Source organism: Salmo salar, chromosome ssa01, assembly GCF_905237065.1.
Source record: "Salmo salar chromosome ssa01, Ssal_v3.1, whole genome shotgun sequence".
Lineage (NCBI taxonomy): Eukaryota > Metazoa > Chordata > Actinopteri > Salmoniformes > Salmonidae > Salmo > Salmo salar.
In genome coordinates this window covers 70,555,609-71,577,640 of record NC_059442.1, presented here as the reverse complement: position 1 = coordinate 71,577,640, position 1,022,032 = coordinate 70,555,609, and the positions used below count along the sequence as shown (strand labels likewise).

The following is a 1,022,032-nucleotide window of genomic DNA, read 5'->3' as shown; positions in this document are numbered from 1 at the left end:
GCTGTGTACTATTTACAGCGTCATTGCATTTTGGTACACCAGAATTACATTCATTTCCAATGAAATGCTGTGTTTGCCTCGCAGCATTGTGTTGCAGTGTGTTCAGTGTGGTGCGTCAAACTGTATGCGTAGAAGGCTTGACAGAAATGGTAGCAGAAAGTGAATGTTGAACTTTTGTTGCATACAGTGAAGGAAAAAAGTATTTGATCCCCTGCTGATTTTGTACATTTGCCCACTGACAAAGAAATGATCAGTCTATAATTTTAATAGTAGGTTTATTTGAACATTGAGAGACAGAATAACAACAACAAAATCCAGAAAAACAAATGTCAAAAATGTTATAAATTGATTTGCATTTTAATAAGGGAAATAAGTATTTGACCCCCGCTCAATCAGAAAAATTTCAGGCTCCCAGGTGTCTTTTATACAGGTAACGAGCTGAGATTAGGAGCACACTCTTAAAGGGAGTGCTCCTAATCTCAGTTTGTTACCTGTATAAAAGACACCTGTCCACAGAAGCAATCAATCAGATTCCAAACTCTCCACCATGGCCAAGACCAAAGAGCTCTCCAAGGATGTCAGGGACAAGATTGTAGACCTACACAAGGCTGGAATGGGCTACAAGACCATCGCCAAGCAGCTTGGTGTTAAGGTGACAACAGATGGTGCGATTATTCGCAAATGGAAGAAACACAAAAGAACTGTCAATCTCCCTCGGCCTGGGACTCCATGCAAGATCTCACCTCATGGACTTGCAATGATCATGAGAACGGTGAGGAATCAGCCCAGAACTACACAGGAGGATCTTGTCAATGATCTCAAGGCAGCTGGGACCATAGTCACCAAGAAAACAATTGGTAACACACTACGCCATGAAGGACTGAAATCCTGCAGCGCCCGCAAGGTCCCCCTGCTCAAGAAAGCACATATACATGCCCGTCTGAAGTTTGCCAATGAACATCTGAATGATTCAGAGGACAACTGGGTGAAAGTGTTGTGGTCAGATGAGACCAAAATGGAGCTCTTTGGCATCAACTCAACTCGCCGTGTTTGGAGGAGGAGGAATGCTGCCTATGACCCCAAGAACACCATCCACACCGTCAAACATGGAGGTGGAAACATTATGCTTTGGGGGTGTTTTTCTGCTAAGGGGACAGGACAACTTCACCGCATCATAGGGACGATGGATGGGGCCATGTACCGTCAAATCTTGGTTGAGAACCTCCTTCCCTCAGCCAGGGCATTGAAAATGGGTTGTGGATGGGTATTCCAGCATGACAATGGCCCAAAACACACGGCCAAGGCAACAAAGGAGTGGCTCAAGAAGAAGCACATTAAGGTCCTGGAGTGGCCTAGCCAGTCTCCAGACCTTAATCCCATAGAAAATCTGTGGAGGGAGCTGAAGGTTCGAGTTGCCAAACGTCAGCCTCGAAACCTTAATGACTTGGAGAAGATCTGCAAAGAGGAGTGGGACAAAATCCCTCCTGAGATGTGTGCAAACCTGGTGGCCAACTACAAGAAACGTCTGACCTCTGTGTTTGCCAACAAGGGTTTTGCCACCAAGTACTAAGTCATGTTTTGCAGAGGGGTCAAATACTTATTTCCCTCATTAAAATGCAAATCATTTTATAACATTTTTGACATGCGCTTTTCTGGATTTTCTGGATTTTTTTGTTGTTATTCTGTCTCTCACTGTTCAAATAAACCTACCATTAAAATTATAGACTGACCATTTCTTTGTCAGTGGGCAAACGAACAAAATCAGCAGGGGATACTTTTTTCCCTCACTGTACATATCCAGATGATGCTGCAAACTATTTTGCTCAACGACGCTGTCGGTGTGTTCGAAGCATCAAGAACAGAATAACGCTTTGAACACACCGACAGCGTCGTTCCGCAAAATAGTATTCAGCATCATCTAGATATGTATGCAACAAAAGTTCAACATTCACTTTTTGTTACGTTTTCTGTATACCCCAACAGTTTTTGTGACAAAACCATCAGTAGAGTTGAAAATGCGATGGAAACCCATTTAACTTGTATTTTTCATTAGGTACATGGGAATTTAACAGTAAAAGTTATTTTTATGTGCACTATGTCATCACGCACAGCTTTTAATCCACAAAAAAAGTATGTTTGATGGAAACATCTCTGGTGGGAAAATGCACATATTGTTTTATGCAGATTTTTTTTTAAATATTTGCATGGAAATCTGTAAAAATTGGATAGAAACCGAGTTTGTGACAAAACAAGCAAGTATAGTGTAGAGAATCATTGTACCATCTAAATTGCTGTGGAATATATTTTACATAACCACAAATATTATATTTTCAGCTGTTTGAAGCTGGTGTACAAAACCCAAAGTAAAAGACAAAAAAACGAAACGTAAGAATGGGAAGCATAGAAATATGCACATAGAATAGATCTACCGCTTCTTAGACTTGCTTTCAATGAAAATGATAATCTATAAAACACATTTCTATGTTAATATGGTCTGGTCGCCCAAAAATTTACATATTGCAGCTTTAACATAATTCAGCATCTTACGCTGCTTACAGCAGTGATTGAAAATGTGCCCTCAGTAGCTAGGTTTCCATCCAATTGGCGACAGATTTTCATGTGAATATTCGGAAATCTGCATCAATAAACAATGCACATTTTCCCACTAGTGGTATGTTTCTACCAAATGGACTAGGTGCGAATAAAAATCAATGCGTGATGACAGTGCACACACAAAGTAATTTTTCGTTAAAGTTTTTTATGTACCGAATAAAGTTCAATGTGTTTCCACTCCACTGATAGTTTTGTCACAAAAACTGTTGCGTTTAACCTGTTGGGGATAGGGGGCAGTATTTGCACGGCCGGATAAAAAACGTACCCGATTTTAATCTGGTTATTACTACTGCCCAGAAACTAGAATATGCATATAATTGGCTTTGGATAGAAAACACCCTTTGGATAGAAAACACCCTAAAGTTTCTAAAACTGTTTGAATGGTGTCTGTGAGTATAACAGAACTCATATGGCAGGCAAAAACCTGAGAAGATTCCTTACAGGAAGTGGCCTGTCTGACCATTTCTTGGGCTTCTACACTCTCTTTATTGAAAACTGAGGATCTCTGCTGTAACGTGATACTTCCTACGGCTCCCATAGGCTCTCAGAAGGCGGCAAACCGGTGAATGATGTCTTTGGAGCCCCTGGCTGAAAAACACTATTTGGATAGTGGTCGATCAGAGGACAATGAGACTGAGGCGCGTGCACGAGGCGACACCATGTTTTTATTTTCTCTGTCTTTGAACGTAAAATAATTTCCCGGTCGGAATATTATCGCTTTTTTGAGAGAAAAATCGCATAAAAATTGATTTTAAGCAGCAGTTGACATGCTTCGAAGTACGGTAATGGAATATTTAGAATTTTTTTGTCACGAAACGCATCGGGCGCGTCACCCTTCGGATAGTGTCTTGAACGCACGAACAAAACAGAGGATATTTCAACATAACTATGGATTATTTGGAACCAAACCAACATTTGTTATTGAAGTAGAAGTCCTGGGAGTGCATTCTGACGAAGAACAGCAAAGGTAATCCAATTTTTCTTATAGTAAATCTGACTTTGGTGAGGGCTAAACTTGGTGGGTGTCTAAATAGCTAGCCCGTGATGGCTGGGCTATCTACTCAGAATATTGCAAAATGTGCTTTCACCGAAAAGCTATTTTAAAATCGGACATAGCGATTGCATAAAGGAGTTCTGTATCTATAATTCTTAAAATAATTGTTATGTTTTTTGTGAACGTTTATCGTGAGTAATTTAGTAAATTCACCGGAAGTTTGCGGTGGGTACGCTAGTTCTGAACGTCACATGCGAATGTAAAAAGCTGGTTTTTGATATAAATATGAACTTGATTGAACAAAACATGCATGTATTGTATAACATAATGTCCTAGGATTGTCATCTGATGAAGATCATCAAAGGTTAGTGCTGCATTTAGCTGTGGCTTGGGTTTATGTGCCATTATATGCTAGCTTGAAAAATGGGTGTCTGATTATTTCTGGCTTGGTACTCTGCTGACATAATCTAATGTTTTGCTTTCGTTGTAAAGCCTTTTTGAAATCGGACAGTGTGGTTAGATTAACGAGAGTCTTGTCTTTAAAATGGTGTAAAATAGTCATATGTTTGAGAAATTGAAGTAATAGCATTTCTAAGGTATTTGAATAACGCGCCACGGGATTCCACTGGCTGTTGAGTAGGTGGGACGATTTCGTCCCACCTACCCTAGAGAGGTTTTAATAGTAAATGTGCCTACTCTGGTCTTGGCACGTGCTCTAGCCAACAACAGATACAGTGCAGGTAGGCTAGTCTACATGAGATTATTATGGATAAGAACGATTCATATTTTTACTTGTCAAACAGCAGTCAAGCATCGATTATCATGTCAGCAGAATAAGACCCTCAATATTTATACACTGCTCAAAAAAATAAAGGGAACACTAAAATAACACATCCTAGATCTTTAAGTCTTTACTGAAGACTTATCTCTTCAGTAGGTCCTATGATTAAGTATAGTCTGGCCCAGGAGTGTGAAGGTGAACGGAAAGGCTGGAGCAACGAACCGCCCTTGCTGTCTCTGCCTTGACGGTTCCCCTATCTCCACTGGGATTCTCTGCCTCTAACCCTATTACAGGGGCTGAGTCACTGGCTTACTGGTGTTCTTCCATGCCGTCCATGGGAGGGGTGCGTCACTTGAGTGGGTTGAGTCACTGACGTGGTCTTCCTGTCTGGGTTGGCGCCCCCACCCCCCTTGGGTTGTGCCGTGGCGGAGATCTTTGTGGGCTATACTCGGCCTTGTCTTAGGACGGTAAGTTGGTGGTTGGAGACATCCCTCTAGTGGTGTGGGGGCTGTGCTTTGGCAAAGTGGGTGGGGTTATATACTGCCTGTTTGGTCCTGTCCGGGGGTATCATCGGATGGGGCCACAGTGTCTTCTGATCCCTCCTGTCTCAGCCTCCAGTATTTATGCTGCAGTAGTTTATGTGTCGGGGGGCTAGGGTCAGTCTGTTACATCTGGAGTATTTCTCTTGTCTTATCCGGTGTCCTGTGTGAATTTAATATGCTCTCTCTAATTCTCTCTTTCTCTCTTTCTTTCTTTTTCTCGGAGGACCTGAGCCCTAGGACCATGCCTCAGGACTACCTGGCATGATGACTCCTTGCTGTTCCCAGTCCACCTGGCCGTGCTGCTGCTCCAGTTTCAACTGTTCTGCCTGCGGCTATGGAACCCTGACCTGTTCACCGGACGTGCTTGTTGCACCCTCGACAACTACTATGATGATTATTATTTGACCATGCTGGTCATTTATGAACATTTTAACATCTTGACCATGTTCTGTTATAATATCCACCCGGCACAGCCAGAAGAGGACTGGCCACCCCTCATAGCCTGGTTCCTCTCTAGGTTTCTTCCTAGGTTTTTGGCCTTTCTGGGGAGTTTTTCCTAGGGAGTTTTTCCTAGCCACCGTGCTTCTTTTACATGCATTGCTTGCTGTTTGGGGTTTTAGGCTGGGTTTCTGTACAGCACTTTGAGATATCAGCTGATGTATGAAGGGCTATATAAATACATTTGAATCTGAATGAATGAAATAATCTCATTAAATACTTTTTTCTTTACATAGTTGAATGTGCTGACAACAAAATCACACAAAAATAATCAATGGAAATCCAATTTATCAACCCATGGAGGTCTGGATTTGGAGTCACACTCAAAATTAAAGTGGAAAACCACACTACAGGCTGATCCAACTTTGATGTAATGTCATTAAAACAAGTCAAAATGAGGCTCAGTAGTGTGTGTGACCTCCACGTGCCTGTATGACCTCCCTACAACGCCTGGGCATGCTCCTGATGAGGTGGCGGATGTTCTCCTGAGGGATATCCTCCCAGACCTGGACTAAAGCATCCTCCAACTCCTGGACAGTCTGTGGTGTAACGTGGCATTGGTGGATGGAGCGAGACATGATGTCCCAGATGTGCTCAATTGGATTCAGGTCTGGGGAATGGGCGGGCCAGTCCATAGCATCAATGCCTTCCTCTTGCAGGAACTGCTGACACACTCCAGCCACATGAGGTCTAGCATTGTCTTGCATTAGGAGGAACCCAGGGCCAACCGCACCAGCATATGGTCTCACAAGGGGTCTGAGGATCTCATCTCGGTACCTAATGGCAGTCAGGCTACCTCTGGCGAGCACATGGAGGGCTGTGCGGCCCCCCAAAGAAATGCCACCCCACACCATGACTGACCCACCGCCAAACCGGTCATGCTGGAGGATGTTGCAGGCAGCAGAACGTTCTCCACGGCGTCTCCAGACTCTGTCACGTCTGTCACATGTGCTCAGTGTGAACCTGCTTTCATCTGTGAAGAGCACAGGGCGCCAGTGGCGAATTTGCTAATCTTGGTGTTCTCTGGCAAATGCCAAACGTCCTGCACGATGTTGGGCTGTAAGCACAACCCACACCTGTGGACGTCGGGCCCTCATACCACCCTCATGGAGTCTGTTTCTGACCGTTTGAGCAGACACATGCACATTTGTGGCCTGCTGGAGGTCATTTTGCAGGGCTCTGGCAGTGCTCCTCCTGCTCCTCCTTGCACAAAGGTGGAGGTAGCGGTCCTGCTGCTGGGTTGTTGCCCTCCTACGGCCTCCTCCACGTCTCCTGATGTACTGGCCTGTCTCCTGGTAGCACCTCCATGCTCTGGACACTACGCTGACAGACACAGCAAACCTTGCCACAGCTCGCATTGATGTGCCATCCTGGATGAGCTGCACTACCTGAGCCACTTGTGTGGGTTGTAGACTCCGTCTCATGCTACCACTAGAGTGAAAGCATCGCCAGCATTCAAAAGTGACAAAAACATCAGCCAGGAAGCATAGGAACTGAGAAGTGGTCTGTGGTCCCCACCTGCAGAACCACTCCTTTATTGGGGGTGTCTTGCTAATTGCCTATAATTTCTACCTGTTGTCTATTCCATTTGCACAACAGCATGTGAAATGTATTGTCAATCAGTGTTGCTTCCTAAGTGGACAGTTTGATTTCACAGAAGTGTAATTGACTTGGAGTTACATTGTGTTGTTTAAGTGTACATTGTGTTGTTTAAGTGTTCATCACCTGACTCCAAGTTTAATTTCATATTATGGTTATTATACCAGTATTTGCACATCAAGCTTTTCCACCACCGTTTCAAGACATAAATCATTTTACAGACACAAAAAAGATCCCACCATGTCGAACGAACAATTATCTGTCAATATTTGTCAAATTGAACCGAAACTTCCAATTTCCATCATAGCTGTCGTGATTTTTTTTGATAGGTATGACTATACTCACATAACAACAATGGAATGGAAACATGGTTATAGTGTGTTGATAAGATATTTATTTTTAAGTGGTAACTTCATGTAGCCAGTGCTAGTTTGCTATATAGTATAAGGTCTGGCAGGTGCAGAAGCCGGATGTGGAGGTCCTGGGCTGGCGTGGTTACACGTGGTCTGCGGTTGTGAGGCCAGTTGGACATACTGCCAAATTCTCTAAAATTCCATTGGTAGCGAAATTAGGATTTAATTCTCTGGCAACTGCTCTGGTGGACATAACTGCAGTCAGCATGACAATTGCACACCCCCTCAAAACTTGAGACATCTGTGGTGTTGTGTTGCGAGACAAAACTGGACATTTTAGAGTGGCCTTTTATTGTCCCCAGCACAAGGTTCTAGATATGCCACACCTGTCAGGTGAATGGATTATCTTGGTCAAGGAGAAATGCTCACTAAAAGGGAATTAAAAACAAATTTGTGCACAACATTTTAGAGAAATAAGCTTGTTGTGCATATGGAAAAGTTCTGGGATCTTTTATATTAGCTCATGAAACTTGGGACCAACACTATACATATTGCATTTATATTTTTGTTCAGTATATTTTGTCAATTCAGTAGTTATAAATCTCATTTGTGACATTCCCTAATCCTTACAATGGATTTTCGATGTGTTTACGATGACAATTCCCTGCTGGCCTGCGGAGGCCAGACGTATATAGGGTTGAATTACTGCAACATGTAGATCTAGCTCTCGTTACAGTCAGTCTCCTCTGGTAACAAATATATACAGCACAGCACCCTACACAGACTGGAAAGAGACCAGAGTTAGGGGGAAATCACTTTTACATTATTTGTTTGACTAAAATTACATTTTACATTAGATTTCTGTGTTGCTTTCGACAGTAACATAGCATGGCCTTGTTAGTGCCCATTGATATCCCCTCTCCTTTAGGAATTTCAGCTGTGCACTTGATGGAAGATGGACTTAAGTCTTTACTGTGACATTGAATTTTCTCTCTTGCCATAGCTTTGCGTGTGTGTGTGTGTGTGTGTGTGTGTGTGTGTGTGTGTGTGTGTGTGTGTGTGTGTGTGTGTGAGAGAGAGAGAGAGAGAGAGTGAAAATGTACAGTCAAAGATATTTATAACTAAAATCTCATTGTTATATCTATGGTACAGTATCTTTGTCACTGGATGTGTACTGGAGGCGAAGTCAGGTGCAGGAGAGCAGAGTGAAGTGAACAGGCGCACACTTTATTCCAGTAAAATATCACAAGCACAAACAACATGCCCAAAACACAGAACATAGACAAATGTCTGCCGCGTAACAAAATTTCCAATAGACAAAATACACGTAACACAAACAATCTTACACAAAAACATGATGGGGAACAGAGGAATAAATACATGTAGATTGATTGGGGAATGAAAACCAGGTGTGCAGGGAACAAGACAAAACAAATGGATACATAAAAAATGGAGCGGCGATGGCTAGAAAGCCGGTGACGTCGACTGCCGAACGCCGCCCGAACAAGGAGAGGAGCCGACTTCGGCGGAAGTCGTGACAATCTTGCTGTAACTTAAATCTCGCTGGATTGATTGTTTTCATTTAACTCCTGCGACTCTTTCATACTCCTGCTCATTTTTTCCCGTTAACTTTATGAACCCGGAAATGTTTGTAAAGACCTGTCAAAAACACTCCAGTAATGGCTGAAATGGCCTCAATGGAATACAAACGGCTCGTTTGAGTGGTAAGGCGAAATAAACGACTCTAAACAAAAATTGATGAGTGAAGAAGACTGGGGAGGTGCATCTGCGACAGCCGAAAGTCAGATTGATGTGCTTTTCCTCATTGCAACATGGCAGTTTTTCCATTGTTTATCAAAGTTTTTCTTTATAATTTCAAAATAAGCAAGTCTCCAACCCCCATATCACACACTTACAAACTGAAAATATGTGTGTACATTGTACAATAAATTGGTGAGAGAGACTCAAATATCACACTAATTTGTACATATCCACTGTATACATGAATTGTGGCAAAAGTATTTAGACCCTTTGCTATCAGACTCGAAATTGAGCTCATGTACATCCTGTTTCTATTGATCATCCTTGAGATGTTTCTACAACTTGATTGGAGTCCACCTGTGGTAAATTCAATTGATTGGCCATGATTTGGAAAGGCACACACCTGTCTATAGAAGGTCCCACAGTTGACAGTGCATGTCAGAGCAAAAACCAAGCCATGAGGTCACAGGAATTGTTTGTAGAGCCCCGAGACAGGCTTGTGTTGAGGCAAAGATCTGGGGAAGGGTACCAAAACATTTCTCCGTCATTGAAGGTCCCCAAGAACACAGTGGCATCCATCATTCTTAAATGGAAGATGTTTGGAACCACCAAGACTCTTCCATGGCTTAACCCAATGAGAGAAGGTCACAAGTGTTTCCCTAAAAGCTGTCTGGGTTTAAACATCTTCAATTGTACAGAAAGTGAATGGCTTAATCAATTGATAGTGACGGAATTAGATTACTTCAATTTTTTTGTCTTCTCGGCTATAGAAGGTCGTAGCTTTTGTAGGTCGTAGTATTTTGCAGCTTGTTTCTAGCTTAAAGCATCACGGCAAAGCGCTGTTATATTTTCTTCAATCTTAAACTATCAAGGGGTAGGGTAGGCCTGTGCTTTTAGCTATTTTCTTTCATTAAAGGTAGACCTATGGTATACCCCCTCAATTCGAGTCTTGTTTTTAACTCAACAGCCCTTCACTGACACTGGAGGTAGGCTATTTCAAGAGTACATGGGGGGGTGTAGGAATTGACAAATCTTTGGATATTGCAGCCTGTGGCCTCATTTCGTCTGTCAAACAGGTAGCCTACCTCTTATTTCTTAAATAGGAAGAAATAGGTTCCAACACTAAGCCCTCTTGTTCATTGTAAAGTCTAATTAAGACTGTTGAAATGAATTATGCCTACTCGAATTTGCCTACTTTCAGTACCATGAGCTGTCCGTTTTCATTGATTGTGCCGCTTCAAGTTTCAGCACCACAATGTAAGTCACTCGAATCTGGCTTATTGTACAGCCAATAAATCTGATAAATACATCATGGGCAAGAAACCTATTTGTTTTTAATAAAATCAATAATAGTAGTAGCAAGCTATCAAAGTTGACCTTCGGTCCTCCTTCTCATCTTCAAGCTCTCCTTCTCAAACTGAACAGAACATCGGCTATAGGCTAGTCTGCACGCAATATTTTTTTGGACTAGGCCTAATCAACAACAACACAAATTCGGAAGAAGCCTTTGACTCTCCTCCTGAACTGCCACCGTAGGCCTACACAGCACAGCCATTGGTTAGGCACCACACAAAAAACGTTTTCGATAAGCAAGAGCAGAGCTGGCCGGGGCTCAGGGTTGGAATATCCATTGCAGTGTGTAATGCAGCCAAGTTGTATTTACACCATTCCAGCAGCTATCTTAGAAATATAACTTTGCTCTGTGCTTCTCTGAGCATGCACTTCGTAGCCTATGACGTATAGGCTATGGATCATTTGATTGAGACCACACCATATAGCCTATAGGCACACTTAGTATTGCAAAGGGTCGGAAACTTTGCGGTAAATTTCCGGAACTTTTCCATGGGAAGTTAAAACAGGGAATTTGGGGGATTTTGCTTAAATTCATTAAAAAAGTTAGCTTATAACAGTTAACCTTTTTTGTGGGCTACACATAAGGCAATTCTAGGTCTTGTGGCATGTTTTGGTTAAACTATCCCCAATTCAATGGAATTGCAACCCTCTGCATGCACAGTGCATTCTTCCATCGCATGTACAGCTGATTCTCAAGATCTTGCACACTAATGAGATGCTATTGAGCCCACACTACTACACTGACTGAGCCAAGGACTACATGCTTTTTGGTACGTTTTGATTACAATTCTGGGTGGGGTGAATATATTTTATATGACATACATGATTTTTTTGTTAACTAGTAAATAGTAGCCTACAGCAAAGTGTGTTTAAATAATTTCTACGTTTTTGCTACCATGTGGGTTTTAGCTTGCTTGAGCCTGCTAACTGAGGAGTGTTAATTCACCTGTTTCCATACATGTTTCATTTTAAAACATTTATCTTACAAAGCAGTTGTTTAATCTAACTGCTTAACTATTTATCTGTACATGGAATTGTATTTGGTTTAAAAAAAAAAAATCTAATCTTTACAGGAAAATGCCACGGGCACTATCTGATGTGTGGAGACATTTCACTGCAGCTAATGTAGAAGGTGCAGAATCATCTGGCCAAGTGCATAAAGTTCCCTCAGCGCTCACAACAAGCAACCTCTGACAAAAGTCCCTCTACTTCTATTTGAGGTGGAAATGATGAATCAGACACCCTATCAATAGCAACAGCTCATGGTCCTCCTGGAATCAGAAGTTTTTTGACTCAATGGAGGAATGTGGTCAGAGAAATGCTGATGAATGTCTTGCTTGAGCTGTGTGTGCAACTGGTTCACCTCTGATGCTTACAGGCAATGTGTATTGGAAGAGATTTCTGAATGTTTTTCACCCTTCCAACCAGACATGCTTGATGTACTCATTTGCTGCATGCAGAGTTCAACAGAGTTCAAGTGAAGGTCAAGCAAATCATAGACAAAGCAGACTGTATTGCAATCATTTCTGATGGGTGGTCGAATATTCGTGGGCAAGGAAAAATTAACTACATCATCTCCACCCCTCAGCCAGTATTCTGAAAGAACACAGACACAAGGGACAACAGACACACCGGTCTCTACATTGCAGATGAGCTGAAGGTAGTCATCAATGACCTTGGACCACAGAAGGTATTTGCACTGGTGACAGACAATGCTGTGAACATAAAGGCTGCTTGATCTAAAGTGGAGGAGTCCTACCCTCACTTCACACCCATTGGCTGTGATGCTTGTGCATTGAATCTGCTCCTCAAGGACATCATGGCACTGAAAACAATGGATACACTCAACAAGAGAGCCAAGGAAATGGTTATGTATGTGAATGGTCATCAAGTTATAGCAGCCATCTACCTCACCAAGCAAAGTGAGAAGAATAAGAGCACCACATTGAAGCTTCCCAGCAACACCCGTTGGGGTGGTGTTGTCATCATGTGTGTCTCCTGGAGGGGAAGGAGTCTCTCCAAGAAATGCCCATATCACAGTCTGCTGATATGGACAGCCCCATCAAGAGGATCCTCCTGGATGATGTATTTTGGGAGAGAGTGGTAAGCAGCCTGAAACTCCTGGAACCTATAGCAGTAACCATTGCACGGATTGAGGGAGACAATGCCATCCTGTCTGATGTTCAGACTCTGCATGCAGATGTAATAGAAGAAATCCGTACTACCCTGCCCACTTCACTGTTGCTCCAAGCAGAGGAAAATGCAGTTTTGAAATACATCAACAAACGTGAAGACTTCTGCCTGAAGCCCATACACGCCGCAGCATACATGTTGGACCCCAGCAGGACCCCCTGCTGGAGGTCATTTTGCAGGGCTCTGGCAGTGCTCCTCCTGCTCCTCCTTGCACAAATGCGGAGGTAGCGGTCCTGCTGCTGGGTTGTTGCCCTCCTACGGCCTCCTCCACGTTTCCTGATGTACTGGCCTGTCTTCTGGTAGTGCCTCCATGCTCTGGACACTACGCTAACAGACACAGCAAACCTTCTTGCCACAGCTCGCATTGATGTGCCATCCTGGATGAGCTGCACTACCTGAGCCACTTGTGTGGGTTGTAGACTCCGTCTCATGCTACCACTAGAGTGAAAGCACCGACAGCATTCAAAAGTGACCAAAACATCAGCCAGGAAGCATAGGAACTGAGAAGTGGTCTGTGGTCACCACCTGCCGAACCACTTCTTTATTGGGGGTGTCTTGCTAAGTGCCTATAATTTCCACCTGTTGTCTATTCCATTTGCACAACAGCATGTGCAATTTATTGTCAATCAGTGTTGCTTCCTAAGTGGACAGTTTGATTTCACAGAAGTGTGATTGACTTGGAGTTACATTGTGTTGTTTAAGTGTTCCCTTTATTTTTTTGAGCAGTATATATATATTTTCCGTGCTATAATATAGGACAAAAAATACAAAAATGCTTCAAGGACAAAATTACAAGTATTTAACTGAAATACTGTAGAATTCCATTCATTCCTATGGAAGATTGCTCCTACCGGGGAGTGCCAATATGGCCAACCGGTGGTTTCAAAGCCTCTCAAGGTACAATACATGACGTCAGCAATCCAGGGTTTATATACATCATTGAATTTAACGCACCGTCTCGACACTAAAGCGGGGTGTACACTACACGATTTTGGCCCTGATTTAGCTGTCTCAGTCAAGTGTCTGAGATCGGAGACAAAATCCCCATATCCTTGCCTACTCAGGGCACACGGCCATCACCGACGCTCGCTTAATGTGAGCGGTTCAGAGATGCAATCTGAGGGCTACCGATCTCGTCTTTGAGCAGTCCCAGATGGCCCGATATTTCTAAACATTTGAGATTTTATCGGCACAAAATCTGCAATGCTTTTGTAGTATGAAATGTGCAATGACAAGTTTTGAGAACGGTGATCAGCAATAGCCAATGAGAGGTCATCAGAGAACAATCAAGTGAGATGATCACGTTATTTCGCAACACCTAGATTGTGTAGACGTGGCCGTGATAGAAAAAGTTGGCGGAAGCGGACGCTGATGGCGATCTTGAATCTAACAGTGGTGGAATCAAGGAGAATTGGACTAATGTCCAAAAGATTGGAAAACGGAGAAAAGTAGCATACAGTGCTAAGAATGTCCCTTCTTTTCTTGTAGGAGTATGGTTTGTTAATGAGGAACAGCTGATCTTATTATCAATCTTGAAGAATCCATTTGTGACATCCAAACTGGTGGAGAGTGCTGGGTAACAATAAATTGAAGGCTGTGAGGATCACGAGCGGTGGGCTTGTTTTTATTTTTTTGATGATCAGAAGGAATGTGTGTTAATATCTGGCATCTCATGGGAAGTCGATGTTGCAGAGATTAAAAATATTTATGCACCTCGGATGAATTGTGTGGTGAATGAAGAAAAATTTTCTGGTTTTTTGTTTTTTATATGGAGTCTCTCCCTAATCAAGTGCAGTTGGGGTATATAAACTACAGAGTCAGAGTATTTATCCCAAGACCAATGCAGTGTGATCACTGTAAAGGGTTTGGAGGTTTCAAGTGTTTGCAGAAGGGAGAAGCCGAGATGTCCAAGCTGTGGAAAATATCAGATGTGTTTTAAAAGTGATTAAAATGTGACATGTTGCAATTGTGGTGGGAACCATGAAGCCACGTCTTTGGAATGCCTGACAAGGGTGAAAGAGAATGAGGTGGCCAAAGTCAGGGCTGTCAAGAGCCTTTCATATGCAGTGGCTGTTAAAAGTGTTGAGGGTTTGAATGGTGATCCTGAAGAGTCCATGGTGGTGGATAGGCCTTCACCGCAGGCTGCAGCGGTTACCTTTCATCAGCAGGACTCAGATATTTTAAGAATGTGGACTTTGTGGCCTTTATAGCTATAGTGATTAATGGCACTGCCAAGGTGGAGATGAAGTCCAGGAAAATAGATTTTGTTCCGTCTCTGTCAAATTCTATTGGTCACACACACATGGTCAGCAGATGTTAATGCGAGTGTAGCGAAATGCTTGTGCTTCTAGGTCTGACAGTGCAGTAATATCTAACAAGTGATCTAACAAATTCACTATGACTACACACAAATGTAAAGGGGTGAATGAGAATATGTACATATAAATATACTGCTCAAAAAAATAAAGGGAACACTTAAACAACACATCCTAGATCTGAATGAATGAAATAATCTTATTAAATACTTTTTTCTTTACATAGTTGAATGTGCTGACAACAAAATCACACAAAAATAATCAATGGAAATCCAATTTATCAACCCATGGAGGTCTGGATTTGGAGTCACACTCAAAATTAAAGTGGAAAACCACACTACAGGCTGATCCAACTTTGATGTAATGTCCTTAAAACAAGTCAAAATGAGGCTCAGTAGTGTGTGTGGCCTCCAAGTGCCTGTATGACCTCCCTACAATGCCTGGGCATGCTCCTGATGAGGTGGCAGATGGTCTCCTGAGGGATCTCCTCCCAGACCTGGACTAAAGCATCCGCCAACTCCTGGACAGTCTGTGGTGCAGCGTGGCGTTGGTGGATGGAGCGAGACATGATGTCCCAGATGTGCTCAATTGGATTCAGGTCTGGGGAACGGGCGGGCCAGTCCATAGCATCAATGCCTTCCTCTTGCAGGAACTGCTGACACACTCCAGCCACATGAGGTCTAGCATTGTCTTGCATTAGGAGGAACCCAGGGCCAACCGCACCAGCATATGGTCTCACAAGGGGTCTGAGGATCTCATCTCGGTACCTAATGGCAGTCAGGATACCTCTGGCGAGCACATGGAGGGCTGTGCGGCCCCCCAAAGAAATGCCACCTCACACCATGACTGACCCACCGCCAAACTGGTCATGCTGGAGGATGTTGCAGGCAGCAGAACGTTCTCCACGGCGTCTCCAGACTCTGTCACGTCTGTCACATGTGCTCAGTGTGAACCTGCTTTCATCTGTGAAGAGCACAGGGCGCCAGTGGCGAATTTGCCAATCTTGGTGTTCTCTGGCAAATGCCAAACGTCCTGCACGGTGTTGGGCTGTAAGCACAACCCCCACCTGTGGACGTCGGGCCCTCATACCACCCTCATGGAGTCTGTTTCTGACCGTTTGAGCAGACACATGCACATTTGTGGCCTGCTGGAGGTCATTTTGCAGGGCTCTGGCAGTGCTTCTCCTGCTCCTCCTTGCACAAAGGCGGAGGTAGCGGTCCTGCTGCTGGGTTGTTGCCCTCCTACGGCCTCCTCCACGTCTCCTGATGTACTGGCCTGTCTCCTGGTAGCGCCTCCATGCTCTGGACACTACGCTGACAGACACAGCAAACCTTCTTGCCACAGCTCGCATTGATGTGCCATCCTGGATGAGCTGCACTACCTGAGCCACTTGTGTGGGTTGTAGACTCTGTCTCATGCTACCACTAGAGTGAAAGCACCGCCAGCATTCAAAAGTGACCAAAACATCAGCCAGGAAGCATAGGAACTGAGAAGTGGTCTGTGGTCCCCACCTGCAGAACCACTCCTTTATTGGGGGTGTCTTGCTAATTTCCTATAATTTCCACCTGTTGTCTATTCCATTTGCACAACAGCATGTGAAATGTATTGTCAATCAGTGTTGCTTCCTAAGTGGACAGTTTGATTTCACAGAAGTGTGATTGACTTGGAGTTACATTGTGTTGTTTAAGTGTTCCCTTTATTTTTTTGAGCAGTGTATATGGATGAGCAATGGCCAATCGGCATAGGCAAGGTGCAATAGATACAGTATATACATATGATATGAGTAATGTAAGATATGTAAACATTATTAAAGTGGCATTATTTTAAGTGACATTGTTTAAAGTGACTAGTGATCCATTTATTAAAGTGGCCAGTGATTGGGTCTCAATGTTAGCAGCAGCCCCTCTGAGTTAGTGACGGCTGTTTAGCAGTCTGATGGCCTTGAGATAGAAGCTGTTTTTCAGTGTCTCGGTCCCAGCTTTGATGCACCTGTACTGACCTCGCCTTCTGGATGGTAGCGGTGTGAGCAGGCAGTGGCTCGGGTGGTTGTTGTCCTTGATGATCTTTGCCTTCCTGTGACCTTGGGTGCTGTAGGTGTCATGGAGGGCAGGTAGTATGCCCACGGTGATGCGTTGTGCAGACTGCACCACCCTCTGGAGAGCCTTGCGGTTGAGGGCGGTGCAGTTGCCGTACCAGGCTGTGATACAGCCCGACAAGATGCTCTCGATTGTGCATCTGTAAAAGTTTGTCAGGGTTTTGGGTGACAAGCCAAATTTCTACAGCCTCCTGAGCTTGAAGAGGCGCTGTTGCGCCTTCTTCACCACACTGTCTATGTGGGTGGACCATTTCAGTTTGTCTGTGATGTGTACGCTGAGGAACTTAAAACCTTCCACCTTCTCCACTGTTGTCCCTTCGATGTGGTTAGTGGGGGTGCTCCCTCTGCTGTTTCCTGGAGTTCACGATCATCTCCTTTGTTTAGTTGACGTTGAGAGGTTGTTTTCCTGACACCACACTCTGAGTGCCCTCACCTCTTCCCTGTAGGCTGTCTCGTTGTTGTTGGTAATCAAGCCCACTACTGTTGTGTTGTCTGCAAACTTGATGATTGTGTTGGAGGTGTGCATGGCCATGTTGTCGTGGGTGAACAGGGAGTACAGGAGGGGGCTGAGCACGCACCCTTGTGAGGCCCCAGTGTTGAGGGTCAGCGAAGTGGAGATGTTGTTTCCTACCTTCACCACCTGGAGGCGACCCGGCAGAAAGTCCAGGACCCAATTGCACAGGGTGGGGTCGAGACCCAGGGCCTCCAGCTTGATGATGAGCTTGGAGTGTACTATGGTGTTGAATGCTGAGCTGTAGTCAATGAACAGCATTCTTACATAGGTATTCCTCTTGTCCAGATTGGATAATGCAATCGCCATCACACTGCCCTATCTGTGGACCTGTCGGGGCGGTATGCAAACTGAAGTGGGTCTAGGGTGGCCGGTAAGGTGGAGGTGATATGATCCTTGACTAGTCTCTCAAAGCACTTCATGATGACAGAAGTGAGTGCTACGGCGCGGTTGTCATTTAGTTCAGTTATCTTTGCCTTCTTGGGTACAGGAACAATGGTGGCCATCTTGAAGCATGTGGGGACAGCAGACTGGGATAGGGAGCGATTGAATATGTCCGTAAACACACCAGCCAGCTGGTCTGCGCATGCTCTGTGGACGCAGCTAGGGATGCCGTCTGGGCCAGCAGCCTTGCGAGGGGTTAACATGTTTAAATGTTTTACTCACGTAGGCCACGGAGAAGGAGAGAGTGCAGTCCTTGTTAGTGGGCCGCGACGGTGGCCCTGTATTATCCTCAAAGAGGGCAAAGAAGGTGTTTAGTTTGTCTGGAAGCGTGACGTCATTGTCCGAGACGTTGCTGGTTTTCTTTTTGTAGTCCGTGATTTCCTGTAGACCCTGCCACATACGTCTTATGTCTGAGCCGTTGAATTGGGACTCTACTTTGTCCCTGTACTGGCATTTCGCTTGTTTGATTGCCTTGCGGAGGAAATAACTACACTGTTTATATTCAGCCATATTCCCAGACCTTTTCCAGTGTTAAATGCGGTGGTTCACGCTTTCAGTTTTGCGCAAATGCCACCATCCATCCACGGTTTCTGGTTAGGGTAGGTTTTAATAGTCACAGTGGGTACAACATCTCCAATGCATTTCTTTATAAACTCAGTCACCGAGTCAGGGTGTAGATCGATGTTTCCTGAGGCTGACCGGAACATGTCCCAGTCCACGTGATCAAAACAATCTTAAAGCGTGGATTCCGATTGGTCAGACCAGCATTGAATAGTTCTAGTCACTGGTACATCGTATTTGAGTTTCTGCCTATTAGAACGTAGGAGCAAGATGGCGTCGTGGTCGGATTTGCCGACGGGAGGGAGGGGGAGGGCTTTATATGCATCGCGGAATTTAGAGTAGCAGTGATCGAGTGTATTACACCGTGCATAATGCTATCATTATGCTGATAGAATTTAGGTAGCCTTGTTCTCAAATTTGCTTTGTTAAAATCCCCAGCTACAATAAATGCAGCCTCTGGATATATGGTTTACAGTTTACATAGAGTCCAGTGAAGTTCCTTGAGGGCCATCTTGGTGTCTGCTTGAGGGGGAATGTACACCGCTGTGTCGATAACTGACAAGAATTCTCTTGGGAGATAATATGGCCAGCATGTGATTGTAAGGAATTCTAGGTCGGTTGAGCAGAAGGACTTGAGCTCCTGTATGTTGTTATGATTAAACCATGATTCATACCCCCCTGCCCTTCCTTTTCCCAGAGAGGAGTTTATCTCTGTCGGCGCTATGCATGGAGAAGCCCGGTGGCTGAACCAATTCCAACAACATATCCCGAGAGAGCCATGTTTCTGTGAAACAGAGAATGATGTCTCTCTCTGGAAGGCAACCCTTGCTTGAATATCATCTACATTGTTGTCAAGAGACTGGACATTGGCGAGTAGTATACTTGGGAGTGGTGGGCGATGTGCACGTCTACGGAGCCTGACAAGGAGGCTGCTCTGTCTGCCCCTTCTGCAGCGCAATTGTTTTGGGTCGGCTTCTGGGATTATGTCCATTGTCCTGGGTGGTGGTCCAAACAGAGGATCCGCTTCGGGAAAGTCGTATTCCTGGTCGTAATGTTGGTAAGTTGATGTCGCTCTTATATCCAATAGTTCTTTCTGGCTGTATGTAATAAGACTTAAGATTTCCTGGGGTAACAATGTAAGAAATAATACATAAAACAAAACTAAATACTGCATAGTTTCCTAAGGACTCAAAGCGAGGCAACCATCTCTGTTGGCGCCATCTTGAAAGACTTCTCGGCAGCGAAGTATGATGGAGTATTGTCACAAGCTGTACCACCCTCTCAGGCCCTAGAGCCTTAGAAGGGTGAAATGGAGAGTTGAATGAAGAAGTGGGAGTTTTGTTTTTAGTTTTTCTATTTGGGTGGATTAAGTTAGGGAAACTATCACGTACAGATGTTTTACTGTTTTTTTCAAACCGTCCAGTTGGTGGTGGCAATAGACCTTTTTGGGTTGTAGTCCGCCATAAATCCCACAGAAGAAGCAAAGAAGAATGTGTAGATTCCTGGGCAGGAGCAATGACTACTACTAGTATGCGTTTTCTACTTGCCTTTAACCAAAGCATCAAATCGTTACAGCTCTGAAGTTCACAAGCAATGTTATTAAATTCTAAATGTTGGCTAGATATTTCAACTCTGTATGGCAAGCATGAATGTCTGATGGAAAACGTTTGAGGCTGCTTTGAGCCACAGTTTGTTGTGGCTGTTTTCATGAGACAGCGTGGTATCGAGAATCCTCAAGACCAAGTGAATAATCTTGTAGTGTGTGTCCCATCCATTTACTGTGTGCACCACTGCGTTGCACTACAGGAAAGATGGTATTTTAATGTGAGACTTAGCGATGTTAGGATTTTGAAAGTCATGTAGCGTACACCCGGCTTAACAGTGCCTTCAGAAAGTATTCACACCCCATGACTTTTTAAAATTGATTAAATTTGAGTACATTTTTTGTGACTGGCAATTACCCTATAATGTCAAAGTGGAATTATGTTTTTCAAATGTTTTAGTAATTAATTAAAAATGAAAACCAGAAATGCCTTGAGTCAATAAGAATTTAACCCCTTTGTTATGGCCAGCCTAAATAAGTTCAGGACAAAAAAATTGCTTAACAAGTCACAATAATGCATGTACTCTAATAGTGGCAATAATGGTGTTCAACATGATTTGTGAATGACTACCTCATCTCTGTGCCCCACACATACAATGATCTGTAAGATCCCTTAGACGAGCAGTTAATTTTAAACACAGATTCAACCACAAAGACCAGCATGATTTTCCAATGCCTCACAAAGAAGGGCATCTATTGGTAGATGGGTAAAAATAAAAAGCAGACATTAAATATCCCTTTGAGCATGGTGAAGTTATTAATTACATGTTGGTTGGTGTATCAATATACCCAGTCACTACAAAGATACAGGCGTCCTTCCTAATGCAGTTGCCGAAGGGGAAGGAAACCATTCAGGGATTTCACTATGAGCCCAATGGTGACTTTAATACAGTTACAGAGTTTAATTGCTGTCATAGGAGAAAACTGAGCATGGATCAACAACATTGTAGTTACTCCACAAAGCAGTTAACTTTTTTGTCCTGAATACAAAGTGTTATGTTTGGGGCAAATCCAACACAACAAATTACTAAGTACCACTGTCCTTCTTTTCAAGCATATTGGTGGCTGCTTGTCTGCTTGTAATCTTTAAGGATTGGGGAGTTTTTCAGGATAAAAAACGAAGGGAATGGAGCTACGCACAGGAAAAAACTAGAGGAAAATCTGGTTCAGTCGGCTTTCCACCAGTCAGCAAGACAATAACCTAAAAAACAAGGCCAAATCTACACTGGAGTTGCTTACCATGAAGACTGTGATTGTTCTTGAGTGGCCAAGTTACAGTTTTGACTTACAGTGCATTTGGAAAGTATTCAAACCCCTTGACTTTTTCCACATTTTGTTACGTTACACACTTATTCTAAAATGGATTCGATAGTTTTTTCCCCTCATCAATCCACACACAATACCCCATAATGAAAAAGCAAAAACAGGTTTTTAGAAATATTCGCAAATCTCTTTAAAATAAAAAACGGATATCACATTTACATAAGTATACAAACCCTTTACTCAATACTTTGTTGAAGCACCTTTGGCAATAATTACAGCCTTGACTCTTCTTGGGTATGACGCTGCAAGCTTGGCACACCTGTATTTGGGGAGTTCCTCCCATTCTTCTCTGCAGATGCTCTCAAGCTCTGTAAGGTTGGATGGGTAGTGTTGCTGCATAGCTATTTTCAGGTGTCTCCAGAGATGTTCATTCGGGTTCATGTCCAGGCTCTGGCTGGGCCACTCAAGGACATTCAGAGACTTGTCCTTGAAGCCACTCCTGTGTTGTCTTGGCTGTGTGCCTAGGGTTGTTGTCCTGTTGGAAGGTGAACCTTCGCCCCAGTCTGAGGTTCTGAGCTCTGTGGAGCAGGTTTTCATCAAGGACCTCTCTGTACTTTGCTCCGTTCCTTTCCCTAAGGAGTGGCTTCCGTCTGGCCACTCTACCATAAAGGCCTGATTGGTGGAGTGCTGCAGAGATGGTTGTCCTTCTGGAAGGTTCTCCCATCTCCACAGAGGAACTCTGGAGTTCTGTCAGAGTGGCCATCGGGTTCTTGGTCACCTCCCTGAATAAGGCCCTTCTCCCCTGATTGCTCAATTTGGCTGGGCGGCCAGCTCTAGGAAGAGTCATGGTGGTTCCAAACTTCTTCCATTTAAGAATGATGGAGGCCACTGTGTTCTTTGGGACCTTCAATGCCGCAGAAATGTTTTGGTACCCTTCCCCAGATCTGTGCCTCGACACAATCCTGTCTCGGAGCTCTACGGGCAATTCCTCCGACCCCATGGCTTGGTTTTTTTCTCTGACATGCACTGTCAACTGTGGGACTTTATATAGACAGGTCTGTGCTTTGCCAAGTCATGTCCAATGAATTGAATTTACCACAGGTGGACTCCAACCAAGTTGTAAAAAAAGGGTCCTGAAAAAGGGACGTTTCTGTCTTTCAAAGATAATTCGTAAAAATCCAAATAACTTCACAGATCTTCATTGTAATGGGTTTAAACACTGTTTCCCATGCTTGATCAATGAACCATAAACAATTAATGAACATGCACCTGTGGAACGGTCGTTAAGACACTAACAGCTTACAGACGGTAGGCAATTAAGTTCACAGTTATGAAAACTTAGGACACTAAAGAGGCCTTTTTACTGACTCTGGAAGAACAGCAAAAGAAAGATGCCCCGGGTGCCTGCTCATCTGCGTGATCGTGCCTTAGGCAAGCTTCAAGGAGGCATGAGGACTGCAGATGTGGCCAGGGCAATGAATTGCAATGTCTGTTCTGTGAGACCCCTAAGACATCGCTACAGGGAGACAGGATGTACAGCTAATTGTCCTCGCAGTGGCAGACCACATGTAACAACACCTTCACAGGATCGGTACATCCGAACATCACACCTGCGGACAGGTACAGGATGGCAACAACAACTGCCCGAGTTACACCAGGAACGCACAATCCCTCCATCAGTGCTCAGACAGGCTGAGAGAGGCTGGACTGAGGGCTTGTAGGCCTGTTGTAAGACAGGTCCTCACCAGACATCACCGGCAACAACGTCGCCTATGGGCACAAACCCACCATCGCTGGACCAGACAGGACTGGCAAAAAGTGCTCTTCACTGATGAGTCGCGCTTTTGTCTCACCAGGGGTGATGGTCGGATTCGTGTTTATCGTCGAAGGAATGAGCGTTACATCGAGGCCTGTACTCTGGAGCGGGATCGATTTTGGAGGTGGAGGGTCCGTCGTGGTCTGGGGCGGTGTGTCACAGCATCATCGGACTGAGCTTGTTGTCATTGCAGGCAATCTCAATGCTGTGCGTTACAGGGAAGACATCCTCCTCCCTCATGTGGTACCCTTCCTGCAGGCTCATCCTGACATGACCCTCCAGCATGACAATGCCACCAGCTATACTGCTCATTCTGTGCGTGATTTCCTGTAAGACAGGAATGTCAGTGTTCTGCCATGGCCAGTGAAGAGCCCGGATCTCACCCCTGGGACCTGTTGGATTGGATTGGAGGGTGAGGGCTAGCGCTATTCCCCCCCAGAAATGTCCAGAAACTTGCAGGTGCCTTGGTGGAAGAGTGGGGTAACATCTCACAGCAAGAACTGGCAAATCTGGTGCAGTCCATGAGGAGATGCACTGCAGTACTTAATGCAGCTGGTGGCCACACCAGATACTGACTGCTACTTTGGATTTTGACGTGATACGCCATGTATAACGTCCTTTTTTATTGTTTAGTTTGCTAGTTGAGTCATCTGCCCGCTCTCTCTTTCTCTCTCTCCAAGCCGCTTTCCACATAGACCTAGCACCGCCCCTGTCACTCAAGTTGACCACGAGACACTTGCGTTCAGTCTGCATGGTCAATGTAGAACATGCAATAATGTTGATGACAACGATGCTGTTTTCACTGTGCTTCGTAATATAAATCCACTGGAGTTATATAATTACACAATTAGCTTGTGTTTCTTACATCTGCAAACAGCTAGTTTGTCTTTCCTTAGCAAGTTGGGTTTAAATCTTGTTAGCCGCTAATACTAATCGCTAGCTAGCTAATAAATGTACTGATTCAGAGCAAACGTAATTATCTATTCAGCCTGGTAATGCCAGTGATGGTGTAGACCTAAATCAGCATGTTTGTGCAACAGTATCTTGTAAAGAATAATGTTGGATACTTAAAGTAAGAATGTTAGCTACATGTAGCTAAGAGAAACATTCAATGTAGCCAAAGATTATAGGGTCCCCCAGGAAGCACAATAACTCCTCCCTGGCATTTTCATTCGTTGTCATGTCAAACAACACTGTATTCCGAGTGCCAACTATTATATTCTAACTGTAGAATTTGAATAATCATTCTATTTCAATGATTCCAACAGCTTACCCAAGTCAAATCACAATTTCAACATTTGGTTAAAAATAAGGCCTAGATTGTTAGCCCTCATCATGCAGCCCTATATGGCAGTGTGGAAATGATCTCAAATGATATATATATTTTTAACAATCAGAATGGAGAAAGACCCATTGAAATCACTTAGAATGTATGTGTTGCCACCCTAGGGTCACACACTAGGGTGGCAGTGTGGTCAGTGGAGACAACACGGTTACTTGTGACCATACTTTTTTCTAATCCATTAGTGGGATCAAACGATCCATCAAGTCTGCTCCGAGTAGCAGGTGTTCAGTTTCGAGGCTGGTCACATACACAGGGTGAACAAGCGATATGTCTTGGAAGTGTAGTTTCAGCATGAGTCACATAGTGAGAGGTGAGGTAATCTGAGTGAAACCTTAAAGTGTAGTGTCGCATCGTTCTGTTTTAACCAACGTTTAGCAGGGTTCACAGCCCTTTTGAGATCATTGAAAAACGTTGGAGAGATGAGCGATATTGTTGAGCCTGAATCAATTAGCGCATCACGGGTTAAGCAGTCCTCCAGCACTGTTTCCAGGTAGCAACTTTAGAGGTGCGTTTTGTGGTCATATTCCCCACAGAGAAGAGTGATTGTTTGCAACAAAGTGATTTGTTATTTCTGTTCATGGTGGAAACAGATTGACTTATCGGAGTTTGAGTGGAATTGGCTATTGCGATGTTATTTACCTTGTCAGTCGCAACATTTGTATCTGAGTCTATAGTCAAAGCCCGGGGGCTTGTTTCTTGATCAAGTGGGCCCTGGATAGGGTTTTGAGTGAGAGCGGGAGCAATTGGATTGTTTACGTCCTCACTAATGGAGTTCATTTTGGCGGACCTGTTCTTTGGCAATTCCACGACTAGTCATGGTGACTTATCTTTATCCTCTTTCTCAATTTTTTTAGCTTTTGTACTTCTCTTAGCTGAACTTTTAGAGAACATCGGTCAACAATTTGATCGTAATTGAAGCCTTTGTTACCCTTGTGCCCTGACACCTTGAGTCGGTTGGGTGCAGGAACGTAGCAATCAGGTTGATTGTAGCAGTACCTGTGTGGTTGGCCACGCTCTTTATAGTTATTTTGACCGCAGTGGTTATTGGTATCGTGGTTTCGTAGATACCGTTTTTGTGCGTCATCTCTCAATGCTCCTATCCCTGATAACGCACCCTCTAACTGCAGTGAGTGTTCCTGTTCGCTATTGAAAACCGAGATGTCAGGGCTCTTAGCACGGCTCACTTTTGATTCCTCAAAAGCTGTGCTCGCAAGCTCTCTGAATTCTGAGATTGGCAAACCAACGTGGGCTGAAGGGCCCAAGTAGTTAATGATGTTCGACGGAAACATTTGTTTGAATGGTTAGTAGCTCTTCTATCCTGTTTCAGTGAGTAGGCCAAAGTAAGTTGAACGAAGACTATGATAGTATTCTTGTGGCTGTTCATTCCGAGCTTGTTTGACAGTGTTAGCCAGCAAGCTGTTGTGTTTGTGAGTCGAAGAACCACTGAATTCTATTTACAAAGCTGTGGTAAGTTTCGTGTAGTTGTTTTGCACTTGTTGCTGTTGTAGATGGATGAATCTTGTCAGGAGTCTATTCGACGTTCACTTCAACAGGTAAAGCCTGTCAGTACCCATAGCGTTCTGGTAGCTATCATAGGCGTCCTCTGTCTGCTAAGAACGTCTCAGTGTCGTTTGGCTTCCCTGGAACGGTGTCAAAGGTGCGGAAGTTTTTGACGATTTTGTCAAGGTGTTCCGTGCCAAGTGTGCGGAGAGGGTTGGCTTCATCCTTTTTTGGGTCGAATGAGATTTTGGGCAGAATGAGATTTTGGGCTGAATGGCCAAGAGGAAAAGATTGAGGGACACCTGAGAGTGGTAAAGTCTGAAACGTTCTGTCTTCACTCCTTTGTGTACCGAGCTCTGGTTGCGTGCTTGGTTGCATAGTCACGCTGTAGCTCGTGACTGTTCTGGAGTTCCTCCAGATGGTAACTAAGGGTGGTATTCTGCTGCATCACGGAGTCCACTTGGGCGCTTAGAGTACTTATACTTATCTGTCATGGTTTGCAGGTAGAGGTCTTGAGTGCAAAGCAAGAGATTCAGTTATTAGATTTCCTCCGCTTGCTTAGAGATAATTTTGTCCATATTCATCACCTGGGTTCTCTCATCATTCATTTAGTCAGCGACTTCAATGAGTTCCTCTGTTATGTCATCCAACTTGGTCATTGTGTTCATTAACTGATCGTCTTTGATCTGCAGCATTTTGACTAGAACATTATTGCTTTGAGTGTTGTTTTTGGCTAAATCGAGTTCCTGTAGAAGACAATTTTGTTCCTGTAGAACATTTGTTCACTAACTTTTTATAGTCCCGTACCCCTTCAACATTCAGCTGTGTACCCCCTCTAGCACCAGGGTCAGCGCACTCTCAAATGTTGTTTTTTGTCATCATTGTAAGCCTGCCACACACACACTATACAATACATTTATTAAACATAAGAATGAGTGTGAGTTTTTGTCACAACCCGGCTCGTGGGAAGTGACAACGAGCTCTTATAGGACCAGGGCACAAACAATGATATAATAATAATAATCAATATTTTTGCCCTTTATTTAACCCCTTCTTATTAATGGTATCTGTTGCTTTTATACATGTCTTACTATTCGAAAGTCATCTAAATTCTCGCTCAAACTCTCGTGGCTTATTTTTCAAATTGGCATGTTTTGTTTCTAAATGTCTGCGCAAGAGTTGTGATAGTACTTTTGCACATATAAAACACTGTAGCTGGGGAAAGGCACTACTCCCAATATACGCTACCGTTCAAAAGTTTGGGGTCACTTAGAAATGTCCTTGTTTTTGAAAGAAAAGCACATTTTTTGGTCCATTAAAATAACATCAAATTGATCAGAAATACAATGTAGGCATTGTTAATGTTGTAAATGACTATTGTAGCTGGAAACGGCTGATTTCTTTTTTGAATGGAATATCTACATAGGCGTACAGAGGCCCATTATCAGCAACCATCACTCCTGTGTTCCAATGGCACTTTGTGTTAGCTAATCCAAGTTTATCATTTGAAAAGGCTAATTGATCATTAGAAAACCATTTTGCAATTGTTAACACAGCTGAAAACTGTTCTACTGATTAAAGAAGCAATAAAACTGACCTTCTTTAGACTAGTTGAGTATCTGGAGCATCAGCATTTGTGGGTTCGATTACAGGCTCAAAATGGCTAGACACATACCTTTTTTTCTGAAACTCGTCAGACTATTCTTGTTCTGAGAAATGAAGACTATTCCATGCGAGAAATTGCCAAGAAACTGAAGATCTCATACAACGCTGTGTACTACTCCCTTCACAGAACAGCACAAACTGGCTCTAACCAGAATAGAAAGAGGAGTGGGAGGCCCCGGTGCACAACTGAGCAAGAGGACAAGTACATTAGAGTGTCTAGTTTGAGAAACACATGCCTCACAAGTCCTCAACTGGCAGCTTCATTAAATAGTACCCTCAAAACACCAGTCTCAACGTCAACAGTGAAGAGGTCGGGATGCTGGCCTTCTAGGCAGAGTTCCTCTGTCCAGTGTCTGTGTTCTTGTGCTCATCTTAATCTTTTATTTTTATCGGCCAGTCTGAGATATAGCTTTTTCTTTGCAACACTGCCTAGAAGGCCAGCATCCCGGAGTCGCTATTTCATAGTTGACGTTGAGACTGGTGTTCTGCGGGTACTATATAATGAAGCTGCCAGTTGAGGACTTGTGAGGCGTCCGGCTTCACATTCTTGGACCCTGGGCGGTAGGAGATGGTGAAGTTGAATCTGGTGAATAACAGAGCCCAACGGGCCTGCCTAGAGTTAAGGCGCTTGGCTGTGCGGAGAAATTCCAAATTTTGTGCAGAGAAAGGAGCCGCCAGGGAGCTGTTGCCCCGAATGAAACGTCTGTAGAAATTAGCAAACCCCAGGAATCGTTGCAGCTGCACCCTGGATGTGGTTTGGGGCCAATTCACCACCGCTCTCATCTTTTCAGGATCAATCTGAACATTCCCCTCAGCGATGACATATCCCAGAAAGGAGATAGTAGAGCGGTGAAACTCGTACTTCTCTGCTTTCACGAACAACTGGTTCTCCAGGATGCGCTGAAGGACTTGTCGGACATGTGTCATATATTTCATCATGTGTCATATTTCATACACAAGGTAGAGGATGGAGACTTCGTACCTGTAGTGTATATACTTTTCAAGTTACATTATTTCCTTTAACATTTTTAATGACATCACAAAATAACAACCGAAATGACATTGTTCTTTAGATCGCCTCTGACCATTCCCCACATTCTATGTTATAAATATTGTTCCAGTATTCGCTTTAGAACGTGTTAGAGTTTCGGCGGAAAAATGTATGTGAAAAAAAGGCACATTCCTGCGTGAATTTGGAGAGGGGGATAGCTGAAAGTTCTAATCCGTGATTTACAACAGGGTGTGAGCTGTCAACCCCACACCAGCTCCCTTCTCCCCGCTTTGCGGGTGAGAGGGGGTCTGTCTGAAGTAATTCATTCCAAAGCTGATCCGACCCATCTGGATCCTCACAGGACAGTCATGACACTACTCATAAAGAACATTTTTTACATTTATATCATTCAAAAACATAAAATACCGTCGTACCGTCAATTTGTTTTTTAAAAATATTGTGATATGATATTTTGGCCATCCTTTATGTTAATTTAGTCATATTTGCAAATACACAAGTATATGTGCCTAATTTGCATAAATACACATCACATAAGTACACTGTGTATTACACATGGTGTATTTATGCAAATTAGGCACATATAATACTTTATTTTAAACAAAAAATATAAACAAATCGCTGATATAAGAAAATGTATATATGAGTGCATTCTAAGAAAAAAAAAGTGAAATTTGATATTGAAAACCTGAATTCCCACCAAAAGCCCTGAATTCCATTATTTGTCCGTGCCAGTAAAATGTTTTATATGCTATAATTCAGTCAACATCTGATGTAGTATAACAATTCTAGAAGTTTGGAGTGTCTTCATCCATTGTCCAACTTTGCATTTATTATAATTTATTTTAAAACCTTTTAACAATTTCAATGACCTTTGCTAGCTACTCCCACTTCCATGTAACATAGCCCATGCTACAATATTTTAAACCACCCTTCCCACTACTTACAACAGTCCTGGGCTTCAACAAGTTTCTGACCTTTCTTTAATTGTGTGACAGATCCCAAAAACGACAAACTTTCCCAGCAAGATTGTGCACAGTCATAAAGTGTGATGAAGTAGCTTCTTCATTAGTCAATGCATCAAACAACAAGAGGTGCTAAAATACAGACATAAACCACGATCTTGTGAAGCAAACTGCAATAATAATGTGGTAATGTCCTGTCACATTGGTAATTTGGCACAGAATGGTTGAATAAATCCTCTCTCTTTCCAGTCTGGCGGCGAGAGTGAATAGGTGGCAGATCCTGTATGGCGGTGAGAGTGAATAGGTGGAGGTCCATGCCAGGGCTCATTCATGTACAGTTCCTTCAGAAAGTATTCATACTCTTTAACTTATTCCACATTTTGTTCTGTTACAGCCTGAGTTCAAAATTGATTAAATACAGTGCATTCGGAAAGTTTTCAGACCCCTTCCCTTTTTCCACATTTTGTTACGTTACAGCCTTATTCTAAAACGTATTACATTTGTTTTTCCTCATCAATCTACACACAATACCCCATAATGACAAAGTGAAAACATGTTTTTAGACATTTTTGCAAATGTTTTGAAAATGAAATACAGAAATATCTCATTTACATAAGTATTCACATCCCTGAGTCAATACATGTTAGAATCACCTTTGGCAGCTGTGAGTCTTTCTAGGTAAGTCTCAAAGAGCTTTGCACATGTGGATTGTACAATATTTGCACATTATTCTTTTTACAATTCTTTGAGCTCCGTCAACTTGGTTGTTGATCGTTGCCAGACAGCCATTATCACGTCTTGCCAAACAAATTCAAGCCTTTGCCGATTTAAGTCAAAACTGTAACTAACCCACTCAGGAAAATTCAATGTCATCATGGTAAGCAACTCCAGTATATATTTGGCCTTGTGTTTTAGGTTATTGTCCTGTTGAAAGGTAAATTTGTCTCCCAGTGTCATTGGAAAACAGACTGAACCAGGTTTTCCTCTAGGATTTTGCCTATGCTTAGCTCTATCTCGTTTCTTTTTATCATAAAAAAAACTCCCTTGTCCTTGCAGATGACAAGAACACACAGAACATGATGCAGCCACCACCATGCTTGAAAATATGAAGAGTGGTACTCGGTGATGTGTTGGATTTGCCCCAAACATAACGCTTTGTATTCAGGATATATTGCAAACAGCTTTATTGCAAACATGATACATGTTTCTGAATACTTTTATTCTCTACAGGTTTCCTTCTTTTCACTCTGTCATTAAGGTTAGTATTGCGGAGTAACTAAAATGTTGTTTATCCATCCTCAGTTTTCTCCTATCGCAGCCATTAAACTGTGTAAATGTTTTAGTCACCATTGGCCTCATGGCAAAATCCCTGAGTGGTTTCCTTCCTCTCCAGCAACTGCGTTAGGAAGGACGCCTGTATCTTCGTCATGACTGGGTGTATTGATACACCATCCAAAGTCTAATGAATAACTTCACCATGCTCAAATGGATATTCAATGTCTGCTTGTTTTATTTTACCCATCTACCAATAGGTGCCCTTCTTTGCGAGGCATTGGAAAACCTCCCTGGTCTTTGTGGTTTAATCTGTGTTTGAAATGTGTTAAACAATATTATTGCACACAGAATGAGTGCATGCAACTTATTATGTGACATGTTAAGCACATTTTCACTCCTGAACTTGCCATAACTAAGTGTTTGAATATTGAACACGTTTTACTAATTTATAAAACAAATCTACAAACATAATTCCACTTTGACATTATGTGTTGGCCAGTGACACAAAATCGGAATTTAATCAATTTAAAATTAAATCTGTAAAAACAGTCAAGGGGTGTGAATACTTTCTGGAGGCACTGCATGTGGAATATGTAATTATGCCTCAAGGCAGGGCAAACATAAATCATTTACTCTTGAATATGACCCTGCCCTGTGATATGGCCATTTGCCAGAGTAGTAATGTGTAGAGTCATGGCAGGGCAAGCATACAGGCATGGAGGGTGAAGAGGGGCATTGCCCTGGCATAGCAGCATGAGGATGCATCCTCAATAGAACAGGTGTGAGAGAGAAGGGTGCCAGCATCATTGGCATGGCTAGACTTGAGTCTTGTTATTAAATGGGACAGGCATGTGGCAACTCATTTCATCCAATAAACTCTGGGATATGCAGGACTAAGGTGGCAAACTTTCATTCAAAATGAGAGATCATTTACAACTAAAAGGTTCGATTAATCCATAGCTGTATTCAAGTAATGTAAATAGAAAAGGGAACACAGTGGCACAGTTGTTGTTAGTACCTGGCACTGAAACGTTGGTTGTTATTCTCATTGGACTTGCCGGGGGTGATGGCAGTTGCTCTGCTTAGTGGTGTTGCCTGGTAACCACTTAGCTTGTTGGACATGTGTTTGTGGTTTCAAGATACCTTTATCTGGTGGGACTCCATCTCTTGTGAATGTCTTTGTTACAGTATTTTACCTCATTGTTATAAACTATGGCCTGGAGCGGCTTTAGAGGTGAAGTCATCAGCAGACTCAGACAGCTTAGTCATACCTCCCTGATAGACATCTTGGAGCCTGACCATGAATATTACAGAAATAAAACACAGAGAAAATAAATAATATGACATTTAAACAGCTCAAGGTGAATAAGTACAAGTATATTAGTAACACAATCGGATGTGTTAGACTGGAAAGAGAGGAGATTTAAGAAAATTATTGCAGTCAGAGTGCAGTATAACTATGCAATCTTTTTTGTAAGGGATTAGACACCAGCTCAATATAATACATAATGTATACTCATGAAAGTAGTGTTTGAGTAGATTAATGAAAGGCACTGTGCAACACTTTCACTGTTGTTTTGGTCTGGTACAGGATCATGGCACAGACGGTGTTGTTGTCGGTCTCTGCTCCAGCTGGAGCGCTATAGTAACACCACCATGTTGTTTTATTGATGAGTCGGCTGAAGTGGCTCACATAACAGGCCTGATTTAGAATAGCTCAATTTCTTATCACATGGCTTCGCTACAGGAGGGAGAACAGGATTCGCCACATTGTAAGGCTCCTTGGTTCAGAACCAGGAATAACTCTGACACAGTTACAGTACTGCATCAGAAATGTTCTCCTATTATAGCTTCTTCAATGGCATCTGATACATTTGAATAATCTGTGTTAGTTGTCTTTTTAAAACGTCAAAGGGATTTTATTTTGCGTTTGTCAATATGTGGTATGATTATATGATTCAAAGCAGACACAATAAGAGGAGAGCTTTGCTTGAATAATGTTTCACTCCAGAATATTTTCTTTGATAGTGATGAATTTGACCCTGTTTCCTGTTGCAGTTCATGTTAGACAGTTTTCCGTTTCTGTTCTCAGCAATGAGACAGACTCTACAGCCTCGTCATGTAGGTTTGTGAGAGAGAGTGAGAGAAAGACAGAAGAGGGGCGGTGGTATTAATCCTCTAGAAGTGTGAAATAAAGGCTGATCGCATCAGACAGCAAATATAACAGAACGCTATGTTCGTTACAGAGGAAGTGACTGACGATTGTGTGTGTCTGTGTGAACAAGGGACTGAAGGTCAGTGGTGAATACCTTGAATTGCCTCATCAATAATTCAGATGTTTCTTGGCCTACACTTTGTCTCTCTCCAAGCAAAATGCGGAATACACCTAATTCCATGAACTCTGGCTGCTGCATTGAGCAGGCTGCTGGCCAAGTGAAACCTGCGATAGGATGCAATAAATAGTCTTCCAATCATCTGTGGCACCAACAGGCAGACCAGTGATTATACATCAGTAAAATGACCAGTATAACCACCTGTATGACCAGGTGGTAGAACCTATTTTCTACATTATGAATTATCTTAAATCCCTATAGAGAATACCCAGATAGCACAACTTTTTGAGAATCATATGTTTCTTAGAGTTTAGTGAGAGCGTGGTTGTCCTATGGTTATTTAGCATATAACCTTCCCACAACTTTCTGGGAATGGTGCAGGATAGTTGCTTGGCTTTGGAACTTTCTCAGAACATTTAAGGAGCTTGACAAAAACACAATTTGCTTGGTATTTCATTACTTTAACAGAACGTTTCCTAAAGGTGTTCTAGGAACGTTCTCCAACTGGTTTGACATTGGGAATGTTCTCAAATAGTTCAGAGAACATTAAGAAACAATGTTATTCTGTGGGAATTTCAGTACTTCAGCATAACGTTTCCAACAGGTTTCCTCATGGTTCATTAGTCATGTTCTCAAATTGTTAAGAGAACTTTCCATAAAAAACAATTGAACTTTTGTAATATTTTAAGAAGGTTATTTAAAAACATACATTCCTTTCTCAAACTCAAAATTCTCTCTATCTTCTACTTTAACCACACCTGGTCTTAAGGAGTGCTTGTTTCCTTAGAAATGGGGTGTGTGTGAATAGAGTAAAATTAACAGCTTTGTATTCTAGCTTCATCCTGGTGGTGTAGTGGACTTATTCCAACGTGACAGATATACTGTCCTAAAAGCATCCTGTTCTTGTTTTGACTGGAGTAGACCACTGGAGAAAAAGCAACGGCCTCTTCTGCGACATAAAACAAAGCCTACCTCGTGTTTAATTGGGAGTCGTCGTCGTCGTCCCCCCCCGCCCCCCGAATTGGAGATTGGCATATATGAGTCATGACAATTCCTCACATCTTTGTTATAAAACATTTTTGGTGTGGTATACCTGTCAAAGCCCTCTCCACACAAAAAGTGAGGATTAATTGCATATTGTCTTTGAAGCCATGGGGCCATTTTACTTCTGTAGCACAGAAGTTGGCTGTCATTCCCCTGAGATTAAACCCAGAATGTAATTACAAGGCAGATAGCTCTCTGTTCTCTCTAAACACAGAAACCCAGCCTCACTCTGATGGAGAAAAGATGTTTCAGCTGTTAAACAGACTGGGAGAAGGAGTTGACGTTAAGAGAAAGATCAGAGAACAGAAAGTTCCAGAGCTGGCAGCAGACAACATTTTAACAATCCAAGAGAGTCTCATCAGTGATATGGCAAAATGAGATATTCCCTCCTGATCCTATACCAAACAGTGTTTTTATTTTATGTGAATGACCACTCTCTGACCCCAGTCTGTTTACTGTGTGTCACATAAGCTAACCCTGGAGAGGAGATACAGTTGAAGTCTGAAGTTTACATACACTTAGGTTGGAGTAAGTAAAACTTTTTTTTTCAACCACTCCACAAATTTCTTGTTAACAAACTGTAGTTTTGGCAAGTCGGTTAGGACATCTACTTTGTGCATGACACAAGTAATTTTTCCAACAATTGTTTACAGACAGATTATTTCACTTATAATTCACTGTATCACAATACCAGTGGGTCAGAAGTTTACATACACTAAGTTGACTGTGCCTTTAAACAGCTTGGAAAATACCAGAAAATGATGTCATGGCTTTAAAAGCTTCTGATAAGTTAATTCAAATCAAATCAAATGTATTTATAAAGCCCTTCTTCCATCAGCTCATATCTCAAACTGCTGTACAGAAACCCAGCCTAAAACCCCAAACAGCAAGCAATGCAGGTGTAGAAGCAATTGACATCACTTGAGTCAATTGGAGTACCTGTGGATGTATTTCAAGGCCTACCTTCAAACTCACTGTCTCTTTGCTTGACATGGGAAAATCAAAAGAAATCAGCCAAGACCTCAGAATTTTTTTTGTAGACTTCTACAAGTCTGGTTCATCCTTGGAAGCAATTTCCAAACGCCTGAAGGTACCACGTTCATCTGTACAAACAATAGTACGCAAGTATAAACACCATGGGAACACGCAGCCGTCATACCACTCAGGAAGGAGACGCGTTGTCTCCTAGAGATGAACTTACTTTGGTGCGAAAAGTGCAAATCATTCCAAGAACAACAGCAAAGGACCTTGTGAAGATGCTGGAGGAAACCGGTACAAAAGTATCTATATCCACAGTAAAACGAGTCCTATATCGACATAACCTGAAAGGCCACTCAGCAAGGAAGAAGCCACTGCTCCAAAACCACCATAAAAAAAGCCAGACTATGGTTTGCAACTTCACATGGGGACAAAGGTCGTACTTTTTGGAGAAATGTCCTCTGGTCTGATGAAACCAAAATATAACTGTTTGGCCATAATGACCATCGTTATGTTTGGAGGAAAAAGGGGGAGGCTTGCAAACCGAAGAACACAATCCCAACCGTTAAGCACGGGGGTGGCAGCATCATGTTGTGGGGGTGCTTTGCTGCAGGAGGGACTGATGCACTTCACAAAATAGAATAGGAAGGAAAATGATGTGGATATATTGAAGCAACATCTCAAGATATCAGTCAGGAAGTTAAAGCTTGTTCACAAATGGGTCTTCCAAATGGACAATGACCCCAAGCATACTTCCAAAGTTGTGGCAAAATGCCTTAAAGTCAAGGTATTGGAGTGGCCATCACAAAGCTCTGACCTCAATCCTATAGAAACTTTGTGGGCAGAACTGAAAAAGCGTGTGCGAGCAAAGAGGCCTACAAACCTGACTCAGTTACACCAGCTCTGTCAGGAGGAATGGGCCAAAATACATCCAACTTATTATGGGAAGCTTGTGGAAACAATTTAAAGGCAATGCTACCAAATACTGATTGAGTGTATGTAAACATCTGACCCACTGGGAATGTGATGAAAGAAATAAAAGCTGAAATAAATCATTCTCTCTACTATTATTCTGACATTTCACATTCTTAGCACAAAGTGGTGATTCTAACGGACCTAAGACAGGGAATCTTTACTAGGATTAAACGTCAGGAATTGTGAAAAACTGAGTTTAAATGTATTTGGCTAAGGTGTATGTAACTTCCGACTTACTGTATTTGCTGCCAATATAATAATGACAGCTGCACAACAAAGCACTCCCTCTACCCATGTGCCATACTGGAAATCAATTAACTATTTTCCATTCCCATTGCAAATCTAATGTGGCACTACTTTAATCCATGGAAATCTCAACAAAATGGACAGGACACAACCACAGTGAATAAATATACTATCAAACCAGGAGACATCAATACGAAGTGCATGAGCTGTGCTGTATAACCCAGAGATTCCCCTTCCCACCACAGTACAAATGTGCATAAATCTGCTGTCACAGCTCAGAAATAGAAGGCTTGACAAAGGTATTTATTAAGGACCACATTCCTTCCAAAACCGTAGCCACATCCCACGTGATAGCATTAAAGCAGGGTCAAACGCTCTATCAAACAAAAGCCTGGAAGTGAGTCAAACCTCTATGGACATTGTCTGGACGAAAGCATGTGAGACATTAGGGCCAACGCCCCCCTCGCTTTTTTTCTCTGTTAGTCTGCTGCACTTAGCTCTATCTAGACCAGAGGCTGTGTGTGCTAGACACTGCTGTCAGTTTACATAACGCTGCCGGACTGAGGAGAGGGCCGATATCTGTGCCACACTCTGGGAGACGAGAAACACACTGGAGCTGGAATACAGAGAGAGGGAAAACCTTGAGCTGTTAAACAGGTTCTGACAGGCAGGCTGGAGCAGGGAAATACCTCCTCTTTAAAGGGCCATTAAATACAGTGTGATACTACACTGGTGTTTTTTTCTGTACTAGTAAAGCTACCATCAATATTTTAACATTCTAAAAGTGCTATCCAAGGACACTACATGCATCCTTTTATAAACTGGACTAATAGGCAGTTTGCAAAACACAACTATTGATTGCATCGCTTTGGGAAGATGGATTGCAATGCTTTTTCTTGTTGATAATAGTTTTAGCATAGAAAACAAGAGATGTGAGAGAAGGCAGAACTCAACACCCTTTTCACCCTTTACCGTTTATGAACACAAAGACAGAAGGTTATACAGCACCCTTTGACACAGAGACCCAGGGCTGTGGTAGTCCTCAGGGCAGGACACTGGGCTGCTCTGTGAGCTGTGGAGTAAGGGGGCAGGGAGGTAGAGTCTCTGGGGAGCTGCGTCGGGGCCATCAGCCGGCCAGGCCAGCTCCAGCTCCAGCTCCTCTTACTGCAGGAGATCAATAACCGCAGGAGGGGTGGAGCCATGCTGCGCTGATTCAGCATAATCTCTCACTCCCCCGCTACCATTTCTGCCTTTCACAGTCTCCTTCGCTCGCTCTTTGTTTCTCTTTTTCATTGCACACTGTCTCTTTGTTCCTTACTCTCTGTAATAGAAATGCTATATCAGCATCTTAATCTTACTCTCTCTCCATCTTTGCCTCACATATTGTCAACCCACTCGTTTCTCCTCTCTCCATCTCGCCAGCAAAATGTCTCCCTTGGATACCAGCTGCCCCCACAATCTGCAGTCTGACAACACAGTGTGCTAGCGTCATTGTTCTAACACTACAATTATTGATGTTCAAAGACATCACAGACAGCACAGATTGTGGGGGCTAAACTGCTCTGGTGCCTGGAGAGCAACCAGCATCAATTGATAATCACAACACTGATGCGAAATGTTGCATGGGTGATATTTGTGGCAAATACGAATAAAAGTCTCTATAAGAGCCCTGTTTTACATATCATAGTTGATCCGCTCTGGGTTTAAATTGGTAAGACATACAAGCCCATCAACTACACACGGCCATTCACTAACCCATTAACGGATCAAACAGATATACAGTGGCGGAAAAAAGTATTTGATCCACTGCTGATTTTGTACGTTTGCCCAATTACAAAGAAATGATCAGTCTATAATTTTAATGGTAGGTTTATTTGAACAGTGAGAGACAGAATAACAACAACAAAAATCCAGAAAAACACATGTCAAAAATGTTATAAAATGATTTGCATTTTAATGAGGGAAATAAGTATTTGGCCCCTCTGCAAAACATGACTTAGTACTTGGTGGCAAAACCCTTGTTAGCAATCACAGAGGTCAGACGTTTCTTGTAGTTGGCCACCAGGTTTGCACACATCTCAGGAGGGATTTTGTCCCACTCCTCTTTGCGGATCTTCTCCAAGTCATTAAGGTTTCGAGGCTGACGTTTGGCAACTCGAACCTTCAGCTCCCTCCACAGATTGTCTATGGGATTAAGGTCTGGAGACTGGCTAGGCCACTCCAGGACCTTAATGTGCTTCTTCTTGAGCCACTCCTTTGTTGCCTTGGCCGTGTGTTTTGGGTCATTGTCATGCTGGAATACCCATCCACGACCCATTTTCAATGCCCTGGCTGAGGGAAGGAGGTTCTCACCCAAGATTTGACGGTACATGGCCCCATCCATCGTCCCTTTGATGCGGTGAAGTTGTCCTGTCCCCTTAGCAGAGAAACACCCCCAAAGCATAATGTTTCCACCTCCATGTTTGACGGTGGGGATGGTGTTCTTGGGGTCATAGGCAGCATTCCTCTTCTTCCAAACACGGCGAGTTGAGTTGATGCCAAAGAGCTCTATTTTGGTCTCATCTGACCACAACACTTTCACCAGTTGTCCTCTGAATCATTCAGATGTTCATTGGCAAACTTCAGACGGGCATGTATATGTATTCTTGAGCAGGGGGACCTTGCGGGTGCTGCAGGATTTCAGTCCTTCACGGCGTAGTGTGTTACCAATTGTTTTCTTGGTGACTATGGTCCCAGTTGCCTTGAGATCATTGACAAGATCCTCCTGTGTAGTTCTGGGCTGATTCCTCACCATTCTCATGATCATTGCAACCCCACGAGGTGAGATCTTGCACGGAGCCCCAGGACGTGGGATATTAACAGTTCTTTTGTGTTTCTTCCAATTGCGAATAATCGCACCAAATGTTGTCACCTTCTCACCAGGCTGCTTGGCGATGGTCTTGTAGCCCATTCCAGCCTTGTGTAGGTCTACAATCTTGTCCCTGACATCCTTGGAGAGCTCTTTGGTCTTTTCGATGGTAGAGAGTTTGGAATCTTATTGATTGATTGCTTCTGTGGACAGGTGCCTTTTTTTACAGGTAACAAGCTGTGGTTAGGAGTACTCCCTTTAAGAGTGTGCTCCTAATATCAGCTTGTTACCTGTATAAAAGACACCTGGGAGCCAGAAATCTTTCTGATTGAGAGGGGGTCAAATACTTATTTCCCTCATTAAAATGCAAATCAATTTATAACATGCATTTTTCTGGATATTTTTGTTGTTATTCTGTCTCTCACTGTTCAAATAAACCTACCATTAAAATTATAGACTGATCCTTTCTTTATCAGTGGGCAAACGTACAAAATCAGCAGGGGATCAAATACTTTTTCCCCCCACTGTACACAGCAATGCCCCAAAAGACATGAGCAGAATTGATTAACTGTGGGGATCATAGACACACAGCTCAGTGTGGCTTCATGACTCTAAGGCGGCAGCAAAGAAAACTGGACACTGTGTTTATTGATGGTGGGCGTTGTTTGTGCTGTGTGGAAGGTTCACTCACTCTAATATGGCTGGGTGACTGAGACTGGCCCTGCACTAGGACAATAGTCCCACTGTGTGAGGGGGAGGCCGCTGAGATGCCTGCTATCTGCCATTGTGTCTTCTTCATATTTCTGTTGACATAATTGTGCGCCACTCAGGGAGTGGCCATCATTTCTCCTCTCTGTGGGGATAATGACAAATCAAATCAAATTATACTTGTCACATGCGCCGAATACAACCGGTGTAGACCTTACAGTGAAATGCTTACTTACAAGCCCTTAAACAACAACAATTTACATATAAAAATATAAAAAATACCTAAAAAAAATAAGAATAAGAAATAAAATTAGCAAATAATTAAAGAGTAGCAGTAAAAAAAATAACAATAGCAAGGCTATATACAGGGGGTACCGGTAAAGAGTCAATGTGCGGGGTCACAAGTAATATGTACATGTAGGTAGAGTTATTGAAGTGACTATGCATAGATAATAACAGAGAGAAGCAGCAGCGTAAAAGTGGTGTGGGGGGTGGAGGGGCAATGAAAATAGTCATGGTAGCCATTTGATTAGATGTTCAGGAGTCTTATGGCTTGGGGGTAGAAGCTGTTTAGAAGTCTCTTGGACCTAGACTTGGCACTCCGGTACTGCTTGCCATGCGGTAGCAGAGAGAACAGTCTATTTGTATTTATTATGGATTCCCATTAGCTGCTGCCAAAGCAGCAGCTACTCTTCCTGGGGTTCAGCAAAATTAAGGCAGTTTAGAAAATTTTACAAACATTACAATACATTCACAGATTTCACAACACACTGTGTGCCCTCAGGCCCCAACTCCACCACTACCACATATCTACAGGACTAAATCCATGTGTATGTATAGTGCGTATGTTATCGTATGTGTGTATGCACATGTCTGTGCCAATGTTTGTGTTTCTTCACAGTCCCCGCTGTTCCATAAGGTGTTTTTTAATGTGGTTTTTTAAAATCTAATTTTACTGCTTGTGTCAGTTACTTGATGTGGAATAGAGTTTCATGTAGTCATGGCTCTATGTAGTACTGTGTGCCTCCCATAGTCTGTTCTGGACTTGGTGATTGTGAAGAGACCTTTGGTGGCATGTCTTGTGGGGTATGCGTGGGTGTCCGAGCTGTGTGCCAGTAGTTTAAACAGACAGCTCGGTGCATTCAACATGTCAATACCTTTCATAAATAAAAGTAGTGATGAAGTCAATCTCTCCACTTTCAGCCAGGAGAGATTGACATGCATATTATTAATATTAGCGACAAAACTAGGGCCTGTAGGACCCGCCTTGTTGATAGTGTTGTTAAGAAGGCAGAGCATCGCTTTATTATAGACAGACTTCTCCCCATCTTAGCTAGTACTGCATCAATATGTTTTGACCATGACAGTTTACAATCTAGGGTTACTCCAAGCAGTTTAGTCACCTCAACTTGCTCAATTTCCACATTATTTATTACAAGATTTATTTGAGGTTTAGGGTTTAGTGAGTGTTTTGTCCCAAATACAATGCTTTTAGTTTTAGAAATATTTAGGGCTAACTTATTCCTTGCCACCCACTCTGAAATGAACTGCATCTCTTTGTTGAGTGTTGCAGTCATTTCAGTCGCTGTAGTAGCTGACGTGCATAGTGTTGAGTCATCCGCATACATAGACACTCTGGCTTTACTCAAAGTCAGTGGCATGTCGTTAGTAAAAATTGAAAAAAGCAAGGGGCCTAAACAGCTACCCTGGGGAATTCCTGATTCTAACTGGATTATATTTGAGAGGGTTCCATTAAAGAACACCCTCTGTGTTCTGTTAGACAAGTAACTCTTTATCCACATTATAGCAGGGGCTGTAAAGCCATAACACATGTTTTTCCAACAGCAGACTATAATCGATAATGTCAAAAGCTGCACTGAAGTCTAACAAGAGAGCCCCCACAATCATTTTATCATCAATTTCTCTCAGCCAATCATCAGTCATTTGTGTAAGTGCTGTGCTTGTTGAGTGTCCTTCCCTATAAGCATGCTGAAATTCTGTTGTCAATTTGTTTACTGTGAAATAGCATTGTATTTGGTCAAACACAATTTTTTCCAGAAGTTTGCTAACTTCTGGAAGGTTAGTTGGTAACAGGCTGATCGGTCGGCTATTTGAGCCAGTAAAGGAGACTTTACTATTCTTGGGTAATGGAATGACTTTAGCTTCCATCCAGGCCTGAGGGCACATGCTCTCTAGTAGGCTGAAATTGAAGATGTGGCAAATAGGAGTGGCAATATCATCTGATATTATCCTCAGTAATTTTCCATCCAGATTGTCAGACCCCGGTGGCTTGTCATTGTTGATAGACAACAATCATTTTTTTCACCTCTTCCACACTGACTTCACGGAATTCACAAGTACAATTCTTGTCTTTTCATAATTTGGTCCGATATACTTGGATGTGTAGTGTCAGCGTTTGTTGCTGGCATGTCATCCCTAAGTTTGCTTATCTTGCCAATGAAAAAGTCATTCAAGTAGTTTGCAATATCAGTGGGGTTTGTGCCATCTGATTCAATGAATGAAGGAGCCGAGTTGGCTTTTTTCCCCAAAATTTAATTTAAGGTGCCCCAAAGCTTTTTACTATCATTCTTTATAGAATGTATCTTTGTTTCATAGTGTAGTCTATTTTTATTTAGTTTAGTCACATGATTTCTTAATTTGCAGTAGGTTTGCCAATCGGTTGGGCAGCCAGACTTAATTGCCATACCTTTTGCCTCATCCCTCTCAACCATACAATTTTTCAATTCCTCATTAATCCAAGGGGATTTAACAGATTTTACAGTCATTTTCTTAATGGGTGCGTGCTTATTAGTAACTGGAATAAGTAGTTTTATAAATGCATCAAGTGCAGCGTCTGGTTGCTCCTCATTACACACCACAGACCAGCAAATATTCTTTACATCATCAACATATGAATCACTACAAAACTTATTGTATGACCTCTTATACACTATATTAGGCCCAGCCTTTGGAACTTTGGTTTTCCTAGATATGGCTACTATATTGTGATCACTATATTCTTTGGATTTGGATACTGCTTTAAAGCAAATATCTGCAGCATTAGTAAAGATGTGATCAATACATGTTGATGATTTAATCCCTGTACTGTTTGTAACTACCCTGTTAGGTTGACTGACAACCTGATCCAGGTTGCAGGCACTGGTTACAGTTTGAAGCTTTTTCCTGAGTGGGCAGCTTGATGATAGCCAGTCAATGTTTAAATCACCCAGAAAATATACTTCTCTGTTGATATCACATACATTATCAAGCATTTCACACATATTATCCAGATACTGACTGTTAGCACTTGGTGGTCTATAGCAGCTTCCCACAAGAATGGGCTTTAGGTGAGGCAGATGAACCTGTAATCATATTATTTCAACAGTATTTAGCATTAGATCGTCTCTAAGCTTTACAGGAATGTGGTTCTGCATATAGACCGCAACACCGGCATTTCTGTCTTTTCGGTAGATGTTCTAACCATGTATTGCTACCACTGTATCAAAGGTATTATCTAAGTGAGTTTCAGAATATGAATGTCATCTGTTACAAACAAGTTATTGACTTCATGGACCTTGTTTCTTAGGCTACATATGTTAATATGGGCTATTTTAGCACTTTTCTGGGTTGCTTGATTGTTTTTAATGCTTTACTGGGAAGCTTATCAGATGTAGACTTAACTCATGTTATTTACATGTGAGCTGATTATGCAGCTCACCCTGCACTAAGTGTTCTTCCTACTATTGCACACCGCCTCAGTGCTAACAGTGTAACTATGGTTTATAGGCTCATGATTACTGCTTAGAATAGCTGTAGGATAAACAGATGCATTCGGTGCATTTAGGGGTACATAAATGAAATTACTTACATTGTGTTTGCCAATGCCCCTAAGAACATGTACATTTGATGCAGCATTATGACGACTCATTGTCACAATGGTAGGGATTAACTGAGCTGGTCTTGGATCATTTACCAGTCATTGTTTCAACGCAGCCTTGAAATGCGTGGACAGAGTCCAGGATCCAAGATGATTTGGACTCTGTCATTCCTGTAGAGTATCTTCTGTTTCCAGAAGGTGTCAAAGTTATCAATAAAAGTGACTCCAGTAGAGCTACAGGAGTCTTTTAGCGAGATGTGTAATGCCAGCAGTCTGCTGAATCTTTCACACCCATGGCCCAACGATGGTACTGGATCTGAAATTATTGGCCGTTTTTTGGAGTCTTTTAATGCTAAAATCAGTTCTTTTAAAATCTATTTTCAAATGTTCCGAGATATGACTAGGGTGGCTGGAGTCTTTGACAATTTTAGGGCCTTCGTCTGACACTGCCTGGTATAGAGGTGCTGGATGGCAGGAAGCTTGGCCCCAGTGATGTACTGGGCCGTACGCACTACCCTCTATAGTGCCATACCACGCAGTGATGCAACCAGTCAGGATGCTCTCAATGGTGCAGCTGTAGAACCTTTTGGGGATCTGAGGACCCATGCCAAATCAAGTCTCCTGAGGGGGAATAGGTTTTGCCCTCTTCACTAATACCACCAAGGGTTGGTCAGTGGTGTTCTGGAGACAGGAAACAGGAAATCTATTAAAAGAAAGTGCAATATTCTGCAGAGCTTTTCACCATTAATGATTTGGGATGTAGTAGATCCCATTGATCCAAATCTAAATGTGTAGTACGTAGTGATGATTTTCAATTTTGAAGTTGTTTCATCGTATTGTTTGAGTCCAGTTAAGACTAAATTATATTGAGGAATAACTAAAACTGATAAATCAACTATTAGGTGACATGTGATGTCAATTTATTAACGTTGCACTGCTTTCTAATAAAGATGGAACTTGTCACTTGTGATCAATGGCGACCCGTCATTCAGGCAGGTGGGGCAGAAGCCCACCTGTTTTGAGCCCCACATTGTTAGCTTAAAAAAAATATATAGATATATATATATACAGTAGAGGTCGACCGATTAATCGGCGTAGCCGATAAATTAGGGCCGATTTCAAGTTTTCGTAACGATCGGTAATCGGCATTTTTTTATGCCGATTATGGCCGATTACATTGCATTCCACGAGAAAACTGCGTGGCAGACTGACCACCTGTTACGCGAGTGCAGCAAGGAGCCAAGGTAAGTTGCTAGCTAGCATTAAACTTATGAAAAACAATCAATCTTCACATAATCACTAGTTAACTACACATGGTTGATGATATTACTAGGTTAACTAGCTTGTCCTGCATTGCATATAACCAATGCGGTGCCTGTTAATTTATCATCGAATCACAGCCTACTTTGCCAAACGGTTGATGATTTAACAGAAGCACAATCGTTGCACGAATGTACCTAACCATAAACATCAATGCCTTTCTTAAAATCAATACACAGAAGTATGTTTTTTTAAACCTGCATATTTAGTTAAAAGAAATTCATGTTAGCAGGCAATATTAACTAGGGAAATTGGGTCACTTCTCTTGCGTTCATTGCACGCAGAGTCAGGGTTTATGTAACAGTTTGGGCCGCCTGGCTCGTTGCGAACTAATTTGCCAGAATTGTACCTAATTATGACATGACATTGAAGGTTGTGCAATGTAACAGCAATATTTAGACTTAGGGTTGCCACCCGTTTGATAAAATACAGAACGGTTCCGTATTTCACTGAAAGAATAAATGTTTTGTTTTCGAAATGATAGTTTCCGGATTTTACCATATTAATGACCATATTAATGACCAAAGGCTCGTATTTCAGCAGCGCTGTTTATGACTTCAAGCCTATCAACTCCTGAGATTAGGCTGGCAATACTAAAGTGCCTATTATCAAATCAAATCAAATTTATTTGTCACATACACATGGTTAGCAGGTGTTAATGCAAGTGTAGCGAAATGCTTGTGCTTCTAGTTCCGACCATGCAGTAATATCTAACAAGTAATCTACCAATTCCACAACAACTACCTTGTGTACACACAAGTGTAAAGGAATGAATACGAATATGTACATAAAAATATATAAATGAGTGATGGCCGAACGGCATAGGCAAGATGTATGGAGTACAGTATATACATATGAGATGAGTATTGTAGGGTATGAAAACATATAAAGCAGCATTGTTTAAGGTGGCTAGTGATACATTACATCAGGATGGCAAGATGCAGTAGATGGTATAGAGTACAGTATATACATATGAGATGAATAATGTAGGTTATGTAAACATTATCTAATATAAATAATATAAAGTGGCAAGTGATGAATTGATTACATCAATTTTCCCATTATTAAAGTGGCTTGAGTTGAGTCAGTATGTTGGCAGCAGCCACTCAATGTTAGTGAAGGCTGTTTAACAGTCTGATGGCCTTGAGATAGAAGCTGTTTTTCAGTCTCTCGGTTCCAGCTTTGATGCACCTGTACTGACCTCGTCTTCTGGATGTTAGCGGGGTGAACAGGCTGTGGCTCAGGTGGTTGCTGTCCTTGATGATCTTTATGGCCTTCCTGTGACATCGGCTGTTGTAGGTGTCCTGGAGGGCAGGTAGTTTGCACCCGGTGATGCGTTGTGCAGACCTCACTACCCTTTGAAGAGCCTTTCCGGTTATGGGCGGAGCAGCTGCCATACCAGGCGGTGATACAGCCCGACAGGATGCTCTCGATTGTGCATCTGTAAAAGTTTGAGTGTTTTTGGTGACAAGCCAAATTTCTTCACCCTTCTGAGGTTATTAGAACATCCAATTAGCAAAGGTATATGAATTACAAATGGTATAGAGAGAAATAGTCGACGCGTCATAATTCCTATAATAACTACAACCTAAAACTTCTTAACTGGGAATATTGAAGAACTGGGAATATTGAACCACCAGCTTTCATATGTTCTGAGCAAGGAACTTAAATGTTAGCTTTTTTACCTGGCACATATTGCACTTTTACTTTCTTCTCCAACACTGTGATTTTGCATTATTTAAACCAAATTGAGCATGTTTATTTATTTGAGACTACATAGATTTTATTTATGTATTATATTAAGTTAAAATAAAGTGTTCATTAAGTATATAATCGGTATCGGCGTTAAAAATGCATAATCGGGCAACCTCTAATATACAGTGCCTTCGGGAAATTATTCAGATCCCTTGACTTTTTCCACATTTTGTTATGTTACAGCCTTAATCTAAAATGGATTACATAAAAACATTCCTCAGCAATCTACACACAATACCCCATAATGACAAAGCGAAAACAGGTTTTTAGATTTTTTGGAAATGTATCAAAACCAAAAAACATACCTTATTTACATAAGTATTCAGACCCTTTGCTATGAGACTTGAAATTGAGCTCAGGTGCATCGTGTTTCCATTGATCATCCTTGAGATGTTTCTACAACTCGATTGGAGTCCACCTGTGGTAAATTCAATTGATTGGGCATGATTTGGAAAGGCACACACCTGTCTATATAAGGCCCAACAGTTAACAGTGCATGTCAGAGCAAAAGACAAGCCATGAGGTCGAAGGAAATGTCCGTAGAGCTCCGAGACAGGATTGTGTCAAGGCACAGATCTGCGGAAGGGTACCAAAAATGTCTGCAGCATTGAGGGTCTCCAAGAACACAGGGCCTCCATCATTCTTAAATGGAAGAGGTTTGGAACCAAAAATATTCTTTCCAGAGCTGGCTGCCTTGCCAAATTGAGCAATCGGGGGAGAAGGGCCTTGGTATGGGAGGTGACCATGAACCGTAGGGTCACTCTGACGGAGCTCCAGAGTTCCTCTGTGGAGATGGGAGAACCTTCCAGAAGCACAAACATCTAAGCGGCACTCCACCAATCAGGGATTTATGGTAGAGTGGCCAGACGGAAGCCACTCTTCAGAAAAGGCACATGAAAGCCCGCTTGGAGTTTGCCAAAAGGCAACTAAAGACTCCCAGACCATGAGAAACAAGATTCTCTGGTCTGATGAAACCAAGATTAAACTATTTGGCCTGAATGCCAAGCGTCACGTCTGGAGGAAACCTGGCACCATCCCTAAGGTGAAGCATGGTGGTGGCAACATCATGCTGTGGGGATATTTTTCAGCAGCAGGGACTGGGAGACTAGTCAGGATCGAGGCAAAGATGAACGGAGCAAAGTACAGAGAGATCCTTGATGAAAACCTGCTCCAGAATGTTCAGGATCTCAGACTGGGGCAGTGGTTCACCCTCCAACAGGCTTTGGGACAAGTCTCTGAATGTCCTTGAGTGGCACAGCCAGAACCCGGACTTGAACCCGATCGAACATCTCTGGAGAAACCTCAAAATAGCTGTGCAGCGGAGCTCCCCATCCAACCTGACAGAGCTTGAGAGGATCTGTAGAGAAGAATGGGAGAAATTTCCCAAGCACAGGTGTGTCAAGCTTGTAGAGTCATATCCAAGAAAAAAAAAACAATTTAATACATTTAGAATAAGGCTGGTAACCTAACAAAATTTGGAAAAAGTCAAGGTCTGAATACTTTCCGAAGACACTGTATATACAGTACCAGTCAAAAGTTTTGGACACACCTACTCATTCAAGAGTTTTTCTTTATTTTTACTGTTTTCTACATTGTAGAATAATAGTGAAGACAAACTATGAAATAACACATATGGAATCATGTAGTAACCAAATATGTGTTAAACAAATCAAAATATATTTTAGATTGTTCAAAGTAGCCACCCTTTGCGTTGATGACAGCTTTACACACTCTTGGCATTCTCTCAACCAGCTTCACCTGGAATGTTTTTCCAACAGTCTTGAAGGAGTTCCCACATATGCTGAGCACTTGTTGGCTGCTTTTCCTTCACTCTGCAGTCTAACTCATCCCAAACCATCTCAATTGGGTTGAGGTTGGGTGATTGTGGAGGCCAGGTCATCTGATGCAGCACTCCATCACTCTCCTTGGTCAAATAGCCCTTACACAGCCTGGAGGTGTGTTGGGTCATTGTCCTGTTCAAAAACAAATAATGGTCCCACTAAGCGCAAACCAGATGTGGTGGCGTATCGCTGCAGAACTGCGGTAGCCATGCTGGTTAAGTGTGCCTTGAATTCTAAATAAATCACGACAGTGTCACCAGCAAAGCACCCCCACACCATCACCTCCATGCTTCGTGGTGGGAACCACACATGCGGAGATCATCCGTTCACCTACTCTGCATCTCACAAAGATACGGCGGCTGGAACCAAAAATCTCACATTTGGACCAAAGGACAGATTTCCACTGGTTTCCACTGGTGTAATGTGTTTCTTGGCCCAAGCAAGTCTCTTATTATTATTGGTATCCTTTAATTGTGGTTTCTTTACAGCAATTCGACCATGAAGGCCTGATTCAAGCAGTCTCCTCTGAACTGTTGATGTGTCTGTTACTTGAACTCTGAAGTATTTATTTAGGCTGCAATTTCTGAGGCTGGTAACTCTACCGAACTTATCCTCTGCAGCTGAGGTACAGTGCCTTGCGAAAGTATTCGGCCCCCTTGAACTTTTCGACCTTTTGCCACATTTCAGGCTTCAAACATAAAGATATAAAACTGTAATTTTTTTGTGAAGAATCAACAACAAGTGGGACACAATCATGAAGTGGAACGAAATTTATTGGATATTTCAAACTTTTTTAACAAATAAAAAACGGAAAAATTGGGCGTGCAAAATTATTCAGCCCCCTTAAGTTAATACTTTGTAGCGCCACCTTTTGCTGCGATTACAGCTGTAAGTCGCTTGGGGTATGTCTCTATCAGTTTTGCACATCGAGAGACTGAAATTTTTGCCCATTCCTCCTTGCAAAACAGCTCGAGCTCAGTGAGGTTGGATGGAGAGCGTTTGTGAACAGCAGTTTTCAGTTCTTTCCACAGATTCTCGATTGGATTCAGGTCTGGACTTTGACTTGGCCATTCTAACACCTGGATATGTTTATTTGTGAACCATTCCATTGTAGATTTTGCTTTATGTTTTGGATCATTGTCTTGTTGGAAGACAAATCTCCGTCCCAGTCTCAGGTCTTTTGCAGACTCCATCAGGTTTTCTTCCAGAATGGTCCTGTATTTGGCTCCATCCATCTTCCCATCAATTTTAACCATCTTCAATGCCCCTGCTGAAGAAAAGCAGGCCCAAACCATGATGCTGCCACCACCATGTTTGACAGTTTTGCATTGTTGCCAATTTTGGTTTCATTTGACCAGAGCACCTTCTTCCACATGTTTGGTGTGTCTCTTAGGTGGCTAGTGGCAAACTTTAAACAACACTTTTTATGGATATCTTTAAGAAATGGCTTTCTTCTTGCCACTCTTCCATAAAGGCCAGATTTGTGCAGTATACGACTGATTGTTGCCCTTTTGACAGAGTCTCCCACCTCAGCTGTAGATCTCTGCAGTTCATCCAGAGTGATCATGGGCCTCTTGGCTGCATCTCTGATCAGTCTTCTCCTTGTATGAGCTGAAAGTTTAGAGGGACGGCCGGGTCTTCGTAGATTTGCAGTGGTCTGATACTCCTTCCATTTCAATATTATCGCTTGCACAGTGCTCCTTGGGATGTTTAAAGCTTGGGAAATCTTTTTGTATCCAAATCCGGCTTTAAACTTCTCCACAACAGTATCTCGGACCTGCCTGGTATGTTCCTTGTTCTTCATGATGCTCTCTGCGCTTTAAACGGACCTCTGAGACTATCACAGAGCAGGTGCATTTATACGGAGACTTGATTACACACAGGTGGATTCTATTTATCATCATTAGTCATTTAGGTCAACATTGGATCATTCAGAGATCCTCACTGAACTTCTGGAGAGAGTTTGCTGCACTGAAAGTAAAGGGGCTGAATAATTTTGCACGGCCAATTTTTCAGTTTTTTATTTGTTAAAAAAGTTTGAAATATCCAATAAATTTCGTTCCACTTCATGATTGTGTCCCACTTGTTGTTGATTCTTCACAAAAAAATACAGTTTTATATCTTTATGTTTGAAGCCTGAAATGTGGCAAAAGGTCGAAAAGTTCAAGGGGGCCGAATACTTTCGCAAGGCACTGTATCTCTGGGTCTTCCTGTCCTTTCGCGGTCCTCATGAGAGCCAGTTTCATCATAGTGCATGATGGTTTTTGCGACTGCACTTGAAGAAACTTTCAAAGTTCTTTACATTTTCCGGATTAAAGTAATGACGGACTGTCGTTTCTCTTTGCTTATTTGAGTTGTTCTTGCCATAATATGGACTTGGTCTTTTATGAAATAGGGTTATCTTCTGTATGCCACCCCTACCTTGTCACAACACAACTGATTGGCTCAAATGCATTAAGAAGGAAAGAAATTCCACAAATTAACTTTAAACAAGGCACACCTGTTAAGTGATAAAATGATGTCAAATCACGTTATATCTACAGTAGCTTTGATTGGACTGATCATGTCAACATCATACTTTCAAAATCTTAGCTAGCAAGCTAGCAGTTATCATCATGAATCAAGTCCACAATCTTCTGACAAATCCTTTTAAACCCTTGTCATATGAAGAGAAATAATGAAGAGAAATTATAGATAAAACGTATCGGTGCTCATTGGTCATCATTGGACATAAACATAACACAACAAGTTGGAAATCGCAAATTCAACAATGGGTGGTTTGGAAGGAATCAGTGGCTAACTGCTGTTGCGAAGCAATCACTAGCCTGCTATTCAGTGGAGTGAATGTGTGGTCCCAAGTCTGGGTTTAATGTTCTCCTTTCCATGCTTAAAAGGATAAACATTCAACATTAGCCATGTTGTCGATCCAGCATGACTTCTGCCGCACTCAAAACAACTGGAAACTCAGGACTGGGAAATCTGACTTCAGTGTTTTCAAGACAACTGGGAACTCTGGGGGGGAAAAAGGAGCTCCGACTGGAAAAATATGTTTTGAATGGTCATCCAACTTGGAATTGCAAGTTGGGAACTCGGGCCTCTTTCTAGAGCTCCGACCTGAAGATCACTGACGTCATCATGATTCGACCTGAGTTCCCAGTTGTCTTGAAAGAACCATAAATCCAGAGAATGCCAGATTTTGATGATAAAGTTTGATGACAAAATCTGGCCGCCGCGCCACCTTCCTGTTCAAGTGAGCACAGCACAACAAGGTGACTCCAAAAATGTCTTGTATGCTGCTGCATAAATTATGTTATATGCTAGGGAGATATGTCTACTGTAGCTAAGAAAGTAATACTAAGTGTATGTTGTGTAGTAAGCTGTTAGTAGACCATGTGCCTCACCCTAATAATTTGGTCCCTTCCCCCTCTTAATTTCGCCTACTGTTCTGAGTTGGTGGTGCACATGTAGCCTATAGCCTGTTTTAGAGAAATGTAATCATTGAATATTGTAATCATCATTGTCTGCTTATATGCCCCCTTTATTTATCCTACGGTTCTGACTTGGTGTGCAGAGAGAATACTGTAAGAACAGCTCATGTTCTGAATTCTGTCATTGTACATTTCAAGTGCCGAACAAATAGTTATCTTGACTACGTCCGTCCTAGCTCGCTCATTAATGTCTTAATTGAAATTACGGATTGCCCTTATGCCATAGTTTGTACATCTAAATTGCCAGTAGAAACCACATTTGTTTAAGCAAGTCAGCCATATCAGCTATGTTTTTTTAAAGGCAGTCAATGAGGCTGAATGAACTGTTTCGCTGTCAGACAAGGCTCAGCTGATAGCCATGTGTAGCAGTGGTAAGGTGTTGGGACAGCTTTATGTAGGCCCTAACAGTTTGTGGGTGCCGTTTGTCACCGTTATAGTGCAATTCATGTATTGTTTAGTGTTGTGTTGTGTACTGTAGTGGCTTTAAAAAAAAGTGTGTAGTGGCTTTGATGGCATATATCTTTTTAAGTGTTTGCCCACCGAATATTTACATGCTAAAATCGCCACTGCTTGTGATCATAATCCAAGTGAAATTACATTCAAATGATTTAATGATTTGGACTCTGAAGGACCTGTGTGAATGACTGTGCAACTCTCTGTGTGCACTGAGCAGTATGACACAGTGAGTTATAAATGGAGTTGCTTTGCTGTGAGGCCTCTTGGATTGGCTCAGATCAGTCCCATGGGCACCCTCTGGTGGCTGTCTTTCTACATGAACACGTGCTCCATCATCCTGGAGCTCTCTATGCCAGGGGAAAGGTACATGGCCCCTGACTGAGACAGCAGGATGAAGAGGATCTCCTGGGCCAGCAGGGTCCCTTTGTTCTGGCAACAGCAACCTGCTATCTCACCCCAGTTCACTGCAGAACACCCAGTATCATCCAGAATAACCTTCTCCATAGTACCTGAACATCACAGCAGCACAGGTCAGCTCAACTAGTGCGTGTGTGTGTGACCATGTCTACTTGCCCTGATGACTGGTGCTTATAGCCTACCTATTTGTATATATTATGGATCCCTATTAACTGCTGCGAAGGCAGCAGTTACTCTTCCTGGGGTCCAGCGAAATTAAGGCAGTTACGCATTTTAAAAACATTACAATACATTGATAACACATTTTACACCATTAAGTGTGTGCCCTCGGGCCTCTACTATATTACCACATATCTATAACACAAAATCCATGTGTACATGTGTGTATAGTGCGTATGTTATCGTTTGTTTGTATGCATGTGTCTATGTGTTGCTTCACAGTCCCCGCTGTTTCATAAGGTGTGTTTTTATCTGTTTTTTTTAATCAAATTTTACTGCTAGGATGAGTTACTTGATGTGGAATAGAGTTCCATGTAGTCACGGCTCTATATAGTAGTGTGCCTCCCATAGTCTGTTCTGGACTTGGGGACTGTGAAGAGACCTCTGGTGGCATGTCTTGTGGGGTATGCATGGGTTTCCGGTGCATTCAACATGTCAATACCTCTCACAAATAAAGTAGTGATGAAGTCAATCTCTCCTCCACTTTGAGTCAGGAGAGATTGACATGCATATTATTAATGTTAGCTCTCTGTGTACATCCAAGGGCCAGCCGTGCTGCCCTGTTCTGAGCCAATTGCAATTTTCCTAAGTCCCTCATTGTGGCACCTGGCCACACGACTCAACAGTACATCCACGTGCGATAAAACTAGGGCCTGTAGGACCTGCCTTGTTGATAGTGCTTTTAAGAATGCAGAGCAGTGTTTTATAATAGACAGACTTCTCCCCATCCTAGCTACTGTTTTATCAATATGTTTTGACCATGACAGTTTACAATCTAGGGTTACTCCAAACAATTTAGTCTCCTCAACTTGCTCCATTTCCACATTATTCATTACAAGATTTAGTTGAGGTTTAGGGTTTAGTGAATTTGTCCCAAATACAATGCTTTTAGTTTTTGAAATATTTAGGACTAACTTATTCCTTGCCACCCACTCTGAAACTAACTGCAGCTCTTTGTTAAGTGTTGCTGTCATTTCTGTCGCTGTGGTAGCTGACATGTATAGTGTTGAGTCATCCTCATACATAGACACACTGACTTTACTCAAAGCCAGTGGCATGTCGTTAGTAAAGATTGAAAAAAGTAAGGGCCTAGACAGCTGTCCTGGGGAATTCCTGATTCTACCTGGATTTTGTTGGAGAGGCTTCCATTAAAGAACACTCTCTGTGTTCTGTTAGACGGGTAAGTCTTTATCCACAAAATAGCAGGGGGTGTAAAGCCATAACAAAAGTTTTTCCAGGGACAGACAATGTTCGATAATGTCAAAAGCCACACTGAAGTCTAACAAAACAGCACCCACAACCTTTTGATCATCAATTTCTCTCAGCCAATCACCTATCTTGCCCACTTGAATGCATTTTCTCCACCATCTGCAGTGCCAGGTCCTCCAGATCAGAGTTGAGCAGAGCATGGCAGGCAAAGCCCAGAGAAATCATTGAATGCTGACCCTGATATTCCTTAGTCAATGTCTGGAGCAGAGCCAAACTGGGACAGCCAAACAGACAGTCATCTGCACACAAACATACAGAGAACAATACACATTTACTTAAATACACACACTGAGTCACTCACACATACACTACATAGGATGTGTGTGAATAGTATCTGTAAATGAGTGAAAGTGTGTTCCCCACCTGCAGTAAAGCCTTTGCTTCGATAGATTAACTCCATAGCATCGCAAAACATGCCTCTCTTGCACATGCTCAATGTGGCCTTCTTGAGCAAGCTGCAGGCCTTGTAGACGATGTGAGCCAGAGCCATGCGTGATGACATGAGTAGGTGTGTCCAAACTTCTGACTGGTACTGTATATTGTATTTATATTCAAGAAAGCTGTTCCCAAGTATTCCCATGCATAATAGAGAGACACGTGATCGTATACAAATGTAAGCAAGGTTTGAAATAATATTTTTTTTGTCAAACATATCTGTTTGGGCTTCGTGCGGTCAATTTGCAGTCTACAAATGATTTGTAATTATGTTCTGGCCCCCCGACCAGCGGCTCAAGAAAAAAAACATCAACCCATGGCTGAATGTAGTTGATGATCTCTGTCTTATGGATACATTCGGAGAACCCTTTTAGGTTCTAGATAGCATCTTTTTTCTAAGAGTTTACCAATACTGTAGTTATTTTGATCATTCTATATTTGCTACAACCATGCCCAGCTATACCATTCAAACCCTACACCAAAAAGACTGATAACCCCTAACACTCATATTATACACAATTATATGCTAACATCTTCTGGGTGACCCAGTGTGTGACTAGCTCTACAAAGTTGTGCTGTATGGCACACCGGACCCCCTAGGGTCTCCACAGCCAGATGTTTCCAAGCATGCACTGATATCATGAAGACCTGGAAGAAAATGAGCAGAGGGGGCAGCTCCCCCTGGCACACTGTGACCTCTATAGGGGAAACAGAGATGGCATAGGCTGAAAACAGTTCATACAGGCGTATATGTGTTGTGTGCCTGTACAAGATGCAGAGTTACTTCATGGTTGAGACTTCACAATAACCAACATTATGTGTGTATAGGGACCACAACACTATATGACCTCTGTTTAAGATAGACAACAAAGAGATACACCTTTTAACCTTTCCATTGTCTCAAGACGACGAGACCGCAGTGGAGAAGTTCGATGTGGATATGGGGGTGCTCCCTCTGCTGTTTCCTGAAGTCCACGATCAGATCCTTTGTTTTGTTGATGTTGAGTGAGAGGTTATTTTCCTGGCACCACACTCCCAGGGCCCTGACCTCCTCCCTGTAGGCTGTCTCGTCATTGTTGGTAATCGGGCCTACTAATGTTGTGTCATCTGCAAACTTGATGATTGAGTTGGAGGCGTGCGTGTCCACGCAGTCATGGGTGAACAGGGAGTACAGGGGGGTGCTGAGCACGCACCGATGTGGGGCCTCTGTGTTGAGGATCAGCAAAGTGGAGGTGTTGTTTCCTACCTTCACCACCTGGGGGCGGCCCGTCATGAAGTCCAGGACCCAGTTACACAAGGTGGGGTTCAGACCCAGGGCCCTGAGCTTAACGATGAGCTTGGAGGGTACTATGGTGTTGAATGCTGAGCTGTAGTCAATGAACAGCATTCTTACATTGGTATTCCTCTTGTCCAGATGGGATAGGGCAGTGCGATGGCGATTGCATCGTCTGTGGATCTATTGGGGTGGTAAGCAAATTGAAGTGAGTCTAGGGTGTCATGTAAGGTAGAGGTGATATGATCCTTGACTAGTCTCTCAAAGCACTTCATGATGACAGAAATGAGTGCTACTGGGCAATAGTCATTTAGTTCAGTTACCTTTGCTTTCTTGGGTACAGGAACAATGGTGGACATCTTGAAGCATGTGGGGACAGCAGACTGGGATAGGGAGAGATTGAATATGTCTGTAAACACTCCAGGCAGCTGGTCTGCACATGCTCTGAGGACACGGCTAGGGATGCCGTCTGGGCCGGCAGCCTTGCGAGGGTTAACACACTTAAATGTCTTACTCAGATCGGCCACGGAGAGGGAGAGCCCACAGTCCTTGGTAGTGGGCCGCGTCGGTGGCGCTGTTATGCTCAAAGCAAGTGAAGAGTTTGTCCGGAAGCAAGACGAGGGTGTCCGCGACGTGGCTGGTTTTCCCTTTCTAGTCCGTGATTGTCTGTAGATCCTGCCACATACGGCAGGTAGCCTAGTGGTTAGAGTGTTGGACTAGTAACCAAAAGGTTGCAAGATCAAATCACCAGGTAAAAATCTGTCGTTCTGCTCCTGAACAAGGAAGTTAACCCACTGTTCCTAGGACTTCATTGAAAATAAGAATTTGTTCTTAACTGACTTGCCTAGTTAAATAAAGGTAAATAAAAAAAAGCATACGTCTTGTCTGGGCCATTGAATTGCAACTTTACCTTGTCTCAATACTGACGTTTTGCCTGTTTGATTGCGTTACGGAGGAAATAACTACACTGTTTGTATTCGGCCATATTCTTAGTCAGCTTGCCATGGTTAAATGATGGTTTGCACTTTCCATTTTGCGCGATTGCTGCCATCTATCCACGGTTTCTGGTTTGGGTAGGTTTTAATAGTCACAGTGGCTACAACATCTCCTATACACTTCCTGATAAACTAGTCACCATATCAGTGGTCAATGTTCTTCTCAGAGGCTACCCGGAATATTGAAGTGACTCCGTTGCCTTTCCTGAAGCTGGACAGCTCTTCTCTGACAATACATAAGGGAGGTGAGCTGGGCCACCATGGCCTTTAGTTTCCCATGCGCCAGCTTGGCATCACGGTCACTTCTTTATGGCACAGATGAACTCATCATACTCTTTCTTGGAGGTGAGAACAGTTTTTTTTGCAGTTGCATATGTAACAGTATAGCTTCCGTCCCTCTCCTCACCCCTACCTGGGCTCAAACCAGGGACCCTCTGCACACAGACAACAGTCACCCTCGAAGCATCATTACCCATCGCTCCACAAAAGCCGTGGCCCTTGCAGGGCAAGGGGAACAACTACTTCAAGGTCTCAGAGCGAGTGACGTCACCGATTGAAACACTATTAGCGCGTACCCAGCTAATTAGCTAGCCATTTCACATCGGTTACACATACTCAATTACCTGGTGAAAATCAAACAAGCAAGAGAAAGGCATAGCTAGTTATGCAACAAGCCCAGGCATTCTAAACAGGCAAGGTGTATAGGCCTACAAAAATGCTTGAGTGATGATGCTGAAAACAAGGCGAAAGGGTATGGTTCTTTATTTTGATACCAAATGCAGAACTGTAAAATATGTAACGTTGCTCATCAGTCCCTCATCTGGACACATCAGATGTTCCTTCTCACATGTATTCACCAAGAGATTCTAGGAAGTTATTGTCACTGGCAGATTTGATAGGTGGCAAGGTTCTTCTTCCAAATTCTTCTGTTGAGTGATGGAAGTTTCCAGCTCCAAACATAATTTTTTTATGTTTTTCACTCTCCTTTCTTGCACATGGTTTCATTAATCCAACACACATTAATCCAGACCACATTAATCCAACCGCCATCAATAAGAAACAATACTGTGCTGCCGTATTCATTGACCTGGCCAAGGCTTTCGACTCTGTCAATCACCACATCCTCATCGGCAGACTCAATAGCCTTGGTTTCTCAAATGATTGCCTCGCCTGGTTCACCAACTACTTCTCCGATAGAGTTCTGTGTGTCAAATCGGAGGGCCTGTTGTCCGGGCCTCTGGCAGCCTCTATGGGGGTGCCACAGGGTTTAATTCTTGGGCTGACTCTTTTCTCTGTATACATCAATGATGTCGCTCTTGCTGCTGGTGAGTCTCTGATCCACCTCTACGCAGACGACACCATTCTGTATACTTCTGGCCCTTCTTTGGACACTGTGTTAACTACCCTCCAGACGAGCTTCAATGCCATACAACTCTCCTTCCGTGGCCTCCAACTGCTCTTAAATACAAGTAAAACTAAATGCATGCTCTTCAACCGATCGCTGCCTGCACCTGCCCACCCGTCCAGCATCACTACTCTGGACGGTTCTGACCTAGAATATGTGGACAACTACAAATACCTAGGTGTCTGGTTAGACTGTAAACTCTCCTTCCAGACTCACATCAAACATCTCCAATCCAAAGTTAAATCTAGAATTGGCTTCCTATTTCGCAACAAAGCATCTTTCACTCATGCTGCCAAACATACCCTCGTAAAACTGACCATCCTAACGATCCTCGACTTCGGCAATGTAATTTACAAAATAGCCTCCAATACCCTACTCAATACATTGGATGCAGTCTATCACAGTGCCATCCGTTTTGTCACCAAAGCCCCATATACTACCCACCACTGCGACCTGTACGCTCTCGCTGGCTGGCCCTCGCTTCATACTCGTCGCCATACCCACTGGCTCCAGGTCATCTACAAGACCCTGCTAGGTAAAGTTCCCCCTTATCTCAGCTCGCTGGTCACCATAGCAGCATCCACCTGTAGCACGCGCTCAAGCAGGTATATCTCTCTGGTCACCCCCAAAGCCAATTCCTCCTTCGGCCATCTCTCCTTCCAGTTCTCTGCTGCCAATGACTAGAACGAACTACAAAAATCTCTAAAACTGGAAACACATCTCCCTCACTAGCTTTAAGCACCAGCTGTCAGAGCAGCTCACAGATTACTGCACCTGTACATAGCCCATCTATAATTTAGATAGCCCAAACAACTACCACTTCCCCTACTGTATTTATTTAGCTCCTTTGCACCCCATTATTTCTATTTCTTCTTTGCACGTTCTTCCACTGCAAATCTACCATTCCAGTGTTTTACTTGCTATATTGTATTCACCATGGCCTTTTTTGCCTTTATCTCATTTATCTCACCTCATTTGCTCACTTTGTATATAGACTTATTTTTCTACTATATTATTGACTGTATGTTTGTTTTACTCCATGTGTAACTCTGTGTTGTATGTGTCAAACTGCTTGCTTTATCTTGGCAGGGTCGCAATTGTAAATGAGAACTTGTTCTCAACTTGACTACCTGGTTAAATAAAGGTGAAATAAATAAAAAAATAAATAAAAAGTGTGATGTATTATGCATTTTTCTGAGGGGTGTTTTTGAACAGGCATTTTATTTGACGCCTACTCCCTGCAGACGAGCCGAGAAAACCCCGTCGCACGCTTGGAAAGCCCTCTTCTCATGATCCGCCATTAGTAGGAGACCGGTGGTAAGATCGTGCTCTCCATTTTAAGCAATTATTTACCACAATAACGACATTGTAGATCGTGTTTTAGCTGATATAGTTGTACTTCCAACACTGTCGTTCTTGTGTGCAGGTGGATTGATCGCCAAGATGCAGATTTTCGTCAAAACCCTCACGGGGAAGACTATAACCCTCGAGGTAGGTACTTCGGATTTGGTGTAGTGCTTCCTGCCTCTAATAGCGGCGCATGCATTCTTTAGCAAACTAGCTGGCTAGGTAACACTTAAAATCAGCCTATAGTGCGGTATAGCAATTCACCAGGTATAAACACATTTGCAAGTTCCCTCATCTTTATTGGACAGTAGTTGTTAATAGCCTACCAGAACATGCCGACTTGGTTACCGGTCTTTTATTCTGAACTGCTAGCTAGTTGGCTACCAGTAGCTAACTACATTTTAGTAGCATGGCCCTGCGTATACACGTGTAAATGACCGGTACAGCTCGGCAACTTATCTTAGTTATATAATAATATCCTTCTGCATTAATGTAGATGTACTTATGAGTCATTTGTTATTGCCATTTGGCTGGTAGTTAGTTCATTGGGCTACTGTTTCAAGACAGGTTCTCTAATGTTATATGCAGGTTGAGCCTTCAGACACCATTGAAAATGTCAAGGCCAAAATCCAAGACAAAGAAGGTAATTGCACCTTTTTTCCCCCCTTGTCATCCTTGGAATTGCATGAAGTGGCTGCCTGAAAGATTGAACTCACCCTCTTGTCTCTCTCTCAAGGTATCCCTCCCGATCAGCAGAGGTTGATCTTCGCTGGTAAGCAGCTGGAGGATGGACGCACACTGTCCGACTACAACATTCAGAAGGTGAGCTGACAATTTCACCTTGGGAAACATTTGACAATACTACACTTTAGTAAATGTGTTGCAGGAAGTAGAATACATCACTGAAGTCCACAACACCATTCCTGTTGACCAGGAGTTCTCAGCCTTGCTTTCATCTTAAAATGTTTCAGATCATATCTAAAAGTAATGCATGCTGAATATTCGGTCCACGCATGATATTTCAGAATGTTTTAATGCAACATGTATTGCCATCAGAAATTATTGTTTGTGGTAGATTAGATACGGACACCATTGTTTCTCAGCAGGGTTTAATTTGACGTTTTAGTTTTTTAGCAGATGCTCTTATCCAGAGCTATTATGGTTAAGTGCCTTACTCAAGGGCACATCGCCATTTTTCACCTAGATGGCTTCGGTTACTGGCCCAACTTATTGTATTGCTATTTTTCTTTTGGTTAATTCTGGGACAGCTGAATACTCATTAGGTTTATATTTTAATTTCTCTCTACAATCATACAGCCCAAATAAGTATTTATTCTTAGATTGTCATATGCAGCATTGACCACTGAAGCCATTGCCGTTTGTTGGTCTTTCTGGCTTAACTGAATTGCTTTTTCTTGCAGGAGTCCACTCTGCATTTGGTGCTGAGACTGCGTGGGGGTGCCAAGAAGAGGAAGAAGAAGTCCTACACCACTCCCAAAAAGAACAAGCACAAGAGGAAGAAGGTCAAGCTCGCAGTGCTCAAGTACTACAAGGTAAATGCGCTGGATCACAACCTGACCCATTTCCTTGATTGCTGATAACTAGTCTAATAGATAACAAAGGGGTCTGTCAATTTGGCTGTTTTCTGCCACTAGTCTCTAGTGCAGTGGATCTTAAACTTTTTCAGCTAGAGACCCAAATTAGAAATTGACCGGCCTCCCGTTACCCATATTTTCCTTCAATGACATTTAGTATTTTCATAACTCGACCCACCTCGCATGCCCAGGGCACACTTTGGGTCCTGACCCATTGTTTAAAAATCCTTGGTCTAGTGAATAGAGCCAGCATTTGTTTTGTAGACATTTTGTTACTGGCTCCAGAAGTAAATTTAAATATAACTATTTTTAAAATATCTGGTATACGTAGGCCAGTGTTATTAGGCATAAACAAAGCTAGTTTGCAATGAATATCCTTACTGTGGTGTCAAATTTCTTGTCAATGAGGTTTGTGTTAAGAGGGAATTTGTTTTGTTGCAAAACATTTGCTGTTGTGCTCTACTTAAGTCACTGTCTCGTTTGTGTGCGTGTTCTGTTGCTATACTTATGGCTTCCATGGTGTCTCTTCAGGTTGATGAAAACGGCAAGATCCACCGTCTGCGTCGTGAGTGTCCAGCTGAAGAGTGTGGCGCTGGTGTGTTCATGGCCAGCCACTTCGATAGGCACTACTGTGGCAAGTGCTGCCTCACTTACTGCTTCAACAAGCCTGAGGACAAGTAAACTAATGGACTGGACTAAATAAAATGTTTTCACCAATCACTGATGGCTTGATTCCTATGTTTTCACACTGGATATGAATGAGATGGGTAAACCAATTATCACATTTCCGGAGGAATATTATTCGCAGGGCTACAAGTAGTTCTTGGTTTAAGCATTAGCATTTTCTAAATATGGGCTTGGTGTAGGCCTATTTTAAATTGAACCTTTGTTCTTAACTGACTTGCCTAGTTAAATCAATTCTTATTTACAATGATGGGTTAACTGCCTTGTTCAGGGGCAGAACGGAGGATATTTACAGCTCGGGAATTCGATCTAGCAACCTTTCAGTTACTGGCCCAACGCTCTAACCACTAGGCTACCTGCCACCACACTGTTTTTGAACAGAACTTTGTTATTTTTGAAGTACTGTGACTTCAGAAAGTATTCATAATCTACACATGGGTGAAGGGGCTCTAAGACACTGCATCTGTCCTACAGGTGTCACTACAGACCCTGGTTCGATTCCAGGCTATCACAATTGGCCCAGCGTCGTTAGGGGTAGGCCATCATTGTAAATTTTTCTTAACTGGCTTGTCTAGTTAAAACAGTAGTACCCCATAATGAAAAAGTGCTATTTTTAGGAATGTTTGCAGATGTAATTTACTTAAGTATTAACATCCTTTTGCTATGACACTAAATTGAGCTCTTGCGCATCCAATTTCATTTGATGTCGTTACAACTTGATTGGACATGATTTAAAGAGAAACACATAAGGTCCCAATGTTTACAGTACATGTCATAGCAGAAACTATACAACGAAGTCCAAGGAACTGTCAGTTCTCAGAGAATAGTAATGGGGCATATCTGGGGAAGGGTATATAACAATTTCCAGATTGAAAGTTTCCAAGAGCACAGTGTTATCACTGGGAAATTGAAAAAAATATGGAAGTACCAAGATTGGTTAGAGCTGACCAAGAACCTCAAACGCTCTGACAGAACTACAGAGTTCCTTTGCTGAGATGGTTGAAACAAGCCAGAACGTATGACTAAGTTCCACTACATTGAGTTAGTGTTCCCAAGCGGCCATATCTCGATGTTACAGCGCTTGTTTACGGAAAACAGACTAGATGAGGCGACCACCTGTGCTAATTAGCTATCTAGCATGCTCCGAACACCTGTGTGTGTAAGTGCAACTTGGGAAGTGTAGTTTCGTTGGATGGAGGCACCTATAACGGGATGGAACTGTGAAAAAACTGATGAGTGATAAGGGCAAGGGCGCAACTTTGGTTTTAGAAGTGGGGGGACATAACCGTTTTTCTAAAGCTAATTTCCTGCATTTCTACCCAATCTAATATGGCCCTTCTAGCCGTGTCTATTTAGAACAACAAAAGCAAAAAATGCCCACAGTCATCAAGCAAGGTAAGAGATGATTAAATATGTTTTTTAAAATAGGTTACATGTCATATTAAACAGCATATAAACACCAAATAGGTCAGGAGCCAGACAGGGAGCCTAACACCATTCCCAAACCTGACGCGCTCACAAATAGATTTTGTCCCTCACACCAAACGCGTTCACGACATGCAGGTTGAAATATCAAAACAAACTCAACCAATTATATTAATTTGGGGACAGGTTGAAAAGCATTTAACATTTTGCCAATTTAGCTAGCTTGCAGTTGCTAACTAATTTGTCCTATTTGTCCTGGGATATACACATTGAGTTGTTATTTTACCTGAAATACAAGGTCCTCTACTCCGACAATTAATCCACAAATAAAACGGTCAACCAAATCATTTCTAATCTCTCCTCCTTCCAGGCTTTTATTCTTTAGACTTTATATGGCGATTGGCAACTAACTTTCATAAGGTGTATTATCAAATTGTATTAGTCACATGCGCCAAATACAACAGTGAAATGCTTACTTATGAGCCCTTAACCAACAATGCAGTTAAAAAAATACAAACAAGAAATAAAAGTAACAAGTAATTTAAAGAGCAGCAGTAAAATAACAATAGTGAGACTGGACTATTACCACAACCGACCTCCGTTCATCTTTCAATCGCCCACGTGGGTATAACCAATGAGGAGATGGCACGTGGGCATATGCTTCTAAGTGTATTCTACGCCACAAATAGAAGCAACTTCTATTGCCTGGCAACGCAAACGCTCATAGGCGCACGTGAGCAGTGTGGGTGCAATGATTGAATAACATGTATGTGTACATTTATTTTGCGACGCAAGCAGTGTGGTCAGCATGTAAGAAGGAACGAAAATGAATTATTCCAAGGCTATAGTCTACAAAGAAATACATTATGAAGCATTTGCGAGTGCAACACAATAGGCTGGTAGGGACATAAAGCCCTCAGCATTTAAACATTTCGTTGTATTAAATAATTATTGTCTATAAATTGCGCATATAGGCTGTGACTTAGAATTAAATACAAATTAAACGAACAATGACTCATTAGTGCCTTTGAATTCATTTTAAGAATTCATTTTTAGAAACACAAGTTTGGTCTGTGGCTTCAGGCTCATGTGATGGTGCCTGTTGAGCAGGCCAGCAGCGGAGAATACCCTCTCTACACTTGCAGAGCCACTGGGGATGCTTAACACCCTTTTGCCACTCTTGCCAGGCTGGGCAGAGATGCAGAGTTGTTTTTTAAAACATTTCTATAGGTAGGCCTAAAGGGTTTTAGGCAAAATAACCCAATCAAAACGGAAAGCTCATTGAACTTGGAAATATGCAAGGCCTATTGTATAGATAATAGAACAAAAATGAATTTAACGTTTAAGAGATCAGATTTTTCTGTTTTGAAATGCATTGCTACAATGACACAATTATCTACCCACCTTGTTCCTTTCTTTTAGCATGTGCACGTAGTACGTATCTTAAGTGGTGCAGCGTTCTAACACGGAACCCAAACCGGCTGCGCGCGTGCGCTATCGTGCATACATTTATTTTGTCACCCTACACCAAACGCGATCACGACACGCAGGTTAAAAATATCAAAACAAACTGAACCAATCACATTAATTTGGGGACAGGTCGAAAATCATTAAACATGTATAGCAATTTAGCTAGTTAGCTTGCACTTGCTAGCTAACTTGTCCTATTTAGCTAGCTGCCTGTTGCTACCTAATTTGTCCTGTGATATAAACCTTGAGTTGTTATTTTACCTGAAATGCACAAGCTCCTCTACTCCGCCAATTAATCCACACATAAAACGGCCAACCAAATAGTTTAGTTCTCTCCTCCTTCCAGGCTTTTTCATCTTTGAACTTATATGTTGATTGGCATCTAAACATTCATAGTATTACCACGACTATCGGCAAAACAGTTCGTCTTTCAATCACCCATGTGGGTATATCCAATAACCAAGGAGATGGCACGTGGGTACCTGCTTCTATAAACCAATGAGGAGATGGGAGAGGCAGGACTTTCAATCGCAGACGTTCGTTGGCGCGCGCGAGCAGTGTTGAATAACATGGATTTCTAAATGTATTTTGCGACGATCGCGCACACGACGTGTCCGGTTTGGGCAGCCTGTAAGGCACTGCTAGAAGTGTCACTACAGACCCGGGTTCGATCCCAGGCTGTATCACAACCGGCCGTGATCGGGAGTCCCATAGGGCGGTACACAAATGGTCCAGCGTCGTCCAGGTTAAGGGAGGGCTTGGCCGGGGTAGGCCGCTCCTTGTAAATAAGAATTTGCTCTTAACTGCCTTGCCTAGTAAAATAAAGAAGTATACCATCATGCCTTCGGGATACGTGTCTTTTCAGATTCCACAATGATTATTTAGTTGTGAACACTACATCACTGCACTCCCTCTATTGCTGATGTTGGGCGATTAGGCCTGGATCACAGTCGGCGTTCCAATTCATCCCAAAGGTGTTCGATGGGGTTGAGGTCAGGGCTCTGTGCAGGCCAGTCAAGTTCTTCCACACCGATCTTGTCAAAGCATTTCTGTATGGACCTCGCTTTGTGCATGAAGGCACAGAATCGTCAATCATCATGTTGCCACAATGTTGGAGGCACAGAATCATCTAGAATGTCATTATATGCTGTAGCGTTAAGATTTCCCTTCACTGGAACTAAGTGGCCTAGCCCGAACCATGAAAACCTTTACAGTTGGCACTATGCATTCGGGCAGGTAGCGTTCTCCTGGCATCCGCCATACCCAGATTCATCCGTTGGACTGCCAGATGGTGAAGCATGATTCATCACTCCAGAGAACACGTTTCCACTGCTCCAGAGTCCAATGGCAACGAGCTTTACACCACTCCAGCCGACACTTGTTATTGCGCATGATGATCTTAGGCTTGTGTGCGGCTGCTCGGCCATTCAAACCCATTTCATGAAGCTCCCGACGAACAGTCGGGACCGTTCTGACCGAGAACAGGCCATTTTTACGCGCTTGAGCACTCAGCGGTCCCGTTCTGTGAGCATGTGTGGCCTACCACTTCGGGGCTGAGTCGTTGTTGCTCCTAGACTTTCCACTTCACAATAACAACACTTACAGTTGACCGGCGCAGCTCTAGCAGAACAGAAATTTGACAAACTGACTAATTTGGAGTGGTGTCCACATACTTTCGTGTGTGTATATACAGTGCATTCGGAAAGTATTCAGACCGCTTGACTTTACATCAGCCTTATTCAAAAATGTATTAAATCGTTTTTTTCCTCATCAATCTACATACAATACCCCATAATGACAAAGCAAAAAAACTGAAATCACATTTACATAAGTATTCAGACCCTTTGCTCAGTACTTTGTTGAAGCACCTTTGGGAGAAATTACAGCCTAGAGTCTTTTTTGGTATGACGCTACAAGCTTGGCACACCTGTATTTGGGGAGTTTCTCCCATTCTTTTCTGCATATCCTCTCAAGCTCGTTGGATGAGTAGTGCCGCTGCACAGCTATTTTCAGGTCTCTCCAGAGCTGTTCGAAAGGGGTTCAAGTCCGGTCTCTGGCTGGCTGTGTCACTCAAGGACATTCAGAGACTTGTCCTGAAGCCACTCCTGCGTTGTCTTGGCTGTGTGCTTAGGGTCGTTGTCCTGTTGGAAGGTGAACCTTCGCCCCAGTCTGAGGTCCTGAGCGCTCTGGAGCTAGTTTTCATCAAGGATCTCTCTGTACTTTGCTCCGTTCATCTTTCCCTCAATCCTGACTAGTCTCCCATTCCCTGCTGCTGAATAACATCCCCACAGTATGATGCTGCCATCACCATGCTTCACCGTAGGGATGGTGCCAGGTTTCCTCCAGGCGTGACGCTTGGCATTCAAGCCAAAGAGTTCAATATTGGTTTCATGCGACCAGAGAATCTTGTTTCTCATAATCTGAGAATCCTTTAGGTGCCTTTTGGCAAACTCCAAGCGGGCTGTTGTGCCTTTTACTGAGGAGCTCTGTCAGTGACCATCGGGTTCTTGGTCACCTCCCTGACCAAGGCCCTTCTCCCCCAATTGATCAGTTTTGCCAGGCTGCCAGCTCCAGGAAGTCTTGGTGGTTCCAAATGTCTTCCATTTAAGAAGGATGGAGGCTGTGTTCTTGAGGACCTTCAATGCTGCAGAAATATTTTGGTTCCCTTCCTCAGATCTGTGCCTCGACACAATCCTGTCTCGGAGCTCTACGGACAATTCCTTCGACCTCATGGCTTGGTTTTTGATCTGACATGCAATGTCACCTGTGGGACCTTATATAGACAGGTGTGTGCCTTTCCAAATCATGTCCAATCAATTGAATTTACCCACAGGTGGACTCCAATCAAGTCGTAGAAACATCAAGGATGATCAATGGAAACAGGATGCACCTGAGCTCAATTTTGAGTCTCATAGCAAAGGGTTAGAATACTTAAGGAAATAAGGTATTTCTTTTTTCTTTTTATAAATTTGCAAACATTTCTAAAACCTGTTTTCGCTTTGTCATTATGGGGTATTGTGTGAAGATTGAGAAGAAAAAAAAATTCTAGGCAGAGTTGCAAAGAAAAAGCAATATCTCAGACTGGTCAATAAAAATAAAATATTAAAATAGGCAAAAGAACACTGGACAGAGGAACTCTGCCTAGAATCCCAGCATCCCAGAGTCACCTCTTCACTGTTGACGTTGAGACTGGTGTTTTGCGGGTACTATTTCATGAAGCTGCCAGTTGAGGACTTGTGAGGCATCTGTTTCTCAAACTAGACACTCTAATGTACTTGTCCTCTTCCTCAGTTGTGCACCAGGGGCCTCTTTCTATTCTGGTTAGAGACAGTATGCGTTGTTCTGTGAAGGGAGTAGTTCACAGCGTTGTTCGAGATCTTCATTTTCTTGGCAATTTCTCGCCTTCATTTCTCAGAACAAGAATAGACTGACGAGTTTCAGAAGAAAGTGCTTTGTTGCTGGCCATTTTGAACCTGTAATCGAACCCGCTGATGCTCCAGATACTCAACTAGCCTAAAGATGGCAAGTTTTATTGCTTCTTTAATGAGAACAACAGTTTTCAGCTGTGCTAACATAATTGCAAAAGGGTTTTCTAATGATCAATTAGCCTTTTAAAATGATAAACTTGGATTAGCTAACACAATGTACCATTGCAACACAGGAGTGATGGTTGCTGATAATGGGCCTCTGTACACCTATGTTTATATTCCATTCAAAATCAGCTGTTTCCAGCTACAATAGTCATTTACAACATTAACAATGTCTACACTGTATTTCTGATCAATTTGATGTTATTTTATTGGACAAAAAATGTGCTTTCTTTTAAAAACAAAGACATTTCTAAGTGACCCCAAACTTTTGAACGGTAGTGTATGTTCGTACAGTACCAGGCAAAAGTTTGGACATACCTACTCAGTCCAGGGTTTTTCTTCATTTGTACTATTTTCAACATTGTAGAATAATAGTTTAGACATCAGAACTATGAAATAACACATGGAATCATGTAGTAAACAAAGAAGTGTTAAACAAATCAAAAAATATTTTATATTTCAGATTCTTCAAAGTAGCCAGCCTTGATGACAGCTTTGCACACTCTTGGCACCTGGAATGTATTTCAATTAACAGGTGTGCCTCTTTTTCCTTAATACGTTTGAGACAATTAATTGTGACAAGGTAGGGTTGGTATACAGAAGATAGCCCTATTTGGTAAAAGGCCAAGTCCATATTATAGCAATAACAGCTCATATATACAAAGAGAAACGACAGTCCATCATTACGTTAAGACATGAAGGTCAGTCAATCTGGAAAATTTGAAGAACTTTGAAAGTTTCTTCAAGTGCAGCCGCAAAAACCATCAAGCGCTATGATGGTTTTGATTTGTTTAACCCTTTTTTGATTACTACATGATTCCATATGTGTTATTTCATAGTTTTGATGTCACTATTATTCTACAATGTAGAAAATAGTAAAAATAAAGAAAAACCCTGGAATGAGTAGGTGTGTCCAAACTTCTGACTTGTACTATATACAGTTGAGGTCGGAAGTTTACATACACCTTAGCCAAATACATTTAAACTCAGTTTTCACAATTCTTGACATTTAATCCTAGTAAAAATTCCCTGTCTTAGGTCAGTTAGGATCACAACTTTATTTTAAGAATGTGAAATGTCAGAATAATAGTAGAGAGAATTATTTATTTCAGCTTTTATTTCTTTCATCACGTTCCCAGTGGGTCAGAAGTTTACATACACTCAATTAGGTTTTGGTAGCATTGCCTTTAAATTGTTTAACTTGGGTCAAACGTTTCGGGTAGCCTTCCACAAGCTTCCCACAATAAGTTGGGTGAATTTTGGCCCATTCCTCCTGACAGAGCTGGTGTAACTGACTCAGGTTTGTAGGCCTCCTTGCTCACACACGCTTTATCAGTTCTGCACACACATTTCTATAGGATTGAGGTCAGGGCTTTGTGATGTCCACCCCAATACCTTGACTTTAGTTGTCCTTAACCTTTTAGGGTATGATGGCAGTATTTTTGATTTCGGATGAAAAGCGTGCCCAGAGTAAACTGCCTAGTACTCGGGCCCAGAGTCAAATATTTGCATATTATTATGTTTCTAAAACTGTTTGAATGATGTCTGTGAGTATAACAGACCTCATATGGCAGGCAAAAACGTGAGAAAAATCCAACCAGGAAGTGTGGAAATCTGAGAATTGTAGTTCTTCTTTTGAATCCCTATCGAAACTACAGTGTCTGTGGGGTCACGTTGCACTTCCTAAGGCTTCTATTGGCTGTCAACAGCCTTCAGAAAGTTCCATCCTTCTGCTGTTACTGGGCAGAGAATAGTAGCTCAGTCAATGAGTGGACTGCCTATGGACAAAGGACTTGGTGTGCGCGATCCCGTGAGTGCGCCCCTCCTTTTTCTTCTGTAATGAATACGCTATTGTCCGGTTGGAATATTATCGACGTCTTATGTTAAAAATACCCCAAGGATTGATTGTAAACAACGTTGACATGTTTCCACGACCAGTAATGGAACATTTTGACTTTTCGTCTCTGCTACTGCGCTCGCGCATTATGGCTTTGGATAGTGATCTGAACGCACGAACAAAACGGAGGTATTTGGACATAAATATGGAGTATTTCCAACAAAACAAACATTTCTTGTGGAAGTAGGAGTCCTCGGAGTGCATTCTGACGAAGATCAGCAAAGGTAAGAGAATATTTATAATACTAATTCAGAGTTTTGTTGATGCCAGAACTTGGCGGGTAGCTGTTTAGCATGCTTCGATGGCTGAGCTATGTACTCAGAATATTGAACAATGTGCTTTCTCCGTTATTTTGAAATCTGACAGAGCGGTTGCGTCAAGGAGTAGTGCATCTATAATTCTTTCAATAACTTGTAAATTTTATCAACGTTTATGATGAGTATTTTTGTAAATTGATGTGCACATTCACTGGGAGTTTTGGTGGGAATACATTTTCTGAACATCACGCGCCAATGTAAAATGCTGTTTTTGGATATAAATATGAACTTTATCGAGCAAAACATACATGTATTGTATAACATGAAGTCCTATGAGTGCCATCTGATGAAGATCATCAAAGGTTAGTGAATATTTTAGCTCTACTTTTGTTTTTTATGATGCATGTCCTTGCTTGGAAAATGGCTGTGTGGATTTTCTTGTGAAGTTTATGTCCTAACAATCTAATTCTATGCTTTCGCCATAAAGCCTTTTTGAAATCGGACAATGTGGTTAGATTAACGAGAGTCTTATCTTTAAAATGGTGTAAAATAGTTGATTGTTTGAGAAAAGTAAAATAAGAGATTTTTGCTGTTTTGCATTTCGCACCATGCTATTTCACTGGCTGTTGAATAGTGTGGGACGCTCACGTCCCAAAGCACCCCCACAACATGATGCTGCCACTACCATGTTTCACGGTTGGGATGGTGTTCTTCGGCTTGCAAGAATCCCCCTTTTTCCTCCAAACATAACAATGGTCATTATGGCCAAACAGTTCTATTTTTGTTTCATCAGACCAGAGGACATTTCTCCAGAAAGTACGATCTTTGTCCCCATGTGCAGTTGCAAACTGTAGTCTGGCTTTTTTATGGCGGTTTTGGAGCAGTGGATTCTTCCTTGCTGAGCAGCCTTTCAGGTTATGTTGATATAAGACTCGTTTTACTGTGGATATAGATACTTTTGCACCTGTTTCCTCCAGCATCTTCACAAGGTCCTTTGCTGTTGTTCTGGGATTGATTTGCACTTTTCGCACCAAAGTATGTTCATCTCTAGGAGACAGAACGCATCTTTTTCCTGAGTGGAATGACGGCTGATAGGTCCCATGGTGTTTATACTTGTGTACTATTGTTTGTACAGATGAACGTGGTACCTTCAGGCGTTTGGAAATGTCTCCCAAGGATGAACCAGACTTGTGGAGGTCTACAATTTTGTTCTGAGGGCTTGGCTGATTTATTTTGATTTTCCCATGATGTCAAGCAAAGAGGCACTGAGTTTGAAGGTAGGCCTTGAAATACATCCACAGGTACACCTTCAATTGACTCAAAGTATGTCAATTAGCCTATCAGAAGCTTTTAAAGCCATGACATCATTTTCTGGAATTTTCCAAGCTGTTTAACCTGTTTAGGATAGGGGGCAGTATTTTCACAGCCGGATAAAAAAACGTACCCGATTTAATCTGGTTATTACTCCTGTCCAGAAACTAGAATATGCATATAATTAGTAGATGTGGGTAGAAAACACCCTAAAGTTTCTAAAACTGTTTGAATGGTGTCTGAGTATAACAGAACTCATATGGCAGGCCAAAACCTGAGAAGATTCCAAACAGGAAGCGCCCTCTCTGACCATTTCTTGGCCTTCTTGATCATCTCTATCCAAAACAGGGGATCTCTGCTGTAACGTGACATTTTCTAACGCTCCCATAGGCTCTCAGAAGGCGCCAGAACGGGAAGTACGGTAATGGATTATTTTGAATTTTTTTGTCACTGGAAATGTAAAATGGACTCTTCACGTGCACGCGCGCACCCGTGTCATTGTTCTGAGATCGACCACTATCCAAATGCGCTACTGTTTTCCGCCCAGGGACTGCAGAGTCATCATTCCCCGTTCTGAAAAACATTTGTAGTAAAATGGCCTTACTGAAGAGCTCGTTGAATGACACTGAAGCGCGTAGCATGTGAAAATCTTCTGTCCTCGGTTGCAACACTCACTACAAAGTTCCAAACTGCTCTGGAAGCAACGTCAGCACAATAACTTTTTGTTGGGAGCTTCATGAAATGGGTTTCCATGGCCGAGCAGCCGCACACACGCCTAAGATCACCATGTGCAATGCCAAGCGTTGTCTGGAGTAGTGTAAAGCTCGCCGCTATTGGACCCTAGAGTAGTGGAAATTGGTTATTTGACTTCCCTTTGACACTGTGCTTAGATACATTTGCTTGAAGACTCTGCTCTTTGTCGATGTGGTCCTGAGCAACAACCATGGCTGTCTGAAGGTCTTTGGTCAGAGATACTACGTAGCTGTCATAAGTACTAATCTCTCGGTCATTCAGGATGTTTTTGAACAATGCATCATCAGAGAGATGTGGGACCCTACCATACATCAAATAAAATGGGGGATAACCAGTGGTCTCATTTACTGTACAGGTATACATGTACATCAAGGTCTGAAGGTATTGCGGCCAGTTGTGCTTCACATTAGACGGGAGAGCATGGATCATGTTTCCCAGCGTTCTGTTAAAACACTCAATGCTGCCGTTACACATGGGGTGATAAGGCGTTGTGGGACTTCTTGACACCAGCCACTTTCAAGAGCTGACTTATCAACTGAACCTCAAACGAAGCACCTTGGTCAGAATTCATTCTCTCAGGGAATCCATTAATGCAGAAGTTCTTGTCCCAAAGTTTCTTCGCCACTTGTTTTGCAGACTGATCATGGCAAGGGAATGCTTGGGCTAACCTGGTAAAATTATCTGTGACAACTAGTACATCAACTGACTTGTTTTGTTCTTAGAATCGTCTGCAGACCAGAAGTCAATGCACATAATCTCCTAAAGGCGCAGAGGTTTTCATACTCACTAAAGGGGCTCTTCCTTCAGGATCTGCTGTTTTACTGATGACATATTGGGGACACTGACGCATGTAGCCCTTGACATGTCTGTCGATGTGGGGCCAGACTCAAGCTCCTTAAATGCCCTTGATGACCTGCACTGTAATGGATGCCTTGTAAGACCTCAGACTTGAAGGAGTCAGGAACGACAACCTGGTGTCTCTTCTTAGAAATTTTATCTTTTGACAATTGATAGAGAATGTGTGAGGGATCAGCCGGATCAAGTGGTCCGACTGCGCCCTCTCCTGATGAGCTCACCTGAGGTCAATTGACAAATTTTGTTTGTGCTCTCTTAAGGACCGGACTTAAGGGGCAGAGGGAGGCTGAGTGATGAGCCAGAGGCTACAGCGAATTCCACAACAATATGATTCCCTGTTATATGTTCGGATCAAGCTGTTGGTTTTGCGTTTAGTACCAACTGGCGGTTATTTAAAAAAAAAGATTGTTCAGCCATTACCCTGGCCTTTGCTTGTACTGCCCCGGGGAGAGTTGAAAGAAAACCACCCAATACAGTTTATTTTTTATTTAAGTCAGATCTCTCCGTCTCATTTCGTGCTGTCCCGCTTAGGATTTTGTCCGTGAATAGGTACGGCCTTTCACACGTTGTCAGTTTCTCCCAGTGCTTGAGGTACCTGAGGACCATCACAGACTCCTTGACCTTTTCTCTTCTGGAGGGACGTCGGCCTCGCTCCACATAATAAAGCACCCTCGAGAGGACGGTGTCGCCCAGCTGTCCATTACGTAGCTCTCCCCATTAGGCATCACTAATTGGGGAAGGTGCTGTAGCACATCCATGGCACGTGACCTGGCACCGCACTCCCACAAACGGTGTGTCTCAAGGATTGCAGAGACCTCGTCTCTGGAGAAGGACTGTTTTTTGGTACACTCTGACCTGTGGAGCTTCTGCTCGCCACCAAGGCTGCAGACACGGGTCACAGCACCAGTGTAACTAAGCTGTTTGGCTGGATGACTGACATAGGACTTGCTTTTGGGTCTCGTTTATTCCTGGAAGACAGACACAACGTATGAATGTCTTCCGACATGCACAAGGATCACTGCAAACATGACAGGTTCTCCAGCATAGGAAAAGGTTTGTCCGCTGGAGAACATCAGCATTATACATTATACCAGATCTGCAGTGACACCTTTAACCACTAGGAGGCTCCAACACTGGTAGACTACTTAATTTAGGTGAAACTCACATATAACCAAGACTACATTTTTAACTCTCTTACACTAGGCCCCTTAGTTCCAGTGAAGGGAAATTTAATGCAACAGCATACAATGACATTCTAGACGATTCTGTGTTTCCAATGTTGTGGCAACAGTTGGTATGTATAAGCTGGAAATACAGGCCCAAGTGTTGTTGTTCACTAGTTTGCTCCAATTGGGGGAGGGGTGGTAGGGTTGGAGGGTAATAAAGGAAATGTGTATATATATATATTTTAAAAAGCTGTATTGATATGTGTGTATATATCTTTGTTAAAATATACATAGGGGATTGGAAGTGATGCAAACATTTACATTAATGGAAGCTACAATCTATCGGCAATATTAAAGCTGATCTAACCCCTAAAAATAAATAATAATAATATATATTAAAAAAAAGGTTTGGGGTAGGTCCTTTCCTGCTTCAGCATGACAATGCCCCTGTGCACAAAGCAAGGTGAATGGAGAAATGGTTTGTCGAGATTAGTGTGAAAGAACTTGACTGGCCTGCACAGAGCCCTGATCTCAACTCCATTGAACACCTTTGGGATGAATTGGAACGCCAACTGCGAGCCAGGCCTAATCACCCAACATCAGTGCCCGACCTCCCTAATGCTCGTGGCTGAATGGAAGCAAGTCCCCGCAGCAATGTTCCAACATCTGGTGGAAATCCTTACCAGAAGAGTGGAGGCTGTTATAGCAGCAAAGGGGGGGACCGACTCCATATTAATGCCTATGATTTTGGAATGAGATGTTCCACGAGCAGGTGTACACATACTTTTGATCATGTAGTGTATACACACACACAAACACACTCGTCCTAATATTTCGATATTTCTTAATTCCCTTCTTTCACATTTTGGATGTGCATTGTTAGATATTACTGCACTGCAGTGGTGTAAGGTACTTAAGTAAAAACACTTTAAACTACTACTTAAGTAGTTTTGGGGGGTATCTGTACTTTACTATTTATATTTTTGACAACTTTTACTTCACTGCATTCCTAAAGAAAATTTACTTTTTACTCCATACATTTTCCCTGACACCCAAAAGTACTCGTTTTGAATGCAATGCAGTACAGGAAAATTGTCTAATTCACACACTTATCAAGAGAACATCCCTGGTCATCACTACTGCCTCTGATCTGGTGGACTCTCTAAACACATGTTTGGTTTGTAAATTATGTCTGAGTGTTGGAGCGTGTCCCTGGCTATCATTAAATACATTTAAAAAAACAAGAAAAGGGTGCTGTCTAGTATTTGTACTTTTACTTTTGATGCTAAAGTACATTTTTGCAATTCAATTTACTTTTGATATGTATATTTAAAACCAAATGTTTAGACTTTTACTCAAGTAGTATTTTACTGGGTGACACATTTTTTACTTGAGTAATTTTCTATTAAGGTATCTTTACTATACTCAAGTATGAAAATTGGGTACTTTTTCCACCACAGCTGCACTGTTGAAGCTTGGAACAGAAGCATTTCGCTACACACGCAATAACATCTGCTAAATATGTGTATGAGACCAACAAAATTTGATTTGATATTACTTTTGCTTTGGTCTTCCAACAACATGGGGGAGGAAACGGTGCAAAAAAGCCGCTCTAACTGCGACGTGAATAGACTATATTCAGCAGCCACCCGCATAGAATGCGCTCATAATTCACTGCTACTCACAGAATGTTTGAGATTTCAAGTTATGATGCTGCGTGCATTTTATCAAATGCTTGCAGTCGAACAACCAATATGCGCGACTATGGTTCTTTTCCTGTGTTTGATCCAGACTGTGTTGTCACCTGCAGCAAACCACACCACGATATGTATCGAATCTGACCGAGACCACCCTTTTGAGCGAACCACGGTGCGTTGTCGAGTGCTCTCCCGAGTGCGGATAGTGTTAGTGTACACACCATTCCAAAAGAACCGAACTATGGGGGTAAGTGCACCAGAGTTAAGAAAAACCGCACCAAACAATTTTTGGTGTGAAAGGCCCATATAATTCAGTCACTCATCCTATATAAATCTATGATCAACCCCAGATCATGTTAGAATTGGTGCTTTTTTAATGTGTAGGTTTCAGTTTTCCAGCCAATTTCCTGCAATTCTACCCATCCACCCATGGGGTGGAGAGACATTTTTGCAGTATTAATTCTAAATTCCTGCTATTTTGCACATTTGTAGCGACTTATGCCACATTAATATGATATGAGTGAGAATGACAAACAATCAATGAACGGCCCCCTGGAGGTCCCCTGGGATACATGAACTACCAATCAAACAATTGTTAGCTGGCATGGCTAATTGAGTGACTGTCAGCAACTGACATAAAAGAAAACTGCTGATGCGAAACAATATTTTGAGACCCAGACTGAGTTCCACTAAAAAAATATAACATATTTGGTTGGGGGCCTTAAGTGACCGCTTATGTCGCTTATGCCTGGAACCACCCCTGGGTTTAAGGTAGAAAATATAACAATTATCCTGCATGTCAGAGAATCAAATCTTCAATTTCATACATTTATCATATGTTTTCTCACATCTCTTATATTTGGCTTCAGATCATTCTTCCCTCTGATTTATGCTAGGGTTGCATTACATTTTTTGTTGTTGTCTAAAGTGGCTTCTCCTGTGCTGATCTATAAACAGTCTAGGTGAAAGCAGTAGGATAGATGCCAACTCGGAATATTATTTTACATGTCCAGATCTTTAATTGTAGTGCAGATGAAACAAGACAAGGAGATGAAGCCATTTAGACTTGAGATATCAGAGTAACATGTTATGTCCTCTGACCTGGTGTAATGTATTTTTCTCCCTTAGGTATTCACCCTGAAAGAGATGATACCGGGCCTCCTGAGTGGCGCAGTGGTTTAGCAGTGCTAAAGGTGTCACTACAGATCCTGGTTCGAGACCGGGCTGTATCGCAGCCGCCCGTGACCGGGAGACCCATGAGGCGCCGCACAATTTGCCCAGCGCCGTCCGGGTTAGGGGAGGGTTTGGCTGGCCGGGATGTCCTTGTCCATTGCGCTCTATCGACTCCTGTGGCGGGCGCAGTGCACGCTGACACGGTCGCCAGCTGGAAGGTGTTTCCTCCAACACATTGGTGCGGCTGGCTTCCGGGTTAAGCGAGCAGTGTGTCAAGAAGCAGGTGCGGCTTGGCAGGATCATGTTTCGGAGGATGCATGGCTCTCGACCTTCGCCTCTCCCGAGTCCGTACGGGAGTTGCAGCGATGGGCCAAGACTAACTACCAATTGGGGTAGGGGTAAAAAGTACCAAAACCTCAAGAGTGGAGAAGTCGTCAATAACCTCTTCCTGATAGACAAGAGCCTGTAGCCAGTCTGTCCGCCATGATAGTCTGGTCAACCTTAACAGCCTGGCTAAGAATCTAGGATTGGGCAGTGGCAACCTATGCTATGGTGGAAAAACATAAAAAGGTGGGCCAAGGCTGTGCCACTTCCCTGGAACTATTCTGTTACAAGGTCCAGAGCATCAAATTGTCCTGGACATCGACCTGGTCAACGTAGGCCATGAGTGTGTACTTCCATCCTTTCACCAATGCTTCCATTATGGGACTAAAGCTGGAGGATCTAACATTTTTAAAGGACACAGGACATGAACCAGTTCTTCAGAGCTTTGACTAGTAAATACCTAGAAATTAACACACTATCCTGTCAGACTGTGTTTTGGCTTGGTACAATTATTTATTTCAAAGTTCTTTACCTTTGTGCCTTTTTACCTTATCGAGAAATGGGCATTATTAAAATGTTCAGGTAACTTTTGGGACAGAATAAGGTCTGGGGAGCCCTTATTTTCTATGGGCAAGAGAGCAGTCTTGATTGTTGGTTATATGTGGATGGTTGATAGACAATGTAGTAGTGATTATGGTGGTTGCATCCTTGTATCTCCCTCAGCAAGATCTAGTCATTTACACCTTTGACACAATTACTGCAGTGTAATAATGCAGATCATGAAACATTGATTATCCACTCATATCTTCTGGGAATACACGCCACCCCCCCCCCCCCCAAAATGTCCTGGTTATATTCTGGTGTATACCTCCTTATCGCCCAGACTACACCATTGAGTGGCCAAAGTATACGTTTTATGTAGGCCAATGGATAACTCAAGCTTTGTCTATCCAGTAAATGGACGTCATCTGCACAACCCCCGTTCATCACTTGTGTTCCATCAAGCTTTGACTGGGATATTTGTATTCTTCATATAATAGCAATACAAGATTAAACTCTAAATGATCTTAAGAGCCTTGCATTCGTCTGTCCATAGAAATCATGACATTACTTTGGTCCAATATCCTAACAACTTTAGCTGGTGAGATTTTATGATTATATAAACGCAGACAAAATCAATCATTCATCAGGGGAAGAATAGATGACTTGAGGGTCAATCCTTTATGTGATGAAGACAGCACTGTGGGCAGTGAAGATGAAATGACACAGGATTCTTCTGGATTTTTTTTTTTAATCACAAATGGATTTATGTAAAAGTGGAAAAGGAAATTAACACTAGGTCATCATCACAGACAGAAATCTGATAGTAGCCACACATACTGTACACATATACAAAGCTGTCCCATTCAGCTCACACAACCTTCATGATTGGATTGTATGGCAATCACAGTTGGCATGGCTTCCCACGAGTCATTTTGGCATTTTAGAGGAACACAACTTAAAACAATCGTCCATTCTGATTGGAAGAAAAGCGTGTTGATTGCTCCATGCACATTGTGGTTGACCTTGTTCTGTGCCCACATGCATTTTTTTCCTTCTGTGCAGATTGTTGAACGTTGACATCAACTGTTCCTCAGAAAGATGCTGCATGTGCATGCTCATTTACAAAAAACAGAAAAAATCCAGCTGATTCAAAGTCACACAGAGGACAACAAGGAGTCTTCAGGGTCTAGTTTAAGTTCACCCATTTGGCTTTGCGTGAACATTGGCACTAACAGTATGTCCGTGTAGAGTGCATGTTAGCAGTGTGTCACACCATAGCAGTGCAATTTACCAGAAAGTCAGTTATAGAAAAACTATTGTCACCACATACTGTATGTCTTAAGAGTTTTATTTCCTTGATTCAAGGAGAAAAAAAGGCTGTTCACTTTTCTTTATTGAAGCATTGATTTTTTTGTTAAAAAAAGTATATATATATAAAGATGCATTATTTTTGTTTCACACAATCTTTTTTCGCACTGAAGGCCATCTCAGTAGACCAACTTAAATGGCTTCAGAGTCAGACAGACAGCTTGAAGGTCACTTTTCTCTCTGAGTTGGAGGCAGACAGAAGAGTGAAGAGAGAAGGACAGAAAAAGAGGTTAGAGGCAGATGACATCAGAGAAGAGGATGAACATATATATGGACGCACTGGAAAGCAGTCTACATGCATTGACAGGGAGGGGTTTCAGCTGCGTGACCCACAATCCATGCAGCACTGCAGATAAGCTCACAAAGGGATCACAACATCCTATCGAGCCACCAGTGTTTTTGTCCTGAATACCAACAGAGAAAAGTAAAAGAAAAGCCAGCTATGAACACGTTACACTGAGGAACAGGGAGGGAGGGAGTGTAGCAGGTCAGGACCTCCTGTTATTAGGGACGCAGACCAGGCTCCATTCAAGTGCCCTTTACAACACCAGCATAGCATAAGCAAGCATGAACAGGATGGGACATCTGTTATGCCACCAAGTTACCATGGAGCCCCCCCCCCACCGGACTCAGAGCAGCACTCACCACTTGAGCTCATAACGGTAGCCGATGAGTAATGTTTAGGAGCTTTGTTGCTCCCCACTGCTTTTTGACTTTCTGCGCTCTTGTAACACTTCCACATCTGCAGAACAAAGGCATGTCATATTACATCGGAATAAAGGCCGAAGTTAGTTTATACACAAGATAAACACAATTAAACAATTTCAAATGGCAAATACATAAAGCAGAAATAAAAATCTAACATTACTACTCCTACTGCATACATGAGTGCTTTCTGTCCTTGAATATAACTTTATATGTTAAAAAATATTTTGTACCATGTGTAGTCAGTCTACAATGATATATAACCTAAAATGTGTTATTGTGCAATTGGAATTTGTATTGTGACCATGAGCATTCAAGACTTTACCCAAATCCAATACCATGACAACCAAGAGTAGAGGAACCTTCATCCACAAAATAATCTGGCCATCATATTTGTCTCAATTGCAAATGTCTCTCACCGCTATGTATACTGTCTTAGAGCAACAAAAACAAGACTCAACTATCTTTAAAACGTTCTCTCTCAAACGCTTAACATTGCTCTCAGCTCATTTTGTGAATTACGTTTCCTCAAAAACAATCCCTTAACCCCAACTCACCCATACACCCAATCAGAATCCCCACATTGAGAGTGGTTTAGTCAGAAAAAGAAATGGAACAGAAAAATGTGTCATATGCACAAAACAAAAAAACAACACCATTTTGATCACAACAATCAAAATGAGGGCACCAGAACTAACCAAGACAGAATAAAGCCATGCAGTTCAGTGAATATGCATTGAGATTGATACAGTAGAATTAGACTGGTAATGCAATGTGACACAGTACTTTAGAGAGGACAGGGTTCTCCCACATACCAAACACCCAATAAGATAAAGGGGAAACCAAATAATTTGATCTAATTTTAATAGATGTGAAACTGCTTTCCTCTGAAGGGCTAGATTACATAATGACTCCATAAATAGCACTTATTGGCAGTTAACGTGTTCCTCAGTCAGCCTATCATGGGACGTGTTCTACAAGCCTCATAACTTTATTATTAAACAGAGCTCCATTCTAACTCTGGAGGACTTCTGACATGAAGATGTTTTAAAGATGCACTGAACACCCAAATGATAGTTAATGTAGCTTTGCAGCATGTTTTCTGAAGATGTATTTATGATTAGAAAAGAAATAAATAATGAATAAAATAACTAGAACAGCTATTGATGTCCCCCATAAAGCAATCATGTAATAGCTTTATAATGTGAGCCAAACAGAGGTTTGATTAATGAATACAGTGTGAACAGACCTTTGAAGCAAAGACATCCAGAGAACCCCACTTCCATAAAATGGAGGGAAATACCAAACCAGGAGTGACGAAAAGGGATTTACAAATCAGCCATGAAAAAAACAAACATAAAAGCTCAAAGGAAAACATAGCATGATAGGGCTTTGATAATGCATGCAGAGTTCCTTCTTTCTCCCCGACCATCACCGGTCCTTATGCAGGTCCCAGATCAGTAGCTGACCAGGGCGCCACACATTCAGACACAGCCATACTCATACCACAACGATTGTTGGTCCTCTGGGCTAAGGGGTGGACATGGGTCAGCATCAAGCACATGATTGGTGTCAATGACATGTTCCCCATTCTGGTCAGGTGAGCTGGGCTTTAGCTCATTTGGTTGGTTCTGGGCGGTTTGGGCAGGCTTGGGCCGGAGATGGGTTTTGCCTGGGGGGCCGCTGATGTTACTGACCAGGGAGGTGTTGAGGGAAAGGAAGGTGTGGCTCTTGCTACTGCACCCTGTGAAGGCTGGCTCGCTGAAGATGGAGTCCATAAACACTGACTCTACTGTGAAGGACGAGCCAAAGAAAGACTCGAGGCTGGAGAGGTCAGTTTCCTTACAACTGAGGGGGTGCTGACTGCCTGTGCAGGGCATACTGACTGACTTCGGCAGGGACAGGGGCATGGGGGCTGGGGCTAGTGGGATGGACTGCTGGGTGGGATGTTGGGACTGGGTGGGGTTGTTGGTTGGGGGGTACTCACTGGGCGTGGTGTAGGCGCGAGGCAAGGCCTTTGAGGAGGGTGAGGGATCCACAGACACGGGCTGCCGGGTGTCTTTGGACAGCAGGTCGTGGATGCTGGTCCGACGTGTGGAGCCCTCGGCTGTGGATATGACGCTGCTGGCCCGGGGCAGCATGGAGGAGGAGATGTCCAGACGCTCAGACACAGACACAGCTTTACTCTGGGAGAGGCTGACCCGTGGCTGGACCATGCCCTTCACACGCGTACTCTCTGCCTTTCGTAGGCTGGGATAACCTGGTTGGCCACCCCTGGAGGGGCGGCCATCGGAGTTCACTGGTGCTGCCTTCCCACTGGCTGAGCGCAGGATGCCCCGCCCCTTAGTGCCGGTGGAGCCTCGCTCGGCCCGGTCTCTCTGCACATGCTCAGCGCCTCCAGAAAGGCGGGTAGACTCAATGGTCAGATTCTCTTGGCTGCCAGACTATTAATGGAGAAGAGACATTAAAGTTACCATACCGTAATACCTGGGTTTTTATAGCAGACTTGAGTGGTGAAATAACTTCTACTTGTTTCTTATCATAGCACAACAGAAGCCTATGAATAAAACAGTACTCCTATCTAAACATAATCTAGTGTTCCTGTGTGTTCCAGGCTGTCACCTCTGCAGGGTCGATGCGCTCCTCTAGGAACTGCTGTAGAGAGAGCACCTCGTTGGCGCTGCCTGAGGCACTGCCATTCTTCTTCTTGGCCTGTGTGGCCTGGGGGTCCAGGGACCTCTGCAGCAGCATGGGGCTCTGGTGAGAGGAGCGGGACAGGGGCTGCTGGACAGGGCTGCTCCCGCTGGACCACTCCTCCTGGTCCAGACTGAGGCTGAACTCCCCACTGCTCTCACTGTGGGGCCTGCTGAGGTTTCCGTTCAACGTGCCTGAAGAGAAACACACTACTGTAGGCGAGTTCTGCTCTAACAGTGTACGTCTAACTCAGGTACTAACATACGAGTATCACCCTAAGGTGATGACAGGCAGTAGATATACACCAGCATAGCTCAGAAACCTGCTTATTTGTGAGAACGCAAATAAATAAACAAACATACCAGAACCTAGCCTGGACCCTTCCAGAACATCTCTCACACAGAGAGAGGAAGAGAATTACAGTATCAATGTTAATAGATTACAAAAGTGTTCTGTTTTTTTTTTTTAAATCTAACGTGTGTGTATGAGAGAATCAACAGGGAGTACAATGAAGGAGGTGTCATATGCAGGAACGTGGGAGAGAGGGGGCGTTCTCCTTAGTGATGTGACTGTACCTTTGGCCTCGAGCGGAGCGGAGTGGGAGGTATTACTGCTGATGGTCTTGATACTATGGAGGCTGGAGGCTCTCGAGCCTGGATAGGGATAAGAGGACACGTCACACGGGTCAGCAGATGGTGCAGGCAGGAGGGGTGGCACGGTGCCACGCAACGCCAAACATGCCCAATCACACAAAGGGAGTGGCGAGGGAGGGGCCACACAAACACAAAGGGAGGAATCATTCACGAGGAAAAACCTGTTGTAAAACCTGATTGGAGGAAAGGAGAGGGGCCTTGTGATTGACATGACCCAGAGACCAACACGGGAGGGGCTCAGGTAATTGAGAAGAGTAGGGAGAGGAGGAGACCCGGGGCAGAGGAATGTACCAAAGGATCGGTGGGCTGTATGTGAATGTGGGATGCAAATTGATACAATGTTGTTGCTGTTATTAGTGGTCTTCAGTTTGGTTCAGGTTTGGTGTGGCTGGTACAGTAGTAGTACTGGGGAAACGATGTCAGCAGGTAGTGAGTGGGTGGTAATCATTGATAGCAGTGGCGGTCTTGAGTAAAGTGATACTGTTAGTGGTCTTAGACAGATGTACACAGGTGTGTCACTTACAACAGATGCTACAGGGGACTCTGCACATAGCGGACGGGTCGAGAGCAGAGGGCGACAGAGCCTGAGGAGTGCTAAAGACCTGTAGGCCTGGCACATTCAACACACACAGCTAACTGGGTTAACTTGCTACCACAGATGTTTTATACTACACTGGGCTACAGTGGTGCAGTTCACTTACACTGACCTACTTGTAGTTTGGCTCAGTTTAGGATATAATGCATTGTACTAGGCTATCAGCCATTATATTAATTAACTTACCAACATTACAGCACATCATAACAAAGTGCAATAAAACAGACAGTCGTAGTAAAGTTCATGCAGTAAGAGGTACATTACTGTATAATACAACATACATGACAGTGGGAGGACATTTTAGATAGTGCACAGAAAAAGGAGATAATGACACTAATTGTGATATGTGTGTGTGTGTGTGTGTGTGGGAGAATGGAGTAGGCAGACAGCCCGATCTACGAGCTAATGGAGGAATGCTGCTCATGACCATTTGTTAAGCAGAGTTTACTGTTAGTGATAGCATGCCGAATCTAGTCATTTAGGCAGATCTACTCTAACGCAGGGCTTTAAAACCCTGTTCCTGGACCGGTACCGTCCTGTATGTTCTCTCTCCTGTATGTTCTCCCTAATCTAGCACACCTGATTTAGTTGGTTGATTACAACTGGGGTTGGAGCGAAAACTTACAGTAGGGTAGCGTTCCAGGAACAAGTTTGGAGAACCGTGCTCTAATGGTAGCAAACTGAAATGTAGAGATATGGACCAAGCTTCCAGTAGCACGACATTTACACTTACTGTAAGGCTTTAAAACATTGCCTATTTTTTGCCATTTGTTATTTAATTCCTTTGTCTCCCAGTAATAAACTGGTGTAAAGCCCTGTGGTTAAATAATAGTAATGGGAGTTTGTCCTAAAGGTCAACGGTTCTCTTACCTTGACCTCTGATCCCAATGGGGTCGTCTGAGGATGCTGGAACATCTTCACAGGAAGCGTTGTCTGGAGGAGAAAAAGATGGGGAAATATGAGTTATGGCTGGGGGGGATAGAGAAACTACTGGAGAATAGGGCTTTTGAGGGAAGCAAAGTATGTGGCAGACAATCTTCTGAAAGCTAGAGTATGATGGTAGGCATTCACAGGTGTCCAAATCAAAAAGGAAAAATGGAAATGATAGAAAAAAAGGACATTTACGATGGATTAAACAATGACTTGCTTCTGAAACACAATGAGAGCTGTAGTAAATACACATCCTAGATGATAGTTCACCACACCACCAAGGGGGGATCGACTAGCGGTCCTGTAGTCTCTACCTTTCATCTTCAGGCTCCTCTTGGCCCTGTTGCCAGAGGGCAAAGTGAGGGTGGCGTAGTTGATAGCGTTAGTGGAGTAGGCCATGGAGCCCAGCTCCTTCATGTGCCGACTTCTGCTGCCCCCGTTGGCCTCCACGGGCCCCTCCAGGTTCTCTGTACTGCCTGCCCACTGGCCCCCTGCCAGGGCAATGGACTGCAGCAGGTCGTTCATGGCTGGGGTGGAGATGGAGATGAATTAGCCGAGGGCACAGGGAACAGTGCTAGGCTAGGCATGCAGTGGCTGCTAAGAGTCAAAGCAGCAGCATTCAGAGATGTGCCACAGTCAGTGTGGGCAAGCCCATGTCAGCAAGGCATGCACAAGAGCTGAAATGCAGCCAAACTGAAAGAGTCAAAAATAGTGTGACAGAAAGTCAGGAAATGAGAGAAAGAGAAAAAAAGCACTAAGGCTCCACTTCAATTCCTACATGGTGGCTGTTAGTGAGAGGTGGCGAGAGAAAGAGAGCAGTGAGGTTCTGCAAAGTCATGCCGGCTCTGTAGTGAGAGAGGAGTGAGGAGGATGGCAGGCCGCGCTCACACCACAAGTAGACAGGCAGAGATACAGTATATAGATGGATGGGGCCAGAGTCAAAGTGCAGGCCACACACACACACACACACACACACACACACACACACACACACACACCTACAGACCGTAGAACCCTATACAGTACAGTAGAATGGCATACAGTACCTCCCGACTGCACTGTCACATATACAGCTGAAGTTTACATATACCTTAGCCAAATACATTTAAACTCAGTATCACAATTCCTGACATTTAATCCTTGCAAAAATTCCCTGTTCTAGGTCAGTTAGGATTACCACCATTTTAAGAATGTGAAATGTCAAAATAATAGTAGAGAGAACGATTTATTTCAGCTTTTATTTCTTTCATCACATTCCCAGTGGGTCAGAAGTTTACATACACTCAATTAGATTTTGGTAGCATTGCCTTTAAATTGTTTAAATTGGGTCAAACGTTTTGGGTAGCCTTCCACAAGCTTCCCATAATAAGTTGGGTGAATTTTGGCCCATTCCTCCTGACAGAGCTTGTGTAACTGAGTCAGGTTTGTAGGCCTCCTTGCTCGCACACGCTTTTTCAGTTCTGCCCACAAATTTTCTATAGGATTGAGGTCAAGGCTTTGTGATGGCCACTCCAATACCTTGACTTTGTTGTCCTTAAGCCATTTTGCCACACCTTTGGAAGTATGCTTGGGGTCATTGTCCATTTGGAAGACCCATTTGCGACCAAGCTTTAACTTCCTGACTGATGTCTTGAGAGGTTGCTTCAATATATCCACTCATGATGGCATCTATTTTGTGAAGTGCACCAGTCCCTCCTGCAGCAAAGCACCCCACAACATGATGCTGCCACCCCCGTGCTTCACAGTTGGGATGGTGTTCTTTGGCTTGCAAGCCTCCCCCTTTTTTCTCCAAACATAACAATGGTCATTATGGCCAAACAGTTCTATTTCTGTTTCATCAGACCACAGGACATTTCTCCAAAAAGTACAATCTCTGTCCCCATGTGCAGTTGCAAACCGTAGTCTGGCTTTTTTATGGCGGTTTTGGAGCAGTGGCTTCTTCCTTGCTGAGCGGCCTTTCAGGTTATGTCGATATAGGACTCGTTTAACTGTGGATATAGATCCTTTTGTACCTGTTGTTTCCGCCAGCATCTTCACAAGGTCCTTTGCTGTTGTTCTGGGATTGATTTGCCCTTTTCGCACCAAAGTACGTTCATCTCTAGGAGACAGAAAGCGTCTTCCTGAGCGGTATGACGGCTGCATGGTCCCATGGTGTTTATACTTGCGTACTATTGTTTGTACAGACGAACGTGGTACCTTCAGGCGTTTGGAAATTGCTCCCAAGAATGAACCAGACTTGTGGTCTACAATTTGTTTTCTGAGGTCTTGGCTGATTTCTTTTGATTTTCCCATGATGTCAAGCAAAGAGACAGTGAGTTTGAAGGTAGGCCTTGAAATACATCCACAGGTACACCTCCAATTGACTCAAATGATGTCAATTAGCCTATCAGAAGCTCCTAAAGCCATGACATCCTTTTCTGTAATTTTTCAAGCTGTTTAAATGTACAGTCAACTTAGTGTACGTAAACGTCTGACCCACTGGAATTGTGATATAGTGAATTATAAGTGAAATAATCTGTCTGTAAACAATTGTTGGAAAAATGACTTGTGTCATGTACAAAGTAGATGTCCTAACCGACTTGCCAAATCTATAGTTTGTTAACAAGAAATTTGGGGAGTGGAAAGAAAAACGAGTTTTAATGACTCCAACCTAAGCGTATGTAAACTTCTGACTTCAACTGTACATTGTCTAGACCTAGACCCGCGATGGGCAACTTTGTTGGGGGTGGGGGCCACAAAAAATCTGAACTGATCATGAGAGGCAGCAGTTGGCCACTTTGAACGCGGAGAGAACATTTAAGTTTTAGAGTTAATTTTGTACAATTCTACACATTTTGCCATAGGGTGGAAAGAAATGTTTGAATTTGTTAATATAATATCTGAGTGAGATTGAGTAATAAAATCATTGGGGCCCCCCCGGCTGGTAAATCGACCATGATAACAAGTTTAGATAGCTGGCTGGCTGACTATCAAGTGACTGACATAAGAGGAAAACTGCTGATGCACAGACATATTTTGAAATTGCACCTTGTGTATTCTATTATTGTAACTCGCAACAGTAAGTTTAGACCCCGATTAAATTCTCCCCCCCAAAAATGTATAACCTAGACTAACTTAGAGTGCATCTACAGATACCACAACATAAAAATACAGAAAAAGAACTACAGAACACCACTACTACCACTCACATTACTTCACATAAATGTTGTTAATCATTGAAGAGCGTTAATTTGTACTAATATCTACATTTGTTAGTTCTTGTATGTCATTACTTCGACTGTACACAAATCTAACCCAACAAAATTTGTTGTTAAGATGGATGTATCTACTATTGGTGATAAATTAGAGTATGAGTTTTGTTTATTCCTAGAAAGGAAGAATAGAAACCAGCTAGAAGCTATGAGAAGAGAAGCTAGGTGAGGGAAGCAGGAAGGCGCAGGACAGAGGAGGTGGATGGAGGTGGTAGGACGCCAGGCTATCGGAGGTCTTACACATGGACCGGCGGTAGATGTCCTTCGCTTTGTCTTTCTCCTTCGATCTGTTCCTCATAAAGGGCAACCATTTCACAGCTGTCAGTTTACAGCCAAAGCAGAGAGGGGAGAAACAGAAAGACCAGGGGAGATGGAGAGGAAAAGAAAGGAGGGAAAAAAACAGATGGATGTTAACGCTGAGAACCAGGAGGGAACCAGTGTACCGTTCTGAAGACTCAACTGGTAATAAAAAACATAGTGTTACATAGATATTAGGGAAAATGCTGATATGTATACAAACAGATACACGTGCGCACACACACACAGTGAGACACACTAACGCTCACTCACTCACTGTTCAAACAAAACGCCACGCACACACAGCAAAGTGGGATGGCTGTGATGGGGGTTGCCACATGGAAGACATCAGGCTGCTAACAGACACTACACAAACACATAGAATACCACACACAAAACACCACACATAGGGTGACGTTTATTAAAGGGTGCAATTAGGAGAGTACAACAGTGACACCAGGGGAACGGCACTGCAGTGGAAGGATTGGCTACAGGGATCCCATTGCTAACGCAATAAACATAGTAGATCCTGGGACACTGTATAGAGGCACCATTTTAGATTTCCACCTCCACAGACACCTCCGTGTGTTCTATAGACTGACAGATTTCTGTAAATGCAGACATATTGTGAGTGTTACGTAAAATGTTCTTTAGTATAGCTATTAAAAGACAAAAGAAACATAGTTACATCAAATATTGCCTTTAGAAGTATTACAGTGTACTTCTAATCCATCTGTCTGCATATTTCAAGACATGTCATATGAGGGGGCAGAGAGATACCTGAAGGGTTGGATGATACTTTTCTCGTGAATAATCTTGAAAAAGCTTACACTTAACTGGACATCAACGAATCCTCCATCGTTAAGTCAATGGAAAAATCATATGCTTCATTATATAAATATTGAAAGAGTGTGGGTGACAGAAAGGAACAAAATGGTGCGATTTGAGGATGTGGGAGAGATTAGTGCAGACACTGGAGATAGGGGTGAGAACAGGTGGGTCTGGGCAGGTGTGATGATGTTTGTGTGCGTCTGTATTTTATATATATACACACACACACATATATATATATATATATATATACATATATATACACATGTATATACACATATATATACACACACACACACCTGTTATATATATATATATTAGTCCCAGTCAAAAGTTTGGACACCAACTCATTCAAGGGTTTTTCTTTATTTTGACTCTTTTCAACATTGTAGAATAATAGAAAACATCAAAACTATGAAATAACAATCAAAATACATTTATGAGATTCTTCAAAGTAGCCACCTTTTGCCTTGACAGCTTTGCACACTCTTGGCATTCTCTCAACCAGCTTCACATGGAATGCTTCTCCAACAGTCTTGAAGGAGTTCTCACATAGGGTGAGCACTTGTTGGCTGCTTTTCCTTCACTTTACGTTACAACTCATCCCAAACCATCTCAATTGGGTTGAGGTCATTTGAATGTGGAGGCCAGGTATCTGATGCAGCACTCCATCACTCTCCTTTTTTGTCAAATAGCCCTTACACAGTCCGGAGGTGTGTTTGGTCATTGTCCTGTTGAAAATCGAATTATAGTCCCACTAATCGCAAACCAGATGGGATAGCGTATCGCTGCAGAATGCTGTGGTAGCCATGCTGGTTAAGTATGCCTTGAATTCTAAATAAATCAGAGACAGTGTCACCAGCAAACCACCGTCACACCACCTCCTCCATGCTTCACGGTGGGAACCACACACGCGGAGATAATCCGTTCACCTACTCTGCATCTCACAAAGACACAGCGGTTGGAACCAAAAATCTAACTTTTGGACTCATCAGATCAAAGGACAGATTTCCACCGGTCTAATGTCCATTGCTTTTGTTTCTTGGCCCAAGCACGTCTTCTTATTGGTGTCCTTTAGTGGTAGGTTCTTTGCAGCAATTCGACCATGAAGGCCTGATTCACGCAGTCTCCTCTGAACAGTTGATGTTGATGTGTCTGTTACTTGAACTCTGTGAAGCATTTATTTGGGCTTCAATTTCTGAGGCTGGTAACTAATGAACATATCCTTTGCAGCAGAGGTAACTCTGGGTCTTCCTTTCCTGTGGCGGTCCTCATGAGGGCCAGTTTCATCATAGCGCTTCCTGGTTTTTGTGACTGCACTTGAAGAAACTTTCAAAGTTCTTTCCATTTTCCGGAGTAAAGTAATGATGGAATGTCGTTTCTCTTTGCTTATTTGAGCTGCTCTTGCCATAATATGGACTTGGTCTTTTTCCAAATAGGGCTATCTTCTGTATACCACCACAACACAACTGATTGGCTCAAATGCATTAAGGAGGAAAGAACTTCCAGAAATTAACATTTAACAAGGCACACCTGTTAATTGAAATGCATTCTAGACTACCTCATGAATCTGGTTGAGAGAATGCCAAGAGTGTGCAAAGCTGTCATCAAGGCAAAGGGTTGGCTACTTTGAAGAATTTGAAATATAAAATATATTTTGATTTGTTTAACACTTTTTTGGTAACTATACAATTCCATGTGTTATTTCATAGTTTTGAGGTCTTAAATATTATTATACACTATTATATTATTATACACTACACCGTTTAATAGGTATGTGGGTGTGTTCCTCTGCCCAGGCGTTGCTGACGCCTGCCAGATCTTACAACACTTGGATAGGTATTTTAGTATCAGCTAATCTATCAGTCGATGACACAGCCGATGACATGGCATGCAAACATTGGTTGATGCATGCAACGTCTGAGTAGGGGAACGCGACCATTGACTGAAGGATGAGACACGCCATGTTGACGTGCCTTGAGTGACACGACAGCTCGACTACAACTACCCCGCCCAGCCCTCCCATCTCAGCATACCATTAGAGGAACCTTGGTTACCCTGGTTACTCTGCACATGGGAGTGCTGCACTCTCTGAGAGTCTTTCTTCCCTATCGCACAGAGAGGGAAAAACAAGCACAGGAAGCATTAGGTCCACACAACCAGCCACCACACAACAACAAGGGGCTACTGTCCTGGTGTCTCCTGCCCTGCATACCTCACTGTCAACAACTGACCCCTACTCATGTTCTAGTGTCTGTGTCAGCATGTTCTTTTCTGTCTGACCCAGTGTACTTCGGTTTCTCTGTCTGCGTGCATCATATTACCAGTGTCTGCATGTATCTGCCTCTGTCTGACCATGCATTTCCTGTGTTTAAACCACATGTATTTATTAACTTATTTAGCTAATATGTGATCTAGTCCTTCTTCCTGTCTGTTAGTCCTTCTGATCAGAGGAAGGGACATATTGAGTGAGAGGAAGATCTTGTCCTAGACTCTTTTCTGGTCTGGAGCGGACTCTCTTGCAAAATATAGGTCTATTACTTCCTTCTATTGTGTCTATTTTACCGTAAAGTATATCGATGTGTTTTAATGCACTTCAAATGAGGCTTGATTTGATCAGTAGGGTGTTTTTCCATGCAGGTCAGAGAGTGTCTACTCACTGCTGTTCCTCTTTTGTGTCAGCGTGTCGTCCAGGGAGTTGGAGCCAGAGCCTACGGAGGAGGAGTCCTGGCTGTCCAGAGGAAGCCCCAGGAAGCCCTCGCTGGACTCGGAGCGCGTGGGAGTCAGCGTCAGGGAACGCATCCGCTCCAGACTCCTCGGCTTGATCAGCTTCATCATCTTCAGGGTGATCCAATTCCCTCGTCTGAGATGAGAGAGAGAGATTTGTAATTTAGGGTAAATTATTTGACTCTGGGTAGTGTTCAGTAGGCACAAAAGAGCGGAAAACGTTATAAATTAATGGATGTATTCCCATTTTGTGCCTTACTGAACCAGCATCCGGGGTGTTCTTGTATACCACAACCTCCCAATTCCCGAGAGTCAGCTATGATGATGTTGGTTAAGCATAAAGATGAACCAGAGCTTCTTGGTGAATTTGAACCATATGCAGGAGTTGGTTAGGTTCAGACATAAACCATATGCATTTAGTCAGGCATGGAAATGAATCAGAACTGAATGGTTAGGCACATACGATTCAGGGCAGTTAGTTATGCAATGGAATTAACCATAACCAGACAACTGCAGCAATCTACTGCAGTTATACATTTCATTTTCATGTGGGGGATATCAGCTTTGTCTCCGTCAGCTGTTTACTACGACAGAGGCTGATATGGTCAAAGCACCAACCACAATGATAGCAGTGGGCTCCTCCTAGCTACTTACCTCCGTGGAGGAGAGGGGTCATAAAACTTGTACTGGTCCATGATCTTCTCTTCCAGCTTCTCCTTCTGTCTCCTCAACTCATTCAGCTTGTCACTGTGAAGGAGGGAAAGACCAGTTAGGCACAGGAACAAATGACATCTAGCTACATAGCCAAGAAACAGACATCTCTCTTATTGAAATGATAACTTGAACACTGGTTACAAAATGTAATAGTGGGGTCATCTCTCACATGTACTGTCTCTGTTCTACGTGGAACAGGTCCTTGCTCTCCATGGTCTGTTCTAGCAGGGTGCGGTTCTGCAGCATCAGGGTCTGTATCTGGTCCAGCAGGTGGCGGTTCTCCTCCTCCAGGTTCCCCTTCAACTGACTCAGCAACTAGGGAGAGAGAAATAGACTATTTGAGCAAAGTGGTTGGTGTCCAAGTTGCTTTCACATGGTTGTATATATTACACGTGGGCTGTGCCTTCCCTTCACAGTGGGTGAATACAGGTCAGACACTTGTTAAGCCTTAAAGAGCATGGTACTGAGAAACCATCTATCAGCCTTCCTTTCCAACAGACAGATGTCAGGCAAACATAGTTATGTCTGGACCGAGGCCACATATCGGCTTTGAACACTTACATAACATAGGACTACATTTACCAAGAGTTAGCTGTGATAGTTTGGAAATATGTGGAACATGAAAATGATAATCTAGTGGTTGGTCTATGGGTAGGGGGTACAGATACTGTAGTACCTCACACTGGTTAATGAGTGGGAGGGAGTGAAGGGGGACTGAGGGGTGTGTAACTGTACCTCACACTGGTTAGTGAGTGGGAGGGAGTAAAGGGGGACTGAGGGGTGTGTAACTGTACCTCACACTGGTTAATGAGTGGGAGGGAGTAAAGGGGGACTGAGGGGTGTGTAACTGTACCTCACACTGGTTAGTGAGTGGGAGGGAGTGAAGGGGGACTGAGGGGTGTGTAACTGTACCTCACACTGGTTAGTGAGTGGGAGGGAGTGAAGGGGGACTGAGGGGTGTGTAACTGTACCTCACACTGGTTAATGAGTGGGAGGGAGTAAAGGGGGACTGAGGGGTGTGTAACTGTACCTCACACTGGTTAATGAGTGGGAGGGAGTGAAGGGGGACTGAGGGGTGTGTAACTGTACCTCACACTGGTTAGTGAGTGGGAGGGAGTGAAGGGGGACTGAGGGGTGTGTAACTGTACCTCACACTGGTTAATGAGTGGGAGGGAGTGAAGGGGGACTGAGGGGTGTGTAACTGTACCTCACACTGGTTAATGAGTGGGAGGGAGTGAAGGGGGACTGAGGGGTGTGTAACTGTACCTCACACTGGTTAGTGAGTGGGAGGGAGTGAAGGGGGACTGAGGGGTGTGTAACTGTACCTCACACTGGTTGGTGAGCTTGGTGGAGGTGATGTCCAGCTGCTGGTACTGCTCTTTGAGTTTGGAGAAATCTGCCTCCAGGCGGGTCTGTTCCAGCTTGGCACTGTTCATCTGGCTCTTCAGGTTCTTATGGTCAACCTGCAGGCCCTCATTATCCTTCACCAGCTGGCGGTGTGCCATGTTCAGCCTACACACAGACGTCATGTGTTTTAAACAGCACATTCTTTACTCATAGCCCCCTGTTAGTTCTCTAATTGCAACCACTTAAAATGTCTGCATATTGCCACTAAAAACATGCAAACTTTATTTCCCCCGCTCTCTCTAAAAACCTTGTTGCACAGATTTCTCTGTACCTGGATTGACAGCTTAAGGATGTTCCCTTGCACCTCAAAGTAACCCTCAGGGCAAACTCCCCTCCTCCTCCCCCCTCTCTCATACAAACACACACAGACCTCAGTTTAACCCTGAAACACTCACCTTTCATTCTCCTCCTTCAGTTTGTAGTAGTCTATAGCCGTGGCCTCGTGGCTCTTGTTTTCAGACAGCATCTTCTCCTGCTCTGCCTTCAGCTGTTTCTCCAGCTCCTCCAGCTGATCCTTCTGCCTCAGCAGCTGATTATACCTGCAACACATTACCACCGGTTAGTGGATGGCAGCTGTGTGTGTATATACAGTTGAAGTGGGAAGTTTACATACACTTAGGTTGGAGTCATTAAAACTCGCTTTTCAACCACTCCACAAATTTCTTGTTAACAAACTATAGTTTTGGCAAGTCAGTTAGGACATCTTTGTGCATGACACGTAATTTTTCCAACAAATGTTTACAGAGATTATTCACTTATCCTTCACTGTAACACAATTCCAGTGGGTCAGACGTTTACATACATTAAAATTGACTGTGGCTTTAGAAGCTTCTGATAGGCTAATTGACATAATTTGAGTCAATTGGAGGTGTACCTGTGGATGTATTTCAAGGCCTACCTTCAAACTCAGTGCCTCTTTGCTTGACATCATGGGAAAATCAAAAGAAATCAGCCAAGACCTCAGAATTTTTTTTTTTTTTAGACCTCCACAAGTCTGGTTCATCCTTGGGAGCAATTTCCAAACGCCTGAAGGTACCACATTCATCTGTACAAACAATAGTATGCAAGTATAAACACCATGGGACCACGCAGCCGTCATACCGCTCAGGAAGGAGACACGTTCTGTCTCCTAGAGATGAACGTACTTTGGTGCGAAAAGTGCAAATCATTCCCAGAACAGCAGCAAAGGACCTTGTGAAAATGCTGGAGGAAACCAGTACAAAAGTATCTATATCCACAGTAAAACGAGTCCTATATCGACATAACCTGAAAGGCCGCTCAGCAAGGAAGAAGCCACTGCTCCAAAACCGCCATAAAAAAGCCAGACTACGGTTTGCAACTGCACATGGGGACAGAGATTGTACTTTTTGGAGAAATGTCCTGTGGTCTGATGAAACAAAAATAGAACTGTTTGGCCATAATGACCATTGTTATGTTTGGAGAAAAAAGGGGGAGGCTTGCAAGCCAAAGAACACCATCCCAACTGTGAAGCACGGGGGTGGCAGCATCATGTTGTGGGGTGCTTTGCTGCAGGAGGGACTGGTGCACTTCACAAAATAGATGGCATAATGAGGGAGGGAAATGATGTGGATATATTGAAGCAACATCTCAAGACTTCAGTCAGGAAGTTAAAGCTTGGTCGCAAAAGGGTCTTCCAAATGGACAATGACCCCAAGCATACTTCCAAAGGTGTGGCAAAATGGCTTAAGGACAACAAAGTCAAGGTATTGGAGTGGCCATCACAAAGCCCTGACCTCAATCCTATAGAAAATTTGTGGGCAGAACTGAAAAAGTGCATGCGAGCAAGGAGGCCTACAAACCTGACTCAGTTACACCAGCTCTGTCAGGAGGCATGGGCCAATATTCACCCAACTTATTGTGGGAAGCTTGTGGAAGGCTACCCAAAACATTTGACCCAAGTTTAACAATTTAAAGGCAACGCTACCAAATACTAATTGAGTGCATGTAAACTTCTGACCCACTGGGAACGTGATGAAAGAAATAAAAGCTGAAATAAATCACTTTACTATTATTCTGACATTTTACATTCTTAAAATAAAGTGATGATCCTAACTGACCTAAGACAGGGAATTTTTATTAGGATGAAATGTCAGGAATTGTGAAAAACTGAATGTATTTGGCTAAGGTGTATGTAAACTTCTGATTTCAACTGTATGTGTCTCTGACTTGAGCACTGTGTAATGGTAGAGTGGAACTGAGTGCATACTAAGACTGTCATGTATGTGTATTTGGCCATGTGTGGTTAACCTGTTGGGTCTAGGGGGCAGCATTTGCACGTCTGGATAAAAAAAATGTACCCGATTTAATCTGGTTACTAATCCTACCCAGTAACTAGAATATGCATATACTTATTATATATGGATAGAAAACACTCTAAAGTTTCCAAAACTGTTTGAATGGTGTCTGTGAGTATAACAGAACTCATTTGGCAGGCAAAACCCTGAGACATTTTCTGACAGGAAGTGGATACCTGATGTGTTGTATTGACTTTAAACCTCTCCCATTGAAAAACACAGGGGTTTAGGAATATTTTGGCACTTCCTATTGCTTCCACTAGATGTCACCAGCCTTTACAAAGTGTTTTGAGTCTTCTGGAGGGAGATCTGACCGAACAAGAGCCATGGAACGGTGATGTCCCATTAGACACCTGGCGCGCTACTTCATGTTGGGTACCCTCGTTCCAATACGTTATAAAAGGCTATGCATTCGTCCACCTTGAATATTATTCATGTTCTGGTTAAAAAGGCCCTAATGATTTATGCTATACAACGTTTGACATGTTTGAACGAACGGAAATATATTTTTTCCCCTCGTTCATGACGAGAAGTCCGGCTGGCTTACATCATGTGCTAACGAGACGGAGATTTTTGGACATAAATGATGAGCTTTTTTGAACAAAACTACATTCGTTATGGACCTGTGATACCTGGAAGTGACATCTGATGAAGAGAATCAAAGGTAATGGATTATTTACATAGTATTTTCGATTTTAGATCTCCCCAACATGACGTCTAGTCTGTATCGCAACGCGTATTTTTCTGGGCACAGTGCTCAGATTATTGCAAAGTGTGATTTCCCAGTAAGGTTATTTTTAAATCTGGCAAGTTGATTGCGTTCAAAAGATGTAAATCTATAATTCTTTAAATGACAATATAATATTTTACCAATGTTTTCTAATTTTAATTATTTAATTTGTGACGCTGACTTGACTGCCGGTTATTGGAGGGAAACGATTTCCTCAACATCAATGCCATAGTAAAACGCTGTTTTTGTATATAAATATGAACTTGATAGAACTAAAAATGCATGCATTGTCTAACATAATGTCCTAGGAGTGTCATCTGATGGAGATTGTAAAAGGTTAGTGTATCATTTTAGCTGGTTTTATGGTTTTGGTGACCCTGTCTTTGACTTGACAAAACATTACACACAACTCTTGTAAATGTACTGTCCTAACATACTCTAAATTTATGCTTTACGCCGTAAAACCTTTTTGAAATCGTAAAACGTGGTTAGATTAAGGAGATGTTTATCTTTCAAATGGTGTAACATAGTTGTATTTTTGAAAAATTTGAATTTTGACATTTATTTGGATTCAAATTTGCCGCTCTTGAAATGCACCTGCTGTTGATGGAGTGCACCACAGGTGGCACGCTAGCGTCCCACCTAGCCCCAAGAGGTTAAGTGTGTGATCGATGCCAGCTGAGCTGGAGTATGCTGTAGGCACATAACAGCACCAGTTGAAACCCCACCTGTCCTCCAGGTCTCTGTGCTGTGATTCCAGGCTCTTGTGGGCACTTTTCAGGCCTCCGTGTTTGCCAATGAGGCCCTCATACTCCGAGGCCTGCCTCTCATGCAGGGCAGCCAACTTCTCATGGTCCCTCAGTAGCATCTCATAGGTGGACCTCAAGTCCTCCCTCTCCCTCACCGCACCCTCCTTTTCATTCTCCGTGCTGGACTGCTGTGTCGCAAGCTGGGCATTCTGGGCCATGAGAGTGCCGCTCTGGGAGTTCAGGGTGGAGTTCTCCACCTAAAGGGGAAACAAGAAATCTGATTGGACATCTGTGCCGTCTGAACTCAGTAACTCAGAAATACCCTTAACTATATCTGTTTTTTCAAGGCTTGTGTCATGTCCTTCTAGGCATTGCATTGGATTAGATTCTCCAGTTATGTGAAGAAAAAAAAACAGGGCGATAACCTCAAAACAATTTGAATAGGTGTAGGTGTCGGTTCTGAGCAATAGGGGGCACTGTGTACACAGACAGCCTGTCCATCCAGTAAACAGTGACGTTGAGACTTCACACGTCCTTGTCTTATTTGGATAAACATCAGTGGTCAAATGTTTTTTGAAAGTACAAATTCCCAAGCACAGACATGTTCAAAGTTAGATTTGACATGCAGCAGAATGCAGCCGAATCCTGTTCAGATGTAGATTTTACGACCCAAGATTTTGTTGAACCGCTGCCATAAAATACATCAAAATAGATGTGGCTTATGAGAGGGGAATTCTCTCTAGCCACGTGGCAGTGGAGAGACAGAGCTTGGGTAGGGTTTAAACTACAATATAGGCTATCACTGCAGTGTAGACAAGGCCAGCGTATAGGGTGCAGAGCACAGCAGTAAAGGAGCAACAGTGGGAACCAGGGCTTAGTGGTTAGAGCGTTGGGACAGTAACCGAAAGGTTGCTGGATCTAAGCCCCAAGCTGACAAGGTAAAAATCTGTCATTCTGCCCGAGAAGGCAGTTAACCCACTGATCCCCGGGCGCCGAAAACGTGGATGTCGATTATGGCAGCCCCCCGCACCTCTCTGATTCAGAGGGGTTGGGTTAAATGCGGAAGACACATTTCAGTTGAATGCATTCAGTTGTACAACTGACTAGGTATCCCCCTTTCCCTTACTTGTAGTTTGGCATTCTGGGTCTGTAGGGTGGTGTTGTTCTCCTGTAGAGATGCAGTCTGTCTCTGTAGAGCCAGAATCTGAGCCTGCAGGTTATTGCTCTGGGTCTCCAGCTGCTTCAGGTTGGTATGCAGGGCCTGCTTCTCTGCCTGTAGGGTGGCATTCTGAAAATGACAGACACACACACACAAGATTAAGGCATGCATTAATTATATACAGAGGCCCTTCACATATAGAAGATGGCTATTTTGACTTGTTGATTAGATTGAGTTTACTTACGTTTCTCTCCACCTCAATGAGGCGGTCTTTGACCTTGAGCAGTTCCCGGGTGGTCTCGTGGCTCTCCTTCTCCCACCTGTTGACCGCCTGAGAGTCCTCCCTGTCCCCTCTTCTGGGGGGCGAGCTCTGCACCATCCTCTCCTCCTCCTCCCTCTGTCGCAGGGCCTCGTAGTTCTTCTTCACCTGGAGAGGTCAAAGGTGAATGGGTTAAACCTCCATCCCCCAAAATATGCCCATGCTAATAAGTTCCATCTCTGTTCTGGCAACCCAGCGGCAAGGGTTCTAGTTTTCGTCACAGAGTTAAACATGTGCTGCGGAAACTATTCTCTGGGTTTTCTAGGCTCCTGGTGCCTCATAAATAGATAACACAATGGAAAAGGAATGAATAAATTATGAATTGCCTCAGAAGCATTTGAGCGTTTCTCTGAGTCACGCGTTAAAGAAGCATAACACAGGACCTCTCTGGGATAATGTTTTTTGTACAGATGTTCATTGGGCTGCTATTCTATATTGTTTAGGACTCACAGTTTTGAGCTCCTGGCGCAGTTGTTGGTTGAGGTTGGAGGACTCCTGTAGTCTGGCCTCCAAGGCTGCTATCTTCTCCTCCTTGATCTCCAGAGTAGATTTGAGAGTGGACTCTAGCTTGAACTCCAGCAGCTTATACCTGCACATAATGGACATTCACAATCATTAAAAGACCAAGGATCTTTCCTGGATAAAATTCAATGTCTTGACACTGTATTGTTGGCAGTGTCTACTATGAACCTTAACTGATGTGGTCACAATTATTTATGGGGGGGATGGGTACCTTTAAGCAGCAGCATAATGGTTTGTGTGTATATTACCTGTCGTCGTCAGAGCTCTGCTCGTCCTGCAGCAGCCTCTGCTTGTTGAGCAGCCTCTCCTTGTTGAGGCCCATCTTCTCCAGCTCGTGTGTCAGTTTCTCCAGGTCATTGTTCATCTGCTGAGTCCGCAGTTTCTCACTCACCAGTTCCTGAAACGTCAAACACCAATCCAGTCACCCTACATTCATAATCCCTAGAATTTAATCCTTTATTAATGAATAATCCAATCTTAATGTACTTAATGGAACATAGTTGAGTTCCAAGTTTAAGAAAAAGTGTTGGCATAGTGCTCTGGTTTTATTACTTCTTGCATAACGCAGGTGCAATGATTATAGCTGAAATTAAAGGTTAGTCCCAAAATGTCAGGAATTAAGTTTTCAAAATATTTTACTTTCAAAACACAGAAATACAGCCAGCATGATGCATTTTGCATATATCTTGAAAACTTGATTGCTGACATGCAAAACATTTTGGGACTATATCAACAATGGACTAATGAAACAAACAAATACCAAAATAGTTTTCCTTTAAATCAATATTCTAAAATGTACATTTGAAGACTTGTGGGCATTCACCCCATGCATTACCATTACAATCCAGTCATTCAAACTCCCATATATACACTAACATTACAACATGCATCTCTAAGGTAGTCGCTACATCATTACCTCTCGCAGAGTGACCAGGGTCTTCTTATCAATGGTGGCCTGTTTGACCAGCTCCTTGTTCTCCTTCTCCAAATCTTTGAGGCGGTTGCAGGAGTCCTTGAAGGAGGTCATCTCCTTGCCCAGCAAGCGGTTGTCCTTCTCCAGGTGGCTGATCCTCAGGTTGTCCTCGTCCATCTTGGAGTCCCTGATCTCCGCCTGCTGTCTCAGCCTCTTGTTGTCCTTCTCCAGGTGCTTCTTGTCCTTCTCCAGCTGAGAGCTCTCTTGCTCCAAAGTCTTATTCTCCTGCTCCAGCTGCTCCAGACGTTTGCTGGAGATCTTCAGTTCCTCCAGGCTCCTCTGCAGGCTCTGGTTCTCCTGCTCTATGTCCTGCAGCTCCCCCTCCAGCTGCTGCATCTTGCGGCTGCTGTTGTCCAAGGCCTTCTGCAGCCGCTGGTTTTCCGTATCCAGGCCCTGGTTGCTCACCTCAAGCCTCTCAGTTTTCTTGGAGGAGGCCTTGAGCAGCTCCAGGCTCCTTCTCAGCTGGCTCCTCTCACTCTCCAGCTCAAGGTTCTCCAGCTCCAGCTGAGCCGCCTTGTTCCCAGCCGAGCGGAGCACCTCAACAGTCCTGCGAAGCTCCAGGTTCTCCTCGTCCAGCTGGGAGTTCTCCTTCTCCAGGGCCTCCAGCTGGAAGGATGTGCTCCGCAGGCCGTCCACCATCTTCTTTAAACGACGGCCCTCTGCCTCCAGCTCGGAGTTCTCCTTCTCCAGAGACACCACCTGAGGATTTGGGAGAATATGGGAACATTTATCAACAAAGCACTTTTCCTCATTCAAACTCCCATCTACTTTATACAATAGGAGCTGCACAACAAATAAGTGACTCATTTGGCACACAATAGACACCAGGTATACCGACAACTATAAGTGAAGTTTACAGCCACCAATGCACGCAGGGGCCGACCTTGTCACAGGTGATGCCCAGACTGGCTACTCGTTTCTGCAGGGCCTCGTTCTCCCTCTCCAGCCGCTGCGCCTCCACCTCCAGCTCCTCAGCCCTCTCGCCCTTCTCCTTGTACATCTCCAGGTCCTTACGCAGCTGTTTGCGCTCAAACTCCAGCTTGTTGAGCTTGGAGCTGGTCTCCCGGATGGACTCGTGCAGCACGCGGTTCTCCTTCTCCACGTCTTTGACCCGCGCCTCAGCGCCCACCTGGGAGCGCTGCCTCAGCGACGAGACGGTCTGGGTCAGATGCTCGTTCTCCTGCTCCAGGCCTTTCACCTGGAACATAGAGGACGTCTGAGTGGCGCTATGGGACAGCTTCAACTCGAGTCATGCTTCAGTATGGTGTTAATATGAACAGAGCCCCAGAGATTATCTGACCATGAAAGACTCTTTGCTCTTATAATACCCCAGGGTCCTGAATTTGTCCTAATCAGGTCGAGTAGTCATGAAAAGTTCCTGGCCCTAGCTCTGAACCCTGTAGTGTATGTTCACCAGAGATCTGTTCTTCTACTGTAAACCTCATCAATCTAAACTCCCTGTGTCTGGGGCCTCATTAGATTCTGTCGGCTTTCATTACCCCCCCAAGCCACACAGAGCTCTTCAAACTCACTGGGAGAATGCAAGCACAAAGACTACACTCTTCTAAGAAAACTCAATCCAGATCCATAATGATTAAGTAGTAATGTCGTTTTGAGTTTCTTGGAACAAGACCAGAACAAGGTCAAAACAGTCCTTTGACCCGCCTAAAATGAAAGGCTGTTTGTGTCTTGAGCATGGACATGCATGCCTGTGTGTTTGTGTGTACCTGTCTATCTGCGTTCTCTCTCAGTGTCTCCAGGGTTTTCTCCAACAGAGCCTTCTCCTTCATCAGGTCGGTGCTGAGGCTCTCTGCACTGCACAGACTCTCCCTGCCTGTGTTCAGCTCACTCTCCAGCTGCACCAGCTGCAGGCACACACAGAGGACGCACTGTTACCATGGTACCCAGTCACTTAGATCACAGACAATGACACTATGCAGTACAACATCATTACATTGTAATCCGGTCAATGAAATTCTCAATTTAATTTCCTGATTTGCCAAAATAAAACTGAATTGACTATGATACACAGACATTTATATTTCTCTAATTACAGTGGCTCCGTGTTGTGATGCATGTCCTATATTAAAGACATGCGTAAGCCCACTCCATATCGCCCTTCCCATGAACACCGGCTCCAATCTCTGTTGTCTCCTCTCCCCTCCGGAGGATGCTCTGTCAGACTGCACTAGGTAATTACCACTCATGTCACTCACACCCTCTACAAAGGGAAGGGCTGAATTATCTACAAATAAAAGCTTTTCACTGCAGCCGCTTCATTCTCAGTCTGTTCTCTCCCTCTGCCCTTTCTGCTCACCGCATGACGCACAAACACTGTGGCACCAACAGCAACTACAAGCGCACTGTGTATACACACACACACCATTCTTCAAAAAGCAGGCGGACTATTACTAACCATATCATAGATATATACTCACAAGCACTTCACTATGTCAAAGCAGCTTAACTCAAAATTGCCTTCTTATTGCTCCTGCTTGGATTCACTTTTAAATGGGCTCTTTTACAGACAGAGTGCTGTTGCCTAACTCTGTTTCGCCTGAGAAATGCACATTTCATGCATTTTATGTGGAGTGCACAGAGAAGGCTTAACCTCTTATAGCTCCTTAAGGATAGGGGGCGCTATAGCGAATTTTGAAAAAAATACGTGCCCATTTTAAATGGCCTCCTACTCAAACTCAGAAGCTAGGATATGCATATAATTAGTAGATTTGGATAGAAAACACTCTAAAGTTTCTAAAACTGTTTGAATGGTGTCTGAGTATAACAGAACTCATATGCCAGTCAAAACCCCGAGACAGATCCTAACAGGAAGTGGAAATCTGATTTGTGGACTCACTTTCAGCACTTTGCCTATAAAAATCACCGTGAGTTAGGATTTATTGAGCACTTCCTAAGGCTTCCACTAGATGTCAACAGTCTTTACAAAGTGGTTTGAGTCTTCTATGGTACAAACTGACCGAAAGAGAGGCTTTGGAAGTTGGTCACAGGGGGAGGGCCATTACTACTATGACGCGGGCGCCCATGGCTACCCTCCCCTTTCGAAACGTTTAGTAAGACAATGCAATCGTCCCCCTTGAATATTATTGAAGCTCTGGTTGAAAAAGGCCCTAAAGATTTATGTTATACAACGTTTGACATGTTTGAACGAACTTAAATATATATTTTTTTGCACATTCGTGACGACAAGTCCCGCGCGCTACAGTACATTATGAGTAGCCTTCGGAACGCGCTAACAAGAAGAAGCTATTGGGACATAAATTATTCACTTTTTCGAACAAAACTACATTTGTTGTGGACCTGGGATTCCTGGAAGTGCCTTCTGATGAAGATAATCAAAGGTAAGGGAATATTTACAAGAGTATATTTGATTTTAGATGGTTCCAAGATGGCGCTAACCTGTATCGCCTAGCCTATTTTTCTGAGCATAGCATCCCCTTTTATTGCAAAGTGTGATTTCCCAGTAAAGTTCTTTTTAAATCTGGCAATGCGGTTGCATTCATGAGATGTTAAGCTATAATTCTTTGAATGACAATATTACATTTTTAAAATGTTTTCGAATAGTAATTTAGTAAATTGTAGCGCTGACTCACCGGATGCATTTGAGGGAAAATATTTTCTGAACGTCACGCGCCGATATAAAATGCTGTTTTTATATATAAATATGAACTTTATCGAACAAAAGAATGCATGTATTGTGTAACATGATGTCCTAGCAGTGTCATCTGATGAAGATTGTCAAAGGTTAGTGCTTCATTTAGCTGTTTTTTAGTTATTTGTGATGCATGTGGTTGGTCGGAAAATGGCGGTGTGGCTATTTTGATGATGTACTCTCCTAACATAATGTAATGTTTTGCTTTCGCTGTAAAGCCTTTTTGAAATCGGACAACGTGGTTCGATTCAGGAGAAGTGTATCTATAAAACGGTGTAAAATAGTCCTATGTTTGAGAATTTTTTTTTATTACATTTGGTTATGGTTAGGTTATGAATATGGCGCTCTGATTTTTCGCTGGATGTTGATCCCGCATACGGGACCAGCCTTTCAAGAGGTTTAAGTGTCTGAAAATAGCTGAGAGAGTTAGCTTGGAGAAACCTTCAAGTGTCAAGTCTGAGAAATAATAGGAAATGGACTTCAGGATTTACTAAGTTCTTTCAACTCCCTCTGTTTTCATGGATCTATGAATCCTGAAAGCCAAGTCCTGGGGTGAAATATAGGGGGCTGGAGAAAGATGCTAGTGTACTGTAGGGTTACAGAGCAGGCAGCCATTGTTATGTTGTTGATGCAATAAGGAGCCAATGTGGAGTGGGCAGATGATTGATGGGCAGATGAGGGCCCATGTTTAGGCAGCAAGTGTGAAGACGTATGGGACAAGTGTAAAAGCTCTATTGACCCTCTGGGTGAGCCTCTGGTTCTCCTTGTTGGCCTTGAGGTAGTGTGCAGGGGCGTCCTCGCTGGCAGAGCCCCTCAGCTCCTCCACGGTTTTCAGCAGGGCCTGGTTCTCCTTCTCCAGCTTCAGCAGGCGGCTGGACGTCAGCTCATTCACCTCGTGGCCCAGAGACTTCTGAGGCACTGCACAATGAAACCAACTCTATGTTAAACACACAACATACTGCACCGAGAGACTGAAAACAGCCATCACTAGCACAGAGAGGCTGCTTCCTATATACACAGACTTGAAATCATTGGCCACTTTAATAAATGGAACACTAGTCACTTTAACAATGTTTACATCTCTTGCATTACTGATCTCATATGTATATACTGTATTCTACACTATTCTACTGTATCGTAGTCTATGCCACTATGACATTGCTCGTCCATATATTTATATATTCTTAATTCCATTTCTTTACTTAGATTTTTGATTTGTGTGTATATGTTGTGAAATTGTTAGATATTACTTGTTAGATATTGCTGCACTGTTGGAACTAGAAGCACAAACATTTCGCTGCACCCGCAATAACATCTGCTAAACACGTGTATGTGACCAATACAATTTGATATGCTAAAAAGGTACTGTTGTAGTGTTGGGGAACTTCCCAATGGGAAGAGGAAGTATGGGACATCCCTAAATGTAGATCTATATCAGTACTGTAGTTACTGAGGAAACACACAGGGTTGATCCTGATCCAAGACCAGTTAAACATTATTCCAAATCCAGGCCCGTTGCTAATCTGGGTCTCGGATTCATTAAATATTAATTACAGGAGCGAATCATGTGTAAATAAACCCTATCCAAACTGTTGTGTGTGTGTGTGTATATGGTGGGCCGGGGCCGGGGTTGAAGCCAGAGCCCCAGTAGGCCTATTGCTGCTCACCCTCTGTCAGATCAGGGGTCTTGGAGAGCTGCTCCAGCTCCCAGCCCAGGTGGAGAGACTCGTCCATGCTCTGTTTCTGGGCCATTTCTAGCACCAGGTTCTCCTCTAGCAGCTCCTCGATACGCTTCCTGTCCATGTCCCGCTCCTGATGCACAGACAAACACACAACGTACTGTCAGGATGGCTATACAGTTTACTAAACCTTAAAGCCGATTTAAGGTAATTCCAGCGTTTGCATTGACAGTACAGCATTTACTGCGATGCAGCCTCTGTAGAAGTCAGGGCATTCATACTTCTTGTGCTTTGTGGAGCAGTTGTAAAGGAAGTTGTCAAGGAAGTGAGTTTGTGTTTATACAGGACCTACCGTCCCCACCTATCGTCAACCAATCATGTCAACGCAGAGCTATACGGAGCCCTCCGGTTTGTTACAAAATCTGGAAGGCGCACGACAACGCGGTTACGTAGCTTGATTTGGCCTCCGCAAGCCTCCGCAATTGCATCACACCCTCCGGACAGAGCCTCTGGATCACATTTCAGGATCAAGCATAAATTGGCTTTTACAGTGAGAACCTATTCAGTACAGCATATGGGATTTTATTGAGAGAGAACGAGATTCAAAAGGCACTCGCACATCTGAGCAATCTTGTTGCAGGTGCATGGCAACAGTTCAAACAGGATGAAGGAAAAAAAGGAAGGGAGAACCTACAAAATAGTTCCAAAAAGAGAAAATATACAAACATACCAGTATGTCTGTTAACTTTAATCCCACACAAAACACAGACTTTCATTCTCAATCTTTCCCTCACCATTTCCATGTCGTGGATCTTGGATTTGAGCTGCAGGCTCTCTTTCTCCAGTTCGTGGAGTTTGTCAGAGCGAGCCCTGGTTCCTTCTAGCTGGTCCTTAAGCATGGCCTTGGTCTCCAGCAGAACCTGGTTGTCCTCCTTCAGCTCCTGTAGGGCCCAGCAGAGAGCAACATCATCAGCCCTGTCACTTCTAATACACAACATTCAACAAACATTGGGGAAACAAGTCAATACATTTATGTTACACCCAATGGATGCTTCATTGACACGTCAAGCTTGTTGGGTGCTGAACTGCTATTGATTTGTTCGGGCATACCTCCACTCTAGCTTTGTAGAACTCAATGTCATGGAGCCTCTCCTTGTAGCGTCCCACTTCACTTTCCAGCTTGTCCACTCTGATGGCCTTCTCTCTCAGAACGTCCAGCTCGTCACGATAGGCCCTGGCAGAACGTGCGTCTGACAACAACTGCATGCTCTGGAGGTGACAAACAAAACACTTCATGTCAGTGTCACACACATACAAGATATTTGTTTTCACACTCATTTCCCCTGAGTGTACAAAACATTAAGAACACCTTCCTAACATTGAGTTGCGCCTCCCTTTGACCTCAGAACAGCCTCAATTCGCCGGGGAATAGACTCTACAATGTGTTGTGGTCTTCCTGTCTGGGTTGGCACCCCCCCTTGGGCTGTGCCGTGGCGGAGAACTCTGTGGGCTATACTTGTCCCGGGATGGTATGTTGGTGGTTGGAGATATCCCTCCAGTGGTGTGGAGGCTGTGCTTTGGCAAAGTGGGTGGGGTTATATCCTGCCTGTTTGGCCCTGTCCGGGGGTTTCATCGGGTGGGGCCACAGTGTCTCCTGACCCCTCCTGTCTCAGCCTCCAGTATTTATGCTGCAGTAGTTTGTGTGTCGGGGGGCTAGGGTCAGTCTGTCACATCTGGAGTATTTCTCTTGTCTTTTCCGGTGTCCTGTGTGAATTTAAATATGCTCTCTCTAATTCTCTCTTTTTCTCTCCCTCTCTTGGTGGACCTGAGCCCTAGGAACATGCCTCAGGACTACCTGGCTTGATGACTCCTTGCTGTCCCCAGTTCACCTGGCCGTGCTGCTGCTCCAGTTCCAACTGTTCTGCCTGCAGCTATGGAATCCTGACCTGTTCACCAGTTCCAACTGTTCTGCCTGCAGCTATGGAATCCTGACCTGTTCACCAGACGTGCTACCTGTCCCAGACCTGTTCACCAGACGTGCTACCTGTCCCAGACCTGTTGTCCCAGACCTGCTGGAACCCTGACCTATTCACCGGATGTGCTACCTGTCCCAGACCTGCTGTTTTCAACTCTCTAGAGACAGCAGGAGCGGTAGAGATACTCTCAAAGATCGGCTATGAAAAAGCCAACTGACACTTACTCTTGTGTTACTGACTTGTTGCACCCTCGACAACTACTATGATTATTATTATTTGACAATGCTGGTCATTTATGAACATTTGAACATCTAGGCCATGTGCTGTTATAATCTCCACCCGGCACAGCCAGAAGAGGACTGGCCACCCCTCATAGCCTGGTTCCTCTCTAGGTTTCTTCCTAGGTTTTTGGCCTTTCTAGGGAGTTTTTCCTAGCCACCGTGCTTCTACACCTGCATTACTTGCTGTTTGGGGTTTTAGGCTGGGTTTCTGTACAGCACTTTGAGATATCAGCTGATGTAAGAAGGGCTATATAAATACATTTGACATTTGATTTGTTGAAAGCGTTCCACAGGGATGCTGGCCCATGTTGACTCAATGCTTCCCACAGTTATGTCAAATTGGCTGGATATCCTTTGGGTGGTGAACCATTCTTGATACACACGGGAAACCTTTGAGCGTGAAAAACCCAGCAGCGTTGCAGTTCTTGACGCAAACCGATGCGCCTGGCACCTACTACCATACCCCATTCAAAGGCACTTGAGTCTTTTGTCTTGCCCGTTCACCCTCTAAAAGGCACACATACACAATCCATGTCTCAAGGCTTAAAAATCCTTACGCAACCTGTCTCCCCTTCATCTACACTGATTGAAGTGGATTTAACAGGTGACATCAATAAGGGATCATAGACTGACCAGGTGAAAGCTATGTCATGGAAAGAGCAGGTGTTCCTAATGTTTTATACACTCAATGTACATGCATTACAGAAAAAGGCATAATTAATATTGGTAAACAAACACACCATAGATTGAGTAGGTAGACACGCGCACACACACACACACACACACACACACACACACACACACACACACACAGACTAAAGCTCCTCTTAGTCAATAGGGTCATTAGCCAGTAATCTTCTCTGGAAAGGGGATTTGAAATGACCCCACACAAGCACCTCTGCCATGCTGTTGCTGTGGTCCCTTACTTACTAGCGCTGCAAATCATGTTTACAGCAAAGACTATAAATAAAAGAACATCTTTGCCTACATCTAAGGAGATAGCCAAACTATAGATAGCTCAGCCACTAATTGGTTAAGGGCCTTAACCTCATGATTAAGAATGTCAAATAGGAGGTGGAGATGGTTTGATGTGTGGTATAACCTTGAGAACAGTCAGGGCACAACAGGTGACATGTCTTATAGGTGGAGCTTTTGTCCAGTTGTCGGCGGGCAAGCTCTGTGTGACAGGCTTGTAAATCTGGATTGATGCCTAGCATAGCTCAGCAGCATGGTCAGTGCGTAGTTTCTGTGTGAAAGTGTGTAGCTGGAGATCAGAAGAGACATGTTGGTCCAAGGCAGACTGTGTGTATTAGTCTATTAAGTGGAGTCATGCTGATGCTAAATTGTGTAATGTGACGTGGACTGGGAGCTCTGACATCAGCTGTAATTAACTCCCAGTGATTACTCAGCTGTGTTGACCTATTCTGTGCCACACCTAGGTCTCAGTCTGCTCTGGGGTTGGACGGTAATGTGTTATGTTGGACTATATGTTGTGCTAGTTTCATCTTTCTAATGCAGAGTTGGAAATCTGTTCTATATTTCTTTGTGCTGTAGTAGCTAGGTTTGTTTTGTCCAGTACCTCTTGCTGAATCCTCTTGTTCTCAGTCTCCATATTGTCCAGCTCCTGTCTACAGTCCAGCAGCTGCTCACTCTTCTCCTCCCTGAAAGAGAGAGAGCGAGCGAAAGAGGCAGAGAGCGAAAGGAAAAGAAAGAAAAATATGTTAAATCACACATGTACGCATTTTTTTTTTAAAACACAAACAAGACCATAACTGTCCCACACAGTTATTCTTAGAATAAATATTATTTTTTGGCCATTTTTCTAATTTGGCACAGAAACTAGATGCCATGAGTAACTTGGTCAAAAAGAAAGGCACCGATTGGCCTATAGGTGGCGCTGTTATAAGCAGTCTCACTTAAACCCTCATATTGCCGTCTGTTTGACCTAGAGACTTGAAACTTGGTATGTAGGCGTACTTCATCATGCTGAACAAATCTGCCTCAAGGACCCATAAGGTCTGTCAGCATATATTTTCATCCATTTTGGAAAATTGTTGAAAAACTTCATTAACCAAGTCCAAATAACAGCAAATTAGTTTTGTAGACTCATGGTTAGGGTTGCAAACGGAGGGTATATTATTGGAAACGTTTAACGTTTACCAGTAAACTACCAGAATTTTGGTATCTTTCAAGGATTTGAGACATTTAGTGGCACTTCTGTCCCTCTGTGTGGCATTATTTATGTAAAATATGGAAATTATTTATTTGAAAATCATTTAATTATGATAAAGGTGTAAAACACAAATATAAACCAACTTAGTGAATGTTTGTTATTTTACAAACTTATTTATTTTACTCTGGCAATATGTATTTGTTGTGAATGTTTTGGTGTCAAACTGGTGGCAGTTATGAAAAATGTCAATAGCGGGAAAAGTTGCAGAGTTAATTGAAAATAATGCCATCATTGATTAGATGCTTTTTTCATTCATTCTTTTTCTCTCTTGAAATATGCAGTCTATCTACCAGAAACTAATGGAAAATATGGACACAAATTAATACTATATATGAATACATGTTTTAAAAGTTATTTAAGTATAAATTACCAAAGTTACAATAGATTGTTAATTCTCAAAATTACTGAAGAATCCGGTAACTGTGGTAAATTACCGATAGCTTTGCAACCACATCGCTTAACTTAGTTTGAGAAAAATTTAAGGGATTGGTTAAGAGTTAAGAGATGGCTGAGTTATTGATACATTTTTATTTATTTATTTATTTATTTATATATATGATTAATAAAATCTGATTAACTGATTAAAAAACAAATAATAATAATAAATATATGTATTTTATTTTTTAAATCAGTTAATCAGATTTTATGTGTCCATATAAATCCTTTTATAAATCCACTTCCCCAATGGCCCATCAACTTGAAACCTTCTAGGGTCAAAGACATTACCATGATGAACAATGTTAAGATTGGCATTGATATCTTAAAAAAAATAAGGAAAATTAATTTACTTTTTGGAATATATAACGCTAATGCTGAAAATAAAATCATAAGAAAATCTGCTCATGGACTAAAAGTCAGATTCACTCCAAATGTGGTCTTTGAATCCATCACAATAGTCCCTGAAGTGTTTGAGAAAATAATGTTGATGCATTCAAAGATGGCCAGACTATACCAGTAGATGCATATTAGCACATACGCTAAAAAAATACTTTTTTGTTTTCTGGGTTGGGAAATGGCGAGATATTGCATATCCAGTATTCTATTTTATACATCTGTCGATGTCATTAATTGTTTCTTTGTAGCCAACTAGCTATTGTATCACTAACTACTGGCTGATGTGGGTGGGGTACAGTAGTAGTCTACAGTAACGTTACAGCAATACTGAATGACAAAGTTGGCTTGTCACTACAAGCTAGTTGGTTGATATGGGGTACAGTATAACTGTTCTGTTATTCATTGGTCTGGAAATTGTTAAATTAACATTCGAGAGACACACCACACATTCACGCAGATGGACGGCGGTATACTTTTTAGCCAGTAGTTCTGAAAGTAGCACTACTGAGCCAAAAGTGGTCCCTGAAAAGTGTCTCTCTCGCGCTCATTGGCAAATGCTGGTTAGGCCTCTTGCTAGCTGTCACTCAAATGCAAGGGGTTGAAGCTCATTGGCTAGAACTCAAATTGCTATGGGGCTGGCCCACGTGCGGGGAAATGGCGCGGCACAGCTTCAAGAAAATAGTAGTTTCAAACTAGGGATTTTGTGTCTAATTGAGTTAGACAGTAATTGTGCATGTGTGAACTAAACATCCAGCCCAATGCAGGAGGTTTATAAAATACTTTCTTAGTCGTCAAAGTACTGGCACATGTCTTTAAGGCTAAGCTAATCGTTAGATCCTTTGTAGGCGCGTCGGTAAATCTCCGAGCCGTTTCCCTAAACCATCGTTATTAACGTTGCACTTGAAAGCGACCATAATCTAATGCCTGCCTCAGACCACTCGTAGACCATATAAGTACGTCGTTAGATGCTTTTTTTGCCCTCCCGCGTCACTTTATACACAGAAGAGCTCTGCTAAACAGAATTACATGGTTTATCAGTCTCTCTGTGACAGCTGATAAGTTCAGAACAAAGTTGACTACAAAGTTGCCAATGTTCTTGCAATTGATACAAACAAGCGACGTATAAAAACATGCTTCAAATGAAAACAGATGACTGCATTAAAACATAAATACAGTAGGCTATAGGCCTATTTCAATCCTATCAATTTACATTTAATGCGCAATCAATTGAGTTATATTTTGCTACTTGTAGGCTAGCTAGGCTACTGTCTGTAATTTGTCTCATATTTCATGATGTGTATCCTAACATGTGCGCAATGATTTTTATTGGGTAAGCATTAGAATAAGCCGCCTCACAATTTGCAGCTGTAGGTGGTAATGTCTCTCTAGGAGCTGATCCGTCATCAGTATTGTGAGATAATTATAATGTTAAGGGAAGGTTTGAATGGAGAAAGCTGAAACCGAGAGCAGTTCTGCCTTTTTTTCGATCCTATCAGTATCATGCTGCAATGACGCACATAGAGACCGTTCACGCTACGTGGTGTTTTGGGAAACGCATGTTACATCTTTGGCCAATGTAAGAACGATGCATCGTTAAAAATGTTTTTTTTTTTTTTTAATTTTGTATATATTTTTTTTAAAACACTTGAAAGCCTAAGTTCCACCGCTATCGGGGAAACTGGGCCCAGGTCTCCCTTGAAAAAGTGATGTTATTTTTGACCTGGTAAAATACGTTAAAAGGTTGTGTGTACGCTCACTAGATAGAATTGTGTGGTCCAAAGAAAATAGACATGGATATCGTAGGCAATTCTCAAATCAGATGAGATACACCTGGTCGCATTATTAACAGTATTACTGAGATAAATCGTTTTCAATTCCCAACTATTAAAAACTTGATTGTTTCTAAAAACACACAGCCAACCAGTCACTGCTACCTTTGAAAGCACTGTGGACAACACCTGTAAATTACTCTTATGGTAAATAACTAATCCAAAATGAATTTCATTAATAAAATGTGGCTACATAATTTACTGTGTGGATATCTTTGCAAGTTATGCATAATTATTGTTAATATTCAATTTCTCTAGGTTTTCCATTCCCAGACATCAAGTCACCTGTCTCCAGCAGAAAATACCAGTGGGAAAAAAAGTGTTGGCTTAAGGTACGACTTCCTATTGGGGAAATGTTAAATCACTCAAGGTCATATTTAGATTTAGTGACTAACACGAATAGGAGCATATACATTACAGGCTTAGTCTACACTCGCGTTGAACAATAATATGCAAGAATGCACAACCACAATGGTTAAGAGGTGCTTACACACTTGCATCCTTTATTCAACTTGTGTAGACTAAGCCCTAGAGGTTGTAACTTCACATGATTTAGCCTACTTGTCAATCCAGATCTGAATGTTTAATATCCTTTAACTGTACTTTCGATAGTATTTGATGCCAAAGCTAATTACCGAATGTCCTACTTCAAGGACGTGGTCAGGTTGACACACAGTCACAATATCACACACGCACATGATTTGCGGGTCAGCGGTTTGTTCACATGCCCAGAATGGCAAATAACTCATTCGCAAATCGCACCCAACCCGTAAATATTCAGATACAGTACATGCAGCTTTTCTTGTCATTACCTGTTGCCCTAGAAGACTAAATAAACCCTTGCTCACCAGAAAATGTCATACATCGAAAGAATGAATGCTTAAAATCTAGTTGACGTCGGTAAAGTGCTTTCATCTCTGCTTTTGCCTCAGTGGATCGATGTAACCATTTCTGCCCAAGTTCCCAAAAGCATTTGGTAATTGGCATGTATTGGTGCTCGTACACTTACGCCCTAAAGACTAGGCTTACGCACTAACGCCAGATAAACAAATACATGTAGCTTCATATGAATTGTACAAAAATTCTATACTACATGCCCAAAAGTATCTGCCCCCCCCAGCCCGAACAATGAAAAACAGCCCCAGACCATTATTCCTCCTCCACCTAAATGTATAGTTTTCACTAAGCATTGGGGCATGTAGCGTTCTCCTGGCATCCGCCAATCCCAGATTCGTCTGTCGGACTGCCAGATGGTGAAGTGTGATTCATCACTCCAGAGAACGCGTTTCCATTGCTCCACAGTCCAATGGCGGCGATCTTTACACCACTCCAGCCGATGCTTGGCATTTCACATAGTGATCTTAGGCTTGTGTGCGGCTGCTTGGCCACGGAAACCCATTTCATGAAGCTCCCGACAAACAATTATTGTGCTGACATTGATTCCAGAGGCAGTTTGGAACTCTGTAGTGAGTGTTGCAACCGAGGACAGAAGATTTTGATGTTCTTCAGCTCTCGGCGGCCCCGTCCTGTGAGCTTGTGTGGCCTACAACTTTGCGGCTTAGCCATTGTTGCTCCTAGACGTTTCTAATTCACAATAACAAACACAGTAGCTATGGGGCAGCTCTAGCATGCAGAAATGTGACAAACTGACTTGTTGGAAAGGTAGCATTCTATGACGGTGCCACATTGAAAGTCACTGAGCTCTTCAGTACAGGCCATTCTACTGCCAATGTTTGTCTAGGGAGATTACATGGCTGTGTGCTCAATTTTATACACCTGTCAGCAACAGGTGTGGCTGAAATACCCAAATCCACTAATTTGAAGCAGTGTCCTCATACTTCATTTTTAATGCATTGTTTTCTCTTGAGTCAAACCGCACATTACTAACACACATGATAAAGCAAGTTAAACGTTTACAAAAAGACAAATGTAAAAAAGCTCCATGTATCTAGTGACTGAACACAAAAAAATAACAGCATAGCGACATGATCACAGTTACCTCTTCGCCACTCACGTAGTTTAGCTGTGTGATTATCATCACTTAAGGTAATTATTTGTCTATCTCAGGAGAGGACGGACATGCATGACATTCTGCTCTCCTCCCTGCTGAGAACGATCCAGCCCCAGCAGCGCAGACCTCTGCCAGCCACGCCACCACTGCCCCTGAAAGCTACTCCCTGGCCGGCAACAAGATAGGAGTTCGTCCTGGACCAAGGCCACGGCCAATGGCTATTGATGGGCTACTGGCCAAGCACCACAGGGAGAAAGAGATCCAGAAGCGGGTGGATACCGCCAGCCGTCTGTACAAGTTCTGCCACCAGCCACTGAAAGGCCCTAACAGCCCTCCAACACATCCCGGCTTTCCTGGAGTGTCAGGAAAATATCTACTGCCTAGCCCATGTGTACATGGTATTGGAGGGAGATTCAACAGTCTGCCTTTTATAAGACTGGAAAGCAGAGATGGATGATGGTGCAGAATGGGGAGTGACTCTACAGACACGCAGAAATAAACAAGAGCTGAAGATCTTTCCATTGATGGATGTGGTTTGTTTGATTTGTATTTATTTGACAGGTACTGTTCATTCTATTACACGCAGTGCCTTCAGAAAAGTATTCATATCCCTTGACTTATTCCACATTTTGTTGTGTTACAGCCTGAACTAAAAATGTACTGAAACACAGAAATATCTAATTTACATAAAATCACCTTAGGCAGCAATTACAGCTATGAGAGCTTTGCACACTTGGGATTGTACACTATTTGCACATTCTTTTTAAAATCCTGCAAGCTCTTTCAAGTTGATCATTTCTAGACAGCCATTTTCAAGCCAATTTAGGTCAAACTGTAACTAGGCCACTCAGGAGCATTCAATGTCGTCTTGGTAAGCAACTCCAGTGTATAATTGGCCTTGTGTTCTAGTTTGTCCTGCTGAAAGGTGAATTTGTCTCCCAGTGTCTGTTGGAAAGTAGACAATCAGGTTTTCCTCTAGGATTTTGCCTGTGCTTAGCTCTATTCCATTTCTTTCTATCCCCCAAAAAACTCCCTAGTCCTTGTCAATGACAAGCATACCCGTAACATCATGAAGCCACCACCATGCTTGAAAATATATAGAGAGTGGTACTCAATGATGTGTGTTGGATTTGCCACAAAACATAACGCTTTGTATTCAGGATAAACATTTAATTTCTTTGCCACATTTTTTGCAGATTTACTTCAGTGCAAACATGATTCATGTTTTGGAATATTTTTATTCTGTACAGACTTCCTTTACACTCTGTCAATTAGGTTAGTATTGTGGAGTAACTAAACTCAGCAAAAAAAGAAACGTCCCTTTTTCAGGACCCTGTCTTTCAAAGATCATTCGTATAAATCCAAATAACTTCACAGATCTTCATTGTAAAGGTGTTTAAACACTGTTTCCCATGGTTCAATGATCCATCCATAAACTATTAATGAACATGCACCTGTGGAACGGTCGTTAACCTCCGTGACACTAGCGTCCCACCCGCGGTACACACTATCAACAGCCAGTGAAGTAACAGGGCGACAAATTCAAAACAAAAATCTCATAATTCAAATTTCTCAAAAATACAAGTATTATACACCATTTTAAAGATAAGAGTCTCCTTAATCCAACCACAGTGTCCGATTTCAAAAAGGCTTTACGGCGAAAGCATAACATTAGATTATATTAGGACAGCGCCTATGTCAAACGATGTTTACAATCAACCCTTAGGGTCTTTTTACCATAAATCTTCGATAATATTCCAACCGGACAATAGCGTATTCATTACAGAGGAAAAAGGAAGGGCGCGCCTACGTGCTGGCACAGTAAACAACTCGTTGGTCCCAGGCTTGAGTCAGCTCCTATTCTCTGCCCAATAACAGTAGAAGCATAAAACAAGGTTCTAAAGACTGTTGACATCTAGTGGAAGCCTTAGGAAGTGCAAAATGACCCTACAGACACTGTAGTTTGAATAGGGATTAGATAGAAAAACAAGTCCCTTCCTGGTTGGATTTTTTCTCAGGTTTTTGCCTGCCATATGAGTTCTGTTATACTCACAGACATCATTCAAACAGTTTTAGAAACTGCATAGTGTTTTCTATCCAAATCTACTAATAATATGCATATCCTACCTTCTGGGCCCAAGTAGCAGGCAGTTTAATTTGGGCATGTTATTCATCTGAATTTCTGAATACTGCCCCCTGTCACCAAGAAGTGACACTAACAGCTTACAGACAGTAGGCAATTAAGGTCACAGTTATGAAAACTTTAGGACACTAAAGAGGCCTTTCTACTGACTCTGGAAAACACCAAAAGAAAGATGCCCAGGGTGCCTGCTCATCTGCGTGAATGTGCCTTAGGCATGTTGCAAGGAGGCATGAGGACTGCAGATGTGGCTAGGGAAATAAATTGCAATGTCCATACTGTGAGACGCCTAAGACAGCGCTACAGGGAGACAGGACGGACAGCTGATCGTCCTCGCAGTGGCAGACCACGTGTAACAACACCTGCACAGGATGGCGACAACATCTGCGCCAGTTACACCAGAACACACAATCCCTCCATCAGAGCTTAGACTGTCCGCAATAGGCTGAGAGAGGCTGGACTGAGGGCTTGTAGGCCTGTTGTAAGGCAGGTCCTCACCAGACATCACCGGCAACAACGTTGCCTACGGGCACAAACCCACCGTCGCTGGACCAGACAGGACTGGAAAAAAGTGCTCTTCACTGTCGAGTCGCGCTTTTGTCTCACCAGGGGTTTGCGGTTATCGTCGAAGGAATGAGCGTTACACCGTTGTACTCTGGAGCAGGATCGATTTGGTGGTGGAGGGTCTGTCATGGTCTGGGGCGGTGTGTCACAGCATCATCGGACTGAGCTTGTCGTCATTGCAGGGAAGACATCCTCCCACCTCATGTGGTACCCTTCCTGCAGGCTCATCCTGACATGACCCTCCAGCATGACAATGCCACCAGCCATACTGCTCGTTCTGTGCGTGATTTCCTGCAAGACAGGAATGTCAGTGTTCTGCCATGGCCAGCGAAGAGCCTGGATCCAAATCCCATTGAGCATGTCTGGGACTTGTTGGATTGGAGAGTGAGGGCTAGGGCCATTCCCCCCAGAAATGTCCGCGAACTTGCAGGTGCCTTGGTGGAAGAGTGGGGTAACATCTCACAGCAAGAACTGGCAAATCTGGTGCAGTCCATGATGAGGAGATGCACTGCAGTACTTAATGCAGCTGGTGGCCACACCAAATACTGACTGTTACTTTGGATTTTTACCCCCCCCCCCTTTGTTCAGAGACACATTATTCCAGTTTGTCACATTTCTGTCTGTCTCAGTTGAATCTTATGTTCATACAAATATTTACACCTTAAGTTTGCTGACAATAAAACACAGTTGACAGTGAGAAGACTGTGTTTTTTGCTGAGTTTAAAATGTTACTGACCCATCCTCAGTTTTTCCTATCACAGCCATTAATTAAACTGTTTTAAAGTCACCAGCGGTTTCCTTGCTCTCCGGCAACTGAGTTAGGAAGGACGCCTGTATCTTTGTAGTGACTGGGTGTATTGATACATTATCCAAAGTGTAATTAATAAATTCATCATGCTCAAATGGATATTCAATGTATTGCTTTTATATTTTTTACCCATCCACCAATAGGTTCCCTTTTTTGTGAATTCACTTCTTGACTGAGGTACCTTACAGATAATTGGTTAAATGGGGTACAGAGGTAGTCATTCAAAAATCATGTCAAACAACTATTCTACACAGAGTCCATGCGACTTGTTAATGTTTTACATTTTTTTTATTACATTTGTAATAAAAAGTGTGTGTAGTCCAATGACACAAATTCTCAATTTAAAGCCTTATTCTAAAATGGATTACATAGTCAGTCCCCCCCATCAACCTACACACAATACCCCATAATAACAAAGCAAAAACAGGCTAAGAATTTTTTGCAAATTTATTACAAATAAAAATTTAACTGAAGGAAAGAAATAATCACTTTAACATAAGTATTCAGACCCTTTACTCAGCACTTTGTTGAAGCACCTTTGGCAGCGATTACAGCCTCGAGTCTTCTTGGGTGTGATGCCACACACTCTGGCTGGGCTACTCAAGAACATTCAGAGACTTGTCCCGAAGCCACTCCTGCGTTTTGTTGGCTGTGTGCTTAGGGTCGTTGTCCTGTTAGATGAACCTTCGTCCCTGTCTGAGGTGCTGAGCGCTCTAGAGAAGGTTTTCATCCAAGGATCTCTGTACTTTGCTCCAATCATCTTTCCCTCGATCCTGACTAGTCTCCCAGTGCTTGCCTCTGAAAAACATCCCCACAGCCTGATGCTGCCACCATGCATCACCGTAGGGATGGTGCCAGGTTTCCTCCAGATGTGATGCTTGGCATTCAGGCCAAAGAGTTCAATCTTGGTTTCATCAGACCAGAGGATCTTGTTTCTCATGATCTGAGTCTTTACGTGCCTTTTGGCAAACTCCAAGCGGGCTGTCATGTGCCTTTTATTGAGGAGCGGCTTCCATCTGGCCACTCCTATAAAGGCCTGATTGGTGGAGTGCTGCAGAGACCGTTGTCCTTCTGGAAGGTTCTCCCATCTCCACAGAGGAACTCTGGAGCTCTGTCAAAGTGACCATCGGGCTCTTGGTCACCTCCCTGACCAAGGACCTTCTCCCCCACTTGCTCAGTTCAGCCAGGTGGCCAACTCTAGGAAGAGTCTTGGTGGTTCCAAACTTCTTCCATTTACGAATGGAGCCAACTGTGGGGATCTTCAACCTTCAATGCTGCAGACATTTTTTGGTAGCCTTCCCCAGATCTGTGCCTTGACACAATCCTGTCTCGGAGCTCTACGGACAATTCCTTCGACCTCATAGCTTGGTTTTTGCTCTGACATGCATTGTGAACTGTTGGGCCTTATATAGACAGGTGTGTGCCTTTCCAAATCATGTCCAATCAATTGAATTTACCACAGGTGGACAATCACGTTGTAGAAACATCTCAAGGATTATCAATGGAAACAGGATGCACCTGAGCTCAGTTTCAAGTCTCAAAGCAAAGGGTCTAAATACTTATGTAAATAAGGAATGTTTTTTATTTTTAATACTTTTGCAAAAATGTCCAAAAACCTGTTTTCACTGTCATTATGGGGCATTGTGTGTAGACTGATGAGGAAAACATTTAATACATTTTAGAATGAGGCTGTAATGTAACAAAATGTGGAAAAAGTCAAGGGGTACGAATACTTTCTGAATGCATTGTATATTAGTTTATTGCTAGTGTACAAATGAACAAATACCAACATTTTATTCTAAATTGCTGTGAATGTCTTGAATAAATCAATTGCTATAGTGTGTGAATAGGTTTGTTGTACAATGGATTGTGCTCTAACACTATCCTAAATATGCTTTTGATTTCAATAAAGTAAACCTCAACAATTTGAGAGATAAACATGGTAATGCCTTCACTGACTGCACATAAAGGAAGATATCATGTAGGAACTAAAGTGCTTGCTTTGTGTCATCCTATGTATCCCGTTTATTGCTGCTCACAGCTATATTTATTTCTGTTTTCTCTAAAGTCGTCTTGAAAAACCGGAATTTTTACTTAGGCCATGTAACTCATTGGTTAGTACAAACCAAGATGTTTACCCAGCAGATAGGAATCCATGGACCTCTGTCCTTACCGGGTCAGGTCAGCTTGTTTACTTCTGCCTGTGTGGGTTGGGGACGTGGTTAATTACCAAATTACATTCTTAGGAGCTATTCAGACTCTGCAGGTGAGGAGAATTTATTTCTATGTGTAATGAACAATTGAAATGATAGTGTGTGAGTATGTCTGACTTTTTGATCATATGACAACAACCTAATTTGTACTTGGAAAAAAAGAACCAAGCATACATTTTCCTTCAGAGGCAAGTCAATGAACTTGAGTGGAAAAAAACAAAAACGCCTGTGTGTTATTTTACAACTTCAACTGTGACAGAGCAACTCTTTCCTCAGGACAACAAACATAGCTCAACTGAAAATATACAAAGTAGGACCAAAAACACAACCTACAAATGACCTCACAATAAGCTCCCCTATGACATGCAAATCTCTAACTGTAGAGCTGCCTTGCTTTAGTTCCACCAGCTCTTTATAAACAGAGAAAATCCAGACAACCAGAGGTTAAGTGAGCAACAGGCCAAAAGATTCCTTTCCTCGCTCTGTCTGACTAGACGGACTTCAAACCCCCTCAACCCAGAATTAGCAGCAACTAGAGCTCATCTGACAACATATTCGACTGTTAATGGGTTTGCGTGATTGTAACACTACATTAGACAGGCAATGCAACCAAAATACAGGTTGGGACTTGAGTCCTGCAAGCTCCTGGTCGGTGAGGAATTAAGAGTGTGTCACACAAAGCTTTGAAGAGACCTGTACATTCTTCAGATGAGTGGAGATGCTTTCCAGTCTCCTTGGTCCACTTATGGCCTGCTAGATTAGCGATCTGTACTGGCTTTGCTGCTTGTAGGAATTATTATCACTGTTCTGTTCTATGCGTCCTGTGATGTGCATGTTGAAATCAGAGGCTTGAGCAGCTAGCTTCGAGCATGGAATAAAACTCACGTTATGCTTCTGTTTCTTCAGCTGCTTTTGGTGAGCACACACACACACTCCAAGTGTTTACCTCTTGTGTTTAGAGTCCTTTCATCTAATCCCATCCCACCATAGATCCTGTCAGACATTCAGCCTCAGCAGCAAAACACCTTTCACTGTATTCCACGTTTCATTAAGGCCCTAACAAAGAGAGTAGTTGACAGCCTAGGCCTAACAGAAAGCTGCTCATCCACTGTGGGTGACAGCACTGAGCCTGCAGCAGCTCTGAGTCACACCAATAACCATGGTACCATGGTCTACCTGCATTTTACAGTCTAACATTCACAATAGAAAATGCACCCTACTGTAGTTCCACAGGACCTGACAGGATTGAGATTGAGTCTTTAGGGCTATATCATAATCTATTTCTACACAATCTATTCCTGCATTCCTCTTAACAACAGGTCTCATATCTAGGAAAAAAAAAACATGAACATTAAGCCATATTTTCTAAAGACATTCTGCAGGATGTATCGTCAACATAGTCACTTTACCGTGCCCTCAAAAGGACCTTCAGTAGAACTGAATCTCTATTTATTGTGTTTTAAAGCATGCCTCTGGCAGAGAATGGCCAGTTCCCCTTCCCTCTAGTGTTGGTGCGCCAGAGTCAACAATGGCCAGAAATCGGAAGAAAGCAAGTGGAATTCAATAGGAACTGCGTAAGTAGGTCAAAAACGCATAAGAAAATAACATGCCTCTGCACGGCATCATCGGATCGAGGCCAAACCCTCAGACATCTGACCCAGCATCAGGCCTGGGTGACTGGAGGGGTCTGTGGCCATCTACGGCAATAACATCTCCACACACATACACGAGACTACAGTATATGTACTCGCACTCCTGCAGAGAAATAGTCTGCCGCGTCACTCTTATATTCTGGATATCTTATGATCAATATTTAAAAAAAGATACATACATACATACATACATACATACATACATACATACATACATACATACATACATACATACATACATACATACATACATACATACATACATACATACCAGTACCAGTCAAAGGGTTTCTTTATTTGTACTATTTTCTACATTGTAGAATAATAGTGAAGACATCAAAACTATGAAATAACACTTTGCACACTCTTGGCATTCTCTCAACCAGCTTCATGAGGTAGTCACCTGGAATGCAATTCAAGTAATAGGTGTGCCTTGTTAAAACTTCTTTCCTTCTTAATGCATTTGAGCCAATCAGTTGTGTTGTGACAAGGTAGGGGTGGTATAAAGAAGATAGCACTATTTTGTAAAAGACCAAGTCCATATTATGGCAAGAACAGCTCAAATAAGCAAAGACAAATGACAGTCCATCATTACTTTAACCTCTTGGGGCTAGGTGGGACGCTAGCGTGCCACCCGTGGTGCACTCCATCAACAGCAGGTGCATTTCAAGAGCGGCAAATTTGAATCCAAATAAATGTCAAAATTCAAATTTTTCAAAAATACAACTATGTTACACCATTTGAAAGATAAACATCTCCTTAATCTAACCACGTTTTACGATTTCAAAAAGGTTTTACGGCGAAAGCATAAATTTAGAGTATGTTAGGACAGTACATTTACAAGAGTTGTGTGTAATGTTTTGTCAAGTCAAAGACAGGGTCACCAAAACCATAAAACCAGCTAAAATGATACACTAACCTTTTACAATCTCCATCAGATGACACTCCTAGGACATTATGTTAGACAATGCATGCATTTTTAGTTCTATCAAGTTCATATTTATATACAAAAACAGCGTTTTACTATGGCATTGATGTTGAGGAAATCGTTTCCCTCCAATAACCGGCAGTCAAGTCAGCGTCACAAATTAAATAATTAAAATTAGAAAACATTGGTAAAATATTATATTGTCATTTAAAGAATTATAGATTTACATCTTTTGAACGCAATCAACTTGCCAGATTTAAAAATAACCTTACTGGGAAATCACACTTTGCAATAATCTGAGCACTGTGCCCAGAAAAATACGCGTTGCGATACAGACTAGACGTCATGTTGGGGAGATCTAAAATCGAAAATACTATGTAAATAATCCATTACCTTTGATTCTCTTCATCAGATGTCACTTCCAGGTATCACAGGTCCATAACGAATGTAGTTTTGTTCAAAAAAGCTCATCATTTATGTCCAAAAATCTCCGTCTCGTTAGCACATGATGTAAGCCAGCCGGACTTCTCGTCATGAACGAGGGGAAAAAATATATTTCCGTTCGTTCAAACATGTCAAACGTTGTATAGCATAAATCATTAGGGCCTTTTTTAACCAGAACATGAATAATATTCAAGGTGGACGAATGCATAGCCTTTTATAACGTATTGGAACGAGGGTACCCAACATGAAGTAGCGCGCCAGGTGTCTAATGGGACATCACCGTTCCATGGCTCTTGTTCGGTCAGATCTCCCTCCAGAAGACTCAAAACACTTTGTAAAGGCTGGTGACATCTAGTGGAAGCAATAGGAAGTGCCAAAATATTCCTAAACCCCTGTGTTTTTCAATGGGATAGGTTTAAACTCAATACAACACATCAGGTATCCACTTCCTGTCAGAAAATGTCTCAGGGTTTTGCCTGCCAAATGAGTTCTGTTATACTCACAGACACCATTCAAACAGTTTTGGAAACTTTAGAGTGTTTTCTATCCATATATAATAAGTATATGCATATTCTAGTTACTGGGTAGGATTAGTAACCAGATTAAATCGGGTACATTTTTTTTATCCAGACGTGCAAATGCTGCCCCCTAGACCCAACAGGTTAAGACATGGTCAGTAAATACAGGAAATTAAGAACTTTCAATGTTTCTTTAAGTGCAGTCGCAAAACCATCAAGCGCTATGATGAAACTGGCTCTCATGAGGACCGCCACAGGAAAGGAAGACTCAGAGTTACTTCTGCTGCAGAAGATAGGTTCATTAGAGTTTCCTGCACCTCAGAAATTGCAGCCCAAATAAAGTGGGCTGCAAGTAACAGACACATTCAAGTAACAGAGTTCAAGTAACAGACATCAAAATCAACTGTTCAGAGGAGACTGTGAAATCAGGCCTTCATGGTCTAATTGCTGCAAAGAAACCACTACTCAAGAACACCAATAGGAAGAAGAAACTTGCGTGGGCCAAGAAACACCAGCAATAGACATTAGACCGGTGGAAATCTGTCCTTTGGTCTGATGAGTCCAAATTTTAGATTTTGGTTCACACTGCCATGTCTTTGTGAGATGCAGAGTAGGTGAATGAATGATCTCCGCAAGTGTGAAGAACAGATAAGGAGTTGTGATGGTTCTTTGCTGGTGACAATGTCAGTGTTTTATTTAGAATTCAAGGCACACTTAACCAGCATGGTTTCCACAGCATTCTGAAGCGATACACCATCCCATCTGGTGGGCGCTTAGTGGGACAATCATTTGTTTTTCAACAGGACAATGACTCAACACTCCTCCAAGCTGTGTAAGGGCTATTTGACCAAGTAGGAGAGTGATGGACTGAGTATCTAGTTGAGTATCTGGAGCATCAGCATTTGTGGGTTCGATCACAGGCTCAAAATGGCTAGAAACAAAGCACTTTCTTCTGAAACTCGTCAGTCTATTCTTGTTCTGAGAAATGAAGGCTATTCCATGTGAGAAATTGCCAAGAAACTGAAGATCTCGTACAACACTGTGTACTACTCCCTTCACAGAACAGCGCAGACTGGCTCTAACCAGAATAGAAAGAGGAGTGGTAGGCCCCTGTGCACAACTGAGCAAGAGGACAAGTACATTAGTGTCTAGTTTTAAAATGGAAAAACAAAAAAAAAAAGTGTTTCTTTCAAAATCAAGGACATTTCTAAGTGACCGTTGCTGACAGGTGTATAAAATCGAGCACACTGCCATGCAGTCGCCATAGACAAACATTGGCAGTAGAATGGCCTTACTGAAGAGCTCCGTGACTTTCAACATGGCACCGTCATAGGATGCCCCCCATCCAACAAGTCAGTTCGTCAGATCCATGCTAGAGCTGCCCCAGTCAACTGTAAGTGCTGTTATTGTGACGTAGAAACATCTAGGAGCAACATCAGCTCAGCCGCAAAGTGGTAGGCCATACAAGCTCACAGAACGGGACCGCTGAAGCGCGTAAACATTGTCTGCCCTCTGTTGCAACCCTCACTACCGAGTTCCAAACTGCCTCTGGAAGCAACGTCAGCACAATAACTGTTTGTCGGGAGCATCATGAAATGGGTTTCCATGGTCAAGCAGCCGCACACAAGCCTAAGAGCACCATGCACAATGCCAAGTGTTGGCTGGAGTGGTGTAAAGCACGCCACCATTGGACTCTAGAACCGCGGAAACACGTTCTCTGGAGTGATGAACCATACTTCACCATCTGGCAGTCCAACGGACAAATCTGGGTTTGGTGGATTCCAGAAGAACGCTACCTGCCCCAATTCATAGTGGCAAATGTAAAGTTTGGTGGCCCCTTAGTTCTAGTGAAGGGCAGTCTTAACACTACAGCATACAAAGACATTCTAGACAAATCTGTGCAACAGTTTGGGGAAGGTATGACAACGCTGTCGCGCACAAAGTGAGGTCCATACAGAAATGTTTTGTCGATATCAGTGTTGAAGAACTTGACTTGCCTGCACAGAGCCCTGACCTCGACCCCATCGAACACCTTTGGGATGAATTGGAACTGCGAGGAGCCAGGTCTAAATCGCCAAACATCAGTGACCAACCTCACTAATGCTCGTGGCTGAATGGAAGCAAGTCCCCGCAGCAATGTTCCAACATCTAGTGGAAAGCCTTCCCAGAAGAGTGGAGGCTATTATAGCAGCAAAGGGGGGGACCAACTCCATATTAATGCCCATGATTTTGGAATGAAATAGTCAACGAGCAGGTGTACACATACTTTTGGTAATGTAGTGTACCTCAGAACCGGTTCGACCCAGCACTAAGAAGCCTGCATTACAGAACCCTAACCGTATCACTGGACAAACCACTTCAATGTTATGATGGACTTGATTAAGAGATTCCAGAGTCAGCACCTCAGTTTTATGCATCCTACAAAACACTTCCTTCTGAAACAGAGAATGCTTCTCGTAAAAACCCCTCCCTTTGATAAACTGACCACTGGCCTTTGTCTCTGCCCAGGGTTAATGGACTGAAGAGGAAGTTCAATTATTTATGACAACAATGAAGAAGGTCTAGCACTACGGCATCAGAACAGTAGTGTAGAACCATTTGTTTCCTACTGAGAGGCAAGAGGAAATGGATTCTTCTTTAACAATATCGCTGACATAAAACTTTAAGTTCCGTAATTAGCGTCCTGCTTTTGCGGTTCTCTCCGGTCAGCATTAGAGTGCTCCATGAACTGGCGAACAGAGAATGGGATACTCAAAGAGAGAGCTGAGTCACGGTTCCTAGCGCCAATGACACACCGTACTGGGTTGTTTTCCATTACTAGGCAGTCATGAGACAGCAGTAGATGAATGCAGTGTCACATTTAGAGACACTCTGCTAGACATCACGAGGCACCTACAGTACTCTTAGGATACTTGTACGAAGCTTATAGAACTTGTGAGAACCAATGATGTGTTAAGAGATCCTGGGAGGTCCAACAGTGTTTGCAGTCTACCACAGACTTACTAAAAAGGGCCAATGGAGCTGGAGAAAGGCCAAATGAGGGTACTTACAGCTCCTGGCGCAGGCGTCTGATCTTGGCTTTGGCGTCGGCCAGCTCCACAGACAGGTGCTGGCGGCTCTCTGTGCGGCGCATGCTAGGCGAGTCGTTGGGCGACTGGGCAAAGAGGGGCGGGGGAGAGTACTGTCCACAGTCCCTCTCCTGGGTCAGCTCCACAATGGTCTGGAAGGACACAACACCATAACAGTTAGACCAGGGATACAACTGGTGAAGGCCCAAGACAAAAAAATGTCTGTAAAATGCCTATTTTCAGAGTGGGGTTGTCACTACACCAAAATGTTACTAACGATGGCCAAGTATCACGATACCACACAGGGTTTGTGATAGGAGCAAACTGAGGACAGATCAACAACATTGTAGTTACTCCACAATGCTAACCTAATTGAGAGGAGAAAAGAAGGACGCCTGTTACAGAATACAAATACTCCAAAACATGCATCCTGTTTAAAATAAGGCACTAAAGTAAAATTGCCCAAAAATGTGTCTAAGAAATATCCTGAATACAAAGTGTTATGCATGTATTCTGTGCTCAGTCAATAATTTCGATATGAGAAACATACACTATTATTTAGTGATCACACAGGCAGAAGCTCTTTTCGCACCCCTCTTTTATAGCTCAATAATCTTAATATTTTAAGATCAAAATGGCAAATATTGCCAAAAAGGAACAAGCTTGCATCCCTGTAGAGAACTCAGACGAGGACCCTGATCATGTATCCTACACACAACTTCTATACTTGACACATGTATCCCTCCCTCCTTACTTTAAGTGACCAGCCCAAGTAATCTAACAGATTTGGATGGGTGAAAACAAGGCTCTCACCAAATTGCTTTCAACAGTGTTAGATCATTGATCACAATGAGGGACAAAGCAGTTGTCAGACAGGGTATTGAAGATGGAGTATACTCAGACAGTGTGGATTGCAGTCTATATATATAGTCTACCGTGACACCTTGTTATTGAACAGTAGCACCTATGTTGCGTCAGGCTCCCCTGCTGTTCTGTCTGCTCAGTCTGGGAGGTGTGAGCTTAGGGAGATGATTCTGATTAGGACGGACCTCAGAGGAGGAGCAGCAGCACCTAGCCACCAGGATCAGTCACTTAAATGGAAACCCCAAACATAATGAAAAGCCCAGTACTAATGCAGGTAAGGCTCACGTATCGGCACACAACAAGGGTATATTAGGCTGGGTTCGGAGATAAGAGTAGCAAAAGGCATTGGTTTAAGATTGTGACAACATATCGTCATTGTAGTTCACCCCGCAGCCCTTCTCTCTCATCGTCCGTTCATAACCCAGTGGCTACGCAATGAAATGGGCTTTTAATGAAGAGCGTCTAGCCTCCAGTGGAGATCCTTATAATCCCACCTTCTCCCTGCCCCCCTAGCCCATAGGATGCTGGGCCTGCTGCGCTTCCAGGCTTTGGCAACTGTACGGGTGGGCTGTCCTTAATCAGAGTGCTCTGGGTTCAATTCACACACACCCCAACCATACACACAAACTGACGCACATGCCATAAAAATGCAGACACCATCGCACCATACAGACTCTATACAGGCCGTTAACTCATTGAGACAACATTTTATGTTTTTTTTATTTTACCTTTATTTAACTAGGCAAGTCAGTTAAGAACAAATTCTTATTTACAATGACAGCCTAGGTACAGTGGGGTAACTGCCTTGTTCCGGAGCAGAACAGAGTTTTACCTTGTCAGCTCAGGGATTCGATCTAGCAACCTTTCGGTTACTGGCCCAACGCTCTAACCACTTGAGTGGAGTTTAAAAAGGCACCAATGTGCCCGGTTTCAGACATGTACCTCCAGCTGGTCGTCTCTCTCGTCCACCAGGCGTTTGAGATGGAAGGCCATGTTCCTGGAGAAGGAGTCCAGGTCCTCTGGGGGCAGGTCACCCCCCTCCAGCCACTGTAGGTCCACAACATTCTCCTGGTTGTGGGTCACCTTCAAAACAACAGCATTAGTGGAGTCATCACACTGCCAGCCAATACACAGAACAAATGTGTTGAAAGCAATGGGAAGCAAACTAATTTACTTGAACTCAAACTGCTGTGGAGGGCAGTGACAAATTTGGCTGAAAAGCTCACAGATCTGTCCTACAATAACTCAAGTTTCCTTTTACAAAAAGATGGCCCAAAACAGACACACGAGACGCCAGGGTTTATGTTTGAACTGGATGCCTTCACAAAATGAGATGTATAGATATATATCTGTCTCTCATACCTCTTGGATGTGAGATGCTATGGCAGCTTTTGTGTCAAAGTCTAGTGTCTGGATCCTCTCGATGTACTCCTCTTTCTTCTCACACTGCAAACAAAAGGAGGCAGTTTGGGGTTTGGATGACAGTGTGGAGAGTGGAATTAGAGAGGTCTTTGCGAGGTCAGCTTCCTAAACACAGGCTAGGTTGAAGATGGGAAGATTAAGACACCAGCGTCACAATACAGAGGTTCTACCTCTCTGAATCAACCATGGGAGCAGCTAAAATATTGTAGCAACAACCCTAGGCAGAAGGCAAGTGTTCTGAAACAGATATCAGGTTGGTGAAAAATGCATTTTAAGCGAAGGCCAGAAAAAAAAAGGCATCTAGCCAGCTAGCTAACGTCGAGGTTGAAGATTACAAGGTTAAGACAACAGGGTTCTAATATCCCATAACTCTTTACAATTCATGGAACTAGCTTTACTAGTTAGCAACGGCACTAGTAGTCATCAATGGCGCCGGTCCCATTAGTTAATTTTTGAATGCTTCAGCATTGAATTATTACATGGTCTTAACAGGAGAATGGCCTGGGTTCTGATTGGTTGGCTTTGAGGAAAAATGCCTGTGAAGGAATATGTAGGTCAGGGGTCAGCAACAGGCGGCCCGCAGGCCATAACCGGCCCAGGTTAGCGTATCTCTGGCCAGGGGTTAAGTATGATGCATCATCAGTGCTACTCCAGCCAGGCCCAGGGCAAAGACAGAGACAAGGGTCGGGTCATGGCATACAGAGCATCCCATTGAGCAGACACACCCTCTGACAGCCCCTCTGACCCTTCTCTGGCCTGCTGCCAGGACAGAGGACAGACCACCTGTCATAGTGCCAACTCGGCTGAGGAAGAGGAAACGAATGCTAGTCTGAGTGAGAATGACTCATTTTACTCATACAACTGTAGCTGTGTTAACACTCGTCTGAACAATAGAGCCCAAGGCTATTGATGGTCAGGAACTAGTGAGTAAGAGCTACTCAAATCAGTAGAAGAGTGTTAATCCTACAGGAAATGGGAAATGGTATTGACAGTAGATGAAGGGGATGATGAGTGTACAGTAGGACTTACCTGGACAGCACAGCCAAGCAACAGCAACAACAGCTTCCTCATCTCCTCCAGACCTTGCTCTGTACACAGAGATTGTCAATTAGTGTTTTACTACCATACATATTTTCATTGACTGTAGTTTAATTGTCCGTGTCATTTTGCCTTGTTTCAAATTCATTTCATAAAATCACAACCAAATTCCACAAGCTTTTGCTGTATCACATTGCCAAAAGCTAAAAAGATATCTGCCCCCAGGCCAGGTCACACAGATAGGATACTTAATACAGCCCTGAGATGAGCCATTCAAGTAACCCTAGTACATACATGCAAACCTACTATTGCTTGCTTATAATGCAAGGTCCTTAACCAAAAAGATTGTACTGTATTTTGCAGCATCCAATCAGCTAGGTACGGTATGATGCCAAGCCACATGTAGAGGAAATGATTACACAGCTGCTAGGAAGCTCAACAAGGTTGAGGTAATCTGTAGAATTGCACTGTAAAATAATGAGTCTGTCTCTGTGTGTGTGTGTGTGTGTGTGTGTGTGTGTGTGTGTGTGTGTGTGTGTGTGTGTGTGTGTGTAAGCCAGCTCATCAGCCGCAAGGCCATAAACACAGATTACTAACAGGCTTTGACAACCAGGCATGTCTATTCAGAAAAAAAGGGCCACACAGCAATAACTACTGTAAATCCCCACCAGTAGGTACATCTTTATGGACAGCCATAATATTCAGATTTTGTTCTTTGTGTCTGTTATGGTGCATCCCTCCATGTGGGTGTGTAGTGACAGAGGTAGTGGGTTTGGAAGGTTTAACTATTGGATGTAGGTTACAGAGCATTCGGAAAGTATTCAGAACACTTGACTTTTTCCACATTTTGTTACGTTACAGCCACATTCTAAAATTGATTAAATTGTTTCCCCCTCTCAAATCCACACACAATACCACATAATGACAAAGCAAAAACAGCAATGTTTTTTGCAAAAGCATTACAATTTTAAAAACAGAAATACTGTATTTACATAAGTATTCAGACCCTTTACTATTAGACTCGAAATTGAGCTCAGGTGAATCCTGTTTCCATTGATCATCCTTGAGGTGTTTCTACAACATGATTGGAGTCCACCTGTGGTAAATTCAATTGATTGGACATGATTTGGAAAGGCACACACACACACACACACACACACACACGTCTATACAAGGTCTCATAGTTGAAAGTGCATGTCAGAGCAAAAACCAAGCCATGAGGTTGAAGGAATTGTTTGTAGAGCTCTGAGACAGGATTGTGTCGAGGCACAGATCTGGGGAAGGGTAACAAAAAATGTCTGCAAAATTGAAGGTCCCCAAGAACACTGTGGCGTCCATCAATCTTATATGGAACAAGTTTGGAACCACCAAGACTCTTCCTTGAGCTGGCCAGGGGACAAACTGAGCAATCAGGGGAGAAGGGCCTTGGTCAAGGAGGTGACCAAGAACCTGATGGTCACTTTGACAGCGCTCCAGAGTTCCTCTGGGGAGATGGGATAAACATTCCAGAAGGACAACCATCTCTGCAGCACTCCACCAATCAGGCCTTTATGATAGAGTGGCCAGACGGAAGCAACTCCTCAGTAAAAGGCACGACAATCCGCTTGGAGTTTGCCAAAAGGAACCCAGACCATGAGAAACAAGATTCTATGTCTGATGAAACCAAGATTTACCTCTTTGGCCTGAATGCCAAGCTTCACATCTGGAGGAAACCTAGCACCATCCCTACGGTGAAGCATGGTGGTGGCAGCAGCATGCTGGGGGAATATTTTTCAGCTGCAGGATCGAGGGAAAGGTAAATGGAGCACAGTACAGAGAGATCCTTGATGAAAACCTGCTCCAAAGCACTCAGGACCTCAGACTGGGGCAAAGGTTCATCTTCCAACAGGACAACGACCCTAAGCACACAGCCAAGACAGTGCAGGAGTGGCTTCGGGACAAGTCTCTGTCCTTGAATGGCCCAGCCAGAGCCCTGACTTAAACCCGATCTAACATCTCTGGAGACCTGAAAATAGCTGTGCAGCGACACATCTCATCCAACCTGACAGAGCTTGAGAGGATCTCCAGAGAAGAATGGGAGAAACTCCCCAAATACAGGTGTGCCAAGCTTGTACGGTAGTGTCATACCCAAAAAGACTTGAGGCTGTAATCGCTGCCAAAGGTGCTTCAACAAAGTACTGAGTAAAGGGTCTGAATACGTATGTAAATTGTGATATTTCAGTTTTGCTTTGTCATTATGGGGTAGTGTGTTCAATTCATTTTAGAATAAGACTAACATAACATGTGGAAGAAGTCAAGTGGTCTGAATACTTTCCAAATGCACTGTATACAACACAATAATGCTTCTAAGGGGCATTTGGTGTTAAATGTACTGCTATTGTGTCAAGTCAACTGATTATAAAAGCCATGATAAAAATTATGACTTGTAACACTTCAGCTGAGCTAGCCTATATCTGTGGCTAATCAACAACTCATAGTGACGTCAGTTTTTCACTAATCCTAATGACACCATCCTTGAAGACAAGATACCTCATATGCCATCTGGAATCCTTACAAATGTCCACACAGGACATCCAGAGGATCAAAACACAGGTCTCAGCTAAACTAACAGAATGTTTTTGGCCCAGACTGAAGCACCATCAGTAAGAAAAATAACTACTGGCCTATATTCACAACCTTACATTATTATTTAAGATGATCAATGTTTCTTTAGGAAAAAAAATATTTAAAAAGCAAGTTTCACCATATTAAAACAAGACTTAAGTTCAAGTAACAGGGTTGACCTTGAAATGAATCACTAATCACACAAAATAAAATATTCAGAAATGTCAAAGTAACAAAATAACTAGGGTTTTACAATGATCTTAAACTTGGAGAAATGTTGGGGTTAAAGATCTTCCTAGAAAGTGACATGTCAAAATGCTGAATTGACACCAAGTCGATTCATATAAAAAAACTAAAAAAAAAACTCAACTGACCTGTAAGTGTTAAGGTCGCAATGAATAACTCAAGATAATATTCTGATAGATAGGATATGGACAGAACGGACGACTAGAAGGTTTTGAGGCCCATCCTCACAAGACCTCATCAAAGCTAAACAACATCTATAAAGGCTAGGACATACAATAGCTTTTGCCGGCCAAGTGTACTTAGCACCTCTGAACAGAGTGCAGGCCATCATTTGCCAACCATTCTTCATGTAGAATTGCGCAAAAAATGTTGGCAGTCGGGATGTCCATCAGCGGGTGGTCTCTAAAACCCACCACACCGAACAAGCGCCAGACCGACAATCTGTGTGGTGTGTGTGGTCCTTTTGGGAATATGAGAGTAGTCCATTCTGGATTCTATTCTGAGTACATGTAACAGTTTAGCTTCCGTCCCTCTCCTCGCCCCAACCTGGGCTTGAACCAGGGACCCTCTGCACACATCAACAACTGACACCCACGAAGCATCGTTACCCATCGCGCCACAAAAGCAGAGCAAGGGGAACAACTACTTCAGGTCTCAGAGCGAGTGACGTCACCCGATTGAAACGCTATTAGCACGCACCACCGCTAACTAACTAGCCATTTCACATCAGTTACATACAGAAGGCCAGCTGTTACGAATGCCTTCTAAATGCTTTTTCTTCAAACTGAAAGCCTTAAGAAGGATTCATACACACACAGTAGAGCCTACACACAGAAGCCTGTACAGTGATTTAGAAAGGCAAATCTTCTTGAGCGCTGAAGATGAAGGATCAGGCAGGCGCTGGATGAATAATTTAAGCTGACTGAACCAAGCATGGCGAGCGAGCATGAATGAGAGGGAGAGAGAGAGATGGGGGAAGAGAGCAAGATGAGGCGAGAGAATGAGAGGGAGAGCAAGAGGAGAGAGGGGGTAGTTTAAAATAGATGGAAATTTCCCTTCAGAAGCCCTGGCTCTGCTGAGGTTTGGCTCCGCAGGCTTTGTTATGATAGTGCTGTATGCGCCTAGTGTAGCTCATTCCCTCGGTCGCTACACTCCGCTCTTCCTGACAGGAAACTCACAGGGGCGCAGACAGTGACTAACCTCTCATTGCTGCAACCCTTCCTGCCCAGCCATTGTTCACAGGAACCTGGTGGTGGGGGGTGGGGTCCTACCAGGGGGCAGGGGCACAAGGCCTCAGTGACGCTGGGGCATACAGGTGAAAAACCCAGCAGCGTCACAGTTCTTGACACACTCAAACCGGTGCGCCCGGGACCTACCACCATACCCCATTCAAAGGCACTTGAATCTTTTGTCTTGCCCGTTCACCCTCTGAAAGGCACACATACACAATCCATGTCTCAATTGACCCAAGGCTTAAAAACCCTTCTTTAACCGGTGTCCTCCCCTTCATCTACACTGATTGAAGTGGATTTAACAAGTGACATCAATAAGGGATCATAGCTTTCACATAGTCAGTCTGTCATGGAAAGAGCAGAGTTCCTAATGGTTTTGTACAGTCAGTGTATTTTGTCAATTGGCCCAAGAATTGTTATTCATTATATCTGTCTATAACATGAGTCAGGGACTAGTCATGGTTCCTCTGATATTTTCTTATCATACTTTTGCTAATTTCACTTCCAACAAACTTATTTTATAAATCACTTATTTCCACTACTCACTATTCCCCAAGGGCCTCATTTATAAACATTGCATACGCGTGTGCCCAGATCACGCAAAACGTGCCATTTATAAAAACTGAGCTTGATGTGAGAATGTGCTCATTCTCGCGCAAACTTTAGACCACGTGTACACAGTTTCTATTGGTTGAAGTATTGCATTGCAGGCAAAAGTAGTATCCTTGTGCTGAGACAGTGGAGCTCATATTCCCGAAGTGGCTACACAACAAATTACCATGCACGCATCTCATTTAAATTGGGCCTATTAGATCGACTTCTGTAATTTCAAGTTTTTGCTCTATGCATCCGACAGGGAGCACGGTTCATAAGATTAACAGGTGAACATGATGTTAATATTTTGCATTGAAGTGTGTAGGCCACCACTGTACGTAAGCCTACTGTAGTTGTATTTTCTTCCCCCAGAGTAGACAATGTTTCAGAATTTGCGGGCAGTGCAGAATATTTGTGTTCGGGAAAAAGTGAACGCAAAACATGATTGCATTCAAACGATCTGTTTACTGGTCCACAACAATTTGCTATTGTTTTTGTCCTTCAGAAACAGTCATAAAGCAAATGTCACTGCAAAAATGAAAGTCTGCTAACCCCTCCAAAACACATTTGATCAAGCTTGCCATTGCAATTTCCTTTAGATACTTCCAAACTATACAGAAAATAAGGGTGTTATTGTCACCATGAAAGGTGAATGGGCATTTTTCAGATGGAGTTATAATGCTCTTTCACGCATGCACTTTTTTACGACAGGTTTGATTTATAAAACACATGTATGGCGTGCGCCAAGTTTATCAATCTCAATATTTTTGCACGTATGCAGTCTTAAAAAATGGCGCACACAGATATTTAGTGTTCAATTTATGTAACGGTTATAAATGGAGGCCCCAGGTGCTCTAACCATCTTCAGATTTCTAATTGTGACTTCAGGTTTCCTGACTTTCCCACAACCCCACACAGTGTTGCTGATGACTGCCACTCTGGCCTGCCTCCACCTGTCATTGGAGACCACATATCTCCATACAGTTGCCATTGTTCCTGGAGAGACACTCCTCTGGCATCTAAACGACAACACTAGAATCTCAATGTCAGCAATACAAAGTAGGTACAAACTGCTCTCCACGTGGCAGGAAACTGACACCCGTGTCCAGTCTCTGAAATGAAGGCTTGATCGTTGCACCCAAGGAGAAGTAGTTTCACTAGAACGACAGACAGGACATGACTGTCCACACTGAACAGGAGATGAGCCTTTAGGAGCACATTGTGTTCTAGCTGGTCAAAGTGCTTTTCATTTTGAAGCTGGATCAGACTGAATCGAAGTGATATTCAGTGTGGAAGTCATGTCTGAGTTCAACAGACGGTAGGGGGGCAGGAGGGGAGAGGTAATCAGATGAGTTAGTTGGCTCAGAGGAGTGGGGTTTTGTAGTGTTGAGCACAGAGTGGGTTAATAATCAGAGCCTGGGGTGGATTCCCATAGTGCTGATAATAGGCCCATACCCCACTGAGCCTTAATGACTGCATAATAAAAGCCACATGTTCAATCACTTTCAGATGGCTCCAGATACCAGCACCGCTGCACACCACCAGGGTCAAAGGTCATAGGAAAGAGACTGGAATGCCACATGTTTTGGTTCAGGACTTTGAGTTGGTCTGATAATACTTTGCACATAGGAGTATCGAATTTCATGGCTGTGTTGTCTAGGTCTTGACTCTAGACGCAGATACTAGCTAAGTTTCACAGTAGCAGAATGATTCAAGATCCAATAAACCAGCATAGTGTTCCCCAAATCACAGTATTTTGACAATACAATCAATGGCTGGTTTGATCTTCATTTTATTTCACCAGCCAATATTGTACCATGAAGAGAACCAAGACTAATTCTAGCTGGGGGAAATCAAATCTACGCACAAGGGTTTGACACAAGGAAAACTGATTTCAAGATAAAAAGGGAATGTGAAATGCAAACAACCTACATGTACGTTGCATAATAATGAAGTTATAAAAGGTTCAAAAAGCACATTATATCCCAGTGTAACAGAGTGTATTATACACTGATCAGCCATGAAACGTAACAGTGTGTAACAGTGTGTATTGTTGGCAGGGCAGTCAGATGAAGGACGTACCACTGAGAGGGTTCCTGCCCAGCACCAGCACGTTAGGGAGAGGCATCGCCACCAGCTGCTGGAGGGTCTCCTGGAAGAACAAAACATCAAATACTTATTATTACAGTATTAGTTATTACAGATGTTCACAGGATTTTATACATCCTGACAAGTGTACATATTGTTTTCACTGAACATCAGAATGAGTAGTGACTGCATGGCGAAGGAATCTTTAAAGGATCACTGCAGAATCATGTATGAATCCCCCCCCCCCCCCACACACAACGTGATAGCTATAGGCTAGAGAGTGTCAGGCAGGCCGTGTACAGAGACCGTACAGGCAGAGGGAAGCCCAATGGGGATGTTATATAAAAGAGTATCAATTTGTCCAACAATGGACAAAGCAGAAGTCTCATATAGCATCGTTTGATGATGTCACCCGTCCTGTGTCGATGTGCCGACTGTGCTCTTGGCGGTCATGTGACGGTGACCTTGGTCTTCTGTAGGTTGTAAATCTCAAATCCCCCTTCACGACACAGGTGTTCATATGTCCATCACGAAAACAGGATGCCCACACTTAAAGCTCACATACAAATATCAGATACATGTGAAAATGAGCACATGGGAGTGCAAACACACACACGCCACACTATCAGCGCAAAAGCTGTCGTCAGCTGACTAGACAACTAAAGCCACTCATCTCCTGCTCCTCCTAGTTCAGTACTACACATCACCATGCTGCTGCTGGTACTCTGACAGGTAGCCAGTCATGCCGACTGGTCGATTCTCCACCCATAGGGGTGACATGTACCCCAACAATCTGAGGGGGCACAAAGTACGTGAGGATGGCTGGGGGGGGGTCTTGGAGAACAAGACTGCCATTCCCGAAGTCGGAGAATTTAGCATTTTTCAAACACCCGAAACCCTGTTGCTGCAATCGAGAGCCATAACCATTATGCTTAAATTCGATGTAAAATATTCTGCATATCTAAGCATACCTCTTCAGCTTTCTGTATTAGAGGTCTGTGTGGGTTTACACTGATTTATTCATCTCGCTCCCGCCTGCAGCTTTTCATACTGCCCCTGCCCACACCTGCTGTCTGTGTCCGACTCCCACCCGCAAACGCAAGAAATTGTCTGGAACCCAACCGTAGTCTCGCTATGTTATTTTAGACGTATGTGACGACAAAGCTCACTTGCCAGCCATGGTCGCAGCAACATTGCACCTTATAGTCAATATCTAAATGCACAAAAATAACCTAAGAAATAGGTTAAATTACCAGAGATTCTCACTGGGCCCATTATATTAGGCTATCGGTAGGTATTACTGGGCTATATCAACCAATAGGCTAGATGTAGTTTGAAGAGAGCAGAGTGGACACTTGCACTTTCTCTTGAGATACATTTTATAGCCTACCTTTAAGGAGCGGGACAATTTGCATCTGATCGCCTGCTCCCAAACACAGCCTGAAAAATGCAGACCACACTGCAATGCTCTCCGTCAGAGTCCGCATGTAGCCCTCGCAGTCTGAATCCTCCGGACTAGCGGTTCTTTTTTTAAATAAACTAAATATGCTTCTCCATCTCTGCTAAAATCTGGGTAAAATATATTTTTTAAATGTGAGTCTTATTCAGTACATTTAGTTAAGTCCACAAACCTTGCCAGCTGGCATGCCAGCTAAGATAGACATGCTAGTTACTCAAACTTGATTGATAGCCTGAAAAGGCTTCTTGCTAACTAGTTGAGGTTGGGAACCTATCCGAGGTAGCAATGTTATAAAGTTGGCTTTAGCTAGGTGGCTAGTAGTATTACAGAGAAACAACAAAGTTTTTTTTTTAAATCCGAGCGGGCACGTGCCCCTGTGCCCCCTATGGGCATAACACCTCTGTCCACACACACACACACACACACACACACACACACACACACACACACACACGTCTTCATCTATTATGTAAAAAGCCAAGTACTCACTAAATGAGGGAGACCTTCCATTCAACAGCTAACTCTTGATTCAGTAGTGAAGAAGTCTATTGAACTGGTGGGACTGGAATGAGACGAGTGGGCAGTGCTGTTCTAGGGCCTGTGTAACCTCTAACAGACTGCCAGGCTGACTGGCCGCCGTTGGGAAAATAACCTTTGATAATGACCTTGCTTACGGTGTAAGCATAATTAATTGTAATTAAAGCCTATGTTGGGACTTGAGCCAAAGAACTCCAACCCAAAGTAACCATTAAAGTATGTGGGGCGATGGCCTGACCTTGTCATTTGTCCAGCGAGCAAAAATAAAATAAATTATTGAATGAGTAGGTGTTTTAAAACTTTTGACCGGAAGAGCAAGCGAGAGAAAGAGACTGCATATCTGTGTGTGTGAGATATAGATATTTTACATACATACAAAATATCCAATATTTCCAGTTCAAGTCGGAAGTTTACATACACCTTGGCCAAATACATTTAAAGTCAGTTTCACAATTCCTGACATTCAATCCTAGTAAAAATTCCCCGTCTTAAGTCAGTTAGGATCACCACTTTATTTTAAGAATGTGAAATGTCAGAATAATAGTAGAGAGGATGATTTATTTCAGCTTTTATTTCTTTCATCACATTCCCAGTGGGTCAGAAGTTTACATACACTCAATATTTGGTAGCATTGCCTTTAAATTGTTTAACTTGGGTCAAATGTTTTGGGTAGCCTTCCACAAGCTTCCCACAATAAGTTGGGTGAATTTTGGCCTAACTTCAACTGTACACACACACACAAAAAAAAGTTTGGAGACCTACTCAATCCAGGGTATTTCTTAATTTTTTATATTGTAGAATAATAGTTTAGACAAAACTATGAAATAAAACATATGGAATCATGTAGTAACCAAACAGTGTTAAACAAATCAAAATATATTTTATATATTAGAGATTCTTCAAATAGTCACCCCTTCCCTTGATGACAGCTTTGCACACTCTCGGCATTCAAGGCAAGAACAGTGCTAGAGCGAGATGGAACAAGGACATCCCAGCCGGCCAAACCATCCCCTAACCCAGACGACGCTGGGCCAGCTGTGCGCCGCCTCCCGGCTGCGACACATTCCGGGATCGAACCCGGATCTGTAGAGATGCCTCTAGCACTGCGCCACTCGGGAGGCCCAAGGTGGAAATGATTTTGTCCATTGGTCACATCTGGTCATTAATAGGCTCGTCTTTTGAGCGAGATTTACAGTTGTAGCCCTATATGATGTGTATAACACGGCATGAGAATAAACAGACAAGAATGGACAAAATACTGATGCTTCAACCATCAGACACACTCTCCCTATCCACAGCACCCCTAACCCCAGACGTGTGGTAGATGCCGGTCACACTAACAAGCGCCAGGGGACGGAAGGGCTCAAGGTCATTCGTTTCCAGGGGTTACAAAGTGAGAATTTGACATGGTTGCCATGGTTTTGTGTGTCAAGCTGCTGCTCCACCCTGTACTGCTGCTATGCTGGTGAAGGGTGGATGGATGATTATATGGCTAACACCACAGGAAGGGAGTACCTTCACATTTTTTTCCATGCTTCCAGAATAGAATAGATTGAATGAAATAACATGTGATTTGCCATCAAACGCTATCCCACCACAATCATTTCGTGGCATAAGGTGCTGACCGCTGAGTCAGATCCCAATACAACAACTATGGCCTTGGATAACTATCAAATAAATGTTATTTGTCACATGCGGTGAATACAATGAAATGCTTACTAATACGTGTTAAGTATTTACTAAATAAACTGAAGTAAACAAATAAATACACATAAATAAAAAAAATTGAAAAATAATTATAGCGCAACAATAAAATGACAGTCAACGCAAATAGTCTGTGTAGCCATTTGGTTAGCTGTTCAGGAGTCTCATGGCTTGGGGGTAGAAGCTGTTAAGAAGCCTCTTGGACCTAGACTTGGTGCTCCGGTACTGCTTGCCTTGCGGTAGCAGAGAGAAGTCTGACTAGGGTGGCTGGAGTCTGACAATTTTTAGGGCCTTGACACCGCCTGGTATAGAGGTCCTGGATGGCAGGAAGCTTGGCACCAGTGATGTACTGGGCCGTACACACTACCCTCTGAAGTGCCTTGCGGTTGGAGGCTGAGCAGTTGCCTTACCAGGCGGTGATGCAACCAGTCAGGATGCTCTCGATGGTGCAGCTGTAGAACTTGAGGATCTGAGGACACATGCCAAATCTTTTCAGTCTCCTGAGTAGGCATTGAATAGGCATTGTTGTGCCCTCTTCACAACTGTCTTGGTGTGTTTAGACCATGACAGCTCGATGGTGATGTGGACACCAAGGAACTTGAAGCACTCAACCTGTTCCACTACAGCCCCTTTGATGAGAATAGGGGTGTGCTCGGTCCTCCTTTTCCTGTAGTCCACGATCATCTCCTTTGTCTTGATCATGTTGAGGGAGAGGTTGTTATCCTGGCACCACACTGCCAGATCTCTGACCTCCTCCCAATAGGCTGTTTCATCGTTGTCGATGATCAGGCCTACCACCGGTGTTTCGTCGGCAAACTTAATGATGGTGTTGGAGTCGTGCTTGGCCATACAGTAGTGGGTGAAAAGGGATTACAGGAGGGGACTGAGCACACACCCCTGAGGGGCAGATGTGTCATTACCTACCCTTACCACCTTGGGGTGGCCCATCCCGAAGTCCAGGATTCTGTTGCAGAGGGAGGTGTTTAGTCCCAGGGTCCTTAGCTTAGTGATGAGTTTTGTGGGCACTACGGTGTTGAACGCTGAGCTGTAGTCCTTGAATAGCATTCTCACTAGGGGTGAAAAGGTACGTGTATTCGCATTGAACTGTTCGGCACAGGGTCCACAGTTCGGTACAGACCGAACAATACTAGATATAATATATGATTAATGTAAAACATTTATCGTCTTTTTTTGTTGTTGCATAAACCAACGGCGTACAAATTAACATGGGAAAAATATCCACATAGTAATGAAGTTGTTTATAGTGGTCTGCCGCTCCGCTCACTAGTTATTAGACTCCAGCGAGAACAGAGCTGAGAGACCATCGTAGCAGCAATTAGCCTATGAAGGAATTAGCAGTTAGCTAAATGCAAAGGAGTAACATGGCAAACATTGGCGAGCCAAAACTAGAAGACGGCCCAGTATCATTCAGGTCTACCGTCTGGGAACATTTTGGTTTCCCTGTAAACTATAACGAGGGATTGCCAACGAGTGGTGGATAAAACTTCTACAACAGGTAGGCTCTGTTCATTGCCGATAGCCTATTCGAGTGGCAATACGAGTAACATGACTACTCATTTGGGCCGACATCACCCCAAAGTGTCAATCGGTGAGACTAGGCGAGAAAAAAAAAAACGAAACGGCAGCCACTTCTCCCCACAGCCTTCAGGCAACAATATGCGGCTGACTCCGGTAGGGCTAAAGAAATCAACGCACCGATAGCAAAATTCATAGCGGCAGATATGACACCCTTCTCTGTGGTAGAGAATGCGTGGTTCAGAAACATGTTTAAAGTGGTCGAGCCACACTTCACTATACCTTCCTGTACATATTTTGCCCAGAAATGAATACGTCCCTCATACAAAATGACAACTTGAGAGCGGGTTGCCAGATACGTGGTCTGTTGCTCTAACAGACAGTTGGACTTCTAGAGCTACCTTACTGTAACGGCTCATTTCATTTCGGCAGAGTGGGAGATACAAAGCCATGTCCTTCAAACACGTCCCCTTGAGAGTAGTCACACCAGTGTAAACTTGGGGGAAGAGCTAAGGGTAGTAGTTGCCTTCTGGAAGTTGGAGAGGGATAATGTAACGATTTCTGTGACCACTAACAACACTAGAAATATTGTAAATGCAGTTGCACTAGCTGGGATTTGGGCCACAGATATAAATGTGAGCAAAGCATCCTTAATATAGCATCTCAAAAAGGAATGTCAGTGAATCCAATCTCTCACCTCCTAGCAAAGATCAGGAAGGCGGTATCCTTCTTTCATAAAAGCACAACATGTTTTCAAGACAAAACAAGAGATGCTGGAGTTGCCAAACCACAAACGAATCCAAGATGTCCCTACTGGATGGAATTCAAGCCATGGTTGACAGATACTTTGAGCAGAAAGTTGCAGTGTCAAGCTGTGAGGAAGAATGTCAAAAATACTGTGACTGTCTAAAAATGACATAAGGCTAGCAGAGGAAGTTATCAAAGTGTGCAAACCTCTCAAAACAGTCACAACACTGACATGCACTGAGAGCATTCCATCAGTTTCCATGGTCCTGCCTATGAAAACAATGATCCTGAAATCAACGGTGGCATCTGATGAAGATGAACCCGCAGTAAGGGATGTCAAGACTGCTATCAGAGTTAACCTGGAGCCCAGATATGCTGAGCCTGGTGTCCAAGATTTCTTACACAAGAGCACCGCTTTGGACCCCCGGTTCAAGTCCCTGCGGCACCTGGATGCTGCTGCTCGTCTGAGAGTCTTCAATGAACTCACAGCAGAGATTGTGACCAATATACAACAGGTATTGTATTTATTTAGTTAATGTGACATTTATTTTATTAGTGATTTAACAATTAAAGTATTAAGTGTCTAATATACATTTCAAACAACAAATCATATCTTTAAGCCACTTCAGAGATCGTGATTTACGTAATTTAATTCTGCAGGGTCAAGCCACAGATACCACAGGAGCCAACCCCTCTCCAGAGACGGCAGACGACAGGGGTTCTCCTCCAGAAAAAACGTCTGCCATAGCTGGGCTTTTTGGGGAGTTGTTCACTCCCCAGGAGCAGGGAACCAAGTCAAAGGTCAAGGTCATAGAGGAGGAGGTGACCTCAGACAGGGAAGTGGACTGTATCCCCTGGATGCTGATCCACTTACATGGTGGAAGACCAAGGAGTTAATATACCGTCATGTTAGCAAGGCGCTACCTGGCTGTGCCTGGGACCTCTGTCCCTAGCGAGAGGGTATTCTCCACAGCGGCTGACATTGTCACAGCAAGCCGATCTGTGCTCATTGCTAATCTTCTTAAAGAAAAACTTGAAAAAATGTTTTAATTTTTCAGATTAAGTAACCAGTCTCAAGTAGTCCTAATTTGTTTAATGCACTGCTATGTGACTTCATTTTGATATTTGCTGCTGGACTATGCACTCGTTGAAGTTCTGTTTAAAATTTCATTTCATGTTATACGGCAGCCACTGCTGTTTTTTGTAGTCCCTTTGTTTCCATATGCTCCTGGGAATTCAAGCTACCCATGTTTACTATTATAATAAATGGAAAATGTAAATACAAATTACATTTCTCAGGCATTTATTTTGTCGATGTAATGAAACCATACCGAACCGTGACAACACTGTACCGTATCGTACCATGAGTTTTGTGAACCGTTTCACCTCTAATTCTCATGTAGGTGTTCCTTTTGTCCAAGTGGGAAAGGGCAGTGTGGAGTGTAATCGAGATTGCGTCATCTGTGGATCTGTTGGGGCGGTATGCAAATTGGAGTGGGTCTAGGTTTTTGGGACAATGGAGTTGATGTGAGCCATGACCAGCCTTTCAAAGCACTTCATGACTACAAATGTGAGTGCTACAGGTCAGTAGTCATTTAGGCAGATTACCTTGGTGTTCTTGGGCACAGGGACTACGGTGGCCTGCTTGAAAATGTTGGTATAATACTGCCTCGGTCAAGGACAGGTTGAAAATGTCAGCGAAGACACCAGTCAGTTGGTCAACGCATGCTCGGAGTACACGTCCTGGTAATCAGTCTGGCCCTGTGGCTTTGTGAATGTTGACCTGTTTAAAGGTCTTACTCACATCGGCTACGGAGAGCGTGACCACACATTCTTCCAGAACAGCTAGTCCTCTCATGCAGGCTTCAGTGTTGCTTACCTCGAAGCGAGCATAGAAGTAATTTAGCTCGTCTATTAGGCTCGTGTCACTTGGCAGCTCGCGGTTGTGCTTCCCTTTGTAATCCGTAATGGTTTGCAAGCCCTGCCACATCCGATGAGAGTCGGAGCCGGTGTAGTAGGATTCAAGCATAGTCCTGTGTTAACGCTTGCCCGTTTGATGGTTTGTTGGAGAGAATAGCGGGATTTCTTACAAGCGTCCGGGTTAGAGTCAGGCTCCTTGAAAGCAGCAGCTCTACCGTTTAGCTCAGTGCAGATGTTGCCTGTAATCCATGGCTTCTGGTTGGGGCATGTACGTACGGTGACTGTGGGGACAACGTCATCGATGCACTTATTGATTAAGCCTGTGACTGACATTGAGAAGTACACCATATCATCAGAAGAATCCCGGAACATATTCCAGTCTATGCTAGCAAAACAGTCCTGTAGCTTAGCATCTGCGTCATCTGACCACTTCCATACTGAGCGAGTCACTGGTGCTTCCTGCTTTAGTTTTAGCTTGTAAGCAGGAATCAGGAGGATAGCGTTATGGTCAGATGTGGAGGGCAAGGGAGATGGAGGGCAAGGGAGAGGGCAAGGGAGAGGCAAGGGAGAGCTTTGTACACATCTCTGTGTGTGGAGTTAACCTGTTATGGCTGGGGGGCAGTATTTTCACGGCCGGATAAAAAACGTACCCGATTTAATCTGATTATTACTCCTGCGTAGAAACTAGAATATGCATATAATGATTAGCTTTGGATAGAAAACACTCCAAAGTTTCTAAAACTGTTTGAATGGTGTCTGTGAGTATAACAGAACTCATTTGGCAGGCCAAAACCTGAGAAGATTCCATGCAGGAAGTGCCCTGTCTGACCATTTCTTGCCCTTCTTGATTATCTCTATCCATTACAGGGGATCTCTGCTGTTACGTGACACTTCCTACGGCTCCCATGGGCTCTCAGAAGGCGGCAAAAAGCTGAATCGTGGCTTTGCAGGCTCTGGCTGAAAAAAAGTAGCGCGTTTGGATAGTGGCTGGTCACAGTACTGTGAGACTCAGGCTCGTGCACGAGGGGATCCCATGCTTTTATTTTCTCTCCCTCTTTGTACGTATACACACTTTCCCGGTCGGAATATTATCGCTTTTTTACGAGAAAAATTGCATAAAAATTGATTTTAAACAGCGGTTGACATGCTTCGAAGTACGGTAATGGAATATTTAGAAATCTTTTGTCACGAAATGCGTCGTGCTCGTGACCCTTATTTACACTTCGGATAGTGTCTTGAACGCACGAACAAAACGCCGCTATTTGGATATAACAATGGATTATTTTGAACCAAACCAACATTTGTTATTGAAGTAGCAGTCCTGGGAGTGCATTCTGACGAAGAACACCAAAGGTAATCAAACTTTTCTAATAGTAAATCGGAGTTTGGTCAGGGCTAAACTTGCTGGGTGTCTAAATAGCTAGCCGTGATGGCTGGGCTATCTACTCAGAATATTGCAAAATGTGCTTTCACCGAAAAGCTATTTTAAAATCGGACACCTCGATTGCACAAAGGAGTTCTGTATCTATAATTCTTAAAATAATTATGTTTTTTGTGAATGTTTATCGTGAGTATTTTAGTAAATTCACCGGAGGTTTGCGGGGGGTATGCTAGTTCTGAACGTCACATGCTAATGTAAAAAGCTGTTTTTTGATATAAATATGAACTTGATTGAACAAAACATGCATGTATTGTATAACATAATGTCCTAGGTGTGTCTTCTGATGAAGATCATCAAAAGGTTAGTGCTGCATTTAGCTGTGGTTTTGTTTTTTGTGACATTATATGCTAGCCTCTATGGGCTAGGTGGGACGCTAGCGTGCCACCCGTGGTGCACTCCATCAACAGCAGGTGCATTTCAAGAGCGGCAAATTTGAATCCAAATAAATGTCAAAATTCAAATTTTTCAAAAATACAACTATTTTACACCATTTGAAAGATAAACATCTCCTTAATCTAACCACGTTTTACGATTTCAAAAAGGTTTTACGGCGAAAGCATAAATTTAGAGTATGTTAGGACAGTACATTTACAAGAGTTGTGTGTAATGTTTTGTCAAGTCAAAGACAGGGTCACCAAAACCATAAAACCAGCTAAAATGATGCACTAACCTTTTACAATCTCCATCAGATGACACTCCTAGGACATTATGTTAGACAATGCATGCATTTTTAGTTCTATCAAGTTCATATTTATATCCAAAAACAGCGTTTTACTATGGCATTGATGTTGAGGAAATCGTTTCCCTCCAATAACCGGCAGTCAAGTCAGCGTCACAAATTAAATAATTAAAATGAGAAAACATTGGTAAAATATTATATTGTCATTTAAAGAATTATAGATTTACATCTCTTGAACGCAATCAACTTGCCAGATTTAAAAATAACCTTACTGGGAAATCACACTTTGCAATAATCTGAGCACTGCGCCCAGAAAAATACGCGTTGCGATACAGACTAGACGTCATGTTGGGGAGATCTAAAATACTATGTAAATAATCCATTACCTTTGATTCTCTTCATCAGATGTCACTTCCAGGTATCACAGGTCCATAACGAATGTAGTTTTGTTCAAAAAAGCTCATCATTTATGTCCAAAAATCTCCGTCGAGTTAGCACATGATCTAAGCCAGCCGGACTTCTCGTCATGAACGAGGGGAAAAAATATATTTCCGTTCGTTCAAACATGTCAAACGTTGTATAGCATAAATCATTAGGGCCTTTTTTAACCAGAACATGAATAATATTCAAGGTGGACGAATGCATACTCTTTTATAACGTATTGGAACGAGGGTACCCAACATGAACTCGCGCGCCAGGTGTCTAATGGGACATCATCGTTCCATGGCTCTTGTTCGGTCAGATCTCCCTCCAGAAGACTCAAAACACTTTGTAAAGGCTGGTGACATCTAGTGGAAGCAATAGGAAGTGCCAAAATATTCCTAAGCCCCTGTGTTTTTCAATGGGATAGGTTTAAAGTCAATACAACACATCAGGTATCCACTTCCTGTCAGAAAATGTCTCAGGGTTTTGCCTGCCAAATGAGTTCTGTTATACTCACAGACACCATTCAAACAGTTTTAGAAACTTTAGAGTGTTTTCTATCCATATATAATAAGTATATGCATATTCTAGTTACTGGGTAGGATTAGTAACCAGATTAAATCGGGTACATTTTTTTTATCCAGACGTGCAAATGCTGCCCCCTAGCCCTAACAGGCTAGCTTGAAAAATGGGTGTCTGATTATTTCTGGCTGGGTACTCTGCTGACATAATCTAATGTTTTGCTTTCGCTGTAAAGCCTTTTTGAAATCGGTCAGTGTGGTTAGATAAAGGAGAGTCTTGTCTATAAAATGCTGTAAAATAGTCATATGTTTGAAAAATTGAAGTTTTTGTATTTTTGAGGAATTTGTAATTCGCGCCACGCCTATCATTGGATATTGGAGCAGGTGTTCCGCTAGCGGAACGTCTAGATGTAAGAGGTTAAGGTTGTTTTCCCCTCTGGTTGCACATGTAACATGCTGGTAGAAATAAGGTAAAACAGATTTAAGTTTCCCTGTATTAAAGTCCCTGGCCACTAGGACCGCCACATTTGGATAGGCATTTTGTTGTTTGCTTATGGTTTTATACAGCTCGTTGAGTTGGGTCTTAGTGCCAGCATCGGTTTGTGGTGGTAAATAGACAGCTTACGAAAAATATGTATGATGAAAACTCATGGTAAATAGTGTGGTTTACAGCTTATCATGAGATAGGCGAGCAAAACCTTGAGACATCAATAATATTAGATTTTGTGCACCAGCTGTTATTGACAAATAGACACAGACCACCACCCCTTGTCTTATCGGAGGCAGCGGTTCTATTTTGCTGATGCACGGAAAACCCAGCCAGCTGTATGTTATCCATGTTGTCGTTCAGCCACGTCTCAGTGAAACATAAGATACTAGTTTAAATGTCCTGTTGGTAGGATAGTCTTGATCGGAGCGCATGCAGTTTATTATCCAATAATTGCACATTGGCTAATAAGACTGATGGCAGATGCGGGTTATCCACTCGCCGTCTGATTAATTACCAGGCACCCCGACCTACATCTCTGTCTCTTCTTCATGCGAATGATGGGGATTTGGGACTTGTCCGGTGTCTTAAGTAAATCCTTTGCGTAGGACTCGTACATTTTTTTTAATATATAAATAAATAAAAAACTTTGTCCAGTATGAGGTATTCTGATATCCAGAAGCTCTTTTTGATCATAAGAGACAGAAACATTATGTACAAAAGTTACAAATAATGCTACAAAAACACAGAACAATTGGTTAGGAGCTCGTAAAACTGCAGCCATCTCTGGTGCGACTAAACCCAAAGAGGAATAAATACAAACACCCTTTCTCTCCACCAAACACACGTCCCTTCTAGCTGCTGCCTCACCTGCCGACACACACACACACACACACACACACTTGTCCCTTACAACAGGCACATGTTTGCAATGAAATCACATACTGAAGCACTGTCAGGCACTGAGTCAAAAGCCTGAGTGTACGTTACCCAGTCCACCAACCTTATTTGCTCTCTGTCACCTCTTTCTATTTGGGTTAAGAAGCTGAACTATCTGCTATTGCAAAGAGAGAAAACACTGGGCATGGAAACCCTCAGATCCAGGCTAAAAACAATCTCAAGTGTATTCCTTTGTTTGGTTTATGAAATCTCACTCTTTAAATCCCCCATAAATGCTTGAAGTGGGGGTTTGGATTCTAAATAGAGCAGTGGGAGGTGCACAGATTGGCCAATGAACGATAAACTCCATGATGTTTCATTATGGATGCTTGATTAGGCAAAGCAAAACAAGCAGCATAGGACTAATTGCTAAATTAAAAGGCTGAATGAGTCGATGCTAAAACAAGGTTAGCATATTAAAGACATGCTCTAAAGACATGCATATGAAATATTTTTTAAACCTCCCACTTTTGGCTGGATGTCTCAATGTGTAGTTCTCACACATGCATAATCTATGAGCACAATTAGCGTTTTTACCTTAGCTACGAAATCGTTTGAAAGCTGTTTTTCTGGGAGCTGTGCTGCACCATGTGACTGGGGTCTAGCGGGGGGGCAGATATCTAGACGGGTTGGCTAACAATGTCACAAATGTTACGTGCACATCGATGTGACTGGAAGCTGTAATTTGTTATGGTTTGTACTTGGGACCATATTTTCTCAGCTAAGTCGGCAGAACAGAACATAGCAGCTCAATTCATAGGCCTATGCTACAAATTAAACAATTAACACATCTGGTTAGTAGGCTATATAAAATCAGTTCAATGTCAATAACATATCCTAATACTTTCAATCTGATTACACTGCTAAAAATCGCCAATGTTTATTAAAGTTGTGTTTTTTTAATTATATTTCTTGGTGCGTTGATTGGGGAAAAACAGCTTGCAATCAAGAGAAAATATGTCTCAAAAAGGTGGATAATGAAAATATAAGTTTCAGGGAAGAATAGACAGCGAAATTGACATTGGAGAAATATGGTAATAATGCCTATCTAAAGTGTCTTGTTTGCAATGCAAAACGCAACCGTTTCGCAAATAATTCAATAATATTATACATCAGAACGAATCTAAACAGGACACTTTCAAAAAAAGTTACCGATCCACCCAGACAGAGGCAGCTCATCTGATGCAGAAACTTGTAAGCTTCAACTCCGGGCTACTCATCCGTAGCTTAACCCAAGAGAAGTGCTTCCCTAAAAGCTCAATTAATAGGGACAGAATAGGTCCATTTTTTGTCTCCTCAAAATTGAAGGCAGCGTCACAGCTTCAGAATGTACAGACAAATAACATATCCCCATAAGCATCAGCGTCACATCTATTGTGTGAATACCGGTATGACATTGTGCCATGATATGGATTTTGCCATGTCGTGCATGTCATGATGAATTAATAAAATAAGCCGTTATTTCATTCAAAATTTCAGGCGAGTGTAATGGCCTGTTGGGCTAGTTCAAATTGTTTCTCTTTTACTAAAAACATAGCCTTTTTTAGCAACGAAAAAAACTAGAAGCATGGACGTTACGCGCAATCTGCCTACCAATCAAAGTATACAAACAAGCATGCGCAACTGCAGAGTAAGCAAACATTTAGTGAAGTAAACTCCTTTCGTTAGCAAAAGTGTCCGAAAATCAAGCGCAAACGTGTTAGCAAGCATTGAGGATGACTGAAGACACGGAAAATAACACTGTTGAGGTTGATTTGCAGGACGATGAAGAATTGGTTAGAAATAAATAAATAAAAAGGGGGCATCTGTCATTTGGAACTGGTTTGGCTTTAAGATAACTGACCAACAGTATTGAGCAAGTTGTGTCAACGCATTGTGCTAGCCAGAGGTGGAAACACTAGCAATCTTTTTCACTAACTGAAAACCCTGAATGTGTGTGCGAATTAGAGGTCGACCGATTTAAAAAAAAGAAAAAAAGTTTTTTAAAAAAAGGTAAAAAAAATATTCAAAAAAAAAAAATCGGCATGGCCGATTTAAAGTTTTCATAACAATCGGTAATTGGCATTTTTGGACGCCAATTATATTGCAATCCGCGAGGAGACTGCGTGGCAGGCTGACCACCTGTTACCTTGGCTCCTTGCTGCACTCGTGTAAGTTGCTAACTAGCATTAAACTTATCTTATAAAATAATAAAAAATCTTCACAATCACTAGTTAACCTAGTAATATCATCAACCATGTGAAGTTAACTAGCTTGTCCTGCGTTGCATATAATCAATGCGGTGCCTGTTAATTTATCATCGAATCACAGCCTACTTCAAACGGGTGATGATTTAGCAAAAGCGCATTCGCAAAAAAAAGCACCATCGTTGCACGAATGAACCTAACCATAAACATCAATGCCTTTCTTAAAATCAATACACAAGTATATTTTTTTTTAAAAACCTGCATATTTAGTTAAGAAATTCATGTTAGCAGGCAATATTAACTAGGGAAATTGGGCCACTTCTCTTGCGTTCATTGCACGCAGAGTCAGGGTTTATGCAACATTTTGGGCCGCCTGGCTTGTTGCGAACTAATTTGCCAGAATTGTACATAATTATGACATAACATTGAAGGTTGTGCAACGTAACAGAAATATTTAGACTTAGGGTTGCCACCCGTTCGATAAAATACGGAATGGTTCCGTATTTCACTGAAAGAATAAATGTTTTGTTTTCGAAATGATAGTTTCCGGATTTTACCATATTAAAATTACCAAAGGCTCGTATTTCTGTGTTTATTATAATTAAGTCTTTGATTTGATATAGCAGTTTGACTGAGAGGTGGTAGGCAGCAGCAAGCTAGTAAGCATTGAAACTTTACTGCGTTTGCCAGCAGCTCTTAGCAATGCTTGAACCACAGCGCTGTTTATGACTTCAAGCCTATCAACCCCTGAGATTAGGCTGGCAATACTAAAGTGCCTATTAGAACATCCAATAGTCAAAAGGTATATGAAATACAAATGATAGAGAGAGAAATAGTCGACGCGTCATAATTCCTATAATAACTACAACCTAAAACTTCTTAACTGGGAATATTGAACCACAAGCTTTCAGATGTTCTGAGCAAGGAACTTAAACGTTAGCTTTTTTACCTGGCACATATTGCATTTTTACTTTCTTCTCCACTGTTTTTGCATTATTTAAACCAAATTGAACATGTTTCATTATGAGACTAAATTGATTTTATGTATTATATTAAGTTAAAATAAAAGTGTTCATTCAGTATTGTTGTAAATGTCATTACAAATATATATATAAAAAATATATTTTTTAAATACAATATCGGCTTTTTTTGGGTCCTCCAATAATCGGTATCAGCGTTGAAAAATCATTATCGGTCAACCTCTAGCGCGTATATGAAAAATCTAGCGGAATGTGTGCAACAAACCCCTGGAGCAAGTCTCAAGACATCTTCAAGCCAGACCTGCACTCAGCTATAACTGAAGGCATCATTCGTTAGTGGTACTCCCTATGACAAGAAGAGCAAGAAGTGGAATGAGATAACAAATGCAGTTACGTATCACATAGCGAAAGACATGGAAAGAAAGAAAGTTGATTTGAACGCTAGACCCAAGATACAAGATCCCGAGCTTCACAAAACATGTCTGCCAGAACTCTACACAGAATGGCAACGCTGTCCTGACAATGAAATCCCTAACGCTGCATTCTTCTTTACCACTACCGACTTATGATCAAGCCGAACCACAGAGCCATACATTAGCCTCACGATTCATTACATTGACGACAACTGGAAGCTGCAAAGCCAATTCCTTCAAACCTCTTATTTCCCAGATGATCAAACCGTAGAAATAATTGCAGCTTGGCTGAGGGAGGCACTTTCATCCTGGGGCCTGAAAGAGTTGCGTCAAGTATGTAGGACTACAGACAGTGGATCGAACATGGTCAAAGCATTGGAGCTGAAAAAACAGACAAGCCCAGGGAATTCCGGATACAGGCTATACATTGCTATTGGTAAGTTTCAAAATGTCCAAAACACAGAGCTAGGTAGAACAATTACATAACTTAAAAATAACAAAGAAAAAATGAGGAACTATAGTTAAGTTCTGTTTAAAGTTATAGCTGACTACACTGTCTGATCCTTCTTATATGTTACGTCGAATATATACACAGCTACGCAAATCTATAATATTTGTAATTTGTTTACTTGTGCAATATCCAAACATTACAAGACTTAATTATAATTTATACAGTTGCCTACGGTTTCAATATATGCATCTATCCTCTTTCTTTCAATAATAACGCAACATAGCTCTCTTAATCACAACAGTTGTAAATGGATTACATTTGTAATCATGTCCAGTGTCCATGCTGTAAATTGCTGTAATTATAGCAGATGCAATGTTATTTCTATTGAATAACTGTGATTCATGTCATTCTTTTCCAACTTTTTATTTTTCAGAGAGGAGTGTTCAAAATGAACCTCAGGTTTCCCGTGCCACTGAAGTGTGCAAGAAAGTGGTCAGCACATTTTCCTAAAGTTAGAAGAAGCAGAAGGCCCTGACAAGTGCACAGGGTAAACAGAGCCTGCCCCTCCACAAACTCATCACGGAATCCCTGACAAAGTGGGGATCTCAACTGCAGATGATGGAAAGAGTCCTGGTGCAGGAAAAGGCCATCACACAAGTCCTGGCAGCAGGCAAAAGAAATACAGCACCTTGCACCCTCCGGGCAAGACATTGATGTCTTTTGAGCCTATCACTGCAGCCCTGCCCTGTCAGGAGAGACATACATTAGTGTGTCCTATCTGAAGCCGATCCTCTATTTGTTCAAGATGGAGGTTCTGAAATCAAATGAGGGCGAAGCCAAACTGACCCAAGAGATTATGAATGTCCTCAATTATCTGAATGACAAATGCGCCAACCCTGAAACAGATGAGCCTCACCATGGCTACCTTTCTGCACCCAAGGTTCAAGACCACCTACATGACCACTGAGAAGCTGGTAGAGGTGAGAGCTGCCTCTGAGACAGAAGCCCTCCTGGTAGGGAACACAGCCCTGGGAGACTTCTCTTGAAGAAGACCAGAGTGAGAAAGAAGCTGCCACTGCTCCACAATCAGCAAAGAAGTCCAAGAGCCTTGGGAGCATCTTTCAGAAAACCAGTAGTGCACCTGCCTTAAGAACCCAGAGACCAGTCAGTCATGGAGCAGGAGCTGGACAGCTACACTCTGATGGCAGCAGACAGTGAGGCTGATCCTTTGGAGTGGTGGCGAGTTCACGCATCCAACTTCCCACAAGTGAGTTGTCTGACAAAGAAATACTTATGCATCCCTGCCACAAGCCCTCAGAGAGCATTTAGCAATGGGGGCAATGTGGTCACATGCCAGAGGGAAACTTTGAAGCCTGAACCTGTCAAAAGGCTGGTGTTCCTGGCACAGAACTTGTGAAGAGGGAGGCAGTGAATTGTTACATAGTGAACTGAGAAACACACAGTCTGTCTGGTTAATGCCCCCTTTCTGCTTCTATAAGGTTAAAAGCAACTTTGAAGGGCTTATAAAAATTATTATTCTTAGATGGATTGAAATAAATGGGCTCCGACAAAGCCCTTTTGTCATTAGTTTAGTCAAATTAAAAAATTACTTTCAGCACCATTTGCTGTCCACCTCTGATTATGCCTCAGCCGCTCCATAGCTGATGTCTGCTAGCTTGCAATTCTTGTTGACCGCACTCTCTCCTAATAAGTTAATGATTTAAAAAGTGTCCATCTCATGACATTGCAATACATTTGGGCTCCAGTCTACAGAAAAAAACACATAGGCTACTACTCTTTCTACAGTAGGCTACATAGGCCTAATTTATGTTAAATTAATTTGATGGAGCATTGGTGGACAGCCGCAGCGCTGCGTTTCTCCAACAGCACCCTGGAGAGGTACGCTGGGCATGGACAAGATAAATATTTTGCAGCACTACTTTTGGCAAAGTGGGCATTGCTTATCATGGGGTGGCATCAGCACACCAAAATAGCCTTCATGCCACTGAGTGAGAGAAGATGTGAGGTGTTGTTGGAGGTGCGTTTTGGTCAGTTGAGCTCTTGTCAAATTGCCGCTCCAGGAAGCTGCCTAATCCTAGATTGATAATCCCTATTAATTCAAAAGCATCTTTAGTCAAAGATTTGTCATTTAACTTTTAAAATGTATTATCTTTTATTGGGGCTCCCGAGTGGCGCATCGTAGTGCTACAGGCGTCACTACAGACACCCTGGTTCGAATCCAGGCTGTCACTCCCGTAATTGGGAGTCCTATAGGGAGGCGCAAAATTGGACCAGCATCGTCCGGGTTTGGCCGGTGTAAGCCATCATTGTAAATAAAAATGTATTCTTAACCCAACTTGCCTAGTTAAATAAAAAAGGTTCATTTGAAATAATAAAAAAAAAACAGCCGAAGTTTACATACACCTTGGCCAAATGCATTTAAACTCAGTTTCACAATTCCTGACATTTAATCCTAGTAAAAATTCCCTGTCTTAGGTCAGTTAGGATCACCACTTTATTTTAAGAATGTGAAATGTCAGAATAACAGTAGAGAGAATGATTTATTTCAGCTTGTATTTCTTTCATCACATTCCCAGTGGGTCAGAAGTTCACATACACTCAAGTATTTGGTAGCATTGCCTTTAAATTGTTTTACTTGGGTCAAACGTTTCAGGTAGCCTTCCACAAGCTTCCCATAATAAGTTGGGTGAATTTTGGCCCATTCCTCCTGACAGAGCTTGTGTAACTGTCAGGTTTGTAGGCCTCCTTGCTCGCACAAGCTTTTTCAGTTCTGCCCACAATTTGTTTATAGGATTGAGGTCAAGGCTTTGTGATGGCCCCTCCAATACCTTGACTTTATTGTCCTTAAGCCATTTTGCCACAACTTTGGAAGTATGCTTGGGGTCATTGTCCATTTGGAAGGTCCATTTGGAAGACCCATTTGCGACCAAGATTTAACTTCCTCACTGATGTCTTGAGATGTTGCTTCAATATATCCACATAATTTTCCTGCCTCATGATGCCATCTATTTTGTGAAGTGCACCAGTCCCTCCTGCAGCAAAGCACCCCCACAACATGATACAGCCTCCCCCGTGCTTCAAGGTTGGGATGGTGTTCTTTGGCTTGCAAGCTTCCCTTTTTTTATGGCGGTTTTGGAGCAGTGGCTTCTTCCTTGTTGAGCGATATAGGACTCGTTTTACTATGGATATAGATACTTTTGTACCTGTTATTTCCTCCAGCATCTTCACAAGGTCCTTTGCTGTTCTGGGATTGATTTGAACTTCTCGCACAAAAGTACGTTCATCTCTAGGAGACGGAACGCATCTCCTTCCTGTGCGGTATGACGGCTGCGTGGTCCCATGGTGTTTATACTTGCGAACTATTGTTTGTAGAGATAAATGTGGTACCTTCAGGCATTTGGAAATTGCTCCCAAGGATGAACCAGACTTGTGGAAGTCTACAATTTTTTTTTTCCCTGAGGTCTTGGCTGATTTCTTTTGATTTTCCCATGATGTCAAAGAGGCACTGAGTTTGATGGTAGGCCTTGAAATACATCCACAGGTACACCAATAGGCTAATTGACATCATTTGAGTCAATCAGAAGCTTCTAAAGCCATGACATCATTTTCTGTAATTTTCCAAGCTGTTTAAAGGCACAGTCAACTTAGTGTATGTAAACTTCTGACCCACTGAAATTGTGATACAGTGAATTATAAGTGAAATAATCTGTCTGTAAACTATTGTTGGGAAAATTACTTGCGTCATGCACAATGTAGATGTCCTAACCGACTTGCCAAAACTATAGTTTGTTAACAAGAAATTTGCGGAGTGGTTGAAAAACAAGTTAACTGCATATATGTGGCATAAACACATCCAGTCATGTTTTTCTTTGATTATCAAAATCACTTCAAAATGGCTCCTTTCTAAAGCTACTCGCGCACGTTGATCCACTCGCAACATATTTCCAGCCTCCAAACAGTGGTGAATGGAAAGACATCGGTTACACAAAACACCAAATAGTGTAATGCCATTTTGGCGACAGAATTAATTGCTCCACTGCTGTCCGTGCGCCTCAGTGTCGGCCACTCATCTCTGCCTTGGCAAAATGTCAGTGTTCTCGTCGAACCACATCGCATTTTGGAGCGTAAGCTATAGGCCTACCACCCGTTTTCAAGTCCATTCGCTCATCTTTCATGCCTCAGAGATGCAGTGATGGTAAATAGTGGTGTAATAGCCTGCAGTTGACTTTCTCTTTTTTCATTATTGTGATAGGCTCATGTTTTACCGGTACGGCTTACCCCACTATTTATTTTGCCAGGACGCTGTACCGGACCGCCTTACTTTAACCACCGATTTTCAATAAAACATTTGGAAACTAAATACAGTTTACATGTCAACAATCAAAGCCAACCCTGTCTGTTTTGCCTCAGTTGCCCACGTGCCGGTTTTGTTACTAAACAACCAACCCGTCTACAATTCAACATAGTTTTTTTTATTCTTTATTTTTGCAGTGGCATCCACAATTTAGCAGTTGCGATGAGCTGCTGCTAAATGCATAGAGGAAACACTGAGCATGTGGTGGAAGGAATATATACTCCTCTTTGAAATGGAAAAGCCTCCATCATCCAGTGGCACGCTCCATGGCAGGATGCCAGGCAGGAGAGCAACAAAAACAGCACTCAGTACGTGCCTGTCTTCTGATTTGTTTTACTTCTCACATCTGCAACTTAATATTCATTTTGAGAAAATAGTCAATCTGTAAAGCAGATGTGCCAGTGTGGAGAGAGAGAGAAAGTTACAGTATGCTGTGATTAGCTTACACTTCCTCTTCACACTGTGTACTCCTGAATTATAGATCAGCTCAGAGTTCATTGCTCTTCAAGACTGGGTCACGTTACAATCAGATAAGGTGTTACTGAAGTGCTACACCTTCAGTTCTGTGCTGAGACGAAACCGTGTTCTCACAATGCATCAAAACAGAACATTTTTGCGATCACAAGGTGTTAAAATGCAGTTGCTCAAAATAACCACAACCCTCATTATGCCAGTATGTGGATCCTGTTGACACTATGCCAACTAGACAGTGTTCTTCATCCTGATAGACTGGAGTATACTTATGAGACAGTGTGCTCTGCTGACAAACCATGCTTGCTGATATACTAGCCTCTCCCTAATACAGTATTCTGCTGCCGTATGCAGATCTCCCTCCTCCCTTCCTCACTGGGGCTGGGCACCAACAGTATAGAGCCCCAGCCCCAGGAAGGGAGGGAAGGAGAGGTTTGCTCTGAGACCGCTGTGTTTGTCTAAGCAGCTCACTACCCCCAACTCCCCAGGTTCCACTACCGGCACCTCTCAAACGGGGGCAAGTGTGCAGTAGCGTGAGAGTGCATGTGTGTTGGGGAGGGGGTGGATAGTGGCTTGCTTGCTTATCAACTCAATGCTTGAATCTCAACCGTTCTGCACACAGTGGGCTGCCATAGCAACGACGATGGGGTTTATTCTCCCCAGCCTGGTGAATCTTCCCTGGGCGTCTCACGCATGCACACTTCTGGGAAAGGCAGTGCAGACTTAACTCTGCTACGGTACAGTACAAAACGTGAAGTGATTACGAATATGTAGACAGGCTTAAGCTGGTCAGATAGCAGAAGGAGAAGAGGAAAGAGCGGGAGAGAGGAAAGAGCGGGAGAGAGGAAAGAGCGGGAGAGAGGAAAGAGCGGGAGAGAGGAAAGAGCGGGAGAGAGGAAAGAGCGGGAGCAGCTCCAGAAAGCAGCACTATGGAAACGAGCCGCGCCACAGCAGGTTTCCTCTTTCTCACTGTAACACACCAGTCTCTCACCACATGTGACAGACAAGGAAAGCACTCCTATTGTTGAGGATTTCAAGAAAAGCTGGAAAACAATGAAAACCTTTAGACAGGATTGTAGGTCCAATTCAGAGCTGAGATAAGCGTGCACAAGTGGGACTTTCACATACATTATTCTCAAATTTAATGAGTTAAGCGCAAAGATTTCAGACTACCTCCCTGTGTGAATAGTGGCATAAAATATGGTCTCTCATGTGCTTGGTTATATCAGATCTGCTGTAATGTAGGTCAGAATCAAATCCTCTGGCCGTAAATTACTGTACACATACCAAAATATCATAGCTTTAGTGCTTATTTGGATACATGACAAATCCATGTAATTATACCAGCTGTCACAGTCAGTAGTACCACCGACTGATCAAAGGACCCCCACGAGTCAGACTGTCAATGACCCTTGTTAGCGAGGCCAAACGAGAAACCGAAGGACCCAGCCAGATCGACAGACTTCATACACGTGAAGGAGGAGAGCACATAGCCTTTAGTCCTGTCCTCCCTTTGTTTCCAGAGCCATCAGTTAGAGTGGTTTTAATATAGCCCCCTGGGGCTGCTGCTGTTGCTAATGACCAAGATAGAGGCACCTCCACTAGGACAGCCTTGGCCCACACTGCCCTCCCGTAGGCTCTGGAACCTGCCCGACCACTCAGAGACTAGCATCTGGTGGCAGGTACCAACACTTCCCATGTCTCTCCTACAGATCAGGCTCTTTTCTTTCTACTTTAATCTAAATTCATCTTGAAATGTGCTGTTCTTTTACACATGCTCAATAAGACAACTACGGTGTAAGTCGCTATGGAGAAGTGCATCTGCTGGAGTGGCTGTACTGTAATGTCATGACAATACTTACTATAGATAGAAACAGTGGTGTAACTCAAGGTGCGAGAGTACCGATCTCAGGTCATCCTTGGCTAAATAAATAGGCGTATTTCTGTACTAAAGCAGGTCATGGTGACAGATCTCTTACTCTGTCGCAGGGATGTCCTCAGGCAGACATCCCCCTTTATTTTATCTTCAATCTATAGGGTGCACCCGTTGTGGCAGTTTTCACCCAAAACCATACAGCAGGCAAAAGTGGGTCTCTCTCGCTCTCTCTGTGTGTAGAAACAGGGGCTGGGAATTGCCAGGGACCTCACGATACAATATTATCACGATACTTTGTTGCTGGTATGTATTACGATTCCACACGTATTGCGATTCGATCCTGTGATTTCATTGCGATTCGATGTTCCAAACATATTGCTCACAATATGTCTGCCGCAAAGGGACAAGAGAGCGCCAATTTCACCAGCCTCTCAACAGATTAGGATAAGGGTGTAGCTATAGGGTGCAGTTTTACTGTTAACTGGGACTCCAGGCCTGCTAGAGATCTGGTGGTGCTCAACGGGGGGGGGTTCTTTATATGAGGAGGCCACAGAGGGGTGACTGCACCAATTATCAACCTTGGTCGAGGCTTAATAGAACACTCGCCAAGCTCTTCTGCGGAATACGCTTTAATTAATTAAAAACCTCTCATTATGCTATATTAAGACAGGGGCAGTACTCATCCAATTATAATTTCTCTGAACACGGCAAGGTCACTGACACAATGTCTTTTTATATAGATAGGTCATGATGATATTCTCTATTATACTTTGCTCCAGTGTAGCTTTGGTGGCATTGGCTACACAGCAATGCAGAATCTAGATAAAGGCTTGGTTTGATCCGCGTTAGATCTGCGCTAATTTCTGATCGAGCCGACATGCCGGCCTTTACCGTGAATGTGATCTGTGAAAGTCGAGAAAAAGGCCATTAACCTGTTATGGCTAGGGGGCAGTATTTTCACGGCTGGATAAAAAACGTACCCGATTTAATCTGATTATAACTCCTGCCCAGAAACTAGAATATGCATATAATTATTAACTTTGGATAGAAAACACTCCAAAGTTTCTAAAACTGTTTGAATGGTGTCTGTGAGTATAACAGAACTCATTTGGCAGGCCAAAACCTAAGAAGATTCTGTACAGGAAGTACCCTGTCTGACCATTTCTTGGCCTTCTTTGTCATCTCTATCCATTACAAAGGATCTCTGCTGTTACGTGACACTTCCTACGGCTTCCATGGGCTCTCAGAGCCTGGGAAAAAGCTCAATGACGTAATTCAAAGCCCTGGCTGAAACACACGAGCGCTTTTGCTAAGTGGTCTATCAGAGGACAAAGGGCTTAGGCGCGTGCACTGGCCGCCCCGGTCTTTCTGTTTTTCCCTCTATTTACCGAAAAGCAGATTCCCGGTCGGAATATTATCGCTTTTTTATGAGATAAATTGCATAAAAATTTATTTTAAACAGCGGTTGACATGCTTCGAAGTACGGTAATGGAATATTTAGATTTTTTTGGACACGAAATGCGCCATGCGCGTGACCCTGATTTACCATTTCGGATAGTGTCTAGAACGCACGAACAAAACACCGCTATTTGGATATAACGATGGATTATTTGGGACCAAACCAACATTTGATATTGAAGTAGAAGTCTGACGAAGAACAGGAAAGGTAATAACATTTTTCTTATAGTAAATCTGATTTTGGTGAAGGCTAAACTTGCCGGGTGTCTAAATAGCTAGCCCGTGATGGCTGGGCTATGTACTTAGAATATTGCAAAATGTGCTTTCACCAAAAAGCTATTTTAAAATCGGACATATCGAGTGCATAGAGGAGTTCTGTATCTATAATTCTTAAAATAATTGTTATGCTTTTTGTGAACGTTTATCGTGAGTAATTTAGTAAATTGTTAGTAAATTCCCCGGAAGTTTGCGGGGGGTATGCTAGTTCTGAACGTCACATGCTAATGTAAAAAGCTGTTTTTTGATATAAATATGAACTTGATTGAACAAAACATGCATGTATTGTATAACATAATGTCCTAGGTGTGTCATCTGATGAAGATCAAAGGTTAGTGCTGCATTTAGCTGTCTTCTGGGTTTTTGTGACATTATATGCTAGCTTGAAAAATGGGTGTCTGATTATTTCTGGCTGGGTACTCTGCTGACATAATCTAATGTTTTGCTTTCGCTGTAAAGACTTTTTGAAATCGGACAGTGTGGTTAGATTAACGAGAGTCTTGTCTTTAAAATGCTGTAAAATAGTCATATGTTTGAAAAATTGAAGTTTTCGGATTTTAGAGGAATTTGTATTTCGCGCCACGCCCATCATTGGATATTGGAGCAGGTGTTCCGCTAGCGGAACGTCTAGATGTAAGAGGTTAAAAGCTGCATTGTTAGCTGTCCAGCGCGCTGCGCTATGAATTGAATTCCGGCCTCAATCTATACTGCATCTGCCAAATAAAAAAATAAACCTACAAATGACAACCCTTCAAAAGACTGCTGGCGATGATGTGCATATACCAGCTATCGGCACAGATCTGACATCAACAGGACATTTAGGCTTAGCATGTGAGATTGCATGAGTAGATGCATTTAGCCCCAAGCTACAAGTAGCCTACATGCCCTAATAAACTGATCTGCTCATGTTTCAAATGCAAAGGCCATGAAAGAAATCACTTGGGGATCAGGCATACGCAGTTCCCAAATGAAATAAATGTTGTGAATTGCCGATGATTCAAAGACCGCAAAAGAACCTCTGGCTTGAAGCGTTCCCATAATAACACACACTTAAATCTTTCCATGATGAAGTCCAAGACAAAAACAACAACATCCACCCTAGGCTCTGCTCTAGCCATCTCAGCCCTCTGGCCCACTAACAGACAGTCTTTGTGTAGGTCAGCAAGCCTCAGCCGCGAGAGGAACTCAGTCCCCTGGAGCCTCCAAAACAAGCTCCACTACTCCGGGGCTCAGCATAGAGACATACAGCATTAAAGTGTCATATGTGGAGGATTATTTAGCGTTTGGATGATAGCAGAGAGGATGTGAGCTGTGAGTGTGCCAACTCATCTTTAAATGGCTTCTAAAATGGGCATGGGTGAGGTCAAAAGATACATTAGGCTCAGGCCCTGTGCGTGAATGGAGCGCTGTTCCCTTTAATGCAGTGAAAACAAAATGAGCTACTGCCTTAAGAACATACCCCAATGCAAAGCAGTGCTAAAGGGCGATGTTACACAGCAGGTCCACTCTTCAATTCACATCGGTACTGAAAAGTGTAGGCCTATAAGTCATTTATTTTTTTACTTGACGTGATACTACGCACATGGAATTTGTTTGGCTGGCGAGAGCTCCAGAAAAATCTGCATGCATGCCAAACAGAGACCACCAAATAAATAGGCCTAACATTCATTTGGATTGAGTAACCAAGAAGAGAAACCTCCATAGGACCAATCTCAACAATACTGGCAAACCCAAATGCCTAAATATTATTACTAGGAAAAAAATAAAATAAAAATCCCTTCATCCTCTACACATCGTCACTTAAAATGTTTGGAAAAATGTAAAATTACAATTTCCAGTGTGAAAGTTTTCAGTTAAGTTAATAAGTTAGATCTCAAAACCACCTTCTGGCCTCTGAATCACCAGGTAGTACTCAGTGAACTGTTGAGTATTTGGGAAGCACTCCTCACAGCTTCACAGTTGAATTCAGTGGACTGCAAAGTACCTGGGAGTGATGCATTAGATGATTACCTCTGGCCCTGATCCTAATGACCAAAGCCTAGCTAAGGAAGGTATCACGTACAGTTGAGTAATGAGGATCCTGAAAGAACATGACAAAGAATGAATAGCCTACTGCATAAATAAAAGGCGATACCATTTTTTAAATGAAAATCTAGTGCACTCCTAGTGTAATAAAGAGTCATAACTAGGAAAGCGTTGGTTCTAATCAATCATTCCTTCTGACAGTCATGAGCATTCCTCCTTCCTACAAAACCCAACAGTACAGTGTCATACCGTAGTAACACAGTATCCATGCCAACAACAATAGCACTCAATGAGTGACTAGCGCCTACAAATACTTAAGCAGCCGATCGATAAGTGCAATAGCAGAAACCTTTGGACATGACAAAATGCATATTATGCATGCCGATGAGAGCTGACTCCACAATAAAAATAAATAAATAAAATAAATTATATATAAATAAAATACATTATGGAACTATAGGCCACTCCACTTTAACAACCTCTGCACAAAGTCATTTTCCACGTGTCCAAGACACTGGTGCACTAATAGGATGGATGGAGGGGGGTGGGTCCCAGAGGAATGGAGATCTCGTCTGACACCGGAGCTCTGAAGAGGAGAGTTTGCTAAAGTATTACATTTGTTCAGTTGCAGGAGACTGAGCGGAGTCAGCACGATCAGTAGCTTAATAATGTTCCTCCTCCCGAGATTCAAGAGTGAAGCGACACTGCAGAAGCTTGGACAGACAAAAGAATGCCGCCAAACTACACAGACCCTTAGATGGTAGAGCTGCCAACATAACCACCATATATGCCAAATGAGCCCTGCAGTCTCTACGTGGCCACTTTAGTATGATGTTACCTCCCTTAGTTGAAAACCTAGAGAATTGATTATATTTACATCTGGAACACGTAAGATTAAAAAGGGATGAATTAAAAAAGGCAGGAACAACTGGGACCACAGCAAAGAAAAGCAAAGACATTGTTCAATATCAGTGACTCTCTAGACTTTGATCAGCCCCGCTAGGATATGGGTGATGAATGACTGGGGCCCGCTGGCCTGTTTTCCACTAGCCTAGTTTAGGATCAGCCAGGCAGGCCAGTCAGAGGTTAATAACCAGCAGCACGGAAGCACCAGGGTGAACCTTAAGCCAGGGCAGAGATAGCAGCTTAAGGCTGGATAGTAGGCAATCCAGAGCCTAGAAATAAGGAGTAGTGTGCTGGAGGATGCTTCAATTCAAGACCTCAATAAAAATCAAGGGGTCTTTTGACCAGACCTTTAATCTGAAATAATTTCTACACATTATCCAATATCATAAGACTGGGATGTTCTTGTTTCAGTGGAGCAATTACTTGTGTTCACTAGTCAGCCCCCAAAAAAACCCATCATTGCTGAAAGTCACAAAAGAAAAGTAAAAAAAAAAAAGCCAAGCAGTGTTAGCTGGCAGCTGGTCCACTGATCAGTCAAGTAGTTGTCATTCACACCAAAGGTCAGCCCTCCATCAAATCTCAACCCTTGATGAATGTGGTAATCAAGTGGATTTCAAACAAGTCAAAACGTACTACTCAGGTCTACTCAAAAACACCACAAGAAACACTGCTGTCCACATGAAAGGAAAATAGCATGGCGTTTCCAGTTAATGGAGTAGTTGATTGTGGGTGGTAAAGCCACAACGACAATTGAGAGACTTGCTACAAACAGTGGGGGCTTCACTGGATTGACAATATATAAAACATGAGGTTAGCACAAAGGCAGGGAATGCTAGGAAAAGATTGATGACACCCACCCTAGAAGCACACCACGTTCATTGTGCATCTAAGGCTAATGCTTTCAGCTTGACATGGCTACTTGGAGAGTTGATGTTCTTACTTAACCCAAGCGGCTAATAAGGGTCTGACAACTCTTGGCTTTGTGACAGATTATTTTAAGAGGGCCTAGCAGAGCTTTCGAGGCTTATGACATTAATGTCGATAAACAATGGCCCTGCGTAATGAGATGTTCACGGGATGTTTAATGGGATGTTCCAGGAAGGTCTCTTAGCCAAGCATGTAATAGCAGTGTCCAGAGACCTAGGCATTATCCTTCTCTACAATATGGTAATTTGATGAGCATTGGGCTTATGGGGATGTGACTGCGTAGTTTCTGCTTTGACAGTTGCAGATGACTATAGGAAGATCGATGGCGGCCGACTGGAGAGAACATCTGTCCAGATTGAGGAGAGGATTTCCCACGGCTGTGTCACAGACTGTGCTGCTGGGTAAATCCCCCATAGTCAGCTCCACACATTCCTGCCGTTGGTGCTGTGCATGCTGGATCAAGTGCATTTCCTGATCATCATTCTGAGTGCCAAGACACCCTGAGACGACCAATTATCTCTCCCAGCATCAGCACCTTCAGCAGAAACACCAACATATCATGGCTGAAATTCTTTATCGTCCTCCATGATAATTATGAAGTGGGTTCTCTCTCGGCTGTGAGGTTGGCAAAAAAATAGTTGGTGGACAGAGGTGCTGACAGCTAGATAAACTTCCCTTATATTAAGGCCAGAGCCCCTCCAGCCGCAGTCATCGTGTATACCAGATCTTGTCACCAGGCAGCCCCCCTTCCTCCCTCTATCCATCAGATTAATGAGAAGTCTCATTACTTGAGCAGAATGGAAATGATCACCCACGCTCTGAATTGACTCTCACATGCAAGAACCTCATATGATCTAATGCAGTGAAAGCATCAGCCAAGCAGCAAAACTGAGACACTACTGGCAGACAGCTTTTAAAGTTACTATAGTGGGGAAGTAACTCCTCATATTGTGTCCGTTTTAATACTGTTCTGAGCGCTCACAAGACTGAGGACAAAATACATCCCAGATCTTCATTAGTCAAAGCGTGAGACGGAGAGCCACATTAGTGTGCTGCGTTTCAGCTCCAAAACTGTCTGACATGTCTGCATGCAGTTCCCTTCCATTTATAGAAGCCTCCGTGACATCTGGATGGAGTTCCCCTTCCCACATCACACCAGCCACAGACATCTTCAAATATGTGTGTTTATACTTATTTTCCAATGTGTGTGTGTGTGTGTATTTGTTTATAGGCTAGTTTAAACTTGATTTTGTGCACATGTGTGTGTGTACAAGGCAGTCTCCACTGAAACGCGTCTTTCTGACAAACCTCAGGGTAGAAAATGTCATTGATCCCAAAGAGCAAGGAAGCTAATGGCTTTAACAGATCAGCACAATGAACCAGACCTCAGCACCAGATGCAATCTGTATCATTTTTCCATTAGAGCTTTAGGGTTAACTGCCCACTCACCTGGTAGTAGGACTTTATCTGCCGGATCAGAATGGAGAGGTTATGTATGCGCAGTGTTGAGTCATTGTTCACTTTCTTGTTGGTTCTTTGAACAGTGGCTTTTGGATTTCTGTGGGGAAGAAATAGATAAGAATAAGAGCAGAGTAGACAAATCCATTTGTAAATTGTCTTTCTGCCTTTCAGTCAGTCAGTAAAATGCTGCATTAGCAGTACAGTGTTAAATCAGTGTTTGAACATTGACATTTCTCATGGTTGTGTTGATGACCCCAGTACTAACAGAGCTAGGTCTAAACCAGGGCTCTCCAACCCTGTTCCAGGAGAGCTACCTTCCTGTAGATGTTCAATCCAACCCCAGTTGTAACAAACCTGATTCAGCTGATCAACCAGCTAATTATAACAAAATCAGGTACACTAGATTGCGGTTGGAGCGAAAACCTACAGGACGGTAGCTCTCCAGGAACAGGGTTGGAGTGAAAACCTACAGGACGGTAGATCTCCAGGAACAGGGTTGGAGCGAAAACCTACAGGACGGTAGATCTCCAGGAACAGGGTTGGAGCGAAAACCTACAGGACGGTAGATCTCCAGGAACAGGGTTGGAGTGAAAACCTACAGGACGGTAGATCTCCAGGAACAGGGTTGGAGCGAAAACCTACAGGACGGTAGATCTCCAGGAACAGGGTTGGAGCGAAAACCTACAGGACGGTAGATCTCCAGGAACAGGGTTGGAGTGAAAACCTACAGGACTGTAGCTCTCCAGGAACAGGGTTGGAGCGAAAACCTACAGGACGGTAGCTCTCCAGGAACAGGGTTGGAGTGAAAACCTACAGGACGGTAGCTCTCCAGGAACAGGGTTGGAGTGAAAACCTACAGGACGGTAGCTCTCCAGGAACAGGGTTGGAGTGAAAACCTACAGGACGGTAGCTCTCCAGGAACAGGGTTGGAGTGAAAACCTACAGGACCGTAGCTCTCCAGGAACAGGGTTGGAGTGAAAACCTACAGGACGGTAGCTCTCCAGGAACAGGGTTGGAGAGCTCTGGTCTAAACTTTGGAACGTTTGTCTGTGTTGCAGGACAGTTTGTTGCAAAAACAACTCACTTAACTATTACTTGAGTCTGGTGTGAGAATCACAGAGGGAGTGCATTCTAGTTTAGTGAAGGAGTACTATTGACATGCGCTGCCCCCAGGGCTAGGAGCGTAACTGTTATCAGGAGTGTCAACCTGCATTAACAGACATTCCAGACATACTAAGCATGGGTGTGGTACTTCAGAACAATACGTCTTTTCCTTGCTCTGAGTGTATGAGGAATGCATGACATTTCACAGACTAGGTGAAAAACCTGCCGATGTGCCCTTGAGCAAGGCACTTAACCCCGATTGCTCTTGTAAGTCGCCCTGGATAAAAGCATCTGCTAAATGACTAAAATGTAAAAAAATATCAATGCAATTCCAACAATCTACCTTTAATTAATCAACAGTTTAGTAATTAATCATGCATTCTAAATCATTTAGCATTATTGTTTTCAAAACTATGAGGAATTCATTATGAAACTACCTGAAATAAATAAAAAAAAGGGGTATTGAATTGAATTTTTGAACACTGACAGGACAAAAGCAGAGGAATTTCACCTCATCTGTCCTCACAGACCATCAAGGTTGACCCAATTTCTGAGTCCCTCTCGTCTGTCTGTTAATTCAGAGCTGTGCTTTGATGATCATCAACCAAAAGGTTTTGGACCAACATGGTTTACGTGCTCAGAGATTAAACACACGCAGGCCTCCACTGGGCTCCTTCACTGGCCAGATGGCTTGAGTTCAGTCTCTGGATGCTCTCCTCTGACCTCATTTCTTACTGAAGCCAATCTGATGGTGCGTCCATGCAGCGTTGCACTGATCTACTACGTGTGTAGCATGTGCGTGCAGCCATACATGCGTGAGTACATACCTGCATCTGTGATCCAAGCTTTTAGCATTCATGCCTAACACAACCTCATGTGTACACGGCTAATTTCAAATTAACTTGCACAATTTCTCCCCTCACCGTTAACTCTGTTCTAGATTGGGATTCCATGGAATTAGAACACTCAGTGAGGGATAAAATGCACCTCGGTCATAATACTCATAATGGAAAAATAGGCCCGTTGCCAAGCAACTGATAAAATAGAATAAACAGAGTTTCCAGCATCTTCCCGAAACCCCCTATATTGTTAAGACTTATCAGTTGGCCTAGAAAAACTGGCCTAGACCAGAGAGCCATCATTGAACTACGCTAAATAAAATGACAACATTCATGATTTTTTATGAAAGCAACTATCCCGAGAAGGGAAGCGGGTACAAAGCAGATGTGTTAATAGCCATTTTGATCAGCTACGCTCCCACACACACACTGTCGCCTCAGTCTTGCAAATCAGAAAGACAGGGTCTACTTTGAATGGCACTGGCCACATGACCCCACCGCTCACTCAGAGCCCCTCTAGAGGAGCACTTTGGGTGTGGGGGGGGTCATCTTAACCCCTAATTAAATAGCACGGAGGGAGCTGTAATCCTTTCAAGCCGAGCATTGGCTGCACAGAGGGAGCTGGGAAAGAGGATGCTAATTTAGTAACTAACTTCTCTATACATCAGAGCCAGAAACACACAGCCAATTCAATGTGCCTTAAACACAATCCCAATCCCACCGTGGCTCAGTTTTTTTTAGACCGAGGCCTTCTCCATTCCTCCTCCCTCATTGGGCTACATCACCCCCAGTGTTAGTGACTGCAGGCGCCTGAATAGGGCCCTTTGTGAGGTAGACAAAACCCAAATAATGTACCACGATGATCATATAGGCTTCAGAAAATGGGGAGTCAACATAAGTCAATAGTCAATGCAGAGCACAATACTGCCCAGGGCGCTCCTGCGTTGCATTGGGAAATAACCAACTTCTGACATGCGGCATCAAAGTCAACGGGGGCAGAGAGTTGAGCAGGGGCCGGCTGCCCAGCACGAGGAGAGGACAGAGCCAGTGAGCCTCTCAGTCTAAACACACTAGTGGTGAGGAGTGATTACTTCCCAGGCACATGGAGGGCTAGCTGGGGGAATCACCAGAGAGGAATGTGGATGATGACTACAGTTGTCCCACTGTGGTGAGGCAGTGTTCAGAACTATGCAGGCAAGATGACAGTGTGTGTGTGTGTGTGTGTGTGTGTGTGTGTGTGTGTGTGTGTGTGTGTCATGGAGCTGCTATAGTGTTGCCCAATCGTTTCCATTGTCAGCTCAGAGCTCCTGAAAGCCAGAACCGGTATCACGGCAACCTACTGTAACATAGTCGCTCTACAGGACAGCACACATGTTATAATATCCAGGGAGAGGGAACAGCTGCAGTAGGTTCTGTACCGCTGCCTTATTTTTGTGGTCTTGTACTTTAACGGGTAGTTTGGTTCTGTATGGAGCTTTGTGGCATTCATGTACATTTCCATAGGGCCGTTCCTATTCCTGTGAGTCTCTGCACGGCCTTGTTAAAGCAGTACCCTTTCGAGGTCACAACAGCTGCTTCCTGCATGTCTGACTCACAGGGCTTTTTTCCAGTTTAACATCCTCCAATACCGTAGTCTAGTGACCGTGTGAGTGAAGCACAAGACATCAGGCATAATAATAAAAATGCCCACTGTTTATATTACCATTCAAAAACAGAACCACGAGCTCTGTTGTGTTCACACCAACCATAGGTAGACACGGAGAGAGGTCTTGGTTCAGGCAGGTAAACGGAATGTCGGCCAAGAAGAGTGGGAGATGCGACGCAGGGAGGATGGTCATTAATGTTTGGTCTGTGGCAGATAACGGGCAAGCAGCATGGTGTGGGTTGTCTGTCTAGCTGGCTGTCAGTGGTAGCCTATGACTGAAGACTTTGATCTCCAAGGAAAAATAACCTAGCTGAGGGAAATTCAACAAATACACACCAGCCGTCCAGCAAGAATCCAAACTATAGCCCGTCTTCCTAAGCAGGAGAGAAAACAAAAGCAGGAGGCATGCTGCTCTGTGAAAACACAGGGAGAGAGTGTGCATGGAGACGTGTTGTGTCCGGTTCAGCAGTGTTGCAGAGGTGGTGGTTGTGATGCTGTCCCATCACCCGTTTATTTCCAGTTGAAAAAAACTAAAAAACTGTTTGTGTGAATTGGGGAGCTGCTGGAGATTTTAATCCTATATGGATTAAGACAATTCAACTGTTGTCCTTCAACAGATAGCTTCCTCTAAGCTGCTGCACCGCTGCGTTAAGTGGCCATGTCGCGTTGGAAGTGGGCCGCACTCGTCTGTGCTTTTGTCCTGACTGAGGTGTTGAGGGAGGGGCTCAGGAACAATGAGCATGTGGTTTCCCTGCAGCTGCTGCACGGCTTCAGGTGGAATTAACGCGTGTGTCACATGCTCATTAGTTTCATTCATCTGAGTTTCATGGACTGTGGTGATGTTTTTGAGCACTGAAGTGGAAAATAGCACACTAACAATATCACTTCCAGAATTGAGGGGGATGTAGTTTGGCCTTGATACATAGATCTAGCTTCAAAAACAGCTTTAGCTCTAAATTGTGCTACAATATGGCCTTGAGGTCAACCATCCCAGACATTGAAAATGCAGCAATTCACCTTATTCCAACTGTGGACCTGAACCATTGTAATGTATGCCAGTATAACCAGAAAAAAAATAACCTGTTTTTTGACCAATGAGAAGAGAGAAATTTCACTTCTGTCCAGTCTGTGCACCACACAAGAAAACAGACCTACAGTATATTGCTGAAAGGTGGTCTAATTGGCTGGGCAGTAGTGACTGAGGGGCAGGACAGTGACACCATGCCATCTGTGAGTCCAACTAGCCGTTAGATAATCCAGCAGGGCTTCCTGGACAACTTAAGTCTCCCTGCCTCCCTGGAGAGATATTACAAAATAAACGTACAGATGCTTAAATCATTTGTAGCCCCTATCTGTGTACAGCACATGATGAACCACACACATACAGTATTCAACCAGAGAAGATTAAAATGGTAGTAAGCCAAACTCACTATTTGTACAACAAGCACTGCAACTCGTTTCATGTTCATTTTATGCAGTACATGATACACCCTCTACTTCAAAGCATGCGAAGCTGAAGGTCTATACAGCTCTGTGCTAGAAGGATGATGCCTGTATGCCTAGTAGACATGCGTTTTTAAATGGATTGCTTGATCTATCAGACATCCATTTATCGTTCTAATGGACAAGACTGAGCACCCCTTTATGAGGCTATATTGATCATAGGCAGGTCAATACCATGTACGCCCACCATTACGCCCACAATAACAGCACTCTGCAGGAGTTTCAACACAGACATGGGCAGTGAGAGGGCGTATTGTTGGGCAAAGCCATCAGCTTTACAAACCGCTGGGCAGTTCATCCTTTTCATCACTTAACGCAGCTCTCCACTCTGCATACCAACTCAGCATCACTGCAGACAACATTACGCTTGGTAGCCATGACCTGTTGAATAAACTTATAGACATATGAGCTGTGACATGATTAACATTAAATCTACTCTTTTGCACAACTTCACTAAATAAACTGGAAGCCTGTGTTTTGATATGGCCGAATCAAATAAACCAAGGACAAACATGGGGGAATAATAATAACTTCATCCAGCACAAGGTAAATATTTACCAGTGAATATCTTAAACCAGCCAATGCAAGATGAACATGTAACCTTGATGAAACTGTGAGAGTGAGACAAAGACGTGCTTCACAACAGATTTTGACAATGTGCCTTCTGTGTGGGAGTCTTGCTGGGCAGACGAGTGCCAACAGCTGCCCAAAACTGACTACACACACACACACACACACACAAAGAGCTAGGATGAAGTGACTGGCCAGCCCCAACACCCTGCCAGCCAGACAAGGACAGCTAAACTACAGTTCATTAAAACTGCTCTTGGGATGAGAATCAACAATTCCAAATATTAGGCTTTGACTGATTATATTGGCAATTGTAAACGAAGCCTACCGGTATGACTGGAGTAATGGATATGAATACAACACCAACTTTGTCAAAACAGACCTGAGTAGAGTTTGCAAAGTCATTGGCAACCTAGTAAGATTTGAGAGCTGATTACAGTGTTGTCAAGGCAGCATGAGCACAGCTAGTACCAGGAAACTGTGAGATAACTGATGCTCTGGGCCAGTAGAGCTTAGACCTTAATAGAACGTTAATAGAACGTGTGAGAAGTAACAAGCTCATAGTGTGAGAAGAAAGTGCTCGGCCATAACAAAAAAGGAATTTATTTGATGTCTGCCTTCTGATTTTGAATCCAGAGTGATAATGCCCCATAATAAATAACTTGGTTAGGGGTCATTCTACTCATACAGGATAAATAGGCCAAAACTGACATAGGCTACCTTATAATGCAAACCTAGCCCAGACAAAAGCATGGGTGGAAACCGCCTTCTTTTGTATAGTGCGTGTCAGTGGTCATGGCAGAGATTGACGGATTCCTCATTTCTACTCCTCCTCAGGGGGTAGGCTGGGTGAGTGAGGTAGAATAGCCACCCTCTGTATTATTCTAGCAGGCAAGAGGAGCAAGCGCCAGGGAGAGGGAGTCTTCAGTAGGCTGCAGATGACAATTCACATTCTGAAATTTTTCAGTGACTGACTGCTCGAGTGGAAGATGACCTGCTGCAGACTCCGCCATCAATACAGAACTCGAGGTGAAACGATCTTCAAAATACCTACAACTCATTCTGATTAGACCACCTAATCCAGTTGCATCGATGGCTGACATATTTCACTAGCGAAATGTGTCTGTGGAATTCATTTAACATTTTTTTTGTCCTGAATTTGTGTCATGAATCCACTGTAACCTACAGTGCAGGGCGAAACTTGATGATAGTGGCCAATGGATCAGAAGCATGCGTGGCCATTCATTCATTCATTCATTCATTCATTCATTCATGTGAAAGACCTAGAGCACCGATAAATGACAGACAGGCTACTACTTACATCTCAAGCATGATCTCGTTTAAATAAATGCCATCCAACAATTCAATGTATTCCGATAGTTTGGTGCCATCGTTTCCTGATGAATGCCCAGCCGCCTTAACCTGAAAAATATGACAATACACACCAAACCTGTCAGCAAAACCAAATCACTTGTTAAACAGGGCATGTATGTTGGATACCCTGCTTAATTGCTATGCTCAAATTCCCATAGAATGGTTAATTAGGGTGCCTTACCCAGGCGACCAAAGGCGTGAGCAGAAATTGTTCCAACAATGGCGTAAAAACCTCACTTTCCATTTCCTTGTGTTGGACAGCGACAATTCCAGAGAATTTGAATTAAACTGTATTTTCTCCTTGTCGGGGAATTTTCTCCGCGTCGCCTTTCACCCCTCTGAACGCGTCCTTAATTTAGACGCCGCTCATGTGGTTGATTTAATTAAACAGACACAAATTTTGCCGATAAAGAAAACAAGTCAATGACGTCGGGTTTTGCTGAAAATAAAATTCATCCACAATTAACCTATCTGCTACCCTAGATAAACATGTCTTAACGTTACCCTCCTTGAGAAGGACTTACATTTTTTGAAAAACCTTGAATATCATCTAGCCTGTGCCCATCAAGGCAGCTTACCTACCTACAGCTAAATGTCTTTAACTAAGACATTAGACCTGTACAGGTAGGCTAATAATACAGAACATGCTCCATGAAAAGCTAACGTTCATCTGATAAAACACAGAGCTAGTAGTAAGCCTAAAGACAGTAACTGGTTTCCTCCAATGGACGTCGAGTTACAATGTTCTTTAAAAAAAAGTATTCCTTTCCCCATCACGTTCTTATAAGTCTTGAAGGTCGCATATTTTTTCCCCCATAAAACCAACGACTGTTGCAACAGAAATAGGCAGAGATGGTTTTTTTCTGTCATGTATTCCCTTCTTCCAGCCAAGTGTCTAACGGCTGAACAGCCTACTACTGACATGAGTTTACTGATGGCGCTAGACTAAGTACCGCCTCCACGGGCTCGACTCCGTTTTGTTTTCGTTCCAGCGTACTCATCCACCCGTAGAGGACGTGTCTTCTTCCGCCAAAATCAACTGCGCTCAAGAAAATAGGGCTGCAGCACGTTGTCATTAACAGTTCCACTTCCACATGAAATGGATTATGTTGTATGTAGACTATAGACTACATTAGCAGGACATAATGATTCACATTTGATGTGTCTTCTTTGTCAATGTAGGTTATTGGCTGGCTGCCAATGTAGGTTATGAGTAGTATTCATATAAATGATCTCAAACAACATGACTAGAAAAATCATTAGTGTCACCACGTAGAGATCGATACGTATGTCCAGACAAATCTTTGTATTAAGGATTGAAAGAAATCCTCATCTGCCCATCTATAGATATATCCTGAAGTAATTGATCAAAAAAACAGTTTTCTTCAATTTGTGTGATACTTGCATGCCAGTGCACATATCATTTATCCTCAAACACACACAACCCTTAGATTATCCTATTTGGAATGCACTGCTTTGTAGGTCACGGAAATTCATATTGGATTTTTAAACTGTTATCTACCTGTAATTACAAACAAAGTGTCACAGGAAGGCCAAGTAGATAATCAAGGACCTCAGCCACCCGAGCCACAGCCTGTTCACCCCGTTACCATCTAGAAGGCAGAGAAAGTACAAGTGCATCAAAGCTGGGCATGAGAGACTGATGAACAGCTTCTATCTCCAAGCCATCAGACTGTTAAACAGTCATCACTAGCCGGCCTCTGCCCAGTACACTGCCCTGAACCTTAGACACTGTCACTAGCTTACCGGTACTCTACCCTGTGCCTTTGAGACTGGTCACTTTAATAATGTTTACATACTGTTTTACCCACTTAATATGTATATAGTGTATTCTACTGTAGTCATAAGTCATCTTAGATAACTACTGCTGTACACACCTTTTATATTCACATACGTTCTATACTGTCTATACACACCATTCACATACATATTATTTATATTCCGTACTCTGGTCCAGAAGCTAGTTCCCTGCAATTCTATCCATTTTGCCATGGGGTTTTGTTCTACGTATTTTAGTACTGTATTCTTGGCATAGTTCATTGCAATATTTCTACTACCATACATTGGGTTTTAGTTACACTGTTTATACACACCATATATTTATTTATATACTAGATTCTTGACATAACCCACTCTAATATATCTACTGCTGTACAAATCACTCTTAGCAACGTGGGGTAACTAGCCCCCCCACTAAAAACAATGTCCAATGGCTGACACAAAAAAAGTTTGGTAAAACAATTGATATGTGGATGATGGTCATGCTTAGGCAAACAAACAATTACGTTTTCACTTTTTTAGTTATTTCATGAAATGTTGTTTTTAAATAAATCAAATATTGGAACAAAATGGCATTGCACATCTCACTATTAATATCCTCACTATGATCAGTGGTGTAAAGTACTTAAAGTTAAAATACTTTAAAGTACTACTTAAGTAGTTTTTGCGGGTAAGTAATTTATTATTTATATATTTTGTACAACTTTTACTTTTACTACACTACATTCCTAAACAAAATAATATACAGTACTTTCTACTCCATACATTTTCTCTGACACCCAAAAGTACTCGTTACATTTCTAATGCTTAGCAGGACAGGAAAATGGTCCAAATCACACACTTATCAAGAGAACATCCCTGGACATCCCTACTGCCTCTGATCTGGTGGACTCACTAAACACACATAGTTAATTTGTAAATTATGTTTGAGTGTGCCCCTGGCTATCTGTAAATAAAATAAAAACAAGATAATTGTGTTGTCTGGTTTGCTTAATATAAGGAACGTGAAATTATTTATACTTTTAATGCTTAAGTATATTTTAGCAATTACATTTACTTCTGATACAAGCATATTTAAAACCAAATACCTTTAGACTATAACTCAAGTAGTATTTTACTGGGTGATTTCACTTGAGTCATTTTCTCTTAAGGTATCTTGAGAAAAAATAAAGTATCTTGATTTTTACTCAAGTATGACAATTGGGTACTTTTTCCACCACTGACTATGATTATGTTTTCATGTAAGGTACCTCTTTTCATGTTCCTGCCAAATCATGTCCAAGTCATCATAAAGTATCTAAAATGCAAATGTGGGTACTATTGATTTGCATTGGATTGCCGGGTGGGAGAGAGTTGCTCCATTGGAGAGAAGGTGAGTAGTGGCAGACAGGGAAAGTGTTTTGTAAACAACAGGTGTAGATTAACCATGTAATGCATATTTACGTGCCCATCCCAACAGTGCAGAGAGAAAAAAATTGAATTATTGAAAAATAAACAGGATAGATAATAAACAGCAAGCAGTAGAATATGGGATGAGTCACAAGAGTTAGTGCAAAAAGGGCCAATACAGATAAATAGTTAACCAATAACTACCTGGACTAACTATTTAGGAGTCTTATGGCTTGGAGATAAAAGCTGTTTATGGTCATGTTGGTTCCAGACTTGATGCATCAGTACCGCTTGGATCCAGTTGCTGGGGGGAGGTGTTTAGTCCCAGGGTCCTTAGCTTAGTGATGAGCTTTGTGGGCACTATGGAGTTGAACTCTGAGCTGTAGTCAATGAACACTATTCTCACGTAGGTGTTTCTTTTTGGTTGGAAGGGCTGTATGGAGTGCAATTGAGATTGCGACATCTGTGGATCTGTTGGGGCGGTATGCGAATTGGAGTGGGTCTAGGGTTTACGGGATGTTGGTGTTGGCCTTTCAATGCACTTCATGGCTACAGACGTGCGTGCATCGGGGCGGTAGTCACCTTGGCTTCTTGGACACAGGGACTATGGTGGTCTGCTTGAAACATGTAGGTATTACAGACTCGGTCAGGGAGAGGTTGAAAATGTCAGTGAAGACATCTGACCACATCCGTATTGAGTGAGTCACTGGTACTTCGTGCTTTAGTTTTTGCTTGTAAGCAGGAATCAGGAGGATAGAATTATGGTCAGATTTGTCAAATGGAGGATGAGGGAGAACTTTGTACGTGTCTCTGTGTGCGGAGTAAAGTTTGTCTAGAGTTTTTTTCCCTCTGGTTGCACATGTGACATGCTGGTAAAAATGAGGTAAAATGGACGTTGAGGTAAAAGTTTGCCAGCATTAAAGTCTCCGGCCACTAGGAGCACCGCTTCTACAATTTAAAGATTTTACTGAATTGAAGTTTATTTAAAGAAATCAGTCAATTGAAATAAATTCATTAGGCCCTAATCTATGGATTTCACCTGACTGGGTATACAAATATGCATCTGTTGGTCACAGATACAGCACCTTCAAAATAAAGGTAGGGGCGGGATCAGAAAACCAGTCATTATCTGATGTGACCACCATTTGCCTCATGCAGCGTGGCACATCTCCTGTTGATTGTGGCCTGCGGAATGTTGTCCCACTCCTCTTCAATGGCTGTGCGAAGTTGCTGGATATTGGTGAGAACTGGAACACGCTGTCGTACTCGTCAATCCAGAGCATTCCCAAACATGCTCAATGGGTGACATGTCTGGTGAGTATGCTGGCCATGGAAGAACTGGGACATTTTCAGCTTCCAGGAATTGTGTATAGATCCTTGCAACATGGGCATTATCATGCTGAAACATGAGGTGATGGCGGCAGATGAATGGCACGACAGTGGGCCTCAGGGTCTAGTCACGGTATCTCTGTGCATTCAAATTGCTATCGATAAAATGCAATTTATTTCAATTGACTGATTTCTTTATATGACCTGTAACTCAGTAAAATCTTTGACATTTTTGCATGTTGCGTTTAGATTTTTGTTCAGAATAGTAAAATAAGAATTTCTGCTAAACTGTGTACGTGATCAATAAACTTTGATTTGATGAGCTGTCAGCAGTTAGGAAGCATATTTCAGTGGAGGCCGCTGAGGGGCTGATGGCTCATAATAACGGCTGGAACAGAGTAAATGGAATGGGATCAAACACATGGAAACCATGTGTTTGATGGATTTCATACCAGCCCACCATTCCGCTCCAGCTATTACCACAAGCCCGTTCTCCCCAATTAAAGAGCCACCAACCTCATGTATGCATATTTTGAGACCAGCTCAGTCATTCATCCCACGAGATAAGCCTCACAATCAACCTAACTGATTATTTGGTCTGTCAGAATGAATGGGGAAAGGGCAATGCCACCAAAAAGGCAATTTAAAAACAATGACTTACTTGTTAATGGTTACGTCTGAGGTCTTAGCTAAAATCTATGTATGGAAGCACATCACTTTCCCTGAAATAATTACTAGGGGTATGTGTGAAAATCATTTTACACAGGGACACTAGAAGTCAATCTTAAATTAATCATTGTTTATTGCCAGTGCACTGGAGAGGTTCCAACTCAATGCACCATCGTGAACATCTGTTAGGAGCTCAGCAGTTGTCTTATATACGGCTGTACACAGACAAGTTATATTTGCATGATTTAGCATCATTCATTCATCATTACCATTTTGTTTCATTCATGTGACCGACCAATACTGGTTCATGACATTTGACAGACCAATACCTCACGAGGCTTCTTCTCTCTAAGCTGAGACCTTGAAACTGAGATATCTTTCGTTCTCAAAACAAAGGTCTGGGCGTACTGCCAAATTGCAGCTACTGATAATGAGGATTCGTTCAGTCAGGCACTTGCATGAACACAGAAAACGGTTATTAGAAAAGCACATGAATAGAACACAGACATTTCGTATTAGAAAAGCACAAACATGAAACATTTCCAGCACAGGTCATTCTCTACTCTGCTGAGATAAGGAAGGAGAGCTTCTGAGTTCATTTGATGTGACTTTCTGGGACTTTCTGGAAACACTATCTCCCATGGATGTAGGCTTTTGTTTATGTTCAAAAAGAGGATGTTAGGTAGACATTCCATGTGTTCTCTGGTTTGGGCGGGACTTTGGACTACCATTTTTGTAGGAGGGGATTCAGATTCAAATACACAGCAGGCCAACCCACAGGCCAGGCTGAGCACATAGATTCTGAAACACTTATAGGTAATTAATACTCATCAATTCATCATGACTCATGTAATGCACACCTAGCACAATCTGAATACAATTATATTTAATATGGACATTTTTTTAGTGGAGCTCCATTTTTGTCTTTTCAATGGGGAGAACAGTGTGTGTTTAGCATAACCCTTGGTTTTGAAAATGTGATTGGTCATATGTCTTTTATTCATAAATTATTAATCATGTTTATGTGGTGCGTAACAGAGCATACTAATTCATTATTGGGTCATAGAGTAACAGCAGCATTCCTTACGCAGCTTGAACACAACAGGGAAAACAACTCTACAAATTCTTTCAACTTGGCTGGCTTCTTAAAAACGCAGACCGCCCCTTTGGCTAAGGAAACTCAAACTCTCCAAACCCAGTGTACTCAAACAGAGCTGCAACAGAGGTGCATGGAAGAAAAATCACATTCAAAATCATGTTAATTTAACCTAAAGCAAAGATTCCACTGACCAAGCAATGCCGCAATACCAAAACGCCAGTCTCTCTCTCTCTCTCTCTCTCTCTCTCTCTCTCTCTCTCTCTCTCTCTCTCTCTCTCTCTCTCTCTCTCTCTCTCGTCACAGCGGTCAGGAATCCCACCACTGTGTACTCTCTGTTTAGGGCCAGATAGCATTCCAATATGCTCAGTTTTTTGGGTTGATTCTTTCCAGTGTGTCAAATAGTTCTATTTTTGTTTTCTCGCTGCTCTAGGTGGGTTGTCCGTTGCTCCATTTCTGCTGTGTGAGGTGCTGGGGTTGTGGGCAATGTCTTTCAGGGTTCTTCAAAAAGTGGAACGACTTCCTTGGAGTTTGGGAGTCGTCACCAAGAGAGAGCTTCTCCTGCTGTGCCATGTCTTTGATTCTGTAGAAGTCCTGTTGGAAGTCTTTGAAGCTTCCCTACACCACCGCTGTTCCAACCTTGTACAAATTGACATAGGCTGTCTCAGTCTCAGGGTCCTCGTCTGATTTTCCACCCACCCTGGGCAAATACCCTCTCTCTTGACAGAGGGGTAGTGTGCTCTTATAGCAGTGTGCCATGCCAGGGGATTGTATGTGTGGAAAATGAAGCTGCTTATGTTCCCAGTCTTGTAGCAGTCCGCAGATAGTGTCTCTGGAGTCATTTTTAATTTGAGGGGAACTGTACTATGATAGTCTCTGCAAAGGGGTGTAAAGAAGCCACGGGGCACCGAGGCCTCTGCATTTGGGTGGGGGAAGTTGTGATTTTATGTTGCCAAGGGCTTTCACACCTCTCACTTCACTGCAAATTGAAGTTGCAGCCGGGCCTGTTCTATCCTAGCAAGCTTGGTAGCTCTGTAACCCTAATTTACCATTCAGAAGCACATTAAGGTCCTGGAGTGGCCTAGCCAGTCTCCAGACCTTAATCCCATAGAAAATCTGTGGAGGGAGCTGAAGGTTCGAGTTGCCATACGTTAGCCTCGAAACCTTAATGACTTGGAGAAGATCTGCAAAGAGGAGTGGGACAAAATCCCTCCTGAGATGTGTGCAAACCTGGTGGCCAACTACAAGAAACGTCTGACCTCTGTGATTGCCAACAAGGGATTTGCCACCAAGTACTAAGTCATGTCTTGCAGAGGGGTCAAATACTTATTACCCTCATTAAAATGCAAATCAATTTATAACATTTTTGACATGCGTTTTTCTGGATTTTTTTGTTGTTATTCTGTCTCTCACTGTTCAAATAAACCTACCATTAAAATTATAGACTGATCATTTCTTTGTCAGTGGACAAACGTACAAAATCAGCAGGGGATCAAATACTTTTTTCCCCTCACTGTATGTCACGCCCTGACCTTAGAGATACTTATTATTCTCTATGTTTGGTTAGGTCAGGGTGTGACTCGGGTGGGAAAGTCTATGTTTTCTATTTCTTTGTGTTTGGCCGAGTGTTGTTCCCAATCAGAGGCAGCTGTCGATCGTTGTCTCTGATTGGGGATCATATATAAGTTGTCATTTTCCTTTTGGGTTTTTGTGGGATCTTGTTTTCTGTTTCGTGTCTGTGCCTGACAGAACTGTGCACTTTCGTTTTCGCCTTTTGGTATTTTGTTTTAGTGTTTTGTGAATAAAAGAATCATGAACACTTTCCACGCTGCACTTTGGTCTACTCTTCCTACCACCAACGAGAGCCGTCACAATCTAACTCTCATGAGCTCATGACCCTTTCCTCGCTCGTGCTTGGTTCCTGTTACTTATTACATGTAATCATTTGAATGTAATCTGATTACAAAAAACTAAAATCAGTTACGTTACCAGCAAAAATACTTTTGGAAAACTCAATTACTTCTTGGATTACTTTTAAATTCAGAAAGGATAATTGTAAAGGAAAATACGTTATGACACCTTTGTGTTCTCAATGGCATTCAATTTACCATTGACAAAAGGCGCAAGTTTAAGTTTGTTCCACCTTAAGTGAGTCTGACCACAAATCAGAGACCAATATGATGACACTGACCACAAATCAGAGACCAATATGATGACACACTAACCTGAAAGTAGTCAGATTACATTACTGAGTTTTGGTAATCCAAAAGTTGCGTTAATGATTACAGTTTTGGACAGGTACAGTACCTTCGGAAGTATTCAGACCCATTGACTTTTTACACATTTTGTTACGTTACAGCCTTATTCTAAAATGGATTAAATAAATAAAAAATCCTCAGCAATCTACACACAATACCCCATAATGACAAAGCAAAAACAGGTTTTTAGAAATGTTTGCTAATTTATTAATAACTAAAAGATACCTTATTTACCTAAGTATTCAGACCCTTTGCTATTAGACTTTAAATTCAGCTCAGGTGCATCCTGCTTCCATTGATCATCCTTGAGATGTTTCTACAACTTGATTGGAGATAACCTGTGGTAAATTCAATTGATTGGACATGATTTGGAAAGGCACACACCTGTCTATATAAGGTCCCACAATTGACAATGCATGTCAGAGCAAAAACCAAGCCATGAGGTTGAAGGAATTGTCCGTAGAGCTCCGAGACAGGATTTTGTCGAGGCACAGATCTGGGGAAGGGTACCAAAACATGTCTGCAGCATTGAAGGTCCCCAAGAACACAGTGGCCTCCATCATTCTTAAATGGAAGAAGGGGGTTCCAAACTGAGCAATCAGGGGAGAAGGGCCTTGGTCAGGGAGGTAACCAAGAACCCGATGGTCACTCTGACAGAGCTCTAGAGTTCCTCTGTGGAGATAGGAGAACTTTCCAGAAGGACAACCATCTCTGCAGTACTCCATCCATCAGGCCTTTATGGTAGAGTGGCCAGACGGAAGCCTTTCGTCAGTAAAAGGCACATGACAGCTCGCTTGGAGTTTGCCAAAATGATTCTCAGACCATGCGAAACAAGATTATCTGGTTTGATGAAACTAAGATGGAACTCTTTGGCCTGAATGCCAAGCATCACGTCTGGAGGAAACCTGACACCATCCCTACGGTCAAGCATGGTGGTGGCAGCATCATGCTGTGGGGATGGTTTTCAGCGGCAGGGACTGGTAGACTAGTCAGGATCGAGGCAAAGTACAGAGAGATCCTTGATGACAACCTGTTCCAGAGAGCTCAGGACCTCAGACTGGGGTGGTCCACCTTCCAATAGGACAACCACACTAAGCACACAGCCAAGACAACGCAGGAGAGGCTTCGGGACAAGTCTCTGAATGTCCTTGAGTGGCCCAGCCAGAGACCGGACTTGAACTCAAACGAACATCTCTGGAGAGACCTGAAATTAGCTGTGCAGCAACGCTCCCCATCCAACCTGACAGAGCTTGAGAGGATCTGCAGAGAAGAATGGGACAAACTCCCCAAATACAGGTGTGCCAAGCTTGTAGCGTCATACCCAAAAAGACTTGAGGCTGTAATCGCTGCCAAAGGTGCTTCAACAAAGTACTGAGTAAAGGGTCTGAATAGTTAAGTAAATGTGATATTTCAGTTTAATTTTTAATAAATTAGCAAAAATGTCTAAACCTGTTTCTCATTGTGTGTAGATTGATGAGGGGAAGAAAACAATTTTATCAATTTTAGAATAAGGCTGTAACCTTGCAAAATATGGAAAAAGTCAAGGGGTATGAATACTTTCCGAATGCACTGTAACTAGTATCTGTAACTGATTACATTTAGAAAGTAATCTACCCAACTCTGCTTATCTATACATTTTGGAATCTTTATCCAAGGTGTGAATGTGTACTAAAATACATCACTATAAACCTTACACTTTGCTGGTCTTGTCAAATGATTGACGTATGCTTTTGGGATGACTGACCTATTTGGAGCAGCAGCTCCCTAACTCACTTCTCTTCATCCTGTAGGGCTGATATGGGAAATCAAACCAAACAGATCAAATCCCCCTTCTGTTGATATATGGCAAAGGTCAGCCCAACGTTTTATAAATACATTAGATGACTGATAGCGGCATTGTTTTGAAGCCACCGTGCCTCCATCTTGGCACTCCTCCACCATTGTAAAAAATATTTTGGAAGCTATGGAAATGCATGTATTAATGTCTACATTTGTTCTTTTGCCATATTTATTATATTAGACACCTTAATGCATTCTCCTAAATTATTATGTGAGCTAAACAAACATTTTCAATAAAAAAAAATATACTCAAAAATGTAATTTTGTCCATGAAATATTAAATTGAAATACTGTATAATTCCATTCATTCCTATAGAAAATTGCTCCTACTGGAGAGTGCCAATATTGGCGACCGGTGGCTTCATAGCCTGTCATGGCCAATACATAGCATCTGCAATCCAGGGTTAATATACATAATTGGGTCAGCCTGATTACAACAAAAATACCAATACATTCCCTGCTGCTTTGTTTCTGACAAGACTACAGTATCAACACCTCATTGTCATAATTAATGTCATGTTAGAATTTCCTTAGAACTTTTAATGATACCTACAGCTCTGCTAGGCAACATATGCAATTACTACACACCTGACATGGACGATCAGGCTTCTCCACTTTAAGTCTTAGTAATCAAAATGACTGACTGTGCTCATGAGCTAATGTCCACTTTTGACAGGTGATAAATTAGCTAATGCAGCAGCAAGGATAATGGCCACCACATGTTGTCTGGTAAACTGGGGATGAAATGATGTAGAAAATGAAATCTAATTCCATTATCACTCAGCAAAATTGATATTGTACCTTTTGCACCTCAAGCTATTGTAGGCAGACTATTACCAATGTAAAATAAATTTACTTTATATGTAATATCAGTGGAGGCTGCTGAGGGGAGGACGGCTCATAATAATGGGTGGAACGGCGCGAATGGAATGGCATCCAACCATGTGTTTGATGTATTTGATACAATTCCACAGATTCCGCTCCAGCCATTACCATGAACCCGTCCTTCCCAAGGTGCCACCAACCTCCTGTGCGTCGTATTATGTTCTATCACTCATACTCTAGATATGTGTGCCGCAGACTTTCTGTTGTAAACATATTTGCACTGTATTTTTACAGAATGGTCTTATGTGTAATCCCTATCTAAGACGCAGTGATGATTGCCTGCCAGACACCCTTAACCCAAATTGTCACTCCACTGTTGAAAATGTAATTGGATATGCCAAAAATGTATTACTGTGGTACTTATACAGCCTGTCGTCAGTGCCTAGTGCCACCATAGTATATAGACACTAGCAATGGGTTCACTCTCTTTAACCACCGGAGTCCTGGAGTGACCTGCCCCCAAGGATCTTTGGGGGAGTAGCCTAGGCTACAGCAGCGCATTCTACACCAGTGGTTCCCAACTCCATACCCCAACAGCACACATTATTGTTGTAGCTCCAGACAAACATTCCTGATTCAACTCATTGAGGGCCTGATGATTAGTTAACAAGTTGAATCAGGTGTGCTTGTCTGGGACTACAATACAAATTGAGTACTGTTGGGAGTACTATAGGACCGGAGTTGGGAACCACTGTTCTACACTACACGAATGCTTTCTCAATCTTTCAGCGTGCCTTTCACAGCACAACTACAATTTGATTTCAGATACGAGGTCAGACACCTTCCAGTCCATATAGACCAGGGGTACTCAACTCTTACCCTACGAGGTCCAGAGCCTGCTGGTTTTCTGTTCTACCTGATAATTAATTGCACCCACTTAGTGTACCAGGTGTAAACCAGTCCCTGATTAGGAGAGAACAATAAAAAAAATATCACAGCACACACATGGTTAGAATTCCATTTCCAAGACCGTCTTTTGTAAGAAACCATGAAACAATAATAATCTAAGTGCAATCTGATGGCAACATTAAGTGAATGGTCCATAAGACACTGATGGTCCTTGCCTCTGGATATCGTCAGGACAGGAGCTCTCAATCTGTCCATATCTATGGCAACTGGATAAACCTAATAGAATCTCTGGCAAAAAAACTGCTGACACTAATCTGTTGTCATAACAACCACAGCCTCCCACCCCTTCCTCAGCATGGCTGCTCACACTAATCTCCTTTCATTACACCAAGATGCCTTCCTGGGGTACAGCAAGGGGATCTCTTTGACACATGAGGCATGGCGTGTAATTGTGAAATTTGAACCAAAAAAAACACCACACCAAAATGTCCAGTAGCAAGCAGTAATGGCCTACTGAATTAGCCCCCCAAAGAAGTGAATCTTTCTGAGAAGAGAGAGCTTTAGGTGCAAATTGTTATTATCTGAGTGTAAGGATGGTGAACTGTAGTGTTTACAGACAAAGATTATTCAATTCAAAGTTACAAACATGATTTGGTATGAAGCATGCATCACTTCAAACATGATGCTGTGACTAGCGCGCCAGTTAGGCCTATTTGCAACAGAACATACATATCCAGTGTGCTTTTCCTCTTTATAGATGTTAGGTTAATTGTGCATGCTCTTGCCGTGCCTACGATTAGGTTGCTGGCGGGTCCAACACCCATCACCAACACCAATAACGACACTGTGGTCATTATTATAGAGGATATGGTGATTGGTTCATCCATTGAAGAAGTGAAATCCACTGACACAAAAATGCACAGTAAAAGAGAGGAGAGCAGTTTCTCCATTCAATGGACTCATCGGTCCTGGTTGACATTAAAGAGGCTGAGAATGCACCCGCACAGGAAGAGTCCATAGGCGCAGTCAGAGTGGTTGAGAGTGGGGATGAGTGAGAGCAAGGATTAATAGCGCTCACATTCTAAGTCCTCGGTAGGGGACCCTCACCACCGTTCACCACTCTGAAAGTAAATAAATAATCATTATCTGTTGAATATTGCAAAACAGTGGTTGTCTGATATCATTTTAAATCCAGTGAATTAAAATAGGTTTTCAAAGTGTAAGAAAACCGAAGGGTCACTCTACAGAACCATAGAACAAATAGGGTGTAGCCTAAATGCCTGGGTAGTACCAATAACTGACTAAAGCAGGTAAATTCGACTCCCAATATACAGTGTAAGGGACAACCAATATTTCATGATGAGGAAGCTGATAATGCTGTGTTGACCAAAAACAGCATATTCCTATCTAAAAAGTCTTTCAACATATCCTCACATTGTTCTTTAGGCTGGTACAGTACAGTAACAGCATGGCTGGCAAGTCTGACATTGTACAACCAAAAACGTCCGGTTCATGGGTCGGTCTTGAATTGCGGTGGCATTTGGGCATGGCATTTTGGAGAAAAGAAAATTGTATTCATTTAAATGTATTTGGGTACATCTTCCCATTCTAAATCAACTAATATGGCAGCCTAATGATTTAAACTATTTTTTACCATAAGGATAACATTGTGACACCAGTAGGTATAGTAACACCACCGATGGTAACATCAATGAGAAATTTTAGATTTTTGAAGATTTTCTTAAATGGAGGCCACAGATGCTCAACTCTAAGGCCATTATCATAAATAATTAAATATAGTGATATGATTATTAACTCTGCTCACAATGTCATTTCCCTTCATTTAAATTGAGTAACACCAAGTGACACTTTGGATTTCCTGAGTGTCTCCCGAGTGGCGCAGCAGTCTAAGGCACTGCATCTCAGTGCTAGAGGTGTCACTACAGACCCTGATTTGATTCCAGGCTGTATCACAACCGGCCGTGATTGGGAGTCCCATAGGGTGGTGCACAATTGGCCCAGCGTTGTTAGGGTTTGGCTGGGGAAGGCCGTCATTGTAAATAAGAATTTGTTCTTAACTGACTTGCATGCCTAGTTAAATAAAATACATAAGAAATTAGACACACCAAATTATCAATGGAATCCTCAAATTCATGACACACTAAAAGGGTGTGATTAGCTAATAATCGTCTTTATTATAGACCACTCCGCTGGTAACAGTTTGCCACTGGGGGGAATGCTCAAATTCCTTGTTTATCTTTGTCATGAGTGATTTTCAAGGCGGTAACACCAATGACATAAAACTGAGGGACAGACATTATACTAGGAAAACATTTGACATTTTAATATCCTTCTTTGTTTTTATTGATCTATACAAGATATTAAATACATTTCACTTTCTAGCATTCAAATAATAGATAGATATCTCTAAATCCCCAAAACATGTCTCGACAATTCTACACTCTATCACTACTGGGACAAGACAATTTGCTTACCCTAAGTACTTTAAGCAATGCATAAACAACATTTGCAGTATAAAGGTCTTGCAATATGTTTTATCATTGATCAACAGTTTAATATAAACAAAGACATGTATGATTGCATAGCAAGAACAACCAATTCAAGAACAACCTCGTCATACTGCATTATACCTGTGTGCTTCCCAATAATATCTAATTTCTCCTGAAGTGCGTACTGCCCCAACAGTTTGTGTACCGCCCCAACAGATCCACAGATGATGCAATCTCTATTGCACTCAACACTGCCCTTTCCCACCTGGACAAAAGGAACACCTATATGAGAATGCTATTCATTGACTACAGCTCAGCGTTCACCACCATAGTGCCCTTAAAGCTAAGCTAAGGACCCTGGGACTAAACACCTCCCTCTGCAACTGGATCCTGGACTTCCTGATGGGCCGACCCCAGGTGGTAAGGGTAGGTAACAACACATCCGCCATGCTGATCCTCAACACGGGGACCCCTCACGGGTGTGTGCTCAGTCCCCTCCTTTACGCCCTGTTCACTCATGACTGCATGACCAGGCACGACTCTAACACCATCATCAAGTTTTCCGATGACACAACAGTGGTAGGCCTGATCACCAACAACGATGAGACAACCTATAGGGAGGAGGTCAGAGACCTGGCCATGTGGTACCAGGACAACAACCTCTCCTTCAAAGAAATCAAGACAAAGGAGATGATTGTGGACTACAGTAAAAGGAGGACTGAGCACACCCCTATTCTCATCGACAGGGTTGTAGTGGAGCAGGTTGAGAGCTTCAAGTTCCTTGGTGTCCACATCACCAACAAACTATCATGGTCCAAAGACACTAAGACAGTTGTGAAGAGGGCACGGCAAAGTCTATTTCCCCTCAGAAGACTGAAAAGATTTGGCATGGGTCCTGAGATCCTCAAAATGTTCTACAGCTACACCATCGAGAGCATCCTGACTGGTTGCCTCACTGCCTGGTATGGCAACTGCTCGGCCTCCGACCGCAAGGCACTACAGAGGGTAGTGCGTACGGCCCAGTACATCACTGGGGCCAGCTTCCTGCCATCCAGGACCTTTATACCAGGCGGTGTCAGAGGAAGGCCCTAAAATGGTCAAAGTCTCCAGCCACCTTAGTCATGGACTGTTCTCTCTGCTACCGCAAGGCAATTTGTATCGGAGCGCCAAGTCTAGGTCCAAAACAATTCTTAACAGCTGCTACTCTCTGTTTATTATCTATGCATAGACACTTTAACTCTACTTACATGTACATATTACCTCAATTACCTCAAATAACTGGTGCCCCCCCACATTGACTCTGTACCGGTACCCCCTGTATATAGCCTCGCTATTGTTATTTTACTGTTGCTGTTTCATTATTTGTTACTTTTATTTTCAATTTTTTACTTAATTCTTATTAAAGCATTGTTGGTTAAGGGCTTGTAAGTAAGCATTTCACTGTAAGGTCAACACCTGATGTTTCGGCACATGTGACAAATACAATTTGATTTGATTTGAAGTGTGCGCTCATTCACTACTTCCAACAAATCTAAAAGCATTGAATTGGCGGAGGCATGGGCTGGTGGGAGTTTCCACAATATTTCTTATACCAGTCATTTTCTTTCAAATCGGCAAAGGGGAGTGCAGCGCAAACTTTGGGTGGAAGGAGAGATAGTTGGGGCATGGACCATGTGGGCATCATGTTTATTGTGAGGAGAAAGCGCCCTCTTGTGTTCACATTTTTAAATAGCACTGTACCAGAGACGATTTATATAAGGTAGATGTACCACTCAAAAATCCCCATGAAATAGGTACTAGCTCCATTTACTTCATGGTTATCGTGATTGTGTGGGGTACAAACAAAAATCACATTATATAAGTAAACACAACTAAATTCAAACATCACCCCTTTCTCCTAGTTTCTTGAGAAAAAACACAATTAATAATTTTGCAGCTTGACATACACTACCGTTCAAAAGTTTGGGGTCACTTAGAAATGTCTTTGTTTTAGAAAGAAAAGCTCATTTTCTGTCCATTAAAATAACATCAAATTCATCAGAAATACAGTGTAAACATTGTTAATGTTGTAAATGACTATTGTAGCTGGAAACGACAGATTTTTATGGAATACCTACATAGTGTAGATATTATCAGGGATCACTCCTGGATGCTGGCCTTCTAGGCAGAGTTGCAAAGAAAAAGCCATATCTCAGACTGGCCAATAAAAATAAAAGATTAAGATGGGCAAAAGAACACAGACACTGGACATAGGAACTCTATCTAGAAGGCCAGTATCCCAGAGTCGCCTCTTCACTGTTGACGTTGAGACTGGTGTTTGCGGGTACTGTTTAATGAAGCTGCCAGTTGAGGACTTGTGAGGCGTCTGTTTCTCAAACTAGAAACTCTAATGTACTTGTCCTCTTGCTCAGTTGTGCACCGGGGCCACCCACTCCTCTTTCTATTCTGGTTAGAGCCAGTTTACGCAATTCTGTGAAGGGAGTAGTACACAGTGTTGTACCAGATCTTTAGTTTCTTGACAATTTCGAGCATGGAATAGCCTTCATTTCTCAGAGCAAGAATAGACCGATGAGTTTCAGAAGAAAGTTCTTTGTTTCTGGTCATTTTGGGCCTGTAATTGAACCCACAAATGCTGATGCTCTAGATACTCAACAAGTCTAAAGAACGCCAGTTGTATTGATTCTTTAAGTAGAACAACAGTTTTCAGCTGTGCTAACATAATTGCAAAAGGGTTTTCTAATGATCATTTAGCCTTTTAAAATGATAAACTTGGATTAGCTAACACAACCTGCCATTAGAACACAGGAATGATGGTTGCTGATAATGGGCCTTTGTACGCCTATGTAGATAGTCCATAAAAAATCTGCCGTTTCCAGCTACAATAGTAATTTACAACATTAACAATGTCTACCCTGTATTTCTCATCAATTAGATGTTATTTTAATGGACAAAAAAATTATCTTCTTTAAAAAACAAGGACATTTCTAAGTGACCCCAAACTTTTCAACGGTATTGTATATACTGTATGTAATTTGGACTATAAATGAGGAGGGAACTTCTGAAGTGGTCTGGTATGTTGAAACGCCTTGTTTTCTCGATTTCTCTTTGGTCCTATCACAGGACAAATGTATTTCTGACGTACTTCCGTGCATGTGATGAACTGTCATGGCAGCCCACATGCGCATCAAAATTGTGTAAAGGATACCTGTGCAATTTACAAAAATGTGTAATGTTAGCTTTTACTTGAATATGAGACATTTACTGAGACTTGGGCTCCCGCTGGCCCGACTAAATGTGCGGTTGTGCCACCAAAGCGTCTGGAACAGTCATGGAACGATACGAAAAGTGGGAGTGGACTTCGGTGAGAAGTAAGTTGACGTCTGACTTGGCTAGCTAGTTGGCTAGCGTCATAGCTTGCTAATAACATAACGTTACACAGTAACAACCAGTTAAGCCTGTGGGTTAAGGTTTCAAGTTCATTATTCAATGCAGGGGTGTATTTGTTGATTTCATATTGTCATGGTCTGAGTCAGATATATTTATAAGAAGGAATATTCGGTCTTGAGTCTTCCTAAATGTGCCTTACTGCGATGATGAATGAGTGATTGACTCACATCAATTCACTCTAACCTCAGATGTTTTCTGATTTCCTTGCTTTTAAAGAAAACTTGAGATCTCAACAGGGAAACTTGCCAGATTTGCAGATGGGTCGGCTGTTGTGCAGGTAGCTAGCTATATTTCAGTTTGTAACTTGAATATGCACAAGATGTTCAAACCAGTTACTCAGATGCGTTCCACCTCTTTATCCAGCTTGGGGATACAACAGTGATGGTGACAGCTGTCAGCAAAACAAAACCGTCCCCCTCCCAATTTATGCCTCTAGTGGTAAGTTAATGCTCCTGTTTTTTTTAAAGTGGGGTCATATTCATTTATTTTAATGCCCTTCAAACATATTGAAAAACTGCTTTTAGTCTTGCATGCATTATGGTTCATTATGTGTAATGATCTCTTTGGTGTATTGGGCTATTGGAGTCATTCAGGTCCCATGGCTAGAGCTGTGTGTTTTTGATTGACAGGTGGACTACAGGCAAAAAGCAGCTGCTGCTGGTAGAATCCCAACTAACCACCTGCGGCGGGAGTTGGGCACTACTGAAAATGAGATTCTGACTAGTAGGCTAATAGGTGAGAAGATTATTCTAACTTCTATCCTATAAGTTCCACCAATTCGGTGACTTTTGAAATGTCTAACTTGGTGAATTTGTGGGGGGGATTTCACCTATTTTTACCAGTCATAAAGAGCACATGGTAAAAAAAAAGGGAAAAAAACGTTTTCCCATCTAAAGAGGTTAAGTAAAAAATGACTGTAGTGAGTGCCAAATAAAGTAACAGGGTTGATGATTTCATCTTAAATGGGCCATAAATCCCCTTATGACAGGGGAAATGGGTACTTGTTGTCAAAGCAGTGACTCGCTCCTGCAGGTTCATGTTCTACAACATCCATAGAGTACGACCCTACCTCACACAGGAAGAGGTGCAGGTCCTAAACCATGCACTTGTCCTCTCCTGTCTGACCGACTGCAACTCGTTGTTGGCTGGGCTCCCCGCTTGTTCCATCAAACCCCTGCAACTTAGCCAGAATGCTGGCACCAGCCTGGTTTTAAAACTTCCCAAGTTCTCAAATGTCACCCTACTCCTCCGCACACTCCACTGGCTTCCATTCGAAGTTCGCATCCACTACAAGCCCATGATGCTTACCTACGGAACAGCAAGAGGAACTGCCCCTCCCTACCTTAGGCTATGCTCAAACCCTACACCCCAAGCACAACGTTCTGCTACCTCAGGTCCTTTTGCCCTACCACCCCTACTGGAGGGCAGCTCCCGCTCAGCCCAGTCCAAGTTCTTCTCTGTCCTGGCGCCCCAATAGTGGAACCAGCTTCCCCCTGAAGCTAGGACATCTTCTGAAAACATCTGAAACCCTACCTCTTCAAACAGTGTCTTAAATAATCCTCCTCACCTCGACCTAAACCAGCACTCTAGCTCTGACCCTACTGATAGCTACTTTATTGAGGAAAAATGTACTTTCTATGCCTGTGATGTGTGGTTGTCCCACCTAGCTATCTTAAAATGAATGCACTAACTGTAAGTCGCTCTGGAAAAAAGTGTCTGCTAAATTACTAAAATGTAATTGTAAATGTGTGCAACAGGGAGGGGCAATTGAGTGCAAGGTTCACAAACAAAATGAAATTCTAAAAGCATGTCTAGCTTGTCTGTCTATTGGTAACAGGGTTGATGTGTTATGCTTGACCCACTCTGTTTTCCACCACAAAACACCAGCAAATTGCCACAAAGAGTAGAACTACCTGCTTTTACACTATGATTTCACTGTTAGACGTTTCTTTTGAAAGAAATATTTAAAAAATAAATAGGTTCACCATATTAAATTAGAGTTCAGTTCATGTAACAGGATTGACCTTAAAATTAAAGTAAAAAAAAAAAAAGAAATCCCCTTAAAATGAATTGCTAATCACATGAAATAAATAATCTTCAGAAATTACAACAAAATAACTATGGCTTTACAATGATGGTGATAACTTTTGGGTTAAGTGGGTTAAAATCTACCTGGAATTCAGAGGGTGAAGGGCGGTAAATATCAAAATGTTGAATTTTAGCACTTTAGCAAGTCTTTATTCATATTAATAATCTGATTTATTAAATTATCCTTGTGATCTATATTAAAATATCAAAGGCACTCATTTCGTGGAACAACCCAACTGTTACTCTAGTCCTGTATTAGAATTAGTACAAATACCATTAGCAGACTTTTAACTGTATCCTTTTTTGTTGTCTCACCTCAGACAGGGCAATCAGACCGCTTTTTCCAGCTGGTTATTTCTATGACACTCAGGTGAGTCGTCATTTGTAGCTAATGTTGTAATTATTTATGAACTCATTACCAATAGGTTTACACTATTATTACAAGCTATACTCTTGATTGTAATACTGCTATGTATATTTTCAGGTCCTGTGTAACCTGTTGGCAGTAGATGGTGTTAATGATCCAGATGTACTGGCCATTAATGGAGGTGAGAGATTGATTTCCTTGTAGAAGCAGTCACATGACCTTTGTTTGACATCCAGTGATTAAATAAACTATTTCTCATCCCTACAGCCTCTGCTGCTCTATCCCTGTCTGACATTCCCTGGAATGGGCCCATTGGTTAGTATCTCTTACAGACCTGTCCTTTTTTTTGCACAGCATGTGGATTTAACCAAATGGTCTGTGTTTCGTGGATGTTTAGGTGCAGTGCGCATTGGCCTGGTGAATGGAGAGTTTCTGGTGAACCCAACACGAAAGGAAATGGCTTCCAGCACTATCAACCTGATAGTGGCTGGAGCACCGCTCAGCCAAGTGGGTTAGTAGTCCATCTATATCGCACATCCATTTTTCCTACAGGACTCTCTTCTACCTTACTGTAACATTCTATGATATATATTGTGTGTTATGTCATATATTCAGTCTCTGTAAAAAAAAAAACACGTATTGTTTGTGTCTTAGTGATGATAGAGGCTTCTGCTGAGAATGTGTTGCAGCAGGACTTCTGTCATGCAGTCAAGGTTGGTGTGAAGCACACACAGCAGATCATACTGGCAATTCAACAGATGGCCAGAGAAGCAAAGGTGTCCAAGCGCACTCCTCCCAAAATATTTTCTGCTCCACTGGAAATGATTGAGCTTGCACGACAGTAAGGCATCAAAATTTCTGTTTTAATATTTCTCATATCTGTCATGTTTTTATTTATTGATGGTAACATGACAGCACACGGTTTTGCTTTCAGGTTGGCCTCTGAAAAGGTCTATGCTGTTTTCACAGACTTCACTCATGACAAAGTAAGTATTTATGTCTGGGTGTTTTTGCTATTATGTTTTGGTGGTACTTTTTCATTCAGTAAGATCAGTAACTTACTGTGTCCTTTCAGATTTCCAGAGATGATGCCATTAATAAAGTAAGGCTTGAAACGGAGGAACAAATAAAAGGTACATGTCATTGCTATATACCAAATAAATGTTATGCTACAAATGTTATGCTTTTTGCAACTTTCAAGGTATTGTGTGTGGTTGTTTACTGTCTAACCGCCTACATATGTCTGTATTCTGTAGAGAAATATCCTCAAGCAGAACCTTACGAGGTGATGGAGTCCTTCAACATGGTATCAAAAGAGGTTTTCCGCAATCTGGTTTTGAATGAGTACAGGAGGTAAAAAGAACATGTCTCCGTAGTATTTAGCAAATATTCATGAATACATGACCAACAAATGCGATTGATGAATACTGTGTGGTTTGGAACAATGAAATAGTTTCCTTGTTTTACAGGTGTGATGGAAGAGACCTGACTTCATTGAGAAATATTTCCTGTGAGGCGGACATCTTTAAGCCCCTTCATGGGTCTGCACTTTTCCAGAGGGGACAGACACAGGTAGGGATCTGGCGTTTATAAAGAAGTAGGCTCAGAGTATGCATCCTATTCATTTTGGGGACATTGGAAAGTATTGGCGGAGTCTGATTTATTTTGGGTGGCTTGTCATTCTATCTTTAGCCTACTTAATAAAGCCTTTTCTCTCTAGGTTCTGTGCTCTGTAACATTTGACTCCTTGGAGTCTAGTATTAAAACAGACATCATTACTACGGCGTTAAGGTAAACTTATACATTATTAATTACGGTCCTCTTGAAAGCAAATTTCAAGCAAGTGTTAATGCAATTTATGTAGGTTAGATGAAACTAGTTGCTCTCTTTTAACAGTGGAGTCAAAGACAAGAATTTCATGCTTCACTATGAGGTGAGTATCACATTTTGCAAATACGCAGGATTTGAGGATTTGCTTATTAGTTTGGTATTGCACAAAAAACATCTGAATGGGCTGAAATTATATTTATTTTTCAGTTTCCACCTTATGCAACCAATGAGATTGGAAAGATGAGTGGAATGAACAGAAGAGAGCTTGGTCATGGTTAGTATGCTGGTATAGATTAGATGACGCATGGGTAGTGTGGGTGGCATGGTTATTAAATTGACGCAACTATTTAGATCATATTCTGCTTTTATGGTAACAGGGGCACTGGCTGAGAAGTCTTTGAGACCTGTCATTCCTAAAGACTTCCCCTTCACTATTAGAGTTACCTCTGAGGTTCTGGAGTCTAATGGTGAGATCTATGGATGACTTTCATTTTGCTTCTACATTTTTAGACTATTACTTATTATAAGCTTAGTTGCAAAATCTTAGTAATTTCATTGACAGTATGATTAGCCCCCGCTCTTTCTTTCTCTCACACACACTCATTCTCTCAGGGTCCTCGTCTATGGCATCAGCATGTGGAGGCAGTCTGGCTTTGATGGATGCTGGTACAGTACTTCATGTTTTTGCAGTGGAAAATACAAAACGTAATTTGAAAATGTTGTTGATGATCCTTCTGTTTGCAGTGAAACGTAGCACTTTTGTGTTTCAGGTGTTCCTATTTCATCAGCTGTGGCAGGTGTTGCTATTGGACTCATATCCAAGGCAAACCCAGAGAAGCCATCAGAAATCCAGGACTACCGAATATTGACTGATATTCTGGTACCCAATATTACTAGTATTTTTCTCACCAATCCTACATTCGTATTGTAATAATGGGATCCCCTGTAGAACTGTTTTATTTGTGTTTTCTGTCACAACAGGGAATAGAGGATTACCTAGGAGACATGGACTTCAAACTGTCAGGAACAAACAAGGGCATCAATGCCTTACAGGTACTGTAGCTGAACGTCCAGTGGATTCGCTATTCTGTCGTATTTTGACTGTATTTATTTTTGCTATAATGTATGCCTCCATCTTCTAGGCTGATGTGAAGATTCCAGGCTTACCTCTGAAACTTGTAATGGAGGCTATTCAGCAAGCCACAGGTGAAATGAAAGACATAGTATATTGTTTATGTCAATATAAAATATCGTAGTCACCAATCCTCATTTCATTCTCATATCTTTAGTTGCCAAGAGGGAGATTTTGGGCATCATGAACAAGACCATTGCCAAGCCAAGGGATAAAAGAAAGGAGAATGGCCCAGTTGTCGGTAAGACTCTTGGTATCTAGCCCTTATTTGATTCCCATAATTTATGTATTTCTCTTTGAAGGAATGTTTCTTGTCTGTCGCAGAGAATGTCAGAGTCCCTGTCTCCAGACGAGCACGCTTTGTCGGGCCAGGGGGATATAACCTCCGCAGACTACAAGCTCAAACAGGTAACATTTGAATTTTCTAAAATAAAAAAAAACATTCTAACTCCATTTGTGTCAACCCTAACATATGAGCTTTCTTCATAGGTGCATAGTGTATGGGAAAATGGCAGGTTGTTTTGTGTCATTGGATAGGTGTGACGATAAGCCAGGTGGACGAGGAGACCTTCTCTGTGTTTGCACCTACTCCAGGTGCCATGAATGAAGCCCAGGAATTCATCACAGAAATTTGCAAGGATGATGTGAGTCCAACCTAGTCTGATTCCACTGTATTGCCTAATTTCTTACCATTCCTTAATGCATTTTGATTCACTACAATTATTGTACTATAGACCTATTTCCCGGCCGCGTCATAAAGTTTTGCGCGCTGTTCGTCTTTAAAACCCTCTTTGTTTACCTAGCAGTGGATACGATCACGTGCAACTTCAAATGCAGCTTGTGCAAGTTAACAAACACGTGATCAGTTGGTTATCGTCTACAACATTGCAGATGTCATCAGAGGATTGATAACCTAGCAAGCCAGCGAGGCAAGGTGAAATATCACAAATAGAGCTAGATAAGGCCAGAAGAATAATATACTGTATTTGTTGAACATAGCTATAGCCATCAGTCTTGCATGTTTTCATGGTCATCACTCACTTACTGTTAAGTTTGTCAAGGTCCCGACATCAGCGTTGGCTATCCTGCTACAGAGCTTTTTGATGTTGGGATGCGCGCATTACTCCAACGTGACGTTTGATGGGAAACAGAAAAGGGCTCTATATTGGCTCTCAAACTCGAGGCGACATTCTGCCTTCTCCCTACAGGTATCAGCCATTAGCTTCACCCACCACTGCCTCATGTGAACTACAATCCCGATGCTGTGTTTTAACGTTTAGAAACCTTTATAATAATCGCTTGCGATATGGCATTCCAAACATATGGCTCTTATCTTTCATAGCGAGGAAGAATCCTTAAAATAAAAAACACTTACTGTAGATGTTTTGTATAGATCCATACAGCTAGGGGAGCCTCCATCCGACTAAACTACACTTCCGCTACACTTCCTGAGTTACGCTTACACACAGGTGTTCTTGTCTTCCGTCTTTCCATAAACAAGCTCTATAACATGGAGATGTGGGAACACCAACCCTAACCGTATCAAGATGTGTATCAATTTAACCTTCTGTGTTTTGAAAATTATTTCTCGCTCCTATGAAAGATGGGGTCCTTATGCTTCCAAAACCGTACCGCAAGCGATGAATGTTAATGTGCAGAGCGAGTGTCTGGGATGTTAACAAAACTCTCCAGAAGACGCCTTCGTCCAATGACTCTTATGTGTAATGGAACTGAGAGTCATGATCAAGGGCTAGACTCTATATCATCCAAAAAAGCAATGTTTACCCACATCAATACTGATATGAATCTGAGGATACATTTTTTTGCATTGCAGCAAGAGCAGCTGCTGGAGTTTGGTGCTGTTTACACTGCCACCATCATGGAAATAAGGTACACAATGTTATGTGTTATTGGAGGATGCTGTTTAATCTGTGATGCAGCAACTGTCTGTGGTTTTTAAACATAGGACTGATTAAACATTGGATTGCTAAATGGGTAGCTTCAGGACTTGCTTCAATTCTGTCTCCCTTCCGCCACAGGGACATTGGTGTCATGGTGAAGCTATATCCCAACATGAGTGCTGTTCTGCTCCATAACTCTCAGCTGGACCACAAACGGGTAAGAGTCTTGCCCCAGAATACCATGCAGGGGTCACAGGACCCTCGACACAGATTGTTTTACAGATGTTACCATTTTGGAAAGGGCTGCATGTGTTGGCTTGTTTTCTGTTTGTCATTTATGTTTCACAACATTTTTGACAGAGAGAAATAATTGTAAACTCTGAATTTGTACAGATAAAACACCCAAGTGCTCTTGGATTAGAGGTTGGACAGCAGATTCAGGTATGTGTTGCAGTACGATCATTCTTCTGACCTTTAGTTGTTAATCTGCTTGATTTCTTAATTAACATTATTTCTCTGATGGAACTTTGCCAACAGGTTAAATACTTTGGGCGAGACCCAACAGATGGTAGAATGAGGCTTTCGAGGAAGGTGTTACAATCTCCAGCAGCAACAGTTGTTAAGACACTGAGTGAGAAACAGAGCATCTCCATGGGCACAGGGAATGTCCAAGCGACCAGCACCTCCTCTTGACTCCCATTGTCCTCCTAGACTGTGACCAACTGTCTATGACCATGTATCTTTAGGACACACTCCATTCACCCTGATTTCAATGAACTATCGTTTCTCGATACTCACAAACATCCTCCAAGCACCACTTACTGTACTCTCATTCTCTGCTGATTTCATCAATGGGATCAGATGGGTGGCCATACTATTTTGAGTTTATATGCTTCCAGTTTCTGTTTATCTATTTTATACAATGTGTAATAAATATGTAAATGAACCATGTAATTGTTTTACGCTGACTTGACTTAAACCTCTGACCTCTCATGTGATGGCATATTCCAATCTTCTACATACTCAATGTTTTAGTTCTACAATATTTAGAGTTGGCATCTTTTATTGAAATCAACAGCATTATTGTATATATATTTTTGCCAAGGACAGACTCTGTAACAGGTCTGTCCGTTTCCATAATGCCCCGTGTACACTAGCACACGGTACCGCGCGGTGAAACACCGCTCCCATTCATTTTCAATGGAAGGAAAGTGGAAAGGGCGGGGGATCTTTGAGCGGCGTGAATGTGGCGTGGGACACACCGGCTTCCGTAGCCCCTCAGCGGAGACCCCGCGGCGGTAACCGTTTGATTGACATAGGGAAGAAAAAGACAAGATCGGATTACAAGATGGCGGTCTCTGGATGATAGTGAAGAGGCCGTCGTAGTTGTTGTGTTTTCAACGGTGAATTGTACAGTTAGCTAGCTAGAAATCTGGCATTCTGCGGGGAAAATAATCATCGTAATATGCTCGTGAATTAGCTTTACGGTTTAGCACATTATTGCAAAACATGCGGGTAGAAACAAGTTCGGGGATAAGAAAATAGCTAGCCACTAGTTCACTATTTCAAATAGTTGCCTAGCTAACGTTAGATTGTTAGCTTTTCCGCTCAAGGTAACCATGTCGGATACTCGGCGGCGTGTGAAAGTATATACGCTGAATGAAGACCGACAGTGGGACGATAGGGGCACAGGGCATGTCTCGTCTACCTTTGTCGAACGACTGAAGGGAATATCATTATTAGTTCGGGCCGAATCCGACGGTGAGTTGTTAGCTAACATCTTATTAGCAGATGGTCAGATAGCTCGTCGCATATGTTTGTTTTGTTCGTAACGCAGCCATCTAGTTGGCTGGTAACATTAACTAACAGGCCGCAAATTCAATAAATCAACATTGCTAACTACTTTGTGAACAATCGGCGACTGTACCTAACGTTAAACCACCAACTGAACTAGCTAGCTAACGTTAGTAGCGTAACGTTAAAGTAACTACTGCCGGTGTGAGTTAGTTATTCTAGCCATCACACTATTGCTAATGCTAGTTGGCTACCGTTAGCTAGCTAATGGTATCTATTTACCGTTAGTTGGGTAACAAATTTCAACGTTTACTTGTATTAACACTAGCTAATGATATTGTTGGTTTGGCTTGAAGATCAAATGCAAATCAGCAAAACAAATTCCTTTAGGTAGCTCGTTATCTAATTAACGTTAGCTATAAACGAATCAATAAACAGTTAACGTTAACTAGCATTATTTACTCAAACCAGCTTGTTAGCTAACTAACCTAGTTGGATGGCTAGCTAGCCAATGCTTGGAAGTGTGGTTTAACTGACTTTCTCTGTAATCCTGTTTTCCTTTCAATTGTTTGTTTATAGTTATTTTGGTACAGTAGCTAGTTAACCCTCGGTACAGTTTAAAAGTACTATATCCAGCAGGTTAACTAACGTTACCTGGTCCAATGTTAGTCAGCTGGTTAGGTAATTAACGTTAACCAGCTAGTAAACTCACTTGGCTTACTCGGTAATGAATAAAGGGACATTTGCTTGCCAGCCAAAAACATACACATTATGTAAGCTAATTTATGGGTAGTTGTCCTTGTTTACATGCACAGTTCATGTCAGTAAAAGTGTGGTGTTCAGGTTTCAGCAGTAAGACTGACACTTAGTTACAACATCCGTATTATTTGAAAAACATGTTCTTTCACACCCATGTGACTGAATTATCCCGTTCTGTATTATCATTTTGCAAACATTTAGGCATCCACTAGTTATTTCAGTAAGGTAGTGGGTAGCTAACTAAATTCCCATTTGTCTTTTAGGCTCACTTCTTCTGGAGTCTAAAATCAGCCCAAATACTGCATATCAGAAACAACAAGTGAGTATTCTGCCTCTATAATGGGTAGGTTAGCGTTTTTTGTCATTAGTCTTGTTCTGGAGGCAGCTGTGCAGCGGGCACTAGCTGGCACAGCCACAGTAATACAATCTGATTTGAAAGCTAACCTTAACCACACTGCTAACTCTAATGCCTAACCTTGACCAAAAAGCAAATGTTTGCTTTCAGGAATTTTTACAACAGCAAATTTTGACTTTGCAGCTGACCTAAGGGGAAATCGCTCAGTTCTGCCTCCTGGACAAAGCTCATGACAATATGTCAACCTGTCTATAATGGACTGCTGTGTGTACAGTGCCTTCTAAGTGTTCATACCGCTTGACTTATTCCAGCCTGAATTCAAAAAAGCATGAAGTATATATTTGTCTCACCCATCTACACACAATATTCCATGATGACAAAGTGAAAACATGTTTTTAGAAAAATCTAATTTACGGAAGTCAATATACACTGCTCAAAAAATAAAGGGAACACTAACACATCCTAGATCTGAATGAATGAAATAATCTTAATAAATATTTTTTTCTTTACATAGTTGAATGTGCTGACAACAAAATCACACAAAAATAATCAATGGAAATCCAATTTATCAACCCATGGAGGTCTGGATTTGGAGTCACACTCAAAATTAACGTGGAAAACCACACTACAGGCTGATCCAACTTTGATGTAATGTCCTTAAAACAAGTCAAAATGAGGCTCAGTAGTGTGTGTGTGGCCTCCACGTGCCTGTATGACCTCCCTACAACGCCTGGGCATGCTCCTGATGTGGTGGCGGATGGTCTCCTGAGGGATCTCCTCCCAGACCTGGACTAAAGCATCCGCCAACTCCTGGACACTCTGTGGTGCAACGTGGCGTTGGTGGATGGAGCGAGACATGATGTCCCAGATGTGCTCAATTGGATTCAGGTCTGGGGAACGGGCTGGCCAGTCCATAGCATCAATGCCTTCCTCTTGCAGGAACTGCTGACACACTCCAGCCACATGAGGTCTAGCATTGTCTTGCATTAGGAGGAACCCAGGGCCAACCGCACCAGCATATGGTCTCACAAGGGGTCTGAGGATCTCATCTCGGTACCACATGGAGGGCTGTACGGCCCCCCAAAGAAATGCCACCCCACACCATGACTGACCCACCGCCAAACCAGTCATGCTGTAGGATGTTGCAAGCAGCAGAACGTTCTCCACGGCGTCTCCAGACTCTGTCACATCTGTCACGTGCTCAGTGTGAACCTGCTTTCATCTGTGAAGAGCACAGGGCGCCAGTGGCGAATTTGCCAATCTTGGTGTTCTCTGGCAAATGCCAAATGTCCTGCACGGTGTTGGGCTGTAAGCACAACCCCCACCTGTGGACGTCGGGCCCTCATACCACCCTCATGGAGTCTGTTTCTGACCGTTTGAGCAGACACATGCACATTTGTGGCCTGCTGGAGGTCATCTTGCAGGGCTCTGGCAGTGCTCCTCCTTGCACAAAGGCGGAGGTAGCGGTCCTGCTGCTGGGTTGTTGCCCTCCTACGGCCTCCTCCACGTCTCCTGATGTACTGACCTGTATCCTGGTAGCGCCTCCATGCTCTGGACACTACGCTGACAGACACGGCAAACCTTCTTGCCACAGCTCGCATTGATGTGCCATCCTGGATGAGCTGCACTACCTGAGCCACTTGTGTGGGTTGTAGACTCCGTTTCATGCTACCACTAGAGTGAAAGCACCGCCAGCATTCAAAAGTGACCAAAACATCAGCCAGGAAGTATAGGAACTGAGAAGTGGTCTGTGGTCACCACCTGCAGAACCACTCCTTTATTGGGGGTGTCTTGCTAATTGCCTATAATTTCCACCTGTTGTCTATTCCATTTGCACAACAGCATGTGGAATTTATTGTCAGTGTTGCTTCCTAAGTGGACAGTTTGATTTCACAGAAGTGTGATTGACTTGGAGTTACATTATGTTGTTTAAGTGTTCCCTTTATTTTTTGGAGCAGTGTATGTTAGAATCAACTTTGGCAGAAATTACAGATGTGACTGGGTAAATCTCTAAGAGCTTTACACATCTTGATTGTGCAATATTTGCGGATAATTTTCTAGATTCTTCAAGCTCTGTTACATGGGTTGTTGATCATTGCTAGACAACCATTTAAGTCTTGCCATTTTCAAGCAGATTTAAGTCAAAACTGTAACTTGGGAACATCTACTGTCTTCTTGCTAAGCAACTCGTGTAGATTTGGCCTATTGTAAAGTGAATTAGTCTCCCAGTGTCTGGTGTAAAGCAGACTGAACAAGGGTTTTCTCTATGATTTTGGCTGTGCTTAGCTGTTTATTTTTATCCAGAAAAACTCACCAGTCCTTAACTATTATGAGCACACCCATAACATGATGCAGCCACCACTATGCTTGAAAATATGGAGACTGGTACTCAGTAATGTGTTCTATTGGATTGCCCCAAACACACAACTTTAGATTCAAGATAAAAAGTAAATTGCTTTGCTGTTTTTTTTCTGTATTACTTTAGTGTCTTGTTGCAAACAGGATGCATGTTTTGGGATATATTTTTCTGGACCGGGGCGTAGGCCTGATCTTTATTTAATCCCTTTTTAAATTCAGGCTGTAACAAAATGTGGAAAAAGTAAAGGTGTGTGAATACTTTCTGAAGGCACTTCAGTGTTTTCTTTGCTCTGTGGGTCCATTTCTAAAAGTTTTAATGTCACGTGCAAAATGACAGTGAAATGCTTTGATTGCAAGCTCCAAACCCAACAATGAGGTAAGCCTAATCATTATCAATGTAGCGCTAAAAATAAGGTAGAACAAAAACACACAAGAAAATAAGCTATATACAGGGTTATTTACAATGTGTAGGAGTGATAAAGGTAGATATCTATATGGGTTAGTTGACTAGGTATCAGCATGTATGATAAAACAGAGGAGCAGCGGTGTAAATTATGGTGTGTGTGTAGTCAGTATAAATTAGTGTGTAATAAAGGTCGGCCGATTAATCGGAATGGCTGATTTAATTAGGGCTGATTTTCAAGTTTTCATAACAATCGGCAATCGGCATTTTTGGACACCGATTATGGCCGATTTACATTTCACTCCACGAGGAGACTGCGTGGCAGCCTGACTACCTGTTATGCGAGTGCAGCAAGGAGCCATGGTAAGGTGCTAGCTAGCATTAAACTTATTTGTAAAAAAATAAAAAAATCTTAACATAATCACTAGTTAACTACACATGGTTGATGATATTACTAGTTCATCTAGCTTGTCCTGTGTTGCATATAATGGATGCGGTGCCTGTTAATTTATCATTGAATCATAACCTACTTCGCCAAACGGGTGATTTAACAAGCGCATTCGCAAAAAAAGCACAGTCGTTGCACCAATGTACCTAACCATAAACATCAATGCCTTTCTTAAAATCAATACACAAGTATATATTTTTATACCTGCATATTTAGTTAATATTGCCTGCTAACATGAATTTCTTTTAACTAGGGAAATTGTCACTTCTCTTGCGTTCTGTGCAAGCAGAGTCAGGGTATATGCAGCAGTTTGGGCCACCTGGCTCGTTGCGAACTGTGTGAAGACCATTTCTTCCTAACAAAGACCGTAATTAATTAGCCAGAATTGTACATAATTATGACATAACATTGAAGCTTGTGCAATGTAACAGCAATATTTAGACTTTGGGATGCCACCCGTTAAATAAAATACGGAACGGTTCCGTATTTCACTAAAAGAATAAACGTTTTGTTTTCGAAATGATAGTTTCCGGATTTGACCATATTGACCTAAGGCTCGTATTTCTGTGTGTTATTATAATTAAGTCTATGATTTGATATTTGATAGAGCAGTGGTAGGCATCAGCAGGCTCGTAAGCATTCATTCAAACTTTACTGCGTTTGGCAGCAGCTCTTAGCAATGCTTGAAACACAGCGCTGTTTATGACTTCAAGCCTATCAACTCCTGAGATTAGGCTGGCAATACTAAAGTACCTATTAGAACATCCAATAGTCAAAGGTCTATGACATACAAATGGTATAGAGAGAAATAGTCCTATAATAACTACAACCTAAAACTTATTACCTGGGAATATTGAAGACTCATGTTAAAAGGAACCACCAGCTTTCATATGTTCTGAGCAAGCTTTTTTACATGGCACATATTGCACTTTTACTTTCTTCTCGAACACTTTGTTTTTGCATTATTTAAACCAAATTGAACATGTTTCATTATTTATTTGAGACTAAATTGATTTTATTGATGTATTTTAACTTAATATAATAAGTGTTCATTCAGTATTGTTGTAAGTGTCATTATTACAAATATATATTTATTTATATATATTTATTTAATCGGTATCGGCTTTTTTGGTCCTCCAATCGGTATCGGCGTTGAAAAATCATAATCGGTCGACCTCTAGTGTGTTGAGTCCCAATAGTGTACACCGAGACGGTGCAAAAATGCACGTGTCAACTCATTCTGTGTAGCCATTTTGTTAGCAATTTAGCAGTCTTATGGCTTGGGGATCGAAGCGGTTCAGGAGCCTGTTGGTGTCGGACTTATTGCACCAGTACCGCTTGCCGTGTGGAAGCAGAGAGTAGTCTATGGCTCGGCCCTATGTATCTAAAGAATTCTGCAAGTGTACAGTTGCAGTTAATTTGACACAAATGGTTATTTATTTTTTATTTTTTACATTGTTAAGCAAAGACCAGATTTACAAATCTCATGTTATGAAAATGTTTTTTTCTACTTAATCATGAATGTTTTTTCCCCTCTCAGGACACCCTGATTGTGTGGTCGGAAGCAGAGAACTATGATCTGGCCCTGAGTTTTCAGGAAAAAGCTGGCTGCGATGAAATCTGGGAAAAGATATGTCAGGTATAGTACTGTGTTTATACGGGTTTGTAAGTCAGTGTAAGGTTTATGATACACTACTATGCTGTTTAGTTTTTTATTGTCTCTTACAAAACTTACCCATTTAATAATTAAGTATAGAATATCATGTTAGTGAATTTTCTCCTTAGCGATACGGGACTATAGTCTTTCTCTCAGTAGTTCTTACATGTGGCCCTGTGTCTAATTTCCTCCCCAGGTGCAAGGGAAAGACCCTGCGCTGGAGATCACCCAGGACCCCATCGATGAGTCTGAGGAGGAGCGCTTCGAGGAGATGCCAGAGACCAGTCACCTGGTGGAGCTGCCTCCATGCGAGCTGGCCCGGCTGGAGGAGATTGCTGACCTTGTGACCTCTGTCCTGTCCTCGCCCATCCGCCGGGAGAAGCTGGCCCTGGCCCTTATGAGCGAAGGCTACATGAAGAAGCTGCTGCAGCTCTTCCAGGTGTGTGAGGACCTCGACAACCGGGAGGGACTACACCACCTGTATGAGATTGTACGTGGAGTGTTGTTCCTCAACAAGGCGGCTCTATTCGAGGTCATGTTCTCAGACGACTGTATCATGGATGTGGTTGGCTGTCTGGAGTTTGATCCGTCGCTGGTGCAGCCTAAAAAGCACCGGGAGTTCCTCACCAAGACGGCCAAGTTCAAGGAGGTAATCCCCATCACGGACTCAGAGCTGCGGCAGAAGATCCACCAGACGTACCGGGTGCAGTACATCCAGGACATCATCCTGCCCACACCTTCTGTCTTCGAGGAGAACTTCCTTTCCACCCTCACATCCTTTATTTTCTTCAACAAGGTGGAGATAGTCAGCATGCTGCAGGTGAGTTACTGCAAACCGACAGAACCCTCAAAAAATGTTCTCTTCGATTTTGCCGTTCTTGACAAGAAATGGAGTGTAAGCAAATCCGTTTGTGTTGTCTGAACTGCCTCTTCAGCTCTGGTGTTTTCAGTTTAACAGATTACATTTTAGTGTGTTAAGTGACGGTAATAAAGCACAATCACTGAACTTAACTCACTACATATCACAAACTTTCACACCATTGTCAATGTAGATGATAATGTTGTTTTTCTGCTGGTGGTTTTATTTTCCTGTGAAAGTATGAAACATCCCCACCCATCTTCAGATCTGAACATCAATTGTAATCATTACGTATATGTGATATTCTGCTGTTGTCATCAACCTGGAAAGGATTAACTTTATGAATGTATTTTATTTAACAGTAATAGAATGTCATGTAATGTGATATGTTCATGCCACTTTTGTCTTCAGTATTGTAAATCAATGCTTGTGACTTCTCTAAGGATTATATTCTATATCAAACTGTTTGTCTTTGTCTCTATTGTTGAAAGGGTTTGTAGTTGATAGGTTGTCTTCAATTTTAATCAAGGTATCTAATCTGAAATCAATAAGCCCTGACGTTTCTTTGATCTCACATTAACAACAATGAGGTTGTGGTGTGATTTACATTTAAGTTCCCTTGTTGGCACTTCGCAGTATAATTATACAAGTTTAAAATTTCAAGAGGGATTTGGTTAGGGCTGTGACAGTCATGCAATTTTGGATGATGGTTATTTGTCAGTAAAATGACCACGGTCACTGTTTCATAATCGTACAAATGGCAAAGAGAAATAAAACTTTTATATACACTGCATGTATGTGGACACCTGCTCATCGAACATCTCATGGCCATTAATATGGAGTTGGTCCCCGCTTTGCTCCTATAGCAACCTCCACTCTTCTGGGAAGGCTTTCCACTAGATGTTGGAACATTGCTGCAGAGACTTGCATTCATTCAGCCACGAGCATTAGTGAGGTCAGACACTGATGTTGGGCAATTAGGCCGGGCTCACAGTCGGCATTCCAATTGATCCCAAAGGTGTTCAATGGGGTTGAGGTCAGGGCAAAGGTCCTGTATGTGAGAGCAAAAACCAAGCCATGAGGTCGAAGGAATTGTCCGTAGAGCTCCGAGATAGGATCGTGTCGAGGCACAGATCTGGTCAAGGGTACCAACAAATGTCTGCAGCTTTGAAGGTCGCCAAGAACACAGTGGCCTCCATTCTTAAATGGAAGACGTTTGGAACCACAAAGGCACTTCCTAGAGCTGGCTGCCTGGCCAAACCGCAATCGGGGGACAGGGGCCTTGGTCAGGCAGGTGACCAAGAACCCTATGGTCACTCTGACAGAGCTCCAGAGTTCCTCTGTGGAGATGGGAGGACCTTCCAGAAGGACAACCATCTCTGCAGCACTCCAACATTCAGGACTTTATGGTAGAGTGGCCAGACGGAAGCCACTCCTCAGTAAAAGGCACATGACAGCCCGCTTGGAGTTTGCCAAAAGGTACCTAAATGACTCTCACCATGAAAAACAAGATTCTCTAGTCTGATGAAACCAACAGAACTGTTTGACCTGAATGCCAAGCGTCACGTACGGAGGAAATCTGGCACCATCCCTACGGTGAAGCTTGGTGGTGGCAGCCTCATGCTATGGGGATGTTTTTCAGCGGCAAGGCCTGGGAGTTTAGTCAGGATCAAGGAAAAGATGAACTGAGCAACGTACAGAGATCCTTGATGAAAACCTGCTCCAGAGCGCTCAAGACCTACTGGGGTGAAGGTCCTGACTAGTTTCCCAGTCATCTTATGTGTATACTGTATTCTATTCTACTGTATCTTAGTCAATGCCCAATCAAATATTTGTCTAAATTCCATAATTGTACTTTTAGATGTGTGTATTGTTGTGAATTGTTAGATGCTACTGCACTGTTGGAGCTAGGAACACAAGCATTTTGCTTCACCTGCAATAACAGCTGCTAAATATGTGTGTATGACCAATAAAATTGGATTTGAAGGATCACCTTCCAACAGGACAACTACCCTAAATACACAGCCAAGACAGCGCAGGAGTAGCTTCGGGACAATTCTCAATGTCCTTGAATGGAAGGGGGTCTGAATACTTTCCGAATGCACTGTGTGTGTATGTACAGTACTAGTCAAAAGTTTGGACACACCTTCTCATTCAAGGGTTTTTATTACTATTTTCTACATTGTGAAGACATCAAAACTATGAAATAACACATGGAGTCATGTAGTAACCAAAGTGTTAAACAAATCAAAATATATTAGATTATTCGAAGTAGTCACCTTTTTGCCTTGAGGACACACACTTTGCATTTTCTCAACCAGCGTCATGAGGTAGTCACAATTAACAATTGTGCCTTGTTAATTTGAGGAATTTCTTTCCATCTTAATGCGTTTCGACCAATCGGTTGTGTTGTGACAAGGTAGGGGTGGTACGCAGAAGATAGCCCTATTTGGTAAAAGACCAAGTCCATATTATACAAGAACAGCTCAAATAAGCAAAGAGAAACCACAGTCCATTACTTTAAGACATGAAGATCAGTCAATACAGAACATTTCAAGAACTTTGAAAGTTTCTTCAAGTGCAGTCGCAAAAACCATCAAGCGCTATGATGAAACTGGCTCTCATGAGGACCGCCACAAGAAAGGAAGACCCGGAGTTACTTCTGCTGCAGAAGATAGGTTCATTAGAGTTTACTGCACCTCAGAAATTGCATCCCAAATAAATGCTTCACGGAGTTCAAGTAACAGACACATCTCAACATCAACTGTTCAGAGGAGACTGCGTAAATCAGGCCTTCATGGTCGAATTGCTGCAATGAAACCACTACTAAAGAACACCAATAATAAGAGTCTTGCTTGGGCCAAGAAACACGAGCAATGGACATTAGATCGGTGGAATTCTGATCTTTGCTCCAATTAGTCCAAATTTGAGATTTTTGGTTCCTCTTAACCCATGTCTTTGTGAGACGCAGAGTAGGTGAACGGATGATCTCCGCATGTGTGGTTCCGTGAAGCATGGAGGAGGTGATGCTGTCAGTAGCTTCGGGACAGGGTCCTGAGTCCATGTTACCACGGAGACGGTCTCAACCATGTTGGCTGCAGCCATCTTCAGTCAGCTGTTTGTTCCACAACACTTCTTAAACTGGCAATTTGTCTCCTTTCGTCTCTCCTTTCACATCGAACCACCAATATAAAACATGCTTACTTTTACTGCTTTTGGCTAAGGTTTGTCGACTTCATAATGAAGTACGTAAAGTCCTGGTGCTTTTTCAACATGACCACAAACTGCGATTCAGTATGTTTTTGTAAACTTTTTATCCCTGCCTTGCACTACAGGAGGATGAGAAGTTCCTAACTGAAGTCTTTGCACAGCTAACGGATGAAGCAACAGAAGACGGTAAAAGGCGGGAACTAGTAAGTTGAATGATCAACTCGCTTAATTAAAAGCATGCACATACTAAGCTTTAATGCCATGAAGGTTTCAGTGACATACTGTCCTCTGTTTTCCTTCCTCTTCACAGGTGAACTTTTTCAAAGAATTTTGTGCTTTTTCACAAACCTTGCAACCGCAAAATAGAGATGCTTTCTTCAAGACTCTGGCGAATCTAGGCATTCTTCCTGCTCTTGAAATAGTCATGGTATGAATGGTTTTACTATTGTATGCATGTGCATATTAAATGTCAAACAGTTTTTGCATATTTTCCTTGACATTTTGTATGCGTTTTGATGTGGCAAAGTTCTCTTGATCCCTTGAATGTGAAATGCCATCTCAACTTCAAGGGCTGCATCTTGGAAGCACGTCAAAATAAGTTAATTCATTTAAATGTAACAGTATGTCTCTAACCCTGAATTTAAAGGTATTAAGTCAGTCCAGATTGCACTAGGCTCCTGAGCCCCTAAAGCAGGGGTGTCAAACTCATTCCATGGAGGGCCTAGTGTCTGCTGGTTTTTGTTTTTTTCATAACAGAGGTGGAAAAAGTACTCAATTGTCATACTTGAGTAAAAGTAAAGATACCTTATTATAAAATGACTCAAGTAAAAGTAACACAGTAAAATATGTTTAGACTTTTACTCAAGTAGTATCTGATTTTCAATGTACAGTGGTGGAAAAAGTACTCAATTGTCATAGTGAAGGAAGAAGTACAAGTAAATGCTATCCATCAAATTCCTTATATTTAGCAAACCAGACAGCACAATTTCCTTTACTTTTTTTGACAGCCGGGGGCACACTCAAACACTCAGACATAATTTACAAATGAATTATTTGTGTTTAGTGAGTCTACCAGATCAGAGGCAGTAGGGATGACCAGGGATGTTCTCTTGATAAGTGTTTGAATTTGACCTTTTTCCTTATACTGCTAAGCATTCAAATTGTAATTAGTACTTTTGGGTGTCAGGGAAAATGAATGGAGTAAAAAGTACATAATTTTCTTTAGGAATGTAGTGAAGTAAAAGTAGTCAATTATAAAGTACCGATACCCCCCAAAAATGACTTAAATACTTTAAAGTACTACTTAAGTACCTTACACCACGGCTTAATAATCATTGACCTTAATTCATCAATCAAGTCCAAGGGAGGAGTGAAAACCCGCAGACACTGCCCCCAGTGGAATGAGTTTGACACATGTGCCCTAAAGAAACACATTGATGGTGCTGAATGAGTTATTAGTTTGAGCACACTATCAGTGTGTGTCTCACTGTCTCCACAGGGTATGGACGACCTGCAGGTGAGGGCTGCAGCCACAGATATCTTCTCCTATCTGGTGGAGTTCAGCCCCTCCATGGTCCGGGAGTTTGTTATGCAGGAGCCACAGCAGACTGATGATGTAAGTATAGCATCAACCTTGTCATATAACTAGGTCTACATGACATGTGACACTGGTGGACAAATTTCTCTGCCACATCTAGGTGCCACATGGAGCTGTGACTACGTAAATAAAGGCAAGATTATTTACCCAGTAAAATGTTACTTGTACGGTGGCTTGCGAAAGTATTCATCCCCCTTGGCATTTTTCCTATTTTGTTGCCTTTCAACCTGGAATTAAAATAGATTTTTTTGGGGGGGGGTTTGTATCATTTGATTTACACAACATGCCTACCACTTTGAAGATGCAAAATATTTTTTATTGTGAACAAACAAGAAATAAGAACTTGAGCGTGCATAACTATTAACCCCCCCAAAGTCAATACTTTGTAGAGCCAACTTTAGCAGAAATTATAACTGCAAGTCTCTTGGGGTATGCCTCTATAATCTTGGCACATCTAGCCACTGGGATTTTTGCCCATTCTTCAAGGCAAAACTGCTCCAGCTCCTTCAAGTTGGATGGGTTCTGCTGGTGTACAGAAATATTTAAGTCATACCACAGATTCTCAATTGGATTGAGGTCTGGGCTTTGATTAGGCCAATCTAAGACATTTAAATGTTTCCCCTTAAACCACTCGTGTTGCTTTAGCAGTACGCTTAGGGTCATTGTCCTGCTGGAAGGTGAACCTCCGTCCTAGTCTCAAATCTTTGAAGACTGAAACAGGTTTCCCTCAAGAATTTCCCGCCAGTCCCTGCCGATGGAAAAACATCCCCACAGCATGATGCTGCCAGCACCATGCTTCACTGTGGGGGTAGTGTTCTCGGGGTGATGAGAGGTGTTGGGTTTGTGCCAGACATGGCGTTTTCCTTGATGGCCAAAAAGTTACATTTTAGTCTCATCTGACCAGAGTACCTTCCTCCATGTGTTTGGGGAGTTTCCCACATGTCTTTTGGCGAACACCAAACATGTTTGCTTATTTTTTTTGGGCCACTCTGTCGTAAAGCCCAGCTCTGTGGAGTGTAGGGCTTAAAGTGGTCCTATGGACAGATACTCCAATCTCCGCTGTGGAGCTTTGCAGCTCCTTCAGGGTTATCTTTGGTCTCTTTGTTGCCTCTCTGATTAATGCCCTCCTTGCCTGGTCCGTGAGTTTTGGTGGGTGGCCTTCCCTCGACAGGTTTGTTGTGGTGCCCTATTCTTTCCATTTTTTAAATAATGGATATAATGGTGCTCGTGGGATGTTCAAAGTTTGATATTTTTTTATAACCCAACCCTGATCTGTACTTCTCTACAACTTTGTCCCTGACCTGTTTGGAGAGCTCCTTGGTCGTCATAGTGCCGCTTGCTTGGTGGTGCCCCTTGCTTAGTGGTGTTGCAGACTCTGGGGCCTTTCAGAACAGGTGTATATCTACTGAAATCATGTGACAGGTTATGTGACACTTAGATTGCACACAGGTGGACTTTATTTAACTAATTATGTGACTTCTGAATGTAATTGGTTGCACCCGATCTTATCTAGGGGCTTCATAGCAAAGGGGGTGATGCACACACCACTTTTCGGTTTTACATTTTTTTGAATTTCTTTGAAACATGTTATTTTTTTCACTTCACTAATTTGGACTATTTTGTGTATGTCCATTAAATGAAATCCATATAAAAATATATTTAAATTACAGGTTGTAGTGCAACAAAATAGGAAGAAGGCCAAGGGGGTGAATACTTTTGCAAGGCACTGTAAAATGCTCATTGAACTGTTCCTTATAATAGGTGTATTGTTTACTGAAGCATATATATTTCAGATCTTTTTCAGTGATTAGATGTTTAGGATGTTCAAGGTTTTCTGTAGGTGTTGCCGCTCAATGTTCCTCGCTGTGTGCATTAGGATGTGCTGCTGATCAACGTGGTGATAAAGCAGATGATCTGTGACTCGGACCCTGAGTTGGGGGGTGCTGTGCAGCTTATGGGGCTTCTACGCACATTGATCGACCCAGAGAACATGCTGGCCCCCACCAATGTAAGACCCTGTCCGATCTCTCTTTCTCTCTCACTCACTCACTCACTCACTCACTCACTCACTCACTCACTCACTCACTCACTCACTCACTCACTCACTCACTCACTCACTCACTCACTCACTCACTCACTCACACACAGTTCTGTCATAACACTGGGTGTAATGGTTATTGTACAAGAATACAGAATTATACCAAACTTTCATACATTTTAAAGAACTCTGCAATATGTCAGCATCACTGTCTAATCTACTTCTTACTTTGAATCCCATTAGAAAACAGAGAAGACTGAGTTCCTCAGCTTCTTCTACAAGTACTGCATGCAGGTCCTCACAGTCCCTCTATTGGCCAGCACTGTAGATGAGAAGAACTGTAAAGGTGAGCGGGGGGACCCTTTGATCTAAATGGATGTATGCATTGTGTGTATGGTCTCATGTCGTGCTTGAATGGGTGTGTTTAGGTCCAGCTGTATGTGGATATGCATGGCTTTATGTTGGACAGTATAATGGCGCCGGATGGGCCCCTGACCAGTTGTTTTTTTTAGCTTTGTTTGCGCTGATCCTAACTTGTTTTCATACCTAATATTTGGCCATTTCATATGACCGAAAAGAGCTTCTGGACATGAAAACAAAGATTACTAACCTTGATTTGGATGAGGACTTCTATTTCAACCAATCGGTTGTGAAGGACATAACGCTCATCCCAGACCAGGCCCAAATCCCCATAACTCGGAGGAGGTGGAAGCAGCGACTATAGAGGTCGGCGTTTGGGATATCTAACCTGACTGCGACGGCGAGTGGACAAGTCGCCATTACCCTCCGTTCTATTGACAAATGTGCAATCATTGGAAAATAAACTGGATGAGTGCAGTTCAAGACTATTCTATCAGCGTGATCTGAACTGTGATATGCTATGTTTCACCGAGTCGTGGCTGAACAAGAACATGGAAAATATAAATCGAGCTGGTTTTTCTTTTCATTGGCAGGACAAAACGGCTGCATCCGCTAAGCTGAGGAGAGGGGGTGTATGTCTCTTTGTCAACAAGTTGGTCCCCGATCTCTAATATTAAGGAAGTCTTGAGGTTCTGCTCGCCTGAGTTAGAATAGCTCATGATAAACTGTAGACCCCACTATTTACCAAGAGTTTTACTATATTTTTCATAGCTGTCTATTTACTACCACAAACTGATGCTGGCAAGAACACCGCACTCAACGAGATGTGTAGCACCATAAGCAAAAAAAGACAACACAAAAAATTCTCGCCCTGATGCGACGCTCCTAGTAACCGGGGATTTTAATGCAGAGAAACTGAAATTAGTTTTACCTCATTCCTACCAGCATGTCTCCTGTGCAACTAGAGGCAAAAAAAAAAAACTCTGCATCACCTCTACTCTACACAAAGAAAACTCTCCCTTGCCCTCCATTTGGCTAATCTGACCATAACTCCATCCTCTAAATTCCTGCTTACAAGCAAAAACTCAAACAGGAAGTACCAGTGATGTGCTCAATACGGAAGTGGTCCGATGAAGCGGGCGCTAAGCTACAGGACTGTTTTGTTAGCACAGATTGGAATATGTTCCGGGATTCATCTGATGGCATTGAGTTGACCACATCAGTCACTGGATTCATTAAGAAGGGCATCGACAACGTAGTCCCCACAGTGACTGTACGTACATGCACTATACAGTACCAGTCAAAAGTTTGGACACCTACTCATTCCAGGGTTTTTCTTAATTTTTTATTTATTTTTACTATTTTCTACATTGTAGAATAATAATGAAGACATAAACTATGAAATAACACAGAATCATGTAGTAACCAAAAAAGTGTTAAACAAATCCAAATATCATCCATTCACCTACTCTGCGTCTCACAAAGACACGGCAGTTGGAACCAAAAATCTCAAATTTGGACTCATCAGACCAATGGACAGATTTCCACCGGTCTAATGTCCATTGCTCCTGTTTCTTGGCCCAATCAAGTCTCTTCTTATTGCTATCCTTTTAGTGTTTTTTTGTTGTTGCAGCAATTAGAACATGAAGGCCTGATTCACGCAGTCTCCTCTGAACAGTTGATGTTGAGATGTGTCTGTTACTTGAACTCTAAAGCATTTATTTGGGATGCAATTTCAGAAGCTGCTAACTCTAATGAACCTATCCTCTGCAGCAGAGGTAACTCTGTCTTCCTTTCCTGTGGCAGTCCTCATTAGAGCCAGTTTCATCATGGCGCGTGATGGTTTTTGCGACTGCACTCGAAGAAACTTTCAAAGTTATTGAAATGTTCCGTATTGACTGACCTTCATGTCTTAAAGTAATGGACTGTGGTTTCTCTTTGCTTATTTGAGCTGCTCTTGCCATAATATGGACTTGGTATTTTACCAAATAGGGCTATCTTTTGTATTCTACCCACAACACAACTGATTGGCTCAAATGCATTAAGATGGAAAGAAATTCCTCAAATTAACTTTTAACAAGGCACACCTGTTAGTTGAAATGCATTCCAGGTGACTACCTCATGAAGCTAGTTGAGAGAATGCAAAGAGTTTGCAAAGCTGTCATCAACGCAAAGGGTGGCTACTTGAAGAATATTAAATATAAAACACATTTTGATTTTTAACACTTTTTTTGGTTACTACAATGTTTTCATATGTGTTATTTCATAGTTTTGATGTCTTCACTATTATACAATGTAGAAAACAGTACAAATAAAGAATCACTGGAATGAGTAGGTGTTTAAACTTTTGGCTGGTACTGTATATACAAAAGTATGTGGACACCCTTTCAATTTAATGTATTCAGCTTTTTCAGACACACCGTTGCTGGCAGGGGGATACAATTGAGCACACAGCCATGCAATCTCCATAGACAAACATTGGCAGTAGAATGGCCTTACTGAAGAGCTCAGTGACTATCAACGTGTCACCGTCACAGGATGCCTCCTTTCCAACAAGTCAGTTTGTCAAATTTCTGTTTTGCTAGAGCTGCCCTGGTCTACTGTAAGTGCTGTTTTTGTGAATTGGGAATGTCTAGGAGCGACGACGGCTCAGCCGCGAAGTGGTAGGCCACATAAGTTCACAGAATGGGACCGCTGAGTGCTGTAGCGTGTAAAAATAGCCTGTCCTCGGTTGCAACACTGACTACAGAGTTCCAAACTGCCCCTGGAAGCAGTGACAGCACAAGAACTGTTCGTCAGGAGCTTTATGAAATTGATTTCCATTGCTGAGCAGGCGCACACAAGCCTAAGATCACCTTGTGCAATGCCGAGTGTAGGCTACAGTGGTGGAAAATAGTTTTCTGGAGTGATGAATCGTGCTTTACCATCTGGCAGTCCGACGGACGAAGCCAGGAGAACGCTACCTGCCCCAATGCACAGTGCCAACTGTGTAAAGTTTGGTGGAGAAATAATGGTCTGGGGCTGTTTTTCATGGTTTGGGCTAGGCCCAAATTGTAACAATACAGCATACAATGACATTCTAGACGATACTGTGCTTCCAACGTTGTGGCAATAGTTTGGGTAAAGCACTTTCCTGTTTCAGCATGATAATGCCCCCGTTTTCAAAGTGTTGTCCATACAAAAATGGTTTGTCCAGATTGGTGTTGATCTTGACTGGCATGCACAGAGCTCTGACCTCAACCCCATCGAACACCTTTGGGATGAATTGGAATGCTGACTGCAAAGCCAGGCCTTATCGCCCAACATCAGTGCCCAACCTCACTAATGCTCGCTATGGCTGAATGGAAGCAAGTCTCCGCAGCAATGTTCCAACATCTAGTGGAAAGCCTTCCCAGAATATTGGAGGCTATTATTGCAGCAAAGGGGGGACCAACTCCATATTAATGCCCATGCTTTTGGAATGATATGTTCGACGTGCAGGTGTCCACATACTTTCGGTCATGTAGTGTATCCTAAATAGTAGCCATGGATTACAGGTAACATCCTCACTTAGCTAAAGGCAACAGCTGCCGCTTTCACGTAGCGGGACACAAATCCGGAAGCTTATGAATTTCTTTCCCTGTTACACCCTCCGATGAACCATCAAACAGGCAGTGTCAATACAGGACTAAGATCAAATCCTACAACCCTGGCTCTGGTAGTCGTCCGATGTGGCAGGGTTTGCAAACGATCACAGATTAAATAGGTAAACCCAGCAGCAAGCTGCCCAGTGACGCAAGCCTACCAGACGAGCTAAATGCCTTTTTATGCTTTCTTCGAGGCAAGCAACAGTGAACCGCCACACCGGCGGTCACAAGTCATGATGGCAGTCAAATTCCACGTGACTGTTTAGTCACGGTAATTAGGCATTTTCAAGCTCTGATGATGCTGATGGTCATTAGTAGTCTACCAAACTTGCTTACTAACTGGTACTCAGCACTCTATTGTCTTGCCAAGTTGAATAAAAAATTAACTCTTGACATTTTAATACAAATGTCATGGAAAATCTAATTAAACACTTCATGGGCGCTCTTGTTGAGTAATATTTCTATAGGCTATGCTATTGCATGAGAACAGAGTTTTGATGACCTCTATTAAAAAGAGGATCCCATCAGCTTTCTATAGACTTGGCCTACAGAAATGATTTTAAGCACATTGCTTCTCTTTGCAACAGGAGTATATTCTACCTGGCTGGCATGAATATGAACCACGGGAAAAGTGTCCTCCATTCGCTATCTAAGTGCATAGGTGACACCCCCGCCCCTGTTTCGAGACAGATGCACGATAATGGTCCATTCTAAATAAAAACAAATTTCAAACATTTATCTAAATACAAGATTAAATCAACAACAGTCTATTGGGTGACAATATTAGCCTATCACTTGTGAATGATGCCCAGCTTGTGTGCAGTAAGGCAAGAAACTGCGCATGCCTTTTTTTGCGACTTTTTCAAATCAGAGTCGCATTCAGAAAGTATTCAGACCCCTTGACTTTTTCCACATTTTTCTACGTTACAGCCTTACTCTAAAATGGATCAAATAAAATGTTTTTACCAATCTACGCACAATACCCCATAATGACAAAGCGGAAACAGGTTCTTAGATATTTTAGCAAAAAAAATAAAAGATACCTTATTTACATAAGTATTCAGACCCTTTGCTTTTAGACTTGAAATTGAGCACAGGCGCATCCTGTTTCCATTGATCATCCTTGATGTTTCTACGACTTGATTGGAGTCCACCTGTGGTAAATTCAATTGATTGGACATGATTTGGAAAGGCACACAACTGTCTATATAAGGTCCAACAGTTGGCAGTGCATGTCACAGCAAAAACCCAAGCCATGAGGTCGAAGGACTTGTCTGTAGAGCTCCAAGACAGGATTGTTTCGAGGCACAGATCTGGGGAAGGGTACCAACATTTTTTCGCAGCATTGAAGGTCCCCAAGAACACAGTGGCCTCCATCACTCTTAAATGGATGATGTTTGGAACCACCAAGATTCTTCCTAGAGCTGGCTGCCCGGGCAAACTGAGCAATTGGGGGAGAAGGGCCTTGGTCAGGTAGGTGACCAAGAACCCGATGGTCACCCTGACAGAGCTCCAGAGTTCCTCTGTGGAGATGGGAGAACCTTCCAGAAGGACAACCATCACTCCAACAATCAAGCCTTTGTGGTAGAGTGGCCAGACGGAAGCCACTCCTCAGTAAAAGGCACGTCAGCCCGCTTGGAGTTTGCCAAAAGGCACTTAAAGGATTCTCAGACCATGCGAAATAAGATTCTCTGGTCTGATGAAACCAAGATTGAACTCTATGGCCCTAATGGCAAGTGTCACATCTGGAGGAAACCTGGCACCATCCCTATGGTGAAGCATGGTGGTGACAGCATGATTATGTGGGGATGATTTTCAGTGGCAAGAACTGGGAGACTAGTCAGGATTGAAGCGAAGATGAACAGAGCAAAGTACAGAAAGATCCTTGATAACCTGCTCCAGAGCACTCAGGACTTCAGACTGGGGCGAAGGTTCACCTTCCAACAGGACAACGACCCTAAGCACACAGCCAAGACAGCACAGGAGTGGCTTCCGGACAAGTCTCTGAATGGCCCAGCCAGAGCCCGGACTTGAACCCGATCGAACATCTCTGGCGAGACCTGAAAATAACTGTGCAGCAACGCTCCCCATCCAACCTGACAGAGCTTGAGAAGAATGGGAGGAACTCCCCAAATACAGGTGTGCCAAGCTTGTAGCATCATACCCAAGAAGACATGAGGCTGTAATCGCTGCCAAAGGTGCTTCAACAAAGTACTGGGTAAACGGTCTGAATACTAATGTAAATGTGATATTTATTTTTATGTGCAATGGTTTCAAAAAATGTTTTTTGCTTTGTCATTATGGGGTAATGGGTGGATCTTTAGGGATAAAAAAAAAAGTCTGTAATGTAACAAAAGTCAAGGGGTCTGAATACTTCCCAACTGCACTGTATGTTTTTGTTAAGGTTTGTATCACAACCTAAGTGGCCAAATAACTTCTTAAACTTAAGCACATGAATCCGCTTTACTACGGGTGTAGAGCCTAACTGGTATACATACGCAGAGCATGAGTTTCAAGTCTTGGAAAGATAATTTTCACTATCAAAATGCACCTTTTTATAATCAAAGCGTTACATGGATAATCACAATTGTGGTCACCTTTTGAGAAGTGTTTTCCCACTAATTGATTGCATTTTGGAATATTCTGCGCTTATACTGCTGTGTGCTCATTGCTGCACTTATAATGTGAAGAAATAGCCTTATAGTTTCTCAACATTTTAAGCTAAATGTTCTGAGCTGTTGCGTCAGCCTCTTTGCTTAAAGGTTTTTTTTATGCTTGTGGTTGTATCAATTTGGGATCTATCGCATCCCACAACTGTCCCAGATTGTTTGTAATATTTATTTCTGGCATAGAATAGGTCAACTTTTGTACTATGGGGGTTAGTAGATTGACATAGGCTAGTGCTTTTGCTGTTCGTTAGGCCTACTCATCTTGTTGGCTGATGAAAAGTAAATGTGGACAATTCTCCCTATATCTTCAATATGCGACTCCGAATTGGATAAGGATGCGTATGGTTGCGTCCCCAATGTGTCTGTCTTCACTTGAGGCCTGTGAGAATGACCGAATTGCGTGACAGGCATTGGCTAATAAGAAATTAGCTTTCTGAGGGAGCTGAATAGGTGCTTCTGAGCATGCAGCCAGGAGAAGGGTATTCTAATTAATTATTATATTTAGCCCAAGGGCACAACGGCCACTAGCCACAAAATGCATGGATTTTTGTAGGGGGCATTACCGCCACACAAAGGGGATGCAGCCGGGAAATTCGAGGCATTATCAAGTGCTTGTCAAATTGGGAATGAGACTGATGAAGTGTGTGCAGCAGAGCTCTTGCCTTTCGTGCAACTTTTTTCAAATCATCACCAGTCGCATCATGCAGCCATAGAATTTATTAAAAATCAAAACGTATAGCCCAAAGTTTGCATCACAACTAAAGTTATATTAGTAACTCTAAATTAAGCATATAGAAGGACCTGTTTCTTTGTTAACCGCTCAACACAACATTTCTTTATTGAGCAATGTTCAATTGTTTTCTTCATACTATAAAATAATGCCACAGAATTCTAACCAAATATTGTCTGCTAAATGATTTAGTGTAGCCCACAGCTATTCTGTTCTTCTGAAAGACTACATTTTCTTCATGTTTCTTTTGACCTGTCTAAAATAATGGATTTATTAGACTTTTTAAAATGTAGACGTTCCAAATGTCGTCATCAGTGGTTTGTAGGCTATGCATGGAAGCCAGGAGATGCTAAATGTGTTTGTCAATTTAACGGTCAATTACCGTGAGACCTGCAGTTATTTGCTTGACAATCACCGGCTGACTACATTTCATGACCGCCACAGCCCTAGGTAGGCCTGATCACTGATGACGATGAGATGTCAGTGGTGCCAAGACAACAACCTCTCCCTCAACGTCAGCGAGACAAGGGCGCTGATCGTGGACTACAGGAAAAGTGGAGACGGTCGAGAGCTTCAAGTTCCTCGGTGTCCACATCACTAAGGACCTATCATGGTCCAAACACACCAACACAGTCATGAAGAGGGCACGACAACGTCTCTTCCCCCTCAGGAGGCTGAAAAGATTTGGCATGGGCCCTCAGATCCTCAAAAAGTTCAGCTGCACCATTGAAAGCATCTGGTACTGCTTGGTATGGCAAATGCTTGGCATACAACACTGGGGCCCAGCTCCCTGCCATCCAGGACCTCTAAACCAGGTGGTGTCAGAGGAAGGCCCTAAAAGTTGTCAGACTCCAGCTACCCATGTGACTGTTCTCTGCTACCGCGCGGCAAGTGGTACCGGAGTGCCAAGTCTGGGACCAAAAGGCTCCTGATTGGCTTCTAACCCAAAGCCATACGACTGCTGAACAGTTAAACGGCTACCCGGTCATTCTGCTTTTCACCCTCCTACCTACATGTACATAGTACTTCAAACAATCACCTAACCAAACCTACATGTACATATTGCTTCAATCTTTCTCCCCAACTACTTCATATCCCAGTACACTGACTTGGTACCAGTACTCCTTGTATATAGCCTGTATATATCCTCGTTATTGTTATTTTATTGTGTTACTATTTGTTTTATGTCTTTGTTAGTTTTATTTTTAACTGCATTGTTGAGAAAGGGTTTGTAAGTAAGCATTTCACAGTAAAGCCTGCACTTGTTGTATTTGGCGCATGTGACAAATACAATTCTATTCGATTTCGACAGGCCATGATGTCTTTGTTGAGATCTGTGTTGTGTTAAAGACTTGTGCATTTGTAAGACTGATATTTATTGCCTTTACTGTGTCTTCCAGATCTGCAAGAGGGGTCCACCAAGATCAACCCAGTGTGTCCTGGTATGTAATCATACATTGATACTCCCAATCATAATTCTCATTTATAAAAGTGTCTCTTTCCCTATTGTAAATGCATGTTTGTGTCTTTCAGATAATTTCCAGACAGCCCAACTCCTGGCTTTGATACTGGAGCTGCTGACATTCTGTGTAGAGCACCACACATATCACATAAAGACCTACATTATGAACAAGGACCTGCTGCGACGAGTTCTGGTGCTAATGAACTCTAAACACACCTTCCTTGCGCTGTGTGAGTCACTGGGAAACACTACGGAGGGGATATGGGTGTTAGAATAGGGGGAGCACCAAGTATTGACATAAACATTCTGTATGTCAGTCGACTGAATTTGTTTATTCATAATTTAATGATTTGATGAAGCACATCACGATAAAACCCAAACGTTTGGACCCTTGGCTCCTGGGTGGAGCCTAATCATTGATATAACTTAAATGTATAGCTTGTGGTGTAAGTCGTTGCAATATGGAGTTTCCTCAACTCCTTTTTTCAAGGTGTGGATTGTACTGATTTGTTATGTCTTTTAACAGGTGCTCTGCGCTTCATGAGGAGGATAATTGGGCAGAAGGATGAGTACTACAACCGCTACATTGTCAAAGGGAACCTGTTTGAGCCAGTCATCAACACTCTGCTGGACAATGGAACTAGATACAACCTCCTAAACTCAGCCATCATTGAACTCTTTGAGTTCATCAAAGTGGTATGCCCATATTCACCTTTTAACATGTCTGTTTACCATTTTACCACACGTATACACCCTAATATCTATCTATCTCTATAGGAGGATATCAAGTCCCTCATAGCACACATTATAGACAACTACTACAAAGCACTTGAATCCATTGAATACGTCCAGACTTTTAAGGGCTTGAAGGGCAGATATGAGCAGGAGAAGGACCGACAGACTCTGAGACTTAACAGGTAAGGCATCATCTCCCACAGACATGGACAACTAGAATAGAGTGGAGAAGTTGATTTGTGGTTTGTTTCAGCCAAAGAGGATAGCATATCATTTAATAGTAGTTTGTGTTGAGCAGAGTAACTTCAGCAGTGTTGCATTGTCGAGTGACTTAAAACATTTTATTGGTTATTTACCTAAAGCCTGTTAAAAGTAGTCTTGATGTTATTCAAGCAGATATCGTAGGGATGCCCGAACGCTGGACGAGGATGAGGAAATGTGGTTCAATGAAGATGAAGATGATGATGGAGAGGCTATTGAGAAAAGCAGGCCTGAGGAAGAGTTCCCAGAGAGCTATGGAAAGTATATGGAAGCAAAAAAAGGTAAGTGCCTCCACTCTGCTCAGTGTGTGTGTGCGCGTGTGTGTGTTCAACCCCACAACATGTGGAATGGTATGTTCACCCTATGTATTTCCATCTCTTTGCAGTTAAAGAGAGTGACAACAAAGAGAGCTTCCCAAAGCGGACCCCAACTGGCAGCTTTAAGTTTACCTTCTCTCATTCTGCAGGGGCTGCCAACGGAACCAACGGTGCCAACTGCAAGCCAGCCACCTCGCCCACCTCTGCCGCCAGTCCCAACGGCTCCCCAGCCATGTCGGCAGCGCCACCCGCCACCACGGTAGTCAAGGTGAGCTTTCCCTGTCAACTGCCATTCTAGTTGCCAAGGTGAGCCATATCCTCTTTCTACCTGTCAATCTGTAGTAAAATGCCCCATCTGCCTGCCACCCCAGTAGTCAAAATTATCCAAACCTCAGGGTTTAGTCACTTGAGTTCTGTGACCTGTGTTCTTGTTGACAGACTGCGATGGTCGGCCTTGTAGACTACCCTGACGATGAAGACGAGGAGGACGAAGATGAAGAGCAGTCCCCACGGAAACGGCCCCGTCTGGGCTCATAAGCCAGTGAAGTCCCCTGGTCTTGGTCCGCTGTGCCACTGTCACAGTCCACTGGACAGAGACCACTCCCGCCATCCTACCCTCCCAGCCTGCTCCTACGCCCCCCTACCTGGCCTGTGGACCAGAGAGGTTGATCAGTGCCAAGGTTTCCCTGATGCTCCGGCAGGGACGCAGCACTTCACGCAAACCTCAGCCGCTCTACAAAAGGGGGAGCAGGGGCTAACGGGAGAGCCAGTCAGGCTAGCAGGACTAGCCGCTTAGTAATGGAAGCTTGATTGGCTGACCCCATAGAACTGTTAATTTGGGTTGGGTGGAGAGAACTAGGCAAAATGAGGGTTAACAAAAAAAACTAACCAACAGAAAACAAAGTTGCTTAGTTCCGAGGAGCAGGACTCAACAGTCGAAGCTGGGGCTGCTTTGCCGAGGCTCACACACACCTACATCAGCCAGGAGTCCTGTATTCATGAGTTTATTAAAAGTACTGTACAGTTATTTTTATTTTGAATAATTTGCCCCTTAAGTGATTTTAAAAGGGTAGAGCTATACCTGCCAATGTATTGCTTTTGCACAAATGGTGGGATCACTGTTCACCCTTTTAATTCAATTATTTGATTCATTGTATAAAGCAAAAGTTGCAATGCTGGTTTTAAAATAACATGTATTAAACGGCAGTAAAGTCATTTTTGCAGCCCACTGAGAATGTCTAAAGTCTGTGTGTATTCAGTGGCTTTGACTTCCTGTGGCTCCCAGAGGTGTCTTTGTTAAGAGAAGTAATTTTTTCAGCAGATATGTGTATCCTTTTTTTATTTTTAAATAGACACAAGCCCTTCTCATACTAGTGTTCCAGTTCAGTACTCATGGATTGAGTTGAATTTGTTGCTAGTACAGTCCCTGTGGGTCAGAGCATATTTAAATCCTAAATTGCAGCAGTGGTGGTTTAGGCCGGCTACTGCCATTTTATATAGACATTCCTAATGACGGATGAAGTGTGAGATGTCAGGGAAAGCATTTCAGTCTGAGTACGTACAACAGCTGAGTGCCCAAATGTAACCATTTCAAATATGTCTAGATCGTGTAGGTTTGTCTCCATGAACATCTTGGACAAGTGCATTTACTACCACTATCTCCATTCTAAACATTTGATACGTTTTCAGATTGTGACCCTGGCATTGTGTGAATCTAGCTTTATTTTAATCTGGAGAGGAGTTGAATTTAACCAATGATTTATATTTTACACTAGATGGCTGTGTTGAAGCCACAGTTCCTCAATCTTGGCACTCCCTGAGTGTATAAAGTATTTAGAAATGCATTTGTCTACATTCATTATTGGCATATTTATTCTTAGACACCTTAATGAATACTTTTAAATGATATTGTGAGCTAAACATATATATTTTCCTAAATGTATAATTGAGTTACTGTCCCAACTAAAAAAAGAGAGGACAAAATTACATGTATTTAACATTTAATTGAAATACCAAAATTCTATGGAGGAGTGCCAATACGGCCGACCAGAGGCTTCAAAGTTCTCAATGGCCAATACATAGCATCAGCAATCCAGGGTTTATATACATTGAACTGAACCTGCAATACAAATGTGAACAACCTGCTTATTTTTCTGAATTGTGTTAATGCTACAACCTTTACATTTTTCATATACAGTAAAGTTTGTATATTTGTGTGCTGATCATTTCCTAATGCCTATTCATACTTAACAGGATGTATACCTCAGAGCATCTTATCTACAAGCATGGATAGTTAATTGCATCTTTTCGTGCTAAGCACCTGTCACAGACCAGTAGGTTTATTACACAAGATCTCTGGCAGAATTTACTTTTTTTTTTAAATGTATTTATTAAACCACATATTATACAAAGGGATAGTTCACCCAAATTACAAAATGACATTTGTTTCCTTACCCTGTAAGCAGTCTATAAACAAGGTATTACAGCAATTCATACCTTGGTTTAGTTTCCCTGGCACTGTTACCACATGCTAACATTTAAGCATTTGTGGAACAAATCATATTCAAGTCATAGGACCAATATTAGAATAGTTTGTGCATAATTTCCAAATCAGTGCCAGGGCAACTAAACGAAAGCATGGATTGTTGTCACCTTGCCCATAGACTGCTTATAGGGTAAGGAAACCAATGTGTCATTCCCTTTAAGACTATCAATAATCATTGAAATACTACATTCCATTACAAATGCACATTTCCTGTTGCCCCTTCACAAGCACAGTCCATCTCAGCTTCCCAATGAATTGATGGTCCAGTTTGACTACAGTTACACTCTGGGGGGATATACTGCAGTTTTACTTTTTGATGACTTCCTCTTTCAGTTTTTCTGCCAGATGTTTTCTTTTCTGCAACTTCTTTTTTTCTTCGACAGAGATCTCCTATGAAGAGAACAAATTGAGTCAAATTTTGAACGGTAGCACCACTAAATCTAGTCAAGTCGCACATATCAGCCATATTGACAGGCACAGGGCTGTAGCTACAGTAAGAATAGAAGCACATACGGCAGCAGCACTACAAAGTGAAATCAAAACTTCATCACTCAAACAGATCACCTTGGGCTGCTTCTCCTGTCCCCCCACAGGAGAGCTCACAGGCTGGGGTGCATTGACCCTCTCTTCCTTTATACTAGCACCACCCCCGTTCATTTTGGGACCATCGTCCTTTGATTGGCAATGCAGCAAAAGAAAATGATAGGGGAATAAAGAGAAGGAGAAAATCCAAACTTCAAAAAGGAAGAATGTGAAAACAGACAAAACTGAGACTAAATATCAGGGGAAAAAACAATGAGATAGGAAGACCAGAGTTGACCCCAGGTGCTATGCAGTCATCAGCCGAGGTGTGCATTATTATCTACCACAAAGCTGTTACGTGTGTCTTATGGAGGAGTACTACCCATATGTTTACAGGAAGAGACATAGAAGAAGGTGTGATGTTACCGGTGTGCAGGGAGTGGGTGCTGGGGTTTCTGGTGTGGCTGGTTTGGGTCTTTGTTCTTTTTTCATGGCCTGAAGCTTGTCCCTCTGCTGCCTCAGGTACAGTGCCCTTTGCTGGAGTTGCTCCTGCTGCTCTGCTGACAACTCCTGAACACACAGAGAAACACAGTCCATCAGTTCTGTCTCCAACAAAACTAGTAATGTAGCATTTCAAGGTTTCCTTTCTATGTACTGTTGCCTGAGTGTTGTTTGTTTGCCACAATCATGTTATCCAGCGGAGGCTTTCATTCAGAGTGATTTATAGTCAGTGCATGACACACATGGCATGTATGGTATATGCAGTAGGAGAGACTCACTGTGAATGGCTTGGAGATGCCAGCCTCCTTACGTGCCTCCTCTATCCAGCCCTCTGCTGCCTGGCTGCTGCTCCCCTTCTCCCTGGAGACAGCCGGAGGCTCAGTGCCCTTCACTGGAACCCTCACTGCAGGCAGGATCCTTGGCTCTGCACTGTGCCGCTCTGCATCAACACATAACCATCTATTACTCATACACCCTCTGAAGTATATTCAACCTTTTAGCATTCATGTACTATGTCTACACTACAGGAAAGGCTTCAAGGGGAACAGTAGTGTATACAGAGTCAGTATTATTACCTGATGGCAACTTAGAAAGGGCAGATGTGCTGGTCTTGGGTGGACTAATCTGCCCACCACCTCCAGCTACAGCAGGCTTCAGGGTTGCATTGCAATTGACCAGAGCGACAGAGGGCTGTTGGCCCCCACTGTTCCCCACCTTCGCATGTGCAACATACAAGAGTTGTCACATACCCCACATTAGGTTAATATACAGGCTAAAACACCACATTGTAACGATAATGCAGCAAAAACAGTGTTACAAGTCAATGCTTTAGTTTATAGGGATACAAGCCGCTTTCTGAGACGACTTGAAAAAACAGCCATTGTAGTAAGGAGAGTCCATGTCCTTGATTAGGGTTGGATATCTGCCAGATCATGTACAGTCGTGGCCAAAAGTTGAGAATAACACAAATATTAATTTCCACAAAGTTTGCTGCTTCAGTGTCTTTACATATTTTTGTCAGATGTTACTATGGAATACTGAAGTATAATTACAAGAATTTCATAAGTGTCAAAGGCTTTTATTGACAATTACATGAAGTTGATGCAAAGAGTCAATATTTGCTGTGTTGACCCTTCTTTTTCAAGACCTCTGCAATCCGCCCTGGCATGCTGTCAATTAACTTCTGGGCCACATCCTGACTGATGGCAGCCCATTCTTGCATAATCAATGCTTGGAGTTTGTCAGAATTTGTGGGTTTTTGTTTGTCCACCCGCCTCTTGAGGATTGACCACAAGTTCTCAATGGGATTAAGGTCTGAGGAGTTTCCTGGCCATGGACCCAAAATATTAATGCTTTGTTCCCCGAGCCACTAAGTTATCACTTTTGCCTTATGGCAAGGTGCTCCATCATGCTGGAAAAGGCATTGTTCGTCACCAAACTGTTCCTGGATGGTTGGGAGAAGTTGCTCTCGGAGGATGTGTTCGTACCATTCTTTATTCATGGCTGTGTTCTTAGGCAAAATTGTGAGTGAGCCCACTCCCTTGGCTGAGAAGCAACCCCACACATGAATGGTCTCAGGCTGCTTTACTGTTGGCATGACACAGGACTGATGGTAGCGCTCACCTTGTCTTCTCCGGACAAGCTTTTTTCCGGATGCCCCAAACAATCGGAAAGGGGATTCATCAGAGAAAATGACTTGCAGAATATCAGTCTGTCCCTGATGTTTTTCCTGGAGAGAAGTGGCTTCTTTGCTGCCCTTCTTGACACTAGGCCATCCTCCAAAAGTCTTCGCCTCACTGTGCGTGCAGATGCACTCACACCTGCCTGCTGCCATTCCTGAGCAAGCCCTGTACTGGTGGTGCCCCGATCCCGCAGCTGAATCAACTTTAGGAGACGGTCCTGGCGCTTGATGGACTTTCTTGGGCGCCCTGAAGCCTTCTGCAGAAATGCAGTGGAAATGTTTTTTGGGGATTCAGTTCATTTGCATGGCAAAGAGCGACTTTGCAATTCATCTAATCACTCTTCATAACATTCTGGAGTATATGCAAATTGCCATCATACAAACTGAGGCAGCAGACTTTGTGAAAATGTATATTTGTGTCATTCTCAAAACTTTTGGCCACAACTGTACTGCTCTGCATTAGTAGACTGATGTGACTGATTGAAGACCATCTAATAACATGATACGTAGCCTATGCAGGGGCTGTAAGCAGCTGGCTGCAGCACGCATCACTATCCCTTTGTGTTGATGCTAAATTACATAGCTCAGAAGAATACTATAGCTACAAATACATGAAATAGGACACATTTATCACACTCTGAAGAAAGGCAGACAAAGAGTTATTGGTGTTTATTCTTTTTGTATTACATCACTCCAATGGGTCAGTATTAGATTCATAACTCACCTTGTTGGTGGTGTTTGTCTGTTGAGTGGAGGCGGTCGTCTGGATGCTGTCTGCTTCTAGAAGTGGCCTATCAGAGCAGCTTCTGGACGTGGAGCCAATCTCCTCCTCTGACTGCAATCTCAGAGCCATCTCTTGGTCATACTCATCCTTTGACATCCTGTGCAAACACATAGAGGGAGATATGTTTAATATCAGTAGATGAATCCCCTATTCTGGGCCTAGGTAGTCGCATAACACCGATGATAAGAGAGGTTACTTTACAACAAAGAATGTGTTACTTGTAGTTGAATAAAGGTTTGCCTACTGCCAGTCTTAAACAACATAACCTACATAGTACTGAAGTATGAGTGTTATAAAGACACTATAAGGCCCAAAGCTGGCATGAGTCCCAGCTCCTGTCCTTAGTGATCACCTTGCTGCCACTCACCATCATGATCTCTTAATTGAACTGATTAGCAGCTTAATTCAACAAGGATGAAACTTTCCATCACACAGGATTTGAAGAACACAAAAATGTTGCGACATTTTCGATGAGCATAGCTGACAACATAACTTAACATGAGACCACCGAAGGTCAAGTGGTCTCTACACAATCTGTGCTATAAAATAGGCCTAGCTCTTGTGAAGCACATCTCAAAGCTCTGGGTAAACTAGCAATCGAATGCCCCGATTAGACCACTTACAGTCAAAGCATGAAGACGCGTCACATAGATCTATAACATGTCCCTCTGAGACTTCAAGTAGACGAATCAGGACCAAAGAATGGTGGGTGAGGCCAACCCTAAGACATAAGTATAAAAACACAATTCTCTCCATTGCCATGGAGTGTAAACCCCTCAATTTCAGTGTAACACTAAGGAGCTTAGTTCCCTATGGACACACAACCTTTAGTGCTGCACTTCGCTTAGCTTCAAATGCAGAAATCCCATTAGAGATAGAGCGGCTTATAGAACAAGGAAGATATAATCTTGGATAGTGAGACCAGTATTTGTGTTGTTCCTGGCTATACATCATATGTCATTTCCGCTCACAAGCTGATACCTCCCTCGCCTCGACCTGTTGTTTCCGAAGTTTTATAAGTGTTTGTGTCAACACCTGCTACCAACTACCTAGCTAAGTTGCATTGGAGCCCGCTTCGCCTGGAATAGCTAACGAACATTTCCAGCTCTGTAGAAGCTGTGTTTATTACGCTCTTGTCTGGGACAATATTGACAATCCGGAGTTCCAATGTGGCAATTGTTTGCTAGCGGAGGATTACAGGAATGAGGTGGCTATGCTTAGCAAGCAAATCTCAATTCTGCACGAATGTATGGGGAAAACGCCGCTCGGGTCTGATGGATGTTTCCCCGCCTTGTCATCTGTCCCTATTCGAATGGCCTGTGCTACCTGGAACTAGCCTGCCAAATAAGTCATCTCCATCTGCTTCTCCTCCTCCATCTTGTATTGAAGTAGACGAGAACAGCAAGAAGACTGTTCCAATCAGCGCTGGTCCCATGTCACAAGTGGCGGAAACTGAAGGCAGCGGCATGCTGCTAAGTGGATAGGAATGACTGCGAGAGGGTCGGAGCAGATTGACATAAGGAATAGCTTTGCTGCACTGGTGCCTGATCTACTTGCGCCTTGATTGCTGGTGTTGACTCGTGTTGGAATTATTGTAATCTAAAGGAGACTTAGATTTCTTCAAAACAATTAAAAACTTTTATTTAATTACTGCAGTAATGGAGCTGGTCGGTAATCACCCCTGGATGTGATCACTGAGAACTCAACGAGCTGGTTTGAGCAACAGCATTTTATAGCAAAGTCCATCCTCCTTCAGTCTACATGACAAACAACAGATGTATGGAATGGGTCACAAGGTTAAGATTTGTATGAAAGATACTTATAATTCACAGCAGGCAGTATCTCATCGTGTAGAGACCAGGGTCTGTCCCTGGAGTCATCTCTCCCTGGTACCTTATAGAACAGAAACATTAACTCATGCTCTGGAATGTGGGTATCACCCAAAGACAATGTAAATCTTCTAGGGGCCCATCCTCAGTAGAACACACACAGATGAGCGTTCTAACAACCACTTGATGCAATAACAGCATTATAACATAATTTTGTAATTTCCACCATACTCTAACTACGCTGACTCCAGCAACGGCTTCGTCGTCGAGTTCGGCTCCTTTCCCTCTCCCTGGATCTGACGGGGCACTGCCTGCGGTGGGAGGTCTGGACCTGTCGCCGGGAGCAGCAGACGTACGCTATCCTGCTTCTCGTGGATCCGTGAAAGGTTCAACGAATTATGTTATGGGTAGGAATGTGTAGATTTCTCCATTCCCTTCTCAAGCTGTTGTATTGGGCAGTTCAATGGTGAGAAATGTCTCAGTCCCTGGAGTAAAAACTTTGTGCTATCCAGGAGCACAAGTACAGGACATTAATAAGCTGCCCCCAAACATTTTAAACATCAGGAAATTGAGTTTCATGGTTCATGTGGGATTTAATGACATTATGAAGGGCAGCTCAGAACAGCTGAAGATGGAATTTAAAGAAACTGATTGTGTCACTGCTTGACACCAACAAACGCCCCATAATATCTGGCCCTCTGCCCTCCCTAAATCGTGGCATTAAACCTTTCAGCAGACTTTTAGCCCTCCATTACTGGCTCTGAGACTATTGCAGCTCTGTGGGTGTAACATTTATTGACAATTTTGATACCTCCTAGAAACAATGCTCATTTTATAAGGAGCATGGGATCCACCCAAATAATTTTGGTTCCTGGATCCTTTCACAGCATTATAAGGCTGCATTGAGACAATTACTTATCAATGACCCCAGCTCAGTTAATCCTTACCATTGTCACAATGCTTCAGCAAATGTACATTATCCCAGGGTCGTTGGAAGACACAATGTACTGTAAGTAACCTAATTTATGTCCCTCTAACTGCCCTGAATGCCTCTGCTGATCCCACAGCTATTGTATGCAGTAATCATGTGCCTATTATACTTTTAGCACTGAGATGGTGTGCCCTAGTAGGAAGTCCACTGTGTGCAGCTCACCCTGCACTAACATGCATAGCATGATTATGTCTACTTCTGCTAAGCTTCCAGTGAAGAAAACAATCAAGCAGTCCAGAAAATGCTAAAAATAGCCCACTAACATACATGTAGTCTAAGAAACAAGGTTCATGAAGTCATTAACTTGCTAGTAACAGATGACATTCATATTCTAACTCTGAAACTAACTTAGATAATACCTTTTATGATAGTGGTAGCAATACACGGTTATAACATCTACAGAATTGCCAATGGCTGCAGTGTTGCGGTCTATATTAAGAACCACATTCCTGTAAAGCTTAGAGAGGATCTCATGTTAAATACTGTTGAAGTACTATGGCTACAGGTTCATCTGCCTCACCTAAAGCCCATTCTTGAGGGAAGCTGCTATAGACCACCAAGTGCTAACAGTCAGTATATGGATAATGTGTGTGAAATGCATATCAACAGAGGTATATTTTCTGGGTGATTTCGATATTGACTGGCTTTCATCAAGCTGCCCACTCAAGAAACAGCTTCAAACTGTACCCAGTGCCTGCAACCTGGTTTAAGTTATCAGTCAACCGACCAGGGCAGTTACAAAGAGCACAGAAATGAAATCATCAACATGTATTCATCACATCTTTATTAATGCAGCAGAAATTTCCTTTAAAGCAGTATCCAAATCCAACAATATAGTAGCCATATCTAGGAAAACCAAAGTTCCAAAGGCTGGGCCTAAGGATCGTACCCTTAAAAAAAAAAATGTTTTGCCTGAAATGACAACCAAATCTAATTGCCTGTAGCTCAGGACCTGAAGCAAGGATATGCATATTCTTGATACCATTTGAAAGGTAACTCTTTTCTAGTTTGTGGAAATGTGAAATGAATGTAGGAGAATAACACATTAGTTCTGGTAAAAGATCATACAAAGAAAAAAAACGTGCATTTTTTTTGTACCATCAGCTTTGAAATGCAAGAGAAAGGCCATAATGTATTATTCCAGCCCAGGCGCAATTTAGATTTTGTCCACTAGTTGGCAGCAGTGTATGTGCAAAGTTTTGACTGATCAATTGAACCATTGCATGCCTGATCAAAATGTTGTCTCAAGACTGCCCAATGATCAGGAGGACAACGATCCCGTAGAGGTTGAGCGGTAATACAACACATTTTGTAGTGATTCTTATGTTGATGATATAAAGAATATTGGTTGGTGTGTGGTGTGGAATGAGGAGCAGCCAGACGCTGCACTTGACACATTTATGAAATTGCTTATCCCAGTTACTAATAAACATGCACCCATTAAGAAAATGACTGCAAAACTGTTAAATCCCCTTGAATTGATGAGGAATTCAAAAATTGTATGGTTGAGAGGGATGAGGCAAAAGGTATGGCAAATAAGTCTGGCAGCACAACCGATTAGCAACTGTACTACAAATTGAGAAATCATATGACTAAACTGAATAAAAAGAAGAAACTATACTATGAAACAAAGAAATCATATAAAGAATGATAGTAAAAAGCTTTCGAGCACCTTAAATGAAATTAAAATCACAAAACCCACTGATATTGACAACTACTTTAATAATGTTTTCATTGGCAAGATTAGAAAATGTAGGCATGCCATTCCAGCAACAAACGCTGACACTACACATCTGATCAAATTATGAAAGACAAGGATTGTAATTTTGAATTTGGTAAAGTATGTATGGAAAAGGTGAAAAAAGTATTGTTGTCTATCAACAATGACAAGCCACAGGGGTCTGACAACTTGGATGGAAAATTACTGAGGACAGTAGCAGACGATATTGACAGTCCTTTTTGCCATATCTTTAATTTAAGCCTACTAGAAAGAAAGTGTGTGCCCCCAGGCCTGGAGGGAAGCAAAAGTCATTCCCCTACATAAGAATAGTAAAGCCCCCTTTACTGGTTCAAATAGCTGACCAAATAGCCTGTTACCCATGCTTATTAAGTTTGTGTTATACTTCAATGTCTTTTTTGATATTATCGATCATAGTCTGCTACTGGAAAAACGTATGTGTTATGGCTTTACACCCCCTGTTATATTGTGGATAAAGAGTTACCTGTCTAACAGAACACAGAGGGTGTTCTTTAATGGAAGCATCTCCGACATAATCTAGGTAGAATCAGGAATTCCCCCGGACAGCTGTCTGGCCCTTACTTTTTTAAATTTTTACTAACGACATGCCACTGGCTTTGAGTAAAGCCAGTGTGTCTATGTATGTGGATGACTCAACACTATACACGTCAGCTACTATAGCGACTGAAATGACTGCAACACTTAACAAAGAGCTGCAGTTAGTTTCAGAATGGGTGGCAAGGAATAAGTTAGTCCTAAATATTTCTAAAACTAAAAGCATTGTACAACTCATTCACTAAACCCTAAACCTCAACAAAATCTTGGAATAAATAACGGGGAAATTGAGCAAGTTGAGGTGACTAAACTGCTTGGAGTAACCCTGGATTGTAAACTGTCAAGGTTAAAACATATTAATACAACAGTAACTAAGATGGGAGAAGTCTGTCCATAATAAAGTGCTGCTCTACCTAAACAGCACTATCAACAAGGCAGGTCCTATAGGCGCTAGTTTTGTTGTACCTGGACTACTTTTCAGTCGTGTGGTCAGGTGCCACAAAGAGGGACTCGGGAAAATTGCAATTGGCTCAGAACAGGGCAGCACGGCTGGCCCTTGGATGTACACAGAGAGCTAAAATTGATCATATGCATGCCAATCTCTCCTGGCTAAAAGTGGAGGAGAGATTGACTTCATCACTACATGTATTTGTGAGAGGTATTGACATGTTGAATGCACCGAGCTGTCTGTTTGAACTACTAGCACACAGCTCGGACACCCATGCATACCCCACAAGACATGCCACCAGAGGTCTCTTCACAGCCCTCATGTCTGGAACAGACTATGGGAGGCACACAGTACTGCATAGAGCCATGGCTACATGGAACTCTATTCCACATCAGGGTAACTGATGCAAGCAATAGAATCATATAAATAAAACAAATACAACTTATTGAACAGCGGGGTCTCTGAAGAGACACAAGCACAGGCACGATAACATACGCACCGCACTATACACACATGTACACATGGATTTTGTGTTGTAGATATGTGATAGTAGAGTAGTGGCCTGAGGGCACACACTTACTGCGTTGTGAAATCTGTTGTGAATTTATTGTAAATGTTTTTAAAATTGTTTAACTGCCTTAATTTTGCTGGACCCCAGGAATGGGGATCCATAATAATACAAATACACTGATCCCCAAAGAGGACATTGGATTTGCAACCAGAGCAAACACCAGCACACCGTACAGAACACAAACATCAAAATGGATACTTTTGTAGCCAAGTGCATTAGCATACATAGCATAATGCTTAGAGCCAGGAGTTGTTCATGACCAAATGTCCTGACCAGGAAAGTCTCCAGACCCTGGTTATAGACAAACATTGGAGCTTTTCCAAGGTCTAAGGATGTGCTCAGGAAAAACTATGGGCCCTACGTATGCTCCAATGACTAAAGGAAACTACACAAAGGCCTACATCATTGATGAGATCCTGAACGAAAACACTTTTCTTATAAAATTACATCAATAAATTCCAGAGTCACCGTGCATGTATGAGATTGGGTGGAAAGGCCTCAGTTCTATGTCTCTTACCTGAGCACCTCCTGAAGAATCTTCAGCTCCTGCTGCTCCAGCTCACTCATCACATCTGCTCCATCTGTGAGACACTCAGGCAGAGCGCCTACGCACACAGGAAGGGTAAACATTAGAACAAAACGGTTTAATCGGTGTCGTTTTAGACGGTGTAGGCTCATCAGTACCATAGTGTGTGTGAATGTAGAATGTAAGCAGGTATGGTAAGCAAGCATTAGGACTAGGGCTGCAACGATATCAAGTCACTTTCCCATATTTTCTACAGAAATCCCACTTGAAAGATTCAGAGAATAATCAGGAAATCCAGAATCCTCCAAACAAGACTTCTGGAAAATCTGGACATTTTTGGAAAGTTATAGGATTCTGAAACCCTAATTGGGAGTTGTGTGACAACTCTGACAAGGCCAATAAGCCTACCATTTCTCTCTTTAATGACATGCAGCGCCTGGAGCTGCAGCTCTATATTCTTCTGTACCATGAGAGCCCTGAACATCTGGAAGTCATCTGTGGCCAGGATGGGATGGAATACAGCCTGTATCAAGGAAGACAGGACAAGAGCAGAAAACAGTTAGGCCTATCTAACAGTAATTAGGATGGACATTGAACAAACAGTCAAAAAAGGGGTTAGTAACAAGTTAATAACAAGCACTAATAATTTTCAACATTATCTAACTATTTTGGCTAGATCATGTTTGTACTTTCTACTACCTCTGGGTGTGCACTCTTGACAGTTGGCACTGTCATTGTTACAGTGGGCCAACAGCATGGTTAGGGTTCAAACTAGCTCTCTGTATCACACACACCTGATGTCTTTTTCTGGCCCAGGTAAGTCCCAGAGGGCACCGCTGGATCTGGGACTAAGTAACACTCTCCATCAGGAATAGCTCCCTTGAGCTGTTCCTAGATTTCACTAACCCAATTCAGGCCTGGGCCACTAATCCTGTCATAGATCAGGTCTTCCTGAATTCCAGTAGCTAACCGTCTCAGGCTCACAACCCAACATCACCAGATGGAGAAACAGAATACATCATCATTATGTACTGGAACTATTTCCTATTGTGTATTGTCATGCAGGTCCATACATTCTTTGGCCATGGAGTTGAATATGATGGGACATGTTCCTCAGTCCACGACGAGGAGGAAACATTTCAAGAAGATCTAGGCTGTAAATGAACTTGAATGTTTTGCAGGAGAGCATTACATGCTGACCAGACCGCTCGTGTGCGTATGTCCGCGTGCATGTTGATTTGTCCACCCACACCAGACGCGATCAGGACACGCAGGTTGAAATATCAAAACGAACTAGTGATGCACCGATATGACATTTTTGGCGGATACCGATATCTGATATTTTCCTTGCCCCAAAAAATATACAACTATACCGATATTTAAAATTTTTTGCGGCCATTTAAGCATTCTAGTACAGTTAAATAGTTAACACACACACACACACACACACACACACACACACACACACACACACACGCAGTGTTCTAAGGCACTGCATCTCAGTGCAAGAGGCGTCACTGTAGTCCCTGGTTCGAATCCAGGCTGTATCACATCTGGCCGTGATTGGGAGTCCCATAGGGCGGCTCACAATTGGCCCATCGTCGTCCGGGTTTGGCCGGGGTAGGCCGTCATTGTAAATTAACTGACTTGCCTAGTTAAATAAAGGTTACACACCACACTGTCCAAAAAGTTTTGTTGGCATTTACGTATGTCCCCATTACCAGTAAAATATAATCAAAACCTATTTCTTTCACTTACTTGATGTGCTGTTTTGTTGTTCATTTGTTCAGTCATTTCATTCTCAACCAGGATTTCTATGGAACGCTGTTTGGGGCTTTGCGTGTCAAAAAAGATACACATCAAATAACACTATTTGACATGCCAAATATGCTTGTTGACCAATCAGGACCTGAATATGACTGCACGTCACATAATAATTTAAGGCATTCATTCATTTTTTATGTAGTTATTACACATTACAGTGCTGGTCATAAAAGAGAGCTAGCTAGTTCATGGATGCAAACAATGTTCTTCCCCAAAAACATAGCAAAACGACATAATCTGTTTCAGTAGCTATAGTTAGCTAGCTAACTATATAGCTAGGTGTCATCATCTAAAATAACCCTAATTTATAAGACCGTTCTTATTTGATTAATGGTGGTCGGGCCCATCTATGTAAAGCTAGCCACAATAAAGATTAGCCACAATAGTGGACTTTGCGGTTAGCCTTCTAAATAAAAGTAGGTCATTGACAGTGATGCTAATGAATACAAATAGTAGAATTATGCCATAATTGAATAGATCATGGTAAACGAGTTTGGAATGTTGTTATATGAAATCAACAAAAGACAATAATTAGTTAATTTGACAAATCTGTTGAAATCACACTGGATGTATTATACTTTAGAATTGCATTGTGGTCATACAAATTTCACTGTACAGCCTTACCTATGGATTGTGGATCAATGACATGGAGTATCAGTCTACTCAGTGACACCCAGAGAACATTAGCATCGTAGCTCTTATTGCGGGACTCTGAAACAACTGTGAATTGAGCCACATTTATTGTCAACCTATGTGTTTTGAACACTATTCCCGAGGAAAAACAATACTGTGTGGATGTTTTGGAGTCTGATAACTCTGAGGAGGACGTTGGGGGAAAAAATAGCTTGGGTACTGAGTAGACTGATACCCCATTTCATTGATCCCCAATCCTTAGGTAAAGCTGTACAGTGAAATATGAATGTCAATACACACAATAGGCTGACTGGGGAGGTGATTTCACACAGTCATCGTCCCGCGATAAGAGCTACAATGCTAATATTTGCGTAAACTCTTCACAGTTATGTTCTGTGGGTGTCACCGAATAGACTGATACCCCATTTCATTGCTTCACATTCCAACCTTGTTTAACATTATCTAGTCTAAATATGGCATGATTCCACCAATTGTAACCTTCTGCATCACTTTCAAAAAGGTACTTCAATTTTGAAGGCAAACCGCAAATTCCACTATTGTGCTTAATCCATACTGTGGCTAGCTTCACAACACATAACCCGGTCCAGTCGAGCCTCACTAGCCAGATGAAGCTAGCTGGCGGCTTATAACGTTAGCTTTTGGCAACAGGGTTAAGTAGCTGGCTAGCTATTTATTTTCATGAACTGAAGTTCAATTTCAATAGGCGAACAACAAGTGGCTACCTAGCTAATACTTACTCACAAGGATTCCTAAATCATTGCTAAGAATAATGAAAATGACTGCAGTTTCTACTTGCATTTTTAGCTAATATTGTCCGATTCCGATATGTTCACCAATATATCGTGCATCCCTACTCTGAACCAACTATATTAATTCGGGGACAAGTCGAAAAGCATTAAACATTTATGGCAATTTAGCTAGTTTGCTTTTGCTAGCTAATTTGTCCTGAGATATAAACATTGGGTTGTTATTTTACCTGAAATGCACATGGTCCTCTACTCCGACAATTAATCCACAGATCAAAGGGTAAACCAAGTTTGTTTATAATAATCTCTCTTCCTTCAGGCTTCTTTTTTGGACTTTATAATGGCAGTTGGCAACCAAGGTGCATTACCACTACCAACTGGACTGGAGTGTGGACCTCAGTTCATCTTTCAAATCACCCACGTGGGTATATGCTCCTAAAAACCAATGAGGAGATGGGAGAGGCGGGACTTGCAAAAAAAATATGTCATAATATTATGTCCCCCCCAGTTCTAAAACCAAAGTTGAGCCCCTGGGTCTACAGGATAAGTGATTATTCTGGCACAAAAAGAAACATAGCTTGTTTACCTACACACACCAAATGAGCATAACCTAGGCTGACTTCTAGTGCAAGAAGAATCACGGTTTGAATTTATCTCAGAAACCTGGTAATTGAGTTTGATTGGATATGGCCCAAAGTTACATGTTTAAATGGTAACAATATAATAGGGAGTCCTAAAAAAAGTACATCCCATATTAGGCTACCTCAGTGGCATTTTTAGGGACACTAGCACTGTCCACTACTCCTTCCTGCGCAATAATCATCCCAAATGACTTGATTAGCTTCCAGTTTAGGTAATCCCTATGAGCAGACCTGAAAATTGACACGACTTCATCAGCAAGCAACAAGGCCTTTGGGATGTCAAAGAGCTAATCTCTACTGTTAGAGGTGTTAGGTCTGAGACGTCAGAGGTGTTAGGTCTGAGACGTCAGAGGTGTTAGGTCTGAGACGTCAGAGGTGTTAGGTCTGAGACGTCAGAGGTGTTAGGTCTGAGACGTCAGAGGTGTTAGGTCTGAGACGTCAGAGGTGTTAGGTCTGAGACGTCAGGTGTGTAACATACTGTGTGTAACATTACATTAATAAGTAATCACTAATGAATTCCCTCACATACAGGAATCATTTAGGGGCCATGGGATGTTCTTCACTGAACCATAACAAATACATGACAGGCTATATAGCATTAATGGTGCATTAAATGAATCATCCTGAGATGGAAGCTATTGAATTCTGCCCGGATACAGAATATAGCCTGTTCAGTAAGGCCAGAGTCCAAAGTAAGAGACCAAGAGCTGGCAAATCTCCAGCAACCATTGGATGTCATCATCATAATACAAATCCCCTAGATATTGGTCATCACAAGAGGCATGATGGAGCAAGTGACAGAGCAGAGTGGCATTAATCCTGTATCTAAAAAGATGCCTTACATTAAAAAGACAACTCTCCTACTGTGCAATTGTTTGTAGAGGTTATGTTACCTGAAACCATTTGCATTGTAAAACTGCACACTCATCCATCTAAATCTACTTATCTTGCGTATTTGTGGCAGCGTATATGAAAAAGATGATTATCGTGCTTACCTGTAAGGTTTTGGACTTGGCGAAAGGAGAGGAGCATGCCTCCAAAAACTGCTGCTCATTGATGCCAACCTCTTGCATGTAGGTTTCTAACAACTTCTCCACCTGAAAATAAATGTGGCTACTTGCATCACTGTTTTCCAAAGACAAAACATGTGATGTTAAGACACCGAAAAACTTTTCATGACTAGGCTAACTCATCCATTTCACATTTTGATTTAGGTCTACTTGGAATTGTAGATCCAAAATATTTATATTTAAGATGCATGTATAACGTTAAATAATCAAAATAAGAAAACTTGCACAATAACCCAATGCATATTAATGTTGCAAGCCATTCTAAAGACTAGCTACTCACCAAATGCTTGTACTGCTGATGGATATCTGTATAAGTCAATTTATTCTCATCTTCGTCATCAAAAACTGAAATAAAATCCAAATTAGTGAACTATGCAAACTTGCAGGCATAATCTCAATTAAACAAGTAGGGGGACACTACCTACATTATGTATTCCGGATTTGCAGCTGTGTTTTTTAATCCATCGTCATAAACAATACCAACAAACATCAATATATATATACACACACAGTGAGGGGAAAAAGTATTTGATCCCCTGCTGATTTTGTACGTTTGCCCACTGACAAAGAAATGATCAGTCTATAATTTTAATGGTAGGTTTATTTGAACAGTGAGAGACAGAATAACAACAAAAAAATCCAGAAAAACGCATGTCAAAAATGTTATAAAATGATTTGCATTTTAATGAGGGAAATAAGTATTTGACCCCTCTGCAAAACATGACTTGGGATTTGCCACCAAGTACTTTGTTGCCAATCACAGAGGTCAGACGTTTCTTGTAGTTGGCAACCAGGTTTGCACACATCTCAGGAGGGATTTTGTACCACTCCTCTTTGCAGATCTTCTCCAAGTCATTAACCTGTTTAGGATAGGGGGCAGTATTGACACGGCTGGATAAAAAACGTACCCGATTTAATCTGGTTACCACTCCTACCCAGTAACTAGAATATGCATATACTTATTACATATGGATAGAAAACACCCTAAAGTTTCTAAAACTGTTTGAATGGTGTCTGTGAGTATAACAGAACTCATTTGGCAGGCAAAAACCTGACAAGGTTTCAGGCAGTAAGTGGCCTGTCTGACAAGGTGTCGTTCTTCTTGTCTCTGTTTATTGAAGAGTGAGGATCTTAGCTGTCCCGTGACACTTCCTACGGCTGCCATAGGGTCTCAGAAGGCGGCAAAAAGCTGAATCGTGGCTTTGCAGGCTCTGGCTGAAACAAAGTAGCGCGTTTGGGTAGTGGCTGGTTACAGTACTGTGAGACTCAGGCGCGTGCCCGCGTCGACCGAAAGCTTTGTTTACTTTCCCCAGTTTAGCTAAATGGACATTCCCGGTCGGAATATTATCGCTTTTTTACGAGAAAAATTGCATAAAAATGGATTTTAAACAGCGGTTGACATGCCTCGAAGTACGGTAATGGAATATTTAGATTGTTTTTGTCACGAATTGCGCCATGCGCGCGACCCTGATTTACCATTTCAGATAGTGTCTGGGACGCACGAACAAAACGCCGCTATTTGGATATAACGATGGATTATTTTGGACCAAACCAACATTTGTTATTGAAGTAGCAGTCCTGGGAGTGCATTCTGACGAAGACAACAAAAGGTAATAAAACTTTTATAATAGTAAATATGATTATGGTGAGTGCTAAACTTGCCGGGTGTCTAAATAGCTAGCCCGTGATGCCTGGGCTATGTACTTAGAATATTGCAAAATGTGCTTTCACCAAAAAGCTATTTTAAAATCGGACATATCGAGTGCATAGAGGAGGTCTGTATCTATAATTCTTAAAATAATTGTTATGCTTTTTGTGAACGTTTATCGTGAGTAATTTAGTAAAATGTTAGCGAATTCCTCCGGAAGTTTGCGGGGGCTATGCTAGTTCTGAACGTCACATGCTAATGTAAAAAGCTGGTTTTTGATATAAATATGAACTTGATTGAACAAAACATGCATGTATTGTATAACATAATGTCCTAGGGTTGTCATCTGATGAAGATCATCAAAGGTTAGTACTGCATTTAGCTGTCTTCTGGGTTTATGTGACATTATATGCTAGCTTGAAAAATGGGTGTCTGATTATTTCTGGCTTGGTACTCTGCTGACATAATCTAATGTTTTGCTTTCGTTGTAAAGCCTTTTTGAAATCGGACAGTGTGGTTAGATTAACGAGAGTCTTGTCTTTAAATAGCTGTAAAATAGTCATATGTTTGAGAAATTGAAGTAATAGGATTTTTAAGGTTTTGAAAATCGCGCCACAGGCTTCAAGTGGCTGTTACGTAGGTGGGACGAATTCGTCCCGCCTAGCCCATAGAGGTTAAGGTTTCGAGGCTGACTTATGGCAACTCGAACCTTCAGCTCCCTCCACAGATTTTTTTATGGGAATAAGGTCTGGAGACTGGCTAGGCCACTCCAGGACCTAAATGTGCTTCTTCGAATGGAGCCACTCCTTTGTTGCCTTGGCCGTGTGTTTTGGGTCATTGTCATGCTGGAATACCCAACCACGACCCATTTTCAATGCCCTGGCTGAGGGAAGGAGGTTCTCACCCAAGATTTGACGGTACATGGCCCCGTCCATCGACCCTTTGATGCAGTGAAGTTGTCCTGTCCTCTTAGCAGAAAAACACCTCCAAAGCATGATGTTTCATTTTTTTTTTAAACATTTTTGTCATTTAGCAGACGCTCTTATCCAGAGCGACTTACAGTAGTGAATACATTTCATAAATTTTTTTCCCCCCGTACTGGTCCCCCGTGGGAATCGAACCCACAACCCTGGCGTTACAAACACCATGCTCTATGAACTGAGCCACACGGTGGGGATGGTATTCTTGGGGTCATAGGCAGCATTCCTCCTCCTCCAAACACGGCGAGTTGGGTTGATGCCAAAGAGCTCCATTTTGGTCTTATCTGACCACAACACTTTTACCCAGTTGTCCTCTGAATCATTCAGATGTTCATTGGCAAACTTCAGACGGGCATGTATATGTGCTTTCTTGAGCAGGGGGACCTTGCGGGCACTGCAGGATTTCAGTCCTTCACGGCGTAGTGTGTTACCAATTGTTTTCTTGGTGACTATGGTCCCAGCTGCCTTGAGATCATTGACAAGATCCTCCCGTGTATTTCTGGGTTGATTCCTCACTGTTCTCATGATCATTGCAACTCCACAAGGTGAGATCTTACATGGAGCACCAGGCTGAGGGAGACTGACAGTTATTTTGTGTTTCTTCCATTTGCAAATAATCGCACCAACTGTTGTCACCTTCTCACCAAGCTGCTTGGCGATGGTCTTGTAGCCCATTCCAGCCTTGTGTAGGTCTACAATCTTGTCCCTGACATCCTTGGAGAGCTCTTTGGTATTGGCCATGGTGGAGAGTTTGGAATCTGATTGATTGATTGCTTCTGTGGACAGGTGTCTTTTATACAGGTAACAAACTGAGATTAGGAGTACTCCCTTTAAGAGTGTGCTCCTAATCTCAGCTCGTTACCTGTATAAAAGACACCTGGGAGCCAGAAATCTTTCTGATTGAGAGGGGGTCAAATACTTATTTCCCTCATTAAAATGCAACTCAATTTATAACATTTTTGACATTCGTTTTTCTGGATTTTTTTGTTGTTATTCTGTCTCTCACTGTTCAAATAAACCTACCATTAAAATTATAGACTGATCATTTCTTTGTCAGTGGGCAAACGTACAAAATCAGCAGGGGATCAAATACTTTTTTCCCCCTCACTGTACACACACACACACACACACACACACACACACACTTAAATGTATAGAAATGCAATTAATAGAACGGACAAATAATTGTCTTAAATTGGGACTCGCATTCTATTCCTATGCATTTTACCCTATCCAATATGCAAAATCCTGATCATTTTTTAAAAACTGGACCCTGGCACTGGGAGGTTTGGCAACTGAGGTGATTGTTATTTTGGTTAAGCACCATTGTTGCTACAGTGCGACAGTTCCACATGCGAGTGGCTTAAAGGAATGGTAGCTAACTAGCGTGAGCCAGACAGATTATCTAGCTAGCTTCTTTGCATCAAAGTACTAATTTATAATTTCCAATAATTGGATTGATGTCACTCAAACATGTGAAGCACTGATGCATTCCAAACAATGTAAACAACTAGGGTGTATTCATTCTGTGCCAAAACAGTTCTTAAATGGATGCAAATGAAACAAAACAGGGCGGGACCTATGTGAATTTGTCCAATAGAAACAAATGTTATGGTCTATTTGCTTCTGTTTGGTTCTTAAAATGGTAAACGGTTTCAGTATTAAATACACACTTGAACTGGGGTATAATCCAATGATATTTATAAACCCTGGATTGCTGATTCTATGTATTGGCCAAGGAGAGGCTTTGAAGCCACCAGTCGGGCCATATTGGCACTCCCAAGAAGAAGCAGTTCTCCATAGGAACGAATGGAATTGTACAGTTTCAATTAAAGGACAAATGTACATGTATTTTTTGTTGTAGTGGGGACAGTAACATTAGAACTTGCAAAAAAAATTATACTTTAAGGATAATGTTTTTATAGATTTGTATTTATGTTTAGCTTGCATAATATTATTTAAAAGTATGCATTATGGTGTCTGTAATAAAATACGTGGCAAAACAACTGTATACATTAATAAATGCATTTATATAGCTTCCAAAATATATTTTTTAAAGTTAGGGGAGTGCCAAGTTGAGGCACCGTGGCTTCAAACAGCACCCCGTGTCAGCCATCTAGTGTGTACATAAAACATTGGTGTAATCATTATTCCAACACTTTAATTAAACTATTGAACAAAGCACGCCATTCCATGATTTAAATAAATAAATGTAACATTTTTTTAAATATATATTCTCCACCCTGATTCAGAATATACCATATCAATTGTCCATGGCACGCTTAGTTGGTTCAATAGCTATTGACGAGAAAACGCGAATATCCAATCTAACCGAACCGTGTACCAAACGTTACCAGCTCTCTGAAAAGTCGGGTAAACAATACTTTCCAGTGGATATTTTTTCGTAAACTGAAGGACAAACCGCACAGACAACCGGTAGAATAAGTAGAAATGTAATTTGATTAAACATTCTGGCTTGTGAGGAACATTTACACGATTTTGCACACAAATGTATCGGGCTGTATAGCTAAGTTAGCTAGCTACACTGTACTAATTAAATGGTGTGTTAGACTGATTAAGAGAGTAAAATCTAACAACAGTTAACGTTAGCTAGCTAAAGTACTCAGAAAAGCCTGCTAACGTTAAGTTAGCTGGCTAGCTAGCTAACTCGGGTGCAAAGCATTGATTATAGCATGTGTAATCCTGGTCCTATAAACCGTTTAATAATTTCCCTTATCGTAAAAAAAATAAAAAAAAATAAATGGCCTTACCTGTACATTTGTTTTCCATGAAGTCCGTAACTGGTATGACCCATTCGGGACTTGACAAATATCCAGCGATGCTCTCCACAACCCACTCGCTGTCCTCAGCCATGTTGGCTAATAACACCCTATAATGTTCTTCAGGCGAGGAAGTTTAGCCCCGAAATTGTACAACAATGCACAACTGAAGTCTAAGGATCCATACATTTGTTGAGATCTAGCTAGCAAGCTAGTCCATTGTTATTATCCCTCTCCGTTACATGCTTTGGTAGCTGCATAAAATCTGAAAAAGCGCACTCATGAATTTCGAAAGGGTTGACACCTAATCGGTCCCGGTTCCTATGGTGACCGATTACGTTCTACAAGTAGAACAGTCCGTCAAGTGGGAGTGTGGATTGGCAAGGCTGGAAGAGAGAATGAAAGGGGTTTTCACAAGAAACGTGTGTATATTGTTCTATTCTATTGTTGACACTTAAGCATTATACATGACACTGATTATTTTTGACCAAAATGTGAATTTCTGTTCATATAATTTCTGGGATACTTTTTTTCTTCCCATCACTCACAGCCGATCATATCAACATTTTATGGTGCTTTCAACACAACCGGAAACTCGGAAAAAAGGAGGTCAAATCAGGAGGTCGGTGGTCCTCAGGTAAGAACGTCGGAGCTCTAGAAAGATGCCCGAGTTCCCGACTTGGAATTCGGGTATAATGACTGTTCAAAACGATTTTTCCCAGATGGAACTCGTTTTTTTCCGAGTTCCCAGCTGTCTTGAACACACTGAAGTCGAAAGTCGGAGATTTCCGAGTTTCCAGTTGTTTTGAATGCGGCATTATTGTCTTCCACTGACGTCATGAGCCCAGCTAGCCTATCTTCATACTGTACGGTCTTTGTATCAGGATTAAAGCGGAATGTTTCTAAATGTGAAATCTTATGTTTATTTGACTCTGATGATAAAGACATAGAAAATATTCATGTAAAGGACTGTGTTAAATATTTAGAATACATCTGTCAGAAAACCACTTAGTCAGACAACATTTGAATTTCTCTCCTAAAATTAAGAAAACCAAAAATATATTCAATAATTGGCTACAGAGATCTTTCTATACTTGGGAGAGTACTTCTGTCCAAGGCAGAGGGGCTGCCTCGTTTTGTGTACCCCTCATTATCATTATGTGTAAATCCTGCTACTTGTAAAGAGATGAATAAGACCTTTCTTGACTTCATCTGGAAAAATAAGTCTCACAAACTAAAAAAGTCAGTCCTTTCTAACAAAAGAGCTGAAGGCGGTCTAGAAGTGTTGGATTTTGTTGACATAAATAACACTTTCAAGATAAACTGGTTGAAAAGATGTTTGATCAATACTGATTCGATATGGTATTTCATTCCAAATAATGTGTTTAATAAGTTGGGAGGTCTTCAATTTTTACTGAAATGTAATTATATTCCTGAAAGATTACCTGCTAAATTGGCTAGGTTTCACCAACAAGCTTTAATGGCCAGGAAAATATGTTTCCTGCACAATTTTTCCCCACATAAAGCTCTTTTGTGGAATAATTCAGACATAACTGGGTGAACAATTTATAACATTGAAAGATACCTTTCAGAGAGTTTATTTCTGTGGTCAAAGCCGTTCCCAGTGGTCTAATCTTAGTTTTGGTAATGATCACAAAGTTTATCCAGAACTCAGATTGGAAGGCGTGGGCTTACTTGAGAAATCTTGTTGTAATAAATATATAACACAAATTCTTCATTCACGAAACCAACTCACACAGAGAGGAAAGTTTTTCTGGAACATGCTTATTCCTGACATTGTATGGAAAAATGCAATCTTAAGCCCTTACAAATATTGTATACCAAACAAAGTTAAGGAAGTGCACTTCAAAATTTTACATAAGATATATCCATGTAATTCTATGATATCCAAATTTGTGGCAATTGATGATATCTGCGTTTTCTGTGAAAAAGAAGGTGTCTCACTTGTTCTTTGAATGTAAATTTGTGTCCGAATTTTGGGAAAACCTTGCAAAATACTTATTTACCATTATGAACACAACCTATGTTTTTGACATGAAATATATAATATGTTACTATTGCAATGATAACAAGACCACTGAAATGATTGTGATTTTTTTTATTCTTGTTGCCAAATACTTCATACACAAACAAAAATTCCAAAATTCTATACCAATTTTTTTATTTTTTTTATTGAATTTAACTACTTTATGAAAACATTAACCCTAGTGAACAATAACAAGAATAACATTTTCCTAAATAATTATAGATTTCCAAGATGGCGTAGCAGTCAGACGTCTTTGTCTTTGTCCTTGTCCTGTCGTGTCCCTTGTATATATCTCTTTACATCTTTTTCTTCGCATATCTTTTAAAATATTTTCCTAAACCTCAACTTCTAAATACTCTCCTGTAACCCGCCTCACCCAATGTGGCGTGGATCTGTTTTTTTCTCTAAAGTATTTCTATTTACTTCGGATCTGGAATCCCTCAACTGAAGCTAGCCAGCTAACTACCTACCAGCTATCAGTCAGCAAACCATTGCTAGCGGTCATCAGATAACCTTTAGCTCGGAAAACTCTTGCCAGTTTGAACAATGTGACTCAAACCAGAGCATAACGGACCTATTATTATTATTATTATTTATGTATTCCCCATATCCTCGGATTCCTATCGCAAACTCTGAACATTTTCATCTGGATCTTCGCAACTAGCTAACCGCAATCCCGGATGACTACTCCTGGCTAGCGTTTCCATCCCGGAGCAAGCACCAATTAGCCTGAAGCTAGCCCAGCCAGGGCTCCTGCGCTACCACCGAAGCCCACTCCTGGGCTACAATATCCGGACCCCTTCTACTGCCGGTACGGGGCACGGAACCCCGCCGATCCTCTACGACTGGAAAACCGACATAATCTGCCCGAGGATTCCAACAGGCCCCTCAGGTGTGACGTCCGCTGAAGGCCTACTAGCTACCTAGAGCTACTTGGAACCCTACTAATTCCACGACTGGTCTATCGATGTCACCGCACGAAGAGGCAAAAACAGACTTACCCCCATCGCGACGTCCCCCAAAGGCTAACTTGCTAGCCCCAGTCTGTTAACTGCTAGCTTGCTTGCCCCAGTCTGCTAACTGCTAGCCCCGGTCTGCCAACTGCTTGCTTGCTAACCTGGTCTGCTAACTGCTAGCTTGCCAGCCCCGGTCTGCTAACTGCTAGCTTGTTTAGCCCCGGCCTACTAACTGTTAGCATCGGCCTGCTAACTGTCTGAATCGCCGTGTCCCCAGTCAGCCCAACCACTCACTGGATCCATATGTTCACTTGGCTACGCATGCCTCTCTCTAATATCAATATGCCTCGTCCATTACTGTCCTGGTTAGTGATTACTGTCTTATTTCACTGTAGAGCCTCTAGCCCTGCTCAATATGCCTTAACCAACCATGTTGTTCCACCTCCTACATATGCGATGACATCACCTGGTTTAAACGTCTCTAGAGACTATATCTCTCTCATTATTACTCAATGCCTAGGTTTACCTCCAATGTACTCACATCCTACCTTACCTTTGTCTTTACACTACGCCTTGAATCTATGCTATCGTGCCCAGAAACCTGCTCCTTTTACTCTCTGTTCCGAACGTGCTAGACGGCCAGTTTGTATAGCCTTTAGCCGTACCCTTATCCTACTTCTCCTCTGTTCCTCTGGTGATGTGGAGGTTAATCCAGGTCCTGCAGTGCCTAGCTCCACTCCCACTCCCCAGGTGCTCTCATTTGTTGACTTCTGTAACTGTAAAAGCCTTGGTATCATGCATGTTAACATTAGAAGCCTACTCCCTAAGTTTGTTTTACTCACTGCTTTAGCACACTCTGCCAACCCGGATGTCTTAGCCGTGTCTGAATCCTGGCTTAGGAAAACCACCAAAAACCCTGAAATCTCCATCGCTAACTATAACATTTTCCGCCAAGATAGAACTGCCAAAGGGGCGGTGTTGCAATCTACTGCAAATGTAACAGTGTAGGTTCCGTACCCAAACAATTCGAGCTTCTACTTCTAAAAATTCACCTTTCCAGAAACAAGTCTCTCACTGTTGCCGCTCGCTATAGACCTCCCTCTGCCCCCAGCTGTGCCCTCGATACCATATGTGAATTGATTGCTCCCCATCTATCTTCTGAGCTCGTGCTACTAGGTGACCTAAACTGGGACATGCTTAACACCCCGGCCATCCTACAATCTAAGCTTGATGCCCTCAATCTCACACAAATGATCAATGAACCTACCAGGTACAACCCCAAAACCGTAAACACGGGCACCCTCATAGATGTCATCCTAACTAACTCGCCCTCCAAATACACCTCTGCTGTTTTCAATGAAGATCTCAGCGATCACTGCCTCATTACCTGCATCCGTAATGGGTCTGTGACCAAACGACCACCCCTCATCACTGTCAAACACTCCCTAAAACACTTCTGTGATCAGGCCTTTCTAATCGACCTGGCCGGGGTATCCTGGAATGACATTGACCTCATCCCGTCAGTAGATGATGCCTGGCTATTCTTTAAAAGTGCCTTCCTCATCATCTTAAATAAGCATGCCCCACTCAAAAAATGTAGAACTAGGAATAGATATAGTCCTTGGTTCACTCCAGACGTGTCTGCCCTTGACCAGCACAAAAAACATCCTGTGGCGTTTTGCATTAGCATCGAATAGCCCCCGTGATATGCAACCTTTCAGGGAAGTTAGGAACAAATATACACAGGCAGTTAGAAAAGCTAAGGCTAGCTTTTTCAAGCAGAAATTTGCATCCTGTAGTACTAACTCAAAAAAGTTCTGGGACACTGTAAAGTCCATGGAGAATAAGAGCACCTCCTCCCAGCTGCCCACTGCTCTGAGGCTAGGAAACACTGTTACCACCGATTAATCCACTATAATTGAGAATTTCAATAAGCATTTCTCTACGGCTGGCCATGATTTCCACCTGGCTACCCCTGCCCCGGTCAACTGCCCGGCACCCTCCACAGCAACCTGCCAAAGCCCCCACCATTTCTCCTTCACCCAAATCCAGATAGCTGATGTTCTAAAAGAGCTGCAAAATCTGGACCCATACAAATCAGCCGGGTTAGACAATCTGGACCCTCTCTTTCTAAAATTATCTGCCGAAATTGTTGCAACCCCTATTACTAGCCTGTTCAACCTCTTTTTTGTATCGTCTGAGATTTCCAAAGATTGGAAAGCTGCCGCGGTCATCCCCCTCTTCAAACGGGGTGACACTCTAGAACCTAACTGCTACAGACCTATATCTATCCTACCCTGTCTTTCTAAGGTCTTTGAAAGCCAAGTTAACAAACAGATTACCAACCATTTCGAATCCCACCGTACCTTCTCCGCTATGCAATCTGGTTTCAGAGCTGGTCATGGGTGCACCTCAGCCATGGTCAAGGTCCTAAACGACATCATAACCGCCATCGATAAGAGACATTACTGTGCAGCCGTATTCATCGACCTGGCCAAGGCTTTCGACTGTCAATCACCACATTCTTATTGGCAGACTCGACAGCCTTGGTTTCTCAAATGATTGCCTCACCTGGTTTACCAACTACTTCTCTGATAGAGTTCAGTGTGTCAAATCGGCGGGCCTGTTGTCCGGACTTCTGGCAGTCTCTATGGGTGTGCCACAGGGTTCAATTCTCGGGCCGACTCTCTTCTCTGTATACATCAATGATGTTGCTCTTGCTGCTGGTGATTCTCTGATCCACCTCTATGCAGGCGACACCATTCTGTATACTTCTGGCCCCTCTTTGGACACTGTGTTAACTAACCTCCAGACGAGCTTCAATGCCATACAACTCTCCTTCTGTGGCCTCCAACTGCTCTTAAACGCAAGTAAAACTAAATGCATGCTATTCAATCGATCACTGCCCGCACCTGCTCGCCCGTCCAGCATCAATACTCTGGACGGCTCTGACTTAGAATACGTGGACAACTACAAATACCTGGTTGTCTGGTTAGACTGTAAACTCTCCTTCCAGACTCACATTAAGCATCTCCAATCCAAAATTAATACAGTATCGGCTTCCTATATCGCAACAAAGCATCCTTCACTCATGCTGCCAAACATACCCTCGTAAAACTGACCATCCTACCGATCCTCGACTTCGGTGATGTCATCTATAAAATAGCCTCCCACACTCTACTCAACAAACTGGATGCAGTCTATCACAGTGCCATCCGTTTTGTCACCGAAGCCCCATACACTACCCACCATTGCGACCTGTACGCTCTCGTTGGTTGGCCCTCGCTTCATACTCGTTGCCAAACCCACTGGCGACAGGTTAACTACAAGTCTCTGCTAGGTAAAGCCCCGCCTTATCTCAGCTCACTGGTCACCATAGCAGCACCCACTCGTAGCACGCGCTCCAGCAGGTATATCTCACTGGTCACCCCCTAAGCCAATTCCTCCTTTGGTCTGAAGCTGGAGACTCATATCTCCCTCACTAGCTTTAAGCACCAGCGGTCAGAGCAGCTCACAGATCACTGCACCTGTACATAGCCCATCTGTAAACAGCCCATATATCTACCTACCTCATCCCCATTCTGTATTTATTTATCTTGCTCCTTTGCACCCCAGTATCTCTGCTTGCACATTCATCTTCTGCACATCTACCATTCCAGTGTTTAATTGCTATATTGTAATTACTTCAACACCATGGCCTATTTATTGCCTTAACTTACCTCAATTGCACTCACTGTATATAGACTTTTTTTTCTTCTTTTGTTCTACTGTATTATTGACTGTATGTTTTGTTTATTCCATGTGTAACTGTGTTGTTGTATGTGTCGAATTGCTATGCTTTATCTTGGCCAGGTCGCAGTTGCAAATGAGAACTTGTTCTCAACTAGCCTACCTGGTTAAATAAAGGTTAAATCTTTTTTTTTTTTTTATTCCAATAAGATTTTTTCAGAGTGATTACAATTGCACTAGAATTGTTTATTTTTTATATATTTTTCGTTTGTTTCAGTATTTTCTCGTTAATACCTGCATTCTGTTTTGTATGATGTACGAATGTAAATTGTTGATCTGCTGCCTAGTGTGCATGTGTAGTAATCCTAGTAAGAAAAGTGGCAGCAATCATGAAACCATAGTTTCTAAACCCAGAGGCACAACATCGCGAGACTTCCGGGAACGCTTGCGAAGCAGGCCAATCAGACCAGGCTAGAGTTTGGGAAGTCAATGAGAGAAGTTGAAAAAGTATTCCTTTTAGTTGTTAATTTTCTTGAAATCTAAAGGCTCAACCTAGATTTGAGCCATTGTCTTAAGTAATTGAACATGTTATTACTCCAACCTCGTGAAAGTGATATACTGACACGTTTTCATTTTCCAAAAACATTATATTGAAGGAGTGCCTTTGATTTGATGACTATTAAAAAAAAAAGTATATGTTTTACCTTTATTTAACTAGGCAAGTCAGTTAAGAACAAATTCTTATTTACAATGACGGGCTACACCAGTCAAACCCTAACCAGGACGCTGGGCCAATTGTGCGCCGCCCTATGGGAGTAAAAGGCACGCAGATGTCTAATTCGGTGCGAGACTACCTTTACAGGCTGACTACACCGCTCGCGTCGCGTGTGCGAGCGTTGCAAAATACATTTTGAAATCTATATTATTCAAATATTGCACCCACACTGCTCGCGCATGCCAACGAATAGAAGTCAGTTCTATTTCTGACCCAGATCGCACTGCAGGTCCTGCCTCTCCCATCTCTTCATTGGTTTATAGAAGCAGGTACCCACGTGCCATCTCCTCATTGGTTATACCCACGTGGGTAACTGAAAGACGAATGAGGTCGGTGGCGGTAATGCATCTAATTTATGATAGTTGCCAATCGCAATATAAAGTCAAGAGAAGAAAAAGGCTAGAAGGAGGAGAGATGACTAGAAACGATTCAGTTGACCGTTTTATGTGTGGATTCATTGTTGGAGTAGAGGATTTTGTACATTTCAGGTAAAATAACAACTCAATGTTTATATCCCAGGACAAATTAGCTAGCAAACTAGCTAAATAGGACAAATTAGCTAGCAAGTGCAAGCTAGCTAAATTTCCATAAATGTTTAATGCTTTTCGACCTGTCCCCAAATTAATGTAATTGGTTCAGAGTTTGTTTTGATATTTTAACCTGCATATTGTGATCGTGTTTGGTGTGGGGGGACAAAATACATTTATACACGATGGCGCACACACGCAACCGGTTTGGGTTCCGTGTTAGACCAAATGACGTGTTTCCGCGCATGTGTTTAGCTAGCCAACGTCGCCATGACGTCAACTACAAGCGTGATCGGGGATTTCTATTGGAGAAGCAGTTTCTGCCTATCTTCATACTGTACTGTATTTGACGAAACGGGCAATTTATGCTTGATCCGAAAATGAGGTCGGAGGCGCTATATAGATTGTGTGACGCAATTCCGAAGCCTCTGGAGGCACACAGAGGCCAAGTTGAGCTCAGTACCACATCGCCATGCGCCTCTAAAAATGTGTACCAATGATGAGGGCCCCCAATTGGTTGATGGTAGGCGCGGGCGGGAAGTCCTGTATAAACACAAACTCACTTCCTTGACAACTTCCTTCAGAACTGCTCTGCAATGCTCAGAGAAGCACAAGAAGTATGAATGCCCTGACTTCTGCAGAGGCCATATCACAGTAAATGCTGCAAGGCCAATGCAGAAGTTGGATTGACTGTGCAGCGCCTTTAAGGTGAGAAGGTTACATTAAAAACAATGGTCGGCCATCTTGGACGCAGTCTCCAGTTATTTTATATCTCAATGAGTAAAAGCCAATTTATGCTTGATCCGCAAATGTGGTCGGAGGCTCGTATGGAGGGTGTGATGCAATTGCAGAGCCTCCAGAGGCATGCAGAGGCCAAACAACGCTCCGTACTGCATCGCTGTGCACCTCTCAAATTTTGTAACAATGCGGAGGGCTCCGTATAGCTCCGCATTGACATGAGAATTCTGTTCGTTGACTACAGCTCAGCGTTCAACACCATAGTGCCCTCAAAGCTCATCACTAAGCTAAGGACCCTGGGACTAAACACCTCCCTCTGCAACTGGATCCTGGACTTCCTGACACACCGCCCCCAGGTGGTAAGGGTAGGCAACAACACATATGCCACACTGATCCTCAACACGGGGCCCCTCAGGGGTGCATGCGTGCTTAGTCCCCCATGACTGCATGGCCAAGCACGACTCCAAGACCATCATTATCTTTGCCGAAGACACAACGGTGGTAGGCCTGATCACCGACAACGATGAGACAGCCTATAGGGAGGAGGTCAGCGACCTGCCATTGTGGTGCCAGGACAACAACCTCTCCCTCAACGTGCTCAAGACAAAGAAGATGATCGTGGACTACAACTACAGCTGTTGTGGAGCAGGTTGAGAGCTTCAAGTTCCTTGGTGTCCACATCACCAACCAACTATCATGGTCCAAACACCCCAAGACAGTCGTGAAGAGGGCACAACAACGCCTATTCCCCCTCAGGAGACTGAAAAGATTTGGCATGGTTCCTCAGATCCTCAAAAAGTTCTGCACCATCGAGAGCATCCTGACTGGTTGCATCACCGCCTGGTATGGCAACTGCTCGGCCTCCAACCGCAAGGCGCTACAGAGGGTAGTGCGTACGGCCCAGCTTCCTGCCATCCAGGACCTCTATACTAGGCAGTGTCAGAGGAAGGCCCTAAAAATTGCCCAAGACTCCAGCCACCCTAGTCATAGACTGTTCTCTCTGCTACCGCACAGCAAGTGGTACTGGAGCGCCAAGTCTAGGTGCAAAAGGCTTCTTAACAGCTTCTACCCCCTAGCCATAAGACTGCTGAACAGCTAATCAAATGGCTACCCAGAATATTTGCATTAACCCCCCCACACTTTTTTTTTACACTGCTGCTACTCGCTGTTTATTATCAATGCATAGTCACTTTACCCCTACCTACATGTACATATTACCTCAATTACCTCAACTAACCTGTACCTCCGCACATTTTCTCAGTACCGATACCCACTATATATAGCCTCGTTATTGTTATTTTATTGTTGCTCTTTTAATTTTTACTTTAGTTTATTTAGTAGATATTTTTCTTAACTGCGTTGTTGGTTAAGGGCTTGTAAATAAGTATTTCACGGTATGGTCTACACCTGATGTATTCGGCGCATATGACAAATGCAATTTGATTTGATTTGATTGGTTGATGATAGGTGGGGGCGGTAGGTCCTGTATAAACAGAAACTCACTTCCTTGACAACTTCCTTCACAACAGCTCTGCTCTGCTCCGTGAAAAGCAAGAAGTTGGAATGCCCTGACTTCTGCAGAGGCCATATCACAATAAATGCTGTAGGGCTACTGTAGACATTGGACTGACCATGCAGAGCCTTTTAGGTGGTGGAGACCAACCAGAAACTGAAGAGGAAGCGAGACACCCCACTCCATTTTTTCTGGTTACATTACAGTCAATTAATTAAGCAGACCAGATCCAGCTGCTATTGCTTTGGTGTCTATGAGAGAATCTCCCTGTTAAGAAGACCAGAACTGACCTTTTTTAAATGGTAATCGGCCTGAGTGAACTATCTTTATTTATTCACCATCTTTGGACCAACTACAGCACTGCTCAATTCCCTGCTATTTCGCCAATGCAGGCGGTGGGCACGTTCCACAGCTAATAAGCCGAGGCGAGGCAACAACCAATGGTTGCGTGCCACGTCATTGACTGACAAAGTGCTGTAACGTGGTTAGCTGATACATAAAATACCTATCCAGGCAAAGATCTGTCAGGTGTCAGCAAGGTCTAAGAATAGGAACGCATCCGGTGACTCTACTTCAGTCAGAAGCGTCATTTTTTGGGGCGCTGGGACACTTTCTTCAGCTATGAACCCAGCATGAACCGGCACAGTTCGCCCATTGGTTGTTGCGTGACGTCGCTTCACCTGAGCAGAGGGAGCGCCCCTAGCCTCGCAAGCCTCGCAAGCCGCCTGAGCTCACTGAACTTACATGGATATCAGTGTAGCTCTAACAGAGATAGGGTGCGTTCCTCTGCCCAGGCATTGCTGACGCATGCCAGATCTTACAACACCTGGATAGGTATTGTAAGTATCAGCTAGCCACATCATGTTATTTGCCGTGTTCGCGTGCTAGTCAGAACTAGAAAATGTGTAAATGTCCGACTTGCCAACTGGTTGAACATGGCACGTGTATAACTACAACCAGTTAGCAAGTCTGACATTTCAGAGTTTCCTAGTTCCGACTTGCATGTGAACACGGCAATAGTAATCTGTCAGTCGATAACGTGGCACGCAACCATTGGTTGATGTATGCAACGTCTGAGCAGGGGAATCTGACCATACTCTATATAATGATGAGATGGTCTTGTCTCCACCCTAACAATGGGAGTCGTTGTTGCAAAGGCGGAAAAGGCAGGTGGGAGGAGGTGAGATCAGGTGGGAACATTCTAGCCAATGAGAGGCCAGATATGCGTGTGAACCAACAACTCCGATATAAAATCGTTTTTCTTGAAAAAACGAAAAGAATAGTTGCCGAGATGCCACGTGCGTCTAACCTGGGTACCAGTCTCTTTAGCTAATCCATTCCCTGTACTCCATGTCATGTGCCAAAGCAATAACAAGGAGTGTAATGTTAGCTTAAGAGACTGGTACTCAGACTAACACACATCCACTTATATCAGTATATTCGTAACAACCTAAACATTACGAAACTTCTATTCGATCAAATAAGCCTCACTCAGCAAATTAGCAATACAAATTTCAGTTGACCAAATCCGGCACTCTATCATAGACCTCCGTCCCCACTTGTTCTGCATAGGCAGATTTTGACGGGAGTGGAGCCTCTCACTTTGCCTTTTCCTCTCTGGCGGTAATCAGTCTGCTAATTACGAGGCTACTGAGCTCCCTCTATGCCTGAATAGGGTGATTGAGTCAGTATACTTAGCCTAGTTTCAGGATTGAGAGCCCTCACCATCCCCACTCTTGAGATAGGGTTAATTAGTTCATAGGTTAAACCCCCACAGTTTAAATCACAAGTAATCTGAAATGGATAGTCACTGAGGTTGGACTGGACAGTGACATGAACAGGCTCTGAATAAAACCACAATACAATGTCAGAACATGTTTTATTAAGAGTACAAATTAAATGTATCAATTAGATATAGGCATCAACAAGGTTATACAATAAATATACATTCCTTTTGAATTTTGAAATTCTATAATTTTAAAGAAGGCTCTGTCTATTGTACTATACAGTTCATAAAGGCAGGGCATACAAGGAGTGAGTATGCCAAAACTGAGCAAAATAGAAGCAAAACAGAGATAGCATAATGTACACTGATTGGACAAAATATTATGAACACCTGCTCTTTCCATGACAGACTGACTAGGTTAATCCAGGTGAAAGCTATGATCCCTTATTGATGTCACTTGTTAAATCCACTTCAATCGGTGTAGATAAAGGGGAGGAGACAGGTTAAAGAAGGATTTTTAAACCTTGAGACAATTGAGACAGGGATTGTGTATGTGTGCCATTCAGAGACTGAATGGGCAAGATAAAATATTTAAGTGCCTTTGAATGGGGTATGGTAGTAGGTGCCAGGCTCACTGGTTTGTGTCGAGAACTGCTACACTGCTGGGTATTTCACACACAACAGTTTCCCATGTGTATCAAGAATGGTTCACCACCCAAAGGATATCCAGCCAACTTGACATAACTGTGGGAAGCATTGGAGTCAACATGGCCCAGCATCCCTGTGGAACGCTTCGTGGGGCCGAGGTGTGCAACTCAATATTAGGAAGGAGTTCTTAATATTTTGTACACTCAGTGTATAATCAATTGGTGGGACATATTGTCCTCCAGAGGGCAGTAATTGTACTGTAATAGACGGTAGTGAAATTAACATCTTCACTGTTGTGATGTGATGCAATGTGCTTTTTGAATGAACTGTGTGATCACCTTGACCACAGTGGTATCCTTCCAATTATTATTTTAATATTACAATCATACCTTTAATGAACAGATTTACCAGTCAGTAGTAGCCTATGACATGTTGGCCTACTCTGGATTTACCAATCTAATGTAACATCTTGAGAAAACAACACAGGAGACAATTCTAATCAAATGTAGGATATCTGTCTAAACCACAATTGATTATTTTAGACATCTTTTGTGCCTGTTTGCAGGTAAGAGAAATAGCCTTTCCTCGAACTAACTCTAGGTGGCAACAGTTAGTCAGGGACAGTTTCTAGATTTTATCTGGGACTCACCCCAAATATTATTTGCTCTGATCAGTTCTTAATGGGTTCGATGTATAGGTTAGTAAATGTAAGTCACTGTGGATAAGAGCGTCTGTTAAATGACAAAATATGTAAATGTTAATCCCAGCATTGCTCATCAAGAGTAAGATATGTCAGCAATAAGTGAAAAAAAGTGACAAAGAGCACCCTAAACAGAGCATTGACAGTCAATATTGAGGTACTCTGTAAACAATATTTGAAATAGCCCACTCTGGACCGTTGCACCAAAAGCAGTCAGAGGCCTTGGACTCCCTCTTTTTGATAAGAGGACATAGTTAAAGGGTAAATTGTTGTACAGATATTTACTTTCAGATTAAACTCGTTTAAGAACATTGTCTGGCACAAGTGCAGTGTACATCATAGATGTTTGTTAATGCTACATTTATGTTCTGGTTAACACTGACAAAATATTTTCAGGAAGTGCATTGTTATTTTTTCAGTCTACTATTAATATTTTTCCTGTATCAAAATAGGTACAGATATAAAAGAACCCCAATGAAAACAGAATATGTGCAAAGAGAACCACCTGTAACCATAGAGAAAGTGTTCTCCCATTATATTACTGTAAAAAGACAATGAAAATACAGATATTACAATTAATAGAAGTATAATTCCCATCAACCACCACAGATAGGCTATTAATTGGCGTGACATAATCATTAAAAGATGTTAACAACTCCTGTAGTTGATCATCTTTGATGATTAGGTGCAAAGCTTGTATCATGCGGGTGATGTAAAGAGGTTCTGTGGTTATTTTCTCTGTCAGTGTTAAGTTAAGCAATGCATGCAGTCTTATTTCAAAACATGTCCTTAGGGGAAGCTGGAAACGGTGTCTAGCAGTCTTTAAAAATTCATGCTATTGATCTTACTGACTGAAATCCCCTCCAACAACAGTTTTTTCAATATCTGGTAAATAAGTCAACATCTGCTTCCAAAGAGAGCTACAGTTGTCCCACTGGTTAGATACCTTTTTCCAGATGAGTTATACCGGAAAGAAACCCAATTATTCACGAAGACCATATTCCATTAGGTAAAATCATTGTCCTGTCTTGTAACTTGACCAAACGAATACCTTAGACCTTAAATGGCAGCTCAGCACCTTCCAATGTTAGTGTGCTATCGACCTCTGTTGTTGTTTCTCTGTTTATCATATGACAGCATATGACAGTGGTATGGTAGCATATACATTTACAAACTAAGTAAAGCCCAGGGAAGTTTGTTTCTGTAGTGGTGGTTTTCAATACTTTCCAATATAATCAAGGAAGCGAGACACTTTTTTACCGAAATGTACATTTCATGAAAAATCCAGTAATAGATACATTTCTTGATCATGTTAAAACAACACAAGAGGCCTAAAGCTCTATTAAAAGTTGAATATATATCTAGTTCTACCCTTTTGAGTGTTTCCAACAAAGACAATATACAGAATATAATAAAATATGCAACAATTTTTTCTTCTTAAAATTGGTTAATGTATCATAATCCCGGAAATTGAGTTAAGATTCTGAGATCAACTCCTGGTATGGTAATATTAAACATAATCAAGTATACATTCTAGTTGAGACCAAAACAGGATTTTAGATGCAATACCAAAGTAGATTGATGTCAATGTGGCATAATTGTCTGTACTCTGCAACAATAAACACCTGAAAGATGTCAGTAGCTTATGAGTCAGATGAGATCAAGACATGCTTCTGGTAGTCTGTTATTTTCCCATTCGCTTCATTTGATCAGCTGTTGTCCAACTGACAAATGGCACCTGTTCATTTGGTCGAGGCTGGAGGAATTCTGCGCTTTAAAAATGAATATTGAAGACACAAGGTAAACATCCTTGGAGTATAGATTTGTATAGGAAAAACTGTATCTCCACACTACTGTCCATGCTGATCCAACCGTGTTTTGGTCAGAGAGGGTTTTAAAGGGTTGTGATAAATGATGACATTATTGGCAAAATGGATTAAACAATTAACTATGTTTAGGTTTGGCAATCAATAGAAAATATATTTATTTCATCAGTTCCCTGCCCATGTCTTATGTAAGAAACAGTCATAGAGGATGAAATAAACAGCAGACGTGATAGAAAAACAAATATTACCTAAAACAAGTTGTAAATTGTATCCGATTTCAGCATTCAAACAGTTATTTTTCTCTTAAAGCCTGCATAAAACAGTCTTGTAACACAGCACATGTCTTTGGATTCAGAGGGAGCCATTGGGACTCTCGTGACTCCCATTGCTCTCTGGTGGTTGACTGATTTTGAGATGTGCCAATTGGTTGAGCTGGTGCTTGTTGCAGACTGGGATCTTGTTAGCCTGCAGGCTCATGGTGTGGCGTGAATACCAGTCCCGCTGGAACGCAGCCCTCACCTGTTCCACCAACGTTGAGTTCCTCTCCTTCAGCCCCTCTGCCTGACTGATCACCATGCCTGCTCCAGCGTTGAACATAAACTCATTCCCCACCCAGTCAAAGTTCCCTATGGGACAACAGACACCCGCCAAAAGCATTAATCAGAAATATAGATGAATAAGTACTAGCCAAAGAGTCAAACCACCACACAAGCAAACTAGTCAACCCACCTCACAAGTAAACTAATCAACCCACCTCACAAGCAAACTAATCAACCCACCAACCAGTGACAGACCAATAATTGAATAAACAAATCAATCATTCGTTCATTCGAAAAATACATATTAATAATCTGAAATTCATGGAAGTAAACTCGCCTATGTACACAGCACTATCTGTCACTATGAATCTGTTATGGTTGATTCCCTGTAGCGTGCCATCTCTCTGCTCCCTGGTGCTGAAGAACTTCTGCACAAAACACACAGAAAGACTGGCTTAGCAGTAGTGATGAATATGTTTTACACGATGTACAGTACATAAGGTTTGCAGGTACAGTAGAGATTATAATATAGGTATGATGTGCCTGAAAACATAGGCATGATGAATGATGTTATACAGTTTATATCCAGTTAATGAGGATCTAGGTGTATGGTGTCCAATAATGCATTGTAGGTGCACACTCACAGCCTCCAGTGAACAGTTGGGGAGCTCCATACACAAGGTCTTCAGGGACCACACAAAGTTAAAGGTCAGGGGGTGTGTCTGCTCCCAACAGCTTACTAACAGACGCACTTTGATGTTTCTCAGGATCAAGGCCTCCCGAAGCATCCCATCTATACCTGACCAGTATCTGCCCAGGTAACAAAGAGTTACAAACACTTATCTGTTTGGTAATGACTGGTAATTATACACACAGTTACACAGTTTTATCCTATCAGTTATCATTGTGTCGTTTAAATGGGCATGTGATACAATGCTTACAATAAGATTATCAGGTGCTGTCAGTATTAAAGATTGCTCACCTGTGAGAATTCCTGTTAGTGAGTGGCAGGTAGTCTGTAATGGATATATAGATGAACCTCTTGGCCTTTTGGATCACATAGGATATGGCGTCGAGGTCTCTGGTCCTGTCTTTAGGGCAGAAGACATCTGGAGAGCTCTGCCACAAGATGATAACAGACACTTAAAATCAGTGGAGAGTAGAGAACTGAGGCCCTCATGTCAATGCCAGGGCTATATACTGTAGATGCAATCAATCATTGTCATTGTCGTCATCATCATCACCACACCTCTTGGAACATATCTTTGTCACAGCCTCTCTAAGAGTAAAATTCTGATTTCTAAAGAGCCCATTAGTATTCGAACAGCAGCGTTACCTTCTCTCTACTTGTCCTCTCCCTAGAACCTATCTTGTGTCTATGTTCTTTTTTTCTTGATATGTCTCACCCCCCTCTCTGCGTGTAAGCAGAATGTGGGTGTGTGTGATGAGAACAATGACAGATCTCGGTTCACATGGATTGTTATCAATAGCTCCAATGATTAACGCTTCCCCAGCATTTCAGAAATGTTAATCGATATGAAGGGATGGGCAAGCCTCATTTATAGCGAGCCAACCACATGTTTTCTGTTGGAAGCAACGCCATCTTTCATCCAGTCAGCATACATAAAAAAATGAACTGATGAGTTATAGCGAGCTGTATAAGAATTTGCTTTTTTTCACTTAACCGTCACCTCTCTTGAAAGTTATTACAACTGTGGGAGGATGTTGCAAATAATTACAACATATTAGGACTAATGAAAAGGTTGGAGCCAAGAAAAGTCTTCGCTAGGCAAATAGTATCCATAAATATTGGCAATTTCTTATTGCTAGCAAGAAAAAAAACAGAATTCCTAATCTCAGAAAGGTATTAAGTAATCGAATATAAAGATGAGCTTGTCTCTCAGAATGATAAAAAAAACATTGATACATTTGTAATGGCATGACTTTTTCCCTGACTATGTAACCAGACATGGAAAAACTCAAGGCCCTTGTTATAAGGTCACATTGTCAGGACAAACTCCTGGCCTTAAGTATAAAGCCATGGGTGAGAATGTCACTCACAGAGAGAAAGACCTCAGCCTTGGTGTTGTTGAAGAGAAGTGGGAGGTTTTCATCTTTGTTCCACAGGGCACTCAGCCTCTTGGACCAGATGGACGGTATAAAGTCCTTATACTGCAGCTGCCAGTAGAGGTTGAATACCCTGTGCAGGTCCAGTGCCAGACAACTACAGTTGTAGATGATGATCCCCAGTTCTTTCATCTAAGAGACAACAAAGCAACAACACAGATGTTGTAAGATGTTAGTACATGCCCCCAGGAACTACACCCACACCCAACTTGACCCTTTCTCCACCCATCTCCTCTTCTTCTTCCTTCCCCATTTCTCCTTTACTTCCATTCCCACTCTGTCCTCTCCTTCCATCTCCTACTCCCCACACTTCAATTTACCCTTCTCCCTTGTTCTTGTCTCCCCTCCACAGCTCAGTGCTTCTAGCCCCTTCAGCCTTGACTCCCCCCCATCCTCTCCTGCCCTCTTCTGGCCCTGGACAAGGCAAATAGTCCTCCAGGCACTTAAAATCACCAGGCCTCTCCTATCCCCTCTCACAGCTGGGTTTTTCAAGTGATGCCCTTTTCAAGCAATGGTTTATTTCAGAGAAGTGCTAAAGATAGACAGGCTAGGTACAGTGAATGGGGTCACACTTTAATGAACCGTTGTACTTTTCCAGCTTTGAGCAGCACATGAAATAATGTCCACATTTCCTTTTTGTCCCTACTCAATTAATTCAGTTTTCTGCTAACTTTAAGGTTTCATTTGTTTACTATTCAGTATGTTTGTGCAACCTGAGCCAATTATTGTATGCTGTTCTCCTAGGGTAAATAGCACTGTTTGAATAAATATTTATTGCTGAGTCATTGGACAAATCACCAGAGAAGATGGCTGTACACAGTGGCCTCAACATACCTGTCAAATATCAGAACTAAAAATCAAACAGATTCTGTGTACACAGTTGGTTGGTAAAAGGGTTTACGTAATCAAGGTATGGAACATAGTCAAGATGAGGTGTACTCATAGGTGGTCTCATTGAATTGGGTAAAAATGTTACAGAAATATACACAGGTACAGTAGGTGAAATAATGTAGTGAATATACTAAGATACCGTGGATAGTGATCGCCAGTCCATGGTGGCACTGCCGATGTAGATGTGCTTCCTGTCCACCACCCAGAAAGAAGAGTGCAGGAAGCCTTTGGTCAGGGCTGTCATGTTAATGTAGTGCACCTCACCTACACAGGTGGGAAAAGACACAGAAAACGACAGAGATAGAAATCTCAACATTTGATGTATGTTAGTATTGTGTGTAAGATGGGAGTCATGATGTAACATCCCTCCTCGAGGTAAGTGTCAAGACTATATGAATACGCTGCAATAAAAGTAATTTCCACTATCAATAGTAATGATATACACAGTATTTTCTATAAAAAGTGGCAATATACAGTACCAATTAAAAGTTTGGACACACCTACGCGTTCAAGGGTTTTTCTTTATTTTGACTATTTTCTACATTGTAGAATAATAGTGAAGACATCAAAACTATGAAATAACACATTTGAAACATGTAATAACCAAAAAAGTGTTCAACAAATCACAATATATTTTATATTTGAGATTCTTCAAAGTAGCCACCCTTTGCCTTGATAACAGTTTTGTACACTCTTGGCATTCTCTCAACCAGCCTCACATGGAATGCTTTTCCAACAGTCTTGAAGGAGTCCCCACATATGCTGAGCACTTGTTGGCTGCTTTTCCTTCATGCTGCGGTCCAACTCATTCAAAACCATCTCAATTGAGTTGAGGTCGGGTGAATGTGGTCATCTGATGCAGCACTCCATCACTCTCCTCCTTGGTCGAAAAGCCTTTACACAGCCTGAAGCATTTATTTGGGATGCAATTTCTGACATTGCTAACTCTAATGAACTTATCCTCTGCAACAGAGGTAACTCTGGGTCTTCCTTGCCTGTGGCAGACCTCATGAGAGCAAGTTTCATCATAGCACTTGATGGTTTTTGCGACTGCACTTGAATAAACTTTAAAAGTTCTTGAAATTTTCCAGATTGACTGACCTTCATGTCTTAAAGTAATGATGGAATGTCATTTATCTTTACTTATTTGAGCTGTTCTTGCCATAATAGACTTGTTCTCAAAATAGTAAAAATAAAGAAAAATCCTGGAATGAGTTGGTTTGTCCAAACTTTTGACTGGTACTGTATATGGAAAGTAAATGTAGCTGTAACTCTGTTGTTGTGGGTTACAGCATGACTCACTCAGACGAGAAAGGCTCTTGAGCTCTACAGAGTCGATCATTCCACTAGCTATCTTCAAATTGACTCCCTTCTTCTTCAGCCCCTGCAGTCTTTGCAGCAAAGCCTGACCCTGTAAGCAAGAACACAATCAATAGCATCACCATAGGTCATCACATTCTGGTGTGTACTGGATGTGTTTTATAGGGGATGTTTAAAAAATTCCTAACATGGTAGGAAAATTACATACGGGCAGTGTCCAATTCTCCGAATCGTCATTCATTGATATACCCCTACACATGAGGATACACATTCAGGGATATACCCCTACACATGAGGATACACATTCAGGGATATACCCCTACACATGAGGATACACATTCAGGGATATACCCCTACACATGAGGATACACATTCAGGGATATACCCCTACACATGAGTATACACATTCAGGGATATACCCCTACACATGAGGATACACATTCAGGATATACCCTTACACATGAGGATACACATTCAGGGATATACCCCTACACATGAGTATACACATTCAGGGATATACCCCTACACATGAGGATACACATTCAGGGATATGCTCCTACACATGAAGATACACATTCAGGGATATACCCCTACACATGAGGATACACATTCAGGGATATACCCCTACACTTGAGGATACACATTCAGGGATATACCCCTACACATGAGGATACACATTCAGGGAGCATAAAGCATAGCCATGCTCTGAAATAACATATTACACTTTCAGGTCCCCAGTCCATTTTTAAACTGAGGTTTCATTTCAGTGGAGCACAGGAAACAATTGCTGCAGGCTAAAGCAATTAGTTTTGCATAGCCTGGAGGCACCTTTTCAGGTCAAACTGCCAAGGAGAGCAATTAGGCATGACACTAATTACACAGAACAACAATTTAAATGCAACATGTAAAGTGTTTTTTCATGAGCTAAAATAAAAGATCCCTGAAATTTTCTGTACGCACCTAAAGCTTATTTCTCTACAATTTTGTGCACAAATTTGTTTACATCCCTGTTAGTGAGCATTTCTCCTTTCCTAAGATAATCCATTCACCTGACAGATGTGGCATATCAAGAAGCTGATTAAAATGCATGATCATTACACAGGTTAACCGTGTGCTGGGGACAATAAAAGGCCACTGTAAAATGTACAGTTTCGTCACACAACACAATACCACAGGGAGCGTGCAATTGACACGCTGACTGCAGGAATGTCCAGCAGAGCTGTTGACAGAGAATTGAATGTTCATTTCTCTACCATGAACTGCCTCCAACGTCGTTTCAGAAGATTTGGCAGTAAGTCCAACCGGCCTCACAACTGCAGACCACATGTAACTACGCCAGCCCAGGACCTCCATATATGGCTTCTACACTTGCGGGATTGTCTGAGACCAGCCACTCGGACAGCTGATGAAACTGTGGGTTTGCACAACTGAAGAATTTCAGCACAAACTGTCTGAAACTGTCTCAGGGAAGCTCATGTGTGTGCTCATCGTCCTCACCAGGGTCTTGACTTGACTGCAGTTCGGAGTCGTAACCGACTTCAGTGGGCAAATGCTCACCTTCAATGGCCACTGGCACGCTGGAGAAGTGTGCTTTTCACGGATAAATCCTGGTTTCAACTGTACCGGGTAGATGGCAGACAGCGTGTATGGGGTTGTGTGGGCCAGCGGTTTGCTGATGTCAATGTTGTGAACAGAGTGCTCCATGGTGGCGGTGGGGTTATGGCATGGGCAAGCTGAAGACAAAAGAACACAATTGCATTTTATCTATGGCAATTTGAATGCACAGAGATACCGTGGCGAGATCCTGCGGCCCATTGTCATGCATCATGATGCATGGCCCCATGTCACAAGGATCTGTACACAATTCCTGGAAGCTGAAAATGTCCCATTTCTTCCATGGCATGCATACTCACCAGACATGTCACCCATTGAGCCTGTTTTGGATGCTCTGGATCGACATGTACGACAGCGTGTTCCAGTTTCCTACCTTTTTTTAAAGACATTGGTGACGAACAGATGCATATTCCCAATCATGTAAAAGCCATAGATTAGGGCCTAATGAATTTATTTCAATTGACAGATTTCCTTCTATGAATTGTTACTCAGTAAAATCTTTGAAATTGTTGCATGTTGTATTTATATTTTTGTTCAGTTTAACTAAACGCCAGTGGGTAGATACAAGGGGCTGTCCAAAACTCAAGGCCACCATTTTAGCCAAACCCAAGTGTAAGTTTAACCTCAGTATAAGCAGGGCTGTTTGGGTGCTAATGGCTGTCAGCTGTTTTGGAGTTTACCTGTGTGCCAACACAGTGGATGGGCACAGCTTTGCCTGCAACCTAGGACTACTAATGGCACATTCTGTCAGAAAGAGGACATACCTAGCCTGCATAAGTCTATAAATACAATGTGCGAGGTATGGATAAGACTGGGCTTAAAGTAACTGCCCAGTGTTTCCAGATTTCTATGAAATAGGACCTCTACTTATTTACAATATGAGTGAAAAAGTTCTCTTTCCAAATGTTTTTGATTAAGCATGTTAAAAAGCAGCTTTTCTGTGTTGAAATGGTGCTGCTGTAACGGCTGTCTTCTGTAGAAATGGACCAAGGCGCAGCAGGTATGTGAATACTCATCTTTAATTAAAATAAAGGAGTAGAGCATCCACTTAACAATTCAAACAAAGTGACAACAGCTATAGTTCTGCAGGCTAGAAACGCAGTGCAAAAAACAACCACCCACAACCCCAAAGAAAAACACACACACCTATATAGGACTTCCAATCAAAGGCAACTATACACAGCTGCCTTCAATTGGAAGTCCCAATCATCCACCCAACATTTAACCAATACAAACATGCCACGTCCTGACCCCAAAACTAAAACACTAGCTCCATCTGCTGGTCAGGACGTGACAGTACCCCCCCCCTCAAGGTGCAGACCCCGGAATGCACCTACCAACAAAAAAAACCCAACACAAAACCCATAAACAATAACCCTAAAACAATAAGGGAGGGAAGGGAGGGTGGCTGCCGTCACCGACGGCACTGTGCTACACCCTCCCTCCCCAACCCAACTATCCAGGAGGTGGCTCAGGTGCAGGGCGTGGACCTTGCTCCACCGTCGGCGTAGCCCACTTCGGTGGCGCTGCTAACTGCGCCGGGCAGATGGGCCACTTGGGCTGACCCTGGCAGACGGACCACTCGTGCTGGGCCGGAGGACAGGAGGACCCCTCGGGCTGGACCGGGGGACAGGAGGGCCCCTCGGGCTGGGCCGGGGGACAGGAGGGCCACTCGGGCTGGGCCGGGGGACAGGAGGGCCACTCGGGCTGGACCGGAGGGCAGGAGGGCCACTCGGGCTGGGCCGGAGGGCAGGAGGGCCACTCGGGCTGGGCCGGAGGGCAGGAGGGCCACTCGGGCTGGGCCGGAGGGCAGGAGGGCCCCTCGGGCTGGGCCGGAGGGCAGGAGGGCCCCTCGGGCTGGGCCGGAGAGCAGGAGGGCCCCTCGGGCTGGGCCGGAGAGCAGGAGGGCCCCTCGGTCTGGGCCGGAGAGCAGGAGGGCCCCTCGGGCTGGGCCGGAGAGCAGGTGGGCCCCTCGGGCTGGGCCGGAGAGCAGGAGGGCCCCTCGGGCTGGGCCGGAGAGCAGGAGGGCCCCTCGGGCTGGGCCGGAGAGCAGGAGGGCCCCTCGGGCTGGGCCGGAGGGCAGGAGGGCCCCTCGGGCTGGGCCGGAGGGCAGGAGGGCCCCTCGGGCTGGGCCGGAGGACAGGAGGGCCACTCGGGCTGGGCCGGAGGACAGGAGGGCCACTCTGGCCGGTCCTGACAGGCAGGGCACCCTGGCAGATCCGGGCAGGCGGGCACCTCTGGCAGAACCGGGCAGTCTGGCCACCCTGGCAGTTCAGGGCAGTCTGGCCACCCTGGCAGTTCAGGGCAGTCTGGCCACCCTGGCAGTTCAGGGCAGTCTGGCCACCCTGGCAGTTCAGGGCAGTCTGGCCACCCTGGCAGTTCAGGGCAGTCTGGCCACTCTGGCAGTTCAGGGCAGTCTGGCCACTCTGGCAGTTCAGGGCAGTCTGGCCACTCCGGCAGTTCAGGGCAGTCTGGCCACTCCGGCAGTTCAGGGCAGTCTGGCCACTCCGGCAGTTCAGGGCAGTCTGGCCACTCCGGCAGTTCAGGGCAGTCTGGCCACTCCGGCAGTTCAGGGCAGTCTGACCTCTCTGGCGACTGTTGACTGGCGGGCAGCTCTGACGACTGTTGACTGGCGGGCAGCTCTGACGACTGTTGACTGGCGGGCAGCTCTGACGACTGTTGACTGGCGAGGCTGGGTTGACACACTAGACTCCTGATGCGTGGGGCTGGTATAGGACGTGCCAGCCTGGAGACACGCACCTCCATGCTAGTGCGTCTGGCGGGAAACACCGGACCGAAAGGGCGCGCTGGCGGTCTTGATTGTAGGGTTGGCATCCCCCCTTCCGGCTCGATGCTCACCTTGCCCTGGCACCTGCGGGGCGCTGGTACTGGGCGAACTGGGCTGTGCGTCCGTATAGGCGAGATGGTGCATACCTCAGCGTAACATGGCGCCCTCCACCTCGTACGCACCTCCCTGTAGTCACGGGTAGCTGGCTTACTGCTCCTCCCTGGCCTGGCCAAGCTACCCGTGTGCCCCCCCCAAAAAAATCTTGGGGCTGCCTCTCGGGTTTCCTAGCCAACCGTGTTCCAGCGTAACGTTCCCGATGGTTCCTCTGTCCAGCTGCCTCCACTCTCCTGAGTGCCTCCACCTGTTCCCATGGGAGGCGATCCCTTCCGGCCAGGATCTCTTCCCAGGTGTAGGCTCCCTTGCCGTCCAGGACGTCCTCCCATGTCCATTCCTCCCTTTTTCTCTCCTGTGGCTTCCTCCTCTTCTGCTGCTTGGTCCTTTGGTGGGTGGTTCTGTAACGGCTGTCTTCTGTAGAAATGGACCAAGGCGCAGCAGGTATGTGAATACTCATCTTTAATTAAAATAAAGGAGTAGAGCATCCACTTAACAATTCAAACAAAGTGACAACAGCTATAGTTCTGCAGGCTAGAAACGCAGTGCAAAAACAACCACCCACAACCCCAAAGAAAAACACACACACCTATATAGGACTTCCAATCAAAGGCAACTATACACAGCTGCCTTCAATTGGAAGTCCCAATCATCCACCCAACATTTAACCAATACAAACATGCCACGTCCTGACCCCAAAACTAAAATACTAGCTCCATCTGCTGGTCAGGACGTGACAGCTGCGTACCCCAAACAACAGAATGGTGTGGGCGTGTACCGGTCATTAAAAATATTCACACGTGTAGACTGCTGATTGGCCAGCTCATTCTCCTCTAGACTGCTGATTGGCCAGTTCATCCCCCTCAGGAGGATGACATCATACAGCAAGCTTTTTTTAAACGGTCTGTTTGAGATAAAAGATTCAGGTGGGGATATTTTCGATTTTTTTTTTTCTTCAATGTATGCATTGGCCACAAATACAAGTATAGGATGAGTCAACAACATTATTTGGGTATTAGTTAACAGAATATGAACGTTTAAAAGTCAGATTTTCACTGGCTGATCTTTGAAGTGTAATATCCTTGTTTGAACTAGGTATTGACTTTATTCTTGTTAAAACAAAGTATTGAGTTTATTTGTTATAATTAATTGGTATTATATTTAAAAGATGATTGAATTGCTCCTAAACTGTAATGTTGTTAATGCATTATGCTTTTTGAAGAAATATTTATTTAATGTATAAGTGAATAGTTTGGTTTACTTTGAAGTTTAAGTTTTGACCAATAAGGTCGCTTGTTTAGCTGTGGCCAATGGGAGTTGACCTGGTTAACGGGAGGCCTGGGGAAAAAAGGGAGGGAAAAGAGATGTTGATAAAAGGATTGACGTTTTACATTAGGACCGTTGGTGAAGAAAAATTGTGAAAGAAGACGACAAAACTAGAACAAAACCCATACCTACTAAGACATGAAGGGAAATACCTATTTTATAAAAGAGTTGTTATAATTTTGTTAAGACTTAGTAAAGACTGAAGCTACCATCTCATCATGGAGGTATTTGCCAGCCTTGAGGTTAGCCTAGCATCGTGTGACACCGGGAGATAATTGCTTGGGAAGCTTAACGAGTTCATGTTCCCATGGGATATCGGTTACGGTTAAGGAGTACTGTCTGCATGGGTAGCTGTGCTTGCCTTGGACTTTGTGAGGAAACCTGCATGGAACTGCCATACTTCGCTGCCATACTTCGCTGGAATATCTACTAAGTAGTGAATAACCACAACGTGAGGTGCTTCTGGATATTTTTGGGTGTCATTTTTTTTAGCTCCAACGCGCGCCAACGGTTTATTTAAGCAAACTTGAAATCATTTGGACATGGGTTGTGCACGACTCATTGGGGTTTATTATTTTTATTTCCTTTGATGTTGTGTCTGAAAATGTATTTGTGTTTGAAAATGTATTAATACACATATTGAACCTTATGTATGTTGCTTTGGTGGAGTCATTGATTGTTTAAATTGAATTTAATGCATGGGATAGTTTATCCTGATTCAATAACAGAAACCTATAATCATTTCATCTGAGGTTAATACCCTATTGTCATAACCCTAGATAGTTTACAATAGGAATTCTTATTGGAGATGTCCTTCTCACCTAACATCCCATGCCGTTGAGATACTCTACATAAGTTAATATTGTGAGAGTCATATTCGAGCCCGGTGAGAGGGTTACAGAAGCTTATCATAGAAAGCAAGTCAAAGCAGGTGGAATAAGGTGAAAAATGTTATTTGTATTCTAGTTCAAAGAACAGTAATGAGCATCTGGTTTTGCTGACAAGAAAAAGACCATTAGTAAAACTGCAACGTAAAGTAAGCATTATGGCTAGTTGTGATAACCCACGTACCAGTGAATGGCGAGACAATTGACAATTAGACTAAAGTTGCTATTTTTTTATATCAAAATAGGATTTTTTTTCAGGTTCAATAGAGATTAATTACATACATATTTATGTGCACGAACTAATATCATATACAAATAAAATGTGTGGTTCAACCCCTGAGGAAGTTCAAACTGGGGCGGCAGGGTAGCCTAGTGGTTAGAGCATTGGGCTAGTAACCGAAAGGTTGCAAGTTTGGATCCCCGAGCTGACAAGGTACACATCTGTTGTTCTGCCCCTGAACAAGGTAGTTAACCCACTGTTCCTAGGCTGTCATTGAAAATAAGAATTTGTTCTTAACTGACTTGCCTAGTTAAATAAAGGTAAAATAAAAACTCAAAACACATTAACTAGATCGCTAACTAAATATAAATATAATAGATAAATATAATACCTACTGCTAGTAGCCATGTACTCATCCAACAGTAAATGTAATGTCCTAAAAACATTTTAGTCATGTTATCTTGGATGAAATCTTCATCAGCACTCATTGACGAAGCATTGAGAAGAATGCTCAGTTGGGCCTCAGTCCAAAACGAACGTTCAAAACAATATTGTGACGAAACAGGCAACCCATGAACAGCAGCAGGCCTCAGAGAGGGCACAGTGGCAGTGCAGACACTTTCATTACAGGATTCATGTTTGACCAAATCATGGTTTTAGACGCCCCAAAAATATGATTTTTTTTGGTGAAATTACAATGTAGAATGTGCTCTTTCTACATTTATAGGCACCCTTTCCGTTTTCTACGATCCACGATCTTGCTGTCTAACTGATGACGGGGTCAGAGTGGGTCTTTTTGCTGATGGCTCGTTTGACTTTGAATGTGCATTTGCGTGAGCTCAGCCAACTGTTCAGCCAAAGGCTCATTATAGATTAGGATAACAGAGAAATTGTGCAAAAATCTTTATTTTTTTACTTAGCCGGCTAATGGGCTGCCATATCACCTTTTTCATTGTTTTATTTTTATACTGTTTATATAAACATATTTATTTTCACTTTTGACCAGCTTACCCAAGACAAAAATGGTCCGGACATCTGGCACCTGCCAGAATTGCCAGATGGCCAATCCACCCCTGCTGATGACTCACTTGGCCTGGGGGGCTACCTGGTTGGTTGTTGTGCTTACCTGCCTAGAAGATGGTAGGAAGCTTGATTCATTGTCAGAGGAGTTCAGGTTCCATTGTGGTGACACAATCTCCACAGAACGACCAGCCACGGCCAGGTCCAGTAGGCTGTGCAGCCCAGCAGAGAGGGTGAGGTGGGCCGTACCATTCTCAGAGAAGGTGACATCTTCTGGAATATTCTCCACAAGCACTACCCTGTGATTGTAAAAGAGTGAAAAACATCCCATGTAATGAAGACAAATGGCTGTTTTTCAGGTTTGTAAATGAAAAAGACCTGAAAGCCAGAGAAGTTTAATTAAATAAGCCCCCAAAATGTTCTTTCTAACAGATGCATTTACAGCACATTGATGTGTAGTTTGAGTCTTCAAGAGCCAATTATGTCCGTCTGTATTAGCCACAGAATCATCCGTAACTTGTGCAGCTGCCTTGGGATGTTGTAAAATTAGGTCATATTCATTGACTTTCACCTATGATTACCTCCTGCACTATGTTTGAGATTGAGAACACTTTCCGTCTGGGCATTATCACTGAGATAGATTTTAGGGGTGAATAGAAGAGTGGCTGAACTGCCTTCTAACAGGATCACCATGGCAGAGCTCTTACTGAACTTCAATACATTTTCAAGGGCATCATTCTCCCCATATGCTTTCAAGTAGAGTGAATTTTAGTATCATAAATGTAATGGAAATGAGACATTAATGGTAAAAAGATTTCTATACACAGCCAGTGAAGTCCGAAGACCAATAGTCAGTCATCAAGCCTGGGTTGAAATAGTACTTGTTTTCTTTGAAATACTTTAAGCAATAGATTCAGTCTGCTTGGATGGGCAGGGTTTGCAGTTTTGGGATTATTTCATTAGTTCCATTGCACCAGTCAAGCTCAATTAATTACAGTTAAAGTATTTTAAAGAATTTGAACCCAGGTCGTAGTTTTTTCTTTACCCCACCGATACATTTTAGAAACACTTTATGTACTTCTTTCTATTGTGTCTCCAATAATTTATCCAGGCCTTAGTGAAACAGGCAACCTGACAACAAACACGCAACACAGTCCTAACCCGACACCGAAGTATCTATTTTAATATGCATAGGCAGCACATTGCACGTCAAACTGTGTGCTATTATACAAAAATATCATATAATACAAAAACATAATTGATCATAGCTAATAGATCATAGCTAATTTAATACAATCTTCCAAGAATGTGCCACATTTTCCAAGAAAGTTCAGTCCAGGTATCGTGTCATTTGGGTGGCAGAGAATTGTTCCCTGCTGTCCTTAATGTTTAAAACCCCATTCTAGCCCGGCAGGTAAACATATTGGATTTAATGTGTCAGGCTGAGTACTTTAGACACACTGCATGCTATATCAAGCCTGAATGGTTCCTGCTTTATCTTGCCAGGTCATTGATTCATACCGATCCAATGCTGAGCATTCTTCATACTGGGAGTTGGTTCAATATTGGAGGAAAACACAGTAAATCATATAAAGCAGTAATGGGGCGAGTCAAGTGAATGTTGAACGCAGACAGCAATTAATTTCCTGGCCCTGGTTGATTCAGCAAGCTGATGGAATAGTGCTGCAAAACCAAACTGACAGGTGATGAGACAGAAACATTGACTTACTGACTAACCACTTTTTTCAGGTCACGATGTTGGAGATAGATGAAGAATATGGTAAGGTAAGGACACTGAGCTGTTCAAATGTTCCATAATGAAAGCACTACATATCCCAAAGAGCATGGTAGTCAAATAAATGTATGTGAAATTAACTTGGATTGATTTAGGTTAGGATCAACAAAGTATTGTAGATTATTCTGCTAGCTTTCAGTCTCTAAAACATGTATTGCCAAATGCAATTGTCACGTTCTGACCAGTAAAAGGGGTTATTTGTTATTGTAGTTTGGTCAGGACGTGGCAGGGGTGTGTTTGTTTTGTGTTGTCGTTTTTTGGGGGTATTGTTCTAGGTTTTGTATTTCTATGTTCGTATTTCTAGTATTTGTATTTCTATGTTCGTTTTGGGAACGACCTCCAATTAGAAGCAGCTGGTTTCTAATTGGAGGCCATATTTATATGGGTTTATTTTCTCTTGTGTTTGTGGGTGATTGTTCCATGTATAGGCAAGGTTACCTTACAGGACTATCGTGCGTGTTCTTGTTTTGTTCCAGTGTTCACGAACGAATAAAAATATAAGTATGGACACTTACCACGCTGCGTATTGGTCCGATATTTCTTACTCTTCATCAGAAGACGAAGCGCATGACAGCAATAACATGCAATAAACAAACACTGAAAATAGCACGCATTATCACTCCACGCATTATTTACCATTAGAATTAGAAATACGAAAGGGGCACCACAGCAAATAGGACAGATAGTTCATATTAACCATCTCATAATGAAAAAAGCAGGGAAATGGAAAACCAGTTAAGGGGGACACGTAAGCTTAATAAAAAAACAATAAACATAACCCATTTCCCTCAGAAAATCATGCATGGGGATTCTATATGCCTGTAGACAGCAAGCAGGTTAGTGTAAAATGAGAATAAGAAGAACATTTGTTTCTGCACTAAGGCAGTCCATTGATTTATTCACAGTCTGTGCGAATTACCCCACACTCATCTGAAATCCCCATGTGCAGCCATGTGTGTTATTTGGACTGCAGGTGGAGGATCCATAATTCACGTACAGTGCAACCGGAAAGTATTCAGACCCATTGACTTTTTCCACATTTTATGTTACAGCCTTATTCTAAAATGGATACCCCATAGTGACAAACAAAAACTGTTTTTTAGAATTTGTTGCAAATTCATAAAAAATAAACTTAAAAACTAAATTTACATAAGTTTTCAGACCCTTTACTCAGTACTTTGTTGAAGCACCTTTGGCAGCGATTACAGCCTTGAGTCTTCTTGGGTATGACGCTACATGTTTGGCACACCTGTATTTGTTGAGTTGCTGCCACCATGCCGTTGGGATAGTGCCAGGTTTCCTCCAGACGTGACGTTTGGCATTCAGGCCAAAGAGTTCCATCTTAGTTTCATCAAACCAGATAATCTTGTTTCTCATGGTCTGAGAATCATTTTGGCAAACTCCAAGCGAGCTGTCATGTGCCTTTTACTGAGGAATGGCTTCCGTCTGGCCACTCGACCATAAAGGCCTGATTGGTGGAGTGCTGCAGAGATGGTTGTCCTTCTGGAAAGTTCTCCCATCTCCACAGGGGAACTCTAGAGCTCTCTCAGAGTGACCATCGGGTTCTTGGTCACCTCCCTGACCAAGGCCCTTCTCCCCTGATTGCTCAGTTTGGTCTTGTTTGGAACCCCCTTCTTCCATTTAAGAATGATGGAGGCCACTGTGTTCTTGGGGACCTTCAATGCTGCAGACATGTTTTGGTACCCTTCCCCATATCTGTGCCTCGACAAAATCCTGTCTGGGAGCTCTACGGACAATTCCTTCAACCTCATGGCTTGGTTTTTGCTCTGACATGCATTGTCAATTGTGGGACCTTATATAGACAGGTGTGTGCCTGTCTTGGTTTCATCAGACCAGAGAATCTTGTTTCTCATGGTCAGAGTCCTTTAGGTGCCTTTTGGCAAACTCCAAGTGGGCTGTCATGTGCCTTTTACTGAGGAGTGGCTTCCATCTGGCCACTCTACCATAAAGGCCTGGTTGGTGGAGTGATGCAGAGATGGTTGTCCTTCTGGAAGGTTCTCCCATCTCCACAGAGGAACTCTGGAGCTCTGTCAGAGTGACCATCGGGTTCTTGGTCACCTCCTTGACCAAGGCCCTTCTCCCCCGATTGCTCAGTTTGGCCGGCGGCCAGCTCTAGGAAGTCTTGGTGGTGCCAAACTTCATCCATTTAAGAATGATGGAGGCCACTGTGTTCTTGGGGACCTTCAATGCTGCAGAAAGTTTTTGGTACCCTTCCCCAGATCTGTGCCTCGACACAATCCTGTCTCGGATCACTATGGACAATTCCTTCGACCTCATGGCTTGGGTTTTTGCTCTGACATGCACTGTCAACTGTGGGACCTTATATAAACAGGCGTGTGCCTTGCCAAATCATGTCAAATCAATTGAATTTACCACAGGTGGTCTCCAATGAAGTTGTAGAAACATCAAGGATGATCAATGGAAACAGGATGCACCTGAGCTCAATTTTGAGTCTCATAGCAAAGTGTCTGAATATTTAGGTAAATAATGTCTAAAAAGCTGTTTTTGCTGGAGCAGACTGGAGCAGACAGCCATGTTAAATGGTAGAAGCTATTTTGATAGCAGCATCCAAGTGTAACAGTGTAGGTTCCGTCCCTCTCTTCGCCCCAACCCGGGCTCGAACCAGGGACCCTTGCACACATCAACAACTGACACCCCACGAAGCATCGTTACCCATCGCGCCACAAAAGCCGCGGCCCTTGCAACGCAAGGGGCAACCCTACTTCAAGTCTCAGAGCGAGTGACGTCACCGATTGAAACGCTATTAGCGCGCACCACCGCTAACTAACTAGCCATTTCACATCGGTTACACAAGGCTCTGTGAATGTTACCCATGTACAGTGCCTTCAGAAAGTATTCCTAACGCTTGACTTATAACACATTTGTTGTGTTACAGTGGGAAATCAAAATGGATTAAATTGTTTTTTTTCTTACCCATCTACAGACAATACCTCATAATGACAAAGTGAAAGCATGTTTTTAGAAAAACAGAAATATCTCATCACACCCCTGAGTGAATACATGTTAGAATCACCTTTGGCCGCTATTTCAGCTTTGAGTCTTTCTGGGAAAGTCACTAAGATTTTTGTACAATATTTGCACATTATTATTAAAAATATTCTTCAAGCTCTGACAAGTTGGTTGTTGATCATTGCTAGACAGCCATTTTCATGTCTTCCCATAGATTTTCAATCTGATTTAAGTAAAAACTATAACTAGGCCACTCAGGGACATTCAATGTCGTCTTGGTAAGCAACTCCAGTCCTGCTGAAAGGTGAATTTGCCTGTGCTTAGCTCCATTCCGTTTCTTTTTATCCTAAAAAAATCCCTAGTTCTTGCCGATGACAAGCATACCCATAACATGATGCAGCCACCACCATGCTTGAAATTATGAAGAGTGGCACTCAGTAATGTGTTAGATTTACCCCAAACATAACACTTTGATTTCAAGACATAAAGTTAATTTCTTTGCCACATTTTTTGCAGTTTTACTTTAGTGCCTTATTGCAAACAGTATGCATGTTTTGGAATATTTGTATTCTGTACAGGCTTCCTTCTTTTCACTCTGTCATTTAGGTTAGTATTGTGGAGTAACTACAATGTTGTTGATTCATCCTCAGTTCTCTCTTATCACTGCAATTAAACTCTGGACTCATGGTGAAATCCCTGAATGGTTTCCTTCCTCTCCGGCAACTGAGTTAGGAAGGACACCTGTACCTTTGTAGTTGTAGTGACTGGGTGTATTGATCTACACCATCCAAAGTGTAATTGATAACTTCACCATGCTCAAGGGAATATTCAATGTCTTCCTTATTTTTTACCCATCCACCAATAGGTGCCCTTCTTTGCGAGGCATTGGAAAACATCCCTGGTCTTTGTAGTTTAATCTGTGTTTGAAATTCACTGCTCGACTGAGGGACCTTACAGATAATTGTATGTGTGGGGTACAGAGATTAGTCATTCAAAAATCATGTTAAACACTATTATTGCACACAGTGAGTCTATACAACTTATTGTGTGACTTTTTAAGCACAAGTTTACTCCTGAACTTATTTATACTTGATATAACAAAGGGGTTGACTACTTATTGACTCAAGACATTTAAGCTTTTAATTTTTAATTTAATACATTTCAAAATAAAAATAAACATAATACACTTTGATGTTATGGGGTATTGTGTGTAGGCCAGTTACACAAAATCTCAATTTAATCAACTTTTAATTTAGGCTATAACACAAGAAAATGTGGAAAAAGTCAAGGGCTTTGAATACTTTCTGAAGGAACTGCATGATGAATGACTAGATATGCCTGTCATAAAAGTCATAAAAAAGGTATTGTTATTATGCATTATTGTAATGCAATTAGAAATGTCTCTGATATATTGCTGAGAAATAACTCAAATACAGAGATATGAGGATAAATTTCCCAAATAAAATGTAAGAATATCACGGCCTGGGCCTGACCCTGGGGTTTCATTGAGTTATAATACTGCTGTGGCTTAGACAATTCATTCATTCACACTCCAGATGCTGGCAGAACTTTGAGACTGTCTGGTTACTGTATAGTACATGACCAAGGTAGTGTCTTTGATGCTACCGACTGAAGGTCTGCCAGAAAAAATAAACAGATCATTAATGTATAGGGCACTGGGTGCATAGACCGACTGCCTATGAGACTGATTGCACTGGTACTCAGTAGCCAAAAATACATGTTTGACAAACTGTGCCTGTTTGACAAACTATGCCCCTTGATTCATTATACACTATATGACATGAAAATAATATTTTTGTGGGGACTTACATGTATAATGTCATGTATGAAGTACATAAACATAGTGTAAGGCCAGTGATAAGAATGTTAACCAGGGACACTGCGACTTCAGCGTTAGACTCAATGTTTAATATCAGAGCGCTACACAATTTATACGGGACAAGATCACATGTCGCTCAGTTGCTAGAGCATGGCGCTTGCAACGCCAGGGTTGTGGGTTTGATTCCCACAGGGGAGCAGTATGCACCCCCCCCAAAAAAAATACTGGAAGTTGCTCTGGATAAGAGTGTCTGCTAAATGACGTAAATGTAAAACAAATTAGGCAAGAGTGTGGTTCCTTCTTCCACGGAGGAATTACCCATGAACTTTTGCTCCTCTTCCAAGAGCCAGAATAACATTTTAAAATAAGATTCCCACACATTATGTTGTCACAATAAATGTCCCACAATACTCTTACCGTAGGAAAATAATATCCGTGTTTCAGAACAGCAATGTAGAAAACTGTAAAATGTGGGAATAATGTAGCTTAATTTCTATAGTCACTTTACAACATAAGTGCTTGTTTTGTCTTTCAGTCTTTTTGTATATTTGTATTTGTGTACTTCACACCAAAGTCTCTGAAATGGTCAGACAATGTAACCAGCCTGTGCCCTGATAATGGGGACTGCCCAAAGTCCAGTGGGGGACAGCGTGACAGTGTGGATCTGCACAGTAGCATTTGACATTGTTCGCTTTTTCGTTGTTTGGCCAAAGGACAGGCAGCTGAAGATCGGCTGTCATCTCCAGCTACAGTTTGTTTACCTGTACCTTTGTCTCTGTAAAGTGTGTGTGCATGGCGTGTACACTATGGTGTTGGAGAGTGGTGTCTCGAAGTCTGCTCTGCTCTGTGACTTTGCCTGTTATCTGTGCTGCAGCTGGGGAAACGCCCGCCATGGCTGTCGTACGGACTCGTTGATGGCGGTTGTCTTCTCGGGTAGAACTTGTCGACTGGGTAAACCTCTTGGTGGCGATGGCTGTAGCACCTAGTGGAGGCTGCTGAGGGGAGAACGGCTCATAAGAATGGCTGGAGCATAGCGAATGGAATGGCATCAAACCATGTGTTTGATGTATTTGATACCATTCCACCTATTTCGCTCCAGCCATTACCACGAGCCCGTCCTCCCCAATTAAGGTGCAACCAACCTCCTGTAGTGGCACGTCCGGCAGCGGTCAGCCCTGGCACGCTCACACAGGGGAGTTGTCCTGTATGAGGCAGATCTAGAGGGGTGCTCAAGGGAATGAACCTTAGTGTTTCTTTTTAAGTTAGTGTGCGTCAGAAAGGCTACCGCTGACTGCAGTTTGTCTACTACATGGGTGAGTGCATCAAGTTGGGCTGCAGCCTTCATTGTACAGATAGGGCCTTGCCTTCAGAGAAATATCTTATTTTCTTGGTTTAGTCCCCCGCCCCCAAAAAAAGATAGCATCTGTTTGCATGTGTACTAAGTTACTTTTCACTACTGCTGACCATGATTACTTCAAGTTTAGATAGCTGGCTACACTAACTTACTAGGGGTGTGCATCTTTCCCTTTCAAGACGATTCAATATGTAATATTCTCTCAGAAACTGTGCGATGGGTTTGATTGGTTCTCTCAAATGATAAAAAAAACCCCTCAGTGGTTGAGTTCTCTCGTTGTATAGAAGGGGCGCATAATTGGTTGTTGTCCGAGTTAGGGGAGGGTTTGGCCGGCCGGGATGTCCTTGTCCCATTGCGCTCTAGCGACTCCTGTGGAGGGCTGGGTGCATGCACGAGGACACGGTCGCCAGTTGTACGTGTTTCCTACAATACATTGGTGTGGCTGGCTTCAGGATTAAGCGAGTAGTGTGTCAAGAAGCAGTGTGGCTTGGCAGGGTCGTGTTTCGGAGAATGGATGGCTCTCAACTTTAGCCTCCCCCGAGTCCATAAGGGAGTTGCAGCGATGGGACAAGACTGTAACTACCAATTTGAAAAAGTATTGAGTGCTGTGAGCGGACCAAGTAATTTGGTGTCACTCTAAAGTGGAAAGGTGGAATAAACGAGTCAGGAGTAGGTTTTCTTGGTTGAACACAGTTCTCTATTGAGAGATTTCTGACAATACCAACACTCCAACACAATCAATGAGAATCTCCCAAGGAACAACATACATCTTCTTCTTTCGATGAAACAGGAACACAAGACGATTATCTTTAAACTATAACAACAATCACAGATTTGTCACCGTCTTAATAGATCTTCTTGGATAGCTCCCCTCTCTTGGTAACCATTCTACAGAGATAGTTTGTCTTCCCCCTCCCTGCTGGTTCCATCCTCTTTCTGATAAGGGAAAGATAATATGTCATTAGTACCGTCAGCTGTGCTTAATTGCCTCTGGTTACCTTGTCTCACATTCCTTGTTGGGCTACTATCCGTAAGCCCAGCCTGCCCTCTGGTGGTCCTTCCACAGTGCATAAAGCATTGTCCATAGAACTCACTGAGCTAGCTAGCTAATTAATTAAAATCCACAATCCAGCATGGAGTTCGTAAGCTCTCATTCTTCTTGAATGAATCACCAGCTGCCACTAATTTGTAAGGCCGATAACAATGTAAACAAGGGACACTGCGACTTTAGCCTGACTGACGTGACCCAGGTGACTCACAGGGCAGGGAGAACTGTGAGTTGTGACACACTGGTCTGGATAGGAGGCTGTTTGTTTATGCAATATTCTCTCAGAAATTGTGCGATGGGTTTGATTGGTTCTCTCAAATATAGAAAAAAATCCTCAGGGGTTCAGTTCTCTCGTTGTTTGGATTTGAAAATCCAACCATTGTATGGAAGGGGGCAGTACTCTGGGGCTGTGTACTGTAGCTGTGTGTGTGGGTGTTTGAGTGAGAAAGACACAGGAGGGCCAACCAGCGCAGACCCCTTAATTATCTATGCATTATGCTGACAACATCGCAGAGCCATTCCAGACTTTCAAAGTGAGGTGTTAGCCAGACTACTGCGACTTCAGTGTTAGACTTGATGTTTAATGTCAGAGTACTACACAACTTATACGGGACAAAATTATAACATGAGCCAAGAGCATGGCTCCTACTTTCACTCCAAACTCAAGACTGAAGCATTCTTATCCATAAACAATGTTCCCTCAATGTCACGACTTCCACCGAAGTTGTTTTCTCTCCTTGTTCGGGCGGTGTTCTGCGGTCGGCGTCACCGGTCTTCTAGCCATCGTCGATCCACTTTTCATTTTCCATTTGTTTTCCTACACACCTGGTTTCCATTTCCCTCATTAAGTGTTGTGTATTTAACCCTCTGTTCCCCCCATGTCCTTGTGTGGAATTGTTTGTTTGTAAGTGCTTGTGCACTATGTTACTGGTGCGCGTCGGGTTTTGTACCCATGTAGGTTCTTTTTTAATTGCCGTTGGTTTTGAAATTAAACTGCTCCGACTATTACCTATTTCTGCATCTGACTTCACTGCCACCAGTTCCGTAACCCTTACACTCAAATATTTTGGGGCACTGAACACATTTCAGGTCTGCTGAGCGCAAACTTGAACCTTGTGAAAATTCGGTGGAACTTCTGGTGCACATTTACTGTGAAAACTGAAGCTGTACATACTTTAAGTTACAGTTATAACAGTGGCTGAGTAGGCTACTGTGGCTATTTGATCATAATGTAGGCCTATCAGAGTAGCTTACCACCAAAAACAATGGAGAAAATGCATCTCATAACATTTTAACATGGAAATAGCTTTTTCTATCATTCAGCCTACAGTAGTAGCCAATGTGTGGTGTTCAATGTAGATCTACATTCAATGAGACTGGAAAAAAACATGCAGGACTTGACAGGTGACTAAATGTGTTGTTTGATACAAGAAACCACTTTACAAAATATAATTTATTATTATTACCATACCATCAGTGGTGGAAAAGGTACTTAATTGTCATACTTAAGTAAAAGTAAAGATACCTTAATAGATCGTGACTCAAGTAAAAGTGAAAGTCACCCAGTAAAATACTACTTGAGTAAAAGTAAAAAAAGATTTGGTTTTAAATATAGTTAAATGGAATTTCTAAAACGTACTTAAGTATCAAAAGTAAAAATAAAAGTATAAACCAGTTCTAATTCCTTATATTAAGCAAAGCAGACGGCACCATTTTCTTGGGGACGGATAGCCAGGGGCACACTCAGACATCATTTACAAACAAAGCATTTGTGTTTAGTGAGTCCTCCAGATCAGAAGCAGTAGAGACGACCAGGGAAGTTGTGAATTGGACCATTTCCTGTCAAAATGTAAAGAGTACTTTTGGGTGTCAGGGAAAATTTATGGAGTAAAAAGTATCTTATTTTCTTTAGGAATGTAGTGAAGTAAAAGTTGGCAAAAATATAAATAGTAAAGTACAGATACCCCCCAAAACTGCTTAAGTAGCACATTAAAGTATTTTTACTTAATTACTTTACACCACTGCACACCTTTACTACAGAGAATCAGACAAATTGTGTTACCCTCTGCCTATTGGCTACTTAGCTTATTCAAGACCGTCTCAAAATACAACACTGCCCCTTTAAGACAAAAAAAGCTCTTTACCTGACTTGCTTTTCAAATATGGCTGGAAATGCACACATTTTGTGCTCTTGTAGGAAGCAACCACTCCCCCATTGATGACTAGAAATGAGCTATAACTGGGCTAATAACTCACCCACTAGAAAAGAATATGAACAAATGTGCTCATGTGGCTACATGCAGCTCTCGCTTTGATCTCAAAACTAGTGCATCTACTCGCAGCCACTCATGCTGCAAACATAGTCCAGTTCAAAGTTAATGGCACAGATCCATATATGGCAAGGGTCAATTTGCATATACTGTAGGTCTACTGCAGCTCTGATTGGTTATGCCGCACCGGTCTGTGTTGAGTATGGGCCTGAGTCTTGCTTGTCAATGCAATTGAATCCTACTCCAATGCTCTCTACCTACAAGAAAATCTCTCGCATAGTTAGTTTTGCATACTGAGTCTTGCATAATTTGTTTTGTTTCAGGATGTTGCATAGAAAGTGGCTAATATTGTGTTGATTCGATCACAATTCCCACAGTATAGGGAAACGTTGATAGTGTTAACTTAACCTGTTGGGTCTAGGGGGCAGCATTTGCACGTCTGGATAAAAAAATGTACCCGATTTAATCTGGTTACTAATCCTACCCAGTAACTAGAATATGCATATACTTATTATATATGGATAGAAAACACTCTAAAGTTTCCAAAACTGTTTGAATGGTGTCTGTGAGTATAACAGAACTCATTTGGCAGGCAAAACCCTGAGACATTTTCTGACAGGAAGTGGATACCTGATGTGTTGTATTGACTTTAAACCTATCCCATTGAAAAACACAGGGGTTTAGGAATATTTTGGCACTTCCTATTGCTTCCACTAGATGTCACCAGCCTTTACAAAGTGTTTTGAGTCTTCTGGAGGGAGATCTGACCGAACAAGAGCCATGGAACGGTGATGTCCCATTAGACACCTGGCGCGCTACTTCATGTTGGGTACCCTCGTTCCAATACGTTATAAAAGACTATGCATTCGTCCACCTTGAATATTATTCATGTTCTGGTTAAAAAGGCCCTAATGATTTATGCTATACAACGTTTGACATGTTTGAACGAACGGAAATATATTTTTTCCCCTCGTTCATGACGAGAAGTCCGGCTGGCTTACATCATGTGCTAACGAGACGGAGATTTTTGGACATAAATGATGAGCTTTTTTGAACAAAACTACATTCGTTATGGACCTGTGATACCTGGAAGTGACATCTGATGAAGAGAATCAAAGGTAATGGATTATTTACATAGTATTTTCGATTTTAGATCTCCCCAACATGACGTCTAGTCTGTATCGCAACGCGTATTTTTCTGGGCACAGTGCTCAGATTATTGCAAAGTGTGATTTCCCAGTAAGGTTATTTTTAAATCTGGCAAGTTGATTGCGTTCAAAAGATGTAAATCTATAATTCTTTAAATGACAATATAATATTTTACCAATGTTTTCTAATTTTAATTATTTAATTTGTGACGCTGACTTGACTGCCGGTTATTGGAGGGAAACGATTTCCTCAACATCAATGCCATAGTAAAACGCTGTTTTTGGATATAAATATGAACTTGATAGAACTAAAAATGCATGCATTGTCTAACATAATGTCCTAGGAGTGTCATCTGATGGAGATTGTAAAAGGTTAGTGCATCATTTTAGCTGGTTTTATGGTTTTGGTGACCCTGTCTTTGACTTGACAAAACATTACACACAACTCTTGTAAATGTACTGTCCTAACATACTCTAAATTTATGCTTTCGCCGTAAAACCTTTTTGAAATCGTAAAACGTGGTTAGATTAAGGAGATGTTTATCTTTCAAATGGTGTAACATAGTTGTATTTTTGAAAAATTTGAATTTTGACATTTATTTGGATTCAAATTTGCCGCTCTTGAAATGCACCTGCTGTTGATGGAGTGCACCACGGGTGGCACGCTAGCGTCCCACCTAGCCCCAAGAGGTTTTAAGGGGAAAACTAGAAAGTTGAGTAAAGTTCAACTATACTTCTCTGCGCGGGTTGATGTTTCTTCTGCGCGGCAGTCCCGGGGAGCTATGCGCCCACGCAGCTTAGAGGGAACATTGCCCATGAACTGTTGCTCCTCTCCCAACAGCCAGAATAACATTTTTAAATAAGATTCAAACACATTATGTTATCACAATAAAGGTCTTACAAAAGTATAGTTATCCAACTGCAGTATCAGGAGCAGTGGATTTCATAGATATATTCTCATCAAAGGTCTTCCAGTAAAATAATACCAGTGTAAGGATTTTCTAGATCCATCACCATCCGGAAACTACAGTATTTGGTTTCAAGCCTGCCACTACACAGCTTTGGATCAATATGTACCTCGTCAACAGACATTCAATACCGGCAATTAGACATATAGAGGAATGCACAATAGGATCACATCTTAGTGGCTATCTATAATGTTGTCATCAAAGAAATCTTTCGATGAACCTAAAGTGGTCATCATTATAATGCATTAGTTGATGTTAGGCACGAATGGTTTGATACACCTTGTATTGCAGTGTGCACAGTTTGACAATTGGGTATAGGTTGACAATTTGACATTACTCATTCAAGCCATATTTTCTGGTATCGAGAAATAAAAGAGCTTAAACAGTATATGTCTGAAAAGTATGAAAAGTACATCAGCACATGCAAAAGTAACTGTTACAAGAGAAAGAGATCTAGAGAGATGCTACCAGCCCCCATACTGCTTACAGTATATTACGTTCACTAAGCTCTACCATGGCATAGCAACATTTGATCTTTAAGAGAACCCCAATCATTCTAAACATCATGCCATTCACAATCCCAGGCAATTGATGCTAAGACTGGAGCCAATGGGATCAGGCATTGCAAGACGTCCTAAATTAGCCCAAGTTGACAGCATGGAGATGTAGCCACGATCAACAGTGGCTCCAAATACTGACAGCTTGCAAAGAGTCATAAGGACGAAAGCAACACTACAGTATGTTGATCATTCTGAGCTTCTCTCTGACACTGCAGCCTGAGCTGTGAAAATGTCTGACTCAGCACAGTAGTTTATGCTTTCGGATCTGCACACAAGATTTTCATTTGATAAAATAGTCTGTTTACATGGCCTATGTAAACATGGCCTTTGATCCCTGCCTCACAAAGGTCTGTGAGGTCTATTGGCCTATGAGACATAAAAAATTACATATGCCGGATTTTGAGATAGAAGTCATTGATTTTATCTACACCTGACTGACTTAGCGGACTAAGCTAGGTCCACTCTAACTGAATGAGCACTTTTGGATTTTCCTATTCCTCAAACAATCAAATCCATGGCTCAAGATAAATGATTCCTCATACAATGCTTTCAGATGTGCCCTGTCATCTATGCAGTCCAATAGAATGCCATCTCGTTTCAGAAGTGCGTATTTGCTTACCAAGCATGATTCATCCCACTCTAGAGAGCATCCTGATTAAAGGAAATCTGCATAACAGAAACAAACCCTGTGGTTTAGTGATTTAAGCACACTGCTAAGACGCATCAGCGCAGGAGGAGCATTTCTATTTGACTTAGTGGCGAGAAATGACTGTACCACCCTGGCCCTTTGATGATGCCAGGACAATAAATGTAGATTTTTGGTGATGTGTGAACAAATGCCTCTCTCTCTTGTCTCCAAGTCCCAGGGGCCTCACAGAGTAATACGAATCAATTTCAACTTTAGAAGTTGGAATTACATTTTCTACCCTCATTGAGGAGAGAGATGTCGGACAGATTGCTCTTGAGGGCGCAGATAAATGTCTGGAGAGGGAGAGAGATTCTGGTAACAAGCAACCTGAGCCAGTGCACACAGTCAGATGATTTACTTATGGAACAGAGAGTAGAGTCCAATAGAGTAATAATCAACCATGTGCCTGCCTGCCTCAAATGAATCTGCAGAGGAAGACATGGCTACATGCACCATGAAATTGGAGGATTCATTCCCTATACTCTTTTATCTGGCTGAAATACACACAAGCCTGATTGCCGGTATCATGTTGATGGGCTAGCAATGGAATGCATTCAAAGGGAACAGTGTACACTACATGACCAAAAGCATGTGGAAACCTGCTCGTCGAACATCTCATTCCAAAATCATGGTCATTACTTTGGAGTTGGTCCCCCCTTTGTTGCTATAACAGCCTCTAAGCTTCTGGGAAGGCTTTCCACTAAATGTTGGAACATTGCTGCGGGGACTTGTTCCATTCAGCCACAAGAATATTAATGAGGTCGGGGGCTAATTTTGAGCGATTAGGCCTGGCACGCAGTCGGCGTTCCAATTAATCCCGAAGGTGTTCAATGGAGTTGAGGTCAGGGCTCTCTGCAGACCAGTCAAGTTCTTCCACACTGATCTTGACAAACCATTTCTGTATGGACCTCACTTTGTGCACAGGGGCATTGTCCTGCTGAAACAAAGATTTCTCTTCACTGGAACTAAGTGGCCTAGCCCGAACCATGAAAAACAACCCCAGACCATTATTCCTCCTCCACAAAACTTTAAAGTTAGCACTATGCATTGGGGCAGGAAGCGTTCTCCTGGCATCCGCCAAATCCAGATTTGTCCGTTAGACTGCCAGATGGTGAAGTGTGATTAATCACTCCAGAGAACGCGTTTCCACTGCTCCAGAGTCCAATGGTGGCAAGCTTTACACCACTCCAGTCGACGCTTGGCATTGCGCATAGTGATCTTAGGCTTGTGTGTGAAACCCATTTCATGAAGCTGCCAACGAACAGTTCTTGTGTTGATGTTGCTTTCAGAGGCAGTTTGGAACTCGATAGTAAGTCTTGCAACCGAGGACAGGCGATTTTTACGTGCTACGCGCTTCTGCCCTCGGCGGTCCCGTTCTGTGAGCTTCTGTGGGCTACCACTTCGCGGCTGAGCCGTTGTTGCTTCTAGATGTTTCCAATTCACCATTACAGCACTTCCAGTTGACTAGCAGGGCAGAAATTTGACGAAATGACTTGTTGGAAAGGTGGCATCCTATGACGGTGCCAAGTTGAAATTTACGGAGCTCTTCAATAATGCCATTCTACTGCCAATGTTTGTTTGTGGAGATTGCATGGCTGTGTGCTCGATTTTATACACCTGTCAGCAACTGGTGTGGCTGAAACAGCCAAATCGACTAATTTGAAGAGGTGTCCACATACTTTTGTATGTATAGTGTATTTATGTAGCCAGCTGAAATAACATACTTGATTGACAGTGTTATTATAGTGTATAGGGAGAGGCAAATGAATATAATCTCGAAATTGAGAGATTGTGATGGCTGGAAGATATCTCACCTGCAGTTCTTGTTACAGTTCTCTTCTGTTATACCGTCTTCATCCTCTCCCCAGACATCCACCGCCGAGAAGATCAAGGCCACCAGGACAGCGAAACAGCACACCAAAGCAAAGATTACGATGCATTTCTGCTGAGACTGCAAAAGAGAAGAAACACATTGACTGTTTGTTATTTTTTATTTCGCCTAGAGATGGTCGAAGTGCCCCAACCTTGCACTCACATAGCCTGATCTTTGCGCCACACAGCAAATCATAAATGATAGCAGCGTGTTACCAGGGGAATTTTACACGAACATGTATATACTGTGCATGGCCACATGTTCAGGCTCTACCAAATGGAGAAGAGAAGCCAACAGGGAACCCACTGAAGAGGCCTTTTAATTCCAACCTGGTATTTATAGCCACTAACTTGACATATTTAGGCTGCATCCAAATGGATCCATATGGTGAAAGGTGACCCTTGGTTGGAAGGATAATGATGGGAAAAGGGAGAACAAAGTAGTTACAGGGAGGGCAGGGCTGGTGGTAGAGTGATCTATTGAAAACAGTTTGATTTTGCCCTAAATCAATCATTTATGAGAAAGTACTGCTCGGGGCTTGTCCAAATCACATGGGACACTTGGACCTTGGCTAAGCCTGAGAACGTGATATTGTAATGGCAGAAAATCTGCATTGTATGCAGTATATCATCACAACACTGTATTTATTAGTCTCTCACAGACAGATCATCTAATAAAATAATTGTGGGTATATCAATAACTATGTCTTGAGGTCTAATGTAGTCAAATGCAATTTTATTAAAGTAAATATGCCAGTGGAAACTGTGTGAACAACATTATGTATGCTAATGGTGCACCCTTGTTACTAATTATACTTAGATGGCATGTTCAGTGTCAATGTTACCCCTAACATGTTTCAGCTACTCTGTGAAACTGGGAATGATCTAACAGTGCTCTCAGTACATTTGCTCTGTTGACTGTATATGGCTGACAGAGTCTGACGTCATCAATAATGTGCCACTGATGATGCGAGAGTGCTAAGGTATATTCACTCTGATCCTCAAAGGGCACCATCTGATGAACAACATGTGCCCATAGAAAGATATGCCGACTTTGAACTGGGAAATGTACTGTGGATTTATAATTAATATAATTTATACAAGAATTATAATCGCTGCTTAGGCTACTTACATGTGGTTGCTCAGAATTTCAAATGTCCTTTACTGATCTATCAAGTTAATCATATGCTTCAATGCCATGGGGCTTAAAGAAAACTTGAAAACACACTTATGGTGACAGACCATGCATTTAGCGACTGATCCACTCAAACATAACAATCAACAGAAAGCAGCAAACAAATATGGTTGCTGTAATTCATTTAATAGTTAATTACCAAGTTATTACATAAACATTACAGAGACCGTTATCTACCGACCCACTAAAGGGTGTTAATCAAATCAAATCACATTTTATTTGTCACATGCGCCGAATACAACAGGTTTTTATTTTATTTTATTTAACCTTTATTTAACTAGGCAATTCAATTAAATGACGGCCTACCCCGGCCAAACCCTAACCCGGACGACGCTTGGCTAATTGTGCGCCGCCCTATGGGACTCCCAATCATAGCTGGATGTGATACAGCCTGGAATCGAACCAGGGTCTGTAGAGACGTCTCGTGTGGCTCAGTTGGTAGAGCATGGTGTTTGCAACGCCAGGGTGGTGGGTTCGATTCCCACGGGGGACCAGTACGGAGAAAAAAAAATGATGAAATGTATGCATTCACTACTGTAAGTCGCTCTGGATAAGAGCGTCTGCTAAATGACTAAAATGTAAATGTAAATGTAGCACTGAGATGCAGTGCCTTAGACTGCTGCGCCATTCGGGAGCCCAAAACAGGTGTAGACCTTAGTGAAATGCTATCTTAAAAGCCCTTAATCATCAATGTGGTTTTAAGAAGTATTTACTAAAATAAACTATAAAGAATAAGAAGAAAATGTAAAAATAACAAATGAAAGAGCAACAGTAAAATAACAGTAATGAGGATATATACAGGGGGTACCAGTTAGTCAAGGTAATTGAAGTAATATGTACATGTAGGTAGAGGTAAAGTGACTGCATAGATATTAAACAGAGTAGCAACAGTGTAACAATGGTGGGAGGGGTTGGGGTAGCCATTTTATTAGATGCTCAGAAGTCTTATGGCTAGGGGGTAGAAGCAGTTAAGATGCCTTTTGGACCTAGACTTGCAACTCCGGTACCACTTGCTGTGCGGTATCAGAGAGAACAGTCTATGACTAGGGTGGCTGGAGTCTTTGGGAATGTTTAGGGCCTTCCTCTGACACCGCCTGGTATAGAGGTCCTGGATGTCAGGAAGCTTAGCCCCAGTGATGTACTGGGCTGTACACATTTCCCTCGGTAGCGCCTTGCGGTTGGTGGCCGAGTAGTTGCCATACCAGGCGGTGATGCAACCAGTCAGGATGCTCTCGATGGTGCAGCTGTAGAACTTTTTTGAGGATCTGAGGACCCATGTCAAATCTCTTCAGTCTCCTGAGGGAGAATAGGTGTTGTCGTGCCCTCTTCACGGCTGTCTTTGGGTGTTTGGACCATGATAGTTTGTTGGTGATGTGGACACCTAGGAATTTGAAGCTCTCAACCTGCTCCACTACAGCCCCATCGATGAGAATGGGGGTGTGCTCGGCACTCCTTTTCCTGTAATCCACGATCATCTCCTTTGTCTTGATCACGTTGAGGGAGAGCTTGTTATCCTGCCACCACACTGCCAGGTCTCTGACCTCCACCCTAGACTGTCTCATCGTTGTCGGTGATCAGGCCTACCACTGTTGTGTCATTGGAAAACGTAATGATGGTGTTGGAGTCGTGCTTGGCCATGCAGTCATGGGTGAACAGGGCGCACAGGAGGGGACTGAGCACACACCCCTGAGGGGCCCCCGTGTTGAGGATCAGTGTGGTAGATGTGTTTTAACCTACCCTTACCACCTGGGGGTGACCCGTCAGGAAGTCCAGGATCCAGTTGCAGAGGGAGGTTTTTAGTCCCAGGGTCCTTAGCTTAGTGATTAGCTTTAAGGGCACTATTGTGCCAGTAGTCATTTAGGCAGATTACCTTGGTGTTTTTGGGCACAGGGACTATGGTGGTCTGCTTGAAACATGTTGGTATTACAGACTCGGTCAGGTACAGGTTGAAAATGTCAGTGAAGACACTTGACAGTTGGTCAGCGCATGCTTTGGGTACACGTCCTGGTAATCCGTCTGGCCCTGCGGCCTTGAGAATGTTGACCTGTTTAAAGGTCTTATTCACATCGGCTACGGAGAGAGTGATCACACAGCCGTCCGGAACAGCTGGTGCCCTCATGTATGCTTCAGTGTTGCTTGCCTCGAAGCACGCATAGAAGTCATTTTGCTCGTCTGGTAGGCTTGTCACTGGGCAGCTTGCGGCTGTGCTTCTCTTTGTAGTCGGTAATAGCCCTGACACATCCGACAAGTGTCGGAGCCGGTGTGGTAGGATTCAATTCGTTGGAGGGCATAACGGGATTTCTTATAAGCATCCGGGTTAAAGCCCCGCTCCTTGAAAGTGGCAGCTCTACCCTTTAGCTCAGTGCGGATGTTGCCTGTAATCCATGGCTTCTGGTTGGGGTATGTACGTATGGTCACTGTGGGGATGACGCTATCAATGCACTTATTGATGAAGCCAGTGACCGATTGTTATATATTGTTAATTCCATTCCTATACTTTAGATTTGTGTGTATTGTTGAGAAATTATTAGATATTACTTGTTAGATATTACTGCACTGTTGGAGCTAGAAACACAATCATTTCGCAACACCCGCAATAGAGTCTGCTAAACACGTGTATGTGACCAATAACATTTTACTTTATTTGATTTGATGTGGTGTACTCCTCAATGTCATCGGAAGAATCCCGAAACATATTCCAGCAAAACAGTCCTGTAGCTTAGCATCTGTGTCATCTGACCGCTTCCGTATTTGGCGAGTTACTGGTACATCCTGCTTTAGTTTTTGCTTGTAAGCAGGAATCAGGAGGATATAGTTATAGTCAGATTTGCCAAATGGAGGGGGAGGGAGAGCTTTGTACGCGTCTCTGTGTGTAGAGTAAAGGTGGTTTAGAGTTTTTTTCCCTCTGGTTGCACATGTAACATGCTGGTAGAAATGAGGTAAAATGGATTTAAGTTTCCGTGCATTAAAGTCCCCGGCCACTAGGAGCGCCGCCTCTGGATGAGTATTTTCTTGTTTGCTTATGGTTTTATACAGCTCGTTGAGTTGGGTCTTAGTGCCAGCATTGGTTTGTTGTGGTATATGGACAGCTTACGAAAAATATTGAAGAAAGCTCTCTTGGTAAATAGTGTGGTCTACAGCTTATCATGAGATACTCTACCTCAGGCGAGCAAAACCTTGAGACTTCCTTAATATTAGATTTCGTGCACCAGCTGTTATTGACAAATAGACACAGACCACCAACCCTTGTCTTATCGGAGGCAGCTGTTCTATCTTGCCAATGCACAGAAAACCCAGCCAGCTGTATGTTATCCATGTCGTCGTTTAGCCACGTCTCGGTGAAATATAAGATATTACAGTTTTTAATATTCCGTTGGTAGGATAGTCTTGATCGGAGCTCATCCAGTTTATTATCCAATGATTGCATGTTGGCTAATAGTACGGATGGTACAGGCGGATTACCCATTCGCCGTTGGATTCTTATAAGGCATCCCGACCTACGTCCCCTACATCTCCGTCTCTTCTTCATACTAATGATGGGGATTTTGGCCTTGTCCGGTGTCTGAAGTAAATCCTTCGCGTCCGACTTGTTAAAGAAAAAATCTTTGCCCAGTATGAGGTGAGTAATAGCTGTTCTGATATTCAGAAGCTATTTTAGGTCCTGAGAGCCGGTGGCAGAAACATTATGTACAAAATAAGTTACACGAAAAAACACACACAATAGCACAATTGGTTAGGAGCCCGAAAAACGACAGCCATGTCCTCCGGAGCCTGTTCTGTGTGTGTTTGCTTATATATACACTGTAGGCCAAAACTCTCCAACCCTGTTCTCAGAGAGCTACCCTCCTGTAAGTTTTCACTCCAACCCTAGTTGTAACTAACCTGATTCAGCTTATAACCCAGCTATTTATTAGAATAACATGAGCTAGATTAGGGTTGGAGCAAAAACCTACAGCATGGTAGCTCTCCAAGAACAGGGTTGGAGAGCCCTGATATAGGCTATTGCCGAGGGGCGTTCACTTATAATGACAAAGTATTGCATAGCCATATACTCTATCATCTAGTGACACTTTATATTCCAAAAACCCCAGGCTATAGTTTCCCCAGTGACCTGGTCAGTTTATAGTATATTTTATTGCTAGGATTATGTTTGTCCTGTTTTTACACACTTGGGTGTCCTTGGAGGGTAGAAAAAGTGAATCATAACATCACATAATATCCATTGATGTACAGTATATTCTCATGTTATCCGTATCGATTAAAAGTATACCCAATGCGCTTCGTACAGTGGTAAATCATAACTCCAACTGAAACATTGTTTAATGTGCCATTGATTTACAACCATGACCTAATTACTCCAAAACATCAAGCCTGTAAATAGAACAATATCAAATGTGTCCCAATCTCTAACTGCTGTAAAGGAAACCAAGCATAATTACCCTTGAACACGAGGGCCATTAAATGGGTAGCATCACCAAGTTCAGTACCGAAAATAACTTGATGTCATACAACAACAAAAAATGTTATAGTTGTAGGTACATATACATTTCTCTCACATGATCATTTAGGACCCCCGTGGGCACAGTAGGACATATATGTGAATTATGTTTGTGTTGCTGGGAGGGGTCATATTGTATGTGCACTTGAGACTCATTAGTGTCTCTTGAGCCAGATATCTGTCTCTGGATGGGGGCCAGAGTCAATAGACCCTCAATTACCAAAATCTTTCTCCCTTGCTGAAAAACAGCCATGCCCTCCTCGGTGAACATCCTGTTAAACAATAAGACCCACTTTGGTAAGACTGAGCAAGAAACAACAATCACCACCAACAAGAACACCGAGTACAAACAGCACCTTATGACTACCAAGTATCACATAGCAATGTCCAGTAATATGAATATAAGTATAGAGGATTATATAGGGACTCCAATCTCTGAACACAAAAGGCTACTCCTAATGAAACAAGTATCCAATTGGCTATAGGAACCGGAACACAATACATTTCTACTTGGATCATGCCTTCTAGGATAGTTTCTTCTAGCCACTGTGCTTCTGCCTCTGCATTGCTTGCTCTTTGGGGTTTTAGGCTGGGTATCTGTAAAACACTTTTTGACAACTGCTGATGTAAAAAGGGCTTTATAAAATATATTTGATTGAGGCAACAGACCACATCTTCGACAAAGACATTAGACGCCTCATTGGGTCCTACCCTCACTACCAAGAGGCTGGACTGACTTTGCGTGAAGCCCCAAGCCTGCTCAAAGTGGCTGCTGCTTTAAAAGCTTCAAAGTTATAGTCCCTGTGAAAAGGCTGACTGGTACATGTCAGCTGGCAGGGTGCCATCAGTCACACACCCAATTGAAGGGAAGGTCAACCTGGATGTGCATTCACATTCAGGGATCTGAGGCATACTGTAGATGCGTGCTGAATAGAGGGTGTTTCTTCATCAAGGATTAAAACATTAGGCGAAAATGTTAGAGGTGAAGGATGCAGTGGAAAGTTGGCCCGTAATAGTTATTTTCCCAACTTGTGAGTATTCACTGCCATTACAGTCAACTCGCTTTCAGAATGTTATGTAGGTGAATTAAAACTATTTTACCAATGGTAGTCATGGTTCTGTGGTATCAGTTATTTAGAGCATTTTAACTAATTAGATTACTGTAATATTGAAAAGGGTAATGTAAGCAAAAGGCAGGCAAATGTCAGGGGCCCAATTAAGTCGATGATGATTACTCCTATTTTAGAGCTACAGACTACTCCTATTTTAGAGCTACCATGCCCTTATACTTCTCAAAGGAAAGGGGTATGCCAAAGCACAGGTAGAGGGAAAACACTCAGACCTCATATAGTGTTATGTTTTTATATCCTGGAATAATTTGACTAAAGTGGACTCTAAACATTGGAGAACCTCTGTAGAGAATGAAGCCCCATGGCGTGGTCGCATTGTTTCATGAACATTTGAACATCCAGTCTTGTTTTCAAGGCAAGTCAAGTATCTGTCAGGCACTGCTGTGACCAGAGATTGTTTCGAGGGCAAGCCCAGTATCTATGTAAGCCACTGCTGTGACCAGAGATTGTTTCGAGGCAAGCCAAGTATCTGTAAGCCACTGCTGTGACCAGAGATTTTTTCGAGGCAAGCCAAGTATCTGTAAGCCACTGCTGTTACCAGAGATTGTTTCGAGGCAAGCCAAGTATCTATAAGTCATTTTCCATTCCATTTGTACTCGCTGAAAATTTTATTACAGAATAGATGAACAGCTGGAGCGTTTGCCTGTTGACTTCAGCCATTGACTTCAGCCTACATACAGTACAATAGTTGGAAAACGCTGTCCCTTAAACACTTTAGCATGTATACAGCTATACAGCTTATGCCCCCAACAAACCAGATTTGTCTTTCTTTCAGCATATACTTCAAGTGTTGAGTTGTACTGATCTAAAATGACAGGGCCTGACAATCAGGGATTTATGGTTGGTTTCATAGAAGTTACAATCTAAATGTGCTTCCCTTGGGTCGGTCATATTTATAACAAGATAATTGCATTAACTAAAAATCAGAAATACATGTTTTAATCCATACTTGGCTCTCAGCAGTGATTAACAGATGGCTGCACACCTCTTCTGTGCGGGTTCAGTAACCTACAACATTCCTTCATCAAGTCCCAGAGATCTCTAAGCACTCAGTTTTAACCTCTACCCACCCACAAGGTTGGTCTACCACATTCCCTGTACCAGCCTCATCTTCAGAATACCTAGAAACCAAACACACGCACATCCAGGGATACAACTTGTAACGGAAAGGGCAGGGGAAATTACATTATGTAAATATTAAACTGTGTAAGAAAAAGTAGTTATACACTTGTGTTACACATAAGTGTTCAAGAAGGTAAAACAGGAAAAGCAATGACAACTGCCAACACTGACTTAGATTGGAAATATTACTCTGGGCTTTAGCTAAAGTCAGGTTTTTCCAATTGTGACTTCTTTGTAAACACACCTTACTTTCCCATTAAAAAAAGACAATGATTGATCTTTTTCTGAGGAACATCTAATCGAAGAGGAGGATTTCTTATCAAACTTGGAATGTTGTACAGACAAGCAAGAAGCAGAGTATAACTATATACCACACTCAATTTCCCATCTGTACTCTTGTGAGAGGATCTTCCCTCCTAATTTATTATGGAAAGTCGAGGCCTACAGCACTTCTTGACATCTAACAGCTTGGTACTTGTTAAAGAACAGGGCCCGGTTTTCCGATAGCGATGGAATTTAGGTTGACAAGTATTTTAAAGATGCATCTTTCCTACAATGTCACATGCGTTCCCGATTTTTTTTAAAGAAAGATATCTGATTGATGGCACTGTATGTGCAATCTTATAGATGCTCTTTCTTGAATTACAAATAAATACCTCTGAGTTTCTTTATGTCTCTGAAGGTTGGTGCTAAATCCGCTTCCTGAATAATGTTTAAAAGATATCACATTTTTCAAACTTTTCCCTTTAACAAGTACAAATGGCTTCTCTATCCAACATTAACAGTGACATCTTCAGATCTTGCACCTCTCCAAAGGTGTAACTAAAACAAAGAGAAGTGGAATAAGTTAAAGGAAAAGGAATTCGAGTAGTTTTACTTCACCTAAGGTAGTGGGATAGCTACAGTAAGAAATAGTGAGGTGTACTGTATATCTATCAAACAATGGATATTGCAGTATATGGCTTTATTTGATATACTACTTAAAAGTTATTACATTAAGAAGAGTAATTAAATTATCCAGTGGATATGAAATTATGTTGTACCAAGAACAAAGGGAGGGCCCTCCGTTGGGTGAGCCCACAGGAAAATCTTCATATATGTTCTTGTATACATGTTATGTAATTGTCAATGGTGTGCGTACTGGGAGCGGAGTCAGGTGCAGGAGAGCAGAGAGTTGTGAACAGGCGCACACTTTATTGAGGCAGGAGAAACCAACAGACGGACGCCACTGTGTCAAAACCTCCAGCTAAATGGCAAAAGTGCAAAACGCGCAAACAGTCACAATAATTATGTTCAAACAAATAAACATACTTCGTGACAAAACACGGAATAAACAAACACCAGTCTAGCGTGTCAAAATTGACACGAAGACATGAGGGGGAACAGAGGAATAAATACATGTAGTGTGATTGGGGAATGAAAACCAGGTGTGCAGGGAACAAGACAAAACAAATGGATAAATGAAAAATGGAGCGGCGATGGCTAGAAAGACGGTGACGTCGACCGCCGAACGCCGCTCGAACAAGGAGAGGGACCGACTTCGGCGGAAGTCGTGACAGTAAAGCACCAACATACAGTACATACATGTTGTTTCAAAGCAACACACAAGAGATCATACCCTAGGGGCATCATTTGAAAGATCAACACAACTTCCTAATACACCGAAGCATGGTATATGCTGAAGTCTGTAACAGTTTTGCTAAGGTTGACTGTACATCAACAATATAGGCAGTAATCGACCCAATTTAAATCAGCCTCATTTATCAAGCATTCAAGTGGGATCAATTTATTGGTACACTAATTCACAGTGAAATTGATCAAACTTAAGCAAACAATCTGTATTCATGATATTGAATTGATAGATTAGGATTGCCCCTAGAATGGAGTTCAAGGACTTTTAAATTGTTTCAGTTAAGTTCCATATAACTGCTGCAGCCACTGGAACAAACCTAAAATAAATTATTGAAACAATTTTCAATAATTAATAATTATATAACATACTTATTTACAAGCACAACGATTTACAACATTTGTGTCATTGAACTATTCCCCAGACTACTAATATATATATATATATATATATATATATATATATATATATATATAATATAAGATCTCTCATCACCTGATGTTGCACTGTGTCTTCGGTGTGCATATTTCTGACACCTGCAACAAAGTGCTGGCAAACGCACCACCTAGTCCAAACAGTGTCTGGTTCCTCAGTTTCCTGGCTCCTGTCTTCTTAATCACTGTCTTTCTACCGCTATGCCCATCACACAGTGTTGTTCACTACGGTACGGTGCCTCCTCTTTAAATGACAGTGTGTAGGTCCCCTGAGCCATTGAGTCAGGCCAGGACAGTGTGTCCTGTCAGCCGGATGAGTCTCTGCACATACTCAGCACATCAAGGCTAAGCACTCTGGGATGTATGGTCTTTCGCTGGACACGCTCACTCCTTTTCCATTTCCAAAGTGAAGGACAGACTGTATTCATGTTGGCTGATGGCCCAGACAAGATACTTACAGTGAAAATGGTACCATTTTTCCATGGCCCTGATATTTCCATTCAAGTTGTGTTGGTTTAGAATTAATAATTTGTTATACTGGTTTGGTTTTGTCCAGAGGCTGGTTAAAAGCCTCTCAGAGGAATGTGTGACACCATGAGACAACAGTGTGACACAACAGTGCGAAAACAGTGCGACTTCAGAAATGTTGCAGATCCCCAGGTACCCCAGGACCAAGATTGACATGGAAATTCAACTAAGGAACAAGCAAATGGCAATATCAGATTCATATAGCCTACATACTGTATAGGCTACTGCAAACTGATCCTCACATTAACATAGTGCCCATAACTCTTTTGACACATTTGATCCTGTAAAGTCAGAACTGTGAATTAATGATAATGAGTTGGGCTTAGAGCTTGGCAAACAAGTCCAGCCAGCTTTATGATAGCTGTATTGGTGCGGAGGCTGTCTGGCTATATGCCAGATATTTCAGTTTCATTCTGACGGCCAGTCACATAACTGAACCAATCAATGGAACCTGGATCTCATCTGTCATGAAGACAAGCAGATAGGAGGTGACGGGATGGAATATCAAGGGGAAGTTTGGTTTCAAGGAAAAGTAGCCCAATCAGCTCTGACACAAATGATAGTAACAGCTTAGTTGAAGAGGGCTGATTTGGAGGGAGAAAACCCACTTAAAAAAAAATCCTATTCTTAAAAGTGCCATGTTAGCCTCCATTTCAGCATGCACTTTGTAAGCCTACACATCTGATGATATAATCTACAATCACTGGTACACCATCATATGGTAAGATTGGCTGTGGTCAGGCTTATCTGCCAACAGTTAGCATTAGCAGAATTATTGTCACTCAATTTACAGTTTATCCTAGATACCCAACTCACTGTTTCTTTCCTAATGTAATATCACCACTTAAACAAGAGACAAGCCAAGTCTCAATCTGTTGGCAATTTGTGCAGAGGCATTACTGCTGCAACATTCATCAATACCCAATCAGCGGGGGATTGCCATCAATTCATTCCATCGGGACTGGGCCTAAAGGTTAGCGCTGATTGCTGCCAGAATTATCATTACTCCAGTCTGCATTATGAGAAGTAATTTACTATTTCAATACTAACATGCTATGGAAAATGTTTTGCCTGCCACATGGTCTAGGTCAGTATCTATCTAATTTACAGTACCAGTCAAAAGTTTGGACACACCTACTCATTCAAGGGTTTTTCTTAAATTTGTACTATTTTATACATTGTAGTCATCAAAACTATGTAATAACACATAAGGAATCTTGTACTAACCAAAACAGTGTTACATTCAAAATATATTTTAGATTCTTCAAAGTAGCCACCCGTTGCCTTGATGACAGCTTTGCACACTCTTGGCATTCTCTCAACCAGCTTCACCTGGAATGCTTTTCCAACAGTCTTAAAGGAGTTCGCAATATGCTGAGCACTTGTTGGCTACTTTTCCTTCACTCTGTGGTCCAACTCATCCCAAACCATCTCAGTTGGGTTGAGGTCAGGTTCTTGTGGCCAGGTCATCTGATGCAGCACTCCATCACTCTCCTTCTTGGTAAAATAGCCCTTACAAAGCTTGGAGTTGGGTCATTGTCCTGTTGAAAAACAAATAGTCCCACTAAACACAAACAAGATGGGATTGCATATCACTGCAGAATGCTGTGGTAGCCATGCTGGTTAAGTGTGCCTGGAATTCTAAATAAATCACTGACAGTGTCACCAGCAAAGCACCATCACACCACCTCCTCCATGCTTCACGGTGGGAACCACACATAGGGAGATAATCCGTTCACCTACTCTGCATCTCACAAAGAGATGGCGGTTGGAACCAAAAATCTTGGCTTGTGAATGTATTCACCCCCTTGGCATTTTTCCTATTTTGTTGCCTTACAACCTGGAATTAAAATGGATTTTGGGGGGTTTGTATAATTTCATTTACACAAAATGCCTACCAATTTGAAGATTAAAAATATTTTTATTCTGAAACAAACAACAAATAAGACAAAAAAACAGAACTTGAGCGTGCATAACTATTTACCCCTCCATAGTCAATACTTTGTAGAGCCACCTTTTGCAGCAATTACAGCTGCAAGTCTCTTGGGGTATGTCTCTATGAGCTTGGCACATCTAGCCACTGGGATTTTTGCCCATTCTTCAAGGCAAAACTGCTTCAGCTCCTTCAAGTTGGATGGGTTCTACTGGTGTACAGCAATCGTTAAGTCATACCACAGATTCTCAATTGGATTGAGGTCTGGGCTTTGACTAGGCCATTCCAAGACATTTAAATGTTTCCCATTAAATCACTCAAGTGTTGCTTTAGCAGTATGCTTCGGGTCATTGTCCTGCTGGAAGGTGAACCTCCATCCCTGTCTCAAATCTCTGGAAGACTAAAACAGGTTTCCCTCAAGAATTTCCCTGTATTTAGCGTCATCCATCATTCCTTCAATTCTGGCCAGTTTCCCAGTCCCTGCCAATGAAAAACATCCCCACAGCATGATGCTGCCACCACCATGCTTCACTGTGGGGATGGTGCTCTTGGGGTGATGAGAGGTGTTGGGTTTTCGCCAGACATAGCATTTTCCTTGATGGCCAAAAAGCTCAATTTTAGTCTCATCTGACTAGAGTACTTTCTTCCATATGTTTGGGGAGTCTCCCACATGCCTTTTGGCGAACACCAAACATGTTTGCTTATTGTTTTCTGGCCACTCTTCCGTAAAGCCCAGCTCTGTGGAGTGTAGGGCTTAAAGTGGTCCTATGGACAGATACTCCAATCTCCGCTGTGGAGCTTTGCAGCTCCTTCAGGGTTATCCTTGGTCTCTTTGCTGCCTCTCTGATTAATGCCCTCCTTGCCTGGTCCATGAGTTTTGGTGGCGGCCCTCTCTTGGCAGGTTTGTTGTGGTGCCCTATTCTTTCCATTTTTTAATAATGGATTTAATGGTGCTCCGTGGGATGTTCAAAGTTACTTGAACTCAGTGAAGCACTTATTTGGGCTGCAATCTGAGGTACAGTTAACTCTAATGAACTTATCCTCTGCAGCAGAGATAACTCTGGGTCTTCCTTTCCTGTGGCGGTACTCATAAGAGCCAGTTTCATCATAGCGTTTGATGGTTTTTGCAACTGCAGTTTAAGAAACTTTCAAAGTTCTTGTCTTAAAGTAGTGATGGACTGTTGTTTCTCTTTGCTTATTTGAACTGTTCTTGCCATAATATGGACTTGGTTTTTTACCAAATAGGGCTATCTTCTGTATACCACCCCTACCTTTGTCTGATTGGCTCAAACGTATTATGAAGGAAAGAAATTCCACAAATTAACTAACAAGGCACACCTGTTAATTTAAATGTATTCCAGGTGATTACCTCATGAAGCTGGTTGAGAGAATGCCAAGAGTGTGCAAAGCTGTCATCATGGCAAAGGGTGGCTACTTTGAAGAATCTCAAATATAAAAACACTTTTTTGGTGTGTTATTTCATAGTTCTGATGTCTTCACTATTATTCTACAATGTAGAAAACAGTACAAATAAAGAAAAACCTTAGAATGAGTACGTGTGTCCAAACCTTTGACTGGTATTGTATGTCTGGGCTCGGAGGTAGACAGGCTTGAGCTAGCTACATGCCAGTGACTGACAAATGTGTTTTTAGGTTTTATTTATTCGCACCAAAGAAAAGAAGTGGAAGCCAAACAGATCAAAATCTGGTAAAAAAAAAGGTGTGGAGTTGAAAGTACAAAAGGTCTTAAATGAAAACCACACCAGAAATATAAGCACAAAAAATCTGTTAAACAAAACACATTAATGATACTTGTACATGATATACTCAGTAAGAAAAGTGTGCTGCATGGGTTCCAACAGGAGGAGCTTTGCTGTCTGTGATTGGTTATTGGCACCCATGTCACCCACTGATTAATGCTGCTGCCAATCACACAATGGAGTGATGGGTGTTTAAATGGTATAGAGTTTAGCTCTAATGGTTCCTTGACTTTAACATGTTCAATTGCACCAACCTGAGTTATCACCAGAGTGGATCTTTATGTGGAATCTCCTAAAGGAACTTCAACATTGGAAATGTGAGGTGAGGACGCTAATGATTGTGATCAACAATCAATAGTAACTATTCAATATCAATGCTCTCCTTTTCAATGCCAGTCAAGCAGTCAAGTTGATCATTGACGAGGTCCTCTTCCCTGTTCTTACCTCCATCACACAGAAAGGTCAGAATACAAACGCTGCCGTTCGCCTTGGAACTCGGCTGACCTCCCCACTATTAAAGGCCCAGTGCACTACTTTTGTCATTATTGTTATTTTATATATATTTTAAATTCATATTTTATATTCATATTTTTCAGGGGGTGCTGCAGCACCCTTAGCACCTCTACTTCCAGCGGCTGTGCCTCTCTCTCCTCTGTCTCTCAGAGTGGTAGCTGGTAAAGATTGCGTCTACTATAGTCTGAAGGACTGGGAACCGCTCCCTGCCTTCTATGGCAGCTCAGCCCATTAATTACAGCCAGGGCCCTCCTGATCAATAAGTCAATTAAGCCTCCATTAGAGCGACATGAGAGCTGAGGCCTCCAGACACCTACTAATACCAGATGGGAGCAAACTTCCCCACATTCCTGTGAAGCATCAGCCTGGGACTTTAATGACCAGAGGACAGCTGGTGCAGAACGAACACCATGATGATAGGAAAATTGCGATGGGAATTCCAGAACTGCTGCACTGACAGAAAAACAGCCATTTTCCTCAAGAAAAGCGATCAGTTAAATACTGTGTCAGAGGACTCTGCTGCCTGTCAGAATAGAAAAGCCTTGAACACTTCAAATACAAAAGTAGGCAAAACAAACGAATGTATGCTGGTGCAGAAACATCAGTTTTAGCAGCTGCAATAGGCTACCACTGTTCTCCATTTACAGTAGAAGTAGTATATTTTTTGCAGACTCCTCCGGTTCTTCTAATGTTGCTTCTTGCTTCCTGCCTCAGCCCTCTCTGCATATCTGTAGAGTATCATATTGCCATGGGCAGGTCACTATCCACTATCAACCTCTCTCCGTAGGGACCATCTTTACTGTGGAATCAGCACGATTTACAATTGCACTGCCAGGACTGATCTGTGTCTGGTTTAGAGGGGGTGTAAACTCCCATCAGGACTGTTCTAAGCCGCATACTTAAAAGCCAGACTCCGACAGACTCTGCAAGCTAAATAACTTTCATTAAAGCTTTGCCAATAGGAACAAGTGTGCTTATCTCTTGACAAGCCACAGGCAAAAATCATTCATTAAGGAGGAGGTAAAAACAATGAGCAAATGTTTTGACTTCAGGGGAGATTCCAGGATATGACTGGGTTTAATTATTTGGTCTTTGTTTCAAGCAGGGTTTTTGTCTGTAAAGAACATAATCAGCGGATCGTGTAACCGGAGGTATTGTTATTAATCAAAGGAGGATTATCAAAAATATAAACGTAACATGTTGGTCCCATGTTTCATGAACTGAAATAAAAAATCCCAGAAAAGTTCCATATGCACACAAGCTTATTTCTCACAAATGTTGTGCGTAAATTTGTTACCATCCCTGTTAGTGAGCATTTCTCCTTTGCCTAGATAATCCATCCATCTGACAGGTGTGGCATATCAGGAAGATGATTAAACAGCATGATCATTACACAGGTGTACCTTGTGCCGGGGAAACAACACAATGCCATAGATGTCTCAAGTTCTGAGGGAGCGTGCAATTGGCAACCAGAGCTGTTGCCAGAAGAAATAATGTTAATTTTCTCTAGAGTATTTGGACAAACTGTCAGAAACCGTCTCAGGGAAGCTTATCTCCATGCTCGTTGTCCTCACCAGGGTCTTGACCTGACTGCAGTTCGGCATCGTAACCGAAATCAGTTGGCAAATGCTCACCTTCGATGGCCACTGGCATGCTGGAGAAGTGTGCTCTTCATGGATGAATTCCGGTTTCAATTGTAAGGGACAAATGGCAGACCATGTGTATGGCGTTGTGTGGGCGAGCGGATTACTCATGTCAATGTTGGGAACAGAGTGCCCCATGGTGGCATTGGGGTTATGGTATGGGCAGGCATATACTACAGACATCGAACACAATTGCATTTTATTGTTAGCAATTTGAATGCACAGCGATACCGTGACGAGTTCCTGAGGCCCATTGTCATGCCATTCTTTCGCCGCCATCACCTCATGTTTCAGCATGTTCATGCACGGCCCCATGTCGCAAGGATCTGTACACAATTCCTGGAAGCTGAAAATGTCCCAGTTCTTCCCATGGCCTGTATACTCACCAGACATGTAACCCATTGAGCATGTTTGGGATGCTCTAGATTGACGTGTGAGACAGCGTGTTCCAGTTCCCGCCAATATCCAGCAACTTCGCACAGCCATTGAAGAGGAGTGGGACAGCATTCCACAGGCCACAATCAACAGCCTGATAAACTCTATGCGAAGGAGATGATACTGACTGCTTTTCTGATCCATGCCCCTACCTTGTTTTAAGATATCTATGACCAACAGATGCATATCTGTATTCCCAGTAATGTGAAATCCATAGATTAGGGCCTAATTCATTTATTTCAATTTCCTTATATGAACTGTAACTCTGCAGAATCATAGAAATTGTTGCGTTTTGCATTCATATTTTTGTTCAGTGTATAATTGCAGTATTGTGTTTCATGGGGAAAGCCTCAGCATAGGGCAAATAAAATAGGTCCACACCACTGGAGGACTCCACCGCAGATATGAACATTATATATTGATGAAGACCATAAACCAATTTGGAAGTTACCAACAGGGGAGAATTCAGAGAGAAAAAGCCATCTAATAACAGGAACAAGGACATTATTCTGGTCCCAGCATTATAATAATTGTATTACATCAAAGCAAATATTTGTCAAGGTCAACTTTGGGAGATGAGGGAGCATTGCTAGAAGAAAAAAGAACACCAACACTTAGTAGTGAGAGTTCAGATAGCTGTTTTTCATCAGGAGAACTGATTGAGTGTGTGATGACGTGACAATGCATCTCTCAGCCATCAAGCCTGCGACAATGACAGGACAGCAGCGGCCACACCAATATGACATGTCTCCGCCAGCTTAATGAGCTGCCTGGGAGGCAGACAAGGAGACAGGGTAGACGTAGAACACACTGTTACCTGAGAATACTCCTCAATGCAACACATACTGGCGATAGCTAGCTAACCGCTGGTGTTGACATCAAATTGGGTTACACTAGTTAGCTATTAGCAATGGATTATCTTTAAGATGATAGGTATGCATACTGTGTATATATACATATATATATATACATACACACACAGTATATATTCTGATTCGGACTGCTTGATTTATCTCCTACAATGCTAAACCTTGAAGCAATTAGACATTGGCTTAATGAAAATGTATTGAGTGAAATGTTGTGTCAATTCTGCAACACTGATGACATTTGACAGTTCATTTGTTATACTTTTGCTATTAAGCAATCAGTGTGACAGATACAACCTACCTGCATTAGGAAAACGGATTATGTTTGTGTCTATTTGTGTGTGTGTGTGTGTGTGTGTGTGTGTGTGTGTGTGTGTGTGTGTGTGTGTGTGTGTGTGTGTGTGTGTGTGTGTGTGTGTGTGTGTGTGTGTGTGTGTCTTTGTGTGTGTGTGTGTGTGTGTGTCTTTGTGTTTGCAAGTGTGACATGAAATATTGTAAATGACTGCAAAATGTATATATATTTTTTCCAGTAATGGAGAAACAGATGGGTAAAACGCTCTGCCAGACGATCAGAAATTCAGTTTCCCACATAAAATATACTATAGTATACTAAGGTATAAATAGTATAGTATTCACTGTAGTGTTTTGCGGACTTTCCTGTAGTATTCACTGTAGTATTTACTGTAGTATTTACAGTTAACTATAGTATAGTATAGTATATTAAATACTGTAGTAAAATAACTGTAGTATATACTAAAGCAATTAATGTAGTTTTTTTGCAGTGTTTTTGCGGACTGTTACTGTACTATTTACTATAGTGTTTTATTATCTTTGGCATAGAATTGGAGAAAACCTACTGGATAAATTCTAAGAGAGAACATTTTCAATAACCTGCAGGTAGTTAGGACTTGGGTCTGAACAGATAGTTCAGAGCTTCTGCTCTTTTCTATAACCTGTAGGTAACACAGTATGGTCTGTACTTGGCATGCAGGTTTCTCACTCTACTGAAATTTACAGAATGGGTACCTGGAGGGAAATGGGGGAGGGTCATGCTTTTTCAATTTCAGTCAAGGAGAGGGTTAAGTATTTTTTAAATCTAGTCCAGGGAAGGGTCATGTAATTTATAATTGATGAAATTCCAATATTTCTAAGTGTTTTAGAATTAGTTGCTTATTATGCTATATGTGACTCATTTCAGGAAGCTAGGCGTATGTCGCTACTTCATAGGAGCGACATTTGAATGTAAACATTTAATTTTTTATCAAAATGTGTTTTTTGGCAGAAATGCCTTCTGGAACATTTGATGTGCCATAATAAAAATGTTGTATTCCATCCATAAATACAAATAAAATTATGAAATTACGAGCCTAGTTGGTTTAGCCACGGAAAAAGACAAGAACCCTCCCGCTAGCCGTAATTGGTTGAGATAATGGATGGGCTGGACATGACAGGAGATGTGTTTGGATTGGTCTGCCATGTAGCACGCTTCTGTCTATAATGTGAGCTGTTCAGTATGTGTTGACAGTCCTTTCTACCGCGCCGTTTTTGAAAGATATAACATTAGCCATCGAGAACTACAAAAGTTTTGCTACTTTTCTCAACAACATTGATTCCCTAAATTTAGCAGGCGCTATCGACAGATCAGTTGGAAAAAGTGATGGGCTACTTTCTGCACACGCCACGGTCAGTGTGAAACGGAGTGACTTGACACAACACTGGCCAAACAAGACATAGCTACAAACAAGTTCAATTAGTTAAATGGTCCCAGTCTGCTATGAAGCATTCAACCATGTATGCAGGTAAGCAGCTACATTTTCAGATATAAGTTTCACATTTTGTCAGAAAGTAGTTTTTATTGCAAGTTAAAGCGTACTGTTAGTTAGCTAGCAAACATTAGCTTGCTGTCTCACTAGCTAACGTTACATGTATGCATGGGCGCAAATTTGATTTTAGAAGTGGGGGGACATAATGTTTTTTTATTTATATATTTTTTAATCCAGTCAGATAAACACTCCAAACAGCCTATCCGACCACTCAGAGGCATCCGCATGGTCCTAAAGCACACCGTTGCCTCGTTTTGTATCACATTCCAATGTTACAACTGGGGGGGACAAAAATGCAATTTCAGAATTTCAGACACGTCCACCTCCCTGTCCCCAGTGAATGTTGCACCCCTGCATGTATGATCTGTGTAATGTCTAAACAAAAGACTCCACTTCGACCGGATTATTACATGACCCATCAAATTAGCCAGGTGTGTCTGGGGGTGATTACGGCCATCTATTGTATTTCATGAACATGTGTACATGTCTAGACAACAGTGACCCATCCACTTAGCTAGATGTGTCTGGGGGGTGGTTATAGCATTTCCTTCACATGACCCATCAATTTTGACAAGTGTGTCGGTAAGAGTCATCTAATAATTCTAAAATATTTATAAATTATGTTTTATCTGGACACTTTCTGTTTTTGATATTGAACTATGCAAGTAACCACTTCACTTTACCGTTTACACCTTCTGTATCCTGTGCATGTGACAAATAAACTTTTGCTCCCAGACTGGGACCATTTTATTTGATATAGGGTGTGTTTACCACATGGCCTCACATGTGAATCCTTAAAGAGATGGGTGGGGCTAAGGCTTAAGAGGGTGTGAACGATGCTGAATGGTTGTAGACAAAGAAGCACTCTCCAGTAGGTGTACCAAAATATTCAAGGACCATTTTCTCAAAAGTGAGCTTACCTAGTTTAGCAACTTTCAAAGCAGAATTACTTTCCCATTGTACCTCAACTGCAGTGCATGATATACCATTTTCTAGCTCTGAGTCTCCACTTTTTTCCAATGTAATAAACACCATTTCAAATGTTGCTACATAAGACCGTATCAAGGCGGTCGGTCACATATATCGATGCCCCTCAGCTCTGATTATCCGCTGTGCATGCAATATCAAGTGTGCTTATAGGCTATTTAGTTTAGTCTCAATCAAATGATCCATAGCCTATAGGCTACAAAGTACATGTTCGGAGAAGCACAGACCAAAGTTATATTTCTAAGATAGCTGCTTGGATTGTGTAAATAAAACTAGTCTGCATTACACACTGCAATGGATATTCCAGCCCTGAGTCCCGGCTGCCTAACCAATGGCTGTGCTGTGTAGGTCTACGGTGGCAGTTCAAGAGGAGAGTCAAAGGCTTCTTTGAAAATCTTTTTTGAGTAGACCTAGTCCAACAAATGCACCATCTTGAAGGCCTAGCCCAACAAATGCACCATCTTGAAGGCCTAGTCCAACAAATGCACCATCTTGAAGGCCTAGTCCAACAAATGCACCATCTTGAAGGCCTAGTCCAACAAATGCACCATCTTGAAGGCCTAGCCCAACAAATGCACCATCTTGAAGGCCTAGCCCAACAAATGCACCATCTTGTAGGCCTAGTCCAACAAATGCACCATCTTGAAGGCCTAGTCCAACAAATGCACCATCTTGAAGGCCTAGTCCAACAAATGCACCATCTTGTAGGCCTAGCCCAACAAATGCACCATCTTGAAGGCCTAGCCCAACAAATGCACCATCTTGTAGGCCTAGCCCAACAAATGCACCATCTTGAAGGCCTAGTCCAACAAATGCACCATCTTGAAGGCCTAGTCCAACAAATGCACCATCTTGTAGGCCTAGTCCAACAAATGCACCATCTTGTAGGCCTAGTCCAACAAATGCACCATCTTGTGGAAAGACTAGCCTATATCCTATGTTCTGTTCAGTTTGAGAAGGAGAGCGCGAAGGTGAGGACCGGAGGTCAACTTTAATAGCTTGCTTACTAAAAAACAATATATTTATTGCCCATGATGTACTGTATTTATTAGAGTTATTAACTTCACAATAAGCCAGATTCAAGTAACTTACATTGTGGTGATGAAACATGAAACAGCAGCCACAGCACAATCAATCGGAACTGGACAGCTCATGGTGCTGAAAGTAGGCAAATTCGAGTAGGCATAATTAATTTCAACATCTTCATTTTAATTAGACATAATTACTAACAACAAGAGGGCTTTGTGTTGGAGCCTATTTCTTTCTAATTAAGAAATAAGACAGACAATATTAGGCTATAGACTGCTATATCCATCGATTTTTTTGGGCAATTCCTCCACCCACCATGCACTCTTTAAATAGCCTAACAAGACTCGAATTGAGGGGGTATGAGAGGGTATTTATTAACCGAAAGTAACCGAAAGGTTGCAAGATCGAATCCCAGAGCTGACAAGGTAAAAATCTGTCGTTCTGCCCTTGAACAAGGCAGTTAACACACTGTTCCTAGGCCTTCATTGTAAATAAGAGTTTGTTCTTAACTGACTTGCCTAGTTAAATAAAGGTCAAATAATAAATAAATTTAAAACAATTTAAGAAAATGGCAAAAAAAGATTTGGAAGAAAATAAAAAGGATCAGATTATATAAAGTGATCTATAACAGCACTTTGGTCCGCGATGCCTTCCTTATGCTAGAATCAAGCAGTAAAATACCCGGGAAAGATGTGACTCCGATGCATATGGCAATATCATCGTTTTGTTTCTTTGATATTCAGAGGCTGAGCTACAACCTTCTATAGCCAAGGAGACAAAAAATGTACTTTGTTTGGGAAGTAATCTAATTCTGTCAACATCAATTGATTAAGTTATTCACATTCTGTACAATAGAAGATGTTTAAACACAGACAGCTTTTAGGAAAACACTTGTGACCTTCTCTCGTTGGGTTAAGGCATGGAAGAAGAGTAGCCAACAGTACATTCTTCTGCATTGGTAGGTGAAAAGGTAGGCCTAACATTTGAAATTACCATGCTCAGATTCCTAATGAAGTCTCAGATCTAATTATTTGCAAATAGTGAGTTTGTTGCAAACAAGACACACTGATTTGGCATTGGACAAATATGATAAGATGAACACATAGGCTTATCTCTCTGTCCATTCTTAGCTATTTGTGTGGTATTACTAAAGAGGTAACACTTCACTTGACACCCAGTGTCATAACAAATTATAACACAGTCATAACCATGTCATAATATGTCATAACAACTGACATAACTTGTCATAACCTGTCATAATATGGTCATAACACTGGCCCATATATTTACACCTGCTGTGACATATATTGCGTTATTTTATGGCTGGTTATGACAACTACATAAGAGTGTCAAAACCCACATTTATTCAAATTTGTTTATTCCCTGACAAGAAGTTTCCTTTCATTTGAATGTTTTTTTCTTAAATCCTTTCTTGTGGTAATGAACTATTTAAAGTCAGATTTGTTTCATCATATTTTAAATAACTTGTAGTAAATACCCTTTATGACACTGTCATGAAGCATTATGACCATTCTCTGTCACTTCACTTGGACTAAGAAAATACACTTCATGACACTGTCAAGAAGCATTATGACGATCATAATGCCAGATAGGCCAATCACTACATACCCTGATATCAGTCATCATAAAGAAGAGCATTGGGGTAGGTGCATGTCTGACATCAATGTGTGTGCAATTACAATGATCATTTAACATGGTCAATAAAAAATATATATATACAGTTGAAGTCGGAAGTTTACATACACTTAGGTTGGAGTCATTAAAACTCGTTTTTCAACCACTCCACAAACTATATTTTTGGGAAGTCGGTTAGAACATCTACTTTGTGCATGACATAAGCAATTTTTCAAACAATTGTTTACAGACAGATTATTTCACTTATAATTCACTGTATCACAATTCCAGTGGGTCAGAATTTTACATATACTAAGTTGACTGTGCCTTTAAACAGCTTGGAAAATTCCAGAAAATGATGTCTTGGCTTTAGAAGCTTCTGAGCTAATTGACATAGTTTGAGTCAATTGGAGGTGTACCTGTGGATGTATTTCAAGGCCTACCTTCAAACTCAGTGCCTCTTTGCGTAACATCGTGGGAAAATCAAAAGAAATCAGCCAAGACCTCAGAAAAAAAATTGTAGACCTCCACAACTCTGGTTCATCCTTGGGAGCAATTTCCAAACGCCTGAAGGTACAACGTTCATCTATACAAACAATAGTACACAAGTATAAACACCATGGGACCACACAGCAGTCATACCGCTCAGGAAGGAGACGCGTTCTGTCTCCTAGAGATGAACGTACTTTGGTGCGAAAAGTGCAAATCAATCCCAGAACAACAGCAAAGGACCTTGTGAAGATACTGGAGGAAACAGGTACAAAGGTATCTATATCCACAGTAAAACGAGTCCTATATCGACATAACCTGAAAGGCCGCTCAGCAAGGAAGAAGCCACTGCTCCAAAACTGCCATAAAAAAGCCAGACTACGGTTTGCAACTGCACATGGGGACAAAGATTGTACTTTCTGGAGAAATGTCCTCTGGTCTGATGAAACAAAAATAGAACTGTTTGGCCATAATGACAATCGTTATGTTTGGAGGAAAAAGGGGGAGGCTTGCAAGCCAAAGAACACCATCCCAACCATCCCAACCACCATCCCAACCATGGCAGCATCATGTTGTCGGGGTGCTTTGCTGCAGGAGGGACTGGGGCACTTCACAAAATAGATGGCATCATGAGGAAAGAAAATTATGTGGCTATATTGAAGCAACATCTCAAGACATCAGTCAGGAAGTTAAAGCTTGGTCGCAAATGGGTCTTCCAAACGGACAATGACCCCAAGCATACTTCCAAATTTGTGGCAAAATGGCTTAAGGACAACAAAGTCAAGGTATTGGAGTGGCCTGCACAAAGCACTGACCTCAATCCTATAAAACATTTGTGGGCAGAACTAAAAAAGTGTGTGTAAGCAAGGAGGCCTACAAACCTGACTCAGTTACACCAGCTCTGTCAGGAGGAATGGGCCAAAATTCACCCAACTTATTGTGGGAAGCTTGTGGAAGGCTACCCGAAATGTTTGACCCAAGTTAAACAATTTAAAAGCAATGGTACCAAATACTAATTGAGTGTATGTACATTTCTGACCCACTGGGAATGTGATGAAAGAAATAAAAGCTGAAATAAATCATTCTCTCTACTATTATTCTGACATTTCACATTCTTAAAATAAAGTGGTGATCCTAACTGACCTAAGACAGGGAATTTTTACTAGGATTAAATGTCAGGAATTGTGAAAAACTGAGTTTAAATGTATTTGGCTAAGGTGTATGTAAACTTCTGACTTCAACTGTAACATAACAATACTGTTGACACGTAGATTATGTTGTAATGGAATGTTTTGCCTTGCGTGGTAGGTTTTGTGGGTTTTGACACTCTTCTGTAGGTGTCATAACCAGCCATAAAATAAGTCAATATATGTCATAACAGGTCTAAATATATGTCAAGCGTTCAGGGAGGGTTAAGTTAAAATATATTTTGTTGAAGGGAGGGCCATCCATTTTCATTTCAGAGAGGTCAGATTTTAAGTGAAGTGTTTTTTTGTGGATAATACTGTAGTATTTACTGTAGAATTCTACAGTGAACTACAACATTCTATAGTAAGTACTACACATGATTGAGGGATACTACAGTGTGTAGGATAGTATTCTACTGTATACCACAGTTTACTATAGTAAGTACTGTAGTAAACTGTAGTATTTTTTCATGTGGGTTGGTAGAAGAATAGAGAGAAGCTAGAATATTTGATAAAATAATCACTTCAAGCATCAACCAAGCTATCTCAAAGACAATTCAAAAGCATTTCCCTTTCCCTTTGTATCTAATCATGTTTTTTTTAAATCGGACAGAGCACACACTCCTTAGATCTCATTATCTTTGGAGGGGCACCATTTGTTTTCTCCAGTTAAGGGCCAATTCGGAGGGGGATGATCAATGATGTGTCTCCCAATGCTGCAGTATCAGTGAACCTGCCAGGAATGGTAGCACAGTTGCTGTCCCAGTCCCTCCCTCCTGGAGCCTCTATAGGCTGCAGCCTGCAGTACTGTCTGGGTCATTACAGTCTCACAGAGACCTCAGAGCTCCTGAGACCTGACCATGACGGATCTGTGGTCAGCCCATCCGCTCATCCATCCGCTCATTCATTCCTGAAAAAGATCTCTAGAGCTGTGTGTGACCTAATGCACTTGGGAAGAGGGGTACAGTAGGGTCTATTCCCCTGTGTTAGTTTAGGGAAGTGACATTAGCAATAAAGTAAGATTTTTTTTAAAGCGGCTCTTATGTTGCTGTTGTGATTTTGCCCAAACTGTGAAAGGTTTTTTCCCGCAATTAAAGTTCCTTAAATAGAATACAGTATATATACATTGCATTCATAAAGTATTCCAACCCCTTGACTTTGGCCAGTCAACGACATTCAGAGACTTGTCCCGAAGCCACTCCTGCATTGTCTTGGCTGTGTGCCTATGTTCGTTGTCCTGTTGGAAGGTAAACCTTCACCCCAGTCTGAGATCCTGAGCACTCTGGAGCAGGTTTTCATCAACGATATCTCTTTACTTTGTTCTGTTCATCTTTCCCTCGATTTGCTAGTCTTTCAGTCCCTGCTGCTGAAAAACATCCCCACAGCATGATGCTGCCATCACCATGCTTCACCGTAGGGATGGTGCCAGGTTTCCTCCAGACATGACGCTTGGCATTCAGGCCAAAGAGTTCAATCTTGGTTTCATCAGACCAGAGAATCTTTTTTCTCATGGTCTGAGAGTCTTTTAGGTGCCTTTTGGCAAACTCCAAGCAGGCTGTCATGTGCCTTTTACTGAGGAGAGGCTTCCGTCTGGCCACTCGACCATAAAGGCCTGATTGGTGGAGTGCTGCAGAGATGGTTGTCCTTCTGGAAGGTTCTCCCATCTCCACAGAGGAACTCTGGAGCCCTGTCAAAGTGACCATCGGGTTCTTGGTCACCTCACTGACCAAGGTCCTTCTCCCATGATTGCTCAGTTAGGCCGGGCAGCCAGTTCTAGGAAGTGGTTTGATGGTTCCAAACTTCTTCTATTTAAGAATGATGAAGTCCACTGTGTTCTTGGGGACCTTCAATGTTGGTGAAATTTTTTGGTACCCTTCCCCAGATCTGCTACTCTCGGTGCGCTACGGACAATTCCTTCGACATCATGGCTTGGTTTTTGCACTGACATGCACTGTCAACTGTGGGACCGTAAAAAGACAGGTGTGTGCCTTTCCAAATCATGTCCAATATAAGTGGATGCATGTTAGCTTTAGAGACTGGTACTCAGACTAACATTCCACTCCTTGTTATTGCTTTGGTACATGACATGGAGTACGGGGAGTGGATTAGCTAAAGAGACTGGAACCCAGGTTAGGCGCACGTGGCATCTCGGCAACTTTGAGAAAAAAAACATTATAACCGAGTTGTGCCCGTTATCACACTTGTATCTGCCCTCTCATTGGCTAGAAAGGTCCCACCTGCCTCCTCCCGACTGCCTTCCATTTTTGAAGATATTTATTTTCATTGTTAGAGCAGCCAGTGGAGTATCTGGTCAATATAATGGATAATCTGGTTTCACACATCCCCATGTGCTACATCCCCCCCTCAAACTTACTCAACAGTGGCCCAAGCGTTGAGCTGAGCACAACTGTAGATCCGGGTCACGGCACCACTGTAAAGGACGGCACGTTTAGTGAGTAAGGGTAAGGATGCTGAGGAGTAAGTTTCACACATCCCCATGTGATACACTTACATATTTTACCAGTCGGCAGTATGTGTTATTTCTGAAATAAGATTTAGCAAATGGTACAGAATTCTGTCCAGCGAACCATCTCACAGCTTGAGGTCTGAGAGAACGATATTACAATTTCAGTACGCTTCCCACACACACACACACACACACACACACACACACACACACACACACACACACACACACACACACACACACACACACACACACACAGAAACATGCCATAAATGAACACGGTCTGCCAATGTGTGGGACTAAGATAGAATTTTCTTAGATACAATGTTACTCATACCGTCATTAGAGACTGTAAGCCATAAGTAGCAATGTTATCCTCAAATGATCCCACCAACTCTGTTGCATGAGATGGAGCTACCTGAGTAGACAGTGATTATGTTTCCATGGGTACCACTCCAAGTGCTTTTGTCTCCTCTCTCCTATGGGCTTTCTGCTGGATGAGTTCTGTAAGCTCAATGTGTGTGTGTGCGTACGTGTGTGCGTGAATGTGAATGTTGGCACGCTCTGTGCATAGAGTTCCTGTCTGTGAGTGAAATTTAGAGAGAACCCCCCCCTTCCACTCATCTCCCCAAACACCAGTAGAATAGCAGGACAGTCAGTGTCATATTGGCTGCCTGCTTTAGTTGTCAGACTTTGTTTTGTGCAGCGGGGCTGAAAGAGTGACGGGCGATGCGAAGGACAGTTGCTGCAATTTGCGCCTTCCCTAACCGCTAAGTGAGCTGTGATACCCCCAAAGAGGAGGTTGCCTGTATCCCTGGTCAAACATTGTCAGCATCACAATCCTCAGCATCTCAGATGTGTCAACCGCAATGTGACAACAATATGACAGATGAAAAAATTACTTGAAGCACACAAAATTACAAAAACATTTGCCAAATATGCAAATGAACAGCAATTCCAAATCCTCATGAAAGTTTTCACTCACTAACTGTATAAACATTTTAAATCTCTTTCATGTCATAACTGCATTATGTCATTAATTTAGTGATAGACGCCTTCACAACACAAACTTTCTTTAGTCTTCATCCTCAAGCAAATAACCCAGCACCACAGCAAACCAGCAGCATCTTTAGCAACTCTTTGCTTTCCCCTCAACCATGTACTGTACATCCCAGCCCCCACTCTACCGAAGAGCCCAAATCCCTCACCCATGTTCATTATCTTCATCATTGTCTTCAACTACAACCAATTGTAAAGGACGTCACACTGCTTGCTTAGTGAGGGCCGCTTCCTCCTGATCCGGCTATTATCGAGGCTGGAACGCAGGACATCTGCCTTGCAAACACACGTGACCACCCTCCCGCAATGTCTTATCCAGTCGCGCCACTGAAAAGCTAGCTATTCGGCAGCGCAAGTGGAGACACTTCAGGATGAGGCGTGAGGTCAACAAATCCTCCATCTGCTACACCAGCACATTCACCCAAACAACACAAAGCATCACTCACTCTGGTTCATATAATTACTTCAGACATTGTGCACTGGCAGACCGCCAATTAACCACCTGGATGTGAAGTAGTTCAAGGCAAGCAAAACATACATTTATAACTTTTCGAAACAATCAAACGACTCTCCGCTAAGCAGATCGTATATACTGTAGCATCAAGATCTCAGCGAACAAGATTGTTCACAGGACAAAAACACATTCACCTGTTCTGAATTTCAGTCTCATTGAGAGCTACAACACAGCCACACAATGTCCCATGTAAACGGACACAAATCAAATCAAATGTTTAGCTCACATGAATGTGAGCTAAAAGATGACAAGGCAGCTGGCAACGTGCCCAGTGAAACAGTACAGTAGCTGCTGACGTACAGTAAAGTGTTGACTTCCCCTCAAACTATATGTCACTCTGGGTGAGTAGAGCTCACCTTCATGGTGCATCCCTGTGTCGACAGTGTTCTTCGCAGCACACGTGTGAGTGTGTGTGTAGTTTGTGTGTGTGTCCTGGGCAGGAGCCGCACTCTGTTTCCCACAGGGGAGGGAAAGCTGTCCCCTCACACGCTGCTACTCCTGTTTGCTGGACAGCGTCCAAATGAAAGGTATAATGTAGAGTGAAGAAACAGGATGCTACTGAGTCCTGACATGATGCTATCAATCTCCCCCCTCTCCATTTCTCCCTCTCCTACTTCCTCCCTCTCTCTCCCGTTCTCCCTCTCCTCTCTTTCAATCCCTCTATTCCTCACCCTTCTCCACCCTTTAGTTGGAAACACAGATAGAGAGAGAGATTGGGAAAGATAGATGGTCCATTCTCCTCACCCCTCCTACCCTTTATGATCCACCCCCTCTTCTATTGCATCCAATACAAATCCTCTCCAGCCGCTTCCCCTCCCTCTGTTCAAGCCATACTGAGTGAGAGTCTCAGCCAGTGGCAGACTGGAGAAAATAACACCCCCTGTAGCTGCTCAGTTCTTTTCACACAAAATCAGACACAGGCATTGACACACTGTATAAATTGATACATGCATATGCATGATTAATATTAAGGAGCTCACATGAATCTAAAGGAAATTGTAGCCGACAGGTCTGTACCAGACAAACTATACATCCTCAGCGGGTATTATCCATTATAAACTGTGTGGTTCAAGCCCTGAATGCTGATTGGCTGACAGCCGTGGTATATCAGACTGTATACCATGGGTATGACAAAACATTTAATTTACTGCTCTAATTACATTGGTAACCAATTTATAACAGCAATAAGGCACCTAGGGGGTTTGTGTTATATGGTCAATATACCCTGGAAAAGGGCTGTATTGTCAGGTGCGTCGTAGAAAGTGGACCAAGGCACAGCGGGTATCGTGCTCATCTTCTTTTATTTATATAAGTGAACACTTAAACAAAATAAATCGACGTTAACCAACAGTTCCGTAAGGAAACAAGGACTATACGAAAAACAACTATCCACAAAACCCATGAAGAAAAAACCCTACTTAAAAATGATCTCTAATCAGAGGCAACGAGATTCAGCTGCCTCCAATTAGAGATCAACCCAAAATACACAACATAGAAATATAAGAACTAGAATAAACACATAGAAACAGATAACATAGAACATAAACCAAAACCCCCGAAACACACAAAACAAACACCCCCTGCCGCACCCTGACCAAACTACAATAACAAATAACCCCTTTTACTGGTCAGGACGTGACATGTATCCAGCCACTCTGCTTTACGTTGTGCCCAAGAACAGCCCTTAGCTGTGGTATATTGGCCATATACCACACCAACCTCGGGACTTATTACTTAATTATATAGTTGAAGTCGGAAGCTTACATACACATAGGTTGGAGTCATTGAAACTCGTTTTTAAACCACTCCACAAGTTTCTTGTTAACAACTATAGTTTTGGCAAGTCGGTTAGAACATCTACTTTGTGGATGACACAAGTAATTTGTCAAACAATTGTTTACAGACAGATTATTTCACTTATAATTCACTATATCACAATTCCAGTGGTCAGAAGTTTACATACACTAAGCTAACTGTGCCTTTAAGCAGCGTGGAAAATTCCAGAAAATGATGTCATGGCTTTAGAAGCTTCTGATAGGCTAATTGACATCATTTGAGTCAATTGAAGGTGTACCTGTGGATGTATTTCAAGGTCTACCTTCAAACTCAGTGCCTCTTTGATTGACATCATGGGAAAATCAAAAGAAATCAGCCAAGACAGGAAAAAAATGGTAGACCTCCACAAGTCTGGTTCAGTCTTGGGAGCAATTTCCAAATGCCAGCAGGTACCACGTTCATCTGTACAAACAATAGTATGCAAGTATAAACACCATGGGACCACGCAGCCATTATACCGCTCAGGAAGGAGACGCATTCTGTCTCCTAGAGATGAACGTGCGAAAAGTGCAAATCATTCCCAGAACAACAGCAAAGGACCTTGTGAAGATGCTGGAGGAAACAGGTACAAAAAGTATCTATATCCACAGTAAAACGAGTCCTATATCAACATAACCTGAAAGGCCGCTCAGTAAGGAAGAAGCCACTGCTCCAAAACTGCCATAAAAAAGCTAGACTACGGTTTGCAACTGCACATGGGGACAAAGATTGTACTTTTTGGAGAAATGTCCTCTGGTCTGATGAAAAAAAATAGAACTGCTTGGCCATAATGACCATCGTTATGTTTGGAGGAAAAAGTAGGAGGCTTGCAAGCCGAAGAACACCATCCCAACCATGAAGCACGGGGGTGGCAGCATCATGTTGTGGGGGTGCTTTGCCGGACTGGTGCACTTCACAAAATAGATAGCATCACGACGATATATTGAAGCAACATCTCAAGACATCAGTCAGGAAGTTAAAGTTTGGTCACAAATGGGTCTTCCAAATGGACAATGACCCCACGCATACTTCCAAAGTTGTGGCAAAATGGCTTAAGGACAACAAAGTCAAGGTATTGGAGTGGCCATCACAAAGCCCTGACCTCAATCCCATAGAAAATGTGTGGGCAGAACTGATAAAGCGTGTGTGAGCAAGGAGGCCGACAAACCTGAATCAGTTACACCAGCTCTGTCAGGAGGAATGGGCCAAAATTCACCCAACCTATTGTGGGAAGCTTGTGGAAGGCTACCCGAAATGTTTGACCCAAGTTAAACAATTTAAAGGCAATGCTACCAAATACTAATTGAGTGTATGTAAACTTCAGAGCCACTGGGAATGTGATGAAAGAAATAAAAGCTGAAATAAATCATTCTCTCTACTATTATTCTGACATTTCACATTCTTAAAATAAAGTGGTGATGCTAACTGACCTAAGACAGGGAATTTTTACTAGGATTAAATGTCAGGAATTGTGAAAAACGGAGGTTAAATGTATTTGGCTAAGGTGTATGTAAACTTCTGACTTCAACTGTACATACAATGCAAATGTGTACATTCTTGACAAGTGGCCAACAGCAAAAGAAAGGCATAACGAACACTATTGGTGGCGTGGAGTGGCGAACTGTCAGCTATGTCCTCAAATCTCATGTGAATTACATCAAAATTTTACCAACAGGCTAAGAACCTACACAGAAATGTATTGTATAGATGAAGATTTGAAGCCACAATGATGACAAAATAATGACCTGTTTTAATATTACAGGTGTCATGATGTGGCCCTTTCTGGGTGTAGATCGTGGCTTCCGCCTCTCTCCTACATCCAGGTTCTGTTTTCTCAGGTCGTAAATTCCTGGTGGAGACTCTCTTCCCCTTTTCATGCAGAGAGAGAGACCACAGAGTGAACAAAGGATTTCACGTGGCTGAACTCCTAAATCGCCAAAATGGGAAAATGAAACTATATGTCTACTTGTGAGAATGTGGGAAGGGTCCGTGGACACTTAAGGGACAGTTACGTTGAGTGTGTTTCATTTGGTGACCTCACGAAGGACAGGAAACACACATAACTATATCTCTGAATGTGTACATTTCTCAATGATGGTATTTGCATCTAATTCTTGTATAAAATGATTGAGTAAAGATGAAACTATTTGTGAAATGATGTAAGTTTGTGAAATGATTAAAGTTTAACTAAGTCATTGGCCCGCCCCCTGTGAGCACAGACATGATCGGGCATCATGGAACCGCCCTCTTCTACTGTTACGAATAAAAGCCCCTCCTAAGAAAATCCTTTTCAGACTAAGCAAACCCACAGCGTGAGCTGTGATTGTGAATAGTTATTGAATTCCTAACCATACCACATGGAGCGGAGCATTGGCTACACGGATGGAAATGGTTCAACTCTGAGACTATCGATCCCTACACAATAAGAGCAAATCTTAGATACTAATTACTAGTCTGCAGCTAGAAATTATGTAAACCTGGGATGCGAATACCGACAACCGCCGAACCATCTATTCTATGAGAACGTTTTTGAATGGTACTCTGAAGTATTCATTCTAACCACAAAAGACTGATCTTCAGGGAAACAGAAAGAGAGAGAGAGACTCGGATGAACTCTCCAGCAGACGGACCGGATTCCAACAGAGAAGACAACAATGACGTTCACTGTACATATGTACTTGCAATTATTCTCGAATGAGCGGCCATTCATGTGCAAAGTATTAGCATTTCAATTTAAATGATTATAGACTATGTAAGGAATCCATTTTGTTTTTCCCGCTCTCTCTCAGTCCACACCCCCTTCCCTTTGTCCAACAAGCCGTCATATCGGTTTGCCCACTAGGGAATCTTCCCTATCATTGTTAGTAACCAATATCTTCTGTTTGTTTGTTTATGCATTTCTGTGATTATTTAGTTAGTTAGTAAATAAATGATTAAGCCAACTGGTGTATGGATGATTTATAGTAGAGGCTGGGTTCGTGCAGATAACCAACAATTTACGACGTTCAGATGAGACTGACCTGAGGTAAAGAATAATTCATTAATAGAAGACTAATTGAACAGATATTAAAATATATGAAGAGCTATATTCAGAAAATTATAACAGTGTAATCTGAAGATTTTCCGTGGTGCCCTGACTTCCTAGATAATTAAATTTACGTGATTAGTTTAATCACGTAATAATAATTACAGAGAATTGATTTGATAAAATAACAGTCTTCACCTTTAATGACGACAAAGACACAACACAGGATTAACTTAATGATCTATTGAAACTAATCAATTCGATGAATATGTCACAATTCTAAGTAGATATTCACAATGTCTCCCATTGTGATAGTGGCACTCCAGTGTGTTTGTGCAGTCAGGGAAGGAGATGCTGTCTCTACTTTGTGTGCCAAGAGAGAGCGTTAGAAAGAGAGAGGGCAGCTGAATCGCAACACAAGTCTCCCCACACTGTGCACTGACTGAAAATTGTTTAAGCAACAATTACCAAGCTATTGCAAAGTACATACACAAAAACACTTTGTATTATGACTCATGGTATTTCCACAGTCTGATTTAAATTATCATCCTGTCTTGGCTGTGAAGAAACCTTGATCAAAATGTAATGTTTTGTAGACTCATGAACACCCTATCAGAGCATCAACCTTCTCTGCAGCACTATCATAACAAACAGCCACCAATAGAGGACAGTCTCATCACACTGTTTTCCTATAACACAGGCAGATCTGCCATCGACTTCCATCACCAAACAGAAGTAAATCATTTGTGAGGGTGTCATTGTGAGCATCTGGTCAAATCCATAGGTGTCTAATCTGTTTTCTTTCTAGTCTTTTGGGATTGCTATTACCCCTCCGTCTCTCTGTGATAGTCCATCTTCTCTAACCTGCCAGATCTGATTTGTTAGTTTCGGTAGATCCATCCCTAGCTGAATTATCGGATCCATCTTTGTCTTTGCTCATCTGTCTGCTATGTCTATCTAGCTAACTGCTGATCTGCTTTGCTGCTTTGCTGCTGTACCTTAGTGTGCTTTACAGTATTTATTACTGACTGTACAGTTCTCTCATACATCTCTATTCTAATTGGTCAGTGCTATCTGATCTACAGAGTGCATCTGTGTTGTGCTATGTTAGACAGTGAGTGTAATGTGTGCAGTTCTGGACAATGAAGCACCCAGCTGACTGACGATCAAATGGGGAACAATAAACATTTCACAGCCCCAAAGCCAGGAAAGCCATAAATCAGATCACTGGGAAAGAGAGGGGGGATAAAGACATGCTGTATACTACTTGAGAGGGGTTAAGGGACTGGGCTGGCAAGCATCTTCCCCACAGATGACAGCTAGCAGAGACAAAAGCAGACTACTGCACCATCGTGCCTTCGAACTTCAATATCTTATACAATACAATAGAGCCCTCTATGAGTATGTAATGAAGCAAAAACAAAGCCATTGATATTACAATGCATGGTTCAAAATCACAGACGACAGCTTGAAAACAAAGAATTAACGAACAATGATGCCAGCTGTTTGATCAAATTGACAGATAATGACAGCTAACTATCTCGGAATGTGTTCACATGGAAAAACTACACCAGATGGCAGTTGTTCCTGGAAACTCATCCATCCACTCAGTAAAGTTCCTCTTCAGGAGATAAAAAGATTGTATTGCAGAAGAAAATTAAGTTTTGATCTTCAGTCACTCTTCAGTCACTCTACTGAAAAGTTTTCCCCACTCACTTATTTGGCGGCGCTCGGCGGTCGTCGTCACCGGCCTATTAGCTGCCACCGATCGTTGTTTCTGTGTCTTTTGGTTTTGTCTGTCTATCCCGCACCTGTTTTGTGTCTGTCATTAGTGGGGGGTTATTTAGTGTGTATTTTCAGTTGGGGTTCTCGTGCGGGATTGTTTATTGTCCACTCAGGACAGTTGCGAGTGTAAGCTGTTTTTTCGCTGTTATTGTCTATTGTATTGCCGGGCTGCGCCCCGTGCGCTTTTTTCCAGTGCGTTTATTTTGGGAACGTGTTTTTCCCCTGGCGGACTTCGCCACGCGCCCTGTGCCCTACGGCTATTGCGTTTGCAATTATTATTAAAACACTGTTGATCCGGCCCTCTGTCTCCTGCTCCTGATTCCACATCTCCACTGGTCCTAGACAGCCGTGACACAAACAGTACCTTTCAGAGACTACAGTTATAAACACCCAGTGAAAATATGATGCTGACCATTAAAAGCTTTATCAATTGGTGTTTATACTTGTGTACTATAGTTTGTACAGATGAACGTGGTACCTTCAGGCGTTTGGAAATTGCTCCCAAGGATGAACCAGACTTGTGGAGGTCTATATTTTTTTTCTGAGGTCTTGGCTGATTTATTTTGATTTTCCCATGATGTCAAGCAAAGAGGCACTGAGATTGTAGGTAGGGCTTGAATCCACAGGTACACCTCCAATTGACTCAAATTGTGTCAATTAGCCTATCAGAAGCTTCTAAAGCCATGACATAATTTTCTGGAATTTTCCACGCTGTTTAAAGGCACAGTCAACTTAGTGTATGTAAACCTCTGACCAACTGGAATTGTGATATAGTGAATTATAAGTGAAATAATCTGTCTGTAAACAATTGTTGGACAAATTACTTGTGTCATGCACAAGTAGATGTCCTAACCGACTTGCCAAAACTATAGTTTGTTAACAATAAATTTGTAGAGTGGTTGAAAAATGAGTTTCAATGACTCCAACATAAGTGTATGTAAACCTCCGACTTCAACTATATGTGCATAATACTGAGAGCAAAAATCCCTCTTCTTATCACAATAACTCTCTAACCCCACTTTATAGTACACTAAGTATACTATACAGTAGACTAAGGCAGAGCCTATACTGAGAGCTGAACAATGGTGTCCTGAAGGCTTTCTTCAATGGTTCCACTGGGGCCATATAACAGAGAATCGACCAGCAGTGTGTCGGCAAGCCCTGAATTAGCAGGATTATACTGCATTGACATGGCCAATCTGCCCCATCTAATGCACACACAAGCACATGCACTCAAGCACATACAAAAAAAAACGTACGCAAACCTGTGTCATCTTCATGCAGGTGCATGCATGGCTCTCCCACTGCTGTAAGTTATTATTTGTTTTAATTATACAACCGGAAAGTATAGTATTACCAAAGGAGAGTAATGTAATAGGATCTCCAAGTCATTAAGAAACTCTTATTCAGTGTTGTAGTACTCGAAGTCCGGTCCACATGACTGTCTCTGTCTTTTCTCTTGGTGTCAGATACATTTTGCTCAGTCTTGACTCAGTCTCGGACAGTGAGGACTCATAATTTCTAGCCGAGACCAGCGGAGTAAATAACTCATAACTTTCAGCTTCCATTCAGTCAACTCATAAAAGGGCTTCGCCAGGCCAAATATATACACTCCTTTATTGAAACATTCATATCTTATGCCCTATTGAAACCTGTGATTCCTACTTTATTCATAACAGTACTGTCCTTTACTTTTTTGGAAAAATATCCCAACATTTTGTCAGAGTCTTCTTGACTCCCTGCTAGGGAAGAGTGGGGGAAGTTTTTGGAAAGTTGGACGCTCATTATTAGTAAGCAGGGGAAAATTGTAGCAGTCTTTATCTGTTACAGACATATCTGTGCAGTGGCGAAGCTATTGGACCTAATGTAGGCTCATGATGCTGTAGCATTCACGTAGGAGTGCATTTTTTTGTAAAACACCAAGGGTCAGTGGTGTCGTGGAGGCTATACACAGGTGTACGCGTCAACTTTTATTTTCCCTACTTTTTTTTCAGTGGGCATTGCCGATGCTCACTTCTTAATCCCTACTGTTGCGTATCAAAGTAGTGTCGTGGAGTTATACAACTTACTAAATATGTAGTACAATACAGAAATCATGCTCAATCGCAAAGCACGTGAAATATATTCACATGCGAGCAGCACACAGCCTAGTTTCAGTGGAATATCTGCAGGCAGCAAGAGCGCGCAGCTCTCAACTGGTTGTAGCATGGAGCAGCTCACAGAAGAATGACATCGGTAGCCGGTAGGTAGGAAAGACCTTTCAATTTATGATATCTACCAGTAAATGCTAACTAAGGCAACAATGGGTATGCAAACCAGGTATTGAAAGGGTTTGGTCCTTAGGCTTGGTTAGAAGGCTATTTGCGATGTGCAATCCAGTCATCATGTGCTGTTTGCATGAACATTTATAAAAGCTTTCCCAAAAACCTTTCCAAATTAAATGTTGACTAATGTAGGCCTACCTGACAAAATTACAGTGCATGCGGAAAGTATTCAGACCCCTTTACTTCTTCCCCATTTTGTTATGTTTTAGCCTTATTCTAAAATTGATTAAATAGTTTTTTCCCCTCATTTTCAAGGCACAAGGCGAGACACAGATGCAGACACAGGGGGCAGATGGTTGGAGTCTTACAATGTTTATTAATCCAAAGGGGTAGGCAGGAGAATGGTCGTGGACAGGCAAAAAGGTCAAAACCAGATCAGAGTCCAGGAGGTACAGAATGGCAGACAGGCTCGTGGTCAAGCAGGCAGGTACAAAGTCCAGAAAAAGGCAAGGGTCAAAACGGGGAGGACTAGAAAAAGGAAAATGCAAAAGTAGGAGAACGGGGAAAACACTGGTTGACTTGGAAACATACAAGATGAACTGGCACAGAGAGACAGGAAACACAGACATAAATACACTGTGAAAAACAAGTGACACCTGGAGGGGATGGAGACAATAACGAGGACAGATGAAACAGATCAGGGTGTGACACTCAATCTACACATAATACCCCATAATGACAAAGCAAAACAGGTAAAAAAAAAAGAAAGATCACATTTACATGAGTATTCAGACCATTTACTCAGTACTTTGTTGAAGCACTTTTGGTAGCGATTACAGTCTTAAGTCTTCTTGGGTATGACGCTACAAGCTTGGCACACCTGTATTTGGGGAGTTCATCCCATTCTTCTCTGCAGATCCTCTCAAGCTCTGTCAGGTTGGATGGGGAGCTCCGCTGCACAGCCATTTTGAGGTCTCTCCGGAGATGTTCGATCAGGTTCAAGTCCGGGCTCTGGGTGGGCCATTCAAGGACATTCAGAGATTTGTCCCGAAGCCACTTATGCGTTGTCTTAGCTGTGTGCTTAGGGTTGTAGTCCTGTTGGAATGTCAACCTTCGCCCCAATCTGAGGTCCTGAGCACTCTGGAGTAGGTTTTCATCAAGGATCTCTCTGTACTTTGCTCCGTTCATCTTTTACTTGAACCTGACTAGTCTCCCAGTCCTTGCTGCTGAAAAAAAATCTCCACGGTATGATGCTGCCATCACCATGCTTCACCGTAGGGATGGTGCCAGGTTTCTTGCAGATGTGATGTTTGGCAATCAGGCCTAAGAGTTCAAGCTTGGTTTCATCAGACTTCATCAGAGAATCTTGTTTCTCATGGTCTGAGAGTCTTTAAGTGTTTTTTTGTCATCTCCAAGTGGGCTGTCATGTGACTTCTACTGAGGAGTGGCTTCCGTTTGGCCACTCTACCATAAAGGCCTGATTGGAGGAGTGCAGCAGAGATGGCTGTCTTTCTAGAAGATTCTCCCTTCTCCACAAAAGAACCCTGCAGCTCTGTCAGAGCGACCATTGGCTTCTTGGTAACCTCCCTGACCAAGGCCCTTCTGCCCCAATTGCTCAGTTTGACTGGGCAGCCAGCTCTAGGAAGAGTCTTGGTGGTTCCAAACTTCTTCCATTTAAGAATGATGTAGGCCACTGTGTTCTTGGGGACCTTCAATGCTGCAGACATTTTTTGGTACCCTTCCCCAGATCTGTGCCTCGAAACAATCCTGCCTCGGAGCTCTACGGACAATTCCTTCGACCTCATGGCTTGGTTTTTGCTCTGACATGCATTGTCAACTGTTGGACCTTAAATAGACAGGTGTGTGCCTGTCTAAATCATGTCCAATCAATTGAATCTACCACAGGTGGACTACAATCAAGTTGTAGAAACATCTTTACATGACCAACGGAAACAGGATGCACCTGTGCTCAATTTCGAGTCTAATAGCAAAGGGTCTGATACTTATTTAAATAAGGTATTTCTGTTCTTCTAAAAACTTGTTTTTGCTTTGTCATTTTTGGGTATTGTGTGTGGATTCATGACGATTTTTAAAAATGTAATCCATTTTAGAATAAGGCTGTAACGTAACAAAATGAGACAAAAGTCAAGGGGTCTGAATACTTTCTGAATGCACTGTATATAATGCTGATTTGTATCAATGGGGAGGGGATTTGTTTTTCTCAATTTAATTAAAGGGCAACTACACCCTCGAAAATATATATTTTTTCGATATTTGCCAGGTCTCAAAAATGGACAAAAATAGTTTAAGCATGGTTTAAGCATTTTTTGGTGGTTACAGGAAAACAGGATTTTTCACACAGGGCGCCTTTCTTTCACACAGGACCCACTTCTCCAGACACCACTACACCACTGCATAGGCCCGATGGAAAGACAGCAGTCCATTTACTCGAACCTAATGAGCCTGTTGGTCCCAATCATAAGAATACAAAAACACAACCATTCGGCTAAGCATTTCCCAATCGAAATGTACAACTATTAATTCCCATTAGGGGCTCCCGAGTGGCGCAGCGGTCTAAGGCACTCCATCTCAGTGCTAGAGGTGTCACTACAGGCTCTGATTCGATTCCAGGCTGTATCACAACCAGCTGTGATTGGGATTCCCATAGGGCGACACACAATTGGCCCAGTGTCGTCCGGGTTAGGGTTTGGCTGGGGTAGGCTGTCATTGTAAGTAAGAATTTGTTCTTAACTGACTTGCCTAGTTAAATAAAGGTTACATAAAAATTGAAAAAAAACATTTAGCACACAAAGTAACAGGTGATCGAAAGTTGAAATGCAACAATATATCACACACAAGTTATTTTCAAAGAGAGCATGCTATAAAAAAGCACAGTTGGCCTAGCCAATGGCTGATTTAGTTAGCTACAGTAGATTTATCTCTCCAGAGACTACCAAAAAAAATCCTGATTGGATCTTTTTTTCTCTTTAGTGTGAACCTTTTCCTTTCTAACAAAAACTGAAGAGATTAAATCAGAACATCATTGAAAATAATAACATAATTATTATTATTTTCATTATTTTATACATCCTTAGCCTTTCTCTGAAAGCATAGAAGGCCCTCATTGTTCCCCACTGTGTTTGGGTTAGTAAAAATGTGTAGAGTGCTTCTATTTGCCCTCAGCATGCATTTTTTCACCATTCTGAATGTCTAAAGTATCCATTACATTCTTTTGAAATATGAACACAGAAATACTGGACATTTTGAACTCTTGACTCGGTCTTGCCCCCCCGGTCTTGGTCTCGACTCTGACACGATTCGCTCCGGTCTTGGTCTTGAATCGGTCTCGGTTTAGGTGGTTTCGAACACAACACTGCTCTCATTATTTGTTCACACCCTCCCCTTACCTAGTAGGCCTATGTCATTACGGAAAGAGTTGGTGCGTGTGAAAACGTTTGATCTATAGCCTCAGTGACAAACATTCCATTATTATAATTCATTACACCCGCATTTCCATCCAAACCTCTTTAAATCCTGTACAAGTACCCGCCTCTGCCAGTAATGAACTTGGCCTCAGATCTTATGTTCAAATGTATTATATATAAATAAAACACCCATATATCATTATATCAGAAGCCATCAGGATACATAGAAAACCACTATACAGAACAATATATTCTGACACCAAGAAAGACAGCAAATAAACAAATTTGAAGTCATTTCAGGATATCTAATCCACAGATTAATTGATTTTGAATGCGTACCCATTTCCATATATCTCAGAGTGTTAGACTTCACAGCTGTGCTCAGTAGTGCTATTGAAAGCTTCACTATGGTGTTGATGCAGTTAGTACCCTCTGTCACTGACAGACAGTAAGCTTTTAACTTCCCACGGGAAGCTAATTAAGAAGCAGAAATCAGCAATGTAGATTCTCACACATTGTTATGGAGCCATCATGTAAAGTGAGGCTCTACACACTGCACATCACAAACCCACCTGCATCCCTTTCATGAGGCCATGACGTTGTGATCCTTAGATCTTTTAGACTTGGCAATAGCACCCTCTGCTGTATCTGTGGTTATAGTGACCAATGTACTGGACAGTAAGGCTCTAGTGTTTGGTTTATTCTTGTTCTATAATATCAAAACCAATGCCGACCAAGCTAAACTAAAACTTAGTTATCCTTTTCTCTTTCGTCTCCATGTTCTCTCTCTTCTGGCATATTCCCCCAGGCTTATGGTTTTATTTGCCTGTACATTTAGTTGGAATTGTGTCTTGCCACTGTCAACTCAGATGTAAGGCAACCTCAATCTCAGTGCATAAAATATCAAATAAACCCTACATTTGTGGATGACATGTTTGAATTAAACTATGATGATGACATGATGATGAAACAGCAGTTTAACTCATAACCTTGGTAGAAGACGAAGTTTGAAAGTAAAAGCTTAATTGGCAAGTCTACAAGTTGATGTATTGTTTCTTGTCATTTCAGGTCATAACTATACTATTAACTTATTCTACTGAGCCATTTACTTTCTTCGTATTCTTATATATATTCTTACAAAAATGATTGTTGTCGAGAAGGAACCTGCAGGTAAGCATTTCGTTGGACGGTGTATACCATGCGTATTCTGTACATACAACTAATACAACTTTAAACTAACACTCAGACGATCGGGGGATTAAACGTGTGGCATCAGCAGAGAAAAGGTGGTGACTGAACTGTCCCTTTTCTTTAACTCTAACAGACATTGTGGAAATGGGTGAGAAGGCAGCCAGCCAGACCTGGCAGCTGATCCCATTAGCTTTACTGTCACAGCTAGGGCTTCTCCAATCTCTCCCTGAGATGAAAACCGCCCCGGGAAGAGAAACACTTCATTATCCAGACACCCTGCATCCTGTTGGGAGGCTGACATTTTCCTCAGTAAAAAGGTTCTCTTGCATCAATACACTCAACCTGCAAAGTTCAAAGGCACTTTAACTAAGGCAATGAGTGTTACATCTTTAGATAAAAAATGTCTCACATATAGCTCTGCTTCATACTGAACTACATTATGCCTCTCCAGTGAGATGATTTGCCTAGCTGCTAGTCTGTTTTGTTATAAACAAAACAAAGGTAGGCTACTGATTTGTTTATTTAGAGCCCCAATTAGCTTATTCTAATTGCAACAGCGAGGCTACTCTTCCTGTAATTCAACATATCAAACACCAGACGAGTGGCGCTGACACGGTGGTCAGGTGTAAGGTGTTTCCTCCGACACATTGGTGTGGCGGGCTTCCAGTTTAAGTGGGCGTTGTGTCAAGCAGCAGTGCGGCTTGGCTGGGTTGTGTTTTGGAGGATGCACGGCTTTCGCCTCTCCCGAGTCTGTACGGGAGTTGCAGGGATGATACAAGACTGTAACAACCAATTGGGGGGAAAAAGGGGGGAGGGGGAAAGGGGGGGGGGGGACTAAACAAAAAACACTAGCTGAGTTATGTGAATGATTATATTCCTGCCTCATATCCATAGATATAAAGCTGAAGTCGGAAGTTTACATAAACCTTAGCCAAATACATTTAAACTCAGTTTTTCACAATTCCTGACATTTAATCCTAGTAAAAATTCCCTGTTTTAGGTAAGTTAGGATCACCATTTCATTTTAAGAATGCGAAATGTCAGAATAATAGTAGAGAGAATGATTTATTTCAGCTTTTATTTCTTTCATCACATTCCCAGTGGCTCAGAAGTTTACATACACTCAATTAGTATTTGGTAGCATTGCTGTTAAATTGTTTAACTTGGGTCAAACGTTTCGGGTAGCCTTCCACAAGCTTCCCACAATAAGTTAGGTGAATTTTGGCCCATTCCTCCTGACAGAGCTGGTGTAACTGAGTCAGGTTTGTAGGCCTCCTTGCTCGCGCATTCTTTTTCAGTTCTGCCCACAGATTTTCTATAGGATTGAGGTCAAGGCTTTGTGATGGCCACTCCATTACCTTGACTTTGTTGTCCTTAAGCCATTTTGCCACAACTTTGGAAGTAAGCTTGGGGTCATTATCCATTTGGAAGACCCATTTGCGACCAATCCTTAACTTCATGACTGATGTCTTGAGATGTTGCTTCAATATATCCACATAATTTTCCTCCCTCATGATGCCATCTATTTTGTGAAGTGCACCAGTCCCTCCTGCAGCAAAGCACTCCCACAACATGATGCTGCACCCCCGTGCTTCACGATTGGGATGGTGTTCTTCGGCTTGCAAGCCTCCCCCTTTTCCCTCCAAACATAATGATGGTCATTATGGCCAAACAGTTCTATTTTTGTTTCATCAGACCAGAGGACATTTCTCCACAAAGTACGATCTTTGTCCCCATGTACAGTTGCAAACCATAGTCTGTCTTTTTAATGGCGGTTTTGGAGCAGTGGCTTCTTCCTTGCTGAGCGGCCTTTCAGGTTATGTCGATATAGGACTCGTTTTACTGTGAATGTAGATACTTTTGTACCTGTTTCCTTTAGCATCTTCACAAGGTCCTTTGCTGTTGTTCTGGGAATGATTTGCACTTTTCTCACCAAAGTACGTTCATCTCTAGGAGACAGAACGCGTCTCCTTCCTGAGCGGTATGACGGCTGCATGGTCCCATGGTGTTTATACTTGCCTACTATTGTTTGTATAGGTGAACGTGGTACCTTCAGGCGTTTGGAAATTGCTCCCAAGGATGAACCAGACTTGTGGATGTCTACAATTTTTTTTCTGAGGTCTTGGTTGATTTCTTTTGATTTTCCCATGATGTCAAGCAAAGAGGCACTGAGTTTGAAGGTAGGCCTTGAAATACATCCACAGGTACACCCCCAATTGACTCAAATTATGTCAATTAGCCTATCAGAAGCTTCTAAAGCCATAACATAATTTTCTGGAATTTTCCAAGCTGTTTAAAGCCACAGTCAATTTTAATGTATGTAAACTTCTGACCCACTGGAATTGTGATACAGTGAATTATAAGTGAAATAATCTGTCTGTAAACAACTGTTGGAAAAATTACTTGTGTCATGCACAAAGTAGATGTCCTAACCAACTTGACAAAAATATAGTTTGTTAACAAGAAATTTGTTGAGTGGTTGAAAAATGAGTTTTATGACTCCAACCTAAGTGTATGTAAACTTCCGACTTCAACTCTATGATGATTAAGTGATAATGCCCTCGAAGCCGGTGTTTGGAGGATATATTTTCACGTGCCAATATATCCTCCAAACACATTATCACTGTTATACAATGGCTTACCAACATATTCAAATAATGATTAACATATGTTGATTAAAAACATTATTATGATTCATTTATTCATACTCTTTCTACCTTCCAGAAGATATAGTCCCGAAACAAATCTAGGGTTGCTACCCAAGCCGGCTGGTCGTTCTATTGGTTCGGTTGTCAGAGACGTGACCCAGTTGTTCAGTCTTTTTGTTCTGTATCTATGGATGCGACCCAGTCGCTCGTTCTAAATGTTGCATTGCCATACTGGCTGGCAACGTTCTTATTATCGCTTGCTAGCTAGCCAACTACTAACTTACAGTCACGCCAAACAGTGCAGAAAGAACAACAACAGTAGCTTCATTTGTTTAAGCTGTTTTCTAGTGACATTTATTTGGATGCATCCATAACAATGAGCTAATGAGGCACGATTTCGCCTGGCATAAAAAGTGCTCTCTCGTTAGGACACTGTTGTTCAGAGGAGCTAGCCAACAACACAGCTAACAAAATAACTTCAAACTTGTAACGGCTGTCGTCAGAATGAGACCAAAGCGCAGCGTGGAAAGTGTTCATGATGTTTTATTTTCACCAAAAACACTCAAACAAAAATAACAAAAAAATTAAACGAAAGCACACAGTTCTGTCAGGTACAGAATACGAAACAGAAAACAACTAACCACAAAACACAGGTGGAAAAAGGCTGCCTAAGTATGATTCCCAATCAGAGACAACAATAGACAGCTGCCTCTGATTACGAACCACACTTGGCCAAAAACAAAGAAATACATAACATAGAATGCCCACCACACATCACACCCTGACCTAACCAAACAGAGAAATAAAATGTCTTTCTAAGGTCAGGGCGTGACAGTACCCCCCCTCCCCCCCCCAAAAGGTGCGGACTCCCGGCCGCAAACCTGAACCTATAGGGAAGGGTCCGGGTGGGCATCTACCCTTGGTGGTGGCTCCGGTTCGGGGCGAAGCCCTCGCTCCGCCCGCTGATCCCTCCGCTTTTGTGTAACCGTACCGTGGATCATCGCTGGAGGCTCTAAACTGCGGACCGTCGCTGGAGGCTCTGGACTGCGGACCGTCGCTGGAGGCTCTGGACTGCGGACCGTCGCTGGAGACTCTGGACTGCGGACCGTCGCTGGAGACTCTGGACTGCGGACCGTCGCTGGAGACTCTGGACTGCGCACCGTCGCTGGAGACTCTGGACTGCGGACCGTCGCTGGAGGCTCCTGACTGGGGATCGTCGCTGTAGGCTCCTGACTGGGGACCGTCGCTGTAGGCTTCGTGCCATGGATGATCACTGGAGGCTTCGTGCCATGGATCATCACTGGAGGCTTCGTGCTATGGATTATCACTGGAGGCTCCGAGCCATGGATTATCACTGGAGGCTTCGTGCCATGGATCATCACTACAGGCTCCGGGCCATGGATCATCACTGGAGGCTTCATGCCATGGATTATCACTGGAGGCTCCGTGCTATGGATCATCACTGGAGGCTTCGGACCATGGATCATCACTGGAGGCTTTGTACGTGGAGCCGGAACAGGTCTCACCGGACTGGGGAGATGCACTGGAGACCGGGTGCGCGGAGCTAGCACAGAATATACTGGGCCGTGGAGGCGCACTGGCGGGCTGGAACGTAGGGCTGGCACAACCCGTCCTGGCTGGATGCTTACTTTAGCCCTGCAAGTGCGGGGCACTGGCACAGGACGAACTGGGCTGTGAAGGCGTACTGGCAACACAGTGTGTAGAGCTGGCGCAGGATATACTGGGCCGTGGAGGCGCACTGAAGGTCTGGAGTATAGGGCTGGCACAACCCGTCCTGGCTGGATGCTTACTTTAGCCCGGCAAGTGCGGGGCGCTGGCACAGGATGAACTGGGCTGTGAAGGCGCACTGGCAACACAGTGCGTAGAGCTGGAGCAGGATATCCTGGACCGAGGAGACGCACCGGAGACCAGGAGCGCTGAGCCGGCACAATCCGTCCTGGCTGAATGCTCACTTTAGCCCGGCAAATGCGGGGCGCAGGCAACGAGCGCACCAGGCTGTGAATGTGCACCAAAGATACGGTGCGCATCACCGCATAACACGATGCCTGACTGGTCACACGCTCCCCACGGTAAGCACGTGGAGTTGGCTCAGGTCTCAACCCTGACTCCGCCAATCTCCCCGTGTGCCCCCCCCAACATTTTTTTGGAGCTGCCTCTCGGGCTTCCGTTGTTGCCGTGCTAATTCCTCATAACGTCGCCGTTCTGCTCTCGCTGCTTCTATCTCCTCCTTTGGACGCCGATACTCCCCAGCCTGCCTCCTGGGTCCTTTCCCGTCTAGGATTTCCTCCCAGGTCCATTCGTCCTGACCACGCTGCTTGGTCCTTTGGTGGTGATTAGTTCTGTAACGGCTGTCGTCGGAATGAGACCAAAGCGCAGCGTGGAAAGTGTTCATGATGTTTTATTTTCACCAAAATCACACAAACAAAAATAACAAAAAAAATGAAACGAAAGCGCACAGTTCTGTCAGGTACAGAATACGAAACAGAAAACAACTAACCACAAAACACAGGTGGAAAAAGGCTGCCTAAGTATGATTCCCAATCAGAGACAACAATAGACAGCTCTGCCTCTGATTAGGAACCACACCCGGCCAAAAACAAAGAAATAGATAACATAGAATGCCCACCCCACATCACACCCTGACCTAACCAAATAGAGAAATAAAACGGCTCTCTAAGGTCAGGGCGTGACAAAACTGAAGCTGGGAAGACTGTAATCTAGCTGCACTTAATTTCGTTTCACCTTTTTTCAATTTACATTTCTTTGTATATATCCATAAAAATTATGCCAGCTGATTCGACTTGCTAAGAAACGCTGCCTGCCTCGCTCTCTCGTCCCGACTCCTACACGTTCATTACTATGGGACAGTTGCATTCCATTTACAATCTTCACTGCTTTTAACAGCAAGCGTAATACCTCTACTGCTTCATGCCGCAGCACGACTCTCCCAAACAATTTCCCCAGGCCTCTCTGCGCTCGCGGTTTATGAGTTTGAGTTCTCAGAGCAAAGCAAAGATTATGCCCTATTCACAGTTGATTCAAGGTGGGTGACTGTTCATGGTGGAATGGTGTTGATTACTTTATTCCCTCCAAGACTCAAGTTTCGCCAAAGCAAAGTACAGAATACATTATCTCAAGTGTTGTTTTGTTTTCATACTGTCATTCATACAGTCACACTGTATATATACTTCCTTTTTTTCTACTGTATTATTGACTGTGTTTGCTTATTCCATGTGTAACTCTGTGTTGTTGTATGTGTCGAACTGCTTTGCTTTATCTTGGCCAGGTCACAGTTGTAAATGAGAACTTGTTCTCAACTAGCCTACCTTGTTAAATAAAGGTGAAATAAAAAATGAGCACTTATATTGCCCTGTTCCGAATTCAATAAAGTTGCAGACTTTTTCAAGACTTAATAAATTGTTGCAACAAATTTCACAGAGTGAAACTCAGAAAGGAAATAGCTGTAAGAGCTGGCTAACTGCATGGTGTGACAGGATGAGCAGCCAGGAGTGGAGTTAGGCACGTTTGAAGAGACTGCAGCTGCAGACTCTCCTCTCCTCCTCTTTGGATATGCAGACAGAGCAGAGGAAGCTGGGTTGGTAAAGCATCACTGGTAATGCTTACATTAAGTTGCCCCTATGACTATGTAACTAACACAGTAATAACTGTTAACAGTAGTTACATAGATTTTACTACATACTACATGATAATAGTGTTTGTTGCGAAATCAGTTATTACACAATTGGAACAAGAAATGTGTAATTACACATTCACTTGCTGAAGGTTATTCCACATGTGTAACTACAGATACTATTACACATTCTCTTGTTCCACTATGTAACTCATTTTTTGTAATTACACATTTGAAAGTCACCTGTGAATTACCATGTTAATAACTCAAACTAAAATATGACTTTGTTAATTACAAGGTGCCACTACCATGGAATGTACTGGAATACCAGGGTTGATAAATAGGCTAGGACCTGGTAACAACAATTGTAACAATGCACATCCTGTCATTAACTACCAGTCATTTTCAATTAGTTTATGACCTGGCTCAAAAGCTATACTAAATCAAGTGTAATGTAAGAACAATGTATATACTTGTAATTATCATGTAACTACCCAAGAGCAAGCAACTTAATGTAAAGTGAAGCCCAGTAGGGTATAACCTTTATAATTACCATGTAGTTACAATGTAACAACCTTTGCAGACAATAGGCTAAACAGGAGAAATTAGGAGACAGGAGAACATTAGGTTTAAACCATTTTAATTACATTGCACTTACAATGTAGCAATCTTTAACAACCAACTGTAATTACAATGTTGTTACATGGGATATACATGTACTTACGCTGTACTTACCCAGGAGCAAGCAACTTAATGTAAAGCGAAGTGACATTTTAATTATTATAGTTACTAAAACATACTAACAGGGTGGTGGTAAAGCTAGCTAGCTAAGCACTGGCACAATGTCAATAAACATGACAAAATAGTCATAAAACATTTCACAATTATGAGACTTGGATTGCACTTTTGCACATTACAAACCTTTATAGGCCTAAACAGGAAAAATTAAGAGACAAAAATGGTATCCAGGATCCTTGGGATGTCCATGCCCTAACCCCTGCCATTACCTTTAAAAATGTCAACTTCAATCGGGGTAGGGACGTCCCAAGGATTCTGGATAAAAATAGCACGTGACCTCGATTTTGGCTGCAGAGGAGAGTGTGATAGGTCAGTGTGACATCACTTCCTTGTGAACTCTCACTTATACAAAATCATTTAAATAAACTTTTACAACAGTTAACCTTTTTGTTCACTATTAATAAATAGACGGAAATGTGGACGTTTCCACATTCAAAAGAAGAAAATACAAATAAGAACGGCATCATTGTTAGATTAAGACACCACGGGAGCCGGTGCAAGATATTGGCGCGGAAACGTATCTCAATCCAGGGATAAGAAATTGCTTTTACTCCGAATTATCCCATCCCAACTGTTACACTGGGAAGATTGAATGACTGTTCATTTTTCTGTAAAGCTACACTTTTCATCCTCATGCTAGCTAGCAGTAACCACAGCAGCCATTATGGAATGGCACTTCTTGTTGAACTGTGTCAGCCAACCCGCTCCTTTGTTGTTCAACACGAAGTGCCATTCCACAATGGCGGTGGTGGCTACTGCTAGCTAGCACGAGGATGAAAAGGGCAGTTTTCCGGAAAAACTAGCAGTATGTCAATATTCTTGATGTATCAGTTTGGATATATGTCAAATTTGGAGTACAGTGGCACATCCCATCCCCGTATTGAGGAATGTTTTCCGACCCATATCTTGCGCCAGCTCTGCTGTGTCTTAATCTAACCATGAATCCATTCCGACCCCAGTGCAGCTCAGTGTAAACAAGCGTAACAGTAGGGTCGGAATCTGTTGGCTAGACACCAGAGTCATGGGAGGAGTGAGTATTAATTCTGCTGTAGAATTAATTGCTCAGCCAACAGGTCAAACAAATTACAAACAAATTACAAATCAACGAGTCACTCAGAAAAACGAATCATGATTCTCAAGTCAGTAAAAAGGCTTGTTCAAAAATAATGAATCGTTTGCAAACTGCACATTACTACTAGTTGTGGTGTAGTGGAGGGTAGATGCAAGTAAACACACTTTTTTTTTTGCCCAATAGTTTAGCTTTTGCGGAAAAATGCATTGAAAGTACAGGGAGCTGAACTTTTTTCACCACGAGCGGCGTTCAGTCTACCCACCTATTTGTTTTGCCACTACATCACTGATCACTACCTCTCACACTCTCTCTGCAGCCAAAATGGAAGCCATATGATATTTCAGTCTCTTAATTTGTTGTGCTTTTAAAGGTTTGTAATGTGCAAAAAAAAGCTATGTTGGTCTCAAATAGTGAAATTGTAAACTAAATGTTTCATGAGTTTTGGGATTTAGTAACATTTATTAAAATGTGGAAAGGGTGCTGACATTAGGCTACCAGTGCCTAGCTAGCCATCTAGCTAGCTACATTAGTGAATGATGGGGAAATGGTGTTTTTACTAACTACAATATTTATTACTTTGAGCCTGAAATGGGGAATTGAATTTGATTATGAGTCTTTGTCAAATCCATTAAAGAAAAGTCAAACTGAAAAATGCTCTCCTGTGCTCTCCTCATTTCCCCTGGTTAGAATATTATCTGCAAAGGTTGTTACATTATAATTATAAAGGTTATACCCTACTGGGTTCTCTTTACATTAAGTTGCTTGCTCCTGGTTAGGTACATGATAGTTACAAGTATATCCTATGCAACTACATTGTTCTTAGATTATACTTTATTTGGTATCACCTTTGAACCAGGTCATAACATAGAAATAAACAAATAGAAAATGACTGGTAGTTAATGACAGGATGTGCCTTGTTACAATTGTTGTTACCAGGTCCTAGTCTATTTATCAACCCTGGTAGTACATGTGGATTAGATGGTAGTGGCACCTTGTTGCTGCATGTAACAAGATCAGATTATGGTTTGAGTTATTAACATGGTAATTCACAGGTGACTTTCAAACATGTAATTACTAAACAGTTACATAGTGGAACAAGAAAATGTGTAATAACATAAGCACACTGAACAAAAATATAAAAGTAACATGTAACAATTTCAAAGATTTACAGTTCATATAAGGAAATCAGTCAACTGAAATAAATAAATTAGGCCCTATTCTATGGATTTCACATGACTGGGAATACAGATATGCATCTGTTGGTCACAGATACCTTTGAAAAAAAAGGTAGGGGAGGGGACCGGAAAAGCAGTTAGTATCTGGTGTGACCACCATTTGCCTCATGCAGCGCGACACATCTCCTTCGTATAGAGTTGATCAGGTTGTTGATTATGGCTTGTGGAATGTTGTCCCACTCCTCTTCAATGGCTGTATGAAGTTGCTGGATATTAGAGGAAACTGGAACACACTGTCGTACATGTCGATCCAGAGCATCCCAAACAGGCTCAATGGGTGACGTGTGGTGAGTATGCAGGCCATGGAAGAACTGGGACATTTTCAGCTTCCTGGAATTGTGTACAGATTCTTGCGACATGGGGTTGTGCATTATCATGCTGAAACATGAGGTGATGGCGGCGGATGAATGGAACGACAATGGGCCTCAGGATCTCATCACGTTATCTCTGTGCATTCAAATTGCCTTCGATAATAATGCAATTGTGTTCGTTGTCCTTAGCTTATGCCTGCCCGTACCATAACCGCACCACCACCATAGGGCACTCTGTTCACAACGTTGACATCAGAAAACCGCTCGCCCACACAACGCCATACATGTGGTCTGTGGTTGTGATGCCGATTAGACGTACTGCCAAATTCTCTAAAACGACCTTGGAGTCGGCTTACGTTAGAGAAATTAACATTTGATTCTCTGGCGACAGCTCTGGTGGACATTCCTGCAGTCAGCATGCCAATTGCATGCTCTGTGGCATTATGTTGTGTGACAAAACTGCACATTTTAGAGTGGCCTTTTATTGTCCCCAGTACAAGGTGCACCTGTGTAACGTTCATGCTGTTTAATCAGCTTCTTGATATGCCACACCTGTCAGGTGGATGGATTATATTGGCAAAGGAGAAATGTTCCCTAACAGGGATGTAAACAAATTTGTGGGCAAAATTTGAGAGAATTTTTGTGCGCTTTTTGTGCGTATTGAACATTTCTGGGATCTTTTACTTCAGCTCATGAAACATGGGACCAACAATTTACATGTTTTGTTTATATTTTTGTTCAGTGTAGTTACACGTGGAATAACGTTCAGCAAGAGACTGTAATTACACAGCCCTTGTTCCAGTTGTGTACTAACTGATTCCGCAACAACCCTATTACCATGTGATTACATATTAAAACCTATGTAACTACGATGTTAACATAGTATTACTGTGTTAGTTACATAGTAATAGGGGCAACTTAATGTGAAGTGTTACCACATCATTTAGACACCGCCCACTCCCATTGAAACATCAAATAGTCAACGCAACATTTCCAGTTCAAAATGCTGGCTGCAGGCTAGCCACTAGATCAGAGGTGCACACTTGGCGGGACCTCGATCTCGACACATTTCTCATAAATAATTGTTAAATTAAATACTGATGAAGCAACCCTTTTTTTCAATGTACACATACTGCGCTGGGAAGGTCCCAGACAGCGCCCCATACTACTGTGTGTTGTCCAATCACGTGCATTATTTAAATAACTTCATGAAACTCAGCCAATCAAAGTGAATGCTAACAATGCATATTAAGAGACTGATGTTGTCAGAGAGAGAGACATTAAGAGAAGCAAAAGCGGAAGCGAGAGGAGAAATTATAGAATGGCGTGCGCAAAAGTCAGTAAAGTCAAAACAGAAAATCGAGCTTTCAAAGAGGAGTTGACAGACAAATATGCCTTTATCCTTCCCGCAGCGAGTGTCAAACCATTCTACCTGATATGTTCAGAGACCGTGGCTCTAATAAAAAGTGCCAACGTGAAGCGCCACTACGAGACAAAGCACAGATCTTTTGAGCAAACATATCCACAGCAGTCTGAGGTGAGGGCACTCAAAATAAATGAACTCAAAGCCCAGTATGATCGGTCTACCAGAGTCCTTTCCCATCCATTCACTGCCCAACAACGTGCAAACGAATGTTCACTAAAAATAGCTTGGATTTTGGGTCAACACCAAAAGCCATTTACTGACGGGGGAGTAGTGATGGAGTGCATGAATGATGTTGCTGAAACTTTACTTGACCGTAAACAAAAAGACGAGCTGTGTGAAAAGTCACGTACCAATGTCACATACAACAACAGCAAGAAAGAGTGAAATACTAACAGAGGATGTATTAACACAGCTTGATGAAGCTAATCGGAGTGCACAGTGCATAGCATTAGCTGTTGATGAATCTACTGATGTGAATTATAATGCCCAGCTTCTGGTGTATGTTAGATTTTACCACACAGAGAAGAAGAAATTCTGTGAAGACCTGTTAGGTGTAACACCACTCGAGACACATACAAGAGAAAAGGGCATAGACATGGCCATAAAGGAGATGCTGAGAAAGAGGGGGATAGATCTAAAATAAGTGGTGTCTATCACCTCAGATGGGGCCCCTGCCATGATAGGAAGAGAGAGAGGAGCTGTGGCACGGCTGAAAGAGGACAACCCTGATCTCACAGCTCACCACTGCATCATTCATCAGTCTGTCCTGTGCGCCAATCTGTCAGAAGAGTATGCTGAAGTGATGAATACAATGATGAAACTCATCAACTTCCTCAGGGCATCCTCATCTCATCAACATCGCCTGCTGAGAGAATTCCTGAAAGAAGTTGAGGCAAATGCAAATGACCTACTGCTGCACAACAACGTAAGATGGCTCAGTAAAGGCAGGGTGTTGGAACGCTTTTGGTCTATTCGAAAGAAAATAACAGTTTTCCTAAAACAGCTCAAGAGTCAGAAGGCAACCCAGTTCAGTTTTTTTGCAAGACAATTGCAAAATGGATATTGTTGCTTTTTTGGTAGGCATCACACCTTAATGAGCTCAATGTGAAACTACAGGGCAACAACCATTCAGTTTGTGATTTGATGACTGCTCCTTTGATCTGTCTGCTCCTTCCACAGGAAACTGTAAGTGTTCAAGGAAGATCTTCAATGAGACTTTGCACACTTCCCAAAAGTGCAGGAACAGATTCAGGGTGAGAGAGATGTTTCTCCTCATGTTGACTTCATAGACAAGCTGATTGGAAACTTCAGAAATCGCTTTGACAGCTTCCGCCTTGCACAGAAGCTACTTCTTCCAATTGAGAATCCATTCCTCATCACAGATGTCAGGGGATTTTCAAAGGAGGTGACACAGACCTTCAAGTGGGCATATGCTGGATCGCTACAGATTGATCTGCAAGCAAATGTTGCACTAAGAGAGCACTTTCAACTAACTGATCATGACACTTTCTGGCTGCAGGCAGAAAACAGGTCTGAGACTGTTTTCCCTGGTCTAACCAAAGTAGCACTACACACCTTGACCATGTTTGTCTCCACATACAGTTGTGAGTCTTCTTTCTCCATTATGAACATCATTAAAAATAAGTACTGCTCTAGACTCACCAATGAGCACCTACATATCTGCATGAGAATGGCACTGACTCCATTCCAGCCAAGGTTTAAATTACTGGCAGGGCAAGCAAAAGCCCATTTCTCTCACTAAAGAAGAGAGATGGAGAAGTGAAGTGGGAAAAAGTAGGAAAGGTAAATATTAAACCTTCTTATTTGTTCAAAAATCAAAGCACTTTTTTTTCAGAATCAGGCACTTTTGTTATTTTTTTGTGAAGGTGCAGTCTTGTTTTACTTGAAATGAGAACATTTGTGATAGGCCTACTTTTATTTATGATTAGGGTGCACGTTTATTTTACCTCATGTTTAATGTGTCTGCATTGAAAATGTGCAATAAATATTGTTGAAATGTTGTTGAAATGTAGTACTTTGTTTATTAGCTATACATATACAAGAACTACATTTGCACATTAGACATTTGAATGGCTTGGACCTTTGGAGGGAGAAAATGTTAGTCACTGGACCTCTTTGAATTCTAATTGTGCACCCCTGCACTAGATGAACAATCCACTGGACTGTATCTACATGTACATTTGCATTTTTATAGATTCCTTGATAGAATATGAATAGATGCCTTGATGAATATGAATATAAGCCTTTTACTCCACTTTTAAAACACTGACTGAAAGAAAGCCAAAAAACAAAGCTTTTCTCTAAGTCTGACTCATATTAACTTCCTTCAATAAGAAGAGCATATTGAAGCATTACTTATAACAGCATATGGATAAATCAGTTGTGATTCATAGTACAGCTACGAGGAGCAAATAGTTAAACAATGCCAGAACTCCTCTACATCAGTCGCAGGCTCCATTAACAGCATCAACTGAGCACTGGGAGAATTAACACATTTATTTCATTTTTTTATGTTTTATTTAACCTTTATTTAAATAAGAAAGTCATTTAAGAACAAATTCTTATTTACAATGACGACCTACCAAAAGGCAAAAGGCCTCCTGCGAGGTTGGGGGCTGGGATTAAAAATATAAATAAATTAAATAAAAATATAGGACAAAACACCCATCACGTCAAGAGAGACAACACAACACTAAATAAAGAGAGACCTAAGACAACAACATAGCATGGCAGCAACACATGACAACACAGCATTGTAGCAATACAACATGATAACATATGGTAGCAACACAACATGGCAGCAACACAACATGGTAGCAGGACAAAACAGGGTACAAACATTATTGGGCACAGACAACACACAAAGGGCAAGGTAGAGACAACAATACATCATGCAAAGCAACCACAACTGTCAGCAAGAGTGTCCATGATTGAGTCTTTGAATGAAGAGATTGAGATAAAACTGTCCAGTTTGAGTGTTTGCTGCAGCTCGTTCCAGTCGCGACCCAGGGATGTGTGTGCTTTGGGGACCTTTAACAGAATGTGACTGGCATAATAGGTGTTGTATGTGGAGAATGAGGGCTGCAGTAGATATCTCAGATAGGGGGGAGTGAGGCCTAAGAGGGTTTTATAAATAAGCATTAACCAGTGGGTCTTGCAACGGGTATACAGAGATGACCCGTTTACAGGGGAGTATAGAGTGCAGTGATGTGTCCTATAAGGAGCATTGGTTGCAAATCTGTTGGCAGAATGGTAAAGTACATCTAGCTGCTCAAGAGCACCCTTACCTGCCGATCTATAAATTACATCTCCATAATCTAGCATGGGTAGGATGGTCATCTGAATCAGGGTTAGTTTGGCAGCTGGGGTGAAAGAGGAGCGATTTCGATAGAGGAAACCAAGTCTAGATTTAACTTTAACCTGCAGCTTTGATATGTGCTGAGAGAAGGACAGTGTAACATACAGTGCAGTCTGAACCCAACTTCTACACTGTAAAGGAGAGCAATTACTAATGCAATAGCTGTCTGCAGCAATAAAGTCAAACTGTATAATTTATGTCAGACAATGCAGTCGCTACTGAAGCAGATAAGATCATGCAGCAGCCAGTGAATATATAACAAAGAAGCACTGGAACTGCTAAACCAAAAAACTCAACTATAGAAACAACCAGATAAAAAATACCTAAAACCAACACCAACTTCCAAATAACGAAAGACCCACAATGCTGTTCTATAGATTTCACAAGTACAGTAACTTATCAGACAAACATCTGAAAGCTTACATGCTCCAGTTTTTTCTCTTTCCTGCGGAGCCATACGCCTGCAGAGTAGTCCTGCTGCTGGACAGTGCTGTAGATGGTATTCGCTGGGACCACCAGGGGACCACCCCCCTTCAGCTGGAGCTCCATAAAGCCCACTGACTGCAGCCCGGCCGAGCGCATCTCCATATCCTCATGTCAGGCTAGGCTGGAGAAGCCCTCTGCTCAGATCCCTGGCTCACGGATCCCATGTGTCGTGCTGAAGGGGGAAGAAGAGACTGACAGAGGAAGAAGAGACCCGTCAGGATTAGACCCCAGTAGAGTCAGCAACACTGCCTGTCGGTGCTGGCAGAGTTAGGGAGGCAGGCTGCTCCACTCTACCCTCTCTCTCTCTCTGGCACTTTTATCCCCCTCCCTCCCTGCTTCTCCTGGTTTCTAGGTCTTTCTATTTCCTCTGTCTCTACCATCACCACTCTCCACCTCAAGCAGTGATATCCCTGGTTGTCAGAGGGAGCCTTCACAGACTAATCAAAAAGATATGCACACATTTAAACATAAACAACTGAATGTGTACACACACACACACCGTTTAATCATGCTTTGCTCACATTTTGCCATGAGGCTGAGATTATTTTTGTCATATGCCATCTGGGCCCCCCCTCAAAAGCACTGCGCGCATGTTCGGTAATCCGGCCCTGGGTATGACATCATTTTGTATGATCTGTGGAGACACACACAGGTATGACATTCTGTATTATCTGCGGACACAGACATACACATGTATGACATCAGGTATGATCTGCAGTAACCTCTGTTTACCTCAGCCCATCAAACGCCACACAGGCAATAGAGCTTGACGTCTAATTACCCAGACAGAACCTGCTTTCCCAGAGCTACAGTCAGACCTCCTTAATTTGGACACATTGTAGCATGAAAGGCTGCCTTCCTGACAAATAATGAGATAACAACGGCTTATTTTCACCTATGCTACCCTTTTGTTGGTTGGGAGTTTGTTGGGACCCACACATTTGTAGGTGGATACCTCAGCTTGATTCTTCAACTTTCACCATTGTTATAGCTACTGTAGGTGTTACGTAACTTGAAGAAATGACTTTGTAAAAAAGGCAGGTTATGGGAGATTGCTCATCCACCCCATCAATGATAGCTGTGTCTAGCTGCTTTACTTTTGGGGGCAATGGTTCATAAAGCAACCATAAATTCCATCTTTCTGTCAGAAGGTAGGATATGCATATTATTAGTAGATTTGGATAGCAAACACTCTGAAGTTTCTAAAACTGTTTGAATGATGTCTGTGAGTATAACAGAACTCATATGGCAGGCAAAAACCTGAGAAAAATCCAACCCGGAAGTGTGGAAATCTGAGGTTTGTAGTTTTTCAAGTGATTGCCTATACAGTATACAGTGACTTAGGGTTCATTTTCCACTTCCCAAGGCATCCACTAGATGTCAACAGTCTTTAGAACGTTGTTTCATGCTTCTACTGTGAATATGGAGCGAACAAGAGGGCCTGGCAGTAGATGAGTAAGAAAATGACATGAGCTCAGAGGCGCGCGCTCACTTGAGAGTTAGCTGTGTTCCTTTTCTTTTCTGAAGACATTGGAATTGTCTGGTTGGAATATTACTGAAGATTTATGTTAAAAACGTCCTAAAGATTGATGCTATACATCGTTTGACATATTTCTACGAACGTAAATATAAAAAAAATTACTTTTCGTCGTGACATTTTGCGTGTGCTTCCTGCATTTGGAGTAGTGGACTGAACGCGCGAACAAAAAGGAGGTATTTGGACATAAATTATGGACTTTATCGAACAAAACAAACATTTATTGTGGACCTGGGATTGCTGGGAGTGCATTCTGATGAAGATCAAAGGTAAGTGAATATTTATAATATTATTTCTGAGTTTTGTTGACTCCACAAAATGGCGGGTTTGGTTTCGTGTCTGAACGCTGTACTCATATTATTGCAAAATTTGCTTTCGCCGTAAAGCTTTTTTGAAATCTGACACAGCGGTTGCATTAAGGAGAAGTGTATCTATAATTCTTTAAATAACTGTTGAATATCTTATCAACGTTTATGATGAGTATTTATGTAAATTGATGTGCTCATTCACCAGAAGTTTTGGGAGGCAAAACATTTCTGAACATTACACTCCAATGTAAAATGGGGTTTTTGGATATAAATATGAACTTTATCGAGCAAAACATACATGTATTGTGTAACATGAAGTCCTATGAGTGCCATCTGATGAAGATCATCAAAGGTTAGTGATTCATTTTAGCTGGATTTCTGTTTTTTGTGACGCCTCTCCTTGCTTGGAAAATGCCTGTGTTTTTTTTTGTTTAGGTGCTGTCCTAACATAATCTAATGTTATGCTCTCGCCGTAAAGCCTTTTTGAAATTGGACAATGTGGTTGGATTAACGAGAAGTGTATCTTTAAATTGTGATATAATAGTTGTATGTTTGAGAAATTTGAATTATGAGATTTTTGTTGTTTTGAATTTGCCGCCCTGCTGTTTCACTGGCTGTTGAATAGCGTCCCACATACCCCAGAGAGGTTTTAAAATAAAGGTTAAATATATATTTTTTAATAATCTCTCGATGTCTCTGCTGGGCATGCAATATCAAGTGTGTCTAGTGTGGGCTCAATCAAATGATCCATAGCCTATACTATAGGCTATATAAAGAGCATGCTCGGAAAAGCACAGAGCAAAGTTATATTTCGAAGAAAATGTACTTCCTTCCCGAGTTTTTGCACTTCTGGGATGGTGTATATAAAACTAGGTTACACTGCATTACACACTGCAATTGATAGGCTATCCCAATCATGAGCCCTGGCCTGCCCTGCTCTTGCTGATGTAAACTATTTTGTGCTAACTAATAAGGCCAGTCAAAGGCTTCTTCCGGAAAAATGTTTTATTCCTCTAACGCTCTTCTATTTTCAAACTTTTGCGAAAGGATTGGTAATTCACCTGTTCTATATCAGCTCTCTTGCGCTCAGATGGGAGGGGTGGAAATTTGAGGGGTGTCCTTAAAAACATGATCCTAAGTGCTAATTTCAGGCAACACTGGTATGGATATTTAAGTCCAAAAGCTGGTTTTAGCAGTAAAGTGGTTGGTTATGGCATGAATTTTGACAGCATAAACACAGCCTATCCAGCCCCTGCTCATATGTGCATGGAACAAGAGTGATGTGCTTTTGGTGACTGTATACTTTGTATTTCAAAACAAACTCATGTTTTTTATTAAAATAATGTTAATTAAAAACCAAGCAATGAAGGCTGTTTTCTTTTTTCCTGCCCAATGCAATCTAGTAGTCAATAACGTCAATAAATGGTTTGGCTCTTGAGACCACTTGGAAATAAATCTTAACCACCAAAGCTTTATTAACAGTTTGAGGGGAGCAAAACAGTAAGCTGACGTTACCTTTTTTTGTATTGTAGGCAGGCCTACATTATTTTTGTCATGCAGCAGCGCCCGTTTTGAACATGCGTAAAACCCCCTCCATGATGTATGCTAGATGTGTCCATGCCCATCATAAAACGAGAGAAGAGAACCTCGGTGAATACCGGTGAACCTTGCATTTAGAAGTTATTTTCCTGTAACAATTGCTTGTTTTCCGTTTCATATGTTTAAAACCCAAGCCCCCAATAGGCTACCCATACCCTATGCAGTGGCGACCTGTCATTCAGGGCAGGTGGGGCTCAAAACAGGTGTCGCACTGTTTAGCAAACAAAATAATATTTTATGTTAATTGGGCAATAATACTTTACACATATCAGTTTGCAAACAATGTAAAAAAATTAATAATTTAGTTAATAAAGCTGCATGCAAACATGGTCTTTTTTTGCTTTCTTGAGTAAGGCAGCTCCAAAATGCAGGTGTTTCAGCCTAGCTCAGTGCTTCCTGTGGTGGTGGGGCAGCCAGAGGAAAATACAGAGCTTAGTGGTTTGAAATGTTCTCTAGTTGCACTGTGATTGTCTCACTGTTCTTTCACTCATAGGGACACTAAGTCACTGCAAAATCTAAAGGGAGAGCTTGAAAAATTCAAGCACCTTGGGTGCTGCCAAAGATTTACATTACAAGTGCCCATCCAAGAAGGCTCAAGGTCATTGGCCACAGATAAAATTACGTCAAATCACGTTATATCTACCATAGCTTTGATTTGACTGATCATGTCAACGTCATACTTTCAAAATCTTAGCTAGCAAGCTAGAATCGTCATGAATCAAGTCGACAATCTAGAGCCAAATCATTTTCAACCCTTGTCATATGATAAAACGTATCGGTGCTCATCGGCCATTGGACATACAGTTGAAGTCGAAGTTTACATACACTTAGATTGGAGTCATTAAAACTCGTTTTTCAACCACTCCACAAATTTCTTGTGAACAAACTATAGTTTTGTCAAGTCGGTTAGGACATCTACTGTGTGCATGACACAAGTAACTTTTCCAACAATTGTTTACAGACAGATTATTTCACTTATAATTCGCTGTATCAGAGTTCCAGTGGGTCAGAAGCTTACATACACTAAGTTGACTGTGCCTTTAAACAGCTTGGAAAATTCCATAAAATGGTGTCATGGCTTTAGAAGCTTCTGATAGGCTAATTGACATAATTTGAGTCAATTGGAGGTGTACCTGTGGATGTATTTCAAGGCCTACCTTCAAACTCGTACTTTGGTGGAAAAGTGCAAATCAATCCCAGAACAACAGCAAAGGACCTTGTGAAGATGCTAGAGGAAACAACAGGTACAAAAATATCTATATCCACAGTAAAACGAATCCTATATCGACATAACCGAAAGGCCGTTCAGCAAGGAAGAAGCCATTGCTCCTAAACCGCCATAAAAAAGTCAGACTACGGTTTGCAACTGCACATGGGGACAAAAGATTGTACTTTCTGGAGAAATGTCCTCTGGTCTGATGAAACAAAAATAGAACTGTTTGGCCATAATGACCATCATTATGTTTGGAGGAAAAAGGGGGAGGCTTGCAAGCCGAAGAACACCATCCCAACCGTGAAGCACGGGGTGGCAGCATCATGTTGTGGGGGTGATTTGCTGCAGGAGGGACTGATGCACTTCACAAAATAGATGGCAACACAAGAAAAGAAAATTAGGTGGATATATTGAAGCAACATCTCAAGACATCAGTCAGGAAGTTAAAGCTTGGTCGCAAATGGGTCTTCCAAATGCACAATGACCCCAAGCATACTTCCAAAGTTGTGGCAAAATGGCTTAAGGACAACAAAGTCAAGGTATTGGAGTGGCCTGCACAAAGCCCTGACCTCAATCCCATAGAAAATGTGTGGGCAGAACTGAAAAAGCTTGTCTGAGCAAGAAGGCCTACAAACCTGACTCAGTTACACCAGCTCTGTCAGGAGGAATGAGCCAAAATTCACTCAATTTATTGTGGGAAGCTTGTGGAAGGCTACCCAAAATGTTTGACCCAAGTTAAACAATTTAAAGGCAATGCTACCAAATACTACCTGGACAACACCCTGTCGTTCTCCACTAACATCAAGGCGGTGACCCGATCCTGTAGGTTCATGCTCTACAACATTCGCAGAGTACGACCCTGCCTCACACAGGAAGCGGCGCAGGTCCTAATCCAGGCACTTGTCATCTCCCGTCTGGATTACTGCAACTCGCTGTTGGCTGGGCTCCCTGCCTGTGCCATTAAACCCCTACAACTCATCCAGAACGCCGCAGCCTGTCTGGTGTTCAACCTTCCCAAGTTCTCTCACGTCACCCCGCTCCTCCGCTCTCTCCACTGGCTTCCAGTTGAAGCTCGCATCCGCTACAAGACCATGGTGATTGCCTACGGAGCTGTGAAGGGAACGGCACCTCCATACCTTCAGGCTCTGATCAGGCCCTACACCCAAACAAGGGCACTGCGTTCATCCACCACTGGCCTGCTGGCCCCCCTACCTCTGAGGAAGCACAGTTCCCGCTCAGCCCAGTCAAAACTGTTTGCTGCTCTGGCACCCCAATGGTGGAACAAGCTCCCTCACGACGCCAGGACAGCGGAGTCAATCACCACCTTCCGGAGACACCTGAAACCCCACCTCTTTAAGGAATACCTAGGATAGGATAAAGTAATCCTTCTAACCCCCCCCTCCCCCCTTAAAAGATTTAGATGCACTATTGTAAAGTGGTTGTTCCACTGGATATCATAAGGTGAATGCACCATTTTGTAAGTCGCTCTGGATAAGAGCGTCTGCTAAATGACTTAAATGTAAATGTAAATGTACTATTTGAGTGTATGTAAACTTCTGACCCACTGGGAATGTGATGAAAGAAATAAAACCTGAAATAAATCACTCTCCTATTATTCTGACATTTCACATTCTTAAAATAAAGTGGTGATCCTAACTTATCTAAAACAGGGAATTTTTATTAGGATTAAATATCAGAAATTGTGAAACTGAGTTTAAATGTATTTGGCTAAGGTGTATGTAGACTTTCGACTTCAACTGTAAATAGTTGGAAATCGCAGATTCCACAATGAGTGGTTTGGAAGGAGTCAGTGGCTAACTGCAAGCGTTGCAAAGCAATCACTAGCCTGCTATTCAGTGGAGAGGGTGTGTGGTCCAAGTCTGGGTTTAAGGGTCTCATTTCCAAGCTTAAAATGATAAACATTCACTTGCAACACCATGGGCCAGAAAAAGTTGAATACATTGGCAATGCTGTCAATCCAGCATGACTTCTGCCGTGTTCAGAATAACTGGAAACTTAGAACTGGGAAATCTCAGACTTCTGTAAGTTCAAGACATGTTGTTCCATATACATTATTCATGCACTTCACATGGTACTTTTATATATGGTTAGCCTTCGTGCTCGGGGACCACGCCTAACCGCAAGATCAGGAGTCTGTGTATGCTTTTCGCTCCGGCGGGCTTTCAGTTCTCCCCGGAGAGTGAGTCGTGTTGCTAGGCACACCATGTTTATCTCTCACAGGGTGCAGCCATCTTGCCTAGACTCTTGTGTGTTCCTCGGTGAATGAGCTATGCATTAGCTAGCTTAACGAGAGCAGACCACTGCAAGACTAAGCACACTCCTTACATCCTGCCAACACCCCCACGTATAGTAGAATCAACTATAACGTGGCATGAGTTACAGCTGACCCACACATATTAACTAAGATTGAGCTAATGTGTGTGAGTTTGTGTGCTCTGCCCCTCCCCCCACGATCAGACAGTTCACACCACACTGTTGGCTTCACTTTCACAGCGAAACTACATAACTATTATGGTGTTTCATTGTGAGAGATGCGGGGTACCCCTGCCTACGGGGGATGCACACTGCCTGCATGAGCTGTCTTGGGTTAGATCACGCACGGAGAGAGGTTAGAGAACCCAATAGTTGTTTGGCCACAGTACCATCTGTAGCTGGGAGCGCCGCTATAGAGGCACCCCCGGTAGTGACGGAAGCAACACAGGAGCTTTTAGCGAGAATGGCTAGCGCCATTGATATCAAGCTGTAAAAACAAAATCTGAGCAGCTCCTTATTCCCGTCTGTCCCAAGTTTGCTTTGGCTTTCTGTGAATACTAGAGCAAAATGGGAGGGTGCTTCCGTTGCGACACCCAGAACAGGCTGTGGACTCTCCTAATGGATGCAGAGTCCTTGGTGTAGACCACTATCCGGTGATGGATGACATGCTTTGGCTTCAGTGGTGACTTCACGCCACAATCTTTGGCTGGCACAGTCTACACTGCCACTGCCATTTCAGAAAACATTCTTGGAGCTCCCCTTCATGCCAGGTTCCACCTTTGGACAAAGGGTTGACAACATCATACAGCAGACTACAAAACTGAGCAAAGACTTTGCAGGAGTTCTTGGCAACTTCCCGCCCTACCGCTGCCCCTCGGAGGAGGCCAAAGACAGGGCAGGATGTTTCGAGGGTGCTCCAGCAACATCTTGGCCCCCCTCCTCCCCCGAAGAGACAGCAGGAGCAGGGAAACAGGAACTGGCGTTTTACACCCCGACAGCATAAGGACAGGTGTCGTGACCACCCTTACAAGCCGTGGCACGCGGCTAAGAACGATGGGCCCCGGCAGTCCTCCTGAGTTGCTGGCGGTCGGCTTCTGCCGTCTCTCCCAGGCCCAAAGGGCAAACTGGGAGAGGCAGGTGGAGTCTCCCTGGGTACTAGGCATTGTCCGGGAGGGATACAAACTCCAGTTCCGATGTCGACCGCCATCCTACAGGGGCATCTGGGTCCCCTCAGTGGCAGATGGGGTGAGGAAGGAGGCTTTCCAGTTGGGGATAGCCTTGCTCCTTAGCAAGGACGCAATCAGGAAGGTGGAGCCACTAGAACGGCTAATTGGGTTCTACTCCACGTATTTCATAGTTCCGAAAAAGGACAGCAGCTTTCAGACGATCCTGGACATGTGCAGCCTCAACAAATGTTTAAAGGAGCTCAAGTTCAAGATGGCCTCGCAAGCGCGGGTGTTACAGCAGGTGTACCTGTGTACCTGTTTGAGTCTCCGGAGAACATCACTAAATACTTCATAATAACAACCCAAATGTTAAAAGTGGCAGAGTTGTCCTTTAACATTTCAGACAACCATTTACACAGTGTACAAAACATTCCTAATATTGAGTTGCACCCCCATGGATTCATCTGGTCAGTCTATGTCATGGAAAGAGTAGGGTTTCCTAATGTTTTGTACACTCAGTGTATATTCTGACTGAAGCGTCCACATTACTCTATCAATATATGCACTGCATTAAACATCAAGTGAAGCCGAGTCATGTATGTATCTTTGCAAGGAGAGGTGGGTGTTGTACCCTCCTGCTGGTTCTTGTTTTGCAAGGAGAGGTGGGTTGCTGTCCATCCCATTATATTCCAATCACATTCTCTATCAGAAAGCCTATCAGAGAAGCATCAGGAGTCCATCCAGCATAGAGAATACTGAACTCTGGCCAACACTATAACTCTACCTCAAGGCCAACATTCTGTCTCTAGTTCAGAGACTAAAATATAATTGATGTTGATCTGACAGAGTATTATGCTATACATACTTAAAAAATAGAATTTAAAATAGTTGGGTTCACTGCCATTTTACTATGTGGCAATTAATTATTAAAACGAATGTCAGTATGACTGAAATGTTTCCAAAGCGGTTTCACTGAACAAATAAAATGAGAATGTGTGGAATGTCATTAAAAACAGTTATGTGGATGACATTATCCAATCTTATCGTCCAATCTTACCCAGCAGCATTTAAATGAGCCATGAAATGACATAGTAACCTCATCAGTGGGACTGAAACCAATCTAGCCGCGTACGGGTTACAAAAATACGTGCAAAAATAAAAGTGCAAAAATGGTCAATGCAGATAGTTAAGTAGTCTGGGTAGCTATTGATTAGCTATTTAGCAGTCTTATGGCTTGGGGGTAGAAGCTGTTCAGGGTCCTGTTGGTTCCAAACTTGGTGCATCGGTATCGCTTGCCATGTGGTAGCAGAGAGAACAGTCTATGACTTGAGTGACTGGAGTCTTTAACAATATTTAGGGCCTTCCTCTGACACCGCCTGGTATAGAGGTCCTGGATTGCAGGGAGCTCGGCCCCAGTGATGTACTAGAATGTACGCACTACCCTCTGTAGGGCCTTGTGGTTGGATGCCATGCAGTTGCCATACCAAGCAATGATGCAGCCAGTCAAGATGCTCTCAATGGTGCAGCTGTAGAACTTTTTGAGGGTGTGCTGGCCCATGCTGAATCTTTTCAACCTCCTGAAAATATTAACGCCTATGGCATTTTGTCCTCTGTCCCTGGAATTGGGCCTGAATGGTAATTGCCTTTGTGACAATCACTGTATGAACCAGATTCATAATTAGTATTCACTGTGCATGAAATTGAGGATAAAGTTTGGTAATTCTAAGCAGTCTGTCGACTGCTTAGAATTTATGGCCAGAAAGGGAAAGGGAAAATGGGAGACCTAGTCAGTTGTACAACTAAATGCCTTCAACGAAAATGTGTCTTCCAATATTTAACCCAACCACTCGGAATCAGAGAGATGCGGTGGGCTGCCTTAATTGAAACATGCCATTATATTGTTTGAGTTAAGAACACATAACTTGCAGTGAATAAACTCAGCAATGTCATATGCATTGCATCTAATGATTACTCAGCATAAGCCTCAGCCAAAGTTGATCTCAAAAAACGATTTAGTTGAAGTTTAAGGACATTATCTGCATGCAACTTTTTATCAAATGATAGTCTCTTTGTTTTGAGATTAATTAGTCATTTAACATTGGCTGCGTTTACACTGGCAGACCAATTACATTTCAGTCATTTAGCAGACACTTAACTTACAGTAGTGAGTGTGTCACGGGTATCGTCGGTGAAGGAGGACCAAAATGCAGCAGGACTGTGTTTGTTCATTTTCAACATTTATTAAATCAAAACGAACACAAAAACAACACACAAGCGATCGAACGATCCACTGACAGTCTGACAAGGCTAAACACAGAACAATTTCCCACAAACACACAGACAAACACACCCAACTAATATAGGACTTCCAATCAAACGCAACACCACACAGCTGCCTTCAATTGGAAGTCCACCCCAATTAACTCCACATAGAAACACACTTACTAGACTACACATAGAAATACATAAACATAGACCATAAACCACAAAACCCGGAAATACTAAATCAAACACCCTTTTACCAAAACACCACCCCGGACCACATAAAACAAATACCCTCTGCCACGTCCTGACCAAACTACAATAACAATTAACCCTTATACTGGCCAGGACGTGACAGAGTGCATACATTTTCATACTTTTTTTTACTGGTGCCCCGTGGGAATCAAACCCACAACTCTGGTATTGCAAGAGCCATGCTCTAAAAATGGATCCACACGAGACCCCAATTTTGATATTTTTTTCTCCGCTATTGGTCTTGACCAATCACAGATTTTTTCACAAATCTTTTTCAAAGCTGATTGGTCAACAAATATCAGAATTGGGCTGCCTGTGTAAACTCAGCCAAAGTGTCCCATAAAGTGCCTTCAGCAACTATTCATACCCCTTGGTTTATTCCACATTTTGTTGCGTTGCAGCCTGATTTCAAAATGTATTAAATGATTTATTTTTCCTCACCCATCTACACACAGTACTCCATTATGGCAAACGTGAAAACATGTTTAGAAATGTTAGCAAATTTATTGAAAATGAAATACAGAAATATGTAATTTACATAAGCATATACACATGTTAGAATTACCTTTGTGAATCTTTCTGGGTAAGTCTATAAGAGCTTTACGCACTTGCAACTCTTCAAGCTCTGTCAAGTTGGTGGTTGATCAGTGCTAGACAGCCATTTTCAAGTCAAAACTGTAACTAGGCCACTCAGGAACTTTCAGTGTTGTCTCGGTAAGCAACTCTAGCGTATATTTGGCATTTTAGCTGTTTTAGGTTATTGTCTTGCTGAAAGGTGAATTTGTCTCCCAATGTCTGTTGGAAAGCAGACAGGCAAGTTTTCCTCTAGGATTTTGCCTGTGCTTAGCTCTATTCCATTTATTTTAATAAAAAAAACTCACTAGTCCTTGTCGATGACAAGCATACCCATAACATGATGCATCCATCACCATGCTTGAAAATATGAAGTGTGGTACTCAGTGATGTGTTGGATTTGCCCCAAACATAACACTTTGTATTCAGGACAAAGTTCATTTCTTTACCAATTTTTTGTAGTTTTACTTTAGTGTCTTATTGCAAACAGGATGCCTGTTTTGGAATATTTTTATTCTGTACAGGCTTCCTAGTTTTCACTCTGTCATTTAGGTTAGTGTTGTGGAGTAACTACATTGTTTATCTATCCTCAGTTCTCCTATCACAGCCATTAAACTCTATAAGTGTTTTAGTCACCATTGGCCTCATGGTTAAATCCCTGAGCTGTTTCCTTCCTCACCGGCAACTGAGTTAGGAAGGACTCTTGTATCTTTGTAGTGACTAGGTGTATTGATACACCATACAAAGTGCAATGAATAACTTCAGCATGCTGAAAGGGATATTCAATTTCTGCTTTTTTGTTTTACCCATCTACCAATAGGTACCCTTCTTTGAGAGGCATTGGAAAACCTCCCTGGACTTTGTGGTTGAAATTCACTGCTCAACTGAGGGACCTTACAGATACTGTAATTGTACTGTATGTGTGGGGTACAGAGATGAGGTAGTCATTCAAAAATTATGTTAAACAGTATTATTGCACACAGGGTGAGTCCATGCAACTTATGTGACTTGTTGAGCAAATATTTTCTCCTGATCTTATTTAGGCTTGCCATAACAAAAGAGGTTAAATACTTAGACTTAAGACATTTCATTTTTTCATTTTTAATACATTTGTAAAAATGTCTAAAAACATACACTTTGACTTTATGGGGTATTGTGTGTAGGCCAGTGACAAAATCTAAATTTAATACGTTTTAAATTCAGGCTGTAACACAACAGAATGTGGAAAAAGTCAAGGGGTATGAATACTTTATCTGGTCAGCCCAATGCTAACCCTGAATTAAAGGTTAATTGACATTGTGCTTTGCAGAAATGCTTAACAGACTCATGTCCTCGGTGGACAATAAGGAGAGTAATGTAGCGGAAAAGTTTATAAAGTCGATTGATGTTACGGTTGCCCTTTCCATGTCATTTTAAGTGAATATACTTTTTGTTTGCTACCATTTTGGGGGATGGTCAGACATTTACCCATGACCCTTTGAGGCGTCAGATACTTTATTTTGTCATTCCATGCACTTAAGTTTTCTTCCGTGGATTTGGCGTGAGTGTTGGAAGATGACTGTTTGAGTTTAGCACAATGAATAATGAATGTGATTCAGTGCCTGTGTGAGTTGTCTGTGCTTCTCCTATAAAGTCCACTGGACCATGGGAAGCACCTCATGCCTTTAAAGCCCACTGCGGATAGACTGTGCAGCTCTGACTATCAAGGAAATGAAACAATAGCTTCTGATACTTCATTAACTGGGTTCTTCTGAGACACCCTGTGCCAATAGAGTGAAAGTATTCATGTTACTTACCCTGTCTAAAAGTGTGTCATTGTGTTACATTTTGGACATGGTCACCTTGACAACACTGCCCAGACTTACAATAGAAAATGACTGTCAGCATCAAAAGATTATCATATTATCTCTCTTGCATTTCCTGCGATTCTTATAAAACATAGCAACTTCTATCCTACATGGCTCCATAGCAGTACTGTACTGGTGATTTAAGATGGCCAGTTACTGTAGGTGTTTTAATAGGGCACGTCTCAGGCACCCACCAAAGTTCTCAAATAACCTCTAATGAGAGCAGCTGAGACCCAGGAGACTGAAGAAGCAGTGGTGTAAAAAGTACCCAATTGTCATACTTGAGTAAAAGTAAAAATACCTTAATAGGAAATGACTCAAGTAAAAGTGAAAGTCACCCAGTAAATTACTACTTGAGTAAAAGTGCAAAAGTATTTGGTTTTAAATATACTTAAGTATCAAAAGTAAATGTATGAATAATTTAAAATACCTTATATTGAGGAAACCAGACGGCACAATTTTGTTGTTTTTTAAAGTTACCAGGGGCACACTCCAACAGTCAGACATTATTTACAAATGATGCATTTGTGTTTAGTGAGTCCGCCATATCAGAGGCATCAGAGATGACCAGGGAGGTTCTGTTGATAATTGTGTGAATTGGACCATTTTCTGTCCTGCTTAGCATTCAAAATGTAACAAGTACTTTTGGGTGTCAGGGAAAAGGTATTATTTTCTTTAGGAATGTAGTGACGTAAAAGTAAAAGTTGTCAAAAATAGAAATAGTAAAGTAAAGTACAGTTACCCCAAAAAACGACTTAAGTAGTACTTTAAAGTATTTTTACTTAAGTACTTTACACCACTGTGAAGAAGCTCTAATGAAACCATAATAAAGACTGCATAGCTGCCACAGAGCTCACCATACTGTTGTAGGAAGGCTCTCCCTTTCATGCTAGGAGCTCTGTTTAATTACTGCAAAAACTGTCACTGGGCTGACACAATTAGTTAAGTGGGCTTTTTCGCCACTCTGTAAGATTTGCTATTAAGCAAAAATGTGTAACTTTTCTGGAGTAGAATATTCAATTAGGTAACAACTGATTGGCTAGCCCTGAAAAGTTGGTGCTAACCCAGCTCCAGAGCAGTACCAGCTAGCCCTGGGCTAAGGCTGGTGCTATCCCACTTTATGCACAAGAGTGTCTTAGGTCTGGCCCAAAAGCTCCCTTAGCCCAGGGCATGGCTACTACATATTTTGTTGCCATCTAGTGGATGGTTGTGTGGCTCAAAAGCTCAGCACTTCAGAAGCTGGTCTTAAATTATGTCCGTTTGACTTGAAATAAATAATATTGGCAATAATATTTCAGAAAAAAAGTGTATTTGCATTAAAGCTGCAGTGGACTATACAACTTAGTCTGGTCATGTAAACATCCATGCAATATCAAAGGGCCACACCTAATGTAAGAACAGTTTCATATATTATCCATTATTTTTTACTGATTCTATTAATCCATTAGTTGATGTTATTGAGTAATTGTGAAATAGAGACCTTCAGTCCATTGTATAAGTTGAATTTAGGTGCTCTTTTCATTCAGTGCCACAGGAGAGCCATTGTCACTATAGTGGTTTGACCTACTGGACTAAGTGGTCACAAGAAATACAACAACTACTTTACCCCTTTGTTTATACAGGAACAAAGAGGAGCTCCCAAATAAGGCTACATGACACAGGCAATTCAATTAATGATAAGAAGCACAATGCAGTTCAAAAAAGTGTACGAGTTTATTTTCACGTAAGTACGTTTCTCGATTGCTTGAACACTTCTCGAAACAGGTTTCAGTCAACGCAGCCCACTAAACTGAAGTGCATTTAAAAAAAGTGTACGCATGCACACTTTCCCTCACTCTGTCCATTGTGTGTTGGTGTCTCCCATCAGCAGCTTCTCTTGTACTCTTTTATGAATGGATAAATGGCCATATTGCGAGAATCAGGATCCCCAACAATGTATAGTGTGGAGACTATACACTATACAATAGGCTACACTAGGCTACATCTCAGGGCCTTCTCTGTTGTGGGGAGTTGCAGATAATTTGTGTAGAACCTGAAGTGTTTCTTATTCATTTGCTGTATAGAGTACTCTAATTATACTACATTTGATATAATTAAATGTTTGATTGTACAGTATGGTAGACATCTTCATCCAATAATTTTGTACTTTTCCTGACGCGACAGCAAAATAATTAATTGTCACAAGAAAAATCAAGTCACAAGAAAAATCATAAGTAATAGGGAAAATATTCATTTAACTCATTCTATCTCTATAATTTCAACCACCCAAAAGAAAAACAACAAGAAAAAAATTATCTGGATATTATTAAAGCTTGCCATGCTTTTTGTGTGAGGAAATTGGATTTGTGCTTTATCAAGGATCATTAGGCTCCAATTACTGCGGAGGCTTCAATCTGCAGACTAAGCTATGTCCTTATTTCACTGTGTCTCTCAAACAGGGAAACGCTGAAGCAAAAAACAACTGTCTCTGAAGCCAAGGGTCTGTGGGGTCTGTTAACATGGCCATATCACTCACACGGACAAGTCATGCCCTCCTAGCCTCAGTTCTTTTAGGCCTAAATATAATTATCTGGTTGGTGATTGCAGTCTTTTGTGTTATTGCAACCATAACCAAGGTCATACTGGAATGCTCATTCTTATCTTGATAACATTATACATAGACAAATAATATCTGCAGAGAGACTGCAGGAATGTTAGTCTGCACTGGATAGAGGAGGCAGACTCAATGCTGCAGGATTGTTTTGAGAATACTGATTGGAATATGTTCAAAGATTCATCCATCAACATTGAGGAATACACATCATTAGTCACAGGCTTCATTAGGTAATGTGTTGATGATGTTGTACCCACAATAACAATCAGGACATACGCCAACCAAAAACCCTGGATGAAAGGAGATATCCGTACAATGCTGCGAGTCTGTACTGCAGCAATCAATGTCAGCAGAAGGAACCCTGATGACTCAGTGGTGCGCATCATGTATTTAAATATTTTACATTTTAGTCATTTAGCAGACACTCAAGGCTCAAAATGGCCAGAAACAAATAACTTTCTTCTAAAACTCGTCAGTCTATTCTTGTTCTGAGAAATTAAGGCTATTCCATGCGAGAAATTGCCAAGAAACTGAAGATCTCGTACAATGCTGTGTACTAATCCCTTCACAGAACAGCGCAAACTGTCACTAACCAGAATAGAAAGAGGAGTGGGAGGCCCTGGTGCACAACTGAGCAAGAGGACAAGTACATTAGAGTGACAGCTTCATTAAACTGGAAGCTTCATTAAATAGTACCCGCAAAACACCCGCAATAGTGAAGAGGCGACTCCGGGATGCTGGCCTTCTAGGCAGAGTTGCAAAGAAAAAGCCATATCTCAGACTGGCCAATAAAAAGAAAAGATTAAGATGGGCAAAAGAACACAGGCACTGGACATAGGAACTCTGCCTAGAAAGCCAGCATCCCGGAGTCGCCTTTTCACTGTTGACGTTGAGACTGGTGTTTTGTGGGTACTATTTAATGAAGCTGCCAGTTGAGGACTTGTGAGCATCTGCTTGAGTGTGATCGTATTTAATGCCCAGTAGTACTCATGAGTACATTTTGTACATTCAGCTTTGTGTAGTCGCCCTATATAAAGACCGTATTGATAGACACAGCTTTCAACAAAGTCCTAACAAATGAACTATCTGCAAGTTCTTACCCTAGTCTGTACGGATCTGATACAAAAACCACAAAGAAATCCCATATACTATATATATAAATGACAAATAGAATATATTGTAAAACCATGACCCTAACATGAAAACAATGGGACGTTTGGGCTATACAGACCTAACACAAGCATCACAGAGAGAGTGATAGGGACAGCAGAGAGAGAGAGAGACAGAGTGAGGGGACCTGATTTAAACCCAGACTGCAGAGAGTCTTTGACCCTGGGGAATATACGTCATTGAAGAAGAGGGGGTCATCGGCACAAGTTCTCATTCTCATGACATAACAAGACAGATGATCCTGTCAGTGCTTTAGCTTAGCCAAGGCCAGCCTCAGACCTCCCTGTTTAGACACACTGCAAATTGAAGGCAGGACAGATGGCAGTGTTTCATAAACCCTCTCTGGCATGAGCTGCTCAGAGGATATGAAATCACATTTTCATCCTCATCGATGATCTCCCTCATGGTTGGCTCACAGAAGCTATATGACAGGATTTGTCTGAAATGGGTCTGACCTAGATTTGGTTTTGCCCTCTGCCCTCAATCACTAGGACTGAATCATTCTCTTTGGACTATCATTATTCAGTAACATGCTTTTTGTTTGTCTACTGCACCTGGGTGAACATTTTGGTGTTTGCACTAGCACTACAAAGCTAATATTTCAAAGGCCAGTGACTGATAATTTCCTAAGTGTTAATTCATTTGTTTACATCATTAAGCCTTTATGTATGTGTTACGAATGACCAAAGGTGTCTGGCTGTATAATATATACTCTAAGGCATTTATGTATGTGTTATAGTGACCAAATGGGTCTGACTTTATACAAAGTGCAATGTCATATGATATAAGGCATTTATATATGTGTTATAAATGACCAAAGAGGTCTGACTTTAAATTAAGTAAAGAGTCATGCGATATAGAGTCTTTAGGGATGTGTTATGAATGACCGAAGGTGTTTCACTTCAAATTAAGAATTACAGGACACTACATAAAGTGTAAATAAATAGGTTATGAACGTTCTGCTGATTTATGAAGGTTCTCTCATGATCCACAGGTTACTGTAGGCTGTGAGAGGTATTTAAATTGGTTGCTGACCTGCAAAGCTTGTGTGTGTGTGTCAGAACCAAGATGTTTTGGAATAGTCCAACCTGAGACGGCCGCACCAGGTATTCCTCTTCTTTTCCCATGCTGGAGAGCAAGGCTTGATTACAACCTGTTACAATGGTGCCAACATTTTGTGGCTGATCTTTCACCGGGGGAGTGGGTGAATGTGTCAAAGATCTGATTGTGCCCAGAACCTTGCGGTATGGCTAGTTTTTGTTGTGTGCATGTTCGTGTACTGAGGAACATGTAACTTGGTTCCAGAAGAAAATACACTTTTAATGCCTTTAGGTTGGGGGCTTTCATCAAGGTACAGGTGAAGTCGGAAGTTTACATAGGCTTAGGTTGGAGTCATTAAAACTCGTTTTTCAACCACTCCACAAATTTCTTGTTAACAAACTATAGTTTTGGGAAGTCGGTTAGGACATCTACTTTGTGCATGACACAAGTAATTTTTCCAACAATTGTTTACAGACAGATTATTTCACTTATAATTCACTGTATCACAATTCCAGTGGGTCAGAGGTTTACGTACACTAAGTTGACTGTGCCTTTAAACAGCTTGGGAAATTCCAGAAAATGATGTCATGGCTTTAGAAGCTTCTGATAGGCTAATTGACATAATTTGAGTCAATTGGAGGTGTACCTGTGGATGTATTTCAAGGCCTACCTTCAAACTCAGTGACTCTTTGCTTGACATTATGGGAAAATCAAAAGAAATCAGCCAAGACCTCAGAAAAAAAATTGTAGACCTCCACAAGTCTGGTTCATCCTTGGGAGCAATTTCCAAATGCCTGAAGGTACTACATTTATCTGTACAAACAATAGTTTGCAAGTATAAACACCAAGGGATCCCGCAGCCGTCATACCGCTCAGGAAGGAGACGCGTTCTGTCTCCTAGAGATGAACGTACTTTGGTGCGAAAAGTGCAAATCAATCCCAGAACAACAGCAAAGGACCTTGTGAAGATGCTGGAGGAAACAACAGGTACAAAAGTATCTATATCCACAGTAAAACGAGTCCTATATCGAGATAACCTTGAAAGACTGCTCAGCTAGGAAGAAGCCACTGCTCAAAAACCGCCATAAAAAAGCCAGACTACGGTTTGCAACTGCACATGGGACAAAGATCGTGCTTTTTGGAGAAATGTCCTCTGGTCTGATGAAACAAAAATAGAACTGTTTGACCATAATGACCATCGTTATGTTTGGAGGAAAAAGAGGGAGGTTTGCAAGCTGATGAACACCATTCCAACTGTGAAGCACAGGGTGGCAGCATCATGTTGCGGGGGTGATTTGCTGCAGGAGGGACTGGTGCACTTCACAAAATAGATGACATCGTGAGGAAAGAAAATTATGTGGATATATTGAAGCAACATCTCAAGACATCAGTCAGGAAGCTAAAGCTTGGTCGCAAATGGGTCTTCCAAATGGACAATGACCCCACGCATACTTCCAAAGTTGTGTCAAAATGGCTTAAGGGCAACAAAGTCAAGGTATTGGAGTGGCATCACAAAGCCCTGACCTCAATCATATAGAAAATGTGTGGGCAGAACTAAAAAAGTGTGTGCGAGCAAGAAGGCCTACAAACCTGACTCAGTTACACCAGCTCTGTCAGGAGGAATGGGCCAAAATTTACCCAACTTATTGTGGGAAGCTTGTGGAATGCTACCTGAAACGTTTGACCCAAGTTAAACAATTTAAAGGCAATGCTACCAAATACTAATTGAGTGTATGTAAACTTCTGACCCACTGGGAATGTGATGAAAGAAATAAAAGCTGAAATAAATCACTCTCTACTATTATTCTGACATTTCACATTCTTAAAATAAAGTGGTGATCCTAACTGACCTAAGACAGGGAATTTTTACTAGGATTAAATGTCAGGAATTGTGAAAAACGGAGTTTAAATGTATTTGGCTAAGGTGTATGTAAACTTCTGTTTTCAACTGTAAGTGTTCCTTGGTGTAATGTCGTCTCCAGCCTATTGCACACACAGCACATACAAGCCTGGGATATCAACCATTCAAAGTTGGCCTTAGTGGGAGTGACCATAGAATTCTATAGGAGTGACCTTACTGAGTAAAGTATTTGTCATCGTCACTACTTAACAGTCAAAAAGTGATTTTAAACCTCACCCTCACTAATGAAGGCCAAGTTTGATGCATTTATCCACCAGACCTTCCGCGTATTTGGGCAGAAGTGTCTGGGAACGAGATTAGATGTAATGTGACTAACATGACAACATGTCACTCTTTATAAAGCACATGTTTATGTCATATTCAACCTAGTGGGTTATGTCACATTTGACATGGTGATTATGTCACACAGTTATGTCACATTTATGAACCCTTTATAAAGCATGACATACGGTTGTATATGCTTGGTAACATGTTTATGTAGTGCTTATTATGTCATTTCACAGGTCTTTCAAATATTTTGCAGGCCTTCTAAATATTTTGCAGCCTTCTACCAAAGTTCGCAAGCCTTTGAAATAGTTTGCAGCTTTTTAACAAACTTCGCAGGCCAAAATATTTCTATTTTATATTTTGTAGCCTTTTACCAAATTTCGCAGGCTTTTACCAAACTTTGAAGCCTTTTACCAAACTTCACAGCCTATTATTTTGAAGCTAGTTTGCCCCTTAGGGCCACAGTATTGAATACTTGCAGTAACAGTTTGTGGACATATGAGGGAACCAGCGAGTAGGCAAACATACTCTGTTATACAAACCAATGATTCATATATTATCTGGCTATGGTAGTGACAGATGGCAGAGCTGAGGGGTATACTACAAAGCAGCATAAAGGAGTTAGCCAGCTAAATTGCCTAAATATTCTGAAATACTTTTTATTTTAAATAAAGATAAGCTTGAAATGGGAGTGGTCTAATAGACTCAACAAACAGAAACACATATACACAGTACCAGTCAAAACTTTGGACACACCTACTCATTGCAGGGTTTTTCTTTATTTTTACTATTTTCTACATTGTAGAATAATAGTGAAGACATCAAAACTATGAAATAGCACATATGGAATTATGTAGTAATGAAGAAAGTGTTAAACAAATCTAAATATATTTTATATTTGAGATTCTTCAAAGTAGCCACCCTTTGCCTTGTTGACAGCTTTGCACACTCTTGGCATTCTCTCAACCAGCTTCATGAAGTAGTCACCTGGAATGCATTTCAATTCACAGGTGTACCTTGTTAAAAGTTTATTTGTGGAATTTCTTTCCTTGTCAGGAATGACGCTGGAAAATAGAAGCAGGCACGGGGAGTTGACATTTAATTAGGAGCGGACATGCAACAGGACAGGAACAGCGAAACACAAAGACAGACTACAAACAATGCAGCAGCGGGGAACAGAGCTGGGGAACTGACAAATATAGGGGAGGTAATAAACAGGTGATTGAGTGAGTCCAGGTGAGTCCAATATCGCTGAAGCACATGACGAAGGAAGGCAGGTGTGCGTAAAATGATGGTGGCAGGAGTGTGTAATGCAGCGCAGCCTGGCGCAGAGTGAGAACAGGCGTGACATTCCTTCTTAGTGCATTTTGAGCCAATCAATTGTGTTGTGAGAAGGTGTCACGCCTGTTCCCGCTCTGCCTCTCCAGCACTCAAGGGTGCCAGACTGCCTTCATTACGCACACCTGTCACCATCCTTATGCGCACCTGTGCTTCATCACCGATCACCATCACGCACAGCAATGCTTCATTGGACTCACCTGGACACCTTTAATTTGTTGATTGCCTTTCCCCATGTGTTCTCTGTATCAGTATTGTTGTCGTTTCCGTTTCCCCTGTCCAGACGCTGTTCGTATTCTGTTTCATGTCCGTAATTCATTAAATCTTCAGTTCCTGTACCTGCTTCTCGTCCCCAGCGTCTGTCCTCACACAAGGTAGGGGTGGTATACAGAAGATAGCCCTATTTGGTGAAAGACCAAGTCCATATTATGGCAAGAACAGCTCAAATAAGCAAAGAGAAATGACAGTCCATCATTACTTTAAGACATGAATGTCAATCAATCAAGAAAATTTCAAGGACTTTGAAAGTTTCTTCAAGTACAGTCACAAAAACCATCAAGCGCTATGATGAAACTGGCTCTCATGAGGACCGCCAGAGGAAAGGAAGACCCAGACTTACCTCTGCTGCAGAGGATAAGTTCATTAGTGGTACCAACCCAGAAATTGCAGCCCAAATAAATGCTTCACAGAGTTCAAGTAACAGACACATCTCAACATCAACTGTTCAGAGGAGACTGTGTGAATCAGGCCTTCATGGTCGAATTGCTGCAAAGAAACCACCACTAAAGGACACCAATAAGAAGAAGAGACTTGCTTGAGCCAAGAAACACGAGCAATAGATATTATACCAGTGGAAATCTGTACTTTGGACTGATGACTCCAAATTTGAGTTTGTTGGTTCCAACCACCATTTCTTTGTGAGACGCGGAGTAGGTGAATGGAAGATCTCCACATGTGTGGTTCCCACCGTGAAGCATGGAGGAGGAGGTTGTCACAATCTTCTCCGGCAGATGATAAAGAAAAATCATTGTCGGACCAAAACGCAGCAGGGTTATGTGCACTCATCTTCTTTTATTGAATTGGCAAAGAAGGAAAAACCAAAATAAACACGTACACAAAACACAAAACACAATGACGAATAACAGGCCGGTAAGGCATTAAGGCTATGCCTAGCACAATCTCCCACAAACTACTAACACAAACACATACCTATATATAGGACTCTCAATCAGAGGCAACTAGGAAACACCTGCCTCCAATTGAGAGTCCAACACCCAATGACCTAAACAAAGAAATACTAATACTACAATGAACATAGAAATCCAAAACATAACATAGCCCAAAACCCGGAAATAATAAATCAAACACCCTTCTAAACAACCAACCACCCCAAACCACATAAAACAAATACCCCTTGCCACGTCCTGACCAAACTACAATACAAATATCCCCTATTACTGGTCAGGACGTGACAGAGGTGTGATGGTGTGGGGGTGCTTTTCTGGTGACACTGTCTGTGATTTATTTAGAATTTAAGGCACACTTAACCGGCATGGCTACCACAGCATTCTGCAGCGATATGCCATCCCATCTGGTTTGCGCTTAGTGGGACTTAAATTTGTTTTTCAAAAGGACAATGACCCAACACACCTCCAGGTTGTGTAAGGGCTATTTGACCAAGAAGTAGAGTGATGGAGTGCTGCATCAGATGACCTGGCCTCCACAATCACCCGACTTCAACCCAATTGAGATGGTTTGGGATGAGTTGGACTGCAGTGAAGGAAAAGCAGCCAACAAGTGCCCAGCATATGTGGGAACTCCTTCAAGACTGTTGGAAAAGCATTCCAGGTGAAGCTGGTCGAGAGAATGACGAGAGTGTGCAAAGTTGTCATCAAGGCAATGGGTCGCTACTTTGTAGAATAGTGAATACATCAAAACTACAATTCTTCAATGTAGAAAATTGTCAAAATAAAGAAAACCCTTGAATGGTGTGTCCAAACTTGTGGCTGGTACTGTATGTTTAGCTTTCTTAATTAATCTGGTTGATTATCAAAATTAGTTGGCTAACTCATTGATCCTGTTGATCATTGATCCTGTTTTGTAGTATACCCCTTTGATGATCTAGATGCTCTTATCTAGGCCCAGTGTCTAAAGAAAGGATCAGTGTCCATTATGTAATTTTATACAAAACAATTGTCTTTTCATCACCATTCGATAAAACAAATCTTAATGCATCTAGGAAATAAAGACCTGTAAACACAGAGATACAATCGGCGGAAATAGCATCTAGGAATATTTATGATGAATGTAAGCTTTCCTTTCTAGTAGCTGATTAATAGACAACTTTCCAAGTCAAAATTGCTCTCTTTCAGTGCTGGATGGTCCTGTCTGACAGTAAAACAAACATTACACATGTTTTTACATTTTTTTATGTTGTGGTTATACTCAGACACGGAAAACTGTACTTTTTTTTCCAGTCAAAGGTTCCTCTGTGGATTTCATATGTTCAGCCCCTACTCTTGCAATTACGTTAGGGGGTATCCATAATGATGTCCACAATCCAATATGGCTGCCACAATACCATTAAATTGTGGTTTAATCACCTGTATAACCGCTCTACATGTTTTAAATGAGAGACAATTTTCAGATTTGTGTACTGTACTTATGACCTATAATCAAGACAATTTGTATGTAATTGAATTATGTTGGGAATCCAATATGCCCGCCATAATGACACTCAAACACCTTTGTCTGGATATAGAAATGGCAGCAGAGTGCTTGGCATGGCAACACCAAGTATTTGAAGACACAAGCCTCTTTGAGGATCAATGAGGCAACTTTGAGGCTCCAATGAAAGGAAAGAGAATCCAACCCTGGACTCGGACACCCACTCCCTAGCATTACAACTTGCCCCCACTGTGGTATAACTTGTGCCTCCAGGATTGGGTTATTAAGTCACCTCCTTATCATTTAGAAGTGAGCTTTTATTCATTGCTAATCCAAAACGGCAGCCTAAATCTAACATGAGCTTCCACTGGCTCAGTGCATTCGTGATGCATATTGGTATGTTCTGGTGCACTCTTATGCTGTTTGGGTTGTGCTGGCACATTGCTTCTTCTAGAAAATCATGTCCACCATCCTGGCTGTCTGCCCTGGAGCTGCAATATACTGTATGTTGACTTGGTGACATTATGGTGTATGGGGAGGATGCAACCACACATAATGACAAGCGCATAAGGCAGGTGTTCACCACAATGAACAAACAGAACCTGAGACTCTTAGACAAGAAATGCCATCAACTTAGTGTGCCTTCACATGTCATAGGAATTGCATATCTCCAATGTAATGTCAATGCCATCCTGAATCTCCCAAAACTGTCATTTATAAGCCTAATCCACCTTCAGTCCTTCCCTCTGGCAGTTACTAACAATTTGTATTTAAATGTTTGAGCCCACTTCTTTTCCTTGGAGCCAATTATAATAACCACAACATAAAAAAATATGTAACTATGTATTTTTGTCAGGCAGGACCATACAGCACTGAATGTGTCACGTCCTGACCATGGTAAACTGTTATTTTCTATGGTAGAGTAGGTCAAGGCATGACAGGGGGGTTTATTCTATGTGTTCTAGTTCTATGTTGTTAGGTTCTAGTTTTTGTATTTCTATGTTGGTTTGTTTGGGATGATCTCCAATTAGAGGCAGCTGGTCCTCGTTGTCTTTAATTGGAGATCATACTTAAGTAGGGGTTTTTCTACCTGGGTTTTGTGGGTGATTATTTTTGAGTCGTGTTTGTTTCTCCTCTGCGTCATGGTTTGTTGTTTTGTTTATTCAGTTTATTTAGGTATTGCATAGTTTCACAGATTAAATAAAATGTGGAACGACACACACGCTGTACTTTGGTCATCTTCTCCTTTCAACAACCGTGACAGAATGTGAACAAATTTTACTTGGAAAGTTGTCTAATACTCAACTACAAAAAGTAAAGTTTACATTCATCATAAATATTCATAGTTGATATTTCTGCCTATTGTATTTCTATGTTTACAGGTCTATATTTCCAAGATTTATTCAGATATCCTTACACTAATTGTTTGTGTGTATGGCAAACAACTGACTACTTGTTTTTAGTTATTTCAGAGCTTGCAATGTTGGGTAGCATAAGTTTGTGGCCCATGAGTTTAGAGGGTGTGTCACAATATCTATCAATTTAACCACTTTTGCAGTAAAATATTTTTACACAACCATCCATTTAATAAATTAGACATAGATTTGTTTTGTTATACCTTGGGTAGAGGTATCTACAATTTTTGGGGGCTTTGCCACTAGCCTATATCTTCAAGGTCTTTCCAGCTAGGATGGCTCTTTTCCCCGACGCTACTTCAGCCCCACTCACAGCTGTTGGTCAAAGAGGAACATTTTGGGATTAATTTTATTCAAAGATCTCTGTTTTTCTGGGCCTGCAATAAACATGCAATATAATGTAATTATCTGTGTGTTGCTCTGTTTCTAGCAACAGAGGTACATTCACTTAGTGGAAAGTAATCCCCCCCAAACAAAATTGAACATGACCTCTTCTACATTTCCCAAGAGAAGCTTAATCTTTTGTATTTTATGGAAACAAATACTCATACTTTTTTTTTACTAAAGCAATAAGTGACTTAATACCATTGGCATGTGTAAGCAGCTTAATTATATCACCCAGAATAGTAAATGGATGATGACCATTTAGACTGATAATGCTACTGAAGGTGATGATGAACAAGGTCAGACCTGAATCCTCATTACAACTCTGAAAAATAATTCAAATACCACAGTGAACCATTTATGCTGGCTTTGTATTCTTGTTGCTTGGGTAAATTCCATTATGCAGCTTAGAATTTTTCTCACCCTGGTGTCAATGCAGAAATATTGATTGGGTCACAGTCCCATCGTGAGGAAAATTAAAAAGAAAAATGTATATTGATTCTTGACAATTCGATTGAAACCAAAACAACAAATTGCATTTAATTATAAAACTCACTCAATACATGTAGGCCTAGGAAATTCTATGGCAAACCACTTACATTTTTATAATGATAGCTTATTTTCTTGGTCGAGTAGAAAAGACTGAATCCATGGTAGGTTATTGTACTTGTTCAACAGCATACATAATCAATCATCTTCCTGGCTTCAAGTCAAGTGTGTGCCATTTAAAACAAATTGAGATTAAATATATTAGCAGAGCCAAGGGAACTTGAGGTCAGTAACAAAGACAGGAAAATATTTCTGCCACAGTGGTTTGAAATTGCCCATGGGAAAATTATGTGATGTGATTGTGATAAGGTTCTGTATAGGGACCATAGAGATCCTATTAAATCACTATAGTGGTATGTCATAAACCCACAAAGTTCCAGAATGGAGGTGAAAATGGCAGCCATAAAGGTCAGGAAGAAATCCAAACCAGTCTAATCAGAATGAATGGCAGTAGAGGCATAATCCTGAAGACATGTGATACATAAAAAATGTTGCAATAGAATTATTGTCAACCTAAAATATTGTCATATAATTATAAATACAGTTTATACTGGTTTTATAAAAAAATTCTGTATATAGCCTCTAAAATATATGTAAACAGACCATAAATGTCAACATTTTTGTTTTCTTGGAAAGCTGTGAGTTCTATTATATGATACAACATAAGTAATTGTTGCATTTACAACTTGTCTAAGTCCTATCACATCAACAGATTTCAGCCAGCTGTAAATTGACTGCATTTTTTAAAGATACACTATGCAGAAATCACTCCGCCATTTCCTAGTTGCTTAAATTCTCATTTCAGTTTATGTGACAAAACAAGCAAGTATAGTGTAGAAAATCATTGTACCATCTAAACCACTGTGAAATATTGTATTTTCAGCTGTTTGAAGCTAGTGTACAAAACTGAAAGTAAAAGACTCAAAAAACAAATGTAATAACGAGAGGCATAGAAATAGCGCACATAGAACAGATATACCTCTTCTTAGACTTGCTTTCAATGCTTACATTTCTATGTGAAATTGGTCTTCATCCAGAAAGTGACATATTGCAGCTTAAAATGTAATGTTGGCATATTGTCAGTTCATTTGAAAAATGTTTGGAATTATTACTCTAAAACTGCCTGGCTAGCTATCTATCAAACAGTGCAGATACATTCTTCAAATACATTATTTTACACAATATCTTATCCCTGACCAAAATGGCTGACATTTATCCCAACATAAGCAGGATATCCACTGTTCTAGTATTGTAATTCCCAATTATACGTCAGGAACGCTATCGCTCAATACAGCTGAATCGTGTAGCTACTGTCTCTTTAAATGCGTAATTTTGCACTGCTCATGCTCGGAGCTTTGTCCAGGAGTTTCCCCGTTGAAAAACCAGCTGTGCGAGCATCTTCATGTAGGGTACTCGTGTTGTTATTCATCGGTGAATATCGCTCTCTGTGACAAGGATTAAAAGGGTTTTAATGCAAATAACTCATTATCTTCGGTGAATGCGCCTAACCTGGACGTTGGAAAAAGCGGAACGGAGAACGGTCAACTTGATCTATTTGTCCGGGTTGCTGCATTCTCCACCGCAGCGAACAACATCCAAAACCGACTCTTGCAATGGAAATAGGAATCCAGAACTAACATCAATCCTGTGACCAACTCTTTTCTTCCAATTTTTCTGGAAACATTAGGATGGCGAACTTGAAAATTGCTTGGAAAATACTTCATTTAGAATAGGCCTACAACTTATAAACAACAATTATCTTTGGTTTTTTAAAATGGCTTCTTAGCCTCTGGGAATAACGGTGTGTGCATTCATTAGTTCAAGAAAGTTTAATAGGAGTGCATTAAAGTCAGTGAAAATTTGAAGACTTCGTTGTCGGATGATGCTCTAACGTCAGTTACCGGAGATGACACAAGCAATATGCTCAGATTTCAGAGTTATGTTTCTATAGCCTATAAATAAGCCTATTTGGATGTTGAGTGTATGTATTATTTCGCTTTATGGCTAGGCTATTCCATGCATACGCCAATGCTTTGTTTACAAATGATGTATTACCAATAAGTGACGTTTAGTTGAGTCACTCCAGCTGTTTAAGTGTGAATAACGGAGTCTTCACCAGAAAAGTAGACCTTAACCTGTTTCTAAAGTAGAATGGGTGGGGACTGCCGAGGAATGCGTCGAGGCACATGGACTAAATATTCAAATACGAGACCCCAGGACATACAAATATATTTTGGGGCATTTCTTATGCTGTACTTGGTGTTTTACACCGAAGCATCAGTCTCCAAGTCCTGTGATAAAAATTGCTTCTCTGGGAAATGCACCAATGGGACTTGCGTCTGTGACCAAGGATGGGTTGGAGACCTGTGTCAACACTGTCAGGGAAGATTCAAGTAAGTATCCACAAATATACTGTTTCAAAGTAACATTCTAATGGAGTATTGAGTGGTTGTATCTAGACTACTTTGTAACCTTTGTTCAAAGACAAATTCCACTAGACATTATTACAACCTCGGTCTGAAGTAGACAATTGTTGGCTTGCCGCTGATGCTTCAGAATCTTCAACCAATGACTCCTTAACCCGGCGCATTCCTTTGTTATTGCTCTCTGGCCACGCTACAATATAAAGTCTTTACATTTCCCGCAAGGGTGGTTTTTGTCCAAATAATTCTCTCAGGGGAATCTTATCGATTTCCCAATCAAATAGGCCTAGCAGCAGTCACCTGTAGACTCAACAGATATGTAATGCATAAAGCCATGTTTTTTTGATCTTGTGGTTGGGGCTTGCAATTGCTGTCATTTCATGGCTAACCTAACTTAGCAGGCGTTAAATAAATGCCCGAGCAGAGTCACCACGTCCAACTAGTGGGTCAGGCGATGCCCCACTGTCTAATTCATATCGTATGATTTCTGCTGATTGTTCTCGACTATATCGACTGATTGGTTCTGTAAGGGGTGGGATGCAGGCCTAGCTCTGCTACACTGGCAGTGAATTCCTGATTCAGAAAGTGTGGGCAAATTCACAGTTTTATTTAGTTATTTTTGTCAAAAGTACTGATTTCAAATCAAATTTTATTGGTCACATACACATGGTTAGCAGATGTTAATGCGAGTGTAGAGAAATGCTTGTGCTTCTAGTTCCGACCGTGCATTAATATCTAACAAGTAATCTTAACAATTTCACAACAACTACCTTATACACACACACACAAGTGTAAATTAATGAATAAGAATATGCACATATAAATATATGGATGAGCGATGGCCGTGCGGCATAGGCAAGATGCAGTAGATGGTATAGAGTACAGTATATACATATGAGATGAGTAATGTAGGGTATGTAAACATTATATAAAGTGGCATTGTTTAAAGTGCCTAGTGATACATTTATTGCATCCAATTTTTAATTATTAAAGTGGCTAGAGATTTGAGTCAGTATGTTGGCAGCAGCCACTCAATGTTAGTGATAGCTGTTTAACAGTCTGATCGCCTTGAGATAGAAGCTGTTTTTCAGTCTCTTGGTCCCAGCTTTGATGCACCTGTACTGACCTCGCCTTCTGGATGATAGCGGGGTGAACAGGCAGTGGCTCGGGTGGTTGTTGTCCTTGATCATCTTTTTGGCCTTCCTGTGACATCGGGTGGTGTAGGTGTCTTGGAGGGCAGGTAGTTTGCCCCCAGTGATGCGTTGTGCAGACCTCACTACCCTCTGGAGAGTCTTACGGTTGTGGGCGGAGTAGTCGCCGTACCAGGCGGTGATACAGCCCGACAAGATGCTCTCGATTGTGCATCTGTAAAAGTTTGTGTGTTTTCATTGACAAGCCAAATTTCTTCAGCCTCCTGAGGTTGAAGAGGCGCCTTCTTCACCACGCTGTCTGTGTGGGTGGACCATTTCAGTTTGTCCGTGATGTGTACGCCTAGGAACTTAAAACTTTCCACCTTCTCAACTACTGTCCCGTCGATGTGGATAGGGGGGGTGCTCCCTCTGCTGTTTCCTGAAGTCCACGATAATCTCCTTTGTTTTGTTGACGTTGAGTGTGAGGTTATTTTCTTGACACCACACTCCGAGGGCCCTCACCTCCTCCCTGTAGGCCGTCTCGTTGTTGTTGGTAATCAAGCCTACCACTGTAGTGTCGTCTGCAAACTTGATGATTGAGTTGGAGGCGTGCATGGCCACGCAGTCATGGGTGAACAGGGAGTACAGGAGAGGGCTGAGAACGCACCCTTGAGGGGCCCTAGTGTTGAGGATCAGCGGGGTGGAGATGTTGTTTCCTACCCTCACCACCTGGGGGTGGCCTGTCAGAAAGTCCAGGACCCAGTTGCACAGGGTGGGGTCGAGACCCAGTTTGGAGGGTACTTTGGTGTTAAATGCTTTGCTGTAATCGATGAACAGCATTCTTGCATGGGTATTCCTCTTGTCCAGATGGGTTAGGGCAGTGTGCAGTGTGATTGCGATTGCGTCTGTGGACCTATTGGGGCGGTAAGCAAATTGGAGTGGGTCTAGGGTGTCAGGTAGGGTGGAGGTGATATGATCCTTGACTAGTCTCTCAAAGCACTTCATGATGATGGAATGATAGTCATTTAGCTCAGTTACCTTAGCTTTCTTGGGAACAGGAACAATGGTGGCCATTTTTGAAGCATGTGGGAACAGCAGACTGGGATAGGGATTGATTGAATATGTCCGTAAACATTCCAGCCAACTGGTCTACGCATGCTCTGAGGATGCGGCTAGGGATGCCATCTGGGCCGGCAGCCTTGCGAGGGTTAACACTTTTAAATGTTTTACTCACATTGGCTGCGGTGAAGGAGAGCCCGCAGGTTTTGGTAGCGGGCCGTGTATTGTCCTCAAAGCGAGCAAAGAAGTTGTTTAGCTTGTCTGGGAGCAAGACGTCAGTGTCCGCGACGGGGCTGGTTTTCTTTTTGTAATCCATGATTGACTGTAGACCCTGCCACATATGTCTTGTGTCTGAGCTGTTGAATTGCGACTCTACTTTGCCTCTATACTGAGGCTTAATTCTTGCCTCAATTCTTTGAGTCAAGAAATGTGTACTTTTTCACCTAAAACATTTGAGATGATTTTATATCATTATTTTATGAAGCTGACTGCCACAGTAGCGGAGATGGGTAACAACTGCACATGTGTGCTCTCGGGGGAATCCCTGCTACGTAGAAACGGCACGTTATGCCCTTATCCACAGATGCACGTTTTCTTTGGCGGATAAGTGAAGACAGTGTTACACGTTAGTTATACAAATTAATCAAACAACCTACAAATATGTCTGACTATGAAATACTCATGAGTGATGAAGAAAACAACTGGAGATGCACAGATCGAACCATATTTATTTGAGCCTGAGTATTTGGGTGAAGAATTGAGGCAAATTAAGCTTCAGATGGCCGCTGCTGCTCTTGCCACCTAAGCCACAGCAGTGGCTGTACCACAGATCCAACCCATCCCCAGGATCAAGACCGACTGGTCATGCAGTTGTGGCAATTGCGCTCCAATTCCTCAAAGGAGGAATGTTTGTGCTGTGGAGAATTCGAATACGTGACTACAATTCTTACAGAAATGGAGGATGATGATGAGGAGCAGTTAGTTTGCGTTTGCGACCACTGGGATTTTGCTGCCAACAAACTCTGGTGTCCTGAAAAAAAAAAAAATCTGTATTCCAAAAACGAATGGGAGATGCACCCCTGTTCCAGCTGGGCCAAATGGACAGTTATCTAATGAGTAAGTAGCCAGACTTTATTGAAAGATCGCTTATCGTAAACCTCTATGAGCGGGATCGTTAGTGGGTCCATGTTTTCACATTAGCCCAAAACTCTATAGCCTATGTTTTATTTATCACCATGATTTTTGTGATATTCTATTCTGCAATGTAAGGTTACAGTGTCTTATCTCTCTTACACTGATGTTCAGGATAACATGGTTTCATATTAGTTGATAACTGATATTGAAAGGTGATATGATGCAGTCTAACTAGATAAGGTGGCCTAGGCTACTTCATCCTAATGTAAGCTAAATGCATTGGATACAAATACTGGCATATGATGAAGGATAACATGTCCAATATAATTATATAAATGCATATCAAACATATACAGTACCAGTCAAAAGTTTGGACACACCTACTCATTCCAGTGTTTTAGTTTCCACTCATTCAAGGCACACCTGTTAATTGAAATGCATTCCAGGTGACTCTCACAAAGCTGGTTGAGAGAATGCCAAGAGTGTGCAAAGCTGTCAAAGGCAAAGGGTGGCTACTTTGAAGAATCTCAAATATAAAATATATTTTGATTTGTTTAACACTTTTTTGGTTACTACTTGATTCCATATATATTATTTCATAGTTTTGATGTCTTCACTATTATTCTACAATGTAGAAAATAGTAAAAATAAAGAAAAACACTTGAATGAGTAGGTGTGTCCAAACTTTTGAATGGTACTGTATATATTCAATGAAATTAATACAGCATTGTAATATTATTGATGCATTTCAATCTCCTTGCAGGGGATTAGACAGATGAACTGCAGGCACCAGATGCCCAAACTTCAAAACCAGAAACATGGAGACATCAACACTTGTCATTTTGAATAAATATTAACACGTTGATTGGTTTTCCTGTATCTGTGCATGAGTCCTTAAAAAAAGTCCATTGTACAAAATAGGTCATTCCCAAGTGAGGGACATTTTAAGTAGATTAACCTCCAACATTCATAAACTTGATCAGTACATCAAGGCAAGTTTTGTCATGACCGCCACCATTTATTTTATACACGGGACAGGAGTTTACATGTTTTTGTTCCAGCCCTTTACTAACACCTCATTCAACTAATTGTGGTCTAAATTGAAGACTTGCACACAGTGCAATCCCCTAGGACAGAAAATCACCTCTGAATAAGAATGAGCTTCATAAGTAACAATGTCTCGACAAATCTGCATGATAAACAATAACATGGGTGAATCTATTTCTATATAACACTGTGATGTTGCACACAATCCTGGGATATGGTGACTATCCTAGTGGCTGGGAGGTTCCAAACAAGTTCTTTACATCTGCAGGGTGTCAGGGTGATATGTCCTTCAAGCAGAGACAAGGGGGGAGAAATTAACCTCTGCTATTAATGTCCAATCTTTTTGTTAACAGTTTTGCATATTTTTAGGCTTGTTCAGTTGTTTATAGAAGAGTAAAATAACTCAGCCTCTAATTTTAACTAGTAACACCAAATCTCAAGTTAGGTAAACAGACACTGCATGCAGCTAGTTAGCAAGCTAGCTAAACAGACTCATCAACAGAATAAACAAATAACTTGGCTGGCTAGCAAGCCTAGAATGAACAGAACACAGCTGTCTGTTAAAAAATTGAGTTGGGCTGAACTGTTTTCTCCTGCCAAGCCAATGCAATGGAGTGAAATGCGATCAGGTTTCCCACTTCTTTCCTTTAAAACAAATGGGGAAAAAACGATTTGCTACATGTCTTTAGCTGGCTAGCAAGTTCATTACTTCATGATATAATAACACATTGCAATTTACACATTGCTGAATCTACGATTAGGCCTAGTTTGTTTAGTTGTTCATCTCTAAACAGCCGATAAGCAGGATGAGAGTTCACCTACTAATGTTAGCTAGCTATCACGTCCAACGTGTTAGCTAGCTAGCTTGGCAATGGGCTGATAAACAACATATGAAAGTAATTTGTTGAACATTTTAACATCATTTGGTGAATAAATAAACTTTATAGTTACATTTCGCAAAGTTCTTCTTATTCTTTTTCTCCCAAGCGGGGACTTCTGTCCGTAATTATTTGAAATTTTAATTTTTTACTGAGCCGCAAGGTGTTTTGGGATAGCCTTCCTAGCGAAGGATACATGGGATGCTGCCTTCATAATCGCCCGAATGAAGGCACCTTAGAAGGCAGCATTTTAAGGTACCTTGGGATTGGGACAGGCCAATTTTTATGTCCTGCCTAGAAATGCTGCCTTCCTTGTCGATTGGGACACAGCCCATATCTCGTTCATATGCATCGTCTCTGAAGTGCTTGCTACACGCGTAGTGATGCAAGGTTGGCTGCAGGAGTATTTGCATCGTATTTACTATTTCAAATTGCTACTAACTATCTTCTGCATCTCTCTGTATCTTTTATCGGAGAACAGTAAAATTTGGTGCCTTCTGCCCTGCCATCTCTTTTTCCACTTTGCGTAACTAACTTTACCTGCGATATGCCTAACTCTGTCAACTTTCGCACCAGCGTCTTCTCCCCACCCCCCAAAAAATGTAATCTGTGACGTCAAGCTCCATAAAAGGGCATATACATATTTCATGTAGCAGGGTCTCCCCCACAAGGCCGCACAAATGCGGTTGCTACCCATCTTCTCTGCTTTGGCAGTCAACTACATAAAATAATGATCTAAAAATGTTTTAGGTGCAAAAGTACACATTTACTGAACCAAAACCGATAGTACTTTTGACAAAAATAGCTCATTCTGCCAGACGCTTCCAATAAAATAAGGAATTTGTCCACACTTTTTTGAACTTCTGAATCATGATTTCACTGGCAACGGAGCTAGGCCTGCATCCAGCAACGTCACGTGACCCGTTTTTTTGCAGCTGTTTCAGTACAGTACTAAAGGGAGAGAGAGGAGGAGGAGAGGGCATCCACATGCTTTCTATCCAAATCAGTTTGTGCATATATTATGATGACATTCTGTCACGTTTTTGTTCGTTTTGATCTTCGGCAAGGGTTTTTTTGTCTGTTTGTGCACGTAACTCTAGCCGAAGTCTATGCCCCTTCGTCGGTGATCAACAGTAGGGATTCTTCAATGTAGTGTCTGTTGTCATTCAACGAGAGACGATTTCATGCACATTTTTCTTGAGAAATACAGCACCAAACATCTTAGTTACATGTAAAATTGCATGACTAAGACTTCCTCGGCAAAAACGTCAAAATTAATGACAATTTCTTGAGTTATCTTAGATTAATTCAGACTATTTTGAGGAAGTGTATACTGGCTACGGCATCTCGAGGGACATTTTTCTAGTTTTTTTTAAGGGTGTATGTGAGGCACATATGTTCCCTTTGCCTAGCCAAGTTCAGCTAGGAGAAAACCGAACCTAATATGCAAATGCCTTAACACTCCCCCATCTCTCTTTTTCTGAGAGCCCAGCTGAGGAATGATCCATGTCTTGTTTCAAACCACATATGATTAGAGGTTTAATCATGTTGTGGGAATGTATTTGCTTGCCTGGATGTTTCATCAAGGTCTGATCTCTCTTTTTTATGCCTTATAATGTGATATTAATTAGTCAGCAAATATAAATTGTCAGTATCCATAATGACATGGCCATATCCATATCGGGTGTCAGAATGCTGAATGGACAGCGATACAGACATCAAGTGGAATATGATCATAAGCTAGGTCACAACGTACTGATACTACTGATACTGAGCTAAGCTACTGATACGGTTCTGCAGTGGCATCACTAAACAGCACTGCATTGACTCTGGTGCTCAATGCAGTTCTATCTCTGAGTCCACCATAATAGTCCACATAGCATGATCTGCCAAGTCTAGTTCTGTAGTCTGGAAAAAGTCTCAATTTCAGTAGACATCCATTTTATCGATCATGACGTGGGGCTTTTGGCAAGGCAAGTATTTGGGCCCCACACCATTTCGCCGAGAACGTAGTAGCTGCAGCTCAACATGATGACCGGAGTATGGGCGAGTGGGTGTGTCGAAATGAAAGTAGTGGGCGTGTGGAAAGGAGTGAGTGTGTCAAGCGCTCTGCTATAGGTTAGACGATTTTGATTAAGCAGTGTTTTTTTGTTTCTTACCGCGCAACTAACATACCGCGAAAGTTTGGACTTCTGTTTTGAAGCCAGAGGATGAGTCCAAGTTATATAAATTGTTTGAAAATTGACAATTGTTTTTAGTTTTTATTAAAAAGTACTGATGGTGTACTGTTGCTTCATATACGTGTTCTTATACGTGTATGTCACCCTGTTATTGGCTACTAGGTAGCTACTACCTACGCCGTTGCTGAAGGACACTGTGTCTCGGTGTTGTTGCCATTCATGCCCTCCACATGCAGTAGTAGATTGTTGGCCTATGCATGTATCAAGGTGACATGTAGATGGTTATCAATATTAGTTATTTCTTGTGTAGGCTGTTGTCCTACTTTTAATAAAATCATGGGAGGGAAACTTGCCACGTCAGCCCCCGCCGGCGACACAGCTGTGATAGTCGCCCAGTAAGAACCACCTCAGGTCAGCAGGCACTTCGATACAACACCGGTCGCCGGCTTGCCGGCTTATCAACTCGTTGTGCAGCCCAATCAGCCACACAAAATGGTCTAGATTGGCAACAAATCTGCCCAATTATCTGATTTGATTTATTTCCATACACCGACTCCTTTCAACACACATCCGGTCACCATAATTGGGCTGCCACTAACCATAGTTGATTTCGCCCGGTGGGCGGTGCTATACGTAACAGTGGGCATGGGTTTCAAAGTGCAAAGGTAGTCCGATGCGCATCCAGGTTCAACCGAGAACCCTCCCCCTGGGACCTCATTCATAAATTAAGCTATGGTGGGTTTTATACATTTATAGTTTACAGTTGCACTTTCATATAAGTACATACTTTTCTTCATTTGAACTAACAATAGATAGCTACCAATTGGCTGGACCAATTTTCCCAAAAGTGAACCATGTGTAACGTCAAGTTTTGCTTGCTAGCCAACCAACAACATCAATGCCATATTAAGCCAATCTACTAAATTTACCTGAATCAACCTGAACTCATGGATACCATTTTTATTAGAGCCCGACTGATATTATCGTCCGATATTGGCCTTTCACATAAATATTTGTATCGGTCTTTATTCCACAGATAAAGCACCAATATTATATACATAGAATAAACAAATAAGTGTGCTCATTTGTGGTCATTTTGTTAACATTTTCAACGCTTGCCTGTAGAGGGCGCTCTAAGAGCTTCTCATTGAACATCACTCAGCCCCAGGTCACAAAGTGAGAGAGAGTAGGCATGGTGGTTTGACGGTGAGTAGCTTGCCACAGCCAGCGTATTTAAAAAGTAAATAATCAAAGTACACTTCACCAAGCAAGCAGCCCTGTCCTCATAACATTCTCAGTTAGTTAACTTTAACTGGCTAGCTAGCCAGCAAGATAGTTAGCTTAGCTATCTAGTCAGCAAGGTAGTTAGCTTAGCCAGCTAGCAATCTGTGCTATTTATGTGCCAACACTCGACTGGCACCAAAGTGAACCTTGATACAAAAATAACACTGTTACTGTCTGGGGATACTATGACAGCTAGTGTGCTTATTTAGTTAGTTTTCTGAAATATGCAATCTGCAAAAAGCAAGACAGTTGACGCAGACCTATTAAGTCATGGGGCGGCAGGTAGCCTGGCGGGTAGGAGCGTTGGGCCAGTGACCGAAAGGTTGCTGGATCAATCCCTGAGCTGACAAGGCAGTTAACCCACTGATTGCCGATGACGTGAATGTCGATTTAAGGCAGCCCCCCACACCTCTACATTTCAGTTGAAGGCATTCAGTTGTACAACTGACTAGGTATCCCCCTTTCCCCATGTGCTTGCATTCATGATGAGATAAGTAGCTAACGTGAGTTGGCTTACATTAGAATGTGTGACCAGTGCTGCAAGCATTTGCCTGCATAAATGTTTGCAATCATCAGTGCATGCCCTTTGCAGTTGAAATGGATAGCCGATACATTTTGTATTGGATAACAGTAAGGAACATATGGGTTCTGTAAGAAACATTGTCATAATGAACAGTTAGCTTGTGTTTGTCACAATGTACTGTCATGGTTCGTGCTATCCGGGATCGTTATGACGTGCTTACCCCATTGAAGTTGATGTTTAAAACAGTTAAGGTAGGGGTTAAGTTCAGGGTTAGGTTAAAATCCCATATCGGTCAGGCGCAAATTTTTTATGTCTCTGTCCAGTATGAAAGAAGTTAGAGGTAGTTTGATGAGCCAATACTAACTAGCACACTAGTCAGCAATTCTGTTAGCACTAGTTAGCAACTTCCTTTAAACCGCACGCAGAGACATAAAAATGGTATCCACGAGTTCATCTGACTCTGGGGAAGTTGATAAAGGGTCTCATTGCCAAGATCCTGAGGTATCCCTTCAAGCTTTCATGTACCGAATAAAAAAAAATCAAAAGTTCAATGTGTTTCCAACGCATTTTCAACTCTACTGATAGTTTTGTCACAAAAACTGGTGCATAAAATAGCAAATGTGCACCTGCACTATAGCCAACAGTTCGCAGGTAGTGATTAGAGATATGAGCGAGAATATTTTTATTTGTCAAATGGCAGTCAAGCATCAATCATCAAGTTATCAGAATAAGACCCTCAATATTTATTGAAAAGCAGCATCAAGCTCATCCAATTTCCATCACAGTTGTTGTGTTTTTTTTGTATGCAATTAAAACTGGATGGAAAAGTGGTTACTCAAAGGAATTATTTGTGTTTCTGGCTTCTTTAAAGGCCCGGTGCAGCCAAACTAGATTTTCCTGTGTTTTTATATTTCCACACTATATGAGGTTGGAATAATACTGTGAAATTATGAAAAGAATGACAATGCCCTTTTAGTGTATGAGTTGTTTAAAAAGACAGAGTGTAAAAATCGTCTGTCCTCGGTTGCAACACTCACTACCGAGTTCCAAACTGCATCTGGAAGCAAGGTCAGCACAAGAACTGTTCGTCGGGAGCGTCATGAAATGGGTTTCCATGGCTGATTAGCAGCACACAAGTCTAACAGGCTGACTACACCACTTGCGTCGCAAAATAAATGTAGAAATCTATATTATTCCATTTTTGCATCCACACTGCTCTCGCGCTCCAACGAGCGTCTGCGTTGCCAAGGGCTAAAATAGAAGTCAGTTCTATTTCTGACGCAGATTGCGCTGCAAGTCCTGCCTCTCCCATCTCCTCATTGGTTTATAGAAGCAGGTACCCACATGCCATCTCCTCATTGGTTATATCCACGTGGGTGACTGAAAGACGAAATAGGTCGGTGGCGGTAATGCACCTAATTTATGAAAGTTGCCAATCGCAATATAAAGTCAAGAGAAGAAAAGGCCTGGAAGGAGGAGAGATGACTAGAAACGATTTGGTTGACCGTTTTATGTGTGGATTAATTGGTGGAGTAGAGGACCTTGTGCATTTCAGGTAAAATAACAACTCATTGTTTATATCCCAGGTCAAATTAGCTAGCAACAGCAAGCTAGCTAAATAGGACAAATTAGCTAGCAAGTGCAAGCTAGCTAGCTAAATTGCCACAAATGTTTAATGCTTTTTGACCTGTCCCCAAATAAATATAATTGGTTTAGAGTTTGTTTTGATATTTTAACCTGCGTGTCGTGATCGCATTTGGTGTGGGGGAACAAAATACATTTATACACGATGGCGCACGCGCGCAGCCGGTTTGGGTTCCGTGTAAGATCACCATGTGCAATGCCAAGCGTTTGCTGGAATGGTGTAAAGCTTGCTGCCATTGGCACTCTGGAGCAGTGGAAACGTGTTCTCTGGAGTGATGAATCACGCTTCACCATCTGGAAGTCCGACAGACAAATCTGGGTTTGGTGGATGCCAGGAGAACGCTACCTCCCTGAATGCATAGTGGCAACTGTAAAGTTTGGTGGAGGAGGATTAATGGTATGGGGCTGTTTTTCATAGTTCGGGCTAGGCCCCTTAGTTCCAGGGAAGGGAAATCTTAACGCTACATTATACAATGACATTCTAGACGATTCTGTGCTTCTAATTTTGTGGCAACAGTTTGGGAAAGTCCCTTTCCTGTTTCAGCATGTCGAGATCGGTTTGGAAGAACTTGACTGGCCTGCACAGAGCCCTGACCTCAACCTCATTGAACATCTTTGGGATGAATTGGAATGCCGACTGCGAGCCAGGCCTAATCGCCCAACATCAGTGCCCGACCTCACTAATGCTCTTGTGGCTGAATGGAAGCAAGTCCCTGCAGCAATGTTCCAACATCTAGTGGAAAGCTTTCTCAGAACAGTGGAGGCTGTTATAGCAGCAAAGGAGGGACCAACTCCATATTAATGCCCATGATTTTGGAATGAGATGTTCGACGAGCAGGTGTCCACATACTTTTGGTCATGTAGTGAACAAATTATTTTGGTCAGTTAAGAACCCGTTCTTATTTACAATGACAGCCTACCGGGGAACAGTGGGTGAACTGCCTTGTTCAGGGGCAGAACGACAGATTTTTACCTTGTCAGCTCGAGGATTCAATCTAGCAACCTTTCGGTTACTGGCCCAACGCTCTAACCTACCTGTTGCCCCAATTGATGGCTATACATATTTTTTTTTTGCAGCAGTTAGACCTACAGTACATTACAAAACGTTCTCTGATATTGATTATCAATATCTACGGTGCCTTCAGAAAATATTCACATCCCTGGACGTTTTCCAAATGTTGTTGTATAATAATAGTGTTTAACATGATTTTTGAATGACTACCTCACCTGTGTACCTCACACATACAAATATCTGTACGGTCCCTCAGTCGAGCAGTGAATTTCAATCACAGATTCAACCACAAAGACCAGGGAGGTTTTCCAATGTCTCACAAAGAAGGGCACCTATTGGTAGAACAAAAACAGACACTGAATATCCCTTTGAGTATGGTGAAGTTATTAATTACACTTTGGATGGTGTATTTATACAACCAGTCCATATAAAGATACAGGTGTCCTTCTTAAATCAGTTGCCATAGAGGTAGGAAACCTCTTAGGAATTTCACAATGAGGTCAATGGTGACTTTAAAATAGAGTTTAATGGCTGTGATAGGAAAAAACTGAGGGTGGATAAACAACATTGTAGTTATTCTACAAAACTAACCTAAATGACAGAGTGAAGAGAAGGAAGCCTGTACAGAATTCAAATATTCCAAAACATGCATCCCGTTTTCAACAATGTACTAAATAAAGTAAAACTGCCAAAAATGTATCAAAGAAATTAACTTTATGTTCTGAATACAAAGCTTTATGTTTGGGGCAAATCCATCACAACACACCACTGAGTTCCACTCTTCATATTTTCAAGCATGTTTTCAAGCAAAGTCCTAGAGGAAAACCTGGTTCAGTCTGCTTTTCAACAGACACTGGGAGACAAATTCACCTTTCAGCAGGGCAATAACCTAAAACAAGGCCAAATATGCACTGGAGTTGTTTACCAAGACAACATTACATTTTCTTGAGGGGCTTAATAATGGTTTTGACTTAAATCGGCTTGAAGATCAATGGCAGGACTTGAAAATGGCTGTGTAGCAATGATCAGCAACCAACATGACAGAGCTTGAATAATTTCAAAAATAATAAATCTGTAAATATTGTACAATCAAAGTGTGCAAAGCTCTTAGAAACGTACCCAGAAAGCCTCACAGCTGTATTCTCAAGACATTTGCTACAATTTCTAAAAACATATTTTCACTTCGTTGTAATGGGGTATTGTGTGTAGATGGGTGAGAAAATATAATATTTTATCAATTTTGAATTCAGGCTGTAATACAACAAAATGTGGAATAAGTCAAGGGGTATGATTACTTTCTGAAGGCACTGTATATTTCCCAAAAGGCATAATCGTGGAGATGGGTGATTAGAAGTTCCTAGACACAATGAAGAAATCGCACATACATGATCCCAAAATGGTGTCAATTTGTCACAGGACCACATCATATGTAATAGGGTTCCTTTGTGCTTTTTCCATCTCCAAAAGAGATGTGACATTTCTGTGTGCATTACATGCATTCTGGTAGGAGTGTAGTAAGTCCTATGAATTATCTTAAATTGCAGTATTTTGTGTCTTAGGTTGTAGGAGCAGGTATGAGCATATTCATATCTGTAACCAATGGTTCTCCTAAATTTCTTCCTTTTAGATCTGTTTCCCATTTTTCCCTTATAGGTTCTGAACCATCAGGTATTTTTGACAAAAGGTACTTAATTGTTACCCAGAAATGATTTGATATTGAGATAAAAACGGCTACATTGGATCTTTAAAAAAAACGATGAATCTAATCGGTGTCCTTAGTCTTAGTTGTTTGCTCAAGGGCCTATACATGAGACCAACTTTACCATATTATCCTGGAGGCATACTTACACACACAGTCTCATTACTTTGCGTGAATGATATCAACTTTAAACAATGCGAAATTCAAATATACAATTATTTGTTCAGCTTCTTTCTATTCTGTGGCAGTATGAAATAGCAAACATAAGATGAATTCAGTGATTACATTTGTTTACTTCATCTTTGTGGCTCCCTGATGAAACAGTAACATCCATTACTGTAGTTAGGTTTAGCCAACCTGTACTCTATGGCTTAGCGGTGTGTTGAGTAGATTCCATGATCCGGACATGAGCAAGTGCTCGTCTCGTTTTCAACACATTGTGCACTCGTATGCGTGCTGAAATCTACGCCCACCATGACGTATAGCACCGACCACCGGGCGAAATGGTGTGAAAAGAGTGTGTTCATGGCTGACTACCTGTATAGATTGAGTGGAAAATAGTAAATTCCTACTCACACGTAAAGTACTGTGATTGATAATGAACACATTACTTATTGCTGGCAGATTGAGTGTGAAAGCCTCTTAAAACTGGTCTACGTGATTGGAAATAGTGAATATGTAGGCTTATTTGATTATGAACATTGATCAACCATCCCTGAGTGTAGAGTTGGCTTAGGGGAGGGTCTGCAGATTTTTCCTTTAGTACAGTCCTTGATTGATTGCCTGTATTGGCCTAATGTGAGGAGTTGAGGGAATCAGCACCTTTGCATCATCCAGCAACTTTCACACTTGGACCATTTGTCATCATCCTCTGGACTCACTATTTAAAAGGAAGGGTAGACACTACTGGGTCACATCTTGTTGAATATATTTTGATTGGGTGAAAACTTGCATGTCTATCATCAGGATGCAAATGACAGCACATTTGATATTTAAAATTAAATGGCCCAGGCAGATGATGTGGTTACAATGAATTAAGGTGTTTGCTGCACAAAATATATTTTTTTAATCAAAAAATTGTGGAACTATTTTAGTGCAGTTATGTTACTTAGGCCTATTTGCATTATTTACCTTGAAACTACTGTGAAATAACTGTAATTACTGTCATTTCTAAATACCAACCATTTATTATCTAAGGACAACTAAATTGAGTAATCTTAATCTAATTGAAATGTAATCCATTTTCAGCAGAGGATGTTATTTACCTCAATCTTTTAGGATTTAGGGGTCACTGGTCCAGTTTTATGTGGGACTAGTACTGTTTGTGGAGGGTAAATGTGGGAGTGTAATGCCAAGTCATGTGAGAATGGGAACTGGATCTAACCTGAGTGTGGGGCGCTGAAGAGGGATTCTAGGCAGCACATTGATTTAATGAAGTGCCACCATCTATGACCAGATGAAAGCTGGTCATTTCATCCCATTCAAACCATTACATTTGTTTATGCTCTCATTCAAAAATGGTTTGTCCTTACATTTGCCCTGGCTGATTTTATGTCCATGCTGTCTGTATTAAAGTTTTTATTTTTATTTTATCATCTCCAGATTTTAATGTCAGAAATGGCAAGTTTACAGTTCCTGTCTGAGGGAATCTCTATTGGACAGACGCACATAACATCATCTGACGCAATAATGCAATATTTTTGTTGTGGGTTTTCCGAGAGCATCTGATTCATTAGGGTGCATCAAATAGTTTAGTGGATTACAACAAGTTCATTATCAGTGGCAAATAGGGAAGTTGGAACTGCACAGATGCTGTGTGAGGTTCATAAAAGCTTAAGTGCCAATCAATGAGAGACAGATGCATGAAAAAAACATGTGGTTCATCCTTACATTGACTGTGCATGACGTTAGAGTGGTTCTATTGTAATCAGTAAAATATGTGAGTTAGCAGTGGGAACAGCTTGCTTTGTTTGTCTATTGATTTTGATATCTGTGCTTTTTATGGCACTGCAGCCCTCTCTAGTCTGTTTCCCTGAGTGTGACTGTCTGACTGTCCCACAGGCTGGATGCTGCAAATAGAGCCAGACAGATCTTGCAACTTGCAGCTAACCCATACATGAATTATTTCCACAAACAAACACAGTTTCAACCGAGATGCTGCCAAAAACAAAATTCAGGCTACGAGCACTCGCTGGCATCCTAAATTTAAAAAAAATGCTAGCTTATACTCTTATAGACTGATAAAGAGGTCAAATGAAGTTTATGTATTGTTTTGAATGCAGGACAAAAATATTGTCTCTGCCAGTTTTTCACATCTGGCAATGAAGCACTTTTGTTATTTTATTCTCTGTCCTCTTATACAGTTGAAGTTGGAAGTTTACATACACCTTAGCCAAATACATTTAAACTCAGTTTTTCACAATTCCTGACATTTAATCCTAGTAACAATTCCCTGTCTTAGGTCAGTTAGGATCACCACTTTATTTTAAGAATGTGAAATGTCAGAATAATAGTAGAGAGAATGATTTATTTCAGCTTTTATTTCTTTCATCACATTCCCAGTGGGTCAGAAGTTTACATACACTCAATTAGTATTTGGTAGCATTGCCTTTAAATTGTTTAACTTGGGTCAAACGTTTCAGGTAGCATTCCACAAGCTTCCCACAATAAGTTGGGTGAATTTTGGCCCATTCCTCCTGACAGAGCTGGTGTAACTGAGTCAGGTTTGTAGGCCTTCTTGCTTGCACACGCTTTTTCAGTTCTGCCCACACATTTTCTATATGATTGAGGTCAGGGCTTTGTGATGGCCACTCCAATACCTTGACTTTGTTGTACTTAAGCCATTTTCCCACAACTTTGGAAGTATGCTTGGGGTCATTGTCCGTTCAATATAACCACACAATATTCCTACCTCATGTTATCTATTTTGTGAAGTGCACTAGTGTCACAGCTGTGTGGAGAGATGGACCAAGGCGCAGCGTGCTCTGAGTTCCACATCTTTATTTATGTGAAACTTACAAAACAAAAAGGAAATAAACAACAAACCGTAACATAAGTGGTGCAGCATGCACTAACTCAAAATAAGATCCCACAAAACACAGTAGGGAAATGGCTGCCTAAGTATGATCCCAAATCAGAGACAACGATAAACAGCTGCATCTGATTGGGAACCATACCAGGCCAACATAGAAATAAACACACTAGATCACCCACCCTAGTCACACCCCGACCTAACCAAAATAGAGAATAAAAAGGCTCTCTATGGTCAGGGCGTTTTGGAGCAGTGGCTTCTTCCTTGCTGAGCGGCCTTTCTGGTTATGTCGATATAGGACTCGTTTTACTGTGGATATAGATACTTTTGCATCTGTTTACTCCAGCATCTTCACAAGGTCCTTTGCTGTTGTTCTGGGATTGATTTGCACTTTTCGCACCAAAGTACGTTCATCTCTAGGAGACAGAACGCATCTCCTTCCTGAGCGGTATGACGGCTGCGTGGTCCCATGGTGTTTATACTTGCAAACTATTGTTTGTACAGATTAATGTGGTACCTTCAGGCGTTTGGAAATTGCTCCCAATGATGAACCAGACTTGTGGAGGTCGACAATTTTTTTTCTGAGGTCTTGGCTGATTTCTTTTGATTTTCCCATGATGTCAAACAAAGAGGCACTGAGTTTGAAGGTAGGCCTTGAAATACATCCACAGGTACACCTCCAACTTGCTCAAATGATGTCAATTAGCCTATCAGAAGCTTCTAAAGCCATAACATAATTTTCAGGAATTTTCCAAGCTATTTACAGGCACAGTCAACTTAGTGTATGTAAACTTCTGACCCACTGGAATTGTGATACAGTGAATTATAAGTGAAATAATCTTGTCTGTAAACAATTGTTGGAAAAATTACTTGTGTCATGCCCAAAGTAGATGTCCTAACCGACTTGCCAAAACAATAGTTTGATAACAAGAAATTGGTGGAGTGGTTGAAAAACGAGTTTTAATGACTCCAACCTAAGTGTATGTAAACTTCCGACTTCAACTGTAGGAAAACGTGAGGGTTACGAGTGGACATAAATTTGAGGCGATTGCCTTCTGCTTGGCCCACGTTGACCTATACTCCCACACTTTACCTTTCCCTCCTTTTATCTAATCTCTTCTTTTTCTCTTTCTTTCTTGACTCTACCTTGGTGATCAAACTGTTAGTTCCACGAAAAACATATTGCTCATGTTTTTAATGTGGTATAGTTTGAAAATACATAATTGCTACAGAACCAGTAAATGTGTTTCCTTTTACTCTAGTGAATGTGCAGTACATTGTGCACTTAGCGAGGGATAATAATGTTATGATCTTTCAAAGGAAACTTCTGATATGGGGGATTCTTGGCTTCTGGTTGTTTAAACTTGCCTTTTCAAGACTTTCCTAATTAGATTTTTTCCTGAATCTCATCTCATTACAAACATGCTGAGTGCATTCATTTAGTTCATTTATTTGTCAAGCAGCACTTGCTGGTGTCACATGCACTGAATTTATCAAACATTGTACAAGCCATTGAACTCGGAACACTGAACTCAGAAGGGAAGATTCAAGTAGTTATACATCTCTATAGTAGCTTTACTTGCCTAATTATAACATCATTCCCACCAGAAATCAAATCCCTTTTTGACAAGAATATGAGAATCATAAAGATATGTACACAATGTTAATCAGAGAGCATCCTGGTGAGGGGGAACGCATAGTATCTAATTAACGAATCTAGATAGCCTGTCTGCTTGTTACTTTCCCCTCACCCCCTCTCTCCATTCCCTCACCCCCCTCTCTCCATTCCCTTATCCCCGTCCCTCCATTTCTTATCTGCATTTCTAGAAGTTGTTGTAAGCTCTGAGGAGCACCATAGAATCACTGTGATGTAAATAGCCAAAACGAAACGGATATTACAATCTGTATTCGTTGCTGCATCTCCCCCTATCTACTCTATTTGCATTTGTTCCTCCTCAGTCCCACCAGTCCTGATGTGCTTTTCTAACTTAGCTCGGGATGTGGAATTTGGAAACGGATCAGAGTGTGAAAACTGTTAGAGACCTCATGCATATGTAGCCAAGGAGGGGGTGAAGTATCCAAAACATGAAGGCCTTCTTTCCTGCACGGACAGCCTGAACAGCTCTGAGAGGAGGGATTGTAAAGTTGTTTTGAGAACATGACACTCTGTATTTATAGAGCAAAGAACATCAAGCACTTCTTTTTACACAGCCTCTCAGTTTCCTCAGCATCCAAACCCTCTGGGGGTTTTCTGAAAATGGTGTCACATACTGTATACAGGCGAGGTGGTGAGAAACATCCCTGCACAGCGTAGACTGAAAAATAACTACTGTACAGGGAGTGTGCACGCAAATAGTACAAGAACATTGCACATGACCCTGCTCGCACCACATCAGGATGTGGTCTCTGAATATGAACACAGTTAGGGCCTTTCTAGATTCATACAGACCTCTGAGACTTCTAAATGAGATTGGGCTGCTCTTCTACTCCCTGGTCTACTGACAAGCCCCTCAGAGCTCCTTCCACTAGACCACATTTCATAAATGCACTATATTGTATCGGGCTGCTGTGCGTGTCTTATAAATGTTGTTTTTGTACAATGCTCATGACATTACAAATAGAGTTCCCTTGTGGTCATTTAGACACGGCTATGATGTGGTGGACTGAACCATTTGATGACTGAGATACTGGAGACTCAACATCTAAACCACAAACACCTGGTTAGCCCCTCTAGGATTACCTGTAAAACGACATGATATTAAAGAGCATGTCTGATATAAATATAGCCATGTTGGTGTTTGATCCCTGTGGATCAAGATAATCGGCTCTCCCAGTGGCATCGACAATGAAGCAAATGAAAATAGACACATTTCAGTTGAAACAAACCTAAATGTCTGACCAGATCTACTGTAAAAATAGCTTGCCTGTCCTAGGAACAGTTAATGTTTCCTAAACTTCTGTTAAATATTTGATGAGCAATGGCTGTTCATGTGCATACTTTAGGGAGGGAAGGCGTAGGAGTCTAGTTCTGTCTAGTTCTCACAGGCGTATCCTACATATTTTAGTTGTCTGAGAACACAGGAGTGACCTCTTACATCACCAAACATGTGTTTCTCATACACAATGTGTGTGTGTGTGTTGTGATTACCGTTATGCATGTTTAAGCCTCAGGCGGGGTACAGTGATGACGCAGCTGATTGTGGGTATTTTTTTGTGCACAGTGAACTGAAATTGCCACTGTGTTAAGCTGAGCTGTGTGTTTGAAGGGTGGGGGAGAGCTGGATGGCCATCTGTCCAGAGAGTGAGGTAGCCCTTTCCTGTAGTGGAATGACTGAGTGCCCTTTAGTGGCCTCATGGGTGGAACATTATTAATATATTTCATTATTAATAAATATTATATATTTTTTTAAACTCAGAAAATCTGGTATTTCTATGTCAAACGCCTTTGTTATATTTCAGTCTTTTGAGATGTACACTACCGTTCAAAAGTTTGGGGTCACTTAGACATTTCCTTGTTTTTGAAAGAAAAGCTATATTTTTGGTCCATTAAAATAACAACAAATTGATCAGAAATACAGGGTAGACATTGTTAATGTTGTAAATGACTATTGTAGCTGGAAACGGCAGATTTTTTTATGGAATATCTACATAGGCGTACAGAGGCCCATTATCAGCAACCATCACTCCTGTGTTCCAATGGCACGTTGTGTTAACTAATCCAAGTTTATCATTTTAAAAGGCTAATTGATCATTAGAAACCCCTTTTGCAATTATGTTAGCACAGCTGAAAACTGTTGTGCTAATTAAAGAAGCAATAAAACTGGCCTTCTTTAGACTAGTTGAGTATCTGGAGCATCAGCATTTGTGGGTTCGATTACAGGCTCAAAATGGCCAGAAACAAAGAACTTTCTTCTGAAACTCGTCAGTCTATTCTTGTTCTCAGAAATGAAGGCTATTCCATGCGAGAAATTGCCAAGAAACTGAAGATCTCATACAACGCTGTGTACTACTCCCTTCACAGAACAGCGCAAACTGGCTCCAACCAGAATAGAAAGAGGAGTGGGAGGCCCCGGTGCATACCTGAGCAAGAGAACAAGTAATTCAGAGTGTCTAGTATGAGAAACAGACGCCTCACAAGTCCTCAACTGGCAGCTTCATTAAATAGTACCTGCAAACACCAGTCTCAACGTCAACAGTGAAGAGGCGACTCCGGGTTGCTGGCCTTCTAGGCAGAGTTGCAAAGAAAAAGCCATATCTCAGAATGGCCAATAAACATGTAATATTAAGATGGGCAAAAGAACAGACACTGGACAGAGGAACTGCCTAGAAGGCCAGCATCCCGGAGTCGCCTCTTCACTGTTGACGTTGAGACTGGTGATGGTTGCTGATAATGAGCCTCTGTACGCCTATGTAGATATTCCATAAAAAAAATCTGCTGTTTCCAGCTACAATAGTCATTTACAACATTAACAATGTCTACACTGTATTTCTGATCAATTTGATGTTATTTTAATGGACAAAGAATGTGCTTTTCTTTCAAAAACAAGGACATTTCTAAGTGACCCCAAACTTTTGAACGGTAGTGTATATAAAGTGTAATATTGGGATGCATAACCATGTGTGCGAGGTCTATACTTTTGTTTCAAAGTAGATTTGTTTAAGACTACCAAGAAACACGGTGTGACCCTGATTTATCCCACTGCAGTAAAAGGTTAATCCTGCTATGATGAGAGAGAGGGCCATCCCTCATGTAAGAATAGACACACACACACACTTGGAACTGTGTAACTTATGACTCATGCTCTCCCTATTTTCCCAGAAACTAGAAGGCCAGGAGGCTCCAACGATGTCACTATGTTTTCTGTGACCGTCACCATCACCATGGGATTATCATGAAGAATGAGAGAATGCTTGTTGTGGAACAATGTGGTCTGCTTTCTTTCTAAGATGTTTGTAATCACTGCATGTATCCCTCTCTGTTCAGTATACCCACTGCTTATGTAGACATATAAATCAAATTAGAACACTTAAAATTATTTCTCCGCCTTGTGTGAGTATGGCCATGATTATATCTCTTTCTGACAGACACCTTCCGTCTCTGAAGGAGGTATTAGTCTCCTCTGATGGTCGCCTGTCTTGAGCTCATCAATTGAATAGCTATTACAATGTGGGCATTCAACATGTAAATGTTGGCATTCCTTTCTCTTCCTAAATGGAAGTTTGACTGGTTCTGCCTACCATTCTCTGGTCTGTCAGTGTCTGTGTCAGTCAGTCTTTGTTAGTCGTGAAAGAGTGTCTGCTTCAGTGTGGAGTCGCTTCCATCAACAGGGAGTTAGAACCATAGAACCCTGCACCTCACAATAGATTTCTCCCCCAGTTGATGATGTCATGCTAGTTTTGGCATGCTCCACAAAAGCAGAGCGATCAATGATAATTTGTCCCAATCGTAGCAATCCCAGTCCCTTTGCTCTTTATGCTATTCACCAAGAAGAATAGGCTGAGCAGATCAATTCAGTGCCAGGCGCAATTGTGGTGTGAGATTGTCAAGTAAGATGAATTGTTATCCTTCTTTAATGGACCAGGCCAATTATTAAGATGCAGAGGGGGAAAATAATCAATTTAAATAAATGTCTGCTACAAAGTGGGGTCATTTGGTTTGCCCTTCCCTCTTGCACAAATGATTATATTCTGAGCCAGTGAGGTATCCGTGCAGGTGCTAAGAATTGTCAGCAATTTGTATTGAATTAATTTGTCTATCTGTAGTTATAGGTTTCATTGTGTATTTTTTCCTCAATGTCCTGTGTGTGTGTGGGAGCAATTGTTGAATCAGTGTGGGACTGTGTGTAGGATGTGAGGGATACTTTGGGATTTTGGCAATGAGGCCCTTTATCTACTTCTCCAGCATGCTAGCAGATACCCATAGACTTCCAGTCATTGTGCTAATGCTAGTTAGCAGTGGCTCGGAAACTAGCTCTAACTTCCTTCATACTGGACATAAAAATGGTACCCACGAGTTCATGACTCTGGGGAAGTAGATAAGGGCCTCATTGCCAAGTATCCCTTTAATGTCATGTGTGTGTGTGCATTTGTCGAATCAGCATTTGTTTGTACATATACTGAGTTAGGTTTAGTCAGTTGAACTGTAGTTTGATAGATTGCACAGCATTGCTGTAAAGTGTCTCCCCGTGTGACGTCTCCAAGAGAGGTATTACGCACTTCAACTCCTTGACCGTTGGCGTTGGCAAGCTGTGTCTCAGCGGTGTCTAGGGCGGAATGTTCACTCAGTGTTATGGATTCTGTGTGTCCCTGCTGGAGTTGTTATGGTTTGCCTGGCTGAGTGCATCTCTCTCTAGGAACACATGGGAACACCAGGGAGTGGAGTGATGGTTCATGTAGAGTTCACAACAAAACCTGTGATTGAACCGAGTGCGCTGTGATTACTTCAGCTTTTTTGGCTTTTCTTCCTTCACCCCCATGCCCTGTCCGTCATTTGATCTCTCTCTCTTTCTTACTCTCCCCATCTTTCTCTTTCACTCACCCACTGTCTTTCTCTCCCTGCTGGATGTGTTAAGTTGTTACTTTTTTGTCAAGCTGCACTAATGACCACTCATGAATGCACCCTGGAAAGCAGAGTCCACACCCCCATTTCAAAATGGCTCTGTTCATAACTGAATTCATAACCCAAGCATTTGCTGGGTGGCGGTGTGTGGGTGTGGTGGTTTAAACTACACAGTGTGGTTTGATTATTTTACTTAATTTGGGTTATTTGACCGTGTTCTTTCCTTGGTCTGCTCATGTGGTTTATTTTTCTTAGCTGCCTCTAGCTATGTTCTGACAGCTTAGTTAAGCTGTGGGAAGAGTTAAGTCACCAACACCAACGTTGTATGAGAGAGGCTTCATAGCTATGATCCTTTCCATATAAAAGGACCCATGAGCACCAACAAATTCATATTGCTCTTAATATCTCACAACCTATAATTTCAAACATTGTGTGATGACAAGAGCAGCCTAAAAGAGGGGTTGGGGGGGGGGGCACACAATGCAAATAGTCTGGGTAGCCATTTGATTACCTGTTCAGGAGTCTAATGGCTTGGGGGTAAAAACTGTTGAGAAGCCTTTTTGTCTTAGACTTGGCACTCCGGTACCGCTTGCCATGCAGTAGTAGAGAGAACAGTCTATGACTGGGATGGCTGGGGTCTTTGACAATTTTTAGGGCCTTCCTCTGACAACGCCTGGTGTAGAGGTCCTGGATGGCAGGCAACTTAGCCCCAGTGATGTACTGGGCCGTACGCACTACCCTCTGTAGTGCCTTGCGGTCGGAGGCCGAGGATTTGCCGTACCAGGCTGTGATGCAACCAGTCAGGATGCTCTCGATGTTGCAGCTGTAGAACCTTTTGAGGATCTCAGGATCCATGTCAAATCTTTAGTTTCCTGAGGAGGAATAGGCTTTGTCGTGCCCTCTTCACGACTGTCTTGGTGTGTTTGGACCATTCTAGTTTGTTGTTGATGTGGACACCAAGGAACTTGAAGCTCTCAACCTGCTCCCTTACTGCCCCGTCGATGAGAATGGGGGGCGTGCTCGGTCCTCCTTTTCCTGTAGTCCACAATCATCTCCTTAGTCTTGGTTACGTTGAGGGATAGGTTGTTATTCTGGCACCACCCGGCCAGGTCTCTGACCTCCCTATAGGCTGTCTCGTCGTTGTCGGTGATCAGGCCTACCACTGTTGTGTTGTCTGCAAACTTAATGATGGTGTTGGAGTCGTGCCTGGCCATGCAGTCGTGGGTGAACAGGGAGTACAGGAGGGGACTGAGCACGCACCCCTGGGGAGCTCCAGTGTTGAGGATCAGCGTGGCAGATGTGTTGCTACCTACCCTCACCACCTGGGGGCGGCCAGTCAGGAAGTCCAGGATCCAGTTGCAGAGGGAGGTGTTTAGTCCCAGGATCCTTAGCTTAGTGATGAGCTTTGAGGGTACTATGGTGTTAAATGCTGAGCTGTAGTCACTTCTGAGAAAGGGAGACCCACTGAATTAGTATCGGAGCTGATACTGACACTGCTGGGGATGTAACACTTCAAAACGCCCTTCCTGATCGGCCGCGCAAATAGATCACAAGCAACGAAGCCAGCCAAGGGAGCGCCACCAAGGCCGTTCATCGCACAGCTGCACTACCCCCATACCTGGGATCTCATCCTCAAACTGGCGAGTCAACATTTCCCCCTTAACTACAACTGAGCCAGGGTGTCTTTCTACCCAGATCTTACTTTAGAGGTAAGGAACCAACAGAAAGTGTATGATGAGCTGCACAATTAATGCAGGGTGGCCAGCATCCGATATGGATTCCTCTTCCCAGCCCGGTCCAAGGTGTCCGGCGAGGGATCAACACGTATGTTTTACACCCCAAAAGAGGCCGAACTGTTCTTGACAAGCAAGCTCCCTGTGTAAGAATCCAGAACTGCTGCATCAGCCTCCCAAGTGGCCAAATACAGGCCAGAACTGTGTTTGAATATCCTGCCAATGTCTTTTCCATCAGAAGATCAGACATTGGGAATTAAAATGATGGGTGAAATGTTATTGTTTATATAGCACTGTTTAGCCTATCATGTTTTAGTCCCACTCACCCCCTAATGTGAGAGTTAAGTGTTATTTTTATTTTTTTTATACAGTACCAGTCAAAAGTTTGGACAGCTACTCATTCAAGGGTTTTTTCTTTATTTGTACTATTTTCTACTGTTGTAGAATAGTAGTGAAGACTATGAAATAACACATACAGTTGAAGTCGGAAGTTTACATACACCTTAGCCAAATACATTTAAACTCAGTTTTTCACAATTCCTGATATTTAATCCAAGTAGAAATTCCCTGTCTTAGGTTAGTTAGGATCACCACTTTATTTTAAGAATGTGAAATGTCAGAATAATAGTAGAGAGTGATTTATTTCAGCTTTTATTTCTTTCATCACATTCCCAGTGGGTCATACGTTTACATGCGCTCAATTAGTATTTGGTAGTATTGGCTTTAACCCCTGTGCGGCCTCGACATCCAGCGAAAAATCATATCGCCATTAGCATAACAAAATTTTATATATTTTTTATTTTTTAAATATTTTTCAAATTATATCGTTTTATAGATACACCTCTCCTGAATCGAACCACGTTGTCCGATTTCAAAAAGGCTTTACAGCAAAAGCAAAACATTAGATTATGTTAGAGGAATATATCGTAAAAGTAGCCACATAGCCATTTTCCGACCAACCACATGCATCACAAATAACCAAAAAACAGCTAAATGCAGCACTAACCTTTTACAAACTTCATCAGATGACACTCCAAGGACATCATGTTACACAATACATGCATTCTTTTGTTCGATAAAGTTCATATTTATATATAAAAACAGCATTTTACATCGGCGCGTAACGTTGACTAACTATTTTCCCTCAAATGCATCCGGTGAAACTGTGCTACAATTTACTAAATTACTATTCGAAAACATTTTTAAAATGTAATATTGTCATTCTTAGATTTATAGACGAATATCTCTTGAAAGCACCTGTAATGCCAGATTTAAAAATAACTTCACTGGGTAATCACACTTTGCGATACTCAGAACAATAGGCTAGCAATAGCAATAGGCTAGCCATCTTGGAACAATCGCATATCACATCTAGTCTTGTATACTATTGTCAATAATCCCTTACCTTTGATTCACTTCATCCTTAGGCACTTCCAGGAATCCCAGGTCCACAACAAATGTATTTTCGTTCGAAAAAGTTCATCCGTTATGTTCCATTAGCTTGTTGTTGTTAGTGCGTTCTGAAGGCTGAACCAAAAGTCCGACATGCGCGGGGCTACTCTTTCAACAAAATGCATTTTTTTCTTATTTAGGTTCGTTCAAACATGTCAAAAGTTGTATAACATAAATCTGTAGGGCCTTTTTCAACGAGAGCTCCAATAAGATTCGAGGGGGACGATTGCATTGTGTTTCAAAACGTTTCGAAAGGGGAGGGTAACCAGGGGCGCCGGCGTCATAATGGTGATGGCCCTCTCCGTGTGACCACGTTCCACAGCGTGTCATTCTGTCAGTTTTCACAGTAGGAGACTCAAATTACTTTGTAAAGACTGGGGACATCTAGTGGAAGCAATAGGAAGTGCTCAATGAACCATAGCTCACGGTGTGATTAATAGGCAACGTGATGAAGTTGAGTTCGCAATTCAGAATTCCACTTCCTGTTTCGATCTGTCTCGGGGTTTTGACTGCCATATGAGTTCTGTTATACTCACAGACACCATTCAAACAGTTTTAGAAACTTTAGGGTGTTTTCTATCCACAAGTATCAATTATATGCATATCCTAGCTTCTGAGTTTGAGTAGTAGGCCGTTTAAAATGGGCACTAATTTTTTTCAAAATGCGCTGTGACGCCCCCTATCCTAGGCGACCGTCAAGAGGTTAAATTGTTTAACTTGTGTCAAACGTTTTGGGTAGCCTTCCACAAGCTTCCCACAATAAGTTGGGTGAATTTTGGCCCATTCCTCCTGACAGAGCTGGTGTAACTGAGTCAGGTTTGTAGGCCTCCTTGTTCGCACACACTTTTCCAGTTCTGCCCACAAATTGTCTATAGGATTGAGGTCAGGGCTTTGTGATGGCCACTCCAATACCTTGACTTTGTTGTCAGTAAGCCATTTTGCCACAACTTTGGAAGTATGCTTGGGGTCATTGTCCATTTGGAAGACCCATTTGTGACCAAGCTATAACTTCCTGACTGATGTCTTGAGATGTTGTTTCAATATATCCACATAACAGCTTACTGGCCGTATGCGAACGAGTGATGCGCGTTTGGAGCAATACTGACTGTATCCAAGGCTCAAAGCCAATTGTTCACATAACAACATAATGCAGCCCTCGCTCTGGAAAGAGAGTGGAAAGGCAGTTTGCCAGTTAACTCCTGAATGATATCGAAGAGGTAGGTGTGAAGCCTGACCACAGAGACGGGGTCAGGCTTGCGCTTTAACCAAAAAACAACTGGCATTAGGAAAGTTTGAGGTGAGGGAGAAAGTGTGGTGGAACAAGTATTGTTAGCATGGTTAAGGATCTTGCTAGCTGGATCGAATTATGCGTTAGCCAGACAGAGAAATAAGTGTGGTGGAATAAGTATTGGTAGCAAGGTTAAGGATCTTGCTAGCTGGATCGAATTATGCATTAGCTAGCCAGAGAAATGTTGAGCAACATTTGCCAACTTAACTGATCAATTAATTTAGTTTATGGTGTGAAACAGCTAACGTTAGCTCATCTGATGTTGTAACATTAGCTAGCTAACTTTAGTAACCTAACCAATTCGCTATAGTATTAACTGGTAACGTTATACAACTCCTTGCCGTTCCTCAAGTTATAACGCGTTAGTTGCTTACTGGACCCTGGCAATCTGTGTGAAATGTTAACTACTTAACTATCTAACGAACTAACTACTATCTGTGAGCTAATGTTTTCCCTCTACAGTGTGTGGTTCATTTTCAGAATGAGAGAACTAGGTGAAAAATGAGGCGTTGCTTGTTAACTGCTATGGTCTAGGTGGGACGCTAGCGTGCGGGACACAGCCAGTGAAATATCAGGGCGGCAAATTCAAAAACAACAAAATGTCATAATTCAACTTCCTCAAATATACACTTCTCCTTGATGTAACCACATTGTCCAATTTCAAAAGGCTTTACAGCGAAAGCAAAACATTAGATTATGTTAGGAGAGTACATAGACAAAAATAATCACACAGCTATTTTCCAAGCAAGGACATGTGTCAATAAAACCCAAAACACAGCTAAATGAAGCACTAACCTTTAACGATCTTCATCAGATGACACTCCTAGGACATTATGTTACACAATACATGTATGTTTTGTTCGATAAAGTTCATATTTATATCCAAAAACAGCATTTTACATTGGCGCGTGATGTTCAGAAAATGTATCCCCACCAAAACGTCCGGTGAATGTGCACATCAATTTACAAAAATACTCATCATAAACGTTGACAAAATATATAACAATTATTTAAAGAATTATAGATGGACTACTCCTGGATGCAACCGCTGTGTCAGATTTTAAAATAGCTTTACGGAGAAAGCACATTTTTCAATATTCATAGCATAGTACATAGTACATAGCTCAGCTATCACGGCGAGCTATTCAGACACCCACCAAGTTCGGGGCAACCTAAACTCAGAATTAGTATTAGAAATATTCTCTTACCTTTGCTGATCTTCGTCAGAATGCACTCCCAGGACTGCTACTTCCACAAGAAATGTTGTTTTTGTTCGAAATAATCCATCTTTATGTACAAATACCTCCGTTTTGTTCGTGCGTACAGATCACTTATCCAAAGGCATAACGCGCGAGCGCGGAACCAGAGACGAAAAGTCAAAATGTTCCATTACCGTACTTAGAAGCATGTCAAACGCTGTTTAAAATCAATCTTTATGGTATTTTTTACGTAAAATTGCGATAATATTCCAACCGGACAATAGCATATTCATTCAAGAAGAAAAAGAAGGACTGGCGCGCTCGCTTGACCCCGCCTATCCAATCCCTTTGTTGCCAGGCAGACCACTCAGTAACTGAGCTCCTATTATCTGCCCAGTGACAGGAGAATGCTCAAACCACTTTCTGAAGGCTGTTGACAGCCAATGGAAGCCTTAGGAAGTGCAACGTCCCCCACAGACACTGTAGTTTCGATAGAGAATCAAAAGAACTACAATTCTCAGACTTTCCACTTCCTGCTTGGATTTTCTCAGGTTTTTGCCTGCCATATGAGTTCTGTTATACTCACAGACACCATTCAAACAGTTTTAGAAACATCAGTGTTTTCTATCCAAATCTACTAATAATATGCATATTCTAGTTTCTGGGCCAGAGTAGTAACCTGTTTAAATTGGGTACGTTTTTCATCCGGCCGTGAAAATACTGGCCCCTAGCCCAGACAGGTTAAACAGTTAAGTGTTGCTGGAGCTGGGCCTGGCTTAAGCTGGATGCCACTATAGAGGTGAAAGGAACACCACACACTTTCCCTCTTTCTCAATTCAGTGGATATAAAGGGGTATGCTAGGCGTTCTCTCTGCCTGAAAGAGATCAATTATGCCAACAAAGGGTATCATGCTCTGCTGGCACATTGTGGAACAGATGTCCACAGGCAGAAAGTGTACAATGTAATAATGTGCAGTGTAGCCCAAAGATATTGCTTTTGTGTTGAACTTGACAGTAACACGTGAGTGAGGGGGGATTATTAAATGTTTTACTCAGTGAATGTTATTTTTGCACACATGTAGCCTTGTGCACATGTAGAGCAAAAATAGAATGCCTGTTTGTTTCATTCTATTTCTACGTAAGATGTTTTTTTCCCAAGTGCAATATTTAGATGTGTGTGGTCACAAGTGTTCTATTATAAAGGCTGTCATGGCTAACTGCAATATTAGTCTATTGTTTTTTCCTCAAGACTTGAGTGTCATTTGCAGTAAAGTCTAGGCAACAAATACATTTTTTTTTAGCTGTGAGTTAGGTTCACATTAACCACTTTTTATGTTGCACACACAGACTGATCATATTATTTGTTTAATTAGTTCAAACCTGCATTTCCCCCTAACAGGGATTTTGTGCATGTTTCAGTGCAAAAAAAAAAGCATCACCTTTTTGGGCCCTGACCAGTTTGTATCCCTGATCTATATACACTGAGTGTACAAAACATTAGGAACTACTCTTTCCATGAAACGGACTGACCAGGTGAATCCAGGTGAACGCTATGATCCCTAATTGATGTCACCTGTTAAATCCACTTCAATCAGTGTAGATGAATGGGAGGAGACGGGTTAATAAGGATTTTTTATGGATTGTGAATGTGCGCCATTCAGAGGGTGAATGGGTAAGACAAAAGATTTCACTGCCTTTGAACGGGGTATGGTAGTAGGTGCCAGGCGCACCAGTTTGAGTGTGTCAAGATCTGCAACGCTGCTGGGTTTTTCACGCTCAACAGTTTCCCTTGTGTATCAAGAATGGTCCACTACCCAAAACGACATCCAGCCAACTTTCAAGGTTTAATGTCACATGCAGTACAGTGAAATGCCTTTCTTGCCAACTCAAAACACACAATGCAAAAATAATATATTACTAGAAAAAAACATGAGAAAGAAGAGTAGGAATTATGAAATACACAAATAAGTAAGTAAGCATACTATATACAGAAATCAGTTCCAATACCATATTTACATGTGCAGGGATACTGGAGTGATTGAGGTAGATATGCATATGCTTAAGGAGACTAGGCGTCAGGATATAAGATCAACAGAGTAGCAACAGCTTGCATGTGAGTGGGTGTGCGGATGTGTAGAGTCAGTATAAATATATTTGCATATTATGTGTGACTGAGCAAATGATGGAGTGAGTGTTTGAGTGACAGTGTGTGTGTGTAGGGCCCTGTGAGAGTGCAAATATTGAAGAAAAGGTCAACTCAGTCGTATTGCTTGGGGATCGAAGCTGTTCAAGTGCCTGTTGGTGTCAGACTTGATGCACCGTTACCTCTTGCCTTGCGGCAGCAGAGAAAATAGTCTATGGCTTGGGTGGTTTGGGTCTGACGATTTTCCGGGCCTTTTCACACCGCCTGATATAGAGGTCCTCCTGAGGGGGAAAAAGGCATTGTCGCATCTACTTCATGACTGTGCATGTTTGTTTGTAACATTTTAACTTGACACAAATGTGGTAAGCATTGGAGTCAACATGGTCCAGTATCCCTGTGGAAGGCTTTCGACAACTTGTAGAGTCCATGCCCTGACGAATTGAGGCTGTTCTAAAGGCAAAAGGGGGTGCAACTCAATATTAAGAAGTTGTATACAAAGAAGCATGGAAATGTAGGCTAATATGAAGAGGAGTGTCTCATGCATAAATCATGAATGGACACTTGTCTTGTAAATGGATTACTCCATGTCAACAATGGAGTGGTCAAATGACCTATAACCCTATTTTAAAATACCCCTTTCCTCGGTTGACTGATCACTGAGGGTAGTGCAGACACACTTGTGTGTGTGTGTAATACATGTCAGTGTCAAATTATTCTGCATATACATTTCACAGTCTCATGGTATTCCTTTTTGGCTTTGATGATATACAAACTCTTGCCTAGTTTCAGACTTTGAATGAGCTTAAAGTACCAATTAAATCACTTTGACATGTTTGCCTGGAATTGCTGACACCAGTGGTCAACATTTCTCTTTCCACGGAAACCATGTGTTACTCTTTTTTATTCCAGTGTCTTGTTTGCTCAGCTCAGGACTTCATTGAAATAGAATTTTCAGTAAAATGATCATTTCTGAATTAATATTGTATGAAGACAGTGTTGGATTTCCTGCCCGAGTTCCTTTTCTAAAGGGTCTGCTGTGATCTAAGGAGTGTGTGGGGCATACAGTACAGTATGGGACGCCAACCCTTTAATGAAATCAGGAGGAGGCTGATGACAACGGATAGTGATTTCAGTTGGCATGAATTCTCCATGCAGCTCTAAGAGGCCAAAACACGATTGAGTCCTAATGAGAGCATATGTGATGGGGCCTACCATCAGGACTGAGTAAGGAGGAGATGCCTATTAGTCTGGCATTGCTTTCACAGACCCTCCCTCCAATCTTAGCTCTCCTCTAAGTCTAAACAGACGTCTAACATTCTGATCCGGAGTCAGTAGTTGTTTAGCTCATAATGGATTGGGTCAGGTTTGGGTTAGGAAGAACTGATCCTAAATCAGCTGTTAAGGGTAGAGTGACTAGCCTGCAGATGGAGATATCAGGGGTGTGGTCAGCTCTGGTGAAACTGGAAGCAGTTCTCCATCATAGTCCCAGGACACATTGATTTATCTGGCTCTGTAAATGAAACTATTAACCCTGACTGATCAGGTTGTCTTTCTCTTTCTGGTGACACACGAGTGTGTCTTTCTGTGGTATACACGTGCGTTTTTATATACCAGATGCTATACGTGTGTTAATAAGGATTTGGATGTCTCACACGTGTTTGTCGTTTTGTGGCATCTGCTTTGTGTTCAATCACTATTGCAGTCTTCCTCCCTCATCATAATCGCTAGTGTGTTTAGGATTTTATTATAATATATGCCATTGTGGGAATATTTTTAGCACAAGGTACTGTTAAACTACACAAGGCTTTTAAGTTAAACCTCCCTATGTAATTTTCCTTCTGTGGGCTGCGTGTACACTGTGGGTAATAATAGTAGTAGTACTATAATGAAGGGTCTTTCTGTTCTCACATACCATCCAACGTCATCACACACACACACACACAGTTGTAATGAGGATTATTTCTGTCTTCACAGTCATGCCTGCATCATCAGCAAAGTGGTAGACCAGCATTTAAAGGCTGGTAGACTCTCTCACCCACACTAATGCAAGCATGTGCACTGGTGGACACACATACGCAAGCATGAAACTCCAGTATGTTTTTTGTCTTTCAGTTAATTTAGGACCGATTTCACTGTTCAGAAAAGAGTGGGTTACTCTGTATGCGGAGTTGGTTGGTGGTTCTCTAAGTGGCTTATTTGCACCTGAGCAGAGGCTATATACAGTTGAAGTCGGAAGTTTACATACACCTTAGCCAAATACATTTAAACGCAGTTTTTCACAATTCCTGACATTTAATCCTAATAAAAATTCCCTGTCTTAGGTCAATTAGGATCACCACTTTATTTTAAGAATGTGAAATATCAGAATAATAGTAGAGTGAACTATTTCTTTCAGCTTTTATTTCTTTCATCACATTCCTAGTGGGTCAGAAGTTCACATACACTCAATTAGTATTTGGTAGCATTGCCTTTAAATTGTTTAACTTGGGTCCAACGTTTCAGGTAGCCTTCCACATGAATTTTGGCCCATTCCTCCTGACAGAGCTGGTGTAACTGAGTCCGGTTTGTAGGCCTCCTTGCTCGCACATGCTTTTTCAGTTCTGCCCACACATTTTCTATAGGATTGAGGTCAGGGCTTTGTGACGGCCACTCAAATAACAATTTTCCTACCTCATGATGCCACCTATTTTGTGAAGTGCCCCAGTCCCTCCTGCAGCAAAGCACCCCCACAAAATTATGCTGCCACCCCCGTGCTTCACGGTTGGGATGGTGTTCTTCGGCTTGCAAGCGTACCTCCTTTTCCTCCAAAAATAACAATGGTCATTATGGCCAAACAGTTCTATTTTTGTTTCATCAGACCAGAGGACATTTCTCCAAAAAGTACGATCTTTGTCCCCATGTGCAGTTGCAAACCGTAGTCTGGCTTTTTTAAAGGCGGTTTTGGAGCAGTGGCTTCTTCCTTGCTGAGCGGCCTTTCCGGTTATGTTCATATAGGACTCGTTTCTACTGTGGATATAGATACTTTTGTACCTGTTTCCTCCAGCATCTTTACAAGGTCCTTTGCTGTTGTTCTGTGATTGATTTGCACTTTTCGCACCAAAGTACGTTCATCTCTAGGAGACAGAATGCGTCTCCTTCCTGAGCGCTATGACGGCTGCGTGGTCCCATTGTGTTTATACTTGCATACTATTGTTTGTACAGATGAACGTGTTACCTTCAGGCGTTTGGAAATTGTTCCAAAGGATGAACCAGACTTGTGGAGGTCTACAATTGTATAACGATGTATGATCGCTAGGGTGGCGACACATACATTGTACGTGTTTTTCATGTGTCTCTCTCCATTCTGGTTTGTTTTATACTGTTCAATCAAACTTCAACCAAAAGTTGGAATATAGTGGGCACTTTGATACAGTGTTGTTTGACATGACAACGAATGAAAAAACCAGGGAGGGGTTATTGTGACAAGGTACAAACCAAGTTGTTGGTCAGTCTTTCCCAGTGGGCCCTAATTAGTTACCTGGCTACCCAGACTCCTTTCTCTGGCCAAACACTACACCATGCACACAGATGTTAGTTTTTTCTCAACTGTTACGAACCCCTTTGGCCCTGCAGTCTAGGGGGGGGATGGAAACGAGACCCGTAACATATCTCATGCAAATCATAATAGTGAAAAGGAACAGTGAGAACTAGTAACAGACAACCTAAATCTACCGTCAAACACTTATGGTTTATTTGTTAAACACACAGTAAGGGGGGGACCCAAGGAAAGAAATAATAAATATCCAAAAACCCCTAAGCTAGTCTTACTTGCTTCAATAACCGCTAGCTAACTAACCAATAAAATACAGTGGGTGGTCCGCCCAGTTCTAACTAGGGTTCTTAGACAATGTTTTCCTACGGGTAGTGTATGCCTATGGGCGACTTGTCTTGGTATCCCCTTTTTCCACCAACAAACAGTCATACGCCACAATAATACATACTCACATAATAAGGGACAAATGTGACATCTAGGTGCTAAAACAAAAGAGAGAGAACTCCAGAGACAACTGATTGGGATACTTTTAAACCAAGGGAAAGGGGATGTGATTGGGTAAGAGAAAAGGAGCAGGTGTGTCTTCTGATTGGCGACTGATGAGTGACACCTGTGACTAGGGCAGAAGAAAGAAAACAAATGCACACACAGGATACCTGTATCCGTAACATCAGCAACGAGTCTGGATCATTCTGTCATTGGCTTTGTTACTCTGATTGGTTAGAAATGATCCAATCGCTGATGACTTTGTTTTGTACCATCCCCTTCAATTTGACATCACCACAAACAACTTCAATGAATGCCTTCTCGGACTGAAGTATGCAGCGAACATAAAGCAGTGGAAAAATTCACTTTCGAGTCATCAGGCAACCTAATTAGATTACATGAAATGTTTTCTCTTACTTGATGTAGCTTTGTTGTAGTTAACATATTCATACTGTGCCTATTCCTCTCAGATTTATATACTGTTGCACAAACAACATGCTGATCTACGCCTACACCAGCACTGGTATCAGGCTGTATTAGCTAGCTTTGTTTGCTCTGACTAAGTACGTTTAGCTAACAAACTAGCGATTAACATTAGCGACTAACACACTTTATTTTAGCCACAACTTGCTAAGAAAAGACAAACTATCTTTTTTTTCCTTTTTTGGGGGGCCTATCCACCACCACCCCTTTTCAGAGGACAAAAATTAGCTTTGTTTTTACAGCTTTTTCTTTTGTTGTTACACGTACATTCAACACATATTTTACATACATGACATTTTTATATATACTGCTCAAAAAAATAAAGGGAACACTTAAACAACACATCCTAGATCTGAATGAAAGAAATAATCTTATTAAATACTTTTTTCTTTACATAGTTGAATGTGCTGACAACAAAATCACACAAAAATAATCAATGGAAATCCAATTTATCAACCCATGGAGATCTGGATTTGGAGTCACACTCAAAATTAAAGTGGAAAACCACACTACAGGCTGATCCAACTTTGATGTAATGTCCTTAAAACAAGTAAAAATGAGGCTCAGTAGTGTGTGTGGCCTCCACGTGCCTGTATGACCTCCCTACAACGCCTGGGCATGCTCCTGATGAGGTGGCAGATGGTCTCCTGAGGGATCCCCTCCCAGACCTGGACTAAAGCATCCGCCAACTCCTGGACAGTCTGTGGTGCAACGTGGCGTTGGTGGATGGAGCGAGACATGATGTCCCAGATGTGCTCAATTGGATTCAGGTCTGGGGAACGGGCGGGCCAGTCCATAGCATCAATGCCTTCCTCTTGCAGGAACTGCTGACACACTCCAGCCACATGAGGTCTAGCATTGTCTTGCATTAGGAGGAACCCAGGGCCAACCGCACCAGCATATGGTCTCACAAGGGGTCTGAGGATCTCATCTCGGTACCTAATGGCAGTCAGGCTACCTCTGGCGAGCACATGGAGGGCTGTGCGGCCCCCCAAAGAAATACCACCCCACACCATGACTGACCCACCGCCAAACCGGTCATGCTGGAGGATGTTGCAGGCAGCAGAACGTTCTCCACGGCGTCTCCAGACTCTGTCACATCTGTCACGTGCTCAGTGTGAACCTGCTTTCATCTGTGAAGAGCACAGGGCGCCAGTGGCGAATTTGCCAATCTTGGTGTTCTCTGGAAAATGCCAAACGTCCTGCACGGTGTTGGGCTGTAAGCACAACCCCCACCTGTGGACGTCGGGCCCTCATACCACCCTCATGGAGTCTGTTTCTGACCGTTTGAGCAGACACATGCACATTTGTGGCCTGCTGGAGGTCATTTTGCAGGGCTCTGGCAGTGCTTCTCCTGCTCCTCCTTGCACAAAGGCGGAGGTAGCGGTCCTGCTGCTGGGTTGTTGCCCTCCTATGGCCTCCTCCACGTCTCCTGATGTACTGGCCTGTCTCCTGGAAGCGCCTCCATGCTCTGGACACTACGCTGACAGACACAGCAAACCTTCTTGCCACAGCTCGCATTGATGTGCCATCCTGGATGAGCTGCACTACCTGAGCCACTTGTGTGGGTTGTAGACTCCGTCTTATGCTACCACTAGAGTGAAAGCACCGCCAGCATTCAAAAGTGACCAAAACATCAGCCAGGAAGCATAGAAACTGAGAAGTGGTCTGTGGTCCCCACCTGCAGAACCACTCCTTTATTGGGGGTGTCTTGCTAATTGCCTATAATTTCCACCTGTTGTCTATTCCATTTGCACAACAGCATGTGAAATTTATTGTCAATCAGTGTTGCTTCCTAAGTTGACAGTTTGATTTCACAGAAGTGTGATTGACTTGGAGATACATTGTGTTGTTTAAGTGTTCCCTTTATTTTTTTGAGCAGTGTATATATTTTTTTTACAGTAGTTACATAGCAAGAATAAAGTAATTTGATATTTTATATACATTATATCTAGATAGATAGTATTATACATTTTATATCGTGCTTTCAGTCATAACTATTATAGAACATGAGCTTTTAAACTCACCCCTCAGAAGGTCTCAGTCCATCCCACCTATCTCCACAAACCGCCTTCTTATGACTTCCATGTGCCATATTATTCAACTGCACTGTGATGTTTAAAATCAATTCTGAACCTGTTTAATTGCATAGTATCTACAGATAAATATTTTTACTAAAAGTATTATTATATTGTTGACTGATTGACTAGGGTTTTTGAAATCTCCCAACAGTACTATTTGTAGGGTTCATTTTACATAAATGTTGTGATTTTTCAGCCATTCTTGAAACTGTGACCAGAAACAAGCTACATAGGAGCAATACCAAAATAAGTTATCTAATGATTCTGTCTCTTCGTAGCAAAATCTATATAGCTGAGATGGGTGTATGCCCCATATACATAACGTTCTGTTTGTAGCAAGAATTTAGTATAATAATTTAAATTGAAAAACTTGTAAGTTTTGAATCAAGCGTTGTTTTAGAAAGGTCGATATTTTGAAAAAGGTTCCATTTTCAACTAACTGAAAGTCAAAGGTTGTAATCTGGATAAAGGGAAAATGGGGTGAGCCATTCTTACTAATCTACTGGAGAACCAGTTCGGGTTTAAGGGTAACTTTTGTATGACTGATGCTTTTAGTGAGATGTTTAATGTTTAATATTTAAGAATTTTAGCCCCCCAAACTCATATTCATTATATAAATAAGCATGTTTTATTTTGCCTGGCTTGCCGTTCAAATAAAATGCAATATTTTTTGCTCAAATAATTTAAAAGAGAAATTGTTCGGCATAAGTAAATAGGTAAACTGAGATATTTTCCCACAAATAGACAGGTATTTACCTTTCTATGGTAGCAAGATCTTTTTTTTTGTGAACCTTCTGATAAAATTTGTTGTAAGTTCCTTTATTTCTTTAGGGATATGTGTACCGAGTGGGATTAAAAGTTTTTTTGTGCTGTTGTCTTTGCCCAACAATGTTTGTGCCCTATTTTGCTGTGTTGTCATCTGTTGCTGCCATGCTATGTTGTCTTCTTAGGTCTCTCTTTATGTAGTGTTGTGTTGTCTCTCTTGTTGTGATGTGTGTTTTGTCCTATATTTTTATTTAATTTATTTTTAATCCCAGCCCCCATCCCCGCAGGAGGCCTTTTGCCTTTTGGTAGGCCGTTATTGTAAATAAGAATTTGTTCTGAACTGACTTGCCTAGTTAAATAAAATAAAAAAGTATGTCCACTTCACCGTCAGACCATTTTATTGGTAAACTTCATGGTAATGTAAAAGTAATATTTTTTCGCAATCCAATACATAATATGTTACACACTTTTTATAGTTTGGTTGTAATCCAAAGAGGTTAAAACAATTATCTAGATCCTCTATGAAGCTGTGCAGAGATCCAGTTGTGGATTTAAGAGGAAATTAGATATGGTGACAGTGGACAACCTTGTTTTACTCCTCTTGATAGTTTAATACTTTCTGCGAAGTAGCCATTATTTATTATTTTACACCAGGGGTTGCTTTACATAATGTTAATCTGTTTGTTTAAGAGATTCACCTAAATTAAAATAGTCCAGACATTTATATATAAATTATAGTCGTACTTTATCAAAAACCTTTTCAAAATCTGCTATGAATACCAGACCTGGTTTCCTAGATTTTTCATAGTGTTGTATTGTTTCAAGTACTTGTCTTAAATTATCTCCAATATAAGAAACCTGTCTGATCAGGATGAATAATATCTGACAACACCTTTTTAATTCTATGTGCTTTGCATTTTGCTAGGATTTTTCCATCACCAAACTCTAGTGTAAGGGGCCTCCAGTTTTTTAGATAGACTGGATCTTTATACTTATGACCTGGGTTCTGTTTCAGTAATAGTGAAATCAAACCATTTTGCTGAGTACCTGATAATTTATTGTTTTTATAGGAGTGGTTAAAACATGCTAATAGTGGATCTTTGAGTAGATCAAACAAGGTTTCATATACAGTCGTGGCCAAAAGTTTTGAGAATGACACAAATATTAATTTTCACAAAGTCTGCTGCATCAGTTTGTATGATGGCAATTTGCATATACTCCAGAATGTTATGAAGAGTGATCAGATGAATTGCAATTAATTGCAAAGTCCCTCTTTGCCATGCAAATGAACTGAATCCCCAAAAAAAACATTTCCACTGCATTTCAGCCCTGCCACAAAAGGACCAGCTGACATCATGTCAGTGATTCTCTCGTTAACACAGGTGTGAGTGTTGACAAGGACAAGGCTGGAGATCACTCTGTCATGCTGATTGAGTTCGAATAACAGACTGGAAGCTTCAAAAGGAGGGTGGTGCTTGGAATCATTGTTCTTCCTCTGTCAGCCATGGTTACCTGCAAGGAAACACGTGCCGTCATCATTGCTTTGCACAAAAAGGGCTTGACAGGGAAGGATATTGCTGCCAGTAAGATTGCACCTAAATCAACCATTTATCGGATCATCAAGAACTTCAAGGAGAGCGGTTCAATTGTTGTGAAGAAGGCTTCAGTGTGTCCAAAAAAGTCCATCAAGCGCCAGGACCATCTCCTAAAGTTGATTCAGCTGCGGGATCGGGGCACCACCAGTACAGAGCTTGCTCAGGAATGGCAGCAGGCAGATGTGAGTGCATGAGGTGAAGACTTTTGGAGGATGGCCTGGTGTCACGAAGGGCAGCAAAGAAGCCACTTCTCTCCAGGAAAAACATCAGGGACAGACTGATATTCTGCAAAAGGTACAGGGATTGGACTGCTGAGGACTGGGGTAAAGTAATTTTCTCTGATGAATCCCCTTTCCGATTGTTTGGGGCATCCGGAAAAAGCTTGTCCAGAGAAGACAAGGTGAGCGCTACCATCAGTCCTGTGTCATGCCAACAGTAAAGCATCCTGAGACCATTCATGTGTGGGGTTGCTTCTCAGCCAAGGGAGTGGGCTCACTCACAATTTTGCCTAAGGACACAGCCATGAATAAAGAATGGTACCAACACATCCTCAGAGAGCAACTTCTTCCAACCATCCAGGAACAGTTTGGTGACGAACAATGCCTTTTCCAGCAGTCAGGATGAACAATGCCTTTTCCAGCAGTCAGGATGTGGCCCAGAAGTTAATTGACAGCATGCCAGGGCAGATTGCAGAGGTCTTGAAAAAGAAGGGTCAACACTGCAAATATTGACTCTTTGCATCAACTTCATGTAATTGTCAATAAAAGCCTTTGACACGTATGAAATGCTTGTAATTATACTTCAGTATTCCATAGTAACATCTGACAAAAATATCTAAAGGCACTGAAGCAGTAAACTTTGTGGAAATTAATATTTATCATTCTCAAAACTTTTGGCCACGACTGTACAATGTTTTTTCTGAAGTCTTGGCTGATTTTCTTTTGATTTTCCCATGATGTCAAGCAAAGAGGCACTGAGTTTGAAGGTAGGCCTTGAAATACATCCACAGGTTCACCTCCAATTGACTCAAATGATGTAAATTAGTCTATCAGAAGCTTCTAAAGCCATGACATCATTTTCTGGAATTTTCCAAGCTTTTTAAAGGCACAGTCAACTTCGTGTATGTAAACTTCTGATCCAGTGGAATTGTGATACAGTGAAATAATCTGTCTGTAAACAATTGTTGGAAAAATTACTTGTGTCATGTCATGCACAAAGTAGATGTCCTAACCGACTTGTCAAAACTATAGTTTGTTAACAAGACATTTGTGGAGTGGTTGAAAAATGAGTTTTAATGACTCCAACCTAAGTGTATGTAAACTTCCGACTTCAACTGTACCTAAACTGGTATGCCATCCAGCCCTGGAGTTTCCCCTGGCCTAAAGGCTTTAATTGCATCAATAAGTTCCTCCTTTCCAATTTGGCCCTCACACATGATATTTGTAATTTCCCTAAGTGCATGAGGGCAATAATTTGTAGTGTGACTTCCTTTACGATCCATTGGGGTACATAAAACCGTCTTATAATCTCCCACCATAATAATAGCGTAATTTGTTGCTTGTGAGCTCGATAGATTAGTATATATAATTTCAAAGAAGTGTGGATCATCATTATTTGGACCATATAGATTAGTTATCAAAAACTGTTTATTATCCAATAGCATATTTAAAATGATCCACTTCCCTTTCGGATCTGTTTAATTAATATCATTACCCCTTTTGAGTTTCTTTGCTCATTACATAAATATATTTCTCCCTCCCAGTCCTTTTTCAATACAACCTCATCTGTAATTGTAGAGTGAGTTTCCTGTAAACAATAGATATTATATTCCTTCTCTTTTAGCCAGGTAAAGACTGATCGTCTTTTTTTATAAGACATTACAAGTATAACTAGCAATACTTATTTCACCACTCACCATAATTTAAATTATAGTTACCAAAATATATGCCTTTAAACCCACCACCAAAAAGTACCATGATCATCAAATGTATCCAATATTACCAGTATGAATGTCTGACATTATCCATGCAGCCGTACCATAATATATGCACTGCTAAACATATTGTAGCTGCCACTAACTCTAAGTAAACCTCCAATTGTCTTCCAATATCCTTCCCACGAAAGGCTTCCCCAATCCCAGAAGGGGGTGTTGTCCCTCATCCTATCATACAACCTCCATGCCCATAATGTACCTTTAGCGTCCTAAAACACACCTTCAACCGCCAATTAGCGTGGCCCAGGTAAAACATACCTTCAACTGGCGATTGGCGTGTCCCAGGTAAAACACACCTTCAACCGCTCACAAACTAGCTGTTTGCAGACAGTAAGATACACAAACTAATAGTGTAATTATAGAACACTTGTGGATTTATATTAAGAAGCAACGTGGAAAGCTGCAACGTTGTCTGCAGCATTGACCATGAAGACTCGCTGTGAGTGAACGTGACATGAGTGGTTGTTGTGAGTCATGGTTGAGCAAAAACGTCTCTCTTTGAGTGGCATGCGGTGGGGCTTGGTGTGTGTGGAAGGAAGGAGAGAGACGATTCAAGTATCAAATTGAGTAAACAATAAAAACTGACATTATACTTGGTGGAGGGGTGTATAGTGATGAGAAGTTTGGCTCTTTTAACTAACTCTGATCTTTTTCCCGACTTGTTCAGTAAAAACAACGAATGTTTTGACTAATTTTGTTAATTTGAGCCAGTAATGCCCAGAGCATGCAGGACCCCCTAACGGTGAACTTAAAACTGATTCTACAAGCGTCCAGTTCACCATGAGGTGTTTATTGGAGCTGTCATTTGTAACTGAGACTTGTAAAAGTATGCTTTAAAAAATGTACATTTGTTGATTGCTAGACATACAAATAAGATACATTTTTGATACATTTGAAACAAGGACTAGTTGTGGCCGCAACTGGACTAGATTGTGAACGACTCTTGGTGGAATGCATTACTTGACAGCTGTGAGGGTGATAAGCACAATATCATTTGCAAACTGCAGCATCCCAAACAATTTGTTCTCAGAGACAGTGTGTATGTTTTGGTTCTACAAAGCTGTGTCTATCATAACATTCAATAATCAATTAATTGCATTTATTCTTGCACCATGCGAACAATTAACAGTGCTAAACATGTATTTTTCTTCTCTATGCTGTTATTGCTGCCTGCAGCATGATCTATTTTACAATTGTTGGTTGGAGCACGTCTCCGGAGCTGCTGAGCCGGAGGAATGCGTATTAATCCAGCTGTAGTCATTGCGGCGAGCAGGGTCATCACAAGTTACCACAGCCACAAAGTCTTAAACCCTGCCTGTTTCTACAATTTATGTTAGTAAAATCTGATTTTAAATCTAATCTTAACCTTAACCTCTGCTAACATTTGCTCTAACCCTTACCTTCAATTAAATTAAGACCAAAAAGCAAACTTTGTGGCTGTGGTAACTAATATAAAGCGGCCAGTTGGTCAAATGAACAACAAAATGAACGAGTCACACAGAAAAAAAAGAATCATGACTCTCGAGTCAGTAAAAAGAGTTGTTAAAAAAGAACAACTCATTCGCGAACTGCACATGACTAGTGGTGTAACACATATAACTAACAAAACATTTAAATACTTTTATACAAGGTAAATTAAAAACCCAAACCGGTCCCTGCATCAATACCGGTATACTGTATAGTAAAATATGATATCCTGCCCAGCCTTAGGGTCAGAGTCACTGTATTTATGTGCAGATCTGTGACCACTCAGCAGCCAATCTTTTACTATAAACTTTTTTGAATATTCATAAGCTTTCATTTGACAAAATAGTTGTTAAAGAGCTAAATACAGTAGCTCTATTCTACTGTATCTCATGGTTGATGGAGTCCACAACGTTCATTTAGATGTCTCTGATTTGTCACACTAACATATTGGTTGAGGGTGTATGGAGGGGCTAGTCAGATTCGATTCTATTAACTTAAGCCAGACCTTATTTTTGAAAAGAATGTCAAAGCTATGCCATTTCTCTTCCTGGGGTCTGCAGATGAATGAATTGCTGGTGTAATGCTGCTGGACCATAACAAGATGTTGGAGACCTACAAACATCAATCTCTCCTCTTACTGCCCCTTTTACACTATTTTTCATGATTTTAATAAAGGATGCCTGGACGGATGGTCAAGGTTATTTACAACGGGTCATCCATCACCCCTTTGTCTGTCTCTCTACTACAGACACTCACATGCATGTACACTCACACACTTGCATGCACACTCAAAATCATGCAGTGATTATGATAATACCTTCACTCAATCTTCACCCTCTTACACTGCTGATCAAATAAAATACATCTGTATTTGACACGTGCGCCAAATACACATGCATGCTTACGAGCCCTTCCCAATGATGCAGAGTAAAAAAAAAAAAAGTAACACAGAGGAATAAAATTAACAAGAATGAAGCTACTGTATATACAGGGAGTACCAGTACCAGATCAATGTGATGGGGTACGAGGTATTTGAGGTAGATATGTACAGTACCTGTCAAAACTTTGGATACACCTACTCATTCAAGGGTTTTTCTTTATTTTTACTATTTTCTACATTGTAGAATAATAGTGAAGACATCAAAACTATGAAATAACACATGGAATCATGTAGTAACCAAAAAAAGTGTTAAACAAATCAAAATATATTTCATATTTTAGATTCTTCAAAGTAGCTACCCTTTGCCTCGATGACAGCTTTGCACACACTTGGCATTCTCTCAACCAGCTTCACCTGGGATGCTTTTCCAACAGTATTGAAGGAGTTCCCACATAGGCCGAGCACTTGTTGGCCGCTTTTCCTTCACTCTGCCGTCCAACTCATCCCAAACCATCTCAATTGGGTTGAGGCCAGGTCATCTGATGCAGCACTCCATCATTCTCTTGTCAAATAGTTCTGCTGAAAAACAAATGATAGTCCTACTAGGTGCAAACCAGATGGGATGGCGTATCGCTGCAGAAGCTGTGGTAGGCATGCTGGTTAAGTGTGCCTTGAATTCTAAATAAATCACAGACAGTGTCACCAGCAAAGCACCCCCACAACATCACACCTCTTCCTCCATGCTTCACTGTGAGAATCACACATGCTGAGATCATCCGTTCACCTACTCTGCTTCTCACAAAGTCATGGGTGTTGGAACCAAAAATCTCAAATTTGGACTCAACAGACTAAAGGATAGATTTCCACCGGTCTAATGTCCATTGCTTGTGTTTCTTGGCCCAAGCAAGTCTCTTCTTCTCATTGGTGTCCTTTAGTAGTGGTTTCTTTGCCGCAATTCGACTATGAAGGCCTGATTCACACAGTCTCCTCTGAACAGTTGATGTTGAGATGTGTCTGTTACTTGAACTTTGTGAAACATTTATTTGGGCTGCAATTTCTGAGGCTGGTAACTCCAATGAACCTATCCTCTGCAGCGGAGGTAACTCTGGGTCTTCTGTTCCTGTGGCGATACTCGTGAGAGCCAGTTTCATCATAGTGCTTGATGAGTTTTGCGACTGCACTTGAAGAAACTTTCAAAGTTCTTGAAATGTTCTGTTTTGACTGACCTTCAAGTCTTAAAGTAATGCTGGACTGTCATTCCTCTTTGCTTATTTGAGCTGTTCTTGCCACAATATGGACTTGGTCTTTTACCAAATAGGGCTATCTTCTGTGTACCACCCCTACCTTGTCACAACACAACTATTTGGCCCAAATGCATTAAGAAGGAAAGAAATTCCACAAATGAACTTTTGACAAGGCACACCTGTTAATTGAAATGCATTCCAGGTGACTACCTCATGAAGCTGGTTGAGAGAATGCCAAGAGTGTGCAAAGCTGTCAATTAAGCAAAGGGTGGCTACTTTGAAGAATCTCATATAAAATATATTTTGATTTGTTTAACACTTTTCTTGGTTACTACATGATTCCATATGTGTTATTTCATAGTTTTGATGTCTTCACTATTCTATTGTCTATGTAGAAAATAGTAAAAATAAAGAAAAACCCTTGAATGAGTAGGTGTGTCCAAACTTTTGACTGGTACTGTACATAAAGGCAGGGTAAAGTGACTAGGCATCAGATAGATCATAATAATAACAGTAAGAATAAAGAACAGAGTTGCAGCAGCATATGATAAGTGTGTGCTGTGTCGGTATATGTATGTATGTTTGCGTATGTAGTGTATGTGAATGTTTGTGGGTTTTGTGTGATAGTGTCAGTGTAGGTTGTGTGAGCGAGTATGTATATAGTGCGAGTATATAGTCTTGTGAGTGTCCATAGAGTCAGAGCAAGATAAGGTAAAAGCACATTGTCTGTGTACCATTTAATTAACTACTTTGCAGTCGTATGGCTATTTAGCAGTCTTGTGGCTTGTGGTAGAAGCTGTCCGGAGCCTGTCGGTCCGAGAACCGGTGCTCTGGTAAAGTTTGCCGGACGGTAGCAGATTGAACAGTATATGGCTTGGGTGGCTGAAGTTTTTGGCAATTTTTAGGGCCTTCCTCTGACTGATATAGAGGCCTGGATGGCAGGGAGCTCGGGCCCAGTGATATACGCACAACCCTCTGTAGCGCTTTGCGGCCGAGGGCGGTGCATTTGCTATATCAAGCGGGGGGATGCAGACAGTCAAGATGCTCTCAATGGTGCAGCTGTAGAACTTTTTGAGGATCCGAGGGCCCATGCCAAATCTTTTCAGGCTCCTGAGGAGGAAAAGGCACTGTTGTACCCTATTCTTGACTGTGCGGGTGTGTGTGGACCATGTTAAGTCCTTAGTGATGTGCATGTCAAGGAACTTGAAGCTTTCGACCCGCTCCACTACAGCCCCATCGATGTGGATGGGGGCGTGTTCTCCCCTCTTTCTCCTGTAGTACACGATCAGCTATTTTGTCTCACTAACGTTGAGGGAAAGGTTGTTAGAAGTGTGGTGCACTGCCAAGTTAAGTCTTTCACCTCCTCGCTGTAGGCTGTCTCATCGCCATCAGTGATTAGGTCTTCCACCATTGTGTCGTCAACAAACTTGATGATGGGGTTGAAGTTGTGTGTGGCCATGCTGTCATAGGTGAACAGGGAGTACAGGAGGGGACTAAGCATGCACCCCTAAGGGGCCCCTGTGTTAAAGGTCAGGGTGGCGGATGTGTTGTTGCCACCACCTGGGTCCTGCTGGTCAGGATGTCCAGGATCCAGTTGCAGAGGGAGGTGTTCAGTCCCAGGGCCCCGAGCTTGGAGCGGATTATGGGAGCACAAGAGGGGACTAAGCACGCACCACTGAGGGGCCCTTGTGTTGAAGGTCAGCGTGGCGGAGGTGTTGTTGCCACCACCTGGGACCGGTCCATCAGGAAGTCCAGGATCCAGTTGCAGAGGGATATGTTCAGTCCCAGGGCCCTGAGCTTGGTGATGATCTTGTAGGGGATTAGGGTGTGGAACGCTGAGCTGCAGTCTATGAACAGCATTCTCACATAGTTATTTCCACTCTTGTCCAGGTGGGAGAGGGCAGTGTGAAGTGCATTTGAGATTGCATCATCTGTGGATCTTTTGGTGTGGTATGCGAATTGGTGTGGGTTTCAACTTTCAAGTTTTATTGTCACATGCACAAGTACAGTGCAATGCCAGGGTGTCTGGGATTATGGTGTTGATGTGTGTCATGACCAGTCTTTCAAAGCACTTCATAATTACAGATGTGAGTGCTATAGGGCGATAGTCATTTAGGCAAGTTACCTTGGTGTTCTTGGGAACAGGGACATTGGTGTACAACTTGAAACATGTTGGGATTACCAACTAAGACTAGGAGAGATTGAAAATGTCAGTGAAGACACTTGCCAGCTGATCTGCGCATGCTCTGAGAATGCTGGTATTGGTATTCCGTTTGGCTTTCATGCAGGACTCAGTGTTTTCCTCGAAGCGAGCATAAAAGGCATTTTGCTCGTTTGGGAGTTCTGCGTCACTGGGCATCTCACAGCTGGGTTTCCCTTTGTAGTCCGTTATCGTCTGCAAGCCCTGCCACATCCGACGAGCGTCAGAGCTGGTGTAATAGTATTCCACCTTCCTTTTATATTGTCCTTTTGCATGTTTGATGTCTCGTCTGAGGTCTTGGTGGGCTTTCTTGCATGGGTCCTTGTCCGTGTCCCGTTCTTTATAAGTGGTAGCTCTAGCCTTTAGCCCAGCATAGATAATGTTTTTTGGTTTGGGTACGTTCGTATAGTCACTATGGAGACGACCTCGTCTGTGCACTTATTAATGAAGCCCGTAACTGATGTGGTAAACTCTTCAATGCTATCGGATGAAACCCAGAACATAAACAGTCTACTAGCAAAACAGTCTTGTAGCCTGGCGTCTGCTTCATCACACCACTTCTGTATTGAGTGCGTCACTGGTACTTACTGTTTGAGCTGTTGTTGGTAAACAGGAAGCAGGAAGATAGTCATGGTCTGATTTGCTGAAGGGAGGGCGAGAGGGGCCTTGTATGTGTGGTCTAGAATTGTTGTGCCCCTAGTGGCGCAGGAGACGTATTGGTAGAAGTGAGGTAGAACGGTTTTAAGTCTCCCCACGTTAAAGTCTCCACCCACCAGAACTGCTGCCTCTGGGTGTGCGGTTTCTAGTTTGTTTATGGGCCCATACAGTTCGTTGAGTGCCAGTTCGTTGAGTGGGGTTGGCTTGTGATGGGATGCAGACAGCCGTGATAGTTATGGACGAGAACTCTCTTGGCAGATAAAAAGGTCTGCAGCTTATCATGAGGTATTCTATATCAGGTGTGCAAAAGCTCTAGATTTTCTTCACACTGGAAGCAGGGCACCAGTTGTTGATTATGAAGAGGCACATCCCTACCCCTTTAAACTTTCCTGAGGCTGCCATTGTCGGATCATCTGATGTATCATACAACACACACACGCACACACACTCTCAGCGGGAGCGCGATAACATATCTCTCCATCTTCACTAGCAGACACAGCTATGGATCCTGCTACTGTACCTGTGTGTATTGAGTGAACAATGCAGCAGTCACCCATGATTCATTTATCATTGTCTATTCGCAGGACTGCAATAGCCTGGAGGAGACGGGTGTTTGTGTGCAATGTATGCAAGTACAGTACCATATCTCTATTAGATAACAACCGTTATAGAGTTTTTATGGCCGATGCTGATACCGATTTTTGGGGGTCAAGGAGGTCGTTGGCTGCAATTTTATGTCGATATTAAATGTCATTCAATTTGAAAATGTTGACGACAAAATTTCCCAGAGACAGCCATGTATGCATGAATGCATTACTTTGAAATTTCAAACAATAAATGTGACTTTGGTAAAAAACAATCTGAACTACATAACAACATAATGGTAATAATTGTATTTGAATGGTACATCTCATGATAAACTGGATAAATGAAGATGGTATAGGCATACTCACAATACAGGTGAATGCATATTGTGCATGGGTTGCGTTACAGAGCTTGTTTTGGCTGATCAGTGGAGTCTATGGTGGTACAGATGACCCAAAAAATATTTTCTCAGGCCGCATCTCTCAACAAGTCAGCTGCCAGGACGAAACTCTAGTTCAGCTATCTGTCAAAAAAGGGGTGGGTTGTAATTTGATCCTACTGCTACAATTGGATAGAGCGAGGCTGTAACTCCTCTCCCCTTCACATCTCTCTCCATCGCTCATATCACTTGCTGCTGTTTACTGCTACTATGATAACTAGCTCAATGGCGAAGATATTTGTTACCAAGCCATAAACATGCAAAATATCTAGTAAGGAGAGCGACGGTAGGAATAAATCTGAAATGACGATGCAGGTTCTGTCTGAATTACTCAAATCTGCCCATAGTTTGAGAAGTGAGAACGCACACACACACACGCTGATCTACAGCTTTCTTGGTCCATAAACATGCAAGAAGATTCTTAGGTAGCTGAACCTATTGACAACCTTTCTTTTGAAATTTTTAAACACCTTTTTTTCTTATTATGACAATAATCTAATCCAACTATCCACCGTTAATTTACAGATACGATTGCAGCTGGTCAGATCAGCACATCAGTAAGAAGCTAACATTACACCGCCATTCTTCACTAAAAGGCACATTGGAGTCTGCCAAAAGGCACCTGAAGACTCACAGACCATGAGAAACAACATTCTCTGGTCTGATGAAACCAAGATTGAACTCTTTGGCCTGAAGGCCAAGCATCACTTCTAGAGGAAACATGGCACCATCCCTACGGTGAAGCATGGTGGTGGCAGCATCATGCTGTGGGGATTTTTCAGCTCCAGCTACTGGAAGACTAGTCAGAATCGAGGCAAAGATGAACGCAATAAAGTACAGAGAGATCCTTGTTTAAAACCTGCTCCAGAGCGCTCAGGACCTCAGACTGGGGCGAAGGTTCACCTTCCAACAGGACAACGACCCTAAGCACACAGCCAAGACAACGCAGGAGTGGCTTCGGGACAAGTCTCTGAATGTCGTTGACTGGCCCAGCCAGAGCCCGGACTTGAACCTGATCGAACATCTCTGGAGAGACCTGAAAATAGCTTTGCAGCGACGCTCCCCATCCAACCTGACAAAGCTTGAGAGGATCTGCAGAGAAGAATGGGAGAAACTCCCCAAATACAGGTGTGCCAAGCTTGTAGAGTCATTCCCAAAAAGACTCAAGACTATAATCACTGCCAATCACTGCCAAAGGTGATTACAACCCTGAGTAAAGGGTCTGAATACTTATCTAAATGTGATATTTATTTTTTTCTTTGTCATTATGGGTTATTGTGTGTAGATTAATGACGTAACATAACAAAATTTTGAAAAAGTCAAGGGGTCTGGATATTTTCCGAAGGCACTGTATGTTGCTATTAGATCTTATCTAATATCTTAGCACCATGTTTATCTAGCCAGCTATCTAGCATAGTAGCTAATATAGCTAGCTAGTTAACACCACAGATAAAAGGGTTATCGCAATCTTTGATAACAGGTCACATAGCTATCTGCTTAGCTAGTTAGCTTGCTTATTGCATGCATGTCCAGGCATGTTGACATAAGCCTTATTATTAGTGAATTAAACTAAACGAATATTTGTGACAGGAGTTGTATTTTGGATACAGGTCAATTCATCCGTTTTTCAATACTGCACCTTTCAGTTGGAGAATGAGCTAGCTTGCTGCTTGCGGCTGCTGTTCATTTTCCCAGCTAGACATTCGTCTGCATTGTGCAGTGCTCGTGGCTCAGGCAGTGAGTGGCGGCTGGCATAGCAGCAGTTTTGCAATGTAGAGGGACTATCGGCAAAGCCGATAGAGAAGGGCTGATAGCCGTTAGACTAGAAAAAGTCAATATCGTCCCAATATATCAGCTCGGATGTTCTCTAATCTCTACAGAGGCTCTGTGACAGTAAGGGAGTGGTCCTGCTCTGTCCCCAGAGAAAGCAGTTGTCTTGAACAGGGGACTGTTTTTATTTATTTTTTACCAGGGGACGACGTTGTATAACACTTGAGATGAGGTCACTATCAGCTGACTGGACACTGTCACTAAGCTCTTTGTCCACAAGCTAGATCTGTCTTTGTGTGTCTGTTTGTGTGTGTACGCGTGTATGTGTACTTACCCTTGTGTGAATGTTTTCACAAACTTGGACTCTCTATATGTTGAACAATACAATGCATTTCTGTTTTCCTGAGTTTGGAGTGTTTTTATTGGTTGAACAATATAGAGAGGGATGCATGACTGTGCTTTATTGACACCTCATGATAATGACAGAGTGACCAGATATTTAACTATAGGGATTTGCATATCAGTCTTCTGTATTATTCATTGTTTCAGAGACATTTGAGGAATTTGATAAATCTAAGGAATGGTTGATTTTACTCCTGTTTATACATACTGTAAACCTCTCCAGCTACTGCTTACAGAAATCAAAGAACAAAAACTTCCCACATAGACTCATTTCACACTCTGTATATCTTCCTCACTTGAACCTGAACTATGGGCATGCTCTTCCTCCATGTGATCAGACTAGGTCTAGATAGTGTCAGTATGCATGTGGCCTCTCTTAATACCCTTGCCCTCTAGTGCCATGCTGTATTAAGGAGGTTATCTAACTGGTCCTGTTCACCACTTCTCTCCGCTTCTGCCATGTAGTCTCTCTGGACTCATGAATTAGTACAAGAGCCCTTCTGCAGTGTGGGAGCAAGTCTTTGATCTGCTCCTGGCAGAGAGACAGGTCAGTCAGAGCTCCCTGAGAGGGACAGGTGTGCTCAGAACACTGAACACAGCCCAGGGGAGAAGAAACATGTAGTGTTGCTACCGAGTAACAAGCAGAAAGTACTGTAGCTGACTGAAAATCTGGGCATCATGAACAATGTGCTATAGTTGTGCAGTGAGGAAAGTTGAAGGAGGACAAGTAGTAGGGGAGAAAGCAGCTGTGAAGAGAGTCTGACTCAGTGAGAGCGGAGAGTTGGGAGTAAACTAATGGTGAGGTCACAGGATGATGTCTTCTCTCCAAGGAACCAGAACCTTAGACACGTGTGGACTAGAGGTCAGAGGTCATATAGATCAGCACGTGCTTCCTGTGGTCTCACTAGGTTAGCGGGCTGTGTTACAGTATATCCTTCCCTGTTCTCCTCTGCAATACATATTTGGCACAGTCTCTTCTGCTCCCCCTCCCAGTCTGTTGGTGTGTCCTTAGGGAAGTGAAACCAATAGGGATTTTCCACTTCTTTTCCAGGCCAGAATGTGTGTGATAGGATCTGTTTCCAAGAAAGCAAGTGTGTGTGTGAGAGAGAGGGAGAGAGATAGAGGAAGGAAGAGAGTGACAGTGAGAGAGGAAGAGAGCAAAGCAGGGAGGATGATGAAAAGAGATAGTTAGTTATTTTACCTACACTACCTGAGGAACTTCCGTTTCTAGTCTGAAGTGTCAAGGGATTCACACCGGCCGCTGTGCATCTATCTGCTACACACAATCAATTATTCACTCAGAGGAGATTAATATTTCATAACGGTTGACTCGCCTCCCATACCTCCACTCCTCTCTGCCTTTTTATGTGTCTCCGTTCTTGTGGAATTCTAAAAGGAGGAGGAGAAGCACTTTGGTTAAAGCCTCCTTGTCTTCCTGCATTCTGTGGGAGAGGCTGCTGCTGGCCTAATCTTCTAACGCTACCTCGCTGTGAAAACTCGCTGTTGGGTGTTGTGGAATTTTTACGTGTGCATTTTGAGTGGCTCAGGTTTTCAGGCGGTTTTCAAAGACATTCCATGTCCACATTAAAGATGTATGGGCCTCCACACTTCACCCCAATTTGAGATGCACTCGTTAAATCCTAGTAGCATTTCATGCTTATAAGGCTCAGCCTCAAACCACTCTTGACGATAGGCCTGAATGTGGTCAGATTGGCGCATGATTGAAGTCTAAAAAGACTGACCGTTTATCCTCATGTCCTTCAAAGGCTCTTTAGAAAAACAATCAATGTGCTTGTCCAGGTTAAGGGTTTAACACTAAAGGAAAGAGCATAGGCCTATTAATGTACTGCTAGCTGTATCATTATACCCTCCACAACATCTGTTACCTGCATGGAATACAGTATGAATTGTGCCTTTGATGTCTCCAGCATGACTGCAGGCGGTCAATAATATATTCCTCCCAGGCTCAGAGTAGAAAACACACACCTACACAATATCTCTCTCTCGCAGACTGACATTAGACCAATAACATAAGAGTTTCATCTGAATATTTGAGCTTGTTGGTTGTAGTCTGTTTGGATTGGATAAGAACTGTGTAGTACGGCAATCTGAGCTCTGCCTTCGAGATAGATTAACAGTTCTGTTCCAATCCCTGGGATTAAAGTGAGATAGAGAGAGTGTGAGAGAGAAAGAGAGAGAGAGTGAGTGTGAATGAGTGGTAATGAGAATGAGAGTGAAAGAGAGCTAGAGTGAGAGAGAGAGAGACCCAAACATAACCAGGTGGAAGCTCACTCACTTGGCGGTATTTGTAAGTATGCCTCCTTGGAGTCAGGCTGCGCTGCAATCTGTCTGTTTTACAGGAAGTCATCACATTTGGACCTCAAGGGCCCTGATCCAACTCCGGTCCTGAGTGGTATAATGTAGCGTTGTTTAGCCTATCTCGGCTCAGACAGCGCCTGTTTATAGTGTGTGTGTGTGTGTTTGTTTCTGTCTTTGTGTCTTTGTGTGTGTCTGTCTGTCTGTCTGTCTGTCTGTCTGTCTGTCTGTCTGTCTGTCTGTCTGTCTGTCTGTCTGTCTGTCTGTCTGTCTGTCTGTCTGTCTGTCTGTCTGTCTGTCTGTCTGTCTGTCTGTCTGTCTGTCTGTCTGTCTGTCTGTCTGTCTTCCTCATCCTACCCCTGCCACAGGCCCTGAACTGGTTGTCCTGGATGACCTCTGCCAGATGGGTTGTACTGTCAGTACTAGCTCCTAGCTCAGACACGCAACGCAATGCAGCTTAGTTTGGGTTTTTGCTAGTCTAGTCGCTCTGCTGGCTCTCGGGCCACTCTCTCTCTCTCTCTCTCTACCTCTCTCTCTCTCTCTCTCTTTATACCTCTCTCTCTCTCTCTCTCTGACTCTCTTTAACTTTCTCTCTGTATAATTCCCTGGAGATGCCTTTGAAAATGTAACTGTGTAAAGTGCAGTTGTCGTTCTGTCTGCGTCATGCCACTCAGTAGGGGGTTCGCTAAATTCACTCCCTGCTGAATGTACTCTCTGCATGATTCCAGAGTGTGTGATTTCTATCAGTTTGTAGAGCGGTTCCGTTAATGCATATTCTGCTGTGCATCAAGGTTGTTGAGAAGTCATTGTTGTTGTGTCTTCTACATGATATGTTGTGACATAAGGTCATTGTGATAAGGTCTCGGCTCTGCTAATATGTGAATATGAGACAGTCACTGCTCAGCCTTAGATGCCCTACGACTCACCCCCTAAGACACACACACACACACACACACACACACACACACACACACACACACACACACACACACACACACACACACACACACACACACACACACACACACACACACACACACACACACACACAGTGTAGTTGGAGGGTTTGTGTTCTAGGCTGATGCCAGGGAGTGATGTTGCTAGGTGCCAGTGTGACCACAGTGTCCCAGGTTCCCAGCAGTGAGAATGCTATGTCAAATACTGGGGACATGTCAATGTCCTGAAGACATCAGCTCCTGGCTCTCCTTCAATAGTCTTCTATTTTGTCCCATTATATCAGGGTGACCTGAAAATAGCATTCTCTAATAGTCTCTATAGGGATGTGTGGCTGAAGATGGAGGTAATGTCCGTTAAACAGGGTAGATGCTTTCTGAATGTGAAAGCTAATGATTTTCTATAACACTCTTGTATTTTCTCTTGTGGTTTCAGTCAGGGATGGATTAATGCAGGGGCTTACCAGGGCTGAAGTCCCTGGGCCCAGGCCCGTGGGGGGTCCAAGAGGAAGCAACATTTAAAATATATGTATGCATGTATGTATGTTTGTACAGTTAAAGTCGGAAGTTTACATACACCTTAGCTAAATACATTTAAATGCAGTTTTTCACAATTCCTGACATTTAATCCTAGTAAAAATTCCCTGTCTTGGGTCAGTTAGGATCACCACTTTATTTTAAGAATGTGAAATGTCAGAATAATAGTAGAGAGAATGATTTATTTCAGCTTTTATTTCATTCATCACATTCCCAGTGGGTCAGAAGTTTACATACACTCAATTAGTATTTGGTAGCATTGCCTTTAAATTGTTTAACTTGGGTCAAACGTTTCAGGTAGCCTTCCACAAGCTTCCCACAATAAGTTGGGTGAATTTTGGCCCATTCCTCCTGACAGAGCTGGTGTAACTGAGTCAGGTTTGTAGGCCTCCTTGCTCGCACAAGATTTTTCAGTTCTGCCCACAAATGTTCTATAGGATTGAGCTCAGGGCTTTGTGATGGCCACTTCAATACCTTGACTTTGTTGTCCTTAACCTGTTAGGGCTAGGGGGCAGTATTGACACGGCTGGATAAAAAACATACCCGATTTAATCTGGTTACCACTCCTACCCAGTAACTAGAATATGCATATACTTATTACATATGGATAGAAAACACCCTAAATTTTCTAAAACTGTTTGAATGGTGTCTGTGAGTATAACAGAACTCAAATGGCAGGTCAAAACCTGAGAGATTCCTTTACAGGAAGTGGCCTGTCTGACCATTTCTTGAACTTCTTTTCCATCTCTATCATTTACTAAGGATCTCTGCTCTAACGTGACACTTCCCACGTCGTCCATAGGCGCTCAGAGCCCAGGAAAAAACAGAATGTCGTCATTCCAGCCCCAGGCTGAAACACATTATCGCCTTTCTCAAGTGGCCGATCAAGGGACACTGGGCTTAGGCGCGTGACCCGACCGCCCCGCCTTTGGGATTTTTTCCTCTGTTTGCCGAAAAGGAGATTCCCTGTCGGAATATTATCGCTTTTCTACGAGAAAAATGTCATAAAATTGATTTTAAACAGCGGTTGACATGCTTCGAAGTACGGTAATGGAATATTTAGAATTTTATTGTCACGAATTGCGCCATGCGCGCGACACTTCTTTACTATTTCGGATAGTGTCTGGAACGCACGAACAAAACGCCGCTATTCGGATATAACGATGGATTATTTTGGACCAAACCAACATTTGTTATTGAAGTAGCAGTCCTGGGTGTGCATTCTGACGAAGACAACAAAAGGTAATCAAACTTTTATAATAGTAAATATGATTATGGTGAGTGCTAAACTTGCCGGGTGTCTAAATAGCGAGCCCGTGATGCCTGGGCTATGTACTTAGAATATTGCAAAATGTGCTTTCACCAAAAAGCTATTTTAAAATCGGACATATCGAGTGCATAGAGGAGGTCTGTATCTATAATTCTTAAAATAATTGTTATGCTTTTTGTGAACGTTTATCGTGAGTAATTTAGTAAAATGTTAGCGAATTCCCCGGAAGTTTGCGGGGGTATGCTAGTTCTGAACGTCACATGCTAATGTAAAAAGCTGGTTTTTGATATAAATATGAACTTGATTGAACAAAACATGCATGTATTGTATAACATAATGTCCTAGGGTTGTCATCTGATGAAGATCATCAAAGGTGAGTGCTGCATTTAGCTGTCTTCTGGGTTTTGGTGACATTATATGCTGGCTTGAAAAATGGGTGTCTGATTATTTCTGGCTTGGTACTCTGCTGACATAATCTAATGTTTTGCTTTCGTTGTAAAGCCTTTTTGAAATCGGACAGTGTGGTTAGATTAACGAGAGTCTTGTCTTTAAATAGCTGTAAAATAGTCATATGTTTGAGAAATTGAAGTAATAGGATTTTTAAGGTTTTGAAAATCGCGCCACAGGCTGCCAGTGGCTGTTACGTAGGTGGGACGAATTCGTAAAGCGTCCCACCTAGCCCATAGAGGTTAAGCCATTTTGCCACAACTTTGGAAGTATGCTTGGGGTCATTTAGGCTGGGTTTCTGTACAGCACTTTGTGAAATCAGCTGATGTAAGAAGGGCTTTATAAATACATTTGATTGATTGATTGTCCATTTGGAAGACCCATTTTCGACCAACCTTTAACTTCCTGACTGATGTCTTGAGATGTTGCTTCAATATATCCAAATCATTTTCCTTCCCCATGATGCCATCTATTTTGTGAAATGTACCAGTCCCTCCTGCAGCAAAGCACCTCCACAACATGATGCTGCCACCTTCGTGCTTCACGGTTGGGATGGTGTTCTTCAGCTTGCAAGCGTCCCCCTTTTTCCTCCAACCATAAAGATGGTCATTATGACCAAACAGTTCTATTTTTGCTTCATCAGAACAGAGGACATTTCTCCAAAAAGTACGATCTTTATCCCCATGTGCAGTTGCATACTATAGTCTGGCTTTTTTATGGTGGTTTTGGAGCAGTGGCTTCTTCCTTGCTGAGCGGCCTTTCAGGTTATGTCGATATAGGACTCGTTTTACTGTGGATATAGATTCTTTTGTACCTGTTTCCTCTAGCATCTTCACAAGGTCCTTTGCTGTTGTTCTGGGATTGATTTGCACTTTTCGCACCAAAGTACGTTCATCTCTAGGAGACAGAACGCGCCTCCTTCCTGAGTGGTATGACGGCTGCGTGGTCCCATGGTGTTTATACTTGCATACTATTGTTTGTACATATGAACATGGTACCTTCAGGTGTTTGGAAATTGCTTCCAAGGATGAACCAGACTTGTGGAGCTCCACAAATTTTGAGTGATTTCTTTTGATTTTCCCATGATGTCAAGCAAAGTGGCGCTGAGTTTAAAGGTAGGCCTTGAAATACATCCACAGGTACATTGGAGGTGTACCTGTGGATGTATTTCAAGGCCTGACTCAAATTATGTAATTTAGCCTATCAGAAGCTTCTAAAGCCATGAAATCATTTTCTGGAATTTTCCAAGCTGTTTAAAGGCACCGTAAACTTGTGACCCACTGGAATTGTGATATGGTGAATTATAAGTGAAATAATCTGTCTGTAAACAATTGTTGGAGAAATTACTTGTGCCATGCACAAAATCCTAACCTACTTGCCAAAACTATAGTTTGTTAACAAGAAATTTGTGGAGTGGTTGAAAAACTAGTTTTAATGACTCCAACCTAAGTGTATGTAAACTTCCAACTTCAACTGTATGTGTGTATATATTTATATATATATACAGTATACAGTGCATTTGGAAAGTATTCTGACCCATGACTTTTCCACATTTTGTTACGTTACAGCCTTATTCTAAAATGTATTAATTACATGTTTTTTCCTCATCAATCTACACACGATACCCCATAATAACAAAGCGAAAACAGGTTGTTATACATTTGTTATACAAATGTGTTACAAATAAAAAACAGAAATACCTTATTTACATAAGTATTCAGACCCTATGCTATGAGACTTGAAATTGAGCTCAGGTGCATCCTGTTTCCACTGATCATCCTTAAGATGTTTCTACAACAAGATGTTTCTATTGGAGTCCATCTGTGTTAAATTCAATTGATTGGGCATGATTTGCAAAGGCACACACCTGTCGAAATAAGGTCCCACAGTAGGTAGAGTGGCCAGATTGAAACCACTCCTCAGTAAAAGGCACCTGACAGCCCACTTGGAGTTTTCTGAAAGGCACCTAAAAGACTCTGACCATGAGAAACAAGATTCTCTGGTCTGATGAAACCAAGATTGAACTCTTTGGCCTGAATGCCAAGCATCACATCTGGAGGAAACCTGGCATCATCCCTACGGTGAAGCATGGTGTTTTTCAGCGGCAGGGACTGGGAGACTAGTCAGGGTAGAGGGAAAGATGAATGGAGCAAATTACAGAGAGATCCTTGATGAAAACCTGCTCTAGAGTGCTCAGGACCTCAGACTGGGGCGAAGGCTGACATTCCAACAGGACTAGAACCCTTAGTACACAGCCAAGACAATGCAGGATTGGCTTTGGGACAAGTCTCTGAATGTCCTTGAGTGGCCCAGCCAGAGCCCACACTTGAACCCGATCGAACATCTCTGAAAGACCTGAAAACAGTTGCGCAGCGACGCTACCCATCCAACCTGACAGATCTTGAGAGGATCTGCAGAGAAGAATGGGAGAAACTCCCCAAATACAGGTGTGCCAAGCTTGTAGTGTCCTACCGAAGAAGACTTGAGGCTGTAATCGCTGCCAAAGGTTCTTCAACAAAGTACTAAGTAAAGGGTTCGAATACTTATGCAAATGTGATATTTCATTTGTTTATTTTTTATACATTTGCAAGAACAAGAAATTTAAAAAACGTTTTTTTTTGCTTTGTCATTATGTGGTATTGTGTGTAGTTTGATGAGGCGGGGGAAAAATGTAATCCAAAATGTGGAAAAAGCCTGAGTACTGTCCGAATGCACTGTATATTATATATGAAATATATATATTTTTTTTAATGCAACTGCCAACCACAGGAGGATTCAGGAGCCGGCTCTTAATGAGTGTAGACAGCCTGCTTGTGCCTGCAGCCGTTCTTCTAATCGTCAGATGGGGGAGGAGAGGAGGTAGTGGGAACACGTGGGTAACTAGGGGGTCCTGCCTTGATTGGGTAACTAATTCATAAAAATATACAAATAAACTGCATAATAAATAAATGTGACTGGTCAATTATGCGAGTCAGGGGGCCCAAGAGGCAAAATATATTATTTAAAATTCAATATCGACCCCAGGAGCCCGCTCTTAATGTTCAAAATACACCAGAGATCTTAATTTCATACTCGTCGCCAAACCCACTGACTCCAGGTCATCTACAAGTCTTTGCTAGGTAAATCCCCGCCTTATCTCAGTTCACTGGTTACCATTGCAGCACCCACCCACATCATGCGCTCCAGCAGGTATATTTCACTGGTCACCCACAAAGCCAATTCTTACTTGGCCGCCTTTCCTTACAGTTCTCTGCTGCCAATGACTTGAACGAACTGAAAAAAATCGCTGAAGATGGAGAATATTATCTCCCTCACTAACCTCAAACACCAGCTGCCAGAGCAGCTCACAGATCATTGCACCTGTATAGCCCATCTGTAAATAGTCCATCCAACTACCTCATCTCCATACTGTATTTATTGATTTATTTTGCTCCTTTGCACCCCAGTATCTCTACTTGCACATTCATCTTCTGCACAGATATCACTCCAGTGTTTAGTTGCTATATCGTAATTACCTCGTCACTACGGCCTATTTTATTGCCTTATCTTACCTCATTTGCACACACTGTATATATACTTTTTTTCTACTGTATTATTGACTGTATGTTTGTTTATTCCATGTGTAACTCTGTGTTGTTGTATGTGTCGAACTGCTTTGCTTTATCTTGGCCAAGTCGCAGTTGTAAATGATAACTTGTTCTCAACTAGCCTGCCTGGTTAAATGAAGGTGAAATAAAAATAAAGAAAGAAAAATGTATCCACAAATGATCAGTAGTTTATAAAAATAACTGTGCATTAAGATGTATCAGGTATCTGCCCAAGTAAAGGAAACACCAACATGAAGTATCTTAAAAGGGTGTTGTGCCACCACAATCTGCCAGAACAGCTTCAATGCACCTTGGCATAGATTCTACAAGTGGACCGAAACCATGCCCGGAAAATGCACCCCACAGCATAACATGTTATTTGTATCCCTCATTTACTCAAGTTTTTCCTTTATTTTGGTAGTTACCTGTTGCCTACATTCGGGAAGGTCGCAATTTGTCCAGCATGCAGCCAAATATACAGCTTTTTGTATTGTGGACATAGACATAATCCATAGAAGGGTTTTGGAACCTCTTACCCTGGCCATTGGACTAGTAAAGTCTATGGGTACTATAGCAATGGCAATGACTTGAATAGGAACTATAATCTATCGATTATAATAAAACTGTAAGGTTGGTTGTGGCTGTCAACATACATTTACGGGAAAAACGTACAGTTTGGAAAGAAAATGCCAGCTGTTGAAAAGAGAAGACATATCTGTCTGTACAACCAATAGATTTGTTTTTCTCAACAAAAAAAACAATTTTTTGCAAACGGCAGCACTGTTTTTCAAAGTAGCTCATCTTGAGATAGGCTATTGCCAAGACACACGCATCGGCCCTCACCGTGAGTAGTATCCTATGGCTTCATCATTAGGTGAGTCAGTCTCCCACTGGAAATTGTATTTAGTAGCCTACTGTAACCTATATAAATATTTTAGTAATTTGTGTGGTATTAAAAATAAATTCTGCCAATCTCTTCTATCATGTAAATTGTGTAGAATTGCATGAAATGCATTTTTAAAAGCAAAAAAAAACTATCCATGTGTGGAAATCCTAGAAAGCCTCTGCTCAACTGTAGCCTATGCCACATCACATGTTATTATGGCTTTATTATAAAGGGGCTTTTTCTTCAACAGTAAATTTACCACGCTTCAAATTGCATCTTGTGCACAGATTTGTTTACAGAAAATGATGGCCCTGGTTTCAGTGTAATTGCTTGAGATGGTTGTTGGGATTGTTGTTCAGTTAAGGACTCCTTAAAGCAGACCCATATCTGTCCCTAGATTCCCCATTTGAAATGAGGAAGGCCCTCAAATGTGATCACATGTAGAGAACGCCAACGCACAAACAGACTCTCAAACACACACCTTAGACGACACTTACTCACATGAAATGTACTGTAGCTGCACCACATTGATGGGCTCATACGACAAACAGGTTTTTCATTTCTTTGCACATAAAATGCAGCAGGCAAACCCACGGCTGACAAATGTGTCTCCCTCTCCGTCTCTCACCATGCTGAGTGCCATTCTATTATGTGTTCCTACTCAGCCAAGAGATGCAGGTGTTTTCCTGGTGATGTTTATTGACCTCATATAATAGATTTGATATGCTGGCCAGCTTTCTTATTCATGATGTATAAGGTGTAGTGTATGATTGTTGTGCAGAGGGAAAGGAGTATAATAACAGAGCGCTTTAATAGTAGGCCTAATTGGGACAGTCCATGTTGCAAATGGGACGACATTTCTTCATTCTCACCTATTTGGAGTTTGAATTAAGCCTATACCCTCTAGTGACTGAGGGAATAGGGGATAGTTAGTGTTAGCTATTGCTAGTCGGCTGTACCTCTGGCATTTGTCATCCTATAGCTTATTCTCCATCTTCTTTTTAAATAGTGACCCAACTGTGACTATCTATCCATCTATCCACCCCTCTCTCCACTTAGTAATTGCTGCTTTTCACTCTTTGCTAGGTTAACAGAGCCATCGGGTTCCCTCACCGATGGACCAATCAACTACAAGTACAAGACCAAGTGCACCTGGCTGATCGAGGGCTAGTAAGTAGCTCTTTCTCTCTTTCCTCCTCCCTCCTATCGCTATTCATACCCCCTTTTCTCTACATTCCGTACAGTATGAATTCATTCTTAGACTGATTAATGTCATTGTTCAGTGGTCTTAGTGTTAAATTCTTTGTCTAATGTAAAGAATCCTGGTCAGATGTGGGCAGTTGTGAAGTTCTAGTTACCTCTGCAGCCCGTTTTAAACCATGTTCTATGTTCTGTCCTCCAGCCCAAACGCTGTGCTCAGGTTGCGCTTCAACCATTTTGCCACGGAATGTAGCTGGGACCACACGTACGTCTATGACGGAGACTCCATCTATGCACCTCTGGTCGCAGTATTCAGGTGTGTCATCATACTCTATGTAGATCGGGTCACTGTGCATGCATGAACACCAAATACTGTATACCTCCAAAGCCTAATTTGTGTAGAACACATGCAGCTAAATAATACAGAGGATTGTAGAATCTACACATACTGCAACACCCACAGAAGGGATTCAGAATACTGGCTAGCTGAAGAGGAATTGTTCTCTCTCTGCAATATACTGTAGGTAACGAGTGGGTGTTATCCATGAATCAATTGATTAATATTCTACATTTAGCTTTTAGGTGTTCCTCCTCTCCAGTCTTTAGAAGCAATGTTCTCCACCCACCTAGCCACCCTCTCTCCCCCTTCCCTTTGAACAATAGGTCCACAATCTAATTCCTTCCACTGGGGGTCCTTCACCATCGACTCTCCCCTGGTCCATCACTATTGGCTGTGTGGTCTTTGTGTTGCGCCTAGGAGCCTGGGTGTGGTCCTCCCAGTGGGGACTCTGTCTGACTGCTGGAAAACAGATTAGAGTGGATTTCTCCACCCTCTCCTATAACCTTGATGTGGCTTTGCTGTGTGTACTGTGTGTGCTGTGCTGTTCAGGCCTGAGCCTGATCCTCCATGCGATAGAGGGATCGATCCCAAGGAGAGAAAGGAATCACTTTCTCCCAATGATGTAGCGAGGGAAGGGGGGTTGTCATGGTGACAGCAATCCCAGCTCAGCAGTCAAGGGTGACTGGGTGATCATTTACCCAGCATGCTTTTGGAGCTTAGTATGCATTTGTGTGTGTGTGTGTGTGTGTGTGTGTGTGTGTGTGTGTGTGTGTGTGTGTGTGTGTGTGTGTGTGTGTGTGTGTGTGTGTGTGTGTGTGTGTGTGTGTGTGTGTGTGTGTGTGTGTGTGTGTGTGTGTGTGTGTGTGTGTGTGTGTGTGTGAATACCATGTGTGAATACTCCATCATTAATGTATTTTTCTTCTTCTCCCACAGCGGTCTCGTTGTCCCGGAAACGAGAGGGAACGAGACTGTTCCGGAAGTGGTAGCCACCTCTGGATACGCACTGTTGCACTTCTTCAGTGACGCTGCCTACAACCTGACTGGATTCCACATCTCCTACTCGTGAGTGGCCCCAGCCAATACACACACTTTACATTTACAAAGTCCTCACCTCTACAGTACATCACCATTGGGGAAGTTTCTGACTCAGTAGCAGACAGTGGGATGGCTAAGAGCCATGTCCCCATTAAATTGTCTTTCCTCTCTATATATTCCTGTACACATACAACCTCAGACCACATCCCATCCTCTCTAGGGTCTACAATGTCTGTCACAGGAGTAGCTGGGGAACACCATTACAGCTAAGGAGATAGCACCCATTGACATACGAGAGGCGTGTGTGTGTGTGTGTGTGTGTGTGTGTGTGTGTGTGTGTGTGTGTGTGTGTGTGTGTGTGTGTGTGTGTGTGTGTGTGTGTGTGTGTGTGTGTGTGTGTGTGTGTGTGTGTGTGTGTGTGTGTGTGTGTGTGTGTGTGTGTGTGTGTGTGTGTGTGTGTGTGTGTGTGATTCTGAAAAAGTATTCATTGGGTTGCTTCACAAAGCAGCAGACTAGAGTCTAGCTCAGCCTCAAGGCCTCCAGCACAGACATACACCATGTGGCCATAAAGGTGTTGCCATAGCAACGCTGCTGTCACAGCCCTAAACATTATCGTCTCCCTATTGCTGAAAAGCCCATGCATTATCCTGAATCCTTGACTTCTGTCTCTCTGTCTACTGTACCTTCCCTTTTTCTCAATTATTTTGTCTGTATCTCTTTCGCACTTCTCTCTAACTCTCTCTTGATTCCTCTGTATCTCACTCTATCTGTTCTGCTCGCAGAAAAATAGTGCTTCAATGGATGTCAATCACCTCTGTTAATCAATCATTCTGTCAGCTATTTGTCTTTCGTCAATTATTACAATGATGACCTTTCCAAATGTACATCCCCATTCCTCCCATCTCTCTTTTCTGTGTCTGCAGGGTCAACTCGTGCCCCAATAACTGCTCAGGCCATGGGAAGTGCAGCACAGGGAACTCCATCGCCAGCCGGGTGTACTGTGAGTGTGATAAGTACTGGAAGGGCGAGGCCTGTGACATCCCCTACTGCAGGAACAACTGTGGCAGCCCCGACCATGGCTACTGTGACCTCACTGGGGAGAAAAGCTGTGTCTGTAACGACAGCTGGCAAGGTGGGGCTAGGGCCATGGTTATTCTAATATTGTGTCAATGTTGTCACCATGGTGTTGTATCTTCATGGTGGTTTATAGGGTTCATTCATTCTTTCTTCAATGACAAAGGTAAGTTCTTTGTGTTCTTGTAGATTGAGTCACATGGCTATCTTCTGGCTGAAAAGAGAACTGTGAACAAAGGTGCACAGAGACCATGTCTCATTTGTTACAGTAATACAAGCGGACACCTGGTGTGTTCAGCAGACACTGTATGACAGTCTTTGTGTATATGAAGAGAATGGGGTCATGTTGACACGTTTTAGGATCCACGTGAGCTGTTGGATAATGTCCAACACTTTTTCGACAGTTTGACAGCTGGAGCCTTTTGATGTTGAGTATCCCATGCTCTAACAATCTATCCTTGAGGTGATGGTGGAAGACCACAGGTTTCTTCATTCTCGCTGAACTATAATCCATCCTCCTTATTCATACATGCTACGCTAAATATAATACTTGCTATATATAGTCTACCACAGTATGAGTCATACCCAATAAACCTAGCGGTCAAACAGAAATGGTTCCGATTGTTTTTCCACCATTCATTTTATCCATCGTGGATTTTGGAAACACTTCAAATAAGGGTTGTTTCAAGTAGGCTTATCTCGGCCAGATGTTTTGATAACCATGTAAATCTCTCACGGACAAGGTGACTTTTATCAGTATATTCACCTCTATTTACCCCTCAGAAATGTAATGCTAATTAGCTGCTAATGTAGCTATCATACAGAATTACAAATGTCTGTCTCAAGCTTCACGTCACTCACCAGGGCCATGATGATCTGGACAAGACTGCCAAATCGAGGCAAAGGTAAGAATCTCTGGATTAACTATTTTATGTGAGCTACATTTTGTAATTTAATAAATTGGCTAAAGTTGTTTAAATTGACAATTCTGTTAACTGTCTTGGGCAAGTTTGACATTGAAAATGCATGTTATCTAGCTAGCTAGATCATGGTCAGCTAGTTAGCAACATTAGCCTGGCTAGATGGCTGCAGATTGTCTAGCCATTTTAAATGCATGAGAAATTCATAAAAACGAGTTTAGCTTTCTTTGGCTTTTATAAACCAACAGTCTAGCTATCTAGTTAACTAACTAGCTAACTTAGATGATGAAGCTAGGGCTAGGCGTTCTTGATAATGTTTGTTTGTGTCTATGGGTGAGGGGTGGGTAGCCTACTACCGATGTGTATCCTAGTTATCTGTATTATTTAAGTCTGGCTTTTTTGACAGGTTTCAGAGATGGACTGATTAGCATCTTCTCGAGTCAACCATGTGCTTACATTACTGCAGGAAAACATTGATATGTTAGCTGTTACCCTCTGGACAGCAGATCATTAGTATAGCTAGTAGGCAAGGTTATGTAACCTTATTTAGTCCTACCTGCTATGGTGGGTTTTAAATGAATTGGTATTCACCCGTTTGTTTTTGAGGTAGAATTACTGTCATGTTATTGATGCCAAATTGCAAACCTTATTTGCACCTTCTCTATTCCAGAACCAATGGGTGTGCCTGAGTCTTATCACCTCTCAACTAGGTTAGCTGTTTCAACCTGGAACACTATTCCAGGTTTATATATAGTGCATGCTCCACTCTCAAGTTGAAGTTGAACTTGTTGACTGATGCCATGGCGGCGGCTGCTAAAAAGAAGGGAGCAGCTGCGAACCAGAAGACTGCATCCAAGGCAGCCCTGGACCACACCTGCCCTGTTTGTCAGGTGAGTAGGATTGTTTGGTACTGTATGTACCTTTTAGGTTCCTCTCCATGTGTAGACTATTGTACTGGCCTGTGTGGGACAGTCTTTCATGTGTAGTAGTTTGTTGTATCGTATTGCTTAGTTAATCATTTGTGTCAACTTTGAATTCAATCTAAGCCGCAGATTGTTAACTTCCTCCATTTTGTACTTGACCTTTATAGAGGCAGACCCGAAGACATTCAAGCAGCACTTTGAGAGCAAGCATTCCAGGTCTCCAATGGCCCCATTTGTATCTTTATTCCATGATCAACCTTCTCCCTAGCTACCCCTTATTCCACACTATGCCTTTTATGCTCCATGGTCCCTCAACTTTGGACACTTTGGAACTTTCCATCTTATCTCTACAAACGCAGCCTACCTTCACCCATTTTCCCCATGCTGCTTTCTTCACTTGTTGTTCTTCTGATTTGATAACATCTAGACTCAGTAACATGTTTAAAAGTTTTGTGGTGTACTGTTTTGCTACCCTTTTCTCCTGTCTACGTAGTGCTGTCCTCCTGCTTTTCTGGGGATCAGTCCGAATGCAGTGGTAAATGTGCTGCTCACAAATGACAGCAGCAACATGGACCTGTTCAATTGACAAGAAGGGTGTTGATATAGCTGTGTTTAGAGATGGCTTCCTTGTTTTGAGTTAATGTGTTTCTCATTCTGCTGGAGTTGATCTAGTATTTAAAATAAAACCTACCTTACGCATTACATTTGTCCATTTGTAACTCATCCATCACAATCACAATATGCTGTTTTATATTTTGTGCTGGTGTCAGCTAGAGATGATGTGCAGGAGTTTGCAGGGATTTGTAGTCTTGTATGATGTCGACTTTGATGCTAATTAGCTTTTTTCGAATCTGAGAGTAAATAGAGCTGAATATATTGATGAAAGTCACCTTGTCCGAGAGAGATTTACATGGTTATCAAAACATCACGCCAGGGTACGTCTACACGAAACACAACCCTTATTTGAAGTGTTTCCAAAATCCACGATGGATCAAATGAATGGTGGAAAAACAATTGGAACCATTTCCATGTTTGACCGCTAGGTTTATTGGGTATTATGACTCATCCACTGTGGGGCTCAATTGTCTGTTCACCAAGAGGAGATATCTTTATATTCCATGTCTGCCATCTAGTGGTAATGGAGGTTTTGTTCTCACTCGAATACTGTATGATTTGGTGATGTATTCATACACGTATTTACTCTACTTTGTTCATGTGTTTCATCTAACCTCATGACCAAAAACAGACATTGCTCTTAATGTCACAACCCTCTGAAGTCTTCAGTGGTGTTATGTGGACTGTGTCCATGTGCATTCCATAGGAAGTGCACCTCTATTGATAAAACTAACACAAATGTATGGTTGTATTGGACATGTGAGGCATACACTTCTATGTTTCCATTCCACTCTCTGTATGATCTGGATGATTCCGACTGTGTATCTCTCTTAGTTGGGCAGGATATCAACCCTGATAACATGGTCTTTAACCCATTAGATATTAATGAAGCGAACAATAAATATAATGATTGGGTTGATCCTGACAAAAATGTCCTGAATATTACCAGAAATAAGTCTATGACTTCTGATGACTATAATGTTAAGCAATTTAACAACGTGTAAAGAGGCCACCCGATTCTGACATTGGTAGTTTGTTTCATTGATATCCTTGTGTCAACCTTGGATTTGATGAATATTGAAGATAAATGTGTTTTATATTGAGTGATTAACTATAAATGTATTTAAAAGTGTGAACCACTCACTGCATCTGATTTCAGCTATCTGTATCCCCTCATCTATGATCCCACAAGAGTGAACAGTTCATTTTCATTTTTATTGATCGTATTTTTACAAATTATTTGAATAATGTTGCTAATACAGGTATACTTTATACTGACATTTCTGACCACTTTCCAATTTTCCACTTCTCTTTGGCAGCTGGAAATGAACAGACGGGAATGATTAATAACATTAAATGTAAAATATTTAACACAAGTAATTGTGAGCACTTTAAGATTGATTGATATTTCATGTTTATAATCAGGCCAATGTAGAATCTGCTTACCTGACTTTTCTCACATCTTTCAACTCTGTATTTCACCACTGCTTTCCCTTAGGTAAGAGAGCAACAGAAGGGTTCTGGAAACCTTGGTTTACAACCAGTCAAAAAAAAAATACTCAGTAAAAAAAAACAAGTTGTATAAAAAGTTTCTCCTGAATTCTGCAAATTACAAAATGTATAAGAACAAATTCACTCACATACTTCGGATATCCCCCAAAAATATATTTTACTAACAAATTCCAAGAGTCCTAAAATAATATAAAGTCATCTTGGAAAATCATCAATCAACTGTTGAATAAGAAAAATGCATCTACAGCTATCCCATCTTAATTTATTGTTGGAAATACGATCTATAGTGATCCTGATGTTATTTCATGTCAAGTGAATAACTTTTTTGTGAATGTGGGTTCATCTCTGTCAAATAAATTAAAAAAACTGATGGAAATCCCTTGGATTACATTTAAGGGACATTTCCCTTCTCTGCTTCAGTTTGATCCTCCTGATGTAATGGAGGTAATTGGTAACTTAAAGATATCAGTAGCAGGTCATGATGAGTTTGGTGCCTCCTTTGGTGAAATCAGTGTCTTGATTACTGAACCTCAAAAGTATATCTTCACCAAATCTGGTGTTGTTCCTAAAGATTAGAAAATTGCCAAAGTTATCCGCAGCTATAAATCTGAAGATCCAATAACTTTTACAAATTATCTCCCAATATCTGGACTACCATGTTTTTTTAAATCCTAGAAAAATTGGTATATAAGAAAATGTTCAAATATTTAATTCAACACTGTATTGAGCACCAATATGGTTTTTGTAAAAACTACTCCACAGATATGGCCCTTTTGCAATTTGTGGATAAAATCTGTACAGCCCATAACAACAATGAATACGCTCTTGACATCTTTTTAGATTTATCCAAATCGTTTGACACCGTTGATCATGAAATATGACTTTCTAAATTGCATTATTACGTTTTTCATGAGTACACAGTACCTGTCAAAAGTTTGGACACACCTACTCATTCAAGGGTTTTTCTTTATTTTTACTATTTTCTACATTGTAGAATAATAGTGAAGACATCAACACTATGAAATAACACATATGGAATCATGTAGTAACCAAAAAAGTGTTAAACAAATAAAAAAAATATATATATATTTAAGATTCTTCAAAGTAGCCACAGAGATCCTTGATGAAAACCTGCTCCAGAGCGCTCAGGACCTCAGACTGGGGCCTTCCAACAGGACAACGATCTTAAGTACCCAGCCAAGACAATGCAGGAGTGGCTTCGGGACAAGTCTCTGAATGTCCTTGAGGTGCCCAGCCAGAGCCCGAACCCAATCAAACATCTCTGGAGATACTTGAAAATAGGTGTGCAGCAACTCTCCCCATTCAACCTGACAGCTTTCGAGGATCTACAGAGAAGAATGGAAAAGAAACTCTCCAAATACAGGTGTGCCAAGCTTATAGCGTCATATCCAAGAAGACTGGGCTGTAATCGCTGCCAAAGGTGCTTCAACAAAGTACTGAGTAAAGGGTCTAAATACTTATGTAAATGTGATATTTCAGTTTTTATTTTTTATACATTAGCAAAAATGTATAGCGACCTGGTTTTGCTTTGGCATTATTGGGTATTGTGTGTAGATATTTAATGCATTTTAGAATAAGGCTGTAATGTAACAAAATGTGGAAAAAGTCAAGGGGTCTGAATACTTTCCGCATGCTTTGTAGTTATGTTAATGCTAGAGCACAATTTGTTCATTCAAACGGCTGTGTATCTACCAGGGCCAAGATATCCTGCGGCGTACCACAGGGTTCAATAATTGGACCTTCGATATTCCTGATCTATATCAATGACCTAGCTGCTGTGTCTTCTACCGTACCTCCCATTCTCTTTGCTGATGATACCAATTTGATTTTATCACACAATATTTCTATTCACCAATTAATGAAGCCAACTCAGTCATGAACACCTTTTCTGAATGGTTCCAGATAAACAAATTCTCTTTAAATGTTAACAAATCTACCTTTTTTGCATTCACTCGTGAGAATAAGACATTTTTAAATATTGTTAAAAAAAGAGCCAGAATCTCAATTGGTGGGAATAAAATTGAACAATTCACATACACTAGATTCCTCTGTTCTAGTTGATGAAAAGTTATCCTTGAAAGATCCTATTCAATTTGTCTGCAGCAAAGTGATGAAATCTGTTGTTATCATCAGAAAGATTAATGGTTTGGTTCATCAGGCTTGCTTCCTAACTCTATACTATAGCTTCATTTACCGATATCTAATTTACTGTAGTATTGCCTGGGCCGGTACATATGCCTCCTTCCTATACAAATGACTCATCATACAAAAGACTAGCCACCTCTCTAATTACCTGGCTCCATCTGCACCTTTTGTTTAAGAAACTCAATATATTGTCTATTTATGACATTAATGTACTCCAATTATGCACTTTCATCTACAAATACTCATACTTCCCTGACAGTTTACCTAAACCCTTCAATGGATTCTTCCAGATTAATTCTGAAATCCATCTATATAACACAGGACACTGCGATAACCTTCACCCTCCCCACTGCCGCACCTCACATAGTCAATTCTCTATCAGATACAGAGGTACTATACTCTGGAAGTCTTATCTTTACTTTGCCAAAACCTCATCATCCCTCAGTAACTTCAAGCGAAAACTGGGGGTCAGCCTGATGAACCAAACTACCCAATAATCCCCTCCATGTATCCTCTCTTTCACTCACTCACTCACTCACTCACTCACTCACTCACTCACTCACTCACTCACTCACTCACTCACTCACTCACTCACTCACTCACTCACTCACTCACTCACTCACTCAAACATGGTATACTGAGTATATAATATACAATTATAATTAATATGCTTTGTTTAACTTTTATACTTTTACTCGTGGTATGGTTCATTACAAGCCTTTTGGGCTTACAACCTCACCGGCACACCTTTTTTAAATTTGTATTATCTGTACTGTTTTGTCTTTCTTTTATTTTCTTTGGTGCAAATAAATTCAACATACAGCATAATACTTCATCCTTACAGTAGAACCAACCAAGCACCTCTCAATGAGACAGAGTTGGTGCCACTGCTATTTTATGAGTTGCTGGTCATTGATTACATCACACTAATGAGGTTTTCTCCACTGATATATTGGGTTAGACAGCGTGCTGGCCCATAGACACGATCACACCCATTCCACTGTCTGTCCCCCACTCTAATAGAGGCCAACAGAGGCCAATATCAGCGGGTCCTTCTCATAATTGGGTTTGATGAATCAGTCCCTCCCTCCTGATTAAAACCCCTAATGGTTTTGCCATCAGTTGGCCTCTGGGTGGTGGGGTCCTGTTAGCATGTGAGGTCTTCACCATCATGGCCGACCCCCCCACATGACATAGGCTGTGTTATCAGGCCCTTCACCAGCAGATGGTGCTGTGGTACCACTTTGGTTGTCATCTGTATTGAAGTGTTTTTGATGAGTCTTTTGCTACAAACGCACCTCACGTATTTGTAGGTATTTGTCATGTGTTTGAGTCATGTGTTGTCGTCCTCTCCAGGTCCAGACTGTGCTCTGTCAGTACCATCCACAGAGTCTTATTGGGTGATGCCTAATGTCAAGCCCTTCGGACAATCTCTGGGCAGGGCCTCCCATAAGACTGTGGTCCACGGGAAACTCATGTGGGTCGTTGGAGGATACACCTTCAACTACAGCTCCTTCCACATGGTGCTCAAGTAAGGCACTGACTGAAGAGAGGCCTGGAACGTCTGTCTGCCTGCCTGCCTGCCTGCCTGCCTGCCTGCCTGCCTGCCTGCCTGCCTGCCTGCCTGCCTGCCTGCCTGCCTGCCTGCCTGCCTGCCTGCCTGCCTGCCTGCCTGCCCCCCTCTTTCTCTTCATCTCTCTCTGTGTCTATTTACCTCCTATATATTTGTCTCTCTCCTTCCTGTCTTTCGCCTTCTCTCTGTGGGTCTTTTGCTCCAAACTCTCTGTCTCTCTCCTCTCGACTACTTCATCTCTTTGTCTCCATTTACCTGTAATATCTCTCTGTATCACTAACTTCTCCCTCCACTCTCTATCTATTTGTTGAATGTTCCCAAGCCTGACTCTCTTTTTTCCCTCTCTGCAGTTATAATATGGAGAGCAGCACTTGGGATGTGGTGCCAATCAATAGTGGTCCTCTGCAGAGATATGGCCATTCTCTGGCTCTCTACCAGGTAAAGCAGCTAATGGTCACAGCCCACTATCAGGGTGGATGTGTTCCTTCCATCTAGCTTTCTGTCATCAACTGGTACCATACACCTATACAGGGCTCTATACATCTACAGACTGTAGGGTTCTCTCTCTGTCTCTTTCTGTTTCTCTGGGGTTTTCTCTCTCCTTCACACATAAACTGTGTACATTTATATAGGGTTCTCTCTCTCTCGCTCTGTGGTTATCCTATCTCCTTCTCTCTGTTGGGTGAGGGAGCTAAGAGGATTGCCTCCCTGGGTCTGAGTAGAGATAACATTGCAGTAAGATTTATGTGGGGACCTCAGGATTTGTCAGAGAGCAGAAGGGCTGCAGGCTTTGCTTCGACTAACTGACACTTTGTCTCACTAGGGGAAACAAGCATGACCACATTTAAAAGGCCTGCTCTGCCTCTTCTCCCCTTGAAACTATAGGAGTCTGTCTGAATGACACTCCCTGTTAAATAGAAAGGCTGCATTTGGCATGTATGTGTGACATTAAACTCTTCCTTTACAGCTGTGAGTCTTTCCACACCTGGATTGTGCAACATTTGCCCGTTATTCTTTAAAAGCAACTCCAAGTTAAGATTTGGCCCTTTGTTTTAGGTTATTGTTGAAAGGTGAATTAATCTCCCAGTGTCTGGTGGAAAGCATACTTTTTATTCTGTCACTCTGTCAATTAGTTTAGTATTGTGGAGTAACTACAATGTTGTTGATCCATCCTGTTTTTTCCTATCACAGCCATGAAACTCTGTAACTGTTTTAAAGTCACCATTGGCCTCATGGTGAAATCTCTGAGCGGTTTCCTTCCTCTCCAGCAACTGAGTTAGGAAGGACGTCTGTATCTCAGTAGTGACTGGATGGTCTATCAATACACCCAAAGTGTAATTAATAACTTCACCATGCTCAAATGGATATTCATTGTCAGTTTTTTTGTGTTTTTTTTTACAAATCTACCAATAGATGCCCTTCTTTGCAAGGCATTGGAAAGCCTACCTGGTCTTTATGGTTGAATCTGTGTTTGAAATTCACTGCTCGACTGAGGGACCTTTGTGGTGGCTAATTTCTGCATTACCAAATGAGGAGAGTTACAAACTTCACACACCAGTCAGAGTTATACTTAAACTACATATTTAATAATAAGAGCTTTGCATTAGCACTGACTTTCAACGATTCCCCATTTCTAATGAACCGTTGATAGTGACAACACAAAAGTACAAAGATCTTTTATAGCCAAGATACACCCCTCTCAACCTACATGACGAACCACAGATCTTAGGAACAGTTCACAAAGAAAGACTTTTACTTGAGAGAGGAGTATCCCATAGCCAGATAGCATTCGCTATAAATTATCGTACAGTTTGGTCCCTAAGACGAGGTTCTAATCTCGTTCCTGGTACTTCATAGCACAAAAATATTACCTCATGTTATCTGGAATGCTCTTTAGGTTTTATCACCCAAAGACATCGTAAATATCCTCTGTCAGTGCTATCTCATAGAGGCCCATCCTCAGTAGAGTTAACACACACACAATAGTTAACAGAATACTATATTCTGTCGAATATAACAACAATTATAATGCAATACAAGCATTATAACATAATCTTGCAATTTTCCACGACACCTTACAGATAATTGTACACTCAGTGGCCAGTTTATTAGGTACACCAACCCGTTCACAAAAATGGATCGCTCCTACAGAAAATGAGTCACATGGCCGTGACTTGTTATATAAAACAGGCAGATGGGCATCGAGGCTTTCAGTTACTGTTCGATTGAACATTAGAATAGGCTAAATGAGTGGTACATGAGCGTGGTATGACTAGGGCTATCGCGGTGACCTTATTACCGCCACACCGGCAGTCACGAGTCATGACCGCAGTCAAATTCTCTGTGACCATTGGTCACGGTAATCCTATCCAAAACTGTGCAAATGAATGGCGCTGATGGGTAGACTACCAAACTTGTTAACGGCCCCCGCTAATGCCCTGGTACTCAGTGCTCTCTGGAATTAGAATAATATGAATGATGAGGACAAATGGTGATGGGAGTTAGAGCTCCCATTCCAAAAGGTACACAGGAAAGCCCCGGACCCAATATGCATGAATTCATTTTTAAAACCCCTTTTGAAAGTACCTAAAGAACAACCGGTCGGATCCCCGTGAGGGAAGAGTTGAAAAGCCAATTGTTTTGCTACTTTATTAAATTGGAGCCAGAAAGAGAGAGCGAGAGAGAGAGAGGCACAGAGCATCTGTAGGTTATTAGGGAGTGGAGGCATAGCGGTGTCGGTGTGTACCTGTTGAATTTTGGTCGTTGTAGCCTTTCTTTATCATTTCACTTTGAATTCTGTCATTTTAATTCCATCTTCCATTGATTAGATACCGCTAACTTGCTTGCCACACAAGCTGAGCAGCAATGCAATTGAGCGCATGCCTTTTTTTTGGCCATCTTTTCCAAATCATCAATATAGAGTCCCATCATGCAACCCATATGTTTTGATTTCGAAGACATTCCCAGGTTTATAGGCCTTTTCACAAATACATAAATAATGGATACTATTCTGATAGTGTAGGCTATATTAAATTGATTTATTTGACTTTTTTAAATGTAGATGTGTCGAAGGCGCACATCATCAGTTTATATAGAAGTCCAGAGATGATACGCATGTTGATGTTAATTAACGGTCAGTTACCATGAGACCGGCAGTCATTTGCGTGACAATTACCGGCTGACAAAATGTCATGACTGCCCCACCGTAGGTATGATTGTTGGTGCCAGGCACGCCGTATCCAGTATCTCAGAAACGGCTGTTTAATGCCTCACAAAGGATCGAAGTAACAGGCTACTTTGACACTGAAAAACTAAGAATCTGAGATCAATAAAAATGACCTTGTCTTGAATCCATCAATAGCCTAGGCCTAGGTGTGTGGAGACACACATATTATAGTCCTAAAAAAGCTTTCCAGGTTCACTGACTCACCCAATGGTGCGCAGCTCACTCACCGGCGATGGCCGATGCGCTCTTGCCAAAAGCTTATCTCTCTTGTTTTACTTTGTAAAACAATGCTGTTCGCTCAATAGACCTATTTGGAAGTTGATAACTTGGTAGTCTTCAGACAGATTAGTCTTCTCTTTTCAGCAGGATCCATTTGCTTTCCAACCTGTTTTCCCGCAATTGTATTTGAAATATTGTACTGTAATGGGCAAATATTGTACAATCCAGGTGTGCAAATCTCTTACCCAAAATCACCGTCAAAGTATTGACTCGGGTGTGAATACTATTTCTGGATTTGTGCAAACATTTCTAAAAGCATGTTTTCACTTTGTCATTATTGGTTATTGTGTGTAGATGGTTGAGAAAGAACATATATTTTATCCATTTTGAATTCAGGTTGTAACACAACATTTGGAATAAGTAAAAGGGTATGACTACTTCTTGAAAGCTAGCTTCTTGAAAGCTATGTGTGTGAGCGTGTGCATGCATGTGTGGACAGTCATGGCTGTGTGCCCACTTTTTCACTATATCCCTATCTTTCACATGTTCCATTCATGTACTTGCTTTGAACACACTTAGCCCATCAAGTGTTCCTTTACTAGTCACATTTTACATTTTACATTTTAGTCATTTAGCAGACGCTCTTATCCAGAGCGACTTACAAATTGGTGCATTCACCTATAATATCCAGTGGAACAACCACTTTACAATAGTGCATCTAAATCTTTTAAGTGGGGGGTTAGAAGGATTACTTTATCCTATCCCAGGTATTCCTTGAAGAGGTGGGGTTTCAGGTGTCTCCGGAAGGTGGTGATTGACTCCGCTGTCCTGGCGTCGTGAGGGAGCTTGTTCCACCATTGGGGTGCCAGAGCAGCGAACAGTTTTGACTGGGCTGAGCGGGAACTGTGCTTCCTCAGAGGTAGGGAGGCGAGCAGGCCAGAGGTGGATGAACGGAGTGCCCTTGTTTGGGTGTAGGGCCTGATCAGAGCCTGAAGGTACGGAGGTGCCGTTCCCCTCACAGCTCCGTAGGCAAGCACCATGGTCTTGTAGCGGATGCGAGCTTCGACTGGAAGCCAGTGGAGAGAGCGGAGGAGCGGGGTGACGTGAGAGAACTTGGGAAGGTTGAACACCAGACGGGCTGCGGCGTTCTGGATGAGTTGTAGGGGTTTAATGGCACAGGCAGGGAGCCCAGCCAACAGCGAGTTGCAGTAATCCAGACGGGAGATGACAAGTGCCTGGATTAGGACCTGCGCCGCTTCCTGTGTGAGGCAGGGTCGTACTCTGCGAATGTTGTAGAGCATGAACCTACAGGATCGGGTCACCGCCTTGATGTTGGTGGAGAACGACAGGGTGTTGTCCAGGGTCACGCCAAGGCTCTTAGCACTCTGGGAGGAGGACACAAGGGAGTTGTCAACCGTGATGGCGAGATCATGGAACGGGCAGTCCTTCCCCGGGAGGAAGAGCAGCTCCGTCTTGCCGAGGTTCAGCTTGAGGTGGTGATCCGTCATCCACACTGATATGTCTGCCAGACAAGCAGAGATGCGATTCGCCACCTGGTTGTCAGAAGGGGGAAAGGAGAAGATTAATTGTGTGTCATCTGCATAGCAATGATATGAGAGACCATGTGAGGATATGACAGAGCCAAGTGACTTGGTGTATAGCGAGAATAGGAGTGGGCCAAGAACAGAGCCCTGGGGGACACCAGTGGTGAGAGCACGTGGTGCGGAGACAGATTCTCGCCACGCCACCTGGTAGGAGCGACCTGTCAGGTAGGACACAATCCAAGCGTGCGCGGTGCCGGAGATGCCCAGCTCGGAGAGGGTGGAGAGGAGGATCTGATGGTTCACGGTATCAAAGGCAGCAGATAGGTCTAGAAGGATGAGAGCAGAGGAGAGAGAGTTAGCTTTAGCAGTGCGGAGAGCCTCCGTGACACAGAGAAGAGCAGTCTCAGTTGAATGCCCAGTCTTGAAACCTGACTGATTAGGATCAAGAAGGTCATTCTGAGAGAGATAGCAAGAGAGCTGGCCAAGCACGGCGCGTTCAAGAGTTTTGGAGAGAAAGGAAAGAAGGGATACTGGCCTGTAGTTGTTGACATCGGAGGGATCGAGTGTAGGTTTTTTCAGAAGGGGTGCAACTCTCGCTCTCTTGAAGACGGAAGGGACGTAGCCAGCGGTCAAGGATGCGTTGATGAGCGAGGTGAGGTAGGGGAGAAGGTCTCCGGAAATGGTCTGGAGAAGAGAGGAGGGGATAGGGTCAAGTGGGCAGGTTGTTGGGCGGCCGGCCGTCACAAGACGCGAGATTTCATCTGGAGAGAGAGGGGAGAAAGAGGTCAAAGCACAGGGTAGGGCAGTGTGAGCAGGACCAGCAGTGTCGTTTGACTTAGCAAACGAGGATCGGATGTCGTCAACCTTCTTTTCAAAATGGTTGACGAAGTCATCCGCAGAGAGGGAGGAGGGGGGGAGGGGGAGGAGGATTCAGGAGGGAGGAGAAGGTAGCAAAGAGCTTCCTAGGGTTAGAGGCAGATGCTTGGAGTTTAGAGTGGTAGAAAGTGGCTTTAGCAGCAGAGACAGAAGAGGAAAATGTAGAGAGGAGGGAGTGAAAGGATGCCAGGTCCGCAGGGAGGCGAGTTTTCCTCCATTTCCGCTCGGCTGCCCGGAGCCCTGTTCTGTGAGCTCGCAGTGAGTCGTCGAGCCACGGAGCAGGAGGGGAGGACCGAGCCGGCCTGGAGGATAGGGGACAGAGGAAATCAAAGGATGCAGAGAGGGAGGAGAGGAGGGTTGAGGAGGCAGAATCAGGAGATAGGTTGGAGAAGGTTTGAGCAGAGGGAAGAGATGATAGGATGGAAGAGGAGAGAGTAGCGGGAGAGAGAGAGCGAAGGTTGGGACGGCGCAATACCATCCGAGTAGGGGGAGAGTGAGAAGTGTTGGATGAGAGCGAGAGGGAAAAGGATACAAGGTAGTGGTCGGAGACTTGGAGGGGAGTTGCAATGAGATTAGTGGAAGAACAGCATCTAGTAAAGATGAGGTCAAGCGTATTGCCTGCCTTGTGAGTAGGGGGGGAAGGTGAGAGGGTGAGGTCGAAAGAGGAGAGGAGTGGAAAGAAGGAGGCAGAGAGGAATGAGTCGAAGGTAGACGTGGGGAGGTTAAAGTCACCCAGAACTGTGAGAGGTGAGCCATCCTCAGGAAAGGAACTTATCAAGGCGTCAAGCTCATTGATGAACTCTCCAAGGGAACCTGAAGGGCGATAAATGATAAGGATGTTAAGCTTGAAAGGGCTGGTAACTGTGACAGCATGGAATTCAAATGAGGAGATAGACAGATGGGTCAGGGGAGAAAGAGAGAATGTCCACTTGGGAGAGATGAGGATTCCAGTGCCACCACCCCGCTGGCTCGATGCTCTAGGGGTATGCGAGAACACGTAGTCAGACGAGGAGAGAGCAGTAGGAGTAGCAGTGTTATCTGTGGTGATCCATGTTTCCGTCAGCGCCAGGAAGTCTAGGGACTGGAGGGTAGCATAGGCTGAGATGAACTCAGCCTTGTTGGCCGCAGACCGGCAGTTCCAGAGGCTGCCGGAGACCTGGAACTCCACGTCACAATGGTGTACCTCCACCACTGGTGTCTCCAGGTGTCAATTCATCAAAAACAGAAAACTTTCCGGGAAATGGAGGAAACGTCTCTATATTTGACATTATGGCAGTAGAGACGTATTTAGTTGTACATGTCTAACTCCCTCCTCCGTTATGAACCCCCTCTCCTTCGCTCTATTCATTTCCTCTGTGGGTGTGAAGAGCCCTGTTTGACCGCTGTTCTTCAGCCACCAGCCCCACGTACAGAAAGGAGCAATCCACAATTAGCATATAAATGGACACCTACATTAAAGAGATTTTAAATGTAAGCCTTATGCTGAGCTAGTGCAGCACAGAAATCAAGCCAACAAACCTGGAATCTAGAGACAGGAACATGAGAGAATAGACTTTCAGAGTCAGGGAGAAGAGCATATGTGGGTGTGACCATGCATGTTGTTGTTTACACACACACACACACACACACACACACACACACACACACACACACACACACACACACACACACACACACACACACACACACACACACACACACACACACACACACACTCTCTACGTCTATAATTCAAGAGTCCTCCATCTACCCTGAAATATGTCATTATTTTCTATCTCCCCTCTAAGGATTGAGAGATTACCGTAAGCATCTGTCGCTGCTAGGAATATAGGCCGTCGCTCATGCCCATTATCGATTTTATAATACCGACCGAAGCAATAGCTCGGCCTTACGCGCGCATTCAGATCCTATCGTTTATATAACATCCCCTGCTTGGCATTCACATTTTGTATTCACAAATAAAAAAGTCACCTTCAATAAAAGTCCCCACTTTGTCGGAAATCGAGCTTCTGAGGGAGTCGTGGTAGAAACAGAAGCGTGGGGGTTGCTGCTCAGCTGGTGATGCGGTGGTTAAACCCCCCTCCAGCCGAAAATTATTACTAATTGTGTGTTGGAGTGTGTGTTTGGCTGTGTGTTTTGTGCACTCCTCTTCCTCCCCGTCTGCTTCTACTACACGACTCAGACCTTGCGTATGTGAGAGAGTAATCTCTTGGACAGAGACATGTCATATAAATGGTATTAGGCTCTGTCAACAGCCTGTGGGATGCGACGACTAATGAGGAACTTTGTTCCGGTACGCTAATTCTTCGGCACTGATCATTTGGACAAATCACGATTTCGCAGGTGCTCGCATCTTTCCAATTTCGGAAGGGGAGGGGACGTTTGGCTCATAGACTAGCCTGAAACTTGCATAGTATCTTTCACGTTAGTATCTTTCTCCTCACATCTCTCCCCAGAACTTAATAAAGCATTTTACTCAATTATGCAAGATTTTAGTTCTGGGTTTCTGAGATTAGTGAAACGTGATTCAGGTGGGTGCTGCAGTGCGTGCTGAGGTAATTTAGAAGTAAGAGAGAAGCAGATTTCCTTGACAGAAAATACATTGAGGTGCTTAAGGCTGTTGGTTCCCTGGTGGGATGTGTTTGTGGCCAGGGATACAGCATAATTGGCCCCGTGCTGTGTAGCGACACAGTGTGTCACCTGTGCTAGGATGTTCCCTTATTTGTTTCTGTGAGGGTGGAGCTCCTCTAGGTTGACTGTACAGTACAATATGTTGCTTTATGTTTAGGAAATGGAAAGTTGCAGTAGAATAGTAGTCTGCACTGGACAAACAGGATGCCATAGCATGTATGACTGTATTGCTATCTTAGATCACTGCACTGGCTGTAGTAGGTTTTTTGCATACCTATCAGGTTAAGGTAGTTGATTTTTATCTGTAGTATCAGGTGATTCAGTGGTTGACTGCAGTATGAGGCTATAGCAGCAGTCTTTCTTATTGATTGTTGGTGTTCACGGTGCAACGTAGCTATACCAAGTGTGTGTGTGTGTGTGGGGGGGGGGTATTTGGGGTCCAGCTCCCACTCTGGCAGAGCTGATACACACTATGGAGAAGCTCAAGGTCCTGCAGCTCAATTACACACACACACACACACACACACACACACACACACACACACACACACACACACACACACTGTCTCACCTTTTTCTCATACTGAACACAAGCATGCACAGAGCAGACATATTGTCGAGGGCAGTCGGTGATAGAAATCCCTTTAATCTAGTCTGGCTTTACAAATATAAACACAATCTCTAACACATGTTCTCTGTCATCTCATGCCTCTGATGTTTGCCCCCCTCCTCAGGACGACATCTACATGTATGGGGGGAAGCTGGAGGCCGGTTCAGGCAACGTGACAGATGAGCTGTGGGTCTTTAACATCCCTAGTCGAACTTGGTCCCTGAGGACCCCGAGCAACCTGGTCCAGGGACATCCCTACGCCGTGGAGGGACACTCCGCCCACCTGACTGAACTGACCAATGGGGACCTGGTGATGGTGGTCATCTTCGGCTACTCACCCGTCTACAGCTACATCAGCAAAGTGCAGGAGTACAACATCAGTAGGTCCAAGAATGGAGATATGGATGTATGGATGGATGGGTGGATGGATGGATGAATCAAATGAATGAGTGAATGAAGTCTGTCCAGCCACACATACTGTATCCGTCCCTCCATCTATCCATCTATCCATCCATTGATCTCTCTTGTCTGTCTTCTTAACCAATTGATTTGTCTCAGTCTGACGTTAATCAATCAGTCCACTAGCCCACTGCTGAGTCCACCCTCCATTAGCCTGCTATATATCTGAGCCAAGAGAATCAGAGAATTGGGTTGTTAAGTGGGGTTGACAGCCATGATGAATGATTTCAGATTTACATCCCACATGTACCCGATGGCAGATTTCGGAGCATTCCAAAATAGGCAAGGAGACAGCAACATCCTCAGATGACCTCAACAACTTTGTATTCATTTCATGGTGCTCAATGATTAATACATTGTTGTTGGGGTCATCTTTGGGTGTTGCTGTCACTCATCTATTTATGGAAGGCTCAGGATCTTTAATGTTTACCCAGATAACTCTCTTTTCCCATTACATTTTTTTTTTGTAGCACCATTACCTGCATATTACTCTGTGGCAGTCTTATTCTTATGATGGCAAGTACACTTACTGTCTATATACAGACACGTATACACCCCACAGTATCTTTAACTTTATCATCTTTTTTTTGTAAGATTTAATTTGATATTTTATTAACAATACACAACATACACATACAAATGACAACATCATACAAACATCAACTACATCACACCTGCCCAGACCCACTAGCACACACCCCCATCTCTAGCCCGCGCATCACTTTCCTCCACATGGCCTGAAATGGAACCATTTTGTTTCTCTCCGTAGCCCATGCACTTTCAATATTTAAATAATAAATCATTCGATTTTTTCCCATTGTGCTAATGATGGCGGATGATTGATTTACACGTTTTTAGTATACGTTTTTTCAAGACGATTGTTAAGTAGAGAATCGTCTAACCAATCGGGTGTCTCACTACACCCCCATATGCCATGTACTCCAAAGACGGATTAAAAGTACGTTTACATTGTAATACTTCTGACAGCCAACCTTCTAGCTCCGCCCACAACTTCCGGACTTCGTAGCGTTCCCAGAAAGCATGGATTATTCATTATTCGTCTTATACTGAAGACATGACTGCTGTTGTGCTGTAGAATTTGTGAATGTTGTCTCTTGTATAATAAATTATATACATGTGCTTATAGTGGATTAAGCTTACATTTCCGTTAACTGTAATTTTGTTAGTTAAGCTCCATCATGTGCCAGCATCAGTTATTTTTAAGTCTTGGTTAGTTTATATTAGTTTATTATTTTCTAAAAGATTGTCAGTTGGATATGCCCTCTGCAAGGTTTTGTAGATCTTCCCTATCATATGAATATCCTTTTCTGACTCAAATAAGGTTATCCTCTTGACTGCATTAGAGTCAAGGTCTTTTGACCAGAGCTAGTGACCACTGTTGAACGCCTAGGTTTTCATACCAGCAGATGGCGCTAAGCTACAGTGTTTTGAGGAGTAACAATCAGGTGAATGTCTGCATTACAAAGCATTTCCGCCTATAGGAGGCTCACTGCAGCCCAGTCCAGCCACATTAAAACCTGTGGAGAGAGTTTAAGAGGGAGGGGACATCTACAGTGTTGGGTACTCTAGTCCTCGAGTACCTCCAATAGCACACAAAAAACACCTGATGGCTCTCTGGTCATTAAGAGGAGGTGGCACCTAGGCAAGACCTTCTAGGAGAAGACGATAATTAATGTGCCCGAGTTCTACTGGAAAGTCACTTTATTACCTCCCTCTCTCCCTGCCCCTCATCTCTCTCCCCTCCCCTCACCTATCCCTCCCTCATATATATCTCTCCCCTATCCCTCCCTCTCCATCTCAAACTAGTCCGCCTCTCTCAAACAGTTTTTTTCCTATAATTAGTTTTATTTAGAGCACTATGGATATTGTGATATTTCATCAAATTTAGAGAGTTGAGTGTCACCATTTAGAAAGTTGAGTCTACCTTTTAGGTGACTTCCTATAAGTGAAAGGAAGAAGGAAATAGTTTGTTAAAAGAACTCACCTGGCAAATTGTCAGTAAACTGTTTGACCTTCCCCATTATCTACTTTTCACTTTCTCTATTTCCCTTCACTTGTGGGAGTTGGGAGGTCTGCTTCTCAGTGTATCACATGCTCCGTGGCCTCCCCCTCTCTCCAGCTCTCCCTCCATCTGTCACAAGGGGACTTGAAGTACATGGTGGAGCAGCCTGCTGGCTTGGTCTGGCTCCCAGAGTCAGCCTTTTACACACACTCTCATTTGACACACCCAGGCACACACACTCACGAGCATGGACACTTATTTTCCATACCGTATGTCTCAAAGCTGATCCAATCATGCTGGCCCACTCACACTAAGATGCACTTCTCTTCTGCCTCTCTGTCACACAGGGACAAACTCCTGGCAGGTCCCTGAGACCAACGGGGCCATCGTCCAGGGTGGCTATGGCCACAGCAGTGTGTATGACAGCTCCGGCAGGTGCGTGTATGTCCACGGGGGCTACAAGGCCCTGCCTGCCAACAAGTATGGCCTGGTGGACGAGCTGTATCGCTATGAGGTGCAGACCCGGACCTGGTGAGTGCTATTAGGTTGGCAGAAAGTGTCTGTCTGTCTGTCTGTCTGTCTGTCTGTCTGTCTGTCTGTCTGTCTGTCTGTCTGTCTGTCAGCCTGTCTGCCTGACTCTCTGTCTGTCTGTCTCTCTGTGTTTGTGCTTGTATCAGCAGCTGCATATTCACTTGAAAGTTCACAAGCTGTATCAATTTACCAGTCCTGAGAAAACTGTGTGTAAAATAAGCCTATATTCCCCAGTGCCCCAGTAGCAAAATGCATTTATTTGCTAAATGTCGAGTGAACAGACGTTGGCGTCTTACATTAGGTAGATGTTTAACACAGAGATGCTTGTCTTGCCTGTGTTCAGACACTGTGTCTAGACGCTCAGTGCTGGACAGCTGAAAGGCAGATTTGTCAAAGCACACTAATGCAATAGTCAGCATTGTGTTGCGAGGAGGTACTCATTATGTCCACATACCTAGACACTCAGCGTCAAACACATGAGCATACAGCGCATACTGGAAAGATACAGAAGGATGAGCTAGAAAGATTCACAGTGAAGCAGAGATTGTATACACAGTGTGATATGAAAGGAGGCCTCCGCTGAACCTTGACGGATGGATGGGCGACAGGGGAGGGTACACCCTTTCAATCTCCCCTCTCTCTCTCTCTCTCTCTCTCTCTCTCTCTCTCACTGTCTCTCTGTTTCCCATCATCCAGACTGTCACATATCCGTTGGGTTTGACAGTGACCAGTCTGTCTGCATGGCCGGTGTCTGTCTGTCTCTGTTGATCCTCAACTGGAGTTCTGTCTGTCTGCCTTTCATGTCTGATGTCAGTTGTATATTCACTCGTAACTTATTGAGGCAGTTGATGTGCCCTCTTGCCAAAGCTTGCTGACACATAGCACACAGTTTATTGCAATGGGTCCATTTATTTACAGTCGGTAGGTTGAATATACACTGAGGCTACTTAGGCAGAAATGGAATTTGGAATTTTCAAACCCTCTCAGAACTATGAAGTCTGTAAACCCCTACATACTCTCTCTGTGTCTATGGATAGTACAGTTGACGCTTAGGCAGACGGTGGGGTCTGTGCACTTTGACCCTAGCAGAGGAGATGGGAGAGGATGAAATATTCCTGTAGAGTTTTGTGTGTGTGTGTCCATGGTGCCACATTATGGATGACGTCTGTCTGGGTATTTGACCTGGCCTATGGAGAGTGACCTTCAGTCCAACTGTTCACTTGCATAAGCCACATGACCCAGACTGGCCCACACACTGCTGTAATCAACACCCAGGGATGGGCACGCATGCACGCACACACTCATGCATGCACGCACATACATGCTCATAATTGACACATTAATACATTAGCATTGTGTGTGTGTGTGTGTGTGTGTGTGTGTGTGTGTGTGTGTGTGTGTGTGTGTGTGTGTGTGTGTGTGTGTGTGTGTGTTGACAGGATGATCCTGAGAGAGAGTGGTCTGGCGCGGTACCTCCACACTGCAGTGCTGAGCAATGGGGCTCTGCTGGTGTTTGGAGGAAACACCCACAACGACACGTCCCTCAGTAACGGAGCCAAGTGCTTCTCGGCTGACTTCCTGGCATACGACATAGGTAAGGACCAATCATATGCATACAGACAAATCATAGGTAACAACCATCCCCTCCTCAACTGCTTTTGGTATGATGCAATCCTCATGTTTTGAACTGACTATATTTGATACCTTTGTGCTGAAAATATAAGTTACTGGTTTCAACCTCCAGGCATATCGTACAGGTATAAATGTTACATACTAAATACGTATACATACATAGTTAAGTATAAGCAACCCCAACCCCCTACCATACAATACCACACATTCCTCCAGGGAGACACCATACATGTGATCTTCACTGTCACCAGCATGCGCCCACCCACCCACTCCCATCAGAGTTGACCCCTGACTCCTAAAGCCAGTTGTCATTTGTCATTTTCCAGTGTTAGTCGCCTCCCAGGCCTGGACCCACACAGATCACACAGTGAATGTAACCAAAAAAGAACTGGCAGGTGATATTCTGCAGCCTTAGGGGAAAGTGTGTTCACTGACCTTTGACCTCAACAAACAACAGCATTAGCCTTAGGCTGTTATGAAAGTCAAGTGGAAGTGTAAAGCTAAGATACCTTTCCATAAGGGTAAATGCACAGCCCCAATTACCTGAGATAGAAGATCACGTTCTGTTGTAACAGGGACAGTAGACATCCTTTAAAAAGTGGAACTAGCTCTAAACCAAAAGCTAGTCATAGCCACTCATGATTAGGGCTGTGGCGGTAATGGCATTTTGTCAGCCGGTTATTGTCATGCAAATGACTGCCGGTTTCACGGAAATTGATCTTTAATTAACATAAACCCGTTAAGCATCTCTAGGCCTCCACACATACAAGCCACTGATGCGTGCCTTTGGAACCTCTACAGTGAGGGGAAAAAGTATTTGATCCCCTGCTGATTTTGTACGTTTGCCCACTGACAAAGAAATGATCAGTCTATAATTTTAATGGTAGGTTTATTTGAACAGTGAGAGACAGAATAACAACAACAAAAATCCAGAAAAACGCATGTCAAAAATGTTGTAAAATGATTTGCATTTTAATGAGGGAAATAAGTATTTGACCCCTCTGCAAAACATGACTTAGTACTTGGTGGCAAAACCCTTGTTGGCAATCACAGAGGTCAGACGTTTCTTGTAGTTGGCCACCAGGTTTGCACACATCTCAGGAGGGATTTTGTCCCACTCCTCTTTGCAGATCTTCTCCAAGTCATTAAGGTTTCAAGGCTGACGTTTGGCAACTCGAACCTTCAGCTCCCTCCACAGATTTTCTATGGGATTAAGGTCTGGAGACTGGCTAGGCCACTCCAGGACCTTAATGTGCTTCTTGAGCCACTCCTTTGTTGCCTTGGCCGTGTGTTTTGGGTCATTGTCGTGCTGGAATACCCATCCACGACCCATTTTCAATGCCCTGGCTGAGGGAAGGAGGTTCTCACCCAAGATTTGACGGTACCGTAAATTCCGGACTATAAGCCGCAACTTTTTTCCCAGGCTTTGAACCACGCGGCTTAAACAATGACGGGCTAATATATGGATTTTTCCCGCTTTCAATTTTTTTTTCTCCAAAAAAACACATTCTGTGACGTGCTCAGTTTTTTGGCGGCATGAAGCTTTCATTAGACCAATGAAATTGCCGAATGGGTTAAGGTCAAACAACTTTTTTGTTTACTGTTTAGATTAAATCGAGCGCTCTCAAACTTCCCATCATTCTGATTACGGTAGTCATTTTGTCACCTTCATCATGGCAAAGATAGGGAGAAATGCATATGTTGCAGCTTTCAAGTTGAAGGCGATTGATCTGGCTGTTGGAAAAGGAAATAGAGCTGTTGCACGGGAGCTTGGTCTTAATGAGTCGATGATAAGACGTTGGAAACAGCAGCGTGAGGAATTGACTCAGTGCAAAAAGACAACTAAAGCTTACTGCTAATTTTTTATTTTTTGTTACAAGCCGTGTTTCGTTAAAGCCTGTGTAAAGTTCATTTGTTTCAATGTACCGGTAGGCACCTGCGGCTTATAGACGTGCGGCTTATTTATGTTCAAAAAAATATTTTTTGTTAAAATTCAGTGGGTGCGGCTTATATTCAGGTGCGCTTAATAGTCCGGAAATTACGGTACATGGCCCCGTCCATCGTCCCTTTGATGCGGTGAAGTTGTCCTGTCCCCTTAGCAGAAAAACACCCCCAAAGCATAATGTTTCCACCTCCATGTTTGACGGTGGGGATGGTGTTCTTGGGGTCATAGGCAGCATTCCTCCTCCTCCAAAGTTGAGTTGAGTTGATGCCAAAGAGCTCCATTTTGGTTTCATCTGACCACAACACTTTCACCCAGTTGTCCTCTGAATCATTCAGATGTTCATTGGCAAACTTCAGACGGGCATGTATATGTGCTTTCTTGAGCAGGGGGACCTTGCGGGCGCTGCAGGATTTCAGTTCTTTACGGCGTAGTGTGTTACCAATTGTTTTCTTGGTGACTATGGTCCCAGCTGCCTTGAGATCATTGACAAGATCCTTCCGTGTAGTTCTGGGCTGATTCCTCACCGTTCTCATGATCATTGCAACTCCATGAGGTGAGATCTTGCATGGAGCCCCAGGCCGAGGGAGATTGACAGTTCTTTTGTGTTTCTTCCATTTGCGAATAATCACACCAACTGTTGTCACCTTCTCACCAAGCTGCTTGGCGATGGTCTTGTAGCCCATTCCAGCCTTGTGTAGGTCTACAATCTTGTCCCTGACATCCTTGGAGAGCTCTTTGGTCTTGGCCATGGTGGAGAGTTTGGAATCTGATTGATTGATTGCTTCTGTGGACAGGTGTCTTTTATAAAGGTAACAAGCTGAGATTAGGAGCACTCCCTTTAAGAGTGTGCTCCTAATCTCAGCTCGTTACCTGTATAAAAGACACCTGGGAGCCAGAAATCTTTCTGATTGAGAGGGGGTCAAATACTTATTTCCCTCATTAAAATGCAAATTAATTTATAACATTTTTGACATGCGTTTTTCTGGATTTTTTTGTTGTTATTCTGTCTCTCACTGTTCAAATAAACCTACCATTAAAATTATAGACTGATCCTTTCTTTGTCAGTGGGCAAACATACAAAATCAGCAGGGGATCAAATATTTTTTTCCCTCACTGTACATTTCTTTTAAAGTAAAAAAATCAATTTTATAAAACGCATAATAAATCCATTTTTTTTTTTAGACCGGTCTAAAGAAACATTATGATATGAAGAAAGTGTATTTCGGAAGAACTAAATGTGAGTCGGCATACTATATGTTATTTGGCTATGCGCCATGCCATTGGCTAGTTCATTTAGCAGACAAGATATGCTTATGAGTCCCGTGCCATTATTTTATACTGTATGATTTTATTGTAAGAATAATATAGTTGAACTTAGCTGAATAAAATAGAAAAAGGATATTTTTCTCATTCCCAAGTGATTGCGCATATGAAGTGGCTATGATGAATGTCAAAGTGGTCGTTTGAAACAGGTCATACACACTAGATTTAGAGTTATTTGGTAAATTTACTTGTGAAACCTTAGAATGTCTTAGAAATCAAAACATAAACGGGCTGCATGATGCGACTATAGCTATTGACTATTTGAAAAAGTCACACAAAAAAAAACGTCCGTGAAAGGTAGTCCCAGCGTCGTCCAGGTTAATGAAGGGTTTGGCCGGGGGGCTTTACTTGGCTCATCACGCTCTAGCGACTCCTTGTGGAGGACCGGGCGGATGCAGGCTGACTTTTGTTGTCAGATGAATGGTGTTTCCTCCGACACATTGGTGCAGCTGGCTCCAGGGTTAAGCGGGCGGGTGTTAAGAAGCGCGGCTTGGCGGGTCATGTTTCGCAGAATGCATGACTCGACCTTCGCCTCTCCCGAGCCCGTTGGGGAGTTGTAACAATGAGACAAATTTGGGAGAAAAAAGGGGGTAGAAAATACAATAAAAATAAATACAAATAAAGCTTGCGTTCCTTGGCTCAGGCGGCACACCTTGTTCTTTCATCAAGTGATCATATTTTCACCCATCAGAATATTCTCAATTTAATATTGTCTTTATTAATATGTACAATTTGTTTTGATTTAGAATGGCCCATTATCAAATGGGTAGGAACAGGGGCAGGGAGAAAAATACATGAAATTAAATCATGCCAGGTAGGATACTCTGGTTTTATAGGGGAGCAGAAATAGGCCGAAATATAGTAGCATCTGGGATCCTCATATTTTTAGTGGCAACCATCAAAACTCTTCTTTCACACAGGATTGCATATAGAAATGTCTGGGCTTATAAGAACAATTATTTCACTCACATATTCCACCCAAACTCTGTATTGCCATGGGCTCTCCAACCATGTTTCTGCAGCTACCCAGCGCCTAATTTGGGAAACCAAGTGAAATCTTTTCGGGAACATCGATGGTAACATGTTTTCATAACGAAACGTACTGTATATAGGCATATGGATGTTCTACATGCAACGTCTTAAATGTTTTGAATGAATCATCACCTTAGAAAGCGCTGTCCAATTCGTTGTGTTTGGCTTTGAAACAACCTCCACAATGACCATGTTTTACACTCAGTTTCAACCTGTTGTTGAACTTCTTTCTTCAAATTGATCGATCACAGTGAGGTCAAAACATTTAGCCTAATGATGAGTTTTAAAAGCATGATACTGTTTTGATGATAAGTGTTTGATGTGATTTTCCATTGCATTTGCATTGATGTCAGAGTGGTTAGAGCACTGAGTACCAGGCCATTAGTGACCTGATGGTCGTTAGTGAGTTGGGTACCACCAACGCATGTCCAGAGTGCATAAAAGGAGATTACCGTGACTCAACGGTCACGTGGAATTTGACTGTGGTCATGACTCATGACTGCCGGTGTGACGATAATGCGGTCACTGCAACAGCCCTACTCATGATAGACTATTCATTACCCCCTGGTCAAATACAGTTATTTTGCTCTCTTTGGAGTTAGTAAGCTATCCTCTGCAAGATATAAAAGGGCGGTTTAGTACTAAAGGTTTAGAGTTATGTGTGTGTGTGTGCATGCCTTCCTGTGTGTGTGTGTGTTTGGACTACCTGGGGTTTTACTGGAGATCTCGGGATGTGAGTTACAGCTCACCTTTCAGTGCTGACAGTAATACAGTGGGGATCATTAACACCCCATAAAGAGCTGCAGAATGGGAGCCGGCCAGATGGCGTCTGCTCTTTTAGGAATATTTGTTTTGAATACAGTGACTCTGCAGGGGAATTACGGGACATTCTGAGCACAGGGAGGGAGGCAAGGGAGGAGGAGAGGGATGCGTCCTCAAATCTCTACAGCCAGCCCTTCCCTGACTCTGTTCACCAGCCACCCTTCACAAGTTTTACTGCACTGAGAGAGGAGGGGAGGGTTGATGGAGAATTAAAATAGAGAGATGGAGACAAAGTAAATAGGAAGATTGGGACTAGCAAGAGAGAAAGAGGAGACAACATTAAGTCAATGAGTCATTAAGGTAGTAGATGTAGTAATACATTCAAAGAAAGAAAATATATTAAAGCGGAATGTTTATCCGCTAATTAGACGATGTAGCAAATCCAGATAAGGACAAGATGTTTGAAGAACTTGACTCTGTAGCTTTCTCCAGCAGTCATGGAGGGTCACGGCTCAACTTTCATTCTTAGTCTTTTAAATAGCCAGTCCAATCACCTTGAGTAGGCCACTCCCAATGGATGAAAAGTCCAATGTCACTTTTATAATCCGAAGGCAACTGATTGTTTTATGTTCAAGGTGTTAAGCTAGACTGATGCTTGGCTTGGGGAATGTGGTGTAGACTCTTCACTCAAGCTCAGGCAAAACCAATCTCTGTGATTGGAGCTCCGTTATATAGGCCAGTGTTTGGCCAGACATGGCCTCTTGGCGACCTGTCATTTATTATAGTCCCTGAGGACTGGGTTGTCACTGGACATTGTTGACTCATTTCATTATAAAGCCAAATTAACAATCTCCATTATCAGCCTCTTATAGAGAGAACAGGTTTGTGGAAGGCATTTTCCCTGTATTGCTTTTATAATAATGGAACAATTTTGCTTATATAACATGCCGGAACCTACTATAGACCAAAACAAAGCTATAGTGAAGGATGCTTCTTACTCAAGTATTGCTGAAAGACATTGTAGCCTACTACAGTACATATGAGATGTGTCAACAGGTTTCTCTAGTTGAATGTGTTAAAAGTCTCATTTATTAGTTAATGGACTGATATGACTTCCTCTCGTCTCCCCTCGTCTCTCTGTGAGCTAATTAATTAGTTCCACCTGTGGAAGAGGCCTCACTCTACCGCTCCCTCTCTCTATCGGCCCCGCCACGCACGCTGAGAGACGGTTTTAAGCGCTAATTTGTTTTTGTTTTTCTCTGCTAACCTTGGAGGGGGAAAGCGTTATTAGCTTTTTGTGTTTTTCTTCTGCGAGAGATTTAATTCAGGTCGACACAGATGGCAGTTTTAATTTGCGTTTAATCCCCCCCCCCCTCATTACCCCATCTTCATACTTCTAATTAGATTTGGGGGAAATGATCTCTAATTAAAAATGTTTTGTCCCCACACCCCCTGAAAGGCAACTGGCAGTGCCGTCTTCAACAAGAGTGACCTGTTTATATTGGAGCTCCAGACAGTGTCTCTCAAAGCAGCTCCCGAACACAAAAACACATTTCATTAAGTTTGCCATTTGAATGAGTTTGATTTCCCCATCACTCTTGACTCTGGTGCAGATTTGGTCCGCTGATTCTCCTGTCATCTCCCCCTGTCTACGTGTACATTATTCATGGTTCCTCTGCCAATATCCTGGGAGGAAATGAAATAGGGGGACCGTTGGGATAAGTATCAGTGAGTTTCATTATAGAGAGTCATCTCCAGCCATCTCCAGTACACCTCAGGTGGTTGGAAGACCCAATGGGCTGTCTGTCAGTGCATGTCTGGGGTATGGATTCACTCTAGCTCCAGGCTTCAGGATAGGTAGTAGGCCTCAGATAGTGCTAACGTCAGGATTCCAATTTAACTACTGGTGGTCTGTCACAAATACTTATTTTGGTCTGTCCCTTTAGCCACTGCATCACCTATGCACATCTCTATCTTATGTGACTATCAAAAAGTACTGTAGGTCTGAGTCTGACCAGCTGAGAGAGAGTATTAGAATGATTGACGTTTAAACGTGATCACACCATGACCCTGTCAGAGAGCAACTTGGTCTTTAGGAAGGGATTACAGCGCCTTCTGATCTGGACTGGTGTTGTTGACTTATCTTTCCCTTTAAACACAGTCCCAATTAGCCAAGCACTTGCGTGGTCGTTTGCAACCTGGCTGCACAATTAACTCCCAAGCACAGTTTATATTGGACAACTAATCTGGGTAAATGGCACATTTACATATTAATGCAATAGTGGACGTGTGGGTTGTAAAGCATCAGAAAGCTGTAAAATGAAATGCTAAAATGCACGATCGTGATTGCTCTTAGAGCCATTACTCTGAACCACAGCATAGAATCCCCAACAGACAAGATCAATGGATGGTTAAACTGGTTTGTGAAGTCATATTCAGAGGCAGCCACATAATAAACAATTCAAAGACATTATGTTAAGAGGTTGGCGTTTATACTCTCCGAGGATCCCTCTAACAGCGTGGAAACTGAACGTTGTACTCTCTCAATTTAACATGATTTGGCTCGTGATATTATCAAAGTGAAGAAATCGGCTTTGCCTACTATCATTTTCTCTCTGTTATTATTTGTTTGCTCTGAGCAGAATGGTAGATAATCACTGACAGACAAATTGTCTAGCTGTATTGTGGGCTGTGTTGTCAGAGCTGCTCCAGGTAGACTTGTTGTAGCCTACCCATGGATCAGTGTGGTTCCTGACCAGGGTCCTAGGAGATTGGTAATCAAACTACCATTAAGGGCCTGTGTGCCCACCACCACCACCACCCCAGGATTGTCTAATAGCAGCTGCAGTGGATTCAACTGTAATTAGGGTTATTTATGCAATCGTAAAAGGCATCTTTTCTAGCTGCAGTTAGTTGTTTATGATGGCCCTGTTTCTAGGGTATGGCCCCTAGTGCTCTGCTCACACACAGTGTTAATCACTGCTGGGCTTGACACACCCAGCCCTATAGGGGACCATGGTATTCATACAGGCCATTCTCCACAGCCTCTGTTCAAAGGATTCTCATACGTGTTAATAATGTAGAGTTGACACTTCCATTGTAGATTATGTGTGTGTGAGTGTGTGCAACAGTGCAGACGTGGTGTGTGTGTGTGTGTGTGTACCCAGTCTCAGGTTTCACAGATATTCTGTCTCAGTGGCTCTGGTACTTACTGTATTCTGTGTTTCAATATGTACAGTAGGGTGGTATGGTACAGGCCTACTGAAATGAAATCCAAGCAAGTACACCCCCCTGGAAAGGATGCTAGTCTATCGTAGGGCCTTCACCCCAATCTTTCTCCTTAATGCTGAGTGCTAAGCAGAGACACATCAGGACCCATTTTTACAGCCTTTGGTATGACTCACAACCTTCCAATCTCAGGGCGGACACTCTAACCACAAGGACACTGAGTTGGTCTAGAGTCGCAGTGGAGGTATCAATTTTGGGTATTGCGGTTGAGTGCTTGACCCTACACAAGATGATCCAAGTTTCTACTGAAGCAAAAACTGATCATGTGCATGTTTGTTCTTTTCAGCTTGTGATGAATGGAAAGTCCTGCCCAGGCCAGATCTCCACCGTGATGTCAACCGCTTTGGCCACACCTCTGTTGTCAGCAATGGGTCAGTCACTCACATCCACTATATTGCCCCTCCGTTACTTTTTTATTAATTTTTTTATCTCACAGTTTCCTGACATCAGTTTCCTCAGTGTTACCTGGTAATAATGTGTACTCTGAGTATTTCCTGCGTTGTGTTCTCGGTAACACTTTATTTGGATAGTTCATCTGTAGATACTCTACAGACTAGCAGTAACATTTCAACTATCTTCTAACCTTAACTCTTATCCTAACCCTAAACATAACCCTAGCCCTAACTCTAACCTTAACCCTTACCCTCATTCTTAGCCTAACGCAAACCCTTACCATGACCTTAACAAGCAGTTGCTTATCAACAGATTGTTTGTTGATGGCATGACCATTTGCAGAGCAACTACAGATGGATTATCAAAATAAAGTGTGATCGTGTTCTCTCCCCAGGTCCATGTATGTGTTTGGAGGCTTCTCTGGTGTGCTGCTGAATGACGTGCTGGTCTACACCCCTCCCAGCTGCCAGGCCTTCGGTGAGGAGCAGCGCTGTGCCAACGCTGGCCCCGGTATCCGCTGTGTCTGGTTTAGGGACCACTGTGTCCCCTGGGACACCGGCCATGCCAACGGCAGCGTGCCCGCTCCCTTCTGCCCACCACGCACCAGTACGTGTTGCATGACATTGCTCTGTATTCTGTATTCATAGGATACATGTGGTGACACATTTTTATCTGCATATTTGTCATGGGGGAGGGTCGGTTTCGCTTCCCCCTCTGGTAGTTAACTGACTAATGGATACATGTAGGGCTATTGCGGTGACGGTATTACCGACACACCGGCGGTCACGAGTGATGAAGGCAGTCAAATGCCACGTGAACCTTTAGTCACGGTAATTAGGCTTCTCCAATCTCTGATGCTGCTGATGGTCATTAGTAGTCTACCAAACTTGCTAACTGCCTGGTACTCAGCACTCTATTGTCCCTCTAATTACTCTGACATCAATGCAAATAAAAGTCCCCTGACCCTGCTTCGGTACAGGTGCATGATAATGGTCCATTCTATATCAAAAAGAATTTCAAACATGTATTATTTAGTATATGTAAAGACAAGATTAAATCAAGAATAGTCTGATGGGTGACAATATTAGCCTATCACTTGTGAATTATATATTATCTGTTGTGAATGATGCCCAGCATAAGAACAAATTATAAAAGTTATAAATCATATTCGCACACATCATGTAGTCTAGCCCATAGGCCTATATGTCTTAATAAGGTTTGTATCACAGCTAAAGTGTCCAAATAACTTAAAATGAAGCACATAATTCCGCTTTACAAGGGGTGTAGAGCCTGGCATACTTAAGCAGCACCTGTTTGGGGAAGATCATTTTCACCATAAAATGCACCTTTATAATAAAAGCATTACATGCATAATTGCATTTGTGGTCACTTTTGATAATGTTGTTTTCTGATAATGGAACATTTGCGCTTATAGCCTACTAATGTGTGTGCATTGCTGCACTTATAATATGAATAAATAGCCTAATAGTTTATCAACATTTTAAGTTAAACATTCTGATTCTAGTGGTATTCATTTGGGATCTATCGAATCCCCAAACTATGTTTGGAATATTTATTTCTCACACAGAATAGAATATGTCGATAGTAGTGCTTTTGCTGTTCGTTAGGCCTACTGATCTTGTTGGCTGACTACAATGTATTAAACATCAAAACATATAGCCCAACGTTTGTAGAACAACTAAAGTTATATTAATAACTCTAAATTAAGCATATAGGAATACCTATTTATTTGTTAACCGCTCAACACAGAATAGCTTCATGTGCGCACTCCCTCAAGATGTTTGGAGAAAATATCCTTTCTATTTTTTTCAGCTTTGTTCAATTGTATTCTTCATACTATAAAATAATGCCATGGAATTCTAAGCAAATCTTGTCTGCTAAATTCACTAGTGTAGCCCACAGCCATTTGGCATAGCCAGATCAGGACCTAACATAACTCAGAGTATGCTATTCTGTTCTTCTGAAATATACATTTTCTTCAGATCTTGCTTCTTTAGACCTGTCTAAAATAAATAATGGATTTATTGTGAAGGTGTAGGCTATATTACATGGATTTATTAGACTTTTTCAAATGTAGATGTTCCGAAGGTCTGCATCAGTAGCTTGTAGGCTATTTGTGGAAGCCAGGAGATGCTAATTGTGTTTATGTTAATTAACGGTCAATTACCGTTAGACCGACAGTTATTTGCTTGACAATCACCAATTTTGTGAACCCCACAGCCCTAGATACATGTTCTATAGTTGAGCCGTCCATGATGGAACCAATCCTCATTTCACATCAAACTCTCTTGTTCCTACCTGCCTCTTATACTGTGCTGTATGAATCATCACCCTTTTTGAGAGTAATAATAATTCTGATTCCTCATAAGGCCTGTGCACATAGTGGTGGGAACAAAAGGTCAGGACCAACACAATTATCCCGTTCGGAGGCAAATACAATTATGCTGGAAATATACTCACAAGGTTGCAGAAACACCTGTATTGTGTTTTAGAGTGTTATCGGAGGTGAATTGGACCGGTGATTAACTAATTAAATGACTAATTGATGACAGATTATCACACTGTTTATCCTCTGTCCTTCTCTAATCGTTCATTTGTCAGTGGCTGCTGGCATGGAGGGTATGAGTTGAAATTGGCTCTACAGGGCAAATAGAAATGAAAAGCATATTGAGCTAGACCCATCTACCTTTTTGTTTTCCTACTGAGAAGGCGGTGTTGCAGGGGGCATTTTCATGTCAACCCTGTTTTTGTTTTTCTTAAGTCAATGGCGCCGAAGGGGATGGCTGCCGTTTTACGGGCTCCTAACCAACTGTACTATTTTGTTAGTTTTTTCACATAGTTTGTAACTCATATTGTACATAATGTTGCTGCTACCGTCTCTTATGACTGAAAATAGCTTTTGGACATCAGAACAGCGATTACTCACCTCGACCTGAATGAAGATTTTTTCTTTAATGAGTCCAATGCAAAGGATATACTGCTTTGTCCGATCTACGATTAAGACTATCCTACCAATGGATGCTACGCTACAGGACTGTTTTGCTAGCACAGACTGGATGTGTTCTGGGATTCATCCAACGTCATTGAGGAGTATATCACCTCAGTCACTTGCTTCACCATTAAGTGCATCAACGACGTCATCCCCACAGTGACCGTACGTACATATCCCAACCAGAAGCCATAGATTACAGGCAACATCGGCACCGAGCTAAATGCTAGAGCTGCCGCTTTCAAGGAGCAGGACGCTTATAAGAAATCCTGCTATGCCCTCAGACGAACCATCAAACAGGCAAAGCTTCAATACAGGACTTAGATTGAATCCTACTACACCGGCTCTGACGCTCGTCGCTTGTGGCAGGGCTTGCAAACTATTGCGGACTACAAAGGGAAACCCAGCCATGAGCTGCCCAATGATGCGAGCCTACCAGATGAGCTAATGGCCTTTTATGCTCGCTTCGAGGCAAGCAACACTGAAGCATGTATAAGAGCACCAACTGTTCCAGACGACTGCATGATCACGCTCTCCGTAGCCGATGTGAGCAAGACCTTTAAACAGGTCAACATTCACAAAGCCGCAAGGCCAGACGGATTACCAGGACGTGTACTCAAAGCATGCGCGGACGAACTGGAAAGTGTCTTCACTGACATTTTCAACCTCTCTTTGGCCGAGTCTGTAATACCTACATGTTTCAGACAGACTACCATAGTCCATGTTCCCAAGAAAGCAAAGATAACCTGCCTAAATGATTACCCCCCCGTAGCACTCACGTCGGTAGCCATGAAGTGCTTTGAAAGGCTGGTCATGGCTCACATGAACACCGTCATGCCGGAAACCCTAGACCCACTCCAATTCTCATATCGCCTCAACAGATCCACAGATGACACAATCTCAATCGCACTCTACCATGCCCTTTCCCACCTGGACAAAAGGAACACCTGTGTGAGAATGCTGTTCATTGACTACAGCTCAGCGTTCAACACCATAGTACCCAGAAAGCTCATCACTAAGCTAAGGACACTTGGACTAAATACCTCCCTCTGCAACTGGATCCTGAACTTCCTGAAGGGCCGCCCCCAGGTGGTGAGGGTAGGCAACAACAACATCTGCCACGCTGATCCACAACACGGGGGCCCCTCAGGGGTGCGTGATTAGTCCCCTCCTGTACTCCCTGTTCACCCACGACTGTGTGGCCAAGCACGACTCCAACACCATCATTCAGTTTGCTGACGACACAACAGCGGTAGGCCTGATCACCGACAACGATGAGACAGCCTATAGGGAGTAGGTCAGAGACCTGGCACTGTGGTGCCAGGCCAAAAACCTCTCCCTCAATGTGAGCAAGACATAGGAGCTTATCATGGACTATAAGAAAAGGAGGGCCAAACAGGCCCCTATTAACATCGACGGCTGTAGTGGAGCGGGTCGAGAGTTTCAAGTTCCTTGCTGTCCACATCACCACAAACTATGATGGTCCAAACACACCAAGACAGTTGTGAAGATGGCACGACAACACCTTTCCCCCTCAGGAGACTGAAAAGATTTGGCATGGGTCCCCAGATCCTCATAATGTTCTACAGCTGCACCATCGAGAGCATCCTGACTGATTGCATCACCGCCTGGTATTGCAACTGCTCGGCATCTGACCATAAGGCACTACAGAGTGTAGTGCATACGGCCCAGTTCATCACTGGGGCCAAGCTTCCTGCTATCCAGGACCTATATACAAGGTGGTGTCAGCAGAAGGCCCAAAAATTGTCAAAGACTCCAGTCACCCAAGTCATAGACTGATCTCTCTGCTACCGCACGGCAAGTGGTACCGGTGTGCCAAGTCTAGGTCCAACAGCTTCTACCCCAAAGCCATAAGACTGCTGAACAATTCATCAAATGTCCACCCGGACTATTTACATTGATAACCCCCCTTTGTTTTTACTCTGCTGCTACTCGCTGTTTATTATCTATACATAGTCACTTTACCCCTAACAACAGTTGAAGTCGGAAGTTTACATACACCTTAGCCAAATGCATTTAAACTCAGTTTTTCACAATTCCTGACATTTAATCCAAGTAAAAATTCCCTGTCTTAGGTCAGTTAGGATCACCACTTTATTTAAAGAATGTGAAATGTCAGAATAATCGTAGAGAGAATGATTTATTTCAGCTTTTATTTCTTTCATCACATTCACAGTGGGTCAGAAGTTTACATACACTCAAATAATATTTGGTAGCATTGCCTTTTAAATTGTTTAACTTGGGTCAAACGTTTTGGGTAGCCTACCACAAGCTTCCCACAATAAGTTGGGTGAATTTTGGCCCATCCTCCTGACAGAGCTGGTGTAACTGAGTCAGGTTTAGTGACCTCCTTGCTCGCACACGCTTTTTCAGTTCTGCCCACAAATTTTCTATAGGCTGGAGGTCAGGGCTTTGTGATGGCCACTCCAATACCTTGACTTTGTTGTCCTTAAGCCATTTTGCCACAACTTTGGAAGTATGCTTGGGGTCATTGTCCATTTGGAAAACCCATCTGCGACCAAGCTATAACTTCCTGACTGATGTCTTGAAATGTTGCTTCAATATATCCACATCATTTTCCTGCCTCATGATGCCATCTATTTTGTGAAGTGCACCAGTCCCTCCTGCAGCAAAGCACCCCCACAACATGATGCTGCCACCCCCGTGCTTCACGGTTGGGATGGTGTTCTTCAGCTTGCAAGCCTCCTCCTTTTTCCTCCAAACATAATGATGGTCATTATGGCCAAAAAGTTATATTTTTGTTTCATCAGACCAGAGGACAATTCTCCAAAAAGTACGATCTTTGTCCCCATGTGCAGTTGCAAACCGTAGTCTGGCTTTTTTATGGCAGTTTTGGAGCAGTGGCTTCTTCCTTGTTGAGCGGCCTTTCAGGTTATGTCGATATAGGACTCGTTTTACTGTGGATATAGATACTTTTGCACCTGTTTCCTCCAGCTTCTTCACAAGGTCCTTTGCTGTTGTTCTGGGATTGATTTGCACTTTTCGCACCAAAGTACGTTCATCTCTAGGAGACAGAACGCGTCTCCTTCCTGAGCGGTATGACGGTTGTGTGGTCCCATGGTGTTTATATTTGCGTACTGTTGTTTGTACAGATGAACGTGGTACCTTCAGGCATTTGGAAATTGCTCCCAAGGATGAACCAGACTTTTGGAGGTCTACAATTTTTTTTCTGAGGTCTTGGCTGATTTCTTTTGATTTTCCCATAATGTCAAGCAAAGATACACTGAGTTTGAAAGTAGGCCTTGAAATACATCCACAGGTACACCTCCAAATGACTCAAATGATGTCAATTAGCCTATCAGAAGCTTCTAAAGCCATGACATAATTTTCTGGAATTTTCGAAGCTGTTTAAAGGCACAGTCATCAGCGTGTATGTAAACTTCTGACCCATTGGTTACCTTGACTAACCTGTACCCCCTGCATATTGACTCATTATTGTTATGTAATTTTCTTGTTACTTTTTGATTGTATTTTTTTACTTTAGTTTTTTATTTCGTAAATATTTTCTTGAACTGCATTGTTGGTTGAGGTCTTGTAAGTAAGCATTTCACGCTAAGGTCTACAGCTTTTGTATTCGGCGGATGTGACAAATACAATTTGATTTGATTGTGTCTCTTGACCTGCTGTTCTCTAGTATTGTTTCTTTCACTAGACTGATATTATGTACACAGAATCCTGATAGTGAGGACAATGTTAGACAATGTCTCTGGCATTCTCTGTTCTGCTACAGTTACTACTGATCCTTAACTTTTTCTCTGGGTTCTCTAACTCTGTTCCCTTATAAAACTGTCTGTGTCGAGTGTTCCGTATTTATTTTTGAAGCTTTTTTTTAAACCTCACCCCCAGACGGTGCAGACTAGACTAACTGTGTTCTGCTGTTAAACTGTGTCGTCCCCCATCCAGATAGTGAAGACGAGAGGTGCTTCAGGTTCTCTGACTGTGTCAGCTGCACTGCCAACACCAATGGCTGCCAGTGGTGTGAAGACAAGAAGTGCATCTCTGCTTCCAGCAACTGCACTGTGGTGAGTCTGCCTACAGGGGGCAGTAGTGAGACAAAACAGTCACAGCTAGGATCTTATTGGCTTCAATTGTCAATGAATTACGCAGCATAAATAGTCAGGCAGCTTGAAGCTTGCCTTCTACTGAGTCACTACTTAACTCTTGTTGTTGTAGTGTACTAAGTCACTATTATCTCACCTGCTTAGCTAGCAGTGTCTGTTAGACTAATGCTTGCCCCTGCTGGCTCCTCTGTGTGTCTATAGCTGACCCTGGAGCTTGCGCAGCAGCATAGAGGTCCTCTGTCCCTGGCCCCTCCCCCGTCCATGCTGTCTGAACAACAGCTCTCTGTGTGGAAGCAAGGGGCAAAGAGGATGGGACACGTGGGTATTCCATACTGTTGCAGGGGTTTTTCTATTAATGCCAAACCATACTTTTCTGTTCTGCCAGTGCACAAATTTCAGATTTACATGACCCCAATACTATGAAGTAAATTCACCATAATAATAACTATGTAGATGTTTGATGTTTGTACACTTTCTTTGCAGTCTGTAAAGAACTTCGTCAAATGCCATGTGAGAAATGAACATATCTGCAGCAAGCTGGTTAACTGTAAGAGCTGCTCCCTCAACCTCCACTGTCAATGGGAGCTTCAGCAACAGGAGTGCCATGCCATCCCTGGTGAGAAAGAACGCACACACACACACACACACACACACACACACACACACACACACACACACACACACAAACGTCTTCCAAAAACGTCTTCCAAAAACTCCAAACAAGCAAGAACTCTGCTTAGCTTACTACCTGTTTGATAGCTACAAGCAAGTTTGAATGCTTGGAGAACTTATGCTAATGTTTGATTCATTATCAACACTCTTGTAGCGTTTCCCCAGGGAAAACATGTTTTTCCCCTGTCTCTAAAGTGGATTTATTGCTCTCATTTTTCAAAGCTCCAGAAGGAGTTCAACACAGAAACACTCACAAACAAACACGTACCCACGCGCGTATCCACGCACGCAGGCGTAAGCTGATGTACATGCACGCACGCACACACACACACACACACACACACACACACACACACACACACACACACACACACACACACACACACACACACACACACACACACACACACACCTCCAAATACAGTACATCCACAAATACACTCTCCTCTCCAGCGTGGTGACGGGATGTAGGCCAATTATAATTGTTTACTTGATGTTATGAAAATGGAGCCTCAGCTGACTCATAAATGAGAGCCCAGTAAGTACAGTGCCTTCAGAAAGTATTCACACCCCTTTACTTTTTCCACATTTTGTTGTGTAACAATTTGGGATTGACATTTTTTTATCAACGATCTACACAAAATATTTGTAAAAAAATATTGAAAAATAAAACACTAATATATCTTGATTAAGTATTCAACCACCTGAGTCAATACATGTTAGAATCACCTTTGGCAGTGATTACAGCTCTGAGTCTTTCTGGGTAAGTCTCTAAGAGTTTTGCACTCTTGGATTATACAATATTTGCACATTATTATTTTTAAATGTTTTCAAGCTCTGTCAAATTGGTTGTTTATTATTGCTAGACAGCTATTTTCATGTTTTGCCATAGATTTTCAAGCTGATTTAAGTCAAAATTGTAACTATACCACTCAGGAACATTCAATGTTGTCTTGGTAAGCAACTCCAGTGTATATTTGGCCTTGTGTTTTAGGTTATTGTCCTGCTGAAAGGTGCATTTGTCTTCCAGTGTATAATGGAAAGCAGACAGAACCAGGTTTGACTAAAACCAAATCAAAATTGTGTAGAAATTATAATGGACCTATGTTCATACAGTTTATTGACTGTCCAGCGGGCTAATAATCACTAGACAGTCAGGGACCATTGACATTCCCAAAACTATGGATAGAGGACACATTTCTTTTCTCCAATTTTGACAGCAAGGAAATATAACACATTTTCAATGTGGCCCTCCGGACCTCATTGAAGACCGAATGCGGCCTCTAGGGCAAAATTAGTTTGACACCCCTGTTCTAAAGACTTTAACTCTAGCCATGTGTTGGTTACGGTTCATGTCAGTACTGCTCTCTCGTTGGACATCTTTTCAACAGCCTTTTATGCTTGAAAAAAGGGTTTCTTTCTTAGTCTGATGAAAATAATTTGATGGTGGTAACCATTATCCAACTTTGATTGTAATCAGCGCAGGTCTCCAAAATAAGCAGAGAAATTCCTGAGATGAAAGTGGAGTTGTTTCTCTCTTATTCTCTGCAATGTGTTGCTTATTAACTAAGGTCTCGTCCCTCATCTGTGTAGTTTTTCCCACTGTTTGATGTGTCTGTCAGTCAGAGCACAACTGTATACTTGTGCTTGACAAACACTTACTTGTGTATTCAATCAGGGTGGTCGATGCAAGCTTCTTTGAAGCATAATCCATCATTTTCAATCTATATCTCAACTGATTGACTGACTGTTCTTCAATTCACACCATGAGGTCAGGGCCGGTCTGAGACTTTTGGAGGCCCTAAGCGAGATTTGGTTTGGTGGCTCTCCACCTCATGGGCAAAACAGTGCTAAAGTTATTTTCCTGAAATTCTACACATTTTGCCATGGGGCATAGAGAAAATGTTGTGGTTTTAAAGCACATTTTATGCAATTCTGCACAGTTTGCCATGGCGTAGAGAGAAATGTTACAGTTTTAAAACACATTACATGCAATTCTACTCATTTTCCCATGGGGCGAAGAAAAAAATGTGCAGTTTAAAAGAGAATTTTCTGCACTTCTACACATTTGCAATGAAATATGCCATGTTCATATGATATCTGAGTGAGAGTGACTATCACAATCAACGGGGGCCCCCTGAGAAAAACTGCTGATGCACTACCACATTTTTTGTTAGTTAGAATGTGTATTCTACTATTCTAATTCTGAACAGTAAGTTGAGACGCCTACTGAGTTCCTAAAAAATATATTTTTTTATAAGATATTTGCCAATCGACTTTGCTTTTACATTAGCGACATACTTGCTTAATGTGTGAGTAGTGAGATGCATATCAAATGTAGTTGAGATCCTTGAGGGGTGTTGAGTCTTCCAGTTGTGTGGCCTAACACAGTCTGGGTCTGAGTCTAAATTACTGTTCTCTCCCTGTCCACAGCTCAGCTCTGTGGGGAAGGCTGGCATCATGTTGGGGAGGCTTGCCTCAGGATCAACTCCAGCAGGGAGAGCTATGACAATGCCCAGCACTACTGTAAGAACCTGGACGGGAACATAGCCTCCCTCACCACCGCCAAGCAGGTGGACTTTGTACTGGACGAGCTGCAGAAGTTCCAGCTACAAGAGAAGGTAAGGGAAACGCCTCTGTTTAAAATAGTGTGTTGTTTTAAACATAGTACTTTATCAAGGATTTTCATATGGAATGTACTTTTCCAAGTCGAAGGCCCGAGGAATGGCCATGCCAGACCGCATGAAACTTACCCCATGATAATCTGAAACCAAACATGTTGAACACATGTTGAAGTGTTAGCTTATTTACTGCTGAATCAACCCACATCTGATCCAGTGTTTACATGTACATCTAGACTACATTTCCATGATCCCAACCAAACTTATATTTGTTTTCTCAACAGTCTGTTTATATCCCTATCACACATGCTGACTTTTCCAGTGATTGCGCTGTCAGGAGGATATGCAAGAGGAAATATTTCACTGGTGTTTGACTGGTGCCGTTAATTAAAAAAATAGAGCAAGAGGATCTCTCGCTATGGTTTTGGGGTGGAGTGTTTAAGCAGCTTCTGTCTGTTCTTTGAAGATGAACGCTATTCTTAATAATAAAGCTCACCTTGGTTGTTTTAGGATGCAGAGGCAACAGTTTTCCCTCCTCTCATTTCTTTTCTGACATTTATTTGGAAGTAGCTGATGCTCTCCATGGCTACAATAATCAGTTTGCTTTTCCCCCCTAAGAAATTCATTATTTTCCATCCCAGTTGCGGCCTGTAATAGGAATTTTGAATGAAAGTGCATTTTAGCGTACAGCAACACGTTTTTCAGGATTTAAATCACGGCAGTCTCCTTCGATTACTCAAATTTTATGCTCTCATAAATTTTTACTGTGTGATAGATCATAGCCGGTGTTAGCTGGCTAATTAACAATTTATTACAGGTAAAACTTTTGAGACGTTATTGCCCATTTAAGAAATAACTCAAACACACAGACATTTTTAAAAGTCAAAATAAATACCTTAGTTTAATGACTCTGGCTTGTCTTGGTTTTATGGATTGGTGTTGGCTGTAAGTCTGAGGTCGAGAACTTTCACTGTAATTATAGCAATTTTCCCAACGGTTTGATTTAAGATTTCACATAAACATTGCATGAATCAAATATGTATGATTTATGTTGAGAAAGGAATAACATGTTTTCATACTCTTACTGGCCCTCAACATACTATGGAGAATAGAGAGAATTCCTATCTTAGATTTCAGGATTTTAACCTCCCTTTTCTCTCTCTCTCTCATATTCTTCATTCTTTCATCTTTCTCTTCCCCTCTTTCTCCATCCATTTTCTCCTCCCCCTCTCGCCTGCCTCTTTCTCTCCCCTCTCTGTCCTGTAGAAGTTAGCTCCATGGGTGGGCCTAAGGAAGATCAACATCTCGTACTGGGGCTGGGAGGACATGTCTCCCTTCACCAACTCCTCTCTGCAGTGGCTGCCCGGGGAGCCCAGCGACTCAGGCTTCTGTGCTTACCTGGAGAGGGTAGAGGTGGCAGGGCTTAAGGCCAACCCCTGCACCGCCACAACTGATGGACTCATCTGTGAAAAACCAGTCGGTGAGAGAGGGACTGGGAGAAAGAGGGATAGGGAGAGAAAAAGGGAGGGAGGGAAAGGGAAGGAGAGCTGAAGAAGAATAAAGGTGATGGTGATTGAATAATAGAGACTAATTCTCAAAGGCACCTGTAACCCTTGTGAATTCCATGAGGCCTCCCTTGAACATGAGTATGTCATTATTCTGAAGCTCAATCAGGCACTACTGAATTAGAGATACAAGTTTACAATCATCATCATCATTGACAAGGAGCCGAATTCACTAGTGAATTTAAAAGGGGACAGAATGTTGGTGGAGAGATATTGTTTTAGGAAGAGCATCCTTATGACTGGAGAAGATCATAGCCTGGAGTGTTTGACAGCAGTGGTGTAAAGTACTTAAGTACAAATACTTTAAAGTACTACTTAAGTCGTTTTTTTTGGGTATCTGTACTTTACTTTACTATTTATATTTTTGACAACTTTTACTTTTACTTCACTACATTCCTAAAGAAAATATGTACTTTTCACACACTTATGATCTGGCTAACTCACTAAACACGAATGCTTTGTTTGTAAATGATGTCTGAGTGTTGGAGTGTACTCCTGGCTATCCGTACATTTTAAAACAAGAACACTGCCGTCTGGTTTGCTTAATATAAGGAATGTGAAAAGATGTATACTTTTACTTTTGACACTTACGTATATTTAAAACCAAATACTTTTATACTTTTACTCAAGTAGTATTTCACTGGGTGACTTTTACTTGAATCATTTTCTATTAAGGCGTCTTTACTTTTACTCAAATATTATAATTGGTTACTTTTTCTACCACTGTTTGACAGTGGCTGACCTTCCTTCCCATCATGGCCCCTCAGTGACCGACCGTCCCTCTCACGCATTCAAGGAAACTGGAAACACGAGCAGGCCCGTCTGACTCACTGTCTTATTTTGTCCGCTTTTAGCCGCACTGAACCATGCTTGGACTCATTTAGGAACCCAGAATAGCTTGGGAGCCGAAGAAAATGAGGCCTCAAATGTGCAGTTTTGGCCGCCGTACTTCCCATAGCGCGACTTTGCACTGACAGAGAGTGGAAATGGGTAACCAAAGACATCCTGCTGTTTCTTATTACTTTTCTGTTTCCTCCACCACTGCGGAGTTGTCTCCCACTTCGATACAACCTGCCTGCCTAAATCAGCTCAAATGATGGGGTCGGACCGAGGGAGGAAATTACTATTGTTTACCGTCTGCTCTTGGGTTAAATTAATTATTTAATGTAATAAATGGTACATGAATTGTTATGGGTGTACCTGCTGCAAAAACACTCTGTTTTTGGTTGAGATAAGGTTGAAATAAAATGTCTATGTTTTAGAGGCAGTGCAAATGTACATAAACTCCCACAGATTATTTTTAGCACTACTTTCAGGCTGGGCACAGATGTTATTTAAATATGATTTTATTTTCACCTTTCCACAGTGAGCCCCAATCAGAGTGCCCGCCCGTGTAAGGCGCCCTGCTCCCTGCGCACCACCTGTGCCAACTGCACCAGCCAGGCCATGGAGTGTATGTGGTGCAGCAGCACCCAGCGATGTGTGGACTCCAACGCTTACGTCATCTCCTTCCCCTACGGACAGTGTCTGGAATGGCAGACTGGAGACTGCGTCTGTGAGTATACAGGTCAAAATGTTCAGCTTCCACTGTGTGTGTGTGTGTGTGTGTGTGTGTGTGTGTGTGTGTGTGTGTGTGTGTGTGTGTGTGTGTGTGTGTGTGTGTGTGTGTGTGTGTGTGTGTGTGTGTGTGTGTGTGTGTGTGTGTGTATCTTCAACACAACCTCCAAAGGAATGCGGGTAAATAGATTATTGCAAACAGTCTCTCACTCTCTCACTCTCTCTCTCACTCACACACTCTGGCTCACTTTATGTTCCAAATAGTTACAGCTCCTGTGTGTTAGTAGTGAATTCCTCAGGGTTAGTGTTGCTCAGTGAGATCAGACTCCCTTGGATGTTTGCGGACTCATTTTGCTCTACAGTCAGCCAGGTGCTTCCACTTCCCTAGACCCTTAGGTGTATGCCACCCTGTCCCTGGGTACTATGGGAAAATCAATAACATATCGACGTGCATCCAACTCGATGAAAAGTATATGCCCCGCTGTTAGTGTTTCCTTTGCTCTAAAAGCCCTCCGTTGAATGTCTGATCTTGATGTATAGATCCTGTAGTGTCAGATAACCCCCAGACTTTGCTGAGAGAGATAGGTGCACATAAACAGGATATGTGTTTTACGCAGTGGCACTTTTGAAACTCATGTCAATCAGATGTTGGTACCAACAATAACACATTGTGAGAATCTGTTCTCATAGTCCGACGCAAGGAGTAACATGCTGTCAGCCGTCTATGGACTCTGTTTTACCACTTTTCAAATAGGGAAAGAGCTTTCACCACATTTTGCCATGGTCACATAATTTGCTTGAACTCCCCCTCGTTATACCACAGCAGCGACAGTATTCACAGTGCGTGACATAATGTAAAACAACAATGGTATGCACAATTAGGCCACATCCTCTCAGTGCCATTTCACCAGGGGAGTCTGAAGTCATTACCATTCAGCTACTAAGTGATGGTCAGTGTGCTTGTGGAGTATTCATATTATGGCCTGACATTTCTGATTACACTAAACTCTCTATACAAACATCTATCGGTTCTGAGATTTGGGGAATGTAATTAGGCAAATTGTACTATTGCTTTTATTGTCCTCCAGAGTAATGCAACTCACGGAAGCCTGACAATATGGATCCAATCAAAATGTAAATTAGTTGTTTTAGCGTCGGTGTGTATGCTAAGCCCATATCAGGCTTTTGGCTTCAGAACGTAGAGATAAAGAAATGTACTGTTACAGCAAAACACAATGGGTCATTGTGCTAATGTGTTTTTGTTTTCAACATGTTCATTTAAAGGAATGTCATAGTTCGCCTTAGGATTATTTTATCAAGTTTAGGGGTTTTGTAGGGAGAGAACAAATATACAAAATGTAATTATTATTCAACTCCATCTGTGTATGTTTTTTGCCTGTTCACTTCAATCCTTGCCAAGATTTTCCCCTCAAGTTTGCCATTTCTCCATCCACAGTACCTTTCCAAATCTTTTTAGGTAGGTGGTTACTTGTGTTTTGGTTTTGAGGGGATATTGGGAGAAACAGGAAGCAAGATTAACTTTTTGGTGTACTAGCCAGTAGCCACAGGATGTATTTATCTTGAAAGGCCCGGGGGAGGTCAGCGACTCCAATCTGGCTGTGCTCCTGAAAGAATGTCCCCCTAAACACAATGTGATTCTGCAGCTGCTCCTGGAAATGGTCTTTCTCCGCGTTAAGGTCATATTTCAGCAGGTAATTAGAACACAGCTCGGCCCCGTTCTCTTTAGTTAGGTTCAGTATACCTCCTACACACACTCGCACGCATGCACACGCACACACAAACACACGGGCACACTGGCATCCGATGAGGGCAGAGCCCACTTATTTGCATCTCAGAGTGATTCACCATCCCCATCCATCTGCCTGGCACACCACCCCACCCAAATGTCCAGGAGCATTAACCTGACCAACACTTGCATATGTTCATTTAGCAATCAACCATCTTCCGCCTTGTGCTTTGAGATCACACAGAATGCTATGTAGCAATAGAAAGAAATGTGTACCCAAATGCGCTTCAGCCCAGCATGAACATAAAGGGAATCAGGTGCTCGACTGAGGGACTTGAAAATCCCCCAAACATTCCTTACCCAAGGACATTTCAACAGGTGACTATCCACGTAGCTTATGTTTCGGCGTAGCAATAGAACATCACTCTAGTTTCCCTACAGATGCTTCATTCAGAGATCTGTCATAGAGCAGGAGGAAAGTCGTTAACAGTTCTTTAAAGACAAGCTGTTCCAAAGACAACCCCAGCATTGGTTGAGAGAACAATACGGCATATTTATGGAGGTGTTGTACTGTACCACATAGGTTTCTGTTCTTTGATCGACAGAGTGTGGGCTGGGTTATGTTTATTTAAATAGTTCTCAACACACAATGGAAAAAGACAGAATATTAATGACAAGGTATGAACCTCCTGAAATATGAAGTAGATGTCAGAATGATTAAATATTTTGAGTTTGTAGCCCCATATGATTGCTCAATGGTATGAGTAAACCTTTAAAATGATTATGCTATTTGGTTCTTACTACTTGGAGTGGCATTTTCGCTTGAACTTTAAACAAATACAAGAGCCCTTTAAAAAGCCTTAAAAGCTGTTAGAGTTTAGGAAGATAATATTTCCACACTGTGTAAACTCTACAGGCTGGGAGAGGGAAGAGGAGTGCCTCTGTGTTTGTAATTGTGAAGCACAAGATTGTGGTTGGAGAAAAAAGACAGGAGAACCTAGAAATGAATCAGCACCATGGTTGAATATTGCAACAGGGACAATTCAATAAACACTTTTTCTGCTTATGGAAATGGTAGCAGTTAAAAACTCAAACATCTGGCAAAAATGCTAATTCTACCATTCACTCAGCCAACTCCACACGGCAATGGAAGAGAACATCTTGGAACTTCCTCATACCTTTTGGTCTCTTATGGGTTCTTGTTGAGTTACCTTGTGTTTCCTCCTTCAACCGTGTTTCACAGCTATTTGTTCATGTTGTTGTGCTCACAACCAGTTGACTTGTTTAGCTACTCCATGATGGCCAAACCTGAATAAACTATCTGAAAGGCCCCAGTCAATCATTTAGATTTATGATGTATTATTAGAACCAAGCTGTAAATATTGGATCACAAACAAATGTTTCCCTCTTATGCTCGACAAAGTTCAAAGAAGGAAACTAACAAGTTCAATCTCCCAGATGTTGTCAAAGAAAACAGATTTAACTGACCCACCAAGCTCACCTCTGCTTCTGAATCCATAAGTTATGGATTGAACATTTCTTTGTAAGCATTGAATGCAGTAAAATATGTAATTTCACATTGTTTGTTTGAATGTCAGAAACATTGTATTGTGAATACCAATGCATCCTCAATAGAGACAACGTTTATGGAAAGGAATTACATTTATTTAGGAAAGAAGAGGTCAAGCTATCGGAAAGAAGTAATAACATTTCAAGTTTTAAATCTTATTAGTCGTATGTACAGGATACACATGGTATAAACCGTCCAACGAAATGCTTACTTGCAAGTTCCTTGTCGGCTATGCAACAACAGTAAGAAGTAATAATGATAAGGACACGGACATAAAGTAAATGGCTCAGTAGAATAGAATAAACATTTTAGCATAAGTATAATACAGGAATGCATAATTTATAGTACAATATTTACACATGTATCAAGGAAGGGGAGATTGGGGGGCACGTTTTTGAATTGTGCAGTATTAGCCGTAGTATAAAATAAATACATAAAAATAGTTTATAAAATAGTATTAGCAATAGTATAAGCGTATAAAGGAGGATGCAGGTGGTACTAATGAAATAGCCTTTATTGTGATGTGACTACTATGCTTCATCAAGGACAGGCAGTTAAGATTATATTTAGTAACTTTAACTAAATTGGTACTCTCTATGTATATGTACGTCAGAAGTGTCTTTGAAAGCACTGATGTTTTAAAGCTTACATACAGTACATAAATGTATATATATATATGGAGAGTAACTGCACCTCCATAGAGTCTTTTTGAGCTAACTTTGTCCTCTAAACTGACCAAACACCCTCACTTTCTTGTTAAAGTGCCTATGCTGCATATGTTAGTGTTAAGTAAATGCATTAAGAGGATATAAGTTGTGTTTGGTCCTGGGGGGCTTTATGTTGGGGCTATGGGATGAACAGACGTTTGCCTCGCCTTAGGCTTAGGGGCTTTACTCTTTGTCGTCAGCCAACCACCTGCTTTTGTCAGACAGTCCGACGGGTTGCAATATGGCTGCCACCCGCAGCTCTCTCCCTTCTCTGATAGGCTGAACAAAAGCACGTTTGCTAAAATGTAATCCTTGCAAAATGTCACTCTTTGGTTGGAAGGCCTGAGTCAGACTTCAGCTTTCAATAGATGAAGTGAAGAGGGTGTACGTGATAAGGGCTTACAGCACTATGATAAACACACTTTTTCAACTCAAGCCTTGATAACCTCGGCAGCTCTTGATAACCTCGGCAGCTCTTGATAACTTGGCTCAATAACACAAACTTTCAATCCCCAAAAATACTCCATTGTCCTAAAGTTGGGAATCATTTCTCTCTAAATGAAAAACCGCAAATGTATCCCCACCCTCTAATCCATTAAATAATGAATCAGCTGGCTATTCGATGAATAGTCAGTGGCTGTCTAAGAAAGTGTTGGAGAGCATTACCTCCCACTGCCAAGAGAATTAATTAAGTAATGAGTAACAAATGTCTACTTTATTTATGTGTTGTTTAGGTGGATGGATGTAACAGTGCTTACTTATACTACTGATTAATGTTCTCAATAGCAGCCAAGTATTCTATAAGGGACTTTACAATGTGTCTAAATACGCTGAACAAAAATATAAACAAAACGTGAAACAATTTCAAAGATTTACCGTTCATGTAAGGAAATCAGTCTATTGAAAAAAATCCATTAGGCCCTAATCTATGGATTTCACATGAATACATATATGCATCTGTTGGTCACAAATACCTTAACAAAAAAGATAGGGGCGTGGATCAGAAAACCAGTCAGTATCTGGTGTGACAACCATTTGCCTCATGCAGCATGACACATCTCCTTTGCATATAGTTGATCAGGCTGTTGATTGTGGCCTGTGGAATGTTGTCCCACTCCTCTTCAATGGCTGTGCGAGATGCTGGATTTTGGCGGGAACTGGAACACACTATCTTACACGTCGACCCAGAGCATCCCGAACATGCTCAATGGGTGCTGAGTATGCAGGCCATATAAGAACTGGGCCATTTTCAGGTTCCAGGAATTGTGTACAGATCCTTGCAACATGGGGCCATGCATTATCATGCTGAAACATGAGGTGATGGCAGCAGATGAAAATACAAATTGGGTTTGTTGTCTGTAGCTTATGCCTGCCCATACCATAACCCCACTGCCACCTTGGAACGCTCTGTTCTCAACGCTGACACCAGCAAACCTATCGCCCACACAACGCCATCTGCACAGAACAGTTGAAACCAGGATTCATCCATGAAGAGCTCACTTCTCCAGCGTGCCAGTGGCCATCCAAGACTTCAGTTACGAAGTCGAACCGCAGTCAGTTTAAGACCCTGGTGAGGACGACGAGCACGCAGATTAGCTTCCCTGAGACTGTTTCTGACAGTTTGTGCAGAAATTGTTCCGTTGTACAAACCCACACTTTCATCAGCTGTCCGGGTGTCTCGTCTCAGACGATCTAGCAGGTGAAGAAGCCTGATGTTGAGGTCCTGGGCTGGCGTGGTTACACGTGGTCTGCGGTTGTGAAGCCGGTTGGACATACTGACAAATTCTCTAAAACGACGTTGGAGGTGGCTTATGGTAGAGAAATTAACATTAAATTCTCTAGCAACAGCTCTGGTGGACATTCCTGCAGCCAGCATGCCAATTGCACGCTCCCTCAAAACTTGAGACATCTGTGGCATTGTGTTGTGTGACAAAACTGCACATTTTAGAGTGGCCTTTTATTGTCCCCAGCACAAGTTGCACCTGTGTAATGATCCTGCTGTTTAATCAGATTCTTGATAAGCCACACCTGTCAGGTGGATGGATTATCTTGGCAAAGGATAAATGCTCACTTAACAGGGATGTAAACACATTTTTTGTGTGTATGGAACATTTCTAGGATCTTTTATTTCAGCTCATGAAACGTGGGACCAACACTTTACATGTTTCGTTTATATTTTTGTTCAGTGTAAATGTGTCTAAATAATCTCTCTTTCTCTCGGTCTCATTCTCCCCTTCTAGCTCAGAACTGTTCGGGCCTGAGGACGTGTAGCCAGTGTTTGGATCAGGCAGAATGTGGCTGGTGTGGAGACCCCACTAACACAGGGAAAGGCCAGTGTATGGAGGGTTCATACCGTGGGCCCATGAAGAGCCCCTCCAGACAGGCCAGAGAAAGGGAGAGTTACCGAGACATGGTACTGGAGCCTGGTCTTTGCCCCAGAGATAAAGGGTTCGACTGGGCCTACATCCACTGCCCTGGTAGGTCAACACACACACACACACACACACACACACACACACACACACACACACACACACACACACACACACACACACACACACACACACACACACACACACAGAGAGACAAACGCATGCATGCATACACCTAGGTACGTCGACCCATGTAACTACGCTCACACAAAAACTCATTACGACTCCCATCATGTAGCACCTCAATGCAACCATAAACAAACATAAATACATTCACATGTTTATTGTATTCCTTTGGCTTCAGACATAAAGCTATACACCCCCTCCACATAACAACACTCATTGTTAATCTCTATCTCTCTCTCTCTCTCTTTCTCAGCCTGCCAGTGTAATGGCCACAGCACCTGTGTCAATGGCAGTGCTTGTGAGCAGTGCAGGAACTTGACCACCGGACTGCAGTGCCAGACCTGCATGCCTGGTTACCATGGAGACCCCACTAACGGTGGGAAGTGCCAGGGTAAGTACAGTGATGGGTGCAGTGCAGCAGAGTGGAATGGAGGGGGCAGTGTGTAAAGGTTTTGGCTCAGATCTGTGCATCCTCTGTGAAGGACACTGTTTGAATGTGTTTGAACAACAGTAGAGCCAGAAACGACACATGTATTTCTGACTGTGTTGAAAGGTGTAGTAGACAGGCGCTTGAGCAGCTCCGTGTTTAATCAGAGTTCTATCAACTCCTACAGTATTTCAATCCTGTCCAGTCCAGTGGTCCCGATCGTTTTGAAACACTGATCTGGTACGTCCACGACACCATCACTCTGAATCTCTCAGTATGAAATGGAAAGAAAGAGCAAGGTGAATAACAGAGAGGGCCAGAAAGAGAGATGGGAAGAAAGAGGATGGAAAGAGGAAACAGATATCTGTAGACTCTAATAGTGAGATAGAAAGAGTAGTAGAAAGTGAGTGAGCGTGAGAGAGAGGAAGGTGTAATAACATCATTCTCCGGCTGACAGATGTGCTTTTTCCCCGCGTGGCGCGTGACATTAAATCACATTTAATCATTTTCTTATTTCCTGAAGTTGACTGCAGCCCCCGCCGCTGGCGACGAGCACAGAGCCGTGCGCGTTTGATAGATGCGCACCCCTCTGCGTCTCCCGGGGATACGCTCACCCTCTCTCACACTCCCTCTCTCCTCCCTTCTGTCTTTCCTCCCTCCATCACCCTCCCTCCCTCCAACAGGTTTAACGCTGTCATGATTAAATGCAATTTATTAACTCCCGTCCGTCAGTTGTATACCTCCCCACCACGGCCGCTTGTTTAACAGGCTGACTCTTGAGGAGTGTGCTTGTGGAGGCTGTTTCACTCCTCAGTCTTGCAGGATAGAAAGATTTACCTGGGCATTAATGGCTCTAAGTCACTGATCTGTACTGGATTAGGCTCCAAATGGGATTTCTCTCCTCATGTCTTTACATTGTGGAGGGGCGGGGGAGTTGGGGGAGTAGACATCAGACAGAGAGAGTGATTTGAAGGGGGGGGGAGCGAGACAGCAGCACGTCAACAAGGCATCAAACTAAAATATGAGGAATGCGGAGCTGCCCTTGGAGTAAGAATGGACGATAGAATGATAACGGGAGATGGCGGATAGACATGAGGAAGAGAGATTGCCCGGTCTGGTGTCCCCGGCCGTGATAGATGAAGACATTGTGCAATGTGAGAGGGGGCAGTGTGTGTGTGTGTTTGAAGGAGTGTGTGTATGCAGCACTTACATGGTGAGGAGAATAGCCCTCCAAGACTCACTGACAGGTTCACCTTGTTCAGACACTGAAACCGTCTGCTCACCCTGTCCAGCCTAGCCTAGTCTAGCACCGCACAGTACGGTGTGGCTTGACTCACTGCAACACACCTCTCTCTGGGGCGGAGAGTACTTTGAGTGGGAGAGAGAAAAACTCTTAGCACTAGCCTGTGGTGGGCTGTGCATATGAATTGGCTTTTGAAAGAGACCAGCATGGTGACATAACATGTTGTGCTGGGGTTGTAGAGATTTGATAGAGCTTGGTGAGGGAATTTACTGTACAATAGCAAAACATACCATCCCAGACACTTTCTGTTGACTACAATACCAAAACGTACAATACCAGACACTTTCTGTTGACTACAATACCAAAACGTACAATTCTAGACACTTTCTGTTAACTACAATACCAAAATGTACAATACCAGACACTTTCTGTTGACTACAATACCAAAACGTACAATTCTAGACACTTTCTGTTAACTACAATACCAAAATGTACAATACCAGACACTTTCTGTTGACTACAATACCAGACACTTTCTGTTGACTACAATACCAAAACGTACAAGTAAGGCATCCAGTGTTGCCTGATCTACTTTAAACCTGGTTGATTCAATGTGCCAAGGTTAGCATTTGCTCTTGTGTTATGGTAGCCATGACTGATCTGTTTCTCCTTAACTACAGCTGTAGTAGTACTTGTACTTGTGTAACACTCTTCTGGGAACTTCTGGTTGCCCTACTTAGTTCTTTGTGCCAGCGTAATAAGTCTGACTTCCAGTGTGTTTTTGTACGCTAACTGCACAGTCACACAAAAGACACACAGGGAGCCCCAGCAAGCTGTTGGTTGTTGTTCTTTTAGTCTGCCTCTCTCTCCTTCTCTTTATTCCTCCCTCTCCTTGCATGAAGCCAGTTCAATTAAAATGTTTTTTTATTGCTTTTGGATATGGCACACTGTGCTAGCCTGGTGAATTCCATTACAGACCGTAGCAGAGCCCCTTTAGCCAACTTGTCCTCCACAGGCCCGGAGTCTCTACATATGATGTAGAGACATGTCTGTCTGTCGGTCTCTCTCGCTTTCTGTCTGTCTTTCTGTGTGTCTGGCTGGCTGTGTGTCTGTCTGTCTGTGTGCCTGTCTGTCTGTTTGTTTGTCTGTGTTTTTGTTTTTCTGTCTCTCCCTGCCTGTTTGTTTAATGGTCTCCAACCGTGAAGGGCTTGTTGGTTTTTCTGTTGTGGTTTTGTGCTCTCATTGACACCTAAATTGCTCTTGAGGGGATTCATATTGAGTTGTGTTGTTTGCCCGCTAACCTTTCTGTGTAATGCTATTCAAATCTCACAGTGTTCCCCAAACCACTAAGATCTCATGCAGAATTTTCTTGTTATTGCCTTTCATTAATCTTGCATGCAGGAGTAGCCTACTTCAACATCCTTTCCCCTTTTTTCTAGACTTTTTGGTTCTCCCTCTCTCTTCTGCTTTCTCTTTCTCCCCGGTTCTCTCTTTATATATCTCCAAACACATGTCATTTCAGCAAGCCATGACCCCCACCATCTCTGATTGTTCTGAAATAGTTTCTGCAGTTAGAAACAATATTAGCATTATTAGATTAGCATTCCTGCAGATTAGCATTAGCATTTATTGGAGAAACAGAGAGGACACATGTTATGTACTAAAAACAATTATCATCTGATACCCATAGACTTCCAGTCATTGCGTTAACGCCAGTTAGCATTGGCTCTCGAAACTATCTCTAAATTCCTTCATACTGGACACAGAGACATCTGACTTTGTAGAAGTAGATAAAGGGATTCATTTCCAAAATTCAGAGGTATCCCATAAGGCACCAACCACTGCAAGTGGTCACCAATATCATTTGGGATGTAGCGTCATCACTGCAATAGAAGATACACTGAAGAAAGAAAATTAAGTGAAAGAAGGAAATGAGGAATGAGTAGTGCTCGAGCTGTTTTCAAATTATTTTTATTTGAAATGTATTTGGGCAAATACATTGTTCTAATAGTAAACTTTCTCTCTACATGTATACATCATTATCATTTAAAGGTTCAGTCATGAATTAACATTGAGGGGGGTCAAAATTATTCACACTTTTTTAATCTAATAGCAGGAACAGCACCATCTAGTGGTCAGCCCCTGGTAATATCAGGTTGTATGACAACTTCAATGACAAATTTCTCTGAAAAGGGGAAAATAACCATCACCAAATTTACTGACAATAGATTACATAGTATGAAGAAACAATACTCCTAGCCGTAGCTTCATACTACATGTCAGACATAGTGAACTGATACTATATACTGGCTATTGGTGTGGGCTTGGTGTGTGGTTTGGGGGGTCCGTGGGTTGCTTTTGACCATTGCTTAATCATTATTAAGAAGAGGTTTGGTCCAAATTGCATGTTGGGTACTATATTTACTGAATATTATATGAATCAAATATATTGAAATGGCCAATTTAGGTGAAATCAATTAGCTTAATTTCTATAGAGTTCAAATGTTCTTTCAACAAAATAATGTTGCAGGAATGCTTATCTTATCTGTTTCTAACTACAGATATTATTTCAGAACAATCTAGGTGGAACGACCCATATAGTACACATATACATACACACGCACGCACGTACGCAGACATATACACACACACCCTTTGACAGTTGCGGGGTATAAATTAGTGGCTTTCATGTTGAGTGTGGAAGGACGCTGTTGTGTGTGAATCCATGCGGAATGTGAACGCTTGAGTCAGTGTACTGTACATTTCTATTAATGCCTACATTATGTGAAAAAAATGTGTGTATGCGTACCAGGGCCATGAAGGCGCATGCCGGTAGATCATCCTTCCCAGCAGCCTCATGCTGTCCAGTCAATCCCCCTCCAGCGGCCATATTTCTGGCCACTGCTCATACATTCATACGCACACAGACATACACGCACGCAGGCACAAACACACACACTTAGTGCTCTGATCTGGAAAAGGCATCTACTGCTATAGGATTGCATACCTGTTAGCCAAGCTGAAATGTGGAGTGGTGGGAGTTGAATTATTATGCGTCTCATTACCATGTCAAAACCGCAGGTCAAGTTTAGCAGATACATCAACCTGAGAGTGATGCCCTCCTATTATACACTAATCTGCTGAGTGTGGAGAGTAGGCCTGTCTCTCACTCTTTCCCCTCTATATTCAAGACCTTATTGATGTCAGAGAGGTCATGAGCCTTTATCTGCCTTCATAGCCCTTGACCTTTCACGATCATTAAAACCAGAATAGCAAGTCCCTTTTATCTCAACAAACTGCCGACTCCTCACAATCTAACAAAGGCAAGATAGAAGACCAAATCCAAACCCTCTTTAGCAGAAAATGATTAGTTCTCAGAAGAGATGGTTTCACGCTAAGCATTAAATAGCTATGGGCTACCCCAGGCCCTCCCCGGCGGCACGTAAAGTTTTTTTGCCCTAGCACTACACAGCTGATTTAAATAATCAAAGCTTGATGAATTGGTTATTTGAATCAGCTGTGTATTGCTAGGGCAAAAACCAAAACTTCCATCCAGGGGGACCCCAGGACCGAGTTTGAGAAACCGTGGTCTACACAACCGGGACATAGAGAGACATGTACGTGCTAAATCTATCCTAGTGAGAAAAAAGCTTCGCTGATATTTATCACCACTGGTTCTAACTTTGTTGAAGATGTTTAATTAGATGGAGATCCTCAATTGAAACACCAACACTCCCATCGGTGCCGCCTCCCAAACAGGGGAGTCTGGAGCTGTAATTCCACCATATGCTAGAGACACGTACAGAGCTCTTCTCAGGGCCAGGGGAGAAGCCTACTCGCTCACAGTGGAAATTCATGGATTCTAAAGTGCTTTTGGTAGAAAACAGAGCCTGGAAGGTTGTGTGGGTGTACAGTCACTTATTGAGGTTGCAAATGTCCATTTAGTTTTTTATCTAGACAATGTGAAAAAGCCATTTAGAAAAGTCTCTGCTGGGGGGCAATGTGTGCTTATTCATGATAACATATCACAGGTGTGTTACACTGGATGTGCGTACTTGTCCCGTTTCAAGTAGCGTTTTAGGAACTAAATGCTAAGTCACAGTGTTCAGATATGCTTTCTTAATCCTGCAACAACAGGAAATGTGAATTATGTGGATTATAATTAATGGCCATTTTTGTAGGGGTTAATACTTTTTAAACTTGATACGCTACTATTTGCATTTCCTGCTGCGCAAGACAATTATCTGCGACAACAAAGTGATCAAATGACGCTAGATTTATGAAATAGGTAGAAAATGATATCCTTCCAAAAGGGATAGGATTAGACAAATAGCTTGATTTAAAAACAAACATCAATCAAAAAACAATGTAATTGTCTTCAAACAAAGATCAACATGATCTATCAGAGAAGGATCAGAACAGCTTGCCCCTCCTTGCCTCTCCATTCCTGTCCATCATCTCCTCCATTTTGTCTTTCTGACATCTCCATTAGGGCTCACTGGGCATCTTGCTGCCCCCCCTCCTTATGTCATAGGCAATCCTCAGTGACACTTAATCATGTTTAGCCGGGCATCGTTTGTGATCCACATGGGTTATTAGGTTTACCTTCATTACTGAAGGATTTGTGAAGGTCGTGCTCTTTACAGACAGACCGCTCCACAATTACCTGTGTGTCGTCTGCCTAGAAGGTCCTTTGTCATCCGGAGATAGAGATTTGGTAGGCCTCTATTAAATCAAAAATAAAGAATTTACCCTCACTTTCAGAGAAGAGGGTTGATGCGTTATAGTCAGTGTCTCTGTTTGAAACGTGTGAGACCTGCACATACAGTGTTGCTGGTTTAAATTCCATGATTTCAGAGGAAGGCCCCAAAAATTCTCAGAAAGACTCCAGTCACCCCAGTCACACTCATAGACTGTTCTCTCTGGTACCGCACGGCAAGTGGTACCGGAGCGCCAAATCTAGGTCCAAAAGGCTCCTTAACAGCTTCTACCCCCAAGCCAGAAGACTGCTCAACAATTAATCAAATGCCCCCCCTTTGTTTTTATACTGCGGCTACTCGCTGTTTATTATCTATGCATAGTCACTTTACCCCTACCTACTAATTACCTCGACTAAACTGTACCCCCGCACATTGACTCAGTACCGGTACCCCCTGTATATATTATTTAATTTATTTTCTTTTATTTAGTAAATATTTTCTTAACTCTATTTTCTTAAAACTGCATTGTTGTTTTACGGGCTTGTAAGTAAGCATTTCACGGTAAGGTCTACACTTGTTGTATTCGGAGCATGTGACAAATACAATTGTATTTTATTTGATATTTTTATATTATATTTGAAGTGTGTTAATGCTGTTGTAGCAATACATCTCTTCAGCAGCACAGAGGAGGCTTAACTCAGGCTATCCTGAACACTAGGCACACCATGCTGCCTGCCAACATCAGTCAGTACAGTATAATCTCGCCCCTTTGACTGCTTCGAAGGACAGGAGAAAGGAACTGTAAAATGCTGGCACATTTCAATTTCTGTGCCTGGTTCCAATTCAATTATTTTATTCATGACATGATTATTTGAACTTGTCATTTGCTGGCAGGCCTATGGAGATTAATGGAGAGGAGGTTGAAAGGCTGGCCGGGGAGATGAACAGTCAGAGGAGAGAACCAAACAGACCTGCTGTGTCTTCAAAGACCTGCAAAGCTTTATGTTTACTAGGAACACACATGTACACTGAGTATACAAAACATTAGGAACACCTTCCTAATATTGAGTGTCGAAAGTGTTCCACAGCGATGCAGGTCCATGTTGACGCCAATGCTTCCCACTGTCCTTTGGGTGGTGGACCATACCCAGGGAAAATTGTTGATCGTGAAAAACCCTCTGTATGGCACACACACACAATCCATTTCTCAATTATCTCAAGGCTTAAAAATCCTTCTTTAACCTGTCTCCTCCCCTTCATCTACACTGATTGAAATTGATTTAACAAGTGACATCAAGAAGGGATCATAGCTTTCACCTGGATTCACCTGGTCAGTCTGTGTCATGGAAAGAGCAGGTGTCCTTAATGTTTTGCACACTCAGTGTAGAAAGACCTCTGTCCCCCTCCTCACCTATACTCCAGATATAGTTACTGCAGGGGTGGAGGGCAGCTCTCCTGGCTAATAAAAACAACTCAAGTACCATTCCTGTTCTGATAGAACTCTGAGCGTTAGCAGACTGAACCCTTCTCATATTGTGCAGTGGTGGGTGCTATATGCCACTACCGTTGTTTCAAATCCTCCTCTTCAAATCAAAGAGATCAGTCAATAATGTTGATGCCTGCATGCCTGGCTTTTGACACCTCAACAGATCGAGTAGGATATAATTCATGTTGAACCTCTGTCTCAGTGAGCCATTGTCCTGACACACCCGTATTAAACTCCTCTACCCTGATGTGTAGAAGTCTCAGCCTATAGGTTCTAAGGTATAGTGGGTGTAGCTGAGGGTATATCAGCCTGGTGGTTCCTATAGAAACCTCCTGCAGTATTCTTTTCCACTGTGGAGCTCCAGCTAAACACTGAGGAGGATTTAAGTGTCAATTAGAGAGCTGACAAGCAGTGACGGCTGGCAGGGGTCAGCTCCTCACAACTTAAACGAGACATGGGAAGGGAGGAGATGGGAGGTGGAGGGGATTGGGGAGTACAGAAAAGTGAGAGGGGGGTATATGGTTATGCGAGGCGTGGTCAGTGCAGTGGAAGGAAAATGATTTATTCCTTTGGATTGAGGTTATGTTGTTTTAGTTTATGTCTTGTGAGGTGAATAGTAAATCGGCAATTAAAAGAAGTGCATTTATTACCATGGTCATCCATGAGAAAAACTTGCGGACCAAGTACTAGGATCAAGATTTCAGTCAATGCTTTGGTCTCTATAGCTAGGTTTCCATCCAATTGACGACAGATTTTCATGCTAATATTCTAAATCCGCATAATGTTTGAGATCATTTTTATTTATCAAATGTCTGCCGAGCATCGATCATTATGTCACCAGACTAAGACCCTAGATATTTATTGGAAAGGTGCATCAAGCTCATCATCAGGGGTGCATGCTTATTCTCCTCCTGCACTCCCTGTTCACCCACGACTGCGTTGCCAAGCACAACTTCAACACCATAATTAAGTTTGCTGACAACGATGAGACAGCCTATAGGGAGGTCAGAGACCTGGCAGTGTGGTGCCAGGACAACAATCTCTCCCTCAATGTGAGCAAGACAAAGGAGCTGATCGTGGACTATAGGAAAAGGAGGGCTGAACAGGCCCCCATTAACATTGACAGGGCTGAAGTGGAGTGGGTTGAGAGTTTCAAGTTCTTTGGTGCCCACATCACCAACAAACTATCATGGTCCAAACACACCAAGACAGTTGTGAGATGGCACGACAACACCTTTTCCCCCTCAGGAGACTGAAACGATTTGGCATGGGTCCCCAGTTCCACAGCTGCACCATCGAGAGCATCTTGCCCGGTTGCATCACCACCTGGTATGGCAACTGCTAGGCATCTGACCGTAACGCGCTACAGAGGGTAGTGCGTTCCGGCCCAGTACACCACTGGGGCCAAGCTTCTTGCCATCCAGGACCTATATATTAGGCAGTGTCAGAGGAAGGCCCAAAAATTGTGAAAGACTCCAGTCACCCAAGTCATAGACTGTTCTTTCTGCTACCACCCCCCCTCTCTGTTTTTACACTGCTGCTACTCACTGTTTATTATCTATGCATAGTCACTTTACAAATTACCTCGACTAACTTGTACCCCCACATTGACTCGGTACCGGTACCCCAGTATATAGCCTCATTATTGTTATGTAATTTTCTTGTTACTTTTTGATTAGATTTTTTTTCTTTCGTTTATTTAGTAAATATTTTCTTAACTCTATTTCTTGAACTGCGTTGTTGATTAAGGGCTTGTAAGTAAGCATTTCACGGTAAGGTCTACACCTGTTGTATTCGGCGCATGTGACAAATATAATTAGATTTGATATTTTATTTGTGCACTTTCACCACCCTGTGAAGTTTATCATAACTTATTTAATTTGTAGCCTAATATACTGCATGCTTTCTTGAGTCGTAGTGGGAGGACCACACAACATCTCATCGCGTGACTCCAAGTTTACTCCTATATGATGCTTATTATATCAATATTTGCACATAAAAGCGTTTCCACCACCATTTCTCCCATAATTAATTTTACTGACACAAAAAGATCTCACTTTGTCAAACTTATTTTTTGGGGGGACATTTGCAAAGTTTACAGACACATTTGCTTTTTCTATCAGGCCTGTCATGACTTTTTTTTACCGACATGTAGGTTGGATGGAAACCTGGTTTATGTAACACAATAATTAAAACAACACACAACAACACACATGGGGACCTAAAATGGATTTTGATTCAAAATCCTATTTTCCTTAACCTTAAAGGTGCACTATGCAGAAATTGCTCTGCCATTTCCTGGTTGCTAAAATTCTAATAGTTCCCTAATTTTAGTTTGTGAAAAACAAGCAAGTATAGTGAAGAGAATCATTGTACCATCTAAACTGCTGTGAAATATACTGTATGTTCCATAACTTTAAATATTTTTTGCTGTTTGAAGCTGGTGTACAAAACCGAAAGTAAATGACGCAAAAACTAAACTTAAGAATGGGAGGCATAGAAATAGCGCACATAGAACAGATCTACCGCTTCTTAGACTTGCGTTCAATGAGAATGAAAGATCTATAACATTTCTATATGAATTTGGTCGGGTCGCCCAAAAAGTTGCATATTGCAGGTTTAACCTGTAACCAAAACCCTAAACCCAATTCCTAACCTTAACCCTAACCCCTAAGCTTAAAATAGCCCTTGTCCTAATGGGCACAAGGGAGCATTTTCCTTGTTTTACTATCCTTGTGGGGCCTTTTTGTGATTTTTGGTCCCCACAAGGGTAGAAGAACCAACCAACACACACACACACACACACACACACACACAGACAGACAGACAGACAGACTCCATTGTAGTGTATGTGCATTAGATCTGCTGTCTCTTACGCACAGATGCAGGATGCAGTGGGGTGAGAAATTGTAGGCTCTGCAGGGGCTTGCACGAGGAATGGGAAATATGATTTATATCAAATCCGCTCGTCGGTTAGAGGATTTTTTTTTGTTGGTATCTTATTTTTGTGTTGTCAGCAGAAAATATGGTGTGTGATGCTTTTTCACATCCAATCCCCTCCCACGCATCAGAGTTTAGTGGCTCCTAATGCAATACTGTTTTCAAGGCATACTCAATCAAAAGAGGTTTTAGTGTGGTAAATAACTAGCAGTGACACATGCCATGTTGAATGAATGGATGAGCAGCCAAATGCAGGCATACCCACTGTAAATGTAATTGATCTAGCCAGGGAGCATATAAGGGATTAGGGTACTGTTCCACCTTGTTAGAAATCAATCAGTTTCCAGCAGGTGACTTCAACTCTAGTCCTAGATGGCTAGAAGGAGTCTTAGGCTAGTTTCTCCCTGGCGCTTAATTGTCTAATTTATTATATTGAGTCCACTCACCTGGATTCTCTGGCCTGAATCAATGGCTGATTTAACAGGCAAGGTTTTAAACAGGCAAACACTGAAGCCCTGTGAGCTGGTTACAGTGTTCAAATTAAATCTGCTAAATTGGCACTAAACTATTTTGAATCACATCAATGGGTTCTGCAATTTACTTCTTAGTCCAGTATTTCTGCCCCGCAAAGCTACCTCGAAGACACTTTTTTCCTCCTTTCATTTTCAGAACTTAGTCATATGTGTTAACCTCAGCAAAAGGAGGGCCCTTGAGGGACTGACAGTGAATGTCATTAAACACCACTGCTACCTGTATGCCACCATGCACCACACAGTGTTACACTATAGGGACCCACAATCTAACACGTGTCAAGTCTCACAGGACCAGAGTGTGCAGTATGGGAGGCTCAGGTGTGTCAGATCAGCCTTTGTAGCCAATCAGCTAGCTACCACAGCTTGTTGTCTCAGAACTTGGCTCAGAGGTGTGAGCTGCATTGTGACTCAGCATTCTCAGAGATACATTGTGGTTTCTTCTGCTGGTATGTATAGATGTGTCAGTTGTTGAGAACTTTAGAAGCAGTCCCTGTAAACAACCACAGTGTTGAAATAACAAGAGTAAAGTGAGGGTGAGGGGTGTGAGTCTGCTCATATGCATTCATGTATGTACTGTACACTATATTTATGTTTCCGCAAGCATAGGCACAATAGTGTGCTTGTTTGTTCCTTGTCCGTTTAGGTTCATGTATATAGTTCCGAGTGTGTGTGTGTGTGTGTGTGTGTGTGTGTGTGTGTGTGTGTGTGTGTGTGTGTGTGTGTTTATCTGCAGTAGACCCTGCTGTAGTGGTATTGAGTCAGTCACTCCCCACATCTTCCTGTCAAAGTGCTTTAACAGCAGCTCCTGAAGCACACTGCTCTGCTCCTATTATGATAGTACATTTTATACAGATCCTAATTTAACCATAAATCATATCAGTGTCTGCTCTGCACAGAGAGGAGAGGAGCTCTACAGCTGCAGGCTGCTCCCTGTCTCTTCAGCTCAGCCTACAAGAGCTAACCCCCTGTTAATACTATGCATACTAGACACTTTGGAAGTTTGACAATGTAGTCTACAGAGCTATACATGCACTGGGCCAATGATCATTCATTCTGTTTATCCAGTTTCTATTTTCATTGTGACTGCTATCAGATTTTCCTCGCATATTGGCAATGTATCATACATCATCTACACTAAGCCTGAATGTTAGAACATTCTTAATGCTTACATTGAGCCAGAGTACTGTATACAGTATTACATTAGTCCTAAACTGTCTGTGTAGCTAGGCATAATTCCAACTGAGTAAATCCCTTGTCTTGCTGTTCTCAAAAACTTAAAATGCAAATACGGTATAGCTGAATCACAAAAAATATATTTATGCTTTTTTGTTTTTGGTATGACTGTGAGAGGAGGCATTTCATCTTGTGTCTGAACAAGTATCTGGTTATGGAAGTGTGGGATGTGTTTGGGTATGTTTGATAGCGTGTTTATGTTATGCTGTAGTACAGATACCACTAGGGCTGTGAGAAAGGGCAGTGTATCCTAATAAAATACCAAAACATCTCATTGTACAGAAAATACTAACTTTGCTGTCAAGGGAATAGTATCATGAAAACATATTTACTGAGAGCTATCTTACATTGTCTCTGTGTCAGCTTCTTTAATTGGGTCAGTTACATCTGATTAAAGATGAAAAAATACAATACATCTCTTTGTCAAACTTCTCTATTTGGCTTTGTTCAAAAGAGGGAGGGAGAGATGGAGGGGGAGAGCTCCATTTGGGAATTTGCGCTGGGATGCACAGAGAGAGCTACCGCTCGTAGAGCATATGCCCCAAAGATAAAAAGCTAACAAGCTGCACTGCCTCCCAACACAGAATCCTCATTGTATTTTCGCTGTTAATTCCATTATTTTGATCTCTCTGTGTTTCTCTGAAAATAGGACAGCAAATAGGACAGTGGAAGTGAAGTGGCATGTCTCTACTGCTGCAGTAGTTAGTTAGTGGTGCACTTCACTGGGTTCCGTGCCTCCTACAGAACAGCAGTATGGAGAAGGACGAGGATGGGCAAGTTTTTCTTGCCAGTGTCAGGGATATCACAGTGGACCCTAAGGGTCTGTCTATACTTTATGTATGAAAGTCAAGTTTTAATGGGATATTTCTAAGGCTCTATGCAATGTATTGTTTTTGTCCTGATGATTCGTCACTATGGGTGGAACTGTTTGTTGTTGGTTTTGGCAAAGTCTCTGAGAGAGTGAAAGTATTTGCCTATGTATTTTGAGAACAGATGGTTATATCTGGAGTAATAGCTGTCAAACTTCTGTAAGGAGCTGGATGAGTCAGAGATCATGCTACATTCACAGATTCTCGCTCTCGTGATTCCTCATATTTTATCCATAGAAGGGTTCTTTGGATGAAGGATTATTGACATTTATTTGACATGTGTATCTTAAAGCATAATTGAGAAATACTTAATTAAAGTTAGACGATTTGTGATATTTTGGTTTACCCAAGTCTCATTTAAGACTCCATAATGTTTCACAAATATTCCAACAATAAATTATTTCTCTATTATGATTTAAGATACACATGTAAAATACACTAAATGGCAAAAAGTATGTGGACACCTGATCGTCGAACATCTCATTTCAAAATCATGGGCATTAATATGGAGTTGGTCTCCCCTTTTCTGCTATAACAGCATCCACTCTTCTGGGAAGGATTTCCACTATATGTTGGAACATTTCTGCAGGGACTTGCTTCCATTCATCCACAAGAGCATTAGTGAGGTCGGTCACTGATGTTGGGCGATTAGGCCTGGCTCGTAGTCGGCGTTCCAATTCATCCCAAAGGTGTTCGATGGGTTTGAGGTCAGGGCTCTGTGCACTCCAGTCAAGTTTTTCCACACGGAGCTCGACAAACCATTTCTATATGGACCTTGCTTTGTTCATGGAGGTGTGGTCCCGTATGGCTCAGTTGGTAGAGCATGGTGTTTGCAATGCCAGGGTTGTGGGTTCAATTCCCACGGGGGGCCAGTATGAAATTATATATTTTTTTAAACGTATGAAATGTATGCATTCACTACTGTAAGTCGCTCTGGATAAGAGCGTCTGCTAAATGACTAAAATGTAAAAATGTAAATGAGGCATTGTCATGCTGTTTCAGGAAAGGGCCTTCCCCAAACTGTTGCCACAAAGTTGGAAGCACAGCATTGACTAGAATGTCATTGCATTTACATTTACATTTAAGTCATTTAGCAGACGCTCTTATCCAGAGCGACTTACAAATTGGTGCATTCACCTTATAATATCCAGTGGAACAACCACTTTACAATAGTGCATCTAAATCTTTTAAGGGGGGGTTAGAAGGATTACTTTATCCTATCCCAGGTATTCCTTAAAGAGGTGGGGTTTCAGGTGTCTCCGGAAGGTGGTGATTGACTCCGCTGTCCTGGCGTCGTGAGGGAGCTTGTTCCACCATTGGGGTGCCAGAGCAGCGAACAGTTTTGACTGGGCTGAGCGGGAACTGTGCTTCCTCAGAGGTAGGGAGGCGAGCAGGCCAGAGGTGGATGAACGCAGTGCCCTTGTTTGGGTGTAGGGCCTGATCAGAGCCTGAAGGTACGGAGGTGCCGTTCCCCTCACAGCTCCGTAGGCAAGCACCATGGTCTTGTAGCGGATGCGAGCTTCAACTGGAAGCCAGTGGAGAGAGCGGAGGAGCGGGGTGACGTGAGAGAACTTGGGAAGGTTGAACACCAGACGGGCTGCGGCGTTCTGGATGAGTTGTAGGGGTTTAATGGCACAGGCAGGGAGCCCAGCCAACAACGAGTTGCAGTAATCCAGACGGGAGATGACAAGTGCCTGGATTAGGACCTGCGCCGCTTCCTGTGTGAGGCAGGGTCGTACTCTGCGAATGTTGTAGAGCATGAACCTACAGGATCGGGTCACCGCCTTGATGTTAGTGGAGAACGACAGGGTGTTGTCCAGGGTCATGCCGAGGCTCTTAGCACTCTGGGAGGAGGACACAAGGGAGTTGTCAACCGTGATGGCGAGATCATGGAACGGGCAGTCCTTCCCCGGGAGGAAGAGCAGCTCCGTCTTGCCGAGGTTCAGCTTGAGGTGGTGATCCATCATCCACACTGATATGTCTGCCAGACATGCAGAGATGCGATTCGCCACCTGGTTGTCAGAAGGGGGAAAGGAGAAGATTAATTGTGTGTCATCTGCATAGCAATGATATGAGAGACCATGTGAGGATATGACAGAGCCAAGTGACTTGGTGTATAGCGAGAATAGGAGTGGGCCTAGAACAGAGCCCTGGGGGACACCAGTGATGAGAGCACGTGGTTCGGAGACAGATTCTCGCCACGCCACCTGGTAGGAGCGACCTGTCAGGTAGGACGCAATCCGACCTGTCAGGTAGGACGCAACTCGGAGAGGGTGGAGAGGAGGATCTGATGGTTCACAGTATCAAAGGCAGCAGATAGGTCTAGAAGGATGAGAGCAGAGGAGAGAGAGTTAGCTTTAGCAGTGCGGAGAGCCTCCGTGACACAGAGAAGAGCAGTCTCAGTTGAATGCCCAGTCTTGAAACCTGACTGATTAGGATCAAGAAGGTAATTCTGAGAGAGATAGCAAGAGAGCTGGCCAAGGACGGCACGTTCAAGAGTTTTGGAGAGAAAGGAAAGAAGGGATACTGGTCTGTAGTTGTTGACATCGGAGGGATCGAGTGTAGGTTTTTTCAGAAGGGGTGCAACTCTCGCTCTCTTGAAGATGGAAGGGACGTAGCCAGCGGTCAAGGATGAGTTGATGAGCGAGGTGAGGTAGGGGAGAAGGTCTCCGGAAATGGTCTGGAGAAGAGAGGAGGGGATAGGGTCAAGCGGGCAGGTTGTTGGGCGGCCGGCCGTCACAAGACGCAAGATTTCATCTGGAGAGAGAGGGGAGAAAGAGGTCAAAGCACAGGGTAGGGCAGTGTGAGCAGGACCTGCGGTGTCGTTTGACTTAGCATACGAGGATCGGATGTCGTCAACCTTCTTTTCAAAATGGTTGACGAAGTCATCCGCAGAGAGGGAGGAGGGGGGGGGGGAGGAGGATTCAGGAGGGAGGAGAAGGTAGCAAAGAGCTTCCTAGGGTTAGAGGCAGATGCTTGGAGTTTAGAGTGGTAGAAAGTGGCTTTAGCAGCAGAGACAGAAGAGGTAAATGTAGAGAGGAGGGAGTGAAAGAATGCCAGGTCCGCAGGGAGGCGAGTTTTCCTCCATTTCCGCTCGGCTGCCCGGAGCCCTGTTCTGTGAGCTCGTAGTGAGTCGTCGAGCCACGGAGCAGGAGGGGAGGACCGAGCCGGCCTGGAGGATAGGGTACAGAGGAAATCAAAGGATGCAGAGAGGGAGGAGAGGAGGGTTGAGGAGGCAGAATCAGGAGATAGGTTGGAGAAGGTTTGAGCAGAGGGAAGAGATGATAGGATGGAAGAGGAGAGAGTAGCGGGAGAGAGAGAGCGCAGGTTGGGACGGCGCAATACCATCCGAGTAGGGGTAGAGTGAGAAGTGTTGGATGAGAGCGAGAGGGAAAAGGATACAAGGTAGTGGTCGGAGACTTGGAGGGGAGTTGCAATGAGATTAGTGGATGAACAGCATCTAGTAAAGATGAGGTCAAGCGTATTGCCTGCCTTGTGAGTAGGGGGGGAAGGTGAGAGGGTGAGGTCGAAAGAGGAGAGGAGTGGAAAGAAGGAGGCAGAGAGGAATGAGTCAAAGGTAGACGTGGGAAGGTTAAAGTCACCCAGAACTGTGAGAGGTGAGCCATCCTCAGGAAAGGAACTTATCAAGGCGTCAAGCTCATTGATGAACTCTCCAAGGGAACCTGGAGGGCGATAAATGATAAGGATGTTAAGCTTGAAAGGGCTGGTAACTGTGACAGCATGGAATTCAAATGAGGAGATAGACAGATGGGTCAGGGGAGAAAGAGAGAATGTCCACTTGGGAGAGATGAGGATTCCAGTGCCACCACCCCGCTGGCTCGATGCTCTAGGGGTATGCGAGAACACGTAGTCAGACGAGGAGAGAGCAGTAGGAGTAGCAGTGTTATCTGTGGTAATCCATGTTTCCGTCAGCGCCAGGAAGTCTAGGGACTGGAGGGTAGCATAGGCTGAGATGAACTCAGCCTTGTTGGCCGCAGACCGGCAGTTCCAGAGGCTGCCGGAGACCTGGAACTCCACGTGGGTCGTGCGCGCTGGGACCACCAGGTTAGAGTGGCAGCGGCCACTCGGTGTGGAGCGTTTGTATGGCCTGTGCAGAGGGGAGAGAACAGGGATAGACAGACACATAGTAGACAAGCTACAGAAGAGGCTACGCTAATGCAAAGGAGATTGGAATGACAAGTGGACTACACGTCTCGAATGTTCAGAAAGTTAAGCTTACGTTGCAAAAACCCTTATTGACTAAAATGATACAGTACTGCTGGCTGGTGGAGTAGGCTAGCTAGCAGTGGCTGCGTTGTTGACTTTGAACGTGTAGCTGGCTAGGTAACCTCGATAGTTTCAGTACTACACCTTGTCATGATACAAAGCAACTTTGTAGCTAGCTAGCTAACATAACACTAATCAAGACGTTCCTTGTAATGTATTTAGTTTCTACAATGCTGCTCGTCGGTAATAGTTGGCTGGGTTAGGAAAAATGGCGTCGTGGGGGACGGAAATAGCTGGCTAGCTAACCTCGATGGCTGGCTAGCTAACCTCGGTAATTACTAAACTACACAATTATCAAGCTATGACAAAGACAACTAAGTAGCTAGCTAGCTAACACTAGTCAAATCGTTCCGTTGTAAAGTATTAGTATCTACAGCGCTGCTAGTCGGTAACGGTTGGCTAGCTAGCAGTGGGTTAATGATGACTAGGTGTGTTGACTAAGTCTGGCGCCGCGTCGCGGCTGGCTAGCTCACCTCGATAATTACTCAAACTACACAATTATCTTAGATACAGAGACAGCAAAGACAACTATGTAGCTGGCTAACTAACACTAACACCACACTAATCAAGTCGTTACGTTGTAATGTAATAGTTTCTACAGTGCTGCTAGTCGGTAGAAGTTGGCTAGCTAGCAGTGATGACTAGCTAGCTAGCAGCTAGCAGTGTTGACTACGTTAGGAGGACGAAGATAGCTAGCCTCGATAATTACTCAATTACTCTAAACTACACAATTATCTTTGATACAAAGACGGCTATGTAGCTAGCTAAGAAGAATTGCTCAGATCAAACAAATCAAGCCGTTGTAATGTAGTGAAGTGTAATATTACCTGTGGAGCGAAGCGTCGTGCGACTGCTCGCTCCAAACTGGAAGTACCGGGTCATTATAAACCAGTCATCGGATTAACACACTGTCCTCTCTAGATCATAAACCAGTCATCAAATTAACACACTGTCCCCTCTAGATCATAAACCAGTCATCAGATTAACACACTGTCCTCTCTACATTATAAACCAGTCATCGGATTAACACACTGTCCTCTCTATATCATAAACCAGTCATCAAATTAACACACTGTCCCCTCTAGATCAAAAACCAGTCATCGGATTAACACACTGTACTCTCTAGATCTTAAACCAGTCATCAGATTAACACACTGTCTCCTCTAGATCATAAACCAGTCATCAGATTAACACACTGTCCCCTCTAGATCATAAACCAGTCATCAGATTAACACACTGTCCCCTCTAGATCATAAACCAGTCATCAGATTAACACTGTCTCCTCTAGATCATAAACCAGTCATCAGATTAACACACTGTCTCCTCTAGATCATAAACCAGTCATCAGATTAACACACTGTCCCCTCTAGATCATAAACCAGTCATCAGATTAACACACGGTCCTCTCTACATTATAAACCAGTCATCGGATTAACACACTGTCCTCTCTAGATCATAAACCAGTCATCAGATTAACACTGTCTCCTCTAGATCATAAACCAGTCATCAGATTAACACACTGTCCCCTCTAGATCATAAACCAGTCATCAGATTAACACACTGTCCCCTCTAGATCATAAACCAGTCATCAGATTAACACACTGTCCCCTCTAGATCATAAACCAGTCATACGATTAACACTGCCTCCTCTAGATCATAAACCAGTCATAAGATTAACACTGTCTCCTCTAGATCATAAACCAGTCATCAGATTAACACACGGTCTCCTCTAGATCATAAACCAGTCATCAGATTAACACTTACTCCTCTAGATCATAAACCAGTCACCAGATAACACTGTCCCCTCTAGATCATAAACCAGTCATCAGATTAACACACTGTCCCCTCTCGATCATAAACCAGTCATCAGATTAACACACTGTCCCCTCTAGATCATAAACCAGTCATCAGATTAACACACTGTCCTCTCTACATTATAAACCAGTCATCGAATTAACACACTGTCCTCTCTAGATCATAAACCAGTCATCAGATTAACACACTGTCTCCTCTAGATCATAAACCAGTCATCAGATAACACTGTCCCCTCTAGATCATTAACCAGTCATCAGATTAACACACTGTCCTCTCTAGATCATAAACCAGTCATCGGATTAACACACTGTACTCTCTAGATCTTAAACCAGTCATCAGATTAACACTGTCTCCTCTAGATCATAAACCAGTCATCAGATTAACACACTGTCTCCTCTAGATCATAAACCAGTCATCAGATTAACACACTGTCCCCTCTAGATCATAAACCAGTCATCAGATTAACACACGGTCCTCTCTACATTATAAACCAGTCATCGGATTAACACACTGTCCTCTCTAGATCATAAACCAGTCATCAGATTAACACTGTCTCCTCTAGATCATAAACCAGTCATCAGATTAACACACTGTCCCCTCTAGATCATAAACCAGTCATCAGATTAACACACTGTCCCCTCTAGATCATAAACCAGTCATCAGATTAACACACTGTCCCCTCTAGATCATAAACCAGTCATACGATTAACACTGCCTCCTCTAGATCATAAACCAGTCATAAGATTAACACTGTCTCCTCTAGATCATAAACCAGTCATCAGATTAACACACGGTCTCCTCTAGATCATAAACCAGTCATCAGATTAACACTTACTCCTCTAGATCATAAACCAGTCACCAGATACCACTGTCCCCTCTAGATCATAAACCAGTCATCAGATTAACACACTGTCCCCTCTCGATCATAAACCAGTCATCAGATTAACACACTGTCCCCTCTAGATCATAAACCAGTCATCAGATTAACACACTGTCCTCTCTACATTATAAACCAGTCATCGAATTAACACACTGTCCTCTCTAGATCATAAACCAGTCATCAGATTAACACACTGTCTCCTCTAGATCATAAACCAGTCATCAGATAACACTGTCCCCTCTAGATCATTAACCAGTCATCAGATTAACACACTGTCCTCGCTAGATCATAAACCAGTCATCGGATTAACACACTGTACTCTCTAGATCTTAAACCAGTCATCAGATTAACACACTGTCTCCTCTAGATCATAAACCAGTCATCAGATTAACACACTGTCCCCTCTAGATCATAAACCAGTCAACAGATTAACACACTGTCCCCTCTAGATCATAAACCAGTCATCAGATTAACACTGTCTCCTCTAGATCATAAACCAGTCATCAGATTAACACACTGTCTCCTCTAGATCATAAACCAGTCATCAGATTAACACTGTCTCCTCTAGATCATAAACCAGTCACCAGATAACACTGTCCCCTCTAGATCATAAACCAGTCATCAGATTAACACACTGTCCCCTGTAGATCATAAACCAGTCATCAGATTAACACTGTCTCATCTAGATCATAAACCAGTCATCAGATTAACACACTGTCCCCTCTAGATCATAAACCAGTTATCAGATTAACACTGTCCTCTCTAGATCATAAATCAGTCATCAGATTAACACTGTCTCCTCTAGATCATAAACCAGTCATCAGATTAACACACTGTACCCTCTAGATCATAAACCAGTCATCAGATTAACACTGTCCTCTCTAGATCATAAATCAGTCATCAGATGAACACTGTCCCCTCTAGATCATAAACCAGTCACCAGATAACACTGTCCCCTCTAGATCATAAACCAGTCATCAGATTAACACACTGTGCTCTCTAGATCATAAACCAGTCATCGGATTAACACAATGTACTCTCTAGATCTTAAACCAGTCATCAGATTAACACACTGTCTCCTCTAGATCATAAACCATTCATCAGATTAACACACTGTCCCCTCTAGATCATAAACCAGTCATTAGATTAACTCACTGTCCTCTCTTGATCATAAACCAGTCATCGGATTAACACACTGTACTCTCTAGATCATAAACGAGTCATCAGATTAACACACTTTCCTCTCTAGATCATAAACCAGTCATCAGATTTACAAACTGTCTCCTCTAGATCATAAACCAGTCATCAGATTAACACACTGTCCCCTCTAGGTCATAAACCAGTCATCAGATAACACTGTCCCCTCTAGATCATAAACCAGTCATCAGATTAACACACTGTCCCCTCTAGATCATAAACCAGTATTCAGATGAACACACTGTCTCCTCTAGATCATTGAATGCTGTGGCGTTAGAATTTCCCTTCACTGGAACTAAGGGGCCAAACCTGAACCATGAAAAACAGCCCCAGACCATTATTCCTCATCCACCAAACTTTACAGTTGGCGCTATGCATTTGGGCAGGTAGTGTTCTTCTGGCATCCACCAAACCCGGATTTGTCCATCGGTCTGTCAGATGGTGAAGTGTGATTCATCACTCCAGAGAACGCGTTTCCATTGCTCCAGAGTCTAATGGCGGCAAGCTTTACACCACTCCAGCCGATGCTTGACATTGCGCATGGTAATCTTAGGCTTGTGTGCGGCTGCTCTGCCATGGAAATCCATTTCAGGAAGCTCCCGACAAACAGTTCTTGTGCTGACGTGGCATCCTGAGGCAGGTTGGAACTCTGTAGTGAGTGTTGCAACCGAGGACAGATGATTTTTACACTTCAGTACTCAGCAGTCCCGTTCTGTGAGCTTGAATGTCCTAACACTTGGCGGCTGAGCCGTTATTGCTCCTAGACGTTTCCACTTCACAATAACAGCACTTACAGTTGACCGGGGCAGCTCTAGCAGGGCAGAATTTTGACGAACTGACTTGTTGGAAGAGTGGCATCCTATGACAGTGCCACGTTGAAAATCACTGAGCTCTTCAGTACAGGCCATTCTACTGCCAATATTTGTCTATGGAGATTGCATGGCTATGTGATAGATTTTATACACCTGTCAGAAATGGGTGTGGCTGAAATAGCCGAATCCACTAATTTTAAGGGGTGTCCACATACTTTTGTGTAGTGTATATGTCAACAGCCCTTCCTCCAAAGGACCCTTCTATGGAATCATGTACTTAGACTCACTCATATAATGGCTTGAGAGTATTTTGTTCTCATTATGCCCTCTCTGCCCCAGGTTACCTTGACCTCATTGCGCTGAAACAGCGTTCTATCCATTTCCTCTGCATTCTCTCGATCAGACCACTCAGAATGAGTAACTATAAACACACTCCCCAGTCCCATCATTTTTTGACATACACATGCAATTTCAACTGATCATTTTATCCCCAAGGTTTCTGGTCAGCATATATACAGAAGCTAACAGTCATGATTTAAACATTGACTTGCTGTAAACATTCAAACTCTATCTGCCTAATGTTGCTCTTGAGTGTGCAATATGTTTATATTCAATGCTGTTTTGTCCTCTGCAACTATCACATTATGTGACTCACTGTCACTCCCCTCTGGCTAACCCAAGGTCACTGATTTTAAGGTTAGGTGAGGACACCAGTGTTGGCCCCTTTGCCACCAGAGAGTGCCGTTTAGACATAAACAGAACAGTCCAGGAAGATGTCAGATTCGCCCGAGAACTCAGGGCCATGTTCAGCCCTGTCACTCTCCTGTCTGACTCACTGACTCACAGGTTTGACTCACAGGTTTGTGTGTTGTGCATCATTGTGAGAAGACTGACAGTGTTTTCCTCTTTCTCCTCTCTCCCCTGCTCTCCTCTCTCTTTCTCCTCCCTTTGTTTTATTTGATCACGGCAGCTTGCAAGTGCAACGGACATGCCAATCTATGTCAGGTGTTGACAGGGAAATGTTACTGTCAAACCAAGGGGATCAAGGGAGACCAGTGCCAGCTGTAAGTATGATGTATTTTGTCTTAGCACACTTCATTATCAACCCTTTTGCATCATTCCACCACAACAGCAATACATAGGATGATTTTAGCTCCTACCATGTTAATGGTATATCCCACTACTACTGTTTGACCTGGTCGCCTCTAGCTGTGGATGAGATGTGGGGCTGTACTCACTCTGAAACTTTGAGTCTCACAGTGTCAGCAATTTGGCTCTCTGTTAATTTGCGTTTAGGGCCTTAAAGCCCAGGCTTTAGTACCAGTAATGGGGGTTGGCACAGGAGCCACAGCACCCACTGTGTTTGTGCCATCCTAGTGCCAGGCTGGCCTTCTGCAGCAATATAATACTCCAAAGTGCCTTCACTGGCGCGGTAAAGGCAGGGTGAAAAATGCTGCATCAATAAATCTTGGAGTAGAGGAGTAGAGGAGTGGAGGAGTGCACTGCTGCCACTGGCACTATAGTGTTCTAATGAGGCCTACTTAACACTGGAAGGTGCCTGTGTGCGTGCGTGTGTGCGCACGTGGGTGTGTGTGAGTTTGCATGCACGTGTCTTTGAGGGATTGAGAGATTGATGAAGAAAGTAAGTGTGCATGCATATATTGTGTAGAATAGTCTCTCTGTGAATGTCAAATCATGTGTGCATGTGTATTTTATAGCGGTGCTTTGCATACGAGTGAAAAGGTTTTGTTTTGCAAATGGGACATCTCTCATCATTACCATCTGACCTTTGCTCCCTTTACAGGACTGACATGCTGTGCAGTCTCCTGCGTTGCTCACACGTGCATGCACACTCTCTATTAACCCTCTAGAGTCTAGCGTCTAAGCCCTGTCTAAGCCGGTGGAGGGGAGGGGGGGTTGGTTCTAAGCTAACATATGGAATTGTTTTAAGATGGTCATACCAACAATCGTTTAGCTATTTGATTTAGAATTTTAAGTCCCATTAAGGTATAAAAATATATAATATATACAAAAATGATTGGATGAAACATTGAATTTGGCATTACTGCTATTAGCCAATAGAAATGCATTGAATAACAGATTCACTACATGGAACAACAGATAGTCCCCGCCCCAAAAAACTAAAGGAACTTTGTTCTGCAGTGTCTGTCCTATATCTGAGAGAGATAAGAAAGATCAGTAAACATAATTTTCTTTATTTCTTTTTACATGTATTTATCCCCTTATTTTAGGCATTCAACTATCTCCATATATACTTCCATTCATCTTTTTAAACTGGTACCGGGGACCTTCAGATGAGTCTTGTGAGGCTTGAGGGCATCCAATGGCAAAACGGAGAACACCATTGTATTCATGAGAGTCTCAGATTTCCACAGAGTGGTCATAATATACTGAACAAAAATATAAATGCAACATGTAAAGTGTTCGTTTCATGAGCTGAAATAAAAGATCCCAGAAATGTTCCATACACACAAAAGAACAAATTTCTCTCAAATTTGGTGCACAAATTTTTTTACATCCCTGTTAGTGAGCATTTCTCCTTTGCCAAGATAATCCATCCACCTGACAGGTGTGGCATATCAATTAACTGATTAAACAGCATGATCATTACACATGTGCACCTTGTGCTGGGACAATAACCACTCGAAAATGTGCAGTTTTGTCACACAACACAATGCCACATATGTCTCAAGTTGAGGGAGCGTGCAATTGGCATGCTGACTGAAGGAATGTCCACCAGAGCTGTTGCCAGATAATTGAATGTGAATTTCTCTACCATAAGCTGCCTCCAACGTCGTTTTAGAGAATTTGGCAGTACGTTCAACCGGCCTCACAACCTCAGACCACATGTAACCACGCCAGTCCAGGACTTCCGCATCCAGCTTCTTCACCTACGGGATGATTTGAGACGAGCCACCAGGACAGCTGGTGAAACTGTGGGTTTGCACAACCGAAGAATTTCTGCACAAACTGTCAGAAATCGTCTCAGGGAAGCTCATCTGCGTGCTCATCATCCTCACCAGGGTCTTGACCTGACTGCAGGTGTAAAGCTCACCACCATTTGACACTGGAGCAGTGGAAACGCGTTCTCTGGAATGATGAATCTAGGTTTGGCGGATGCCAGGAGAACGCTACCTGCCCAAATGCATAGTGCCAACTGTAAAGTTTGTTGGAGGAGTAATAATGGTCTGGAGCTGTTTTTCATTGTTCGGGCTAGAACCCTTAGTTCCAGTGAAGGGAAATCTTAATGCTACAGCATACAATGACAGTCTAGACGATTCTGTGCTTCCAACTTTGTGGCAACAGTTTGGGGAAGGCCCTTTCCTGTTTCAGCATAACAATGCCTCCGTCCACAAAGCGAAGTCCATACAGAAATGGTTTGTCAAGATAGGTGTGGAAGAACTTGACTGGCCTGCACAGAGCCCTGACCTCAACCCGATCGAACACCTTTGGGATGAATTGGAACTCCGACTGCAAACCAGGCCTAATCTCCCAAAATTAGTGCTCTTGTCCCCACAGCAATGTTCCAACATCTATTGGAAAGCCTTCCAAGTCCTAGTTTTTCCACCCATTTCAATCTAAACCATATTGGTTGCTTACAGTAGATTCATGACTCCTCAAAAAATATGTTAACCTGTACAGTATCAAACTAGGCTACAGAAAAAGAGATTCAACGGTGATATTGATTAAACCATGCACAGAACAACTGTTGTTGTTTAATCCGCAAAAATCTGAATGTTGGCGAATGGTGGACGGTTAGCAACTTGGTAAAATAATTCCTATTTTTCATTTTTCAGTCGTCCTTCACTTAGATACTTGAAGTGTCGTGAGTGAGAGCAGTCGGCTTCCCGCATTGATTTATATTTGTTCTCTCCGCTGCAGGCACTGTGCGCGACTGCTTGATGTCAATTTCCAATCAAATGCTTTTGTCGTCAAAACTCTGTTTTTCTGAGAGTTTTCTCAAAATGGCTGTGTGTAATGGAAGGCATTTATTTATTTGCCATTTTGATTATGAACGAGCGATTTCCCCTGGGCTGACGGTAAGCGCCCCCATCCCCCTGCTTCAGCAGGTCTGCACGCTCTGGCGGGCTGCAATAAAGGAACCATTAGCAAGAGCAGGATGCCTGTGTCTGTGCGTGGGTGGTTTTGTTTTGTGCGCTTGTGGCATGCATGTATATGAGTTTATGTTTTTGTGACCAACTGTTGTTAAGTTATATAGTTATATATATATTTGTTAAATATTTGTAGATATAATAAGCATAGTGAATGTATATGTATGTGTTCGTCAGCCATATCAGTGTGCCTGTGTGTCACGCCCTGACCGTAGAGATCCTTATTATTCTCTATGTTTGGTTAGGTCAGGGTGTGACTCGGGTGGGGAAGTGTATGTTTTCTGTTTCTTTGTTTGTGGGCCGAGTGTGATTCTGTAACGGCTGTCTTCATAAATGGACCAAGGCGCAGCAGGTATGTGAATACTCATATTTAATTACCCAACAAAAGGAGTAAAGCATCCACAGGAAACAATAAACACGACAGCAGCAACAGTTTGCAGGCTAAAAAACGCAGTGCAAAACAACCACCCACAACCCCAAAGAAAAACACACACACCTATATAGGACTTCCAATCAAAGGCAACTCAACACACCTGCCTTCAATTGGAAGTCCCAATCAACAATACAAACATTCCCCATACACAAAACTGCCACGTCCTGACCCCAAAACTAAAACAATAGCTCCATCTGCTGGTCAGGACGTGACAGGTTCCCAATCAGAGGCAGCTGTCTATCGTTGTCTCTGATTGGGAATCATATTTAGGCAGCCTGTTTTCCACCTGTGTTTGTGGGAGGTTGTTTTCCGTTTAGCACCTGAGCCTGACAGAACTGTGCGCTTTCGTTTTTTCACCGTTTGTTATTTTTGTTTGAGTGTGTTGTGAAGTAAATTATCATGAACACTTACCACGCTGCGCCTTGGTCCACTTCTCCTTCTAACGACGAGCGTTACACATTGTGTGTTTTTACTTGTGTGTGTGTGTACAGTATGTGTGTGTGTGTGTGTGTATCAAGGTTTTGCGCCGGACAAGTGACCGGGAAGATAAAAATGTATCGGACATTTGAGAAATTTACCGGTCGTCCATATGCGTTGGGTGCGTAACCCATTAGGGCGTCCACCCACGCAGTCAATGCCATCAATAAACAAAGGATATTGGCCAAATGAGCCACATTTACATGTGCTTAGAATCATCCTTTAACAAATTACAAAACACTATTCCTTGTGTTTTGATTTGTAGCATATGTGAAACTTCATAGCCTATTGGTTTTTACTTTCCTAAAACAATAAATGTCCAACTCACAGTTCAGCGGTCTGAGATTTGAGCACTAAAGGGCATTGCATGCATAGGCTTAGGCGTCCACTGTATGATATAAACATAGAAATATACACTACCGTTCAAAAGTTTGGGGTCACTTAAATGTCCTTGTTTTTGAAAGAAAAGCTATCTGTCCATTTAAAATAACATCAAATTGATCAGAAATATAGTGTAGACATTGTTAATGTTGTAAATGACTATTGTAGTTGAAACGGCAGATTTTTTATGGATACCTACATCGGCGTACAATCTTGAAGAGTGGATTCAGCTCATTATCAGCAACCATCACTTCAGTGTTCTAATGTCACGTTGTGTTAGCTAATCCAAGTTTATAATTTTAAAAGGCTAATTGATCATTAGAAAACCCTTTTGCAATTATGTTAGCACAGCTGAAAACTGTTGTCCTGATTAAAGAAGCAATAAAACTGACCTTCTTTAGACTATTTGAGGATCTGGAGTATCAACATTTGTGAGTTTGATTACAGGCTCAAAATGTCCAGAAACAAAGTACTTTCTTCTGAAACTCGTCAGTCTATTCTTGTTCTGAGAAATGAAGGCTATTCCATGAGAGAAAGTGCCAAGATGTGTACTACTCCCTTCACAGAATAGCGCAAACTGGCTCTAACCAGAATAGAAAGAGGAGTGGGAGGCCCTAGTGCACAACTGAGCAAGAGGACAAGTACAGAGTGTCTAGTTTGAGAAACGGACGCCTCACAAGTCCTCAACTGGCAGCTTCATTAAATAGTACCCGCAAACACCAGTCTCAACGCCAACAGCGAAGAGGCGACTCCAGGATGCTGTCCTTTTCCAGCTACAGTCCTTGGTAGCGTGCCGCGTCGGTGGGACTGTATTATCCTCAAAGCGGACAAAGGTGTTTAGTTTGTCTGGAAGCAAGACGTTGGTGTCCGTGACGTGGCTGGTTTTCTTTTTGTAGTCTGTAATTGCCTGTAGACCCTGCCACATACGTCTCGTGTCTGAGCCATTGAATTGCAACTCCACTTTGTCCCTGTACCGGCATTTCACTTGTTTGATTGCCTTGCGGATGGAATAACTACACTGTGTATATTCAACCATATTTCCAGAGATCTTTCCATGGTTGAATGCGGTGGTTCGCGCTTTCAGTTTTGTGAGAATGCCACCATATATCCATGGTTTCTGGTTAGGGTAGGTTTTAATAGTCACAGTGGGTACAACATCTCCAATGCACTTCCTTATAAACTCACTCACAGAGTCAGCAGTCAATGTTATTCTCTGAGGCTTCCCGGAACATTTCCCAGTCCACATGATCAAAACAATCTTGAAGAGTGGATTCCGATTGGTCAGACCAGCGTTGAATGGTTCTAGTCACGGGTACATCCTGTTTGAGTTTCTGCCTGTTGGACGGTAGGAGAAAAATGGAGTCGTGGTCGGATTTGCCGAAGGGAGGGTGAGGGAGGGCCTTGTATGCATCGCAGAAGTTAGAGTAGCAGTGGTCCAGTGTATTACTCGCACGAGTGCTGCAGTCAATGTGCTGATAGAATTTAGGTAGCTTTGTTCTTAAATTAGCTTTGTTAAAATCCCCAGCTACAATAAATTCAGCCTCAGGATATATAGTTTCCAGTTTACATAAAGTCCAGTGAACTTCCTTGAGGGCCATCAAGGTATCTGCTTGGGGGGTATACGCTGCTGTGACTATAATTGAAGAGAATTCTCTTGGGAGATAATGTGGTCGGCATTTGATTGTAAGGAATTCTAGGTCAGGTGGACAGAAGGACTTGAGTTCCTGTATGTTGTTATTATTACACCATGAGTAGTTAATCATGAAGCATACACCCCCGCCATTCTTCTTACCAGAAAGATGTTTGTGTCTGTTGGCTCGACGCGTGAAGAAACCCGGTGGCTGTACCAACTCCGACAACATATCCCGAGAGAGCCATGTTTTCGTGAAACAGAGAATGTGACAATCTCTGATGTCTCTCTGGAAGGCAACCCTTGCCCTAATTTCGTCCACCTTGTTGTCTAGAGACTGGACATTGGAGAGTAATATACTCGGAAGCGGTGGGTGGTGTGCACGCCTACGAAGTCTGACCAGGATGCCGCTCCGTCTACCTCTCCCGCGGCGACGTTGTTTTGGGGTCGGCCTCTAGGATTAGATCCCATGTCTTGGCTGGTGGTCCAAACAAAGGCTCCACTTTGGGAAAATCGGATTCCTGGTCGTAATGTTGGTAAGATGACGTCGCTCTTATATCCAATAGTTCTTACCGGCTGTATGTAATAACACTTAAGATTTTCTGGGCTAACAATGTAAGAAATAATACATAAAAAACAAAATACTGCATATTTTCCTAAGGACTCGAAGCGAGGCGACCATCTCTGTCGGCGCCATCTTGCAATGGCCTTTTGCCGCTCTGTATCTCAAATCCATATCAAATATCTAGTTTAAAAAAATATATTTGCTATTGAGCTCAAAATTGAGTTGAGAAAAAAAAGCTGAAAGCTGAGAACATCCTTTCTCCACCCAAGTTGTGTTTTCCCCGCATTTGGATTTTAAAATGTTATACTATCAAAACACTTTTTTTTCTCTCCCGGAGCATTTTTCTTCCTTGGGAAAGGAGAGAGAGAGTGGCTCTCTCAACACAGAAGCAGGCCCCAACAAAACAGGCACAGGGGCAAGCAGAAAGACACTATGATTATAAGAATCATGAGGATAATGTACTTTACTATTTGACCAAATCATGGTTTTAGCCTCTTAAACAAAATTGTCGCAGTCTGTAGTCCTTTCTTGTAGGCTTTTCAGTATAGACATACTCTCTAACTTTCATTTTACTTCAATGAGGCCTCATCTTCTTTTTTTGGGGTTATTTTTTACCCCTTTTTCTCCACAATTTCATGATGTCCAATTGGTAGTTACAGTCTTGTCCCATTGCTGCAACCCCCGTACGGACTCGGGAGAGGCGAAGGTCGAGAGCCGTGTATCCTCCGAAACACGACCCCGCCAAGCCACACTGCTTCTTGACACACTGCTCACTTCACCCGGAAACCAGCCGCACCAATGTGTCAGAGGAAACACCATACAGCTGGCGACTGAAGTCAGCGTGCATGCGCCCGGCCGCCACAAGAAGTCACTAGAGCGGGATGGGAAAAGCCAGCCGGCCAAACCCTCCCCTAACCCTGATGATGCTGAGCAAATTGTGCGCAGTCACATGGGTCTCCCCGTCGTGGCCGGCTGCGACACAGCCCGGGATCGTACCCGGATCTGTAGTGTTGCCTCTAGCACTGTGATGCAGTGCTCTCTTGCTCTCTCATTCTCCTCAGCAGAGGCAGCTCGCAAGGAGCAAGAGAATGGTGCTCGAAATCGGGGCTACAATTTGGCCGGCTGCAATTTTATTTATCGGCTTTTCATTTATTTTATCGCCCAAAAGCCGGCAATGTGGTTGGCTTGTTCATTCTCTGTCCTTTGCTCCAGAGTTGTCTCACAGTGCCTTTGTCTGCTTAGATCTGCAGTGTGGACATCAAGCTCACTGGCCCACTCTACATAGGCTACAAACAAGCATGCACACACACACGTGAGCTGGGGTACAATAGATCTGATATATGTAGAATGAAGTGTCCTTCCCGAATTTCCATTTACAAGATGAAAAGAGAGAAAAAAGAACCAATGCAGACCCACTCACTAACAAATGACTGTTTTTTGACACACAACCAAACAAACTGTTATGCAGACAGAAACACACTGGTATGGAGTGTGTTGTCTCTTCACCATTGCTTATGTATGATTGCCTGTTACAGCCCAAGAGCTGGGCACATGGTGCGTGGTGGGATGCTTGATTGTTTTCCAGTCACACATTGAGCAGGGGAATAGTCGTGGCCAGGGTCATGGGGTGAGGTCAGTGGGTTAGGGAGTTACTGTAGGGTCATTGGATCTAGGCCACAGAGCCAAATTTAACGAAGAAAGAAACAAATCCAATTCCAGTACTTATCTCAACACCTGCCACGCAGCTGATGCTTTTCAATATCTGGTGTGCTACCCTGTTTAAAATTGTATTCATTCATGTGTGTCTGTTCAGATGTGTGTGTGTGTGTGTGTGTGTATGTGTGTGTGTGTTTGTGTTTTTTTGGGGGTGGCAGATAGCAAAGAGGTTAAGACCGTTGGGCCAGTAACAGAACAGTTGCTGGTTTGATTCCTCTTGCCAACTAGGTTAAAAATCTGTCGATGTGTCCTTAAGCAAGGCACTTAACCCCAATTACTCCTGTAAGTTGCTCTGAATAAGAGTGTCTGCTAAATGACTAAAATGTAAATGTTTTCAAATACAGTATGTGTGTATTTGTGAGTATACCGTGTATTCCTGTGTGCTTCTGCCTGCGTGCCCATGGACCAGCGAGGCAGAGCAATGTTTGATGGAGGGAGATGTGAGCCTTAAGTGGTGGACAAGGGAAATTTGCACTGAGCAAATAAATGTCAAGTTAAGTGCCTGTTGAAATTGCCTCCATGTGGGAAGCAGGCTGCATCCAAGCGTTGCTGTCGGGGAGAAAATAGGAAATAAAAGGCAGAAGAACAGCAGCCATGACAGATTTCAGAAAACACTATGATAATCTCTTCAGTGTTGGATCTGCTGCCATATAGTCTTTCCTACAGTAACACCTTAACCTGTTTAGGTCTGTCCTTGTTTGCACTCAGCTGCTAATGATCTTTTTCTTGTGTGTTTGTTTTGATTAGGATTGAGTACTCTGTGTGTGTGTGTGTGTGTGTGTGTGTGTGTGTGTGTGTGTGTGCGTGCACTCAGCTGTATGATTGTGCACCCCAATACATGTCAGACATGCTTTTAAGTCATGTACCCAGTAGGTCCCTCAAGTCCTCTGGCACTGGCCTTTTAACTATCCCAAAGCCTAGGACCAAGAGTCATGGAGAGGCAGCCTTTAGTTACTATGCCCCCAGCCTCTGGAATAGCCTGCCAGAGAACCTGAGGAGGCCTGAAACTGTGGACATATTTAAAATACAGTTGAAGTCGGAAGTTTACATACACCTTAGCCAAATACATTTAAACTCAGTTTTTCACAATTCCTGACATTGAATCCGAGTAAAATCCCCTGTCTTAGGTCAGTGAGGATCACCTCTTTATTTTAAGAATGTGAAATGTCAGAATAATAGTAGAGTGATTTATTTCAGCTTTTATTTCTTTCATCACATTCCCAGTGGTTCAGAAGTTTACATGCACTCAATTAGTATTTGGTAGCATTGCCTTTAAATTGTTTAACTTGGGTCAAACGTTTCGGGTAGCCTTCCACAAGCTTCCCACAATAAGTTGGGTGAATTTTGGCCCATTCCTCCTGACAGAGCTAATGTAACTGAGTTAGGTTTGTAGGCCTCCTTGCTCGCACGCGCTTTTTCAGTTCTGCCCACAAATTGTCTATGGGATTGAGGTCAGGGCTTTGTGATGGCCACTCCAATACCTTGACTTTGTTGTCTATAAGCCATTTTGCCACAACTTTGGAAGTATGCTTGGGGTCAATGTCCATTTGGAAGACCCATTTGGAAGGCCCCGGGGCGGCAGCGTAGCCTAGTGGTTAGAGCGTTGGACTAGTATTTTTTTTATTTTTTTATTTTTTTTATTTCACCTTTATTTAACCAGGTAGGCAAGTTGAGAACAAGTTCTCATTTACAATTGCGACCTGGCCAAGATAAAGCAAAGCAGTTCGACAACATACAAAAACACAGAGTTACACATGGAGTAAAACAACATACAATCAATGATGCAGTAGAATAAAAAAAATACAAAAATAAGACTATATACAATGTGAGCAAATGATGTGAGATAAGGGAGGTAAAGGCAAAAAAATGCCATGGTGGCAAAGTAAATAAAGTATAGCAAGAAAAACACTGGAATGGTAGATTTGTAGTTTGAAGAAAGTTCAAAGATAAAATATAAATAATATGGTGCAAAGGAGCAAAATAAATAAAATAAATAAATACAGTAGGGGAAGAGGTAGTAGTTTGGGCTATGTACAGGTGCAGTGATCTGTGAGCTGCTCTGACAGCTGGTGCTTAAAGCTAGTGAGGGAGATAAGTGTTTCCAGTTTCAGAGATTTTTGTAGTTCGTTCCAGTCATTGGCAGCAGAGAACTGGAAGGAGAGACGACCAAAGGAGGAGTTGGCTTTAGGGGTGACCAGAGAGATATACCTGCTGGAGCGCGTGCTACAGGTGGGTGCTGCTATGGTGACCAGTGAGCGGAGATAAGGGGGGACTTTACCTAGCAGAGTCTTGTAGATGACCTGGAGCCAATGTGTTTGGCGACGATTATGAAGCGAAGGCCAGCCAACGAGAGCGTACAGGTCGCAGTGGTGGGTAGTATATGGGGCTTTGGTGACAAAACGGATGGCACTGTGATAGACTGCATCCAGCTTGTTGAGTAGGGTATTGGAAGCTATTTTGTAAATGACATCGCCGAAGTCGAGGATTGGTAGGATGGTCAGTTTTACGAGGGTATGTTTGGCAGCATGAGTGAAGGATGCTTTGTTGCGAAATAGGAAGCCAATTCGAGATTTCACTTTGGATTGGAGATGATTGATGTGAGTCTGGAAGGAGAGTTTACAGTCTAACCAGACACCTAGGTATTTGTAGTTGTCCACAAATTCTAAGTTAGAACCGTCCAGAGAAGTGATGCTGGACAGGCGGGCAGGTGCAGGCAGCAATCGGTTGAAGAGCATGCATTTAGTTTTACTTGTGTTTAGGAGCAGTTGGAGACCACGGAAGGAGAGTTGAATGGCATTGAAGCTCGTCTGGAGGGTTGTTAACACAGTGTCCAAAGAAGGGCCAGAAGTGTACAGAATGGTGTCGTCTGCGTAGAGGTGGATCAGAGATTCATCAGCAGCAAGAGCGACATCATTTATGTATACAGAGAAAAGAGTTGGCCCAAGAATTGAACCCTGTGGTACCCCCATAGAGACTGCCAGAGGTCCAGACAGTAGGCCCTCCGATTTGACACACTGAACTCTGTCAGAGAAGTAGTTGGTGAACCAGGCGACGCAATCGTTTGAGAAACCAAGGCTACTGAGTCTGCCGATGAGGATGTGGTGATTAACAGAGTCAAAAGCTTTGGCCAGGTCAATGAATACGGCAGCACAGTAATGTTTCTTATCGATGGCGGTTACGATGTCGTTTAGGACCTTGAGCGTGGCTGAGGTGCACCCATGACCACTTCTGAAACCAGATTGCATAGCGGAGAGGGTGCGGTGGGATTCGAAATGGTCGGTAATCTGTTTGTTGACTTGGCTTTTGAAGACCTTAGAAAGGCAGGGTAGGATGGATATAGGTCTGTAGCAATTTGGGTCAAGAGTGTCACCTCCTTTGAAGAGGGGGATGACAGCAGCTGCTTTCCAATCTATGGGAATCTCAGACGACACGAAAGAAAGGTTGAACAGGCTAGTAATAGGGGTTGCAATAATTTCGGCAGATAATTTTAGAAAGAAAGGGTCCAGATTGTCAAGCCCAGCTGATTTGTAGGGGTCCAGATTTTGCAGCTCTTTCAGAACATCAGCTGAATGGATTTGGGAGAAGGAGAAATGGGGGAGGCTTGGGCGAGTAGCTGTGGGGGGTGCAGTGCTGTTGAATGCAGTAGGGGTAGTTAGGTGGAAAGCATGGCCAGCCGTAGAAAAATGCTTATTGAAATTCTCAATTATAGTGGGCTTATCGGTGGTGACAGAGTTTCCTATCCTCAGTGCAGTGGGCAGTTGGGAGGAGGTGTTCTTATTCTCCATGGACTTTACAATGTCCCAGAACTTTTTAGAGTTGGAGTTGCACGAGCGAATTTCTGTTTGAAAAAGCTAGCCTTGGCGTTTCTAACTGCCTGTGTGTATTGGTTTCTAACTTCCCTAAAAAGTTGCATATCGCGGGGGCAGTTCGATGCTAATGCAGAACGCCACAGGATATTTTTGTGTTGGTTAAGGGCAGTCAGGTCTGGGGAGAACCAAGGGCTATATCTGTTCCTGGTTCTAAATTTCTTGAAAGGGGCATGCTTATTTAAGATGGAGAGGAAGGCATTTAAAAAAATAACCAGGCATCCTCTACTGACGGGATGAGGTCAATATCCTTCCAGGATACCAGGGCCAGGTCGATTAGAAAGGCTTGCTCGTTGAAATGTTTCAGGGAGCGTTTGACAGTGATGAGTGGAGGTCGTTTGACCGCTGACCCATTACGGGTGCAGGCAATGAGGCAGTGATCGCTGAGATCTTGGTTGAAAACAGCAGAGGTGTATTTAGAGGGCACGTTGGTTAGGATGATATCTATGAGGGTGCCAGTGTTTGCGGCTTTGGGGTTGTACCTGGTGGGTTCATTAATAATTTCTGTGAGATTGAGGGCATCAAGCTTGGATTGTAGGATGGCTGGGGTGTTAAGCATGTCCCAGTTTAGGTCACCTAGTAGCACGAGCTCTGAAGATAGATGGGGGGCAATCAGTTCACATATGGTGTCCAGAGCACAACTAGGGGCCGAGGGGGGTCTATAGCAGGCGGAACGGTGAGAGACTTGTTTTTGGAGAGGTGGATTTTTAAAAGTAGAAGTTCAAATTGTTTGGGTACAGACCTGGATAGCAGGACAGAACTCTGCAGGCTATCTCTGCAGTAGATTGCAACACCGCCCCCTTTGGTCGTTCTATCTTGTCTGAAAACGTTGTAGTTAGGGATGAAGATTTCAGAGTTTTTGGTGGACTTCCTAAGCCAAGATTCAGACACAGCTAGGACATCCGGGTTGGCGGAGTGTGCTAAAGCAGTGAATAAAACAAACTTAGGGAGGAGGCTTCTAATGTTAACATGCATGAAACCAAGGTTATTACGGTTACAGAAGTCATCAAAGAGAGCGCCTGGGGAGTAGGAGTGGAGCCAGGCACTGCAGGGCCTGGATTCACCTCTACATCCCCAGAGGAGCAGAGAAGAATAAGTATGAGGGTACGGCTAAAAGCTATAAGAATTGGTCGTCTGTGACGTCCAGAATAGAGAGAAAAAGGAGCAGGTTTCTGGGGGCGATAAAATAGCTTCAAGGTATAATGTACAGACAAAGGTATGGTGGGATGTGAGTACAGAGGAGGTAAACCTAGGCATTTAGTGATAGTGAGAGAGATATTGTCTCTAGAAACATCATTGAAACCAGAAGATGTCATAGCATGTGTGGGTGGAGGAACTGAGAGGTTGGATAAGGTATAATGAGCAGGGCTAGAGGCTCTACAGTGAAATAAGCCAATAAACACTAACCAGAACAGCAATGGAGAAGGCATATTGACATTAAGGAGAGGCATGCTTAGCCGAGTGATCAAAGGGTCCAGTGAGATTAAGACAGCTAGCCGGGCCATAGGTAGCAAGCTGGTGGAAGATGGGAGGGAGGTCTGTTTTTAGCCAGCTCGTACGTTTCCGTCTGTGGGTTAGTGGGGTTCCGTGTGGAAGGGGGGACCTGTCCAAGTTGGCAAAATAGTTAGTTATAGTGGCCCAAGAAAAGCGGACTGGGGCGCGTCGCTGGAGGCTCCGGACTGGGGTGCGTCGCTGGATGCTCCGGACTGGGCCGCGTCGCTGGAGGCTCCGGACTGGGGCGCGTCGCTGGAGGTCTGGAGCTTAGGGCTGGCACACCCCGTCCTGGCTGGATGGTTATTGTAGCCCAGCAAGGGCGGGGCGCTGTTACAGGACGAACTGGGCTGTGCTGGTGAACAGGGGGTACTGTGCGTAGAGCAGGCGCAGGATAACCTGGGCCGTAGAGACGCACTGGAGACCAGATACGCTGAGCCGGCGCACTTCTTCCTGGCTGACGGCCAACTCTAGCACGGCAACCGTGAGGAGCTTGTACTTCGCATGGGCGACACAGTGCGCATCACCGCATACCACGGTGCTTGTTCAGTCACTCGCTCCCCACGGTAAGCACGGGGAGTTGGCTCAGGTCTTAAAACCGCCTTAGCCAATCTACCCGTGTGCCCCCCCCCCCATTTTTTTTTTGCTGCTGCTTCTCGGGCCTCGGTTGTTGCCTTGCCTGTCGATCTCGTCGCTGTACCTCCCTTGCTGCTTCCACCTGTTCCCATGGGAGGCGATCCCTTCCGGCCTGGATCTCCTCCCACGTCCAGGATCCTTTACCATCCAGGATGTCCTCCCATGTCCAGTCCATCGGCCCACGCTGCTTGGTCCTTTGGTGGTAGGATCTTCTGTCACGATCGTCTAAAGGAGTGGACCAAAGTGCAGCATGGTTACTGTTCATCGTTGTATTTATTTACCTCAGAACACTACAAACAAAAAGGAATAAACAATGATAACGACCGTAATGTCTTGTAGGCTTAACAAGCAGTACAAAATTAAGATCCCACAACTACAGGTGGGGAAAGGCTGCCTAAGTATGATTCTTAATCAGAGACAACGATAGACAGCTGCCTCTGATTAGGAACCGTACTCGGCTCAAAACAAAGAAATAGACACCATAGAATGCCCACCCCACACCCTGACCTAACCACATAGAGAAACAACCTGTCTCTCTCAGGTCAGGGCGTGACAGGATGTCCTAACCGACTTGCCAAAACTATAGTTTGTTAAAAATACATTTGTGGAGTGGTTGAAAAATGAGTTTTAATGACTCCAACCTAAGTGTATGTAAACTTCCAACTTCAACTGTTGATCTTAAAACACACCTTTTTCGCTATGCTTTTCCTTAAGGTGCTTTTTAGTGTTTCAATTTTTATTGCTATTATTTTGTTATTTATCTTCATGTTTCTGTTTTTATTTTCATTGTTTTTATTCATTTTTTCCCCCTGTGAATCATTTTGCGTTGCATTCATGTCTGAAATGTGCTGTGTAAATAAAGCTTGAATTAATTTGATTTGATGTGTGTGTGTGTTTGCACTGTTGCTGTGCACGCAAAAGTGTGAAATCAAAGGTAGGTACCTCTTCTTACGTGGTGAGTCTAATTAAAAGACTCCTTCCTATCAGACAGACAGACTGAAACGCAACAGTCTCCCCTTCCTTTCCTGCGTCTCCTGACACCTAGGTTATATTTGTGCTCCCCTAGAACCTTGGTCCCAGAAGAGAGCGAAGTAAACAGACTCAGTTTCAGAGGTTTATTTTGGCACTGCTGTTGCCACCCTGCCTTGCACGCTGTCTGGCCCAATGGGGTCATGGCATATGTGGGTTTGTGCGAGTGAGAGGGGGAAGTTGGCTTTTTAAATAGATCCAATCTCCCATCTCAGCATTTACCTTAGCATGCTCCTCCTGTTACTGACAGCAACTGATGCATGAACAGACAAACCACAGACTCTCTCTCTCTCTCTCTCTCTCTCTCTCTCTCTCCCCCCCCTCTCTCGCTCACACACACACACACATACACACACACACACACACACACAGAGCGATGGCATGCGCCCACAGCGACCTTTAATCTTCAGACCTTCTGCCCTCTGTCACGGCTCACAGAGAAAGCCATGCTGAGGGTTCACAGAGAGTCAAACACTCTTCACACAGCCTGTGTGTGTGTGTGTTCTGTTGTCTGGGGAAAAGCTGAGACTGTGGCAGCCTAATAGCAGATTAAGGGTCCCGAAGGACAGTGGTGCTTTTCTCTATGTCATCCCAGTCTGTGAGCGTAGGAGTGAAAGGCAGCCAAACAGACAGAAGAGAGACTGGGGAAGGAAGCCAGTGTGGTACACCCATCTTGGCACCATTACCACTTAAGCTACTTAACCAGCCAGCCCCTAGCTGAGTGTTAAGTGTTAGTGTTCTCTGGGGAGATGACGAGTGGGGCTGGGGCCTTCTAAAGTCCCTGTGGTGCATCTTAAAATTGCTGTCATGTTCTTAAGATTAACTGAGGAAAATATTTTTTGTCCTGGCCTTGGCTTTGTGTAAGGGGAATACAATCGGTTCCAAACTCGTATGCTCACAAGGCCTTCAACAAATAGATGGACTGAGGCGTACAAACCAGATAACACTGCTGCGGCCTTTGTATTTGAATTGAAGTCTTCTTGAGCTGTTTTGTGGGGTTATTGTTTACAACGCCCTCTATAAGAACAATACAGAAGGATAAAGCCCTGTCCTTGGCTATGAAATATTCATTACTGCTACTTTATGACTCTCATACTAAGGGTTGGCCAGCCACTGAATGAAATCTGTTTTGTTATGTATAAGCACAGGAAAGTGAGTATTGCCTACCTTATTTCGCTGTAACCACTGCCTGACCAGCCTTGCAAACCCTAGCAATTATGTTCTGAATCCATTTATTGACTCAAGGGGCAGATTTAACGATGTATCATATCTGTTTCGATAGGCTTGTCAAAATAGTGGAGTATGTATTTACAAAGTGGCGGTTTTCCACACTGTTGCCCTTTCCAAGGTCTCCTCCTGGGTTTTGCAGAAGTTGGGTATTGGTAATAAACATGGGTCTTTGGACTGCAGTAATGACCCCTGCTTCGTAAACCAAACCATATGATCAAATGCCATCTACCACAATAACCCTCACACTTGGTACTCCTGACTCCCCACAGTCTAGTCTGCTTTCAATTCTCTTCCTGCATTTTGAGGGCCTTGTCTTAGTATTGGAGTCAAGGCTGCCTGATTGACTTGACAAACAGGGTCAAATTAAGGGTTGATGGAGTCATCCACACACCTGACTATTGTTTAATAGCACTTATTCAGTTTAGTGTATTTTTCAAGCCTCTGTTAGGTCCTACTGTAGCTGTCCTCTGCGTCTTTCAGTAGCGTTCAAGGTGCTCTCTAGCTGGGCTGTTTTTAGCCGTCTAACTCCCCTGCTGTTCAGAACACAGACAGACAGACAGACAGACAGACAGACAGACAGACAGACAGACAGACAGACAGACAGACAGACAGACAGACAGACAGACAGACAGACAGACAGACAGACAGACAGACAGACAGACAGACAGACAGACAGACAGACAGACAGACAGACAGACAGACAGACAGACAGACAGACAGACAGACAGACAGACAGACAGACAGACAGACAGACAGACAGACAGACAGACAGACAGACAGACAGACAGACAGACAGACGGCTCCTGCCCGCGAGCAGAGCGGTATTGTCAGATAGGGCTATCTGGGGAAATCACCTCATCATATCCAGGGAGAGGACAGCACCAGAAGCAGCACACAGTATTGTCACCTCAGATACTACCTCTACAAACAGCCTCTCAGGACACTTTTCCCTGACACGCCCAAAATAAACCTCAGTGATGATGTTATTAACAGTCTGTGATGGCTTTGGCAAAGTGACAGATACCTTGTTAAGCTCATTGTTCTATGTCTTCTATTCTTCTTCCCCTTCTCTCTTATTGTTGCAGTTGCGACTCCGAGAACCGTTACCTTGGCAACCCCCTCAGAGGAACGTGCTACTGTAAGTATCCTGCCGCTGCAGTCACACCTGAGTCTCCATTGCATCTTTGTCCTCCAGATGTTGCCGTGGTCCTGATCAGTTGCAGCATACCACACATCTGCACATCTCTTTGACCTTTGCTGTGAAGGGAGTTGGCTAAGCAGATGGAAGCTTTTAGTCTGTGCCAGGCAGTATGGCAGCAATCGACTATAGATTTGTCTGGCTCTAAACTTGATTTGAAAGATTTGTAGCGGGCGATGGTAGCAGGGTTTAGAGGGGCTTCTGTCTCCAGATATCAATGTCAGACCACATATTGATTTGACTCATTTGCAGAAAATTGGTGGTTTTTCAAGTTAAAGTACATGGGGGAATATTTTACTCAAAACAGATGCTGGCATCAGCCGGTGGAATTTGGTCCACTGACCAGGGTTGTAAGGGTAGCTGTTTTGGACAAAGTTCAAGTACTGTCACTTCCAATAGTAATCCTGTTGAGTGTAGTCATGCATGAATGTAGTTCTATGAGAGAGGTTGTCAATTGTAACTTTGATGCTAGTAGTCAGAATTGCTTAGGTCAGGAAATCATCAAGTATCCCTTTGATCAGAACAAATGCAAACATTTTTTGTCGAAGCAATGCTTTCACTTACCTAGTTCAAAACTAACCATGTACTGTACATATACCACACACTACATGTAGTTTTAACATTTGTTTCAATAGTTGATATTCAGAGCTATTAAAAAACACAAAACACCCACCAAAAAAAGAACCTGTGGACTGTCCTTTAAGTTCGTTAAAGGAAGAAGAGCAACCAGAGCTCTAGAACAACACAACCCTTCACAACATCAAAACACATCCAGATATATAGAAAACAAATCTCAATCTAAAAACACATATCTGTACTGTCAACTTTTGAACTAGTACTGTTCTGTATTTGTATTGTCTGATTCTAACCAGCTTTAGAAAGGTTAAGTACACGCACCGCCATCACTCACTGTGGCCACCACTGTCTTCTGTTACTCATGACAGATTGTGTCTGTTCAGCTGACTGGCATTATGTCTGAGTACAGAGGGCACTAGGTGGCACCCTCGCTGTACAGTGTACCCACAGTTACCAGGAGGCAGTGGAGGACGTGTCTGTGGAGATCACTCCCAATCACTATGGTCACTCTGAGAGGTGTCTATCCGCCTATCTCTGTTTGGCTACGGACTGTGTCCCCTGAGGGACATGTCATATCCTGATCGTTCCCCTGCGTCAGTTGAGAGGGTTCAAAGTCATTAGGGAGCAAATGGACAAGCTATCTGCCAGGTCTGTTTGAACATGGCCAAACAAGCACACGGATACTCTAAATGGCACATTAGAAATACATTTGTTTCCTGTGTTCCTTTATCATACGCTATTCTATCAAATAGAAAAGTGGCTGTAAATCATCTATTAGCATGCTATTCAGATCTCACGGTGGACATGGAGGATAAATAAGAGCTCTATTTGAGGTCTGTGAGAAAGTGGGACTGATTTTCATCCTACATGGCATTTCAAATCTCCATAACAGGCGGGGTCATCAGCAAAGCTGTCGTTCACCTCAGAGGACTGAAAGGTCTGCCATGTTTGATGACTGATAGTGTTTTCCATTATGTCACGAGCGTAGAAACTTAGGCTCCAAGGTTAAGCCCCACTTAAGTGCTACAATTATGTCATAACCAATCAAGATTCAAAGCTTTTATCATGTTGTTTTGCTAAAGGCTAGCTATTGTGAGTCAAGCCCTGCCTTTCCTAGAAGCATTACCAGTGCAGATGTGTAGGATTTGTTGGACATGTAGGATGTGCGGATGTGTAAGCTGGGATGTGGATGTGGATGTGAAGGTTAAAGAGACTAATTGGGCCAATTATGCCTAATGAATCAGGGCGACTGAAGGGTAGCACACATGGCTTTCTGGGAACTGAGTGTGACATCCTCTATTTGAGGGGATTGATGTTTACTTTGCACGTTCATTACATGCTAATTATTTAACCATCTACTTATGTCAATTGTGACAAGGCAGAAATCTATTACAATGACACTAATAATGATAGGGAGAGTAATGATGATGAGGAAGGACATTTTATTAATTGAGATGTTGCTACTGTACTAGTCAAACTACTAGTACTTCTACAACTACTTTATGGCTTCAATATGTACTTCTACTACTAATAATAGTACTTAGTAATTATACTAATGGTAGGCCTAAAACTACCTACCACTGGAAACTGATCTATGTCATTCTTCCAATCAACGCGAAAAATACATTGGATTTGAAAAAAGTATGAAGGGAAAGGGGGATACCTAATCAGTTGTATAACTGAATGCCTTCAACTGAAATGTGTCTTCCACATTTAACCCCTCATGTGACCAGTACTGTTTTCATCTCATTTCAACCAGAGTTGTAAACATTAAAATTAGGGTAAAACTTCAACTTAAATTCTTTGACTTAACCTGACTAACAGGTTGTTACATCAATCTAATTTCAACACAATCATCAGAACTATGTATACGTTGAAATTGCGTAGACAAATTCCACATAGAAATGTAAAAAATATTTTTCATCCTACATTTAATATACTGTATAGTGGGTGGTCTGTGGAATGGCAGATAAAATGTCCACCACTACTCAACCTCATCATAAATTGATTCATTTACTTAAGTCCAAGTATTTAAGTTGAAGTTTTACCATAATATCAATATTTACAATTCTGGTTGAAATGAGATGAAAACAACACATTGATTCCATGTGACAATACGTTGACAAATTACGATGAAACAACATTGATTCAACCAGTGTGTGCCCAGTGGGTTCCCACTGGAATGTAATCATGGCTGATGCTAATGAGGAAGCTGGTCGTCAGTGGCTGACCAGGTTAGTGTGGGTAATGAGTTGCTCTCACAGTGGATCAGTGTCAGCTAGAAGGCCCTAATGAGAAGGAGCCACCAAGTGTGTCCCACCAGCCCCGCCACCCGCCATTACCAGCCTCAAACCCTCAAGCCCCTTATCATGAGAGGATCAGGCACTCTGCACTAAACGCTAAACACTATCTGACAGGCACTCTGCGCAGACGCCTAACCAGTGTCAGATAGATACAGTGAGAGATACTCTCCCCAGACGCAAGCACGGAGGCTTCTCTGTGCTGATAATCTCTACTTGCTAATTGTAGACAGGCTGTGTAGACTATGGTCTTGAACCTCGATGTTGTCACGAAGAGTGTCTGTTCGACTGGACTGAGGGAATTATCTCCCTTTAAACTAATATTAGTAATACTGAGCAGACAACTTAATTGTACAATAGATGTCTGAACATTATCAGTCAGGCAGTTGGCACAGACAGCTGAGTAGTACCATCAGACAAGCTGAGTGCTACCATCAGACAGGCACATGTTCATAGCTATTTTACAGAAGATACCGCCATCATTATAGGTGTCACTTTACCTGGGGGCCCAGAATAATCAAGGAAACCACTTCTTCTGAGCAAGTGTCCTGAGTGTAAATTCTCAATAGCTCGGTTTCCATGCAAATATTCTAAAATCTGCATAAAAACAATATGTGCATTTTCCCACCGGAGCTATGTTTCATGTTGCAGATAAAACGGTGTGTATGATGATGGTGCACATGGACAGAACTTTTGTGGTTAAATTCCCATGTACCAAATCAAATCAATAAATCAAGTTAAATGGGTTTCCAGTGGGTTTTCAACTCTACTGGTGGTTTTGTCACAAAATATGTTGCGTTATATAGCGAATGTGCCTACTCTGGTCTTGGCATGTGCGCTAAAGCCAGCAGCTCACATATACAATGCAGGTAGGTTAGCCTACATGATGAGATTAATATGGACAAAAGAGTAAGATCATTTTTAATTAGTCAAACGGCAGCCAAGCATTGATCATCATGTCACCAGAATAAGACCCTCACTGTTAACTGGGTAGGAGCATCAAGCTCATCACTGTGCACTTTTCCCCACCCTGTGAAGTTCATCGTTTATGTCATCTGTAGCCTGATATACTGCATGCTTTCCCGAGTCGTAGTGGGAGGACTACACAACATATCATTGCGAGACTCCAAGTTTACCGTATGATGGTTATTATATCAATATTTGCGCATAAAGGCATTTCTCGCAGAATGAATTACAGACATAAAGAAGGGGAAAGGGGATACCTAGTCAGTTGCACAACTGAATGCATTCAACTGAAATGTTTTTCCCACATTAACCAAACCCTCAAAATCGCAGGTTGACGTTTATTGTCATGAGCCTTGTCCTGGAGGCAGAACTGAACAATTTCCCCTTAGATAGGCAAGCTGCAAAGTTTAAATTGGCTATACTGCAAAAACTCATGAAAACAAAAATGTGCTTTTTGTTCTTAATTTAATTTAGGCATTTGGGTTAACAGGGTGGTTAAAGTTAGGCTGTAGGACTTTATGGATGTGCCAGCTAGTGAGCACTCTGCAGAGCTGCCTCCAGAACAAGATTCATGACGAAAAATGCTAACCTGCACAAAAAGGACCCACCTTGTCGTTACATTTTTATCCGACATGTACTTTACTTTCGTAAAAAGGTTGGATGGAAACCTAGTTGTTGGTGTTCTTTTTGAAAAAAAAAAGGTTTAACTAATTGCTTTCTCTCTGTACTAATGCTATACATGCATTTATTTGTCTTTGAAGAAAATGTTTCAAATGCAAGGTAATGAATAGTAACAAGCATTAAATGAAATCTCCAAGTGCATCCTGTATCGCTGATGTTGAATAGGGCATCATGCTGTTTCAACTTACTGGATGCAGACTTGTAAATATGAAATTACTTTACAGGTGAGATTTTGCTCTTTCTTTTAGATTCTGAATAAAGTTACACAGTATGCTAATACCATGACTTGTCTATAGCAACTTTAGTCTTGTGTAGCTCATTTGATGCTTACATTGCCTTATTTAAGTTATCTTTGTAAGGTAAAATGTGTGCCCAATAAACATGTTCACATTTATGTAATGTATGCAAATAATTTAGATTATCCGAGGGGAAATTGTTTTGTTATTTCTCTGATGGGAGTTTTAATTTGCACTTGTTGCTTTTGCATCACAGTGGCAAATATTATATCAGGCATGAAATCTAACATATTGAAACATTTTCGATGTTTTAAAGGATTGCGCAACTTGACAAGTCTTCCACTTTGCATAATGTCATTGTTTTCAGCAGGGATTCTTTGAGTGGGCACGGCATTTGTCTAAGTATACTGTACATTAATAACCACCATACACTGCTACCAAATACCCTAGAAACCTCACAATGTCCTTTTTTGAATTTCTCTGCACTTCTGTGTCCTCTTTACAGAGCATGTAGAACTGTTTGAAGTTTACTGAAGACCCTTATGGGATAAACAACACACAGCAACGTGTGTGCCCGAAGCGGGAGGGAGAAAGAGTCACGCATTGGCTTTGATCTGATATCTGCTAATTCCTTTAATTCGGCATGGCGACTAAACAAAACGCAACTATTTGTCGAACATAATTTCCTTTCGTCTCGCTAAGGCTCTGAAATGAAGTCCTCTCTGAACTCAGCAGGAGTATTTTTTTGTCGAGTTAGAACGATGAAAAACAATTGTATGTTCTTCTCACGTGGCTGATAAACAGCAGTTCATAGAAGGCGTGAAATGGGGAAGTGAATGGCACAGTGTGAGCTTCTGAGACAGACAGGTAGTGCATTCAGCTGTCATTGACTAACTATGAAGATGGCATTTCCTCATAGTGTGTGGGGTTTGGTTGTGATGGCCATTGTGTTTATAGGCTTCGCAGGATGCACAACTCCAGTCCACAAGGACTGTATCCCTGCATTTTCAAATGGTCCCTGGCACTGAATTGATGAGTTCATATCATTGAATGCCCAGAGAGTGCACATACCTGGCCTCCAATGTCTGATCAAATTGCAAAAAAGGAAAACCAGCAGGACCTGCAACCACTTGAGGACCGGAGTTCAGTTGTGCATTGGGTTGCACATTTTGGGGAATATTCAGAGGTGGAAACTTGCCGTGGGAATTAACGGGAATATGCGGGAATTAACGGGAATATATGGGAATTAACAGGAATATGTGGGAAATAACGGAAATATATGCAAATTAATATTAATACCATTTAAATGTAGATGTTTTTTATATTGGCTATATTTACCATATCATATGGAGACAGAAACATAAGCCTTTTACCTTATCATAAGTAGACATAATTGCAAATTATTAAATCCTTCCAATAGAAAAAACATTTTAGTTACGAATTGAACTTTAATTAAATTAGTTGACTCTTCACATGGGAGGATTTCACTGAACAACAAAAGAAAGGGAATATTGAATGATCCCCGAAGATCCATCGCATCTCCCAAAAACGTTTTCAACATACATCTGTAAAATTATAGTCTAGAAACTAAAGCTTTGGTTGTCTTCCTCTCAGGCTTCCATGTCTTCTCCCTGGACCTCCTCAATGTCCACCTCTTGAACATCAGACTCTGAGGCCTCATCTTCACTGTCACTTTCCAACCTTGTTGAGGATGGCTCGTTGTCAGGCTCAAAAAGCCTCAAATTTGCCTGTATGGCCACCAAATTTTCAACCCTAGTATTGGTCAGCCTGTTGCGTGCTTTGGTGTGTGTGTTCCCAAACAAGGACCAGTTGCACTCTGAGGTGGCTGATGTTGGTGGGATTTGGAGGAGGATGTAGGCAACAGGGGAAAGAGCCTCAGATCCACAAAGTTCCTGTCACCAGGTGGCTGATGAGATATGTTGGCACGACTGCCATATTGCATCTCCATCCCAAAGCCCTTGCTTGGAAGTGTACTTCACCAGACTGCCAAGAAACTTGCCCTCATCCAGGCCAAGGTGGTGAGACACGGTAGTGATGTCACCATAGACCTTGTTGATCTCTGCACCAGAGAGGATGCTCTTGCCAGCATACTTGGGGTCCAACATGTACGCTGCGGCGTGTATGGGCTTCAGGCAGAAATCTTCACGCTTTTTCATGTTTTTCAGAACTGCAGTTTCTTCTTCTGCAGTACGGATTTCTTCTCTTAAATCTGCAAGCAGAGTATGAACATCAGACAGGATGGCATTGTCTCCCTCAATCCCTGCAATGGCTACTGCTATAGGTTTCATGAGTTTCAGGCTGCTTACCACTCTCTCCCAAAATACATCATCCAGGAGGATCCTCTTGATGGGGCTGTCCATATCTGCAGACTGCGATATGAACATTTCTTGGAGAGACACCTTCCCCTCCACGAGACTGTCAAACTTGATGACAACACAACCCCAACGGGTGTTGCTGGGCAGCTTCAATGTGGTGCTCTTATTCTTCTCACTTTGCTTAGTGAGGTAGATTGTTGCTATAACTTGATGACCCTTCACATACCTAACCATTTCCTTGGCTCTCTTGTAGTGTATCCATTGTTTTCAGTGCCATAATGTCCTTGAGGAGAAGATTCAATGCATGAGCAGCACAGCCAATGGGTGTGAAGTGAGGGTAGGACTCCTCCACTTTAGACCAAGCAGCCTTCATGTTCGCAGCATTATCTGTCACCAGTGAAAATACCTTCTGTGGTCCAAGGTCATGGATGACTGCCTTCAGCTCATCTGCAATGTAGAGACTGATGTGTCTGTTGTCCCTTGTGTCTGTGCTCTTGTAGAATACTGGTTGAGGGGTGGAGATGATGTAGTTAATTATTCCTTGCCCACGAACATTCAACCACCCATCAGAGATGATTGCAATACTGTCTGCTTTCTCTATGATTTGCTTGACCTTCACTTGAAGTCTGTTGAGCTCTGCATCCCGCAAATGCTACGCCATCTTGAATCCAAGATGGCATAGCAGTAAGACGTGTGTTGTTTTGGCTCATGTAATATTCATTTTTTTCTGTTTTTTTGTTGTTGTATGTATTTCAATCTCTTTTTTCCATTTTCGAATCAAATATACCTACCTGCAACCCGCCTCACCCAATGTTGTACGGATCTGCAATTTTTTGGACTTTATAACTGGAACCTCCGTCAGAAGCTAGCCGCCACTGCACTGAGGATAGGAAACACTGTCACCACCGATAAATCCACGATATTCGAGAATTTCAAGAAGCAATTCTCTACGGCTGGCCATGCTTTCCACCTGGCTACCCCAACCCCGGCCAACAGCTCTGCACCACCCGCAGCAACTGGCCCAACTGACTGCCTCGCCTGGTTCACTACCTACTAGCTAACTGACTGCCTCGCCTGGTTCATTACCTACTAGCTATTTAGTCATTGTTAGCCACTGCTAGCGGTCTTTACCTTTAGCTCAGACACCAGCCGCTTTAGCCCGGATAATACCTGCCAGTCTGCACAGTGTGATATCAGCCCTGAGCATATCGGACTGCTTTTCTCCACTACATCACCGGATTCCTGCCGCAAGCTCTAGACCATTACACTGGATCATCGCAGCTAACTATCTGCTACCAAGTGGCTATTGTGGCTAACGCCCTTGTCCAGAAGCAAGCACCAGTTAGCCTCGAGCTAGCCCCCTGCTAGGCCCATCTCCCTGCTAGCCAACAAAGTACACCAACTATAATACCTCTCTTGCCAATTGGCCTGGACCCTTTGTCGACACGGATCCCCACTGATCCATCACGACTGGTCTGCTGACGGAATTCGGCCGATGTGCTCTCAACCGGCATCTGCGTCGTGGATGTCGGTGAAGACCCATCTGCTAGCCCCGACCCGCTAGCATTCTGAACACCGTGTCTCCCGCTCGCCTAGTGTTGTAACGACTACCGAATGGCTCCCTGTTTCATCTATTGCTGCTCATTGGACGCTATGATCACTCGGCTACACAGCTGATGCCTGCTGGACTGTTTATTAACACAGTACTTCATTTTGTTTATCTGTTGGCCCCAGCCTCGAACTCAGGCCCTGTGTGTAGCTAACTGACCCTCTCTGCCTATTCATCGCCATTTATCCATTGTTCTTGTCTTAGCTGTTTACCCATTGCTGTCTTACCCGTTGTTGTCTTAGCTCTCCCAATCAACACGCGATTGCTTTATGCCTCTCTCTAATGTCAATATGCCTTGTATACTGTTGTTTAGGGTAGCTCTCATTGTTTTATTTTACTGCGGAGCCCCTAGTCCCGCTCAACATGCCGTAGATGGCTTGTTTGTCCCACCCCCCACATGCGGAGACCTCACCTAACTTAACTGGTGCCTCCAGAGATGCAACCTCTCTCATCGTCACTCTATCCCTAGGTTTACCTGCTCTGTACTCGCACCCTACCATACCCTTGTCTGTACGTTATGCCCTGAATCTATCCTACCACGCCCAGAAATCTGCTTCTTTTATTCTCTGTTCCCAACGCACTAGACAACCAGTTCTTATAGCCTTTAGCCATACCCTCATCCTACTCCTCCTCTGTTCCTCTGGTGATGTAGATGTTAACCCAGGTCCTGTGTGTCCCCAGACGCTCTCATTTGTTGACTTCTGTAACCGTAAAAGCCTTGGGTTCATGCATGTGAACATCAGAAGCATCCTCCTTAAGTTTGCTTTATTCACTGTTTTAGCACACTCCGCCAACCCTGATGTCCTAGCCGTGTCTGAATCCTGGCTTAGGAAGGCCACCAAAAATGTGTAAATGTCCATCCCGAACTACAACATTTTCCATCAAGATAGAACTGCTAAAGGGGGCATAGTTGCAATCTACTGCAGAGATAGCCTGCAGAGTTGTGTCATACTATCCAGGTTTATGCCCAAACAGTACAATCCTAAATCGGTAAACATGGGCACCCTCATAGATATCATCCTGACCAACTTGCCCTCTAAATACACTTCTGCTGTTTTCAACCGTTATGGGTCTGCGGTCAAATGACCACATCAGTGTCAAACGCTCCCTTAAACACTTCTCGAGCAGACCTTTCTAATCGACCTGGCCCGGGAATCCTGGAAGGATATTGACCTCATCCCATCAGTAGAGGATACCTGGTTGTTCTTTAAAAGTTCTTTCCTCACCATCTTAAATAAGCATGCCTCTTTCAAAACATATTGAACTAAGAACAGATATAGCCTTTGGTTCACTCCAGACTTGACTGCCCTTGACCAGCACAAAAACATCCTGTGGCGTACTGCACTAGCATGGAATAGACCCCGCAATATGCAACTTTTCAGCGAAGTCAGGAACCAATATACACAGTCAGTTAGGAAAGCAAAGACTAGCTTTTTCAAACAGACATTTGCATCCTGCAGCACTAATTCCAAAAAGTTTTGGGACACTGTAAAGCCCAGCTGCACACTGCCCACTGCACTGAGGATAGGAAACACTGTCACCACCGATAAATCCACGATATTCGAGAATTTCAATAAGCAATTCTCTACGGCTGGCCATGCTTTCCACCTGGCTACCCCAACCCCGGCCAACAGCTCTGCACCACCCGCAGCAACTGGCCCAACTGACTGCCTTGCCTGGTTCACTAGCTACTTCTCAGATTGAGTTCATGGTGTCAAATCGGAGGGCCTGTTGTCCGGACCTCTGGCAGTCTCTATGGGTGTGCCACAGGGTTCAATTCTCGGGCCGACTCTTTTCTCTGTATATATCAATGATGTCGCTCTTGCTGCGGGTGGTTCTTTGATCCACTTCTATGCAGATGACACCATTCTGTATACTTCTGGCCCTTCTTTGGACACTGTGCTAACTAACCTCCAGACTCCAGACCTCCAAAAGGGCTTCAATGCCATACAACACTCCTTCTGTGGCCTCCAACTGCTCTTAAATGCTAGTAAAACGAAATGCATGCTCTTCAACCGATCGCTGTCCGCACCCGCCCGCCCGACTAGCATCACTACTCTAGAATATGTGGACAATTATAAATACCTAGGTCTCTGGCTAGACTGTAAACTTTCGTTCCAGACTCATATTAAACATCTCCAATCCAAAATGAAATCTAGAATCGGCTTCCTATTTCGCAACAAAGTTTCCTTCACTCATGCTGCCAAAGAACACAAAGGCGACCTGCCCAAACGAATACAGACCCGTAGCACTCACGTCCGTAGCCATGAAGTGCTTTGAAAGGTTGGTAATGTCCCAGCTATATACAGCCCATCTGTAAATAGCCCTACCAACTACCTTCCTCATCCCCATATTTGTTTTTGTTTTTCTTCCCTTTTGCATACCAGTATTTCTACTTGCACATCCTCATCTGCACATCTATCACTCCAGTGTTCATTGCTAAATTGTAATTACTTAGCCACTATGGCCTATTTATTGACTTACCTCCTTACTTCATTTGCACACACTGTATACAGATTTTCTGTTGTATTATTGACTGTACGTTTGTTTTTCCCATTTGTAAGTCTGTGTTGTTGTTTTTGTCACACTGCTTAGCTTTATCTTGGCCAGGTCGCAGTTGTAAATGAGAACTTGTTCTCAACTGGCCTACCTGGTTAAATAAAGGTGAAAAATAAAATACAATAAAAAATAAAGCATGTCTGGTTGGAGGGGTGTATGCTGGGCGAAGAACATTCAGAAATCTCTTCCAATACATTGCCTGTGAGCATCAGGGGTGAACCAGTTGCATACACAGCTCGAGCAAGACATTCATCAGCATTTCTCTGACTACGTTCCTCCATTGAGTACAAAAAACACTTCTGATTCCAGGAGGACCATGAGCTGTTGCTATCGATACGGTGTCGGATTCATCATTTTCACCTCGAATAGAAGTAGAGGGACTGTTGTCAGAGGTTGCTTGTTGTGAGCGCTGCGGGAACTTTATGCACTTGGCCAGATGATTCTGCATCTTTGTTGCGTTCTTCACATATGATTTGGCACAGTATTTGCAAATGTACACAGCTTTTCCTTCTGCATTAGCTGTAGTGAAATGTCTCCACACATCATATTGTGCCCGTGTCATTTTCCTGTAATGATTAGAAAACAATTACTTAAAAAAAAACAAATACAATTCCATGTACAGATAAATAGTTAAGCAGTTAGATTAAACAACTCCTTTGTAAGATACATGTTTTAAAATGAAACATGTATGGAAACAAATTAATTAATTAACACTCCTCATTTAGCAGGCTCAAGCAAGCCAAAACCCACATGGTAGCAAAAACTAACTAGCAGAAATTGTTAACAAGTTAGAAATGATTTAAACACACTTTGCTGTAGGCTACTATTTACTAGTTAACAAAAAATCATGTATGTCATATAAAATATATTCACCCCACACAGTATTGTAATCAAGACTTACCAGAAATCATGTAGTCCTTGGCTCAGATAGTGTAGTTGTGTGGGCTCAATCTCATTAATGTGCAAGATCTTGAGAATCAGCTGTACATGTAATGGAAGAATGCACTGTGCATGAAGAGGGTTGCAATTCCATTGAATTGGGGATAGTTTAACCAAAATATCCCATAAGACCTAGAAGTGCCTTATGTGTATCCCACAAAAAAGGTTCACTGTTATAAGCTAACTTTTTTGATGAATTTAAGCAAAATTCCCCAAATTCCGGGGCTTAACTTCCCATGGAAAATTTCCAGTGAAAAGGTTTCCGACCCTTTGCAACCCTAGTTGTGCACCCCTGGTGGAACCTGAACTCCTCTGAATAGTTAATAACAGTGATCTGAAGGGGTTAGTGAACCATCCTGCTGAGCATATTGACAATCCAATAGAGACCGTCTCCCACATGGCTCCTCCTAGACAGTACCCTTTGAATCAAGGGCTGTCTTCTGAATGGAATCAGACAAGGTGACCTTCCTAGAGTCCTGCTGTGGTCCAGATGGTAAATGTTCCAAATCCCAGCATTACAGCCCATTGTGGCTCAGACAATGAGGCCCTGTCATTGAATAGGACAAACGTTTATAAAAATAGAACGGGCATTGAATCCCAGTGAATACTTTCTATTAGCCGTACACCCATGTCATATTGATCTTCCTCTACTCTTGTTTCCTAGTACAGCTTGTGCTGATTGAAATACTGCATTATTGATATGAAAAGGAAGGCAATCACTTGCACTTGTTGTGGTCTGATTCCTGGGCAACTCTTCCGACGAGAGTTGTTCTGACTGTGTCCCTGCACTTTAAGAATACATCCCTAATCTTCTGTTTGTCTCTCTGTCCCTGCAGACAACCTGCTGATTGACTATCAGTTCACCTTCAGCCTTCTCCAGGAGGATGACCACCACTACACCGCCATCAACTTCATGGCCACCCCTGAACAGGTCAGTAACCACACAGAGGCTTCCCTCAGTCATCCTGAGGGACGGTCTCATGTAGCCTTTCTGTTATGTATATCATGCATCAATTATGTAAAGAAGAGAAAACCCACATAAGTATTATTCCAAGTCATCATAATGTTGGTTTGGAATACATGTGTTCGACCTCGTTTTGTGGTCATATTTTACAGAGCAACAAGAACTTGGACATGTCGATCAATGCATCCAACAACTTCAACCTCAACATCACCTGGTCTATTGGATCAACGGGTAACTTGTCTTAGCTGATCATTTTGCCATAGTTTGGATCGGTATATGCTGTAGTAAATGTCAATGTCAATGTTTATTTGACTGTTTGACAACATTGATTCTGACTGACCACCTAGCTATAGTCACTACGGTGGATATAACCCATTCAGCATCATACAGTGTACACCCTGTGCACTACAGAATCCATTGTAGGACATTTTAATACTGTACCAGTCACCTGGGATGGTAAAAATAAAACGTACAAACTCTGATGTACAGAATCTCACTCAATTTGTCAACTTACCCAGAGGGAATGGTGCCTTTGTTGTTCTGCTCAGTGTCTCTCATTAGACAAGAATGTCTGTAGAGGAATGCCCCTCTTGAAAAATGCAGTGGAGATATTTTTAATTATGGCATTGGGGCATTGTTGAAGTGTTTTTGTGTGATTTCAATTAAGATAAAACCTTGCCCAGACTGTTCCCATGTTAAGGGCCCAGATTTTTTTTTTTTTACTTAATTTGAGAGGAAACTTCAGGGCTTCAGAATATATGTGCTGAACAATTACAGTGAGTCTGTGTTATGGCACTGATAAAGTAGTTGGGGTAATCTTTTATTAAAGCTGTCCTAAAGTCTGCCCTATTAATGCAGTATTCTTGATAACGTCTTCAATTATGACTACTTAAAATATACATGCATCTCTCTTTTTTGTAAAGGAAGTAGAATTACACTCTCCTTACATTTTTTAAGCTTTATTTGAACAGATCAAGTCTCTGGCTGTGAGTTACATGTGTGTTGACAGGTTACACCCACTATCACTGCTAGAATCTGTGCATCTGTCTTCTAAAACATCACTGTCAATAGCCTGGCTACCTATTTCTGTGTACTCTCTCGACTGTCATCACTAAACGTGGTTTGTTTGACTGGTGGAACTGTCACAGCAGTACCTATGCCCTCTGTACCTATACAGTTGAAGTCGGAAGTTTACACTTAGGTTGGAGTCATTAAAACTTGTTTTTCAACCACTCCACAAATGTCTTGTTAACAAACATAATTGTCTCGCGTGGCTCAGTTGGTAGAGCATGGTGTTTGCAATGCCAGGGTTGTGGGTTCGATTCCCACGGGGGACCAGTACGGAGAAGAAAAATGTATGCATTCACTACTGTAAGTCGCTCTGGATAAGAGCGTCTGCTAAATGACTAAAATGTAAACTATAGTTTTGGCAAGTCGGTTAGGACATCTACTTTGTGCATGACACAAGTAATTTTTCCAACAATTGTTTACAGACAGATTATTTAACTTATATGACCAACTGTATTATCCTCTCAGTGTCCTTCCCATGACGACTCACAATATGACCCGCTTCTCCCCCCTAGCTGGCACCATCTCTGGCGAAGAGGTGCCCATTGTGTCCAAGACCAATATCCAGGAACACAGAGACAGCTTCTCCTGTGAGAAGTTCAACTTCCGGGTCAACTCCAACATCACCTTCTATGTCTACGTCAGCAACTTCTCCTGGCCAATCAAGATCCAGGTGAGGTTCTGTCAGTAGTGATCTCACAATCCACAACTGCGTTACATCCCCACCAAGGGAGATTTAAAAATATATACACTAACGTTCAAAAGTTTGGGGTCACTTAGAGATGTTGTAAATGACTATTGTAGCTGGAAACGGCAGATTGTTTTATGGAATACCTACATTGGCGTACAGAGGCCCATTATCAGCAACCATCACTCCTGTGTTCCAATGGCACGTTGTGTTAGCTAATCCAAGTTTATCTATTTAAAACGCTAATTGATCATTAGAAAACCCTTTTGCAATTATGTTAGCACAGCTGAAAACTGTTGTTCTGATTAAAGAAGCAATAAAACTGGCCTTCTTTAGACTAGTTGAGTATCTGGAGCATCAGCATTTGTGGGTTTGATTACATGCTCAAAATAGCCAGAAACAAAGTACTTTCTTCTGAAACTCGTCAGTCTATTCTTGTTCTGAAATGAAGGCTATTCCATGCTAGAAATTGCCAAGAAACTGAAGATCTGGTACAACGCTGTGTACTACTCCCTTCACAGAACAGCGCAAACTGGCTATAACCAGAATAGAAAGAGGAGTGGGAGGCCCCGGGGTACAACTGAGCAAGAGGACAAGTACATTAGAGTCTCTAGTTTGAGAAACAGACGCCTCACAAGTCCTCAACTGCAGCTTCATTAAATAGTACCCACAAAACACCAGTCTCAACGTCAACAGTGAAGAGGCTACTCCGGGATGCTGGCCTTCTAGGTAGAGTTCCTCTGTCCAGTGTTATTTTGCCCATCTTACTCTTTTCATTTTATTGGCCAGTCTGAGATATGGCTTTTTCTTTGCAACTCTGCCTAGAAGGCCAGCATCCTGGAGTCGCCTCTTCACTGTTGACAGCTCAAGATATTGGGGCTCAGGATATTGAACTACCTGGACGAATGACTGGTGGTAGCGGAGTTGAGGGTGTAGGTGGTGTTTCACACATTCATGCTGGTTTCCCATGTTCAGTCTCTGGGTTTCATAGTGAATCAAGAGAAGAGCTGTTTGACTACATCTCAACGCATTCTGTTTCTGGATCTTGAGTTAGACTCAAGAGTGTAGAATTGTGCGTTCTTGTCCCTGCAGAGGGTGGCCGGTTTCCGGCTTTGCTTCGCCCAATTTTTGCCTATTTGGGATGATGGTTTCTATGATCGCTGTGGTTCCCCTCGGGCTGTTGCGAACTTTCCAGCGGCGGGTGGTAGACACTCGCTTGGACGCATCATCGCACCACCTAAACCCCTAGTCACTGTGGGTGTCTCGTCATACCTATGGTCTCTGGCTTGATAGAGGGACCCACGGCTGTTGTCTCTGGGGACCCCCATGGGTCGACCTATTTCCCGCAAGGTGATCATGACAGACCTATCCCCCTGAGGGTGGGGTGCACTGTGCATGAGCAGCTCAATTCGGGGGTTGTGGACTATGTCGCAGAGCATGCCACATATCAATTACGTGGAGATTTTGGGAAAGGAGATACAACACCTGTTCGGCCCCGCGCCTCCCCGTTCTGGGCTCGGTGAAGAGGGGTGAAAATGTATGGCATTAATCCGTGCCTCTGGTATATCACCTGTGGAAAGCAGGGCTTCTGGTGAGGCATGGTGTTCATTGGCCTTGACAGGCGTGATTCTAATGTTCTTCAGTAAAGTAGCGCTCAAAATCACCATAGCTGTGCTGTACCTCATTTTCCTCCTTCAGGGAACAGTAGTTATAGTCATAACTGTACAATCTCAGAGAACAATTGCCCCCGATTTGATCATTTGAGAGGACTGTTGGAAAACAATATCTGATTTAAACAATATCTGTCTCTACAGAACATATAAATATGTGAAATGGCTCTAGAACTCTTGGTCTGTCTCTTTAAGGCATAAAGCCATGATAGGACCTTGAGCATAAACTATAATAAAACGTGTTTGGCAAAAATATAATATTTAATGATCCATGAGTTTTGTAGTGTCGCCATCAATTATTTAGGATTGCCTTAATACTGAGACAGCCATACAAAATATTCATGGTTTAATCTTATGATGCATAAAATTGAAGTAGACTTTGGCGGTGATATTTTAAGATATGTCACACCCAATGTTGTGATAAAACGAGCTGAAATCTGATTGAATGGACTGACTGCAAGTAGCATGCTTAGTTAATCAACACTGAGACACTCAAATAGTCCTGAGCTAAAAAAAGAAAGAAAATGGAGGTATTGGATATGCTAGACCAGGCCTGGGCGATTATTTTCCATGGAGGGCCACATTAGAATACATTTTTGCCATCGCGGGCCAGAATCATATTACAGAATTATACATCATGTGTATGACTGTGTTGACAGCTGAATCTACTGTAAAATCACATCCGATATGCGACTTATTTTACTTTTTTAACATGCACAGAAATAAACCACATCCATGTTCTCCTTTTGGTAGGCATTTTCATTATTAAACATGCAATGAAGGTATAGGTTCTGACGTTGCTATGCGCAGGATTGCTGAGAGGTGAGAGTCAGTAAGAGATGATCTATGCCATGACTTGTTATATTTCATTACTGAAAATGTCTGTTCACATACATACCCAAACAGTACAAACATATTCTGAGCATGACTCCTGATCTTTGGAAAGTTTTGTGCATCGAGAGATGCATAGAACCTCAACAGTGACATTGTTTTGAATAGTTCTCCAATCACTGCATCAGATTGAAGATCGATAAGCTCAGGTTGCAGTTCTTTGGGCACATTATTCACATTGAAGGTGAAAGGAGAGGAAACCAACAGCATGTCATTTTCCAACACTTTGAAATCCTCAAAACGACAAGAAAACTCACCGTTCAAAGTACGCAGCAGCGATGTATACTTCTCCCGCTGGTCATCTGATGGGGAACAGACTAGTAGTGTCGGAAGGTGGGTGAGATTGTTGGCTTCTACTTGGCGGGTCAGGTTGAGTAAATTTCCCTTGAAGGCTTTGACTAGGCTGTACATCTGAAGTGCAAAAAGGCCCTTCCCTTGTTTGGAATTCAGGTGTTCACGGTGAAAGCAAAATCAGCCAACCATTCTTTATCTTGCAGTTGAGGGAAATCCACATATTTTCCTTTCATTTGCAATCTCCGACTTCAGGTCCCACACCCTTTTAAGCACCTTCCCCAAACTCAGCCATCTCACGTTTGTGTGGTAGGGAAGATCTGCATGCCCCGACTGTCTCTTCCAACAGTGAGACAATCTGCCTGTGGTTTAAAGATTTTGCTCTTATGAAGTTTACCACTTTAGTGACTGTATCCACAACATGGCTCATTTCCAGAACACATTTCCAGAGCACCTCCTGATGAATAATGCAATGCAGGAAAATCATTTTCTTATCTGGGTTCAGCTCAGCTACTTGATCTTGTATCCTTTTCAAAAGGCCAATGTTTTGGCCTTTTCTCAAGTTTGGGCACCCATCAGTGGTCACACTGGATAACTTTTCAAAACTCAGTCCCAGCTTTTCCACACACTTATTAACCTCCTCCAATAAATCTTTCCCTGTGGTTGTGCTCTTCATTGACTGCACTGAAGCTCCTCTGTAATTTCAAAGTCTGGGGTTATAACTCGTAAGAATATCAACAACTACGCCGTGTCACGTGCATCACTGCTCTCATCCAGAGCCAAGGAGAAATAGGTGCAATCCTTTACGTTGTCTTTCAACTGTTGTTCCATATTCTCTGAGATGTCCTCAACATGCCGTGTCACTGTTCGTCTTGACAGGGAAACATTTTCAAACAGCTCTTTCTTGTCGGGGCAAAGTACTGCTGCAGAGTCAATTAAACATTCTTTAATGAATTCGCCCTCAGCGAATTTCTTGCTATGTTTAGCAATTTTGTGGGACGATACATAGCTAGCTCTCTCAATTCCGTCGTTTGCTGAATGCAGTTTTGTGAAAAGTTCTTGCTGCTTTTGCAACTGAGAAAGAAACTCTTTCGGTGCACTTGCCCTCTGCTCAGAAGACATATTCCTATATTTCTCTGCATGCTTCATCTGGAAGTGTCGGGACAAGTGCTCTCTTTGCACACTAAGCACACAACTTTCCCTGATACCTCAATAAATAAATATTTCAATGTCCACTCTTGCTGGAACACCCTACATTCATTGTCTACTTTCCTTTTCTTTGAACTCTTTGGAAAAACACATTTTTGCGCAATTTCTAGCTAGCTACTATTTGTAACTGTGACGTGTGTGTCAGCCTGTCAGTCACTGTTTGTCCTCGTGCAGTTCTTATTTATACGTGCCTTCAAAATAAATGTCCCACAAGCGGTGGAAGTTAAATCATTACACAAAGGCGAGTATTCATTGGGCTTTTAATTTGAATAACAAATACGTTTTTCAAAACTTTGAGCATGAGCATGATTCTGCGGGCTGTATTGAATCAGGCGAGCTGGCCTTTGCCCAGGCCTGTGCTAGACATATGTTGCAATGCAATATCTGAAAGAGGAGCTGCACATCTTCTGGGACTGTCACACACTCTGTAGCTCATATTTGGGATTTCTCTCCCGGTTCCCACCGCTTTTCTGGGTAATTAAATGTTTTCTTATTTTAATGTCTTATCTTTCGGGGAGAGAACAACAGAGCAGCACCAGCTGGTTTTCGATGCAGCAACCAAACAGACAATCAAACAGATAAACATTCTTAGAGGGGAATATCAAATACAGAATGTTGAAGGTGCTCTGGTAGTATTCCGATATGAATGTAGCAGTTGATTGCAGACTGTCCTGCAGCATGTGTTAAAGTAATCCGTCCATTGATCGGGGCTCATAAGTATTTCCCATAAATGCTGTTTTATCAGAGCTCTATACAGATGAGATGGTAACGTGAGAAGTTAATTATCATAATGAGCACTATCCCACAGCCGTATATAGAGCCATCTCAGTCGGACGCATTTTCGTCAGTAACACGAGACCAGGCCCCGCTGCTCTCTTGACCTTGGTGGCTTCCGACACAGACACGGTAATGATGAGGAATTGTCCAGAGGATTTCTAATGGCCAGTCTCAATTATTAATTATATATTGTTTTGCTCTGAAGTTTGGTTTAGTATGTAATGCAAATATGATTTATATAAAATATAGTGATGTCTCACCCTCAGTGAAGGGCACCACCAACATCTGTCATTTTATCTGACTGAGTGACTCATCCTTTGAGAAGAAACTCTTTGGATTTTGATTCCAAAATGAGATACAGAATGCCAAGTTTTCTGTAGCTATCATCATATAAAGACTTCCAGACCAGTCATATATTTTCATTCTGGGATGTGTAGCCCAGGACAGACTAGCTGTGTCCGCTTCAAAGTGTGTCAGATGGAAGCAGAGTTAGGCTGGTGAGATGTGTTACCTCGGGTTTCTCCTGCTGGACTGATCTAATGACAAGAGAGAGATTACTTTCGCCACCAGGGCTATGATCCCTGTCCTCTCCTCCTCTTTCTCTATTTCTCTTTCACATCCACTGTGGAAGGATTTTACTTGCTCTCTCTATCTTTTTTTCTTTCTTGGACTCTCTCCTCCACGGATACATACAGAATAATACACACTCTGAATTGAACTGAGACTCTCTTTGTTTCCTGCGGATATGGGGGTACATCAGTTGATTGAAGGGGTGGCTCAATTTCTGCTCTGTGAGGCGCTCTATCTAAGAACTTAGATCAAAGTTTTCTAACAGTGTTTTATATGAACAATTCTAAACCTTCCCCCAGATATAGTGTGTCTTAGACATGCATATGTCTCTAAAATACATTAGACATGTGTTCGCTTATCTATTCTCCAAAGATTTCTACATGTATTGTTATTGCTAGTCTGCATGTAAACACGCCCACTGGACTCCTCCTCTTATTGGAGGAACTAGGTTGACCGTGACCATTTCAGTCCTCATTAACATTGCGAGTGTAGCCGTGTGCTCTGGTCTCTGACGTGATGTTATTCACTGTGGCAGTGAGACTGGGTGTAAAGATGGGTCCTCCTCCACTCTCCGGTCATTGTCTGCTTTTTGGGCCATCACCATCCCAGAGGACCCCCTGAGCTATCCAACACACTGCCTGACTGAGCACTGTCCAACACACTGCCTGACTGACGGTGCGATGTACAACACACTGCCTGATTACCTGAGCGCTGGCCAACACACTGCCTGACTGCCTGAGTGCTGTACAACACACTGCCTGACTGACGGTGCGATGTACAACACACTGTCCGACTGACCTGAGCACTGGACAACACACTGCCTGACTGACGGTGCGATGTACAACACACTGTCCGACTGACTGAGCACTGGACAACACACTGCCTGACTGACGGTGCGATGTACAACACACTGCCTGATTACCTGAGCACTGGACAACACACTGCCTGACTGACGGTGCGATGTACAACACACTGCCTGATTACCTGAGCACTGGACAACACACTGCCTGACTGACGGTGCGATGTACAACACACTGCCCGACTGACTGAGCACTGGACAACACACTGCCTGACTGACGGTGCGATGTACAACACACTGTCCGACTGACTGAGCACTGGACAACACACTGCCTGACTGACGGTGCGATGTACAACACACTGCCCGACTGACGGTGCGATGTACAACACACTGCCTGATTACCTGAGCATTGGACAACACACTGCCTGACTGACGGTGCGCTGTACAACACACTGCCTGACTGACGGTGCGATGTACAACACACTGCCTGACTGACTGAGCGCTGTACAACACACTGCCTGACTGCCTGTGTGCTGTACATCACACTGCCTGACTGACTAAGAGCTGTCACTCACACTCTGTCTGACTCAGTAGTCTCAGTAGTTACAATGACCGAAGGCTTGTTACCCACTCCCCAACTAAGCGATCGCTCTCCCTCCCTCTCTCACACACGCACATACTTACAGACAGAGTAATACATACCTTTCACATCCACTTCACAGAGCGTAATCAGATCTGAAAGGAAACAACCTCCTAATTAAACACTCCTGAACACAGGGAATATGAAGTCGCTTAGTGTGACAGATGTCTGTGTAGCAATGTCACTTTCTCTTCACTAACATCTGGAGGAAGATGTGATAGGTAGAATATATGTGGGTGTATACTATACTTGTTATTGTCTTTATACTATGTACTGTATATTGACATGTTTATATGTTTTTCACTACATATTTGTTTTTCAAAAAAATCCTGTTTGCATGCTGTGCTCTAGTCCTCCTCCACCTTCTCTCACATGATGCATTTTATTATTCATATTCCAATTAGTCACGAGGACAAATTACAGGGGTGACGACTGGATATATTAGAACACTATTTCTGTGATGTATCGCTGAGCTGTAGCGGGAAGTATTTCTGGCCCAATTCTCTTAGGCGGGAAAGACTACACCGGATGACGGACGCGCCCAGTCCCCTCTCCCCCCTCTTCCCCCCTCAACTGCCCCCCCCCCTGTTAGTATGAGTGTGGCCCCTGTAGCCATATGACTTCACCCCTGCTCTCAGGGCTGGTTGGAGGGTAGAGTGAGCTGCTGATCGTATGTCCTTGTGGAACAGATTTAGATTGAATCTGTCAAGCTGACCTTGCACCTTCTACCATGACATCACACTTTACAGAAATGTATTTTCTGTTTTTTATCTCTGATTTGTAGAGCCAGGCGATGGTAACTCAACTGTTCAAGGCAGTCTGAGATTCTTTGTTGCAAATTTTATTGGGACATAGACGTACCACCCTCTATCTCTCTATTTTTCTGTTTCTCCCTTTCTCTCTCTGATTGCCTGACCTACAGACTACTCAAGTCATCTTACATCATCAAGTCAAATCAAATTGTATTGGTCACACACACATGGTTAGCAAATGTTATTGTGAGTGTAGCGAAGTGCTTATGCTTCTAGATCCGACAGTGCAGCAGCATCTAACAATTCCACAACAAAACCTAATACACACAATCTAGTAAAGGAATGGGATGACAATATATAAGTATAAAATATATGGATGAGCAGTGACAGAGCGGCTAAGATGCAATAGATAGTAAAGAATAGATAGTGAAAGATACAGTATATACATATGAGGTGAGTAATGCGTGATGTGTAAACATTCTTAAAGTGGCATTATTAAAGTGACTAGTGTTCCATTTATTAAAGTGGCCAATGATATCAAGTCTGTAGTTAGGCAGCAACCTCTCAGTTGTAGTGGTGGCTTTTTAACAATCTGATGGCCTTGAGATAGAAGCTGTTTTTCAATCTCTCTGTCCCAGCTTTGATGCCCCTGTACTGACCTCGCCTTTTGGATGGTAGCGGGGTGAGCAGGCAGTGGCTCGGGTGGTTGTTGTCCTTGATGATCTTTTTGGCCTTCCTGTGACATCGGGTGCTGTAGGTGTCCTGTAGGGCAGGTAGTTTGCCCCCGGTGATGCGTTGGGCAGACCGCACCACCCTCTGGAGAGCCCTGCGGTTGTGGGCGGTGCAGTTTCCATACCAGGCGGTGATACAGCCCGACAGGAAGCTCTCAATTGTGCACCTGTAAAAGTTTTTCGTCCCTCCTGAGGTTGAAGAGACACTGTTGTGCCTTCTTCACAACACTGTCTGTGTTCGTGGACCATTTCAGTTTGTCGTTGATATGTACACCGAGGAACTTAAAACTTTCCACCTTCTCCACTGCTGTCCCGTCGATGTGGATAGGGGGCTGCTCCCTTTGCTGTTTCCTGAAGTCCATGATCATCTCTGTTGTTTTTCTTACATTGAGTGAGAAATTATTTTCCTGACACCACACACCGAGGGCCCTCACCTCCTCCCTGTAGGCAGTCTTGTCGTTGTTGGTAATCAAGCCTACCACTGTAGTGTCGTCTGCAAACTTGATGATTGAGTTGGAGGTGTGCATGGGTGAACAGGGAGTACAGGAGAGGGCCTAGAATGCACCCTTGTGGGGCCCTAGTGTTGAGGATCAGCGGAGTGGAGATGTTGTTTCCTACCTTCACCACCTGGGGCAGCCCGTCAGGAAGTCCAGGACCCAGTTGCACAGGGCTGGGTCGAGACCCAGGGTCTCAATCTTATTGATGAGTTTGGAGGGGACTATGGTGTTGAATGCTGAGCTATAGTCAATGAACAGCATTCTTACATTGGTATTCCTCTTGTCCAGATGGGATAGGGCAGTGTGTTATGGCGATTTGCATCGTCTGTGGACCTATTGGTGTGGTAAGCAAATTGGAGTGCGTCTAGGGTAACAGTAGGGTGGAGGTGATATGATCCTTGACTAGTCTCTCAAAGCACTTCATGATGACAGAAGTGAGTGTTACAGGGGGATAGTCATTAGTTCAGTTACCTTAGCTTTCTTGGGAACAGGAACAATGGTGGACATCTTGAAGCATGTGAGGACAGCAGACTGGGATAGGGATTGATTGAATATGTCCGTAAACACTCCAGCCAGCTGGTGTGCGCATGCTCTGGGGACGCGGCTAGGGATGCCGTCTGAGCCGGCAGCCTTGAGAGGGTTAACACGTTTAAATGTTTTACTCATGTCGGCCACGGAGAAGGTGAGCCCACAGTCTTTGGTAGCGGGCTGTGTCGGTGGCACTGTATTGTCCTCAAAGCGCGCAAAGAAGTTGTTTAATTTGTCTGGGAGAAAGACGTCGATGTCCGCGACGGGGCTGGTTTTCTTTTTGTAGTCCGTGATTGTCTGTGGACCCTGCCACATACGTCTCGTGTTTGAGTCGTTGAATTGTGACTCCACTTTGTCTCTATACTGACACTTTGGTTGTTTGATTGCGGGCATGATTCTAGTCACCTTGCCATGATTAAATGCGGTGGTACGTGCTTTCAGTTTTGCGTGAATGCTGCCATCAATCCAAGGTTTATGGTTAAGGAAGATTTTAATAGTAACAGTGGGTACAACATCTCCTATACACTTCCTTATAAACTCGCTCACCGAGTCAGCGTATATGTCAATGTTATTGTCTGAGGCTACCCAAGACATATCCCAGTCCGCATGATCAAAACATTCTTGAAGCGTGGAATCCATCTCTATCGGCGCCATCTTGTCCTAATCCACAGCTATTCATTTGAACGGTGTACTGTACTTGCTACCTTCCAGCATTTACTGCTGTGTATTTTCCGTTTTAACCTTTTTGACAGAAGATGAGTTCCCTATTACCAATTATTATTTCTCAGCAGAACTACTCTAATCTTCTATATGGTTAGTTTGGTGTGAGTGAAGATAAACCTGTCAGGGTTGTTAGTTTTTACTCTGTTTATTTTGAACCGGACAACTAGGAAAAGCTCAAACCAAGTTTATTCACTCAATGGGTCAGACAGCTGAACAGACAAAGACATGATCGCACCAGCACAAGTGTATATATACCCCACTTTAGGTGGAGTCTCCTCCTTTCCTCTAAACAATACATATTTGTTGCTAGGTAGGAAGTTAAGTGATGTGGGTAATAAACTGTTCCTTCTCCCTTCATGTGACCTGACCTGACCTCGTCCCCCATTCCTCATTAATCCACAGCTATCCACCCTTATCAGTGACCACAACCATGTGATTGCCGTTTCCCTTACTTAGTAACATTCCATGCCCCTGGCTCATATCCAAAATCCATTGACCCCACCATAAACATTCCTCCTACATATAACCTTTAACTTCTGGTGTAGCAAGTATTTCAAATTACAACCCAACAATTGTAACCAGACTGTGGCCCTTCTCCTTTCCATAGGATACCTGATGTCTAACAAAAACATATTCTGACAGAATGTAAACGTTCTGCGTTCCCTTCTTTCATTCATTGACATGAATAGGGATATTTCATATTTCAAGTTTAGAAGTTAGAACCCATCAAGATGAACTCTGTATACTCTACTCAGTGAACTAATGCCCCGGGCTGTAAAATGATACCTGCTCATGTATAGCACATTTCCTCGATCTCCCCCCTGCACCTCCAGAGTGTCTCCAGTGTCTGTTTAATGAAGGCTGTGTGTGTGAAGTCCTGGCCCTATCAATCGCCTACCTGGCCACCCCACAGAAATAAAGGCTGTATGAATCCTACCCTCTCATCGATTCTCGTCTTTCCACTGACTCCTGCATGGCCAGGCCTAATTCAGCTGATTAAATGGGTTTCAGTGAGGCGGCCATGTTGTTTCCCCGGCTCTGGGCACACTATTGGTCCGTGATTAGATTTTCTCCCAACACAGAGTCACTTATTTAGCCTCTCAGAGGACATCATTAAATAGAATGCCTTTTATAATGTAATTGCTGACAGGCACTGTGCGGTGTACCTCAACAGCTGCTCGCCTCCCGACGATGGGAGTGACAAAGTGTCCTTTATTGGATAAAAGGGAAATTGAAACGGCACATAAAACATAGCAGCATCTCTATCTGATGATGGTCTTATCAGGAGGAGATCCTCTTTCCTATGGATGTAAGAGGAGAGGCCAGGTTAAGTGCTGCCTGTTTAAAAATATGGGAAATAGAGAGATGTCACATGGGCTATTAGTTCATGGATGTTGATTGGGGGTATACGTGACTCACAGTCATTAACATATCAACCGGAATGTAGAGGAATTATTTTGTAAGGAATTTTAATGATGATCTTGCAACAGGAACTCAAATCTGAACAATAGGACTGTTTCTTTTCACTTTTTTCTAAAATGTAGAACCAACCTTGAGGCTGGCATGTAAGATTTGTGAAATTGATTAGTTCACAGGGAAACTGTTTACGTTCAAACACTGTTCACTTTACCAAAATAAATGTCTAACTGTAAAATTAACAGACAGACAAACAAATGAATTATAAAGGACACAGTCAGTCATAGGCCAAAACAGGTTTTTATTCCACTCAATGACTCCACTGTATTTCTCTTCACCACACTCAATATAAACAATATAATCCCTACATTGGTTTGGAGCTTGTACAAGTCACAGTGGTCACTAAAGCTGCTACTGACTGTTTTGTCCTTGGTGAGTGTTTTTGGGGAACCCTGTAGCTGTTGCTAGCTGCTGGGTAGCTCTCTCCCTGGTACTCTGGACCCATTTGGGTCTGTTTTCGACCCTCCCCCTTGCAGTCATGTCAGTTCCCAGGGACAGGAACATGCACAAGCCTCTGGTGATGGCTGTTAGCACGCAACAGGCTCTATTTGATATCAATGATGCTGCCATCACATTGGGAGAAGAGGGAGAAGCAGTGAGTTTAGATCAGGGCTTTTTAAAGTTGGAGGGCTGAAACACTTCTGTTTTTCATCATCTTCTTCTAATAAGGACTTTAGACTTGGTATACCAGGTGAGTGCAATTAACTACCAGGTAGAAATAAAAAACAGAAGTGTTTCCGCCCTCCTGGACCGGACTTGAACAGCCCTGGTCTATATCCTGAGGCCGCATTTATTGTAGCTGGGGATTTTAACAAAGCGAATTTGATGAAAACTCTACCGAAGTTCTATCAACACATTGACTGTAGTACTTGTGCTGCTAAATCACTCGACCACTGCTACTCCAACTTCTGGGACACCTACAAGGCCCTCCCTTTGGGCAAATCTGATCACGACTCCATTTTGCTCCTCCCTTCCTAAAGGAAGAAACTCCAACAGGAAGTACCCATGCTAAGGACTATTCAACGCTGGTCTGACCAATCTGAATCCATGCTTCAAGATTGTTTTGATCACGCGGACTGGGATATGTTCCGGGTAGCCTCTGAGAATAACATTGACAAATATACTGATATGGTGACTGAGTTTATCAGGAAGTGTATAGGAGATGTTGTACCCACTGTGACTATTAAAACCTACCCTAACCATAAACCATGGATAGATGGCGGAATTCGCACAAAACTGAAAGCGCAAACCACCGCATTTAAACATGGCAAGGTGACTGAGAATATGGCTGAATATAAACAGTGTAGATATTGCCTCAGTAAAGCAATCAAACAGGTAAAACGTCAGTATAGAGACAAAGTGGAGTCGCAATTCAACGGCTCAGACACGAGACGTATGTGGCAGGATCTACAGACAATCACGGACTACAAAGGGAAAACCAGCCACGTCGCGAACACCGACAGCTAAACACCTTATTTGCCTGCTTTGAGGATAATACAGTGCCACCGACGTGGCCCACTACCAAGGACTGTGTGCTCTTGTTCTCCGTGGCCGATGTGAGTAAGACATTTAAGCGAGTTAACCCTTGCAAGGCTGCCGGCCCAGACGGCATCCCTAGCCGCGTCCCCAGAGTATGCGCAGACCAGCTAGCTGGAGTGTTTACGGACATATTCAGTCTCTCCCTATCCCAGTCTGCTGTCCCCACATGCTTCAAGATGTCCACCATTGTTCCTGTACCCAAGAAAGCACTCACTTCTGTCATCATGAAGTGCTTTGAGAGACTAGTCAAGGATCATATCACCTCTACCTTACCTGCCACCCTAGACCCACTTCAATTTGCTTACCGCCCCAATAGATCCACAGACAATGCAATCGCCATCGCACTGCACACTTCCTTATCCCATCTGGACAAGAGAAATACCTATGTAAGAATGCTGTTCATTGACTATAGCTCAGCATTCTACACCATAGTACCCTACAAGCTCATCATTAAGTTTGGGGCCCTGGGTCTGAACTCTGCCCTGTGCAACTGGGTCCTGGACTTCCTGACGTGCTGCCCCCAGGTGGTGAAGGTAGGAAACAACACCTCTACTTCACTGATCCTCAACACAGGTGCCCAACAAGGGTGCGTGCTCATCCCTCTCCTGTACTCCCTGTTCCATCATGACTGCGTGGCCACGCACGCCTCCAACTCAATCATCAAGTTTGCAGACGACACAACAGTAGTAGGCCTGATTACCAACAATGACGAGACAGCTTACAGGGAGGAGGTGAGGGCCCTGGGGGTGTGGTGCCAGGAAAATAACCTCTCCCTCAACGTCAATGAAACAAAGGAGCTGATTGTGGACTAGCAGAGGGAGCAGCCCCCTAAGCAACTCGACGGGACCGCAGTGGAGAAGGTGGAAAGCTTCAGGTTCCTCTGCGTACACATCACTGACAAACTGAAATGGTCCACCGACACAGACAGCGTGGTGAAGAAGGCGCAACAACCTCAGGAGGCTGAAGAAATTCGTCTTGGCACCTAAAACCCTCACAAACCTTTACAGATGCACAATTGAGAGCATCCTATCGGGCTGTATCACTGCCTCATACGGCAACTGCACCGCCCGCAACCGCAGGGCTCTCCAGAGGGTAGTGCGGTCTGCCCAATGCATCACCGGGGGCAAACTACCTGCCCTACAGGACACCTACAGCACCCGATGTCACAGGAAGGCTAAAAAGATCATCAAGGACAACAACCACCCGAGCCACTGCCTGTTCACCCCGCTATCATCCAGAAGGCGAGGTCAGTACAGGTGCATCAAAGCTGGGACAGAGAGATTGAAAACAGCTTCTATCTCAAAGCCATCAGACTGTTAAACAGCCATCACTAGCACCTTAGAGGCTGCTGCCCTGTATACATAGACTTGAAATCACTGGCCACTTTAATAATGGAACACTATTCACTTTAGTAATGTTTACATATTTTGCATTACTCATCTCGTATGTATTTATTGTATTGTATTGTATTCTACTGTATTTTATTATATTTTGCGCCGACATTGCTTTTCCAAATATTTATATGATCTTAATTACATTCCTTTACTTTAGATTTGTTTGTTGCGTGTATTGTTGTGGAATTGTTTGATATTACTAAACACGTGTACGTGACCAATAAAATTTGATTTGATCAATGTATGGCAGATAGAAAAACGCAAAACACAACTGGTCAAATATGATGGCTCGCTATACGACTTCATGACTTCATTCAATCTTTATATACCAAAGACGAAAAAAGTACGAAAAAAAAATATAATAATAATAATAAATGTATGAAATGTATGCATTCACTACTGTAAGTCACTCTGGATAAGAGTGTCTGCTAAATGACTAAAATGTTAATGTAAAGAACATATTGTAGTTGGGGCAAACATGACACTTACCACTGAATTCATATACATACAGGATATAAACCCTGAGAGGAATGAGTGAGTGGAGCACCTATCGGTTTAAAAGGAGTGTACTTGTGTTTACTCTTGAAAACGGTAACGTGTTTCACACGTATCGCTGAGGATCACTGATTAGCATACTGTGTAGGTGGATGTCATACTCAGCTAATGCCTTGCTGTGTCAGTAGGTCTCCTCATGAATATGCTAATGGTACCGCATGTCCAGTTTTCCTGTGGAGAAGCACTTTCTCTCATTCTCTCACTCTCGCTCTTTCAACCTTTCTCTCTCTCTTTTGATTTTCCTTTCTTGGACACACACTCTTAATTTCACAGACTCACATTCACACAGTTACTCTCCTATCCCCTCCCCTCTGTGATCCACTGAACCCCTTTCCCTATCTCTCCCATCTCTTATTGATAAGTTGAAATCTCTCTTTTACTGTAGTTTTAAACAAGCGGTTATTCGCCAGGCTTTGGGAATTGACAACAGCTCAGTTACTTCACTGCCCCTCTGACCATCACATGAGGTCCACCGTAGGCCTGCCGTAATGACTCTTCTGTCTTAATGTGGGCCTCTGAGCCTTGGAGTCATATCATTCACTTCAGAGACCTGTAACTATCTCTTCCCTCTCCTCTCTTTCTTGGTTTGGTCTCACTCGTAGTAATTGCAACTCATATAGGTTACTATTGAGCTTTAGAGGGCACTGTCACTCAATACATTCTTAGCCTCTGATCTCCAAACAATTTGATTCTAGTAGAGAGGGATTGGAGCAGGGACACAGGCCTATGGTATGGGACTGAGTGTGTGTGGGAGAATTATCATCTTATTTATCATCTTATGTGATCTTTTGACAGTCCCCTATTCATTATTAATACAGCTGGCCTGCTATTTACAGAGGTGTGGACTCGAGTCTGACTCGAGTCACAAGTTTGATGACTTGAGGCTCGACTTGATAGAAAATAAAATAACTTGAGACTTGACTTGGACTTGGAGCCTCAAGACTCAGGACTCGACTTTGACTTCAGTCTAATGACTTGAAATTATCTGGCCAGGTTTTGTAACGTTCTGTCACTCATTTTGTGGCACATTGTCTCTGTGGATTACTCTCCACGCAGACAGAGACGGTAGCCGCAGCGTCACACTTGCAAAAAATGTGCAACATATTGGCTAGTGAAACGCACACTCGGCCCTCTGATTGGACCAGCATAACTGTCAATCAACACAGGTCGGGTGAGCTAGTGAACAGATTGCAGATTTGCTGTACAGCTATAGGATCGGGTATTGTGCAAACGTCAAATTGTAGGGAGAGAGTATTGCCGTAAGTTAATATGCAGGTCCAAGGAATATTAACTGTTTACTTTGCAAGCTCACCAGCAATGGAGCGTTAAGCAACAAGCACTAGCGTAGGCCTACTGGTATTTTGGTATGCAATTGCTTGAAATTGATCATTTACTTATGAACCTTGCATTTGGAATTTGTTGTTAAAATGTATTATTCGATAATCAAAATATGTTGTGGACAAAATTGTTAAAAGGGTTGTCTGGCTGCCTCAATAAATAGACAAAGATTTGTAGTTGATCAAGTAAAGCCTGTTTGTTTACATTTTCTTTTACTAGACTTGAGTCTTGTCTTGGTCTTTAAATGCACGACTTGGAATTGACTCGAGACTCGACCCGTTCTACTAGTTGGGTCTCGACTTGAGACTCGGACCTTGTGACTTAAGACATGCTTGTGACTCAAATAATAGTGACTTGCTCCCACCTCTGGCTATTTATAATAGACATGTTCCTATTCAGTTATGGCAAGGTAGTAGAATCCCCCTATAAGCGGAACTCTTTCCACTTAATTTACATATTTTCACATTGACATATTTAAACAGATCTAATTAAACATTTCTATTCACTAACGCAAAGTTACGTAAATCATTGAGCACTCTCCTATATGATCATGTTCAGTTCTGCACTCCCCACTCAACCTGTTTGTAGTGAGGCATTCAACTGCAAGCCCTTTTAACCCCACAGCCCTGGCTTTAATCCCAGCCCTCAGAGATCCAGAGCCAACAGAGATGTGGCTGGTTTTATGGCCATTTTCCCCCCCTTCCTGCCTTGCTTTAAACCACAAACACTGCTCCTAGTGATCCATCACAGAACACACACCATCAACTGGGCCTTCTCCAAAAAAAACTGCAGGCCTGCCGAAAGGGATCCGACTCTAGCAAACTCACAGTGCTCCAATTTCCTCAAAGAGCTTTTTAATGGAACAGAGCAAAAGGCGGGTGAGTGCTCAGATTTTAAAAAACAACAGAAAAGGATTCTCTTTTATGATGGAGGGATTTTGTCCATGCAAGCAGTTGTTGTCAGGAGGAGTGATGTGGCCGATTTCCTCGACTCCCAGTGCCAACCAGACCTGGCGACGACGCTACCGCCGTACGTCTCCTGCAGAAGAGGGCCAGCCCCGTACTGCTTATCGATTGTTGTAGCTTTCCCAACTGCGGCTGTCGTAAATTGAAGGGCCGTCCTCACCGGCGTGCATCAGCCGTAATATGTGTGTGTGTGGGGGGGGGTTGGTATACTTGAGTGCATTGACTGTAGACCAAGGCTTCCATCTGATATCACCCTTAATGGCGTGTCCCTCTGGACGAAAATCAGCCTTTCTCAATGTTTTTCATTGGAAGGCAATTTCACTAGAAACGTACATGCCAGTAAATCACTTAAACCCTTCCTCCCTCACCAACTACCCTCTGAGGTATTCTTCGAACATGGCCAGGTTTTTGACAGGTTATTATTCCCAAAAAGCCATGTGTTTATGTCTTGACTCACCTTTTATGCATAAGAATTAGAATGATCTACCAGAAACATATGGAACAGCACATATTGTCATGTTCGTCGTAATGATTGGACCAAGGCACAGCGTGAGTAGCGTTCCACATCTTTATTATAACGTGAAACTTCAGCAAAATACAAAAACAATAAATGATCAAACGAAACGTGAAGACAGTGAAATGCAAACAGGCACCTACACAAAAACAAGATCCCACAAAACAGTGGGGAAATGGTTGCCTAAATATGATCTTACAATCAGAGACAATGCTAAACAGCTACCAAGCACACGAACATAGAAATAAACAACATAGAACACCCCCAGTCATGCCCTGACCTACTATACCATAGAGAACCAAGGGCTCTCTATGGTCAGGGCATGACAGTACCCCCCAAAGGTGTGGACTCCGGCAGCAAAACCTGACACCAAATAGGGAGGGTGGGGGGTGATTAGTGTCGGTGGCGGCTTTGGTGTGAGACGAAGTACCCGCTCATCCCGCGGATCCGCCAACATCGGGGGCGGCTCTGGTGCGGAACGAAGAAACCGCTCATCCCGCGGATCCAGCCATGGACCCAGGCTGAACACTGTGCCTGGACTGGATCTCGATGCCGAGGAAGGCTCCTGCCATGGAGCGGGACTGGACACCGGCCCTGGCCTGGACATCGGTGCAGAGGAAGACTCCTGCCATGGAGCGGGACTGGACACCCTGTCTGGACTGGGCATCGGCGCCGAGGAGGGCTCCTGCCATGGAGCTGGACTGGACGCCGTGTCTGGACTGGGTATCGGCGCAGAGGAGGGATCCTGCCATGGAGCTGGACTGGACGCCGTGTATGGAAGCTCCGGACCTGTTGACCCTCGCTGAAAGTTCCGGACTGTTAACCGTCGCTGGAGGTTCTGGACCGTTGACCGTCTCAGGAGGTTCCGGGCGGTGGACCGTCTCAGGCTGTGGACCGTCTCAGGAGGTTCCGGGCTGTGGACCATCTCAGGAGGTTCCGGACTGTGGACCGTCTCAGGAGGTTCCGGACTGTGGACCGTCTCAGGCTGTGGACCGTCTCAGGAGGTTCCGGACTGTGGACCGTCTCAGGCTGTGGACCGTTTCAGGAGGTTCCGGACTGTGGACTGTCTCAGGCTGTGGACTGTCTCAGGAGGTTCCGGACTGTGGACCATCTCAGGAGATTCCGGACTGTGGACTGTCGATGGAGGTTCCGGACTGTGGACCGTCGTTGGAGGTTCCGGACTGTGGACCGTCGTTGGAGGTTCCGGACTGTGGACCGTCGTTGGAGGTTCCGGACTGTGGACCGTCGTTGGAGGTTCCGGACTGTGGACCGTCGTTGGAGGTTCCGGACTGTGGACCGTCGTTGGAGGTTCCGGACTGTGGACCGTCGTTGGAGGTTTCGGACTGTGAAACGTCGCCGGAAGCTCTGGACTGGGAACTGTCGCCGGAAGCTCTGGACTGGGAACTGTCGCCGGAAGCTCTGGACTGGGAACTGTCGCCGGAAGCTCTGGACTGGGAACTGTCGCCGGAAGTTCTGGACTGGTAACCATTCGCCGGAAGCTCTGGACTGTGAAGGCGCACTGGAGGCCTGATGCATGGGGCCGGCACAGGACGTACCGGACTGGGGAGGCGCACTGGAGGCCTGGTGCGTGGAGCTGGCACAGGACGTAATGGACTGTGGAGATGTACTGGAGACCTGGTGCGTAGAACCAGCATCAATGGTACCAGTTCGATGACACACCTCGCACGGCAAGTGCGGGGAGCTGGCACAGGACGTACTGGGCTGTGCAGGCGCACTGGAGACCTGGTGCGTAGAACCGGCATCAATGGTACCGGTTCGATGACATACCTCGCACGGCAAGTCCGAGGAGCTGGCACAGGATGTACTGGGCTGTGGAGGCGCACTGGAGACCTGGTGTGTAGAACCGGCACACATGGCACCCGGACAAATGACACGCTCCTCAAGGCGAGTGTGGAGAGCTAGCACAGGACGTACTGGGCTGTGGAGGCGCGCTGGAGACCTGGTGTGTAGAATCGGCACACATGGCACCGGACAAATGACACGCTCCTCAAGGCGAGTGTGGAGAGCTAGCACAGGACATACAGGGCTGGGAAGGCGTACTGGAGACCTGGTGCGTGGAGCCGGCACAACTTTCACCAGACTGATAGCACGCTCCTCAGGACGAGTCCGGAGAGCTGACTCAGGTGGCATTAAACCGATAACACGCTCCTTAGGGCAAATGTCGTGCATCCTCCACCAATTTTGGGCTTTCTATGTGGCCGCGAACCCCGGTGTCGTCGCTGTCCTCCATCATAACCTTCCGTCTGCCGCTGCTGCCAAGGAAGGCGATCCTTTCCTGCCAAGATTTCCTCCCAAGTCCAGGACCCCTTCCCATCCAGGATCTCCTCCCAAGTCCAGGATACACTCTCCTCCTGGGCACGCTGCTTGGTCCTGTTGTGGTGGGATCTTTTGTCACGTTCGTCGTAATGATTGGACCAAGGCGCAGCGTGAATAGTGTTCCACATCTTTATAATAACGTGAAACTTCAGCAAAATACAAAAACAATAAATGATCAAACGAAACGTGCAGACAGTGAAATGCAAACAGGCACCTACACAAAAACAAGATCCCACAAAACAGTGGGGAAATGGCTGCCTAAATATGATCCCCAATCAGAGAAAACGCTAAACAGCTGCCTCTGATTGGGAACCATACCAAGCACACCAACATAGAAATTAACAACATAGAACACCCCCAGTCACACCCTGACCTACTATACCATAGAGAACCAAGGGCTCTCTATGGTCAGGGCGTAACACATATTTCTCTCTGTTCAATGTGAGGAGGACATTAAAAACAACCAAACTCGTAGCTCTTCTGTTAGGTCGACTTCTGCTCTTGGCTTAGTAAAAATATGTAAAATAAATTATGCCTGCAAACTTATCACATTTCTGTGAATGACTTCAGCGTAGAAAAAGCCCTTTTGACAACTTGTAGCTGAAGGCAGTGGCTTTGGATTAACAGCAGGCTCCGCGTGGCCCAACATTGTACAGGTATAGTCATGGGGAGGAGGGGAAAACAGAGTTGATCATTGGGACAAATGTGATAGTTTGTGACAGGCAGAACTTAGTTTGCGTGTGTGGTGGGGGAGCAGAGGGGAATTGGTGTATGTTACACATTCTTATCCTTGTAGTTTCATTTGTGTGTTTACTGCTATTGTATGTAGAGTACTGGACTTCTTCCACTTTGTCCAGTTAAACTTGGTTAAGCAGGCCAATGATAAACAATATAAAACTACACATTGTGGAGTTTTATGCTGCATCACCGGGAGCGGTAGGTAGCCTAGTGGTTAGAGCGTTGGGCCAGTAACCGAAAGGTTGCTAGGTTGAATCCCCGAGCTGACAATGCAAAAATCTATTGTTCTGCCCCTGAACAAGGCAGTTAACCCATTGTTCCTAGGCTGTCATTGTAAATAAGAATTTGTTCTTAACTGACTTGCCTAATTAAATAAAGGTTAAATAAATAAAAAATATCACTGCTTGATATGGCAAAGGGCTACAGAGGGTGGTGCGGACAGCCCAGTCCATCTCAGGGGCTGAGCTCCCTACCATCCAGGACCTCTATATCAGGTGGTGTCAGAGGAAGGCCCGATTGCCAAAGACTCTGCTACTGTCTGGCTCTTGGACCAACAGGCTCCGAGACAGCTTCTACCCCCAAGTCATAAGCCTGCTAAATAGCCAGACTGCTAAATACTCAATAAATGGTACCCAAACTACACTATATATACAAAAGTAACTGGAAACCCCTTTAAATGAGTGCATTTGGCCATTTTAGCCACATCCGTTGCTGACAGGTGTATAAAATTGAGCACACAGCCATGCAATCACCATAGACAAACATTGGCAGTAGAATGACCTAGAATGACCTTTCAATGTGGCACCGTCATAGGAGGCTTCCTTTCCAACAAGTCAGTTCGTCAAATTTCTGCATTGCTAGAGCTTCCTCTGTCAACTGTAAGGGCTGTTATTGTGAAGTGGAAACGTCTAGGAGCAACAACGACTCACCTGCGAAGTGGCAGGCCACACAAGCTCACAGAATGGAAGTGCTGAAGCGTCTTTCTCTGTAGTGATGAATTACGCTTCACCATGTGACAGTCTGATGGATGAATCTGAGTTTGGGGGATGACAGGAGAACGATACCTGCCCGAATGCATAGTGCCAACTGTAAGGAGGAGGAATAATGGTCTGGGGCTGTTTTTCGTGGTTCAGGCTATGTCCCTTAGTTCCAGTGAAGGGAAATCTTAACGCTACAGCATACAATGACATTCAAGATGATTCTGTGCTTCCAATTTTGTGGCAAAAGTTTGGGGAAGGCCCTTTTCTGTTACAGCATGACAATTTTGGGTATTTGGTATTTAATTAGGATCCCCATTAGCAGCAGCTACTCTTTCTGGGGTCAACACAAAACATGAAACATAATACAGAATGACATAATACGGACCATCAATAGACAAGAACAGCTCAAGGACAGAACTACATACATTTTTAAAAAGGCACACGTAGCCTACATATCAATGCATACACACAAACTATCTAAGTCAAATAGGGGAGAGGAATTGTGCCACGAAGTGTTGCTTTATCTGTTTTTTGAAACCAGGTTTGCTGTTTTTTTGAGCAATATGAGATGGAAGGAAGTTCCATGCAATAAGGGCTCTATATAATACTGTACGCTTTCTTGAATTTGTTCTAGATTTAGGGACTGTGAAAAGACCCCTGGTGGCATGTCTGGTGGGATAAGTGTGTGTGTCAGAAGTGTGTGTAAGTTGACTATGCAAACAATTTGGGATTTTCAACACATTAATGTTTCTTATGAAAAGAATAAATTATGCAGTCAGTCTCTCCTCAACTCTTAGCCAAGAGGCTGGCATGCATAATATTTATATCAGCCCTCTGATTACAATGAAGAGCAAAACGTGCCGCTCTGTTCTGGGCCAGCTGCAGCTTAACTAGGTCTTTCCTTGCAGCACTGGACCACACGACCGGACAGTAATCAAGATTAGACCAAACTAAAGCCTGCAGAACTTGCTTTTTGGAGTGTGACGTCAAAAAAGCTGATTATCTCTTTATTTCGGCTAGACCTCTCCCCATCTTTACAGCCATTGAATCTATATGTTTTGACCATGACAGTTTACAATCTAAGGTTACGCCAAGTAATTTATTCTCCTCAACTTGTTCAACAGCCACACCATTCATTACCAGATTCATCTGAGGTCTAGCACTTAAGGAATTATTTGTACCAAATACAATGCTCATAGTTTTAGAGATGTTCAGGACCAGTTTATTATTGGCCACCCATTCCAAAACAAACTGCAACTCTTTGTTAAGGGTTTCAGTGACTTCATTAACTGTGGTTGCTGATGCGTATATGGTTGAATCATCAGCATACATGGACACACATGCTTTGTTTAATGCCAGTGGCAGGTCATTGGTAAAAATAGAAAAGAGTAGAGGGCCTAGAGAGCTGCCCTGCGGTACACCACACTTTACATGTTTGACATTAGAGAAGCTTCCATTAAAGAAAACTCTTTGAGTTCTATTAGATAGATAGCTCTGAATCCACGATATGGCTGAGATTGAAAAGCCATGGCACATATGTTCTTTCAACAACAGGTTGTGGTCAATAATATCAAAGGCTGCACTGTAATCTAACAGTACAGGTCCCACAATCTTCTTATTATCAATTTCTTTCAACCAATCATCAGTCATTTGTGTCAGTGCAGTACATGTTGAGTGCCCTTCTCTGTAAGCATGCTGAAAGTCTGTTGTAAATTTGTTTACAGAGAAATAGCTAAGAGCTGTCAGCAAGCTTATAGGTCTGCTGTTAGAACCAGTAAAGGCCGCTTTACCACTCTTGGGTAGCAGAATTACTTTGGCTTTCCTCTAGTCTCAGATAAAAAATATGGCAGATGCTGTATACAATGCCCCTTTCACAAGGCGAGGTCCATACAGAAATGGTTTGTCGAGATCGGTGTGGAAGAACTTGACTGACCTGCGCAGAGCCCTAACTTCAACCCCATCGAACACCTTTGGGATGAAATGGAACGCAGACTTGCGAGCCAGGCCTAATCGCCCAACATTAGTGCCCGACCTCACTAATGCTCTTGTGGCTGAATGGAAGCAAATCCCTGCAGCAATGTTCCAACATCTAGTGGAAAGCCTTCCCAGAAGAGTGGAGGCTGTTATAGCAGCAAAGGGGGGACCAACTCCATATTAATGCCTATGATTTTGGAATGAGATTTTCAACGAGCAGGTGTCCACATACTTTTGGTCATGTAGTGTATCTGCACTGACTCTATCTTGCACTGACACTCACTAGACTATGTATACACACCATATACACACTCACACCTCTACATTGACACTCCCACACAAAACCCACACACATTCACATACACTACATACACCCACACACATACATACACATTACACATATACATGCACACTCACACACTTTTACCCTCATCATTTGCTGCTGCTATGTTCTTTATTTTACTCTTATTAATATCTATCTTGATGGTTAGTCACTTTACCCTGCCTTCATGTACATATCTACCTCGTACCTCTGCACATTGATCTGGTTCTGGTACTCCCTGTATAATGCTCAAGATGAGCATTCACGTACCTGCTGCGTTTTGGTCCTCCATTTCTACCAACGACAACCGTGACACCTCTTGTGTTACTATTTTTAGAAAGGGCTCATAAGCAAGAATTTCACGGTAAAGTCTACCCCAGTTGTATTTGCTGCATTTGACAAATAACAATATACCTGAAAACATATCAACACGCCATTCAATATCCCCTTGCATGAGCTAACAAATGAGAAAATCACTATAGTTGAATGTACCATTGAAAAGTTTAGTCTCTCTCAGAGCTTTGGATTTACTGTATATTTGCCGTATTCAATTGATCTACAAATCTGGGAGGTAGATTTAGTCATGCACCTCTCTCATACTAATCATGGAACGGGAGAGAACATGTGGTTCTGCAGCTAAGGCAGTTTGCATCGCAAAGAAAAAGTGGTCACCTTATGTAACTTATGTAACGGTTCATAGCAACCACTAGCCTTAGGTAAAGCAGATATTTAAACCTCTTGAGGACCCCTTCGAGATAAAATTCCGTTAACGGGATTGGTTGGACAACAACCAGTGAGATAGCACGGCGCGAAATTCAAAAAAAATAATCTCAAAATGAAAATTCAAGTATTATACGGCATTTTAAAGATACTCTACTCGTTAATCCAATCACATTGTCCGATTTCAAAAAGGCTTTACGGTGAAAGCAAAACATTAGATTATTTTAGGATAGCACCTTAGCAAAAAAAAGCAATTTTCCAAGCACGGATAGCCGTCACAAAACCAGATATACAGCTGAAATGAAGCACTAACCTTTGACAATCTTCATCAGATGACACTCCTAGGACATCATGTTAGACAATACATGCATTTTTTGTTCGATCAAGTTCATATTTATATCCAAAAACCCAATTTTTTACATTGGCGCGTGACGTTCAGAAAATGTTTTCTCCCCATAACTTACGGTGAATAGGCACATTCATTTACAGAAGAACTCATAAACGTTGACAAAATGTATAACAATTATTTAAAGAATTAGAGTTAATCTACTCCTTTATGCAACCACTTTGTCAGATTTCAAAATAACTTTATGGAAAAAGCACATTGTTCAATATTCTGAGTACAGAACTTAGCCTTCAATGCTAAGCTATACAGTTAGCCAACAACCACGGCATCGACAAATCTCTAAAAAATATGTTAGAAATATTTTCTTATCTTTGCTGATCTTCGGCGGAATGCACTCAGAAGGGCACCCACTTCCACAAGAAATGTTCATTTGTTCTGCAAAGTCCATCATTTATGTCCAAATACGTCCGTTTTGTTGACCCATCCAGAACACTTTACAATGCCATGTGGCGTGGACGCAAATCCATAGACGAAATGTTAAAAAGTTCCATTACCGTTTGTAGAAACACGTCAAACGATGTTTACAATCAATCCTTTAGGGTATTTTTTTACGTAAAATTGCAATCATTTTACAACCGGGCAATAGGTATTCATCCCAGAAGAAAAATAAAAAACATCGAAGCCACGTGCATGCGCGTCACGAGACACCTGTCCTCAGACTGGCCACTGATTGACTGAGCCACAATTTTCTGCCCGGTAACAGGTGACGGATGAAACCAGTTCCTAAAGATTGTTGACAGCCAATGGAAGAGTTAGGAGGTGCAACGTAAATCCTATGTCACTGTAGTTTTTCAAGGGATTCAAAAGAAAAACTAAATTTCTAATTTCTCCCACTTCCTGATTCAATTTGTCTCAGGTGTTTGCCTGCCATATGAGTTCTGTTATACTCACAGACACCATTCAAACAGTTTTAGAAACTTCAGAGTGTTTTCTATCCAAATCTACTAATAATATGCATATTCTATTTTCTGGACCAGAGTAGTAACCTGTTTAAGTTGGGTACGTTTTTCATCCGGCCGTGAAAATACTGCCCCCTAGCCCCAAGAGGATTTATTAATCTACAAAACAGCGGTTTCACATGAGTCCTTGTTACATGTGTGGGTAGGTACACTATTATTGCACGGTCATGCACAAGATCATTCATGTCTGAAAAATGGCTTTAATTTAGTTAATGATCATTTTAGACTTTTCGCTTTAATAGTTAACCGCAAGGACTGTGTAATGTCATTGATTGGCCAGAAAATCTACTATCCTGGTTTCCCATGACTGTAACAGGCCCTGATTAGCAGGGAAGGAAGATAGTCCACATTCTGCGGAACTTGAGGTGTACATTGGAAATGAATCCCCCTGCTGTGTGTACTGTCTCCAGCCAATCAGTAGCATAAACTACTATATTGAATTATTCTAATGGGAACTCTGTCTACTTCTGTTTCTTGTCAACAACATATGTTTTATTACAGTATTATCAATCTGTCCACTGTATGTAATGTATTCAATGTCTTTTACATCCTTCTCACATACTTATTTTCTCTGTCATTTCTTCCATAGATCGCCTTCTCCCAGCACAACAGCATCATGGACCTGGTGCAGTTTTTTGTCACCTTTTTCAGGTACGTACCATTTAGATGGAACTAATAAGGCAAACAAATATGCCGTTTTCCATGGTTAATCCCTTTCTGCTTAATAAAAAAAGACAACAGACCTAATTATGTCTGCTGTCTCCAGGCCATCTTCTGCCAGTCAACCAGTTTCACCGAATGAGCCGATCACGTGCGTTGTTAGTGCTTAATTTGAGACAGATCTTGCCGGAACAGGATCCGGCACCTCTCCGTCTTAGACTGTTTCGTTCCGGGACATATTTGGCCAGATCCGGTACATCTTGTGGCATGAAAAAGTTTTTAAAAGTATCACTTTTTTGAGTAAAAGCGATCAAAGTTTATTTGAATTTCAACTTCCTTAATTGTCTGGACCAACCTCCTCCTGTATGTATGTATATATGTGTATATGTATGCATGCGTATATGTATATGGATATATATATTTACCCAAAAAATATATGGGGGATTGGAAATGATGCAGACAATTACATTGATGGAAGCAACATTCTTTCCGCAACATTAAGCTGACCCACCTCTTTAAAAAAAAAAGAAAAAAAAGAGTTGATTCGGGTTGGGTCGACCCGGGCTTATGGTTTGTGTAACATTGTAACCTATGTTTGAGACCAATGCATGGCCATAGTTGTGTGAGTAGCACGTCTGTATCTCTCACAGAACTAGAATTAGATTCACTTTCTATGATCTTTCTCTCTGCTCTGATGGACATGAGCCTGCAACTCTCATCTCTCCAGCATTGCATAATTTTGCCACAGAGGATCAACAGCTTCTTTTAAAAAATTGCCTAGATATGGATTGTGTGTAACCCAGTAACAAGGCATAGCCTACAGTCGGGAATGCGCAGCAAATCTGTCAGTGCACAGCATGCAGACAAAACAGGCTTTTCGCAATATTTCAAATACAATTGCGGGAAAACAGGTTGGAAACCAAATGGTGCCTGCTGAAAATAGAAGACATTAATCTGTCTGCCGTAGGCTAACAAAATATTTGATCAACTTCCAAATATTGTTTTACAAAGTAAAACAAGAGTGAGATATAGGCTTTTGGCACGAACGTATTGGCCATCTCTGGCGAGTGAGCTGGGTGAGTCAGTGAAACTGAAAAGCATGTTTAGGACTATCATTTCCTCCTCGTATTGTAGCCTACAGTATGTCTCCACACACCTATTGATGAATTCAAGGTTGTTTTTATTGATCTCAGATTTTCTGTTAGTAAAAGTAATTTAGATCATTTGTGTGGTATTAAAAAAGATTCTGCCTAAGTCTCCAGTCATGTAAAATGATTTAGAATTGCATGAAATGCATTTATAAAAGGCTGTGTGTAAATGCCTGTCAGAGATATCCTTGATAGCAGGAAAGGGGTAGAGTCAAGTGCAGGAGACTGTGGTCCGTTTGAACAGATGTTTAATAATCACCGATAAATAAAGTCGCCACAAGGCAGGGTGCGCAGAATAAGACAGGAGGACAGCTCCAAAATCAAAACACACGGGACACAGCCCGGCAACCCTAATGCCTAATCCAAAAATTACACGGCGTAGCTGAAGCAGCGCAAAATGCCGACTATCACAAAGAACATGACATGAAACAATCCCGCACGAATTCCCAAACAAAAAAGACAATCTAAATACCCCCCCACTAATGACTAACAAGGAACAGGTGCGGACCTAGACAGACAAAACCAAAAGACACAGAAACGTAGATCGGCGGCAGCTAGTAGGCCGGCGGCGACGACCGCTGAGCACCGCCCGACCGGGGAGGGGCGCCACCTTCTGTGGACGCTGTGACAATGCCTCTACTCTACTGCTCTATGCCACTACACAAATGCAATGATATGCATGCAGTGCTTTATTATAAAGGTGATTTTTTTTTTCTTCTCATCCCTTCCGGTACCTCAGAGTTCCCCAGGTCACCCCCCCTCTCGTGCTCTCAGCAGCTCCTGATATCCAAATTAAACACTGTGCATTGTGCTTCGTTATTGGCAGACAAGTTTGGAAACCACCAAAACAGGCAGAAATTTCAGGCGGTCTTTTCAAACAGCTCTTACATCAAAAGGGCATAATCATAATTTTCACAATTTCAGTATTATTCCAACCTCATAGTGTGGAAATACAGTTGAAGTCGGAAGTTTACATACACTTTAGCCAAATACATTTAAACTCAGTTTTTCACAATTCCTGACATATAATCCTAGTAAAAATAGTTTTAGGCCAGTTAGGATCACCACTTTATTTTAAGAATGTGAAATGTCAGAATAATAGTATAGAGAATGATTTATTTCAGCTTTTATTTCTTTCATCACATTCCCAGTGGGTCAGAAGTTTACATGCACTCAATTAGTATTTGATAGCATTGCCTTTAAATTGTTTAACTTGGGTCAAACGTTTCGGATTGCCTTTCACAAGCTTCCCACAATAAGTTGGGTGAATTTTGGCCCATTCCTCCTGACAGAGCTGGTGTAACTGAGTCAGGTTTGTAGGCCTCCTTGCTCGCACACACTTTTTCAGTTCTGCCCACACATTTTCTATGGGATTGAGGCCAGGGCTTTGTGATGGCCACTCCAATACCTTGACTTTGTTGTCCTTAAGCCATTTTGCCACAACTTCGGAAGTATGCTTGGGGTCATTGTTCATTTGGAAGACCCATTTGTGACCAAGCTTTAACTTCCTGACTGATGTCTTGAGATGTTGCTTCAATATATCCACATCATTTTCCTTCCTCATGATGCCATCTATTTTGTGAAGTGCACCACTCCCTCCTGCAGCAAAGCACCCCCACAACATGATGCTGCCACCCCCGTGCTTCACGGTTGGGATGGTGTTCTTCGGCTTGCAAGCTTCCTCCTTTTTCCTCCAAACATAATGATGGTCATTATGGCCAAACATTTCTATTTTTGTTTCATCAGACCAGAGGACATTTCTCCAAAAAGTACGATCTTTGTCCCATGTGCAGTTGCAAACCGTAGTCTGGCTTTTTTATGGCGGTTTTGGAGCAGTGGCTTCTTCCTTGCTGAGTGGCCTTCAGGTTATGTCGACATAGGACTCGTTTTACTGTGGGTATAGATACTTTTATTCCTGTTTCCTCCAGCATCTTCACAAGGTCCTTTGCTGTTGTTCTGGGATTGATTTGCACTTTTCGCACCAAAGTACGTTCATCTCTAGGAGACAGAACGCGTCTCCTTCCTGAGTGGTATGACATCTGCGTGGTCCCATGGTGTTTATACTTGCGTACTATTGTTTGTACAGATGAACTTTGTACCTTCAGGCGTTTGAAAATTGCTCCCAAGGATGAACCAGACTTTTGGAGGTCTAGAATATTTTTTCTGAGGTCTTGGCTGATTTATTTTTTGATTTTCCCATGATGTCAAGCAAAGAGGCACTGAGTTTGAAGGTAGGTCTTGAAATACATCCACAAGTACACCTCCAATTGACTCCAATTTTCAATGGTGTGTGTACTGGGAGCGGAGTCAATATGCCAATATGCCAAAGTGCAAAACGCGCAAACGGTCACAATAATTACGTACAAACAAATAAACATACCTCGTGAAATAAAACACGGAATAAACGCACACCAGCATAGCGCGTCAAACATGACACGTAACACGAAACAATCTCACTCAAAGACATGAGGGGGAACAGAGGAATAAATACATGTAGTGTGATTGTTGAATGAAAACCAGGTGTGCAGGGAACAAGACAAAACAAATGGATAAATAAAAAATGGAGTGGCGATGGCTAGAAAGCCGGTGACGCCGAACGCCGCCCGAACAAGGAGAGGAGCCAACTTCGGCGGAAGTCGTGACAGTACCCCCCCCCCTTGATGCGCGGCTCCAGCGGTGCGCCGACACCGGCCTCGGGGACGACCCGGAGGGTGAGGCGCAGGGCGATCCGGCCGGAGACGGTGGAACTCCCGTAGCAGTTCAGGGTCCAACACATCCGCCACCGGAACCCAGCACCTCTCCTCTGGACCGTACCCCTCAAATCCTGGATGGAATGGACGGAGTACGCCGGGACCCCCTCGATGTCCAGAGGGGGCAGAGGAACCCCCGCACCTCAGACTCCTGGAGCGGACCAGCCACCACCGGCATAAGGAGAGACACATGGAATGAGGGGTTAATATGGTAATCAGGGGGAAGCTGTAACCTGTAAATACCACGTTCACTCTCCTCAGGACTTTAAATGGCCCCACAAACCGCGGGCCCAGCTTCTGGCAGGGCAGGCGGAGGGGCAGGTTTCAGGTCGAAAGCCAGACCCTGTCCCCTGGTGCGAACACCGGGGCCTCACTGCGGTGACAATCCGCGCTGGTCTTTTGGCGCAGTGCGGCCTGCTGGAGGTGACCATGGGCGGCTTCCCATGTCTCCTCCACATGCCTGAACCAATCGTCCACCACAGGAGCCTCGGTCTGACTCTGATGCCATGGTGCCAGAACCGGTGAGGTGAGGCTGATTGAGACCCCCAGACGTTCCATGAACACCATCCAGACTCTCGAAGTGAACTGGGGACCTCGATCAGACACTATATCCTCAGGCACCCCGTAGTGCCAGAAGACGTGTGTAAACAGGGCCTCCTCAGTTTGTAGGGCCGTAGGGAGACCGGGCAGAGGGAGGAGACGACAGGACTTAGAGAATCGATCCACAACGACCAGGATCGTGGTGTTTCCCTATGAGGGAGGAAGATCCGTTAGAAAATCCACCGACAGGTGTGACCAAGGCCGTTGTGGAATGCGTAAGGGATGTAGCTTACCACTGAGCAGGTGTCTAGGAGCCTTACACTGGGTGCACACCGAGCAGGAGGAAACATAAACCCTCACATCCCTAGCCAAGGTGGGCCACCAGTACTTCCCAGTCAGACAGCGCACCATCCAACCGATCCCCGGATGACCAGATGAGGGTGATGTGTGGGCCCATTAGATCAAATGGTCACAGACAGCAGACGAAACGTACCGACATCCGACGGGACACTGGAGTGGAGCGGGCTCTGTACGCAACGCCTGCTCAATGTCCGCGTAAAGCTCCCACACGACCGACGCTACCAGGCAGGAGGCCGGGAGAATGGGAGTCTGATCCATGGGCCACTCCTCTGTGTCATACAGCAGGGACAGTGCGTCTACCTTCACATTCTGGGAACCTGGTCTGTAGGACAGGGTAAACACAAAACGGGTAAAGAACATGGCCCACCTTGCCTGACGAGGATTTAGTCTCCTAGCTGCCCGGATGTACTCTAGGTTGCGGTGGTCAGTCCAGATGAGAAAAGGGTGTTTAGCCCCCTCAAGCCAATGTCTCTACGCCTTCAAAGGCTTAACCACAGCCAACAGCTCCCGGTCCCCCACATCATAGTTCCGCTCTGCCGGGCTAAGCTTCTTTGAGAAGAAAGCACAGGGGCGGAACTTCGGTGGCGTGCCCAAGCGCTGAGAGAGCACGGCTCCTATCCCAGCCTCGGACGCATCCACCTCCACTATGAACGCCAAAGAGGGATCCGGATGGGCCAGCACGGGAGTCGAGGTAAACAGAGCTCTTAGGTGCCCAAAAGCCCTGTCCACCTCAACCGATCACTGCAGACGTACAGGACCCCCCTTCAGCAGTGAGGTAATTGGAGCAGCCACCTGACCAAAACCCCAGATAAATCTCCGGTAGTAATTGGCAAACCCTAAAAATGACTGCACCTCCTTTACTGTGGTGGGAGTCGGCCAATTACGCACGGCTGCAATGCGGTCACTCTCCATCTCCACCCCTGATGTGGAAATGCGATACCCTAGGAATGAGATGGCCTGCTGAAAGAACAGGCATTTCTCAGCCTTGACGTACAGGTCATGCTCCAACAGTCGTCCAAGTACCTTGTGCACCAAGGACACATGCTCGGCGCGTGTAGCGGAGTATATCAGAATGTCATCGATATACACCACTACACTCTGCCTGTGCAGGTCCCTGAAAATCTCGTCTACAAAGGATTGGAAGACTGATGGAGCATTCATCAACCCGTGCGGCATGACGAGGTACTCATAATGCCCTGAGGTGGTAGTAAACGCCGTCTTCCACTCGTCTCCCTCCCGGATACACACCAGGTTGTACGCACTCCTGAGATACAGTTTAGTGAAGAAGCGTTCCCCGTGCATTGACTCAATCACCGTGGCGATAAGAGGTAGCGGGTAACTGTACCTCACCGTGATTTGATTGAGACCTCGATAGTCAATGCACGGGCGCAGACCTCCATCCTTCTTCTTCACAAAAAAGAAACTCAAGGAGGCGGTTGAAGTGGAGGACCGAATGTACCCCTGACGCAGGGATTTGAAGACATATGTCTCCATAGCCACCGTCTCCGCTTGCGACAGGGGATACACGTGACTCCTGGAAAGTGCAGCGTCTACCAGGAGATTTATCACACAATCCCCCCGTCGATGGGGTGGTAATTGAGTCACCTTCTTTTTACAGAAGACGAGAGCCTAATTGGCATATTCTGGGGGAATGCGCACGGTGGAGACCTGGTCTTGACTTTCCACCATGGTAGCACCAACGGAAACCCCTACACACCTCCCCGAGCACTCTCACGACCACCCCGTGAGAGCCCTCTGTTGCCAGGAAATGGTGGGCTTATGACGAGCCAACCAGGGAAGGCCTAGTACCATGGGAAACGCAGGAAATTCAATGAGGAAGAGACTGATTCTCTCCTCGTGACCCCCCTGCATCTCCATGGCCAGGGAGATGGTGGCTTCCCTGATTAGCCCGGACCCTAATGGTCGACTATCCAGAGTGTGTACCGGGAAAGGTCTAACCACAGGAATAATGGGGATCCCTAAACTAAGGGCAAACGCTCTGTCGATAAAGTTCCCAGCTGCGCATGAATCGATGAGCGCCTTATGCTGGGAATGCGGGAAAAACTCAGGAAAACAAACAGGTACAAACAGGGGGACAACAGAGGACTCTGGATGAGAGTGGTGCAGACTCACCTGGGGTGACGCCAGAGTGCCCTGCCTGCTGCCTCGACTCCCAGAGGGACCAACCCGGCACCGACCAGCAGTGTGCCCTCTGCGGCCACAGATTGTGCACGTTAAGGCCCCTCCTCCAGCCTCCCTATGCGCAGCCCCTCCCAGCTCCATGGGCACCGGAGCGGGGGTGCTGGAAGATGGAACCAACAGAGGCCCCTCTGGACGTCCGCGGGTGACCAGCAGGTTATCCAACCAGATGGACAGATCCACCAGTTGGTCAAAAGTGATGGTGGCATCCCTGCAGGCTAACTCCCGTCGACGTCCTCATGCAGGCTGCATCGGTAGTGGTCGATGAGGGCCCCATCGTTCCATCCTGCTCCGGCGACCAAGGTCCGGAATTCCAGTGCGAACTCCTGTGCGCTCCTCGTCCCGTGCCTCAAATGGTGCCGTTTCCCCGTTCTTCCTTCGGGTGGATGGTCGAAGATGGCCTGGAAGCGGCGGGTGAACTCCTCGAAGTGGTCCAACGCCGCGTCTCCTTCTCCCCATACAGCGTTTGCCCACTCCAGAGCTCTCCCCGAGAGGCATGAGACGAGGGCGGACACTCTTTCCCTTCCCGAGGGAGCTGGGTGAATGGTGGCCAGGTATAGGTCCAGTTGTAAGAGGAACCCCTGGCACTGTGCTGCCGTCCCTTCATACTCCCTGGGAAGGGAGAGACGCACCCCACTGGACCTGGATCCGGACAGGACTGGTAGTGGTAACCCCGGTTGCGCTGGTCGAGGCGCTGGAGAAACTTCCTGTCTCTCCCAGCGGTCCATGGTCTGGACAACACGATCCATCATGGCACCGAGATGATGCAGCATTGCTGAGTGTTCCTGGACGTGCTCCTCGACTCCTCTGACCGGGGTACCTGCTCCTGCTGACTCCATTGTTAGGTGTGAGATTCTGTCAATGGTGTGTGTACTGAGAGCGGAGTAAGATGCAGGAGAGCAGAGAATTGTGAACAGGCGCACACTTTATTTAGGCAGGAGAAACCAACAGACGGACGCCACTGCGTCGAAACCTCCAGCCAATATGCCAAAGTGCAAAACGCGCAAACGGTCACAATAATTATGTACAAACAAATAAACATACCTCGTGAAATAAAACACGGAATAAACGCACACCAGAATAGCGCGTCAAACATGACACGTAACACGAAACAATCTCACACAAAGACATGAGGGGGAACAGAGGAATAAATACATGTAGTGTGATTGGGGAATGAAAACCAGGTGTGCAGGGAACAAAAAACAAATGGATAAATAAAAAATGGAGCGGCGATGGCTAGAAAGCCGGTGACGTGGACCGCCGAACGCCACCCGAATAAGGAGAGGAGCCGACTTCGGCGGAAGTCGTGACACAAATGATGTCAATTAGCCTATCAGAAGCTTCTAAAGCCTTCCCCGTAGCTCAGTTGGTAGAGCATGGTGTTTGCAACGCCAGGGTTGTGGGTTCGATTCCCACGGGGGGCCAAGTACGAAAATAAAAAAAAATGTATGAAATGAAAAAAATGAAATGTATGCATTCACTACTGTAAGTCGCTCTGGATAAGAGCGTCTGCTAAATGACTAAAATGTAAATGTAAATAATTTTCTGGAATTTCCCAAGCTGTTTAAAGGCACAGTCAACTTAGTGTATGTAAACTTCTGACCCACTGGAATTGTGATACAGTAAATTATAAGTGAAATAATCTGTCTGTAAACAATTGTTGGAAAAACTACTTGTGTCATGCACAAAGTAGATGTCCTAACCGACTTGCCAAAACTATAGTTTGTTAACAAGAAATTTGTGGAGTGGTTGAAAAACAAGTTTTAATGACTCCAACATAAGTGTATGTAAACTTCCGACTTCAACTGTATATATAAACACAGCAAAATCATGTTTTTGACTGCACTGGGCCTTTAAGGAGCTTATTCCGCTGTGTCATGTTCATAGTGGCACACACTTCCTTCTCACCTGCTGTCTTCTTTAGTAAGCACCTTCTGAAGCATGCACTTTATCCACTTTTTTCCCCAGATGTAACAGCTGATTTTTCAATATAATGTCACTTTCTGTGTTTGTCCCCTGCTCTTATCCTGCCTTGTTAAGTTTACTGCAGTGATCAAGTGCAGCTATAATTATATCACAATAAATAAAACCTCCACAGAGCCCTGTGCATCATGGGTCCTGTGAGATGCATCCAATTGCATCTCACAGCTCAAAGGCTTTAGCAGAAGCAGTATGTGCTGCCCTATGTGACCTCAGTTGATTAAAGGCTTTTGTCAAAGGGAAAAAGGAGTTCACGTGTGGCTATGTTAACATGGTTGTAGATGTTTTTGTGTAAATGTAAGCTATGCATGTGCATGTCACAGAGGGTACGAGTTTGTGGTCTTTGTATGTGTGACTGTGTGAGAGTGTATGCTTTGTCCATTGCATGTGTGTGTGTGTGAGTGTGCGTGTCTGTATGCTTTGCTGTGTGTGTGTGTGTGTGTGTGTGTGTGTGTGTGTGTGTGTGTGTGTGTGTGTGTGTGTGTGTGTGTGTGTGTGTGTGTGTGTGTGTGTGTGTGTGTGTGTGTGTGTGTGTGTGTGTGTGTGTGTGTGTGTGGTGTTGGCTGTGCTCCATTGGTGTGTATAAGAGATGAAGTGGCAGGGCGGCAGAGCTGCGGTGCCCTGTGTGTGAGTCGGCCCTGCAGGCTGAGGGCACAGCACACTGACATGATGGAGCTGGCACCACAGAGAGAGAAAGAGAGAGTGAGGGGAAGAGCGAAAGAGAGAGAGAGCGGGAACTAGGAAGGGAGAGGGGGGTCGAGAGAGAGAGACGAGGGCAGGGAGAGAGAGGGGGGAAGGGGGGGGAGCGAGAGACAGAGTGGAGGAGATCTTTTCCCTTAGAATTAAATAATCTCAATGCTTTTCATAGGTGCTTTTTCTCCAATTCTGAGTTAGGGCAGTATGCAGTCATAGATTTCACTTTCATTATCTTGTTTCAGGTACTGTAACAACAGTACAGTAATTTGATCATTTGGACATGTTTTGACCCTATACATGCCTCTCCTTTAGCATCTTTCTTCTGTTTTTCTCTTAGTATATCTTCTTATGTTTGAGTGACACTCTGGGTGTCTGTTCCTCTATTTTAGTGTTCATCCAAGCTACTTATATTTCTGCAATTATCTTTACTGTACAGTTCACCTGTCATCCTATGTGTGTGTGTGTGTGTGTGTGTGTGTGTGTGTGTGTGTGTGTGTGTGTGTGTGTGTGTGTGTGTGTGTGTGTGTGTGTGTGACAATGCCACATGATCTCCTATCTCCTTAGTTACATCATGCATATCTTTAACATATGTACACTTGCATACATGAGACAGAAACGAGAGAGGGAAAAAAGGTTGGAAGATTCTCACCTAATTTTATCCTCAAACTAAACTCTCGACATGAAGTAGTATTCTAACAGACTCTGATTAACTTCTAAAAGCTAATTTGACCAGCTTTTCTTTGAAGAGTGGTTAAATCGTTTTTGCTCTCTCTCTTTCTCTCTCTCGTTCACACTTTCCAGAGCGGTTCCCTATATGAGCAAGAAAAATTGTTGTAATGAAGGAGTGTTTATGCTGCTTCTCCTTTTCAGCCCCAATGCTAATTGGTGACATTGCAGTTCAGTTTGGTCCAATTACTCGTTTCCTCTCTCTAAGTTGATTAGAAATCATCTCTCCTTCTTCTCTTGCTCAAGTTCAGCACAGAGACAATATACAAAGCTAAGTGCCTAATAAGCCTCTATCAGCTGTCCCAATTAATTCAAAATGGCTATCAACATTCTGTGCCGCTGCAACCTGAGGGATACTCCATGCAGTTTGACAAACAACAATGCTTTGTGTGCTATTCTTTGTAACTGATAGAAAGGTAAACAAATTGGGATTGTGTTATCCACTATTTGGGCTCCCTTAGAAATCAGCCTTTTGCCATTCTGTGTGCCTGGGGGAATATAATTGGTTAACAGCTTGGTACTCTATGGTGTACAGATGGAATTGTCTTTCTTTTGGTAATTTGTGGATTGAGTGTGGAGGATTGGGTATCGATCTTGTAGCTCGCTGCTGGGTGTTTGTGATATGTTCTCCAATGGTTCGGATGATTGGACGTGTTATAAACCCCTTCCCCATGTTCATGTGATCCACTATACTGAACAACTAACCCTCAGTCCCTCACTGCCGCACGTGCGCACACACACACACACACACACACACACACACACACACACACACACACACACACACACAGTACCTTCAGAAAGTATCAATACCTCTTGACTTTTTTTTGCTCACCCATCTACACAAAATACCCCGTAATGACAAAGTGAAAAGATGTTTTTAGGAATGTTTGCAAAGTTATTGAAAATGAAGTTCAGAAATATCGAATTTACATAAGTATTCAGACCCCTGAGTCAATACATGTTAGAATCACATTTGGCAGCGATTACAGCTGTGTCTTTCTGGGTAAGTCTCCAAATGCTTTACACACCTGATTGTACAAATATTGTACATTCTTTCAAAAATCTTTGTGTGGACCAAACAATTGATTCTCATGCAAAATCCTATTTTCCCTAACCCCTAACCCTAACCGTTAACCTAACTCTTAACCTTAACCCCAACTCCTAATTCTAACCCTAACCCTAATTCTGACCCTAACTGTAAACCTACACCTAAAATAGCCTTTTTTCCATGTGGGGACCAGAGAAATGTCCCCACTTGGTCAGGATAGCAAAACCAAGCCACACACACACACACACACACACACACACACACACACACACACACACACACACACACACACACACACACAATGAAACGTACACTGTATCCGTCCCACTCAGCCCTCCCATCCACCCCAAAACTGCACATGGAACTCATTGGTTTGAATCTCATTGGTTGCGGATGACTTGGCTAAAGCTATATGTGTAAGAAACCCCAATAAACCCCCTAATACCTCTTTAATAGTGACAGTTAGTCTTCTCCTCTCCCCATTAGTGCAGTAAGCCGCCCTGTTTGGGATTAATTGCAGGCTGAGTTAATAGATTTGATGTGGAATGATGGACTGTTACTGATTGGGCTTTGAAATATGGCCAAGCCAACGAGCGGTGTTGGAGGGGAGGAAGAGTCTGTTCCAAACAATCCCAGTTACACTCCTGCCAGCAATATGGAGCTACAGCCATCATAGGGTTGTGTGAGACTTTCATGATTATTTATTTATTTTCCAAAAGTTTTTAGACATTGGTGAAGAAATTGTTCATAGCTTGACGTACTGTACGGTCATATTTAATCAAACCTGTCAAACCTGCACACACATGCACCTATAGTGACAACTGTAAGTATGTACCATACTGTCAGTATATGGTTCACATCACTAACTAGGCAAATTCCTCAGTCTGATAGTTTATGTACTGTACTAGTGGTTTTCCAGAACATATGAGAAAGAGCATTTCCACAGCCTTTCAGCAGGCTTGGCTTGGAAATGTCACGCTAATTACAACTCTTTAGCCCTTTACGATGTGGTCATTGCTTCTAAGCTATTTTCTAGCTGTACACGGAGGGCGTTATGAAGATAGCGATTGTCTTGGACTTCTACACTACTTCCTGTCTTGGTGGTTTGGTTCTTTGACCTCCAGGACTTGTAAAAGCTCTGGTTGAAAGACAGGCTTTGTGTGATCTAATGTCCAAATGTCATTGGCATTGGGATCATTCTATGTGACATTGCTCTGTGTAAGATGGCCACTCTCCTTGACCCACTCCATGGGTCCAATTGATCTCATGCTATTTCCCCATATTTCATTTGGTTTACCTCCTCAGTCTTAAAGTCCATTTCATCGTATTCGGTGCTGCTAGCCCTTTGGCGGGCATTTTTGTAGTTTTCTCTAAGGTAAAAAGACATGCAGCACTCTATGCAGGCACATGGAGAAATGACAACTGTCAAGGCAACCAAATCTTCCGTAAAGTACAGTCGTGGCCAAAAGTTTTGAGAATGACACAAATATTAATTTTCACAAAGTCTGCTGCCTCAGTTTGTATGATGGCAATTTGCATATACTCCAGAATGTTATGTAGAGTGATCAGATGAATTGCAAAGTCCCTTTTTGCCATGCAAATGAACTGAATCCCCCCAAAACATTTCCACTGCATTTCAGCCCTGCCACAAAAGGACCAGCTGACGTTATGTCAGTGATTTTCTCATTAACACAAGTGTGAGTGTTGACGAGGACAAGGCTGGAGATCACTCTGTCATGCTGATTGAGTTCGAATAACAGACTGGAAGCTTCAAAAGGAGGGTGGTGCTTGGAATCATTGTTCTCCTATGTCAACCATTGTTACCTGCAACTAAACACGTGCCGTCATAATTCCTTTGCACAAAAAGGGCTTCACAGGCAAGGATATTGCTGCCAGTAAGATTGCACCTAAATCAACCATTTATCGGATCATCAAGAACTTCAAGGAGAGCGGTTCAATTGTTGTGAAGAAGGCTTCAGGGCACCCAAGAAAGTCCAGCAAGCGCCAGGACCGTCTCCAAAAGTTGATTCAGCTGCGGGGTCGGGGCACCACCAGTACAGAGCTTGCTCAGGAATGGCAGCAGGCAGGTGTGAGTGCATCTGCATGCACAGTGAGGCGAAGACTTTTGGAGGATGGCCTGGTGTCAAGAAGGGCAGCAAAGAAGCCACTTCTCTCCAGGAAAAACATCGGGGACAGACTGATATTCTGCAAAAGGTACAGGGATTGGACTGCTGAGGACTGGGGTAAAGTCATTTTCTCTGATGAATCCCCTTTCCGATTGTTTGGGGCATCCGGAAAAAAGCTTGTCCGGAGACGACAAGGTGAGCGCTACCATCAGTCCTGTGTCATGCCAACATTAAAGCATCCTGAGACCATTCATGTGTGGGGTTGCTTCTCAGCCAAGGGAGTGGGCTCGCTCACAATTTTGCCTAAGAACAGAGCCATGAATAAAGAATGGTACCAACACATCCTCCGAGAGCAACTTCTCCCAACCATCCAGGAATACTCTGGTGATGAACAATGCCTTTTCAAGCATGATGGAGCACCTTGCCATAAGGCAAAAGTGATAACTTAGTGGCTCGGGGAACAAAACATCGATATTTTGGGTCCATGGCCAGGAAACTCCCCAGACCTTAATCCCATTGAGAACCTGTGGTCAAACAAAAATCCACAAATTCTGACAAACTCCAAGCATTGATTATGCAAGAATGGGCTGCCATCAGTCAGGATGTGGCCCAGAAGTTAATTGACAGCATGCCAGGGCGGATTGCAGAGGTCTTGAAAAAGAAGGGTCAACACTGCAAATATTGACTCTTTGCATCAACTTCATGTAATTGTCAATAAAAGCCTTTGACACTTATAAAATGCTTGTAATTATACTTCAGTATTCCATAGTAACATCTGACAAAAATATCTAGACACTGAAGCGGCAAACTTTGTGAGAATTAATATTTGTGTCATTCTCAAAACTTTTGGCCACGACTGTACATTGACACATTGACAGATCTTTCGAGGAGACTATTATGCTGGCCATTCAAAACATTTCTAAAGTATTTCTAAAGTATTAATAGTGTTCACTTTAGATCAGGTACTGCAAAATGTGATTTGTAAAATGGTTTAAAAGAACACCTAATCGTATGAATAATTCATACATTTTTCAAAAGTTATAACTATCTATATAGCATTTACAAATTTACAAAACGTAGGTGTACTAATAAATAAATGGTGAGCAAACTATTTATGAATGCCTTATAAATGGTTATTACTGAACGTTATAATAAAGCGTTAACAGATTGGTCATGTGACAACTAGACCATGAAAATAGTCACTACCCCCTTGTGATGTCATGCCAGTTCTATGAATTATTAAATATTTAAAGAATAGGTTTGATTGTATGCAGCTACTTTTGTCCTTACCTCCCCATGGTACTGTTGTGAAATTATATTATATTTCATGTAAATACTAGAATGAATAGATAAAGGGTGATGAGCTAATTAAATTCGCATTTACATTTTAGTCATTTAGCGGACACTCTTGTCCAGTGCGACATACAGGAGCAATTAGGGTTAAGTGCTCAACAGCACATCGACAGATTTTTTTTACCTAGTCTGCTCGGGGTTTCAAACCAGCGACCTTTCGGTTACTGGCCCAACGCTCTTAACGACTACGCTATCTGCCGCCAATTTATTGATTGATTGGTTGATTGATTGTGCTGTTTCCTCCTGCAGCTGTTTCCTGTCCCTGTTGCTGGTGGCAGCGGTGGTGTGGAAGGTCAAACAGACGTGCTGGGCATCCAGGAGGAGAGAGGTAGGTCATAGGTCAATCTCCTCAGCTGACCTGATTGTTGGAAATCTACCAATGGTCACATGCCACATCATTTACTGCGCAGACGGGTATCAGATTACTATATCTTAGGATGCAGATGGATCTGGCGGGGGACTGGAATGTAGTCTGCCTGGAACGCGACCCATGAGCGGATCACACAGTACAACACCAGATTCAAACCCCCTTACTGGCACAAATGAGAGGGTGCTCTATTCTCACTAACTCAGACTCTGGGTTTGTATTTGTGTCTACAAATATGTGTATGTTTTGTGTTTGTCCCTGTCTCTGTGGGTTTTAACATAAATACATGATTTCCTATGCAGTGCTAAGAGCTTCTGGTACTCTATATGTACACTGAGTATACAAAACCTGCTCTTTCCATGACATAGACTGACCCGCTAAATCCAGGTGAAAGCTATGATCCCTTTTTAACACTCCACAGGTTAAAGAAGGATTTTTAAGCCTTGAGACAATTAAGAAATGGATTTTGTGTGTGTGTCATTCAGAGGGTGAACACAAGATTGAAGTGGCTTTGAAGAGGGTATGGCAGTAGGTGCCAGGCACACCGGTTTGCAATGCTGCTGGGTGTTTCACGCTTAACAGTTTCCCGTGTGTATCAAGAATGGTCCACCACCCAAAGGACATCCAGACAACTTGACACTGTCGGAAGTGTTGGATTCAGCATGGGCCAGCATCTGTGGGAATGCTTTCGACACCTTGTAGAGTCTATGCCCCAACACATTTTCTCTGTTTTGAGGGCAAAGGGGGGTGCAACTCAATATTAGGAAGCTGTTCCAAAATTATATCTTCACCTTTTCATGGACAATTGAACAGACCAGATCCTCAAAGACATTGACTGACCTTGTGTGTGACTCTACATGTCAACAAAGTAGGTTAGACTCTAGAATGTTTTCATAATGGTAGTAGTCTCCCCATTACATTCTGTACCACACCCACTGTGTGCTGTTCACTAGTAGCTTCCCCTGCAGGCAAGGCTTCATTTCCCCCCTCCAGTGCAAAGGCAGCTCCCGACCCCCCGGCTGTTCTGAAGGTTGTGTTAATGTCACCCGCTCTGCAAACACGACTCACTCCTTAACGAGCGGAGCGCAGCAATAAACAAGGCCATTCCCCTTAATTACTGCTCCTCATGATCCAATTAACTCTGACGGAGTGATCCTTAACGAAGTGGAATGGAGTGATATATCACTTAAAGCTGCAACAGATGCCACATCCGTTTCATTTGTCTCTGTTTCTACTCTTCTGTTTTCTTTACAGGCCGCAAAACGGTGCCATAAATACACACATACCAATGTGCAACTTAAATAAGTGATGATTGGGCTTTTAAAATCAATACAAACATCACTGTGGATTTAATTGAGATGTAACATGCTCGGTTTCTGTGAAATCCATTGAGATTTGACAAGAGGACTCTTATAGTTAAAACACTGGGGGTTTTGTCCCTCCTTTGCCAAGGCTGCCACAGTTGGTGGTTTTCTCTTCATCAAATGCTGTGCTTTCAGATGTGTAATGGTTTTAATATCACAGAGGGGGTTATTCCCGCCTGTTTTAGCTCTGTCCTTTTATCAAAATGTGCACATCTTATTAGTCCATTTTACTTTCATATCTTGTGTTTCAGATGATTAAGTGATTTTTCTGTTAGTGGGACGGCTATTGATTTAGCCAAGTCTTTTTAAAGTTCTCTGCAACATTTCAATTATACCTACAGGAAGATTTCTGCTGTACTGTGTCTACTGTTGCAGAATTGTGTGTATGGGGTTTGGATTGCCACAGAGAATTTAAAATATAGCTACTGTACCTGTACTACACACCTGTGTGTGCTTATGCGGCAGACTTGAACCCAAAACGCCAAGTTTTATGCCATTATGAATGAATGGTGGTGACATCTGCAGTGTAGTGTAAAGTCTCCTCTTACCTGGCTGGCCCTGTATTTGTTTAGCCTTGTTTCCCAGTGAGAGCACACTTGCTTGTGGACACATCTACATTATTAATGAGGAAGAGTCCCATGTCACAGAAGAGCTGCAATGCTGCATTCACTGTGCCTCACTCTCTTTGTGGACACTAACACTCAGCTTGAATGTAGCATGTCACCCATGGGGTAAAGTCCAGGGGCACTGATATCACACATTTCCAGCTGCATTAGTTATTTTACTACATCCCATATATTACAGGGGGTTGTAGTCCTATTTTATGACCACGGTTAGAACAGAGAGGTACAGTTGAAGTCGGAAGTTTACATACACCTTAGCCAAATACATTTAAACTCAGCTTTTCACAATTCCTGACATTTAATCCGAGTTAAAATTCCCTATCTTAGGTCAGTTAGGATCAGCACTTTATTTTAAGAATGTGAAATGTCAGAATAATTGTAGAGATAATTATTTATTTCTGCTTTTATTTCTTTTTTCACATTCCCAGTGGGTCAGAAATTTACATACACTCAATCAGTATTTGGTAGCATTGCCTTTAAATTGTTTAACTTGGGTCAAACGTTTCGGGTAGCCTTCCACAAGATTCCCACAATACGTTTTGGACCATTCCGCCTGACAGAGCAGGTGTAACTGAGTCAGGTTTGTAGGCCTCCTTGCTGGCACACGCCTTTTCAGTTCTGCCCACACATTTTCTATGGGATTGAGGTCAGGGCTTTGTGATGGCCACTCCAATAGCTTGACTTTGTTGTCCTTAAGCCATTTTGCCACAACTTTGGAAGTATGCTTGGGGTCATTGTCCATTTGGAAGACCCATTTGCGACCAAGCTTTAACTTCCTGACTGATGTCTTAAGATGATGCTTCAATATATCCACGTAATTTTCCTGCCTCATGATGCCATCTATTTTGTGAAGTGCACCAGTCCCTCCTGCAGCAATGCACCCCCACAACATGTTGCTGCCACCCCCGTGCTTCACTGTTGGGATGGTGTTCTTCGGCTTGCAAGCCTCCCCCTTTTTCCTCCAAACATAACGATGGTCATTATGGCCAAACAGTTCTATTTTTGTTTCATCAGACCAGAGGACATTTCTCCAAAAAGTACTATCTTTGTCCCCATGTGCAGTCGTTTTACTGTGGATATAGATACTTTTGTACCTGTTTCCTCCAGTATCTTCACAAGGTCCTTTGCTGTTGTTCTGGGATAGATTTGCACTTCTCGCACCAAAGTACGTTCCATTCTAGGAGACAGAATGCGTCTCCTTCCTGACCAGTATGATGGTTGCGCGGTCCCATGATGTTTATACTTGCGTACATCTGTTTGTACAGATGAACGTTGTACCTTCAGGCGTTTGGAATTGCTCCCAAGGATGAACCAGACTTGTGGAGGTTTACAATTTTTTTCTGAGGTATTTGGCTGATTTCTTTTGATTTTCCCATGATGTCAAGCAAAGAGGCACTGAGTTTGAAGGTAGGCCTTGAAATACATCCACAGATACACCTCCAATTGACTGAAATGATGTCAATTAGCCTATGAGAAGCTTCTAAAGCCATGACATAATTTTCTGGAATTTCCCAAGCTGTTTAAATGTACAGTCAACTTAGTGTATGTAAACTTCTGAGCCACTGAAATTGTGATACAGTGAATTATAAGTGAAATAATCTGTATGTAAGCAATTGTTGGAAACATTTCTTGTATCATGCACAAAGTAACCGACAAAGTAACCGACATGCCAAAACTATAGTTTGTTAACAAGAAATTTGAGGAGTGGTTGAAAAACTAGTTTTCATGACTCCAACCTAAGTGTAAGTGTTAACTTCCGACTTCAATTGTATGTAGTTAAATACAAAAAAATTAATAAGATGTCTGTCAAAAAGATAGTGTGAGAACTGTTCTAGCAACTGCATGCCTGTGGTCAGTTGAGCAATGGAGTGTTAACATGTTTGTGTGTGTGTCTCTCTCTCTCTCTCACTCTCACTCTCACTCTCACACACTTTTAGTAGGGTTTTAGCTGTGTGTGAGGGTAGATGGTGGAGTGAAGTGAGGGAAAGGACAGAGGATCCATTACTAGACTTAGGTAAACACACACGTGCGCGCACATTGTCAGAACCAGTGAAAAGCAATTGTCTGACTTCAGTGCTGGCAGCTCATAACTTTGTGATTAACTACGCAGGAGTCTTCCTACCTACTTCCTTCATTACTCACTCTGCACCATCAAGCGGGAAATTAACAATGCAAATCAATGGAGCTGGATGCTGTATTTTTATGATCTTCCTGTTTTGATGTTATTAAAGCAGGAGTGATGAGATACATTGTTGATGTTACAGTAGGTGCTCGGGGACTTGGTCAATTGGACCAAATGGGGCTGATATATAATAGCCGTTATTATTTTTCGGGCTCCAACAGTCATTTCTGAAGAAGTTCTCATTTCTCTTTAAGATTGCCTTGTTAATATAATTTATCATGTGTTGTAAACAACAAGTCTATGGGTTGTTGTTTTAAGCAGTTATATAAGTGACACAAAAAAAAGGAATATTATAAATTATATTCAGGCCCCTGGGGGAATCGATGCTGCATCACGGTCCTCTGACGTGATTAGAGGACTCCTTTGCTCCATGTAAACCGCATGTGCTTTGGGCTTCGGTAAATCATTAGCGTGAATAAAGCTTGTATGCAGTTTTATCTATATCAGTGTATTAATGTTGCACGGTATACAGGTTCCACAGCAATATCACAGTACCAAAACGTCATGATACTTATGATACCAACATTTTAGAATACCGTAGTACCATTTCATATGATACTACTTCATTTTTCGGCCCTACCAATCTAAAGAACCCGCTGGCGCCTGTTATAAAATGTTAATGAATTCTGTTTTGTTTATAAATTCAGGCGAATTTTTTTAAGCAATGTGCCGGTCCAATAATGTCCACTTCACTTTCAGGCGCATATTATATCACGTGTGGGAGCTGTAATCAGCCAGCCAGCAGTCGCATCCCCCTCCAGCCATCACTCAGCTGCTTCTCTCCGTCCGCTCTCCCTGCACATCTATTCCTGAACGTTTTTGAAGTATAATTTAGCTGTGATTATGACTGGGGATGCAATCTCTGATGAGTTTCCTTTGTTACATTTGTGTATTTGATACATTGGAGCAAACCATGTCGTGGGCCGTTTTAAACTAATTCCAGGTTGCTAATTATTGGTTAGATTTAAAAAAAAAAATCTGTCACATTACCTAGCTAACAACTTTCTAACTTGACAGTAGGTCTAGTCAAATTTGATTGGAACAGGAAGAAAGGGAAAGGGTCTGCTACTCATGAGATGTGCTTTAAAGGTAGGATTCATATAGGCCTAATGTAAGCCTAAAATATATAAAAAATCAATTTTTTGGTGCCTTACGTTTCTAAAGTTGGTATCGGTATGTTTGTGGGAGAGAGAATGGTGTGTTTATGAGTGAGAGGGTGACAGAGAGAGTGTGTGTGAGGGAGAGGGTGACAGAGAGAGTGTGTGTGAGGGAGAGAGGGTGGTGTGTTTATGAGTGAGAGGGTGACAGAGAGAGTGTGTGTGAGGGAGAGAGGGGGGTGTGTTTATGAGTGAGAGGGTGACAGAGAGAGTGTGTGTGAGGGAGAGAGGGTGGTGTGTTTATGAGTGAGAGGGTGACAGAGAGAGTGTGTGTGAGGGAGAGAGGGGGGTGTGTTTATGAGTGAGAGGGTGACAGAGAGAGTGTGTGTGAGGGAGAGAGGGTGGGTGGGACAGTCTATGTGGGTCTGTTTACTGAAGAGTGAGGAAGGTTTCATGCAGTATTTTCCCCTTACTGACACAATGACATGCAGATCATTATGCATGTATATTACTTCCTCCCATTTCTCCAACCAAATCAAAGGTAGGCCTTTGCAAATATGAGCAAATCGCCATTATATGCAGTATTATATTATACAGTGTGAAGTTAAATTCTGTGTGTTGTATTGAGTAGAAGTGTGAATATCAGTGACAGGTTTTTTGTGTAGCACATGCGCATAGCGTTTAGAAAACGGGAACAAGCGTCAGGGGGACGGGGCAAACAGGACGCTAGGCCACTCTGAATTTTGTCCCCGTGTAATTGCGATACTTCTTGGTATTGTGATACTTGGCCTGGTATTGTATCGTTAGTAAAATGTTGGTATCGTGACAACCCTACAATGTGTCCAGATCTTATAATGGATTCTTCCTTAGCTGTTAATTGTCTCTAAATCTAAAGGTACAACCTAGATTCGAGACAATGTCTTAAGTAGTTGAACATGGTATTAATCCAACCTCATGAAAGTGACAACCTGACACATACATATTTTTGTCAAAAACAACTTTATATCGAAGGAATGCTTTTGATTTGGCGGCCTGCACATGCGCAGTTTGGGGCGAGACGACCGTTAGACCCAGTGACGTGTTTCTGTGTATGAACTCAGATAGCCAATGTCACCATGACATCGCCTACAAGCGTGATCGGGGATTTCTACTGGAGAAGCAGTTTCTGCCTATCTTCATACTGTACTGGCTTTGGTAATACGGTAAAGGCAAATGTGTCATTATTTGACTTAATTTCAATGTAGTGACAGTTATATTGTAGCACTATTCACTGTAGTGCTTATCATCTTTTGGCACATATCCTATGGGTGAAACTCTGGAGGGATTGTTCTAGCGAAGGTGAAAATGGGATCTCTTCAGAGTTAATTATGGATCACAACCAGCAGAGAGAAAAATTCAACTGGGCTCATGCTAATTACATTTCCAACAATAATTTTGGGATATGAGATCAAACAATCAAAACTACTTTGAAATTGTAATGATGATGCACAAGACAGCTTGTACAGACCTCTTTGATTCCCCTAATAGGGCTGCCCCTCTGTAGACTGGGGAAAAGCCCTATTTTGACAACTAACCTCATTAAGCTTGCTCTTCATCTCGCAATCAATAAATAAACAAATAAACAAACAAATTAATAGATAATGGCTTTCTTATTTAATTGTCAATTTTATGCGTTACTGTGGTAATAATTTGGTTGTCTGATGGCCATGTTAAGCAGCTTACTGCCGTAAATTAGCTTTTTACATTAGCGTTGACTCATATTTACCAAGGAAATATTCACACAGCTAAAATATGTATTGGGTTTAGTCAGATTTTAGAGTATGGAAGTCTCTCACCAGCTCCCCTCTGAAATTACCATCTATCCCCTCTAGTCTCCAGTCCAATGTTACTGCTATTCCAAACCACAGACAGATGTTGCCCAATTCTCTGATTAAATGCTGATTTATTCCTGTAATTTAGTTTAGCCGCTGTCGTCCTCAAAAGAGCAACATGAATTTTGTGGGCATAAATTAAACCATCATTTGTATGTGTGTGTGTTTGTGTGCGTTATCATATTAGGTGAGACTTGTTAAGGCTTGGCACTTCTGACCTTTTGGTGTCGGTATGATAATTACCACAATTCCCCATTACATTTATTATTTTAAATTAGACTTTGCATAAAGTAATTAACATATTGTGTCATTTCTTTGCTGTCATTATTGCATTAAAGTTTATAGATATTCAGCTGTATGAGCTGCAAAAACATTCCATAATGAACAGAAATGTGATTAAATTTGAGGTTTTAAGGCAATTCTTTTCTTAACTTGTCCCTGCTATTCTCAAATTAGCCAGATTTGAAAGCAATTACAGCTCCCAGGAATCACATTTAATAATTTAGATGTTTGATAGTCTAGTTATTGAAGTTATTATATTCTTCGGTAGTAGTGGAGCAGCCACCTATTGTGTTGAGAGAGAATTATTTTGATGAGAAAGTTAATCCCATAGCATATTCCCAGAGGGCGGCGCACAATTGGCCCAGCGTCATCCGGGTTTGGTCGGTGTAGACCGTCATTGCAAATAAGAATTTGTTCTTAACTGACATGCCTAGTTAAATACTTTTTTTTATTTTTTATTGCTGTGAGTTGAGGTGACTCTGAAGGCCTACAGTACTTGGCACCCTCTATAGACCTATCACTCTATGCAACACAGACCACAATCTCCTGTTGGACAGATTATGTTGTCTGGGCCAGTGGGCACCAAATCACCCTTACCCCATATTTGGCAGCCATTAATAGAGGTGGTAGATTAGGAGGGTTTAATGTGGCCAAGCATTGGCTCCCCTGGACAGCCTCAGTGTAAACAAAGCAAAGGGATGAGCCTCGATGCTGTGCTGCTTAACCTAGCCGCTGAACATCAGCAACACTCAGTCAGATAGGCTGCCAGCTATTCTGCGTGCCACCACAGCACTCGTCCAGGCGGAATCAAAGTCTAACCATGCTCTTTCATCATTGTATTCAAGACAGAAAGATAATCAGTTTTCTTTCCATTTAGGGATAGATTCATCGGAGTCGATTTGGTTAAAACCACTGTTTTTTCTTTCATATAGTGAACTGTATTATACCACCATGTTAGCCAGTCTACCATATGCTCTAAGCCATAAATCACAATTTTTCATCAGAATGAAAGTTTGTTTTGGGTACAAGCTGTATGATCGATAATTGTTAATACATTGTATTGGGGTATAGGCCGACGAGGACTCAGAAGTTGGAGTAAATATGAGAGACGGACACTATATCAGTCTTCAAACACAGCTGTGATGTTTACGGGCCCACTGTGCATTAATGACTCCACACTATCAGCTCCTCACAGGTGACTGCTTTTATCATCTGACGGTAGATTAGTCTGAAGGTCCCCAGCTTCGCAGGGATCTGAAACGCCCGCCGCCGAACTCCAATGTCAATCTTCAAAGGAGCCAGGGACCCTGCGCCTAGTGCTCTGAGGGACGTGGCAAGGACGTCTCCCTGGAGCCATAATGTGGCCCACACCAGTTTTATTTGTGTTTGTTCTGGTTTCATTTATTTTCTTCCTGCAAAGTTCCCAAGGCTCACTTTTTGTAATAATATCCCCCTACACATTCTGAGGTATGTTCTGACATGCTGATCCTTGTTGTCATGGTGATTGATGGTGATGGTTGACTTCAGGCTGGTGTCTGAAATGGCTTCCATTTTATTTATTTTTGATCGTTTTTTGAGGGGGTAGATCAGCTTTAATATTGCAAGTAGATTATAGCTTCCATCAATGTAATTGCCTGCATCATTTCCAATTCCCCATATATTTTTTGTAAATATATACACATATACAGTGGATTCGGAAAGTGTTTTGATCCTTACAAGTTACAAGTTTCCCCTCATTAATCTAAACACCATACCCCATAATGACAAAGCAAAAACAGTTTTTTAGAAATGTTTGCAAATGTATAAAAATGAAAAATGAAATATCACATTTACATAAGTATTCAGACCATTTACTCAGTTCTTTGGTGAAGCACCTTTGGCAGCAATTACAGCCTCGATAGTCTTGCGTATGACGCTACAAGCTTGGCACACCTGTATTTGATGAGTTACTCCCATTCTTCTCTGCAGATCCTCTCAAGCTCTGTCAGGTTGGATAGGGAGCATTGCTACACAGCTATTTTCAGGACTCTCCAGAGATGTTCAACCTGGTTCAAGTCCGGTCTCTGGCCGGGCCACACAAGGACATTCAGAGACTTGTCCCAAAGCTATTCCTGTGTTGTCTTAGCTGTGTGCTTAGGGTCGTTGTCCTGTTGGAAGGTGGACCTTCGCCCCAGTCTGAGGTCCTGAGCACTCTGGAGCAGGTTTTTATCAAGGATCTCTCTGTACTTTCGATCCTGACTAGTCCCCCAGTCTCTGCTACTGAAAACATCCCCATAGCATGATGCGGCCACCATCATGCTTCACTGTAGGGATGGTGCCAGGTTTCCTCTAGACGTGACGCTTGGCTTTCTAGCCAAAGAGTTCAATCTTGGTTCCATCAGACCAGAGATTATCATGGTATGAGCGTCCTTTAGGTGCCTTTTGGCACACTCCAAGCGGGCTGTCATGTGCCTTTTACTGAGGAGTGGCTTCCGTCTTGCCACTCTACCATAAAGGCCTGATTGGTGGAGTGCTGTGGAGATGGTTGTCCTTCTGGAAGGTTCTCCCATGTTGTCGTGACTTTACTTTCATTCATCTGATGACTGTTACTTATCTAATCAACTAACTTTAATAACTGTTTAATTGTTACCCAATTAAATTTATCATGTAACAATTAACTCATTAGGATTTGGGGCACCACGAGAGCGGTTCTTTAAAGCATTACCATCCCCGAATTGAACTCTAAAGGCCTTTACCTATCACATCCATAAACAGTCAACTTATTAATCATAACCTTGTATCATATCATCATTCTGAACAGTTGTAACCTTGCATCTGCAAAAACCGAGCCTCACTTATAATTCAGTACTACACAAATTGGTTTAATTAATGATTTACTAGCTAACTATATGGTAACACAGAATAAACATACACATTTAATACATTAAAAACATGTCCCTAGCGGACCGACAGCTCTAGGAATTTAACCTCTATGGGCTAGGTGGGACGCTAGCGTGCCACCCGTGGTGCACTCCATCAACAGCAGGTGCATTTCAAGAGCGGCAAATTTGAATCCAAATAAATGTCAAAATTCAAATTTTTCAAACATACAACTATTTTACACCCTTTGAAAGATAAACATCTCCTTAATCTAACCACGTTTTACGATTTCAAAAAGGTTTTACGGCGAAAGCATAAATTTAGAGTATGTTAGGACAGTACATTTACAAGAGTTGTGTGTAATGTTTTGTCAAGTCAAAGACAGGGTCACCAAAACCATAAAACCAGCTAAAATGATGCACTAACCTTTTACAATCTCCATCAGATGACACTCCTAGGACATTATGTTAGACAATGCATGCATTTTTAGTTCTATCAAGTTCATATTTATATCCAAAAACAGCGTTTTACTATGGCATTGATGTTGAGGAAATCGTTTCCCTCCAATAACCGGCAGTCAAGTCAGCGTCACAAATTAAATAATTCAAATTAGAAAACATTGGTAAAATATTATATTGTCATTTAAAGAATTATAGATTTACATCTCTTGAACGCAATCAACTTGCCAGATTTAAAAATAACCTTACTGGGAAATCACACTTTGCAATAATCTGAGCACTGCGCCCAGAAAAATACGCGTTGCGATACAGACTAGACGTCATGTTGGGGAGATCTAAAATCGAAAATACTATGTAAATAATTCTTTACCTTTGATTCTCTTCATCAGATGTCACTTCCAGGTATCACAGGTCCATAACGAATGTAGTTTTGTTCAAAAAAGCTCATTATTTATGTCCAAAAATCTCTGTCTTGTTAGCACATGATCTAAGCCAGCCGGACTTCTCGTCATGAACGAGGGGAAAAAATATATTTACGTTCGTTCAAACATGTCAAACGTTGTATAGCATAAATCATTAGGGCCTTTTTTAACCAGAACATGAATAATATTCAAGGTGGACGAATGCATACTCTTTTATAACGTATTGGAACGAGGGTACCCAACATGAACTCGCGCGCCAGGTGTCTAATGGGACATCATCGTTCCATGGCTCTTGTTCGGTCAGATCTCCCTCCAGAAGACTCAAAACACTTTGTAAAGGCTGGTGACATCTAGTGGAAGCAATAGGAAGTGCCAAAATATTCCTCAGCCCCTGTGTTTTTCAATGGGATAGGTTTAAAGGTAATACAACACATCAGGTATCCACTTCCTGTCAGAAAATGTCTCAGGGTTTTGCCTGCCAAATGAGTTCTGTTATACTCACAGACACCATTCAAACAGTTTTAGAAACTTTAGAGTGTTTTCTATCCATATATAATAAGTATATGCATATTCTAGTTACTGGGTAGGATTAGTAACCAGATTAAATCGGGTACATTTTTTTATCCAGACGTGCAAATGCTGCCCCCTAGCCCTAACAGGTTAAGAATGATGGAGGCCACTGTGGTCTTGTGAACCTTCAATGCTGCAGAAATGTTTTAATACCCTTCCCCAGATCTGTGCCTCGACACAATACTGTCTTGGAGCACTACGGACAATTCCTTCAACCTCATGGCTTGGTTTTTGCTCTGACATGCACTGTCAACTGTGGGACTTTATATAGACTGGTGTGTGCCTTTCCAAATCATGTCCAATCAATTGGATTTACCACAGGTGTACTCCCATGAAGTTGTAGAAACATCTCAAGGATGATCAATTGAAACAGGATGCACCTGAGCTCAATTTCAAGTCTCATAGCAAAGGGTTTGAAAATGTATGTAAATAAGGTATTTCTGTGTTTTAAAATAAAACACCTGTTTTCACATTGTCATTATGGGGTATTGTCTGTAGATTGATTACATTTTTTTATTTATTTAATCCATTTTAGAATAAGGCTGTAACGTAACAATATGGAAAAAGTCAAGGGGTCTGAATACTTTCTGAACGGACTGTATAGATACATGCATACACATATATGCAGGGTTGGGGAGTATCGGATTATATGGAATCCATTACATGTAAGGGATCACAATTTTTTTTTGCTGTAATGCGTTACGTTACCAGCAAAAATATTGTAATCAGATTACAGATACTTTGAAAAACTAGATGATTACTTTGAGGATCACTTTTAAATTCAGAAAGGATGTTAGCTGAAAGAAATATTTGACAGTTATCTGTTTTCTCAATGACATTCAAAAAATGTGTGTGAGTCTGACCCCAAGTCAGAGACCACTGACTATGCCTAATTAAATAAAGGTTAAAGGTAAAATAAAATACAATAAAAATGATGACACACCAAATGTGTTTGATGGATTGCGGGAAAAGAGCAGGAATAGGCTTTTGTAGGCTACAGTCCAAGGTATGTCTTCCAATGCTGCGACTGCTGTCAGCATCCAAAGATTATCACACTTGAATAAACACTTGGAGGTAAGGATGACAGCAGTGGTGAAGTCTACCGAGATACGGATATCACTAATTATTGATATCTACATAGCGCCTGAATCACACTGCTGCTCTCTCATTTAGCTATTTGCGCATTGTGGTTGTTGTGGATGGCGGTTCACAGATCTAAGTGTGTATTTGAACCCAATAATGGTTGAATTCAAGAAGTTTAAGCTACCTACAGTATCAGTCATTGTTTTTGAAACCAGTGGACAGCAAGGGGAAAATGTGCTCTTGTAACAGCAGTACGATCTTTGTCCCCAAACCGTAGTCTGGCTTTTTTTATGGCGGTTTTGGAGCAGTGAGCTTCTTCCTTGCTGATTTGCCTTTCAGTTTATGTTGATATAGGACTCGTTTTACTGTGGATATAGATACTTTTGTACCTGTTTCCTCCAGCATCTTCACTAGGTCCTTTGCTGTTGTTCTGGGATTGATTTACACTTTTCACACTAAGTACGTTCATCTCTAGGAGACAGAACGTGTTTCCTTCCTGAGCGGTATGACGGATGCGTGGTCCCATGGTGTTTATACTTGCAAACTATTGTTTGTACAGATGAATGTGGTACCTTCAGGCATTTGTAAATTGCTCCCAAGGATGAACCAGACTTGTGGAGGTCTACAATTTTCTTTCTGAGGTCTTGGCAGATTTTTTTTGATTTTCCCATGGTGTCAAGCAAAGAGGCACTGAGTTTGAAGGTATGCCTTGAAATAGATCCACAGGTACACCTCCAATTGACTCAAATGATGTCAATTAGCCTATCAGAAGCTTCTAAAGCCATTACATAATTTTCTGGAATTTACCAAGCTGTTTAAAGGCAACTTAGTGTATGTAAACCTCTGACCGCCTGGAATTGTGATACAGTGAATTATAAGTGAAATAATCTGTCCGTAAACAATTGTTGGAAAAATTACTTGTGTCATGCACAAAGTAGATGTGTCACATCCTGACCAGTAAAGGGGTCATTTGTCATTGTAGTATGGTCAGGGCGTGGCAGGGGGTGTTGTTTTTGTGTGTTTTAGGGTTGGTTCTAGTTTTCATTTTCTATGTTTGTTTTCTATGTGTGGCCGAGTATGGTTTCCAATCAGAGGCAGGTGTCTTTCGTTGTCTCTGATTGGAAGCCATACTTAGGCAGCCCCTTTTTCCTTTGGGTTTGTGGGTGGTTGTTTTCTGTATAGCCTTACGGAACTGTTTGGTCATTTGTTTATTTTGTTTGAGTGTTCTCTCTAAATAAAGTAAGAAGATGAGCACTATACCCGCTGCGCCTTGGTCTGTCCCTTACGACGCTTGTGACAAGATGTCCTAACCGACTTGACAAAACTATAGTTTGTTCACAAGAAATTTGTGGAGTGGTTGAAAAACGAGTTTTAATGACTCCAACCTAAGTGTATGTAAACTTCCGACTTCAACTGTATATACACACAGTATATATATATACTCCCATAATTGGAGTTAACTAATGAACCTCAACACTTAGGCTTCTACTTCCAGCTTATACATACTATATGCATTTTACTGACACAATCTATTTTACAACATGTATTCTTTTGTTTGTTTTTACTCCTATACTTCCGCAACCCCTCCCAGTTTGATTTCTATTTGCCATATATTTTTTAACTGTGCTTTTTCACAAAAGTTCGGAACCCCTCCCATTTATCTCTTAACACTTATTGCAGTGTAGTCACTGATAGGTTTGTTTACTTCTTCTAGAGGTATCTCACAGCCTGCATACTTACAAGTGTATACTCATAGTGGGGACACACATTGAAGGTAAGGTGCAGATGTATGGCCTCGCCAGCATGCAGTTAGAGCTCTCTCACGCTAGACTAAAGCATCCACTCTGTCCTCATGTCTCATTAGTTAGAACACAGCCTGCCTCTCATACAGCTTGGCATCTACATGCTCTCTCTTGCTTGTTGTGATCATCATGTTCTGGGTCCGGTTTCAGTGATGAGGGGGTTTGTTGCTGTCAGACCGATTCTAAAGCTGGAAGTGCCAATAGTGTCTGCTGGCAACATTTGAATCTGTGTGAATTTAGCCAGTGTGTATGTGTGAATGCACACACACCCACCCACACACCCACACATCGAGGGAATGCTGACACAAGACCTCTATCTTTGTCTCAATCTGATTTTTAATGTAGCGAACAACAACGTCCCCAGAGTCCGCCCTCCCCCCTTCAATCAGCTCTATTGCAAATAAAAACCACACCGCCTGGTTTTATTGCCACTATCTAATTTACCCTGCTTTACATCCTAGAAATGTCCTTACTGTGGCTGAATTTATTTCTGATTAGCTAGATGCAAATACATTTGTCTGGGGATGGAAATTGTGGTGGCTGCAGTTTAAATGATGTGTGTTTGTTTAGCAAGCAGGTTGGTGTTATGAAAATGGACCTGTTTCAAATAATGCAAGAAATGGAGATGATACAGTAGCTAACTTTTTTCTTAAAAAGACAACAACACTGTTTTTAGCCATGTGTTTTTAAAAAGGAAAACAGATGTTTCATTGGATTTGTAATTACATGTTTGATGACTGATGACATCTGTCAAAACTAGAAATGTGAAAAGCGTATTGTTTAATGTCAGCATATGACAATGCCTAATTATCTTTGTGCGTACAGTGCCTTCAGAAATACTTATTCCACATTTTGTTGTTACAGCCTGAATTCGAAATGGATTAAATAAAACCATATATAACCCATCTACACACAATACCCCATAATAATAAAGTGAAAACATGTTTTTAGAAATGTATTGAAAATGTATTGAAAATGAAATATCTCATTTACATAAGTGTTCACACTCCTTTGCTATGCCACTCGAAATTGAGCTCAGGTGCATCCAGTTTCCTTTGATCATCCTTGAGATGTCGCTACAACTTGATTGGAGTCCACCTGTGGCCAATTGAATTATTTGGACATGATTTAGAAAGAAACACACCTGTCTATATAAGGTCCCGATGTTGACAGTGCATGTCAGAGCAGGAACTATACCACGAAGTCCAAAGAACTGTCCGTAGATCTCCGAGATAGAGATGTGATAAGGCATATATGGTATCTGGGGGAAGGGAATAGAACAATTTCTAGAGTGTTGAAACTTTCCAGGAGCACAGTGGTCTCCATCATTGGGAAATTGAAAAAATATGGAACTACCCAGACTCTGCCTAGAGCTGGCCTTCCGACCAAACAGAGCAACCGGGCAAGAAGGACCTTGGTCAGGGAGGTGACCAAGAACCCACTCCTGAGAAAAAGGCACATGGCAGCAAGCCTGGAGTTTGCATAAAAAGCACATGAAATATTGAGATCATATGGCAAAAGATGCTGTGGTCTGTAACTATTTGGCCTGAATGCAAAGCAGTATGTATTTGAGAAAGCCAGGCACAGCCCATCACCGGTCTAACACCATCCCTACTGTGAAGCATGTTGGTGGCACCATTATGCTATGATGATACATTTCAGCGGCAGGGACTAGGAGACTGGTAAGGATAGATGGAACAATGAATGGAGACAAATACAGGCAAGTCTTTGAGAACCTCCTTCAGAGTGCAAATGACCTTGGACTCGGGCGAAGATTTATGTTCCAACAGGACAATGACCCCAAGCATACAGCCAAAGCAACCCTGGAATGGCTTCAGAAGAAGATTGTGAAAGTCCTTGAGTGGCCCAGCCAAAGCCCAGACTTGAATCCCATTGAAGATTGCTGTTCACCGCCACTCCCCATCCAATTTAACAGAGCATGAGAAAATCTGCAAGGAATAATGGGAGAAAATCCCCAGATGTGCAGAACTGATACAGACATCCAAATCGACTCAAAGCTGTATTCGCCGTCAAAGGTGCTTCTACAAAGTATTGAATACTTATTTAAATGAGAGATTTCTGTATTTTATTTTCAACACATTTGAAAAACATTCTCCAATATTTTTTTCTCACTTTCTCATTATTGGGATATTGTGTGTAGATGGGTGATAGAAAGAAATATACGTAATCAATTTTGAATCCAGGCTGTAACACAATAAAATGTGGAATAAGTCAAGGGGTATGAATATTTTCTGAAGGCTCTGTACGTACACAGACCATCACACAATCAATGTCCCTTTCTCCCTTATGCATGTACACACACACAGAGACCCTCACACAGAGAATGTCCAATATAATATTCAGACAATATCTAGACATGTGCATAAAACATGCACGCTGCAACACTGCTCCATCCCCATTGCATAGCTTCCCCCAGCTTCTCTTTGTGACTAGGAGGTGGACCACCACTCTCAGTGAGAACACTCCAGTTAATAACACTTTATGCTTGTTTTCTGGATTGCAGTAGGTTTCCATCACAATACACCAGCCAATCATCCCTGCCTGAATCCCACTTACAGCTTATTTTATGATGATTTTTGAATGACTGTGCTATTATGTGTTGTTACGTTTGAGAACTGGTCAGGATGTTTCTTTGTTTAAATGAATGGCCTGTACACGGAAATACATCTCTCTGGTATACAACAGCGGAAATAGAACATGATCTTGAGCTTGCTTTTTAAAATTTGTGTTATTTGTGAGCAAGATTCATTTGGATTCTCAAATCTTTGCGGTACATACTGTATTTCTGTTCCTGGATGGTATACAGAGATTGCTAAAAGCATTAAATGTAATTTCACAGCTGTGCTGTGCCTGATGCGTCAATGAAGCCCTGGAGTAATTGTTAACACTAGAAAAGCCTGGCCCCGGGGCCCCTCTTCAAACCAATGAGTATTTTCAACAGTCTAATAAATACATTTCATATATGCTATCACAAAAATAATAATTTGGTTGTGTTTGTGTCTTAGGTAACATTAGAATACGAAAGAAAATCACAATAGCACAATAGCATTTTCATGATTTCATTATTCTGTGTACAATGAAAAACCACTAAAACATCACAATTAAAGTGTTAAAATCCATTAAATTAACACCATCACAAAGATCATTCATTATTAATTCGTTAACGGCAGGTCTTGAGGAACGTTATGAAACTAAGAAAATGCTTTTCAGTACTAATATATTACTCTGCTTTGAGTTTTGGGAGTGTACATGGAATTGTGGTAATTCTGCCCAAAAGGTATATTTTGAAATAGAGCTCAAGTGGTCATTTTCAAAAGTTGTTTGGCAAGGATATGTGATTTAGAAGCTGCAGAATCTGCTCTCTCTGTTTCTATATAGACATCAAAACGTCTTACCTGCTTGTGACTCTGAAGGAGCATTTGCAAAAGTCACTTTTTGGCGGTTCTTTCTGTGTTCCTGTGTCAATTCCAAGCTGCACTGTTCAAATCAAATTGTATTGGTCAAAAACACGTATTTAGCAGATGTTATTGCGGGTGTAGCTAAATGCTTGTGTTCCTAGCTCCAACAGTGCAGTAATGTCTAACAATTCACAACAATACACACATCTAAAATTAAAATAATGGAATTAAGAAATATATAAACATTAGGATGCGCAATGTCGGAGAGGCATTGACTAAAATACAGTAGAATAGAAAACAGTATATACATATGAAATGAGTAAAGCAGTATGTGAACGTTATTAAAGTGACGAGTGTTCCATGTCTATGTCTAGTGATGGCTATTTAACAGTCTGATGGCCTTGAGATAGAAGCTGTTTTTCAGTCTCTCGGTCCCAACTTTGATGCACCTGTACTGAGCTCTCCTTCTTGATGACAGCGGGGTGAACAGGCTGTGGCTCAGGTGGTTGATGTCCTTGATGATCTTTTTGGCCTTCCTGTGATATCGGGTGCTGTAGGTGTCCTGGAGGGCAGGCAGTGTTTCCCCGGTTGGAGAGCCCTGCGGTTGCGGGCGGTGCAGTTGCCATACCAGGTGGTGATACAGCCCGACAGGATGCTCTCAGTTGTGCATCTCTAAAAGTTTGTGAGGGTTTTAGGGGCCAAGCCAAATTTCTTCAGCCTCCTGAGGTTGAAGTGGCGCTGTTGCGCCTTCTTCACCACGTTGTCTATGTGGGTGGACCATTTCAGATCGTCAGTGATGTGTACTGTTACGAACCGGCTCAGAGTTCACAACAAAAGGGAGACAACGTAGAGACAAGGAATATCAAAATATATATTTATTAAATAAAGTAAACTAAGAACTATGAACAATGGTGTGTGTAATCAGTAATCAGTAGTGTAAGTGAGTGTTTTGCATGCCTGAATGTAATAATGCAGGGTGTTGAAATGTGCCAAAGCAAATAACCAAAAAGCCACAAAACTACCACAACAGAAATCAACCAAGGTGTCTGCATGGAGAGAGTCTCCCCAATCAATGTGGAAGAGGTCTATTTATCATGGGACTCACCGGGCCCAGGTGTTTCCCATGTAGCTGACGACCCTCCCAACTCCACCCACCGGCATCCTAATAAGGAAACAAGAACAAAGAGAGAGAATACGACAGAGTGGGAGGGTCGTCACAGTACGCCGAGGAACTTAAAGCTTTCGACCTTCTCCACTGTGGTCCCATCAATGTGGATAGGGGCGTGCTCCCTCTGCTTTTTCCGGAAGTCGACGAACAGCTCCTTTGTTTTGTTGACGTTGAGGGAAAGGTTATTTTCCTGGCACCACTCCGCCAGGGCCCTCACCTCCTCCCTGTAGGCTGTCTCGTCATTGTTGGTAATCAGGCCTACTATGGTTGTGTCGTCTGCAAACTTGATGATTGAGTTGGGGGGCGTTTGTTGCCACGCAGTCATGGGTGAACAGGGAGTACAGGAGGGGGCTGAGCATGCACCCTTGTGGGGCCCCTGTCTTGAGGATCAGTGGAAGTGGAGGTGTTGTTTCCTACATTCATCACCTGAGGGTGGCCCGTCAGGATCTCCAATACCCCATTCCACAGGGCAGGGTTCAGACCCAGGGCCCAGAGCTTGATGATGAGCTTGGAGGGTACTATGGTGTTGAAGGCTGAGCTATAGTCAATGAACAGCACTCCAGCTGGCTGGAGTTAACGCGCTTAAATGTCTTATTCCCATCGGCCACTGAGAACGAGAGCCCACAGTCCTTGGGAGCGGGCCGCGTCGATGGCACTGTGTTATCCTCAAAGCGGGCAAAGAAGGTGTTTAGCTTGTCCGGGAGCAAGATGTTTGTGTCTGCGACATGGCTGGTTTTGCCTTTGTAATCCGTGATTGTCTGTAGAGCCTGCCACATACGTCTCACTTTGTCTCTGTACTGACATTTTGCCTGTTTAATTGCCTTACGGAGAGAATAACTACACTGTTTGCAATCGACCATATTCCAAATCACCTTGCCATGGTTAAATGCAGTGGTTTGTGCTTTCAGTTTAGTGCGAATCTATCCACGGCTTCTGGTTTGGGTAGGTTTTAGTCGTCTACCTGACAGGTCGGATTGCGTCCTACCTGACAGGTCGCTCCTACCAGGTGGCGTGGCGAGAATCTGTCTCCGCACCATGCGCTCTCACCACTGGTGTCCCCCAGGGCTCTGTTCTAGGCCCTCTCCTATTCTCGCTATACACCAAGTCACTTGGCTCTGTCATATCCTCACATGGTCTCTCCTATCATTGCTATGCAGACGACACACAATTAATCTTCTCCTTTCCCCCTTCTGATAACCAGGCGGCGAATCGCATCTCTGCATGTCTGTCAGACATATCAGTGTGGATGACGGATCACCAGCTCAAGCTGAACCTCGGCAAGACGGAGCTGCTCTTCCTCCCGGGGAAGGACTGCCCGTTCCATGATCTCGCCATCACGGTTGACAACTCCCTTGTGTCCTCCTCCCAGAGTGCTAAGAACCTTGGCGTGATCCTGGACAACACCCTGTCGTTCTCCACTAACATCAAGGAGGTGACCCGATCCTGTAGGTTCATGCTCTACAACATTCGCAGAGTACGACCCTGCCTCACACAGGAAGCGGCGCAGGTCCTAATCCAGGCACTTGTCATCTCCCGTCTGGATTACTGCAACTCGCTGTTGGCTGGGCTCCCTGCCTGTGCCATTAAACCCCTACAACTCATCCAGAACGCCGCAGCCCGTCTGGTGTTCAACCTTCCCAAGTTCTCTCACGTCACCCCGCTCCTCCGCTCTCTCCACTGGCTTCCAGTTGAAGCTCGCATCCGCTACAAGACCATGGTGATTGCCTACGGAGCTGTGAAGGGAACGGCACCTCCATACCTTCAGGCTCTGACCAACCCTACACCCAAACAAGGGAACTGCGTTCATCCACCTCTGGCCTGCTGGCCCCCCTACCTCTGAGGAAGCACAGTTCCCGCTCAGCCCTGTCAAAACTGTTCGCTGCTCTGGCACCCCAATGGTGGAACAAGCTCCCTCACGACGCCAGGACAGCGGAGTCAATCACCACCTTCCGGAGACACCTGAAACCCCACCTCTTTAAGGAATACCTAGGATAGGATAAAGTAATCCTTCTAACCCCCCCTCCCCTTAAAAGATTTAGATGCACTATTGTAAAGTGGTTGTTCCACTGGATATCATAAGGTGAATGCACCAATTTGTAAGTCGCTCTGGATAAGAGCGTCTGCTAAATGACTTAAATGTAAATGTAAATGTATATAGTTTAGGTGTAGTTTTGATGGGCCATAATCAGCTCTGCAGGCTGACTGCCAGTTAATGACTGGCGGTGAATGGGGGGCAGGGAAACAAAAATTCTGTTCATGATTTTAAGAGTCTAACAACAACAGTGTGTTTATATAGACTTATTAAGGAAAAGTGAAGAATGGGGGGGACTTTAAAAATGTATTTTCTATTGTTAAATAAACAGCTAGATGTGGGATTGGTGGTTAATTGGATTGCTGTTATGAAGTGTGAAGCTTAGAAACAGGATTAACAGTGAGATATCTGCATCCTGCTCTGCTAGTAACAGACTGTCCACTTAACGCTAAACCGCCTTCCTGTCAGACTGTTTTAACATTAGCCACTATGATCAAAGCATTCCAGACAATCATCAATTATGGTACAGCCCATATCCAGAGTCATACATATAGAATATCTAAATACACGCTTATCAACACATGTGGAATTGTGACGTATGCAGCAGTGATGTCCGGGTTGAATAAAGAGAAAACAATGCCTTAAAAAAATCCATAAATGTGTAATTATTGTGTAACTTATAGGTTACATTGAGGTTTTTCTTTCATTATTTTAGGCTACCTGGATTAGTGCATAAACCTAAGCTTGCCGGCTACGTTATATGTGAAGATTGTGAGACGCTATACAAATTCGACCATGCAAAAAAACGTATCTCTTAAACTGACCGATTTTTATGGGAATGTTTTTATTATTTTACTTAGATTGACACACGGTTGCGGGCCACAGATTTTCACTTTATCACATATAGTCGGACGGTTGCGGATGGGTTATTAGCAGTTTCGGGCGGGTGCGGGCAAACAAACAGCTGACAAACAAACAGCTAGTATGCAGTGATGCACTAAAATGCCAAACAAACATGAACACACTAACACGCACACACACTCAACTCCACACGTATCCACACTCACACACAAGCCCTCTAGGAGTTCCACTAGGAGGCCAAATTAGAATAGTGAAGATTTGACTGTTAAATGACTTAAAGCCTCCCACAGCCAGCGGCGAGAGAAATTAATGCATGTCTCAGATAGAGGAACGCTTCGACTAATTTTACATGAAAGCTGAGCCTTTATCAGATTAGCAAGGCTCATTCAAGCATGTGTGAAACTGCATTTTGTTCCCCAGTGTCAAAGTGAAGCGTAACATTGGTGTCTTTGTGAGGCTATCACGGTCTCCATCATCCTCTTAGTGTCGGCTCTGCCGTGTTAGCTCGCTGCAGGGGACCGCTGAGTTACTGTAGGCCAGCGTCTCCTCCTGCTTAAAGTCCAGGTAGGCTGTGATGGTGAAAAGCTCAATGCCAGTCTATGCACCGGTTGTCCACTACAGCCACATAGGTAGACCTACAGTATGCCATCAGCACCTTATTAGCAAACAGGGCTGTCTATGTGGCAGGTTTGATCCGCTCCACACTTCAGGTGATGTTGTAGGTTACCACTGCCATAGCCAATACACTCCCTTCTCTATGGTATGATGTATATCTCTCTCTCTCTCTCTCTCTCTCTCTCTCTCTCTCTCTCTCTCTCTCTCTCTCTCTCTCTCTCTCTCTCTCTCTCTCTCTCTCTCTCTCTCTCTCGCCATTTTTCCTCTTTTACAATTGTGAAGTAGGGAAACATTCCTGCCCCCCCTCTCTCTCTCTCTCTCTCTCTCCATCTTTCTGAGTGTTCCAACCATGTGAGGGCTGAAGAGCCCCTGCTCTCCTCTTCTCCAGCAGAGCGGTGACAGCTGTCACGGAAACGAGTGCCAGGGAATCGAGTCCCCCATACCTGGTCCTCAGCAAGTCTCCCGCCAGGAAGAGACAATTAGCGAGAGAGGTTCTGTGATCAGAGCACATCCCGACTCCCTCTCGCTGCCCTCACACTCCCTCACCCTCCATCCTGCTTCCTCACCCACCCTTTCATGCTGCTTATCCTGTATATAAGAATTTGGACATGCAGGGATTCACTGGACAGACACAGGCTCAGGTCTGAAGTCAACTGTACACGGGGTATACATAGCTAACATGACCTCACCGTGCTTCAACAGCTCAATCACTTTTTATCCCCCACTTTGCTCATGTTCAAGTACTTTTTCTCCTTCCTTTTTTTATTTGCCCTCTAGCCTCACCTCAAAGCACTTCTTTGAAGTGACTCATAAATTGTGTGTGTGTGTGTGTGTGTGTGTGTGTGTGTGTGTGTGTGTGTGTGTGTGTGTGTGTGTGTGTGTGTGTGTGTGTGTGTGTGTGATTTTCCTCTGGCATTGTTATTGCGCTGATGTTCAGTGTTCAGCCTGTTCCACAGAAAGAACATGATGAAGAGTGCAGAGAATAGGTCATCTGAAGAGGCTGTATGGAGAATGTAAACAGTACTTGTAAAACCCTAAGACGAGCGCTAATATTGACACACTTGGGGGATTAATGATGTATTTGATAACTTAATGAACATATCCATTAGCATATTGCAGACATGTTGGCGGGTAGAGGTTGGCTTGTGGACTCAACAGCCTGGATGTCTTGGTGTAGCAGTAGTTCGGAGTAGAGGTTAAGGCTTCCTTATACTTCCCATCCGAAACAGTTCAGAAACATAGTATATTATGATGACATTTTGTGACGGACCATTCTGTACAGTATGCAATAGGTTATTGATAAATCGATCATCTCAGGGTACGATTTTCTTTATTAGAGTGTGTTACCTTCACCTAATTTTTCTTCTGTTTAGCCCTATGTAGAACTACATTGATTGCTGTTTTTGGTTTTTAATACTGAGGGATGTGCTGTTAATAGAGGATGTACTAGATGTCTCTGCCAGCTCTGAACCGTCCTCTCAACCAACCCCTCATCATCTCTAATGGCTGTCAGCCATTTCCTGCTTTGTTGACCCTAGTGGTAATAGCTGGGGTTACCGCAGGGGGTGGGGGGGTGGGGTTGATGGGATGCCCAACAGAAGTGGACAGGGCGTATGGGGACGTTAAACCGAGCTCACCCAACCCCAGAGAAAAGAGAATGGTGTTTGTGTGTGTTGTATCTGTGCAGCCCCTGCCTGCATTGATGTTTACATGTATGGTAGTATTCAAGCGTTAACCAAATGTTTGTGTGTGTGTGTGTGTGTGTGTGTGTGCATGTGTCTTTGCAAATGTGTATTTATGTGTTTGTGTTATAAGAGGGGTCTATAAATCCAGTCAGAGTGCATAAACCCAGACAGATGTAATGACTAGTAAAATACGAGGGGCTCCTTTAGATCCTGGATTGACTGTCTGTGGAGATGGCAGACAGAGAGGTGGGAGCAGACACTCTCCCAGACCTGCGGGACCCCCCCACCCCCCCGGACCTACACATAGAGGACCCACACCGAGAGGACCTACATCCAGACCACAACACTACCAGCCACATACACACCCCCAACCAATCAACACCCACCCCCCCCCCCAAGTCAACCATGCCCACACCCCAGTTAGGCCCCCTCAGATCAGACCTATGCCCCTCATGCCCACCCCATGCACCCCACCCCCGCAAGAGGGCCTCAACATGGAAGTCACTCATATGCCCAGGCTGTGAGCAGGCAAACAGGCCCAACCCCCACTCTTACACTAGCCCAAGCCAATGGCATATACCAGTTGCTCAGCAGGATCTGCTCACACTTACTGGCCTGAGGCCAAACCACACGTCCAACAACATTGGACACTTTATGGAACACAAAGCCTTCACTATATCATCCTGGAATATCCAAGGCCTGAAGTCATCTGCCTTTGGCCTAAAGAGCAGGAACCTGGACTTCATCAAAGAAATCGGAAATACAGACATTGTCATCCTACAAGAAACCTGGTATAGAGGAGACGGACCCACTGGTTGTCCTCTAGGTTACAGAGAGCTGGTAGTCCCATCCACCAAACTACCAGGTGTGAAACAGGGAAGGGACTCAGGGGGTATGCTAATTTTGTATAGAGCAGACCTAACTCACTCCATTAAATTAATCAAAACAGGAACATTTTACATTTGGCTAGAAATTCAAAAGGAAATGATCTTAACAGAAAAAAAGACCTGTGTGCCACCTATATCCCCCACTAGAATCCCCATAATTTAATGAAGACAGCTTCTCCATCCTGGAGGGGGAAATCAATCATTTCCAGGCCTAGGGACATGTACGAGTCTGTGGCGACCTAAATGCCAGATCCGGACAAGAACCTGACATCCTCAGCACACAGGGGGACAAACACCTGCCTGGAGGTGAGGGCATTCCCTCCCCCATATGCCCCCCTAGGCAAAATGATGACAACATAACCAACACAAACGGGTCACAACTCCTGCAGCTCTGTCGCACACTGGGTATGTACATAGTCAATGGTAGGCTTCGAGGGGACTCCTATGGTAGGTACACCTATAGCTCATCTCTTAGCAGTAGTACTGTAGACTACTTTATCACTGACCTCAACCCAGAGTCTCTCAGAGCGTTCACGGTCAGCCCACTGACACCCCTTTCAGACCACAGCAAAATCACAGTCTACTTGAACAGAGCAATACTCAATCATGCGGCATCAGAGCCAAAGGAATTGAGTAATATTAAGAAATGCTATAGATGGAAGGAATGTAGTTTGGAAACCTACCAAAAAACAATTAGGCAACAACAAATTCAATCCCTTTTAGACAACTTCCTGGACAAAACGTTCCACTGTAATAGTGAAGGTGTAAACTTGGCAGTAGAAAATCTTAGCAGTATATTTGACCTCTCAGCTTCCCTATCAAATGTAAAAATCTCAAATAGAAAACCGAAGAAAATGAACAATAATGACAAATGGTTTGATGAAGAATGCAAAAATGAAGGAAAAAATAGAGAAACCTGTCCAACCAAAAACATAGAGACCCGGAAAATCTGAGTCTACGCCTTCACTATGGTGAATCACTAGAACAATACAGAAATACACTACGGAAAAAGAAGGAACAGCACGTCAGAAATCAGCTCAATGTAATTCCATAATTCGTAGACTAACCACTTCTGGGAAAATTGGAAAACACTAAACAAACAACAACACAAAGAATTATCTATCCAAAACAAAGATGCATTGGTAAACCACTTCTGTAATATTTTCGGCTATATAACAAAGAACAAACAGCAAAAACATGTACATGATCAAAAGCAAATCTTAGAATCAACTAATAAAGACTACCAGAACCGACTGGATTCTCCAAATACCTTGAATGAACTACAGGACAAATAAAATCCTCCAACCCAAAAAGAGCTGTGGTGTTGATGGGATCCTCAATGAAATGATCAAATATACAGACAACAAATTCCAATTGGCTATACTAAAACTCGTTATCATCATCCTTAGCTCTGGCATCTTCGTCAATATTTGGAACCAAGTACTGATCACCCCAATCCACAAAAGTGGACACAAATTTGACCCCAATAACTACCGTGGGATATGCGTCAACAGCAACCTTTGGAAAATCCTCTGCATTATAATTAACAGCAGACTCGTACATTTCCTCAGTGAAAACAATGTACTGAGCAAATGTCAAATTGGCTTTTTACCAAATTATCGTACGACAGACCACGTATTCACCCTGCAAACCCTAATTGACAAACAAACAAACCAAAACAAAGACAAAGTCTTCTCATGCTTTGTTGATTTCAAAAAAGCCTTAGACTCAACTTGGCATGAGGGTCTGCCATACAAATTGATGAGAAGTGGTGTTGGGGGAAAAAACATACGACGTTATAACATCCATGTACACAAACAACCAGTGCGCGGTTAAAATAGGCAAAAAGCACACACATTTCTTTCCACAGGGCCGTGGGGTGAGACAGGGATGCAGCTTAAGCCCCACCCTCTTCAACATACAGCATATCACAAAAGTGAGTACACCCCTCACATTTTTGTAAATATTTGAGTATATCTTTTCATGTGACAACACTGAAGAAATGACACTTTGCTACAATGTAAAGTAGTGAGTGTACAGCTTGGATAACAGTGTAAATTTGCTGTCCCCTCAAAATAACTCAACACACAGCCATTGATGTCAAAACCGCTGGCAACAAAAGTGAGTACACCCCTAAGTGAAAATGTCCAAATTGGGCCCAAAGTGTCAATATTTTGTGTGGCCACCATCATTTTCCAGCACTGCCTTAACCCTCTTGGGCATGGAGTTCACCAGAGCTTCACAGGTTGCCACTTGATTCCTCTTCCACTCCTCCATGATGACATCACAGAGCTGGTGGATGTTAGAGACTCCTCCAGCTTCCGTTTGAGGATGCCCCACAGATGCTCAATAAGGTTTAGGTCTGGAGACATGCTTGGCCAGTCCATCACATTTACCCTCAGTTTCTTTAGCAAGGCAGTGGTCGTCTTGGAGGTGTGTTTGGGGTCGTTATCATGTTGGAATAATGCCCTGCGGCCCAGTCTCCGAAGGGAGGGGATCATGCTCTGCTTTAGTGTGTCACAGTACATGTTGGCATTCATGGTTCCCTCAATGAACTGTAGCTCCCCAGTGCCGGCAGCACTCATGCAGCCCCAGACCATGACACTCCCACCACCATGCTTGACTGTAGGCAAGACACACTTGTCTTTGTACTTCTCACCTGGTTGCCGCCACACACGCTTGACACCATCTGAACCAAATAAGTTTATCTTGGTCTCATCAGACCACAGGACATGGTTCCAGTAATCCATGTCCTTAGTCTGCTTGTCTTCAGCAAACTGTTTGCGGGCTTCCTTGTGCATCATCTTTAGAAGAGGCTTCCTTCTGGGACGACAGCCATGCAGACCAATTTGATGCAGTGTGCGGCATATGGTCTGAGCACTGACAGGCTGACCCCCTACCCCTTCAACCTCTGCAGCAATGCTGGCAGCACTCATACATCTATTTCCCAAAGACAACCTCTGGATATGACGCTGACCACGTACACTCAACTTCTTTGGTCGACCATGGCGAGGCCTGTTCTGAGTGGAACCTGTCCTGTTAAACTGCTGTATGGTCTTGGCCACTGTGCTGCAGCTCAGTTTCAGGGTCTTGGCAATCTTCTTATAGCCCAGGCCATCTTTATGTAGAGCAACAATTCTTTTTTTTCAGATCCTAAGAGAGTTCTTTGCCATGAGGTGCCATGTTGAACTTCCAGTGACCAGTCAGTATGAGGGAGTGTGAGAGCGATGACACCAAATTTAACACACCTGCTCCCCATTCACACCTGAGACCTTGTAACACTAGGGGTGTACTCACTTAGGGGTGTACTCACTTTTGTTGCCAGCGGTTTAGACATTAATGGCTGTGTGTTGAGTTATTTTGAGGGGACAGCAAATTTACACTGTTATCCAAGCTGTACACTCACTACTTTACATTGTAGCAAAGTGTCATTTCTTCAGTGTTGTCACATGAAAAGATATACTCAAATATTTACAAAAATGTGAGGGGTGTACTCACTTTTGTGATATACTGTATATATCAACAAATTGGCGAGGGCACTAGAAAAGTCTGCAGCATTCGGCCTCACCCTACTAGAATCTGAAGTCAAATGTCTACTGTTTGCTGATGATCTGGTGCTTCTGTCACCAACCAAGGAGGTCCTACAGCAGCGCTTAGATCTTCTGCACAGATTCTGCCAGACCTGGGCCCTGACAGTAAATCTCAGTAAGACCAAAATAATGGTGTTCCAAAAAAGGTCCAGTCGCCAGGACCATAAATACAAATTCCATCTATACACCGTTGCCCTAGAGCACACAAAAAAAACTATACATACCTTGGACTAAACATCAGCGCCACAGGTAACTTCCACAAAGCTGTGAACGATCTAAGAGACAAGACAAAAGGGCATTCTATGCCATCAAAATGAACATAAAATTCGACATACGAATTAGGATTTGGCTAAAAATACTTGAATCAGTTATAGAACCCATTGCCCTTTATGGTTGTGAGGTCTGGGGTCCTCTCACCAACCAAGAATTCACAAAATGGGACAAACACCAAAATGAGACTCTGCATGCAGAATTCAACCAAATCATGAGAAAACAAAAAGATAATTACTTGACACATAGGAAAGAATTAACAAAAAAACTAATCAAACTAGAATGCTTTTTGTCCCTAAACAGAGAGTACACAGTGGCAGAATAACTGACCACTGTGACTCACCCAAACTTAAGGAAAGCTTTGACTATGTACAGACTCAATGAGCATAGCCTTGCTATTGAGAGAGGCCGCCGTATGCAGACCTCGCTCTCAAGAGAAGACAGGCTATGTGCACACTTCCCACAAAATGAGGTGGAAACTGAGCTGCACTTCCTAACCTACTGCCCAATGTATGACCATATTAGAGACACATATTTCCCTCAGATTACACAGATCCACAAAGAATTTGAAAACAAACGCGATTTTGATAAACTCCCATATCTACTGGGTGAGATAGCAAGATTTGTGACCTGTTGCCACAAGAAAAGTTCAACCAGTGAAGAACACCATTGTAAATACATCCCATATTTATGCTTATTTATTCTCCCTTTTGTACTTTATCCATTTGTACATCGTTACAACACTGTATATATACATGACATTTGTAATGTCTTTTTTCTTTTGGAACTTCTGTGAGTGTAATGTTTACTGTTAATTTTTATTGTTTATTTCACTTATGTATATTATCTGCTTTACTTGCTTTGGCAATGTTAACATATGTTTCCCATGCCAATAAAGCCCCTTGAATTGAATTGAATTGAATTGAGAGAAAGAGTTGGGTGCAGACAGAGAGAGAGGTGGGGGCAGATAGACAGAGATAGCCAGACAGACAGGCAGACAAACACAGAGAAAGAATGAGATTTAAAAAAATATATTTAACCTTTATTTAACTAGGCAAGTCAGAGATAGAGAGAGGGGTGGGGACAGACACAGGAAGCGAGACAGAGGAAACGAGACTGAAGAAGAGAAAGAAAGACAGATGGACAGACAAAGAGACAGGCAAACAGACACAGAGGAAGAGACAGAGAGAGGTGTTTATGAGGCAGATGGACAGACAGAGAGGTAGACAGAGGCTCTTGCAGACTCAGTAACATGTAGAGAGCTGTGTATTGATCCCAGACAACATGCTGTAAATATGCAGGGTAATGAATGCAGTTATCGGCCTCACACACAGACTCAATCAATCACTGACTTTAGCCCTCTGTCTGTGGAGATTCACAGCTTGCCCTATTAGCGTAATTTCCCCCAAGTTTAGACAAAATCATTTTTCCATATATAATGATAAAACTGTATTGCATCAGTTTATTATCCCTGTGCTTTGAGCCTATTTTGCAATTATAGAGTTGAAATACAGAAGTGTGTTAAAATGTGTGTGTGTACAGTGTGTGTGTATACTGTATGCCTGTAAGTACATGTGTGTGTGCATACATTGCTATATAAGCGCATTCGTGTAGATGGGAGTTTTCCGGTCAGTTAGTTCAACAACTGACCCAACACTGAGTGCACAAAACAAACACATTTTTGCCTTTAGAACAGCCTCAATTCGTTGGGGCATGCTCTACAAGGTGTCGAAAGCATTCCACAGGGATGGTGGCCCATGTTGACTCCAATGCTTCACATAGTTGTGGCAAGTTGCCTGGATGTCTTTTGGGTGGTGGACCATTCTTGACACACACAGGAAACTGTTGAGTGTGAAAAACCCAGCAGCATTGCAGTTCTTGACACAGACCTGTGTGCCTGGCACCTACTACCATACCCTGTTAAAATACACGTTGTCTTGCCCATTCATCCTCTGAATGGCACACATACACAATTAATGTCTCAATTGTCTCAAGGCTTAACAGTATTTGTTTAACAATTTCCTCCCCTTCACCTACACTGATTGAAGTGGATTTAACAAGTGACATTAATAAGGGATCATAGCTTTCACCTGGATTCACCCGGTCAGTCTATGTCATGGAAAGAGCAGGTGTTTCTAATGTTTTGTATATTCAGTGCACAAGGACACTAGGTGGATGCTGCACAGGACAGCTAATAACACTTCCCCATTATGAACCTTCCCCATTGATGTCTTTAAGGCTGGTTGAGCATTGCTCTTCTGCTCTGTAGTAGAGGGCTCTGAATGTTGCATGCCTGATTGGTCCAGTAATATAAACAGATCTCAGTGGCTAGAGCATAATTTGCCATGATTTAAAGGGTGAGATGGTTTAAAAAGAATGTGGCTTTGCAAAATAATGATTGTTAATGTAACGTATTGGAACAGTTTAGCCTGGCGTAAAGGGCCCACTGTGTGCTATAAATGAGAGAGAAAACAGGATATTCTCATGAACCAACTATGGTGGATGGTGCTTTTAGCAATGGCACTATAACTGGAGGGGATTGGATTTGTTGTTACTGGTGTGAGAGTACCTGTAGGGGTACAAAAAAGGGTACTGGAAAGCCCTTGCAGCAGCATCAATATGCCTGTTCAATACTATATTGGACAGTATTCAGACTCTCAATTTGAACAGTTCTCAGTTTCATATCATTACAACTGTCTATGTTTTTTCCTATCTGCACTTGTAGAAGTACTTGTCTCATAGCAGACAATTTAGATAATTCTCTTGATTAGCCGAAAGTCATTATTCCTCTTGGAATAAGAAATGGAAACAGGTGAGTTGCTCCGATGACGGAAGCACCTTGACTCGAGGCGATCTCTATCCTCAATTTCGCTCTGCTTCATGGAGGCTGCTTGAAATTATGCAAAATAACGAACACTGACATCTGCCTGCTTCGATTGGCTTAATGAATTAAGCCAGCTGCTTAGTCTTTCAAAGTCTTTGTCCTCCGGTATTGAAGTTAGCTCCCAGGGTACTATTTGACAAGCACTGCCTCGAGGCACACATACTGCCCTCGTCATTTTCACTGCCTATCAAAATAAGCCCCCCTGAAGGAAAACAGACCTATCTTTTTTTTTTTATCTCTCGCTCTCTCTAATAAATGCAACAGATGGACAAATAATTAATGGACTTCAGGGATTTTGCTGGGAATTCAGGTGTTCAATTTATTGTCAAATGTCACTTTTCTTTTCTTAGAATGCACTTATATACTGTATATATTTTCTAATGGTATCAGGTATTTCTTAATATTTTGTGTTAAAGAAAATTATATGTTCCACTTGCATGAATACTCTAGGTATATTTGCATTTATGAACATTAACATAAAGGGGTGGAACAGGACTGCAACCACCAAAAACTTGCTCTGTCTAGGCCTACCTGCACTCACCTGTGCTGTCTAGACTGCCTCAATAACTACTGTTGTTGTCACGTTATGTTGCATAATTCAACAAGTGTGTCAATAGCAGGATAGCCACAGATACATACTTTACATTGTTTGTGAATCAGACATAATATTGGACGATAATCGTGAGTGTTCAATTTCGGAAGTTGCTTTCATTTCAGTGCATCCAAGGCCGGTTCGCCCCAGGGCCCCAAACCTCCAGGGGGCCCCCAAACCCCAATTTCTTTTCAGGTCAGGTAGCATATGTGACCGACCGGCTTGATTTGGTCTCATGTAGCAACATTTTGAAAAGGTGTTTTTTACATTGGATAAAAGTAGAGACTCAGAGCTCTTTGTCTACACCCATTCAGCATCACTTACACCCTCTTAAGCTTTAGCACCACCCATCTCTTCAAGGATTCACATGTGAGGCTATGTACTAAACAACCAAAGATTTCAAGACTAAAGGCTGGTTTATACTACGGGTATGTTCATAAATTTAATCTGGAGTGCAAGTGTGCTCTGGGCGTTTCTAAACTCAGAGTGTTGTCAGATTGTCCGTTCATAAATTCAGAGCGTTTCACTCTCGGAGCGTTCAGACCGCACACTGGACGCTCTGGCCGAGGAGTAGGGTTGATCCTAGCGTTCTGCCCTAACAACAGCAGTCAAGCACCCTAACTAACTGGCTAATGTTGGCTAGCTACTTCCAGACAGAAATGAGAGCTCACTCTGACCGTTTTACTCATACTAGCAGAGCTGGTATGGCTGTTTTTATGTTATCCAGAGCATTGGTGACTGCAACTGTGCTGCTGGCAACAATTTAATTAAGCTTTTTTGCCAATGTTTACTGACACCGTCCGTATTTAATGGGTGTTGAGCGTTCGTAAATTTGTCAGTTATTCTGCACTCTGGCACATTCAGAAGAGAGTTCTCTGAAATCAGAGTAGATAGAGCACATTGACCAGCAACGTCTATCGACAGTTGTCGCAGTGACATTATGAACATTCTATTGAAATGGATACTTGCATAGTGGAATCTTTTGTTTAGACATGTAGCTAGCTATCTAGCTAAACAATTACCCATAATCACAACTCATAACGTTACTATCCTGCATGAATCTGCAGGTAGCTAACCAACCAGGTTCAATGTTAGCTAGCTAAAATTAGGCTATAACTAGCAATGCAAATGGCTCTGAGATACGAATAATATTACTACCCAGATCATACACGTAATGTCAGCTAGCTAGCCAGCCAGCTACCGTTACGTGCAATATCTTAAAATTTAGCTAGCTAGACTATCTTACCCGTATACATGGATGGACGCTTCTCCCTCTCTGTCACGGATGCCAAGGTTGCCCTTAGTTTGAAGATGTAACCCGGAGACAGGTGTTTTATACAACAGCCTTCTGTGTGTTCTCTTTTCGACTCCGTCTGCATATTTGCAATCAAACTCCAGAATTTGATCCATGTCCTCAGGTATCATACTCTAATTCCACTGATTTCAAAACTCGGTCGTCCAGAAAGTGGAGAGCAACACTTGTGCAATTCTACTACGTGATATCTTTAAAAAAAAGTTGCGTTAGAAAGGAATACATACACATACTGTCCAGCTCATCTTATAGACAGAAGTATGCTACATGGCAGACCAATCCGAACTCATCTCTTGGGATGTCCAGCCCACTCATTACCTCAGCCAATCATGGCTAGAGGGAAGGTTGCTGACTTTTTCCATGGCTTAACCGACTAGGCTCGTAATATAACAATTTTATTAGTATTTACAGATGGCATTACTGTTTGTTATTAAGGCACATGAAACTTCATGTTCCAGAAGGCATTTCTGCCCCAAAAAAAGCATTTTGATAAAAAAAAAAAAGTTTAGGTTCAAATGGTGCTCCTGTGAGGTAGTGTTGCGCGACATATGCCTAGTTTCCTGAAACAAGTCACATAAGATTGCAAAATGTGTAGAATTGCAGGAAATTAGCTTTAAAACTTCTAATTGTTTCTCTCTGCCTCACGGCAAAATATGTGGAATAGCAGGAAATTTGCTATAAAACTGTTTCACACAAAAACAAAACAAATATTATTTTTCTTGTGATGTAAGTGTCGAGACGATGCGTTAAATCCCTGACAAAGCTTTAACATTCTTATAGATGTAACGGAAAGACAAGGTATTCCATTGAGCCCATTTCAGACATTACCGGGGTGTGTTTGACAGGTAATTATAAAAATGTCCGTGATAGCAACATTAATGGTAAAAAACAACAGGGGCAAGTGAATTTTCCACCCCTCAAACAGGAAATAGAAGGCTGGAAAAGACAGATCCTCAGGTGGGCGCTGCATGAGCGTTGATACCAGGAGTGAAAGTAGATTTAATTTCTTCCAGTACTGGACCTCCTATGTGTACATGCGTGAGCACCAAAATAATATATCAGCCTAGCAGGCTCTGCCCTAGATGTTGTGCTGCCACCCCCTCCTATCCACGCTAAACTGAATAGTGTACGGCAGGGGTCGGCAATAGTCGGCACATCAGAGCATAATAGCAGCCCAATTCATAGGCCTATGCTATAAAAACATTTTGTTTAACACATCTGGATAGTAGGCTTTATAATCAGTTCAATGTCAATAACATATCCTAATATTTTCAATCTGATTACACTGATAAAAATCACCAAGTGTCTTGTTTGTAAGGAAATGGTTGCTGTTTTCAAATAATAAAATATTAGACATCCTTATGAATCTAAGCATGGCACTTTCAAAAGTTACCTTTCCACCCAGACAGAGACTCGACCAACGAAGAAAGTTTTAAGCTTCAACTGCTGGCTACTCGTCCGTTGCTTAACCCAACAACACAAGTGCTTCCCTAAAAGCTTCCTGCGTTCAAACATCTTCTCTTTTCAGAAAATGAAAATCTCAATTAATAGGGACGGAATAGCAAAGTCAATTTTGGGCTGCAGCTCAGCTTCAGAATGTCATAGAGATTGATCAATATATATATTGTGGTCATTTTAAAGCTTTCTTGTAACATAAGGCATCACAGAGTTAAGCGTTGTTATAGAACGCTTTATATATACAGTGAGGGGGGAAAAGTATTTGATCCCCTGCTGATTTTGTACGTTTGCCCACTGACAAAGAAATGATCAGTCTATAATTTTAATGGTAAGTTTATTTGAACAGTGAAAGACAGAATAACAACAACAAAAATCCTGAAAAACACATGTCAAAAATGTTAGAAAATTATTTACATTTTAATGAGGGAAATAAGTATGTGACCCCTCTGCAAAACATGACTTAGTACTTGGTGGCAAAACCCTTGTTGGCAATCACAGAGGTCAGACATTTCTTGTTGTTGGCCACCAGGTTTGCACACATCTCAGGAGGGATTTTGTCCCACTCCTCTTTGCAGATCTTCTCCAAGTCATTAAGGTTTCGAGGCTGACGTTTGGCAACTCAAACCTTCAGCTCCCTCCAGAGATTTTCTATGGGATTAAGGTCTGGAGACTGGCTAGGCAACTCCAGGACCTTAATGTGCTTCTTCTTGAGCCACTCCTTTGTTGCCTTGGCCGTGTGCTTTGGGTCATTGTCATGCTGGAATACCCATCCACGACCCATTTACAATGCCCTGGCTGAGGGAAGGAGGTTCTCACCCAAGATTTGACGGTACATGGCCCCGTCAATTGTCCCTTTGATGCGGTGAAGTTGTCCTGTCCCCTAAAGCATAATGTTTCCACCTCCATGTTTGACGGTGGGGATGGTGTTCTTGGGGTCGTAGGCAGCATTCCTCCTCCTCCAAACACGGCTAGTTGAGTTGACGCCAAAATGCTCCATTTTGGTCTCATCTGACCACAACACTTTCACCCAGTTGTCCTCTGAATCATTCAGATGTTCATTGACAAACTTCAGACGGCATGTATATGTGCTTTCTTGAGCAGGGGGACCTTGCGAGCGCTGCAGGTTTTCAGTCCTTCACGGCGTAGTGTGTTACCAATTGTTTTCTTGGTGACTATGGTCCCAGCTGCCTTGAGATCATTGACAAGATCCTCCCGTGTACTTCTGGGCTGATTCCTCACCGTTCTCATGATCATTGCAACTCCACGAGGTGAGATCTTGCATGGAGCCCCAGGCCGAGGGAGATTGACAGTTCTTTTGTGTTTCTTCCATTTGCGAATAATCACACCAACTGTTGTCACCTTTTCACCAAGCTGCTTGGCGATGGTCTTGTAGCCCATTCCAGCCTTGTGTAGGTCTACAATCTTGTCCCTGACTTCCTTGGAGAGCTCTTTGGTCTTGGCCATGGTGGAGAGTTTGGAATCTGATTGATTGATTGTTTCTGTGGACAGGTGTCTTTTATACAGGTAACAAACTGAGATTAGGAGCACTCCCTTTAAGAGTGTGCTCCTAATCTCAGCTCGTTATCTGTATAAAAGACACCTGGGAGCCAGACATCTTTCTGATTGAGAGGGGGTCAAATACTTATTTCCCTGATTAAAATGCAAATCAATTTATAACATTTTTGCCATGGGTTTTTCTGGATTTTTTTGTTGTTATTCTGTCTCTCACTGTTCAAATAAACCTACCATTAAAATTATAGACTGATCATTTCTTTGTCAGTGGGCAAACATACAAAATCAGTAGGGGATCAAATACTTTTTTCCCTCACTGTATATATAGCTAAAAATGGGTATCCCTTTTGCCCTTTTCTTTAACAAGGGGTATGGCATACCCTTACTTCATTTGAGCCCTGATTTTAACCAAGACCTTCCCAGACACTGAGGTATTTAAGGAGTGCATGGTGACAGTATTGGAGGATTTGGCTATACCGAAAAATCTATGGATAGCATAATTGTGTCTGTCAAACAGTTTGGCCTACCTCTTTACATATATATATAGGAAGAAATAGTCTCCAACAAACCCCTCTTGTTGTTAGTGAAGTCTAATTAAAATGAAGACAATTGTTGAAATGAATTTCTTTCAGAACCATTTGCTGTCCACCTCTGTTTGATTATGCCGAAGCCGCTCCATAGTTGATGTCTGCCCGCTTGCCTTTTTAGTTGACTTTATCCTGCACTCTCTGTCCTCAATAATAAGTTCATGATTTAAAAAGTGTCTGTCTCATGAAATTGTTATACATTTGGTCTCCAGTCTAGGGCTACAGAAAAAACACATAGGCTACTACTCTTTCTACTGTAGGCTACATAGGTCTAATTTATGTTAAATTAATTTGATGGAGCGTTGGTGGAGAGCCGCAGCGCTGCGTTTCTCCAACAGCACACTGGAGAGGCGTGCTGGGCACGGAAAAATATACATAATTTGTGCCCCAGCCTTTGGCAAAGTGGGCACTGTTTATCATGGGGCTGAATCAGTGCTCACCTAAATAGCTGTCATGAGAAGTTATCATTGTTTTTGGGCAGAATAATGTGAGGTGTTGTGTGTTGTTGGAGGTGCGTCTTGGTCATTTTAGCTCAAAAAATGCCACCCTCATCAATCTGCCGCTCCAGGCGACTGCCTAATCCTGCCTAATCATAGATTTAAATTTGCAATCCCTATTAATTCAATGGCGTCTCTGTGGGCCTAGTCATACGTATTTGTCATTTAACTTTTACAATTATTTACCTTTTATTGTGGCAACTCCGACCACAAGGCACTACAGAGTGTAGTGCGAACGGCCCAGTACATCACTGGGGCCAAGCTTCCTGCTATCCAGGACCTCTATACCAGGCGGTGTCAGAGGAAGGCCCTAAAAATTGTCAAAGGCTCCAGCCACACTTGTCATTGACTGTTCTCTCTGCTACCACACGGGAAGCGGTACTGGAGCACCAAGTCTAGGTCCAAGAGGCTTTTAAACAGCTTCTACCCCCAAGCCATAAGACTCCTGAACACCTAATCAAATGGCTACCCAGACTATTTGCATTACCCCCCTCTCCCCCTCTTTTACACCGCTGCTACTCTCTGTTGTTATCATCTATGCATAGTCACTTTGATAACTCTACCTACATGTACATATTACCTCACATTGACTCTGTACCGGTACCCCCCTGTATATAGTCTCGCTATTGTTATTTTACTGCTGCTCTTTAATTACTTTTTACTTTTATTTCTTATTCTTATCCATATTTTTTTAAACTGCATTGTTGGTTAGGGGCTCGTAAGTAAGCATTTCACTGTAAGGTTGTATTCGGCGCATGTGACTAATATTTTTTTTATTTTATTGTATTTGAAGCACAACCAGTCATTACATTTTTGTCTGATTGTCAAACAATCACTTCAAATGGCTCCTTTCTAAAGCTACTCGCGCACGTTGATCCCCTCGCAACATATTTCCAGCCTCCAAACAGTGGTGAATGGAAAGAGACATCTGTTACACAAAACACCAAAAAGTGTAATGCCATTTTGGCGATAGAATTAATTGCTCCACTGCTGTCCGTGTGTCAGTGTCGGCCACTCATCTCTGCCTTGGAAAAATGTCAGTGTTCTCGTCGAACCACATCACATTTTGGAGCGTAAGCTATAGGCCTACCACCTGTTTTCAAGTCCATTCGCTCATCTTTCATGCCTCAGACATGCATTGATGGTAAATAGTGGTGTTATAGCCTACAGTTTTCTTGACATTTTGTTTTCATTATTATTGTGATATGCTCATGTTTTAACCCCACAATGTTTTTTTGCCGGGATGCCGTACCGGACCATACTGCCTTACTTTCACTCCTGGTTGCTACTCACTCACTCACTCACTCACTCACAGACAGACAGACAGACAGACAGACAGACAGACAGACAGACAGACAGACAGACAGACAGACAGACAGACAGACAGACAGACAGACAGACAGACAGACAGACAGACAGAGAAATCATTCACTGCCAGTTTCAGCAGCGCAGTTCAATCACACACAGTCACGTTGACCCGCAGGTGGGGACATTGGCTAGCCAACATTAGACTGAGAGATGGCATAACTTATCATTAACTTAACACACTCAACTTATCAGGACCCCTCATCATGCAGAAGCCAGAGTGAAATGAGTGGGAACAGTAGGTGAGTATATACTGGTGTGTAGAGTGGTAGAGAAGTATCTAGTGGCATAGACTAGAGGCCAGACACCAGCAGCAGTAACTAACAACACATTAACCTCCTGCAGAGCCAGACACTGGTGTGGAGGGATGGAGGATAGAGGATACTGGGTATTTCTTAATCAAATTACAAACTGAAGGCTTTGTGGTACATTAGTTGTGGACTTTCTATGTGAGACATATGGTGAAAAGTGAGATAGTGAGTGTGTGTCTTGGAAAACTCATGTTTTTTTTCCTTCTTTTAATTACGTTCGACCTAATGATGCAGAGAGTTGTGCTCTCTTCATTAGAATACAATGTTTGTCTATTGTTTGGGTTTTCTCTTTCAGTAAACAAATGACCCACTGCTGTCCTATGATATTTAACTTTTCCAACTTTTGCCAGCTATGGAATAGGAAGTTTATCAGAAATACAGTAACGGGAGGAGAGAACGGAGGGCATAGGAGAGGCATGGCAACCAACATGACCAAGAAGCTGTCAGCGCAGAGAGGAGGACGAGTGATGATTCATGAGAAACTGAGCCAGCTGCAGCCATTTTGTGAAAAAAGGTTACAGACGTGTCATTGCAGCCAGGTGCCATTTTATTACTGCTTATGATAATTCACAAACACTTAAGAGTGTAGCACATATGCATTAGCTGTGAATATGCATTCCATTTAGACCAAACTAAAATATAAACGCAACAGAGGAGTGAGACAACATTCCACAATCAACAGCCTGATCAACTCTATGCGAAAGAGATGTGTTGTGCTGGTTCTCTGATCCACACCCCTACCTTTTTTTTAAAGGTATCTGTGACCAAAAGATGCATATCTGTATTAACAGTATTGTGAAATGCTTTGATTAGTGCCTAATGCATGTATTTCAATTGACTGATTACCTTATATGAAATGTAACAGTAAAATCTTTGAAAATGTTGGGTTTATATTTTTGTTCAATGTGGTAGCCTAGATCACTCAAGGAATAGTGCAGCTTTTCTTTAATGTACAATACTTTCAATTGTTTTCCATTATCTGTGCACTTCTTGATTAAGCAGTCATTACTGTAAAATATAATTTGTTGTTAATTGTAATGATATACGCTGAGAGTCGGGAAGCAAGTTCAGGGAGTGAGCGTTTTAATAAAATAAACGGAACATAATACAAAACAAGAAACACTAACAGTACACCGACATGAAACTGAAACAGAAACGCCTGGGGAAGGAACCAAAGGGAGTGACATATACAGGACAGGTAATCAGGGAGGTGATGGAGTCCAGGTGAGTCTGATGATGTGCAGGTGCGCGTAACGATGGTGACAGGTGTGCTCCATAACGAGCAGCCTGGTGACCTAGAGACCGGAGAGGGAGCACATGTGACATTAATGATATACCTGGTAGATGGATAGATGAATAAATCGATCCGTCTCTCTGTTTTCGACATCTTGATGAGTTGGCCTTGTTAGATGATGGTATGGATCACCACGTCCACTCTGTCCACTCTCATCCTCAATTCATTTACTAAAGTGACAACATGAAACAGAAAAAAGATGTAGTGAAATTCCAAAGGTGGAATGTTATTAAATAATGTCATAATTAATAAACATTATTTAAAAAACCCGCTGAATTATACAGGGTTTTTATGTCAAACGGTTTTGTTATGTTTCAGTCATCCGTGATGTATATAAAGTGTAATATTGGGACGCAAACTCAAAATGTAATACATTCCAACTCTATATCTGACATGGTACAGATGTCTTCTTCTTTAATCCCATAACCATGTGTGTGAGATGTATACGTATTTAAAAGTAGATTTCTTTAAGACTACCAAGAAACATTCTGTGTGACCCTGATTTAGCCCACTGCAATAAAAATGTATGAAGCTGTCCCAGGGAATCACCAGAATCAATAACGCTGTAACCATAACGATTCCTCAGCTTGGCACAAAATTAGTCTGATAGTTATTATTAGCATTATTGTCATTATCGTTACTGGGATATGTTGCCATTTGACATCCTTGACTCAATGGGTCATTGTTGCTTGACCTTATTGGATGGTGAAGCTGCCGTTAAGTCAGACAATTTTAGCATGTGAAATAGTATACCTATATGTGAGAGGTCAGTGAGAGGTAGAGTGCCTTCGAAAAGTATTCAGACCCCTTGACTTTTTCCACATTTTGTTACTTTTACTGCCTTATTCTAAAATGTGTTAAATAAATACTAAATCATCAGCAATGTACACACAATACCCCATAATGACAAATTGAAAACATTTTTTTTTAAATTAAAAACCAAATGACCTTATTTACATAAGTATTCAGACCCTTTTCTATGAGGCTCAAAATTGAGCTCAGGTGCATCATGTTTCCATTGATCATCATTGAGATGTTTCCACAACTTGATTGGAGTCCATCTGTGGTAAATTCAATTGATTGGACAAGATTTGGAAAGGTACACACCTGTCTATATAAGGTCCCATAGTTGACAGTGCATGTCAGAGCCCATAACCCGATGGTCACTCTAGAGTTTTTCTGTGGAGATGGGAGAACCTTCCAGAAGGTCAACCAGCTCTGCAGCACTCTACCATAAAGGCCTGATTGATGGAGTGGCCAGACGGAAGCCACTCCTCAGTAAAAGGCACATGACAGCCCGCTTGGATTTTGCCAAAAGGCACCTAAAGATTCTCCAACCTGATGAAACCAAGATTGAACTCTTTGGCCTGAATACCAAGCATCACGTCTGGAGGAAACCTGGCACCATCCCTATGGTGAAGCATGGTGGTGGCAGGATGTTTTTCAGCGGCAGGGACTGGGAGACAAGTCAGGATTGAGGCAAAGATAATCGGAGCAAACTACAGAAAGGGCCTTGATGAGAACCTGCTTCAGAGTGCTCAGGACCTCAGACTGGGATGAAGATTCATCTTCCAACAGGACAATGACCCTAAGCACACAGCCAAGACAACACAGGAGTGGCTTCTGGACAAGTCTCTGACTGTCCTTGAGTGGCCCGGCCAGAGCTTGAACCCGATCGAACATCTCTGGAGGAACCTGAAAATAGCTGTGCAGCAACGCTCCCCATCTAACCTGACAGAACTTGAGAGAATCTGCAGAGAAGAATGGGAGAAACTCCCTAAAAACAGGTATGCCAAGCTTGTAGAGTCATTCCCAAGAAGACTCGATGCTGTAATCATTGCCAAAGGTGCTTCAACAAAGTACTGAGTAAAGGGTCTGAAAACTTATGTAAATGTAATATTTCCGTTTTAAAATATAAAAATTAATAACCTGTTTTTGCTTTGCCATTATGGGGGTATTGTGTGTAGATTGATGAGGAAAAAAATGATTTAATCAATTTTAGAATAAGGCTGTAACGTAACAAAATGTGGAAAAGGTCAAGGGGTCTGAATACTTTCTGAAGGCACTGTATACCACCATATACCACTACCAAATGGTTTACTTATTTCCCTTCACATAGGTTTACAGGTGGCTATAGACAGTGAAACGGCAGCTGAATCACTAGCGATAAAGAGCTTGCAAGAAATGCAATTCTCTATACTCGTGTGCGTGACATTAACTTGAAACTTAAAGGTTAACCGTTTGTAATTAAAAACCAAGCACACTAATCATGCTTTCGTCGGAGAAGCAAACAGGGTCGCTTCTCTCATGTCGCGGCGGTAATGAACCATGTTAATTGTAAGGCCTGAGGGCCACCTATGGCATTGACTAATTGTTTTGATATGTGAGTACCTTTATTTAAGTGACTATAGTTGAGTTTGTCATTTAGCAGACGCTCTTATCCAGAGCGACTTACAGTAGTGAATGCATACATTTCATACATATTTTATTTTCATTTTTTCCCGTACTGGTCCCCCTTGGGATTTATGTTGGAGAGTTTACCCTACTAACTTGGGGGCGGCAGGTAGTCTCGAGGTTAAAGTGTTGGGCTGGTAACCAAAAGGTTGTTAGTTTGAATAAATCTGACGTAGTGCCCTTGAGCATGGCATTTAACCCCAATTGCTTGAGGGATGCTGGAAAAAAATTGTGGACCATGGCTCTGACCTCAATTCTCTGCGGTTGTCTCAGGGAGTGTGAAATAGAACAAATAGAGCACCTGTGTAGTGTATGGTTGCTAACTTCCCACCTGGTCTCAGAGTGATTCCCATTGTTACAGTAACTGCTTGGTAATCTCATTTGACATGGGGACAGATTTATGAAGTGTTTGCACCTGTTATTTATACAATGTAACCAACAATGGAAGCCAACCTATCTATATGTCATCTTAAGTGATATGATAACCTTTTGTTCTACCTTGTATGTTTTGATTCCCTCAGGGAAAGAACAGGTGAAAACTTTCCTGTGCTACAACCGCTTCACAAATATGCATCAGTACATCCTCCTCATATCATGCCATACCTGGCTGTCACACAACACTTTCAAACGACTTTTTTTATATAATTGTTTGTGGTGAAAAAAATTGTGACATTCGGGTGTCCACTACAGAGGACATTTTTTGATAACATCTTATTTAGCTATTATTTAATGTGAAAATATTATTACGCAGTCCTGACAACTCACTTATCCTGAGATATTCACTTACTAGAAACAAGTAGAATATCAAACTCACAAAAAGTATAATTAATAATTACACACACTTCTTTTGAAATTTGCAAATTTGGACGGCAGGCATTTTTTTTACAACCAGGAAGATACAGTTGTCATGGTCACACCTCCACATGTGCTATCATTGAAAAGGCCAGAATATCCTCTCTAAGGGACAACATGACGTAATACAGTGGCTTGTATGGCCTCAGAAATACGGGCCAAGAACTGATGTCCAGTAGAGAGGACAAAAATGAATTACTGGGTCTCAGGAGGATATTATTCATGTCCCAGGGGACATCACTCACCTAAGAGGCCAAGCCTTGCCTTGCCTTCACTTAAACATGTAGTGTTTTGTGTTTACGATGCTCCTGCCCACTCTGGTTTATCAGTTAGGGTCAGAGGTGAGCTGGAGCGATGGCGCACAGTGTCTTGACCCTGTATGCCAGTGTTAGGCCTGTGCTGGTCTGTGGTTGGCTCCCAAACAGAATGAAGAGGCAGCAGCAGCTGTGTGTGCAGCGCTGCAGATGTAAATAGTGGTCAAAGATCCCCCTCCCACGGTACCTTGGGTAAATTAGCAGCCGATCGCTACCATCTGTTTCTTTACCACGCGGAGCCGAGTCGGACAGCGGAGGGTTACTCTGAGAACTGGGAGGGCAGCCAAGGCGGAGGTGTGGGCGATATAGCCGCACCGCTCAGAGGCGTACCTACCCACATCAAGTTCGTAAATTAAATTAGAGAAGAACTAGGGCACTCATGTTTCTGGGGTAAGGGAAAAGTGTCTCGCTGTTATGTAAAAACAGGGCGGTGGACCCAGTGTTGACAGTTCTGGTATAGAATACAGTATGCTCTTTGACTCAGAGTTCTACCATGCCATCACTAGCCGGCTACCACCCGGCTACTCAACCCTGCACTTTAGAGGCTGCTGCCCTATGTACATAGACATGGAACACTAGTCACTTTAATAATGTTTACATACTGCTTTATTCATCTCATATGCATATACTGTATTCTATTCTACTATATTTTAGTCAATGCCACTCCGACATTGCTCGTCCTAATATTTATATATTTCTTTATTCCATTCCATTTTACTTTTAGATGTGTGTATTTTTGTGAATTGTTGGAGCTAGGAACACAAGCATTTCGCTGCACCCACAATAACATCTGCTAAACATGTGTATGGGACCAATACAATTTACTTTGATTTGAGAGGTGTAGAAACTGAGGAGTGAACTACTGTAAGCTGAAGCTGGATGTGAAACTCATGGAGGCTGTGTTGTTTTGTCTCCTCCATTATCAGGAGGAGATACTGTCACCACAGTTCCTCCATGACTGGGAGGGGTGTCAGTGTTGTTCAAACACGCGCATACAGTTGCACATACACACACACACACACACGCAGTCTGCTTACACATGAATCCACATGCCTTGTCTGAAGGGGACTGTAGCACTATTGTTTTACATAGCCATAAAGTACAGTGGAAATCAGTGTGCGTGTTGAGTCTACGCCTTTACTTAGCTTAAGCATACCTCTAGCCTCACTTCATCTCTCCCCAACTAAGTGAAACTGTCTCACCTCCTCATCTCTTTGAAAAGTGAAAGTGGAACTCAAGAGTGTGTTTTCATCCCATTTCACCCCCTGCTTGCAGTTAATCTATTGTAATTTCCTCAGCTCACTAAATTCATAATTATAAATCTACATACCCATTATTGCACCCCAAACAAACCAACAACCCGAGAGCAAAGACGGAGATGAATACCGAAGTATGGTATAATTGGCTTTAGCTCATTTTCAATCTATCAGTATGTTCAATATGCTCCCCCGCCTCAGAGCAGAGGATAGAGATGGTTACTGGAGTCTAATAGGCCTCTGCTCGTTTGATCTCTGTCCATTGGGAGCAAGCCCAACCTAGTCCATTTCTCTGGGGTCTGGCGTGTGTTTTGTCTCTGCCTGTAGTTCTGCCTTGTTCCTCCGCACACAACTGGAGGTCACGGCAAGTCCTTCCTCACCCACAATTACCCCAAACCAACCTTGCTCTGCTTCGAGATGCCGGCAGATGTCCGGAACAGCGATTGTAATGATCTCACTCTAGTTCCGGCTGGGCCTGGGCTCTAAACAGACCTCCACAGTCCCTCTATTGGATTAGCCCGATCAGGGTGACGCATGACACCCCCCGTCTCCGTCCTCGCTCACAGAGGACCCACTCCACCAACAGATGGACCGTCCAGACAGGAAGTCCATTTGGAGCAGCACTAACGGATCCAATGCGTCCCTCCCTCCCCCCTTCGTCTACCTTTGTCTGGTGCCGCTGGTGCATTGGCTCTTAGCATCACAGACCTTTTTCATAGCAGATGTCTAGAGAGAGAGTGAGACCAGTGAACTGTTACTGGCCAGCGAAGTGTAGCGCCCCTCTCTCACGCTCACACGCCACCACCAGACCACCCTGCTCGCGGTGTGGTGATATCATAGTGGTGCTGCCATGGCGACTGGTCCTCCGAGGCAGGTATTTGCTAATGAGCCTTTGTGGTTGAGATAGAGGGTTGAGAAAGAGCAATGAGGAGAGGTGAGACAGGGCGTGGCGTCTGACCCATGCTTCATTATCCTGGCAGTCTGGGTGGGTGGTGAGCTGTAACGGACGTTTGGCAGGCCAGCCCCTCCTCCTTGGCACAGAGACAGATAGACAACACCAGCCAGCTGGACTGTCTAAGAGCCAAGGGGAGGAGAGTCTCAAGACTATTGCTTACCTGTTGAATACAGTCCATACACTGGCACATTAAACACTAATATCTGAATCAGAATAACTTTTCCAAAGTACTTAATGCACTTTCTGTTCTGGAGGGTGTTCCAGACCAGAACACTGGTCATGACCTCTCTCTCTGTCTCCCCTATCCCCTCTCTCTCTCTCTGTCTCTCTCTCTCCCCCTCTCTCGTTGTCTCTGTCTCCTCTGTCTCCTCTCTCTCTCTCTCTCTCTCTCTCTCCCCGTCTTCCCCCCTCTCTCTCTCTCTCTCTCTCTCTGTCCCTGTCTCCCTCTCCCTCTGATCAACAGATGGAATAGCCCAATTATATTACTGCTGACGTCTGCTTGGTCTACTCCATGCTCTCTGGCAGCTGTGCAAGAGAGAGGACGAGAGAGAGAAGGAAAGAGAGGAGAGAGAGTAGAAGAGAGAGCCTCTTTAATTAGTATGAGCTCTGCAACATCGAGTGCTAACATCTGCTCGTATCAGCCTGTAGTGTGGAATGAAGAGCTCTTGAAGAGGGCCCACTCTCTCCGACTCTCTCAGAGTCAACAGCACTCTCCCTCCCCTCATCTCAGCCTGGTGAAATGGCCGCCAAGTTATTGAAGGGCACTGAGCTCTGAGCTAGGTCAAGTAGAGTGAGTCAGACAGACTCAGAGGGGAGTTCACACACTAAATGGTCTTGGTCAATGTCCAGGGCATGCCCCATGTGAGATGAATGTGTGTGCATTAGCACTTTATTTATTAAAACGGTTCTAGCTTTGACGGAGTGTCTGTATGTGGCATGAAAGGTATGGATGTTCTATTCACACGACACGAGAGCATGAATTTTCTGCATGGCGCCAATCCTGACCATTTACTTCCTATACTGTGCGTTTATCATTGTCCTGGTTCAGCAAGGATGGGTTAGTAGGTCGTTTGAGGTTTTTGTCTTATGCTTTGAAGTTTGTGTGGTCAATCTTTCATTTTGTGCTTTTAACGAGGTGGTTTTACAAGCGTACTGTGCCTTTTGACTCTAAGTCTAACTCCAAGGAGAATCCTCTGTGTTCAGAGCATCTCCTTGATCAGATTGTACCCATTCTGACACTAATTTAAGGAGCAGCACTAACACTCTGCACATTCCATGGAGACAGATGAACACGGTCTGGGAATCTGAGATGGCTGTAGGACGTTCCGTTATTGCCTGCTGGGAGTTTCACTAGCAGAGTTGGAATTTGTCACCTTCGTTTCTATCCAATTATAGTATTGTTGGTACCAGAATATGATACAATGTTGCTCACAAAGACCTCTTGGACTCCCTATACACTGCCTCGTTAACTAAGTTTGACTTTGCACACCATAAAGTGTTATCTGTCCATGGAGTGGTAGCCTACAGCGATGTGACACACACAGCTTCTTGTTCTTCTGCAGGAGAGGGTCCTAATTTGTCTACTGTACATGGTGCCCCACAGTGTACCAGACAGCAGACTCAGTTTGCTCCTGTCTCCCCTCTCTCCTCTCTCTGTCTCCTCTCTCTCCCCTCTTTCTCCTCTCCTCTCTCTTCTCTCTCTCCCAGACCAGACATGTAAACACAGACAGATTAGCATGCTTACATAAACTCCCTCACAGTTAGACATTCCTTGTTCACAGTGCCCTCTTTCTCTCCTCCGCTCTCACTCTTTCTCTACCTGACACTTTCTTGTGTGTTCACTCCAAAACATATATTTAAAAAAACATTTAACCCCTATCTTTTGTGAAGTACTTGTTCAGAAGCAATATTTTAACTCTCTCTCGCCACACCCTATAGTTAGCCTGTGTGGATGGCATCTCTTAGCACCTTTTGGACTATAGTCTGAACTAGTCGGAGCGAGTGTATACTTTGGGACTGTGTTTGTTCTTATGCTGGTGACCATGGAACCATAGAGCTGAAAGAACAGTGATGAGTCACTCCTCTTAGAGAACGGTAGGAAAGATCAGTCAGCTGCTGAGTCCCACTCAAGCACCGTTTGCTGTACCCACGTCCCTCCTTCAAATTAGGCATACCGTCGCTTCCTTTTTTATCCTGATTTTCATCCATAGGGTGAACATTTTCTTGTTCCTCTTTTTTTCCTCTGGGTGATGAATGCTTATTTGAGAAGTGGAACTTATGGAGAGATGTTACACAATCATAGCAATTCTGTAATGCACTCAAGATATGTGCATTAGAAGCAGCTTCTTATGGTAGTGAAAACAGTGCTATAGCTGAGTATGTTTTAGCTGAATCTGTTTTCCATTTTAGACCACGTCAACTTCTCTTTTTCTTCTTCTTCTTCTTTTCTCACTGTATATCTGTCTAACTGTGGTCAGTGCTATGTCTGACCCAGAGTCTGAATGGGACCTCTGGTCCCATATGGCATACGGTACAGTAACGTACATGTGTACTGCAAGAGTCCCTGTGCTACGGGTCTACCAGAGCCAGCATCAATGTACAAGTGAGCACCTGCTCCTTCTTCGTGTCTCTCTCCATGGGTCTGGAGTCACGCTGGGATGGTGTGTTGGGATGTTGTCTGGCTGCTCACTGTGGCTACGGAGGAATAACAGACCCCACTTTTTCTGCAGATTAATTGGTATTCTCTCTATCGCTCTGTCGCTCTCTCGCCATCTCTCTCGCTTTCTTGCTCTACTATATCTCTCTATTGCTCTGTCTCTTTCTATCTCTCCTTCTATGTTTATTTCTGGTTTGTACGTATACTCAGAGCGACAGAGCACAATGCTGTTTTGTGAATTTTCTTTGAGGTCTGCGAGTATGGATATTTGGTTCATTGGAACACTCTGTGCAGCTAGAATAGTCTACCGTGTTTCACCAGCAGAGCCATAGCCTCCAAACACAACATTATTCCAACACATTGTCCTAAGTCATTTTTCACAATACCACTGTGTAAAATCTACTTAACAACAAAGATATTCCGGGAGCCTTCCACTCATCCTCTTGCATAGACTAGCAGGCTGGTGGAAGTGTTTTCTATATCGTTTTTTTCACAGTCCATTGTTTTGCTCGGCGAAGTGAATCAGCGATTTCATGAGCAATGCCCTGAGGGTAAGAACGTTACTGATACTTATCAGCTGGGATGCCAAAGCTTCCCCCGCTGGGTATTGTTTTCAAGTGCTGCCTGTACTCTTAATTAAATGTAAGTGCCAAGGACTCTTTTCTGATGCTGCCTCTACTCTAAATCAAATGTAAAGGCTTGAGACTAATAATACGTTTAAGTTTCTCTTTCTCCAGAAGGACATGTGGAACTCACGTAAAGTATTATGATTTCAAATAATTCTTACCTCGGGAAAAAAAGTTCTCCCCTCCATCTCTGAACTGATCCCTACTTTAACAGTGAGAGGAGCATGTAGAGAAAAATAGATGAATTGTTCATGGCACGATGATCGAGAAAGCCAGAGAAATTGCCTGCCTGATCTCGTTTCACAGAAAAAAGGGAGGGAAAGAAACCAAGTACACGGTGCACTGAGCACAGAGTACAAAGAGATATGTCCCCTCTAGAAAACACAAACACTAGTGTTATGCATCTACAGTACTAGGAGTATACACAGCCTCCGATGAATATTGAAGTAAAGAAAGAAAGTTTTCATTACCATTCGCACAGACTTAGACAGTGACTGTTGGGGAACGTTGGCATATCTCTATGACTATGATAGAGCTGTATAGACATTGTACTGGCTCCCCTTTTTATCTGTGCAAATAAGTAAACTAATGTAAACTAAAACCATAGGAAGATGTGCGTCAGTCTTTCACTGTCTGTAGTGTAATAGAGCAGTATTGGCTTGTTTACTTCCGAGACAGTTGGCTCCCTTCAATCTGATCAAAGTTTAATTGGGTGCACCGACCACTCAAGGCCTCACTTCAGAATATTTGTTTATTCTAACATTATCGACCCCTCCCCTGCCAACCCCCGGAGGTTTATAATTGTGCAGCAAAGGATGTTCTGTTTTTTTCCTTCTTTTTAATTCCCTGGCACACCAAGCAGAAACAGGATGATCTAATCCAGCACTTACACAGCAGCTCTCTTTATTAACTCAATGCAGCCTCCCAGCTCCCTGTATGAGGATATCGCTGGGCCAGGCCTTTATCTTTCTGCATTGGCCCCAGATAGCTATTGATTGGGGATTGATTGGGTGGGCTCCTTGTTAAAGATATGTTGAGGTGAAGCTGGGGGCTGGTGCTAAATCTGCTGAGTCATACTGTATTTCACAGGCTCTCTGCCCATTGATGTGCTGTTGGATCTGGGCCTTCTGTAATTGGATCAGTCCATGGCCTCCAGCTCTGGGCCGGCTTAGGTTCAGCCGTAGACATCATCCCAGGTTGTGGTAATAGGGTTGTGTACTGGAGAAAAGAAGGGACGACGTTGGTAAAAAAAAAAACAAGAGGGGTACTACCTTATTTTTAAAGATAATTTAAATAGCAAGCCTCCAGCATGAGATGAGCAGATGACAACATACAGTATTTGGACAATGGTTCAAGGTTACCATCCACATCACCAGAGTAAGAGCAACGGGGTCTGAGAGACAGCAACATAAGAGGAAGAAGAGTGGTAATTAAACATTTCCCTGCATTACCATTGTGTGATCGAGCATGAAATAGAAACCTAGTCCAAGCCATTGTCACCCACAGAAAGAGATGACCCTTGACACTTAATTTACATGTCAGGTGACTTTACCTGACACGGTTAATTTAATTAAAATGAGGTAATTTAACGAGGGCATCTGCGGCCTATAATTGGCCGATGAACCCAGCCAGCCAACCAGCTGGAAGGAAAATTGCGCCACAGTCACAGTAAGGTCACGTCTGACAATTATGCTTGCCTCTGTGGCACATTTGGAAATTGATGGGTATTAATCTGCTATTTTGTTAGTTGGAGAGTAGGGCTGTGTAGGGAGCCGCTGGTGGCTTCCACTGGTTTCCAGGGGAACAGTGTTTATAATGCCCATTTAGTCCATTTAGCCATGTGTCCCATTAGCATTAGCATCCCATCTGTCTCAGTCTCCCCCGAGAGCACTGGGGTGTGTGTGTGTATGGGGGGGGTGTTTGGCATTGGCTCAGGTCTTCAAAGCTGTTATGTGGGTTGTTGATGGTGGCATCAGACAGGCCTGTCTCTTGGGTCTGTAGGTGGCACTAAGGATCGCTGCACTAGCCTGTCCTCAAGGGCTGTAGGTCAGGGTTCATCAACTAGATTCAGCTGTGGGCCGATTTTCTTTTCTTGAGCGGATGGTCAAATTGACCGCAGAAAGCCCAAACCAATGACTAAAACATAATTACTTCAAACGTTGCTTACATTTTTATATAATCATATATATATATATATATCTCTATTATGCGTGGTAATACTTTGGAACGGATTTCCATAATGTAAATCACTTGGAGCTGATTTCGCTGGTCTTTTTGCAGTATTCTATGTCCAACAACAACAAAAGAATGGTTAAAAGTGGTATTAAAATCACCAGCCACCAGTTGGGGAACCCTGCTGTAGGTCCTCTTTATAAATAACCACCTAGCTCTGACGCACACACACACACACACACACACACACACACACACACACACACACACACACACACACACACACACACACACACACATCCACACACCTTTGTGGGAATGTAGTAGGCGTGATCATCTGTCTGAGGGAATATTTAATGCTGTCTGCGCTAAGGACCTGTCCTCAGGATAAGTCATTTCAGATGATAGGGTTTTAGCTGTGTGTGAGGGCAGGGGGTGGAGAGAAGTGAGGAAAAGGACAGAGGATCAATTTCTATTTCTTATACTGTCCTTTGTTTATATCTTAAAGGGGTAGGCAGAAATAAGTATGTGACAGGACTTTAGCAGGAAAATGATTTTATCCAATTAGCAGGCCGTTACATGACTGAGTGGAAGTGGATCAGTGTGTACTCTGGTATACTCTGTCCAGTTCATTTAAATACAACAGTAGAAGAGCTTTCTCTGTCTCCCTCACATTATTACACACACTGAAGGAGAAATTATTTGGCAAGGTCTCTGGGAAGGTAAATGTGTTGCATTGACTGTGCTCAGCGTACTGCTGTAGTTGATCCCTCGTTATAGTGAAGCAACTGCCCTGTAGAACCTGCTCCTATTCACTTTGCTTACATTCTGCCCTTCCAGTCCAGGCTGCATCGTTTCTCACGTTTCTGTTGCAGGATTAAATAATCCCAAAGGTGTTATTTTCAATTATACAACACACTGTCCCTGCTACCATTGATTGGCTATGATGGTCATTGTTATGGAGACTGTTCCACTTCTCAGTCAATTTGCTTTTCATTTCAAAACATTTGTCCAAAAGCCACTTTTTAAAAGTTTAAACCCATTTGTTTGCCAAAAGTGACTCTTCTAAGAACATGAAGCCCACTGTGGTGTTTCATATTGCAGGTATATCTTTGCCCTTGTTTGCACAGATGAGATTTCTCACCCTCTTTCAACAAGTAGACAAATGTTGCTTGGAAACTTTGCAAATACGGCGGAAATTATATTTGTTATCGCCTCTGGATATTATGCCCAGCGGCATACAGCGGAGGTGTGGGATGCAGGGAGTTTAGGACTCAACGGGTCTGGTTTAATAGTGCTGTATTGTTGTCAAATCACAGCCCATCTCAGGGGACCCCTCTCTTTCACTCCAATAGAAGGCCTGTTTAAATATTTCATGCCAATAACCGCCGCCTATCCTATCGCTCCTCTCATCCCAAGCCGAGCGCCAGCCAGAGGACGGGGCTTTAATAAGAAGATAATGAATGATTAATTGAAAGGATATCAATCGTGTCTGCGTCAGTGTAGAGCTCCAACAATGTCCAACGTGTTGTCTCCTGACGGTCGTCAAGGGCAACATAATGAGGCGTGTGCACTTGGGCAAAGTCTTTAAAGAGACTTCCCTAGATCTGCTGTTACAGTGAGAAGGTAGTAGGAAAGGGGAACATCTTTTTATTAGAGAATCAGATAATCATACTTATAGCTACCGTAATATGTGTTGGTGGACGTGTAAAACTTCAGTTTAAACACTCAAATCTTTATCTTTTTTTCCATAGAACCAGTCTAATGAGATTGAATCAGACATTAGATGTTTGTATTATTATTCTCAACCCAAATGTCACTTTCCTCTTCATTAGGGCTGTATTGATGAACACAGGGAGTCTCATTAAGAGTTGGACAGGTCTTGTTTGCAGTTCTCCTCTAATCACTGATTAAGACATTAATCAGGATAAGCCCAGAGGAGGCTGTCATTGATTAAGTAATCCAGTTAGAATGCAGATTGGTAGGACCGCAGGTCCATCCTCTTCCAGCCATATATCTACTGGCTCTCACTGCAGCAATATAGCATGAGAAATGTCTTCTCAATGAGCTTGGCATTTCTACTACATCAGCAGTCTTTGTGTGTATGTGTGGTGTGGGCGTGAGTGCATGCATGCTCTCAAGAATAATGGTTTGCTGGATAAAAGCCAATCTCCTGTCAATGCCTTTCTATACCCCAAAAATCATTACTTTGTCATATTCCATTTTTCGGATTCTGAAAATGTAGCCAAAGCACAGATGATTTTTGGTTTTGTTTTGGTTCCCACTGATTGAGATTTGCAGCCCGGTGCCCCTCTGAAGGGTAGGGTTATAGAAGTTTAGAGGATATCAAAGTATGAATTTAGTAGACCTAGTCTACTCACGCTTTGGCCAGCTGCCATTTCACTCCATTTAAATCATTGAGCACTACTTGGAGCCCCATTGTCAGTCTGCTAAACAGCCCTCAAAATGTCCTATTGCAGGTACTTCAAAGATGTTTGTTATTATCTGTGCACACAGGAAAACAGTTTTGCTCTTATTGGTCCAAAGTGTCAGTTCCTCTCCTCTGCCCCTCACCTCTCGTCCCCTCTCATATCTGCCTTTCGTTGTTTACAGCATTCTGAAATTAATTAGGCGTTTTATGGGTCATTTACTGGCAGCCGATATAGATACCACCTTGTACTTCTTGACTTGTGAAGGACTTGTCAGGGGACATAAAATACACATGCTCTACCAGGGCACAGTATCCACTGGACTCACAGCCCCAGCCCTCCCGCCTTCCCTTTTATGATCGCCTCTCTGACTGTCCAGACCGATTAATCAAGCCTCTACTTCCCGACCTAGCTCACCCTGACCAGCTCACTGTCTCTCACGCCAACCCTGCGGTAGGGACAGGTTAGAGGATAGTGAGAAGGAGCTAATGCTAACAGACAGAGACACACTGCTTTGCTCCCTTTAACCACATCCACCCCAGTGCTGTGCTAGCGGCATCAAGCTAGCTGCCATGCTAACAGACACAGCCTGACAATGCAGGGCAGGTTAGTGTTCCAGGCAGACTAACGGAAATGGACAGGTTACACATCGCTACATGCCATAGCGCTTGAGTGAGCTGTAGTGTTGTGTTACTTGCCTGCAGACACTGACACTGTGCTGACGAGTAAGTAGGTAGCGTTGACTAGGAACGCCGAGTAAATGTCAGACATGGATCCTGTGGTAGTCACGTTAGCACACAGACACCCACCACATGTCAGGGTCAAGGATCAAAGGTTATACTAACTTAAACATGCAAACATAACTCCTACTCTTTGGGCAAAAGACTGGTTGACTGGTTATACAAACAGACTCCAGCCTATGCCAAAACATTTAACACACATAGTACCATGTACTACCTGGCACAGATATACCAAGTGGTATTCCTTCATCATTGCAACAGCTTTTGTATAGTTGATTTACAGTATACCCCATTACAATTGCCCAGTATGGTATGTCTCTAACAGGACTTTCTACTGAAACTCAATGAGGAAAACATTGATGATGTAAGACCAACATTATGCATAACCGCTCTAAAACAAGTGTGCTTTACATAGAACAGGTGATTACCCCCAAGCTAAAACACAAGGAACACTAGAAACAATAGCCCAATAACATTAGCCTACTTTATTGAAGCCGAAAAGGTGTGGGTGTGTGGGTGTATGTGTGTGGGTATATTTGTGTGTGTGTGTACAGTCATATACATGAGAGGGAGGTGTGTGTGTGTGTGTGTTGGTTCTGAGCGATTAGTGCTTTTTGAGGTCGGTTCGATTATTAAAATAAAATCACGTTTTAAAAAAAATTGGGTATCAATTTCTTAACATTAAATGCACTATGCATTATGTGGGTTTAATGCAGAATAAAACATTTAATAAAAGTCCCATGGTGGTAGTGACTGCCCATTGCTGCTTATCACTTATTAACCATCATTTATTCACATTACTTTAAAACAATATTTCAGTTGTTGTGTATATTACGTTTGTTTCATTTGATGACTTTATTATTTAATTCCAAGTCATCATCTCATCTTTATAAAGCTGCTGCTTATGCTGCTGAAAAAACTCACTATTTTGTAGTTTTTCAACATAAATAAGGCATACTTTTATGACTGCTGAATACCAACTATCAGTCACTTAGATCATGTATTTTCAGGTAGAGATACCTCGCGAAGCAACAGCCGCTCTCCATATCACCTCACGATCGCACATTCAACTCTCTTCCGTGGCAGGCGTAAAAGAAACACAGACCCAACAAGTAGATGCGCAATGGATTTTGGTCATTGTAGTTAATTACCACGTTTTATGCGCTAAACTATATAGAATATTGGCTTTTTGGAAAATACAACTCCCTACTTCATCGCACAGTTCAGGCTGGATCTAATTCATCTCTAGAGAGACTGCGATGTCCGTGTTATTGAGCTCACAGAAGAAGAAAAAAATGTCATTCAAATAATTGAACCAACTTCAGTAAATTAGTTGTTTAAAAACAGAAAAATAACTGCAATTTCAGTTAATCCCTCGCATTGTGTATCCGTGTGTGCCAACTCTTATCGGTGCTTTGTGTCTGTGTGGCCCCTATCCAGCCAGGCCCGGCTTGGCTCCTGTGTGTCTGTGTGGCCCCTATCCAGCCAGGCCCTGCTTGGCTCCTGTGTGTCTGTGCGGTCCCTATCCAGCCAGGCCCGGCTTGGCTCCTGTGTGTCTGTGTGGTCCCTATCCAGCCAGGCCCTGCTTGGCTCCTGTGTGTCTGTGCGGTCCCTATCCAGCCAGGCCCGGCTTGGCTCCTGTGTGTCTGTGTGGTCCCTATCCAGCCAGGTCCTGCTTGGCTCCTGTGTGTCTGTGTGGTCCCTATCCAGCCAGGTCCTGCTTGGCTCCTGTGTGTCTGTGTGGTCCCTATCCAGCCAGGTCCTGCTTGGCTCCTGTGTGTCTGTGTGGCCCCTATCCAGCCAGGTCCTGCTTGGCTCCTGTGTGTCTGTGTGGTCCCTATCCAGCCAGGTCCTGCTTGGCTCCTGTGTGTCTGTGTGGTCCCTATCCAGCCAGGTCCTGCTTGGCTCCTGTGTGTCTGTGTGGCCCCTATCCAGCCAGGTCCTGCTTGGCTCCTGTGTGTCTGTGTGGCCCCTATCCAGCCAGGTCCTGCTTGGCTCCTGTGTGTCTGTGTGGTCCCTATCCAGCCAGGCCCGGCCCGGCTTGGCTCCTGTGTGTCTGTGTGGTCCCTATCCAGCCAGGTCCTGCTTGGCTCCTGTGTGTCTGTGTGGCCCCTATCCAGCCAGGTCCTGCTTGGCTCCTGTGTGTCTGTGTGGTCCCTATCCAGCCAGGTCCTGCTTGGCTCCTGTGTGTCTGTGTGGTCCCTATCCAGCCAGGTCCTGCTTGGCTCCTGTGTGTCTGTGTGGTCCCTATCCAGCCAGGCCCGGCCCGGCTTGGCTCCTGTGTGTCTGTGTGGTCCCTATCCAGTCAGGTCCTGCTTGGCTCCTGTGTGTCTGTGTGGTCCCTATCCAGCCAGGCCCGGCCCGGCTTGGCTCCTGTGTGTCTGTGTGGTCCCTATCCAGTCAGGTCCTGCTTGGCTCCTGTGTGTCTGTGTGGTCCCTATCCAGTCAGGCCCGGCTTGGCTCTTTTGTGCCCCCACTATTGTTCCCACTCTGACTCTGTTTGTGTTTGTTTTCTTCGGGGTGTTTGGAGCATACGCCGATAAAAAGCCGCTCAGCGTCTGACTCAAACAGGCTTTGTTCATCTGCCACTTCCTCATTAATTAAGTTTTCCTCCCTCCTCTCTTCCCCTCTGCCTCTCCCCCCGCTGTTCTTCTCCTCTGGTCCTCTTCTCTGACTCCCTCTCTCTCTCTCTTTCTCTCGCTCTCTCTCTCTCTCACTCCCCCTCTCTCTCATTCCCTTTCTCATTTTTGTCTACAGCAGCTCATGCGGGAGCGACAGCAGATGGCCAGCCGTCCCTTTGCCTCGGTTGCCGTGGCGCTGGATGTAAGCGCCGGCCAGGAACAGGAAGAGCTGCTGCAGGGGCAGGTGGAGGTGGGTACCTAACACATCTCATTAGCATATTGTTGTCCATGGCAATGGTGATACCGTGGAATACAGGCTTGGCACCGAGATCGCCCACAGCATCCTCTGTTGTGTGTAGACACTGGAACGTGGGTGTGAGAAAGCAGGGATGTTTCATGACTTGAAATGCAAAACATATGTGGCCAACTTAAACAAATACTGAAGGCATTGTGGGAAATCACACAACAAAGAACATGTCCAGAGTTTAGCGTGGCCATATCCAGAAAAGCTAGTTTGTTAAGAAATATGGACATTCTGAAAACCAATTCCTTTTCTTGCTGTGTCCCCAATAACATGGGTTAGGTCCTTTCATTTTATCCTTTTTAGCACCGTTCCAGCAACTATGGTGGATTCATAACCAAGCCACCACAGTACAGCTCGGCTAATCTTGGCTCGGCTAGTCTCAGTAGTATGAAAAGGGTATAACTAGTTTGCCTCCTATATATGACTTCCTGAATTGTGTTCCCACACTCCCTCTATGGGTATTGCGTATGATCTGATAATCTACCTCTGAAAATCCTAAGTGGTTTTGTGTGTTTTCCAGGTCTTTGCTTCATAAAAGATTTACCGGCTCTACCACAAATCTCTGTAACAGCTGCCGCCTGCCGGCCAGTCCACATCCGGCTTTAATGGAATTGATAGTGAGTGTCAGGGGGGGCAAAGTATGCTCTGATAATGCATTATTCCTGGTATACCTATTAATATAGTAGATGGTAGTATTATACTGCATGGGCACATAACCTATGTTAGCAGTAAGCCCTTAGAGGAGTGTTTTCCCCCACAGCTAACTCTACAGCATTCATCGGTGTCCAACCCAAAATAGATTATTTTGTTATTTTCCTGTTTCTCCCGTTTTGAGCTCCTGAAGGTGAAAAACATTGAAATGGAACGGTATCTTCACGTAAAGGTTAATTAAGTAACATCTGGTGTTGCTCCACAGAGACTATTTAGCATAATTGCATGGTAAATAAGAAAATTGTGTACAACAGTGTACTTGCGGGAAAATAAGTGGATTCATAATCGGATTTCATACATCATTTACACAGTTACTGTGTAAAAGCAAGTTCTGGACCTGTGTTTTTATGTACAGGTATATTTTGGCCAAAGCCATTTGGAAAAGGTGCACAGGAGAGCTTTTCAAATGTTTACTCTGCATTTTGATATGCTGATTCCATTTTACTAGCAGCGAGAAGCGTGGAATTGGATTAAAGTCCCAAAAACTAGAGACAGGGCTGCAGGAAGGGTACACACAGCATATAAAAAAATGACTGGATTGATAAGTGTAATTTATTTGAATGCAGTGTTGTGTTTGTATTTAATGGACATACACGTGAGGAGGTTGGCACATGTTGCCTTACCTGTCCTCTGAACAGATGGATAACACAGTGGCTTAAGCCCTTTCTCAATGACCATGAGTGGAGCAGTTAGCTAATGTGCGCTAAGTGGAGATTAGGTTTTTCACACAGCTTCTAGGTGCTGGTAAAACTGTATTTCGCACACTGTTCTGAATTATGCTATTCAGAACATGCGAGATGAACTTAAGAGTGTTTCTGATGGTTCTCTTCAAACGCAGCGTTTCAAGATATTGCTTTCCTGAGAATCTTCAAAGAACCAGCTGCAATTATTGACATCTGGTAAAAGTCAGGCAAACGAGCGACCGTCTGTTATTTACTCAGAGAAATACAGTACACCATTTCTGTTTCAAAACTGGCATCTGGTTAAGATCAACAAGACAGAGGTCATTGGAGGAATGAATTACTAACATATTTATTGGTTTAAAATCATCTATGTGCATGCAAATTGTCTCTAAATGGTTGCAGAAAATCAGACAAGTATGCAATGAAAAACCGCACAAATATAAGTTATTTCCTAATGTCATCAGAGTGGTCTATGGAAGACAAGCGATCTAAAGTAGAGACTATGAACGAGTAAGGTTAAGTAATATGGCATGTCATTATAAAGACAGACGATAGTGGTATCATCAGAAGACAATCAAACCAAATCGGACATCCAGTGTGGGTATTTTGCCTTGGCCTGGGTCTGTAGTATTGAGGAGATGCCTTGCCCTGTGATCCAGGTACATCAAAGTGGAGAGATTCATTGCGTAGGTGTGTAGCCTGAGGCCAAAGGTGATTAAAATAGGTCCTGGGCTCCAATCATTTCTCCCCTACCCTCCCCTGCTGTTGATAAAGGATGTCTGGAGCAGTTATTATTCATCAGTGACCTGAGGGCTCTCTAGTCCCCAGACTGCTGTAAAACCGGCCTGTTAGACCACACCAGAGTGGACCTGACAAGTAGCTTACTAAAACACCCACAGCCCTTACACATACACAAACACACACACAAACACCACACCTGGATCCTGTTCATTGTCTCTGAACTGGAGTGAACGGCATGGAAATGGAAGTGGTACACAAATACCACACAGAATAAAACAAATCAAATCAGTGATTAGCAGATGTTATTGCGGGTGTAGCGAAATGCTTGTGCTTCTAGCTACGACAGTGCAGTAATATCTAGTAAGTAATATCTAACCAATTACACAACATATACCTAATACACACATATCCAAGTAGGAATGAATTAAGACTATATACATATGGACGAGCGATGTCAGAGCAGAACGGACTAAGATACAGTAGAATAGTATAGAAAACAGTACATTTGAAGTCTGAAGTTTACATGCACTTAGGTTGGAGTCATTAAAACTCGTTTTTCAACCACTCCACAAATTTCTTGTTAACGAACTTTAGTTTTGGCAAGTCGGTTAGGACATCTACTTTGTGCATGACACAAGTCATTTTTCCAACAATTGTTTTACAGACAAATGATTTCACTTGTAATTCACTATATCACAATTCCAGAGGGTCAGAAGTTTACATACACTAAGTTGACTATGCCTTTAAACAGCTTGGAAAATTCCAGAAAATGATGTCATGGCTTTAACAGCTTCTGATAGGCTATTTGAGTCAATTGGAGGTGTACCTGTGGATGTATTTCAAGGCCTACCTTCAAACTCAGTGCCTCTTTGCTTGACATCATGGGAAAATCTAAAGAAATCAGCCAAAAATTGTAGACCTCCACAAGCCTGGTTCATCCTTGGGAGCAATTTCCAAATGCCTGAATGTACCACGTTCATCTGTACAAACAATAGTACGCAAGTATAAACACCATGGGACCACGCAGCCGTCATATAGTGCGAAAAGTGCAAATCAATCCCAGAACAACAGCAAAGGACCTTGTGAAGATGCTGGAGGAAACAGGTACAAAAGTATCTATATCCACAGTAAAACGAGTCCTATGTCGACATAAGCTGAAAGGCCGCTCAGCAAGGAAGAAGACACTGCTCTAAACCCGCCATAAAAAAAGCCAGACTACGGTTTGCAACTGCACATGGGGACAAAGATCATACTTTTTGGAGAAATGTCCTCTGGTCTGATGAAACCAAAATAGAACTGTTTGGCCATAATGACCATCGTTATGTTTGGAAGAAAAAGGGGGACGCTTGCAAGCCAAAGAACACCATCCCAAACGTGAAGCACGAGGGTGGCAGAATCATGTTGTGGGTGTGTTTTGCTGCAGGAGGGACTGGTGCACTTCACAAAATAGATGGACAAAATAGATGGCATCATGAGGGAGGGAAATAATGTGGATATATTGAAGCAACATCTCAAGACATCAGTCAGGAAGTTAAAGCTTGGTCGCAAATGGGTCTTCCAAATGGACAATGACCCCAAGCATACTTCCAAAGTTGTGGCAAAATGGCTTAAGGACAACAAAGTCAAGGTATTGGAGTGGCCATCACAAAGCCCTGACCTCAATCCCATAGAACATTTGTGGGCAGAACTGAAAAAGTGTGTGTGAGCAAGGAAACCTACAAACCTGACTCAGTTACACCAGCTCTGTCAGGAGGAATGGGTCAAACTTCACCCAACTTATTGTGGGACGCTTGTGGAAGGCTACCCAAAACGTTTGACCCATGTTAAACAATTTAAAGGTAATGCTACCAAATACTAATTGTGTGTATGTAAACTTCTGACCCACTGGGAATGTGATGAAAGAAATAAAAGCTGAAATAAATCATTCTCTCTACTATTATTCTGGCACTTCACATTCTTAAAATAAAGTGGTGATCCTAACTGACCTAAAACAGGGAATTTTTACTAGGATTAAAGTAATAAATTGTGAAAAAAATAGTTTAAATGTATTTGGTTAAGGAGTATGTCATCTTCCAGGTGTATATACATATGAGATGAGTAATGCCAGATATGTAAACATTATTAAGTGAATGAGATACCGTAGAATAGTATAGAAAACAGTATATACACATGAGATGAGTAATGCCAGATATGTAAACATTATTAAGTGAATGAGATACCGTAGAATAGTATAGAAAACAATATATACACATGAGATGAGTAATGCCAGATATGTAAACATTATTAAGTGAATGAGATACCGTAGAATAGTATAGAAAACCGTATATACACATGAGATGAGGAATGCCAGATATGTAAACATTAAGTGACTAAGATACCATAGAATAGTATAGAATACAGTATATACATATGAGATAAGTAATGCCAGATATGTAAACATTATTATAGTGAGTAGTGTTCCATTCTTTAAAGTGGCCAGTGATTCCTAGTCTATGCCTTTAGGCAGCATTCTCTAATGTGATAGTGATGGCTGTTTAACAGTCAGATGGCCTTGAGATGGAAGCTGTTTTTCAGTCTCTCGGTCCGAGCATTGATGCACCTGTACTGACCTCGCCTTCTGGATGATAGCGGGGTGAACAGGCAGTGGCTCGGGTGGTTGATGTCCTTGATGATCTTTTTGGCCTTCCTGCGACAACGGGTGCTATAGATGTCCTGGAGGGCGGGTAGTTTTCCCCGGTAATGCGTTGGGCAGACCGCACCACCCTCTGGAGAGCCTTGCTGTTGCGGGCGGTGCAGTTGTCGTAGCAGGCGGTGATATAGCCCGACAGGATGCTTTCAATTGTGCATCTGTAAAGATTTGTGAGTGTTTTAGGTGACAAACCAAATTTCTAAAGCCTTCTGAGGTTGAAGAGGCTCTGTTGCACCTTCTTCACCACACTGTTTGTGTGGTTGGTCCATTTCAGTTTGTCAGTGATGTGTATGCCAAGGAACGTGAAGCTTTCCACCTTCTCCACTGCGGTCCCGTCGATGTAGATAGGGGGGTGCACCCTAGTAGCACGCCACACAAGCGTTGTCAAGAGTTGAACGACATACGCAAAAAGACAACCAGTTTTATTTTAAGGGTAAAAGACCCCAGTCTTGAGCCAATAATAACCATAACCAGTGAACTACCCAGGTAGATCACACAGCACTTTCCCCCCCTCCTCCTCTAAATCTAATCACGGTGCTCCAAATGACTGGGCCACAGAATAAAACAAGAGGTAACTCATCAGCATCAATCACGTACATACAAGATCCATAACATCCACGTAACGTCGTAAAGCTGATGAGCCTACAGGAACGAGCATCTGTAAGATGCCCGGACACATCTCGCCTTCCATCCCAGAGTGATATATGGCGCTGGGGGTTTTCATAATGCTATTTAAAGGGGAGAAATGAATCAATTTTCATATCTAATGTTTTAATGCGCTGTATTTATTTTCCAATCTTGGGGATTTAATGCGCTGGGGCGGAGGGTAATGAAAGGAGCAGCGAGGAGATAAAGAATATTTATGACACCTGGGAGAAATGGGCTGTGTTTGGAGCCTTTTACTTGTGTGTTTTATCAGCACCCACAAAGCCAATGATCTCATCAGAGAGAGAACACAGATGGAATAAACCTACATCTGGAGCTACACGTAGAAATACATGAAAACACCCACAAAAACACACATTTACACACACACACACACACACACACACACACACACACACACACACCACCTTCCATCATTGTCAATTATTAATTGTACATACAGTACCAGTCAAAAGTTTGGACACACCCACTCATTCAAGGGTTTTTTATTTGTACTATTTTCTACATTGTACAATAATAGTAACCAAAAATGTATTAAACAAATATTTTAGATTTCATTTGCTGGGTGGCGGTGTGTGGGTGTGGTGGTTTAAACACCAATGTTGTGTGAGAGAGGCTTCATAGCTATGATCCTTTCCATATAAAATGACCCATGAGCACCAACATGTGAAGTTCATAAGAGCATGTCAAATTGGGTGTCAAATGAAAGCTAAGAGTCTATATTTTTGTGGTTGAAATTAAGACATGGTGGGGGGGTGCTAGAGAGCGTGCTATGGAATATACATGGATTGTTAGAGCTCTGCTCAATTTTTAAACAAATTCATATTGCTCTTAATCTCTCACAACCTATGATTTCAAACATTGTCTGACGAGGAAAAGGCACCAAAATAGGGGGCGCTAAACAAGATAATTTGGATGAGACAGACAACAGACCAATGCCAACATCGCTGACCCACAAGGAGTAAGCTGAAGATGCTAGCTCCCAAGAGCTCCCCACAGAACCCACTCCGAGTGACCTACTGGCCACTATAAACTCACAAAAGGTGGACACAAGGTTGGCTGATATCTCAAAGAGTATTGGGACTTTGACAGAAACTGTGAAGGCAATCAAGGGCAGGGTGCATGAGGTCGAGCAGACGACAATCGATCATGAGGCCAGGCTACAGGACATTGAGAAACAGTGAAAAATGTTCAAAATGACAACAAAACCCTGAAAGCCCGACTGGAAGTGCTCGAATTGCATTCTGAGAAAGGGAGACCCACTGAATTTGTATCGGCACTGCTGGGGATGTAACACTTCAAAACGCCCTTCCTGATCGGCCGCGCACATAGATCACACGCAACGAAGCCGGCCAAGGGAGCGCCACCAAGGCCATTCATTGCACAGCTGCACTACCCTGATACCTGGGATCTCATCCACAAGCTGGCAAGTCAACAGTTCCCCCTTAACTACAACGGCGACAGGGTGTCTTTCTACCCAGATCTTACTTTAGAGGTAAGGAACCAACGGAAAGAGTATGATGAGGTGCACAATTAATGCAGGGCGGCCAGCATCCGATATGGATTCCTTTTCCCAGCCCGGTCCAAGGTGACAGTCGAGGGATCAACATGTATGTTTTACACCCCAAAAGAGTCCGAACTGTTCTTGGCAAGCAAGCTCCCTGTCTAAGAATCCAGAACTGCTGCGTCAGCCGCCCAAGTGGCCAAATACAGGCCAGAACTGTGTTTGAATATCCTGCCAATGTCTTTTCCATCAGAAGATTAGACATTGGGAATTACAATGATGGGTGAAATGTTATTGTTTATATAGCACTGTTTAGCCTATCATGTTTTGGTCCCACTCACCCCCTAATGTGAGAGTTAAGTGTTATTTTTATTTTTTATACAGTACCAGTCAAAAGTTTGGACACACCTACTCATTGAAGGTTTTTTGCTTTATTTGTACTATTTTCTACATTGTAGAATAGTAGTGAACACATCAAAACTATGAAATAACACATGGAATCATATAGTAACCAAAAAAGTGTTGTTTTATATTTGAGATTCTACAAAGTAGACACCCTTTACCTTGATGACAGCTTTGCACACTTTTGGCATTCTCTCAACCAGCTTCACCTGTCATCTCCCGTCTGGATTACTGCAACTCGCTGTTGGCTGGGCTCCCTGCCTGTGCCATTAAACCCCTACAACTCATCCAGAACGCCGCAGCCCGTCTGGTGTTCAACCTTCCCAAGTTCTCTCACGTCACCCCGCTCCTCCGCTCTCTCCACTGGCTTCCAGTTGAAGCTCGCATCCGCTACAAGACCATGGTGATTGCCTACGGAGCTGTGAAGGGAACAGCACCTCCATACCTTCAGGCTCTGATCAGGCCCTACACCCAAACAAGGGCACTGCGTTCATCCACCTCTGGCCTGCTGGTCCCCCTACCTCTGAGGAAGCACAGTTCCCGCTCAGCCCAGTCAAAACTGTTCGCTGCTCTGGCACCCCAATGGTGGAACAAGCTCCCTCACGACGCCAGGACAGCGGAGTCAATCACCACCTTCCGGAGACACCTGAAACCCCACCTCTTTAAGGAATACCTAGGATAGGATAAAGTAATCCTTCTAACCCCCCCCCTTAAAAGATTTAGAAGCACTGTTGTAAAGTGGTTGATCCACTGGACATCATAAGGTGAATGCACCAATTTGTAAGTCGCTCTGGAGCGTCTGCTAAATGACTTAAATGTAAATGTAAATGTAATGCTTTTCCAACAGTCTTGAAGGAGTTCCCACATATGCTGAGCACTTGTTGGCTGCTTTTCCTTCTTTCTGCGGTCCAACTCATCCCGAACCATCTCAATTGGGTTGAGGTCAGGTGATTGTGGAGGCACGGTCATCTGATGCAGCACTTACGGTCAGATGCCAAGCAGTTGCCATACCAGGCGGTGATGCAACCGGTCAGGATGCTCTCGATGGTGCAGCTGTAAAACTTTTTGAGGATCTGGTGACCCATGCCAAATCTTTTCAGTTTCCTGAGGGGGAAAAGGTGATGTCGTGCCCTCTTCACAACTGTCTTGGTGTGTTTGGACCATGATAGTTGGTGATGTGGACACCTATGTACTTGAAACTCTCGACCCGGTCCAGACCCGTTAGTGTTAATGGGGGCCAGTTCGGCCCTCCTTTTCCTATAGTCCACGATCACCTACTTTATCTTGCTCACATTGAGGGAGAGGTTGATGCCCTGGCACCACATTGCCAGGTCTCTGACCTCCTCCCTATAGGCTGTCTCATCGTTGTCTGTGATCAGGCCTACCACTGTTGTGTCGTCAGCAAACTTAATGATGGTGTTGGAGTCATGCTTGGCCAGGAAGTACAGGAGGGGATTAAGCACAGTCCCCTGAGGGGCCCCCAGTGTTGAGGATCAGCGTGGTAGATTTGTTGTTTCCTACCCTCACCAACCGGGGGCGGCTCGTCAGGAAGTCTAGGATCCAGTTGCAGAGGGAGGTGTTTAGTCCCAGGGTCCTTAGCTTAGTGATGAGCTTTCAGGGCACTATGGTGTTGAACGGTGAGTTGTAGTCAATGAACAGCATTCTCACATAGGTGTTCCTTTTGTCCAGGTGGGAAAGGGCAGAGTGGGGTGTGATTGAGATTGTGTCATCTGTGTATCTGTTGGGGTGATATGTGAATTGGAGTGGGTCTAGGGTTTCTGGCATGATGGTGTTGATGTGAGCCATGACCAGCCTTTCAAAGCACTTCATGGCTACCGACGTGAGTGCTACGGGGCGATAATCATTTAGTCAGGTTACCTTTGCTTTCTTGGGCCCGCCTTTACTATGGTGGTCTGTTTGAAACATGTAAGTATTACAGACTCGGTCAGGGAGAGGTTGAAAATGTTAGTGAAGACACTTGCCAGTTGGTCCGCGCATGCTTTAAGTACACGTCCTGGTAATCCGTTTGGCCCCGCGGCTTTGTGAATGTTGACCTGTTTAAAGGTCTTGCTCACATCTGCTACGGAGAGGGTGATCACACAGTTGTCTGGAACAGCTGGTGTTCTCATCCATGCTTCAGTATTGCTTGCCTCGAAGTGAACATAAAGGGCATTTTGCTCATCTGGTAGGCTCGCGTCACTGGGTATCTCGCAGCTGGGTTTCCCTTTGTAGTCCGTAATATTTTTCAAGCCCTTCCACATCTGACGAGCATCAGAGCCCGTGTAGTAGGATTCAACCTTAGTCCTGTATTGACGCTTTGCCTGTTTGATGGTTCGTTTGAGGGCATAGCAGGATTTCTTATAAGCATCTGGATTAGTGTCCCGCTCCTTGAAAGCGGCAAGAAGCGGGACTTATTGAGGAAGTGGGTGACTGAGGTGTTATACTCCTCAATGCCATTGGATGAATCCCGGAACATATTCCAGTCTGTGCTAGCAAAACAGTCCTGTAGCGTAGCATCCGCGTCATCTCACCACTTCCATATTGAGCGAGTCACTGGTACTTCCTGCTTAGTTTTTGCTTGTAAGCGGGAATCAGGAGGAAAGAATTATGGTCAGATTTGCCAAATGGAGGGCGAGGGAGAGCTTTGTATGTGTCTCTGTGTGTGTAGTAAAGGTGGTATAGAGTTGTTTTTCTTCTGGTTGCACATGTGACATGATGGTAGAAATGAGGTAAAACGGATTTAAGTTTGCCTGCATTAAGTCCCCGGCCAGTAGGAGCGCCGCTTCTGGATTAGTATTTTCTTGTTTGCTTATGGCCTTTGTCATGACTGGCCTGTTAAAGCCAGTTTACCGTGGACCACAATCCTACAGAGACATCTCTCATGAGCTTACTCTGTAAATTGGCCACCGTTGCTCTGCTGTCAAATTTGATCAAACATTTGCTTAGTTCTTGAAGGGCTGTCTGTGGAAGGCCACTGGCACTGGATGGTAGCTGACTAAAGTTTTTAGGGTCCAGAAGAGCCATGTCGGCATACAATGTGCCATTACTCAGAAATCGCCGATGGATGCTATCTATAACTGTATCTAGAATTTGATTATGGACACCAATCCTGTATGCACTCTGCCCCAGTAAAAGTCTCATCTTGTGCCATAGTTTTCTTCTTTCGAGCCCTTTTCGTTGGCTGAGTGGTCTCTAACTCCAGCTCTGTTTCCTCATCCCATTCCTGCAACTTCCTGTTGGCCCACTGAACAAATGTGTCTGCAGCTGCCTTGACTTTTTAAATCTCTTGCCATTCCTTTCAGCTGCTCCTCTATAGACACAAACATACGATGCGCAGACAGAATGTCCATTCCACTTGTTTGAAGATATTTTGAGACTGGTGAGGTGACCTTAAATATTCAGAGAAGTGTCTGAGCTCCTTCAGCAACCCCTGAATGTATCCTTGTGCCTTGACCCCTGCAGTAGTGTTGATGTTTTTCTGATCTTGTATGGTTGAAAGAGTGAGAAGGACATCAACATACAGACCCTCATCTGGATTTCCAAAAGCTCTGCCTTCTTTAAGGCACTGTCTTTAGCCCACCAGCTTGTCTCTCCAATTGGAGCAAGACTTCTGTGTCTTCGGTCCTTGCTCTCCTTCTCCCAAATGTTAATCCTTTGGTAGGATTAACGGAAGAACACAGCTAAGTTGTTAATGAGAGAAAAAAGCGACCCACTTGCCAAGACACTCTCTGTTATGTCTGCCCAAACAAGGTTCAAAATGTGTGCATAGCACCACACATGCACTTGATTGGTGGACTTTGCAGAGAGCAGGGCAGAGAAGCCTTTAAACTGGCCTTACTAGAGGCTCCATCAGTGGAATTGCCAATGCACTTGCTGATGTCAAGCTTCATGTTTTCCAGTACTTCACTCCGTACCTGGAGAAAGTATTGTCCAGTGGATGCCTCGCATTTCACCACAGCCACAAGCCTCTCATGGAATATGTACGTCACATATCTGACTATGACAGAGCATTGATTTTGTGTTGTAATGTCCTGCGTAGTGTAAATCTGGACTGAGAACAAACCAGCTTCCTGGATTTCACTTGCTATGGTGGCCTGCAGTGTGTGTTGGATGGTGGTAATGACGTTATTCATAATAGAGTGATTAGAGAGCCTCTGCACCCTCTTGACCCAGACTCCTGCAGTTTTTTGCTTTTCTCTATGCAGGCAGTGAGATATTCTTTCATACACAGGTCGTACTTTCCCAGCAGAATGATCATCTCTAAAAGGTTGCCATGGTCAATGCTGCTGTCATCTAGGGTATAAGCTGCTTCAGACTGCATGCCTCTGTAGCTCAGACCTCTCTTGCCAATGACTTTAACAACATCTATAATGCGCTCTAGCACTTGCCTTCTTCTGCGCACTTGCTCTCAATGAGCAGACATCTGAATGCTGATGAACAGGCTCTCAATGTTAACTTTGGAGGACCTTAGAAAGTAGGCCTCAGCATAACCTATATGCATAATGCTCTTCCACTCTCTGATGGATATGTTTCAGTCTGCCATTCCATTCATGAATGGGCTGTTCTCTGTGGGCTTTGCAAATGCCATAAAAATGAAGTAGAATAAAGCATGGTTGTCTTGTATGACTGCCACAGCCACTGTATGACAGCCACTTCCTGTTGGTCCCATCACAAAAGAAAACCTTCTGCACCACAGACTTTTCCCTTTTGTTGGGGGTGGAAACTAAAAAACATATCTAGGTCCCCTGACTTTGGCCTCTTAAAAAAAAACAATTGGGGTGACAGTGGCATTCTGGCTCTGGCGCAATCTTCATCTGTCCACTGCAGATGCACTATCCTCAACCTGGATGAGTAATTAGTATAAATTAATATATTAGTATAATATTATAACATCAAATAAAAAGTATAATGTTACTATAATAGTATAATGTTAGTATAATATTAATATATTCATTATGTAATGTTAGTATATTCATATAATTTCATATAATAGTATACTATATACCACTAGCATAATATTAATTCCAATTGGACAATACAGCAGTTTTAAGAAATACACAACCAACATTTATCATTTGTGTAAGTTTTGTTCCGTCATTAAATCCTTGTGAAAGAAAAATGGTCTACATTGGTGGTTAGTCTCTAATTTGTTAATGCTAAGTACTAACTTGTCAATAATCATAACCATTCATGCATAACAATGAGTTCAACATTTCAAAAGTTTGCTGTAGCACGTCAACCTTTTTTTAATGTCCCGCCCCATCCAGGCTGTGATTGGTCGGTTCACAAAAAATGTCATTGACGAGCGCTTGTTTAAAAAAAAGGCACGATATAGCTAAATAGCCAGCTAGCCAAACCCAAACATTGCTTATCTTATCCCTATTGTCTTCTATCTTACTGCTTCAGCTGCAAAACCTTGACTAACAGTTGAACTGGTATCGCTGGGCTCAATGGGCTGCTCTCTGCTCTCTCTCCTCTCTGCTGCCAGTGCCTTCAGGCTCACTAGGCTGAGATGATTGACTGGTAACGGCGCCAAATGAATAATTTGTTATTTAAAACCTCTCTGGGCTAGGTGGGACGTTTGTGTCCCACCCTAGTCAACAGCCAGTGGAATCCCGTGGCGCGATATTCAAATACCTTAGAAATGCTATTACTTCAATTTCTCAAACATATGACTATTTTACACCATTTTAAAGACAAGACTCTCGTTAATCTAACCACACTGTCCGATTTCAAAAAGGCTTTACAACGAAAGCAAAACATTAGATTATGTCAGCAGAGTACCCAGCCAGAAATAATCAGACACCCATTTTTCAAGCTAGCATATAATGTCACAAAAACCAAAACCACAGCTAAATGCAGCACTAACCTTTGATGATCTTCATCAGATGACACTCCTAGGACATTATGTTATACAATACATGCATGTTTTGTTCAATCAAGTTCATATTTATATCAAAAACCAGCTTTTTACATTAGCATGTGACTAGCATGTGACTAGCATTCCCACCGAACACTTCCAGTGAATTTACTAAATTACTCACGATAAACGTTCACAAAAAACATAACAATTATTTTAAGAATTATAGATACAGAACTCCTTTATGCAATCGCTATGTCCAATTTTAAAATAGCTTTTCGGTGAAAGCACATTTTGCAATATTCTGAGTAGATAGCCCGGCCATCACAGGCTAGCTATTTTGACACCCACCAAGTTTGGTACTCACCAAACTCAGATTTACTATAAGAAAAATTGGATTACCTTTGCTGTTCTTCGTCAGAATGCACTCCCAGGACTTCTACTTCAATAACAAATGTTGGTTTGGTTCCAAATAATCCATAGTTATATCCAAATAGCGGCGTTTTGTTCGTGCGTTCAAGACACTATCCGAAGGGTAAACATGGAGTCGTCTCGTGCACGCGCGCCCCCGTCTCATTGTTCTCAGATCGACCACTTACCAAATGCGCTACTGTTTTTCAGCCATGGGCTGCAAAGTCATCATTCAACGTTCTGGCGCCTTCTGGGAGCCTATGGGAGCCTTAGAAAATGTCACGTTACAGCAGAGATCCTTTGTTTTGGATAGAGATGGTGTAGAAGGCCAAGAAATGGTCAGAGAGGGCGCTTCCTGTTTGGAATCTTCTCAGGTTTTGGCCTGCCATTTGAGTTCTGTTATACTCACAGACACCATTCAAACAGTTTTAGAAACTTTAGGGTGTTTTCTATCCAAATCATTATATGCATATTCTAGTTACTGGGCAGGAGTAGTAACCAGATTTAAATCGGGTACGTTTTTTATCCGGCCGTGCAAATACTGCCCCCTATCCCCAACAGGTTAAAACAATATGGCTGCATCAGCCTCAAGGGTCTTCAACCTCTTCTCTCTTCGCTTTTCAGCACCACATTTACGTTTTTTTTGTCTTTTTGTTTGTCCATCTTGCTCCACTCCACTATTTATTCAAATGTCAGCACTTAGAGATGGGAAAGGGGCGGGTCCCAGGTAAAGTTAGAATGGACTGGACCAAAAGTAATTGGCTGGGAGAGAGAGGCTGACAGATTTAATACCCAACCGCAGTGGCAGTGGGCCAGCAGCCCACTCACCTGGGCCAGTCAGACACACAGCACTTGGTTATTTTTATTTAAGCGGGGGCTGGGGTTATTTATATTTTGCGTTGCATCAGACCCAATTGTCAAAACTCCCGGTGCTCCAGATGGCCAGTCCGTCATTGGCTACATGGCTGACTGTACTCAGAAGACACCCTTTCAGAACAAGGGCGAGGAAACAGACCACTAAGAGAAAGGACACTGACATCGTGTGGACAATCAGAGAGTTACACCCGGTAACCAAAGACGTGCCGTCATCAGAGGAGAAGGCAAACCCGGTCCACAAGAGACACCCCATCGGAGACCTTCGACAAGTAATTACATCATTATATTCTGAACCATAAGAGCGGCAGTTCGGGGCAAGGTGTTAGGGCTAAACTAAGCATAGTTTACAAATGTAAGTGGGCTTTTCTCTCGTGCACTCTCTCTTTTTCTCTCTTTTTAAATCCCCATTTTGTGTCACACGTGTCATACTGTTTCATTGTGCTAAGTTCTAATCAATGGCCTAGACTGTGTGTTTTTGTATGTGTATCTTATATTATCATTTTAGCTTGTAAGTAAATAAATAATCAACTCAATTGGTGTGGTACGGACTCATTAAATGGGACTCGGGTTTGTTCAGAATCCCAGATTATGAGACGTTCAGGATGAGACTAAATTAATTCATTAGTGACTGTTGTAAAATCAATATTCTGATATTCTTTGAGTTCATTTGGGAAATGGAAACTCAATAAAAACAAACTTTCCCATGGTGCCCCAAGTTACTGAGTTAATGATTACCTGATTAATTTAATCACGTAATTATAAACAGTTAATGATTTGATAAACAGCAATCGTCACATTAATCAATACAACGTCATGACACCTTATACAGCTCATTGAGTGCGGTCTTAGTGCCAGCATCGCTTTGTGGTGGTAAATAGACGGCTACGAATAATATAGATAAGAACTCTCTTGGTAGATAGTGTGGTCTACACTTATCATGAGGTATTCTATCTCAGGCGAGCAGAACCTTGAGACCTCTTTAATATTTGACATCGCGCACTAGCAGTTATTGACAAATAGACACACGCCCCTCGTCTTACCAGAAACCTCTATATTATCTGTGTCGTTGTTCAGCCACGTCTCGGTGAAACATAAGATATTACAGTTTTTAATGTCCCGTTGGTAGGATAGTCTTAATCTTAGATCGTCCAGTTTGTTTTCCAATGATTTCACATTGGCCAAAAATATGGAGGGTAGTGGTGGTTTAGCTACTCGTCAGCTAATTCTTACATGGCACCCCGCCCTCCTCACCCTTTTTCTCCATCTTTTCTTCATGCTGATGATGGGGATTTGGGCCTTGTCTTCACAAAGCAGTACATCCTTTGCATCAGACTCATTAAAGAAAAAATCTTTGTCCATTTCAAGGTGAATAATCCCTGTTCTGATGTCCAGAAGCTCTTTTTGGTCATAAGAGACGGTAGCAGCAACATTATGTACAAAATGAGTTACAAACAATGCGAAAAAACTAACAAAATAGCACAGTTGGTTAGGAGCCCGTAAAACGGCAGCCATCCCCTCCGGCGCCATTATATTATATCAATCTCAGCTGGCCAAACACTGTGTACTGGTGGGAAATGGGGAGAATTCAGCAGTGATAAATCTTCCTGGATGGTATTCTGCTTTCCGTTTTTGGTAGAAACCTGTCTTACTGCTCTGTCTCTCTCCCTCTCTCACCCCATAGCAGTTTGTTTAGTTGGAAACAGCAGGTGGGGACGTTTTTCCTTGTTGAAGAAACGTTGCTTGTCCCAACGTAAACTTCTGAGTTGTAAGCTCCTCTGTTGAGCTTCTTCTTTCAAAGGGAGAAATGCTGTAAGAACAATAAATGCAGAGTTTGTTCTTGGCCGTTGTGGAATCTTTTCTTTTAAATGTACCTAGTGTTATCCTTGTGGACGGAATTAAGTATTTCCCTCAATATTTCAGTCACCAGTTCACAGGCCTTCCATCTAACTGTGGTAAGCCTGCCGTGTTATATTATGCTATGTTTTGGGTCTGAATATCTGGATATTTATTCCCCAGCCTGTCACAGTACTGCATTTCAAACACGCTTCCTCCTTTACTCTAAAATGCCTCCCAGATCCATGCCCCATAAAGGGCTCACATGAAACGTCCATAAATAACGCCTTCAGTCCACTGCCTTCTCTGGAGAACCTGCACCCTGTTCACCCCTGCTTTACAAGCTCCTCTACAGTCAACCTACAAGTCAGCCAGGGAGAGGCTCTGAGAGGATCAGTGAGATGTGTAAGACGAGCCGACCCATCCATCCCCCATACCCTCTGCATTTCCTCACATATCCCTCCCTTCCCTCACTCCTCCTCCGGAGTGTAATGGTTAGCCTGTCTCTTCTCCGGCTGTCTCCGATTTAGCTGACCCATCAAACTGTCACATTAAGTCTGAAACATTGGATAGATTATTTTCATAACGCTTGGCTTTGTGTTTGAGGCGAGAACAGGACAGAACAGATCTGATTTACACCGCCACACCGCCGGCCTGGGCTGGGTACCAGATGTACTGCTGTTCCGTTGTTAGCGGATGTAGAGAGAGTGATAAAATGGAATATGTGGACTGTTCTGACAATGCAGCCAGTGTCATACAGAATCACCTATTAACACAAGGACAACAACATGTCATTCTGCTAATGGCTGTGTAATTGACACTGTCTTTGTGATAAGAAGAAAAGTCAATAGGCTCTGTCATTGTGTAGTGAGGCTGGGCAGGTTGACATTGACTCACACGTCAAATACAATTTGATTTTATTTGTCACATGCGCCGAATACAACAGGTGTAGACTTTAACCATTAAATGCTTACTTATGAGCACTTTCCCAACCATGCAGAGTTAAAAAGTACGAAAATTAGCACAAAAAAAGTTAATATCTACCACAATAAAATAACAATAACGAGGCTATATGGAAAGAGTACCGGTACAGAGTCAACTAGCTGGGGGAACAAGGTAGTTGAGGTGATTGAGGTAATATGTACATGTAGGTAGGGTAGGGGTAGTAGTGATTGGGCAGTCATGATAGTTAATAAACAGAGTAGCAGCAGTGTGTGGCGTCAATGTGTGTGTGCTTTTTGTGTGTGTGAGCATATGTAGTGTGTGTGTGTGTATGTGTGTGTTGGAGTGTCAGTGTAGTATGTGTGAGTGTGTGGGTAGAGTCCAGTGAGTGTGCATAGAGTCAATTCAAGAGAGTCAGTGAAAATAAAAGGGGGTCAATGCAAATAGTCCAGGTAGCCATTTCATTAACTGTTCAGCAGTCTTATGGCTTGTGGGTAGAAGCTGTTCAGGAGCCTTTTGGTCCCAGACTTGGGACTCCAGTACCGCTTGCTGTGAGTTAGCAGAGAGAACAGTCTATGACTTGGGTGGCTGGATTATTTTGACAATTTGTAGGGCCTTCCTCTGACACCGCCTGGTATAGAGGTCCTGGATGGCAGGGAACTTGGCCCCATTGATGTACTGGGCCGTACGCACTACCCTCTGTAGCGCCTTGCGGTCGGATGCCAAGGAGTTGCCATACCAAGCGGTGATGCAGCCAGTCAAGACGCTCTCAATGGTGCAGCTGTATAATTTTGGGGGGATAAGAAGGCCTATGCTAAATCTTTTCAGCCTTGCGGTCGGATGCCAAGGAGTTACTATACCAAGCAGTGATGGAGCCAGTCAATATGATCTCAATGGTGCATGCCATCTGCTGAGGCGGTATGCGAATTGGAGTGTGTCCAGGGTGTCAGAGTGTGTCCAGGGTGTCATGGATGATGGTGTTGATGTGAGCAACTCCTGGCTGGGTTTCCCTTTGTAATTTGTGATAGTTTGCAAGCCCTGCCACATCCGATGAGTGTCAGAGTCGGTGCAGTAGGATTCGATCTTAGTCCTGTATTGACGCTTTCCCTGTTAGATAGTTTGTAGCTGGATTTCTTATAAGCGTCCGGATTAGTATCCAGCTCTTGTAAGCGGCAGCTCTAGCCTTTAGCTCAGTGTGGATGTTGCCGGTAATCCATGGCTTTCAGTTAGGATATGTACATACAGTCACTGTGGGGACGACGTTGTCGATAAACTTATAAACAGTAGAACCCCTGGGCCTCGAGGGGCCCCCTTCTGACTGCAAAATTCTAGCAAGGTAATTTATATATTTCATATATGCTATCCCTAAAATAATCATTGTGTTGTGTTCATGAAGGTGTTAAGTAACATTAGAATAAAATCTTTTTTTTCCCCATTTCAAATAACAAAATAGCATTTTCATTACCCTAATTTCCGGCTTAAACAATGACGCGGCTAATATATGGATTTTTCCCGCTTTAAATTTTTTTTTCTCCAAAAAAAACACATTCTGTGACGTGCTCAGTTTTTTGGTGGCATGAAGCTTTCATTAGACCAATGAAATTGCCGAACGGGTTAAGGTCAAATAACTTTTTTGTTTACTGTTTAGATTAAATCGAGCGCTCTCAAACTTTCCATCATTCTGATTACGGTAGTCATTTTGTCACCCTCATCATGGCAAAGACACAGAGAAATGCATATGATGCAGCTTTCAAGTTGAAGGCGATTGATCTGGCTGTTGGAAAAGGAAATAGAGCTGCTGCACGGGAGCTTGGTCTTAATGAGTCGATGATAAGACGTTGGAAACAGCAGCGTGAGGAATTGACTCAGTGCAAAAAGACAACTAAAGCTTACTGCTAATTTTTTATTTTTTGTTACAAGCCGTGTTTCGTTAAAGCCTGTGTAAAGTGAATTTGTTTCAATGTACAGGTAGGCACCTGCGGCTTATAGACATGTGCGGCTTATTTATGTTCAAAATAATATATATTTTTAAATTCAGTGGGTGCGGCTTATATTCAGGTGCGCTCAATAGTCCGGAAATTATGGTAGTTAACAAAATTCAAAAAAAGAAAAAAACGGAAAAGTTGTGTGTGCATATGTATTCACCCCCCTTTGCTATGAAGGCCCTAAATAAGATCTGGTGCAACCAATTACCTTCAGAAGTCACATAATTAGTTAAATAAAGTCCACCTGTGTGCAATCTAAGTGTCACATGATCTGTCACATGATCTCAGTGTATATATACACCTGTTCTGAAAGGCCCCAGAGTCTGCAACACCACTAAGCAAGCGGCACCATTTTGTTTGTGGAGTGCCTTTGTTACAACTATGAAACAGAAACCATCTGTGTTGGATCACAGTAACAGCTTATTTGTATAACTATTTTTATTTTTAAGAAATTACCCCAACTAGAAAGACCCATGCACCGTCAGCAACATGTGTGCGTTGATAGCAGCCAAGTCAAGCATGTTTTAGAACACAGCAACATGTCAGCTGCGGGTGCCTCCTTTTACAGAGTACAGTCGTGCCATCTGATCCAAAACATCCACACCAACCTATGGAAAAGAATAGAATAGAAAATATTAGGGTTATTTTCCCACAGGAAAAAATAACGTGTTATACAGAAGAGCATAATGGATTTTATAAATGTATCTATAAATGGCAATGCGTATTATGTAATATTGACATACAGTACCTTTGGTTGTAGTGCGTAATAGTATCTGGTTTTCTCTTTATTGTGTCTCAGTCGCTGGCAACTGTTGGATGCATGGTGCTCATTACAGAAACGTTCCATCTTGCCTTGCATTGGTATAGTGAGTTTTGTCTTGTCATTCTTCAGCACCGTTGTGGAGTACAACGGCCTTATTTTGCGCAGAGCGAGCTCACATCTCGCTTTGTTCATGGTGCCTATTAGGCTTGTTTTATTTGCTAGCAACATGTTCGCCAATGACAGTGAAGTGAAGAAATTGTCCACGCTGACATTTCTCCACTTGCCGGCGTAAGGTTCCACAAGCCTCATCACCACATTCTCCGACACTCGCTCACCTGCTGCCCGTTGTAGATTTTTTTCAAAACAGTACCGTCCCCACCGTTTCATTCGGTGGTGGTGTGGGCACCTGCTCAGTACACACCCTTCGGACTTTTTTGCGCTTAGGCCTCGGAGGTGTAGGTTCAGGCTGAGGCTCAGAATCAGAAGAATAATCATCAGAGATGTCATGATTCATTTATTTTTTATTCCCCACCATCTAAGTAGTTTTCATTCAGATCTTGTAGGAGCGCTAACGCAGCATGTGCGTACATTCGTCTTGGTCTTCTTGCCATTGTAAATTACACACGCTCTCACTATAGACAAGAGTAGACTGATAAAACTGCTTGGATTTGGTGGACTAATATTGGATACATACCATTTTGAGATTATAATCAGAATATGCCAATACAATCGAATGTCCCGCCCTGTTCTTCATTCACAGTTGGTGATTATATAATTATGCCCTACTGTCGGGAGAAGGAGGGGCAACATGGGAAAACCATTGAAATAATGACATGCTCTCCTAAAACTGGTTATAACTCCAGTTCTGTTTTTGATATCACGATTCTAACCACGGCAGTGTGTTTTTTTAGACTTATTTAGGAAAATGAAAGGATGGAGCAGGGCATGACTTTAAAAATGGCAGAGAATAAAATAAATTCATGATCAGTCAAAATGACTGCTTTAGCTGTTCTAGTGATTTCCCATTGCAGGATGCCTAATATCACCTAACCCTAACCCACTGATTGCCAAAGATATTTCATCCAGATATTTCATCCAGTACAACATTGGGTGGTTATATGTGTGTCTCTGTATATCTTTCAATGATACTCAGTGCCGCTCTATCCAGCGTAAGCCTAATGTGTTCAACCATTGATGCATATGAATCTGTTCCTGAGTAGACCTCCATCTCCATTTTATTGCCTGTACAGTCATCACATGCAATCAGCCTACGGTGGACCTGCTATTAGCAGATGGAGCACAATAGTCCTGTGGATCAGGGGTTATTGTTTGATTGCTTCTAAGTCCTGCATTAATCAGTCCATTAGCTTGCGCTAGCTGCTGTTGTGTGCTTACAGCAGGGCCATGTCAACAAGGTGGAACTAATGGGTCTATTCGTGCAGGCAGGGTTATGACAGATATGGTGGGTATAACGATTGATGTCAACTATTCTGAGCTCTCAAGGAGAGCAGTAAACACAGGAAGTGGTGCTAGTGCGTCACTCATGTAACCTTTGAGACGCAACGTGCGAGATTTTGGTAATGCAGATTGTGGTGCTGTTATCCAAATAGACCACATTGGTTGAATAATCAGATTAAAGGTCCCTTTTGACACTAGGGCTGCTAGTCAAAAACTGTTCATTGAGCATGCATGGCATTGTCACGTCTGTCGAAAGGATCGGACCAAAATGCAGCGTGTGTTTCGTTCCACATATTTATTTAATCTGTGAAAACTATGCAATACATCATATAACTGAAATCTACAAAATAACAAACCGTGACGCAGAGGAGAAACAAACCCTACTCACAAATAATCACCCACAAAAACAGGTGGGACAAACATCAGCTTAAATATGACCTCCAATTAGAGACAACAACGACCAGCTGCCTCTAATTGGAGATCATACCAAACAAAACCAACATAGAAATACAAAACTAGAAACTGTACATAGAAATACAAAACAGACAATCACGCCCTGACCTACTCTACCATAGAAAATAACTTACTATGGTCAGGACGTGACAGTACCCCCCCCCCCAAACCTACACAAAACAACAAACCCCCCCAAACAACAACCCCCCCCCAAGTACGCAAGTATAAACACCATGGGACCACACAGCCGTCATACCGCTCAGGAAGGAGATGTGTTCTGTCTCCTAGAGATGAACGTACTTTGGTGCGAAAAATGCAAATCAATCCCAGAACAACAGCAAAGGACCTTGTGAAGATACTGGAGGAGACCAGTACAAAAGTATCTATATCCACAGTAAAACGAGTCCTATATTGACATAACCTGAAAGGCTGCTCAGCAAGGAAAAAGACACTGCTCCAAAACCACCATAAAAAAGCCAGACTACGGTTTGCAACTGCACATGGGGACAAAGATCATACTTTTTGGAGAAATGTCCTCTGGTCTGATGAAACGAAAATAGAACTGTTTGGCCATAATGACCATCGTAATGTTTGGAGGAAAAAGGGGGAGGCTTGCAAGCCAAAGAACACCATTCCAACCATAAAGCACGGGGGTGGCAGCATCATGCTGTGGGGGTGCTTTGCTGCAGGAGGGACTGGTGCACTTCACATAATAGATGGCACCATGAGGTAGGAAAATTATGTTGATATATTGAAGCAACATTTCAAGACGTCAGTCAGGAAATTAAAGCTTGGTCGCAAATGGGTCTTCCAAATGGACAATGACCCCAAGCATACTTTCAAAGTTGTGGCAAAATGGCTTAAGGACAACAAAGTCAAGGTATTGGAGTGGCCATCACAAAGCCCTGACCTCAATCCCATAGAAAATTTGTGGGCAGAACTGAAATAAGCATGTGCGAGCAAGGAGGCCTACATCCTGACTCAGTTACACCAGATCTGTCAGGAGGAATGGGCCAAAATTCACCCAACTTATTGTGGGAAGCTTGTGGAAGGCTACCCGGAACATTTTACCCATGTTAAACAATTTAAAGGCAATGCTACCAAATACTAATTGAGTGTATGTAAACTTTTGACCCACTGGGAATGTGATGAAAGAAATAAAAGCTGAAATAAATCACTCTACTATTATTCTGACATTTCACATTCTTAAAATAAAGTGGTGATCCTAACTGACCTAAGACAGGGAATTTTTACGATTAAATGTCAGGAATTGTGAAAAACTGAGTTTAAATGTATTTGGCTAAGGTGTATGTAAACTTCTGACTTCAACTGTACATGAACATGGCAGTTATAGCTAGCTAGTAGAGAGCTTCATTTAGAAAGATCCTGTCATACTGAATTTTATTTTTTTGTACAAAGCGTGCAAAGCAAGACATGGTGTCAGAGTAAAAGCACTAAAAGATGGATTTTACTGTTCCTTCACCTCGAATTGTAACGATTGTCGTCGGATAAAGCGGACCAAGACGCAGCGGGGAAATGTGCACTCATCTTCTTTATTAATAGGACAAAGAAGGAAAAAACTAAATAAACACGTACAACAAAAAGACACAACGACGAATAACAGTCTGGTAAGGCACAAGGCTATACACAGAACAATCTCCCACAAAACACAAACAAAACACATACCTATACAGTGGGGGGAAAAAGTATTTGATCCCCTGCTGATTTTGTACGTTTGCCCACTTACAAAGAAATCAGTCTATAATTTTAATAGTAGGTTTATTTGAACAGTGAGAGACAGAATAACAACAAAAAAATCCAGAAAAACACATGTCAAAAATTTTATAAAATGATTTGCATTTTAATGAGGGAAATAAGTATTTGACCCCTCTGCAAAACATGACTTAGTACTTGGTGGAAAAACGCTTGTTGGCAATCACAGAGGTCAGATGTTTCTTGTAGTTGGCCACCAGGTTTTCACACATCTCAGGAGGGATTTTGTCCCACTCCTCTTTGAAGATCTTCTCCAAGTCATTAAGGTTTCTAGGCTGACGTTTGGCAACTCGAACCTTCAGCTCCCTCCACAGATTTTCTATGGGATTAAGGTCTGGAGACTGGCTAGGCCACTCCAGGACCTTAATGTGCTTCTTCTTGAGCCACTCCTTTGTTGCCTTGGCCATGCTGGAATACCCATCCACGACCCATTTTCAATGCCCTGGCTGAGGGAGGGAGGTTCTCGCCCAAGATTTGACGGTATATGGCCCCATCCATCGTCCCTTTGATGCGGTGAAGTTGTCCTGTCCCCTTAATAGAAAAACACCCCCAAAGCATAATGTTTCCACCTCCATGTTTGACGGTGGAGATGGTGTTCTTGGGGTCATAGGCAGCATTCCTCCTCCTCCAAACACGGCGAGTTGAGTTGATGTCAAAGAGCTCCATTTTGGTCTCATCTGACCACAACATGTTCACCAGTTGTCCTCTGAGTCATTCAGATGTTCATTGGCAAACTTCAGACGGACATGTATATGTATTCTTGAGCAGGGGGACCTTGCGGGCGCTGCAGGATTTCAGTCCTTCACGGCGTAGTGTGTTACCAATTGTTTTCTTGGTGACTATGGTCCCAGCTGCCTTGAGATCATTGACAAGAACCTCCCGTGTAGTTCTGGGCTGATTCCTCTCCCTTCTCATGATCATTGCAACTCCACGAGGTGAGATCTTGCATGGAGCCCCAGGCCGAGGGATATTGACAGTTCTTTTGTGTTTCTTCCATTTGCGAATAATCGCACCTATTGTTGTCACCTTCTCACCAAGCTGCTTGGCGATGGTCTTGTAGCCCATTCCAGCCTTGTGTAGGTCTACAATCTTGTCCCTGTCATCCTTGGAGAGCTCTTTGGTCTTGGCAATGCTGGAGAGTTTGGAATCTGATTGATTGATTGCTTCTGTGGACAGGTGTCTTTTAAAGGTAACAAGCTGCGGTTAGGAGCACTCCCTTTAAGAGTGTGCTCCTAATCTCAGCTCGTTACCTGTATAAAAGACACCTGGGAGTCAGAAATCTTTCTGATTGAGAGGGAGTCAAATACTTATTTCCCTCATTAAAATGCAAATCAATTTATAACATTTTTGACATGCGTTTTTCTAGATATTTTTGTTGTTATTCTGTCTCTCACTGTTCAAATAAACCTACCATTAAAATTATAGACTGATCCTTTCTTTGTCACTGTGCAAACGTACAAAATCAGCAGGGGATCAAATACTTTTTTCCCCCACTGTATATAGGACTCTCAATCAAAGGCAACTACAAACACCTGCCTCCAATTGAGAGTCCAACACCCAATTACCTAACATAGAAATACTAAACTATTAAGAACATAGAAATACAAGAACATAACCCGGAAATAATAAATCAAACACCCTACTAAGCAAACCACCACCCCGAACCACATAAAACAAATACCCTCTGCCACGTCCTGATCAAACTACAATACAAATAACCCCTATTACTGGTCAGGACGTGACACGAATGGACTGGGGGTCTACAAACTTACCCGATGCATGGCGTAAGTTCAAATTGCATGTGGAGCTAATGTTCACGTCCTCTGAAGGAAAGAGGAGAAGAGGAAAAGTACAGCTACCTGCTCCTCTGGATCGGTGAAAAAGGAGAGATGTTTACAACAGATGGACACTTACCGAGGCTGAGTCAAATGTACTGAAAACATACTACGATTGTTTTGAAGCATATGTTTTGCCAACGACCAATACGTTTTCGCTAGGTACAAATTCCATTAGAAAGTACAGGAAGCTAGTAAATTGTTTGAACAGTTTGTGACTGAGCTGCGTCTGCTTGTGAAAGACTGTGAATATGCAAACAAGGATGAGATGGTCAGGGACCGTATTGTATTTGGAATACACTGACTGCGAGTGAGAGAGAAACTTTTGAATGTTGGGTCTGAGCTAATGCTGGACAAAGCTATCGACATAGCCAGATCTCACGAGCTAGCACAGGTTCAGATGAAAACCATTTTGGGCGGCAGCATGAGTGCATCACGTGAACACACAGTCAGGCAGACATCAAAGCACACCTCCGGTGCCCAGAGACCGCGCTTCAGAACGGTTAGAGACAGAACTCCAAAGCAGAGGGACACAGACTCAAAACTCCCCAAAACGTGGATATTGTGGATAAAAGTGCATGGCGAACAGAGAATGGCCCAGCTAAAGGCAAACCGTGTACTAAATGTTGAAAATGGAATCACTTTGCTAAAGTGTGCAGAGCTTATCGTGGGAAAACAGTACACACAGTGAGTGAAGATGCTGATGAACTGTTTATTGATTCAGTGACACAGAAAAGTCATATCAGAGACAGAGCAAGCCTTTGCTGACATTGAGATAGGAGCACAAGGCACAGAGCTAGAGTTCAAACTAGACACTGGTGCACAAGTAAACATTATTCCTCTGAATAAGTGCCGCTGCTTAACATCTGAGTTTGAGCTACAGCACACCACGAGGAGACTGACTGGTTATTGTGGTGAACAGCTCCCAGTAAAAGGCACGCTAGAGGTTTCGTCGCCTGTCTTTTGGGATTATCTCAGCCCAAAATGAGTTTCAGTGAAAGATCGACGAGGTGTACGAAGGACTCGACGGAGTTGTGGAATTTGTGGATGACATCCTTGTCTATGGTCGAACCAGAGAGGAACATGACAGAAACCTCCGTGCAAAGCTGCAAATGTCCTGCGAGAGAGGAGTCTGGCTCTACCTCGAGAGCAGTACAGTCGGAGCTACAGAGGTCAGCTACTTCGGACATCTTCTCACAGCGAATGGAATCAAGACAGTTCCACAGAAGATCTCAGCCATGAAGGAAATGGAGCCACTAAAGAACTGCGCAGAGCTGGAAACAGTGCTTGGCATGGGCAACTACTTCGCCAAGTTTATACCCAGCCTCTCCAATGCTAATGCACCCCTGCGTCAGCTGCTAAAACAGTCCAGTGGGTTCCTCTGGGACAAGCAACACGACATTGCTTTCCAGAAAGTGAAATTCTTGATAACGAGATAACCAGGACCAATCATTGCCTACTACGACCCCAAGAAATAGCTCAGACTCCAAGTTGTAATGGAATAGGAAGTATGGAATAGGTGCAGTGCTACTGCAAGAAGGAAAGCCCATAGGCTACGCTTCCAAATCTCTGACAGACTGTGAAATCAACTATGCTCAAATCAAAAAGGAGCTGTACGCCATTCTGTTTAGATGTAAGCGTTTCCATCAGTACGTCTATGGACCACAAGTCATAGAGGAATCTGACCACATGCCCCTTGAGTCAATCATGGAGAAACCACTAGCCGCAGCCCCGCCAAGGCTACAGAGAATGATCCTTCAACTACAAAAATACAACTTCACAATCACTCACCGTCCAGGCAAAGACATCCCTGTCGCAGACACACTTTCTAGGAAGTTCCTTACCCACAAGGACAGCAGCCTCAGTGAAGGTATGGACATGCAGGTGCACAATATGTACAGCAACTTACCAGTTAGTGACACAAAACTGAAGGAGATCCGAGCAGAAACAGAAAAGGACACAACTGACATAGCTGAGGAAAGTCATCCAGGATGGATGGCCTGAGGAGAGGAGAAAATGCCCTCCGAGCATCTCATAGTTCTGGAACCATTGTGATGAACTATCACAGATCAACGGAATCATTTTCAAAGGAGAGAAAATCATCATTCCTACCAATCTCAGAGAAGATTTTGACCAAGATCCCTGCTGGACACATGGGCATAGAAAAGTGCAAACAGACAGCATTGGACATTTTGTTTTGGCCCCGAATGTGCAAACAAAAAGAGGACATTGTTGGTAAATACCCCACCGGTCTTGAACGACGCCACTCAAACACCAAAGAACCAATGTTACCTCACTGTATCCCAGACTGACCCTGGCGGGACGTGCAACCGATCTGTTCACCCGGAACAACGAGGACTACATCATAACAGTGGACTACTACAGCAGATACTTGGAACTCAACAAGCTTCACAGCACCACATCTGCAGCTGTGATCCACAAGCTGAAAGCAGCCTTTGCCAGGCATGGCATTGTAGAGACTTTAATATCTGACAATGGCCCCTGTTACAAATCAAAGGAGTTTGAATCCTTCACAAAAGCATGGGACTTTACACATGTCACCACAAGCCCACATTACCTTCAAAGTAATGGTCTTGCTGAAAAATCTGTGCAGACACTCATGGACAAAGAAAAAGCAGACAAGAGAGACCCCTACATCAGTTTTCTTGAATACTGCAACACTCCAGTTGACAACTTCAAATCACCAGCCCAGCTGTTGATGAGCTGCAGACTTCGCTCAATTATTCCCAGCACCAACCAGCAGCTGCGACCGGAAGTCATCAGCTACAAGGAAATGCATGAAAAACGTGCACAGAGACAACACCAAAAACAATACTACGTCAGGTCAGCTAGACCACTGGCACCACTGAATGACACAGAGTCAGTTAGAATCCAGGAGCATGGCTACTGGAAACCAACAGTCGTCATTCAGCGAGTTGACACTGAACGTTCATATCACGTCCGCATCGCAGAAGGAGCGGTGTACCACCACATTCATCGTCACCGACTGAACACAAAAGAACAACACACTGACATTCAGATGTTATTGCCACAGTGAAAAGCTGAGTTGCTAAGATACCTTTGTTCTAAAAGTAACAGTACGTTGAATCATTGTTTCAGAGTCTGTTATGTTGATGCAGTATAAATGGTTACTTACCTTGAGTTCAAACTACAGAGCATGTATTCAAAAGAAACGCTTAAAAATATGTAGAATTGTATTTATTTTTTAATGAAGGGGGATGTAATATTCATTGTGTCAACATACTGAATTGTAATTGGTTGCATTATACCGTCGTATCATACTGCGCTATGATTGGTTAAGACCACTCAGGTTGTGAGGTCATTACTTCAGTTGATCATGGACGGAGACACGTGAACATGCCAGTTATAGCTAGCTAATAAAGAGCTTAGAAAGATCCTGTTGTACTGCATTTTATTATTTTGTACAAAGCGTGCAAAAGAAGACAAAAAGTTATTGCTGTTGGTGTGATCACCAAGGACTAACTGTGAGTGTGCTCAGTATGTGAGAGAGAGAGTGTCAAGTGAGTTCATTTTTTTGGGGGGGGGGGGGGCTTTCTCCATCCATTCTTATCCCCTCCATCGACAGGGAGTTTAGTGTGGCTCTTTTGTGTTTTCACTGAATAGCTTTTTAGGGTATCGCCCATGAGACTATTAGGAAACCCTCGACGGCTATGGTATACATTTTTTTGACCGAATAAATGAACAGTTTTTCGGATAGAATCCTCTCGAGTGAGGGCAAATATGCATTTTATGGGGCTGCATTTCTACATGACATGGCATGTAGTCATTTTGTTTCCACCTTGTGATGCCTGTGCAACATATAATCAACAAACTCATGAGAGGAATCAACAAATGTAGCAATAGTTTACACGTTGTTTTGGGGCTGTGTTGTGTTTACCGGTACAGGTGTATGACTACTCATGAGCTAACCAGAAAGCCAATTCTTTCCTCATCAGGATATCTATTCTTTTCTATTAAGACTTTTTCTTAATGATGGGTGTTTATTTGTTTCCCCCTCAGCTTGTAATCAATATCTCTGCGTTGTGAAAGAAGTAAAAATCAATAGTGAATTTGGAGCAAACATTCTGAAATAATGGCCTTTCTACCGTTATGGAGCATGGGAGCCTCTCTCTCCTCCTCAGCCGACACTGAAGCACATCTGAGGTCTCAGAAAACACATTAATCATACCCGTTAATAGTGAGGGGGGGAAAATGAAAGATATACTCCACCTCTCGAATTAAGAATCAAAAAAGTTTGGCTTTCATGAAGCATTAGAGAGATGATTAATTTGTTGTCTGTGGAGGAGAGGGGCTGCAGAATAGCTTCTTTGTCCCCCCAGCTCTGATTACAATGGACATTTTCAGCGTCCTTTGTGGCCGGGTAGACACATTCTTTTTTTTTTATATCTGTCTGCAGTGGCTAATGAATCCATCTACCGAGACAGAGCTCTGGTGCTCTGACTTGGGTGTCGACCACAACAAGCTCCCTGAAGACCCCGGCTTTCTGAGCCAAGAGCTGGGCCACGCTAGGGGAGGCAGACTGGGTGGATGGAAGTTTTCTCCCCAGTTATCTTGTGATGTTAGAGCCCCCAAGAGGTGCCATGTACACTTCAGGCTCACATGAAGAGTTGGATGAGAGAGTTGAGAAGTGTTTTGTAATGTAGCGTTGTGATGCCTACTCACTCACTTAGTAGACAGTTGAGTCAGTTTCTCCTGCTGCTGACTGATTCAGTAGGCAGCAGCAGCCTGGTTAACTCTGAATAGGAACCTTGAGAGAAGAGAGTCAGCTGCTATAGTAACCTTTTTTACTGAGACTGATTCACTGGCGCTCCACACATGAATTACACTACCCACTGACATCCTCACTGTAAGACTCATACTTCTTGTCTGATTCAGAGCTTTACTATGTGACTGAATCAGAGCAGTGCTTGACGTTTGTCTCTGATTCACATGAGTGATACAGCTCAGATTCATTCTGCTCCTTGAATTTTGATTCAGAGCAGTAGGCCTACTATAAACCAGGTACCAGTGTTGGACTTAAAACCTTTTGGAGGCTGAATCTGTAGAATGTATCCATCTGATTCATAACTCGAGCCCTTAAAGCAAAGCAAATTATTAACTTTACAAACAGAACCTTAGCCAGATCAAACTCCCAGTTTGATTCAAAGTGACTCACACAGCTATACCACTCCAGAGCCAGCCCAGCATATCGCTCCACAACAGTGCTTGAATGCGTCGCAATGGCCAACTGTGGCTGAGCGGCAAATGAAAGACGGATGGAAAAGATGATTGTGATGCCTCATCACAGCCCTAGACATGTTTGTGTTATGTCTGCTCTGTTCTTTCAGCTATAATAAGTCCTAGCGTCTCTTCCCATAGACTGGCAAACTCAGCAGAACCACTCAGTGAACACCACCACAAGCTGATGTTGCTGCGCAGTGTGTGTGTGTTGCGCTGTGTGTTTCCCCCAGCTCAGCGTTGACAGGTGTGAGAGGGAGCGTGCCAGAGCCCGTGGGCGACGATCCCAGCCAGGCGATGCCAGTGTGGCAGGGGCTTGTCACGGCGATGAGAGCGTCTGCTGTATCGTGGGCCTTGTTTATGTCTTGTTTTGCAAACCTTCTCAGACAGTAAACAGGTGTTAATAAGACGTGACACTGAGTTTAGACAATACGTCAACAGGCGGAGGAGGAGAGGGATGGCTCTTTTCATCGTAGATCACAGATTTTGAAGATTAAGGCAGAGATGTAGTAATGTTTCTTTGGGTTCTTAGAACTGTCTTCCTGCTAATAGTTTCTCTGTTCAGAATGCCTCCCCTCAGGCTATGAATAGATACCAGGCTGAGAGTAGATTCCATTGCAATAACATTAGTGTATTAAATGGTAAACACTGGGATGAAATTCAAAGAGAAGATGGTTATTTTTTTCTCTGACAAATATTCAGATGAGATATTTTGTTAATGAGAGAAGTGGCTTAACCAATGGCATTCCCCGACCCAAATGCATGTAGCCCATTATGTGGATTCAGCCAGAACCACCGTCCCACCTTATGCCCTAGAGAATTCAGAACATTCTCCTATTTGGTATTTTGTAATATATGAATAATGATGCTTTAGTGATCAGTAGTAGGGTGTGTCAAATAAAATAAAATGTTATTCATCACATGCGTCGTAAACACCAGGTGTAGACTAACAGTGAAATGCTTACTTACAGGCCCTTCCCGACAATGCAGAGAGAAAGAAAATCAAGAAATAATAGAAAAGTAAAACATGTAATAATAAAAATAATAATAAATACACAATGAGTAACGATTACTTGGCTATATACAAGGGGTACCCGTACTGAATTGATGTGCAGGAGTACCAGGTAATTGAGGCAGATACTGTATGTACATATAACTAGGAATAAAGTGACAAAGAATAAACAGTAGCAGCGGCATATGAGATGAGACAAAAGTAAATGCAGATAGTCCGGGTATAACTGTTCAACAGTCGTACGGCTTGGGGGTAGAAGCTGTTCAGGGTCCTTTTGGTTCCAGACTTGGTGTATCGGTGCCGCTTGCCGTGAGGTAGCAGAGAGAACTATCTATGACAGGTTGCTGGAGTCTTTGACAATTTTTAGGGCCTTCCTCAAACACCGCCTGGTATAGAGGTCCTGGATGGCAGGAAGCTCAGCCCCAGTGATGTGCTGGGCTGTATGCTCTACCCTCTGTAGCGCCTTGCGGTCAGATGCCAAGCTGTTGCCAGCCAGTCAAGATGCTATCAATGGTGCAGCTTTAGAACTTTTTGAGGATCTGAGCGCCCATGACAAATTATTTTAGCCTCCTGAGGGGGAAGAGGCATTGTCTTTCCCTCTTCACGACTTCGTTGGTGTGTGTGGACCATGTTAGATCCTTAGTGATGTGGACAATGAGGAACTTGGAAGCTCCCGACCCGCTCCAGTACAGCCCCGTTGATGTGAATGGGGGCGTGCCTGGCCCTACATTTCCTGCAGTCCACGATCAGCTCCTTTGTCTTGCTGATGTTGAGGGAGAGGTTGTTGTTCTCTCTTCCCTTTAGGCTGTCTCATCGTCGTCAGTGATCAGGCAGAACAGTCGTCTGCAAACTTAATGATGGTGTTGGAGTTGAACGCGGCCACGCAGTTGTGGGTGAACAGAGAATACAGCAGGGGACTAAGCACGCACCCCTGAGGGGCCCCCGTGTTGAGGGTCAGTGTGGCGGATGTGTTGTTGCCTACCCTTACCACCTGGGGGTAGCCCATAAGGAAGTCCAGGATCCAGTTGCAGAGGGAGGTGTTCAGTCCCAGGGTCCTTAGCTTCATGGTGAGCTTTGAGGGCACTATGGTGTTGAGTGCTGCGCTGTAGTCAGTGAACAGCATTCTCACATAGGTGTTCCTCTTGTCCAGGTGGGAAGGGGCAGTGTGGAGTGCAATAGAGATTGCGTCATCTGTTGGGGCGGTATGCGAATTGGAGTGGGTCCAGGGTGTATGGGATGATGGTGTTGATGTAAGCCATGACCAGCCTTTCAAAGCATGTCATGGTTACAGATGTTAGTGCTACAGGGTGATAGTCATTTAGACAGGTTACTTTGGCGGGTATTACAGACTGGGTCAGGGAGAGATTAAAAATGTCAGTGAAGACAATTACCAGCTGGAAAGAGAAAGGGGATACCTAGTCAGTGTACGACTGAATGCCTTCAACTGAAATGTGTCTTCTGCATTTAACCCAACCCCTCTGAATCAGAGAGGTGCGGGGGGCTGCCTCAAAGCATGCTCTGTGTACGTGTCCTGGTAATCCGTAATCCGCCCTGTGGCCTTGTGAATGTTAACCTGCTTAACCTCTTACATCTAGACGTTCCGCTAGCGGAACACCTGCTCCAATATCCAATGATAGGCGTGGCGCGAATTACAAATTCCTCAAAAATACAAAAACTTCCATTTTTCAAACATGACTATTTCACAGCATTTTAAAGACAAGACTCTCCTTTATCTAACCACACTGCCCGATTTCAAAAAGGCTTTACAGCGAAAGCAAAACATTTAGATTATGTCAGCAGAGTACCCAGCCATAAATAATCAGACACCCATTTTTCAAGCTAGCATATAATGTCACAAAAAACAAAACCACAGCTAAATGCAGCACTAACCTTTGATGATCTTCATCAGATAACAACCCTAGGACATTATGTTATACAATACATGCATGTTTTGTTCAATCAAGTTCATATTTATATCAAAAACCAGCTTTTTACATTAGCATGTGACGTTCAGAACTAGCATTCCCACCCAACACTTCCGGTGAATTTACTAAATTACTCACGATAAACGTTCACAAAAAACATAACAATTATTTTAAGAATTATAGATACAGAACACCTTTGCAATCGAGGTGTCCGATTTTAAAATAGCTTTTCGGTGAAAGCACATTTTGCAATATTCTGAGTACATAGCCCGGCATCACGGGCTAGCTATTTAGACACCCAGCATGTTTAGCCTTCACCAAAGTCAGATTTACTATTAGAAAAGTTTGATTACCTTTGGTGTTCTAAGTCAGAATGCACTCCCAGGACTGCTATTTCAATAACAAATGTTGGTTTGGTTCAAAATAATCCATAGTTATATCCAAATAGCGACGTTTTGTTCGTGCGTTCAAGACACTATCCGAAGTGTAAATAAGGGTCACGCGCATGACGCATTTTGTGACAAAGAAATTCTAAATATTCCATTACCTTACTTCGAAGCATGTCAACCGCTGTTTAAAATCAATTTTTATGCCATTTTTCTCGTAAAAAAGCGATAATATTCCGACCGGGAGCGGTGGTTTTCGTTCAAAGATAAAACATGGAGTCTCACAGTACTGTGACCAGCCACTATCCAAACACGCTACTTTTTTTCAGCCAGAGCCTGCAAAGCCACGATTCAGCTTTTTGCCGCCTTTTGAGAGCCCATGGGAGCCGTAGGAAGTGTCACGTAACAGCAGAGATCCCCTGTAATGGATAGAGATAATCAAGAAGGCCAAGAAATTGTCAGACAGGGCACTTCCTGCATGGAATCTTCTCAGGTTCTGGCCTGCCAAATGAGTTCTGTTATACTCACAGACACCATTCAAACAGTTTTAGAAACTTTGGAGTGTTTTCTATCCAAAGCTAATAATTATATGCATATTCTAGTTTCTGGGCAGGAGTAATAATCAGATTAAATCGGGTACGTTTTTTATCCGGCCGTGAAAATACTGCCCCCTAGCCATAATAGGTTAAAGGTCTTACTCACATTGGCTATAGAGAGTGTGATCGCACTGTCGTCCGGAACAGCTGGTGCTCTCATGCACGGTTCAGTGTTGCTTTCCTCGAAACGAGCATAGAAGGCATTTAGCTTGACTGGTAGGCTCATGTCACTGGGCAGCTCGGGATTGGTTTCCCTTTGTATTCCGTGATAGTTTGCAAGCCCTTCCACATCCGACGAGCGTCAGAGCTGGTGTATTAGGATTCGATCTTAGTCCTGTATTGACACTTTTCCTATTTGGTTCGTCTGAGGGCATAGCAGGATTTCTTATAAGCGTCCAGATCAGTGTCCCGATCCTTGAAAGCAGCAGCTATAGCCTTTAGTTCAATGCGGATGTTGCCCGTAATCCATGCATTCTGGTTGGGACTTCGATGCTGTAACGATCATCTGAAAGAGGGGACCAAGATGCAGCGTGGTAAGTGCTCATATTAACTTTAATGAATCACTTTAAATTACACAAGAAAACGAAAGTCAACAGTTCTGCCAGGTGAACACACAAGACAGAAAACAACTACCCACAAAACCCCAAAGGAAAACAGGCTGCCTAAGTATGGCTCCCAATCAGCGACAACGATGTACAGCTGTCCCTGATTGAGAGCCATACCAGGCCAAAACAAAGAAATACAAAAACATAGAAAAAAGGACACAGAATGCCCACCCAAATCACACCCTGACCAAACCTAAATAGAGACATAAAAAGGCTCTCTCAGGTCAGGGCGTGACAGATGCACTTCTTAATGAAGCCGGTGACTCGTGGTAAACTCCTCAATGCCATCGGATGAATCACGGAACACATTCCAGTCTGTGCAAGCGAAACAGTAAAAATCAAATCAAATCAAATTGTATTGGTCACATACACATGGTTAGCAGATGTTATTGTGAGTGTAGTGAAATACTTGTTCTTCTAGTTCCGACAGTGCAGTAATATCTAACATGTAATCTAACAATATCACAACAACTACCTAATACACACAAATCTAAGTAAAGGAATGGAATAAGAATATATACAGTGGGGGGAAAAAAGTATTTGATCCCCTGCTGATTTTGTACGTTTGCCCACTGACAAAGAAAGGATCAGTCTATAATTTTAATGGTAGGTTTATTTGAACAGTGAGAGACAGAATAACAACAAAAATATCCAGAAAAACGCATGTCAAAAATGTTATAAATTGATTTGCATTTTAATGAGGGAAATAAGTATTTGACCCCCTCTCAATCAGAAAGATTTCTGACTCCCAGGTGTCTTTTGTACAGGTAACGAGCTGAGATTAGGAGCACACTCTTAAAGGGAGTGCTCCTAACCACAGCTTGTTACCTGTAAAAAAGACACCTGTCCACAGAAGCAATCAATCAATCAGATTCCAAACTCTCCACCATGGCCAAGACCAAGAGCTCTCCAAGGACGTCAGGGACAAGATTGTAGACCTACACAAGGCTGGAATGGGCTACAAGACCATCGCCAAGCAGCTTGGTGAGAAGGTGACAACATTTGGTGTGATTATTCGCTAATGGAAGAAACACAAAAGAACTGTCAATCTCCCTCGGCCTGGGGCTCCATGCAAGATCTCACCTCGTGGAGTTGCAATGATCATGAGAACGGTGAGGAATCAGCCCAGAACTACACGGGAGGATCTTGTCAATGATCTCAAGGCAGCTGGGACCATAGTCACCAAGAAAACAATTGGTGACACACTACACCGTGAAGGACTGAAATCCTGCAGCGCCCGCAAGGTCCCCCTGCTCAAGAATACATATACATGCCCGTCTGAAGTTTGCCAATGAACATCTGAATGACTCAGAGGACAACTGGTTGTGGTCAGATGAGACCAAAATGGAGCTCTTTCATATCAACTCAACTCGCCGTGTTTGGAGGAGGAGGAATGCTGCCTATGACCCCAAGAACACCATTTCCACCGTCAAACATGGAGGTGGAAACATTATGCTTTGGGGTGTTTTTCTGCTAAGGGGACAGGACAACTTCACCGCATCAAAGGGACGATGGATGGGGCCATGTACCGTCAAATCTTGGGTGAGAACCTCCTTCCCTCAGCCAGGACATTGAAAATGGGTCTTGGATGGGTATTCCAGCATGACAATGACCCAAAACACACGGCCAAGGCAACAAAGGAGTTGCTCAAGAAGAAGCACATTAACCTCTTGGGGCTAGGTGGGACGCTAGCGTGCCACCCGTGGTGCACTCCATCAACAGCAGGTGCATTGCAAGAGCGGCAAATTTGAATCCAAATAAATGTCAAAATTCAAATTTTTCAAAAATACAACTATTTTACACCATTTGAAAGATAAACATCTCCTTAATCTAACCACGTTTTACGATTTCAAAAAGGTTTTACGGCGAAAGCATAAATTTAGAGTATGTTAGGACAGTACATTTACAAGAGTTGTGTGTAATGTTTTGTCAAGTCAAAGACAGGGTCACCAAAACCATAAAACCAGCTAAAATGATGCACTAACCTTTTACAATCTCCATCAGATGACACTCCTAGGACATTATGTTAGACAATGCATGCATTTTTAGTTCTATCAAGTTCATATTTATATCCAAAAACAGCGTTTTACTATGGCATTGATGTTGAGGAAATCGTTTCCCTCCAATAACCGGCAGTCAAGTCAGCGTCACAAATTAAATAATTAAAATTAGAAAACATTGGTAAAATATTATATTGTCATTTAAAGAATTATAGATTTACATCTCTTGAACGCAATCAACTTGCCAGATTTAAAAATAACCTTACTGGGAAATCACACTTTGCAATAATCTGAGCACTGCGCCCAGAAAAATACGCGTTGCGATACAGACTAGACGTCATGTTGGGGAGATCTAAAATCGAAAATACTATGTAAATAATCCATTACCTTTGATTCTCTTCATCAGATGTCACTTCCAGGTATCACAGGTCCATAACGAATGTAGTTTTGTTCAAAAAAGCTCATCATTTATGTCCAAAAATCTCCGTCTCGTTAGCACATGATGTAAGCCAGCCGGACTTCTCGTCATGAACGAGGGGAAAAATATATTTCCGTTCGTTCAAACATGTCAAACGTTGTATAGCATAAATCATTAGGGCCTTTTTAACCAGAACATGAATAATATTCAAGGTGGACGAATGCATACTCTTTTATAACGTATTGGAACGAGGGTACCCAACATGAACTCGCGCGCCAGGTGTCTAATGGGACATCATCGTTCCATGGCTCTTGTTCGGTCAGATCTCCCTCCAGAAGACTCAAAACACTTTGTAAAGGCTGGTGACATCTAGTGGAAGCAATAGGAAGTGCCAAAATATTCCTAAGCCCCTGTGTTTTTCAATGGGATAGGTTTAAAGTCAATACAACACATCAGGTATCCACTTCCTGTCAGAAAATGTCTCAGGGTTTTGCCTGCCAAATGAGTTCTGTTATACTCACAGACACCATTCAAACAGTTTTAGAAACTTTAGAGTGTTTTCTATCCATATATAATAAGTATATGCATATTCTAGTTACTGGGTAGGATTAGTAACCAGATTAAATCGGGTACATTTTTTTTATCCAGACGTGCAAATGCTGCCCCCTAGCCCCAACAGGTTAAGGTCCTGGAGTGGCCTAGCCAGTCTCCAGACCTTAATCCCATAGAAAATCAGTGGAGGGAGCTGAAGGTTCGAGTTGCCAAACGTCAGCCTCGAAACCTTAATGACTTGGAGAAGATCTGCAAAGAGGAGTGGGACAAAATCCCTCCTGAGATGTGTGCAAACCTGGTGGCCAACTACAAGAAACGTCTGACCTCTGCGATTGCCAACAAGGGTTTTGCCATCAAGTACTAAGTCATGTTTTGCAGAGGGGTCAAATACTTATTTCCCTCATTAAAATGCAAATCATTTTATAACATTTAATTCTTGTAGAAATTCCCTGTCTTAGGTAAGTTAGGATCACCACTTTATTTTAAGAATTGAAATGTCAGAATAATAGTAGAGAGAATGATTTATTTCAGCTTTTATTTTTTTCATCTAATTCCCAGAGGGTCAGAAATGTACATACACTCAATTAGTATTTGGTAGCATTAACTTTAAATTGTTTAACTTCGGTCAAACATTTTGGGTAGCCTTCCACAAGCGTCCCACAATAAGTCATTTTGGAAGACCCATTTGCGACCAAGCTTTAACTTCCTGACTGATGTCTTGAGATGTTGCTTCAATATATCCACATAATGTTCCTGCCTCATGATGCCATCTATTTTGTGAAGTGCACCAGTCCCTCCTGCAGCAAAGCACCCCCACAACATGATGCTGCCACCCCCGTGCTTCACGGTTGGGATGGTGTTCTTTGGCTTGCAAGCCTCCCCCTTTTTCCTCCAAACATAACAATGGTCATTATGGCCAAACAGTTCTATTTTTGTTTCATCAGACCAGAGGACATTTCTCCAAAAAGTATGATCTTTGTCCCCATGTGCAGTTGCAAACCGTAGTCTGGCTTTTTTATGGCGGGTTTGGAGCAGTGTCTTCTTCCTTGCTTAGCATCCTTTCAGGTTATATCGATATAGGACTCGTTTTACTGTGGATATAGATACTTTTGCACCTGTTTCCTCCAGCATCTTCCCAAGGTCCTTTGCTGTTGTTCTGGGATTGATTTGCACTTCTCGCACCAATGTACATTCATCTCTAGGAGACAGAAAGCGTCTCCTTCCTGAGCGGTATGACAGCTGCGTGGTCCCATAGTGTTTATACTTGCGTACTATTGTTTGTACAGATGAACGTGGTACCTTCAGGCATTTGTAAATTGCTCCCAAGGATGAGCCAGACCTGTGGAGGTCTCCAATTTTTTTTCTGAGGTCTTGGCTGATTTCTTTTGATTTTCCGATGATGTCAAGCAAAGAGGCACTGAGTTTGAAGGTAGGCCTTGAAATACATCCACAGGTACACCTCCAATTGACTCAAATTATGTCAATTAGCCTATCAGAAGCTTATAAAGCCATGAAATCATTTTATGGAAAAATTACTTGTGTCATGCACAAAGTAGATGTCCTAACCGACTTGCCAAAACTATCGTTTGTTAACAAGAAATTTGTGGAGTGGTTTAAAAACGAGTTTTAATGACTCAAACCTAAGTGTATGTACACTTCCGACTTCAGCTGTAGATATGTGGATGAGCAATAACAGAGCGGCATAGGCAAGATCCAATTGATGGTATAAAATACAGTATATTCATATGAGATGAGTAATGCAAGATATGTAAACATTATTAAAGTGGCATTATTAAAATGTCTAGTGATCATTTATCAAAGTGATTTCAATTCTGTATGTAGGCAGCAGCCTCTCTGTGTTAGTGATGGCTGTTTAACAGTCTGATGGCCTTGACATAGAAGCTATTTTTCAGTCTCTCGGTCCCAGTTTTGATGCACCTGTACTGACCTCGCCTTTTGGATGGCAGCAGGGTGAACAGGCAGTGACTCGGGTGGCTGTTGTCCTTGATGATCTTTTTGGCCTTCCTGTGACATTGGGTGCAGTAGATGTCCTGTAGGGCAGGTAGTTTGCCCACGGTGATGCGTTGTGCAGACCTCACCACCCTCTGGAGAGCCTTGCAGTTGTGGGTGGTGCAGTTGCCGTACCAGGCGGTGATGCTGCCTGACAAGATGCTCTCAATTGTGCATTTGTAAAAGTTTGTGAGGGTTTTAGGTGACAAGCCACATTTCTTCAGCCTCCTGAGGTTGAAGAGGCTTGACTAGTTTCTCAAAGCACTTCATGATGACAGAAGTGAGTGTTACAGGGCGATAGTCATTTAGTTAAATTACCTTTGCCTTCTTGGGTACAGGAACAATGCTGGCCATCTTGGGATAGGAAGACATTGAATATGTCCATAAACACACCAGCCAGTTGGTCTGTGCTTGCTCTGAGGATGCAGCTAGGCAAGCCTTGTGAGGGTTAACATGTTTAAATGTCTTACTCATGTTGGCCACGGAGAAGGAGAGCCCACAGTTCTTGATAGTGGGCTGCGACCGTGGCACTGTGTTATCAGCGGGCAAAGAAGGTGTTTAGTTTGTCTGGAAGCAAGACGTCGGTGTCCGTCACGTGGCTGGTTTTCCTTTTGGAGTCCATGATTGTCTGTAGACCCTGCCACATACGTCTTGTGTCTGAGCCGTTTAATTGCGACTCCACTTTGTCTCTATACTGACATTTTGCCTGTATGATTGTCTTACGGAGGGAATAACTACACTGTTTGTTTTCGGTCATATTCTCAGTCACCTTTCCATGGTTCTCAGTCACCTTTCCATGCGGTGGTTTGCGCGTTCAGTTTTACGCGAATGCCGCCATCAATCCACGGTTTCTGGTTAGGGTAGGTTTTAATCTTCACAGTAGGTACAACATCTCCTCTGCACTTCCTTATAAACTCACTCACCGAATCAGCGTATACGTCAATATTATTCTCTGAGGCTACCCGGAACATGTCCCAGTCTGCGTGATCAAAACAATCTTGAAACGTGGATTCCGATTGGTCAGACCATCGTTGAATAGTCCTTAGCACAAATACATCCTGTTTGAGTTTCTGCCTATAGGAAGGGAGGAGCAAAATGGAGTCATGGTCAGATATGCCGAAAGGAGGGCGGGGGAGGGCCTTGTATGCATCGCGGAAGTTGGAGTAGCAGTGATCCAGTGTTTTCCCAGCGCGAGTGCTACTGTCAATATGCCGATAGAATTTAGATAGCCTTGTTCTCAGATTTGCTTTTTTTAAATCCCCAGCTACAATAAATGCAGCCTCAGGATATATGGTTTCCAGTTTGCATAAGTTCCAGTGAAGTTCCTTGAGGGCCGTTGTGGTATCGGCTTGAGGGGGGATATACACGGCTGTGACAATAACCGAGGAGAATTCCCTTGGGAGATAATACGGTCGGCATTTGATTGTGAGGAATTCTAGGTCAGGTGAACATAAGGACGTGAGTTCCTGTATGTTGTTACAATTACACCATGAGTCGTTAATCATGAAACATACACCCCCGCCCTTCTTCCCGGAGAGATGTTTATTCCTGTCAGCGCGACGCACAAAGAATCCAGGTGGCTGTACCGACTCCAACAGCATATCACGAGAGATCCATGTTTCCGTGAAACAGAGTATGTTACAATCCCTGATGTCTCTCTGGAAAGCAACCCTTGCCCTAATTTTGTCTACCTTTTATTATGTTATCTAGAGACTGGACGTTAGCGAATAATATAATCCGAACCGGTGGGTGGTGTGTGCGCCTCTGAAGTCTGACCAGAAGACCACTCCGTCTACCTCTTCTCCAGCGGCATTGTTTTCGGTCAGCCTCTGGAATCAGTTCAAATGCCCTGGGTGGTTCGGACAAAGGATCCACTTCGGGAAAGTCGTATTCCTGGTCGTAGTCCTGGTAAGTTGACGTTGCTCTGATATAGTTCTTCCCGGCCGTATGTAAGAACACTTAAGATTTTCTGGGATAACAATGTAAGAAATAATACATAAAAAAACAAAATACTGCAAAGTTTCCTAAGGACTAGAAGCGAGGCAGCCCTCTCTGACGGTGCCATTTTGACTTCCTGTAGCTTAGCATCCACTTCATCTGACCACTTGAGTGTGTCACTGATTCTTCCTGTTTTGAGTTTTTGCTTGTAAGCAGGAATAGGGAGGATGGAGTTATGGTCAAATTTTCTAAATGGAATTGTTTGTGTGTGGTCAAAAGGACCACATCATTGACCCTCCCCTTAAAATCCTTGACTTGAATAAGAGTGTTAGAATCATGGAGGATTGCTGGAGGACACAGAGACCAAACACAGAGCAAGAATTCATATCGACAAGAATTGGAAGAATTGGAATGCAGAGAGTAAAAGAGAATCTCTCTCTCTCTCATCAATTCAGTTGGAAGGGGCTTTATTGGAATGGGAATAAGCAAGTGGAAGAAACAATAAACAAAAGTGAGAAGACAAAATAATATCAACAAAAATGATAAGAAATTAACAGTAAACATTGCACTCACATAGGTTTGAAAAATATAGACATTTCAAGTGTTATATTATCAGCTACAGTATGTACAGTGGTTTAGCAATGTGCAAATAATTGTCGTACGAATAGTAGGGGAAGATAAAAACACTGATAAATATTGGTGGTATTTACAATGTTGTTTGTTCTGCACTGGTTGCCCTTTTCTCATGCCAACGGGCCATACATCTTGCTGTTGTGATTGCACATTGCAGTATTTAGCCTAACAGATATTGGAGTTTATCAATTTGATTTGTTTTCCAATTATTTGTGGGTCTTTGTGATCTGTGGGAAATATGTATCTCTAATGTGGTCATACATTTGGCAGGAGGTTAGGCAGTGCAGCTCAGTTTCGACATAATTTTGTAGGCAGTGTGCACCTAGCCTGTCGTCTCTCGAGAGCCAGATCTGCCTATGCCGGCCTCTCTCTTTCTCTCTCTCATTTTCTCTGTTCTTCCTCGCTCCTCTCCCCATCTCTATTGTGGAATGTTGTAGTGTCACTACTCTCACACACAATCTGACCACGCCTCTGTGGCAGAGGCTCCTCTCCCTACTAAACAGATCCAATTAGTCAGACAAAACACACACGCACACACACATACAAACACAAGCATTTACACCATACATTTTTTAATTCCCAATGACCTGAAATGTTTAGATGGGTCAGACAAAGCCAACTTAAAACACTCATAATAAACTAACACATGGCTAAGAAATACTGTATATCTAATATAGAGCAGCATTTGATAGTAATAAAGCGCTGCTGAATCAACCCTCCTGTTTAATTTTGCCTGCACAGATGCTACAGCAGTGAGCCAAGGAGCCTGGTTGAAGAGCAGAGATGTTGTGACCTGCTGCTTCCTAAAGAGGGATGTCAAATGGATAAGTGCACTGGTCAATGGCTTGTGAAATGTGCAGAGGGAGCCACGGCTTTCTGATCAGCACCATTTCCTCCTCCCCGGCAATCTCTCCAGGGAGGGAAGAAGGGATTGAACATGGCAATTTTCTGCTCTGCGGGGGTAGGCATGCATGCCTGGACTAATCCTCTCAAGGGGCGCCGCAGAGGGGTCACTCTCCAAACCCTAGAGGGGCTACTGGTGAGCTTTCTACAGTATCTGTGTCATCATAATGTCACAGTTGTATGCCACCTGAGGGGAATACGGCATAGGCGATGTGTGTGTCTGAGCATTCTTTGTTAAGCTTTACCTGCGCAGACCTGCTATAAAAAACTAGAGTAATGTAATATTTCATACATTATATCCGGTTAATTTCATGTTGTTGTTATATCATGGCTTGGATCTCATGGCGTTGATGTTATGATAGTGTTATAACAATTTAATTGCAAGATCCTTACAGTTGAATGATACCAGATGTTATGGGCCTAAGTCTTGTTTTCCCACTACTCCATGTTCCTGTTTGATTTATGAGGGCTATTCTAATTAGCCAGTCTGTCTGAATTTGGCCTCTTTCTACTGACCGTATTACTGCCATACCGGTGACCAGGAGTCATGACCACAGTCAAATGCTATGCTTCTCCAAGCTCTGATGCTGCTTTTGGTTGTTAATAGCCTACCAAACTTGCTAACTGCCTGGTACTCAGCACTCTATTGTCCCTCTAATCACTCTGACATAAATGCAAATGTAATCGAAAATCAAATCAAACACTTTGACAGCATATGAGCTTATGTTCCGCAACATTTCTATAGGCTATGCAATTGCGTTTTGATGGCCTCTTTTAAGAAGAGGAGGATCCCATCAGCTTCCAAAAGGCTAGGCCTACTATATTTATTTCTCAACTTTCCTAGTAAATATTAAGCACATTGCTTCGATTTACAACAGGAGTATAGCCTACCTGGCTGGCATGAAAATGAACTTACGTAAAAGCGTTCTCCATTCCCCATTTAAGTGCATAGATGACATATTTTGTCTCCCTGCCCCTATTCTGACAGGTGCATGATAATGGTCCATTCTAAATCAAAACTAATTTCACACATATATTATTTAGTATATGTAAAGACAAGATGAAATTAAGAATAGTCTGATGGGTGACAATATTAGCCTATCACTTGTGAATGATGTGCAGTAAGGCAAGAAACAGCGCTTGCCTTTTTTTCCTCAACTTTTTCAAATCATAGTTGCACACGTGGCCAAATAACTTCTTAAAATTAAGCACATTAAAACTTCATATGGCTTGAATCCCGTTAGCGGGATCGATATGACAACAGCCAGTGAAAGTGCAGGGCGCCAAATTCAAAACAACAAAAATCTCATAATTAAAATTCCTCAAACATACAAGTATTATACACCATTTTAAAGCTTTGCTTCTTGTTAATCCAGCCAGTGTCTGATTTCAAAAAGGCTTTACGGCGAAAGCAAACCATATGATTATGTTAGGTCAGCGCTTACACACAAAAAAACACAGCCATTTTCCAGCCAAAGAGAGGAGTCACAAAAAGCAGAAATAGAGATAAAATGAATCACTAACCCTTGATGACACTCATATGACTTCATGTTACACAATACATGTATGTTTTGTTCGATAAAGTTCATATTTATATCCAAAAATCTCAGTTTACATTGGCGCGTTATGTTCAGTAATCTTTTGCCTCCAAAACATCCGGTGATTTTGCAGAGAGCCACATCAATTTACAGAAATACTCATCATAAATGTTGATGAAAATACAGTTGTTATACATGGAACTTTAGATAAACTTCTCCTTAATGCAACCGCTGTGTCAGATTTCAAAAAAGCTTTACCGAAAAAGCAATAATCTGAGTACGGCGCTCAGACACAAAAACATGCCATACAATATATCCGCCATGTTGGAGTCAACAATAGCCAGAAATAGCATTATAAATATTCACTTACCTTTGATGATCTTCATCAGAATGCACTCCCAGGAATCCCAGTTCAACAGTAAATGTTTGTTTTGTTCGATAAAGTCCATCCTTTATGTCCAAATACCTCCTTTTTGTTCACGCCTTCAGTTCACAAATCCAAATTCACGATGCGCAGGTCAGACGAAAAAAAAAAAATCCCATTACAGTTCGTAGAAACATGTCAAACGATGTATAGAATCAATCTTTAGGATGTTTTTATCGTAAATCTGCAATAAAGTTTCAACTGGAGAAATCCTTTGTCTTCAATGCAATGGAACTGACCTACCTCTCACGTGAGTGCGCATGGCTGAGCCTCATGGAAGTGAAAAATGACCCCACAGACACTGTAGTTTGGATTGGCAATCACTTGAAAAACTACAAACCACTTCCCGTTTGGATTTTTTCTCAGGTTTTGCCTGCCATATGAGTTCTGTTATACTCACAGACATCATTCAAACAGTTTTAGAAACTTCAGAGTGTTTTCTATCCAAATCTACTAATAATATGCATATCTTAGTTTCTGGGAGTGAGTAGCAGGCAGTTTACTCTGGGCACGTCAGTCATCCAAGCTACTCAATACTGCCACCATCCATAAGAAGTTCATCCGTTTTACAACCGGCGTAGAACCTAACTGGCATAAATAGGCTGTGCGTGAGTTTCAAGTTTGGGGAAGATAATTTTCACCATAAAAATGCACCTTTATAGTAAAGCATTACATGCATAATCCCATTTGCGGTCACATGAGAATGGTGTTCTCTCGCAAATGAATTGTATTTTGGAACATGCACGCATAAATCCTACTGCTGTGTGCGCATTGTGCCACTTATAATGGGAAGAAATAGCCTAATAGTTTATCAATATTTTAAGCTAAATGTTCTGATCTGTTGCGTCATTGCTTTTAAAACTTGTTTTGATGCGAGTGGTTGTATTAATTTGGAATCGATCGCATCCCACAACTGTCCCAGACTATGTTTGGAATATTTATTTCTTGCAGAGAAGGACAATTTGACCAATAAAATAGATGAACATTTGTACTATGGGGGATAGTAGATTGACATACAGTGCATTCAGAAAGTATTCAGACCCCTTGACTTTTTTCACATTTTGTTACGTTACAGCCTTATTCTAAAATGGATTAAGTTACATTTTTCCTCATCAATCTACACACAATACCCCATAATGACAAAGTGAAAACAGGTTTTTAGAAATGTTTGCAAATGTAGTCAAAATAGAAAACAGAAATACCTTATTTACATACAGTTGAAGTCGGAAGTTTACATACACTTAGGTTGGAATCATTAAAACTCATTTTTTTCAACCACTCCACAAATTTCTTGTTAACAAAATCAAGTTTTGGGAAGTCGATTAGGACATCTACTTTGTGCATGACACAAGTCATTTTTCCAACACAGACAGATGTTTCACTTATAATTCACTGTATCACAATTCCAGTGGGTCAGAAGTTTGCGTACACTAAGTTGACTGTGCCTTTAAACAGCTTGCAAACTCCAGAATAATTATGTCATGGCTTTAGAAGCTTCTGATTGGCTAATTGACATAATTTTTGTCAATTGGAGGTGTACCTGTGGATCTATTTCAAGGCCTACCTTCAAACTCAGTGCCTCTTTGCTTGACTTCATGGGAAAATCAAAAGAAATCAGCCAAGACCTCAGAAAAAAATGGTAGACCTCCACAAGTCTGGTTCATCCTTGGGAGCAATTTCCAAACGCCTGAAGGTACCACGTTCAACTGTACAAACAATAGTACGGAAGTATAAACACCATGGGACCACGCAGCCGTCATACCGCTCAGGAAGGAGACGCGTTCTGTCTCCTAGAGATGAACGTATTTTGGTGCAAAAAGTGCAAATCAATTCCAGAACAACAGCAAAGGACCTTGTGAAGATGCTGGAGGAAACAGGTACAAAAGTATCTATATCCACACTAAAACGGGTCCTATGTCGACATAACCTGAAAGGCCGCTCAACAAGGAAGAAGCCACTGCTCCAAAACCGCTATAATAAAGCCATACTACGGTTTGCAAATGCACATGGGGACAAAGATCGTACTTTTTGGAGAAATGTCCTCTGGTCTGATGAAACAAAAATAGAACTGTTTGGCCATAATGACCATTGTTATGTTTGGATGAAAAAGGAGGAGGCTTGCAAGCCAAAGAACACCATCCCAACCGTGAAGCACGGGGGTGGCAGCATCATGTTGTGGGTGTGGTTTCCTGCAGGGGGGACTGGTGCACTTCACAAAATACACTGCTCAAAAAAAATAAAGGGAACACTTAAACAACACAATGTAACTCCAAGTCAATCACACTTCTGTGAAATCAAACTGTCCACTTAGGAAGCAACACTGATTGACAATACATTTCACATGCTGTTGTGCAAATGGAATAGACAACAGGTGGAAATTATAGGCAATTAGCAAGACACCCCCAATAAAGGAGTGGTTCTGCAGGTGGTGACCACAGACCACTTCTCAGTTCCTATGCTTCCTGGCTGATATTTTGGTGACTTTTGAATGCCGGTGGTGCTTTCACTCTAGTGGTAGCATGAGACGGTGTCTACAACCCACACAAGTGGCTCAGGTAGTGCAGCTCATCCAGGATGGCACTTCAATGCGAGCTGTGGCAAGAAGGTTTGCTGTGTCTGTCAGCGTAGTGTCCAGAGCATGGAGGCGCTACCAGGAGACAGGTCAGTACATCAGGAGAGGCCGTAGGAGGGCAACAACCCAGCAGCAGGACCGCTACCTCCGCCTTTGTGCAAGGAGGAGCACTGCCAGAGCCCTGCAAAATGACCTCCAGCAGGCCACAAATGTGCATGTGTCTGCTCAAACGGTCAGAAACAGACTCCATGAGGGTGGTATGAGGGCCCGACGTCCACAGGTGGGGGTTGTGCTTACAGCCCAACACCGTGCAGGACATTTGGCATTTGCCAGAGAACACCAAGATTGGCAAATTCGCCACTGGCGCCCTGTGCTCTTCACAGATGAAAGCAGGTTCACACTGAGCACATGTGACAGACGTGACAGAGTCTGGAGACGCCGTGGTGAACGTTCTGCTGCCTGCAACATCCTCCAGCATGACCGGTTTGGCGGTGGGTCAGTCATGGTGTGTCACATTTCTTTGGGGGGCCGCACAGCCTTCCATGTGCTCGCCAGAGGTAGCCTGACTGCCATTAGGTACCGAGATTAGATCCTCAGACCCCTTGTGAGACCATATGCTGGTGCGGTTGGCCCTGGGTTCCTCCTAATGCAAGACAATGCTAGACCTCATGTATCTGGAGTGTGTCAGCAGTTCCTGCAAGAGGAAGGCATTGATGCTATGGACTGGCCCGCCCGTTCCCCAGACCTGAATCCAATTGAGCACATCTGGGACATCATGTCTCGCTCCATCCACCAACGCCACGTTGCACCACAGACTATCCAGGAGTTGGCGGATGCTTTAGTCCAGGTCTGGGAGGAGATCCCTCAGGAGACCATCCGCCACCTCATCAGGAGCATGCCCAGGCGTTGTAGGGAGGTCATACAGGCAGGTGGAGGCCACACACACTAGTGAGCCTCATTTTGACTTGTTTTAAGGACATTACATCAAAGTTGGATCAGCCTGTAGTGTGGTTTTCCACTTTAATTTTGAGTGTGACTCCAAATCCAGACCTCCATGGGTTGATAAATTGGATTTCCATTGATTATTTTTGTGTGATTTTGTTGTCAGCACATTCAACTATGTAAAGAAAAAAGTATTTAATAAGATTATTTCATTCATTCAGATCTAGGATGTGTTATTTTAGTGTTCCCTTTATTCTTTTGAGCAGTATAGATGGCATCATGAGGCAGGGACATTATGTGGATATATTGAGGCAACATCTCAAGACATCAGTCCGGAACTTAAAACTTGGTCGCAAATGGGTCTCCCAAATGGACAATGACCCCAAGCATACTTCCAAAGTTGTGGCAAAATGGCTTAAGGACAACAAAGTCAAGGTATTGGAGTGGCCATCATAAAGCCCTGACCTCTATCCTATAGAAAATGTGTGGCCTGAACAGATAAAGTATGTGCGTGCAAGGAGGCCTACAAACCCGACTCAGTTACACCAGCTCTGTCAGGAGGAATGGGCCAAAATTTACCCAACTTATTGTGGGAAGGTTGTGGAAGGCTACCCGAAATGTTTGACCCAAGTTAAACAATTTAAAGGCAATACACTCAAATAGTATTTGGTTGCATGTAAACTTCTGACCCACTGGGAATGTGAAATAAACGCTGAAATAAATCATTATCTCTACTATTATTCTGACATTTCACATTCTTAAAATAAAGTGGTGATCCTAACTGACCTAACACAGGGAATTTTTACTCGGATTAAATGTCAGGAATTGTGAGAAACTGAGTTTAAATGTATTTGGCTAAGGTGTATGTAAACTTCCGACTTCAACTGTAAGTATTCAGACCCTTTGCTATGAGACTCTAAATTGAGCTCCAGTGCATCCTGTTTCTATTGATCATCCTTAAGATGTTTCTACAACTTCATTGGAGTCCACCTGTGATAAATTCAATTGATTGGACATCATTTGGAAAGGCACTCATCTGTCACATTTCTACAGCATTGAAGGTCCCCAAGAACACAATGGCCTCCATCATTCTTAAATGGAAGAAGTTTGGAGTCACCAAGACTCTTCCTAGAGCTGGCCGCCCGACCAAACTGAGCAATCGGGGAGAAGGGCCTTGGTCAGGAAGGTGACCAAGAGGTGACCAAGAACCAGACTCTGTGGCGATGGGAGACCTTCCAGAAGGACAACCATCTCTGCAGAACAGAACTCCACCAATCTGGCCTTTATGGTAGAGTGGCCAGACGGAAGCCCCTCCTGAGTAAAAGGCGCATGTCAGTCCACTTGGCGTTTGCCAAAAGGCACCTAAAGGACTCTCAGACCATGAGAAAGAAGATACTCTGGTCTGAGTCTGATGAAACCAAGATTGAACTCTTTGGCCTGAATGGCAAGAGTCACATCTAGAGGAAACATGGCACCAAGCGTGGTGGCAGCATCATGCTGTGGGGATGTTTTTCAGCGGCAGGGACTGGAAGACTAGTCAGGATCGAGGGAAAGATGAACAGAGCAAAGTACAGAGAGATCATTTGTCACGCCCTGACCTGAGAGAGCCTTTTTTATGTCTCTATTTAGGTTTGGTCAGGGTGTGATTTGGGTGGGCATTCTATGTCCTTTTTTCTATGCTTTGCATTTCTTTGTTTTGGCCTGGTATGGCTCTCAATCAGGGACAGCTGTACATCGTTGTCGCTGATTGGGAGTCATACTTAGGCAGCCCCTTTTCCTTTGGGGTTTGTGGGTAGTTAATTTCTGTTTAGTGTTTTGCACCTGACAGAACTGTTTGGCTGTCGGTTTCTTGTTTTTTTGTTTAAAGTGTTCTATCTTTAATAAATTCATGACGAGCACTAACCACGCTGCGCCTTGGTCTACTCTCTTCAACGACGGCCGTTACATCATTGATGAAAACCTGCTCCAGAGCACTCAGGACCTCAGACTGGGGCCAAGGTTCATCTTCCAACAGGACAACGACCCAAAGCACACAGCCAAGACAACGCAGGAGTGGCTTCAGGATAAGTCTCTGAATGTCCTGAGCCTGGACTTGAACCCTATCAAACATCTCTGGAGAGACCTGAAAATAGCTGAGCAGCGACACTCCCCATCCAACCGGACAAGGCTTGAGAGGCTCTGCAGAGAAGAATTGGAGAAACTCCCCAAATATAGGTGTGCCAAGCTGGTAGCGTCATACCCAAGAAGACTCGAGGCTGTAATTGCTGCCAAAGGTGCTTCAACAAAGTACTGAGTAAAAGTTCTGAATACTTATGTAAATGTTACATTTTTGTTTTTTTATTTTTAATAAATTTGCTAACGTTTCTAAAAACCTGTTTTTTCTTTGTCATTGTGGAGTTTTGTGTGTATATTGATGAAGGAAAAATACTATTTAATCAATTTTAGAATAAGGCTGTAACCTAACAAAATGTGGAAAAATACTTTCCAAATGCACCCATCTAGTGCTTTTGCTGTTTGCAAGGCCTACTCATCTTGTTGGTTGACGAAAATTAAATGTGGAGAGTTCTTCTAACATCTTCAATATGCGCCTCAGAATTCGATAAGAAGGATGTGCACAGTTGCGTCCCCAATGTGTCTGTCTTCACTTGTAGCCTACTTCGGAGCTGAGATGCCTGTGACCTTCCCTGTGGCTCAGTTGGTAGAGCATGGTGTTTGCAACACCAAGGTTGTGGGTTCGATTCCCACGGGGGGCCAGTAAAACAAAAAAATGCATGAAATGGATGCATTCACTACTGTAAGTCGCCCTGGATAAGAGCGTCTGCTAAATGACTAAAATGTCAATGTAAAATGTAAGGACCGATCACGTGATGGGCATTGGCTAATAAGAATTGAGATATCTGAGAAAGCCATGTGAGTGAGAGGAACTTCAGAGCAGGGCGATTGGCAGCCGGGAGAAGGGAATTATAATTATTATATTCAGCCCTAGGGCATAACGGCCACTTTGCCCGCAAAAGGCATGGATGTTTTTAGGGGTCATTACAGCAACACAGCCTGCCGCTGGGGAAATTTGAGGCCTGGTGAGAATATTATCAAGTGCTTGTCAAATTGTGAATGAAGTGTGTACAGTCTGCGCAAGAAACAAAGCAGAGTCGCATCATGCAGCTTTGGAATGTATAAAATATCTGAACATATAGCCCAACGTTTGTATCACAATTAAAGTTGCATAAATAACTCTAAATTAGTAGGACCTGTTTCTTTGTTAACCGGTCAACACAGAATAGGCGCATGTGCGCACTCCCTCAGAAATTGTTTGGAGAAAATATTACTTCTTGCAGCGACATGGTCATTTGTGCTTGTCCCTTCTGTGTTTGTTTAAAGTGTTTTAAAGTTGCGATTCACCTCAACCAGCCAATTCTTTAGTGTTATTCAATCGGATAACTAATAATGAGGCAAATAGGAGTACTTTGGCTGTTAGTTTTAATCCGTTTTTTTGTGAAACGCACCAAACAAGCTGTCGACCTGACCCTCAATGGATACAGCAAGCCGCAACCGTGGATATCATAAACAAGGGTTGTCCTGCTTAATCTCCGACCCTTTGCTGCAAGTCTACACTGCAATGGAATACCACAATAAATACATTCAACATGTTCCCAAGGCATCTAAACCAAGGAATCGTAGAAGTAGAGGAGGAATTCGGAATCAGATTTTTTTTTTCAACTAAACACCAGGTCTGTACTAAAGACATTGAACTCCTTGCTCTTAACCTACGGCCATACTACCTGCCACAGGAAATAAATCAGGTCAGACTATTTATTGTTTACAGAGCCCCCTCCGCTGACACCCAAATAGCTGCTGGCTTGATTCATGACCTTGTATCCCAGGCTGAGACTGAGTTGCCTGAAGCAGTAAAGCTAATAATGGGAGACTTTAACATGCGCAGTCTATCTGAACATTTACCATCATATTAGCAATATGATACATGTCCTACCTGAAATTAAGCCTGTCGTGACCTCTGTTATGGTATCATCCCAGGTGCGTATTTTTCCAAGGCACTACTCAATCTTTGGTGTTCGGATCATAACATGGTTCACCTTATCCCAGTCTACAAACCATGTTTGTAGCAAGAGAAGGCTAAAAAGGAGGAGATTAAAAGCTGGACTCCTGAAGCTACTGAAGCCCTCCAGGACAGTTTTGAGTCCACTGACTGGGCAGCCCTGGTGGATAGCACAGTGACCTGCAAGGGGCAGTGGATACTGTCTCTGAGTACATTAGTTTCTGTGAGGAATTCGTTATTCTCAAAAAGAAAGTCAACATCTTCCCCAATAATAAACTGTAGGTAACTCGAGAATTAAAAAACGAGTGTTTAAATCAGGTGGCAGTAAAGAGGAAAGGAAAAATATTAAGAGGATACTCAAAAGCAAACTCAAGGAGTGCAAGGCAGTATACAATGATACATTTTAAAACCTTTTCAAGGACAAGAACAGTAGGAAAGCCTGGCAAGGGCTACAAACCATCACAGGCTACAAACCAAAGAGACATTCTATGACCGTCGAAAATGACCTTGCTTTTGCTAATGATTTGAACTGTTTCTATTGTAGGTTTGACGTGTGATTTTACATTGCAACAGAAAGTGGCCTTGGACAGTATAGACAGCATACCAGCTGTTGATATACAGATCTCTGTGAATGACATCAAACAATACTTTCAACGAGTCAACCCACGAAAATCATATGGTCCAGACGGCATCTGCAGACCAGCTCGCATTACCGTTCCAGAAGGTGTTCCAGCTGTCACTGAACAGTGGGATAGTTCCAGACTTATGGAAGAAGTCACTGATTGTCCCAGTGCCTAAAAACAACAGTCCAAAAGAAAATAACGATTTACGCCCTGTAGCCTTGACATCTGTACCTATGAAATGTTTAGAAAAAATTATTCAAAAACAAATTCTCTCTGGTCTCCCATTCCAATTATACTCATACCAATTTGCATACCGTGCCCCCGGGGGTGTTGATGATGCGTTACTGGTCATGCTGAACAATATCTACGAACATTTAGATAAGGCAAATAGCCTAGTGACAATTGTATTCATTGACTTCAGTAGCATGTTTAACACCATCCAACCCCACCTACTGGTGGATAAGCTGGTTAATTTGGTTGTCAACTCTCTACTGATCAAGTGGATGAATAGGTTCCTTCTGAACCGTACTCAACATCTAGGATGGTGAATACGGGAGCCCCTCAAGGTTGTGTACTTTCCCCGATACTGTACACACTGTACACAAACAATTGTCAAGCCTCTGGCTCATTCCACAAATTGTTTAAATATGCAGATGACACAGCTGTTGTGTTTTTTCTCCATCCAGACCAAGTCTCTCTTCAAGGTTTGGACAGAGAAAAGGCAAAATTCATCCAAACAAAAGAGATGGAAATTGATTTCAGAAGGAACAAAATTCCACTACCTCCTATGAAGATCAATGGGGAATCAGTCCATAGAGTGACCACATATAAGTACCTGGGAATCGAAATATACAAAGATCTGAAATTCAATGGCTGTGCCCTTGCAAAGATAAGGAAATTGCAACAGAGAATGTTTTTTTAATGCAAACTGAACCATTTTATTGTCAACTGCCATATCTTACAAATGTTATATAAATCTGTCCTGTATAGTCCGCTGTCCTTTGGTCTGATATGCGTGTTTGGAAACATGCGAGTGTAAGACCAAGTCAAGCTTCAGCACTTGATCAAGATGACAATATGCTATTCTGTTCTTCTGAAATAGACTACATTTTCTTCATATCATATTTCTTTAGACCTGTTTAAAATAAATAATGGATGTATTGTGATGGTGTAGGCTATATTAAATGGATTTTATAGGCTTTTAAAAAATGTAGATATTCCAAAGGTCTGCATCAGTGGCTTGAAGGCTATGCGTGGAAGCCAGAAGATGCTAAACCTGTTTATGTTAATTAACGGTCAATTACCGTCAACACGCTCTCCGCAGCCGATGTGAGTAAAACTTTCAAAACAGGTCAACATTCACAAGGCCGCAGTGCCAGATGGATTACCAGGACGTGTACTCCGAGCATACGCTGACCAACTGGCAAGTGTCTTCACTGACATTTTCAACTTCTCCCTGTCTGAGTCTATAAAACCAACCTGTTTCAAGCAGACCACCATAATCCCTGTGCCCAAGAACAGTAAGGTAACTTGCCTAAATTACTACCGACCGGTAGCACTCACGTCTGTAGCCATGAAATGCTTTGAAAGGCTGGTCATGGCTCACATCAACACCATTATCCCAGAAACCCTAGACCCACTCCAATTTGCATACCACACCAACAGATCCATAGATGATGCTATCTCTATTGCAATCCACACTGCCCTTTCACACCTGGACAAACACCTATGTGAGAATGCTATTCATTGACTACAGCTCAGTGTTCAACACCATAGTGCCCTCAAAGCTCATCACTAAGCTCAGGACCCGGGGACTAAACACCTCCCTCTGCCACTGGATCCTGGACTTCCTGACGGGCCGGCCCCACAGGTGGTAAGGGTAGGTAACAACACATCCGCAACGCTGATCCTCAACACGGGGGCCCCTCAGGGGTGCGTGCTCAGCCCCCTCCTGTACTCCCTGTTCACTCATGACTGCACGGCCAGGCACGACTCCAACACCATCATTAAGTTTGCTGATGACACAGCAGTGGTAGGCCAGATCACCGGCAATGATGAGACAGCCTATAGGGAGGAGGTCAGAGACCTGACCGTGTGGTGCAATGACAACAAACTCTCCCTCAATGTGATCAATACAAAGGAGATGATGGTGGATTACAGGAAAAGGAGGACCAAGCACTCCCCCATTCTCATCGACGGGGCTGTAGTGGAGCAGGTTGAGAGCTTCAAGTTCCTTGGCGTCCACATCACCAACAAACGAACATGGCCTAAGCACACCAAGACAGTCGTGAAGAGGGCACGACAAAACCTATTCCCCATCAGGAGACTGAACAGATATGGCATGGGTCAGATCCTCAAAAGATTTTACAGCTGCACCATCAAGCTCATCCTGACGGGTTGCATTACTGCCTGGTAAGGCAACTGCTCGGCCTCCGACCGCAAGGCACTGCAGAGGGTAGTGCGTACAGCCCAGTACATCACCGAGGCCAAGCTTCCTGCCATCCAGGACCTCTATACTAGGCGGTGTCAGAGGAAGGCCCTAAAAATTGTCAAAAACTCCAGCCACCCTAGTCATAGACTGTTCTCTCTGCTACCGCACGCCAAGCGGTACCAGAGCTCCAAGTATAGGTCCAAGAGGCTCTTAAATAGCTTCGACCCCCAAGCCATAAGACTCCTGAACAGCTAATCAAATGGCTACCCAGACTATTTGTATTGCCTCCCCCTCTCTGGAACGCTGCTGCTGCTCTCTGTTATTATCTATCCATATTCATTTTAATAACTCTACCTACATGTACATATTACCTCAATCTCAACACCGGTGCTCCTGCACATTGACATTGACTCTGTACTGGTACCCCCTGTATATAGCCCCGCTATTGTTATTTACTGCTGCTATTTAATTATTTGTTATTCTTATCACTTACCTTTTTTTTGTTGGTATTTTCTTAAAACAGCATTGTTGGTTAATAGCTTGTAAGTAAGCATTTCACTGTAAGGTCTACACCTGTTGTATTCGGCGCATGTGACAAATAAACATTTATTTTATTTGATTGACAATCACCGGCTGACAAAATTTCATGACCGCCCCAGCCCTAATCTTGCCTCATCCATCTCTCCTCCTTTCACCTCTCCAGCTAGAAAAGCACAAACTGTTTGGAGATCCATTATCACTCAAAGGGCATTACAGGGAATTCATTCCAGATTGCTGTGAGATGTGGGTACAAATCGATGGTGATTAAAATGTTGCTTTCTGCTGCCTTGTTCTTATTTTGGGCTTTTGCCTTGTTACCTTGTTAGTGTAAGTCAGGTGACTAAATGTTACGTGACTGTTGGCTGAATCTTTCATCATGGCCCTCCTGGTGTAGGATAAGACTGAAACAAGATAGCTTTTGGTGTCTGTCTTTGATTTAAGGGTTTATTTTTTGCCTTGTCAGAGCAAGCCAGCCAGGTGATTAAGAGTTGTGTGAACGTTGCTGGGATGCCTCAGTGTCTCCCTCTCTGTTTAGACTATAACAAGGTGCAGAATTAGAACTGAAGCCCATATTCTATTGTGTATCTTTTAGACACAGTAAGACTGGAATTTGTGTGTGTGTAACTGCCCAAATAAAGGAATAACTTGAGTAAATGAGGGATACAAAGTATTTTCAAGGTGCTTCTACACAGGTGTGGTTCCTAAGTTAATTAAGCATTTATAACATCCCATCATGCTTAGAGATCTCAGTGACTTTGAAAAATGGGTCTCAAAGGAGCATAGAGGGCTTAAAGGGTGTGTGTGTATGTGTTTGTCTCAGTCACCAGATCTCAACCCACTTGAACACTTATGGGAGATTCTGGAGCGGTGCCTGAGACAGCATTTTCCACCACCAACAAAACAGCAAATGATGGAATATCTCTTGGAAGAATGGTGTCGCATCCCTCCAGTAGAGTTCCAGACACTTGTAGAATCTATGCCAAGGTGCATTGAAACTGTTCTATCGGCTCGTGGTGACCCAATGCCCTATTAAGACATTTTATGTTTCCTTTATTTTGGCAGTAACCTGTATGTAAGTGCTTCTGCAGGCATACTGTATATGGTAGGCCTATTCAGCAAAGTAGTTCATGTGAAAGGCATGTTAATGAAAGGGTGACATTATTATACCCCAGCAGGCTCTGCATTGTGTCTAAAAGTTGAATATGCTCTGAGAGTAATCTGTTATCCTTTGTGCTGGGAATGCATTAATTCAACCTGCCCGACGATCAAAGTCACACACACACACACACACACACACACACACACACACACACACACACACACACACCTGCGTATGATGGCATTTCATATGGAAGGTGGGGGATGATTTCATTTGATTTGAAGGAGAAGATTTAACAAGGCATTTGGTATTCATCGGCTTTTGATTAAGTGGGATGGTTTGAGCCATGTCTGAATCAGAGACGACAGCTTTACCTTCCTGCCTGTGAGGTACATTTTTTACACAGCAGACATATATTTGCATGATTCTTCTCTCTGATTGGCTCGAGCGGTTCACCTTTTTTCCCTAGCTGTTTATGGCATCTGAGAGGATGTGCATGTCCACTGACAAGTGACCCACATACACTACATTAACTCTAGTAGGGGACAGGATGTGACCACACGCATCTTAATTACCAAGCCCAGATCACTATCCCCTCCCTCTCTAAAACCCACAATTTCTCTCCTTATACATATTTCACAATGTTTTCTGTCTTTTCCACCCCTCTCTCTCTTTTTCTGTTTCTCTTTCCATACTGTAGACGTTGTTATACCATGGCTCTGTTTTCCCCTCCTCTCCCCCATCTATCTATTACCAACTAGGAGCAGCGTGTTTCTCAGTGGACACCCTCTTCCATCACTTTTACTATTCACCACTTAGTACTGATGGCCCCTTTGTATCGCTGTTTGTAAGAGCCTCTTAGTGACTCTGCGCCTTTGTCTACATCTGGTGTGGCCATTGAATGCTAACGCTACCTGAAAATTTATGTTGACTGGAGGCTGTGCAGAGAACTCTCTAAGTTGAAGGAACTCTGGTCTAACAGAATACTAACAGAACTCAAGTCTTACAGAATAGATGTGCAAGGTGCACAGGGTAGGATGTTGAGAAATTAGGTAGAGAGAGGGGACCGAGACATCTTGAGACACTGTTAAAATCATCTATTGTACTGTTTTATACTGCATTCTCTGTGTTTTTGGAGGGAGAAAAATAGACATGCCTTGTGACTTTTCTTGTTTATGTCAGAGTTGATCAATCCAACGGGGATCTAACACCTCTTAAGCACATTATTATAAGAAAACCACCGAAGCAGAAAGGAATAGTAAAATAGGACTACAGCAGAGAAAGGTTAACCTCTGCCATCATTCACCCTGCCCAGCAAACTATTTACCGTAAGTGCATGGGAATTGACCACTTTTCTCTTGGAAGGGGCAGCTCAAACAGAGTTTTATTTAGTTAGTGTGAGCCAGGAGACAAGAGAGGAAAAGGAAGAGATTGGATGGGTTAGCCGTTTTACAAGCTTCCTCCTGGAATGGCTCTCTTAACTTTCTCTCTCTTACTTTCTCTCTCTCTCTCTGTTTATCTCTCTCTCAGTTTCTCTCTCTCCATGTGGGGTGAAAGGGAGGAGAATGATCTAAGAGCTAGAAAAAAACATTACTTCCTCAGGGGAAGAGAGAAACATAATGGGCAGAAATGGGACAGTGGATCGCCTCTTCTACAGTGTCAAGGTGTGCCTTTATACACTAGCACTACTATGTGGTATTCTTTGTCTGTCGCGGTCCTTTATAATGTCAAAGTTGAATGTAGTGTTAGCCCCCCCTCAGGCTCTTTCCAGTTGAACATTCCCCCGCTTCAGATATGAAAGACAAATGGAGCCGAATGTCTCTCAAATTCTCCTCAGGTCAGGAAATACAGTTAAAGTTATCTCCTTTTAGTGTTGCATGCTTGTAAAAGCTTTTCTACTGTACAGCTCAGCAATCTTTCTTTAGTCCGAAATGGCTGCCAGGAGTCTCACCCTTAGCCTCACCCTGGCCCTGCTACTCTCTCTCTCTCTCTCTCTGCTCTACTTCCTTGTCCTTACTACTTAAGCTGATTAATTTAGGAGGGGAGCCGGGGGGGCTGTAAGTAGCACACTACTGTCCAGGACAACTTCATCACTTACTCCCCCACGCCCTCCACTCTTTAATGCCACTCGTCTTGAAGGTGTCATTTTAATAAAATACCTATTAATGAGGATTGAAATTAAATGGACAAATATGTGTGGCCGTGCGGCTGCGGGGAGATGTACGGCCCTCTGAAGCTGTCTCCCAGGAAGATAAATCAGTGTTAAAGATGCCTTTTAAACAGATGAGACACAGCCAGAGTAGGGTTTCCTCTGTCCTCCTTCTCCAACCGGAGAAAGCCCTATTAGAGATAGCAGTACATTCTTAACTACACTGTAGAAATATCTGTGCCTAGTTGCATATCACTGTAACTTTTTGAATGATGTGATGACAATCTTTTTATATTTGTTTGTGTTGCCTTGTGCGTGTGTGTGTAATTGCATGCTGGCTAACAGTTGTGGCCGCTCAGTGTGAGGGGAAATGAGGAGCGACAGGTCCATTAACTAGTCGTTTCCTTGAGGAAATATCCCACCTGAGCGAATGTGTGTGTTTTCAGCGGTCAGGATCAAAGGACCCAGTCCCACACCAGGTCACATACTTTCGTGACCTTTCTCCATGGAAAAAAGGTGCTTTACAAAATCAAATAGCTAGCTAAATGGTCCATGTTATTATTATCTTAAAACAATTATATGTGTTAGGGTAGTAGATATAGAAAAAGGGCTCAGACTCTAGGGCGTTAAGTCATGCTACATGAATTTGTCCATTTCATGAATGCAAAGTTAATGTATAATATTGTAGTGATTGCAGGGTGCACAGAGTTGAATATAAATATACTATTCTGTACTTTTGGCAAACATATGTTAGTAACACTGACATGTGAACATGTCAGATACATTTTCTCCTGCAGAAATGCCATTCAAATGAGCTGCTTGTTCCAAACCCCTGTAAGACAGCTTCAATTACGAGGTTCTGCCAGGTTCGTCTAGCACCTGTTTCTCTCTGACGCTCCAAATGGAAACACATCATCATGGCCACTAATTGTTGTGTTGTGTTTCTCAGCTCTTTTAATTGGTAGCAGTGTTGCTAGCGGCCGTTGCACTCTAATAAGAACCTCCTGGATGTGGCACAGTGTTGCACTCTGTTCTACCAGAGATGGCTCTTTACGTGAACCTATTTCTTCTTTCAGAGAACTGGCAGATTGTTTGTTTCTTAATGCCCCTAAACACAAAACAAACATGGGAGCCGCTACCCTGTAATTATGCTGTATGCTTCAGCACTTAAACCTATTAGCAATGGGGCCTATGGAAGGGAAGGGGCAGGGGGCGGCAGGCTTGGTAGTGTGGTGTTAGTGGGCTTTCTGTGTCTGTGTGTCTACGTGCATGGGTGTGTGTGTAATAAGAGGAATCGCGATGGATTGGCACTCTTTCAGACTGTGCACTGCGTTGTTGGGGCTATTACATTGTCCCTGTGACTGCTGGTTTGTACTTTCCATTTTGATAATTGTTCATTGTTTTTATGTTTGGACTTAATTACAGACCACTTGGGTGGTAGGGGATCTCACACATTGTACTCCTATCAAGCGCCATTCTTTCTCCCTTTCTCTCTCTGTCTCTCTCTTGGTCTCTCTTTTTTTCGCTCTCTCTTTCTCTCTGTCTCTCTCACTCATTCACCTTTAATTGACTTAATATTTTTTGTGAAGAAAACTTCATATGTATTTCATTTTAAGTGCCTGTAGAATGGTCTCCATGACTTCTGTGATCGAGGAGGTGAGAGAGGAGAGAAGAGCTACAGGGTTGGAGCAGAACAGAGAGTATACGTAAGTGCAAAGAGGGAAGAGTGAAAGCCCAAAATAAGTGAGGGGAGCAGAGGAGAGGGAAGAAGACCAGAAAATAAGAGCAGTACAGTAGATGGATGGTACATCTCAGATAGAGCACCCAGCATTGCCACCATGTCTCTGGGGAGAACAAGGGAAGGCGGGCACAGCTGAAGTGAGGCTTCTGGAGAGATATGTGGCTGGACTGTACAGGCTACTCTCTAAGGGAGCTCTACCCAAGGAGACAAGCACTTGTGGCAGAGTACTGTAAACAGGAAAGGCTCCCTTCAAGTACTGACTGAATGCTCTATCCACCTTCATTTCACCATATTGACACACCTTTGATGCGTTCCAACTGAAACTGGGTGTCATTTGTAGTGTAAAGTAGATTATAGTAGGGTGCTGGTACTGTAACCCAGCCTATGTAAGAGAAGGCTGCTCTGCTATCATCTGCCGACTGGACGTTGATCTAGATGACCAGAGGTCAAGCCCTCTTCCCTTTTTTTCGGTAAACAACCGCATCTGTCTCCTCTCGGATCCTCCTCAGACCAGAACAGACACCAGGAGTAAACACGGTCCAACCAACCTGACTCCTGTGGTGTGGTACTTGGGTCAAGCTGAGTAGAGCTCCGTCTGACAGGAACTAGCACCCAGTGCTACAGAGACCTTATAACAAAGACATTTCAGGAGCGTATGGACTTTGTTTTAATAGAGCTGCGGCCCTCAAGCTCAACTCTAGCTCTAGACTAGGCTGTCCTAGCATCACTTCTGCATCTCCCCCTGCTACTCCTCTTCAGCATCATTGTTTGAGCCACCTGTTTCCTCTGTATTTTCCTCCTGAACGCCCCCCTGCTGTGTTTCTATTCTGTGTTTGAGAGCTGTGCGTAGCAGCAAGGCACCGCGGAGGACGATCAAGTGACAGCGTCAACGTCTCATCGCTTTGTTTAATCATCTCACAGCAGGGATCAATGCGCCTTAAAGCTGAAAGGCTGTGTCTCTACGTGTCTGTGTTTTTGTGTGTGTTTGAACATCCAATGACATACTACAGGAAAATAATTCACTGCCTTTGACAATGTCTAGGTACAGGGTTGACACAGCAGTTGTAAGTGATGATGAGTTGTACTTTGAGAGTGGAAAAAAGAAGAACACATTTGCTAAAGTGTAGGATGGCTGTAATTTTGGCCTCTCCATGTTGGAATGCTTCTGGTGGCAGTAATGACAAAGGATGTGGGGTGTACAGTTTGTTTACACACACCCTGCCTCCTTGACAGGGGCATGTTTGACACCCTCTCCTTGGAGAAAGTGAGGCTGGTATCTTGAGGCATGTCCTGAGCTGCTTGGTGAGGAGAGCATGGCTTTATGGATGTGAATGAGTGTGTGTACAGGGTCTGTCCCTCAACTTGCCTGAGTGGAATGGATGTGGCGGCTAGGGCTTAGGGGAGCGGAGGAGAATACCTCCCTTGCGCCTGCTGTGCCCTCCATCCATCCATATTCATTACTCTGGCTTCAGGTAGAGCTCTAAGGGCTGTCAGTCAGCCTGCACCCCCGTGTGTGAGATCCTCATCTGGGGGGAGATTGGAGCAGGGTGAGGTTGTGTCCTCCATCCCCTGGACTTCCAGCCTAACTCAAATAGATGTCCAGTCAATGATGTAGTACATGGTGGATTCTGCTGTTCGTTTCCATACTGGATCCATGCATATATAATACATTTTCCATATTGTTTGCGTTTTGTCTATGCGTGAAACAAGCAAAGTTTTAGCGGAACACAACCGTTGCAATGTTCTTATAGAAACAGTGGGAAAACGTGGTGTGTCTAAATCTGACGTACTACTTTGTGATGGGATTTGGGAGTGTTTATTGATTGACATAACTGACATGCTCCTTCCTTCCTCTCTGTGCAGGGTGTGCCCAAGCCTATAGCAGTGGAGCCATGTTGGGGGAGCAGGGCCGGCGTACTGACCGTCCTCTTGTGTCTGCCCAGACTGCCTTCAGGAATACCCCCACCTGGCCAGTCTGGTAAGCACCCGTCTCATCTCCACTCACTGTCTATCTTATAGACCAGGCCTTCTCCCTTTGGTTATTAAAAGGCACCCACATGCTTCAGATACCACTATTTTCCTCTCCTATTTGAGATATAAAACAAAAGAAAGAGCGAGAGAGAGAGAGAAAGATAAAAAGTTTCATTTAGAAAATCTCTCTCTCTGTCTCCCTATCTGCTTGGTTCAAGACCCCAAGAGTCTCTCCAGACAGATGCTAACTGAAGCATGACATATTTGAGAGGTGGAGACTCTTCTCCTCCCCCAACCTCTCTTTCTCCCCTTCCTCCCTCACCTATCCTCTCTCTCTGTTAGATCCCAACCCCACCTCCCCTTTATCACAACTAGAACCCAATATCTACCAGAGTGTCTATTTCTCGACTTCTGGCAGTTCAATTTGGAAATCCGTGTACCATCTGTGTTTGGATGGACACAGATAAACCTGATCTATCAACTATTAGGGGCTTTGTTTTGAGAGAGACCGAAAAAGCCATGTTATACCTGGAGGAATTAGCAGGCTGTTGGATCGATTGTTCCCTCCAATAGGTTTTTCAGCAGAGGCCAGATGAGCTCATGTTTCTCCTAAGAGGATATGTGATATTTCAGAGGTGCTAAATATGCCGCTGTGCTGTAGGTAAATGAATAGGGAGATGACCATTTGAATGGCACCCAGTGTCACAGAGATGAGCTCGGGAATGCTTTAGAACTTTTAGCACTGTCAGCAGCCATCAAAATATCTCTTTCCCGCTGTCACTCATATACGCACCCACACGTTATCTCTCTCTCTCTCTCTCTCTCTCTCTCTGCCTCTCTCACTCACTCTTCCTCTCCCTCCGCCTCTCTCTTTCTACCTTTTTCTCACGCTTTCTCAATTATTTTATTTCTCTCCTTTTCCTTTTCCCCTGAAGCCCAGGGCTTTCTGAGAGGCTGCTGTCGGCTCATCGTGTAGGTATAATACATGAGCTGAAATACGAGCAGGTGTAAAAGTGACTGCAGCAGGAAGCCTGTAAAAGACAGCAAAAATTAAGCACTTTGCAAGGCATCAGGTTCTCATACTGGGAAAAGCTGCTTGCATTACGTTTAGAGGAGCCTTTAAAGCCACCAGGTACTGGGCAAATAGTAGGAGTTGATAAGTGCAGCCAGTAAGTACAGGCTACAGTATTGGCTACAAATGCTGGGTAAATGCATACTGTGCAGTATGTCAGTTCCTGCATGATTTCACAGTTCTTTTTTGTGATAGTTGCAGGCAAAAAGGTTTTGCTGCAGAAATTCGGACATTTTGGATGTCAGTTTGCGAAGATTTGTGTCCAATTTGTCAAGAAATGCTCCGATGGGTGAAACGTTTGTTGACCTGTGTCTTGATTGAAAAATGTTATGAAGTAAAGTTGTGTTGATTGCTCGTTTGGTATTGTGGTGGTCAGACAGATTTATTTGGTAATATTGTGGTGATTAAGTACTTTATATGCATATCATATATGGAACTATACAAACAGAACTGTCAGTCTGCAGTAAGTGCTGAAGCAGTGCTGTGAAACCGGGTAGAGAAAGAGAGAATCCCTGAGCTGACAAGGTAAAAATCTGTCGTTCTGCCCCTGAGCAAGGCAGTTAACCCACTGTTCCCCGGGCGCCGAAGAAGTGGATGTCGATTATGGCAGCCCCCCGCACCTCTCTGATTCAGAGGGGTTGGGTTAAATGCGGAAGACACATTTCAGTTGAATGCATTCAGTTGTACAACTGACTAGGTATCCCCCTTTCCCTTTATGGAACACTGGGGGTGGTAACTGGAAATATCTATTTGTCTTGACCCATCTGATGTGGGAAAACTGGTCAGGAAGAGATGCTAAGTGTGCAAGTGTGTGTGGGTGTGTGTTTGTGCATAACTGCACTTTATACATCAAATCAAAGTTAATTGGTCGCATACACAGTTTAGCAGATGTTATAGTGGATGTAGCGAAATGCTTGTGTTACTAGCTCCTAAGAATGCAGTAGAAATGTCAAACAAGTACACAAATAACAGTAAAAAACAAGAATTTAAGAATGTCAGGACGAATCTAGTTAACAGCCCAAATAACACTGTATCAGTAATCCAAACGCAATCTGTGTATATACACCAAAAAGATGTACTAAGAATGATCCGTACAGCAGTAGATACTGTATATTACAGTGAGCTATGTCAAGAATCCAGTATATAAATACAGGCGAATATATATATATATATCTAGTATACATTTTTCATATAGTACATTGCATTTTTGTTTCACTGTTTATACACACCGCCTGTATTTATATATATATATATATATATATATATATATATATATATATATATATATATATATATATGAAAAAAATGCAATAAGCTATATGAAAAATACGGTACATGAATAAGAATCCGGTATATACAGTAATCTAGTATATAATTAAGAATCCAGTACATTAATGCGCAGTGTGTATAAACATTGTAACAAAAATGCAATGTACAGTAGTAGATACAGTATATTAGAATAAGCTATATGAAGAATATTATATATGAATACACAGTGTGAAAGACAGTGTAAAATAAACAGTCCAGTGTTTAATGTCTCTATATACACTCAGTGTACAAAACAGGAACACCTGAATAGGTGAAAGCTATTGATGTCACATGTTAAATCCACTTCAATCAGTGTAGTTGAAGGGGATGAGACAGGTTAAAGAAGGCTTTTTAAGCCTTGAGACAATTGAGACATGGATTGTGTGTGTGTGCCATTCAGAGGGTGAGTGGGGAAACAAAAGATTCAGGTGCCTTTGAATGGGGTATGATAGTAGGTGCCAGGTGCACTGGTTTGTGTTAAGAACTGCAAAGCTGCTGGGTTTTTCACACTCAACATTTTCCTGTATGTATCAAGAATGGTCCACCACCCAAAGGACATCCAGCCAACTTGGCACAACAGTGGGAAGCATTGGAGTGAACATGGGCAAGCATCCCTATGGAATGCTTTCGACACCTTTCGACGAATTGAGGAGGTTCTGAGGGCAAAAGGGAAAGTGCAACTCAATATTAGAAAACTGTTCCTAATGTTTTGTACACTCAGTGTATATGGGACATCAGCGTTGGCTGTGTGTGTGTGCGTATGTTTGTGAGTATGGGCGTATGTGAGTGTATATGTGAGTACGGAGTCTGTGTGTTTGAGGTGTGTATGAGTGAGTCCTTCTTTGTCTATTACTTATTACAGGAGTACTACTTACTACAGGAGATGGCGTGATGGCTGTTCAACACTCTGATGGCCTGGAGGTAGAAGCTGTTTTTCAATCTTTTGGTCCTGGCTGTGATGCAGAATAGTATCGACGTATACACTGACTCGGTGACTGGGTTCATCAGGAAGGGCATAGAGGATGTTGTTGCCACTGTGACGATTAGAATTTATCCAAACCAAAAATCGTGGCTAGATGGCAGCGATCGAGCAAAACTGAAAGCGCAAACCACTGCATTTAACCATGGCAAGGTGACTGGGAATATGGACGTGTACAAACAGACCAGCTATGACCTCCGTAAGGCAATCAAAGAGGCAAAACGACAGTACTGGAACAAAGTGGAGTCGCAACTCTTACCCGTGTACATGGATGAACGCTTCTCCCTCTGTCATGGATGCCATGGTTGCCCTTAGTTTGAAGATGTAATCCGGAAACAGGTGTTTAATACAACAGCCTTCTTTCTTAGTTCTCTCTTTTGGACTCTCCAAATTTGGCAATCATCTCTCTGCTTCCACCGGGCATTCCACTGATTTCAAAACTTGGTTAACTTCTTCCATGACAACGACAACATTTCTTCCCCACCATTGTCATCAGAAGACACTACAATGACTGGTTTGATACATGTTTTGATCTAAATCAGGGAGTTCCTCATTGTCTGATTCATGGAGTGGTAGGTAGCCTAGTGGTTAGAGCATTGGACTAGTAACCGAAAGGTTCCAAGATCGAATCCCTGAGCTGATAAGGTAAAAATTAGTTGTTCTGCCCCTGAACTAGGCAGTTAACCCACTGTTCCTAGGCCATCATTGAAAATATGAATTTGTTCTTAACTGACTTGCCTAGTTAAATAAATTCAGAGTCAGCATGGCACAATCATCCTCTAGAAAGTAGTCCATCACCATGTTTTCCCACTGAGCTTTGTCGATAGCACTATCAACTTCAAGGCACCAATGTTGAAAGCGGTAGCAACACTTTTTGTCACTGCCTCATCTGTTTCACATGTTCTTGTGATTGTCTCCACTCGCCCATCTTCCCCATTATCCCCTGTGTATTTATACCTGTGTTCTCTGTCTGTTGCCAGTTTGTCAAGTCAACCAGCGTTTTGTCTCAGCTCCTGCTTTTCCCCAGTCTCTCTCTTTCTCGCCCTCCTGGTTTTGACCCTTGCCTGTCCCAACTTTGAGCCCGCCTGCCTGACTACTCTGCCTGACCCTGAGCCTGCCTGCCTGCCGTCCTCTACCTTTGCCCCTACTCTGGATTACCGACCTCTACCTGACCCTGTTCCTGACTGCCGTTCTGTACCTTTGCCCCACCACTCTTGATTATTGACCCCTGCCTGCCTTGACCTATCACTTGCCTGCCCCTGTTGCAGTAATAAACATTGTTACTTCAACACAGTCTGCATTTGGGTCTTACCTGAAATGTTATACTTTTTCAGTTCTTTGTGACATCTTTCAAAAAAAGCAGCAGTAGACAGGCTTATCCACACGTACTTAGCAGCTCATGTTATAGACAGAAGCATGCTACATGGCAGACCAATCCGAACTCATGTCCAACCCATCCATTATCCTAGCCAATCATGGCTAGCCGGAAGGTTCCTATATTTGCCGTGGCTAAACCAACTAGGCTCAATATTTAACAATTTTATTCATATTTAACCTCTATGGGCTAGGTGGGACGCTAGCGTCCCCCCCGTGGTGCACTCCATCAACAGCAGGTGCATTTCAAGAGCGGCAAATTTGAATCCAAATAAATGTCAAAATTCTAATTTTTCAAACATACAACTATTTTACACCCTTTGAAAGATAAACATCTCCTTAATCTAACCACGTTTTACGATTTCAAAAAGGTTTTACGGCGAAAGCATAAATTTAGAGTATGTTAGGACAGTACATTTACAAGAGTTGTGTGTAATGTTTTGTCAATTCAAAGACAGGGTCACCAAAACCATAAAACCAGATAAAATGATGCACTAACCTTTTACAATCTCCATCAGATGACACTCCTAGGACATTATGTTAGACAATGCATGCATTTTTAGTTCTATCAAGTTCATATTTATATCCAAAAACAGCGTTTTACTATGGCATTGATGTTGAGGAAATCGTTTCCCTCCAATAACCGGCAGTCAAGTCAGCATCACAAATTAAATAATTAAAATTAGAAAACATTGGTAAAATATTATATTGTCATTTAAAGAATTATAGATTTACATCTCTTGAACGCAATCAACTTGCCAGATTTAAAAATAACCTTACTGGGAAATCACACTTTGCAATAATCTGAGCACTGCGCCCAGAAAAATACGCGTTGCGATACAGACTAGTCGTCATGTTGGGGAGATCTAAAATCGAAAATACTATGTAAATAATCCATTACCTTTGATTCTCTTCATCAGATGTCACTTCCAGGTATCACAGGTCCATAACGAATGTAGTTTTGTTCAAAAAAGCTCATCATTTATGTCCAAAAATCTCCGTCTTGTTAGCACATGATCTAAGCCCGCCGGACTTCACTTCATGAACGAGGGGAAAAAATATATTTACGTTCGTTCAAACATGTCAAACGTTGTATAGCATAAATCATTAGGGCCTTTTTAACCAGAACATGAATAATATTCAAGGTGGACGAATGCATACTCTTTTATAACGTATTGGAACGAGGGTACCCAACATGAACTCGCGCCAGGTGTCTAATGGGCCATCATCGTTCCATGGCTCTTGTTCGGTCAGATCTCCCTCCAGAAGACTCAAAACACTTTGTAAAGGCTGGTGACATCTAGTGGAAGCAATAGGAAGTGCCAAAATATTCCTCAGCCCCTGTGTTTTTCAATGGCATAGGTTTAAAGGTAATACAACACATCAGGTATCCACTTCCTGTCAGAAAATGTCTCAGGGTTTTGCCTGCCAAATGAGTTCTGTTATACTCACAGACACCATTCAAACAGTTTTAGAAACTTTAGAGTGTTTTCTATCCATATATAATAAGTATATGCATATTCTAGTTACTGGGTAGGATTAGTAACCAGATTAAATCGGGTACATTTTTTTTATCCAGCCGTGCAAATACTGCCCCCTAGCCCTAACAGGTTAAAGATGGCATACAATTATGTTATTGAGGCACATGAAAGTTCACATGTTCCAGAAGGCATTTCTTCCCAAAAACATATTTTGATATTTTTTTTTATTAATAATCAAATGCCTCTCCTGTGAAGTAGTGACGTGGAACATACACCTAGTTTCTTGAAACGGGTCACAAATGGTCCCTTCACACAGACAGTTTAGTGAAGAAGGTGCAACAGTGCCTCTTCAACCTCAGGAGGCTAAAGAATTTCAGCTTGGCACCTAACACCCTCACAAACTTCTACAAATGCACCATTGAGAGAATCCTGTCAGGCTGTATCGCCGCCTGGTACGGCAATGCACTGTTTGCAACCGCAGGGCTCTCCAGAGAGTTGTGCGGTCATTCCAATGCTTCATCGGGGGCACACTGCCTGCCCTTTAGGACATCTACAGCACCCGGTGTCAGAGGAAGGCCAAGAAGATAATCAAGGACCTCAGCCACTCGAGCGACAGCCTGTTCACCCAGCTAGCATCTAGAAGTAGGAGACAGTACGGGTGCATCAAAGCTGGGACCGACAGACTGATAAACAGCTTCTATCTCAAAGCCATCAGACTGTTAAACAGTCACCACTAGCCGGACTCCGCCCAGTACCCTGCCCTGAACCTTAGTCACTGTTACAAGCCTGGCTACCAACCGGTACTCTACCCTGCACCTTAGAAACTGCTTTGCCATATGTACATAGAGTTATTGAACACCAGTCACTTTAATAATGTTTACATACTGTTTTACCCACTTTATATGTATATACTGTATTCTAGTCATGGCTCATCAGTATTTATATTCATATACGTCCATACTGTCTATACACACCATTATATACAGTGCATTCGAAAAGTATTCAGACCCCTGGACTTTTTCCACATTTTCCCTTATTCTAAAATTGATTAAATCATTTTTCCCCCTCATTAATCTATACACAATACCCCATAATAACAAAGCGAAACAGATTTTTAGAAATGTTTGCAAATATAAAAATAAATGTAGACCCTTTGCTATGAGACTCGACATTGAGCTCAGGTGCATCATGTTTCCATTGATCATCATTGAGGTGTTTCTACAACTTGATTGGTGTCCACCTGTGGTAAAATCAATTGCATGGACATGATTTGGAAGGGCACACACCAGTCCCACAGTTGACAGTGCATGTTAGAGCAAAAACCAAGCCATAAGGTTGAAGCAATTGTCCGTACTGCTCCGAGACAGGATTGTGTCAAGGCAAAGATCTGGGGAAGGGTACCAACAATTTCTGTAGCATTGAAGGTCCCCAAGTACACAGTGGCTTCCATCATTCTTAAATGGAAGACTTTTGGAACCACCAAGACATCCTAGAGCTGGCAGCCCTGCCAAACTGAGCAATCGGGGGAGAAGGGCCTTGGGCAGGGAGGTGACCAAGAGCCAGATGGTCACTCTTACAGAGCCCCAGAGTTTCTCTGTGGAGATGGGAGAACCTTCCAGAAGAACAACCATCTCTGCAGCACTCAACCAATCAGGCCGTTATGGTATGGTGGCCAGATGGAAGCCACTCCTCAGTAAAAGACATATGGAGTTTACTTGAGGTTTGCCAAAAGGCACCTAAAGGACTCTCAGACAATGAGAAACAAGATTCTCTGGTATGATGAAACCAAGAATGAACTCTTTGGCCTGGATGCCAAGCGTCACATCTGGAGGAAACCTGGCACCGCTCATCACCTAGCCAATACCATCCCTACTGTGCAGCATGGTGGTGTCAGCCTCATGCTGTGGAGATGGTTTTCAGCGGCAGGGACTGGGAGACTAGTCAGGATTGAGGAAAAGGTAAACGGAACTAAGTACAGAGAGATCCTTGATGAAAACCTGCTCCAGAGAGCTCAGGACCTCAGACTGGGGTGAAGGTTCACCTTCCAACAGGACAACGACCCTAAGCACACAGCCAAGAGAATGCAGGAGTGGCTTCGGGACAAGTCTCTGAATGTCCTTCAGTGGCCAAGCCAGAGCCTGGACTTGAACCCGATCAAACATCTCTGGAGAGACCTGAAAATAGCTGTGCAGCGATGCTCCCCATCCAACCTGACAGAGCTTGAGAGGATCTACAGAGAAGAATGGGAGAAACTCCCTAAATACAGGTGTGCCAAGCTTGAAGCATCATACCCAAAAAGACTCAAGGCTGTAGTCACTGCCAAAGGTGCTTCAACAAAATACTGAGTAAAGGGTCTGAATACTTGTGTAAATGTGATATTTCAGTTTAATTCATAAAGCTTTTGCTAATATTTCTAAAAACCTGTTTTTGCTTTGTCGTTATGGGGTATTGTGTGTAGATTGATGAGGGGGGAAACTATTTCATTCAGTTTAGAATAAGACTGTAATGTGGAAAGAGTCAAGGGGTCTGAATACTTTCCGAATGCACTGTATATTTTTATATTACAGATTCTGACATAACTCGTTCTGATATTTCTCAATTTCTTTCATTTTAGTTTTTGGAGGATGTGTGTGGCGTTTTCTTTGCTAGTTATTATTACTGCACTGTTAGAGCTAGAATTTCACTGCACCTGCAATAATGTCTGTGTACCCAACCAATAAACCTTGATTTGATTTGCACCTGTACTGTGTCTTTCTGCGAGATGGTAGCAGAGTGAACCGACCGTGACTCAGGTGGCTGAGGTCATTGCTGATCGTCTTGGCCTTCCTTTGACACTGAGTGCTGTAAGTGTCCTGGAGCGCAGGCAGCGTGCCCTCGGTGATGCGTTGAGCTGATCGCTCATTCAGCTGAGGGCGGTGCAGTTGCCGTACCTGGCGGTGATACAGCCCGACAGAATGCTCTCAATTGTGCATCTATAGAAGTTCGTGAGGGTCTTTGGGGCCATGCCAAATTTCTTCAGCCGCCTGAGGTTGTAGAGGTGCTGTTGCGCCGCCTTCACAGCGGTGTCGGTGTGGTGCGACCATTTTATAAGCATTTCACTGCACCCGATATAACGTCTGCTAAACTGTGTACGCGACCAATAAACTTTGATTTTGATTTGATCAACTTTGATTTGAGAACCTGAATTCAAATCTTTGAAAGAAAGTGACAGCCTCCCTCCTCGCTACATTTGTGGTGGTTCAGAACTCTATAGCAGTGCTAGCATTAGCTTTCAGAAATCTGCGTTTACAAAACGAAGACCATCAAAAAATCTGTGTTTAAAACATTTCACCTGCGTTTTATATTGAAAGTCAACAGTGTTTTTTTGCTTCAATAGAGTGATAAGGGGCATGCAACTATAGTTTTTCTTCACACCGAAAACATTAGTGCAACATATTCATCAGGAAATCATTTTCATCAGATGACAACAGTTGGTTGCAGCCACACATGTAAATCAGCTTACAATGAAAAAGCAAGGTATTTTGGCAAAAACAATGCATGACCATCATATTTCTAAGGCTTATCATAGAAAAAATGTAGCCAGCTACATTTCCTAATGTTTTGCTTGAAGTTAATCTTTCAATTTAACTTGCTGCCGGAAAGAAACTACACCTGGGGAAAGTACACGGAGAAAAGAAGTCTGCACGTCAGTCAGAGCGCTGTCTGGTGATCCAATGACTAGAGCAAAAATATTTTATAGAAGTGGAGAAGTGCAACTGAAGCATAAAATTAGTCCTTTTACATTCATGATCTGGTGCGAACCCTGACTGAACCGAGCAGAATTTACAATAAGAATAATTTTAAATCTGCGTTTACAAATCGCAGTAAGTAATTTTTTCTGGGTTTTATTTTTCCTTTTCTGCGTGAAAAACTCAGAATCCTGCGTTATCGCGACACCTGCGCCATATTAATCCGCCTCTTAGGATCCTGACGGTTTCTCCGATTTTGGGATTAAAGTGCCTGGATGTTGCGAGCCTGGGGTTTGTATGCTGGGTAGAGCAGTGCACAGTCCTGTCTGGTACAGAGCTCAAACACATTGTTCTGTAATGCTGAGATCAGCAGAGCTGAGGCTCCCAGGATAGCACAGGTGGATAAAGGGCTCATCTTCATAGGAAAAGTTACTCAGAGGAGTTCCATACCAACCATATCCATACATAACACCGTGGAGGAAATGTCACATTTCAACTCCATCCTCTACAAGTAGTAGAAGTTTTAGTTGTATTTATTGTTGTCTGGTATAGACAATCTGCCTGCACATACACACACATACCCACAAACATGCCGAACGCACACGTGTACGTACACACACACACACACATACACTCCTCTCCCCAGGCATGTCTGTGTGTAGAGATTACAAGCTGGTGAAGCAGTCAACTTCTCTAAGCCCCCTGTGTGTCACTGGCTTTACAGTGCTCTGCCGAGGAGACCAGAAGAAGCACCAAATCCCTCCACTCTGGAGTCTATCATTGCCCATCTCCCAACACAAACACACTACTAAATCTGTCTAAGTCAGGGGAGCGGTGGATCTAACCAAGCCTAATGTATTCCTTCAGTCCAATAGTTGAGTGGGGGGGCTATTGTATTAATCTGCTTACTCTTCCTTCCAACCTACTGGGACTAGCTGCTTAGTGAGGAACTTCCCCTGAATATAGGGAAGTTGGTTTCAACATTCTAAAATGGCTGAGAAAGGGTGTGTACTTTTAAAAGTCAGGCTTCTCAGACAGACTTACTATGTCAGCACAGGAAAGAAAACCATCTCCCTGCCAGATACCAGCATGTTCTTAGGAGTTTAAACATAGTCTCCATACAAACACAGCAATCCTATTCTCATCAACAATAATCTGCCTATTCAGGAGGAGAGGTGGACCTGCCATGACAGAGAGAGTAATAGAGAGAGAGAGAAGGACATATGGAGAGGGAGATAAATAGAGAAGGAGAGATCTGTTGAGTGAGTGCGGTCTGTGGTGGTGCCCTCGTTGCCCAGCGACTTGCATTTAGCCAAGGTGCCTGTAAAGCTAGTCGCTAGTGAAAGTCTACACACCCATTGCACAGTCTTCACATTTTGCTGCCTTAAAATGTAATCTGCCAAACCTACAGATCTACACAACCTACTCCACATTTTCAGTGAAAGAAATAGTATAGAACATTTTCTAAATGAATAACAAAAAAAATTAAGATGTGTTGATTGCATATGTCTTCACACCCCAGAGTTAATACTCGCTGGAAGCACCTTTGGCAGCATTTACAGCTGAGACTCGTTTTGTATAAGATTCTACCAACGTTGCACAACTTTTAGGGCAACATTGTTATTGTCAAAATTGTTTAAAGGTGCACTATGCAGAAATAGCTCCGCCATTTCCTGGTTACAAAAATTCTAATAGTTTACCTAATTTCAGTTTATGTGGAAAAAGAAGCAAGTCCCCTGCATTGTATCATCTAAACTGCTGTGAAATATATTTTCCATAAGCCAAAATATTTTATATGTAAGCTGGTGTTTATTTCCCTCATTAAAATGCAAATCAATTTATAACATTTTTGACATGCGTTTTTCAGGATTTTTTTGTTGTTATTCTGTCTCTCACTGTTCAAATAAACCTACCATTAACATTATAGACTGATAATTTCTTTGTCAGTCGGCAAACATACAAAATCAGCAGGGGATCAAATACTTTTTTCCCTCACTGTACAACACATTTTAATTCTTTATGAAGAAAATCTTCTACTTGACACAAATGCGTTAGGAAGAAAATCGTGTGGTGGACATGAAAAAATTTACTTTTTATGTGCCTGTCACAAATTTTGAATAAGTAATGTGTCTATTTCACAATAATGGGTGATAGTGTGTTGCCATTACATGATGGTGCCACCTGACAATACCCAGAGGGTCACCAACATTGATTTCACTCCACATTACTGGTCTGTATGACAAAGTGAAAAGGAAGCTTGTGTTAAAAAATCCACTCCAAATCCTCCATTCTGTTTGCAACAAGGCCATTAAGTAATACTGCAAGACAACACAGCAAAGAAATTAACTTTTTGGCCTAAATTAAAACTGCAAGTTTGAGTCAAATTCAATACAACACAGAGTGAAACCCTCTGTATTTTCAAGTATTGTGGTGGCAGCATCATGTTATGGGTATGCTTGTCATCGGCAGGGACAGGAGAATTTGTCAGGCTCAAAAAACCCACAGTCTTCTGTAAATCTTACCGTGGGATATATGTAGTTACATTTTTCAGAGGGTAAATTGCACACATTACTGACAAAAACACACCAGAATGGCTTTCCAAGAGTTGTGAATGTTCCTTCCGGTCCAGTCTCAGTCCTGACTTAAATTTTTGAAGGTTTGAATATTGCTGCCCATCAATGATTTCCATTCACATTAACTGAGCTTGAGTAATTTTGACAAAAGCAATAGATATACAGTATGTTGCCATAAGAGTTGTGCAAAGTTGGTAGAATCTTATACAAAATGATTCACAGCTGTAATGGCTCCCAAAGGTGCTTCCACCAGGTAATAACTCTGGGGTGTGAAAACATACACAATCAAGACATTTTTGTTATTTTTTATTTTTTATTAATTAGGAAAATGTTCGGTGTAGATCTGTAGTCGAAAAAATCTACTGTAATTCCTTTTTAGATTTCATTTTAAGGCAATAGAATTTGAAGACTGTGCAAGGGGTGCGTAAACTTTCACTAGGCACTGTAAGTCTCCCAGTCTCAGTTCAATGTGGCATTGGTTTATCATTTTCTTGAAGTTTCCCAAGCAAGCGATGGAAAATGTAGGAAAAACACAATCAGGGTCCCAGTTATCTCTCCTTTTCTGCTCTCCTGACCATCTCTCTATCTCTCTCTGCCGTGCTGCCACCATGACGCCCTGTTTCCCATCACAGCCTCGTGGTCCGGTGGCCTTGGCTTTTTCTAAGCTCGTTAAACTAACATGCGCTGCTGAGTGTGTCGAGGAAAGATAACGCATACAAAATAAAGATATAATTGCTCTTTTTTTCTTAATCCCTTTTCCTTTTATGTCGCCATTATTGGGAATGTAAGGGTATGCTAGTGTAAGGTGTTCTGTTTCCAGGCATAGTGTCTATTCACATCCAGACTCAGGGCTCTCTTTCTCTCTCTGACCTACAGTGCAGGCTGGGCTGGACTACAGTGTTGTCCAGTTATTCTGAGGGTATCAGAGACGTCATCTTGTCTCCTACTGTTCCCCCTGTGCAGTTGTGAGTGGAGAGCTTGTTGACAGTGATATGAGCACCAAGTGGGAAGCAGAGGTTATTGACCCAGAGTAGATCCTCTTATGTGACTCTTTCATTCGCTCCTAGTCTCAGATAATATCTGTCCTGCCAGTTTGGTTGATGAGGATTTAAAAGACTGTTAATAATCTGTATTTAACAGATTTAGAAACAGAGTATGCATTCAATTCAGTTACAAAAAGAACTGACTTTGAGATGAGGCTTGCACATCTGGTCAACATTGTCAACCACATTGTCAGGTGAAGATACTTTCGTATGTAGTGTATGTGGACGCCCCTTCAAATTAGTAGATTCGGCAATTTAAGCCACACACGTTTCTGACAGGTGTATAAAATCGAGCACACAGCCATGCAATCTCCATAGACAAGCATTGGCAGTAGAATGGCCTTACTGAAGAGTTCAGTGACGTTTAATATGGCAACGTTATAGGATTCCAACAAGTCAGTTTGTCAAATTTCTGCCCCTCTAGAGCTGCCCCGGTCAACTGTAAGTGCTGTTATTGTGAAGTGGAAATGTCTAGGAGCAACAACAGCTCAGCCGCAAAGTCGAAGGCCACACAAGCTCACAGAACGGGACCTCCGAGTGCTGAAGCGCGTAGCGCTTGCAACACTCACTACCGGGTTCCAAAGTGCTTCTAGAAGCAATGTCAGCACAATAACTGAATCTGGGTTTGGCAGATGCCAGGAGAACACTACCTTCCCCAATACATGGTGCCAACTGTAAAGTTAAGTGGAGGAGGAATAATGGTCTGGGGCTGTTTTTCATAGTTCGGGCTAGGCCCCTTAGTTCCAGTGAAGGTAAATCTTGACGCTACAGCATACATTGACATTCTAGATGATTCTGTGCATCCAACTTTGTGGCAACAGTTTGGGGAAAGCCATTTCCTGTTTCAGAATGACAATGCCCCCGTGCACAAAGCTAGGTCCATAGAGCAATGGTTTGTCATGATCGGTGGCCTGCACAGAGCCCTGACCTCAACCCCATTGAACACTTTTGGGATGAATTGGAATGCCAACTGTGAGCAAGGCCTAATCACCCAACATCAGTGCATGACCTCACTAATGTTCTTGTTGCTGAATGGAAGAAAGTCCCTGCAGCAATGTTCCAACATCTAGTGGAAAGCCTTCCCAGAACAGTGGAGGCTGTTATAGCAGCAAAGGGGGGGACCAACTCCATATGAATGCCCATTATTTTGGAATGAGATGTTTGACAAGCAGATGTCCAAATACTTTTAGTCATGTAGTGTATCAAACTAGGACAAGGTTTTAACAAGGATTCTCACTCTTAATGACGCTATTTGAATAATGGGGAACCAACAGTAGCTCATGGAGAAATCCTGCCTGGTCAGCAGAAATACTGAAAGCTAAACCTGAAAGTCAAGCAGCTGTAATCTGTGTTAGAAAGTGATAACTGTAACTCTGCTCCTTTATTGCCATGCAGATGACACTAATTCTATTATATTTCATTACAAGTTGCCATCAGAATAATGCGTTTGTTCTTCGTATTTAGTTTTAGTTTTATTTAACCTTTATAAAAAATAAACACATTCAAGAAAGACCTGGCCTTTTTACTGTATTTCTCTTCACTGAAACCCTGGTCAGATCTTAGTATCATAGTATTATGTCCCATTCCTGTTTGATTGAAAATGATATGTATTAGGGGTCCCTAGTGCTAGAAAAGCCCTTCCTGTTCCAAACCACTTTGTACATCAGGGTTAGTGATCCAGCAACCTCACCTGACAAAACAATTCCCTTAGTAGGTTGCATTAGCAGGGAGCGCCCTTCACCTCCGCTCACCTGTATCCTGATTTCATTATGTTGTCCAATTCATTTGATTTGAGATGCATATCTCTGGTTATCCAGAAGGCATTGGCTTTAATTAGCAATCATGAAAAATAAGCTATTTGGTTGTAAGCCAGCATTTCCCAAACTCAGCCTGGGGATCCCAAGGGGGGCATGTTTTGGTTTTTGCCTTATCACTACACAGCTGATTCAAATAGCCAAACCTTGATGATTAGTAGATTATTTGAATCAGCTGTGTAGTGCTATGGCAAAAACCAAAACGTGCACCCAGGGTGGGACCCAGGACCGAGTTTGGGAACCGCTGTTGTAAGCTTTCATCTTTGGTTGAGTCACCAAATTGGCATCTATAACGATAACTAAAAACATTTCATGAAAAAGTTTTCTTTGAAAAGCTTTCATTTACAGTAAAACAAAGTGTTACTTTCAAGTGTGGAAAGTTTCTTTCAAGAGTTACTTGGTGGTTTCTATCCAATAGTAGTGATGGCTTTGGATGTCAAGGTCAGACATATTAGCTGCAGTGTTACGTATAGTGATTGCTATAGAAAAAGTGTCAGGTAACGGTGTTGAAAAGGATCTGGTTGTGATTTGGAGTGAAAGGGCTGACAGGACTGGCTCCACTGACCAGACACGTCAGGCTGTAGACTAAGAGTGTCAGCCCAGGCTCTTTTCTCTCCTCCACCCCCACTTTGTCCCTCTCTCTATTCCTCTCTAACTCAGACATCTTGTTCTGTAATCGGTGCTGAGGGTTGGCCTCTAGTCCATGGCGGCGGGATTGAACACTGAGGCGATTGTTGCCATGCCTACCTAAGGCGCACTGTGGCTTGACCACACACATGCATAGGCACACTGCGCGCACTCACACACACATATCATTGTAAGTAAGCATTTCACTGTAAGGTCTACTACACCTGTTATATTCGGCGCATGTGACAAATACAAATTTGATTTCATTAGACATCAGCTTTCCCTCTGCAAAAACCCAGGCATCACTGGTGTGTGAAACGCTTAAACATGTAGAGTTTTTCCTTGTTTTTCTCTTTAGTTTTTTGGGCTGCATATTAGGAGATTTACTTCTTGTCCTAATGAGTATACTAGTCAAGCCTACCGCTGTACAGAGGGCAAGCCATACTGAAAATCCATATTAACTACAGTAAGCATCTGGTGTCATTGTATTCTCTGCTTTTTTTTTGCATTGTGGAGAAAATAGCAGACCATCAGATTGTTGTTTTGAGAAAAAGAACAGCCCATAGCAGCCTAGAGAGGTATAGAGCTATGCTTCAGTGACATGTAGTCCCTCGCCTCCTGCTGAACTCTGATATGTGAGGGCTTGGGCAAGAGTTTGGGAAGCGTTTCTGGGAGTTGGGAATGGGTTTAAGCGGGCGGGAGGCAGTGAGCTAATTACTGTCTGCTGTGTTTTACTTTGCCACACTGCTGAGTGTCTTCTTTGAAGCTCACCTTCCCCATGTGTTTCTCCCTGTAGGCATTGCCATCGCCAGTGCCCTGATTGACACCTCGCAGCAGAAACCTGGAGACTTCAAAGATAAGTACCATGGCCTGAAGAACCGCAAACTGCACGCAGTAACACATCAGGGGACCTGTGTTTGAACCGCCTGACCAAAAGGGGAGCCGGAATGCACCTGAAAGGACCGCGAACGCTTCTGTTTTATGACGAGTTCTTGCTCTATTTTTATCAGTCTCTCAACAACACGGCGTGCTGAAGTGAACCTGGTGATAACAGAATCCCTTTATTGAGACGTTGAGTGTCAGCAAGCAAAGTGTGCCTCATCTCCACGCCCTGTAATGTTTTTTTTTCCAGAGTGACTTGTCTGCTCTCTGGTTGGATCTCTGCCCAGCCCAGCTGGAGGGTTCTGGACGTCCCATTGGCTCTCTGCCAGGAAGTTTGTAGTCTGCACTTCCTCCCTGTGAATACATCTCCTTAAGAGTTCAGGAAGAGCAGGTCGGCACTGGAAGTTTGAATGTCATGTGACGTGAGTCTGAAAGAACAATGCCAAGGGCCTCTTGCTGGTGAGATGTGTGCTCATTTTGATACAAAGATAAAAGCTCCTTTATGTTTTATTTTAATGTATGGTCTGCCCAAGTTCAATCCAGACTAAATGAACAGAGCAGCCTATGGTTCTAGATAGAATAGCTTGTGACTTGACTATATGGTTGCCTCACTCTGAGGTAATGTATCCTGTGCTGAGGATTCCTCCCATGACTTAGCCTACCAGCAGTACAGCATGTCATGGGCTAATAAAGAAGTCAGATGCAAAGAACAGCGGGAAAAAAGGAAGAAAACTGGTATATCAGTATTGAAACATGCCTGTGTTTGTTATGTTTAACTTCATTGTCAAAGAGCAATGGCATAACATTTAGAATGGCATTTAAATGCATGTCTTCTCCATGTGTCATATACAGTCAGGTCCAAAATTATTAGCACCCTTGATAAAGATGAGCAAAAAATACTGTATAAAATCAATAATACATAATACTGAGCTATATTGTATGTATAAAAAAAGGAAAATTATATGATTTTATACTAATACAAATGCTCAGAGAAAGAGTTTAAGTAATGAAAAACATTCTCAAAAGATAGGGGTCAAAATTATTGGCACTCTGTTTTGAAAACCTTTCAATACCTATTATAATAATAATCAAAATAATAAATGCCAAAGTTACTTAGTCGTGTGTGCATACATTTTCATATGGGTAGTCCTAGCGGGAATACACACAATACTTCACCTTGCAAGGATAATATGAGATTGAAGAACACATTGGGAGGGATCTTAGACCATTCCTCCATACAGAATCTTTCCAGATCCTAATGGGCTGCCCTTTTCAATTCAAACCATAGGTGTTCGACCACAGATTTCCTGAGACAAATGACCATTGCAAAATGTTAATTTTGTGGTCAATTAACCATTTTCTTTGTGGATTTTGATGTGTACTTCGGGTTATTGTCTTGCTGGAAGACCCAGTTAGAGCCAAGTTTCAGCCTCATGGCAGAGGCAACCAGGTTTTTGGCTAAAATGTCCTGGTACTGGGTAAAGTTTATTATGCCATACTTAACAAGGGCCTGAGGACCAGTGGAAGCAAAATAGCCCCATAACATCAAAAATCCACCTTATTTTACAGTGGGTATGGGGTTATTTTCTGCGTATGCATCCTTCTTTCAACGCCAAATCTACCACTGGTGTGCATGGCCACAGTTCTATTTTTTCAGATTTTTCATATATATATATATTACTTGTTAAACTAAATCTCTTTGTCTGGGCAATTGTATTAGTGTAAAATAATGGAAGTAAAACATTTTTTTAGCATAAAATATAGCTCAGTATTTGTTTTTTCTGCTCATCTTTATCAAGGGTGCCAATAATTTTGGACCTGACTGTATGTGAAGATGTTTCAACATATTTCTCAGTATCTGTCAACACATATACTTTATACATATCAAGACTCCTTGATTTATTTAAGTATAGATTTAGAATATAAAATAATATTTTAATTGCTACTCCTTTTTTATTTTGCCATATTTTATTGTGATTGTGTATGATTGTGTTTCTAAGGGAATGACAAGGGCATACAGTCATAAAAGGCAACTTCTAACAAATTGTACTTAGTTCTAATGTTTTCTTGTACAGTATGTTAATAAGACAAAAACCAAAGGATTAATTTAACCTCAATATCCAGGTCGATTAATTTGTGTTACACACTAACTCAGCTTGGATCCTGCAACTCTATTCAGCCTATACCATTCTCAGTTCCAAAATGTTACATATGTTTCCTTTCCCACTCTCTACCTGGGATTTCTTCAAGGAAGGGAGGAAGGAAGAATGCATGCATATTTTTGGCATTTGGGCTGTTTGTTTTCTCTGTATGACTTTGAAGTTTGTTGTGTTTACACTTTTATCCGAAGCATCCTATGTTCTGTGTCACGCTTTGTCTTGTAAATCATTGTAAACAAACCCTAATAAATGATCACACTTTTAAATGTACATAAGAAATGTAGAAATGTGATAAATCTGATGTTTTCCGGTCAGGTGAACTACATGTATTTTACACAGATCTGTTGAAATTTGTATGAATGAAGAGCAGCTCACCTCATTATTTTGTTAATTATGGGCATATTATGTAAAGTTACAATTAAACATTTTGATGCTTCTTCATACTGTGATTAAAACATGTCTCCTTTGTATTTTTTTGCCTCTCAATTCTCAAGCTTTATTGATTTGATGCACCGGATGTCAATTTGATTGATTTACAAGCAGAGAGTACTTAAAGATACTGATATCGGACTTGGTTTGATTGCTCAGATATAGAATGTGTGTTGATTTTGATATGTAATGTGTCTTACGCAACTTATTACACGTTCAAGACTAGGGGCTCTATTCAATTTGTATAGCTTAAGCGTTGCATATTGCGCAATAGAAATGTAAAGGTCATTTAAGATTGAGCCGACATACAGTGCCTTCGGAAAGTATTCAGGCCCCTTGACTTTTTTCACATTTTGTTAGGTTACAGTCTTTATTCTAAAATTTATTCAATTGTTTTTTTCTCTCATCAATCTACACACAATACTCCGTAGTGACAAAGCAAAAACAGGTTTTTAGAATTTTTTGTTAATAACAAAAATTACCAAAAAAAGACCTGAAATAAGTATTCAAACCCTTTACTCAGTACTTTGTTGAAGCTCTAGATCCTCTCAAGCTCTGTCAGGTTGAATGTGGAGTGTTGCAGCACAGCTATTTTTAGGTCTCTCCAGAGATGTTCGATCGGGTTCAAGTCCGGGCTCTGGCTGGGCCACTCAAGGACATTCAGAGACTTGTCCCGAAACCACTCCTGCGTTGTCTTGGCTGTGTGCTTAGGGTCGTTGTCCTGTTGGAACCTTCGCCCCAGTCTGAGGTCCTGAATGCTCTGGAGAAGGTTTTCATTAAGGATCTCTCTGTACTTTTCTCCATTCATCTTTGCCTCGATCCTGACTAGTCTCCCAGTCATTCAGGCTAAAGAGTTCAATCTTGGTTTCGTCAGACCAGAGATTCTTGTTTCTCATGGTCTGAGAGTCTTTAGGTGCCTTTTGGCAAACTCCAAGTGTGCTGTCATGTGCCTTTTACTGAGGAGTGGCTTCCGTCTGGCCACTCTACCGTAAAGGCCTGGTTGGTGGAGTGCTGCAGAGATGGTTGTCCTTCTGGAAGTTTCTTCCATCTCCACAGAGGATCTCCATCATGTTCTTGGTCACCACCCTACCAACGCCCTTCTCCCCCGATTGCTTAATTTGGTCGGGCGGCCAGCTCTAGGAAGAGTATTGGTGGTTCCAAACTTCTTCCATTTAAGAATGATGGAGGCCACTGTGTTCTTGGGGACCTTCAATGCTGCAGAAATGTTTTGGTACCCTTCCTCATATCCGTGCCTCGACACAAGCCTGTCTCGGGGCTCTGGGGACAATTCCTTGGACCACATGGCTTGGTTTTTGCTCTGACATGCACTGTCAACTGTGGGACATTATATAGACAGGTGTGTGCCTTTCTAAATCATGTCCAATCAATTGAATTTACCACAGGTGGACTCCAATCAAGTTGTAGAAACATCTCAAGGATTATCAATGGAAATAGGATGCACCTAAGCTCAATTTCGAGTCTCATAGCAAAGGGTCTGAATGCTTATGTAAATACGTTTTTTAAATTTTTGTATGTGTGTATATATACTGCTCAAAAAAATAAAGGGAACACTTAAACAACACAATGTAACTCCAAGTCAATCACACTTCTGTGAAATCAAACTGTCCACTTAGGAAGCAACACTGATTGACAATAAATTTCACATGCTGTTGTGCAAATGGAATAGACAACAGGTGGAAATTATAGGCAATAAGCAAGACACCCCCAATAAAGGAGTGGTTCAGCAGGTGGTGACCACAGACCACTTCTCAGTTCCTATGCTTCCTGGCTGATGTTTTGGTCACTTTTGAATGCTGGCGGTGCTTTCACTCTAGTGGTAGCATGAGACGGAGTCTACAACCCACACAAGTGGCTCAGGTAGTGCAGCTCATCCAGGATGGCACATCAATGCGAGCTGTGGCAAGAAGGTTTGCTGTGTCTGTCAGCGTAGTGTCCAGAGCATGGAGGCGCTACCAGGAGACAGGTCAGTACATCAGGAGACGTGGAGGAGGCCGTAGGAGGGCAACAACCCAGCAGCAGGACCGCTACCTCCGCCTTTGTGCAAGGAGGAGCAGGAGAAGCACTGCCAGAGCCCTGCAAAATGACCTCCAGCAGACCACAAATGTGCATGTGTCTGCTCAAACAGTCAGAAACAGACTCCATGAGGGTGGTATGAGGGCCCGACGTCCACAGGTGGGGGTTGTGCTTACAGCCCAACACCGTGCAGGACGTTTGGCATTTGCCAGAGAACACCAAGATTGGCAATTTGCCACTGGCGCCCTGTGCTCTTCACAGATGAAAGCAGGTTCACACTGAGCACGTGACAGACGTGACAGACGTGACAGACTCTGGAGACTCCGTGGAGAACGTTCTGCTGCCTGCAACATCCTCCAGCATGACCGGTTTGGCAGTGGGTCAGTCATGGTGTGGGGTGGCATTTCTTTGGGGGGCCGCACAGCTCTCCATGTGCTTGCCAGAGGTAGCCTGACTGCCATTAGGTATCGAGATGAGATCCTCAGACCCCTTGTGAGACCATATGCTGGTGCGGTTGGCCCTGGGTTCCTCCTAATGCAAGACAATGTTAGACCTCATGTGGCTGGAGTGTGTCAGCAGTTCCTGCAAGAGGAAGGCATTGATGCTATGGACTGGCCCGCCCGTTCCCCAGACCTGAATCCAATTGAGCACATCTGGGACATCATGTCTCGCTCCATCCACCAACGCCACGTTGCACCACAGACTGTCCAGGAGTTGGAGGATGCTTTAGTCCAGGTCTGGGAGGAGATCCCTCAGGAGACCATCCGCCACCTCATCAGGAGCATGCCCAGGCGTTGTAGGGAGGTCATACAGGCACGTGGAGGCCACACACACTACTGAGCCTCATTTTGACTTGTTTTAAGGACATTACATCAAAGTTGGATCAGCCTGTAGTGTGGTTTTCCACTTTAATTTTGAGTGTGACTCCAAATCCAGACCTCCATGGGTTGATAAATTGGATTTCCATTGATTATTTTTGTGTGATTTTGTTGTCAGCACATTCAACTATGTAAAGAAAAAAGTATTTAATAAGATTATTTCATTCATTCAGATCTAGGATGTGTTTAAGTGTTCCCTTTATTTTTTTGAGCAGTGTATATATAAACCTGTTTTCGCTTTGTCATTATGGGGTATGTGTGTAGATTGCTGACAATTTGTATTTATTTAATCAATTTTAGAATAAGGCTGTAACTTAACTGTGGAAAAAGTCAAGGGGTCTGAATACTTTCCGAAGTCACTGTATACAGCGTTTACCGTGAATACAGACCCCGCTAACACGGGAACATTGCCTTTAATTTTAAATCACGCTGTGATGTTGAACTTTCCCAATACAGATTGAATAGAGCCCTTATATTTCCTCATAAACATTTTCATTGAATCTCTAATGTTTGTATACTTGAATAATCAGAGAATTGTGAAGACATTTTGATAGGGCATGGGGAGTGTAGATCTTTAAAGATTTCCCCTAGGTTCAAACTTAACAGTCCACCATCCAATGATACATGAAAGGGCTGCATACTGTCGATACTCATGCTGTCTTCGCCATTAGTAAAGAGAGATAAGTGGTGCACTTTCCTGCCATTTTAAATACAACTGGTTTTCTCAAGATAAAAGACTGTCTGTGTTGGAGTTAACTCCATGCTAACAACTCAATCAATAGAAGCAGACTGCAGAGTCTCCTGTCCCACTCTTACAGTAAAAAGCCAAAGAGACCTAGGCTGGGATTCAATCTGATTGCGCGTTGTAAAGCGCTTGACATTTAACGGTCATTTCTGATTAAGAGGACATGTACTAATCAGAAGGGGACCATCTGGCTCTCCCAGAAGTTTGGTTGGTGCATTAAACCGGTGAATTCAGATAATTAAAAAGGTGTGATTGGTCCGCACTCAAGAAGATGTAGCATAAAGCTTTCTTATATATTTTTTTAGATGTTATTATTCTTTTCACTGCATCAGGGATAGTGTACATCTGATTTGACCAATGTGTTTGATAAATCCTGATCTCTACGTTCACCATTCTATTTCAATTCACGTATCAGTCTGGCATTCCTCCTTGCAGTTTGAGCCTACCTCTGTATTGAGGGGCCTTCTTCAAAACTAACTTGGCAACAATTGGATTACCTTCAACCAATCAGATGGCACAGTATTTGTCTACATTGCTTTTTGTCATAAGCCGGAGAGGAAGAGGTGAAGCGAGAGGTTTTACTCCGCACAAAATCTGTCCACAAAAATAAGCCCACAAAGTGAGGAATTTTTGTATGGACGTCAAAATGTAATTGCTAATTTACTACCTGGGGCTTATTTGATCTAATTGAAGTTTCGTAATGGTTAAGTTGTTACGAATGCACTGATATGTGGACACATGGTATTTTTGCAACTTCTATATCGGAGCCTGTTGTCATAGAGATAGATAGAGGACTCATCATGGATATAAGTTTTGGCATGGACATCGCCATTGATGGCTTCCACCTTTTTAAAGTAGTCAACTGGGTGGGGATTCCTATGAGTTGGGAGCAATCAGCCAATGAAGAAGAAGAGAATTGACAACTTTAAAATGGAGATGCCCATGATGAGTCCTTTATCTACCTCTATGTCCTGTTGTTCAGACGCGTATCTGCCATCTCATTGGCTAGAATGGTCCCTTTGAGGACATGTATTTCCATTGTTAGAGCGGTCACTTGAATATCTTGTCAATATAATAGACAATATTTGCCTAAACTCACTCTCTGTTTCTCAGAGGGCACTGATTGGACCAGCCATTTTTTTGTCTATTCCACCCACCCATTTATTGAGAAAGTCACACACGCATATGCATTTCTACTGTGAATATGCTGTAGCTTTGACATACAGTATGCCACCCTTAGCTGCCATTATGTTTGAAGTGTGTCTGCAACTGTAGCATCTCCTAGTGTACTCGCTCATTCACACCATTTCATTCCTCCCATCACATTCTCCCTCTTAATGGACCCTGACCAGCCGGCCACACTCACCTCAGGGTCAGGGTCAACCGACCCACATTCACATGATTGATGCCACTTCCAGACCTCAATCTTTATGGTATTATGTTACAATTGCGGTGGGTAATTTCCACTTCTTATGGTAAATGACTGAGCAGGGCCGGCCGTGTTACAAAGCACATGGTTGTCCCCTGGACCCTTACACCCACAGCTCCGAAGCTTGAGAAGAATGGTTCTTCTATCAACCAATCCTGACCACTGTCAATAGTGCTCTTCACCACAACAAAAGGAGGCCTTCTCCTCACCAAGAACAAAGAGAAAGGGAAAAAAGTAACTATAGTGACAGAAATTAGTATCTGATGAGATAGGAAAGATGGTAAGAGTGATGGGAAAGTATGGTTCTTTGGCCTGTGTGGGAGGGAGACTTCTATGTCACAACTTTCCTGGTACAAGACTCTGCCAGTGAGTAGTGTCACTGGTTCATGCCATCGGAATGGGTTTAATCTGAATCAATTAGTTATACATTTTCTCATACGACCTACCATGCATTAATGTAGAATTACAAGTTAATTTGTGACCCACGATCATTTAGATCAGTATATCTTTACAATATCATAATTTGAAGGGGCATACAGTACGATTCTAAACTAGCCTCATAATTACATAGGGATTATAAAACAGTGGAATAATTATAGCTTAAACATTTATTAGTATTCATAAACCATTTGTCCATATGACATAAACTGCCCGTGGGGGTTTTCAGTGAGCTAGAGTGCCTTCAGAAAGTATTCATACCCGTTGACTTATTCCACATTTTGTGTTACAACCTGATTAAATTGGATTAAATTGTTTTTGTCTCACCCATCACGCAATACCCCATAATGACAAAGTGAAAACATGTTTTTAGAAATGTTTGCAAATGTATTGAACATTAAATACATAAATATCTAATTTACATAATTATTCACACCGCTGTGTCAATGTTAAAATCACCTTCGGCAGCGATTACAACTGTGAGTCTTTCTGGGTAAGTCTCTAAGAGCTTTGCAAACCTGGATTGTACAATATTTACAGATTATTCTTTTTAAATTCTTCAAGCTCTGTCAAGTTAATTGTTGATCCTTTCTAGACAGCCATTTTCAAGTCTTGCCATAGATTTTCAAGCCGATTTAAGTCAAAACTGTTACTAGGCTACTCGGGAACATTCAATGTCATCTTGGTAAGCAACTCCAGTGTGCATTTGGACTTGTGTGTTAGGTTATTGTTCTGCTGAAAGATGAATTTATCTTGCAATGTCTTTTGGAAAGCAGACTGAACCAGCTTTTCCTATGGGATTTGCTTATGTTTAGTTCTATTCCGTTTCTTTTTTATCAACAAAAAAACTTCTTAGTCCTTGAGATGACAAGTGTACCCATAACATGATGCAGCCGCAACCATGCGTGAAAATATAAAGTGGGACTCAGTGATGTGCTGTGTTGGATTTGCCCCAAACATAACGATTTGTATTCAGGACATAAAGTTAATTTCTTTGACACATTTTGGGGTTTTACTTTAGTCCCTTATTGCAAACAGGATGCATATGTTGGAATATTTGTATTATGTACAGGCTTCCTTCTTCTTACTCTGTCATTTAGGTTAGTATTGTGGATTAACTACAATGTTGTTGATCCATCCTCTGTTTTCAATCACAGCCATTAAACGATGTAACTGTTTTAATATCACCATTGGCCTCATGGTGAAATCCCTGAGTGGTTTCCTTCCTCTCTTTGGAATGACTGGGTATATTGATGCACCATCCAAAGTGTAATGAATAACTTCGTCATGCTCAAAGGGATATTCTGCATTATTTTTTTTTTTACCCATCTACCAATAGTTGCCCTTCTTTGCGAAGCATTGGAACACCTCTGTGGTCTTTGTGGTTGAATCTGTGTTTGAAATTCACTGCACACTAAGTGAGTCCATGCAACTTATTATATGACTTGTTAAGCACATTTTTACTCCTGAACTTATTTAGGCTTGCCAAAACAAAAAGTTTGAATACTTACTGACTCAAGACATTTCAGCTTTTCATTTTTTGTTATTCATTTGTGAAAAATGTCTAAAAACATAATTTCACTTTGACATTATGAGATATTGTGTGCAGGCCAGTGACAAAAAAAATCAAAATGTAATCAATTTTAAATTCAGGCTGTAACACAACTAAATGTGGAAAAAGTCAAGAGGTGAATACACTATATACACAAAAGTGGACACCAATTCAAGTTAGTGGATTCGTCTATTTCAGCCACACCCTTTGCTGACAGGTGTATAAAATCGAGCACACAGCAGTTCTCAGTAGAATGGCCTTACTGAAGATCTCAGTGACTTTCAAAGTGGCATCTTCATAGAGTGACACGTTTCCAACAAGTCAGTTCGTCAATTTTCTTCCCTGCTAGAGCTGTCCCGGTCAAATGTAAGTGCTGTTATTGTGAAGTGGAAACGTCTAGTAGCAACAACACCTCAGTCGTGAAGTGGTAGGCCACACAAGCCCACAGAACAGGACCGCTGAGTGCTGAATCACATGTCGCGAAAATATAATCTGTCCTCAGTTGCAACACTCACTACCGAGTTCCAAACTGCCTCTGGAAGCAACGTCAGCACAAGAATTGTTCGTTGGGGGCTTCATGAAATGGGTTTCCATGGCCGAGGAGCTGCACACAAGCCTAAGATCACTATGCACAATGCCAAGCGTAGGCTGGAGCGGTGTAAAGCTTGCCACCATTGGACTCTAGAGCAGTGGAAACACATTCTCTGGAGTAATGAATCACGCTTCACCATCTGGCAGTCCGACAGAGGAATCTAGGTTTGGTGGATGCCAGGAGAACGCTACCTGCCACAATGCGTATTGGGGCTGTTTTTCATGGTTGGGGCAAGGCCCCTTAGTTCCAGTGAAGGCAAATCTTAACGCTACAGCATACAATGACATTCTAGACGATTCTGTGCATCTAACTTTGTGGCAACAGTTTGGGGAAGGCCCCTTCCTGTTTCAGCATGACCATGCCCCCGTGCAAAAAGCGATGTCCATACAGAAATGGTTTGTCGAGATCGGTGTGGAAGAAGTTGACTGGCCTGCACAGAGCCCTGACCTCAACCCCATCGAAGCCTCCTCAAGGTTAGGTCAATTAACCTAACGTAGCAGGCGTAAAAGAAACGGCTGAAACTAGATCCCCTACATACTGGTCTTGACGTGAAGACAAAAACTGTCGGGATAGGTTCTCTTCTGCACTGTTCAACCAATCCAGTAAATGTGGAGGAGGAGTTAAGATGGAGTGTCACATTATTAACATCCAAAAGCGGAAGTTACGTCACCGGCTCTCTATCCATTTCGGCAGAGGCTAGTGTCAATAGACTAGTTTTTCGAACTTCTTAATAAGCACATCTCCAATGTAAAATGCAGTTTTACTCTCGCTATCAAAAATGTTATTCCCTACATTTAGGGGAACTAATGTTCAATATCTTTCTTTTACTGTTCCCCTTTTTGCTGGGGGGCTTTAATTTCAAGGTTGTGCATTGCATTTGTTTGACATTAATAAAACATTTTCTGTTTGTCTGAAAGGGCATTATCCTCCTTTAGCCCATGCCATTTCCATCTATTCTCTTTTACAGTATATGATTGGAAATATTGTGCGTGATGGGATCCCTGGTTATATAACATTGGTGTTATTCTTTGAAACACATTCCATTCAACCTCAGCTGATACATATTATTCTCAGAAATCCAGAATTTAAATCTTGCAAAATCACTTCAGATACTCGATCAATGTTGCGTGCGTCTGTCCACTAGAGATTAGGGTATGTTGTTTTGCCTTCTGTAAGAGGACTGGATGAATATAAAAGCCACATATCAACCAAACACTTTAACTTAATTGTAAGAGCTGATTCTCGCTACCAAACCAGCATGAACATCTTCAGTGCATCCTTTCAATATCCCTCAGACAGTCCCATTTCATTGTGTTTGTCACAGCTGCTGCTGCATTCTGTCAAAGTCTGTATAACATGTTCTAACATATTGTCTCAGATTCATTATTTCTGTCCATTAAGAAAATGCCTACAAGAAACATACTTACATGAAGTACCAGCTGGTATACTGTTGAAACAACCACACCAGTGACATTTTGAGTTGATTTCAGAAAAAACTATGTAACAACATGTGATGTAATAATTATGAGGCGTTCCCTAATCTGTGGGATTTGAAAGGTCAACCCCGTTGGCTGTCTTTCTACCCCATTCCAGCTAAACAACCCCCTCCTAGTATGATGTCCAGAGAAAGGCCATACAGCCATTACATACTATTTCCTGCTCCATTGTGGAAAAGTGCATGCATGAAATTGACCCTCCCTTCTCAGTATTGTCCATTTTTCTGTATTTGTGCATTGAAGCTTATCTGTTTTTGGATTCATGTTTTGTTCCTAGAGTATTTCAAGTGGGATTGACTTGAATTTGTCCAGAGGTGTTCTGAGAATGTTCCCTAATCTAGGCCCAGGTCCAGGGAACAGTCAAACATTTTCAGAACTTTCTTGTTTCTTATGAACTTTCTTATATCTCCTCTCTAACTTTAAGCATCAGCTGTCAGAGCAGCGTACTTATCACTGTACCAGTACACAGCAAATCTGTAAATAGCACACCCAACTACCTCATCCCCATATTGTTATTTATCCTCTTGCTCTTTTGCACCCCAGTATCTCTATTTGCACGTCATCATCTGCACATCTATCACTCCAGTGGTAATGCTAAATTGTAATTATTTTGCCTTTACGGCCTATTTATTGCTGTCACGTCCTGACCAGTGAACGAGGTCATTTGCCATAGTAGAGTGGTCAGGGCGTGGCAGGGGGGGTTTGTTTTGTAGGTATTTTGGGTTTTCTGTTTCTATGTGGGTTTTTTCTAGTTATCATTTTCTATGTGTTGGTTTTCATGTTCGGCCGGGTATGGTTTCCAATCAGAGGCAGGTGTCTTTCGTTGTCTCTGATTGGAAGCCATACTTAGGCAGCCTGCTTTTCCTTTGGGGTTGTGGGTAGTTGTTTTCCATCTAGTCTAGTGTACCTGACGGGACAGTGTTGGTCGTTTGTTAATTTGTCAAGTGTGTTCATTAAAGAGTTTTAAAATGAGCACAATCCACGCTGCGTCTTGGTCTCCATTTTACGACTGCTGTGACAATTGCCTTACCTCCCTACTCTTCTACATTTGCACACACTGTACATAGATTTTTCTATTGTGTTATTGACTGTACGTGTGTTTATGTGTAACTCTGTGTTGTTGTTTTTTGTCGCACTGCTTTGCTTTATCTTGGCCAGGTCGCAGTTGTAAATGAGAACTTGTTCTCAACTGGCCTACCTGGTTAAGTAAAGGTGAAAAAAATAAAAAATAAAAATGAATGTTTGATTCGTGACACGAAGAGAATGTTTTCCTTTGACATGGTCAGACATTTTCCTCAATGTCCTGGTAACATGTGAGCTGTTTATCTGACATGGTAAAGCCAAGGCTGATGTCCTCATCTGGAACCGCTCTTCATCTCAGCATGTCATAGATAAACTATTATGTGGTCAGTCTTTTCAGCACAGCTCCAGATTCCACAGCTCACACAGTTCATTCTCAGGTACCAGACAATGGCTACACATGTCTATTTATGCAGACAGGTTCACCTTACTTGAATCAGGACTCTCTATGGCTGCGTTGACCAATCACATCAGATCTTTTTCAGAGCTGATGTGATTGGTCAAAAGACCAATTAGTGGAAAGAAATACCTGAATTGGAATGCCTGTGTATGTTTCTCTCTCTTACTGTTCTCTGTGTTTGCCTCTCTCTCTCTCTCTCTCTCTCTCTCTCTCTCTCTCTCTCTCTCTCTCTCTCTCTCTCTCTCTCTCTCTCTCTCTCTCTCTCTCTCTCTCTCTCTCTCTCTCTCTCTCTCTCTCTCTCTCTCTCTCTCTCTCTCTCTCTCTCTCTCTCTCTCTCTCCCAGCCAGCCAGCCAGCCAGCAAAACAGGGTTATAACAGGCCACAGAACAACCCCCTAAGGAATAAAAAAAAAAAAACAACCTCACTGTTGGATGAGTCAACATTTTAATTATCATTTTATACAATAGATTGTACATTTTCACAAGCTATGAAGTAACGTGGATAGCTGAGGGATTGTTTGTTTCCAATCGGTATAAACATTGCAGTTCGTTTTCTTTTAGTTAAACAACCAATGTGATGCAGATGAATACAAATACTCTTGGGGTATTTTATGTCTTCACCTGCCACTTAGTGGGCTCGTTATCCTCCCTCCCCCACAGATTCCAACACATTCATCCTCTGTCTCTGTGAAATATCAGCAATCCAACTGCAGATACCAATGTGTTAAACCACCCAGCTGCCTCCATAGATCAAATGATAGTCTATATCCTTTATTGCATTTCCTATCAACCATGCGATATTATGAACTTTAACCTCTGTGTACGGTCCTATATGCTCCTTACTTGTGCCGGATGTAGCAGCTTAATAAATTAAGGCCAAAATAGTAAAAGATAGAAAAATAACAGGGTATTTACCAAAAAACAATATCATATTTAGGCAACAGCATAAATGTAACTGTGGTAGAATATTTGTTTGCTTAGGAAATACAATAGGAGAGCTACATTGATATCTTAATTTACATTAGTTCCTTCATATGTTTGTGGGCAAGTATGTAGCTTGTTGTAAATCAAAAATGCTATTGTTTAATTTGATGTATTTTATAGGAAATCTGAATCTGATAAAATTGGTAGAATATTTGTTTGCTCAGGAAAAACAATAGGAGAGCTACATTGATATCTTCATTTACATTAGTTCCTTTATACGTATCGGGGCAAATATGTATCTTGCTGTAAAACAAAAATGCTATTGTTTAATTTGATGTATTTTATAGGGAATCTGAATCTGATCAAATTGCTCACAATGCTCCTGAACAGAAGATTATAATCAGACATTTCTAGTCCAATTACTGTTTCAATCAAGTACATACATATATCATTTTAATGCCCAGTAAATAACATGTAATATATATTATGTTTTGAAAAGCCACACGAACCCAAGCAGCATGTCATAAATGCTTTAAAATGTCCAAAGGCTAAAGTAATTGGCTGCACATGCCACATGTAAGTGTGAGGTGACTGTGTTGGGTGGTCCACATGAGCAAATTATTACTTCAAATGTATCTTTTTATTTGCACATTTCATTTGAGAGTTAAATATGATTATGTTACAAGGTTGATACTTTCTCAGCAATTCTCAGGAGACATACAAAATGCTACAATATACATACAAGAGTCACATGTTCTGCGTCAGCTGGACTCAGATGCCAATCGTTATTTATAAGCCTTCGCTCCAATAAGATTGACAGTTTTATTGTAAAGGCAATATGACAACACATTGAGCAGATGTATGCTAGTCTATTGAATAATTGTGTGTAATTACAGTGTCATACAATAAAGCTTTGATCATGAGAATCAATCTCTCGTGAGCTGATACAATTCTTAAAGTCATCATCTGTACGGCTGTTGCCAAGAGCTCCACAGCTCTTTACGATGCTTACAGAGCAGTTAGAGTCCAGCGCTCACAAACTCATTCAGGTAGGAATGTGTCTACCAGAAACCCTACATCCATTCCTCCCTTTCATCCAGTATAGAGAAAATATGTCAAACTACTTTGAAAGACCAAAACAATGTCCAATTCCACCATGTACAATCACCATATCACCCAACCCAACACTCAAATAGCTCCATGTACATTTTAGGGAGCCTTTACATGTGGGCGTGAGTGTGTACTGTATGTGTGTGCTGGTCTTTGCGCGTGTGCTTTTTGCATGCATGTATGAGCCTGAGCTACAATGTCAACGTGAGTTCTTAATATGTGTGTTTTGCTGCAGCAGGCTGAGTTGGTGACACAAATGTGGCACCCAACAGAACACGGGGTTCTGTAGCCATTTTACTGTAAATCAAAGGTTCTAAAGCCAAGGTTCTGTGGTCTAACCGTCTATACTGCCTGAGCTCTGTGCCAACATAGCCCCATCCACATCTTCAAATTCTTTCTTCTCAAATGTGAAAGGATGGCAGACACCATATCAAAACACACACGCACGCCACACAAGAGATATATTGAAAAAGCTGCCTCATGTAAACCATTGCGATCAAAGTGATGGGGAATTTTTGCCTCAGCCTCAACACACAAACTCACTTAGATAAAAGCGCCTGCTTAATGACAATACCATTATTAATACATTAGATCCCATGTGAAGGACTCGTACCAGGAACTGCCCAAAAGCCACCAGCCATTGTGTATTTGAATGTAGCAATGCATTCTCATGATCGCCCAGTGACCGACATAGAAGCTTTTCCCTTCATAAAACAAAAACGAGAGAAAACAGAGCAAAACTGAGTTACACTGAGATCACTTTAGCACACTTCAACGTAATGCTTCTTCAAACTAGAATTAAAAAAGGAATCAGAGAGAAGGGAAAGAAAAATACAACAGGTGTACTGGGAACAGAGAATATCATTTCTTATTTATACAAATTGAGTCTGTCCATGTTTTCGAAATGCAGCATGGCTACAAGACTGCTGTGGGGTAGAGTGCTGCCAGGGTGCAGTGTAGCAGCGCGGCCAACAGGAGCAGCAGTGAGTATAGGTGTGCCTGAGATGACGGCAGCCCGGCTGAATTCCTGGAGATGGAGTTGGATATACCGGGGTCGTCGATCTGTGGGTCCTGTGGAGGGAGGGACAGAGAATTGAAACAATTTGACAAATCATAACGATCAGTTTTTCCCTGGTTGCATCAAAAACCTGCATTTAAAGTGTCCACATTTGTGATCTCTTGGGGCTACACGCCCCAACACTATATCAAATACACATTTTCAATTAGAGAAAGGTGACATAATCCAAACCAAATTAGAAAGTCTTAATAACACCACAAATATGTGATTAAATTGGCAGACTAGACTGGAAAGTAAAAAAAAAGAAGCTTGTTTTGAGAACTAAAATGCCAGGGTGGCTCTGTCATATCCATGTGTTGCTTTGGAGGTGAGATGAAAAGCTCTTTGATGCACTAATGAATTGCTGAGCTGAAAAGGGGCCATGTCTTCTCAGGCTGTTTGAACCTGCCACTGCCTCCTTAAATGTCACTCCATGGAATAATGCAGCTTTATTATGTACAATGACATTTACTGAACTTTGAAGAGCACTAGATAAGCAATGCTCACATTTCAGCCCCGAGGACTACAAAGACCATGGGCATGTGTGCAGAAGGGGTCGCCTTGACTTCCTTATGTGGGTCTGTGTCATGAGGTTAGGGTCCAAGTAGTAATTACCTTAATCTTTCCTCTTAATTGAAAATCTACACTACTGTTCATACATAGTTTTACATAGATCCCGACTGATTAGGTAGGACCTACTCACATTTTCTGGATAGGCCGTACGGTCAGGACAACCTCATGGTCTTAGTCATGATGAATTGTGAGTTGATAGTTATGGCTTAAAGTTAGATTAATATTTTTTTCTCAAACAAAGTTCATTAGCATAATCAAACTATGCTCTCCACTTACCACGCAAAGCACCCCATCGATTGAGATGTTAGACTTCAGTTTCTGTGCCTGTAAAACCAAGAGAAACATGGTCAAAATCACCATACTGTGTGTAGCAGGAATTTATGCGCTCGTCTAAGTGATTGTAAACAGTGATGAACCATGGGTAGTGCTCAACATCAGTGATTTGTTGCTTTGGAATAATATAAAATACATATGCCATTCAACAGGAGCTTTTATCCAAAGTGACTTAGTCATGTGTGCATACATTTTTCGTATGGGTGGCCGCGGGAATCAAACCCACAATCCTGGCATTGCAAGTGCCATCCTTTACCAACTGAGCCATACAGGACCATTTTCTACTGACATACATGTCGCCATTGATGCTCTTACAGTTTTTCGATTCAGTTGTTACAGATGACTTCCCGGACCAGGTTGTATGAGGAAACGTCTCTGATCCCAGTTAAATCTCAGCGCTTTTCCACTTCTAAAACCTTTTATTTATGTGCCTCGAACAACAGCTTGGCTGCTCTAGGTAATGTCGTATGATGAGGCCAGTCATCTGGTATTCACAGGGCCTCAAGTGGACAAAGACCTTGAAGGGAAACTGCTTTTGTCAACAGTGAAACAAAAGTGATGATTTACATGACAGGGTTGCGTTCAGTGCCCTATGTGAGCCAGTCGCTCTAATGCTTTACAATACTTACCGTTTTCCATTTAGTGGGAGCTAGAAAAAACTGTGTGTGTGTGTGTGTGTGTGTGTGTGTGTGTGTGTGTGTGTGTGTGTGTGTGTGTGTGTGTGTGTGTGTGTGTGTGTGTGTGTGTGTGTGTGTGTGTGTGTGTGTGTGTGTGTGTGTAGGTCTGACAGTATAATATACTGAACAAAATTATGAACGCAACATGCAACAATTTCACTATAAGGAAATCAGTCAATTAAAATAAATAAATTAGGCCCTAATCTATGGATTTCGCATGACTGGGCAGTGGCGCAGTTATGGTTGGGCCTAGAAGGGCATAGGCCCACCCACTGGGGAGCCAGGCCCAGCCAATCAGAAGTAATTTTTCCCCACAAAAGGGCTTTATTACAGACAGAAATGAAGAAGCTGGATGTGGAGGTCCTGGCCTAACGTGATTACACGTGGTCTGCGTTTGTGAGGACAGTTGGACGTACGGCCAAATTCTCTAAAAGTAAGCTGGAGGTAGTTTATGGTAGAGAAATGAACATTCAGTTCTCTGGCAACAGCTCTGGTGGACATTCCTGTAGTCAGCATGCCAATTCCCCCAAAACTTGAGACATCTGTTGCATTGTGTTGTGTGACAAAACTGCACATTTTAGAGTGGCCTTTTATTGTCCCCAGCACAAGGTGCACCTGTGTAATGATCATGCTGTTTAATCAGCTTCTTGATGTGCCACACCTGTCAGGATTATCTTGGCAAAGGATAAATGCTCAATTACACTAACTTTTTGTGCATATGGAACATTTCTGGGATCTTTTATGTCATCTCATGAAACATGGGACCAACACTTTCCATGATGCGTTTATATTTTTGTTCAGTATAAATGTTACTGCAAGTATTACCCCTAGAGCCATGGGGAATATGGCACAGGGCAGGCATGATAATGCAGTAATTCAGCGAGTCTGGACTATTACGAAGTGTTTATGTGGAGTAATATGTACTTTGTGAAGAAAACACATTAAGACCAACCAACTTGGCAATTCAAGTTAGACTGATAACTAGTCCTGATCAGTGTAATGTGGGAGTGTAGAAGACAGTGTGGTGTGTGGATTTGGCTGTAGTGGGAGTTGGATGGGACACAGTAGAGGGAAATTAGAGATGTTTGTCATTGCCCACTGAATGGAATCCAGAGCTGTCGCACAATTAATTTCTCTCCCGCTGGCCTAAACCATCAATCAGCTTGACTGGGCATGCTGTTATTGTTTCATACATCAGCATGCATTATCTACGGGATTTCATGGGGAACGGAGGAGAATCAGACCTGTATCCTTTGCGAGTACATGCGTATGTATGTGTAGGGTGTTGAATACCAATAACCTGTAACCAGATTATAACCAAGTAAAAAATGTTCTATAACAATTTATATAGTTCTATCCTTGAGCTGTTCTTGTCTATTCATGTTCTGTATTATGTCATGTTTCATGTTTTGTGTGGACTCCAGGAAGAGTAGCTGCTGCTTTGGGGATCCTAATAAAATACCAAATACCAAAATACAACCTGTCTTTATAACCAGTTTCACCCACTGGCGATGTTGATGCAGAAATGCTGTTTGAATATGTTTGATACAGACTTGTCTAAAGGCAGCTAAGCCATTTTCAATTGAGTTAACTATTCATAAGTAAAACTGAATCACCTCTGTGGTTCACAGTGAATAATCTGTTTTGCTGCTCTTAACTGTCAGGCCCAGGTTGGGGAGCGCTACAGGCCCTGCTGGGCTCAGCAGCAACACAACAGACTCTCCTTGCTATTGTTCCTGGTGCTGAGATATGCTGGGAGCCACCTGACTTTGTTGAATCTCTGATGTGGGACAAAAGGCATTTCTGCCTGTGCCACTTTCAATCCACACAAAGAGAGGAAAATCGCTCTCACCGGATACAAGACAAAGAGAACCCTTCCTAATTCAGTTTGAAGCTTAAGGTCACAAAGAGAATGAAAAAAATTACTTCCTGGCAGTTTGAGGTATACACAGTAGAGCTAAATTTGATTTGCGAAAATATATAAAATGAAAGACAAAAAAAAACATATTGCTAGCTGCTTACGTGGGAAGTTCCAAAGTTGTCTTTTGACTAGAAGTCTAGTGGGGTCCTGAGTCATTGGTTTTTCACAAGTGCTACAGCTGTCTGCCAGTGCCAGTATAGAGGGTTTGTAATCGATGAGGAGAGGAGAGAGGAGTGAGTGTTCTGACAGGCCCGTCCCCTGAGTGTGTGATTAGAAAGAGCTTGTCTGCCTCCGACAGCCGTTCCTGCTCAACACACGCTCCAGAGCAAACAGGGCTAATACAGGAACACACACTCTCATTAACTTCAGCTTGACACGCCACGCGCACAGCGCCAACAGCACTAACTCGCCAATACACCAGCCTCATTATCAGCTTAGTGTGTATGTGTTGTGTGTGTGTGTGTGTGTTTGTGGTGTGTGTGTGATGTGAGATAAATACACATTTGCTAAAACCATACAATAGTTTTGCATGCGCATCTGTGTGGGAAGGATGATTGCCTCCTGCACTTGTGTGTTGTGTGATGTGTGTGTCCTTGCAAAGTGAGCACTTTCATTTGATTAGAGAATGTGTGTATCTATGACAGAACTCTGGACAGACCTAATACTGTGAGCTTCCCAAGTCTGAACATTAGTGTCAGTTATATCACATTGCTAATGTACAACTGGGTTTGCTTTGTTGAAGCCATTCACACTGATCAAGGTACAATCTTAGATGTTAATCTTAATAACCATCAACCATCCTAACAGTGCGCTCTGATACAGCACAAGTCTCTGTCCCCTGATGTAAATGTAAGATCCATCTCCAGCAGGTCATCTAAGCCAGGACATCATCACAGAGATAACCCCCGCTCCACCCCTGGGCCTGCACACTATCTCCCATCCAGATCAATCTGGGTAATATATCCTAATCTGTACCATTAGCATATGAATGCCCTATCAAATGGTGCAGGCCGAGCAGCCAGGGACGCAGGACCTCATCAGGCGAGGGGTCGGCTGGCTGGCGGTCAGGCTAGCGGTCATCCATGTTAATGGGAGCTGGGTGGCAGTAGGTGACATTTAGATCAGACCACACGTCACCTTGTCGGTGACACCACCGTGCCTTTTTTACCGAGGTGAATGAAGCCTGCACACTGGTCATGTGTGATTCTCCAGGGCGCTAGAGTGTGTGTATGCTGTGCATGTGATGAAGTACATCTAGTGTGTCTGCTGTTGGAGTGAGTGTTTGAGCTGCAGTGTGTAGCAGGATGTGCTGACTGACTGAAGGACAGTGTCTAGCTATGAGAATGACTCCACTCAGTGTCTAGCTATAGCACTAATAGGCCAGGATAACAATTCAATATATGTGCCTCAGACTCCTATACAACTGTTAGTCCATTACAAGTTAATGCAGGCTCTGCTGAAAAAAAGCAGTATTGGTTCTCAAAAGGGCTACCCAGCTAGCATATAATGTTCTTAGAACCATATGTTTCTCAGAGTTGGGTGAGAGTGTGGTTGTCCTGTGGTTATTTTGCGTACAACCTTCCCACAACTTTCTGGGAATGGTGTAGGATAGTTGCTTGGTTTTGGAAAATTCTCTGCACATTTAAGGAACTTAACAAAAAACGTTATTTTCTTGGCATTTAATTATTTCATTAATGTTATTGGAACGTTCTCCAACTGTTTTGACATTGGGAATGTTTTCAAATAGTTCAGAGAACGTTAAGAAACCACGTTCTTCTGTGGAAATGTCAGTACTTCAGCATAAACACCCATTCGGCACGCACTGTTTCAGTTTCAATTACTCAATATTTTTAACAAAAACGGACGACTGTAACTAAGGCCGGGAATGCAATCAAAGGGCAATGATCTCAAGTCAGTCATAATGTGGATAATAGGCTAGTGCACATGTGTCAAACAAGCCCTGTGGACCAACTAGGACACACATAAATTAGTATAAATGAGTCAACAGTTGAGTCATCTACTTTATGAAATTACCACGCTCCCATCGGTGACTCAACTTCGATTGTAATGCTGTCCTGTGTCCCATGTCCTGCGCAGCAGAGGGAAAGTGTACAGACACATGCCACAGTCCTAGCTAGGCTACTAAAATGTTGTAGTCTGGCTTTGGTTTTTAAAGCTTGACAATGAATACCCCCCCCCAAAAAAAAAAAAACTGCAACAAAAGACAATGCAAAGGAGAAACATGTAGCTCTATTACAACTACAATACACAATATGTAAAAATACTATATAGAGCATCCTATGTACATAAGTGGACATTATAAAGGGCCATATTTATTCTAATAAAACAATGGACAGTTTTTTTTTGTTTTGTAAAAATGAATAAGCTATGTCTGGCCTGGGAATTCAATGTGTTTTTTCAATTTGGCCTGTGTGTTGATTGAGTTTGACACCCCTGGGCTAGCGTATCTATTTATGTAGCTAGCTATTTATTTAGCAAGCTAAAAACATGGAGCCTTACGTTAGCTGGCTAACTAGTTGCTGGGAGGATATCAAGTCATTGGAGGAGTGGGTGAGTGACCAACTTATTTTGGTGGCTACAGCTGTGAATCGCTTTGCTAGCTAACTAGCTTGAAGGACTGTTATCCACAGTTAGCATATATCTTATTTGTCAATCAAATATAATTGGCATCGATAAAATAAATGGGCAGGCAGGCAATTTCCCATTCAGTTATCAAAACATAGCTTGGGAAAGCATGCATTGGCAGGCAAACTGCAGAAGGACGAGCAGGCTGCTATTCCCCATTGTTGATCAGTGCAATTTTGATGTCAAACTAGCTGAAAACTTTTGAGAGGATTTATTTAATGTTCCCTAGTTAGATTTTATCTCATCTCGCTCTGGCAAGCATTAGTTGTTGATCTTGTTGTTGTTGATGTGCATAGGCAACTAAGGGAGAAATAGCCTACCTTGTCATGGTTATTTGATCAATAGGACTGTGAAGTTGCCAAATGTAAGAGGATTCCTGTGGTATTTACATATTTGCAGAAATCCATTCAGGTTTATTTTGTGGCTTTTGGTGAATGCGTTCTAATGATCTAATGTCACACTGTTGCTACTGCCTGTAAACACACAGTCCAGTTCAAAGGGAATGATGGCAGGTCGGGTGGCAAATGGCTTATTTGCATATAGGCCTACTGATTGGCTATGGCGCACCGGTCTGCGCAGACTCTGGTCCTGGACAAGACATATGTTTTTATTAGGTTTTATGTACTGCAGTGTCTATTAATTGTCAAAACGCATGGCCGCTTTCCCACTCTATATTGCTAATTCAAGTTCTCAAATTGTTCCAAGAACGTGAAGAAACAACGTTCTTTTGTGTGAATTTCAGTACTTCAGCATAACGTTTCCTACATGTTTCCTCATGGTTCTATTTAAAGTCATGTTCTCCAATTGTTCTGAGAACTTTCCATAAGAAAACTTTCCATAAAAACGACAAGAAAACTTTAGTAACTTTCATAGAACGTTCTAAGAATGTTATTTAAAAACATATACATTCCATTCTCAGCATCAACAAACCTCTCTATCCTCTATCTCGTTAAGTGTGTTCAGGTGTGTTGGCCTCGCCCACTAATTGGCCACACCTGATCTTAATAAATGCTTGTTTCCTTCTAAATGAGTTCTGTTTGAATAGACTAAAATGAACAGCTTTGTATGCATAAATAAACATGGCATGTTAGCTCCATTCTGGTGGCGAAGTGGAATAATTCCATGAGAATAGAAGATTATAGTTTTGAATCTCACTGATGCCGTGTCACAATAAAAAAGAAATGTGTTTGCATGATTAATGCCTAAGGAAATTCATTTCCGTGTATCCTATCTGTGCTTGGAGTTCAAAAAGGTTAACCCTAAATAAGCTAGCAGTGTTATTAAAAGTTGTATTAAAACATTAATGAAAGTTTCAAGGAAGTTATTCAAAAACCTCAAAATAATCTATAATTTCCATTCTCAGAGCGTTAGGAAAACCTTCAAGGAACCAGAGTAAAACTTTCTCAGAACCTCCCTGCAACCTAAGAATAAACGTTCCCACAATATGCAAAAATGTCACTTCTGTTATCAAAATGTTTAAAAAATATTACGTTTTACCAGTCAGGAAACTTATGGCTTTGTTCTCAGAACCAACTTTCAAGGAACCAAATGTGCTAGCTGAATACTCTACAGATTTGTTCTACCTCATTAAATCAATATTGCTTAAATTAAGCCAGTGCCATCTTAAAATAGTTCCCTAAGATTAGATGCTGGGCCGTAGGCCCCCAGGACAGGAGATCCATGGGGCATGAAATCACTTCTCACTGTGTGTCATAGCTGCTAGAGCCCTCACCTGCAAGCTGCCACAGAAGTGGTAAAGGGACTCGTCTCCTGTGTTGAGATGGTTGGTGTTTGTGGCGGCATCCAGTGAGTTGGAGGAGCGGTCCTTAGCCTTCTGGGAAGGAGTGGTGGTGGAGGTGGTGGTCTGCACTGGAGGCATGGGCTGCCACACTCCCACGTCTGTCCCATTCCCAAATGCGTGGATGGCTTTGCCTACAGATAGACCAGACTCTGTGTTAGACTACTACACCAATGTTGCATTGGGAGAAGAGATTGAGAGAGAAAGTATACATTTTTCCACATTTTGTTGTGTTACAGCCTGAATTGAAAATGAATTAAATATAGATTTTGTGCGACTGGCTTACACACATTTTTTTTTTTTATTTATTTTTTTGTTTTTTTTTACAAATTAAATAAAAATCAAAAGCTGAAATGTCTTGAGTCAATAAGCATTCAACCCCTTTGTTATGGCAAGCCATTAATAAGTTCAGGAATAAATATGTGCGTAACAAGTCACATAATGTGCGTAACAAGTTGCAATAATGGAGTTTAACATGATTTTTTTGACTACCTCAGCTCTGTACCAAACGGAGTCGAGCAGTGAATGTCAAACACAGATTCAACCACAAAGACCAGGGAGGTTTCCAATGCCTCGCAAAGAAGGGCACCCATTGATAGATGGGTAAAAAAGCAGACATTGAATATCCCTTTGAGGAATTGAGCTACTGTAAGCACAGGCAAAATCCTAGAAGAACACCTGGTTCAGTCTGCTTTCTACCAGAAACTGGGAGATGAATTCAGCTTTCAGCAGGATAATAACTTGAAACACAAGGCCACATCTACGCTGAAGTTGCTTACCAAGAAGACAGTGAATGTTCCTGAGTGGCCGAGTAACAGTTTTGACTTAAATCTACTTGAAAATCTATGGCAAAACATGAAAATGGTTGTCTAGCAATGATCAATAACCAATTTGACAGAGCTCAAAGAATTTTGTAAATGTTGCACAATCCAGGTGTGGAAAGCTCTAACAGACTTACCCAGAAAGACTCACAGCTGTAATGGCTGACAAAGGTGTTTCTACAAAGTATTGACTCAGGTGTGTGAATACTTATGTAAATGACATATTTCTATGTTTAATTTTCAATACATTTGGAAAAATGTCTAAAAATAGGTTTTCAATTTGACATTATGGGGTATTGTGTGTAAATATATTTCATCAATTTTGAATTCAGGCTGTAACACAACAAAATGTGGAAAAAGTCAAGGGGTGCGAATACTTTCTTAAGGTACTGCATAAGGATAGAGGTGGGCCTTGAGGGTGAAGGAGAAGAAGCAAGATTGTGAATGCAGATATTCCAAATTTATGTGCAGCATATGTGTGGCGTTCTGTGCCGTTTAAGAGATTTTTTTAATGAGCATGGCATACTTATATTACAGCATTTTGGATGACTGTCATTCATATTCCATTCACCCAGCTCAATGGAACATCGATAGGTATAGGCTACTACATGATACTCAAATGTTCCCTATACACAGCATGAGGTTGCTACAACCTAGCCTATGAATGAAAGTTTACAACATACTGTAGGTGCACAGGTCAAGAGAAATTTGAGTAATCAAGGTGACAGGCAATGACACTTTCAATACCGCCTTTCACACTCTTGCCTGCATCTAGATGATCTAGGGCGTAATCATTTGTCCAACAGTTGCAAACAATATTTTCAGGTATGTTTATCCCCATTTCGTTCTGTTTGCTTCCATTTAAAAAACTTTCAATAAAATCACCGGAATGAATACACCCCTGATCACACACAAATAGAGTTCACTTTCATAGCAGCCACATACAAACAGCATGACCCCATTGATTGTATAATTCCTTCTCGCATCTATGCACTCTCCTCTTCTCATGTTTTATCTTTGCTTGTGGACGTCAGTGCACAACACATCAGCTGTTCGTGACCAGCCAAAACAAAAATTCCAAGACAAAACTTTATATCATAACCACTAACCACAGCTTACATTGTTGTCACCATATTAGCTAATGTCAAAGTCAACATGGCTACTAGAACTAACGTATTAGTAAACCTGCTACAATCATGCAGTAGAGTTTAGTTACTGTAGTAAGCAGTTTATCAGTGACACAGCCCCAGTGACGATACATTTATAAATCTAAAAGATTACCTTGACTTGGAAGAGTTCTAGTGTTTGATAGCCATAGCCAGCTAGCTAACATAAACTCAGAAAAAAAAGAAACGTCCGTTTTTTAGGACCCTGTCTTTCAAAGATAATTCGTAAAAATCCAAATAACTCCACAGATCTTCATTGTATAGGGTTTACACACTGTTTCCCATGCTTGTTCAATGAACCATAAACAGTTAATGATCATACACCTGTGGAACGGTTGTTAAAACACTAACAGCTTACAGACGGTAGGCAATTAAGGTCACAGTTATGAAAATGTAGGACACTAAATAGGCCTTTCTACTGACTCTGAAAAACACCAAAAGAAAGATGCCCAGGGTCTCTGCTCATCTGCATGAACGTGCCTTAGGCATGCTGCAAGGAGGCATGAGGACTGCAGATGTGGCCAGGGCAATAAATTGCAATGTCCGTACTGTGAGTCACCTAAGACAGCGCTACAGGGAGACAGGAAGGACAGCTGATCGTCCTCGCACTGTAACAACACCTGCACAGGATCGGTACATCCGAACATCACACCTGACAGGTACAGGATGGCAAAAACAACTGCCCGAGTTACACCAGGAACGCACAATCCCCCCATCAGTGCTCAGACTGTCCGCAATAGGCTGAGAGAGGCTGGACCGAGGGCTTGTAGGCATGTTGTAAGGCAGGTCCTCACCAGACATCACTGGCAACAACGTCGCCTATGGGCACAAACCCACCATCGCTGGACCAGACAGGACTGCCAAAAAGTTCTCTTCACTGATGAGTCGCGGTTTTGTCTCACCAGGGGTGATGGTCAGATTCGTGTTTATCGTCGAAGGAATGAGCGTTACACTGAGGCCTGTACTCTGGAGCGGGATCGATTTTGGAGGTGGAGGGTCCGTCATGGTCTGGGGCAGTGTGTCACAGCAGCATCGGACTGAGCTTGTTGTCATTTCAGGCAATCTCAAAGCTGTGCGTTACAGGGAAGACATCCTCCTCCCTCATGTGGTACCCTTCCTGCAGGCTCATCCTGACATGACCCTCCAGCATGACAATGCCACCAGCCATACTGCTCGTTCTGTGCGTGATTTCCTGCAAGACAGGAATGTCAGTGTTCTGCCATGGCCAGCGAAGAGCCCACATCTCAATCCCATTGAGCACGTCTGGGACCTGTTGGATCGGAGGGTGAGGGCTAGGTCCATTCCCCCCAGAAATGTCCGGGAACTTGCAGGTGCCTTGGTGGAAGAGTGGGGTAACATCTCACAGCAAGAACTGACAAATCTGGTGCAGTCCATGAGATGCTGTCAAGAAACACTGGCATGTTTTATCATTGGAACCAGCTTTGCCTGCTGAATTTAAGAATCCACCACTTATAAGAGAGGTTGCAATTTACGCGATAAATTGGTCCATGCCAACTGCCAGCAACAAAAGAAAATCAGCCAGGCTCTTTCACGCCCTCTTCCGAATGGTAGGTATAAATGCAGAGGTTGCACAAGGTGCAACAATATGATGAAGTGTTACTATTTCTGCCACCCACATACAGGAATACAGTTGTTATGTTATCTACATGATTAAATGTCCATGTGGGCTGTGTAATGCAAGTAAAACCTCTCGTTCTCTCAAACAGAGAATTAGTGAACATAAAAGTTCAATCAGGAGAAACGACAGGGATTATCCAGTCAAAGAACATTTGAATGACCAAAAACATGACATTTCTACCTTTAGATTTTGTGGCACAGAGAAAGTTACGATATCAGACAGGGGAGGTGATATAAATAGTATTCAGAGCAAAAGAGAATGTTTGTGGATTTTCACCCTCCAGACATTTTTCCTAAAGGTCTTAATGATGAAATGCCTATGTATGTTATGTTGTAAATGTGAACATGAAATAATGCCCCCATTTCAGATTACTCTGACGTTTTTCTTGCGCTGTACCCAGTGATTTATGAAAACTTGCTTGGTGGGTCGATGTCCTGATTGTGGTTTTACAGACGTGTTTAATACGTTTTATGTACACACTTTATTAGAATATTTATGAAATGCACATTGTTATATTTGGTAACATTACTTATTTTCCTCGATTCCAACCCCATTCAATGCATGGAACGGATGTAGGTGGATCTATGTCTACATAAGGGTGCTAATTAAAAAAAACTCCATGGCCTTGAGGCCGATATCTAAAGCTTTTTAAAGAGCAGTGATACTATCAAGAGCAGTGTGTGGGTTTCTTTTTTTTTCTCATCTTATTCAACTGTTAGCATGTACCTGAAAAAAGATAAGTCAGATGTGCGAGTGCCCTTTGAATTTTTAAGTAAGTAAAAGTGAAAAACATACAAATATAGCTAGCTTTCTCTCTCTCTTGCTTCTCCTTCATTTTTTAATAAATTAATTTGTTCAAAACTGTTCAACTATTGTCTTTATGAGTCAACAACAAAACACATTTTATGCACTGCAGTGCTAGTTAGTTGTAGCATGTTTCAGTACTAGATTAATTCTCTTATCCTTTGATTGGGTGGACAACATGTCAGTTCATGCTGCAAGCGCTCTGATAGGTCGGAGGATGTCTTTTGGAAGTTGTTATAATTAAGTCTATGGAAGAGGGTTCTCACCCCCTTCCAGAGGAGGATGGAAACTAGCTGTCCTCCGGCTACACCATGGTGCTACCCTAGAGAGTGCTGCTGACGCTACTGTAGACCTTCACTGCAAAACAGTGTGTTTTAATAAATTATTTGTTGACATATGTATATATTTAGTATAGTTTTATCTTAAAATTATATCTTTTTTAATGTTTCACTATTTGTATTTTTATTAAATTCACTGAAGAGGATGTTCCTGCTCTTCCACCTCTGAGGAGACTCCACTGGTGTGTGAGAGAGAGAGAGAGAGAGAGAGAGAGAGAGAGACAGACAGACTACATCTAAGTCCAAAACAAAAAGCTTTTCATAAAGCCATTACTGGAGTAAAACACTATCCATTATTAAGCAATCTTTTCCAAACACTATGGAATAGGTGGGAGAGAACAATCAAATTATATGGAATTACACTGGGGGAAAAACTCTAGTGAGTGTGCTTTAGTTTGACTGAGCCGAGGGATATGAATATGTTAGCTAGGGACATAATAATAATAACAAAGTGATGATGAGGCTATTTACCCTATCCATTAGTGTGCATACAATGCACCTGGTCTATCTATGAAGTAAAGCAGACAGGGAGATCTGAAGATAGATGGACCAGAGTTATGCACCGCTTTTCCTACTCTTTTCTTTTTGTTTGTTTTAATTGTCAGCTCATTTAGGCTGGAATCTTCTAGGGCTGTAAAGTTCTCTGGCACCGCCACACCTCTCAAAGGCTGGCTGTGAGCGAATAAATTAGAGCTGATTTCATTATCTTGCTGTGAAGAAAGCGGGTGTGCCTCTGAGCCTATCCTAGTGGCCTAATGCTTTGTGCTAGCACAGCAGCGGCCTGATGAGCGTATTGAATTTGTTGATATGGTCTTTTACGGTGCTTTGTTCTCCAACAAAGACTAATTAGAGACACAGCATTAGACTGTGTTGTCTGTCACGACTGATGAGGTGCTTCTCTTGTTTGGGCTCGTATTTAGGCATAAAGCTTGTGCTGTGAAACATGAGTTTAGCTCCCATTTAGCTCTAGCTCAATGTCAGAGGTTTCAATGGAGTTTGAGGAACCCTGCTGAAGCAATCAGCAGCAGTTGAGAAATACTGACATGTATTACCTACCAGTCAAGCCCCTGAGAATACATACCGTATACACCCCTAATAGGATGAGTGTTTTCCTACAGGCGTCTACTACAAACTGGACACATAGAAACTGTGTCCTGTTCTTGCTGACAGATGAGTGGGGTTGAATAATGGGCCTACTCTGCAAACACCATGTCTAAGCAATGTTAGAATCCAGACACACAGGTAGGCCAGGCAGGCTGCTCCAGCTGCACAGGAATGCAGTGTTTGTCTTACCAAAAGCAGAGAGTAGATAGAGCCCATGTTTAAACACAGGGAATATCACACTGTGTGCAAACAGCCCCGAATCTGCACAATCTGCCACTTAATCGTTTCCCTGACAGGAAAAAGTAATTTACCCGACCTTCAACAAGTGCAAACAGCAAATGGGTAAACATGATATCATATCACTCAGTGACATTTGCATCAGCCAAAACACTGACAGACTGAGGCATTAGTGTACAGTGGCCCTCTGTTGAGTCAAACAAATAGGCCCAGGTGAGGTAACACCACATTCAAATAGTTAACGATTAACATTGACTTTATTGCAATAGTCCGAGTTCTTGGGTTTACTTTGCCTAGTCATATTGAACCAAGATGTAATCAATCAGTATAGGGATTGGATTTGCTACTGAAGGATACAGTTAAAGGGAGTAGTTCAGTCAATCCTCCCCTCTCTTTAAAGAGAGATGTTTTTTTTTTTTTACCAGGTAAGTTGACTGAGAACACATTCTCATTTACAGAAATAACCTGGGGAATAGTTACAGGGGGATGAATGAGCCAATTGTACACTGGGGATGATTAGGTGGCCAGATTGGGAATGTAGCCAGGACACTGGGGTTAACACCCCGACCTTTACAGTAACTGCCATAGGATCTTTAATGACCACAGAGAGTCAGGACACCCAATGTCCCATCCAAAAGACAGCACCCTACACAGGGTAATGTCTCCAAACACTGCCCTGGGGCTTTGGGATATTTTTGTAGACCAGAGGAAAGGGTGCCTCCTACTGGCCCTCCAACACCACTTCCAGCAGCATCAGGTCTCCCATAAGGGGGCTGACCATGACCAACCCTGCATAGCTTCAGAAGCAAGCCAGCAGTGGAATACAGGGTGGTATGCTGCTGGCATGCCTATTGTCATCGCTGAACAAAGATGTATGACAAATACTGAACCACCATCACTGTACTGGACTAAAGAATGGTGTGAGAGAACAATAGTCATTTACTCTGTTGAGGGAAATTCAGTTGAGGATCCTTAACCAGGAATAATATATGCTTAGAATGAGTAGACACAATTCAGCAGCTACGCTTTGTCTACTAATGCCTTCTAAAAGAGACTAAAAGGCCCCCTGGTTAAGGGCATGGAGCAAGGCCCTGTCACAGCTCCGGAGCCACACCAGCACTGACGGGTGTGTGAGAGTGCATCTGTCACTGTGTTAGTGCCGTCCCAGCTTAATGAAATGGGAGAGTAGAGGAAGATAGAGAGAGTCTACTACTATTACTTTTATTTATTATTATTCATATTACTATTGTTGTAGTTGCTGTTCATGTTAATATCATTACCACTACTACTACTATTACTTTTATTATTATTTATTTATTACTGTTAGTCCAATCATTGCTGTTATGTATGTACTTTGGCAATGCAAGTCATTTAACTTTACATGTCAATAAAGTCTATTGAATTGAATTGAATTGAGAGAGAGGGAGAGTGTGAGAGAGGGAGAGAGAGAGAGAGAGAGAGAGAGAGAGAGAGAGAGAGAGAGAGAGAGAGAGAGAGAGAGAGAGAGAGACGGCGAGGGCACAACCATGCCTTGGCATCTCTGAGGAAATCAGAGGCTAGGCTATCTGCTTGTGCCATCAAACCCCTGCAACTTATCCAGAATGCCACAGCCCGTCTGGTGTTCAACCTTCCCAAGTTTGAAACATGTCACCCTGTTTGTTCGCACTCTCCACTGGCTCCCAGAACTGCCTCTCCCTACCTTAAGTCTATGCTCAACACTTCCACTTCTCTTTTCTTACTAGCACTGAAAAGTGTTACTTACTATGACAGTGATTTGTAGTCGTCTTACCTAGCTACCTTAAGATGAATGCATTAACTGTAAGTCCCTCTGAATAAATGTCTACTAAATGACAAAAATGTACATTTTAAATGGGATAGAGGGAGAGATGGACACAGTTTAATTCGGAAAAACTTCACAGGCTCTTCCTGGATGTCTTGAGGAGCCCAGAGACATGTAGTGACAGAGCGAAACACCCCGAATAACCACAGTAGCTTGACCTCTCAATGGTAGTTTCGGAAATCACAGACCTACACTGTGAAAAGTGGGATGACGCTGTTGTTAATCTGAAGTGTTTATACTGATTGGAATAATTGAAAATTACGCTTTGATATGTTCAACCTAATCTATTCACTTTGCCTGAAATCAAATAACAAATTCGACAGATCAATGTGATTTTTAAAAATTAAATGAATGTTTCCAAGGGCTCTCTATACAATCTGTATTACGGAAGTTCAGCTTTACAGTGTGATTGAAATTCAAAGGCAATTTCTCCACGTTAGCGGAGACTGCATTCAAGGTAAACACTGCATATGTCAGCGCAATTGGAAATTTCCTTTACATTTCTATCGCACAATCTCTAACGCTTCAGCGATACAGATGGAATAGAGCCCTAAATTGCTTTCAACACCTCAAGCATCAGAAGAGTTAGAGGTGTGGCTTATTGGGGGTGTGGCTTTCAGTTTGTTATTTTTGTCCACCCGTGAGAGTGGTCATTCCAGTTCATGTGGTCTGTTGTAGTTGTTATTTAAACTTAAACCTGTACACTGCCAGCATATGTACTGATACTTGCATAAGAGCATGTGATACTAAAGAGCATAATAAGGTTTCTATGTTACAGTAGCCAATGCTTGGTTATGATAGTGTAGCTACTAAATGTGAATGTGTAGTGCAAAGAATATTTTTGGAAACATTATTTCAAGTTATTGAACCAACTTAATTTCTTGATTTACAGGGAATTTATTTAATTGTTTGTAACCTAATTGAAGACATTTGGATAGGTAATTCCAAATAAAAATTTGAACTTTGAACAAGATGAAAAAAATGGGTTGTATTTACATGAAATTGTCACGGATACCTCCAGAACTGTCATTACGCACACCTGGCCCCTATTCCCACTGATTGTACTTGTATATATGTTTCCATTGGGTGGTCGATTGTTGTTACAATGTCCGTTGGTGCGTGTGAGTACCTGTGCTGTGTGTTTTGACTTTCGTGCCTTTGTGGATTGCGCAGATGATTACGGGTCTCGTCCCATGTTTTAATCATTGTGCACGTGTGTTATTTATTCGAGGTACTCCTCGCTCTTTTTGTTTTGGGTTTCTACCCTGTGTTTTGTTACGTGTTTGTTTGGTCTTCGTCCCTGTGCCTTTACACGGCACTCCGTAATTTGGGCTTAATAAAAACCCTTATTACGCATTCCTGCGCCTGTCTCCCGAAGTATTTCATGCCAGCGTGACAGAAATATTAGTTTGTATTTGTTATTAGGTTTTTAACCAAAGTGTAAAAGTAAGTTGCGTGTTGAAAGAAATAGGTTGCAACTTGAAATACAGGTTTGGAAATAATCAAATAAAACATTTGGCATTGAATCATATATTTGGTTTCAATAAATGTAGTATTTTTTAATTGAGAAAACCTAACTCATTTACGTTTTCAAATGGAAAATCAAATCTCATATTCCAGTGTTCGAACTTGTAAACATAGCTGCATGGGATTTCTCTCAGTGATACTTTGTGCAACCAATGGCAATGTCCGCTTTAGGTATAATGCCGGAGCTACTTGTGAATTTGACAGCTCTAACTCAGTTCCACCTCCGACACCGTCAAAACAACCGTTATGCAGATGTTGGCTAAAGAGCCCATGGTCTGGGAATTATGTCGTATTTTCTGGGCAGGAAAACATTTGGGGAGGGTGCCCTTCAGACAAATCTCCTAACAAATCATGAGTTTGAGTAGACGGGGCTTAAAAACAATCCCCTCAGAAACATGACATCGGTGGACACACCCAAATGAAAATATACTATACTGTCACGCCCTGATCTGTTTCACCTGTCCTTGTGCTTGTCCCTACCCCCTCCAGGTGTCACCCATCTTCCCCATTTATCCTCTGGGTATACCTGTGTTTTCTGTCTGTCTGTTGCCAGTTCGTCGTGTTTGTTCAAGCCTACCAGCGTTTTGTGTCTCAGCTCCTGCTTTTTACAGTTTCTCTTTTCTTGTTCTCCTTGTTTTTGACCCTTGCCTGTCCTGACCCTGTACCCGCACGCCTGACCAATCTGCCTATCCCTAAGCCTGCCTGCCGTCCTGTACCTTTGCTCCACCTCTGGATTACCGACCTCTGTCTGACCTGACCCTGAGCCTGCCTGCCATCCTGTACCTTTGCTCCACCTCTGGATTACCGACCTCTGTCTGACCTGACCCTGAGCCTGCCTGCCGTCCTGTACCTTTGCTCCACCTCTGGATTACCGACCTCTGCCTGACCTGACCCTGAGCCTGCCTGCCGTCCTGTACCTAGGCCTCTACTCTGGATTATCAACTTGTGCCTGCCTTAACCTGTCGTTTGCCTGCCCCTGTTGTTACAATAAACATTGTTACTTCACACAGTTTGCACTTGGGTCTTACAGTACCTTGATTCCCGATACTATAGTATTCACTGTAGTGCTTTTGCAGACTTTAGTCCAGACATCACTGTAATATTTACAGTTTACTATTGTATAAATACTGTTGTATACTGTAGTATTTACTGTAGTGTTTTTGCAGATATTAATTTAGTATTTACCATAGTGTTTTTTCTTTCTCCTTCAGGAAACTTACTGGACAAAAACTAAAAGAGCAAATTTTCCATAACCTGTAGGTAGGTAGGTAGGTCTGAACAGATCTTGGCGTGATGGTTTCTCACTTATGAGTGGCACAAATTAGGATATAGGTGAGGGGAATGGACTGGGTAGATGCAAATTAAATACTGTAGTATTACTATGGTTAAACTGGAGTGCTTTTGAGGACTTTACCATAGTTTTCTACTGTATACTACAAAACTCTATAGTAAGTATGATCCGAGACATGATTGAGGGATACCACAGCATGTAGTATTTTATTCTACAGCAGCGGTTCTCAAACATCTCCTCGGGGACCTCCAGCCATTTCATGTATTTGATCTATTCCAGGGCTAGCACACCTGATTCAACTTGTCAACTAATCATCAAGCCCTTGATTAGATGAATCAGGTGAGCTAGTTCAGGGATAAAACAAAATAGTGAAATGTCTGGGGTCCCAGGGGAGAGGTTTAAGAACCACTGTTCTACAGTATACTACAGTTTACTACAGAATTCTATAGTAAGTACTGTAGTATTCTATAGTAAATTGATGTAGGCAATGTGTTCATGTGGGCAATGTGCAGATAGCTAGGCTAGTTCTAGCCACAGCCAGTCAGTGGTTGTAAGCATGTAACGCTGACGTCATGGCGCAAGCAAACTACTCACTTACGATATACACGCATTAAAAATATCCTCCACCAGCGCTAGCCCCCGAAAATGTTTATGGCAGTACATGAACAGATAATACTTTGGACGGCTTTCCCAACGCCACCCTTACCTCTCTGACAAACTGACATTGGTCTAATTAAAGTCATGTATGATGGAACATTTGTACATTGTTGGAAGAAACCCGTCTGTCTAGATAGGCCAGGGTTCCCAACTGGTGTCCCGCGGATGATTTTATTTGGCCCCCCAAGTTTTCTGAGCAAAATAAATAAATAAATACATATATTTTCTTTGAACATAAAAGACTAAACACACCAGCAAAACAGCTCCAAGTGATTTTCATTTTGGAAATCTGTTTCAAAGTATTCCCACGCATAATATAGATATATGAGATTGTATTCAAATGTAAGCAATGTTTGGAATTATTATGTTTTAGTCAAATATATATGTTTAGGCTTCTAGCTGTCACTATGCAGTCTGCAAATTATTTATAATTATGTTCTGGCCCCCTGACAAGGGAAAGGGGATACTTAATCAGATGTACAACTGAATGCATTCAACTGAAATGTGTCTTCCGCATGTAACCCAACCCCTGAATCAGAGAGGTGAGGGGGGCTGTCTTAATCCACATCATCGGTGCCCAGGGAGCAGTTGTTGGGGGTTAACTGCCTTGCTCAGGGACAGAACGACAGATTTTTACCTTGTCGGCTCGGGGATTCAATCTAGCGACCTTTTGGTTACTGGCCCAACACTCCTATCCGCCAGGCTACCTTCTCAATATATTTTTTTTCTTCTTGCGGCTAAATCTAGTTGATGATCCGAGATAGACTACCCAATGGCTTTCTTTCTCAAAACAAAAACCCAAAAGCAGTGGGTCAAAAAGACTTCAACGACACAGAAATTCCACTAAAGAAATGTCTCTATTGCAATAGTGCTGTGTTGTGATCATTGTCACATGGAGAATACATTTATTTATACAACTCTATAATACAGTGAAAACAAACTTCTGTATAGGGTCAGTGAAAGCATGACTATATTGGGTACTACTGGCTTTGACGGAAATAAAGCGCTGAGAGACAATGCCATACCAATAACACAGCAGAGGAAGTTGAGCTGTGATTGCACAAAGAAAAGCACCACAGCCGTGGATCTCCTATCTCCAGAGGCCTGACACCTGGTGATAGTGAAGCAGCCGTATTTATTAAAGCAGGAGAGGATGGAGAGGGAGGGAGGGGAGGTAGGTTAATTAAAGGTGTCTGATATGTGAAAGGACGGTCATAGAGTTAGAAGACAATGCCCTGGTTGCTGATCTGGGAGAGCTATGCGGATATTGGAACCCTTTACTCACACATACAACATATATTCACGTATGCATGCATGCACCCACACAGCCTTATCGCTGTTTCTTCCTCCTCTCTCTCTGCTTTTCTGCTCCATCGGCAAAGAGCTCACAGGAGAGATGGAGTATCACTTGGGAGAGAGGGAGGATGAAGGTGAGAGAGGGATGAACAATTGGCAGGAGACCCACAATGAAAGGGTGGAGGAGACAGGAAACTGGTAAGAGAATGAAGCGGAGAGGAGAGGACAGGAGGAGGCTGGTCAGTCACTCACGGAGGCAGGTGTTGTCTGTGAAGAACTCTGTGAACTTGTCACACTCCTCCTTGCCATTGCCACTGCTGCTGCAGTCACAGTAGGGAACAACACTGATCTTAGGAGAACGCAGGTAGTTGGGTGTCATCACTGTACCTATAAGGAGGGGGAAAGAAACACAGTAGATTACTTAAAGATACAAAGTTTATCTACATTATTGTTTTCTAAAAACATGTTATTCTCTGTGGCAGACAAAATAGTTTCCACCTCCCATTGCCCCAAACCATCATCCAATGTTGAATCCCTATCATACTGCAACTGTTAGCCCCCCAAAAATGTCAAGCTAGATTTTCATCCAATTCTCTGAACAACATGTAACACTGGAATCATCATGGAGTATTTCCAAAGGCAGTAAACTAAATAGCTGCAGTCAGAGATTTCTTGCTTCCTCAATGCATTGTTCCTCTACTGGCGTCCGTCCAAACAAGCCATTTTTGTTTTGCAGCAAAATGAATTGCCGTTTTGCTGGTTGCTGTGTGTACTATCTGCTACAGCTGTGCTAGTACGGGAAATGTGATGGCTTGAGCCAGGGTGGGTCCCTCAGCACACAGAAGCAGAAGATAAAGGAGACTAATCTTCTCTACACACTTTCCTCCTCTTTCTTTATCTCTTTCACATGCTCATTCTCTCGCTCTACTATGAGTCTTGGTTTCCTTGGTTTCCTCTGAACAATGAGCTAATTTCATCAGATGATGTGAAGGGGCATGAGGAAGTGGTGTGACGTTGGTTTGTGCTGTGCTAGAGCGAAGATGGGAAGGGGATTAAGGGCACCCTCACTGACAGATGAGCATAGCAACAGGAATGAGATCCACTCAGGGGACAGTATAAAAATTCAGTGAGAAAATGAGACCATAGGAAGACTCATCAATGTGTGTGAGGAACAGTTTACCAATAGAGACGGGAGAGACTCACCGATAAGGCCAGAGTAGGAGAGCAGGCAGTCAGCGTAGTTCTCCTTAAGACAGCCAGAGAGGGAGCGTGGCTCAGACTGGCAGTTGGCAAAGAAATCAGCCAGACGGGACCTGAAAGACTCAACAAAAACAGTGAGTGTATCTGAACTTTCTTATAAAACGAACTGTCACTGTCAAATAGACAACGCAAAGCACTCATACTGATGCGCACACACCCACGCACACACACACCCACGCAGACACACGCCCACGGACACACGGGCACGCAAACGCACACACATACACACAGCATGGTTGGGTCTGTGTTGATTCTACTCTGTGATACATGTCCCATATGGTGAAGGAGCAGCCAACAAGTATGCCTGGTTTTATAATCCTTCCCCACAAACAGAGAGGAGCTCTGGATACCACTCATGATGGAGTTGGGATGCTAAGTACCACCTGGTGTTACACATTTGTTGAGAAGGGGAAGAGAGCTGGAACAAGAACATTTTGCTAAGTGAAGAGATAGAAAATAAGAGAAATAGGGAGACAAAGAGAGAGAGCGAGCGAGAGAGAGAGACACTGCACAGCCCTGAGGCTGGAATCGAAATGGAACCAATTTATTTGCACTAATGCCTCCATTTAATCCCAGACAGAGTGCTGTAGCTCTAGAGGCAATGGCAGACGTCACTCATTGAGTCCAGTCTGTTTCACTGCATTTCAATACAGCCTCTATTACTGCCAATGATACACAGGCCACTTAACCCAAACACATCCAATCCCCTGCCCAGTTATTCTAGCCTGAATACTGCTACATGACAGCTAAATGAAACACTTAAGGCAGAAAAGACATGCATTCAGAAAGAGAATTGGAGTGTTTCACTGCTTAACCTGAATACTCTCAGTTATTGTAGGTAGATTTAGTGTTTGCTTATATGCATTACATGTTGAATGGTAATGGTCTATTCCTGATGCAGTCTCCCAACATAGTATCCAGTTATCTTAACAGGTTTGTTTATGGTGTTTTTCACAGCTTTTATCAGGGCTTGGTATATTTCTCAACACCTCAAAGGTATGATAGCAACCTCCATGCTGTGCTAACTTAGACACCCCATCACTTTGGTGGTGGGCTAGGACCTGTACTCTGTAGCAGCTCTTCACATTACAGAGGACGCTATCTGAAAGACGGCTTGGGGAAATACAGTGTTGACTTAAATGTTATTTTATCCATACACTGACATTGGTCAGTCTGTGTTGTAAATGTGGAGTCTGACACGTGAGACTATGTGATTGTTTTCCCTGTTACATGTTTGATGTTGTTGGTCTTGCAAGATGCCTGTGTACTATATTACGTACTCTGACAACTGTTTATCCTAGTGTACCTGCAGATGTAGTTGGTCTTGCAAGAGGCCTGCAAGTAGAGACAGTTGGGCTTTTCCTTGTCCTCATAGGAACAGACTGGTACAATGGTTTGGCGCCGGCGCTCGGAGCAGGCCGACTGATCGCCGGCTGGACAGGAACAGAACAGCATCCCGTAGCTGTGCTTGGGTGGCACCTTGTCAAAGAACTGCCGCAGGGCCTTGTGGCACTTGCGCTTGTTGCAGACCTCCGCAGTGGAGACACGGCTGGTGCAGGGGCTGATGTAGGCTGAGCGGTACTTCTTACAGGTGTCGTTCAGGTTGCAGGCCTTGGCTGCATTCAGACAGTTGTTCTCCCTCGTCACCGCGGGCTCGCCTGTCACAAAAAGGACAACAGGGTTAGTTCATTTTCCATCATCTCTAGATTCATAATCGATTGATAACACTGTCTATAATATGAACCGGATTGAACCTAACTAAATTGAGAGAGAGCTAGACAGAGTTATGCATCACTTGACCAAACTAATATTTGAGTGGATGGAAAAAAGAAGCAATATGTAAATACTTTAGGAACCTTGAAAATTTCCCCCATAATGATCTCTTCCTGGCGGTTGCTGATTGCTATCAAGCCGCCCATTTACTGCTAACCCTGTTTCTCGCCCTAAATCAAACAGTGCCCCTCCTCTCGGCAGCCCTGCAGGCCAAACAAATATGCAGCTCTCCTGAACGTCGGAGTCATCAAAGCATCCGGCGCCACGGCCTGCTCATCTGTCAGGTCTCACTAATTGGCAGCTTTCTTACAGATCCCTCAATAATTAACATTTCAAGAGATTTTGGGGAAAATGGTGCAACAACAGCATTTTTCGGCAATAAAAAATGGGAGCAGTTGGTTAGTGGAAGCCGGCTTGAGACGAGTGGTGCGTGTCACGCTCAGAAAATAGTGTTAACAAGATTCAACACTTCTCTGGATGAGGACACTGATGGGCTTTACACTCTGCTACAGGGGGTGTCACACTCATGTCCACAGTGTCTATTCGTTTTTAAGCTTGCATGTGCTTGCCACCAGCAGCAACACCCATAAACAAAGAGGGAATAAGACTGACTCTCTCACACTTTGATTTCAATGTAAAACCTTAGCCCCAGGAAAGAGAGACAACTGCTAGACACTAAAGTCTGTGAAAACTAGAGTAGAGTACCCCTGCCACACACTCCCTCCACAGTGAAGACACTAACACACCGCTTCTGGTGCTGTAGACAGGAAGTGCCTTCTCTAAAGGTCGTAGATGTGCATTCAGGGTACCCGCTGGTCCCTGCGGCCAATCCCAGATGACTGGCTGGGCCTGTCTGGCCAGCTGGGGTTCATTGTGACCATTCACTGAGATCTGGAAGTTCTCCTTCACTCAGTCTGTCTGTGCTGCTCTGCTCTACTCTGCTCAATGACCAGACACATAAATTCTGTCTAGAAGTACTCTACAGCTGCCTGGGAGATGCCTCTCCTGTCATCTGCTGGCCCTGAAGTCAGTCTGTCAACACCAATAATAGGACAGCAGCCAAATGAGGACAGACCTGACCAGACATCCTCCCCCTCCTGTGTCCCCAAAAGGGCCTTTACCCTAATGGTCCAATAGAAAAAAACTGAGTTCTGTTTGTCTGTGTGAGCATGTGAGTGTTTATACTGTATTAGCATGTGTGGACTTGTGCATCTGTGCATGCCAAATCAAATCCAATTTTATTAATCACATGCGCCGAATACAACAGGTGTAGACTTTACTGTGGAATGCTTAGTAAGAAAGTAAGAAAAATGTGCATTAAAAAAAGGAAATAGTTACACAATAAAGTAACAAATCAAATCAAATTTCTAATCAAAAGTGAGTGTTCATAGTGCCAGTACAAGAGAGTCATTTGTGTGTTTGCATTTGTGGTATGGTGTGTATGTGCGTATGTGGGTGTCATGTGCCATGCAGCTGTCCAATCACTCAGCTGTCTGTCTCCTCACTCCCACAGAGGTAGACTGCGGTGTGTCAGGACCCTCTCCACATCCCTCTCTGCTGCACCCCTAGTGTCAGAGAACACATCTGCTGAACCCCGAGTGCGTTGCTGGCAGATGGCACCGTCTCTCAGGCAAACACGCATATGCACACACACACACACGCACACGCACACACACACACACACACACACACACACACACACACACACACACACACACACACACACACACACACACACACACACACACACACAAACAAAAATCCTCTATCCAGCTAAAAGTGTTTGCCCCATACATACCTTCCTGCACATGCTCCCCTCCCTCCCATTGTCTCTCCCCTTCCCCCCTTACAGGCCCACACAGGGCTGGGGCCATCTGGTCTCTTCATAGGGAGCTGGAGCCCCCCAGCAGCTCTTGTTACCGATACAGCCTCAAATTGATTATCATGTCGCCTGTTTCCTTCAACCCCCTTCCTAATTTCAATTACCACGGGGCTCTAGGTCGAGTAATGACCTCTTCCTCCTTCTCCAATCCACGGGACAAGAAAACAAGGCATAATATTTTGGGAATGTTCCCTCCTGAGAGATTGCTTTGTATAATGGATGTGCCAAAAAATCTTTAATCTTTAAATTTGTCTTTATCTGTTGTTGTCTAGTACTGTCTTGTGGCTAGCTCATGACTTGCAGATGATTGTTAACACACCAACCAGGATTAAGGGGCAGGGCAATTTGTGACTGCTGTTGTTTTGGTAATCAGTGGCTTTATTGCGTTGCTCCGCTTTCTTGACCACACAGTCGACCAGACAGGCCCTAATTTTGTCGCACCTGGACTACTGCCCAGTTGTGTGGTCAAGTGCGGCAAAGAGGAACATAGGCAAGTTGCAGTTGGTCCAGAACAGATCAGCACGTATTGCACTTAGATGTACATAGAGGGTGAATGTCAGTAACATGCATGTCAGTCTCTCCTGGCACAAAGTTGAGGAGAGATTGACTGCATCACTATTGGTCTTTGTGCGAGGTATTGATGTGATGAAGGTACCAAACTGTCTGTTCAAGCAGTCGGCACACGGTTCAGACACTCATCAGTACAACACAAGACATGCAATCAGAGGTCTCTTCACAGTCCCCAGGTCCAGAACAGAGGCGGGGAGACACACAGTATTAAAAGACAGCCATGACTACATGGAACTCTATGCTACCCTAGGTAACTCATGCTGGCAATAAAAACAGATAAAAAACCCCAGATAAAAGAACACCTTACAGCACAACAGAGACTGTGAAGAGACAGCCATTTTTATATATTTTGTATTGTAATTTCCACTGTATTATTTATTTTTATAGGCAAGACAGTTAAGAACAAATTCTTATTTACAATGACGGCTTAGGAACAGTGGGTTAACAGCCTTGTTCAGGGGCAGAACGACAGATTTTTACCTTGTCAGTTCGGGGATTCGATCTACCAACCTTTCAGTTACTGGCCCAACGCTCTAACTGCTAGGCTACCTGCCACCCCGTTATGTAGTTGGGCTTGCATAAATTCTTGGCTTGCGTGATCTGGAACAGCTCATAGGGCAGGAGCCATCATATATTATGTATACTATGTTATTATATTATGTATACTATGTATTTTAGGCATTTTATTTGTTGTGCTTTGTTTCCTGTTTGGACCCCAGAAGAGTAGCCGCTACCTTGTTATTTGGAATTTATTTTATTTTATTAGGATACCCATTAGTTCTTTCGAAAGCAGTCATGAAGCATGACATAATACAGAATATTAATAGACAATAACAGCTCAAGGACAGAACTACATACATTTGAAAACAGCACACATGGCCTACAAATCAACACATGCACACAAAATATCTAGGTCAAATAGGGTGAGGGATTTTCCGTGAGGATTTGCTTTATCTGTTTTTTGAAACCATGTTTGCTGTTCATTTGAGCAATATGAGATGGAAGGGAATCCATGAAATAATGGCACTATATAATACTGCATGCTTTCTTGAATTTCTTCTGGATTTAGGGACTGTGAAAAGACCCCTGGTGGCATGTTTGGTAGGGTAAGTGTGTGTCAGAGCTGTGTGTAAGTTGACTATGCAAACAATTTTGAATTTAACACATTAATGTTTCTTATAAAAATAATAAGTGATCCAGTCAGTCTTTCTTCAACACTTAGCCAAGAGAGACTGGCATGCATAGTATTTATAATAGCCACCTGATTACAATGAAGAGCAATGTGCCAGCTGCAGCTTAACTAGGTCTTTCTTTGTAGTACTTAACCACATGACTGGACAATACTCAAGATAAGACAAAACTAGCATGGTGTCAAAAAAGCAGAGCATCTCTTTATTATGGAGATACCTCTCCCCATCTTTACAACCATTGAAACTATATGTTTTCACCATGACTGTTTACAATTTAAGGTAACACCAAGTAATTTAGTCTCTTCAACTTGTTCAACAGACACACCATTCATTACCAGATTCAGCTGTTGCTTAGAGTTTCTCCCCTCCTAGGCAATCAGCAATTAGTACCTGGAGGTGTGCTCTTCACCCTTGCAAGGCAATTAGTATTAGTACTTCAGTCTCCACAGTTTTTTGAGCGGCAGCCATGAGTGTTGGTTTCATCGCAAAACTAAGACAGTCGCTGAAACAAAGATAGTATTGCCAAGTTGTTCTGCGGAGTTGTTTGAGGAAGGAAAGAGTGGAAGGCTCCACATCACTCTCTCACACTATCTTACCTCCTTATTTTCAGATGATCTCATATGTGTGTGTTTTATATACCTGTTCGCTCCTCATCCGGTAGGCTTTACAGACACTCCCACCACTTGACTGCAACTTCTGGCACTAACCCTAGGAAACTCCTTTCCACCTCCTCCCTCCTTAGTCCTCCATCCCTTCCCCTCCCTCTCTGCGGACAACTTTGAAAAGAAGGTTGTTGACATCCGCTCCTCATTCACTCAGCCGATTGAGTCCACTGGTCCCATTCACACAGAACTACCGTACGCCTTGACCTCTTTCTCCCCTCTCTCTCCAGATGAAATCCTGGAACTAGTGAGGTCCGGCGGCCTGACAACCTGCCCGCTTGACCCGTACTCTCCTACCTTCCCCAGACCATCTCTGTAGACCTTCTCCCATTCCTCACTTACCTCAACTCATCCCTGACCATGACTGCATTCGCTCTGACATCAAAATGGCCCGAGTTGCTCCCCTCCTCAAGAAACCAAAACTCAACTCCTCTAATGTCAAAAACTACAGACCGGCATCCGTTTCTTTTCTTTCTAAAACACTTGAGTATGCTTTCTCTAACCAACTCTCTCTCTATCTCTCTCAGAACGATCATCTTGACCCTCACCAGTCAGGCTTTATGACGTGTCACTCAACCGAGACTGTTATTTTCTGTGTAATGGAGGCTCTCCGCACTGCCAAAGCTGACTCTCTCTCCTCTGTTCTTCCTATCAGCTGCCTTTGTGGACACTGAACCATCAGATTCTCCTTTCCACCCTCTAAGGGCTGGGCGTTTCAGGCTCTGCACATTCTTGGATTGCGTCCTACCTAGCAGGCCGCCCCTACCGGGTGACTACTGTTGTCTCCCAGGTCTCGGTTCTAGACCCTCTCCTCTTCTTTCTACACACCAAGTTACTCTGCTCCGTCATATCCTCACATGGTCTCTTCTATCATTGCTATGCGGATGACACTGAACTACTTTTCTCCTTCTGACACCCAGGTGGCAACATGCATTTCTGTGTGCCTGGAAGATATCTCAGCTTGGATGTCGGCCCACTACCTCAAACTCAACCTTGATAAGACGGAGCTGCTCAAAGACCTCTCCATCACGGATGAAAATGGTGTCCCATCCCAGAGTGCTGTCGTTCTCTGCAAACATCAAAGCAGTGACTTGATCCTGCAAGTTAATTCTCTACAACATCCGTAGCGTACAACCCTAACTCACACAGGAAGCGTATGTGTACACCTGCTCGTCAAACATCTCATTCCAGTCATGGGCATTAATATGGAGTTGGTCTCCCCTTTGCTGCTATAACAGCCTCCACTCTTCAGGGAAGGTTTTCGACTAGATGTTGAAAAATTGCTGCTGTATGTACCTCGCTTTACGCACGGGGGCATTGTCATGTTGAAACAGGAAAGGGCCTTCCCAAAAATGTCACCGCGAAGTTGGCAGCAAAGAATTTATCTAGAACGTCATTGTATGCTGTAGCGTTAAGATTTCCCTTCATTGGAACTAAGGGGCCTCCCGAGCCATGAAAAACAGCCCCAGAACATTATTCCTCATCCACCAAACTTTACAGTTGGCAATATGCGTTGGGGCAGGTATCATTCTCCTGGCATCTGCTAAATCCAGATTAGTCCGTCAGACTGCCAGATGGTGAAGTGTGATTCATCACTCCAGAGAATGCATTTCCACTGCTCCAGAGTCCACCACTCCAACCAACGCTTGATATTGCGCATGGCGATTTTAAGTTTGTGTGTGGCAGCTCGGCCATGGAAACCCATTTCATGAAGCTCCCAACCAACAGTTCTTGTGCTGACATTGCTTCCAGAGGCAGTTTGGAACTTGGTAGTGAGTGCTGCAACCAAGGACAGACAATGTTTACGCGCTACACGCTTCAGCACTCGGCGGTCTTGTTCTGTGAGCTTGTGTGGCCTACCACTTCAAGGCTGAGCCGTTTTTGCTCCTAGACGTTTCCACTTCACAATAACAGCACGTACAGTTGCCCGGGTCAGCTCTAGCAGAGCAGAAAGTTGACGAACTGACTTGTTGGAAAGGTGACATCCTATGACGGTGCCATGTTGAAAGTCACAGCTCTATGGAGATTGCATGGCTGTGTGCTCTATTTTACACCTGTCAGCAACGGGTGTGGTTGAAATAGCCGAATCCACTAATTTCAAGGGGTGTCCACATACTTTTGTGTATATATATAGTGCTCTTACTACGACTGTGACGTGGTTGTCCCACCTAGCTATCTTAAGATGAATGCACTAACTATACAGTGACTTCGGAAAGTATTTAGACCCCTTGACTTTTTCCACATTTTTTTTCACGTTACAACCTTATTTTTAAATGGATTAAATAGAAATATTTACTTATCAATCAACACAAAATACCCCATAATGACAAAGAGAAAACATGTATTTGTCACATCCTGACCAGTATAAGGGTTATTTGTTATTGTAGTTTGGTCAGAACGTGGCAGAGGGTATTTTGTTTATGTGGTTCGGGGTGGTGATTTATGTAGTAGGGTGTTTGATTTATTATTTCCGGGTTTTGGTCTATGTTTTGTATTTCTATGTTCTTTCTGGTTTGTTGTATTTCTATGTTTAGGTTGATGGGGGGGTTGGACTCTCAATTGGAGGCAGGTGCTTTCTCGTTGCCTCTGATTGAGAGTCCTATATATGGGTAATTGTTTGGTTTGGTGTTGTGGGAGATTGTTTCTTGTTTTGCCTGTGTGAGCATGACAAGACTGTTTTGTTGTTCGTGTGTTCTTCGTTTTTTTTTGTTGTTATTTTGGTGTTCTCTTTATTTGAAATAAATATCAAGATGAGCATCCACATTCCTGCTACGTTTTGGTCCTCTATCCCCGACGACAACCGTTACAGAATCTCCCACCACAAAAGGACTAAGCAGCGGAGAAAGGAGCCAAGGAAATTCGGTCTGGACTATAGGAAGCAGCGCGCTCGGGAGGAGATGGCATCCTGGTCGCTGGAGGTGTTGGAGTCTAGGATTGACTGGACATGGGAACAATTACTGGACCACTGTGACAACCTGCTTGGGAGGAAGGTAGAGCACGAGAAGCACCCCCAATTTTTTTTGGGGGGGGGCACACGGGTAGTTTGGCTGGGCCAAGGGTGAGCCCTAAGCCAGCTCCCTGTGTTTATATGGAGAAGCGTATGGAGTGGGGGGCGCCGTGTTTTGCTGAAGTGCGCACAATCTCGCCCATACGCACGCACAGTCCGGTGAGAGTTATTCCAGCCCCTCGCAGATGCCGTGCTAGAGTGGGCATCCAGCCTGGTAGGAGGATGACTGCACAGCGCGTCTGGTCGCCGGTACGCCTCCTAGGACCAGGCTACCCAACTCCCGCTCTACGCACGGCAACCATCAGGCCCCTGCACAGCCCAGTTCGCCCTGTACCAGCACTCTGCAAGTACAGGGCTACTAGTTCCATCCAGCCAGGACGGGTTGTGCAGGAGGTGAGATCAAGACCGCCTGTGCGCCTCGATGGCCCGGTGTTTCCAGTTCCTGTCTCTCGTGCTGACCCTGAAGTGCGAACCCCTAGTCTGGCATGTCCAGTACCAGCACCACGCACCAGGCTTCCAGCGCGTCAGCCCAGTCTGACTCGGCCTGTTCCCGCTCCCCGCACTAGCCCTGAGGTGCGTGTTCCCAGGCTGATACCTCCAGTACCAGCATCAGGCTTCTAGTGCGTCAACCCAGTCCCGACTCGGCCTGTTCCCGCTCCCCGCACTAGCCCTGAGGTGCGTGTCCCCAGACTGGCACATCCAGTACCAGTACCACGCATCAGGCTTACAGTGCGTCAGCCCAGCCTCGAGAGTTCGGCACCAGTGTGCAGTCCAGAGTATCCGGCACCAGTGTGCAGTCCAGAGTATCCGGCACCAGTGTGCAGTCCAGAGTATCCGGCACCAGTATGCAGTCCAGAGTATCTGGCACCAGTGTGCAGTCCAGAGTATCCGGCACCAGTGTGCAGTCCAGAGTATCCGGCACCAGTGTGCAGTCCAGAGTATCCGGCAACAGTTTCTAGTCCGGAACCGAGGGAGACTGCCTGCGACCCGGAACCGAGGGAGACTGCCTGCGACCCGGAACCGAGGGAGACTGCCTGCGACCCGGAACCGAGGGAGACTGCCTGCGACCCGGAACCGAGGGAGACTGCCTGCGACCCGGAACCGAAGGGGACTGCCTGCGACCCGGAACCGAAGGGGACTGCCTGCGACCCGGAACTGAGTGAGTCGATCAGCAACCCGGAACTGAGTAAGTCTGTTGACAATCCGGAGCTAAAGATGATTAACTGTGTATCGAATGAGTCTGCCTACAGTGTGGAACGGAAGAGGTCTGCCTACGATCCGGAACGATGGGAGTCTGCGTACGGCCCGAAACTGAGCAAGTCTGTCTGCATTCTGGAGGACAGTAGGCCGGAGCCAGAACCACCTCCTGTATAGGTGGGTTGGGGGGGAGTGTAGCACAAGTGCCGTCGGTGACGGCAGCCACCCTCCCTTCCCTCCCTTTAGTTTAGGGGGATTTTTTGTTGTTGTTTTGTTTTGTTTTATTTATGAGGTGCATCCGGGGTCTGCACCTTTAGGGGGGGGTACTGTCACATCCTGACCAGTATAAGGGTTATTTGTTATTGTAGTTTGGTCAGAACGTGGCAGAGGGTATTTTGTTTGTGGTTCAGGGTGGTGATTTATGTAGTAGGGTGTTTGATTTATTATTTCCGGGTTTTGGTCTATGTTTTGTATTTCTATGTTCTTTCTGGTTTGTTGTATTTCTATGTTTAGGTTGATGGGGGGGTTGGACTCTCAATTGGAGGCAGGTGCTTTCTCGTTGCCTCTGATTGAGAGTCCTATATATGGGTAATTGTTTGGTTTGGTGTTGTGGGAGATTGTTTCTTGTTTTGCCTGTGTGAGCATGACAAGACTGTTTTGTTGTTCGTGTGTTCTTCGTTTTTTTTGTTATTTTGGTGTTCTCTTTATTTGAAAAAAATATCAAGATGAGCATCCACATTACTGCTACGTTTTGGTCCTCTATCCCCGACGACAACCGTACAGTATTAAAAATAAAAAGATGCCTTATTGACGTAAGTATTCAGACCCTTTGCTATGAGACTCGAAATTGAGCTCAGGTTCATCCTGCTTCCATTGATCATCCTTGAGATGTTTCTACCACTTGATTGGAGTCCACCTGTGTTAAATTCAAATGATTGGATATTGTTTGGAAAGGCACACATCTGTCTATATAAGGTCCCACAGTTGACAGTACATGCCAGAGCAAAAAACAGGAATTGTCCATCGAGCTCTGAGACAGGATTGTGTCGAGGCACAGATCTGGGCAAAGGTACCAAAAGAATTCTGCAGCATCGAAGGTCCCCAACAACACAGTGGCCTCCATCATTCTTAAATTGAAGAAGTTTGGAACCACCAAGACTCCTAGAGCTGGCCGCCCGGCCAAACTGAGCAATAGGGGGAGAAGGGTCTTGGTCTGGGAGGTGACCACGAACCCGATGGTCACTGACAGAGCTCCAGAGTTCCTCTGTGGAGATGGGAGGACCTTCCAGAAGAACAACCATCTCTGCAGCACTCCACCAATCAGGCCTTTCAAGTAGAGTGACCAGATGGAAGCCACTTCTCAGTAAAAGGCACATGACAAAGGTGCTTCAACAAAGTACTGAGTAAAGAGTCTGAATACTTATGTAAATGTGATATCAGTTTTTTCTAAAACCTTGTTTTTGATTTGTCATTATGGGTTATTGTGTATAGATTGAGGGAAAACAAACAATTTAATACATTTTAGAATAAGGCTATAACCTAACAAAATGTGGAAAAAGTCAAGGGGTCTGAATACTTCAAAGTAAGCAGGATTTCGAAGGCACTGTAAGTCCCTGGATAAGAGCATCTGCTAAATGACTAAAATGTTAATTGCCTTTTTATGACTGTTAGCCTACTTCCACAGGAATAACAGAGTAAATGTGATGACTTTCATGCATACGCTACACATCAACAGCCAAGTTGGCCCTACTGGTGTGACTCTGCTACGCCAACCAGTTAAAACCTCTCATTTATTTCTCACACCTCATATCTGCATTGAAAATAGAGTATTGATTAAATGGTAAGCAGTCAGTGGGGTTAACCACAGATCCAAAGGGGGCCTTACTCTAGCTTGCCAGGTTTGGCAGACTGTGAGTCCCATCCCTTTAACACCTTTATGTACCCTGGCTGGGCCTTTAGCAATCAGACGATGGTCAGAGAGGGACTTGATTAAACCAAGGCTTCAATTACAACCTCCATATGGATAGTATACATGTCCACCTGTACAGCTTTGACCTCCCATATAACCTGCGCCTCAGTGGGTGTGCCAGCCATGATGCAGGTGACTGGTGATATAACCAGAGGGTAAATAATCAGCTGATTCACAGATAATGATCCGACTCTACAGAAGCGAGTCATTAAAAAACACATTCCCACACAAATCCTGTATGCATCCCTATCTGCTAGCTTTGGGGAGTTGTTTGCTGGCTCAAGAGGAACTAATATTACGTTGGAGGGGGGAGGGGCTCTACAGACACAGAGTGCTGAATCACCCGAGCGTAGAGGGCATGGAACACAGCGATGAGATGGTATTATTGGATGCCAGAAGTAAATTGGGTTTTTTAGGTGCTTGATTAAGTATCAATTGAGTGGTTCTAGTCCATTGTGGGTAGGCAGTGAATGGTGGAGGACAATGGGGAATGATGTTGAGCTAGTGAAGCATATGATGAGCTGTTTTGAGTGTCCATAGCAAGGAGTCAACTGAGATTGTAGGGGTTAGCGTCAGGGTAATGAATTTGTCATTGTGCTGATGAGTGTACAATGCCACAGTATGAGTCCATGAACCTATGGAGCAACCTAGTCGATGGTGGTCTCAATGAAGTTTCCTAGAGGTCTGCTGAATTATAAGGGGTGTTGCCCTGTACTGAAAGACGGTATGATGTCTGTGGCATCACTGTGACAGATTTTAAATTAGTTTTAATCTGCTGTGATAATTTGCGGGGAGTCATGTACATACTCGCAGTCACATAAATGAGTGTGAAGATGTGTCATGGGTGTGAGAAGATATCAGCTATGATGATTTGTGATCAGTTTCATCAGTGTTGCAGTTCATGGCGCAGTATTCAATGCTGTGTCCAGCCTCTCTATAGTGATATTTATAAAGTGTCTCTAGTCAGTCTCTCCTCTTGATTATCATTGCTTTAAGATACTCTGCTCACCACTTTAATGGTCTGCAACTGAAAGTGCCTGACAAGAAGAAATGAATGAGAGGAGAAGTGGAAGCCCCCAGGTTTACTCATCTATTCTTTTCCTTCTTCTCTGGTGCTTAATAAGCTCCCTGTTTCTTCCAACTATGTCCCATTGCAATAAACCCACATACCAGGGCAGCAAACATGATAACTCACAACCCATGTAATTGATCCCTGCAGTGCCTCTCACTCTCTCTCATTCTCATCTCCACCCTTTCACTCACTCTCTTTCCCCTCTCTCTTGCTCCTTCCTTTCACTATCCTTCTTTCCAGATGGACCTTTCCCCTCCCCTGTACCCTCTGTCCTCCCTGGTCCCCTGTGGGAGTGGGGGTCCTCGTTGTGAGGACAGACTCTGTTACTCTCAGATATTGCATTACACAGTGATGAAGTTCTACTGTGGCCTTTTTCATTAACAATCAGGTGGTGTAGTGATCAGGCGGTAAGGAGAACCTCCTCTGGGAGTGGGCCACAAGGAAACAGCAGGGTAGAGGGTCCTTTAATACAAATACTACCCCCCTTTCTCCCCAAAGCCTTTCGACAACCCAGTCCCACAGGCCCCCAGTTCACTCCTTATGCGAAACCACCAGCCACCACACAGAGATAGATGGGGATATAATGACAAGAAAATCCTGCTTATTTCTTGGCACGTACAAGCCTCTACTCCACAAACACAATGTATGCTGTGAATGTACTCTATTCAACACCACACCTACAGACCTGTCATAATGATTTACAATAGTGGTACCAAAGTGCCAATGAATTTGTTACACTGCGGTAACACCAGGGAAAGTTATTGTTGGTAGATTTATTTTATTTATTTTTATTGGCCTATTCACCCCCCCCAGGACAAAAGTAACTTTGTTAAACAATTTTTGTATTTACAGTTTTTGTGTTACATATACACTACTGTTGAAAAGTTTGTGGTCACTTAGAAATGTCCTTGTTTTTGAAAGAAAAGCTGATTTTTTTGTCCATTAAAATAACATCAAATTGATCAGAAATACAGTGTAGACATTGTTAATGACTTTTGTAGCTGGAAACAGCTGATTTTTTAAATGGAACATCTACATAGGCGTACAGAGGCCCATTATCAGCAACCATCTGTGTTCCAATGGCACGTTGTGTTAGTTTATCATAAGGCTAATTGATCATTAGAAACCCCTTTTTCAATTATGTTAACACAGCTGAAAACTGTTGTTCTGATTAAAGAAGCAATAAAACTGGTCTTCTTTAGACTAGTTGAGTATCTGGAACATCAGCATTTGTGGGTTCGATTACAGGCTCAAAATGGCCTTAAACAAAGAACTTTCTTCTGAAACTCGTCAGTCTATTCTTGTGCTGAGAAATTAAGGCTATACCATGCGAGAAATTGCCAAGAAACTGAAGATCTCGTACAACACTGTGTACTACTCCACAGAACAGCGCAAACTGGCTCTAACCAGAATAGAAAGAGGAGTGGGAGGCCCTGGTGCACAACTGAGCAAGAGGACAAGTACATTAGAGTGTCTAGTTTGAGAAACAGACGCCTCACAAGTCCTCAACTGGCAGCTTCATTAAATAGTACCCGCAAAACACCAGTCTCAACGTCAACAGTGAAGAGGCGACTCCGGGATGCTGGCCTTCTAGGCAGAGTCCCTCTGTCCAGTGTCTGTGTTATTTTGCCCATCTTAATCTTTAATTTCTATTGGCCAATCTGAGATATGGCTTTTTCTTTGTAAATCTCCAATTTGCACCCATCAGACCAAAGAACAGATTTCCACCAGTCTAATGTCCATTGCTCGTGTTTCTTGGCCCAAGCAAGTCTCTTCTTATTATTGGTGTGCTTTAGTAGGGGTTCCTTTACAGCATTTCGACCATGAAGGCCTGATTCACGCAGTCTCCTTTGAACAGTTGATGTTGAGATATGTTTGTTACTTGAACTCTGTGAAGCATTTAATTGGGCTGCAATCTGAGGTGCAGTTAATTGCCGATTTCTGAGGCCGGTAACTAATAAACTTATCCTCTGCAGCAGAGGTAACTCTGGGTCTTCCTTTCGTGTGTCGGTCCTCATGAGAGCCAGTTTCATCATAGCGCTTGATGGTTTTTGCGACTGCACTTGAAGAAACTTAAAACATTCTTGACATTTTCCGGATTGACTGACCTTCATGTCTTAAAGTAATGATGGACTGTCGTTTCTCTTTGCTTATTTGAACTGTTCTTGCCATAATATGGACTTGGTCTTTTACCAAATAGGGCTATCTTCTGTATACCACCCCTACCTTGTCACAACACAATTGATAGGCGCAAACGCATTAAGAATGAAAGAAATTCCACAAATAAACTTTTAACAAGGCACACCTGTTAATTTAAATACATTCCAGGTGACTACCTCATGAAGTTAGTCGAGAGAATGCCAAGAGTGTGCAAAGCTGTCATCAAGGAAAAGGGTGGCTACTTTGAAGAATCTCAAATATAAAATATATTTAGATTTGTTTAACACTTTTTTTGGTCACTACATGATTGCATATGTGTTATTTCATAGGTTTGATGTCTTCACTATTATTCTGCAATGTAGAAAAAAAATATAAAAAATAAAGAAAAACCCTTGAATGAGTATGTGTCCAAGCTTTTGAATTGTACTGTAATATTCACACCCCGGAGTCAATACTTTGCAGAAGCACCTTTGGAATTGATTACAGTTGTGAGTCTTTCTGGGTAAGTCTCTAAGCACTTTCCACACCTGGAAAGATTAATTAATCTCCCAGTGTCTGGTGGAAAGCAGACTGAACCAGGTTTTGCCTGTTCTTAGTTCCATTCTGTTCTCTTTTTTTCCAGTCCTTAACGATTAGAAGGATAGACATAACATGATGCAGCCACCACTATGCTTGCAAATATGGAGAGTGGTACTCAGTAATGTGTTGTATTGGATTTTCCCCAAACATAACAGTTCGTATTCAGGACAAAATTGAATTACTTTGGCACATTCTTCGCAGTATTACTTTATTGCCTGGATGGATGTTTTGGAATATTTGTTTTCTGTACAGGACTCCTTCTTTTCACTCTGTCAATTAAGTTAGTAACTACAATGTTGCTGATCCACCCTCGGTTTTCTCCTATCACAGCCATTAAACCCTGTAACTGTTTTAAAGTCACCATTGGCCTCATGGTGAAATCCCTGAGCGGTTACCTTCCTCTCCGGCAACTGAGTTAGGAAGGACGACTGTATCTTTGTAGCGAATGGGTGTATTGATACACCATCTAAAGCAGTGGTCACCAACCGGTCGATAGCGGTTGACTGGTCGATCTTAAAAGCATTCCTAATTGATCACCAAACATTTCTGTAGAAAAACCAACGATAAAGTCTTGCGCTCCTTTAAATGTTTTATTTATGTTGGGGTGTTGGCAGTAGGTGCATTTGATTCAGAAGCCCTGTGCACTGGGTAGGCAAAGTGTTCCCATTTTGAACCATTTAATTTGTCTGAAAAGACAAACTCCACCTGCCCGGCGGACCAGGAGATATGTGGCTAAATCCAGTGTGCCTACTGCGCTGGCCAATCTGATAGCTCAAATCACAGTGGCTACAGCTTCCACAACCCCGGCCACAGCAAAGTTTGAAACTAGCCTACGTGAGATTTCATTACTTTTAAAACCATGACCAAAGAGAGACTGTCAAAGAATACAGCAAAGAGCTGTTTTTTTATGATTGAGTTCATGTCTAAGTTTTTATTCAGCGCTGTCAACTGTATTTTACTCAACACTAGTACAGAAAATAACTAATGATTATTTTTCTTTGCAGCAAAATCTCCAGAGCTGAGATTGTTGTATGCCCCATATACAGTATATAACATTCTGTTGGTGGCAAGAATTTTGCATCATCATTTAATTTGAACAACTCTTCAAAGTGTTGAATCAAGAGTTGTTTTGTGCTTTAGTTCATTCACCATGTGCCATGGAACGGTATATCGAAAAAAATGTCCTAGCTAGTTCGCAAGCTGTATGGAGCAGCTGTCAACATTTTTGTCCTTTCAATTTATGCCACTCTTTTTCAGCAAATTTTAGTCTTTAATATATGGCAGACAAAGAAATTCCCTACCTTCTCGTCCTTCCTCTGGCCTTCTCCATTTTTGCGGTAATACTGCAATCAATTGGTTGTAACTTTGGATTGAGTAAACTTGTTGGTCGATCATTTGTTATTCTGGTGCCCTTTCAGGCTATGAATTGTGGGTGGTTGTCTGTGGGAGAGTGTAAGAGGGCTTTGAGAATAGATCTGTCTGAATCTGATATGATTGTCTTGAGGCTACTAGCATAACTATAATTTTATTATCACATAACATACCAAGGTTTTTCATATCAGTAGGACATTTTATAGATCTGACCTAGAACAGGTGGATCATTCCTTGAAATGTTTTCCTATATTTTTTCATCAAGTGAAAATACAGTAACTTGGATGTTGTCTGAGGAAAGTTTGTTGCAATATCTTTTTCGGGGAGTGTAAAATGAAAGCTGTGCACCATTTCTGTTATATGGTCTGATGGTATTGAAACCAATCTCAGTGCCACCTTTCAGAATCGATAAAGAATGGCAGTGTGTAGCTACTGTTATGGAAATAGGAGAGCCTGTCCCCTCATGTTTGGATCATACGCGCATAATGATTATTTTAGCTCAGAGTTGACAGCCATATGCCATGACTCAGTTTAGGCCCCAGTTTGATATAGTCACATAACACCACGTTTGCATCTGCCAAGTGTCAATCATCACATTGAGCCCCCATCACTTTAGGAAGGGGACTTGAGGTTACATAAAACCACTGAGCCCGCTCAAGAACAGTTCAGACAGTCTGGATCATAACACAAAATCATCTAAGATTTAAAGTGCATTCGGAAAGTATTCAGACCCCTTGACTATTTCCACATTTTGTTAGTTTACAGCCTAATTCTAAAATTGATTACATCTTTTTTCCCTCATCAATCTACACAAAATACCCCATAATGACAAAGCAAAAACAGGATTTTATACATTTTTGCTAATTTACAAAACATTTAAATTGGAAATATGCCATTTACACAAGTATTCAGACCCTTTACTCAGACCCTTCACTCTTTACTCTCATACTCTCCAGAGATGTTCGATCGGGTTCAAGTCCGGGGCCGGGCTGGGCCACTCAAGGACATTTAGATACTTGTCCCAAAGCCACTCCTGCGTTGTCATGATTGTGTGCTTTGGGTCATTTTCCTGTTGGAAGGTGAACCTCTGCCCCAGTCTGAGGTCCTGAGCGCTCTGGAGCAGGTTTTCATCAAGGATCTCTCTGTTCTTTGCTCCGTTCATCTTTCCTTCCTCTGACTAGTTTCCCAGTACCTGCCACTGAAAAACATCCCCACAGCATGATGCTGCCACCACCATGCTTCACCTTAGGGATGGTGCTAGGTTTCCTCCAGACGTGACACTTGGCATTCAGTCCAAAGTTTCATGAGACCAGAGAATCTTGTTTCTCATGGTCAGAGACCTTTAGGTGCCTTTTGGCAAACTCCAAGCGGGCTGTCATGTACATTTTTACTGAGGAGTGGCTTCCGTCTACCATTAAGGCCTGATTGGTGGAGTGCTGCAGAGTAGGTTGTCCGCCTAGATGGCTCTCCCATCTCCACAGAGAAACTCTGGAGCTCTGTCAGAGTCACTATCGGGCTCTTGGTCACCTCCCTGACCAAGGCCCTTCTCACCTGATTGCTCAGTTTGACCAGGCGGCCAGCTCTAGGAAGAGCCTTGGTGGTTCCAAACATCTGTCATTTAAGAATGATGGAGGCCACTGTGTTCTTTGCTTTGATTTCTTTGATTTTTGCTCTGACATGCACTGCCAACTGTGGGACCTTATTTGGACAGGTGTGTGCCTTTCCAAATCATGTCCAATCAATTCAATTTATCACAGGTGGATTCCAATCAAGTTGTAGATACATCTCAAGGATGATCAATGGAAACAGGATGCACCTGAGCTCAATGTCGAGTCTCATAGCGAAGGGTCTGAAAATGTATGTTAATAGGGTATTATTATTATATTATTTTATACATTAGCAAACATTTTCTAAAAACCTGTTTTCGCTTTGTCATTATGGGTCATTGTGTGTAGATTTATGAGGAAAAACATTTATTAATCAATTTTAGAATAAGGCTGTAACGTAACAAAATGTGGAAAAAGTCAAGGGGTTTGAATACTTTACGAAGGCACTGAATAATATGCATGTTGCGATGTGATACAACAATTATAATGTTATATAGTAGAGATTGGGTTCGCAGTTCCTATATTTTCAGTCAACACAGACTGTATGTCAAAGTTTAACTAATGCAAAAACAGCTTATTCAAATGAAGGATCAAATTAAAGATTTCGTTTTCACAGAAAACAAAAATTTGTCACATGCATCAAACATGATATTCAAATGCTAGGATATGAATTAATAATGAGATAAATTCAATGTAAATACATCTTCAAAGGAATCATGTTGGGGACGGAATCTACACATAGGGATAATAAATAAATAAAATGTTATATTTTGATAGCCTGAAGGACCCTTGTTGTCTTTGGCTGAGGTTATTGATTTAAATTGTTGTATTATTGAGTTGGTATACAGTAACTTATCATTGTAAAATGGTGGGTTTGGAAAATAACAGCCGATAGCACAACTTTCACCATGCATTCACTTGCTGCTTTGCAGTGAGCACATCCATCACATTTGCTTCAGTGTCCAAAGATCGGATGACAGACAGCCCAAAAGTTTCCCTTCTGGGACAGCATCCTAAAAGTAGTGACATTTGGAGACTTTTAGCTGCAAAACAAACTTTCCCAACTGTCACCCACTATAATTGGCTATGGTGATGCAGCATTAGGCTGAATCACCATTCACAAAGCATTGTGGACTGGAGACTGTGATTGATGATGTTTATTTTCTAAACTGTGTCTTCAACACTTTAAGTGCATATGACCCAGTTCTTTGGGCGATACATTTTTAATTAAACATCCAGTGTGCCAAAGTCTGCAGTGAAGATGGATAGTCCCTACTCTCAGATTCCTGGCAGGTGGAGCTGAAAAACGCATATGGGAAAAAAACTGTTCAGTTTGGCAGGGATATGGAGAGAAGAGATAGAAAGTGTATAGAAGTATCCATATAAGGAGAACTGAGTGCTACACTGACTCCATCAAGACTGCTGACTAAGGAGGATAAAAGAGAGGGATGAGGATGAACAAAGACAGGGAGAGAGAAAGGGAGAGAGAAAGAGAGAGGAAGAAAGAAAGGGAGAGGGAGAGAGTGTGAGTGAGAAGCAGGAAGCTGAGCAGACATGATAGCAGCACAGGGCATCAGGATAGGGCTGTTTTAGACTACCCATGTAAGGCTACTGACAGAGTGGCTCACCCCGACAGAGCAGATATGGTAGATAGGAGAGCTAATTGCAGGAGATATGTGATCCCCGCGAATCTGTGCCGCTGTACTCTCGGCAGCGTGATGGTCTTAGAGCGCGGATCAGATCAAAATCCGAAGGCACACCATTTCCTCTACTCTCACATGGCAATTCCACTGAAACCTCACCGCTATTGTATTTCACAGCACAGACTTTTGGAATCCATTTCTCTGCCACAAAAATATTTTCCTTTTAAAAACAAACAAATAAATGAAGCCGGGAGTCAGGGACACTTCCTGTTATTCCCATAGTACTCCTCTCTGTGAATGTGAGAGGTACAGGAACGACCCATGAGGTCATTACTAAATGAGATTACCTAATGACTTCACAGGCAACTAGCCTGGTACAGGGCCATTTAGAGACATAATTACTTCCCCCGTCATTATTTAGAAACACTAGAAAAGTCGTCATATGTTGAGGCATAGCTTAATCACATTGTCTGACTACTTTAAAAAGAGTAGTCAGACATTTACCAAGGCCATTGTGATCAGAAAACCAACTCTGTAGCATTTTCATGCACTAGAAGAAGCCAACTTCTGTTATCACGTGTAGGACTTATTATAGAGCATCCTTTTACAAGGCTGTGTTTAAAGTATGGGTTCTATTCAATCTGTATCGCTGAACTATTACAGATTGTTCAATAGAAATGTTAAGGTAATTTCCGATTGAGCCGACATATGCAGCGTTTACAGTTTATGCAGTTTCCGCCATCGCAGGAACATTGGCTTTCAATTTCAATTGGGCAAGAGCACTGAACATCCACGATGCGGATTGAATAGGGCCCTAAATCAGGATGTGTGTTCCTTTCTATCCATTAGGGGAAGGAAGGTGGGAAAGTAATGACACATCAGTAGAAAGAGACAAGCAGGTCTGAAGGACCACTCTCTACAGAGGAAATGAATGTAGTTGTCAACTTCTGTTTCGTCATGACTAGGATGACACTATTTTCATATCTGGACCGCTAACTCATTCCAAAGTAGTGTTCACCATAAAGTTTTAAGTTCCCTCCAACGTATTAACAATGAGGTAACATCTATTCAACTGTCTCAAAATTATAATGGAAGGAAAACTGAACAGAAATTTCATCAAGCTACTGTCATGTTATATGAAAGTTTTTTTTAAATATTTTTTTACTATGTAATCTGTGACTCCATCTCTAAAGCAACTCCAACTAAAACTTTAGTCAATGTCATAAATGAAGACAGCAACAATACACGAGTTGAGAAGCAGTCTCTTCAGGAATTGGTGGTGTTTGAGGTTGAGCCATGGCCAGGTAAGTGGTGGTTTATGGGGATTCATTACAGGCCATTACAGCAGAGGTTACACAGGACAGGGGGATGTTTTATCTGCAAACACATAAAGAACAGACATCCAATATTTCTGACATCCCAGGAATGAAAGCATCTATCCCTCGTGGCTGTGAATCAAAGACTACATGAACTGCCAAAATAATGGAAACGAGGGCTGCAAAGTTTATTGAAAGCATGTGCTTTCTTGTCACAGGATTGGTTCCTGAGTTAATTAAGCAATTAACATCCCATCATGCTCATAAAATAATGGGCATGCCATTATTTTGGTTACCATGGCTATGCCCCCATAGGATGACAATGCTTATACCCACAGGGCGCAGGTGGTTACTAAATGGTTTGATAAAAACTATGTAAACCATATGCCATGGCCATCTCAGTCACCAGATCTCAGCCCGATTGAACACTTATGGGAGATTCTGGAGTGGCGCCTGAGACAGTGTTTCCTACCACCATCAATAAAATACCAAATGATGGAATTTCTCGTCGGAGAATGGTGTCGCATCCCTCCAATAGAGTTCCAGACACTTATAGAATCTATGCCAAGATGCATTGAAGCTGTTCCGGCTCGTTGTGGCCCAACGCCCTATTTATGTTGGTGTTTCCTTTATTTTGGCAGTTACCTGAATGTGTACTACTATTGAGTAAGGGCTGAAAGATGATGATACAAATCACCTCAACTATTTACAGTTGAAGTCAGAAGTTTACATACACTTAGGCTGGAGTCATTAAAACTTGTTTTTCAACCACTCCGTAAATTTGTTGTTAACAAACTATAGTTTTGGCAAGTTGGTTAGGACATCTCCTTTTGCATGACACAACTAATTTTCCAACAATTGTTTACAGAGATTATTTCACTTATAATTCACTGTATCACAATTCCAGTGGGTCAGAAGTTTACATATACTAAGTTCTGTGCCTTTAAACAGCTTGGAAAATTCCAGAAAATTATGTCATGGCTTTAGAAGCTTCTGATAGGCTAATTGACATAATTTGAGCCAATTGGAGGTGTACCTGTGGATGTATTTCAAGGCCTACCTTCAAACTCAGTGCATCTTTGCTTGACATCATGGGAAAATCAAAAGAAATCAGCCAAGACCACAGAAAAACAATTGTAGACCTCCACAAGTCTGGTTCATCCTTGGGAGCAATTTTCAAATGCCTGAAGGTATCTGTACAAACAATAGTACGCAAGTATAAACACCATGGGACCACGCAGCCGTCATACCGCTCAGGAAGGAGACGCATTCTGTCTCCTAGAGATGAACGTACTTTGGTGTGAAAAGTGCAAATCAATCCCAGAACAACAGCAAAGGACCTTGTGAAGCTGCTGGAGGAAACAACAGGTACAAAAGTATCTATATCCACAGTAAAACGAGTCCTATATCGACACTACCTGAACGGCCACTCAGCAAGGAAGAAGCCACTGCTCCAAAACCGGCATTAAAAAGCCAGACTACGGTTTGCAACTGCACATGGGGACAAAGATCGGACTTTTTGGAGAAATGTCCTCTGGTCTGATAAAACAAAAATAGAACTGTTTGGTCATAATGACCATCATTATGTTTGGAGGAGAAAGGGGGAGGCTTGCAAGCCGAAGAACACCATCCCAACCGTGAAGCACCGGAGTGGCAGCAACATGTTGTGGGGGTGCTTTGCTGCACGGGGGACTGATGCACTTCACAAAATAGATGACATGATGGAGGAAAATTATGTGGATATATTGAAGCAACATCTGAAGACATCAGTCAGGAAGTTAAAGCTTGGTCGCAAATGGGTCTTCCAAATGGACAATGACCCCAAGCATACTTCCAATGTTGTGGCAAAATGGCTTAAGGACAACAAAGTCAAGGTATTGGAGTGGCCATCACAAAGCCTCGACCTCAATCCCATAGAAAATTTGTGGCCACAACTGAAAAAGCATGTGCGAGTAAGGAGGCCTACAAACCTGACTCAGTTACTCCAGCTCTGTCAGGAGGAATGGGCCAAAATTCACCCAACTTATTGTGGGAAGCTTGTGGAAGGCTACCTGAAATGTTTGACCCAAGTTCAACAATTTAAAGGCAATGCTACCAAATACTAATTGAGTGTATGTAAACTTGTGACCCACTGGGAATGTGATGAAATAAATAAAAGCTGAAATAAATCATTCACTCTACTATTATTCTGACATTTCACATTCTTAAAATAAAGTGGTGATCCTAACTGACTGAAGACAGGGAATTTTTACTTGGATTAAATGTCCGGAATTGTGAAAAACTGAGTTTAAATGTTTAAATTTGGCTAAGGTGTATGTAAACTTCGGACTTCAACTGTATATCTACTTGTCTCAAGATATTTGAACCATAAAGAGTTGGCAAATCACAATTTCAGTGGCGGGGGAATTGATTATGAAGCTATGTTTGGGAGTAATTCAGTCAAATGTAATGATGACAGAGGAGTGAATCGACAGAACGGTGTAAAAAATTCCCATAATAGAATTTATGGTGATTTTGAGAGATCAGACCACACAGAGTTTTGTACGTAGGTGATCCCATCACAATGTCCCACTGGAAGGTGAATTGATTAAATATTATTCAGTAAATCAATAACATTGAGCAACATTACATAATGATTACATATCACTAGCTGGTTACAATGCAGCCAGTAAAATCTACCATTGACCCAAGTCCACCTATTTTGTCTGTGTGAAATGTGATTCAAACATCTATACTACTCCACAGTACCCCTACAATAATGAGTACAGCAAAAGTGTCCAGCAAAATAATAATGTCTCTCATTTTCAGAGTAAATTTGAACTGTAAGTCATGTCTGTTCATCAGTGTGGAACTTCGGCCCTAGCTGTGTGGGCCTTTGGGACGAGCCGTCCCACAGTGCAATAATGTAAGGTACCATGATATAACTGCAGCAGTGGCCACCTCATCATGGCTGGAGCTCTCCAAGGACACTATCCTTCAGAGGAGGAGAGGGGGAGGAAGGGACGAGGAGAGGGGGAGGAAGGGAGGAGGAAGGGAGGAGGGGTGAACTACTAAGGCTCAGTAGAGATGAGTAGCCTGCTATCCTCCGTGGGAAAGTGTCATGTCAGGACAGAGAGAATGAAAAAGAGAGATGGAGGAAGGATGAGGTTATGTGCTAACTTGACGAGGGAACAGCAAATAGTGATACGGAAGAACAGCCTTAGACTACGGGGGTTGAGCTCACAACTGTGACAATTGCACAGCTGTAAGATTTAGGGCAAAAGTGAAGCCCCTGATTTGACCAGCAGGAAGTATCATATCTTGTTGGTGAGTTTGCTGAAGAGAACCTGTTATTGTTATTGTACAAAGGAATTCAACAAAACAAACTCAGTGAGAATTCACCCATACTTGAACCTCAATTTCCGGCTTTCACACGGTCCTTCTGAAAGTTAACATGTATCTTGAAAGTGTGGCAACGTGAGACGTGGTTTTGCTTGGTGCAATCATTTGCTCCTATTGACAGCTCATCTTGGCCATGTGTGTTCAAAAGAGAAGAGAACAAGAGAGACAGGACAAGATTAAAGGCAAAAAGAACGGTATCTTTGTTGAGTTCATTGATGCATTGCTTGTTCTTTGAGGTTTTAGGCTGGGTTTCTGTATAAGCACTTTGTGACATCTGCTGATGTAAAAAGGGCTTTATAAATACATTTGATTAGAGAGAGAGAGAGAGAGAGAGAGAGAGAGAGAGAGAGAGATCCACAGAGCAACTCCACACAACTAAGGGGCTTTGATTTATACTAAGAGCTAAGTGACTGGGTCTAGTGATGTATATTTAAACACCCATATGCTATTTCATAAAACTATCTCAAAGTTGAAATAATCTATCCTCCTTTAATCTGCATGTTTGTGTGTGTGCGTCTATTCTATTTAGCTTTGTAGAAACTAGGTGTTCTATAATAGAGAGGGGTGGATGAATTGAATGGACCAGAGAGTGTTATCATGCAGGATGTGAATGCAACAACACAACCTGAAACAAACCTGAAACAATTACCTGGTCAATATGTTCACTCACTCAAGCCACTACTAGAGTTGCAACACTGAACATTATACACACTTTAAAGAGTCGATTCCCACACTGATTTTTAAGCAGTGCTGGAGATTATTAAACATTTCAGCCACTCCATTTTCTAAGTTTTTTTAAATTACCAGCGCAATATAAGGGTTAAACTCTCTAAATTCTCCCTTCCTGAACAGCCTAGCTGTGAGATCTGGGGATATCAATGTGTTTTAGGTGCTGAGGGGCTGTAGTCCCATTACAAGGACGATTAATAATTGATTCCCTCACTCTTGGGTTGATTGTGTTGGAAAGCACGCTCCGTCCCGGCTCTGTCTCACATTATTGATTTGGAATGAGCTGTCACTGAGCCAGGTGTGAGATAGAGTGGCCGTAAAGGCCGGTTTGTGTGTGTGTGTGTGTGTGTTTGTGTGAGCATGCAGGTGTTTTTCTGCGCATGTGTGTGTGCGTGAGTGCATGCATGTGTGAATGTGCATCTGTGTGTGCACATGCAGGTGTGTGTGTCTGCACACTTCTCATGTCTGCAGGCCTTTTCAACAATAATAGCAACATGGCAGCATTTGTCTTCGTTGTGTGTCTTGATTGAGAGTTGCTGAGCCTTTACCTACAGCCTCTATGATGAAGAACCTCATATTGGACTCAAAGGAAATGACCCTGGCTAGTCAAGAGCTGTACCGATGACAAAGTTGTTGTGCTGTTTTATGGTGCCTCGGTGGTTTTACATTCATCCAATGCTGTTGAAGTATGACTCCACTTCCACCACAGGGGTGAAAGGTCAAGATGTGGCTCTAGTTTGAGATCATTCAGACAGAGGACAGAGGAATCAGGCCAAACACTAAACTTACAAACTATGAACACCCTCTTCAATGTGTTTACTTCACACAGAGTTTATTTGAGGTTTGCTCAGCTACAGTATGGCGTCTTCACTGATTGTTGAAGTACGATGATGGAGAGCTTCTTTTGATCGGTGTTCCTGCAGTGTTTCTGCTGGGACCATTAGGTGAGCTGACATGATTCCCTGTGGGTTGGAGGGGAAATCCCGCTGCTGTGACTGAAGGCCGGAACCATCCCAGATCTCCTACTCTTAGTTCTGTTCAAACCACTCCTGTCTTTCATCACCTCTGCCTTTTGAACACAACATCAAACAGACAGGGGCCTCGCTTGACTTGGTCCACTTTGCAGTGTGTGTTGTTCAGGCATGGTTAGGTACATGAGTGGAGAGACTCAGTAGGCAGCGTAAAGTCTCACTTGATCTTTAAAACAGGCTATGAACGGTTGTATATACACTGTAACCAACCGACTGGGAAAACCAAACCACCGAATAATGCTTTGACGATTACGGAATTTTGGGTAAAGATGAATTGTAAATTAAGCTTGTAATGCATCTTTGAAAATTTGTTAAGAAATACAACACAGCTTTGCCTCAAAAATGTCACTTCTATTCCCAACTGTGCCGTTTTGCTCTTAAAATGATTTCCAACTTTACCCAATTAATGTCAAAACTATTGGGTAAAGTATATCTACTTGAACATAACGTTAAATTCCCCTTTCACCAAAAATGTATGAGTTAAAGTAAGTGTCCAGTGTTTGCAGGTTTCTATGAAATATGAACTATAATTAATTACAATATGAGTGAAATTGTTTTTGGTAATGGTAATTGAGTACGTTAAAAAGCAGCTTTTCTGTGTTGGAATGGTGAGGATGTACCCCAACAACAGAATGGTGTGGACATATACTGGTCATTAAAAATATTCATGCGAGTAAACTGCTGATTGGCCAGCCATCATCTTCTATGAGGAAATAGCAAGCATCTGTTTGAGATACAAGTTTGAGGTGTTTTTTTAAAGTGTTGTTTAATTTTGTTATTTATGCTTTGGCCATAAATACGAGTATAGGATGAGTCAACAACATTATTTGGGTATAAGGTAACAGGATATTAACTTTAAAAAGTGAGATTTTCACTGGACAGTTACTTCAAGACGATTACGAATATAATTTTTTTGGTTCACGGTTATTGTCCATAATTGTCAGATACACGATTATACGATAATTGTGCCAGCACTACCACTGAGGACATAAGAAACACTACTAACACAAAGGACATCAACTTCAGCCAGAATCCCCAGTTCTTGAATAATCCATCCACCACTTGAGCTCAGGTAAGTAGGCTACTGTTGCTGCAGTCATGTGTTATTTGTAACTTATTTTGTACATAATGTTTCTGCCACCGTGTCTTATGATCGAAAAGAGCTTCTTGATATCAGGGCAGCGATTACTCACCCCATACTGGAGGAATTCTTCTTCTTCAATGAGTCGGACAGGAAGGATTTACTTCGGAAGCCCGGCAGGGCCCTCATCCTCGTCAGTCGCAGGAGGAAAAGACGGAGATATCGTGGACAACGGTCCGGGTGCCTTGTAAGGATCCGTCACCGAGAGGGTAATCTACCTTTACCATTGGTCCAATTAGCCAAAGTACAATCAATCGATAATAAAATAGACGAAATACGAGTATGTATATTCTACCAATGGGACATTAAAAACTGTAATATTTTATGTTTCTCCGAGTCGTGGCTGAACGACGACATGATTAACGTACAGCTGGCTGATTTTAAGCTTTTTCGGCAGGATGGAACAGCGGCCTCTGGTAAGACAAGGGGCGACGGCCTATTTATATTTGTAAACAACAGCTGGTGCATGAAATCTAAGGAAGTCTTGAGGTTTTGCTCGCCTGAGGTAGAGTGTCTCATGACAAACTGTAGACCACACTATTAACCGAGCGAGTTTAGATCAATATTTTTCATAGCTGTCAATATACAGTTGTACATACACTTAGGTTGGAGTCATTAAAACTCGTTTTTTAACCACTCCACAAATTTCTTGTTAACAAACTATAGTTTTGGCAAGTCGGTTAGGACATCTACTTTGTGCATGACACAAGTAATTTTTCCAACAATTGTTTACAGACAGATTATTTCACTTATAATTGTCACAAAATCTACCAAAGGTGGCTCCTCTCCCTGTTCAGGCGGCGCTCGGCGGTTGTCGTCACCGGTCTACTAGCTGCCACCGATCCTCTTTTCCTTTTCGTTTGGTTTTGTCTAGTTTTGTGTTACACCTGTTTTGAGTTAGGTAATTAGTGGGGTATTTAGTCTTGCTGTCTGGGTTTAGGTTTTTGTGCGGGATTGTTCGTTGTTGCCTGTCGTGGGGTTTCGGGGATGTTTTTTGTTTTCATGATTCATTTTGTGGAAGACGTTATTTTTGTTTCTGGAAAGTGTTCCGACCCTGTTGAGGTGGACATTGATATTTTTGTCATGTTTCGTTTTCCTTGTTCATTTCCTGTTTGGATTTGTTGGAATCAGGAAATAAAACACCCTACTACGCATCTTTGGTCTCCTGCGCCTGACTTCACCCCATCACTCTGCTGAGCCTTGACAATAATTCACTGTATCACAATTCCAGTGGGTCAGAAGATTACATACACTAAGTTGACTGTGCCTTTAAACAGCTTGGAAAATTCCAGAAAATAATGTCATGGCTTTAAAAGATTCTGATAGGCTAATTGACATCATTTGAGTCAATTCAAATCAAATCAAAGTTTATTTGTCATGTGCGCCGAATACAACAGTGAAATTATTACTTACAGGCTCTAACCAATAGTGCAAAAAAGGTGTTAGGTGAACAATAGGTAAGTAAAGAAATAAAACAACAGTAAAAAGGCTACATACAGACACCGGTTAGTCAGGCTGATTGAGAAAGTATGTACATGTAGATATGGTTAAAGTGCCTATGCACATATGATGAACAGAGAGTAGCAGTAGCGTAAAAGAGGGGTTGGCGGGTGGTGGGTGGCGGGACACAACGCAGATAGCCCGGTTAGCCAATGTGTGGGAGCACTGGTTGGTCGGCCCAATTGAGGTAGTATGTACATGAATGTATAGTTAAAGTGACGATGCATATATGATAAACCGAGAGTAGCAGCAGTGTAAAAAGAGGGGTTGGGGGGGGGGGCACACAATGCAAATAGTTACCCGTTCAGGAGTCTTATGGGAGTCTCTGACCTCCTCCCTATAGGCTGTCTCGTCGTTGTCAGTGATCAGGCCTACCACTGTTGTGTCGTCTGCAAACTTAATGATGGTGTTGGAGTCGTCCCTGGCCATGCAGTCGTGGGTGAACAGGGAGTACAGGAGGGGACTGAGCACGCACCCCTGTGGAGCTCCAGTGTTGAGGATCAGCATGGCAGATGTGTTGCTACCTACCCTCACCACCTGGGGGCGGCCCGTCAGGAAGTCCAGGATCCAGTTGCAGAAGGAGGTGTTTAGTCCCAGGATCCTGAGCTTAGTGATGAGCTTTGAGGGTATTATGGTGTTGAACGCTGAGCTGTAGTCAGTGAATAGCATTCTCACGTAAGTGTTCCTTTTGTCCAGGTGGGAAAGGGCAGTGTGGAGTGCAATAGAGATTGCATCATCTGTGGATCTGTTTGGGCGATATGCAAATTGGAGTGGGTCTAGGGTTTCTGGGATAATGGTGTTGATGTGAGCCATTACCAACCTTTCAAAGCACTTCATGGCTACGGACGTGAGTGCTACGGGTCTGTAGTCATTTAGGCAGGTTGCCTTTGTGTTCTTGGGCACAGGGACTATGGTGGTCTGCTTGAAACATGTTGGTATTACAGACTCAACCAGGGACATGTTGAACATGTCAGTGAAGACACCTGCCAGTTGGTCAGCACATGCCCAGAGCACAAGTCCTGGTAATCCGTCTGGCCCCACAGCCTTGTGTATGTTGACCTGTTTAAAGGTCTTACTCACGTCGGCTACGGAGAGTTCATTCATCCGGAACAGCTGATGCTCTCATGCATGCCTCAGTGTTGCTTGCCTCGAAGCGAGCATAGAAGTGATTTATCTCATCTGGTAGGCTTGTGTCACTGGGCGGCTTACGGCTGTGCTTCCCTTTGTAGTCTGTAAGGACTAAGATTGAATTGTACTACACCGGCTCTGACGCTTGTTGGATGTGGCAGGGCTTGTAAACTATTACAGACTACAAAGGGAAGCACAGCTGAGAGCTGCCCAGTGACATAAACCTACCAGACAAGCTAAATTACTTCTATGCTCGCTTCGAGGCAAGTAACACTGAAACATGCATGAGAGCACCAGCTGTTCCGGACGAATGTGTGATCACGCTCTCCATAGCCAGTGTGAGTAAGACCTTTAAACAGGTCAACATTCACAAGGCCGCAAGGTCAGATGGATTACCAAGATGTGTACTCCGAGCATGCGCTTACCAACTGGCAGGTGTCTGCACTGACATTTTCAACCAGTCCCTGACTGAGTCTGTAACACCAACATGTTTCAAGCAGACCACCACGACTCCAACACCATCATCAAGTTTGCCGATGACACAACAGTGGTAGGCCTGATAACCGACAATGATGAGACAGCCTATATGGAGGAGGTCAGAGACCTGGCTGGGTGGTGCCAGGACAACATCCTCTCCCTCAATGTGATCAAGACAAACGAGATGATTGTGGACTACAGGAAAAGGAGGACTGAGCACGCCCCCATTCTCATCAACGGGGCTGTAGTGGAACAGGTAAAGAGCTTCAAGTTCCTTGGTGTCCACATCACCAACAAACTATCATGGTCCAAAAACACTAAGACAGTCGTGAAGAGGGCACAACAAAGCCTATTCAGGAGACTGAAAAGATTTGGCATGGTCCTCAGATCCTCAAAAGGTTCTACAGCCGCAACTGCTCGGCCTCCGACCACAGGGCACTACAGACGGTAGTGTGTATGGCCCAGTACATCACTGGGGCCAAGCTTCCTGCCATCCAGGATCTCTATACCAGGCGGTGTCAGAGAGAGACCCTAAAAATTGTCAAAGACTCCAGCCACCCTAGTCATAGACTGTTCTCTCTGCTACCGCACGGAAAGTGGTACTGGAGCGCCAAGTCTAGGTCCAAAAGGCTTCTTAACAGCTTCTACCCCCAAGCCATAAGACTCCTAAACAGCTAATCAAAGGGCTACCCAGACCCCTCTTTTATGCTGTTTATAATCTATGCATAGTCGCTTTAACTCTACCTACATGTACATATTACCTCAATTACCTGGACTAACCGGTGCCCCCATACATTGACTCTGTAACGGTACCCCCTGTATATAGCCTCGCTTGTTATTTTACTGCTGCTGTTTAATTTTATTTGTTACTTTTATTTTCTACAGTATTTTCTATTTTTTACTTCTGTATTTTTTACTTAACACTTATTTTTTATAATATATTTTTTACTTCTTATAGCATTGCTGGTTATGGGCTTGTAAGTAAGCATTTCACTGTAAGGTCTACACCTGTTGTATTTGGTGCATGTGACAAATACAATTTGATTTGATTTGAGTAATAGCTTTTATGCATTAGCAGACTTATTGTTATGAACACTGATGTCCTGAAGTAGTGGCTGACGTTACACAGACTTCAACGTGAAGGTAAAACCATTTTGTTTTACAATATAGATCCTTATCTGTTTAAAATGGGAACATACACACAGAACATCTTAGTCAGTAAAAAGCCCAGGTCCGTCCATCACACCCCATTTCAGAGCTCCATCTCTGACAATAAAATAACACTGTCCTGTCTCCCGACGGAACCTGTGGATTGGCTATGATGGAGGAGCTCGGGAAATGACTCCATTGTGTTACCCTGACGTGATCCCTGTGACCCCAGAGAGAGGTGAGAGAAGACCGGTGTGGACTGTCACTGAGACACAGTCCAGATGTTCCACATTCCTCACCCTGAGGGAAGGTGTTCTCACCCCCAACATGCTACTGTTAAGATGAAGGATAAGAGCTCCATGCATGGGTGTGCATGTGAACCACAGCATTGGTCCACAGTAGGGCCCAGAGGTTTTACAGGGCATGTCACGTTGTCAAGGAAAAGTCAGAACAACATACTGCTGTGCTTGTTATGCCATTTAATAGGCTACATTCTCATCGCTGTTATTAAGGACACAATATTGGTGGAGATTGCTGGCCATCCCATCTCAAATGAATGTTGATTGATAAGAAATATGCTTCCATTTGTGACTCTGAGAAGCACTTAAATAATAATTGGCCTTTGGACATCTATTAAACTGTCCCTTCCCATGTTTTCCAGAGGGCCTCCCGAGTGGCGCAGTGGTCTAAGGCACTGCGTTGCAGTGCTAGCTGTGCCATTAGAGATCCTGGTTCGAGTTCAAGCTCTGTTGTAGCCGGCCGCGACCGGGAGACCCAAGGGGGTGCACAATTGGCCCAGTGTCGTCTGGGTTAGGGGAGTGTTTGGCCGGCAGGGATGTTCTTGTCCCATTGTGCACTATAGTGGCAGGGTGGGCACAGTGCATGCTGACATGGTTGCCAGGTGTACGGTGTTTCCTCTGACACATTGGTGAGGTTGGCTTCCTGGTTTAGTGGGCATTGTGTCAAGAAGCAGTGCAGCTTGGCTGGGCTGTGTTTCGGAGGATGCACGGCTCTCAACCTTCGCCTCTCCTGAGTCTGTATGGGAGTTGCAGCAATGGGACAAGACTGTAACTACCAATTGGATACCACAAAAAAAGGGTAAAAAATTTCATATTTTCTAGATACTAACTTTCTCATATAACCTCTGGCTGTGAAACATAATATATATTCTCCTTGCTCTGCAGATTTGACATATAGATAGACATATAGAAAGCTGTGATGGAGACTGGAAGTCCAGCTCTGTAGGGTTCCCATGCAGGGCAAGCGCCTGCTGAGCTATTGATGTATGTGAGCATCTGTGTGAAGGGGAAGAATGGGTCCCTCTCTTTCAAGAAACACTTACAGGTGAGCTGGGGTGAAATGGACTAGGCCATTCATCAGCACTGGCAGGTGGGAGATGGGCAAGTGTGGGTAGGGGTGGACATTGAACACAACCAGGAGGGGAGAGTAAATACATCCATTTGTGTGCACACGCACACACAAACACCCACGCATGCACGCGAAGCGCACACACACACATTTACTTTTGACAAAATACATTTACACTCATACGCACATTAGAGTTGTATCGGTTTGCTATATGTGTGGATAAGTGGAGATTCCTGAAAAGTAGAATATGATGTAAATGTATAGTAAAGCAGAGCATACTGATATGTGTGGAATGTTATTAAGACATACATGTGAAATAACATGTCTTTCTCCATCATGGTTCATTGTGCATCATACCTTTCATCTTTTAGATTGACTCTACATTATTATTAGAATATTACAGCACAGCTTTATTAGTTCAATTGAAAATGACAATAATGGAGCAGTGAGTGAATTATTCACTTTTAAGCATTGCCAACGCATTATTATTCCATAGACATAAATATTTAAAGCCCTTGTGCATTAATTAAATGCAAAGCAACCACACACAACTGCAATATTAGTACACAATAGAATTCATTCATTGGCCTAAAAAAAATGATTAAACAGCTGAATCCCCTCCCTAACTTGAAGTAAAAACAAAAATCCTCTGACACTGATATTTTTCGACAACCATCAGCTTTCTATTAACCTGGGGCATATCTAAGAGAATGACATGTATTATTCACTGGTGTTAATATTGTAGTGGCAGATCAGGGAACATATTTACTAGGGAAATGCTATAAAATAACCAGAGTATAAATTGGTATCGCAGCTGTGTTGTGCTGTGTACTGTGTGTATGTGTGTGTGCACATGCATGTGTGTACCTCTTCTCACTCAAACACACACATACCACACACGCACAAACTTTTTCAGTTACTGTACCACCAACTGAATTTGTTCTATGCCCGGAGTACACCTGAAGTACACCCTCATGTGCATTTTACCAGTAGACCTATGGTCTCATGAGTCTTCTCAAGTACCCCCTGTGGATAGGCCAAAAACCCAGAGGGGTGCTTGTACCCCTGATTGGAAACAACTACTCTAGATCATGGAGAAGTCCAGGAAGTGATGTTACTTTTTAATCAGCCTTTTCATCTCAAAATCCTTTCAATGGTGCAGATGGTATTAGAGCACACCTATCCTATTATTTCTTTGTCATTTGCAATAGTTGCTACATTACATATTAGACCCTTTCCTCTTTCAGTGGAATCCGTTTTGCTCTAAGACAATAACTCCCTTAAAAGGGCAATCAACAGTTGCTACATCCATTTCTGGATTTCTAAATGAATGATATGTACCCATTAATCTTTGAAGAATATAACTTATGAATTTAGTTTAACTGTCGTACCCATCAGAACCCTATAAGCTTGTTTTACTCCAATGTTTGTAAACAACGTAAATGTAGACAAACACTATATAGCCTCAAAACTATAATTTTGATAACATGCATGATCAGTCCTTGCATCCATAGCTCTGTCTATGAATTTGACACTAGTTACATTTCTTCCGCCCCATCACTCAGCTTTTTACGGAAACAGGGGCGAGAAGGACACTTTGTTATTGTTTCTACTGCTGATTGCCACTTTAAGATGTGAATCCGTGTTGTTAGGTAACAACACTTTTACACAACACAGATTTTCACATCCAGCAACATCAACGGGCACAGAACTGAAGCAACGGTAGTCATCAGAAAAATTATGTTAATTTGACATTGATCTATCCTTTGTGTTTCACATACATGATTTCACGTACAGATGTAGGATCTTAATGTGATCACTCTTTTGTAGCTGAGAATTTTCCTGCACTGCAAGAAATGCAAATTAGCTTTGTGATTTACATAAATTCACTGAAAACCCACACTAACATATTAACAGTATTGCACTTTTCATGTGGTCTAATTTTGGACTGCTTATAGCCTAACCACCGATCAAGCAACATTATGGACTAAACGTTCAAATCCTGTTGCTGCAGGATTATTTTGCCGGGACAATACGGGTCAAATTAAGATCCTACTACTGTAGTGTCTCTCACATGCAATTGGATGTGTTTACCATGGATGTGTTTATCCGCGGGTGAAAGTGACTAGGGCATTTCACATGCTATTGGATGACTAACGTGTTAGGCATGTTCTGACCTTGAGAGTCCAGTCCTCTTTGCTAAAGTACTGCCATAGCTCCAGGTGCAAACAGTGTGTTCCTAATGGAAATATTTCAGTTTAATTTCCAACTCATTTCTCTCTGCCTTCCTAAGTGGATATGTTAAATATCTTGGACCTAAGGATATTTGATTCCGCTCAGTTCCGTTTTATCTGACTGCGTGGAAAAATGAAGGGTGGCTAATTGGGGAACTTGCTCATGTACTGATTATTTGTGTGTGTGTGTGTGTGTCTGTCTGTGTCTGTGTGTGTGCGCGTGCGTCTGTGTGTAAAAAAAGGGAGAGAAAATGTATGTGTAAGAGAATGCGTCCTCATTTGTGTGGGCTACCGAGTGGCGCAGCGGTCTAAAGCAATGTTAGAAGTGTCGCTACAGTCCCTGGTTCGAATCCAGGCTGTATCACATCTGGCTGTGATTGGGAATCCCATAGGGCGGTGCACAATTGGCCCAGCGTCATCTGGGTTTGGCTGGGGTAGGTTGTCGTTGTAAATAAGAATTTGTTCTTAACGACTTGCCTAATTAAATAAAAAAATACCTGTTTGTTGTAAAAATGCCAGTGTCAAAAAGCATACTGAGATTCTGGGATGTAGGGTGGACACAACACAAGGATGTACGTACAGTACGTGTTTGCACATAAATAATGCTGCCATTAGGCCTCTCCACTAAGCTGATAACAGCATTACAGGACACATTTAACATTCATGCCGCTTAGTTTTACAATACGTCTTAATTCAAGGGAAATCAATGCTTAATAACCTATGAAAATGTACATTTTCTGTTTTACCATCGCCAGCAGCTTAGTAATGCACCCTTGGGGGCTAGGCTTTCAATTCGCCTCATTAGCAGTAAAAAAAATAATCTCAACCAATATAAAAGACACATGAGTAGTGGGAAAGAATCAAATGAGGCGAATCGTCTGTTCAACTGGGTCACAGGAGGCATGATCTAAGAGTGAAGCAAAGTCCTCACATAGCCTAGACAGAGGTATTGCCTCCTGTGTCCTCAGTTGATGACATAGGTGATTTCACAGTATGTGTCTTCATGTATCAAAGTGCATATGTGTGTTAAGTCATGCGTGCCTGTTCAAGTGTGCATCAATCTACAATGTGTCTACCTACTGTATACAGCCCATGCATCCTCTCCTGTTCAAGTGTACATGTGCCTGCTAGCACCTGTAGCCATGTCACTTCATCATTGGCGTGGGAGCCCTACTCAGCCCTGTGCTAGATGGATGGGGCTTCCTGGGCTAAGCCCCCATAGTGAATAGTGAAGGCTTGGCCTGCTGTGGTTTAAACACTGCTGGATGAATGCTGGGGCTTAGAGGCACAGGGATGAATGCTTTCAGGGCTTAGGAGTCTTCATCTTCCTGCATCATACACACCAGCGCCAGGAGCAAATGCACTTCGTCTTCAGAGAGACGACGCTCAATTATTATCAGCCAGCTCTTATAAATGCATATACGTTCTTATTGCCAGTGGGCTGATCTCTACCAGGCGTGATATTAAATCCATCAGGTTTCCATGCTGGAAAAAGTATTATCCCTTCTCCAATTCTCAGAACCCTCCTTTACAGGGCATTCTTTTTAATTACATACATAACTTCTCCCTGCCAAAAGCACTTCTCTATCGCCTTGACAACTCAGGGAGCACTCTGAAAAATCTATGTCTGCATCTGGCCCGGTGTGTAAGAGAGTGGAGGAGACATTTTTTGCGTGTGTGTCTGGGAGAGATGGGAGAGAGGGAGAGAGAGGGGGGGGGGGGGGGCTATGTACACATTCCTCTGAATGTGCATGCCCATTTTTATTTAAATATTGCTCTGTGTATATGAATGAGAGAGATGGAGTGATGTAAGAATCTATGAGAAAACATGACAAATACCTCTGAGGCAGACAAATCTGAGAGATAGTCTCTGCCAAGCTTATTAACCAAATCCAACTGCTCCACGTGGCATATACAGTTCTATTGGAAAGTATTCTGACCCCTTGACTTTTTCCACATTTTATTATGTTACAGCCTTATTCTACAATGGATTAAATGAATACAAATTCTCAGCAATCTACACACAACACCCCATAACGACAAAGCGAAAACATATTTTTATTTTTTTTGTGCAAATGACCAAGACCCCGATGGACACTGACAGAGCTCTAGAGTTCCTCTGTGGATATGGGAGAAACTTCCTTGGTCTGATGAAACCAAGATTGAACTCCTTGGCCTGAATGCCAAGCGTCACGTCTGGAGGAAACCTGGCACCATCCCTACGGTGAAGCATGGTGGTGGCAGCATCATGCTGTGGGAATGTTTTTCAGCGGCAGGGCCTGGGAGACTAGTCAGGATTGAGGCAAATATGAACGGAGCAAAATACAGAGATCCTTGATCAAAACCTACTCCAGAGCGCTCAGGACCTCAGACTGGGGTGAAGGTTCAACTTCCAACAGGACAACGACCCTAAGCACACAGCCAAGACAACGCAGGAGTGGCTTCGGGAGAAGTCTCTGAATGTCCTTGAATGGCCCAGCCAGAGCCCAGGTTTGAACCCGATCGAACATCTCTGGAGAAACCTGAAAATAGCATCCAACCTGACTGAGTTTGAGAGGATCTGCAGAGGATCTTGTAGCGTCATACCTAAGAAGACTAAATGCTGTAATCGCTGCCAAAGGTGCTTCAACAAAGTACTGAGTAAAGGGTCTGAATACTTACAGTACCAGTCAAAAGTTGGGACACACCTATTCCTTCAAGGGTTTTTCTTTATCTTTAATATTTTCTGTGTTGTAGAATAATAGTGAAGACATCAAAACTATGAAATAACACATATGGAATCCTGTAGTAACCAAAAAAGTGTTAAACAAATCCAAATATATTTTAGATTTTAGATTCCACCCTTTGCCTTGATGACAGCTTTGCACACAGGTGGTATTCTCTCAACCAGCTTCACCTGTAATGCTTTTCCAACAGTCTTGAAGGAGTTCCCACATATGCTGAGCTTGTTGGCGGCTTTTCCTTCACTCTGCTGTCCAACTTATCCCAAACCATCTCAATTGGGTTGAGGTCGGGTGATTGTAGAGGCCAGGTCATCTGATGCAGTACTCCATCACTTTCCTTCTTGGTCAAATAGCCCTTACACAGCCTGGAGGTGTGTTGGGTCATTGTCCTGTTGAAAAACAAATGATAGTCCCACTAAGTGCAAACCAGATGGGATGGCGTATCGCTGCAGAATGTGTGCCTTGAGTGCCTTGAGTTCTAAATAAATCACAGACAGTGTCACCAGAAAAGCACCCCCACACCATCACGCCTCCTCCTCCATGCGTCACGGTGGGAACCACACATGCAGAGATCATCCGTTCACCTACTCTGCTTCTCACAATGACAAGACGGTTGGAACCAAAAATTGGTACTCGTCGGACCAAAGAACAGATTTCCACCGGTCTAATGTCCATTGCTCGTGTTTCTTGGCCCAAGCAAGTCTCTTCTTCTTATTGGTGTCCTTTAGTAGTGGTTTCTTTGCAGAAATTCGACCATGATGGCCTGATTCACGCAGTCTCCTCTGAACAGTTGATGTTGAGATGTGTCTGTTAGTTGAACTCTGTGAAGCATTTATTTGGGCTGCAATCTGAGGTGCAGTTAACTCTAATGAACTTATCCTCTGCAGAAGAGGTAACTCTGGGTCTTCCTTTACTGTGGCTGTCCTCATGAGAGCCAGTTTCATCATTGATGATTTTTGCGACTGCAGTTGAAGAAACTTTCAAAGTTCTTGACATTTTCCAGATTGACTGACCTTTATGTCTTAAAGTAATGATGGACTGTCATTTCTCTTTGCCTATTTGTCACGTTCGTCGTAAAGATGGGACCAAGGCTCAGCGGGAATGTGAATACTCATCTTCTTTATTGTGAAGAAAAACAAAATAAACACTTAATCAAAAGAACAACGAGAAACAGTCCTGTGAGGCACACAGCTACACATACGGAACAACTACCCACAAAAACCCATGAAAAACCACCCCTACTAAATAGGACCTTCAATTAGAGGCAACGAGGAACAGCTGCCTCCAATTGAAGGTCAACCCAATAAACTAAGCATAGAAATAGAATAACTAGACACAGATGTAGAAATAGACTAACATTAACCAAAAAACCCCGAAACACATAAAACAAACACCCCCTGCCATGTCCTGACCAAACTACAATAACAAATAACCCCTTTACTGGTCAGGACGTGACACTATTTGAGCTGTTATTGCAATAATATGGACTTGGTCTTTTACCAAATAGGGCTATCTTCTGTATACCACCCCAGCGTTGTCCGTGTTAGGGGAGGGTTTAGCCGGGGGGGGCTTTACATGGCTCATCGCGCTCTAGCGACTCCTTGTGGCGGGCCGGACGCCTGCAGGCTGACCTCAGTCATCAAGTGAACAGTGTTTCCTCCGACACATTGGTGCAGGTGGGTGTTAAGAAGCGTGGTTTAGCGGGTCATGTTTCGGAGGACACATGACTTGACTTTCGCCTCCCAAGCCTGTTGGAGAGTTGCAGCGATGAGACAATATTGAAATTGGGGAGAAAATGTCGGTAAAAAAATTATTTACAAAAATTATTATTACAAATATTGTACTTCTAAACATATACCTCCTAAGATAAGAAATAAATACAGACCCACCCCTAAGCTAAACTTTCACTGACTTGCTTCTCGTCCACTACTGTGGCCAAAAGCCAAGAGGTCCTAAAAGTAAGACTCGGTGTGGCTGTCAGCCTCAAACATTTCCCCACTATGCACTCATCATTTCTCCTCTCCACCACAGGAAAAACAGCTATAACTACTGAGACCTTAATGACCATGACATTTGTCTTTCAGACCATAAAGGGAAGAAAAAACGTACTAGAAGATCAAATGGAAATTCTGGCATGGTCTTACAGTAGACTTTATGAATGATTGATGACCCAGACCACTATCTGGGAGTAATGTAGGGAAAAGTTTTAATAAATAGGAACTATCTGTCTTTAGGTAATGATATGCTATTAATCATTCTCCCAACTATCAGTTATCACAAGGTTATAGGCATGCCGACCACTTCCCCGAAACGACATGTTCCAAATTATAACGTATGCGTATGTGACATCCTTCATAACCCATAAATATACTTTATGGAATCGGCTTGAAAAAGAGGAAGACATTTAAGAGGTCTATGGTACTGTATCTCGGAGGGTAATGCAAACCTACAGTATAGTTACAACAAATATACAGAATTCCCTGAACCACCAAACAATGTCGGAATAACCTGCATGTTAGAAACTGCATGTGAACAAATGCATGTTCCTCATAAATAAATACAGTATTTTCCGTTCTACCTGGGGCTGGAGAGAGTAGTGTAAGAGGGAGAAAACTTGACTCATCTGATGTTAAAGTAAAGACCAGCTATAGGATGGCATGTTTCCTAAAGTAATTTCCCCTAGAGGAGGGGAGGAGAGACAGAGAGAGAGAGATAGATTGTGTATGTGTGGGGGATTGTTTTGGTCATACTACAGTGGAAGGATGCATCTCTATTCCTCTAACTCCTATCTGAGAACCTGTTAAAAGCCAATGGCTTTCAGTGGACAAATTGTCAGCATTTAATCCGACTGATTCACAATGTGATACTTTTGAAATAATCTCTTTACATAACTTCCATTATATTTTATAGTATTCCTAAAATGCCTGCATCTAATATCAACTTATTCTTTACCCCAAAATACTACTAACACTTCTGACATCACATCAAAGCTCCCCAAAGTAAATCTAATTGGATGTTTTCGCGTAAGGACCAATCGTAACAGTCATAATGGAGAGAAGGCTCTCTGGGGCAAGAGGAGTACCTATGCATTTACTCCCTTCATTTGGTGTCTGCAGCTGAGTGATGCCTGTTGACCTGTCGGCTGCCTGCCTGCCTGGACGCCGCGCTGCCCTCGCTCTACACCGTGCTGCTGGAGGATTATGTACTCAGTCTGTCAGTTCCGCTAGGCTAGCGCTGCTGTGCTTCGATCCCAAGCTTTGTTTGATTGTTTGCTGCTCGCTGTAGTGAAACGCAAGTGCAGACATATCAGGGTTGTTCACAGAGCCTTGCCTCCTTCCTCACTCTTGTACACGCCGTATTTAAACAGTGCATAACCCGTCTCTCCTCTTTTTCTTACAAAATAGAGGTTGGCCACAATAAAATCTTATTTTGGGTTTAAAAACCACTCCAGGCCACACTTGAACACCTAAACCTTGATATAAAGTGTGAAGAAATTATAATGGACCTACAGCGTCTATGTTCAAATAACTGCCATTTTCTGGGCAGATTTTTTGGGGATTTACAAATCAAGCCACAAAGTTTGCCCATCCCTGCTCAAAGCCATATTATGTATCACTTTTATATAGCAAAATGTTATGTATAATAGATACTGTATTTACCTTACAGAGTAAGCATCTAAGGCAACTCTGCGAAAGGACTGCAGTAAGTGACACTTTGAAGTAAAAGGCAATTGGTGTGTGTGCACAAGTGTAGAATGTCTAGATTTTATGGTGTATACTTTGATACCACATTTCACCTTCCAGTATAACACACAGGGTTTCTAAACCAGGAGATTTCACAGGGCAAATTTAAGCAGTCATGTTGGTATGTGTAGGTAATATATATAATATATGCCATTTAGCAGACACTTTTATCCAAAGCGACTTACAGTCATATATTTTACATGTGGGTGGTCCCGGGAATCAAACCCACTATCCTGGTGTTGCAAGTACCATGTGCTACCAACTGAGATAAGTTACCAACAAGTTAATCTACCACCAGATGGTTCCTCAGACAGATGACCAACCTCATCCAGCAGGATTGTCTGAGAGCTGAGAGCAGGAACAGGTGCATGCTCTGATTTCCCTCCAGTAAAACTCGCCATGTCTCTCTCTCATTCCCGCTGACACATTCAGACAACAGACCCTGCTGTTGCTCTTCACGCCGGACTTCTCCAATTAACTCAACCAACCTATATGCCCCTAAGCACTGTCACACGAGAAGCTATTGGAGCTTTGTGAATACAACTCAATTTGTCACAGGGCAAACTGCTAAATCAAATGTGGCTTTTGAGTGATTTATTGCTTAGATTGAAAGTTGAGTGCATGGCAGAGAAGCAAAGAGAAAATGCCTCGTAAAGTCAATTAAATGGATTTGCGAACAAATCCCATGTGTTACCCTCCCCCGTTTACCTTTATTGAAATTAAGTCCTAATGCTGGGTGAAAAAATATCCCTCCATATTTCTTTCACCTTATCGTCGGTTGGATGTGTATGGGGTAATCTGGGATAGTGTGCTTCTGCAGGGGTGAAAATGCTCGTCTCCTCACCAGTAAACACATTCAAATCCAATGTAGTGTTGTGGACTGTGTCGTGCGCTTCATCATTGGAGATACCATTGCATCAGTTGGTCAACGCCCACTGGTATTGAGCCTGCATATCATGGCTGCCAGGGACACATTTAGCTCATAATCATATGAATTTCATATATGCATATATAGGGAGACCAGTTCAGTTATGGAATAACTATATTTAGGTCATAAAATAACATTATGGATGTTATTACACAACAGGATATTTTAATAAATTAATTCATCTGATTATGCATCAGCTGTTGATGTGAATTAATTCCATACAAAAAGACTAACAATCTCAAAGTGAGTGTGAATGACTATACTGTAGAAAGATATTACCCAAATTTCCACATGTAACGAAATTGGATTCCTTGGTACCAAAGTCCTAAGCGCATTTGCGACAAGTACATTTCAAACTTGACTTCCCCAGTTAAGACGTAGCACCAGTACTTTGCATGTAAATCTAAAAGTTAAGCATGCAGCCCACACATATTTCCCAAAGCGCCAGAGCAAATCCAACTCCAACTTGCCAGCCTGTATTTCCCTGTTATACAGGTTACTTCAAAATGAGTCACTCCCATGTAAGAATGAATAACTAACGCACAAGTAGGCAGATGGCCACTTCTCTCCATTCTCATTCACTGCCTTCTCAACAGGTCACTTCTCTGACGCACTTCTCTGGTGCTTGAAAGTTAATAGATCTGCATGAGAGTTGTAGCAGCACAAATATCACTGTGGTGCCTTGCCAAACTGCAGCTGTCAGGGCCGCAGCTAAAAGCCAACGCACCAGACACGCCGCAATCACTGCCCATTGGGAGCCATTTGGGGGATATTGCTTTGCCTATCATTCAGTCAGCAGAAAGGCACAGCGATGCAGCGATGGGAAGCCAGGGCTGGCAGTCTATTGAGGTGGTGTGCGCGCCCTTCGTCATCAATGATTTAAATAGAAGAGCTCCACAGGCAAGCAGGCAGGAGCAGTCCACAGCACAGGAATAAGGCACCACGCTCACCGTGAGCCTCACACAGCTACTATTCCATAACGTCTGGGACAGGGCCAAAGCCTCATACTGCACACACACACACACACACACACACACACACACACACACAAACAATGCCCCTTCTTCTCTCCCTCACCCCTCTTACTCGGTGAATCAGAGTGTGTGAATAATGTATGAAGTACAAGCTTTAAAGGCCTGCCCAGCCACAACCCCGCCAGATGAAGATTTAAACTTTACTTTGATGCATTCAAATAGACTGAAAACACAGTCTGCATACAGAACTGCTGTCTGTTGGTAGGCCTACCTTTGTCACATTGCTCCTTTAGACCACTGACTGTAGACATAGGTGTTCCATGATCAAACTATTTTTGGATTCAGTATTCTAGACTGATGCTATCCTGTTATTTAAGTACAGCCCTTTATGATTTATGGTGTTATGCTGATTCATGTTGGACACAGAGTACATATCCTCAATGAATATCAACTTGTTCCCGGTGAAAACCTGCAGTTTTCCCATCAAACTTGACCATGTCCTTACAATGGTAGTTATGTGAAAAACCACCATATAAAAACATAACTTCACTACCCTTTCAACCTGGACTCAGGGGTAGATGTAACATAGTAAAAGTAATTCCGAGACACTCCTATTAGTATGATGTGTTAAGTTTCATAGGGTATGTACTGTATTAATTTGTGAATGTCCATCATCCATTTCGTCTTTTTTTTTACCTTTATTTAACTAGGCAAGTCAGTTAAGAACAAATTATTATTTTCAATGACGGCCTAGGAACAGTGGGTTAACTGCCTTGTTCAGGGGCAGAACGACAGATTTGTACCTTGTCAGCTTTCGGTTACTAGCCCAACGCTCTAACCACTAGGCTACCCTTTGGCCCCATCCATTTCGTATGATATGTTACGAATTGCAATCGTACAATATGTTACAAATTGCAATTTGTACCAAATGTTACGAACTCCAATTTGTTGCGGCTAACGTTAGTTAGGTGGCTAGGTGGCTAACGTTAGCTAGGGGTTAGGGTTAGGAGTTAGGTTAAAGGTTTAAGGTTAGGGTTAGGGAAAGGGTTAGCTAACATGCTAAGTAGTTGCAAAGTAGTTAAAAAGTAAGTAGTTCCTATGTTGCTAAAATGCAAAAGTTGTCCGTGATGAGATTCGAACACGCAACCTTCAAGGTTGCTAAACGTTCATGTTATACACATACACATACCCATCCACCCTAACCTACCACCCTACTTTCCTTTTTGCCTTAAGTAACCTTCTGTCTTATACCATACGAAACGTGACATATTATCCTAATTTGAGTGTCCTGGATTTACTATGTTGCGTCTAGTCTATGCGACCAGGCTGTCCCTTACCCCTGAGGAATGTTGGTCGCCATTCCCAGCCTGAATTCTCTTAATGCTCTAAATCTGGAACATTATTTCAAGGTCTACTGAAATCTTATTTTTTCTTGTCTTTTTTTCAGTCACCTGTCGGGAGGCAAAAATCATGCATGCGTGGCTGATTTTGTGCCACCAAGTCCTCCAGGCTTGTTTGGAAGGTTCTGTGACCTGTTTAGCTCTTTGATTCTGTCTTCATGTACCGATCGCAAATGGCCGGCAATGAAATAAACAGTACATGAAAGAGTGGGGAGCAGAGTGGAAGGCCTAACAGCAAACAAACCCACCGGTATAAACCACTTGGAATATTCATACAGGACCTGAGTCTTCCTCTGGAGCTAGGGCCCTGGCTTAATTGTATGCCAATAGTAGGGGTGCAACAGTACATCTATTTGTACCAAACTGTTTGGTACAGGGACCTCGGTTCGGTCCTTCTGTTTATAGTCGCGGATATGCACTCATTCTCGGTGGTTGAGAATAAGTGGTTTCAGCACCTCTTGAAAGTGATTGAGCAACGTTACGAACTTCCCTCTAGTAGGCAAACCAAAGCCAAAGTTTTCAATGCGCTTACTTAACAGCCCCATCACATTACCCGGAGTGGGATATGTAGTATGCTACAGACACGCCCCTTTTATGAGAGTCACAAGTGAGCATCTGGCACTGAAGGAGGCAGTGTTATGGTGCATAGGAATTGGGAATTGACCACATGACTGGGAAAAATCCACTTCAACGGCCCTCAAACTGGTAATTACTAGTGGGAAATTCATCTAGCATTCTGAGCACCCACCTCTCCCACATGGTGACCTCTGATGACACCTACTAAGGAAATGGCATCTATAACAGCATTTTCACCAGATAATTGCAACAACAAAACATTATTTATAAAAAAACAATCTATTTATGTATTTTTTAACTCTATAATTTGTTTACAAGCATGATAGCTTACCTTTTAGCTATGGTTGACAAAGCTTCTTGGCAATTAATGCCATTATGAATGGTATTATATTTTCCAGCTGTACCAAAACCGAACCGAACCGTGACCCCAAAATCGCCATACATACCAAACCGTGGGGTTGTTGAACCGTTACACCCCTAGCTAATAGGGTGAATTTCATTTCCCTGACAAAGTACAATATGTACACTGCAAAAGTATAAATATTAACACTATCAAATAACTATATTTACACTCAGTCTGGAATCTGGGTGAGCAATATTTTCTTTATTAAGGATAGTCTAAAACACAAATGAATGGAATGCCATTTAAAATAGTGTTGAAAGAAACACAGGTCTGATTTCCCAGGCATTTTCCTAGATGATCTGTATATGAGGATTACAAAATCATATTAAAGTTAACTATGATTTACCATCCATTCTGATATAATATCCCTTTATCATGGTTAGGAAAGCAACAACCTCATCAGGATATGCTACAAAACCTCCACACAAAAAGTACATGTACCCTGTTGCAAACCCAGCAGGATGTGATGCTTTAAACGACTAATTACCCAAAACAATAAATATGTTTTAATAATGTGATTAATATTTCCAAAACTCTCTTTACGGGAAGCCCACAGCCTCATTCATATTAACTTCAACAATGACTAACAACATTCTGGGGATTTGAGTTTTTAATTAATCTGAATGTGCCTCCCTGAGGGCCCTGGCTCTCGCTCGCTCACACACTTGGCAGAGTTATTAAGACAGCGCCACTGTAAGCTACTGAGAAGTGGAGATAACTTCACACACTCCCTGCTGAATCCAACACCTATCAAAACAAAATGATAAGGCTGTAGCTCATTTAGCAGGGCTACTGCACCTTCAATACCCTGTCAGACGGTTATAATCCCTGGTTATATTATCACTGTCTCTGTTTACATTTAACTAGTAAAGTGTGACATGTTTTGCCTCTTAATCCCATTAAATCAAACGGAACAACACTGTTTTCACACCCACAATGTTCCAGTATAAGACAACAAACACTGGCGTGAAACTGTTTTTATTGGATAGCTCTTGTCACTTTTGTAGATCATTATGGAAATGCTCCCTCCCTCTCATGACTGTGGTTCATTTATTGTCTGCTGAGTGAGATTAGTAAAATCCCATATGAAAAAAGACTATAGTATTCATTGTAGCGTTTTTGAGTATACTGTATACTATAGTTAATAATGTAGTGTTTGCGGATTGTAGTATACTGTAGTATCAACTAAAGTGTTTTTGCGGAATGTAGTATAATGTAGCATTTACTGTAGTGTTTTTACAGACATTACTGTAGTATTTACTATAATGTTTTTGGTTTTATTATCTTTGACATAGAAGTGGAGGATTTGTCCTTCAGGAAACCTACTGGAGAAATACTAAAATAGCAAATGTTCCATAACCTGTAGGTAGGTAGGACTGGGCTCTGAACGGATATTTCAGAGATTCTGCTCTTTTATATAACCTGTAGTGAACATAATATATGTGTTATTGGGGGGAAGGAATAGGCAGTGTATATGCAAATTAAATGCTGTAGTATTTCCTTTAGTTAAAAAAGTGTCATGTTTCTGCAGAATGTAGTGTTTTTGTGGACATTACTGTAGTATTTACTACAGTGTTATTTTTGCTGATAATACTGTTGTATTTACTGTAGTATTCTACAGTATACTACAACAGTCTATAGTAAGTACTACACATGATCGAGGGATACTACAGTGTATCGTATATTATTCTATAGGATACTACAGTTTACTATATAATTCTATAATAAGTACTGTAGCATTCTATAGTCAACTGTAATATTTTTCATCTGGGTATTCATTTATAGCGAGTAGCAGAGCCATGATACAACCAAACACTTCATTGCATTACCCTGATTAAGGTGTTTAGTTTTAGACTGAGGTTTGTTTGTGGGAAAGTGAATAAGTTAGGTGGAATGCTTTGATCTAAAGAGCACAACATTCTTAGCCACATACAATGCCCCCTCCCGTAGCCCGTACATTGTGATGCATTTGTTGCAGATTTGCCTTCATGAGGGTTTATAAATTGTATGTATTCCAATTGCTCAGTATGAGAATGAACCAGTGTTTTGGCACTTCATACAGTGAGTGGAAGCGAGTTATGACCCCCAGGTCCCCCTGAACGCTCAGTCTGATTCAGCCTCTCAGCTTCACTGATGTGATCACCCCTTCAGCAATACAGAGAGCAAACACGACACCGGGTGTGGGTAGTGGTGTTTGGTGTGTGCGTGTGTCTGTGTGTGCGTGCGTGTATGTGTGTGTGTGTGGTAAAAAAATAGGTGGGTAATTGCTGTTTGATGTTTAAGGTGAATCTAACGCTCCCTATATTTTGCATGCACACACCACTGGCCTTATCCACACAGCCATTGAGAAAACCACATCAAATATTTACACTGGTAATCTTTCTAATACTATGGGTATGTAAAATGGTCCAGGGTAGTAAAGCATGACATCTCCCCATCCTCTCTCTCTGCTCTCCAGGGCTTGAGCATAGACCGCATCTGCTCTAAAACTATCTCCCAAGGATGCTACAATCCTGCTACACCCAGAAAACTATTTATCTTCGGGCTGGATAATATGGAATAAAGTCGACATACTGTAACTTTGTGTTATAATTATATTGATATTTGTTACAAAACCCTATTATAAAAAAGGATAGAACGGTTTCATCCCACAGCAGTCTACAAATCAACCACAAACAAATGCAAAAACACAATATCACAACATATCTCATTAACTCCTGATAAGCCTTCTTAACCACCCCACCCACCCACCCACCCATCTCTCTCTCTTTCTTTCTACATCTCTCTTTCTCTCTCTCTCACACTCACACACACACACATGCATTCACACACGTACACGAATACACACACACCTTTACACACAAACTTCTTCACGTGCATCCTGTATGTCTTGAGGTTAATTACCCAGAATTGCCCAATTGGGATGAGCTCTCCTGTTTCTACTGGGGTCCTTCACTGCTCGGCCCCTGCCCTGGGGCCCCCTCCCTGTGGGCACGGTGACGGGGCCGCTCCAGGGGTTGCTGCTGACCCCTTCCTCTGCAAGAGACGCGCTACATTCAGGACCAAAGGGTGAATAGAGCTCACAGTTCAGTGGACCAGGGGAGAGGGGACAAGCCACACTCAGAGGGTAAAAAGGACATGTCAGAGAGAGGAAAGTCACTGGGTGGGCAAAGGGAAAGGAGTTAACGAGGAATACAGCTTGCTTAGGTTAGTGGAAGGTCTGGGACAGTACAAAGGAGAAGAGGGGAGGTTTTGCAATGGTCAGAATTTTGCTCAGGGAGTATAGTTCTTAAAGATGGTTGACAACAGACTGTTTCTGGTTAAGCTGGTAGCACCAAACACAAGGAAAGATGCTATGCACAGGGTACTGCCCTATTAATTGTTACATAACATGAGATATAGGTCTATGGCGACTACACAGGTATATGTAGCATCTTTGCAGTTTCTATTTATATTTTGAACTCTCACAACAATACCCACTCACAATACTCCCACTCATAAGTTGTTGATTTACAGTACCTGGTGGCAAATAAAAGAGTGGTAATACTACAATGCTTGCTAGATCTACTCAGGGTTTTCTAAAGCTAGGCAGCTTCAGTTATCTTCACATTCCAGCTCAGGCCTCATCCGTATTATGACTGTGGATATTGCTCGTTCTCCGGCCGCTAACTCTTGCAGGATTGTAACTGCGAGTGGCTAGTTGAATGCCGAACTCTTCATTGAGACAATGCTGAGACATCAATCGATGGCGAGTCAGTGCCACATTTAAATTTTTTCCCGAAATCAACATGAAAGAAAAGTTATCTTGTAAGTTCAGCAGGCTATGGTGTGAAATAGGAAGTGATGTTTTTATTTTATTATGTATCATTAATGCCATCTTTGGTGTGCTTTGGTGCAAAAGCACCTTTTTTCCCACTCCTATCGATAAAATAATTGTATAAAGTCATACAAAGGTTTTACTGTGGGTGAAGTTTCAACATCCTGTCACTTAATGTGTAATGTGATACAGTGCCTTGAGAAAGTATTCACACCCCTTGACTTTTTCCATATTTTGCCGTGTTACAGCCTGAATTTAAAATTGATTAAATTTAGATTTTTTTTGTCACTGGCCTACACACAATACACCACAATGTCAAATTATTTTCTAATTAATTAAAAATAAAATGCTGAAACGTCTTGAGTCAATAAGCATTCAATCCCTTTGTTATGACAAGCCTACAGTAAAGGAGTTACATAATAAATTGCATGGATTCTATGTGCAATACTAGTGTTTAACATAAGAATTATGACAACCTCATCTCTGTACCCCACAAATAAAATGATCTGTAAGATACCTCAGTCGAGCAGTGAATTTCAAAAATAGATTCAACCACTTCCGGCAATGGCGAAGCTCTAACAAGACGCGTCTGCGTAGCGTCCTCGAACTTTCAAAACATTTTAAGGCATTGTGACACAGTTTACCTGTTCGTTAATAGTGAATTGGAAGTTAAAACATCTCTTTTATCGCCAAAACAAAAGATGCCCAATATGTCAAAGCCTCAGACGAGGCATGGAAAAATTACCCCCTGTGACAGCCCTTCTTCGGTCTCGGTGGATGCTAACTCGGAAGAAGCACCAGCATGGTTCAGAATGGAGATGGACAAGGGTTTAACAAAGATCCAAGAGATACTTTCTGAATTCCTCAGCAAAATTGATGTGCTGGTGCATAAACTCCACGAAGACCAGAAAGTCACAATGGAACGAGTGACAAAGTTAGAAAAAGACCATGCTTACCACCAGGCTGCCATCCTGGACGTCCGCAAGGACATGGTCCCAAAAATACAAGAAGTTGGAAGACGCCATCTCTAAACTCGACGATGAATTTGATTATTATGAACATTTCCAAAGGCGCTCAAATTTGAGACTTCAAGGTTTCCCGAAGGCAGTGGAGGGAAGAGACGCCATCTCCTTTCTACAGGAATGGATTCCCAAAATTCTGGATCTACGCCCTTCTGCGCACCCACGGGAAATCGAGAGGGCCCAGGCGGCTGCCTGGCCAGGTTGCACCCAGGGCATTTGTCATGAAATTTCTACAGTACCAGGACACTGTTCACATCCTCTCTACTGCCTGAGCAAAGGGAGAGCTCAAGTACGGAGATGCCAGAATAATGATCTTTCCGGATCTCTCTCCCATACTGCACAAGAGGAGGATGGCTTTCTCCCCACTGAAGAGACTTCTGTGTCAGGCTGGCTTGGCATACGGCATGCACTACCCCGCGACTTTGTGGATCGAAACCAAGAATGGTGAGCACACATTTGACTCTGTGAAGACGGCTGAAACATACATGAGGAAAAAACTACCTGACTTGTTCACGTCTACTACATCATGAGGAACTGTCTTTTGAACTTGGATACAGTGGATAGTGAACTGCTAGAACATGAGGAAACAATAAAATTACTCATATGATTGACTGGCTAACGCGATAATGACTGGTGCGGTAAAGTTGGATCATACCTAACATTGGCTGTGCTATTTAGCTAGCTTGCTAAGTTTACAAGGGTGTAACTATAGCTACAGCCACACTATGCCAGGTAGTTACATTGTTGCTGTATAGTTTTATTTGAGCATAGAGGTCCAGTCAGGTTTGGTTAAATAGTTATGTGGCTTTTGACTGGGTTTCAAGTATGTTGTTTATATTACTTCAGGGAATTTTAGCTACTATTATGTTTGCTGGCTTGTTTATTGTTAGAGATGTATGCTAGCATTAGTGATACCGTAGCATGGATAAGCTACTCACTGGCTGGCCGCCTAATTGCCAGATAACTGATTGCTTTACAGTTGTGTATATGTGTATATATAATATTTTTGAGGGGAGGATGAACTCAGGAGGATGGTGATTGTTTAACTACTTGTCCCTATTTGCTATTTGAGGGATGATAGTTATCGTCTGGTAAAGGTTTTCATTTATTCATCATAGCTTGATGTCTTTTTTCCAGTGCTGCTTAGGTTCGTTTGTGGTCACTGCTTTTGTCGCCGCGTGGCACAGGTTTCAGGGCGCATTGGGGAATGCCGATTGGCTAACATATGGGTGTACGGGTAGGCTCTGTTGGTGACTATGAATGCATCCTCTGTTTTTGTTGTTGTTGTTGTTGAGACATGCTGAAGTGGGGCTAAATAGTCCGGTCATAATTGTTGACAATGTTTTGTCGCTTTGATTCAAAGTGTATTTTGTTACTCAACTAACAATATTTTCATGTAACAAGGAACAGTCAATGCACTTCTAATGCCATATACGTATAATGTAGAATGAACCTAATTCGAGCGATGCTAGCATAGCAGGTACATTGCTCACAGACACAATTGAACAGGCACTGATCACAGTTTTGTTAAAACCTGGGAAAGATCCTCTGCTTTGTGGGTCGTATAGACCAATATCTTTATTAAACACTTCATATAAGATTCTTGCAAAACTCATAGCTCTTAGACTAGAAAAGGTTCTTCCTGACCTGGTTGATATGGACCAAACAGGCTTTGAAAGAACCGCTCATCTGCTGATAATATCAGAAGATTATTTAATATTTACAGTGAGGGAAAAAAGTATTTGATCCCCTGCTGATTTTGTACGTTTGCCCACTGACAAAGAAATGATCAGTCTATAATTTGAATGGTAGGTTTATTTGAACAGTGAGAGACAGAATAACAACAAATAAATCCAGAAAAACCCATGGCAAAAATGTTATAAATTGATTTGCACTTTAATGAGGGAAATAAGTATTTGACCCCCTCTCAATCAGAAAGATTTCTGGCTCCCAAGTGTCTTTTATACAGGTAACGAGCTGAGATTAGGAGCACACTCTTAATAAAGGGAGTGCTTCTAATCTCAGTTTGTTACCTGTATAAAAGACACCTGTCCACAGAAGCAATCAATCAGATTCCAAACTCTCCACCATGGCCAAGACCAAAGAGCTCCCCAAGGATGTCAGGGACAAGATTGTAGACCTACATAAGGCTGGAATGGGCTACACGACCATCGCCAAGCAGCATGGTGAGAAAGTGACAACAGTTGGTGCGATTATTCGCAAATGGAAAAAAAAAGAACTGTCAATCTCCCTCGGCCTGGGGCTCCATGCAAGATCTCACCTCGTGGAGTTGCAATGATCATGAGAATGGTGAGGAATCAGCCCAGAACTACACGGGAGGATCTTGTCAATGATCTCAAGGCAGCTGGGACCATAGTCACCAAGAAAACAATTGGTAACACACTACGCCGTGAAGGACTGAAATCCTGCAGCGCCCGCAAGGTCCCCCTGCTCAAGAAAGCACATATACATGCCCTTCTGAAGTTTGCCAATGAACATCTGAATGATTCAGAGGACAACTGGGTGAAAGTGTTGTGGTCAGATGAGACCAAAATGGAGCTCTTTGGCATCAACTCAACTCGCCGTGTTTGGAGGAGGAGGAATGCTGCCTATGACCCCAAGAACACCATCTCCACCGTCAAACATGGAGGTGGAAACATGCTTTGGGGGTGTTTTTCTGCTAAGGGGACAGGGCAACTTCACCGCATCAAAGGGACGATGGACGGGGCCATGTACCGTCAAATCTTGGGTGAGAACCTCCTTCCCTCAGCCAAGGCATTGAAATGGGTCGTGGATGGGTATTCCAGCATGACAATGACCCAAAACACACGGCCAAGGCAACAAAGGAGTGGCTCAAGAAGAAGCACATTAAGGTCCTGGAGTGGCCTAGCCAGAAACCTCGAAACCTTAATGACTTGGAGAAGATCTGCAAAGAGGAGTGGGACAAAATCTCTCCTGAGATGTGTGCAAACTTGTTCGCCAACTACACGAAACGTCTGACCTCTGTGATTGCCAACAAGGGTTTTGCCACCAAGTACTAAGTCATGTTTTGCAGAGGGTCAAATACTTATTTCCCTCATTAAAATGCTAATCATTTTATAACATTTCTGACATGCGTTTTTCTGGATTTTTTTGGTTGTTATTCTGTCTCTCACTGTAAAAATAAACCTACCATTAAAATTATAGACTGATCATTTCTTTGTCAGTGGTAAATGTACAAAATCAGCAGGGGATCAAATACTTTTTTCCCTCACTGTATGTAGAAAATGACCAAGAACCTGTAGTGGCGGCTTCATTAGATGTGGAAAATGCTTTTGACCGCATTGAATGGAGCTACCTGTTTGAAGTTTTACAGGGGATGAATATTGGACCCTAAGTATGTATTTCTGATTAGATTACTGTACAAATGTCCAGTAGCTCAGATCCTGACTAATGGAAATGTTCCTCACAGTTCTCTCTATCATGTGGCACAAGACAGGGTTGTCCCGCTAGTCCTCTCCTTTTTCCTTTGGCTATAGAGCCACTGGCAGAAGCTTTTAGATCTCATCCATCCATCCACGGTGTTCGTATAGGTGGGCGTGAACATCTGGTCTCGCTATATGCTGATGACATTTTGCTTTACCTCAGTAAATCAGAAATTTCACTCCGATCATTAGTTGACATACTGAAAGAATATGGGACCTTTTCAGGATATAAAATAAACCTATCGAAGAGTATAATTATGCCTTTTAACAGGGCAACTATGCAGAACCCAATCTTAGACAAGCTGTTTTCTTGGAGACCTCAGAAAATGATATATCTTGGATTGCAAATATCTTCTGAAATTATTAAGACATATCAACTGAACTATACTCCACTTCTCAAAAAGGTTGTGGAAGAATTGGATGGATGGCAGAATTGAGCAATTTCTCTTACTGGTTGGGTCAATTGTGCAAAGATGAATATATCAAACCTTGCAGTTTCCTATTCCCAAAGTTTTTTTCAATCAACTTCATAGGAAAGTTTCTTAATTTCTGTGGAAATGGAAACCCCCCAGAGTGAAACTCACAACTTTATCCATACCATACTCTGAGGACTTACTCTGCCTGACTTCCAGTTTACTGGGCATCTCAGTTAAAGGCTGAGTGGATATGGCAAAATACAACAAGTTCACCCTCTTGGAGACAGATAGAGGACTGACCCTTGCTATATTGGCACCTATACCTTATATTAGCCCACCTAAAGCTTTGCTAGGTCTCATAAACAACCCTTTCATAAAAAAACAATTTAAATATATGGATTGAAGTCGGTAACCAAACAGAATGGCATAGACCTAAACTCAGCAAAATAAGAAACGTCCTCTCACTGTCAACTGTGTTAATTTTCAGCAAACTTAACATGTGTAAATATTTGCATGAACATAACAACATTGAACAACTGAGCCATAAACTGAACAAGTTCCACAGACATGTGACTTACAGAAATGTCCCTGAACAAAGGGGGGGGGGGGGGGTCAAAATCAAAAGTAAAAGTCAGTATCTGGTGTGGCCACCAGCTGCATTAAGTACTGCAGTGCATCTCCTCCTCATGGACTGCACCAGATTTGCCCGTTCTTGCTGTGAGATGTTACACCACTCTTCCACCAAGGCACCTGCAAGTTCCCGAACATTTCTGGGGAGAATGGCCCTAGCCCTCACCCTCCGATCCAACAGGTCCCAGACGTGCTCAATGGGATTGTGATGCGGGCTCTTCGCTGGCCCTGACATTCCTGTCTTGCAGGAAATCACGCACAGAATGAGCACTATGGCTGGTGGCATTGTCATGCTGGACGGTCATGTCAGGATGAGCCTGCAGGAAGGGTACCACATGAGGGAGGAGGATATCTTCCCTGTAACGCACAGCTTAGAGATTGACTGCAATGACAACAAGCTCAGTCCGATGATGCTGTGACACACCGCCCCAGACCATGACGGACCCTCCACCTCCAAATCGATCCCGCTCCAGAGTACAGGCCTCGGTGTAACGCTCATTCCTTCGACGATAAACGCGAATCCAACCATCACCCCTGGTGAGACAAAATCGTGACTCGTCAGTGTAGAGCACTTTTTGCCAGTCCTGTCTGGTCCAGCGACGGTGGGTTCGTGCCCATAGGCGACGTTGTTGCCGGTGATGTCTGGTAAGGACCTGCCTTACAACAGGCCTACAAGCCCTCAGTCCAGCCTCTCTCAGCCTATTGCGGACAGTCTGAGCACTGACAGAGGGATTGTGCGTTCCTGGTGTAACTCGGGCAGTTGTTGTTGCCATCCTGTACCTGTCCATCAGGTTTGATGTTCGGATGTACCAATCCTGTGTAGGTGTTGTTACACGTGGTCTGCCACTGTGAGGACGATCAGCTGTCCATCCTGTCTCTCTGTAGCGATGTCTTAGGCGTCTCACAGTACGGACATTGCAATTTATTGCCCTGGCCACATCTGCAGTCCTCATGCCTCCTTGCAGCATGCCTAAGGCACGTTCACGCAGATGAGCAGGGACCCTGGGAATCTTTCTTTTAGTGTTTTTCAGAGTCAGTAGAAAGGCCTATTTAGTGTCCTAAGTTTACATAACTGTGACCTTAATTGCCTACCGTCTGTAAGCTGTTAGTGTCTTAACGACAGTTACACAGGTGCATGTTCATTAAATGTTTATGGTTCATTGAACAAGCATGGGAAACAGTGTTCAAACCCTTTACAATGAAGATATGTGAAATTATTTGGATTTTTACGAATTATCTTTGAAAGACAGGATCCTGAAAAAGGGCGGTTTCTTTTTTTTCTGAGTTTATACATCAACAAACATAATTCTATCGTAACCCAATCTTACCCAAAGCCCTAGAGATGGTATTGTATTTTCTTGGTTCAACAAAGGAATTAAAACATTTGGTAATCTGTATAGAGAAAGTGAACTACTATCCGTTCAACAACTGGCATCTCATTTTCAGTTACCTCAAACTCATTTCTTCAAGTACCTACAGGTTATGCACTATATTGCCACCCAGCAGGGAGGTAGGATTCAGCCCATGAGTAAACCTATAACTGATAAACTGTGGCTGGAGAGGAAAGGGGTAAAAGGTTTCATTTCTTACATGTACTCTAGTCTTCAAGCTCTGTTGGGGAACGATGAAGCTCTGAAGACTTGCTTGAAATGGCATAATGACCTTGGTCTCATTTTTGAGGATGAGAAATGGGGAAATCTCTTTTTAGATGCTCAGCTTCTTTCATTTAATAACAGAAGGCAGAAGTTGATGCAATTCAATATTTTACAAGAGGTCTACTTTACACTAGAGAGACTGCATAAGATCAATTCTAAATATTCAAAATGTTGCCCAAGGTGTAAAATGGGGGTGGGCACACTTATGCATATGCTTTTGTCCTGCCCTGAACTAAGAAATTATTGGAAAGACATTATTCAGATCTTATCACAGGTCACTAATATGATGGTACCACTAGTACCTTCCCTTATTCTTCTTGGAGATGACTCTGTTCTACCAGTTAATATTGGTAGCAAAACCAGATTAATTAAATTGGCAATCATTGCAGCCAATAAATGCATAGCTATTATATGGAAGAGTGACACTCTGCCAAGCAAGCAGATGTGGCTAAAAGAACTAACTTCCTATATTCCATTTGAAAACATAACATACAATTTACGTATTAACCCTTTGAATTTACTGATGTCTGGAGTGACTTTCAGCAGTTTCTAGAGTCATCACCTTAGCTGCCTCTTTATTACTTTCTTCATTAATGTTTTACTATTATTATTATTTGTTTTTGCGTTGAATAATTCATTTTCTAGCATTGAATGTGAAGGTCATGTGGTGCGGTTAATCATTTAGGCTAATAACGGTAGAGGGGAGGGATGGGTTTTGCACGATGTGCTCCCATGTAGCTTGGTGTTTTGTGTAGGTGGAAGGAATATCGGGGCATTATCTGTGTCATATTTTGCTGATTGTAAAAAAAATGTGAATAAATATATTGTAAAAAAAAAAAAAAAGTTTCAACCAAAAAGACCAGGGAGGTTTTGCAATGTCTCGCAAAGAGGCACCTATTGGTAAAAAAAAGTGGTCTAAGGCACTGCATCGCAGTGCTAGCTGTGCTACTAGAGATCCTGGTTCGAGTCCAGGCTCTGTCCCAGCCGGCCATGACTGGGAGACCCATGGGGCTGCGCTCAATTGGCCCAGCGTCGTCCGGGTTAGGGGAGGGTTTGGCCCGCAGGGATGTTCTTCTCCCATCACGCACTAGTGACTCCTGTGGCGGGCCGGGTGCAATGCACGCTGACACAGTTGCCAGGTGTATGGTGTTTCCTCCGACACATTGGTGTGGCGGGCATTGTGTCAAGAAGCAGTGCGGCTAGGCTGGGTTGTGTTTCGGAGGACGCACTGCTCTCGACCTTTGCCTCTCCCGAGTCCATACGGGAATTGCAGCGATGAGACAAGACTGTAACTACCAATTGGATACCACGAAATTGGGAGAAAAAGGGCAACAACAAAAAAAGGCAGACATTGAATATCCCTTTGAGCATGGTGAAGTTATTAATTACACTTTGGATGGTGTATCAGTACACCCAATCACTACAAAGATACAGGCGTCCTTCCTAACCCAGAGAGGAAGGAAACCGCTCAGGGATTTCACCATGAGGCCAATGGTGACTTTGAAACAGTTACAGAGTTTAATGGCTGTGATAGGAGAAAATTGAGGATAGGTCAACAACATTGTAGTTACTCCACAATACTAACCTAAATGACAGAGGGAAAAGAAGGAGTCCTGTACAGAATAAAAATACTCCAAAACATCTTGTTTGCAATAAGGCACTAAGGTAATACTGCAAAGAATGTGCCAAAAAAATGCACTTTATGTCCTGAATAGAAGGTGTTACGTTTGGGGCAAATCCAACACAAGACATTACTGAGTACCACTCTCCATACCTTCAAGCATAGTGGTGGCTGCATCATGTTATGGGTATGCTTGTCATCGGCAAGGACTAGGAAGTTTTTGGGGGATAAAAAGAAATGTAGAGCTAAGCAAAGGCAAAATCCTAGAGGAAAACCTGGTTCAGTTTGCTTTCCATCAGACACTGGGAGACCAATTCACCTTTCAGCATGACAATAACCTAAAACACAAGGCCAAATATACACTGGATTTGCATACCAAGACGACATAGAATGTTCCTGAGTAGCAGTTACAGCTTTGACTTAAATCGGCTTGAAAATCTATGGCAAGACTTGAAAATGGCTGTCTAGAAATGATCAACCACCAACTTGACAGAGCTTGAATAATTATTTTAAGAATAATGTGCAAATATTGTACAATCCAGGTGTGCAAACCTCTTAGAGACTTACCCTCTAAAGACTCACAGCTGTAATCGCTGCCAAACGTAATCTATTGACTCAGGAATACTTATGTAAAATATTTCTGTATTTAATTTTTAATAAGTTAGCAAAAATGTAAAAACATGTTTTAATTTTTTCGTTATAGGCTTTTGTGTGTAGATGGGTGAGCAAAATATTTAATCCAATTTAGATTCAGGCTGTAACAGACCCAAATATGGAATAAGTCAAGGGGTATGAATACTTTCTGAAGGCACTGTAGTTATTTTAAGGTGACTATTTTTAACACAAAAAAGCAAGTAATAGAATATTTAATCAGTGATGTAAGGGATCTTTGCAAGAGGGAGGGAATATGATTTCATTGGTCCTCAACTCACGGCTCAGACACTTCATTCAGGACAAGTGGAGTTACCCCTGAGTTAGCCTGACCCAGAGCAGGTTAGTACTGAGGGATTCATTGCCATAGAAATGTACCTGGCTAAAAGGTGAGCCACATTTGTGTGACTGGTTATCCCAAGTTGAACTCAGAGTTGACCAAAGTTACCTCGCTAACTCCTCGAACCTGATTTGTAGTATGGGACTCAGGAGGTCAAGGGGATGTTTACTGTAATTTATACTTTCAACAAAAGTAAGACATGTATGGATAACATCCACAGTATTTAGCCTACAAATGCCAGCTCACGATTGTCTTGATTCAATTGATGGATTTACACTAACTAAACCCAAATGGAAGATCTGAAGATGTCACACCCTGATCTGTTTCACCTGTCTTTGTGCTTGTCTCCACGCCCCTCCAGGTGTCGCCCATCTTTCCCATTATCCCCTATGTATTTATACCTGTGTTCTCTGTTTGTTTTGTTTGTGAAACCTACCAGCGTTTGTTCCCCTGCTCTTGCCTGTTTCTTGCTCCTTTTTCCTAGTCCTTCCCGGTTTTGACCATTCTGCCTGCCCTGACCCTGAGCCTGACTGCCATCCTGTACCTTACCCTACCTTACTGGATTATTGACCCCTGCCTGCCCTGACTCTGAGACTGCCTGCCGTTCTGAACCCTTTGCACCCTCTCTGGGTTATTGACCCCTGCCTGCCTTTGACCTGTCGTTTGCCTGCCCCTGTTTAAGGAATAAACTTTTGTTTCTTTGACACTGTCTGCATCTGGGTCATACCTTAAACGTGATAGAAAATGAGACAGCCTATAAGGAGGAGGTCAGAGACCTGGCAGTATGGTGCCAGGAAAACAACCTCTCGCTCAATGTGAGCAAGACAAAGGAGCTGATCGTGGACTATAGTAAAAGGAGGGCTGAACAGGCCCCCATTAACATCAACGGGACTTAAGTGGAGCGGGTCGAGAGTTTCAAGTTCCTCGGTGTCCACACAACAAACTATCATGGTCCAAACACACCAAGACAGTTGTGAAGAGGGCACGACAACACCACGCCCTCGTTATTGTCATGTACATTTATTGTGTTACTTTTTGATTGATTCGATTTTTTTACTTTATTTATTTAGTAAAAATTGTATTAATTATATTTCTTGAACTGCATTGCTCGTTAAGGGCTTGTAAGTAAGCATTCCATGGTAATGTCTACACCTGTTGTAACAAATAACATTTGATTTGGAAATTAGAACGTGAAAAATTCTAATCTATGTATCAATGCCCTCATTTAACATCCTTGAGATCAAGAATGGCACAAAGCCAAAAACAGCTGGATACTGGAGAGATGTATATTTTCATGGACGTTTTCCAGGAAAGTTTCTTGACTAAAATTGTTATTAAAAGTGGGGGGGTTCTCTCGAGACAAGTGCTGCAGCACAAACGCCCTGTACAGTCAAAAGACTACTAATATTACCAGCAATAACTGTATTGTTAGGGGATCGGAAAAAACACAATCAGTCAATGGGAAATATCATTATACTCATGGGTAATGTAATTCTTTTTAGGGCAATATCGGTCGAAATATTACAAATAGGGAGGTTCAAGATCCTCGTAAGACATCACATTAAAATGGAGGGATGTATTGCAAAAGGAAATTGCAAAATTGCATTATACTGGGAAAGTTGGGTTAATGTGGATAAAAATCCAGCACTTGCAGAAAGAGTAAATTAGGACTACATGTATAATTATTTAACTACCTGTACCGTACATGTGAGCGAAAATAGTTCTAAGTAGCAGTCAAAGTATTGTTGTCCGTTACTTTACTCCAATCAGGAGTATAAATAAAAAATAAGGGGTTTAGAATTGATGTAAACAATTAAATTGATAGAACTCACAATCTTTCTCCAAAATTAAAGCTGATCTACCACTAAAAACAAAACATTAAATCATGATTAGAAGAGTCACAGACACACAGACAAACCAGTACCTCCCTCTCGGAAAAAAACAAACAAACAGCTGCAGCCTTAAAAAGGGTTAAACATCTACATGTACACTATATATACAAAAGTATTGGACACCCCTTCAAATTAGTGGATTTAGCTATTTCAGCCACACAGGTGTATAAAAGCGAGCACACAGCCATGACATCTTCATAGAAAAACATTGGCAGTAGAATGGCCTTACTGAATAGTTCAGTGACTTTCAATGTGGCACTGTCATAGGATGCCACCTTTCCAATAAGTCAGTTTGTCAAATTTCTGCCCTGCTAGAGCTTCCCCGGTAAACTGTAATTGCTGTTATTGTGAAGTGGAAACGTCTAGAAGCAACAACGGCTCAGCTGCCAAGTGGTAAGCCACACAAACTCACAGAACGAGACCGCCGAGTGTTGAAGAGTGTAGCGCGATGATATCGTCTGTCCTCGGTTGCAACACTCACTACCGAGTTCCAAACTGCCTCTGGAAGCAATGTCAGCACAAGAACTGTTCGCTGAAAGCTTCATGAAGTGGTTTCCAGCCGCACACAAGCTTAAGATCATGTGCAATGCCAAGTGCTGGCTGGAGTGGTGTAAAGCTTGCCACCATTGGACTGGAGCAGTGGAAACGCGTTCTCTGTAGTGATGAATCACGCTTCCCAATCTGGCAGTCCGACGAATGGATCTGGGTTTGGTGGATGACAGGAGAATGCTACCTGCAGAATGCATAGTGCCAACTGTAAAGTTTGGTGGAGGAGGAATAATGGTCTGGGGATGTTTTTCATAGTTCAGGCTAGGCCCCTTAGTTCCAGTGAAGGGAAATCTTAACGCTATAGCATGTAATGACATTGTAGACTATTCTGTGCTTCCAACCTTGTGGCAACAGTTTGGGTAAGGCCCTTTCCTGTTTCAGCATGACAATGCCCCCGTGCACAAAGCGAGGTCCATACAGAAATGGTTTGTCGAGATCCGTGTGGAAGAACTTGACTGACCTCAACCCCATCGAACGAAATTGGGATGAATTGGAACGCTGACTGCGAGCCAGGCCTAATCGCCCAACATCGGTGCCTGACCACACTAATGTTCTTGTGGCTGAATGGAAGCAAGTCCGTGCAGAAATGTTCCAACATCTAGTGGAAAGCCTTCCCAGAAGAGTGGAGGCTGATATAGCAGCAAAGGGGGACCAACTCCATATTAATGCACGTGATTTTGGAATGAGATATTCGACGAGCAGGTGTCCACATACTTTTAGTCATGTACTGTATGTACTTAAAGGTCTTGCCCATCCAAGAAAGGTATCCTATGATACAGTATGTACGCCTTTGCATAATAATCAATTGAATCCTAACCAATGAAAAAAAAATATTGTACCAAACAACTACAATAGACCTTTTTTTGTATGAAGCCAGTGAATATTTCATCAAACATGGTTACTCACGACATCTATCTGACTTTATACTGACACCTCACTGTTTGCGGTATGGATAATTGGCATGCATCTGGGCAGAAAAGCAATAGATGTAGCTGGCACATGTGGCGCCCCTGCTGATTCGAGCTGTCAGGAGCGTTGATTAACTGTGATGAATCACTCTCCCACTTTATATCCAATCAGAAACCTCCCAGGAGGACTCCATTCTGGTCACCTTTAACTAAATTATTTTTTGGCTGCATAGAGCTAGCGGCAGGGACAAGGCTGCAACCTGATGCTGCTGTTAGCATTATTCTGCCATTAAGCTGCAGCTGTGAGAGTAATGTCTGGAACGGTGTCTGTGTGTTAAGCAGCTAAAGCCCCTCAACCTGTGGCTAAATCCTCCGTGTGAATTGGAGGGACAGCTATGGACTTTTGGATGAAAGTCAAACAGACAGACAACAACAGACATCCAGGATGTTATGTAGTATTTGAAGGACTATTAAAAACCTTCATTGAGATCTAATATTATAATCAATCCCTACAGCAGCAATCCCCAAAATAGGATTTGCCTGATTTGGAAATGGGGTCGCAAGAGAAACTTGTGCTTGGTTCATAGAACCGAATCGTTAAGTCCATAACTTCCGGTAGCCACTAGATGCGGTTGTAAAAAACTGAGTGGTTTCTGTTTTCTTCCTACAAATGTGGCTTTTTAACAGTTTCATCTACTGAAAGATAAGATTCTGAGGATCACATCCATGTCTTGTGTTTCCCTCTACAATGCCCACAAGGACTCATTAGAACAGAGTGGGCAAGACCAGGCACTTAATCAGACTGGGGGGAAAGGAACATTATCAATGATGATGTTCTTTTCTACACAGAAGGTCATACAAAATTATTGCCTGAGTATCTTTTGAACTTCCCAATACCTTCCTGATACATTTCAGTCACTTTAACACACACTTCTTTAAGATTAAAATATTGTCCAAAAATGCTGTCAGACTGATTTGTAATAAACTGTCATAGCCCCAATTAAACAAGTCAACATTGGCTTTTGATTACATCACATTCTTACATTGGTGGGGTCACGGTGCAAACATTTTTGGGAACCCCTGCCCTACATCTTCTAAGACGGCCAATGAGAGTGGAGGAGTCAAGACAACCCTGTGGAGCTTCCCGACTTCTCCAGACCGATGTGCATTGGTGGAACCGTATACCTGAGCTCCAGCAACATAGGGATTATCCTTTGATCCAGTCCAACAGAAGAGCTCGGGCGAAAAAACAAATCAATAGTTTTTTGTACTCACAGCCTCAGGTTTCTATTTTAACATGTCTGGCTATTGATTAGCTTTCAGATGAGAAGTCTCCCTACGACATCACACTCTAGGTGGATTTGGGAGTCTTTAGCGGAACAAAAAACCCTTGTAAAGTAGGAAGGAGGGAGCAAGGGAACGTTAACATAGAACTCCTATCTCAGTCAGTGCTCACTGAGGAGGCTGAGGCCACAACTCTGACAGATAGAGTACAGCTGTACCCCGACATCAAAGGCCCAGGCTTGGCCTGTGATTGACACATCCTGACACAAACAGCCAGACGGGGGAAATGGAGCTGCTTTATCAAAGTAGCCATTTTAATGACATTTGTTTGTCAGGTGGCACAGGGAATATTGATATGGAAATGCTACCATCAAAGACACCTCCTTTTTATATTCTCTTTCTCTTTCTCTCACACAAACATTTTCAGTTGGGGAAAGTACAGAGAGTCAAACACCAAAGCAATAACATTGAGAGTGGTTTTGGTTGGTTGGTGGAATCTAGGGTTGGAGCTGTCATAATACTTCTCCCAACACATCATAAAGTGCAGAGGTACTCTTGAGTCCAAACAACACAAATACTGTTCTCTCCCATTCCTCTCCCTCCTCTCACTCTATAAGAACCCAAGTGGCAGTCTGTCCTCATACACCGCTGGACTCTGAGTTCATTATAAGAGTGGCATTCCAACAGCAGTGAGCTGTGTTGACAAGCTCTCAGCATCGTGTCAGTATAGGGATTTAAGGTGCTGTGTGGTCCGTCTGCAAGGGTGGGACTACATGGGTTTTCACACATACACAGCTCAAAGACTTCAGAGAGAATCCTTTAAATGCTTTAAATGCCACTTTTGCATGTTTATGTGCTGACCTCATAATCATCATCATGATCTGTCATCAGCTTAAACCACAAAAACGTAACGGGGAAAGGTCATCTACAGGTCTTAGAAAATAATGGAGTGATATAGAAACTCATCTTTATTCATAGTAGTACTTCCCAGATTTTTTGATGTCCTTATCCCTTTTTCACCTCTACCTCATCATATAGGCAATTTCAGTCCAGCCAGTCCATGCTGCACAGAAGACTCTGTTTTACATTTTGTGTCACATTTTTTCCACGGGTTTCATTTTTCTTATTGGCGCACTGAACAGTAAATGACAATTGGCTGACATTTAAAAGGGGCTTTATCTACAGAGTGATTGTACCATAGCTATATCTCTGTGGCGATAAGCCAGACCATTTTGTAATTTTTACCCATTTCCTCAGTTTAAAGGTATAGTACATCAACAACTCTTTTTGGTTTAGACTTTGAAGAGTCAACCTCCAATGTTATTCCACGCATACAGCAAACAAGCATTTTCTTATTCTAGTTCTAAAAATCGAGGGGGGGAGGGAATATTTACATTGGTCAGTATGAGAGGCTCCAGACCAGTGAGTGTTCATGACTACGGTAATTTGAAACTGTGCTGTGTATTCATCCATTTCCTCCACTGCTTGCCTCTTCAGCAGGGGCAAATGGTCTGGGAGTAATGCAAGTCCACTTGAATCTAGGAGAAATGGGCTCTCACGGCCTTCTCTATGCATCAGTGCGTCACAAGATGGCAAACTGGTGGGCGGAAAAGGAACAATTTTATTGAATTCTCTTTCTCTATTTCTCCAAAGGCGTTCTAGCTTACACGCACACACATGCAAACGCACACAAAGGAATGCACAAAATGAATTCAATGATCTGGTACTTCATCCATGAGCAAGTGCACTATGGTGAACTCTGCATGTAATTGAACGATGTGTGACTGTGTGAGTAAACCATTTACTTTCAAACATATTTAAAGAAGGGCACATCCCTTGAATGAGATGACTCACCATGTCTGTCTTATGACAGCAGTTGTGGCTTTTGTGACCATTGACACAGGAACTACTCCAAACTTAGTATGTTTCACCAGTACACTAGCCTGGCGCTCAGGCAACAGCATGGCACTTCTTGATAATGAGAAGCAATGAGCTCTGCAGACAGCGGAAGCCCAGAAGCATTCAATGAGCCATTTAATAGAGTGAAACAGACATCAATACAGGTAGTTCCCACTGAAAGAGACTTAGGGTTTCTATGAGGAAATGGAGTGGGAAAGAAACAAGATGCACCGCTTGTATTAAAAGAAGAAGTAGAAAAATACACAACTCAGCTCCAGCAAAGAAGCATGTTGTGGTCACTGATGTGATACATTTGCAATCTGCAGATTTCATTAATTTGTGTTTCAAGATTTTGTAACTTTTTTTGCACTCATAGTATTCTCAATGTGATTTAAATGGAAAATATAGATCAAATCAAAATGAGATGATATGTTCTGTTCCTGGGATGTACACTCTACTGAAGTTTCTCATGTGGCAACTTCCACCACATTAAGAGACTGACTTACTCATACTTCAAAGTGACTCACCCTGACTCATCGTACGGCTAAAAGCATTCTATCTGCCTGGAGAAAATATTTGAAAATAATTAAATTAACTTAGAACTGTGTGCTGTGCACAAACATGTGTGTGTGTATGTATGCACAAGTGTGTATGTTCATGCAATCACGCTCAGTGCTCTCCACATCCTCCTCACACATTTCAGCTGCTGTTCTAATACTATTCTATTATTTTCACTTAATAACAATTAAGGACACCCAGTGTGCTTTAAGGCAGCTGTGTACCTTATAAGTTTCACTGATATTGTTCCAGCGTTATGTCTGGTTTAGTCCTTCGGAGGCCTACAGTACCCAGAGTAGAGGAGGGAATAAGGACTGTAGGGCCTGGGGGTGTGTAGGAAAGATCAGGAATAAACCTCACTATAATCAGGAGGGTGCATAGGAGAATGCCCAGAGTGTCACTGGAGATTATTAGGCTCAGGTCCCAAGCAGGGGCCTATTACAGATTCATTACATCTCACAATGCCTCCCTTTGTTCCTTACTATGAATCAGTAGGCTGATCTATGAGTCCTCTAAGCCTTACTGAGACAGCCATGTTATAGGGCTGCCTGGGAGTAGGGGTTGTGATAGGCACTGCGTTGACCTAAACCTCTATGACACCCGTCCTGTCTCCCCTCTCACCCTTATTGTCTCCTTCTCACCCTGCCTGGCCCATAAATCTCCCAAGATGAGGTGGAATGGATGATCTGTGAGACCTGTCGCTAAGAAAGAAATGTGCAACCGTCAATCAACATAAAGAGCTTTTCAAAAGGGAATAAGAAGCACCTTCACATTCTGAGAGCTTTCTCATAAATCTCTCAGGTTCTAGTAGCTTAGAGCGGAAAATGTCTGGGGCTGTTATATGCCTTAATATGAACTATGCTCCTAAGCGACAAATGGAGCATTGATGTTTGGCTGTATTCTAACTAACATATATAATGGCTTATGAGCCATTTCCACTTTTCTGAAATTGGAGTCATTGTTCTGGAAACGTTATTTGGATATCTCTTATTTGCCCAAGGACTCTTCAAGTTTCTGCTGTTTATGTCTCTATCACCATTGATGACAAAATTGTCCCATTTCAATGTGCTTATTAAACTAATCTCAGACTCTTATTCTCCATCACTAGCCACACAATATGCCACCTCACGTGCACTGGATGGGAGTTCCTCATAACAAAGACCAAGGCAAAGTCAGAAAGGCCACTATAACATCAATGGATTGCGCCTATGTGATCGAAAATAAACTACCAATGTGCAGATTGAATTGTTGACAACGATGTGCGATTTAAACACAGCCCAATAAACTATGCTCCAACGTGACGTATTTTTGTCATTTTACCAACTCCACACCACCACACTGTGTTGAGCTCTCATTGGACACTCAGAACTATAGATCTCCATGCAAGATCACTTACAATGGGCATGCATTTCATTGGGGCAAAATAGGGAAAGTGTGAGGATTGTAAAAATGTTTAAACACAATTCCACTAAGAACATGCACAGCCAGCATTTAATCTGCATACTTTCACAAAGAAGCCAGGCGTCCATCCATGAACTTCGCAATAAGTGGCACAATCGTAAACTCTTAATAAATCCATGTCTTTACCTGAAATAATGGGGGCCAGTCGGAATATGTCAGACAGCCGGCTATTCATGGTCTCGTAAGGAGAGTCCTCCAGGAAATCGTTCCCTGAAAGGAATAATGAAATACAATGTGATTTTTAACATACTCTTGCAGTCTTAATAGTCATGTTAATGTTGCAGACAACCAGATACACTGAGAAAAAAAACACAACATGTAAAGTGTTTTCTCTCAAATTTTGTGCACAAATTTGTTTACATCCCTGTTAGTGAGCAATTCTCCTTTGCCAATATAATCCATCCATTAAACAGCATGATCATTACACAGGTGCACCTTGTGCTGGGGACAATAAAAGGCTATTCTAAAATGTGCAGTTTTGTCACACAACACATTACCACAGATGTCTCAAGTTTTGAGGGACCATCTAATTGGCATGCTGACTGCAGGAATGTCCACCAGAGCTGTTGACAGTGTTCCAGTTCCCGCCAATATCCAGCAACTTCGCACAGCCATTGAAGAGGAGTGGGACAACATTCCACAGGCCAAAATCAACAGCCTGATCAACTCAATGAGAAGGAGATCGGTCGCGCTGCATGAGGCAAATGGTGGTCACACCAGATACTGACTGGTTTTCTGATCCACATCCCTACTATTCCCAGTTATGTGAAATCTATAGCTTAGGGCCTAATGAATGTATTTCAATTGACTGATTTCCTTATATGAATTGTAACTCAGTAAAATCTTTGAAATTGTTGCATGTTGCGTTTATATTTTTGTTCAGTATAGCTAGATAGAAAGATTTAATTTAAAGAGCATGCACATGGGTTATTGTTTTCACTAAATGTTTGTGAGCTACCATGGGCTGTGTTTAGACACTAATTGATCTTTTGACCTATCAGATCAGCTCTGAAAAAGATCTGATGTGAAAAGATCTGATCTGATTGCTCAAAAGACCAGTTGGTGAAAGAAATATCAGAATTGGGCTGCCTGTCTAACAACTACCTTTACACAGACAGCCAAATTCTGATATGTTTTCCACTAATTGATATTTTGACCAATCACATCAGTTCTTTTCACATCAGATATTCTTCAGAACTGATTGGTAAAAGGACCAATTAGTGAAAAAAGATCAGAATTGGTCTGCCTGTGTAAACACAGCCTAAAACAGCCATGCAAATACACATGGGATGGGTATCTGGGTCAGTCAATGTCCATGCTGCCCAACAACTCATTAGCCTACAGTTGATTAGGTATAGTGGTCAGTTGCACAACTGAGATCCCATTCTGCCCCACTGGCCACTGGGATTAAGCAGTACAATTGTTGTGTATGATCAACTCCAAGATAATGAGTGCAAAGTGCCTTTCCACTCGATTCATTCCAAGAGATGTCTTAAGGATATTACCTTTCCCAGTATGCACTGGCGGGAAAGTTTACGTACCTAATAATGTGGTGTTTTCTTACTGAATCGGTTTTTACTTTAGCAGTTTACATGGTCCATCAATACATTAGGCCTAATCATACAGCATGTCTGGGATTTAAAAAAAATATATTAATGTATAGACTTCTGACAATTATTGTGTGCTTGCTGTGTTGTAGCCAACTGTAATGATAGTGCATACCCTGCAAAGTCTGATAGATTCCCCAATAGATGCGAAGGCAGTTCTTCTCTTTCTTCATGCCCCTTTTACACCTGCAGTTGTACAGGGGGCTCTGCTTGACTGCTTCTATGGCACTCCGACATTCGTCCTGCGCCTCCAGTCCGGCCACCATGCTAAAGTTTCTCTCCTTCCCTCCAGCAACGCACTGTCTCATTGTCCGATACTTGGTACTGCATCCTTGCTCCTTCATACACTGCTCACTCGCCTTGACACAATCGAGGCGGTTGGGACCAGAAGGAGCATTCTCCTGGGCATACAAAACATCTGTGGAGAGAATAAATGATTATAGGCCTAATAATAATAATAATGTTTCTGTTGTGTATATGTTAAATATTGTAGACAATACGCGATTTAGTCACAATAAATATTCAGAGATTAAACTAAATGAAAGCAGTATTAGATATTAAAATATTGATTGTATTTTATTGCGAAACTCCATACAATTAAGGTGACAATAACAACACAAACATCTCATAGACTACTAGCCAAATACTAGCGTTCAATGCATTTCATAGCCTAACAATTTGTGCAACAAAAAATAAATAAGATAAGGATAAGTAAAGTTTTTAAATATGACGTACATGCTTTTGCAACGTCGGCTATAACAAGGGTAGGCCTATATAGGTTATGATAATGAATTGTCACGGTCTTTAGTTGTGTCTAGTCCAGAATCAGAACTCAATTCACTTCGATTAGGATACATGAGCTCGTAATTGACTTTTCACTAGTCTTTGGGCATGACACGCATTTGGTTGGCCCATTTCGCTCCATAACGACCACCAATTTTGCTATTTATTTATCTCAGCTGGCCTCTGACTGATTGTCATTGCTTATTTACAAATGTAGATTATATACTATATGTTTACACTAGTCATTTGCAGTGTATATTAGTCATAGGCCTTGATACTAAAACTTACCTAAAAGAGGCAGAACGACATAAAGAGTGACGAAGATCATTGCGTATCTATCCGTGTGATGCCTTGTTACAATGGAATTGGTAGAACGTCTAGCAAAAAACTTCGTGCTTTCATTCCACTCTATTCAAATCCATTGAAAACATCGGGGCATGAGGTCCGACATTCGGAACACATCCAGCTGACTTCATGCGTAAAACATTCCAACCCAAAAGTACTCCAATTTTGCGACAGGCAACCGAAACCATCAACCACAGAATGATTTTCTTTCCGTGTAAAAACTAAACAAAAGACAACGATAAGATATCATAAGGAGACTAAACGAACGGGCCAGAGTGCTCTCGGGAACTCCAGCTCGTAGGATGCCCGCGTGTGTCTGAGCGCGCGATGATGCTGTGCTCAATAGTGCAGTGACCACAGCCAGGCAGCAGCAGCAGCAAGGCAGAGGAACTTCTGCATTTCAACGTGGATTTCGGCGATGACAATTAGATACATTTTTGTTATTAAACTTTTTCAGACACATTTTCTTTTTGCAGTTGTCATACAGTGTTGATGTGTGGATAAATAAATGCGCGTAGGCTATTGTCTGTGCGCAATAAGTGAATTGCACACATTACACGAACTATAGGCTTTTTTTGTACACTCTATCCTAAAACATAGGCTATGACACTATTTGCAATACTTTTTATTGTTGATTCTGCGTTCAATTTAATAAAAAAAATAACCTAGTGTCTTGATTAATTTCTTAGGACTAGACTTCTCCACTACCATCTTCAATATTCCATTATTCTTGGGGTCACAGAGTTCATGGGTTCAACATGAAAACGTTAAAAATATGTTTTGGGAATATCCCCAAGTCATAACCAAAGCTGCTATCGCCGATCAAAACGCCATACTAATTTTTGCGAAAGACAACCCCATGCGAACAGACAATAGCTATATGCTCTACAATATTGCATTTCTTGGTTGATGTGGGCATTTTCTAACCAATTCGATGAAAGCCTGTGTTTGTTCCCTTTTCCACATTGAAAATCTAATCAGATAACAATGCTGCCGTATGCGCATGCATGATGCGCGTTCGCCACCCATATGGAGCGTGGAAAGAAAAATGAGACGGAGCCTACATTGTCTATATGCTGTGCTGATCACAGAGCAAACCATACACTAGGCATTCCATAATTGGAGAACAGTGTAGAGCCGTCAGTTCAGCCAGTCAATCCACTGTTGACGTCGAGTAGCCTATAAAATGGTGAGCATGGGTGAATATCGCCATCTGTTGGTTAAAAAAAAACTAATATGCACCTGATTATAAATTGACATTTTAGTAATTTAGCAGACGCTCTTATCCAGAGCGACTAACAGTAGTGAATCAATACATTTCATACATTTTTTTTTCTTCTCCGTACTGGCCCCCGTGGGAATCGAACCCACAACCCTGGCATTGCAAACACCATGCTCTACCAACTGAGCCACAATCACTATATGCCTAACCCTAGACGTGGCTAATGTAAAATGAAACTATCTGAATTAATTTGAAGGCTATTCAAATCATTCAAATTTAGTGGTTTATGATCATTAAAATGTTAACATTTCATTAGGCCTATTAGCTTAATTTGACATACTTTTCCATATTAGATATTTTTAACTGTGGGCATTGAATAACACAGAGATAGACAGTCCATTAATAAGTGAGATATAATCCATGCCATATTGGACCGAATCAACCAACAACAAATGCTCCACTCAACTTCACTATATCAACTGGACTGAATCCTTTAATACACAAATGGGAAGCTGAGAGACCAGAGCCATAAACATTTATACAGATGGTGTGAAAGAATAGACAAGGTGTCTCAAGGCCAAGGGAGATGTCAGGAATTGGCACTAGCTGGACAACAGTCTTCAGGTGTCGTCAGGAGTTTTTACAGCAAGGTAATAATGTTCAGCAGTTGACGCTAATATATAGGCCTAAAAATGGATCCAGAAAAATAAGAAAATAAGAAAAACCTAGATTTGATACACTAATATGAAATTACATTAATAAATTAATAAGTATAGAAAAAAATGGCTTAATCAACTGTAATGGGACAGAGACTATACATTAATGAGGGGTTGGGTTAAATGCGGAAGACACATTTCAGTTGAATGCATTCAGTTGTACAACTGACTAGTTATCCCCCTTTCCCTTTGATGTCACCTAAATGATCTCCCTAAAACGAATAGGGAGAAACTAAACCACTGAGCCAAAATTGGCGCCACCAAACTGGGCTTTAATGGGCACCAAGCAGGTGCGTTGCCTACCCTTAGGACCTGAAGTACAACATGCATAACTATTAACTGACCATGTAAACTGCTGAAAAAAGTTTCATAAACCAAATGATTGTCTGAGAGTAGGCTAGACATAGATGATGGTTTAACAAACACAGAAGCGAACTAAGTGCGCATATGCCTATCTTCTTGTAGGCCTATTACGTACAAAGTGACATTGGGGATTTTGTAACATTTACATTTTACATTTACGTCATTTAGCAGACGCTCTTATCCAGAGTGACTTACAAATTGGTGCATTCACCTTATGATATCCAGTGGAACAACCACTTTACAATAGTACATCTATATCTTTTTTTTTGGGGGGGGGGGGGGGGCTACTAGGGTAATTCTACAGCACAATAGCAACATAAAATAGGTAAATGCATAAAGGGGAACATACAAAGGCCTGATGTGCAAAACCGCAAAGGTCAATGAAAGTCCAATTAATTGGCTTTTCAATGGGAGCTTTCAAATTATGCCTATATTTTTTTCAGATAAAATATAATCTGTGTTCTCCTTGAGCAAATTACAACCCAGCTAGCACATTTGGTTCCTTCGAAGTTGTGGGAGCATACGTTTTTGGTTTCCCATTGGTTCCGGGAAAAAGCCATGTGTTTACTGACCAGTAAAACTGAACGTTTTTTTTAAACGTTCTGAGAACAGAAGTGATAAGTTCGTCTGTTCTGGGAACTTTCATTTTTAGGTTGCAGGGAGGTACTGAGAACGTTTTACTATGGTTCCCTAAAAGTTTTCCTGGGAGGTTTTATTAACGTTTGAAGGTAAGTAAATAGCATTCTGAGAACATGTTTCAATAAGACTGCCATCTTAGGTTAAGTGTTTTGAACTACAAGCAGATAAGACACATTGCTTAAGCACTAATCATGCAAACACATTTATTTTTCATTGTGGCTCGGCATCATCGAGATTCAAACCTATGATATTCTGTTCTCCATCCAGAGAATTAGTCCACTGTGCTACCATGATGGAGCTAGCATGCCATGTATGTTTTTTTTTTTACTCATACAAAGCTGTTCGTTTTAGTTTATTCAAACAGACCCTATTTCAAAGGAAACAAGCACTCATTTAGATCAGGTGCGGCCAATTAGTGTGTCTGGCCAACACACCTGAACACACTTAGCAAGATAGAGGATAGAGATAGTTTTGTAGATGGCATGAGGTAGGAATAAATACATTTCATTAGTGGAGTAGGGGGGTGTTCATTTTATTTTATATAATTTTGAGATTGGTGAGTATAGGGTTAGATGGTAGGGTATTTATTTAGTACGTTTTTCTTTTTCAAGTAAAGTATAAGGGATTTGTACTCCAGTCTAGTATGTGGCGGTAATGCAACAAATTGGATGCCAACCGCCGTTGAACCTCATATAAGAAGAAGATCTTTTTATTGATTCTGAGAAACGCAATGTACATGTATTTAAATATCAATCTTAGAACGTTACAAGTGTTCTTGTTTTTTATGGAAAGTTTTCTTAACGTCCTCGTAACACTTTAAGAACATGACTTTAAATAGAACCATGAGGAAACCTAGAGGAAACGTTATGCTTAAGTACTGATATTCCCACAGAAGAACGTTGTTTCTTCACGTTCTCTGACAATTTGGGAACATTACTTTAAATAGAACTATGAGGAAACCTTTTGGAAACGTTAAGCTGAAGTACTGAAATTCTCACAGAATAATGTGGGTTTTTTTTTTGGGGGGGGGGGTAGATTCACTTTAATATTGCAGATAGTTTGTGGCTTCAATGTCATTGTCTGCATCATTTCCAATCTCCCATATATATTTTTGTTTATGTATATATATTTTACTATAGTTATCTTTTGTTTGTATTTAGTCCCATCCTTCAGCTTCACTCAACCCCTCCCATCTATCTCCTAACACCATTCAGTTTCTATTTGCCATATATTTTTCAACTGTACTGTGATGTTTCACAAAAGTTCTGAACCTTTCTATTCTCATAGATTCTACATATTGTAAATTAAAGATCAGTATTTTTTTCTAAGAGTATGATTATATCATTGATCGATTGACTATGACTTTTTAAATCACCCAGCAGTGCTATTTGCAGTGTTAGCTCAATGTAAATATTGCAATTTAAATGAAATCCTATTTGTCATATGTGCCGAATACAATAGGTGTAGACCTTACAGTGAAATGCTTACTTACAAGCACTTAACCAACAATGCTTTAAGAAGTTAAGAAAAACAATACAAATAAGTGTTAAGTAAAAAATAGAAAATAAAAGAGTACTTAAACTGAAATTACAATCAACTTTCTATGGCTTGTTTAAAAATAGCGATATTTTAGGGAAGATTTCATTTTCAAATAACCGAAAGTGAGAGGTTGTAATCTGAATAAAGGGAAAAAGGACATTCTTGAACATGGGGTAAGACATTCTTACTAATCTGCTAGAGAGCCAGTTCGGATTTAAGTATAACTGTTGTATGACTGAAGCTTTTAGTGAGAGGTCTAATGCTTTTAATATAGAATAATTTCTTCCCTCTGAATTCATATTAATTATATTAATAGGCCCATTTAATTTTTTCTGGTTTGCTAGGTGTAGGCAAGGCCATAAGCAAATAGGTCAACTGGGATATGACTATAGAGTTAATCAGGGTGATTTTTCAACAAATGGACAGGTATTTTCCTTTCCACAGTAGCAAGATCTTATCTATATTTGCTAACATTCTATACAAATGTATTGTAATGAGATAATTTATTTCTTTTGGGATATGATTACCGAGCATGTCCACTTCACCATCAGACCATTTTATTGGTAAACTACACTGTAATGTAAAAGTTTTTTTTGTGATCCAATAAATTATATAGTACACTTATCATAATTTGTTTGTAATCCAGAGAGGTTAGAAAAAGTATCTAGATCATCTATGAGGCTGTAGAGGGATCCAAATTGTGGATTTAAAAGAAAACAAGAATCATCAGTATACAATGACCCCTTTGTTTTTAAGCCCTAGATTTCTAGGCCCTTGATATTATTGTTGCATCTGATTTTAATGGCTAACATTTTGATGGCCATAATAAATAGATATGCCAATATTGGAGAATTTTGTTTAACTCGTCTTGACAGTTTAATACTTTCTGAGAATTAGCCGTTATTTACTATTTTACACTTAGGGTTACTATACATAACTTTAACCCATTGTATAAGAGATTCTCCAAAATTGAAATATTCCGGGCTTTTATATATAAATTCAAGTCAAGCCTTTTCAAAGTAATCTATGAATACCTATCAGGTTTGAAGGTAAGACCCAGATGCAGACTGTGTTGGAGTAACAATGTTTATTATGGCAACAGGGCAGGCAAACGTCAGGACAAGGCAGGCAGGGGTCGATAACCAGAGTAGTGGGGGAAAGGTACAGGATGGCAGGCAGGCTCAGGGTCGGGTCAAGCAGAGGTTGGTAATCCAGAGGTGGGGCAAAGGTACAGGACGGCAGGCAGGCTCAGAGGCAGGCAGAGTGGTCAGGCAGGCGAGCTCGGAGATGGGACAGGCAAAGGTCAAAACCAGGAGGGCTAGAAAAAGAGAGACTGGGGAGAAGCAGGAGCTAAGACGAAAAACGCTGGTTGACTTAAGAACTGGCAACAGACAAACAGAGAACACAGGAATAAATACACAGGGGATAATGGGGAAGATGGGCGACACCTGGAGGGGGGTGGAGATATATCACAAAGACAGGTAAAACTTATCAGGGTGTGACAAAACCAGGCCTGGTTTCCCAGATTTTTCAGTGTTCTATTATTTAGAGTACTTGCCTTATATTATCTCCAATGTATCATCGATGTAAAAAAAAATCAGGATGAATAATATCCAACAATACCTTTTTAACTCTATGCATTTTCTATGCATTTTGCTAGAATTTTGAATGGGCTGGATCTTTATATTTACCACTTGGGTCCTGTTTCATTAATAATGAAATCAGACCTTGTTGAGTATCTGATAATCTACAGTTTTTATAGGAGTGATTAAAACATGCTAATAGCGGCCCTTTGAGTACATCAAAAAAGGTTTGGTATACTTCAACTAGTATGCCATCCATCCCTTGAGTTTTCCTGGACTTAATAGCCTTAATTGCATCAAGAAGTTCCTCCTCTGTAATTTGGCCTTCACATGAGTCTTGCTTTATAGCTGTTAATTTTATTAATAGAAAAAAAATCCTTAAAATTAACTTCGGTTGGTGGAGATGGAGGAGACTGAAAGTAAAACATATGCTTAAAGTACTTTGCTTCCTTTTTCAAAATATATTTTGGTGAATCATGGGTTACTAGTCATTTGTAACAAGTTTCAGTAAATTATTTTTGGTAGCATTTCTATGTTGAAGATTAAACAAAATGTTGGTGCATTTTTACCCAATATTCCATCCACTTTGCTTTATTTTTATAATATATTACACTTGATTTTTCTTGAATAAGTTATTTTTGTTTTTCGTTTAATGTTTTCGGTGCCTCTATGGTACTGTTTTTATTGCTACCTATCTGTACTATTAGTCCCTCTATTTCTTTTCTTAATATGGATAATTGTTACTTAAATTGCTTTTGTTTTAAAGATGAGTATTGAATTGTACGACCTCTAAAGGCACATTTAAAAGTGTCCCATACACTAAGGGGATCTGCTATATCTGTTATACATTCTTCTGTCCTGGTTAAAAACAGTTGCCCGGCCTCCCAAGTGGCACAGCGTTCTAAGGATTGATCCTGGGCCTTATCACAACAGGTCATGATCGGGAGTCCCATAGGGTGGCGCTCAATTGGCCTAGCGTCCTCCAACCTGGTTGAGGGTTTTGCCGGGGGGGCTTTAATTGGCTTATCGCACTCTATCGACTCCTTCTGGCAGGCCGGGTGCCTGCAGGCTGACCTCGGATGTCAGTTTAACTCTGTTTCCTCCAACACAGTTTGGCGGGTCATGTTTCGGAGGACGCTTGACTCAGCTTTCGCCTCCCGAGCCCGTTGGGGAGTTGGAGCAATGAGACAAGATCGAAATTGGGGAGAAAAAGGGGGTAATTTGTTTTTTTTTTATTATAAAAAATATAAACAAGTTGTCATCCAATAGGCTTTGATTCAATTTCCAATATCCTCGCTCACGTGGAAATTCTGTAAGACTAATGTAGATGCCAATTATTTGATGGTCTGAACACATTCTGTCCCATATCAACACTTTTTAAAAACTTTTGGTGTCACAGAGAATGAGATAAGGAAGTAGTCAAGATGACTAGCTTGATTGAAGCTCTGCCATGATTATCTCACTAGGTCAGGATATCTAAGCCTCCATATATCCACTAGTTCCATTATGTCCATGATTTTTGTGATTTCCTTAAGTGCATATGGGTGATAGTTTGTAGTGTGATTTTCTTTACGGTCCATTGAGGTATTTAAAACCATATTATAATCTCCCACCATAATAATTGAGTCTTGTATTGCTTGTAGGCTTGATAAATTATTATATATATTTTCAAAGAAGCGTCGATCATCATTATTTGGACTGTATAGATTACAGAGCCACATCTGTTAATTGTCCAATAGTATACTGCTCAAAAAAATAAAGGGAACACTTAAACAACACATCCTAGATCTGAATGAAAGAAATAATCTTATTAAATACTTTTTTCTTTACATAGTTGAATGTGCTGACAACAAAATCACACAAAAATAATCAATGGAAATCCAATTTATCAACCCATGGAGGCCTGGATTTGGAGTCACAATTAAAATTAAAGTGGAAAACCACACTACAGGCTGATCCAACTTTGATGTAATGTCCTTAAAACAAGTCAAAATGAGGCTCAGTAGTGTGTGTGGCCTCCACGTGCCTGTATGACCTCCCTACAATGCCTGGGCATGCTCCTGATGAGGTGGCGGATGGTCTCCTGAGGGATCTCCTCCCAGACCTGGACTAAAGCATCCGCCAACTCCTGGACAGTCTGTGGTGCAACGTGGCGTTGGTGGATGGAGCGAGACATGATGTCACAGATGTGCTCAATTGGATTCAGGTCTGAGGAATGGGCGGGCCAGTCCATAGCATCAATGCCTTCCTCTTGCAGGAACTGCTGACACACTCCAGCCACATGAGGTCTAGCATTGTCTTGCATTAGGAGGAAACCAGGGCCAACCGCACCAGCATATGGTCTCACAAGGTGTCTGAGGATCTCATCTCGGTACCTAATGGCAGTCAGGCTACCTCTGGCGAGCACATGGAGGGCTGTGCGGCCCCCCAAAGAAATGCCACCCCACACCATGACTGACCCACCGCCAAACCGGTCATGCTGGAGGATGTTGCAGGCAGCAGAACGTTCTCCACGGCATCTCCAGACTCTGTCACGTCTGTCACGTGCTCAGTGTGAACCTGCTTTCATCTGTGAAGAGCACAGGGCGCCAGTGGCGAATTTGCCAATCTTGGTGTTCTCTGGCAAAAGCCAAACGTCCTGCATGTTGTTGGGCTGTAAGCACAACCCCCACCTGTGGACGTCGGGCCCTCATACCACCCTCATGGAGTCTGTTTCTGACCGTTTGAGCAGACACATGCACATTTGTGGCCTGCTGGAGGTCATTTGCAGGGCTCTGGCAGTGCTTCTCCTGCTCCTCCTTGCACAAAGGCGGAGGTAGCGGTCCTGCTGCTGGGTTGTTGCCCTCCTACGGCCTCCTCCACGTCTCCTGATGTACTGGCCTGTCTCCTGGTAGCGCCTCCATGCTCTGGACACTACGCTGACAGACACAGCATACCTTCTTGCCACAGCTCGCATTGATGTGCCATCCTGGATGAGCTGCACTACCTGAGCCACTTGTGTGGGTTGTAGACTCCGTCTCATGCTACCACTAGAGTGAAAGCACCGCCAGCATTCAAAAGTGACCAAAACATCAGCCAGGAAGCATAGGAACTGAGAAGTGGTCTGTGGTCCCCACCTGCAGAACCACTCCTTTATTGGGGGTGTCTTGCTAATTGCCTATAATTTCCACCTGTTGTCTATTCCATTTGCACAACAGCATGTGAAATTTATTGTCAATCAGTGTTGCTTCCTAACTGGACAGTTTGATTTCACAGAAGTGTGATTGACTTGGAGTTACATTGTATTGTTTAAGTGTTCCCTTTATTTTTTTGAGCAGTGTATATTTAAAATAATCCATCTACCTCTGTTTGAAAAGTTTGCACATTCGGATTATTGTTAATGAATATCATCACCCCTTTTGAATTTCTTTGCCCAATGGGAATTTCTTTACCCCGCAATTTGAGAACATTCCCAATGTCAAACCAGTTGGAGAATGTTCCTATGACATTACCAACATTTTAACTAAATGTAACAATGTTTGAACTTTTAGGAAACGTTCTGTTAAAGTAATGAAATACCAAGAAAATTATGTTTTTTTGTGAAGTTCCTTAAATGTGCTGAGAATGTTCCAAAGCAAAGCAAATATCATGTTCTGGTAAATTTTGGGAAGGTTGTATGCAAAATAAACACAGGAAAACAATGCTCTCACCAAGCGCTAATAAACATATGGATATTAGAATGAAATATGCTAGCTGAAAAGCATGTTGAGAGAGAAAAAAATGTAGTGTATATTGTCTGGGTAACCTACAGTTGAAGTCGGAAGTTTACATACACCTCAGCTAAATACATTTAAACTCTGTTTTTCACAATTCCTGACATTTAATCCTAGTAAAAATTCCTTGTTTTAGGTCAGTTAGGATCACCACTTTATTTTAAGAATGTGAAATGTGAGAATAATAGTAGAGAAAATTATTTATTTCAGCTTTTATTTCTTTCATCACATTCCCAGTGGGTCAGAAGTTTACATACACTCAATTAGTATTTGGTAGCATTACCTTTAAATTGTTTAACTTGTGTCAAACGTTTCAGGTAGCCTTCTGCAAGCTTCCCACAATAAGTTTAATTTTGGCCCATTCGTCCTGACAGAGCTGGTGTAACTGAGTCAGGTTTGTAGGCCTCCTTCCTTCCTTCCAAAGTACATTCATCGCACCAAAGTACATTCATCAGAACGCATCTCCTTCCTGAGTGGTATGACAGCTGCATGGTCCTATGGTGTTTATACTTGCGTACTATTGTTTGTACAGATGAATGTGGTACCTTCAGGCGTTTGGAAATTGCTGAACCAGACTTGTGGAGGTCTCCAATTTTTTTTCTGAGGTCTTGGCTGATTTCTTTAGATTTCCCATGATGTCAAGCAAAAAGGCACTGCGTTTGAAGGTAGGCCTTGAAATACATCCAAAGGTACACCTCCAATTGACGTCAATTGCCCATCAGAAGCCATGACATCATTTACCAAGCTGTTTAAAGGCACAGTCAACATTTTACATGTTTTAGTCATTTAGCAGACACTCCTATCCAGAGCGACTTACAGTAGTGAATGCATGCATTATATACTTTTTGTTCTGCGTACTGGTCCCCCGTGGGAATCGAACCCACAACCCTGCCGTTGCAAACACCATGCTCTACCAACTGAGCCACACCGGCCACTTAGTGTATGTAAACTTCTGACCCACTGGAATTGTAATACAGTGAATTATAAGTGAAATAATCTGTCTGTAAACAATTGTTGGAAAACTGACTTGTGTCATGCACAAAGTAGATGTCCTAATCGACTTGGCAAAACTATAGTTTGTTAACAAGAAATTTGTGGAGTGGTTGAAAAACGAGTTTTAATGACTCCAACCTAAGTGTATGTAAACTTGCGACTTCAACTGTATATAATTTGATGACTTTGCTATTTTAACCAACCTTATGAAGGTGAGCAACATCAATCTGGGATTTATGAAATGCCTCAATTAATATTTACTATTAATTTAGCAAATGAATGTCAGAATGATATAGGCTAGTCCTGGTCATATAAACGAGCAGGCGTTCACTTAATTAACGTGCTTCTTCATGGCACCGGCTAAAATCATTCGTTCCAGCAGTGCTTAGGAGAAAATTGGTTAAAGTAAAGAATTAGCCTCTATAAGCCTACTGGTATTTGACAAACCTTGAAGGAGAAAAAAAGCACTGAATTAAAGTTGATTGCTGACTGTACTTACAAATGTCAAACAATAATGAGAACTAATAGTTAATTGAAGGAGCTCTGATGAATGAAGAGGTCTAGAGAGAATGGCTGCACTGGAACATTTCTGACCATGATTACATAATGTCTTCATGGTGGTAGGCCTATAGGTTACCCCCAGACTACCCTATGTTCAAAACATTTCTGTAGGCCATGTTTGGGTGGGGACATACTGAATTTGACATTTTCCACTATATTAGTATGTTTTCTGTTAAAAGTACACTGACTTCAAGCCAACAAAATGCAACCAGCCTGGACAACGTTGATCAGAGTGAGTCCTGCCAAATGCACTTGCACGCTATAGAACACATGCACATTTGTTGGCGGGAATTCTGACTGGAATCTCAACACACTCAGCATATTCTTTACTGCTGCCCTGGCTAACCTCATGTTTAATAAATCATTTAAAAGATCATATAGATATTAATTTCTTCTGATAAATATATGAGTTTGGATACTCTTTTAAAACAAATTCTATGTACCTAACAGCAAATATCAGAGAAAACACCACAATCTCAAGAGCGTGAGCTGCCAGCCAGAATTTTCTTTTCAGCTAGCAAGCTACTTAACAGTTTGCTAGCTGTTATTGATGCAATGTTAGCTAAATTAGTCTATTTTTCATTTTCAATTGACTGTTTTGGGGAATTGGGATGCCTAAAGAGCATAACTGGTTGGGTCTGTCCTGAAGTTTACTTGTGTATTTTCTATTCTGTTTCAATGTTATTTCCATCAAGGTGGCTATTGCCAGATGTCAAAACAAGATCAAGTCATTGACAGAAATATTTGAAATGTGTCTCCAAGCAACTTGATGAAAAGGTATATCTGCTGTTATCATTATGTGTGTGAAAGAGCAAACCTTAAAATTATTAAAGCAGGGTGTGACAATATTGTTAAAGTGACAGAGATAATAACAGACACTTCATTGAGCAGTGAATGCACAGAGTTGTACAGTGAATAGTCAAATAGCTACATGAATTACAGTGTGTTGACAGATGAAGTGCAGTATTGACTCACTTTTAAGAGGTGATCTGTTGTATGATTAAAACCCTTAATCTAGTAGAGGGGCTTCATCAGAGACTGAATGGATCAATTGCAAGTGGCGCTACAAAATCAATTCCTAGTTTCCGCCGGATTACATTAGTATTATTGTAAGAAACCTTTTAACACGCTTGAATTATATGCGGAAGATAGATTCATCAGCCTTTCATAATGTTGAGCTCTTCCTGTACATGTCAAAAAGGAACATAACAAGATTGGCAATTACAGGGGTCAAATTCAAAGGGTCATTCATTGAGATAAAATGCAATAAGAGATGAATTATAGGCTGCTGCTGAATATCACATATACCTTGAGTCAATATGCTCCATATTTATTTATGATTAGGCTAAATTGAGCAGCTGTAACAGCATACATTTTTTCACTAGATATCAACTTGCTTAATCATGTCAACAAATGCAATGATAAGGGCAAGATGCATTTCAGCCTGCATACTAGTTTGTGACTGTCACGACTTCCGCCGAAGTCGGTCCCTCTCCTTGTTCGGGTCGCGTTCGGCGTTCGACGTCACCGGCCTTCTAGCCATCGCCGATCCACTTTTCATTTTCCATTTGTTTTGTCTTTGTCTTACACACCTGGTTTCAATCCTCCAATTACTTGTTCATTACTTAACCCTCTGTTCCCCCATGTTTGTTTGTGAGTAATTGTTTGTCTTGTATACGGTCTGTTATTGTGGGCTCGGTATATTGTGTTGTAATTGTGATTACTTGGGTAAATACGTTGATTACTCATATCTGCTGTCCTGCGCCTGACTCTCTACACCAGCTACACACAGGCCGGTTACAGAATTACTCACCTGTCAAATGGAGTCAGCAGGAGCAGACGCCCTGCCTGTGGTGGTAGAGGAGCGCGTCCAGCAGCACGCAACCATGTTGCAACATCTGGGCACCGCAATGGATTGCGTGCTGCAGACGATGGATCGTTGGGAGAGAGGAGGAGGTCTTCCAGCGCCTCCACCAGCCCCACTACAGCAGGCCCCACTGTCCACCCCTCCTTCACCCAGTCCCAGTGGGATTCGACTCGCGCTCCCGAGGGAGTATGATGGGACGGCTGCCGGATGGCAGGGGTTCCTACTCCAGCTGGAACTCTACCTGGTGACCGTCCACCCGGCTCCTTTGGAACGTGAGAGCGTGTCCGCCCTCATCTCCTGCCTCTCAGGCAAAGCCCTGGAGTGGGCCAACGCCGTATGGAGTGAAGGAGATGCAGAGTTCGGCGGTCGACGTCACCGGCCTTCTAGCCATTGCTGATCCACTTTTCATTTTCCATTTGTTTTGTCTTTGTCTTACACACCTGGTTTCAATCCCCCAATTACTTGTTCATTATTTAACCCTCTGTTCCCCCATGTTTGTTTGTGTAATTGTTTGTCTTGTATACGGTCCGTTATTGTGGGATCGGTATATTGTGTTGTAATTGTGATTACTTGAGTAAATACGTTGATTACTCATATCTGCTGTCCTGCGCCTGACTCTCTACACCAGCTACACACAGGCCGATTACAGTGACCTTTCACTGCAAGTTTGTTTCTGGGAGATACACTTCCACTGGAAATCATGTTCTATTGTGGAGCTGGCTAAAACTATGTGCATGATTTTTCAGGTATGACTAAGTGTTTTCAGCACACTATCATAATGAAACAGCTCAAATGTTGTGCCTTTTGTTCCATAGCCTATGACACTTGCTGAAAAAATTGCTAGCTGGAGCTTGTCTGAGCGGTCGCCTGTGAATGCCCTCACCCGCTAGTACTTAATGCTGATTGTTAAGGTACTGACTCACTACAGTCTGTCCGGAGTTTTATCATCTTTTGGTCACACACACACACACACACACACACACACACACACCATAGAGGTCATCTTTGTGGTTCTAAAAAGGAAATATAAATAATATTTACATTGGTAATGCAGCTATACAACTGGAACTGTACATAGCCTAGATAGCATAGCATTAGAGGAACATTGGCCTATTCACACATTAGTACAAACAAGATGTAAACATCTCAGCAGAGAGAGAGGCTAATTGCTGCTGCTAGTCACAATTTATGGCCAAGCTGTCTAGAATCTTCTACTAACTTACTAACTTTAGCTGGTGTATAACACACTCTCTTCCAGTAATAGTAAAATTAACCTCATACTCAGAATATACTCATTCCCAGTGGGTCAGAAGTTTACATACACTCAATTAGTATTTGGTAGCATTGCCTTTAAATTGCTTAACTTGTGTCAAACATTTCGGGTAGCCTTCCACAAGCTTCCCACAGTAAGTTGGGTGCATTTTGGCCCATTCCTCCTGACAGAGCTGGTGTAACTGAGTCAGGTTTGTAGGCTTCCTTGCTCGCACACGCTTTTTCAGTTCTGCCCATACATTTCTATAAAATTGAGGTCAGGGCTTTGTGACGGCCACTCCAATACCTTGACTTTGTTGTCCTTAAGCCATTTTGCAACAACATTGGAAGTATGCTTGGGGTCATTGTCCATTTGGAAGACCCATTTGCGACCAAGCTATATCTTCCTGACTGATGTCTTGAGATGTTGCTTCAATATATCCACATCATTTTCCTCCCTCATAATGCCATCTATTTTGTGAAGTGCACCAGTCCCTCCTGCAGCAAAGCACCCCCACAACATGATGCTGCCACCCCCATGCTTCACGGTTGGGATGGTGTTCTTCGGCTTGCAATCCTCCCCTTTTTCCTCAAAACATAACGATGATCATTATGGCCAAACAGTTCTATTTTTGTTTCATCAGACCAGAGGACATTTCTACAAAAAGTACGATATTTTGTCCCCATGTGCAGTTGCAAGCCGTAGTCTGTTTTTTTTTATGGCAGATTTGGAGCAGTGGCTTCTTCCTTGCTGAGCAGAAGCTTATCAGAAGCTATCAGGCGACAGGGTGCCATGTGAGGCTGGGGGCTGGCTTTGGATCTGACAGAAAAACTGGCTCTGGACCTGCCAGGGAGAACGAATGAGAGCTAGGATAGTGGTAGAGCTCTGAGCCTACTGCAGGAATAGGTAACTCTGAGCCTAGTGGAGTAGGAGTCCGATAACCCACATGGGCTAGGGATTGAGGGCCGACTAGGGCTGGAGACAGCGGACCTAGTACAGCTGTGGGCTGAGGATCTGGTGCTAGGGACTGAGGGCCTATTGCAAGTAGCTTGTGGCCTAGCATGGCAGGAGGCTGAAAGCCTGGTGGGCTAGGGAGCTGCAGGCTGAATAGGTCTGGAGACAGAAAGCCTTGTGCAGCTAACTCTGGGCTTAGTAGGGCAGGAGGCTCTAAACCTGGCATGCTAGGCAACTGCCTACCAACTAAGGCAGGGTGCTGAGAACTCAGCAGGGCAGGAGACTACAAACCATTAAACAGGGCGGCTAACTTAGAGTCCCCTGCCATGCTAGACCCAAAGACTGGACACTTTACACCTGCCAAGTAGGCAGGAAACTGAACTCTAACCCTACCGGGAAGAAAAGGAACTCTGATCCTACCGGGAGAGAAGAGAACTCTGACCCTACCAGGAAGGAAGGGAGCTCTGACAGTACTGGGAGGGAAGGGAACTCTGACCCTACCAGGAAGGAAGGGAACTCTGACCCTACCAGGAAGGAAGGGAACTCTAACCCTAGCACGGGGGCAGGAAACTCTGACTCTGACCCTACCATGGAGGCAGGCAACTCTGTCCCTACCATGGTGGCAGGGAAGGGGGGACATCAGGGGTGACTCCTGGAGGGTCACCGGTGGCATGTCTGGCCAGTACCATGAGGCGAGGTCTGGAAGGTCTGGAGGTAGCAGCACCCTCGTGCTGGAACTAGCACGGTGCTCGCAGGTGTGGTTTGAAAGGCCCCTACGTCCTGGCTGCACTTGACATTTGCAGTAGCTACAGGCTGTGGCTTCATCCTAGGAGCAGGCGAAGAATCCACTGCTGGCTTGGGATCCAGGCCAGGAGCGGGAAAGGCAGGTGGAGCCTTTGTGGTTGAACGTTCCAGTACAGTCTAAAAAACGGTCCCCAACTAAACTTTACGTCCTCATTGGCTGAAGAAGATAACCACTGTGAGCTTGGGTGGGAGGGGCCTAAGTCCAAACGTCCACTTTTGCACACCGATTGGCTGAAACCAGGAGTCTGTGATAGACAGCTGAGAAGGGGAAAAATCACCCTAACTGGACTCTGGGGAAAGTCACGTGCACAGGCATTGCCTTTTTTTACACTTGCCTTTCCCAATCATCAATTTGTTGTCATCCAGACAGTGACCTTGTCTGAATACACATGCTTACGTCCTAAATAGTAGGTTGTTTGAGTATGATGGGAAAAAAGGGAAGTTTAATAGTATGCAACATTTTGAAAATCAAGTATACTTTCATTAAATGCCCGGATGTCATACTAATTTCGGCTTTGACAACAGCTGATCAATTAGATATGGGGATGTGCTACCGAAATCAACAAATAGCAGGAAACAACGCAAATAGAATGTTTTATAGAATGTGAATTTTCTAAAATCTATTATGGTTTAAATTCCAGAATATTTTACTAACTTCGACCCTTCATGCAGTAAAATTTGATTCAAACTGTTCCACAATGCATTGGAAGAGGTGGGCTGGGAGTGATAGGCCCTAGTTCTCTGCAGATCCTCTCAAGCTCTGTCAGGTTAGATGGGGAGTGTTGCTGCATAGCTATTTTCAGGTTTCTCCAGAGATGTTTTGGTTCAAGTCCAGGTTCTGGCTGGGCCACTCAAGGACATTGAGAATTGTCCCGAAGCAACTCCTGCATTATCTTGGCTGTGTGCTTAGGGCCATTGTCCTGTTGGAATGTGAACCTTCACCACAATCTGAGGTCCTGGGCTCTCTAGAGCAGGTTTTCATCAAGGATCTCTCTGTACTTTGCTCCGTTCATCTTTCCTCAATCCTGACTAGTCTCCCAGTCCCTGCCACCGAAAAACATCCCCACAGCATGACGCTGCCACCACCATGCTTGACCGTAGGGATGGTGCCAGTTTTCCTCCAGATGCGACGCTTGGCATTCAGGCCAAAGAGTTCCATCTTGGTTTCATCAATCCAGAAAGTCTTGTTTCTCATCGTCTGAAAGTCCTTTAGGTGCCTTTTGGCAAACTCCAAGAGGGTTGTCATGTGCCTTTTACTGAGGATTGGCTTCCGTCTGGCCGCTTTTCCATAAAGGCCTGATTAGTGGAGTGCTGCAGAGATGGTTGTCCTTCTGGAAGTTTCTCCCATCTCCACAGAGAAACTCTGGAGCTCTGTCAGAGTGAGCATCGGGTTTTTGGTCACCTCCCTGACCAAGGCCCTTCTCCCCCTATTGCTCAGTTTGGCCGGGCGGCCAGCTCTTGGAAAAGTCTTGGTGGTTCCAAACTTCTTTAATTAAAAAATTATGGAGGCCACTGTGATCTTGGCAACCTTCAATGCTTCAGACATTTTTTGGTACCCTTCCCCAGATCTGTGCCTTGACACAATCCTGTCTCATAGCTTTATGGACAATTCTTTCGACCTCATGTCCTGTTTTTTTGCTCTGACATGCACTGTCAACTGTGGGACCTTATATAGACAGATGTGTGCCTTTCCAAATCATGTCCAATCAATTTAATTTACCACAGGTGGACTCCAATCAAGTTGTAGAAACGTCTCAAGGATGAACAATGGGAACAGGATGCATCTGAGGTCAATTTCGAGTCTCATAGTAAAGGGACTGAATACTTATGTAAGTAAGGTATTTCTGTTTTTTATATTTAATACATTTGCAAAATATTCAATAAACCTGTCGGGTATTGTGTGTAGATTGATAAGGAACTGTTTTTATTTAATCTAATTTAGAATAAGGCTGTAACGTAACAAATTGTGAGAAAAGGGAAGGGGTCTGAATACAGTATGTTGAAATGAAATGAAATGATTTGTTTCTGTCTTTAGTCCTTTTTAAATGTGGTCGATGGGCTATATGGGCAACGGTATTTTGCTTATGTAATAGTCTGCCTATAACCAGCCTGGGTAGGCCTATAACTCCATTCCTATTCTATTCAGAGTTCAGAGAAATTGGAAATGAGCTATTATCAGGCTGATTAATGCAATGCGTGTTTTGAAATTTGAAAATCCATCTGAACTCAGCCCCGCCCCACCTACCCAGCCAGTCAGGAGCCACTACTGCGTTGCGACCGTGGCATACGGCATACTTTTTACTAAACGATACGTGTTAAATAGTATGCGACGATGAGTATATAGTATGCAGTTTAAGTATGTAGTACGCTAGTATGGGTATTCGGACACTGCCACAGTACTTTCAAGCTCTCTTTAACTGTTCCCCCTCACAAAGGTTAAATGCTTTATTTTTATCTTTTGACTTTTTTAACGCTCATAGGAACCAATTGTCCTGAATACCATGCCTTTTAGACAGTACATTTTTATGCTTTCCACAAGCACAATTAACCTTCATAATGTCTTATATCATTTGAAGCCAGGTAGTATGTAATTACCTGAATGGTACCATTTGCCTTTCATGGGAGACTGTGTTTGAGAGCCAAACCCAATCTGAGAAAGTTAACTTAGAGGAGGTTAACTATTTAAACAAAGGTAAATGAGCCACTGTTTCTGTTAATATGTGAAGTTTGGTAATTTTATTTTCCATTGGGTATGGCTAGCTTATGAATTAATCATTTATTTACATTATATAACCTGATGCTACACTAACCATGCACTGTTCTGGCCAACCCTGAGGCTTTATGGTGACCCCTTGTACTGTATTTTCCTTCCTGTCTAAGAGATGGAGTCCATGTAAGCAGAAAAGAGATGTCTCCATTTGGAGTGACAAGGACTGGAACGTATTATGAGAGGTACATATTTGATCCAGATCTGTTGTCAGCTAAATATTTGAAGGCCATGCCACCAGATAAAGCAAACAATCTGAAAGACAACGTACTGTAGAAAATGTGCAGACGGTTCGATCCCAGGCTGTGTCGCAGCCGGCCACGACCGGGAGACCCATGAGACGGCGCACAATTGGCCCAGCGTCATCTGGGTTAGGGGAGGGTTTGGCCGGCCGTGTTGATCTTGTCCCATCGCGCTCTAGCGACTCCTGTGGCGGGCCCGGGCGCAATACACGGTCGCCAGGTGTACGATGTTTCCTCTGACACATTGGTGCGGCTGGCTTCCGGGTTAAGCGAGCATTGTGTCAAGAAGCAGTGCTGCTTGGCGGGGTCGTCTTTCGGAGGACGCATGGCTCTCGACCTTCGCCTCTCCCGAGTCCGTACGGGAGTTGCAGCGATGGGACAAGACTGTAACTACCAATTGGATATCACGACAATGGGGAGTAAAGGGGGTACATTTTTTTAAAAAATAATAAAATGCAGACTGAATTGAATCTATCCCCTTTCTTATTAAGGGACACACTGACAGGTATGCGTAATGTTGTTAATCATTGTTTATTTTAGACCTGGAGAGCCAGCTGAATAAAGCTTAATCAATGACAGTGTCACTGAGAGCAGAGATTCTGATGGTCAGCCAGAAGCCCCTCACAGAAAGCACTTGCTTAAGGTAATTAACTGCACATCAAAACTGGCCAGCTGTACCCATGAGAGACATGTAAAGATGCCTGAAGATTCCAGTACCTTGCTTGGAACCTCACTGACTATACATTGCGTGTATAGCGTTTGCGTGGGGAGAGTGGTCCATTACTGCTAAATCAAGGCTTATCCTGGAGTATGGAGTCAGAACTTAGATCACAAATGTGCTTGGAAGCATATACAATAAATATGTGAGGACTGTGTTTTACAGATATACCCAGGATCATATCAGCAATGCTGACAGAACAGCAAGGCTCTGGGTATTTGGTGTGTGAGTCATAAATTGTTGCACATGTATTGTCTTCCTGTATAATTTTGTTAATGGTTCTGTTTGAGAAGCGTTGAATGAACATGCACTCAACCTGCCTCTCGGGTACTCTTCAGACCAGGATGTGTAAATAAAGCAGCATTACTCCAATCCCATTAATTAAGACTTTGATATGTTGCCCGTATTATTCGGTCAAAAGAAGAACAAGCTCCGATTCACATGTGAAGAGCTTAATGAAAAGGATGGATTGCTACAGAATCTGTCCCAGGGAGGCAGTGTTTGCCTCCCCCTGCTTTTAAATCATACGTGGGGGAAGCATGTTCTGTTCCTCTGTCCCCACAAATCTCCTTCATTACTGACGGCCTGATTAGTCCACAGGATGTGCTGAGGATGGGGGTTTGGGGGAAGCTGCACTCACTGTTATGATAATTCCTCCTGGGGGTGTTCATTAATCATTCTTCAAACGCTGGCCCAAATGGAGTTTTTACTCACCTATTGATTGTTTGAAATTGAATGCATGTCAATTTAATGAGTGCTGTCTTTTAAAAGTGTAGGTGTGCAAGCCAATCTCTATTTCCAATATGCTGGCACGGTCAACATTTGGTTGTAGTATTGGTCAGACAATTTTTTATGTTAAATTTAATGTGCGTGTGTAATGAGAAACTAGCTTTTCATGGGCTTAACATTGAAAACGTGTCTTAGACTAAAAAAGGAGCTGGAGATGCACAAAGAAGGAGAGCTGAAGCTGCTGTGAGAAGCCCTAAGCTTTGAATCCTGTTCCTGCAATCGGTAATCACGTCTGACATATTCAAATCTATGAGGCTCAAATTAAGTCAATTGCTTTCATTGTAATAGGCCATTTTTTTATTGCAGAAACTGTCTCAGAAGAGTTCCCATTACTCATGGAATTTCACACAGTGTCCAAATACCAGCAAAGCCTTACAAACCTTTAGACAAATCAAAAAAACATAATTCTTGTGTATTTTACTATTTTTCTATTTGAAAATATTCACAGTTCTCGTCAAAGTACTTATTTTGTGTTTACTGTCAGCTCATTGAAGGTCTTGGCTTTACCCACTAAACATGTTGTTACCAAGACATGATAGGATTTTAGCCATAGATTAGGTATTGAGACAGGATGATATTTTTTTGTGTGATAGAGAGGACAAGAGCAAATCCCATGCATTTGTTTTACCAACCTGTGTTAATTCTTTACCCCTGAAAATGATTGGAAACTGACCTCTAGTGGAAATTATTGTAGTTGCAGTATCATATTGTACAGTAAATCTGACTGAACTGGGCTGTACATTAAATATCTTTATATGCACTAAAAAAATAATGAGAAAGAAGCAACATATCAGTTAGAATCAGAGAACAGGAATAACCAAAAACATATTCAGTAGAGTTACTGTACTCCACTGTAAGGAGGACTTTTATGTTTGTTTTTCCATGAAAATACAAATTAATCAGTTGATGGTTTAGGCCTAAATTATGGAAGCTACTCTGAAAATATAGTTTACCAAGCTACCAATTACTGGAAGAAGTTAAGCGACACTAAAGATACCCTTAAGGAAAATATAGTTTACTTAACTAAAGTTACTTTGAAAAAGCAGTTCACCCCATTCAAACTACTTTGTGATAAATTATCATATCCAAATCTGAAATGTCATAGACAAAAAATTACAGGAACAGATCACTCTGGAGTCAAATGTTAACAGAATGTGTAATTCTTGCCTACTTCACATATATTTTATTTTTGCAAAAAAAGTAGGGTGTAGGTTCCAGTGGTTAGCTACACTGCTACATGGCAAAAAAAGTAATTAACTACTGAAATCATGACCTAGGTTTGACTTTAGTTCAACTACAACCAAGCTACTGCAAAATGTAGTAAAACTACTAGTTGAACTACATGTAGATCACTACTCCCCAACACTGAGTGTACATGTATATGTTTTTGATTTGATGTTGGTTAATGGTCTCTGTTTCCAGTTGCAGAAGCAGTTTTCAACTTCAAAGTAGCCAGATCAGAGGAATGAATTACTCATGTCAGTGATATTTCTTGAGGTTTCTTATTTTGAATTTATAGGAAATATAGCAGGAGTTACTTTTACACCTACAAAATCCCAACATGATCCCTGGCTATAATTGTATTAAATGGTCAAAAATGTCCCTAAAGAGCGAAGTCCATTAAAACTGTAAAATGTTTGCAGAGATTGCTAGTTGTATTCTTTGCTGCCCTCTAGAGGCCATTTGACACCACACATGGTGGCAAACCAGACAAGGTTGCTCTTGTTCAACTATACTGAACAAAAATATAAACGCAACATGGAACAGTCAATTTAAATAAATCAATTAGGCCTTCATCTATGGATTTCACATGACTGGGCAGGGGCGCAGCCACTGGTGGTTTTGAGAGGGTATATACCTAACCACTTGGGAGCCAGGCCCACCCACTGAAGACACAGGCCAAGCCAATCAGAATTACTTTTTCCCCACATAAGGGCTTTATTACAGACAAAAATTCTCCTCAGTTTCATCAGCTGTCTGGGTGACTGATATCAGACGATCCCACAGGTAAAGAAGCGGGATATGGCAAATAGAACTCAAAATTGGATGGTCTTCAGAGATAGATGGGAGGGGTTGAGGGTAGCTGAAGAATGGGACTAAAAACAAACTAAAGACAACTATTGTAAAATACACTGTGTCTGTGAAATGTATATAGTATATAGTATGTATAATCTGGAAGTAGAAGCCTACAGTAAGTGTTGTTGTCCAGTAGTTTACTCCAATTAGGGGAGGGGTTATGGGGAAAATAATAAAGGAAAATATATTACAAAATATATATTTTATATACAGTATATGTTTAAGAAAAAAATGTATGGGGGATTGGAAATGATGAAGACAACTACATTGATGAAAGCCACAATCTATCCGCAATATTAAAGTTGACCTTCCCCATAATAAAAAATAATACAATTTAAAAAGCATTGTGCACAACATTTTAGAGAAATACGTTTTTTTTGTGTGTGGAACATTTCTGAGATCTTTAATTTCAGCCCCTGAAAACATGTTGCATTGCTTTTTTTGTTCAGTATAGTACTGTAGTACCAACACAATGACTCGTTTATATAATTGACGATTATGGGATCCCATACACTACAAGTATGTGGACACCTGCTCGTCAAACATCTCATTCCAAAATCATGGGCATTAATATGGAGTTGGTCCCCCCTTTGCTGCTACAACATCCTCCACTCTTCTGGGAAGGCTTTCCACTAGATGATGGAACATTGCTGCAGAGACTTGCTTCCATTAAGCCACAAGAGCATTAGTGAGGTCGGGCACTGATGTTGGGTGATTAGGCCTGGCAGCCGGTGTTCCAATTCATCCCAAAGGTGTTCGATGGGGTTGAGGTCAGGTCTCTGTGCAGGCCAGTCAAGTTCTTCCACACCGATCTTGACAAACCATTTCTTAATGGACCTCGCTTTGTGCACGGGGGCATTGTAAGCTGAAACAGGAAAGGGCCTTCGCTAAACTGTTGCCACAAAGTTGGACGCACAGAATCGTCTAGAATATTATTGTGTGCTGTAGCGTTAAGATTTCCCTCCACTGGAACTAAGGGGCCCAGCCAAAACCATGAAAAACAGCCCCATACCATTATTCCTCCTCCACCAAACTTCACAGTTGGCACTATATATTGGGGCAGGTAGCATCCTCCTGGCATCCACCAAACCCAGATTAGTCTGTCGGACTGCCAGATAAGGAAGCGTAATTCATCACTACAGAGAACGCGCTTCCACTGCTCCAGAGTCCAATGGTGGCGAGCTTTACACCACTCCAGCCGATACTTGCCATTACGCTTGGTGATCTTAGACTTGTGTGCAGCTGCTCGGCCATGGAAACCCATTTCATGAAGCTATCGACAAACAGTTCTTGTGCTGACATTGCTTCCAGAGGCAGTTTGGAACTCGGTAGTGAGTGTTGCAACCGAGGACAGACGATTTTTACATGCTTTGCGCTTCAGTACTCGGCGGTCCCGTTCTGTGAGCTTGTGTGGCCTACCACTTTGCGGCTGAGCCGTTGTTGCTGCTAGATGTTTCCACATCACAATAACAGCACATACAGTTGACAGGGGCAGCTCTAGCAGGGCAGAAATTTTACAAACTGACTTGTTGGAAAGGTAGCATCCTATGACGGTGCCACGTTGAAAGTTACTGAGCTCTATAGTAGGGCCATTCTACCGCCAATGCTTTTCTATGGAGATTGCATCACTGTGTGTTTGTTTTTATACACCTCTCAGTAACGGGTGTGGCTGAAATAGCCGAATCCATTAATTTGAAGGGGTGTCCACATACTTTTGTGTCTAGTGTGTATCTTCTCTAGATCATTTCCATGTCATCCCTGAATTTGATTGACCATTAATTGATTGATTTATGATATAATAGTTAATGAGTTCAAATCAGTCTTTGCTTTGCTGACCTTGACTTCAGATTATGACCCGGATTTATTCAAATCAGGCCATTTTACAAAGTGGTTTGCAGCTTCTGAACTGTCAGTATTATGCTAATCCTCACATCACTTGGGATTTTAGAATGCTTATTATATATCCTTTGAGATTATAGTAGTCTGATCATTTAACAACTGCATTTTGTATTTGAAGGACATCAAATAAGAAATATGCAACCTGCATGAAGAACGTTGGGCATCTAACGCTTCAGAGCTAGTAGGATCTTAAACCTCATATGTCGTTCAAGTTGACAGAGATAAGATTTATTTTACTCTGCTATGATAATCCTTGCACTATTACTAGCTGCTAAAACTCTCAACATTAATGAGGAGAATAATGAAGAAGATTGTTATCTTTGTGCTCAGCAGAACTGAAGTATGGAAGAAATGGTTTAATGTCAAATGTGCTTATTTTTCTTTTGTCATCACTTTCTTTTTCTGACTTGTGGATTGTGTTTGTAATACATGTCATGTTTCTGTAGCAACATTACTTTGTGTGTCGATATTTATATTAATAACCAGCAACTCAGGTTTAGGTGTCACACAGATTGGGTGGATTTATTGCAAACTGTACACATTAATTTCCACTTATAGCTTTCCCTTCTAGTCTCACTCCTCTCTGTTATGTTTATCCACAGACGAGACAGGCGTTTTCTTTCTGTCCCTCGATGTTCTTCAGCTCATTGTAGAACTCATTAAGGATCTTAGCCTCAAGATCACTGTTACTCTTGGTAGTCAGGCAGTCCTGGTCCTTGGGGAAGTAGGCTGTTGTAGCTCCTGCAATAGAGCTTGAGGATTCTGCATTTACAAAGAGACACACATTCTTACCACTTTTGAACAGCATTGACTTTGAAACATTTCATCAATATTTCAATATGACTTAATCCTTTACAACAGAATTAGAGGATGTTTTAGTTACAGTATTACATATTACAGCTCTACAAGCTGTCCACCATGGCCTTTCTGTGGAGGTACAGAGAGACTTTACAGATGATTTACAGAGGGCACTTACTGTTGCAAACGGCCAGCCTGTTACCTCCGATGTATTGGGTTGTCCATTGGAATTTGGTGCCTGCACTGCATTCCTCATACAGACGACTTTTCCTCAAGAACGCAAAGTCAAAGCCCTGTGTAGTGAATAAATTACAATTAATGAGGCAAATATGGCAAATAATTGATCATTTGCTAGCATGCTAGCAGATACCAATAGACTTCCAGCCATTGTGCTAGCGCTAGTTAGCATTTGCTCGTAAAACTACCTCTAACTTCCTTCAAACTGGACACAGAGACATACGATTTCATCTGACTCTGGGGAAGTAGATAAAGGGCCTCGTTGCCAAAATCTTGAAGTATCCCTTTAAAGACCAAACATTTTTATTTTATTTTACTTTCCCCCATTTTCTGCAGAAACTCTTTTTTTTGCAGAAACTGTTTGTGTTTCATATAATGGAATAGCCTATTGTAGAAAACTGCATATTTAATCTTTGTGCCACCATACAGTGTGATTATAAGAGGCTTTTAGCTCATATGCCTGTGATGTTGCAGGAAAGAGTACCTCATTGCACATGGGTTTACAGTAACGCCTCTTGTTGATGGTGACACACACAAGTCCTCCTTCACTCTGGGCTACTGCAGCTGGACACTGTTTGGGCTTAACCTCCTGGTAAACTATACAAGGAAAACACACAGAAACACAATAATTACTTAGGTAATACATTTAGAAAGACACAAAGTAAAGCCAATGTAATTATGGGTTACACTAAAAGAGACCCTTTGCTCTGCCATAGCTTATTTGGGGCCAATAAAGTATTTGTCAGCAACAAACTCTTATTGTACACAGATCTGTTTTTTTGCTCAGGACTCTTACCTGTTTTTTGATGTTTCTGTAGAATGACTGTCAGTGTTTGTAGGGAGTTAATCACAACAGCAGTCTGGTCAACGCTCAACTGGCTAGTCATGTTTTCTGCACATTGTGCTACATCCTGTTGACAGATAGTGGAAAGAGATGTCATACATCTGTTTGAAATCCAAGTACCAAAACATGTCAACTTCAAGTTAGATTTAGCCAGAGCAACTGATCCGCATTGCATTATTGGTAAAAGCTGACCACAGATTTAACAGTTTTTAGACAAAATTCAGTGATGAAGTTATCCATACTGCAAGCTGAGTAGAGAGCTGTTTAAACATCAAGGTGGTTGAGGAGCAGCTATTGTTCCCAACATCTTCCTCCTGAGCAACAGCATATGAGAGGACAGCTGGCAGACACAAAAAAAACATTCCGAATCACACAACAGTCTCAACCTTGTCTCTGCCAATGCATAGTTGTTCTTCTGATTGAAAAATGAGTGCCATGATGTGACAGGTTGATACTCGGCATGTAGGCCTACTGTGTTTAAATACATTGTTACCATAAACTCAAACACATACAATGAATATGAAGGCTCAATTAAGTTTCTACCCCCATCATGGCTTGCCTTCTTACCTGTCAGTGAGCAAAAGCAAAGTAGAACTCTTCTTGTTGTAGCTTGTGTCATGTTGTCAATGTTGTTTCTTCCCTCAGTCTAAGTTGTAACCGACGTTGGTGTATTTAACGACTGACTGGAATTTGGGAAGGGTACAAAGTTTGTTGCTGCTGACCAATTTCCCAGTCATGGGCCAGACCATGGACTATCGGGAATTCACAGATTTCGCAATTGTTCAGAAATGTTGTACAATTAAGCTCATTTCTTCATTTTTGTTCACACTGGAACAATTTCTCACAGAGATGTCATTGCTTGTTTTGGATTATGTTTTTGTCAGCATTATATTAGCTGGCCATGAGTTATAATCAATTTACACTGTAAATGTTCGAGTGAATTCCTTTACTGAGCTGATGGGGGCACTGTTACTGCATGTTTTTTTACTTCACATTGTCAACGGATCACTTTACATTTGTTGATGCAGGCAGTTGTTATTTTAAACTTATGATAATGCTTCATTCTTTTCAGAAAATACATTCACCCTCTAGTTATTTTGTTTCAGTTGAGTGAATGTTGCTGTAAGATTTCAAAGACCCATTTGTGTCCCTGTCTGCACATGGATCTGTGAGATCACTCAGTGATGCATAATGTTACCATTCTACACAGTGGCCAAAGGGACTGGTTGAGTCAAAAAGCATGATTGACTGACTAATAACTATGGGTGGCATTCATTATGGATGGAGATGACCAGGGATACATTCATTATGTATGGAGATGATCAGGGAAACATTCATTATGCATGGTGATGACCAGGGATACATTCATTATGTATGGAGATGATCAGAGAAACATTCATTATGCATGGAGATGACCAGAGATACATTAATTATGTATGCAGATGATCAGAGAAACATGCATTGTGTATGGAGATGATCAGGGAAACATTTATTATGGATGGAGATGATCAGGGAAACATTCATTATGCATGGGGATTATCAGGGAAACATTCATTATGCATGGGGATGATCAGGGAAACATTGATTATGGATGGAGATGACCAGGGATACATTCATTATGGATGGAGATGATCAGGGAAACATTCATAATTTAGACTTTTGGAAATAAAATTGAGCTCATTAAGACAGAAAGTGGGTTTTGTTGGATTTGATCAAAAATCTAAGTTATTCAAATACAATTTACAAGCATTCATCTTTGTCACACAAGCTGTCAACTTTTCACATTGTTGACTATTTGACGTTATATTTACTGCATTTACTGGCAATGCAATACATTCATCTTTTTTTTCATGGCCTACTTTTGTTGTCTTGTAAATTGCAATCAGTATAGTATATACCACATTTATGACAAAAAATGCAACAATAAACTGTAAATCACTGCAGAGAGTGAATGTAGCACACATATAATTATAATTCGAATTATAAGTTTACACAATTCTATGAATAGTAGCAGGCTGGATAGACATCAGAAATGTTTTATTGTCATAAAAATCTGATCATCCATTGCACACACTGCTATGCCCCTGTGACCGGTGTCAGTACTGTGATGAATGGTTGAGATAACAGGGTCCCTTTTTTCTGTTGAACCTTTTTCAAATATCAATGACATTCTCCCAGGATTCTACCACTCCTTCATCGTTATTGTATTAAATTACCGAAGTGTCAGAAAAGGCAGCTTAGTTGTCAAATGACTCACATGGATTAATTCTAGTTTCCAAGAATGAGCTAATTGATATTCAAGCTGCTGACACCTATGGTGGAGATTATGCGTTGTCTGGACTAGCGCCTCAAGGGAAAGTTCAAACACGGCAACACATTATTCGATATTATGAAACAAATTGTTTGGATCATGGATGCTGATTGGTTGATATTTAGGGAGTTGTGTCATAATGTTGTAATTCCACTGTCCGCAGTCCAGGCAGGAAATTCATAAACTTCATCTCCCTTGGGAAAAAGTATCTTCACATTATTTTTACATGCTACTTTTTGGTTTGCAACAATTGGGGGTTGTATAAACCTACCTATCTACCTTTACAACCTGTGCAACAGTGTATCATTTTACAAATATGATCGCTCCCTTGCCAGCAAAGAAGAGGAAAACATTGGCTTTCACCAACCAATGCCAGGACCATGGACAGTTCTTCCACTCGTGTGCCATCCAGGCAGGTCACCCATGATAAAAGTCCGTTTTTGACATCCATCCATGTCTGAGGACATCGGGAGATGACATGGAAACCTGCTACTAGGGGCAACAGCGAGTGCTGTTACCTTCAAGTAGGTTTTAGTTATTCTAGGGCATTGGGGATGGAGGATGAGTGTAAGCATATGCCTCTGATTCTAAACGTTTGAATCCAATAATGGAAAGTTGTTTTTTATATTTTTGTTTTAAGCCTATCCCAAACCTTAACCCTTAACTTCACCATTCGGAGTTAATTCCTAACCTTAAGAATTCGGAGTTAATGCCTAAACTTAACCTTAAACACTTTGAAATTTGACGTTTGATAAACATCGATGAACGTCGAATTCTGATAGTTGGTTAGCTCAGACTCGGCAAACATAGTTGTTGCCTATGTAGGCCTATTGGATATTTATTCAATCATCATTTATTAAAGTTGTTGTCTCTCATCATTATTGAATCTCTAGCTACAGGTCAATGATTTGTTTAGAATAGCAACGCCAAATGAATTGAATGATTAGAACTAACGACTGGGTCAAAACAGTAGAAAATAACTAAAAAGACCAGCCCGCTTGTGTAGCAACTTCAGAATGCAAAAACACATCTTCTTGTTAAAATAATGTTTTGAATGAAAACATTTAATAAATATTTGTATAAATATGTTGAAAACCATTTCATAAAAGCAATAATGCCCTCGAACCTGGGAGTGATCCTGTGACAAATCCCTCCAAGGGCTGTATCCTGGCCCGTGGCTTCGCCTTGGGCCTCAGAACAGCCCATGTCAGGAGTTGCTTTTGAGGCAGTTTTTTTTATTTTTGCTGGGGTCTCAGGACTGATAGGGTTAAGGCGAAGGGAAAACAACACATTCTAAAAGAAGAGCCTTGAATTCATCTTTCCCTCAGCAAACACTCAGCACATACAGGCAGTCACCAGTATGCAGAAGATTAGTAAACACCTTGGAAACATGCACTTAGAAATGTACAAGCACTCAAATCCACAAGCCGATGAAACATCAATTTATTTCTGAAATATTTTTAAGATGTAAATCAGAATATAACATTTTCCCCTGGTAGTCTCTAGAGTCATGTGCTTGCTGTTGCTAACCAGATAAATATTACAGTCCAGGAAGCAAAGAAAGAAAGCACAGATAAAAGGAAAGATCTCTATTATTCAGTGTGAATCAGTGTTCCTAGAACACTGGCAGGCACAGCTATTCATCAAGGCCAGACTGACAGGTGTCTTCTGCCATAGCTGTTCACATTGAACCCACATTGATTGTCTGCATGTCAACTACTTACTGTGGAGAATTGACTTTACCCAGAGTATGTCATTGCCAATTAAATAAATGGTAGATGAGTTCATTGTGCTCTCCAGCAGAAATTGAATGGCATAATATAGCTAGTGTGGCTGCCATAATTCAAGCTTAGTATAGACATGTCATAGCACAGTATGTCTTCATATCATGTGTGTTTTTGCGTGGCTTTTTTTACCTGGTCTTGGGGATCGCCAAGCATCTACAGGCTCATGATCATGGGGACTTCTATCATCTCAGTGCAATACGAGGATTTAATTGGCTAATAGCCATGAGAATATTGATGCTAATGTGGGACAAAAAAGATTTTCAGATGAATGTTGAAAAGTAGGCTTATATAGCCACTGTGGCTGGAGGCTACCACTAGTCCAAAAAGTTGGCTTTAGAAGTATTTATTTTAGCTGAAAGGAAAACATACAAAGTTAACACCAATTGCAGTTCAAGTTGATGTTGAAGATTTCAAATCACTGTACATTACAGTGTGTGTATTTAATGTGTGTCAGTTGGCTGATAATGAGCGATAGAAAATGTATAGTTTATTTTTAATATGTACCAACATTTTGCCCATGTTAGCATTGAGTCTTGTGCAGCAGGGTAGTCAAGTGAAAAGCCTGGGATGATTAAACAAATACCTATAAATACCCCAGTACTGTGTTTTACCTCCACGGGGGTGTGTGAGTTATCGGTTTAATTCACATTTTTATATTGCTGTAAATGAACTCATTTGAATAAACCACAACGCCTCATGAAAGTGCCAGGCTAGAGAATCTTGTTAAGGTCTCTTCCATATTAGATTCCAACTCTGATTCATGAGAGAAGATGAAGCAGCTTAAGGGATCCACTGTGACAAGTAGAGCATAAATACACATCAGAGGTTGTATTCTTTATGCTCAGAAAGATACATATTTGTTTTTAGATTTTTTACTTAATGTAGGGTTAGGTCATGAGAAGGTCCACGCTGTTTCTTATTGTGTTTACGTACAATTATTTAAAGGAAAAACCCTACACATCCAATATAACATTTTCTTTATTTAGACTTGAGGTCACTTCATGTTTACATCAGCATTTACATTAAATATGTATGATTACACAATAAATAAATAAGCTCTGCACTACATACCCATATATTTAGACAAAATCAACATCTAACATGATAAATCCTCTCTGGAATTGACCCTATGCTTATTGCCCCCTATGCCTACTGTACCTAGATGCAAGTGGTTTTATACACTCAGTGACCAGTTTATTAGGTACACCACCCCGTTCACGAAAATTGATCGCTCTTACAGACAGTGAGTAACGTGGCTGTGGCTTGCTACAGTTGAAGTCAGAGATTAACATACGCTTATGTTGGAGTCATTAAAACTCGTTTTTCAACCACTCCACAAATTTCTTGTGAACAAACTATAGTTTTGGCAAGTCAGTTAGGATATCTACTTTGTGCTTGACACAAGTAATTTTTCCAACAATTGTTTACAGACAGATTATTTCACTCATAATTCACTGTATCACAATTTCAGTGGGTCAGAAGTTTACATTCACTAAGTTGACTGTGCCTTTACATAGATTGGAAAATGCCAGAAAATGATGTCATTGCTTTAGAAGCTTCTGATAGGCAAATTGACATCATTTGAGTCAATTGGAGGTGTACCTGTGGATGCATTTCAAGGTCGACCTTGAAACTCAGTGCCTCTTTGCTTGACATCATGGGAAAATTAAAAGAAATCAGCCAAGACCTCAGAAAACAAATTGGAGACCTCCACAAGTCTGGTTCAACCCTGGGAGCAATTTTCAAACACCTGAAGGTACCACGTTCATCTGTACAAACAATAGCGCGCAAGTATAAAGACAATGGTACCACGCAACCGTCATACCGCTCAGGAAGGAGACGCGTTCTGTCTGCTAGAGATGAACTTACTTTGGTGCGAAAAGTACACATCAATCCCAGAACAACAGCAAAGGACCTTGTGAAGATGCTGGAGGAAACAGGTACAAAAGTATCTATATCCACAGTAAAACGAGTCCTATATCGACATAACCTGAAAGGCTGCTCAGCATGGAAGAAGCCACTGCTCCAAAACTGCCATAAAAAAAAGCCAGACTATGGTTTGCAACTGCACATGGGATAAAAGATCGTACTTTTTGGAAAAATGTCCTCTGGTCTGATTAAACATATATAGAACTGTTTGGCCATAATGACCATCATTATGTTTTGAGGAAAAAGGGGGAGGGTTGCAAGCTGAAGAACACCATCCCAACCATGAAGCACAGGGGTGGCAGCATCATGCTCTGTGGGTGCTTTGCTGCAGGAGGGACTGGTGCACTTCACAAAATAGATGGCATCATGAGGATGGAAAAGTATGTGGATATATTGAAAAAGTAACATCTCAAGACATCAGTCAGGAAGTTAAAGCTTGGTCGCAAATGGGTCTTCCAAATGGACAATGACCCCAACATACTTCCAAAGTTGTGGCAAAATGGCTTAAGGACAACAAAGTCAAGGTATTGGAGTGGCCATCACAAAGCCCTGACCTCAATACCATAGACAATTTGTGGGCAGAACTGAAAAAGCGTGTGGGAGCAAGGAGGCCTACAAACCTGACTCAGTTACTCCAGCTCTGTCAGGAGGAATGGGCCAATATTTACCCAACTTATTGTGGGAAGCTTGTGGAAGGCTACCCGAAATGTTTGACACAAGTTAAGCAATTTAAAGGCAATGCTACCAAATACTAATTCAGTGTATGTAAACTTCTGACCCACTGGGAATGTGATGAAAGAAATAAAAACTGAAATAAATCATTCTCTCTACTATTATTCCGACATTTCACATTCTTAAAATAGTGGTGATCCTAACTGACCTAAAACAGGGAATATTTACTAGGATTAACTGTCAAGAATTGTGAAAAACTGAGTTTAAATGTATTTGGCTAAGGTGTATGTAAACTTCCGACTTCAACTGTCTGTAAAGCAGGCAGACAGTCATCGAGGCATTCAGTTACAGTTCAATTGAATGTTAGAATGGGCAAAACGAGTGACCTACGCAACTTTGAGCGTGGTACTCCCTCCTGGGCTTTTCGAGAAGAGGATGGGGCACAACGCTGGTTAATAACTTACTCTAATACAGGCAAGCATGGTCTGCTAATGAATAGGGGAGAGTTGATTCAATATGAATATGCCTTGAAGGCTGGGGAAGAAGTGTGTATGAGAGAGAGGGAGAGAGATAGAAAGTGAGAGTTTGAGAAGGACAGAGACATATGTAGGGGCAGACAGAGTAGAGGAGGTGGGCAGGGATCAAAACTAGAGACTCATGGCACATCAGTGAGGAAAATCTCAATCCAATTTATAAAAACAATCATTAATATTGAATCAGATGTCTGTGCTTCCATGTGAGGAATGCATAAAAGAGGTGAGAGTTTGTGAGAGAGGTTGAGGGCTTGTCAGAAGGGGAGTGTCTATAGGGCTTATGGTGGTGATTTTTTTATGGTTTGCCTGCCTGTAAAAGGGATCCCTGTTGTTAAAAGGGGTCCCGGGCTTTAATCTGTCCTACATCAGTCACACCAGGGGGCACCATTATTTATAGCCAGAGCTCTTAACAGAGGGAGAACATTTATGCAGATCTATACTCTGTGTCCAACAAGACCCAGTCACACTGCACAACCATGTTTATAAAGTCTTAACTTTAAAAAGTCTCAGCTTTTTAAACTGTCTTGTTTCAGCTGATGTGAACTGGCTGTAGCATAGCTATTTTTGTGTGTCGTAAGTGCTTTAACTTAGTATTTACCATGTGTGAGTCATTCTGTTGTTATTGTTAATATTGTGGGTTACATGCTCTAGACCAGAGAAGGAGTGGAAACTGTCAAGGCAGGGCCAGGTCCCAACACACTATAATTACTGTCTTTGCCAGCTTTTAGACCCCATTGAAGCTTGTTCAAGTTGTACTGTATGTTGAACAGGTTGAAAGACATCTACACTACACAGTGCACTAGAATGTATTATGTAAGTCTAATCAAGGACTTAAATCAACTGAACTCCTTGCAATAATTAACTTTCACCACTGTTTTGCTCTTAATATTGATTTTATGAAGTGACTCTGTGGTTATTTTTACTCTTGCCCCTAAACTTTGTGTCAAATACAGCTTGCATATGACTCAAAACACCAGCAGGCAAACCTGAGGTTTAGCATTTTACTCTGTGAAAATATGCAAAGCGGCAAAAGACAAGTGAATTGCGTGTCAGACATGATTTCGCTAAAATGTGAACCAGCATGGGAGAGAAAATACCTGCTGACACCAGTGCATGTCACCAGATGCTTCAAGTCACCAAGTTAGGTTCATTATTTTTAAATGTCACTGTTGTCCCCTGTTGTTTTTACACCTTGTCCACCAGAAATGCCACCACCTCAGCACACATACAGAAAGGGAGTACAGTATTTCCACTTCATTTCGATCCAAAAATTCTATGTGATGACGTTAAATCCACTTGGAAAACTGATTTGATTTGAAAAAAAGTCATCAATGTAAGGGAATTTCATATTTTTGTTGACCCATGACATTGGATTTGGGTTAAAAGTTCGGTGAAAAAAAACTAAATTCCCTTACGTTGATGCCTTTTTTCAAATTCACTCAGTTTTCCATGTTGATTCCAATGTCATCACATTTAATTTTTTTTGTTTAAATGATATGGAAACAATGTTGGGGAGATTTTTGGTTGATTTCACATTGAATTCAAGTTAGTTTGCCTATGTACCGTCAAATCTTGGGTGAGAACCTCCTTCCCTCAGCCAGGACATTGAAGATGGGTATTCCAGCATGACAATGACCCAAAACACACGGCCAAGGCAACAAAGGAGTGTCTCAAGAAGAAGCACATTAAGGTCCTGGAGTGGCCTAGCCAGTCTCCAGACCTTAATCCCATAGAAAATCTGTGGAGGGAGCTGAAGGTTCAAGTTGCCAAACGTCAGCCTCGAAACCTTAATGACTTGGAGAAGATCTGCAAAGAGGAATTGGACAAAATCCCTCCTGAGATGTGTGCAAACCTGGTGGCCAACTACAAGAAATGTCTGACCTCTGTGATTGCCAAAAAGGGTTTTGCCAAAAATGTGGCAAAGCAATTAACATTTTGTCCTGAACACAAAGTGTTATGTTTGGGGCAAATCCAACACAAAAAATTACTGAGTACCACTCTCCATATGTGACCGACCGCCTTGATTCAATCTTATGTAGCAAAATTTGAAATTGTGTTTTTTACATTGGATAAAGCAGAGAAACAGAGCTACAAAATGGTATATCATATACAACATTTGAGGAACAATGGGAAATTAATTCTGCTTTGAAAGTTGATTAATTTGTAACCCCACTTTTGAGAAAATGGCCTTTGAATGTTTTGGTACCAACTGGAGAGCTTTTCTTTGTCTACACCCAGAATCTGAATCGTTCACACCCTCTTAAGCTTTAACCCAACCCATCTCTTTAAGGGTTGATCTGAGCGTTTTGTACCAACAACAGCAGTAAAGCACCAATGCTAACTGGCTAACTTGCTAGCTACTTCCAGACACAAATGAGAGAACAGCTCACTGAACATTACTCGCCCTAGCAGAGCTGGTAGGCAGTTTTTATGTTATCCACAGCATTGGTGACTGCAACTGTGCTGTCAGATTGTCCGTTTGTAAATTCAGAGCGTTTTGCTCTCGGAGCGTTCAGAGCGCACACTGGACGCTCTGGCCAACGAGTAGGGTTGATCCAAGCGTTCTGACCTCACAATGGCAGTCAAGCACCCAAGCTAACTGGATAACATTGTCTAGCTTGCTAACTACATCCAGACACAAATGAGAGAGCACCCCACTCTGACTATTTTACTCGCCCTAATAGAGCTGATTAGGCTGTTTTCATGTAATCCAGGGTGTTAGTGACTGTAACTGTGCAGCTGGCATCAATTTAATTACATTTTTTTCCAACGTTTACTGACACAGGCCATATTCAACGTGTGTTAAGTGTTCGTAAATTCATCAGTTAGTCTGCGCTCTGGCACACTCAGTTGAGAGTGCTCTGAAATCGAAGTAGATGGCCAGACTGAATTTACGAACGCACCCGAAATGGTTAACGTTAGCTAACTGGCTTTTGTACATCGCGCTGTTCCGTACATTTGACCTGATTTTAGCGCCCCAAAAACATAATACTTCCAGGTCAACTGTAATATGAATACCATCGTAAAGCACTATTTCTCCCCTTTCCAGCAAAATCAATGATGAGACCTTCATGCTGCCCATCTCTGCATGATTGAAGAAGGCAATGGAGCTCCGCCGTGTCTTTAAAAAATGGCGGGTGAGGAAGCAAAATCTACTGGGGGAGATATGTCGTGTGGGGAAATTTCTTTTTTCACCCGATTAGTCCAACTTATCGCCTCTAAAATGTAAATAAAACACTATAAAGAGTTTACATAATGTCTCATTACATAACTATTTGAAGGTTTGTGTTGAATTTGAATAGTGTTTTTAGGGCGTTGCTAAATTTATCTTCACAATTAAACTGCTGCTGTCACAGTTTTTGAGAATCATGATGGCTTGCAGGGACTATGCAAAAAATGAACATTGATTTAATTAACTATTGATGAACTCACAAGTAATTCACTTTACACTCACCATTGAACATTTCTTGTTTTTAATCTGTGAGAGAAGCGCTACACCTGGTGGAAAGAGGCTATAAGGCACAGAACGAGTTGAATAATGCCTTAAGCTACAGCGTCAAAGGGGTCAGTTTTTTCAACTTGTCTCCAATAATATTGGTCTATTACCATTTCAGTCAACACTCAATAGAAACTTAGTTCACACCCCAGATTTTGATGCCAACACAGTAGCTACAGTCCTAATAGTTTTCATTGCAGCCTTGTTTTAACCTGTTATGGCTAGGGGGCAGTATTTTCACGGCCGGATAAAAAACGTACCCGATTTAATCTGATTATTACTCCTGCCCAGAAACTAGAATATGCATATAATTATTAGCTTTGGATAGAAAACACTCCAAAGTTTCTAAAACTGTTTGAATGGTGTCTGTGAGTATAACAGAACTCATTTGGCAGGCCAAAACCTGAGAAGATTCCATGCAGGAAGTGCCCTGTCTGACAATTTCTTGGCCTTCTTGATTATCTCTATCCATTACAGGGGATCTCTGCTGTTACGTGACACTTCCTACGGCTCCCATGGGCTCTCAGAAGGCGGCAAAAAGCTGAATCGTGGCTTTGCAGGCTCTGGCTGAAAAAAAGTAGCGCGTTTGGATAGTGGCTGGTTACAGTACTGTGAGACTCAGGCTCGTGCCCGAGTCGACCCCATGCTTTATTTTCTTTCGTCTTTTTACCTAAACGCAGATTCCCGGTCGGGAATATTATCGCTTTTTTATGAGAAAAATTGCATAAAAATTGATTTTAAACAGCGGTTGACATGCTTCGAAGTACGGTAATGGAATATTTTGAATTTTTTTGTCACGAAATGCGCCATGCTCGTGACCCTTATTTACACTTCGGATAGTGTCTTGAACACACGAACAAAACGCCGTTATTTGGATATAACAATGGATTATTTTGAACCAAACCAACATTTGTTATTGAAGTAGCAGTCCTGGGAGTGCATTCTGACGAAGAACACCAAAGGTAATCAAACTTTTCTAATAGTAAATCGGAGTTTGGTCAGGGCTAAACTTGGTGGGTGTCTAAATAGCTAGCCGTGATGGCTGGGCTATCTACTCAGAATATTGTAAAATGTGCTTTCACCGAAAAGCTATTTTAAAATCGGACACCTCGATTGCACAAAGGAGTTCTGTATCTATAATTCTTAAAATAATTGTTGTTTTTTGTGAACGTTTATCATGAGTAATTTAGTAAATTCACCGGAGGTTTGCGGGGGGTATGCTAGTTCTGAACGTCACATGCTAATGTAAAAAGCTGGTTTTTGATATAAATATGAACTTGATTGAACAAAACATGCATGTATTGTATAACATAATGTCCTAGGTGTGTCATCTGATGAAGATCATCAAAGGTTAGTGCTGCATTTAGCTGTGGTTTTGTTTTTTGTGACATTATATGCTAGCTTGAAAAATGGGTGTCTGATCATTTCTGGCTGGGTACTTTGCTGACATAATCTAATGTTTTGCTTTCGCTGTAAAGACTTTTTGAAATTGGACAGTGTGGTTAGATAAAGGAGAGTCTTGTCTTTAAAATGCTGGAAAATAGTCATATGTTTGAAAAATTGAAGTTTTTGTATTTTTGAGGAATTTGTAATTCGCGCCACGCCTATCATTGGATATTGGAGCAGGTGTTCCGCTAGCGGAACGTCTAGATGTAAGAGGTTAACCTCTGGGTGGGCTCTCAAGACTCTCCAGCGGACATCCAGCGAAAAATCCTATCGCCATTAGCATAACGAAATTTAATAAAAATTGTTTTCAAATATAGGACTATGTTATATCGTTTTATAGATACACCTCTCCTGAATCGAACCACGTTGTCCGATTTCAAAAAGGCTTTACAGCAAAAGCAAAACATTAGATTATGTTAGAGGAGTATATCGTAAAAGTAGCCACATAGCCATTTTCCGACCAACCACATGCATCACAAATAACCAAAAAACAGCTAAATGCAGCACTAACCTTTGACAATCTTCATCAGATGACACTCCTAGGACATCATGTTACACAATACATGCATTCTTTTGTTCGATAAAGTTCATATTTATATATAAAAACAGCATTTTACATCGGCGCGTGACGTTGACTAACTATTTTCCCTCAAATGCATCCGGTGAACAGCGCTACAATTTACTAAATTACTATTCGAAAACATTTTTAAAATGTAATATTGTCATTCTAAGATTTATAGATGAATATCTCTTGAAAGCACCTGTAATGCCAGATTTAATAATCACACTTTGCGATAAAAGGGGATGCGATAGAAAAATAGGCTACCGTTACAGGTCAGCGCCATCTTGGAACAATCGCATATCAAATCTACTCTTGTATACTATTGTCAATAATCCCTTACCTTTGATTATCTTCATCAGAAAGCACTTCCAGGAATCCCAGGTCGACAACAAATGTATTTTCGTTCGAAAAAGTTAATCCTTTACGTCCCAATAGCTTGTTCTTGTTAGCGCGTTCTGAAGGCTGCTCCAAAAGTTCAGTCGGCCGCGGGACTCCTCTTTCAATAAAATGCATTTTTTTTAAAATTTAGGTTCGTTCAAACATGTCAAACGTTGTATAACATAAATCTTTAGGGCCTTTTTCAACCACAGCTCCAATAAGATTCAAGGGGGACGATTGCATTGTCTTTCTAAACGTTTCGAAAGGGGAGGGTAGCCAGGGGCGCCGGCGTCAGAATGGGGATGGCCCTCCTCATGTGACCACTTTCCACAGCCTCTCATTCTGTCAGTTTTCACAGTAGGAGACTCAAACCACTTTGTAAAGACTGGGGACGTCTAGTGGAAGCAATAGGAAATGCTCAATGAACCATTGCTCACAGTGTGATTTATAGGCAAAGTGATGAAGTTGAGTCCGCAATTCAGAATTCCACACCCTGTTACGATCGGTCTCGGGGTTTTGACTGCCATATGAGTTCTGTTATACTCACAGACACCATTCAAACAGTTTTAGAAACTTTAGGGTGTTTTCTATCCACAAGTATTAATTATATGCATATCCTAGCTTCTGAGTTTGAGTAGGAGGCCGTTTAAAATGGGCACGAATTTTTTTCAAAAATCGCTGTAGCGCCCCCTATCCTAGGCGACCGTCAAGAGGTTAATGCCACGGTTGCCCACATGTGTATGGAATGGAGTTAGCTAACGTTACTTGCATAGTTGAGTCTTTTGTTAAGACATGTAGCTAGCTAGCTAAACAATGAACGATAATACAAACTCGTGACATTACTACCCTGCATGAATCTGCAGGTAGCTAACCAACCAGGTTCAATGTTAGCTATCTAAAATTAGGCTATTACTAGCCAAGCAAATGGCTCTGAGATATGAATAATAAGATCATACATGTAACATTAGCTAGCGAGCCAGCCAGCTAACGTTAGCTAGCTAACAGTAGATTTAAAAAAAACGACTTTGTCAAAATTAGAAACGTGTAATATCTGAAAATGTAGCTAGCTAGACTATCTTATCCGTATACACCATGGTCGGATGCTTCTCCCTGTCACGGATGCCATGGTTGCCCTGAGTTTGAAGATGTAATTAAGAGACAGGTGTTTTCTCTATCTCCTTAGCTATCATACTCTAATTCCACTGATTTCAAAACTCAGTCCTCCAGAAAGTGGTGAGCAACACTTATGCAGTTCTATTAAGCAATACATATATATATTTAAAAGTGTTGGATAGGATTATCTACACATACTAACCAGCTCAAATAGCCAGAAGTGTGCTATATGGCAGACCAATCCGAACTCATCTCTCGCTATGTCCAGCTCACTCATGATCTTAACCAATCATGGCTCATGGGAAAGTTGCTGTCTTTTTTTTGTGGCTAAACCAACTAGGCTCGTAATTTAACAATTTCATTCGTATTTACAGATGGCATACACATTTGTAATTAACTTATTCGGGATCGGTGTCCCTTCCACGGGACGGTTGAGCATAGTGGAATGTAGGCTAATGCGATTAGCATGAGGTTGTAAGTAACAAGAACATTTCCCAGGACATAGACATATCTGATATTGGCAGAAAGCTTAAATTCTTCTTAATCTAACTGCACTGTCCAATTTACAGTAGCTATTACAGTGAAAGAATACCATGCTATTGTTTGAGGAGAGTGCACAATTTTGAACATGAAAAGTTATTAAAACCTCTTAAGGATCTGCCCCTTTTTTTTTCAATTTTTGCCCAAAATGACATACCCAAATCTAACTGCCTGTAGCTCAGGCCCTGAAGCAAGGATATGCATATTCTTGGTACCATTTGAAAGGAAACACTTTGACATTTATGGAAATGTAAAACGGATGTAGTAGAATATAACATAATAGATCTGGTAAAAGATAATACAAACAAAAACCAACTGTTCTTTTGTATTTTTTGTACCATCATCTTTGAAATGCAAGAGAAAGGCCATAATGTATTATTCCAGCCCAGGTGCAATTTAGATTTTGGCCACTAGATGGCATCAGTGTATGTATAACGTTTTAGACTGATCCAATGACCCATTTCTGTTCAAAATTTTGTATCAAGACTGCCCAAATGTGCCTAATTTGTTTATTAACCTCTCTAGGGTCGGCGGGACGAAATCGTCCCACCTACGTAACAGCCAGTGGAATCCTGTGGCACGTTATTCAAATACCTTAGAAATGCTAGTACTTCAATTTCTCAAACATATGACTATTTTACACCATTTTAAAGACAAGACTCTCGTTAATCTAACCACACTGTCCGATTTCAAAAAGGCTTTACAACGAAAGCAAAACATTAGATTATGTCAGCAGAGTACCAAGCCAGAAATAATCAGACACCCATTTTTCAAGCTAGCATATAATGTCACAAAAACCCAGAAGACAGCTAAATGCAGCACTAACCTTTGATGATCTTCATCAGATGACACACCTAGGACATTATGTTATACAATACATGCATGTTTTGTTCAATCAAGTTCATATTTATATCAAAAACCAGCTTTTTACATTAGCATGTGACGTTCAGAACTAGCATACCCCCCGCAAACTTCCGGTGAATTTACTAAAAATGTACTAAATTACTCACGATAAACATTCACAAAAAGCATAACAATTATTTTAAGAATTATAGATACAGAACTCCTCTATGCACTCGATATGTCCGATTTTAAAATAGCTTTTCGGTGAAAGCACATTTTGCAATATTCTAAGTAGATAGTCCGGCATCACAGGGCTAGCTATTTAGACACCCAGCAAGTTTAGTACTCACCAAAGTCAGATTTACTATAAGAAAAATGTTATTACCTTTGGTGTTCTTCATCAGAATGCACTCCCAGGACTTCTACTTCAATAACAAATGTTGGTTTGGTCCCAAATAATCCATAGTTATATCCAAACAGCGGCGTTTTGTTTGTGCGTTCAAGACACTATCCGAAAGGGTAAAGAAGGGTGACGAGCACGACGCATTTCGTGACAAAACATTTCTAAATATTCCATTACCGTACTTCGAAGCATGTCAACCGCTGTTTAAAATCAATTTTTATGCCATTTTTCTCGTAAAAAGCGATAATATTCCGACCGGGAATCTGCGTTTAGGTAAAATGACGAAAGGAAATAAAGCATGGGGTCGACTCGTGTACGCACCTAAGCCCATTGTCCTCTGATCGGCCACTATCAAAACGCGCTAATGTGTTTCAGCCTGGGGCTGCCTCGATATCATTCAGCTTTTTCCCGGGTTCTGAGAGCCTATGGGAGCCGTAGGAAGTGTCACGTTACAGCAAAGATCCTCAGTCTTCAATAAAAAGAGCCAAGATGAACAAGAACTTGTCAGACAGGTCACTTCCTGTATGGAATCTTCTCAGGTTTTTGCCTGCCATATGAGTTCTGTTATACTCACAGACACCATTCAAACTGTTTTAGAAACTTTAGGGTGTTTTCTATCGAAAGCCAATAATTATATGCATATTGTCGTTTCTGGGTAAGAGTAGTAACCAGTTTAAATCGGGTACGTTTTTTATCCGGCCGTGTAAATACTGCCCCTACCCCCAACAGGTTAAGGTACATGAAAGTTCACATGTTCCAGAAGGCATTTCTGCCAAAAAACACAAATGGCTCTCGTGTGAAGTAGTGACCCGCGACATATGCTTAGTATCCTGAAATGGGTCACATATTTTTAAACATAGTGGTGGCTGCATCATGTTATGGGTATGCTTAAGGACAGGGGAGTTTTTCAGGATAAAAAATAAATTAAGCCAAAATCCTAGAGAAAATCCTGGTTCAGTCTGCTTTCCATCAGATTAATTTATCTTTCAGCAGGACAATAACCTAAAACAAGGCCAAATCTACACTTACCAAGAAGTGATTGTTCCTTTGTGGCTGAGTTACAGTTTTGAATTAAATCTACTTGAAAATGTATGTCAAGACCTGAAAATGGTTGTCTTGCTATAATCAACAACAAATTTGACAGAGCTTGAATAATTATTTTAAGAATAATGGGCAAATGTTGCACAATCTAGGTGTGGAAAGTTCTTAGAGACCTACCCAGAAAGACTCACAGCTGTAATCGCTGCCAAAGGTGCTTCTAGAAAGTTTTGGCTCAAGGGTTTGAATACTTATGTAAATTAGATATTTCTGTATTTTATCTTCAATAAATTTGCAAAAATGTCTAAAAACATGTTTTCACTTTGTCATTCTGGTGTATTGTGTGTAGATTAGTGAGACATATATATTTAATACATTTTGAATTCAGGCTAACACAACAAAATGTGACCATCACCTGGATTCGGTCTTATGTAGCAAAGTTTGAAATTGTGTTTTTTTACATAATATAAAAGTAGAGACTCAGAGCTACAAAATGGTATGTCATACACTGCAGTTGAGGAACAATGGGAAAGTAATTCTGCTTTGAAAGTTGATCAACTTGTAAACTCACTTTTGAGAAAATCACCTTTGAATGTTTTGCTAACTAGTGAAGAGCTCTTCTTTGTCTACACCCATTCAGCATCGTTCCCACCCTCACCCTAAGCTTTAAAACCCACCCATCTCGTTTCGCTCTCGAAGCGCACACTTGACGCTCTGGCCGATGATTTGTTTACCTCTGGATAACATGAAAACAGCCTAACCAGCTCTGCTGGCAACAATTTCATTACGCCTTTTTGCAGACGTTTCCTAACACCAGCCATATTCAACGGTTGTTGTACACAGGTCACGTAACATTAGCTAACAATCAGCCAGCCAACTTTAGCTAGTTAAACAATAAACAGTGCCAACAGTGCCACAGTGCTGGGAGCTAACCAACCATGTCCAATGTTAGCTAGCTAACATTAGGCTCTAACTAGAACAGCACATGGCTCTGGAAACAACTAATAATGTCAGCTAGGAAGCCAGCCAGCTAACATTAGCTAGCTAGCTAACAGTACTCTTTAGCTTAAGACATATATCTTGCTAGCTAGGTAAGAAATGTACCTAGCTAGGTAAACAAAGTGTACGTTCACATACGTCACATAATGTTAGCTAATGAGCCAGCCAGCTAACGTTTGCTAGTTAAACAACAATGAACAGTGCCAACAATGCCACAGTGCTGGGAGCTAACCAAACATGTTCAATGTTAGATAGCTAACATTAGGCTCTAACTAGAACTGCAAATGGCTCTGGGAAACAAATAAGAACATCAGCTAGGGAGCCAGCCAGCTAATGTTAGCTAGCTAGCTAATGGTACACTTTAGCTTGAAATGAAACCACTTTCTGTCAAAATTTGAAAACGTGTAATATCTGAAAATGTAGCTAGCTAATGCTAGACTATCTTACCTGGCTGTATACATCATCATGCATGGATGCGTCTCTCTGTCAGGAATGCAGATGCCACGGTTTCCCATAGTTTGAAGATGTAATCTGGAGACAGGAGTTTCCTCCATCTCTTTAGCTATCATACTCTAATTCCACTGATTTCAAAACTTAATCCTCCAGAAAGTGGAGTGCCACACTTATGCAGCTCCACTGCACAATTCATTTTTTTAAAAGTCGCGTTTGAAAGGATTACTAACACAGACTGACAAGCTTCTATGGCAGACCAATTCGAACTCCTCTATCACCATGTCCAGCCCACTCATTATCTCAGCCAATCATGGCTAGTGGGAAGGTTGCCAACTTTTTCTGTGGCTTAACCAACAATTTTATTCGTATTTACAGATGGCATAAAAGTTTGTTATTAAGGCACATGAACGTTTACATGTTCAAGATGGCATTTCTGCCCAAAAACGCATTTTGATCAAACATTTTTTTTTGGTTCAAACGTCGTGACTTGCGACATACGCCTAGTTTCCTGAATCGGGTCACAAATGTGGAATAAGTCAAGGGATATGAATACTTTCTGAAGGCACTGTACATCAATACAGGTGTGATGTATTTTGTGTGAGTGTAAATAATTGAAGAGAAGAGCTCAGCGATTTGACCCTTTGCTCTGTTTGATTGCCCAGACACATGTTAAAGATAGGCCCTCTGTGGAACATCTGGCCAAACATGTGGGCAGATGTTCAGACTGCACTCTTAGAAAAAAGGGTTCCAAAAGGGTTATTCGGATGACCCCATAGTAGAACCCTTTTTGATTCTAGCTATATCCCTACCTGGAACCAAAAATTATTATTCAAAGGGTTCTCCAATGGGGACAGCCAAAGAACCCTTTTATGAAGCAGCCTGTCTGGAAGGCTGCAACTCCGATGGGGCAGGCTTCCATTCCTCCCTGTAGTGGTCCCGATTCTCCTCACAAAGTTTGTGGAGGGCACAGCATTTTCTTTGTGAGCATGAGACTAATGTTGTTTCTCTTGAGGAGGCAGCGCCACTTGCCCGAAGGTGTTCTCCACAACAGCCCTGGCCCCAGATATCGAACTATTACAGTTCTGCTGTTTCAGAGTCAGATGGCCTGTGTATCTGAACGGTTTCATCAGCCATGGCTGCAGTAGGTAGGCTGGATCCACAATGATGTAGCAGCCTATCTCCTTCCTGCAGACCTTCACTCAGCCTCTCCCACATGTATGACTGCCTGAGGACCCGGGCATCATGGACACTGCCTGGGATCCTGGTGAACAGGTCCCAGAACAGCCCCTTCCCATCCACCACAGCTTGCAGGATCGTAGAGTGCCAGCCCTTTCGGCTAAAGAAATCATGGTGGAAATCTGGTGGGGCTATGATTGGAATATGACTCCCATCAGTGGAGGCTCCTCAAAGGAGGAAGGGGAGTTCCATCTTCCTCACTTACTTAGCTAGCCAATGCAGCTAGCTAGTTTAGCCTACTCAAACACCCAGCTCAAACAGAGAGGTATGCTATGTTACCTAGCTGGCTATGGCTATCCAATACTGGAACTCTTCCAAGTCAAGGTAAGCTTTTGGTTTTATTAATTGTCACCAGGGCCCACCTGTGTAACTGCTAAACTGCTTGCTAACTGTACACTGTAGTATATGACTCTAGCGGGTTTACTAACACATTAGTTCTAGTAGCTATGTTAACTTGACCCTAGCTAATATGGTGACAACAATGTAGGCTGTGTGTAACAGTTAGGGGTTATCATATGAAGGTTTGGCTCGTAAAGTACTTTTTTGCCTGGTCACATATAGCTGATGCGTTCTGTACTGGCCCACAAGTGAAGGGAAAAGGTGAGAGGATGAGAGTGCGTAGATGCGAGAAGGAATTATCCAACGATCAAAGGGATCATGCTGTTTGTATGTGGCTGCTATGAAAGGGAACTGTGTTTGCATGTGATCAGGGGTGTATTGATTCCTACGATTCTGTTGAAAAAAGTTTCTTAAACGGAAGCAAACTGAATGAAACAGGGATAAACATGCCTGAATTTGACCAATAGAAACTCTTGTTTGCAACTGTTAGACTAATAATTAAACCCGAGATCAGCTAAATGTAGGCAAGAGTGTGCAAGACGGTATTGAATGTGTCACTCACTGTCTGTCACCTTGAGTACTCAAATTTCTCTTGACTTTGCACCTGCGTTGTAAACTTTCGTTCATAGGCCATGTTGTAGCAACCTCATGATGGGTGTAGGGAAAATTTGAGTATCATGTAATATCCTAAACCTATCGATATTACATTGAGCTGGGTGAATGGAATATGAATGATAGTCATCTAATATGCTGCAATAGAAATAAGGCCATGCTCATAAAAAAACGAATCGTCCTCCCTCATCTTAAACGGCACTGACTGCCACTGACTCCCATCTATCGTCCCGACACACTGTGGCACACGCCCCCGCTGCTCAAAGAACCAAGCCATTTCGGTTGTCGGAAACCTCACATGGGCAGGAAGCAATATTTCCGTTTCCTGAATTGCAGGTGGCCCACTGTCCTGTATTCGAAGTTGTTCGCAAGTTTCCAAAGAGCCACCTGCTTCTCCATCGACACACACTGGCAGAATTGGGTTTCCCACCTCTTCAACGCCGACCGGACTTTACCACAGATGTAATTAATTATCTCCTGTGACATCTGAAGTTGACAAACCTCTGACTGAGGATGAAGTTGGTGTAATAAACATCTTCTGTGACATCCTGAAGTTGACAATCCACTGCCAGTAAAGTGGGCTACATGAAAAAATGTAACCCCTCTTCATTGAAAATGTAAACTGTTACTGTTGCAACAGTGAACATTAACGTTACCGTTAACTAGATATGGTTTGCTTGCTAAAGTTACAGTAACAAGTTAGCTACAGTTACAGACAATTAACCAGTATTGTTAGCTAGCTACAGTAGCTAGTTAATGTTACCCTTGTTAGACGGCATCCCGAGCCTTGTCCTCAGAGCATGCGCAGACCAGCTGTCTGGAGAGTTTACGGACATTTTCAATCTCTCCCTATCCCAGTCTGCTGTCCCCACTTGCTTCAAGATGTCCACCATTGTTCCTGTACCCAAGAAAGCAAAGGTACCTGAACTAAATGACTATCGCCCATAGCACTCACTTCTGTTATCATGAAGTGCTTTGAGAGGCTAGTTAAGGATCATATCACCTCTACCTTACCTGACACCCTAGACCCACTTCAATTTGCATATTGCCCCAATGGAGCCACAGACGATGCAATCACCATCTCACTGCACACTGCCCTATCCCATCTGGACAAGAGGAATACCTATGTAAGAATGATGTTGATTGACTATAGCTCAGCCTTCAATACCATAGTACCCTCCAAGCTCATCATTAAGCTCGGGGTCCTGGGTCTGAACCCCACCCTGTGCAGCTGGGTCCTGGACTTCCTGACGGGCCGCCCCCAGGTGGTGAAGGTAGGAAACCGTACCTCCACTTCGCTGATCCTCAACACAGGGGCCCAACAAGGGTACGTGCTCAGCCCCATCCTGTACTCCCTGTTCACCCATGACTGCGTGGCCATGAACGCCTCCAACTCAATCATCAAGTTTGCAGACGAAAGAACAGTAGTGGGCCTGATTACCAATAATGACGAGGCAGACTTGAGGAGTTGAGGACCCTGGCGGAGTGGTGCCAGGAAAAAAACCTCTCCCTCAACGTCAACAAAATGAAGGAGCTGATCGTGGACTTCAGGAAACAGCATAGGGAGCATGCCCCTATCCACATCGACGGGACCGCAGTGGAGAAGGTGAAAAGCTTCAAGTTCCTCGGTGTGCACATCACTGACAATCTGTTAATGGTCCACCCACACAGACAGGGCCCCTGAGACCCTCACAAACTTTTACAGATGCTCAATTGAGAGCATCCTGTCAGGCTGTATCACCGCCTGGTATGGCAACTGCACCGCCCGTAATCGCAGGGCTCTCCAGAGGGTTGTGCGGTCTTCCCAACGCATCACCGGGGGCACACTGCCTGCCCTCCAGGACACCTACAGCACCCGATGTCACAGGAAGGCCAAAAAGATAATCAAGGACATCAACCACCTGAGCCACGGCCTGTTCACCCCGCTGCCAAGGCGAGGTCAGTACAGGTGCACCAAAGCTGGGACCGAGAGACTGAAAAACAGCTTCTATCTCAAGGCCATCAGACTGTTAAATAGCCATCACTAACTGGCTACCACCTGGTTACTCAACCCTGCACCTTAGAGATGGAATCACTGGTCACTTTAATAATGGAACGCTAGTCACTTTAATAATGTTTACATACAGCTTTACCATACTGTAAATACAGTATTCTATTTTACATTATTTTATACAATGCCATCATTGCTCGTCCTAATATTTCTTTGAATTGTTAGATACTACTGCACTGTTGGAGCTCAGAACAAAAGCATTTTGCAACACCCACAATAACATCTGCTAAATATGTGTAAGTGACCAATAAAATGTTATTAGATTGTTTAATGGCTATTCTTACTCTTGCTCTGGTCGTCAATCTGCGAATATCCAACTCTGCTAACTGTAGATGCCTGCACTGTCGATTTTGAGTTCTTCTTTGTAAAATGAAATACAATGAAGATAGTACCAACAGGATCAGTTCCCCCGACGTTATACATTTTTCAGGTCACAGAGATCTTGCATATGGAATACACTGGTTGCTTAGCAACGTTGACATCACTTGTAAATATAGTGGACCAAACAGATGGAATGGAAACGCAATTCGAGCTATGCCCATCCAGTCCAACCTGGGTTCAAGTGCCAATGAAAACAACACTTTAGATTGTAGATAGCACCTGTTTTCTAATAGTGTGCATTTAGCAGCTTTAGTTGCCTATGGGAAAGGAGAACACTCTTGTAGCATCTGTACTGAGGAACTGAACCTGGCTCCAAAACTCACATCCTAACATCATGTGAGGTCCTTCTGTCTGTCCAGCCATGTCTGATTCACTATAGCACAGAGAGAGAGTGAGAGCAAGAGAGAAAGGGAGAGGAAGGGAGAGAGGGAGATAAAAAACTTGTGATTGTGAAGTCCTGAAGTAAGTAATTTCACCGTTGGAAAAATAGGCTAAACATGGCTGTACAGCTGCAGTGTAAGACAGAGGTGGGTTGAGAGTGTTGCTGTCATAGAAATAAGAATTCATTGAACGGGTGTTCCCATTCAAGTCAATGGTGGCAATTGCAAGTCTATCCATGACTTATAAACCGGAAGAATTATGGACGTTCTAGGGGAAGTGTACCCTTTATACTTCCTGCTTTTTTGACAACATACACTTAAAATGTCTGGACTGAGATTGTTGTGGTTTTTGTCACAGCAGTTTGTTTGTCTAGTTTATTTATCAAAGCTTTAATATGTAACTTTTTGGGCAACCCGACCAAATTCACATATCATTTTCAATGAAAACTAATATATTTCTATGCTTCCAGTGCTTAAGTTTAATTTTGTATACCAACTTCAAACAGCTGAAAATACAATGCTTTTGTTTATGTTAAAGATGTTACACAGAAGTTTGGATGGTGCAATGATTCTCTACAATATACTTGCTTGTTTTGTCACATAAACTGAAGTTAGATTTACTATTTGAGTTTTAGCAACCTGGTAAATGCGGAGCAATTTCTGCATAGTGCATCTTCAACCCACGTTTTTAAGAAAATGTAACGTTTGACTAAAATTCACTTTTTTCCCTCTCTTGACTTGAATCAAATCAGTAAAAGTTAAGATATTTACTTAAAACAGGAGTTAATTAACATACCTTGCTAGTAAGCCAGACAGCATTGATATGTTGATTGAGTTAGTCATATTAGCTAGCCAGCTTATTAATTATGATAAATTAATAATGATAACTGTCTAAATAATGTTAGCTAAGTTATCACTAATGTAGCTAGCTAGCTAATGTTAATAAGATGTAGATAATATTAGCTTGGGTTAGGTTGATTGCTAGCTAGCTATGGGGTGAGTGCCTTATCCAGTTAGCTAGCTAGAGCTGTCTAGGTAACGTTACTGATTAAATTACCCTCAATAATGCCTGGGAATAAAAGTAACATTAAACCAGACTTAAAATTCAATGGTGGAGCAACCTAGCTAACTTGCTTAATATGGAGGACAGCGTTGAAGTAGGCTAATGTTATGTGGTGCAATGAGTTTGTCCTTGGGACAATTGTAGGGTGGAAATGAATTCCTCAGAGACACAAGACATTAGCTCCTAGCTAACCTGTAGCTAGGTAAACATTTTAATGAACAACAATTGCAGGCAGATTATGTAATGTTGTAGGCACCACTGATGTTAGCCAAATCAATAATGCACAAAAGACACTATATACAAATGCATTTATTATGGCTCGGGGAGTAGGCTCCACAAGGAGCCTAATAGTGACTTGCTTATGACTTGGCCTCAAATACTGGACCTGAAAGATTACGGTCTTCTGAAATTTGTGTCTGATGTTATTTTTGTAGATTTTGTTGTGTAATTTGGTGGTTCCTGAGTTTGGAGTAGATGTCGGTGATGAGTGTGATTAGTGTGTAATGGTGGTTTTTAAAGCCATTTTTGTCAGTAATGCGCTGCTTTAACTTAAAGATGTCCCTCTCCCTCTCTGCTACAACTGTGCTTTGTAGGAGCCGGAGGGGACACTCCTTTTCTATCTTTAGGACATCTGTGCTGTCGAAGAGCCCACTCCGCTGCCAGGACCACAGTGACGGTGCCCTCGGGTGGGATCATCAACCCCCCTTGGTTCCTCATCTGATTGTTGGTGGTGGTGGCGGCAGTTACCAGGCCAGGCTCGTTGGTGAAGGGGGACTTCACCTCCTCATCCCCGATGGCTAGTGATGTTGCTCTATTGGAGGCCAGGCGGATGAAGTCAGTGCAGTCCTGGCCGACCACATATTGCCCATCACCCCTGCCTTCACCCCACACCTTGTGAGACGGCTATTGTAATTGACAAAAGTGATGTACTGTTAAATGCTTTATATTCTGTGTTGGTGTCTTTGCCAACAACTCTTTATATGGTGGCAAAGTTGGTGAGAAGCTTGTACAATAAGCCTGTGTATTGAAGAATCATGCCATTCACACACTTGTCTGCTATGGCCATTAATTTCCATAACTGGAACATTTCCTTTCCTAATTTCCTACTACTGTATTTCCTATGCTCCACAGTGTCAACACCCTGCTGAAATAGCTCTCTACAAATCTTAATTTTAGAATGTGTAATGGGCAGCTATGGAGTGCTTCCATGGTATGCAGTTCCTTAGGGAGTTGATGGTGTAGGACTTGGAATAGAGTCTTGCAAGTCATGTATAGGGTCTTGCAGGTCAAGGGTAGGGTCTTGCAGCTCATGGATAGGGTTTTGCAAGTCATTATCCAGGCTGCGAATGAGTGTCTCTGAACTTTTGCTAGGACTCATATTAGCATAGTCATGGTCCCCCTGTTTACAAAGCAACATGTTCATAAAAAAAGATCATCCTGCAAACTGTGTTTGCATTATGACTGAATCCACATTGATGTAGTAGATTGCTTGTCCTGGATGCTTACACAGCAGACTGTCTTTGGGTAAGCTAATGGTGTTGGGCTAGTGGATGCAAGCTAAATGTCTTGACATAAAACATGGCAAAAAAAAACATATCTTCAAATACATAGATATGCTGAGGTTAACGACTCAGTCTAAATCCTGTTGCTAAAACATATAACACCCCTCTCTGTAGCGAATCTGTTCTTCTATGTAATATGTAACTCTATACCTCAAATTCTGTAGGGAATGCAGCTTCCCCTAAGTGTTAGTGTCTGATTCTTTAACATTTCAAATGCCTGCTGCATAAGTAGACTACCATTTCTCATTCCTAGTAGGATCATTTGGGAACTTAAAACATATGTTTCATAATAAACATATTTTATTTCATTTGAATGCACCTTGAGTTTTGATTAGGAAAGTATGTGTTACTCATATAAATTACATCTCACTCTAGTTCTCTGATGTTACAACTAATGAACACTAATTAAACATTTTATACCTAAGGAAGGTAATTATTGAGTTTGCCTCCACTCCTCTGGTTAATTTTTGACATTTCTTCACCCTTTATTATTGCTATCTTCATAAAAAAATTATGTATAATAAGTCACTATTTGATTAATAGTTATTCATTAATTGCATGCATCTGGCATTACATTGCTGAAGGCCTGCTATAATCAATGCCATTCTTATGTCAGTGCAGAAGACTGACGAACATTTCCGTTAGCAAGTTTAGCTAGGTAGCTAATGTTGTTACGGTGAGTAAAGATTTATAGATTGCATGACCTGCTACCTGCTCAGCTATGTATGTTTGCGTTTAGCTTCTTAAATCAATGACTTCAACTATTTTTTAGATCATCGGTCCATTTTAGCAAAACGCAAAGAAGAGTAGACTCATTAAAAATGGGTCTGGTTATTTTTTTCAACTTTATCAACTCATTCATTCAAACATTAGCAAGCTCATTCTGACTCTCATGCCATCCAAGACTCAGATGCCTGGAGATAGCCAAAGCCTGGTAACTGTGGAAATCCTTTTTTTTTACCTTTATTTAACTAGGCAAGTCAGTTAAGAACAAATTCTTATTTTCAATGACGGCCTAGGAACAGTGAGTTAACTGCCTTGTTCAGGGTCAGAACAACAGATTTTTTTACTTTGTCAGCTCGGGGATTCGATCTTGCAACCTTCCAGTTACTAGTCCAACGCTCTAACCACTAGTTTACCTGCCACCCCGGTGTTATATAATCCTGCGTCACAATACCAGGTCCGCCATTGCGAGTGTACCCATGAGTTTACAAGACAAATTGCCAGGTTTAGAGTTTCCAAGCCTGTTCTATTCATTCGTATTTATATGGTTGCTGTGCTGTCGTCAGGAAGCAAGGGGATGCCAGAAGGGAACAGAACAGATTGTCTTGGATTAGCTGGTGTGTTCCAGCACAAGAGGGAGCTGCAGCCTCTCTGTGATGTGGTCATAACAGATAGACTGGAGATGGGCTTTGAGGATGGGATGTTCTATCACTGTTGTCCCCTGTGGTTTTTACACCCTGTCCACCAGAAATGCCACCGCCTCAGGACACATACAGAAAGGGCTTTAAATCTCTCTCTCAACTTCTCCAAGATTATCTTGGGAATTTCTTCTTAACTTTGTAGGGAACGTGTACAGAGCCTTATCAGCAGCATATTGTCACACTAGCACACTGCCACTTCCATTCTTTAACAAGTAATATTTATGTATGTTTGATAAGAACCTGCCACCTACCCCAATCTGTCTGAGGTGGTAATAACAGCGTTTGTTCGTGGACACTCGATACTGAAGTGTGGACGGCAGTTGCATTGAGGCATGTAGCTTATGCTGTACATGCACAGGTATGTTAGGCTATTATGATCAATAGTCTCTGGATGCCCTATGTGACTATCCATTTAAATATTATACCAGTCAGTATCTCTTAAATTGCTTATTGAACACCGACAGTTTAGAATGGGACTCTGAGGTGTCATGACTGTTGGAGCTGCTCCAGACAAATGAGCCAGTACAGTATTAGGACTAGAGCCAACCTCTTGATGAGAACACAGCGCATGTTAATCTAGCATTTCCATGCACTATATTTAGGCCACTCCAACACACTCAAAAGAGGATGACAACAGTTTGGATGTGTGGTGCACTCAACTCTAATTTGATTGTACTAGTAGTGGGTATCTACTGCCAAATACCCAGGCATGCAGATGAGCAGTGTGCCATTATAAATTACGTTTGTGTCTCAATTAAGTGCTCAGTGGGGCTTCTTTGAAATGTAACGGAACAAATTACAGCTGTCACTTTTAAAGAGAAAGAGATGATTGTTAATGGGAATGTATGATTTCTTTGTGGGTGCAATTAAATTGTACTTGATACTGTATATTATTCTCTTAACTATTATTAATGTTCTTCTAAGTATGTCTTTATCAAAGTAATTTGAATAGAGAGCCTAATGGCTGAATTTGTCTGTGGGCTATTGAATAATTATTAAATATTTGTCTTTACTTAAATGTACTTGTGTGTGCGTCTGCATGACTGACCATTTACACCAATACACTGTATGTGATGTATTGTATGTGAGTGTAAATAATTTAAGGGAGGAGATCAATGATTCTGACCCTTTGCTCTGTTTGATAGCCTGGGCACATGTTAAAGATAGGCACCCTGTGGAACATCTGGCCAAACATGTGGGCAGATGGTCAGACTGTATCTAGCAGCTTTAGCTGCCTAGGGGAAAGGAAAACGCTTGTGTAACATCTGTACTGTGGAACTGAACATCCTAAACTCAAAAGGGAACCTGATATCCTGACGCAATGTGAGGTCCTTCTGTCTCTCCAGCCATGTCTGATTCACTACAGCAGAGAGGGAGAGGGTGAGAGAAAGGATTTGTGATTGTGAAGTCCTGAAGTAAGCCATTTCACAGTTGGAATGAGAGGATAAAAATGGCTATGCAGCTACAGTGTGAGACAGAGGTGGGGGAGAGTGTTCCTGTGCTGTCGCCAGGAGGGAACAGAACAGATTGTCTTGGATTAGCTGGTATGCTCCAGCACAAGAGGGAGCTGTAGCCTCTCTATGGTGTGGTCATATCATATAGACTGGAGATGGGCTTTGAGGATAGGATGTTATGCAGCATCAGTCCTCAGAGAATGTATTGAATAGAAGGAACTGCATTGTGTAACCCATGTGGAGTGTATACTGTTTGTGCTCAGAAGAAGCGGAAGTGGGTCTTAGATCTTAAGCACAGGTATTGAATCTGTTGTAGTGCATGTTTGTGCATTTGTGCCTTTCTTTTTTTCATTCAACTCGGTGTGGAGCCTATAGTATGCTCCACAGTGTTCAAACCCAGTTAAATGTCTAGCCTAAGCCTATAAGTGTAGTTTATTGCAGTTTATTAGCCCTATTTCAGAAGCTTCCCAGCAATTTCACCTTTCGTGTCTATATAATCAACTCTTCATCAAGGATGTCCCCAACTCTCCCTCATCATACCTTCTTGTCTCTGCTTATGATTAGACTTTTTAATAATTCATTAGTTACTCCCATCAGCCTGTGATCCCCTGTCTCAGCAAGTCAATTTGTGTAACCAGTGGGACAGCCCAGGACTGAAAGTGGCCCTCTTACTTCCTTCTTTCATCCAATCTTATCTGGGCTATTACATTTCTCAGCAGTTGGGACTGAACAAAGAGAGACAAAAACTGTGCCGCTCTCAGAGCTTTGTTGTATTCAAAGCACTAAACATTATTCAGAATGATTTTGCATATCTATATTTCCATATTTTATACAACTATTGGCATTCACAAGATGAAGAGTGTAAACAACTGTATGATAATACTCAGTAATGGACTTGGACAAATAAGTGCATACATGTTGTTTTATAATACATTCTTAATTCTATTTCATGTCTCATGCTAATCTTGTTTATAGCCAGATTGATAGGATAGATTATGATACAGTTGATCAGTGAGATGGGAGGGCACTTTGCTATGAAATCTTGTAGGGAACAGGCCTATAACTGATTAATATGGATGTGTATGAAAAGCAGCTGACTAGGATAAAATGCATATCTTCTGGGATATGGGTAGGGCTATTATTTTACCATCACATAGCATTATACTCCTTCAGTCAGTCTTTCCAATCATGGATTCTTTCAGCTTTATCACTGATATAATACCATTCTTTGTTATTACTGTAGATAGAGTAAAACGCATAGAGTAGGCTATATTATTCAGTGAGTTGATAAGCCAAAACAGAGTTTCATTTTCCTCCAGTTGCTCCAGTAGCTGGTGGTGAAGTTGGCAGAAACTTTAGAGAGGAGATATGATCAGCACAGTTCCTGAACCGTGGCAGTGTCTGTGGACAGAAACAAAAGATATTCCATGCTGACAAAGGAGATTCATATGCATTGTAATGAGCAGGTTAGTGTTTTCGTCATGAATCTTGTTCTGAAGGCAGCTCTGCAGAGTGGTTACTAGCTGGCCCATCTAGCAGAAATCGCCCAGCTCTGCCCCAGGGCAAGTTTCATGACAATAAACGTCAACCTGCTTGTCACTTTGAGCACTTCCCCCACACCCTCGTCCCCCACATAGCTATTGCTTTTTGTGTAATTGTATTTATTCTGATAGTATATCTCCTGTGGACTAAAATGATAATGTATACTCAAAATGCATTCTTCAAATTCATGGACTCACTCATAGGCACTATGTCAAACACATCTTAACTTCTCACAACAGCACATTGGAACACCAGCACTCCCCCCACCCCCTCATCAGCAGCCAATCCACATTTCAATTAGTTTCCTCTCTCGTTTAGATGGCTCGGGCTATCTTTTCCCGTATGCTGGCCACTGTGTCTAATGACTCTCAGTTTGCATTTCATTGGATTAGCAGGGAATGGCCGGGGACATGGCGTTGATGAGAGGTGACAATGAGCAGACATATGGTCACAGCTGGCTGGGGCTGGTGCTGCCACCACCACACACTTTGATCCAGTGCCCACTCATTGTCCCACAGCTGGAGCCAGACTTACATCCCTAGGATCAGATAGATACACTATGTACTTGATGGAGCCTCAAGATCGGGCATAATGGGCATACCTCGCTTCACTGGTAGAGATACACACAGTCAGGAGCTCAGCTCATAACCACCCCTCCTTTACCAGGGCTGCAGAGCCTCCTTTTGCATCATGCTTACTTAACATACACCACAGGAGGCTGCTGAGGGGAGGACGGCTCATAATAATGGCTGGAATGGAGTGAATGGAATGGTATCAAACACATGGAAATCACGTGTTTGATGTGTTCGATACCATTCCATTTTTTCCATTCCAGCCATTATTATGAGCCCGTCTTCGCCAATTAAGGTGTCACAGGCTGCCTGTGACCTACACTTCTGTAACAACCCACCGTGTGTTTAATCACTATCATGAAGCAGGTACTGTAGATGCAGATTCAGTGGTTTAGTGGTAATAGTGAATTCCAATGCTTTTGTAAGGGCAGACATTACATGTGTAGGATAGGGGTGGTTGTTTTAACACCATGCCCTGCCACAGGTCTCCTTTCTTCCATTATTGTGCTGATACAATGCACCAATCACCCGACCAATAAATCAATCCGCCAGCCAATAGCCATTACTTCGAATTAAAGCTGCCCGCTCTCCCTGGGAAACAGCTGACATATTCATAAAAACAGCTTTCATTAGTGTGTATCGACCAAGCCATTATGAGCCATGCTGAAAAACCTGCCCTGTGCTCACAGGAAGCTGGGAGGGAGAGACTGAGAGAGAGATGGGGATAGGGAGAGAGGGAGAAAGAGAAAGAAAGCCAAATTTCCAGCAAATACATTTTAGCAGAAAATAAATCTTGTCTCTGCCAGAATCTCTTGAATTTATCCCCTTTTAATGGATGAGAGGCTGGGGGCTTGGCAGTGGTGGGGTGTGTCAGCCAAAAAAATTAGCTCACTATGGTAGAGAACTAGCGCATCAATATGGGTCACATGTAAATCACACCACGAGACGGACAAACTCTGCTGTCCCATTGGGGCAGATGCTGGCTGCGAGGATGTATCATTTCAGAATGCATACAAGACTTTCTCTGTTTATTTGCAATGCTGCTGGTTCAGTTATACAAGCATGGCTTTGGCCAAAGTGGACATTGCAGTGCTTGTCCAGTAGATGGGGGTGGTGGTACAGACAGCTCCTCTGGTCAGGAAGAGTATAGCTATGGCATTGAGCCAACCTCTTCAGAATCCCAGCCCTCTTGCTGCTCTTCAACCAGACCTTGCTGTTTACCTTCACTCTTCATAACATCATTGAGAAATTGATAACTGAAAGCACTGTAAAACCTGTCGGTGAGCATAATGGCTCTTGTGGGTTTTACTTTGTTCATTGAGTGAAGCTTGTTCTAGTTCATCCCTCTTTACATTAACAGCCAGGTTAATGAATCATAGCTAAACAAGCTGAAGATGGAGAGGTCCTCAAATTACAGAATACGTACAAACAGTAGGGCTCACACAGTAGTGATAAGAGTTAGTGGGCTTATCTTGGTCATGTATCACCCTCTGCATATCAAACCGATAGGGTAGTGTGGTTCCCTTGCCTAGAAGAGCATGGGTACGGTAGATCGTCACCTGTCTAGAAGAGCATGGGTAGCCACTGGACACAGACATCAATTTAACGACTATTCCACATTGGTTCAGCGTAATTTCATTGAAATGACGTGGAAACAACGTTGATTCAACCCGTGTGTGCCCAGTGGGTAGTGGGTTATTTTGCCTGGAAGACCATCTGCATTGTTATTTCTACCAGTCTTCTAATGCATGGATAGTGTTCTACTAGGCTGACACAGAATCAGAAGTGTTCCACTAACCTGACATGGATAGGGTTTCACTTTTCCGGTAGAGTAGCTTCCTCTCTGCTCTAGTATATGGCAGTGTACGAGAGGAAAGGCAATTTGTTTGTACTGAAAACTATACGATAATTACCTGTGTTTCTGCCTCCATCTTTAAGAAGATGTTGAGCATCACACCGAAAGGAACACCTCCGCGCTCATCATTATCGATAGCCGTAATTATGATAGCTGGCGCGAGCACTGTTTACCGTACCTTTAGCATGTTCCTGTGTGTGTGTCAGTGAGGCTGTGTGTGGGGCACATAATGTTGTTTAAATTAACAATTGGAAATGAAACAGTACTCGAGTTTTGAAAACAGACAGAATCTGCTTCTCCTCATTATAACAAAGGCCGGGGTATAGCTTCAGATGTGCATTATCACTTACATCTCCATTTCCTCTCCCTCCCCTCGGTATGCTCACCACGTATTCAATTACTCCTGAGTTGATTACATACTTAAAATATGACATTGAAGGGCAAATGGCTACTTACTCGTTGTCGTGGGCTTGGCCAATGGCGTGGTCTCCGACTGAACATTTTAGCTACAATTTTAGAGACCTCCTTGGCCACAGAGCCAAAACTGTTTCCATTGATCATCCTTGAGATGTTTCTACAACTTGATTGGAGTCCACCTGTGGTAAATTAAATTGATTGGATATGATTTGGAAAGGTCCCTCAGTTGACAGTGCATGTCAGAGCAAAAACCAAGTCATGAGTTCGAAGGAATTCGTAGAGCTCCGAGACAGGATTGTGTCGAGGCACAGATCGGGGGAAGGTGACCAAGAACCCGATCACCACTCTGACAGAGCTCCAGAGTTCCTCTGTGGAATGGGAGAACCTTCCAGAAGGACAACCATCTCTGCAGCACTCCACCAATCAGGCCTTCATGGTAGAGTGGTCAGATGGAAGCCACTCCTCAGTAAAAGGCACATGACAGTCCGCTTGGAGTTTGCCAAAAGCCACCTAAAGGACTAACAAACAACGAGAAACAAGAACCTCTGGTTTGATGAAACCAAGATTGAACTCTTTGGCCTGAATGCCAAACCCAGTCACCATCTCTACGGTGAAGCATGGTGGTGGCAGCAGCATCATGCTGTGTGGATATTTTTCAGTGGCAGGGACTGGGAGACTGGTCAGGATTGAGGGAAAGATGAACAGAGCAAAGTACAGAGAGATCGAATGAAAACCTTCTCCAGAGCACTCAGGACCTCAGACTGGGGCGAACGTTCCAACAGGGCAATGACCGTAAGCACACAGCCAAGACAACTCAGGAGTGGCTTCGGGACAAGTCTCTGAATGTCTTTGAGTGGCCTGGACAGAGCCCTGACTTGAACCCGATCGAACATCTCTGGAGAGATCTGAAAATAGCTGTGCAGCGACATTCATCCTTTAAAAAAATGTTTGTGGCAATTTGAATGCACATAGACACCGTGATGAGATCCTGAGGCCCATTGTTGTGTCATTCATCCGCCCCCATCACCTCATGTTTTATGATAATGAACAGCCCCATATGTCTTAAGGATCTTTACACAATTCCTGGAAGCTGAAAATGTCCCAGTTTTTTCATGGCCGCTCTGGATCGACATGAACAACAGCGTGTTCCAGATCTCGCAAATATCCAGCAACTTTGCACAGCCATTGAAGAGGAGTGGGTCAACATTCCACAGGCCACAATCAATGGCCTGATCAACTCGACATGAAGGAGATGTGTCGCGCTGCATGAGCCAAATGATGATCGCACCAGATACTGACTGGTTTTCTTTTTCACACCCTTGTTTTAAAGTATCTGTGGCCAACAGATGCATATCAATGTTCCTAGCCATGTGAAAACCATAGATTAGGGCCTAATGAAATTATTTAAATTTACCGATTTCCTTATATGAACTGTAACTCTGTATACGAATTGAAAATGTTGCATGTTGCATTTAGATTTTTGTTCAGTATAATTTGAATTTGTATATGATCACGTCTATTATGTGTGGAAATACTTGGGAACAGATTTCCCAAATTAAAATCAGTTGGAGCTGATTATCTTATGTTTTTACAGTTTTTTTGTCCAACAATGATAATGTGACAAAAAATATATATTTATTTTTTTGCTCAGAAAACTTGGGGCGGGGGTGCAAATAAACCCCCCCTGCAGGCCAAATTTGGCCCGCGGGATGCCAGTTGGGGAACCCTGTCCTACATATTATTGTCACACCAGATGCAGAGAAATGTGTTGTTTTACAGGCACGAATCACTTGTTCATTAACCTGTTGGGGCTACAGGTTAGCAATGAACCCCGAGCCGGGATTGCTAACAAGGCTGGAAATTCAAAACATCAAAAATATAATAATTTCAATTTCTCAAAGAATCAACTATTTTACACAATTTAAATGATAAACATCTCCTTAACCTGTTAGGGCTAGGGGGCAGCATTTGCACGTCTGGATAAAAAAAATGTACCCGATTTAATCTGGTTACTAATCCTACCCAGTAACTAGAATATGCATATACTTATTATATATGGATAGAAAACACTCTAAAGTTTCTAAAACTGTTTGAATGGTGTCTGTGAGTATAACAGAACTCATTTGGCAGGCAAAACCCTGAGACATTTTCTGACAGGAAGTGGATACCTGATGTGTTGTATTGACTTTAAACCTATCCCATTGAAAAACACAGGGGCTGAGGAATATTTTGGCACTTCCTATTGCTTCCACTAGATGTCACCAGCCTTTACAAAGTGTTTTGAGTCTTCTGGAGGGAGATCTGACCGAACAAGAGCCATGGAACGATGATGTCCCATTAGACACCTGGCGCGCGAGTTCATGTTGGGTACCCTCGTTCCAATACGTTATAAAAGAGTATGCATTCGTCCACCTTGAATATTATTCATGTTCTGGTTAAAAAGGCCCTAATGATTTATGCTATACAACGTTTGACATGTTTGAACGAACGTAAATATATTTTTTCCCCTCGTTCATGACGAGAAGTCCGGCTGGCTTAGATCATGTGCTAACAAGACGGAGATTTCTGGACATAAATGATGAGCTTTTTTGAACAAAACTACATTCGTTATGGACCTGTGATACCTGGAAGTGACATCTGATGAAGAGAATCAAAGGTAATGGATTATTTACATAGTATTTTCGATTTTAGATCTCCCCAACATGACGTCTAGTCTGTATCGCAACGCGTATTTTTCTGGGCGCAGTGCTCAGATTATTGCAAAGTGTGATTTCCCAGTAAGGTTATTTTTAAATCTGGCAAGTTGATTGCGTTCAAGAGATGTAAATCTATAATTCTTTAAATGACAATATAATATTTTACCAATGTTTTCTAATTTTAATTATTTAATTTGTGACGCTGACTTGACTGCCGGTTATTGGAGGGAAACGATTTCCTCAACATCAATGCCGTAGTAAAACGCTGTTTTTGGATATAAATATGAACTTGATAGAACTAAAAATGCATGCATTGTCTAACATAATGTCCTAGGAGTGTCATCTGATGGAGATTGTAAAAGGTTAGTGCATCATTTTAGCTGGTTTTATGGTTTTGGTGACCCTGTCTTTGACTTGACAAAACATTACACACAACTCTTGTAAATGTACTGTCCTAACATACTCTAAATTTATGCTTTCGCCGTAAAACCTTTTTGAAATCGTAAAACGTGGTTAGATTAAGGAGATGTTTATCTTTCAAAGGGTGTAAAATAGTTGTATGTTTGAAAAATTTGAATTTTGACATTTATTTGGATTCAAATTTGCCGCTCTTGAAATGCACCTGCTGTTGATGGAGTGCACCACAGGTGGCACGCTAGCGTCCCACCTAGCCCATAGAGGTTAATCTAACCACATTGTTCGATTTTCAAAGAGGCTTTACGGCAAAAGCATAAAGTTAGATTATGTTAGGACAGTACATAGCCACAAAAGTACAAACATCCATTTTCAATTCAAGGTCAGGCATCACCAAAAGCAGAAACCAGCTTGAATTATGCACTAACTTTTGTCAATCTCCATCAGATGACACTCCTAGGACATTATGTTATACAATACATGCATTTTTTGTTCCATCAAGTTCATATTTATATCCAAAAACAGCATTTTACAGTAGCGTGAAATTCAGATTTTTTTCTTCTCTGAAATGCTTCCGGTGAACATAACAAAATTACTATTCGAAAACATTGGTAAATTATAATATTGTCATTCAAAGAATAATATATTATCATCTCGTAATTGCTACCGAATGGCCAGATCTCAAAATAACTTTACTGGGAAATCACATTTTGCAATAAACGGGGTGCTATGCTAAGAACAACAGGCTATGCTATACAGTTAGCATCATCTAAAATCGATAATAACATTGTAAATACCCCCTTACCTTTGATTATCTCCATCAGAAGGCAGGATCCCAGGTCCGGAAGGCATTCCAGGGCCGGAACAAATGTGGTTTCTTTTGACAAAGTTCATAATTTATGTCCAAATAACACCAAGTACTTAGCGTTCATTATGCTCCCACAAAACGTGGTGTGGGGCTGGTAAAATCACGCCGAAAAGCTAAAAAACCTAGTAAATAATCTATTTATGTTCGTTCAAACATGTCAAATGTTGTTTAGCATTAATCTTTTGGTCCATTTTTAACGTTAAACATCAGTAATATTTTCACACAACCTATCCTATGTCTAGATAAAAAATGATGACAAACTCACGTCTCTCAGATTTATGCGCAGGCGCAAAAAAATGAAGTGATGACATGTCAACTTCCTTGGATTCTAATTTGCTCTCTGTTTATCATAGACGCTTCAAACAACTTTATAAAGATCGTTGACATCTAGTGGAAGCCGTAGGTGTTGCGAAATGAATCCTTTCTCACTATGGTATCTATAAAACAATGACACTAAATAGTACAGTCACAAAATCCACATTTTTTTGGATCTAATTTTCACAGGTTTTTGCCTGCAATATGAGTTTTGTTATACTTAGACACCATTCAAACTGTTTTAGAAAATTCAGAGTGTTTTCTATCCGAATGTGTTAATAATATGCATATCCTAGCTTCTGAGTTGGTGTAGGAGGCAGTTAAAAATGGGCACATATTTTTTTCAAAATGTCTCAATACTGCCCCCGAGCCCCAACAGGTTAACAGAATCAAATCAAATGTATTTATATAGCCCTTCTTACATCAGCTGATATAAAGTGGGGAGGCTGCACCGTCAGTGGTTTAAACAAAGTAGCTGCATTTATTCACACACAAATAACCATTACTTTCTAACAAGTGTGTTATTCCTTATACATCACTTTCAAACTGGCTGAGTCACAGTGTTGAACAAGCAGAGACAGACACCCACACTTAGGAAAGCAAGCACCCACTCAGACCGCAATTCAATGAATTTCATATAATCTAAAACCTGTTTGGCAGCTGAATGCAATTAAGATGCTAGTTCTAGGTCCCAAGAAACAAAGAGATCTTCTGTTGGATCTAACAATTAATTTTGATTATCTCAAATAAAACTGTGAAGGGCCTCGGCTTTACTCTGGACCCTGATCTCTCTTTTGATGAACATATGAAGAATATTTCAAGGACAGCTTTTTTCCATCTTCGTAACATTGCAAAAATCAAAAACGTTCTGTCCAAAAATGATGCAGAAAAATGTATCCATGCTTTTGTCATTTCTAGATTAGACTACTGCAATGCTCTACTTTCCGGCTACCCAGATAAAGCACTAAATAAACTTCAGTTAATGATAAACACAGCTGCTAGAATCTTGACTAGAACCAAAAAAATGTATAATTTTACTCCAGTGCTAGCCTCTCTACACTGGCTTCCTGTTAAGGCTCGGGCTGATTTCAAGGTTTTACTGCTAACCTACAGAGCATTACCTATCTTTCCGATTTGGTCCTGCCGTACAAACCTACACGGACGCTACAGTCACAAGATGCAGGTCTCCTTACCGTCCCTAGAATTTCAAAGCAAACAGCTGGAAGCAGGGCTTTGTCCAATAGAGTTCCATTTTTATGGAATGGTCCGCCTTTCCATGTGAGAAACACAGACTAGGTCTCGACCTTTAAGTCTTTATCAAAGACTAATCTCTTCAGTAGGTCCTATGATTGTGTGTACTCTGCCCCAGGGGTGTGAAGGTGAACGGAAAGGCACTGGAGCGACGAACCGCCCTTGCTGTCTTTGCCTGGCCGGTTCCTCTCTGTCCACTGGGATTCTCTGCCTCTAACCCTATTACGGGGGCTGAGTCACTGTCTTACTGGTGTTCTTCCATGCCATCCCTAGGAGGGGTGCATCACTTGAGTGGGTTGATTCACTGACGTGATCTTCCTGTCTGGGTTGGTGCCCCCCTCGAGTTCATGCCGTGGGGGAGATCTTCATTGGCTATGCTCGGCCTCGTCTCAGGGTAGTAGGTTGGTGGTTGAAGATATCCCTCTAGTGGTGTGGGGGCTGTGCATTGGCAAAGTGGGTGGGGTTATATCCTGCCTTTTTGGCCCTGTCCGGGGGTATCATCGGACAGGGCCACAGTGTCTCCCGACCCCTCCTATCTCAGCCTCCAGTATTTATCCTGCAATAGTTTGTGTCGCAGGGCTACGGACAGTCTGTTATATCTGGAGTATTTCTCCTGTCTTATCCGGTGTCCTGTGTGAATTTAAGTATGCTCCCTCTACTTCTCTCTTTCTCCTTCTCTCTCTCTTTCTCTCTCTCTTTCTCTCAGGGGACCTGAGCCCTAGGACCATGCCTCAGGACTACCTGGCCTGATGACTCTTTGCTGTCCCCAGTCCACCTGGTCATGCTGCTGCTCCAGTTTCAACTGTTCTGCCTGCGGCCATGGAACCCTGACCTGTTCACTGGACGTGCTAACTTTTCCCGGACCTGCTGTTTTGGACTCTCTCTCTACCGCACCTGCTGTCTCTAACTCTGAATGATCGGCTATGAAAAGCCAACTGACATTTACTCCTGAGGTGCTGACCTGTTGCACCCTCTACAACTACTGTGATTATTATTATTATCTGACCCTGCTGGTCATCTATGAACGTTTGAACATCTTTGCCATGTTCTTTTATAATCTCCACCCGGCACAGTCAGAAGAGGACTGGCCACCTCTCAGAGCCTGGTTCCTCTCTAGGTTTCTTCCTACTTTCTGGCCTCTCTAGCGAGTTTTTCCTAGCCACCGTGCTTCTACATCTGCATTGCTTGCTGTTTGGGTTTTTTGGCTGGGTTTCTGTACAGCACTTTGTGACATTGGCTGATGTAAAAAGGGCTTCATAAATACATATGATTGATTGAATTCTAAACATCTGGATCTTCTGCTCTGTTCCCAATGCTAGCTCTTCCTCAACCAGCCGAAAGCCCTTGTCCTCATCACACTGCTGCATGCTCAATAGAGCAATCATTGTGCTCCGACTTTACATCTCAGGACAGCTCAACCTGCTGATCATCTGTGGACCCTTGAATTTGGCTGATTTTCTGTTTTGTGTGTAGTTGTGTGTGTGTGTGTGTGTGTGTGTGTGTGTGTGATAAGGAGAGGATTGGGGATAATATGTGAGGTGGACACAAGAGACAGCTGCATCTGTACACTAAAGTGTGCATTTGCCTGAAACAGTGAAATAACCATGGAGATACAGTGTATGTAGACTATATCCTTTTCATTTTATTCCCAGCTCTATGGAAAGAGCCATGCAGTGTGTGCCTTTTTTGTGTGAGGAGGAGTTGCATGCCTGCTGGGCGTGATGAGTCCTTTCCTCCCAGATCCAGGTATTCCCCATCTAGTACCTGAGATTCCCAGCCTACGGTGGTCCCTGTCATCTTTCCATCTGAGTGGCTCAACAGCTTTGGTCTTGTGTGTCCGGTCAGACAAAGGCAAGGTGTTGTGCAGAGCTACTAGCCACATCAAATCAAATGTTATTGGTCACATACACATGGTTAGCAGATGTTAATGTGAGTGTAGCAAAATGCTTGTGCTTCTAGTTCTGACAGTGCAGTAATATCTAACAAGTAATCTAACAATTCCCCAACAACTACCTAATACACACAAATCTAAAGGGGTGAATGAGAATATGTACATATAAGTATATGGATGAGTGATGGCCGAGCGGCATAGGCAAGGTGCAAAAGATGGTATAAAATACAGTAAATACATGTGATATGAGTAATGTAAGATGTGTAAATTATCATTATTAAAGTTTAATTATTTAAAGTGACCAGTGATCCATTTATTAAAGTGGCCAGTGATTGGGTCTCAATGTAGACAGCAGCCTCTCTGAGTGATTGCTGTTTAAAACCTGTTGGGGCTAGGGGGCAGTATTTTCACGGCCGGATGAAAAACATACCCAATTTGAAAAGGTTACTACTCTGGCCCAGAAACTAGAATATGCATATTATTAGTAGATTTGGATAGAAAACACTCTGAAGTTTCTAAAACTGTTTGAATGGTGTCTGTAAGTATAACAGAACTCACAATGCAGGCAAAAACCTGAGAAAAATACAAGCAGGAAATTAAAATCTTGTGGCTGTACTATTTTCGAGTCATTGCCAATGGAACACACAGTGACAAAGGATTCATTTTGCACTTCCTAAGGCTTCCACTAGATGTCAACAGTCTTTATAAAGTTGTTTGAAGCGTCTATGATGAACAGAGACCGGATGAGAAGGAAGGGAAGTTGATGTCCCTGGGATGACGTCACTTCATTATTGCGCGTTCATGTGAGATGAGACCTTGTGTTCCAAACGTTTTTCAAGACACAGGAAATGTCCGGTTGAAATATTACTGACGTTTCACGTTAAAATGGCCCTAAAGATTGATGCTAAACAACGTTTGACATGTTTGAACGAACGTAAATAGATTTCTTTTTTTACTTTTCCCTCCCGCGCCCTACATTTTGAGAAGCCTACTGAACGCGCTAACAACATGGAACAACATGGAGTTATTTGGACATAAATTATGAACTTTATCGAACAAAACTACATTTGTTGTGGACCTGGGATTCCTTGAAGTGCCTTCTGATGAAGATTATTAAAGTAAGTGAATATTTCTAATGTTATTTATGATTTTAGATGATTCCAACATGGCGGCTATCTGTATTGCGTAGTGTATTTTTCTGAGCAGAGTACTCAGATTATTGCAAAGTGTGCTTTCCCAGTAAAGTTATTTTGAAATCTGTCAATGCGGTTGCATTCAGGAGATGTTAATTTATAATTCTTTGAATAACAGTTTAATATTTTATCCACGTTTTATAATGAGTATTTTTGTAAATTCACCGGCAGTTTTGGGGGAGATACATTTTCTCAACGTCACGCGCCGATGTAAAATGCTGTTTTTGGATATAAATATGAACTTGATTGAACAAAAAATGCATGTATTGTCTAACATAATGTCCAAGGATTGTCATCTGATGAAGATCACCAAAGGTTAGTGCTGCATTTAGCTGTGGTTTTGGTTTTTGTGACATATATGCTTGCTTTGAAAATGGTGGTGTGTAATGTTTTGTCTATGTACTGTCCTAACATAATCTAACTTTATGCTTTTGCCGTAAAGCCTCTTTGAAATCGGACAACGTGGTTGGATTAAGGAGATGTTTATCTTTCAAATGTTGTAAAATAGTTGATTGAGAAATTTAAATTATTTGATTTTTGCTGTTTTGAATTTCGCGCCATGTATCTTGTCAAGCAATCCCGTCACAGGGATCAGAACGGGAAGGGGTGGCCCCAAGAGATGGCCTTGAGATAGAAGCTGTTTTTCAATCTCTCGGTCCCAGCTTTGATGCACCTGTACTGACCTCGCCTTCTGGATGGTAGAGGTGTGAACAGGCAGTGGCTCAGGTGATTGTTGTCCTTGATGATCTTTTTGGCCTTCCTGTGACATCGGGTGCTGTAGGTGTCCTGGAGGGCAGGTAGTTTGCCCCCGGTGATGCGTTGTGCAGACCGCTCCACCCTCTGGAGAGCCTCGCGGTTGAGGGCAGTGCAGTTGCCGTATCAGGCTGTGATACAGACTGACAGGATGCTCTTGATTGTGCATCTGACAAAGTTTGTCAGGGTTTTGGGTGACAAGACAGATTTCTTCAGCCTCCTGAGGTTGAAGATCCGCTGTTGCGCCTTCTTCACCACACTGTCTATGTGGGTGGACCATTTAAGTTTGTCTGTGATGTGTACGCCAAGGAACTTTCCACTTCCTCCACTGCTGTCCTTTCAATATGGATAGGTGCTCCCTCTGCTGTTTCCTGAAGTCCACAATCATCTCCTTTGTTTTGTTGACGTTGAGTGAGAGGTTGTTTTCCTGACACCACACTCCGAGGGCCCTCACCTCCTCCCTGTAGGCTGTCTCGTCGTTGTTGGTAATCAAGCCCACTACTGTTGTGTCGTCTGCAAACTTGATGATTGAGTTGGAGGCGTGCATGGCCACACAGTCGTTGGTGAACAGGGAGTACAGGAGAGGGCTGAGCACACACCCTTGTGGTGCCCCAGTGTTGAGGGTCAGCGAAGTGGAGATGTTGTTTCCCACCTTCACCACCTGGGGGCTGCCTGACAGAAAATCCAGGACCCAATTGCACAGGGTGGTTTTGAGACCCAGGGCCTCCAGCTTGATGATGACCTTGGAGGGTACTATGGTGTTGAATGCTGATCTGAAGTCAATGAACATCATTCTTACATACTGTAGGTATTATTTTTGTCCAGACGGGATAGGGCAATGTGCAGTGTGATGTTGATTGCCTCATCTGTGGACCTGTTGGGGCAGTGTGGTTGCTAATTTCTGTATTACCAAATGAGGAGAGACAAACTTCACACACACCAGTCAGAGTTATACTTAAACTACAATTTTAATTATAAGAGCTTTTCATTAGCACTTGACTTTCAACGATTCACCATTTCTAATGACCCGTTGAGAGTGTTGAACACAATGGCTACTGAGATCTTTATAGCAAGATCCACCCCCTTTTGACATGACAAACCACAGATAGTTAGGAACGGTTCACAAAGAAAGACTGTTTACTTTAGAGAGGAGTATCTACAGCCAGATAGTATTCGCTATAAATTATCATTCAGTTTGGTCCCTAATGACGAGGTTCTAATCTCGTCCCTGGTACTTCATAGAACAAAAACACAATTTCATCCAATGGCATATATCAATTGTCAACTCTAGATACTCCCATCTCAAGCAAACCCCCTCTTGACCCCACTCCTGGACAGGCTCACTGGGGGGGAGTGAACCTCTAGGCCATATACTATCACAGGATAAGTGCGAGATCTAAGAGAAGACATACAATGGTCCCAGACACTGCAATAAACCTCCCCACAATAAAGAAAAGGAGGGAGTGACTTGCTCACAGACATTGTGGAGACAAGTCATTGGTTCCCCATTAATCACGCCATCCCTTCACATGGTTTAACCTCTATGGGCTAGGTGGGACGCTAGCGTGCCACCCGTGGTGCACTCCATCAACAGCAGGTGCATTTCAAGAGCGGCAAATTTGAATCCAAATAAATGTCAAAATTCAAATTTTTCAAACATACAACTATTTTACACCCTTTGAAAGATAAACATCTCCTTAATCTAACCACGTTTTACGATTTCAAAAAGGTTTTACGGCGAAAGCATAAATTTAGAGTATGTTAGGACAGTACATTTACAAGAGTTGTGTGTAATGTTTTGTCAAGTCAAAGACAGGGTCACCAAAACCATAAAACCAGCTAAAATGATGCACTAACCTTTTACAATCTCCATCAGATGACACTCCTAGGACATTATGTTAGACAATGCATGCATTTTTAGTTCTATCAAGTTCATATTTATATCCAAAAACAGCGTTTTACTATGGCATTGATGTTGAGGAAATCGTTTCCCTCCAATAACCGGCAGTCAAGTCAGCACCACAAATTAAATAATTAAAATTAGAAAACATTGGTAAAATATTATATTGTCATTTAAAGAATTATAGATTTACATCTCTTACATCTCTCTATAGATTTACATCCCAGGTCCATAACGAATGTAGTTTTGTTCAAAAAAGCTCATCATTTATATCCAAAAAGATCCGTGTTGTTAGCACATGATCTAAGCCAGCCGGACTTCTCGTCATGAACGAGGGGAAAAAAATATATTTACGTTCGTTCAAACATGTCAAACGTTGTATAGCATAAATCATTAGTGCCTTTTTTAACCAGAACATGAATAATATTCAAGGTGGACGAATGCATTCTCTTTTATAACGTATTGGAACGAGGGTACCCAACATGAACTCGCGCGCCAGAGTCTAATCGGCCATCACCGTTCCATGGCTCTTGTTCGGTCAGATCTCACAGTAAAAGACTCAAAACACTTTGTAAAGGCTGGTGACATCTAGTGGAAGCAATAGGAAGTGCCAAAACATTAATCAACCCCTGTGTGTTTCAATGGCATAGGCTTAAAGGTAATTCAACACATCAGATATCCACTTCCTGTCAGAAAATGTCTCAGGGTTTTGCCTGCCAAATGAGTTCTGTTATACTCACAGACACCATTCAAACAGTTTTAGAAACTTTAGGGTATTTTCTATCCATATATAATAAGTATATGCATATTCTAGTTACTGGGTAGGATTAGTAACCAGATTAAATCGGGTACGTTTTTTTATCCAGCCGTGAAAATACTGCCCCCTAGCCCCAACAGGTTAAATGGAAGAAGTCTGGAACAACCAAGATTCTTCCTAGAATCGGCAGCCTGGCCAAATGGAGCAATCGGGGGAGAAGGGCCTTGGTCAGGGAGGTGACCAAGAACCTGATGGCCACTCTGACAGAGCTCCAGAGTTCCGCTGTTTAGATGGGAGAACCTTACAGAAGGACAACCATCTCTGCAGCACTCCACCAATCAGGCCTTTATGGTAGAGTGGCCAGACGTAAGCCACTCCTCAGTAAAAGGCACATGACAGCCTGCTTAGAGTTGGCCAAAAGGCACCTGAAAGACTCTCAGACCATGAGAAACAAGATTCTCTGGTCTGATGAAACCAAGGTTGAACTTTCTGGCTTGAATGCCAAGCGTCACATCTGATGGAAACCTTGCACCATCCCAATGGTGAAGCATGGTGGTGGTAGCATCTTGCTGTGGGGATGTTTTTCAGCGGCAGGGACTGGGAGACTAGTCAGGATCGAGGGAAAGATGATAGGAGCAAAGTACAGAGTGATCCTTGATTAAAACCTGTTCCAGATCACTCAGGACCTCAGATTTGGGTGAAGGTTGACCTTCCAACAGGACAACCTCCCTAAGCACAAGGTCAAAACAACACAAGAGTGGATTCAGCCAGAGCTGGGACTAAACACCTCCCTCTGCAACTGTATCCTGGACTTCCTGACGGGCCGCCCCCAGGTGGTAAGGGTAGGTAACAACACATCTGCCACACTGATCCTGAACACAGGGGCCCCTCAGGGGTGCGTGCTCAGCCCCCTCCTGTACTCCCTGTTTACTCATGACTGCACTGCCAGGCATGACTCTAAAACATCATTAAATTTGCCAATGACACAATAGTGGTAGGCCTGATCACTGACAACAACGAGACAGCCTATAGGGAGGAGGTCAGAGACCTGGTTGTGTGGTGCCAGGACAACAACCTCTTGCCCCACGTGATCAAGACAAAGGAGATGATTGTGGACTGCAGGAAAAAAGGACTGAGCACGCCCCTATTCTCATCGACAGGGCTGCAGTGGAGCAGGTTGAGAGCTTCAAGTTCCTTGATGTCCACATCACCAACAAACTAACATGGTCCAAGTACACCATGACAGTCGTGAAGCGTGCACGACAAAACCTATTCCCCTTCAGGAGACTGAAAAGATTTGGCATGGGTCGTCAGATCCTCAAAAGGTTCTACAGCTGCACCAGAGGGCATCCTGACTGGTTGCATCACTGCCTGCTATGGCAACTGCTCGGCCTCCGACCGCCAAGGCACTACAGAGGGTAGTGCGTATGGCCCTTTACAGCACTGGGACCAAGCTTCTTGTCATCCAGGACCTCTATACCAGGCAGTGTCAGAGGAAGGCCATGAAAATTGTCAAAGAGTCCAGCCACCCTTGTAATAGACTGTTCTCTGCTACCACACGACAAGCAGTACCGGAGTGCCAAGTCTAGGTCCAAGAGGCTTCTATACAGCTTCTACCCCCAAGCCACAAGACTCCTGAACATCTAGTCAAATGGCTACCCAGACTATTCACATTGCCCCCCCTCCCCTCTCCACACCACTGCCACTCTCTTTTGTCATCTATGCATAGTGACTTTAATTAACTCTAGCTAGATGTACTGTACATACTACCTCAACTAACCGGTGCCCCCGCACATTGACTCTGTACCGCCACCCCCACCCGTATATACTGTTATTTTTTACTGCTCATCTTTAATTTCTTGTTACTTTTATCTCTTATTCTTATTGAACCTCATCGAACATCTCTGGAGAGACCTCAAAATAGCTGTGCAGCAATGCTCCCCATCAAACCTGAAAGAGCTTGAGAGGATCTGCAGAGAAGAATGGATGAAACTCCCCAAATACAGCTATGCCAAGCTTGTAGTGTCATACCCAAGAAGACTCAAGGCTGTAATTACTGCCAAAAGTGCTTCAACAAAGTACTGAGTAAAGGGTCTGAATACTTTTGTAAATGTGATTTTTAAGTTTATAAAAAAATATGTATTTGCTTTGTCATTTTGGGGCATTTTGAGTTGATTGATGAAGGAAAAACAACTATTTAATCAATTTTAGAATAAGGCTATGTCATGACTATCCTGGTTGAGGATACAAGGCCTCAGATCAGCTTGGCAAATGGCTTACAGATAGCCAGGCCCTGGGCCATATTTATGACACCTTCACACCCTGTCGTAAATCAAGTGAGAGAGAACTCTCCCTCTGGCTCTCTAGTAGCAAGATTGGAATGTCTTTGTTACAGAGACATTTTGCTGCCCAAAACCTTTTTGTCATTAAACTGAATATAGGAACAATATTTATAAGATAGGAATGTTAAGAATGGTCCGTGGGGATCTAAAGAATAATCCTGTCATATTACTTTTCATTTTGTGATGCCATTAAAAACTCTATAACGAAAATACTGTAACTTAGGAAGGAAAAACATTCTAGCAGTAAAGTGTCCATCCAATATGATGTTAACCTTTTCATACGTGAGTTCCAAATATCTCTACCGGTCGCCCCAGCATGAGTTGTTTTATGCACGTGATGTCAGAATGCACTCACTGTTCCAAAATGTGATTATTACGCAACAGGACAGTTAACACGCGCGGCCTGCTAAGTATCTATAGTGTTTCAACTTGTCAATTTCAAATTATTTTCTAACAAGTTGTATTTTCTAACAACAGTTTGAATTGAGGTGTGTTCCGCCTGCTCAATTATTCACATAGAAGTAGCCCATTTCATCGTTGCGTACAATTTATGTTTGAGGATTTACTGAGCCGGATAAACTTCTCTCTTCGAGGAGAGCCCATGCATTTCACCAATTTTTGAGCAGATCAAGTATGCAGATATTTGTGCAGTCTTGCACGAACTGGAACATTTTCTGGCTGGTGCTCGCATTGCCTTGTTGTTTTCCTTACAAATAATAACTTTGGACATTCCTATCAAAGTAAGTTCCTTATTTTCTGTATATCGTGTTGTTGTTTCTACTGTAGGCACATACAGTATGGATGTGTGTATGTATGGAGCACAATGTATTTACAGTTTTATTCACATGTTTTCAAGTACTGGTGACAAATAATGCATTCTGATTATTACACAGATTGTAATGGACACCTATGATGTGTGTTAAATACTTTTTGAAGGTTGTACTGATTATAATGAGCTAATGCTAAGCTATTTGCCAGCTATGTGTATGTGTGGCGCCATGTTTGTTGACATTATACAATGCATTCTGGGTGTCACATAAACATCTGTCAGACCAAAGATGTTATAATGAGGTGAGTAAGGGTTCACTCATCTTTCGGGTAAACTTCTGGAAGTGAATGAAGGGAAATGAATGATCGTAGACGACACACCCACTTCAACATGCATACTATAAACAGACCAAACTCATCTTGTCTCCTCCTATTATCTTTGGTTGATGTGTAAAAACAAACATGGCAGCGTACACAAACTACCCATTGTCGGATTACTTTCGATTTCTATAACTTCTTCGGGGTAGGGGGCAGTATTCGGAAGTTTGGATGACTAAGGTGCCCAAAGTAAACTGCCTGCTACTCAGGCCTAGAAGCTAGGATATGCGTATAATTGGTAGTATTTGATAGAAAACACTCTGAAGTTTCTAAAACTGTTTGAATGATGTCTGTGACTTATTTGGCAGGCGAAACCCCGAGGACAAACCATCCAGCATTGTTTATTTCGAGGTCACTCTCTTTTCAATGGGTTTTCTATGGGGATCTAGATTTCTAAGGCACTTGCTTGCAGTTCCTATCGCTTCCACTGGATGTCAACAGTCTAGAAATTGGTTGATGTTTTTCCTTTGAGAAATGAAGAAGTAGCCCTGTTCAGAACGAGGGTCGAGTCTCGTGTACTGTTGTGGTTGGGGCGTGTGACCTGAAAGCTCGCTCCACTATGTTTTTGTCCTGTATTGAACACTGTTTATCCTGTCTTAAATTTGATCAATTATTTACGTTAAAAAATACCTAAAGTTGTATTAGGAAAGTTGTTTGAAATGTTTGGACAAAGATTACAGGTAACTTATTAGGTATTTTGTAGTCATGTTGCGCGAGTTGGAACCGGTGTTTTTCTGGATCAAACGCGCCAAATAAATTGACATTTTGGAGATATAACGACGGAATTAATCGAATGAAATGACCATTTGTGATGTTTATGGGACATATTGGAGTGCCAACAGAAGAAGCTATTCAATGGTAAGGCATGAATTATATCGTTATTTCTGAGTTTTGTGTCGCGCCTGGCGGGATGAAATATGATTGTCTGTGTTTGTTTCATGGGGTGCTGTCCTCAGATAATCACATGATTTGCTTTCACCGTAAAGCCTTTTTGAAATCTGACACCGTAGCTGGATTAACAAGAAGTCAAGCTTTAATTTGACATATTGCATGTGTATTTTCAAGAATGTTAAATATTTACAATTCTGTAGTTTGAATATCGTGCTCTCCAATTTCACTGGATGTTGGGACGCTACCGTCCCACGTACCCTAGAGAGGATAAAGTGTTTTACTCAGTTATTTCGATCAATGGTGAGATCACCCGTGATGTGATTAATTATAAATAGTAATTGCTATTAGCTAATTCACATTGTAGTTTCTGTCAGCCGAGAGTTAAAAAATATGACCGCTTGTGTTACGTCAATCTTTCCTCAGTTAGCGCTAGGACAAATGTAGCCTACATTTCCCGGTTTGGATGCTTGTGTTCTGCTGTAGCTACTTCTGTGAACGTCTGAACATTGCATTCTGGACATAACTTTGTAAGGACTGTGTTTGTGCAAAATGTTTCTGTGAAAAAACAGTGTGGCCAGCTCAAATACTGATTGTTGCGTCAATCGAAACTGGACGTTCTAAATAAGCGTTCTAATCACACCGGTTTGAGCGTACACTGCAGGGACCACTATAGAATGATCACACACATTTGCTGGTACATGTGAAAAGGTTAATACAATATGATGAAAGATGAAACAATTTTTTTCTTACTATAGGAATGTGATCTTGGTTTTCTAATGAGATAATGGTTTTTCATGTCCGTTGCACATTAACTAAGCCACGCCCCTAATGAGGTCAGAAGAGCATGTCAGTGTGATGGAACTGCCTTTCCGACCAGTGCTTAAAGAGACTCGCTAAGAATTAACATATGGAGGAGGAGGAACTTCTTGATGCAATTAAAGCCTTTAAGGCTGGGAAAACTCCAGCGCTGGATGGCATACCAGTGGAAGTATACCAAACTTTTTTTGATATAACCACTCCTATATAAATAGTAGATTATCAGACATGCAACAAGGCCTGATTTCATTATTACTGAAACAGGTTTCAAGTGGTATATATAAAGATCCAGTCAATTCAAAAAATTGGTGGCCTCTTATACTTCAGTGTTGCGATGCAAAAATTCTGGCTAAATGCTTGGCGCATAGAATTAAAAAGGTATTATTCAGTCAGATATTATTCATCCTAATCAGACAGGTTTTTACATGGAGGATACATTGGAGATAATATAAGACAAGTACTGGAAACAATAGAATACTATGAAATATTGGGGACACCAGAACAGGTTTTCATAGCTGATTTTGAAAAGGCTTTTGATAAAGTACGACTGGAGTTTGTATATAAATGCCTAGAATATTTCAATTTTGGAGAATCTATTACAAAATGGGTTAAAGTTATGTATAGTAACCCTAGGTGTAAAATAGTAAATAATGGCTACATCTCAGAAAGTTTTAACCTCTTGAGGATACCCTAGGATAGGGGGCGCCACAGCGCATTTTGAAAAAAAATCGTTCCCATTTTCAACGGCCTACTAATCAAACTCAGAAGATAGGGCATGCATATACTTATTATATATGGATAGAAAACACTCTAAAGTTTCTAAAACTGTTTGAATGGTGTCTGTGAGTATAACAGAACTCATTTGGCAGGCAAAACCCTGAGACATTTTCTGACAGGAAGTGGATACCTGATGTGTTGTATTGACTTTAAACCTATCCCATTGAAAAACACAGGGGTTTAGGAATATTTTGGCACTTCCTATTGCTTCCACTAGATGTCGCCAGTCCTTTCACAGTGGTTTGAGCCTTATAGAGTCAAAACTCAGTGAATGACAGGAGTTTGAAATTGGTCACAGGGGATGGGCCATCACCATTATGACGCCGGCGGCCATGTCTGCCCCCACCTTTGGAAACGGTTTTAAAGGCCATGACATCATCCCCCTCGAATCTTATTGGCTCTCTTGGTGTTAGAGGCCCTGAATATTTATTTTATACAACGTTTGACATGTTTGAACGAACCTACATGCGCGAGGATTGCTTTCATTATGAACTTCAGAGCTGCGCTTGGAGAGAGCCATAGGACGCGCTACCAACATCAGGCTAATGGAACGTGAAGTATGGACTTTTTGACCGAAAATACATCTGTTGTGGACCTGGGATGCTTTCTGATGAAGACAACTAAAGGTAGGCGATTATTGACAATATTATAGAAGATGAGATGGTTCATACTGTTGCGTCCAAGATGGCGCCGAGCACTGTATATTAGCTGATTTTCTGAGTATCGCATCTCCTTGCAAAGTGTGATTACCCAGTAAAGTTAATTTAAAATCTGGTATGACGGGTGTTCTCAAGAGATATTCATCTATAAATGTTAGATTGACAATATACATTTAAAAAATCGTTATAGTATAGCAATTTATTGAAACGTAGCATTGTTTACCGGGACGCTTTTGAGGGGAAATTAGGTAGTCAACGTCAGACAGAGATGTAAAATGCTGTTTTTATATATAAATATGACCTTTATTGAACAAAAGAATGCATGCATTGTATAACATGATGTCCTAGGGGTGCCATCTGATGAAGTTTGTAAAAGGTTAGTGCTACATTTAGCTGTTTATTGATTATATGTGATGGAAGTGGTTGGTCGGAAAATGGCTATGAAGCTGCTTTTTACGATGGACTCATCTAATATAATCTAATGATTTGCTTTTCCTGTAAAACCTTTTTGAAATCGGACGACGTGGGTCGATTCAGGAGAGGTGTATCTATAAAAAAAAAAAATATATATTTTTTATTTTTGTAAAAAATTATGATAATTTTTTAATGCTAATTGGCGATATGATTTTTCGCTGGATTTTGATCCCGCTAACGGGATCAGATGCTCAAGAGGTTTTAAACTATCAAGAGGAGTAAAACAGGGTTGTCCACTATCGGCATATCTATTTATTATCAAAGTGTTAGCTGTTAAAATTAGATCCAACTATAATACACTGCTCAAAAAAATAAAGGGAACACGTAAACAACACAATGTAACTCCAAGTCAATCACACTTCTGTGAAATCAAACTGTCCACTTAGGAAGCAACACCGATTGACAATAAATTTCACATGCTGTTGTGCAAATGGAATAGACAACAGGTGGAAATTATAGGCAATTACCAAGACACCCCCAATAAAGGAGTGGTTCTGCAGGTGGGGACCACAGCCCACTTCTCAGTTCCTATGCTTCCTGGCTGATGTTTTGGTCACTTTTGAATGCTGGCGGTGCTTTCACTCTAGTGGTAGCATGACACGGAGTCTACAACCCACACAAGTGGCTCAGGTAGTGCAGCTCATCCAGGATGGCACATCAATGCGAGCTGTGGCAAGAAGGTTTGCTGTGTCTGTCAGCGTAGTGTCCAGAGCATGGAGGCGCTACCAGGAGACAGGCCAGTACATCAGGAGACGTGGAGGAGGCCGTAGGAGGGCAACAACCCAGCAGCAGGACCGCTACCTCCGCCTTTGTGCAAGGAGGAGCAGGAGAAGCACTGCCAGAGCCCTGCAAAATGACCTCCAGCAGGCCACAAATGTGGATGTGTCTGCTCAAACGGTCAGAAACAGACTCCATGAGGGTGGTATGAGGGCCCGACGTCCACAGGTGGGGGTTGTGCTTACAGCCCAACACTGTGCAGGACGTTTGGCATTTGCCAGAGAACACCATGATTGACAAACTCGCCTCTGGCGCCCTGTGCTCTTCACAGATGAAAGAAGGTTCACACTGAGCACGTGACAGACGTGACAGAGTCTGGAGATGCCGTGGAGAACGTTCTGCTGCCTGCAACATCCTCCAGCATGACCGGTTTGGCGGTGGGTCAGTCATGGTGTGGGGTGGCATTTCTTTGGGGGGCCGCACAGCCCTCCATGTGCTCGCCAGAGGTAGCCTGACTGCCATTAGGTACCGAGATGAGATCCTCAGACCCCTTGTGAGACCAATGCTGATGCGGTTGGCCCTGGGTTCCTCCTAATGCAAGACAATGCTAGACCTCATGTGGCTGGAGTGTGTCAGCAGTTCCTGCAAGAGGAAGGCATTGATGCTATGGACTGGCCCGCCAGTTCCCCAGACCTGAATCCAATTGAGCACATCTGGGACATCATGTCTCGCTCCATCCACCAACGCCATGTTGCACCACAGACTGTCCAGGAGTTGGCGGATGCTTTAGTCCAGGTCTGGGAGGAGATCCCTCAGGAGACCATCCGCCATCTCATCAGGAGCATGCCCAGGCATTGTAGGGAGGTCATACAGGCACGTGGAGGCCACACACACTACTGAGCCTCATTTTGACTTGTTTTAAGGACATTACATCAAAGTTGGATCAGCCTGTAGTGTGGTTTTCCACTTTAATTTTGAGTGTGACTCCAAATCCAGACCTCCATGGGTTGATACATTGGATTTCCATTGATTATTTTTGTGTGATTTTGTTGTCAGCACATTCAACTATGTAAAGAAAAAAGTATTTAATAAGATTATTTCTTTCATTCAGATCTAGGATGTGTTGTTTAAGTGTTCCCTTTATTTTTTGAGCAGTATATTAAGGGATTAGAAATCTGTGTCTTAAAAACAAAGATGTCATTGTACTCTGATGATTCATGTTTTCTTTTAAAACCACAATTAGAATCCCTCCACAGCCTCATAGAGGATCTAAATACTTTCGCTAACCTCTCTGGATTAAAACCAAATTATGATAAGTATTGGATCACAAAAAAATTCAACTTTTACATTACCGTGTAGTTTACCAATAAAATGGTCTGACGGGGATGTGGACATACTCGGTATACAAATCCCGAAATAAAGAAATTCTCTCACTCCAATACATTTTTATAGAAAGTTAGCAAAAATAGATAAGGTCTTGCTACAATGGAAAGGAAAATACCTGTCTATTTGTGTAAAAATCACCCTGATTAACTCTTTAGTCATATCACTGTTTACCTATTTGCTTATGGTTTTGCCTACACCTAGTGACCTGCTTTTTAAATTATATGAACAAAAAATATTCCATTTTATTTGGAATGGCAAGGCAGACAAAATTAACATGGCCTATTTATATAATTAATATGAATTCGGAGGGTAGAAATGATTAAAAATTAAAGCATTAGACCTCTCACTAAAGGCATCAGTCATACAAAAGTTATACTTAAATCCGAAATGGTTCTCTAGTAAATTGGTAGGAATGTCTCACCCCATGTTCAAGAATGGCCTTTTTCCCTTTATTCAGATTACAACTCCTCACTTTCGGTTGTTTGAAAACTAAATCATCTCCAAAATATATATATATTTTTAAAGAAGCCTTAGAAAGTTAGTTGCAATTTCAGTTTAATCCACCTGAAAAGACAGAACAAATAATACAACAAATATTGTGGTTAAACTCAAATATACTAATTGATTAAAAAAATAAAATCGATACAATATTTGAAAAAGGTACAATTTTTGCAAATGATATCATAAATAGGACTGGTGGAGTTATGTCACACATGCAGCTAACACAGACATATGGAAATGTCTGCTCTACCCAAAATTACAACCAACTAATTGCAGCATTACCAGAAAAATGGAAGAGGCAAGTAAAAGGGGGAAAAAGTAATGAACTTGTCTGTCGGCCCTGCATTAAAGACCATACATGGTTAAAGAAAATTGTGATAAATAAAAACATATACCAATTTCATTTAACCTCACTAGGGGGTGTGGGACGCTAGCTGCAGAGCCCCAAATTCAAAAACAGAAATACTCATTATAAAAATTCATGAAACATACAAGTGTTATACATGGGTTTAAAGATAAACTTCTTGTTAATCCAACCACGGTGTCAGATTTCAAATATGCTTTACGGCGAAAGCATAGCATGCGATTATCTGAGAACAGCGCCCAGCAGACAAATCATTACAAACAGTAACAAGCCAAGTAGAGGAGTTACACAAGTCAGAAATAGTGATCAAATTAATCACTTACCTTTGATGATCTTCAAATGTTTGCACTCACAAGACTCCCATTTACTCAATAAATGTTAGTTCTGTTCGATAAAGTCCATGTTTATATCCAAAAACCTCCGTTTTGTTAGCACGTTTTGTTCAATAATCCACTGTCTCAAACAACATCCGGTGAAATGTAGAGCGTGAAACTCAACAAAACAGAAATTCTCATAATAAACATACATAAAAGAAACAAATGATAAACACCAGCTTAAAGATAAACTTCTTGTTAATCCAACCGATGTGTCAGATTTCAAAAAGGCTTTACGGCGAAAGAAAAACATTTGATTATCTGAGAACAGCGCCCAGCAGACAAATCATTACAAACAGTTAGCAGCAAAGAAGAGGAGTAACAAAAGTCAGAAATAGCGATAAAATGTATCACCTACCTTTGATGATCTTCATATGGTTGCACTCCGAAGACTCCATGTTACACAATAAATGTTAGTTTTGTTCGATAATGTCCCTCTTTATGTCCAAAAACCTCCGTTTTTTTCAGCAATCCATTGGAACAAATAAAGGTTTGTAGAAACATGTCAAACGATGTTTAAAATCAATCCTCAGGTTGTTTTTGTCATAAATAATCAATAATATTTCAACCGGACAAAAGCTTCGTCAATAGAAAAGGAGAAACAAGAAAGGCATGCTCCCAATCGCGCACTGGACTCATGTCTGGAAATGTCCACTCATTGAAAGTGCTGTATCTCCCTAATTTTTCAGAGTAAAAGCCTGAAACAATGCCTAAAGACTGGCCACATGTAGAAGAAGCCATAGAGATTGTGAACTGGGTCCTAAGTCTTTGTATGGTGGATAGGCTTTCAATGGAAAAACAGCCTTTCAAAATAATAGTACTTCCTGGATGGATCTTCCTCAGGTTTTCACCTGCCATATCAGTTCTGTTATACTCACATACATTATTCTAACAGTTCTGGAAACTTTAGAGTGTTTTCTATCCAAATCTACCAATTATATGCATATCCTAGCTTCTGGGCCTGAGTAGCAGGCAATTTACTTTGGGCACGCTTTTCATCCAAAATTCCGAATGCTGCCCCCTAGTGAAGTTAAGGACCAAACAATTGACAGCTGTGCCAGATAAATTGCAAAATAGCTGGGAAGAGATTTTCGATGTACCCATTTCATGGAGCATGATTTATGAATTGACATGCAAAACAACACCGGATTCAAAACTTCAAAAAACTTCAAACCAATAGAATGCTATACATATGCGGGATACAATCTTCCCAGCTCTGAAGATTTTGCAGTGAGGAGGCAGAGTCACTAGATCATTTATTTTTGTACAGTCCATATGTAGCTCGTTTCTGGTCACAGGTCCAGGAATAGCTGAAAAATTGCAACATTTGCCTAGAACTAACACTGCAGATAGCAATACTGGGTTATTTTGAAAAGTTATAGTCAATCAATAATATAATCATTATTTTAGCAAAAATGTTTATCTTTAATTTAAAATCTGTAGAAGCTATAATAATAGAAAGGTTCAGTACTTTTGTGAAGCATCACAGCACTGTTGAAAAATCTATGGCAAATAGAAATCCAAAATGGATTGTGTTAAGAGATAGATGAGAGAGGTTGAACGGAGCTGAAGGGTGGGACTAATAACAAGAGAACCAATATAAATCATACGGGGTCTGTAAAATGTACAGTTGAAGTCGTAAGCTTACATAAACTTAGGTTGGAATCATTAAAACTTGTCTTTCAACCATTCAACAAGTTTGTTGTTAACAAACTATAGTTTTGGCAAGTCGGTTAGGACATCTACTCTGTGCATGACAGAAGTAATTTTTTTACAGACATATTATTTCACTTATAATTCACTGTATCACAATTCCAGTGGGTCAGACGTTTACATACACTAAGTTGACTGTGCCTTTAAACAGATTGGGAAATTCCAGAAAATTATGCAATGGCTTTAGAAGATTCTGATAGGCTAATCATTTGAGTCAATTGAAAGTGTACCTATGGGTGTATTTCAAGGCCTACCATCAAACTCAGTGCCTCTTTGCTTGACATCATGGGAAAAATGTAAAGAAATTAGCCAAGACCTCATAAAAAAATTGTAGTCCTCCACAAGTCTGGTTCATCCTTGGGAGCAATTTCCAAATGCCTGAAGGTACCACGTTCATCTGTACAAACAATAGTATGCAAGTATAAACACCATGGGACCACGCAGCCTTCATACCACTCAGGAAGGAGATGCATTCTGTTTCCTAGAGATGAACATACTTTGGTGCAAAAGCACAAATCAATCCCAGAGCAACAGCAAAGGACCTTGTGAAGATGCTGGAGGAAACAGGTACAAAAGTATCTATAGCCACAGTAAAACGAGTCCTATACCCTATCGACATAACCTGAAAGGCCGCTCAGCAAGGAAGAAGCCACTGCTCCAAAACCACCATAAAAAAAGCCAGAAAATGGTTTGCAACTGCACATGGGGACAGAGATCGCACTTTTTGGAGAAATTACCTCTGGTCTGATGAAACCAAAATAGAACTGCTTGGCCATAATTACCATCATTATGTTTGGAGGAAAAAGGGGGAGGCTTGCAAGCTGAAGACCACCATCCCAACTGTGAAGCACGGGGTGGCAGCATCATGTTGTGGGGGTGCTTTGCTGCAGGAGGCACTGGTGCACTTCACAAAATAGATGGCATCATATTTAATCATAAAGGGAGGGGTTCTTGCAGATTCAAGAAGTCTGCAATGTTCAGAATGAGACTGATATGAGGGAGATGGTAACTCGTTAAACAACTTTACCCGTGGTGCCCCAAATTCCTAATGAGTTAATTGTTACATGATTAATTTAATCGAGTGACAATTAAACATATTTAGTTGATTCGATAAATAACAGTCATCACGTTAATGAAAGTCACATCATGACAGCTATTACGTAACAAATTTGGAAAAAGTTGAGGGTTCTGAATACTTTCGGGATGCACTGTATATGTGACCCAACTCAGGAAACTAGACGTATGTTGCAAGTCAAGACTTCACAGGAGAGCCGTTTGAACGTACTTACTATTTTTATCAAAATGCATTTTTTTTGGCAGAAATGCCTTCTCAAACGTGAACTTTCATCTGCCTTAATAACAAACGTGTTTGCCATCTCTAAATATGAATAAAATTGTTAAATTACAAGCCTTGTTGGTTAAGCCACAGAAAAACGACCAACCTTCCCACTAGCTGTGATTGGCTGAGATAGTGAGTGGGCTGAATATGCCGAGAGAGGAATTCTGATTGGTCTGTCATATTGAAGGTGTCTGTCTATTTGATTTCATCAGTCTGTGTTGGGAATCCTGTCGAACGCGGCTTTAAAAAAAAAACGCATTAACGTTGCTCTCCATTTTCTGGATCAAGTTTTGAAATCAGTGGAATTAGAATATGATAGCTAAAGAGATGGAGAAAACACCTGTCTCTGGATTGTATCTTTAAACTAAGGGCAACCGTGGTAATGCATTCCTGACAGGGAGACACGTCCATGATTTATGTTTATGTATACAGGTAAGATAGTCTAGCGCTAGCTAGCTACATTTTCAAATATTACAGATTTCTAATTTTGACAGAAAGTGGTTTCATTTCAAGCTAAAGTGTACCGTTAGCTAGGTAGTTAACGTTAGCTGGCTGGCTCCCTAGCTGATGTTATGTTTTGTTTCCCAGAGCCGTTTGCTTTTCTAGTAGGAGCCTAATGTTAGGCAGTGTTGGCACTTTGTTCATTGTTGTTTAACAATGAACTTGTTGTGTACAACACCCGTTGACTATGGCCGGTGTCAGTAAATGTCTGCAAAAAAGCGGAATAAAATTGTTGCCAACAAAACACCATTTCACATTTTGCTACATGAGACCAAATCCAGGTGGTGAGTCACATATATGGAAGTAGTTTAGTGCCTAAAAAAATATATGTTTTCTGATCTTTCTTAAGTCTCTCACATCCATGTATGAATCTGTTAATGAATGTTTCTATGGGCTAATAGCAGTGAGGCAAAATTCAATGTTTCATAAAAACAAATTATTTATATGTAAAGGGGTCCTAAAATTCAAAATCAAATAGCTAAATTATCCTTGATATGACAATTCCATATGTTAGCTTAGTAGAACCCCCCCAAGGCTTAGACTAGTCACTAGAAGGTTAAATAATAGAAAATAAAGAGAAATTAACTTAAAGAAAAATATATTTACAAAAAAAGAAGAGAAAGAAAGCTGTTCATTCTTCCATTTTGGTTCAACTGCGTCTAAGCAGTCCTTCCCAATAAAAAAACAACAATCTATCTTGTCCTACATTTTGCAAACTGGAGGTCGGAAAACTGACTTTGGAACTACTCGATGGTGTGTATTTTCGAGGTGTTTCACAAAGGATTCTTTAGTCTAACACAGTGGCCCTCTGTAGTGCAGTGGTCCATCATCGTTATGCAATTTGTCAGTGAGGCTGTAGAATGGTTGGGTCTGGGCAGATCTGGGCTCCATCTGGGATTTGTTTGGCATTCCCATGTGGGCGCTGTGACGGATGGCAGTAGAGTACTACATCAATACAAAAGCCCTGTCATCACTGGAACATTCCAATTTACCTCTCCAGTGTGTCAGTTTGAGCAAGAGAGGCAGTGAGATATAGAGAGATGGGAATGAGAGCAGAGAAACGAGAGAGACAATGATGTTGAAGTATTATATCATCCTTTATATCACTTAGAGTGGACATTGGCACGTAAATGTTAAACAACACATTCTGTTTTCTCGTCTAATTGCCCTATCCTGATCAAACACATTTTAAATACTTTATTTGGAATCCCCCTCAAACACATAACGGTATGCAAACACACACTCTCACACACACACTGGGGCTGGAGTTTCACACCAGAAAAAGATTGATAATCCCTCAAGCTTCACAAATGAAAGACAGACTGATTTATAAATGCATTTTCCAATGGTAACGGCTAATGTGGGTTTCTAGTTTTCAGCACCACTGCCTTCAAATCCCTTAGAGTCGATGTCCATGCCCGCAGCCGCACCAAAAGTGAATTAGCATAATACAAAAATCCCCATCAAAATCCTTCTGTTTAAGCTAGAGTATCTTTTCTTTGCATGGACTGCGTCTCAATCCACCACATCTGCGGTTGTCGGCATTTTGCATCTGCGGTGGAAGGTGGCATAGCTAAGGCAGTGTTTGTCAAAACATACTTCCATTTGTTTTGCCATGTATGAATGTGTTATTCAATGCGTTTCTATGGGCTAAAAGCAGTAAGGCCAAATGAAATGTTACATCCAAATATTTTTGGGGGATACCTACAGGGGTCCTTAAATTCAAAATCAAAGAGCAAAATTATCCGTGGTAGGACCATCTTAAAACAATATGTTAGCTTAATGGAAACCCCCCTTAGAACCGGGGTGGGCAACATAGAAGCCCATTTCATCTGGCTCACGGGAGGTTTGAGTAAAAAAAAAAAGTCCACTCTTGAACATCTTAAACTAAATATAAAGTATGTAGAAATTATTATAAACCTATAGGTTTTCAAATAACTGCCCTTTTTCTGGCCCACAAATTGCTTTGTGTTTGGCTCTCCTATGTGTGGCCCTCCAGCCAACATTTTTGAGCACACCTGGCTTAGAGAGTTTTTACAGTTTCTTGCTCTTACAAATTCAAGAATGGAATTAAGTTATGAAAGAAAATGACTTGATAGAAACGTCACCTTGCTGCCGCCTGCTGCAGAACAGAACAGGAGTGTAATCAGAATGCACACACTCACTCACTTGCACACACACACACTTGCACACACACACACACACACACACACACTACACATATAATACACACACAGACACAGCCCTCCAGACGCGTGCTAAACACATCTGAACCGTCCAACAATTCCTCATCATCCCTCTGAGCTCTTCCCTAAGTACAGTGCCTTCAGAAGTATTCATTCCCCTTGACTTATTGCACATTTTGTTGTGTCACAGCCTGAATTCAAAATGGATTAAACTGATTTGTTTTTCTCAGCCATCTACACACAATACCCCATAATGACAAAGTGAAGACATGTTTTAAGAAACGTTTGCAAATGTATTGAAAATTAAATAAAGAAATATCTCATTTACATAACAATTCACAGCCCTGAGTCAATAAATGTTAGAATCACCTTTGGCATAGATTACAGCTGTGACTCTTTCTATGAATGTCTCTAAGAGCTTTCCACACCTGGATTGTACAATATTTGCCCCTTTATTATTTTCAAAATTCTTCAAGCTCAAATTGGTTGTTGATCTTTGCTAGACAACCATTTTCAAGTCTTGCCATAGATTTTCAAGCAGATTTAAGTCAAAACTTTAACTCAGCCACTCAAGAACATTCACTCTCTTCTTGGTAAGCAACTCTTGTGTTGTAGGTTATTTTCCTGCTGAACGGTGACATCATCTCCCACTGTCTGGTGGAAAGCAGACAAACAGATTTTCCTCTAGGATTTTGCCTGTGCTTACCTCTATTCCGTTTCTTTTTTATCCTGAAAACTGCCAAGACCTTAACGATTACAAGCGATAACCTTAACATGATGCAGCCAGCACTATGCTTGAAAATATGGAGTAATTTGTTGTATTGGATTTGTCCCAAACATAAAACTTTGTATTCCGGATCAAAAAGTGAATTGCTTTGCCACATTTTTTTGCAGTATTATTTTAGTGCTGTGTTGCAAACAGGATGCATGTTTTGTGAGTCCATGCAACTTATTATGTGAGTTGTTAAGCAACATTTTACCCCTGAACTTATTTATGCTTTCCATAACAAATGGGTTGAATACTTATTGACTGAATACATTTCCGCTTTTCATTTTGTAAACATTTCAAAAAAACATAATTCTACTTTGACATTATGGGGTATTTTGTGTAGGCCAGTGACCCAAAAAAATCTAACGTAATACATTTTAAATACAGGCTGTAGGCTTCAGTGCGGCTGCTCTGCCATGGAAACCCATTTCATTAAGTTCCCGATGGAGGAAATGTCAACACAAGAACTGTTCAGAGGCAGTTTGGAACTCGGTAGTGAGTGTTGCACGAAGGACAGACAACTTTTACGTGCTATGCGCTTCAGCACTTGGTGATCCTGTTCTGTGAGCTTGTGTGGCCTACCACTTCGCAGCTGAGCCGTTGTTGTTCCTATATGTTTTCACAGCACTTACAGCTGACCGGGGCAGGTCTAGTAGGTTAGAAATTTGACGAACTGACTTGTTGGAAAGGTGGCATCCTATGACGGTGCCACGTTGTAAGTCACTGAGCTCTTCAGTAAGGCCATTCTACTGCCAATGTTTGTCTATGGAGATTGCATGGCTGTGTGCTTGATTTTATGCACCTGTCAGCAACGGGCAGCAACGGGTGTGCATGAAATAGCTGAATACACACATTTTAAGGGGTGTCCACATACTTTTGAGTATATATAGCGTATCTCTCTTATGCAAATCTGGACTCGGATAGACGTAACTTAGTAAAAGTAAATCCGGCACATTCCAATTAGAATGATATGTTTCCTATGGTATGTTTTAATTTGTGGATATCCATCATCCATTTAGTATGATATGTTACAAATTACAATTTGTATGATATTTTACGCATTTAAATTCATACAAAATGTTATGAATTGCAATTCGTACAATATGTTATGAATTTGCAAAACGCATGATATGTACTGAATTTCAATTTGTTGTGGCTAACGTTAGCTAGGTGGCTAATGCTAACGTTAGCTAGGCTAGGGGTTAGGGCTAGGAGTTAGGTTAAAGGGTTAAGGTTATGGTTAGGGGAAGGTTTAGCTAACATGCTAAGTAGTTGCATAGTACTTAAAAAGTTGTAAATAATTGCAAATTTACTAATTAGCTAAAATGCTAAAGCTGTCCGTGACATGCAACCTTTGGGGCATACGTTCTCCCATCCACCTCGACCAACCACCCTACTTCCATTTTGGCCTTAAATAACGTTCTGATCTATATAACCATACTAAACGTAACATATCATACTAATTTGAGTGTCCCGGATTTATGTTTACCATGTTACGTCTAGTTTGTACCAGGCTGCTTACACACACTGTTAAATTCACTGTTAAGTAGAAAATAAGTTTTGTTACTGTTGGTGCCAATTTCCCTCAATATCCTGCAAGGCTATATATGAAATCCCTTCCTCCCCTTTCTTGGAAGCCAACAGACCTTGCAAATACAGATAATAGATATTTAATTTTTACTGCGCTTCGTCATCCAGGACTGATCCATCATCAGGGCCATCAAAGCCGAGTAGTCTAGCATTATTTTTATGTTACTTTCAATGGCACTTAAATTGTTTAATATAGGAAGGGATTTGACAAGGAAACTTCTGAATGCAGGATGAATAATTAAGTATTTTTGGATAATCGCTATGACTTGCAGTCTGCTTCACCTGGGTCTCTAGCAATGAGACATGTATGACACTGCTTGTTATAACATTAGTTTCCTATATTTGGTGGTAAAGGGTTTGGATAAGTCATCTCTCTTGCAATATTCTCATTAGAACTCTGTCTCTGGAATAGCAGCATGGTATTCTGTTTAGCTCTAGAATCATATTGGCTAAACATGGCCAATTGAGGAGGAGATCCCACTCAGTGCTCAGACACACAGTGGCCAGGACAGCTGGTCCTGTTCCTCTCATGTCTTTCTCTCAGGGATGAAAAGTAAGTGGGGTGTGCCCTGCTAGCCCCTGTTGATAGGCATCCTCATCCACACTACCACACTGCCAGAACCCAGGTGGGATGTACACTGCTCAAAAAAATAAAGGGAACACTTAAACAACACAATGTAACTCCAAGTCAATCACACTTCTGTGAAATCAAACTGTCCACTTAGGAAGCAACACTGATTGACAATACATTTCACATGCTGTTGTGCAAATGGAATAGACAACAGGTGGAAATTATAGGCAATTAGCAAGACACCCCCAATAAACAAGTGGTTCTGCAGGTGGTGACCACAGACCACTTCTCAGTTCCTATGCTGAGACGCCGTGGAGAACGTTCTGCTGCCTGCAACATCGTCCAGCATGACCGGTTTGACAGTGGGTCAGTCATGGTGTGGGGTGGCATTTCTTTGGGGGGGCCGCACAGCCCTCCATGTGCTCGCCAGAGGTAGCCTGACTGCCATTAGGTACCGAGATGAGATCCTCAGACCCCTTGTGAGACCATATGCTGGTGCGGTTGGCCCTGGGTTCCTCCTAATGCAAGACAATGCTAGACCTCATGTGGCTGGAGTGTGTCAGCAGTTCCTGCAAGAGGAAGGTATTGATGCTATGGACTGGCCCGCCCGTTCCCCAGACCTGAATCCAATTGAGCACATATGTGACATCATGTCTCGCTCCATCCACCAACGCCACGTTGCACCACAGACTGTCCAGGAGTTGGCGGATGCTTTAGTCCAGGTCTAGGAGGAGATCCCTCAGGAGACCATCCGTCACCTCATCAGGAGCATGCCCAGGCGTTGTAGGGAGGTCATACAGGCACGTGGAGGCCACACACACTACTGAGCCTCATTTTGACTTGTTTTAATTAAGGACATTACATCAAAGTTGGATCAGCCTGTAGTGTGGTTTTCCACTTTTACTTTTGAGTGTGACTCCAAATCCAAACCTCCATGGGTTGATAAATTGGATTTCCATTGATTATTTTTGTGTGATTTTGTTGTCAGCACATTCAACTATGTAAAGAAAAAAGTATTTAATAAGATTATTTCATTCATTCAGATCTAGGATGTGTTATTTTAGTGTTCCCTTTATTTTTTTGAGCAGTGTATTTCCCCAGGGTTAGCAGCAACAGCAGCAGCCAGGCAGGAAGGATATGTGGGCCAATGAGATAGGGTAGCAGCAACTACAGCAGCCGGGCACACAGGATATATGTGGGCCAATGAGGTAGGGTGCAGGCCAGGCAGTAGGCTGATAGTCAGCCTGCCCTCTTCGTGGAGTCTGCCACTAGCACAGTCAGTGTAGTCAGCTCAGCTTTCCCCATTGAAAACATGTCTGTGGCTCAATCTAGGTCGGGCAAAACTCAAAATTGCGGTGTTTGCCTTAGCAATCTCACTGGAAAAAAGACCTCCATTCCTGAAGAAAAAAGATTGTGTTTCTGTCTTTTGAGCTACTAGTCATAAAATCTATACAGCCTACTCAATCACTTTTTATAGCTACTGTTTACTGGCCTCCTTGGCCATATACAGCGGTCCTCACTGAGTTCCCTGAATTAATATCGGACATTGTAGTCATCAGAGATAATATTCACATTTTTTGTGATATTCACATGGAAAAATACACAGACACACTCCAAAAGGCTTTCTTAGTCATCATCGACTCAGTCCAACATTTCTCTGGACATACGCATTAAAACAGTAATACCCTGGGTCTAGTTTTGTCCTGTGGAATAAATATAGTGGATATAAATGCTTTTCTTCATAATTCTGGACTGTCGGACCACCATCTTATTACTTTTGCAATCGCAATAGACTCTCTCCACCTAACCAAGGACCTCTGAGTACAAAAATCAGTTAACCACCTAACCGAGGATCTAAATTCAACTTTGCGTAATACCCTAGATGCAGTAGCACCTCTAAAAACAAAAAAACATTTGTCACAAGAAATTAGCTCCCTTGTATACAGAAAATACTTGAGTCCTGAAGCTTCCAGAAAATTGGAACTGAAATTGTGCTCCACCAAATTGGAAGTCTTCCGACTAGCTTGGAAAGACAGTACCGTGCAATATCAAAAAGCTCTCACTGCTGCTCGATCAGCCTACTTTTCCAACCTAACTGAGGAGAATAAAAACAGTCAAACATTTATTTTTGACACTGTCGCAAAGCTAACTAAAAAGCAACATTCCCCAAGAGAGGATGGCCTTCACTTTAGCAGTGATGAATGAACTTCTTCGGCGAAAAGATCATGATCATTAGAAAGCAAATGATGGACTCTGAATCTGCGTATTTCTCCAAAACTGAGTTGTCCTGAGTCTGCACAGAACTGCCAGGACCTAAGATCAATGGAGGCTCTCAATTGTTGAATCCTGTATTTCTCAACACATTCGTGAAAATATTCATGGCCTCTAAACCTTCCAGCTGCCTACTGGACCCTATTCCAAGTAAACTACTGAAGTGCTACTCCCTGTGCTTAGCCCTCCTATGTTGAACATAATAAATGGCTCCCTATTCTCTGGATGTGTTCCAAACTCACTAAAAGTGAGAGTAATAGAGCCTCTCCTGAAAAAGCCAAACCTTGACCCGGAAAATTGTAAAAAATATTGGCCTATATAGAATCAACCATTTCTCTCAAAAATGATAGATAAAGCTTTTACGCAGCAACTCACTGCCTTCCTAAAGACAAATAATATATTCTAAATGATCCAGTCTGGTTTTAGACCCCATCATAGTACTGATACTGTACTTTTACTGAGACTGCACTTTTCGATGAAACATGGTGAAGCCTCCAAATTGCTTACCCTGGAAGTCTGTGTTTCTGACATAAGGATGTGGATGGCGGCAAATGTATTACTTTTAAACTCGGACAAAACAGAGATGCTAGTTCTAGGTCCCAAGAAACAAAGAAATCTGCTGTTTGATCTGACACAGAGAAGAGCAGTCTCAGTTGAATGACCAGTCTTGAAACCTGACTGATTTGGGTCAAGAAGGTCATTCTGAGAGAGATAGCAAGAGAGCTGGCCAAGGACGGCACGTTCAAGAGTTTTGGAGAGAAAAGAAAGAAGGGATACTGGTCTGTAGTTGTTGACATCGGAGGGATCGAGTGTAGGTCTTTTCAGAAGGGGTGCAACTCTCGCTCTCTTGAAGACGGAAGGGACATAGCCAGTGGTCAAGGATGAGTTGATGAGCGAGGTGAGGTAAGGGAGAAGGTCTCCGGAAATGGTCTGGTGAAGAGAGGAGGGGATAGGGTCAAGCGAGCAGGTTGTTGGGCGGCCGGCCGTCACAAGACGCAAGATTTCATCTGGAGAGAGGGGGGAGAAAGAGGTCAAAGCACAGGGTAGGGCAGTGTGAGCAGGACCAGCGGTGTCGTTTGACTTGACAAACGAGGATCGGATGTCGTCGACCTTCTTTTCAAAATGGTTGACGAAGTCATCCGCAGAGAGGGAGGAGTGGGGGGAGGAGGATTCAGGAGGGAGGAGAAGGTGGCAAAGAGCTTCCTAGGGTTAGAGGCAGATGCTTGGAATTTAGAGTGGTAGAAAGTGGCTTTATCAGCAGAAACAGAAGAGGAAAATGTAGAGAGAGTGAAAGGATGCCAGGTCCACAGGGAGGCGAGTTTTCCTCCATTTCCGCTCGGCTGCCCGGAGCCCTGTTCTGTGAGCTCGCAATGAGTCGTCGAGCCACGGAGCAGGAGGGGAGGATCGAGCCGGCCTGGAGGATAGGGGACATAGAGAGTCAAAGGATGCAGAAAGGGAGGAGAGGAGGGTTGAGGAGGCAGAATCAGGAGATAGGTTTGAGCAGAGGGAAGAGATGATAGGATGGAAGAGGAGAGAGTAGCGGGAGAGAGAGAGCGAAGGTTGCAACGGCGCAATACCATCCGAGTAGGGGCAGAGTGAGAAGTGTTGGAAAAGGGAAAAGGATACAAGGTAGTGGTCGGAGACTTGGAGGGGAGTTGCAATGAGATTAGTGGAAGAACAGCATCTAGTAAAGATGAGGTCAAGCGTATTGCCTGCCTTGTGAGTGGGGGGGAAGGTGAGAGGGTGAGTTCAAAAGAGGAGAGGAGTGGAAAGAAGGAGGCAGAGAGGAATGAGTCAAAGGTAGACGTGAGGAGGTTAAAGTCACCCAGAACTGTGAGAGGTGAGCCATCCTCAGGAAAGGAACTTATCAAGGCGTCAAGCTCATTGATGAACTCTCCAAGGGAACCTGGAGGGCGATAAATGATAAGGATGTTAAGCTTGAAAGGGCTGGTAACTGTGACAGCATGGGATTCAAAGGATGCGATAGACAGATGGGTCAGGGGAGAAAGAGAGAATGTCCACTTGGGAGAGATGAGGATTCCAGTGTCACCACCCCGCTGGCCAGATGCTAACGGGGTGCGAGAACACGTGGGCAGATGAGGAGAGAGCAGTAGGAGTAGCAGTGTTATCTGTGGTAATCCATGTTTCCGTCAGCGCCAAGAAGTCGAGGGACTGGAAGGTAGCATAGACTGAGATGAACTCTGCCTTGTTGGCCGCAGATCGGCAGTTCCAGAGGCTGCCGGAGACCTGGAACTCCACGTGGGTTGTGCGTGCTGGGACCACCAGGTTAGAGTGGCAGCGGCCACGCGGTGTGAAGCGTTTGTATGGCCTGTGCAGAGGGGAGAGAACAGGGATAGACAGACACATAGTTGACAAGCTGCAGAAGAGGCTACGCTAATGCAAAGGAGATTGGAATGACAAGTGGACTACACGTCTCGAATGTTCAGAAAGTTAAGCTTACGTTGCAAAAATCTTATTGACTAAAAATACTAAAATGATACAGTACTGCTGGCTGGTGAAGTAGGCTAGCTAGCAGTGGCTGCGTTGTTGACTTTGTTTGAAAGTGTAGCTGGCTAGGTAACCTCGATAGTTTCAGTACTACACCATTATCATGATACAAAGGCAACTATGTAGCTAGCTAAGATAACACTAATCAAGACGTTCCTTTGTAATGTATTTAGTTTCTACAATGCTGCTCGTCGGTAATAGTTGGCTAGGTTTGGAAGATGGCATCGCGGGGGACGAAAATAGCTGGCTAGCTAGCTTCGATAATTACTCTAATCTACACAATTATCAAACAATGACAAAGACAACTATGTAGCTAGCTAACACTACACTAGTCAAATCGTTCCGATGCTCCCCATCCAACCTGACAGAGCTTTCAAAAATGTCTAAAAACCTGTTTTTGCTTTGTCATTTTGGGGTATTGTGGGTAGATTGATGAGGGGGATAGACTATTTAATACATTTTAGAATAAGGCTGTTATGTAACAAAATGTGGAAAGAGTGAAATAGGTCTGAATACTTTCCAAATGCACTGTATTTATAGTATACTTAAGATATTCTAGAAAAGTGCATATCGTATTTTTAGTATATTTTTAGATGTTTTTGTATATTTAAGTTTACTTTAGTATACTTGCAATATATTCAAATAAAATACAATTCCCACTTGGAGACATAGAGGGAGAGAAATGGAGAGAGAGAGACAAAACCTGGAAAGTCTGCAGTGTGCCCATCGTGTGTGGCACATCGTGAATGTGTGCCTTCCCGTGAGTGTGTGTGTGCGAGCACGCCAGTCTGGGAAGCCATATTTAAAAACTCTGGTAAGGAGAGCTTGCCAGCTGCTGCAACAGTAGTATAATTCCTCTTTCTCAGTTGAGTCAAAGACAGATCTATTAACTCTGCCAACTGTCCCTGCAGTCACGGAATTAGAGGGTATTTTAAGACGTTAAACTCTACCTCCATCACAAGGGGGACAGATTTGGTTGTCTCACCCACCACGATGCCATCCAAAAACACCATGGCACAAGAGCATGTTCAGAAGAGCATAGACATGGAGAAAGAGAGGTCCCCAGAGAGTGTCTAATGAATAAATCTGAATGTTGATGGAGTAATCACAAAAGCAGGTAACAGATGAGTGGTAATTAATGTTTGCTTCTGTCAGAATGCGAGAAAAGGTACCATTAACTGGAACCACCAAGTGCCTCTTCTGATTCTGTGGTGGCATTGGCCCCGGAGACCCTTTGTAACCCACTCAGTTCAAGCTCACAACCTGCTTAATTTATTCAGTTATTGAGTTAATTGCCTTAATGAATTGCTTAAGCCTTTGAAAATAGATGTTCCCAGTGCCATTGTTGGCAGGTCTGCAGACCTTCAGGACACAGAGTAAAAATCATCACCTTGATGACTACCTTCATGAAGCTAGAGCTATTAGACCTCGCTGTCCGATTTCACATAACTTTCCCAGGGGTGTCACTGTCAGGAGCTCAGTCGCACTGAAGGCCATGCAGTGTGAACCCCCAGAGAAGCGACTAGATGTCATTAAAAATACATCCCTGCTATTTCGGAACCTCTTACAGTAGACGCTGTTTTTTGGTTTCCTCTGTGATGCTTTCCCTGAAACTACTCCCACACAGCAGTTAGACAAGGATCAGTCTGACATGGACTCTCACATACACAGAGTTCTTTCTGCCTGTCTGCCATGAGAATGTGGTCTCAGTCTGTCATGTTGGTAATGTTCTACGAATGTTCTCCAACTGGTTTGACATTGGGAATGTTCTCAAATAGATCACAGAACTCTTATGGAACAACATTCTTCTGTGGGAATTTCAGTACTTCAGCATAATACTTCCTACAGGTTTACTCATGGTTCAATTCAAAGTCAGGATCTCAAATTGTTCGAAGAATGCTAAGAAACAACATTCTTCTATGGGAATTTAGGTATTTCGGCATAATGTTTCCTCATGGTTCTTTTTAAAGTCATGTTGTCAAATGAAGAAAACGTTCCATAAAAACCACAAGAAAACATTTAAGACTATTATTTAAAAACATATACATTCCATTTGCAGCATCAACAAAACTCTCTCTATCCTCTCTTGATAAGTGTGTTTGCTGTGCCAACTAATTGGCCACACCTGATCTTAATGAGTGCTTGTTTCCTTTTTAATAGGGTCTGTTTGAATAGACAAAAATGTCTGTTCTCAGAGCTTTAATAAATCCTCATAGGAAAACTTTCAAGGAACCAGAGTCAAACGTTTTCAGAACCTCCACGCAACCTAAAAATAAACCTTCCGAGAACAAGCAAAAGTTTAACTTCTGTTCTCAGAACGTTGAATTTTTTTTTAGTTTTACTGGTCAGGAACCTATGGCTTCAGTCCCACAACCAATGTGAAACCAAAAACATATGTTCCCACAACTTCTAAAGAACCAAATGTGCTAGTTGGGAAATGAGTCTGTTGAATAAAGGAGATAATAAAAGTGGATAGATCGATTGGCAGATTGGACACTTCTCTACAGTTGTCTCTCTATTGGAAAATGTTTGATAGGCTTGTCTCATTAGTTGTTTTTCTGCCATTATTCACTCTGGGAAAAGGGCATTTGTTACACAGATGTGCCCAATGTGGTAATTTCATATCAATTAGGTACCAGCATCCAAGCTTGCCAAATTGACGGTCAACACTCGCACAGTCATTTTAAAGCCATTTGAATACAGAAATAAACTGAACACAAGCGTGTTGGTTTCTTTTTGGAGGAGTTTAAAACCTCTTCAGCGTCTGATCCCGTTAGCGGGATCAAAATCCAGCGAAAAATCATATCGCCAATTAGCATTAAAAAAAAGTCATAATTAAAAAAAAAAAAATAATATATATATATATTTTTTTATAGATACACCTCTCCTGAATCGACCCACGTCGTCCGATTTCAAAAAGGTTTTACAGGAAAAGCAAATCATTAGATTATATTAGATGAGTCCATCGTAAAAAGCAGCTTCATAGCCATTTTCCGACCAACCACTTGCATCACATATAATCAAAAAACAGCTAAATGCAGCACTAACCTTTTACAAACTTCATCAGATGGCACCCCTAGGACATCATGTTATACAATGCATGCATTCTTTTGTTCAATAAAGGTCATATTTATATATAAAAACAGCATTTTACATCTCTGTCTGATGTTGACTACATATTTTCCCCTCAAAAGCGTCCCGGTAAACAATGCTACAATTCCCTAAATTACTATACTATAACGATTTTTTAAATGTATATTGTCAATCTAACATTTATAGATGAATATCTCTTGAGAACACCTGTCATACCAGATTTTAAATTAACTTTACTGGGTAATCACACTTTGCAATAAAAGGAGATGCGATACTCAGAAAATGAGCTAATATACAGAGCTCGGCGCCATCTTGGACGCAATAGCATGAACCATCTCATCTTGTATAATATTGTCAATAATCGCCTACCTTTAGTTGTCTTCATCAGAAAGCATCCCAGGTCCACAACAGATGTATTTTCGGTCAAAAAGTCCATACTTCACGTTCCATTAGCCTGATGTTGGTAGCGCGTCCTATGGCTCTCTCGAAGCGCAGCTCTGAAGTTCAGAATGAATGCAATGCTCGCGCATGTAGGTTCGTTCAAACATGTCAAACGTTGTATAAAATAAATCTTCAGGGCCTCTAACACCAAGAGAGCCAATAAGATTCGAGGGGGATGATGTCATGGCCTTTAAAACCGTATCCAAAGGTGGGGGCAGACATGGCCGCCGGCGTCATAATGGTGATGGCCCATCCCCTGTGACCAATTTCAAACTCGTGTCATTCACTGAGTTTTGACTCTATAAGGCTCAAACCACTGTGAAAGGACTGGCGACATCTAGTGGAAGCAATAGGAAGTGCTCACTGAACCATGGTTAACGGTGTGATTAATAAGGAAAGATGAGAAGTCAAGTCCACAATTCAGAATTCCACTTCCTGTTTCAATCGGTCTCGGGGTTTTGACTGCCATTTGAGTTCTGTTATACTCACAGACACCATTCAAACAGTTTTAGAAACTTTAGAGTGTTTTCTATCCATATATAATAAGTATATGCATGCCCTATCTTCTGAGTTTGATTAGTAGGCCGTTGAAAATGGGAACGATTTTCTTTCAAAATGCGCTGTGGCGCCCCCTATCCTACGGTATCCTCAAGAGGTTAAATCAAATCCAAGTTTATTTGTCACGTGCGCCGAATACAACGTGTAGACCTTACAGTGAAATGCTTACTTACAGGCTCTAACTAATAGTGCAAAAAAAGGTATTAGGTGAACAATAGGTAAGTAAAGAAATAAAAACAACAGTAAAAAGACAGTGAAAATTAACAGTAGCAAGGCTACATACAGACACCGGCTAGTCAGGCTGATTGAGGTAGTATGTACATGTAGATATGGATAAAGTGACTATGCATATATGATGGACAGAGAGTAGCAGTAGCGTAAAAGAGGGGTTGGTGGGTGGTGGGTGGCTGGTAGCGGGTGGCGGGACTCAATGCAGATAGCCTGGTTAGCCAATGTGCTGGAGCACTGGTTGGTCAGGCCAATTGAGGTAGTATGTACATGAATGTATAGTTAAAGTGACTGCATATATGATAAACAGAGAGTAGCAGCAGCGTAAAAGAGGGGTTGGGGGGGCACACAATGCAAATAGTGCAGGTAGCCCTTTGATTACCTGTTCAGGAGTCTTATGGCTTGGGGGTAAAAACTGTTGAGAAGCCTTTTTGTCCTAGACTTGGCACTCCGGTACCGCTTGCCATGCGGTAGTAGAGAGAACAGTCTATGACTGGGGTGGCTGGGGTCTTTGACAATTTTTAGAGCCTTCCTCTGACACCGCCTGGTGTAGAGGTCCTGGATGGGGGGCAGCTTAGCCCCAGTGATGTACTGGCCCGTACGCATTACCCTCTGTCGGCCGAGCAATTGCCGTTCTAGGCAGTGATGCAACCAGTCAGGATGCTCTCGCTGTTGCAGCTGTAGAACCTTTTGAGAATCTCAGGGCCCATGCCAAATCTTTTTAGTTTACTGAGGGGGAATAGGCTTTGTCGTGCCCTCTTCAGGACCGTCTTGGTGTGTTTGGACCATTCTAGTTTGTTGGTGATGTGGACACCAAGGAACTTGAAGCTCTCAACCTGCTCCACTACAGCCCCGTCGATGAGAATGGGGGCGTGCTCGGTCCTCCTTTTCCTGCAGTCCACAATCATCTCCTTAGTCTTGGTTACGTTGAGAGAGAGGTTGTTATTTTGGCACCACCCGGCCAGGTCTCTGACCTCCTCCCTATAGGCTGTCTCGTCGTTGTCGGTGATCAGGCCTACCACTGTTGTGTCGTCTGCAAACTTAATGATGGTGTTGGAGTCGTGCCTGGCCATGCAGTCGTGGGTGAACAGGGAGAACAGGAAGGGACTGAGCACACACCCCTGGGGGGCTCCAGTGTTGAGGATCAGCATGGCGGATGTGTTGTTTCCTACCCTTACCACCTGGGGGCGGCCCGTCAGGAAGTCCAGGATCCAGTTGCAGAGGGAGGTGTTTTGTCCCAGGATCCTTAGCTTAGTGATGAGCTTTGAGGGTACTATGGTGTTGAATGCTGAGCTGTAGTCAACGAATAGCTTTCTCACATAAGTGTTCCTTTTGTCCAGGTGGGAAAGGGCAGTGTGGAGTGCAATAGAAATTGCATCATCTGTGGATCTATTTGGGCGGTATGCAAATTGGAGTGGGTCTAGGGTTTCTGGGATAATGGTGTTGATGTGAGCCATTACCAGCCTTTCAAAGCACTCATGGCTATGGACATGAGTGCTATGGGTCTGTAGTCCTTTAGGCAGGTTGCCTTTGTGTTCTTGGGCACAGGGACTATGGTGGTCTGCTTGAAACATTTTGGTATTACAGACTCAGTCAGGGACATGTTGAAAATGTCAGTGAAGACACCTGCCAGTTGGTCAGCACATACCAGGAGCACACGTCCTGGTAATCCATCTGGCCCCGCAGCCTTGTGTATGTTGACTTGTTTAAAGGTCTTAATCACGCCGGCTATGGAGAGCGTGATCACACAGTTGTCCGGAACAGCTGATGCTCTCATGCATGCCTCAGTGTCGTTTGCCTCGAAGCGAGAATAGAAGTGATTTAGCTCGTCTGGTAGGCTTGTGTCACTGGGCAGCTTGTGGCTGTGCTTCCCTTTATAGTCTGTAATAGTTTGCAAGCCCTGCCACATAAGACGAGCGTCGGAGCCGGTGTAGTATGATTCAATCTTAGCCCTGTATTGACGCTTTGCCTGTTTGATGGTTTGTCGCAGGGCATAGCAGGATTTCTTGTAAGCTTCCGGGTTAGAGTCCCGCACCTTGAAAGCGGCAGCACTACCCTTTAGCTCAGTGCGAATGTTGCCTGTAATCCATGGTTTCTGGTTGTGGTATGTACGTACAGTCACTGTGGGGACGATGTCCTCGATGCACTTATTGATAAAGCCAGTGACTGATGTGGTGTACTCCTCAATGCCATCGGAAGAATCCCGGAACATGTTCCAGTCTGTGATAGCAAAACAGTCCTGTACTTTAGCATCTGCTTCATCTGACCACTTTTTTATAGACCGAGTCACTGGTGCTTCCTGCTTTAATTTTTGCTTGTAAGCAGGTATCAGGAGGATAGAGTTGTGGTTGGATTTACCAAATGGAGGGTGAGGGAGAGCATTGTACGTGTCTCTGTGTGTGGAGTACAGGTGATCTAGAATTATTTTCTTTCTGGTTGCAGATTTAACATGTTGATAGAAATTTGGTAGAACTGATTTAAGTTTCCCTGCATTAAAGTCTCTGGCCACTAGGAGCGCCGCCTCTGGGTGAGTGGTTTCCTGTTAGCTTATTTCCTTATACAGCTGACTGAGTGCAGTCTTAGTGCCAGCATCTGTCTGTGGGGGTAAATAAACAGCCACGAAAGTATACCTGAAAACGCTCTAGGCAAGTCGTATGGTCTGCAATTTATCACAATATACTCTACTTCAGGCGAGCAAAATCTAGAGACTTCCTTAGATTTCGTGCACCAGCTGTTGTTTACAAATATGCACAGACCACCCCCCTCGTCTTACCGGAGTGTGCTGTTCTATCTTGCCGGTGCAGCGTATATCCATGTCGTCATTTAGCCACGATTCCGTTAAACATATGATATTACAGTTTTTGATGTCCCGTTGGTAGGATATTCGTGATTGTACCTCGTCTAATTTATTGTCCAAAGATTGCACGTTGGCGAGTAATATTGACGGTAATGGCAGCTTTCCCACTCGCCTCCTGCGGGTCCTCACGAGGCATCCCGCTCTGTGTCCTCTATACCTGCATCGCTTCCTCTTGCAAATAACGGGGATGTTGGCCCTGTCGGGTGTTTAGAGAATGTCCTGTGCTTCCTGCTTGTTGAAGAAAAAAATCTTTGTCTAATCCGATGTGAGTGATCGCACAAAATAAGTTTCAAATAACGCGTAAAAAAACACATTGGTTGGGCGCTCGTAAAACTGCTGCCATTTCTTCCAGCGCCATTTTCTGGCCAATTTGTACTGTAATGTCATTGAGGAAGACTTTTGATGTCTTCATCGGCTAGAGGATGATTAGCTGTGTATTTAATAGTTAATGCCTGGCTATTACCCTAAGAATCGGTATTGAGGAACTTGGATGATTAGGTCTCTGATGCTTTGACTCTTACAGTAAGTTATACTCTGTTTTAGCACCTAATCTTTCAGTCTGCACCTAGTGGGATGGTTGAACTAGACTCGCTACACTGGAAAACGGTTTAAAAGAGGTTAAGCTCTGAGATACAATATGCCCTCTTATCTGTTCTCACCTCTCTCATTCTCCAACCTAACACGTACACGCTGCGATGGGTATGGTCAGATGGGGCTACGGGCAGCAGAAGAGCTAGCTGTCACTGCTCTAGAGATGGATGATGTGTGTATTTCACCATTTTCCAGGGTTGTCAAGATGGCCCTATAAATCATTCCCCGCTCTGACACTCTAAATCGGTTACGTCAAATTAACCTGATAAATCATGTCAGAATCTCTCAATTTGGTTTTGTCCCGATGATGAGAAATGGGCTCATTCATCAACACTCATCCACTCACTGAGAGAAGTCAAAGGTAATGTGTTAATTTTTCATTATAAGATATTGTCATTATGAAATATCTCTAACATAGGAGTTTTATCTATCTTTAGTTAATATGTCTGGACAGTGTTACGTTTGGAAAATATGAAGCCATAAGTAGGCTATTGATAAGCAGCAGTCTCACCCTGGGCCCTTATTTCTCTATTCCATCTTGTTCATAATGATACCTGGCTGTCAGATGTGGAGTTTTTGTGATGTGGCAATTGCTTCCACTTTCCTTCTATGCTTTAGAGAAGATCAATATAGGAATAAACGATGGAGGAATTAACTAGCATCTCTCCTCTCGCACTAAAGACCATCTGCTCAATAAACAGGACAGTGGAGTGTGATGGTGGGAGCATACACAATGACTAGGGAGAGAGATACAGTCTAATGTTGATAGATCCATCACTGTAGTCCTCTCCCACTGTTGACGGGTATGGGTTGTCATTTGTATTTGTGTGTGCCTCTTCATGTTTGTTTGCACGCATCTCTGCGCCTATGCATCTGTACGTATAAGTGAGGTTTAGTTGATATCTCACATATTTACTTCCAAAAGCACTTTAATAAATGGAGTCTGGAGATAAGATATCTGATAGTAAGACGATCATAAAATGAAATTAAATATTTTCAGACAATGCCTGCTTATGAGGCAGTTTGTGTGTGTGTGTGTGTGTGTGTGTGTGTGTGTGTGTGTTGAACAGGTTCAGTAGGGATGTGGTTATCTCACCATTTCATGCCCTGTTAAGGTGTGTCTAATAAACACAGAGAAAGTGGGGTGTGTCTGGTCCTGGAGCTGCTCTGTCACCTGGATGTGTTTATGTCATTAATTACAGACTGACAGTCAGTGTTCACAAACATGAGTGACACTTATTCATGTCCCACACCACATTACCACTACATTATGGGGCCAGAGCCGAAGGCATGTGCAGGATGAGAGGAGGGGGGATTTGTGTCTCAATTAGAGAACCAGCCTGCAGTCTGGTTAACAACCATTTATTATTATAGCAGCAGCGTCATACACAGTCACACACACGCATATTTGAAAGCTGGCAGACAGGAAGAGATGTGGTGAGGCCACATACACTGTACACATAGCTATGCACTCTAAAGCATTCACATGCATGCGAGAAGCCTCATTCACCTGTTAAGCTTTGACAGTAGCAAGGTCAAGCCACGACCATCTGAGAATAACCCCCTCTTTGCCATCATTTGGCTGTATTTGAGAAGTGGATAATCCATTTGTCAACTAATTGCCACTTCACTGATTGCTTTCAAAATATAAACTGTCATGTGCACACCACCATTATTCCTAGACTTTACTTTCGGGGAAAATTGTTAAATGATGCCTCAAAAGAATGGGGATATCGTCGGGAATCATAGACATGGGGCAAAAAATGTTTTAACCCACGTGTTTATCAACGTTGATATATCGATGGGGATTAAACACACTGAAATGACAAGCGAGAAGAGAAAACTGTCTATTTACAGTAAGTGTTCCCCTTCGTGGGGGAATGTTTGATTAGAGGATAACAAGAACAAAGTCACCACTCAGAAAAGCAAGCCGTCATGAAAAATCCACATATCTAGGTCAATGAAGTAATTTTTATTTCTTTCCTGTATTGTCAAATAAATATGCATTGCTTAAAATTCTAGAGCGATATATGTTGATGTTCTCAACAGGTGGGTGCTATTTTGGTACAATACATTTCCACCTTTTGATTAATATTCTAGATGACATCAATCATGAAGTAATGTCGCAAGTCTTTGGGTAAAAGCCATGGTGAAAGTTGACGGGAGATTGTGAGGGGGCGGTTACAAATTATCGTTGGGGTGGTACAGTACCTTGGAAAGAGCTGGTTGGATAGAGAGGCTAGTTAAGGTTCATATAACACCCTAGACCCACTTGAATTTGCTTACTGCCTCCACAGACGATGCAATCGCCATCGCACTGCACACTGCCCTATCCCATCTGGACAAGATGAATACCTACAGTTGAAGTCGGAAGTTTACATACACCTTAGCCAAATACATTTAAACTCAGTTTTTCACAATTCCTGACATTTAATCCAAATAAAAAATCTCTGTTTTATGTCAGTTAGGATCAGCACTTTATTTTAAGAATGTGAAATGTCAGAAAAATAGTAGAGTGATTTATTTCAGATTTATTTATTTCATCGCATTCCCAGAGGGTCAGAAGTTTACATATACTCAATTCGTATTTGGTAGCATTGCCTTTAAATTGTTTAACTTGGGTCAAACATTTTGGGTAGCCTTCCACAAGCTTCCCACAATAAGTTGGATGAATATTGGCCCATTCCTCCTGACAAAGCTGGGGTAACTGAGTCAGGTGTGTAGGCCTCCTTGCTCGCACATGCTTTTTCAGTTCTGACCACACATTTTCTATGGGATTGAGGTCAGGGCTTTGTGATGGCCACTCCAATGCCTTGACTTTGTTGTCCTTAAGCCATTTTGCCACAACTTTGGAAGTATGCTTGGGGTTGTTGTCCATTTGGGAGACCCCATTTTCGACCAACCTTTAACTTCCTAACTGATGTCTTAAGATGTTGCTTCAATATATTCACAAAATGTTCCATCATCATGATGCCATCTATATTGTAAAGTGCACCAGTCCCTTCTGCAGCAAAGCACCCCCACAACATGATGCTGTTTGGGATGGTGTTCTTCGGCTTGCAAGCGCCCCCCTTTTTCCTCCAAACATAACAATGGTCATTATGGCCAAACAGTTCTATTTTTGTTTCATCAGACCAGAGGACATTTCTCCAAAAAGTACGATCTTTGTCCCCATGTGCAGTTGCAAACTGTAGTATGGCTTTTTTATGGCGGTTTTGGAGCAGTGGCTTCTTTCTTGCTGAGCGGCCTTTCAGGTTATTTCGATATAGGACTCGTTTTACTGTGGATATAGATACTTTTGTACCTGTTTTCTCCAGCATCTTCACAAGGTCCTTTGCTGTTGTTCTGGGATTGAGTTGCACTTTCGCACCAAAGTACGTTCATTTCTAGGAGACAGAATGCGTCTCCTTACTGAGCGGTATGACGGCTGCGGTGTTTATACTTGCGTACTATTGTTTGTACAGATGTGGTACCTTCAGGCATTTGGAAATTGCTCCCAAAGATGAACCAGACTTGCGGAGGCCTACAATTTTTTTTCTGAGGCCTTGGCTGATTTCTTTTGATTTTCCCATGATATCAAGCAAAGAGGCACTGAGTTTGAAGGTATACCTTGAAATACATCCACAGCTGCACCTCCAATTGACTGAAATGATGTCAATTAGCCTATCAGAAGCTTCTAAAGCCATGACATCATTTTCTGTAATTTTCCAATCTGTTTAAAGGCACAGTCAACTTAGTGTATGTAAACTTCTGACCCACTGGAATTGTGATATAAGTAAAATAATCTGTAGTCTGTAAACAATTGTTGGAAAAATTACTTGTGTCATGCACAAAGTAGATGTCCTAACCGACTTGCCAAAACTATAGTTTATTAACAAGAAATGTGTGGAGTGGTTGAAAAACAAGTTTAATTGACTCCAACCTAAGTGTACGTAAACTTCCGACTTCAACTGTACTTCAGAATGCTGTTCATTGACTATAACACAGCCTTCAACACCATAGTACCCTCCAAGCTCATCATAAGCTCAGGGCCCTGGGTCTGAACCCCATCCTGTGCAAATGGGTCCTGGACTTCCTGACGGACCGCCCACAGGTTGTGAAGGTAGAAAACAACACCTCCACTTTGCTGATCCTCAACACAGGGGTCCCACAAGGGTGCGTGCTCAGCCCCTTTCCTGTACTCCCTGTTTACCCATGACTGCGTGGCCATGCATGCCTCCAACTCAATCATCAAGTTTAAGGACAACACAACAGAAGTAGACCTGATTAGCAACAATGACGAGATAGCCTACAGGGAGGAGGTGAGGACCCTGGCACAGTGGTGCCAGGAAAATAACCTCTACCTCAACGTCAGCAGAAGAAGCACACCCCTATCCCTATCAACGGGACTGCATTGGAGAAGTACACATCACTGACAATCTGAAGCGGCGCAACAGCACCTCTTCAACTTCAGGTGGCTGAAGAAATTTGGCTTGGCCCCTAAGACCCTTTTACAGATGCACTGTATCACCGCCTGGTACGGGATGTATCACCGCCTGGTACAGCAACTGCACCGCCCGAAACCACAGGGCTCTCCAGAGGGTGGTGCGGTCTGCCCAAAGCATCATTGGGGGCACACTGTGGATCCTTTTGGCCCTCTAGGACACCTACAGCACCTGATGTCACAGAAAGGCCAAAAAGATCATCAAGGACATCAACCACCTGAGCCACGGCCTGTTCACCCCACTACCATCCAGAAGGCGAGGTCAGTACAGGTGCATCAAAGCTGGGACCGAGAGACTGAAAAACAGTTTCTATCTCAAGGCCATCCTACTGTTAAATTGCCATCACCAACTGGCTTCCACACTGCTACTCAACCCTGCACCTTAGAGACTGCTGCCCTATATACATAGACACGGAATCACTGGCCACTTTAATAATGGAACACTAGTCACTTTAATAATGTTTACATACAGCTTTACTCATCTCATATGTATCTACTGTATTTTTGTCAATGCCACTCCGACATTGCTCGTCCTAATATTTACATATTTTTAATTTGATTATTTTACTTTTAGAATGATGTATTGTTGTGAATTGTTAGATAGTGTTGGAGCAAGAAACACAACCATTTCGCTACACCTGCAATAACATCTGCTAAATATGAGTATGTGATCAATAATATTTGATTTATATAGGATACCTAGTCAGTTGTACAACTGAATGCATTCAAATGAAATGTGTCTTCTGCATTTATCCCAACCCCTCTGAATCAGAGAGGTGCGGGGGGCTGCCATAATTGACATCCACATCTTTGGCGCCGGGGAACAGTGAGTTAATCTTGGGGCTATGTGGGACGCTAGCGTGCCACCCGTGGTGCACCCTATCAACAGCAGGTGCATTTCAAGAGCGGCAAATTTGAAACCAAATAAATGTCAAAATTCAAATTTTTCAAACATACAACTATCTTACACCCTTTGAAAGATAAACATCTCCTTAATCTAACCACGTTGTCCGATTTCAAAAAGGTTTTACGGCGAAAGCATAAAGTTAGATTATGTTAGGAGAGTACATTGACAATAGCTGTGTGTAATGTTTTGTCAATTCAAAGACAGGCATCACCAAAACCATAAAACCAGCTAAAATGATGCACTAACCTTTGACAATCTCCATCAGATGACACTCCTAGGACATTATGTTAGACAATACATGCATTTTTAGTTCTATCAAGTTCATATTTATATCCAAAAACAGCGGTTTACTATGGCATTGATGTTGAGGAAATCGTTTCCCTCCAATAACCGGCAGTCAAGTCAGCGTCACAAATTAAATAATTAAAATTAGAAAACATTGGTAAAATATTATATTGTCATTTAAAGAATTATAGATTTACATCTCTTGAACGCAATCAACTTGCCAGATTTAAAAATAACCTTACTGGGAAATCACACTTTGCAATAATCTGAGCACTGCGCCCAGAAAAATACGCGTTGCGATACAGACTAGACGTCATGTTGGGGAGATCTAAAATCGAAAATACTATGTAAATAATCCATTACCTTTGATTCTCTTCATCAGATGTCACTTCCAGGTATCACAGGTCCATAACGAATGTAGTTTTGTTCAAAAAAGCTCATCATTTATGTCCAAAAATCTCCGTCTTGTTAGCACATGATCTAAGCCAGCCGGACTTCTCGTCATGAACGAGGGGAAAAAATATATTTCCGTTCGTTCAAACATGTCAAACGTTGTATAGCATAAATCATTAGGGCCTTTTTTAACCAGAACATGAATAATATTCAAGGTGGACGAATGCATACTCTTTTATAACGTATTGGAACGAGGGTACCCAACATGAACTCGCGCGCCAGGTGTCTAATGGGACATCATCGTTCCATGGCTCTTGTTCGGTCAGATCTCCCTCCAGAAGACTCAAAACACTTTGTAAAGGCTGGTGACATCTAGTGGAAGCAATAGGAAGTGCCAAAATATTCCTAAGCCCCTGTGTTTTTCAATGGGATAGGTTTAAAGTCAATACAACACATCAGGTATCCACTTCCTGTCAGAAAATGTCTCAGGGTTTTGCCTGCCAAATGAGTTCTGTTATACTCACAGACACCATTCAAACAGTTTTAGAAACTTTAGAGTGTTTTCTATCCATATATAATAAGTATATGCATATTCTAGTTACTGGGTAGGATTAGTAACCAGATTAAATCGGGTACATTTTTTTTTATCCAGACGTGCAAATGCTGCCCCCTAGCCCCAACAGGTTAAATTACACTTTCCGTGCTTACCTTGGAAGGTTACTGTCTCTGCACTGATGGCCTGTGAGTGAGACAACGCTAGCTAGCCAATGGGAGCGTAGTAGAACGGCCCGTTATTCTGGTTTTGGCTTAACTGCGTCGGGGGAAAAAAAGACGCATAAATGGAATATAAAGTGCAGTAAATGGCATAGTATTAGGCTAATTTCACGTGTATAAACACTTCAAGAATGACAATGGTTGGCTGGAACAAGCCATTTACATTGCATTGACGCACTAGCACCACACAATTTTTGGGAAAAAGTGTCCAAAGTTTGCAGTCCAGTATGCACTTTTCAGATACAGTGCAATTCACTTAACTGAAAGTATCCACATGACTCTTGGAAGAACTCTGCACAAAGGACCGGTAACGGTAGAACTATGGTTTTATAGTTGTCCTTGCCGATTGTCCTGAGGCCAGGTGGGCTGGGTCAAACGTGGTGATGGACAGATCAAAAGTTTCAGTAAGGGATCACTGGGGAGACATACATGTTCTTGGAGCAGCCCCCCCCCCTCTAACAGGCCTTGCACCGCAAAAGAATAAACAATCCCTGACTAGAATGAGGATTTTCTAGAGCCGCCCCAAATTTGTACTTTCTAATGCATGAAATCCGACAATGTCACTTGACTGTGTCTCTGGAAGCGCTGCGCCATTCCGTGTGATCGGGGTTACCATAGGCTGGTGCCCATTGCCTGGCTAGCTGCCCCGTGAGAGGGCAGTATGGTGTGCTGCATCTGCTATGAGTTATCCCTGTTTGGTGGATGTAATCATCCGTCTTTGGAGTCTGGTTAGCAGACACTGGTGAGGGGCAGGGTCCTGCAAAGGCAGACCTGTGGGGTCTGGAGTGGCAGTCCCCTGAGTTTGCGGTGTTGCCTTTGCAGTCCCTCACCAGGTCAGGACTGGCTGGCCTCGCTTAAATCCATTGCAGTAAATCTGCTTCTGATGGAGAAGGGCCTGGGTCCTTCTTGGGTCTCTCCAAGGGTTGGAGCCTGAAGCTGACAGTTGAGCCTTGAAGGGTGGTCTCACCTGTCGCACAGTCTCCTGAGGTTGCACTGGGCCTCAGGGTGAGCTCAGCCAAACTATTGACAGTTTCTCTTATCCTTCAGCCACTTGAGCCTGCGCACGACAGTCATTGAGGTGAATCTCTCACACCTGCTGAGGTATTAGCCATTGTACTAGGTACAGAAGGGTGTGAGGAGCTTGAGGGTATGTAGTGTACATATGGCCTTAAAGTTGGCCCTGTACTCGGAGGGGAGCTTTCATAGGAGATGCTCAACGTGTAATCTGCAGGACAGCTCACTAAGGTATTGATGTGAAGAGAGAACTGACAGAAGCCTTGTGTGTGTGCCTTGGCGGGATGTCTTGCAACTCCATGATGGCGGAGATCTCCTCCAGGGCAAGGTTATGCGGATGGCCCCATTGCTGCCCGAGGTCTACCATGGCTGCGGTGTATGGCGTTGGGTCATGGAGATGTGACATGGCCATAAGAAGGGCATCCGGCAGCTTGAGGTGGTCAAGTAAGTGGTGAAAGTTGACCGTTTCATCCTTGTTGGGGACAACAGGTTATTGAAGGCCATCTTGATGGGAGCAAACTCCCAACTGTCGTCTTCGGTGAAGTCAGGGAGCAACATTTTCTCTAGGTGCATGAGGGCACCGTCCCGTGGCATATACTGCCGAGGCCCTGACTAGGGCTGAGGCTGGGGAAGGTACGTGTACATGGCGGCACCTGGATACAGCTGATGGCTCGGGGGCTGTGCTGGCCGTCTCTGCCGGGCTAGCTGCTGGCTCAGGGGCTATACTGACTGCTGATATGGGTACGTGGAGGCCATGTCCAGATGGTAAGAGTACACCCATGAGTCCGGCCCTGAGTAGTACCTTGAGGGCTGTTAGTACTCCTGAGCCGAAAAATCTGGGACTGGGTAACCTGTAGTCCAGTAAGCTGGAGCTGAGTAGCCAGTTCCGGGTAGATTGGCGATGGGGGAAGAGCTGAGTAACCAGAAGCTGGGGCAGAGTAGTGAAGAAGTATCCCCTGAAAGGGCACTTGCCGAGCAGTGACTCTCCGAAGGTAGGTCCCACAGCAGTGTCGGGTGCAGACCATGTCCAGGCTTGGGCGTAGAGGTCCATGAGGTCTGGATGGGTTGCTCATACTGGTATCTAGGCAGAGACTGCAGGTAAGTTGCTCATTGACCTCGGGGAGGGATTTCAAATCAAATCAAATTTTATTAGTCACATGCGCCGAATACAACAGGTATTACAGTGAAGTGCTTACTTACGATCCCCTAACCAACAATGCAGTTTAAAAAAATATGGAAATGAATAACAAATAAAGGTAACAAGTAATTAAAGAGCAGCAGTAAAATAACAATAGCGAGACTATACAGGGGGGTACCGGTACAGAGTTAATGTGGGGGGGCACCGGTTAGTTGAGGTAATATGTACATGTAGGTAGAGTTATTAAAGTGACTATGCATAGATAACAACCGAGAGTAGCAGTGGTGTAAAAGGGGGGGGGGGGGGGGGTCAATGCAAATAGTCTCGGTAGCCAATTGATTAGATGTTCAGGAGTCTTATGGCTTGGGGGTAGAAGCCGTTTAGAGGCCTCTTGGACCTAAACTTGGCACTCCGGTACCGCTTGCCTTGTGGTAGCAGAGAGAACAGTCTATGACTAGGGTGATGTACTGGGCCTTACGCACTTCCCTCTGTAGTGACTTGCGGTCAGAGGCCGAGCAGTTGCCACGACACCGTGAAGCATAAGATATTACAGTTTTGAATGTCCCATTGGTAGTTTAATGTTCCGCGTAGGTCGTCTATTTTATTCTCCAAATATTACACGTTTGCTAGCAGAATGGAAGGAAGTGGGGGTTTATTTGATCACCTACGAATTCTCAGAAGGCAGCCCGCCCTTTGGCCCCTTTTTGTCCGCCTTCTCTTCACGCAAATCATGGGGATCTGGGCCTGTTCCTGGGAGAGCAGTATATCATTCACGTTTGGCTCATCAGACTCATTAAAGGAAAAAAATGATTTTGCTAGTCTGTGGTGAGTAAACGCAGTCCTGATGTCCAGAAGTTATTTTCGGTCATAAGAGACGGTAGCGGCAACATTATGTACAAAATAAGTCAAAAAATAAGTTACAAACAACGCAACGAAATTAACAAAAAAACACAATTGGTTAGGGACGCGTAAAACGTCAGCCTTCTTCTCCGGCACCCTGTTTCTTAGGCCCTGGTGAGATACAGCCTTCTGAAGATTGGGGGTTGAATAGTAGTTGGAGGGACAATGACGCAGCAAGGGTGGAACTATGCTTTTAAAGTTGTCCCCGCCCCACTTGCCGATTGCCCTGGGGCCAGGTGGGCTCGGTCAAATGCTAAGATGTCAGCTCACTATAGTTCCTTGTAAACATTGTACTAATTATTAGTTAAGTTATTTTGCGTGGTCTCATCTAAAGCATGGGCTATGTATACTTTATAAATACCTTATAAATGTTTTAAGTGACCAGTGTAATTTCTCACAAAAAGATGGACATGCCATGTTATACTCCTTAATGTTTCAAAATGGCTCCTACGCACTTCCAAAAGTGTTCTTTAGCTGTCCCGATAGGAGAACCCCTATTGGTTCCAGGTAGAACCCTTTTTGTGTCCAGGTAGAAGCATTCTGGGTTCCATGTGGAACCCTCTGTAAAAAAGGGTTCTACATGGAACCCCAAAAGGGTTCTCCCTGCAACCAAAGAGGGTTCTTCAAAGGGTTCTCCTATGGGGACAGCCGAAGAACCCTTTAAGGTTCTAGTCAGCACCTATTTTCTAAGAGTGTAGAACATATCAATGGTTAAACAATAAGCACACAATTCAGAGGATGTTGTAGACAATATATTGAAAATGCTATTCCAAAACATTCACAATGTTGTAATAGTGTGATCTGTAACTTCAGACACACTCTGAACTGAGTAAAATAACATTTTTGGTCCAAAAACGCTAACATAAGCATTTCTTGGCAGTGATTTTTTTTAAACCAAAACCAAAGTGTGGATTGCAGTCACTCCATAGAGCAATCTAATTTCGGTTAACCCAGAACTAAAATCTCGCATTTGGAAGTTCCGGTTAGCGAATACTCCATCTTCGCAAAAGGACACTGTCAGCTAAAGCAACACATCCTGTGTTGTGTGCTTATTATTTTACCATTGATATGTTCTAGGTCAGGTATTCCCAAACTGGGGTGCAATGCCGTCGAGGGTACGCCAAATAAAAATGTGATTCACATTTAAAAAATCAACAATACATTTAATTTTCTTCACATTTTCAAACAGTCCGTTTATATTTTCCAACGGGGCTATACATTTGGATGAGGTTTTTTTCTCGCCAGAGTAGCCTCATTTCACTGCCAAACTTAAACCATCTAGTGTTCACTGAAATAATAACAACACAATGTAAAATACAAGTAGCCTTGTCAAATAATGAACATCCAATCACATTAACCGTTACTCTCTCGTGGGAATTCCACTTACGGTAGCTGCTGCTCATGTTGGTATCTGTTCTGATGGCGCAAAAGCCATGACAGAGAGACATAGTGGAGAGGTAACGCGCGTGCAAGCAGTTGCTCCCGATGCCACTTGGGTACACTGCAGTATCCCCGAGAGGCTCTTGCTGCCAAGGGAATACCTGACAGCTTGAAAGACATTTTTGACACTACAGTGAAAATGGTTAACTTTATTAAAGCAAGGCCCCTGAACTCTCATGTATTTTCTGCACTATAAAATGTTATGTGCAGCAGCCATAAAACGCTTTTACAATATATAGAAGTGCACTGGTTATCAAGGGACAAAGTATTGACACATTTTTGGGAATTGAGAGATGAGCTTAAAGTTTTCTTTACTGACCATGATATTCACTTGTCTGACCGCTTGCGTGATGACGAGTTTCTCACATGACTGGCCTATCTGGGTGATGTACACTGCTCAAAAAAATCAAGGGAACACTTAAACAACACAATGTAACTCCAAGTCAATCACACTTCTGTGAAATCAAACTGTCCACTTAGGAAGCAACACTGATTGACAATAAATTTCACATGCTGTTGTGCAAATGGAATAGACAACAAGTGGAAATTATAGGCAATTAGCAAGACACCCCCAATAACGGAGTGGTTCTGCAGGTGGTGACCAAAGACCACTTCTCAGTTCCTATGCTTCCTGGCTGATGTTTTGGTCACTTTTGAATGCTGGCGGTGCTTTCACTCTAGTGGTAGCATGAGACGGAGTCTACAACCCACACAAGTCGCTCAGGTAGTGCAGCTGATCCAGGATGGCACATCAATGCGAGCTGTGGCAAGAAGGTTTGCTGTGTCTGTCAGCGTAGTGTCCAGAGCATGGAGGCGCTACCAGGAGACAGGCCAGTACATCAGGAGATGTGGAGGAGGGCAACAACCCAGCAGCAGGACCGCTACCTCCGCCTTTGTGCAAGGAAGAGCAGGAGGAGCACTGCCAGAGCCCTGCAAAATGACCTCCAGCAGGCCACAAATGTGCATGTGTCTGTTCAAACGGTCAGAAACAGACTCCATGAGGGTGGTATTAGGGCCCGACGTCCACAGGTGGGGGTTGTGCTTACAGCCCAACACCGTGCAGGACGTTTGGCATTTGCCAGAGAACACCAAGATTGGCAAATTCGCCACTGGCGCCCTGTGCTCTTCACAGATGAAAGCAGGTTCATACTGAGCACGTGACAGACGTGACAGAGTCTGGAGACGCCGTGGAGAACGTTCTGCTGCCTGCAACATCCTCCAGCATGACCGGTTTGGCGGTGGGTCAGTCATGGTGTGGGGTGGCATTTCTTTGGGGGGCCGCACAGCCCTCCATGTGCTCGCCAGAGGTAGCCTGACTGCCATTAGGTACCGAGATGAGATCCTCAGACCCCTTGTGAGACCATATGCTGGTGCGGTTGGCCCTGGGTTCCTCCTAATGCAAGACAATGCCAGACCTCATGTGGCTGAAGTGTGTCAGCAGTTCCTGCAAGAGGAAGGCATTGATGCTATGGACTGGCCCGCCCGTTCCCCAGACCTGAATCCAATTGAGCACATCTGGGACATCATGTCTCGCTCCATCCACCAACGCCACGTTCCACGTTGATCAGCCTGTAGTGTGGTTTTCCACTTTAATTTTGAGTGTGACTCCAAATCCAGACCTCCATGGGTTGATAAATTGGATTTCCATTGATTATTTTTGTGTGATTTTGTTGTGAGCACATTCAACTATGTAAAGAAAAAAGTATTTAATGAGATTATTTCATTCATTCAGATCTAGGATGTGTTATTTTAGTGTTCCCTTTATTTTTTTGAGCAGTATATTTACTCTGAGCTGCGCTTCGATAGGTTGATCGTAGATGGGAGGCCGGGTTATCCTTTGAAGAATGTCTGGTGGTAGAATGGATAATTGGTAGTACCATCGTCGTGTGGTAGAATAAATACTCTGTCCGTCCTCTCCTAGCCCACGTCTACAGTTGCTGCACTAACGCAACGGCTAGGAGGTATCACTTCTTTAGTGAATAAGAGTTCAAAGTTCATACCAAGTTGCCATACTTTAAGCTCATGCTATATTCTGGCTGGTATAGTTGAAATTTATCCTTCCGGCGTGTAGGTCGTCACCTTCACATTGAAATTCGATGCTAATGTCGTTAGGTTCTTGCTGAGGTTGGCTTAGTTCTGTAGGTGGTCTTTGTCCTTTCAACGTGGGGATGGTAAGTCCTCACATCCTTGGAACAGGAAGTTACATTTTTGTAAAGGGGCTTATATAGGGTTGGGAGAGAGGGCCTTGTTTCATAGTTTACAGCCACTGTCTGTTCACATGGGAGGGGCCACTGAGTTGGCAGAGTTTACTCTATGACAAACCGTTCTCTCCTTAAGAAGCTAAAATTACATTTCATCTTTTCACAAATAGTTTCATATTTAAACATTTAAATTGCACAACAATTCCATGTGAATCTGACAACTATACCGTGTAGACTTTCCAAAATACAGTTTATGTCATCCTATCATTAGTAATAATGTCTCAGATGACAACTGATCTGACATCATATTCTTTAAGTACGAGCGCATATTTTCAGCTGGTTGGATTACCGATATATGGTTCCTTTCCCCACCCTTTCGATGTTATAAGACTCTCTCTATGTTAACAAAGGACATTCCAAGAGTCACTCTGTAGAGTTGGGAGAGAGAAAAGGGGAAAGGTATTTATGGGCGTCATAAACCTCCCCCAACGTCATGACAAACCACTGTTCTAGGCTATTTTGAGACCTTAAGGAGCATCAGGTACTGCTGGAATGTCTACCAACGGCATATTTTTGTGAGAAATTACACTGGTCACTAAAAACATTCAGCATAGTGGTTAAGATCGTTGGGCCAGTAACCGAAAAGTTGCTGGTTCGAATCCCAGAGCTGTCTAGGTGAAAAGGCACTTAACCCTAATTGCTTCTGTAAGTTGCTCTGGATAAGAGTGTCTGCTAAATGACCAAAATATTAAATAAAGTATATATTGAGTATAAATAGCCCACACTTTACATGAGGCCACGCAAAAAGACAAATATTTAGTAAATGTTTAAGGACCTATATTAAACATCTTATGTATGGAGTAATGATTAAGAAATGATTAATACAATATGTAATAATCCATTATAAATGCTTTATTACATGGAGTTATTATAAAATGCTACCAGGTAATGGTTTAACTGCATGCCACCCAAATGTATTAACCTTCTTTAAAGCCAATTTAGATTTAGAGAAGAGTCAGACAAATCCAGCCAGTGATTCTGAAGTAAATTCACTCCAATTGGAGTGAGTCATGAGAAATGTATACATTTGACCAAAGGCTTGTAGTTCACCTCTCAAAAGAGAGAAAGAGGAGCTCTTCAAAGCCCTGTCAAAGTTGATGGAGTAGTATTACATCCAGTGACTGCAGGCACTGGCTCTTTCTCCAAAGATGCTAACCCTGCCACTAAAGCCATTACAGACCATTACCCTTACAATGCTATATTAAGCCATTGCTGTCGCCTAGAGCCTAAGTGGAGGACAATTCATCCTGCCTTTGGGTTTGTAGATGCAATTAAATCGACAGGGTGGTTTCATTAGGCCCTTTGATTTTACGATGCCAAGGGTTAGATTTTGACCCTGATCAGTGGAGTACCCTATCCCTCCACCCCCATCCTGCTTCCAGCCCAAAGCTATAGCCTACACACACTCTAGAGGTAATATTGTACTATATGAATAGGAATTGTAAAAGTTGTAGGTGCAGCGGGGGAGAAGGCATGCATCATCATAAAAATGCTAATGGTTATACGTACAGTGCATTCGGGAAAATATTCAGACCACTTTTCCACATTTTGTTAGGTTACAGCCTTATTCTAAAATGGATTAAATTGTTTTCACCCCTTATCAATCTACACACAATTTCCTATAATGACAAAGCAAAAACTAGTTAAAAATAAATAACAGAAAAATCCCATTTACATAAGTATTCAGACCCTTTACTCAGTACTTTGTTGAAGCACCTTTTGGCAGCGATTACAGCCTCAAGTCTTCCTGAGTATGACGCTACAAGCTTGGCAAACCTGTATTTGGGAAGTTCCTCCCATTCTTCTCTGCAGATCCTTTCAAGCTCTGTCAGGTTGGCTGGGGAGTATCGCTGCACAGCTATTTTCAGGTCTCTCCAGAGATGTTTGATTGGGTTCAGCTCTAGGAAGAGTCTTGGTGGTTCCAAACTTCTTCCATTTAAGAATGATGGAGGCCACTGTGTTCTTGGGGACCTTCAATGCTGCAGACATTTTTTGGTACCCTTCCCCAGATCTGTGCTTCGACACGATCTTGTCTCAGAGCTCTACTGACAATTCCTTCGACCTCATGGTTTGGTTTTTGCTCTGACGCACTATCAACTGAGGGACCTTAAATAGACAGGTGTGTGCCTTCCCAAATTATGTCCAATCAATTGAATTTACCACAGGTGGACTCCAATCAAGTTGTAGAAACATCTCAAGGGTGATCAATGAAAACAGGATGCACCTGAGGTCAATTTTGAGTCTCATAGCAAAGGGTCTGAATACTTCTGTAAATAAAGTATTTCAGTTTTTTATTTGTAATAAATTTGCAAACATTTCTAAAAAACAATTTTTGCTTTGTCATTATGGGGTAATGTGTGCAGATTGATGAGTGAAAAAATGAACAATTCAATACATTGTAGAATGTAACGTAACTATATTTGGTGCCAGGATAACAACTTCTCCATCAACGTGATCAAGACAAAGGAGATGATTGTGGACTACAGGAAAAGGAGGACCGAGCACGCCCCATTCTCATCAATGGGGCTGCAGTGGAGCAGGTTGAGAGCTTCAAGTTCCTTGGAGTCTACATCACCAACAAACTGTCATGGTCCAAACACACTAAGACAGTCGTGAAGAGGGCATGACAAAGCCTACAGTGGTTGCTCCACTAAAAGTTTTGCGATTATGCTGTGGGACTTAGAGGTGATTTAGTTCAATGACCTGTGTCAGTACTTCATTGCTACAGACCAGCGCAAGGGGGAGTTAGAGAACTGATTATGCTTTTGGGTCCCAAGGCGCTACTGTGTCTCTAACTGACAATTAAAAAAAAATATATTTCACCTTTATTTATCCAGGTAGGCCAGTTGAGAACAAGTTCTCATTTACAACTGCGACCTGGCCAAGATAAAGCAAAGCAGTGCTACACAAACAACACAGAGATACATATGGGATAAACAAACGTACAGTCAATAACACAATAGAAAATTCTATATTCAGTGTGTGCAAATCTAGTAAGATTAGGGAGGTAAGGCAATAAATAAGTCATAGTGGCGGATTAATTACAATTTAAGCAATGAATGAGTGGGTGACATAATCCTAAATAGGAACTGATAATTGTGCATGACTTCAGTATAACTTCCTAAACCTGTTGTTACACTAAGATTTTTATTCTAAGAGAAACTTAGACTACAATTAGGGTGTGGAAATGTTAGGATTATTTTGCTCTTACTGTAGTACTGTAGCCTACTCCCGACCGGTCACAATGTACAGCGCCTGAGCGGCGCAGTGGTCTAATGTGTTGTCTAATGTGTTTCCGGCCTCGACTGGGAGACCCATGAGACGACTGTAGGTTTTTGTTTTCTCTCCCTCTAAAAACAGAAATAAATCATTCAAAATAACAAACTGGCTTTATTTTCAAATTAGTAACAATGTCTCACAGCTTGTTCAAGAATGGCCTTTTTCTCGCTCATTTTACGTTATTTGAAAACGAAATCATCTCCAAAATATTGTTATTGTTTAAACAAAGCAATTATTATTTTTATTAATTTAGAATTATATAAAAGCCCCTTGGACATTCTCACAGATATGTTATTAACCCTGTTATTAGCAGGACAATATTTATTGGTCATATTGGTCATGGCTCCCAAGTGGCGCACAATGGGATTGATTGCCTTGCAGTTCTCAAGCTGTATGCACTGAAATAGCGGTGGGGGCGCGAGGTTCAAGGCACGAGGGCAGGGGGCACGGGATGGGCCGCAGAGCCGCCCACAGAAGACGGACCTAGCCCATGGGGAGGAGGAGGAGGGGGAGGGGGGTTGAACGAACACCCCGCCCCACTGGGTAGCACAGAGCAACACTTTAAGGGCCATTGCACTAATAATGGCACTGACTAAGGAAACGTTCCCTCTGTTCTTAGTGTAAGTCTGCACGTTCAAACTAAAGCAAAGTAACTAATAATGGCGTGAAAAGTGCCCCTTAGATATGGATTCGGAGGGCAGACAGTATTCAATATTAAAGCATTATGCCTCTCACTGAAGGCGTCAGTCAAAAGTTATACTTAAATCCGAATTGGATTTAATGAAAAATGACATGAAAAGCACACATTTGCAAATCCTAAACTCTAAAAGTAATTGTAAAGGTAAATACAAATTATTTGTGACATCAAATGAAATCAAATGAAATGTTATTAGTCACATGCGCTGAAATGCTTACTTACAAGCCCCTAACCAACAATGCAGTTTAAAAAAAATACAGATAAGAGTAAGAGATAAAAGTAACAAGGAATTCACTGGTTATTTGAGGTAGTAAGTACATGTAGTTAGAGTTAAGTGACTATGCAAAGATGCCAACAGAGAGTAGCAGTGGTGTAAAGAGAAGGGGGGGGGTCACTGCAAATAGTCTGGGTAGCCATTTGACTAGATGTTCAGGAGTCTTATGGTTTGGGGGTAGAAGCTGTTCAGAAGCCTCTTGGACCTAGACTTGGCGCTGTGGTTACAATAAAGAATGTAAACAAGATGTAAACAAGATGCTGTGTTTTAATTTACAGTAGTGATGGACAGCTGGTGGCATTTTGAGAACAGGTTTTCAAACACTTGTAGCCCGATTAGCAGCATAATCAAAGTGAGGACAACCGGCGATCTGCTGTATACTTATGGCCTATTGTAAACCCGAAAGTCACACCTTTTCAGTACTCCTCACCCCGCCCCAAACTACACACTTAACACAGTTACCATTCAAAAACGACATTCTACAGGGACTTCAGGTTATGAAAAAAAAGAAGGTATGGGAACTGTTTAAAATATCTGAACATTATGAAGTGGATATGAACACACACGTTCTCAACTACATGATTGCTTACACATACGGACTTATACATACATACATACACACACACACACACACACACACACACACACACACACACACACACACACACACACACACACACACACACACACACACACACACACCTGCACACACACACACACACATGCGTTTTTCTGGATTTTTTTGTTATTCTATCTCTCACTGTTCAAATAAACCTACCATTAAAATTATAGACTGATAATTTCTTTGTCAGTGGGCAAACATACAAAATCAGCAGGGGATCAAATACTTTTTTCCCTCACTGTATACTGTTTACAGGAAACTCACTCTACATCCTTAGATGAAGTTGCGTGGAAAAAGGAATGGGGTGGTGAAATAATTTTCTGTCATGGACAAAGGAACTCAAAGTGTGTGACGATATTAATTAACAAACATTTCGATCTGAATGTGCAAATAATCAGGAATGATTCGCAAGGAAGGTGGATCCTTTTGAATATGAAACTGGATGAAAAAGTGATTTGGCTCATTAATCTATATGGTCCAAATCAGGATGATCCACACTTCTTCGAAAATATTTATACCAATTTATTGAACTTACAGGCAACAAATGATCTAATCATTATGGTAGGTTACTATAACACAGTGTTAAGTACCTCAATGGACCGTAAAGGTAATCACTCTACAAACTATCATCACCGTGCCCTTAATTAAGGAAATCACAAATATTATGGACACATTAGAAATAGTGGATATTTGGAGACTAAAAAACTCCGACCTAGTGAGATATACATGGAGGAGACTTAATCAAGCTAGTCGTCTTGACTACTTTCTTGTCTCTTTCTCTCTTGCATCCTCAAAGGTTAAAAAAGTTTTAATAGGAGACAGAATGCGATCGGATCATCATCTAATTGGCATTCACATAACTCTTATAGATTTTCCACGTGGATGGGTATATTGGAAATTTAATCAAAGTTTACTGGAGGACAGCTTAATTTTAACTAAGACAAAAGAATTTATAACTGAATTTTTCCACTATAATATAGGTTCAGCAAATCCCATTATTGTCATGATTGAAGGACCAAGGCGCAGCGTATGTTGGGTTCCACATATTTATTACCGTGAAACTAGAACAAAAACAATAAACATATTACGAAAGTGAAGAACAGAGCACACATCAGCACTCAACAAAACAATATCCCACAAAGCAGGTGGGAGAAAGGGCTTCCTAAATATGATCCCCAATTAGAGGCAACGATTACCAGCTGCCTCTAACTGGGAACCATACAATCCAGCCACATAGAAAATCAATGACTAGAACACCCCACTAGTCACGCTCTGACCTAAACACCATAGAGAACCGAGGGCTCTCTATGGTCAGGGCGTGACAGTACCCCCACCCCACAAAGGTGCGGACTCCGGCCGCAAAACCTGAAACCAAATGGGGAGGGTGGGGGGGTGACTAGTGTTGGTGGCGGCTCCAGTGCGGGTAGTAGCCCCCGCCCCGACCACGGATCCGGCCATGGAGCTGGGTTGGCCGCTCCCGGACTGGGCACCGGCGTCGAGGAAGACTCCAGCCATGAAGCGGGGTTGAACGCCACACCCGGACTGGGCACCGCCGCCGAGGAAGGCTCCGGCCATGGAGCTGGGTTGAATGCCACATCCGGACTGGGCACCGGTGCCGAGGAAGGCTCCGGCCTTGGAGCTGGACTGGACACCGTGCCTGGACTGGGCATCGGCGCAGAGGAAGGCTCCTGCCATGGAGCGGGACTGGACACCGTGCCTGGACTGGGCATTGGCGCAGAGGAAGGCTCCGGCCTAGGAGCGGGACTGGGAAGGCGCACTGGAGGCCTGGTGCGTGGAGCCGGCACAGGTGGCACCGGACTGGTGACACGCACTTCAGGGTGGGTGCGGGGAGCTGGCACAGGATGAACCGGACTGGGAAGGCGCACTGGAGGCCAGATGCGTGAAGCCGGCACAGACTTCACCAGACTGCTGACAGACTCTTCAGGTCGAATGTTGAGCAGAACACACTTGACCAACATCTCTCTCTCCCAACTTCTCCATTGCCTCCCTGATGGTCTCTGGCTCTTCAGGGTGAGTACGGGGAGCTGGCACCAGACTGATGACCCGCTCCTCCACTCTCCGCAGCTCCGCCGACCACCCCTCGTGCCCCCCCACCCAAAAAAATCTTGGTTTCTGTGGCCACGGTCTCTGGCGTCTTCGCTGTCCTTCCCACCTTCCTTGGTGTCACCTTCCAACGAAGGGTCTCACATCCGGACATGATTTCCTCCCATGTCCTAAACTCCTTAACCTCCATAACACGCTGCTTGGTCCTGTGTTGTTGGGATATTCTGTCACGGTCATTATGATTGACTTACCAAGGCGCAGCGTGTGTTGGGTTCCACATATTTATTACCGTGAAACTAGAACAAAAACAATAAACATATAACGAAAGTGATGAACAGAGCGCACATCAGCACTCAACAAAACAATATCCCACAAAGCAGGTGGAATAAAGGGCTTCCTAAATATGATCCCCAATTAGAGGCAACGATTACCAGCTACCTCTAATTGGGAACCATACAACCCAGCCACATAGAAAATCAATGACTAGAACACCCCCCTAGTCATGCTCTGACCTAAACACCATAGAGAACCGAGGGCTCTCTATGGTCAGGGCGTGACAATTATTGTTTGGGATACCTTTAAATGTACCTTCAGGGGTCATTCAATTCAATATTCATCAATAATAAAAAGAAGTTTCTGGCTAAAGAAACAAGATTAACAAGGGAAATCCATGAACTAATAGTACAGGTACATATCAATAAAAATGATACTACAGAGATACAAAAAGTTAGAGGAAAAACAAAAACAACTTGAGGAATTTATTCAAGAACGATCTAATGTAATCTATTACAAAAATAAACCAAACTGGATGGAATATGGAGAAAAATGCACAAAATTCTTCCTGAATCTCCAATACAGGAACGCTAACAAAAATAATTTGCAGAAACTTGTTACTGAAGACGGAGTCATCTTTGATTCTCCGAATGATATTTTAAAAGAGGAAGCTAATTATTTTAGGCAGATATTGTCTTTTACGTCTCATCCTCTGCCACTGACTGAAGATTACGGAAAGGAATTCTTTCCAAATAATATAAAAATGAAAAATTAACAAATGTACAGAAAGATCAGTGCGAAGGCCAAATTACAGAGGAAGAACTTTGAGGCTATTAAATCCTTTCAGTCTGGAAAAACCCCAGGGCTTGATGGAGTACCGGTAGAGGTATATCAAGTATTTTTTTATATATTGTTAGATTGTTTTAACTACTCCTATAGAATTGGTAGTCTGTCAGGTACTGAGCAGGAAGGTCTGATTTCTCTATTATTAAAACAAGACCCAGATGGCAAATATAAAGACCCGGTCTATCTAAAAAACTGGAGGCCCCTTACACTTCAATGTTGTGATGCAAAAATACTATCAAAATGCAAAGCACTCAGAATTAAAAGGGTTTTACCAGGTATTGTTCATCCTGATCAGACAGGTTTTTTACATGGACGATACATTGGAGATAATATACAACAACTACTAGAAATAATAGAACATCATGAAACATACAAGAAGCCAGGAATGGTATTTTTAGCAGATTTTGAAAAGGCATTTGATAAAGTAATACTGGATTTTATTTATAAATGTCACAAGATTCGTAGTGGAGAGAAGACCAAGGCGCAGCGGGAATGTGGATACTCATGTTTATTGATAAAAAAAACAAGTAAAGTATCCACTGGAAAACCAAAAAAACAATACTCACAACGGCAACAGTTTGGCAGGCTAAAACAAACGCAGTGCACACAAACAACTACCCACAACCCCAAAGAAAAACACACCCTACTATATAGGACTCCCAATCAAAGGCAACTCAACACACCTGCCTTCAATTGGGAGTCCCAATCACCAGCTCACCACTAAACACACAAAAACCTGCCACGTTCTGACCCCAAAACTAATACAATAGCTCCATCTGCTGGTCAGGACGTGACAATAAATGCCTGGATTTTTTCAATTTCGGTAAATCTCTTATAAAATGGGTAAAAAAATGTATAGCAACCCCAGGTGTAAAATAGTAAATAACGGCTACTTCTCAGAGAGTTTTGAATTGTCAAGAGGAGTTAAACAAGGGTGTCTGCTGTCACTATATCAAGGCTTAAAAACAAAGGTGTCCATGTATGCCGATGACTCAAGTTTTATGTTAAGTCCGCAAGCTAGATCCCTGCAATGTCTCATTAAATATCTAGATAACATTTCTGTACTCTCTGGACTAAAACCTAATTATGAATATGAATTGGGTGGGTTGAGATTATTAAATATAAAAGCACTAAACCTCTCTCTAAAAGCTTCACTCATTCAAAAGTTTTATTTGAACCCTAAATGGTTCTCAAGTAGATTAATAAGAAAAGCTCATCCATTGTTTAAAAATTGCCTTTTTGCCTTTGTGCATATTGCCATGTCTCATTTTCGATTAATTGAAAATTATACTTTTTTCAAACTATCTGTCTTTTTCTATTTCAATTTCATCCCTCTGAAAAGATGGAACAAATATTACAACAAATATTATGACTGAACTCAAATGTGCTGGTTGATAAAATACCTGTATTTATGGGAAAGATGTTTGAAAAGCGTATTTTGTTCTTAAATTATATTGTAAATTGGAATGGTAGAGTTATGTTCTTCATGGAGTTATCAGAATTGTACGGGAAGGTCTGCTCAATCCAAGAGTACAACCAATCCAAGCAATGCCCCAAAAATGGAGGAGGCGGGTGGCAGCGGGAGGAGGTAGGGAACTGGTCTGTCTGCCCAATATAAAGGATCAAAACTGGCGGATGAATAAAAATAGCATAAATAGGAAAGTATAACAGTTTCATTTGAGGACCAGCATGTTGACAACTGTGCCATACAGATTGTAAAATAGTTGGGAAGAGATTTTTGATGTACTGATTCCATGGTACAAGGTGTATGAGTTGATATATAAAACAACGCAAGATTCAAGACTTCGTGACACCAACAAAATGTTGAATATTTGGGTCATAAAATAATTGAAACTCTGCAGATTTTGTTGTGAGGATACAGAATCAATACACCATTTATTTTGGTATTGCCCTCAGGTAGCCTGTTTCTGGTTTCAGGTTCAGAAATGGATGAAAATTCATAGCATTGATCGAAAATTGACCCTAGAAAAAGTACTGTTAGGAGATCTGGAGAGACCGGGTCAGTCAATTACTAATATACACTGCTCAAAAAAATAAAGGGAACACTAAAATAACACATCCTAGATCTGAATGAATGAAATAATCTTATTAAATACTTTTTTCTTTACATAGTTGAATGTGCTGACAACAAAATCACACAAAAATAATCAATGGAAATCCAATTTATCAACCCATGGAGCTCTGGATTTGGAGTCACACTCAAAATTAAAGTGGAAAACCACACTACAGGCTGATCCAACTTTGATGTAATGTCCTTAAAACAAGTCAAAATGAGGCTCAGTAGTGTGTGTGGCCTCCACGTGCCTGTATGACCTCCCTACAACGCCTGGGCATGCTCCTGATGAGGTGGCAGATTGTCTCCTGAGGGATCTCCTCCCAGACCTGGACTAAAGCATCCGCCAACTCCTGGACAGTCTGTGGTGCAACATGGCGTTGGTGGATGGAGCGAGACATGATGTACTCAATTTCATTCAGGTCTGGGGAACGGGCGGGCCAGTCCATAGCATCAATGCCTTCCTCTTGCAGGAACTGCTGACACACTCCAGCCACATGAGGTCTAGCATTGTCTTGCATTACATCTCGGGTACCTAATGGCAGTCAGGCTACCTCTGGTGAGCACATGGAGGGCTGTGCGGCCCCCCAAAGAAAAGACACCCCACACAATGACTGACCCACCGCCAAACCGGTCATGCTGGAGAATGTTGCAGGCAGCAGAACGTTCTTCACGGCGTCTCCAGACTCTGTCACATGTGCTCAGTGTGAACCTGCTTCCATCTGTGAAGAGCACAGCGCGCCAGTGGCGAATTTGCCAATCTTGGTGTTCTCTGGCAAATGCCAAACGTCCTGCACGGTGTTGGGCTGTAAGCACATCCCCCACCTGTGGACGTTGGGCCCTCATACCACCCTCATGGAGTCTGTTTCTGACCGTTTGAGCAGACACATGCACATTTGTGGCCTGCTGGAGGTCATTTTGCAGGGCTCTGGCAGTGCTTCTCCTGCTCCTCCTTGCACAAAGGCGGAGGTAGCGGTCCTGCTGCTGGGTTGTTGCCCTCCTATGGCCTCCTCCACGTCTCCTGATGTACTGGCCTGTCTCCTGGTAGCGCCTCCATGCTCTGGACACTACGTTGACAGACACAGCAAACCTTCTTGCCACAGCTCGCATTGATGTGCCATCCTGGATGAGCTGCACTACCTGAGCCACTTGTGTGGGTTGTAGACTCTGTCTCATGCTACCACTAGAGTGAAAGCACCGCCAGCATTCAAAAGTGACCAAAACATCAGCCAGGAAGCATAGGAACTGAGAAGTGGTCTTTGGTCACCACCTGCAGAACCACTCCGTTATTGGGGTTGTCTTGCTAATTGCCTATAATCTCCACCTGTTGTCTATTCCATTTGCACAACAGCATGTGAAATTTATTGTCAATCAGTGATGCTTCCTAAGTGGACAGTTTGATTTCACAGAAGTGTGATTGACTCGGAGTTACATTGTGTTGTTTCAGTGTTCCGTTTATTTTTTTGAGCAGTATACTAATACTCTTAGAAAAAGTATTTATCTTCTGTAGATTCTATTCGATAGATAGATTTAAATTGTACGTTAAACATCATAGCATAGTTGAATGATGTGGGTGGCCAGCAGAGATTGATGGGATGGGCTGAGGGAAGCTGAGGGTTGTTATGTGGAATTGGAGACAAGTGGGAGTGGAGTTGCTGTGTGAGAGAGAGAATGATGGTCAAAAGATAAAGGGGAAAAAAAGTCTAAATAAAACATAATAAAAGCACATTTGAATGACACTAAGTGGCAGTGTTTTTACAACTAATGCCGGTTTGGCTGAGGCTGATGCCGTGCAGGTGTTTGTACACATGCATATACACACACTCTCATTCAAATAAACACATTCAAGAACACACTCATACATGTAATAGTGCCAGACATGCACACAAACATATAAAATAGGCATTGCTGTTATGATTTCAGTTGTCCTTGATATTCTTTGTTTTAAATGTATTCTTTTTTATTATTTTTTGTTGTTGCATGTTTTCTTTTTTTTTGCTGTTTTCTTCTGTCTTTTCCTTTTTTCTCTTTAGTTCATTCTCTTGGTTGTTGGTGCATTGGGGAGTTCTTGGGGGTGGGGAATGGAATTAATTGTATTTTTTATTTTTTTTCTTCTGGGGAGGGGGCGGGGACTGTGGGAGGGGTCTCGAATGGTTGAGGAACAGCTATTGGGGAACTGTGGGGGGGGGATCTTGGAGGGTTCAGGTTTCACAAGATTGTGATCATGAAAAAGGAAACTATGACATATATTTTATATCACTGAAATGCACACATAAGGATGGCTCTGTTGCAGAAAGACTGATACATGTTTGATAGTGTCTTGATGCTGTAGTGTTTGTCCTTCATGTTCTAATACTTTAATGTTACCCCTTCCTTGTGTTTTTTTGCAATCAATAATTATATATAAAAACATTTAAATAAAAAATGACATTGCGACCAAAGAAAACAGACAAAATGGACATAACTTTCATCAAGCCAGCTTCTTTCTATGGTGCTTCCCGTTCCAGAGTTAGGACCGTAACCACAAGAGGACTTGAAAATGAGCCGGAGCTGAGAGGATCACCAAAACTAAAGGTATTTTGGTTTCAGTGCATTTTCTTAAAAAAAAATATATATATAGCCCATCAATGTGTCAGCATACTGTGTAATAAAATCGATAATTAAATAAAGGTTAAAAAAAAAAAAAACGAAATTATTGTTCACTAAAAATGTGAATGTGTTTTTGCAGAGCATACAACCATGCGACAAAGGATTGGACAACGGGCCGCACTGAAAAAACACATGGTTGCCAAGAAGCGGTTAGTTTTGCTAGATTCTTAAAATGTGTACGCAGCATTTGTGTGTTGGAGCCACTTTTAATTCTTAATTGATCTACCATTTCTATCATAGGCCACTGTAATCGATGGGGGCTCAGGGCGATACCATTCTGCTCATCTGATGGTGCACATGGATCAGATTCAAACTGAAGACTGAGATCGAGTCAAGACCAGCAGAAAGAGAAACGTTATCTGAGGGCAGAGATACAGGCAACAGCTGATACATTGGTCCAGAGCCAGGCGGCATTTGCGGAGAGTCAGGCGGAAAATGACACGTTGAAGAGGGCGAGGAACGAGATGGAGTCACAGTCCATGACAGGCACACCTGTGAGCTCTGGAACTCCACCTCCAACAGGCAAAGTCAACATACCTGGCGGGTTCGTCAGGTCACCCTGACATTTCCATTCCTCTTGTGACAACAAAACTTGACCAACTGCTCACCAGTGTTGTAACGTTGTATTGATTAATGTGACGACTGCTGCTCATTGAATGATTAACTGTTTATAATTATGTGATTCAATTAATCAGGTAATTATTAACTCAGTAACCTGGGGCACCATGGGAAAGGTTTTTTTCTCTCCCAAATTAAGTCAAAGAATACCGATTTTACAAAGGTTGCTAATTAATTAATTTCCTCTACAGTCTCATCCTGAAAGTAGCAATCTGGGAATCTGCACAAACCCGAGACTCACTAAATTAGTCCGTACCACACCAACTGAGTTGATTATTTATTTACTAACAAGCTAAAATGATAATATAAGATACACATACTCAAACACACAGTCTAGGCTATTGATTAGAACTTAGTACATTGAAACAGGTCCCTACCGGGCCAACACAATATGACACGTGTTAACCTGTTAGGGCTAGGGGGCAGTATTTGCACGGCTGGATAAAAAAAATGTACCCGATTTAATCTGGTTACTAATCCTACCCAGTAACTAGAATATGCATATACTTATTATATATGGATAGAAAACACTCTAAAGTTTCTAAAACTGTTTGAATGGTGTCTGTGAACTCATTTGGCAGGCAAAACCCTGAGACATTTTCTGACAGGAAGTGGATACCTGATGTGTTGTATTACCTTTAAACCTATGCCATTGAAAAACACAGGGGCTGAGGAATATTTTGGCACTTCCTATTGCTTCCACTAGATGTCACCAGCCTTTACAAAGTGTTTTGAGTCTTCTGGAGGGAGATCTGACCGAACAAGAGCCATGGAACGATGATGGCCCATTAGACACCTGGCGCGAGTTCATGTTGGGTACCCTCGTTCCAATACGTTATAAAAGAGTATGCATTCGTCCACCTTGAATATTATTCATGTTCTGGTTAAAAAGGCCCTAATGATTTATGCTATACAACGTTTGACATGTTTGAACGAACGTAAATATATTTTTTCCCCTCGTTCATGAAGTGAAGTCCGGCGGGCTTAGATCATGTGCTAACAAGACGGAGATTTTTGGACATAAATGATGAGCTTTTTTGAACAAAACTACATTCATTATGGACCTGTGATACCTGGAAGTGACATCTGATGAAGAGAATCAAAGGTAATGGATTATTTACATAGTATTTTCGATTTTAGATCTCCCCAACATGACGACTAGTCTGTATCGCAACGCGTATTTTTCTGGGCGCAGTGCTCAGATTATTGCAAAGTGTGATTTCCCAGTAAGGTTATTTTTAAATCTGGCAAGTTGATTGCGTTCAAGAGATGTAAATCTATAATTCTTTAAATGACAATATAATATTTTACCAATGTTTTCTAGTTTTAATTATTTAATTTGTGATGCTGACTTGACTGCCGGTTATTGGAGGAAACGATTTCCTCAACATCAATGCCATAGTAAAACGCTGTTTTTGGATATAAATATGAACTTGATAGAACTAAAAATGCATGCATTGTCTAACATAATGTCCTAGGAGTGTCATCTGATGGAGATTGTAAAAGGTTAGTGCATCATTTTAGCTGGTTTTATGGTTTTGGTGACCCTGTCTTTGAATTGACAAAACATTACACACAACTCTTGTAAATGTACTGTCCTAACATACTCTAAATTTATGCTTTCGCCGTAAAACCTTTTTGAAATCGTAAAACGTGGTTAGATTAAGGAGATGTTTATCTTTCAAAGGGTGTAAAATAGTTGTATGTTTGAAAAATTTGAATTTTGACATTATTTGGATTCAAATTTGCCGCTCTTGAAATGCACCTGCTGTTGATGGAGTGCACCACGGGGGGGACGCCTGCGTCCCACCTAGCCCATAGAGGTTAACATATTCCTTTCAATTGTAAATGTTTTGCTTGACTCGTTACGACATTATAACAACTTACATTTGGTTCCACTGTAATTTTTTGTCAGCCATCTTTGTTGAAGAACTCCACCAGAACACGGGTGGCTCGTGTCAAAATTCATCATTGGGACCACTCGATATGATTGGTCATATAAAAACCTTGGGACCCAAATGCATAATGAGTGCTCTAACTCCCCCTTGTGGTGGTCAAGAGCAACACCATAGTACCCTCCAAGCTCATCATTAAGCTTGGTGCCCTGGGTCTGAACCCTGCCCTGTGCAACTGGGCCCTGGACTTCCTGACGGGCTGCACCCAGAAGCTGAAAGTAGGGAATAACATCTCCACTTCGCTGATCCTCAACACAACGCCTGCGTCCCACCTAGCCCATAGAGGTTAAACAAAATAGGGATTTCAAAAGAGAGAGAAAGAGAGAGAGAGAGAGTGCACAAGAGAAAAGCACACTTGGGTACATTTGTAAACTATGCTTATTTTAACCCTAAACTTTCCCCGAACTGTTGCTCTTATGGGTCAGAATATAGTGATGTAATTAACGTGTCGAAGGTCTCCGATGGGGTGTCTTCGTGGACCGGGTTCAACTTCTCCTCTGATGATGGCCCTTCTTTGATTACCGGGTGTAACTCTCTGATTGTCCTCACGATGTCAGTGTCCTTTGTCTAAGTGGTTTCCTCGCCCTTGTTCTGAAAAAGGGTTCTTATGAGGATGGCTTATCAGCATTGTAGATTGTTACAGCGTGGGAATGAAAGCTTGTGTAGATACACGATTCCTTTGACAGAATAACCGGGTGGTCCTGCTTAAATTCACCCTCTTATACACAGCTACTCATCCGTAGCATAGAATAAGAGGTTCCTTTGTCTTCTTCGACCTCCTGTTGCCTTTTGGGGTTACAACTAATTCGGACCTTGGCTGCAGCTCGTGGTCACTTAGTCATCATGTCAATTCTTAACTTACATGTTTACACTCTTGGGTCAGAAATGGGCGTTTATGCCTTTAGGGCAAGTTCTCTGGGCGTAACTAGTTACAAGGCAAGGTCTGGATTTTACTCAGATCCAATTTAGACAACTAACTTCACATTTCATCTTTACAAAAACATTCTATTCGATCTGGACGTTTTCCACAAAACGCACAATATGCAAACTTCAGGTACATCTTGTGAAAACTCTTCAGGTTACAATGTTTTCGTTTTAACGTCATTTAACTTTTAATAACATAACAAAAACGACATTCATTTTTATATTCCATCTATCGACATTACTACCATTTTGGCTGACGAAACATATTGTCCCAAAGTCCATTTATTGCATGTTACTGTTCAGAGGTAGGTTCTCCATAGGCTCATCATACGTTCCATACTGAGAGGATAATGGGATTTTGTCTGCTGTGTTTACTCAGATTACAATCTCTCACTTTTTTTTTATTTTTTATGAAATAACGTTATATGAAACAAAATATCGTTATATATTATCAAGTTGATGGCACAGTCATATAGCCCGGCACCTATAGTACATAAAGCTGAGTGACTCAGTCATTCATGGCTTTGGATCAAAATAAGTACCAACATTTTTTGTGATAGTCTTTAATAAAGATCCTGACCTGGACACCGTGTATAATATTATAATAGCCCATTATGGGCTGTTAGCAGGACAACATACCTTTACCAACACCTCTCTTTATTTTGATACTTTGTGGATGGGGCCTCCCAATTGGCGCAGTGATCTAAGCAACTGCGTCACAGTGCAAAATGTGTTGCTACAGATGCAGGTTCGATACCCTTGCCGGCCGCCACCGGGAGACCCATATGTAATTATTGGCAGTCAGGTCATTGAAAAATGTTTTTGTTCAATATACTGTAGGGCTACCGTAGGCATCATGAGTCTCACTAGTGTTGAGTAATGGCCTGTTAAAAGTGGTGTAAGTCTTATTTATTTAAAGAGCATATTGAAGTTAGAAGCAATAGGATTTTAAGCAACAGCCTACCCACTGTGGTCAACTATTTTAGCACCGTTTCACACTGCTCTGAGACAAGCATGGGGACTGGTCTTGATGAATCAATGACATTTTATTTTCACTGAATCTCTTTTTGGGTATTGGTTAGACTACAACTATACAATTAGGGTGTGGAAATGTTATGCTCTTAGTACTGTAGCCTACTCCCGACCGTCACGTTGTACAGCACCACATTTTCTGATCCATCCTAACAGAAACCCTGAGGGTTTCTAGTTTTTTTTGGAAAAGAAACACCATAATATTAACCTGTTGGGGGTAGGGGGCAGTATTTACACAGCCGGATAAAAAACGTACCCGATTTAATCTGGTTATTACTACTGCCCAGAAACTAGAATATGCATATAATTATTGGCTTTGGATAGAAAACACCCTAAAGTTTCTAAAACTGTTTGAATGGTGTCTGTGAGTATAACAGAACTCATATGGCAGGCAAAAACCTGAGAAGATTCCTTACAGGAAGTGGCCTGTCTGACCATTCCTTGAGCTTCTTGCCTCTGTTTATTGAAGACTGAGGATCTTTGCTGTAACGTGACACTTCCTACGGCTCCCATAGGCTCTCAGAAGGCGGGAAAAAGCTGAATGATGTAATTCCAGCCCCAGGCTGAAACACATTTGCGCTTTTGGCAAGTGGCCGATCAACGGACAATGGGCTTAGGCGCGTGCACAAGTCGACCCCATGCTTTATTTTCTTTCGTCTTTTTACCTAAATGCAGATTCCCGGTCGGAATATTATCGCTTTTTTACAAGAAAAATGGCATAAAAGTTGATTTTAAACAGCAGTTGACATGCTTCGAAGTACGGTAATGGAATATTTAGAATTTTTTTGTCACGAAATGCGTCGTGCTTGTCACCCTTCTTTACCCTTTCGGATAGTGTCTTGAACGCACGAACAAAACGCCGCTGTTTGGATATAACTATGGATTATTTGGGACCAAACCAACATTTGTTATTGAAGTAGAAGTCCTGGGAGTGCATTCTGATGAAGAACACCAAAGGTAATAACATTTTTCTTATAGTAAATCTGACTTTGGTGAGTGCTAAACTTGCTGGGTGTCTAAATAGCTAGCCCTGTGATGCCGGGCTATCTACTTAGAATATTGCAAAATGTGCTTTCACCGAAAAGCTATTTTAAAATCGGACATATCGAGTGCATAGAGGAGTTCTGTATCTGTAATTCTTAAAATAATTGTTATGCTTTTTGTGAACGTTTATCGTGAGTAATTTAGTACATTTTTAGTAAATTCACCGGAAGTTTGCGGGGGACATGCTAATGTAAAAAGCTGGTTTTTGATATAAATATGAACTTGATTGAACAAAACATGCATGTATTGTATAACATAATGTCCTAGGTGTGTCATCTGATGAAGATCATCAAAGGTTAGTGCTGTCTTCTGGGTTTTTGTGACATTATATGCTAGCTTGAAAAATGGGTGTCTGATTATTTCTGGCTGGGTACTCTGCTGACATAATCTAATGTTTTGCTTTCGTTGTAAAGCCTTTTTGAAATCGGACAGTGTGGTTAGATTAACCTCTATGGGCTATGTGGGACGCAAGCGTCCCACCCCTGGTACACCCTATCAACAACAGGTGAAATATCAAGAGCGCCAAATTTGAAAACAATTAAATGTCATAATTCAAATTTCTCAAACATACAACTATCTTACACCCTTTGAAAGATAAACATCTCCTTAATCTAACCACGTTGTCCGATTTCAAAAAGGCTTTACGGCGAAAGCATAAAGTTAGATTATGTTAGGAGAGTACATTGACAATAGCTGTGTGTAATGTTTTGTCAATTCAAAGACAGGCGTCACCAAAAGCAGAAAACCAGCTAAAATGATGCACTAACCTTTGACAATCTCCATCAGATGACACTCCTAGGACATTATGTTAGACAATACATGCATTTTTTGTTCTATCAAGTTCATATTTATATCCAAAAACAGCGTTTTACTATGGCGTTGATGTTGAGGAAATCGTTTCCCTCCAATAACCGCCAGTCAATCAGCACAACAAATTAAATAATTACTATTCGAAAACATTGGTAAAATATTATATTGTCATTCAAAGAATTATAGATTTACATCTCTTGAACGCAACCGGATTGCCAGATTTAAAAATAACCTTACTGGGAAATCACACTTTGCAATAATCTGAGCACTGCGCCCAGAAAAATACGCTTTGCGATACAGACTAACCGCCATGTTGGAGAGATCTAAAATCGAAAATACTATGTAAATAATCCATTACCTTTGATTCTCTTCATCAGATGTCACTTCCAGGAATCCCAGGTCCATAGTTTTGTTCGAAAAAGCTCATCATTTATGTCCAAAAAGCTCCATGTTGTTAGCACATGATCTATGCCCGCCGGACTTGTCTTCATAAACGAGGGGGAAAAAAATATTTACGTTCGTTCAAACATGTCAAACGTTGTATAGCATAAATCATTAGTGCCTTTTTTAACCAGAACATGAATAATATTCAAGGCGGACGATTACATTCTCTTTTAAAACGCATTGGAACGAGAGTACCCAACATGAACTCGCGCGCCAGAGTCTAATCGGCCACCACCGTTCCAAGGCTCTTGTTTGGTCAGATCTCACAGTATAAGACTCAAAACACTTTGTAAAGACTGGTGACATCTAGTGGAAGCCATAGGAAGTGCTCAAAGATTAATAAGCCCCTGTGTGTTTCAATGGCATAGGCTTAAAGGTAATTCAACACATCAGGTATCCACTTCCTGTCAGAATTTGTCTCAGGGTTTTGACTGCCATATGAGTTCTGTTATACTTACAGACACCATTCAAACAGTTTTAGAAAATTCAGAGTGTTTTCTATCCAAACCTGAACAATAATATGCATATTCTAGCTTCTGAGTTGGTGTAGGAGGCAGTTAAAAATGGGCACATATTTTTTTCAAAATTCTCAATACTGCCCCCTAGCCCCAACAGGTTTTAACGAGAGTCTTGTCTTTAAAATGGTGTAAAATAGTCATATGTTTGAGAAATTGAAGGAATAGCATTTCTAAGGTATTTGAATAACGCGCCACAGGATTCCACTGGCTGTTACGTAGGTGGGACGATTTCGTCCCACTGGCCCTAGAGAAGTTAAGCAAATTAAGCAACATTTCTTAAAATCAGTCCCATATACTATGTTCTTACAAAAAAAAAATTCAAAGATGCCCTGTTGTGGTCAAACTAGCACTAACTTGTTTTATTAGTTACAATGACTGACACTTAAATAACGTGCCATAGAATTCTGCGGCACCATGCAAGCTGTGCTGTAGTTCGCTGCAACTTTATAGACAAACCACTGAATTCCCCCTCGGGAGACTGAAAAGATTTGGCATGGGTCGTCAGATCCTCAAAAGGTTCTACAGCTGCCCCATCGAGAGCATCCTGACTGGTTGCATCACTGCCTGGTATGGCAACTGCTCGGCCTCTGACCGCAAGGCACTATAGAGGGTAGTGCGTACGACCCAGTACATCACTGGGGCCAAGCTTCCCACCATCCAGGACCTCTATACCAGACAGTGTCAGAGGAAGGCCCTAAAAATTGTCAAAGACTCCAGCCACTCTAGTCATTGACTGTTCTCTCTATCGCATGGCAAGCGGTACCGGAGCGCCAAGTCTAGGTCCAAAAGGCTTCTTAACAGCTTCTACCCCCAAGCCATAAGACTCCTGAACAGCTATTCAAAGGGCTACCCAGACCCCTCTTTTACGATGCTGCTACTCTCTGTTTATTATCTATGCATGGTCACTTTAACTTTACCAACATGTACATACTGTATTACCTCAATTACCTGGACTAACCAGTGCCCCTGCACATTGACTCTGTACTGGTACCCCTTGTATATAGCCTAACTATTGATATTGTTACTTTACTGCTGCTGTTTAATTATTTGTTACTTTTATTTTCTTATCTATTTTTCACTAAACCAGAAATGCTTTAATAAGTTAAGAAAAACGTGTTAAGGGCTTGTAAGCATTTCACTGTTTCAACACCTGTTGAATTTGGCGCATTTGACAAATAACAATCATTTGATTTGAAAAAGTCAAGGGGTATGAATACTTTCCGTATGCACTGTATACGAATGTGCTTCAATGTATTATTTCTCAACAAGGCCATTTTATTCACTCTGATCCAAAGCTGGAAGAGGCGATCAGAGGCAGAAGATAGAGATTAGTGATAATACACTCTACATTACTTGACCTTTCCCACCAGCAGCACTTTGAGTGTAAATATGGGCTTTCCTTGGGCTGCAGGCTTGGTTATTAAGCTGTTGGTTGCTCTCTCCAGGGTGTGTGTGTATTATCACCTTCCACCAGTGTGCCAAACACAGACCCCTCTCTCCCCATCACGTGGATTACCCTTCCAAGCCTGTGGCCTTTGTCATCTTTAGTAGTGCACCAGGAAGGAGGAAGCAGCCGTTACTACATGGAGTATCAATACGGTTGACATCCCTCAGTTATGTCTCAATGGGTTTGTTTGACCGTGACCTCTGTGTCTTGCTGTAATTGATTGGAGAACCTCCCGGCCCTGTGCATTATGAATCTATCCATCCTCTCCTATATGTTTCTACTTCCTGTCCTATATCTGCTCCATTGTCCTTCGGGCCCTGCACTGTATCTTTGCACTGTGTTTAGACCAGAATCTATCTAGACACTTATAAAAACTAGTCCAGCTGATTGGAACAGGACTATGAATTATGAGTCATCCTAACACATTTTGATGGCCAGTGATGTAGAATATACAATTTAATACCGTGCCCCTTATTACTGTACCATACCACTTGCATTACCTATAACATTCACAGCACTCAAACTCCTCTGGTTTGGAATACATTATGACTCAGTTCCAGAATATATAATAATAACAACAACAACAACAATGGATTGGATTTATACAGCGCCTTTCTACCAGTATGTTGACTCAAACAATATGATGAGTGGTAGTTGATGATTGCATCGTGCCAACTGCCCCTGCAGTCTCCTGTTTGGTCACAGTGGCCCCTGTAGTGCTCTTCCAGGCCGTTAGGAGGGCCACTAGACAACAGTCAGAGAGAACGCATCCCCTACGGACATTGATTTCAGCAAAGCACAGTGACATTTGGGCTAATTAATGCAGAGCGACAGTGGGGTTCACTCTATAAAAATTATATGAAACGTTTCAACCAACAGCTTTAAAAAGTGGGTTGGCAATACTTGGTAGTGATGAACAGTGGCGAAGAGGGAGCCAACCAGGGGTGGCGGTGTCATAGTGGAATACATCAGGATCCAGTCAGCTGAGAAGCGCCTTGTTTTTCTCCCATTCTAAACAAATTAGTTCTACCTTGGTCTGTACTCGTAATTAGACATACTGTACTGTATCAGACTGCAGTGAGTTTTTAACGTAAACCTCACAATGAAGGCGAGAAACTATGGTGGAGGAAAGGTAGATGACATTTCTAAAAGGTGGATAAATATGAGTTATTAGTTAACCTGCTGGGTCTAGGGGGCAGCATTTGCACGTCTGGATAAAAAAAATGTACCGATTTAATCTGGTTACTAATCCTACCCAGTAACTAGAATATGCATATACTTATTATATATGGATAGAAAACACTCTAAAGTTTCCAAAACTGTTTGAATGGTGTCTGTGAGTATAACAGAACTCATTTGGCAGGCAAAACCCTGAGACATTTTCTGACAGGAAGTGGATACCTGATGTGTTGTATTGACTTTAAACCTATCCCATTGAAAAACACAGGGGTTTAGGAATATTTTGGCACTTCCTATTGCTTCCACTAGATGTCACCAGCCTTTACAAAGTGTTTTGAGTCTTCTGGAGGGAGATCTGACCGAACAAGAGCCATGGAACGGTGATGTCCCATTAGACACCTGGCGCGCTAGTTCATGTTGGGTACCCTCGTTCCAATACGTTATAAAAGAGTATGCATTCGTCCACCTTGAATATTATTCATGTTCTGGTTAAAAAAGGCCCTAATGATTTATGCTATACAACGTTTGACATGTTTGAACGAACGGAAATATATTTTTTCCCCTCGTTCATGACGAGAAGTCCGGCTGGCTTACATCATGTGCTAACGAGACGGAGATTTTGGACATAAATGATGAGCTTTTTTGAACAAAACTACATTCGTTATGGACCTGTGATACCTGGAAGTGACATCTGATGAAGAGAATCAAAGGTAATGGATTATTTACATAGTATTTTCGATTTTAGATCTCCCCAACATGACGTCTAGTCTGTATCGCAACGCGTATTTTTCTGGGCGCAGTGCTCAGATTATTGCAAAGTGTGATTTCCCAGTAAGGTTATTTTTAAATCTGGCAAGTTGATTGCGTTCAAGAGATGTAAATCTATAATTCTTTAAATGACAATATAATATTTTAACAATGTTTTCTAATTTTAATTATTTAATTTCTGACGCTGACTTGACTGCCGGTTATTGGAGGGAAACGATTTCCTCAACATCAATGCCATAGTAAAACGCTGTTTTTGGATATAAAAATGAACTTGATAGAACTAAAAATGCATGCATTGTCTAACATAATGTCCTAGGAGTGTCATCTGATGGAGATTGTAAAAGGTTAGTGCATCATTTTAGCTGGTTTTATGGTTTTGGTGACCCTGTCTTTGACTTGACAAAACATTACACACAACTCTTGTAAATGTACTGTCCTAACATACTCTAAATTTATGCTTTCGCCGTAAAACCTTTTTGAAATCGTAAAACGTGGTTAGATTAAGGAGATGTTTATCTTTCAAATGGTGTAACATAGTTGTATTTTTGAAAAATTTGAATTTTGACATTTATTTGGATTCAAATTTGCCGCTCTTGAAATGCACCTGCTGTTGATGGAGTGCACCACGGGTGGCACGCTAGCGTCCCACCTAGCCCCAAGAGGTTAAATGGTTAAAAATGAGCAGTTAAAGGGATACTTCGAGATTTTGGAGATGAAGTTAGAAGTCGTTTTGCGAGCCAATGCTAACTAGCGTTACCGCAATGACTGGAAGTCTATGTTATCTTTTACTAGCTCAACATAAAGCTATTTGATAGCTGCATGTCTAGTGTCACATGTTACCACCACATAAACGTTCTCCCTCACACATCTTGTATTTAAATTTATCTAAATAATGATATCCTCTTTGTAGTGAGTCCCTCCATCAATTGCCCTCCATATTGAACCAAATACCATAGAGAAAAAAAAATATATGGAGTGTTAATACAGAACATGTCCTGTGCATTGTGCTTTACAAATATGAAAACAATTGATTATTAATGTGATAGCAACTAGAAACATTTGCCAGATGCATACATTCTGCAATCTTTAGCATATTCAATCAATCAAAAGTATTTATAAAGCCAATGTCACAAAGTGCTGTGCAGAAACCCAGTCTAAAACCCCAAACAGCAGGCAATGCATATGTAGAATGATATAGTTAATTTGAAAAATAAATCATGAAGGTGAGGTTACCAATACAATATTGTCTTTCTAATCAGTATGTGGAGAGAAAGGACACAGCTCTGTGTGTGATTATCTGGACTGTGCCCTACAGAGAGGCAACCTTGGACAAGACAGCCCAGTTGTCTGATAAGCTCCTTATCCCCCCTGCGCACCACACACACACACACACACACACACACACACACACACACACACACACACACAGTCTTGTACAACTACCTTGTGGGGACACCCAATTCAGTCCCATTCAAAATCCTATTTTCCCTAATCTGTACCCTAACCATAAACCTAGTGTCACATTTGTTTTCGTCTTCTGACGATAATGCGAAATCGTCATCAGAAAATGTGGACCAAAACGCAGCAGGTACGTGAATGCTCATCTTGATTTTTAATTCATCTCAAAAATGAACATACAAAATAACAAAACACGAAAAACGAACACTCGACAAATAAACAGTCTGGTAAGGCACAAGGCTATACACAGAATAATCACCCACAAATCACACATACAAACACACCCTAATATATGGAACTCTCAATCAAAGGCAGATAGACAACACCTGCCTTCAACTGAGAGTCCCAACCCCAATCAACCAAACATAGAAACACACAACCTAGACTAACCATAGAATTAACTAAACATAAACCAAAACCCGGAATTACTAAATCAAACACCCTTTACACGAACACACCACCCCGAACCACATAAAACAAATACCCCCTGCCACGCCCTGACCAAACTACAAAACAATTAACCTTATATACTGGCCAGGACGTGACACCTAGCTCCTAATTCTAACCCTAACTCAAATTTTTACCTTAAACCTAAACCCCCTAGAAATGGCACTTTACCTTGTGGGGACAAACAAAATGTCCCCAGTTGGTCAATTTTAGTTAAACAGGTACACACACACACACACCTCCACTACCAGTTGTCAACTGCATCACAGCCTGAGACTCTTGTCACATCCCTGTAGTATCACTACAAGTGTCAAGAGGTTGCCATGGAAGCTATGACCCTCATTTAGTGCTTCTGGTAATAAAAAAAATCATATCAGGGATCCCGCTATATATCGATTTATTTTTCAATTAACATTATAGAGTACTAGTCAAAAGTTTGGACACACCGACTCATTCAAGGGTTTTTCTTTATTTTTACTATGTTCTACATTGTAGAATAATAGCAAAGACATCAAAACTAAGACATAACACATATGGAATCATGTAGTAACCAAAAAAGTGTTAAACAAATCAAAATATATTTTAGATTCTTTGAAGTAGCCACCATTGCTTTGATGACAGCTTTACACACTCAATATTTTAGTGTGCAAAGCTGTTGGCAGTAGGTGCTCTTGCTTCAGAAGCCCTGCACACCAGGGAAGCACATTTTATTTGTCTGAAAAGATCAACTCCATCTACCTGGTGAATCAGGAGATCTGTGGCTAAATCGAGTGCGCCTACTTCGCTAGCCAATTGGATAGCTCAAATCACCCTTCCTACAGAGCTTCCACGACCTCAGCCACAGCAAAGTTTGATACTATTACTAGCAGCACGTCATGTCTACTTTAATATAGAGGAATATTTATTTCTGTATGATTCCAAATGTGCATATCTCTTATTTGGGCAGGATATCAACCCTGACAACATGATTTTTAACCCATTAGATACAGTGCCTTGCGAAAGTATTCGGCCCCCTTGAACTTTTCGACCTTTTGCCACACTTCAGGCTTCAAACATAAAGATATAAAACTGTAATTTTTTGTGAAGAATCAACAACAAGTGGGACACAATTATGAAGTGGAACGAAATTTATTGGATATTTCAAACTTTTTTAACAAATAAAAAACAGAAAAATTGGCCGTGCAAAATTATTCAGCCCCTTTACTTTCAGTGCAGCAAACTCTCTCCAGAAGTTCAGCGAGGATCTCTGAATGATCCAATGTTGACCTAAATGACTAATGATGATAAATAGAATCCACCTGTGTGTAATCAAGTCTCCGTATAAATGCACCTGCTTTGTGATAGTCTCAGAGGTCCGTTTAAAGCGCAGAGAGCATCATGAAGAACAAGGAACACACCAGGCAGGTCCGAGATACTGTTGTGGAGAAGTTTAAAGCCGGATTTGGATACAAAAAGATTTCCCAAGCTTTAAACATCCCAAGGAGCACTGTGCAAGCGATAATATTGAAATGGAAGGAGTATCAGACCACTGCAAATCTACGAAGACCCGGCCGTCCCTCTAAACTTTCAGCTCATACAAGGAGAAGACTGATCAGAGATGCAGCCAAGAGGCCCATGATCACTCTGGATGAACTGCAGCGATCTACAGCTGAGGTGGGAGACTCTGTCCACAGGACAACAATCAGTCGTATACTGCACAAATCTGGCCTTTATGGAAGAGTGGCAAGAAGAAAGCCATTTCTTAAAGATATCCATAAAAAGTGTCGTTTAAAGTTTGCCACTAGCCACCTGGGAGACACACCAAACATGTGGAAGAAGGTGCTCTGGTCAGATGAAACCAAAATTGAACTTTTTGGCAACAATGCAAAACGTTATGTTTGGCGTAAAAGCAACACAGCTCATCACCCTGAACGCATCATCCCCACTGTCAAACATGGTGGTGGCAGCATCATGGTTTGGGCCTGCTTTTCTTCAGCAGGGGCAGGGAAGATGGTTAAAATTGATGGGAAGATGGATGGAGCCAAATACAGGACCATTCTGGAAGAAAACCTGATGGAGTCTGCAAAAGACCTGAGACTGGGACGGAGATTTGTCTTCCAACAAGACAATGATCCAAAACATAAAGCAAAATCTACAATGGAATGGTTCACAAATAAACATATCCAGGTGTTAGAATGGCCAAGTCAAAGTCCAGACCTGAATCCAATCGAGAATCTGTGGAAAGAACTGAAAACTGCTGTTCACAAACACTCTCCATCCAACCTCACTGAGCTCGAGCTGTTTTGTAAGGAGGAATGGGCAAAAATGTCAGTCTCTCGATGTGCAAAACTGATAGAGACATACCCCAAGCGACTTACAGCTGTAATCGCAGCAAAAGGTGGCGCTACAAAGTATTAACTTAAGGGGCTGAATAATTTTGCACGCCCAATTTTTCAGTTTTTTATTTGTTAAAAAAGTTTGAAATATCCAATAAATTTCGTTCCACTTCATAATTGTGTCCCAATTGTTGTTGATTCTTCACAAAAAAATTACAGTTTTATAGCTTTATGTTTGAAGCCTGAAATGTGGCAAAAGGTCAAAAAGTTCAAGGGGGCCGAATACTTTCGCAAGGCACTGTATTAATGAAGCGAATGATAAATATAATGATTGTGTTGATCCAGATTCAAATTCCCTGAAATTTACCAGAAAGTCTATCACTTGTGATTACTATAATGTTAAGCAGTTTATCTTATTCCAAGACAAGCTTATTTTCTACCTTTCATTTGAACGTTCGCAGTCTTCCTAAAAATCTTGACCACCTTGTTCATTATCTGTCTTCTCTCAGTCATCAATTTTGCATTGTTGCCCTTTCAGAAACATGGTTGACTGAAGAGACAACCATTCTATATGACATGTCTCCTTATAATGCTGTCCACCACTGTAGAACCTCAAGAGTGGGAAGAGTGTCCATTTTGTTTCATAAACATGTTCAGTTCTTTGTAAGAGAGGACCTTGCACTTACATCTGATAACACGGATATTGAATCTCTTTTCATAGGAAATTCCCTCCTGTTATTTTTTGGCCGGTAAAATTTTTTTATTTGATGCATCTATCGGCCACCCAATTCTGACATTGGTAGTCTCATTTGTATCCTGGCATCAACCATGGATTTGATTAATAATAAAGACAATGTGTTTTCTATGGGGTGATTACAACATACATTAATTTAAAATTGAGAACCACTCACTGACATTTTGACTACTTTATACTCCAGCTATTGTAACGGTTTTTGTCGGGAATAGAGGACCAAAACGCTGCAGGAATGTGGATGCTCATCTTGTATTTATTTTAAATTAAAGAGAACACCAAAATAACAAAATGAAGAATGCACAAACAACAAAACAGTCTTGTCAGGCTCACACAGGCAAAACAAGAAACATTCTCCCACGACACCAAACAATTACCCATATATAGGAGGCAACGAGAAAGCACCTGCCTCCAATTGAGAGTCCAACCCCCCATCAACCTAAACATAGAAATACAACAAACCAGAAACATAGAAATACAAAACAGAACATAGACCAAAACCCCGGAAATAATAAATCAAACACCCTACTACATAAAACACCACCCCGAACCACATAAACAAAATACCCTTTGCCACGTCCTGACCAAACTACAATAACAAATAACCCTTATACTGGTCAGGACGTGACAGTACCCCCCTAAAAGTGCAGAACCCGGATGCACCTCATAAAAAAAATAATCATAAAAATTAAAAAATACCCCTAAACTAAAGGGAGGGAAGGGAGGGTGGCTGCAGTCACCGACGGCACTTGTGCTACACCCCCTCCTCCCCAACCCACCTATACAGGAGGTGGTTCTGGCTCCGGCCTACTGTCCTCCAGAATGCAGACAGACTTGCTCAGTTTCGGGCCGTAGGCAGACTCCCCTCGTTCCGGATCGTAGGTAGACCTCTTCCATTTCACACTGTAGGTAGACTCATTTAATATACAGTTACTCATATTTAGTTCCGGATCGTCAACAGACTTACTCAGTTCCGGGTTGCTGATAGACTCCCTTGGTTCCGGGTCATAGGCTGGGTCACAGGCAGACCCCTTCGGTTCTGGGTCGCAGGCCGACCCCTTCGGTTCCGGGTCGCAGGCCGACCCCCTCGGTTCCGGGTCGCAGGCCGACCCCCTCGGTTCCGGGTCGCAGGCCGACCCCCTCGGTTCCGGGTCGCAGGCCGACCCCTCGGTTCCGGGTCGCAGGCAGACCCCTCGGTTCTGGGTCGCAGGCAGACCCCTCGGTTCTGGGTCGCAGGCCGACCCCCTCGGTTCCGGGTCGCAGGCAGTCTCCCTCGTTTCCGGACTGCACACTGGTGCCGGATACTCTGGACTGCACACTGGTGCCGGATACTCTGGACTGCACACTGGTGCCGGATACTCTGGACTGCACACTGGTGCCGGATACTCTGGACTGCACACTGGTGCCGGATACTCTGGACTGCACACTATTGCCGAACTCTCGAGGCTGGGCTGACGCACTGGAAGCCTGATGCGTGGTACTGGTACTGGATGTGCCAGTCTGGGGACACACACCTCAGGGCTAGTGCGGGGAGCGGGGAGCGGGGACAGGCCGAGTCGGACTGGGTTGACGCACTGGAAGCCTGATGCGTGGTGCTGGTACTGGAGGTATCAGCCTGGGAACACGCACCTCAGGGCTAGTGCGGGGAGCGGGAACAGGCCGAGTCGGACTGGGTTGACGCACTGGAAGCCTGATGCGTGGTGCTGGTAGCACGCACCTCAGGACTAGTATAAAACGCTAACTCAGGTGATATCATTAGGACACGCTCTGTAGGGTGAATGTCATGCCTAATACACCAACACAGTAGCTCTCTCATCCTTTTCTCCTCCAATTTTCCCATCAACTCCTTTATAGTCTCTGTTTCTCTCACCTCCAATTTTACCCGGACTAGCTCTGGTTCCATCCTCGGCTCCGCCGATCTGTCCGTGTGCCCCCCCCAAAAAATGATTGGGGCTGCCTCTCGGGCTTAAACGCCAGTCGTGTTCCCCTGTAGCGTTCCCTGTCATCGCTCCACTTCCTCCATGGACCTTCTCCGGCCAGAATCTGCTCCCACGTCCATTTCTCCCGCCAGTCCATATCGAATTCCCCTTGCTCCTTACTCCGCTGCTTGGTGCATTTGTGGTGGGAGATTCTGTAACGGTTTTCGTCGGGAATAGAGGACCAAAACGCAGCAGGAATGTGGATGCTCATCTTGTATTTATTTTTAAATAAAGAGAACACCAAAATAACAAAATGAAGACCGCACGAACAACAAAACAGTCTTGTCATGCTCACACAGGCAAAACAAGAAACAATCTCCCACTACACCAAACAATTACCCATATATAGGACTCTCAATCAGAGGCAATGAGAAAGCACCTGCCTCCAATTGAGAGTCCAACCCCCATCAACCTAAACATAGAAATACAACAAACCAGAAAGAACATAGAAATACAAAACATAGACCAAAACCCCGGAAATAATAAATCAAACACCCTACTACATAAAACACCACCCCGAACCACAAACAAAATACCCTCTGCCACGTCCTGACCAAACTACAATAACAAATAACCCTTATACTGGTCAGGATGTGACAGCTATATGTATGCCCTCATCTAGAAGCCCACAAGAGTGACCAGTTCATCTGGCACATTCATTGATAATATTTTTACTAATTCTTTGAATAATGTGGCTAATACAGGTATACTTTATACTGACATTTTTGATCACTTTCCAATTTTCCACTTCTCTTTGGCAGCTGGAAATGAACAGACGGGAATGATTAGTAGCATTACATGTAGAATATTTAACAGATGGGAATGATTAATAACATTACATGTAGAATATTTAACAGATGGGAATGATTAGTAGCATTACATGTAGAATATTTAACAGATGGGAATGATTAGTAGCATTACATGTAGAATATTTAACAGATGGGAATGATTAGTAGCATTACATGTAGAATATTTAACCTCTAGAGGACCCCTTCGAGATAAAATCCCGTTAACGGGATTGGTTGGACAACAACCAGTGAGATAGCACAGCGTGAAAAAAAAATAAAAAATCTCAAAATTAAAATTCAAGTATTATACGGCATTTTAAAGATACTCTACTCGTTAATCCAATCACATTGTCCGATTTGAAAAAGGCTTTACGGTGAAAGCAAAACATTAGATTATTTTAGCATAGCACCTTAGCAAAAAAAAAAAAACCAGATATACAGCTAAAATTACACACTAACCTTTGACAATCTTCATCAAATGACACTCCTAGGACATCATGTTAGACAATACATGCATTTTTTGTTCGATCAAGTTCATATTTATATCCAAAAACCCAATTTTTACATTGGCGCATGACGTTCAGAAAATGTTTTCTCCCCATAACAGCCGGTGAATAGGCACATACATTTACAGAAGAACTCATAAACGTTGACAGAATTTATAACAATTATTTAAAAGAATTAGAGAATCTACTCCTTTATGCAACCACTTTGTCAGATTTCAAAATAACTTTACGGAAAAAGGACATTGTTCAATATTCTGAGTACAGAACTTAGCCTTCAATGCTAAGCTATACAGTTAGCCTACAACCACGGCGTTGACAAATCTCTAAAAATATGTTCGAAATATTTTCTTACCTTTGCTGATCTTCGGCGGAATGCACTCGGAAGGGCACCCACTTCCACAAGAAATGTTCATTTGTTCTGCAAAGTCCATCATTTATGTCCAAATATGTCTGTTTTGTAGACCCATCCAGAACACTTTACAATGCCATGTGGCGTGGACGCAAATCCATAGACGAAATGGTCAAATGTTCCATTACCGTTTGTAGAAACACGTGAAACGAAGTTTACAATCAATCCTTTAGGGTATTTTTTAACGTAAAATTGCGATAATTTTACAACCGGGCAATAGGTATTCATCCCAGAAGAAAAATAAAAAACAACGAAGTCACGTGCATGCGCGTCATAAGACACCTGTCCTCAGACTGGCCAGTGATTGACTGAGCCACAATTTTCTGCCCGGTAACAGGTGACGGATGAAACCAGTTCCTAAAGATTGTTGACAGCCAATGGAAGAGTTAGGAGGTGCAACGTAAATCCTATGTCACTGTAGTTTTTCAAGGGATTCAAAAGAAAAACGACATTTATAATTTCTCCCACTTCCTGATTCAATTTTTCTCAGTTTTTTTGCCTGCCATATGAGTTCTGTTATACTCACAGACACCATTCAAACAGTTTTAGAAACTTCAGAGTGTTTTCTATCCAAATCTACTAATACTATGCATATTCTATTTTCTGGGCCAGAGTAGTAACCTGTTTAAATTGGGTACGTTTTTCATCCGGTCGTGAAAATACTGCCGTGAAAATACTGCCCCCTAGCCCCAACAGGTTTTAACACAAGTAATTGTGAGCACTTTAAGATTGATTGATGATATTTCATGTTTATAATCAGGCCAATGTAGAATCTGCTTACCTGACTTTTCTCACATCTTTCAACTCTGTATTTCAGCACTGCGTTCCCTTACTTAAATCACATTAGAGAGCAGCAGAAGGGTTCTGGAAACCTTTGTTTACAACCGGTCTCAAAAAATCCTCAGTTGAAAAAAACAAGTTGTATAAAAAGTTTATCACAAATCCATCTCCCCTGAACTGTGCAAATTACAAAAATTATAAGAACAAACGTACTCAAAATATTTTACTAAGAAATATCAATAATCCTTATTAAATAACAAAGTCAAGCTGAAAAAAAAATCATCAATCACCTGTTGAAAAGAAAAAGGCATCTAATTTCTATCCCATCTTAATTTATTGTTGGAAATAAGATCTATAATGCTCCTGGTGTTATTTCATGTCAATTGAATAACTTTTTTATGAATGTGGGTTTCTCTCTGTCAAAGAAAATGTAGAATACTGATGGAAATCCCTTGCATTACATTAAGGCACATTTACCTTCTCTACTTCAGTTTGTTGTGTTCTAGCTTGAAATATACCAATTCATGTTACCATACTAGAACTTATTAATTACTTTACATGTAATATGAATGTATATATTGGGGTCAATGGAGGGTGGATAGAACCTAGGTGTATGGATAGTTACAGAGTGAGACAAGGGGGAGTGCAGAAAGTTTACATTCTGTCAAACATGTTATTGTTAAATATCATGGCTCCGAAGAAGGGAGGCAAAGGGCAACAGTCTGGTTTCAGTCACTGATAAGGTAGGACAGCTGTGGATCAGGGAGGAGTGAGGAATTCGGACAGGTCAGATGAAGTGAGAAGAAACAGTCCTATTACACACACATATACTTCCATGCTCACGAAGGTTCTAGCATCAGGCAGGGCTATGACTACACCAGTGAGAGGAACCAATTAAGTTCCTGACTAGCAGAGATGTATTGGCTGTATAGATGTCCAAGGAGTTGACTGCTTAAATATACAGTTGAAGTGGGAAGTTTACATACAACTTAGCCAAATACATTTAAACTCAGTTTTTCACAGTTCCTGACATTTAATCCTAATAAAAATTCCCTGTCTTAGGTCAGTTAGGATCACCGCTTTATTTTAAGAATGTGACATGTCATAATAATAGTAGAGAATGATTTATTTCAGCTTTTATTTCTTTCATCACATTCCCAGTGGGTCAGAAGTTTACATACACTCAATTAGCATTTGGTAGCATTGCCTTTAAATTGTTTAACTTGGGTCAAACGTTTTGGGTAGCCTTCCACAAGCTTCCCACAATAAGTTGGGTACATTTTGGCCCATTCCTCCTGACAGAGCAGGTGTAACTGAGTCAGGTTTGTAGGCCTCCTTGCTCGCACATGCTTTTTCAGTTCTGCCCACAAATTTTCTATAGGATTTTAGGTCAGGGCTTTGTGATGGCCCCTCCAATACCTTGACTTGGTTGTCCTTAAGCCATTTTGCCACAACTTTGGAAGTATGCTTGGGGTCATTGTCCATTTGGAAGACCCATTTGCGACCAAGCTTAAACTTCCTGACTGTGTGAGAGATGAGACATCTTGAGATGTTGTTTCAATAAATGCACATACATTTCTAACATCACGATGCCATCTATTTTGTGAAGTGCACCAGTCCCTCCTGCAGCAAAGCACCCCCACAACATGATGCTGCCACCCCCGTGTTTCACGGTTGGGATGGTGTTCTTCGGCTTGCAAGCCTCCCCCTTTTTCCTCCAAACAAAACGATGGTCATTATGGCCAAACAGTTCTATTTTTGTTTCATCAGACCAGAGGACATTTCTCCAAAAAGTACGAACTTTGTCCCCATGTGCAGTCGCAAACCGGAGTCTGGCTTTTTTATGGCGGTTTTGGTGCAGTGGCTTCTTCCTTGGTGAGTGGCCTTTCAGGTTATGTCAATATAGGACTCGTTTTACTGTGGATATAGATACTTTTGTACCTGTTTCCTCCAGCATCTTCACAAGGTCCTTTGCTGTTGTTCTGGGATTGATTTGCACTTTTCGCACCAAAGTACGTTCATCTCTAGGAGACAGAACGCGTCTCCTTCCTGAGCGGTATGATGGCTGCATGGTCCCTTGGTGTTTATACTTGCATACTATTGTTTGTACAGATGAATGTGGTACCTTCAGGCGTTTGGAAATTGCTCCCAAGGATGAACCAGACTTGTGGAGGTCTTGGCTGATTTATTTTGATTTTCCCATTATGTCAAGCAAAGAGGCACTAAGTTTGAAGGTAGGCCTCGAAATACATCCACAGGTACACCTCCACTTGACTCAAATGATGTCAATTAGCCTATCAGAAGCTTCTAAAGCCATGACATAATCTTCTGGAATTTTCCAAGCTGTTTAAAGGCACAGTCAACTTAGTGTATGTAAACTTCTGACCCACTGGAATTGTGATACAGTGAATTATAAGTTAAATAATCTGTCTGTAAACAACTGTTGGAACAATTACTTGTGTCATGCACAAAACTATAGTTTAACAAGACATTTGTGGAGTGGTTGAAAAACAAGTTCCAATGACTCCAACCTAATGTAAACTTCCGACTTCAACTGTGCTTGTGTAATCATGTTTTTTCTTTTGCAGCTGTATGACCCAGTGGGTGAATATACTTGGTTTGAGTTTTTTCTAGTTTGTGAGTTTTACTTTGTTTGTTAAGAATCTAACAGGTGGCGTTGTCGGCAAGATTCACCATGATTTACAGTCGACCTGGAGAGTCTGAATCAGTGGAACAGGAGCTGGCACCAAAAACAAGGTAGGCACAGTTCCTACACCTGTTACCACTCATTATGACATCTTTGGGAGATGAGAGTTTTAGGTTGAATACAAATTATAGGATACGGACAAAGAAAACCTGAGTTTATTCAGATGGCCCACTATATATACTTCCGGTTAACCTAGGGGTTGGAGCCCCTAGGAGGGTTTAGCCACCAGAAGGTTAGACTAGGCACTCTGTGCCTAGGAGGGGTTTAGCCACTAGAAGGTTAGACTAGGTGATGGAAGTCCCTTAGGAGTGTCGGGGGAAGTGGCCATCCCTACAACAAGTCTGTTTAATCATTTGTTATTACCTGCATAGTGTATGGATAAATTGGCTTGCTGGTGTAATAGTATGATAGGTTGTAGAGAAGTAGTACATGTAGAGGGACAAAGGCAGAAAGTGCATTCAGTGGAGAATTGGAGATATCCGAGGATATCAGTGCTTAAATATGAAACGTCAGTAAGGGGGAATGTGGATGGTGATAGAAAGTTTCCTATAAGTTCTGGAAGAGAGCCTCATCCATGGCTGGAAAATAAAATATATATTTGAATGTTGTTTGAACATCATTTTTTTGTGTATTAGCAGAAGCAATAAAGAAAGAGGTTCTTGTGTGCCCTATTGGGGTGGAGAACCGTGACAGATTATGTGGAAATAGGAGGACACCTGTGTAATTTTGGTAATGAAGTTTGTCAGGAACAATGGTATTTACGTCGAGAGACTGGATTGAAACCCTTTCCCGTTCTACACGTTAGGCGTCCACAATCGCCTGTGGAGAATTGGCATACACTACAGTGTCATCCAGCACCAACGTGTACAGATGAGTGACAAAATGGAGTGCTTACTCTGTTACTACTTTTCAGGAGAGTGGGTATCAATACCTGGGGAAAGTTGGCTAGTGTTAGAACTATGGGTTCAGAAACATAAACGCCGTCAGGGGTGGCGCCGAGCCAATAATGACTAATATGGCTTCTAGAGGCCAGGAGTCTCCCGGAGCGGGAGGGGTAGAAGGGGTAAATGTTACCAAAGCATTAGAGGCACTAAAAAGGCATATGAACAGCATCAAGAAGCAAATAAATGGTGGGGAACATTTGACAAAAATGGTACACATTATCCCGTAGATAAGTTTTAATCCAGCCAAGAGTGTATGCATGCAATCATAATGTGGATCACTGAAATAAAAGCACGGTCCAATCCACAATACACAGGCATCCTAACCACGGCATTTTACCAGCAGCAGATAAAGACGGAAAAATAAAAAAATAAAGACATGACGTTAAATGGAGCAGGCAGTGGATAAGAATGAAGCGCCAAATAAAAAACTAGCCATATCCGAAGGGCGTGTGCATAGATTAGATGAACAGAAGCAGGAATTGGCTATTGTGCTAGAAAGGAGTCAGAAACTAAACCATAAATTAGAAGGAGCCCTTGAGGATAGACAAAAGCAAATAAAATAACTCATGGTTGCGCTCCAGCAGTATCAAAATACTTGTGGAGGAGAATATGCCAATGCCACTCCTCTGCCGTTCGCCACAGGCTACAAAGTGAAACAAGTCACATCTGGTGTGCCACCAGTATACCCATCTCCTAAAGAGGAAAAATAGTGATATGGGTTGCGAGAGGCAGAGGACAGGCACATTCCGTGTCCGTACATAGTAGTCCCGGACTGGACAGTGGATCAGCATGACACAGATAATCATATAGATGTGCACCCAGTACGAATGCATGCGACCCCGGTTACATATTTTCCCGGACAAATAGTACCAGCCGAGGACAACCCTATTCCCGATGATGAGCATGGATCCAAATTCAGAATCCCCATCAGCCACTATGCGTGAGCTAAATGCGTAGTATTATGAAAGAGGCACCTGACCCAGTAAAGAAGGGACAGGAATTTATACGTTTCCTGAGGAAACAGGGTAGAGTTTTTGGATTCTGTGCTGGTGATTACGATCATGTTGTACGTTCGCTTTTGCCAAGGGTAATGTTGCCAACACTCACACAGGGATATCGAATGTCGGCTTGGTCTCCGGATACAAAGAGTGTGACCTAGCGACAGCAAATTACGAAATTGAGAGATTCTTAACTACAGTTGGGAATATATTGTTTTGACCGGATGCGAGTAAAATTAGTAACTGTACTCAGGGTCCGAAAGAAGTAATGAGCGATTATATGGATCTAATGGATGATGTGTTATGAACTGATCTGATAATGGGGGATAGGTATGATCATAATGCAGGAATTTGTACGCCTGCTTTGATGGCAGGATTGAAACCTGTTATCAAAAGATATTGCCGGGGGTAGTGGACCAACATTCTCACTGGGATGAGATAGTGCAGGTGGCCTTGACAGTGGAATCTAATTCTGCTCACTTCAAAGCCGTGCTTGTGGTTAATACAGCCACAGTGAAAGTCACTAACAGTGGTTTCAACGGCCAAGGTAAGACGAAACAGAGAGGAAAGGGCAGCGAACCTATGCTAAGCCTCAGGTCGATAAGAACATTGTTTTACATGTGGGACTGTCGGTCATTGGAAGAATGAGTGTACGGTAGTACTGGCGTCTACTACACCTGTTCCCTCTGGAGGAAGTGCTGCGATGCAGGCATTTGCCGCATTAACAAAAGAGCAGCAGCAGACCCTCTTGAGAGAAGCAGAGCAGGGGAACTACACATAGGGGTGTCTGGCCTCTATGCGGTCGATTGTGGTTCGGCGAGATGAAGGTTTCTATGTGGAGATGGATGTAGGAGGCCACGTCTCACACAACTATCTAATAGATACCTGCACTCAAATATCACTTATTCCTTAAGATGAGAAATGGCTACATTTGCAACAGGAAAAAGTATCACATTTAGCGGGGTAACAGGGGCAGAATAGAACGCAATACAACTACTACTCATGTCTTTGACCATAGGACCAGTAACAATACCTGGATCATGTTACATGGCAATGGGTGTGGAACTGATTTTGGGGTTGGATAATCTTTGCAAGATGCCAGGAGAGTGGATTCTAAAGGTAACAAATTAAAATTGGCAGTACGAACAGCGAAAGCCGAGTAACTGTTGTTTCAGGATCATCGAACATCGGCAAAAGACGCATTAGATTGTGATCTGATTAAAGGTTCTAAGCCCGTTGTGGTGGAGGGGTTGAGGCGCTGCCACCGATGAAACAATACCTCATTAACCCTTTCATTAACCCTTTTCTAACAGTCGCCCCAGCGTGAGTTCTCTCCATTCCAGAATGTGATTGTTACGCAACAGTACATTTAATCTGCTCTGCCCTCAAACCAAGGCACACTGCCTGTTTTTATTTATAGGCTGTTTCACCTTGTCAATTTCAAATTATTATCTAACATGTTTTTATTTTCTAAGAACCGTTTGAATTGAGGTGTGTTCCGCCTCCTCATTCATTCACATCAAAAAAAATATTTTTTCTTTTGTGGACAATATTTTTTTTTTTACATTTCTGACCTGGACAAAATTCCCCAAGCACTTCCCAATTGTTTGTGCAGTTCAAGTCTGCAGACATTTGCGCATCTCCCATCAGAACAGGATCTGCACATATGTGTTCACATTTTCCGTCTGTTGCCCGCATCGCAGTCATTGTTGTTTTCGTTACTAATAGTAACTTTGGAAATGTTAGGGCTAGGGGGCAGTATTGACACGGCCGGATAAAAAACGTACCCTATTTAATCTGGTTACTACTCCTGCCCAGAAACTACAATATGCATATAATTATTAGCTTTGGATAGAAAACACTCCAAAGTTTCTAAAACTGTTTGAATGGTGTCTGTGAGTATAACAGAACTCATTTGGCAGGCCAAAACCTGAGAAGATTCCATGCAGGAAGTGCCCTGTCTGACAATTTCTTGCCCTTCTTGATTATCTCTATCCATTACATAGGATCTCTGCTGTTACGTGACACTTCCTAAGGCTCCCATGGGCTCTCAGAAGGCGGCAAAAAGCTGAATCGTGGCTTTGCAGGCTCTGGCTGAAAAAAAGTAGCGCGTTTGGGTAGTGGCTGGTTACAGTACTGTGAGACTCAGGCGCGTGCCCGAGTCGACCTCATGCTTTGTTTTCTTTCGTCTGTTTACTTAAACGCAGATTCCCGGTCGGAATATTATCGCTTTTTTACGAGAAAAATGGCATAAAAATTTATTTTAAACAGCGGTTGACATGCTTCGAAGTACGGTAATGGAATATTTAGAATTTTTTTGTCACGAAATGTGCCATGCTCGTGACCCTTATTTACACTTCGGATAGTGTCTTGAACGCACGAACAAAACGCCGCTATTTGGATATAACGATGGATTATTTTGGACCAAACCAACATTTGTTATTGAAGTAGCAGTCCTGGGACTGCATTCTGATGAAGAACACCAAAGGTAATCAAACTTTTGTAATAGTAAATCGGAGTTTGGTCAGGGCTAAACTTGGTGGGTGTCTAAATAGCTAGCCGTGATGGCTGGACTATGAACACAGAATATTGCAAAATGTGCTTTCACCGAAAAGCTATTTTAAAATCGGACACCTCGATTGCACAAAGGAGTTCTGTATCTATAATTCTTAAAATAATTGTTATGTTTTTTGTGAACGTTTATCGTGAGTAATTTAGTAAATTCACCGGAGGTTTGTGGGGGGTATGCTAGTTCTGAACGTCACATGCTAATGTAAAAAGCTGTTTTTTGATATAAATATGAACTTGATTGAACAAAACATGCATGTATTGTATAACATAATGTCCTAGGTGTGTCATCTGATGAAGATCATCAAAGGTTAGTGCTGCATTTAGCTGTGGTTTTGGTTTTTGTGACATATGTGCTTGCTTTGAAAATGGCTGTGTGATTATTTTTGGCAGGGTACTCTCCTGACATAATCTAATGTTTTGCTTTCGCTGTAAAGCCTTTTTGAAATCGGACAATGTGGTTAGATTAACAAGAGTCCTGTCTTTAAAATGGTGTAAAATAGTCATATGTTTGAGAAATTGAAGTTATAGCATTTTTTAGGTGTTTGTATTTCACGCCACACGATTCCACTGGCTGTTGATTAGCCCAGGGAAGTTAATGAAGCCTATGGATAGAGTAGAATATAATAACTTTATTGTGCCAAGGATGCAAGTCCTATATACACATGTACTGTAGTTATTACCACGCATGAGATTCCCACATTGTAGCCTGTACATTGAATATATTCACTGATCATGTACTCTTGGCAAATAAATGTGCGGTTCAGGTATGAATCACTGAGACATTATTTTTCAGTCATATCAAACTACATTATTTGAATGATGCTGTGTCTGCATGTATGTATTACAATTATACACTTCAACAGTGTTTACCACTCCTGCTCCTAGGACATCAATGATTACACATTGTAACTATGACTAGAAACATGATTGATTTGTAATTCATATATACAGAAAAAAACTATGCATATCTAACTCCTTCATCTGAAGACACAGAAAAGTATTTCAATGAGATACTTAATTTCAACCAGTGGGGAATGTGAAACGCTTTGTTGAAAGAAGTTAATTATCCAGGTGTTATAAATACATAAACGCATTATATTTTTGATAATTGTAATATTATAAATACAAGTTCAATCTGTACTTCAATGCACATATGGTGTGCATTATAAAATGAGGAAGAAAGACGAGGTAGGGAGAGAGGTGTAGAAGACAGAGGGGAAAGAGGTAAGAACAGTGGCAGACAGCATGTGATTCATGAATTACAGTGCTACCCTAATATTCTCTCAGTTCATCACAATTGCGGTGTCTCCAAACCAGCCTTGGGCCCCCAGTTGGCCCAAACGTGATCTTAAGAGCGGGTAAGGTGTCGATGACGGGACTGGCTTCCTCTGTCACATCAAAACATACCTGCAGACGAGTGACAAATGGGTAGAGAGAGAGAGCATGATTAAGCCTTGTTTTGTTTATTCTAACACGGTCAGTCATCTTAAATCAGGAGGTGAACTGCAAAACTGACCTTGGATCATTAACTCTGGGACTACTACATCTCTGTCTGTATTTCAATGTAAAGCATCTCTTTAATAATACTTCCTGTTGACCCGACCAAGTGACATCTCACCTATGATCAGGTTATGCCCTCTGTGTCAGCCAGTTCAGATGCGGGAAGGGTTCACCAAAACAGCTGATATAACCTAGAGGATTTAGGGAGAAGGGGGAGAGGAATGAAGTGAAGAAGAGAGACTGTTATTGTGTGTGTGTGGTCTCACCTGGTGTCCACACTAAGTGGCTACAGAGTACTGTTGTTGTAGTCGTTGTGCTTTCTCAATGAACATTCGGGTGCTTTCGTAAATTCGCTCTGGCTATCTATAGGCTGGACAATAGAATGAGTCAAAATTCACCCAAGGCTGAAAAACGGCTTAAGAACGTTGGCTAAACTGGAACACTAGCGTGAGCCCATAGCAAATTAATGGAATTGAATGTTCGCAGAGCCTGTTTTGAGTGATGATTAGAATTCCATAAAAAAATGTATCTCATTTTAACTACAAAGAGGAGATTCTCCTGATTAAAATGGTGCCCGTGTATCAGTTTTGCTTCCGTCCCGCTCCTCGCCCCTACCTGGGCTCAAACCAGGGACCCTTTGCACAGATAGACCACAGCGACCCTCGAAGCATTTCCAGCAGCATATTTACAGTCACCAACGCTCTGGTTAACACGAAAACTGCCTTACCAGCTCTGCTAGGGTGAGTAAAATGGTCAGAGTGGTCTCATTTGTGTCTGGAAGTAGCTAGCCAATGTTAGCTTGGGTGCTTGACTGCCGTTGTAAGGCCAGAACGCTCAAATCAACCCTACTCCTCGGCCAGAACGTCCAGTGTGCACTCCGAGAGCTAAACGGTCTGAATTTACAAAACGAACAATTTCTCTGAATGGAAACACCATAATATTAATCAAATTAATTAAGCCAAATGTCTTAAAATCAATCCCATATACTATGTTATTACAAAAAAGGTTTTAAATTCTCTGGTAATGCCAATACCGAATACTATCAAATGCCTCTCAAAGATGCCCTCTGGTGGTCAAACTAGCAATAACTTGCAGTAACAGAAGAAATGGCTGAGAATTAAATGATGTGCCACAGAGTGCTGCTGCAGCACGCAGGGTGTATCGCAGTATAACACAACTTTTAAAGGAGGAACCACTGTACGTTATAATAGTTTCTGTATGTCGTTTCTACTGTAGCTTACTGTATGTATGGAGCATAATATATTTGATTGGGCGGCGTACAATTGCCTAGCGTCGTCCGAGTTTGGCCGGTGTAGGCCGTCATAAATAATAATTTGTTGTGAAATAAAAAATAAAAAAACATATGACCATGGTTTGTTTTCATTTGGCTTATTTAGCATAGCTCTGTTCTGCCCTGCCTTACCCCCTTTGTGGAGCTCAGAAGTTACTGTTTCTTCCTGTTATAACTCAAATGTGATTTTTTTCAATGAAATATACTATTTTTATAGAATGTTTATTATGTTACTTCTTGGTAAAATTGTTTTATTGCTATATCCTTGTATTGTATTCTAATTACTAATAATTCCTCTTTATTCTGTATTTTCAGAAACCACAAACAGCATTTGCCAATATCATAACTGGAACTGGACATCTTTTGAGCTGAAGATTGAGGTGTAAAGCGTCTGTGTGTAGCTGGTGAGATGAGTCAGGCGCAGGACAGCAAATATGAGTAATGAAAGCAATTTTACTCAAATAATTCACAATACACGTCGTATAAATACAAGGCCACACATACGGACAGCAATACAATAAACAATTACTCACAAACAAACATGGTAGAACAATGAACAAGTAATTGGGGGATTGAAACCAGGTGTGTAAGACAAAGACAAAACAAATGGAAAATGAAAAGTGGATCGGCGATGGCTAGAAGGCCGGTGACGTCGAACGCCGAACGACCGAACAAGGAGATGGACCGACTTCGGCAGATGTCGTGACATGAGGCCAGCTTTTGTATGCTAGCGTACATTCCTTAACAGTTTTACTGGATGAAAACACAGCAAGAAAACACATAGGCCTATATGTAATAGTCGTCTATTTTATTGCAATATTGGTGGTGGTTGAACAACAACAAAAACGTGTTTTACTAGAGGAAGAAAAACGGAATATGCGTAACCCATATTTCATATTCATGAAGTGACTGAACAACAACTGCATTTCCACCCTCCACCTCTAAAAGCATAGTATCATGGCAGGTCACCTGTCAGGTCAGTCAGTCACTAATTGCTGCAGAGATGCTCAATAGTGCTTGAGCATATTATACTCCCCAAAGCATGGTGAAATACATAGAGGTGTATCACAAGCTAAACACATGTATTTTGTCAACCTCCTCTGCTTCCTTCTCCTGGTGCCAGACAGGAAGTCTTTGCAGTGCCTCCGTGTGCGACTACCTTGAGCAGCAGTTTGAGGGACTTTGCAGGGAAAATGCCGTGCAGTGAGGCGTAGGGGATTGTCTGCAGCAGGACGACCCCCAGTGGATGGGCACCGAGGGGTGTGGTGCTCCTCCAGCAGCTCTCTCATGAGGTTCTCTCTGTACCTTTGGTAGGTAATTACTTTACCTATGAGGGAGTGGGGAGGATTAGGGAAGGGAGAGGATGATGTGGCAGTGGGGAGGTGGGTGAAATATTGTCACTATAACAGAACTCTCACCTGTTAGTTGGCGATGGACTATGTGGCCATTGAGGGCAGCAGTGTCGATCAGATGGATAAATATCTTCTTATACCACTTGGTCATTTTCCAAGTGCATTCCACAAAGCTGTTTATCATGTCCGCCTTATCCACTGTCCCCATTTTGAGGTTATAGTCAAGCACAGTCTGGTTTGATTTGTCTCTCTCCCTGTGGCCAACATGGTTGCTTATGGACAGTGGAGAGGACATGGGTGTCTCGTTTGTCATGCCACTTTACTGCCAGCTGTTGACCGTTCTCCTTGAACTCCACATCCTCTCTCTGCATCCGAATACCGGCATCCCCTTCCTGTTTGACCTGACTGTGCCACAGGCCCCTGTGCTGTCGGAGAGAAGATGCTGGAAGAGTGTGGGACTGCTGTACCAATTGTCCACATACAAAGTGTGTCCATTGCCGAGATGAGGAGCCAGCATGGTAATCACCACGGACCCGGACACCCCAAGCCCCTCATAATGTTGGATGTCAGTGGTGGACCCTGTGTGAACTATAATGGCCTTGACAAATCTTGTCTTCACATCGCACATGACAAAGATCTTGACCCCAAACCTGTGCCTTTTGGAGGGAATATATTGACGGAACGCCAGCCTACCTTTCCATAACATCAGGGACTCATCAATGCATAGGTCCTTGTATGGCACAAAGACCCGTCCAAATGCTGATGTCAGGCTGGTAAGAACATTTTTTATTTTGTATAACGGGTCATTTAGGATGGCAGTAGCATTGTTGACTAAATGCAGGCATCGCAGCAGAACTAGGAAGCGGTCTCGGGAAAAGAAGGTGAAAGAAGAAGGGAGTTGCAAACATAGGATCTGTACTCCAGTATTCTCCTAGGGAGTTCTTCTTTACTATCCCTATGAGAAGGACTGTCAACATGAGGATATATATATATATATATATATTTATATTTCACTAATTGTGGTTGTCACCCATTTAGTGAGTTTCCCCCCCCCACTCCTGGCTCTCTATATTCCTGTAGCTCCAAGGCGATTAGTCTCCTCAACTATGTCTCCCAACAGCTCCTCTGTCAGAAACAAATTGAAGCACTCTGCCTCAGATGGAAATGGCAAGGGGCATTGCACTCCAGACTGGGACTCAAAGCAAACAGCAGGGCCAGGCGGGGTGAAATGGCCAGCTACCACAGAATTCCTGTACTTCATCCAATGTCTGTCTGCCTCCATCACCACCAGTATCTTCAAAGGGACCTGGGACTTTGTCAGTGGAGAAGGGGTCCTCAGATTCAGGGTACTCAATGGCTAAAAGGTTGTGGGGCAGCTCCTCACTGTCAGAATCTGATTCCTGACTTTCATACTCAGACTCACTGTCAGAATTTGACAATTTGTGAGTTGTCTCCTTTTGAAAGACAATGCTAGTGCTACAGCTTAGCTCACTAGCTACATACATAAACAACGACACTGAATGGCGCAGAGTGGGAGTGAGAGATTATATGATTGAGTTCCGTCACGCGCCACTTGTATCAATAAATCACTATCAGAAAATGTTTTGTGTGGTCATTATTTATATATTTACTGTTTTATTCACATGTTTTCAATTACCAGTGACAAATCATGCATTCCGATTCTTGCATAGATTGTAATGGGCATGTGTGTGAAATACTTTTTTGAAGGTTGTACTGATTATGATGAGCTAAGCTAATTACAGCTGTGTGTGGAGCCGTGTTTGTTGACATACTGAATGCATTCTGGGTTTCACGTAATCGTCTGTCAGACCAAAGATGTTATAACAAAATGAGGTGGGTAATGGTTCACACATTTTTTGAGAACTTCCGGAAATGAATGGTGGGATGTGAACGATGGTAGACGACACACCCCCTTCAACATGTATACTGTAAACAGGCCAAACTCACCTTGTCTTCTCTTATCATCTTTGGTTTCTGTGAGAGAAAAAAAGCATGGCACTGGTGTCAGCCCTCTGTGTCAGCCCAGGGTGCAGAGTTACAGTGCATTCAGAAAGTATTCAGACCCCTTCCCTTTTTCCACATTTTGTTACGTTACAGCCTTATTCTACAATGGGTTAAAAAAAATAGATAAATCTACACACTATACCACATAATGACAAAGGGAAAAAAGGTTTTTAGAAATGTTGGCAAATTTATTGAAAATAAATAACAGAAGTACCTTATTTACATAAGTATTCAGACCCTTTGCTATGAGACTCGAAATTGAGCTCAGGTGCATCCTGTTTCATTTGATCATCCATGACTCTTCCTAGGGTTGGCTGCCCGGTCAAACTGAGTAATCGGGGTAGAAGGGGCTTGGTCAAGGTGCTGAGAGAGCTCCAGTGTTCCTCTGTAAAGATGGGAGAACCTTCCAGAAGGACAACCATCTCTGCAGTACTCCACCAATCAGTCCTTTATGATAGAGTGGCCAGACGGAAGCCACTCCTCAGCAAAAGGCACATGACAGCCCGATTGGAGTTTGCCAAAAGGCAGCTAAGGACTCTCAAACCATGAGAAACAAGATTCTCTGTTCTGATGAAACCAAGAATGAACTGTTTGGCCTCAATGCCAAGAGTAATTACTGGAGGAAACATGACAACATCCCTACGGAGAAGCATAGTGGTGGCAGCATCATGCTTTGGGGATTGTTTTTCAGTGGCAGGGACTGGGAAACTTGTCAGGATTGAGGGAAAGATGAATGGAGCAAAGTACAGAGAAATCCTTGATGAAAACCTGCTCCAGAGCGCTCAGGACCTCAGGCACAGGTGAAGGTTCACCTTCCAACAGGACAATGACCGTAAGCACACAGCCAAGACAATGCAGGTGTGGCTTCGGGACAAGTCTCTGAATGTCCTTGAGTGGCCCAGCAAGATCCCAGACTTGAACCCGATCAAACATCTCTGGAGAGACCTCAACATAGCTGTGCAGCGATGCTCCCCATCCAACCAGACAGAGCTTGAGAGGATCTGCAGAGAAGAATGGGAGAAACTCCCCAAATACAGGTGCACCAAGCTTGTAGCATTATACCCAAGAAGACTGAGGCTGTAATCGGTGCCAAAGATGCTTTAATAAATCACTGAGTAAAGGGAGTGAATACTTACAGTACCAGTCAAAAGTTTGGACACACCTCTCATTCCAAGGTTTTTATTTATTGTACTATTTTCTACATTGTAGAATGATAGTGAAGACAAAAACCATGAAATAACACATATGGAATCACGTAGTATCCAAAAAAAAAGTTCAACAAATCAAAATGTATTTTATATTTGAGATTCTTCAAAGTAGCCACCCTTTTGCCTTGATGACAGCTTTAACCACTCTTGGCATTCTCTCAACCAGCTTCATGAGGTAGTCACCTGTAATGCATTTCAATTGCCAGCTGTGTCTTGTTAAAAGTTAATTTGTGTAATGTCTTTCTTTCTTAATGCGTTTGAGCCAATCAGTTGTGTTGTGACAGGATAGGGGTGGTATACAGAAGATATGGCTATTTTGTAAAAGACCAAGTCCATATTATGGCAAGAACAGCTCAAATAAGCAAAGAGAAACGACATTTCATCATCACTTTAAGACATGAAGGTCATTCTGGAAAAGTTAAAAGTTTCTTCAAGTGTAGTCGCATCAAGCGCTATGATGAAACTGGCTCTCATGAGGACCGCCACATGAAAGAAAGACCCAGAGTTATCTCTGCTGCAGAGGATAAGTTCATTAGAGTTAACTGCACATCGGATTGCAGTCCAAATAAATGCGTCACAGAGTTCAAGTAACAGACACATCTCAAAATCAACTGTTCAGAGGATACTGCATAAATCAGGCCTTCATGGTGGAATTGCTGCAAACAAACCACTACTAAAGGATACTAAAATGGATACCAATAAGAAGAGACTTGCTTCTGCCAAGAAACATGAGCAATGGACATTACACTGGTGGAAATCTGTCCTTTGGTCTAATGAGTCCAAATTAGATTTTTTTGGTTCCAACCGCCGTGTCTTTGTGAAACGCAGAGTACAGTGAGGGAAAAAAGTTTTTGTTCCCCTGTTGATTTTGTTCGTTTTCCCAGTGACAAAGAAATGATCAGTCTAATGGTAGGTTTATTTGACCAGTGAGAGATAGAATAACAACAAAAAAAAATCCTGAAAAACGCATGTCAAAAATGTTATAAAATGATTTGCATTTTAATGAGGGAAATGAGTATTTGACCCCTCTGCAAAACATGACTTAGTATTTGGTGGCAAAACCCTTGTTGGCAATCACAGAGGTCAGATGTTTCTTGTAGTTGGCCACCAGGTTTGCACACATCTCAGGAGGGATTTTGTCCCACTACTCTTTGCAGATGTTCTCCAAGTCATTAAGGTTGAGGCTGACGTTTGGCAACTCGAACCTTCAGCTCCCTCCACAGATTTTCTATGGGATTAAGGTCTGGAGACTGGCTAGGCCACTCCAGGACCTTAATCTGCTTCTTCTTGAGCCACTCCTTTGTTGCCTTGGCCGTGTGTTTTGGGTCATTGTCATGCTGGAATACATATTTTCAATGCCCTGGCTGAGGGAAGGAGGTTCTCACCCAAGATTTGACGGTACATGGCCCCGTCCATCGTCCCTTTGATGCGGTGAAGTTGTCCTGTCTCCTTAGTAGAAAAACACCCCCAAAGCATAATGTTTCCACCTCCATGTTTGACGGTGGGGATGGTGTTCTTGGAGTCATAGGCAGCATTCCTCCTCCTCCAAACACGGCGAGTTGAGTTGATGCCAAAGAGCTCCATTTTGGTCTCATCTGACCACAACACATTCACCCAGTTGTCCTCTGAATCATTCAGATGTTCATTGGCAAACTTCAGACGGGCATGTGTATGTGCTTTCTTGAGCAGGGGGACCTTGCGGGCGCTGCACGATTTCAGTCCTTCACGGCGTAGTGTGTTACCAATTGTTTTCTTGGTGACTATGGTCCCAGCTGCCTTGAGATCATTGACAAGATCCTCCCATGGAGTTCTGGGCTGATTCCTCACCGTTCCCATGATCATTGCAACTCCACGAGGTGAGATCTTGCATGGAGCCCCAGGCCGAGGGAGATTGACAGTTCTTTTGTGTTTCTTCCATTTGCGATTAATCGCACGAACTGTTGTCACCTTCAAACCAAGCTACTTGGCGATGGTCTTGTAGCCCATTCCAGTAGGTCTACAATCTTGTCCCTGACATCCTTGGAGAGCTCTTTGGTCTTGGCCATGGTGGAGAGTTTGGAATCTGATTGATTGATTGCTTCTGTGGACAATGTTATAAATTGATTAGCATTTTAATGAGGGAAATAAATATTTGACCCCCTCTCAATCAGAAAGATTTCTCGCTCCCAGGTGTCTTTTATACAGGTAACAAACTGAGATTAGGAGCACTCCCTTTAACCTGTTGGGGCTAGGGGGCAGTATTTTCACGGCTGGATAAAAAAAACGTACCCGATTTAATCTGCTTACTAATCCTACCCAGTAACTAGAATATGCATATACTTATTATATATGGATAGAAAACACCCTAAAGTTTCTAAAACTGTTTGAATGGTGTCTGTGAGTATAACAGAACTCATTTGGCAGGCAAAACTCTGAGACATTTTCTGACAGGAAGTGGATACCTGATGTGTTGTATTACCTTTAAACCTATGCCATTGAAAAACACAGGGGCTGAGGAATATTTTGGCACTTCCTATTGCTTCCACTAGATGTCACCAGCCTTTACAAAGTGTTTTGAGTCTTTTACTGTGAGATCTGACCGAACAAGAGCCTTGGAACGGTGATGGCCGATTAGACTCTGGCGCGCGAGTTCATGTTGGGTACCCTCGTTCCAATACGTTATAAAAGAGAATGCATTCGTCCACCTTGAATATTATTCATGTTCTGGTTAAAAAAGGCACTAATGATTTATGCTATGCAACGTTTGACATGTTTGAACTAACGTAAATATATTTTTTCCCCTCGTTCATGACGAGAAGTCCGGCTGGCTTAGATCATGTGCTAACAACACGGAGCTTTTTGGATATAAATGATGAGCTTTTTTGAACAAAACTACATTCGTTATGGACCTGGGATTCCTGGAAGTGACATCTGATGAAGAGAATCAAAGGTAATGGATTATTTACATAGTATTTTCGATCTCTCCAACATGGCCGTTTGTCTGTATAGCAAAGCATATTTTTCTGGGCGCAGTGCTCAGATTATTGCAAAGTGTGATTTCCCAGTAAGGTTATTTTTAAATCTGGCAAGTTGATTGCGTTCAAGAGATGTAAATCTATAATTCTTTAAATGACAATATAATATTTTACCAATGTTTTCTAATTTTAATTATTTAATTTGTGGTGCTGACTTGACTGCAGGTTATTGGAGGGAAACGATTTCCTCAACATCAATGCCATAGTAAAACGCTGTTTTTGGATATAAATATGAACTTGATAGAACTAAAAATGCATGCATTGTCTAACATAATGTCCTAGGAGTGTCATCTGATGGAGATTGTAAAAGGTTAGTGCATCATTTTAGCTGGTTTTATGGTTTGGTGACGCCTGTCTTTGACTTGACAAAACATTACACACAGCTATTGTCAATGTACTCTCCTAACATAATCTAACTTTATGCTTTCGCCGTAAAACCTTTTTGAAATCGGACAACGTGGTTAGATTAAGGAGATGTTTATCTTTCAAAGGGTGTAAGATAGTTGTATGTTTGAAAAATTTGAATTTTGACATTTATTTGGTTTCAAATTTGCCGCTCTTGAAATGCACCTGCTGTTGATAGGGTGCACCACGGGTGGCAGGCTAGCGTCCCACATAGCCCCAAGAAGTTAACTTCTATGGGCTAGTTGCGTCCCACCTACTCAACAGCCAGTGGAATCCCGTGGCGCGATATTCAAATACCTTAGAAATGCTATTACTTCAATTTCTCAAACATGACTATTTTACACCATTTTAAAGACAAGACTCTCGTTAATCTAACCACACTGTCTGATTTCAAAAAGGCTTTACAATGAAAGCAAAACATTAGATTATGTCAGCAGAGTACCCAGCCAGAAATAATCAGACACCCATTTTTCAAGCTAGCATATAATGTCACAAAAACCAAAACCACAGCTAAATGCAGCACTAACCTTTGATGATCTTCATCAGATGACACTCCTATGACATTTACATTTACATTTTAGTCATTTAGCAGACGCTCTTATCCAGAGCGACTTACAGTAGTGAATGCATACATTTCATTAAAAAAAAAATTCTGTGCCAAACACCGCGGTACATGAGATGCCTGGAGCATGTAGAAAACACCATTCACACCCAACTGGGGTGGGTTTGTCAAAGCCTTTGTAGCTAAAAGTAGTAGATTATTTCACTCACCTCTGATTTTTTCAACAGCCTTCATGTACTGCTCCTTCATCTGTTCAAGGCCAGCATGGAAACGCTGCTCCATATCTGATCCTCTGTGGTGAATATTCATTCATTTAGAAAATTAACCCGACGAGTAAGTCCAGAAGCTAAGAAGATTCATTGCCAACAAAACAACAGCTGAGAATCACATTTTCTTTCCTTGCTTTGTCTAAGAACACTATCATGAATCTAATAAAATAGTTTTTACTTTTTTTTTGTGGGGTCAGAGTGCAGTATTTATTTAGTGTCAATAGCACAAACTAATCGCTAGTAAGTTTCTCACACTGGTTTTATGTAGAGGAGAGGCAGGTCTGCCCAGACAAGTCCAGAGTGGTTGGCTAGTATTAGGGGTGAATAAGGGCTTTATACAGGAGCAACATCAAACACTGTCTGGCTATCGCCCATTATTGAACGCCCGTCTAACATGACATGAATAACACAGCTGAATATAAAGTGGCATGTAACGGGACACTTCTTTGGAGGCTAAAATGAAGAAAATTGGCAGGACATTTTAGGAGTAGAGCCCTACGGCAGTTGAGAGGTGACAAATTCGGACAGAACAGCTAGCACGACGGCAAAAAAAAAATGGCTTTGAAATAATACGCTTTCAGCTAATAGGGAGAAGTATTTAACCAAATAAGTAAATTATGGCATTCAAGGATCAAACTATTTACATATAAAATACATGTGGGAAAATCTAACTTGCTCAAATCTTTAATTTGGTAACCAGTGACTATACATCTGACTAGAATTACATCCAATATTAGTGCTGAGCGATTAGTGCTTTTTGAGGTCCATTCGTTTTCGGTTATATTATTTAAAAAATTATCACGGTTTTCGATTTTGGTTTTCATTATTTGGGTTGAACGCTGCAACAACACAGAATGAAACAATTCATACAAGTCCCATGATGTTAGTGACTGCCCATTACTGCTTATCACTTATTAACAAAAATGTATTCACATTAATTTACTTTAATAAAATATTTCAGTTGTGTATATTACATTTGGTGACTTATTTCATATAGAGCTGCTGCATATGCTGTCTGACAAAAATCACTATTTTGTAATTCTTCAAAGTAAATAAAGTTGCTGAATACCAACTATCAATCACGTAGATGATGTATTTTAAGGTAGAGATACCTCACGAAGCAACAGCTGCTCTCGATATCCGCTCATTCTTCTGCCTCTTCTGTAGCAGGCATAAAAGAAAACAGACCGGACAAGTAAATGCGCAATGGATTATGGTCATTGTAGTTAATTACTACGTTTTATGAGCTAAAACATAGCTGCGGGAAGTAGGGGTGCTGCAGCATCAGATGGGGTTAACCTTAGGGTCATGATCAAATGATTGATGTATTATAATAATTGATTATGCTTATGTTGTATTAATAGAAGGGATATAAGACCCCTCCCCCACTACATTTGTAGGATCCTGGACTACAGATTAGAAATATATATATTCATTATAAGGTTTAATGAATACATGCATGTTTTGTTCAATCAAGTTCATATTTATATCAAAAACCAGCTTTTTACATTAGCATGTGACTAGCATTCCCACCGAACACTTCCGGTGAATTTACTAAATTACTCACGATAAATGTTGACAAAAAACATGAATTATTTTAAGAATTATATATACAGAACTCCTTTATGCAATCGCTATGTCCGATTTTAAAATAGCTTTTCGGTGAAAGCACAGTTTGCAATATTCTGAGTAGATAGCCCGGCCATCACAGGCTAGCTATTTTGACACCCACCAAGTGTGGTACTCACCAACCTCAGAATTACTATTAGAAAAATTGGATTACCTTTGCTGTTCTTCATCAGAATGCACTCCCAGGACTTCTACTTCAATAACAAATGTTGGTTTGGTTCCAAATAATCCATAGTTATATCCAAATAGCGGCGTTTTGTTCGTGCGTTCAAGACACTATCCGAAGGGTAAAGAAGGGTGACGCGCCCGACGCGTTTCGTGACAAAAATTCTAAATATTCCATTACCGTACTTCGAAGCATGTCAACCGCTGTTTAAAATCAATTTTTATGCGATTTCTCTCGTAAAAAAAGCGATAATATTCCAACCGGGAAACCCTGTTTTCATTGAAAGACTAAAAAATAAAAACATGGTGTCGGCTCGTGCATGCGCCTCCAGTCTCATTGTTCTCAGATCGACCACTATCCAAATGCGCTACTGTTTTTCAGCCATGGCCTGCAAAGTCACCATTCATCGTTCTGGTGCCTTCTGAGAGCCTATGGGAGCGTTAGAAAATGTCACGTTATGCCAGAGATCCCCTGTTTTGGTTAGAGATGATCAAGAAGGCCAAGAAATAGTCAGAGAGAGCGCTTCCTGTTTGGAATCTTCTCAGGTTTTGGCCTGCCAAATGAGTTCTGTTATACTCACAGACACCATTCAAACAGTTTTAGAAACTTTAGGGTGTTTTCTATCCAAATCAAACAATTATATGCATATTCTAGTTACTGGGCAGGAGTAGTAACCAGATTTAAATCGGGTACGTTTTTTATCCGGCCGTGCAAATACTGCCCCCTATCCCCAACAGGTTAAGAGTCTGCTCCTAATCTCAGCTCGTTACCTGTATAAAAGACACCTGGGAGCCAGAAGTCTTTCTGATTGAGAGGGGGTCAAATACTTATTTCCCTCATTTAAATGTAAATCAATTTATAACATTTTTGACATGCGTTTCTCTGGATTTTTTTGTTGTTATTCTGTCTCTCACTGTTCAAATAAACCTACCATTAAAATTATTGACTGATCATTTCGTAAACGTACAAAATCAGCAGGGGATCAAATACTTTTTTCCCCTCACTGTAGGTGAACGGATAATCTCGGCATGTGTGGTTCCCACCGTGAAGCATGGAGGAGGTGGTGTGATGGTGCTTTGCTGGTGACACTGTCAGTGATTTATTTAGAATTCAAGGCACACTTAACCAGCATGGCTACCACAACATTCTGCAGCGACACGCCATCCCGTCTAGTTTGCGCTTAGTGGGACTATCATATGTTTTTCAACAGGACAATGACCCCACACACCTTTAGGCTGTGCAAGGGCTATATGATCAGGGAGAGTAATGCAGTGCTGCATCAGATAACCTGGCCTCCACAATCACTCGCCCTCAACCCAGTTGAGATGGTTTCGGATGAGTTGGACCGCAGAGTGACGGAAAAGCAGCCAACAAGTGCTCAGCAAATGTGGGAACTCCTTCAAGAGACTGTTCGGAAAGCGTTCCTCATGAAGTTGGTTGGGAGAATGCCAAGAGTGTTTAAAGCTGTCATCAACGCAAAGGTTAGCTACTTTGAAGAATCTAAAATATATTTGATTTGTCTAACACTTTTCTGCTTAGTAGATGATTCAATATGTGTTATTTCATGGTTTTGATGCTTTCACTATTATTCTACAATGTAGAAATAAAGAAAAACCCTTGAATGAGTACTGGTACTGTATGTAAATGTGCTTTCAGTTTTTTTTAATACACTTGCAAAAAATTATAAAAACCTGTTTTTGCTTTGTCATTATGGGGTACATACCATACAGGGACTGGGAGACTTGCCAAGATTGAGGAAAAGATGAGTGGAGAAAAGTATACAGAGATCCTTGATGAAGACCTGCTCCTGAGTGCTCAGGAACTCAGACTGGGGCAAAGGTTCATCTTCCAACAGGACAACAACCCTAAGCACACAGCCAAGACAACACAGGAGTGGCTTCGGGACAAGTCTCTGAATGTCCTTGAGTGGCCCAGCCAGAGCCCAGACCTGAACCCGATCTAACATTTCTGGAGAGACCTGAAAATAGCTGTGCAGCGACGCTCCCCATCCAACCTGACAGAGCTTGAGAGGATCTGCACTAGAAGAATGGGAGAAACTCCTCAAATACAGGTGTACCAAGCTTGTAGCATCATACCCAAGAAGACTCAAGGCTGTAATCGCTGCCGAAAGTGCAAAGTACTGAGTAAATGGTCTGAATACCTATGTAAATGTGATATGTTTTTTTTCTAGACTAGCAAATATGTCTAAAAAACAGTTTTTGGTTTGCCATTACGGGGTATTGTGTTTCGAGTGGGGAAAAAATGATTTCATCCATTTTAGAATAAGGCTGTAACGTAACAAGATGTGGAAAAAGTCAAGGGGTCTGAATACTTTCTGAATGCACTGCTATATGCATTAGCCGAGGCTTGTAAGTTGTTGGAAGGGGAGAAGGTTACCATTTACACGGATTCTCAATATGCATTTGAGTTAGTTCATGATTTTGGTACATTGTGGTCACAACAGGGCATGTTAACCTCTATGGGCTAGGTGGGACGCTAGCGTGCCACCCGTGGTGCACTCCATCAACAGCAGGTGCATTTCAAGAGCGGCAAATTTGAATCCAAATAAATGTCAAAATTCAAATTTTTCTAAAATACAACTATGTTACACCATTTGAAAGATAAACATCTCCTTAATCTAACCACGTTTTACGATTTCAAAAAGGTTTTACGGCGAAAGCATAAATTTAGAGTATGTTAGGACAGTACATTTACAAGAGTTGTGTGTAATGTTTTGTCAATTCAAAGACAGGGTCAACAAAACCATAAAACCAGCTAAAATGATGCACTAACCTTTTACAATCTCCATCAGATGACACTCCTAGGACATTATGTTAGACAATGCATGCATTTTTAGTTCTATCAAGTTCATATTTATATCCAAAAACAGCGTTTTACTATGGCATTGATGTTGAGGAAATCGTTTCCCTCCAATAACCGGCAGTCAAGTCAGCGTCACAAATTAAATAATTAAAATTAGAAAACATTGGTAAAATATTATATTGTCATTTAAAGAATTATAGATTTACATCTCTTGAACGCAATCAACTTGCCAGATTTAAAAATAACCTTACTGGGAAATCACACTTTGCAATAATCTGAGCACTGCACCCAGAAAAATACGCGTTGCGATACAGACTAGACGTCATGTTGGGGAGATCTAAAATCGAAAATACTATGTAAATAATCCATTACCTTTGATTCTCTTCATCAGATGTCACTTCCAGGTATCACAGGTCCATAACGAATAGTTAGAATTTTATTGTCACGAATTGCGCCATGCGCGCGACACTTCTTTACTATTTCGGATAGTGTCTGGAACGCACGAACAAAACGCCACTATTCGGATATAACGATGGATTATTTTGGACCAAACCAACATTTGTTATTGAAGTAGCAGTCCTGGGTGTGCATTCTGACGAAGACAACAAAAGGTAATCAAACTTTTATAATAGTAAATATGATTATGGTGAGTGCTAAACTTGCCGGGTGTCTAAATAGCGAGCCCGTGATGCCTGGGCTATGTACTTAGAATATTGCAAAATGTGCTTTCACCAAAAAGCTATTTTAAAATCGGACATATCGAGTGCATAGAGGAGGTCTGTATCTATAATTCTTAAAATAATTGTTATGCTTTTTGTGAACGTTTATCGTGAGTAATTTAGTAAAATGTTAGCGAATTCCCCGGAAGTTTGCTAGTTCTGAACGTCACATGCTAATGTAAAAAGCTGGTTTTTGATATAAATATGAACTTGATTGAACAAAACATGCATGTATTGTATTGTATAACATAATGTCCTAGGGTTGTCATCTGATGAAGATCATCAAAGGTGAGTGCTGCATTTAGCTGTCTTCTGGGTTTTGGTGACATTATATGCTGGCTTGAAAAATGGGTGTCTGATTATTTCTGGCTTGGTACTCTGCTGACATAATCTAATGTTTTGCTTTCGTTGTAAAGCCTTTTTGAAATCGGACAGTGTGGTTAGATTAACGAGAGTCTTGTCTTTAAGTGGGAAACTGTCACCAAAGTCAGCCCAGAATGAAAGTTATTTCGAACATGACAGTACCTGTGTGTTTGTTTCTCTGTCCTGGTCCACCCAGGCCGCAGGTAAGGTCAAAGATAGCAGGGTTCGGTACACAAATCTGGTTCTCGGTAGGTCCAGGTCTAAACGCCAACAGGTAAGTCCAAAACAGTCCAGCTCGTACATGGTAAATCCAGCCAATGTAGATGGTCTCTTTCTCTATGGTTCATAGATCCTTCCCGCCCTCTCTCTCTCTTGGTGGTTTTTCTTGACCTTTTATCTGTGGGTCGCCTCCACCTTCTGAGGGTTCCCCTTGCTTCTGGGAATTGTAGTTTTGGCAGTCGGCCATTTTGTGATCTGTAGTTCTGATCGGGGTGGCCATTTTAGTGATCGGGCAGAGCCCGTTTATTAGTTCTGCCCTCACATATCTGCCATTTATCACTCGACCCCCTCTTTGCCACAATATATTAGATATTTTTTACATGTATTTTATCTAAACATGGAATGGAACAGCACCTCACCATAGTGATTGAGGTTCACTACTCTATATATAATCTGTGTGTCTGAGTCTTCACAGTCCTTCCGATTCTGATTGGGAGCCCCCACTGCCAAGGTGCCCATCCCCCACAGGAGCTGATTCATCTAGCCAGACCCCTGCTGTCTCCGGCTCCACACCTACCCCCGCCCGGCCAGGTGTGAAGTCTGTGACAAAGAAGCGATAAACCTGCAATCAGAGAGGAGGAGGGTCATTGGCACTCTGTGCTGGAGGAGGGTGTGGGCCCACCACCTCCAATATTCAGGCCACCAGGACCTCAGCTGGACATGACCTCCAACTACAGCCCTATGCAACTTTTTCTGCTGTTTTTTACATCATCAGTTATTGATTCCCTTGTCTTGAACACTAACAAGTATGGTACTAAGAAGCAGGCAGGCAAGAAAGAGGCATGGAAGCCCATTTCCATGTCAGATATTTTTTGTTATTTGTCAATGGTCATTTACATGGGTCTTCTGAAACTGAAAACTCTGAAACACTACTGGAAAACTGCTCCCCTCTATCAACTGCCTTTCCCCTCCACTGTCATGTCATGCAAAAGGTTTCTGACAATCTCACGGGCGCTTCATATCAGTGACCCAGAAGTTGATTAGGACAACGAGAAGAAACGAGGCACAGCAGGGTATGATAGGCTCTGCAAAATAAAACCTCTCTACCACAGTGTGGTTGAGGCCTGCACGACCTATTTTCAGCTTGCCCAGAACCTTTCCATCGATGAGAGGATGGTAGCCTCAAAGGCCAGAATCAGCCTAAAACAATACATGCGTAACAAACCAACTAAATGGGGTTACAAACTGTTTGTTTTGGCTGATTCTGCGTTTGCATACGCGTGCAATTTTTTTGTTTATGAGGGGAAGAGCAGTTTTGCGACCGGTAAGGGACTCGGCTATGATTCCGTCATGGAATTATTAGATTTTCAACTACTGGGGAAGGGCTACAAACTTTTTGTCGACAATTTCTACACAAGCACTACCCTGTTCACAGACCTGAGGAAGCGGGATGTGTGGGCTTGTGGCACCATTCGGACCAAGAGAGTGGGCTTTCCAAAAACAAAGAATAACGACATGCCTAAGCAGGCTGAGCGGGGTAGCATGAGATGAATTTGCCAAGATGGCATGCTCTTTGAGAAGTGGATGGATACCAGAGAGGTGGTCATGTGTTCCAGTGTCCACAAGTCCTTCAGTGGCGATCACGTCATCAGGCGTGTGAAGGGCGCTACTGGGGCATGGACCACAAAAAATGTCCCCATTCCTGCAGCTATCAAGGACTACAACAAGAGCATGGGAGGTGTGGACCTGTCAGATGCGCTGATAGGCTACTATAATGTTCTCCACAAGACCATGAAATGGTACAAGACTTTTTTCTATCATTTCATTGACATTGCTGTGGTGAATTCCTTCATCATACAGAAGGAAATGGCCAACAGCTGTGGAAAGACCCCCATCTCACTGCTTGCCTTCCGAGAGTTGCTCATGCAGGAGCTTGCTGGCTACAGCAAGTCCACTGCAGCACCTTCTGTCTCCTCTACCTCTGTCGCTTCTGCTCCTTCAACCAATGGTGTTCACCTGCCCAAATGTATCTCTGCAGGCATGAATGTGCCTCAGGGCAAAAAGGGCACAGTGGGGAGGCGATGTTGTGCCCTTTGTCACAGGAAATGCCCCATCACATGTACCACCTGCTCAGTAACTCTATGCTTTACAGCAGAAAGAGACTGCTATGGGCCATTGCACCAGCAGCACAATATTGTGTAGAGGACTGAGGCTCTTCACAACATTGTACATTGTACATTGAATGTGTGTAAATAGTTACCCTTGTTATTTAATTTTTTTTCAAAATTTCATATTTTTATTTTTTTTGTACTTTTTTTTAGGGGTGTGTTAGAATATATTTTTTGTATTTTGTATATAGTTTTTTACATCAAAATGTATCACTGTACCAATTTGGCCACTTGGGTACATTTGGGTACATTTGTGTGGGACACCTGGGTGACTTCATGCTCAATGTCATGTAGCTCGTTCATTCCTGAAGATATGTGTCTGAAACTTTTCTCAGATACTGTTGCCCTCTTATGTTCTGCATAGAAATTATCCCCAGCATCCTATCTGAATGTTTGGCTGTTCCTGTTCAGTTGAAAGGTGATGCAACAACAATAAAAAACAGAAAACATAAGTTTATTTCCTTGTATTTTCTTCTACCAGATATATTGTGTTATATTCTCCTACATTCAATTCACATTTCCACAAACTTCAGAGTGTTTCCTTTCAAATGATACCAAGAAAATGCATATCCTTGCTTCTGGGCCTGAGCTACAGACAGTTAGATTTGTGTATGTCTTCAGGCGGAAATTGAGAGAAGGGGGGTAGCCCAAAAAGGTTAACAGCATGGAGTTACTATTCAAAAAGGAGGGACTGTTGGGTTCTACTTGGAATTATACTTATTCATGTTACCATACTAGAATGTATTGATTACTTTACAAGTATAATGAAGGTATATATATTGGGGTCAATAGAAGGTGGATAGAACCTAGGTGTATGGAAAGTTACTGACTGAGACAAG

At 42.4% G+C, this 1,022,032-nt stretch overlaps 9 protein-coding genes across 26 annotated transcripts; 4 read left to right on the top strand and 5 right to left on the bottom strand.

The window, feature by feature from the left end:
* Nucleotides 1-60,217: 60,217 nt before the first annotated feature.
* Nucleotides 60,218-62,597, top strand: LOC100194654 (ribosomal protein S27-3). Its single transcript, NM_001139738.1, is given in 6 exon segments — nucleotides 60,218-60,253; nucleotides 60,363-60,427; nucleotides 60,872-60,926; nucleotides 61,020-61,105; nucleotides 61,705-61,836; nucleotides 62,410-62,597. Coding segments are annotated over 5 exon segments (471 nt in total). The 5' UTR covers nucleotides 60,218-60,253; nucleotides 60,363-60,379; the 3' UTR covers nucleotides 62,560-62,597.
* A 17,154-nt stretch (nucleotides 62,598-79,751) lies between these two features.
* LOC106607988 (girdin) lies at nucleotides 79,752-177,087 on the bottom strand. 8 transcript variants are annotated; one of them, XR_006770591.1, is made up of 36 exons: nucleotides 176,313-177,087; nucleotides 176,079-176,179; nucleotides 169,085-169,193; nucleotides 138,893-138,962; nucleotides 132,126-132,184; nucleotides 131,037-131,120; nucleotides 130,617-130,757; nucleotides 128,793-128,962; nucleotides 111,148-111,229; nucleotides 108,422-108,580; nucleotides 108,106-108,252; nucleotides 107,300-107,444; nucleotides 106,372-106,550; nucleotides 103,690-103,827; nucleotides 102,846-103,160; nucleotides 101,906-102,661; nucleotides 101,238-101,386; nucleotides 100,918-101,056; nucleotides 100,393-100,575; nucleotides 100,116-100,277; nucleotides 98,969-99,246; nucleotides 95,591-95,734; nucleotides 95,114-95,300; nucleotides 93,958-94,103; nucleotides 93,729-93,821; nucleotides 93,008-93,210; nucleotides 92,384-92,455; nucleotides 89,460-89,537; nucleotides 86,283-86,495; nucleotides 85,909-85,971; nucleotides 84,967-85,053; nucleotides 84,366-84,443; nucleotides 83,719-83,984; nucleotides 82,603-83,540; nucleotides 81,037-81,133; nucleotides 79,752-80,571 (listed from the first exon to the last, which is right to left on the bottom strand). XR_006770591.1 is itself a non-coding variant. In XM_014205587.2 (36 exons), exons 1-35 carry the CDS (start codon nucleotides 176,373-176,375, stop codon nucleotides 81,072-81,074), a joined length of 5,778 nt encoding a protein of 1,925 aa, XP_014061062.1. In that variant the 5' UTR covers nucleotides 176,376-177,087; the 3' UTR covers nucleotides 79,752-80,571; nucleotides 81,037-81,071. The 8 variants fall into 8 exon arrangements, 6 of the variants coding, with proteins under 6 accessions (XP_014061062.1, XP_014061017.1, XP_014061040.1 ...); XM_014205587.2 differs by having other exon boundaries at nucleotides 83,084-83,540; XR_001329355.2 differs by having other exon boundaries at nucleotides 81,037-83,540.
* Nucleotides 177,088-193,863: 16,776 nt separating this feature from the next.
* LOC106607983 (polyribonucleotide nucleotidyltransferase 1, mitochondrial) lies at nucleotides 193,864-202,471 on the top strand. 2 transcript variants are annotated; one of them, XM_014205528.2, is made up of 28 exons: nucleotides 193,864-194,123; nucleotides 194,419-194,479; nucleotides 194,566-194,640; nucleotides 194,832-194,937; nucleotides 196,611-196,660; nucleotides 196,775-196,838; nucleotides 196,925-196,972; nucleotides 197,055-197,168; nucleotides 197,312-197,498; nucleotides 197,592-197,643; nucleotides 197,733-197,790; nucleotides 197,914-198,010; nucleotides 198,127-198,229; nucleotides 198,378-198,448; nucleotides 198,554-198,590; nucleotides 198,695-198,761; nucleotides 198,865-198,954; nucleotides 199,100-199,153; nucleotides 199,258-199,367; nucleotides 199,469-199,540; nucleotides 199,630-199,693; nucleotides 199,777-199,860; nucleotides 199,944-200,027; nucleotides 200,157-200,263; nucleotides 201,454-201,509; nucleotides 201,659-201,737; nucleotides 201,914-201,961; nucleotides 202,058-202,471. In XM_014205528.2, the coding sequence occupies exons 1-28, from the start codon at nucleotides 193,978-193,980 to the stop codon at nucleotides 202,211-202,213; spliced, it is 2,340 nt and encodes a 779-aa protein (XP_014061003.2). In that variant the 5' UTR covers nucleotides 193,864-193,977; the 3' UTR covers nucleotides 202,214-202,471. The 2 variants fall into 2 exon arrangements, with proteins under 2 accessions (XP_014061003.2, XP_045577717.1); XM_045721761.1 differs by having other exon boundaries at nucleotides 193,887-194,127.
* Nucleotides 202,472-202,817: 346 nt separating this feature from the next.
* On the top strand, nucleotides 202,818-228,397 carry smek2 (SMEK homolog 2, suppressor of mek1 (Dictyostelium)). 8 transcript variants are annotated; one of them, XM_014201270.2, is made up of 17 exons: nucleotides 202,819-203,281; nucleotides 204,337-204,392; nucleotides 209,178-209,276; nucleotides 209,491-210,114; nucleotides 213,489-213,566; nucleotides 213,674-213,790; nucleotides 214,862-214,978; nucleotides 216,837-216,968; nucleotides 217,242-217,344; nucleotides 225,784-225,825; nucleotides 225,917-226,075; nucleotides 226,372-226,541; nucleotides 226,623-226,762; nucleotides 226,977-227,122; nucleotides 227,227-227,396; nucleotides 227,432-227,464; nucleotides 227,597-228,397. In XM_014201270.2, the coding sequence occupies exons 1-17, from the start codon at nucleotides 203,140-203,142 to the stop codon at nucleotides 227,693-227,695; spliced, it is 2,427 nt and encodes an 808-aa protein (XP_014056745.1). In that variant the 5' UTR covers nucleotides 202,819-203,139; the 3' UTR covers nucleotides 227,696-228,397. The 8 variants fall into 8 exon arrangements, with proteins under 8 accessions (XP_014056728.1, XP_014056731.1, XP_014056745.1 ...); XM_014201253.2 differs by having other exon boundaries at nucleotides 202,818-203,281; nucleotides 226,974-227,121; nucleotides 227,306-227,464; XM_014201256.2 differs by having other exon boundaries at nucleotides 202,818-203,281; nucleotides 226,974-227,122; nucleotides 227,227-227,464.
* A 744-nt stretch (nucleotides 228,398-229,141) lies between these two features.
* Nucleotides 229,142-250,547, bottom strand: LOC106607969 (cilia- and flagella-associated protein 36). 2 transcript variants are annotated; one of them, XM_014205509.2, is made up of 11 exons: nucleotides 250,184-250,547; nucleotides 245,065-245,129; nucleotides 244,710-244,811; nucleotides 240,258-240,372; nucleotides 239,841-239,928; nucleotides 233,132-233,288; nucleotides 231,302-231,440; nucleotides 231,005-231,165; nucleotides 230,652-230,795; nucleotides 230,268-230,375; nucleotides 229,142-230,093 (listed from the first exon to the last, which is right to left on the bottom strand). In XM_014205509.2, exons 1-11 carry the CDS (start codon nucleotides 250,284-250,286, stop codon nucleotides 230,010-230,012), a joined length of 1,266 nt encoding a protein of 421 aa, XP_014060984.1. In that variant the 5' UTR covers nucleotides 250,287-250,547; the 3' UTR covers nucleotides 229,142-230,009. The 2 variants fall into 2 exon arrangements, with proteins under 2 accessions (XP_014060984.1, XP_014060992.1); XM_014205517.2 differs by lacking the exon at nucleotides 230,268-230,375 and having other exon boundaries at nucleotides 250,184-250,545.
* Nucleotides 250,548-262,339: 11,792 nt separating this feature from the next.
* Nucleotides 262,340-324,378, bottom strand: LOC106607954 (inactive phospholipase D5). Of its 2 annotated transcripts, XM_045721751.1 has the most exons (11): nucleotides 323,987-324,378; nucleotides 294,697-294,833; nucleotides 278,327-278,519; nucleotides 270,237-270,345; nucleotides 269,074-269,198; nucleotides 267,978-268,175; nucleotides 266,899-267,035; nucleotides 266,561-266,726; nucleotides 266,254-266,344; nucleotides 265,897-266,003; nucleotides 262,340-265,323 (listed from the first exon to the last, which is right to left on the bottom strand). In XM_045721751.1, the coding sequence occupies exons 1-11, from the start codon at nucleotides 323,990-323,992 to the stop codon at nucleotides 265,294-265,296; spliced, it is 1,299 nt and encodes a 432-aa protein (XP_045577707.1). In that variant the 5' UTR covers nucleotides 323,993-324,378; the 3' UTR covers nucleotides 262,340-265,293. The 2 variants fall into 2 exon arrangements, with proteins under 2 accessions (XP_045577707.1, XP_014060973.2); XM_014205498.2 differs by having other exon boundaries at nucleotides 262,340-266,003; nucleotides 323,987-324,377.
* A 55,479-nt stretch (nucleotides 324,379-379,857) lies between these two features.
* On the top strand, nucleotides 379,858-736,588 carry LOC106607945 (attractin-like protein 1). The gene is made up of 30 exons (XM_014205458.2): nucleotides 379,858-380,914; nucleotides 443,601-443,684; nucleotides 443,917-444,030; nucleotides 444,988-445,116; nucleotides 446,013-446,221; nucleotides 453,656-453,830; nucleotides 454,223-454,310; nucleotides 463,103-463,358; nucleotides 465,808-465,991; nucleotides 467,431-467,585; nucleotides 476,260-476,344; nucleotides 476,761-476,972; nucleotides 483,322-483,440; nucleotides 483,681-483,797; nucleotides 483,963-484,095; nucleotides 486,585-486,772; nucleotides 488,039-488,252; nucleotides 489,704-489,892; nucleotides 496,159-496,395; nucleotides 496,730-496,867; nucleotides 519,869-519,962; nucleotides 537,571-537,623; nucleotides 550,722-550,816; nucleotides 551,002-551,080; nucleotides 552,433-552,590; nucleotides 579,490-579,551; nucleotides 594,739-594,817; nucleotides 653,020-653,133; nucleotides 716,986-717,100; nucleotides 733,889-736,588. Exons 1-30 carry the CDS (start codon nucleotides 380,673-380,675, stop codon nucleotides 734,011-734,013), a joined length of 4,242 nt encoding a protein of 1,413 aa, XP_014060933.1. The 5' UTR covers nucleotides 379,858-380,672; the 3' UTR covers nucleotides 734,014-736,588.
* An 11,045-nt stretch (nucleotides 736,589-747,633) lies between these two features.
* On the bottom strand, nucleotides 747,634-844,502 carry LOC106607942 (GDNF family receptor alpha-1). The gene is made up of 9 exons (XM_014205442.2): nucleotides 843,953-844,502; nucleotides 842,997-843,299; nucleotides 841,401-841,484; nucleotides 773,531-773,882; nucleotides 772,168-772,277; nucleotides 771,217-771,351; nucleotides 758,179-758,378; nucleotides 751,146-751,193; nucleotides 747,634-750,310 (listed from the first exon to the last, which is right to left on the bottom strand). The coding sequence occupies exons 1-9, from the start codon at nucleotides 843,990-843,992 to the stop codon at nucleotides 750,155-750,157; spliced, it is 1,428 nt and encodes a 475-aa protein (XP_014060917.1). The 5' UTR covers nucleotides 843,993-844,502; the 3' UTR covers nucleotides 747,634-750,154.
* Nucleotides 844,503-869,240: 24,738 nt separating this feature from the next.
* si:ch1073-126c3.2 (uncharacterized) lies at nucleotides 869,241-871,378 on the bottom strand. Its single transcript, XM_014206967.2, has 6 exons — nucleotides 871,192-871,378; nucleotides 870,867-870,964; nucleotides 870,577-870,691; nucleotides 870,265-870,377; nucleotides 869,722-869,836; nucleotides 869,241-869,507 (listed from the first exon to the last, which is right to left on the bottom strand). The coding sequence occupies exons 1-6, from the start codon at nucleotides 871,241-871,243 to the stop codon at nucleotides 869,338-869,340; spliced, it is 663 nt and encodes a 220-aa protein (XP_014062442.1). The 5' UTR covers nucleotides 871,244-871,378; the 3' UTR covers nucleotides 869,241-869,337.
* Between the last annotated feature and the right edge of the window lie 150,654 nt (nucleotides 871,379-1,022,032).

Bases quoted from the DNA above. Each gene is read 5' to 3' on its own strand.
- LOC106607988 (XM_014205542.2), bottom strand. From the start codon at position 176,375: ATGGAAAGTGAGGTTTTTACGCCATTGTTGGAACAATTTCTGCTCACG. The intron at 132,185-138,892 runs GTACGTCCTTCA...CTCTGTGTACAG, and splicing joins GGGCAGGAACCCTCTCAGTG to AGCAAGGTCTGGAGGAGATG. The intron at 108,253-108,421 runs GTATGCCCGAAC...TGGGCCCTACAG, and splicing joins TCTACAAAGCTAGAGTGGAG to GAGCTGAAGGAGGACAACCA.
- LOC106607983 (XM_014205528.2), top strand. From the start codon at position 193,978: ATGTGTAATGTTAGCTTTTACTTGAATATGAGACATTTACTGAGACTT. The intron at 198,011-198,126 runs GTAAAAAGAACA...CTTGTTTTACAG, and splicing joins GTTTTGAATGAGTACAGGAG to GTGTGATGGAAGAGACCTGA. The intron at 201,962-202,057 runs GTATGTGTTGCA...CTTTGCCAACAG, and splicing joins AGGTTGGACAGCAGATTCAG to GTTAAATACTTTGGGCGAGA.
- smek2 (XM_014201270.2), top strand. From the start codon at position 203,140: ATGTCGGATACTCGGCGGCGTGTGAAAGTATATACGCTGAATGAAGAC. The intron at 204,393-209,177 runs GTGAGTATTCTG...TTCCCCTCTCAG, and splicing joins CTGCATATCAGAAACAACAA to GACACCCTGATTGTGTGGTC. The intron at 214,979-216,836 runs GTAAGTATAGCA...TGTGTGCATTAG, and splicing joins AGCCACAGCAGACTGATGAT to GATGTGCTGCTGATCAACGT.
- LOC106607969 (XM_014205509.2), bottom strand. From the start codon at position 250,286: ATGGCTGAGGACAGCGAGTGGGTTGTGGAGAGCATCGCTGGATATTTG. The intron at 244,812-245,064 runs GTGAGTAGCTAG...ATTTATTTTCAG, and splicing joins ATCAGCAGTACAAGCATTTG to GTGGAGAAGTTGTTAGAAAC. The intron at 230,796-231,004 runs GTGAGTCTCTCC...CTGTGTGTTCAG, and splicing joins GCATCTCCAAGCCATTCACA to GAGTTGTCAGCAGAGCAGCA.
- LOC106607954 (XM_014205498.2), bottom strand. The intron at 266,727-266,898 runs GTGAGCAATCTT...TTACCTGGGCAG, and splicing joins ACTAACAGGAATTCTCACAG to ATACTGGTCAGGTATAGATG. The intron at 266,004-266,253 runs GCGAGTTTACTT...GTTGTCCCATAG, and splicing joins AGATAGTGCTGTGTACATAG to GGAACTTTGACTGGGTGGGG.
- LOC106607945 (XM_014205458.2), top strand. From the start codon at position 380,673: ATGGGTGGGGACTGCCGAGGAATGCGTCGAGGCACATGGACTAAATAT. The intron at 476,973-483,321 runs GTACGTGTTGCA...TCCCCCATCCAG, and splicing joins CTTCTGCCCACCACGCACCA to ATAGTGAAGACGAGAGGTGC. The intron at 519,963-537,570 runs GTAAGTATGATG...TTATTGTTGCAG, and splicing joins AAGGGAGACCAGTGCCAGCT to TTGCGACTCCGAGAACCGTT.
- LOC106607942 (XM_014205442.2), bottom strand. From the start codon at position 843,992: ATGATCTTCGTCACTCTTTATGTCGTTCTGCCTCTTTTAG. The intron at 843,300-843,952 runs GTAAGTTTTAGT...TTCTCTCCACAG, and splicing joins TGTCGTTCTGCCTCTTTTAG to ATGTTTTGTATGCCCAGGAG. The intron at 841,485-842,996 runs GTATGCACTATC...TATTCCTTTCAG, and splicing joins AATCTATCAGACTTTGCAGG to GGAACGATTTCCTGGAGGAC.
- si:ch1073-126c3.2 (XM_014206967.2), bottom strand. From the start codon at position 871,243: ATGACACAAGCTACAACAAGAAGAGTTCTACTTTGCTTTTGCTCACTG. The intron at 870,965-871,191 runs GTAAGAAGGCAA...TGTGTCTGCCAG, and splicing joins TTGCTTTTGCTCACTGACAG to CTGTCCTCTCATATGCTGTT. The intron at 870,692-870,866 runs GTATGGATAACT...ATCTGTCAACAG, and splicing joins AGCTCTCTACTCAGCTTGCA to GATGTAGCACAATGTGCAGA.